This window comes from Metopolophium dirhodum, chromosome 9 (assembly GCF_019925205.1).
Source record: "Metopolophium dirhodum isolate CAU chromosome 9, ASM1992520v1, whole genome shotgun sequence".
NCBI classification, from domain to species: domain Eukaryota; kingdom Metazoa; phylum Arthropoda; class Insecta; order Hemiptera; family Aphididae; genus Metopolophium; species Metopolophium dirhodum.
The window spans coordinates 12,078,917-13,184,776 of NC_083568.1; the positions used below are offsets into that span (position 1 = coordinate 12,078,917).

General features: G+C 30.0%; 17 protein-coding genes, 1 long non-coding RNA gene, 1 other non-coding gene and 4 pseudogenes across 52 annotated transcripts; 13 read left to right on the plus strand and 10 right to left on the minus strand.

Moving 5' to 3' along the window:
- Window positions 1–230: 230 nt before the first annotated feature.
- Window positions 231–1,803, minus strand: LOC132952460 (uncharacterized; annotated as a pseudogene).
- Window positions 1,804–3,226: 1,423 nt separating this feature from the next.
- LOC132952462 (glutathione S-transferase 1-like) lies at window positions 3,227–9,052 on the plus strand. The gene is made up of 6 exons (XM_061024773.1): window positions 3,227–3,285; window positions 3,627–3,741; window positions 3,828–3,886; window positions 7,484–7,628; window positions 8,492–8,656; window positions 8,740–9,052. Exons 1-6 carry the CDS (start codon window positions 3,227–3,229, stop codon window positions 9,022–9,024), a joined length of 828 nt encoding a protein of 275 aa, XP_060880756.1. The 3' UTR covers window positions 9,025–9,052.
- Window positions 9,053–20,143: 11,091 nt separating this feature from the next.
- LOC132952463 (uncharacterized) lies at window positions 20,144–35,328 on the plus strand. Its single transcript, XM_061024774.1, has 11 exons — window positions 20,144–20,281; window positions 20,370–20,428; window positions 22,737–22,881; window positions 23,664–23,828; window positions 23,911–24,194; window positions 31,088–31,138; window positions 31,209–31,350; window positions 31,439–31,497; window positions 33,994–34,138; window positions 34,760–34,921; window positions 35,008–35,328. Exons 1-11 carry the CDS (start codon window positions 20,144–20,146, stop codon window positions 35,326–35,328), a joined length of 1,671 nt encoding a protein of 556 aa, XP_060880757.1.
- Window positions 35,329–42,709: 7,381 nt separating this feature from the next.
- Trnak-cuu (transfer RNA lysine (anticodon CUU)) lies at window positions 42,710–42,782 on the plus strand. The gene has a single exon. It is a non-coding gene; the product is annotated as a tRNA-Lys (tRNA).
- A 2,833-nt stretch (window positions 42,783–45,615) lies between these two features.
- On the plus strand, window positions 45,616–69,262 carry LOC132952466 (uncharacterized). The gene is made up of 16 exons (XM_061024777.1): window positions 45,616–45,800; window positions 46,840–46,849; window positions 47,246–47,387; window positions 47,475–47,533; window positions 53,497–53,644; window positions 54,539–54,703; window positions 54,788–54,962; window positions 57,105–57,193; window positions 58,835–58,978; window positions 62,586–62,637; window positions 64,048–64,057; window positions 65,465–65,606; window positions 65,697–65,755; window positions 67,077–67,224; window positions 68,516–68,680; window positions 68,764–69,262. Exons 1-16 carry the CDS (start codon window positions 45,719–45,721, stop codon window positions 68,914–68,916), a joined length of 1,743 nt encoding a protein of 580 aa, XP_060880760.1. The 5' UTR covers window positions 45,616–45,718; the 3' UTR covers window positions 68,917–69,262.
- A 7,939-nt stretch (window positions 69,263–77,201) lies between these two features.
- Window positions 77,202–118,661, plus strand: LOC132952467 (uncharacterized). Its single transcript, XM_061024778.1, has 13 exons — window positions 77,202–77,331; window positions 83,912–83,924; window positions 95,015–95,180; window positions 95,267–95,325; window positions 100,944–101,091; window positions 103,066–103,230; window positions 103,313–103,441; window positions 110,403–110,521; window positions 112,516–112,657; window positions 112,744–112,802; window positions 116,837–116,984; window positions 118,243–118,407; window positions 118,491–118,661. Exons 1-13 carry the CDS (start codon window positions 77,250–77,252, stop codon window positions 118,659–118,661), a joined length of 1,566 nt encoding a protein of 521 aa, XP_060880761.1. The 5' UTR covers window positions 77,202–77,249.
- Window positions 118,662–129,115: 10,454 nt separating this feature from the next.
- LOC132952717 (glutathione S-transferase 1-1-like) lies at window positions 129,116–137,690 on the minus strand. Its single transcript, XM_061025113.1, has 5 exons — window positions 137,454–137,690; window positions 137,298–137,356; window positions 134,175–134,334; window positions 129,923–130,084; window positions 129,116–129,461 (listed from the first exon to the last, which is right to left on the minus strand). Exons 1-5 carry the CDS (start codon window positions 137,592–137,594, stop codon window positions 129,315–129,317), a joined length of 669 nt encoding a protein of 222 aa, XP_060881096.1. The 5' UTR covers window positions 137,595–137,690; the 3' UTR covers window positions 129,116–129,314.
- Window positions 137,691–154,326: 16,636 nt separating this feature from the next.
- Window positions 154,327–834,850, plus strand: LOC132952816 (cAMP-specific 3',5'-cyclic phosphodiesterase). 8 transcript variants are annotated; one of them, XM_061025261.1, is made up of 19 exons: window positions 154,327–154,832; window positions 169,217–169,286; window positions 254,188–254,404; window positions 264,841–264,952; window positions 733,236–733,427; window positions 741,273–741,308; window positions 799,866–799,967; window positions 805,812–805,876; window positions 827,710–827,822; window positions 830,523–830,616; window positions 830,833–831,095; window positions 831,897–831,995; window positions 832,163–832,327; window positions 832,487–832,586; window positions 832,686–832,840; window positions 832,938–833,060; window positions 833,142–833,324; window positions 833,414–833,528; window positions 833,736–834,850. In XM_061025261.1, exons 2-19 carry the CDS (start codon window positions 169,266–169,268, stop codon window positions 833,888–833,890), a joined length of 2,310 nt encoding a protein of 769 aa, XP_060881244.1. In that variant the 5' UTR covers window positions 154,327–154,832; window positions 169,217–169,265; the 3' UTR covers window positions 833,891–834,850. The 8 variants fall into 8 exon arrangements, with proteins under 8 accessions (XP_060881244.1, XP_060881248.1, XP_060881245.1 ...); XM_061025265.1 differs by lacking the exons at window positions 154,327–154,832; window positions 169,217–169,286; window positions 254,188–254,404; window positions 264,841–264,952 and adding exons at window positions 276,323–276,390; window positions 342,216–342,695; XM_061025258.1 differs by lacking the exons at window positions 154,327–154,832; window positions 169,217–169,286; window positions 254,188–254,404; window positions 264,841–264,952 and adding exons at window positions 627,574–627,746; window positions 634,240–635,391.
- LOC132952349 (cAMP-specific 3',5'-cyclic phosphodiesterase-like) lies at window positions 394,931–527,604 on the plus strand. Its single transcript, XM_061024634.1, has 3 exons — window positions 394,931–394,981; window positions 461,173–462,245; window positions 527,527–527,604. The coding sequence occupies exons 1-3, from the start codon at window positions 394,931–394,933 to the stop codon at window positions 527,528–527,530; spliced, it is 1,128 nt and encodes a 375-aa protein (XP_060880617.1). The 3' UTR covers window positions 527,531–527,604.
- Window positions 834,410–842,062, minus strand: LOC132952817 (macrophage migration inhibitory factor-like). The gene is made up of 3 exons (XM_061025266.1): window positions 841,701–842,062; window positions 839,946–840,133; window positions 834,410–836,500 (listed from the first exon to the last, which is right to left on the minus strand). The coding sequence occupies exons 1-3, from the start codon at window positions 841,803–841,805 to the stop codon at window positions 836,398–836,400; spliced, it is 396 nt and encodes a 131-aa protein (XP_060881249.1). The 5' UTR covers window positions 841,806–842,062; the 3' UTR covers window positions 834,410–836,397.
- A 15,142-nt stretch (window positions 842,063–857,204) lies between these two features.
- Window positions 857,205–870,383, minus strand: LOC132952468 (facilitated trehalose transporter Tret1-2 homolog; annotated as a pseudogene).
- A 1,802-nt stretch (window positions 870,384–872,185) lies between these two features.
- LOC132951840 (uncharacterized) lies at window positions 872,186–916,721 on the plus strand. The gene is made up of 12 exons (XM_061023843.1): window positions 872,186–872,649; window positions 873,961–874,091; window positions 894,150–894,291; window positions 898,866–898,968; window positions 899,080–899,289; window positions 903,566–904,025; window positions 908,753–908,998; window positions 911,639–911,759; window positions 912,210–912,389; window positions 912,732–912,837; window positions 914,116–914,882; window positions 916,358–916,721. The coding sequence occupies exons 2-12, from the start codon at window positions 874,019–874,021 to the stop codon at window positions 916,584–916,586; spliced, it is 2,637 nt and encodes an 878-aa protein (XP_060879826.1). The 5' UTR covers window positions 872,186–872,649; window positions 873,961–874,018; the 3' UTR covers window positions 916,587–916,721.
- Window positions 916,722–919,626: 2,905 nt separating this feature from the next.
- Window positions 919,627–925,099, minus strand: LOC132952814 (uncharacterized). 2 transcript variants are annotated; one of them, XM_061025254.1, is made up of 7 exons: window positions 924,937–925,099; window positions 924,379–924,429; window positions 923,490–923,699; window positions 922,642–922,698; window positions 921,930–922,184; window positions 921,446–921,499; window positions 919,627–920,068 (listed from the first exon to the last, which is right to left on the minus strand). In XM_061025254.1, the coding sequence occupies exons 1-7, from the start codon at window positions 925,045–925,047 to the stop codon at window positions 919,904–919,906; spliced, it is 903 nt and encodes a 300-aa protein (XP_060881237.1). In that variant the 5' UTR covers window positions 925,048–925,099; the 3' UTR covers window positions 919,627–919,903. The 2 variants fall into 2 exon arrangements, with proteins under 2 accessions (XP_060881237.1, XP_060881236.1); XM_061025253.1 differs by having other exon boundaries at window positions 923,490–923,702.
- A 935-nt stretch (window positions 925,100–926,034) lies between these two features.
- Window positions 926,035–934,954, minus strand: LOC132952642 (uncharacterized protein DDB_G0283357). Of its 7 annotated transcripts, none has more exons than XM_061024977.1 (10): window positions 934,866–934,954; window positions 934,241–934,543; window positions 933,737–933,815; window positions 932,112–932,301; window positions 930,142–930,307; window positions 929,781–930,042; window positions 929,426–929,544; window positions 929,219–929,350; window positions 928,517–928,651; window positions 926,035–927,274 (listed from the first exon to the last, which is right to left on the minus strand). In XM_061024977.1, exons 2-10 carry the CDS (start codon window positions 934,475–934,477, stop codon window positions 927,050–927,052), a joined length of 1,545 nt encoding a protein of 514 aa, XP_060880960.1. In that variant the 5' UTR covers window positions 934,478–934,543; window positions 934,866–934,954; the 3' UTR covers window positions 926,035–927,049. The 7 variants fall into 7 exon arrangements, with proteins under 7 accessions (XP_060880960.1, XP_060880962.1, XP_060880961.1 ...); XM_061024979.1 differs by having other exon boundaries at window positions 934,241–934,539; window positions 934,866–934,951; XM_061024978.1 differs by having other exon boundaries at window positions 934,709–934,942.
- Window positions 934,955–941,691: 6,737 nt separating this feature from the next.
- On the minus strand, window positions 941,692–945,223 carry LOC132951790 (glutamine-dependent NAD(+) synthetase). 3 transcript variants are annotated; one of them, XM_061023757.1, is made up of 3 exons: window positions 944,939–945,223; window positions 943,870–944,126; window positions 941,692–943,789 (listed from the first exon to the last, which is right to left on the minus strand). In XM_061023757.1, the coding sequence occupies exons 2-3, from the start codon at window positions 944,116–944,118 to the stop codon at window positions 941,882–941,884; spliced, it is 2,157 nt and encodes a 718-aa protein (XP_060879740.1). In that variant the 5' UTR covers window positions 944,119–944,126; window positions 944,939–945,223; the 3' UTR covers window positions 941,692–941,881. The 3 variants fall into 3 exon arrangements, with proteins under 3 accessions (XP_060879740.1, XP_060879739.1, XP_060879738.1); XM_061023756.1 differs by having other exon boundaries at window positions 944,907–945,223; XM_061023755.1 differs by having other exon boundaries at window positions 944,880–945,222.
- Window positions 945,224–946,347: 1,124 nt separating this feature from the next.
- LOC132951791 (NADH-ubiquinone oxidoreductase 49 kDa subunit) lies at window positions 946,348–950,611 on the minus strand. Of its 2 annotated transcripts, XM_061023759.1 has the most exons (11): window positions 950,424–950,611; window positions 950,125–950,350; window positions 949,865–950,066; window positions 949,434–949,621; window positions 949,201–949,364; window positions 949,020–949,139; window positions 947,560–947,689; window positions 947,401–947,497; window positions 947,195–947,335; window positions 947,047–947,106; window positions 946,348–946,504 (listed from the first exon to the last, which is right to left on the minus strand). In XM_061023759.1, the coding sequence occupies exons 1-10, from the start codon at window positions 950,504–950,506 to the stop codon at window positions 947,069–947,071; spliced, it is 1,389 nt and encodes a 462-aa protein (XP_060879742.1). In that variant the 5' UTR covers window positions 950,507–950,611; the 3' UTR covers window positions 946,348–946,504; window positions 947,047–947,068. The 2 variants fall into 2 exon arrangements, with proteins under 2 accessions (XP_060879742.1, XP_060879741.1); XM_061023758.1 differs by lacking the exon at window positions 946,348–946,504 and having other exon boundaries at window positions 946,949–947,106.
- A 128-nt stretch (window positions 950,612–950,739) lies between these two features.
- Window positions 950,740–951,541, plus strand: LOC132951792 (large ribosomal subunit protein bL27m). Its single transcript, XM_061023760.1, has 3 exons — window positions 950,740–950,931; window positions 951,011–951,180; window positions 951,238–951,541. Exons 1-3 carry the CDS (start codon window positions 950,877–950,879, stop codon window positions 951,439–951,441), a joined length of 429 nt encoding a protein of 142 aa, XP_060879743.1. The 5' UTR covers window positions 950,740–950,876; the 3' UTR covers window positions 951,442–951,541.
- Window positions 951,542–952,908: 1,367 nt separating this feature from the next.
- LOC132952991 (uncharacterized) lies at window positions 952,909–954,603 on the plus strand (annotated as a pseudogene).
- Window positions 954,604–961,166: 6,563 nt separating this feature from the next.
- On the minus strand, window positions 961,167–961,529 carry LOC132952469 (uncharacterized). Its single transcript, XM_061024779.1, has one exon. The coding sequence runs from the start codon at window positions 961,527–961,529 to the stop codon at window positions 961,167–961,169; it is 363 nt and encodes a 120-aa protein (XP_060880762.1).
- Window positions 961,530–983,597: 22,068 nt separating this feature from the next.
- Window positions 983,598–984,189, plus strand: LOC132952470 (uncharacterized; annotated as a pseudogene).
- A 3,008-nt stretch (window positions 984,190–987,197) lies between these two features.
- LOC132953004 (uncharacterized) lies at window positions 987,198–989,070 on the plus strand. Its single transcript, XR_009665546.1, has 3 exons — window positions 987,198–987,675; window positions 988,051–988,107; window positions 988,463–989,070. It is a non-coding gene; the product is annotated as an uncharacterized LOC132953004 (long non-coding RNA).
- A 9,452-nt stretch (window positions 989,071–998,522) lies between these two features.
- LOC132951809 (peripheral plasma membrane protein CASK) lies at window positions 998,523–1,087,094 on the minus strand. Of its 13 annotated transcripts, none has more exons than XM_061023785.1 (24): window positions 1,086,315–1,087,092; window positions 1,078,796–1,078,908; window positions 1,078,629–1,078,734; window positions 1,077,044–1,077,121; window positions 1,076,789–1,076,964; window positions 1,076,604–1,076,678; window positions 1,072,097–1,072,272; window positions 1,071,901–1,072,023; window positions 1,071,632–1,071,833; window positions 1,071,423–1,071,541; window positions 1,071,043–1,071,225; window positions 1,007,567–1,007,767; window positions 1,006,158–1,006,322; window positions 1,005,378–1,005,452; window positions 1,004,973–1,005,002; window positions 1,004,180–1,004,278; window positions 1,003,963–1,004,101; window positions 1,003,786–1,003,827; window positions 1,003,393–1,003,509; window positions 1,003,216–1,003,326; window positions 1,002,981–1,003,088; window positions 1,002,442–1,002,620; window positions 1,001,426–1,001,614; window positions 998,523–999,179 (listed from the first exon to the last, which is right to left on the minus strand). In XM_061023785.1, the coding sequence occupies exons 1-23, from the start codon at window positions 1,086,371–1,086,373 to the stop codon at window positions 1,001,435–1,001,437; spliced, it is 2,856 nt and encodes a 951-aa protein (XP_060879768.1). In that variant the 5' UTR covers window positions 1,086,374–1,087,092; the 3' UTR covers window positions 998,523–999,179; window positions 1,001,426–1,001,434. The 13 variants fall into 13 exon arrangements, with proteins under 13 accessions (XP_060879768.1, XP_060879771.1, XP_060879770.1 ...); XM_061023788.1 differs by having other exon boundaries at window positions 1,005,384–1,005,452; window positions 1,086,315–1,087,091; XM_061023787.1 differs by having other exon boundaries at window positions 1,002,442–1,002,617; window positions 1,086,315–1,087,090.
- A 509-nt stretch (window positions 1,087,095–1,087,603) lies between these two features.
- Window positions 1,087,604–1,102,523, plus strand: LOC132951808 (copper-transporting ATPase 1). 5 transcript variants are annotated; one of them, XM_061023780.1, is made up of 22 exons: window positions 1,087,604–1,088,724; window positions 1,094,900–1,095,035; window positions 1,095,279–1,095,500; window positions 1,095,569–1,095,740; window positions 1,095,798–1,096,091; window positions 1,097,601–1,097,764; window positions 1,097,947–1,098,176; window positions 1,098,248–1,098,437; window positions 1,098,507–1,098,746; window positions 1,098,802–1,098,942; window positions 1,099,014–1,099,122; window positions 1,099,180–1,099,433; window positions 1,099,492–1,099,689; window positions 1,099,759–1,099,918; window positions 1,099,983–1,100,151; window positions 1,100,217–1,100,364; window positions 1,100,451–1,100,571; window positions 1,100,668–1,101,014; window positions 1,101,095–1,101,244; window positions 1,101,315–1,101,385; window positions 1,101,460–1,101,609; window positions 1,101,780–1,102,523. In XM_061023780.1, exons 1-22 carry the CDS (start codon window positions 1,088,663–1,088,665, stop codon window positions 1,101,898–1,101,900), a joined length of 3,849 nt encoding a protein of 1,282 aa, XP_060879763.1. In that variant the 5' UTR covers window positions 1,087,604–1,088,662; the 3' UTR covers window positions 1,101,901–1,102,523. The 5 variants fall into 5 exon arrangements, with proteins under 5 accessions (XP_060879763.1, XP_060879767.1, XP_060879765.1 ...); XM_061023784.1 differs by lacking the exon at window positions 1,087,604–1,088,724 and adding an exon at window positions 1,093,446–1,093,464; XM_061023782.1 differs by lacking the exon at window positions 1,087,604–1,088,724 and adding an exon at window positions 1,093,499–1,093,773.
- The last annotated feature ends 3,337 nt before the right edge of the window (window positions 1,102,524–1,105,860 follow it).

The following is a 1,105,860-nucleotide window of genomic DNA, read 5'->3' on the forward strand; positions in this document are numbered from 1 at the left end:
ACCACTGAGCATTTATTGTCAAGGAAGAGGTGTTGTAATGGTTGGGAGGCGAGTAGGGAGGCTCCTCACATTCCATTGGATTATGTTAGCGATTTTGTTGTGGTTGTAAAGTGTATGTTTTTTTGGACTAAACGCCATGGTAGTATTTATTTATTTAAATTTTTTGTTTTTTTTTGTTTTTTTTATAAACTTATATTAAAATATTAATTTTTTATGGATTGTGAAGCAATTTAAGCAGGGAAATTAGAATTTCGAATGTTAAGAAGAGAATTTAAGGATGATTCAATTAAGGCCTGAAGGGTAAAGGAGAAAAGGGAGAAAGTAGAGAAGGTGAACTTATAAAGGATTCAGATAATTTAAGAGACAAGGTGTGCACCCAGGATAAATCAGTTGGGTTACACACAGGAGTAAGATTTTGGTTTGATTGTAAGTTTAAATAACTACCGTTTGGGGAGGAATAGTTTGATTCCACTGGTAGTGGATTTTTTTTTTATTTGGTGGAGGCGGGGTTTGAATTTAGTTTTCCCAGAGTTAAAAAAATGATGATTTTCATGTAAGCTGGGGAAATTTTCTTCACGAAGGGAGGTGTTTGAGTTTAAAATTTCTGAAATAGGAGGCTGGCTATTTATAACATCAGAATATGAAAAAGCAGTAGTATAACAATTATTTTTCTTAAAAATGATGGCGTCTTTATAATAAATATTTTCGTTGGCAATAATTTTTTTTATTTCTTTTTGGGTAGACCATTCCTGGCAGCTGCGATCCGTGGCTAGATGAAGTTGCTTGCAGAAAAGACATACCGGGTCGGTGGCTTAAGAGTAGGGACAGGACTCAATCGAGTGCTTGGTTTCACCGCAATGGTTGCATCTAGGACTACTACGACAGTATTTTTGAGTATGTCTGAAACGTAGGCAGCGGTTGCATTGAACGGGGGACCGGATACTTGGCTTGACTTCGAAAATCATGTTGAAAACAGAGTAACCGATGGATTTTTGGGGCAACAAATTTTAGTTTAATAATACGAGTCTGCACGATATTTTCATCTTATTTGATGTTGATACGCTTGAATGCATCATTAGTAACAGGAGACTTGACACCTTCGAAAAACTCCGATTCCGAGATAGTGTTATCTAATTTAATCATCCCGTACGAAAAAATGAGCGTAGAAGGTATGCAAGCATTGTAATTATTTTTTTTTAAAATATTAGAATTTAGACAGAGGTTACCATTGTTGATTGTATCGAAAGTGATCTTAATTTTTTTAGAGCCCGCGGGCTTGATGTTTAGAATGCCCGTAAAATTCTTAGAGAAGAATTTAGCAGCTCTAATAGAATGCCAGTTTCCTAAATTTGTATTTTCATCGAAACTCTCAATTAAAACAATTACTGGCCAATATAGTCAGATGAAAAAGATTGTTGTAAACTATTGACATACTTATTATTATTAGGGGTATTATCGTATTTTGTTGTGGAGAGGCTCGCTCCGGTGTTATCTGTTGGATACGAGGAATCGGTATCGAACTCATTAGAGGTTAAACCTGGACGATTTATCGGTTTGCAGTGAGAAATTATTATAATCGAAAGCCGAACTAGATATGTCAGATACGTTTAATGATGGAGGATTGTCGACTATTTGTTGAAAACTTGATGAGACGGGGCTGGACGGATTTTTAAGTGGCTTACCGTTTTTACTGACTGTCTGAAATCTAGAACTTGTGGCAGAATTTTTGGCAACCGTGGACTTGAGTTTATTACATGCTTGATTCAGGCTGGCATGGTTTGCGCCGCCCAAAGCCGTCGGCATAATGGAAACTTAATTGACAACTGGATCGATATAGCAATAACGAATTAATTTTATCACACAACGACTGCGTGAGCACAGCTAATAAACACTATAATATTATAATATATAATGATAAACATAAAGTTGAATAACATGTTCATTTCAAATAACGTAAAATTAAATTATTTTTTTCAGGTGATGACAGAATTCAAAAGTAAATAACTTACATAGATATTGTACACGAGATTACTGATTTCGTTGATTTCCAACGATTTAGGTTTATTTAAAACGCGTCATAAATATTGTATACCCAACAGCTAGGGAGGGGTCGGAATCCCAATTTCTTACCGGAGCGTCTGGGAGTAGATGAGCATCAACCATCAGCTTTTTTTTCCTGATTGACAATGTGGAGGCTTTGTTACCCAACTTCCGTATAACCAGGTGGTATGGTTTCCCCCAGGGATCGTTAGTGACCCGTGAGCACAGGTCCAGCCAACTTTTTTCCTTAGTTTTCCAGATTTCTAGGCACAGACTCTTCCTCACCATCGTATACTCAATATTTACGCCGTGGCTACTTTTTGATCCATTTACCTCCTGAAGCTCGCTTGATAGCACCCTTATAAAGTTAGCAGCACAACTATGACAGACACATATGCAATACGCCCAACAAACTTGTTGGTAACTTGTTGGACATTGTTGGATTACCCCCAGACTTTGTTGGACTTTATTTCTGTTGGTAGAGCTATAGACACTTTTGTGCTGCCATCTATACTCCAACAGCACAACTTTACGTTAGCGAAATTTCACTCCTATAAAAAATGTCCAGCTTGATTTGTTGGACATAGTTGGATCACTCTGAAAATGTGTTGGACATTATTTTAGCCAGTAGAGATTTTCCAAAGTTGTGCTCCCAACAGCACAACTTTACGTTAGCGAAATTTCACCCTTATGAAAAATATCCAGCTTGATTTGTTAAAAGCTCTACCGGCTAAAATAATGTCCAACAAATTTTCAGAGTGATCCAACAATGTCCAACAAATCAAACTGGACATTTTTTATAAGGGTGAAATTTCGCTAACGTAAAGTTGTGCTGTTGGAGTATAGATGGCAGCACAAAAGTGTCTAAAGCTCTACCAACAGAAATAAAGTCAAACAAAGTCTTGGGGTAATCCAACAATGTCCAACAAGTTTGTTGGGTGTATTGCATATGTGTCTGTCATAGTTGTGCTGCTAACACCCTTTCTTGATAGCTCCGTTTGTGGGAGAAACCCGTAGCGCAACTCCGCACCTGTCTTTGAACTATCATTAGACTGGTCTCTTATTGTAAGGGCCTGGTATTCATGGAGGAATTGAGGCGCTGTAAGCTTTGGCCATTCCATCCGAGAGCACTGTGGCTCTTGTGACAGGATCACTGAGGTTTGAGAGAACCAGTGTGTTTGAAGTGATGAATTCTGAAAGAGCTCTCCCGTTCAGTAATGACCAGATGGATACAACAACGCTCCAGTAAAAGATGACGTATATGATAGAGGTGGCGTTTCCCCTTTCGTAGGTGGAAGCGTTGCTGGGTTGGCAATAAGGAATTCGTGGCTTGAGTTCCCATATACTGTTATTGGTTTTGAATCCCCAGATATTATTATTCACGTTAAAGTTACCAGCCAGGATTACGCCCCGTCAGGCTCAAAGACGGAGGAAATGGTGGAGGTCGTCAAAAACAATGTGGAGAGCCTTTAGCACTTTGTCTGCGATCGTCATAGCATCCATAAGGTCAAGGGTTTCGTATTTTAAGTACCTACCCAATATTCCATTACAAGTATATTGTTATAATGGTATGTTTTTTAATATTATTGCAGAGATGTGTTGTACTTGTACTACACTTCTGGCAGCGCACCATGCAGATCCGTTTTGTTGACTGCCAAGGCTTTGGGTTTGGAATTGAATTTGTTAACAGGATATATCGAGGTAAGTTTTCGAAACAGTTTATTAATATATTGTATTGTAAGTACTTACGCTGTATGGTTTTAATCATAATCGTTGATATTTTATAGCTATATCCTGAATACACTTTACCCACACTGATTCAAGATGATTTTGTTTTATGTGAGAGGTGAGTTTCAGTTATGATATTTATTAGATAACGATACGAGTTATAATTATTGAATGATATAATACATATAAAATCATATTTGGGGTACTGGTACACGTTACTTGAAATACAAAGATTTATGTACTATTTTTTATTGGTATATAATAATATAATTTGTTCACTTAAATAGCACGATAACTGTTATTATATAAACGTAAATTTTTCAATTGAGTGAGTGCATGTGTTGTATTAGTACGTCATTCCTGCCAGCATTCATGGGGAATCCATCATTTTGCCCGAGTTGTTGCCAGATTCAACCACGTAAGTCCGTCAGCAACCAGGTGCGTTGTGTGAGTGGCCACCCAGGCCGTCGGATTGCAGTGCTCACCGGGCTGGACCTTCACCTGCTGTAGATTTAAGCACTTTTAAGTTCACTCTAAGTTGTAATTGCGCCCTGTGGTCATTTCACCAGACCAATCGGACCACAGGGACCCCGGCCATTAAGGCGGTTGAAAGTGGGTCGTTTTTTCGAGCATTTAGACCAATAAGCAAAAGAAAAAAAACACACTTCTAGAAGTCCAATTTTCATTTTGAAAAAATGTTTGGATTTGTTTACTCCTTGTCTGTGTTATGTAGGAAATTAATTTTTAATTTTATGTTTTTTAGTAACAATAAAGTAAAAGTGAATTTTGGAAAAAAAAGAAAATTAATTTGGTACTATATTAATTAAACAATAGAAAAAATCGAAAATCCATTTCCTACATAACCTAGAAAACAGAATAATGAATTTAAATGTGTTTTCAAAATTAAAATCGGGCTTTTGGTACTGGGTGAATTTTTCTTCCGCTTTTTGGGACTTTCATAGCCACATAGGAGTTGAAACATTTTCAATTGCAAAATATAGTGACGTGTGACTGCGCGTAGGTACGCTATACCGATTTCCGAGAATCTTAGCCGCGACTATTATACGGGCGATAAGAAATCAATTACATAATATTATAATGATACACAGCTGCTAAATAAAATATTATTTAGTATATTATGCCATCGTGATTCAGTCCGTGCACTATTTGTACTCACTGCCAATTTTATTTTCTTGTGGTAAAAATGAGTAATTGGCGTTTTGGTAATAAAAAACGAGCTAAATTATTCATAAGACGAAAAAAGTTGAAACACAATTTGGCAAATTTACAAAAAAAAAATGAAGAAATTCAAGAACTCGGCAATGACGACAGCAATAACGTTTCAGAAATAAGCAATAATCAGTTAAAAAGTTGTTCAAAAATGCGATATTATAATTATTTTAAATCTCAGTGGTATTTTAGATTCTGAGCGAAGCGATGAATGTATTGATTTCACAATGATGTGTGTTTTTTTTTTTATTTTTTTTTTTATTTTTGTGTCTGTCATCACCTTTTAGGACAGTAAATGTGCTTGGATTTTCTTCAATAGTAACTTTTCTGATAGGAAAGTGAATCTAGTTGGTACTTTGTGGGGTCAAAACTAAAAATTTCCCAGTAGTTTTCACAAGCGACGTGAAAAACAAAAGAAAAATTAAGGAAAAAACGGGAATTTTTACGCAAAATCGGTTTTCGAGAAAATCGATTTTGGTTTTTGGTGTAACTCTAAAACAAATGACCGTAGAGACATGAAATTTTTACTGAATATTTATATTAGCATTTTCTATACACCATAAAATCTACAAAATATTTTGACTCTTTTTGAGCTGTTTACGGCCATTGTCAGTTTTCAATTTTTTTAGTTTTTTTTTCTATAAATATCAATAAAAATTTATCTGTTGAGTAAAAAAGCTTGAAAATTTAATAGAAGGCTCCTAGGTTATTGTTTCAAAGGCAGATGAAAAAAATTAAAAATCCTTAGTCACAGTTTTTATTTATAAGCATTTAAAGTTCAAATTTTGACAAAATACGGAAAAATCACGAAAAATAGTAAATTATTTTGAGTTGAGAATTCATAAAAATTTTTCTTTTTAAATCTAAGATTTGAAAATGTAATATAAGATTACTCATAAGTTTGTCTACCTTTATCAAAAAAAAAAAAATGTCTAGAAGAAACTTAAATTAAATTTTTATGAGCGTCTGAAATTTATATTTTTACAACATTTGATATTAACTCGATTTCTCATGTAACAATTTTCTTATTTTATTGTAATTAAAAAACGAATGACTGTAGATACATCTATAATTATTTATTTTGTTTTTACTAGACACTTGTTACGTTGATGTTTAATTTATTATTTAGGCGTCTATCATTGGGTATAGGATCAACAAAGTTCTTTTTATGGGCGTACGTAATAAACACTGTTCAGTTTGCCAAAATAATGAAAATAGTGAAAAAGAATCACCATTTCATCAGTGTTTTAAAAATTGGAATGGGACTTCTACTGCCATGGAATCCGATATAATTGTCGAGCGATTCTGTCAAAGTGTGACTATGCATAATTTAATATATGATAAATTAATTGGAGATGGAGATTCAAGTATAATGAAGAAGTTAACACTTTCTAAACCTTATGCAGATTACGACATAGATGTAAAAAAAATAGAATGTATGAACCATATTTTAAGAAACTATTGTAATAGAATTGTAGACATGTCAGCTCGTCGTAAAAGTTCTTCTGGAACTGTAGTCCCGGGGTTTTTAAGGAAAACATTAAAAGATAGAAGGCTTAAATTAAGGTATATTAAGAATATAATATATAATTATACATTTATGTAGCAATATAATATAATACAAGCAATTGTTTTTTTAAAGACTTACTGTTGTCAATATATAATTTATAATGATTATGTTTTTGATAAAACTATGAACTAGGTACATTATACTTTATGTAAGTACGATGTTGTATAATTTAGTTTTGTCAATACAATGCGCGGTGTGACGGTAATAAAATTATTGTTGAACTGTTTACTGATAAAACGAAATAATTACGCGTTCGGGGAACTAACGCACACCAATGATCAGTTATTACACACACACTCACACAGCAATCCCAATGAATATAACATATTGCCTATACTCAACCCCTAAAAAACGGTCCACTTTCAACCGCCTTAATAGTATGTGCATAGATTTATATATATTTATAGACTGTTGAAGTCTTATTTTTTATAATAATCTTGAAGACTTAATTTGTCCATTATTATGTTAATATAGTATTAATTGCAATTTTGGGAGTATTATGTATACATCACGGATTTAGAGTCTTATATTATATTGCTTTATGCATAATTGAAATCTGTGGAGATTTAGTGAAATTTATGGGATGGTTTATATTTATCACATAATAATATAATATAACTTTTAATGATACTTTTACTTGACTTAGGTATGATACGCATATATATTATATACAGCAGTTAAAATATTCATTTTTTTTGAAAACTGTAACCAAATAAATTCAAGTTAGTGATGTATTTATTTATTTAAAATATACAGACTGTGAGTCCGGACAACGATCAATCGATCTCGATCGTAATATTTTGATTAGGTTTATATATTATACATAAAACTATATAGGACCACTGACTAATAGTACTAATAGAATAATACTGAATAATAATTACAGGTTTTTAATGATCGACGTTACTGTTGCAGCCGTGCAATCATGGTGTACTTGGTTGAAATGTACGGAAAAGACGATAATACACTGTTCCCCAAGGACACGAAAAAGCGAGCGCTGATCAACCAAAGACTGCAGTATGACTTGGGCACCTTGTACCAGACTTTTATCGACCAATACGTGAGTATTCACATCATATTATAAAAACGAATTACTAACAGTCATTAATTTTTCATTGTTGTTTGACACGATGACTTCTTGTTCGGTGTTTTAATTTGGTTCATATAGAGTCACAGGCACATACCACCAAATCTTTCGCAGACGCACTGATGTGTCCTATTACGTCGTATCAATTATTAAATGTTTTACGCGATACCTATACAATTTAACGTCAACCAACTATCATTACCACTCATCATATTATCATTATGCGGTAAAATTCATAAGGGCTTGTCATAATAATATTATGACTATGATTCCAGGAAACTTTTAGTCAAATAAAAAAAAAAAATCAAGAATTAACCTGTATAGTAGGTTACAAGTGGGTTACTGTAATGGATGGCATTACATTTGAATTCAATGTTTTAATATCATTGTATATGAAAAACGGTTAGGTCAATTTTATTGACATTTATATTAAATAAAACTAAAAAAATTGGAAGCTGAAAATATACGTAAACAGTTCAAAACAAGTCAAAATAGTTTCAAAATTCTAATACAAACATTCAGTAAAAAATTGGTGTATTTACGTTCATTTGTTTTAGAGTTACACCAAAAACCAAAATCGATTTTGTCGAAAACCTGTTTTGTGTGAAAATTCCCGTTTTCCTTAATTTTAATTTTGTTTTTCACGGTGCTTTTGAAAACTATAAGAAATTTTTTAATTTAAATAAATGTCCACGGACGACCTTAAAACAAATTTCTCAAAAAATCTCAATAACCATACAATATAATAAGTACAACCAAATCGACGCACTAGATTTTATTTGTATGTATACACGTAATATATTATCAAATTGAATATTTTTTTTTTCATTTCACAGTACATGTGGTTTTTTGATGATGTAAAAAAAACCGACGAAAAAGAGATGAGACTCCACGAAGCACTCGGCTTTTTGGAAACCTTTCTGAAATCTTCCGATTGGGTTGCAGGCGATTCAATGACTTTGGCCGATATATCTTTGGTAGCTTCTATTTCAACCTTTGAGGTATTTTCTTTTTGAATTTTTTTTTACACATCATTATCATAACTTTGGCACACGTTTAACACACACTTTCGTATATTCTTCAGATTTTTGATGTTGATTTGAATAGATACGAAAAAGTCTCTAAATGGCTTCAAAGGTGCAAGACAAAAATTGTGGGATACGAAGATATCAATCAAGTTGGAATAGATCGATTCAAAGCCTTGGTAGACAAAAAATTAGCAAACACAAGTGCACAAAAGGAACTAGTTACCAAGGATGAAGTATTAACAGCGATTGAAGTACTAAGAAAAGCTGTAACAGCTAAGATCATAGATGAAGAATTCTCTGAATCAATAAAGAAAATAGGTACAGCCGTGTCGGTTAATTAGTCATTTAAAATAATTGTAATAACATCTACTAAACACTAAAATAAACTAAATTTAATTTAAATTATATTTATATGTATTTACTTTTTATTTGGACACTTAACGTAGTCCATTTATTACTATGTATTTAAAATAAAAGGTTTTCAAAAAATTCGAATCACCACTTATAGTGATGAAAATACTCTCGGAACAACGGGATCACTATAAGTGGCGACTAACTCTACTTATATTAAACGTACAACGATACGCAACGTGTGTAATGTACTTATTGAAGATATGAAATTCATTACAGAAACTTTAATACAGCTATGAAACAGAATCTCCAGTAATTGGAAAAATATTTAATTCGAAACCACGTGAGATCGTCGCCATTTAAATAATGTCCACGATTGCGCACTCGGTGTAGCTGTATTTCTTACAGTGTGCCTACCACGTGTTGTGTTCGTGTAAAATATCGTATTAATTATACGTTTACAATGATTAATGTTTGCGGCATGTTTTTCCGGTCAAGCGAATCATCGTCAACTTGCCAGCCCCCTCCCCTAAAAAATAATTTCGTGGTAGGTTTGTATTTTAGTGTAGTGTAAATGGTGGATCCTAGTAGCTGGTAAAGATTATATATTTTACCGATAAATCATTAAATTCAAAATGATTAATGACAATATGGTTTATATTTGGTTTGTATTTGGGTTTGTTTTGTGTGTACCTATGGTGGAGCCTAGTCATAGAGTAATATAATTATAATATAAAAGTAGTGTTCTTTTGTAATGTTGAATCCTTTGTGGACACGAGCTTTTGCAGTTTATCTCTACGAGACATTAAAAATATTGTACCATTCATTTTTTTATGCAGCGTTGTCGTGAATACCACAATTGATACCCCAGTTTTTCTTGAGTGATTAGAATGTTGTTATAATGTTTTTGATATTTGATCACTGCCATCTAGGGGTAAATTGCATATTCGATATACCTTTTATGAAAGTCTGATAATACAGTTTGAATAGGTAACGCCGCCACTATATGACTCTATGATCCTAGTAGTTTGTAAAGGTTATATTATATTTGATTAATGTAATATCGCACTGATTAACTCATTAAATTCATCATGATTATAATGCTGGTTGATGGGTGCTGAATAATAAACTTCTAGGTTTTCAATAATAATTTAATGAGTATATTACATTACATTGATATAAAAATAAAAATGAGTGCAGCCATTATAAAAACGAATAATTTACGGTATTGTCTAGTAATTATTTCAGTGTTTCTATATCGTAACCAATTGAATTAGCTTTCTTTAATTTTTAAGAATATGACTAATCGTTAACTCGTTATTTTTCATCAACTTTATTCAAGTTTTCTCAATTCAAAATAAATAAAATCAGTTAATTCAAATTGTAAAGGTAAATTAATCGTATATTTCATTAATTTAACTTTTTTATATAATTAACAACAAATGTTATTGCTATTTATTTTAACGGTGTTGACTGCGCACATAATATTTGTTCGTGAAATTGTTTGTGATGGTGATTATGGTAGTTTGTTCTAAAATAAAAAAGGCACATATGCACATTTTTTATATATTTGTTTAAAACGAATAAAAATATGTCTGCTAAATGCTCCACGTCATACAATATATAATACACGTTTTAGATACGTAAACACTGGGCCCTAAAGAATATAGCTGGAAAGAATTATTTGATTTCGTATATCGTTTGACTAAATCAACGAAATTATGTATTACGTTTGTACTTCAACTATTTTAAACATGAAATAAATATAAAAATAGTCAACTCTCGTGCCTCGGTAACACGAACTTAATACCTCTAAGTTATTGGTACCTATCTCATAAATCCCATACATTATTATACATGTTATCTGCTATCATTGATTTTTTATAACTTGACATTTATATTAACTATCTTGAATAATTTTTACCTACCAACCCAACTAACACTTACCTTAAAGTACGTACTTGGTGACCCTGGCTTAAGATTGTAAGAGATTATATTTTAAGTTTAAAAAAACCTAGGCTCGGCCCGGAATAAAATTCTAAGACTTAAAAAGCCCGGTCAAACCCTTTATTTTATTTTAAAGGCCCGGCCGGTCCAATATCACTACGGGCGGGTCTTTTTAAGCACCGGGTCGGCTGCACCGGCCCTTGCAGGTCTTTAATATATACCTAGTATGTAGGTATAAATATCTTGAATAATTTTTACCTACCAACCCAACTGACATTTTGGGGCGTTCCAATGTACCGTTTTAAGTGCGTACTTGGCATCACTAGCTTATGATTGTAAGAGGTTATATTTTCAGTTTTCTCAAAAAATGTCTTCACCGTTATTCAAGTATAAATGTAAAACGTCATACTTATAGTACTATGCACCGGAATGCCATTGATTTATAATTTGTCACAATGAGAAGATAACTATCACTTTTTATTTTTATTGTACCTAATAGGTATGTAATATAGTATGTAACTAAGTATGAATTTAGATTAATTGTTCATATTAGATAAATGTATGATGTTTATAAGATGAACAAAATACTGTTGACACTTCTTATAGTGTTGACTGGTTATAAGAATCAGATGCATAATAATTTAATTATTAACTCAGAAATTGTATACAATATCAATGATCTAATACGAAATAGATACGAATATTTACGATGTGTAATCGATATATAATTATGGATAATAATATATGAATACATTTTAATATTTAACCATTTCAGGGATCCAATCCAGAACGAAGATTGTTCAACTTTTTTAATTATTCTTTTCCCGCAGATAGGTGCAGCATTTTAAATAAAGAGGATAAAAATGTTTAGTTGTTATTGGTTTTAATTGTACGTATTCAAGTTTGTTTGTTTATATTTAATAATTTTTTAAAAATCCATTAACGGATAACTGGGCCTCACTGAGAACATTTTTTGTAGATGACCAAGGTTAACACCAATAATTGAAAATATTTATAACTCTTAATTTTATGTGCAAGATTAATATTATGACGAGCTAAAACCTAGATCTTGTGACTTAAAATATACAAAAATAACACAGATATGCCAACGATTTTGTTTTCGATTGTAATGTAGACTGTTAAACAAATGCATTTAAATAATATTTTGCCCGTGGATGGATTTTCACCGATGTCGGACCGCAGTACCCCAATATGATATATAATATAATATAGCTGAGACCAGTTAGTAGGAATTCCGCTGAAAGAGCTCGTAGTAACTTTATATAGCACGCGAGTAAAATTTAAAATTTGAATACTTTATATAGAACCTATTCTTCTTATTACATTTTGAAGTTTTCGACTGTACGAAATATTACTTTGCTTAGTGGAGTACGTATAGCATAATTTTTTTTATTTTTCAACACTTAAATAAAAAAATTTAAATCTGATGTAAGTACATTTTTTTGAAAAATTTAAAATAGCCAATTTGTAAATCTTGTTTTTAGAAAAATATTGATTGTAAAAACATTTATCTAAGTCATGTAGTTTATTTTTTAAAACTTTTTTAAATTTCATTATTGATAAATAAAGTTGATTCAGTTGTAAAAAAAAAAACAAATTCAAATAACATGATATTTTAACAAAATATTTATGAGAATTTTTAAGTAGGTAAGCACTTAATAAAATCCTAATTTTTTTTTAAAAAAGTTATTACTTTTCAAATGAATGAGTGTTATTTCAAATATGTTGACATTTTAAAAATTAATAAAAAATAAACCACTTGACTTAGATAAATGTTTTTAAAATCCAAAGTTATCTAAAAACAATATTTACAAATTGACTATTTTGAATTTATTAAAAAAAAATTTAGATCAGATTTAAAATTTTTATTTTCAGTATATGAAAATAAAAATAAAAATATTATATTATACATGTAACGCAAACGTGACTTAATTAAATTTATTATATAAAAATAAAATAAAAATATTGATTAATTAGAACAAAAGTTTTTTACCTTTTTTAACCTAACCTTGTCAAGTCTATTGTTCACACTCTATTATATTAAAACTATTAAAATCTTTCGTTCAATCATGCAACAACTACTAATGAATTGTTGATTTATTTTACATTTAAGTTCTCAATTGTCTTCATGTTAAACTTACACAAAAGATATACATTTTAAAATTCTGTATAATAGCCATCTCTCCACATAATAATTTGCTAATACTTTATAAACTTATGATTTTATATTATAAATATTTAAAAATTGTTGACAAGTCTAGTATAAATAATATAATGCACTAAATATTTCAGACACTAATTTTTCAACCAAAATCGACGATTGGATAATACCTATCTATGAGGCTTAAGAGACGATGGCCATAAATAGTTTATATATATTATCTACTTTTCATGTAAACCAACTCACGAATAGAAATGTAATTTAAATTTTTATGAATTTTTACTTTCAATAGTTTCGTTTTTTTTAAGTGGTATTGTATAATTTTATTCTATTTTTTTGTAATTTACGAATTCGTATTTGTTAAAAGCAATGTTCTGTGATTTAAGTTGTTGACCCCCCAAAAAAAAACAAATAAAAAGCACATATGCATGGCATATTTTATGTAAGGCTTGCTAAGAAAATATCATTATTTAACATGTTTTGTTTAAATCGAATAAATATGCACCTGTTAAAAGTTCCACGTCATACAATATAATACACCATACACGAGTGTGCTTTATGGTAAACGAACACGTAGGTGATTATTCTTATACAAATAAGTAAAAACTAAGTATTTGTGACCTGTTCTATAGAATAAATTATATTCCTATAATATATACTACTTATACTTTATACAGCGTAGATATAAAAGTATAATACATTATTAATCAATGTGTTTATTGATAATTTTTACTTCAAAATAATCAAAACATATTAGAAAAACGGCTTTTATTTCTGGTTGTACCAATGGTTATGCTCTCTTAAGCAGTGTTGGAAATATATAACTAATAATTTATCTAGTTAAAGATAACAGTATTACATTTTATCTACATAAAGATAAATATAGTTATACATAATGGTATCAAGAGAAAGATAAAACCGGCCAGTTCGAGTCGGACTCGCACACGAACGGTTCCGTACCAACATCAGCTATCAACATGTTGGCAACACTGCTTATATTATATATTCTAGAAATGTTAGTATTTTTTGTTATAGTGGTAACGGAAATACATAATCTGTAAAAATTTCAACTTTCTAACTTTCATGGTTCATGAGATACAGCCTGGTGACAGACGGACGGACGGGCAGCGGAGCCTTAATAATAGGGTCCCGTTTTACAGTACGGAACCATAAAAATGAATAGGTTTTTATCTAGATAAATATCAGATACTTTCATGTTTAATTTTGCAAATACTTAGTGATGTAGGTATTAATTTTAAGAAAAAACATAATTTAAAATATATTGAAAATAAAATAGTTTTTTTTTTAAAATATTTATAAAAGTCCTTAATAATAATACAAAAAAGCTGCCTATTAGCCAACATTTGAAAAAAAAAATAAAAATACAAATCATGTGTTATCTGAATATAAAATCATTTCAAAAGTTCTATATTTTAACCCATTACGCATAGGTTTTAAAACTTGTGTTGCCTTGCTAAAACAACCTCTCTAAATTTTATTTTAGGAACACCTCTTTAATAATGAGATAATGGTTCAAAATGTCTAATTCTTTTTTTTTGAACTTAAGATATTGGTTGTAAATTTGCATTATCGAAAGTTTTTGTCACTGAACCAGTGGTTATTAAAATCAATTTTATTTGTTGTACAGATGTTGCTATAAAATAAAAGTTTGTTTTCCGTGTAATAGGTATACAATATACAGAAAATTATGTAGATATAAATATTTTTAACTTTCAAATTTGAGAGGAAATATGGGTGGGACTTAAAGGGCTAAGCCTCCTGAAACATTTCAATAGGGTGCTCCCCAACTGCAGGCCAAACATTTCCTAAATCTGTTTTAAGCTTATGCAATATTATCATAGTAGGACTTCAGCTCCAAAAAGTATTTTTTCTATACATTTCGATAAACATATTTCCGTATGGTCGAAAACTTACAAATGTAATACAAGGTTCCATTTTTAGGTTCAATCCGTTTCAAATTTAAAAATATTAATTAATTTAAAAATATAACTAACACCAAACGACAGTTTTTATCTAGGTACTAGTATAATATTTTAAAACTTGGTTTATCCATAGTTAAATTGTATGACAATTATTGAACATATTTTTAACCTTAAAATAAGATTCAAGTTAAGAAACTAATTAAGTTCGTGTTCTGAAATAGTTGGAAAAAAAATGTATATTTAACTAATCATTCGACATTTAAAAAATACATATTAAAATATATTAAAAGTTAAGAGAAATTTTTAAATTGGATAAAACAACAAACAATTTATTGATCAAAGGATTGATTTTAGATAATGATATACCTCTTTCTTAGAACTACTAAGTCATATTTAGTTTTGTTCAATTGACGTTGATCAAAATTTCTCGTACTTATATGAAATACCTGTTTTTGTCAACAAAGATGACGTGTGAAATTCTTCCACACTTTTTAATTTACCATTTCCAGTCTTTAATATTATTGATATAATATCTTATAGATCGTTGTTTTTCTACATAATTTCTGTTTTTATTCAAATTTTAAATTTTACTCGTGGATTACATATAATTGTTATAAGGTCTGAGGGTGACCTACCGACTATTCTAGGCTATATTATATAATATATCGTATTGGGGTGTGGCGATCGGTGAATATTTACCCACCAGCCAAAATATTATTTCAACGTCCTATATTATAATCGAAAACAAAAATAACGGAACATCTGTGCTAAAAACATGCACAACAACCACTGAACAAACAGATAGCAGAAGGGCTTATAAAAGTCAGTGGTTCTCGCATTCTCTAATTATTGTTTGTCGCTAAAAATCGCAAGAAGTTTTACTGCGAGGACACTTTAACACTGTCTTTTTTTCAAAATGACTTCAACTTTATTAAAGTATAAGGTCGTCATACTTATAGTACTATTTATCGGAATGACATTGATTCATAATTCGTCTCAAACAGGAGGTAATATAATTTTTATTTATATAGTATAATACAAGGCTTGAAACCGTTATTAATTTAATTTAATTTTTTTTGGATACTGGTTACCAGTTTTATACCTGTTGTTAGCGGTAACCAATTACCGGTACTATATTCAAAATTACAGGTTACCGTTCAGTGATAACCGCTTCAAAAAAAAGTCGGCTACTAGTAACCGATTAAATACCGGTTTTCGAAAAAAAAATTGTACTACACCTTTGTACCCGTATACTTAATACAATATTGTTGTTGTTATAAGAATCAAGCTATTTTTAGATTTCCCACTACAATATACTATGAGGGAGACCGGGACTATCGACTATCGAGTACTGTCATTACCAACCAACGATATCTTATGTTATAGGTAGGTAGGAAATAGAAATGTAGAATACCAATTATTTGAATTATTATTACAAGAATTTAGACTATGCAAAAAAAAACGTAGATATAATAGTAGGATTTAAGAATATTTTCAAGAAGTTATTATTTATTAAACCATTAGTAGCTACGAATTTATAATCATTTATGTAGCGAAAATAAATTAAACATATTATTATTATAGTTCATACAATCATACGTAGTCAGTATTTATAAATACCGGTAATCGGTTTTTAACTGGTTAAAGCATATTACGTTATTATAACGTTTTATGTTAGCTGAAAAATTGTCACGGTAACCGATAACCGGGAGTACAAATAGGTTTATAATAACGGTAACTGATTATAGGTTCCCCAAAATTCCGGGAAATTACCGGTTTTCGGTAAAAACCGGTAACCCGTTTCAAGCCCTGGTATAATATGTATTTAGTTTAGATCATTCATATTAGATAACTGTATAATGTATTTATACATGTACCCTACTTACATTATACATAATACAGATCACAATGCTAGGATTGACAGGTTTTTACGATAAAAATCAAATTATTTTTTGTATGTGGTGGATGGTGTGTTGGGGTTCAATGTTACAATAGCAATATTGAAAATGATGAAAATGTTTGATTGTTTGGAATTAATAAATTGTACGTTTTGAAGTTTATTTTCTGAATTTATAATACTTATAAAAACGAATCATACATAATATGCATATTATGTATTTTTATTAATTTGAAAATTACGAGGCACCTCATATTAAATGTTCAATCTTTTAGAGCTAGTGAAATTTTTTTATTATAGTTATATAAAAAAATAAATGATGCTATAATACAAATAGATTAAAAAGTGTCAAAATGTTTTGAACATTATCTCATATACAACCATTATAAAATGATCATTTGGTAAAAATTCAAATTACCTATCTATAGTTAGTTGTTACCTATTGTCTATCGACCTACTTCAAAATATCGAAAATCGTTGAAGGAGAAACTGTTATCTTATGGTTGAATATCCATCGTAACGATTTGAATTTTAAACGCTCATAGAAACTGTATGTGACTTCCGGTAAATTGTTCTTTATTATTAGGTATAGGAAGACAAACATATAATCTTCTCATCACTAAGTTCACAATTAAAATATGAAAAATACGTTTTCGACGTAGGTACCATAGTTTATATTTTTGACTTAACAATTTAAAATAGGTACCTAAATAAATAAGAAAATTCGTATTAGAAAAAGCTTTAGTCAGTTAAAAAAAATATATACATTTGTTTTGTAGATAATTTTACGGGAGATCGACTGTTGGCACTAAAATTAAGCCTATCTTATTCTTAATAATATTATTTATTCGTAATTTACGCAATTATTCAAAATAACACTAAAACGGATGATTTTTAACGTAAAATTATCGGTTAAATAATAAGACATATTGTAAAATCCAAAACGTTTTAACTACGGTATAACATACGATAAACGAAAATTAATGTCTATAACGTATGAATTCTAAGTACTAATAACACCGTATTATAATATATAATGATAAACACAAAGTTGAATAACATGTTCATTTCAAATAACGTAAAATTAAATTATTTTTTTCAGGTGATGACAGAGTTAAAAAGTAAATAACTTACATAAATATTGTAGACGAGATTAATGATTTCATTGATTTCCAATGATTTAGGTTTATTTAAAACGCGTCATAAATATTGTATACCCAACAGCTAGGGAGGGTTCGGAATCTCAATTTGTTACCGGAGCGTGTGGGGGTAGATGAGCATCAACCATCAAATTTTTTTCCCTGATTAACGATGTGGAGGCTTTGTTACCCAGCTTGCTAGGCACAGACTCCTCCTTACCATCGCATACGCAATATGTACGCCGATGCATCACTCTGGAAGATGAGTCTTGGAGCGGACTTAGCACATAATCCACCCAACAGGAATTCTCGTTATCAATGAGGTAGTGAGTTTTGATATCTTTGATGACGCAATCTGTTTTCGAAGTCAGTAGGCCAGATCTGCACTTCTCCTATCGTATGGTGCTCAGATTTGGTGCGGCGTCATTCTGATCGGGGATAACAATGTGGAGAGCCTCTAGCACTTCGCCTGTGATGGACACAGCATCTATACTCCGGCCCACAAGAGTCCATACGTAAACTGCGCATCCATACTGACATCGCGTACGTCAGCCGGCCGAATTTTCTCCAACCATATTGCCATTCCCACCACTCAGTAACGTGAATACAGTGGCTCATAAAAATACGGCTAATTAATTGCGTTTTGAAGGTGTTATATGATTTTCCATATTGAATAAAAAAAAACCTCGTAAAAAAATACGTTATAAACTTATAACGTAAATGACACAGAATACCAGTTATAAAAACGAATTAACATAAAGTCGAATTTCGTAAACGTGTTTAGTGTTTACTGCTGTCGCTACGTATGCCGGCTGGCTTCCGATCGGAATGATTCGGCGTATAGAAGGGGAACTGATGCGCAGCGATGGACGTGTTTTTACGTATGGACTCTTGTGGTCCGTAGTATATGTAGGATTATAGATGATTGCGATAGACCACCCGATAGATTGAACTTGTTGTGATTGTATCTACCGAAAAGATTGAAGGAGTCGCGGTTATGCAACAAAATTTGCATGCACGATTAACGTTTCAGAAACGACAGTATATGACAACGCCTACTTCCAAGATATAGGCAATTCAACACACAGCCCAACGATGTGGCGGTTGGTAGCAATGACGCGACGATGGACAACAAGGAATCGAAACGCCCCGAAAACGCGTGGATGGAAGGATACAAGTTATACAATAGGAAAGAGGATTATGCAGCTTAAGTTTATGGAGGGGGTCTCTCTGTGATCGGATCGGTATGGTGCAATGACCACAGAGCTTACAACAATTGGATATAATCTTACAACTAACTTATCCTACGGATTACGGAAGTATGTCCAGTTGTCACGATATCCATTGAACAATCCAGAGTGTCCACGCCTCAGTGAATGAGGTGGAGGTATATATGGTTGGCCGATCCACAGCGTATTGCAACTAGACGACCTTGGCGGCCATTCACACAACGCACAATAGTTGCTGGTGGACTTACGCTAATGAAGAATGATGCCAATAATGACGCAGATGATATTGCAATGATCACCGTACGCTCAATTCTTATTGAATATAGTCAGTCCGGACTATCTAACAGAGATGATAGCTATTATAAACGGAAACAAATAAATAAGTACTCACCGAATTGTAAACGATATAATATGATTTATTGGTAGTCGTTGTATAAATGATCTGCAGAATTAGTATCCGTTAAACCAGAGAAAATTACAACGATTATTAGGCGATCTTACTGATGACGACAATGATAATAAAATACGAACGAAACTTGGGAGATGCCTTAATAGCGAGCGTCTCCAGTATACACACCACAGCAATATGACAGAAGTATATTACGAACTATTTTTGGTTATGTTGACACAACGTAAAGAGAACAAAATAAAAAATATATAAACTATGGCTGTGTTTACATTGATTTAGCAAAGACATTATGAATACGTTTATAATTATTATAATACAAGTATATTGTCATAATAGTATATTTTTTAATATTATTGTAGAGGTATGTTGAACTTGTTCTACACTCCTGGCAGCCCACCATGCAGATCCGTTATGCTGACTGCCGAGGCTTTGGGCTTGGAAATTAATTTGATACCTATGGATCTCTTCAAAGATGATCACAAGAAATCAGGATTTGTCGAGGTAAGTTTTCGAAAAAAAGTTTATTATTATATTGTATTGTAAGTACCTACGCTGTACGGTGTTAATCATAATCGTTGTTATTTTATAGCTAAATCCTCAACACACTTTACCTACACTGGTTTACGATGATTTTGTTTTATGGGAGAGGTGAGGTTAAGTTATGATATTTATTAGATGACTATATGAGTTATAATTATTGAATGATATAATACATATAAAATCATATTTGGTAAACGTTTCTTGAAATACAAAGTTATTCCGCCTAGTGATAAGATAATTTAAGTTTCACGAAACGATTTATGGATTATTAATTATTATTGGTATATAATAATATATTTTGTTCACTTAAATAGCACGATAACTGTTATTATATAAACGTGAATGTTTCGATCGAGTGAGTGCATGTTGTATTAGTACGTCATTCCTGCCAGCCTTCGTGGGGAATTCATCACTTTGCCCGAGTTGGTGCCAGATTCAACCACGTAAGTCCGCTAGCAACCCGATGCGTTGTGTGAGTGGCCACCCCAGGCCGTCGGACTGCAGTGCTCACCGGACCTTCATCTCCCGTAGATTTAAGCACTTTTAAGTTCACCCTAAGTTGTAATTGCGCCCTGTGGTCTTTTCACCAGACCGATCAGACCACAGGGATCGCGGCCCCATACTTAAACTGCACCGTCCTTTATCCATTTGTACCACTTTTCTCCCATGCGTTCCTCGTTTGTTTTCTGCCACCGCCGCGTGGATTCATCGGGGCACATTAAGTAGTCTATGTACCGGAAATCTAGGGGGACCCCGAAAAATCCATGGTCGACCAACGTCGAGTGGTCCTTTACCGAACACCCTCGATTATCAAACAATAGCTTTTATTATATTAACGTAAATACCTACTAAATAATTTTAATCTGTAGCCAATAGGCTATAATATTTATTATCTAATACTGTTTTTAAATACAATAAATTATGATAAATAATATTTATTGTACGAATTATATACTTTATAGTATGTGCATAGATTTATCTACATTTATAGATTGTTGAAGTCTTATTTTAGATTCTGAGCGAAGCGATGAATGTATTGATTTTACAATGATGTGTTTTTTATTTTTTTTGTTTTATTTTTTATTTTTGTGTCTGTCATCACCTTTTAGGACAGTAAAAGTGCTTGGATTTTCTTCAATAGTAACTTTTCTGATAGGAAAGTGAATCTAATTGTTACTTTGTGGGGTCAAAAGTAAAAATTTCCCAGTAGTTTTCACAAGCGACGTGAAAAACAAAAGAAAAATTAAGGAAAGACGGGAATTTTTACGCAAAATTTGTTTTCGAGAAAATCAATTTTGGTTTTTGGTGTAACTCTAAAACAAATGACCGTAGGGACATGAAATTTTGACTGAATGTTTATATTAGCATTTTCTATACACCATAAAATTTATAAAATATTTTGACTATTTTTGAGCTGTTTACGAACATTGTCAGTTTTCAATTTTTTTAGTTTTTTTTTCTATAAATATCAATAAATTTTTATTTGTTGGGTAAAAAAGCGTGAAAATTTAATATAAGGCTCCTGATATATCGTTCTAATAGCAGTTGAAAAATATTAAAAATACATAGGCACAATTTTTTTTTATAAGCATTTAAAGTTTAAATTTTGACAACATTTATCAAATTTATAATTTATTAATTATATTGTGGTTAAAAAATATGTATAAAATGTTTAACTTTTATGGCTAAAGATTGAAAATTTAAAACAAGGCTCCACGTAAATAGGTTATATATAAATTACTTTATTCACAATAATATCATCAAATATACTTGGTAAAATCATAGGCTGACTGACCGTTTTCGCTCAGAATCGTTTTTCTTATACAATGATATTATATCATTGAATTCAAATTTAACACCATCCATTACAGTGACCCACTTGTAACCTACTGTACAGCGAAGCGACATCCACTTATCCACCTTTTTAAAGTTGTTTAGGCCTTTTTTATAATAAACTTGAAGACTTCATTTGTCCATTATTATGTTAATTTGGTATTAATTTCAATTTTGGGAGTATTATATTGTATACATCACGGATTTAGAGTCTTATATTATATTGCTTTATGCATAGTGGAAATCTGTGGAGATTTAGTTAAATTTATGGGATAGTTTATGTTTATCACATAATATAACTTTTAATGATACTTTAACTTGACTTAGGTATGATACGCATATATATTATATACAGCAGTTAAAATATTCATTTTTTTTGAAAACTGTAACCAAATAAATTCAAGTTAGTGATATAAATATACAGACCGTGAGTCCGGACAACGATCAATCGATCTCGATCGTAATATTTTGATTAGGTTTATATATTATACATAAAACTATATAGGACCACTGACTGTTAGTACTAATAGAATAATACTGAACAATAATTACACGTTTTTAATAATCGACGTTTCTGTTGCAGCCGTGCAATCATGGTGTACTTGGTTGAAACGTACGGAAAAGACGATAATACACTGTTCCCCAAGGACACGAAAAAGCAAGCGCTGATCAACCAAAGACTGCAGTATGACTTGGGCACCTTGTACCCGACTTTTATCGACCAATACGTGAGTATTTACATCATATTATAACAACGAATTACTAACGGTCATTAATTTTTCGTTGTTGTTTGAAACGATGACTTCTTGTTCGGTGTTTTAATTTGGTACCTATACCGTCGCATGCGCATACCACCAATTCTTTTGCAGGCGCACTCATGTGCCTTATTACGTCGTATTGAAAATCAAAACTAGTCATAATGTTTTAAAATTTTATAAATTATAGAAAATGATAAAATAAAAATATCGTGTGAATTTCAAGTATCTACAAATATTTGTGTATAAATTACAACAAAACATGAAAAATCGAGTGAATATCCAATTAATAATATAATTTGACTTTCTGGTAGACATTTTTTGTTGATAAAATTAGACAAACCTATGAGGATCTTTGTATGACATTTTTAAATCTGAGGTTTAAAAGTAAAATTTTTTATGAATTTCTAACTGAAAAAAATTCGAAACTGAAAATATACATAAACAGTTCAAAATAAGTTAAAATTATATTATGGTATATAGGTAATGCTAATAAAAACATTTAGTAAAAATTTATGATTATTTGTTTTAGAGAAAATCTATTTTGCGTAAACATTTCCGCTTTTCCTTAATTTTTATTTTATTTTACCCGTTGCTTCTGAAAAATATTAAAAATTTAAATAAATTTCTTAAAAACCACACATAATAAGAACAATTGAATACGTTATCGACGCACTAATTTTTATTTGTATGCATACACGTAATATATTTATAAAATTGCGAATTAAAGTTGAAGATTTCGTTTCATTTCACAGTACATGTGGCTTTTTGGTTATGCAAAAAAAACCGACGAAAAAGAGAATAGACTCCACGATGCACTCGAGTTTTTGGAAACCTTTCTGAAATCTTCCGATTGGGTAGCTGGCGATTCCATGACTTTGGCCGATATATCTTTGGTAGCTACTATTTCAACATTTGAGGTATTTTCATTTTGAATTTTTTTTACACGTCATTATTATAACTTTGACACACGTTTAACATAAACTTTCGTATTTTCTTCAGGTTTCTGGTGTTGACTTGAATAGACACGAAAAAGTCTCTAAATGGCTTCAAAGGTGCAAGACTAAAATTGTGGGATACAAAGATATCAATCAAGTTGGAGTAGATCGATTCAAAGCCTTGATAGACGATAAATTAGCTAACACAGTTGCACAAATGGAAGAAGTTACCAAGGATGATGTATTTGCAGCGATTGAGGTATTAAAAAAAGCTGTAACAGCTAAGATCATAGATGAAGAATTCTCTGATTCAATACAGAAAATAAATACAGCCGTATCGGTCTATTAGTCATTTAAAATTGTAACAATAACTGCTAAACACTAATAATAATATAATGAGTATATTACACTACATTAATTTGAAAAATAAAAATTAGTGCAGCCACTATGATAGTTTTTTTTTACACCACCTGAATCAGTGGCGTATTTACGTGGTGGGGGGATGAAGGGGATCAATGCCCCCATGAGTTGTTTATAATATGCACAATTTTTCGGTGTCCTAACTTAAGGTATCTAGCTTTAAAAGTGGGGCTATTGGATAAAATCATATCTCCTCCCCCCCCCCCCCCCCCCCCCCCGATTAAAACCTAAATACGCTGCTCTATCTGATTACAATGACAAGTGATATTATTATTATTATTATACTATACAGTTTAGATTATGTTACGTCTTTACCTGGCGTTGGTTTAAAAGGTAGAAACAGATGAACAAAAGAAGAATTACATAAGTTGATAATGTGCTTTACCCATGACTGCAAGTGAATACTTTTATTGAACAGCTCTCTGATGCGATGTTAGGTGTGTACACTCTTATCACATTACCTTATTGATAATATATTATAATAAAATTTCTTAGATTATGCTACAGATTATGATTGTAATGACAAATCCATCAGTCCTCAAGTAATGATTTTTTTTGTTATATAAATGCAAACACATTTACGGATGACGGTGTATAGTGTAAAAGGGCTCGAAATATTTAAAACCTAGTTCTCCACGTCTTCTATAGTATAACAAATACTGGAAATTCAACAAATCCAAAGAATTAAATGTGGGCTTTTTTAAAATATCGTCTTAATTATTCAACGATTAATATTTGCATTGTGTTATTCCGGTTTAGCGAATCGTCGTTATTATATTTAATGATGTACATAATTACGTATAGTTTTTAAGCATTGGACACTGCTCGCAGACAGTGGCGCAAATGTCCGGTTGCTGGGAGGGGCTTGGGGGCAATTACCCACTCCCAATACTAAAAAAAATTATTTTGTGGTAGATTTGTTCTGTGTTTACTTATAGTGGCTTCTAGTCATAGAGTAATATAGAGTTGGCGTTCTGTTGTATAACGTTGAAGCCAGTGGTGGGCAAATAACTCTTGAAATTCTATAATTGAATAAATACTTGAAGTAGGATAAATATATGCGGAAAGAGGTGGTAGTAGTCTTTTGGTAAAATAGGTGTATATTAAATCCGATATAATGAGACGTAATATACGATGAATGCGCGGGCTTGATGACCCGTTTCAATGGGTGAAAGGACGCAGCTGGTGAGACCGGTTGCTTGTGTCCTTCGGAGAAATGACAGTTCAATGACCCTTGCTACGATTTTACACTCGAAAATAAATTAGAGTAGGTAGGTCATTTGTATTAGTTAAAGAGGGACTAAGGACATTTGTGAGTGTGTGTGTTTACGTTCCTGGAAGTTGTATAAAATTACGTTATTAAATTGCTCTTTTTTAGAAATGTCCGCTAAAAGCCCCTCGTTATACAATTTTATACACATCTCATACACTTGCACACTGCCACACTGCAGGGCTCTAAGGAATATAGTTGGAAAAAATATTATTTGATTTCGTACATCGTATAACTAGACCAAAGAAATTACTTTACGTTTGTCCGTCGACTATTGTAAACATGAAATAAATATAAAATAGTCGACTCTCGAGCCTCAGTAACTCGAACTGGATAGTTAGAGCTCTGCACGGTCTGATCTAGACTATACTAAGCAGTAGAATAAAAATCGTCACTTGGTATCAGTAATATTTTTAAATGGAACCTTGTATTACATTTTAAGTTTTTGACCACACGAAAATATTATTATTGAAATGTATAGAAAAAAATACTGGATTATTATATTTTATAAAAAAAAATACCTTGATTGGTTTTTTATGAGGTTAACGGGAAGATGGTTCTAAATAGTTTATATTTAATATTTACTTTTCATGTAGTCTAACTCAATAGTAGAAATGGAATTAAAGTTGTTATGAATTTTAACTTTTAACAGTTTAGGTTTTTGTCGTAGTTTGTTCAATATTTATAATGATTTTGTATTTCGTGTATCCTTTTGTATTTGTAAAAAGCCATATTTTCTGATTTAAGTTTGTGACCCAAAAATCAAAAAGGGCACATTTCCATAATTGTTTTCATGTAAAAGCTTTATAAGAGAATATGTTTATTGAACATGGTTTGCTTAAATAGAATAAATAATATGTACCTGTGAAAAGTTCCACATCTTACAATATAATACACGTGAACACTGGCCTCTTAGGAATTCAGTTAGAAAGAATATTATTTGATTCCCTATATCGTATAACTAATCCAATGAAATTACGTTACTTTTGTCCGTAAACTACTGTAAACATGAAATAAATGTAAAATAGTCGACTCTCGAGTCTTGATAACTCGAATTTCATACCTCTAAATTCTGGATATCTCAAACGCGTCTAATTTTTCTTTTAAATCCATGACATCTATAATTGGTTTTCGATAACTTGACATTTATATTAACTCAAATTTGCACTACCTTTCGACTACTTGAAATTCGAATATCCGAAGTCGGTTGATTTCTATTAAACTATTTAGAATAATTATAATAATAGTAGTAGTAATTGTAGTTGTAGAAGTATTTTTGTATTGGAATGCTTATAAAAGTAACGCTCGTCTGACTTAAGGCTATATCTCAATAATAATGATTAGGTGCAATGAAATAATTTAATCGTCCGTCAGAATGACAGTTTCACTCACAATAGTTATACATTTTATAGACATAAATTATTATAAAAAATAACTAACCTTAATTAAATAACTAATTTTAATCCATGCTGTATATTAATTCGTGGTTTTTATATATTTCTAGCTTATCCTGCGCACTTCGTCGCACATTTAAAATTAAAACTGTTACGAAACACACCAAAAACATACGAAATGTTATGATATAATATTTATTAATTATATTATATTCCGACAGCAATTATAGTAACCATTTTAAATCAATGGCGACCAATAATTATTATTATACATTATAATAGCTTTAAAACCCATGGCAACCATTTATAAACAAAAATTTCCATCGGAAATCTCAAAATCCTTATTTGAGCATCTCCCGGGGTTGGTCCTCTCCCTTTTTAAATTAGCCTATCATCTGCCCAAAGGTCTAATCTATCTCTGTACTAAATTTCACCAACATTGGTCCGGCCGTTTAGGAATGCATAAAGGACATACCTACACACAGACAGAAAGACAATCATTCATTTTTATATATTATATAGATGTCTAATTTTATTCAAATTTTCCATTTTACTAGCCATGAAAAATTGCTATGAGGACTGCAGGTGTCCGACCATAAGGCAATATTATAGTATATCGTGTTAGAGTGATCCAAGGGCAGTCATCGCCTTTTGTTAATATCCTATATATAATCGAAAACAAAACTATTGGCGCGTGCAAGTTGTTCCGTCTGGCATATGCGTTGAACACATGTAAAACAAACACTAAACAGAAAACTAACAGAAGGGCATATTAAAACTAGGTTATTTTCTTATTTTATAATTATTGTTTGTCACTAAAAGTCGTGAGAGGTTACCTACGAAAAAACCGTAACAGTTTTCTGAAAAAATGTCTACAACGTTATTAAAGTATAATGTCACGCGTATAGTACTATGCATCGGAATGACATTGGTTCATAATTCATCACAAGGTGGAGGAGAAGAAGGTAATTATAATTTTTATTTATAAAATATTTGTATTTTACATAAAAAAATTGAACATTTTATACATATTTTTGAACTACAAAAGTATATAAAAAATAATCATAATATTGACTAACATAAGATTTGTCAAAATCTGAACTAAAATGCTCGTAAAAAAAAAACGTCTCTATTATGTATTTTCAGTATTTCAAAATATCTATTATACCAACTTATGAAGAATATTTTTTTTTTGTTTTTTGGTTTTATCTCTACATGGGAGTAGTACGCTTTCACATTCCTTGGCCCCCATCCAGCATCGCTTATTTAAATAATGAAGCATATAAATGTGTACAGCAGTTGGTTTCGACTCGCATGAACCATAACATAGCTTCTGCAGCTATCGCTGGTATATATTCCTATGCTACGAGCTCCATCATGATGCCTTACACGTCCTTACAATGGCTAGGCCAAATGGGAATAGTCCGGGCAAGCCCTGGGCAATCACTTCACATAGTGAATCTTGCAGTTTTGCAATTTTGCAGCACAACTATGTTCGAAGTCTTCTTGAACCGACCTAAGCCAGCCGCCCTAGACTTCCCGTTCTGAACTTCCTCCTTCTCGAGCCGGCCGTAACCCGCCCCTCTCGCTTCACGTGCTTGATTAGTCACTCGCCTGCAGCTTCAGCCGCCTGACGAGCCCTCTCCTCTTGAGGGTCAGGATCTCCTCCACCATCTTGTAGAAGATCCTGAACGTCTCCTCTGCATCGTGAAGGTCTATTGCTTTCTCCTAGAGATCAACCGGGAGATCTCTAAAGACCGGTCCGCACAGTATATCCTGTACGTCCACAGCCTCTGGGGGGCGTCCCAGCCACTCCATGAATCTTGTATTAAATGTTAAAGTTTTTTGAACCAGCCGAAACTATTTTCATATTATTTATATAAAAGAAAAATTTCAAAATTTCAAATGTCTATAAATAGTTCAAAAACTGTCAAAATATTTTAAACATTTTATCATGCACAAAAAATTATAAAATAATTTGGTGAAAATTCGAATTACCTACCTATAGTTAGTTGTTACCTATTGACTTACAACAAAATATCAAAAAACGTTTGAGGATAAATTGTTATTTTATGGTTGAATATCCGTCATAACAATTTTAATTTCAAACGCTCTTAAAAAATTAATGTGACTTTCCAGTTAACTTTTTTTTTATTATTAGAGGTATAATGAAACTTGTATTATATTTTCAAATAGTAGTTAAAAAAAAACAATTTATATCTATAAATTGCTTAAAAAGAGTAAATTTGTTTTAAAAATTCAATCTTGTGTGGAAAATTGACAGTTAAAACTTTGTTATAATTTTAAGTCTCTACAGTAATTTATTTTTGAGCTACAACAGAAAAGCATAATCGATTTTGTTTGTTCAAAACTTTTTCAAGGTTCCAAAATAGTAAAATTATTATTCTTGCCTTTACATTTTTTAATATCTACCTTGGTAAATAGGTAACTCAACCTAACATTTAAAATAACAATAAAACATATTCTTTTTACCAGAAAATTTTCAGTTAAGAAATAAGACAGTAAATACACAAGTGGTATAGCTTCTATTAGATTTAAAAATTAAAAATGTCTTTACTACGGTATAAAATACTATAAACGAAATATATCTATTGCGCTATAATTGTAAATAACAATAAACACAAAGTTGAGTAACATGATCATACCAAATAACGTAAAATGACATAATTTTTTTTCAGACGATGTCCCAATCGAGAAGTAAATAAATGTTGTACACGAGATTATTGATTTCAACTTTTACCCTTGAATTCCAAAGTCTACTCTTGATTATTATAGATTTAGGTTTATGTATAACTGACGGTGACATGTCTATACCGACAGCGACAACACTATTAGAATTCCTATAATAATAACTGCTAATAAACTTCAGGAGGTTATTATATACAATATGAGGTGCAAACATTTGGGAGGTCTTAATGGGCGCCAACATGCGTTATATAATAAGTTATGATATTGTAATATCTATAACGTACATACCTACCTTTATATGTTATAATATAATAATTTCATCAAACTTACTGCTTGTGTGATGTTTTTAAAAGTAATTTTCGAGTCTAAAACAACTTTTGCACCGATTCGTTCTCGTTTATTATATTCTAATAAAAATAATCCGTCGTACTCTGTATAAAAAAATGGCTCTAAAAGTTGTGATATCATTTTATAGGCACATAAGTCTTTGAACTATAGGTAGCTGATATCTTTTATGTTAAAATAATCTGCCATAAAATTGATCTAAGTATCCTGACCATTGGTGCAACTAGGGTTAGGGCTTCTGTTAATTCTGGGGGGGCTAACAAAACTATTTATTAAAAATAACCTATGGGGGCTTATATATAAAGCAATATAGGATATTTTTGGGGGGTATTAATCTTAGTCAGGTGGGCTATGCCCCCCCCCCTAGTTGCGCCAATTATGCTGACTTTAAACACTTGATTACACTACCTCCTTCAATAATAGTAGACTATATTATTATTATTACTCATTATGCTGTAGTATTTTTAAGTTTTTAACTTAAGTCGCAAAGCTAAGCTCAATTTTTATTTTTTTAGCAGATTATTTTAACATAAGTTATATCTATAGCTTAAAGACTTACCTACCTTTAAAATTATATCATAACTTTTAGAGTCGTTTAACGTTTTTTTACACGGAGTATGGAGAAGTGGTTTTGTTGGGAAATCACTCATTTTTTTGTAGATACATTATTATTTCGGAAACATTGTTTTACAGTGATGTTTTTTTCTTTTTTTTAAAATTTTATACAATAAGTTTAATATATGTTGATAAATGGTCACCATTGTTTGCAGATTATAATATGTAGTAATAATAGAAATTATCATTATTTTAAATTTTTTTTATTTTGGTGCCTATAGGTGTCGGATAGTGCATTGTAATGCGGGTCGCGGGGAATATTTTCGAATTAAATTTTGAAAATACTCTCTAATATTTTCTAGTAAAATTGGCTATAACTCTGTTGATATCGTTCAAAATGATTTGAAAACTACACCATGCATTTCTACGTGAAATTTTCAATTGGATTATTTTATTTTTGAACTTCATTATTTAACTAAAAATACGTTATGCTTTCTCAAGAAATATTTTTCGTGAATCGTGTTACTCGCTGTAATTAATAATTATAGTCTGGTGTTTTGCCTATGCGTGTATTTGAAGGTGCTCTTGTTTTTATACTTGTAAGAACTTATCGTATATCCCAATGCAACTATATTGTTATAAATGTATGATTCTATAATATTATTGTAGGAAGAAGATGGACTTGTACTACACTTCTTTCAGTGCGCCATGTAGATCCGTTATGCTGATGGCCGAAATTTTGGATTTGAAATTGAATTTGATACCTATAGATCTCAAATCTCGCCAACATCTTGAAAAAAAATTCACCGACGTAAGTTTTTGATAAAAGCTGTCTTATAATATTGTATTGTAAGTACCTGCGTTTAGCGGTGTTAGTTATAATCATTGTTATTTTACAGATAAATCCTCAACACATTTTACCTACACTGGTTGATGATGATTTTGTTTTATGGGAGAGGTGATTTTAATTTATAATATTTATTAGATAACTATAGGAGTTATAATTATTCAATGATATTATAATACATAAAATAATATATTTGGCTTACTGGTACACGTTAGTTGAAAGACAAAGTTAGTGATAAGATAAGATAATTATTGGTATATAATAATATATTTTGTTCATTTGAATATTACGATAGGTAGCTGTTATTATAATAACGTAAATACTAAATAATTTTAATCTGTAGGCTATAATATAATACAAGTATTTGTTTGTTGCTTTTATATTCAAATACTACTCCAATGATTTTTACAAAAATCTCAGAGATTATCAGAGATATTTGAAAGTTTAGAGAGTAGTTTGAATTGTGTTAAGAAATATCCTGAGTGCTAAATCCAATCATCGACTTGTGGTTGCCAGTAAATTATGTTGAATTATTTCACAAAGCCTGGTACACCGACCAAAACCGAGATACATTTAGTATAATAGGGTTATACTGCTAGAACAAGTATAAATATGAAAATACTTTAAGATTTTTAATTCACAAAAAAAAAAAAACAATTAAAATTCAATATTTTAGTTAAAATAATGTTTTTTCCAAAATTAGGTAAAATGTTTTGTTAATATATTGTAATATTATATAGTACTCGCAGACTAATTAATATCCTGAGATATATTGTTACTCTCAATCAGTTTTTGAAGATTTTTAATTTTGAGAATGTTCTATCTGGTGTTGTACTATAGATACTTGTTGGAATTATAAACAAAACACCCTATACAATGTAGAATATAAGTAATATATTCACACTGTAGTTCAGCAGACGCTGACTAGGTATACATTTTTATAATACTACAGCATATATGTCTTGTGTAGTGTAGCCGGGTATACATAGTTAGTCATTGATTTATATTACGCCTCGTAACACTATTGTACATCGTATCATTATACTTATTATTATATTATATATATCCGATCTTATTACTATTTACCTTTAACTTCTGTATATCTGTGTACTTCAACAATACTGCTAGAGTAAAAACAATTGTGTATAATCTAGGAAAAATTAACTGTAATCCAGAATTTTAGGTTCCGAGATAATTTTAGATTTTTTTTCCCGATTTTGACCAAATATAAAAAATCACGTATAATTATTACACTGTCATAGTAGTTTGTTTGGGTATACAACGATACAGGGCACAGACTACTAACATGGTAATAGTGTACTACTGTAATAATGCATTGCTTAAGTAATACAACGTAACTGGTAACTGCGCAAGTACCTAGTATGTACCTTCTTACTTTAATAATAATATCAATTATCCTGCTCAGCTAATTTTTACCTACTCAGCCACCCAAAAAAGGTAAAGAACCCACCCCTTAGGTCCAAAAAATGTTAATACTTAACAATATAAAACATAGATAGAAATCCATTAAAATTTCTGGGAGGGGGGGGGCTAATATTATTATTATCAATGTGAGCGGGCCCCTTCGATCCTACAAAACTAAAAAAGGAAGGGGCAGACGCACTTAAACAGGCTAAGCTTTAAACACCATCACCAATACTACAGTTACTATTTAGCATAGATCAATTAAATCTGGAAATCACAAAATAATTAAAACTGAGTTCCTAGTCAGATATTACATCTGATAAACAAATTTCTGTGAACACAACTACATCAAAGTTAGAAGTATTTAGGAGAGTGTTCAGCTTTAACTATTTTGGAAATTAAGTTTTTGACATTTTCATAATATATCATCGTTAATTCGGATTTCATTACTGGTTTTTTGGAACGGTGGTGAAAATAATTGTTAGTTAACCGTTGACATATTATTTGATTGTTGAGTTCTTTTATCTTTCTGGAATTCGGTTATTTATAGATATGTGTGGAGTTCTTGGATATATTGTCGTTGTTTCAGTGTTTTATCACTGGCAATTCTGTTTTCACTAATACCTTGATCAGTTCTAATCCGGTGCGATGCCTGCCACATATTAAAAACGTCGGTGGTAGTGTTCAACATTACTTTTTAAGAGGAGGGCTTTCATGTTACATCTGCGTGTAATAGAAACAGGTTTGACGTCAAATCCATGTTTTTCAATGATACTATTTACAGTCGAGATAGTTATCAGTTGGCTCTCGGCATTGAAAACTATGATATTTTTAGATCTGGCTGGTCAATGAGGTCTGGGAACGCGTCATTATTAGATATGGGATTTTGGAAATTATTTGATTCTAAAGATTCTATGCGCTTGGTTAAATTGAGGAAATCGTTTTGAAGAATAAGATTTTCGTTTACAATCAGAAAAAGTTGAGATAAGATTTCGGTGAATATTAGTTCAAATGAATCTAATTCATCTCCCTGTTTTTTAATAATATCGACAATTTTGGATTGTTCTATCTATAGGGATTTAATACCTGAGAGGGGCACACAACTGACTGCTTGTACTAATTATAAAATAATACTCAACAATAATATTATGCGTTTTATAATAATTTTCGTTTTCGTTTCAGTCGTGCAATTATCGTGTACTTGGTTCAAAATTATGGTGGAGACAATAGTCCGCTGTTCTCTGAAGATACGAAAATACAAGCGCTGATCAACCAAAGACTGCAGTTTGACATGGGCACCTTGTACGCACCTTTTGTCAATCAATACGTTAGTATTGACATTCATATTATAACGACCAATTATAAACGGGTTTTAATTTATTGTTGTCGTTTGATGAGATGACTTACCTATCTGATGTTTTTAAACACAGTCATACTAGATGATTGGTACCTACCACTCTTTTCTTTTGCAAGCATACGGAAATGTTATGGAAATTATTAAACGTTTTACTCGGTACCTATCGATTCAAGATCTACCAACTACCATTAATATCCACCATACCATACCATACCATTATGCTGGAATATTCGTTTAGGCTTTCTATAGTAATATTATAATGACGTGATTCCATGGAATAAATTGGTCAAATAAAAAAAATCATCTATTAAAGATGAATTTAAAAAAAAAAATTGAAACAATGATTTTTCTACAGGGTCAAACAATATTTCGAGGCTTATTATAATTATTATGGAATCCGTTGAAAAAAAATTCAAGTCATTTCATTTTTAGCAATTTATCCATTAAAAATTGTGGAAAAAATCGTTAAATATCCATTAACTCAAATTTCTCTAAAAATTCGACGCGATAGATTATTATTAGTATACATACACGTAATATATTTGCAGTCAAATTGAGAATTAAATTTAAAGAATTTTTTTCATTTCACAGAGCTCGTGGATGTTTTTTAAAATACCGAGAACCGAATACAAAGAGAATAAACTCCACGTAGGACTCAAGTTTTTTGAAGACCTCTTGAGAGACTCTTGGGCTGCCGGCGATTCAATGACTGTAGCCGATGTGGCTTTGGTGGCTTCCATTTCGACAATCGAAGTATTTTCTAAATGAGTTTATTTTACTTATCAGTCATTAGTGTAATAACTTGAACATATGTTTAACACGCATTTTTGTCTTTTCAGGCTGTCGGTGTTGACTTGACGAAGTACACCAAAATCTCTAAATGGTTTGAAAATTGCAAGGCAACTATGAAAGGATACAACGAGGCTAATAAAGAGGGAATTGAAGTAGTCAAAACTATGGTAGCCAATAGAAAGTCTGAAGACAAAAAGAAATTCGAAGAACCAGTCGAGATAGAACAATCAGTTACCAATGATGATATAGTCAAAGCAGTTAAAACACTAATACAAGCTGTGCAACATCAAGTCATATCCCTAGAATATTCTGAAATGTTGAAAAAATTTGAGTCAAAAATAGAGACTAAAACCCCTTTGAAAATTTAAAAATTTAAAAATTTCATAATATCTACGAAACACTAAAATAAACTAAATTTAATTTAAATTATTTATACATATATGTATTTACTTTGTATTTGGCACTTAATGTAATACTATAAATGTAAAAAATTAAATGTTTTCAAAAAATTCGTATCACCGCTTATAGTGATCAAAATACTCTCGGAAAAACATGATCACTATGAGCGGCGACCACTGTACTTATAATATTAAACGTACAACGACGATATACACGAAATGATATAGACACCTACTTTAATAACTCTTTTCAATCAACATTATAAACCTTACCTAACCTAACCTCTAACCCAGTCAGTCTCAAAGTGGGCCATAGCGCCTCTCTTTGGGCGTTGGTAACCTCTAGGGGGAGGCATAGGACTTGAAGAAATTTTGTGTGCGCTGGCATGATCACATAATTCCACTAACGTCTGTTTTTTAATTAAATTCGAGCCAGGTTAACAAACTCGTTAAAGAGAATCAGGTTCATCCTTCACATTAGATACGTATTAATTTAATTTTAATAAAAACAATTTTAAATATAATTGAGATTAGTGGTTGATGTCTAAACTTTAGTAAATTTATTTTGAAATATGATCAAATATGCGTTTTAATGTTCTAATGTTTTATTGTTAGACTGGGGAAACTTTATTCTGAAAATTGATACTGTGGAAAACACAGTCTAAACCTTACTACGCAACTACGGTGTTTTCGTTTTTGGAGGGGGGTGTGCAATGGCGCCTCCCTTACCTACCACCACATAAGTAACTAAAAATTATTAGTGCACAATATAGAATATAAGTTGTGTACAAAAAATAAGTAAATTACATCTGTTTATAAAGATAATATTAATGATTACAAAACTTTGGTACGAGGTTATATTATATATTGCATGAAGATAACAAATATTAATAATTATAAATTTAATTCGACAAATGGTATTTAAATGAGAAATCAGATAACTAAATGAGTTACAAGAAATATATTATAATATCAACGTTTTATATTATTTTAAAATGTTGATAGGTACCCATAGGCCATAGAATCGCGAGGCCCTGTGCGATTGCACTTTATGCACACCCCTCGCGCCGGCACTGTGACACGCATCATATCATTATGCTATAATATTCGTTTAGGCTTGTTATAATAATACCATGGTTGATATATACAAGGTTATTACATTAATTATACCCCTTCGAAATCAAATGTTTGATGATAATACAAATATGGCAGCGTAAAGGGAGCTAATAATAATCAAGTACGTATGCGCGGGAATTTTGAATTTGGTAGCTTTTGTGAGTGTGATTTTGACGATAAGAAAAATTGATAATTATTGTGATATTCCTCTACGGAGCCACTTTCTGATCATAAAAATCTGAGTCAATATACAATAACCTGTATATTTCAATCATTCATAATAATATGACTAGAATAGCGGTGGACCAGTAATAAAATGAAAAAAAAAATCGTTTATAAAAGAAGATTGACGAATGGTTTTTCTACACGGCTATGTGATGCCACCAGATGTTGAAGCCTATATATTATATAATTGTTTGAACAATTTGCAATTTATTAATGGGATATGGTGAAAAAAAACCATTAAATAGGTATTCCTTAACACAAGTTTCTCAAAAAATGCTCAAAAACGCCCAATAATAGGTAGAAAAAATACCTTGTCGATACGTTTTTCTTATTATGCATGCATAATATAATATATTTGCAGTGGAATCACGACGTAAATTTTAAGATTTTTTTTCATTTTACAGATCCCGTGGATTTTCTTTAAAATACAGAAAACCGTAGAAAGAGAGGGAAAAATCCACAAAGCCCTCGAGTTTTTAGATAATGTTTTGAAGAAATCTTCTTGAACAGCCGGAGAATGGAGAATCAATGACTGTGGCCGATTCCTTTTTGGTCACTTTCATTTCGACCTTTAAGGTATTTTACTAACGACATTTTGTAAACACATAATTGTTATAACATGGACGACACACGTTTAATACACATTTTCGTATTTTATTCAGGTTGCCGGCGTTGACTTGACGAAGAACGACAATATAAATTAATAGCTTATAAAGTGCATGAATATAATAGACGGATACGAAAAAGCTAATCAAGAGGGAATCGTTGAAGTAATGCAGTCGAAGCTATGTTAAACTATCTGGATAAGACATTTTCAAAATTACCTAAAAGGCATTAATTATAATGCGTATCTTCCGACCAGATTTCATGTGTTTCATGTTTTGATTACAGCTTTTTTTGTTTTTTGTAATATTCAATAGTACAATATTAATTATTACTTTTATACATTTTAAATTATAAATATAATTTCGTTTGTACAAAATTTCTATTGCCATAAATTGTCTAGTGGGTGGTGCATAATGCATAATATAGATGATAATCTATTATATAATAACATAAAAATAATGCTACAAATGTGTAGCAATAAAATAATAAAAATATGATGTGAATGATATTAAATAATATTTGGAACTATTTTTAGTTAATATTATTTGATCTGATAAATCGCAAAATGTATTTGCTGTCAAAAAATAAATAAATATAAAATATAAATCTTAATGTGTTTATATCGACATTGGAATTTTCTTATTATATCATTATGGAATCAAAATATTGATATCGTTCTGCGTCATTTATACTTAATTCGGAGTGGATGTGCTCACGTGATTAATTACTAAAATATGTAATAATATTTAATAACTCCACTAAACTAAAATAGTACCATAATATAACAACAAGAGACTCGAACCTTTTGAATTTATCGGTATCGGTTCCGGTAATGGTTAGCCAAAAATAAAATAACTGTTCCAGTTCGGTTCTGGTTTTTGATAAAAATAAAAATAAAGGTATCAGTTCTAAATATTTTAGGTAAAGAAAAGTGTAATAATTGTAATTACCTATCTTGAATGCCGGTTTAATTAATAGTATGAGAAACATTAGATAACTCATAATATCATACATAATTTATAAACAAAACGCTAATACCATTAAACTATGATGAGTAAAATTATTTAATTTTTGAACTTTAAAAAAACCTGTTTAATTTAAAAATTCCGGTTCGGTTTCAGTACTTTATTTATTAAAATTTAGGTTTCAGTTCCTGTTCCAGTTCTTAATATTTTAAAGGTTCAGGTTCTAGAACTGGTTCTTTTAGGTTCGGTTTTAGTTCCTGTGTCTGATTAATAAACCAAAAATAAAACTTTTGTGAATTATCATAATTTTCTTAAAAATAATGCAATAATTATTAGTAATTTATTCCGATAATATTGCTCTTTATGAAGTGGGATTGCTAAGAATGTTCGAGAATAACGTAATACATATAACAAATATTTGAATGTGTTTTACATGTATTAAATGTATTGGATTAACTATGGTGTTAGTTTTGTTCGAAGGTATAAGACAAGTTTAATAGTTAATACTTATATAGTTATAATTTTTTTAATATTTAATCCAGGAGCGGCTTCAGGGACATGATTGATGAGGGGGCTAAGTCATAATATTCAAAAAGCTTTCGATATTATATGTATATTATGTGTTTATTTTGTAATTTTCTTTTTAACAATACATAATTATTTAGAAATACGGGCTTAGAAGGCGGCTGTGACCCACTGTCCCTTCTAGTTTTTATTATTGTAACAATGAAAATTGTCTGAGTATGCCTGACTAAGTAGTAATTTTATTGTCTACTTTTCATGTAAATCAACTCAAGAGTAGAAATGGATTTTTTTTTTTTTTTTTGTTTGAACCGACAGCAGAGGAGGATCTGTGTGAACACTACTACTCCTCTGCTGCCATCGTTTATTAATGTTTAATAAAAACGTTAATACATGTACATTCTTAACACATAACTAATTATGGTTGCTTCACCTTGAAAATAAACATTAATACAATAGGTACAATACAATGCAATACAATGCGATACAATAAATAATCAAGTCAGTCAGTTGGAGCGGCTGCCACTGCATTCGCTCTTCGTTCGGTCTCAGCTATCCTTTCATCATGCTCCTTGCAGCTTAAAATGTTGTCAACTATGTCATAAAAGGACTGAGTGGCACGTTGGGAGGCAGCTCGTAGCCGGTCGTTCTCGCTGAACGGGACATCAGAAGGGCCGCACAACAAATCCTGGACGTCTCCCGGGGTTATATTTCGGTTACCAACAAACATCTTCACTGGCAGCCGAAGCGGATCCCAGTAAGCACAATCAAATATCGTGTGTTCCGCAGTGTCCTCAGGGTGTTGGCAGTACAGGCAAGCCGCATCAGGGGCGCGCTTCATCCTGTGTAGGTAGTACCTGAAACACCCGTGTCCCGTAAGGGCCTGCGTTACATGAAACGTGAGGTCTTTGGGGCATCTTTTCGTCCACCTTATCAGGTCCGGAAGAATCGTGCGCGTCCAGGCTCCTCTATCGCCCTTACTCCATCTGTTCGACCAGGCAGCAAGCAAGATGTCTCGCTCTGCTCTCTGAATCTCATCCTTTGAATCAGCTCTGTCCGGATCGTCAAGTTTACTTCGGACTCTTTTGCGTTCCAAAGCAAGAAAATCACCCGGAGGAGTTCCCGCCAGGAATAAGGCTGCCTCAGCCGAGACTGTGCGGTACGCCCTCGTGACTCTGAGAGCCGCAATCCTCTGTGCCCGGATCATAAGGTTTCGACAGATAGCGTACTTGCATGCTCTTTCCGCCCACGTTGGACAGGCGTACAGCAGCCTGCTGTTCACCACAGACATTAGCAGCGTTCTCTTAGACTGTGAGGGTCCTCCAAGGTTGGGCATGAGCCGTCCTATAGCCAGCGCTGCCTGGGACGCCTTCCCCGAAACAGTAGTGAAGAGAAATGGATTTTAAACTGTTATGAATTTCAACATTTACAGTTTCTGTTTTTTAAGTGGTTTTGTAAATTTTTATTCAAATTTAGAATTTAACGTGTTCGCAATTGTTAAAAGCAATGTTCTGTAATTTAAGTGTGTGACCAAAAAAAACAAAAAAAAGTGCATATACATAATTTTTTACATGTAAGTCTTTTTAAGAGAATATTATGTTAATTAATTAAATAATAATAATAATATTTTCATTTTTCCCATTTTAATTCCTATAATATTTGTTTGATTGCAAAATATATAAATTAAATACGTGAAATTCCAGTGTCCTCGGCTAGACATACAACAACAATAATATATTATGATCTCCACGAATTTGTAATAAACCTAATAGTCTAAATTGTATTTTTATTTTTTGGTTGAGTCGTATATGTTTATGGGTTTTTAATTTTTATATTGACTGCAGGCTATCGATTCATGAAAAAAAAAATTAAATGAACGACCCAATATGAACGCGTTCGTTTGAAAAAAAAACACGAACGTGAACGTGAACGAGATCATTTTTTTAGTGAACGTTCCGAACACTGAATTTATATTATTAATGACATTAATGTTTAATAAATCCACGAAACTAAAAAATTACCATACAACAACTGTTTTCATATATTATATTATAAATCTAGTCATCAGAAATATGATAAAGAAACGTAATTACTAATGTTCTATTATTAGACTGGGGAAACTTTATTCAGAAAATTGATACTTTACGATGTAAATAAACTCGTGCGTATGGAATATATTATCGACTCAATGAAAATATATGTATGTGAGTTGTGACACCTGATTACATCCACTGCGATACTATATACAGTGGAATGGGGAAAACACAGTCTAAAATACATACTAAGCAACTACGATGATTTCGTTTTTGGACGGGGTTGCCGCTACCACTGCGTAGATAACTATACTAACTACACAATAATCGATTTTTTACGACGGCGCGTGGCGCCGTGTGTTATAAAATCGATGCTTTTCCGTTTCCGGAAACTGTCAGGCTCGTAATTATTGAATTTTTGGGAAACCGACGGCCGGCATCCGCTTTCCTCGTTTGTTTGGTTTTAAAGTTTTAGTCATTCGTGTTCACTAGTCAATTTTCTTGATTATGCCCAGATGCATTACTGTTTAACAATATACCTATAAACCAATATACCGTACTACGCATGTTGCCGTGGAAAAAAGTGTTATATAGGTACATGTTATTATATCCTGCCGGCTGCCACTCAGCTGTCTCTCACTCAGTCCCCTCTCCCGCGAACGCGTGTTATAGTATTGCTTAACTGAACGCTGGAGTATATACGTTATACATTCGTTAAATTTCCGATCAAGGGAATGGAACTTTTTGAATTTATCGATATCAGTACTGCTTCTCAAATATAATAAAATGATTTACAAAACGATAGTATCACTTATGGGTGGCTGCTCTCCTCAAATGTTCATCATTTTTTTTTTATGTTTAAATACCTTATATTTTGTCATCTTTGTATAATATTTACTTATTATGCTTTACTGTACAGATTGTACATTTTCTTACAAAAAAAAAAAAAAAAGTGTGAGAAATATTAGATAATAATTATAATGCTGATCATACATAATTTATACACAAAACACTAATACCATAAATTATGATAAATAAAATAATTTTTGAACCTTAAAGAACCTATTTAATTTAAATTCCTGTTCGGTTCCGGTTCCGGTTCTTTTAGGTTCGGTTTTAGTCACTGTGTCTGATTGACAAAACAAAGAAAAAACTTTTGTGAACTATTCATAATTTTCTTAAAAGTAATGCAATAATTAATTAATACATTATTCCGATAATATTGATCATTATGATGTGTGGTTGCTAAGTATGTCCGAGAAGAACTAATAACAATTATTTGGATCGATCCACATGCATTAAATGTATTGGATTAACTATGGTGTTAATTTTGTTCAAAAGTTTGACAAGTTCAATAGTTAATACTTATATAGTGACATAGTGTAATGATATGCTCACACACCATTATAATAAATAAACTAATATCTTACATAGTAATAAATAACGGCCAGACTGTCACTTGTAGAAATAGGACATCCATTTTCATCGACAAATACGTACGATATCTATTATGCGATCACGAATTAAGAAATCGGCACGTACCGGCTCCCCGTAGGGGGCGCAGGGCGTGCGGAATTCTTATATTTCGCCAGAGAAAATTAATGGTAAAAAAAAGTTCCTTGCCACCGAAGAGAAATCTAGCTTGGGGAAGTACAAAAAAACTTTTGATAAAAACCGCCTACTACTCTCTGGTCGGCATATCCGTGTCGTCCCTTAAACCAGTGCATGAGCACCAGGCACCAAGTAACAACCTCTCAAAAATCTCAATATCGATTTCAACGAGCGACAACTGGACTCCTTGTGCGAGCAATAATCAGTGCGTTCATTAATTCAATTTGTGTATTTGAAGTATTACTTTGTTTCATTTAAAATCTAAAACTCCTAGCCCGGCTAACTCAGTCGGAAGAGCACGAGACTCTTAATCTCGGGGTCGTGGGTTCGAGCCCCACGTTGGGCGCCACGTTGGGCGCCACTTTGTAATAACGTAGGAATAAGATAAATATAAAAACGACTCCTGTCGATAGTTATATTAAAATCAGATCTTAGAATAGTAAAATTACGCTATTACCTTCCTCCAGGTGTTCGGAGGGCTCTCGAGATCGTGTATTCAAGAATTAGATCAAATACACCGTACAATATAATTTTATGTAAAAAGCACATATAATGTAATAACTTCAGTCAATATAAAATATTAAATTATATGTCTTACCTGTGTCGCAGTTATTTGTAGATAATATTGTAGGAGTTTTAGGTTTTAAACGAAACAAAGTAATACTTCAAATACACAAATCGAATTAAAGAACGCACTGATTATTGCTCGCAGAAGGAGTCCAGTTGTCGCTCGTTGAAATCGGTATTGAGATTTTTCAGAGGTTATTGTTACTCGGTAGCTGGTGCTCATGCACTGGTTTAAGGGACGACACGGATATGCCGACCAGTGAGTGGTAGGTGGTTTTATCAAAGGTTTTTGTATATCCCCGAACTAGAATTCTCTTGGCGGCAAAGACATTTTTGTCGGTGACAATAGTTTTATTGGGGATGACCGATTTCTACGAACGACAGTCTGGCCGTTATTTAATATTCTGTAAAATTTTAGTTTATTTATTATAATGGTGTGTGAGCATATCATTACAATAGTTATATTATTCTAATAATTAATTCAGGAGCGACTCCAGGGACATGGTTGGGGTAGGGGGCTAAGTCATAATTTTCAGAAAACTTTCGATATTATATTTTAATATAATATGTTTTTTTTAACGATACACAATTTATCGATTAGGTATATTTATTGTTTACTTTTCATGTAAATAATCTAGAGAGTAGAAATGGGTTTTAAATCGTTAAGAATTTGAACTTTTAAAGTTATGGTTTTTTGTAATGGTTTGTTTAATTTTTGTTCTGCTTTTGTATTACACGTATTCCTTCGTATTCGTAAAGAGCCACGTTCTCTGATTTAAGTTTGTGACCAAAATAAACCAGAAAGGCATATATGTATCATTTTTTACATATCATACTTGCTAACACATTGTGTTCATTGAATTCGAATAAATATGTTTCTGCAAAAAGTTGTGTGTAATACAATATTATATTCATGTGTTATTTACAGTGGACAAACACGTACTGTATTATGATTATTATTACAGATGGTTAAAGATTATATTATCATACTACTATGTTACTATACTATTATAGTTATTATTAAAATCTAATATAGGAATTTGGTTTGGGGGGATATACGTTTTTAGCAAACATGAATGGTTATTATCAATACTTTGATCAAAATGTTAACGGTAAAAAAAAGTTTTGGGGGAATCCATCCCCTTATGCCCCAAATGCCCCCCCCCCCCTAATTGGCTGGTACCGAATTGGTTCCCGAGCTCCAACCCCACGTGCCGATTTGGTTCCCGTTTGAAAAAGGTATTTTATTAAGTTGAGCCGAATTGGTTCCTGTTTAATTACGCACATTTTCCTTTTCAATTTTACAGGCTTAGGACTGTCAACTTAAAAGTAGGCTTGGTTAAAAATGTTATAAAAAAAATTATATAATATATAAAATGTTAAATTGTTGATTTGGAAGTCAACTAGTCATCACTTAAGTTAGGTGTACAAAATACAAATAATAAAATATAATAAATACAATTATTTAAAATCGTTGATTTGCAAATTTGTTGCAAACTTTCTTTAAGTATTCAATTCACGCAAGCTTCTCATTAATGTACTCAGTCATACAATTTTCCAAGTATTTGTTATTTCTTTCCTGTTTTCTAGTAAGTTTTCTAGTATTATTACTTCGAAATGTATTATAATTTAATGTCTGAATGCTGTTTAAAGTCTCCATTAAATAAAATATATTAGGATGGGCACTTGTAAATTCTTTATTCAGCTTTGAATGGAACGATTTGCAACAATTTGTAGTCCTATTAATATTTTTGTCAAATAAATAGACGATATACCATACAGCGATAAAAGTACGTAGGTATTTCTTAATCGTTATCTTAATTGATCGGGGTATCACTGATAATTTGCTAAGCTTCTAACATAACAATCTATTGCCATCTTATTGTATACATATTATACTATAGACAATAGAGTGTAGACTACTGGTACATTTATATTTTTTACTATCTAATTTATATTTTGTACCAATTATCAAAAATTAAAAATTAAAATTGTAACTATTTTACCTGTACACAAACGGGAACCAATTTGGCTCAACCTAATAAAATACCTTTTTTAAACGGGAACCAATTCGGCTCAACTTAATAAAATACCTTTTTCAAACGGGAACCAATTCGGCCAAATGGGAACCAATTCGGTTACTCCCCCCTAATTACGCCCCTGTAGCAATGATAACTATTATAATATGTTATTATACTATTATTACTGTTATTATGGAATTATAATTTAATGAAGCTGAAATAAATAAATAAAAATAAATTTTATATTAGAATTATTAAATTATTGTTGACAATTCTAATATCATGCATTCAATATTTCGGATACTAATTTCAACCAATGTCGACGACTGAATTTTTAATTTTGTTTTTGCATTTGTTAAAAACAATGTTTCGTGATATAAGTCTGTGACCAAAAAAAAAAAAACAAAACAAAAGTGCATATGCTTCATTTTTTATATGTATGGTTTATAAGAGAGAATATGTTTATTTAACACGGTTTGTTTAAAACGAATAAATATGCACCTGTGAATAATTCCACGTCATACAATATACACGCATCTATATGTTCTTTATGGTAAACTAATTACTGTTTTATAACTATTGTTACACAGAATGGTTTAGAAAAGTCATTAGTTCTCTCATTTTATTATTATTGATGGTCACTTATGGTCGTAGAGGTTATATTGCTAAAACACCGTAACAGTTTTCTGAAAAAATGACTCCAACGATATTCAAGAATAATGTCATACGTATAGTACTATGCATCGGAATCATATTGATTCATAATTCGTCAGGAGGTAATTATCATTTTTATTTAAAAATATATTATGTATTTAATCTAGATTATTTATTCATATTAGATAATTGTATAACATTTATAAGATAAATAAAATGCAGTTTACGCCTCTTATAGTGTTCAATGATTATGATAATCAGCCGCTTAATATAACCATTTCCTCAGGAATCGTTTAGAATATTATGATTGATCAATGATCATAAAATATGTACGATGTACTTACTATAGGTATGTCAGTACATTTTAAAATTTTATTATCTCAGGGATCTAACTGACAACGAAGATAGTTCAACGTTTTTAAATGATTTTTTTTATCTCAGACAGTTGCATCATTTTAAATAAAGTCGATGAAAATGTTTGGTTGTTTAGTTTTAACTGTACATTTTCAAGTTCGTTTATCTGAATTAACAATGCTAATTTAAAAAAATTAATAATAACGCGCATATGTATTTATAATACATAGTTGGACAGACTTATAAAGAATCTTGTATTATATTTCCAAATTTTGTAAAGATTTTAAGTTTAGACGGGACTGAGCAATAAAATAATGTTTTTTAATAATTATTATTTGTTGAATAATAATTAAAAAAAAAAATCTCTTGATTGTTGATAGTGGACAAATTCTCATCACTGAGTTCACAATTTAAATATAAAAAAACCTTTTCGGTATGCGATAACAATTTCAAATAGGTATCTAGATAAATAGGACGATTTGTATGAGAAAGAGCTTTAGTCAGTCAAAATTATACATATATTAAACATTTGTTTTGTTGATAATTTTACGCCAGATCGATTAGTGGGACTAAATTTAAGGCTATCTCATTCTTAATAATATTATCCATGGATAATTCACGCATAATATTTTCATTATATCAGTAAATTGGATTATCTTTAGCGTAAAATTTCCGGTTAAATAATAAGATAGAGAATAAACTGACGGTAGATTGAAAAATCAAATAAGTTTTAACTACGGTATAAAATATGATAAACACAAAGTCGATTAACATGTTTATTCTAAATAACAAATTAATTTTTTTCAGAAAAAGTCAAGTAAGTAACTTACAGAAAAGTTGTACACGAGATTACTGGTTTCAATGATTACCCTTGATTTCCAATGATTTTCAAAGATTTAAGTTTTTGTATACGTTACTATGAAGTGTCTATATTGATAGTATATACCTAACAATAATAATAATAACTGAAAATTAACTTCATCAGGAGGTTATTATTATTATATATTAAGCGTACTTTCCGTATATGAGAAGTGCATAAATATTAATTTCATTTTGGAACCCTGAATATTCGGACTCATTTCTCTTTGTTTAATTATAATTAATAATATATTTGCATTATGGTCAATGATGTTGCCCATAATTGGGCAAGTTAATGAAAATAATTAAGTGTGGCAAGTTAAATTAATTCCATTAAACCATTATATAATTGTAGGAAGAATATCAACTTATACTACGATCTTCAAAGCCCGCCATGTAGAGCCGTTTTATTGACTCTCGAAGCTTTGAATTTGGAATTTAACTTGATACGTTTACGTCTCTTGCTTAGTGAACAACTTTCAGACGATTTCCGCAAAGTAAGTTTTCTAAAATAAGTTGTCTTATTATGTTGTATTTACCATCTGCGCTATACGATGTTAAATACAATTGATGTTATTTTACAGATTAATTCCCTACACACTTTACCGGTAATACAAGACGGTGACTTTGTTTTGTCGGATAGGTGAGTTCAAGATTTAACATTTATTAGATAACTAAATGAGTTGTTACTAAATACCTAGTGAATGATATTATAATATATAAAATAATATTTTTGGTTAACTGGGTCACGCTAATAACGTAAATACTAAATCGTTTTTAATATTATGGTAAATACTAAATCATTTAATATTCAGGCTATAATAATAGGTATTATCCAGAATTGCTTATCATTAAATTCATGATAAATATATATGTAACAGTGGTAACACTGTTATACAGTCGCAACAGCAACATGTTATCATATAACAATATTATATAATAACTGTGTGTCCAATCTACTCATCATTATTATATGCTATTATCCCTACGGTCACTTGTTTTAGAGTTACACCAAAAACTAAAATCGATTTTCTCGAAAACAGATTTTGCGTAAAAATTCCCGTTTTTCCTTAATTTTTCTTTTGTTTTTCATGTCGCTTTTGAAAACTACTGGGAAATTTTTACTTTTGACCCCCTAAAGTACCAAAATCTCACTTTCCTATCAGAAAAGTTACTGTTGAAGAAAATCCAAGAACTTTTACTGTCCTAAAAGGTGATGATAGACACAAAAAAAAAAACACACATCATTGTAAAATCAATACATTCGCTCAGAATCTAAAAAATGTTCAACAAGTAAATCTCATTGAATATACTGATGTTTGCAGTGATTACAAACCAGATTCACAACATTTAAATGAGAATAATAAAAAAATTAATAGTAGAGCTTATTAAAAAATATAAACCAATTTTTGCTAAGAATAAATATGATGTAGGCAGAGTGAAAAAGGAACAAGCGTAAATCAAATTGACAGAAGATAGATACATTTCCAAGAAACCATACAGATGTACAGTACCTGATCAAAAGGAGATAGATTCTCAAATTACAAATTTGTTAGAATCTGATTAAATAGAAGAAATCAATTCTCCCTTTGCAGCACCAATTACATAAGCGTACAAAAAAGATGATGGGTGCAGATCACGGTTGTGTACCGACTTTAGAGAATTAAATAAAATAGTGATTCCAGAACCACAGCTATTTCCTAGAATAGAAGATATAATGGTGAAAGCAGGAGTATGCACTTTGTTGCGCCATCAAACTCCTACCTTGAGGCGGTTAATCTGACGACTCGCGTCGGTTAGTAAACTTATGTGTGTGGAACAAAAAGTCAAGACAAATTTTGACTGTAGTGATAGGAACACGTATTTTGGTTTATTACATAACAATATAATTTAACAACAAACACAAGAGAAATTATGTACTAAGTTCCTACGCGCAATACAGGTAATCAGAAAGAAAAACAATAAAATAATAAACAATATTGAGTAGGTACAGAAAATAACAACAACAAAAAAATGATACGACCGTGAGATTGATTACAGCTATTGACGGCGGCTCTCGTACAATTATTAGTGTACAGCGTACGGTGATCCGACGGAGTGGTATCAACAGGCTTGGCAACGGTGATAACGGCAACGGAGCAATAAACCCACCGTTTAACGTGATAGGACGGCAGGTAATAACGGCACGTACGATGTTCGCTTGCGGCGGCCCACAATTACGTAACTTTCGTTACCGATAGCGGCGGTCGACGCGACGTTCAAGAGTAACTCGTAGTACACGGCAGCGGAACAACGAACAACAAATTGACGATCGTCAACAGTGATGGACAGCAAGAAGACGGGTCCACACGACGAACGGCAACAACAGCGTTAAAACTTTAAGACGTAATTAATGACGCGTTTTAACAGACGACAGACGCGTACACCAGTCGTGCAGGTCCGGAGCGTACTAGAGTGGTGGCGGGACATTGTACGCCACACAAAAACTGGCGGCACAGATAGCCGATAACGATAATCGCCGTTGACCGGTGCGATTTGCCACCGGGACCAAAGTCCACAGGTAATCGCGGACTTGTGCACACGCACGCAAAAACCAGTCAAAGCGGCGGCGACGTTGATAGTCTAAGTCTTCAACACACTTGGTTTTCTGCTTTTGATATAAATTCAGCGTTTTGGCTAATAAATTAGCAAATTCAGCTAATACCAATTGGACAAATAGATAGAAAAAAGACTGCTTTTGTGACTCAAAACGGGCATTGGCGATGGACATGTTTACCATTTGGTTTGAAGATATCACCATCAATATTTCAAAGAACTTTAGCAAATATAATAAGAAGACATAACTTAAATGATTTTTGTATAAATTACATAGATGGTATCTTAATTTTCTCAAAGACATTTGAACAACATGTAAAACATATAGAATATTTATTGAAAACAATGAATGAAGAGGTGTTTCGATTAAAGTTGGTGAAATGTAACTTTGCGATGAACTCCTTAAAATATTTAGGACATATAATTGAAAAAAATTCTATAAGACCAGTGAAAGATAATCTTAGAGCAATTAAGGAATTTGAAGAACCTAAAAACAAAAAAAATGTTAAACAATTTTTAGGAAAAATTAATTTTTACTATAAATATATTGAAAATGCAGCAAAGAAGTTGGAATCATTACATAACTTACTACGGAAAGATGTAAAATTTAATTGGACAGCAGAATGTGAACAAGCTTTTATTGGTATAAATAAGTATCTATGTTCAAGTCTAATTTTATCAATCTATAATCAAGATAAGGAAGTTTTATTTATACTGATGCCAGTGGAGATGGTCTAGGCGCAATACTAAAACAACCACAAGAAAATGGTATACTTCACCCAATTGCTTACTTCTCTAAAAAATTAAACTCAAGTCAAAGGAAGAAAAACATTATTTATTTAGAGTGTTTGGCAATATAAGAAGCCATTGTATATTGGCAACATTGGTTGATTTGGAAGAAATTTCACAGTGATTACAGATCATAAACCTTTACAGACATTAAAAGTAAAAGCAAGAACAGATGAACCGCTTGGAGATCTAATTTATTACCTTTCACAATATAATTTTAAGGTCATGTATGCACCAGGTAAAAAGAAATAGAGGCTGATTCCTTATCAAGAAACCCAGTTTTAGAAAGTTTTGAAAATGAAGAGGATATATTAAAAATTGTAAATATGGTCACTTTAGAAGAAATAATTACTGATCAACAATCAAATATAAATGAAGAAAATGAAAAATATGTTTCAAAAAAAATTGTCGAAAAAGGAAACATTAAGTTCAAAAATCTCAAGCAAAGACAAAGAATTTATATTTTGCAAGAATTTGGTCTCAAAATAATTAAGAAAATACATGAAAATTATGGACATATTGGTGTTACTTATATGAATGAAAAATTAAGACCTTATTATTATTTCAAAAACATGGATAAAATTATACACCAGTTTTGTAGTGCATGTGTACAATGTATAAAAAATAAATCTAGAAGAAGCCAACAAATTGGTTTACTTTCAAAATTAGGTCCAGCGACACAACCTTATGAAATAATGTCTATTGATTCAGTTGGAGGATTTGATGGTAATAGATCAACAAAAAAATATTTACATATTTTAGCGGACCATTTCACTAGAAATGCATTTATTTTTACTTTTAAGGGTCAAAATACAAGAGACTTTATTAGTTTAATCTAACTCAGTAGCAAAACAACATCAGATAAAAATCATTTTAGCAGATCAATACACGGGTATCAATTCTAAAGAAGTGAAAAACTATATGAAATTAATGAATATCGCATTATTATTTACATCTATGGACTGTCCAGAATCAAATGGTTTGAATGAAAGACTAAATCAAGCATTAATCAATAAAATAGGATGTAAAATTAATAATGGAGAAAAGAAACCATGGTTTAAAATTTCTGGAAAATGTGTGGAACAATACAACTGTACAACACATAGTGTCACACAATTTTCACCAGCCTACCTCTTATGTGGTATAACACTAAATATAGTACCAATTGAACTTCAAGAAAAAAAATTTAATTTAGAAGCTGACAGAGAAGAAGCAGTAATAAACTCAACAAAAAACTATGAAAAAAATAAAAAAGAGTGGATAAAACCAGGATAGTCCACACATTTCAAGAGAATGATTTATTATATATTGAAAATGGTAACAAAATGAATAGAAACAAATTAGATGAGATTAGAAGTGGACCATTCCGGATAATTAAGAAATTATCAAATACCATATATGAAGTCGAAGGGGCAAAAATACGTAAAGAAACCAATTTCTATCATAGCAGCAAATTAATTCCAGTAAAAACTAAAGTACTCAAGTTGGAGAGCACACCGGAGCTAAAGTCTGCAGGAGGGGAGGTGTAACAGTGGTAAACAAGAGATTTCTGGCATGTCAACCTGCTGCTGGCTCAACCCTATACCCACTGATCAACCCGTGCACACCTTCTGCTCACAACCCATGGTTGCTCTCTTCTGTTCAACCCATGAGTTGAGTCAATCTATCACTACGTATACGATATTCTCCCGCCACCCCGCTCTTCCCTACCAATTGGCCACCGCCAGCCAACACTGACGCCGCGCGTGAAAAATTATTTAAAAATGTATTCACCGGAGATTCGAACCCGAGTCGACCGCTTGCCAAGCGACCACCGCACCACTGAGCAACTTAACCGCATACGTTTTAAATATATATTCTATCTCATTTAACTGGTGTTTACGACAATCGCTCGCATACGTACAAGACGTATAATTTTCCCTCACCACCACTATACCTTACCAAGGGTCGCCGCGAACGCGCGCGAGCCCGCCGTCACGTTATCATATCTACGTTATCAGAAAGTTATCACATTGACGTTAACATAATCTTTAAATGTATATATATATTATTTATATGTATTCCTTCGTCTAGACTCTAAACCCATCAAACGTTTAAGCATTCGCACATATATCTATAAATACCTACTTACATACGCACTTAAATACATACATACATACATACATGCTCATAATATAATAAAAGGTACCTACAACATCACACATACCTATCCAAAAATATTATACCATAATATTATATACTTATTACTTACTAACTGTTAACTTCTCCGTGGGAAATAACATTAAAAATCTAGTCACCAGACCGGGAATCAAATTCAGGTCTCTCGCTTGCTTTACCACAACCCACTACCTGACCGTATAGACCCATGATGCTTTCTCCTCCAGTTAACGGGAGTTTACAATACTTAAATGTACGGTCGAGCGGTCTTTAGTAGAGCAGATCGACGGAGTCAGGGATGCTCGATGTAAGCGCGGTCTGCAAACGTAGCGGCTACTGCGAGGCGTGAGTCGTTGTGTGCACGTTAACGTCGGTGACTGGGAAATCGGTGAGGTTGTAAAGCAACACCCAGGTTACACGGCAGTACGGAATACTTTCGGAAGTCAATTTATTTAACGCACTTGCACGATCGTTTTGCGAAATAATGTGGTTTGAGGACAAAGTCGCAAATCGAGCGGATACGCGTGGCTCGGTAGAATGCAGTGAGCAAAGAGAGCGATGGCCGGGCAGATGGTGGCACCGTTAATAGTCGTGGGACGAGTCGTTGTGCCGTGAGTGGGGACGCGAGATCAAGGTTGCAAGGAACATAAATATAACAATCACAGAAGTTGTATGCAGAATAATTCACAAACGAATACAATACAGAATAATAAATAATTCACTTAGTGAAAAGGTAACAACGCAGTCAGCCGGAGCAAGTGGTTTATAAGGCACCGTAACACAACAGTATAATGATATTATTATTGAGCTGCTCGAAGGAACATTTCTGCGGTGTAACCCTGCCATAACGTTGTGATTCATATAATCATTATTTCCGGACAACTAACACTTGATATCGATCGTGATAATATATTGATTTACTATATACATACAAAACAAATAAAAGAATAAAAGGGGGCTTAATAACCGTGGGAGGGATGGTACACCACTAACTGTTTGTTACAATAATATTATAATGCTCAACCATAACTATACAATTTTTAATAATTTACATTTTCGTTTCAGTCATGCAATCATCGTGTACTTGGTTCGAAAATACGGCGGAAAAAAAGATCATCCGCTGTTCCCCAATGACCCGAAACTGCAAGCGCAGGTTAACCAAAGACTGCATTTCGACAACGGCACCTTGTTCCCGGCTTTTACAATTCAATACGTGAATATGCACATTATTATTAATATTATAAAGATCAATACAATTAGCAACAGTTATTAATTTATCGCTGTCGTTTGACGCAATGGCTTATCTCGTACACTCGGTATTTTTAACACTCGTATTAAATACCTGGAGCTACCGTGCATTTCTTTCGCACGCACACTGGATATTGCTGTAACTACCAATAATTTAACGTTTTACGTGGTATGTATATGATTATGGTCTACTGACTACTATGAGCACGTATCATATCGTTATACTGTAATATTCGTTTAGGCTTGTTAAAATAATACCATGGTTGAAATATACAAGGTAATTGCATTTATACTCCTCCTCAATCAAATATTTGATTATAAAAACATTATGTGGCAACGTAAAGGGAGTGGGAATTTTGAATTTGTTAGCTTTTGTCAGCGTGTTTTTGATGATAAGAAAAATTGATATTTGTGATATCTCTTTGTCCGAGTCAATATGCAATAACCTGTATATTTAAACTATGAATTATACTATGACCAGAATAGCGGCGGACCAATGGTAAAATGAAAAAAAAAAATCACATATTATGAAAGATGAGTTAACAGAAGATTGAAGCAATGATTTTTCTACACGGCCATACCAGAAGTTGAGGCCAATATATTATATAATTGTTTTAATACAAAATTAATTTCATTTTATTTTTACTTATTTATTAATGAACGACACGGTGAATAAAAACATTAAATAGGTATTCCTTAACACACAAATTTCTCAAATAAATCCTCAAAAACTTCCAATAATATGTAGAAAAAAATACCTTGTCGATGTTAGAGATTTGTATTACCTATTATGCATGCATATAATATATTTGTAGTGGAATCACAACTTCAATTTGAAGATTTGTTTTTCATTTTACAGAACCCGTGGATTTATTTTAACGTATCAAAAACCGATGAAAGAGAGGAAAAAATCCACGAAGCGCTCGTGTTTTTAGAAAATGTTCTGAAAAAATCTCCTTGGACAGCCGGTGAATCAATGACTGTGGCCGACTTTTCTTTGGTTGCCACCATTACGACCCTTAAGGTATTTTCTTAACGGTTTTTTTTAATTTAATTTAATTTTATAACTTGGACACAGGTTTAACACATATTTTCGTATTTTCTTAAGGTTGCCGGTGTAGAAATGAAGAAGTACGACAAAATAAATGAATGGCTTATAAAGTGCTCGACTTCAATGGATGGATACCAAAAGGCTAACCAAGAGGGAATCGATTTTATCATAGATATGATAAAAAGACTGGATAAGAAATTTAAAAGGTCACCTCCAACAAAAAGTCCACAATTATAAAATGCGTTCCTTCCGACTACATTTTATGTGGCATGTTTTGATTACACCTTTTTTTTGTTTGTTCGTACTATTCAATGATATTATATTATTAATTATTGCTCTTTACAAATTTAAGATTATAGGTAAATATAATTTCGTTTGTACGATCTGATAAATTGAAAATGTATTTGACGTCAAAAAAAAAATTAAATATAAAATAAAAGTCTAAATTTGATTATAACGGCATTGGAATTTTTTTATTTTATTATTATCTAATCAAAATATTGATATCGTTCTGCGTCATTTATAGTTACTGAATTTGGAGTGGATGTGTCCGTAAAAAACGATAAAACATGTCCAACCGTAGGCACGGTGCCAGTAACCACTGCTCAACTTTTTTAATTATTAAAATATGTATTAATATTTAATAACTCCACTAAACTAAAAATGTATACCATATAAAAACTTTAATCGTATTATAAATCTAGTAACAAGAACTATAATAAAGAAACGTAATTAATCATGGTCATCTAATCAGTTTAGGCATCGGCGTATAATTCTCTATAGCGAGTTTTGACCCAAGTGGCGTGCATGCGAACTAACAGCGCTGCCTGTCACGGGACCTTAGATTAGGGAATAAGTGATTACAAACACTTGTTGATATAATGATTTTTTTCTTTTTTTTTCTTTTTTTTTTCTTATTAGTAACATTGTTTTCATGTATTAATTACTATTAAATATTGTTAAGCCTTTGAATAATTGTATATTAGTGTATAGGTAGTTATTTTATTTAATTCTAAAAGCTAAGTCATTTCATTATTAAAAATTAGCTATTTAGTATAACTAAATGTAATAACTAATAAGTGGTTTTCTGTAGGTCGGTAAAAAAAAGACAACGGGAGGGGGGAATATAACCCCTAACGTCCCCCTCCTGAGCACGCCACTGTGACGATTCCTGATTTTTATACTTATTAATTAAGATGGTGTCAGCACACTCGGCGATTGTAAACTGCGCCCAACGTACAGGTAAACACGAAATCATACATGTAAACTGCGCTCGAGTTCTTATCGTGAGTAAAAAGGTGATATGTAAACTGCGCTCGAGTTTTATCAAATGTAAAAAGGTGACATATGTTACATAATATGTAAACTGCGACCGGCTAAACTTTTAAAAATTGAATAGCTATATTTTTACCAAATTAAACAAAATTACAGAATTACTTATCTAAAATTACAATCTTTAATATATTTAATTCGTTACATTCATAATATTATAGCATAAATAATTAATAGAATAAAATTAAAAACATATTGTTGATACATATTCTGCAAAATTAAACAAAATTACAGAATTACTAATCTAAAATTACAATCTTTAATATATTTGATTCGTTACAGCCAAATTATAGCATAAATAATTAATAGAATAAAATTAAAAATTAAAAAAAATATATAATCTTAAAAAGTACAAAATGTTGTAACGTTTTGCGTTTATTTTTTGTCTTAGAATTTTGGTATTTAAAGGGTACATTTATACTATTTAGTTTAATATATGTAACTCAGAGGCCGATTAGTTTTCCAAAATTTAAATTTTTCAATTATTTTCAAGATTTTTTCGCGCTGTGAAACAAATTGTTCGGCCATCGTGACTTCACTGATTAAACTGAATACGACATGTACCTGCAACAAGGTTTCTCTGTTTATTCGGGTGACACTGAGGTATCGTTTCATACTTCATTTCATTCGCAATGAAAGGAACCGTGCTCCCACTCACTTTTCATGTTCGCTCTCTCTGCATTGTGCCGTCAACCCATCAACATCTCTAAGTATCATAACATTTATCAACACTTGTTGCATCATTTCACACCTTCAATAACCACATGGTTGAAAACAGTCCAATGCCATTCAAATTGTACCTTTGGTGCATATTAAATTTTTCCGTAAGTATCGTTCACGACCATTTCAATAACCATCTCTAATATCATTGACCCTTTTAGAATTATCCATTAGATAAAACGATTGGGAATTTACTATTGTCCATGTGCGCTGTGAATTGTATGTGTTGTACTGTGTTCAACGTTGTGCGGTTAGCGGTTGAGCTGTGAGTGTGTGGGATCACCTATGTTATTCTTGTTATATTCTTGTTATTTAACTACAGACCCCAGAATTCCAGCTCACCATAACCTTATAAAGGTAGGTGGTGCACCACAACATTATTGGGCGCACACGAATTGCGTACCAAAACAGGTAAACGAACCTTTTTGAACGAATTGCGTCCCGGACGCAATTCGTGTTACCTTTTTATCTACAGTTGAGTGGTTCTTAAAATGACATTGAAATAATAAAGATATGTCTGTGAAAACATAATATCGTATATAATAAATTGTCATATTCACATATTTTTAAAAAATTTAAATTGTAAAATCATAATATCATAGGTATAAATGGTCATATTCACATATTATTAAAAATAAATAAATTAAAGCTGTGAAAACATAATTTCGTATAGGTAATATAATAAGTCGTCATATTCACATATTTTTAAAAAAGTTTATTAGATTTATAAGTCATAGGTTAATATCAAAAGTATTGATTTAATTTTGTCTATATTTATATTTATTGGCTAATATGTTAACATAATCTTTAATCGTGATTTCAATAATTTCAAAATCCATAAATTGTGAATTTATTTAAAAAAATTTAGTACAGTTTAAAAATTTAGTACAGTATTCAAAAGTTCCATCTACATAAAATACACTTATTTTGCTAAAAAAGCTTAAGTTAGTTTGACATGAAAACATAACTATGCCAGTGTCCAAGTTATTAAATACAAATTGTTCGTTGTCGGTAGTTTTAATTTCTATCGAGTTTAAAATAGAATGAACATCGCTTATAGTTTTTGGTAATTGAGGGTAACTGCAGGTTCTACGTGCATAATGCATATTATTTTTTATATACGTAATATCAGTTAATGTTAGTGTAGACACGTTTTCATCTTTTAATTGTCTATGAAATAATTTAATAAGTCGTTCTGATACGTCTGTAACTGCTTTCCGTTTTAAACTATTGCTAAACTTTTGGCGATTCAGAATTTTTAATTCTAGTTTTTCGTGAATGTGAATTAAATTACTAACACTAACCTTTAGTTTATCTTGTGTATCTATCCGTAAAAAAGATCTGCAGTTTTTATTTGTACATTTCCATCTAATATCTAATATTTTTATAAAAATATCTATAAAAGTACAAACCCACTAAAAGCTAGTTTTCATATAATAATAATATTTGTGATAAATATTTAAATTGTTAAAAAATTTTAATAAATTTGGAAACCACTAAAAAATATCTTAAGGAAAAAAGTAACATGAATTGCGTCCGGGACGCAATTCGTTCAAAAAGGTTCGTTTACCTGACTTGGTACGCAATTCGTGTGCACCGACATTATTATATGGCCAAATAGGCAAATAAGGTTTTTCATTATTATACCAAATATTATTGCAGTATTATTATTATTATTATTATTATATTGTCAATTGGGGCACTGTTGTCAGAAACTATCAATTGTTTATTATATTATTACATTTTTAACATTATTATAAATATTATACTGTTTATGTCCTGTGGCTTATTATTATTATTATGTACACCTTTACAACTATTGTTATTTATATTGCCTAACAAGCAAATGTTGATATTATAGATTTATGCATTATACTGACACTTTTGTTTAATTGAAATGCAAATGTGAAATAAATATCTGCTATACACACCTAATTATACAGTCCACTCTAACTTATTATTACCATTCTAATTTCCTCGCTTAAGGCATCGCTGACTACTATCGAACAAGCGCAAACACACGCTTAACACATATTTTTGTATTTTTTTCAGGTTGCCGGCGTTGATTTGAAGAAGTACGACAAAATATTTAAAAGGTTTATAAAGTGCACGAATACTATGGACGGATATGCAGTGGCTAATCAAGAGGGAATCAATGAACTCGAAGCTACGTTAGAATTTGTGAATGAGAATGTGGTGAGATAAAAAAAACGAAGTGCGGGGTAGTCGGGGGAGATACGCAGCAAGACGGTAAGTTGTAGGGAATGTGATTTTGTATGACACGGTGCGCATATCGTAATTATTATCCTACCACTGAATATTATTAGTTGAACACTGAATTGATAATTTATCTTTGATTTATATATATATATATATATATATATGTATTCACTTACCTCGTATTGTGCTAGGCAAAATGGTGTAGATTCTTGTTGGAATATGTACGTCTCTGATTGGGATGAGTCGATGCACGTTATTAACACTTTACGATTTACACTACAATATCCTATTGCAATTAAGTATACATTTCTATATTACACACTGTTGGCTCATCATGTTTGCAATTGAATAAAGTATATAAGAGTATTATTGGCTAAAGATGCGGAGTTGGTGTTATGGAAAAAACAGAAGTTGGTTTATAATTGTTTGCTTGCTGGCATCATTGACTTATACAAATTATATTTTTGTCATGTCATTTGTCTGCCTACTTAAGGTGGTACTTAAGATGATTTTTTTTCGTTTAATAGTTATACAACATGCACTTCAATTACTTATATATTTGAGGTTTAATCGCTTAAGAGGAAACGACTTTCGGTACAGCGCATAAGCTTCCCGGTCCTTTGCTCGGGATCTAAACTGCAAATATATTTTTGTCGACCCAACGTCCAAGAGAGACAAGCAGTATTTGAAGTGGAGTTTGTGTAGATTTGTATAGGTTGACATGCATTATAGGTGTATTTATATATAAATCGGATTTTTGGGAACGTGGTGCTTGGATACGGATGTATGGATGTCTTTATCTACATAGCTTTATTATCGAAGGATCATTGGGTTTATAAAGAATTAAAACAATAGTATTTTCATGGTAGGATAGTAAAGTGAATAAATCAAAAGTGAGTTCATACCTGATGTTAAAACAAACGCAATATTAAGTTAACTTTGTGAAGAGAGGTTGATTTCGCGTCAAAATAAGAACTGGTTGGTGATGTATGGTTTTGCTGTTGACGTAATACTTATTTTTAGTTTATATTATGTGATCTGATAAATCGCAAAATGTATTTAGTGTCAAAAAATCAATAAATATAAAATATAAATTTTAATGTGTTTACATCAATATTGGGCTATTTGTTACTATATTATTATATCGAATGAAAATATTGATATCGTCTGCGTCATTTATATACTTACTGAATTCGGAGTGGATGTGCCCTAAAAATCTATAAAACATGTCCAACCGTAAAACACATCGCCAATAACCACTGCTCAACTTTTTTAATTACTTAAATATTATCCGTGTTTGGAAAGAACGTCGTTCATGAATGCACGTCCACGTGTTCACGTTCATATTATATAGTGAACGATATGTGAACGTCACTCGTTATTTTTCGAATAGAACGTGAATGTGACGGGCGTTTGTATTTTTAATGAATTTGATCGATTTTTAAGACGTTCAATTTATTTACCATTTAATAAATATTCTATGTATAACATATATTAATTAATTAAATTATAATAATAATATTTTCATTTTTCCCATTATAATTCCTATAATATTTGTTTGATTGCAAAATAGATAAATTAAATAAGTGAAATTCCAGTGTCCCCGGCTAGATATACAACAACAATAATATTATGATTTCTACGAATTTGTAATAAACATAGATAATATAAGAATGGATAAGACATGCCTATACCAGTTTCATATGGGGCCGTGTGCTTTTTTGGGGAAGAGACAATTTCAAGAGAGAAAGAAAATATGGGGCTTTTTTTAAGGTTATATCCAAAAACTGTTTACAATATTTGTCAATTTCCAATTTTTATTTTGATTGTTATGTCTGAAAATGGAAATTGGAATACTCAAATTACTCTAAACTTTGCGTACATAATTAATTGTAATTAGAATATAGAATAATATAGATCGTTAATTATAACTAATTAATTATTTATGTTATTTATTATCATTTATCAATTATCATATCAATATTGGCCCCATATAACATTAAAAACATATCAATACATTTTCTAGTTATATGTTCTTATGTCCTATCCATTCTTATATTATCTATGGTAATAAACCTAATCGGTTTATCATAATAACTTATAAGTACCTTGGTATTAGCTTAATTTTATCACTAGGAAATCCTTATCAAAATATAACTAAAATAACGTGTCCAAAAATTAATTCAGATACATGCTCTAAAGTCTAAATTGTATTTTTATTTTTTGGTTGAGTCGTATATGTTTATGGGTTTTTAATTTTTATATTGACTGCAGGCTATCGATTCATGAAAAAAAAAATTAAATGAATGACCCAATGAACGCGTTTGTTTGAAAAAAAACACGAACGTGAACGTGAACGAGTTCCTTTTTTAAGGACTGAATGTGAACTTGAACGAGTTGATTTTTTTAGTGAATGTTCCGAACACTGAATTTATATTATTAATGACATTAATGTTTAATAAATCCACGAAACTAAAAAAGTACCATACAACAACTGTTTTCATATATAAATCTAGTCATCAGAAAATATATGATAAAGAAACGTAATTACTAATGTTCTATTATTAGACTGGGGAAACTTTATTCAGAAAATTGATACTTTACGATGTAAATAAACTCGTGCGTATGGAATATATTATCGACTCAATGAAAATATATGTATGTGAGTTGTGACACCTGATTACATCCACTGCGACACTATATACAGTGGGATGGGGAAAACACAGTCTAAAATACATACTAAGCAACTACGATGATTTCGTTTTTGGACGGGGGTTGCCGCTACCACTGCGTAGGTAACTGTACTAACTACACAATAATCGATTGCTTACGACGGTGCCGTGTGTTATAAAATCGATGCTTTTCCGTTTCCGGAAACTGTCAGGCTCGTAATTATTGAATTTTTGGGAAACCGACGGCCGGCATCCGCTTTCCCCGTTTGTTTGGTTTTAAAGTTTTAGTCATTCGTATTCACTCCGTCAGTTTTCTTGATTATGCCCAGATGCGTTACCATTTCATTATAATATACCTACGCATGTTTCCGTGGAAACAATTATTATAGGTACATGTTAGGGAACACCGTAGTTGCGCACGAATCGCCGCCATTTTATAAAATAGCACCGTAAGTCCGCACCACATTTTTTTTTTTTTGGAACCGTAACTCCTCACAGTGCATTTTTTTTTCGATACCATTACTCCACAAATGATAATAAAATTATCTATACTATTATATAAAATTGTAAGGGGTTTTCTACGACCGCGCCATAACCGAGAAAACTACTGAACCGATTTGGCTGATTTTTTTTTGTTGTGTTCGTAACTGTCAGGATGTCAGGACAAGGTTCTTAGGAAAGAACATTTTAGGAAAATCCACCAGAAAAGTAGGAAATAGGGATGTCAAAAATACAACAGCGGCGCCATCTGTCCAGAAAATAATAAGCTAAATAATAAAAAATGTAGTTTATTATTGCAAATTAAAATAATAATTGTGTATTGGTTGCTATTGGTTAATCGGGCATGTTTTTTGATTTATATTATTAATTTTTGTCAATATATGTATTTTTAAATTAATGTTTGTGTATAGATTAGACCTCTGGGATTTATGGTCATTATCAATATGTTAACAATAAAAAAACGTAAACGGTAAAGAAAAGTTTTGGGGGGGGATCCATCCCCCTATGCCCCCCCCTAATTACGCCCCTGTAGCAATGATAACTATTATATGGTATTATAATTTAATCACGCTGAAATAAATAAATAAAAATAAATTTTATATTAGAATTATTAAATTATTGTTGACAATTCTAATATCATGAATTCAATATTTCGGATACTAATTTTTCAACCAAAGTCGACGACTGAAAAATGCCAATATCATATAAAAAATCAAGAGTATACATATTGAGTTTACATTTTTATGAATTTTAACATTTAACAGTTTCTTTTTTTTAAGTGGTTTGGTGAGTTTTTATTCAATTTTTAATTTTGTTTTTGCATTTGTTAAAAGCAATGTTCTGTGATATAATTCTGTGACCAAAAAAAAACAAAAAAAAAGTGCATATGCTTCATTTTTTATATGTATGGTTTATAAGAGAATATGTTTATTTAACACGGTTTGTTTAAAACGAATAAATATGCACCTGTGAATAATTCCACGTCATACAATATTATAATACACGCATCTATATGTTCTTTATGGTAAACGAATTACTGTTTTATAACTATTGTTACACAGAGTGGTTTATAAAAGTCATTAGTCCTCTCATATTATTATTATTGATGGTCACTTATGATCGTAAGAGGTTATATTGCTAAAACACCGTAACAGTTTTCTGAAAAAATGACTCCAACGATATTCAAGAATAATGTCATACGTATAGTACTATGCATCGGAATCATATTGATTCATAATTCGTCAGGAGGTAACTATCATTTTTATTTAAAAATATATTATGTATTTAATCTAGATTAATTATTCATATTAGATAATTGTATAACATTTATAAGATAAATAATATGCAGTTGACACCTCTTATAGTGTTCTAAAATATAGTGTAACCTAACCTATTATAGTGTTCTTAACTATTTCCTCAGGAATCGTTTAGAATATTATGATTGATCAATGATCATAAAATATCTACAATGTACTTACTAAAGGTATATAAATACATTTTAAAATTGTATTATCTGATATTATAAAAAATAATAACGCGCATATGTATTTATAATACATAGTTGGACAGACTTATAAGGAATCTTGTATTATATTTCCAAATGTCATAACAATTTTAACTTTAGACGAGACCAAGGGATAAAATTTCTTGTCGACAATTATTTAAAAAAAAAAAAAATCTTTTGACTGTTTTTAGTGCACAAATTCTCTTCACTAAATTCACAATTAAAATATAAAAAAATCCAAAACGTTTTAACTACGGTATAATATACGATACACGGAAATTAATGTCTATTATGTATTAATTCTAAATAACGATAAACACAAAGTTGAGTATCATGTTCATTCTAAAACGTGAATTTATATTTTTCAGAAAAAGTCGAGTAAGTAACTTACAGAAATGTTGTACTTGAGATATCTGGTTTCAATGATTAGGTACCCTTGATTTCCAATGATTGGCCATGAATTTCAAAGATTTAGGTTTACGTATAATTTATGGTGACGTGTCTATATAGACAGTGACAACACTATTTGAATACCAATATTAATAAAAATAATAATAATAATAATAATAATAATAACCGCTAATGAACTTCATCAGGAGGTTATTATAATAATATTATATTAAGAGTACCTTGCGTACGCGAGAAGTAAAATATTAATTATTTAATTTCGGAATCGTGATCATTCGGACCCGTTTCTTGGTGTTTAATTATAATTAATATTATATTTGAATTATGGTCAAAGGTGGGCAAGTTAATGAAAATAATTAAATGTGACAAGTTAAGTTAATTCAATTAAATTGCCTTCAGTTAAGTTAAAAATTAACAAAAATAAAATGTAACCAGATAAGTTTATAATTGAGATAGTAAATAAACTTAATTTACAACTTAAAAAGTTTTTTTCTAGTTACAATATGTATTTTGTTTTACTAAAACATTTACCAATATGTTAAACGCTGTGTAAAAAAATAGATTATTATAATATATAATTAGAAGAAAATGAATAAAATCTACAAAGAGTCATCAAATGAGTATTGTCTAGTTGGTTTCACATGAAAAGAACATTAAGTTAACTGCACGATATTGATAATTAACTATATAAAATGTTAAGTCACAACAATAACAATTCTAACTGAATAAGTTAATAAGTTAAAAAAAATTATTAACTAGTTAAGTTATAAATTTAAGAAAAACCTAATTTTAACTTTTTAACAAGTTAAAATGGCCACCTTTGATTATGGTAGTATTAAAGGTAACACCGTTAATTGTTTATAGTCAATGGTAACACAATATATCACATAATACCGTAGGTAGTCATAACGTCGATGACTTATTCGTCTTGTTATAATATTATTTAATCGTTCGAATCGTGTTGAAATTGGTCTTAAGATTTAGTAGAAGTCATCATAATAAATTACTGGGTAAAGATCAAGGGGTATATTATTATCAACGCGCAGGTATGATGATCTCAGGCATTCGAGGGGATATTCTAAAAAGGAAACAAATAATGTTTATTGTTCGTATTTATAATTATTATTAGTACCATTATTATTTATGCATTAATGATATTTTAAATCCTGTGATGTATTCTAATACTAGTATACCTACATAATATAATCTCATCGTATATACGACAACCATAGAGTGATTTTTTTAAAAGTAATTTTCAAGTCCAAATCAAATTTTCCCCGATTTGTTTTTGTTTATTATATTATTATGAGTACTAACCCATGAATATTCAAATACAAGTATATCGTTATAAAAGTATTTTTTTTAATATAATTGTAGAAAGAACATCAACTTGTACTACGATCCTATCAGCCCGCCATGCAGAGCCGTTTTATTGACTCTCGAAGCATTGAATTTGAAATTTAACTTAATATACATACATCTCTTGGATAGTGAACAACTTACAGAAAATTTCCGCAAAGTAAGTTTTCGAAATAAGTTGTCTTATTATGTTGTCTTTACCACCTGTACTATACCTACCATGTTCAATACAATCATTGTTATTTTACAGATAAATTCTCTACACACTGTACCGGTAATAGAGGAAGGTGACTTTGTTTTGTCGGATAGGTGAGTTCAAGTTATAACATTTATTAGATAACTATACGAGTTTTACCTAAATACTGAATGATATTATAATACATACATTTTTAATTTTTAAATTTTTGGTTTATTGGGTCACGCTAATTAAAATATAAAGTTCCTTTGCCTAATGATAAGATAACATAAGTTAGATACACATCTATATGTTAAACATTATGTTAACGTAAATACTATATCATTTTAATATTTAGGCTATAATAATAGGTATTATCAAGTATTGTTTTTTACTAAAACCATGATAAATATATTTTTTAGATTAATATAGATAAATAGATTAAGGAAGTATTATTTTAGATTTTGAGCGGAGCGATGAGTGTATTGATTTTACAATGGTTTTTTTTTTAAATTTTTTAATTGTTGTATCTGTCATCACCTTTTAGGACAATAAAAGTTCTTAGCTTTTCTTCAACTGTATCTTTTCTGATAGAAAAGTGAGTCTAGTTAAATAAAGTTAAAATATTGACAAAATACGTAAAATTCATGAAAATGTGCAAATTATTGTAAGTTAGAAATTCATAAAATTTTTTCTTTTTAAATCTAAGATTTGAAAATGTTATAAAAAATTTCTCATAAGCTTGTTAACCTTATTAAAAAAAAATATGTCTACAAGCAAATAAAATAAATATTTATGAGCGTTTGAAGTTCAAATTTTTACAAGATTGGATATTTGTTCGATTTCTCATATAACTAGCGATTTTGTTATTTTGTTGTAATTCAAAATCGAATAACTGTAAGTAGGTACATGCAAATTTCACTGGATGTATATATTTTCATTTTCTATACACTCTAACATTTTGAAAATATTTTGACTCTTTTTGAGCTGTTTACAGACATTGTCAATTTTCAATTTTTTTAGTTTTTTTTCTATCTTGCTTACCGGGCGCTTACCTAACCTAACCATGACCCACTGGCCACTACCCAACCGCATAGACGCTATCCATGACGCTATATCCCTAAGTTAATGGGAGTTTACAATACGTAAAGGTACGTGCAGTCGTAAAGCAGGTAGGTGGAGTCGGGGATGCTCGATGTAGTGGCGAACGTAATGGCGTAGTTAATGTTCCCAGTCACTGACATTTCTATAGTGTAACCTTGCCATAACGTCGTGATTCGTAATTATTATTTCCCGACAACAATCACTCGATATCGATCGTGATATATTGATTGGGTATTTATATATATAAGACGAATAAAAAGGGTTTAAAAACCGTGGGAGGGGTTACTGTAACAATAATATAATGTTCAACCATAATTATAAGTTTATTAATAATTTACGTTTTCGTTTCAGTCATGCAATCATCGTGTACTTGGTTCGAGAATACGGTGGAAAAGACGATCATCCGCTGTACCCCAATGACCCGGAAATTCAAGCGCAGGTCAACCAAAGACTGTATTTTGACGACGGCACCTTGTATCTGGCTTTTAGACGTCAATACGTGAATATTAACATTATTATTATTATAAAGACCAATTAGCAACAGTTATTAATTGTTCGCTGTCGTCTTGACGCAATGACTTATTCGCTCGGTGTTTTTATTTCATCGTACAAGGTATATACCTTGAATTTCTTCCAGACGCACACTGAATATTGCCGTACCTATCAATTATTAAACGTTTTACGTGGTATCTACCTATATGATTTATGGTCAACCGACTACTGTTACCACGCATTATATCATTATGCTGTAATATTCGTTAAGGGTTGTTATAATAATACCATGGTTGAAATATACAAGGTTATTGCTTTTATACCCCTTCTCAATAAAATATTTGATAGTATACAGGCGCGGGAATTTTGAATTTGGTAGCTTTTGTCAATGGGATTTGGATGATAAGACAAATTTATATTTGTGGTATCCCTTTACGCAGCCATTTTGCTTCTAATGATAACAATACGAGTTAATATGTAAAAACCTGTATATTTCAACCATGAATAATACTATGACTTTTGGTCATATAGCGACGAACCAGTGGTAAAATGAAAAAAAAAATCGATTATGAAAATTGAGTTAAAATAAGATTGAAGCAATGGTTTTTCTACACGGCCATACCAGATGTTGAGGCCTATATTATGTAATTGTTTTAAATAGTTTTAATAAACAATTCAAGTAATTTTATTTTTAGCAATTTATTAATAGACGACACTGTAAAAAAAACCATTAAATAGGTAGGTATTCCTTAACGCAAATTTCTCAAAAACTCCCAATAATAGAAAGAAAGATAAGGTGGGTAAGTGGATGTCGCTCTGCTCTACAGTAGGTTACAAGTGGGTCACTGTAATGGATGGTGTTAAATTTGAATTCAATGATTTTTTGTGATTTTTCCGTATTTTGTCAATATTTGAACTTTAAATGCTTATAAATAAAAACTGCAACTAAGGATTTTTAATATTTTTCAAATTTCATTGTAAAATATAGTAGGAGCCTTGTATTAAATTGTCAATCTTTTTTACTGAACAAATAAAGTTTTATTGACATTCCTAGAAAAAAATACTAATAAAATTGGAAACCAGAAAATGTTTCTAAACAGTTCAAAACAAATAAAAATATTTTGAAAATTTTATCGTATATAAAAAACCAGTGGAAAATGCATTTATAAAGTATATGCATTCATTTACGAATCTAAAAGTAAATTGTCAATGCAAGCGATTTTTATTATTATGCATGAATATAATATATTTGCACTGGAATCACAACTTAAATTTGAAGATTTTATTTCATTTTACAGAACCCGTGGATTTACCGTAACATACCGAAAACCGAAGAAGGAGAGAATAAAATCCACGAAGCGCTAAGGTTTTTAGAAAATGTTCTGAAAAAATCTCCTTGGGCAGCCGGTGAATCAATGACTGTGGCCGATTTCTCTTTGGTCGCTTCTATTTCGACCTTTAAGGTATTTTCTTAACGAAATTTTGTATACACATAACTGTTATAACTTGGACACACGCTTAACACACTTTTTCGTATTTTTTCCAGGTTGCCGGTGTTGACTTGAAGAAGTACGACAATATAAATGAATGGTTTACAAAGTGCGAGAATAAAATGGATGGATACAAAGAGGCTAATCAAGCGGGAATCGATGTAACCGATAAAATGTTAATATCTCTGAATAAGAAATCGGCAAACTAACCTCAAACGCAGAGTCTATAATTATAATATGCTTTTCTTTTGACAAAATTTCGAGTGTCGTGTTTTAATTACACATTTTTTTGTTTGTTTGAACTACTCAATTACATAATATTAATTATTGCTTTTTACAAATTTTAAAATATAAATATAATTTCGTTTGTACGAAATTACTTTTGCCACAAATTGTGTGGTAGGTAGTGCGTATAGATGATAACCTAATTATATTAAATAATATTTGGATATACCTATTTTTAGTTTATATTAGGCTATCTGATAAATCGTAAAATGTATTTGCTGTCAAAAATAAATGAATATAAAATATAAATCTTAATGTGTTTGTATCGAATAGGAATTTTTTTATTATATAATTATCAAATCCAAATATCGATATCGTTCTGTGTTATTTATAATTACTTAATTCGGAGTGGATGTGTCCATAAAAAGATACAACATAGCCAACTGTAAGCACAGTGCTAGTAACCAATGCTCAAATTTGGATTCTGAGCGGAGCAAGGAAACTAGCAGTTTTACAATGGTGTTTATTTTTTTTTATCCTTTATACAAAATTTCTATCAGATGGAGTTTTTAGATTTCAACATATAGTACCTTATATTTTAGTAAATTGGATCAAGATGGCAGGGCTTAAAACCGTTTTCAAAACCGATTTCAGAAACCAGTATAAGCCGTTTTAAAACTGAAACCGAAACCGTAATCAAAAACGAAACCAAATAAATTTGGATACCTGCAGTATTATAATTTAAAACCAAAATCTGAAATCGTTATTTTTTTTTTTATTGACGTGTTTTTAAATACCTAAATTTCATTAATACGCATAATTAATACTCATAATAAAATTGAGATCATGATTAAAATTTTGATAACCATTTCCAAAAAAAATTGGAAACCAGTATACAAAACCGAAACCAAAACCGAAATTTCTTAATACCGGTATTTCTAAGTTGAAACCAACATCGTAAAATTTAAAAACCCGTATCCAAAATCAAAACCGAAACCGAAATTATTTCAATCGGTTTCAAGCCCTGCATGATGGTACTTTAGACAGGTCATTTTTCGAATTTATCAATAATTATTTATTGCCACAGGAAAAAGTATCGACAAATTATGAATAACCGCTAAAAATGGGTTTTTTATATCTAACTCTTTGTTTATCACCATATCAACGAATACAAAATAATTTAATATATAAAATTCTCGTGTCACAGTGTTAGTGAAACGGCTCGACCGATTTTGATCAAATTTTCTGTGTATATTCGTTTGGTCTAAAAATACGTTTTAGGCTAATTTAAAAAGGGAATTGATCACCCCCGGGAAGTGCTCAAACAGGAATTTTAAGATTTACGATAGAAAATTTTGTTTATTTATGGTTGCTATGGACACAGACAAATACAAAATATTCAAATTTAAAAATAATAATCTTTATATATAAAAATGGATCCCTGTTTCCCTAGGCCATTGCATCACGCGTGGACGCTGGGCCGATTTGACTATAGTTCTTTTTTTGATGTGTTCGTAATTGTCAGGATAAGGTTCTTATGAAAGAAAATTTTAGGAAAATCTAGGCCTAATCTACACACAAAGATTCATTTATATCTATATATATATATGTTACGGTGAGTGATGTAAACGTGGTAAAATACGTCATTCCCCAGTAAATTATATAATTTACCTAAAAATTGGTAAACGTTGTAAATGCAGACATTCCCCGGTTATTGTCGTCAATTACCAGTTTAATTGGAGAATGAGGTTCAATACTTTTATGTCGGTGTGAACGATCAGCGATAAGCGTGTAGGTGCCGAATAATCTTCGTTAGTTAAAAATATTATGACGGAAGTAGATAGATAAACGAAAATCCCAACTAGCAATAAAGTCGATAACCCGAGTAATAATATGAGATAATCTTTTAGTTTATTAGTTAGTATCTACGGGCATATTATAGCGAGTTGTATATGCGAAGAGTGTGTGTTTTATAATATTATTTGTAAAAATTTGTGTCACTAGTGAACAAAATATAATAAAAGTTAGATTAAATTATAGTGTTATAGTTTTATTTAATTTTAATATTAAAGTATGGGGAACAAATTTAAAGCAGCAATTGACAAAATTGTCAGCAGTAAAAAGAGAGGTGACAATATATTTTATTTTAGTTCTGAAGAATACAACAACAAGATTCAAAAAATAAAAGAATTAAAAATTGGAACACTAAAATAAAACGGTTACGAATAATAGAATTATACGTAAATATGATGTTGTGTCAATTGGGGGAAAAGAAAAATTGATTTAACCTATAGTTGATAATGAATCTGACGTTTTATATTATAATAATTATAATTATATAATAATAATTATACGACGTAATCGTCACAGTAGACTAGTTGTTTGAAGTAATTCACACCGCACATTTAACAGTAGGACATGGGGGTAGAAATAGGATGATGGCTGTGTTAAAAACAAAATATTGTAATATGACAACGGAGGCAGTTATGGTATATTTAGGTTTATGCAGTAATTGTCAAGTAAAACAATCAAATCCGAAAAGAGGGCTTGTGACAAAACCAATTCTACATTCCGCATTTAATTCAAGAGCGCAAATTGATTTGATTGACATGCAATCTCAAAATTATAATAATTATCGCTATATAATAAATTATCAAGATCATTTAACGAAATTTGTTATTTTATAACCTCTGAAGACAAAAAGGGCCGAAGAAATTGCTTTAAATCTGAATTGTTTTTACTTGACAATTACTGCATAAACCTAAATATGCCATAACTGCTTCCGTTGTCACATTACAATATTTTGTTTTTAACACAGCCATCATCCTATTTTTTATAAATAATAAGGATATACACGTTCAGATAGATAGATAGATTAAATATTTTAGGTTAGTACATCATATGCTTATTATTATGAGTAAATTAGATTTTTATCCTGATTAATCCTATAGACCAAGAAAATAATCTAATAAAATATCTTTCGAAAAACTCAGAAAACATTCTGAAGCAGATTAAACAATTTAAAGTTTTCTATTGAAATTGTAGAAAGATTAATAAATTAATCTATTGAATGTATTATAAAAAAAAATATAATCGACTAATTTTATAAGTAGGTAATACCATCGATTATGAATACTACTACCTATTTATAATATTAGTTATACCAATATACATAAAGGGTGTTTATAGTTTACTTTTTCTATACCCAGGTAATTATAACTATAAGACAGCTCATACATTAATTTTTTTTTCATCTCCCAAAAACAAAATATTATGATCAATGATGATACTGCTATAATACAGCGGTTTTCACCTTTTAATATCCGCGTACCACCTACACAGTTTAAAAATTGTCATGTACCACTTGATCAAATAACGTTTTTTTGCTTATCAAAAATGTTATTTTACATGTATACGGAATTTTATTTTATTAGGAACTACAAAAAAAAATTAATAATATAAGCATTTAATATATAAAAAGAAAATTAAATATATTGTAAATTATTATTTATATTATTATTAAATATATCAAATATACCAAAATAATAATTTCTAATGTGAAGGATCCATTCCATTTTTTTTTAAAGGTATAAGTGAGATGTTCTTCGTGTACCACCCATGAGCTTTCCGCGTACCACAGGTTGAGAAACGCTGCTGTAAGAGGTAGCAATAGACCTAGCAAGTATTTCTTTCTAAACTCCAAAGATGTATGGGGCTACGTAACATTTTGTAAGCTTGATATTTTAGAATATACATTGTTCCTCACCATTGCTTTAAGGAGTGAAGACACTTAGACACAACATTTTGGTGACTATAGTCGTTGATTTTGCTTACAGTTTTTTTTGCATAATTAATATCAACTAACTTGTAATTATTTGCAACATGCATTTTACAAGATATTTATATTGGATGGGACAAAGTACACTGACTGTCAGATTTATGACAGTGTTATAAATAAACTAGTGCGTACAATAAAAAGTCCCCTGATTAAGATTTTTAAATAAAAATAATTAGAAACATCTAGATCAATTCCATACAATATATTAACTACGCATTTTTATTTATTTTAAAAATAATTGTATCTGAAACGGCTAACCTTCTTAGAATAAAAAACCAAATGCAAAAAAATATTTTTTTCAGCTCTATCATACTGTAGAGAATTAACTTCCAATCAGTTCAGCTACTTGTGAAAGATCCTTTTCAGCCTTAAGAAAAATTAAAACTTGGCTTAGGGTATCAATGGGTCAACAGAGATTAGTAGATTTGTCAATATTGTATATTGAAAAAGACTTGACCAATCAAATTGATGTAAATTAAGTATACATATTTATATACATTTTTTTGCTAAAACTGAAAGGAGAATGATATTAGAGTGAAGTGTAAAATTAAATTAAATTTAAAAAATAAATGTTTGCATATTAGTTATTGTGCTTATTGATTAATTCTTAATTAAATACTATTATACTTTCCAAAGCATTATAGTCAATACTAAATATTTTAGGTAATTGTTGAATGGGTATTGTACGATTTTAGTCTCTGACTATCTATAACCATATGATAATATGACAAAAAAAATTAGAGGGGCTTCAGCACCCCCAGTGTTTTCATTGAAATTGCGCCCCTGGTCTTGCTGTTGCTGTCACCACCTTCACAATCGTCGCCAACAGCTGGTGCCCCCGTGCAGCTGTCATTCCGTGGCCGGTGTTATCATATCACCGCCGCTGCTGCTGCAGTTGTCCCCATCATAATATCATTATCATCTACTCGCCCACTATCATCACCATCGCCACTGTGGTATCGTTATTACTTATTAGTTATTATATTGTCCTGTTACGTGTTGTATTTTGTTTTTATACGCCTACTATGCATAGGATATCGCATTATTATTAGTATTCGTTGATTGATTAAAGAGACGTCTTTGACAGTCGCATATCTATATTGTAATAATATAAATACGGTACATTATTATTCATTATTATATTATATTACTTCGTAACGAAACAGTTACACTTTCATTTATTGTTTATGTTCTTTATCATTAAACATTGTGTTTAATATAATTTTATTATTATCACCCTATCCCGTACCTACCGGCGTGAGTCGTCATAGCTAACCACCATATTATATCGTTGGAGTTACGCCGGCGCCAACACAGTTATTTCGTTTTACTTGCACAAGAACCTATCTAATATCGACCAGTATATTAATTAATTTATATATATTTATTTATTAGTCTTTAGTCTGTTTTATTTCTCAACTAGACGTGTTTTCCCGTTTGAATCATGTCAATCGAAACATTTCCTAATAATGCCGGGCGATAAAGTGTAAATCCCAAAGTGCTGGGCGCACATATCACGCGTATCCCCTGCACAACCAGACACTGAAATCTATACAGTGATTCTTACAAAACATGAACATTTGGTTACACCCACAGATTTCTAAATAATACTAGATAACGAACTCCCGGCATGAATTGAAGCTTCGAGATTGGTTGACAATTGTATGGTATTTCATGTGGCAAATGTTTTATTATTTCTAAACCTGTATTTTAAAAAAAAATATTTTATTTAAATCTTTTTACATTTACTATTTTATTTTACCATTGAAAATTATGTTATTTCTAATACATTTTGTATAATAAATGAAATATGTTGCAAACTGACAAAATGGCGGCCATCCACAGCTGAGCTTAACTTGTAACAATGTAAATTGTATAGGAGTTTATTATCTAGTGTAGTATAGAAGTCTGTGGTTACACATTATATTAGTATGAAAACCTCCATGCGTTACGTTTAAAACAAATAAACCCAAATCATTTCTTTCATGAAAAATTGTTTTCGTAGAACAGTCTGATTGTTACATTGATCCCTAAATTACCTTTGCCGTGATCGATGAGCCCACAGGCGTGACAAAAAATAGTATGTGTGACTAGTGCGGGAAGGCAATTTCAGTCTTGGGTGAAAGCGGCCCTTGCCTGCGGCTCGTGGCGCACACGTTGCCCGAGACAGAAATAGCTCATTTTCCGTCCTTGCCACACAACATACTATATTCTATTAAAAGTTATCTCTTTGTGTTCTGAAGAATAAAATGTGAACAAATATAATTCTGTAGTAAGCTAATACTGTGCAGGTGGCGTACCGTGCAATGAGGTTGTATTTCAGGTGTAATAAATGTGTGAAACCTCATGCTTGTGCAGTGTGCTATATCTCGCTATGTTCTCTGTGTCATATATATTATAATGCTATCGTATATACAATATTTTATAAAATATATGATGCATTTTATCTATAGGTTAAAATATAAAAAAATGTGTGTAGTGTAATATACTGCGTAGTTTTTAATAAAACATGACGGTTTGGGTATTCGCATAATATTTTAGTTGTACTAATGTACTCATATAGTCATATATTATATTTCTGAATCACACCCCTTTCTTATAAATTGTATTAACCCGATTACTCATTCGTAAACCTGTTTATTCACTGCTCGTCTGATTCTTTTTTCCTAACACGTTGAGTTGAAATTGTATATTATATGCCTGTTTTATTTGGGATGCAGTCCCTAAGTTATCTAGCCCTCCTTTAAAAAAACAAATTGTGCCTATGTATTTTTAATATTTTTCAACTGCTATTAGAACGATATATCAGGAGCCTTATATTACATTTTCACGCTTTTTTACCCAACAAATACAATTTTATTGATATTTATAGAAAAAAAAACTAAAGAAATTGAAAACTGATAATATCCGTAAACAGCTCAAAAATAGTCAAATTATTTTCAAAATTGTATGGTGTATAGAAAATGCTAATATAAACATTCAGTGAAATTGTCAAGTATCCACAGTCATTCATTTTTTAATTACAATAAAGTAAGAAAATCGTTACATGAGATATCGAGTGAATATCAAATGTTGTAAAAATATAAATTTCAGACGCTCATAAAAATTTAATTTAAGTTTCTTGTAGACATTTTTTTTTTTGATAAAAGTAGAAAAACTTATGAGTAATCTTATATTACAATTTCAAATCTTAGATTCAAAAAGAAAATTTTTATGAATTCTCAACTCAAAATAATTTGCTAATTTTCGTGATTTTTCCGTATTTTGTCAAAATTTGAACTTTAAATGCTTATAAATAAAAACTGTGGCTAAGGATTTTTAATTTTTTTCATCTACCTTTGAAACAATAACCTAGGAGCCTTCTATTAAATTTTCAAGCTTTTTTACTCAACAGATAAAATTTTATTGATATTTGTAGAAAAAAAACTAAAAAAAATGGAAATTGACAATGTCCGTAAACAGCTCAAAAGAAGTCAAAATATTTGGAAAATGTTATGGTGTATAGGAAATGCAATTATAAACATTCAGTCAAAATTTCATGTCCCTACGGTAATTTGTTTAAAAGTTGCCAACCTAACCTACCAAAAACCAAAATCGATTTTCTCGAAAACAGATTTTGCATAAAAATTTCCATTTTCCTTAATTTTTCTTTTGTTTTTCACGTCACTTTTTAAAACTACTGGGGAATTTTTAATTTTGACCCCTCCAAAGTACCAACTAGATTCACTTTCCTATTAGAAAAGTAACTGTTGAAGAAAATCCAAGAACTTTTACTGTCCTAAAAGGTGACGACAGACACAAAAATACAAAAAAAAACACACATCATTGTAAAATCAATACATTCATCGTTCCACTCAGAATCTAAAAAAATATTTAACTTTAAATAAGGTATTTTAAAAATACATATTAAATGTTGATGGGATTTTTTAGTTAAGATATTATAACAACAACCAAATAATTGTTCGGGGATATGATTTTTGAAGATGATAAAATCAATTCAATAATATTAAGTCATATTGTACGTAAAACAAAATTTCTCGTATGTAATATCTGTTTTTATAAAAAAAAATCCGTGCAATCTTTCCACACTATTTAATTCACTGTTTCCAGTCCTTCATATATCTCAATTTTTCTTGTGGGCTACATACAATTGTTACGAGGTCTGTGGGTGTTAAAACCACCGGTCTAGGGCATATTATATAATAGAATATCAAATTGAGGTGTTGCGGTACGGTATTGGCGAAAATCCATAATATTATATCAACGTCCTTCGGTAACAATCTAATATTCTATATTATAATTTATAATCGAAAACAAAATCAACTGCACATATGCGTTGAATACATAAACAACAACCACTGAACAAACAGAATGACTTTTAAAAATCATTGTTTCTCTCATTGTATAGTTATTGTTGGTCACTTAAGGTTGTAAGAGGATATATATATATATATAACATCGTGACAGTTTTTTAAAAAAATGACTTCAACGTTATTAAAGTATAATATCATACTTATAGTACTATGCATCGGAATGTCATTAATTCATAATTCGTCAGGAGGTAATTATCATTTTTATTTATAAAGTAAATAATTTTAATTTAGATTAATCATTCATATTAGATAATTGTAGAACGTTTATAAGATAAACAAAAAGCAGTGGACACCTCTTATAATGTCCAATGTTTATGATAATCAGCTACTTAATATAACCGTTTAATCTGGAATCGTATAGACTATGATTGATCAATGATCATAAAATATCTACGATGTACTTACTAGAGGTATGTCAGTACATTTTAAAATTTTATTATCTCAGGGATCTAACTGACAACGAAGATAGTTCAACGTTTTTAAATGATTTTTTTTATCTCAGACAGTTGCATCATTTTCAATAAAGATTATGATAATGTTTGGTTGTTTAGTTTTAACAAAGTATTTGAATGACAATACGTCTTATTAAAAAAATAAAGCACGTTCATATGTATTTTGTTATTTCAAAACATACGAGGAACTATGTAATTGCTTTATAAAATGTTGTGAAAAAAAAATTTTAAATTTTACATTTTACATTTATAAGATAGGTACAGACAATTATAAAATAATTATAAGGTGATTATTCAAACTACCAATATATTGTTAGTAATGTTACCTATTGACTTCAACGAAACATCGAAAATCGTTTGAGGAGAAATCGTTATAATTTTAAAGGTTAACTCATTCTTAATAATATATGGATAATTCACGCAAAATATATTCTAAATAACACTAAAACAGATATCATTAACGTAAAGTTGTATATTAAATTATAAGAAAGAAAATAAACTTGCGGTAGATTGAAAAATCCAAAACGTTTTAACTACGGTATAAAATAAGATAAACGCAAATTAATAAGTTAATTTAATAATATTAGTTCTAAATAATGATTAACACAAAGTTGAGTAACATGTTCATTCTAAATAACAAATTTATTTTTTTCAGGAAAATTCAAGTAAGTAATTTACAGAAATGTTTATGCAAGATTTCTGATTTCAATGATTATTCTTGATTTCTAATGATTATACCCATGGTGACCAAAGATTTAGGTTTATGTATAATTTACGGTGACACCAGATACGAGCTTTGCTCAGTTGGTATACGTATCAGCTCCTAATATTATTACTGTTTTCATTGTATTATAATTATACTACACTGAAATAAATAAATAAAAATACATTTTATAGTAGAATTATTTAATAATAGTTGACAATTCTGATATAATGTATTCAATATTTCGGACACTATATTTTCAACCAAAGTTGACGATTAAATAATGACAATATCATATGAGAAATTCAAGAATAGAAATCGAGTTTAAATTTAGATGAATTTTAACATATAACAGTTTCTGTTTTTTAAGTGGTTACGTAAATTTTTATTCGACTTTTGAATTTAACGTATTAGTAATTTGTTAAAAGCAATGTTCTGTGATTTAAGTCTGTAACCCCAAAAAACAAAAAAAAGTGCATATGCGCATCGTTTTTTACCTGTAAACCTTTTTAAGAGAATATGTTTATTTAACACGGTTTGTTTAAAACGAATAAATACGCACCTGTGAAAAAGTTCCACGTCATACCATATCATACTGTATTATAATTATTATTACACAAATAAGAAAAAACTACGTATCTGTGACCGGTTTCATACAATATTTTATATTCCTGAATATATACTACTTGTTTTTATATTGGTACCTAGGTTTAATACATAATCATTGTATTTATAGATAATCTTTACCTAAAAATAATCAAAATATAATAGAAAAAGAGTATTTCTGGTTACGCCAATGGTTATGCTCCCTTAAGTTCCACGTACATGAACGCCACGAAGTTTAAAGTCGCGCGTAGACGAAAATAGTGGAGAGGCTTTGGGGAGTCTTAAACATTACAATTGCTCCCCCCTCCTCAACAGGTCAAACATTTCATAAATTTAATTTAAGTTTGTACAATATTATTATAGTAGACATTTAGCCCTCCAAAATCTTAAACGCTATTTGCGCTTATGACATGGTGAATAGTTTTTAAAACAAAAGTAAATAATATGCTTTCAATAGAGTATTATCTCTTAGTATTTATAGTAAAATAATTCAGTAATTTTTTGTTCGAATTTCGACCACAATACGTCAATTTGTATCAATGCAGGTTCTCTTCCAGGCAACTAGAGTTTGACTACATAATATTTCTTAAATTTTGCAAAAAATATGAAAATAGAGTCCTTCTAAAAAGGGAACAAATAATGTTTACTGTTCGTCTATAATTATGATTAGTACCATTATTAGATATAAATTTATGATATTGTAATTCTTATGACGTATATAATACTAGTATATTACGTTATATAATCTTTTTTTTTTTTTGTTGTTGTTGCATCACCACATGGGGGCTGGACTGTTTTTACATTACTTAGCCCCCATATAGACTTAGCTCCCATGTAGACGTTATATAATCTCATCTTACTTACGACAACAACGGTGTGATTTTTTGAAAAGTAATTTTTAAGTACAAAACCAATTTTTCCTCGATTATTTTTTGTTTATTATATAATTATAAGTACTTACCTAATATTCCAATATTGTTATAAAAGTAAGTTTTTCAAACATAATTGTAGAAAGAATATCGACTTATACTTCGAAAGGATCAGCCCGCCATGCAGATCCGTTTTGTTGACTCTGGAAGCTTTGAATTTGGAAATGAACTTAATAAATATACGTCTAAAAATCAATCAAAAACATGTAGAAGATTTCGTCAAAGTATTTTTCAAAAATAAGTTTTATTCTTATGGTAAATACTACCACCAGCACTATACGAAGTTCAATACAATCTTTGTTATTTACAGAAAAATTATAGATACACTATACCGGTAATACAAGACGGCGACTTTGTTTTATCGGGGAGGTGAGTTCAAATTATACCATTTAATATATAACTATACTAGTTGTACCTAAATACTGAATGATATTATAATACACAAAGTTATATTTTTGGTTTACTGGTTCTGAGAATTATGTATAAAGCAAGGATTTTTTGCATAATATAGAATATAAGTTGTGTTCAAATAATAAGTAAATAAATTATATTTAAAAAGATAATGTTAATGATAACAAAACTCTGGTACGATGTTATAATAAATATAGTGCATGATGATACGAAATATCAATAATTATAATTCGACAAACAGTATAACAAATTAAAATTAGATGATTAAAAGAAATAAAATACATATGTAGACGTTATGCAATTAAGGAATGTCTTTAATTGGAGTTAAACATATTAATTGTATTTTTCAAGATTTTCGAAATTTAAGTAAATAATAGGGTAATAATATCTTTGACTATTTTCAAATAATTGACTATTTTATTTAAATCCTCTGTTTGTTCACTTGTCGGTTAGTAATGTGTGACCTCGGCGTATGATCGTCTTGATATAGAAAGAAGAGTTGATTTCTTTAGATGGTGTTTGTATAAGGGGCAACATTTGTAAGAAGTTGTATGAACCCCTGCGAAAAGTGCGCATTTGGCTGAGAGAGTACGATCTTCTATGATGGTATGACTCAAATGTGATTGGCAATTGTTGCACTGAGGTGGCCGACGATTTTTTTTGTATGGTTTTATATTTTACCTTTGTGTGTAGGGGGAAAGAGGAATATATGCATTACTGCTATTTTTATCGAGTTCCACAAACAACAATGGTAGAGGGTATTTGTTTTTTTTACGATGCGTCAAACTGAGTTACTTAAACCACCCAGTGCATTAGTGATTTCGGTGCAGAGTGTGTAATGTTGCAAATTCTTGATGGGTGTTCGCATGATGGACGAATTGAATTAACCTCCGTGTCTTTGTTATTTAGATGTTCAACTAAAATTGTGGTGACTGTTAGCGTAAAAAATTAGAAACGATAGAGTAGATTAAAAGGTGAAACAATTATTACCTGTGATATTCGGTAGTGTTTTTTGGTATGAAAAAAAATTTTTAATGTTTTTGATTTAAAGAGGGCTGGGATATCTGAATGTTGATCTTGATGTTGTTGCTGACGGTCAACAGCCTTATCGTTAGCTGGTGAAGTGAATACATTATCATCTACAATAACATTATTGTCTTCATCCATCTAAAGTGCGCTGTACTGAAAGTTTTGGATTTTTTTATCACCCAATTTATGTGATTTTGTAGTGGACGACAAATGGCGTTTGTTATTCGACATAAACGCAATCGGGTACGTTTAAAACGATAATTTATATTATCAGACTGGCCGGATACATAATATCGGTGCTTCATTAGTATAAGACCATTAGATAAGAAAGAACAAAATTACGAAACAAAGGGCCAGAAAAACCAAATGACTGTATTCAATAAAATGTCATTGTTAGTTCTATCAAATGCTTTAGGATATATTCAGTATATATTCCATCTGCTCGAGTGTTGCATTCAAAAGATTATAATACTGCGTTTTTGACCAAGTCTAGATTAGTGCATTTAGAGGGCACTTCAGGGTGGAACGATATTGGTTATTGTTAAGGAAGGAAGAACAATAATTAGTTTTTTTATACTTTTAGATCAAAGATGGGTTACCGATCTCTAAAATTATAAAAACAAAGGATGACTTCCAATGAGGGAGGGGGACACCCGAGATTAACAATATCGTGTCATGTACTCGTAGGTGAGAAACAAGGTTTTCGGTGTAAAGGAAGAGAACACTGGTTGTGATCGGTCACGCCTTCGCGTTTATATCGTTTAATGAGCACCATTAAGAATAGGTGCACAGCAATGCGCTACAAAAGTTAATACTGTTAACTTCTCCAGGGGAAATATAGTCAAAAATCTAGCCACTGGACCGGGAATTGAACTTGGATCTCTCTCTTGCCGGGCAATTGCTCTACCACCGCCCAAACGACCGCGTACGACTACCCGACCGCATAGACCGATGACGCTATCTCCCAAATTTAACGGAGATTTTCAATACTTAAAGGTACGGTCTTACGGTCGTAAATTGATTAGGTCGACGGAGTAATCGCGGTAGGCGAACGTAGTATGTAGGCGAACGTAGTATGTTTGTAACTGTTTGTTACAACAATATTATGTAATGTATTAGAAACAAAAGACAGGGAAATGAAATCATGGTGGGGTTTTAATAAGTATTATAGAAAATCTATAATATGTTAATTAGTTTATTAGTTTATTAATTTGTTTCTATTCCACTACTGTATTAATATAGCATTGGTGTAGAAAGTGTATCACTTACCCTGACTAGCTGTAAACGATGTGTGTATAATATAATCTTTTTTTGTGTGAGTCGATGCACGTTATTATCATACGATTTGTAGTCTACAATACCCATCCAATTTAATATACGAGACCGAACGCGCACTTCGCGTGCGTGTATATTTGTTGGTGTTTCTGCTTGTTTGCGATCTTGAATTGTTTTTAATCTACACATCATATTTGTTAATTTCAACAGAACACATCATATTTTTACATATGTGCTGATAAAATATTTTATGATTCTAACATAAATCTCGAGAAAATTATACAATATCTTATATTTTTATTTATAAATTTGTGTGTAAACATATAGTTCTTGATATTTTTATTATATCGTTGTTCTCCTATAAAAATGTGTAATGATTGATAAGATCGAACTTGTGAAATTGTCTATGATTGAATACTTCTCTACGAAGGTCCAATCCTATTTTCTCATATGTCCGTCCTTGGCTTTATTTATGGTCTTTACAAAATCTAATATTACAAGAACCTGTCGTCGCTTAAAAGTAAAATGATAAATATCTTCATAGTACAACGTTATACGATGTATGAATGAAATATATCCAGCTTTGTCACCAGTTAATATTCGACACTTAAAAATTTGTTATGGAACAACTTTGCCACACACAACACGAAAACGGTTCTTTTCAGGACCAACAACCAAGATAAAACAGTTTCAACCAATCACAGGCTGAGATTGGTCAAACGAAGAAAAAACACTTAAAATCATGGCATACGGCAACCAAGGTGGTATAAATGGATAGGGGAGGAGAAAACCTATCCAGAGATACCACCAAGCCCACCAGGGAAAGTAGAGGCGACGCCCAATCGAGAGGTTAAGGGAGTCAGTACAGCCGAAAGGGAAAGAGGGGAAGAACGAGAAGAAGACATGGTCCAACAGGGTCGGGGGTGGCAACATCGGATAGGGGAGATAAATACCTATCCATAGGCACCACCCGCGATCGGATCGGAACAGGAGAAGGGAAGATATCACCGGTTATAAGAGCACAAACGGACGCCGACCGAACCAACCAAAACAGGAGGTTTACTAGTCGGTATGGTGATGTGTATATATACCGGTGTCCCGCCACCGATAAATCAACCTTTTTCTTCTCAACACTTTCACACTCATTCAGACTTCAATCATCCATACATAACGGACGAATTTAAAGGTGAAAAGGAAGAAACCTGAAGAAATAGCAAGCAACGACAATCGACGAAGCGACGCAGAACAAACAGCCGGAGGATATTATACGGCGACGCCGCCGGAGCCCGGTATATCGCCGCCGTTACGATTACAGCTACCAGCAGCATCGAACGGCAGACAACGCCCCATCGGCCCGGGAAAGCGACCGATCGTCTGTCCGGCGTGACACGGGTCATTACCGACCGGTGGAACTCCCCGGCGACAAACTCACCCATCAACCGCTCAGACTAACAGACTCAAGGGACTCAATTCTGACAACAGCAGGCCGAACCCCGAGAACGATAATCATACCGACGCTTGACCGGACGCTGCCGTCATTCAAGATTACCTTTTTTCACGACCTCACTATACCCACGGCACTTATTCAAGTTGGCCGTCCCGGATTCAACCCGCTGCCGGAGTACCGCTTAATTATTAAGCTTGTACCGGCGACGGTCAATCTCTGATCCCTCAATTGTACGCATCCTCTATTATGCCCCACAACTTGTAATTAGAGTCCGGCCTCGGCCCGACTACACTTAAGCATCACTGACTGTTCCGGTCCACTTACTTAAGTCTGATCGGAACAACTCGACGCTTTACTTAACTCTACTCAATATGTAAATATATTAAAGTTAAATAAGAATACAGGAACGTAATTACCATAAAACACACGTGCGTTCAAATTATTTCACGACACGTGACGTTTTACTGACGCCCCGTAACAGATTATTTACCAATTTCAATATTTGAAGCCTCGAGCCATTGCAAAGACCTTGAGAAAAATGTAGGTTACAAAGTAATGCAAAGTCCGTGCCCGTTATCTATAGTCTGCCAAACTTGCAACCAGGATCTTTGTCAGCAAATTCTCCGGCTTGCGAGTTGAAGCGACCCAGCTCCTCCTGATCCAGAGTACATTGCGAAAACACGGCACCGAGTTCCACACTTTTTCTTCCCTGAGGAACGCTCCCTTAAGGTCGTTCTGAAGGAAATTCCGAACGACATAACTACAGACGAACTGACTAGAAACACTGAGTTATACTATAAAACATGTCCCCCGCTTCGGTACTCCTAAGAAACCAATACCGATGTGTCTCGTGCACATCGCCGCCAACCAAATTGCTACAGACATATTTCTTCCTAACAATTTATTTTATCTACAAATCTCCGTCAAATCCCTTAAACCCTCCGGCCCTGCCCAGTGATTTTTATGCCAGCGCTTTGGCCAAGGTTCTCGTAACTATGGCCATCCGCCAAGATGTGTAAAATGCACTGGAAACTACACTGCCAATGTCCGCCCCAAAACTCTTGAACAATCCCCGACATGTTGCAACTGTGGTGGACCACACACGTCAAATTTCAGAGGCTGCCCCCAATTCTTAGCTCAAAAGCAGCAGATATCTCCATCACCAACCCAAAACTCCGTCCAACAGCAAACCTTACAACCATCTAAATCACCCCTCCACCATCACCTCTCCTTTACAAAACTCTACACTGACATACTCCGCAGCAATATCTAAACCAGTGCACACATTTTTAATTTCCCCAGTCCCACAATTTAACTTATCAATGATACTCAACCTGCTCACCAACCTATTGACTGCACTATCTAACAATCAAGATACGAAAACACTTATAGAAACAACAAACAAAATATTCCTGTCCATACTCTTGCCCCAAAATGGGTAACTTAAAAATACTATTTTGGAACTCCAACAGTATCAAACACAAACTCAACGAACTGCGTTCCTCGCACTCCTATTTAAAACTGACATAATCTTAATTAACGAAACCCGTTCATCCCCTTCTACCAAACTTCATATTACACACACAGAAATGATCTTCCGCCCGTCCGCGGCTCACCTGCTCACGGTGGCACGGTGGTTCTAAGCCACCGACGCATCATTCACCAACCTATGACTCTTAACACAGTCACTCAAACCTCTTCCGTCCTTATCCAACTAAATGGCCACGAAGTATTTGTATCAGTGGTATACAAACCACCCAGTGCCACACTCACGACTCATGACTTAGTGAGTCATCCAGTAAACTGGTCCAAACATGCCAAATACCTCCGCAAACTCACCTTTAAAAACACGTCCAAGACATTACTAAAAAGGCCACTCGCGTTGGCGGAATGTTTACTCCGTCTCAACAACATCAAAACTCAACATTCTAAAACTCTACGTCTTTCCAATTCTTTCTTATGCTGGCTCCTCTTGGGCACCCTTTATCGGTCTTTCACATTGGAAATGCTTCGAATCAGTCGATAAATCGGCATTCGTACGGCAACGGGTATGTGCACTATAAAAAAAAACTCGGTCCTTCTAAAATCGGCAAATTTCAAGTCCATCCAAAATTCTATTCATACTCGATCTAAATCGATGTTCTACAAAAACTCTTACTTTGACCATGTTTACAACCAACTTCTAGGTAAAACTCACCCCCCTTCAACCACCAAACAAAAAATCAAACCCTATCCATTACCATGGGTAGACCAAAAAATGTAATTAAACACCTTCAAACACTTCCATCCACTAGTAGAGGAAAAGCCTGGAATAGAATAGTTAATGGCTCAGCCATCCCTCTCAAAGCAAAGTAAACTAATATAATAATAATTAACAATATAAAGAAAAAATAAACAGATATAATATATATAACAAATTATAAAGCTTAATATTAGTCGCTACGAGTAATGATAGCTGCTGTATATTGTGAAGAGTTGTTAAACCAGAAGGTCATGCGGACGTCCACGTTTTAATCTACGATGAGGCGGATGTACGTGGAGTTTGTAGTAAAGTGAGCCAGGAGAGTTGAGCATGTATGGAAGTTTTTTGATGAAGTTTTTATGTGGTCTATGATTTTCTGGATCTGAAGGTCTTTGTGTAGGTTTGCGTTCCTTATAAACCAAGGTGCGTTTGCAATAATGCGATGCACTTTATTTTGAAAAATTTGAGTTTTATTGATGTGAGTGGTCGCGCATTTTCCCCAGACCGGACACGCATAAGTTATAATTACTAAATAACCATCCTTATAATATATAAAATACAAGACAAGACGTGATACCAATAAACAACGTATTGTTATTTTGGACGCTGGTCCGTAGCGGCCATGCTGTCTCAATTGTTATTGCGTCAGATGAATTGTGGTGTACATATTAATTGTTATTTCATCATGTTTCTAGATGATCAAGGTGTAATTATTATTGTGTAATACCTATTGGTGTTTAATTTTAATTGTTGTATCATAACGTTGTTGGTGAATTATGAATTTGTATGATCTAATTTTATGAGAATGTTAATTACTTTATAAAAATAGTTGAATTGCGTTATATGTGCCGCACCCAAATATACTCATATTAGAAAATAATTTTACAGTTTTATTGTTAACAAAACCCGTATTATTTATACATTACAATTATAATACTCAACTATACCCATACGTTTTTTTAATTATTTACGTTTTTGTTTCAGTCATGCAATAATTGTGTACTTGGTTCGAAAATACGGTGGAAAAGACGATCATCCGCTGTACCCCAATGACCCGAAACTTCAAGCGCAGGTCAACCAAAGACTGCATTTTGACAACGGCACCTTGTATCCGGCTTTTAAAATTCAATACGTGAATATTCACATCATTATTATTTTAACGATCAATTAGCAACGGTTATTAACTTACCGCTGTCGTTTTACGCAATGGCTTATCCACTCGGTGTTTTTAAACACTCGTAGCAGGTACCTGATACCTACCTTGCATTGCTTTCGCTCACACATACTGAATATCGCCGTTCCTATCAATTATTAAACGTTTTACGTGGTATCTACCTATATGATTTATGATCAACCGACTACTGTGACCAAGCATCATATTATTATGCTATAATATTCGTTTAGGCTTGTTATAATAATACTATGACCAGAATAGTAGCGGACTAGTGGTAAAATGAAAAAAAATCGTTTATGAAAGATGAGTTAAAAGATGATTGAAGTAATTTTTTTTCTGCAAGGACATACCAGATGTTGAGGCCTATATCGAGTAATTGTTTTAATAAACAATTCAAGTTATTTAATGTTTAGCAATTTATTTGGACGATCCGGTGAAAAAAAACATTAAATAGGCATTCCTTATCACAAATTTCTCAAAATTTCCCAAATAGGTAGATAAAAAACCTTGTCGATGCGAGAGATTCGTATTATTATGCATTCATATAATATATTTGTTTTGCAGTGGAATCACAACTTCAATTTGAAGATTTTTTTTTCATTTTACAGGAGCCGTGGCTTTTTTCTAAAATATCAAGAACCAATGAAAGAGAGGAAAAAATCCACGAAGCGCTCGAGTTTTTAGAAAATGTTCTGAAAAAATCTCCTTGGGCAGCCGGTAAATCAATGACTGTGGCCGATTTCTCTTTGGTCACTTCCATTATGACCTTTAAGGTATTTTCTTGACGAATTTTTTTTCACATTATTGTTATAACTTGGATACACGTTTAACCCACATTTTCGTGTTTTCTTCAGGTTTCCGGTGTTGACTTGAAGAAGTACGACAGTATAAATGAATGGCTTATAATGTGCTCGACTACAATGGACGGATACGAAGAGGCTAATCAAGCGGGAATTGATTTAACCGAAGAAATGTTACAATACAGAGTCTAATCTATAGTTATAACATGCGTTTCTTCCGACCAGATATCGTGTGTCGTGTTATGACGACACTTTTTTTTTGCACTCTTCAACAGTATAATATTAATTATTGCTTTTTACAAATTTTAAATTTTAGGTAATTATAATTTCGTTTGTATGAAATTACTATTCCCATAAATTATCTGGTAGGTGGTGCGTAGGATCCTATGATAACCTATCATAAAATTATATAAAAATAATGAAAAAATGTGTAGTAATGAAATAATAAAAATATGATGTAAATGATATTAAATAATTTTTTGGAAATACTTATTTTTAGTTTATATTAGGCGATTTGATAAATCGTAAATGTATTTGAAGTCAAAAAATAAATAAATATTAATGTTTATATCGACATCGGAATTTTTTTATTATATTATTATTGAATTAAAATATATCGATATCGTTCTGTGTCATTTATACTTACTGAATTCGGAGTGAATATGTCCAACCGTAAGCACAGTGCCAGTAGCCAGTGCTCAACTTTTTTAATTGCTAAAATATGTATTAATATTTAATAACAACACTAAACTAAAAAAGTAACATACAAAAACTAATTTAATTTATCGTTTTATAAAACTAGTCGCCATAACTATGATAGAGAAACTTAATTACTAATGATCTATTATTATACCTGGGAAACTTAATTCTGAAAATTGATACTTTTCGATGTTAATTAATAAACTCATACGTTAGATTATAGATTTAATGAAAATATCTGCGTGTTGTGACACCTGATTACATCCACTAAGACACTTTATTATACAGTGGGATGTGGAAAACACAGTCTAAAACATACTACGCAAATACGGTGTTTTCGTCTTTGGATCTACCACTGCGTAAGTAACTACACAATAATCGATTGTGTACAATAACGTGTGTAATAAATCCGGAAACTGTCAGGCTCGTAATTATTTAATTTTGGAGAAACCGTCAACCTGCAACCGCTTTCCTCGTTTGTTCGGTTTAAAAGTTTTACTCATTTATTAATACTCCGGCAATTTTATAGATTATGCCCAGCAGACGCATTACCGTTTCACTTTATACGCATGTTATTATATCCTCCCACTCGACTGTCTCTATCTTAGTCATTTCCCCTCCCTTAATATACTGCACTCCTTGCGAAACCAGATGCCACGATTTTTATTGTTTATAGGTATGAAATTATTATATTATATTGCCAGAATTTTCAGACCTGAAAAACGCATACCTAAGACGTCTTAACGACAACGGTTTTTTTTTAGGATCAATCGCACAGAGAAGTTTATTGAAATAATCAAAGCACGTATCAACGGTTTGTCAGCTATTGCTTCTAGATATTGATTGGGTCTGATTGACAATCCAATGAAAACACTTTTGTGAATTATCATAATTTTCTTAAAAATAATGCAATCATTTATTGGTAAATTATTCCGATAATATTGCTCTTTGTGACACGTCATTGCTAAGCATGTTCGAGAATAACGTAATAAGAAAAATGTATTTAGCTCTTGTAAATTAAACCTATACCAATTATTTCAATTAAAAGTATTAATGCAGATTTTACTAAACTTTAGAGGGCCACAGTTAATAAACTTGCGAACCAAAATTGATGATTTGACTATCAACATTTTCAGAAAAAAAAGCGTTACCAGAATCCATTAAAAATATAGTAGTTGCCGTTTGAAAAAATAAAGTTGATTTTGCTATTGGTACACCAATTGCGTGTTTAAAAATTTTGAAATTGTTATAAAAAAATTGTTTGTTAAAAATAAAGAAACACATCTTTTTTCGTTTTAACGAAATTCCATGTCATCGATCCATAATCGTTAAAAAAACCCACGTACTCATATAAGATACACGCTGTATAAAACCGTATAGTTATTAATAATGAATATTATTAATAATATATATATTATATTATATATATATTATTATTAATGCATAATTAACCAGATCAAGAAGTTCTCACGATTACATAACAAAGACTATTCAACAATTGGGGAGCTGGAAGTGATGTAAAGAATGTAGTACAACGTTTATATAAAAATAAGTCTAATAAAACCTATGATATAATTGATAAAACTTATATAAAAAACAATGAGTAAAATAGATAATGACTTTGATGAGAATATGTGTATCAATCAAATTATAAAAAGTCGATAATATGTATAAATATAAATTATTAAAGAAACATTGGTCTTAATATTGGTACCTAACATAAATAAATCAATAATATTGTATATCTAGAAAAGTAAGTGAACTTTTTAACTGTATAAGAATTGTTTTTATCTATAGGAGCCCGTATACCGGATACGAGCTTAGCTCAGTTGGTATACGTATCAGCTCTTAATATTATTACTGTTTTAATTGTATTATATTACACTGAAATAAATAAATAAAAATACATTTTATAGTAGAAATATTTAATAATAGTTGACAATTCTGATATAATGCATTCAATATTTCAGACACTATTATTATCAACAAAAGTCAACGATTGAATAATGGCAATATCATATGAGAAATTCAAGAATAGAAATCGAGTTTAAATTTTGATGAATTTTAACATATAACAGTTTCTGTTTTTTAAGTGGTTACGTAAATTTTTATTCGACTTTTGAATCCAACGTATTAGTAATTTCTTAAAAGCAATGTTCTGTGATTTAAGTCTGTGACCAAAAAAAAAAAAACAAAAAAAAGTGCCTATGCGCATCATTTTTACCTGTAAATCTTTTTAAGAGAATATGTTTATTTAACACGGTTTGTTTAAAACGAATAAATACGCACCTGTGAAAAAGTTCCACGTTATACCATATTATAATACACGTGTCACGTACCTATGTTTTTTACGATAAACGAATTACTGTATTATAATTATTATTGCACAAATAAGAAAAAACTACGTATCTGTGACCTGTTTCATACAATATTTTATATTCCTGAATATATACTAGTTGTTTTTATATTGGTACCTAGGTTTAATACATAATCATTGTATTTATAGATAATCTTTACCTAAAAATAATCAGAATATAATAGAAAAAGAGTTTTATTTCTGGTTACGCCAATGGTTATGTTCCCTTAAGTAGACGAAAATAGTGGAGAGGCTTTGGGGAGTCTTAAACATTAAAATTGCTCCCCCCTTCCTCAACAGGTCAAACATTTCATAAATTCAATTTAAGTTTGTACAATATCATTATAGTAGAAATTTAGCCCTCCAAAATCTTAAACGCTATTTGTGCTTATGGCATGGTGAATAGTTTTTTAAAAAAAAGTAAATAATATGCTTTCAATAGAGTATTATCTTTTAGTATATATAGTAAAATAATTCACTCACTTTTCGTTCAAATTTTGACCACTGTTGGGGGCCCAGTAATGTTATAATTTATGAGATAAGATATCGTCGTTCATATTATGAGCGGCCGTAATAATTGATTTTTTTTGTATGCGACAGTTACCGTACGTCGTTTGTCGTAGCTTAATGTCATTACGAATGTCAAATGTATACTTTTATGTATATTAAGTGTTTAAAAGTGTTTAATTATAATAAATCATAATATTAAAAATCGATGTGTTATATTTAAATTCGAAACCATACAGTCCACTAACAAAATATAACCATGGTCTTCATGGCTACATTTGGTTCATTCGTCCGGATTAATAACCACGTGATCGTTAAAAAAAAATGCGAAATATAGTTACGTCGATCGTCTTAACTGCCGGATATTGAAATTGATATAGTCACTATATCGTTCCTTTTTTCAAGTATCATCGCCGCGTAAGAGTGTATAGTTGCTGATGTCCTAAAGTCAATCGTAAGGATACAGTAAACTAGTTCGCCATCGAAAAAAGAAAAGTCGGTTGTCAAGGTTAAAGTGTAGTTGTTGAGTCCTAAAGACCAACGTAAGGATATAGTAAACCAGTTCACATAATGTCATACTTATAGTACTATGCATCGGAATGATAATAATTCATAATTCGTCAGGAGGTAATTATCATTTTTATTTATTTTTTAGTTAAGATAATATAACAACAACCAATTAATTGTTCGTGGATACGATTTTTGAAGATGATAAAATCAATTCAATAATATTAAGCCATATTGTACGTAAAACAAAACTTCTCGTAAGTAATACCTGTTTTTATAAAAAAAAATCCGTGCAATCTTTCCACACTATTTAATTCACCGTTTCCAGTCCTTCGTGTATCTAAATTTTTCTTGTGGGCTACATATAATTGTTACGAGGTCTGTGTGTGTTAAAACCACCGGTCTGGGGCATATTATATAATACAATATCGTATTGAGGTGTTGCGGTACGGTATTGGCGAAAATCCATCTACGGGCATAATATTATATCAACGTCCTTCGGTAACAATCTAATATTCTATATTATAATCGAAAACAAAATCAACTGCACATATGCGTTGAATTCATAAACAACAACCACTGAACAAACAGAATGGCTTTTAAAAATTATTGTTTCTCTCATTTTATAGTTATTGTTGGTCGCTTAAGGTTGTAAGAGGATATATATATAACATCGTGACAGTTTTCTAAAAAAATGACTTCAACGTTATTAAAGTATAATATCATACTTATAGTACTATGCGTCGGAATGATATTAATTCATAATTCGTCAGGAGGTAACTATCATTTTTATTTATAAAGTAAATAATTTTAATTTAGATTAATCATTTATATTAGATAATTGTATAACGTTTAGAAGATAAACAAAAAGCAGTGTACACCTCTTATAATGTCCAATGGTTATGATAATCAGCTACTTAATATAACCGTTTAATCTGGAATCGTATAAACTATGATTGATCAATGATCATAAAATATCTACGATGTACTTACTAGACTCTAGTAACTAGAGGTATGTCACTAAGTTTTAACATTTTACAATCTTAGAGATCAAACTCAGATCGAAAATTGTACAACTTTTCAACTGCATTTTTTATCTCAGACAGATGCATCATTTTCAATAAAGGTTATGATAATGTTTGGTTGTTTAGTTTTAACAAAGTATTTGAATAACAATAGGTACGTCTTATGAAAAAAAATAAAGCACGTTCATATGTATTTTGTTATTTCAAATCTTACGAGGAACTATGCATTAATTATTTAAGCGTTAAAAACGTTTCCAATTTTTAATAATACATTTATAAGATACAGACAATTATAAAATGATCATAATATGGTGATTATTTCAATACATTTTTTATAGTTATTATTGTTGCCTATTGATTTCAACGAAACATTGAAAATCGTTTGAGGAGAAATCTTTATAATTGTATAGTTCAAATTTTAACTTTAGACTGGACTAAGCAATAAAATTATTTGTTGACAATAATTTGAAAAAAAAACCCATCGACTGTTGACAGTGGGCAAATTCTCATAAATAGGATCACAATAAATTATCAAAAAATGTTTACAGTATGCTATAATTAATATTCTTGACTTTACAATTTCAAATAGATACAAATATAAATACGACGATGCTTATAAGCATAAGTCTGTTTAAAAAAATAGATAAATATACGCCGGATCGACTGGTGGCTTTAAAATAAGGATTAACTCATTCTGAATAATATATGGATAATTCACGCAAAATATATTCAAAATAACACTAAAACAGATATCTTTAACGTACAATTTTAAGTTACATAATAAGATAGCTAATAAACTCGTGGTAGATTGAAAAATCCAAAAGGTTTTAACTATACGGTATAAAATAAGATAAATGCAAATTTATGTGTATCTATTATATATTAATTCTAAATGAAGATAAACAAAAGTTGAGTAACATGTTCATTATAAATAACAAGTTTATTTTTTTTCAGATAAAGTCGAGTAAGTAATTTACAGAAATGTTGTTTGCGAGATTTCTGATTTCAATGATTATCCTTGATTTCTAATGATTACCCATGTTAACCAAAGATTTAGGTTTATGTATAATTTACAGTGACGTGTCTATATAGACAGTGACAACACTATTAAACTATCAATAATAATAATAACTGCTAATGAACTTCATTAGGAGGTTATTATAATAATATATTAAGCGTACCTTGCGTCCATAAGAAGTGAAATAAAATGAATTTCATTTTGGAATCCTAATCATTCGGACTCATTTTTCTCTGTTTAATTACTTTTAATATTATATTTGCATTATGATTATGGTAGTAAAGGGTTTTATAATTAATGATACCACATATCGCATAATTCCGTAGGTATGTAATGATACCGTAGCCGACTTCGTTGTTTTGTTATAAAATAACTAAACTTATTGGATCTTAGTGAAATTGGTCTAAATCTGTAGTAAAAGTCATCATAATAATGTATTGGGTAAAAATCGAGGGTTATATTATTATCAACGAGCAGCTATGATTTTTTCAGTCATTCGACGGGATATTCTAATAAGGAAACAAATAATGTTTATTATCCGTATATAATTATGATTAGTACAATTATTAGTGATGAATATATAACTTATATATAATATAATCTTCAAGAACATAACCACTTTTTTCTTGATTTGTTTTGTTTATTATATAATTATAAGTACCTACCCAATATTCAAATATTGTTATAAAAGTGAGTTTTTCAAATATAATTGTAGAAAGGATATCAACTTATACTTCAATCCTATGAATCCGCCATGCAGATCCGTTTTGTTGGCACTGGAAGCTTTGAATTTAGAAATTAACTTAATAAATATACGTCTCTCCGCCAATAAAAAACCAATAGAACATTTCCTCAAAGTATGTCTTCAAAAATAAGTTTTCTTATTATGCTGTATTTACCACCAGCACTATACGAAGTTCAATACAATCTTTGTTATTTACAGACAAATTATAAGTACACTATACCGGTAATACAGGATGGTGACTTTGTTTTATCGGGGAGGTGAGTTCAAATTATACCATTTAATATATAACTATACTAGTTGTACCTAAATACTGAATGATATTATAATACACAAAATTATATTTTTGGTTTACTGGTTCTGAGAATTATGTATAAAGCATGGATTTTTTGCATAATATAGAATATAAGTTGTGTATAAATGAGAAGCAAATAAATTATGTTTAAAATGATAATGTCAATGATTACAAAACTCTGGTAAGAGGTTATAATAAATATAGTGCATGATGATACGAAATATCAATAATTATAATTCGACAAACAGTATAACAAATTAAAATTAGATGATTAAAAGAAATAAAATACATATGTAGACGTTATGCAATTAAGGAATGTCTTTAATTGGAGTTAAACATATTAAATGTATTTTCCAAGACTTTCGAAATTTAAGTAAATAATAGGGTAATAATATCTTTGAGTATTTTCAAATAATTGAGTATTTTATTTAAATCCTCTGGTTGTTCACTTGTCGGTTGGTAATGTGTGACCTCGGCGCATGATCGTCTTTGAGTAATAAGTGGAAACGTCTCAATCGGTGCTGATTAGGACGAGCCTGGTTCGATATAGAAAGAGGAGTTGATTTCTTTAGATGGTGTTTGTATAAGGGGCAACCTTTGTAAGAAGTTGTACGAACCCCCCTGCGCAAAATGCGCATTTGGCCGAGAGAGTACGATCTTCTATGATGGTATGACTCAAATGTGATTGGCAATTGTTGAACTTAAGTTAATAATAGGGTAGTAATAGCATTGAATATTTTTAAATCATTGAGTATTTTATTTAAATCATCTTGTTACAGAACATTTATCACACGTAGGGTTCTGAATTTGAAATATTTCAAAACTGAAAATTTCACTCTTCTTGAAATATTTCAATGAAATTATGAAAACTAATTTCTCTTCTTTTAAACGTGTTTAGCTATAATAGATGATTAGAAATAATATATTGATTACCCACTTAGAAATAAAGAGAAACATATTATTTTTGTTGATTTATTATTTCATATGTGTATATTCTATATATAGTGCTGATAAATATTCCTAGCATTATTTTGAGAGTAAAAACATTTTTTTATGAGTTTTAAAATATTGTTGTATGCGGTCTGTCAGTGATCCAAAAGATAATGGTTTAAAATAAAGTTGAAGTTAATTTCAACCAGTAAACGAAATAATAATGTATATATTCAGTAGTTATTAGGGATACAAAATTCGTATATGTGTGTGTATGTGACTGAGTGATGTGATTATGTGAAGGTGCCCTAGACTATTTTATTTAATACTTAGGTCATATTTTGTATATTGTAAAAGGTCACGATTCACAACTGTTATAAAAGTGGTTTATATCTACATACATTGTGAATATAATTATAATATAGTTAATATGCGTTCGCAGAGCAACAACAATATGGCTTTCAACAATATGTTATGATGTTGAGTTGGTTTATGAGTTAAATTTGTAACTTAAGAGTTAAAAGGCAATGTTTAAATTTGTTATATTATAGATTTGCTAGACAACTTATAAATTATATGTAAATATGTTACATATTTTCTTTGTTTCATACAACAAACAAACTTTTAAAAATGTTCACTTGGAATTTGACGACTATAAACTTTTAGATATAATAAACATTTTATTTTTATTTTTCATGGAAATGAAATATTTCAAGAAAATACATTTCATGATATTTTAAAACCCTAATCACACGTACACAATTAAAACAGTCCTTCTCAGGACCAACAAATAACATGGACAAATAACGACCAATCACTGGCTGTTATTGAAAAAACACTAAAAACAACAACCGAAATACAACTTACAGTGACGGAGGTGACATCAATGGACAGGGGAGGAAAATACCTATCCAGAGGTATTACCAAGTTCACCGAAAGAAGAAAACACTGCAACCAACATAAGACAGAAGATACGAGACAATCTGAAGGAGAGAAAAGGAGGAAAAAGACGACGAAGACAAAAAGTAACGAGGTCAAGAGTGGCATCATCGGATAGGGGATAAAAATACCCACCCATAGACACCACCCACGACCTAATCGGAACAAGGGGAGATAAGTTATTACCGGAAACGTAGACACAACCAGACGCAGGCTAAAACCGAATACACAAACCGTTTACTAGTCGGTACGGTAATGTGTTTATATACCGGTGTGTTCCACCGCCGATGAAACCGTTTCCATCTTTCTTGACGTAGAGAAAGCCTTCGACCGAGTCTGGCACGTAGGTCTCCTCTACAAACTATCTCAACTCAACATCCCGACTGAAATCGTTAAAATCATCGAATCCTTTCTCACTGACCGCACTTTCATCACAAAAATCGATGGCTCATTCTCGTCCACCAGACACATACTAGCAGGTGTCCCTCAAGGATCCTGCCTCTCTCCTACTCTCTACTTGACGTACATAAACGACATACCAACAACTCCAAAAGCTCATCTCTCACTATTCGCTGACAACACAATGTTCTTTACTTTCGACAAAAACCCAAAACGCGCAGCCATACAATTACAACACCAACTCAACCTAGCTACTACATGGTTTCATCGCTGGAGAATCAAAATAAACCCGACCAAAACCGTAGGTATCCTTTTCGGACGTTCAAATACTTCACCCATCCCACCATTAATACTCGACAATCATCCAGTGAACTGGTCCAATCACGCAAAATACCTTGGCGTCACAATCGGCCGCAGACTCACCTTCGATAAACACGTACAAAACATCACCAAAAAGGCCACTCGCGTTCGCGGAATGCTCTACCCCATACTTAACCGTTCTAGCCCCGTCCCAAAGACTTCGAAACTCAACATTCTAAAACTCTACGTCTCTTCAATTCTCACTTATGCAGGCTCCTCTTGGGCACCCGTTATCGGTCCCTCACACTGGAAACGCATCGAATCTGTCCAAAACATCGGTATTCGCACGGTAACAAGTATGCCCTCTATCGTCAAAAACTCGGTCCTTTTAAAATCTGCCAATTTCAAGTCTATCCAAAACTCTATCCGTACCCAATCTAAATCGATGTTCTACAAAAACTCCTTCTCTGCTCATGCCCACATCCGACTTTTAGGTAAAACTCACCCCCCTCCAACCACTAAAAATAGGATCAAACCCTACCCACTATCATGGGTAGGCCAACAATTTTAAATAACCACCCTCACCAACTTTCATCCACTAGTAGAGGCAAAAGCCTGGTATAGTTAACGGCATAGCCGCCCCTTCAATGCAAAGCCGATGAAACAAACTTCTTCCACTTCCACATCAAATCTCAAGACTTCAATCAAACTATACAACAGACTGAATTGAATTTTTAGAAGAAAGACTTACGAAGACACCAGCCGCCACGACGATTTTATAAGTGATCCTGTTCAGCCAATCAGAGGTCCAGAATCGCCATCGCAGCAGAAAATCAACACGCCGTCGTTACGGTTACAAGCACCACCGGCGACGTGCAGCTGACAGCGCCCACCGGCCTTACGTAGACTACGACGAATCTACACGGCCCGCCGCCGCGATCTCTCGTGACGGTAAATTGCCTATACGCCACATCGCTCGGTGTTTTCTCCCGGGACACACCTCTCAGGGCTAATCGATGACTAAATAATATTATTTAGCGAACGTCCTCGAAGTGTGATCACGGTCGACAGTGCACGGCAACCCACGTACTATCTCGGCGCGACGTCAAACAGTCCTTCGATCTGCGGACGGGTCCAAGCTCAACGTTCGACCGACGACGGATGGCATCCGACCCGAAGCCAGACCTTGGAGTAAAGTCGTCGCCGACGACCAAGGATCTGGGAAGCCCATACGCTACCTACCCGGCGTGGCACGAACCGCTACTAGCCAGTGAAGCTCCAAGGCGCCCGGAAGGACTGCCAGCCAACCGACCGGACGGACCCAGAGGAACGATTCCAACGCCCGCAGGGGAACCCACGGAGACGACGACCTGACCAACAACACTCGACCATAACTCGTTGCAACCAAACTTGCACTTTTCAGTGCTCCCAAAGCATCAAGGCACTTATTCAATTTGACCTCCCCGGATTCGACTCGTCACCGGTGTACCGCTTAATTAAGCTTGTACCGGCGACGGTCGATCCCCAGACCCATAACTGTACGCAACTCATGATCTGCCCAATACATTGTAATTAGAGTCCGGCCTCGGCCCCCGACTAACTCCAAGCATCACCGACTGTTACGACTCACTTTTTCGAAATCTGGTCGGAACAAGCCGACACTTTACTCACCCCTTATCTTATATGTTTATACGTATATTTTATACCAAAATAAAGGAACGTGATTACTTACAAACTACGTACCTTCTAATTACTTCACGATTCGGAACGTCCACCCCCCCCCCCTTACGCTCCGTTTCAATCTGGTTGTTCACTTGTTGGTTGGTAATGTGTGCCCTCGGCGTATGATCGTCTTTGAGTAATGAATGGAAACGTCTCAATCGGAGCTGATAAGGACGAGCTGGCTTTGATAAAGAAAGTTGAGTTGATTTCTTAAGATTGTGTTTGTATACGGGGCATGCTTTGTAAGAAGTTGAACAAACCCCTGCGTAAAGTGCTCATTTAGCCGAGAGAGTAGGATCCTCTATGAAGGTATGACTAAAACGTGATCGACAATTGTTGCACTGAGTTGGTCAACGATTTTTTTTTAAATGGTTTTATATTTAACCTTTGTATATTGGAGGAAGAACGTATCAAAAATGTATGCATTAGTGGTATTTTTGTCGAGTTCTACAAAAAATAATGGTAGAGGAAATTAGTTTTTTTTATGTTTATGATATGTCTAACTGAGTGTCCAAGATCATATCAGTGTTTAATTATTACTAAATGTGCTTTAGCAAAGTCAGTATATATTCCATTTGTTTGAGTTATATAATATTGTAATAACGTGTTTTTAACCAAGGCTAGAATAGTGCATTTAAAGGGCACTTGGGGATACAGCCAAATTAGTTATTGTTAAGAAATGAAGAACAACAATTAGTTTTTTATAGTTTGAGATCAAAGATGGATAACCGCTCTTTAAAATTGGAAAGACATAGGATGACTTCCAACGAGGGAAGGAGGTACCCGATTCAAGTGATGAATTAAACATTTTAATTAAAACAGTGCTTTAAATAAATATACAATTATAGAGAAACATTGCAGGAATATGAACGGGGGCGTCGGTAGAGGATAGTTCGTTAGAGATAGAGGATAAATCGTAAGAAAAATATGGAAATAATTTAATGTTAAGGAGTTAAGCAACAAAGGTGTGAATGAGAGTAATAATTAATAAGGAAATCAGAGAAGGGATTGATAATATCTCCTCCATTTAACGGGAATTTGCAATACTTAAGTTACGGTCTTGCGGTCTTAAGTGGAGTAGGTCGATGAAGTTAGGGATGCTCGATGTCAGCGCGGTCGGCGAACGTAGTATGTTTGTAATTTTGTATAACAATAATATAATACTCAACCATAATATTATACGTTTTTTAATAATTAATTTAATTTCATTCATTTATTTATTATTAACAAAACCTTATACAACTATAATACTCAACCATACTCAAACTTTTTTAATTGTTTACGTTTTAACAGTCATGCAATCATTGTGTACTTGGTTCGAAAATACGGAGGAAAAGACGATCATCCGCTGTACCCCAATGACCCGAAACTTCAAGCGCAGGTCAACCAAAGACTGCATTTTGACAACGGCACCTTGTATCCGGCTTTTAAAATTCAATACGTGAATATTCACATCATTATTATTTTAACGATCAATTAGCAACGGTTATTAATTTACCGGTGTCGTTTTATGCAATGGCTTATCCACTCGCTGTTTTTAAACACTCGTAGCAGGTACTTGATACCTACCTTGCATTTCTTTCGCACACACACGCTGTTTGCGCCGAGAACATACAAAAATAGGCTGTGGGCACGGTTACCAAAATACTTCGTCGCGCACTCTTATCTTACATTGACCAACCTATAACTTGTGTGTATATTATGTAATTAGCATTCAACAGATGGTGGCCAGGTTCGCCGAACAATTCCTACGAATGCTAGTATGTAGGTGGGGTATATATTATGTAAACTTATTATAACTGATTGACAAGGTAACTCATGTAATAAATGGCAATTGAATATAAGTTGTCAATTTTTCTATATTGACGAAAGAATGTACAGGATGGGCCACGGGTATAGGGACAAAAGAAGACCCACCCTGGTTATATAATAATAAATATATAGCCAGGCTGGCTTATAATATAACAATAATAATGATAATAAGTAGGTACTCACAATAATTATAAGATGCGAAAACTGGCCAGCCGATATACCTAACCTAAGTGTAATAATATACATTTTTACGCCACTAATAAATTATAATAATTACAATTGTCAATTATAATATAATTATTAAGGCGATTAGCGCTCACGGTAGTACAATATTCACAAAAGTGATGTCACAAAAATGACAGTGGCTATACGAGCCGTTACCGACAATAACAATAATAAAACACAGTGGCGATAGGCGCACACGGATAAATAAATACTAAACTAAAAAATGAACTCGGCGATTAGCGCCTATACATTTATAAAAAAAAAAACTTCAGCGATTAGACTGCAATAAAATTGATCGGACAATCAACCAGGTTGGCGATCTACTGCTAAATAAAAAAATATAATAATTAACACACAAAGTAGTAGGTATACTAAATATAATTCACTGATAGGGTATGAGATATGTGTGTGGTGTTGGTCGGAGGTGGTGGTGCGCGGAGTGGTAGGCGATACTGACACAAAATTATAATATTTTGGTGTTATAAGCAGTGTTGAGTTTATCTAGATTAATATTCTTTTATCTTTTATCTTATCTAGATAAATAGAGATTATTAATTTACACAGTTATCTAAGATAAAAATCACCGTTATCTAGATAATTAAATTAATTAAACGGCTTTTATTTATTATAATTTATAGGTAGACAATTAAGTAATTTATTAAGTAGGTGATTTTTACTAATAACTATCGACATTTTTTGATAACATACTATTAAGTTATTTCTACGAACTTACAGAGAGTTCCATAAACCAATATAAAAAAAATTATCCGATAATTTATCTAGATTAAAAAATTTTTTTCATCTTTATCTAGATAAATAAACAATTATGTTATCTTTATCTTTATCTAGATAACATTATTATAATTTATCTTTATATTTATCTCGGCTCAACATTGGAAATAAGCTTACGTAATAATAATATTGTCGTTCCGGGCGCAAACACACACTGAATATCACCGTTCCCACCAATTATTAAACGTTTTACGTGGTATCAACCTATATGATTTATGATCAACCGACTACTGTTACCAAGCATCATATTATCATTATGCTGTAATATTCGTTTAGGCTTGTTGTAATAAAACTATGACCAGAATACCAGTGGATCGGTGGTAAAATTAAAAATAAATCTTTTCGTCTAATCGTTTCAATAAAAAATTTAAGTCATTTCATTTTTATCAGTTTTGTAATGGTCGACATGGTGTAAAAAATACCATTATATAAAGTTATCTTCAACACAAATTTCTCAAAAACTCCCAATCATAGGTACAGAAAAAACCTTGTCGATGCGATCTATTTTTATTATTATACATGCATAATATAATATATTTGCCATGGAAACACGATTTAAATTTGAAGATTTTTTTTCATTTTACAGAACAAATGGATTTACTATAGAATAGCGAAAACCAAAGAAAGAGAGTATAAAATCCACAAAACTCTCGAGTTTTTAGAAAATGTTCTGAAAAAATCTCCTTGGACAGCCGGCGATTCAATGACTGTGGCCGATTTCTCTTTGGTCGCTTCCATTTCAACCTTTCAGGTATTTTTTAACGAATTTTTTTTACACATTATTGTTATAACCTGGGACACACGTTTTACACACATTTTCGTATTTTCTTCAGGTTGCCGGTGTTGACTTGAATAAGTACGACAATATAAATAAATGGTTTATAAAGTGCACAAATACAATGGCCGGATACGAAAATGTTAATAAGAATGGAATCACTTTATTTAATACTCTGTTAAATTATGTGGAAAAATTTGATAAATTAAATCGACATTATATGGTATAATTATAATATTTCGTTTCTTCTGACCACATTTCGTGTGTAGTGTTTCAATTTCTCCTTTTTTGTTTGTTTGCACTATTCAATGGTATAATATTAATTATTGCTTTATACAAATTTTAAATTACAAATATAATTTCTATAATTACTATTGCCATAAATTGTTTGGTAGATGGTGCGTATAGATTATAACCAAACGTATAATAATATACAAATAATGCTAAAAATATGTAGCAATAAAATAATATAAATATGTTGTGAATGATATTAAATAATATTTGTATATACTTATTTTTAGTTTAAATGAATGTACCTATGTCTGTCTGTCCGTCTGTCTGTTTGTACTTGTGTCCATATGACCTTGAAAACTATTTATATATTTTTTTGAGATTTCCGTCTGTTTGTGTCCATATTACTATGACACGTTCATATTATTTATATAGAGTAGGCAATTTTAATGGGCAACGAAGTGCACGGGATCAACAATGATACCCCCAATGATCTACCACTGCGTAGGTAACTTAACAATAATCAATGTGTGTAATGAAATGGACGCTTTTTCGTTTCCGGAAACTGTCAGGCTCGTAACTATTTAATTTTTGAGAAACCGACAGCCGGCAACCGCTTCCCCCCTTTTGTTTGGTTCAAAAGTTATACTCATTCATTAACACTCCGGCAATTTTATAGATCATGTTCATCAGACGCACTACCGTTTCACTATATACGCATGTTTCCGTGGAAAACACTATCATAGGTAATTGTTATTATATCCTCCCACTCGGCTGTCTCTATCTTAGTCATTTCCCTCCCTCGAACGCGTGTTATAATTTCTATACTGAACAATGCAGTATATACGTTAAATATTCGTTTTATTTACATTGACATAATTTCACGTACATTTCACCAGCCCCCCCAAATATAATTTTTGACATTTTTTTTTTGCGAAACATTAGTGTGCCATTAGTGTGAATTTGTGTGACTATTTTCAGAATTTGTGCGATACTGGTTTAACCGTAAATTCAAAAATATATATGGGGGGCTGTAGAAATGTTCCCCAGCCCCCCCTCATAGAAAAAATTACAATTTTCAAAATTTTCTTTTGCCAAACATTAGTGCGTTATTAGTGTGAATTTGTGCGACAACAACCAGAATTCGTGCGACACCCGTTATACTCGGAAAAATCGTTTTTTCCATTTTGAGCATTTCCCCAGCCCCCCTCATAGAAAAAATTACAATTTTCAAAATTTTCTTTTGCCAAACATTAGTGCGTTATTAGTGTGAATTTGTGCGACAACAACCAGAATTCGTGCGACACCCGTTATACTCGGAAAAATCGTTTTTCCATTTTGAGCATTTCCCCAGCCCCTCCTCAAGGAAAAAATTACAATTTTCAAAATTTTCTTTTGCCAAACATTAGTGCGTCATTAGTGTGAATTTGTGCGACAACAACCAGAATTCGTGCGACACCCGTTATACTCGGAAAAATCGTTTTTTCCATTTTGAGCATTTCCCCAGCCCCCCTCATGGAAAAAATTACAATTTTCAAAATTTTCTTTTGCCAAACATTAGTGCGTCATTAGTGTGAATTTGTGCGACAACAACCAGAATTCGTGCGACACCCATTATACTCGGAAAATTTTGAGCATTTGCCCAGCCCCCCCCCCCCCACTATTATGGAAAAAATTACAATTTGCAAATTTTTCTTTTGCCACCATAAATTTTTGCGCTGTCTTCCAGGTAAGTCAAAATATTAAATTTTAACATTGGATCTAAATCAAAAATTTTCATATTCAGTCATCACCAATATTACTTAATGTATTCAGATATAAAATAAGACCTTTTATATATTGCATGCTTGTTTAGAAAATAATATCACATTATTGTACTTTCAGTATAATTTTAAATACGATTTTTTGAGATTTGTGTATCATGAAGATACTTATATAGATAAGTACAATCAATTATAATGTTGGTGTTATAGTTTAAGGTTAAAACATTTGAGTATTTGACAAGACACTGAGTTGAACCGAATACAATTTTATTTAATGTAGGTAAATTGAAATTGAATGTAATGTTTTAATATATTTTACTTCACCGATTACCAGATAGCCACTAAGCCAGCGATGAAACAATACTGCTTTGGGACGCGTATAATATGTAGCGTGTCAACGAGGTCCGTTTCGCAAGCACTGCCACTTTCGAATCATAATACCAAACCTTAATAGTATTATGTACTTTTTTTTGTACAATTTTGTACAACCAAAATTAAATTTTGTACATCCCCCAAACACGACCAAAACCGTTTTTCCTATGCGCATACTATTATGTACTATACTTGTGTACATTTTAATTGAATGACAAAACAGTTTTTCCATTTTTCAAATCAATTACCTGTATTTTCCTTTATTTCCTATGCCCATACTATTATGTACTATACTTGTGTATAATTTAATTGAATGATGATACAAATATAAAATACATAAAACGTAGGTAGTATACTATTTTATTCATCTTTTACGTAATACTTAATATACCTTCCATTTTAATTTATTATTTATACACATTTTATCATACCTTTTTTTATCCAATAGATAATGATAAATACTTAATATACTTGCTTACAGTCTCTTCCATGTTTGAAATTATGTCATTGATATTTGATATTAAACCATTTAATTTATTGACGTGAATGATGTGATTATATTTTTAATACCAAAAGTCCGAAATGTAAATTTATCATTTTCTTTATAAATCTATATCAAATATTTTGGTAAGAATAAAAGTATGTTTATAATATTTATATATTTTTGTATACAGTATTATACGCCACGGTTTTTTGGTATTTTACCAAGTAAATTTACCGGTAAATTTACCAAATTTACAGTAAAATTGGCAAGTTTTTATCAAAATTCAATTTATAGTGTACCTGTTGAATTTTTTCACAATTGTATGTAAAGAAGGCAAAATAAATATAAAATAAAGTATTAGTATTTAATTTCTTTATTAAAAATAATAATTAATAATTATTAATTATAGTAAAATACTAAAATATAAAATAAAAATAATTTTGATCTGTTTCAATTAATTCGTGGTATAACAACTGTCATTACTCATCATCATTTAAAAACAATCCTAATTTGTAAGAGTACTGGTAGATAATAATATTATGCGAGTCCTCACTCACTTCTAGTTTTAGCTACGAGTTAAAACTAAAATAGCCAGTTTAGACGTAAAAAATCTATAGGTATTTGATGTCACGATCAAAACAATATTACACACGTTTACTGCAGTGAATACATGGTAAATTCGTAATATAATTTATTTGAGTGTTATTTTTTTTCTAAAAGATTAAGCCAAAATGTGATATTATTATACGAATGAAAAGATTATGAGGTACTCTTAAATATATTTGATTAGTTCAGTCGAAAGAAAATAAGTTCATTAATAGTTATTTAATTATTTTAAGTTAAACCAAAAATTAATAAATATTGCCGTGTATTATAATATTATATGGCCGCCGCCGCGGCGAACGAATCCGTAACGTCACCCGCAATGTCAAAATTTAACGTAATTAGCGAACGAATAACCATAAACAAATTTTAGTTGTATCATTACCTTAGTTAGATTATATTCTAGGTATTTGTTATGGTAATAAAATAATTATCGATTTTAATTATATTTTATAAAAATATATAAAAACAAATTATTATCAGTTGTATTGTCCTTTAAACAATCTTAAAATATGTAATACTTACTGTTTTTGTCCTGTATTATTTCATTTTTAAATTTGATTATTTAATAATTAAAAATATTAATATTATAAACATACTTTTATTCTTACCAAAATATTTGATATAGATTTATAAAGAAAATGATAAATTTACATTTCGGACTTTTGGTATTAAAAATAAAATCACATCATTCACGTCAATAAATTAAATGGTTTAATATCAAATATCAATGACATAATTTCAAACACGGAAGAGACTGTAAGCAAATATATTAAGTATTTATCATTATCTATTGGATAAAAAAAGGTATGATAAAATGTGTATAAATAATAAATTAGAATGGAAGGTATATTAAGTATTACGTAAAAGAGGAATAAAATAGTATACTACCTACGTTTTATGTATTTTATATTTGTATCATTATTCAATTAAAATATACACAAGTATAGTACATAATAGTATGGGCATAGGAAATAAAGGAAAATACAGGTAATTGATTTGAAAAATGGAAAAACTGTTTTGTCATTCAATTAAAATGTACACAAGTACTATACTTATACTATTCTGGTTGTTGTCGCACAAATTCACACTAATGACGCACTAATGTTTGGCAAAAGAAAATTTTGAAAATTGTAATTTTTTCTATGAGGGGGGGCTGGGGAAATGCTCAAAATGGAAAAACGATTTTTCCGAGTATAACGGGTGTCGCACGAATTCTGGTTGTTGTCGCACAAATTCACACTAATAACGCACTAATGTTTGGCAAAAGAAAATTTTGAAAATTGTAATTTTTTCTATGAGGGGGGCTGGGGAACATTTCTACAGCCCCCCATATATATTTTTGAATTTACGGTTAAACCAGTATCGCACAAATTCTGAAAATAGTCACACAAATTCACACTAATGTTTCGCAAAAAAAAAATGTCAAAAATTATATTTGGGGGGGCTGGTGAAATGTACGTATTTGCACACGAAACCAGATGCCACAATTTTTATTGTTTATAGGTATGATATTATCATATTATGTTCCCAAGATTTTCTGACTTGAAAAACGAGTACCTGAGACGTCTTAACGACAGCGGTTTTTTTTAAGGATCAATCACAGAAGAGTTTATTGAAATAATCAAAGCACGTATCAACAATTTGTCAGCTATTGCTTGTAGACATTGATTGTGTCTGATTGACAATCCAAAGAAAACACTTTTGTGAATTATCATAATTTTCTTAAAAATAATGAAATAATGTATTGGTAAATTTATTGTTCCGATAATATTGCTCTTTGTGACGTGTCGTTGCTAAGCATGTTCGAGAATAACGTAATGACGATTGTATGAGTCGATACACATGTATTAAATTTATTGGATTAACTATGGTGGTAATTTTGTTCGGAATTATAGGACAAGTTTATAGTTAATACTTATATGATTATATTGTTCTAATAATGAATTCAGGTGCGGCTCCAAGGACATGGGACTAAGTCATAATTTTCAGAAACTTTTTGATATTATATATATTTTATAATGTGTTTTTTTTGTAATTTTGTTCCTAACAATATATATTTTTTTGGAAATACGGACTTAGGATATCAGATCCATATACTAGATACGAGCTTAGCTCAGTTGGTTTACGTATAAAATCTTATTATTATAACTGTTATAGATAATTGTATTAGAATTATATTACACTGAAATAAATAAATAAAAGTAAATTGTATATTAGAATTATTTAATAATAGTTGACAATTCTGATATAATGCATTCAATATTTCGGACACTATTATTCTCAACCAAAGTCGACGATCGAAAAATGGCAATATCATATAAGAAACTCAAGAATAGAAATCGAGTTTAAATTTTTATGAATTTTAACATTTTACAGTTTTTGTTTTTAAGTGATTACGTCAATTTGTATTCGAATTTTGAAATTTTACGTATTCGCATTTGTTAAAAGCAATGTTCTTTGCTTTAAGTTTATGACAAAAAAAAAACAAAAAAAAGTGCATAATATGCATTTTTTTTACCTGTAAGATTTTTAAAAGATATGTTTATTTAGTACGGTATGTTTAAAACGAATATGCACCTGTGAAAAGTTCCACGTCATACAATATGATAACATACGTACCTATGTTCTTTACGGTAAACGAATTACTATATTATGATTATTATTACACAAATAAGAAATAACTACGTATCTGTGACCTGTTTCATACAATATTTTATACTCCTGAATCTATACTATTTGTTTTTTTATAGGTACCTAGATTTAATACATAATCATTGTATATATAGAAAATTTTTACCTAAAAATAATCAAAATATAATAGAAAAAGAGTCTTATTTCTGGTTACGACAATGGTTATGCTCCCTTGAGTTCTACGTACATGAAATAGTGGAGAGGCTTTAGAGGTTAAGACTCCTTAAACATTACAATTGCTCCAGCCTCCTCAACAGGTCAAACATTTCATAAATTCGATTTAAGTTTGTACAATATTCTTATACTAGAAATTTAGCCCTCCGAAATCTTAAACGCAATTTGTGCTTATAGTATGGTGAATAGTTTTCAGAACAAAAGTAAATTATATGCTTTTAATAGAGTATTATCTCTTAGTATTTATAGTCAAATAATTCAAACACTTTTCATTCGAATTTCGACCACAATACGTCAACATTTTCAATAATGGATTCCAATTCAAAATTGGATCAATGCAGTTTTTATTCCATAATACAGTCAATAATCTAGATTTTTTTCTATAAATGTCAGTAAAAATATTTAAGGTCGCAATCTTAAAAACGTCATACAACGTTTCTCGCATAAGGCATGAGTTGTTATTTTATTCATTTAAAAATATTAAAATATACCAATAATGACAATTTTTATTCTACTAGTATAATATTTTAAACTTGGTTTAGTTTAATTTTTAATATTTATGTTTCTAATAAGATCGTGTTAAGAAAAAAATTTAAGTACGTGTTCTAAAATAGTTAAAAAAAATTTAATATTTGACTAACATTAAGATATTTTAAAATACATAGTAAAAATTTATGGGATTTTTTACACATATGCGTTGAATAATACATATACAACAACCACTGAACAAACAGAATGGCTAATAAAAATCATTGTTTCTCTCATTTTATAATTATTGTTGGTCGCTTAAGGTCGTAAGAGGATATAGTGCCAAAACACCGTGACAGTTTTCTAAAAAAATGACCTCAACGTTATTAAATTTTAATGTCATACTTATAGTACTATGCATCGGAATGACATTAACTCATACTTCGTCAGGAGGTAAATATCAATTTTTATTTATAAAGTAAATATTTTTAATTTAGATTAATCATTCATATTAGAAAATTGTTTAACGCTTATAAGATAAACGAAAATTAGTGGATATCTCTTTTAATGTCCAATGGTTATGCGAATTAGCCACTTAGTATAACCGTTTAATCTTGAATTGTATAGAATATGATTGATCAATGATCATAAAATATCTACGATGTACTTACTAGAGGTATGTCAATACATTTTAACATTTTACAATCTTAGAGATCAAACTCAGATCGAAAATTGTACAACTTTTTAAATGCATTTTTTATCTTAGACAAAAAAAATATTATTGTTTTATTATTGTTTGGTAGTTTATTTTTAATTGTAGACTTTCAAGTATATTTATCTGAATTAACATATTTTATTAAAAAAAAATATAGTACGTGCATATGTATTTTTGTTATTTCAAACTTACGATAAACCATCTATTTAACTTTCAGCTTAAAATTGTTTTATAAATAGTTTTGGAAAAAAAAATTTAAAATTTAAAATTATACATTTATAAGATAGGTACACACAATTATAAAACAATCTATGGCGATTATTCAAACTACCTGTTTAGCATTGTTACTTATTGGCTTCAACGAAACATCGAAAATCGTTTGAGGAGAAATCGTTATAATTTTATAGTTGAAATTTTAACTTTCGACTGGACTGAGCGATACAATTATGTGTCGATAATAATTTGAAAAAAAAATCTATTGACTGTTGACAGTGAACTAATTCTCATAAATAGGATCACAATTAAAATATCAAAAAAACTTTTACGGTGTGCTATAGTTAATATTCTTGAATTTACATTTTAAAATAGATACAAAGATAAATACAACGATTCTCATTAGCTTGTCAGTTAAAAAAAATAGATAATTTTACGCCAGATTGACTGCAGGCTTTAAAATTAAGGTTAACTCATTCTTGATAATATAAAGATAATTCACTCAAAATATATTCAAAATAACACTAAAACAGATATTTATAACATAACATTGTATGTTAAATAATCAGACAGATAATAAACTTGCGGTAGATTGAAAAATCCAAAACGTTTTAACTACGGTATAAAATAAGATAAACGCAAATTAATGTCTACCTGTTATATATTAATTCTAAATAATAATAAACACAAAGTTGAATAACATGTTCATTCTAAATAACAAATTTATTTTTTTCAGAAAAATTCAAGTAAGTAATTTACAGAAATGTTGTACGTGAGATTTCTGATTTTAATAATTATCCTTGATTTCTAATGATTACTAATAATTACCAAATATTTAGTTTTATGTGTAATTTACGGTGACATTCCTATATAGACAGTGACAACACTTTTAGAATACCAATAATAATTATAATAACTGCTAATGAACTTCATCAGGAGGGTATTATAATAATAAATTAAGCGTACCTTGCGTCCGTGATAAGTGAAATATTATTAATTTCATTTTGGAATCCTAATCATTCGGACTAATTTTTCTCTGTTTAATTTATTATAATCATATTATATTTGCATTATTATTATGGTAGTAAAGAGTTTAATACTCAATGATAGGTATTACATATCGCATAATTCCGTAGATACGTAGTGTTACCGAAGTTGACTTCTTTGTTTTGTTATACAATTATTAAACCAATTGAACCTTCGTGAAATTCGTCTAAGCCTCTAGTAGGAGTCATCACAATAAAGTACTGGGTAAATATCGAGGGGTATATTATTATCAAAGCAGCGCAGCTATGATGTTCTCAGGCAATTGACGGGGTATTCTAAAAAGGAAACAAATAATGTTTATGGTTCATATTTCATAAGATTATCATTCATACGATTATTAGTAATAAATATCAGAATATATAACTTAATATCTAATATAATCTTCAAGTACATAACCACTTTTTCTCCGATTTTTTTTTTGTTTGTTATATAATTATAAGTACCTACCCAATATTCAAATATTGTTATAAAAGTAAGTTTTTAAAATATAATTGCAGAAAGGATATCAACTTATACTTCGATCCTATGAATCCGCCATGCAGATCCGTTTTGTTGGCTCTGGAAGCTTTGAATTTGGAAATTAACTTAATAAATATACGTCTCTCCACCAATAAAAAACATATAGAACATTTCCTCAAAGTATATTTTCAAAAATAAGTTTTCTTATTATGCTATATTTACCACCAGCACTATACGAAGTTCAATACAATCATTGTTATTTACAGACAAATTATAAATACACTATACCGGTAATACAAGACGGTAACTTTGTTTTATCGGGGAGGTGAGTTCAAATTATACCATTTAATATATAACTATACTAGTTGTACCTAAATACTGAATGATATTATAATACACAAAATTATATTTTTGGTGTACTGGTTCTGAGAATTATGTACAAACGTGGATTTTTTGCACAATAAAGAATATAATATGTTATGTACAAATAACTAGTAATACTAGAAACTTATATTTAAAAAGATAATGTTAATGATTACAAAACCCCGGTACGAGGTTATAATAAATAAAGTGCAAGAAGATAACAAATATCAATAATTATTGTAATCTGACAAACGGTATTAAAAATTGAAATTAGATAGTTAAAAGAAATAAAATACATACGTAGACGTTATGCAATTATAAATGTCTTTAGTTGGCGTCAGGGATTGAAACCAATGTAACCGGTTTTCTGAAAAACTACTTAAAACCACTGTTTTTGCGGAGTTTGTCGTTTGCGCATCATTAGTACCTCAGGTAAGAAATTTGGTAGGTCGTTTGCGCATCGCAAATTTTAACAATAGAAAGGTACCTACTACCTATTACCTATCTACCTATTAGTGATATGACCAGATATATTGGTGAGATAATAATATATATAACTGATAAATGATCATTTATAAGCCTATCAACCACGGTTGTAGATTTATACGAAAATCAACAATATGTACCTACAACTGTTGTTTTTTTGAGGTTACGTAGATACAAAAGCTTGAAAAGCTTATCATCACAGTTCGTTATCATTAAATATTAACAGTCGTTCATATTAACGGTCATTTAAATATAAAAAAAATATTATAATATTATAAATATAGAAGTATAAAATGACTACATTACATTTGATACAATCGAAGAGAGGCGCTCCAGCAATAATCGTGCATGAATATATGTTAATATAATAATATATTAATTTTTTAATTTCTTTTGAATGTTAGTATTGACGATTATCTTTGTAAATATAAATAATGAGTAATGACGCGTAATTTATAACGAACCTAGTCAGGAGATGATTAAATAATATTATATATTTTTTTTTTTTTTGGTAAATGTGAATATTAATTTTTTAATTTTTTTTTAAATATGAATTATGAATATTGACGATTATTTTCGTAAGTGTAAATGAAACCTGGTATACGTAATTTGGAATGCGCAATCGGCCTATAAAAAGGTTATTTGTAACAATAGCTAGGGAAAACACCCTATGCCTTTTTAACAATAGCTATGCGCAAACGGCCTATATAAAGATTTTTTGTAACAATAGCAATCGGAAAACACCCTATGCCTTTTTTAACAATAGTGATGCGCAAACGGCCTACAAAAAAGGTCATTCATAACAATAGCGATGCGCAAACGTCCTACGCCCTGTTTTTGCACATTTCAACACTGTAACCAGAACTAAAACCAAAAGCTTTAAAACACCGGATAATAAACCGTAACTGAAACCGAAAATCTTAAAAAACCGTTTACAAAATCTAAACTGAAACCATACAATATTGAAAAACCGTTCTTGAAACCTATTGAAATTTAAAACTAATATCTGTTTCTTCGAATTTTATAAAGTTAATTTCCTATATTGTTTATATTTCTAGTAATAACAAGTATTTTTATGCGAAGAAAATATTTTGTCTGGATACCGATGCTATAATTGATTATTACGAATTATTAATAGGTAATACGAATATTATTCTATTGATATTTTATAATATCATTATTCATTACTATACTCACTGATTCAAAATTAAAATACAAATATCACAATTGTTATTTTGTTCACCCCTATATTATATGCGGCTATGCACGTCTGTATTGTTGTTATTTGGTGTATTTGTGTATATTATTATTTATTAATATTATTTCAATTGTTTCGTATTCGACTGATCCGCGTCTGTCCCACAGTCATAAATTTATATTGCTTATGTCATTATCATCATTCTCCTCGGAATCCTGTAAATTACAAATGTGTGTACCGAATCTTATAACGCGTATATTTGAATCTTAATAGTAAAACTTTTTAAATAACTATGTTTTCAATAGTCCAATAATTTTTTTTAGTATCCATTTAAATTAATATTTTGTTCAAATATCATAAGCATTAATCACGTAACTCTAATATAATATGATGTTTTTGTAAATTGCAATTAAATATTAATATAATCGAATAAAGATCTCAATCATATGTTGTATGCAAAAGTAGGTATAACATATTAAAGTTAAGAACACGAAATTAGTTCTGCTGAACGTAAATTTGCAATATTGTATGTACCTACACTAATTATACAAACCAAACATATTTTAGGGCTTTCAGCCTGAATAATAATAAATAGTAAATACATACTAAAAACCGGGTCTGCAGTTTTAAGGTAAAGGAAAAAAAATTTCAAAAACCGTTCTTCATACCGATAAATTTGAAAAACCGAACTTAGAACCTAAATCAAAACCATAAAATGTAGAAAACCATTCTCAAAAACCAAAACCATAACCGTTAAAACTTGAAACGGTTTCGATCCCCGGTTAGAGTTAGACATAGTATATTTTCTAAGACTTTCGACAGTTAAGTTAATAATGGGGTAATAATATCTTTGTGTACATTCAAATCATTGAGTATTTTATTTAAATCCTCTGGTTATTCACTAGTCAGTTGATAATGTGTGACCTCGGCGTATGATTGTCTTTGAGTAATGAGTGGAAACGTCGAGAAATCGGAGCTGGGTTTTTTTTATGTTTATGGTACGTCTACCTGAGTGTCCAAGATCACCCAGTGCATTAATGATTTCGGTGCAGAGTGCGTAATGATGCAAACTCTTGATGGACGTTTGCATGGTGGATAGATTGAATGAAACTCCGTGTTGGTGTTATTTAGATGTTCTTTAATTAAACTAAAATTGAAGTGACAGTTAGGGTAGACAGTTAGAAACAAAAACGTGGATTTAAAAAAGAAAAAAATTATTACCTGTAATATTCGGAAATGTTTTTTGGAATGAAAAAAAAAATGGTAATGTTTTTGATGTAAAGAGGGATGGTATACCTGAATGTTGATCTTGAGGTTGTTGCTGACAGTCAACAGCCTTACTGTAAGTTGGAGAAGTCAATTAAGTTATCGTCTTCATCCACCAAGAGCGTGGCGTTGCTGTTTGGAGAACTGAGAGTTGTAGATTTTTGATCATCAGGTTTAGACGATTTTGATTTCGACGACAAATGACTTTTGTTATTCTACATAAACACAATTTGGAACGTCAATTAGCGATAATTTATACGTATTTATTTAAAATATCAGTGTTTAATTATTACTAAATTTTCTTTAGCAAAGTCAATATATATTCCATCTGTTTGAGTTATATAATATTGTAATAACGTGTTTTTAACCAAGGCTAGAATAGTGCATTTAAAGGGCACTTGGGGATACAGCCAAATTAGTTATTGTTAAGAAATGAAGAACAACAATTAGTTTTTTATAGTTTGAGATCAAAGATGGATAACCGCTCTTTAAAATTGGAAAGACATAGGATGACTTCCAACGAGGGAAGGAGGTACCCGATTCAAGTGATGAATTAAACATTTTAATTAAAACAGTGCTTTAAATAAATATACAATTATAGAGAAACATTGCAGGAATATGAACGGGGGCGTCGGTAGAGGATAGTTCGTTAGAGATAGAGGATAAATCGTAAGAAAAATATGGAAATAATTTAATGTTAAGGAGTTAAGCAACAAAGGTGTGAATGAGAGTAATAATTAATAAGGAAATCAGAGAAGGGATTGATAATATCTCCTCCATTTAACGGGAATTTGCAATACTTAAGTTACGGTCTTGCGGTCTTAAGTGGAGTAGGTCGATGAAGTTAGGGATGCTCGATGTCAGCGCGGTCGGCGAACGTAGTATGTTTGTAATTTTGTATAACAATAATATAATACTCAACCATAATATTATACGTTTTTTAATAATTAATTTAATTTCATTCATTTATTTATTATTAACAAAACCTTATACAACTATAATACTCAACCATACTCAAACTTTTTTAATTGTTTACGTTTTAACAGTCATGCAATCATTGTGTACTTGGTTCGAAAATACGGAGGAAAAGACGATCATCCGCTGTACCCCAATGACCCGAAACTTCAAGCGCAGGTCAACCAAAGACTGCATTTTGACAACGGCACCTTGTATCCGGCTTTTAAAATTCAATACGTGAATATTCACATCATTATTATTTTAACGATCAATAAGCAACGGTTATTAATTTACCGGTGTCGTTGGCGATAATAGCTTATCCACTCGGTGTTTTTAAACACTCGTAGCAGCTACCTGATACCTACCTTTCATTTCTTTCGCACACACACTGTATATCGCTAGGCTTGTTGTAATAATACTAAGACCAGAATATCATCGGACTCGTGGTAAAATGGAAAAAAAAATGTTATTTACGTATTTTGTAAGTGGATGTCGCTCTGCTTTACAGAAGGTTATAAGTGGGTCATTGTATAATGGATTAGACTATAAGTATAGTATTTTTAGTATGCTTATATTATTAAACTTGAATACAATGATATTATAATATCAAGAAAAACGATTCTGAGCGAAAACGGTTTGTCGGTCTGTATATTTTATACTGTTATTATTTATTTATTTATTTTTTTATTGATCTTTAAGCCCGGCGAATATGGTCATTAGGTGATTGTGGGGTTTTTTATGATTGTAGGTAGAACGGTTTTTAACGGTAGGGTTTTTACACGTGTGTGTTGTGTTTGACGGAATTTCTAATGGGGTACTTTCTGCCATGCCCCGGGAGAGGGATGGCGGCACTTGTTCTCCGGACACCGTGACTTGCCTGAAGAAAAACGCCGTCCGTGGCTGAGGTATCGAACCAGCCTTAGCCTTAGTTCGCTTGGCCACTCCGTCCCCCAGTATTATTTATTATAATATAAGTTGAATTAATATTATAATTTTATTATTTTTTATTCGTTTTTATGGTGATAAATAAAGCGTTAGAAATTAAAATCCCATTTTTAGCGGTTTTTCGTAATTCATTGGTGGTTTTTCCCGTGGCATTAAATAACTATTGATAAAATCGAAAAATGACTTGAAAAAAGTACCATCTTGATCCAATTTGCTAAAAGATAAAGTACTAAATTATGTTGAAATCAAAGCATTCCTTCTGGTAGAAATTTTGTATAAGGATAAAAAAAAAATAAAAAAACAAACACTATTGTAAAACCACTAGCTTCCTTGCTCCACTCAGAATCTAAAAAAAAATTATTGATGACGACATGGAGTAAAAAAAAAATTTACATTGGTTATCCTTAACACAAATTTCTCAAAAACTCCCAATTATATGTACAAAAAAACCTTGTCGATGCGATCGATTTTTATTATTATGCATTCATATAATATATTAATTGCAGTAGCAACATAACTTAAGTTTGAAGATTTTTTTTTCATTTTACAGAACATGTGGATTTACCATAAAATACTGAAAACCAAAGAAAAAGAGGATAAAATCCATGAAGCTCTCGAGTTTTTAGAAAATGTTCTGGAAAAATCTTATTGGGCAGCCGGTAAATTAATGACTGTGGCTGATTTTTCTTTGGTCACTTCCATTTCGACCTTTAAGGTATTTTCTTAACGAAATTTTGTATACACATAACTGTTATAACTTAGACACACGCTTAATTCAAATTTTCGTATTTTTTTCAGTCTGTCGGTGTTGACTTGAAGAAGTATGACAATATAAATGAATGGTTTAGAATGTGCACGAATACAATGGACGGATACGAAAAGGTTAATAAGAGTGCACTCAATTTCCTGATTTCTCTGATAAATTATCAGAAAGAATTTGATAAATTAAATCGAACGCAGAGTCTATAATAATAATTTGCGTTTCTTCCGACCACATTTCGTGTGTAATGTTTCTTTTTTTTTGTTTGTTTGCACTATTCAATGGAATTATATTATATAATTGCTTATTACAAATTTTAAATTACAAATATAATTTCATTTTTACGAAATAACTATTGCAATAAATTGTTTGGTAGGTGGTGTGTATAGACCTAACATATAATTATATAAAAATAATCTACCATAAGAATTCGCATAAGAGATAAATATAAATCGGTTAGGTAATTTAGTATCTGGCCGATAAAATATACCGATAAAATCGATAAAACCGGAACGCGTATAAGTAGTGAATTTCAGTTGTCCGTCATATTTCGTCGCGTACTCGTATTATTTTGCACACTGCGTGAAATATTTTCGTCGAGTAACTATTTCGTCTCTTTCAAATTTTTTTAGTAATATTTATTTATTTTTGTTAAATATGCCAAAGGAAAAACAATCACTGGCTTCTCGTTTAAATAGTTATGTGTCGGAATTTAGTGAATGTAGTGGTCCAGTATTTACAACTGACGGCAAAATATTATATTGTAAATTGTGCGATTCAAAAGTTGAAAGTGACAGAAAATTCAACGTTCAACAACACATTGACACAGTTAAACATGAGGCAGCAATTAAACGAAAACAAAGTAAATTTTATTTACAAAAAACTCAGCAACAACTTTTAAGTAACACAAAAAAGTCTTCTTTTAATAAAGATTTATGTTATGCTTTGTTTTCGGCTAACATTCCATTAAATAAATTAAATAATTATAATTGTAAGTCATTTTTGGAAAAATATACTTCGAAAGAAATTCCAAATCAAACAACACTTCGTAAAGGCTATGTGAATGACATTTATTAAGACACTTTAGTGAAAATTAGAAGTTTTATATTTGGTAAAAAAATCTGGGTTTCGATCGATGAGACGACAGATCGCAGGTCGTTACATCGCAAATGTCATTGTAGGAACGCTCGAACTTAATGGCCCTGGTCACGTGTTTTTATTAAACTGTGCAGAACTAGAGATATCAAATCACATTACAATCGCTAAATTATTTGATAATTCTATGCATATATTATGGCCTGAAGGTGTACGACATGATGATATTTTATTTATTTCTAAGCGACGCGGCACCATACATGGTTAAAGCGGGAAAATCGATTAATATATTTTATACGAAAATGATTCACGTTGCATGTATTGTTCACGCATTTCATCGAGTTGCTGAACAAATTAGAGGGCATTACTCAAAAGTTGATAAAATTATAGCAAACGTGAAGATAGTATTTTGCAAGTCTCCATATCGCATTAATTGTCTTAAAGAAAAAGCACCACTCCTATCACTCCCCCCACAACCAATTATAACAAGATGGGGAACCTGGTTGAAAGCAGCTATTTATTATTGCGATAATTTCGAACTAATACGAGATATTATTACATCGTTTGATGAAAAAGATTCTGTTAGTGTTGAAAACTCTCAAAAGTACTTAAGTGATCCAGACGTTGCTTCAAATCTAGTATACATAAAATCAAACTTTGGATTTTTGCCCGATGTAATCACTCGCCTTGAAGCAAAAAATATGCCTTTATTCGATGGAATTGAGATAATAGAAAATGCCTATTTAAAATTGTCACAAACTACAGGTACAGTTCAGGGAAATAAGTGCAGCGACAACAAGACGATGTTTTAGCAAAAAATAATGGCTATAAAACAATAAATATAATTACAAAAATATTGAATGGAGAAATTACTTCAATGGATGGCTTACCAGAAGACTTAAGAGCAAATGAATTGTTTTTTAAATATGCACCGCTAACTTCTGTAAATGTAGAACGATCTTTTTCAACATACAAAACATTGTTAGCAGATAACCGACATTCGTTTCAAGTTGAAAATATAAGGAAATACCTTGTCGTTCAATGTAATAGTAAAGGTAGGTTAACATTTAGTTAACTTAGTACATATTCGAGATAAAAATTAATTTTACAAAATACAATTTTATATTTACAGATGAAGGAGATGTAAACGAACAAAGAAAACAAAAAGATCAAGAAGACGACAAAGAAATGTAATTTTCAAATATTTTTTAATAAACTAACCATATAATGTAATTTTTACTAATTTTTTTTAAATAAATATTATAATAAGAATAACTAATAAGATAAAATAATAAAATAAAATAATTTTTTAGAGCATATTTTAAGTGCATATTTCTTGATTTTTAAGTGCATAAGTGCATGAATATTATTAGATTTTTAAGTACTAGAAGTCCTCAGCCTTGGTAATAACGAATGATAATTTAATATAAACTGTGTAAAACTGTATAAGGAGACTTAATTAGAATAGACACGAATAATAATATAAGAGAGCATCTAATGGGGTACAAAATATAATTTTACGAGGCCAACAAAGAATAATTAATAAAGTAGATGGTACAATAAGTGACAAACACAATATTATAAAGATATTATATTCGTTACAGGTACTTAAATACTGTTAAGACACAGAATCTTCAGTATTCGGTAAGATACATAGGTGTGCGCAGGTCTCTTTTTCAGGGTATGCAGAAGGTAGCCACTTGCGCCCCCGGAAGTTATTTTAAGCATATTCTGATAAAATATATACACAATACGCAAATATTTAAATGTCTTACTGCTTAAAAAAAAACATTGTCCTATAAATGAAAATTATAATTTACCCTAACACCATTCTGCATTGGGTAGCGTTTTTGAAATCATCATAGATGTCTTCGGAATTTAAATTTATCACTTTACTATAATATAGGTTCGAGCTTTTACGTATTGGCAGATCGATTGATTGACTATGAGATTCAATATTCTTATTTAAAAAATAAAAACTGAAATATTGTAACAAATACTATGACAAATACAAAAAGTATGCATTTTTCAAATACTCGGTAGTCGATAACTGATAACTGGATGTTTAATTTGCTAATAGCACTGCCATTGGCAGGGGTAAGTTCATCATAGACGTATAATATACGTTATATTATACGTCTATGATGTTCATACGTCGGACGATGGTTATCATAGCAATCACCTTGTTATCATTCTATACGTGAATCCCTGGCGTTATCAATGCCGTTTGTCTGATATCATTTGCCTCGTATTTAATCATATTTTGTTATCATTATAAATATTTTGATATAAGTAATAATTATTTTTCTAGCAAAAAAGGTTTTTTTTCCAGAGTTTATTTTCGCCCCTCAAAGACCTTCGGGGTATGCAGCTGCATACCCCCTGCGTACGCCTATATTAAGATAATATTTGATTCGAAACCACGTGACACCATCAACATTCAAATAACTTCCATGAGTGCGTTATCGGCAAAGCTATAATGACATGTTTATCACGTCAATATCACAGCGTCCAAGTTGTCTTCGTGAAAATATCGTATTTATTACACGTTTACAATGATTAATGTTTGCGTCGTGTTTTCCCGGTTTAGCGAATCTTCGTTATTATATTTAACGATGTAATTACGTAAAGTTTTTATGCATTCAACAACTCTTGCAGAAGTACAAATGGTTAGTAATTGCTCTATGATACAGAGGTAGAAGGTACGCATTACAATATAGTGTATTATAATATTGTCGGTTTGTTATGTTTCATAAACATTTTTACGGCGCTGTTCCTGTTACGCCTGTTAATGTAATACAATACAAACGATAATTGTTGACGATATTATTATCGTTTTTCTTGTTTCTGTTCGTAAGTGATACACTTATATACTGCGGTAATATATTATTGTTATTTTGTACAAGTTACAATAATTTACATCTGAACAATAATTACACCTACGGCTTATACGATACGATGTACCTAAGTGTATATACGAAATAACTCGTGATGAATATTTTACGAAAATACCAACTTGGATATTTATTTTAGTCTAACAAGAAATTCAATTAAGCCATAATAGGATATTACTTTTTAAATGATATTTTGATTGATTATGTTGGAATACTATTATATAATAATATGTTAACAAAAACGCCACGTGACGTTTGTTTTATAATATTTAATATACGTGGCTATTTATACCTATATACAATATATAAAAATAAATGGAGAATATAATATTATTATTATACCATCATTATAATACTATCATAATAAATTACCTTCGACATGTAAGTCGACTATTTTGTAACACAGTGCGAAACGTTTGGGTGTTGAAAATATTTTAAATGTTCAGCTGATTTTATTATTTTACGCAATACATTTTTTTCGTATTTTAAAATTTAAAATATCTTAGCTTGGAGTTTTCCCACAACTGGGATTCAGACGACCTTTAGATAAAAGTCAAAGGACGGTAAATCGGGTAGGCCGTAAAATTGGTTTAGGGCACACAATCCAATTCCCGGTAAATACACGACCTTGGTAATCCTCAATCGACCGACCTATTTTTTTTTTTAAATTGAAAACCAAGTTAGTTTGCGAATTGTGAACAGTAGAACTGTAAAAATGTATAAATTTGCAAACAAAAAATAGCTCTCCAAAAATAAATAACACTGTTATGTCGTTTTTGTCAATTATTTTCCGTCAAACGGAAATGACTAAAACATAACTGCAGCGCTCAATGATGACACGTCAAGCAATCGTTGTTTACGATAATACGATAATAATATTATGTATACAAATAATTTTTATGTCTAGGGTCATAACAGTTTGCATGTTTGTCGGATATTTCATGGAATATTATTATAGTTTCCGTTCATTAGTTTCTCGGCTATTCTAGATGGATAGTTGTAAAAAAAAGTCTAAAAAGTGTTAAGATATTTTGAATTTTGACCAGTCGAAAGCAATATGAATGTATGCACAAGATAATAATTATTGAACACGTTTTAATTTCGTTCTCCGAAATGGAACTGGTAAATTACTGGTTATAATAATATTATCTCAAAGTTATATTATTATGTTATTCAACAATCAACTATATTGTATATTAATAATAATAAGCAGTACGTACACACCTAACGCACATATTTAAAATTTATACATAATATATTAATTCAGACATATTATATAATATGACGTATTTATCAGTATACCGTGACTTTTGGGTGCTAATTCGGTATGCGCTCTACCGGTTTTGGCATTCTACACTCGGTCTACGTTCGGTACGCAGATATTGGACTGCAATTATTACTGTATAATATGCGTTATATGCCTCGGTTTTATATAATATGTTGGGTATTTCTTTCAACTATTAATAATCTTGATAATCTCTAATTATCTTTACCTTAAATTGGTTTTACTTTTATTACAGTAGTCACATTATAACGATTAATAACATTATTATTGACAAAATAAATAAATAAATAAAAAAATAATAACGCTCACGAAGGTTGTTCGTTACGAGTATAATATATATTTATTTTTTTAATATTTTTGGGATCTCGTGTAATATTTATAAATTGTTATGGCTGTGATGATGTTTTGTGAGTTTTATACTACAGTAGTGCCAAATGAGATTGAGTGTCATCGGTTTTTAGTAGAAAAAGGATTATTGAAAAGTGCCGAAGACAACGACGCCTGTCATAAATGTGGCACAGAAATGCAGGTGAAACGACGGAAATGCCGTAATGTGGAGTGGATATCGATTTTTCGGTGTCCAAAAAAAGGCTGTCAGACAACAAGATCACCACGAGCTGGTAGCAGCTTTTTTATTATACTGACTTGAACCTACGTTGCAACAGTGGGTTAACACTTTATCAAATTGTTGAACTTGTATTTATGTTTGTATTGGAATAACCCACACAAATGGTAATAAATCGAACAGGAAGAAGTAATGAGTGTGTCACCGACTGGTTTAACATGTGCCAAGAAGTATGTACAGCTGTTTGAAAAATGGAAATGATTGCCGTTATGTTTATGTTCATCGACGTGATCGAGAAACACCATTTCGGTAGAGCGCATGCCGAAACAGAAACTTGTCGGTAGAGCGCATACCGAATTATAGCACCGACTTTTGTTGCCATGCTTACCAATAATATTGTTGAATACGAAAAAAAGTTTTATTTAAAGATGAGTTTTATTTACACGTGGACGTCATTATTTTCTATGTATTTTCTATTTTCATATTATGTTGATTGTTTTAACAGTAAATTCTGAACGACATTCATGACTCATGAGGGTAGCCATTATAAAAAAAAAAATTTTGGTTTTATCAATAAAAATAATAAGTATCAGTAGTATTAACACAGAACAAACAGAAGGGAATCATATTTCATTTAACATAGGCTCTTATGGGAGATGATAAAACCACGTCCGACATTTCTAGAATTTAAACGTGCTGCCACGTACCGGGAATTTCCCTTTTTTCTTTATATCGTACAGCACTGTTTATTCGTTCAAATTTCTAATTTCTATTATATTCAGGCAATCAAACCGATTTTTTTTTAAGAAATTGCATTTTTACCATTTATCTAAGTACAGAATCTAAGAAAAACAGAAACTATACATATTTTATTTATCATTATTTAGTAGATGAATGAACAAAAATGCATAGGTACACAGAAGATTACAAAACAAATTACGTACACTAATTTTAAATAATCTAAGCAGTACTAATTTTATTTTTTTTTTTTGGAACTTGTGTAATGAGTACACCCAATTGCTGAGAAAAATTGAAGATTTATTCTAAATAAATATACTGGTAGAAGTATGTGACATTTTTACATAACCTGTATCTTTTTCTAGTTTATAACCGACGACGCCGACATAACCTGTACCTATTGTCAGTAGGAATACCTCAAATTCACATTTACTACTCTCTAAGAGCTGTAAAATTTAAAATATTACACAGTATAAATTCAATTTATTTTTTATTTTTTTGTAAAGTTTCAAAAACAAATTACATCATCGTAAACAATAATTACAAATAATAAAACAAATATAACAATCAACATGCATAACAAGTTAACATTATAATTTATTTAATAGGAAAATTCAGACTTTGATAGTTACCAAATGAGGAATATTAATTATGAAAGCACATTAGTACTTAAGTAAAAAATTACGAAATAATAAAGTTAAACTAAAAATAATAGTAATAATAATAATAATAATAAAATTAATACAAACAAAAATCATAAATTACAAATGAATTGCAGATTAACAGTGTAGCCACAAACCACAGAAAACTTAAAAAAAGAGAATTTCTCGGTACGTGGCAGCACGTTTAAAATCTAAAAATGTCGGACGGTATTTCGATAAGCCTTAGGATTCCCTTCTGTTTGTTCTGTGGTATTAATTATATTTTTATTTGGGTCACCTAAATCATGTTTACGGTATTGTCTAGTAATAATTTAATCAGTGTTTCTATGGTAACCAATATTGCGCTAGCTTTCTTGAGCTTTTATAAAATGTATGGCTAATTGTTAAGTACTCGTTATTTTTCTTTCAACTTCATTCAAGTTTTATCAATTCAAAATAAAATGAACTCGGTGATTTCAAATTATTGTAAACGTTAATTAACGTTACCTTTTCACTAATTTAACCTTTTCATACAATTAACGAACACATTTTATTGGTATTTATTAGAACTGTGTTGACTTCGCACATAATATTTGTTCGTAATATTGTGTGTGATGGTGGTTATGATGGTTAGTTATTTTACATTACCTAATCACAAAGGCAAACAATAATTCTATTATTATTATTATTATTTTACTAACCACTTTAGATTATGATCATAGCGACAAATCCATTGGTCTCAAAGTAATGATTTTTTTTACATAAATGCCCCCAAACATTTTTATGGATGATGGTGTACAGTGTAAAAGTACTCCTTATTCATACTTAGCTCTTCATGTAGGTATAACTTTTCTATATTATAATAAATACTGGGAATTCGACACATGCAATGCTTTAAAAGTGGGCTTTTGAATTTTCCTGGTTGTTACAATTCCTTTATCACGTTTAGTGCACACTTTATTCGACCGTTCTGGCTTTCGACGTCACGGTAAGTAGTACCATTGTTGGGTTTATAATATAATATATATATAAAAAAAAAAAACAAAGGAATATGTAGGACGTAGGTACTGTACGGTGTTTTTGTCCAAACAGTTCACCGTAGGAGACGGCCGGCGTCGATCCGTAGTCGTATGACACAATTATTTCGTTTTACTTGCACAAGAATCTATCTAATTTTGACCACTGTAATAATTATATATGTGTGTGTTACATCTATTTTATTTCTCCACTAGACGTGTTTCCCCGTTTGAATTATGTCAATCGAAAAATCGGATTCAACGAGGTAATATTTTAATTTGACATCGAAATCCTATTGGTTATCTGTCATGGTATTTCAGACTATAAAAAAAATAGTAAACTATACGTGTTTATATAGAACATAATATTGCATAGGAACTTTGTGTGCTCGTGCAGCCGTGTGCAGCGTGTCTTTTTCTGTACTAGTTTTCCGTTGAAGATAATAATAACAATTTTGACTTGACGCGGAAATTTCCTTCATGATCACCGCGTGCACCGAAATAAACTTATTTTAGTTATTTTATTATAATATAAGATTATCATTTCCCTCGGGGAATCCATGCAGCGTATCCGGGGCTCCGAGCTCTGGCCCTTGAAGGGGTTGGTGGTCGAGTTTGGTCTTGACAGACCCATCTCAAGAAAATGACTTTTGTTAGCAGCAGCGGTGGTGGATCTAAAATGTTCTCATGGGGACTCCTTAGAAAATAATAATTCAATGAGCATTGGACAATATTGTTGACAGCTCCGTCCAACAATAACTACAAGCGGGTCAAATATTTTTTTTTTTTTATAACTGACCGGCCTGAAGTATGTTACACTCTTAATTGACAAATATAAATTTAAAATAATATATTTTGCGGACCTAATAATACATTTTAATCTTAATCAAATTTCAGTTATTATTTTTATATGCGTTGAAAATATAATAAGTTTTAATAACGTTTTTATAATTTATAAATAACTGTATTATTTAAATAAACCGACTATACTATAATGGAAGTAGGTAGTTACTGTCGATAGTGTTAGGTGTGTTTTTTTATGTATTATTATCGGAATAGTTTCCTCGGGTATTTTTTTCTAGTGAGTTGTTTTTCCCAAATACCTATACTTCTAGTGTATAGCTATTCATATATAATTGCAGTCTACAAAAGGTGTTTAATAAAAGTCTAATACATTTTAATGACAATGTTCTTCAGATGGCTTAGTATTGTATAGGAATTGGTGGTAGATAAACATTCAAAGCCTAAACTTTAATATCTATTAATACATACAATAATAGATAACAAACTAAATAGTGATACCGGCAATGTACCTTCAAACACTTTTTATATGTTAGAAGTCTTAAAGCTGATTGTAAATTAATATATGTACCATATATTTATGGTATACGAACACGAAACCCTGTAATATTGTAATTTTCTCAGGTCCTCGAGTTGTATCATTAAAGTTTTGGTTTGACCAGCGTTCAAGATACTCAAACACATTGTGTGCAAAAAACAATTTTTTATCCCTCAAGTGGGTAATAATATACCGCTTACCTCTACGCGCACTGGGCAGAAGGCGAGCAAAAAGCAGTGCATTAATATTCCCGAATACGACCATACATACATAATATATAATTTTTCTCTCTCAACAAAATTCTCTCTCTTGACGGAGAACAGTGGTTGTGGTGACGAGGCGAAATGCCGAGTAAACAATTATAATTAGATGTACCTATGAAAATAATAATACGAGAGTGTTGATAGATGTTGGCAGAATATAATATAATAATATTTTACTTTAATAGTTTATGGTTTTTATTTTTCGGTTTATCTCTGCAATAGACAAATTGTTTGTTTTCCTATATGGCTAGCTAAAAAATACGTAAAACAATAACGTGTTCCAATCTGAGCTTCGTACGAAATCATCGGTTTAGAAAACGATTGTTCATCATTTTACTTTTAAAAGCTTAATTATAGCGCAAGGCTCGCATTTTATACATATAATATAATATAATTTAATATGTATTATTTAGTCGAATAAAATAAATTATTTGTATCATTGCAGTGAGTGACGCTCGCCAGTCTCTATAATATTATTATTATCATTCCGTTCTCTTTTATTGTTATGACTTCGAGTTTACCGCGACGACACATTTGGAAAAAAAGTAATCTGCCTCATGAGTTGTGAAGTATTTTTATCATCAACTACAACAATATAAACGTCAGTTTTAAACAACCATTTTCAACATATATACTTAGGTTTTTCGCTTCGTATTTATCGTAGGTATACATGAACCATTTTTTCGTTTTTAAATTTACGTGAAAATGTAAAATGTAAAATTTATGACGTATAATGAATACTAGTACTGCAATGTATTAATTGTTTGGCGCAGTACAAATGTACGGTCCGGCCACTAGTACGATTTACTGAAATCAATAAAAATAGGTAAAGCGTAATACAATATTATTTATTAAAAAGTATTTTATTTGCCTACGTGTGTACGAGTAATCGACAGTAAAATTGTCACATTAAAATAAAATGTTTAAAATTTGAATTCTTTCAATCTGCATCTTTAAAACCATTATTATTATTAATTTACACGACATAATACTAAACGAACTGTGTGTAAATGAATAATTTAAATTTTAATTATCTTTCAATTTTGAAAACAGATAGTCTTTAAATTCTACCGTCCCTTTGTGATTGGCTTCGTTGTATCCGGGTAAAGTTGTCTGTGCGGCTTTAAACCATCTCAATATGTTAGAATAACTGGTCAGTTCATATCCCACAATCTACAAAAACAATAAATATTTTTATAAAATATAACATGTGTTTATTATATTAACAAAGTTTCATATCACAATTGTGTATATAAAAAAAAAAACGTTTTAAGTAAATTCAATTAAATTTTATGCTTTACACCTTTTTTTCATTATACAATAATATTAATATGCACACATCTAAACACTTTACCAAATACATTTTTATTCAGATAACTCAGGGGGTTCAGCATCCATTTTACTGAATTTATGTAAAAAATTATGTATACAATTTAAATACTGAGTCTAACGACGTCTGACTTTAAAATGCAAACAACGTTTACGTATTCCAACGAAAAATATGTTTCCTAGTGGTTTTATGTTCAGTTAATGTATGCAAATTAATTTATAATACAATTCCCAACAGAATAATGTATGTAAAAACGTTTAAACAATTTTTTTTTTTTAAGACAACAATACAATTTTTAATTTACCTCCAAACTTGATATAGTCACTACTACCACGATATCGGCGAGTGTAACTTCGGGCCCGGCTACCCACTTAGTTTTTGCCAAATACGCATCGAGTATTTCCAAGGCAGCTTTCAATTTCGGTAAGGCAGCAGTTCCATAGTATCCGGTCATGAACACTGGGCCCTAAGGAATAAAATTTAAAAGTATATTATTTTATTTGGAATGTTACGTTTGCCTGTAAACTATTGTAAACATGAAATAAATATAAAACAGTCAACTCTCGGTAACTCGAACATTGATACCTCCAAAATCTCGGATACATACAATTATTTTCATTTAAACGCCATGACACCTATTATAGGTTTTTGATACCTCGACATTTTTAGCGATTAGAATTTCCCCTCCCCATCCATTCTTGAAATTCGTGTAACCGAGCGTCGATTAAACTTACCTACTATTAAACTATTTATAATAATAATAATGATATAATAGTTGCGTAACAGACTGTAGAGTACTAAAAGTTGTAGAAATAAGTAACTAATAATATTAAACTATTCGAGAACTCACAACATGCAATTAAAATATCCATCAGCAGTCATAATAAATATTATGAACAAATTTAACTTAACACTGATTTACTTAAAAGATATATATTTATTTCCAACAGCTGACACATTAATTTGAACTATTTTATGGGTTAATAAGATTAACAAGTCACATAGTTTATAATAATAATATGAAAAAAAATCTGCATAGATTTGCATGCTCGTAACTTTAATCGGTTTTTGAATATAAGTGATTTTCATCCATAAAAAATCAGAACAGATTATTTTTTTTTTCGGAATTTTTTTCTCTAACAACCTTTAACACCATTAGTTCCTGTTGTGCTATTTGCGTATTTAATAGTATATATTTTTTATAATTTGTATTGATAATTCGATTATGTTTTTTTACTAGGTACTATTAGTCTGTTTCGATTTTATATTAAATTTCTCATAAAATTTAACGCTCGTCTGACTTTATAATCTTTATGTGTACTATCTCAAAAATGATGAACGATGTAATGAAATAATTTAAACGATTAACGGAATGACGGTTTCACTCGCAAGTTATACATTTTGAAGTGAATCGTGTAATTGTAACACGAGTATGAATTAAAGGCCTGACGAGAAGCAAAGGTTTAAAACTTTGTACGTAGACTATTTATGAAATGCTGAATTATGGAAAATTACATTTACTGTAACCATAACAAAAATGTCGTCCACCAGAACCAACTCTATTCAAAAAAGAAATCAGATATTAATCAGTAAAATTGAAGATAACTTCATCAGATCATCTGTTATATTTAGTAATTGTCTTTAAGAAATATTGTTTAAAAGTTGATGGAAATTTGATGTCAAACGCTTGACTTGGCGTTTTTCTTCTTCATGAAAATGACGAGAATATTTTTATATATTATAACTCAAATACAAGAGCATTATCTTTATATAATGATATGATTTTAACTTTGGAGTAAAAAAAAGTTTTAATCTGAACTTTAAAAAGTAGACGTGAGATGTGGAAAGCGTCTTTTAAAATTCATGTTGCGTATTATCGATGGTTATGCAATTTAAATTACTAACACGGTTTGCTTAGTGGGCTTCTATTGTACTATCAAAACACCAAATTCAAATTTATCTTAAATGTAGTGAATTTTATAATATTATCTTGGTAAAATAATGATGAAAAAAACTAACTTTATTAAGAACATTTAAAATATAAATAGTTGTTATTTTCGTAATAACCTATATTTATTTTATCAAAATCAAAATATTTATAGTAAATTTTACTATCAACATTAATATTGACTCGCTGTAAAACAATATCATAGTTGATAACAGCAGTATAATTTTGTCAATTTAAATTTAAATGAACACAAATTACGTCAAGTGTCATTCAAATGTTGAAAAACCCGTTTTGGTAAAATTTTGAAAAAAACATGAGTACTTTTATGGACCATTTACACATATAAAACTATACATACGAACATATAACATAAAATTATTGCTCTTTTAATTATGTCTCGTTAAAAAAGATTATGGATATGACTTTTTTGGGGGTGTTATGTAAGTTGAGGTTCACGAATAAAAAAATTCTTCAGATTGATTAAATCACGGAAAATAAATATAAAGTACAAAATATTAGTATTTAATTTTGATATTTAATTTAAGAAGTAATCGCAATGGCTTAAGTTCGACCAAAAATGAAGGACTTATACCATTTTGAGAAATTATTAAAACGTTGTTTGAAATTACGTATTCAATGAAACGAGTTCTTTTGTATTACAAAATATTTCGTAGTTCAATTCAAGAGGACTGCTTCTCCTTAACAATGTATTGTACTAATAGCAAGAAGAAATATTGAACACAACGTATTAAGTTATACGGAGGCAGTGGGAATATATATTATATTTTTGGAGACGCTATAATGTATATCACTAACATTGAATTGTGTACGATATTTTGATATGTCTATTATAATAATATAAAATATTGTATGATATATATTATTGCGTATTTATTTTATTCATTTTTAATTGTTAGGACAAGTCAAATTAAGTATTACCAATAATATTGTGTAAGTCATTCGAATAAATCTTTATAATTATTTTACCAAAATAAAATAAAATATTATATGATGATTATCAATTATACGATAGTAACAATATAATGATGTCATCAATAATAATAATTATAATAGTTATTTTATTGGTTACCCCCTTTTATTAGGAATTAAGATTATTATATTGCGATTGAAACTTGAAAGTACCTGCTCTATTGATAAGAGTATTTTTTAGTTACCATGCTTGGTGAATCACTCTGTATACTGTATTCATGATACCGGTGTATTGGTACATGGTATTTTGAAAGTAAAAATATAAAATTAATAAAAAGTAAAAATAAATAGTAATACACTTAATATGTTATAGCTGTCATTTAAGTACCTATTACATTTTATTGATAATAATAATCTTTGCGGAATATAAAAAAACGGAGTAATAATTATTCAACTTATAGTTGAAGTAATCAAATATAAATCATTTATAAGATATCGTGTTAAATTAGCATCGTAGTAATTAATATTACCAGCTATTATATATAGGATTTCTTTACTGAAAAATTATTCCAAAACGGTTTTTTGTGTTTTGATTTTATTATTTTAATTTATATATTGTTAAATATAATAATATCCCTGATAGTGTTCCACCATATCACAAATTAACTTCAGCTAAGTGATCGTGTAATAACATTATGTGGAAATCTGTTAGTGTGTAACGTTTTATTAAAGTAGTCTTTTGTGCAGGAGTCAAATCTAATAAGCAAAATTGCCTTAAATCATTAATTACATTTATAGCTACCTACTCAACTAAAAGCTATTTTATTCCTTATCGTTTACAGACTTCGGTTTTGATTATATTATGCACTATACCTCAGTCGTCTACTTGCTAAATTCTTATTAATTGTAAGTTTATGAGTGCGTTTTTTGCACAGTACTTATATTATATATAACAGACAATATTGGAAAACATAAATTATAATACAAACGCGTGCATAACTGATTTGGTATACATCAAATGGTTTAAACTTCAAATTTTCGGATTTCTTATAAATCAATTATACGAACGATTTTTAAAATAAACGCACGAGATGAATATAAGGATAAGCAGCCAGGTGTTTTGAGCGAAGAAACATTGATGTAACTCTGTATGCTATAAACGATATTCAAATTGGAGTTCATGTGAATTTTTTTTATTGATTTTTATGATTCGTTATCAAATACTCAGTATTTACAGGATTTTTTACGGTGAACGTTCCTAGATATATTAAATATTTTATTTTAGCTATACATTGTACGTTGTTTTTACTTTGCGTCAATTAAAATACACATTTAAATGTTAAATAGGTACATGTAAATCAGAATCGTATTGTAAATATAATAGTAAAATTGAATGTATTCCATGGGCATATAATTATTATCATAGATTAAAGTTTGATAATAATACGATCAATTATGTAAACATTAAAAAAAAAATGAAATTACTTGAAATTACAAGAAAAGATTGTTAATGTATGTATTCAACGAAATCATTAAAACTTTGTCTATTTTTTTTTTGTTGAGTAAATGATATAGGTGAATTTATATTATATAACAAAAAAACAAAACCCATGAAAATGATAAATTTTTATTATGAACTAATGTATTGTTGTAATGAGATAAATACGCGAATACTTACGAAATAATCGGATGCTCTTCTGTACAGAGATCCCAAATCAAAATCAATGCGATGATCAACTGTCGCTCTTTTCTGTAAATCTTTTGGATAGAGCTGCTCTTTGGAATACGGCCCAGTGGCAGAGCCGTATTTCTCTACGAGATACTTGCAGATCGCTCGGCTAAAATAATTTTTTAACAATTTAAGAATACACAATTATTTAACAATAGGTCGGTTAATTTATTTTGCTGACTTTCAATAACTGAAATGTTTTTAAGGTAATAATATGACGTATAGATACATGTATTTACTATAAATTATAAAAAGAAGTAATCGAAAACAAAATGTTTCATAAAATGTAGAAAGGTACCTAATGTAGAATGGTATTATTTGTAATGGACAGTAAAGTGTTACTTAATGTATATTGTTTTGTTTTTAAGCGTCTTTTTTTATAACTATAAGTCTAATATTTTAACAGTAAAAAAATACTCGTGTAGGTTGATACTTTAATACGACTTTTGTTCATATAAAATAAGTATAATATATTAAATTATCTACAGAGTTAGAAGTGATCAAATTGGATAAAATATTTTAAAAAAACATTAAACATTCACCATTTACTCTTTGATAATGTTTAAGGTACGATATTATGTGTATTGTACCTATATGACGTATTTTATGGGTAGGTACTAATTTCTATTTAATTTAACGAACTACTCACTTATTGAGACATTTTTATGATATATGCAATAAAAATAAATAATACTGTTTTGTACGTAGTACTTACTCTAAAATTTTATGTTAGGTAGTTGATTAGTAAAATAGTTAAAATTTTATAAAATGTAACTTTATGTATTAAGAAAACTTTTTTTTTTTATAACATAATATTGGTATCCGGATATTTCACCGCAATTATTTCACCGCGCGACTATTCACCGCCAACATTTCACCGCATTTACAACTCACCGCGTGTACAATTCACCGCGCATACAATTCATCGCAGTTATTTTTTTGATAATGTAAAAATGTAATAAACCAATTTATCAGTCGATGTCTATATATTAAATTACGAAATGGCATTTTTGATATGATGAGCCATTAAGTTTATCTTACTGATACAAATTGATTGAACAAATTGAAACCTTATCCAAAATTCTAAATTTAAAAATAACCAGATACGTTTAACTGTACGATTACACACGTTACTGATTATTGAATTATTGTGTCGGAATCGTCCACTACGTATATCGACGTTTACAAGAGTGTTTCATTTTATAATCATGAATAATATATCGTATATTAAAAGTGAACGGGGTAAAGATAAATTAATATTAAAAGGGTACATTTATATACTTGAAAAACAAGGTTTAAATAAATTAATATGGAAGTGTGAAAATTATCAGAAGATAAAATGTAAAGGACGTTTGCATGTTTGTAATGACGAAATTATAAAAGATTATATTAAATTATATGATTGATTTCGAGAAAGCGGCCATGAATGCCATTTCAAAAACATTTCCAGTTACAAAAATTCGAGGTTGTTTTTTTCATTTTACACAGTCTGTTTGGAGACACGTTCAACAAGCTGGACTTCAACAAAAATATACTGAAGATTCAGAATTCGCTCTACAAATCAGAATGATGACTGCCCTTAGTTTTGTACCTGTAGCTAATGTTGAACAGGCTTTCAATGATTTGATGGATACTAGTTACTACACAACAAATGAAGAACTTTTAACTCCAATGGTTAATTATTTCGAAGACACGTGGATTGGTCGTATGGACCGTAGGAACAGAAGAAAGCCAGCCTTATTCCCGATCAATTTGTGGAACTGTTATGCTTATTTAGCAGAAAACATTCCAAGAACAAACAATTCTGTCGAAGGTTGGCATAATAGTTTTTCATCCACATTAAATGTAATTCATCCTAGTATTTGGAAGTGTATTGAGGCGTTTAAAAAAGAAGAATCATTAAATAAAATCCATGTTGAACAGTTTATAGCCGGGCATTCAATGGGTGTTAAAAGAAAATACAAAGACTTTGCTGAAAGGTTAGAAAATGTGTGTGATGACTATCATAATAGAATAACAGAAGATTATTTAAGAGGCATAGCCCATAATTTTCAGTTAAATGTTTGATTATTTATGTAAATAGTAATTTATTGTAATATTATTTTATTTTTTTTTGACAGTATGTAAATGTATTTGCATAAACTAATTTATAAATTTTAATTAAATGAACAATAATTATACTATTATATTATTATTTACTCATTAATAAATTTTACTATATCCACGACGAATTGTAACCGCGGTGAATTATACATGCGGTGAATTGTAAATACGGTGAAATGTTGACGGTGAATAGTCGCAAGGTGAATTATCACGCGGTGAATTATCCGCGATCCCATAATATTATAACATAATTAAATGAAAATATCTAAAGATTATTGAATACCTGTTATAAACTAATTTATTATTAGTGGGCAATTTAATAATTATAACATTGTAAGTTGAAATTTTCATACAAATCCTATTATTGTTGAATATTTTATTGTCTTTAAAATTACTAATTCAGCCAAGATTACTATAATCCATCTGTGGCTGATAAAGAAGAAGAGGTTTATATTTTTAACGTGGTTCAAATTACTTTCAATTTTTTCCTGATATATCCAAGAACAATCTCTGAAACTTTCGTTACGATCAGTCGAGTGGTATTTTAGTTTATAAGCCACAAAAATAAGGAAAAATTGCCTTTTGTCTACACTTTCGTATAACATACAATACATTTAACACTATTTTGTATTTTCTATCAAAATTGTATTTCTGCAACCAATGACAACCTCGTATAAGATAATCCAAAAATTATTCGATTTTTGTGATTCAAAATGAATTTCTTGTATGAGCCTACAGGGATTGAACAAAGAAGCTTAAAACACCCTCCGTGTCTCAGGGAATGTATAATTGATATGATATATTTTATTGAAATCAGTCTTAGCTTCAGAGCTACACTAGATCAACATGCTCCTCGAAAACACAAATTCTTCAGCTTTATAATATTTGAATACAATGATATTATCATAATAGTTATACTTATAATAACGAATCTCGTAAACGACATTCGTGACAATCGTGTTCACTCACCTTTCGCTCAAAACGAAACCGTTGTCGACGATGGTCGGAATCGTATGCTGAGGGTTCAACTGTAACAAGAAACAGTGGTTGAATAAAAAATTGTCACACTTACACGGTAGCCGAACGAAGTAATCAGTATAATATTATAGGTAAGTAGGTAATTACTTGTTTGTATTCTGGTTTTTGCGTATCTCCTTTGCCCGGTATCGTCTCAATCGGATTGAGTTTGACTTTCAAAATGTAGGCCACCAATTCCACAGTCCTGCAGGGCGGACTCCACGAAGCGTAGTAGAAATCGATGGTCATTTCGAAGTTTTCGTTACCGCGATTTAGATGAGAGTCGAACGAAGAAGAGCCGTGTCAATAAAGTCGCTGTAGACGTCTACGCCAAAGTGTTATATATAATAATATATAATTAAGCTAAAGATGAACATTTTTTTATGCTTTTTTTTTTGTTGTCGCATCACATAAAAACGCGATATATTATGTAATAATAACTAATTGCCGTTCCGTTTGTTGTATAATGATGTCAAATAAGCGTAAAGAAATAACCACATAATCTGAATAACGTCATATTTATCACGTGACATATGGCACGTTATAGTACCTACAAAATATTTTTTTTATCGCCGAACAATATTTATGTTGAAGAAAAAATAGTATTATCAGAATCAGTGTAATACGTTTGAAATAATTTATTGAGAAGATTTGAAAACTTGACATAAATAATATTAGTGATGCAGAACGATATCGATATTTTTATTCAAAATCGATATCAAACAATTTTTTTGACATCGATGTTATTAAGTACATCGATTTTCGATATAGATATAAATACATTCAAATTTAAATATTTTTGATTGCAAATACGTTTAACGATTTAATCAGATATATACATAACTTTTGTACATGATATAATATAGTAAATACAATAGTTGCCAAATATTATTGAATATCGTTCATATAAGATTATTCTTATAACGTGTTCTATTTATATTATTTAAATTTTTATCGTGTAGGCATAACACAAAATAATAAATTTATGAAAACTTTTCATTATGAGTATAAAAAAAATCACTACCTAATAAATACAGTAATAATATTGTTATTATTATAACTATAATATTTTCTAGTCTCGGGACGTGATTTACTCCAACTCAATGTAGTCGACATAATATTATTTGTGTGGTCGTCGGTGAAGCATCGAACTGGCTTCTGTTTTCAATGTACGCGTAAGCACTGTGAACGCAATGATTCCATTTTTGATGTATTATATTCTTGAGTTGACCGAATAAACGGTGGAAAACGCTATAAAATCATGTCCGTATCGTCGTGACCCTGCAGTGCGACAAAAAAAAAAATATCGGTCAAACAACAACGGGTCTACCTTGCACCGTTTATTAATTGAAGATTTGATATTTTTTGATATGTTTTTACTTGCAACGAAAGGCGGACAAGGTGAAATTATAATTTTATTATTATAAACATTTATGTACGTTTTGCCAACAATCATCGTACATCGTTTGGCCAACGCTATAGTTAAGCTGCCTTGTCGGGTTTTGACTTTTGATTAATGACTCGTAAATGTTGTTATAATATCATACACAATGATACACATATGTGTGCAGTTATATTAATAATATATTATAACAATAAATTGTTCGCAAACAATTAGTTTTGGAAACTTGCTCACTGCACGACATAAATACATCTAATATCATTAAATATGTCGAGACGGATGTCATAATATAGCATATATTAGGTATCTTTGAATATTTTTTGAATCGGTGAAATATTGTTATTAATTGCATCTTTTTAATCTCCATACTCCTTATCTACAAGACTCAAATTATTAGGATTATAACATGTTTATTATTCAACTACAATAAAAACCAATGTGAAAAACAAATTCCAATATAAACACCGTGGTATTAAACGTAATTGGTACCTATTAAAGTTTTTTTTATATTTATCTTATCAATAAAATCAATTAAAAAATAACAAAAAACACAACTAAGACATTCTTAAAAAATAAAATAATATTTCTGGGGGACGGAGTGGTCGAGTGGTCTAAGGCGTCGGTTGCGACGCAGCCGACGCCGGCTCGATTCCTTGATCATGGGTGGCATTTTTATTCGGGCAAGTCACGGGGTTCAGAGTACAAGTGCCGCCATCCCCCACCCGGGCATGGCAGATACCTACGAGTGCCCAATCAAAAACTCTGCCAAACCCAACACACACGTGCCCCCCCCCCCCTACCGACATCAAAACGTACAAAACCAATACAGCTAATGGTCATAGATGCCGGGCTTAAGATCAAAAAAAAAAAAATAATAATAATATTTCTCTGTTAAGTAAATTATTAGTAAGTATTTTATTTTAATAAAATATTATGTTGAATTTTGAGTATTTACCTTATTATAGTCATATTAATCTTTATTTTGCTTTCGTATGTACAAATTATAGATACAATAATTGATAAATTTGTATCTAACTATGAATTAATACATCGTATAAGTGTAATAATATATTTATTGTTTATATGTCTATATAATACTACGATGTGAGTTTGGATTCTAAATTATGTTCTAGATAAAATTTTTTTAGGTTTACTTCTTTTGCTTAATTCAATCACATGTTATTATAATATAATTTAATTTTTTTTATGACATTACTACTTATTTACTAAAAACACTTTTATTAATATATTTTGATAACAGAGAGAATTTTTAGTCATATAATAGTATAAAATATAAATTAAAATATAATATATACTTTATTACTTACGATATAATATCGACATCAAATAAACTTTGTCAACTACCGAATCGTTAGCAGTTAGCACTAAAGCAAAGATTAATTCATATCACCAGTTGTTCGCCACAGTCACATTTAGGTCCATTTCCTGGTAACTCTTATAATCGTTACGCCATACAAATAATAAGTATGATACATTGACAAAATAATCATTACGGCGCTTTGAAAATGCTTTTTGGGTACATAGGTATCGTTGGTCCGGTTCTATTGAACATATTATTTCAATCGTTTATGATTTTTAACTGGTCATATCCTTTATATTCACCGATCATTCATAATTTTATTTTTACGACTTTAATATGCGATTAATTTAAATTTAAATTTGGTATAATATAATATTATAATATATCATGTATACTATTATCGTAAAACAATATAGAAGCGAAACTCGATCAGCTGATTGGGGTCTTGGTTACCTATGATCTGAAGTGTGAACATACGAAAAACATGAAACAGTTCCACCCACCAACATGATGTTAGACCCATGGTTACCAATATTATGAAAAAAGACTATGGCGGGGTATTCTACGCGGGGTCGGCTTGTTTACCATTCCCTATTACACGTATGCCCCCCCGGCGACCGTGTTCAAGGCCACAATCACCCGATTCGGCCAATTCACGGAGTTTCATACCCCTGCTATTATAGTGTTAAGATATTATTATCTATTTATTTATATTTATCATAATTTAATGTAATAAAATTATTAGACGATTTTAAATTAAATTGTTTACATTGCTAGTGTTAAGTTGCAATCTAATTTTAGCTATGTTATTTATTACAGCGCCAATTATTTTTATAATAATTATAATTATTGTATGAATACATAGGAAAATTTATTAATTCAATAGGAACGCTGTGGACACATGCCAGTTTTCATGTCTCCGACTAAAGTATATGAAGCTTAGATCATATTATTCATATTGAAAACGATATAAGGCAGTGGTTCCCAGTGCCCCCATCTTACAAAATCTATTTTCTAAAACTTTAAAATTTTGGTGACCCACAACGTATTATTGACCTTTTTTATGTGGCCACGACCCTCAGTTCCTTTCAAAAACCTTTCATCAAAATGTTTGTGGGTATTATAGTGTGATCGATATCGTTTTCAACAGTTTGGCAAATTACAGTTTACAGTGAGTGTGAGCAAGAAATGTCACAACCACACAATAGGTATAATATATAGTGGTTTGTTAAGTTAATAATATGTCGTCGGCTAGCGTATTTCTGGACAGGTTTGTGGCTTTGAGGTGTGTGGTGATTATTTGACGCATTTCAGCCTCCTCACACACATTTCAGGACCATCCTCGACCCGTCAAGGAATCTCCACGATATGTTGCACAATCTTCTCAACCCGTCGTGGAAAATCCTCGATAAGCAGACAAAAATGTAATTTTGAAACCAAATGTCGACTGTCTACAATTAGAAGCCACGTTCGGTCACCACCGAGTTACGTATAGTGTGTAAAATACTTCGGTAACTTCGGTTACCAAATTATAAGTCACTTTAACAAATCGGCACTATTTATGAAGTAATGACGCGTAAGTATATAAAATAGGTAATGAGTAAGTCAATGTGAACAAATAAATAACAAAAATAATAATTGTTGATAGTACTTTGGTCCAATGTAGCGAAGTTTTACACTAAAACCGAATCGGTAATTTTAATAATATATGGTCTCGCAATTATAATGGAATTGCTACAACAAGATAAGTCCACTTTTTGAAATTTTTGATAGACACAGAAATGTGCTAAAATTAATTTTGTTAGATTTTGACAATTATTCTTCAGATATTAATTCTCAAAGTTGTAAAATTTTAACTTTAAAACATGTTTGTTTATTTGTTTGCAAAAGTTCAGGGAAGCGTGGATTTATCTGGTTGTTGCACATCATTAAACAATATACAATATCCATTTATTTAATAACTCCATTGTTAATATTTGGATTTAACTGATTGTTGAATCTGTTTTTAGACAATATTTGCTTGTATACATTTCTACCAAAAAGTGAAATCATTTCAAGAAAGTAGATTTAACTGGTTGTTGTAGTATCCTATATTTACTATTACAAAATAATGTGTACAAATCAACAGAAATTGAACTATACTTAACAACAGTTTCATAGAATTTTTAGTATAATATTTGTAGGTATATGCATTAATCATAATGTAATTTATAACATGAAGTGTTTTAAAAAAATAAAATATGTGACAACTGAGATATTATGGAAAACTAATTTGAAACGAACAGAATTATTTCTTAGTCTAACCGAACCCGGTCATAACTTCATAAGTGATCATCAATAATAAAAGAAAAAAAAGATTTCGCAGAGAGTTACAAAATACCATATTTTATAATAATATTACGATATTATGCAATTAACAATCGCTCATATAATATACATACATGTTTGAAGTAATGACAAAATATTATGTTGTTGCGAATAAAATAAAATATCAGCGTGGAAAATAGAGATAACGTTTATATTTTCATTGTTGACATAATATGTATGTGCCATACCTATATATAAACGCGATCATATGAAAGTTATAATATGAGTTGATTACACTCGTGTGGGAGATAACGGATTTTCCGTTATTTTCCTTGAGAATTGTTTCGTTAAAAGTTCTGTTTAAAAGTTCAAGACAATTATCTGCTGTTTTACTTTGTGTTCTCTAATTGGTCGATTTGATTTAAAATCTAACCGTCCTAACTCCTAAGTGATCTCGGCTACTGGTTACAATTATACGTCCGGCGTATAGAAAATTCAAGAACGAGTTCATACAACACATTTGACGTGCCAAGTTCCAACCCAATTCTAAGTAAAATCGTGTGTTTGAGAACGTATAACTTACTATTAATATAGTTGCGCAGAACGAAATAACAATCATATTTTAATTACTAAAATGTCATATTATTAACTCGCGTTTAAAAAATATTATTTATACTGTTTTTGGTGGCATTCTAGTAACCTTTATACTGTTACGCATATAATCACATCGAATGCTATCGGTCAACTAATATCATACATACCATAAAACCAAATTTGAACGATAACATGCTAACGTTAAAATAGGTTAAGCAATTGCTTTTAAGAAATACATTAAACATAGTTAAAATGTTGCTGTTGAATGGTGTAAAATAAAAAAAAAAAAATACAAATACAAATATACAAATCGTGTAAAATATTATATATTTGTTATCAGAAAGGATTTCAAATAATGTAGGCAAGTACTAAAAATAATGTATACCTTTAGCGGCCATACAAAAATTAAAAAGATAAGTAAAACACTATTTTTCAATATTATTATTTTCCATAATCCACAATTTTAGTTTACGGGAGTCGGTGGATGGAAAATTAAACAAACTGCGTGTGAGCCACAATGAATTATAATGGTTCATTTTTTTTATTAATAAATAAAACATAACTCGAAATTTTAATTTTTTCGAAGATTTAAAAAAAAAACTTAAATTTACAAACTCTATTTATACGATCTCAAAGTATTTTTTAGATAATATTATACACAAACATTTTTTTTTTACAAACAATGGCACTGGTCTAACGTGGTAACGTGTATTATATATTTTATGGTATTATACGGGTCAAGGTGTGACCCATAATGATAAACCGAGTAACCATAGATAATTTTATCTATTAATATAACATTATGTACATTTAAGTAAAGGTCTTAACCGCACTAAATTGGTGAGGTCGATGCGTCGAGATCGGATGAAATTATGTTTTTGTGAATTAATCTTGGTTTTGTTTTATTTTTTATTTTTATTGCATAACGAAATTATATGTGTGCATTTTTAATAGAAAGAAATTTGTTTATAAAAAAATTTTAATTAATGTTTAATTATAATTTATCAAACAGGTTTAAAATGTCAACAGATCGAATATTTTAGTGACAGTAGATCAGTACCCATTTTTGTTTAGGTACCTATATATTTGTACACGGATTCATATTATTTTAATTTTTTTTTCTTTCTTGATTTTTAATCAAGTATAAGTATGGTGATTGAAATGAAAAAAGTCTGAATTTTGAAAACTTCAAGAATTTGTGTTAAATAGGAAAATAATTTGTATTTTTTAACTTTTCTCTAAAACTGTGATAGCTAGAAAGTTGGTTGATAACTCATTAAAAAGGGATTATCAAGTAGATACTAGACGTTGAATTTAAATTTTTCAAAAAATATTATTTAATTTTTCACAGATAAAAAAAGAGTTATTTTTCGTTATATTTTCATTTAGCGAGGTAGATTTCCGAAACTGGAGAACGAATTTTGTTGTTTGGGGTCTTGTTAGATTTGCATTCGCTAGGGAAAGTGCAGTGAAGATTTTCAGAACTGTATCTCCAATCGTTAATTCATTACGAAGCTGTCAAGCTGAAAAACATCAAAAAACGCCCATTAAAATTTGTTTTAATTTTTTTATGTACTGTAGTGAATAAACTATTAAAGGTAAAGTTTTGAAAATCTTTACTGCACTTCTCCTAACCAAAGTGAATCTAATAAGACCCCAAACAACAAAATCCGCTCTCCGGTTTTGGAGATCTATCTTACTAAAATATGAAAATGAAAATGATTTTTTGTGGGGCTGTTCCCACCGACATTTTTTCTGGATTCAAATTGTTTTACCGCTTGGGTGTGATATCAGTTAATACATTTCTAGAAATTAAAAATCAAGAAAGTTTACATGCCGATCCCTGACTTTTTTCTTGGTCTTGAGCCCGGCAACTATGGGCATTAGCTATTGTAGGGATTACGGTTGGTTGGTTTGGTACGGTTGGTAATGTTGGAACGGTTGGAGCGGCTGAAACAGTTGGTTAGCAAAACGACATGTGTGCATGACAAAGTTTTTGTCATTTTAAACCCGGGTGGTGGTCACCCATCCGGGAACTAGTGGCAGATGGGTGACTGATTCTGCCCCCGCGCCCCGCCAAGCCACATAATATTATTTATTATAATATTCCATTAATTAATACCGTTCGATCCATGACGAGTTTTTTTTCAATTTTAAATCTGCCCTGAAATACATTGTCAACTCATATGAGACAGTAATATTATACTATGGGTACAAATTATCAAGTATTCAAACCAGAAATATAATCGTACTTAAGGTGATTTATTATTATTGTTACAATAAATACGCTTTCTCGTTCGACTATAATAAACAATATTATTATTATTAGCGACGATGGCATTATTATTGCGTTTGATGCGCATTTTTTGACATGAAAATCATACTAAACTAGACATGCGTACTTTAATACAGATTTTTGAACATAGATATAGTGTCGGAGTTGATTACTTTTTTATAACTTTGCTGTGTGTGTTGATGGTGGAAAATAAAAACGACGTCGTTAGTAGGTTGTCAAACAAAAGTTATTACACATTTTAATAAGCTTTGTCTTATACTTTGGGAAGAAAAATAAAGGAAAAAAATTCGTTGTTTTGAAAACATCCATTATTGGTGCAGGATTAGCCACGATGGCACGTCTTCGCAAACATCCATAATATCATCTGAGGACGATATTATATTTACCAAACACCATCGCCACTGACGTGCCCACCGTCGCCATACTGTTTTTGGATACGGCCAAATTAGTCCATACGAGTCTACATATACGAGTTACAATATTTACTGTTTTAAGTACGACTATCGCACGACGTGTGTATATTACGTAAGTTTACTTATCATATTACTATTTCGATCGACGTTAATAGGCGACACTTCGAATCGAAATAAAACGGTCGAACCACATCAATTCGTTACTCGTTTTTCAACCGTTTCTGCTACGCAACGCAACGATCGTAAATAATATTATAATAGACGGTTTCACTCGGATTCGTCCCACGTCATATTACGATATTATCGTTTGTCGTAAAATAATCCAAAATAATAAGACAATGAAGGAAAATTTTTTTAAAAACCGTCGAAGAGAATAGTGAATACCCACTTTGATTTATAAACAACACCAGGAAATGCGCCGTTATGGCGCTTGTTTTTTTTCGATGCCAAAACAAAATGCAAAAAAACTTCATTCGTTTTTTTCCCTTTAAACTCACCATAATAGGTTTTCATTCTTCGTTCGACGCACTATTCAAACACATTCGTGTACTATATATTATATACATTAAATCGGACAACGTTTACGTCCTGACTGCCGATTCTTGCTTTTTATTTTTAATGTAAACACCACTCGATTTTTTATTTTTTCATTTTTTACTGTCGGCCAAGTTGTGTGGAAACGACTCGTTTGACATTTTCGGAAACGCATATAACATTTAAAGTGTGAACGCTGTATTACGGTCAAGTTCTGATAGGTTTATTACATTTTATAAGAAATTCTTTGTTTTCGTCTTTTGACATTTACATTTATTTTTTTATTCAATTTATATTTTTATTATTTTACTATGACGTAAGCTGTATTTTCTTTTATGGAAATATCATACGCCAGACTGACAACTTGATGAGGATGTGTTGTATTATATCCTCCGATAGGCATGAAATACTTTGCATTATTATTTTACGAACATTCAAAATAAAATGCATAAAATAAAATGATCTTATGTAGATAGGCAAATAAAAACATTGAAAAAGTTTAAAACTAATCAAAAGTTCTAATATATAAATGAAAGGTTGATTTTATTTTTTGTGATGTATTATATTTATCCATATTATTTATGATTCTGAACGGAACGAGAAATGCATTGGTATTACAACGATGAGATTTTTTTTTATTATGTTTGTCATCACGTTTTAGAGCGGAAAATTTTTTTAAATTTTAAACTTTTGATTTTGTGCTACCTATAGTTGTAATTCAAGTATGGAATTTTAAATTTTCACCAAATATTTATTTTAGTGTTTGCATTTACAGTTTACACAACACAATTTTCAAAATATTGAGACTTCTTTCAAACTATTTATAGACATTTGAAATCTTAGCGTTTAGTATTTTTTTTTTCAATAATACAATGTATTGGTGTGTTTGTATTCAGTACGAAATCTATAACAGCATCTTATGAGCGTTTTTAAATTTCATTCATAACAATAGTTTTAAACAATCCACTGACTTAATTAATGGTGAATCCATTTTATAGCAGGTTATTACATTTTTTAACTACACTTTTGTGTCGTCCCTCTGATAAATTTAAATTAAGTTTTCAACCGAAAAGTATATCAATTAAAAGTGGTCCATACCCCATAATATAATCTATTTAAAAATGAAAAGTCACTTAACTATGTACCTACCTAATTCAGTTTTTACCGTTATTTTTTTCAACTTTTCCACTTATCAGTAATTAAATGGTTGGGCCAATAAAATATAATTATAATATTCAAACATGAAACGTTTTTAATATACAGTACTTAATTGTATTGATGTTTTTATAGTTCATTACCATAAATGCCATGTTAGTACCACTGTCGAACTTTCAAAGGAAAAACATGGTATGAGAGTCAATTTTAATTCTACTCATATTATAATATTTTTCAGCTATTACAGTAAATCTGAGAGCTAGTAATAAAAAAAAACTTCAATTGCTAATAATAATTTATTGTTCAAAGAAAATTGAGGTGCATAATCGTATAGTTGCAATTATTATTAAAATTGCAGTGGAGTTAAAATTGCCAGGAAATCGTTGAAATATTGATGAAAAATATGGGATCGTTTTCTCAAAAATGGATTTAAAATTCTAAAATAGTTATGTGTTAAGTGTTTATTTATTGTGTTATAAGCTTTTCAATTAGAAAATTAAAGTATTAGACATAATTAGTTTATTTTTTATTAGTACGATATTCAATACATTTTAAATTATTGATCGTTAAGGGTTTCGTATAGATTCGTAACGATGATTTATCAGTCAAAGCTGCTTGCGTAAATAGTTGTAAGAATTAATGTATACAGGTAGATTAGATTAATGTAATTTTTTAATTTTTTTATTTATTATGATTCATTTTAAGTGGTAACATTACTTAATTTTTTTCAAATATAAAATATTCACTAAGAGTGTTGGATTTAAAGAAATAGTTCCGGCTAGAGTTTTTATTTTTTAGGTCCCATATAATTTGAAAATTGCTGAACTATATATATTATAAGTGTATTAAATACATTAAACATTTTTATATTATAACAATATCATGTGCGGTACAATTGTTTAAGTTATTTACTTACTATAAAAAGCTTAATAAAAGCATATTATTTCGATGCTACTCTATGGTATAGTCTATACATTCAGCTGGTCACAATAAGCCAAGTAATAAAAAAAATTATACACCTTGTACAGACATCGGATTTCAACAAAATAAAACAAATTTATAAATAAAATATTGTTTTTTCTTTGTTATGTCTGCGAGAGTCTGGTCGGACGTGTCCGACTTGCCCGACCGTTAAATCAACCACTGAATGTAAAGTACAAAAAAATATCGTAAATAATGAAACATAATCAATAGATTCACAGCATTTCCGGTTTGACCCAATGTCTGTGATCCGTTTTCGTAATAAACGAGAAAAAAAAATTGAAACAATATGGCTTACAAGTTGGTCTTGCCTTAATATTGCAGTAGACTACCGATTGTATTAAGACGCACGCGCACCTACGGAACATCAATCATAATATTCTTGTGCTGGTGAATTATTGCTGGTATATTATTCCTAAGTGAGTACCTATACCCACTGTAACAGACGACCAGTTCAGACTTTCCGGTCGATAAGTTCCTGATCGTACGTTACCGATCGAACGTCACTGCTTGGATCAGATCTGGTCATCACGTCATATATACTTATATAATATTATAGTGGGTATTAGAGATGTCTCACGATATAATATTACTGTGGATGCAGAAAATAGGAAACGCATCTGTCGTCGGTCAACTACGCTATATATACATATAAGCTACATGGAGAAATCAACTAACTTGTCTCTAGGAACGAATAATAGTATGGTTAAATACTGCACATAATAATATACAATATCAATAGATACTTTATCATATTATTTACTTTTTTTTCGAACGTCATTCACGCTGTCAATGGATATGGTACAACGAATTGAATGAACGATGGGTTAGTTTGGTTTTTAGTGTGCCAACACTATATTGACGAGGCCGCACACCACTGTTGTAGTACTGCAGTATATCTACCAACCTTAAACCACAGTTTTAATTTCCATTCACCATTATACGCGATTATATTTGATTAAATTACTCAGAGTAATATAGGCACGTGTTCGACAATACAATATTCATTAGTATTATTTTGTTTCAAAATATATTTTGACCTGATATATTATGTCAAATCACTCAAACCATTTATATAATGGTTTAGTTTCGATATTAATATGGCCTATCGACTATCGATTATATTATATCAAAACAAATATTTACGTTTTATTTTTTTTTTTTTATAATCATTTTAAGTAATTAATTTTTTTAATTTACAATAAACTCTACAATTTTTTTTTTAAATAAAATAAAAGTAAGTGCACATTTTTTTCAACATTTAATTTTTAATACCTACAAACTTGTTCATCATTGCATTGCTAAATATTATATTCAATACCTACTGCTTGTATTTTTGAAATTATAATATATCTTCCGTATTCAAATTAAAAAAATAATTTCTACAGTTTAATAAAATATTGAATTGATACTTTTATTTAATATAGTTTTTTGATAACATAATGTTTTGATAGTAAGTTTTGGTTGGGATTTACTTATAAATAACTTTGTTTTTGTGTAAAAATGACATGTTCATCATTGAGTGTTGTACAACAATTATATTTTAAACATGAAATATTTTATTTTATTTGATAAACATTTTCTGAATATCTTGCATTTGGTAAAGTTGAATTTTTTCTATAATATATATATATAAATATATAAACAATTACTGGTTTTCGGAATTAGTTGTGAAATTTTTCTCTTTTCAGTTTTTAGAACACATAACACACGAATTAGGTGATGAGAGATTCGGACAGTCGTTTTGCACCGTTCATTTTTGTGCAGATTTGTGGTTTATTTTTATAAAACATTTTTATGGACTGATAAATCACCGTATTCAGAAAACGGCTCTTTGAGTGGTACAGTTCGGTATATTTACGTATACATGAACGCTGTCAAAATATAAATCGACTGTAAAAAAAAAATGTATGAATGAGATATTTAAAATGTATTTAGTATTTACTATGTCAGACACATAACACAAGCAACCTTGTCCCTATACAATTTTACTTTTTAATACAATCTGAGGTTAAAAAAAAATTCTGTAAGTCTGAAGCGTGGATAAAAAGTGAAGAAAATATTTTCAGACGTAGAGGTATAGCCAAAAATTAACATAAAATCAATAAGCTGAGGTTGTATTTCCCTGAGCCGGCTCAGAAGAGTTTTTTGATTAGTAAAAAAGTACATTTTTGTTGTTTTTTGTTTGTAATTGATTGAACTAGAATATGTTATATTATGAACATTCTAAGACATATGTTGAAATGTAAAAATTAAAATCGCTTCGTAAATGTCAACACAAAATATAAAAAAATGTATATAAATAATATTATAAAAAAAAATTGTAAAAATTATATAATATATTGTAAGACAATAATTTGTTATGTAATTTTTCAAAAAAGTTAACAACAAAAATAAGAAAAATTACAATTACTTTAGTAACAATATTGTACAGTATCATTATTATGTCGACATATAATTTTCTTCGCTAATCACACACACGTCAATAATAATTATTTTGTACGTATTCTTAAATTAAAAAAAAATAAATACATATTATGATGGTATTACTTTAAAAGGTTAAAAGGTCGTTATTCAGTTTTGTTTTCATACTTAAAACCAGCAGGAATCTTCGAATCGTTGTGCGACTGTGCGTAGAGTAAAACAATATTATACCTACGAATTTTATAAAATCAAATTACAATAAAATTGAAAATACGATTTTCCTGTCTTCTTAGAATTGGAAACGCCGTCCTGTAAATTGGTGTTTTGTCTAACCTACGCTTAAGTAATTCGATTACGAGTCGAATCGAATGACGACTGCTTTATTTATCAAAACGATTAGTTTTATTATAATTGTTAATTTGAGTTGTAAATGGTTTTTTTATTTAACAGGAAAGTCTCAAAATTCACGAGTAAATTAATATACCTTGGTAACGGAGATGAATAATTCAATCGTTTACTTATAATAATATTTATTAATATTATATTTGAACAAGTTCGTATAGGTATACTAATCTTTGTGCTACGCGTCCGTTTCTGAATATTTAATATTATGTTTATGTCAAATAAGATTTATTTTACCTTATACATTTGAATTTTCAGAATAAAATGTTTTTAAATTGTGTTGAAATGGATTTAACTATATTATATTATAATTTAAGTGTTACTGTTACAGATTACAGTTTTGAGAATCATACGCACTGTCCGTAAAATATATAATTACAGCCTACATGATTACACCTAACCACTTTTTTCTCCAATAATGAGGGGTCTATAATGTTTATTATTCTCAATACAACATTTTAATAACTAAAACCTTCTCTTTTGAACAAGGCACATCGACATTTTCAAAAAAAATATTAGCCAAACAATTTAGAGAAACAAAACGAGGGGGCTCATTGGAAAAACAGAAGTTTATATCGAGACACGACACTCCTCGAGCAGAGATGGTATAAAACAATATCAACAATATTATTTTTATCGAGAGAATATTATGGTCTTTCGTTACAATATTTTAAATTTCCAAAAATCTGAATCCGAATAAATCCATTACCGAATGAAAATTTGAGAGATTGGGGGGGGGGGGGGGGGTTGCGAATCGCTTACAATGAAATTATTATTACGTATCATATGATTCATTACGCGAAGGTTCAGTTTATACCTAACTCTGAACATAATATTTTATGCCTTAATAAACTTACTAAACTTGATCCCTGTACCATTTCGTACTTACCAAATGCATACGCCGCGTGCATATTTCAACGCGTTCTGCGGCGGTTGTAATGTCTGTTCGTGTAATATTAAACGGTTCACAAAGTTCAGTTATTGGAGTTAAATGAGCCGCATCAGAGTTTGGTGTATTTACGTTCAAAAGCCATAATATAACATGATATATCGTTCCGAGCGGATAACAATTTTCAACAGTAAGTCAAAATCGCGCACGCGCTTTCGTATTAAATTGTCACGGGTATTTTTTTTTTTCGTTTTTTTTTTTCGCGACACTTTGGACATATTGTAATTGGTTTATTATTAGAAACAATTACGCAGTATAAAACATTGCGCTCGGTTATATAAATCTGAATAATATGCACGGCATAGTTGTTTTGGAACGCCACAAAAAATATGGGTTTCACGTCACATTGTAAGACTAATTATCATTCTCGTTCAACTTAAAAAATAAAAAACCGTTAAGACGTTATGATTTAGGTTAATGAGGAGTGGAGATCGCGTGCGCACAACGCATAAGCGTTACTAGACACTTTTTCTTAAATTGCGGTCCCGTTAGAGGGGGATGGGGAAAGGGTACATAAAACGAATGTTTTTTAGCATTTCGGTAGTGCACAATACATTTTTCACCAAAGTCGCTTGCTCATAATTACGCCTACGATCGCGTGGACAGACAGTTTCGAAAAACACGTTATAATATTCTTCGTCGTGATATATTATCCGAGCGAGGTTCACCCACGCGTTTCAAAAGTAGTGTGATCCAAAAACAGAAATTAATATTGATTTCTGCCTCTCACATAAGAATTAAAATGATAATTGTATTTTACGGTAAGTTACGTTGTTAAAATGTTTTTCGAACACATGTTTAACATTTACAATAATAATATCACGATACTCGCATCGCGACTCCCTATATCGGTGTCATAAAAAAATTATAAGAATAAACACCAAACCAGCTGATTATATTATAATATAATCAATAATATTATCATAACAATATTTTGTTGTTTATCACGATTATAGTGTTATGCGATCGTATTCAATAAGAAAACGAATTTTCAAATAAAGCGTTTTAAACAAGTCATTATAGCACACAATAACGCAGATATTATGCGTCACGCGAAAAACAATAATAATATTTGTCATTTTGATACCTATATAATATGTAAAGACGCGACTTGGAACGGTTGAAACCATACACTATACAGAGTGAATATTTTATAATAAACGACACGAATTTAGAAAAAATTTAAACATGTCTGTACTATAATCTGTAGCAATCTGTATATCCAACATACTGTCAGAAGCCCTTCACCCGGACAACTTAAAATGCATGATAACCTTTAGTATTAAGGCTAATTTAATAAATCGTTTGTAATTTGTATACGTACAGAATGTAATCAAGTTAAGTCGTAAACGCGTGTCAATTATTAATTACAGTCATAGTCACCGAGGCTTTGTTTAGTGAGAAAAAAATCTGTAGGGTGTGTTGAAATAAAATTTGAAAAAAAAAATCTTCATGTTTTATATTATGATATATAATCGTAATAACATCGACCGGCTCGCGGTAAATATAAGCGAATCACTCTGTACGATTTTTTCGTGCAAAATAATAATTATAACCGTAATTGAAACGGTTAAGACATATAATTTCATCTGGAAGATGTACCTACTACAGCTGATTTCACGTACGTTTACGCGTTTTTATGACGTTTGAACCATTTTTTTTTTTACTATTCGGTGGGGGTAGGCCGACGTCTTTGCCGGAAAATCTTCCGTATACAGCGTGCAATGTATAAATACTTATATGGTCTAGTGCGTGCGACGGCGGGAATGTCGTTTTACCTTAAATACGCGTATCCGCCCACACGCAAATTGCGCACACACACACACACACACACACACACACACGATACACAATCACACCCACATCGTAATAATATGTGCATCGAAATGTGTTAACAGTTGACGGACACGAAACGTAATAATAAAATATGATATAATATTATAATACCCACATACCCATATTATTATTATAGTGTGGGTCTCTCTCTCTCTGTGCGCGCGCCGTCTGAAAGTATACAATATTATTATATTAATATATATATGCGGATGTGTGTTTGTAAGGTGGTACGCGGCGGCGCGGCGCGTCAACACGAGCTTTCCGGTTTTGTCGGGAAGGGACCGGCTCTGTTCCGGGCCGGAAGTCAGTGTTCGCGTATCGCTCTCGCCGGTGTGTATCGTCTCGTTGCCGTGTGCGCCGCGCGCGCGTGTGTGTTTTGTTCGTCGTCGTCGTCGTCGTCGAGTGTGCATAATAATAATATAATATTATTATTTATTATTATTATATTTTGTGCGTATTTATTATTATTACTATTATTATTTCATCGGTCTCCATTGGTTCGTTATAATATTTATAAAGTCGTCTCAGTCGCGTCTCGATTTTCCGATGGTTCGCCCGCGTCGCTTTTCTTCGTCGTGAGTCGTGCGCTTTTCGATTTTCGTGTTTCCAGTCCGCTGTTTTTATACGCCTCCGAGACGTGACCACTTCAGCGGTGTAAAGCGCAAAGTTTTAGCGAAACGATTAGACGCGATAATATTTTTTACTATACTGTTTGCTCGTGACCGACAGTCGTATTGTACCTAGGTACCTATATCGTGATATATTCAGGTATTATGCGCGATCGATAACATAAAGTGATATATTATAAATACGGCGCGCTACCTTCGCGGCTATTAATATTTTATTATATTATTGGTCTTTCGGGTGTGAAACGTAAGTACCTATACTCGTATATACCTATTACCTATATAGATAAACAAACGCCAACGTTGACAATGGTATTTTTTTTATTTTTTTTCATTTTTATTAAAAAAAGGGTCCTTTTTTACTTCTAAACTTTGTCAGAGTATACCGTGTATAATATTATACGTGTCCACTGTCCCGCAACCCATCACCAACAGGTGTCGATATACCTCAGTTTCGAGTCGAACGAATTCTGTTTTCGAAAACACGTCACCGAGCTCCGCTGCGTACTGACGTCGTAATACATACATATTTATATATATAAATAAACATGATAAGAAAAATTGTTATTTCATCTATATCGTTCCATTTGGGGTCAAAGAAGCGTCGCCATCGTCCATGTCCGTTTTAAATTGTCAACCGAGGTGGTGTTTGGGTGACACTATTATAGTATAATAATATATACACAGTTTCACTCGACATCCGACCACGACACGATTTTACACTATAGTGACTATATATAGGATGCAAAATGCTTTAATATTATCGCTTCGGGCCATCTATCGAATTTTCAATGATACTTCGACGAGACTATATTTTCAAATATCCCGATTTTCTGTACGATATTCATAAAAAGTATCTTGCGTCGATATAATATAATTGAAAATATCTCCTATACATGCATGCTTAAAAAATCCATGTACACCAGAATTTAAATTAATGCATGATTAAAGGATAAAACGGTGCAGGCGAGCGTGCGTTTGGCGGATCTCCCTTTTATTTCGCCACATAAAATCTGAAAATCGTCATGGGCGGTGATAGACCATGAATAACACGCGTAGTGATGTATAGGTGATTGGTTTTGATGATTTGATTTATTTTGTTTCAATAAAATAATATCTCGAATGACGATATCGGTAAAAATTATGTGATTAAATGGGTGTAATTTATCTATTTTTGCGATGTCCAACGTTATTATAATATAGGTTCGCCCAGATCTGTTGTTTGTTGTTTGTAATGAATAAAGCGTATTTTATATTATAACCACTGTCAAAATATAGCAAAATTACTTTTTACATTTTACGAATGAATGACATACGAATTCAAATAAACTTAAAACTAAATTGGTTATTGTATGTATTTTAAAAGTTAATACAATACAATAATGTTGTTATTACTTTTAAATTAATTAATTGCAAGTTTAAGTTGTGTGAACTATTATAATTGTTAATACATTTTTTTTTTTAGTTACTATCTTTTATTTTTGTTTTATCACTGCAGATTATATACGTTTAATGACGAAAATCATAATTCAAATTTAAAACATATCCAAAGCTTTTTTGGAAAAAATAATATTAATTATTTATACTTTAAAATTAACTTTGTTGAACCGCTTTAACAAAATGTTAATATTGAAATTGTACTTTTGTTTATCGTAAGTTATTTAAATTTACAATTACATAATACGAGTAGGTATTATAAATATTATTACCAACAGTATCGGCTAATAACACAAATATAAGTTTAAAATGTATATAAAATAAAATTAAGTTAATTTAAAATTAATATCAAATTGAACTAAAATTTACATTTACCTTTATTACTTTAAAAGTTAGGTGAGTACTTAAAACGTTTTAAATTATTAATTTCAGTTGATAGTACAATATTATAACATACCGTTTAATATTTCTTTTAAATACAATTAAATGGTCGCTTATTGTACAAAACTGGCTTCTAAAATAATTTAATTAGTAATTTATTTGTACGATGAAAACAATTAAACTAATTAGCTCTATAAATTATAAACAAAACTCAAACGGTTTTCGTTTCAAAATGAATAAAATATACAACTTGATTTTAAATGTTTTAAATTAATATACATTGTATTAAGTAGGTACGTGCTGTTGTACTACAATATTGTGCCGAGGCAAAAATGATACTATTTTATATTATGTACCTACCAATGATATCATATATTTTATTATACAAATATAGTAAATGGTAAAAAAAAACATATTTTTATTTTAATATTTGTACTGCCATTTTTTCACGTGTTTTAATAACAACAAACATTTTTGGATCTACGTTAAAACATTTATTGGTTTACATAATAATAAGTTGGCTGCAAACTCTCTGCGACATTATTTTTTGTCAACGAATTTAAATAAATAAAATGTGGATTGTTTATTGTTAGCCATTATTACTATACCTTTGAATAGGTGCCTCCTACTTGCTGAAAGTTATTGAACACAAATTAATAATTAAAATTGTAAACGTTTTCATTGGTATTCATAACTGAAATAGTGTTTTCTTTCAATCAATTATATGTAGGTAAAAATATTTTAGTCATTTTTTCTTAATAATTATGTTGTATAAAGGAGAGCACCGTGAACGACATGAATTTATAGTAATTACATTGAGTAATCTAACAAATAATGCTACAGTTATATTATTATTATTGCTAATTACATATTCATATACCCTTTGAATCCATAAATCACAATTTTTTACTCGAAATTTCCGTGAATAAAATTTTTCTGTCGGCGCATAATATGATATTTATATACTATATAAATAATTTAGATTATTATATATAACAATTATTGTTCATTACGACGGTTAACATTCATAACATATTGAATTGAACTCTGTCAGGTAATTTAAATTATTAAACCTATTTATGTGTGTAATGTATAAGTATATAAATGTAAATTAGTGGCAATCGGTTATTTTTTAAATACTGTTTGAAACGGTCGTATTAATTATGTTTAAATTTGGTATCACGTGACAATACGTACCAAATCTGTGATACAGAAATAAAGTCGCACAGACAAACGCAAGTCTGATAAATAAAAAACACAATCGTGTCATACACTCCTGCTACCCAAAATAATAAAAATAAATAATAATATTTTATAATAATATCGAATAAATCTAGTGGATATCGTATGAGTTGAATTGTATATTGTATTACTAATTATTAATTATTATACCAGTATGTATATTACATTCTAAAGCATTAATTACATTAATTATCATTGAATAATCTGCATATTGCATAATTAATTCTTAAATATTGACAACCCCACGACAGGTATACGTATCCTGTTTTAAAAAAGGTTCACTTTTTTTTATCTGTAAAAATTTAATATAATAATGCTAATCTAAGATAACTTATTGAAAATTTGAAATGTTTATTAAATTACACCTATTAAAAATACATTATTTTCGTTGTTCATTATTATGAAATTATGCTTTTTATTGATTATTATTCAACGTCCATAATATTATAAAAATGTGGAGTACCAAAATTTGGTAAAAATACAATAACGACTATCTAATTAAGATGTGACAGGTAAACAATTATGAACGACGGTAAAAATAAAAATAGATACCGTAAAATCGAGTCGTGTAATAAAATTGCAAGTGTACACAATAGTAAAATTTGTTTGGGATCTAAATAACAAGACAATAATAATGGAAAAATGTATATCAATTTATAATATGGCACACAATTCTTAATGATAATATTTTAATTTATTAATTTTTAACCACATAACAGTCGGTACAAGCTATAGTACCTACTAAGAAATTACAATTGATTTTCGATGAGAATGTTTTACAATTTTCCCTAGTTACTATGAAACGATTTATAAAGTAAAATTCAACATCAATAATTATTATAGCCTAAACGTATAGTGAACTTAAACGTAGTCATACTGCGTTTAAAACCTCTAAAAAATCTTTATGGATAAATATAAATTAGGAACATGTAAAATGTGAAATTTTATCATCCCTTCAGAATAGGTATTTTTAAATGCGGTGGTGCATAAATTATAAGTTAAAGTTGTATAATAAATATATCTTGGGAATTCAGAAAAATAATTCTAATTTATCTCTTGTCCGCCGCGTGGCTAATTCAAAACCGTCTTCTATCCAATGAGCAACAAAATCCGCTTTATTTTCAGTCATAGTTTTGTTGTAAATAAAATGAATTCAAAATGTAATAACATATTTTGTTCAAGCTTTAAGAGTTATTATTATTTAAGTTTCTTGACTGTGTCGATTAAATATAATTGTTTTTTTGATTTTTATCACGGCAATTAATCTTACCATCACACATTCATGAATAGGTACATGAGACTAATATTATTATTAAACTATTTTTTTTTTTGACAACGTCTCATAATATTATTTAAATGTTATGAATTTTATCGTTTGAAATTTAGTTTCAATAAGATTAGATTCGATAAATTTTATATCCAAAATGATTAGTTGATTAGTATTGCTTGCATGTTCGTTACATTTTAAAGCTATAGGTAAGTATGTCAATATCTGTATGATATATACCAGTATGCTGTGATTATCATAAGGTACGCAGTTATTAGCAAATCAATTTGGTAGACATATTAATTTGTTTTACATTATTTATATGTTGTATAATAATATTATGTATGTAAACTTATACTTATTTTTCCCGAATTCATTTTTTAAAAAGCATAAAATTAATTTAAATTATATCATAAAACGTGTTACGATTTGCTTGCAAAATACTGGATCGTAAAACACACCGAAGCTGTGTAACCGTGCTGTATAAAAAAAAGAGTAAAAAATATTTGACCCTCTTCGATGGCTTATAAAATGTAATAAATCACTTTATACAAATATGGATGTGTCTAACATCATACAAAATGACTTTCCATCTTTATGGATTTTATATTAAATATTTATTGCCAAATGTTAAGAAAAATCTAAAAAAAATGTGAAGTTTTTGTCAACAATTTCTAAATGTATGCACATAATATTGACGTTTAATATAATAACACATTTTTTTTTCATAATAATTTATTATATATAGGCAGCTGTGTAGGTATTGTATATTCGAATATCCAATCATACATAACAAACAAGAAAAATTTAATAACTTTTTTCGAATTGACGGTTCACCGATATGTCTATTGAAATAATAATAATATATTCTTCATCGACATCGATACCTATAATAACCTACCCACCCGCGCAATAACGTCATGACAACTATACCCAAACTTTCGAGGGATGAATTTTTTTTTTACTACATCGCTGCGGCCCGTGCTACGTGATCTGCGAATAAACGTTAACCCAACCGTCAGTTTATCAGAGTGGGTGCATGACACGGCCGTGGTACATGTGTGTACACATAGCCTAACCTGACCTGACTTTGGGAGTTTATCGTTATAGTACCTATTCGTGTATTGCATGAACGCGCCTCGTCCGAGCTATACCTCTGCCTTTGACGATAAGTCCCGATTGTTGCCGATTCCACGCGTCGGTGCATTTGCCGGATCCGTATGACGTATATTATGTCAGCACGACATTTTATTTCATTTTTACCAGGTTTAGTCCTTTTTTACAGTTGTACCTTCATTGGTAATATTACATTAGTCGTTTAAATAATATTAAGCTAACACGTATATCGTTAACAATGGTAAACCTCCGAAAGTGAATATTGTAGAGCTGAGTGAACTAAAAGTAAGTGATTTAAACAATCACAGCTAAAAGGGGAAAAATCAAAAAAGAAGAATAATATAGGTTTTAAAATTTGGCGTTTGACATCAATCGTCTTGGTGGCTCGTTTACTAAATAATTGATGGCGGTGTAAAGGCTGTAGAGTAGTGGGACCTAGGTACACTTTGAGGTACCTTCTGTTGAAGTGACCAATAAGTGACCTATAGATTATGCCAAGTATATTAGCTACCGAGCCGCAAAACCGTATGGCGTACGAGGGATTCAGAGCATGCAACTGGCAAAATTAAAAAAACTTACGACAGAATCTCAACAAGGCACAAGCTGTCTCGTGTATCTATTAGTACAGGGATTTCAGACAACACAATCATCATGCCTACTCCAGTATAGGGCTGAAAAAAGCAAAAAATAATATTTTAACCGACCTAACCACTTGTAAGTTGTAATATAATAATAATAGTAATAAGGGGTGGTCCAAGCTACACCGAGTCATGTCATGTTCTTATGGTCACGTGAGTTTCTATTTTTATACCAAAATGTATAACTTTACTATAATGACACCGAATTATTATAAATTAATATAATAGTACTTGCATTTTTTAGTAATCATTTTTCTACGGAGCTGTAATAAAAATAAATATAACCATCACTCGATCAAAAGTTGAATATATTCAACTTATTGTAGTAACGTTTGGTCAGTGTGGTATCGTGTGATAAAATAACGATATAACCATATGGTATCCCTTAATTGAACCACGTGGTTCTGTCAATCAGAGAAAATTATTTTACGTGACACGACGTGGCACGCCGTAGCGTTAACACCTTTCTACACATCGTGGACGACCGATTGCGATAATGATCGTACTTTTCAAAATGCAATGTAATCGTTCATACAGGTCGCAATAAGAATACATAAAATCAACAGTACACATAAACTAAAAAATATGTACGAAACGTTATACAGGGTGATTCATTCTTCACGATTCAGGAAATATAACTAGGAAGGTTATGGAAGTTAAAATTGTTTTTTTTTTTAATTTGATGGTCATGCTTATTTACGTTGTTTTATAATATTGCCATAAGATTTTCATCTGCCTTTCTAAACACTTACAAGCTTATAACTGCAGCATTTGACTTTAAAATGGCAACACATATGCTTAAATTTTTAGATATTATTGATAAAACTAGATCGTTGGTGGACCACCGATCGCGTATGATCTCGAGTCTTTCCAAATGTAGCGAAATCGCTCTTATAGGTCACCATAATGATACTAAGTGTTAAGTCTTAACATCAACTGCATTATAGGTACAATGCGCTAAAAATGTACGAAACGGTAAGTAAATCCTTATAAGCATGCGTTCGAATATCTATACATGTATTTGCCTCACGTCATTGTATTTACACGTAGTACATTGTTAGTGTGTGTATGTGTGTGTGTGTGTGTGTGTGTGTGTGTGTGTGTGTGTGTGTGTGTGTGTGTGTGTGTGTGTGTGTGTGTGTGTGTGTGTGTGTTAGAAACGCGATAACTACATTAAGATTGCGATGCGGTGATAGTGATTCGAGATGGTTCGAGAAAAAAATTTATGTTCGCGCGTTACTTTAATTTACGAGTTGTATAGCTGGTCTATATATTATTATTCCGTCGAGATGATATTATAACTATTATTATTATCATCGTCGTCGTTGTCGTCGTCGTTACTCGTATTGTCGTATTTTGCCGTTGCCTATTATTAATATATTTTTATCAGTTTCGGACAAAGCTTTTCGGTTTCTGAATGACGATAGCTGAGAAGCCAAAAGTTGTACGTTCAGTTTTTCTCACAATCGTTGCACGAGACAATTCAGAGTAAATCAGTGTTGATATTATCATTTTGTCGAATGTTTACAAGTCTTAAATAAATACTTTCTATTTTTTTTTCATAATCGAAGTATGTCTATTTATTGGATCTATTAAGACGTATTTTTAGTTCAAAATGTATAACAGGGCAACCTAAAAATAAAAGACAATATAATATAATCTACATTTTTAAAAATATTTAAACCTATGCAAAATTAAAGCGCATCACACACATCGCAAGTCCAGAATACTTAATTTTGTCAAATACGAAACAAGCCATTTTGGGATATCTATAATATACAATATGTTATAAGACATAAAATGTCTTATGGTCAAAACTTACTACATAATGAAAGTCTAGAATTTTTCGTGTGTCCACTGTCCATGAATTAATATCTAACAATAATGACTAATAAATACAAATAAAGCTCACTTTTTCCATTTTGATTACAAACAATAAATTCAAAAACGTATTAAAAATGTATTGATGCACAACAAAATCCTACATTACTAACTTTTACTCTGTACTATGTTTTGCAAGAAAAAAAACTGATCTTCTAATTGTCTTAAAAATATAAAAATATAAAACAGCTCTGTTCTAAAATGTAGCGTTTTTGACACATTAATGACATCTTGGTTACCGGTGTAATTATTATCACGTCATACAGCACGCAGAGAAGAGTAGCCTAAGATTTTTCAATAATAAATTATTATGTTTACTTCTGTTTTCGCGCCCGCAGTATGACTGTCAGCGTTTTCGATGTGACTTTAGCTGCAGTAGGTTAGGTAAGGTTAGGCCTAACCTAAACTTGTTTTGGCGCCTCATTAAAATTTACTGTTTTCAATTTTTTTTTTTTATTTGTACGTACCTGTTTTGTTGAAAAATCTCAACTTCTAGACGTAGGTTCCCAAACGTTTACAGCCTTGGCACGCTTAGTTTGTGTTTCGCGGATCTCTGACACTCCAACTCAACGACCCCAATTTTTCAACTTTTTCATAAAATACATTTATCAGGAATATCGCTAAGTCGCGTAATAATATTACGTTTGAGTAAAAAAATAACGAATTAAAAACGAAATTTTGTATTAATATAAAAATACTCGGTAGAAAAAGTCCACCGAACAAACTTTAGAACCCGCTGGTCTAGACATCCGTCCTGCACGTGTACGTTCCACCACTGTCTGTCGCGGACAAAATTATAATAACTGAGCCGTTATAATTGATTTCTCGTGTAGGTGTAGCCTGCAGTGAATGCTACAGCGAATGATTTACCCCGCTCGGACGGTTTTCTTATTTTTTTGTAATTTTCATTAATCGTATAATATAAGTTTCCGAGCGTTACGCCAACGCGGTTCTTTGATTGCAAAACGTAATATTTTTATTTTCACCGCGGGGGTACGAGGTGATAATATTATTACTAGTAGGAATATGACTTGATTCTATATATTATACAATGATGGGCAATTCCCGGTTGCACCATTTGTCGGAAATTAACCGGAAAAAAAACTGCGTGATTAAATCACAGTTAACGCACGTAAGACCAATAATAATGGTGTATATAATTTCAAGCATTTTTACTTGTACTTCTCTAATAAAAATGTAATAAAAAAAACGTTCGGTTTCAATTGGGTCACACTGCTATAGTATAGTGTGATTAATGGGTATCATAACAATTCGGTTTTTAACATGATTACTTCATAGGTAAACAAATAATTAATAAACAGACAATAAACAACAAATTAGTTCGTTTACAGCAGTTAATAATGATAAAGTGTATAAAATAAATCAGTCTTTTTTATTTCTTTAATATTTTAAACAATTTTTAACCCTCAAAATATCATTGTTAAATAAATAGGCACGTCGAAAACAGGACGTAGGTACCTCGAAAAGTTAATATAATTATGTAAGACTAATAGTTATATTTATCGTAGGAATATAATATTAAATTAATATTATTATAATATTTACTATAACAGGTTATCGTCCAATTAAATTTGGTAACGTTCGAAAAAAAAATTGAGCGTTCACAATCATGTTACCAAAAATTCCTTTTTCAATCGTATTTTATCGTTCTGGTATATTATATATCGTAATCCCGATAAGGAACACCGGGACAAAATTCAAAATTCCGGGACGTCTGGATACCCTAGCCCATGTTATATTATCCACACTTATACGGTATACCCAACTTGAGGCACTTAAATTCGAGGTAAAATTTATTCAGTTGTCCACGTTTACTATATATACATAACGAATAGATGAAATTAACGAGGATCCGGCCACACAATTTTATGTCATATGAACACAGTAATATTACTCACATATGAATATTTTTTTGGCGTTCACAGTGTGCGATAAAAATGAATAATCAACAAAAAATTTGTTTGACTTTTTTTTTAGTTTCCTTGCTCCACTCAAAAAAAATGTTAAAAAGGTTTCATCAGTATAGTTAGTTGATTATAGTTCGTATATATTATATGCGTATAATATAGCTAGTTAATAGTTAGGTACTTAGAACACAATTATTCTTTTTTCTGCTAAAAATATTAACTGTTTAGGTTATACTTAAATTATTAAAACATAATATACAATCGTACAATAATACAATTAAAAATAATTAAATAAAGATATTATATGAAAGTGTCAATGATAACAGGAAATAATAAATAATACACATTTTAATATTAACAGTTTTTGGTATATTCTTGGGGGTTCAAGGGTGCCAACCCTTTTGAATGTTCTATACCTGTAGCTATTATGTATATACCATTATACCGTATTCTCGTTCATCGATGTAATTTATCGTTTTCGGAGTTGTATAATTCGCCCTCGCCACGTAAATAAAATACAAATACCGCGCCAAACATAGGTACGTTACAATAACACAAACATAATATGTTGGTGTACAATTTCTGATTGTTTTTTACTCGCTCCGAAAATTTAACTGTCCGTAAACGAAATTCGCCATTATACGCATTACAGCTTGGTGAACTTTTTTTCAAAACGTCGCAGAATACCTCATAATTTTGTTGTACAATTTGTTCACTGAGCATGATATTATGATGAATTCACGCTAATGTAATAGCTGACTGCAGTGATACGATAGACCTGTAGAGGACATTAATTCGTCGAGGTCAAACTCATACGAGTTACCCACTATATTTTTATACCGTTAAAATCACGTCGACCGTTATAATATTATATTATTATTGTATCAAGAGATCGTACCGTAATTTCAAATTTTGCGCCGCAAAAAAAACCTGTAAATTACAATTGATATATATTATTAAATATTCATTTAATATTAAAACCGTGTCGGACTGCCGTCTAAATACATTTCTATTTTCCGATGAGACATGTTATTAGACTGTACTAACCTTCGACAAATTAATATTAATCGTCTGTTAGTGTTTAGCGTACCTTCGACAATAGGTCTAGATATGCATATGCCATGCCATCGGTAAAAGAGTACGTCGTACGTCTTTTCTTCTTGCTATTTCTTAATGCTGCTAACATTGAAACAATTTTTGTTTTCAAACTATATTGCTTTTGGATAGACACGAGTTAAAATAACAAACGAGATAAAGTATGTACATCGTACATATTTTATAACGAATGACGAATCGTGTAAAAATAACAATGTTAAGCATAGTTTTTAATGGAGTTTTTCGTAAAAAAAAACTATAGAAACAACAAATAATGCCGACTTAAAAAACGTTAAAACCTATATTGTCTATGTTTTTATTAGAAAACTAGTAAACAAACCTAAAATAACACAATATACTAAGTAATTAACTTGGGTATAGGTTAGTAAAATGAATGGGTACACAAACAAACAATTTTGAATAAGTGCGAATACATATAACACGTTTCAATATATTTTTTTTTATAACATTGAATATTTTAATAAGTTTGAGTAATGAATAAAATAACAGTAAACATTATTTAAATTTTAAAATATTATTTCGATTGTGTTTAGAAATTCAAAACAGCCAAACGAATGAGTGCATTTTCCCGCTTCAACGATTTCACAGACTTAAAACATAATAACTGTATTCATTCACATATTTGTTCAATTGATCTTTATTTCATATTGGTGATTTGACCATGAAAGCAGTAAAAGTAATTTACATTATAATAATTATATTGCTAACATGACAATGGTGTACAAAAAATAAAAATAAAATGAACAAACTAAATATTGTGAGCAAAATTATTACGTAGGCATAAAGTTTGATATGATCATGCATATTATAATTAGGTACACGGAGTGCAGGTATGGAAAAAATACAAATAAATTGTCTTCGGCGTAGGTTAGATGATTAGAAACCATTATTATATTATTGTTAATTACAACAGACGAAAAATCTGTCACAAACATATTTATGTTAAAAAAAAAATAAATGGATAAAACGTTATTACTTATTTGCAACACATGATAATATATATTTAATTATATAATATAATATAATAACATATAATATATAATCAATTTTAAGTTTATTATAATAATATTTAATATTGTAAAATAACTTTTGATCGTAGAGACGTTCTTTGTAAATATATTTTTTGTTACACGCTAAAGAATATGAATATATTTTGGAAATATCAATATAAATATGTATTATGTGAATTTGGAAGACAACGGATTTTCTAAAAAGAAACGTGTCCTTTCTAGATTATAATTTAGAATATATTTAGGTAGGTATACCTACCTACAGTAATTGAGGACTTGTTTTATAATTGGGTACACGTTTTCGTTTACCACGCTAATTTCCATCTCATTATTATTTGCTTACTTTATTTTACGTTATTTAAATAATTTAAAGTAACGTTTTTAAATATTTAATTGTTTTATACATTCAATAAGATGATAAAGATTATTTTATTTTATTTCAACCCCCCGCGCCCCATATATAGGCTGTTTATAACATGCAAAAGTTTTCGGAGTCCTAAATTATTGAGGCCCCTAACTTTAAAGGCGGGGATAAAATCATACCCTTTCCCCCCACACAAAGACAAATACCTGAATACGCCACTGATAGCATCTTGGACATGGATTAAAAATTCATTTAAATTTATTTTTATGGATAAGCGTACATTTTGATAGAAATTAAATAGGTATGTCTCTTTTAATAACTATGTTACATTTTAGATTCTGAGCGAAGCGATGAATGTATTAATTTTATAATGATGTGTGTTTTTTTTGTGTCTGTCATCACCTTTTAGGACAGTAAAAGTGCTTGGATATTCTTCAACAGTAACTTTTCTGATAGGAAAGTGAATCTAGTTGGTAATTTGGGGGGGTCAAAAGTAAAAAGGTGGGTAAGTGGATGTCGCTCTGCTATACAGTAGGTTACAAGTGGGTCACTGTAATGGATGGTGTTAAATTTGAATTCAATGATATAAGAAAAACGATTCTGAGCGAAAACGGTCAGGCAGCCTATGATATTACCAAGTATATTTGATGATATTATTGTGAATAAAGTAATTTATATATAACCTATTTACGTGGAGCCTTGTTTTCAATTTTCAATCCTTAGCTATAAAAGTTGAACATTTTATAAATTGTTAACTAAAAAATAATTATTTAATAATAAATTTGATAAATGTTGTCAAAATTTGAACTTTAAATGCTTATAAAAAAAATTGTGCCTATGTATTTTTAATATTTTTCAACTGCTATTAGAACGATATATCAGGAGCCTTATATTACATTTTCACGCTTTTTTACCCTACAAATAAAATTTTATTGATATTTATAGAAAAAAAAACTAAAAAAATTGAAAACTGTACTTAAGTTACTTAGCTTAAATAATAAACGAAGCACAACTTTTATATAGTTTATATGAGGTTCAAATGATTTTAAAAACCGTATATGATTCTGAACAAAATGTTGGAGGTATTGATTTTAAAATAATATTCTGTACTTTTAATTATTATTTTCAGTGCCACGGTAGAATTAATAAAAAGTTTCATACAACGCCTTTAATACAACGAATTTGTTTGAAATTAAACACAGGCATTTATTGAAAATGTCTAATTTTAAATCAATCACCAAAAGTTATTTTAAAAAAATTGCGTTAAATCTATGGGTAATAATGTGATCCCTTCAATTCAATAGAGTTAATTAGTAGGTACGTTTATAATCGATTTACACTTTAACAGTCAAGTGGGTTGTTGAGAAAACGATGAGTTCAATTGTTTTGAGTCAAAGGATCCATCAGAATAGAGGTCACTAGGGCATGAATAAAACCATTGAAAAAAGATAAATTAAAGGGTCTAAATACTATTTGATAAAACGCATTTGCGGGTATTGTATTTCAAATGTCGACAAACGTATGAAAGGTATGGATAATTTATAAAAAATTTAATTAAATTTGTGCACGTTAGCATATTATGCTATTGTGTGTGTTTCAAATAGAACGTTTATACGACACCATACCTACTTAATGCGTTAATTGGTTCTATACGACTCAAAAACAAACTATAACGGTCACGTCATAGTTGTTCGAATATCATATTATAGATTTAATAACTATAATGTCTATAATAAATAATAATATTATATTATGTTTCTGTAATGTATTAGACGAAGGCGTATTTATTGTATTATAACTGATGACAATATCGTGGAACGCAAATATGGTATATTATATCTATGGTAGTATAGTTGATGTATAGGTACAACTATTGATTATAGAATAGACTATTCTATAAAATCAATGGTACAACCAAAGTATTGTTAGTACCTATTCTTTTCGTCACGTATTATAAGCCAATACGTATACTGCGTTGGTATTTACTTTTTAGTAATATTTCTCAATCTTGTCAATATTATCATCCATCGAGACATTTAAATTTAAAAATTGTTCAAAGTTTACGAAGTGACAAGACCAATTCTCTGAGTGTAGTGTGTCATAACATCATATCAAAATATTTTATTATTTAGTTTTTAAAACTATATTATCATCGTTGTCTTTTAATGATGTCGTCTTAAGTTTGACGTGAAATATAATATTATAATACAATGAACAATGATGGAATGTACTTTTTATTGTTTTTTAACAGACTTTATTCGATTGAAGAAAACCACCAGATTGCAATCATAGGAAATTTGATGCAGCCAAGCGGATCAAACGTAAGTCAATACGAAATTTTAAATAGAAATATCATGTAAAATAATATGCATGAAGGTATTTTTAAAAAAAAAACTACCTATATCATTACAAATTATTGACATTCATACATAGTGTATACATGTTAATAGTAGTTTATTGATAATCTTAGTTAATCACACGAGGTACATATATTGTTTGATATTTCGAGAGTGGAAAGACATAATCCGTTAGATATATTATGACGTATAATAATATTATAGTTACGCGTATTTATGATAATCAATAATACATAGACAATTATAAATAAAAATTTGCGATTAATTATGTGTCTGTATTAGATACAATGCTACTTATGTGAAGTATGTTTAAAAATTATTTTGAAATAAATTGGTGGATTCCAAAAATTGATTTTGAAGAATGTTACATTTTTTTGCACATATCAACTGTGTAATAATTTATAAACTAAAATGTGCAAGCTTTTTTTTACTACACTCATATAATACTGATATATTATAATGTCCACTTACATATTAAAGTACTTACCATAACGATATTACAATATTGCTCTTTTGAAAACAGTGAAAAAAAATCGTTTAGCGGTTAACACTGTCTATATTCGACCACCCGAGACTCGACAGCAATATTGTTCGTACATTGTGGAACGGGCACGTATAGCGTTGGGAATTTGTCATTTTTATCGTTATAAACCTAACAACTGTTGAAAACTAGAAATAAATTTACTATTTTCATATTAAATGTCTGTAAGCGAAGGAGAAAAACAAAACAATAAATGAAAAACACACCAAAATCCAGCGAGAGTATAATAATTGTTCGGCGTAAAACCAAACGTAATCATTACGATATGAAGGTACCTACGTGTTATAATGTATTTATGTGCGAAACCGCACACGCAGCTGATGCTAATACGTTTCGCTCTCATGCCCAACGTCCAACCCTGACCAAACATCAACCCCCGATCCGACATCCACCCCGACCCAATGATGACCCAACATCCACTCTCGGCGTGCATGCACTCGGGCGCGGGTTCAGAGTGCCGAGTCGTACTCGTAGGGTGAGTATAATTTACTTGTATAATAGTACCGTTGTACGTAACATAATATGAGCACCAGAAAAAGTCGAGATCAATACAAATCTAGGGAGAGAGAGAGAGAGAGAAAGAGAGAGAGACCTGCGGAAAATATTGTTTTAGGCTGTTGCCTTATTGAGTACCTATTGCACGAGTCCTGCAAACGAATGACTGCGATGTTCGACACCGAACAGTATCGGTCGATGTTGCTGATTTTCTACTCACAGATGATATAATATACATGTGGATAGGACATGCGAAGTATTAAAGTATGTTCGAAGTGCACACTAGTTACCAAAGTGGTTACATATGTTATGCAATTAAAGTCATGGTATCCTTTCTGCTGATAATCATAAAATATCAAATAATAATAATTTAGGATAATGCTTTTGAAATACAATATCATGACGAATATTATTACACTTATTCCGATACTATTATATTAAAACGAGAAATAACATTTAAATAAATTTAATTGAGAGTTTGGCAGATTAGGTGGGTTGTAGTTTTTTTTCCCGTATCATATAAACCATACACCCACAACCTCATAATATGATAACCATGATGGTAACTAAAGTAGACTATTCTATCACAGTAGGCATACCGCGTTTATTAGGTAGGGCGTAGTTATAGGCATGTGCCCTATCCATGTATATAAAATTTCTATGATTTTGCTACTGCTGATCACGGTTGTAACTAGAGAAATTTTATTATTATAACGGTCAGGGAGGCAGCAAACTTTATTTCATGTCGGTTAGGTCTTATCTATACCTAAATCTTACTAAATCTGTGACTTAACGTAATATCTGAGCTAAGTGTCATATTATAAATGTATAATAGGTACATACAAATCAACAATGTAACTAGATTAGGGTATCTCCTATGAAAACATTCTGCCCGATACTTTATGTTTATACATATAAGGTGATTCCCACTCACCCCACAGTTTACGCCTACGCTTCTCAACAGCAAAACAAAAACAGAACTAATATTATATTGTACCCAGGTATACTTATCATAATGTTATGATGTAACCATAACGCGAAACTGTGATGAAATCTGTGCGTGGTTTGTCGTTGACGAAATTTGGCACTTGCTATCGGTCGTGGATGTATAGATATTAGGCCCGTCGTTATTTTTTTATAGTTTACGTGTTTTGACTCGGTGACTATCAGTTTTTGTCGAATTTTCGTACCGACTGGCCTGAACGAATTTCCGAGCATATAAGTACCTCATACTTATATACTATACAGGTACGTTGATATTATCACAGCTTGGTTCTATATTGTTTTTTGGAACAATACCGATTTTGACAATAATAGACTTGTCTCGTTTTTTTTCATATATACGTTTCAATTGAACCATATCCAGTGTTTGAATTGGAAAAATTAATTAGAGGACCTCAATCCTATGATTTAAAAACCACGGTCTGAGTGCAAAATTATGTAACACACTACCCGTGAGGGGTTTTACTACATTTCTACTTTCAATACATGTATTAAAAATAGAATTCATGAACATGGATTTATATTCATCTAAATATTTGCCTATTCAAATATTTAGTTGTTACTAATAAAAAATATTTTATTAATAATTAAAATTTCCATTTTGATAGTACAACCAAATAAAAATAAATAATAATTACAAACACTTTTATTTTATGTTCTTAATAAAAATAGTAATATTAATAAATAAGAAATAAAAAGTTATTATCGCGTTCGTTGAGTGAGAGAGAGAGAGAGTGAGGGATAGTTTCAGGGTGGTTGGAGTGGGCTGACACAACCAGCGTGACCATAGGAACGGGTGAATATTTACATACGTGTTATCAAAATAAATAAACCCTAACTAAAACTAAAATCAAACATATTTAAAACTGTAAAACGTATTATATTTTTCAACAATTGGTTTATTGGTTGTATCATTAACAACGATTTAAATCCACATTTGCAGGTGAAAAATTAATTCACGCATTAGATTGTGCTGTTACAGTTGTCGTTGCAGTAAATAATATAATAGTTTAATAGCAACAAAAAAAAACCACACACCACCAATTTGAGCACTGAAATTTAAATATTTAATAGAAAGGTCCACGTTATATCCATATATACGACTGGTAGCTCGAAGTCTTTGTACAAATATAGCACAGTATCAGAAATTCTAAAATCTCAACGAGGACAATTGTCAAACAATCTAAGTCAGACAAACTAAAGTCTTAGGTTTTAGTAAGGTCTCTGATTTTTTTTTATAAAAAAAATAATTATAAGAAATAATATTATGCATAACAATTGATGTAACACTATTATAGGTATATTATTTTTATAATAAATATTAATGTAAGTATTACACTATGTATAGTATACAACATGATTTATGATGTACACTGTCTATTTATAATAATATTATATGGATATACGTCATTCGCACTATTTCCATCCATTTGACTAATCTATTTTACTTTATCGATTTCAAACGAATCGCAATAAAAACACACCTTTTAGGGCAGCAGAAATATGATCCGTCACTTTCATGTAAAATAAATTTTATATGGTAATATTATTCAATATAATATAATGTTATACGCAGCGCAATTGAATTTCTCGTTAACACCAACTAAATCGCTTAATAGTAAACGAAGTTTATTATTGTGTATCGGTAGGTAATAATATATTTATCATTAAAATTAAATGTACATCTCGACGTCGAAATTCGATTTTCTGTTTAATACAATTTAATGGATGTACTCGATAACTGCGCCGACAAAACTTAAACGCGATGAACGGTTACGCGGCGAGGTCAATAACGTCTATCCGTCAATAATATTATGTTATTGACGATCAAGCAAAGCACTATTATGCGATACGTTTCCATAAAATAATTTTACTGTATGTTTGATAATATTATGTAGCACTAGATAGGACGTCGGAGCATATTTTTTATAACTCCTAAAATTCATCTGTTATTAAATATAACAGCTGCATATAGTTCATTTTCACTATTTTAAACTTAGATTTCAGACACAGCTGGTCTTTGAGGTTAATCAATAAAAAAAAAAAAAAATCGTAACCAACGTTTGTACATTGCAATTATTGTTATACCTACTCAGTAGGTTAGCATAGGTTGTGTACGACTTAGTTTGTATTTAAAATATTAGAACTTTTGGTAGGATAATGTACGTTGGTATTATTTCCATACACCATACGATCGATATGTGACCAGAACTATATTTATAATATTATCAAATGTAACAATACTGAACAACTGAACATTGTTTTTTAGTTATTTTTCCCGTGTGGAAGCCATCTACAACATTTTTTTTAAACCGTCAGGGACAATTTGATGGGTGAAAAATAAATAATGAAAATATTGACTTTTTATTGTAAAACAAATAGAAATTATTATTTAAAAAAAAAAATGCATTTTTGAAATGGAGTTTCATCAAATATATATTAAATTTGAAGTTTACGACTTTATACAAAATACACAAACTGTGTATTATAATACATTAAAAATACTGAATTCGATTTACTGACTGATATTAAGACGAATCTAAAATTTTTTATGTATCGAGGTTTCAAATATGTACCTATGTTAAAAAAAGGAAATTTACTCAAATTAAATCCATGAGACAATAAATATTTGATATAAAATAATATATGATGCATATTGTATTCGGTATAATACTGGTTTCTTAAAAACCGTGACAGGGTATAAATGTAAATACAGCTCCGGGAAATAAAACCTTATGACGCTTTTCATTATTATATTATTCTGATTTATTTTAAATTCTTCGAATTACACCAATTTTTGTTTTTAAACAAACAATGCATTCATTTTATATTTAAAGTTCAATATAATAAGATTTAAGTAGAATTCAAAAGGAATTTCAAATTTAATAAAAACAATAATATTTAGTATATTATATTATATAAAAAAAAAATAGAAATAAAATAATAAAATACATACGCTTAACTATGGTTGGTAAAGAATAAACATTTGGCTACTTTAAAAAAATAAATATTTTTGTGTTTATTCAACTTTAAAGTATTTTCTAACCATATTATTCAATAGTATTTAAATTATTAATCATGTAGGTATTTATGTCACTCAAAATAATATGTCTTATGACGGGTAACACGCAGACCCGACCATTACAGTTCATCGGACCCTTAAATAGTAATTTAATGGGTCATGCTTGGATCATTAAATTTTAACGAGCTGTTAAATGTATAAAACATAATATATAATATATATGTAAGTAAAACTTCACACAATCGGAATGATATTTAAGTAATTTGTGTTGGATACTATACAGTGCAAGAAATCACAAAACCAATACATCAGTAAAACAATGAATACTGACAACATTTTATATACATACATATTATTTTAAATATATTTATATATATTATAAACTGTTATAATATACAGTATGGATAGAAAAACTTGGTACTGTATGTTTTTCGATTTTCATTATTAAAAATGTATACATATATTATGCTACAAATTTACTAGACAACATTCACACACGATATACTCGTATTGACATTTAAACTTTATAAAAATAATTCAAAATGGGGAATAACTAAAATAATACATGGTAACTTTTTTAATTTCCCAGAACGAAATTACGAGGCGTGGAAATAATGGTTGATATCTCCAAAACGGATAAATAAAAATCATCATAAGTTGTACTTAAACGCTCTTATATGTGAGGATGTTTCAAACTTAAAGTCAACAATAATATTTTGTTAAATGTCAAAAGACCCAAACTACTATTCCACGTATTATTTGAACACAATTTCGAAGAATAACAGCCTGAGTGTAGAAAAAAAGTCACCAACTTTTGAAACGAAGTATTTCTCCTTGTTTTTTGACAAGAAACTGTTAAGTATATTATTATGTTTGATGACATAAGTTCAAATGTTGAAAACCCATAACTGGACCACTGGATAGCTGTTTAAGTATTTTGTTCGATATCGTTTAAGAGTATTTACACTATAATACAAAGATACATTTTACTAGGTAGAGGTAGTTTCAGTTTCAAAAATATTGAATATAAAATAAAAGTGAAAGCATAAACTTATCCCATTTGTCAAATATTATGGGTATTCAAAAGGTTACTTTGTTAATTCAGAACTAAAATTAACTTTAAGGCACATTCAGACCAACTTTTGTAATGTAGTACTTACACAATTGTAATTTCATAGCTTAACATAAATTGAAAAAAATTCTACTTAAAGATTTTACATCGATCTATTAATTATTTTAATGAATATAGTTGTATATATGTACCTATATATTATAATGATTTTAAATATTATTTACTGATGGAAATTTGATAAAATCGTGTTAATCATGCATAAATTGTTTAATAATTGTAGAAATATAAATAACATATTACAGGTACGTGGAATGATTGTATGACCAGAGACGCTACCTATCATAATTTAAAAAAAACTTGTTTTTTATTTTTAATTCTCACATTAATTTATTGGATTTAACAAGTAACAAGTTAACTTTATGAAAAAAAAATAAACATGACATTTGTATATTATTTTTATGATGGTCATATTTTAGGTTTATTATTTATTTTGAACGAAAACACGCTTATTTAAATTTTATTTTATTCTGAAAATAATTGTACATACAAAATGTAACGTTGTACCAATACTGTATATTTTTTATACAAATTTAAACTTTAGATGGTTGAATTTTTCGTTTAGGTACTTACAAAGGCTATTATTTCAATAATAAAATATTAGTTCAATTATTAATATTTTATTATAAAAATATTCAGAAGTTGATTTTTCTCAGAATACTATATTAAATAATTATTGCATTTCCATTTCAAATAAAAAAACATTTAGAAACAATATAATTATAATCAATAAAAGTAATAGATTTTTTCTAACACTTTAGAATGAATCAAGAAAGTACTTCAGGTTCGAAAATGATTTTTTTCTTTCGTTAGAGACCGATGGAACATGACGTATTAATTATTAAAAATCTAGTTTCCAATACAAAGGCCTGCTCGTATGCCATCAATTGTGGTTAAAAGCTTTTATGTAAAATCGTGTTCCCTGTGAATCTATACCATACATTGTGTTAAGTTATTAATTGTAAAGAACAATGCATTTTCATCAATTCTATTTATGTTAAGTTCCTTTATTTAAAAGTTATCGACTTCGATATAGGTTTTAAATATACATCTTGCTTTTGTATGAGTATTTTAATAATTTTCTTGATCGAAAAACCTGTTTTATATTGAAATCTTATGAGATGATCATTATGGTTATACTGTCTTTCATTTTTTAAATGATATAAATATTTTCTTAGATAATTATTAAAAGTTTTTTAAGTGGTTTCATTAAATTTATTTTCAAATTGTTTATATTGAAACTTCAGAACTGAATTTAATTTCTACAATTATATATAAAAGTCCTAAATGCGAAATTCAAAAATTGATAAGAATTAAAAAATATCATTATTCTATGAACTATGCATAAATATTGGTTCCGATTTAAAAACATTCGTTTTTCAGCACTCTGAACTCGTTCAGCGCGTACAACACCCTATTTATAATATTTGTTGACAAAATATAAAAAGTAGAAGCATTCGAGTGATGAAAAGGATGATTACAAGGCGAAAAAAATTATGATCTTCGGTATTAAGCACTATTCATATTCAGTGTAACACGTAATAAGAGAAAATTATATTATTTTTTTTTATTCAAACCTGCTTTGATATTATTTCATGAGCAAATCAATGTTTATTTTTATTTGAGTATCAGTGTCAATAAGACTATAGATACATTATTTAAATTTTATTATTTTGCGATCAATCAATATTAGCAACTATAATATTAATAATTATATAATAAGAATTGGACCTAGATTTTAAGCCAGCGTAAATCCTAACATTTTTGGGTACATAATATTATTAAGTCTAATATAACTTTGTATAGGTACAACTGTAATAATGATGATGGTCAAGATAATATCACGATTTTTTCCTCTCAATACTACGCCGTTCATAGTCATCGAAATGGTTGTAAATAAGACGTTTGCACAATAAATACAAAAAACTGGTTAATCGTAAAAAAATTGTTTATGTTTGTGCCGATGGAGAGCTGATGTTCTACCAATTATAATTTGTTCTCATTCTATATAGTTCTGATTTTTTCCCATGCTTAAAATACACCCATGCAAATTAACAATTGTTGTGGTTCTCAATAATGAGATGTTGTGTTTCGAATAAAAAAAAAAACAACATAATATCATATTTATACAAAATAATATTCATATTAGCATTTTATAATTGTATTTTAGATTATTATACAAGTAACAACGATGCGTTACAAATCCGTAATATATATAATATAAATGTAAAATCTGAATACAGCTTATTCGCAAATTGCGTCTGAGGACGTCTGTGCGGATATAGATACAGTAGCTACAATAGATACATTACTAACTTAACGAACGAACCAACGATAACTGCTTCGATATTACTGTATTAAACAATTTCGAGTACTACACGCAGACGATAAATCGACCGACAAAAAGCAAAACATTATTTAACGTACTTCAACAATGGCTGGAACAAAAGTTGCAAATACGTGTACTGTGCTTAAAAAAAAAGAAGCCAAATCGTGAGGATGGTGAATTTTAAAAGTAAATCTCATGTGCTCTTCTCCTCTCGAGACATGTTTTCGCCCATTACTCAGGCATATATACCCGGTCGTTCCGATGACATTTTGGCGAAGTCGTGTACTCGTATACAATATTATGGTATTTTATTGTACTAACAAAACACTAACCAGTAGTGCTGATAAACTACTCAATATAATTGCAATATAATAATAATGTATTTGTTGTTTCGCATATTTAATGGCATCATTTAAATTTAAATTTAAATTAAATTAATACATTATAATATTAGAGAATGTTATAAACGGTTTAACCAATTTTCAAGCTGATTCGCCAAATATAGATAACATTATATGAAAGATGTGAAAATAGACTTTTTACCAACGGTTAATTTCAGAAACTACTGGATTGAAATCAATAAAAGTTATATCAATAGATTCCTTCAGGATCGGAAGGTATTTTAAGCTTCATATTTAAGCCCCTAGATATTGGTTATTAGGGAAGCGGCTGAATGTGGCTCACACAAGAATCTTGCTCCCAAAACTCAAGTAATTTTTTTTTTTAATATTTGGTTTCCATTGATTTCAGAAAAAAAACACTTGCCAAATGTAGTCGAACGGGGAAGCGTATTTATTGTAACAATAATAATAAATCACCTAAAGTACGATTATATTTCTGGTTTGAATACTTGATAATTTGTACCCATAGTATGATATTACTGTCTCATATAAGTTACAATGTATTCCAGGGCTGATTTAGAATTGAATAAAAACTCGTCATGGATCGAACGGTATTAATTAATGGAATATTATAATAAATAATATTATGTGGTGGGGCGCGGGGGCAGAATCAGTCACCCATCTGCCACTAGTTCCCGGATGGGTGACCACCACCCGGGTTTAAAATGACAAAAACCTTGTCATGCATACACGTCGTTTTGCTAACCAACCATTTCAGCCACACCAACCGTTCCAAAATTACCAAACCTACCAACCGTAATCCCTACAATAGCTAATGCCCATAGTTGCCGGGCTCAAGACCAAGAAAAAAGTCAGGGATCGGCATGAACACTTTCTTGATTTTTAATTTCTAGAAATGTATTAACTGATATCACACCCAAGCGGTAAAACAATTTTAATCCAGAAAAAATGTCGAAATGGGAACAGCCCCACAAAAAATCATTTTCATTTTCATTTAGTGAGATAGATCTCCAAAACCGGAGAGCGGATTTCGTTGTTTGGGGTCTTAAACCTAAAGTAATTTTCACATTTTCGTTATTTGTACGTATTGTGTCAAAATTCGAACTTTAAATGCTTATAAAAAAGAAAATTGTGACTTATGTATTTTTAATATTTTTCAACTGCTATTGTAACAATATAATAGGAGCCTTGTATTATGTTTTTAACTAACAACATTTTATTGATATTTATAGAAAAAATTAAAAACTAAAAATATCCGTAAACAGCTCAAAACAAGTTAAACATTTCGAAAATTGTATCGTGTAAGGAAAATGCTAATACAATACTAAGGTATAAACATTCAGTGAAAATTTCATGTACTTTATTCTATAGCCATTATCGATTTTGCGTAAAAATTACCGTTTTTCCTTCATTTATTTTAGTTTTTCCCGGTGCTTTTGAAAACTACTGATAGTTTTTACTTTTGATCACACAGTACGATGCAACTAATATAACTATATTATAAGAATTGGTAGGTACGCCAATAAGGGTACCTATTTAAATATAATAAAATAATATATAATATTACAATGGGCCATAGCCCAAAGGGGCGTTATATAAGATTGAAGCTAATATACAATAAGTAGATAAGCTATACACAACACGCACATTTCTTCCGCGAAAACTATGACCAATATTACGATAAATACGTAATTGGTGGCTATACACCATTTATACGACTTTAGGTCGTGTTTATTTAATGATAGGTAGGTAGGCAATAATATTATCATAGTATATAGGTACGTATCAAGAGACGCGAAAATTGTTGATAGTGTGGAAAAAAAACGAGAAACTAAATGTTTTCAAAATTATATTTTCTTATGGCGTAACTACGTGTCGTAAGCTGCAGATGTTTGACTGCATGCTGACGTACCTAGTCTGATGTGTTCTATATTATAGTATTGCCAGTTTTTTGAGCGACTATTGTTCACAATAAAATTGCTAGTTTTGTCTTACTTAATTTCAGCCTGTTGGTGGTGAACGGTTGAATGTATCGGGTTACTGTTTTTATATACCTACGCATTTTCGGATACTTTCCAAGAATTAATGCATTTCATACATTTTTTATTTTTTTACTTATTTTTGGACTTCACAATCCCTAATATGATTATTACAATCATCACTGTTTAAGTTCCAAACAAGAGAAGAACAAGATAAGTGTCCGGCAAATTGGTAAATTAGGCTTCTCTAATAAATGTTGTTCCTAAGCATAATTTTTGTGTTATTGTTAAATCCGTTTCCACAGAGACAAATTATTAGTTACAAAACAAAAGAAATGGCCATTTAACTTATACTCTGAACGACATTATATTTATATGTATGCATCAGTCTTACGTTTGACTTATATCTGTGATGATTAGTTTTAATTGTTGTTTCAGAGTGCTTAGACTGTTTCAATCTTGTTGTGAACCCCTGTCTGTATGCTATACGCAGTATAAGATATAGTAATAGTATTATATAGAATAGTGTATAAGCATATTAATATGTGAACAGGCAGAGTCACACGGGCTAACTTCACAAGGGAATTCGCTGTGTGGACAGTTTTGAGCCCGAGCGAGCCCCTACCGTGTCTCGCTGTCTGTATAAGAGTTAGTGTAGTACTGTCAGACCATCGAGCAGAACCTCTGTTAATCTTTTAAGTCTAATCATTTAAATCTAAGTATTCTGTACAACTGATTATATTAATAAAGTATTAGTGATAACTCCTACACCACGTATTTCTTATTAGCGAACAAACTCGGTTTTGGAGACGTCCATAACAATCTCTATTATAACAGATCGAAATTGCGTTTATCACTAAATCTCACAGTACTTGCGTCATTGTAATTTAAATGAAAACATTTGCGTGGAAACTTTGACAATCTACAAAATTGATTATACCTAGTCACGGCATTTTCTCTACGAAATCACCGTACTATTGCATTAGATAAACTTGAAAAGATGTTTATTTTAAAATTATTCATTGATAAAGTTTCACGTTTGTTTTACCTTAGTGCAATATTGACGCACTATAGTCTATAGAGAACTATTCGCGCTTATACTGGATATTTGTACCGAGTGATTATCGACGGTCTCGTTAACATCTCTTCTCTGTTTTCAGATATTATTAATTTTAGACTAGTAAGTTTATACGATCCTTTACTCCATTTTCGTACCTTCTCGCAATGACAATAGTTTATATATTAACTCAGCCAGACTGCAATGCATCACACGCATCAAATGTGTCTAGGAAACGTGGCCTCACCAAATCTCAATTAATTAATTTATATGGTATATATGTGGTTAAATATATCATCATTATGCGAAACTCATCGATTTCGACGGTTTCGAGTGAAAACAATGAAGAAAAATGAACTGGGTTAACAATTACTAAAATATAATATAAAACAAGATCTGCGTAAACATCGAATAAGTCATATTCACGATATAGCAGTCGCATAGTTAACGGTAAACTATCTGTCTAATAATTTGACTATTCATTTTTTGCTCTGAAATAATTCATTTTACGTTATAATATTAGTAGTTTTCCTTATATTAATCTACTACTTTATCTATATGACCTGTTGTTTAAAGTCAAAACTAATTTTACCATTAACTAGACAGTAATTATATCGTTTTTCAATAGGTAAACGTACACACAACGTATCATTGGTAACTACTTACTAATATTATTATTCAGTAGGGCTAATGAAAAAACTTTTAACCAAATAAAAACTAACAATAGTTGAAAACATTATTTTTAGAAACTCCTAAATAATATTATACATATAATAAAACGTATAGATCGATGGTGTATTAAATATTTAAATAAAATAATAAATATACCGATTTTGTTAGATATTTTTTTTGTGTTTTAAATCCCAAGTGAAATTATTAGGAAATTACTTATAGGAACATTATTATTTTTTATTGACACTTTTTATATCGGTAAAAAAAACTTAACAAATTTCATATAGCGCATTTATGGACCGTAAATCTTATCCAGTTGTAGGTAGTTTTTCGATTTTTTTTTTATAGTGTTGTCCCTAAATACAAGGATAATCTTTAGAAAAACTTTAATAAATGTTTTTTAAAAGAAATATGCGGATAAGCGCTTTTAACTGAGCTCTGCTTGGAATCGATTTTTAAATTCGATATATTGAGTTAAACATTATTTATAAACATGCGATAAAATTGGCAGAGAAAAAAAAGCGGATTGTGAATTATTGATAGCTTGTTAAGTGATATGTTTATAAATTGATTAATATGGGTACTTAAGATATTAGTTTTGAATATTTTAAATTAGATTATATTATGATACTCGGTTCGGTATACAATTGGGTCTATTTCAATATGTATGGAATTCAATTTAAACAAAACATGGTTATCATTTCTTTATAAAAACAACCGCGTGAATGGTTTGAAAAATAATAATTTAATAAGTCCATAGAATTTGTTATTAATTTTAAAACTATTCCGATAGAGTATAAGAGAGACAGAAACAGAGACAGAGATAGAGAGAGAGAATTAATCAATGCAGCAGCCGATGTAATGACTAAAATTATTATCAATATTTCTATTTGTATTCATATTAAAATATATCGAAATCTTCGATACGTTACTTTCTATATATCAGCTGAACGTTCTATTCATGACAAAGTAAATAGATATGTCAGCTAGATATGTCTTCTCATTGGCGGAAAATAATGTGATAATATTATATGCATAATATCATGACGTTATATTGTCTTTTGGCAGATAATATTGAACAGTCAATGAAACGATGCGAACCACGACTATATGGCCGTGGGGTCGGTGGGATGCGTCAGCCGGACTAAAACCCGTATTTTTGCTGACGTACCTATTATTGTTTTGTCTCGGTTCTTTGGCGATGAAATATAGTTTAAACACTGAAATTTAGATGCTCGGTGCAGTTCTGCAGAAAACTCACAATAATCCACTGCACCTGATTGTAAATCGTAGTCATTAAAATAATAATATTATTGTAATATTTTTTATTAATCATCGATTTAAGAATTACCCACGAATTTTGAACGGCCAGCAAGAAAGTGTGTAGTGTCATATTATTTTCGAAGCGTCAAAATGATCACCCCGGTGGCCTGGTTAATTCGTATCACGGGTCATTAAGTGTATAAAAGGGTTTTTATTTTATATCATTATTTACTCGTTCGTGCGAGCAACGAAAACATGGCCCATTTGATAATGTGTTCCCACCACACTGCATATTGATTACTTTTGTTTGGATTTCTTTCGGATATTGAATGAAAATGTGTTCGACGACAACTACCGTATTAAGCAATGATTATTAATGTCTGCTCATGATATTCGATAATGAGTCACGATTAAAGATAGTTTAACTGTAATACGACATAACGAGTGATACGAAAAAGAAGCTCAAAAATCATACTTTACTTTGTAAACTGCGTATTTTTTTAACATTAAATATTAAAATTATAGTTTTATATCGAACCATTTTTAGATAACTTATAATAGATACTTCGTTAAAGCATAATATTATAATATGATATTAGGCGCGGGCATTGCGTTCGTTACAGTATATAATTATGTTAATATTTAATATACGCTCTACTCTATACTTATATTTTATAAAACAAATAATTATAATAATAATATTATACATACAATATATTAAATATACATTTTGCATGTCAAACGGGTTTATGTCAACTTTTGATTTCTGTGATTCGAAAACTATGCTGAAAAGGGTCATTGAAACATTGACAATTTAAAACGACATCATTAGGAAATAGTAATATTGAAAATAGAAATCAAGAATATTGTCGATTTAAGTATTCTATGTAATATTATATTGTTATGCGTCATAAACGTAGAAATTGGACCGTGCTGTAGGTACCTACCTTCCGAGTAAAATTGCCAAAAGCTATTTTATTGGCAATAGTCATGTACTCGTGTAGTAAAAAACTTCTAAGTGCTATCATCATAAGTAAAATTAAAATTTATGAATTTCAGTTTCATCAAAAGTTAGTCGTCATACACTTTACCGGTACAATAAACTAGTACAACTACTTTTGTTTTTACTCAATTATTCCTACACAAATAGTGATTATTGCGCAATTCCACGCGAGTACTCTGAAATAGGCTATAGCCGAGTGGCAACAGAACGACGAATATAAATAAGCCTCAAATCATAATGTAATAGGGGTCATTCTCTATTTAAAGTAAGACACTCATATTATTTCATATATCACTAAAGAAAATATTTATTTTACGGATTTTTAAGTAGCTTCTAACTATTTTGTACCATTAAAATTTCTTAAGGTTTTCATCAATTTTTGGACAATTCTCTATTATTATTTATAACTAGTCAAAGTACTCCAATTAATATTCTGATTTGGAATAAGGGATTCAAAATTCATGTTTTCACTGAAAAATAAAACATTTAAAAAATGATTATTAATAAATAAATATAATATTTTAAAAAATGTTAATACTTTAAAAAAAAAATAATTATGGTATTAGGTTTAATGGATCACCCGGTATGATATAGTCGTTTGGTATGGTTTGATTGATAATCGAAAATATGTAGTAAATGTAAAATGATGATTGCAGTCCGAGATTCGAATAGGTATAATGCTTACTCATTTCGCCACTCTTGAGTACAATCTAACACTGTCGAAAAATAAACGGCGACGGCGAACACTTCGCTTGTCTTTAATCGGCGTTTAAAACGTTAAAGGTTGAAATAAACATCAAAATGTGACCTAGTAACTTTTGATGATAACCGAAAAATATCTAAAGACGTTAACAGGGCCAGTATTTCAAGAACGCTAACTGCATACCATAAAGAACTCTATTGTCGGCGAAACGAAAATGTCAATTTCTAACCCCTCTCAAACGATAAATATTTTCGTAAAATACACTTTAGACCTATAACTCCCCCGCTCTACCGTACAGTATCTTTTATCAAAGGTGAATATTAAAACATGAATGTTGTAATGTTTTCTTTGGTATTATATTGTGACTTTACAACGTAAGCCAGCTCGTGGTAAAATCAAACGCATTTTTGACACGGTATTTAAATTATAAAATAATAATATCTTACATATTAAATTAATAATATTTCTATGCAACGATCCTTAATGTGGAATGTATTTGTTTACATTTTTAGGTTGATTAGCAAAAAACTTTTTAAATTTTAGTTATTTTAGTAATAAAATAAATAGAAATTTCAAATTTAATAATGTAATACAGAACTTTTTTCATTACCTACATAAACTAAGCAGTGAATTACGTTAAATTTATCACTACTACTTTCTCTCTCTCTCTCAATGTTTAACGTATAAGTAGTATATAAATGTTAAACATGCCAAAATAAACCATCATATAAAACACACACAAACGTAAATATATGGTTATATTACAGCTTATTTTGGCAATTCTGATACACTTGAAGTACTACTTTTTTAGAATAATATATTATGTTGGGATTTGAATAGGTATGGGAATAAAGTAAGAAACGTAATTTCTACGAAAGCTGAAATAACAAATGAAAAATACCCACCTACAGAATGTATCAACATGCATATTTAAAAAAAAATTAAATTGCCGAGAGTCAAATATAATACACATTCGCAGAAAGAATAAAATGCTGAAATAATGAAATAATGAAAACGTAGGTATAAGGTATACCTACAGTCATTAATCATTATAGATTAGTTAGTTAACATTTAGAATTATAGTTAACAGTTCAGAATACTTATTGTTATTTAAAACATAGATAATACAATATGTTTAATCTAACAATAATATTTTAATAACTATAATACCTATAGTATGATATAACTATCTAAAATAAGGTTCAAATACTACCAGGGCTGGACAATGATTGAAATAATTTCGGTTTCGGTTTCAATTTTGTAAACCGGTTTTGAAATTTTACGATTTCGGTTTCAACTTAGCAATACCGGTATTAAGAATTTCGGTTTCGGTTTCCGTTTTGAATACCGGTTTCCAATTTTCTTTTGCGAATAATGAAATGGTTATCAACATTTTAATCATGATCTCAATTTTATTATGAGTATTAATTATGCGTATTAATGGAATTTGCGTATTTAAAAACACGCCAATTAAAAAAAAAAAATAAAAATTTCCAATTTTTTCAGATTTTGGTTTTGAATTTAATACCGGTTTCCAATTTTTTACGGTTTCAATTTTGAATTTAATACAGGTATCCAATTTTTTTCGGTTTCAGTTTTAAATTATAATACCGGTACCAATTTTTTCCGGTTATGATTTTGACTTGAATACCGGTATCCATTTTTTTTTCATTTTCGTTTCTGATTACAGTTTTGGTTTCGGTTTTAAAACGGTTAATACCGGTTTCTGAAATCGGTTTTGAAAACGGTTTCAAGCCCTGAATACTACCCTTCATATATCTTTGTCTTCAAGATATTTTAAAAACTGATTATTTTTATAGTAAAAAAAATTGTAATGACATAATATTATTATATATTATATTATGTACATTTCTTTTTAATAAATGAAAAATAATTTTCCTTTTTGACTTAATGATGGAAATCAGTTGTATAGAATGTAAAATATATAATAAATACTACGCTACGAAAAATAATGCATAATAATATCTCATTTAATCTTCGACGATATTATTTAAATTCAAACATTTGAATTGGCATTACAAATAATGCCCATAGTATTATATTATTCTAATATTTCTTCGTTGTTGGATTTTAAATTTATTGTTTATTGTTTTAACGGTATTCATAATATTTTCTTTTGGTTTGAATAGAAACAATGATGTTCATATTATTATTATATAATAAATTTATTTCGTTGTTTACGACGTACTATGTTAGATTTGAACAAGACAAATCCACTTCGAACAACATACAAATGGTGTGAATACAAAATTGAACTAATAAATCTCTGTATAGTCAAAACGGTACACTTTGTAACGACACCGTAGTAAAAAACATATCACTTATTAAAACATATTATATTAATTGGAACAGTCGATAATCCAGACTTATATAAATATATCTATATAAAATGATTTATTGCTTATTTAAAAACAAAAGACAAATGAGTAAAGTTGTGTTATAGGTAATCCATTATAAACAGCGTACGTTAACTTAGCTCAACGTGAATTCGTTTTTAAATTATATAATTGTCTGCATAATAAATTATATTATATTATATTAAATATATTATATTACTTTTTACATACATTTTGTGATTTATACATACGACGTACACAATATATTGGTTATCAAATTATTCAATCACCGTAATTTAAATAGTCTGTCTTAAACTGATTTCAGATTTGTCTCTATTATTAATCGTATAAACGAAAAAAATACGTTGGAAATAAAATAATATTTTAGTTTTTATTTTTGTTTAGTTTTACCATCTATACAAACCACCTAAAGAGTGGTTTTTTTTGCAATATTTACTATATGGAATAGCAATTTCGTGTGTATAAAGTGTACGATTTTCGTCTTATTTCCATATTTTTTTTATACGCCCTTTGTAGAACAACTTAAAAACTTTACTAGGTAAAAAACAATAAAATCTGAAAGAAATCGTTTAAATATTTTTTTTCTAATTCAATAAACCGATGTACTCGTAGATATGCCTACACATTTAGACCTGAAGAAATATAATAATAATTGCTGTAGGAATAAATAACTAAATCGAGGATACAATGCATCTCGGGCTCTATGAATTTTTTATCATTACGTTTTCCATTTAGGTACACGTAATATCAGTTTTTAGAATTTTTCCATTTCAGATCTATTTCGCGTTTACGTTGGGAAAATAATGGAAATTTATTTTCAAAACCATTCGTATTTCTTTATCGTAAGCTTTTGAAGATTTTAATGCGATGCGTTATTTATTTATCATAATTTATTGTTACATAGTACACACACACACACACACAATCTCCGTAAAGAATCTTTTTCTTTTTTTATCAAATTATGCACCGTAACTATACAATTTACACAGATGCACTAAATTGACCTTTACGTCATTTCATTACATATAACATAGTCTGAGTTGTAAATCGTGATTTGCGCTTTGGTTTTTTGAAACTTGGAAAGCTCGCAGCAATAAAATATTAATAATAAATAAATAGAATATTCTCTCTCGACCAAATTGACTCTAAAAGAATCTAAATTTAAAGCTAAATTATTTTTATTTCAACGATTATTGAAGCTTTTAGTTTTAAAAATTAATGATACACTCGTCTAAATTACTTTCCATAAGAACATAATATTATGGTTCATTCTCTTATCCAAATTAAATTTCAATGCAAAACTTCTCTATATTAGTTTTTTACATATTTGTAAATAACTAATAAATTTACATATTTGTAAACTATTTTCTTTAACTTTTAATTAATTAACTTTATGGAACTCTCGTTTATTAAAATCAAATTTTTTTCCCCATAAGCCTGTATCTCGCTGATACTTTATAGTTAATATTTATGTAAATTTAATGGAAAATATGTTGGCATTATATACTTAACGAATAACATTAAATTTTTTATTTTAAATTGTCAAAAAAAAAATAAAAAGATTCTTATGAGAGCGATAATGTATTGATTTTACAATCACGTTAGTTTTTTTTTTGTCTGTAGATACTTTTTCTAGTAGAAAAAATGCTCTAATCATCAATTTGCATAGAGGTTTCTGGTAGAAAGGATCTTGTTGGTACTTTTATAAGGTGAAAATTTATAAATTTCAGTAATTTTTAATAAAAACCGTATAAAATAAAAAAATACGAATATTTGTCAAAATAATTATTTGTTAACATCGCTTACCAAACAGTTGTATCATCGTTTTATTTATTTTTTCTATAAATGCGAATCAGCTCAGTCTTTGCTCGGAATCGTTTTTTCTATGTAATGAGTTATCATTGAATTTAAATAGTAAACGTACATTACACTGATTTACTCAATGACGAGCAGTGTTGGGAATTATCTAGATAAGATTTTTTGAAATAAATTATCCTTTAAAGTATCTAGATAATTATGTTACGGTTTATCTAATGTTTAGCTTAGATAAAAAATGGGCTTATCTAGATAAATATTATAGCGCCCCTAAAAATAAAAAAACCAATGTTACTAAAATTCTAATATAATATGAATTATTTATAAAATTAGAAGAATATATTTCTTGTTATTATTGCCAACGACAATATTACGATAATATGAGAACCTGCATGCGGGCTTGCACTATACATCGTTCTCTACTAGCCATAATAAGCATATTATTAAAATTAATTAGGTATAGGTTTATTTCCCCATTCATTTTAAAAATAAATTTAAATTAACTTCGTAGAACTGTATTTCAAAGGCTCAATTCGTTGTTATTATAAATATTATGTCATTATACTGATATAAATATAATATTACAAACATACTAAAAAACAATAAAAATAAGTGTAAAAAAATGATATTTATATAGATATATGTATTGTTGTATTTATCTTTATCTAGATAAATTACATTTATGCTATCTTTATTTTTATCTAGATAATATTTTGTTAAAATTATCTTATCTTATCTAAATATTTTTTTAGTTATCTATTCCCAACACTGATGACGAGAAATACTCGACACTTACTGTACAGCTGATCGGTTACCTACATTTCCCCTTTTTTTATAATATTTTGTAAATTATATAATATATTATTTAAATTGTAAAATTTAAATGGAGATTGAACGACGTGAACGATCAGTGTCAACTTAATACTTTATTTTATTAACTGCAGGTACCTACTATCAGACAGCATTTACTTTTCCGTTCTCATCACAACGTCTGACGCACACATAATAATATTATCATTATTTTACCTTCACGAGAGAAATGTACAGCTCGTGAATTTCAATAGGAACTATATAGTATGTATAATAGTGTCTTCTTAGTTCTTATTATTTATCATGATTATTTGTTTGCCAAAGATTAGAAACGGAGATTTCATTTGACATTTCATTCTTAAACCGATGACAAAACGTCGTTTAGTGACACTGGAAAATAATATATAACCTCTATTGTTTCACATCGTATACGAACATTGTCATACGCAATGCGACTAATACAAGATATAAAAATATAAAATCATCATTAATAATAATTATATTTTATTCATTTAATTTTCAGTTGTAATAGCGATATTATAGGTATCTGATATATCGAACTACATTTTTCCATGGAACTGTACAAGGTGATTGTTTCGATTCTAATAATATTATAAATAAACACGTCGACGGTATTGAGTGATATAAACCCATTCACTTCACGAGTGAATAAATTGGTCGATGCGAGTGTACGGGGTGATTAGTTGTTGGAAAATACGATCAATTTTTTTTTATTTTTTATTTAAAAAATAATTACAATATACACTTAATATAAGCTTAAGTACAGTAAGTGATTTTGGTGGTAAATAATTTACATTAGCAGAATGAAATATGGGTAAGCACGCGCTAGTGCCACCCACTGCCCAGAGCGTAAATCCCTGGCAAGCATTTGTTTAGCCATGTCTAAAAATTTTGTGGGGTACAGCACGAGAGGAAAGATTAAGTTTGTGGATTTTGATGGTTTCGATTTTTTGTCGGTGAAATGAGAGATAGGTAGTGCGTTTTCGCATACTGATTTAGTATTTTAGTTTTAGATACGATTTGAAGAGCAACCACCGTTCACTGATGTCAATCATATGAGTAAATCTAAAACAGTATGACGTACGAGTTTGAAATGACGAAAATAATTTTGAAAATCGTGTAATTCCTTACCCCCGAGATTTCGTCCGGCGAACGACGATACGATCGCTCTGTGTGCTCGCATCGTGGCTCGTAAAGCACCGTGTACCAGCGGCATATGCTTTGTGTCGATATATTATAATTTATGCAAATTAAACGAATAGCACCGCCTCAGGTGAAATTTCTCTCGGAGACTTAGGTGAATAATATCACTGTAACGTGCACCGTTATGACGTTGTTGGAGGTATAGCCATTTCGATCGATTGCAGCGTGGTGCATGTTCAGAAAGTCCAATTTATATGAATATTATACCTAGGTATATAATATATATCGTTAACGCATACAGATGAACGATTATGTATTGCGTCTACAAATCGTGGATTATCGCCGTGGAACGGTTGCCAAACACAATTTTCGTTCGGAAACCACTAGAAATAACATTTCGTACATTCCAGTCGATCAGACGTAAAAATGTTTACAACCCCCTCTCCACCCATTACCGCCAACACTGACGATGATCCCATGCCAGAATAATCGTGTTTAGACACGTCCTGTACACGTCTCCCCCATACGATTTTTAGTTTTAATCGGAATTATTCTTTTCGATGGTTCGTGTCGTTGTATGAATTACGCGTAGGAGTGGGTTATATCGAACAGATATCAATTATAGGGGAACGGGTTGTTTTTGTTTTTATATGAACGTTAGTTTATTATTTACAGTTGGTGGATGGATATTAATTTCACTCGATGAATACAATATTATCAAAGTTTATTAAAATTATCAAAATATTATTGGTTGTAATTACGTTGAAATCAATTTATTATGTAATCACGCTTCGTGGATTTTTGTCGGAACATTATAACACGCCACATTGTTGACTTTGTTCGCCGGTCTTGAGGTCCACAGAAACTTCCTGAAAGGTTGGTTTTATATTCAGACAAAATAATTTAATAATTACGGGTTTTAGTCGAATTTATTTACTTTGAATATATTATATGCATCACGTGTTCCGAATACAATATATTATATCGATAGCGCGTGTGATTATATTAGCGGGATTTCGTGAATTAAACGTAAACGTAGTGTGAGAACCTTAACACTCAATATTATACAAAATATCTCGATCGAACAAAATTAATATCTTATTTTACGACAAGAATCCACCGTGTAAAATTTTTATCAAGACAAATTTGTTCGTCAACGACTGTTTCGCGGGTCATATTATTATACACAAAAATACATTTTAATTACCTATTCCAAGACGTATAATTTTTGTCTTCGAATAATTATTTAGCTGATTCTATAATCCGAATAAATTCACAGGCACGATTCCCACATCATATTATTATTTTTGATGGACCACTAGCCGAAAAAAACTGTATAATATTATTATTATTTAATTATTTTTAATAATGTAGGACGTGTTACAGAAAACTGTGAAACTGTTTAATTAATTCTACAAAGTTAACGAATTTTAATTTTAATTTTGGTTTTATTTTTCCTTGTTTTTAATTTTTAATTGAATAATTCAGTGTTCCGTATTTGATTAATTAGTTGTTCGATATAGGTGCACTACATTTTTTATGTACAAAGGATCATTTGTCAACACTTCACCAAATCATTGTTTTTTTCATAAAGTAATCAAAATCAAATAACATTAAAAATATGAATGTAAAAAAATGCTGTCACTATTAATTTCAACGTAATAATACAAATACTGCACTAGCATAAATTCATTAACCATTGTCTTGGTACAACAATTTTTAATAAAAAAAAATAACTCTTTTGTGTTGATATTTAAATTAAATAGCCGTGTTTTTGTCACTAATTATATCTATATCGATTTATAATGTCCCTACAATTATATTAAAATTTATCTCGATTATTTAATAAGGCCAGTAGTTGTACGAGTCAATTCGGCTTAGTTATAATATCGTACATTTGGCTATCAGTATATTAATTATTTATTTTATGGACCATTCTTAATTTAAAATATTTTTTTTACGAAGAATTTTAACTTACTAGTTCATAAAATTCTAGTATTATTTTATTAAAAAATCAAATTTTTAATTGTCGTTATAGTTTCCTCGCAGAGTTCTGACTATAGTTCAGCACATAATATTATAATATGGGGGGACGAGGTGGTCGAGCGGTCTAACTCGACGGATTCGGCACAGCCGGTCCGAGTTCGATCCTCGACCACTGGGCGGCATTTTTCTCCGTGGAAAGTCACGGTGTCCGGAGAACAAGTGCTGCCATCCCCCCACCCCGGGGCATGGCAGAAACCTACGGGTGCCCCATTAGAAATTCTGCCAAACACAACACACACGTGTACCAACCTACCCAATATAAAAAACCTACAGTGCCTTCCCCACATCCAATGGCCTATGTTGCCGCGGGTTACCCAATAAAAAAAAAAAAAAAAAATATTATAATATTCTTTGAATATACTCAACGTAATTGCATAGAATTCAACTCATAGTTATGTTATAGATCTACTTGTAATACTATTTTGTAAGTTAAAATAAATAAATGAGTGCATTGAGAACAATATTTGTGAACTCATAGGCCATACAGATAATTAGTTTTTAGACAATATTTATTATGACATTCAATCATCTCTTCCGACGTAAGGATAAACGGTCTCATCCAAAAAAGGACAATACTCGTACAACGACTGAGATTTATTTTAAAAGTTTTTCGACACACAGTTTTTAACAAGCTTTGTACCGTATAAATTTATAACATCCGCTTTATATCCGTTTACTTAACTCTGTTTTTTTACACAATATATAATTCGAACGTTTTATTATTTCAGTGTATACCTACCTATATTTTATTATTATTATGTATACGTGTGGTGGTTAATTTTTTTAACAATATTATTGTTTGACCATTTGTTTTTAAAAAGTATTTTTTCTTCTTCTGAAATACCTAGTGCAATAAACAAATCATTTAATATATATATTTTTGTTTTTTTTTATGAAAAAAAAGAAACGGTAAAAATATGTTATGCTATTTATTTTGTTGTTGACCTTTTTCAAATTACACGTTTTGCCCTTAATGCATTATAGGTTTACATTGTGTGAACACTTTCGATTATAGTTATAAGACCCTCCCAGCTCCTGTTCGTCCAAATTAATCGTTGTCCATTTGTCATTCGAGTTTCGTATGTTAAATGTAATGACTATATAAAATAACTGCTGTCTAAAATGTCATGAATGTAAATATAATATGTTCTAGATTCTGAGCGAAGCGATGAATGTATTGATTTTACAATGATGTGTTTTTTTTTTTTTAATTTTGTGTCTGTCATCACCTTTTAGGACAGTAAAAGTGCTTGGATTTTCTTCAACAGTAACTTTTCTGATAGGAAAGTGAATCTAGTTGGTAAATTTCCCAGAAGTTTTCAAAAGCGATGTGAAAAACAAAAGAAAAATTAAGGATAAACAGGAATTTTTAGGCAAAATCTGTTTTCGAGAAAATCGATTTTGGTTTTTGGTGTAACTCTAAAACAAATGACCGTAGGGACATGACATTTTGACTGAATGTTTATAATTATATTTCCTATACACCGTAACATTTTCCAAATATTTTGACTTATTTTAAGCTGTTTTCGGACATTGTCAATTTCCATTTTTTTTAGTTTTTTTTTCCTACAAATATCAATAAAATTTAATCTGTTGAGTAAAAGAGCTTCAAAATTTAATAGAAAGCTCCTAGGTTATTGTTTCAAAAGCGGGTGAAAAAAATTAAAAATCCTTAACCAGAGTTTTTATTTATAAGCATTTAAAGTTAAAATTTTGACAAAATACGGAAAAATCACAAAAATTCGCAAATTATTTTGAGTTGAGAATTCATAAAAATTATATAAATAATTTTTCTTTTTAAATCTAAGATTTGAAAATGTAATATAAGATTACTTATAAGTTTGTCTACCTTTATCAAAAAAAAAAATGTCTACAAGAAACTTCAATTACATTTTTATGAGTGTCTCAAATTTATATTTTTACAACATTTGATATTCACTCGATTTCTCATATTATAACAATTTTCTTATTTTATTGTAATTAAAAAACAAATTACTGTAGATACTTGAATATTTCACTGAATGTTTATATTAGCATTTTCTAAACACGATAATATTTTGAAAATATTTTGACTCTTTTTGAGCTGTTTACGGACGTTGTCAGTTTTCAATTTTTTAGTTTTTTTTTCTATAAATATCAATAAAATTTTTATAAGCATTTAAAGTTCAAATTTCGACAACATTTATCAAATTTATAATTTATTAATTATTTTGTAACTAAAAACGATAAAAATTTAAAACAAGGCTCCACGTAAATAGGTTATATATAAATTACTGTATTCACAATAATATCATCAAATATACTTGGCAATATCATAGGCTGACTGACCGTTTTCGCTCAGAATCGTTTTTCTTAGACAATGATATTATATCATTGAATTCAAATTTAACACCATCCATTACAGTAACCCACTTGTAACCTACTGTACAGCAGAATGACATCCACTTATCCACCTTTTTTATATACAAATCTAAATAAATAAAAATACAATTTCATACTGAAATTGTGGAAATTAATTAAGCAACGCTGTATATTAGAGTGTTTATAAATTATTTATAAATATGTATTATAATACATCAAATTGCATGTGCACTTTATATTAATTTAATAATACATACCTGTAAGATTCTGACAATATCAAAATGTGTTAGGATTTGGTTTTTTCGTTTGCAAACATATTAATAAACTAATTTTACAAAACTCTGCATGCTAAGCCGTAACTTATAGTATGGTGTATAAGGACATCAATAAATAAAAAAACTATTCAACAAGCAACAAATAATAAGCACTTAATAATATAACATGAGTCTATATATACCTATTTATTAGATCATAAATCTACATTGATTAATTTAGTGCCAAGAGCTATATTTACCTATTTTAGAAACATTTTTCTTTTTTCAATCTTATTTTATAGGTACTTAATATCTAATTTAATATCTTGAAAGTGTTATAATATAGTGTCATTAAAAGTATAATATTTATGTATATGAAAATTAATTTACACATACCCAAGCATGTTTATAAGTTGTTAGCGATCATTATAATGTATAAATATCTTTGTTGGTTTGTAAATATTAAATATTATATTAAAATACCCACTATTATAGTGTATTATTACAATCATTTTACATATTTGATATTAAAATCAAAATTTTTTTGAATATTTTAATAATTCCAAATAAATTTCTAAAATTATTGATTAAACTGTCTGAAATAACAACGTTCAAGTGTGTATTCAAGTTATTTTCAGCTTTGATAACTGATAACAACATAACAATCACCATATTATTATAATATTGCTAAGGTAAGATATTTGAATAAGTCCCGTTTTTGTGTTCTATATATTTTCAGTTTAAGTCTTAAACTTTCCTAAAAAAAATTGTGAGGCATTTGACAAGATCGCAACTGAATTGCATTACAAGCTTATAATTGTATAGTATGTAAATCCAATAAGATGAAAAATACATGAAAATTCAGTATAATACGTCTTATAAGTAGTCCCATTTCGTAACGCAATGTTTTATAGTTGATGTGGATTTTTTCAAACTATGACTTTATTGACATCTTATTTAATCCAAAAAAAAAAAAAATGAAACAATATTGATTTTGTGTCAACAGTTGTGTTTTATTCATTTGTAAAATTTACACTTGGAACGAATTCAAGTAGTTCAAAAAAAAAAGTTGTATTTTAGTTGTATACTTTATACGAGCTGCACGCGTAACATATAATATTTTATAATATCTCTACCAATATTGTATAATATATTATCATTTATATACACTGCATGCTAAATTAGTAAACTTGGAATTTGTTTAAGAATTTATAAATATACATTTTACCTCTAGAGAAATTTCCCATCAAAATTCCGTTCTTATGTTCGTCTATTTTAATTACATAAGCCGAAAAATAAAAAACCCGTATTTGCTGTAAGTAAAATAAATCAATTTTTATTTTTAATACTGATTTAAAATATTGTTTTACTGCGTGATTGACAAGCTTAACAATACTAAATATTTATATACATTTATATGAGATTAGTCATCCACTATTTTCATTCGATGTGAGTAGATATTTATAAGAAACAAAACACTATTTTATATAAAAAAAAAAAAAAATCAACACCATAGTATAATTTGATAAATTTTTCTACAGAATTGAATTTGTATTAAAAATTGTACATGATTATAATAATTATTATAACAACGTTTTAATATAAAAAAAATATTTATATATATAAAAATGAGTGTTTAAATTTGTACCCAATATAGATAGAAAATAAAAAATAAGACTTCAAACACATACCACGTTTGGTGTGATGAAACACAATGAAAGAGTATTTACACTAATTGAAATTGGTGTGGTTATGCAGATTAGTGATTACATTAAACCACGATTTTTAATTAATGAATCTGTGTTTGTGGGATGATATCCTAAATGGAGTACCCTATAATTATAAGATTATAGGGATATATTCTGCTTATTCAACATAATATTATCACCTTAATAATATCGACGTGAAAACGTTAACACATTATTCAGATATAATTTTTTTATTATTATTACTTTATAGTTATCGAATTTATAATTTATTTAACTTTAATACTACCTATTATAATATACTTAAGATAAAAAATAAAACTACTATTTTAGTTTTGAAGTGGATACAAACTTTTGCAAATCAAATAATATTCGTTTATTATGATAATAAATAATAATATTAAAATCTAGAAACATTAAAATATTACCAATATTATTTAGTTATTTTATAATTCATTTTGAAATATTATGTGGTTTTTAATCAGTAGCTAGTAAAACTACTACACAGACATAATATAAAATATATTTTAACAATCGCATCACATTTAAAAAATCATAATTTTATTATATCGTGGTTCTTCTATACGTCGATTGGATGTACCTATATTGCCTATATAACACGCCGTCCAACACTTAATGTGAAAAAAAAATAGTGACAACAATATTCCTTACTAATCATAATAATATCACCTAAGTGCATTATTATAAATTATTTTAAAATAAAGTTAAGTTTTTTTTTTGGTTTAGTACAAATTTTTTATAGATGAAATGTATTATTTAAAAAAAAAACCCAACCAACTAGATAACCAGGCTGCAGTACAACAGCTGATGTCGAGTATACCTTGTCATTGAGTATGTCACTGTAATGGATGCGTTAAAACTTAATTTAGTACATTATATATGACGAAAAACAATTCTAATTATAGACGGTCTAACTTTTTGCCAACCAATATGTGAAATGAAGTTTACAAATGAGGTTACCATACAATTACTTATATAACATTAATAACAGTTTATAAAAAACACACTCGCATATTTTTATTTTTATGTGTTTTTCACATTTATTTCACTATTATTTTAAAAAGTATTCAAAAATGTCTGCTTTTGACCCACAATCGTTCAAAATAGATCAAATTTTCTTCGAGAAATCTCCCTCGAAGTAGATGATTGGAATATTTCTCCATTGGAAAAAAGTGTGTTCGGTCACAAAAATAAAACATTTTTTTACAAAAAAAAACAATACAATATTGGAAAATCAATACATTTTTCGATCCTCCACTCATTATCTGAAATCACAATATTGTTATACCTTTTTTTTAGTCTATCCATTAAAAATCGGCATAAACTTTTGAATTAATTTGTATGCGATGCTTTTCTCTCCGTCTCATGTCTTTATCCAAGGAACAAGCTCACTTGTCGTATTCAGTATCGTTGTACATGACAAGTGGTTGTTCAATATTTTGAATTCTTATGCAAGTTATACGTGTCAATAAATAATATGTCATATCCTCAATAGATCCATCAAAATGTATGGATGGAATATTATTTCTGTCATTCGAAATAACAACAGCTGCAGCTGTGTTTGATCTCATTACGACAATGGCGTTTGGAAAGCCTGAGCAGAATAAATCATGTTTTTTTCATTTCAATTTCTTCCTTCGAAAACTCATAACCAAGTTTTTTAGTCCTCAAAGTTAGGTGGGTTATATTTTTAATAAAATCAAAAACACATTTTTTGATTTAAAAACATGTGTACGATACGTATTGAATAAATATTATGAACGAGGAAATATATTTATTTTTTTCTATTTCTTAGGTAATAATTAACGAATATATTATTGTATGGCTCAAATACGTGAAATGCGAATTTCGAAAAAAAACCATCACGAAACGTCCATTTGTAACCGCCGTTATGGTGACTGAACTCCATATATTTTATTGTATCGACCATATAAATTAAATATTAAAAAAAAAATAATAGTCATCGCATTGATAGGTTCATTAGTTTATAGTTTATGTATTATTTTGTACACTGCTTAATGTGTAAAACATAAATTGCACACATTGTAAGTTTAACGTTAGTTTAAGTTACACGAAATATTATATTATATCATTGTTAGTACAATACCTACGTAGAAATATTTTTGAATAAGCCATAAAAATATATCCACATATAATATACGAAATAATTTTTTTTTATACATTGATATTTCATAAATCTGCTTAAATATTTAGCCGATCAGGAAGATATAAAAAATTAGAAAATACAATTTATGAACTTCTAATGATCACCAGGAACAGGATTGTTTAAAAACTCTTGTTTAATTACTTGTTTAATCGTAACAGAAGAATAATCACAGTTCACGTTATCACTTGAATTCAGATGTTTTCTTTAAAATTAGAAGCCTTTTATTTTCATTTTTTTTTCGTATTCCGTGGTCAGTTTGGTTTTTTATCCCACAACTTAATCCGAGCACAGATTAAGGTGGACTTTTTATAAGGAAACTATAACTTCAGCTACAGAATTAACTTTTAATTGGAAAAGTTCCATACTTTGGTATAATATATTACGCATTTAATACATTAGTTTATTAAGGTATTGAAAGTTTGACAAATAATACCAATAAAAAAACTAGTTCAAGATTATTTTTAAATATAGTTTTCTTTTAACTAAATACAATAATGTGCTAAAAATTACGTCACTATAACCATCTATAAGACTACCTATATAGGAAGTTTTTTTTTGTTGGGAAGCTTTTTATAAATTAGATTTGGAAATCTGATCTGGTATTGCATTTAGACCTGTACAAACTGAAAAGTATCTCAGATACATACATACATTAAAATGTGCATGTTTTAAAATGAATAAACGATACTGAGTTAATACGTATATGCATTCTGTAAATTGTTTTAACTGATGTTTACTTTTTCCACACCGAAGGTTTTTTTTTTGAAGAATGATTATTCACTGTTCGTATTAGATTACTTTATTTTTAAGATATTTAAAACACACACTTCGGTCCAAAAAAATACTATCATCGCATGAAATTTAATTTATTTTTCGTTGAATTTTAAAGCGTAAACTATTGTGTTATAACTTATATTATATTATAATATACATTTCTAGCTAATTCAATTTTATTTTACTAACCATTTTATGCTATGTAAGGAGAGAAAATAACGAATCGATGATAATGCTGTATAACCACAGAGACATTTTGACAGCCGAAAATCGTAAATTAACTCCACGTTCGTAACGTATTACCTAATTCAGTTCGTACCAATACAAAAGACAAAAACTCACAGGCCGCTGTAGTAATGCTTTTGAGAATTACGATTCTTTTGTTTTTCCTTTATACAATTCGAAATGAAACGTAAAATGTTGTTCAGCGTATACTACCTACTTATTATGAATTAACAGAACTAGTGAAAAGATATTTATTCACGAAACTCGGGTTGAATATTTATTTACACAAACCGGGGGGTGGACTTAGATATTATAATATTGTAGTGGCCCCAAATAAATAAACAGGACAATAGAATTTCCGAATGTCGAATGACATTTAATATATTTTTCAACTTGCCACACGTTTAATTTATTTAGTAATAAATCATAGAACAATCAAATTGGGTAAGTATTATGTCTCATACGGAGTTTAAAAATAATAAGATAATAGAAATTGCATAAAAATGATTACAGTGTGACTTAAATCGATGATAAAATGTAATAATGTTAAGTTATAATTACAGTGAAATACCTGAAGGTATCCTCGATCTTATTTTTACAAAATACGGCACAAAAACGTTTCTTATCTAAACTCAAGAACAATGCTCATATTTTATTTGAGCGAATACGTTAATGCAATAATATTATTATGTAAAAAAAAACAAATATACATATTATTTTTTTAATAAAAATTTAATTTAAGTGGCTTAAGTTCCATAATATTATTTATATTTTTTAACGAGTGTAAATTTAAATTCAATTAGTTGTCCGTATTCGCCGTTGAACAAAATGACGGGGGCCACTGGGCTGCAACCCACTCGACAATCCTCGAAATCAGCCACTCTCGCGAACGATACAATGCCACATAAATATTGAACTTCATCGTCTTATCAACATAAGTGACAACGTCGTACGCGATGTCTATTGAAATAATATATTATTCCCATAAGTTATAAAAGACAAACCAAGTACGAAGACTGCCGTGTCGGGTCGGACAAATATATAGTGTACGTTTTATAATATTCAAAATTGTTCTTGAACAATGACTAATCGTATCATTCGAAAACGAAAGCTCAGTTTACTATTAAGTGATGGCCGTTTTTCAAATGTGCACGCGGTTGTGCGTATAGACCAAAGCTACTGGCTTTACTTCTGGACAACGCCGAAAAGAATTTATTTCAGTATTAAATTGCACGAAATCGTTTTGTTTTTTAAATATTATTAAATCAACTTTTTGAAACGGACGTTTAAATCGGTTTTAATGCGTTTTTGGTGCATGCTTCGAGCAGGTATATTGTTGGGGACGTGTTGAAACGTAGTAATATCCTCGTTTGTTGTCTTTGCGACTCTTTTCCATCCGTGTAAACATATGCAAAACTTCTCGAATTTACGTACGACATATTAGTAGTCAGTTTTGTCGCGACTTTATGAATATTAAATTAAATATAATATAATAAAATGTACCTTCATTAAAAATAATTATACAAACGAGAACGTCGGTTTGTATGGTTCTGATGTGTGGAGACGTTGTATATTGTCACGGGAAATTAACGAAATTAAACAACTATAATATAGTTGTCACGAGTAGTATAAAAGTGAAATCATATTTTAATAAAACAAATCCCTACGACACATAGCAAAGATAGTATTTTATTTACCGTCAGTAGATGTAATAACTACTGCGCTGTAATAGTATCGAAAACAATAAACATTTATACCTATTACGTCAACTGAATGGCTTACGCGGCTTTTTCTGTATTACAATTGATATCATAAGACCATAGGTACTACTAAACGAGTAGTAGACGATATATTTAATTGGATAATAAATTATGGAATGTCGGTGGATAAAAACTATAATAATTCATAAATTATTTCGTTTAATATTATATTCAATCAATTACGGGTGAACGATATGATATTTTATGAACGTAACAATAATATAAGTAGAACGTATTGATATGATATTATTAGGAGTGGATAATTAAGGGAGAAATAAAATATATTGCGCACGTGTCATTTAAAATATCTTTTCTTGTAACGTTAGATCGACGTACGGGTGGATAATTAGAAATTACAATTAATTATAGATACCTACACCGCGTTTGTCTTCAATAAGCATGCAATTATGAAATACCATTTCAACTAATCTTCCTAAAGCCGACTATAACTCACAAGCTCCAATTTTAACATATTTAAATCGTCGTTTTATCGATACAAGTCCAAAGAACAATGTAAAATAAACTATTTTATATTAATTAAATGTAAGTAGTTTTTATTAAACTTTCATGTTTAAAAAAATTTTTTGTTTACATGCTTATATTTTTACGTTCGTTTTAAATATTGGTATGTTATACATTTTAATTTAATACCTTTTGGACTTGTAAGCCATATAGGCTATGCACCTCGCTATGCACGGAATGGTATCTTTCAATTCTAATATCATCCAATATTTCTTCAAATATCATTTATTTTTCTAAATATGTTTTGCGACGACTCACAGCAAGATGAATCTTGACAAATCGAAAACGTGTATGATATCAATCATTGTTGTGTATATGGATATTTCAGTACATTGTATGCAGTGCATTTGAGTGGAATCATATCGAGTTGATGTATATATATATATATATATATATGTGTGTGTTTTGCGCTTAACATTGTCGAGTGAGGCTTCAATTCAGCAGTTTTAAATTTATCATTCTATGTTCTAGGAATAACTTTGGATGAATGTGTATGAGTGCATCAATCTTAGAAAATAAATAAAAAATAGTATGATTATAAAATTAGGCGCATAAAGCAAAATTCTGAGTTATTTTCCAATTTTACCAATACCTAGTCAGAAATTTGACCTTACCACAGTTTCTACTGTAAATTATTTAGCGCATAATTTTTTGAACATTTTGATGTATCTATCTAATTTAAAACTTGAAACAATATTTTTTAAGTTATTATTTGAGTAAATTTAACTTTGTGTACTAAAGATAATAGATCCATAGTTAATGGGTTTGGAAGATATGGGGGCTAGGTATTTAAAGTAATTTATTTTACATTTAGACATAAGGTAGTAATAAAGTATTAATTAGTTGTATTAATTTTTTCCGAAAAATTGCATTTAAAAATGTAATCGTGTGTATAAAATATAATAATATACATTAAAAGTTGCAAGTAGGTACCCACAAATATTTTTAAATTACGACCAAAAAACTAAGATTCAAGAAGAAATTCTAAGTTTTTTCATGGCTCCAAAAGGTGATAATAGACATAAAAAAAAATATTAATAATAATAACATACGCGGCATTGTAATATAATAATATTATATAAATTCACCGCTCGGCTAAGAATATAAAAATATATTTTGTATATATACAATACTGACGTGTAGATTATTTAGTGTACCTATAGCTGGATTTTTAGCCGTTATTCATCATTTTACCCGATGCATTAGACCAAGTATTTAAAGGTGTGATATTGTACACGGACTATAACATACGACTTGAGCATTTCGTGTGTAACATTATATTTTATGTGTGAAGAGTCATTGTATTTAGTAAATCCTATTACAACTGTAAACACTAAAATTAAAATAAACGAATCAACAAAGAACCATTGTACAAAATAAAAAACGTAATTTGTGATTATCAAACTTGTAATATTATTTAAAAACAAAATTTATTATAAATAATATACTTGGTTTTTGAAAGAAAAAAGTAGAAATAAATAAAGTATAAAAAAAATAAAATATTAATTGTAAGAACAACGTGCTTTGTATATTAATATTATGTTGATACTGACCTGAAATTCATAAGATATCATTAAATTATCGAGTAATGTTTGATATACATAATCATTACCTATACAAAGCGTGAATGTGCATGAAAAAAATGAATAAACATTAATAAATATTATACCAATAAAACGCAATAATTCCAATAGCTATTTAATTATATCATAAAGACTGCTGAATGAATATATAATATAATTGAATGTCAAACTTTAATGTTGAAGTATTTAGGTTACATATAAATAGGTAGGTTAGGTATATACTTGAAATAAAAAAAAACGGTAAATGTTTATTACGTAATTTTTTTGACGAGTATTTGTATTTCGCTGGTTAAAATATATTTATAAGTATATTTAATCCAAAAGAGACGTTGTTAGTGTCCAATATACAAATAAATTCACATCAGGTTTAACACAAAATATAATATGTTTGTTCTGTTTCAGGTAAGTTTCAAACATTTTGGATATATTAACTCTCATAGTCTATCAATAGGCACATACCGTGGTAAGAAATCTAGTTTTGACGATAATTTATATTGAACACATTTACTGTGAGTTTTGGTAAAGATGACGAGTTATGGCCAATGAGAAATGTGTTTGTCGTTTTTTTTTGCTAAATTTTTTGACCAGATCGACTAGGAAATTCAAAATCCGAAGCCCTAGAGTACGATCGATAGAATTAATTACTAATATGAGACGCTTGACTCGCGAAAAGCAAATAACATCGCTACTACAGACTATCAATTTATCTGCCGTCACCGCCTCCACCGTCGTACCTCCACTAGTTAAAAGTAAATAATGACTGGACGGTGTTAGAGTGAACAAACAAAACCGACTCCAGGCGATACGAATAAACGCGTCGACACCTTATAAGCAGCCGAGCGAGTTTGTCCGTCTGTGATGTTGGTTGACTCTAAAAGACAATCTCTTAACCTGAAACGACGGACGGTCACCGAAATTAGGCTGTATAACACCTATCGTGGCTCACCTATCGGGTCAACGGTATAATATATCACCAACCAACCGAGGTTACCACGTGTATACCGATGACGTATACGTACCATGTTTTTTATTACATAATTTAAAGTTGTCCAGTTTTAGGAAGTTAAAGATTTTTCATTCCATTCTCTGAAGCCAAATACTTTTTTTTGGCAATTTCAAATAGAAACACAACAAGGCGTTGAATCAACTCCATGCTTATCGCCTTTTTTTTTATTAATAATGTAGTTTGAAATCTGATTTTCGGAATGTTTAAATACATGTGGTTAAACTTTAAAGACCATATTATTTTCGAATACTTGGGATATTTAAATGTCGTTTGTCCGAAAGTACTTTGTCAGATTTTTATCTTCCAGTAGAACGATCACCGCCAGTTAGGTTTATAATTTGATTCATAAGGGTAATAACGACTACCGACCAACAACACTTTGAACCATATACCAGAAACCTGTGAATAATTATAAAAAGTTTCTCCATATTTTATGAACTCTTTACAATACAACAATGAAATGTCACTTTACTGTTAATCGTATTACTATTACACACAATTAGTTATTTAAATTAAGCTAAAATGAATGTAGAATTTTATATTTAAGTTGTTATAGGTATTTAAAAAAATACTATGTGTTATACATAGCCCATAGGTTCTTTATATCGATTTCAAACGTGATTAATTCCTATAGTAATAATAATAATTATTTGTTTTCGTAAAGACTAATAAACTATTAACACTTTAGTGAAATAAATTAAGAAAAGCAATTTTGTAATTGCATTTATAATTTGAAAATTGTTATGATTTTGACAAATTTCGTGAACCTCAAAAATATTATGAAACGAACTTTGATACTGAGCATCTAAAACATTACATTGAATAGCATATTATATTATTATAAATTAAGATTATGAAATATTCGTATACAAATTTTCTTGATTTTTTTTATTCAACCTTTTTGTCAGTTCAGTTTTGAGTAAAATGATAATTTATACAAAATTAATATTACACAATATTTTCTAAGTACTTTTAATCTTCATTAAACTAATTTAAGTCACAAAAAAAAAATTGTTGAATATTAATTTAAGTTATTCGTGAATTATATTAAATTGCTTTTAATTTAAAAACAAAATAAGTTAATGTATTGATTTTTATATAAATGCTTTTCGTATTTTATCCATTTTCCATCTAATATTCAAATTAGTGATACTCAAAATTGAACACATATTTACATATTTGTAAACCGGTACATACCATTAGCTTGTAAACTTTTAATCGCTTTGCAATAATAATACCTTGTATAATTTATTTACGTTGTTCATTCTGTTTTTAAGCAGTAAATAATGTTATGTATAATAATATGTAACAAATAAGTATTAACGCAGTGAAACAAGTCGTTAACAACTCTATTAGTGTATTATAAAAATTTATAAAATAATGTATAGTTTTAAATACAAAAAAATTTACTCAATTAAAATATACATGTGTACATAATATAGCTTCTATATGGCGTAAACTTTAACCAGAAAATTCCCTAATAATATTCATAGTAATACACGCCCCCCCCAGCACTATAATAATAGCTATTCTAATTTTGGCTATTTTGGACTAAAATGAATTATTTGATAAATATTTAGAGGGTAAAAATACGTTTAATTTAAATAATATAACTGTGATTATTTATTTTAAGAAGTGTGTAATAAATGGAAAATAGTATGTATGTGATTAATGAAATCCACCGTGACCAATGTGACAGGTTAATGATTAATGGACATAATTAAATTGAATTATTTTGTTTCTTATGTTACATTATATTTTAAGAGCATTTTCTTAAATTGTCATTTAATTATTATCATGTAAAATATTGATTAAGTAGTGGAAAAATTGTATCTTCTTCAAATAATTTACTCGGGTATTTGTATTTAAAGTATATTATCGTTAAAATATAATAATTGTACCATGCATATTTTTCGATTACTCAGCATATTTAGACTTACGTAACGCAATTTGTCTAAATATAATCTAAAAAATGTATTCAGAAAAAATTAGTAAGTATTTACTTAGTGACTCAAGACTATTATAAAATTATGTAGGTATAAATATTATTTTCTATATAATGGTAGGTTATAGGTTGAATCACGTCTTTCCCCGACCATGCCATTAAAAATAAATAAATCTCCGAATTTCTTTATAAGACACGATTAAATACTAGTAAAGGTCGATAAAATATATTCGTTTTTTATTTCTATTAAATGTATATTATGAAAAAAAAACACTGTTTCCTCGAATACGTTAACAATTTATTTCTAATAAATTAAGTATTTAAAATGTGATTTATGTTGGTAAACTCGCGGATATTTTTATTTCAGGGCGTTAACTTCTCGAGTGATGTAAGCTTTATGCTAAGCGTTAAAATATAAAGTTATTTGTGATAAAGGCACAAAGATATTGATTGAAATTTTCATATCGAGTTCAGGTCTTTGAGGGGTTACATATTATTTTATTGCTGGTAAGCGTCGGAGGGAAAAATATTATGTGACTGAAAGCAAAAACGTAGTGCTGTACTCGACAGACAACTAAAATAGTTGTATACACATATCTGGGGTATCTGAGTTTCGAAGTGTCATAAAAAAAAAGTCGTAAAAGTCCCTTTTTGCGTCCTAAGCAGTAGGTTTTATGTGTACCCCGTCGTTGAATAGTTCACCGAAGGTAATGGATGACGTGTTAAATTTGAATTCAATGATAAATCACCGCACACGAAAAACGATTCTGAGCAGATACCTATACTGTGTATCAACCTCTATTTCTACGGATGTTTTATAAATAATTTATATTATTATAAATCATTTATTTTTCTAGTGACAATGTGATAGGTAGACTATTATTTTCACATATACGTAGTACATTATTATTATCATCTATTAATTATTATCGATTATTATGATATTATACATATTACTATTATTCTAATGTCAACTATACTTACGTATTGTAAAACGTTGTAAATAGGTTGGTGGTATATAATATAAAATAGTAAAATTAATTTACTTAAAATCATTCTGAATATTTTGAAAATTTAATTTCATATAGAAAATATATATACTTATAGTAAGTATCTAACAGTTTTAAGTCCCTACAATAAATATTTTTTGTGTTACTAAACACTAAGGAAAATTGTTATTTTTCATTTGAACAGACATAGATTCTATATTATAATAATTGTACGTAGACATTTTTATTTTGTAGAACGTATTATCTTGGTATAAAACACTTTAAGTTTCAGTGATGGTCTTAAATGATCTCCCTCTAGGAGCCCAGAGTTTTACTATTTACTGCATTAATAATACTTCGCATCATTGGATTAAAACTTATATTACCGAGCTTCAAAGTTGTATTCAAGTATTATGACTCAAACCCATTAATATATTATTATTATAGGCGTGCACAATAGCCGTCTTGCTAGTAGTTACACCTGTGGTCGTATTTTGATGTTGTTTTTACCAATTTTTGAATTGGACGGAAAAATGTATTTAGTGTACCTAAACACTTAAATTATGTTAAGAGTTACTTAAAAATAAAGAGTAAAAATATTTTTACAACACAATATCAAATAGACATTATGGTTGGACAGGTGAGCAATTCGTTTAGCTTCATTGCTGATTTTACAGTTATTATTTTTAAGATATCCTTTACTTAGATTCAAGACCGGTGGATTTTTGCACGCCACCCTATATAAAAGATTATTTATCAATTTCTCCGTAGTTAATATTTTGTTATTAATTATTATTGAATTAATTGTGTAAACAATTATACTGTTAATAAAATCTTACTTTAAAATACGTTATATCAATGCCGATATTAATTATTAAAATGTTTGAAAGTACCATGCAAAACTTAATTTCAGTTAACCTTTTTTGTTAAAACTATATAAAATGTATGCTACATTTTATGCTGTAGTTTATTAGTTTACAGTTTAAAAAGCTATTCGTGTAAATATACATTTTAATCAAAATTTAGAGTTAAGCAAACAATTGCTTTATTACAATATTACCTATAGTTTCGTTATAGATTATGAATCAGAACGATGAGTGTATAGGTGTTACAAATTATAACGTGTTTTTTTTTTGTTTTTGTTTTGTGTACTTACCGAAACGAAATATTAGTTCCAACCTAACGATTCTTCCAAAATCAAAATTTATGACAGTGAATATTATAATGCTTGGATAGAAAACTTGAAGATATTGAAATTTTAGGATTACTTACACATAATGGAGCTAAAGTGCCGAGAACACACATTAACAAGTTTTTAATTGATTAAATAATAACATTAAACGCAGATTAATGCGTCTGATGCGTATAGAATTTAAATAAAATTATTACAAACAGTTAAAAACTACGCACATTTCGGCACGGACAAAAAGGTCTATGAAGCATGGTTAATTAAATTTATTGGGATAATTAAGGGGATTGGGTTGATCGTCTAACAGTTTTTTAATTTGTGCTTACAAATACTTACAAATTGCGTACACCATTTTGGTATGGTTATAAAAACTTGGAAATTACATAATAGCCAGCTTGCGAAGAAGTTAGCCACGATATAAACTTTTTCGGATAAGCGAAACAGTGTACTTACAAACTAACAATTTGTGCAGCTTAAAAATACTTACAAATAGCTTGCTAATTATTGAAACCACTCGAATTAAACAGTTTTGATTCGGTTAACTAACTTCACCGCCACGCATTTACGCGAAAGATTTGTATTTATAAAACCATATTTCACATACATAGAGATTTGGAAATGTTGTCGTTTTTTTTAATAGTAAATCGCAGATGGAAGTAAGAATAATACAAACAGACCTCTTGAAATAACATTATTACATTTAGAAATAATATGTAAAGTTAAGTTGGTATTCTGGAATACTCCATAGAAAATGATTTTTCCAACAGTCTACCAACACTTACGGTTTAAAACTAAAAAAATAAGTTTGTATAAGTTTTTAATTCATTAAACATTTATAAACATAATTATTTTTATAGAAAAAGAAACTTTTCAACTCAAAATGTTTATCTAAAGTAAAATTTCATGAAACCTTTTTAATATTTTTAACTTATTGAACACTGTAAAATATTTTTCACTTTATGTACCTATTTTCGTTTTATTAAATACAAATAAATGATTGAAATTATAAGCTATTACAGTTCTAGAAAATAATTGTACCTATAGCACACGAAAATGATCCTTATCTGAGGTTAGCTGAGGTTGATACGTGTGTTTGTCATAGATCGATATATTATAATATATTGTTTGTTAATATAACTTATTTTATTTTTTTTTTTTTTTTTTTTTTTTTTTTTTTTTTTTTTTTTTTTTTTATTGAGTAACCCGCGGCAACATAGGCCATTGGGTGTGGGGAGGGTACTGTAGGTTTTATATTGGGTAGGTTTGGTAGGTTTTATATTGGGTAGGTTGGTACACGTGTGTGTTGTGTTTGGCAGAATTTCTAATGGGGCACCCGTAGGTTTCTGCCGTGCCCCGGGGTGGGGGGATGGCGGCACTTGTTCTCCGGACACCGTGACTTGCCCGAAGAAAAATGCCGCCCAGTGGCCGGGAGTCGAACCCGCGACTGCCAGCGCCGCAGTCGACGCGTTAGACCGCTCGGCCACCTCGTCCCCCAACTTATTTTATTATTATTCCAACAAGCGCATTTACGCATCACCTGTAATTGATTAAAGACGTTTAGGCTCATTAGCGTTTCAGGTATACCTACTTACAAAAGACAAACAATGCATATTGTATAAAAATGTATTATTTCTGTTTTACGAACAATGTTACATTTTTACATAGGGTCTCAGTAAGTATGGTCCTATAATTTATTGGTCATGAATAATATAATGTAGTACGTTTTGGGTTAACCTTAGTACAATAATTATATTATATTGTTAATTTTATTAGCTTCGTTAAAATGTAAGTATGAGGTATTATAAGTGCTTTATTAATGTGTTTAATCGCATTTATAACTATAGTATAAATCAGAGTTTTTAAGGCACAAAAATATATTAAAAACGAATATTAATTTTACAACATTCTATACATTATTTTCATAGATATAATTGCGAATAAAAAAAAAATATATTTTAAAAAAATGTCGATTTATAGTTAAAAAATAAATTATATTATATTTAACCATTTGATATCCCTATATATTTCGTAAATCTAACTAGTGTCATGTGCATCTAGTCGCTACAAAATATTAAACATTGTGTATTATTTTAACTTCATCATGTTGTGCATATAGATGTAGATATTTAGTTTTTATATTTTAAATAAAATATATTACAATCTGTTTGACATAAGCGATAATATGTAACATTGATAAAATATAAGTTGCTGATTAACGAACAAAAACCGCGTGAAAAGAGACAATTATTCGGTACAAAAAACCTAAGAATACAAGTTTTAAGATAAATATGGGTCCATAGAAAAATTTCTTTTAAGACGATAGTGGAGGTTTTGAGATGGTGAGTGGGATGACAAATTAATAATGAAAGAGTTGGAGTTGTTTGATAACTTTGAGTGGAATTTTTCATAATTACATTTTTCAAGCTCATTGACTGTTTGTAGTTTTGGATCGCTGCAAAGGGCCACGTTTGTCATGTGCTCGGGAAACTTGCAGTAATACGTCTTAAGGCGATAGACTTAAAAGCTTGAGTAGGATGGATGTTCGCTTGTCTAGCACGGCCACATTTTTATATAACGTATTTAATATATATGAACATATACCATGCTGGGCTGATGATTATTTTGTAAATAACTATTTTATATTTGGGACTTTGATTTTAAAACGGGGTGAATATATGAAAACGAGAGTTTAGTTGCTTTCGGTTTTGCTTGGCGTAGTTTGACTGGATCAGTCTAGTTTACCTATCGATGGTTGTAATATAATTATGTTGCTACTCTAGCATTTTCAAATAGAAAAAATAACAGTACCTATAAATGAAATCATTGATAATAAAAGCTCCGACAAAACCAATAATAATTATAATTATTATAATGGTCGTACAGCAAAAGTAATAAATTGTAAATGCTATTATAATCAAATACATTATAATGATCGTTGTAAGTTTTTAAATCATAATTTTTTTGGTTCGTTTAATTTAAATTTATCTTCTACTGAATTTGTGTAACGTTATTTAAAGTAATTTATTAAACTAAATACATACATTTAAGGGTAATTTGAGGACATTTATTATGTACAAAATGTACCGAAGCTTTCAGACATTTTTGATCTGGTAATTTATTTCTCAGACATTTATTTGTAGACATTCCACTATAGAGCCTAACTATTTGTTGAGAGTAAATACATAATACAATAAACCGAATCAATATATTTCAAATAAATAATAAACAATTACAACATTTTTAAGTAAAACTATTATGCCCAAGGATATCAGAGACATAAAAACCCAACGGTATCGTAAGATCAAAATTATTACTTGCAAATAATTATGCTTATTATTAAAAATTACAATTTTAACAATATTGTAACGTATTTTATATATTGAGATATAAAAATACGATTTTATTAAATTCATCATCAGTTCCCATTAGGTTAAGATTTATATCCGACGATATTGGTCTGATGATAATTAAAGTAAATTAGATTCCTATTATATAAAAATCACCATAATAGCTTAAAGAATCAAAAGGTTATTTTATTATATACTATTTATATTATATCGTAACAGTTAAAATAGTTTGATTAATCTTTATGTGTGTGAGGGGGAAAACCGTTTTAGAATTTGTGCCAAGAAATATTGGGTGAAGAAATAAATTTAAATAACTGCCCAAATGACTTCCTTGATGTCGAGTATTTTGTTTATTCTTTGCGCATCTTTGAGTTTTCGGTTAGTTGATTATTATTTTTTTCTATAAAATTCAAACAAATATAATATGAAACTACACCGTTGGAATTTTAAACAAGGCTCCAAAGTAGGCAATGGTTGGCTATCAAGTCACTGTAAAAATATGTTTACCATGTTTCGTATAATTTGAACGAAAACCGTGTAGTAGTTTCATATAATCAATAACAATAACAATTTATAAACATTGATTATTATAAAATAGGTTGATTATGGTAATAATATATTAAAAGGGGAACGGAGTGGCCGAGTGGACTAAGGAGTAGGTTGCGACGCGCACTGTCACCGGTTCGAATCCCGGCCTCGGTCACTGTGTCCGGAGAGAGAGGCCGCCATCCCCCTCCCGGGCATGGCAGATACCTACGAGTGCCCACTTGAAAATTCTGCCAAACACTGTTGCCTCCCCCACAGTTTAAAACCAACACCCAATGGCCTAAGTTGCCAAAGTATAATAAAAATATATCGTGTGATTACATGCAATAATAAATGTAGACAGTTTGGAACAAATACCGTTAAAATAATATCGTCAGCATATTATTATAAATAATAAAATGCAGACAATTGTATAAAAGAATAAACATCATCAAATACCGTCATGAATATATAATATAACAAAATCAGCCTATATTACAATATTAGACAATATAAGAAAATCTGCCTTATAATTATAACAAGTGCAATTTTAGAATAAATATATACACTATACAAAATGACAAAATATGATAAAAGTTGTATAATATTGGCGATGGCGGCGGCGTTGCGTATGCATTAGCAACGTACACTGAACTATATACATGAAAGGCGCATTGTATTTAATTCATGTATTGAAAAGTGTCCCTATATCGAGGGCTGCCATTTTGATTCCGTTAGTGTTCCTATCGATGATTTGTCATTGATAGAATTATTTTATTAGATTATCTTCTACCAAATATCAGTTAATAACCACCGGTGGTATTCACGGTTAATATCTTTTGACCGAGGGTGGTATCTTTACTTTTTATGATAACAAAAACTATCGCATATTTCGCAGATAATTTATATTGTTTATTCTATGAGAAGAATCAAAATGGCAGCCTACTACTAGGGTGGGGCAGTTTTTTTTCCCCAATGTGCGTTCCATAGTATACAGTTCAATGGCTACGTACGTCTGAATCAGCGATTTTCGGACGCGGTGATGGTGGCATCGTAGAGGTCACTCGACGTCAATAAATCTTTGGATAAATCTTCAGAGTATGCTATTTGTTTTTGACATGCACCCTATCCTGTGGTCGTTTTTTTCTTCAGGTTTTTCTGAGCAACGTACTTTGAAATCGGCGTACTTGTTCCGGTGACGGTGTTTTGATATGAATATTTTCAATGCACTGTTGATTGTTTTTCGTATTGAAAAATTCGCATCCAAATCAACCTGAGAAAACACAGAAAAAAAACGAATAAAAAAAAATGAATTAAGACATACAGACAATATACGCACTTATACAATATTGAATATTATTCTATTATCATATTATCGTGGTAAGGATTTATTAAAATATCAAACTTACAGTGTGTAATTCGTTATATTCCGTAGTCTGTTCGGTTGTATTCAGAACTTGTGGGTATCGAGCTCGTTCATAAACTTGACACTTGCTGCAAACAAACAACAAAAAATATATAATATTAGTGAGCGGAATTAAATAAAACGACGTAAAATTTAGAGGGAGGTACACCCCACGTACTGTAGTCAGGGGCGCCATTTGGGGTATCGCAGGGTATACATAGGCGGCCCTATTTTTCGCCGTATCATATTGACCTGCCTTAATTTTATGCTGGCGCCGATGTATCAGTTAAATTGAATTAATTTAAATAATTAATATAAGATAAAAATATTTTATAAATAAAGGGATATTATACATAGATATACTTAGGTATTAAAGGTATAGAAAGAAAATTTACATTAATGAATAATGATATTATACTTTTATCAGTGTTATCACTTAAAATATTAATTATTTTTCATCCCTAATAGTAAGGTTAGAAATAACCCCAACATGGCTACATTTCAATTTGCATTGTTATAACTGTGGCCTGGTGGTAGAAAAATATTTGGCAGCCCTATTTTAAAAGTGAAATGGCACCCCTGACTGTAGTGGGTAAAACGTTGTGCGCTGATTCTATTCGTATAATATGTTAGACTTAAACACACAAAAGTCTTGCCGAAAACGACAATACACGTAAGTAACGACTATCTCGCCACTGTTGCCGTCGCCAAACTGTTACAAGTAATGTATACGATAATCGTATGATCTTCACCTACAACCTTTGATAATAATATTATGTCGCATTTGTATAGTATTTAAAAAACATCAATGAACACAAATTGTATAATTAAAAACCTGGAATTACAACAACAGTTGTTAGATTTAATAGCATATAATATAAGCAGTGTTGGGAAAAGATAACCAAAAAATCATCTGTATAAGATACAGATAATTCATTCAAAATTTATCTAGATAAAAAAATAGACAATTTTTTTTAAAATTATATTATAAAATATAACGTAATTTATTAGTAATTACTAATTAGATAATATTTATTATTTAATAAATCCTTAATGTCATTTCTCAACTAAAATAATATACAATTTAAATTTGTAATACAACTTGAATAAAAATAAAATAACAAAATAAAACTGACAATATTTCAGTAAACATTTTTTTTTAGATTCTGAGCGAAGTGATGAATGTATTGATTTTATAAAGATGTGTGTTATTTTTTAAATTTTTTTTTTGTGTCTGTCATCACCTTTTAGGACAGTAAAAATGCTTGGACTTTTTTCAACAGTATCTTTTCTGATAGGAAAGTGAATCTAGTTGGTACTTTGGGAGGTCAGAAGTAAAAATGTCTCAGTAGTTTTCAAACGCGACGTGAAAAACAAAACAAAAATTAAGGAAAAACGGGAATTTTTACGCAAAATCTGTTTTCGAGAAAATCGATTGTTTTTGGTGCAACTCTAAAACAAATGACTGTAGGTCCATTTTGACTTAATGTTTATATTAATATTTTCTAGTATTCTTTAGTAATAGTATGTTTACGGACATAGTCAGTTTAAAATTTGTTTAGTTTTTTTTCTATAAATATCAATAAAATTTTATTTGTCGGGTAAAAAAGCGTGAAAATTTAATATGAGGCTACTGATATATCGTTCTAATAGCAGTTAAAAAATATTTAAATACATAAGCACAATTTTTTTTTATAAGCATTTAAAGTTCAAATTTTGACAAAATGTATCAAATTTATAATTTAATAATTATTTTGTAGTTTAAAATGTATAAAATGTTCAACTTGTATAGCTAAGGATTGAAAATTTAAAACAAGGTTCCACGTAAATAGGTTATTTATAAATTACTTTATTCACAATAATATCATCAAATATACTTGGTAATATCAGGGATGGGGACAGTTGGGCCCCGTGATAAGAGTTGGGTCCCGTGATAAGAAATTATAATTGATAACCTTAATCAAGAGTTCGAATTCTAACCTCAAATAAAAAAATTACAAATTAATACCAACCATCAGGGATTACATACCAGGGCTATACCAGGGATTTAGCAGTGACACCAATACGAAATAAGTCACGTCAGTGATGCCATGCTAGCGGCACTCGTCGCTACGCTCCTCGGCGCCGTCGCTCCGCTCCGCTAATCGAAAATATCCCCCGACTTGCTGTGCAACACCACATTAAGTTGGTCACATGGTAACCACAGAGTAACCGCCGCATAACCACTCATACCATATTTGGACAAGTGCTTATCACTCAATTTTAATAATGCTGATAAAATTGGCTGTTATCAGGCGGGGACCCAACTGCCCGATGCCCGGTAATATCATAGGCTGACTGACCGTTTTCGCTCAGAATCGTTTTTCTTATACAATGATATTATATCATTGAATTCAAATTTTTCACCATCCATTACAGTAACCCACTTGTAACCTACTGTACAGCAGAGTGACATCCACTTACCCACCTTTTTTACTTATAATAATATTGGAATTTGGAATCACTACTCGGTTCTTGTAAATTATTGGCTATTTCAGTATTCAAAAATATTCTTATTATTATATTATTTATCTAGATAAATTACCACAGATAACCATTACATTTATCTAGATGAGATAAATAGATGATTTAATTATTTTTATCTAGATAAGATAATTAAAGAAATAATTTTATCTCGATAAAATTATCTAGATGATTCCCAACACTTAATATAAGCGTAAAATATACATAACAAATAATCGCGTAGTAAAATGTAATTTCTTACGGTTATAAAATTAATGCGTATTGACGTGTGCGTGTATGGATTTAAAAATGCGCGTATATTTTTTATTCGAAATTCTTTAAAAATTTCCTAAACCTAAATCGTTGTGATGTCAGTCTTTTTTAAAATTATGTACAAATAATTGCAGACTAAACACGCAAATAACGTACTATCGGAAAAAAAACACTACCGAAACAAACTACAATTGTATAATAATATCAAGTAGTTAGTTGTACAAACAAGACTTGTATTTTGTTTTTAAACCAACGTTAAATTTTTTCCTTACACTAAAACCTTATAAATCTATCGTTTTTTTTTTTAAATATTACAAATCGTACTCACATTCAACATTAGGTTTGATGGGTATTACGGGCGCTAACACCCATGTAGGAACGTACTACGGTTCGTATGCGTCCAACATATTTTCATCAAAATCTCTTTAAACAAAAATACATACTATTAATACATACATAATATTATTCTTAAATAGTTGTTGGAAATAATATATCAATTATTTATCAATTTTCGTATTTTTTCTACGAATTATTACTTTTACGTTCGGACAAAATGTTCTCTCTAACTTTACTATTTCCGTCGTTTTTAATTATACCCGGTCTGACCAGGACAATAATTCTAGATTATTCGCGGATACTTATTTTATTGAAGTTTTGTATTAAATCCATCTAGAGAAACGTAAATAGACACTGTTTTTGTTGATGCGACGTAAACATTGATATTGGCTCGAACAATATTAATATTTAGATAATAATGACTAATGAGATAAAGATACGCAGTTATTCCCTAGAAAAGTCTGAGCACTAAATATAACTTTATATAATATTATGGTGAGGTGTGAATATTAATATCGTTCTTATCTCGTGCTTTCAAAAGACGATTATAATATCATGTTAGTCATCATTATTCAAAACGTATCCTGACAGATTTATAATATTTTGGTGCGACGGAGTTCAAAAATAACCGTAATTAGCATTATTAACGCACGAACTCGGTAAATATTGACGTAGTTTAGCTGAGACAGACTATATAATAGTATCGATGTAATTAAAATGTTACACACATTTTCAATGCAACTACGTCACGTGAAATTTTAATATAATTAACGATAATGTCCATTATCTGGCGATAGGGTCTTCGATGAATTACTAATGAACGGCGATTTATTGCGATCGGTGTCAGAATAAATTATTATATATAAAACTTTGATGATAATGTTTTCTTGTACGTTGTTTAGACACATAATATAACAGATATCGAACGACAGCTTCGAACTCATATATTATATATAATATATTATGTGTTTTTGATAATATAATAGTTTATTATAGTGACCAGTCATTAAAAATAAAAATGTTACATACAATTGTTACATTTTTATTTTATATAATATTTTGTTCGATATTGTATTTGATTGTTGTTGCAATTATAATACGCATACGTATTGTCCTAATTTACAGTTATTTTTGAGAAAAAGAATTGTGTGAAACTGTACTTTGTGAAACACGTCTGTCAACTGTCACAGTGTCACATAACTGTAAAACTGCAGAAACCTAAAAGTCCAAGTTTGTTGGCCGACTAACAGACTGCTAACATTACTTTTTTGAATAATTTTTTTTTTCCTAAATGAGAAAGAACAGAAATTTTACATTTATATTTGGAAATTTCTATAAAATAAAATATAATATATTGTATTGATTAAACAAAAAGTTGTCAGTGATCCAAACTCCGAAAGAAAATTAAATTATTAAAAACCATAAGTATACAGAGTGATTCATCTTGCATGCTCCTCACCCAATTTTTCCTTCAATAATGTAGTTATTCTTAGTCTGATTTTTGAAATTCATAAACATACTTAATAATGACTATATTTTTAATTCCTTTAAAAATACTTTTTGTGCTACCTACTTAAGAAGTTCCCTGTACTGCTGCGCAGATATTATAAACTTCTGTTTTTCAATAATTGAACTTTTCTACTTCAAATTAATTAACTGATTATAATTTTTCTGAAAATTTTGACGTATCTTAATCAATATTCAAACGATTATTGTTAGAGTTATTTACCTTTGTGTTCCAAGGATAATGGATTCACGGTATAGTGGGTTCGGAATATATATGAGAGATATGGTAATTTGAAAATCGTATTGATTTATATTAGTCCTATAAATTAACATTTGTAATTTGTAAAAATCGCCCAAAGATAGCAAATCCAATATCACACACGTTTTATGTTGATGTAAAACAATTTTTAAGTGTTAACTAAATATTAACACTGTGTGTTTTAAATACACTATTAATTTGATAGTGATCGAAAGTGATTGGAAGACAGAAGAGGTACTTTTTCTGTTGTAAAATTTGTATTATGGTATATCCTGTGTTCTGTGTTGTGCATTTACTGTGGTAAAGTATAGGTACATTTAAATCATTTAGATACAAACGAAATTCTACCCATCATATGGAATGCACATAAAGTATTAATGTAATTTATGGAACGGGGAGCAATGTGCTTATAATAGGTGTAATTTTTTTCTCCTAATTAACGATATAATAGTATATAAGCACTAACAACAAAACTCATATTTCGCAAAACGTGTTGGAATGACAAGATAGAAGTTATATTATATTTTGATACAAATATTTAAATATAAAATAAATTTGGAAAATTTCCAGACTAAATTATGATGATATTTTGTAATTATGTCCTAGTTTTTTAAGTATGAGTTCAGTTGGTGTATAATATTATAAAAGAGATATTAAATGAGATATTATTTATGGTATTCACTATAGAAGAAACTTCCATTTTCATTATAATTTATAGGTAGGTACCTACTCAAATAGTAAAATGTAAACAGCAATTTACCCATAGCTTTGATAATTTTTTTATATGATAATATTTAGGTACCTTTGAACGTTTGGCTTCTCATTACTTTGGCTAACTTCAACTTTTGTTCATGTGTTACCTCTGCAGGATAAATCTCATTTTTTTTGTTTCGGTCACTGTTAATTTATTCTATATAGCCAATAATAATAAGTATTTGAATCCATATCATGATATTATCTTAAATCAAATTTGTTTGATTACCGCAATAAACTTAATATAAAATGTATTTATCATAAATGGTGTCTACAACTTATAATAGCTTTTTTATAAATTCATACATGCTTATAATTGAATAATTATATAAATTGTATTATATTTTATATATTTAAATTAATATTCATTAAATTCACACACCTACTTAATTTCATCATGATTAATCCATTTGATAATTAGTCCAATTTCAGATAGATATGTGTCACAAATATGTAATTATAGGTAGGTAATAATATATTGAGTGGTAAACACGAATTGACAATTATTGTTTGATAAAAGTTTATCGTGAAAAAAAATTCACAGCACGTACCGATATGCTAATAACTACGACAATTATTTGAATATAAAATATTATGAACGTCAGGATTTACCTACCCCGAGTGGAGGTGTGATGTGTGAAATATAATTATTTTTTTCACACTATTTAAACTGAATAATTTTTGAAAAAGATCCTATATTACCTATGAATATTGTGAAAAAAAATTATTATTTACAAACCAAACATTCCGGTTAAAGGCGTACAATAATGTCATATTAATTTAGACTACATCGACGTAATGAACCACTGCACCGAATTTTACGTCGTTATTACTCAATATCGTGTTAACTCGATGTCTGACAATGTGTTCGATACAAATTTCTTTATCAAATAAAATATAATAATTTTCCTGAAATAGTATTAGGTTTTCTCTCTTACGAGTCTAAATCAATAGAATATTTATTTATTTTTTAAAGCTTTATATTATAATTATTATTACGAGTACGTCCAAAGGGATACACTTTATTACTATAAAGGCGGGTGGTTGAATATGTTGGAAAAACGCCAATGTCATAAATCTTCTGGGGGGAAACGCATATAACGTCTAAAAAACCGATAGATCGGCAATCACAAATACATTTCCCGAAAGCTGATCTAGCGATAATCGTATCACCACAAGCGAGAATTAAGGGTCCGGGAAATGGGTCGTTCTGCAGAAACTACGCTTCAACACGTTTTTCTGCTGATAATATTATGAGATTACGATGTATTCCTTTGCCAAAAATTACATTATTTTTCTATTCATTATATTATATTTCCACTAGATTGAGGAAACTATATTATACGCTGTGACGTAATCAAAGACAAATAGCTAGAGTACCTTTACAAAAATTAGACAAAATGTTGTCACATAGATGTAGGTAATTTCCTTTACGAGTTTAAGACATCAAAAATACATTTAGTTTTTTGTAGCGTTACGACAATAGCATATCAGGTGCTTTTCGTTTAATTTAATTTGAATAAGCCGTATTTTTACGAGATGATTTTTTTAGATAGTATTGTGTCCTTTAATACCTATAAGGTTTACGTTTTTTTTTTTTTTAAATGTAGTTACCTACTGGCTACTTTCACTATATTATTTGTTATAGAAGTATGGTGTAATGATAAAAACAGTATTATTATTAGTAATTATAATTATAGGATTAATAAAATATATAAAATACAATAATACCAATGAGAAAAAGTTTTTATTGATTGTCATGCAGTATTCTAATAGGAGTTGTACCCCAAGAATGTCGATGTCACAGGAATCTGTTTTTTGTTTTGGGTTATTGTACCTAGTTATTAATACCGCTGTAAAATGTGCACATGTGTGAATATGTTATGATAAGATTGACTATATAAATAGTTTTGTCGTTTTTATTTTCTTTATTTTTGTACTAGTTTTCAGTAGTAGTTATTTGTAGGTGATTAATGTTTTTTTGTTATTCATTTTTTTTCCAAATTTAATTTTTTTAATTTAATTTATTTACTTACTACGTATTGTTATTTTCATTAAGTTGTAAGATATGCACTTAGATATAAAAAAACGACAAATGTATACAAAATACTTACATTGCTCAAATATTATAACTAACTCAGTGTTAATGCGATGCATAATGTTAAGAGAACAAAATCTTATAAGTATAACAATTGTTAAAAGAACAGTGTTTTATTCCACGCTCAGAATCTAAAATAAAATAAATTAAACCAAATGTTATCAACGATAATACAACATATCATTATAATGATATGATTATTTCACTGGAAACGATACGTCAGCTTTAAGTTTATATACTTTTTCAACCGCAAAAAATGATGTCTGTATCCAAATTATGTAATAATAATTCATATTCACGTTTACGTAGAGTTTTATTCAAAGCCGGACATTCTTCAGACATTTTGTATCCCGGATTCTCCTTACCTTTAAAATGTAAATGATAATTATTTATGTACGATAAGCGTACATAAGTACATATAAGACGTATGTACTATATAGTAATCACTGAATGAACCAAATTTATTTTCAAAATAATTACTATTGTATTCTATAATAACAGAATAAACGACAATTTATTCTTGTAAAATGATTGAATTGCTGTACGTATATGATATAGACGATTATTGACCATCGCGTACACAATACCATACTTACCGTTAATCAAATATTATATGATTCTAGTACAAAATATTATGTGTTTTTCGCCAATTCTAGTGGTTTATGTTAGAGTAAAACGTAATAATGTAAAATCGTACACACTTTTCAAAAACTTACATCTGTGCTCACGTAGCCACTCTACCCCATTTAATCCGGTTGTGATATTTTATCTGACTTTTAAACAGAGTTTTGGTTAATTTTGAATCACAAGAATTCGGTTCTCAGTCGAAACGATTTTTACTTTTAAATTTAATAAGTATTATATAAATCTTGAAGACATACGATGTATAAAACTACATATTTTATAGTGTCAATGTCCAATTAAGAAAAAAAAAGATTACTATTAATTTACTATTTTAGTTAGTATCATAATTTTTAGTAAGTATAATATTAAATATTTTAGTCACACTTAATTGGTATTAATTTAATAAGTTACAATCATGTCGTCTGCATTGAAATATTACTATTATAATGTAATAATTCTTTAATCGTCAATTTTACGGCAAAACAATATTAAAAATATAATATGGCCGAGTACGAAAAAAATTAACGTTGTAGTTTTATGTCGCAGAAAAACGCCTTTGGATCGATACGATTTATTCTTAAAGTTGAGTATCAGTTAAGTAGATGTGCATTTTACTCGTACTACTATAAATCAAAACTTTTGTGCAGAAAGCGAAAAAAGTCGAGTTAAATAATTCATGGGAATGTTTATATTATACGGTAGACAATGAATATTTAATTTATCGTCAGTTTTGCGTTTTCTGTGCTAATATATTTTTTTTGTACGTACGCACATTATATAAATATTTAACAGAACATTTAATATTTAAAGATTGAATTCAAATATTGTACTAACTGCAGTGACGGACAGGAATATTTTTAAAACGTTAGGGTTCAAAAATATGTAATCGATACTAATCCTAAAAAAAAGTATTAAAATATATTTTGCATAGATAATCAATACGGGCTCGAATCGATGAGGATACCTTAACAACTTAAACTATTATGAAAAGTTACAATGAATAATATTTTGAAAACATTTATATTTTTCAGTCAATAGTCGATAGTGCTTTGAGTGTATAGAAGTAAAATGTTTTATATTTATAATAGTATGTTTATTGTATGCATCGGCAGTTGTTGAATAGGTATGGACAATAATAGTTTTTAATGGCCACATAAAAAACATTAAAATCATAATTTTTCAAGCTTTTCTGTATTATCAAAATAGGTACGTTTACTACACACAAATATTTCAAATTGGAATTTAAATCTCTGAAAACAAATGGACTCGAATCTCCGATCATATTATTATCTATACATTTATCAAAGTGCAAAAATAAATTGACTTAAATTATTTTTATAAAGCTTCTACGGCCGTATTTTATCAATTATTTGTCTCTCTTATTATCAACTTTAAATATTTTCAATCGAACGCAACGAAGACATGTTAAAAGCATCATATTTTGCGTCAATTTTATTACTATTACATTGTTAGGTTCATTATATAATTTTTATCAGTTATACCTGCCTATGCTATTGGTGTCTTAAGACATTGTTAATGCATCCAACAAATGTATCGTCAACATAAACAAACAAATGACTAATTTAAAATTGAATTATGTAATTATTGTACATACATTTATTCACATTGTAGTAAGACTATAATATCTACGCACAGTATTAAATGTTCGTACACAACCACAATTCCTTACACTGAACCGATAATATTAATATATTTAGAACTATTCCTAACGACATACAGCTACGACTAACGAGTCACCGCAGCCATACAATAATATCATTACACAAAGTACAAACACGCTCGTCATATTTATTTATATGAACTACATTGTACACATATTATATTATAAGGTGTGTCGATATGAGCATATGGTGTTTTCAATATTCAAGTGAAACAATTATAATTTTTTTTTGAACTTACAATTTCCTTATCGAAATCACGACGTATAAACTCCCATTAAAGCTGCGTTAAATAGTCACATCACATTTCTAAATAAATTTGTTGTAAAAAAAATACTATTCATTTTTAATGAGATGTGCTGCGTGGTTTAATTTTTTTTTAACTTTCGCAAGTTATATAATATCTTTGACTTATACTCAACAGCCACGATTCATTAAAAATGTATATCGGCTGGAATGTTAGTAGTATATTTTAAGTCTAAATTCATTTTTCTAATGTGCGAGACATTGTAGATAAATACTTATTCACCGAAACCGAAGTATAATATATACCTATACGTTATTCAACCATTCAGGTTGATTGTGTGATGTCGAAAACACAGAACATCGCGATGATAATATACTCAACTATGGACGAGAGAAAAATAATAATATATTCCAACGGAATTGCAGTGCTTGAACGCATTACACAGTTTCTGTCTGTTAGTCGAGGGCCTAAATCAGGAATTTCGCGGCAAGTGAATTGAACGGAATTGACAACTCTCATTTGTTTTTACCTTGTTTTAAATCAATACTTTAAAGATACAAATATTATACTACAATATTATATACTACAAATATACTACAACCGTTCGTTAAACTAGATAGGCTTCTCGGTGTCACATTGTTGTCCATCGGTACTTATGTCTAACGGCCTAACTATGATTATTAAAACAACAACTCTAAAACCCATAAAAAAAAAGATTGCAATAATATAATGTGAGTTGTGCGTGACGTGTCATGATTATATATTATAAAGTTTTGATTCGTATTTTGTAAGTGTAGGTAACCCAAAATAAGACAATATCTAAGAACATCTGTGGCTACAATAAATGCGATATTAAATTCAGTAGTTGTCAAGGCTCTAGACAGTATAGGTGTGGAAACTATCAAAAATAAATTAAACATAATAATACTTTAAAATACATTATATTAATAATTAAGTTGAATATTTTGAAGTGTCGGTCTTTTACAAGAGCAATATGTAGCTATTTTGCCTAACCATTACTCCGTGTCACTCATTATGGTTAAAATAATTAAAATATAGTTTTGTTGGATCGATATCTAACTTACACAAAGCGACAGGCTGTTGGAAACATGCGTGGTTGTGGTGTATTATTGTCATAATGAGTTTGATGATTCGGAATTGTTCCCGAATAGAGATCGGCTTTCCAAAATATTAATATAAGAATAATTCAACATTTATTAAGTTGATCAAGATAGGCAATATTTTTTTAGAAATTATTAAACATAGGTATTTATCATAATATATTGATATGCTTAATAGTCATTGTTTTTATAAGATTGTTATTTTTTTTTAATTTTGCTAACAGTTTAGACGGACTTAAAAGTTATAAATATTAGTATTATATCTTCATTTTATTATTGGAAATTATAAAGAAGTATTTAAATATTTACTACTCTACGATAACTAGAACACAAAATGTATAAATAACTACCCTCATAATACAGTAGGGTATTTCTGATCTATAATAGTTGCTTTAATAAGCTTTTGGAACACTTAAATCCCCCCCCCCTCTAAAAAACAATCTTTATTTGTATACCTCATCAAAGAACAATTATTTAAATTTTAAATGAGACAATTTAAAATCTCCTGCTCTGTGGTAAATTTACTGTTTTGAAAAAAATTGACACGTGCGTGCTTAAACTGATTGTAAATATTTGAATGAAAAATGGTTTATTAAAAACACAAATGTTTGTTAGTGTTGATATAAACAAAGTTCACAACTTTTGTTCCAACCACAAAGGCATATTTTAAAAATTAAACCCACACAAAATATTGTTAGTTTTGAATGCACCCTAATAAAATATTAGAAGTATTATATAGGTACCTATAATAATATAATTGGCTAACCGGCAAGTGGTGTTGCTTAGACACCGATGGTGTCCGGCCTGCAGTGATTAGCGATTCAGTGGCACAATTTAATTATATTATATTGCATGCTGTAAGTTTTCCTTGCACGAACTATACGTTTTTAAGTCACACTGTTCTGTGCCTACTTTTGGCATTCCGATGACTGTCAGTCAAGTAAACGTCATAGCGTGTGCATGTATCATAAATCTATATTATAATTACATTATATTATGACGTATATTGTTAGGTATTGTCTAATTTTCACTTTACGGGCAGCAGGTATTGTTTACATAATATTTAGTTCAGTATTCATAATACCAACCTACCTATTACCAACCGGTAACGAAGGTTGATTACTCGCGTATTAATGATATAATCGTTAAATTACTGCATATCAAACGACCAGCCTTCAACCGAGGAACAATTAATTTGACGTAAAAATAAGACTGGACAATATTGTAAATATATTAGGTATAGACATAGTCACCTTATATACAACTTAGAACATCTAATATAGTTTATCAATTGCATAAATTGCATGTAATTAATTTATTTGAACATAATTAATTAATACAATATTCAGTACTGTACTTCTACCTACTAATAATTTTAGACTCGAAAGTGTTTTTTTATAGTCGTCACGTCTTAGTTACTTTTAATTTTTGATTCGATTACGAACATTTAGACGGATTGAAGTTGAACTTTGATTTCTTGAACTAGCTGTTTCTTTTTTCATTTTATTTATATAGCTTCTAGTACACAACTATTATAGCTCAGCAATTATGTAGTATGTGGATTGTGGATATATATATTCGGACAATATTACGAGATAATTATAAATATCTAACATGATAACAATAGTATAACATTACAAGCTGGACTGTTTGCACAATATAAAGGTGTATAAAATATATAAAATATACATAATAGGAAAAGCTATTATATATTGTAATGGATTATGAGTGGTTTCTAAGAATTATCTATGGAGACAATTGTTTGTGTAAGACCTCGGTCAGAAGAGAGATTAGGGGACCAATTAACGAATTTAGATTCGAAATAAATTGAGATAACGTTGTTGAAACTCTGTCTAGTGGAGAGTTATCTGAAACCGCGACTTCAGCATAACGTTTGGGCCGAGGTTGAGCATTAACTTCTTTGGCCTCGTTGAGCGGAGCCTTTGGAGGTGTTTTTTGATTTTGCGTTGTGTTGGAACTCGATGGTGGTTTCTTGTGAGACAGTTAGAGCAGTTTGTATGACGGACATCCATTAAAATTGGCAGTGTGTGCTCCGAGGCATAGGGCACACTTGGCCGGTTGTTCACGCGGCTCACTACAAACTGAGGTGATCTAAGGCACATTTGACATAGCGGGGAGTATGTAAACAATACGTAAACGTGTGCCCGTAGGTCTGGCACCGCTTGCATTGTGGGTGGAGTCGAGCTTTTCTTGTTCTCGGTTTCTCTATGATAATTTTGAAATTCAATAGTTTAGTCAAATTAAATATGTGTCTATTGAAGACGATGTTGTGAAGCTCAATAGTAAAAAGTGACATAGGTTGTTTGTTGGTCCTATTTATAATGTTACGAACATTACAGACGGAAAAACCCAGTTCCGTTAGGAATGTCTCAATATCTTCCAAAGAAGTGGAGTGGTGAAGGTAGCGTATGAATGCTAGAATTGGACGTGTATGGTGCGGAGCATATGTGTGAAATGACAGCTGTTAGTATAACAAAATAGCTTTATTTTGTTTTACTTAATAGCTTACTTGATATTATATTCTTATTGCGGCCAAATTTCGGGCCTGATTGATTCCTTAAAAAAAAATTTAAAGATTAAATGTCGTATTTTCTATTTTTAAATGTCAAATTGTCAAGTGATGAGTCGCACGTAGTTAATAAGACACCATATATAAATCATCTGATATTAAATGTCTAAAAAATATTGTACATTTCCATAACGTCGTTATTCAATAAAAATATTTAAATTTGATCAGAAGATAAATAACTATAATAATAATAATGTTAATAGTAATAATTTTTATTTAAAATAACACTTATTTCTTACTTTTGTATAAAGTTCAATGTAAAGTGTCATATTTTTTATGAAATAAATTCCTCGAATGAAAAAATATTAAGTTAATTTCGGGTGTAATCGATAATAACCATGTACTACCTTCATAAATATTTTATTTACCTAAACAGATTATCGTTATTTCATAGTAATAATTTAATCATAAAAAATCCGTTAAAATTAATCTAATAATAAAAATAAAATGTATTTAGGTAGTTACATGAATTATTGACGACAAGATTAAAAATCAGATTGTTATATTATCGAAATGAACGATTGATAGTTTTATTTGATAAATGAGTATATTATAGATATATATATATATAGAGTAATAAAAATAGAAGGAACACATATACGTACAGGTTTCTAAAAATAAATTCTAAATAAAGTAACTAAGTAAAACACTATAAAATGTCGTACACCCAATGATGAAAGTGAGTGTTATAAACCATCATAAAATATGATGAATCGAGATCACTGATTGTCAGGGTTTGTAGGTACACGGGAGACTGCAAATGTCGAATGAAAACACGCACTCACGACTCGTGGACCACAAAATAAAAGCATCTTGCGGAACGGTGTGTTGTTTTTATAGAAAGTGAAATATTGCACTCACGTTTTGCCTTTTGGTAAGAAAATGTTTTACATTTATAACTAGAAGCGTTTCTAAACTATTGATATTATTCTGAATGATCGACGAGTCGTTTGGACGTCGTTGGTCAAGTTTTGCAGTAATACATTGTATATTAAAAGTGCCGAGTATCCATTGTGAAATCAATAACTAATGTGTATAATATTCTTTCGCTCGATTGACGTCAATGATTTTCATGATTTAATTTCTAATAATTATTCCGGATAATATGATAAGATTTTCTATAATAACGTACAAACAATACTTTTTAAGATCGTTAAATATTCATATATTTTTTATTTACGTTAGCCATAAAGTTTGTCGTTAACGTAGCGTAGAGGTTCAAAATACATTACGTCGGCTGTTAAATTTAACACCAATATAATAACAATGTTAAAAGTAACCTATCGTATAACCTATACTGACCGGCCAAAAGCAGCGACAGCTGTTCGACGGCGTGGCTGATCCTACCGGCTTTAAGGAGAAAACTCTTTAAAGTCGGTAGAATGTTATGTTGCTGGTGCAGCGCAGTACCGTCCAAGAGTATGGAATAGCTGCGAACTCGCCTGCCTTTTCGAGACTACGAGCTACGAGTTAAGTTTTGACTGGAGGAAAAAACTTCGTTTACTATAATTTTATTATATTTATCATGTGTTCCCCTGTGTATATCCTGTGTATTATCGTTTGTTTGTTATATATTGTGTTATTTATTAAGGTTATAATTATTATTTAAAAGATGTATTAGGTAAATAATTTGCTATCAACAGCGTTCATTTTGTTCAATGTATATTGTTATCATACAAATGTATACTGTTATTGTTAATTGTTATTGTATACTGTATATTGTTAATAAAATACTGGATAATGTTTATTGTATAATATTGCTTATTTACAAATCACTTGAAAAATAATTTAATTGATTTCAAATCGACATTCAGTGGTGGCTTTTAAAATACCAAAATTGTTTAATTGTTCTTATATGAAATAGTTTTTAAAATGTTTAGGGTTAAATATATAGTGAATCCACTATATATTTACCGAGAAGAATAGAGTGGTGACACATTAATTTGTTTTTCTGCTGTTCCCGTTATTTACACTGTTTTTATTTCGCTGAACTCTTCTCTGTTATTGGTCTGTATCTGCCACAAAATAGTCTATGGAAAACCCTTAGTAAAATAAATTTAATGTTGCAACCGGGAAATAAAGGCTTAAGTCAACATAAATAAGTTGCATTATATATGTCTATTTTGTCATACTATATATACAAGGTAGTAGAACTGTAGTATTTATACTTCTTCATAGGAATAAAACAAGAAATATCACCACTAAAATTTCAATAATTATTATCTGTTGAAGAATTTTAATAACGACGCTTGTATTAGGAACTATTTCCATACATATAGATAATTGATAAAAATATTTAATAGTAATTTTACACTTCATCGATTTGGTCTACTTAACAATAGAACATTTAAGCAGGTGTTCAATTTTATAACCAATATATAAATTATATAACATAATGTTTACCACCTAACGGCTAACTTGTCACTCAATTTCACGTTTAACTAATAATGATATTATCACATATTATATTGAATTTTACTCATTCCAACCATATAACCAGCCTTAGAATATTAAAATTAGTTAAAATATACTTTCTAAATAGGGGGGGGGGGGGCGTATCCACCAAGGTAAGATAGGAATAATAATATAGAATTATGATATTGTTTTTATGGTACCTATATTAATATAATTAGTACTTATCATACATGTATATAATTTAGATTCCTAAGACACCAAATTACTAATTTGGTGATGTATACCTACATAATATTATAATCCATAATATTCAGTTTGAGAATTAATGAAGGAAATCAAAAATATTATTGTAATAATTATCACGTTAATTACTTACACTTGTTGTCAAACATTTAATATCCTGGTTTTACTAGAGTAAAATATCGAAATTTAATGTATATTCGTTTGGGTTGATGATGATGTGTTATTTAAATTAGAGCTTAATACCGTATATTATGTTCACATTACACCTCTAAGCGCTTTAAACAAAACCCAAACTACAGTTGTATGTATCTACTTAAGAGTTTACCTCAAAAAGCATAATATGATGGTATTTAATAATAATAATGAAAATTGTACTATGTTTTCAAATCTCAAACTGTGACAAAAAAAAAAAAAACGTAAATAATAGATGATTACAATCGATTCATGAGTTAGGTTGTTGGTAAAATTATAATAATTTTATCATGTTTTCATTATAAAACACAAGTTTAAGTTATATGGACATTTGTCACCAATAACATTATTGTTGTCATGTATTTTAGTGCTTTGAATAAGATATTATTACCTTATTATGTATTATATATTATGTACCTACGTATACAATTTGCATGGTCATTATTAAAGGCACTCGTTTCCAAAATAGAATGTAACAACTACAAAATTCATAGCAATATTTATTGAGCGTGTTATATTGTATGTGCATTTGGTGCTAAATCAATTATACATATAACAAAGTGTAATATAAAATAAATTAAAAATTATAAAAAAAAACGATATCTATATTATATGGTCTACGACTTATGTACATCAATGAACTAAAACCCGATGGGTCCAAAAGTACTTACTCTCTATTGTGTTGCCTATTAAATTTGTAATTTATTTATTCATATTTTACTACGCACATAAATACTTCGGTAAATGTCTTCTTCATTGTTGTGTGATATATAAGCTGTTAAAATGAAGTTACCATCTAAACTTAACACCAAGAATTAGTTCGTATAGTCTCCTTGGTAGTTAACTGGGTTCCTCCTTTATGTGAATTTCGCTTTTATAAGAATATTTAATCCTTTTCAAAGCCCCCATGCTGAGCTATTGTTTAATAAAGACGTGGCCAAAGAGCGTTGTATAATAACAATAATATATTATATAGTAGCAAGTTCAGTTTTATATTTTTTTCACTTAGAACCTTCAGATAGTGCTTGGCGCTAGATTATAAAAGTAAACGACCTATTCACGAATCTCTCGACAGTCGGTAAAATTAAATCACACAATGCAAGCAAACGAAATAATATCAGTGTATGGAAACCACCGAATTTAATAACTTGATTAACACACAACGCTTATACAGTGTGGTTAAAATAAAAATAAGATCAACAATCAAATCGCATATTATTATTACGACGATTACAGTTTAAATGTGGACACTTACTATAATAATAGTTTTAATTAATAAAACGGGTCGTCTGATGTGAATTGGGCGGGTTCATTACATTTCGGTCTGTGGTATAAATTCACAATAAAACAATAATTCAACTAACGATTTCGACAAGCGACCTAACCCAAAATGTATAGTTATTTAAGTTTTACTCTCCGACCATTGTTGTTCTGCGGTTTCAATTTTAGATTCACATAAGTTATATCTGCTAACCTTGTTATAAGATAGTACGTCCTGCAAACTAAAATGTAAAATAAGGTTTTATAATGTAATCCATGCAATACTGCGCACCCTAGCAGAGATGTTAAATCGCTTTAAACCCAAACGGCTCTTTGTTTAATTGGGAATGTAGACGATACTAGTTTGTTTAAAGAGCGTTCAACTTCGATGATGTCGATTCTATTATGATGTCGAAACAATATAAATCTGAAGATAGAATCTCATTAATCATTATAATATTGTATTAACTACCGTTGACAAAATGTGTATATCTTGCTAACTCGTCGCAGTAGGTACCTACCCTACTATCTATATAGAAATTGAATAAAAGTAAACAGTCGTTTCTCGAAAAGTATTAACGTAATAATAATTATGATTGATTGCTTCAAAGCGGATTATTTTTCTGGGAGCTTAAATTGTATATGAAAATCGAATTTTCGATTACCTAGTAATACGTATTAATGTGGTAAGTTGTGGGGGGGGGGAGGAGTACACCGAAAAATTCTGGTTCACTGCTTTGCTCATCAAAACATTACATACAGATACTCATAAGTTATAATCAATTAACTACCCACTAGAAATTTGAGTTAAGTGTAGTTAAATTCTAAGAAAAGCATTCTGTTTTGAGATTTATTAAAATCAAAAATGGACGTTGTCGTTGGAGTAAGTAAAAAAGCGTGCCTAATAATAATAACGATAAAGATGGTAAAAATTAAATGTTTATATTTTAAAAATCCTCTCTTTGTACCTATCTAGCAATTTCAAATTATGTACAAAAAAAAATATATTTAGAAAATCATTCATACTTTTATAGATTACTAGTGTTAACTGATAAAATAATCACCCTGTACCCACATGGCATCGTAGAGGTAAACACAGAGGGTTTAGTAAGTTCCCACACGAAACATAGCAGGTAATTAAGCGGGTACATATGTAAGGTCTCACACGAAAAAAATTACACCCTTACGTAAGTTCCCACACGAAAATTTATTTAGACTTAGGACTGAAAACTTAAACGTAGTTGGTCCAAATATAATATAACAAAAAATAATGATTTAATGTGTAGGTACGGTATGGTCCACATATTATTTGTACTTTCGCAATCATTTGTAGTAAGACTTGTATCAGAACTAGCACTAGCCCAAATACTAAGAGGGAACGTACTGGTATCTTCGATGTGAATTCTTGAGCTTTTGTAATAACCCAAATAAAATTTGATTTTTTCCATTACTATTATTATTGTAGGCCATTATATTATACATTTTTATTATATATTTGGACCAGATTGAATTAAAAAATTGATTAGACTTTTTTTATGTAACACAAAAACAAACAAATTTTAACCACACAAACTACGTTTAAGTTGTCAGTCCTAAGTCTGAATAAATTTTTGTGTGGGAACTTACGTATGCATACCCTTGTGTGATTTTTACCTGCTATATCTCGTGTGGGAATTTACATTCGCCCAAATACAGCTCGGTGGAATAATAATAATATTGTTATGACGGTTAAACCGTTGTATAATAAAATATATAGTACAATTAGGTTTATTTTTACAATTCTCCTGCAATACTCGATCGGATGGCATCCCTTAGGTATGTCTCGCCCACTTGCCACTTGGATAATTCACAACAGATTGGCATTTACTATTTACTTCCATCCGTGCGATTTCTCTACTTCACTGCAGTATTAGCTATATAGTGTGGTGGTTTGGGGTTTACACGGTAACGATGCTCGTTATAATAAACCTACGCTCTGTTTCAATTTCATAGTTTATCTCTTAAGGTCATAATTTATACTAGTAATTACTGCGCTAGCATCAGCAGGTGGACGAGAATGAATGATCAAGCACGTCATTATACGCGATCGTATAACGTCCACTTGCACCGTGATATGGGTCGGGGTTAACTCATATTCATAGCTTAACGTACCTACCTACGTTCTGTTACGGACGTTTTGATATTGGTGCGATCCCGCAATGTGAATATTATAATAGATATAGGCACTTGATAAATTAACAAATGTTTAACGCACAGTTGTACAATATAATAGACTTAATTAAACGTTAAACTTCCTGGAAGATTATCAACGTCCGCACCAAAATGAATGTCTAAAAAAGATGACTGTCACGAGCAAAGATAATGTATTTTTAATATAAGTTTTATATAATATACATTAATATATGTACTTCTAATAACCGTATATACATTGAGAACAATAATGTCGTTATGCAGTAATAATATAGTATATTGTATCTTTCTAACATACTAGCTGCGATAATGACTGTTATCATTTTTAAGACCGCGGTCGTTCTGAGTGTTCTGACACATTCATCCACATTTCTTACCATTCATCGTATGACTGACCGAATTTCCACCCAGTGCGTTGTAATTTTCCTGTTCACGGAGCTCGGTGGGGCAACATGACGCACATTTTTGCACCAGATTGTGGCACCACGGTCATTAGTGATGCCACGGACGCGTGCTGCATGTGTACGAGAAGTTGGGATGGACGTTTGCTGGTTGGCCATATTTGGTGAAACCAAGACAAGCGATGCATCGAAAAGTGACGCCTTAGACGGATTCATGTAGAGAAAAATTCGGGACGAACACTTGTTGGTTGGCCACGGGTAAAGTGACGCGAATGGGGGGGGGGGGGGGGGTAGCTTAGAGACTGTGTTGGTATTATAGTCGATGCGATGGATGGTGTCTGAGTGATTGTTAGCCCCATACACTCGATTTAAAAAAAATAAAACGAAATATGACTTACGATATTTTTGATATCATGACTTATGTATTACCGTTTGCTAAGTACATTTAAATAACGAAATAATCCGTACGCGCCGATCTCAGCGGACGGTTACAGTCAGACTGATTTAAAAAAATAGGTAATAATTCAAATAATTGTTATCGTTGTGATCGTGGCGGTCGTCGACAACGTACGACGATAACACAAACATCATTAGTAATAATATAATAATAATTCTCCAAAATAATAATAATAATAATAATAATAATAAGTTGTGAAATAATCACTACAGCAATGACTATAAATTATTTAAAAAACAATTTAAAAAAATATTACCTTATGTCTACATCAAGAGAAAATGAGTGTTGACTTTAAGGATGCAGAATCATTTTGCTTATAATATTAATATTATATTATTTGCCGAGCGATGTGGTACTATGATCTGTTGTAGCATCCTGAATACATATTACCATAATAATAATTATGTGTATCGAATATAAGTTCAAAGAAGTGACTTATGTCAGATGGCACTGGGTCTCTTGGCACTCAGTCATCCACTCCTGTGCACATGAAACATCAAAAAATATTTAAAACCCGTTTTTAAATAAAATATTTGTACATTGAATGGGTATGTAGTTTGTTGCATTTGTTGCGTTTTTAGACACCTAAATGACGCGATCCACAGTCAAGTAACAACCTACGACACAAATTAAAATGTATTATGATATTGTAATGAAACAAAACGAGCGAATGGGACTGAAGATAATATGTATAGAACCTTATCAGCTCGCTACAGGATAGTAAATTACATGTGTTTCAGTAATTCTGCCCTATAGAAATTAATATATTTTTATACTAAATAGTTGTTGATTTGTATAGTTTAGTAAGTTATAGACTGTAGTTGTTATGGTTGTTTCTTATTTAATATGTTTTATATAATATTTAAAATATTTAACTATTATATTATTAACCTACCTAGAACGTTTGGTAAAATATTGAGTTCATTTTTCATTAACGATTTAATAGAACAATTGTTTACTCGAAGGACTGTATATATTTTTAATGTTTTACGTGAGATACAAGAATTATTAATTGTATATGTTATGTGACAGAAATCAGAATTAGTATCACATTACAATGTACCTAATGAAATTTGTTGAAATAATGTTTGGTGTTGACATGTTATCAAAATCTCCTTTAAATAAGTATGTAAAGTAATCAAATAAACGCATTTCAATTTTAAAATAACAGTAAATTGTGTAATTTCCCGTAATAACTAATAACAATACTATTTATAAATATTTGGTGATATCCTTTTAAATATTATATTTTTTATTTTGTTTGAATAATACGATTACTATTTATTTATACTTTATTTTTATGAATAACACTTATAATTTTTGATGGTCACAAATAACAATATAATTTATTTTTTTACGATGAAGATAATATTAGGTATATACCTGATAATAAATATCTTATATTTCAAACTTACTTAAACATAAATTATAATTACTTAATTATAAGAAATTGATTTTTATTTTTCAGAACCGTGACATTTAAATTTTGAATTTTTTATTGAATTATTTTTGATTAAAATAAATCGTAAGGAAAGTTCTATAATTATTTATATTTGGTAAACTAATATGTTACGCTTCGTAATTGCATTCACTAGTAAATGCTTTTGTAACCATAAAATAGTATAAAATAAAATAATTTGTATTTTTTACCAAGTCAATGGGCTGGAAAATACTGTTATTGATTTATCAAAAGTTCGTCGGGTCGATATCGACAATAAATACACCTTTAATGGCAGTAAGTGATATTGAGTTGAACAATTTAATACTTCACGTTGCACAAATAAGTGTCATTGGTGGTGAAATGTTTTTTTTTTGAACATATTATTGTAAAGATAAACATGTACTTATAATAGTACTCGCGGTTTTTAATCACTAATATTTTAGGTTATATTTATAAATAATGTAATTGCTTAATATTGTATTAAGTCTGAACCGTATATTAAGTCTATAACATACAAACTATTTATTTTAATGAAATTAAATACTATATTTATATAAAATATAATATATTTTGTGTTATGTACGCGTTATTATTGTTTTTAACAATATTCAAGAGTTGAACATTCTCGTGTAAAATCAGGCTTAATGTAAAGTATGTGTTTTGTTTTTAACTTCAACTATGAGCAATATGCACAAAATAGAGCAACTAAAAAAATTAGTAACTGGGTTTTATAAATGATAAGATTATTGTAAGCTTTGCTCAATAAAACATAGACACATTATTATATAATTTTTATTCTAAAATTCTAATATATTCATGTAAACTACAATATTAATGAATTTTAATTTATATTCAACTAAATGTGCCTAGCTAATTTGTCCCTAACCTAACCTATGTCAATGTCAATAGGTATAATATGAAAATCAACAAAATTAAATGTTGTATACTATTAGGTGAAATAATAGGTACATTTTTTTATAAGATGAATTTTTGGACGTTTTTTTTTACATTGTAAATATGAGAGAGGATGGGGTAGAATTTTAATAAAGCTTTGATGTGATGTCAGGATCATAGTAAAGTAACAATTAGTTGAAATTAAAATTCTTTTTTTTGACTTGTCTCTTCGTTAGATGCCGAGTGTGATGCCGAGTATGATGCCGGGTGTGATAATTAGTGTTATTTCATTATATGAGGAATTGATGACACTTTGAGTTTATTAATGACTGATTTTTTCGAAAAACTATCGACGAACCTAACGAGTATTAATTGTATTTGACTGATTAAACTACATCGGACACTATGACGAGGTGTTATCACGTATCTGGTTCATTATAAAACAAATGAACGAGCATATAAAATATAAAGGCACTCGGCACTTTCCCTGTGTTGTAATAAATAATAATACTTAATATTAATTATAAGTGAGATTATTATGATCACCAAGCTTTACGTTAGAACAAAACGTTGATTCTGGTTTCACTGTTGAACATGAAAAGTGTTAATATCTAAAACAATGCCAAAGACTCAACTATAGGTTGGCTGGGCAGATTTACCTATTATAGTTTTTAGAAAGGAAAAAGTATAGGCAGAGCATGGACACGACGTGCATGTGATTTGTTTAACTCGTTGTATAGGAAATATATTTTTATATTTTTATTAAATTACTTTTTTTCGAAACTTCGTTGCTTACAAAATCCTATTTAAATAATATTGTAAAAATTAATAAAATAATATAATAATATATCACACAGAATATTAAATAGGTATTTTCAGATACTCAGATTGCTTTATATCGTTTAAAGTTGCTTGCGATGAAGTTTAATAATTCAGAAATAACTCGTTTAAATTGTAATTAATATAGTGAGCGTCAACGTTTTAAAAAAAAAAATAAATATTATTCCAAACAATTTACAGTAAAAGCGTAAATCTCCTTTGAAGAAAAAATAAGTTTTTACATCCACTTGTGGACGACAGCTACTCCATGAATCGTATAAAAATATAAGTATTTGAAAATATATGATGTTTGCCATTTACGTGTACTTAAAACTTTTTTATTAAACCATTAGGTATTAAAGAAAACATTTGTATGACCATGCTCAGCTAATCACCCTGTACGTGTTACAATAATTGTAATATTTTACGTGCGATCTTGTAAATTGTATAATATTATAGCTGATATTGGTTTAATATAGTGTTATTTTGAAAAGATTTAAAAACTTTTTACATTTTTTTTTTTATTTAAAACTGTACTTAAACCCTCGTAAATATCGGGCTCTCGTAAGCTTTGAACGCACACACACATACACGTCATATAACATATAGTTTGATCATAAATTATTATTTATTGCGCATAGATTAATCGTATGCGAATTTAATGGGTCCATTTTAAATTCCTCGCATTCTATATGGTGTTTGGATATAACCGGAGCATTACACACTCTTTTATTACACATAATAATATTATATCAATATTCAGCGTTCCGCGAAATATTAAATTTTTTTTTTACCACTTTTTTAACCGAACAGTTTATACTGCTGCAGTGACAATACCAAATCGCTGTAATAGATCGGTATCAGACAATATTGAATAATATACAGTCATCATCACCGTCCGTTTTAAATACGCGTACCTATTAGAATATAATTTATTATCATATTATGAAACATCCCACGAGTTAAATCGATCAGCAAAACAACTTTAAAAAAGAGTAAAAGAAAACTACCTTTGCTGCTTTTTTATTTATTTTTTTTCGTATAATATACAATCTGTAGAACCCGCGGATGGAACAAACGGAATCCGAAATCGATCAACGTAATATATTATATACATATAAATAGCTGTATAGTAATGAAGCAGAGATTATCAACGGTTTGGTGCGAATTTGTTTCAAAAACGAGACGAAAGACCCGTTATTTCCGCAGCAATGACATGGGAATTTGCATAGTTTATAAGAGATTGATCACAGCAGTCGTCCCTATGGTTAATTGACTGTCAATGAAAAAACTTTTGAATCGACTTTCACAACAAAGTTTATTTTGCCCGAAAGTTCCATTTCAATTAAATGTAATATATTTACACTGAATAATTCACCTGCGGCGTACAATCGTGGGGAGTGGCACAACGATCCAGATATCTTACAAATCCGATATTAATTTTTAAAGTTTCTCCGTGCTGATATTCGTAAGAAAACATCGTTGATCACGTCATATTAAATAAATACATTTTCATTTATTTATCTAACTACACAAATAGTAAGTTGTCAACACACTATAGACTTTAATATAGGTACTAGTGAACAATTAATTAATTTGTATATTATGTTATGTTTCAACACAAAAATATGTCACGGGACACATATTGGGAAACATAACACTATACATTTTCTAGCCTAGCTATATATGGCCAAACTGAACTTACAACTGTATAAACATTTAAAATACCTACCTGCCTATACACACACGAATAGTTGAAAAATAAGAATATTGATATAATTTTTAATAATACCGTATTGGTGAAATACTAAATTTCGATTGACAAAAATGTTTCGAAAATTAATAACAATTCACGTACCTACCGATGTTCTATAGAAAAATTAATTTGCTGAAAATAATTAATTTTAACGGTTTTCTGACTGTTTTTTAAATACAATTATATAAAAAATATTCCGAAAGTTCGTAACTTTCACCTTAAATTAAATGTATCAATCTTGTTTAAAACAAACATGTTTAGTACCTAACTATTCAACAGAAAATATAGTATTTTTTCAACGAGTCATCAGTTTTATAAAGGTTGGTGTTGAACAAATTAGAAGACATGAATTATAGGCTTAAAAATCTAAATTAAAGAGTTTGATTGAAAATTATGGTAGAATTAATAATTATTTATTTATAATTACTTATTTTGTCTTATTAGTCTTGGAACATACTTTTATTATATTAAAATATATTTCACAAATAATTTCACTTAACCAGTATAATTTAACGAAGTATATTGCATAACTACCTAAGTCTGATGTTATTTAAATGTTTTGTGTAATTTTAATTTAATAGTTGATAATTTCAATAAAAATTGTATGTAAATAAAACATTTTTTGTAACTTATCTTTGATCTAAATGGTCCTTTGATTATACTCTGCAATAAATCCATATAAATAAAATACGATGGATAATATTGGTAACTTGACATTTGGTATTTAAATTCTACTAAACAAAAAATAGATAAGATATTTGAATTTTAAATTATAAAAACAACTTAGCAACAGTTTCTCGAATCATTGTAACAGAAATAATCAACAATAATTAACACCACGAATTACGAAACCTTCTTTAATGGATGTTATGCGTAATTAATGGAATACACTTCTCTAAATTGTCATAATGCTTATAAATACTCAGCACAAATTACGAAAAAATAATAACGAATAAAGGTAGATGAGATGGAGAGACAGCGAGAGTTACCGCAAAATTAATACAATTTTCAAGAGATGGTGTTTACAATAATTCTATTTCCAACATGAAATTAAATAAAAATATTCTGTTTCAGTACTAATAAAAAAATAAATAAATTATAAAATTGGTAAGTAGGTACTGCAAAATTGGAATAAATTATCTTCGATAAACTGGTTACAATTACCGTATGATTAAATGGTATAAAATATAAAGATTAATGAATATCGTAAAAATTTTTATTATTATCACGTTTTAATATTTTTGTAACATTTGAGCACACTTATACAACAAAGCTCCATATCGATAGCTCACCAGTTTAGTATGATCCATGAGTTTTAAATTATACTCATGATAATAAATATTAACTTGTCCGTTTTCAAAATTAAACGCAATTGTATTTGAATATGATATGTTTAGCTTTGGTTTTTAATTAATTTACCCAATCCCCAATCAGACGATATGGTTCGGCAGTGATCGAATAATATTTCAATGTATATACTATATACGTTAAAATAGAAAAAAATGGAACGGTAAATGACAACACGTGTTACCGCAATAAAATTGCATTAAAAAATTATACATCAAATGATTTTCACTATTCGCAGGTTTATAATATATTATAATATATATATATATTGTGTGTGTGTGTGTACGCGAGTAGAGAGTGTAATCTGATTATAGTCGCAAAGGGATGTTAAGGATTATTCGAAACTAATTAGGTTGTATAATATTCTAGTATTTGTGTACGTCATGACGTAAACAAAATTATACCAACTTTTTTTAATGCTGCTGTTTCTATTGAAAACAATAATTTTGGGAAAAAGTCGTTTTTTATTATGCTTATATTTGATTCCCAAAGGTGTACCTATATATTATTCATTGGAACTCGATTTCCACTTCAAAACGCGATTCTTTATGAAAATGAATTCATCTCATTCACGGTCGTCACAAATTATCGGATTTTATTCTGTTTGAAGGCATTGACTCGGGAACATCAAACTCTTTCAAGTTATAAAAAAAAACTACCATGTATATAATGAATTGTTTGCCTAAATCTGAAAGTAAAATTACGTAAAAAGGTTAATTATTTTTAACTTGACTTCTTATTAATCGTATTGTTCGTCGAACAAGATAATATTGTAAGGTTTCGTAGAAATTAAAATATCTTTAAAGTTTGCTATAAGACATCAAACAAACTTTTTATATAATATACGAGTATCTACACCTACTATAATATTTTGTTGTTTAAAACAAATTAAAATTTGTTAATTTAAATCGATCATTATGCGTAGGTAGCTATAATAGCTATATAATAAGGCCAGGGGTGATGAACCCAGTTTGGGTCACGTGTCAAATTTTTTTAATTAAAGTTAAAAAAAAAATTCACGTGCTGGTTATATTTTGATACATAAACTTATTAACAATTTTTTTGTTCTCATGTTCTTAGTGGGTTTTAGAATACTTCACTATAATTTATTAACACCAGTCGTATATTTTGTACTTCTTAAATGTTTTAATTAAATACAAGTAGCATTAAGTTCATCCAACAATGTATTGTTCCTCTGTTTTGATTTGAAATAATTCATTGTGGAAAATAAACTTTCACGTATGTAAATTGACACGTGAATGTTGAGGCGTTTGGAATGACCAACTTTTATCGAAATACAAATAGTATGTCTGGAAGCATTGAATAGGTACCAACCTTTTAAAACTGGTAACTTAAACATTTAGAAATAAAGGAGATTTTTTTTTAGTATATTATTTTTTCTTTACACATTTTTCTAAAAAGAAATGCCAATATTAAACAATGGAGTAAACATATTTTTGAGTGTCATTAAAATTTGGTAAACGTGTCATCTTTGGCACGCGTGACATAGGTACCTACGCCATCTCTGATATTATTTAGATAATATTATCATGATATTTATTACGATAAAACGGAATTTCCGTCTAAACAGCTGTATAGGAAATACTTGTTTATTGACGCGAAAATATGTACTGGATGCATATCAGACACCTTATCATATTATGATGATTATCCTTCGCCACAGATCGTTTGTCAAAAAATAACCAATGCCAATGTCAATAACGTCGTGACCTTTACTATTCCGACACCCTTTGTAGCACATCGATGTCCAAATTGCACGGAAAACTTTGGATGGCGCGAAATACGCCTTTGAATGGAAACATTATTGAATGTGACGATCTAAATCGCGGTAAATACCATAGAGAAGTTATTATTTATCGACTGCGCATCGTCGTGGACGGAGGTGGTTCGGGTTAGCGTTTAAAATAATTTGGGTCCCTCGAATTGAGTGATTTTCTTTAATATCTAATATTAGTCGTACTGGCAATTTATGGATTGATGTCGTTCAATTGATATTCATCAATTCATGATGCACCGCAATTTAACGAATAAATTCGTTTATAATATATACCTTATCGGAATAAAATGATAACATTGAATAAAACTCGGTATGATATAACAATATTATTAATTATTATTATTAATAGTGTCTTTGACTATTGGACGACAAATAGTAAAATTATTGTAATAATTATTTTGTGCAAACAAACGATTGATCCAATATCAAAGCATAATAAAGTATCGTCATAATTTAATAGCGCAGGTACCTCGTACCCGCAAATCAATTAGAGGTTATAGAGTGTTCCTCGAAACGCACTGAATACCGTTTTGAACATATTGGTGCTAAAAATTAAATTTATAGAAAAATTAGCGATATAAATTTTAAATACTACAGTTTTCTATTCGACTATGAGCTTTGATTCATGACTGACATTGTGGACTTGCCTTTTTAAAATAATATCGATTATTATAGTTAATAATATAAAGCCCTATTGAATGTTATAGGTAGTTGCATTAGTTATACGGCAACGTCTACCACCAATAAAGTTTATAAACAAGTACGATCCATGCTAATAATATTATTATGATTATGATGAATTGTGGACATTTTAGTATTGACTTGCGTTAGTTTCTATACATACAATAATACATTATATAACTATGCGTCTATTATTACATATATTTTGGTAGAATAATATCCCAAAAAGTAGTGTTTGCTATATGATAATAATTATTCACAACCGTCATACATTCTTATAAATATGATATACAACAGGTACACCTACGTGTCAAAATTAAAAAGTAATTTTCACGGTAAGTACTAATTATAGGTACCTAATTTATTGTTTTCTTCTGAATAGTTCTGAATAACAGCCGCTGTTCTATTTCCTTGCTTGAATTTCATCGTCTCACCATTATAAAGATACTCCTCAGTTTTCACTGCTCGATCGGTACATATTTGTTAGTCCATTATATTACATTTCACTAACAACATAAATTCCAGCGCAACCGATTACAAAAACCTAAGTATTTTACAAGAAAATAATTAAAAACTCGCAAAAACACACACTACCTAATTATTATACTATAGATGCTACTATTGGATTAACGAACATACACAATAATAAACTGGAGTCAAAGGTAAGTATATCAACATTGGAAATGCTTGGGAATAATATCTCGTTCTGGACCAGAAATCAAAATCGAACAGACGAGACACGAAGTCTGCAACGTAGTAAATGTGCCTACACCGAATGGTTTGTGTTGAAAATATAATATTATATTTCACTTGCATTGTGGTAACGTGTTATCGATATTTTTGAAGGGATAGGACTAAAATGTGCAGCTGTAATGATGTAGGTATAATACCATTATAATATACAACGGTCGAGAATTTCGTTATATTATATTTACGTTTTTATCGCAAATGCTTGTACATACAATATATACATATTGCAATGAAATAGTGTACGTGCCATATGATTAGTTAGTACTTAATATTAAGTGTAATGTGCATACACGTTAGAACACACTAGTTTCAGTCTATGGTATCATTGTGGTATAGGTGTGGTACTTAATATTGGCCATTCGGTTTAAATTAATTCAATATTAGAATAAATAATATTGAAATAGTCCCAAACAACATCGCTCCATTTTATATGTCATTACTAGGATTTGTTTAAGCTGTTCCTAGTATAGTTAAATAGTTAGATTAACACAGTAGCGCAACTATGGTGGGGGGCTTAGCCTCCATCACTGACTACGATTAAGCCCCATCAAAAAAATATCACTTATTGATTTATATAATATAAGTCCTCTATTCCCTATGGGTTATTTGTGATTAATAGTTTTGAGTGGCCTGTAGCCCTCCCCCAAAAATGTTAACCCTAGTTGTACATAATATGGTCTAACCTCTATAAAAATGATAGTCTGATTATTATACCACTCAGTGACGACTTTCGGCCGTAGTTAATTATTGATTATTCCTAGCTTTTAATATTAAATAATATTATGCTTACTAAAGTGCATATTTGTAAGGTGCTAAATTTAGATATTTTGTCATGTAACAATAGTGTTGAGTTCAAAATTGATCTTTTCAACACCACATCAACTCCCAAAGACTAAAATATTTATTTGTTTAATAAATAAATAAATAAAACTAATTAATATGATATAGCCGTTTAACGCCTTGCTTAGTCTTTAATTAATAATTAGTTACATGTGAAGACGATGCGCAGTGTGCTGAACAACGCTCACTATACTCGTAGTTGTGTTATTTTGTTTATTTTATGCATAATATAAATTAGGTGTATAATATGTTATATAAAATACAGATTCATCGGTAACGAATAAGCTTTTATTTTAGGCCGATATTTGCGAAATATGCATATATATTATGTGAATTCAAAATTCACATTGACACGATTACAAATCAACGGATACGATATATTATGTAAATAGCTGACGATAGTCTATGCGATGTACACTTTGATTTTTGTTATTAACTTTGAAAACTTACCATTAACTTTGTATACATCTAAATTTGATGAATACCGCAGCTGTAATAAACGTATACTACATAGTGTCCTACTAAACAATTTTAGTATTAAAAACTGTATCCTGAGTAGGTAAAGGAAACAGCCGGTATGATCACCAAGATGAAAATAATATACGAGTTTCAAAAGATCATTTTCTGTTTGGTTAACAATATTTATGTTTTTTGTATTCCCTTTGACACTAGTTATAACTGAGATGGATATACTTCTATCTTTTCAGCGAACCGAAAAAAAGTATATTGTATGTCAAACGAAACCAAAATGTTCGTGATTGACTTACGTATTTCGAGCGTAACCAACAGTATACGATAAAAGCTGAGAAACGTTTTATCCAAATGAAATGCGTTTATTATTTCAAGCTGCCGTTTGTATTTAATTTATTTTAGGTACTGCAGGAATATTTTTTTTTTGCAACAAGAATATCGGTTTACACGAATAAACATATTAATACACGAATAAATATATTTTTTTAATATTATTTCGTTATTTTATTGATTGTTAGCAATTGCAGATATTATAATATTATAGTATTACATATTATACTACCAACTAATTCATAAGATTGATCAGAAACACATTTGAGAATTGCTCATTTATGCCTATATTATAAGCAATCGCTATGTCTATAATATTTATTTATTTACAAGAAGCATTTAATAATATTGCAATCACGAAGTAGATGCTAAAATATGTATGTATCTATTACACCTTAAAACGTGAGGCTGGGGTTAGTTGTCAAAATGTTAATAAAATATCTGAAACTAGATTGTATTTATATTCGTTATATTATGTACTGTATAGTATACTATAGTGTATAACACAATGAAAATAATAATTTTTTATCTCAAATATAGGCTATGGTTGTATGACGAAATTTGTGACGAATTATATAATACTTACACATCTAAATCGTGGACTAATTTGTATATTTATAATAATATCATTGTATAGTTTATTATTAATTATTATATTATATTATATAGCTGGATGAAACGGTTATAATTCACCACTTATATAAAATACAGATTCACCAATAAGAACAATAGAGAAGACCAATAATATCATATCCATATGGACCGTTTGCAGTTGTCATTTGTATTGTTATTCAGCTCGGGATCACAAACCGGTTGTTCAGGAATTCATTCACCTAACAATCTACACCTACGCGTCCAGTTATACTATGTCAGCCATCTTGCCATTAAGTGCAAATGTCGAAAAATATTCTAAATTTGACAGAAATTTATCGTTGATAACAAAAAGTTAAATTTGTATGTGGTTTATTATTTGATTTACCCGGGACAACTAACCCCTGGATGATGACGTGACAAATGACTTAGAAGCGGGTTGTCACGAGTTCCTACTTTTTTTCAAAACAGTTTTATATAATATTATGTAATCCGACTTAAGATTTGTTTAGATTTTTGTATAGTGTTTTCAAGATAGTATTTTAAATAATATGACAAACTGCAATTGAAAAAAAAATTGTTTTAAATAACAATAAAACATAAGTAAAAACTGTAACGACTAGCCCTGGTCTACACCACTATGAATTGAATGAAGTTTCACAATTTATAAATATATATTCAGCTGTTTAAATTAGAAATCAGTTATGCAATACATAATTCGGTACATAATAGTTAAACTAAAACAAATATTGTATATATTAGGATCAAATGTCTATATGAATAGGATGACAAATTGTGCCACAATAACTAGGTACGTTGAATGATATTCCTACAAAATACGAAATTCTATGTTCTTTACTTAATAATTATTATATTAATTAATTAACCCGAGGTATAACTGCAATATAGGTGGATAATTTATTTATACTAATTTTAGTATATTAATAATTGTGTGCATTTAAAAGAAATAAATTCCTCATATTATAATAGGACAATTTAATTAATTAATAAAAAGTAATATTATTATGATTTGTTTGCATAGTAATATTGGTTATTAAGTATCAACAAACAAACTCCCAAACTGTATTTCTGGAAACAATTCATATAGAAGCTCGAGGAATACCATAATATAAAATTATGTAATGAATAACATATCATTACACAAAACCACACAATTTTTATATTACAATCAATATTGGACTAACCAAGAATAATGCAAGAATCGTTTTAAAATGTAAATTCAGTTTAGCTATAGGTACATTCATATGATAAGGTTTATTGATAACCGTTATGAAATGTTTGGCGACTATTGCAATATGTTTCCTAAAATATAAGCAATGTAGATGATGAAATAGTATCATATTAAAAACAATTTAAACAATTTTAGACAAAATATTATTATATTATGAGTCCCTATTTTAAACCACGATTGAATCAGATTAATATGTAGGTTTAATAGTAGTTATAGACTCATAATCGGTATTCAAATGTTTGGCATTTTATAAATATTTACATACCAAGTTTAAAATTATATGTTCTAAAAAAATATCCGACATGAAAGTGTTATATTTTATATTCTAGTCGAAGTATACAACAATCGTTAGAATCATTTTTTTCTTTTGTAAAGTCGAGCAAAATCAATACAATATATTTAACTTTACCTACTATAGTATCATTTAAAAAAGAATGGTTCTTAATGAATTGTTAAACAATTTCATGTAAGATGGTATTCACAGAATTATTAATCAATTTTTTCTTAAACTTTTGTGAGTGAAAAATATTTTTATTAATTCTTAAAATATTCCACTTGTAATTATTGCTTTTATTTGTTGCAAACGAGTTTTATAACACTTTTATAACAAAAACATAATCAAAACATAGTAATATAGGTATGATAAATCCCTGTTGGTATATATTTTTTCTCAAAAGTACTACGCAGAACAATATTATTATTAGGTAGAAACTAGGTAGGTAAAATCAATATTTTTACTGAAAATCAAAGTTAAGATTTAATTAGCAAAAAACTAAGAGCCACAAATAATTGGACTAAAAAATAAATAATTATAATAATAATATTAATTTTATAATTAAAAAAATATTATTGGTCCGGTTATTTGTTAATAATAATGTCTCAGAGGGAATAAAACTTCAAATTCAGATGCTAGTCACTAAAACTGGTAGGCACCGATGAAACGATAGTAAAAATACTTTTTAAACGTTTTAATATTGTAAACTATAAATATTTATAGTTGTGCTACATCTGGAAAAATAAACCATTACTTACTTTTAATTTCATTATATTTATAATTAAAAAAGAAAAAAATTAAAACTCTATAAGATAACAGTTCAAGAAAAAAAAATACATTTTATTCAAAGAAAATTAAATAATATGTTGCGGTATTTTAATGGTTAATATAAATTTATGCATTTTACAGGTCCTTTTTAATATCATGAATTACAAAATTATAAAAAATAAAAATTCATTACTTTTATGGTTTTATATCATTGTATGTTGTTTATTTTTATGATTTACAAAGTCATATTGCTTTAAGTGTATCATATAAAAAATTATGATATAATCAACTCCCATGCATAAAAAAAACGTGAATTATAAACACTTAAAATAAAATATAATATATTATTAATTATTGTTTTTACTATGTTTTCCTCTTTATTGCAGCGAACTGTATGATTACGCATAAATATGATTTAAACTTAGTTTGCATATATCTTATTAAGTCTTTAATTAATGCAAGTAAAATAATTGCCAATTTACAGTGTAGCTCTATGTTTCTTGTTGTCATTCACATCCTTCGCAGTCCTTGCCCGTGTAAACGTATGCATACATATAAATTACGTTTATCAGTCTATCATTAATCATTACTCAAGTCAAACAAAATATTATATTTGAGCGTCGTCTCGATTAAATACAAAATATGTTATCTCATGATTTAAATATTAATTTGTTTTTAATATTGGCACGTTATAAATTCTTTATACTATCTGCGACCACCATCATTTAGACTTCCAAAATTATATAAATTCAAGTTAAAACTATGTTTAGATGTATTAATAAATGCAGCTTGACTTTATCTGCATTATAAAATACCTCAATATCCAGATTAATAATTCGTATACATATAATCAAATATATATATATATACGTGTATATACAGGTATATGCGTTAATTATATAATGTATATTATTCAAAGGTTAACAAAAATGTATGCTAACTGGCATAATATGATAATACTGTAGATTATCTTTTAAATAATGGTAATCAGAATTTAATGTTTTAAAACAAAAATACAAAAAAATACGGCTAATTTTATTAAACTTCTTTATGAATCATAAAGTTTGATGACTATTTTAATGGGGTAATTAACATTCTAATTTCTGATGAACCTGTAAAGTTTAAGAGAATAGAATAAATTAAGTGAAGATTGCAATAATAATTAGTATATTCAAAAATAACTTATGAAAACTTTTTGAATAATATTGATTTTGTAAGTATAGACCAATAGTCATTAACCATCAACATCCACGTACCTTATATACTTGTTCCAGTTAACAATAAATTATAAGCTTTCAGTTTACACTTTACATTAGTTTTAGCAAATAGAACAGAAAGTAGTTACTTATCTTACTTGATATTAATAAATTCTTATAATATGAGTCGACCTTTGTAATAATAATATGTCATTATATACCACTTTTTTACTAACAGCAATTTGTCTCCAGGACATAGGTGATGTTTTAGATTAAGATTTTTTTAATACTTACAGTGCAGGAAATTCTGATTACAGTCAGACAATTTGGTCCACATCTGAGAAAAATAAAACACATTAGATTCTTCATACGAGAAACATGACAATAACAAAGTAAATTACTTGGATTTTAAAATATAAAACTTCGCAGCCATTAAACACATTTTACTGCGAACTTTTAAACAAAGAAATAATCCACTTTGCTATTTATAATAATTGACAAATATTATAAAAACAAGGATTGACTTACTCTATTAGAAAAATAAATGTTTTACGCTGTGACTTAAGTATAAAAATTTATCTTAAAATTCAGATAAGGTATTAGGCAATATATAGGTGAAATCAAAATAAAACATAGTCAAAAACAACGAACACTCAAATAGTTGGGTAGTGTATGTAAAGAATCGACCAACATACACAGCAAAATTCTTATCCAAAATATATGGCTTAATGCTTTCAGTGTTAAGTATACAATACAATTTTTTATTTATTTATTTTTATGAATTTACGCTATTTAACATTTTTTAAATATATTATAAGATATATAATATACATATATACAATATGACGGATTAATTAAATAATATAATAGCATAATCAATCACAAACAAAAATTCATATGGTCTTGGTAGGAGTGGTTAATTATTATTGGCTATTGTGATCAATGTAGCTATTAGTGAATTTTTCGCAAAATTTGTTCTACGCATTGGTGGATAAAAATAACCCTATAACCTAGTATTATCTGGAACACGAATACAGAGTCATTCTAGCAAATGGAGAGCGTCAATGTATCTCCCTTTTAATACTTTCTTAGTAAAGTTAACACAAGATTTATTACGCGTTCTGATAGTGGTTCGAGCCCAAATATTTCGTTAATCGTGCGGTGGATGAGCCATATTAGGACAGTGACCAACAGACCAACAAAGCCGGGTAAATGATTCTAAACTTTATCAAGTCATAGCATATACTTTTTGGATAAAGGGACCTGATAATAAAGCAGTTTTCAAGTATAAACACCTAACTGAGGCATTATATAACGAAAGAAGACATTTTAGAAAGTTACAACATTGGCAGTTACGCCTATATAGTGAAACCGATTTCTCGCCGTACATCCAATATAATCGAAATGTGGTCGGAAATCGGATGAAGAGACGTAAAGGAAGCATAAATCAATTATTTTATCCACTTGTGAAAGGAACGTCAAAAATGTTTAGAGGTTAGGACGGTTAGGTATGGTTATTCACATGTGAGAAATTATTACTAAAAATATATAGGTTAATTATACAACTCATGCTGTTTTTCAAGTAATTAAATAATAAATAAATAATTTCGAACAATATTATTTGTATTTCTTTTCAATATAACGTTTTATTTGTATAAATTACATTCATTGGCTAAGATTTTGACAATCATGATGTGTTTCCGATTTATGAACACTTAATAACATCTCAATAACTGTTGAACTTACCTATCATGAATTGATAGAACCATTAAAGAACTACAGTTATTTAAGAAGGTGGACAATAACCAATATAACAATCAATATTGGAGTAAATTAATATTTTCTATTAGTGATTAATTTGTTATATATTCTCTACGAATAGTATACTATAGTATACCATGGACGGTTTTCCGAAAACTGTTGATTATTGCATTTAAAATTAGTGTTTGTCACGCCATATATAGTCACGCGGAATATCAAACAAATACGAACACTGGTACTCGCTCTGGCGTATATGTAATCAACGACGAGCAGAACTTTCGCGTTCTGTTGGAAATATCCGCCAAGCGGCGTCAATGGTACGAAATTAGTAGACTGGAATATAATATAATTTTCATAATATTTTTATAATAATATTATTTTATCACGTCAACTGTGCAAAAGCATTATAAAAATAATATTATTGGCGTTTCGTGTTTTTAAGAAGTATACGGCTTATGCGAGTATCATCGATTTTTAAATAGTGACGATGTATCGTGATAATGTGATATACCTACATCGTCTGATTGTCGACAAATCGTCCTAATTTTTTTTTTTTTTAAACTACTTATATAATAAACATAATATATTACGCGAGCCATACATGTCTCACCCCTTCTCATATTTTCAACCAACGGTTAACCTGCCATCAATGTGATGTAAGTACCATTGACGATTGAACATCTCACACTCCATTGCCACATAGACAATGAAGAACGACACGTCGTTCTAAGCCACCCCATCAAAATGGAAGAAGCTAACACTGATGATAACACTGATGTTATTTATAATTTCTACAACACTACCGTCAGACTTATAAACCTATTATAAATAAACATTCTGTATGTAAATATGTATAATATATTATTATACTTATAAAATCGTATTCACTAGGTCTTACCTATTATACGGCTATACGTAAAAGATATTAATAATAATATGTACTTTGTTCCGATTTCCAAGTTTATTTTTCTCATTCAATTTATTGGTATAGTTTGACAGTTATATAGGTACGTACGTAGTCTTCTCTACTTCGGTACGCTCGATATGACCGCCGCCGCCTTGATCGACTGCAGCGATCTGATCGCATTTCTTGCCCTACTTTACGAATAAAATATATTATAATGTAATATGTAAATAATTTATTATTATTATACTACAGCTGCGGTATACCGACTGATACCACTGCCGTTTTTGTTCTCAGGAGTGTTTGGCCACTGGATTTCGCTTCAGCGTTACCCACGACGACCCACCGTTCGGGCAGAGCGAGCCACACGATGGGTGCGGCAAGTCAACGAGCGACGAAACGCTACTGCAACAGCAACAGCAGCCGGACGGGAATTGTTCCGAAAAGCCGGTCACGTGCGACTACCTGTCGCCGTACGCGTTTACGGCCAGAAACTCGTTGGGATCCACCTCAGGTTAGTGCGCAGGCGCGTTGGCGGTTATGTCGCGGTGCACGTGCCAAACGCCACTGTGCACCAGTGGCGGACTTTCGCGGTCGGGTCTGCAGGCTATAGACCTACGAACTAATGGAAAACGCTTTCCACTCCACCCTATCACCGATAATATTATGCTTGGTGACTAAGTAAACGACAGAGAAAAAACACGACAAAGTAGTCATGGATGCATTACTACACTTTTTTTTCTTTTTCATTTCCATTAACAAGCGGGAAGATTCGGAAAATGTTTCGTGGTAAATGAACATCAATCATGTTTAAAATATTATCATATTTAATTCGAGTACTTGTTTTGTAATATGTATACACAATTATGATCGTGTGGGCAAACCATAGTAATATATTTAATTTCATTATTTGCCCAAACGAGTTGCAATGTTACAAATTCAAATTATAGATTATGCGAAATAAAGTTGCAGGCGCGTCATAATTATGTTCATTTTTCAACATCTTATATTAATCAGTGAACTTCCTATAGTAATATTAGAATAGCAATAATCACTAAAATATTTATTTTATTTTAGTGCATTTTTTATTTTGGCCACAAAGTAGGTTCACGCCGTCTTTGACTACTTTGTCTCTTTTCTCTTGTACTTTATATCACCCCATGGTTTTTCTCTATAAGCGCTGTCCAATAGTATATTTTAGATATGGTATACTATGGTCCTGTTCTATATGCTATCTATAGATAATATTATGTTATACATATATGGATAGGGTCATCCTATTAGGGTATCCCTATATATACCACCAGGTACCAATGATATTCACATGATAGTATAACTAAGTTACCGGAGAGTCTACTAGTTGCCATAGTGGTTAATGTAGTTATGGGTGCGGTTTATAGTAAAGAAAACATTTTTAAAATCCGCTAACTGCCAAATTTTAAATTAAATGAATCTAATTTTTATTTATTATTATTATTATTATTGTAATAACCTTAATAATATATGTCATGTTGTGTTTCAAAGTTATTACCAATTTTATATTATTATTAATTAATAATATAATCATTGGGCGGAGCACCACAACCGTAATAATTGCACGTAACCGTTTTAGTAACTAGTGCCTAGACAGTATCTATGTTTTTTGATTACACTTGAATGCATAATATGTTACATACATGTAATATGTTTATATTAGGCCACCCCGTGTTGCCGCAGCAAGTCTCTCGTATTAACCGCTGCAAAATCATATTTTTGTGCCGCAAAATATTTCAAATTAATTCGCATGAATCTCGAACAATTTTGTAAATGCATCCCTATACTTGCCATCCAACTATGTCCGGCGTGGAGTGCAATAAATCATAATAAATTCGCGAGTTTGATATTATTATAATAACGTATAAAACAGTATACGCATATGATAAAATTATTATTAAAGGGATAAATTTAAAATATAAATACACCCTCATTAGTAATCGAACATTAGCTTTAGGATAACTGCTCCTGTATTATAATATATTATTATCAACTTGATTATTCGACTTATTTTTTCACGTGGAAAATGTAGTCACGTCCGTGTAGTCTAAACTTATATTATATCATTGAATATAATATATTGTACTTATTAATTATCTAATGATATTTGTAATAACTAATAATTAATAATGATTCAATCACACGCTGTTGCTGTGATAAAATATAATTTTAACTTAACGTTTTAACAAAGTAATTGTACGTATGATATATTGTTATAGTTAGTAAGTAGTAAAATTATAAACCTAGTATAATAAATAATAATCGTATTTGGCGAGATAGGTACTAATACTATTAAATGAAATTTGAATTTTTTTATAAAATTATGTTACATAATGAATGAAAATTAATATGAATAATCATTATTATATCGTTAAATTGGATTTTTTTTTAATGAATGAATGAATTAAAAGTGGTAGGTACATTCAATTTATAAACTGTTAAGGTAATGCATTATTTTCCAACTCAACAAATTTATAATATTTTTTATGTATATACCTAGTGTCCATATTATAAAATACCATAATACACTATTATACACACATCTTAACAAAATATTAAATTAAAAATATAACTCCGGCTACTGTTCGTTATATCTACAATATATCGATTTCGTAGTCTTACATTTAAACAAATGATAGAAACCAACCATAATAGTTATATTTATATTATAACCGTCTTTGCATATTCAATGAATTATCAAAACTAAATTGTTATTATTTTGTTACACAATTTATTTAATATCAAAATATGAATTTAAAATAAGAAATATCAAGTTTTCATTTTTTGAAAACAATATTGTTAACACTTATAATAAACACAATATAATTTATAAAAATTAATGTATGGCTCAGCGCAGCACATTAGCTAAAATAAATCACGCATCGTGATTGAGAGTAAGCTGCCACTGGTTCCCGGATGGGTGACCAGTGACTACCTGCAGGTTCCATAGTGGCAAAAACCTTGCCAAACATACATGTGTTGCCAACCAACCGTACCAACCATACCAACCGTAACCATATTGAAAGCCCATAGTTTCAAGGCTTTGAACAATAAAAAAAAATTGTTAACAATGAAATCAATAAATGTAATTTGAATGCATGTAACCTAACTTAATCACATCAGCCATGATTACACTTTTTATATCTAGTCAGTAATGTCGTATTTTTAATTATTTTTTGGTTTTTATTTTGACAGGCAAGTTTTTAAACACAATAGCATCGAATTTATATTTTTTTTCGAAAACACCCGTGTCTAACTCGTGAATTTACGATGTCGACATAATATAACTTACAGTTTCAAAGATGCCACACCGAATATCTAACCATCGGTATTTATCTGTCCTACTCAAAATACTCAAAAAAGGTCACATTTTCACCCTCGTGACGTTCACTATCCCTCTTACACGATATACCTACATGGTTCTCACTATCATCGATGTCGAAATTAATCCTAAAGCTTATAAATTATTTTGCCCAATTTTGTAAAATAATGAAAATATGCACAATATAAAATACTTATAATAATTATACCGACTATATTTATTTATATATTATTAATATACGAAGCATAACTCCATTTACAATATGTGTACAAATAAGACAGTCATACAAAATATTTTGATAAATTTAAATAAGAATATAAATAATAATTATTAATTATGTATAAATTATGTATAGTACAAATAAGATGTTTCAACATGAATAAGTAAATTATATAATAATTGTATGTAACAAGAAAAAAAAGAAAAACAATAAAATATAAAAACAAGATACAAAAATTACAATATTATTATTAATAATACAAATTCACAATAATCCCAATCGGTAATATTATATTATAATATGATTAAGCTAATTTAAACAAAAAACGTGTTTTTAATATCATTTATGTTACAAGAAAATTATAAGTCTAATAATGCATAACATTACCATTTGACATGAGTTTATTTGTAGGTGAATCTAGTAAATAATTGGTTTTTATGTTTTTTAAGAAAAATAAGTGATTGTTTCTAGTTTTAGCAATATTAATTTTAAAATTAAGGGTTTCTAGTATATATATATCTATTTCATTATTAAAGTACATATTAGTAGGTAGATAAATGTATGTATTTAAATTTCAACAAACCATTGCGAGTTTTACCCGAATTGTACATATACCTACTTAACGCTTCAACGATATATTGTTTTTTCTCAAATATAGACTGCAAACATAATTGTGCCTATTATAATCTTTATATTATATATTATATAAATTGTATAAATAAGTAATGTGCCATTTGTTTGTTTGTCAAAATCATAAACTTATGAACACAATTCTTACAATGATTACATTTATGTTTCGATTATTAATTTCGGAAACGCATACAGACGAATACCAATCGAAACGATTTTGGATTTACGTTGGGCTTAACCATTTGTTGAATCTGTCTCCAGTTTTTTTTTTGAGATTATGTCAAATAAAAAACGATAAAAACATAGATTAATTTTAAATCGGGTGAAGTCGAGTAATCAGTTAGTATAAAATATTTATATGTACTACGTTACTATGTTTAATAGTATTACAGACTAGAGTAGTATTGAATAATACTTCTGCTGAATTTTGATTTGCATAATTGCATATAGCTTAACAAAGAAAATAAAATAAAAAGGTTAAATTTTGAAATTAAACTTTTAAATTTTGATATTTTGTATACCATTATACCAAATAAGCGAAAACGTTAGAAAATATGGAGTAATATTATAATTTTTCCGTGTGATTTCAATTTCTAACATATTATGCTAATACATAATGTTGTATACATTTAAAGGGTGCGCAATAATTCAAGTGTTAAGAATGTAAATTTCGTCGATTTTAAAATAAAATAAATAATTTAAAAATATGTATGTTCGTGTATAAAAATGCAAATCATGATTAGATTAGGTAAAAAAAAAGTTATTTAAATAATGTTGTGGATACTTTTAAAATTATTTTGAGTTAAGAGTAAATTTTATTTTTACTATTTCTTATACTTAGTAGAACTGTTTTTATATGTAAGTATAACGAATACGTTGTAATAGTATTAGTATACACGAATATATTATGTACACGACGCTACAACAACGTTTCGTATGACATATATTTTGTTTCTAAGCTCAATCAAACAAATACGTACGTAAAATTTATAATTTTTCGAAAATACGTCTAGCTTTTTACGTCGTGATAACAATTATTAAGAGGCCAAGTCAAATTATCAGCATGCAGAGTTGATAATTCTACTATAAGTTGAGAATGAGTATAGTAATAGTAGTATAGTAGGAACCGCAGTGGCGTAGCCACGATTATGTAATTTGTGGGGGTTAAATATAAATAAATCCAAGTTTTTTACAGTTTTCGTATATAAATAATACATTTAGTATAGGAAAAAATGTCAATGGTTGGGAGGGGGGGGGTGTTACATCCCCAAACTCCCCTGGCTACTCCCCTGGTCTAGATGTCCATCGCTATTCACCCGGACTTCTATTTATTGGAAGATATTCTCATAATACTACGGAACTACGTCTGGTCAACACTGTATACAAATATAAACTACTTAGTGCGGTAAACACGTCGACAAATGACGATTTTTTTAATATTCACCAGACTCTGTGACTTTGTGGACAAAATATGCAACAAATTTAAAAATAAATTAGAATTAAAAATCAAAACAACATTAATTGCAGTATTCATGAAACATTGAAACCCTTGAAGAGTCTATCGAACAAGAAATATTTTCAAATACAAACGCACCGTTTTGATAGGTACTGATGAATACTTGATACTTGATGAACATGATAAAATATTATATTTGATGTTATAAAAAATTCCAAAAAATTATATAGCTTATCCAGCATCCGTTCATAATGTATTTTACACGTCAGTTGTTTATTTTTTAATTAATCCAATTTCGTTCTTTCGAGAACTTGTTTACATAATGTATAAAATATAAATAGATTATAATATGTATGTTTAATTATTAATATAGTAATATACTTATGTAACCTTAAACGCATATAAAAAAAAAATTTAAAATTAAAATGTATATTTTAAGTGTCACTTTTTTATGCAATTAAATTAAAATAAAACTAATTTAAAACTTATAGTTTAAAAAACTATGTCAACAAACTATATTATTTGAACATCGCACTCGACTATACAAACTTTTTGTAGCATTTTATTATATTTGGGTTTATTTTTACAAGCGTAATTTATATTATTAAGTTAGAAAACACTAACATTTCCATATTATAAGGTAGGTATTTAGTGCAAGATAATTTAAATATTATTATCATTACATCATAAACAATGTAAACTAGGTGCAACTATTGATGGGGCCTTTAATCAAAGGCCCATAGATTCAAATTAGGTTAGGTCAAAGACCCTAATTCGAATTAGGTATTAACCACTCCAAATATATATTTTGGATATTAAATGACGAAAAATGTATTCTTCTATGATACATACAACTGGTCAAGAAAGAGTACGTATGTATACTATATTGGGTCGAGACTGTTTCTCGAACCCGGAAAACGCATAGATCTATGCATCTATGATCTATGCATAGATTTGTGATATCATTTATTATTTAAAGAGTGTAACTGTTCGCGCCACGTGAAGTATTTCTCATGATGAGTTTTTATATTTAAATCTAACAATGTATGTGTGTGTTATTACTATGGGCCGTCGGAAAAATATTTGTTTGCATAATATGATGAGATTCCGTACAGTCAGACGGTGCTATCGTGCGAGTCGATCGTCCCGAATAAACGCTGCACCGAGCTGTTTGACGTCGGGAGGCGTACAACAGGTGTCTAGGAGTGCTACCGACCTCCCGCCAACCGTATCGGCCGGATCTAAGTAATACGTAGAGCGCTAGTCCGACCGGTTCGGTCATAAGGGACACCGGTCGCAATAATGTACAGTTACAAAATCGCTCAAACGAATCGTCTTGATGACCCGCTTATTATGCGATAACAAATAAATATTATGCCATGATGATCGATTACACTAGTAATGATCTCTAACTCTAAGGTTTGGGTGTGCTAAGGCTGCACGTATGTACAGGACTATACCACATACCACGTAACCAGTCAACGGAGGGACTATGCATCAACGGAAGCCAGAGATAAATCATTAAGATAGGCGACATCACTTGCAATCATAGAACGGATGGCTGTGGGTGTGGCAATTAACACCGCTACCGGTCAGCGCCCGGTGACATCCTTCGACCATGGTGCCACCAAGTCACGCTGGTCACAGACCCGTCCTTACAGGTACTGGCCACCACCCGGCGTCGGTGCCGTGTTCTGTTCCTGATTCAGCTGGCGCCCGACCGGCGGGCGCCCTTCGTTTTGCCACAGAACACGGGACCGGCCGCATCACGTACGGACCTACGACAACAGAAACACTGTAGGCGTGGCTTCAAGAGCAGCGGCAACCAATGCCGCGGGCAATCAGAGTTATCGCCGCCGTGCGACCACGCGCAATAACCAATCACAGACAATCATATTACACAGCGCCGCTGCGGGCGAGACCAGGCTTATAAATACGACTGCGGAGCACAAAATCATTTCAGTATTCTACACAGCTATTCTGTAGCAAGACCCACCCAGGGCAGACTTGCGCAGTTTAGATTTCTTTCTTACACATCTACACCGTAGCAAGACCCACCCGGGCAGACTTTGCACGGCTTAGATGTTCCTATCCAACTACACCGTAGCAAGACCCACCCGGGCAGACTTGCACAGTTTAGATCCTTCCTTAAAAATACAATCCACTCAATAATCAATTCCTCGCCGGAAAAATAACTAAAAAAAACAACATTTGTAAAATCGGACATTTTAAAAATTCAATTAGAATTTTTTTTTAAACCATTGAAATTATGGGAGCACGAGTCACCGCCATTTCATAAAATAGCACCGGAAGTCTGATACACAAACTTTTTTTCTAGCTCCACATGCAGTATATTATTTTTGACAGCGTAACTTCGCACAAGGTATATTTTTAAAATTATAAGAATAATTAAGCAACAAAAAATTGCATCCATGTACTCATATAATACATAGATCAATTAATAATAATACATAATATAAAACGTTTTAAAAATATATTCTTAAGTAAAACTGCTGAAAAATAAAGTTGTATCAAAAAATATTAAATAATATAAACATTTTACATATTCATACCTGTCAAATTAATTTTCATTTTGTATTTCTATTTTTTTATTTATAAATTCAAAATTAATTTTTTGTTCATGTCTATTAATTATCCTATACATTAATTTTCTTTAAGGGGGCTCCAGTCGGTCATGTCTTAAGGAAATTTATATAGGCAATTTAACATGATATCATTAAAATCACTTTTAAGTGTGTGCAAAGTAGATTAGTGTGTAAGTTTGATCTGTAATCGTTTTAGGTCAATATTTCCTAGAAATGTCCTGAATTAATATAACAGTAGGCAGTTTTAATATTCCAATTATTGTTAGTGTCATGATGAATAATATAAATAAAAAAATATCATATTTTTATTCTTGGATATCACAGCTGAAAAAATAAATATTTAAAATCGCCTGTGGCAAAACCTAGTAAACTTGTTAATCAATCATAATCTGTTTTCAAAAATAAAGTCCGTCAAACCAAATTCCTCCAGTTTTGTCTAGCTTATTTGTCAAAAAGTCACTTTTTTTTCATCGATTGGAGCCGCCTTAACAGAATAATTCATTCCAATGTAAGAATCCGTCTGCACAGATAATACATTTTTTATAAAAATGCAATATTGTCGCAGTACGTCGCAGTATAGTTGAAATAAACAAATCACCAAATTTAACTCTAAAAGATTCACAATTATTTGTCGTCCTCTCCAGTGTTGCTTCTTTTTTAACCCGAACTCTGGCTGGAAATGTTGTATGAGTAGCTTTCTATATATTATGTATAATCTAAATAATTCACAATAGGCTTCGTAAATCCTGAATCAGTAGGTTGATCTTATTGTATAACGTTTGAAAATCACACATTAAATCTAAATTTGAATTACACCAAAATATAATAGTATGATCTAATGGGTCATTTGCTAATATAAAACATTCATCCTTCACTGTTTTCGGGATTGTATATTTTATGTACCTATTCATGTACTTCAGACAGTGATTTTAGAAGCTTCGGTAAACTTTGGCACAATATTTTAATATTTTGTAAAACTAATCAGTGATCACTGTCGATTCGTTGAGTCACAAAACACGAAAAATTGCAGAACTGAACACACGTAGACGTAGAAAATTAACCAGTACAAAATAATGATATTAGACATGGCTTTACAGACATTATAATAGTTTAATTTCAAAATGGTTTTACATATTGATATAGTGATATCAATATATCATTAATAGGTTTATTGATAAATGTGGAGCTCCAGTGTTTTAGATATTTCAAATAATTGTATGCCATGTGGACTTTTGGTGTTAAAAATATTTTCATGATTTGGAGCTATGTACATTTTTTTGACTGAAATGCGGTGCATGCAGAGTTTCGGATTCACAAACAATTTTTATTCATGCGGAGCTACGATGCGTCTGAAATTATACATAATTGTTTACACTGATTTCTTTTTTTAAATTGTCTTAAATGTTTTATTTCTAATGAACGTGTATATACTACATACATAATAATATTGTTTATTACTTTTACCACCCCCTCCCCCCTCTGATATAAAACTCTGGATACGCCCCTACTAAAATATGTGTAAACTTGTTATAGGTACTTTTATGTTCATTGAAATCAATAAGTATACTATTGTATAGGTTACATTGTGACGTGTCACGTACAGCAGTGAAAATATCTAAAAGGAGTGCTATATTCATTGAATTATTAACACCGAAATCGATTGACAGATAGTACTACAAAACGTTTTATTTCATTTCTGCACTAAAATATGTAATCTAGCTCTCTGTTTTCGAAAATCTGTCGCAGCTATAATATAATATTGGGCTGAGGTTTTCGGCGTGCAAATATAAACGGCTACAGTAGCAAATATGTGTACAATATAGTAATTTTTTTTTGGCATAGCGATGAGAGTATATAGTAACCGTATTATATTATATTGCGCTCTTTTAGTCATCAGACGACAAAATCCCATCACGGAGTGAATTGCGTCACAGATTTTAGTACCTACATGATAGTGATGAAAGGGGGCAGGGGGGGGATAAGAGTTCCCGAATAAAAACATAAAAACAATGCGACATAAAAACAATCGTCCCGTTTGCCGATAAGATTATATTATAGCTCTGGAGGGATTCCGGAAACACTGTAAAGTAGTTTACGAGAGAATGCATTGTGGATACTGAAAAGTGTTCCCGAGGGATATCCGCGTGCGTACATATATATACGCGAGTGCGCGGACATTTCTAGACAAACCGCCGCGGAGGGTGTCTGCGCAAAGGCCGTTATTTTGTTATATCGTCGGTCGGTCGGTGGTAATATTATATTATACGCGGCCAGTGGCGAACATGACATTTTTCAGAGACTAGCCTGATATTACCACCCACACTGAACCCAATACGCCCGACCCGCCATCCCAAAACCAGATAAAGAAATGACGTACTTTATGCATATTTTAAACTACCCGACGTAGTGAATACCTACTAAAATACTATAATATGTGTTATCATACTATAAATGAATACCCATCGCAGGCCGTAACCCACCTGCCCGCCTGTGCTCCTCGTAAAACTCGGAGGCGTTTGCCTGTCGAAGTGTCGCCCCCCCCCTCCCCCCGTCTTTCTCTGCGTCTTTTCGAACTGAACGCATGTGTACCTATATATAACGCGTGTATACCGTAAATTTTAGTATAGATATAGACTTTTCCGTCGTCTAGTCCTTTCATCCCTGGTGCTTTTGGATTTTCCAGATTACACGCGGAGAAGACGGCCGATCACGTTGAAAATCGTCCCGAGACTGAGCCTCCCGTGCAGGAGCACTTCGGCGCCGACCACCACGGACGCGGACTGGCCTTTCACGAGGTAATAACCAACCCTGTCTATATATTATTATCTATGTAATGCCTATACTATATCTACCTACCTGGCTTGGTACCTGATAAGAAGCGAAAACCCATATTATATAATGTTTGATGTATTTTTCTTTCGCCGTTTTTCATTAGCATAATATAATAATATGACATTATATTATGGTGTGCACGTGGTACTAACGCTCGCGCGTGACCATGAATATTATAGGCCAGCATAATATTATTATATACGGCATAATATGGGCACACCGCGACAGTTCGATATCGGCAGCAGCTCAACGTCTATTTTATGACTGTTATTTCAACTAATGGCGTTTAAACGGACGAACGAACGTCCATGGACGTTAATCTGTGCAAACCGATTAAGACTATACATAATATTGTGTGCGCATAGGTTGGAGGAGGTGCCCGTACACTAAATATTAGTGAAACGTAATGGTAAAATAATTTTAGACTCGAAATTATGTATTCGGAGACCGTGATATGCCATAATACATCGGCGGTGGTATAATATACTGTACCTATTATACATAAATATATATATATATATATATTGTATTACTATATAATATTGTGTTAGTAATAGTGTGTGTAGAAAATTATTTGTAATAGCGATATGCACTCCGGTTACAACCAATAATAATATTATATTCGTAGGTGGTTGTAACAATTTGTTGATATTTTCGTCGAGAATATTATACATATTATAGTGTTCAACGTCTAAAATAAATTTAATTTCAATGAAATAACGATATTTATTGGTGTTAATTTTTATTATATAGGTACACGTTTTTGAAAAACTGAATGTTATTTTGAATTTATGTTCGAAATTGTTTTCAAATTAAAATTTTTTTTTATTGTATTTTTGTGTAAAAGATTTTGCGAATTTTCCAACGAAAACAAAAACTTCAAGTTCTTCAGTTTTTGAGAACTTTTATAGAATTTGCATACCAACGACAGTGCACATTTCATATTAAACACAATTTTATACAATACAAGTAGACAAAGTGATGTCGCCGACTTAAACTTTATGTCCGGAATTCGAGCCATATTACTTTGTCAGTGATATTCGACCCGTAGTGGCACCATAAAACTATATTGCCGTTTATTACTAATTCGGTTCTCTTGAAGTCTGTGTACACTGCTGGGCACAAGCGTCAGATTAAAAACGATTGCCTGAAACGTGCACACAACGCTGCAGGTTAGGTTTAGACTTTGTAGTTAACGCAAAAAACAATGAAATAAAAAAAAATGTACTGCTCTGGACAGGTGTCTAGTGTACCTGGTCATTGTATGGGTCGCCGTAGTAAATGGATGTGTTAAATTTGAACCCTGTAACAAATAATTGAATACAATCAATAGGATAATTTTGAGCCGAGACAGACCGTCAGCCTATAGTGTAATATATTTCTATAATGTTATTTTATTATATATTATTTACATTTATTTTATATTAGTAGTTAATTTTTCTATTAGTAAATAGTAATACCTACTATTGTATGCTGAACTAATTTTTGGGCATCAACACAAACTAATTAAAAATACAATATTACGTAACCTCACGTCGCTTTGATCAGAATCTAAACCTGCAAAATGTTATTACGATTTATTTTTATCCGTTCCTATTAAACTAAAAAGTTAATTGATAGAATCCATTCTAATGACAATAATTGATATTTGAATTACGATTTCCACGTTATGGTAACCATATATATATTATCAGCCGATAATAGTATATTATTATACTATAGGTACTCAAGCGAGAAAAATTCTAAGAATTTACGTCAAAGACCTATTTCGATAATATGCGCATTATGTAATGTGGCTTTACATAATAATATGTCTTAACAATATTATTTGCATCGGTAAGGATACAATAAATTATACTCAAGAGTTCTACACTATACCACGGAATAAGTTGAATAGATTTCCATTAGGCAAATAAAATATTTTCACAAACTTTACACTGTATACTTAAGTAGGTACCCATTTAATAGCCAATTATTTTAATACGTATCAATTTCGTTGAATGAGTATTGACGGGAGGGAGTCGTTGGGACTGATGATTTTGAGCCATGTAAAATATTTTCGTAACTATACGTTAATAAAAATAGTTAAAAAAAATAATTAAAGTTGTAAGTAAGTCATTACCCGAAAATGAATGATCAGCTCTAGAAGGATCAAAAGAAATTTTAAAAATTGGTAACCACTTTTCTCGTTTTAATGAGTACTGGATACATCACATCATATTGTTAGGTATTTACTCATTGTCAATAATCGGTATTAATTGCCCTAAAAATATCATTTTTAATAATCAGTAACTGATTTTTACCGGTATAAAACCGATTTTCACAACATTGTGTACATTGCATATTATTTACTCACTTTATTTGATTTTCGTTATCTTGGTGTGATTTTGACATGCTCTTTTCTTTTTGTTATTTAGGTTTAATTAGGTAACACGTACATCAAGTAGGTACCTACTATGTAAGGTCCATTATTGATACTGTAAAATATAATGTAATACTTAATATTTTACAATATTTAAATGTTAATAGCCTTTAGTTAAGATTCAATACATACCAATACTGAACCATTGGTTTAATATTTACAAAAGATAAGTGTCGTACAACTGCCATGAACATGCCGTGAACGCATGATCATAATATCTTATGTAAAAATCGGTTACCGTACGCAGCGACAGCTAACTCGGATACTATAATATACGGAATGCCAGTATTATGTTTATATTTGATTGCTTAAATTTTTGTTTATGCCTGATAAACACAATGAATAAATATAACTCTATGTCACTAACCTAAAATTATATAAGTACACTAAAACAATTAAATGAAAATTATATGCAAAGTTTAGTTAAATTTTATTTTATAATTTTCCAAACTTATTTTTTCAAACTTAAAACGTAATCTAATGAAACGCCACCTAAATAAATGAGAATTTTTTTCCTAAAATTATGTCACAATATTATTTACTAGCAAGATTCAGTTTTATGTTGCGAATAAGTCGAATATTATGGCCATGTTATGCCTATGAAGCCAGTGATCTTTATTATTGATATGAAATTTGATAGCCGTTAGTAGTGATGTGCCTCTAGGAATATTCCCCAAGGAATGTTCCCGGGAACAGGGAACAGCCTCTCGAGAAATATCCTTAAATAAAAAAAAAAAATTGAGTGGGAAAACCTATTTAAATACAAAGTAGTAATTTGGATACTTTATTAATTGTTTTCTATTTTTGATCATAAGTTCATAATATTGTTATTTTAAAAGTATATTAATTAAGATTTAAGAGTACTGTTTCTTTTTCATTTTATTAATAATGATACTGAAGTACCTAATGTTATATAGAAATATATATTGTTCATTACATGTATAAGTAAAAGTTATTCAGTATTTCAGTATGTTTATTTTTTAACATAAAATTTGGATAGTTAATTTTGTGATCATTGTAAAAATTTTAATTAAAAAATGAAATTATAGTTACTTAGTAACATTTTTTTAAATAATAAAAATCTAAACTGAAATAATATCAGTAAAGAACTGTAATTTGGATCATTTACAGCCATAAGTTTAATTTAAAACTGAAAATTATGATCAATATTTAAAAACTTATTATAGTCCCGGGAATTTGCCCATCACTAGGCGTTAGTTAACAACCGTATAAGAGGTATAATAGGTAAAGTATTATTTTATCAAGGTATATAATGTAATTATGTATCGAGTAAGGTCATGGTAATTTTCTCTTGAAATAAAAAAGTGTCAAATAACTGATATGTATCAATAATAATAGAAGAAAAAATTATTGTAATACAATTGAGAATAAAAAATTCTAGTCATTTTAGGTGGTAGTGGTGATAGTGACACTCAACTACCTACCTCTATAAAATATACGACTGTGTTTCCCACGGAAAAAATAGTGATAAAAAAAAAGGATTATAGCTGCTGTTTGCTTTAATATCGCAAAACAACACTAATCTGTACGCTTCCATATACTGACCGTTATTTAAAAAAAAATTTTTTTAGTGTATTTTCAAGGTATTGAAGGCTGATTTAATTTTAGTCTGCTGCATGACGTGGGAAAAAACAATTAAAACCACATGATAAAAATTATGCAACTTAATTACTTATTGCATTAAATTAAACGAGTCTAGTTTATTACATTATATCCATTTTGGATAGTTATTTAAAAAATAATTTTTAATTAATATATCGCATGCATATTACCATTATTAAAAATAATAATAATAACAATAAAAATAAAAATGTTGTGTGAGCAGAAAGATATATTACAGTGTTGTATGTTATTTTCATATATTTTGTGGAGGGTATTTTATTGTTCATATGAACTCGGTTAGTTAAAATATTGTTAAATCGGAAAAGAAAATGAAATTAATTATTTATGTAAATGTTGTTATAGACTGACATACAAAGTGTATTTTCTGTTTTTGTTTACAAAAAATATTTTTATTGTTATCATTATATTGTATCATACACATAAATTTCAACAGTTCATCAAAAATATAACGTTGAACGTTTCTTAACATTAACATTAATATAATTCCAACACGTTTGTGCTAAACATATTTAATGCTTATGCAGTGCACTTGAAAATAAATAATATTAACTGGCCTAATAGTGGCCTTGCTAATACTTTTTTCATACAACAAACTGAAATTATAATAATTATATAAGATTATCGAATAATTTTGTCTTGCTGTGGCGATATAATATTTATTTATTTATTTATTTATTTTTATTAGGGTTAAGGCTTCAACTACTAGGTTATTAGCCTGTGGTACTGTAGGGGAGGGTACTGTAGATTTGTTTACACGTGTGTGTTTGTTTTGGCAGAATTTTTAATTTGGGCACCCGTAGGTATCTGCCATGCCCGGGTGGGGAATGGCGGCACTTGTTCTCCGGACACCGTGACTTGCCCGAAGAAAAATGCCGCCTACGACCGAGGTATCGAACTCGGGTCGGCCACTCCGTCCCCATAATATTTATTATATGCACGTACATTGTTTGAATTTGGATTTATATAAATCTTCAATAAAAAAAATATTGAAAAATTGAAAGTTACTATAATAATATATGTTTTTTTGGGTGTATCTTGAATAGTCAATATATAATGGGTTCGTTATTTTAAGCTCATTCATTTTTAATAAATCTAAAATTACGGTTGCACATACGTTTTTATTTTTATTTTGAACATGTAAAAATATTATGATCTAAACCTTCCTGTCCCATTGTCTTATTAAGCATTCTACATTTGAGAGGGTTTATGTCCGAGATTTTCCATATGAAACGAATAAGGTTTACTATTTTTAAAAATAAATTCACGTACAATACAAATAAGAATTCTTTGTAGTATAGAGGTTGGTCAAACGACTGCAATATACAATTTAAAAATGCATAAATATTATGCTCTTTCTATTTTGAAACAATTTGCTTTGAGGTCTTATGGGTAATATGGACATTATCAAAGGGTTTATTTGAGTTTTAATCAAATTTTATATGATCTGATTAAGGTTTTTGATTTCCCTAGAGTAAAATGCATCCTTTATTTGTACACTATATAATATGATGATTTCTAGTTTTTGAAAAAAAAATAAATATGAATAGATTATATCATAGTATCATTTTCCCAGAGTTAATAATATGTATTTATTGCAATTTGCAACAATAATATTTTATAAGTTTGCATGACCTCGTTAACTCTATGTGCTCAAATCCACTGTTGTATAGATGAGTAGGGCGTACCCTGGATTACGCCCTTTGTACTAGGTATCCAATTTAATAAAGATTATTTTAATTGAATATTATTTAAGACGATGAATATACACGTCATGTATACGTGTATTTTAAGGTGCAAAATACAAGACATAACCTATATAAAATACAAAATATGTTAGGTGATATTAATTATATTTCAATTTCATTTCTCATGTTACGACAAAACAAACATAATGAGAAAGTAATTATTACTTTTAAACATTACGCTATATGTTTCTACAAATACGTCGCACTCAGACGTCGGCCCAAAATATTAAGATAATGTCAGTGAACACATTTTTGTGCATAAAAACCTAACATAAACACATATTATATTACGGAAATAAGGAGATTAACGTTATCTATAAAGCTTGTCTTATCCTTTTTGCAAAATGTTGAATTTTCAATAAGTAAAAAGTACTTCACTATTATTATAAATACCTGTTTTTTCTTTTTTTAGAAAATAAAACTAAAAATCTAATATGTCAATAGTTTAATCCATAATTTAAATTCAAGGTGTTTTGCTCCAAAATTTATTCTGTATTGATATTTGGGCAATCTGAGTGTTCATGTCTTAACCGATTTTTAAAGTACATTATCATGGTTAGTTGCCTAAATAAAACCACTTAAAAATATTTACGCAGACATCCACTGATGGAATCGATGTGCTGCTATAATATAATTATTACGTTCGTTACGGACGATAATATTTAAGCTGCATCTTAAATAATTAAGTAATTCACAACAATACGATGTACGTATAGGTACTAGTTTCTAAAGGATGTTAATTTGCAAGGGACTCTTGGTACCTAACTCTAGTGAATCCCAAAAACGATGGTTTATCCGCTACAATAGAAATGTCGTTGAATGGGAACAGACATGTGGTTACATCGAATGCCATTAACTCGTAATTGAAATGAAATTAATCGTATTCATCATAATATTCCATAATATATTAATTTAATTCTAGCTACATTGCCACAATGACAGAATTGATAAGACATAAGTACGATATTGTATCCCTAAGACACGAGTATTTCGATACATGATAAATTCTTGAATCCTGAAAACTGTTCTATTTGAAGTGACTTTGAACTTCGTGTAGATTCAGCTCATCCAATATACTAAATAATATAATACTTGGTGTTTAATAGAATGTTAAAATGGTGTTGTTTTATTCATTCTAATAAAATATAATAACACATACCATGGGCCTATAAAAATGCCCACAATCACCGAGGATTATCAAAATAAAAATACCTTTAAATACAATAAATTAAATAATCAAAACTGGCAACAAATACGAAAATGTAAAAATAAAACTGTAATAAAATACGGATTTTCATTTTTTTTATGACGTGCCTGATTTAATCTCTATTAATTCCAATGCATTTTTATTTTTTATCAATACAATAATATATTATTATAATTTAAACATTATCAGAACACAGAAGTATTTTAAGTTATGATTAAATCAAATAAATATTTTTATTGATGTCTTCTGGATCTAATGTCTTTATTTTGAACGATATATATATTATATAAATTCCTATTTTAATTGGTCACGCCATAACTCCAAAACGGCTTTACCGATTTGGCTGATTCTTTTCTGTTGTGTTCGTAATTATCAGGAAAAGATTTGTATGAAATAACATTTTAGGAAAATCCACCGGTAAAGTAGAAAATATGGATGGAAAAAATACAATAGTGACGCCATGACGTGTCCAGCAATAAAATAAACTAAATAATAATATAATTTTGTTTATTGTAAGGTTGCTATCGGTCATGTTTGAATATAATTTTATAACTGTATATTGTATTTGGTCGAAACTATGTAACTTGGTAAAATGGTCTTCCTAACTTTAATTTTTCGACCGTTGTCCCAGGAACCTAAACGTGCACATCATAAACAACGTGTAAACCATTCGTAATTAGGTACGTACGCACTTCGAGGGGTCTGCAATCCATCTGCCATCACAGGTCGATTGCCTACCTTAAAATAAATTGTTCGCGTAATCACAAGAGTGTCTCGCGGGCAAAGCTGGGGACGATATGGCTATGATATAATAATATAATCGAACGTTACCTGACTGACTCACTGACTGATCAAAGTTAAGCCTAAATAATGATAGCTTGAGTCTTGCAATTTTCACGGTATCTTCGTACCACCGTATAAGTATGCATTAAGTCAGAAAGCTTCTTCCAAAATTCCCATTTTACGATTATTTTGATATTCAGGATAATCGATGAACATTTTTTAAGTTTGACACCATACACCGAATATTATAATACTATGACAAATTGAACAAATTTTGAATTATTAATTAGAGTTGGCACTCTTAACGGGCAACAAAGTGTACGGGATCTGCTAGTTTTGTATGAAAAAACCTCACTGAGCACTATAAGTAGTTTTTTGAAGAGTAATATTTTGATAATACATATTATAATCGGTAAGGTCATAAGGATTATCTGTACTGTTTTCTTAGAGGTGAATAATCGATTTTTTTTTAGTAGTGGGTACTAACACAATTAACTGCAACCCATGTATTGTATTAACGAGTCAATGTTGGGTGAAAACCAGTGTAATAATATTAATATGGCATGTTACACGCTACAATAATGACCTGAGTGCTCTGATGATTTATCATTACTTATAAATCATAAGTAATAAGGTTATATTAAAGTAATAATATTATGCTTTAGCCTCCGACTTATATAAATGAAACGAGACTGGTGGCCATCACTGTCCGAGTTTATGCCTAACCTCGTTTACAAAATATTAATTTTTTGATATCCAGATGCCGGAATAAGTTGGTATTATTATTATTATCATATTGTATTTGTGCTATCATATTATTATGAAGCAATAATATTAAACATCGTAAAATATTAAAATTGATAATTATTTATATAAATCAAGGTTTGTAAAAAAAAACACAAAAATACATTATAAAAACTAGTTGTCTAGGTTTCATTTTTATGATCCCTGTTTGTCGTACATTTTTCTTACCTTCCTAGTTTAACCAAGTCCTAACCTACGGCAGTTCACGTTGGTACATGAATTCCAAACATTTATTAGCTAAAAAATAACAAATATGACCACAGTAATTATTATTCACATGGACATCGCAGTGTTCCGGATGTAATTATACAATGAATCGTTGCTTTAGTATAATATACTATATTATGTATAATAATACGATTTGGAACATATTATAAAGTATAATATTAATGGTGTAAATCTTTCACGTGCATCTAGTCGAATTATTATGGGGCTATACAAATATTTTGTATTCATATCTTCACTAAAAACAATAAAAAATTGATATTGATATTTTACCAAGTCTTATATCCGATAACCACGCCCTAATTCTATTAGTAAATTGATTTGTGTGAAACGAAAATATTATAATTTTCTCTTGTTGGTTTAATTACATTTACATTTCAGTACCTATTATTATTATATAATTTTATCTTGACGAAGTATAAATAGGTAGGCGTGCCTAGCTTTACTCCAAATATTATACTCTGTTCAACGAGAGAACGCACAGATTCTGCGCATCCCCCCGCGTCACACTGCTATCGAAACCGGTTCTTCTATGTGCAGGATAATGCGTGGGGGAACCAGTTTTGGTCGGTGCGCCGTGCGTTCTCTCGTTGAACAGAGTATATGTATTATAATCAATATAACCATTTCAGTTTATTATTATACCATCAAAAGTGGAAAAGTCTAGAATATTCAATAATGAAATTAATTATTCTACAGTAATGCTTAAACATTTTGACACGTCTTATGCAATTATGTATTCTATAAAATATGTCAGGAATATCCTGTTTATATAACTGAATAATAATAATATACCATTTTCCTGGAAGTTGGAATTATGTAAGATTTCTGCAAAATACTTTCATGTTATACCTACGATATTACGGGGAAATATAATATATATGATATGTAGGTACCTATTTCACACTTCTATAATAAATAATAATTCGCTACGAAATTAATTGGTCTATATCACATGTATAACGTTATCGATTTAATTTCCTTCAACAGGTCTTATACAATGTAAGGCTGTTGAACAACCTCTTACAAAATATCAAAAATTCAAAACTTAAAAGAAATTTGGGTCCTGTTATAGTGCGTGAAAGTCCACCTAGACTAAGATTAAGCCCCCCCCCCACCCCGAAAAAAAATAAAATTTAGAAGTTGACGGAAATGTTTTGTGATTTTTTTTTTGTTACACTCACATTACCTACAAATAATTAAATTGATTTTAGTAATTAATGTTAAAAAAAAATCTGACGGATAATAATTATAGTGGTGGTTGTATGTAATAATTCGTAAATCATTATTCTACGATCAGAGGCTCAAGATAGACTCAAGATAGCTTCATTTGTATAAAATAAAAAACATCGGTTTTTACTAGAACCTAAATGGTATTTATAAAGATTGGGGTGGGGGGGGGCGGGATCCCCGTGGGGGTTATTTTGAATTAACTGTTTTGGTGAGGCCAGTAGACTCCCTCCCCAGGATTTAAACCCTAGATGTGCCTAGTTCCGACCAATAATTATTTCTAACCAAATGTAATTTTGTACATTTCAGTTCATGATTAATATTATATAATATACATGCAAACATCCATAAACTATATTTAAATTTTATTCATTATTATTTTACTGTAAAATTTTACATAATATAATATTTGGCAATTTTCCTACTACTAAATTCATTCGGAGTCAAAAAATATATTTTCAGCCGTATAATAATTGGTGGTCGTAAATAACGAAAACATTGCATACCATTACGTCATATAATAATACTACAGTATAATATTATGGTTCGAATACGTATAACGTCATATTTATTTTCGGAAAGTCATTATTTCGGCGTTTGTGGCGATTTTTTATTATTTATTTTTTATTCGTGACAATATTAAAATCACACGAGACAATATTACGCGTACCTATACTGAACGCATATCATAATAATTATGCACTCGCACGCTTTGCAGTGCACATCGGAGATTTCGTAAAAATATAGGATTTACGGCGACCACGGGGAAGAAAGGTCGCTAGAGACTGTGATAGGTATTATAGAATATTATCTAAAACCTATAACTACTTCGTCGCCATCGACGCGCATATATTACTATCGTCACTGGGGAAAGCTGCAGGTGCCTCCCCCCCACCCCCACCAAAGTGCAACTTTGGACGTGTGCAAACAGCCGACGGTGGAGGTCTCTGCGCTGTAACACCTGTCCTCCACCGCCCTCCAACGCAGACCGTTTGGGCTCGGCACGGCCGTCGGAGCGCGCGACGACGATAATAATAATAGTAATAACAAAATCGCACCGGAGCGAGCGCTCGGCGACGCTTTCCATGTGCTTTTCAGTCGTCCGCCTAACCGTTCGCCGTTTAAGCCGTCCGCGACCAAGTTCGATCGAATTCGGTGCCGTTCGCAGTTTCCGTTCTCGTTCGCATCCGAGTGATCGTCAATAATTATAATAATAATAATATTTACAGTAGCTGTTTTCGTCGTAGTGCAAACGTACTACTTGTTCGAATAAATAATTATTATTGTCGTCGTCGTCGTTATACGCGACGACACTCGTCATTATACACTATACATTATCCGGTTCGTATATTAATAATAATAATTTATGTCATGCGATATAGACTGATGTATATATATAATAGGTATTAAATTACTTTTTTTTTTGCCGAGTGACCGTTTTGAGGGCGGGGGGATGGGCGAAGAGGGTGCTTTGATCGTAGCGCGCCCGCCGTGTACTAATAATATTATTACGCCTGCCTGATCCACAGGTTACGATAATATTATATCATTATTTTCGCAGTATTTTACCTATTATAGGGATAATAATATAGCACCCGAAAAGGCGCCATCAATTAGTGCCGCCCCCCCATATTGGATATGGAAGCCTTTGAATAATTTCGGCGTTTCGGAATTTTAGAACCAATCGATAGTTGACCGAAATGGTGAACTATTATAATAAACACATTACGCAGCAAACACACGATTAATTTATATCGCGTTTAAAGTGTAACGTGGTTATCCGGCTTCTTAGAATACAGACCAATCCGGGAAGCTGTATTCCGCTTTCTAATTTCATGGATTTCGTCGGTTTTAAGACGTGGTAAAATAATATTACATATTGAACCGCTCAAAGTTCGTTATTGTCGATTCGTTTTCATTACAATTATTTCTAATCAATTATTTATTATATAATATCTATACGAGAGACCCAAACGACTTGCACCACGTTCACCTCGCCTCACACCATACTATATACGTACAATATTTCGTAAAATAACCGCACTAATCCATTCACCACGCCGAATAAGATCATAGGAAAAGTAAAATAGTTTTATAAAAATCGTAGTTGATAAGTGAAAGATGAATATTTTTAAATACATCCACGACACACCGAACATGTATTTTCAAATTAACTATATTATTATATACAAACTAATGCAACTCAAATAATAAACAATTAATATTGATTTGTATTAAACGACGGTGTTACAAATGCCGAAGTTCCGTATAATATCTAAATTAGGATAGTAAAATATAAAAATAAACAACACAAATAAATCAAATTTTAAAATGATCGGGATACTACTTTTTGGGTAAATCAGTCATATTGACATTTTTTTTCTTGCATAGATGAACAGATTAAATTTTTCTTTTATTTAAAATAACAATGTGTGCAGTTTGTACTAATCCGTTCAGTGTATATTATAAGTAGATTTATTTTAATTGTATGTTATAGGCGATAGTATTGCAAAATTGATGTGTTAAGTGTAAATTAATTTATAAAATAATATTATCCACTGGTTGGTAACGACTAGGTAACGATTTTTATTATTTGTGTAGAATCTCATGTTGATTGCTGAGTGGTGCCGGGATTAATAATATATTTTAAGTCCTGACCTCTTAGGTATCCCTGACTACCGAGTACAGAGTTAGATTATCGATAACAGAAATTGTTTGTTATGAACTTTTTGATGATAACATGTTATCGTGTTAATATTAGTTTAATCTCCATAATATACCCCGAAAACATAGTGTTTCATAATTTTTATTTTTTTGACTATACATTTTTTATTGCTTTATAATATCTGTTACGGCAATATGAATTAACTGTTTAAAAAATGAATGTGATGATAACTATGAAAAAAAAAATGATTTACAGAATAAAAAATTCTCTCATTGAAAGAACTTTGACTTAAACATACTTATAATTTCTAATACTTATGTGATATGTATAATGTTCAAAAGTTGTATACGTCATATAATGCAACTGTTTTTTTTATATATGTATATTTTTCTAAATGCAACTACCTATAATATTTTTAAAAAAAACTACATAATTTTAGCAAATAATTATAAATATCTATTTGTATTTTATTGTAATATATCTGCACAAATTGTCAATACTTACAGTATATTTTATAATATTGCTGATTTGCTAAGTTCGACCAAAGTAGAATTAAAATTAATAAAATTCTCAAAACTAATCAAACGAACACTTACAATTTGTTTCTGACAATTTCAATACTGTATAATTACTGATTAAAACCATCTCATTTTCGTATTCACACAAGAGTGAACATTTCTTTCACTTTTTTTTAAATACCTATAATACATAGTACCTTTGTGGTTTTAAATAAATCGATTAATATAATTCAACCATGCTACCATCTTTGAAAAGAGTATAGTATATGACCAAATATTATTATTCCATAAAATATTTTGAAAACACACACACAAACGCGTATGTATGTATATAATAATATAATATATTATATAGTTATAATCACGGGATATCCGAATGTTTGTATGTTTGAAAGAAAGCCACTTCCTACATCCAATCGAATATAAGAAGACATTTGAAATTGATTGATTATTTGTTGAGAACGAAAATATTTTAAACGTTAGAAAAGTCACAAGATAAATATATCATCATATTTTTCAAAATATAACTATGTAATGAAGCCAATATTAATAATTTAACATAAATATTTTTGAAAGGCAAATATTTGTACATCCGTTCTCAATATAAATAAGCGGGTAAGTGGGTGTCGCTCTGCTTTACAGTACGTTACAAGTGGATAACTGTAATGGATGGTGTACAATTTGAACTCGATGATATAATATCATTGTATAGGTACGAAAAACGATTTTGAGCGAAGACGGTTTCTCAGCCTAGGATGTTTTATATTATATTTATATTGTTATTATTAATACAGTAACCGGTAAGATGAATTAATATATTATTTGTTTATCATCATATTTGTTATGATTTAATAAAATACTTTAGAAATTTCAAGTATTGATGATTCACAAATAATATTTTATAAATATAACACACAACAAAAATCGTTCTTCTTTGTTTAAATTTCGTCCAAATTTGAACATAAAATAACAATAAAAAAAAACTGTATTTTATATTTTTTGGAATTACTCACTTACGTGGAACTTTATTTTAAATTGTTTCAATCCTTACCTATAAAAGTTGATCATATTATTAATTTTTAACTACAAAATCATTTTTAAATTTTTAATTTGATACGTTTCGTCAAAATCCAAACTCTAAATGCTTATAAAAACAATTGTAGCTATGTCACTTGATATTTTTCAACTGCTATTGCAACAATATATTTGAAGCGTTGTATTAAACTTTCAAGCTTTTTGACCCATTGAATAAAATTATATTGATATTAAGAAAAAAACCTGAAAAAATTTGACACTGAAAATATCTGTAAACAGCTCAGGACAAATAAAAATATTTTGAAAATTGTATGGTGTATAAAAAATGATAATACAAACATTCGGAGAATGTTTCATTTAACTATGATAATTTTTTTTAGAGTAATATCAAAAACCAAAACCAATTTTTTGATAAACTTCCCGTTTTTCCTTAATTTTTGTTTTTGTTTTTCCTGGTGCTTTTGAAAACTACTGGGAATTTTAAATTTTGGCCTGCTAAATGCACCAACTAGATTCACTTTTCCATCAAAAAAGATACTGAAGTTGAAAATCTAAGTATTATTTCGACTACTTTTACACAGACATAAAAAAAAACACAAACACACACACACACACACACATAGTAAAACCAATACATTCATCGCTCCATTCAGAATCTAATATCGAAAAAAAACATAAAATAATATAATAAATAGGTAGGTACTTTGTTAGGCGCAGAATTTAATAAATGTTTAAAAAAAATTGAATTTAAAATATTTGTTTGAAAATACACACTCCGCCATTGTAATGGATGTTTATAGAATACATTTCTTACGATACTAATGATGAAGATAATAAAATATCATAATAATTTATATTCTTACTACGGGGTAAACCTTACATTAGATTGTTTATTTAATAATGTAAATTGCTTTTTTTTTCATTAAAATAGATTGTTTGTTTTATTTTATTTTTATTTTATTTTTTAGAATTCATTTTTTTTTTTGAACCTATGTAATAATATTTTTTTTCCTTCTGATGAACAGTTACGTGATCGTTAATACAACAGAGATAATATTAAAATGTAATATTAAAATAATATGATAATGATGACGACGACGACGACGATGTCGATTTAATTGGAGTTCCACGTCTAGGTAAAAAGTATAATTTTTACGGTAAACACAAACACACAATAACAATATTTATTTTGCTGGCCTTTTAATACATAGATTACCGTTATTTATTAACAACCACGACCGAGTGTCTATTCGGAGTCTGGACAACTTACACAACAACAATAATAATAAATGAACTATAATATAATAAACATGATAATTGGTCGACAAATTATTGTCCTATGCAGGTGCTTAGGGGTATATAATATGTAATTAGTCACACCCCTTGGGTACACTCCTTCAGCCGTTCCAATTAAGTTTATCAAAAACCACTTACGACCTGGCGCGTATAATAAGTGATAGCTTGAAAAACGGGTCATTAACGACAGAAGACACGAAATGCGCACGCTTAGGGCTAAATAAAACCGACGAGCCATCTGCGGATATATTTTTTTTTATTATATTTAATTTGTTGTTTTATTTTATCCAGTGCTTTTGCCATTTTAACTTTGAAGTATACGATCTTCTGGATAAGTATTATTATGTCGTTTTATGTAAGCGTATGTTAGAGTTGGGTCGTCAGTATAGAGGAGGCAACTTCTTGATATATGCTGTATTCCATTGCCATCTATTCAATTGAGTATCCATAGATGGGATATTATATGTCTACTACTCTTTGGTGAGCTTCATATGTTTTTTTTCGGAATACACTTTCAAACACATATTAACTGAATCCCTAAAGTTTGAAGAAAGAAACAAATACCACATACGTATACTGGGAGCAGCTTTACAACCCAACCGCCAATCAAAAAATATTAACATCATCAACTTTTAGGAAATCAAATTATATAGGTAACCTGGTATAAGCGAAAACTGTACTATGTATAAATATATAATGTAAACTGTAATGGCCTATAGTATAGCGGGAAAAGCACCTATTTAAGACGAATAAAAAATAAAAATACATCTGACGCGTGATTAAAATAAAATACAATTATAAAAGGAATAGAATTTTTTATTTTTTTCTAGAAACAAACCAAATATTATATCGTAACATGTCGGCTAAAGACGTATTTTGTAATGTAGGTATATAATATTCGTCATACACTTAAATAGTTTAAACATTTCAACTAAGAAATGATAAAAACAAATTGTAAAATATATAAACCTCATCTATATCATTATACTTGTTCATAATTTTACAACAAATAAAGTTATTAAAATCGAAAAAGTTAAGAATTTTTAAGTAGTTAACCAATTTTATGTGTTTTTAAGATTATAATATTATAAACTATTGTTGTATGTAATTATGTATACAATACACACGTGGTTTCGTAATAAAAGTATCTTTCGTTATTCGTAAAGATAAAACCAAAACTGTTGTTACTGTCATCTTCTCATCTGCATTTCGATAATAAGTGTTGTTATGTCATACTAGTATGAATTATTTTCCGTTTTAACTGTACAACGAGTGTGGCAATATTTGTGCACTGTAATATATAATTCGCATACTAGCCAAGACAATACCGCCACAAAATGACAGAAATTTTGAGAAAAATCGATTTGGTAGTTTTAAAAGAAGATATTTTAAAAAGTATTAATTAACTTGTGTATTTGTTCTTAATACTTATAAGCGTGCTTTACAACGTTACATGTTCAAATATTAATGCATATTCTCTAAGACCCAACAATTTAGACTTGTGGATTTTATTTTAGAGTTTTTTGTAAGACTACCTTATTTTATAGTTGTATTGCACTATCGCTTATAGAGATAATAATATTGTCTTTGAGGATGGCATGAACTGAATAGCACTATATAGCACTATTGACTCCAATATCATGCTGCAATATATAGCAATTTATGAAATTTAAAACCACCATAACTCTGAAGGTATTTATGTTTTGCATTAACACATTGCACACAAATTAGTTTTTATTTAATGTAAACATTAAATGTCACATATCAAAATATGGCAGTCTTGTATTTTGAGTTCTATGATAAGTTGGATAAATTAAAAATGTAATACGAACCCATAAATTGCATGTAATATATGGGTGTATTTTACTATTTTTCTTTGGAAATTCGTTAAAAATTGATTAAACCAATGTTGACACACTATTATGATGGCCAAATGAAAAGTAATATTTTCTACATGGCGTTTTTGCATTTCATAATATTATAATGCTCGTTTTCAACTACATATACAAATGCAGTAATATTTTAAAACTGATAAATGTGATGGATGTCTCGTTCTAGGTGAGTAAATTATGCATATTATGGAAATATTAATTACGAAACAATCAAAAACAATATTAAATGTTATTATTACATTCATCGAAATATTATTTTTACATTCATCGAAAAATGTCAAAAACAGTTGGTCAAAAAACTAAATTCACAATTCCATTTAATGTTTAGACGTCATTAAATTCAAACCTTTTTTTTTTTATATTCTGAGCGGAGCGATGAATGTATTTATTTATTTTTTTCGAAAATCGATTGTATGATATCATGTACTTGAATTATACAATATATATAAATTTATAATAGTTTGAAGAAAGTTAGGGTTCGATGTTCTGTACTTTTCTTGGTGAAAAATATCCTTATAAACCCCCGAATTCCACTAAGACCCATCTACATGTTTGCATTATGATAATATAATAACTCTGGACGTTTTCCATTTCGATACATTTTCCCAAAACCATTTCGCGGTCTATATGACGTTGCAGGTTTCATAATATAATCGTCTGCCACCCGCTACATGGAAATTCAGTAACATCCTAGACGACCTAAACAATAAGGGTCGTTGTAGATTTAAGAGTTGGTCGTTCATCGATGCACTGTCTGTGTATAAAAAATAATGATAACAATAATAATAGAAATAACTATTGTGGCGAGGTATGAGGTGCACTGCACGAAAACGACCAAAGATAAATATTCCACCTGGAGATTTCGCTGCTCGGTCGTAATTATTGGAGTTTACTTTGAAATTGTACGCACAGATACAATTATAATAATTGTAAGCAGAAACTTATACAGTGTACACGTATGAAATACTGGGAGATTCGCCAAGCATTCCTGCTCCATTTTTGCCCACTGATAATTCATTAATTTGGATGTACAGATTTTTGTAATTTTTAAGTCTACTCAAGGATTATAATATTATTTTCAAGTACTCAGATTTGTATACGTGTCCCGCTGTGTTACAAACTTCATATTTTTTTGTTCAAATGTGCACCAATTTTTTTAAATTAAAAATGTGAAGGATATAATAATTTCTTGGATAATGTTGTTGGAGATACTAGTATAATATATAGATCAAAATTATTTGAAAGAGTAGTTTCTTCGTTATTTTATGCTCAAAGTACCAATCACAAAAAATAAGTCTGTGATTGAGAATATAATATTTTTATGGTAGCTATGATAATATTGTAATGAAATTATTGTAATATGAAGTTATTGTAATTATCAAAACTAATAACCATGACGAATTTATCAACATTGTGTAATTTGTAAAAATTATCCAAGTATAATAATTATAATAAGTACTAGACTCGATAAACTATGTAAGACTAATATTATGGACTACTATCCTTAGTTCGTAAAGTTTAATAACTCGGACAATATTCAGTACGCAAGATACTTCTTTAAATTGTATACAAATAAAAGTATTTAAAAATATGGCTTATATAATATTATATACCTAGTTGAAAATTCCAAATATACCAACATTTTTATAGGCTGAAATTTGGACGAACATGCTAAATGATTGGTGAATCACCATGCAGTCTATATTATTTATTTATATAATATCAGGTTTTGCGAGTTTTCAGTCAAATTCAGTCAATAGCTTAAAACTGGTTGACAATATTATATTATATTTTGTTATTGTCTAGTCGATATTTTTCCATCACAACACTATTAATCTCTAATTTAAATCTTTAACTTATATTTCACCTTTTCAATTTTTAACAATTCGTTACAGGTACAATGTATTGATAGTAATAACTCGCCGAGTGTAACGAAGTTTCAAGTTTGATTTTGTTCAGAAATACTTTTACTTGGTACAACAATAAGACGAATCATTTCATCACAATGTTTTTTTCTTTATATATAACCCGGTTATTCTACTAGTATATATTTTTTCATTGAAGTTTAAAATCAACACTTATAGATTAATCAATGGAATTCTACTAATCGGAAAGTTTTATTTATAATTAATTACTATTAATTGGAAATCATTAGACTTGATGAAAAATACGATGAATTACTATTTATGATTTTTGTATAAAAGACAAAATTAATATCTTTAAATAAAAAATAATTTGCACATTTTCTTAATTTCAACAAATTTCAACATGAACAGTGAACATTACAAGATAAGATGTCAAGTATATATTATAATATTATGAAAGTAATCGTAAAAAAAGTCATACCTAAACGGTGGGACTCCAGTGATCGTACAGAACGGATGTAAGATTACATATATACCTGTCGTTGATATATAATAATATATAATATGTACGGTATAAAAAAATGGAAATACTTTAATGGTGATTTAATGTCATTGCAAACTTTTCAATTTGGTATCACTCATAGTGTGTTATATTGTGCATAATCTGAGTCCATGGTTGTATACTAATATCCTATAATCCATTGTCGATTTTTGGAAAAAAAAAGTACGTACTTACCTTGAACACGATTTCAATACACATATACAGTTTCTATAATATGATCGTCGACAGCCTCGAAACATTAGGTGATTTGCATAACAAATCGCCATTAAAACTAATTAAGAGATAATTTTTGTAGCTATCCGCAGTGCATTACAACAGTCATTCGTGCATAATATTGTTTACACAGTTGTGCGGAGTAACCTAAAAATATGGTGAAAAAAATACAAACCCGGTTGGTCGACTAAAACAATTTAACTGTATCGTTTTCAAAATACGTAACGCACCATTATGACGATTTGACGACTAACAACTATAATATTAATAAGCAAACTAATATTATAACGAACCGATCGCGTCATTAACTCTTTTGTACAATATGCAATACAATATTTCATAATATTATGATTAAGATCTAACTTTTTATAAGCTTCATCAGGATCTCACACTTCACAGTCCATCGTCCAAACTATCTGGATGACGACTTTTTCTCCGACACCACGTGTCACCCCTATTCACGATAAACCGATTTTCGAGCAGAAGCGTCAATGCGTCGAGGACCAGAGAGACTTAGGTGCCAAATAATAAAAATATACATCGTTGTGAAATCAATACGTTCATTCCTCCTTTAGGAATCTAAAATGTAAATATTTATGGTTCGTCACTCGGTAAAATAATATATTGCAACTGATACGTCGGAGATGTTTCGTGAGCATCGATCATTGGGGTAAAAGTTGTATAAGACTTACGTCTATAAATCGGTATATTTACATAATTTATTGATCGAAAAAATTATAATACAAAAATACTTTATATTTTGAATATTATTATGTCTCGATGGACAAGTAGCAGAAAACATAAATCCCAACACACCCGTTCGTTTTCCATTCAGCCGGCACCGTAATCGTTGTTTTCGATCCCGTTAAAATGTTTTTCAGGACCTACGCTTACAGACCTTTTTCACGAAAAATGCCGGGACGTTTTGTTTCGTTTTTTCTCCTGATTGTACATAAATAACTAATGAGCGTCCAATTAAAATATGGTTTGTAATTGAAGTCTTGTCACGCACACACAGCCTGTGCCATGCATGGTGAGGTAATCAAACGAATGTCAACATAAAGACGTACTTGAGCTAAAAAAAAAACCGAGAACCTAAAGCACAAACCTCTTTACATTGCCCACAATTTATTATTATCACTGTTTTCTTCGAATATAATAATATTTTAGAAGGTATTTTCGTTGTATATGCTTTACCTGTTTCTCGGTTATCGGACGTCGTCCGTAATGAAATTTTTAATTAAAATTCTTGAAGACGTTGCTAATAGCACTTATAGCGACGTGTTCGATTATTGAACGAAAAAAATAACTTATAATAACTATTATAATATAAAAACAAACTACTTACACTATAAGGTGTGCGTGTGTGTGTGTAATGATATCGGAAACTATCACGTAAATTGCGTTGTCGTTTATGGCTAACTGCACTAACGTCGCCCTCGTCGTAAAAATATATATGTCGTAACATAAACTGTGTTGTTTTTTCAAACGATAACTTACACGCGTGACAATTACCCGATCGTAATATTTATGTGCTCGTCGAAACGAGCTACAGTCGTGTCTTGTCTTAACCGTATACCACATTACCACGTATCGATGGCGGTATCGTGTATAGTAGTAGTTTAGAACACGACATGATATATTATTACATATTATGTTATGATATTTTCAAAAGATCGCCAGTGCATACGACTACGCTGCGCGTTTTTCCGAGAAAATCGGAAAATCATTTCAGCTCGACGCGATTCGGTCGGGAAACTTATCTGCAGTTGACAAAACTTAGGTTAGGTTAGGTTTGTATCATCGCCGGTTGACGTGGCGTGACGTAGTAGGCGGCGCTAGTGTTCGTAATATTTAATATACATTATGCCGAAATCAATGCGGATGTCTGTCAGGACAAACGAATATCAACGGTCCAACTCGCATTGTTTTCTTCCGCTCCATTATGCTTATTTTCCTTTGGTTTATATATTATATAAATATTTTTTTTATAAAAAAATTCTTCTGACGCTAAGGTTGATATACGAGTCTCCAGATAATAAAGAGACATTTTGAGGAACTGTTGCACATAATACGTTCGGTGTCTACGAACAATATTTTCATGAGGGTTAGGTGTAATATTTTTTCCAGTTATTTAAACTAATGTACATAAATAATTATGATGTAGCTACTCGAATATTATAATACTCGGTATTATTTATTATATTGTTATTTTTTAATCAATAGTATTCCTTTGAAGTGTTCTTTTTAAAACTGTAGGTATTTTAAAAAAATATTTATGATATTTATGTTTCACTTGGAAATTATTCATATTATACCTAGGTAGTGGTTGTTTAATGTTTTGTTGCGTTTCTTTTGTGTATATTTATAATATGATTTATGAAATCAATAATTTATTATATTTTATTATAGACACACGTCATTTGATAATAAAATTAATAAAACAAACATTATACATTATAAATTGAACAATGAACTCTTTGTTTTCATGAAAAAATATATTTTATAAATGACAGTAAGAATGTGGGATTCTTTATAAATTTAATTAATGTACTTTATAGGACATCGAATAAAGCTATAATAATTTTTATGAAGTTAGAGTCTAAAATGTAATAATCCTGAATCAGTTGAATTGAATGAATATTAAAAGTCTCTACTAAACAAAGTAAATTTATTTCCATTATATAGGCTATTTCATATTATTTTTCTGATAAAAAGAGTCTTTTCAATCTTTATTGAACATAATAATATACTAGGTAATATTAAAAAAATATAAACTCTAATAATATTACGTATACAACAATACTTTACTTCTTCTTGATATATATTTAAATAAATCTGAATTTTTAACATGAAACATCTTTTGGTTTTTAAAATCATAAACTTATTTCTTTAAGTTTAAAAAAATTAATTTGTATTCATTAATATGATAAGTAGTTGGTAATTTTAAAGAATATTTAACTTCAAAGTTTCATCAAATAAATATTTCTATGGTCGAAGGATGCTTTAAAGTATTTTGACATAATTTCATAATAATAAATAAATATAAATATTTGCTTTGGTTCAAAAAAACGGAAACTTAAGTTATTAAGCAAATACATTTTTCAATTACTTTATAATTAAATAATTACGCAATCATTTAATATACCTTCTATCATTGGTTTAACGTCGAGTATTTAAATCAAACAGTTATATTACAAACTAATGCATTGCAACGTGGTATAATAATATACTTATTATTTATTGGGTAGGTACTGTTTTGTACTTTTATCTATACATATTTATGGTACCGTTAAAGTATGAAATCTATTATTTTAAAATGTAATGAACAACTTTAGTTAAAATATTTACATTACAATTAAATTAATACTATTATATCTATAAATTGTATGGAATTACTTGGTATTCTATACAATTCCTGGTTGAAAATTGTTATAGTACAGTAGTACACACATCATTAACTAGTTGAAGAGTATATATAACATTTTTGTTTGGACATTAAAAAATAATAATTACATTCAGGAATAGTAATATATTTGATATTTGAAATATTTTTCACATTGTACATTTGGTTGAAATAGAAATTTGAACGAAATATGCTTCAGTATTGTTTAGAAGTAAAGTACTTGGATTAAATGTCATGAAGTAACACAATTTCATACTTTAACGCTAACATTTAATAAACTCAATTCTATGAATAAGGAAGGCGGTGTATAAACTATTTCCCGGTTTCTCTTCTTATACAATTCAGAGTGTATTACAGTATAACCAATTCAGATAGGTAGGTAGGTAATCAATACATTTTGGTTACATTATTTACTACAATATACAAAGGTTATACATTATAATGTATAGCTACAGATATTTCTGATTATGATATGAATAATTTGTTATCAAAATAAAACCGTACGGAATAGATAACTACTATTTAGGTATTGAGAACTCATCCCGTTTCACTCATATCTACTAAGGATAACCGAGTGCTGTAGTATTACATTTGTACAGCTATGATGATAAATCATTGGGCATTAGAAAAAACGACTGAAGAGAGCTCGATGAATAAAAAGACACTGGCTGATATTTCTGCGGTCGTTGATGGTTTCCTCTTTTTCATTAATAGTGATCAAGAATCACAATCTACACTCGATTTTACATGCTCCAAACGTCCAACTCCTCTAATGAAAAGCGTCGAGTACACCTGTAACCCGAACATCGTTCACTGAAAGCATTTATAGTTATTGCCATAGCTATTTTTATTTAAAAAAAACAATACATATTATATTTCTTCGCTTTTCCCAGAATCTAAATCGCATCGACGAAAAATCAAAAACAAACGTAGAGTAAATAAAATAACTGTGCACGATAATAATGGACGAACCGAAACTCAATTAACGGACTTGTAATGGAATGAATAACTGAACTCATTGCATAAAAAAATGTATACTGTTCATAAAACGAATTGAAGTTAAATACAATCATAATAATATTGATCACTCGTCTGCAGTGCAATAGGACAATATTGTTACTAACGTGAAACTCATTTCATAATATTATGTATATTGTTAAACGGTTTAACTTCTATTACCGATATCAATGGTCATCCGAAATTACACAAAGTCTGCACGCATTTATTATGGGACGATTAAAGGACGAAAACTACTTTGATGTCGACATCGGTGCAATTTGCACAGCGCGTGCCTATTTGTCCGGATTGGCCAGTGTACATAATATTAAACGAAATATAAATTGATTCTGCACCGGATTTGGAGTGTCGCGTTTTGTGTTGGTTTACAGACGGTATAATATATTTTATTATCCTGCAGCAGTCGAATGTAGTCGACGTAAAACGACATGACGTGCTCGGACGACCCAGATAAAAGAAAATAAATACTGTTAATAATAATTTTACAAACACGTTTGATATCAAAGCTTCACTCGCGTTTATATCGTTATTATTATTATTATTATTGCTGTTACGTCGAACAGCAGGAGCGATCCCGCACAGTTTCCGGGGAAATACCAAAACCGTATCCGAACAAAATTCAGTGCGTGTACGTGTATCTATACAAGCATTTTGGATAGTTAAAATCACATCGAAATAATAGTAATAATATTATACCAAACGCTATAATTCTACTTATACGTTTCATCTATTTAGCCCAATAAAGTGATAATTTAATATTTATATAGGTATCTACGTGCCGAACGTGCATTATCCCGCAAGTTAAATAGGAATATAATTATTACATTACACGCATTCCAGATACATAATATATAATATACAAGGTGATTTACCATTTTTTTTTTTTAGTATCGAATTTGTTTAAATTTTGATTTTTGAAATTTTTATGGTGATCTAGAATTTAATATACTCGGAAACCTTTACAAATTATAAAAAACATGTTGAAAGAATAATAATAATCATGCACTCGAGTCTTAAAATCATCATACAATAATTATTACCTTTAGTACACGTAGTAAAATAAACCATAAATTCATTCGAATGTCGATTTAGATGCATCAACTTTTTCATAATATGATTGACTTTCAACTGCAGTTAATCGAAAAAAAAGCGATTCTCATATTATGAAAAAAGATGTCGGTATCACCACTCGTGCATGACTCTCCTTAAATTACGTGAAAATTCTAAGTATCTACTTAAAAAATGGCCCCGAATTCCTCGAGCATATCATTTAAAATTTCCAAAAATCAGAACAGTTTGAGTAAATTCATTAAAGAAAAATGGAGGGGCCAATCACACATTGTACGCATCGTGTTTTTATTGCGTTCATTAATAATATCGTCCTGTATTTCGTTGTTAGAGTACCCCCCCCCCCCCCCTATAATCGCGTTGACGAGTATACATGGCACAAGCAGACGCGAACACGATATTGTGACGTGCATGAAACGCGAGTTTCTATTAAACTCGACGGGTTATTAGCGGAATAATGATGCGGCGGAGGCATGGAAAAAAATGTGTTTTCCTTATGCAAAACTCTCGTATTATTATTATTATGAGTCATTTATAATAAGCTGTAATACGATGACGATGACGACGACGACGAGTGTGATATCCACCCTGTTGGGTGTATAGTAGTTGTAGTAACACTGACGTGTAACGATCGAATCACACACATTGTGTGATAAAATAGTGCGTATAGTTTGGTACAACTAAAAAAATATTATTAAATTATACATTTATGATATTATCCCGTAAAATAGTTATAAATGTAAATAACTCAAAAAACGAAAACAAAAAAAAATCACCTTATAAAGTGAACGGGAAAATAATATTAATTCCTTTGCAAGTACTTATAATAATAATATTATAACACCGATTATTCGCTACTCCCCGATGCACCGAGATTGCCTACCCGCAGTGCCGTCCTATCAGATTTTATCATCGTTGCGCATTACACGCTTGCAGTTACCTCCGTAATGGTTATTTTAAAAAATAATAATAATAATAATCCGATCGTCTACTGTTATTATTATTGTTACTAATATTATTCATTAAACTATGTTATTATGGGTCTTAACGTTACCAACCACATCTACCTATTACGTGGTATACTTGAACGCAACCCTGATAGGATATACCGGTCATCCGGCTGTGCGCCGCTTTTAATCGATTAATATAATAATATTATACATTTTTTATTTTTTACTTGGCACACCTATTTAAAATACTGAACGACAGAAATTGAATATGAATCTATTGTGAATCTATATATCTGGAACTAATAGGATTTATTCATATATGAAATATCAATGAAAAAAAATCCGTAAGTTGTAATCCATTTAAACATTTCACTTTCAAAAGTTGTCGCAGGTAACCCTAGAACAAATTTATTAAGGATCAAATATGAGTAGTTCTGTGTTTCAAATGTTTTAATCAAACCTTTTCATGTCAAAAAAACCTTTTAGGTTTATTGCTCATCTTGCTTTCTAATATGATATAAAGTAACTTGTAAATATATACTATATAACCTTTGTTAGATTGTTCCTTATGTTGTTTGAGATTCGTTAAATAATATTGAACTCAAAATGTGTCTTCGATTACTACAAACGACCTATTTTTTTGAATTAAATAAAATTATAATGGAAAATATGTTTTCTATACAACTAAATTCGATATTGGTTTTACTACAAAATTAAACTACTTGTATAACAATAGCAATTTGATTACAATTTTTTATGTACAATTTGTAATCTTTTTTTATTTTAAAATCATCTTTTAAATGTTTTCCATTTAGATAATGTAAATCTTATGTTCAAAATAAAATAAAATTTTTCCATCAATGATGCTTTTTGCGGCAAAAATATTAAGATTTTTTTTATATTTAAAAACTTTTTCTTTGAGGTTAGAATATTATATAACATTAAATGATCAATTTAACTTCACTATAATATGAATAATAAGTCAGGTGAATAAACATTACAATAGTCATAATAATATATTTATAAGAATATGTTTGTAGTTGTGTCTAAATTATAACTAAAATGGAAACAAATGTAAGTAGGATTTTTAAAATTCAAATATAACACATTAGTAATTAATAATATATACGCACAATAAATACCACAAAATAATTGAAATAATAATATTAAGCTGTAGGTTGTTCCTATATTTTTATATTACTGAACTTTAATATTATTATTAGTTAAAAATAAAAACAATAATGTAGTTATTTATAGCCTTGGATTTTATAACTTCAACAAAATGTCAACTGCACAAAAAAAGATAAGGGTGTAAATATATTTTTCCTTTTTTTCGATATTGTCTACCTTTTATATTATTGTCTTCGAAAATACGTTTTGATAATATTGGATAACCAATTACATTAGTGGCTAAAATGAAAAAAAATCACCTTTCTTGTTACAATATAAGTCTTTCCATTAAGTCTGCTATTTTCTTATTCCCAAGACAAAAGATAAAACATTTTTTAACGTTATCTGATTTTGTTTATATAGAAGCAACAAGAAAAAATATTATATTCCTCCCACCTTGTTTCTCTCATAAACGATGAGATGAAACGATGATTGCTGTCTTCCGAGCGTTAGAATTGGTATTTCAAGTTCGTATATAACTTTTTTTCTATTATTAAACCAACATGTCTGTAGTGATGCCCATAACTTATTCGATGTCGTTATAATGTTAATTCAAAGTAATAGTTCTGTTAGATTCTTTAATGTATTTCAAGTGACAGTCTTATATTCGATTGTGAGAAGTGATCCACATTTTCCTCGTTATTTTTCATTACAAAATTATACTTATCATACAAATGGCCCATTAGTATGGCTAATTTTACGAGAAATAGCTAATTTTAATTGCATATTAAGTACTTATTATTTTTTTGTTTCGAAATATTATATTCGTATTTTCTATTTGGCTAGTTTTTTAAATTGACAATGTCTGATTATTTGTATAAGAAATCCACTTGTGAAATTTTAATATATTATATCGTATAATGATTTTCTCGTAATATCTATACAGTTCTTTTTCCTGGATAAAATGTTTAATATACATTAATAAATTATGTTAAATGTAAATATAATTTTACAGAACGTTTTCAATATGATATGACAATAAGTTTTACGGATGATGTGACGTTTTTTTTTAAATAACAATATAACAATTTACGCATAAGAGTTATGAAATTGTTGTTTTTTATGTGATGTAATAGGATATAGCCATCGAAATTGGTTAAATTGAATATTTTATTTATCCTAAATGCTAAAAATGTTTCACTACAAAATAATAATAATACTATTAACTTTTAATGAATATTATGTAAAGAAAAACAAATTTAATCAAAAAGAAAATAAGATGGAATATGAGAGTGGCGTGGACTGAATAAAACTAACATTTTGTGTTAGGGACAATCAATGAATGCGTTTTTCAGACCTTATTTATATTAAGATTTTTATCATAATTTTTTTGTTTCGAATAAATGTAAAAAATTAAAAAATGGTTTAGAAAATATTTATATTGTATGGAGTTTTTTTTTTAGAAAGTTTGATCATTTATAATATCTGTGGACTCGTATTAACTAAACAACGAAAATACGTTCGTTGTCTAGGAACGTACAAATGAATACGAAGCGTACATATCTCTTTATATTGACTTTAAAAATAATTCTATATCAAATAATTATATTCGTATAGATCTTCGTTTAATTTTCTATAAACACACATCCACATATAGCTAACAATTATTATTCGTACTATGAGCACGTTGTATATCCCACGAATCAACATAGCGCATGGTTATGCGAAGTGAACTTAATGTTTTTAAGAATACATTAATTGAATACTATTATACGTGCCACTTACCTATACCTTTTATATATAAGACCTTTCAAAACGAGGCTTTTAAGTAATTTTAGACGATTATACTACTGGACACCGTTTTCGGTAAAATAATATCATCACACCGACGAGTAATAATTTAAATTTTAGTGTTAGCAAGGTTAGTGTGACCTTTTGCTTGAAAATACCGTATCCGATATCGCGAACAGCCGTCTGAACACAATCACACGATATGGATACCTTTTTTCGTCTCTCGATAATAATAATATATTACACTGAGACACGAACACCATATTATTATTATAACGGTTTTGCAATAATAATAACAATATTATACGTCTAAGAATATATTAGTTTCTAGTCAGTAAAATACGTATCTAACGGTCGGCGAGTATTTATTTTTGTATTTTTATGCCAAACATATTTTGTTTTTGACACGTGACGGGCGCACGGAATCGACACGTCAATTCAAACGCTATATTTGTATCACACAATGCATAATATATACGTAAAAACTATTATTTTACGTGTGTTATATATTATACATAGGTATACTCGTTTGACACACAATAATATGGTAAATATTGTTATACAGTCGTGCACAACAGCATTACCCATGATTGAGGCGCATCGGAAAACATTTCCGTTCGTGAGGGTATTGCCACACCACGATCGGCCATAAAGATTAAGGGCTTAAACATATACCAGATACAAGGTATATATTATCTGTCGTGTACAAAATATTTACAATGCATATTATATCGCTGACACCCGTTTCGGATTCAGGTTGTTTAGTTTATATACCGAAATAACGATAACGTTTATGAATCCGTCTTATTTTATACTCGATAAAACAATGAATATTATCAAGACGAAGTTTATAATATGTTTTGACTGTTCGATGAAAAAGAGCTACCTTTAAAAATCAAAAAATAACCGTCAAATAAAGGTGTCTATTATCTGAAATTTATTGAAGCAAGAAAACCATTTCATAACTCAAATTTTTTTGTTTATCTCTGATTCTCTCAGATGTTTATTTAAATTTTAATTCGAGTAGTGTTGGTGTGTAAAAACACGATTTCAAAATGCCCATAACTCGATTAAAATAAAAAATATCGAAAAAAACACATACGAGAGAACACTGATTATAATTGTATTATTACCATCATTACATGTGATGACGTTCATTATATTATTAAAATGAGCTAAACTAAACGTGAGCTACTTAACGCGATTTTGCTATCCGCACTTGTAAGACGCAGACAAAACGATAACGTCTTCGAACGCCTCCGAGGGCATTTATCACGAGGACAGGACAAAATCCTCATATGCAATGACTAATGAGTTGTACAAATCAAAATTTAACGCAAAAGCGGCTTAACCATAGCTGATGCAAAAGTGGTGGATCGTCGTAGTCTTGGGAATTTTTTCTCCACGTGGGGTTAACCGGCTGCTCCAAAGTTGAAATCGTGTGCACTCTGGACGAAAGCCAGTGATATCTGAGGTGTCTGGAGTCCTATGATAATGTAAATTATGTTTAACGTTTATGCATCGGTACACGATAAGGCCGTTGTCACCGATTGAAACTTTTGAGGACGGACGATCGTCGCTCGGTTATAGGAGAGGTCCGCTCTCCAAAAGTAGCAAAACGGTACTGAAGTCTGAATACTGAGTAGGCGCGATCACCGGGAGGAAAACACGACCGGTTTTGTGACCGGCGCATGCGTGCATGTGTGCTTGGCGTTGGACAATTGCTACACACTACACTATTGTATTCGAGATAATGCAGTGCATTGTTGTTATTTAAAATTATTAAATACAACTGTTTTTCTTTCTACAGCAAAATATATGGTATTGAAAAACTGATGCCCATATTTAATTCGAAACTTTGAACACACTTGGATTTCGAAAATGATTTCGTTTTTAAAAAAAAATGTATATTCGCATATTACATGAGGTTTAGTGTGTAGTGTTGTGTAAGTGTGTAAGTGTTAACTATTTCTATGCGTCGAAATTTAATCGCTTGCATCAATATAATAAATATAGTGTTTCGTTTGCAATTGTAGAAAAAGGGTTGGGTATAGGACAGCGGCATGTTATTGTATGTAATAATATAATGTATTGTCGACAAGATGTTATTAATCAATAGAGTATAATATGTGATATGACTCCGTATTTATTTTTTCGATAAACGACACCTAATCCCTACAAACAGTCATAACAACACCAATTATTAGTAACCGATAGGTCTAATAGATAACTGTAATTAATTGTTTCCTATTATTAAATCCTGAATGGTGGTATTGTTGTTTTAAGTTTGAATAAAGGTACCTACTCGTTTTTGGACGTCATATTCGGTATACATTTCGTTTATAATTTATTATTTTGCGCATATAAAAAAAATAAATCATAAGCCTCAAAATAATGCTCTTATGATAATAATTATTGTTATCTGGAGAAATTAATGTGGTAAGCTATTATAGTAAAAGCGGCTATGAAAAATATTATTTCTAAAAACTACACATTTTTAAATTAATTTATACGTTTTTTATGTACATTATTATTACCACTAAACAGTTGAAACGAAATAGCTTTTAATATATTATTACGAGTTGTAGGTAGGGAGAGAGGACAACAACTGTCTTCCGTAGAATACATCAACTGATAAATAGTATAATTTTTATTTTAATGGTTTCGTTTTTTTCAACTGAATAAAAAGAAACATAATTACACCACTGCCACCTGATCATATTATTAACACTTTTCTCACAACCCTTTCTAAATAACATTAACATTTCAGTGTATGACGAGTGTATACTGTGTTGTTTTTTGTTAAACGAGAATATTATTTTAGTCCGTCTAAGTCGTTATTCATTTACTCGCTCATTTTATCCATTTATTTACCTACCTACCCTTGTTATAAGAATTGTGTTTGTGTGTTAATTAAGAATGCAAAATTAATAGAATAAAGTTGTTTTTTCATTATCTTAAGGTCGGGTACAATTAATTATTAAAACGTGCTGAACGGGAATAAGACCATCTTTAACGGTGCAATCGATACTATATGTTTATACAAAAATAGTTGCGTAAAATCCCAATCATTGATATCTGTGTGATAAAATACATGTTTAAATGAAAATAATATACCATGATATACGAAATATACTGAAAACGCAGTTCAACGATTAACGAAGTTTATATTACTCATCACTTGTGTTGGGTAATTTCAAATATACATAATATAACTATCGGGTGATCTTTTTAACGTAAGGTACAATCATTATTTCAAAAACATAATTTTAAAACGTTAAAAACAATATATTTCTACTATTTTTTATAGTTATTATTTTTTTTAACTTTTTATAACGACAACATGTATTTTTAATTTCTTATTCTAAAGAAGAACATTTGGAGTACTTCAAAGTATAAAATAATATTGAATTTTGAACAAGTTTTATTTTAGTTATAACTTGTAACTTATAAGAACTTATTTAAAGATTTCATTATCAGAGTGAGTAAAATAGGAGTACCTACTCAACAAAATACTGGTCCACTATTCCGATGATTAAAACTTGAGATACTTATAAGTTATGAATATTATGAGTTATGACTAATAAACTAATTTTATAGATATAATATATACTATATATATATCATGTTCTGTTCGGAATTTGAAATTTAAACTTGTATGTTATTATTCAGAAGAGTCATAAAATTAAAAATTGATAACGATAAAAATACTATAATTTTTCTCCAAAAATGTAAAATAAATATGTTCAAAACCGTTTCTGTTTTCTGATATAATGCGAGTGTCTTGCGGTTAATAGATCACCCCGTATACAAGTGATATAACATTTATGAATGTGCCTTCATATTATTATAGTATATACCTAGTTCATCCTTGCAGAACTAAGGAACGCGTATTTCAATTAACACAAATTTCAAATTGCATAATGTTGGCTTTTGCTGGTTGTGTGTAATGTATTGCTACAACTTCGTAATTATTGTAATTGAAAGTTAGTAGTGTGTGTAAAATGTTCATGGGAATATAAGTGACTTCGATTAACTTCAGTTATCAGTAATCCGTTAAAATTAAAATAAATCTAAAGACGGAATCGAATATTTTACATAACGAAAAATTAACAAAATAATATTATATATTAATATATCTACTGAATTTCGCATTTTACATCTGGTTAGATACTGAGCGAGAGTTATGAAATCTGCTCAACTCTCGCAAAATCAAAAATACATTAAATACATGGACAGGGCCAGCACAATATATTTAATTAACATTTACTATTTTTTTATTTAAGCACTCCATTCGTATAAAATTACAAGTCAAGTTTTGAAATTCGTATGACGTTCCTCCCTAGGAAATTTAGCATTTTACCAGTGTGTTCGTCTCATGTGTTATTTTGGTTTTGATTTTATTCTGATTCACCTGAAATAATACATAATTAATTATGAAATATACTTAAATTAATTTTAAAATTACATTATCATACAACAAGTGGTTCATCCATGTCTGACGTATGTAACATTTTTGGTTGTGAAGTAATATAACGAAATCATGGGTTTTTTTGTAAAAATCATTATTTGCATATTCCATCTGTTTTAATTAGATCAAGTGAAAAAAATAATGACATAGAAAGAAAACACGGAGAGAATAAGAGGCCTCCCAGTGGAGGTACTTCAATAAAATCATCGGTACCTATCATGGAAAAACGGTTGACAATCATTTTTATTTTAAATAATTTAACTGACAATGGATACAAACAAAACAATTTTTTGTGTCGATATAAAATATATAGTCTACCACTATAATATAATTATCATCACAATATAATAATTATTAGTGGTAACTTAAAAAATAAACAAAATATGACACTTTGTCTGATCATATTATATACCTACCAACTTACTTATTGTTTTCGCAGAGGTATTCATTTTCAAGATTATTTATTAAAATGTCAATTTTCGTTGTCGATTACGCACGACAAATCAATGTTCGTTTATTTTCGAAAGAGATATCTATTTATGTCGGGATTACTTTTAAAACTAGCGCTCTTATACTATTCTCGCAAGAAACTCGATCATATTATGCCGAACAAATCCAAAGTCAAATATTGATATTATACTCAGACGTCGTTACCTGCGTTAGAAGACGAATAAAGCACGCGAAACGATGTGAAATTAATATACCGCACGTAACCGTATAATATTATAATATTATATATCTCTGCGACTTCGGCTTCAAAGTGCCGCTTTTCCAGCCATCGCACATCGTCCAAAATCAACAGCGTATTACACGATTAACTTTTGTTTGCGAATCTATACACACTGTTTGTCTTATTGAATAATTCGGTCTGTTGGGTCCCACAACGATTGGTACATTCTGCAACTTTATAGGTAGGTAGGTACATTCCGCGAATATTTTAAACCATATTATTACGGATCGGCGCTATTTTGATCCTGACTTACGGTCCAGGGAAATATAATATAAGCAAATAAACATGACATTATGAAATCCCGTTTGTTAACATAAAGTGTTTTGCCCCTCTGCTTCGATCAAGCACGGTAATACAGGTGATTAGGTTCGCCGAAAAAATAAATGCCTATTCAATCAAATATGAATTTAAATAACGCGTTTAAAATGATTTACAACCTACTAACTATATTGTGCACGAATAACTCAGCTGACCCAGAATTTTTCTGTTCGAGGTATTTTTTTTCGGCTTACAACATATATTTTTTTCAATCGAGCGGAAACAAAATCAAAAACAAATCCCTATAGAATTTAGCATAAAACTATACTTCAGATTTTCTTTTTAATATTTTGTGTTTTTAGTTATAAAAGCACAAAATAAGTATTAAATATTTCGAAATACAACGATATTATACAGCTCTGTTCGTGTACTTCATATCTGTACAATATCGATCCTTGAAACTTGTATTCTATGACATGTTTAAGCAAGGCTGGTAGTAAATGAACTAAATTATAACAGTTTTAACAAAATGTCTCCGAAAAATTTATTTTGTTACATAATTTCACTACTTACAGAGTTACATAACGACATGCGTAATATGTTTTAAAGTCTTGGTACCTACTCAATTATTTACTCTACCAAGTTTAATATTAATATTGGTATCAATATTGTTATTAATATTTATAAATTATTATCTTATTATTATTGTAAAGATGCAGTAGAATGTAACGAATATAATACACTGTGACGAACTGATGATGTTTCACGGTTATTCCATATTATTGTTTATATTATACAATACAAAAATTAATACACTAACGACTTATCGACTTTACTACGTACCTATTTAATATTTAATCCAATTTTAAACGATCAGTCACATGCACTACGTCTTTAGTTTGTGGGTGTTTGGTATCGAATATTTAAACGACGCAATGTTCAGTATAGTCAGTATAGTCAGTATAGTCTCAGTCCAGTATAAATCTGCAATTTCCTACAATTATTAAAATAATTTACACCCGCACGTGTACGTGTATTCATAATTTTAACAGATTAAATTGTACGAAACGAGATCATGACGTATAATATTGTAAAATATAGGATTTGGTTTATGCAACCCATATTATTTAGTCTTAGTAATAATCATTTTAAAAGTACCAGCACGCCACTCCTCTTATCACAGTATTTGGGATATACCTAATCCTAAATTGTTACCACATTAAATTTATTCATAAATATATAATATTTGTTGCACGATTATATTACTCTTTGAAAAATAAAATAGGTTCATCGTGTAGGGCAGTTATCAACATAATACATTTTTAAATTTTTTTTTTTAATTTAATAATTTGTCTAATTGTTGTAGGTGAATAGTGTAAAATATGATTAGTACCTACTACAATGGTTTAAAACTTTTTTTTAGCTTCATTTCAAAATCAAAATGGTTTTTTATTTTTTTGAGCAATTGGTTGTATAATGTGTAGTATTGTCATTATAGTTGCATTAATCGTAAGACGTTCGAAAAATATCTTTATTACCTACTCTATAAAGACCACTGAAGTGTACGCGTTCGATGACCATATTACAAAATCATGTAGTGTTTCGATTATTGGTTATTTTAGTAGCCAAATTAAAATAAGTTAAAAAATTAAATTAACCTAAGTTGTTGATTTAAACGCCATTGTTTTTTATAATAATTTGAATAATTATTCATTTTTTTTTCTTCCAATACATTTTCAAATAACTGAATTGTAAAATAAAACAGTTTATTTCGGTTGACTTTTTTCCTATTAATGATTTTTGCCGTGATCAAACTCGGGTGAAGAGGACGGACAACAAACGAATAACAAGGACGCTCGTTTGAAATTCAGTATATATACGTACATAAGAGGACTTGTATCAAATGAAGCATGAAACACAACCCAATTACAAAAGTTTTAGCTCCACCAATCACCAGCTCATCAAACCCAATATAATGCACCAGAGCGTCTAAAATACATCAAAGTTGTGAGGGTTAAAGATGTCTACTTACATGAAAGTATGAAACAAGTTCTAATATGTTTATCGTTGTTTTCGAAGTAAATCATTTTTACAATGATCGCCGTTATGATTGAAAGAAAAATTCAAAGTGTCATATTGAATTGTTTTTGTTATTTTATAATTTAGATTTTTTATTAATATCGTTGAACTGTACAATTATGCTGAATGATATACAAATAATGTATTCTAAAAATAAAACACTTATTAATTAATCATGTTTATAAAACTGAATTAGTTGATTAGAAAACACACAGAGGTTGGAAATCATCAAGGTTTGTGTGGTTAACTCGAGTAACTACATATTCTACAATTAGTTACTAATCATAAATTACCTATACGACTTGATGTAACTTGAGTTTTCCAGTTTATATTCTTCATTTAACTCGTATTTTTTACACAACAAATTATTTTTTAACATAATCCAATATAAACTGAGGGCATTTTTTTTATTGTTGGGTGTAAACTGTATATAAAATATCTCGTAAATTACATAACTTTATTAAAATAAAATTATTAAATTCAATCATTAGCAATATCAAAATTAAACAACATTGTTAAATATATTGTTGTTATTTGAGTACATATTATAGTTAAAACTGTTAGGTTAGTGAAATTAATTCTTTGAAATTGTTAAGGCTAAAAAAACGATATATTTTATAAAAAGAATAAAACTCATCTTGGATATTTAGTATTATCCTTTGTATTTTTTGTGAAATGTAAACAAAATTAAATTGTTGGATTTTATTGTAAAAAAAATAATGAATAATTGTAAATGTTTTTGTTTTTTTAAATTAGCACCGACATTGTCAAATGAGTAAGTCATTTAGATGAACATTAAATATTATTTATTTGCGACACTTCAAAATTATTTTCTAAATTATACATGACTCCCCAAAATCGTTTTCATTGTTTCTGTATTAAAAGTAAGTAAGTTACAGCAATTTTCATCAATTTATAGTTTTATAAACCATAAATGCAATACGTATATTTTTTTTAACGGGAAATTGATCCATCGTTACAAAATCCAATAAGATTTTAAAATTTGTCTGTCTTACAAACGTCAAACATTGTAAATGTACGTCCAGCAGAACCAAATTCAAATTGTTAACTTTAATAATTATATTATCAAATTGAGGTAAAAACGCAGTATGTATTATTTTGTACTATGGTTTTTTACGATATTTTAATTTTTAGCCAGATATGAGTACTTACTAATATGAAATATTACCACATAAAACTAGCTACATACTACTCGCATTAAAACTAAAATATTGAAGAAAACCAATTTAAAAGATATAAAGTTAGTGCTTTTACATTTATGTTTTATAATATTGCTCAATTCACAATATTATAATATCAAAACTATAACAACACAAAATTTGGTTATTCAGAATTACATTTTCCTAACCTAATACATGCAGCTGCTGGTGTGGTGTTCTCTTAAAATCGTTACAATAGATACTAATTAAAAAATACAAATAAGTGTTCTTCCAATTTATATCTATTGCAAAAATATCACTTTGGTATTATGAGCACATTAACACAATTTTTAAAATTCACATTTCGTTTTTAATTAAAAATCCATTAGACGCTTATGCTGAAAGCCATTTCAATATAAACAACTTAAAAATAAAAATATTACCGTACTTTGACTTCACTATAGTTTAATTGAATTAGAAATGTCTTTAATAATTAATTTCAATAAATAATATTATAGTAATTGTCCAGGAAGTTTTTAATATAAACACGGTTTGTACATAATTGGTTAATATATTTTCATAATATGATTAAAACGGGGGTACATACGACAGTATTATTATAGGGAGTGCACAACATAATAAATAATAATATTATAATCATAGTGATCAGAATTATATTATAACTACGGTTAAAATCGGCCGAGTTTATGTATACGATGTGCAATCGTTATGTCATACCGAACAATGCGTGTGATTACATTTTATATCGATTGTATTAATGAAAAACGCATTCAATAATATTCGCGAGTCACATACGGCAATAAAATTTAACGATTTAATAACAATACAATATATATTGTCAGACACAGACACTATATATAGGTGTTGATGTCGCCGCAGAGCCCGTCTGACGTGTGAGTTGCAATAGTGTTTTACAAGACTTCCGAGTCCAATATCGGCTGTCGACTTAATATATATAGCGACGATTTATAAGGATGCCGACGGACCGTTTAATTAAACTACCTGCAAAGTACAAATGAACTTGCAAAGAAGGACGTGGATTTCAATGGATTTTTGGATTGACGTTCGTGTCGAGACAACGGAAAACAAACGAGTACGGTATACAGGGCGCTTCGCCAAGCATGTTCACCGCACCCAATTGATCGTTTAGTTGTGAAAATAATTTTTAAATTTGGTTTTCGGAATATTTTAGCAATACCTAGTACCTACCTGGTAGGTACTTAAAGACCATATTTTAATATCTTAGATTTTTACGTGTTATTAATTGAGAAGAAGTGTTTTGTGGCCATACAACTTTTTTTTTCTTCAAACCACAACCTCCGAAATTTTTTCTGTAAATATTGCTGATTACAATATGATTTTTTGAACATTTATTTTACTATATAAATCATATACTTAGTTATAACGAGTTTTAATATTTTACATACCTAACAAACATAATAGTCCACGATAATTAATGTCATATTATAATGTGGGAATTATGTTGATTTACAAATTACAGCATTCAATATTAATCTATATTTTAATTTAGCGTTTTATAATTTTTTCATTGGTTGTCAGAGTAATAATTCGGTAATTTACTATACTCGACTTAATACTTTATCCATTTTTTGTGTATCGTATTATAATAATAATATAAAAAACACTAAGTATTTGAAAATATTATTTCCGAGTAATGTCAAAGAGCGAAATCGTGGAGGTAAGCAATGAGAGCGTGCACGGTGATTCGCCCTATATTTTAATAATATGCATTTATGCTGCGTGCAATACCTATCTATTTTTCAGCATCACGGTAAAAGCCGGTGCTATAATAAAAATATTATATTACATCGAAAAGTGGATTGATTTTTCTCGGATCCAATTTCGTTGTATAGCGACGGAAAAAAAAAACAACAAACTTACGTAAAATAATAATAATTAAAATAATTTTTGTAAAAAAAATATACATAATATTTGCGCTTAAACACGCTCGTCGTGTTCGAATAATAATAAGGCCGCTGCAGGCAGCATAATATAGCGACGGCGACGAAATTAAATAACGTAAACCAAACGGATTGTCTGTGCAATGTATATTATTATAATATTTCGGTATGTTGGGTAAACCCAAAATACATGTAGTAGAGGTGTTTTGGGTAAAGCCGAAATTCGTCGAACAAAGGTGTGTTGAAGGAGGACCCAATGCCGCAGTGTGTATAAAATATTATTATATCTAATGAAAATCCAAAGCTTTATTATTTTATTCAGAGGGCGAGAGAGAGAGATGGTGATAGAGAAACTGTAAAATTTTATTACACGTTAATACTATTTATTTTCACTTGATTCCTCTATCATTTTTTTTTTTTGTTTAATATAAAATATAAATATTTCACAGGGTTTAATAAAAATACCTGATAAATTAAAAATTAAAAACTGATACTAGTTGAACGCTTGATAAAAATAAAATTTTGAGAATTATATGGATAGTAAATTATTTAAGATTTATACTTGTGTCAGAAAATGCCCAATAATAATACTTTGAAAAAAGTTATTACGATTCAAATAAATTTATACTCTAAAACAGTATTTAGATTTAAAAAATGTGTAAAAAATAAAATGTCATAGCGTACTGACTACGCGCAAGCGGGTCTATAAAATATTATGTTATTTAACAAAACAAAAAATAAAACAAAAAATTAAATATCAATTAAAACTAATGTTGTTTCATTTGCCAGGTGTCTCTGTTACATCTTGCGTAATATATCAATTCAAAATATTATAATATAAATTCTGAGATAATCTAAAATATTATATTATCAAAATTTTGTGACGAATATTAAAAAACGCGACTACACTCTTCAGTAAACATGTCTTTATAGACGTTGTGATGATAGCGACGACATATTAAAACGCGTATAAAGGACGGCGGCTGAGTATATCTGAATCGCAAAAATGCATGTACGAAAGTCGTTTATTAAAATTAAATGTCTTATATACATAATAATTAATAAAAACTCATAAAACGCTCGTCGTGCTCGAATAATAATAATAAGGCACATCAGTGCCTTCATGCGACGAAATCAAATAACGCGAAGCAAACGGATTGCAGCAGTCTGTGCAATGTATAATATTATTATTATATTTCGGTGTTTTCGACAAACACGAAATACGTGTAGGCAAGGTAGCAGAGGTGAGTTGTACGACTTCAGTCGAAGCAGTGTGTACAATAGTTTAATATTGATATTATACCTAATGAAAATCCAAAGCTTATTAATTTATTCCGAGTGATGTAAAGAGGAGGAGATAGTGAGAGATTGAAATAATTATTATGTTTTATTAGGTACGCATAAATGTATTTTCATTTGATATGTATAATAATAATATTATTTTTTTTTTTTTTTTTAATAATATAAAATATAATATGAAAATAATAAAATATATAAATTCCGAGATAATCGAGAATATCATGTACTTTCGTGCTTTTACCGAATATTAAAAACGCGACAACAATTCGTATACCAAATCTTCAATATACGAACACTATATAGGTAGGCGTTGTGATGATTGCGACGTATTAAAGTGGGTGTAAAGGACGGCGGCTGAATCGCTAAATTCTTTAAAAATGTTTCGGAAAATTAAATGTATTATATACATTATTAATACCTATACATAACAGTTATTAATAATCTATAAAACGCTCGTCGTGCTCGAATAATAATGATAAGGCCCAGTACCTTCATGCGACGGAGACGAAATCAAATAACGCTAAACAAAAAGATTGCCTGTCAGCAGTGTGTATAAAATAATATTAATATCGTATCTAATGAAAATCCAAAGCTTATTTATTCAGAGTGATGTTGAGAGGGGGACATAGTAAGAGATTGAAATAATTGTTATGTTTTATTAGGTACGCATATAAATGTATTATAATTTCATTTGATGTATATAATTATAATAACAATATCATTTTTTTAATATACAATATATGAAAATACATAAATTCCGAGATAATCGACAATATAATGTACTTTCGTGCTTTTACTGAATATTAAAAACGCGACTACACTCTTCGGTATACGAACACGGCTGTATAGGCGTTGTGGTGATAGCGACGTATTAAAGCGGATATAAAGGACGGCGGCTGAATCGCTAAAATTCATATTTGAACGTTGTTGTAATGAATTCTTTAAAAGTGTTTACGGAAAATAAAATGTCTTATATATAATAATATGTCTCATATTATATTCTTTCATTCCAAACACATATTATTTTTTCCATCAAATATTAGGTACGGTAAATACAAAATATTTCAATCAGATCATGTAACTGCGGAGGAGGTTCTGTCTATATATACCTGTGTAGGTATGAATATTATGTCTTCGTCTTTACCACCGATTATTGAATTTTTAGTATTAAAAAAAAAGTGTAACGACGAGAATACTTCAGAAAACAGTACACACATATAGTAGTAAAACAATACGACGGTCGACCATAATATAATATTTGAAAATAAATAATCGATTTTAAAAAATAAGGAAATATTTGGGTTCAAAAGCACACGTTCTTGGGTCTTATGTTCAATACTATATTATTATAGTCATCCGAACTTATACGAATGTCAAATGGCAAAACTTCAAACAGCATTTGCCTCGTAACTTGAGAAAATACACTGCTTCAAATTAAGAAAGAATTTTTTTTTATTAAATTCTTACCGCATATAATGTCTTAACCAGATAAATAAAAGAAAAATGAACACAGGTTTCTGCTGTAGTAGTAGTAAAGTAACAATAAGTAATAATTGATTCGTTTTCCGCTCATTTACTATATCCATCCGCATAATATGATATTTTACGGTCATATCACAATATAGATTTCATTTTGAAAATGTATTAACCTTAATAACTTACCGACAACTTCTGGCATTACAAAGTTTATACTTGACGTTTTCGTGTTTTAGAAATGTTTGAATTAGGTAGGTACCTATACTCTTCATGGAATAATTGGCTACGGGGTCTAAACTTGTTAGGAACGCCGTTGGCCGTGTACCTATAAGGGTATACCGTTAAAACGTGTAGTGTATAAATGTACAATACAACACCTTTACATAGGTAGGCATAATAATATAAAGTTATAAGTTTTTAATTCAAAACGATTACCACTTACCATAAAAAATAATATTACCGTTTATAGAATATAATATTATTATAATAATTATATTTTCAAGACAACATGGTTTCATTCTGTTTATTTTTTGTCGGACTTGAGACGAACTTAAGACTTTTTAAGCATTGAAATCTAAAAGACAAAACACGACGCATAATGATTACTTTATCGTTTTCGAGATGTTTAATTTTTAGAAATTTGTGCTAAATAGCCTAAATGTTTTATCGGTTTAAGTAACACCTATTAGTTGAATTGTATATTATTATAGTTTACACAATGCGCTCACAAGTCACAGGAAAGAAACTCAAAATTCATTTTTCGTGAATAATAGACCACAACTCCACAGCCAACAGTCAGCAGCAGAAAATTTGTATTCTGTCACACTATGACATACAGTTAATCAATACCAATTATTGATAAATATAGTAGAAACCGTTTGTAACGACACTGGTTGTAGTAACATACTAAATTTAATGATTTGACGTTAAAGTTCCCAAAACTCCTATGTTTTATATTTAAAATTGTTGTCATTTAACTACGTTCTTATAATACGAACATACGGATTACGGATGAGGTGGCGTTTGTTATTTTAGACAAATTAATATAATTTATGCATAATAACCACGCCGATAATGCAAGCCATATTATTATCGAAGGTTTATGACAAAAATACGATGCATACATTTAGATAATGTAAAATATCAAAATATCAGTTTCAAATGATATAGTTATTAGCACAATGGATAACAAACTTAGGTAAAAATTGGAAAGGAAAATAAAACAAGATCACAACCTCAAAGTACCTCGAATACAACAGATTTTTTTAATAACATAGTATGTTGTGAAAATTTACAGACTTTACTTTTTATAATAATAAAATTACTATTGGTTATAAATACTATAGTACGTCATATAATATTTATAATCAACGTATTACATACGAAATTAGATTTAACTAACATTCAGATTTAAATGGGCATCTACAATAAATACAATGTTGGTACCCACACTTACTTTTTTGCAATAACTTTAATTTTTCCTGTTGTCGATTCAAGTTGTTCAAGAAAAATTTAAAAATGTGTTTTCGATGATATGGGTGGGGCGGGAGACACATGTCCCCAGCCCCACCCATAGTTTTTTTTATTTTATGATTCAACTAAAGGCTTGCAAATTGTGAAAATAGTCTTGCAAATTGTTGCTAATTGACTGGTAAATGTTGAGTTGAAAAAAATGTTAAAATTTTTATTGGGTGGGGCTGGGGACATGTACGTGATGGCGGCGGCGCTCGTAAATCTCACGAGTCTTACAACGCGCAAGCGTACAACCGTGTAAAGTTATAACGACGATGATATTTCAATCGGAAATAAAATATAATATTGCATAGCAATAATACTGGTTATGTTTTTACGCACTAATAATAGTATTTCCGTCCTATGCGTGCATTTGGTTAGGTAATATATTATTTTACGTGTACATACCGAAATTACCGATCGAATATTTTAATATATTATTGTGAAAATAGTAAACGAGAGAGCCATTGCCAATCCGGTATTCCGTACAATCACTACAAAGCACAAACTATACTATAATTATATTTTATATTTAAACATGTAGCTAATAATAAAAAAAAATAATAACAAAAATTCGCGTTTAACGGGCCCGCATCGTGAATACCGCACATACCTAATAACTTATTTTAATATAATATTATTATTATTAATTATGGTGTGCGTACAACAACAACAACAATAATACATATTACTATATTAGTATTAAATTACTCTATTATGGTATTATAATATAATAGTTTGTATTATTTTAGTGCAGGTATTTAAATCGAACGTGAAATTTAATCGTGCGATTCGCATAAATTACGTATATTAGGTAACGAACTGGAATAATATTATTTATAATATCGCAGCTAGCATAGGTATAGTTACTCGGACGATTCATTAAATTTGAATCAGCATTTTTTAATTTAACGTTTCATACAAATATAGGCACAGCAAAATTGTTATTCAACTAAACATAATTTCTTTTTAATACAATTGAACACAAATAATAAATATACAAGAACGAATTAAAAATGTATAACAATAAAGTTCGCATAAGACTTGTACAAAGAGAATTATGATTTTAATTCATTAAAATGTGTTTTGACAAAAAAAAAATCCTTCAATTTATTTTATTGTAATAACATGAGTCAGTAGTCGTACTTGAATTTTTCTTTGACAAAAAAAAATGTTTCTTATTTATTTGCACTCTAACAAACTTACATTTTACGATTCAATGAATAATAAATTTATTACAAATTTAACCTTCGTCACGTGCCTATACCTCATCTAAAAATTTGCATCACGCTTATATAACAATATAAAATAAATGATTGAATGAATTATTGTATATACAAATAATATTAATAATTATGACGAATAAGCAAAAAAATACTGAAAAAAAAGGATGAACATCTTGAACAAAAATCTAACAAGACAGACATACGAAATGGGTTGGGGACGGGTGGGATACATTTTTTTTGTATTTTTTTGTTGGCCACCAGTTGCTTCCTATTCGCGTTATCTTGTCTCCGCGGTATTTTTGGGGGGAAATATATGTGAAGAGGTTTTGGCTTTCGTTGAAAAGAGACAGACAATATGACGTGACTTTTTGTGTTTGTGTAAAAAACAATGATGCTAATGGGCCCCCAAATTTTAAAAATTCTTATCAATAAACTTTTGTGTGATAATCCTATCCATTCCTTTATTATCTATGGTGAACAGACATACAGGTGCAGGGGGGATATACCGGTAGAGCACGCTTGACGTATATTTTTCACGACCAGTCAAGTTCGCGGTTTCCCAGAAGAAGAATGCGGTCTCTGATACATTATCCAAATATCTCTCGACTCTAGGACTCTAAAGGAACGGCTTCCCTTCAGTGTCAAACAGTGGAAGTGACATCGACCTATAATGGAACCGGTAGTGATACTACTACTACACTGGAGTTGTAGTCCAATACTGCTGCAGGGAAACCGTACCTTGAGACAACGAGCGTGACATAAATTTGTTTTGGTTATTTACTTGTAAAAAAAGGCGTATACTCGGTAAACTGAATTAGGGGCGTCATATATTTATGTTTTCTCCCCCAGACATTGCCACTAGTTCGACTAATCGCGCGTTTAAACTTAGTTCTCCATCAAACGACGTGTGTGAGGCTACAGCTGTTTACTATGTTAAGGAATTCGCCCGAAAAATGTTTATAATATAGACTAACATTAAATTTTGTTTTGTTCATGCGAGAAAAAAGAATTTAAAACTAGTTCACTTTTTCTATTCGATATTAATTACATTCAATATTACATTAATGCCGCCGTGGAATGGCGAGAAAACATTTTTTTTTTTTATATATATACAATTCGGTTTCGACGAAATTCCCAAGGTTGTCGAGAAGTTTGGACACGCAGTTGCATTTTATGGGCTTTCGACACAATGGTGTGGTGGGGAGTGATCTCCCGTTTTTTTCAGCCAAAAATTACAATAATGAAATATATTGCAATGACAAAATATGGGTAACATATTAAATTTGAACATATTAATCTTTTCACATGAAAGTAACAATTATATTTATACTTGTGTAATGTATGCAATTAAAATGCTGAAAAGATTGATTTACCTAAAAATATCATCGACTATCACTTATTTCATTCAAAATTAGGATAATCAAAGTATTGTGAAAATTATGCGCGATAAAATAAATTTATAATAATGTATTTTAAACAGGTTCCAAATTAATAAATTATTGAAATATTTTTTATTATTTTTACGCAAGACGTGATATGATTTTTTTCATAATAATTTACTGTCAAGTGAACGAACTAAAATATTCTACTTTATAGTGTGCTCAATATAAATATAATTAAAGTTGTCATAAAAAACTGTACATTATTATTTTTTTTTTAATGTATCTGAAAAAGCATAATATTTAAATTTTAAAATGCACGCATGCATTTCTTGAGTACTCGCATTGTTTTGTTTTCTAGAGCATACAAACATAACGTTCAAATTCAGTTATAGGTTAGTTAAACACGTACTGCAATTCATAATATTATTAAAATATCGTTTAAAGTTTGCTTACGTTTAAAAGCTTTGGTCGTATTTTATGATAATCGTTTAAGCAATTACTTTGTATATTTTATAAATTATTCATGACTGTTGATGGTCAATTTTATCGACTTAACTATTGTTCTTTATTGACAATTATTTATTCAATATATTATACATTTATAACAAACGTCAGAAAGTTGATCTAAATCTGGTTTATCGGATAGATTCTGTAATAACAACGACATTTTACAGATGTCAGCATCAGTTATTTGAACAAAATGTTTGTAAAAAATAAACATTGAAACAGTTAATACAAGCTTTAAATATATTCATAATTTGTTACTTCCTGTGTGAGAGTTGAGTAATTAATTTAAGTATTCAAAAGAAGACGACGAAGTAAAAAGTAATTCGGGAAAACTTGTGCGTTTATAATAATATAATTCCTTTACTCCCTTGACGTTAGACAGTGCGGGGTCTCATTAGCATACTCAACGAGAGAACCCAGCTATAAGTATAAAAAAACTTTATGTTTATAGATAAAATGTAAACAATTGCATTATTTGTTGATATCATTTGCGATATTTTAATTATTTTTCTTAACCTCGTTATTCATTTAGTTCTGTGACTATAAAAATGTGTATATATATTATGTATAATGATATGACAACTGATTGTCTGATTCCCGTAAACGTTCATATTATATTTTCGTGCGCACATCGTACAATAACATTCTGGTCCACTATTTACGAGAGTTATTTTCTGAGAGAGTTTTCTCTACATATTATTATTATTGCTATTTTTGTCACGGGAACCAAATTTCTCGTAATTTTTTTTTATTACATCCACTCCCTTAAACGATCATAAGAACAAAATAAACTTTAAACAACTCAAGCCAAAACGTTTAAAAATATTTAGAATCCCCCCATTTACCTTAACCAATCCCACGCATAATTTTAATTCAAATAAAATATATTTTATCTAACTACATGTTCACTCCATAGTTTAGATCATTTAATTATTTATTGCATGTATTTATTCATAAATGTAACTTCTTCATTAGTTCATATTCGTTGAATAGAGTGTTTAACTTTGTACAAATAACTAAACAAAGTAAATTAAACATTCATATTTTGTTATTTAGTTGAGTGATATTTTCTCGTCAAACGGTTATGGATCACACGTGCCGTTCATTACAAATTATACTGAGAATGCTAAAATATATTAATTTTTTACTTCAATAATTATTTGTACAGTCTGTTACATTTATTTTGAAAAATGGAAGCTGATATAGTTGTACATACCTATTATTACGATTACCTACATTTATATTTTCAATATATTTTTAAGTACTTTTCACGTTAATATTACGTTTATTTTTATTGTTAATTTTGAATGCTTCAAACATAGTGATTAAACCTATTGAATTTTTTTTTTAAATAGATTGTTATGTGTACTTGTTAGGTATGCATTATTTAGGTCATAATATGTGGACATTGTAAGTGATTTTAAAAAGCCTTAAAGATAAATAAATAGAAATATAATAATAATAAAATATAATATTATGATCATGATTTATATAAAGGTTAAGCTGCTTCGTCTTGTCTGGAACATAAGTGGATTATGTACGCAAATATCAAGTAAAATGGATTTAGAACGGACATTTTTTTGGGCATAATTTTTTCTACGCCCATTGAATTTCTATAATTTATGTTTGGATTACCTCTTTATGTTTTTTTTTATACATCTCATTTTTTCATAATATTGATTAATTTTAAGCGCATTCAGTGTTATAATAAAATGGTTACCTATCAGATTTCAACAGCTGCTGAATCGTTTATTTACTATACTCTAAACTTGCCAATGATAAAATAAATACGATACAATACTTAATCAGCTTAAAAACACATCTTATTAGGTACCTACATTTTCCACATTTCTCTAAAGTTGAATTTGTACGTATAAATCACAACAAGTTATTAACTGTCGTACTTTGGACCTTTATAACTTTTACGCATCGTAAATTTCTCTACATAATATTAGTATATACTTTTAGGTAATTATCTCACAAACAATGATTGATTTCGAGTATATTATAATATTATATTTGCGATCCATCTGTCATTTTGCGTTATTTACAAAAGTATATTATTATAGAGTTAAAAATGTATATCATACAAATATAATATAGTTCATGACATAATCCCATTAATGACAGAAATAATTTATCACAATGGTCACCACCCGCCGCCGTTACAGTAAATTTAATATATTTTCGTCCTTTAGTGTTTATTCACGCAATCACGCACTAACTAGGTATATGTAGGTAGATTGTGAAACTCGCAACTGATCGCACCTTTTAGAATTATTTATTAGATAGGTCATATTATTATAGTATAAGCTTAAAAAAAAACCGAAAAGGTTTTACGCATAAATTAAAATTCGTTTATTAAATATAATTTTATAGAATCAAAAAATGCCTACCATAAAAACAATGAAAAGTATTTTCATTTTAGATATTCAAATTTTTTAGATAATAATCAACAAGGTCAGCGGATAAACTGTCGCGAACTATTACAAACTATGTAGTACCCTCGAATCCTTCTTTAACTAAATAAGTAATTACATAGGTTGTTCCGAGTCTTACGACGTTTAATCAATTACAATCAAGTAGAACCAACAATCACGTTTTTGAATTTTTCGTTAAATAAAATCACCATGAGTTATTCGAGTTGTTTAAGCAAATTGTTTTGTATATTATTATAATCATACCATTTAAATATTTGATTTACGGTAGGTAACAATGAAAAACGATGCATCAATATTATATGGTCCGTATACTATAATAATATAAGGTTTGTCAGGGAGGTAAGACGTTTTTCAAAAATCACAAACTCTGTATAATCGAAAAAATTTAAATATTTGTTTTTAACTATTAATCAATATCTACATAATGCAGTTTTGAAGAAATATTAATATTTAAAATTGAAAATGCAATTCACGAACAAAAATTAATGGCAGCTATTTAAATCGCTCTGATTTCTCTCCGAATGGAATCTGAAAAGGGTAAACTATACAAGGGTTTGTCTTTGAAAACTTTAGCTTAAAGTTAGCACCGTAACAATTATCCCAAACCAACCGAAAACGTAAGCCTCGCCCCACTAGGTTATATAGCTTGTTCAAAAACATCTTATACCTCCATGGCTAAATCTGAATATTATTTTTCACACCTATCCCGAAATAATTTGTTTAAAAAACGGAAATTTGAATATATTTAATTGCGATTTGAACGGAAGAATATTACAATGACAAGCGATTTATGACAAACAAAGCGTAGGTATGGAAAAACTATCCAAGCTAATAATTATTGTTGACATATTTTAATTCAAACCCATCATATTATTTTTAATGTGTATATCTACGTATACTAATTTGTTTGAGAACAGTTATTTTTATTATTTTTGTTTTTGATAATTCGGGGAAAATATAATAATATCAATGTTTTTTATTGATATTATATCGCTACAATATGTTCCATTTTTATTTCGGAGAAAACGTCTGAAAGCCTATCGTTTTAATTATATTATACTGTGCGTTTTTGTATTTTGCGTTTATTTTCACAATTTTAATAGAAGTTTTAAATTAAATTATATGACTTATTCAGTATAAAAAGGAGATTCTACCCTATTAAAAGAACGTTCTCCGCTTTCGAACTAATAATAGCAAAATGAAAAAAAAAGTTCATACCCTTTCTTCGAATAATAAGTCTGGGAGGATAACTTCTAGGAATTATATTTAAGTTTTCGAGGATTTACAATACTCTGCTCTGACGTTATACGCACAATAATAATTATTATAGTCATCGGCCGAAGCGATCAATATTTATTCGTGATAATGATTAGTTTTTAAAAAAAACTACACAATAAACAGTATATTGTAGTTACCCTGGTGGTACGTTTCTGCAAGATAGTACGATATTATTATTATTTCACATCGCGCGTGTTGAAAACATCGATCCTCCATCGATCCTCCATCGATCCTCCATCGATCCTCTAAAAGAAAATTCCACCGGGTGTTTGGTGACATTCATCTAATATACTAGAATATGCATTCGTAATGTAAAACGAATTTTTTAGAACACAGCTAACCCGAAACATGCACACGGCATTGTAAATAAATTTTGGAAAAATAAAAACATTTTGGTAAAGGTATTCGCGGGTACCTACGATGAAACCATTACGTGCAGCTTATAATATTATAATACCTATCGATGACGCGTTATTGTGGAACAAATCTTTTGATTGCATGTTTGACTTTACTTTTGCTACAACGTTAAGGGGATTCGATACCGTGATTTTCTGTTTTTGTCTTACACACGCGTGATATAGTATTTTAGACGTGTTTTTTGCCAAACATACCAATTGATATTCTAATGAAGCGATAAGAATTCTCATAAAAATATTTGAATTTGTCGTCAAGTCTACTTGAAATTGAATTTCCCACATTTTTGGTAGTATCCGCCAAATTCCTAAAAATGTCATATTAAAAAAGAGTATTTAAAAATATTGTTCTATTTCAATTTTCGAAGAAGTTAAAAGCAAAAACTCAAAAATGTGGGAAAGTCTATTTTAAGTAGACTTGACGACAAATTCAAATTTGTTTTTAGAATTCTTATCGCTTCATTAAATCAATTGGTAAGATTGGCAAAAACACGTCTAAAATACTAGGTCGCGCGTGTGTTAGACAAAAACAGAAAATCACGGTATCGAATCCCCTTAACAGCTCTTGGCTAATATATTATTATAATATTATGGCTTACATTTTATTTGTTAATTCGAGCGAGGTTCTTATTCCATGGAAATAAACTGCTTCTGGAGGTCTGCATGAAAAAAAAAAGAAAAATTGCTCGCCAGTATAACGTATATTGTGTTATTTTGGTATTTATGTATAACATTGCGTCCTATATTTTAATATTAAAAAAACAAAAACCATTTGTTCGTGAGCTTGTAATTTGCATTAAATGCGTAATACAGAGGTATATATATTAAACACCTGAACGAACACTATGGAAAAAAGGTATTTTTTTGTCGTACAAATCTATTTCATAAATTGTTTGAACTATACCTATTACCTATTCGTATACGTATTAAACATATTTTGTCTCAAAAATTACAAGAATCAACTCGGAAAATTAGGGTGTAAACAGAGCTAATCAAACTAACAATTTAAATACGGTTAATAATATGCAGCCCTTATAGTACCTACATCACGTGACATAATATAGGTATCGATATAATAATCACTAAACAACGTGTCTATGATATAGAAAAATAATTATAAAATAAATTATAAAAATATATTATAATAATCATTTATTATTATGCAAAAAAGTTCAATCACTTCTCGATCGACGCCTGGAGACGATTTCGCTTTTAAAGTCTTCTCGTTTTGTTGCATTTTATTTTTTACCTTTATATTTATTTAATTCTTCAGTTGCAATGTAATATCAGTTCTCTTCCAAACCTCTCTCCGGCGAACGCATTTTTCTCCTGCCACGTTTCACCGTCCCCTTCATTCATCTTACCCACATAACAACCTAACCGTGTCCCTGCCATATTTTTTATTTTTTATTTTATTATAATCAGACGCAGAAATGCACAAGACCTCTTTTGACGGGGAGAGGAACACAGCCATAGGCAACTAAGAATATATCTGCTGCTCCACAAGATCATTATAATACTACTGATCCAATTAAATTAGTACCGTCATACCACCACCTTAAATGTACGTAGGTTAGTGGTAACATTCCACCCTTATTTTCTGTAATATCGATATATTTTAAATACTGTTCAAGTTAGCGTTTCGAAAATATGGCGTTGGCTAAAATCGATATCGACGTCAAGGTACACACATATAATATTCCGAAACGGAAAAAATTCATTTGAAATTATTTCATATTTAATTCATGTATTATATTTCCTTAACCGTTGGTAATCGTAATAAATGGCATTGATTATTACATGGGAATGTAATTAAATTATGATATAAATGAATGACAGTGAACAAATTAACAATTCGAGTAATTAACATAATTTTCGGTTTTAAACATGTATTGTCTGTAGATTGATAATACGGAAAAAAAATTAACTATCATATAATATTATGTATTATACGTTTATAGAACATAAATTTGGAATCACCTATAATTGTTCTAGTTGATAAATAATAGTAATAAACATTTATTCACCTAACATTGCCATTTTGCTTTAACAATATAATATATCATAATTTTAATTTTTTTAATTTTTAGATATACTTATAAACTATATTTTCGAATACTTGAAATTTTTCGTACCATTTAAGGAGTGTTTTGGTATCCCCTTTTCACTTTAATAATTAAGTAGGTAATTATTATTTTTGTTGCATGTTTTGACATATCTAATTCAAAATTCGATTTTTAAATTATTAAACATTATGTGCAAACAACGGCTTGGAATTTGTTCAACATTACAATATATAATTTTTCAAATTTAAAAATATCCAATATAAATGCGTCATAATATCTTTGGTTGTATTCCGAGTATATTTTAAGTACTTTTTTTATTATTATAAATTATTATTTCACATACAGAATTTATTCGATTGTACCTACCTACGTTAATTACGTTTTTTTTTTATACTTTTAAACCTAGTTGGGTACACGAACTCTCTAATAAATTAATGTTGTAGTTTAAAATGTACGATCCAAATTATTTAATTGTATTCATTAATTTATTCAACTACACTTTACCATCAGCTAGGTATTATAGTGAGTATACTATAATAGTATGTTGAAGTTATCTCGTTTGTTCTAATTATGTTTTTGTAAACCAATTACAAAATAAAACAAATATAATATATTATGCTATAATATAGTTTAAACTAGGCAGGCAGTAAGTACACAGACATGTCCCTAAGCACTCAGTATTATAATTATTTATAAACGTATATAAGTTAATATAGTGACATGATGCCCCTACGTAGATATCATACATTTAATAAACTGTAATACGTTAAAATATAATTTTATATTAATAATTATGATTACATTATCATGGCATCTTGTAAACGCGTTTGAATATTATTTATACCACGGACATAATATAAGTACGTATAAATGTATAATACATAACTAACTAACCATAGTCTTGATAAGGCACACGTCATAATAATAATATTATCGTCGTGTGTGCAGATGAAGCTTGCGATATATTTGATATAATTAGGTCGAATTCCGTGGTGGCTATACGCTCCGAATCTTTATTTTATGATATGATATAATATTATACTAGAAAATTAAGTTGGGTGCATACAGATGTTTATATATATATAGGTAGGTACCTTATATACGGCCGCGTTATTTAATTATAAAGCAAAAGCTCGCGTACACAATTCTGCTGAGATTATCATCCTTTCTTTTTTCATTCGTTTAATTCCGACGGCGTACAATTTGTATAACCGTAACAATACATTTTATGACGAAAGTGTTAGGTATATTATTATATTGCACGCAGGCCCGTGGAATGAAACTCCGCAAATAATACGGGAGTCCTGTAGTCTATTATTTTCAAATCATTGTCTTTACACGACTATACATTATATGAGACCCTCTTTGGGTACTACATATATCTAGTTGTAAATGTGTTTTGACGATTTGTTATTTTAATTTATTAATTTTGGAACGGTTAGCTGCAGAACCGTATAATAAATGATACATTATGACAAACGATGATCAACCGCGAACAAGTGATGATAATAATAATATAATGTAGCTATAACGTATAATACGGATAATAAGTTGAGAGAGTTAATCATCAGGTATCTTACCTGTCAGACTCCGTCGTGTCATTTAAAACGATATTCTTATAAGTAAGCTGAAGCTATTACTGTACTGCATTTGTATAGTGATTATACTTTTTCAAGATAAAGCTATTTCTTTTATGCGTAAAAAAAGGAAACGCTATACACTATTCCTTTTCAATATTACGATTCTGAGATGATATGTCTACGACAACTGATCTTTATTTGGTCAAGATTTGTGATGGTCGTCGATAAATAACAATTATTGTACATGGATTTTGTCTGGCTTTTTATTTTTTTAGAGAGATTTTTCCGGAATCGACGATGACATTTAAAAGAGGAACCCGTTTGCTCAAAGAGGCACCCATATTATGTAATAAAAAATGTTCAATATAATATAGAATTTTTTAATTTATTTTAACCGTCTCAAATCAACCCTCGTGAAATAAAAAAAACTGCAGAACCACCCCTCTCCACCACACACACACACACACACACACACACACACACGAAACCCCTTAGCTCCGTACAGAATCCAAAACGTAAAATGTCTGCCTGACGAAGCGAGTCGTGGGCCTAGGTAAATATTGATTTTCGAAATCACACGATGAACGCCAACTGTTGATGATTATAAAATCGTCGCACCTCGCACAGACTGAGTTGATGCCGTCGTGATTGGAATGGCTCTGAATGGCTGGCAGACAAATGTCTCCGCTTGCGTCGGGAAAACGTACAAAATTACGAGTAAATCATATACGTCGCGTATATTGTCTGCAACGGATAAACCTGATTAAACCGTACCAGCCCTCGGAAATACCGTTCGACGGCTTTTTATATATAATATATTATTATACGCGTGGTTTTATCTACGAGTTGTCTGCAAGTCGCAGTGCCCGCATTCAGGTCCATATAATGTCTCTTTTTATAAATCTATCGCCGGCAACGCATCCATCACAATCAAAGAACAAATTGCCAAAGCATTTTTGCAGATAAAACGCGGGCAATTTACTCGGGACAGTTCGTCGTCCCGGAGGAGTGCAGCGTGTTGTATACATATATGTCGTATACATGGGTAGATATATTGAGTGCGATAACAGATTAATAACGATAAGCCGACGGCGGTGTTATCGGAAGATTTCTAGGGAAACGACCAGTAAAGTGAAGACTCGATAATCAGTATACACTATATATGGTTGTCGAATTCCATTCCACAACGCAGATTGCTTTATCCAATCAACTGCAATCAATTTTATTAAACAACTAAAAAAATGTTATAATAAATTAATAAATAAATTGCGGTGGACGTGATTTGATTTTGTGACTTTTATCCGTATATTGATCATTTGTAGCTCATATTACTATACTATTATACACACCTAATACCTAATATTATATAAAAACACGAAAATATTTTATAGACGTTTTGGCGATTTATTGTTCGATTGCATATTGCGCGCGCCGTACGAATAATAGATTTTTTTTAAAGACGTTTTCAGCAGTTCGTAAAAAAATATTTTTTTCTAGTAAATCACTATATAGGAAAATATGATATATTATGAACACGCATTCACTAGAACTCAAAACAAATCATAAATCATTGCGGTCATCACTCGCCTTTATTGTTGGCCTAACTGCATAAAAAAAAGTTTTATAAAGTAATATCCGCCATCAAAGTTTTATAAAATTATAACTTCTTAACACGGGAGGGAAAAATCATAAATCTTCAAATAAAAATTAACGTTTTATTTTCTTCACTAGTATAAATGTATAGTACAATATAACGTCATGGTAAAAGTCTAAAGTATACACAGCACTAAAGCTATTGCTGTGTTCTACTATACTGTACCCTAAGTTCTAAGTTTTTTTCTAAAACTATTTTATCACTTGTCTAGTCGTATAAGTGATATCAAAGTGACGAGGACGATATCAGGTTAAAAAAGGTCTAAAAGACCTAAATGAGTAAGTACATAATGAGTAGAAAAACTTTTGTATGAAAGAGCTGATGAGCACAAAATGCATTGTTAAGTTGACGTGTTAATAATAATTAATATTAATACAATACAGAAAATCTGAAAATAAAATAGTTTGTACCTACCTTATATTATTTTTATTTTTATTTCAGCTTAATATTATAATGGATCAAAGTTCTTTTACGATAATATAAAGTTGAACCCAAAAAAAATGACTTACATATTGACAGTTAAAACGAACAAACTTACAATTAATAGTCATATCCAAAAAAATAAAAGGATGTCAAGATACAAGAACATTGTATTCTAAAACTAAACAACATTTTGTAAAATTATAAAAAATGAACTATTATAATATTTATATATTATTAAAGCATAATCACTATTAATTATAAAACTTCAATACTGTAATATTGTAGGTGAAATTCCCGAGACTGACTACAAAAGCTTTAATATATAGTATAGGTACCCAGGCCATTATGTAATATATCATTATTCGATCATAGCCGGCAGTAAGTCGATGGACGTTCTGTTTTAGCTTTAAATTTTTACAATATATTCCATACTAATTCTCGATAGGTCTTCGTCGTCCTTAAGAAACAGTTTCTAGATCCAAATAATTTATCTAAAAAAAAGTTTGATTATCTTATCAGGTAATGCATGCGATTAAAAAAATACGAAATATTTATTTTTGACGCACAGACGCACAGTCGTATTGTAACGGCCACGAAGCTAAATTGTTCATCATTATGTTCCGTGAATTTTACCGAATTTCGTAAATGTACAGTACAAATATCGATATACATTCATAGCCAATCTTTACAATCGACCGGGAAGCATAAAATATATTTTCAAGCACGAATCAAGATTTCATCCATCGCACTTTTCGGTGTCTTTTATTTACATTCTGCAGAGGTCATAGTCGTCCGTCATTTTAGGTCACATACAATTTATCGTATATAGGGGTTTTCCACAACGTGCTTTTTCCATGAGGTTAATACTGGCATAAATATATCATAATTTACAATAATTGTACGATTCGTTAACAAGTAAACGCATTAAACAGTATTGTTGTTTCCGCCAACCACGCGGTATAATAGTGAGACACATAATAATAATATGTTTGCGGGTGTTTTTTTTTTTATAGGTATTTCATTATTGTTTCTATTAATTATATTATATACGGTCGTCAAAAACACGCGTACGTCGTCGCATTAAAATATCATAACAATAGTGAGCCATAAAAAAACCCTCGAAGGGACTCCACAACGAAGGTTGGACGAGTTGTTTACGCGGTCCGCACACGAACCCGGTCACGATAATAAGGTCACGTGGTTTTCATTATAGTTAATGATAATACTATCGTAAAATTCCGAATAAAATGATTTATCTCGAAAGTATGGCCTATTATTGTTTTTATTTTCACGACGACGCAGACGATTATTATTTATTTTTTTCGTTAATTAATAATATCATCACAACAATATATAATATTATATATGTTACAGCTGTGACGTTAATTATATAATAATATTCTGTATGGTGCTTTGTAGCGAACGTCTTTTCATTCCGAATTTCGTGCCACCCACACAATAACTATATGATACAATATAATTATTACAGTTATATTTTGCGTTTTTATATACCTGCAATATTGCTGTTGCCTGTTGGCGTTGGTTTGGACATTTCCACCGGCCAAAATACGGTTTTTATTTCCCGATATTACCTATAATATCCGACCTCAAAACGTGTAACCTATAAGCAGCGTGGTCGGAAAAAAAGTTTCCGTTCGTTAATACGGTGGAGAGCTCGTTAAATCGCGCTCAGCCAAGACGCGCCGCTACAAAGTTGTCTTTTTTCAATTTTTTTTTTTTTCGAAGTGTTATAAAAATATTATTATCGCTCTAATGAGATTTGCCTGTTAATAAGAACCGGAAAAGGAGCGACGACTTTTGTCGTTTCCGCGAGACATTAGCTATACACACCTTTATAATAATATACATAACAATGATTGCGCGTTTGTTAGTACCTACTCGGAAACCACAAAAGCTATCGAAATCATATTTACATAATATTTAACACGTGATCATTGTAAGATTCATTTATCGCTCCGTTCAGAATTTAATAATATTGTCGATGGCGCTCAACGAAAGTCCACTGTTTTGATACCAAATAGACTCGACCCTCTGGAAAAAAATTGTCTGCTATATGGTTATTGGAAGATATTTTTGCAGGTCTAGCTATTGCAATTTAAACAATTAATTTTAGTATCATAATATTGGTTTGCATTCCTTTTGATGTTCAGGCCCCGTGCTCTCTAAACATATTCCTGGTAGAGATATTTCGAAAATTGTGTATAATGCGTTGTTTGATACTCGCACGCTCCAGCCACAAAGGTTAAAATAATAATTATTCAAACTCAAAGCATAATAATATACGATAGGTACTATTATATGTACAGGGTGATTCGCCAAGAATGCTGCATCCCCTATTATATACTTTAATGGTAAATTCTGGTTTTTGGATTTTTTTTGTATACTTACACCTTCCTGTAGACTTTATTTTTCAATATAAATATTATTATGTATACCGTCCATTGAATGAGTGTCATGTGGTGGTATACATATTTTCTTTTCAACTGTGAAATGATAAGCAGACTTTCTGTTTGGAAACGTCGAAGCATCTAAATAAAAACTCAACCGGGTAGATTCTGAGTTATTAGAGTTTGCGATGATAATCCTTAATAATGGTTTTGTATCTAATATAAAACAGATTTAATATTAAGTCAAGTACTTATTGTTTATTTATTATGATTACACTTACAGTTATACAGACTATACACAGTATACACTATATATAAACGTGTATAAAATATAACAAATAGATTTACAAGATGGTGTCTACATAAAACTTTTATGATACAGAATTTAATTTTGAGGTGAAGGAGAGTTCACATTTGCAATGGACATTAAACGCATTATGGGTTTGACGTAGCTGGTACATTACATTATACTTGGATGATGACTTTCAGAATTTTAGATAACTAATATATTATATTACTATTATATTTTAGTAATCGCTATAATTATCATCAAATTATCATAACGCAGTTAGTCTATAATCGTGTACTGCAGTAAACAAATATTAGCAACAATTTTAATAATTGTCGGCGAATCACTCTGTTTAAAGCAGCATGCGTATCGTGGAAAAACTCATCGATTCGTGTCGATGTGTGTTGTAGAATACTTATAGTATATGCGCTCATAAAAATGTATTTTTTCTCCGTCAATATCCACATCCGGTACCTACACGATGGACCCCGATCGATAATTCGGTCACTGCAGCGCGTATATGTTCGTTCGGAATGCATAATGACGATGATGGCAACATTACATGATATGACAGTTAACAAGTGCCACCTACCTGTGGAGCGGGGTGACACTGCCTTCACCGAGTTCACCGCACCGACGATAATGCGCACCCGACGTACCCTGGGTATTATGTGATATCCTGGACCTAATATATATATTATATTATTATTATTACTATTGGCGCACGTACGAGGGAAATGTATATCGTCAGTGTCTGGACATGGAGTCTTCCGTGTTTAATGTTTCATATCGAGGAAAAAATCTGCCAAACGTCAAGAAATAGTGATTTGTTTGTAGTGAAATTCCTAACCTAACTAGAAATTTTCCCCAAGGAATGTTCCTGGAATATTCCTCTATACCTCGCAATTCATTCATTTATTTAAACAAAATTAATCATACAACTACAAGCAGAATGACAGTACCTACCATCTTTGCACTGACAACTGGCATTCAAGCGTATAGCTCGAATTCGATTTATATTGCGATAGAAATTAAATACGTTTTCAGAACAATTATCCTTAAATCTTCTTATTCATTTCGTGTATAAAATAGGTATTTATCATTCAGATAGTTTATAACGATAGTTTTATGAACAATATTTAAAATAATATTATATTCCAGATAAACTCCTAGTCTGGAAATTTGCACATCGCTAATAAATACATAATAATATCTGCAGTTGTAGTTTTATCATTGCCGCAACTAGAGGGGTATGATAATTCATTAACATTTTTGCATCACCAAAAATATTAGTCTAGTTTCGCTTATGAGTTTTATAATAATTGCAGTTCTCGACGGGGTCCTAAATAAGAGTTAAGACCAATATTTCTGGGCGATTGTAAACTCTATCCATAAGAACCCCGCTGATCACCGACGTTATTACTGAGTTTTGTATAATTTGTATACTATTGTTTACATTTTAAATCATAATTAATTATTACCCGCAGGTTATTAAAATTTGATTAAAACAAATAGGTACAAAATAATAATGTTATACTATAGTCTGTCGGTTGCAACAATATGTCAATACGTTATAAAATAATAATAATAATAAAAGTAATAATAATAATAATAATGATAATAATAATTCGTATTGATAAAACTCATCTCGATTTTTTTTCGAAAACGGAGAACACGTTTTGTATTCCAATCGCATCATCGTATAATATAACCTACGTATTTGCGCAATTATTCGACCGTGCGTATAGTATAATATATAATATATTATGTGTGTGTTATGTGACATAATATGTCCACCGAAAAAATAGGTGGAAATAATTCGTCGTATATAATACGTCAGTTGTGAATTCTGAATAAAAATCGGACCGGAAGAATTCTATTTCACTGGACATAGACAACATAAATTCAACAACAAAATTGTAAATAATAAAACAACATTTTTAATTTGTTCAACAATTAAAAATATTATAAATTTTTTTCATACTGCGTATACGTCACGGTCACATAGCCTAAGTACCTACCTACCTACTACTACCTACCAACTTTATAGATATTATGCAATTAAACGCGGTAGCTAGGACATCTCTCATGCAATGCATTTGTGACGGGTAGGTAATAATTCTATACAATATTCAGTATCATAAGTAGATTAACATCAATTAACATTCAACAAGTACCTATGGTCATTGTAGACTATACACTATAATATGATATAATATTACCTATGGTCGCTGTGTGAATCCAACGCACAGCTGAGTACCACAGACTATTATACTGTACAGCGTATCATATTATTATCATTATCAATGGTCATTGGTTTGAGTGCTTTACCGTGTTTCTCTGTTTTTGTTATGCCATATTATTGAAGCTTTCCTGTTTAATATAATTATAATTATTATGAAATCAGTATCCACGTGTTCTATATTATTATAATCAAATCATCTCAATGATATAGTACGATGATTCAAGTCTGTGACCCAGTGTGTGATACGCGGACTGTTACTCTTGATAAAAACAAAAACAGGTAGAAAGAATATTCGATGTTTAAAAAAATGAAGAAAAAAGAATTAAATTTATATAAATAAATAAGTTATACAAGTAATTTTAGGATGGCAAGGCCCTAAGTCCTAATGCAATAATAGTATAATATAATGAACCGTAATAATATTAAATTGTCAACTGTAGCAACAAGCAGCAAGGACAAAGTTCACAGAATGATTCTTTTAATATTTTTTCAATCCTATATTGTATTAGTTGAAAACAATAGCAAAACGATTATGGATTTGTAAAATAAAACAAACACAACACACTTTTTAGCGATTTAATTTAAACTATTAAAAACATTAATTCCTAATAATATTATCAATAAATTATATGATTACCGAATTACGAATATAAAAGATTTATTTGAAACCTCATATAGCTGCGGTATAATAGTAAGTCATATCAATATTCGTAGACATAATTATGTATTCATTACCCACGAACCGCAGAATATTATTCGAAAGGTTTATTCTATGGTTGAATATCTTCATTATTATTTATATCATATGTAGCCAATATCATGTATTATCCCAACCGTACAGTTAACTTTTTACGCAAAAGCGCACAAACGCAATGGAAATGCATCTGCCGCTGCGCACTTTCCCCACCTGACGAATCATTATAATAGCATAGACCGATGCACACGACTGTTGCGTAGGTACCCATAACAATATTATTATACTGTTTGTATTATATGATAACATTACTGAAAAACAACTTAACCGCTAACTGCGCAGAAAGGGGATAAGTCCCCGCTTTATATTTTTTTTAGGCACGACGAAAATAAATGTTTTTTGGCATATACGATCCAATTTTGATGTCAACTGCCATTTTGTCGAGTGCTATTTTTAAATATTTGGACACTCAGATATAATTATTATATTTTTGCAGAAACGTTGGATTTATACGTGTCAAGCACAAAATTATGATAAAAATCGATAAAAATGAACTTATGGGGCCCAATCAGCAGTTAGCGATTCAGTTATTTTTCGATCTAGTCGTAATAACTTATACAAAATATGCTTCGACCACTTATATTTCTCCGTAACATACGTTGTCGTTGTGTGTATACATTTTGTGACCGTTCGCGTTAAGTCCCTAGGGGCGTTCTTATATTTGGATTTATCATCCACGTTTTAGGGGCACTATAATAATATTATCATACTTCCGGTTTGTGTTTTTTTCTTCTATTAATTTTTTTATTTTTTTTTTTGTTCTCGCAAATCGATACGCCCTCGCTCTCGAGAGATTTAGGCTGGCTTAAATCATTGAGCGCACGGCTTGCTACAGCAACGATGTGTATAATAATTTTATTTGCGTACTAGTTTCCTCGCCACGTCGAAAAAAATTTAATAACAACTATGTATAATCGACTATTATAATATTGACTATATTGTATTTTACATGGTTAATAATTACAATAAATGCATATTTGCAATATTCGGAGGTACGGTGTGTCGTATCGTATGGCTGCAATTGCAGCACATTTGATTTGTTTATTTTGATATAAAACCGTAATAATATTTCCATTATACTCTTCTTGAGGTATAAATTTTATTATAATTTAATCGACACTGATATTGAATTCTCAACAATTCTACAGGTAGTTTTTAATTTCCTCCCGGCGATATATTGTAAATTAAACTCGATTTTTCGTCAAATTCTAATCGAAGAAGATGACCTGAAAAAAATCGATTTATCGTTATGTCTTAGTGCATAATAATAATTATTTTGTAATATTACTGCAGATTAGGTTAAATAACAATTTTAATACGGGCAAAGTACATTACATACCAGTTCTAAGACGTACTCGCATATTGCATATTATAATAGTCGTCCCCACAGGTTCGGTATTGCAATGGATCAATTTACAATGATTGAAAATGTATATTGAATGGGTTTTTTTTCAGTTCGAAATCCCACGGCGTACACGTTTATCATTTACCAACTCATGGTCGACTTGCGTTATATTAGATTTATAAAATTTCCTGTTCGGAAAGCTTGCAGTGACACCATTTCGATTTGAATCGATGGCCCAACATATTCATAAAAAATAATAAAAATATATGAATTTAAAGCATGTATACCACCACTATCATAAATTAAAATATCCAGTAGATTTGTGTGTTTCCAATACGATAACATATTATTATAATATTGTCATCCACGTTTGTGTAATGACTGGCTATACTACGAAAATAATTTGCTAAGAAATCAAAACGACATAAAATACATAATAATATAAACTCTTATACAGTTGTAATCACCGACTGATATAATATAGTATATTACCTATCACATTGAAACCAACAATATACCTAATAAACCTAATTTGTTCACTTCAAAGTCAGCTTTGTAGTCACTTTGTAGTCCAAACTTGGCAATAGTTTAAAAAAAAAACAGATATTTTTTTATTTGGTATTTGCTATTAATGGCCAACCACACATGTCATCCCCCCCCCCAAAAAAAAATTCCTGAGCACGCCCCTGGTCAACCGTTTGACAAACAATTAGAATAATTAAAAGTAATCTAGGACTGATCTATTCGTTTGTAATTTATTATTATTTATTATACATTTTTGGTTTAAAAAGTTTTAATCTGGGAGGGCGGACTTTGGTTTATCATTTTACGTAATCGGCGTTTGCTCTTCGGCACTATTTTTGCCACAATTGCTGTAGCATATAATGATAACGGCTCATATACTCAGTTTTTCAATAACAGTGAAAAATATTTATTTGTTTGGTACTTTTCCGTTATCCCGACTACCAGCCGACGACGCGACTACCACGACTACTCAATTTCATTATCTCTACTACCACACTGATACTATAATACCATTCGGACTGCATAGTTTTCCGTAACAGCATGGTTAACGGCGTGGGTATCGGGGTGGTAGACGAGATAACGGAATTTAGTAGTCGTGGTAGTCGGTATAACGGAAAAGTACGGTTTATTTTTGTCATTTTTAATAGATATTGAAATGTAAGAGTCAAACTAAATCTATTGTAAAACAACAGCATAGTTATTACTTTTCCATTCGTATATTTGAAATTGTTTAATTCGAGGAGGGCTGGGACGTTGATGTCATACATTGTCTTACAACATTGAAATCGATACAACAATTAAAATAGAGCGTACGAAACAATATTATATGGGAGTCTTAAAATGAATATCTTAGGTATCCCGAAAAAATGGGTTTATTAAAGTCGTACTAAATTCTCACTTTATTATGTAGGTATATAAAAATGAAAAACTAAAATTATAATATTGATTTCGATTTTGTGTTTGGTATTTTAAAAATAGGTTTTAAAGTGTTGTTAGGGCCCGGCCACACTGCGGTATTTTCATCGTAGAGTTCGGATGGTTTTATCAATGCGGTTTTTACGTTACCATCTAAACAGCTGTTTTTAAATGGACTGAGTCATAGTACACACGGTGGACGCGATAATACCACGTATAGTATGGCTCAGTCGATTTAAGAACTTACAGGTGTTAAGACGGTAACATAAAAACCTTGGTGATAAAAGTGAAAAAAACCGTTTGTACTTGACGTCGAAAATACTTCGTTGTAGCCAGGCTCTTAGTAAAATTAGTTTTAATAATAATTAAATAATTCTTATTTTTGTAAAATGACGTACATAAAAGTAAATAATGATTATTATGTAAAAATTTGACAAACTAAAAAATTCAACAAAATAATTATTATTGGGAATGATAAACGTGTTACTTGTTTTAAAAAATAAACTAGGTAAGTATCGAAAAATACTTATGTCAGCAAACAGTCCCATAACAGAAAATAATGTCTCCAGAAGTGGCTAACTTATTAATATTAAAAAAGGCCTCGTCATATCTTGTTAATAAAGTTATTATTAGGTAGTTAAATATAACTTCAAATGTTATAGAACAATTTATGACAGTATCAACCCAGTGCTACCCACATCAAACAGTACTAATGAACAAACGAAATAGTTATAATTATACTCTTGTTTTAAAATTAATTATTTTGTTCAGTCACTCCTAATAATAAAATAATTAAGTTTAATATTTGATAAAAACGAAAAATCTGTTTTACTATTATTGATAAACTGAATATACCAACGGTTACCACTTTATGCGACAACAATTATGACAAAAATAGTGTCAGTCTCGCACAACCAATTTTCATATATTACCCCTTATCTGTTTTTTATTTTGGAATGATTTTCCATTCTGCAGTAGTATCGTTTTATAGTAGAATTCGTACTTCAACTCTTCAATCGATGTCTTGACAAAGTACACTAACAGTTGATATTATCTTACTCTTATTATTATTTTTTTTCTTTTTGTTCAAACTGTCTTTTTGGTAAACGGACACTTAGTACCATCTATTGTTTAAGTTACATACCACGAACATTTTGTACGGTTAAAATTAATTGATAAAAAAACGATCGCGGGCCCTTTGTACGGTGAAAATAAATTGATAAAAATCGATCGTGGACATTTTGTAAGATGTGAATAAACCGGGAAATATATTTTACAAGATAAGATAAAATTAAATTGCTCAAAACTTTAGATCACGAATCACGATTGCAATCAGTATGAGACATGAGTTTTGTGACACAGTACACAACGAATACACTAAAATACAATATGAACCAAAATCAAATTACTAAAATGAATCCAAACATTTTTAAATATGGATATGAATATATTATTTTAAGAATGAATAATTACGAATACACAATTACTTGAAATAATGTGCCATACTTATAATTTATCGACAGTGGATTCTTAAAAATTCACGAAGCCTGTTGCCTGTACATAGCACGAATTTACTATCATAACTATTATTATTTATGTCTGTAATAACAAATTATGTGATTTGTATAAAATTTTTTCTACATCAATTAGTACAAACTGTCCGTGGTTTTAGTTTTTCCTAGGTGACCGTACACAGTGTCCTACAACCGTCTTTTTGGTTCGTTTTTCAAGTCCACATCAATTGTCTTCGTATCTTTTTGTATTTTCTTCTATACAACACCACTGTTTAATTTTCCAACTGTTTTGTTGTTTTGTATTGTCTTGATGCCATAAGTTTTGACTTTAATCTTGTTTTTCACAAACACGACCACGTAAAATAAAAAAAAACAAAGTCCCTCCTACCAGATTATAGTTTGTAAAAAAATAGTAATATCAATGTGTCTATATGGAAAATAATTGTATATCAAACTGTTGACATCTAAAATGAAGATCGAAAACAGTTGGTTTTTTTTTACGAAATTTTTTATTGTGAACTGACGTAATACCCGCTTGATAATTGAATGAACAATAAATTATGGTTAAAGAAAACAATTTAAATGTTTACACTAATACAGTAATCTAGATAATATAGTGAACAATACTGTATAAAATACAATATATTAAGTACTCTAAAAGTTTTAAGTACCGCGAATAATATTTTTAAATAGCGACAAAATAACTAAAATCGTTAAACTTGGTTTTAATATGTAATTTTGTCCAAATTAACCTTAAGATAACTATAAAAATACTGTGTGTATTTATTTTCTAGGTTTTTTGTTATAGAATGAACTTACTTATTACATGGAACCTTATTTTAAATTTTCAATCCTTAGTTAAATTTTAATTACAACATATTTTTTACATTTTAAATTTGTTAAATTTAGGTCAACATTTGAACTTTAAATAATTATATAAAAATATTGATTTTGCATTTTTGTATTTTTAAACTAATAGTGTGCAAGTAATAATGTGTGAGGAAGCCTTGTTATTAGTTTTTTTTTTATTAATTTACTAGTTTTTGACCAAACAAATAACATTTAATTGACATTTATAGAAGAAAAAACTAAAAAAAATTCAAAATGTCCGTAAACAGCTCAAAAAAAGTCAAAATATTTTTCAATTATTTCAACTATCAATTATAGAAAAGGATATAGTATAAAATAAACATTTGGTGTAAATTTAAAATATCTACGTTCATTTGTAGTTGAAATACAATATAAGAAAATCGTTCCATGTGAAATCGGGGTTAATATCCAATGTTAGAAAAATTCGAACAGTCAAAAAAATTGTAATTGAATTTCCATGAAATTTTTTTTTTGATAAAGGTTCGACAAACTTTAGGATCTTGAATTACATTTTTAAATCTAAGATATAAAAAGAAAACATTTCGTGATTTTTACGAATTTCGTCAATTCAGTAGAAAAAATGTATTCTATCTGAAAGCGACACAGACCTCCTGGCAACATATTTTTGGTAACACAACCCGTGGACAAATATTATTGTATTTTTAAGGATAAAACAGAGAAAAAAATTTAGCCCATAAGAGTGACAACTCCTGTGCGCACGTATATGCCTTAATATATTATATATTAAATTGTTATTAAATATTACGGTACATTAGTCTCCCAATATAAATACTATAGAGACGATAATTTTGACGGCGTACAGTAAATATAATTTCTAAAAATAACCAACTAAACGAAACACGATAATATAGTAGTATATTTTTTCAACACAACTCACCGCTTTTCATTTAATCTAAATTTGACTGCGCTAAAGGGATATTCGTATCACGTATCCATTGTATAATTGACTTTCTTGTTCGCCGTTTTTGAATACAACAGCTAGCTTGATATGCATACTTCGAAACTCACCTATCGAAACGCCAGAATAATTCTACTCCAATCACGATATTATATATTATTGAACGTTAATCATAATAAATTATTTTAGAAACTATGAAAAAACATTTAAACTAATTTTAAAATTGCTCGCTAAAAAACTAAATCGATTATGGAAACTAATACAAATTATAACCATTGACGGTCGAAAAAAAAAAATGAAAATAGAACTCATGACTTTGTACGAAATAAAAATGAACAACTGTCCAAAAAGCGTTTGGGATTAAACAGTTTTATTGATATTTGCATTATAATAATGAAAAATGCAAACATGTGTATACCTATTGTGGCCAGCACAGTTTTTATACATTACTTTTCAGCCAACATAATAATAATATTATAATAATAGGTATGACCGTTCACTTATTATAATATAAATTCTATATTAAACCAACAACCATTATTATTTTTATACTATAAATATTTTATTATAATATTAAAAGAAAATATATTACGTTGCGCTACGTACAAACATATAAGGTTCACGTTCACATAAATATTATAATTTACTTTGTATAGTGCATCGTTTCATGATACATATTATGATTTTTCATTCAAACATTTCATCTAAAAGACTAAATTCAGATGAAAAACAAACTACGATATGCATACAATAATATTGTATACCTACCTACAATATTTCTATAGTTGTTTTGATGATAATAGAGGTAATTTAAAAACGAAACTTTTAAATTATTTTATCCAAACATATTATAGTGTCATAATTTTACACGTATATTGAGTATATGTACCTATTGTTATTTTTAAACTATCTAATTTGTAATTTATAGCTATTAAACGAAACACTAATTTATTCGGTTTTGGTTTTTTGTGAGAAATGCATAGCCCACAACTAATAAAAATTATTCTAAATATTATAAGTAGGTACCTATGATATTATTATAGTATTATAATATTAAGTATCTAGTTTCGAAATGTATCTCTCGTCACTGAGGTATGTACATACAAATACAATATACACAATATAACAATATAGGTACAATAAACAATGTATTACCTATTATACAACCTACAGTACACATAGTATAACGACAAATGATTTCGCGATTAAAACAAATCGTCATTTTATATTGAAACGCGATTCGTGCGCAGTCACGTCGCGTCAGTATAAATTCAACTTACGTTTAAAACTTGGACTTAGAACGAAGTCCGCCGAATCCGAACGCTTATTCATTATTAAACCGTGTTCAGCGGTCTCCGATCGAACGGACGTTGTTTATTATATTGTTTTCTTGTGATTTTTCTCGTTTTCGTTCACTTCCGTATTTCACGTATATATTATATATTATACCAGGAAGTCGCATTTCAGTCAACCATGTATACCTATACAGGTTATTACTATATTCAGCTGACATCGGAAAACAGCACATTACGTCTTAGTATAAAATCAAAAGTCACGTCGGTCTTCCTTACTCGATTTCTGGTATGCGGTTATCACGCGACGTACCCGTTTTATGATATTATTATTATTATTTTTTTTACCTCGTCGTATTTATATGGGTTGCGATGCTATTCCTATTGAAAAATAAATGTTTACCCGATTTGCGAAGACTCACAATTATTTCTGGTTTCAGTTGGTACCCGCTTATATTATAATATCTGACAGGTAATGGTATCGTAAATGGTAATTGGTAAACACACACAATATGGCCGTGAACCGAATTTTTTTAAGTCTGTTCGTGTTCAGATTGTTGTCCATTCTCGGCCGCTGCATTCGAACAAAATTGCACAATACTGGAAAATACCATTGAAAATTCCCGGCAAGATCCGTTGTACCGTGTCGGATTTAAAAAAAAAAATGTCGACTACCAAACGTAAAATGACAAAAATGTTTGTGATTTAGCGTATCAAATTCACGGGTTCAAACTTTAAAAGTCACTCTCTTTTTCAGTCGCAATGTGCACATAAATACAATAATTCGGTTAAAGTTCGCACGACCTATAAAAAATTTGATTTTTAACAGTATATAGTATACAGTTATATCTTTTCTTACGGACACATATTATAAATAGTGTTGACATCTCAAAATTCTGGACGGTTTTACCACAAACTAAACCCTCTAAACAGCTGACCGAATTTCAGCGACTGAGAGTGTCTGGTATTTAGAGATTTAAGCGTTTCATTACTTATATTATGTATTTTGTGAAACTGAAATTAAACAAATATTATTAAAAAACAAAAATCCATACGCTTGCATATAATATAGATGATTGGTAATGTTTTTTTTTTAAATAATAAAATATATTTCTAGAAAACAATAAGGTTATTATACCCGATGTTGTCAATTGTATCTGTAGATCGTACAAATTTAGTGATTACGCGTTATACATCAGAGTAAACAAATAAATAAATAATATATATATATTCTATAATGTAATAATATATTTTACATAACCTTAATAATTTTAGTTTTTCACTCGGAGGGCTATACATATTTAAATCAAATTAGACCACGGGGGATGGCTCCTCCTAGATCAATTTAGGTAATGTCGACATAACATATCTAAGCCGCTCCTAATACACAATACCCATAACATCTGCTTCTAATGTTAAAATTATTTTTATTAAAACAAATAACAACATTTAGATAATAACCTATAAAATTGAAAATTCGTCTACAATTTGTTCGTTGACGATCAATTAAAATCATTGTATACATTTGTAAATTCTTCCTGATTCACGGAAATTTGAAGCCAATTCGCAGTATTCCTTATTGCAGAGAATGACATTTTTCACGAAGCAAAGCAAATCGGAATATTGAATTTAAATTACAGTAAATAATAACTATGAATTATGATAAAGCAAAACGTATTTTTCACGATTTTCACGCGATAGGTTTTTTTTACCGACAAAGCATTGCCGATTCAATAATTTCTAAAATTATTTTATTTTCATAGTTGCAGTTGGAAAAATTGTAAAAAAAATAATCGTTAAAAAAATGTAAATGTAATAATCCGACAAATAGCAAGAAACTCGTTAACTCTCGTATATTCATTTTTCAAGGTGGTCTTCTACAAGCCACCACCCCCTCCCCTAAAAAATTGCTCTTATGAACGTAATTTATATCGAAGTATAACTACAGGTACTAGATCCATAGCGTTTTCGCGTTATCGGGATATGTAGGTACCTATATAACGGTGTACCACCTGGTTTATTTACAAGAGTAATCGTCTGTTGACCCACTTGACCCGACGAACTGAGCATTATGTTATTATTATTACCAAAACGCAAAACAGAGCCCCGCGCAGATTACTATAATACGAACGTGTCGGTCGTTGGATTACCGCTCGGCCGATTTTCCGAAACTATACATCTACGATAATATCTATACGCGCAATAATATCTCGCTGCACACACAATAAGTTATTATAATATATTGATATAAATGTTGTAAACAATGGCATGGTATTACAATAAATTGTGATATAATATCATAATCGTGACTGGACGACCGAGTGCACGTAAAATGGGCGAAACGAACGATGCGTTTTCATTAGTATTATTATTATTATGATTACCTATTATTGTTACGATTACCTACTATTATTGGATAGATACATATACGCATCGACCGTGACGTCACCAAATCCCGGATTTATAATATTTACTCGGCATCAGCTGTGTTGCAACGTCGGTATTATTATAAATATTTATTACAATACCTATCGTCGTCGTGAAACCGATTAATTATCGTTACGCGTCGAACGCCTCGCATAATAGTCGTATGATGTTACAATGTTAACTATTATTAAATATTGACGTACACAATGCATTTTTGACACGACGAGACGACTTATTTGAACAATATATTATTATAATACATAATATGCGACACGCCAATCGTATAAAATATTATGACAACGTCGGGGAGTACCTACACTGCAGTGGCATAAAATATGTACATCACTCTTGTTGTTTGTTTACATAATTTACTTTAATGTCATGAAAGACTATGATATTTATTTTTTTCGTGGTAGGACGCACCCGGCTATAATCATATATAGCCATAAACGTATAACCGGAGATTTGATTGCGTTTTTGTTGTGTGGGAGGGGTGAGGAGGTAGCAACAGTCTTACGACAAAAAATTAGCCAATTATTTACATAAACAATAATAATAATTTTAATTTTAGTGGGTGGGTGGCTTTGAAGATTTTTGTAGGTGTAATCCCCACCGAGTACCCCAACGATTACCATCTGTGATAAGTTATAACGTATCTATATCGACAAAAGCCAAACCTAGTAGTTCGACTACAACTATCAACAGTGAGGTCTTCAATCGTATTAATAATGTAGTATAATATTATATAATATATTTTTTTTTTTAAATTCAAAACAGTTATAATTTAAATTATTTTGATTAGAAAAATATTTCATTTTCACACTCGTCGAACACGTTAATATTATGGATACATTCTGTTTATTTTAGGAAAACAAATATTTTACCATAACGTCGGTGTTTTAATAATAAATTCGGAAAAAAACACGCAAGTAAAAAATGATTATTCTTTTAAAAAAGTATATGATCGAAACGTTAACCTACTTTATATCTCAACGTGTTCAGAGAGATAAAAAATAATAACACAGTGGGGAAAAATGTACTATTGACGTACTGCGTGTGTCATCGATGCGTGTCACGGTTTTTCGGTCCTGCCATAAAATTTGATAACATCGCGAGGTTTCATCATTACGCGATAGTCGCAATCGATAATAATATACTATCACCGTAAAATATAATACAATAAAAAAAAAAACTGCGTAAAAGGCACACGCGCGCGTTAGACGGTGCGATTCGCTCGTGTGGTTACACCCTGTCAACCGTATTATTTTGTATCGCAGAGGCTGCTTTTCGATAGAAGATTCGCCAGTTGTGTTAAGAGATCACGGTGCACTGTTATTACGGTTGTTATTTATATAACTTGTATTGTATTTTGTATTATTATTTTTATCCGTATCGCATCGTGTGTGCGCGAAACAAAAAAAAACCCGAAAAAGAGTCAATCCATAACGGACAAGGGGGGGGGGGGAAGGGGTACGCGTGTCACTCGGCTTTTTATTATGTTTTACCTTACGATTATTGCATGTATCGTGGGAATAATATTATAAAATAATATACAGGTTGAATCACCAAGCGTGTTCACCCTCACTTTTTGCGTTAATAATACAATTATTCATATTGTGCTTTTTGGAATTATTTCGATTAGGTATACTTAAGATCCGTATTTAGATTTTTAAGAAATATTCCATGATTTTTTTAAAAAATAAGTACGACCCTTATAGTTTTAATCCAAGCTAAGAAGCAGTGTCATGTATTTAAATCAAAATTTGAACGTGCTGTTTGTTACCTAGTTATTAAAGTATTAAAGTGTATGCGCTTTATCAGTCTTTAAATAAGATTTTACAAAACTATAAAATATATGCCAACACATTAATTTATCTCGTAATTTTTAATTTTTCTAGTCATTTTTATTTTTATACCCTAGCAGTTTTTTCAAGTAAAAAATTTTTAATGTTGATGGATGAATAATAATAACTAGTTACTACAGTTTAAAAATCATCATAGATGGTTTGTTTATTATTATATCAATAGATTTCTTCCAAATCTATTATATATAGCAAACAATTAAATAACTGATAAACTACTCGTTTGAATTTCGATTAGGATAATTCGAAATTTTGACAAATTATCTACTTAACGATTTACAGGGAATAATGGCGATTCTTGTTTGAAAGAAAAGAGTTTGGTATCGCCACAGGACACTCCCCATAAATTATATTATACAAAATCTAAGTTTTTTTTAAAAATAAAAGATCATTAATAATATTGTAAGTAAGTACTTAAAATTTAAAGAAATTTAAATCAATTCATTATCAGGCGAAACAATGGCGGTGAGCATGCTCGGTGAATCACACTATATTATAATATAATATTATGTATATACGAGGTGCGTGGACACATTTTTTTGAAAAGATAATTATTATACAAGACAACCATGAAACGTTTCATCAAATTTGATTTTTTACTGGCTGTGGTCCATACGCGCCTTATGTATACATCGTGGGTCACTCTGACTGGCGTCAATGAGACTGACCCAAAATGAGTGCAACAAGAGGTGACCCACCTCGCACAATTATTGTTTATTACGACGGTAAGTACACGAGGGCGGTCCGTTTGGCCTGACTGTAGCTACTTCGACCATCGACCGGATTTTGTGATTTTTTTTAAGAGAAAAAGCCCTCCATTCGTACGCAATCATCTGAAGTGCGTACTGTAAAATATATTTGTTCAGTGTTCAGTAAACAAACTAGTAAAAAGTAAAAGTGAAAAAATCTGATGTTTTATTGTTTTTCATTTTTCGTTTTTTTTTAAAAAAAAATTCTTAACTACCTACTTCTATAATCTACGCATATATAATATAAATTATATCGGATAGTTGTAGAGTATTATTTCGTATAAATATCGAACCAAAAATAATATAATTTCTTGACGGCGAGAGGAATGCACGAAAGTGGCACGCGAAATTGCGGTGTGGAACAATGCGTTTGTCTATAAAGCTAAACTTAAAACAAAAAAAAAAAAAAACCATTTGTCTTACCTTTCGATATCCGTGTACAACGAAACATACGGAAAATTGTTCTGCTTCACCGTAACCAATCGAAAAGTAAAATAAAATCTAAAACACTCAGTGTGCACATAAAATACCAGTAATGTCGTGAGAAAATAAAAACAATCACAAAAACCGACGATCGAAGCAGCAAGGAGGTTCGTGGCGGATCGACAGTGTTCGCGTCGTAACATTGTTTTTAAAAATAATTTAACTATGATTATTCACACTGGTTGATGATTATTTTAACAGTAAACATACTCTTGATCTGGATGTGCATTAACGTTTTTGAAAATATTTTTTCTCTTCATTTGAAAACATTGTTTTTGATAAATTTTTGGTCACCTAACTAAAATAATACGTCAAGTTTATTCAGATGTGTATAATTATTCATCATAATATCTTATATGGCGATAAAGTGAGTACCTACAACTGATGAGTCGTTATACTCGGTTACCGTCTCGCATCGTCAGCGATTTTGAAGTTTCTAGACAGAATACAGATTATCAAACGGGAAGTTATATTGATTCTAAATAAACTTTGTCTTCGCAGCTCGTTATCTCAATTTTGACGTCATTCGTATACGTTCGAAATATTACTATACTAATATTGTATGATAAATAATAATAGTATTAGGTACTATTTTTATATACGGATATAATTAAGTGAAACCCATATTGTTAGAACGTTATAAAGTTAGGTACTTTTAAAGTAAAAATCTACAATGTTTTAAAAAAATTGAAAAATATCATGTTAAAAATCATGTTAAAAATCAAAAACTATCAAAAAATGATAACTTTTTGTTATGATTAGAAAGCACAAGAGATGTATTAGATAATATTAATATGTATAAATGAGAATTGCTGCGTGGGAAAACAATATGCAGAGTGCATCAAAACTCAGCCCTACTTAAAACCAGAGGTGCAATTGAACGGGGACTAGGGGGAGGGGCTTAGCCAGCTTCACTAAGATTTAACCACAAAAAAAATACTCATATTAATACTTTATTGATTTAATTATAAGCCGTTCATGGGTTAACTCCAACATAATTTTAACCCTAGTTGCGCCTATGTTTATGACTAGTTAGTTACTTACTGATTTACTAGATCCCTACCTACAATAGACGTAATCTCGTTTGAAATGTGATGTTTATTATAATTTTCGGAAAAATATTTTCAAAAACCGTAAATACCTTTCGAGACGACAAGTGATATTTACTATTGAAAGAATCACCTGGTATAACACTTCGTTGTTGTTGTTGTTGTTGTGTGTGCTGCAGAAGTCAGTGTTCATACCGTCCCGATAACACAACCGCGATCGCGAATATTGTACAGGTCCAACGCAACGACCACGTTACCGAGCGGTCAATCGGTGTACCGCAGCTTGTTCATACCGATCGACGCACACGACGACCGCGGCCGGTCATGCAGTGCTGACCGGGCGACGTCAGGCAACACGGAGGCGTCGACGGAAACGGTCGCGGCCGAGGCACCGGTGGACGGCTGTGCCGCCGTGGCCGCGGCTGCCGCCGTCGTGTGCGCGTACAAGCTGGACGTGGAGCAGATCCGCCGGGAGATACTGTCCGGTGGCCGCGGTCGCCGGGCCCGCAGCGAACAGGGGCCGCACCCGCGGGACGTCCAACAGCAGCAGCACCTGTGGGCGGGCGGCGGCCGGGCGTGGACCGGCCGCAGCCCGTGGGCCGTCAAACGAACGTCCGCGCCAGCCATGACCACGCAGGCCAGCGGTTCCATGCGCGTGGCCCTGGTGCTCAGAACACGCCGGTCGTGGCCGGTCGCACCGCTGAAGACCCGAAGGTTAGTAATAGCTGAGCACGGCACGCTCTCGCCGGTGGTGTAATGATAATAATACTATGTAAACTATAATATTATAACTCGTCCAGTTCGTCTGCCAACTTAGCGACCATTTCGTTCTTAAAAAAACCCAGGGGTCCAAAACCCCTTATTATATTGAAAAAAATAAAGTTTTTAAACCACTGTTTTTTTTTAAAACTGTAACGAACGACGAGTGTCAAGATGCAATGGACGGGTTATATACTAGCTGTATAACCTGAGTTCACCCGAGCAAAAATGAAAAAACTCAAAAAACAGCGCTATAAGGTGTATCACTGGCCCATCGTCATCGGTGTATATCATTGTGAACTAATTCCACCGAGATGATAAATCTACCTGTTGCGCATTAGACTAGGTATATTTTCAAAAGTGGTGCAAACTACTCTCCAAAATTTCCGATATCTCTTAAAACAATCTTCGAAACTTTCGTCAAAATCGTTCGTCTATTTTTTGAGGCTATAAGCCATAATATACAAACCTAAAGATATTTACTTTTATAACCACTCTTATAACAAAAATAAACTAAATATTATTATATAATTTTTTTTTGAAAAAATCCATAATAAAGCATAGTGGATTGGCTAGTCTAGTATTTTTTCCATTAAAACATCTAGGTAATTTACTTATACGTCTTCAATAAATTGTAAATTTTAAAATAATTTATCCGCTGTAAAATGTTGTGCCATGAGACCTTTATATTAATAAAAGCAATACAATTAAAATAATAATATTGAAAACACGACAACATGTCCCAGAAATCATCTAGACCAATAAACGCGTATAATTTTTAAAAATATATGATATTACAAGTATCCAAGGATGCACTAAAAACGTAAAATCTTTTTAAAAATACAAAAAAAACTATTTTTTCATTACATACATTATTTCGTGATCTGAGTTCGTAGTATTAGAAGCACGATGGTCATCATATTAGACAATAATATAAAAATTTACAATTAAAAACTATGTTTTGAAAATGTGTTAAATACTAAATAGTAAACGTATTAAGTTACGTGGTTGGAGTTTAGAATAATTGATTTGGTCATTGAAATATAATAATATAATACAAAACATAATATTTTAAATACGGCATAGTGACAAACGAATATCATACGAAAATTTTTTACGATTTTTATATTTATGTTTTATCTATCGTTATAAGTTTGTTTTTTCTTTTATACGTAATGTTCAATAAAAGGATATTATAATATTATTATATGCCTTTACCCGCAGCGGGATTGTTCCTCGAAAACCACGTTCTTCCATTGTACTTCCGTACTTCCGTCACTCGGAAACATTCAAGGTATAATATTATTATCTATAACACACATCCGGTGTACTGGCCTACTCGGTGGCAAAATTCTCCCAGCACGGTTTATTTTTATATCATTACGGATTTTCATCTTTTATATTTGACGTGATAATATCGTTGCAATCGTCGTTCACGCACCTGAGTGCGTCATCGAAGTCATAATTACAAAATCGGTTTTTTTTTATTAAAAATGTTATTAATCAGATGTTTCTATACGTAAACACCATTCGACGGATTTACCGGAATACATAATATTATTGTTGTATACTATACCTACATAATATATGGTCGTATTGGTCGTCCCGTCCAATTAGTGGTTCGATTGAAGAGGGGACGAGACGCGGTGAAAAAAAAATAGATGTTGCCGTTGAATTGACTATTATTGCAAAACCGAAGTGGAAAAACTTTTTTTCAGAACTTTCACGCGTATCGACGACGTATATCGCAATTTGTTTTTGATAGTTTTTCAACTAATTTATTCGCTATATCCAAAAACAAAATATAAACTTTTAAATGGCCGGTGGCAAAATAAAATGTTGTTGAAAACCCCTATTTGACATAAGACGTAATTAACCTTAAAAATGGCCAAAGGCATTGTATATTTGTAGCTACAACAAATTGTACGAATATGGTTGTTTTATGACTTTATGATGCACTAAATTTACCTGAGTGACCAATCGTTTAAAATGCAACGACATTTTGACACTTTTTTTTGTATAAAATTACATAATTATTCCAAAATATTGACATTTTTTGAAAACGTGTACTTTTTGAAGGCTTTCATATAAATACTGTACGACTGTTGTTCATATAGTTGGATATATTTTGTTGTTTGTTTTCGAAATTATAAAAAAAAATAATGTTTTACAATATTGTTTCACTTTTTGAAGAAACGAATATATTGATTAGTCTATAATAGTTACCTACTTGATTCGGTAACTATACATCTTATTCTAATCGATTTAATTAGTGCAGTCATCACAGGTAATCGAATTCACTGTACCTACAGTGTTTATTTTCATATGAATTGTGAAGTATAAAATTGGAATTGTCTTAACTGTTGACACGAATCAGGATTAAATATGCAAACAATATTTGAACAATTTACGTATCGCAGATAGAATTGTTATTTTTATACATCGGTAATAATGAACTACTTATTTGTATTTGACGATATAGAGATCGGGTTAAAATCCCAAATACAATATACCTACAATATTGTCAATGTTACATTGAGAAAAACCATTTAAAATTGATTTATGAACGAATTTTTTTAAATCGACATTGATTTATTTATTGATATGTTGCCGATTGAGTATTTGAGTGTATATATTTTGAAATACCTAGTTCCTAAATAGTTGTGTACTTCGATATACTAATGTTCGTCTTCTGAAAAACAAATTATAAAAATTCAGTTTCTTAAACATACAAAATATTAATGACGTGTTTTTTTGCCAGAATTAAATTCAACTATTAAATTCTAACTAAAAGAGTAATATACTTTTTTTAATCTAAATAAATGATTTTAAAAATGTATTATATTATATTATATTATATTTTAAACAAAACCACTTGTTTGAAACAATTTCCAACCCTGTATGACTGAATGTGGTGAGTGAATGTGCTGTAAGCAATGGTACTTGTCCACTACCTTTAGAAAAAAATGATATAATAATAATAATAAGTCTTATATTATGACATGCATAATATACATATGTATTATTATCCTTAATATTAATATAGCCGAATTTTTTAGATATTATTATTTAAAGTGACAATTTGTTTTAATAAAAAAAAAAAAGATTAAAACAGAATCAAATATGAAAGTTAATACGCATATATGCATGTTGAGGGTCTGACACAGTCATAATATAGATCCTATATTATGATACCCTAGTTAAAGCCTTATATTGTCTTTTTTTTTAATATGACACTATCTATGTCTATATGGCTTAAACGAATTATATTTTAAATGAAAGTTGAATTTATAACTGTACAATAATAGTAAATAGTGATTTAAATTGGTTTATATTTTAATTTTAATAAATCCTAATTCATTAAATGAAAATAATAAAACATAAATATTTTTTCCATACGATCAACAATAAGATCCATTAATCTGTCTATCTCATATTTAGTATTTTAAGGAAACAAATTAAAATTACATCTCCAAGATCATTAGAATATAAGCAATAAAATATAAGTGATCTCGGAAATTATTTAGTTTTTATTATTCTAGAATCTAGACAATATAATTTTGACATTTTAATAGGTAATGTAGTCTGTTGTGATAATATAAAGAGTTCTAATGAAACATATTTGTATACATGTCTACAACTTAAGCACTAATATGTATAATATAGTACTTTATATTAAAATACTAATAATATTTGAAATATTTTCAGTTGGTTATTGTTTTTGTATTGTCAAAATTTGAAAATCAAATTAAAAAAAAATTATAGTAATTTACGTATTATCTAATTGTTTTAGGTACAAAACATATTATTATGAATTGGAATAAGCAATATAGTTTTAATTGAACGCAAGATGAATGGGACATTTAACAGAATATTTTAAAATACAAAATTAATTTTAAAGTTGAATCAAATTACCTACTTGGTAATATTGAAAGTTATATTAAAGAAAAATAGGTTTACAATCTTCTATTTCATGTGATGCAACTTTAGTCATAAATAAACTCAGTAAATTGTTTAAAAGAATAATTTTATAACTTATCGTTATGATCACAGTATATACAACATTATAGGTTATACCTTTTAAAACTACTCAACCGTCAATAATAACAGACGCGTGTCATAAAACTTTTAATTTCAATTTTAATATATTTTTCACGTTTAAACAACTAATTTATAAAAAGAAAAATTTCATGACATTAATAAATATGAGTTTCAAATAAATTAATATTTGAAAACTTAGTTTTTTTGTAAAACAAAGTTGAGATGACGAACGAGATCCTTCTCTTATTTGTGATTGCATAATAATTTACACATGGAACGCCTTAAATGGTGATTTCGACGTCAAACGTGTAATAAGACATACAGTAGAAATGCATAATTTAGTACTTACTCAATTTGTGTAAATCAAAATAATTGCATGCTGCATGTATAATACAATTATTTCAGAGATGTTTGAAATTAAAATAAATAGATCCCAATAAGATGTATGTTTATTCCCCAAGCAGTTTTAACAATGATATTGGCTGTTAGCACCTAACTTTTCTGTGATCAGTTGGTGTACATGGTAAACTTTTGGTATACCAGAGCATTTAAACTTTCTGACTACAGGTTTTACCATGATACCATGACGTTGGATCTGGTTCAACTATTTCGTGTACACTTCATAACAATATCGATAACATAAGAATATGTGAGGTAACTAGTATGTTACCAATCCTAACCGATCCAACCCATCTTAACTGATGGGAAACGTTAGGGAGACCGTTCATAGCGAACGGATGTGGTCAATAAAATTTAGTGGAATCCCGCCTAAAGTCTGTCCTAAAGTGAGAAATGAAGATCCACACCATGAGTCATGACGAAGGACGTAGACTTTGTGATTTTGTCGGGCCACAAACTATGTCCAATCTTCTTCTTCTTCCTCTGGCGTTAAATACTCTCTAATAGTTTTTGCCACCATCGAGATCTCTCTCTTCATCCCTCTCAATCCTGAACTATTTCTCTTCATTTCTTTACTTCCATCTTGTTAGGGTCCACTTCCACAGCCATACTTTCCTGGGTCGTTCCCGAGGTCTTTTCTCCGCCGGTTTCCACTCTAGAACTGCTCAACAAACTATGTCTAATAGTTATAGAAAACTATTGAAATATAATATACCATAGATTTGTATAAACTTGATGTGTGTGTATAAGTGTAGTACATATGAAAGACTATTTTGGTAAAACCGTTCAATTTATGAAAATACAGACAATCGTATCAAACATAGTGATTTGTAATTAATATTACAATAATTATTATTTTAGTATGTACACCACATTGTAATGCAAGTAGGTAAATAGCATACGAATCTATCAGACATTAGCATATCAAATTAATTTAGTAATGCCATAATACACTACTTTTTTTCATTTATTAATGTTAATAGTTTTTGTATTCATAAACCCGTATACATATACATAGTCAAAATGATCTACCTAATCGGATTAAGGTATGTAGGTAATTAATAACACATAAGACCTTAAGTAGCTTACATTTAATATAATAGTAGGTATAACCTGAACTAAACAACATACATTTTTTTAAATTTAAACGACGGTCATCATAATAATAATAATTATTATTATTATTAAAACATTAGAGTCGGTTCATGTCTATTATAATTAAAATAACAAATATTATTTGTACATTTTGTAGTTTTTTTTAAACATTTTTTTACTACTTTTACACTCACATAAATATATGTATGATATGGTTTTTAAAAGTTTTTTTATACGGCAGGCGACGGAGACACTAAACAGAAACACTTTTTAGAATAATTTAAAATTGCTGTTCAGTGATTCATTTAAAGTTTAATGTCTGTGTTGTATTATGAGAAAAGTCACATTTTGTGAAGTTTCACAGGATCAAATAATGCCGGAGAAACTTCAAACAGAATAGGATAAACCATCATCGGGTGATAAACCGTAGCTACAAATTAATATGATTCGTCGACTTAGAATAAACAATTTACATTTCATATAATATTTAAACTAAGTTTTAGTAGCATTGTCATACAGAATGTGAAATTACATTACAACTATGTGTAACTCTTCTTTAAAATTTTTTGTTGATACGAATTTTATACAAAATTAAAAAACCTTCCGACCTTTTCAGGGTTTACCATTATAACAACTTTGGAACACACACACGTGTTCCTCCCCCTACCGACTTAATAACCTACAGTAAAACTAAAAATAGCTAATGGCCTCAGCTGCCGGGCTCAAGATCAATTAAAAAAAAAAAAACTTTGGAACAATCTAAACATATTATTATGAAGTTTTGAGAAAAAACAATTAAATTGGTCGTAATACAAAATTAGCAGCTTATAGAATACAGCAGTCAGTATGAAATATTACTAGACGTGCGATTTTCGCGTTTTCATATTAAACATTATATATTATTTACAATATCTTACATTTAAAATTAAAAATGTATAATAACACTACATTTTATTAATACTATTGTGACAAAAACAGTCCAGAGTCTAGTTTTTAAGTATTAACGAGCCATGTCTATTTTATAGCATAAAGGTAATTCTGGCTATATAATAATGTTACTATAGCCTATAAGACTTATTGAAAAGGTTGTTATTGACATTTTCCTCTTGTTATTATCATTATTATTATTTTTTTATTATCCATTACCTTAAAATTGCTTTTGTTCCATTTTATATTAATAAACGGAGAGCAGACTGCCACTAAAATTGGTTCTATATACCTCAATGATCGATAAGTAATAAAATCGGTTTCTGCACATTCAATTTGTGTACTGAGAAACAAAGTTCCTATCTCAATGAAATTGCTTCACAGTAAAGGTCGTTTTTAATATTTGATTCGAAAAAAAAAACCAATAATTAAATATCACAATCTAGTATACAATATTGTTCATATTATTTAATATTATTGAAGTATCGTTACTTAATGTATATTGATTTCGTAATAATTACTGTATGACTAAAACATACATGTTAATGTATTTATGGCTATTTGTATGAATATTTTTTTTTTTGTCAAGATACAGCATCAAAAAAAATTGTGTTACTTTTTGTATGTTTTCACCTCAAATGAAATTACATTTACTTACAAGATTGAATTTTTTTTTTTGGTCAACTGACGAATATATTTTTGTCAAACTCACAATATCTTCGAGAAAAGTATATTTTCTATCCTTAAATAGTATGTTAGTTTATGGTTAATTTTACATTAAAAAAAATTAATGCAATAGATAATTTCAACATTTCTGGAATATTAAAAAATAAAAAGATAGGTTCTAATTACAAATTAATTTTATACAATTTAAATTTTTAATTAAATTTTCTGGTAGTAAGTGATAATGATAAAGATAATAAATACATGTTTTAGAATATTGTATATTATCAAACATATAATTATTGTGTATAATTATTATTGAATTAATTTCCACAGCAGACAATTTTAATTGGGAAACACATTTTAATAATGCATTTTGTTTTGTATATTTTCAGCATAACAGATTTACTTTTTTCATAATAATTTAATTAAACTAATATTTATCAGAATAAATATTGTTTTTATTAAAACATATTTTTTGTTGTGTTCACTACTGTAAGATAATTTCAAGTGTAATTAAATCAACGGAAAGTTTCTGCATATTCTGCACCTATAACTTTAAACTTTTGGAGTTTAATAGGTAGTTATTATTTTTTTTTTCGATTAATATTTAAAATGTAATCAAAGTTCTTGTAAGTTGAACAATATAAATTAAAAGAAATCGAACATTTTAACTGGTGTATTATTTATTATTATTATTTTTTTTTTAATGTTAAACTTGGTTTTCATTCCGTCCCTGTTTACTACTTTAAAGTCATGTTCCGGTAAATTAGTGTTCGGTGGTTTAATTTAAAACACTGAACATTGTGTTAAAAAAATAAATAAACTGTGGTTTTATCTGTGTTAAAAAAAGTTTGTAAAATATAGTGAAATATTTCAAAATTAAATATTTTATACTTCAAACACTACAAATATTGATAATCGTTGCTTAAAAAGCGGAACTAGCTGTAGGGTTTATTTTTTTTTGATACTCGATGAATTTAATATATATTTTTTTACTACTTTTTGGCTATAATTGAACCGTCACGATTCGGTTCTCCAACGTCCTGTCGCCAGTTCGTTGTACTCGTAATTGAGTATTATTATATAGGTATGTGTGGGACGTTTTTTTCCGCTAGGCGAAAAACTGGTCATCCCTCCCCTCGCCACCCGACCCGAAACAAACACCATAAAAACCCTGAAATTCGACCCCGTCACCCCCCCCCCCCCCAACGGAAAATAATATACGGACAAACATAATAACGTACACCCTAAACGCGTTATCGAATAGAGTGGTTACGCAGAGTCACAGGTGCGGTATACCACGGCACGTAGACTCAGCCGATTCGACCGAAAAAATATTACGTCCCTCGATATCCAGCCCCGGTGAAATATTATATAATATATAGGTCACGAGCTCGGCGGCAAATGTTTATAGGGGTTGACGAGAGAATATTCCATTAAGATATAAAAAAAAAATCTTCGAGCACAACAATCGAGGGTTGCTGTGTGTGACTAGACATATATGTATACCAATACAATATAATATTATGTACTATACTTACGCTCGTGTACACACCTACTACCGTAAATCAAAGTTTATTTTTTTTCTCTAACTTTGGAAATGAAATAATATAATAATATTATCTGACCGTGGACGATATGCGGGCTAGCCGACTCGTAGCGTTGTAACTTTCGCGGGATAATGATAAAAGTTTAAAATAGTGGTAAAAGTTCAAAATATATACCGGTAAAACTGTGAGGTGGTGAAAAAAAAACTGACTTCTCATCCGTGTGGTTCGGGTGATATAATAATAATAATAATAATAATACTGCAGCTAGGTGGTTTGGAGTGGATATTGTCATATTATTGTATTCTACGAATAAATAACGTTCTGGGAAGGATTATTTTTAACGAGATGTAATTACGCGGTTGGCGCACAAAATGCATATTTTCCCAAGTCACGAGTTTCCCCGAACACTACAGTATAGGTACGCAAATATAACTTAGGGACCTATCGGCAAATTTCGGATGCGGTTTCAGAGGCAAAAGTCGACCCGATCGATAATTTTAATTTTTTACATACTTACAGTTACGTGTACGGCCCATATGCACTCGGCTCCGATTGGTCACCCCGGCCGACGATATTTTATTTTTAATTAATGCCGGACAGTAAATACAATATTGCTGCAGGTCCTGCGGTTTCGTAATTTTTATTTTGCGATTTCGCGTTTCTCGACATTTTATAATTGCGTCGTTATTAATATTTAGGTAGGTTGAACGCGAATACGTTTTGAATAGTTAGTGAAAAAAATACATCACTTTACCGTCTACCATTATAATATTATACAAAAGCGCGGGCGAGGTACGGTCCGCTCTTCCGCTCTCTCAAAGCGCAACGACCGACGTCTAATCTGCGCCAGCGGGAAAACGTTTATATTATTTTTAGTATCGCGAGAATCAATTTTTTTCCGGTCGTTGATCTTTACCAAAGTAACTGAGTTAGTCATAACCCGTACGAAAATAATAATATTATTTTAACTTATGATGTACGCCAATATTAGAGAGTTTTTGCACAACTAAGCCGGTTAAAAATAAGGAATGAATCCGATAACGTTGTTTACCAAAACAAGCATTTGCGCATGCGCTCCAAATATCAGTACCGTTCACTGAACTCTTTACATGGGAGGCGCATGGAATCTGAAAACATGTTCCCCTTAATAACAGACGGAATCGATTTTCATGGAATCAACAATAATTCATGGAAACATTTACCGCTTTTTTAAAATTATAGCAATTTAAAGAAATTCAACGAACACCCATTCACTGAACTGCACATATTTTTTTATGACTACAACATTCTATTCTGGCAAATCATTACTTAAAATATGTTCAACTAGCAATTTGATAAATAGTAGAAAAATTCCTAATAATCGAAGTAAATTAATGAATTATGTAACTAATTCAATTTAACACAATAAATGTACAAATTAATTTAAATAATAAATGTGCTAATTTAATCAACCGATTGTTCTTTTTCATCAACTCATGCATTTTGACCGACCTACAGTTGCGACTTCTATAATTCAATCAACATTCTCTCCGAAATTGGTACCCACTCTCAGCGATTTGCTAACGGTGCTCACGGGGAGCCTGGGGTTCAACACATTTCACAAAATAAAATACCTATAATTACCCTATATAATACAAAATTATTAAAATTGTTTGTTTTTATCATTTTATCTTGTCAATATTTAAATCATAGATAATTTTATTTTTTCTCCATGTTTATTATGGAGTGAAACACTAACGGAATCAAAATGGCGACCCTCGGTATAGGAATACTTTTCAATACATGAATTATATACAATGCACCTTCCATGTATAGAGTTCAGTGATACACGATTATTTGATTATCGTATTCGGTTATTTTAAAAATTTTAACGGGCACCTGGAATCTGGATAATATCGGTTGTTATTTTATCAAAATATAAAATATCTGTTATAATGATAATATTATAACCATAAGACATAAACTAGTTTAAAGGTTTATGGCTACAAATTACAATGGAATAAAATAGTTAATCGGAGTACAAGACATCCGACATTGCAAAAACTAAAGTTTCAATAACATCGTTATTATATTACCAATAACCAAACGTTATTTTTACCGGAGTGTTTAACCGAAGCTGTGCAAACACTCTCTCCATTCAAACGTAATGCGAATCAGCATCAAGTTTATATCTCGTTCCGTGTCATCTCCCGAAGCTCATTAAATACGCGACGTACACGCACAAGTAAATGACGACGTGTGCGACGTGTCCCGTGTGGTTGTTCCCCGGCATTTCATCTGTTTTATGATTATTATTATTATTATTATTATAACAGCTATGAGCGCGCACGCATAATCTAATTGGGTAGGATTTAATATATGATATATTTTCCCCGTGGACGTACACGCAATAATAATAATTATAATAATAATGCGTGCTCAAATTCCTGTCATACCATATTATCATTATTAGTATTATTATTATTATTATTATTATTGTCGATTTGAATTCATATCGAAAAATGATTTTCCTCGCTCGTGCAAATGTTTTTAAATAGTAACTTTTCGAATAAGTATTACGTATTGTTTGCACGATAAAATGTCAAGACGCGATTATATTACATAACTCAAACTTTTGAAAATAAAACATAATTGTTTTACAACCTTGGTGCACTTGAAGTTTTATCGTTTATCCGATTCAAAATAGTGGACATTATATAATAGTTTAATAATTTTATTTTATTTAGGTTTATTTAAGCCTAAGAGTGAGAAAAAAATACTCATAAAGTTGTAACCGACACCAGTCACAATGTAATGACTCGATCAAGAACTTTAATGCACTAATATGTACGTGTGTATTATTATAAGGACGCACTTATTATTCAAACAATTTGAAATATATACTGAAAACACAACTAAATATAAACAAAAATATATGTAATAAATTATTTAATACACTTTAATCTATATTGTAATCTTAATTGCTGCCGTCAGTAAATATTAAATGGCCAGTCATTAAGAAAAAATTTAGTCTCTATAGTCTTTAAGACAAATTATTCTCAATTTGATTAAATAATTATTGTTGACCTTGATTTACGATAAGTATTTACCAAGTGCTTAATCTTTGATAAACTTTCAAAATATGTTTTAAGAAAGTGGGAAATCTTCTATCAACATTTATTATGTAAGCTATGAAAAAAAACTTTTTTTGAATTTCTAACTGAAATATAGTTTGAAAATTTTCTAGTTTTTTATGAATTTTGTCAAAATTCGAACTTTAAATTCATATAAAAAATAACCATGCATATGTATTTCTGATATTTTTGAACTTACATTAATGAAACTTATAAGGAACCTCGTATTAAAATTTTCAAGCTTTTTTATTAAATGAAAAATTTTTGAATGACAATAATTTAAAAAAATTAAAAAATGTATAATGCTTCACTCAGAATCTAAAAAAAATATGGTCTTATGAATTCAAAAATAAAACTTGAATGCCAAATAACGTTGAAATAAAAAAAAATTTCAGTATTTCATTTTAAACATTGTGAATCGTATTTTGCACTTACTAAGCTCACGATCAAATTAACCAGAAAAAATTATACAGATGCGCAAGTCTTGTAACTTAAAATTTAGTTGTTTAATTGTAAACATAATATAAACTGTTTGTTTAAACAAAACGATCATATTATTATTATTTGCCTAAAAAAATAGTTGATACTTTTATAGGTGTTTAAGAAATACTATAAATAAAACCACACGCAAATTCAGTCGTCAACCATATAATATATTGTCATGTTGACAAAAAGTACGAAAAAACCTTAGTCTATATTAGACAATAATGGACTATAGGTTATACACCAATATTACAAAATATCCTTTATAATATTATAAAAGAAGGTTGAGTTTGGCAACGTCGGAGCAATAAAGAAGAGAGCGTGCTCTGCAATCGTATTACTAAAAATGTCATTCCAATGAGGACTTTGTTCAAAGTATCGCGTAAAAAAGGCCAAAACGAATAAGAGTGGCCTTAAAATCTGTGTGTGCAAGCCGATTTATCGTATAGGACAATATCAACTTATATATCTACAGCCTCGCAACCGCATGTGCACAACGAATACACCCACACACCCTCAAAAGCTATATGGTCGGGAGACAGAACCCGCGAAACTACACCGGAAGAAAAGGGCCGAGAACATAATAGAAACGTTTTGTTCTCCGTGGCCCAAATCCCTTATTACAGGAACTATCGGACGGTGGCGCCCAACGTGACCGTTTCCGTACGTCGGGAATGGCAGCACGTATACGGTAAATTGACCAGGACACGTATCCCATAATAATAATAATAATAATATATGTGTGGAAAAACGAGTGTCCGAGAAAAGCTGAGGGTAAACGCACTTACAGAGGTATTCCGCAGGGCTTGAACTTGGTCTCTCTCGCGCGTTCGTATGCGGCGCCAGTGCTACGCTACAATTTAATGCCTATACAATATTAAATTGCGTATTGTGTATGGGCTATATTCCCTGCAGCTGCCGTGTCGAGAAAAGATAACCAATATATTATTCTTTCGCCTCTACAGTTGAGATACGGATAGATGATTTGTATTTTAATCCAGATAAAATAAAGATATTATTTTTATTTTTTTAAATTTCGCCATAATTTTTTTTTTTGAAAACGTATAATTAATATACGTGAGTAATAAGTGATAAAAATAAATTGAATACAAACAATGTGGGCAAATTTATATAAGTCTTACGTTTTGATCTTTTACAACAGAAAATAACCATGCATTCCGTCACTTGGCTTTCATCTCTCAGTTAAGCACAAAATATACAAATATTAAAACTTTTTTGAACAAAGTTTTAATTTAAAGCCATAAAAAAAAGTTGAATTTGTTAGTAGAAAACGAGTGCCGATTGGAGAACATCTTCTGGTAGAACAATATTAATAAAAAAAAATGAATATTATTCATGATATTCAAATTAAATGTATCCATATATTAAGGTAATTTGTAATCTAAGATAACTATTAAATAACTACCACATCAACTATTTATATAAGACAGGTATATTATGATTTATGAGTTTTTTTTTTTAGATAAGTATCACCACTGAACTTACTGCGTAGTTGTAGCATCATCTATGTCAGTGGGTCAAGTGGTTTAGAGTTTGGATTTTATGGTCGTTCGAGTTTTGTTATCGTTTTCAATTAATCCAACACCAAGCAAGCTGCCGTATTGGGATTTATTCGTGCATCGTGTGTACAGAATAAAACAAACGACATTTTCACTATTTTTTTCGGATTTTTTTAATAACCTATATTTCGCCCTCCCAATACATAAAAAGTTTTTTGTACGCCATGTACCTATGTTCTAGTTCCCTTTGCTCTTCAAACGTTACGATATTGAATTACAAAAAATTATTTCATTCAACTCGTTTATTTAAAAATACTAACAAGTATATACATAGTTAGGTACTTATTGTGTTTATGGAGGATTATAATTATTATATGTTATATAATAGTATGACACAGACTCGGTTATAAGACTAATTTTAGCCAGTCAACAGTATAATATTTCAAACATTTAAAAGGTCAATATTTGCTTTTATTCTGTTCAACGTATCATTAAAATAATATGTCTAAATAATTTTCGGGGTATATTTATATAGTATGCGTATATTATTTTATAATTTATTATTTACGTTGCATGCCTTAGTTTTTTTAATTTCACGTATCTAAATTTCCAACTTTTTAATTTCCTACCTAGGTAGTTTAAAAGTGAATTAAAACCGCAAGTCACGTATAAAACGTCTTATATAGATTAAAACTTATTCTTATCAATTACAACTGTAATAACCTGTTGTTTAAGTAATATAAGTAATAGTAAATTAAAACGCTCGTAATAAATTGTATGTTAAACGAGTCGCCGATTATAGCGGGATACAGCGCACAAATCGTTACTGCAAAAGTTGTAGTTCTTCGCGTATAATGTTGTTGTACATAATATTATTTCGATTCGGCGGTGGAGTACGGAATTTTTGAAAGTGTCCATCGATCTGATGGAATGACTTGTGACCTTGGCTGGTATCGTTATCACTCGACAGTCGCATTTATTTTAAGCTATTTACATAATATTGTACAATATTATAACTTGAAAACTCGCGTTTGCCAAACCACCGACGCGTAGGTAATAAACTTATTCTTTTACCTTGGTACCTAAATTAATTGGTGATTATTTTAACAGTTAACACGTCTAATTGTCTTAAAAAAGAGTGAAATTATTAACGTTTTTGAAAATATTTATTTTACTAATTTAAGTTTAATACAAAAAAACCTTTAAAAATAAAATTAATAATAATAAAATTAATAATTTCTTAAAGTTTTAGTTTTCTAAATTATATCATACCCTGTAATAGTTACAATTAAATAACAACTATCGTTTTAGGTTTTCTTTTTAGATTAAACAATTTAAAATTCTAACATACCTATACATAAAATGGTGGTCCAAAAAACTGATTAAAAAATTAAAAATGAGTTTTCACCCCCTATTTTTTAAGTGATATGAAAAAATAATTCCGCGAAAATTTTGATTCAATCTCAACCCGTTCTTGTACCACAATATGGTTAAATTATGGCCCAAAGGGGTTGTTTTTAATTATTTAAAAAACTAAAACATTTACGAAAAAAAAAAATGTAAATTATAAATTGTAGAGAAACATACTGTCTACAAAAAAATTTACTATACAAATTCTATTTAATCCATTATTTCATATGAAATAAAAACGATACAAAAAATATTTAAAGATAACGACAAAAAATTATTTTGTTTTTACTTTTACTCTAAAATATTTATAATTTATTGAATAAAATATTAAACACATTTTTATTTTACACTTGATAGATATTGCTGGCTAAATTATATGGTTATATTTTCTTTAGTTCTGGACAACCTGAAGAATGAGTTTTGATATTTTATTTTATAACTTTAAATTCTGCTTCAGAGTTCAGAATATTATGAAACTTATAGTACAATTACGTATGGTATAAGTCAAAGATTAATAATTTTAAAAAATGATCAAAAAAAGTAAAATGTATAGTTTTTTGTTTCATTAATTTTGTCTTGTAATGAAATTATTCAATTCACCTAAAAATATTTTCAAAAGCACTATAACAATTTTCGTAATAATATAAAGTTATCTCTAATTATTAGAACCCACCGTATGCGTTTTACAATGTACATACTAATATCGTACGTATAATAATAATAATCATTACCTATATATATTATTACTTTGTCTTGTAAAACGCGTATAAGAAAAAAATAATATCTGGTCGAGAAAATTACTTTTGCGTAAACATCACGTACTCACCCCGACGCCACCGCCACCGACTCCTCCGTCCAACGACGGTATCCCATCGACCACTCTCCGGGATACCGTTGTCGGTATATTATCGTGTCCCATATTTTCTGTGAGAGATTCTTTTATCGCGCAACACTCGCCGGCATTCCCCAACCCGAATCGACCCGAATCGTCCTCTACCCTAACCTTGCAACCCACAAGTTGGGAGTTTGGACTTCGCCCCGTATACATTTGGTGTTTTTCTACTTTTCTTTTCTTTTTCTTTTTTTTTATTTTGCCGTAAGAAAATTATAACGACTTTTGGCACATCACGCCATTGTATTATTGTTACGTATACTTTTTACGATCCCAGTCATGCGCGCAGCGTACCCGACGAAAACGTGCCATTGCGATTGCGGTGGGCCGTGAAAATGATTTTTCTCCAGGAATCGATAATGATATAATGTACACCCAGCGTGCATGCCTTGAAAAATAATTAGTATAGATGTACACTCTGACGACGACACGAAAAAAAATCGCATCCCTATCTAATTAATATGGGTACCCAATATAATCGTTCGGGGTATAGCCACCCTCTACACACCCACATTAGTACACCCGCAAACGTATTATTACCACACAAACCAGCTGACGTTTCATAACTTATATCATACTTAGGTACTTCGAAAGTTTCAACCATACGCTTGCGCAATCGTAAATGATTGTAGAATTACTGCTAATTATTTTAAACTGGTCAAGTGTAGTTTTAAATATTTTCATTAACTTAAGTTACTTATAATACAATTAACTATAATTTATATTATACTTATAATAATATGTGCATATTTAAATTATTGAAATATCTAATATCAGTCCCCAATATTATCATAACTTTAGTTCAAGAAACATGTAAGGACTAAGCTGACACCGCAGGAGATGCCACACCAATGATCCAGAATTATTAAAAAAAATACAAATAACAAATAATTGTGAAATCATAATTTTGCATTAATATAAATTCAATAAACTACAAAACTGTTTGATATTGATACTCGAACCGTAGTTTTATGACACAGTGTGAAGTACCGTGCACTGATAGTGCCAATTCTGTAAACTGGAAAGAAAATGTTTTTTCGACTTCGTTAGGTTATTTTTTGGACCGAATTCGGTTGTAAATCTGCAAGAACTCAATTCTAATACGGTCATGTTTGTTGCTCAAACGATTGGAAACAAATATTTGAATGCATTTCTATAATATATTATTAGATTGTGTATATTATAATGTCGTCTCTTCTTAATGAGACGTTTTTGATCGACAACGACGTTGGGCACACCGCTCGACGCGTTAACCCAAAACGGAGAGTTTTTTTGGAAACCCATTATGCATCCTAAAACGCGTCTTACAAGACAAACAACTTTACTCGTCCCACGAAATACTATAATATTATTCATTTTGAAGCGGTGCGATAATGGAATATATATTTCACTTCGACATATTGGACGTAATATATTTGTTTTACATTTATATTCGTTGCGTCGTTTCGTTTCCTTCGATAATTCTTGTGTTGCTGACGCGTTTTCTCGAACGCAAGTAAACGGTTTTAATTTAATTTCTCAACATCTTTTTCGAACCATACTTATCAACTTATCGTTAACTAATATAATATTATGTTAAAAATGGTAATGTGGAATTCGACTCAAATCGATTTAAAATTTACATTGCTAGGCATAGCTACAATAACATATACTTACACTAGGTATATTAGGTACCTAATTTACAATACATTATATAGAATGCATTATGCGAGATTAATTATCATCACCGTACTAAGACAAACGTATTTCTCTTCAATGACATATTTTTAATTCTTATTTTCTGGTAACGTTTAAAACATTTGCGCTAAAAAGCCCATTGCAAGTCAACTCGTAAATTATATCCTTTTAATCAGTGTACGTCGCTGATCATCTGTTTGATCATGTTATGCATAATATTATAATTGATATTTTATTAAAACATATTAGGTTTAAAAATGAATTAAAAAAAATAACCATATGAACGATGCACACTGAGTCCATACATTGAAATAATAAATAATAATTTTCGAATGATTTAATACCTTTACAAACTGATGCAAACAGTGTTTGGTGATGTGGTCTATACTTCACGCGACATCAGTTTTATAGTAACATAAAATATTAATATTCATTTGAAATACAATTTTTTTTATATACCAAGAACTGTCTGCAAGAAGAATATTGCGATTGCAGAATGTCTGTATATTATTATATGGTGTTTGTGCTTTCTCGTGTACTTTTACTATATTCGCTGTAGTCAAAGGGCTTAAAAAACGGCGCCAATCATATCTAAAAATAATAATAATAATAAAAATAAAAATAATCGAGTGAAAACTCTTAAAATATAGTAATATAATAATTATTGACTTGTTTTGGTAGTACATTATTTGAACACGGCGTGACGTCAGGGGACCAAATAGAAAATAGACTAAAATACAACCGGGGTAGACTTTGTTTGAAAACCACAATAATTATTTCGATAGGATAGGTTAGGTTATCAATTCGATATACACAACACACGTCTTTTAATAATATCGCACTATCATGATACTGTAGTGTACCGAATAATACATACTCGGCATAGATGTTATCGGTTATTTATAGTTTACGCGTACATTACAATATGATATTACGTTATAGTTTAACACAAATATTATAGCATAGTGCCAGTCTAAATGTATAATATATTACATATTATATGTATAGTACTACCACGGCGATTACGGCAATGATAATAATAATTATAATAATAATAATTTATCACGCGACCCCAGATTACTGTAAAGTTGTTCGGTAATAACGATATAGGTGCTATAATATAATAATAATATTAATATTATTATACTATTATGTATAGTGTTTGAAATATTTCACGTGGTGTTAGAGGGAATAGTGATGAAAAGACAAGTTTACCGTGTTTATATTTAATACTTTATCGTATTTTATGCGTCATATTATTTTATAATTTGGGTAGTCCAATAACTACTATAATAACTGTTTAACAAATAGTATAAATACCTTTTTATAATTTATTGTCACGACACCGAAACATTATTTATATTAGTTTTTCATTCAATAATTTATAATATGTAGTTTGTTTTTATAAAATAAGTTATTTTCTATATTCTTACTTTTCAAATATTATAATATACAACAATAATGTGTAATTTTATTTGATATTCTGTGTTAACGACTCGCAAAACTGTATCGATAGGTCAAGTCAATGTATATTAATTGTTAATGAGTAAACGAAATTTGTTTGGTTGTTGCTATCGTTCGCTTTGTATCTCATAATATTATTTAGTGTGTTGGCAGTGATTCAACTCGATTACACTTGCACATTGTCGGTGTAATGTTGATTGGTATCCATGTATTATAACTGTATAAGTATATTACATATTATCATAAACGTGTGTAACTAACCAATTTATAATATTCATCGAAATAAAAAAAAAGGAAAACCATTATGTGCGAGCCAAAATATTTATTTTTTTTTTTATATACAAATCGAAATTCCCCACGCATTGGAAATATCTCGTGTAATTTTTTCTAATGTCTATAATATGAAATTTCCATACACATATTACACGGATAATATTTTATTATTCGAACTGAATCGTTAATGTGTGACGTCGACGATATTATCGAAAGATTGTGACTGTCGTCAGGTAAAAAATATACATCCACACTCCATGATTAACGCAAGCAAATACCGTAAATTACCATAACGTGTAGGTATAATATAATAGGCACCGCGTAAAAACGTTTTTGCAATAAATTCCGTTTATAATTTATATATTATTTAATACGCCCGGCTCTTTATACACACGGGACACGCGTATACTATAATCGTCGGAATTTTTTTTTATTCGTCCCCGTGAATCATTTATTTTAATGATATTGTTATTACGACGCAATGGTCTGCCATAATAATATTATTACTCTATTCGAATGTGTCGGCACGCGTGCTCAATACCATTTGCTATTGTCACTGCGAATAGACCGGGTGTAAATGTTTAAACGTCACAATATACGCTCGTAAATAAATCGGTAACATATACGAGGGTATATTCAACAACTATGGCACACATTTTATTTTCAAAATCCGATTTTTGGAATTTTTCGATTTAAAAATCAATATATTCGAATAGGTATTTACTTGATATTGTTGTACGATTTGAAGAGAGTCATCATGATTTGAGCACTTTTTCAAACGAGAATCCCGCCATTTTACAATTTGAATCATTCTGTAAATAATTTTTTTGATATTTTTGTAGTATAAAAATCCAAATACGATCGAGTATATTCAGAGTTGTTAAACATTTTATAATAAGAGTTATTATTAATTAATAATAGGTTCATGATAATAGGGTCGGAATATAATAAGGTGGATTTTATAATTTGAAAATTATATTAATTATTATTAATCAATCAACATTTTATAATTCGCAAAAATTGTCCAAGTAATTTATTTTAATTTTTTTAGAATAATTTTTAAGGACTATTTTCTATTCTTATTAGTTATCATATTTTATAAACATTTTAATAACTTGAAATGTTCTAATTCGAGTTTTGATGTAGACTCTAAATAATTTGAAATAAAAAGGAAGGTTCTCATTTGAAAAACAGAAGTTTTTATGCCACACGACACTTTTTAAGTGATACAAAAATGTCAACTGTTCAAAAATAATATGATCTTCAAGTATATTATTTAAAAACATAAAAATTCAGAATTTTAATAACTGAAAAAATACAAAAAGGAGATGGGCACGGTTGATGAACCGCCCTGTATACGTTCGAAGTTCTAACGAAGGTGTGGGCGTGACCTTTTCGATAGATACCGTCGTCGTAAGAAATCCACCCGAATCGCTTAAAAAAAATAGATATTTCCAAAGAAGTAGTCAGAAAAAAATCGCAAGCCCATTGTAGAACTTACCTTTGTTATAGTAAAAATAGTCGCACGCGTGTCCGTTTGTTTTGTTCAAAAGATAAAAAACCATCGACTTGAATAATAATTAACTGCAGCTCGGGTACAATACAACGATCCTCGATGAATAAACGCAGCCGTTGTTCTATAACGAGACGATATTATAAATTAATTCACACAGTTCTTTCGACTATGCACCCTCAACGTCGTACATAATAATAGAATACTCCGTTGGGGATCAGTTGACGACGTCTTAACACAATTAACATATTGTATTAGGTATCGAATATAGTCGATAAAAGTGCAAGTCCCAGCGGACTCGCAAAGGTCGTTCAAAAATGTACCTAAATAGTTAACTAAAACCCATTATCATGGTTTTTTTTTAAAAATTAAAATCCAAATAGAATTGAGATTGTAAAAGTGTTTTTTGATAACATAATATTATATTCTAAGGTTGACATAAAAAAAAATACAAAATCTTATTAATAATTAATTATAAATACAGACCAAGCATAATATTATAATACATAATATATTTTTTCTTATATTATGATATTTCGTTCATAAGTCATAACTATAATATTTAACTAATTATTTTATACCAATCAAGTTAAAATAAAATCAAGATGGTTATGTTTATAAAGATGAAAATGTGTTGCACTGACAAGTATAGGTGTATATTATACAATTCAAAAAAACACTATTATATTGAATTCGCTAAAGAATGAAAATGTCCCTGATATAGTAGGAGCAATAGAGAATTTTCAATTTAAAACTATTGAATATTATTCATTGTAATACTATGATTTTAATATGATATTATATTTGAATAATATTCATAAAACGCTGTTTATCTTGACAATTTTATTGGCATAATATATTATTTTAAAAAGTTGTAAAAATTAGAATTAAATACCTAACAACCTAACTAGTAACTTAATATGGATATTATCCGTAATGACTAGTGCCAACAAATTAATTACCGAGAAAGTATGATTTGTTGTTGTTCTTATCGACTGAATGTTGTTTAAGAGGAGGGTAGAAGAGTGAAGCGAGAAGATGGCGTGAAAAGTCGTTTCGGACGATCGAAAAAAACGACTTCCCGTAGGATAATTATAACGCACAACAGTAAAAATATCAAATTACCGTAGTAAATAGAATTTTAATGAAAATTTAAATGATATTTATTTCCGGGTGCAGTTTGGTTATTTCTTTTTCAATTAAAACGAAAATAATGTACGGTTGTTTCTTTTTCAATTAAAACGGAAATCATAATTATTATTCAGTAATAGCTATGGTGAGCGAGAGGGGTGAAGTTGACGATTGGTTTGTTTTATACGCACAAATCGGGTGACATATCGAAGAATAAACATATTATTATTGAGCTCAAAATAATAATCGAAATATATTATAATTATAAATCGCTCTGTATAGTAATATTACTCGAATAATACGAAAAACGATGGATTTAATCTCTGCGAGGGCAGTATAATATTATGGGTGTCTTTGATGTCGACTTCAATAACGGTTGGAAGTTAAAATTAAAAAAAAAAAAAACATGAACGCAATTTGTTGTTTAATATTATAATTAGGTTTAGAAAAAAATTAACGAGCGTCAACATCAGGTGGATAATAATAATATCGTAACAGCCATAATAACATTATAATCGCGTATCGTCGGAGAGGTTTTAGTTTTTGACTTGAGCGGGAATTAAATTTTCCCTCGCTGGGTGGGGGATAAAGCGGTGCGGGAAACAGAATATACCCCCGAAAACCTTGGTTTCTTGCTCTCAAACTTTTCATTATACCGTGTTAAAACTATTGCGGTTTTCCGCCAACGCGGAAATAGTTACGATATATTATTGTTATTGAGAACTGTTAATGATATATTTAACGTGCCAAACGTTCGACTACGGTAATAGTATTAATAATTATTATAATATTGTTATAACATTATAATTATTATCTCTAACACGTTGAACAATCTCATAATAATAATAATATTGCTTACGCACAGTCAAGCGTGGGTTGATGATGGATTTTTGTAGCCAAACTCCTCTCGTCTTGTGGTGATTAAAACAATCGTGAAAATAATATAAATAATTCAACGATAATAAATTGTGTATTTCAAGCGCTCCTAAAAATACCATTTATTTCCGACAAGCTCAAAATCAGTACACATGTACCTTGCCGTCTGTAATATTAGTAAAACGAATCACGCCCGTATTGTTTTAAAATATTTTTATCAATTACCAAACAATACACACTATGTCAATTATAAATAACAATAGTTTATATAAAATTAGCCGTTAGGTTCGCACAACAGTTTTGAATACGAAGCCATTGATTATGGCAATAATGACACTTGACTAATAATCGTTTCTTTAAGCTGAAAATTTATAAGTACATACCTATTGTTTGCGGGTTTAAGAGGGTGGAAATGACTCAACTTATCAATGAGTCAATAATTAATGATTTGAAGCATTATTTTATTCAGTATCTTGCGAGAAAGGAAGGGTTTAGATGTTGTGATTCGTCTCTGTAGAGGTGACTTGGGTATAATTTGTTAACTGCTAAATAGATCCGTAGAGGAGTTAGTGTATTAGATATTGACATATTTTTTCCGGTAACTGGTGATTTTCTATTATAACGACATAATAATATTTAGTAGGAAAAGTGTTATAAAATGACCAATTAAAAATTTATTGGTTGACAAATTGTAATTTAATAGTATTAATATATAGTATTATACGCACGTCGTTACTAGTTTTGTATGTTATATTTAAATACCGATCGATTTAATATACTGTGGTAATGTAAAAATAGGATGTGTATGCAATATATACGTATTTGCTATTTATCTCTTTTTACTTGTATATTATTTACTATTAATATATATTGCGCACACATTCTAAATTACCACCTTCTCATATATGTATATATGTGTACACGGATAAGCACATATATATTATATATAAGGATTTAATTTTATAATGTATTAACTTACCCTAATTCGACTGCAGATTTGTTGTGTATTCGATGAGCAAAGGAAAAAGAAATAGGTTTAATGTTGATTTAATTATATTTATTAATATTAATCAAGAACGCAATAATTAATATATTTAAGATATTTAAAAAGTACATTAATTATTTAAGACATACAAATATTAGGCATACTGAATATATATTATATCCCTCTTCACGTATGACTGCCACCTAGGGCATACGCAGGAAAAAGGGTGTTGTGTGGATCGGACCGATGGTCGATGGGCGATGAACGATGGTATCGTTCGAGACGATGAAATAATTTATTTGACAAAGAAAAATGGTATAATATGATATGACCACACATTATAATATGAGCATCTGTGTGGGTATATAGGTATATGTTAGGTTTATGATGATGACACTCTTTTTAGAATAGTATATTTATGAAGAGTGGCTATCATTACAATACCCATGAAATCAAAAAAAATGTATGATAATACTTAGACTATTTTCATAATAATTATATGCTATCTTTATTGCTGTCTCCGTGGAACGATTGATAAACGGCACACTATAATTATAATATTAATAATTCAAAATACGTGTAGTAACATGGTCACAAATAAAAATAACATATACAGGTATACGTGGAATTTACCAGTAAAATGTGCGTACGATTCGGTATGTTTTTTATAAACATTTTTTAAGTTTAATTTTTTTAATTTTCAAAATAAGTATGATACGTGATCAATTTCTTAGTTTCTCAAAACTTTTATCAAATATTTATTAATAAAAAGTTAATATTGAACTTTTTATAAAAACAAAACAATACAATATAATATATTATTATAATACATACATAAAATATAATACATATTATAATAAATGTAAAAGTATTAAGTATATTTTAAAATTCAAACAGTGAAAATAAGTTAAGATAATATTATAATTAACCTATATTGATCAATGATCACTTGTGTTGAATACACAACTGTTTACCATTTCAAAATGTGTAAATATAGACTATATTTTACTGTTTGTCTACATGTCGCAAATACTGCGTGAATTGTACCAAATTATTAGGTTAATATACTAATTATATAAACATTGAAAATAAGGAGTGAGGAGTCACTAAGTATATTAATAGTAAAAAAAAACACAGTAAACAATACCGAGCTCACGTATGTACACATATCTAATATTTATTATTTTTTAAGTCATGATGTGCTACCTGTATTTCAGTCTATACCATTATGTTACTTTTTTCAGTTTAATTATGGACATATTTCAATAACACCGTAACATTATTATATCATACAGTACAGTGTCATTGAACTTGATGTCGTGTGTTTGAATAAATTATTAGAAAAATATAATTTTATCCGGACGTTTTTTTTTAAAATTAATAATTACAGTTTATATATAATACTTTTTGGATTCTGATCGGAGCGATTTGATTTTTACATATTATTATTATATTATATTACAATTTATAATTTATAATTTAAAATATTTTCTTATACCTATTATTAATGTCGATTAATTATTATGTTACATTATTAGATATATCAACAATTATTATTTTTATTAAATATTTTAAAACTTAAATTGATATGCGTTTTCTCTTTGGAATTTTAGTACAGCCTACGAGATTTTTTTAAATTGTTGTTCTAAAAACAACGTAGGTATTTAATATTCATCGTTTCACTACTTTGTCTCTTTGAACTTTTTTGTAACCCTAATTCCTTATGCATTATTATTTTCCGTTTAATTCTGAGTTTTACAAGACTTTTGAAACAATTTATAAACTCAATATGGTTATGATATTTATCTAAATTAAATAACTTATGAGTTGGGAGTACTTATAATATGATTTTATAAAATATGTATTTGTTAGTCAATAACAACCATATGATACTGCCAAGACGTTAGTCGTCCATGACAAATGAGTTTCAACGTACGTCACATCACTGGCCATATTAATACCAACGGAATTTCTCTAACATTTTTCTTTTAAAAATATACTAATCAAACCACACTAGACATTCGATTATAATATAACCATATTGTACACCCTTTACCACAATGAAAATAATAATAATAATAATAAGGAAAATAATTAAAACCGGACCTCTGATCGAACATAAGTGTCATTCACTTCCTAAGAGAAATTAAACTAACCAAACATATTATAATACTGTGCATAAAATGTAAATAAAATTTGAACAAATAGCCTCGTAGATTCCGATGTTATTTAGATCAATAAATACCTAATAATATTCTGGCTACGAAAATAATATTAATGATAATAATATGATACATAATAGTATGTATCCGTCTCGCTATTAAGCCTAATATTATGATTATAATATTAACGTGTTAATATCGTAATATTGTTTACAGTTAAAAACTTGAAGGAAACTGCATTGCTCGTACACCCGACGATGGTCAGTGGCATTTTACACCACTGTACCACTGTAAGCTAGTGATGTGGTCACAACAACGCTATAACTATATTGCGTTATTCGATCGTCGGGATGTTCTCTTCAATAATACAGTGTTGTGAACGTCAATAACATTACTTTAACTCTCTGACCATGGTGACGTAGAATGTGTTGTCAAGAGTTATGTAATAGTAATTTTGTAACTGACATATTTTTTCTTTTGTTCTTCGTTCTTATTTCGTTGTCTTGCCGCGTTCACAAAACATGTTATCGTTTGGTTGGTTCAAGAATTTTTTTCCTTTTACTTCTAAATCGTTAATAAATACCGTTCAGTTAAAATAAAAACGTATTATGATATTCGTATTTAAGTTTATTACCTAGCGAAGATCATTATCTGGAACTGTTCTGTAAACGCAATTCGAGCACAGTATTACCATTTATGTCATAATATTATGATATAATACTCTATAATGTATAATATATTATATTCTATAACTAATACTATAATAAATCTTGTTTAATTATGTTTTTACATAATATGTAACACGGCGTGCTGTATAGGCAATATAGGTACACCTTTATTTCGAAAAGAACCGCGTTTTAAAATATTAAAATGAAATACGTTCAAATTCCGCGTCTCTCGGTGTAGATTATAATAATTATTAGGCATATATAATATTTTCAATTGTCGAAATAAATGATTATACGTCATCATACTCTAATAAAAGTGTTGAAAACGAGTTTGAACTCATTAATACCTTAACGTCTTTACGTTGACATTTTGATTTGAAAGTATATATTAATGTTTTCTTCGTAGTATTATTGTTTAATATTAAAACATATTTAGAACCTACTTTTTAACCAACATTTAATGAAATATTTAAATAATTAAATAATTGTTTAATACATTTTTGTAGTATACATCATTTAGATTGTTGACAAATTCAGCTTCTTATTTAAAAAAAAAATTATATCGAACTACCCAACACCAGACAATAAACTAAAGTTTTTTAATAGTTTTTATAATACTTATCATAAACATTTAAATTCATATGATATTCACCGCCGTTTTTATAAGTGTCGATCTCCGATCGTCAGCGTGTTGTAAACTACAGTTTTTAAGGAGGTTGCGAGCGGGCAGTTACTGGAAACAATATTTATCCATATTTTGTTTACACCGATGTACTTCATAAGTTTATTATAATTTTTAAAACTGATTGGAATTTGATATTACGTTTACTCGAGACCAGTCCAGCTTTTCAAAGTTCTTTTTCCACCTCCAATATATTTGGTTTGAATATTCAAGATTTATGAGATTTTACTTGTCGGTTATTCGGAATTGAAAATAAAAATCTTAATACGTATAGACATATTGACAAATCAGTTTTCATTATGCTTATTACACTGTTAGGTTCGTCGGCAGGATAGATTAACATTACGTACAAATGAGAATAGGTACGTACAGTATTACTGTTCATGCGTGCTAGGTGGTGACTTGTATGTGCACGTGCGTGGGAACTCTACTATTTCATTTGCACACAGTCACAAAACAAACTAATGACCACGTCTCACACGTTTACTCGAACCGCACACGCACCCACATGGAAGATATTATCCTATATTTAACACTTTAAAAAAGGACGGTATTGAATCCATTTAAACGATCACGAGGTACTAAGTCATTTGGTGTCAAATCTAACAGATCGTTTGAAATACGTAGCAAAGTCCTTCGTGGCCGTTCCACTGACCAGGAAATTTGATTGTCACAATATTATTGGCCTTTATATCGAAGTCTGTCTACTTCTCTGATTCTAATAATATTCTAATATTACTGATTCCTCAATCTCGTTGTGTGATGAACGAAACTCGAAACGCGTTCTGTATTGACGTTGTGTTGCGTTTTACAATATCAAAAAAAATTTCACGTGATTCGTGATTTGGGTTAACGATTATTTTATTTATTTTTGTTGAATTTATTACCATATTATAATAATGTATTATTTAAAATATTATCGCTATAAAATATTACTATTGTAATCATATAAAAATGTAAATTTTATTTTGGTTCTATTTAATTTAATTGGTCTAACATTATTAATATCCCTGAATAGAATAACTATTATTATTATTATTATTATTACTATTCCACTCACTGGATTAACTATTTTTATCCCATCATTCGACTTTGTATTTTGTTTTTCATATTTTTAAATATTTTCTCTTGTAGTTTTGTAACGCAGTTTCTATAATGATATGAGCCATAAGCGTAGATATTTTTGCACTTTTTATAGATTCGATTATTAATTTGATTGAAATCTCGTGCTAATGCTAAATAATAAAATGTTGTTTTATTTAAATGACCTACATACCTCGAATCGTCTCGAATATTATTGATATTTTGTATTAATTTATTATACTTACACAAAGTGTTATTTCAGTGCTTGACAAAAGTAAAATCAGTATTCCAACAATAATACTATTAATTATTATTTGGCAAGTGCGTACATACCTGTCCATTGTGTTTAAATCAGTATAGTTTTTTTTTTTTTTTTTATTTATTTATTGATACGGCTTCAACATTAAAGTCATTAGCCGGGGACAAAAACAGTATAGTTTCTTGGCATTTATTCTGTAACGAAGTAGAATCATGTTGGCTCTATAGTAAATTTATAAATCTGCGTATTTCGAAAAATGTAATTAGTTCATCGTACAGGTACGTATCACATAATTCTTTGATAATAAATCATACAACTATGCACTTGTATTTTTCTTTTTCGCTTCGAGGATAAAAAAGTTATGTTCGAATAAAATATCTTGCAACAATATTTAACGCACGTCATACTAAATAAATCTCCGTTATGATTATAGTAAATAATTACATTTAAATAAACTTTCCCACAATCAAGACGTACATTTTAATATATATAGGTATATTATAAATCTTGACTAACGTTATAGGTATTATATAGTTTTTACTTGCATATTTTAAATTAGACTCATGTTTTTGGTATATTATTCTGTGAATTTATATTATTTTGAAATATTCACTTCGTTTACCTACAGTTTTTGATAATCTAATATTTGGTTTCAGAAACGTATATTTATTTTTACACGTTTTCATAATATAGTTTATATTATTTGCAAGACTTGTAATATTTTATACAAAACAAATTTAAAAGGAAAAATGACAACTAACAGACAAATAACTTCTACTGTTAATTTAAATAAAAATATATTGTTTAAATACCATAATTTTAGTATCTTAATAAAAGATAACAATATCACTAACTAATAATTCCAAACAGAAAATGTATTTATTTCGGTATTAAAAATATTCACAATAGTAAAATTATTGGTATTTCTTTCACAATTATTATTATTGTATCGCAATGAATTTTATTAAAAACACTTACAATAGGTATTATAATGGTATTTTTGTCCATTCGCTAATAAAATACGATGCTTATTTACGTATGTATTACTTGATTTAAATATATTGAATATTTGAATTTGACTTGTGACATAGTGTTTCAGACATTAAATTAGTTTATTCCCAATACAATCAATGATAGCTATGTGCATTGGTACAATTTTACAACATGTATTAATAAGTATAATTGAATTGTATGAAAATAAACGTAGGTTCACTCGTTTTTAATGAACATTGTGTATTTTTTATTATTATGACTGTATAGGTACTCCAGTAAACAGTTACATAAAAAATCTATATTAATACAAAATAGTATCTACCTTGTACATACCTTTAACAAACATATTTCACTTACCTAATTGAAATAAACATAGAATTCAATTACCGTCCAGTCCTCCATATGCGACTGTCCTAATTTTTAGTAGTTGTTAAATGCATTAGTCGAAACAAAAAAAAACTGGTATTTTCTATAGTAAAATGTTTCTAAATGAACTTAGAATAATATTAATAATATTAATAATAAAAATAATAATAATAATAATAATAATAATATTAATAATCATTGGAGACGGATACCTTTGTCTTAAGTTATATGCATTTTAGCGTAAAAAATAAAGATTATTCTTCAAAAAACATAAAACGTAATAGGTAATAAGGTACATAATATTATACGATTTTTTTATGAGACAAAAATAAACATTTAGACTTTAATCATTTTGGTGAGGTTATTATTATTCTAAACGAGTAAAATATTGTGAATTTAAGTTTCAAAATTTTATCGTTCGATATTTAGTTCATTGCAGAAATAATGCGTACTACACTAAAGCTCGTGCAGACAACTCATAAAACAAAAATGTTTAAAAGTCCACCGGTAGATGGCAGCTTAAAGCTCGCCGACGTAAATTTGGTCGAAGAACTTTTGCAATATTACCTTGATAATATAATTTTTTACCAGATGGCGTTGTACCAATCAAATAGTTTTTTGTATGCAGTAAAAAGGTTGATCGCCGTGTTTTCGCAATCTAGCGGTACAAGAGATTCGAGAAAAGGACAATAATTATTATTTAGCGATATAGAGAGAGCTTAAGTGTACGTAATTGAAAACTACGGTTAACAATACATAAAACTACCTGTGGCTCCATCTGCAAGTCCGATCGGGACCATCAGTACTTTTTGAAAAAACTATTTGTGTGATTACGACTTATTACTCGTACTATTCGCTACGTAGCTGATAATCTTGGAGATTTTCAGTGATTATAAAATCGCTAAAAACAGAGTATAATAAATAACGGTGAACGACAATATAAGCGACCATCGGTATATAGATAGGTATTCGACAAAATGTCGGTCGAACATCCGCGAAACTCCGTGTTACTCAAGTTAAAAATATTTATAGTTGAATAAAAAATTTTGAAGACACTACTACCTACATATCTAGACAACGCATACTCAATTTCGGTAACCGAATTGGAGTTATTTCTTGCTAAATTGTATAGAATAATTATATAACGGGGTTAATATTTTTGTCCACTGATCATTAAGCCGATGGTCACAGTAATTATCGTGCGTTACAACATAACTAAATTTTATTATGGGCATACCTACGTTTTTAATTGGCAAAAATGTAATCACCATTACCACGATGTATTCGTTATTGGATGACCCACTATCAATTATTATTGGTCTTTAAGTGTACTTTTCCTCGAATCAATGTCTTATAATACTGCGAACACAGTTATTGGACCATTTTGGACAAGACATTATTACACAATTTTCTGAAAATTAATTTCGATTTTATCGTAATAAAAGTGTACGTAGAAAAAATGTGTATATTATTGATTAGTCGAGAACTAGTCAACAACTTTGATCGTTTTTAGGTTTTCCAATAATTCAATTTCCCGTAGAAAAATACCTACCATGAACAGTTATATTATTCACAGAAATACTTAAAAACATATTATTTTGGTCGTCTATCGAGATCCATCATTGCTAATATCAACAAATTCGTGTTTTCCAGACGTGTAAGATCGTATTATTAATTTTAGATTAAAACAACATGATCAAAGTGAAATATTAAAATTTAAAATGTTTTCATGGCTTATCTAAAATCGTTTTTTTTTATTTTAAACAATCGAAAATGTCAAGCCCTATCCAAGATGTGAATATTACAGTACTATAATGCTATTCACGTGAGTTTTTAGTAAAAATTCAATTTTAATATTATACTCTCATAACTTTTCAAAAAAAAAAAAACGCACTACACAGAAAACGTTTTAGAGTTGATAATTGTTCAGGTATGCTACACTAACTTTCAAAATTACAAGCAACGAAACAGTTTTTTGTTCCTCCTGAAAAGTTTGTGAATCTGAGATTGGCCATGATGGTACTCGATCAACGTAATTATTATTGATTTTTTTTTCAATTTATAATTAACATCTTGTTGCATATTATTGTTTTCAACTACGTGTTCTGTATTATTTTCTGTGCACGAGTTTTATCAATTTATATTTAATTATTCGTAAACTCATTTTATCAATAATTTACACTTAGCAATCAATTCCGATGATATCTGAACATTATTACAGTCACGAATATTATAGGACGACGTTTAAAAAAAACATAGAGCTATAATACGCGTATTTTCATTCAAGGGGACGCTTTCATCTCGTTTGAACCGTAAAATATATCATAATATATTATTATTAGAGTGTGTTCTATGATATATTAATGCGAATACGCACGAGACGGAAACCTTCTGAAAAGTCGAGAAACAAAAACCACTTACCCAAAGCCGCGGAGTAACGCGCGTGTTATTCGCTCAAGATATATTATGCGCTGCACCCACTGTCTCCGTTCGATTACACTCGGAAATATATTATTGCATATTTCATTGTTCAACAAGGTCGATTTGGTATTATTTGCATCGTTTGATTGAGGTCGATCAACCGAATAGTGTTTTGTTTCTTGTAATAATTATAATCATTTTTTTAATCAGTTACCTTTGTACAACCGAGACAACGGTTTCCTGTTGATCATAATTTATTAAGTCCCAAAACGAAAGTTGTTGACGAAATTGATTTTTTTTTTTTTATTGTAATTCAGAAATGAATAACTGGTAGATACTTGAGATGTTCACAAAATATATTTTATAATAACATTTTTAGACGAAATCTAATTTGCAAAATATTTGTGCATTTTTTCTGCAACCTTCTTAAAGACAGTTATTGAAATTATATTGATTTATTTAAATTTGTCTATGATGACGTACTCTTGGGTTGATCATAATTTTTGTTCCTTGGTAAAAAAAATCTTAAGATTCAGTATAAGGTTCCTCACATAAGTTTTTTATAAAGCAGCTTCAAAAGAATCGAAAATACATAGACAAAATTTCGCATGCCAGAAATTCACTTTGCAATAGCGTTTTGGCCTTTACTAATAATATATAAAATAAAAACTAATTGAATTATTCAACAAAAACGTATATTTGTGAAAATTAATACAATTGGTCGTATCTAATTTAAATTTATATACATACTTACAATCTTACAATCTGCAAGTTGCAACAATAATTTGACCGTTTTATTAAGCTTTGTCAATGTAAAAATATTTTAGATACCTACTTGTACTAAATGTTGAAATGTTCAAGAGAGATAAAATGTTAAATTAATGATTTTAATTATTTGAATTTAATGATTAAAGTTTAATCAAATAGCTTATATTTATATTAGAAGACAAGTATATTTGTTATAATATAAACTTTTGATATTATGTACTCCAGTATTTAAAAATATTCGAAATAATTATAAAAATCACCACAATAATATAAAACGTCAAATTAAATAAATCCTAAATTTCAATACGATATATATTTATAGAAATAATAAATTATATAAATATTCAAATTTTAAAAATCTAAAATCTAATACTGTACTAATAATATAGTAAATAAGTTAAAATAACAATATGTTTGTTTTTTTCCGATGCTTTTGAAAACAATTAGAAATTTGTTGGTTTTCAACCCCCACAGTACTAACTAGATTCACTCTCCTGCCAGAAAAGATATTGAAGTAGAAAATCAAAACCATTTACTACTCCTAAAGTTGATAACAGACACAAAAAAAAAAATGAAAATGTTATTAACAACACACATAATTTGTTAAATCCAATTCATTTCATCGCTCCGCTCAGAAACTAAATATTCTCATAATGTAATTATTGTAATTCGTAGTTAATACATATTACTATATACAAATAAATAATAGACTTCGATGACTGAGGTCATTAGCTCGTAAGGTTGGTATGGTCGGTACAGTAGGGTTGTAACGGTTGGTATGGTCGGTTAGGAACACGTGTATGTGTGGCAAGGTTTTTGCGAACTACGAACTCGGGTGGTCACTCATCCGAGAACTAGTGGCAGCGTTCGTTGCTTACTCTCAGTCACGTCGAGTCAGCCACTGAGTCGCAACGAGCCACATAACTTAATAAAAAATAATATTAGACACCATAATATAACGATTTTATAACAGTTTATACCAGTTTCTATGTGAGTAAAGTTCAAAAAACAAAACATTTTTGTCCATGGTTTCAAAGCATAATAATGATATGGCATTTTATAAACTCGTGATTCCTCTCTTGATTAATGGAAAATAGTAATAGATAATCTAAAATATTTTTATATATACATTAACATATTTTATTATATATATATATTATATAATAGCATTAAAATAACGATGTATTCTAAACAAAATTCTATTATTTAGATACTTGTGTTATTGTTGCGTACAAATTTGTAGGTGGATAGCATCATCTAAGGTACCTTAAACATTGGTATGTCATAACTCCTGGGCCAAAAAAACCCAGGACTAACCCTGCTCAAATTAGGTTAGGGGTATAGGTTCTTACGAATACATTTTTATTTTTTTATTTTCATTTATGCAATAGGTATTATAATATACAAAATAAAAATATCTATCTGAACTCGCAAAGTCGATTTTCACACTCAAACCACTATATTAACAAATGTACAAGAATACACTTACGATTTGACAAGTTTGACGCTGATTGTATTATTTCTGGAAAAATAATAACAACATACTTATTACGTTATATTAATTTAATAGATTTGCGTGTTTTTGACAACTGAATTCGATGACAATTCTATTTGGTAACTAACGCGTGGAAAATGTATTCGTAATTGTCTTGTTTGACATGAGGTTTACGTCATATAAAACTAAAATCGTTTTAATAAAAACCTATCTAAATTCTGTCAAAACCCGTTAACTGGGTAATGGTCCAAAATATTATCAAAAACATTCTCACAACAGCTAGTGATATTAGTGTGAAACTTTCATTAAGACCTTTAAACATTTTCATTTTGATATTTCGAGTCTGCACCTGCAATTTCCAGAAGAAATTTCATAACAAAAACCTGTTTTTTTTTGTTGATAAAATGGCAACACTGTGATTGTTTTGTCGTTAACCATGGACTAATAAAATCTCGAGAGCGTTGAGATTATATTTACAATATGCCGCTTGTTGTATTTATAAAAGAAAAAATGCATTTATTGAAATTTCTGATAGTTTTTTTTAGAAATGTTTTAAAAATTTAACATGACTAACGAAAGTGTATAAAACGTAAAGTTGTACAACTGCACGCCATTTCCTTTCGGTTATCTGCAGAGCGCATGCAAGTTTGGATATATAGGTAATTATCTTTTTTATGATTATTAATTCGACTATAAATCACGAGGATTACCCGTGATGAACTGTGTACCTAATTCATTTGGACAAATGTTAACATTTTAAGCATTTATTTCCGGCAGTTTAAACGTAGTGCGTGGGGAATTTCACCTATTATATGTTAACTATCTGAAATTCCGTTGGAAATCTTTAACCAGATAACGGAAAGACATACTATCAAAAACAAAAAAATGTACAGAGGTGCAACTGCACTCGCTCGCGTCACTTTCTTACAGTTATCAGCAAAGCGCAAGTGTTGAGTTGTAATTATTAATTTTATTATAAGTCTTAAACGACGATAAATAATAACGAGGATTACCCGCCATAGGCCGTGGATAGGCGAAAAACGTTCTAGCAAGACTTACATACCTATTAAAATGTTTAACAGCTAACGCGGACGTGAGGAATTTCGGCTATTATTACCGAAAAAAATTAATCATACAAATTCAGAGCTAACGCTGTTTGATTTGTTTATTTTATTATATTATGCGAGAAAAATCGATTTTAATTTCAAACGTATACATTGAACTGCTGCTTATTAAAACAACTGTGCGGCACTGCTGACGATGTATTAAATAAAAATATGAACAGAACAATTATTTATACCGTAACATCGATCATTAGTAGTGTTACAAACTAAAATGGAAATTGTTTTCCAACTGTCATTTGAAAACGCCGAGTTAATCTGACAACATTTGGACCGAAAAATAAAACGCAAATTATAATATTGTACACCGAAAAGTTTTATTTGAATCTTTATATATATATATATATTTTGTATGACTTTCTAGACAACAGTATAGCGGATAAAATAAAACTTTTAAGGGCTAATAATAATTCTCAGAACAATATTTTCGGATAAATAGAAATGTAATTAATTTGCAAATTAATTGTTGTTTAGCGATGTTTCGTATGCTAATATTACTATTATATGACTTAAAACTTAATAACATTATATTATGTGACTTAAAACTTATAACATTATATTATTATCTGATAATTGTTTTTTTTTCTGTTACAGGTGAGTGAATTTTCTGATGAGTTATTTTTTGTTTACCAAAATTACATTCAAGTGGCGGCAGGCTGAAAAATAGTTTATTACATATAGTAGCCGGAAAAAAGTAAATTAAATTGTTTACTAATGTTTTTGTTTTGATTGTATTCACGATATTACAAGACAATATTGTTTTTCGCTTCGAGTGGAGTGTTTCACCGGCCATAGTTTATTTAGTGGATGTTTTAATTATTTTTGTTTTCATTTTAGTAAAACATTCTTATAGAGTATACACAGTACGTCTTATTTTTAAGTAAGGTAATCATAATCAATTAGGAATATTAGTAGTGTTATGAGATTATAATATGCTCAAAGTGAATTGAAATTATAATATATTTTATTTTTCAAATGATATGCTTCAAATATAATATATTTGTTTTTATCATAATCATAATACACCTACTACCACCATGCAAACTTTTGTGCTTTTTTTGCACCATAAATAAGTATTTTGCCAAATGTTTTTACTCATTAGTTATTTCCTATTATATTAGTAGGTACAGTACACATTTAGCATCGAATTTTTAATATTACGTTACATACAACATACAATACATTATGAATAATATTATTGTAAAAGTAGTTTCATTTATCGTAGTTTAACGATAATTTGAGACTACGCACATAATAATAAAAAAAACGGACGTTTATGGTTCAAAATAAAAACAATGACTATGACGATTCTGATATAATAATATATTCAGAAAGTCGCATGTATTAAAAAAAAATTAAATTATATAACAATAATAAAAATATCGAAATGTTCACAAAAATATTTATACGTTTTATACCCTTTTGTGGGGTAACTTCAGTCACGATTGAAATCAGTTGCTTATTTGCGTTAGTAAATAAATAACGCATCGCTGTTGTCTGTTTGTATAAATGCTGAAAAAATATTCGTTTGGCAATTTAGAACACACCAGTCCAAGTCCGAGAGACATATTGCACTGTTATAATATGTTATGCGGCCGGATGATAAAATCACAAACCCCTAGACGTTTTAATGTCGTTTTGTTATCATTTAAGTCTTAAATGAGCAACACAACTATGGTAAAATAAACCACACGAACGTCCGGGTTACACGAAGACGGCCGCGTTTATTGTTATTATTATTATTTTTTAAATAATCTATAAAATATTTTATGCATACAGTCGTCCACAAACTAGAATAAACTACCTCCGAGTTCGGCGCAATATATGAAATGAAATAGTGAACAATTTACGGCACATAAATTTTGATATCCAATAACAAAACCTTTTTCTTCATATGCGCACATATTCGTAAATTTAAACAATGTTTTTTTTATTGGTCCGACAATAACGATAAATATATATATATAATATTATAACCTCATAAATATTAAAATAATTGCATGTAATATTTACTGATGCAAACCGTGTACTACACTATATAATATAATATTTATTTTTCAAGTGGAAAACCATTCGTTTGAAACGTACCTACGCAGACGACGATGGTGCTATAGACGTATTATTATTATTATTACGATTCTAAATGGGGGGAAAAAAATAAAACGCTTGCAAATATTATGATGTACCTACTCCATAAGACTTTGAACGCATTTGTGACTGCATGTAAAGATAAGAATAACATTTTTGGAATATTTTTATTATTATATACTCATATCGTCGACTTCGCTTCGAATAATGCCGCCGGTAATGTCGCGCACGAATATTCGTGTAAGCACGGTGGAAATATTTGGTCTGAAATCCATTCGGCTTAAATAATTGGGTTAATAACGACACGCCGATGATGGCACTTGAAAATACTTTGGGTCATTAATCATTTAGGTGAGTTTCCGCTTAGATCTCGCGCTACGGTCAAAATGTAAATTCGGCCAAAATCAAATTGCACGGGACGCGGTTCTACGTAGGTATATATATATATATATATATATATATAACATATACATATATTATTAAATATTAATAATAAACGAACCTCTGGTATCGCTGTGGAATTCAATACTCTCCTGCGACTCGAAAATCGTTTCGTTTTTTTCACGAATTCCGACATAACTTAGTATAGATTGCAAACGGTCCGCGACCGTTGCGCAAATAAATCTGCGCACAAGCACAATCAGAATCAACGTGATGATAATGTTATCATACCAAAGTTGTGTAATACACGCTATTATACTTATATGAACGCAATTTATTGTTACATCGTGAAACGTTTGGATTTTAATTTCTTTTCATTACGAGCGATTACGATTAGAGCAATCTCGGTTGACGAAACTGTTTTTAGTGCAATCAATAATTGTAGATACAGTACCTATGGTAATATGGTTATGTGGCATGTTCACCAAGTACCACGTTTGACAAAGATTCAAATCGAACGTGTTCGAAAATGATTTCTAAAAATGTTTTTCCGATCCATGTGCTTTTATCGTAAACTTCGATACTCCATCAGCCTGTTATTGCGGCACTTGGTGAAAAGAGTGTTAGTATGACTAATAGAATTGTTTTAATGTTTTGGTTAGTAGTTCAATTGGTTCACACTGATCGTTGTTCCGTATATAATATGATATCGAATCCCGGGAATAACCCCATCACGGGAAACCTAATTTATCGTAAAAACGAAGTATCAAGAAGATGACCCGTCATTAAGTAGAACCAAGTATTTAGTCAACTAGTAGTCTATAGAAGAGTAATGAGCCCATTTATTGCTTTTCTCGTATTAATTATAGTAGTTAATATTAGTACTAAAATAGTTATAAAATAGATAGTCTATTATTAATTAATAACATTTTAAATAATTTATCTTGTTACATTATATGTTGTGCTCCCAGATCACTTTACTCGCCAACCCTCTAAGAGTTTCACGTCATGGTCGTCAAGGCCCCCGATGAATTTTGAATTTTAATATCTGCAATTTAATATATACATATGTGAAAGATAAAATAAATAAAGCATGTTTTAATGATAGAGTATTTAGTTTTAAAAATAATAATATATATATTTTTTATATATTATTATCATTTATCTGTCAGTTGTCATGTCAATATTATACGGTAGAATAACAATAACTCTAAACCTCTAAAACTGAAATTTTTAAACTATCTATTGAAGTATTTATTAGTTGTATTCGACGTATATAACTAATTGATAATATATAATTTTTAAGCTGAATTGATTTTTATTCCCTAGACTCTAGAGGTTCGAGTTATCGAGATTTGGCTGTGTTATATTATATGGAAGATAAAACATACAAAACGTTTAAATTTAAAAGAGATATATGACGTGTATCTTTATTATAATATATTATTGTCCAAAGCCGAATGTCGATTTTACCAAAACAAAAAAAAAATAAAATAAAATAATAATATATAATATTCTCGGATGGTAGCTGGTACACTTAATTTTTCTACCGACATAGAAAAAAAAGTTTTTAGCCGATTCGCGCATTTAAAACGTTCGGCGGACTTTCGTCGTATTTTGTCACTATAGAGAAAATAATAATATAATATTATTTCAGACTGTCGAGAATAGTTATACACGTATAGTACGCATAATATTATGCGAACCGTGTGAAGATCAGCAGAGTAAAAATAACGTTGAGCGGTGACATTTATTTTCTTATTTAGTGGGCGTTTTATATATATACGGTATTTGTCCGCTCGTCGTCATAAGCGGTGCGTTTTAAAACTCTAATACGATAAAAGGTCTCGTACACAATAGCTTATAATATTATTATATAGAGTTGACGGTTAAGTTGTTCGGCCAACAATTAAATCTTCTCTCTAAGATAACACCACAGTTGTAGTAGTTTTCCCAGATAATTCCTCTGTAAACCTAAAAATGAATTAATAACAAGAGGACCCCTTTATTTCGAAACCACAAACAGACTCGTACTGGCATGTCCTCGAAGTCCTGCTAAATAAATGAATAATAATATAGTCATATTCGTGTCTCGTACTCTCGTAATTAAATTTATTTTCGTATAAATTGATATACCTATATTAGCTGCGAAATTATACTTAACTTCGTGTTAAAATAATATTACGATCATCGGTTGTATTCAGTCAATTTCAATTTTTGAAAAATTTTAATACTATTCTTCTTATTTTATTATTAATTAACTGAATCCGTTGAAAGTTAATTAAAAATATTTTATTCTGTTCTAATATTAGAACATCACTTTTTTTTTTTAAAGCTGTCAATATTTCAATGTTATTTTTTTTTTGTATACCATAAACTTTTTATATTTTATATGGCAACCTCTCATAATATAATATTTTCTTTATTTCTCTTATGTAAAAGAAACATAATCAGCTTATTTTGTTTCATAAAAATTTTTTACATAAATTATTTCGAACATCGTGACCAAATGACCAATAACTTACCAATAGTTTTTTATTCGTATTATTTAATATCGAATTGAGTATAGTGGAGTTTATGATTCAACATTAAATATTCGTCAAGTTTTATAAAAAAAAAATGTCATTTCGAAATACAAAATTAAAAATGTAGAACACACAATAAAAAAGTAAAAAACTTTTAAATTAATTTCAATAGAAAATGGAAAAAAAATAGTATATTATTTTATGCGAAAAAACGTGTGCTTTCAAATTAATAAAAAAAATTGTTTTATATTTTCCAAGATAATGCGAGTGGCACATTAATTGAATTAGGTACTCGGTGCTATATTATGCCTGAGCTTATTTTATACAGCACTGAAATCGGCCGTTTGGCTGATGTTAAATACATTTTTTATAACAAGTGCTAACGAAAATTTATTATAATTTATAATACAATCGTGGAATGGACTTGAGGTTCCCAAACTGTGGAACCCAAAGTCACGTAAAGTTTTTAAATATAATATAATATGTTATTATTAATTTTATATTTTAAGATATTTAGATAACTACAAAAAAAATATTAATTATTGCATATATTTGATACGATTATGTATTACATTATTTACTGTGTAACTATAGTGTACATTTATTTCTTTTAATTGAAGTCCGACTTTAGTTTTATGGTTGACCATTCTCTACGACGATTTCAAGTGTACAAGTGACGTGTCACCACGATGCTGCCACACTTATAGTTACCTTAAATATTATAGTGATCAATAAGGCCAACAATTATATGCCCTAAAAATCTATAAAATATGTATGCAGTTATACCCTAAAAATTACCAAAATATGCCCTTAAAATATGCTCTAAAAAAAAAAATGTTATTGTAAAAAATGATTAAATGATTTATTTTTTTCTATGTATTATACAATTTATACTATAATACAATTACTGCCAATGAATAAAGTTAAACAAAAACATGAGAGATGTAACTATTTATACGACTAGTGTTAGAAGTTTTCACTTTTACCTCTTTTTATAAATGAGTTGAAATACCCATAATAAAGTATATGAGTGAAGCAAATTAATATTTTGTAATTCTCGAGTTTTTAATATCTTAAATATGCTCCAAAAATATACTAAATGCTAAAATATGCTCTAAAAATGCAAAAATACCATAATATGCAAAAATATGCAAAATTACATTTCGTCTACAGTATCGTTAGGTTATAAAACAAATTTTGGTATAAACTAGCTATTTTTTTGATCAACCAATAAAAATATGCAAATGCATACAAGTGTTGGTCCTAGTGATCAACAATGAAATAAAATAAAAAAGGTGGATAAGTGGATGTCGCTCTGCTGTACAGTAGGTTACAAGTGGGTCACTGTAATGGATGGTGTTAAATTTGAATTCAATGATATAATATCATTGTATAAGAAAAACGATTCTGAGCGAAAACGGTCAGTCAGCCTATGATTTTACCAAGTATATTTGATGATATTATTGTGAATAAAGTAATTTATATATAACCTATTTACTCGGAGCCTTGTTTTAAATGTTCAATCTTTAGCCATAAAAGTTAAACATTTTATACATTTTTAACCACAAAATAATTAATAAATTATAAATTTGATAAATGTTGTCAAAATTTGAACTTTAAATGCTTATAAAAAAAAATTGTGCCTATGTATTTTTAATATTTTTCAACTGCTATTAGAACGATATATCAGGAGCCTTATATTAAATTTTCACGCTTTTTTACCCAACAAATAAAAATTTATTGATATTTATAGAAAAAAAAACTAAAAAAATTGATAACTGACAATGTCCGTAAACAGCTCAAAAAGAGTCAAAATATTTTCAACATTTTATGGTGTATAGAAAATGCTAATATAAACATTCAGTGAAATTTTCAAGTATCTACAGTCATTCGTTTTTTAATTACAATAAAATAAGAAAATTGTTACATGAGAAATCGAGTAAATATCAAATGTTGTAAAAATATAAATTTCAGACGCTCATAAAAATTTAATTTAAGTTTCTTCTAGACATTTTTTTTTTTGATAAAGGTAGACAAACTTATGAGTAATCTTATATTACATTTTCAAATCTTAGATTTAAAAAGAAAAATTTTTATGAATTCTCATCAAAATAATTTGCTATTTTTCGTGATTTTTCCGTATTTTGTCAAAATTTGAACTTTAAATGCTTATAATTAAAAACTGTGACTAAGGATTTTTAATTTTTTTCATCTGCCTTTGAAACAATAACCTAGGAGCCTTCTATTAAATTTTCAAGCTTTTTTACTCAACAGATAAAATTTTAATGATATTTATAGAAAAAAAAACTAAAAAAATTGAAAACTGACAATGGCCGTAAACAGCTCAAAAAGAGTCAAAATATTTTGTAAATTTTATGGTGTATAGAAAATGCTAATATAAACATTCAGTCAAAATTTCATGTCCCTACGGTTAGGTCTCTACGGTCATTTGTTTTAGAGTTACACCAAAAACCAAAATCGATTTTCTCGAAAACAGATTTTGCGTAAAAATTCCCGTTTTTCCTTAATTTTTCTTTTGTTTTTCACGTCGCTTGTGAAAACTACTGGGAAATTTTTACTTTTGACCCCCCCAAAGTACCAACTAGATTCACTTTCCTATCAGAAAAGTTACTATTGAAGAAAATCCAAGCACTTTTACTGTCCTAAAAGGTGATGACAGACACAAAAATAAAAATAAAAATAAAAAAATAAAAAAAATAAAAAAATAAAAAAAAAATAAAAAAAAAAAACACACATCATTGTAGAATCAATACATTCATCGCTTCGCTCAGAATCTAAAACGTCAAAACTGTGTTTCCGGTCGCTTTGGTTTAAAAATTTTACATAATGGGTCGTATTGTATAAAGTTTGGGAACCCGTTTGGCGTGGACAATTTTACGCAGTGAATGTACCTGTATTATACATGGTGCAAAACAATATGTAAATATTAAATTGCCAATTAGTATTAATATTAATAGTGAAGAAAAGACTAGATACGTCGTTCCATACTATAGTTATCGGATAGTACGAAATGTAGTCATAATAATAATTTAAAAGTATATAATCATCGCTTATACGCACATTCGCATCACATTATCCAACCTGTCAAAATGTTATCTTGGTGTAGTAAATATATGTTTAATGCATGGCCGCATGGGTTGCCTAAATAGAAATTCCTTCCAAAGATTTGAAACGCTGAATTTATTTCAGGAGCTTTCGTATAAAATGAGATAACTTGCCGTGAAGATCTCAAAAAGACTGTAAACAAAACTACACGTCGCGCATTTAATAAACCGTATGGAATGGTAATGTGCAAAATGCAAATATTAGTAGTCAGACTTTAGCCGCTCGTAACTTATTGTATCGTATAGATATCTACTAAAACTACATATGCCTTTAAAATATTAATTGTTATTTACACAAGTGCTATGCACTTATACATTGCAACTGATTTCATTTTTTAATTACAACTTTAATAAATACAATAAAATGTTATAAAGTGTATTTTTTGACGAAACAGTATTACTAGTATTACAATACAGTAGGTATACTAGTAGGTAGGTATACAAATATATACTTTAAACATAATATTATAGATCGTATGGCCAATTCAAATTTAATTTCAATTCAAAAACTATGTTAAGCATTAAAAACGTAAAATTATTTAAATAGGCTCAGCGTTAAAACGGTTACAAACTTTATATTATTATAATATTACATTTTAACGTAAAACTTTTTATATTAACTATGAAATATGTTGTCTATTTATTATCAGATCTAGCTATATGCTGCAAAACAAAACGAAAATGATTTTGCACAAAAACAAAAACCTACAAAAATATCAGGAATATGATAAAATATAGTTTGCGTAAATTTATAACGGTATAATATAATATGATTGTTATTTAAAAACAAGAGGAAGTGCTATCTTTACCCCCCCCCCCCCCAACCACTACCCAAAACAATAAAAATGGAACCATGAATATTACACATATTTTTCTTATGTTATACAATCTAAAAATGAGTGAGTTAATGAAAACAATTAACTTGAATTAGTTAAGTTTAATCAACGTTTGGTTCATAAAAGTTAATAGGTAGTTAACAAAGTACAACATATTTACTTAACTTTAAAAACATTATGTTAATACGCAGAAAAATAGTAACAAGACTCGGTTAAAATAATTAACAATTTATTGTTTACCTACTAGTTACTACAAAATGATTTTTTTTTTTTAAATAATTTTTGGCACGTTTGTTTTAAATTAATTACTGTACCAAGGAATATTAGTTATTTGATTTTTAAACATGATTTTAACTTATTGTTTTTAAAGTTAGCTAAGTTATTATGGTAACTATAACGAAAACTATAAAGAAAAATGCATGAAAATATACTTAAAAAAATATCAAAGTATGCCGTTCAATCAATCAAATATGACAGAATAAAAAGCATATTATGTATTTTTAAATTGTATTATTTCGTTGTTCATTCAAAATATACTGTACTTTTTTAATAGATTATTAATATGAACTATACGTTGCTTATTCGAGCGTTCCTGTGACATGTGACATTTACAATAATACCTACCTATGGGTATTTCTTAAGGGAGGGTGTATAAAAAATATATGACACGTTTGAATAGCATAAACGAGCATTGTAAGTCTTAATATAATAAGAAAAATAAATTTTAAATATTATGTTCTTTTAAATCTAGAAATTCGAGAAAAATTTCGCTAAGAAATACATTTTTAACAAAAAATTAAAAATTAAATTAATTTCTTCTCTATGAAACCAAACGGATTTAAAATGTGTTCTGCAATGTGCGTGACTAATTAAAAAAATATATGTAAGCACCATGAATTCCCTATTCTATATAGGTGTTACGATGAATGCTAATTAGTTAAGTTTAAAATACTTAACATTTTAACTAGTTGATGACCACCATATTTGCTCATGTATAATTCTATAAGTAGGACACTGAAGGGACGATATTTCGTAATGGATACAAATTATCAGTGGTGAATTCTGTCGTTAGTAAATGAATTTATAGTTTGGTTATTCTACTGGACTTAATGTTTTTTTATTAACTTTTTTAAATTCACTCTGGCTATTATTGGACCATGAATAATTATTTAATCTGATCACGTTAAAGTTTGTGTTATTATTTTCACAAAATAAGTACAACGAGATCAAGACTCACAGAAAACATGAAACGATACTATTTTAACTACTGCGCTATTGACACATATACAACAATAACAATAGGTACCTAAGTTTTAAGTAGAGATCGATTTATTGAAAAAAAAACTTATCATAAACATTTAACGTACGAGACGTGTATCAAAAAATAATTTTGTTCGAATGAGTTTTGCAAAACATAATTTTTTTTAAAATAATATATATATTTATGTCAATACGAGGACGCGGCTTCCAACGTGCCTATATTCCGACCTTTTTTGTATGGCGTGATGGGGCGTGGTACACAATTTTATTATTAATAAACTAATATCGCAAAAGTTATGGTATCGAAGTGACAGAAAGTTATTTAAACACCGTTAAAACGATAATGAAAATAAAATTGAACGGTGTCCAAATATATATAATGTCTCCATCGTACAACGACGTCACAATAATATTATATAATAATATATTAGTGATTTCGTTTTGAATGAGAAAACTTTGATAATAACATAATATCTTTTGGCATCAAACACATAATTATTTGCTAGGGTTTATTAGGAGTAGCTTTTATTTCTTCCGTCGTTTACCGGCTGCTCTTGCTGTTATAAAACTTCCCTCTCACTCTCTCACTCTCACTCTATCTATCTATCTCTGCCTCTGTATCTGTCTTTGTCTCTTTCTCTCTCGCTCTGGTGAATCCGCAATCGACAAAGGCGTGCCACGATTATCGAGGTCAAACCGACCGGCCAATTTCGACGGATATACTTGAATCGATAATCATCAACGGTGGATTAGACGAGACCAGTGAGCGCGGTGGTTAACCGAAAGCGTATTCTTATATCATTATTATTATTACGGTCGAATTTAATATGTTTAATGAAGAGTTTGAAAATAAACAGATTTGGTCTTATTGTTTCGCCAAAACGACGCATGGCGAAAACCTCGAACGAACGGACTCACAAAATTGTACGTCATACTACACTGAGTGTTTCTACAACAATCATTATGACAAGAATAGCTTACTCGTTTAAGGGCGGTTAAAAAACAACATCGCAAAGATCATGTTTTCGTACGATATAGTTACTGTCTGCTGACCTTAGTCTTTTCGTTATTCACGCCTGCTGATATCTGTCGTCAATAACTGGCGATATCTTCCAGAACTTTTCTGTGACCGTTAAACGGCTTCTTGATTATGGTTTGATTGTGCAATATATGTCGAAAACATTATGTGTCATATAACTTATATGGGATATTAATAATTATTGTTACTTTTTAACCATTGTTTGAGAATACAAATTTTTAAAAAAAACTATTGAAAAGTATAATATGTTTATCATAATATTGTAATATTTTTTTTAGAGACACTCTATACCTAAACAGAGTACACGGTAATTATTTAATGAAAAAATGGTTATCCAATACATAAATTTCCAGCACAGCGCAAGGTGCAATGGTTAAGTAAACCTAACCAAACTATTGTGGTAATGTTGGTTTCTAACTTTAAAGCCTCTTAAAGTTTTAAAGCCTTTAAAGTCTTCCATTACAACACGTTTCTTGTTATGCACTCTTGTTCCCTTATATTTAATATGTAAGTAACAAAATATTGGTTGAGCCGTGTTCCATGTGTCGCATAGTGAAAACCTAACTTTATTGGTTTTTTTTTTTGGTTCATTCGACCATTTATCGTTTTTGTAAATAATTCTAATATACCAAATAATGGTTATATTTATATGCCATAATTTCAACGTAACGGAAAACCAACCAATAACAAAAATAATATTAGATAGGACTTTGAATTTTAAACGATAAATTTAATAGGATATTGACTAGATTTTAGTAATTTCACACATTATTGAAATTGTTTTATACGGTCTAACAAGTCCTGGATGCACACCGACGCGCGATGACAATCATAGATTTTAATTAACGAATTCGTTTGATATTGTATATTATTACATGGAAGTTCGTAATCCATAAATTTCTTGATTAGCCCATCATCAAAGTACTAAAATATCAAATAGAATGTGCATCCCGATTGCGGTATATTATATACAGAGTGTATCTTATGTCATTGTACGCAGGGTTTTTAACGATTATGGATCGATGACATGGAATTTCGTTAAAACAAAAAAAGACGTGTTTCTTTATTTTTAACAGGTATTTTTTTTATAATAATTTCAAAATGTTTAAACACGCAGGTGTACCAATAGCAAAGTCAACTTTATTTTTTCAAATGGCAACTACTATATTTTTAATGGATTCTGGTAAAGCTTTTTTTTCTGAATATTTTGATAGCCAAATTATCAGTTTTGGTTCTCTAGTTTATCAACTATGGTCCTCTAAAGTTTAGTAAGATCTTCATTAATACTTTTAATTGAAATAATTGGTATATGTTTAATTTACAAGAGCTAAATACATTTTTCTTATAACTAAATTTTATAACTTGAAATTTGAACCATAAGTTCCCTATATTGGTAGGTATCACATGCAAAGTATGAATTTATCAGTTGAAATTCTTTAAGAATTATTTAATAATCGTGATTTAAAATAAACTATTTGCAAGGTATTTACATAAATAGTCAATCTCAATAGGTTAGGTTAGGTTTGTAACCTAACTTAGGCATACTTTTAATCTAAGTTAATTACAGATTTTTAATATTATTATAACAAGAATGAAATACTATTAGAGGTACTTATTATCTTAGTCCTTATACCTAATAGCAATTTTTTTTGTTTTTGTTTTTTTTTTTAGTGTCATTAGATTACCGATTAAAATACTTAAGTGTATAAAAAAGGTAGTTATAAGAAAAAAATATTTAGATCTTGTAAATTAAACATATACCAATTATTTCAATTAAAAATATTAATGCAGATCTTACTAAACATTAGAGGACCATACTTAATAAACTATAGCGAACCAAAACTGATGATTTGACTATCAAAATTTTCAGAAAAAAAAGCTTTACCAGAATCCATTAAAAAATAAAGTAGTTGCCATTTGAAAAAATAAAGTTGATTTTGCTATTGGCATACCTGCGTGTTGAAAAATGATGAAATAATCATAAAAAAATCGCCTGTTAAAAATAAAGAAACATGTCTTTTTTCGTTTTAAACGAAATTCCAAATCGTTGAAAAACCCCGCGTACAATGACATAAGATACATCCTGTATATATACTGCATTACGCTGATATTTTGGTCGGTATTTAAAATTTAACAGAATTGAAATACATCAAATAATATTATGTTGACATACGTGAAACGCGTCACTGCTATAATATGTAGATGTCAATACTTACGACTATACTCTGAGAACATTATAAAATCATCGCAGCGATCGTCACCCACCGACTCTGTGTGTGTGTGTGTTTTTCCATGTTTGTGGTGCGGAGAAATTATTTTCGAAAGTGTCTATAGACGAATTATTACTCGCACGATGTGCTGATCTGCCCCCGCCCGAACGGTTGCTGCAATAATATTATGTTTACGTTTTTGTGTTAGATACGTACACACGTAGACGTTTTGAAATTGTTTTGAAATATTTACTAAAGGGACTTTGGACTAAATACAAGTACAATACATGTACAGTGGCACCTCGGTATTTCGAAGTCTTAAGAGACCAAAAAAAAAGAAGGTTGACAAGTAGGTATCGCTCTGCTGTGCAGTAGGTTACGAGTGGGTCACTGTAACGGATAGTGTTAAATTTGAGTTAATAATAATATTATCGTTGTATAAGAAAAACGATTCTGAGCGAAGACGGTTTGTCAGTGTGGATATTTTATATTATATTTATATTGTTATCACTTATTATTTATACTGTAACCCAGTAAGGTGAATTATGAAGTATTATGAAGTATATTTGATGATATTATTGTGAATAATGTAATTTATATATAACCTACTTACGTGGAACCTTGTTTTAAATTTTCAACCTTTACCTATACAAGTTGAACATTTTATAAATTTTTAACTACAAATAAATATTAAATTTTGTCAAAATTCGAACTTTAAATGTTTATAAAAAGAAATTGTAGCTATGTATTTTTAATATTTTTCAACTGTTAGAGTAACAATATATCAGTTTTATCTATACATTTTTCAAGCATGTTGACCTAAAAAATAAAAATGTGTCGACATTTATACAAAAAAACTAAATAATTACAAATTAAAAATTAAAAATGTCCGTAAACAGCTCGAAAACAGTCAAAATATTTTGAAAATGTTATCAAGTATAGAAATTGATAAAATAAATATATTATGATACCTATAAGTTTAAATTGTCTACAGTTATTAGTTTTTGAATAAATTATAAGAAAATAAGGAAATCGCTACTTGAGAAATTTTTGAAAAAATCGATTTGGTCCATGAACGGAAATATTTTGACTCTTTGCGAACTAGTTATAGTCTTGAAACATTTTTCAAATTTTTCAAATTTTGTAAATTGTCTTAAGTTATCTTTCATAAATAAAAAAAACACTAGCCTTCTTTATTTTTAAATAACTAAAAACTATATAGGTAGTATTTAATAAAAGTATATTGTAACAAAAAAATAAATACGTAACAATACTATGGTAGTTATACTTTTAATTCAACGTATTTTTTGACGCCATACCGGTCCTAATTTTAAACACTTAGTGGATAGCGACAACGCGTCTTACGCTTTTCGGAGGACGGGAGAAGGTTACCACGGTACATAGATATAACAAATCAATTACAATTCAAAAATAGTAGGTATATTACAATTTACAATAGGTACACATTTAAAGTTTAGACGATATAAAAAATCAATCAATACAATCGTTGGATATAATACAATTTATAATAGGTATACATTTAAAGTTTAGACGATATAAAAAAATAATCAATACAATCGTTGGATTTAAGAAATTGGTACAAAATATATGGTTATACAATAATACAAAAATTTAAATTTTAACAAATACATACAAAGCAATAATATTATAAAGGTTAGGTACATAGCTAATGTGATAAAATATTACAAATAAATATTATAACAATTCAACCACAGTAACATCAATCGATGACGACGGAGCTCCGACAAAAACACATTCTTCGAGCCGCGTTGACTAGACATTTAACTACAAAACGCTTAGACCGCTTCCAAGCAGATTTTCTTGGCGGCAGCGCGGGTATCTGCGGTGTTGTAACTTCCGTCGCGTTCTAGCCGCGGAAGTCGTTGGCCAGCGGTTCCCAAGGAGCGTCCTGCACCATTTCCAGCAGCGCCATCCACCGTGACCGCAGACTATGCACTGCCCTGCGTTCAGTGGCCAGAGGCCACTCAAGCCGGCCATAGGCACTCGCAAACGCCGTGGACCGCGCCGGGACGAGAGCGGCCGTCACTGGAAGCAAGTGCGACGTCACAGGAAGCGGGTCGAAAGTTAACGAAATCTGGACGCCGTGGAAGTCGACGGCCAGCAGTTCCCGCAGAGCGAACTCTGCGCGCCACTCGTCAGCCAATACGGGCAGGCACGCGCTGTTGTCTACCAGTTCCAACGACGCCATACTCCGCGACCGCAGACTGTGCACCGCCCTGCGGTCAGTGGCCAGAGGCCACTCGAGCCGGCCATAGGCGCTGGCAAACGCTGTGGACCGCGCCGGAACGACAGCGGCCGTCACAGGAAGTGGGTCAATAGTCACCGAAAGTGGGTAAGACCTTATTATCGTATTCTCATCCAAATTATTCTGCGATGGCAGCTCGCTGGACATGGGGCCGGACATCTGCGACCACCACGATGAAACAGCCAACGGCGATACTAACGTCTTATTAGAACGTCTCAGTCGACGGCGTATAATATCTTCGTTCTGCGTCCGATTAAGATCCGTTTTAGGTTTGCTATTAGACACCGGAAGCGAGTCCAATGTCACCAAATTCTGGTCGGCTGTCGATGGAAGCTGGTAGGACCTCATCGTATTCTCATCCGAACGCGGCGTCGCCGAATCATTCTGCGATGGCAGCTCGCTGGACATGGGACCGGATATATGCGACCACCATGTTAAAACAGCCGGCGACACTAACGTATTATTAGACCGTCTCAGTCGACGGCGTATAATGGCTTCGTCCTGCATCCGATTTAAGTCCATTTTTTATATAACTATGTGTAGCGAAAATACAAAATATTATGCTTTTAAGATTATTATGAACTGAGCAATATTATATAATGACCGTACTCGTCACTGTTTACAAATGTTATGACACTCGTTCCTATGGTGGCCGACAGTTTTTCGACCGCTTTATTGATTTGCAGCATTTTTGTAATAATAATTATATTGTTGTTATTTTAATTAAATGACAAACGAAATTACTATTCTCTAAAATAATACGGTGAAATCTCGAAACCTCGAATAGGTCGGAGACAACAAAAAAAATATAGTCATTGAAAAAATGGTATTTATTTTAAATGCAGGGATCAACAATACCTTCGAATTATCGAAAATTCGTCTTATGTTTATTGTCGTTCGAGTTATTGAGGTTCAGCTATAATGAACAATACGTTTTTAAATCAGCGATTTCTGATTGAAACAATTCCAACGTTTTTAGAAGGCTGGGCACAACGAGTTAAAAAGTCAATGTTAAGTTACTTTTGACTGAGTTATATGACAGAGTCATGCAGTGAGTTACACATACAACGTGTACAACGTTAGGAGAAGAAGAATATTTAAATTATTAATGTAATAATCACTAATTTTGCCATCGTCACTCTATTCGAGTGGATATTCGCAATAAACGCGATTTCGTAACAATATTAATTTTCCTCGTCTCCCTCGTAATGACAGTCTTATTTATTCTTTTCCGTACCTATTCGAAAATAGGTCTCTTGTATTGTGTGTGTGTGTGTGTGCGTGTGTGCGTGTGTGTGTGTGCGTGTGTGTGTGTGCGTGTGTGTGTGTGTGTGTGTGTGTGTGCGCGTGTGTGTGTGTGTGTGTGGGTGTGTGTCTAGTGTGTTATCGATCGACACGATTGGTGACTGTTAAAAAATAAATTTCGATAAATTAATATGTGCTACAATTTACAAACTGCTCGGAGATACATCAGTGGATAAAACATTCGGACGTTCCATCTGCATCGCATATATATACTGATAGGCATCCGACTGGTAACCTGATTCAGATCGCATGTTGTAGCTGCAACTACCACGGTATGATTTATATTGTTATAATAATATTATTCAAAACTTGACAGAGTTCCGGAAAATTCGACGAGCGTAGTTGTCTCAAAATAGGTTGAATCATAATGACTGATGGACTCGGTAAGTACCTGCGATATCAAAATTCGCGTGCTAATTTATTAATGAAATGTATTTTTACAACTTGGAAACTGATGAAACCTAACAATAACCGTTGCTTTGAAACTGTGAAAAAAAATAATAATATTTGATCGACACGATAATAGTTAATGTAAGCGAACGTTATTTATCTTTCTTGTTAAATGGTATGGAAATTAATTTTCGTGAAGTATGAAAATTTGGTGGTTATAAAGTCAAGTCTTTGACCAAAAGAGATTGTGCTACTCGCTATACTCTATAGTCTTTATATCAATCAAAAAGATTTCAAACACAAAATTAATTGTACAACATAAACTAAAAGCCAAATAGTTTATTATCTTTGGAAATATTTTACGCTAAAAACTGGTTTGACTCTCAAATGTATTATGCTGAAATGTTTTGTTCTTAAAAATATCCAAGTTCACGAGCTAATTTGTCAATTTTGTTAATTTATTAACAAAATATGTATGCATGGTTATGTACGTATAAATACATGTTAAATACGTATTTGAATATACTTAAACATTATAGAAATCTATCTAAAAGTGTTCTCATATATATATTAGAATTGGTATTATTTATTTTATGGAATATTAAAATTTATATAAAGTTATTTTAATATAGAAAATTTGTGAAATGTATAAAAAGCATAAAATAAAACCGAAAACAAACGCGAATTTTTTGCAGTCACAATGAAGAACAAACATATATTAGTTTTCTTTTATATAACTATATTATAGTTCAATGGCATGTGAGTATTTTGGGACTGCTGTCAATAATTTATGAGGAGGTAGGTCGTAGGTATATCAGTTTAAATTTTGGACAGCCCAGGAAATATAAAAAAATAATTAAAATAACTACATTTTTACAATTAAAATTAGAAATTACTAAAGTAGTAATTAAATTATAGTGTACATCAATGCACCCTGCTACACTACCACACATACACTGGCCATGTTTTAAAGTTTTGAAAAAGTACTGAATTTGCATTGTGTAATTATTATAATACTCGTAGACAGGCATAATTATGGGTAATGTCAGTTAAAAAAAATGCCTTCTGGATAATACCATATAATATATTATAATTATTATGTTTCCGAGCTATACCTACGACTAAAATGTTAAATGTATACTGTATATTATATTGTACGTCATCAATCTTACTTCTCTGCACCACTTCTGAACTCTGACAGTTTCTGTATTTCATAAATATAGGTAAATTATTAAACTATTTTAATATTTTTGTTTGTAGATAACACTATCATATTATCGATTGTGTTTATTCAACTTTGAAATATTTTAATTGGCTTTCGTCGTATTTTTGGCAGTTAAGCCTTATATACATATTAATATTTTACACCTTGAAACCGTATTCGTATAAGCACAAGAAACGGCCGCGGTGGTACACGACCTAAATCACTCGCACGAATACTAAAATTCAGATTAAATTAATTTGCCATTTCCTCTTCACACGTTACATAACGAGAATAATCATTATTAATGAGTTCCCCAACTACGGTGATTCTATTTTTTGTCCCGTTCTCAGCTTTTCTTATATGTCGTGCCAACGCATTTGGATACTTGCCCCGGTTTTTCACACGCATTACTCATTATTATAAAATTATTTTTCGTCGTCTTAATTGGGCTCTCGTGTGTTGAGAATTTCCCGCCTTGATTTCCACATCGGCGGTGGTTTGGATTTGCGTTCGCCGAGTTTATCTCACGCGTTAAAATTACCTAAAAACGACGTATTTTTGTCATAATATGCGTATTGTATGAGCATAGGTGATTAAAAATTATGTCGATCGTTTTTTCTTTTTTTAAGGTGGGAAAATCACCTCCATTTACACTTACGCTTTAATTTACACTTGCACTTTCATCTACACTTACTTTTTCACTTACACTTACAATAGAGGTACACAAAAATCTAAACCCTGAGAAATCAGTAGAATATAATATTTACTATTTTAGCGTTGGCGGTTGGAGGCCGATAACCATAGTATAATATAATATGATATTGTATTTTTATTTATCGCTGTTTACAAAGCGTTTGTCGTTTGTAGTAAATTGATCGTATACAAACAAAAAAAAAACATTAAGAAAATTCGATATTTTGATTAAACACTTCTTATCTCACTCTACCGTATTACTCGATGTTAACGCGCGTGAAATCGATTACGTAATTATAGCTTGGACACAAATTCACTGTATAGATTGTATAAAAATTAATATAATATTATAGTTGCATAAATCGCACATATAGAGTTATTGTCAAACACTTGTATATCACAATATTATTATAATACATTTATTGAAAATCGTTTAGTATCAAGAGTTTGTATATATTTTATCAAAGTTTATTTTGGTTAGTAGACATTATACTCAAGTAGTGTTGTACAAATATTCTCAATCAAAATATTATATGCAAATAACAACAATGTAGCGTCTTTATAAAATGTATAAATCGCGCGTATAATTAAACCCCCCACGGAACGTATCTACAGTAATAATACATTGACGCGTTTTATATTCTAAAGGGGGTAATAATATTATTATTATTTATCCTAGTAAAACCACAATCACACGTTCCACAGACTTAGACCATTAATAACCATTAAAGCCGCGGGGCTGTTTGCGGGATATTCTTATATGTACCTACCTACCTACATATTATTATTATGCTCTTTTCAGTTGATTTCCGCGCTGCAGCTGCTAAGTTCGTATAATAATATTATGTACGTACCAATTATGATATGAGAAAACATTACACCCGAGCTCGGACTTTTTATCACACAAACATTTACACAACATCGTGCTTTTACTTATTGCTAATTAAACTCGCGCTGCAGCTGTGTAGTTATGTTCGTGTCGTAACTGAAACACCGCCTCGAGTGAACGCAGTGAACGTTCGCGAAAGTAACTCGAGTAGATTTTAAATATTTGCAAACTTTTATTAATATAAATAATAATCGAGAGCGAATTTAATTAAAACGTGTAACGATAAAAAAAAGCTTATCGCAAATATAAGTAACTACGTTATATGTGTAGGTATTAGTATAACAATGCGTATATACCTGCCTAGTGCCTATATACCTACCTACCTCAATAGCTCGCCATGTCGTATATGCGCCATCGTGTGCGCATTGTTATTACAATATTAAAATTTGCTCGACCACTTTTGGGTTTTCGTGTCGTAATGCTATAAAACACTGTGTGACGTGCACGTCATTTAGTTAATATTATATCATTGTTATTATGTACATGAGCACCTCTCCCACAGCGGACACACATCGCGGTATGACCGGCAGAAGAAAACACGTAGCGGAGTTCACCCATACTTACATTTTGTTTAAATGATTTGTGGCGCTAACTCAATTTGTTTTAGTTTTATCATAATATAATATCGTACCCATTACATGTTTGCAAAAACATGACAGAAATATTCATTCATTTTTCAATTAATATCTAATGATAAAAGTAACATTATTTACGACAACACATCGATTCTTTTGCAGCGCCGGTCATCACGGTATTATAATTATTTTTTTACTGTACTTACCTACTTTTTGAAATTTAATTTACGTAATAGTATGTGTATAGAGAGTTTATTTAATGCCGTTGAATATTATTCTTAAGTACATCGTACAGCATACATTCTTTTATTTTGTTCAGCTCATATTTAACTATAATAGAAATTGACTTTAAAATATCTCTAAATAAATAGGTAAATATAGCAAAAAATATTATTATTATGTTTTTATGTAATTTCATAAGATACCCATATGACGTCGTGAGCCATTTCAAAAGCACATCGATAACGCTATTAATACAATTCTCAATAATGCACCAGTATGTACGCCTTAAAATATAATATTTATTTTATCATGTCGGACTGTGTTCCGGAAACTGTGCGAGTTCAACCGGACTGAAACCAAATATTATTATACAACAATGTGAATATCCGGATAGGAGGAGATAAAACGCGTATCGCAGTGGTAAAAATATCGAAATAAGTAGACGGTCGACGTAGTACATTTATATATATCCAACAATAATACAATAATAGCATACAAAAAGGCCTGTTGCGTTGTGAATTGTACAAGAGGACCCTTAACCGTAGTACGATTGTCGTAGTGCTCATGGGGTTAAATCCACTGACAGGATTATCATTTTCATTTTCTTTAAAAGCCACCATAATAAATAAATATTTATATATATATATATTTACGAAGGTACTGATCTGGCTGGTTTTCGATAAACGACGTCTCCGTTTAGATGTTATATATAAACGGCCGCGTCCTTTTCTTTCCTTCTTTTTATTTCCGACTATTACGATGGTTAGGCAGTTTATCGTTTCTAAAGACGTTATACTTTATATAATAATATTCAATATATCATATTGTATACAACAATAACAATATAATCAATTGATGAAGTTAATAATATTATATAATGTGAAGAAAACGACGATTTGACGTGCATTTATTATAATATAAATTTTAATAATATTAATTATTATAATACATATAGTTACGGGTAAATACAATATAGTTATTTCAAAAAAAGTAAAATCTCTATCAGTGACGTATGAGACAAATATTTGTTCGTAAATGAAATCTGAGCTGAGAAAGCCAGATTTTAGGATAAAAAATGACTTCTAGAAAATCCAAAATAAATATTCTTTATTGCATTTTGTTGGTTTTTGTTTTTACCACCCAACATCATTTCAGTTATATAACTAATGGATGACCTAAAAAATAATAAAATGTCTTAAAAACTAAATTTAGAAAATGATTGGGTTTCGGAAGGTGATTGATGATATATAGAGCGAATACACAGTGAAATTAAACGCATTCGATGCTGTTTTGTTGTTATCTCAAGCATGGAATGAAAATATAGTAGAATGGACTATAAAAAAAACAAAATGTTTTATGGTACAAAGTTCAATCAGATATCCAATAAAACAATTCCAGCCACTTTAAAAATCGTAGAAGTAAACAGTGAGGTACTTACTGCAAGCATATTTACTGATCAAGAAACTCAATATCCGAACAGACAAGAAAGAAGATAAAGATAATGTAAAAGAATAGATAACAAAATCATTTAACGGTTAGGTTATATCCGGATGAACTATTTAATGTGCTTATTAAACTGTAAAAAATAACGTATATTTCATCTTTAGATAGTATAGATTTAGAGCAACATTTTGATTCACTGAAACCAATCTTTTAAAAAAGCATTTGTATAAGTATTATAGGTCATCTTTCTGGGGTCGAAGCCATTCCCGGGCCTAAGGAATGCGAAAGCAGTTCCGTCCCCTGTTCAAAAAAAAAAAAAAAAGATTTAAGTCATCCATACAATAAATTTAATCAATGTTTTTTTTTTTTTTTTCAAAAAATAATATGCTATTATCAATATTATTAATATGATAAAAATTTGTAATAATAAATAATATTAATTAATTATATTCAGATTATAAACTAAGAGTCGGATTTTTATCATTTATTTATTTTTCTGTCTGAAAGAGGAGAACTTTATTCAGGTCGTATTTGGACTCCTAAAAAATAGAATTTTTAAAATCAGAGTCCAATCCAACCTGAATTTATTTGTCAGCCCTAAAATAAAAACGATTAAAATCTGACTATTTCACGAGGCTCGAGAGTTTTTCCGGTAAAAAACAACTTTTCGTAAATTAATACTAAAAATATTATGTCGTCTCCGACACTCTTAGTCGTGGAAATTAATCAAATTTCGTATTTATATTAAGTTATATTGTTACGATTGCACAACGACTATAATCATAATAATAATTATTATTATTGTCGTCAGAATTACGCACGCCTCGACATCCAATAATAATAACAATCGTATACACTGAAGTGCGTACTTTTATATAAGCACGAGTGATTGCGTATGTAGGTACCATTTTTATGGCGGTCGTAATAATTTTGGAGACGTTCTACGACCGCATGAAAACGTCGATATGCCACGTGTGAGTTCCGAAGATATTATTATGGGACGAGTGAGTTGAAACCATAAACATTTATCGTCTCTACTCGAAAACAGGTAAAAAAAGGCATCGCATTGGCCATTATGATGGTAAATTTAAATTTAAATAAATATGTAAGCCACAGGTGTATCATGGCTTGGTGCTAGAAGGGCAAATTCCACATTTGGACGAATTTTAAATTATTTGATCAATGCCATTAATATTTGATTATGCTACTTGTATTAAAACAACTACTAATGTATCTGATGCAGTATATGACCATAAAACATACATTGGCCATTTTGACAATAATCGATAGGTAGTGTTTATAAATATATAAATTACTAATATTATGTGCAATTTATATTATTATTATATTGATTTCAATAAAATATTAAATTTGTAAAATTATTTATTTTATATATTATAGTTTTTGGCCAATGTCAGATATATTATACTAATAATGTTTACTAATTATTTACTATACATCATGAAGAACAATGTGAAAATCAAGTTTATATATTTTTCTGGTTTCTCAAAATACGAATTAATCATTTAACTAATAATGAAAAAAAAATATTTAGTCATCAAATTTCCAAGACTTGTCTTTGCCCTTATATATATTATGTATTTATGACACACCCATAATTATTGATATAATGTGTTTTGAAAATTGGCATATTTTAAAATTCAATTTCCCAACACAATGTTCTTTTTTTTATTTTTTCCTCCTAGCACCAAGTCACAATATTAAAACGCTGTAATAATGTAACCTAAGTGGTTTTCTACTCAAAATGTAAATTTTCGGGTGATTTCGTTTGCGTTTCGTTAAATGATACGACGACGTTTGATGATGACGTAGAACAATATTATTTTTTCTCATTTAACCTCGACATGTCGACTATACGATGATATGTGAATCTTTTCGGATTAGTATTGAAATGTCACGGAGCTTAATATCGCCGTTTAACCAATTACAACGATAACCGTCGTCATCGCGAGTTGTCTTTGTCGTTATGTTTCGAACCGAATAATAATACTGCTGTGTGTTTCACAGAGGGTGAGCGTGCTCGGTGAATCGCCCTGTATAGCGTTTGGCACAGTCGACCGTATTTTACATAATATTATACCGCGATATACTACTGGTCTATACGGATTTTTTTTTTAATCCTTCAGACACACAGCGGCGAGCATTTATCACGCGTAGTTCAGCCACAGATACGTGCTGTGTTTACCGTTTTGGTAACGTCGATCTGACCATCGGAATTAATTAGGTGATACGACATACATTATAGATTTTTGTACTCTCATGAATAATGGGAGCAGAAACCACCCGGACGAGTATTCTTTTAGGGTGTGTGTGTGTGTGTGTGTGTGTGTGTATGTGCTTTTCAGTTTTCGTGCCGTTTTTTTTTTTAAGGCGTACAAATTTCGCTTGAGAGGAAAAAAGACCGTCTTCCTCTCTAGGGAGCATGTTATTTACCGTGTATAATCACTCTCTCGTCGAGTCTCAATATCTCATAATCCGTTGAAATGGGACGTTAAAGATATTATATTGAAACTTCTTGAGTTATCGACGAGATGATCAGTCGAAAAATAAAAACGTTGCATAGAATGAGTACCTATGTACTTAACTTTAAGACCTTTTTAGTGATAGAATCGTTATAATACTAGTTTTTTTTTTAAGCAATCTTTACATTGTATACAATTTAAACTACAGGTCAAAAGCTTAACGCCGGGAAAAATATTTATAATATAAGTAGGTACAATTTTAATACCACCATATGGCAGAAGTAAATTACGTTTTGTTTTAAATTTGCCTTCTAATGCGTAAGCGTATTAAAAGAAAAACGATAAAAATGACACGTAACTATTTACACAAAATGTATATTTAAAACATGTTAAATACCGTATCGATCACTAACTTTTGATTTGATTTTTAGCCCCTAAACTAATATATTAATCAGGACCTTCAAGCCCGTAATTATTATTGGGTTAATTAGGGTCTGCAGTAAATAATCTGATAACAAATGTATATTGATGAATTAATAAACAATAAATAATAATATATTATATATTAAAACTTCCAGCTCGTGTGATTATTTCAAATATTAATCACAATGACACACGGTGAAAAACTAGTATACAAATGTTAGAAGTTTGTCCAACTTAAATTTTCCAAGTTTGTTAATACTTAATAAGAAATAATGAGCGTTCTTAACGAATATTATAATATCGTATAATCAATCTATTCAAGTGGTATTTAATTTCTATGAATAATAAACCGTGATCAATTTTTCGAATTTCGTAATTATGCAACCCATAATTAGTAAAAGATGTTATACTACACGCGTGATTTTTTCAGGATTCATTAATCGAATTCATTTTAGTTTATCGCGGTCAGAATATCGGGATTTCTCGATTTTAATTTTTACCTTTTTCATAGTCCTTGTGCGTCATTTGGTCCGCAGCCGAAAATTACCTCGGGTAACTTAAAATATGAAATTAAGACAAATTTGGCTACGTTAAAAATATGATCTTTTTTTCTTGCGACGCACTCGGGTGATACTTATTCTGGACGCTCTCGGGACATTAAATAAGGGTAATTTCGAGACGCACTCGGTATACTCCCAGGATTACAGTATTTGTCGATGATGGTTTTGATGAGCGAGGGGCCCAATTATTATTATGACATCAAAATGTGAAAATATTATATATATATCGTATATTCGGTCGGGTGTAGATAAAAAGGATTTTTAGTATTGAAACATATATATTATATAATATGGTAGATTTTAATTCCGAAACGACTGTATAGTTGCAGGTTGTTGATTACTGTCAGTAGACACAAACAAACACACACACGCACATTATAATATGTAGACGAATCGTTATTCCGGGAGGAACAATGTATATTATAGTAAATAGCGGCTAAAACACAATAACAATATATTCAAAACACAAACAAACAGCAGTAAAAGTCCGATTGAACGCATTTGCACAGAGGGAAATTTATCGGGATTTTAATTGTGTTACTTTTGCGTTTAAGGTGCAATCGATACTGCTTTAGTACTGCGCGAACATAAAACACGTATACATATATAATTTAGTTACGCGCACGATTGTTCTTTTATTTATTTATTTATTTTTTTTAATTCGTTTTATTGCGAGAATTTCCGATCCGGCGGCGGCTGCGTACTCACACAGTTCTCACATAAATAATTCAATTTGCCGTGCTCGTAAACTATACACGTATAATAGTTAGGTAGGTACAGCGCAGCGTTTCAAACGATTTTCATTGTATACACACGACGTCCCATCCAAAAAAAAACAAAAGAATTAACTCGATTTCTAATTTTAAAATCGTGTACACGCGCGCACGCGCACAATTGCGATGCGTATTTAATAATAAATTGTAGTCGCGGGTACATCACGTGATAGATACGCCGCCCAATAAACCCAAAACAAAACATTACATGGTAAAGGTCGAGTGTAACGACGTTAACTGTTTCGGGCGAGATACGTAAAAGGTCCTGTGAAAATATTCTGTCGTCGGGTAAATTAAAAACTATTACGCGTTTCAAAACCCCCACGCCGCGCCGCCGCTGCTGCAGTAATTAAAAAGCCCGCTGAGGAAAAAGTTTCGACTTTTAGACCGTTCACTTTTTTCCGTATCGGCGAGTCCGACACATCGATATTTTATAATATTTTAACTAGACGTCTTGACGAAAATATAATATACGTCAGTCCGTTTTTATAAACATTTCGGGTTAAAAGCTCTCGGCCAAAGGCGGCCGGCTGGCAGCAGCGTTCCGTTGCTCACGCTTCTCTGATTTCCTCTATCGGTTTCCTCGATGTGATCCACTAACCGCCGCTTTTCTCGTGTTTATTATTGACTGCGGAATATAATATCTTGTTACCCGTCTGTGTAAAATATTTTATCCTGCAGAATACGCGACGTTATCTTCCTATGACAGTATAATTATATACTATGGCGCACTGCAGTCCGACTAGGTTAGCACTTCTTGTTTCGCAGACATTCGGAAAACCTATATACAGTTATTATATATACAGTTCCGTCCAGCTTTTCTTAAGCATCCCGTAACTCCGCGCCCGACCCAGAAGTTTTTTCTCATCGGTTTTCACTTACAGTGCCACCCTACTCCAAACACGATTTTCCGACATAGATTATTCCTGAAAATAAGAAAAGTTCTGATAAAATGAATGCCACGGAAAACCCACCCACATACACACACACGCGTACATAATATTTGCTACTCGGTGATTTTCTCACACTTCATAGAGATCACCTCGTGGTACCATGCCTAAATTGCATCGATACATTGCACTGGAGGGGTCAATGATTTCCTATAGAAATAAAATAAAACCAATTATTCAAATGAGCTGTGGTGCGACGATCCGTTCTGTAATTTCCTGCAGCCATACGACCACACGCAGTCAACGCACTCACGCGATATGCCAACTTCACCGACGGTTCGTCCAAATAGACCTCTACAGGACCTCTTCCCAGTTAATGATTTATTATTTTTCAGTTCGTGAATCGCTAGAGATTATACGACAATCATTTTCCTACAAAACCCTAATATAGTACACTATTGGAGTTTTGTTGAAAATTTCGTATATCATGTAGGTATTGCACCCTAACACCCACTGCTTATACCGGACACACAATTGTTATTCATTATATCATAATATTATCATACAAAGGCGAGATATTTCATCCGTTAAAATCGACAGATTATATCGAAAACATTTTAAAACGTACATTGTGTTTCAGTCGCAAGTAAATTAAATTTAGCTCATATTACACGCGATATTACTTTAACGTATGATTAATATCATATTATTATTATAATTTTAATAAGCGCAAACTTATAATCCCCCACGTCTTACACGCGTTATTTAATAATATATAAAAAAAATAATGTAATCTGACGGAACTATAATACAATACGCGTCGTGCTAAGCCAATAATATCCTAATATAGTGTTATATTATGTACGTGTTTTGGATTTAACCAGAGAAAACCATATTATTATTATGGTGTGTGTGTGTCCACGTTGACGAGCTATTCGCTATTCACACTGCGCAATAGCTTTAAAATGTGTGTAATACGTCAGTAAAACTGTATTATTAATTATATTCATTCATCGTGGTATAGTTTTTTTTTTTTCAGTTGATTAATCGCCCGCAGCCTTTAGTTAGGTTTCAAGTTTATTATTATTTCATATTTTTTTTTTTAATATTCGCACTCGCGGTCGGTATTTCGCGTTTTACAAATGACTTGTGATTACGGCTTTAAAATCATGATTTTTTTTTCAATTCGATTTAACGTTTAGGGGACGATAAAAACAAATATATCATGTAGGTACCTACTTTGCGTAAAACATTGATAAGCAAAAATTCCCAAACATAGATTTTACATTGTCAGACCTAACAAAACGTTTATTTTTATTTATTAATTTTTAATTTAGTAAATGTATTATATTCATATTGATTTTTGGCTCTTCAGCGGAGCAATGAATGAATTGGTTTTAGAATAATAACGCATATATTATGTTTTTATATTTTTTTCAATATCGAACACGGTTTTTGGTAGAACATATTTTATGATATCGGTGACATTTCAAAACGTATACCTCTTTTCACTGTACACTTTTTCAGAAATAACGAATTTCTATTTTCAAATGCTAGAAACCCAATTAAAATGTACTGATTCACTGTATGAGGCAATTTATTGTTGTAAACTGTAATGCGGTAATTTATAATTTAAAATACTGAATTGCATCATACATTTTGATGTAATCAACGGATCTAGTGTGTTATAAAATATTACTATATTCTATCATACAAATATACGATAGGTAGTAGGGTACTTTCCAAGAAAATTGTTGAATATGAACATTTATATTGAATTACGTTTGATGTGTGGTAGGCATCTCACCATCACCACATTTCTCATAATAATTTCAACCATTCAAGTTAAATGTTCGAACCAAAATCTACAACCTGTAAATGTAATTTAATAAAAGCTAAAAGTTAATAAAAATTTAAAATAAAAATAAATAAAAAAATAACAAATGTTCTAAAGTATAAAATGTGTTTATACAACAAGAATTATAAAAGTAATTTGAAAATTAAATTATATTTCAATAAAAAAATATTTATAAATATTGAAAAATATCATTAAACAAATGTATAAATATTTAAAACAGATTTGTTTTATTTTTTAAAAACAACAAAAACGTTTTTCGGTGTCTGTGAATGTTTACCTTTATTCTTTAATAGTTTTACGGGACTTAGATTACCCATTTCTTGTGTATATGAAAGTTAATACAATAAACACAACACATTACTTAAGAATTGAAAAGTGTAGAATGTTAATTAAAAAATGATATGAGAAAAAAATTGTTGTTATGAAAGTCTTAAGTATTTCAATTAAGCTATTTTAAACACAATCTATAAGTAAATCTATTTTGAAACTAATGCAATAATATTTATGAATTAATCCGAACAAATAAAAATGTATTTTGTATTAAAGAAACTACCATCTTACAAATTTTGTTTGGAAATATATTTTATAAGAAAAATGTATGATTTAACTATGTACGAGAAGCTATAGTTATTAATTGTATTTTATTTTTGAGTAGTAATTTAAGAAAAAAAACTTGTTAAAAATATTCAAATCGTAAATATATGAATATTGGCCGGTAATAATCGTATTTACATAATAATTCGATTTTATCTTTTTTTTTTTCGACTAGATAATATTATGCTCGTTGTAATTTCCGACATCAATTTATTACAGAAATAAAATAATTTCAAATCGAATATTGTTTATATTTTATCGAGTTTGATTCGCATATAATACATATTTTTTTCATCCCCCCCCCCCCCCCCCATATAAACGTTAAACACCGCCAAAGCTTTTAAATAGTATTATCATATACCCTACGGGCAGCGTGGAATATTACGGTTCGCGTTTTCCAAATAATATCGTTATCAGCTGATTAAATACATTTTCACACATCAGTCTTACACTATTAACATAATATATACACTTAATATTATTAATATAATAATGACGTTAATAATATATTATTATATCGCTTGTCCCGGTACGTATACATATTATAATATTGTGTAGGTACTCAACGAAATTAACGGTAAACATCACAACCACATCGGAAATGGTATTTTAAAAGTGGATTTCATTGTTTCCATTGTTTCTCGAGACAAAATCCGGTGAATAAAGTGACACGGCAAATACCGGTAGTAATGCATTATTACTTTATACGCAGTTTTCCACGAGAACGCTTAAGTCTCCGAGAATTATTATAAATATATATATATATATATATATATATAGATTATAGGTATATATAATACAGACCTGTTGTACAATATACATAATATAAAGCGCTTGTCGATTTTCGTTTAAGTCTGCAGGTGGGTGGGGCGCACGGCAGAGCTCGATCACTCCAGTCGCCATAATGACGTTTTAATAAAACATCCGTCGTAAGTCGTACTCTACCTACAACTATCGTATTTTGTTCTCGAGGAGCTTTTTTTGTTGTTTTTCGTGCACCGGGTTTACAGTATACAGCGATATTATAAATAATAATTATGATATTGATATGCAAAGTGCAAGTTGATAATAATATTATATAGGTTCGAGTGTAGTCGTAGCTAGTCTACACGATGTGTGTATTAGGTTACCTACCGCGGAATGTCATTGCAGTTTGTTATTATAATATTATTTTACTTTCTATCCTAAACAAGAGATAATAATATATCGGAGGGGTGCAGTAATGTGTTTTCGGGCAAATTACCTTTTTACCTCCGTGAAAAAAGCAATGTGTTTCGGCGAGTTTCAATGCGTCTTTGAGCCAGCATAATAATATACACGTAGAAATTATTTTTATGGTGGAGATAATTATATTTCGTGACCACGGAAGCATTGGCCAATAGATTTTTATAGATTACAAAACATTATTATTTTATATGGTTGTACGATTTAAGCTCTATCAGTAAATTGAGTTGTGCTTGACATTTGGAAACGTAAAGACTAAAGTCATTATTATAATATTAGTGTTATTATATTTTATTACGTGTATAGTGTACCAAGTATGCATCCATCACACAAATAATGACTGTCGATATAAAACATCTCTATGTAATTGATTTTTTACAAAAAATTTAAATATAACATAAACGTCCTCACAGCATTCGTTGAATATTTGTAATAGATACACGACATTTATCTACGATTTGAGATAAGTATATTATGCAAAGTTAAATAATACTTACGGAGTATAGTATAAGCTGGTGTCTTATAATATATTGAAATTGAAATTAAAATGTTCATAGAAACATTTAAAAACAGAAAAATACAATAATATACGAATTTCGGTACGCATTTTCTTATAGTGGAAAAATCAATATTCATTTTAATTATAATTTAAATAATATGATGTTTAATTAAAAAAATATATTATATAAACTATGGAATTTGTAACCCTACCATTGGAATTCACGGACAATGCCGATAGTCTGTTAAAATTAGAGGGGGAAATGCATTGGTATACATTGCTTTAACGCATCACCAACATTATACTCTAAACTTTAGAGTCTAAAGCATAAAAATTCGCACAAACACAAAACATTATTTTTAAATCATTTTTTTCAAACGCATTATAACGTTAAATTGCACAAATGCATTTTAATTTTTACGAGTTCACCCAAATGAAAACCGCTCACATATCATATTATGACCATCAGTGTGTTATAATAAAGTATTCCAGTGAGACTGAGTTCGGTTCGATTATAATATTTGCTAGACAATGTCGTCACGAGGAAAACTTGTGCGAAATAAACACCGGTCATTATTTTGTGCATGGGAAACTGGAGACGACGAGGAAAAGTGATACACTTCAATCTTTAAGCTTATTGTCAGTATGTCATCTCAGTTGTATTTCAGTGATGTATTTGAGTGAGGCGGATGATGGCTGGACGCCTTCCGAGTCGGTCATCGTTTTTTGGTTACGTATTTATAATAATACAATATTGTAAAATTAGCATTAAATATAACTGTAAAAAAAAATTCTAAAGTGTTGATTAATTTAGTGTGTGGGGGTAACACCCTATGCATCGACACATGAATCGATCGACTTCACAACCTCCCCACCCCCCTAAGTAAAAAAACCACAATAATCAGGCCGAGCCTCAGATATACAACTTAATTATACTATATAGTCTATACTCTATAATATATATTTGTGTATAATATACACAAATAATACATTTAATGCAGTTTTCCAAATGAAATTTTTTTTTTTAATGTATACTTTTGTATCAGCATTTTCTTTAAAAATAAGCATTTAAATATCTTATTGATTTACCATGGAGATACGTCCATGGGTGATACGGAAATGTTTGGACTCTATGTCTCAAAATATTACAAATATTATATTATATAATAAATATAGGTACACCGAAAAAAGTAATAACAAAAAAGTGGGGAATATTTCATTTGAGGGATGTTGCCAAGTCTCGAATGAATAAAACCGTGTACGGTCGACGTTTTAGAGGCAAATAAGTGAAATTGATTTCGACGTCAAAAGCAAAAACACATAAAGTGCGTTTAACAGCTACATAATTTATAACATGCATTACCGGTTATTGAGATTTAGGGGGTCTGAGTGATGCGAAAAAAAACACCTAATTTTGAATTTGCTCCAGTAACAATATTAGTATACTGTTTGTGATCGCTTGATTCGGTTGTTTCGAGAGTAAGCCAAAAAATATTATGGTTCGCTGTCGTTGTATAATATTATTATGATCGTTCTCGTGCGACCGTGATAATTTTCAAAATCGTATTTCGAGACAATTAATCGGAGAAAAAAATTATCGGCTAGCCCCGCAAACGTGACGAGACAAACCAACCCCTTCCACAGGGCTCGCCGTGCACCCATAGCTGGCACTACCCTCAATATATTAATGACCCGTTGACGATGGCGGCCGTTGAATGGGCATAATACGTTATTCTGTATATTAATGACACAATTATCGTAATTAATCGTCGTCGTCTCGGGAAACGGACGCAGCAGCAGTAATAATAATTATATTATAATATAATATCGTACGGTAACGGGACAGCGGGTTATCCACACAGTTATACCTAGGAGGAGGTGTCGGAGAAAAGCGTTGAATTATGCCGTGCAGAGTCGTCGTCTCTGGAAAGAAATTAATAAATTGAACTGCTACATCATTTTCTTATTATAATTTAATTTTTAAATCGGATTGAAAGTTAAATTTGTATACCTATTGTGTTTTTTCAACATTTTAAATTTGCAATAAATGTGAAAGGCGAATATTAGTACGAATAGTCACAAAACAAAAATAAAAACGGTTAAAATTAAATTGTAAACTGGTTATGCGTAAAAATACTAATTTTTGCCAATTATTTATTGTTTTTCCCGATTGTTATAATAGAATTTGTAAATTTTTTCTTTCAACCTCCCCATCTGCGAGCCCCTGCCAGGCCTAATTTTCCATCACAAGACAGATGAAGCATTTTTAGTGCTCCAAAAAATGAGGACAAACACAAAAAAAAATGAAACATATCATTATAAAACCAATGCATTTATCGCTCCATCCAGAATCCAAAAACGGAAAAGAAACTAATCTATTTGTATGTAGAACGTGAAAAACTGCGTCCTGATAGACATTTTCGGGACAACGAAATGCTGACAAAAGGGACAGTGCTTTTTTAAACGTGACGCAATATTATTATGGTCACCCCATTAAAAATTAGGTATCTACTAAATAATAATTAGGACCAAACATTGCTCTACGGTCGGAACAGCATTTTTTTTTTACCCCGGGAAAAATATTGTCATAATAAATTCGGAAACAAAGTTTCAGTAATGAACAATTTTAAATCATTATTGTCGTGAACGGAAATAACTTTGTTGTAGAAGTAAGTTTTTTTTTCGTAGTTAAATGATAATTAATTTCCCTCGAGGAACCGACGTCCGCGTATGACTCGTGTATATATATATACTATAGTAATTACGTTGTAATTTTCCGCTGCATTTTTATTTTATTTATTTATTTATTTCTGTCGTATTTCTTTTATGGCTTTTTTGTTTTTCAATTCTTACATCGTTTTTGATTACACGTACTGCGCCGGCCTGCATTACGCTGCGTTCTGAATTTTAAACATTTTCGAATATAATTCAACGAGGCCGTTTTCCACAAGTCGCGGGTGCGTTATTCAGCTGTTTCGTGCGACGCATTATATTGTAATATATAGTACCTATACATAGTATATAAACACGTATTACCCACAAATATTTGGATTATAAATCCGTGGTATATGTATATACTGTACTTGGCCATGTACCCATCCCGCGGTTTTATACGTTTAAATGTATACTATATATATATATATTACCGGCGTGGATAGGTTCTCTACATCAATAACGTCCTGCGAAGGGTGAAACCAAAAACATTGTGTGTTCGCGGTAGGTGTATGTTTATCCCATGTGTTAAGCCCGGCGGACTTTCGTCTGCAAACTCTAATAAGGACTATTATATAATATGAGTCCAAAGGTTAGAGCGACGTGCCACAACTGTATATTACTATATATTATAGTAATTACGTTGTAATTTTCCGCTGCATTTTTATTTTATTTATTTATTTATTTCTGTCGTTTTTATGTTATGGATTTTTCGTTTAACAATCCTTATATCGTTTTTGATTACACGTACTGCGCGGGGGCCCCGTCCGTTATGTATTTTAAAAATTTTCAATTTTAATTCAACGAGGCCGTTTTTCACAAGTCGCGGGTGCGTTATTCAGTTGTTTCGTACGACGCATTATATTGAAATATATAATATAGTATACATAGTATATAAACACGTATTATCCACATATATTTGGATTATATATCCATGTATATATACTTTACTTGGCCATGTACCCACCCCGCGGTTTTATCCGTGTATATATATATATTACCGACGTGGATAGGTTCTCTACATCAATAACGTCCTGCGAAGGGTAAAACCAAAACATTGTGTGCTCGCGGTAGGTGTATGTTTATCCCATGTGTTAAGCCCGGCGGACTTTCGTCTGCAAACTCGAATAAGGACTATTTTATGACTCCAGAGGTTATAGCGACGTGCCACAGCTGTCCGTGTGCCAACTACTATCAGAGAATCATATTATTTTATATTATATTATTATTACTATTGTGTTATTGTCGTCGCGTTGGACCGAAAGTGTCGGAGGAATAATTTATAATAATATTAGTTTATTTGATCTTATTTTATTTTTAACGAGATACAGGCTGGGTCCCGCCAAAACAATATGAAATATATAATTTACAATAACTTAAAGATAAGTAGTAGTATAATATTACGTAATATTTATGGTATTCAGACGGCGTTGTATATTTTCAATGCAATATCTGTTATTAGTAATTAGTTTGAAAAATAAAGTACATTCAAAATTCAACTAACAATATATAAACTACGAACCGTGTTTACGTTACATAAAATCAAAACGCATAAACAATTAGATTGATTACACAGGTTGTAGATGATTGGTATAAGGATTAAGGAAGCTGAAACTATTCAAAGAACTTAGAACTAATTTCCATCGTTAAATCAAATCGTGCAATAGACATTTTGAATATTTTGTAATTAATTAAATTATTAGAAAGCTATTTTAGAAACACAAATGTTTTCCTAACATGGGGTACTCATTACACGTACAGGGAGGTTTTTTACTAAATATTTTGTTATTAGTATGTACTTAAATTTAATTTTATATAACTTTACTGGATTTTTGTAAGCTTAATACTATCCTTAGCGGCTATCAATCCTTAGTGAGTTATTACAGACTCCAAACAGCACAAACTTGACAATTCTTCAAAATATTTTGTACCGACAAAACCAATTATATAATGATTAATACATTACAGTATATTTTATAGGTGTTTTATACTTTTATGTATTATAACCTTAATAATAAAATTATGAAACAAGTTGATATGAATACTCAAATGTATGTTTCCTATAATGATTTTAATCTCTGGTATGAGTACTTGTTGTACTTATGATGTACAATGTACATTATATCAATGATTTGAACTAAAACAATAAAATTAGATAATTAAAAATGTATTTTGCATTTCTTGTTTGGTTTTGGTGTTATCATGAAATTAATTATTGAATCTGGTATTTATTTTTAATATTTTATCGTAAATGAATTTGGGGGCAGGTTTGGTAAGGTAGAGTGATTTTAAATGACAATGTATTTTAGTTCGACGTTTTTTGAATAACTGTTCTAGGCCAAGAGTTGAATCAGGTCTAAGGTACCTACCCTAAATGTAGGCATCCTAACTATATAGTATGTAAAATGTATTACGTTATGAATAAGCTTAAATATAGATTATTATAGTCAATGAATTCGGACGAAATCTTAAAGCTGCAAGTGTATTATGCATTAGTTTTAGACGACGGACTTTATCATGTAACAGCTCTGGATCAATAACAATCGTAAATTATTAAAATATGCATTTTAAATCTAACTACCAGTCAATAACTGTTGCATGAATTTTCTCCACAAAGTAATATTATAATATTAATATTAACTAAAAAAATAAATTTGTAGTTTATTAAAATTAAATCTAAAATTTTCTTTTTATAATCATACACTCATATACATATAGGTACTTGAACTTTTTTTTAATTTGATGAAATAACAATTAGTGTAAAAATGATTGATTTATGCGTTTTGTAACAGTAGTATTAATAATAATTAAAGTAATTATGAAACATACTTTGTTATAATGTATTCTGTAGTGTACTTACGGAAATTGAATTTTTTTCATGTAGACTTTATTATAATATAGGTAAGTACATAGAATTTCCATTACATCGCCAACAAATTATAATTATTATGATTATGCACGTTTACTAATTGTAAATTCACAGCGCAACTAAAAAAATCTCGTTATCGTGGAAATACATATTCTTACGCTTATATTATATTATATCGGTCTCTCTCGTCGACTCGATGCCGATAAAAATCGTTAATTATTTTTTTTTAAACCTATATAAAATAACATTATAATAATATAATATTATCTGCAGCTAATAATCGATATTATAGATATTATATTATATCGGTGTCTACACGGTTTTGGTAACAAAACTTGGTCCACCTCCGATTTGGCGTGTTTCCGATTGATTCGGACGTTTCGGGAGACCCTTAAATTGCACGGAGAGACTCGACAAATTGAATACGCCGAATATCAATTTAATGGATACTATCATTACAAAGGTAAATTATTCCGTCGGTCTTATACGATCGTTCGAAAGCAGAATACAATAATGACAGTGGTTAAAATCATTTCTGTACGACGTGCATTGGTCGTGGTAACCATTAGACCCGCTCGGTTTAGTAAACGCGAGCGATATTGGCGTCGCCCTAACGACTTCGAATTATATTATACATCACCGGTCGGGGAATGAAACGCAACGAAACGCAACGACGTTTAATACTCAAATAATTCCGACAAATAACGATAGTAATAATTTGCAATTATTACTGTTATCATCCCCCTCGTGTTATATAGGTACGCACAACGACACGGGAAAATACTGAAGCAGTAATCGACAGTAAATTACGTACATTTAGCAAACGCAGATGACCGTCTTCCAGCGATATTTCAAAACGTTATGCGAGTTATGACGTTCCCATTATATCATTAGGCCTAACCTACCCTTACCTATCACGATACGGTGTGCAGGTATACCTGTGACTGCGTACGAGTTGATTTCCGGGTATCTGTTTACCTGCACTGATACCGTTGAGTTGATTCCCGGGTCATTAAAAGGTATGTACGAGTTGATTCTCTGGTCATTATATATTATTTTCAATATTTAGTCAAATATTCAGCCTACTCGCTTAATTCAAGAAACACCACGAGGAGGTTGGCTGACAAGTTTCTCAAAACTGTTGTTCTTTTTAGTTTTTTCATGTTTTGAAAATCATTCAATTTTTTGTTAAAACATTATTTGTAAAAAAAATTTAGTAATTTGGTAAAAATGTATAACACATTGCTTTTAAAAATTGGTATCTGGTAATGAGATATCCAGTGTACCGTGACATATAATGACCGGGGAATCAACTAATACATAAAGTAGGTCTCGGAAATCAACTCACCTACTGCGATACCTATGTCCTATAGTATAGGTATAAAAAAGCTTTTCGACAAACCGTTCAAAACCAAATTTTTCCCCACATAATATATATAATATATTCTATTTTCGGAATAATCATCATGTCGTCACTGGCAGTATAATAATAACGTATCATAATATTAATGCGTTTGCATTACGGTTCAATGTTTTCTCCCATTATTCCATATACAGTGGAAAATGTTTTAGGGAAATTACAGCTGGGCCATACATACCTAATATGCGTATGAAAAGTTCCGGGTAATGATTCCGTCCAACTGTCATTTTATCGTTAAATAATATTATTAATTTCAAGTTTTGACCTCGACAACTAGAAAATATATAAATTACATTGATATTGTGTGGCATATGTGATATGTGAATAGGATGAATAATGTTTCAGACGAACGGGTGTCCGGTGGAAAATACTGCAGTTTGATAGTATATAATATTCACGAATAATAATTGATATAATATTACCTATACTGTGTTACAAACTCATGTTAAATCTCATGAAATTATTAAACTATTATAAAATAAAATAATTTATAATTTAATTACGTAAAATGATGTTATATTATAAAACAAATATTAACACGTAATAATATATTATATGTGTAGGTTTTATAATTATAATATCTGAGTATTTTTTTGTGTCTGAAGACTATGTCTAGTTTTTAACAGTAATAATGGTTTTTTTTCGATTAATGTTAATAACATTTTGTTTTGAAGTCAAAAAACTGGACAAAACTGCGTTCAACAGAAATTAAAAATACCAAAACACTATTTATTTTTTGTAAGCGTTTGAAGTTTTTCATTTTTATGAAAAATATATTTAAACGAAAAATAACAATCTATCCTTAAATGGTTTTTGTTATTTTTTGTTGGAATAATTCAATAAAATTATACGTAAATATTTAAAACTGATCGCTAGATGCATACTTATTATACTATTATAAACTATAATAAATGTCTAAATACAATTAACAAAAATATATTTTAGATTCACTATTTATATATATTTGACATAATATTATAATAATTAATAAATAATTAAGTACTCAAAGTGGGCGCAGCACAAAATACTGAAACATAAATCGATAAGCAAAATTAGATAACGTAGTGGCAATAATAAATTACGATGATAACAATAACTATTATTTTATCGAAACACAAAACGTACAAAATCCAGGTCACGGGGGTTGTATAGTATTGCACGCGTTTTCGTGCATAGCTGTATTATAATAATATAATACTATTTATTTTATTATTAATATAACGTCAACTTAATGATTTTACGACGATTTACTCTGTCTTATTACATAAGCAACGAGTATCTTCTCAGACAATATCCAAAGTGGTCAACAAACATCAATAAATAATAATATTATAACAGAGAATATGCATGAACAATGTTTTCAGTGGACATGGTCTTTCAAATGATATTCAAAAGTATAATAAGTTCCGGTTGAAACAAAGTGCCGGAAATCTTACGATCCGTATTCAATATCAGAAATAATAACAAATGAGTTTTCGATATTACGTCCAATACATTCGCACATATTATATTATATTGGTAGGTAGGTATCCAACTATTTGCGTGGGGTTGAGTTATGCGTCGAACCGTATCGGCAAGGCAAAGCGATACGGGGAGTGGTGGTGCTTGATTGGGTAACAAAGTGTTTGCGTGGTCATCATTTTACAATATTATAATTTATAGAGAATAGTCTCATCCTATCTTTACAATATTAATAGGAGCCGGCTGGCGTGCAGAGCGCGTGACATATGTAAGATAGGACTTGACCCAGAAATGCGGCATAGCTTATATTATAGCGCACCGGCGTAATACCAGATTAGTGACCCCAAGAAGGGACCTTTTTCTATGTGAGCCATCATTTGTGGCAGCCGGTGGTTGTCGTTCCATCGGTGAATGTACGTGGCACGCGCGTCTTGCCCCGTCCGAATAGTAAAAATTACTGCGGGCCCTCTTCAAACGAGTGGTCATTCGTCGATCTGAGTTAACGTTGATTGTAGGTGGCATGGGCCGTTAGTGGACGGAATTCTTGGTCTTCGATTCTTCTGATCTTCGAGTGTCGGTTTCGATTAGAAGTTAACTGGTTGAAGGATGTGAGAGAAGTGACTCGTCTTGTCGCGGCACCCCAGTATTTATACACAAATGGATTGTTAGGAGGAACGATTGGTGTTAATTTACTTTCTTCTTCTTATTTGCGCTAATAGGTTATCCATATAATTTGATTATATCCGACATAGCATTGGAACGGTTGCGTCGTTTCCGGCGGGATAAACAACAGCATCGTCGATCTCAGATTTACCAAGAGGATACGAGTTGGACTGTAGTTGTACCCGTGTGACGTGCGCTATAAATAATTTCGAATGTATTAAAAAGTAGCATTGTTCTAATTATAAACCATTATAGATACAAAATGTTTAAATTAACTGAAAATATGTTCTGAATGAGAGTCTGTTTTAGAAATAGTTTTAAATATTTGGTTCCATGCGTGTAATTATTGGCAACAATAGAGAATATACAAACGGCAGAATAGAACCTCCAGTCAATGTTTATTTAGGTTTTCATTTTTATCATCTCATCATATTATTATTCAATTCGTAGAAATGCGGAATTAATTAGATTGTCCGAAAAAATATTGTTTGATGTATGATTAACATTTATAACATATTTTCCACTACACAAATCCAATTTTTGGAGAAAAACACAACTGTATACACAATACTCGATGCTACGTCAATAAATGACACGAGGAATTGTATCACGTCGAAAATAATTGGTATTTTAAATCCTAAATATACAAAAAATATCGTACATTGTGTTATAATAATAATACACTTGTACACGATGTTTTAATTTTATGCGATTGTCGAAAACTGAAAATAACAGTGCCTGCACCTATATCTAGACCGTACATTATACTGCTTAATATTTCATAGAACATTTTTATCATAATAATAATATAATATGATATTCTGACTCCATTCAGTACCCAATAACTGTCGATGCGGGTATAGAAAACGTGGGAATTGATGGTTTCAAATTTAACTCTTCGGCGATTTTTGATGTGAAACATCTTTAGTGACGGGTCAGTAAATTTTCGTTACGAAGCGTCGTAAAAAATATAACGTTATTGACTTTGATATGTTTGTCAATATGTATTATATTATATAGAGTGATTGGCGTTTCTCCATAAAATTAGTATTTATTACTTTATTCGTGAGAGCCTTTTGGATTTGTACAAGATTTTCAAGGTTTATAAACGATATTATTATATTTTAATAAATAGTGAATAAACACATAGTTTGTTTTATGGTCACACATGGTTATTTTGGATATAATGTATATTACATTAATTATACTGATATAGAAATTATTAATTATACAATATTTAAATTAAATAAATGGGTTGGTTCACACATCAAATAAACAAAGTTTGTTGTTTAGATTTTCGTCATAATATCGACTATGTCGTAAAATCAAAGTAGTTCTTTTAGTTATATAATAATAATGTATTAATATAATTGTGTTTAGAACACAATATTAATGAAAATACTAATATTATACAAAACAACTTAAAATAGGTACGAAATTTCTTCCAAACACTGACAACACCGTTATTTATTCAATTGTTAAAATATTTATATTATTTAGTTTATATGGTATTATATCACCCAATATTTAGCAAATAATTGAATAACAAACGATTTTATGTGATTAAACTAATATAACACTCTGTATTTTCATTTTATAATTAATTATTAAAAAAAAAAAAAAAAAAAAAAGAGCAACTATAATTATTATATTAAATATGCGTTGTATAATACTATTATTTACTTACGTATCGGTCATATATTATTTGAGAATAAAGTACTTAGGAAAATATATAAATAGTACCGGACAAAAATTGCAAATCAGAACTATTGTCCAACAGTATACGAGCTGTATAAAAGATAACATTTGATTCAGTTCTTCAGAGGAACAATACTAGAATGGGTGGCAATGCATATATCAGTCTAATGGGACTATAGGGGCCATTTTATAAAAAAAAATAATGACAAGTGAGTAAAATTACCAAGTGGAAGAATGCGATAGAAGATGGAAGAACAGAGTTAAGGAGTTGCTAGTAGAAATTTGAATAAAATCTAAAAATCTACATCATTTGACAGGAATTGATATGGAAGGAAGTAATTTTGGGCTTTGGCAGCAAAGATACCAAACGTAAGTCGTAATACCGGAAAATTTATATCATTATTTTAGATTATAAATTGTACTAATAATACGTTTTATCTTTTGATAAAAGTAATTAATTAAAAAGTTTCAAACAAGTTTTAAAAAATACGAGTTTCGACGAATTTAATACTCTAAAATGTTGGGAAATAAAACAGTTATATACCTAATATAAATTGAAACAAGTAAGGAAAAGTACACTGCACAAACAACATTATGCAAATACAATTATACTATGTCTACAAACACAACTGTATGTTGTGCTAACTGTACAGATGAAAAATTTTAAAAAGCATAAGTGGTGTTTGTTTTAGAGTCTAAAGTTTGAAATTCGAATTTCATTCGCATTGGTTATTCTTATTTTACATTTGTCGGTATATATTTTCATCGCTTTTGAGTGCACATAATGTTATCGACTTTTTATTTTTAGATTTTTTGAACAAAATATACCATTCCTTTTGAATGGTATACACAAGGTAACTCATATTATTAAATAACTATTTACAGTAGATCGAATACCTATATTTTCAACGTTCAATTAGTTTAACGAAATAAGTGTTCGCATTGCACACATAGACGCGTAGAGTCGGTTCACTTTTATTAATTGTATCGGAGACGAAGCGATCGCGTGTTACACGTGCAACAGTTCATAAACTCCACAAACCTTTGCGTTATTATTATTATCATTATTATTATTATTATTATTATGTTGAAACCCGAAAGTAAAGGATAAAAAAAAACGATCGCGTAATGCCTGCTGCAGTGTAATAAACGCGGTGCGAAATAATAATAATAATAATAATAATAATATTACGCGTTATGCATAGTAATTACTTATATTTTCAAAACGAGGTGAACATTACGTTTTCCACTCCATAATCATAAGCAGTTAGAATGAAGTGTTGTTGAATACGATTTTACTCGCAAACAGTAGAAATGCAGCGTTAACCACTGTAATATGTTTTTATTTCATTCTTAACTATATTGTATTTGTACATATATTACATATATTATTATACCTACGAAGTCGTCGTCGAAAACCACCTGTGTTAAATATTATAGCGTAGAATAAAGAAATTAGATTAGTCACAATATTGTATAACGACTGGCTCGATTAGTGCGTAACTATTGGTCTCGACGAGTCGTACGGTTCGATCGATCTGAACTCCGGGACGTTTTTAAGCTCCAATCGTTCTCGTTAAACGACAAGTTGTATTCGAATATTTCATTGGCGAAAACGTTTAGAACGGTTTGAATTAATAACGCAACTAAGTTTAAAAGCGAGAGCGAAACATGTGTTTTTAATGTATTCGAATAATTAGTTTGTGGTGGAACCAGCGGCGGGTTAGGAAAAATAATATGATGTTTAATGAAAAAAATGAAAATAAAAACGAAAAGCGTTGACGTGGTTTTCAGTCTCCGCTCCGCCGGCGGTGCAGGTGGTTGGCGGGACGGGCTTTAATAGATAATAACCCCGGAAAAGAAAATTAAATTCATCACGTCAGCAACGAATAAAATCGTAATAAATAACTGGATAAAAGTAATCGCGCGCAGGTCGTCAGGGTAGTCGTCGCAATATTATATCATATTATATGTACTCGCTTTCGCTGTTTTTCGAGTATGGGTACAACCACGGATACCAAGCTTCTGATGCAGGTACGCCGTATGCAAGCGGCGAATTTATTACATAGTAATGTAGTGTAGGTATATACCATAATATATTATACCATGTATAATGTATATACACACTTTTAACTATATACACACGCGTATTGATTTTAACGGTATAGAGCAGCAAACACGCAGACGACGGCGGCGGCTTTGGATCGAACAAGACCGGAAAGCGAAGGAACGGTTTCAGAAAGGAAGAATAAAAATAATAACGATTTCACTCTTCGCCTAAACACCATTGTTGTATTATACTAATATTTTATTATAAAATTATAATATACTATCGCCAAGAATACTACGCATAATATACTATCGCTATGAATACTAACGCAATGGTGGTGCCTGGTGGCTTTAAAAGTTGATAATCGGTGAGGCATACGTATTATTCAAATTTTCTGGGAGAAAGAAAATGTTCAAAAACTTTTAACTATAAACTCGCGATTAAAAATATTGAAAATGCTTAAATAATTTCAATGAAAATCGTTGTTATAAGGATTTTTTTGAATCGTTAAATTCAAACGTCGATTTGTCTTTAGTGACGATCGGTGTAGCTTATATAATTATTATCATCATAACGCACGGTTAGGTTAGGTTAGGTGAGTTGTGGTGAAATATGAACATGGGCTCATAACTTCTAGCATTAGCATATTTTTTTTGAGAAGTCCTAGAGATATCTATGTGAGCTATAAATTTGTTTCAGATAACCAAGGAGCTAAATACGAAATGTTGTCTTCCATATTTCGAAGTATGAGCGTGCTATTTTGCTTTTTTATATTTTTTATTTTTCTGATATTATTTTTGCATAATATTTATTATTATTATTTTTCAATTCCGTAGCCTTTAAAACATTTTTTCTTAATAATAACAAGTAATTATAGTCGTATTAATTATTTATATAAGTAATTAATTCGTATAATTGTTCTTATAATATTACATAAGTTTACTATACGAGTTTAGGCGACTCGCGACGTAGCAAAAGTGTACGCCTGAAACTTGGTAATCTCCATCGATAAAGAAACCATTATAACTGTACCGTATGCACTAATATTTTATTTTTATAGTTCCTAGGTATATATCATAGGTATAGGTTCATATAATATGAACGTCTGGTCAGTTGATGCGTTCCGTGACGTTACAACGTCACAGCTGTTGGTTATTATAGTTTTAAGTATATCGATTAATGTGTCAGTGAATTTCCGATAGTTGAAAAACTAATATTCATTAAAAAAACTAGAAAATGTTTAATGGTTTAAATAACTTTTCGAATGTGAATAAATAATCTTAAAATAGACATATTTTGTTTTTTCTTCTCACTTGTTAAATACGTGAGGCTGTGTTTCACTCGTCAAGCCAGTCAAGCCGTCAAGCCTAACCTAACTATGTATTTTACAATAAGAGGCCCATTCATTGTTTATCTTTTTTAAAAAATTACCAATTAAAATTATATTAATAACTGGGTAATTTTTAATTTGAATTTAAAAAACGAAGAGTTTTTAATTTTTATTATTTAAATAAATTTATTATATTGAAATTAATTAATTGATATTACATCATATTATCTAATTTCGTTAATTATTGCACTAAGTTTACTTATTATAACCGACGTATCATCTGATTTTTGTTATGAAACTATCCATATAAAATAATTTAATAATTAACCATTTAATAAATACATATGCAGTGGCTAATGGCCCTAATAGCTAATAATATATTTTTAAATATAATAAATAATAAATCAATAATATTTTTTTTTTTAATAGATAATTTGACAATAATTTAAATAAATGCATCGAAATAGTGAAAACAGAATATTATATGTACCTATTATCGATCGGATTTCAATAATGTGGTTGTAGACCTACGTTTGGTTTAAATTTGTTTTTCTAATTTTCAAGACGTCAAACATTACTCAGGCCAGGTGGGGGGGGGGGGGGGGGGCGCTATCTCGTCCAGATACGTCTCATATCGATACAATTTATGCGTCGTATGACGATCGCTCAGGCACATCAAATCAAATATAACAGTCGATAGAGTTATACTTTCTCGGCTCCATCCCGAGTCCCGCACGACGCCCACGTCAAATTCGCACGTATATCGAAGCGTCGCAGTTGTACGTGTTCGCAATAACATTAAATATATACACGGATATTATGCGTAAGTATATACCTTTCAATCTCCCGTCTGTGCGCTCGTTTGAGTGTGTGAAAGGCTACCGCGGTCGATATAAACTACGCAGCAATGTCACTGATTCCGCCGCGTCGCTGTTGAGGTGCAGCTTTCTCGATTTGTGCCGGTTTCTTTACGCCACTTGCAGGCTGCCGGGCCACTCACACCACATTTATTGTAGGGGGAGGCGGTCCCTTATAAGTTCCGATACCGCACGATCGCGACCAAAAGCTGATACACATAATGTTTCGGGTCTAAAGGCTGGTCTAGCCCGTTATTACTAAATTTGAACACGGACGTCGACCAACACTCTGTTCGCCACACCACTGTTTCAGTCGATCGATCACTGCCGTCACAGCACAGTTTTTCGCACGTAAAAAGTCCACCAAACAGTGGTCTATAATGTACATAACTTAGAAAATACCAACGCATATAAGGGGGACAAATAACAAATACGGATACTGCGCAACACCAACGGATTTGATATATCATTGTTCTGATTCTTAGGTACACGCGGTCCGGTACATTACGTACCAGTTTAACTTTGAAAACTTGCACAGGTGCTGTGCGTTGATGTTTTTCGTCGGAACGATCGCGCCCACGCACATTATTATTGTGTACTACGACCGGTGTAATAATATAATATGTTCAACATAAAAAATCCCAACGGATTTATTTAGAAAAAAAAATTTAATTACGATTGATAACGATAATATGCTATTAAAGTGCATACTGTTGAAACTTAACTCGTACCTCGCCTTATGTCACATATTATCCTCATTACAGCAAATCTAAGTTTTTCCGTGGTGGTGGTGAACAATAATTTATTAATACGAACGTATAAGGCGCAACGGTAAAACGAACGAATCGTCGTATCTTATATGCATTCCGAAAATTCGGTGGAACCAACATTTTTCGATAAAAAAACTTCTATTATCTAATTGGCGGAGAATCAACATTATATCTAGTTCCCTGTGCTGTGGATCCTGTTAATTTTTAATATTTTAATTGATATTATAGTCTGCGAGGAATTAAAATTAGAAATAGATTGAACTAAAAACGGATCATAAAATATTAGATACGTTCGAATATCTATAAAAAACTAGTTAATTTTATTTATTTTTTCCATTGTAATTATTATTTTATACAATTTCGATATTATAATAGGTTGGCGTGATAAAAGAAGTTCTTCAATAAGTCGTGTTCTCGAACTGATTATGTATGTTTTACGGTACAATTAAGTAATCGTAAAATCGTATCTGCGTTATGTCATAACTCGTTTGTCGGTTCTTGCGGAATACCACCTATAAGTACGGGGTGAGATGCTAGAAAAAAAAGACTCAGAAAATAACAATGTTCGGGAAACAGCGTGCGGAGAAGTACGTGAAACGTATTATCGGTATAATTTTATTGGGTACATAAATTGACACGTGTACCAGATCAACGGACGAATATAATCTCACTTCGAGAAGACGAGAAAAGACGATTATTATTTGTGTCAGGTACCGATAATATATATTATTTTTGTTATGTTATGAGATAAAAACGACAATTTCGACGACGACGAATTGGTGTGCCGGCGAATCGTGTTAAGGATTTTTTTCACGATACATTTAATGTCGTTAAACTAATCAAAACTTATAGAAAAATGGTACAGTAAATAAATATTGGAATTAAACATAAAAAAAATTATTAAATTTCCACCTCCCCAAAAACGCCAGCACACACTTTACGCAGTGTTTATTAAATAAGCGTAATATTACAAAACTGAATGAATAAAAAAATTTGTGAACTGTGTGGATAGGTACACCCGAATTCATCACGTTTAATAATAACTCGTGCACGACGAAAACTATGCCTACACACACACAACATTTGTTACATATTTTGTCATTCAAGCGTCGCAAAACTAATATTCATATATTATAATAATAAAGCGTAAACCACGTAGTTTTTTACTTTCAAAAACTGTCAGAAAACAAACTCTGCCAAATATTTTTAGGTAGGTACACTGTGCAGCGACTAAAATAACAATTTTTAATCCGAACGTTAGCGACTGGTATACACTGTGCGTGTAGGTACGAAAACGATTTACGTCTTTGTAAGTATATAACATACATATGCATTAACAACCCCGAGTGCGTTTTTTTTTGAAATTATTATTTTGCGAATGTATAAGGATACGATCAAAGTCTCCATATTATTATAGTATGTCTATATATTATATAGTTCATAATAGGTGTACAAACAGGTGTTTGGTGAGATTCAAACGATGTAATAAAATCAAAACCATTCATGGGTGTAATTAGACCATTTCTTTTAATTATGAAAATCAATTATTAGAGTATTATTATTCATATCGAAATTACTAAAACTAACATAATAATAACATATAATAACATAATACCTAAGTACTTATACCTACTCTGGGACATGGATGTGAAAGTCTTAAATATTAAATCAAAAATGTGAAGATAAATAAAAAAATAATTTAATTTGTTATTTAAATTTTTAATTTGATAAGTAAGTCATGAAGTCAATTTAGAGACAATTTTAATATTAATTTATGATCATAAATAATTCATAACTTAGGAAAGCTACATATCGTCGCCTAAGAACCATCATGGCCAATCTCAATTTTCCCAACTTTTCAGGGTGAACAAAAAACTGTTTTTTTGTTAGGAATTTTGAATGTTGGTATACCTTTTGACATTAATCAACTCTAAAACGTTTCATCTTACTGTCAATAATAATAATAATATTAGTAATACTAATTTCATCGAGTTGTTGTCTGTTGACGGATCTCTATTATTAGTGCCAATTCCGATATTTTAGATATGCCACGATACCACTATATGATACCACTAATAACAAATGATATTAGATAGGTCATGATGACATTTGGAATTTTCACAGCAAATCTACCGGTTAACATCAAAACTAATCACTTGGTCTCACGCGTCTCGAAAATACGAATCTATTGATACCTAAAACGCATATTTGAATTTTTTGAGATTATCCATGATGGTACTTAGGCGACGATATTATTTTCATTAAGTTAACTGAGATTCAATTCGACAAATCGTTATTTATTCAAAAAAATGTAAGGCAATAATTATATTACGTTGATAAAAACCGAAATAAACTCGTATTTTTATAAGTTACTTATAATTATTATTCTTACATTTTGAATTCACTTATTTTGTTAAACGCATAAACATGTAATACCTATAAAATATGTCTAAATTTTTATTTAATAATACTTTTATGGATTTTGAAATTCTATTATAATCTCTATAGAATCAACGAGGTGCTTTAATAGACTTTTAAAATACTATTCTTATACCAGGTAATGCGAAGTACCTATAGATGAAATGTACATAATTAAAATTGTGTTCCCACTTGACTCAGAACGTAATATTATATCAACATTTTATAAGGCGTATTACAATTACTTTTAAAGTTTTAAATTATTTTTCAAGCTTGTAATTTTTATTTTTATTTTTTTATTTTTTTTTGATCTACTGTATCTAAATTATTTTTATATAAATTATATAAATGTAATTTCAACTATAGCTGCTATTTGTATTTAAATATTTTAAATTATTTTTTGAATTTCCTCTTCTCAAAGTAAATGAACAAGTTAAACTCATAAAATAAACGCAAACATTCAACGTTATTTCAAGTATTATACATTTTTTTAGTATATTTAAGCTAAATACGTAACATATTTAATATATAAAATATAGGTACAACCATAAACTATTTGATCGTGAACTAAGAAATTATAATTTTTATAAAATTACTACACTTAAGTCTTGATCAAATTTATATTTTATGAAACCGTCATGAATACTGTAAAATTAACATGAAAAAAAAACACAATATCAACATAATAAGTAACTTTATTACATAAACAGTTTTTTAATATATGGTTCAAAGTTGAAAAAAAAAACGAAATGTAAAAAAATAAATTTAAATTTTTACCAATGTAAATTAGAAATGTTTACAGAAAGTGACAAAATGTCAAAAAGGTGAAAAAAATTATACCAGAAGATTAAAAACCAAAAAAGGTGGATAAGTGGATATCGCTCTGCTGTACAGTAGGTTACAAGTGGGTCACTGTAATGGATGGTGTTAAATTTGAATTCAATGATATAATATCATTGTATAAGAAAAACGATTCTGAGCGAAACCGGTCAGTCAGCCTATGATTTTACCAAGTATATTTGATGATATTATTGTGAATAAAGTAATTTATATATAACCTATTTACGTGGAACCTTGTTTTAAATTTTCAATCCTTAGCCATAAAAGTTATAAATTTATAAATTTATAAATTTTTAACCACAAAATAATTAATAAATTATAAATTTGATAAATGTTGTCAAAATTTGAACTTTAAATGCTTATAAAAAAAAATTGTGCCTATGTATTTTTAATATTTTTCAACTGCTATTAGAACGATATATCAGGAGCCTTATATTAAATTTTCACGCTTTTTTACCCAACAAATAACAATTTATTGATATTTATAGAAAAAAAAACTAAAAAAATTGAAAACTGACAATGTCCGTAAACAGCTCAAAAAGAGTCAAAATATTTTCAACATTTTATGGTGTATAGAAAATGCTAATATAAACATTCAGTGAAATTTTCAAGTATCTACAATCATTCGTTTTTTAATTACAATAAAATAAGAAAATTGTTACATGAGAAATCGAGTAAATATCAAATGTTGTAAAAATATAAATTTCAGACGCTCATAAAAATTTAATTTAAGTTTCTTCTAGACATTTTTTTTTTGATAAAGGTAGACAAACTTATGAGTAATCTTATATTACATTTTCAAATCTTAGATTTAAAAAGAAAAATGTTTATGAATTCTCATTAAAATAATTTGGTATTTTTCGTGATTTGTCCGTATTTTGTCAAAATTTGAACTTTAAATGCTTATAATTAAAAACTGTGACTAAGGATTTTTAATATTTTTCATCTCCCTTTATACAATAACCTAGGAGCCTTCTATTAAATTTTCAAGCTTTTTTACTCAACAGATAAAATTTTATTGATATTTATAGAAAAAAAAAACTAAAAAAATTGAAAACTGACAATGGCCGTAAACAGCTCAAAAAGAGTCAAAATATTTTGTACATTTTATGGTGTATAGAAAATGCTAATATAAACATTCAGTCAAAATTTCATGTCCCTACGGTCATTTGTTTTAGAGTTACACCAAAAACCAAAATCGATTTTCTCGAAATCAGATTTTGCGTAAAAATTCCCGTTTTTCCTTAATTTTTCTTTTGTTTTTCACGTCGCTTGTGAAAACTACTGGGAAATTTTTACTTTTGACCCCTCAAAGTACCAACTAGATTCACTTTCCTATCAGAAAAGTTACTATTGAAGAAAATCCAAGCACTTTTACTGTCCTAAAAGGTGATGACAGACACAAATATAAAAAAAAAATAAAAAAAAAAACACACATCATTGTAAAATCAATACATTCATCGCTTCGCTCAGAATCTAAAATGTAGATAAATGTATATAAATTATGAATTTTGAACTGTATGAATTTAGATTCGTTAATTTTTACAAATGTTTAAAGCAATAGTTTGTACAGAAAAAGACAAAATGTCAACACAACAATAATTAATAAAGAAAAACGAAAAGAGAAAAAAAATAGCACCAGATGAGACAGAATGAGCCGGGGGAGTGGTAGGTACGTGATGGCCAAGACGTGTAAGGGGCTGGCTACTGGTCACCTCTATACGTTCTCCCGGTCGGTCCCACGGGCGGACGAGTGGAGTCGACGGCGCGTTCGCTCGCGGGTGACGACCATCGTGACGGAGGGCAAGGCCCGTTCCGCGACGGGACGGTTGGCGGCCGGCGGCCAGTGCGCAACGACAACGACGAAGTGCTGAAGACGAGACCGTGCGACAACGACAACGACGTAAACGGCGGCGCAGACCAAAAACACTGTGCGAGCTAAGACAGCGATAATATAATATTTGCGCTTGAGCAATCGGACGGAGGCGTGGCGGGATTACTGTTGGACAAAAACCTAAAAGAGTATCGGCAGACCGGAACGTTGCGATCCTGATACTCTCACGGTTTTCGTCCTGAAATCCCGACATTTCCGCCTCTGCGTACTCCGCCTTCGCGCCGCGCCGAGGAGTCGAAAACCGGAGAGAATCGGCAGACCGCACCGCGGCGATCCTGATACACTCCTCGGTGTTCGTCCCGGCACGCCGAGGAGTCGCGAACCACCGGACCCTGAAACCTTGGAACGGTTTCCGCGGGGGCGATGCAGACGTTCGCGTTCCTAGCACTGCAAATATATAGCTCCATAGCTCGGACGTCGTGTTCGGCAGTGTCCGCCGCCGTTACGAGTCGCGTCTTCGTGCGCGCGCCACTATCGTCTTCGCATTGCCGCTAACCTCCGCCGCGGCCGGGCGCTCGCCGATCCGCCATCCGATGGTCTCGAGTGTCTTGCCGTCTCGTCTTTCCGCGGAGTTGATCTGCAAAGAACGTTTATAGAGGGCGACTTACCGCTCTTTCACGTGTGAATCACGAGTGCGACACGACCGGACTGAAGTATATGGTCAACTATCTCGATTTTAGCAAAATCATCGTTGTACGAAATAATATAATTATTTTAATAAATTTAACGTATTTTAAAACCCATGCATACAACAATAATAATGAACAATGTACAAAATATTATAAACCTAATAATAATATGATGACGAAATAGTAAATGAAAAAAATTCTTGAAGAAAAAAGTTTTTGCATTTTTTAATAAAATATACACATTTTGTTTACCATGACATACCTAATGCAATCCGTTCATAGTTTCTTATTGTATAAGAAATACTAGGTATACTAGGTTATTCATTATATATAAAAAAAATGCAATTGTTAAAATATATAATAATATAATCACTATGATATTATAAATCATTACCTAGTTAAAAGTATTTTCGATATACATTCTCTTAAACGTTTAAATCGAGTTTAAACTTTAAAGTACCTACCTAATGATCTGTACATTATATTGTGATAATATTGTATGTATCTGTACTTATATTCAAAATAACTTTTAGAATCTTCGTTGCATTCAGAACATGCACATTAAATTAAAAAATATCCCTCCACTCCTAGGACGAACAAACATTTTTTTTTTATTCTGATACAGATTTGAAAAAAAAAATATTTTGGTACACACAACCCGGCGGAACGTAGTTTCCCTCATCATATTATAACTCCAGTGCACAACCATATATATATAAAACCATGTTTTAAAAACCAAGTGGGTGAGTGTGCTTATTGTTCAGGTTACTGAATACACCTTTGTGACTTATGTGTGTGTAGTTTACAAGTACAGAAATCAAATCATCGTTAGAGGCCGAGTGCGATACAGACAGAGATAGAGGGAGAGAGCGAATCAAAAGACAATCACAGAGAGGACAGAGCTCTGAGGTCCTAACGTCATTAAAACACACTACATACCACATACGTCATAACCTAGATAACATTATTGTTTATATATTTTGAATAACCACACAATATTACGGAGTCCAGTAATCCGTACAGGTATGGCATCTGGTTTACGTGTATGAGAAACATAATGGTTTTTATACCCGGTAATTTATTTTTACAAAACCATTAGTTTTAATTTTTCAAAATGTCAATTAAAAATATTCATAACCCGTATATTTTTAAATAATAATAGTTAAACAGGACCTAAATTACAGAAATATTTTTATGTATTTCATACATAATTTGTAGTGCATACTTTAAAAGTAATGATATGATTATGACAGGCTGTACCTACGGGCGTGTCCGTACTGAATATTATAGCATCAGTTATTACTACTATACCTATAAAGTAGGCACCTACTTATAATTTTTCGAATAACGTTTCGTGATGGATAAGAAAATTGTTAGTTACCTCCAACTAATGGATGAGGTCGATGGGGATAAATGCAAATTCCACCCACTCCATTTCAGAATAAATATCTATAAATAAATAATATTATTTTTATGGTAGCAATTTAGGACTGCCCAGATGACACCACGAAGAGGCAACTATCATTATCCTTGCTTATCGTCCAAAAATTGTAGGTTAAAATCAAAAGTCAAAAACTTTTTTTTAAATATAATGTCATGGGTTATTTAATATAATAAGTTATATTCTTAGAATATCATAATTTTCACACATTGAGCCCTCGTAATATCATTTTTTTATATTTCTCGACATATTTTCAATCTGTTGAAATTGTTCACTTGTGTATGGGAAAAATGTACTATACTCTTTATGTGCTACCTGTTCTCTTCACAACATAGAGATATTATATCGAGATATTGCACGTTATTTACAATCGCTCGTCGAGGAAAGGGGAACAGGTTGCTACCCGTTCGGCGACTCGGGCGGAAAGTGCACCGTTTCCGGAAGTAAAATATATAATAATAATATATGCACACAGTGCGGCGTGGGTTTGACCGATCCTTAAAAATTCCAACCCCTTGTCCTCCCCCCATACACAGCAGCGAACCCAAATCATACCCTTACCCACCCACCCAACCACGACTACCCCTGCAGGTAGGTCGCCCCCGCACCGGCGCTGCGTTTTCCGCCGCGGCCGCGTCCCCCGCCGTCGTCGGCCACGCGCGCGCTTCGGTCTCTCTTTTTCGCGCGCGTGACGTCACGCGGCGGCAGCAGCGCTGACGGTCGGTCGGTCGGGCGGCGGCGGCGGGCGGGGCGCCCGAGCTTTTGGTCTATACCGCGACGACGCGCGCAACGCGGTCTGTCCGCCTCCGGTCGCCCGACTACGACCGGTGTGTGCGAGCGCGTGTGTCGCAGCACCGTACACACACACAGACACTCAAACACACGCCACACACGCCACACACACACCACACTATTATAGTAAAATATTATGTGTGTGTATAAGCCATCGTCGTTACACATATATACATTATTATTATTATTATTATTATTATGATTATTATTGTAACGTATACAATATAATAATATAATACAGCGAGTGTCGCGCGGCGGTTTCGCGGAGCTGTGTTGTAGTAGTCAGTCGTAGTGTGCGTGTGCGCTTGTGCGCGTGTGTTTGAGTGTGCGAGTGCGCGAAAAATCCGCTGCCGGCGAATTGCTGAGCGTGTGTGGCGTATAATATTATAACCGTCGCCGCCGCCGCCGCCGCCGTCGTCGTCGTCGTCGTCATCTTTGTTGTTGTCGCGCGCGACAGTAGAGACGCCGCGAGTACTCGTACGCGTGTGCGCGTGTGTGGAATTTTCGGTTTCGGTTCGCGATCGGTTTTTTTTTTTTTTTTTATCTCTCCCTCTGTTATCACTCTCGGTCACTATCGCCCCCGTCCCAAAATCTGCTCCTCCTGTCGGTTTTCCGAATTTTTTTCGTCGTCAAAAGTCGTAAGTTTTCGTCGTCTTCCGCGACTTCGCACGCCACGAGATTCGATTTAAGGCGGTCGCCACCGAACGAAAGAGGTAAATATTCCACGCCATCGGTTTAATCGTAATATATGCACATCACACTGTAGTTATGTATATATAATAATATTATCATATATTAACATACATTATACGTTATAATATTATATATTAATATTTAACCAAGTGCCATATTATACTATATAATATATACATACCGACTGGACGGACCACCACTATTTCTGGGGGGAGGGAGTTCAAAGAGAGTAATCCGACTCGTCTATTCCGATCGCGTTTGTCAGGTGTATCTATAGAAATGCTTCCGACGCGTATTAAGATTTGTTTTTTTAGGAAAAAATATTATTCGCACGTTTTCGGCGCGACCGCAATTTTCAAGACCGCATTTTATACGAACAGACACATAATTATTATTGACTAGCCGTCCTTGGTGTGATGACAACGTTGTGTTTACGTTGTTTATAATAATTAGATAAATACTATTATGGTAGTAAAATATAGTTCATGCCGTCGACGAATGAATCTGCTCGTACCTATACCAGTATCAATCGACTGTATAATTGTAGTTGCGTAGTTCGGTTAAAAAATAGGTACCTATATACTTGGTACGACTGTGTGCATCGACGATGTTCGTATTACGTATAGAGATACGCGTCGATGGTAACAAAGTTTTCGATTGACGTCGAAAATAATATTATGATGCCGCGGTGGAAATGCGAGAAAAAGATAAAGTGATTGAGCATGCTTGTGTGAGAAACACGTACCAAAACCGCACACGCGTTTGTCGGCGGTACTATGTATACTAATATACTAAATTTATATATACACTCACATTGACATCGTATGATATTAATTTGAAATCCAAAGATAATCTCGTATGATTCGCAGATCGAAAACCGTCTATTTTCACTTATCGGTCTATCTCCTCTTGTCGATTTCGGTGCCGCGGTTTCCATTTTAATCATAGCGTACGTCCAGATGACGAGCTTGCGTTGAGACTTTATATTTTTTTTCCTCTTCGCCGATTAGAAAACCGTGCAACGAATATATCGTTCAGTTCGGACGTGTGCGTATATCAGAACCCTTTTTGGACGTCTTCCAAAATGTATTTCTCGATCCGTCGCCGCATGTAATCATATATATGTATGTATATATAATCACACGCACTCACACACACATATTATATATTTTTATATGTAATACTACGTCACAATAATATAATAATATGGTCATGTGACACGTAAGATGACATTAGACCTTACAGCCAGAAACGGTGGACCGTATGTCCGTGTACATAGATATAGGTATATGGTATTATTGCGCCGACTCTCGTTTAAACTCGGAGAAAAATTACCGACAATTTGTTTTTTGTTTTTGATTCTCATCTCCGGTTGTTTATATTTACGATACTATAGGAGGGTTAGTTTTTCCGTTTCAATACGGGTAATCATTTTCGGTTCACTGAAATATTCGTCATTCGCTGTACCTACATTAGGGACTAGAGCAAATACACACACGCATACACACACACACATAGCAAACCTTTAAACCACGTTACAAGCTTTTTTTATTATTTTTTTTCTCCAAACATCACTCGGGGATAGTTCCGTGTAATAAATAAGTCGTGCATATATTATATATTATGAGTGTGTACAGATGTATATCATCAGTGAAAGCACGAAAATAAAATGTTACCCCGTGTTACATTTTTTTCTTCGAATTTTTCGTTACAAAAACCTGACACCACAACCCAACCCTTTTTCGCAACACTCAAATGCATATTTTATTCTCCACAGGAGCCAATATAATATATAATATTATTAAAATAAAAGCGTTAGAATTCACGCAGCGGCCGTGTAAAATGATTGGTAAAAAAAAAAAAATTCATACCTACATAAATAACTATATAACCGACAGTGTGTTAATCGATTATTAAAACGAACGATATTACTTTTATACGGTTAGCTTTTTAGTATTATATAAATTATAATAAATTATGCATAACGCGTCGTTATTAATGGACTCTTTCAAAACAAACTACGCAGCTTATCGAAATAATATTATAAAAACAACCAAAAATCCTTCACGGGTTTTCAGGTTACATGCCTCATACTATGTATAATATAATATATTGCTATTATTATGTTCTATGAACCACTCGAGTTGAATACAAACAATTATTGTAATTTGAAATCAACCAGATATTTGTAAATACCTACTAATTTTCTCATTGTAAACGTTCATAATAATATATCATTTCCATTACCTATGATTAAATAAATTAAAATGATTTTTTTTTTAACTTTTTATAAAACAATTATACGAGTGTACATATTGTGTTCTCTTCCTCTCACATGAGCGCACGCATACATAGCATTTAACTGTACATTTTACAAACACGAATATCCTTAAAAACAACGCATTTTGTTTCACTGATTATTCGATTTATTATTATTATTATATTATTATATATTTTATAAAAATATACGAATAGTCAAATAATGTTTTATATGATTCCGTGCTGTTTACTTAAATAATAACTACGAATTATTATTATATATTATACAAGTAGATACTCCTCCTAGATTAAATTTATAACAAAAGATAAAAACAATCAAAGTTCTGTCCGACCATAAATAAGTAATAATGCACAATAATAATACCACTACCTCCGTGTTACGCTCGCGCACTAATATGTATTTGTAGAACTATAAAGTTCAAGTTCAAAAAGCAAATACAATTAATATATACAACAGGTATTATACTTGTACAATGTACATAATATATGTAGACACGCGTTGTTTGAATTTAAAATTGATAATAGGCGGTGCTCGGTGTTGTATTTAGGTAGGTAATATTATTTAGTGCTAGCAAACACACACACACACACACACACTCACTATGATGGAGTTATGTGTCGCATAAAGTCTACAGTATAGACAAAACACAATTTTTCTAATCAAAATGTCTAGTAACTTCAAATGAACTTCATTACCACTCATTTCAATGCATCCACCTGCACTATACCTGCATGGATCGTCGTCGTCTGGTGATCGAGTTTCGTCGCAGCGCGTAGTAAGTTGTCACAGGACTTATTCCTGCACAAAACAACAACCGTCGAAAGTCCGTGGGCTTAAAGTATATCTCGCAGTGTTTGTTTTCCCATCGGATTGAACTTGTCTGTAGTTTGATTGGTACCAACTGCACCCATGGGGTTACAATTACCCGATTACATAGAGGAGGGGGAGGGTGGTGGATTGGTTATCTGGTTCATATCAACGTTAAAGTGATTTCTACCTAATAATAGTAGTAATAATAATATTAAAAATAATAATAATAATATAATGCCACAACCATCTGCAGTGGAAATCGTATATATAAATAATATTGTAAAAATAATAAAATATAATTGATATTATATTATTATGATTATTGTATTATTGATACCGTTCTACGTTCAAAAGAAGTCGATGACACGCCGTATAAAGTTTATCGCTGGCATCGTATACGAGATTAATAATAATAATAATAATATCAATTTCAATTCCAAAAATATTGTGACCTGCTGTGGCGCATCGGAAAACTGCGAATCCTCAGGGTTCGGGATTGCGGTGTTAAAAAATCAATAGGTGAACTGGGAAAATCGATACACACGAGTGGACGTTTAATTAACTGTATTGTACGTCTATATTTTAATGTAATATATATATATATATACTTATTATACATCCATATAGTGTATATATATATAATATAGTATTCGCGTGTTGCACCGTAAACCGTGTAATTCTCTGGCGACAGATACCTTTCGTCGCCTCCGACGTCTGCCAAAAACAATAACGAAATCCGTGAGGTCGAAAAACGAATCGCCCGTCGACGATGAATTATACTTCGTATTATAATATGGCAGTAGGCGAGTATATAGTGACGACGACGACGACGAAGCGATGACGATGATAATTAATAATACTCGTGACGAAAAATAAGTTTGATACACCAGCTGACTGCAAGCGACGCACACCGATCCAACCTAATATTGGGCCTTAGTACTATACTGTGATGGGGCGCTGTGAATTTCGTGCCATTTTTAATTTAAACAAATGCACTATCAAAAAGTGTAGTAATTAGAAAACTGGTAATGATGACTTGTGTGAATGTGGTACGATATGATAATATTCCCGCACACGTCTAAACGAATAATTTTTTGTTTGAAATTCTTTCATTTTTGCTTGTAAATATATAATTGAAGTATCTTTTTTCTTTATTTAACTACCTTTTGGTCATTGATTTTTCAAACTGATATAAAATGTATCACTTTGCACTTTCAAAATGTCCACAAACGGAATTTACGTACATTCAAAAATATCCGGGCGGCTAATTCACGCAGTAATGACTGCTGTGATCTTTCTTCGGCTATGAAATTCACCTAATTTGACTGTGATTACTATTCAGTAAACATCCAAACAAGATCCAAACATCCTTAAAAATGATTTAAATATCTCGCCCCTACGTTTATTTTACACTGCCCATTTTGACACCCCACCACGTTCCTACGCCTGTCATTACGGCGCTGATGAAGTATTATCGTTTCAAGTAAAAACATAACAATATAATAGGAACCAACAATAATAATAATATAATACTAACCTCGAATTCAATACAACTTGAACTGAACCTACTCTGACGTAGGACCGGATATTTTAATGTATAAGTGTCGAGGCCAGCGTAGCATGAAAACAAAACCCAAAGTGAATATTATTATTAAAAAACACAATAAATAAGTGAAAATCGTGCCACTATGGATTGTCATCGGAGCGATTCTTTGGCCGATATTCACTTTTCTCCTCGTGAAAACCCGTGACCATTTTGTCGGAAAAATTCCATTTTCCGCAGCAGCACGTCGTCGTCCACAAGGACTTAAAAAAAATATACCGTATATTTGTATATATGTATATATAGATTACCTATATATAATACTCTTCCGGCCACGTGTTCGTCATTCCGATCGCTCCGAGCTCCGATTTGTATACGCGCGGTCGATTCCATAGTATTCGTCGTTGAATATCGGAAAAGAAGAATAAAAAGGAAAAAATACATATTATAATATAAATGGCAAAAAAACTATACATCTATATAGTACTATAATGGTACGAATTATTCTTTTTCAATCCATTCAATAGGTATAATATAATACTGCGTATCACATTACTATAATACTATAAGACACGCATGTAATAAAATCAAAACCAGCCGGCTGGTGGAGATTATAATAGTAAAATATTATGTTATAAAATATATTTGGTGATAAGTCCTGCAAGATATATTATTAAAGCATTATACGTATTGTTGTATCAATATATTATTTTATAGGATCGACATTCAATTTTAAAATATTATAGTTTGGAAACATAAATTAACAAGAATTTTATTTGTAATACATAATAAGATTTGGAACATTCAACTTTTCTTTATTTAAATATTATTTCTGTAATAGATAATAATGATAATAATTGTACTGATAAAATGTACATACATTTAAATCATTTAATGTATAATAATTATTTTTTATTGAATAAAAGCATACATATATAAAGTCTATCGTCCCATATTTAATGCATAGATAGGTACTATATATTATGTCTAAATTATAAAAAAAATGCGTACTCAAAACTTATTAGCATAAACCAACTTACTCGTAAATAGTTCACACGATTTATCATTTAAAACATAATATAGGTGATAGGTACATGGAGTGATAGCAAAATAACTCTCGAATAACATTCATAAATAGATAGGAGTGGTAAGTTTGAGTAGTATTTTACTATTATTTTCGATACATCTACATCAGGTATATCCTATAGGTATATTATAGCACGTAGCTGAAATATTTATATTAGTATTAGGTACTTATTGTTAATGTTTTTCAATCAATTCTTTTTTTCTTCGATCCCGGCCATCTAAAAACATCTGTGGAAAAACCAGAATAAGTATTAGAGGAGGTTACAGGGTCACGTGAGGGGGTTTACAAAATACGAATAGTATTTTGCGGTGTCTGTAACGTTGGTGGTCGTACTAATTTTGTAGAAAATTAAACACGGAAAAAATGAAACGACTCAATTTGATATTCATATAATCATATGACATTATACTTGTATGATACGTTTACCTTTAAAATGACAACATATCTTATTCCGCGCTTTATTGATTTTATGTAGCATTTCAATTTAAAAAATTAAAATTATTTATGGGACCTATGACAACTTTATTCATGAGTATGATAAAAATGGCACAAAAACATTATAGGTAATGACCGAAAATTGTAACTACGTTTTTGCAAAATTTCCAGTTTGATTACTTTTTTTGATTCTCTCTCCTAACAATAAACCGATGATTATAATAATAGTAATATTATACTTCACACGAAAGCTATTTGTGGACTTTCCATCTCGTCCTATCATCGTCATAGCATTAACCGCACGTTTCAAAAGTTTTCGATTTTCCATTAACATCAAAGTTAAATAATAATAATTTGCTTACTCTACTCATTACCAAAACAAATTCGATTTCTGCATGAACAGTGAACTGTATTACAATATTGTTCAAATATTATTATCACAATCTATTTATAATAATACCGTCTCATGTTATATCGCATACCTACTATCATATGTATAGGTATTATAATAATATTATGTTACGAGTATATCCGTAACATCAAAACACTTTAATAATTATTAGATTTTGATATAATCCGTGACATTGAGCAAAAAAAATGTCTTTATCGAAATAGCACTATCTCTAGTAACTAAAAATTATGATATATTTTAAAATTGCATATCTAAAATATATGCAATCCATTGTAGTTATTTACCGTCGCAATAAAGCTTCTTTATAGACCAAAATGAAAACAGTCTATTAACAAGTGTGATATTGTTAAAAAAATTGTAAAAACTGCACTGGACATTTGGGATGGATTGCGATTTTTATACATAATATACTCAGTTCAGCGAGATAACGCGACGCGACGCGGGGTGACCATAATTGGTTTTCTGCGCATCTCCCCGCGACACCCTGCCATAGGGAAACCGGTTTCGATAGCAGTGGGGCGATGCGTAGAATTTGCGAGTTGTCTCGCTGGACAGAGTACAGTTTCCTTTAGGAAATACTATAGGCTACAGTGACATTATACAGATTAGTGACGTAGGGTATCGTTCATCCATCGTGCAAACTGACCAGGTATTACGGTGGGGCGCACGTGTGTGTGTGGGTGTGTGTGTTGTTAATAAGTAAGTTTTTGCCGACAAAGTTTGGCTAGCTCACGCCTTTAAGGCACTAAAGATAAACCGAATTGCGTCAGCTAGTATGAAACGGGCAAGACTGTGTAGAGAAAAAAATAAATATATTATGTAGTTAACCGTCGTAATATACGCTGTCAAATTTTGGAAAATAATAATAATAAAAAAACTAATATCCTCGTCGAAGTTTCGTGCCTACAATATATCTGTAGACAATATACACACACACGTCATAATAAAATATTATAATATAATGTATGCGTAAAACGAAGTATTTGTTGAAAAATCCTACCGTTATACTGTCCTGTAATATTTTAGTAATATGCCAATATGACCAGACCGCATATATAGTTAGGAGATGGCTGCATTTTACGATTCAGTCCAACTCACTTATGTATATATTATAATATATGGAGCTACTAACTTTCACGTACTCACATATTTTAAGCTTGTCATTTTTTTATGTACATAATAATTTGTAGTACGGTTCGAAATAGTATTATCTATATAGAATATATAGTATGATATAATATTATATCTTAGATCAAAACACCCGTAAAATGTCGAAAATATGTCATGATTAGGGCAATGGATATTCGATCCATCCAAGTGTTACATTCTTTGTTACTTTGTAGAAGGAATTGTGCAATCTAAATTTTATTTACGACACTGCGATAGCTACAGCAGTGATTAGTGAATTTAAAAAATAAAACGTGGAATTTCATATGGTCTTGTTCGAGCACTTTGAGTATGTTCAACTGTTTTCACTCGAGAAGATAATAACGTAGAAGAAACTTTAAGTTGTATTTACATGATGCTGAGATGAGGGGAAAATATAAGTAGAGCAGTCATGAATTGAAACACAGAGGGATAATGATCTCGAGGTTGGGCCCAGGGAAATATGGCCGGGTGCTGTGGAAAAATACGTTGATAGAATGAGAGTACAGTAATAGATAGGGATATATTTTCAGGATCGAGAGAAGTGGAAAGAGAATGTAATGATGGTGAAAACTCTTAGAGAGTATTAAACGCCAGAAAAAGAAGTAGAAGAAGTATTATTTATAGCTCGCGTTTCAACGTGTTTTGAGTTCATAATTTGATAAATATAATATATATATATATGAGGTAGTCTAATAATACTTATTATTGCACATATACATGATGTTAACCCGCGTATTTGGATACTTGAAAATCCTATCCTCGGTTGTAGTACAAACACGCTGTTCCTACTACACGCGCGGCAGTTGAACGACACCCGACTCTCCACGAATCACTCCAGACGTGAGTGGTTTCTTTTAGTTTTATAAACGAAAATAATTTACGTGATTCACACCTACCTCCATAATCTCGATCACGTTTTCATCAACATTTACAAAGTTTCCGCACGTTTTATTGTTTTTAATATTGTCCCGTTTTAATGTAGCTGGTTTAAAACACACGATAATATCATGGTGATTAAATTTTTAATCTTATCTTATCAAACAACTTTATTCCCAAGAAAATCATATAAGTACTATTATATTATTAATATTATTATAATACATTTTTTTGGAGAATTTCCAAGTTTCTTTTTATACTTAAATTAGATTTTTAAATTGTATTTAAAGTTTAAAGGTGTTAACGTGACAAGAATTATTTTTCCATTGTTAAAGCCAAAATCGATTTTGTCGAAAACCCATTTTGCGTACAAATCCCCGGTTTTCCTTAATTTTTTTTTGTTTTTCCGGCGCTTTTGAAAACTTCTTGAATTAAAACTACTAATTTTGACCTCCTCAATGCACCAACTAGATTCACTTTCCCATCAAACAAGATACTGAAGTAGAAAATTGAAGCATTATTTCGATTACTTATCGTATACACAAACACAAACACAAAAAATTAAACAATCAAAAGAAATTAAAAATTAAAAAAAACACACATTGTAAAATCAATACATTCATTGCTCCACTCAGAATCTAAAATAGAACGTTAAATTGTGGGTGTTGGGGTCGTCAACGGCAGTATCGACCTCAACTGTTTCCAATAGGCGGCGTTTAGGCGAAAATAGTTATAAAAGTAAATAGTTTACCACTTTTACCAAAACTTCATTGGGATATAATATTATGTGGTGCGGCAGGGATACTGATTTCCTATGAAAACCGACAAAACTCGGTATATTCCTCGAAAAATTATGATTTTTCCGCTACATTGCCTGCGCACGTCTACAAATATTATCCACCAACCGCGGCCGTGTGCGCACATTTAATTCCAAGCTCCAAGGGCTCCGGCACGCACGCTTCATCCTCATGAAGACTCACGTATCGCGTATAATATTTAATATTAAGCCATATCAAATTATATTATAATTATGTATTATGTCATGATGTATATAAGGTGATCACGTAATCAATTCGATGCGGACAAATCAACGTATTTGCCGTGGTTTTGACTACCCCAAGTAGTATTCTATTATTCCATAGCCGTATGTCCGAACTCTGATGACGATCGAACCGATGCCCCTGCCAAAACCATTTAGTTTAGTATAAATTACTGCAGTCTATTGTGCCAAGACAACAGTTTATACTTTATGTTGTTTATATATAACAATATTATACAATTATGATCGAATAGTGAAAATACGTTTCAAACGGTCCAAGGTCCAAGCGCTATACAAAATTAAAATAAAAACGTTTGTACATGATGACCTTTGCACTGCTATTATATGTTATAATATTATGTCTAGAGTACTGATTTTGAAATGTTTAAAAAAATATAAAAAAAATCATTTAAAATTAGGTGATATACAGGATGTAACAGATAGAAATTACTTTTGGTATAACTTTTGTTTAATCAATATAACATTTTTTTTTATACATAATTTATAGTCACTTTCGCTACACATATATTAGACAAAAAAAAATTTTTTTATTTTAGATTCTGAGCAAAGCGAAGAATGTATTGATTTTACAATGATGTGTGTTTTTATTTTATTTTTTTTTTGTGTCTGTCATCACCTTTAAGGACAGTAATAGTGCTTGGATTTTCTTCAACAGTAACTTCCCGATAGGAAAGTGAATCTAGTTGGTACTTTGAGGGGTCAAAAGTAAAAATTTCCCAGTAGTTTTCAAAAGCGACGTGAAAAACAAAAGAAAAATTAAGGAAAAATAGGAATTTTTAGTCAAATACTGTTTTTGAGAAAATCGATTTTGGTTTTTGGTGCAAATCTTAAACAAATGACCGTAGGTACATGAAATGTTGACTGAATGTTTAAATTAGCATTTTCTATACACCATAACATTTTTCAAATATTTTGGCTTATTTTGAGCTGTTTACGGCAGGGCTTGCAAACGTTATAATAACGTTATGATTATAACGTTATGTTTGATAAAAAACGATTGAAATTTGTAAACGTAATTATAACGAAAAACGATAAACATAAATAAATAAATAACACAAAACAAAACGTAACGTTTAACAAAATATATGATATATCATTAAACAAAACATAACGCAAAACGGTATATATTGTATTCCATTAAACAAAATAATTAATTTCCAATTATTTAATAATACTTAGTATTATTCAATTATTTATTCGAGCCAAGAATTAATTTTATCCCGTATCCGGCCTATCCGGGAGATCCCATATTAGATTTATTTTAAAATTTAATAAGAAGGTATTAATAGAATAATTTAATTACCAATAGCTAATAATAGTGATACTCTGATAATATTGTACTGTACTATCTGTACTACGGTCGGAATTTATACCATTCAAGTTATTCAACTATTGTGTTCGGTGATCATTGGTATTTATTTTGTTTGTGAATGTTCTAATGGTAATATGGTAATAAGTATAATTTAGATAGTATAAATTATACTATGTTGTCTACACTCTATAGTATATTAGCTATGTACACACTTTTATATTGCCAATACATATTATTTAACTTTTAACAACATAAATTATAGATTCTGATTATTTTGTCAATTGTAGGAAGGTATAAAATAAATGTTGACAAAGTATGTCAAAACAATCAGAGTAAAATAGGTTTGAAACATAGATTCCTGCTTAAATGATATTCTCAAGCACAATATTGTAAAACTTACTAAATAATTTTAACATTTAAAAACCTAATAATACGTTCAAAATTTCAAAATAATGATCATGATTTTTTTTTTTTATATTTATTATTTTATAATAAAGTCCTTAGAGCCTAGGCAATTTATTAAATTCAATAATACATTATCACTTATAACTTAAGATTAATTATCATCATACTGTTTTATCATTTATTTTGTTTCCATTTCTTTACGAACTATGTATATTGTAATTTAATCTGTATCACTGTACTCTATATTTTGTAAATAATATGTAATTGGGTTATCTAACCCATTTAATTAAATAAATAAAATTACACAATACCTACTTAAAACTCAGAATAGGGAAATTATGTCACCAAAAAAGGTCATAGTCATATACTTTTAAATTGCAGCCTATGTACTTTTAAAACAGGTATCTAAATACTTTTGAATATTAAATAACGATAAACGCAAAAATTGTATAACGTTTTAATTATGAATAACGTTAAACGCAAAAATTGTATAACGTTTTAATTCTGAATAACGATAAACACAAAAGTTGAATAACGTTTAAATTTTGAATAACGATAAACTCAAAATTTGTATAACGTTTTGATTGTAAATAACGTAAAACAATATTTTTTTTCAAATGCAAGCCCTGGTTTACGGACATTTTCAGTTTCCATTTTTTTTAGTTTTTTTTTCTATAAATATCAATAAAATTTTATTTGTTGGTTAAAAAAGCTAGAAAATTTAATAGAAGGCTCCTAGGTTATTGTTTCAAAGGCAGATGAAAAAAATTAAAAATGCTTCGTCACAATTTCTATTTATAAGCAATTAAAGTTCAAATCTCGACAAGATTATCCATAAGTTCGTCTACCTTTATCAAAAAAAAAAATGTCTACAAGAAAGTCAAATTAAATTTTTATAAGCGTTTGAAATTCAAATTTTTACAACATTTGATATTCACTCGATTTCTCATGTAACGATTTTCTTATTTTGTTGTAATTAAAAAACGACTATAGATACTTGAAAATTTCGCTGAATGTTTATATTAGCATTTTCTAAACAACATAACATTTTGAAAATATTTTGACTCTTTTTGAGCTGTTTACGGACATTGTCAGTTTTCAATTTTTTCAGTTTTTTTTTTCTATAAATATGAATAAAATTTTATTTGTTGGGTAAAAAAACATAAAAATTTAATGCAAGGCTCCTGATATATAATGTAACAATAGCGGTTGAAAAATATTAAAAATACATAGGCACAATTTTTTTTTATAAGCATTTAAAGTTCAAGTTTTGACAACATTTATCAAATTTATAATTTATTAATTATTTTGTAGTTAAAAATGTATAAAATGTTTAATTTTTATGGCTAAGGATTGGAAATTTAAAACAAGGTTCCACGTAAATAGGTTATATAAATTATTTTATTCACAATAATATCATCAAATATACTTGGTAATATCATAGGTTGACTGACCGTTTTCACTCAGAATCGATTTTCTTATACAATGATATTATATCATTGAATTCAAATTTAACACCATCCATTACAGTGACCCCCTTGTAACCTACTGTAAAGCAGAGCGACATCCACTTACTCACCTTTTTTAGTACTGAAAATACAAATTTTAAATTTGATTTAAATTTTTTTTGATATATTCAAATTAGCCAACTTGTGAATCTGATTATAAGAACAATTTTGATCCTAAAAATATTTATAGTTTATTTTTTCAAAATATTTTTTTTGGGAATTTGCTGACATGAATATATTTCTTAAATTATTTCTAAATCACAATATAATTTTAAAAAAAATAGTAATACGTTTAAGTAGCATAACTTTTTTTTTCTCCAGGTCTTTCTGTCAAACCTTGTATAGTGCTAAAATTCATTAAAAAAAAGCTTAAAAAATAACAATAAAATCGGTTTCACAAAAATAATCATATTGTATTCTTCATATTATATTATGTATTATACTAATGAATGCATTTTTTTCAATGGTATTGTTATAATATTAGCTTCATAGTATTATTACAAAGACAATTAAACTGTAACTAATTATGCTGAGTATACGGTGACCGAAACAAGATAATAATATTTTCATGTATATTGTCATTTCGAGATAAACTAATTTACTAAGTACCTACACTAAGATTGATTAAAGCTCTAAAAGGCATTAACAAATACATATAACGAATAAAATCTAAAATTAGCCCAGAAAAGAATAGTTAATAAAATTATGTTTCTACAATATACATAATATTTTATTCCACATTATACATAAATCACTGATAAAGTATTTATTTTTTCGAACGGGTAGAAACCAAAAATTAAATACCACCGAATTCCGTACTTTAATTATGTCTACGGTCCAGTGTAATGTAATAATGTCTCAAATGTTGCAAATCAAAATATTATACTAAAAATTCTTCTTTAAAATGTTGTTTTTAGCCGGTCTAGGAAACTGTTTTTCACCATTCGGTCATCCGGTAATAAAACAACATGGTATAGGTTTATACTGTAGACGACCAGATGATGACCAGATGAACGTTACGTGACCAGTCAATATAAAATGGTCTCATGTGCTGCTATTATTATTATTATTATTATTGAAACCGCCGAGATTTATCATCACAAGTCGCGTACGCGCGGAAGATTCGTATACATCGCACCACCGTGTTATCTGCGGTTGGGCAAAAAGTGCGGAAGCTTAAAATTCAATTAAAACTTAAAATACGGTATTAAATTTTATACATTTTGTGTTTTTTTTTCGCCCTCTCCTGCGTGTACAAAACAAACAATATTGGACGAAACAAAACCCTTGCGCGCTTACCCTGGTGGCTCAACGCCGCCGCCGCCGCTGCGTGCGTTGTGTTCACAAAAAAAAATATCGTCTCTTTCGCAGTGTGTATACATTATTATTATTATTATTATTATTATTATTATTATGTACGCCACGGTGTACACGGGGCGTCGCGATTAAAAAAGGTTTAAAAAATAAATACAAAAAAAAACGTAATATTTACTCGTGTGAAAAACGATTGTATTTGCGATGTGTCGTATATGTATGCATATTTCATATTATCGTATAATATTATGCACGTATATACCTACTTGTAATGTAAACGAGGAATGTTTGGATGATTTCGTTTTTTTCCGTCCCGGGTCGGTTTATACCTGTAGTGCGGTATTGCCACCGCCATCGACGCACCTGTCAACAAGTGTAATAATGCAATATTCCAAAAACTTGCCATTTTTGTAACGAACGTGTATGCCACAAACACACACACACATACCTATGTACATGAGTGTATTATTTTCGAATCCGTTGTTTTAGCACTCTTGAATTTACTTTCACATGTTTGCACGAGAATTAAAAAAAAAAAGAAAAAAACAATCACCATTGTATGCCACGTGTACGGTAAAATACTACTTAGACATATTATATACTCAGAAATATAGTGTATACCACTATACAAAACCTTCACTGTTCGTTTAAAAGGCGAACGGCACGAAAAGCAAATCCATAAAAATGCCTTTGTGTTTGTAGGTCAACGAGTTTATTTTTATTCGGTGGGCGTTATAATATAATATATATACAGCGGATCGCTAAAACTTTTTTTATATAGTTTCCACCGAAATTAGTCCGAGATTTCTACCATACTTGGGTGAATTTTTCGCGTTTGACGGTCGACAAAACGCAATAAAACGAATAATCGATTTTAATTCAATCAGTACAGGCCACGAATTTACGATCGATATTATTAATAGACGACACTTGAATAAATAATATCTAATAAGACGTACGCCGAGTTGCAACGATGAAGTCACGAAACCCTTTGTAGTATAGGTACACAATAAATACAATTAAACGCATATAACTACTATATTATTAAAAATAGATTTTTATTTCGGCAATAACATAATAATATAAGACTAAAATAGATGTTATAATATATACTATGTGCGAGGTTTTCGGACATTTAAATGAATGATTGCGTTGACTGACGTTTACACGTCAGATTTAATGCGATCGTGTTGGCGCTAACATCAAACACTAATCATTGGTAGGTAGGTATATATTATACTAAACATCGTTTGGTGTTATGTGTAGCAGTATTCCTTTGTATTATGTATTGTACAAAATACATATTACACGTCAAGTGATCACGTGAACACATAATTAAGGCATTTCATAAGGTGGTTTTGAGCTTTGATGATTGGATTACATATAGTATACTGTGTATAATATATATATTATATATACATAATATAAATAAATATGACATCGAACCTGTCAATTTCACGTTAGTGTGAAGAAAATTGATTTCTAATTATTATAAATTTCACAATGTTCACTATTAAAAACGTGCAGTAAGGCAAGCGTGTAGACGTGAGGAAAAATGCTTGGTATGCAGGTATACTGCTAAATTGAAATCGTAATGATTAATCTTAATTAAAAATATGAGACTTTTCTTACCTACATAAATTGTTTTCTATTTGCATCGAGTTAAAACAATTACTACGGTTGTAATATGTATAATATGCAAATTATAATATAGACTATAGACTATGTAAATAACTTCAATTTTTAAAAAGTAATATTGACTCTATTAAAATATTAATTATTCATCATAATATTATGTCTATATTAATTATACCAACACACCATTATAACAATAACGAACCTTCCTTGTTTAACTGAAACAGCGATGGAAAATTGAGATTGATTTTATTTACATTTTGGAGTTTATCTTAATATCCAAAGGAGGACTATTTTTACTCGTTAAAAATGAGAGTTGGCCTTTTTTATAATTTGGTGGTATGAATGAAACTTGTTCAGTGCGATTTTCTCCAAAAAATCGTGTAAATTAAAACTGTCCACGTGCCGTATGTTATAAAAACTGTTTTTATTTTGAGAGATTATAGATTCGTAGCTGCGGTACATCACACGAATAAGAATAAGATAAGAAATCTAATACTGATAAGAATCGGAGGAACGGGATCTAGTTGTGCTTTGGCCTTTGGAGTTTCTTACTCCAAATACTCCAATACTTTTGGCTAGGCGAAAAGAGGTTCTATTGGTTTTTTATCATTTGGCGGTGCAAAGGGAACTCGTTCGATATCGACACAGATTTTTTCCCGAACAATCGTTTAAATCGAAACTATCTTTCTGCACGAACGCAGTACAATAATTGCAACACACGATAAATACATGTTAATATCAACAGACGACGTTAGAATAAAAAATGTTTTTTTATTTCTGGAGATTATCGATTCACATAGGTTCACACGAATAACGCAAGTCACGCGTATGCTCCCTCCTGTACGCGCCTTTTGGAAACACGCGTGAAATTAAATTACTGTGTAAATAATCACGTAGAATAGGTAGGAATTCGGAGGTACACGCACAGTGTCTAATTGTTGATATTTTGTTCGAAGAATGGAAACAATTTGTGCGTGAAAATAAGACAAAAACAAACTAACATATCAATTGGCCCGACGCCGCAATAGCTTAAGGCCGCGTATTGTTCGGATATCATATTATTATACTGTTTTAACGGCGTCTCGGCGAGCATTAGCTTTTTTATTTTGTCATGCAGAGTGCGTCTCGACGATTTCTTTGGACTAGGATTTTTTACAACTTTTTTTTGCCGTTCGCAGAATAATAATAGCGATATTATATTATTATAATTATGTATTATTAAACACTATTATCGTCATTGTGTGTACGCAGCCGCGTGTTTGTATTATTATTATTATTATTATCATCATTATTGTGCGGCGTGTTAATGAGTTTATTGTTGTACGTGGTCCGCGTTTGGGTTTTCTAAACATAAACAATCGAAACTGATGAATATACAGAGTAAAGAGAAAAACAAAAACAATTATTTAAAACGATATTAGGTATATTCGCGACGAAAGTATCGCTTTATTACGATAATATAATAATATTAATATATCCCGTAGGGCAATCTAAAATACAATAATAGTCGTCACAACTATGCAACCGGCATAGTACGATTTACTGATCTGTGTTGATACACCTTGTTGGTTCAAACTGCACTATAATAATGTCAATAGTAATAGTCTAATAAGTATTTATAGTACTATTATTTACGCTGATGAGTGGAGCGAAACACGATATAAATTAATATAGCGTGTTTCGATGATGACGAGCACCGTCGTAAAAATATGGCAAAAATTTAATATTATTATATGGTTGCGTGTGTGTGTGTGTGTTTTTTTTAATAACGACCACAAGTTCACAATATTATGTATCACAGTGACCTCGAAAAATGATGGTCTACCATCACTGACCAATGGCGGTCAAAAAACAAAATGGCTATATAATATTATTATAGCAACATATTATTATACATTAGAAGTCGCTAAATTATTATTATCTATTATTTTGTCGTTTTATAATATAAATTATCGACCGAGAAACCACTAAAAATAAGTACACAAACACAGGTCGTTATTTATTAAATAAAGTAACATCATTATTATCATGCAAAATACATGGATATCCCGTTTAAGATATATATTAAAACAATCCATATAAAACATAATATTAACATTGTGTATATATTTTTATTAGTTATTCATTTGGGGCAGATATACGCCCTACTAAACAGTATGAAATAAATATGCATGTTTGTTATAAATAAACTGATAATATGACTCAAAATAATAACCGAAATATTCTCTAAAAGAATAAAAAATAAATAAAAATACCTCTGAATATTTTACATTAACACAATATTTTTATTTATAGATACATTTGTATTGTATTATTATTGCATATAGTGCTAGAGTGCTTTTTTTTTACCTATTGCCTTCCATTAATTTGTAACCGATTTCAAGCTCTGTTTTTTTCAATGGACCGATCCTTTATTCATCTATAATATGATTATGAATATTACATCGGTCGATAAACTATCGTCATAATAACATAATATTATACAACTACCTATAATATTGCACTTAACTAAATCATATACTTTGTGATTCGGTCGGTGCCGCTCCGGGAGCTCCATTGAAAATGATTCTAAGCGGTTGAATAGCTATACACGATAATAATAATATTATCACGGCATAATATACGGACTCGTCCACACATGTTATCGTTAAAAAACTGAAGCACACGAATAAAAAATTATAGTCCGTCGATGTCCCCCTCATCGTTGTTGCTATATTATTTGATATACGATGAAGCTCATTACATTTCGTACGGCTTTTTCTATTTTTTTTTTTTATATAATTGACCTTGTCGTAATTTACACACTTGTCGCGTCACAGCCTTTGTCACAATAAAATCTGACGTTTTAATTATAATACAATACCCGCGGCCCATTATACTATTATTTAATACATTACATTAGTGTGCACAGCGCGGGTGTACATATCATAGTGGGTAAAACCGGTTTTCCATCGGTTCTATCGTGGAAATCGGGAATTTCCCGGGCGTGTATTCGATTTTCCGACGTCGCATTATAACACGCGGCGGCTGCGAGAAATCGGCTCAAACGACGACGCCTCGTGATCCCCCGCATAATCGCTAGCTGTCACCGAAAAAAAATGCGTGCAAAATTCTCTTTACATTTATAACGCTCGTTTTTTTTTTTGTGAGGTTAAACGACTGCAGACAGCATACTAATACAACTCATTTAATAAACCGTGGGTCTCGACGAATCGGTAGTTCGTTATAGAGACGTTTTATCATGTTTTTCGAATGCCGCCATGATAGGCGTATAACTTTCGGTCCGGTATGGTTCGCAGCAACAGTATGACCATTGATTAAATAGACAATGTACATATTTTTATCAATGGTATGACACTATGACGTATACAGCATTCAATTTCGTCTTGTCGTGTAATTAGTTTGAGTAATTTTTTCGCCGACAGTAATACCACGCACGGTACGTGATTTATAATTTTACGGGTTAATCGGTGTGGTGGTATTATAAATGTATTTATTTATTTTTTAAATTGTTATCATCACGCCTCTCTTTACAGTAGTCGCAGCAATTGAACTGATATTCTATATTCAATAATTTGACGATGGACTTTTCCACTGTCTATTACTATAAAATAATACTCGCCGAGTAAAATATAAAATAAAACGAATGACGTCGTGCCGCGACCGCGATATTATATGAAGGTATTATTATTATTATTATACTCGTTACGTATAGTGTGCAAGAGCGTATTTTCGGTCCCTTTTTTTTTTCATATAATATATTATTATGACTACGCCCGTCGATGTGCTCAAAGTCCGCGCATATACAGATGCACATCAAACGACGTGCACGCTCACACACTTAAATTATTACATGGTATGTATATTTATATTATACATATATATATATATATCGATACTGTGGTGTGTGACAGCGTTTTATATTAATACCTACAGCGGCGGCGGCAGCTTTCCGGTGATTTACTTACATGTGACATAAAATGTATTATTAATAATATGGAGTGGCTAGACTATATTATTAATTTTAAGCACAACTATAATGATAATAACAATAATTGATGTATAGCAAATAATAGATTGTGCTAGTTCAATGTCTCGGTTACAATTAATATGCCAAGATCAAACTCTTCGAGTATAATTGCTCGCAGTAAAGAACAAATGTATTCAACGAACACTAAAAAAAAATTCTTCAAGAACTCAACGCGTGTTACGTATTAAACACGTCTAAAAAGTATCTGTTGTATACTTAAAAAATCAAAATTTAATACAACTAATACAGAATAAACACATGATAATAATATTATGTAATAATTTTCTTATAAAATATCTAACAAAACTACATCTATTGCATTTTCAAAGAACCGGTACCAAACTACTAACTATTATATTATAATAAATCTCCCATTTGATTAATTTAAAAAATATAATTTGCAAAGGCTATCATTAGAATCTACTGCCGAATTATTATTATATAGTAATCACAAATAACAAATCAAGCACATTCTAACCATTCAATATGTAAACCATGTCTTATTATTTTTTGTTAATATTATTAATCTATCATTATATTTATATTTTAACAATTTAAAATAATTCTAATAATTATGTAGGTACATGAGAGGGAACAAATAGACGTATAATATATTAATATTACAATTCAGAACTACTGCGCCAAATATTTTTCATAATTTCATTGAAATATTTCAAGAACAGTGATATTTTCAATTTTGAAATATTTCAATTGAGAAATTTCAAGTCAAATATTTCAAATTTAGAACCCTAATTATAATGATCCTTATCACCGTCTCGTTGGTCCGAACTCATTTTTTACACGGCGCGTAATATACTGGAGGTCCACCGTGATGGCTGCCACATCGACGTTTTTGTGTAGTTTTCCGCAAAACAGTCCATCACATCGGCATTGACCGAATTCGAGATTCTACCGACTGCGGCATTGTGGTGTTCAGTCTTCTTATTTTCCCATACACAGACTCGTGGCGTATAATAATGCATTGATATCCACCTCGTCGAGAGACATACGTGACTGGGTCCCTGCAGGCACATAAATGACACATATATATAGATACACACGTTGACGGGTTCACTCGTGTCATTCTCACCGGAACCGTTCAGAAGTGCCAGATAAACGGGATTAATGACAGCGATGGTCCCGGAAAAACAATCGATGACGGTTATAATGGATATGTTTTATTCGTAAAACACTGCAAAAAATAGTCCTTTCATTTTATTCATATTCACCACCGGTAAGAATAGACGGCTCAACGGCTCCGAGGTCTAATACTAACAGTTACACGTTTTATCAGATATTATACGTACCTATATTGTTTACGTATTTATATTAAATTACCTACTATACTATATTAAGAATGGCACGATATTAATTGTGACTCGAAATTGATTAAACACAAGTCTTACTTTATTGTGGAACATTAGTAACAATAATAATAATAATATGCGTAGATGCTAAGAAAACAAAGTGAGCGTAATAAATCGCGTAAAATTAAATTATTTTTTAGCTCTCGCCTTTAAGATTTATAAAACGGCACACTAAAGACTTCTCTGCCGAAACGCCCACGTTATTATTATAAATGTTGCCAAAGCTCCAGCAGCTGTATACGACGCGAAGTTCGTGATCTCCCATTGAAGTTCCTTATGCCATTGATAATGATATACTTACATCGTAGAAGGACTCGGGGGACTGGCAGCATGCATCGCGTGTACATAATACGACTATTATAATATTATAATATTATACATACGTTTCATGATAATAATAATATAGCGAAGAAATCCGATTATAATAACATAAAATATTATATTTTCCATATTTCGTAGGTATAATATATTGTGAAGAACGAACTGAAATACCGCATGAATATATATACCTATTATGCTCTGATTATAATTGTTGTCCAATTATACTTTGTTCGAATTTAGTTTTAATTATATTTTCGTATGCGAACGAATTACTACAAAATGTCCTACACCACGAACTGTCTTGTTTTATTGTTTCGCCTTAATTAATTCTCTTTTGTGCCCATTCGCATGATGGGGACTATAGACAGAATTGCTTCTTTTTTCGTAATACATTTTCCGAGAAAAATGTAATTTACCGTTTTAAGTCGACTTTATGTTTTACAAGGTAACGACCAATGTGGAAAATAAAGCCAATGCAATAAAAGACAATGGAATATAAGACGAAACACTCCAAAAAGAAATAAAACCAATTTTATACACCCGACTTAATTGACCTGTAGGGTGAATTTCAAAATAACTTTATAACAGCTGTATACTAATATTAATTGAAATATCAAAATGGGTTTATCGCAACAAAAAGTAATAAAAATAATAATATCAATATAATAATTTACTTGGCGAAAATTAAAATAAATTGAAAGCAGTATGGATTTTTGCCACATAAAGCGTAACGGTTAGGTAGCGTACATAATAATATTAGGTAAAATTCCTACACTGAAAATATTTGAAGAAAAATTTAAAAAAAAAATCATTACTTAAAACTAAAAAGTATATTATGAGATGATAATAGAGATAGAAAGAAAATATAGAGACACCCTTACTAGTTTTTATCATAACAGCTAGGCACTATAATAGGTAACTGACCCCATTAGTATGGTATAAAAAGTATAAATCCTATGGTTATGGGTATAATTTGTTTTTTAGATCTTCTGGGTTGTGAGAAAAATAAAATAAAAACTTGTGTATGATTTTTGATATCATAATCATTAATATAAATACATTTCGTACTATTATTACAGGTCACCTTTCGAAATTGTCAAAGCTAAATGGTTTAAGTTTAAATGATTTTACTTAGAACGAATAATTTGATATGATAAATACAATAAATAATTTATGCTATTGCTTTTTTTTTTTCCAATAAATATTTGTAAAACGTCTATTAGTCCAAAATATTATTGTTATAAGTTGTATAATAATGGTGTACAGTCTAAAGTTATACGAAAAATAATTGTATTTGTATTTTACAAAATTATGTTTTAACTAGTGAAAATCATCGGTAAAACGTCCCCTTGATGGGCCATAATAATCGCTAATATTACCTGGGTAACAGATTGGAGTCTAACCACTAGAGAAATTCTCAAATTTCAAACCCTATTTGGTTTCATTTTTTATTTTAGATTAGTAAGTTTAGAATGTAAAACAGTGTTTTTTTTAAAATCTTTGAGTAGTTTAATAAAGCACAACGAATTAACAATTAAAAATACTTGTATGACATCGTGTTGAATAATTACTTAAATAATTAGTTGTCGCGTAACGTAAAAATAATGAGACAAATTATAGAATGGTGACGTGTCGCAAGGCATAAAATAATACGAAATATGGATCTCTGGATAAAGGTGGTTTTGAAAAGCATTTACAAATTCAATTCGGCATAACATCCATAAACCACAAACTTACATTTAATTTTAAAAAACCACGTAAAATTATTCAAATCGAAATGATTAATTCATTAGGAGTTTTTTCCCGGTATACGCGTTTACATAAATATAATACATTATATTAATATTATGATATTTTGATACAACTCGAAATATTCAAACGGAACCTAACCTAATGAAAAATTAATCACCCAACTCGTGCGAAATCGCAGAAGTATAAATACAATTTAATATTATATGTATTCATAATTATTATGAATGTACGTATCGACCGTTCGAATTTCGATCTGCTCAGAGTGCGTAAAATTGTATACAAGTCGAGGGAATTATGTTATTATTATTATTATAATTATGTTTTGAACATATGTTCGGCAAACCGTTCGCTGCTGTTTACGAAGACAACGATGATTAGCCGTTTCGAAAGAAACCGCACATTTGTACCAATGGTTTCTTAATGATATAAAACAGACTACATCCTTTGTTCGTAATGCGACGACACGAATAATATATGTACTATGCCCTCGAGACTTGTACAAAGCTCGCCAAATTATCTTTGCACCGTAATAGTTGTGAGGTTTTTTTTTTTCGTTTGTTTGTTTTTAGTTTTCTATATAAATAGTAGCCCGAAAGACGTGGCTCGCGGTATTATTATCTGACGCAGTTGTATAACTCAGTTGTTCGAAAAAAAAAAAAATAAATAGCGATTTATGCGGAGATAATGTTATAACGCACAAACTGTTATAATTTAAAACTGGTAACCGTCGGTTTTCCGTCTCGTGGTACTTACAACAACTGTCACCAGCTGAAGATGAAAATCGAAATTGAGGGGTGACATTCCAAAACGTACTATTGCCAAAATATACAAAATCGAGATACGCATTGATTCTTATAAAAAAAAAGGCGGGAAGTCGATTGGCGCTATCAGAATTAAACTTTAATCATCTGTTCCATGAAAAAAATCGGTTCATAAATGTATAAATCATCCAAAACGTACTTATTTACACAGTATCACTATAGGTGATAATATTTAACAAAAACAAAACTGCTCTTCCTGGAAAATCAACCTTATGGCAACAGTACGTTTTGGAATGTCACCCCACCCCTCAATCACGTTTAGATACGTCATGATATTACTATAATAATTAGTAATATCATTATTGATCATAAATAATACCTATAATGTTATGGATCAATAGTTTTGTATTATTGTAGCTTTGCATAACATCGGTTAACCATTTTCGTTGAAAAAAAAAAAAAGAATAATAAGAAAAAATACTTGTCTTAACGACGATAATATTGATTACCGATCTTGTCAGATACAATAACAGAGGCGAGTTGATCGATACAAGTATTGTTCACTAAACAGTGGTGATGAGTGGGTGCAATATATCAAAGGCAACCTTACCCACCCATTCTATACCCATTCTATACCTATCTACAGAGGTGATGTTTAATGTACGAATCGTATCCGATGTTGCGCGCATCGATATAAGTAATAACACATAGAACATTAAAAATTAATAACTATTACACATAGGTAATAACCACCTACACGTATGGAGCTTATGGAGCTCGGTATACCAAGACGCGCATACTCAGTGATCGTGGTATAATAACTATTATACTCTGTTATATTATAATATTATCATAAACGATGCAATGTTCGAGAATAATGTCTGAAAACTGGAAATATGGTCAGAATCGCTTAGGCATGAATGTTCGTCGTATTTGTGTGTAATTTATATATTGTAATGTGCTCAACTCGGAGCGGCATTATGATTCCATACGTGAAACGAACTTTTTCCATTGTAATTATTTTTATGCAAATCAAACAATACGACGACGGCAGCAACGATATTATACAAATTATGGTAATACGCGCGAGTTTACCGAAACGTGATATTCATACGACGCGAGAGCATACCTTTTCACGGAGTACATGAATGGATAGGCACATGTACGATTGAATACACGTAACGGACTAGGTTGTGTGTTTTAAATTCATTTGAAAATTACTTTTGAAATATCGTGTACGTCGTCGCCGTGGACATATTTTTATGAATAATACAATTCCAACAATTACGTGATATCATAATATTATAGGTAATATTATTATAATAATATGTTACGGTTATACAAAAATAAACACTGACTAGGTACTAAACGAAATACTATTTCGTATTTCTAAATGGTAAATACTACAAATCATTGTAAGTTTAGATGTGCTGATGGAATGCACATCACGAGTTCTTCGAATTCCATCATCGGTGTCACTGATTTAAGTCTGTATATAGCCATTCAATCGGATTCAAATTAGGGTAAAAGAAGTTAAGATCCGCGGCTTCGGGGTAATAATCTTGATGAGAATATAATTTATTCTCAGTTGCATCACTGCGATTTCGGCGCGATAGGGGTAGTGGTGGTCCGTAACGTCGGTGGTCAAAATAATTGCAAAACATGATTTTGATTTAATGTTTCGTCAACATTTTGTAAACGTTAGATATACAAAACTAGTAATATTATGTACAATTGAAAATGAAAATAATTTATTTTTCCCGTATAAGACAGCTGTTCTGCACAGAGCGTGGTCTCACACATCGGACCCGTAAAATCAAGAATGACTGAATGAAATAATTTTATTATGAACGTCATCGGCGGACGATTGGAGCAACCAAACCGGGAGCGGAACGACGAGAGTGATCCGGAACAGGGGTGGAACCGAGCGCGGGAGCAGCGTAGAACGGCGGCGGCCGTGGCCGACAAACGACGAGGTGGCCGTTGGTAGAACAAGCGAGCGCGCTCAACATTACAATATTATAGTGGCCGGATCAACGGAACGGACGGCGGCGGGATCATCGTGGTCGCGCAGGTCGCACCGGAACTAACGGCGAGCGTGGTCGAGCAGCCGGCGGCGTGGGGGGCGCGTCAAGCAAGTGCAGCTGGTGGTGCTGCTGCTGCCGGAGCTGCCGTCGCCGCCGCCTTCGCCACAGCCGCCGGGCCGCCGCCGCCGCTGACGACGCCGCAGCAGCAGCATCCGAAGCCGGCGACGACCTGCAGCAACAGCAACAGCAAAGTGGTGACCAGCAAAAGACAGAAACCACAGTGGTGATAACGTCACCATCATCGTCCACCATAGAAACTCCAGGACGAGTTGAGGTCGCCGCTGCCATCCTGTCGTCGTCGACCGGATGCCAAGCGCCGTCGTCGTCGTGTTCCGTCACCGCAGACGCCGACCGGAAGTCGTTGTCGGCTTCGTCCGTCGTCCTGGGTGCCGGCGACCAAAATCTGCAACAACAACAGCCGCCGCACGCCGCATCGGGGGTCAAGCAGCAGCAGCAGCAACAACAACAACAACAGCAGTTGCACGACATCGAGGAGGAAGAGGACGACGATCAGCCGACGTCGTCAACAGACGGCGACCGCTCGCTGACCGTCCGCGAGACCACCGGCTGCCCGTCACCGACATCGTCATCTGGCGCCCCATCGGCCACGAACACGACCTGGCCAAGGGCTGCCACGACCACGGCGGCAGTGTCGTCATCGTCGGCGCCCGCCACCGACCGGAAGCGCAAGAAAAACCTGCGGCCCAAGAGTGTGACGAACACCGTTAGTTCAGACACGTCTGGCGCCGTCGGTTTGGGTGTCCAGGAACGCGCCGCCGGCACCACGCCATCGTCGGCCAACGACAACAACAACGACAACAGTCAAGCAGCAGCAGAAGCAGCAGAAGCAGCAGCAGTAGCAGCGGCTATAGCGGCAGCGGCAGCTGCAACCGCAGCCACCTCCACCACGGCGGTCGCGGCCAAAATGCAAGCGGAACAGGGCAGCATAGGAGATCTGCAAAAGTATCATAAGTTTCTCCGGAATCGCAGGCACACGCTAGCTAACGTCCGGTAAGTACGCACGAATTTCATTATTGTATCTCCAATCAAGTTATTACCCATAAAATTACGTGCAGCGCTGTGAGGGTTGTAATTTGTATGTGACTTCACTTAAAGTGACTACATTCTCCCACTAAACGATCATTTTTGGAAAATCCATCATAATTTTCTTTGTAGGCATGTCATTGAATGATTCTACTTTCTGGTATATCTAATATTGTACTGTGATAAACTTGTGGTATACCAATAGACCATAATATACTAGGACGGAGCATGGGTGTAATTAGTTAGGTCTTAACAGCTGCGCTGCTCGAGAAGACCCGTTGTACCACTCACATGCGCAGTAGATGATCTGTGTATAACTTAATATAATATGTATATATATTATATATCACTCTAACGAAAATTGCCAAAGACCACACTACCCGACCTCGCAGGCCTTATAATATGCTCTGTCACAAGTATATAAGGTCTATGGGATAATCGCGTATTAACCACAAACTGCAGCCAATCATAGCGATAAATTGGTTTTTGGAAATCACGGTTCACGTTATCGCGGCGGAATATGAAGTCGCCTTAACGTTTATTTTTTTTTTACTATGTCGGTGGGGAGTACTAAGGCTTTTTCGTGGCGCAGTCGAACAATTATCGATTAAATCGAAAATAAAACCATACCACGTTGGGCGATAATAACAGTTAAAGAATCAAAGAGTTTATTTCACTCGGTTGGAACTGTGTAGACGATTGAGCGCAGTGCGGAATGGGGCGTGCCGCCATCTTGTAATCGTTCGATTTTTAGCGTATAAATCATTCATTTTTTTTGCTACAAATTTTACGCCCCCTCCACCCACTTCAATAAAGCAAATAAGTTTCTAAATAGATACTTGTTTGGTTTTTTTGTTCCATTTTTATTTTTATAAAATAGATATAAGAATCGTGAAAATATTTTTAAAACATTATTAATTTACCGTTTTATAATCTAAAATTATACAAACTTATAACTACGCGTACCCGCACGTTTATGAAAATTATTTTGTGTAACTTTATTTTATTACACATTCATAACGATAGTGAACATAATATAAAACGCATAAATAATTAAATTTCTACTCGCTTTCAATTTCAAATTGAAATTTAAGTTTTCCAAAAGTATTATACAATTACGATATTCTCACAGATAATTATGCGTGATTAGCGACGTGTTCACTTCTGAAAGATACTTTCAACTTATAATAAATAGGTAGTTTTTGTTCATGAAATGTGCGAAAATTGAAACTATAAAAACTTAAGTGTCCATATAGCTGTTGTACGTATTGTAATTTGGAAATTATATGATATGGAATTCCTAATATGGTCGTACCAATCGGGTTTTTATGGTATAAAATGGCGATCGTGTCTTACAATGTAGCCTAAGTTTTTATTTCCAACTACACTCCACAGAAGTACCTAATAAACAAAAATACTTAAACATCGGCCTGCCATATTATATTAAATTAAAGCCAGTTTTTATTTCCAGCTTCACTCCATAGGAGTAGGTATCTACTACCTATACTGAACCATAATACTTAAACTTCGGACTCCTATTATGTTATTAAATTAATACACACGTCGTATGTCGTCGTTAAATAACAGCCAAGTTACTATTAGACTACCCATATATAGTACGAAATTCAACGATTTTAGCGGTAACACGCCCGCGGTATGCTGCAGTTTACCGCTTTTATTCCGCACACGTACCTATACATTATAATAATATAACAAATTTTCCGCGGCGAACTTTTGAACCGAGTAAATAGTTTTATAAATCATTTTCAGTGCTGCCGTCGCCATTACGCACCCACTCACACACCATCGTGTGCGCATAGCAAAGTCGTTCGTTTTGATTTAAAGAGACATATTGTTGCGCATAAAATAAGTGCCTCCATAAACTCCGTCAAACCATAAATTAATTTATGCCGTCGAATTCAATAGTTTTCGATGGGTTTCGAACGGGGCTAGGAAAATGACACGAAAATAATAATACCGTTCCGAACAGAATTTTGATTTAACATTTCAGATGTATTTCTGTAGGCACTCACTGAAACCCGACGTTGCCGAATTAATATTGCCGGCATAGGCTTTTACGCTGCACAACTAGACCTTAAGTCGATTAAATTTAATATGGGGGCATTACAACGATTTAAAAACTCAATGGTTTTAGCGTTTCAACACCTTTGGCGCTGTGTGTTCAATTCACGTGTATATATTATTCGTATGCATATAATATTAACATAGGTATAATATTGTAGGTATTCAACGTGAAAACACAACAAACCTTTTTTTATATTTTTTGAGCCAAATTTTAAGAACCGTAGGTAATTAAAATTTAAAACACGAAAAAACCTTTCGGTGAAAAAACACCACCCCTAAATCGTTGTGCCCGGGCGTGCTTGCTCACGTCATGTCAGCGCCTGTGTAGGTATATTTGTCTTTCCCTACACTATATCGTAAACTCGCACATATCCGGCCCGGGGATTTGGTTCAGTGCAAACTTGGGTGCACCGCTGGGCGGGTGGTGGGTTTGGGGAGAGGCGAATACAAAAGTTTCGATCGTTTTGCCTAATAGGTAATAACGATTTAATTTATATATATAGTATACTTATTACGCGTGTAGACCATGGCGTACACGTACTTATAAAATTACACGATGCATGAGTAGGTGTGTGAGTGTGTCTCTCTCTCTCTCTCTATCTGACTCTGTAGAATATATCTCTGTATCCATCTTCCTATCTCTTATCTCTCCGTTGACGCCTCCGAGGAAAAACTTATTGTTTTTGTTTCCACTACGTCGTCGTCGCCGGAAGATTTTATAACTGCAATAATACCTGGATGATATATACACGCGCCTTACCTTGTATGTAGTCAGCTATGCGTCTTTATTTGAAACCCACTAACACATTTTAATCTTAGCGTGATTTTTTTTTTTTTAATACATCATTAATCGTTTAATAGGTATATATGTTTGTGTGCCTATTTTTTACCACAGCGTTTATTGAGGCACTATCATGATCTGCTGCAGTATGATTTCGTTATATTCGGGCTAGTACTTATATTTCATATATATTTTAATATTTGTAGTATAAATCGAATTTTGCCGGAAAACGAATACGGTGACTACGGTCGATGGTGATTTTGGCAGATATCGAAAACCTTAGTTTATTTCGAACAATTTTGTAAAGCCGCGATTAGTGCGATAACTTGTAATTACGTATAGCCCGGTATAGGTACGCGTACTAGTCTTTTCCGCATAGTTACAGACCATACAGCTTTTAAGTGAGTCAATTTATGTCAATCACTTTTAGAAATATGTAGATAGGACGATGGTTTCTCAAAACAAAATAATCATTATGATTAGATTTAAATTTAATTTATAGCCTCCAACGCGTTGCCCGTCGCATATATACCGTTTTAGAGCACACAAAAGCTAAATTTTTACACGATAAGCCCGATACGAGTCAACTTGTTTCGTGGCTCGTTCGCAATCACATTGTGTGGTTTATCATATTATTATATATGCGTATAGAAATTTAGGTGTTTTTATCGAAATTTAGGGGTAGGTACAGCACAACATAATTTATCGTTTTATTATCAGAATGTGCGACGAGGATATACTGTTAATGATTTTTAAGTGGTTTGTGAGTGTTCAGTATTCGCTGCATCGAAACGATAAATCCATGTCCTGACGAAGACGAGGAAAGTCTGCGATTTAAATGACGTAGTATCTGCACGTACTGTGAGCAGGTTTTTCCGGCGATAAATACGCGTATACGCTTTATTATACAATATTATTATAGTGGCTGAACGATTGTCGAAACCGCATTTTCGAAATTGATTCAAACCTATATCGCGGGATATTATTATATAGCCGTACAAGAATACGTCATAGAATGTATAAACTTCTTATGTGCCACTTATAATGTCATTATTTAAGACGAGGAGACACGAGCGAAAAAAAATTGTGTCAAAAAATACGTGCCTTGGATGTGATCAAAATCTGTTTAAGCGATGAATTTTATTGAGGTATTGGCAGTGAAGTGTGGCAGTGAATTTTTTGTGTGCGTGAAGACATTTTTTCTGGAGAACAAACGACAATAATTACGCTAAACATAATTTATAATTTTGCTAATTGTTGTAATTTCAAAAAATAAAATAATAAATAACTGTAGAGACTATATCGATGTTTTTAATAAATGTTTATAAAAAATGCACTTCCAAGACACGATAATATTAAAAAAGGTGGGTAAGTGTATGTCTCTCTGCTGTACAGTAGGTTACAAGTAGGTCACTGTAATGGATGGTTTTTCTTGATGAAGGTAGATAAACTTATGGATAATCTTGTATTACATTTTCAAATCTTAGATTGAAAAAGAAAAACTTTTATGAATTCTCAACTCATAATAATTGGCAATTTTTGTGATTTTTCCGTATTTTGTCAAGATTTGAACTTTAAATGCTTATAAATAAAAACTGTGACTAAGGATTTTTAATTTTTTTCATCTGACTTTGAAACAATAACCTAGGAGCCTTCTATTAAATTTTCAAGCTTTTTTAACTAACAAATACAATTTTATTGATGTTTGTAGAAAAAAAAACTAAAAAAAGGTGGGTAAGTGGATGTCGCTCTGCTGTACAATAGGTTACAAGTGGGTCATTGCAATGGATGGTTTAAATTTGAATTCAATGATATAATATCATTGTATAATAAAAACGATTCTAAGCGAAAACGGTCAGTCAGCCTATGATATTACATAGCTCATTTTTTATTCGACTTGTGTATGATACAATTTGTGTTTGTGAGTAAAAAATCTCGATCATTTAACACTTGGTATTCTTTTAGACAATTTAATAAAATGTATATTAAATACATTATTAAAATTTTTAATTCTCACGATATCAATGAAAATCATGGAAATTTGGCCATTATTTTGCTACACATTCATCTTTTATAAGTGTTTGAATTTAAATTGTTTACGAATTTTGTTGAAATCGTGAACTATTTTGTAAACATAATATAGGCAGACGACCGTCTCCACTCGGAATTGTTCTTCATCGTAAGTAATGATTTATTGATGAATTCAAACGAAACACATATATTACAGTGGCATTACAATGACAAGGTGCACTTGTCTTGACATCTACAACTAACACTATAAAACACAGTGGTTACCTACTTGTACACTTATTACATTGCTATTATGTCTCATATTTATTTATGAGTTATAATTAAAACTTAAACTTAGTTATAAAGGGTACATAGTTAATGTTATTTATAACGTATAAATTACGAACATTTTATGTTTCTACACTATTCGTCATAATAATATTATATATATATATATTATATATATCTAGAAATATATACAACATCGATACGGTATAGAAAATAGAACGGTAGACTTTCTAATAATAAACGTAAATAAATTAAGGTCTTGAAAACACTGTTTATTTTATAAATACATCGCGCGTAGTATTATTTAAATTATGTGGTAATATCATAATATTTAAATATTATCATATGTTAAGTTTCGAGTGTGTACTGTGTAGCGTTGTATTAAAATAGTATTATGTTCTTGTCTTCAAAAAACGTTTAGGTTGGAGATTATTTTGAATTTGCATTAGTTATGTTGGTGACTATATATTATTATAATTAGCAGCTATTTTATCGATCAACATGATATTTCATAGATAATACTTATAAAAAACAAACCGGCTCAGTTGAATTTAAACATTAACTGTGTCAATAAAATCATCAGTACAGTTCATAATATGAAAAAACTACATCAATATATCTTGGTATGTTTAGTAAAGCTTTGAAGTCTGATCCATTGTTGGCACATTAAAATACGTCAATGCTTAGTTTTAAAATTGTTGTCGTACAATTGCTAGGTAACCCTAATAGTCGACGATTTGTTAAAAGAAAACTTAAAACAATATTGTAGACTGAAGATTATTAAGAGGACACTATAATACCCATGTAATTGTTGCCTTACACACGTATAGCATGGCGAATTGTCATTCAATAGTTTTAATAGCGACCTGTTAGTTTTGATATTAGAGTGAATTGGCCTATTATCAAAATGTTAGGCAAGAACATTATATGAGCTTAAGCGTCGGCGAATTTTTAATATTTTAATTTTCAAACGAACTATGATGATTTTTAATTTGTAATATTTCACATACCCATAATTCACTTAAAAATCAAAATATTGAAAATTTGTCGAAGCTTCAGTACAGATAATGTTCTTACCTAAAAATGTTATAATATGTCAATTCACTCTAATATCGAAACTAACAGCACACTATTGAAACTAACGAATGACAATTTGCCATGTCGTACGTGTGTAAGACGGAGACAACCAATACATGCGGGTAGCGTCCTCTTAAGGTTACATTTATGCTATGTAGACAACTCAATTACTATACCACATCTCGTGTATCAGTGTAACCATTCGTGACCACAATAGCTATAACAATTGAAATATAATGTAATATTTTAATCCCATGTAATACTACCCTTTCATTAACTTTTTTTGATTACTGTTTCTCGCGTAAGACCTTACGCGACGTCTAACGACCGAATTATTTATACGATCGAAAATTACATCCAAAGTACTATATAGTTTATAATTTCCATGTGATCGAGCTAGGTAGTATATAGGGTAATCGAAAAAAGTATTAACTGTGCTATAAATTATATCGGAGATTGTTTTTTTTTTGTCTTATGTCGACGGACAATTCGGGCTCGGGTTCATATTATACAATATATTGTTTACCTGGTATCGTGAGCCAATTCAAATGCTTCACGGCTCGAAAAGGCAGCCAATCGACGGAGGATACGTGACTTTACAGTGAGGTTTCGATAAAAATGTATCACGTTACGTATTATCACTAACCCTATAATACGACAAGGACCGACATTTTATTATATTGTATTATGCCATAATATTATCTAAGGTATACCATGTACGTAGGTATATATATATATATATATATTTTTAACGGGAGAGGATGGGTTTGAAATATTTCAGTAAATGTTCTGAATAATTTGATCATTACGATGCTACCCGTGAATATAACACAAGATATTTACATAATAATAATATTTACTTATTAGATTAGGAGCGTGTCTAACACGAGCTTTTCACCCCCAAGAATTATTATTTAACACCCATAATATTATAATCGAGATAGCACATCATTATGTTAACTCGATTTAAGCGTCGATTAATCGACAATATATAATATTATTATAGTAATACCATCGATATAGTAATAATATAGTTGTCGTAAGCAGTTGAAGTGACCGACATCGGCTTCCTCACAGCTGGCACCAACCGCATGGGCAGTCGTTCGGAAAAATTCAATTTTCCCATATCAAAGAGTGCAGTACTATGAAACGCGTATATGGATTACAATCGGTGAGTACAGGGGACTCGTTTTCGTCGTCCTCGTCGTCGTCGTCGACGTCATGATAATGGGTGAATGGGTGCAGAGGGTGGTCGTTGGTGGTAGGATATAATATACAACACGTCAGCACTGATCGAGCATCTGCATGCAATCTATATACACCTACCTAAGTATAGACGATAAATCGTTAGTGAGGGCGGATAGAACATCGTGCGAATATATTGTGTGCGCGACTATACGCGAGCTCCATGCGACGGATCGTCGTGGTGAGTAGTGGTGGGAGTTGTCGTGGGGGGGAGGGGGGTGAAAGTGAAACGGAAACCCGCGTCCGAGATAAATGAAAACGTGCCACTCGACGGAAAAAAAATCGCCCGAAATACGCGTTAGGGGTGGGGTGGGGAGGAGGAGGGGCCATGTGTCAGGTCAAATACGTACACACACGCACACGAGCGCTTGTATATTATATGTAAATCGTATTATGTAAAGCGCCGCGAGAAGGGGTTTTTCGGGGTGATGTGCGGCGAGTACATATTATATAGATGTAGAAATAATAGGCTCCGGTGCACTATAATATGAGCGGGCTGCGGGAACGATGCGACGTTCTTAATTTATCATGTTTTCGTGGTTTGGCCGGCGCTGGATTCGCTGTCAAGCCGCTCGTGTACATATATATAGTATATACGTATAGGTATACGCAATGTAAACGTACAGTACCGACTCGTATACATACATATATATATATATACATGTTTATATACGTGATATATAATATATATTATGTATAAAGTTCGAAATATTATATACCAAACCCTTTTCTCCGCCATGTACATACCGGGCCGAGGCACGATAACAATGGCCAGGCTCCCGGCTTTTAGTCGAAACGACCAGGATTACATTATTATGTAGTTAGTTATATATTACATTATGACCGCCTGCCCGGCAAAAATCCTCGCTGAATGCAAATCTGTGCACCGCCAATTCGTCGCCAATCAAAAGTCACGAGTATAATATCATATCGACAACAATATAATGTCGTAATAATAATATTATAACTTCTGGATGTATATAGTATTAGTAATATTAGGCCGCATAATATTGTATTATACCTATGACCAAAATATGACCTGCTATGTTGTAGGGCGAGTGCCTTTACGTTAGAAAAATATATTATCTTCGACATATTCATAGACATAATTATATTAAAACCATGTGCAGCGGGATTTATTAATCATTTAAATGGCTAAATTGTTTTCACGAAATTGTTTTCTAAAACCGTTGATGTATAATGCATAAATACTATGAAATAAAACAAACGGTATGTATAAGTACCTATAATCAGTTATTAATAAACATAATAAGTATATTAAATAGCAGATTTGTAGTAGTAGTAGTCGATGGACAGCATCATTTGTGCACTACATTTTTAACACTTTAAACCTCGTGGTCATCTATGCTTATAAATTAAATTAAATTTTTTAATATTTGTAGACTGCTTCTGCACATTATAAAACTAAAATCATAAATGTTCATAAGCAAAAAAACTACCAATTAAAAATTAGATTTTACTTAAAACGTGCAGTGTTAATACGACGTGTTACAAATATAGATGTTCATTTCAAACTACCTACCTAGCTATTATATCTATAACAACCCATTTTTTCTTCAAAAATACATCAACTGAATAACTTGCGAAAATTTGTGTTGTCGTAGATCATCATCGTACTTAATATTGTTATCCTAAATATACATTTCTTAAATAATGGAATAATATAATATAATACATGAAATGGGTTTTTGAGCGTGGAGTGCCTTAACAGAAAACGGATTTACAAAAGACCCAGCAACTGAACACTACCTTGGGATCTGTACGTATTAGTACTATAATACCATTATGAATAGGTACTAAAATATATAAAACGCGATACGTGCGTTTATACCTAGGTAATACTCGAATTAAAATGAAGCATATACGTACATACTGTTGTGCATACATAATAATATTGTTATTGCATTGTACGTTCATGATCAGCAGACAGGGACCACAAAGCAATAATTATATCATAAATATCGAAGTAATATTTTGGATCTTAGATGAATTAATTCGTTCTATTTACGTAATGGAAACGTTAGTCACGTATTTTCAACTAGATTTGGGGAACAAGCTACCTCCTAATAATTAATAATTTAAAATTTGAAATTACTTTACTACAATAAATATGGGTTCGTGCGAACTCAAATCGATCTACTTGTATAAATAAGTTAACCTTGATAATTTATGAATCAATGGTGGGTGTTACATATCATGAAAACAATATAATATTTCAACTAATCGTTTCACTGTCAAAATATCGTGGAATACAAAAAAAAAATTAAAAAGACTAGATTTCAAGCCGGGGTTCCGCATCCAGTAAAAAAATATTTTAACGGAAGTGTTTTATGGAATTATTAATATAAAATTAAGTACACTCGACGCATATATTACGTAAAAAAAAAATCAAAAATCATTCGACTCGGGAAAATCAGGACAAGCACGCGACAGCTAATAAAATCGGAATTAATAATAATATAATATTAAATATTTATGGAATAATATGTAAGCGTTGTGCATGTATGTACAGGATGCACCAGGCAGCGAGCGAGGTAAATCGGAGTGGTTTATATACAAGTCGTTGCAAATTAGATAATATCAAGCGGATTTCAGACCGAATTTGATTACGGAAAATTATAATATTTGATTCGGAAAACGGTTTGTGCTGCGGTGCACACACAAATACAATTATTATTATTAAAGCGCGTCGGACGGAGTTGTGCCTAATTGTGTATTATGTGTGGAGGTCTCGTCCTGAGGGTGGGAAATTAATTTAAAGCCGCCGACTAAAAAATATTTTAAGACCTTTTATCATTTAAAAAATATAATTATTATTGTTTAAGCGGGCATGGAAAATCGACTGCAGTGGCGTTCGTCTGATATTATTTAATTATTATCGTCGCGGGACAGGTGCGCGTGATTCGACGACAATTTATTATATTAATTTTCGATTTCATCTCAGAATCATGTTTTTTGTCTTTGAGCGATGACTTCGCGTGTACCTCCTAAGTAACCATCGATAAAATATAAAATTATAACATAGAAACTTTTTTTTTTATTTTTTGGTCATCTGTCGATTATTGACGTTAATAATATGATTATTATTTGCTGCAACAGACGATTATAACGTCATGACAGATACCGTAAAACAAAGATATTATGACATCGGTGTAGCTAAATTACCTATTCAGGACGCCGTGTTAAAATAATTGTGTTATTGTCTTATTTAAATGCAAAAAATAAACACGGGAACGTTTTATTTACATATTTTCTTTTGATTATAAATAATAATAATTTGTTGACCACGCCACCAAATCGTGAAAGTTTTACTGCAACACCGATCGCACGTCGGAGATACCGACCACCTCCATAACTCGACAAAGATTCCACAACCACACGCCATCGCTATCGTTATTATTAATTATAATAATAATATTATTATACCCAACTTTCCCCTAAGTTGTTGTTCAATGCACGGTGATCGACTGACGCCCCGTCGTGTCTGTTCCACTGTCGAATTATAGGACCATTTATTTCCGGCCTATATCTTATAAATACTTAAGCATTCGTTTACCATCCACGGATACAACTGCGGTCCCCAATATTCTCTAATCGAGTAACTTTACACCAAAATGGCAAGGTCGCCGGTCAGGGTCTTTCCTGTCAATGCCCTTGGGGCATAAGATGACACCATGGAGAACAACCAATGACCGACGTATGTCCATAGTTACTTTATAAACTACTTTATGGTAACTTTATATTATTATGTTGAAAATGTTCTTATTTCAGAAGAATATTCAAATGAAACAAACAGTCACGACACGTTATTTACTGCCCCGTTGTCTTCATTATTAAAAATGATTACAATAAATAAACGTACATTATTTTCCGCCTTGTTTGTTTTTATTATTATTATTTTGTTTTGTTTCCTATATGTTCCGATCCTGAGTTATAACAAAAATCCACAACGCTCCAACCTTTTCATTCTGGGCTCGTGGTCTGGCTAAAATACAACAGACCAAAATATTACCTTCGATCCTGACCGTAGATTTTCGCGAATTATAAAATTGTCACAATATGTTCGAGTCTTTGGATTTTGATTAAGGAAATTCGATCAGACAAATAATCGCAGAAAATATATCCAAAAGTGAATAATATTAATTATAAATTGCATAATATCAGCTGTTTCTAGAACACAAGCCATGATGATAAAAAAAAAACAACAATAATACGCAAACAGCGGTACTCGATGGTAAATTTATGATTTCGAGGCCATATGTATCCACATGTACGAACGAAAATAAACCCTTATTGCATTTCGATGTGGACAGGCGCAGATATACCGGTATATTAAAAAAAAAAAAAAACTGTAGATTTTTTAATGAGGCTGAAAAGGAAAAAAGCTCTCGCGAATTGCAATTTTACGGGCGTATACAAAAAGACCGTCATCGGAGTATCGCGTGTTCAACGATCCGTTATCAGACATCTTCATCGTTTCCGGGGCAACCACGGCGGATATAATAATATATATAAATTTATGTGCGTACACTCCGCGCCATCTAAATATTATTATACATGGCCAGAGATCTTCAGAGCGCATGGAATCGACGACGACGAATAACATATAATATAATAATAATCATCATCGATCACGCGACTGCAATCATATACATATATTTTTCAAAATATTACACTTTTTATTTACATATTGTCACGTGGTATACACACAATACCCATAATAGTATTTTATTATTATTATATATAAATACTATACACGACGTATAATAATATATTTTATATTATGCATACATTATAATAAACGGATAAGTCCGCCGCCGCGCGAGAGTGAAAAGACGATTATTCTATGACGGCGTACCGCGTAATTGAAAATCGAAATAGAAAAGAAAATACGATATCTCGGGCCGAGAAGTGTTGCAGGTGTGCCCTAATCCGAATACGTGTTGAAATATACCTCGGTATCATATATATATATATATATGCCATGGTATTATATGTACATATGGCGTCGTCTCGGCGTTAAATCATTATTCGTAATTGCGTATTATGTGAAACGGTTTGCTCCGAAATTTCCGTTTTATCATTTCGCGGCGACTGTTATGATAATATTATATACAGCTGCTGCTGCTGCTGCTACTGCAGTCTTATTAAAACGGCCTCCTCCTACGCCGCCTTAATCTGGCACTGGTATGAATTGTGGAGATAACTACGGTGTGTGCTCGTATATTATCATATTAATGTTTATATATACATTATTATATTATAATACTATATGACTATACAACGGTCGACTCACGAGAAACGGTCTACAGCACGCATATTATACTATGCGAACGAAATTATTATTAAATTATTATGTAGGTCAAGCATTATACGCGTGTGCGAATCGAAAAAAAAAACGAAAAACCGTAACGGCAATTATATTGTAATATAAAGCACAGTCGTCGAGTACCATCGATGAACGTACTATGCACATATAATAATCTATGTGCCATATGTTGTAACAGAAGATTCAAGTTCGAATATATTCGGTTGATATTATAATAATTTTGATCATCATAACAACCACGAATACTTCAAATTTTATAAATTAATTTTCAAAAATCTGAATACTAGTCTATGGTAAGTCCTAGCAAACTATATGAACGCCGCTCGCATTATCGGAATTCGTTCAAGACGAAATCGAGTTTTGCACTGAAACATTACCAGCGGACAAATATTTATGTTGAACTAACGACGACGACGCCAATTTTGTATATACTCACTCGACTACTCGAGTGTGGGGTTTTTATGGTAATTTAAGTGCACCACCGTCCAAATATAACGACGACCGAGATCGGCGGCGGAAGCGGTTCACTAAATATCGAACTTTAACGCATTTACCGGGTTGAATTAATCATACGTTTAGTTGTTTACGGTGTGCTGGTGCCGACCGTGATCCTTCGATCATCAGCTTTACGGTACCTCTATAGTGGTATAATAATATTGTTAGTTAGTGTGTTTCTCTGCTTTGTCAAAGCTGCCTGTAATGTGCAACAGTATTATCCATAATACAAACTCCACGGCTAAAACATCAAACAGGTTCGACTAATACATGAGTCACAATGTCACATAATCTTATCTGCGCAGTCGTGGACAATGTATTGTTCTCGTTTTGTTTCGTTTCTAGAACATTGATATACGCCTGTATAGGATTTAATAATATTTTTCAACTGTATATTGTTGTTTTGATTTAAAAGTCATCCACACCATGTAATATAATATTATAACTGTAGAAATTATTCGTTCCGACGAGTTTCCTTAGGTCCAAATACCTTGGTCTCGAACCGTTTCCAGGATAGTATTACCACAATTTTTACAAAATTATATTTAAAAAAAAAAATCAAATTATTTTGAACACAAATACATCGATTACTTTTATGAATTGCGACTTTTTGATTCCTAAAATATTTTTGATGAAAACACATAAATACGACCGACAATTTAAATTCTCTACGATATATAGGATTTACGTCAGCTTTTTATCATTCGTTGAAATGATCTCCATTTATTTGTAGTTGCTTCAAAAATATGTTCAGAGATGAGAATATTGTCAAATAATATAAAATTAACCACTGTAACTGTATTTATAAAGGATTGTATTATATTGTCATTAAATTGAAACGAACGAAAAACGATAGATATATGGATTCATTTTATGCCCGGTATAGTCGGGTAACACAGATATAGTACCAGGTATTAATAATATACGCTGTTTATATAATATTGTATATTATATTATTATAATAATATGCACAGTTGATATTTTGCATATTATATTATTATAATAATGTGCACAGTTGATATTTTGTGTATTATATTATTATTGTACCAAAACTTAAACGGGTTTTATATTGCTAGGTTTTAATTAATTTTCATTTTCGTATTTCAAAGGTTTCGCGTGCATCTACAGTATAACGTTACAAACGGTGTGTAATAATTAAACCACTTTTTTTCTAAAAAAAGAATTTTGTATAACAATAATTATAAAGAGTACAGAATCCCAGTATACAATCTTTTAATTTATTTTTATCTTTTCTTCGACGATGAGAAGCTTTTGAAGTGAACATTTTCGTTGCTGTATTATAATATGCTATATCCATACAGTATATATAACAATAGATTTCCAAAAAAATAAACTTAAATTTCGGTCTTAAAAACACGATTTATTTTATAGATCCATCGTTGTATTATCTTAATGATGTGCTAATAACATAATATTTTGTTAGGTTTCTAGTGTTTAGTGTTTTATTAAAATATTATTATCTTATTATATTAAACCTATAAGTAGGAGATTAATTTAAGTTTGAATTTGTGAGGTACGTAGATTGCATATTTAGTATATTATTTATCGATCTACGGATTTCAATTTTCAGAGATAATATTGATAAAATAAAAAGGACGGCGAGTTGGTACCGCTCTGCATTACAATAGGAATGGCACTGAAATATATGTGTTAAATTTTAACTCAATGATATGAAAAATCATTGTAAGTATACGAAAAACGATTCCGATTAGGCTGATACATTATTATAGCGCATCATAATGCATTTAATGTGTTTGGTCATGAAACGTAGGTATAAGTCGACATATTCATTCACATATTAACATATTAACATATTCATATTATTATGCCAGCATAATAATAATACAATATAATATACGGCTATTAATTATTAATATATTCAATTATAGTTTACCGCGTGTTGTAGTGCGAGTAATAATAAAACAACGGTAACACGATAACTGTGTTAACGGGCCTCGTAGAATATAATAATATACACCTCGCAACCGAAATTATCGATGCTTTATTAAAAAAAAAAAACGTATTATTCTCTGCGGATAAAAACCAAAGGATATCATGTTCAACACAGAGATCCGGCTGAATATTCGTGGTTTGGAAAATTATTTTGCGAGAATTTCAAGTTGGGATGAGAAACGGGAACGAGCAGACGATAGGGCGGACGAGGCGTATTAATAGTGTTTTCTTTTTGTTCTGTTGTATTCTTTCTTGCGCGAGTTTTTGGTACGATAGTAATAATATTATAACAACGCTGTTCGCGAGACCCTCGTGGAAATTATTTGGCTTTCCAGTAAGCCGCCTTTTCTTGGTCGGGTAAATATTATGAACGCGCAGAGCGAATATTGTTATAATAATATGCACAACTTAAACGAAGTTATATTATCGTAATTTTTTTTTTGTTCGTTTTTTCGATGAAATCGATGTGACAATATCAGTTGTATTCGATGTGGTCGTCGTCGCATGACGAAATTCTACCGGCGTTGTTTAAAATTCTGTGCATTTTTTTCTTCGACAAAAACATGTAGTACCTACCTACACACAGAAGAAAATAATTCATGAACGTATAACATATTATTACAAAGGTTATTTCATTACACGCGGTAGCTCATATATTATTATTATACATTTTTTAGGGTCGTGAATATTGTGTATATTTACTGTACAATGAGCTATAGATACTTTTCATTCGGTTAGTCGTAGGAATGTAGGTATATTATTTTATATTAAAAGATAAAAAGTACATCGATTTCGTCTCATTTAACTAAACATTTTATTTTCTTTAAATTCCTCCGCGTACCAGAATATACCTACGCGAACTGTTTATTTACTATTTTGTAAGAAATATTATAAAGATTTTGTTAAATTAATCTTTAAAACTGAAATAAGACCACTTTTACTAAATAATTACAAACTATACTTATATACACATGTTATACGGTAAGATGATTATCATATTAAAAGTATCATTTTATTTATTTTAATTATTACAAGTTATAATTTAGTATGAAAAAACGTATAAACTACAAAATGTCGATTTGCAAGAACACTTGTTTGTCTTGTATTTAGATTTACACTGACATCGGCTATGATAAGGGCCACATTGCCCGAAAAATATTTTCTATTCGCTGTAAGTGCATAGTAAAAATATAAAATGTTATACAACCCATTTTCAGTTAGCCAAATGCATATTATAATATTGTAACGTGTAATTTGAGTCATACTATAACATAATGGGCCTAACTATATATTTATATGGTTTGAACTTATTTTCTTGTACCAGAGATTTACATATTAAAATCCAATAAACTTCATAAAATAATATAGCAAATAAAACATACGAGGTTACAGTTGCTATTGGTATAATATATTGTAACTTTATTTGATTTAAAAATTGTAAAAAAATCATGGTACTTAACCTTACATATTATTATACAAGGCAAAATAAACACTTATATAATAACTGCGCTATATTATAACTATACTCAATGATAAAAGTTAATACCTATACAATAGTTATACGTAGGTAGTAAAAAAACGGATACTAACATTTATAATTACATCCTTATTGTTTCGTATATAAATACATAGTCGGGAACTTTTATCACCGTTCGAGTTTTTGATCGTAATCAATATGGCAATACAAATTATATAGTGATAAAATTCATTAACTAACTATAGGAGTGTTGATAATTTTTAGGCAATGATATAATTTTGTTCACTTACTATTTCTAAAGGAATAATCCTTATCGTTTTGAATTGTCAACATTTCCGTAATTCCGTTGACACAAATATATTAGATTATTATATAACTAGGTGGTCCATTTAACGTAAGTTACTCATTAATTCAAAAACAATTAGGTTTTTAAAAATATTTTTCTTACATAATTTTAAGTCATTAAAAAAACAAAATATTTCCAAAAAAATTATATTTTTTACTATTTTTCAACACGATATTTAATTTTTTTTTTGAATTTGTTAATGATGACAACATGCATTTTTAATCCTTTATTCTAAAGCAGAATATTTTGTGGAGCACTTCAATGCATACAAATTGGATTTTGGACGAGTAGTTTATAACTTATAACGTATTAGTATTTTAAGTTTAGTTGAGTGGTGTGAAGTGGTAAGGAGTACCCTGCAAAATGTTGGTCCACTACTCCACTCGTCTAAACTTAAAATATTTATAACAATTAATAAACTGTTCGTCCAAATTTTGATTTTTATAAATCAAAATACATTGAACAATATTTCGTTTCAGCATATGGAATCAAATAATATTAATGTTGTTCTTCAAAAAGAGTAAAAACTAAAAAAAACTATAACAATAAAAATAGTAAAAAATGTAGTCTTCTGAAATAATGAGTGTGTTACTTTGAATGGATCATGCCATATCAAAAAGTATTATTAGGAATACATACAAATCAAACGTCTATAATTTAGTTATAATATTATGATTAAGTCTAAATAATAATTTTTTTCTTCTGATATCCTCATATCATACATAGTTAATCATTAAACATTCAATGTTCGAGTTCTTGTGTTAACGGTGTTTTTGAATTCGTTGGATAGATAAATTCCCAGCATTATAGTATCTTCTGTGATGACAGAGTCAGTATTGGTGTAATCAGTATTCGACGATTTTCTTTAGTGTTTTTTTTACTGCCTGTCCTGTGTTAAAGTAGCTAAATAAATACTGGTGGAATTAATGCTTTATACTCGGACTATAATATATATACGTATATTCCCACTTTATAAGGTTGGAGTTTTTTTCTTATAATTTTACCGAACCTCGTTGCATGTTAGCTACAATATTATATGCCATAGAGGCACATTCGCGATTTGGCACGATTTTTCAATGTTTTTATGGCATTTGCTATAAATTATTTTAAATAATATAGAAAGATCCTATGACGTTTTCGAAGATTATTTTATAAAGTTGATATTTTTTTAAGAGATTTCTGTACTTAAATGCGGGTGTTATTCGAAGTTTATTTTCATTATCTCCGAATAACACCATCGACTAAAATGAAATTATTGATTTTAGTTGAAATCATCACTCTTCACTGCATAATATTTTAATAATATTATATTATGTAATACGCAAACGTCTCAAAAATATATTAGTATAGGTTATATATATTATTATCCAATGTGGAGAATATCATGTTGTAAACGAATAATTGTTAGTTATTATTAATAATTACCGTATAGTTACGTAATTGTTTGTATATAATATAATATTATTATATTTTAAAATTGGGAGTTTGAAATAGTCAACAAAAAAATTGTAAGTAATTTATTTGGCAGACGGTGATACGACGACTGTGCGAAATAATAGTGGTTCAAAGTCGCCAACGAAATAATAATATATATTATATAATAACTACGAGTCACGAAATATATACGAATATAAGCTATATACAAGTATACAACGTATAAAAATAATAATAATATCGCGCGGTTATAGAATGTTTTTGGCGAGGATCGATGATGTCGGAGCCAAATCTCGCATTTTGGCTTTTCAGATTTTAGTATTTTACCTATTATCAAGGCCGGACATTAACAAGCTAAAATATTTTGACCGTAGTGTTGCAAAAAGATTTTTTTTTTTATCAACTTGTATGCAACCTAACGACTCAATTTTGTTGTAAAATACCGAGCTAAGAGAGCATAATATAAATTAATTAATGTCGAGAAAAATATTATTTATAAGCAAACGTCACAATAAGTTCATAAAATCGGATTTTATTCATTTGTTTAAACCACTATTAATATACTTACGTTGGTTTAAACTTATTATTTATTTGGTCTAACCTAACCTAACGTTATAAGTATTACGACATGATTAATGTCAATCTTCATACCTTTATCTCCTTACTGTAGGTACTTTTAATGGTTATGTTAACTTTCGATAATATGTTTTATAACTTAAAATAATACTCTGAGGTACTATTATATGTACATATTTATAATTGTTAAGTATCAGCGTTTGTTTTTAGGTCTGATTATTTTAATTATTACATTGGAAATATACAAGGCCTCTAACAACAGTTATGTCCCGTTTTCTTGATCGATATTTTGCCTATTATATCAAAGATATTACAATTGCTATATTCCACCTAAATCCTATATGGGTAGATGATATAAGTAAACGTGCGTCATTGTACGAGTTGCGCTAATCAGACCGACCAATGTAACACGAATGTATAGTGTTATTATATTGTATAGTTATTAATTGTGTATGAACTAATAATTTAGTTCATGTTTTAAATAACACAATTCGTACCTATAATATTATGATTTAATAGCATAAACATAATATTACTATAACAACAACTATAATGCGTCGTATTGAACTTTTATGGATTACATTAATACGTGGCGTGTGTACAGGGTGATTATTTTACCGTAAACCAGGATATCTTTGGATATTTCAAAAAATTGAGTTGTATAAAAGTATGTAAATAACAACGAATGGGGAACTGGGGTGTATCATTTATATGAGCTTGAGCCCATACGCCTTTGATACGCCTCATTATGATAATCAGCATGACGTGTCTCTTTGCCGGTTTATTCGAGAACTTTTGGAGTAGGTTTTCAGATAGAACTTGTTATATTGGTAGGGATATTTGGTAGGTATATTGTATAAGACAGGTATCGATGATGTTTGAACTTTGAGTTTGCGGATGTCGGGCAAAGACTTTCTAAGCTTTTTCCGGTCGATTTTTCGATAGAATATTATATGGTGTTCGTTATGGAGCTTGCTGTCGGTTTTAATTCATGTAAACGATTCGACGAAGACAGATTGATAAGATTAATGTCTGATGGTTTAGAGATGGCCGGTGTCCCTATAATTGATTTCATATAGGGTTGTAAATATAGACCATAGACTAGATTTTATCGCAGGTCCGATAATGGATTTATATAGGTATTTACAGAGGTCCAAATATATGGAAGTAATGGTTTCGAGAGTTTAATCCGCAATCTAATATTTTTTTTTTTTTACTCATGAAATTTATCATTATAATATAACAATTAATACTTAACCTATGTAACAAAATAATGAAAAATACCCTTATACGATATTATATTATATTAGTTTTAAATTTAATCAGCTATAAGTTTCGTTTTTACTAAAATATTATACTCAACACACGCCTATTTAGTTTTGGTATGAGATTTACACTAACTCTGTATGTGAATCTTTGCGTGTCACAGTGTCGGATTAGAATTTAAAACTTATCAAATCGAAACTATACTTGTCTGAAACATAAATCGAATATTGTGTTATATAGAAATGGATATGTAGGTATATACACATATTTTTAATGTAACCAGCTACTGATGGTTGAAATGTATGTGGTTAGATTTTTTTGACGGGCCACTAAGTTATCTTACAAACTGGAAACTGGACGTATTAATTCAAAAAGTTATACTTATTGAACACGAATAAAAAGAGGAAAAATGACACACAATGTAATAGTGTAAAACGCCAGGTCTAAAGGTGGAAAATATTGAGTATACCATACCACCGTAAATTTATACAGTTTGCGGAAGTTTTTCGATTTTCTCAGAAAATAATGGGAGTTTTGTAATTTTGACATAAACTTGGAGTACAATCTCCGTCCAATTTCGTGCGCCTGCAGAAAACGCGCTGAGCGAATATTGCTAGGAACATATTTATTACTCGAAAAAGTAAAAAAATAAATAAATAAAACGTTCTCAGACACGTAAAAAAAACATACTTCACATATACGTATCCCTGCACACACGTGGATGTAAAATAATCGTTAAACTGATTACTCGTTGGGAGGTGTTCAGAATCCATAAATGTAGTGTACATAGTAGTATATTTCTCAGGGATCGATCTGAAACGAACTTTATTTGTAATTCATGTATTTTTATGCCTCAGTTGCGCAACCTTTGTGTGTGTGTGTGTGTTTGTGTAAGTCAGTTATGTTATAATATGTATATTATGCACGTCTGTATGTACCTACGCTCTGCGATTTGAAAATTACAATTCCTCGACGTCTTGTATGGAAGTTTAATATTTCTCCACTGTTGCGATTTAAGACCGAGCACGACTCGATTATTTTTTTACGACACGCACACTTTTACTATAGACACTCTTTGATATAAAAAAAAAATAGCTCAACGGTATAGGTACCTACTCTTCTGTAGTATATTGTGTGTGTGGTATAACACACTCTTCTGTTATTATTATATAGTCTCGATGGAACGTTTAATAATATGATATTCTGGTAAAGTACCTATACGCGAAGTTGCGCGTCTTTCGATTTTCATAATACAACTGCGCACGTTTTATCGAGACAATAGAACATAGTACTATTGTACATTAAAGGTAATATATTATTATAATATGATGTACGGTTGCGAGTAAAAATCGTTGCTATGTTTCCACATTATGTGTAACGATATAAACTATATCTACGATTTAAAATCAAAGGCCTAAAATGGATAACCCTTGTAAGTATGAAAACTTACATTATTATCGACTGATTTTCATCAAATTTGCATAACATATATATTTAGCAAGATGCATAACAGAGTGGTACAAGGTAGTTTATAATTCTTACTTTTTACTTTTCAGCAGATAAATTTTGAATTTAGTTGTTTTAAAAATGTGTGTTAAAAATCAGAACAGTTTACATCCGACGGAGTTAAAGTAAACCGTTTCAGTTATACAGCTATATTGAATCAATTTGTCTTTTCTTTTATTGACCAAACGATATTTAGAATTATTTGTTTTGTTTTTTCGAAGCCACTATGACAAATTATATTATTATTGCGATAGTATTATTAGGTAACTTTACTTAACTACTCACCTGTGATGAGTGCATGTGGCGTATATGTAAGCGATTTGACATTACGATAAAAGATACTTATCTTAACTTCTAAATTTTCGAGTTATTAAATTTGGCCACGTTGAATGGAAAATCATAAGTGTTTCCACGCGCAAACCTACCCATATGCCTACTCCGCGTGTTACCTACTGACTGGTTCACGATAAAGTGATCACCCTGTACGCCCATATCGAACGAAACGTTTAAAATATGTATCGAAAATATATGCCTGTGGCATCCCACAGTAACGCTATTTAATATTAATCACATTATAGAGGATTCCCAGGCGGCGGTATAGCGCGGAAAAACAATAGTCGGTTATTATTATTTTTACCGTTTTCATAATATTTTGCCTATTGTTCGGCCATTATACGCTCGTTCAAAAAGTAATATTAATGATTCCCAGTAGTATTGCGTTGCGATTAATTAATAGCTCTTCTCTGCAGCCAGCCCGTGGCCATTTTATAAAAACGAATTTGATAAATAAACCACGCGTGGCTGGTCTAGTGCTGCTGCAGTGTATCATTTTATTATTTTTTTTTTTCATCAATAAATCTCACTATTTCATACACTCGAAGAAATATATGACCATACGTCATATTATAATCATATAGAAAATACGCGTCTGCGAGTTATTTTTATTTAGCCGCTCGTTCTATTATAATATTATGATCTGAAAAAAATTACAACATTTAAAATAATGGCGTACTGTACATATAGGCGACTGTATATGCTTTGTCCGGATCCCCCCACTCGGCAACTCGTCGTCGTTCAACCACCGCCCATTTGTATCGTATAATAATTATTCTTTTCGGATAAAAAAAATAAATTGAAAATTATGAATGGCCCACTATCAATAATTTGGATTTAATGTCCGCGAGCAATAACGTTGACTGTGAAAAAAAAAATATACAATTATCCGACCAAAAGCTTACCACGTTTTTTTTTTTTGTCAAACGCTCTCCTGCTGAAGCTGCAGTCGAGTGCGGTTATTAAGTTTGCATCACAGTGTATTTACGCAATTATTATAATTCTAAAAACCATAAGTACACAACAGTTTGAAATTTCATACCAATAACTAAATATGAAACGCGAAATGGATTCCATACAGAGCCCTTTTCATTTCGCAAAACGCTTTAGGTAAACAAGAAGTATATACAGACTGACTTTGCGGGTTTTTCATCAAAGACCTACGAATTATAATGCCATTTTACTATAATATTATACTAAAATAATGAAAAAATAAAATACACATACACTTACGTAGATGTATATTTTAATCTTAACCGGCGCGGCGTGTGTTTGGAATGCTGAACATTATATTACCATTAGTAAATGTGAAATATCGTGTGTTCGAGTTTGGCATGGTTTTAAAGTACCCCCTTCCCTCTCACCCAAATAAACTTCCTCACCGATTGAATCGGAAGTAATATTCGGTGTCACGCGTAATAGTTCGTTCTGCGCTACGTCAATCGTCGACATATTAACGTAATATAACATTCTTATACAGTTATTCGCGTTTTTTAAATACAAATTGTTTGCTTTTTATAATCACTCGTCGATATATCGAGTGTTACGCATTACGCATAATATGCATTAACCCACTTTAAACTCGAAATAATTATATTCTCTTGCCATTATTGTACGAAGGTACATGTTAGTGATAGCATGTGTTAGGTATGTCGTGGTAGACGAAAAAATTATAATATAAATGCTCAACGGATACCTTATATATTATATAGATAAACGTAGAATAAAATAAAATAAAGACAAACATTTAAACATAACATAACATGAGAGGTAGGTACTGTATATTATATTATGGTACCTTTTTTTTTTTAATTAAGTTAAGGCTTCAACATCTGAGATTAGCTTGGGTCATTTGGTAGGTTTTTTTTACTGTGGTGGAGGGTACAGCCGGTTTAGAACACGTATATGTGTGGCAAACATTTGCGACTAAAAACCCGTGTGGTCACCCATCCGAGAACTAGTGGTACCGGCTAGAGCTGGTACTCAGAGCACATCAGTGATTGAAGTCAGAAACCACGACATAACCAAGCCACTCATAGTATTCATAGCATGGCATAAAGACATATTAAAAATTGAATATTATGTTGTGAAGTAAAATAGTTATGTAAAACAACACTTATGAGTTTGTTTCTTTCATTAATAGCTTGAATCTCCATTATACAAATAATTCTTATATTATGCCGCTTTTTCAGTACTGAGGCAAGATTTTAGAGATCTGCTTTGCTTCTATGAGGTCCATTTCGATATAGGTAACTGGAAATTCGCAACATTTCAGTAGGTTAAATTGTATGCTCTTCTCCATGCATTCATATTAGAATATAGGACTGCAGATGTGTTTTCCAAATATTCCCAGTTTCTTAAGTTAAGTTCACAGCCGGTTTAGACTTGTCCATGTTGCCCAATATTGTTTTAGTATCGTAGTAATATTAATATAATATTCACTATACTCAGGGTCATTTGGTAATTTTATTTAATTTTTTGCATTTCCCAGACTTTTCGTTTTGAAAATAGATAATAGTATATCGATATCACGACTCATACGCACGCGTTCTCACTTATTGTTTACTATTGAAATTCCCAGCGTCCAATTAAGACAATAATGTGTTATAGTACCCAATACATTGTATTCATATTTCATAGTATGTGAAATGTATTAAATTGATCATAAAATGACCAATCTAACATATAATTTTACCGTAAAAACTAGCTATAAATTTACCTAATTAGACGCAAAAAGTTTCCTGTAAATAAATTTATATATAGGACATTATATGTTATATAAAAACTATAAATATGTCAAATACATTTCTCAAGTTTATATAATATTATTATATTATCGTGGATTTAATGTGTGTACACACGAAAATGCCAAGTGCGAATAAATCATTCGGATATAGTCAGAGGAGTTGACCACTAAAATACCATCTATATTATACGCACGTTGACATTAAATCATGGTTTTTTATTTATATAATAATTTATAGTATGTATATTATAATACCTAACCCATATTTCGCGTTGACTTCGAAATTGTCTATTTACTACAATTTGAGAGTTTAATAATAATATAATATAATTTATTATGTATGAACAATTGTACGTATGACAAAATAATTGGTGTTATGGATTGGTGTATTACAACATACCTCGGGGAGTCTATTTAAAATATGAACTGGTTCATAATCACATATTTTTACTAAATTCATGACTTCGTTTATTTTCTCAAAATGATGTCTTCTCTGTTCAGTTTTATGATTGAATTAGTATGTTAATTTTTTATGAAATAAATTGATTCAACCAGAATATTATCAACTTTTTTCATTCGAATTTATATGATTTGATTTTTGAACGAATGAACAAATAAAAAAATACTCGTTTTTATACCGCATAGGCCATAGAGTATTATAGGAATAAAAACGTAAAGCAACAGAGTTACTTGACTGATGTCTATTACACTATATCGACAATATTATGATGTCTTATATGTGTCACATCATAATAATTGGAAGATGAATATTATGACGCACGCGCTCTTTGAATCAGATAAAAAAAAAATCAATATCATTGTGCCTGCAACCCCTTGATATTTTTTAAACTCAAATTGGTTGGTTTTAAATTATATATCGAATACAATATGATGGAAGTTGTCTTGATTTTAATTCGAAATTGGTGGGTATTAATGTAATATAACACCGTTAAAGTAAGCGTTAACCTTCAATACATGATATGACGACAAAGTTGCAGAATTGCATAGACAAAATTAAAAATTCTTTAATATTTATTTTTATTTCGAGTTTTTTCTAGTTTATAATGGTACAATAAAGAATTTGACCGACCTCAAATGTAAAACAAAATGACGTATGCATCCATAGTATATTATGACGCGAGTACCAACGCTGTGGGCATATTATATAGATCACAATCATACAATCGAATATAATATTAAAAACGATTCATTAAACATTTTATTTACAATCTATACAATGATTAAATTTTATACATGATTATTATAAACAGAAGGTCACGTGTATGGACAGGAACTCGGCAGTGCCACCCGATAAAGAAGATATAATATTAAATATAATATTTGTTTCCAAAATATTAATCGCGGTCGTTGTTGTTTTCAATCGCGTATTATAATAATAATCATTATTTTGTCACCGTTCACTCATTGATAAATTATTATATAGAGAGATGCGCATCGGTTGCATGATGCGTATACTGTATAGTAATATAGAACATGATTCATTGATACCTATAATTTAATATAATATATCTGATAATTATTTAATCTCATCGTTTGTTATTATTAATTTCTCCTCGAATTTAATCCACACAATGGCATTGTTTTTACTCGATCTTATATACAATGTGTGCACAAAGCGGTGTTTAACTCGTAAGACAATAATATATATCGTAATGATTGAAATCGTCGGAACCACAGACTTATCGCAGCGTTTGGTTCGAACAATGGCGCGCGTTTAGAACTGTAATAATAATATAGTACTAAAATACTACGTCATATTCTTGGACCACTTTCAAATGTTATCCTAATGAGCTGAAATCTGACGGTTTAATATAATAGTAAAGCGTATTTGCATAATATATTATAGAATATTGTTTAATGCGTTTTTAATGACAACGACCATGGGCCCGTTATTTGGATACAACTTACCCCCAGAGCCCTTGGAGGAAATCGATTTCGTCTCGGCGAGTATTGTTTTATTTATATTTTTAACGTAGGTCAATATTTTGTACCATTTTATGGATAAAAATTACCAGTACGCATAATATATTATCATCACCGTATACTCATTTCAAAGTCGACATATATTACTATATTATTATTACTGACGATTTTTCGGACTGCAAGCAAATCATGACATAAGGCATATTTTACATTTATGTCTTACCTTCAACAACTTATGTACACCTACAATGGTATCAGGTAGCAGGTGTACTTCAGATATCACCGTACCAGCACGTTGACGTCCTTCACCTGTTATAATTATATATTTTAGATTCTGAGCGAAGCGATGAATGTATTGATTTTACAACGATGTGAGTTTTTTTTTAAATTTTTTTATTTTTGTGTCTGTCATCACCTTTTAGGACAGTGAAAATGCTTGGATTTTCTTCAACAGTAACTTTTCTGATAGGAAAGTGAATCTAGTTGGTACGCAACATTTTCCAAATATTTTGACTTATTTTGAGCTATTTACGGGCATTTTCACTTTCTATTTTTTTTGTTTTTTTTTTCTATAAATATAAATAATATATCATAGGCTGACTGACCGTTTTCGCTCAGAATCATTTTTCTTATACAATGATATTATATCATTGAATTCAAATTTAACACCATCCATTACAGTGACCCACTTGTAACCTACTGTACAGCAGAGCGACATCCACTTACCCACGTTTTTTATTATTACTATTATTGAAAGGTAGAAAAAACTATGTTCTTTGCACTCGTCTACATAATAAATTATTATGGCCATAGAAAGAGTTTGCAAATTCGACGAATACGGTTTTCAGACCAAGAGTGAACAATTAGGTATACCTACTACCTTCATTTATGTCTTTCCTCTAACAACTAATAATATTAGTGGGTACACCTACAATAATGATAGCCATACTTAATCCAACACCGTACTAGCACGACAACATATTTTGCCGGTTATAATTATTATTATTACTATTGTGAGGTGGAAGAAATGTCCTTTATTCCTTTTCATAATCGTATGGCTATATAGGTGTTTAATTATCACTCGTGTAACCCTCTGCAGAGGTCCATTCGCCTCGCCATTAAAAAAAGTCCTTCGAGTTTTGGCAAAAAGTCGTTTTTTGGCCGACTTTTAACGTGGTCTACTCGGAAACACAGTCATAATATTATATTATATTAAATCGTTGTCACAAAACGTACTTAATAATAATAATAATAATAATAATTATCATCATAATATTATAACTGTGTGTGCGTGCGTGTGTGTTTGCAGCGTTTTGTATACTTTATGCACATGCTAACGGCAGTGGTGCGGCGTACACAATACTATATAATGCAGTTCGTTGCCGTCCACAATGGCTGTTGTATATTGACAATGGACCACACATTAATTAAACAACAACAATAATCACAATGATAGTAAACTTTCGGAAAGCCGTTCATTAACTACACTGACGCGCTGTCCTTTTGAAGACATCGCGGGAGTTTCGAGTGTATGATATTAATAATAATATCTTGTTATTACGCGGGTGGCGATGAAACTATATATCCCACCAAATAACCTGTAAAATTGCCAACACCTCTCTACCACCAACTGTAAAAAAAAAAATAACGACCTTAACTCCTAACATTTAAAATTATACACTTGACTATCACCGGTATTATTATATAATTATTACAGACGCAAAATTTCGTAAATATTAGACACCCTTTACTGTTTACATTATCGATTTCATATTTTTGCTGTTTTCATTTTTAAAGATTGTAAGTATTACTTATATATTATTATAAAAATATTTCCTGGTACATATTATAAACGAAAATGTATTTTCACCGAATTCATTGTTTTTTTTTTTTTAATCTTATACTAACTCGTTTAAAGTTTTAAGTCTTTTATCTAACCCAAATACATTATCCACGGCTAAAATGTATTTTAAAAGCCCAAAAACTAATATTATATAAAATTTCAGTAAAACATGAAACGGATTTTCAGCTAAACGGGTATCGCACAGCTATAGATATGGATAGCAATTTAAAGTGCATTGAAATCTCAACCCTAATAATTATTACTAACATAACATGATGTCTTAATATTATTCTTATATTCTGTTCTGAATAATTAATATCGACTTTGGTTTAATTACACTTTTTGTGCGGGAGAATTAATATGATATATGATGCACATTATGGTCTTTGAAGGATTTATTGCGTGAAAGCAGAGCTATGCAGAGATAAAGGAGGTGGAAATTAATTTGTCGTTTGGTGCAATCAAACCTTTTTGATTTTTATCGGTCCATAAATTCATGGATAATTTGACGTAATCATTTATCGTCTCGTGTGCCAAGAACGCATCGTATAATTAAATATTGTTGTTCTACATCGCAGCCAGCCCGCTATGTATAATGACAATAATAATAATAATAATAATAATAATAATTATAACGATGAACAATGTTCTATTATGACATACAACAATATTGTGTTGTGTGTTCGTTTACAAGCACGGCGATAATAAAAATAATAATGATATTGAGATTAACCGCTGGCTATTATGCTTTATTTGTTATTTTATTTTACGACTTTTTAGGAATCAATAATTTTTTTTTCTAAACACCTCATTATAATTTTTTATACATGTATTTATAATGTCGGCAATCGTTTTACGAATTCAAAATTTTATCAAAGTTAAAAAAGTTTTAGTCGACGACAAAAATACACGCGGGGGAGGATATACCGCCCGCAGAGCAAAAATTGAACTGTTATATAGTACCTATCGTACACCTATAGCCAGCTGATACTGTCTGTTCAACGGATCCCGCCCGCGGTGATTAATAATAATAATATATCGTTATTAGCTATCCCATACGCGTAGGTACTGTTCAATGGATTCGATATATTTATAATTAAACGTGAAAAACGGTTAACACAAAATATCCGTATTACGCAGCTCATATGCGTTTGATAGGCTACACAATAACTGTTATTAAATCTCGACGTGACAGAAATGCAGCATTTGAGTGGACAGTCTCGTTCGAAAACTGAGTAGTATCTATTGCATTTAAAATCAATTGTATCATAGTAAAATACACAGCGTACATTATAGTGCTGTGTAAATGAATCGATCGAAAAACGTTATTAAATTCATAATATTATTATGATATTCAAAGTGGTCATTACCAAATTATATAATGTTTACGTCATATCTACGGTCGTGGTGCACACTATTGGTGATAAAATGTATCTCACCGCGGCGATTAATAATTAATGTACCAGCCCATATCATATAAGTATTAGGAACCTAAAAACTGTTCGTTTGAATTGATATATTTATAGTTAATAGTAAAAAACAGTTAAGTAATACAATTCCGTATCGCGAAGCTCACGCTTAGGTACTTGTGACGTGTAGCGCTACACAGTTTTCATTAAATATCGACGTGACTGAAATGCAGCGTTTGAGTGGAGAGTTTCGTTTGAAAACTGTGTAGTATTGGCAAATTGCATTTAAAATCAATAATTGAATAACATTAAAATACACTGTAAATACATTAATATTATAGTGCTGTGTAAATGAATTGATTGAAAAACGGTATTAAATTCGTAATAATATTATAATATTTAAAGTGATCATTACAATATTCTATATTATTATGTTTACGTCATATCTACACGGTCGTGGCGAACACTATTGGTGATAAAATATATCTCACCGTGGCGATTAATAATAATGTACCAGTCCATATCATATAAGTAGGTATAGGAACCTAAAAATGTTCGTTGGATTCGATATTTTTTATAATTAAACGTAAAAACAGTTAGGTAATAAAATTCCGTATCGCGAAGCTCACGCGTAGGTACGTTTGACGTGTCGCGCTATACAGTTTTCATTAAATCTCGACGCGACAGAAATGCATCGTTCGAGTGGACAGTTGCATTCGAAAACTGAGTAGTATTGGATTTAAAATTAACTGTGTCGTGATGTACAGTTGGACATGACACATTGGGTATTTTATAATGTCGTACGAATCGATCGAAAGATGGTATGAAATTCGTAATATAATATTTGAGGGTAAAGTGTATCATAAATTATGTTGTATATTATAATATCATAATATTATGTTTACGTCATGTCATATATTATCTACGACGAACACCGTCGGTGATAAAATGTATCCCGTTCGCGGTAATTAAAAATACTAGGTTATGGGATATATTAGGTATTGACTATCCTATATGCGTCGTCGAGCATTGTTCGGCGGATCCGATATTTTTATAATTAAACGTAAAAAAACAGTTGATACAAAACCGTATCACGCAGCTCGTATATATACGTTTGACGTTACGGTAAACAATTTTTATTGAATCTCAACGCGACTGAAATGCTGCGTTTGAGTGGAAAATTGCATCCGAAAAACTGCGTATTGGATTTAAAATTAACTGTATCATATAATAATGTACTCAGCGACATAATACTTTGCGTATTATAATGTCGTACAAATAGAATCGATCGAAAAACGGTATTAAATTCGTAATATAATATTCGAGAATAAAGTGTATATTATATATATTATGTATATACGTCATATTATCTACGGCGTACACCGTCGGTGATAAAATTTAACGCAGTGAATATAATATTAATAATGCACGACGGACGATGTTTACGACCAACGTTTTATAATACACGACATATACAATATACAAACATACAATATTATATGATATATTAGGATAAACTATAATTGCAGTGTACTGTGTAGCATATAATAGTATATTTCATATAAGTATAATAATAATAATAAAGTGGAGTCGATAATCGATATCGATGGTAGGTCGAACTACAATGTGATACTATATTATATGATAATATAACGACGCAGGGGTGTATAGTTTCGTACTAAAAAACGTTTAAATAATATTATAATTAGTGTAACTATATAGTGCATTTATTAAAAAAGAATATTTCTCATGTACATTCCGATATTGGAACAAATCTGTTACTCGTTAATGTAAATTACGTTTTGATTTAAACTCAAAATTTCCCGTTTATTTTTTGACAAGTTGAGAAAAATCCACTTGTTCCGTGGACATAATTCCGATAATTTATGACAACATCCAGATTGGTGTATTAAGAACGTCACTACAAAAGGCGTATGTGTATATCATTATTACAATCATCATCGTATCATAACCAATAATAACCATTATTATTTGATTATTATTAAAATAGTTGGTTTTAGACACGTATGTGCCTATATGTGTGGCAAGGGTTTGTCACTAAGAGCCCGAAAGGTCACCCATCCGGAAACTAGCAACACTAGCCAGTGCTTACTCTCAGATCACGTTTTGTGACTGGTTTCAACCACGCTACGCCAAGATACCATTATTATTATTATTATAGTGTGTGCGTCACTAAAAATATAGTCTTTTTCGCTACACGAAATGCAAATGTACCCTTAATCCCAAACGTTAAAGTGATTTTGCATATTGTTAAATGTTGTATACTTTTTGTACATAGTGTATATTATTGTGTGTGTGTGTATTACCTATATAAAATGCTCAGTTTTAAGGAAGTTACATTTTTATGGTAATTAAATATTAGGTGCATTACAAGTGCTATTATGCTGATATTATTTTTTTGTTTATTATAATAATGACGGCCTTATCTAGTTGCACATGCATGATGTACGGGATCTGAATATAATATAAAGTTGAGATGTTTGAAATGTTGTTGTACACGTTTTTTATCAGTTAAAGACTTCCTCGTACATTTAATTTTGTATAATATCTTATAAATTTCTTAACATGAATTTCGAAATACAGAGTGGAATATTAATTGTACACACCATGTTGTATTATTGAATAAGTAGCTGGTATTAACGGTCAGTGTTGAGCCGAGATAAATATAATTTTATCTAGATAAAGATGAAAAAAAATTTTTTTTATCTAGTTCAATTATCGGATAATTTTTTTTACATTGCTTTATGGCACTCACCGTAAGCTTGTTCGTAGCAATATAGAATAACTTGATAGTATGTTATCGAAAATGTCGATAGTTATTAGTAAATACTACCTACTTAATAAATTACTTAATTGTCTACCTATAAATTATAATAAATAAAAGCCGTTTAATAAATTAAATTACCTGGATAAATTCATCTAGATAATGGTGATTTTTATCTTAGATAACTGTAAATGAATAATCTCTATTTATCTAGATAAGATAAAAGATAAAAGAATATTTATCTAGATAAACTCAACACTGTTAACGGTATACGTCTGAAACCTATTAGTTGTACGATATTAATGACCTACTCTTTTATACGATTACAATAAATACATTAAAATATTTATATAATATATTATACATTGGGGTGGTTTATTTATTGGTAAAGAAAAAAAGGTCAAACGATTTTAATAAGTTAGGTAATATTGACATCGGATAATTCATGTATATTTTGACAATATCCTATTTTTATTATGACTTTTATTGTTATTATTAGGTATTACTATTATTATTCATCTAAAACAAGACGTTTCTATACCTTATTTTCTGCATCAATGGATGTATTATGCAAAGTTTATTATAGCTTAACCTTGTATAACATTATGAATATAAATAATAATTTCAGTAATATTATGACGGTGAGTATTATAATATAATACAAAGTAACTTAGAAGTTAATACTTACTATAATAGTGATAATCGAGACACATAATAATAATATAAGAATTTAATAAAATCATTCGGTTGACCACGCCTATTAGGTGCGGATGGTGTGGTGGTCGTAAATTGTTTGTGTAGATTGAAGTAAACCTGTCGATTTTAGTAGATAATGAATATTTTCAGTCAGGTTACTTATGCACCTACCTAATATTAATTTTTTTCTGATGTGTGATTTAATGAACAATTGGTTCGATCAATTTTAACTAACACGAATGTCAATGCGAATAAGTCTCAACGTTAACACCCGTCTACCGTCAGATTAGTGAAATGGAGTTCTCAGCTCGTGCATTATAATATCTTAATTTATATAATATTATTATTATTGTTAAAGCACACAATTATCGATATAATATTAAGTATGAATTAATTTACATAATGACGTACACATATATTATTATTACTACCTTCGTGTCTGTCCGTTAATAATGTAACATTTAATAAAGTTGTTGCACGCCAAGAGATTTCCTATAATCTCTCGGAATTTCGTTTACCTCAGGGAACGTGATTACCTTAAACCGCACTGGATAGAATCGGATGATTAACTAAACCAGCGTCCGTCAAATTCATATAAAATTCCTATAAAATAAAAGTAACACTGTAACATTAAAATATTTTGCGTAATTCTTGAAGGGGTGTCATTTCCGTCGCATAAGATAACAATATGTTTTATATACTTCAAAATAACTTGTACTCATTGTATTACCTGTCCGCTGATTGTAAATATATTCTCAAAAAAAAAAAACAATAAAAAAAAAATTTGAATATACTTATGTAGGTTTACAATATTGTAGTCACAGTAATCTTATATACTGAAAATACATAATGCATTTTATATTATCCGTGCGATTGGAAGCTTTTAGTCGTTCGTCCTTTCACAGAATATATTTTTAGAATGAAAATAAAACTGGAGTGCGCAAGGAATATTAATATAATCGTTTTTAAACGTGTTCAAGATTAGGAGATATTGTCTGAAAAAAAATCAAATTATACTTCATTTTAAAATAGGCGAAAGCTTTTACGACACCGACGTAACTTCTTTGGAAAAAAAATACAAACAAAACTAATCGTAGAAAAGAAAATCCATACTGTATAGTGTAAACATATAGTATAATATACGAGTACGCTTCGAAATCCCCAAAACTGCTTTTATATACTCACTGGAGGCTAATTGATCGTGATCACCAACTATAATCGCCACTATAAATTTAACACGACGCAAAACGACCGTCAATCGTACACTGCACCCACAACCACGGTTGAGCTAAATTGCTGTAACATAATAGTGGTATTAAATTACCATAATAGTGTAGCAATAATGATATAATCTGGTTCGATTACGACGCATCTCGCGGTGAACTTTCAATAACGTTTAGAAGTAATAATATAATATCGTGATAGCACGTGCTTACTGAAGCATCAGACGAACTCACCGTTTGATGATATTATGTTGGAAATTGTTAGAATTTCGACCTGGTCGTCAATCGTGTAGTACACTGCATCTGCGCTGTTTATCCAACTATTTGCGGCCGTCCGTACAAGTTCCCGTGGGTCGCCAGCTTATTATTGTGAGTAGTTGTTGCAACTCTACGAGAAACCAACAGCAGTTTACATTATTATAGAATTTTATCACCGGTGTTCACCAGAATTTCAACGACAAATTATTTTTAAATTAACAAATCTCATTTTTTACCAATAGTTAATTATTATTCCAGTGGTGTCTTACGATCGTGAAGCTGACAACCATTGGTCATTCTGATTTTCTAATCTGCAATCAAGCAATTATCAAATCGGTTAAAAATCATATTATACATTTTTATACAAAAATCTGTTCTGTTTAATATTACCGTTGGTTTTAAAAATGTTACTGCGGGTTAGGGTTAGGTACATATAGTTACATGATTAATAACGTGTTGAAATCATAAAAATAGTAAATATCACGTGATGTAAATTAAAAAAAATTAAACACTTATATATCCACATATCATTATCGATTATCAAAATACTTGTTTTCCTTTAATCTGATTTTCAAACTTGAAAAAGACTTAACGTCTATTCTATATTAAATTGCCACTTGGTTATATTATATAGATGTATTATTTACAAATATTTTATAATGTACAATAGTCGTTAGTTTCACATCATTTCAACTTGCATGCGTTTATTAGTGAATGTTGACTGATCGAGTTGTTCGTATAATATTATGTGTATAATATACTCACAGGACCAACCTCCCCCGCTCCATATTATAATATATTATCTACTTATCAATTAGGACGCCGATCACGAAAAGGAAACTCTGCTCGGAATCCCATGCGTAATGATTTAACGTGTTTTTCAACATGTAGGTAAGTACATATTATAACTGATAAAAAATACAACGGCGTAAAGTGTAAATAAAATGAGTGTTAAAAAAAAATACCATACCCATTTATATAGTGCTGTCGTGTATAATATATTGGAATTAAAAAACGAGTGGGTAAATAACGGTTAAACTCCCATATGAAGGTATAATAATATAAAATACTGCAGCTGTGCATATGCCCGGGACACGTCACTCGGAGATAAAATATAGTAAAATACAAAAATATATAAGTCGCGGACGCCGATCAAAAAATCATGTTCCGGGCCGGAAATTCGGTGGTGCGTAGGATACGACCGAAAAATACATATTTTCATCGGCAGCATAATATATAATACTATTAAAACGTACATATCGCGGAGAACCGTATTTTTCTACGTTAATATGAATAATTTATATGATCGCTGAAACGTCACGTTACAAGATTCGTGGGAATCGCCAAAACTTTACGACGAGAAATTTGGATAACCTAGATGCGTATAGCTTCAAGCTTGTAATAATATTTCGAAAAGTGTTTGGGTTCAGCATACGACTGAACCTAACTAATCGAATCAGTCAAAGTTTAACTGACCCAGCAAACGAACGGAAAACCAAAATTATAGCCTTGCAGATAGCAGCTATACAATAATATATCATTATACATATTTTATATTGTACAATATTGGTTGATGTTTTTTTTGTCTTCACATTTTGTTATTTGTTAAAAAAAACTATCATAATACATGATATTATATTTGTTTGAGATTATTAAATATTCATTTTATTTATTTGGTTATCAATCCATGAAACTCAAATAATTCTATTGCATAAGAAGGTTATCAAATAAAATAATTTTAAATAGTCGAAAACAAAGTCTAAGACGTATATTAAAAAAAATAATATATAGCGTTACCGATATAATTCTATAGTAATAAAAATAGTAAACCCGTTCAACATATCACGAATGAAAATGTCTCATTAGTATTATTACTGCGGAGAATTTTTTTTTGAAATATTGAACGGGTTTACTATTTTTATTACTATAGAATTATATCGGTAACGCTCATTGACGCGAAACATCACAATTCATCTTCTTTATTTTTCGACCGTAATGGATCGTTATCGCTTTAGTGTTCATTATTATGGAAAAGAAAACATACAACGACAAACGCAAAATATGCATTAAATAATAATATAATGGAAAGAAAGATAATTTTTAATACGCCTTTATGGGTTCGGTAAACAAGCATTTTAACATAATCGTTTTGCAGTTGTTCCCTATAATTGAAATATCGCAGTGTCCATAAATAATTCATTTTTCCAACAAACATTTCGCGATTTTAATTCATAACATTTATATTTCAAAACGATCCAGATGATTTCATTAAAAATGAATTTTTACGAAAAACTGAAAAATATCTCTAACGATATCCTTTTCTTATTGTTCGATGCGCGGTTTTTACAAAATTTTATTGAAAGTGGCGTAAACAAGGTGATTTTCTGATAATAAAAAGAGGATACAAATTGCACGTAAACCCATCGCAGATTGTTGAGTTAATAAATACTTGGCGTTTGCATTTCATATTCAATTTATTTTGGGAAACCTTGTATTACAGCGTTTTATAGCGTGAAATATTGTGATTGAAAATATAATGAATTTTTAACGCGAAATAATTTACAAATGTTGTCAAACCTTAAAAAATATGACTATATTGTATTTTCAATCTACAAGAATTATATTTTATAGATTTTTGACCAATCTCACAACTTTTAAACAAAGTTTCAAAAATGTCAAACTGTTTTAAATTCTTATAAATGCCTAGCTTAATATTTTTTGAATTGCAACAAAACAAAATCAAGTTATTTGTGGAGTATTCGATATTTTACGTATTTGTGAATATCCCATGTCATCAAAATGTAAACTTTAATCGCACATAATAAATAGTTTTACGCTAAACTTGTTCTTTTTTGGATTTCTTGTAAAATATTACTTACGAAGAAACCATACGTACCTATAATAGCCTCCTAATATATTTATTTAACATTTTAACCATATTACAAGGTTGTAGTAAACGTCATGTAATTTATTCAACATTTGGCACTTGAGGGTAAAATAATTTCGAAATAGGCATACATTTATGGCATGGTTTATATCATTGAAATGTCGTAATCAACATTACAAGGGCGCTCCGGATAAAATATTATTGTATAAATAGGTTAACCGTATTTCGGTGACTGAATATTTTCCGCACTGTATCAAAAATTTATACTTTTAAACTTAATCACGGTTGAACCTGAAATCCGGTCACCAATAGATAGACGAACGGCCGTCGAACGATGAAAATACAACGTTGGCAGTGGATAAATCATTTATCACATAGTCTAACTACGCCAGAACTCCATTTATACATTATAAACATTATATGTCGTGTGCACACGACAGTTTGTGCAAGTCACTAGATCCGTGGCTGGCAGCGGACATCATGTTTTTTTTTCTCCCAGGACGGGTGCAGGTTAACCGAGTTCTACCGTCGGTGAGCACGGGAACGGTGGGGTTTTTGAAAAAATATCTAAATGTAGGTGTTAAATGGAGAACCACGTGCATCCTAGTCCGACGAAGACAAGTACGGCAGCGGGAATAGTATGCTCGGCACAAATTGAATGGACCCAGCCGGCTGCTGATGGGATTTTCCGTTAAATTAAGACGTTCGTTATACGTATACGTTTATACACACACTACAAACGCGCACATCGACCTTAAGTCTATGTGTGTGAATGAAGAAATATAGAGAGCGCGAACTAGAAAGAGGGACGACCCTGTCCCTAACGAAAATGTCGTGTACTGCTTCTGCCGCTGGAAATCCTATTGAGTCGCACTCGGCCAACAAATTAAGAGCATGCAATTTTAATTCGGCCACCACCGCTGCTGCATCCGGTTCCTGGTTGAAAACACTTCCGTTATATAAGTACGTGAGGATAAACTATACTAATGCTTCTGCAGCCCCCGATCCTTCCATTAGCTAACTATTTCATCAACCCTTTATCTTTCATCCCTAAGATTTCTCTCTATCTCTCTCTCTCTCTCACTATCTTTCTCTATTTATTTATATAATATACCCCTCGACATTTGACACACTAGTGCACTGTAATATAAGCGGTGTTTATGTGTGACTCATTAAGCGAATGTGCTTGGTTTTCAGGCCACGTTTTTATTTTCTCTCGGTGTCCCATTAATATAAAAACGTCTTGACATACGTACAATTTTCTGCAGTATCTGTGGCGGGCTCACGGACGCACGCAGAGATGTTGGCGATCGTAAATAAAGTTTTACTCCTGCGAAAACAAGAAAAACCGTTAGGGTGGACACAAAGTAGTAAACATTATAAAACTTGCACCATTTGTCTTACTGCATAACCGTAACAAAACTGTTAAGTTAAAAATTATTATCACAACAATATAACTATATGCGAACCACTTTTGCAGCGTTGCTTATTGAGGCTCAAAACAATCTCCTCTTGTATCTAAAATAAAGAAATATTAAAAAATTAAATTTAAATAAAGAATAACTTCAAGTATGGTAAGTACAATGATAACAAAAAAAAAATAGTCATTAAAATATTGAAATAATAAAATATGTTTTTGGAATTCGACGGATTGTATTGTGGAGTGAGCGCGTCATATCGAGGACGGGATATTTGTTCAAAATCCTGATATTATTAAAATTTTTTACAACAATATAGCCTTTAAATATTGGCACCACATGATACTGGCCACCATTTAAAAAAAAAAAAAATGACTTGATTAAATACGCAACCGACAGACAATTTAATAATGGAGGAAAAGTTCGGAGCTTGAATATAAAAATAATGTACAACAATATAAGAGTTGAATGGTTTATCGGGGGAAAAAAATCATAATAAAGACAGTGATGGCTTGGTAAAATGTTGAAAATATAATCCACCTTTGCACATACCTACACGTTGAAAGAATCATAATAATATTATGATAAATGAGTTGAACACAAAAAAAAAATCAAAAATAAATATTAAACTCGAAAAAGATACAGACAATGCGTGGCAGTGTGTAGTGGTGACGTAATTAATACAATTATACATACTTGATAATAATATATAATATATATATTATGCATGCAAAAAACACGAGTAGATTTACAAGCAGAAACATATTATTAAAAACATATTAGTGAGGTAAAGTGATGAGGAGAAAGGGTCGAGGAAATTAGAAAATCCTGTATAACTCGTTGGAGAGACAAGGCTGATATGATGATGAAGATCATCGTGGTGACGATGATGAATGGTTGTAAATCCCATGCGCGTATAAGGTGTATACCGTTCTATTTTCGTACAAGTCGTATTAACGTAATTCTGTTGGGTTTCATCTTGTTTTAATTTCAGCTAACCATTTTGCATTGTTTGCAATAGGCATTACAAAATCAAAAATAATGGAAAAATGTGAACATTTGTAAGTCTATAAGTTCAATATAGTGTTCTCGAAAGATATACCTTCTAATTTAATTTTGATGTGATTAGTTTATTAAATTGTCTTTTAACTTTGTACATTTACATAAACTACTGTTGAAATTTTAAAATATTTCAATATTAAAATGAAAAAACAACTTACGCACAATCACAATATTATATTATTATTGAATTCGGAGTAATTTATTAAAGTAACTCTTTAAGGACATAATATACACATAACAATTTTATCGACCACTTATTATACAACGATTTGAATGATTGATCCACCTAAAAAGAATTCTTTAATTTGCTCGTAATATATTTTATAATCGTGATATTATATTATATTATCATAATAATATATATGTATTATATGATGGATATTGACAGTTGATTTTAGGCTCTATCACTATAGAAGCGTTCCATTAAAACTACAATTTATGATTATTTTCATGCCAGTTAATCCACTCCCGACATAACATAATACAATTTGTATACATACGACGCGACAGCTAATACTTTATTTAATTTATTATTGTCCTGGTGCCAATGATGCAAAAATAAAATTATTATCTTAGTACGAAAAACGCGGGGAAAATGTGAACATTTCGAATGATAAACACGTCAGACAGGACTCGTGTACACTATACAGTATAACTATGTATAGGGTATTCGTGCGGAATACCATATGACCCGGATCCGTAAATTGATTCTCAACCATACAAAAATATGCTGTCTAGTTAAGCAATAAAGAAAAAACTAAAAAATTAGTTTTAAGCACAGTAAGACGTCTATACCGCTCGTCAGTATAAGAAAACCAAAACGCATAGTTCTACCATAATTTTAAAATAATTTTATCGTGTTCAAATACCTACATTTAAATACTTAAAATTGCAGATATAACTACAACTGCTCTTGGCAAGAGCGCCTCTTAGTAATAAAAGTACCACTGTATACTACTACCACTTACCATCATCACTTATACTACTTTTACCACTCAGTGGAAATAAACTTGAGGTAAAAATATTATAGATTTTCTGCACCAAAAAATTATATTTTATTCTTTTATAAACAAATGATAAGATATTGTTATTCGTATAAACATAATAGTTATAAATCAACATGGATTTCATTCAAATACTTATGCGAGTTAAAACTATAATATTTTAATAAATGCATATATTATAGGTGTTGGGGGCAAGGGCACGGGTTAGGTTAGGTTAGGTAAACCACGGGTCTCTGCAGTCATTTTTTACATCCTTCAAAATTAGGTCATCGTGTGCTACCAACTATAACTATTATTGTTGGTACTGTCGGCATGATTGCACATTTTTTACTTTTTAACTGATAAAAAAGACTAATTTGGTACTTATAGAACGTGTGGCCATAATATAAGAGTTGTAACGTTGGCAGTTATTGGAAAAATTGGAAATTTCTATTTTATTTTTTGATAAATTAAAAATATTTAACATTGGTACGCATTTGTGATGCGTTTTTCTTAAGAAAAATTAATAGAAAAAAAATAATCGTGTTACCTCCACTACGTAGTTACCTCCACTACTGTTTCTGTGTCGCACGCTTGCGTCTTGTAAATCCCTAGGTATTTTATTTGCCAGATGTTTAAATAATAATGAAACAGTACGTATGTATATAAAACCTCTGGCACCCGCTCATCTGAATTATCGTATAACCGTGAACGAAATAAGATTACCCGACTTTATAGTTGTTGTCGTCGTCTTTGTTGTCGCGGTCGTTGTGAATCCACTTCACTCATATACAAGAAACGAGCTGTTAAATATTTAAATTACGTATTGAACGGTTACGAAAATAATAATGAAAAAATACACTACAGATTTGTTTCATATTTCAATACATTAAAGTAAGACTACAAAATGTGACGTCACTCACGCACGTACTACATAATATAATATATTATGATGACTAAGAGATAATTTGTTAGAGAGATAAAATATAGGAACTTTAAAAATCCCCTGGGAATTTCCTTTAGAAATACATAAATACTGTTGTATGTTTGATGGAATATATAATACTATATAATAAAATCTATAAGCACATCGCCTGAAAAAGGTTACACTATTACGATACTATTAAAGGGTACACAAAGAGTTATACACTATTTACCTGGTCGCACTAATATTGTTAAGGTAAATTGTTGAGATTTTAATAAAATATTTTGACACAGTTTAAATGTTAGAAACAATGTTTTGGTACTCTACTCCGATACATGTAAATATTATCCATTTATATTAATATAATGCACTGTGTAAGTTCAACAGTAAGTTGTGTCGATAACAAAGCTCAGATAGTTCGAAAAGCGAGTAAACTTCTCTGATGAGTGTAACATTGAAACAATATTATTGTGTGTGGTGTGTTTCATCATAAACACAAATATACAATACGTGGTATCATAATATCTTATCTTTAACGAAGTTATACTTGTAATCAATAAATTTTTGATAGGTACAATTTATAATTATTTACACGCGATCAAAAAATGTTTGCTAAAAATGCTCGATCACTGTCGACATGATGTAGTATCTATTATAATACCAATACCGACAGTTATAATATTACATGATTATTTCGTAACATTTTATTTTGTTTTAATCAAATTCTAAGTTGTTACACCTGGTCTATAATTATTTATAAAAGAAAACGATACAAAATGCAATTGCAATTAACCAGTTATTTATTATCGACCATATTATATATTATATTATTCACCTATATAATATATATATAATTATATGATAACCCCGGGTGCAAAGTATTTGGACGGTCAGACAGAGTCAAGTCTCTGGATCCGGGATTTAGTGGTGATAAGTCTGGAACACTCAAACACGACGACCAGCGAGCTTTTATCAGTGAGAAAGTGGAAAAGGACAAACGATGGTCGCGGGAATCGATGTCTTTTCGGCCATCGTTCCCGGTAATCCCGTGAGCTTTTACCCAGAGTACGAAGGGATTTAGGGGTCCGTCACCTGTTGAGAGCGGTGTTTGGGGTGTGGCACTATTTCCTATATTCCTGACTAAAATATAATATTCGGCCGACCGTTGCGACTACTTTCATTCATACACCTCATGTTGCGACGAATTCGTATATATCGTGATCGACAGGCTTAGGTCAAAACGCTATTTCGCGACAGGTGGACGCAAAATCGCGATTGAACTACACGTCCCATCGACCGAATTCGATTCGAGGTAAACTCTTACGGTAATTATTATTTTCACTTCCGACATTTGTTTCGCGGACGATGTGGCGGCCACCTTGTAATAATTTCTCGTGCCGCGGAACAACGCAAACGGTTTTGCTAATAAATCACTGCGAGAATACCGAGATGAGTCCTGGTTCTACGTAGGTACTATATATACATTATATTACGTTATTACATACCTAACACAACTCGCTGGAATCATTAGACGTGTCGGGAAAATGATTGAAACGAAAATCACAAACTATATCATAGAAAATACATTTTCTGAAAACACCCTCCGCCGACCGTAGGGTACACAGTCGAGTGAGCCGGTTTTGTATACAATATATTATTATTTATTTTTATACTGTTAATAATTTAGAAAATATTAAATAATATATTATCATAGACAGATATTGTCTGCGTGTATGTTCCTATAATAGCAGGTTCAGCAAGTAGGTATAATGTACTTTTATCGTTAAATACAATTTATTAATATTAAAAAAGAGAAAGATCGTGTGTCAGAGAAATCCGTTCAAAAATTGTTCCACTCTCGTACGCCATATAATAATAATTGCACTGTCGGAGCACGTGCGTTTTACTGCAAAATATAATATATATATATGACGTCACATTATATCATATTATATTTATATTGGAAATCAAGATGGGAAAAAAATAATAAAAAAACACAACCGGAAAAACCGAAACGATTCCGGGAAAACCATAAAATTTATCCGGGAAGGAAAAAAACTACGTACAAATACATCTCTCGCGATTCGGCCGCGTCAGAAGATCTGATCGTACGTCGAACTATTGCCACGTCGTATAATGGCCGTGTGGCTGACGATTTTCAGGACATGCGGTGCGAACGATACCTTAGCTAGCAGATAGTGTTATTCCCCTCGGCGTCGTTTGGGATACGTCTAAAATGTTTTCATCCATTCGAGCGGGCACTTTTCGAAAAAATTCACTCGTGTGCTGAGAAGTGCGAACACTGATGCCGCAATAAGTACGCGGCGCTTATTATATGATGCTTTCACGAGTATATAACTGCAACGCCATATAGTTTTAGTTGTAGTAGGTAGGTAATAATAATAATAATAATAATAATAATATGTTATGTACCTACTCGGCTATACTCGCCTCAATATCGTATTTACAACTGCTATATCACAAGGCTACAATTTCAAACGCGTTTATCGATCCACCGTCAGTGTCGCGTGTAATGTATCCTCGCCGGCTGACGCAAAGTTTTTTAACGAGGCCTCGGAGATAGGTCTCGACGCAGTACCTTAGCCGCCCAGCTGCTGAATAATAATATGTGAACCCCTATATAAAATACTATGATATTTCGACTTAGCGCAATAAACTATATTAATATTATTTATTTCTAAACAACTACTTAAATTAACTCGACTTAATTCTAACCACATTACTATTTACTAGACCAACACTATTACCTCCTTCTCGTCCCTAGCAGCCTATTTAGACACTCGACCAGCAGTTTTCCTCCTGACAATTTCCTGTGTGTATCATCAAATTACTTCCTTTATTATCAGTACCTACCTTGTCGGCACCTCTATGTGGCCACACATACACACTCAAGTGCACACGATCGTCCCTCCATAAAACACGTAACAAACTATTATATTAGTTGTATTATACGCTGCGATAATGAAAACGATTTTCAGTTCATAGCTGAATCGATTTTGTTACTCTCTCTCATGAAACTATGACGAGGATATCGTTCTAAGATCGATAAAGTTTATTGCGGTGACCATTCCCCCCCCCCCCCCCCCACTCACGAAGTTTGGGACGACAACGACAATGGCGGCCACTAACAAGTTATGTCAGAAAAACATATTTTCTGTCATATAATTAACATTTTTTAGGGCCATAGGATTTTAATTAAATAGACAACACCAAAAAATATTTCCGTATACCTCCTATATATGAAATAAAAATATCCAAAAACATTTTTTGTTAAATTGTGGATATGCGTGTATTTAACTTACACAAATATATATAATGCATACAAAAACATATGAAACAGCCATAATAATACATTGCCAGGTCATTATCAAGCAGATATCGATACCATTTAATTAAATAACATGCAATATAATATAATAGTAATTTTAGTTATTTTATCAATCAACATGTGTTTACGAACGGTTAATCTTTTATAATATTATCCAATAATTAATATTATATTAGCTGTTTAATTGAACAGGCATTATTTCATTGAATAAAAAAAAATACCTAATATAATATTCAGATTTAATATAAATTACTTTGTATGAATTGTTTTTCTCAAAAACTAAAAATGAATCATTATAAAATATTTGAGCTTATTAATGGCTGAATCGTAATATATTATAAGTGTTATACACAGGAGTTCGTAAAAAAATGCAAAATTTAAAGAAATATTTTAGCCATAATAATATAACTGTACATATTCATCTTATGATATTTCTGATGAAAAGAGCTTACACTACACAGTGCACAGTCTAAGATCCTCAAAAACTCATATTCATGTGTATTTTAGTCACAATGTTATTATATTTTACTGACACGTCGTTTGAACAATTTCCCTCCTCCCGTAAAATGGTTGTAAGGAACGTGAGATTTTTTTATGTCGTGTGTGCATAAAACATAAACGTTGTCATCTTCAGTACCATGACGAAAATATTTTCTAGGGGCATTAACCCAAAATAACATTAGGTGGATAGGTTTGAAATGTTTTTATATTTAACCATTACTATTCAATAATTTTATTTTATTTAGTGTTAAAAATCAGCATTTGGTACACAATTATTAAAGCCAATAAAAGCAAATTTTACTGATTTACTATAGAATTCAGGACGTAATGGTAGGTAATGAAACGCATGATGTATGATAATAATATTATTTTACCTATGCAATATTATATGATTACTGGGAAGATAATATTATAACATTGTATATGAGTAGGGTATTTATTATTTAAAGTTATAGGTTGAGTGATAAAACATAATATCTGTGGGTAATATTATATTCTCGCATGCCCATAAATTAAATTATATTTTCTACAATATGAATTATAACTATTTTATGAAATTAAAGTGGCAACGTCGTGGTAATTTCCTGTCTGAGTCGTCATAATATATCAATGTCCAGGTTGTTCAGTCATCGGATAGTTTCGCACCAGATACTGCGTGAAGTTCTTGAAGAGAATTTGATTTTGTATTCTGTAATATTCAGTTTGTAATAACTGAACTTTATCATTAAACATACCAGCTGTTATAATACATAATGTCAATAGAAGTTGTTTTTATCGGCATTAAATTATGTTAAATTATACATATTACATGGGTTTTAATTGTAATGTGTGTATATGTGATAACAATATGTCCGTGACGTTACTAGCCGTGCGCTTTTATTCAATACACAAGGCGGTGGTGTAAGTCTTAGTGTGTATAATTATAACCGTGATAAACACGGTCTCGAGGAAAAGGGATTGATCTATATGTCCTCAGGGAAATCGTCTCCTTGTAAGAACAACGCGGACGGCGGCGCACCGTCAAACAATTTGTCACTGCCGCCATTGCAGAGTTTTATCCTTATCAATTTTTATAAACGTCGAGGAAAAACCTTTTACGCCCTCGAACGAAGAGGTGATCAGGCGCAGGTGAGGCCGCCGGTAGTGATAGTATTTCGCGGAGTACCTGTGCATGTATATAAATTATTATTTATTATAATATAATAATAAATGAGTAATGGATCGTGGACCGACATTCACGATTGAATTGATATTTTACACTGTCGTATTTTCTTAACACACACACACTCTCTCTCTCTTTAGTAGTCTGTATAAATATATAATATATTTATGAATTATTTAACCCAATTCCACTGTTGTTTGAAGAATCGTTAGTAATCTCCTTCAAATTGAAAAAAAAATCTTCGAATTACAATCACTGTCGACTTGGCTAATTTCGATTTCCTTCTACCTTGTCCCATTCACAACAATACTAATTATTTTATTTGAACGAGTTTTCGCCTTTTATTATATAGGCTGCAATCGTTTCAGTTAATGAATAAAGCATTATTAAGCACAGATGTATAGTTAGGTGGGGGGAAGAGGGCTTACAAAGGATTAGTCCTCTAAAATAATAACTAGCCCATCCCCACCATCAAAAATAAATAAATAAATTACATTTTCACGTTGGACAAGTAATCGATAAAATAATTTTTTTTTATTCATTGTAAAATTGGAACAATTTTATTATTCAACTCATTATATTTAATTTGATTCTACTTTTGTCTGTTTTTGCAATCGATATTTTACTTTTTGCCGACCTGTATCGTCGGATAATGATGTGAACAAATCAAATAAACTTTTGCATGAATTTAATAATAACTTTTTTATTTATTTATTGATCTTAAGCATCGACAATTATGGCAATTAGAATTTTTTAGGTGGTTAATATTGGTTGAGGAACACGTGTATGTAAGACGAGAATTCGTCACTAAAAACCCAGGTGGTCACCCATTCGATGTCGACGAACTTTCGACGTCGACCAATCCTTGACCCTAGTACACGTTAGTGACTAAAGCCAACCATCAAGCCACACCAGGCCCCAAAAATAATTAATTACAAATTATGTGGTAAATATTTATATGATTACATTATACATTTAATGTATAAATAGCTTAAAATTAGTCTAAAATCTGAATAGTAGTAAATTATTTAGTGTGTATGGAAAAATATATTAGAAGTAAAAGTTAACATTTTCAACTCGCTAGAATAATATTTTTTGATTTAAAACAAATTAACTTAAGTATATTGTTTGATAACCATTTTTATTTTATGTTAACCAATCTTATCAAAATTCAATTCTGCTTTATAACTACACATTAAGTACAGTCTACGATGTTCACATTAAAACGTTTCCTTATCGATTGAGGTAGAAAAAACCAGAATTAATTCTACTGAGACGCTATTTTACGTGCTATCTGGTGTAATAATAATATTACTATATGAGTAATAAATAATATTATATCTCTTATAGGTACATCGTATATATTACATAATACTATGAACGTTTCATTCAATTCCCGATCATTTTTCATTTTTTTTTTAAATAACTAAATCTTTAGTATCATGGCCGTTTAACGATATCGTTTGGTTTATAAAGCATAACATCTGAAATTCAATTACATTTTTGATACCAGCAATTTTTATTATGGATTTACTCGGAGTATAATATATATGTATTATACAGAATCCAAGTGCAAACAACGTTAAAGTGGTTTTAACGTAATTTTTATAATAAATGATATTCACCGTACGTCAATATAAAAGTTTCGTATATAGCTTAATTATTATTGAGCCCCTTCGACCGAATACTCTGGTCTTTATTTGTCTTAGTGTGTTTCGTTTAGTTTCACGTAGAACCAAACTCTCTCTCCCACACACACACACACACACACACACACACACACACACACACACACAGAAGGTACACGTGTACATGATATATCATATTATGGCCATCAAAGTGCAGAGTTCCAAAGTACACTATCTGTAGATTAGATAAGTTCATGATACATTTCCTCCCTTTGATTCTTCAACCAACTAGTGTTAAACTACAAGACCGCTTGGTATTTGTGCACTGGCAGAAATCAATCGCGGAGTATATATTGCGTCCATACAGCGTGCAGGCATATATATATCATATTATAACAGTTATATTGGAATTCTTTTGAGTCCTAGTCGCCCGTAAATCACTGTTCATGAACATCCTCGTATTTCAGAAACACTTAAGTTCCCTAAACTATTAAATTTAAAAAAGATAAAGGGGAAAAAAATAAATATCCGTCTGAAATCGGGCTGCCAAACATCTCAAAGAATGTCCGTCGAATCGTATTCAGGCAATATAAAACAGATACCCACAGGCCGATTCTCGAGCAAAATATTTGGGTGATTAAGACGACGATACGATATATTAATTGTAGTTGTCCAATAAGGCTGTAAGTCAAGCGTAAATATTGTCGCGCGGTCGACGGACGTGCGAAAATATTAACTACCATAATTATCTTTTTTTCTTCTCCTAAGAATGTGGTGGTACATAAAATATTCGGTATGCGATTCATTTACCGGAAGACGTTGTTGTAATCATAATAATAATTAAAATGATAAAATTACAGCAATAAGTTTAACCGTCTAAGACGTTTACTCGTAATTTCGTTTTTCGCGACACGGTGAAATAATGTGAACAACGGTTTGTGTACGAGACACCGTTTGTATATATATAATGTATATGGCAGGTTTAATATACGAGGAGATTGGTGGTAGGCGTCTTAAAACGTCAAAAGAGTACCGTCGGGACACAAAAGGGACGAAGTTAAAGGAATTAAAAACACAAGTTCCGTGCCCATACGTACTGACTGTTAGTTTCGCGAAGCTCTTTGCCTTATTGCATTCCCACGTGGACCAGTGTAGTTTTACCACCTCCCCACTGCCTCTCTCTCCCGGGCCGTATGACTTTTCAACACTGGTGAAAAAAAATCCGTTGACGGTCACGACACTTACTGTTTTACCGCATTCTTATCGTCAGCGTTGAAAAATATCTATTCTTCCGGCGAGGTGTAATAATATTATTGTGTCGATACTATAATTTCGTTTTCTCGTGGTTACTGGACCCAAAATCGGTTTTATGAAAGTCTGCGAATGGGAATATAATACAGACAATACCGAAAGGTTTGGATCATATAATAAATTGAGTAATAAAATATATCATAATATTGTATTTCGAAAATAAACGGTATTCGTATTATTTATTTTTGTCTTGCACAAGTACACTGCGCATTTTGAAAATTCTATTATTATATTATACTATAATAATATTAATAATAATAAAATAATAATAATAATAATAATAATAATAATAATAAAGGTACTATAGCTTCAGTATAACTCAGCTTTGTCTGGGAAAAATGAAAAAATATAAAATACTATGTACATTGATGTGTTTTTAGTCGTGTAGCTCAGTTCAAATCGTTTTGTGTACTAATTCAACCGAGATGGGGAATCCTTCGGTGGTGGATTGGATAACACTAATTGGTATATTTTTGAACGAGGTTAAGATTACTAACTAGGCTTTACTGATTCTCGAATCAAATACATATGAACACAATAATTAATTCAATGATAATTTTTATGTCTTGTAACTTCTTAGTTCTGGACATATTTTGTATGTAAACACATAAATATGCTTACCGATTTGAACGATATCTTTAAGTATTCGTTGAATCGGTATCCAGTTGTGTGTGTTAACATCAAGAATATATCCATAGTTAAGAAGTGAGAAATCAAAATAGTAATCATTATAGGTAATTGTGTTCACGAGGGTTTGAATTATATAATATTGATCTTTCATCCGATATAAAAAGGAAAACGACAGAAAGATAGATTAGTTTTAACCCGAGTGGAGTCGGGTAATACATCTATATAGTAATTATACACATTTAAAACTACTACCATATAAACGAAATAATATTCAATTTTCGTTAGCCAGAACCACGGACTAAGATATAATGGACTGGGAACGACATAGTCGACGGCCACCAAAATGTTTTTCACACTGGGGACCGAATGTTTTCAGCGCTACCGGTGGTATTATTTGGCTTAACATTTTATATCTTAGTCCATGAATTATACAGATACCGTTGTAAACTCTCGGTCCCCATTGTGACCCCCTACACTTGCCTCTTGTACATACATTCGTGGCCACTGATTAGCTGCTCGTTTTCAGTCTGCTATATCTTGGTCCGTAGCAAGAAATTAATTCTGGTGAGAGCCATCCTATATTTATGGTTTGAAAAACGAAGCTACTCTCCTAATTCCAGGAGACACGTGAACAAAATTATGCCAATAGTTTTCTGAGATTACCAGCGGATACTAACAAACCCAAAATAATTTTAATATTTGTATGTAAAGAAGATTACATTAATTGTCGAAACGGCGGTATTTAGTTATTACAAAACGGAAACAATGTGTGTCGTGGAGAGAGGAGAAAATATATTATTAATATTACTATTATTATTATTACTACTATTATTATTATTATTATTATTATTGTTATTATTATTATTATTATTATTATTATTATTATTATTATACGGATGGCACGATGAGAAGGCGAGTGTTTACAACGCAGCGTTGAACAACACTGCACAATCGTTATTAATGTAAAACGCGCTTTATTCTCAGTAACAATAATAATTGACGGCTTTATTTCTGACAAATTGACGTTTTCCCGACGAGATTTAGATGAAACTCTGACCGGAACTCGATTTTATAATTACCGCGCACCGTATTATTATTATTATTATTATTATGGTCTTTATCGTGTCGTTTGACGTATTCTAAAATATTCATTCGCGGTCGCCTACACCGCCACCACACCCCACGGACCCTACATCGTGGAATTTAGCGTCCCGACCGTTGTCACGTCGAGACACTATTTATGACAAGTCAGCCAGCCGGCAAGCCGTTCAAATGATCTTTTCCGACAGTTTATTCATTATTATTTTATATTTTTTACCCTCTTTATTCCGTTCACACGTTAAGGCCGTAATCGATTTTTGTTTTGATTCTAACCGCGTTAAACCGTGTCGGAAAATGAAACCACACTGATATTTATAATTGCATAAAAAAAACAATCGAATGTTTTACTGAAATAATATTGACACGACCATTATTGTATGTATAATATTAGAATTGATCAATACGCAGTATTATGATATTGCATAAATTATTAAGATGTCTCAAAGACAGGCTGTTTTGCGTAATATACGTCGTATGGATTGTTGCATGATAAAGAAAACAGTACGACAGCGCAACTTTGAAAAAAATAAATTCATGTTTTATAAATGTAAGTTCGAAAATGAATACAAAATGTTAAATATTAATAATACGCGATGAGAAGCTCAAAGCGACGTTTGATAATAAATAATATAATACTCGATATTGTTGTGTTTCCCCTTTTTTATTTTCGCATCAAAGGACGCCAAAGAATGAAACATAATAACATCAACTGACGCTATCGGAATACATTTCTTTTTTGCTTAATAATAATTTCATTATTGTATACGAGGACGCTCGACGCACGCCTATCGTTGATGGGAAATTTGTGCATAGAATATTATGTTATAACAATCATATTATATACAGCTGTTATACGCCGACGACTACTACGACAATAAACTTACAATAACCTAATTATTCGTGGTTTAAACCTACACCTGGGTATGAACAATGTAATTAGTTGCATAATAATTATTGTGTGCGGTTGATGTTTAAACTGATAGACCGTCGGGGCAATGCGTAATTGTGATTCTCTTGTAGAAAATTTTTTTCTGGTTGTTTCCGAGATACAATGAAATGCAATAATGCAATATTACATTTTAGTCTATTATTTTCACTTCCGGTATTTGGACTTTAGCTTACTGTTATCGTGTCATACCAAAACGGTACGTCATTTTTTGACATGATTATATTTTGTATGCGATATAAAGTTCCATTAATCGAAGTGGTGACGATTACGATGAGGTATTATCGTGGTTAATATGTTCGGAACAACAGCTGCAACTGCAGATCACTCATTGCCGATGGAATAAAATATTTACTTTTATCTGGTAAATTGCGAAATTAATAACGACAATATCGTATACCACCAAGGTTAGGTTAGGTTAGGTTACAACCATCGTAACCTACCATATAAGGCACTTTTTTTTAATTTTTCGTATTGAAGTCTTTATTTCACCGAAATACCGACTTTTATAGGTAAAAATAATTTAACATAAATGAATCTCCCTTCGTGTATCGTCGAGTAAAACTACGCAATTATTATTTATCAAATAATATGATATCTATTTAATGCTATATAATACGCGAACTCGTCGGACATTTTTCACTCACCAATTTGTTTCAAGTTAAAAGAAATCAAGATTACTTGATATTAATAGTATACTACGTGACAATACATTTTGATAAAATGTGCAGTGTTTCAGTTCAGTCGTGAAATAACATATAATGACATGACACAATGTATCTTATCATCTCGTGTTTCTTCAGGGAGTGTATATTTTTTTAATGATACATCTCTCTCGCGAGTAATATTATAGCCGCTATGCTATTTGTGCAGTATAATATATACTAATATTATTTATACTACATAATATATAATAATATTATTATACTACAGCGCGTGCGCAGTTTCCTCGTTAGTGCCTTGTTAGGACTCGACATTTCGTTCGTTGATGTAGCATACTGTTACGCGACGAACACGACTAGGATTATTTTGTTATTGAATTATGAGCGCCAAGTGTGGTGCACAATTCGAATCTCGGTTTGATTAAACCCCTCTCCTGTCACGCACATGGCCCGTCTTGGAGAAACATTTCGCAACGTATATTTAATAACATGTTTGTAATACGATGGTGTAATTTAAACGGTATTCATGTGTAATAATAACAACATCGGTTAATTTAGATCCCAAGCACATAGAAATGTAATTCTGTAACAGACGATGTGGTGTGTGTGTGTGTGTGTGTGTGTGTGTGTATGTGTGTGTGTGTGTGTGTGTGTGAGAGAGAGAGAGTTGACCATATCATTGGGCAAAAATCGAAAATAAAATATGCGTTTAAGCATTTACGAATAACGTTGAAATTTACATTCAGTCAAATAAAATGTTTGTTGTTAACTTTTAATATTCGAATTGACATATTAAAAGTAAGCATATTAACTAGGCTTTTATCGATACAAATATTCATTTTTAAGTGAGTACCTTTAACTATGTAAAATAATACAATTTTAGAACTTTTGAAACTAGCTCTAAATTTTAAATACCTATCTTTAAACACCGGTAATAGTCCAACCTAGGCTGCTGTTAATAGGTCACTCTAATATTAATTAAGTTAACGTCACAAAATAGGTTCTTCTGAACGCATATTTGGTATGTCGTCTGGTTGTAAGACGTCCACAGCACATAATAATGAGGATTTAAAAAATACCCAAAGTATTTTTGTAATATTATTTGTTTTGAAATCGTAACACTGATTTTTTTAAATATTTTTTAGACGAAGCGTCAACTTTCTTTTGGATGTATTTGGATATTTGAAAATGTATATTTTATAATTTCCTTTTCCACCAATAATTTTATCAGATATCTGATTGATGATTAGCACATTTCGAGATCCTTTACTTGGACGCATGACACGTTTAAATTGTATTCACTGAATCGTTTGCTATTATTATGTTTATAATATATTCGAGTGCGGACCACGCTGTTTGAGCCATTACATTCATCGCCTTCGACTACCCTTCTGCCAATCCTATACATAGCTGCAGATATTTTAGAAAATAAATCGACGGCGATCCATTAATCTCGATTAGTATAGTGACGTTTTAAGAACGTTTTCACGGTTTTCCAGCCTATTGTAGTCGGCAACAGCTATTTCGGACCCTTAGTTAAACAACAATGGACGTTCCGGATACGCGTCCTGACCTGTGACAACTCGGCACGGAGGGTTCTTTTTACGCAGCCATTTTTATTATTGTTATATTATTTTTATTGCAAGTCAAATGCACAGCACATAAAAACATTGAGGCCTTTTACCCCTAGCGTGGGTAGGTACCTATATCGTGTTTTCCACTCATCTCGTGTTTACGCGCGTCACCGCCGTCGAGCAAAACATCAATTAGGTACCTGTTAACGTTTTTTTCCTGTAAAACACTGATTGTTGTTGCCGATGGTTCACTGAAAATTAAAAAATAAATAGAACGCATGGTTATCATGAGTGCGGTACTTATAACCGTACATCAGGCGACAGACCAATTATCGGGAGGGTGCAGCGTGTAGTGGAGGTGTTGTCGTGTACAAATTGAAAACGATTATCATCGCATTCTAGCAAAACATTTCCTTACGGAACCATTTACACTGACATTGTATGTGGTTTTCTTGAAAAATAATGGGCAGTTTGAAAATGAAAACCAACGATTATGTTGCTATACGCTCAGCATAAACTCTACTTGCTCCTTATATTATTCACTACATTTGTCTCATTATTATCTATTATTAAAACGTGAGGCGATTTCTTGTATTTTATTTAAAGAACAAACAAGCCACTTGAGCATTAAAAAAATACTTTTTTTTTATACAACTCAATCTTATTTGAAATATATATCCTTTATGGCATACTGTATTATTTTACAAATTATATTACAAGACTGTAGGTAAGACCATTTTTTAAGTTTTAAGTACAGTCCAGTCTAAAAAATACTTAACTATTCATAAATAAATAAACACAAATATTATTTATCTTATTAAATGTATTAAATCATCTTTAATCAAATACTTTCAATTTTAACTTTTAGAATATGTGTGTAGGAAATATTTCAGATTCCTACTGCACAACTATAAACAACATATAATTTTAAAAAGTTTAATTTGGCAATACATGATATTACACAAATTAATAAATAATAAATATGTTCTTAACTGAATTTATTAGAAATGTGTAAAAACCGGGTAAAACCGATGTACGATTGATTTTTTTTATAAAAAAAACAACCTTATTACTTCTGTATCTCCAATTATAGAGCACAGTAAGATTGAGATAACTATGAACTGAGACCTTTCGGATTTTACGAATCAAATGTAATTTGAAAACATTTAACGTCTTTCATAATATGGTTTTGACGGTACTCCATATTTTAAACCTTTCATAGCGTTGTTTAAGACGTCATTAAACATTAAAGTTTTCCTTGCCTCCATCTTGATAGAAATATTGAAAGCCCATTTGTATTATGAACAAAAGGATTTCTCTTGGCGATTACTTTGGCATATTTTTATTCTCTATCTGTACATTATGGATGTTTGTAATTCTCATTTCTTAAGAATTATGATTATTGAATACGCATTTCAACAAGATTCACAATTATTTGAAATAAGTAAGAGGTACATTTTTAAATTATAAATTATGAATAATGTTTAAGATATTAAATTGTTTCATCAAATATTGGCTTTAAACATACAATTTACGATAGTACTTATTAAATTAAAAATATATACAATTGAAATGAGTTTAAATAAAACAATATTAAAATAATAAGGATAAGTTTGGTTAGATATAAATAAAGAGTTTCCTTAGTTGATCCTTGTCAACTGAAAAATATGTATTATTATAATATTATTATGTAATAATAATTATTATTATTATAATACTAAATGGTACTTAAAGTACGTTAAAATAGCAGTTGTGCCAAATGTGGACACGTTAAAAAGAAATGATAAAATAATTTTAATTTAATCAACATTTTGTATCAGTAGGAAAATAATCCTATCTGAGAAACAATAAATTCTACCCAAAATGTATTTAAGTAGGTACTTTAATTATATAAAATAATCTCTTTCACTAAAAGCCATAAACGATATAATATTATTTGGGTACCACTCGATGATAAATTGTCAGTGTTTACTCTTTATACAGCTTGTATAAAATTAAAGAAATAAATTAAAATGGTATTTTTAAATTTCTTATAAAGAAGAGGTATAGTTAAAAAATTATTTTGTTACCATGGAATGTAAAATATCGATAAACAAACAAATAAATAAATACAATTATATTAAAACTAAATTAATTTTTAATAATATTGTTATTATTTTTGAATGTATAATTAACTTATCATGAGCATAATTCAATCTATGAATAGAACATAAACAATTTAAATTTATAGTTAATTTTGCAGCAGTGGATTTATACAACTGTTTTATACATAACTTTTTTCGAAGTGCACTTCGATACATTTTGTATTTAAAATTATCCAACAGCTATAATAGTACAGAATAATAGTATAGTTATTATAGAACATTATAAATATTCGTTTGTATTATCAAAACAGAAAATATTTTATAAGCTACAGACAACAAAACATGATTTTCTGAACCAATAAGACCACGTCATATTTTATGTTTTGTTTATATTAAAATATACTTATTTTCTGACTGTTGGAAGTTCTATTTTCCAATTTCCGAAAAGTAAACGCGAAAATTGAATTGTTTTTATTGTTTTGAAAATAATAAAAAAAACTTTCAACTATGAAACTATGAAACGTTATTCACTATTGTATCAAATATTTATTTTATTTCTTTTATTTGATATATTAAAAATAAAAATAAAGATATTATTATTTATGCAATATTGTACGTAATTAATTTAAGTCTAAGGTTAACGGAAAAAGGGTTATAATAGTTTTATCTTTAGTTTTATCACATTGTTATTATTGGAAATATATTGTATTAAAAAAAAGTACCATATCAACTATTATCATTTATCATACACGTTATAATTATACATACTGAGGAATGCACCAGCATCACCCTGATGTAGCTAAATTGCCTACCTAGAACGCCGTGTTATAATAATTGTGTTAATAAAAATAACATTACGTTGTATTAATTAAACATTTTATAAATTACTATAAGTATTTAGTATTTTTAAACTTAATTATTTTTTTTTATTTAAATATTCATAAAAATATTTAAAAAAATATTATAAGAGAAAAACATATTACCAGAGAGAAAAATATTGTGATAAAATTATCGATATTTCTGCAGCTAAGGATGATTCTATTGAATTCATGCATATTGTTTAAAAAATTCATATTTTATATAAAATTGACTGTGACTGATAATTTATTTATACAATTAAATATAATCATTAATAAATGATTACGAATTTGTTTTGATTTTTAAAATCGAATTGTTTAATGATTTTATACGAAATATGGTGAAAAACACACCAACTTTTAAAAAAAAAACCAAAATTTTTTTATTTATTTATTATTAAATTAATAATACGAGCAACGATCGAAGACGGCCCTAGATTGCATTGTTACACAATATAATTAATATGTTATTGACGGGTCACAGCAGCTGAATTTTGGCAATAACTATGTCAGCGATCGTGTAAGCCGACCGGCGTACAACAGTAAATCATCATGCGTGTCGTGAAATAATCGTCGACCACGAAAAGTTTATGCAAGGGACATTGTGTAGTACATACGTGAATAGGTGGAGCTGTTGGACAGAAAGAAGCTTTTGTCTTTCCTGCGATTTGTGGTAGTGTGGAGGGAGGGAAGTCGGTGGAGCTGGACACGACAGGCGGGGGTTGGCGCAATGGACCGGAAATTGATGGGAAACGTCCGGTGAGCTAATAGTATCGCTGAAATCCCATCCGCCGGGGATAGGTCGGTCACATTTTTCTCGATGTGTCGTGGGAGATGCTTTATAAACGTGTTTATTCGCGGAGGGAGCTGTGAATCGCGGGGAAAACGTGAGCGGTTCGGATAACGGGGAAAGAGAGTAAAAATAATACCGAATGCAAAATATGATCCGTTCCACGGATCTACGATGTGTGACACCATTACAAACCATACAAATCAATTATAAATAATAAATTTTAATTATGCTTACTATAGACATATTAATATAGTAATCCGCGTACACATAAAAATAGTATACTCATTTTAACACTATATAAGAGACACACTACGTCATGTCCACCTCAATAGTTTTGTGCGAACAGCAACCCGTACGCCAAGCAACTCAAGATGACTAATAATTCGCTTAAGTCTTTACTCTTTAGTATTTAGTAGGTAATAATAGGTTGTGCTCTAACAAAATAAATCAACTGTAACTTATTATTTGAGCCATCATTCCTGAAACTCCGTAGTACAGTTTAAAACGAATTGTAATTAAAAGGGCGCTGAAACCCATCATTGAATTACCTAACGGCTGTTCATACCCAACGTCTTTACACCACCGTACCACAAACATGTTATGCATAATATTATAATTTTCGAGCAGATAACGACGTGTTTCATACTGACAAGTTATTGCTTAATACATTTATATTTATGGCGTGTGTGTACTGTATACTAATGCAAATATTAATGGTGAGTCTACAAAACCCACGACTACCACAGCTCTGTTCGTTACATATAAACATTATATATAGACACACATACAGTCAAATGCGGTATTTTATCGAAACTATTGCACACACGTTCGTCTTAACCAGATTTAAAATTGTATCTCGGTGGAGTGGTATTCGTGTAGTTTTATGATATTATGGGCCAATCGTCTGATTCCTATATACACTCACACAACCAGAATGAAATATCATCATTCCGATGTGTGTCGCGTACTGGAATGCAGTGGTCACGGGGCGTCGAATATAAAACTAAATGGAATCCGTATTATGTTACCGCTAAACAATAAAAAATGTTATAAGATAAAAAAACACTATTTTGTTCAACAAAATATAAATAGGTATGTTTATTATATTTTGTTCAACAAAATATAAATAGGTATGTTTAAGCCTTGTCCGTTTTATGCGGACCCGAGAACGTCGTTAAACCTGCAGCTGATCCCGGGCAAAAGTTCTCGTAGATTAATCACACCGTTACGTCCGTCTTCTTTCGATTCATGAAATTAACCCCACAGTATAATGGCCTCGACGAAAGTTAATAGGAAAAAAACTCCTTTAACCTTGGACATAAATCTCGATTTTTATTTTTTCATGTATAACCTGCAATCGCAGAAAATTGTATGTGTTTGCCAAAATATATAATCAAACGTTTTTATTCGTCTAAATAAACTGACAGTTTAAATATTTTTATATTTTATTATAAAAGAGTAATAAAAAATAATAGAATTCCATACTGCATTAAATTTAATCAGTACCTACTGTTTGTACTTATCAAAAATAATAATTATTTTATTAATAGGTTTTCCTTAAATATATGTAAGTATATGTATATTTTTTTTTTTATGAACTAAATACTAAATAGCATTGTGATATTCAAACATTGTACTACCTCAATAATAGCTATTTTTTATTTACGGTGAATGCTTAACTTAATTTAAATTGTATGATTTAGTTTCTTTCGAAAAGTCGATGAAATTAATAATTTTTAATTTATTGGACATATTTGTAGTAATTCTCTTATCTGTTATAGTTGTGATGTTTATTTGTCAAAACTTAATATTTTTTCGCATTCTATTAAGATGAATTAACCATAAAAAATATATAATGCATGATACACATAATATGGGGCAGTGGATCTGTTTTGGTTAAGGTTGCGAGTTCTAAATGTATACCCTATTTGAAGCCGATTTATAATAGTTTCCTTATTATTCCTTTGTAAGTATATATACTATATATTATTTATAGCACCATACGTGAGATTTTTTTTATTAATCACCCATTTCTTATCATATTACCAAACTGTATTTTACGTTTCGTAGCAGAATAAATAAGTATAAAAAACTCAAGCGTAGTACGCCATAATCGAAGTTCAATTAAGTTTTTATACTGTTGTTTAGCACATCCCGGCATTTCCTATTATATGATAATTTATAAACTTTGCTAGTTCAAGTTGTTACATTTTTGTTTTTTACAACCTTGTTTATTATGTTTAAAAAATAGTTTTAGTTTAATCATCCAACTTAAGCGTAAAAAAATAATATGTATCGTAAGGTGTGTACGAAGCCCTAATAATAATGAAGTAACGATTTATGACGTTTATATAGCCAAAAATCGTAATTACATGTTTACAAGTCACATTTATATTTTCGATTGATTTTATGGCTGGGTCATTTGAACGACGGCTAATCTCGAAATTAAATGAGGGAACGATGAAGAATGATATCAATATAAATTAATGAAATTTATTTATTTTCTATTGACTGCCGTATCATCAATATGCGATGTAGGTGTCATATATTAGGTGTCACTTCTGAAGATTTTAAGAACATATAACTATAATCACCAACATCCGACACTATTATACACTAACTCAATTATGATAAAATGTAGCCTCGATAGCTCGGTTATTCAACGTCTATTTAATGACATTATATCGTTTATTCTCAAGTTACTTAACAATAATGTACATTGTCCAGAGGTACTATCAAAAATGAATCAATTTTTCTTCCCAATCTATCATAAATCAAGCTACTTTTCATATAATTTACAATTTACAAGAATTAAATTTCTAAATCATTAACCACTGCAGGCATGACTCAATGTACTGACTGGGCCAAATATATTCAAATTTGAATTGTTTACTATGCAGGCCGCGTATGAAATTTAGCGAAAAAAAAGCATATTAGGTATGTATATTTTTAATTGTGTTCATTACTTACAACACTATATAATTATACTTATATAATATTATAATACTTTATTGTTTAGTTTTATATAATATTATACTTGATTACCTAACGTATTATTTTTTTAACACTTATTAATTGTGTGTTACTTTTGTTCGCATATAATGTATAATATAACTGTACTAATTTACCATCAGGGTGTTATTAATAATAATAAGCAAATTAAAAAATGAATTGAACAGCGTGTTAAAAATAATATCTCAAACAGTGACAGTTCAATTCCGCTTTCCGAACGACCCACGAGTTTAACTGCAGCCACCGAAAGACTGTAGTAATTTCTGGAAGTCTGATGATTTCGTTAATCAATTGTTTACCATTATAACGACGATGGCGGTGGTGATGATAATGATAATGATGATGATGATGACGATGATGATGATGATAACAGTAATATTCTAAAGTTCTAAATGCATAAGTTCGGTGAAATATTCAAACACACCACCGCTGGGGGAAATACTGCAGCAGCGGTGTCGTTCACGCAGACATCTCATTCGTAATAACATCATAATACGTAGGTATATAATAAAACTACCTCAATTTTCTTTGAACAAACTTTTGAATATTAGTCTCATTAAACCACAGTATCGTCGCTGGCGTACAACTCGTTCAGTTTTATAATACATCTCGATCAACCCTCTCCCGCCGCCATCGCGCTGAGTCGTTTTATAATTAACGGGTAATTTATTTGTACCGTGACGATTTCGAACACCATTCTGATGGTTTTTGCCTACAACTGACCAATTATTATTAAAGTTATGCTTTAGAATATTCCAGCGCGACAGCGGCCCGTGTAATAATTGGTGATGGAAGCTCGATAAATGTTGCCGATATTTATTTTACTAGGTAGCTACATTTTTTTTTACCATTAACGAGTAACCCCTCATTTCAATATTGTTTTCGTGTGCACATTAATATTATTTTAATAATATTTGGTTCACACCAGTACAGTGGGGTGTGTAACGTATAGTATTGTTATAAAGGTAAACCAAGATAGAATAATATGCGTGAAAATATATAAATTGTATAATAGCTTTACGATAATGATATCCACTGCAGGTTAGAATACATTTTGTTAAACAAAAAATATATAACACAATACCTGTAGAAAAAAATGTACGTAAAACTTACAGAACATTTTTTTTACGTTAAACCTCCGGTCGTCACTAGAACTAAAATACACATAATATTTGCGTGGCGTATATAATATATTATTATATCAAATTGTACCAACTCGGCGAATGTCGGATCGATAAAAAAGCGTTTTATCTGTGCGAGGTAAACACGCTGCCATTTCGGTGACAGCTACTTCTTACGTCGCCGTTCAAAACTGCTCGAGACCAAGTTGTGCAATAGAGATGGCATTCTATATAGCGTATCTGTCACCCGGTCACTCAAATCGCAAATCACTTTTACGAATTGAATATTCAAAGGCGTCCGTCAGAATTTTACCAGAAATGTGTCCAAGTGGCCGTCGTCGAACGTGTATTATTTATATTTATAGCAGTACAGGTTAAAAGGGCGAGTGTCAGCTGCTAATGCTGTTTAACAACACAGCGTGTTAGCACGTCACGTCACTTTCGATCATGAAACCGAAACGATCGACCGATAATATCGTATAATAGTTTCATCTTCCGACAAAACTGTTACCTAAATAAAACCTACGACGTATCGCGGATACACAATATATTATGCATAGGTACCTAGGTATGTTATTTTATATGTGAATCATCGTTGACGGTTTCAACGAGATGGGAAAAAAAATTCCGTTGTTCACTCCGGAAAATGTCGACCCTTGTAGACGAGGTAAGTGAGAGTGAGCGTCACCGATTTTGACGTGTACATTTAAAAAGCATATGTAATATTACTCTAATCATCTGTCAACCATGGCACGTAGGTACAACTGTCAAACGCGATCGTATACGTGCAATTTGCTCCACACAGTATGGTCTGTACAAACGAATGACACGTCGTTGGGTATACAACAACGACTACAATAATATTCTATAAAAGCACTACCTACCTACATAGACTGTCGGCAATATTATTTTAACGCGAACCCGTCGATATAACTACAAATGATTATTCTACTGCAGATACTTTTCTTGTATTCTATAAAAGTAGGCGTTTTATTGTGGGTAAAATGTTTGATCTTTTAAAATGTAAATGATTTAAATATTTGAATTAATAATTTGTTCGAGTACGACTGATCCCCGAATCACCGATGATTTTGACATTTACATTTAAATAGCATAGGTAATATTACTCTATATTCATCTGTCAACCGTAGCACGTAGGGAAAACTGTTAAACGCGATCGATCAATATAGTATGGTGGTCTGCACAAAAGAATAACACCTCGCCGGGTATACAATAACGACCACAATTTATAATGTTCTATCATTAAACATGACTGTCAGTAGTCAGTCAGTAATATTATTCACATTATTTTATCGCTAATCCATCGATATCACCATTGCTGCACAGACACTTATAATAATTCTCTACTCGATCAATTGTTTGGTATTTTGCGTGTGTTCTAAAATCGTTGAGTTTGCGTTTTTACTATAGGTTATAATTTTCAATCGTTTAAAATTTAAATTATTTAAATATTTAAATTAATCCTACGAGTACGTCTGATCCACGAATCACCAACCACATAATAATATGACAACGACACGCGATGTCTACAAGGTAGTACAAAAAAACCAAAATAACTTTTGAACGAACGTAAAAAATCGTCTATAACTATTATTTTACTACACATTCTACTATTATAATATTACTTCTCATATATAATGGGGATTCAGCAGTGCTCGGTTAGAATGCTAAAATCCCAAACGAAGTAGGCAAAATATTATGTATAATATTAATAATTATAGCTTTGGGACCCGCTATTTATTATCGGTCTGGTCATAAAATAGTGTACCCGCAAACGACAATAAATATACATAGAAGTGCATTAGGAAAACAATATTCCAAAAATATGTGGACGGATATACCGTAACGCAACGAACCATAAAATTGTCCGTCAGTATATTCTAATAATATTATTATGCGATGGTGCTTTGGGGGAATTTTTGAATTTTATTGTCAATCCAGACTCCGTGTATTGCGTATTAAAACTGCCACTGTTACACGTTTAATGTGCTTTTTCGGAATATATATTTTTGTTGATTTTATCATTTATAATCAATACTGTTTTACTTATCTGATTTTGTTTTTCTTGTTTCAGGTAAGTCCATGTGTTCGAAATCTTATCGAAATGTTATTTTTCCAAAAGCACGAGTCAGCCGTGTGACACGATTTATTATAATTCCTAATAGTGAGTAGACCACGCCAATATCGTATTATTAAATATTTATAATAATTATAATAATACCAACGAGTGGCACGCTTTTAGTCATAATTATTTTTCTTTAATATTGTAATGGCATTAAATACAAAATATATAATGAAGACCTTACGCCGTTATTCTAATTAGATTTTAATTTACAGGAGTACAAGTTTTAAATAAAATATACGTGAACGCATTAATATTATACTCTATTGATTTTGTATCGAAGAGTATCCTAATAATTCCTAATATAACACTTGTACCAGATAGTAATTACTAATTATAACATAATGTAATATCGTTACTTGAACGGTCTTAAATGTAAGTAAATCATATCGAACAACCAAGTACATATAATATTGTTATAAATACCCTTTCAAGTAAAACAGTAAATACCCGAGATTAAATTGTATGTAAGATTAATGAGTTGTATTATGCATAATACACAAAAGTATACCTCGCATGACCTTTTTATTAACCGTTGCTGGTAAAATAATTTTTATTTTTTTGGAAATTATTAAAGATTATGAGATTTTCATTTTGTAAAAAAACCCTTTTTAAAAACAAAACAATAAAATTACTGGAATTATTGATTAAATAATACGTCCAAAAATAATATACCTAGTCATGATACTTATTATGTACTACTCGTTTCCGAATTGTTTATTATTTTTATCACGTAGTAAAAAAGGGGAAAATATTATTATGCGAGATAAAAAAAAAGACCTTCTTCCAATTTACTTAACACGCTTTTCAAAATGTTTATTAAATTATTGTAAAAGTAAAACGTAAAACAATAATTATTGTACACAGTAGAACTTATTTTTCACACGTAACTAGTTTATCAGTTAATTTTAATAACTAATTTTTCTTCAAATAAATATATATATAATTTTGAAGTTGGTAAATATTTAATACATATTTTATTTTTAGTTAAAATAGTTGGTACCAGGATAAATATTGCGTTCTAAATGTTAATGGTCGAGGTATGTCTCACACGTGTAGTACAACTACTGACAGTACTACACAATATGCAATATTATCTTAAGACTGATTTATATTCTGTAATAATAATAAAAAAAGTTAAGCTAGACACTACACGCGTTGAACATTTTGTTCTAGTTTATAAACATGTTGGATTTATTTTAAAGAATATCCTGACGAAAGCACTTTTAGTTTTTTTTAACAATGTCGTTGATTTAGTTGATCAAACATTGTTCTTATATGTGACGACGGCGACACGTTGGAAACATTTCAGTTTTTTCGTTTTATCTCGTCGTAGTGTTATGTATTATTATTTCACATGACTATATAATACAATCTACAAATGTTTTACAAACGAATAATGTTTTTACGCGGAAATAGAACCAGTACGCTACACGGCAATACCTACGTGTGGATAATAAAATAAAAAAAGCTCAAAATTGAATGAACGTCGAAAGAGCGAACTCTGATTTCACGAATAGCATTTTAATGTTGCTCACAGGTTATAATATTATAATATTATACCTAATCTTTAGTGTTGGCGTCACTCACTGTGTTTTTGTGTTATCCATTTCGGATAAAAGGAAATTCGTAGGATTATTTTGCCAAACGAGCTCGTTATCTCATCGGTTAATCGATCCCCGTCGTCCGAAACAATCCGCTTGAATTCCGCCGGATAGGCTTTTCGATTCTTTGCAAAATGAGAAGGGTATTTTGTCCGTATTTATGTACGTACAGAATAAATTTATATAGCAAATAGCAATTCTATTATGTCATAAGCTTCCTTGAAGATACCTACCACAATAAGTCAGCAACAAATGCCAAAGATCAAATCATCAACGCAGAAAGAATTATATTTTGACTTTGTGACTTTGAAATTGTGTTACTATACAGCTGAAATTGAGTGAACTACCGTTTTTGGACGTATAGTTTTGACGATTTTCATATCAAACTAGTAATTTTTCCTCATATCATTTAGAGTTATAATGTATAACATATTTGATTATGAAACTGTTAACAACGTACGTTTCTCCAGCCCCCACCCCCCCCCCCCTATCAAATTTCAAACTTTTTTTTGGTTAAATATTTAGCGTGCAATTGGCGTCACTGGTTTTGAAATTTGCGTGGCACTAGGTCAGGTTTAAAAATGTAAACAAAGTGGGGGGAAGAAAAAAAAGAAACGTTTCTACAGCCCCTCTTCATCCGAATTTTGAACTTTAAGGACTTTTTTATGTCTCAATATTTAGCGTGCAATTGGCGTGAATTTGCGTGACTTATTTCGAAACAGTAAACCCAAAGCCTCAAGAACCGTGGGCTTTGCCCCTTTATTGCCATTTTCCCAGCCCCCCCCCCCCCCCCAACGACAAAAACATTTTTTTTCGAATTTTTTTCAACGCCAATATTTAAAAAGTGTATGGATATATAATTGAGTACATTATGTGGGTATAGAATATTATTGATACTAAAAATGGTAATTCACCGAATATGTACAAATAAGCGATTTAAGGTTTTATTACACACAATATTCATACGAATTAAAACGGTTAAATAATGTTTAATTCAGTCTTCGACGCTGAGTAGAAACGGTTTGAATGCTCGAATTTTGGCAGGAAAAGTCATCTGATTAGCTAGGTTATCCCGTAGGCTTAGGCGATAGGCAAAGTGACGTTAGGTAGGTACGATTGAAATTCAAATTTAAAATGATTTTGTTTTATTAACGGAATTTTAATTACTTAATAATAAAAACATATTTTTTTTTTGGGGGGGGGGGGGGGGGGCTGGAGAAACGTACGTCTGTTAACATCAGTTAAAATAATAATTATAAGTGCAGCTTATTCCGTCTATAAAATAAATACCGTTGACTGTCCAATGAAAAACTTCGACAACTCTTCATTTTAAAACAACAAAAACACTTATTTCAAACTAAAAACATAAACAATTATAAAATGTACATCATTAAGTACAAATACTCGTATAAGCAAAGACAATCATCAACGTCGTATAATAAATATTTTTCAAAAGCCGTTTCACACTGAGAACACAAAGCGATTGTGTTTGGTCCTTGTTTGTTGGACATAATTCTATCCTTTTAAAAATATTTCATCAACCCATATACTTCATCGGTATTCTAATACATTATTATATTATGGTTTAAAATACTATTTCTGAATATCAAGTATACCTCGTACAAGTAAGGTAAATTTGATTTAATTTTTCCACACGGCACATATAATATATAAATATTATTTAACAATACTATTTTGTTGAACGCTTACAAAATGTTAAATACAAGGAAATTCAAATATTCTTACTGCTAAATAAATATATATTTCATTCAAATTCAAATTTCAAACTCCCATCGAACTTTTGTTGATTTTAAAAGTTTTGTTCGATTCTAAAAATATAAGAAATTCCCAAGGGCTGTAAAACAATGTTTTTAAAATATACATCGAGTCTAAGTTAGTATAGATACACGAATGCAATACGAATTCGTTTGGAACGGATTTGTTTGGGATTTTATCAGTCAAAAAACTTTTACTGATTGGCATTATACAAATTTCAAACTCGTCTGTTGTTCCCATTTGACATTATTTCATTTTACCAGTGATTAAAAAAAGCGACCCGACCACCCGATGTAATTATTGAAATCCCGGTTCATATTATAATATGTACTACTATGTCATTGTTTATATATGATTATATTTTTTTACAATGAAAACATTAGCCATCCAAACCTGCAGCCTCTATACAAGAAAACAACCTAATTATGAACTCCATATAATTAGTTCAAATGAAACACAACCATTATGAAAAAAATCGAGAAAAAAATGTATATGATTTTTGCGAAACTTCATGTAACCATAATAATAGTATACTTTAATAAAAATTAAATAAATTATACACTTAAATAAAATATTTAACATTTGAAAATAATATATTAATATACCTTCTACCTTTATGTTCTAAATACTTTATATAATAAAACATAATAACTATACTAATACAATAGGTGTTACATGTCTATAAATTTATTTTTAAAATATTTCAATTTAATTGAATGCATAAACATTTTCTTATTTTTATAACACTTCTTTAATAATAATAATAATAATAATAACGAGAGTTTAAGAGTGGTAATAACGCGCATTGGGTTAAATGGTCCTTTAAAAAAATTCAAGATTATTACCATAAGAATTATTTTAATAATTACTTGAAATTTCACGCACTTGCTTTGAGATGGAAAGTAATTTCACTCGACAAAACTTCTAGGATATATTATTTTGTCTTCATTTCGAATGTTCAGAATTATATTGATAGTAGACTATTTTCCATTTCCTTAGTTTGTATTCACACAACGGGATCGATGATACATTGTGCAAATTGTAGTGTGCTAGACGGTAATGCATCTATTCAAAATAAAAATGTCAGCAAGGTGTACCTGCATACAATATAATATTATATGTTTTTCAGATCTGAATAACATTTTGAAATAACTGAATTTAACAGCGAAGTTATTGCTCTATATATTCATATTTTTTTTTAAGTTAAATTTTCAATTTCTACCTCTGGAGCACAATAAGTAAATAGGATAGAGGGAAATATATATACAAACTATTAAAAAATAATAGGTATGTTAGGTACATATTGTGTTATATATTATATATAGGTACATAATAGTATTATTATTTCGATAGTACGAATTTAGAGATATTGAACTTGAATTATTATTTTTTTACTTTGATTTTATGCTGTGGTACACAGAGTTTAGATTAGTTAGCGTGCTGCATATGTTTTTGTTAGTGAAAAAAAAAAACAATTTTAATTAAGTATTATTTTTTAACAGCATTGGTGTACCTAGTATTGAATATACAAAAATTTAAATTTTGATGATGCACAACAAGTTGTGAGATATTGTTTTAATCATAACATTTTTATTTTTACAAATTCCGTACTATAATATACAAGTGTCTGTAATGCTGCTTATAATATTAGTATATTTTTCAATATTTTGGTATTTTTTTTTTGTGTATCTATACGGGCTCACCACGTGACTCAGCCTTAACTGTTTAACGTTTAGTTTGAATGATCGAGAAAAAATACGCAAGGGTTTATTGGTTGTGCTTCTGATAATGATTTTTCGGCGGAAAACACATTTATTACGCCTATCAATGACGTCCGGTAAAAATGTACTCGAAATAAAATGTAACCCATAGTATTATGCACATATATAAGTATAATTATTCTCTGACTCTGCCTGACTCCTTAATTCATTTAGTGATGCTTAAAGACTACTTAAAGCAAACGCAGTCGCGTCCGTCAATTATTAAACTTTAAGGAGAACAATTTAGGTTTTATTAATTTAAGAACTATATCATATAATATAAAGTCGTGTGGGGTCAAATATGGTTTTTGGGTCGGGTGCTCTGTGAGAGGAGGACCGTCGGCCTCGTCAGTGACACCGCTGCGACAATGTAACAGCAACAACAACAACTGCACGGGGTACTCTTATCTCTTATCAACGGAAGTGAACAAGACTAATGACTGCAGTGCCCCGTAAAGGTCATTTCGAGTTTTCGTGTTTGTGTGCGCTCATATATAAATGTATGTGTTGTATATAATATTGTACATAATGTATATAGACGAGCAAATGGGCGCCGCCTTCGGGCGAGCGGTGTGCGAGTCCAATCGATATGTACCCTTCCACCCCGCAGCTACCACGTAGACGCTACCACCCGACGCCGCGGCCACCGTGACCGCAGTAGGGCGGTGGTAGTCTTCGTCAACCGTAGGTGTGGGTAGGGGTGAGGGTGAGGTTGAAAACGGGTTACCATGGTGACGACGTTGGCTAGCGGTATGGATGAGCACGCGGGTCGTGTGACGTACCACGCGGGGAACGACTGTTGATGTCCGGGGAACCCTCCCCGCACGCCACAGTGTCAGATGTTCCGGTGGGATTTTTTCTCTCCCAAGACTTACCCTTGCCCCACACCCCGGTAACCACCATAATGATGGGCCTCGCGACGATACCGAGCCAACCCTAACGATGACCACGTGGGCATCATGGAGTGCGGGTCTTTAACTTCGCCATGCAAGCCGACGATCAAAGGACCACGGCCGTCTAAGAATGGTATACATAATAATGTATTATTATAATATTATACATGAAATAGAAATTGCATTATATTATACATGTGTATGCGAACCGACCGGAAGCGATATTTAAACAGCATACGTATGCACGATGATTTCTTTTACGTGCATTATAGTTTTCTCAAACGACATTTCTGTTTTCTCAAATACAAAATAAAATAAAATACATTTTTATTTATTATATTTTCAAGTGTTTGAAGAGCAAATAGTGGTGCTGTAAAAGTCACAGGATATATCCACCATAGTATTTATATATAAGTACTGTACCTACTCATTTTATCTAATGTTGCAAAGCTCACGAATAATAAACCTTATATTAATTTTTAGGTAGGTAGTTCCATAATTAAGTTTTGTACTTAAATGTATTTACACTTTAAGGTTGTTCCAAATAACATTCAATGTTTTAAAACTAATCTGCGCTCAAAAAATTGTATGTTTACTTTATAACTATAGAGTTATACGGTTGTCCATAATTTAAAAATATTGTTTTATACTCCAGTACTTATTTAAATTAATAGAATTAATTTAAATATTTTTTTCAATCAAAGGTCATAATTTAAGCAATTTAAATAAATTAAAAATGTAAATTTATAAATAAAAATTATAATTAATAAAATATTAATTTACATGATTTGTTTGGTGTGTTTTTTTAAGCAATTTTATTCATTTTTTATTTTGAAACTAAATCCATTGGTCGCTATATTCTCAACAGATGTTAACCTTATATATTGAATTTTCTTACTAGTTTAAAAAGTTCTTAGGGAAATAACCGTTCTAGACACTGATGCTTAAATAATAATAATATCCAAAAACAAATGTTATTAATCTCTTCTTCACATACAACACAACCATTTATAAATTCATAATATATTAACCATTTATGATTATATGTTATTTATATCAATAAGCTGAGTGTTTTACATATTGTATACTAACGAGTGAGCACAAACAATACATTGAAGTGTAAACAACTTTGAATTTAATACATAATAAATATCAGGTACCTACATACAATATGTATACAATATAACTATCACAGACTTCGGCTAGGTATACCATGTTGTGTCTCTCGCCCGAATATTATATTACTATAGTGTTTACGGGTTGATTTAATCTAAACAAATATAATTAAATATACACCAACGAATATAGTATAATAAATTATGTATGCATAAAAAATATGAGGATTTTAAATTAATTGTATATTATAATGTCCAACAAGTCAATCAACGTGACAGGTTGAAACATGTAACAAAACATTCTTTAGTAATTTATAAATTATAATGGAAACAAAAATTATTATGTCCGCTTTTTAAAATATTGTACGTGTGAGCGTACACAGTATAGTTTTCAACCGCTTTAAATAATATATTGCCTGTACAAAATAGTATTTGTATATTTTCATCAGGCAATTAATTATTTTGCTTCAGTGTATAACCATAGTCTTATGAACATATATGTTATATTTGTTTATTTCAATTGCAATGGTTTTAATAGTTTCAAACTTTACAAAAAAAAAAAATTTAAAAGATGTGGTGTTTATATGTAAAATTAGTTAATGTCACTATATCCAGGTTGACGTGAACGAATATAAATTTAGATCATAAATTGTGGCGGTCTTCTTGGATTTATTTTCGTCCACCTTAACGCATTATTTAAAATCATCTACCTTAAACAACGTGCATATTATTAAAATTGATTCAAACTCAATGAAAATAATACCAGAAATAAATGTAAATTTGATTTAAAATTGAGCTGCACACAGTGTGCGTCATAAACATAATTTATTGAACATAAAGTAGATAACCGTCTTCATTTTATGTACACAATTTCACCTCATCGAATAGACAGATTTGAATGCATTTTCAATTTGTTTTTCTTGCGCACATTACACCTATTTAGTAGGCATAAATATTTTTAAATGTTTTCCATTTTACTTTAATAAATTATAAAATATGAATTTAATTTTCCACTTAATATATTATAATTACTGAATCGTTATTTATAAGTATAAATATAATATAAATGAAAATATCATAATATTATAGTCAGATTTAAATTATAATAATCAATACTATTTACGGATCGAACTAAATAGATTTCGAGTAAGTGGTACTTAATGTTCAAATTTTCTACCTTCATATTTTTGACATGTAAATATTTTTGTATTACGACTTTACGAGAATAATAATATAGCGAGGTATCTCATATTTTATCATAAACCACAAACATAAACCTGTCAGAAGAAGGAATTATTTATTTTCGGTTTGTTCTCAAAAACTATTTTAACCTCTTACAATTTAAAAATTATTCACGGTTACGCTTATTTTTTAGAGTTATGTATAAAATATATAACATAAATAAATATATGTAATTTTTTAAATATTACAACTATAACAACAAGTCCTATTCATTTGACTTTTTTTTTTATCTTCAATCATATTTTTTTCCGATAATTGTATCGACGTAACAATCAATTAAATAGTTTACCTCAAATAATTATAAGGAAGGGAATGAAAGAATGGTTTTATATAGGATAACATACATAAGCTAATCACACAATTATTAGTTTACATAGACAAAATAACCATCACTTAAATCTATTAGGTACTTATATTGTAAATAACAAAATGTATCCAATACAGATGATAGATGGATATAAAAGAGTCGGTCCAATCGCCTCTATACAATTATTTGACCATAAGCAGCTTTAGGAGTATAAATAATAAGCTTCATAGATAATTCAAACTTATAAATTGAAATAAAAAAATATATAATATAATTTAATATTTATAATGTTATTCATACAAGTTAAACTTGTATGAATGCAGTGTAGTAGTGAACCATCTGGCAAATGTATAATAGTGCAATAATCATAGATGCAACCAAAGAGCACAGTCAGGTTCGTGAAGTTATAATCAATTCCTATAAATAATAACCGTAATTCATGTGGTCAATGAACGTGTGTCTTTGCTTTCCAATTTTACCCTCGTCAAATACCTAAATATTCGTATAGCATGCATGTATTAAACAGACGTTTTCCAGAACATAAAAAAAAAAATCGCAAAACATAAATTAAATCAGCAATTATTATACTCGTGTAATAGTTTTCCGGAAAATCCGTGATAAACGTATGTGCATTACATTATAATATACACTGATTATAAATATCTAAATATACGTAAATAATGATTTGACAAATTGCCATTATAATACGATGGGGTGCAAACACGAATTTCGGTTCGTATTTGCACCATATCAAATATTCCGCGGCCAGGAATGGCTGTTTGTAAAAATCCTCCGAGGCCGTATAGTGGGATTAATAACAAGAAGGTGATATATATGTATATATATATATATATTATACACAGCACACAGTCTCGTCCAATGGTGCACTTAGCGCACGATCAATTTGAAGAGGTTATACTCAGCATCGCCAAGTGTTGGGCTGCAGGTGGTGCAGAGGTGAAGGGTTGAAAATCTCTTTAGCGGTTTGTCCCAATTCTTCTGTGTGCAGTATATCAATATATATATTATATATATATATGTGTATATATATATACGAGAAATACAAAAGAAGGACAAGTAGATATATACCCTGATATATATATATATATATATATAGGTATATATATGATGTAGTAGTGGCGTGTTGTGCTGTATAGAATTATATATTATGACGTATAAGCCCGTGGGACATCGGCGGTTGAATCGATCTCGCGTGGTTGTTATCGTACCTTTACGTGTGCAGTAACGTTCAAAAGCTAACACTCGCGACAAGACTTCGAGCTCTGGAGCCAAGACCGAATAAAGAATCTGTAGCGAGCATTGAGTAAACACACACACAAACACTCACATAAGTCGTAAGGGTGCAGATAGGACTTGTGTATTATTGTAAATCCTCAACTCGGCAAACGTGTCGTTTAATACCTATATATATATTATACACTCTGTCCCAAGAGTCACATATCACACGAATTATCTCCGTGGAAAATCTGTTTATCTAAATAATATGGTTTTTTTCAACAATAGTCTAAAAGAAAATACAAGCCATTACATTAGAATTACCTTAAACATTACTTTTGAGTAAAACAGCGTTTAATTAAAATGATGTTTCACGGTTCCGCAGATATATTCATACAGATACGGGAGTTTTGGGACCAATAGTATAAAATATATTGAGGATGATTCACCAAACACGCGACCAACGAAATTTTTTTCTTTTATAACAAATGTAGGTATTAAAATTCTGATTTTTAGTATTTTTAACTATACTTAAGAAGTATATAGGCCATATTTCAAATGATTGAAATTTACATGCCATGTAGTCCTGTGGCGATACAAATTAATTTTTTTCAAATGAGTTCCACCCTTTTTTACTGTAATTTGTCAAGTTTATGGTTCTTATTTTTTATAAAAAAGATCCACACGACTAAACTGAAATTCTAACAAGGATTTTTTGAGTTATTAAACTTTGTACCTATACTTAGAATAATAGTTCATAATAATGCGAGTTTAGACTTTTTAGTCGGATATAACTATATAAGAGCTATAATGATTTGAAAATTATAGTCATTAATACAAATTAATTAAAATTATAATTTAATAATTTGCAAAAACTTTTAGAGTATAATCATGATTACTACTAGACCAAACATAACATAATATAGTCAATGTTTCATGTAAATTGTAAGACCATTATTAAGGACTATTATCCTTAGTGCTTAAATTGTAACAGGTATCAGAAACTTCTCGTTGGAATTGAAATCCAGTCACGACAATATTTAAAAAACAATCATTAAAGTACAGGAAAATGGAAATGAAACAAGATTCTCCTTAAATTTTGTAAAAATTTAAGTAGGTTCTGGAAATTATGAAATTAAGAAGTGTAATTTAAAATTCAAAAAATCAGTTATAGTAAATAAGCACCATAACCTTAAATAACTTTTCCATAACAATTTCACATTTTCACTTTTACATTTTAACGAGTATCGTTATTTTATTGCATGTTTTATATGATTATGTTATGTTGATGTCATTTTAAAATAATTTATAAATTTGATTCTACTTTAGTCTATTTGTTTACTACTAACTGTCATTTATAATAATTTATTTTGTACCTATATATTATAATAATTAGCTAATATTTAAGAAATGGTTATAGTGGATGAGGTAGAGGTGGAATGGCTTCCTGTATATGTATGCCTATTTAAATCGAAGTTTAATTTTAAGAATAATAATATAATTAATAAAATATTTTTTCGAATATTTATGTATCAAAAACCAAAAAATTGTTTAAATTTTGTATGAATATTATAAGTGCTTTTTCTATAATATTTTTGAATAGAATTTCAAATTATTGACGCAAATTTGTTCACGGACTATAATTTACAAATGTCATCACTCACCAGTCATCAGTAATTATTAGGAATTCAAACAAATAAGACAATCAAATATTATCAATTATTTTGAAAACAAGAACTTGTTCTGCAAATAGTCAATCTTAAATGAAAAAAAAAATGTTAACCATTTCAAAATCTTTCTTTCATACTTATGTATTTTTATAATAATTAATATAACCTAAACAAAAATTATAAGTTACTCAGCGCGGCGCAGTGGCTGAAATCAATCACGCGACGTGATTAAGAGTAAGCAATGGCCACTGCCACTAGTTCTCGGATGGGTGACCATCTGGGTTCGTTGTGCGCAAAAATATTGTCACACATGCACGTGTTCCTAACCGACCGTACCAACAGTCCCAACCCTACTGCACCAACCCTACCAACCTTACAGGCTAATGACCTCAGTCGTCGAAGCCTTAAAATCAAATAAAAAAAAAAAAAAAAAATTATAAAATATATACATAAGTTTAAGAATAATAGAATAATAGTTTATAATTTATTACATAGACTACATATAACATACAATAAAATATAGCTACACTATAGAGTATAGATAATAATATGCTCCTTGTAACGGTCAGCGGTTTAAGTTATTACACAATATAAACAATACATATAATATTATGTATTATCGAACTATGCATTCAGACTATCAACAAAGTCAGCATAACAATAAAATAAGTGCACCAACGAAAAAATAACAGAAAAATACTATTTGGAATCTAGACAACAATCTGTTATCTATTAGTAACAAATTAAACTCGTATGGGTTACTGGAAAATGTGACGTAAACGACAACAAATTAATAGATAGCACATCTAAAGCAATGGCACAATACAATATATACAGCAATTTCGTATAATAAGACATCAATAAAACTAATTAGTACTGAAATAAATTAAATGAAACAAATTAGATAGCACAATCTCGGTGACAACCGAGTTAAACCAAAACGTTTCAGAATGAACGGATAACCACGAGAGTTATGAGAGTCACGAGAGTCTTATGTAAGTTATAACCAACTTCTTAAACATTTTTACAACGTTATTTAGGAGTATTGATCGATTTTCACATGAGCAAACCCTCCTTCCCATCTCAATAAAATCGTAAAAAATAGTAACTTATAAGTTATAACACACAATGATTAACTATTTTAAATATTTGTATCCAAGTGTTGATTGATAAATTCACTGTACTATGGTTTTGACCATTCATAAATGAGGGGTAGAACCTTTCCCGACCTACTAAAATGTCTCGTTAATATTATTCAAAACACGCATTTAAAAAAAAAAAATTACATAGGTATAACACACGTAACGTTTTTGAAAAATAAGATTATAAGCAACTATAAAGTGTATCATACTAATCGATATGTTGCACTACATCGATCTGAAAACTTATTTGGACGATATACCGGGTGCAAATCAAAAAAAGCTGTAAAACAAAAATTTGCATACAGAATTTCCAATTTTACAAAAAAAAATATATACACAAGGCGTAAATGCACAAATAAAATTTCTCAAAAATATAACGAGTAGAACAGCAGTCCCATATTTCACATAATATTGCTATCGTGTACAGAGAAAATCATATTATAGTGAAAACATGTATAGTGGAAATTGATTATAATTAAATGTAAACTTACTATATTATAGTTCGGTAAAATAAATTATACATGATAGTCAAATTATATAGTATTCAATTGCATGGTTAAAAAAACTATACAAAAGTACTAACTATTTAAGTCGAGATTTAAGTTTAGTAATTCGAACTTAAGTTTAAACTGACCCATATTATATAATTATAATATATAGTAGATGATACTGTTATAATTACATTTAAATTAACTATAGTGTTTTTTTTTCCGTTTACATACATTTGTAAGAAATACTGAAATTACAGACTTAAACCGAAATTAATTGAATTATTATTGCTGTAAACGTGTTAAAGTAATTATTGCACCTATCGGGAAGACGCATTATATTATGCATATAAGTTTGATTTACACGTCATACCAATAGTTAAGATAAGAATATATCACCATATTTTTCAAATTACAATTATTTATCATTTACTCAAAATATTGTCATAATACCCACCTAAGATAATATTATTTAAAATATTTGAACAAACGTTATTATATACAAAGTTCATACTTTGAACGCACTCTTGCAGTGAAACTTTAAACTAACTATACATTGTCCGTCGTACAAACTGAAAAATATCAGACAGCTGAACTTGAACGATGCGCGCTCTATGCTTCTGAAAGCCATGAAAGTTGTTGATAGGTACCTATACATAGACAGAATACAAAAAGAAGAGAACGATCTGTCCCAAAAAAATTAGTTGTTCTCCAAAGTATTAAAATTTTCAGTGCGCTATAAACAATTGAAATATTGTTTTAAAAGTTCATCGTATACTCGTACGTTTGATTTAACGTTTTTGTTTAATATTTCACTATTTCAGTACTTATTAAAAATAAAAGTTTCATGATAATATGTATAATATGATAAGTACATAATAATATTATGTTAAAGGTATAATATGAATTTCTTACTTTTTGAAAACAAATTCGAAATAACGACAACGCGTGTTGTTAAAATTATTCACATTCCAAAGCATAATAAAATTATAGGGATATGTCTAACAATATATTTTCTGAATATAACTTCCTGATCTATTCATATAAAACTTCTCGGCATTGCAATTAAACCACCAGATCGCGTTTCATATACGAACGTTGCAGGAAAAAATGTAATTCACAAAATAACTATATCTTGTATTATTATTATTATTATTATTAGATATAATTACTTTTCTTATTAATTTAATATTATAATATTTGTTAAGCTAAAGTTTATTTTAAAAACAATATTTAGAAAAGCCAACTCTGGCGAGCGTGCTGAATCTCTGTTTCTAAACGTATTTTAAGCAATAGACTATAAATAAGATTGTACACTATGTACAATTTAAAAAAAAAAGAAGACTGTTACCTACTTAACATAATGTGCGACTGGGCTGCACACACGAACCTTTTAAAGTGGACTGTAGCTGGTTTAGGTGAGAAAGGACGAGAGAATTTACACAATGGTACTATAGTAAATCGTAATAATATAACCAAATTGCAATAAAGTTGATATATATTGTGGGTTTGAACAGCGGGCAATTTGTAATGGTAAATATTTGATTACAATATTGATAATATCGCTAAAGCGAAAAATAAACAAAAATAATACAAATATTTGTACGACCTGTTCGACCTGGTATAGTTGTTGGCAACCCGCGACGATCGTCCGGAGCTGATGGCGAAGCTGATGTCGTCTATAGGGGGAGTTGACGGTGTGTACGATGTCGATTAAGGCCGAGTGGAGCAAAATGTTGTCGATGTCGCGCGTGTGTAGGTGCACAATACACGACCATGGACCAACATTAGTTGAACTTAGTTCAAGTAGATACACGACGAATATGGCGTTGATTTACCGAGACGTTATAGTCGAGCAATGCTTAGACCCTATATAGGAAAAAGATTATATGGTTCGACCGGGTACTCGGCAGTCTGTGAACACGGACGACAGACTCCATCACATCCGATTGCAAGTCGGATGGCGCTTAAACGACCGAACACGTACGCACACACTATGGCGTTTTCCGCAGTAAATCGGTGAACGGCGTGTCTCGACGCTGACGGTCGGACCGAACGCGATTGAAAAACAACACGGGCGTAAAAGCGCGAAATCGCGGATACGTTGACGACGACGACAAACCGGTTCACAATCGTTCAACTGTCATCATATTATAAAAGCGACGGACGTAGAAAAACGTGGTGGTTTTCGTACCGGTAACGGAAAAATAACGCGAAAGGCGACGAGAGACACAACGGCCGGCGTACATCGCGCCCACGGACGTGATGAAAGTTCGTCGCCGCTGATAAGGCTCTGGTTTGTCGAGACATAGACAGCTGTGTTAACTACAACACCTGCACTCGACGGCAGTGGTGCACCATAGCTAATATTAAAAACTCATCAATGGTCATAGTGCACCTGCGATCAATCGCGTGTGCGTGTGTGTGTGTGTGTGTGTGTGTGTGTGTGTGTGTGTGTGTGTGTGTGTGCGTGTGTGCGTGTGTGTGTGTGTGTGTGTGTGTGTGCGTGTGTGTGTGTGAGTGCACGACGTATTTCGTATCGAACTTTTCATAATAATAATATATTATACTTATTTGTAGAAACCTAAATAAATTAAATATTATTTTTTTTGGTGATATTGTGTTTAATGATATTAATATCAATGTACTTCGCAAACAAATCAACAATCGTAACTATGCACCATTAACTACGGACTTCTGGACGGACGGACGAATACACCGGGAATAATATTATAAGGTACCTAATACATATAATAAAAGAAAATAAGGAATACGGAATGATATTATAAGGAATGTAAAATTATGTAATATGTTTAGAAACCTATTTTCTCTATATTATGATGTAATTTTTTCCAAAACCCAATCGCAAATAATATTATATCAGAATAGTTAATTTGATATAATTAGCAGCTGTTGTTTACTTATAAGTTAATATCGAAGTGACGACGTTCATGGTATAAATAAATATAAAAATAATCAAAATATCTTTTGTCACGCCTGCACCGAAAGTTTGGTTTTCGATAGCGGTTGACGCGTTGGAAAGCGTCCATTTTCCGTCCAGCGGTAAAGTGGAAATCCCCAAAAGTGCTACGCGCACATTTCACGCGCGTATACCCTGCACAAACAGACACTGAAATCTATACCGTGGTATAGAAATGCACGGTCGACGGTCCTTGCAAAACATAAACTTTTGGTTACATCTTATAATCTATAACCTCCATGCGTGACGCTTAAAATAAATAAAACCAAATTGTTTCTTTGATGAAATATTGTTGTCGTATAATTATAGTCCAGTTATTGCGTAGATCTCAGCATTACCTTTGTCGTGATCGATGAATGCAGAGGCGTGCCAAAAAATAGTATGCGTGGCTCGTGTGGGAAGGCAATTTCGCCCGAAATTTAACCCTCGCCAGCGACTGAAAATGTTCACTTCTCGCCCTTGCCACACAATAATATACTATTAAATATACATAAATAATAGGGGAGGTAAATTATAATATTGATATAGCCGATGATATAGCATTAAAGAAATGTTTCTTAATCTACATAAAAATAACTAAAATCATGTTTTTTCGTTTAAATATCAAATGTTGAGTATTTTGACAAAATTTAGACGAAAAAATTACAATAGTCAATAATCTCTACAAATACCTATCCCATTTTAAAATATGCCAAAAAAACAAAATTGATTTTGTTGTAAACTAGTTTCGCGTAAAAATGCCCGTTTTACCATAAAGTGTTTTTGGTTATTACCGATTATTTTTACATTTGACCGCCCAAATATTTAAAGTACCTACTAAGTTCTATTTGCTGCCAGGAATCGTTATTCTAGTTTAAGATTTAATCAATTTTTTTTTCTTCTATTCAACGACGTGTACACAGATATTACAAAAAAAGTTGACGCGCATCATTGTAAAACCAATACATCCATCGCTCCGCTAAGAATATGAAATTAAGGGTGACTGAGAAAAAAAAACCTATTAAAAAAACGTTTGCCTTATTCTTCACGACGAGAAAAGAAATTCCTCCCCCCCCCTTGATTATTTATTTTGTGTAGTAGTATTCACACTCGGGTAGCTGATCTCGATGCACTTAACCGGAATTCAGCTCACGCGGTGATGGATTGAAGTATCAGAAAAATAAATAATAATTTATTATGATTACCTAGCTTGTATAATATTATATATTTACCTGGTACACCTTTACATATAGTAGAATCACCAAAATTCCACAACGCATAGGGCACAACTTTACCTGTGCTGTAGCGTTTTAATTTTTTTGAAAGCGCTTACCAATAATTTTAAATAATTAAATGAAAAAAATCCAAATGTTCTCAAACTGATCACTTTAATTTTATTTATGTTATCGAAATAATAAAAACGCTACGACACAGATAAAGTTGTTTCCTATGCGTTGTGGAGTCTTGGTAGTTCTACTATAAACACCAAGGGAGTGGTTCTATCCCGCGCAAATCAGTTTTTTGCTATGTTGTACATTTCTAAGACGGAGACAAAGCATGCGGGCATAGCGTCCTCATAACGCATTTGTATACGGAATATACACCCATTGTTACCTATTATTATTTATTACAGACACTATTTTACGGCCGGAGAAGAAGCAATGTGAGCAACAGTTCCTTCTCCGGCTCTCGATTAAACCGGAAATAAAAAACAAAGACACTATTTTACTACTATAACAATAATATGATATTATGTATTTTATACTAAAAGTTAGAAATAATAAAACGAATATTTACCTTCGGTCCTACACCCGCCGTAAAACTTCACTATAATTCATAAAAACGTAGAATTTACTTTGAAACTTAACGCAACATCGTGTATAAAATATATTACTATGATAACACATAACTAGGGTCGGTCCATTTCGCAGTGATTCAAATCAGAGGTATGTTTAATCACTGACCAACGGGTGGGTAGGGAGGGGGTGAATTTAAATTCAAAAATTATATTACTTAACACTTGCTTTGTATTAATAAGACGAGTTTATGCATATTATATAGGTACCATCAGTTGCGGCACGCAGTAAGATCACCACGTTATTCCGAAATTATATTGTACTTGCATATACCTCCACTATTACGTTTAGGGACGATCCGTGGTATAACTCTTTTTTATAGTCGCTAATATAAATTACTCTTTTTCGTCGTTGTGTATGTAAAAGTAACAGCTACAAATATCGATGTATACTTCTCGTTCGTAAAAAACTTCACCTCTACACCTTAGTCTTGTCTTCGTGGACGTCTTATAGGACCAACAGCTTTGCTGTGTATATAAAATTACCTATTTGGACTTATTGAGTTAAAATTTATTTATTTCGCATAGAACCACTTCATTTAGATTCAACCGAAATAAAAAAAGCATTTAAGTAGTACCTACATTTTTCCGATGAAAGATAAATTAAATTAATATTCCTTAGACACTTATTATAATAAATTTGCTGTTGACTGGGAAATTGTAATAAAAACAGACAGACTATTTATCATTTTCTAATTTTTTGCTAAGTGTTTATTATTATAAGTGTTAGGAGATTATCGTCTGGTACTATCCTAAGATTTCTTTTTAAACGTACAAGTAATATGTATTGTATATTTGTATGTATTATGATATACTATTATAATAAATTAGCATATTATACAGAATGATTTTCTAAGCACGCCCCTCCGGTCTTCCCACTTTTTTCTTAAATAACGCATTTATTAAAATTCTGATTTTTGAAATTTTTTAGGTTTATTGTGTGATTCTCCGAGTATAATCCCACAATTTGTCAGTTATTTATAAATTTATTCAAATATTGGGAATTTTTAATTAGCTATACTTAAAGAGTGAAGACCATACTTTCAATATTTCTTTTAATTTGTTGTAAGTACTTCTTAACTAGTGTGCCGCGGCGATGTAAACTTATTTTTTTCCCAATGAGAACTCTCATTTTTACTGTAAAATATCTAATGGATCATATTTTTGAACATTTTGATGAACATACCTAACTAAAAATTAAAACCAGTAGTTTTTCAGTTATTAAAATATATTTTGTTTTAAGGATAATAGTCCTTAAAAAAGTTTTAGAAAAATATGTGAAATATTGGATCTAGTATTAATAATACTTGGGCCATTTTTATAAATTATAAATATTAATAGAGTTATATAAATTACTAAGATATTCGAATAAATACCATAGCACCATATCTTCCAAATTCATTATAATAGACCTATTATCCTTAGTACAAATATATCAATATGTAAGTAAAAAAAAAACTCCTTCGAATTTTGATTTTGCCATTTTTGATGTAATCTTCTTAATATCTTTATGAATTATTAATTCAGTCTAGTACAAATTGTATTATAATCAGATAATTTATTTAAAATACATTTTAATTTAACACACAATGCTAATCAATTAATATTATTTACTATTTACATTTTCAAAAAATCATAATCCTTTAGGGTTATCATAAATATTTGAGTATATTGTAATAAAATTTATTATGGACTTTAATTAACGCCTTAGTATTTTATTTGTTATAAATTTGAAACCAATAGTTAAAATTTATAATTTCATACATCAACGTTAAAAAAAAAATCTGATTAACAATCATTTACAGTAAATTAGTAATTTTTATTTGCTAAAAATAAATTCGTATTTACATAACACTGTTTAAAATAATATGTCATAAAAAAATCTAAGTACATATTTGGAAATATGCTGCTTGAGTATAATAATATTAACTTAAAAATGCAAAAATATAGAATAAATTCGTTATTAAGACAAAAACGGAGGTGAGCATTCTTGACGATCGCCATATAATAATATAATCGAACATAATTAACTGTGGTGTCGTTCGTAAGTAAGTAGATAGGTAGCATTTTTAATTAATTCGTCGTGTTACTCGAAAGTTCTACCGTTAAAGTTATAAGTTCAGTTAGAAGTTTAAATTCAAAATAAAATATAATATATAATAAATAAATTATCATAGGTTCCTAACGTTAATAATATTATATTATATGTAATCAACAGACTTTAGTTTACAGTTTATTTTAATCCCAATTGAACGAAGCTAAAATATATAATACTATAATAATGTCAATGTCCACAAAATGTGGCTTCCAAATTGTTTCTTTATTAACGGATTTATTCATTTTATCGAGCTTCTTATGGTAATAATTTTTGGACTAATCCATGTTGTTGGATAATAAGTTCACTATCAGTTTATATTAGTAGTTCATCGTCATTATTGGCAAGGATTAATGGAAATAATATTATGCTTTTCGGCTAGAAATATTGAAATTCTATAAAGTGGCAGGTGGGTTATTTACACGCCGATAGTCGTTCATTGTCGAACGATCCAGTTATCGAATTTCGTCCGGCTTCAATTATAACACCTGTTGCCATATACAATCCCGAAAAAAATAGACCGATGACAGTTGTGCACCATTGATAGCCTATTTTCAACGCCGCGTGCTCTTAAATCTTAATCGCGTGATTGCGAAATGCATTACCCATGAAAAAAGATATATCTTAAATAAAATCTTTAAAATAAAGTGTTGCTACTGGAAAAATACGAATCCACGTGTGTTTCTTTTTCCTGGGCTGGTTAAATATTTTACGAATATAATTATTATATTTCAACAAACGAAAATATATATTTCATAATAACACAACTGTATAAACCTATTATAGCTGTAGTATAATACATTATAATGGCGATATATCAAAATGCAAAATGTATTGGTACCTACTAATGGTTTTAAAATCCAACTATTCAAAGGTATTGAAAAGCGGCAGTAAAACAATATAAACCAAATGTATATAGAGATAATATCGATTGACACGTAATGTCGGTCATGTTCGGACTGCGCAATTTGTATAATAGAGTTGCAAGAGTATTAATAATTTTTGCTGATAATATTATTATAGTTGAGTCTTGGTAACTGGAAAACCCTGATAACTCGATTTTTTGTCTTGCTCCTTGAAGTGCGTTTATCAAGGTGTTTATGTTGTATTTGAGATATTATATAACCCAAAAAATACATAAGTCGAGTTCAGACGCATTTATGGACGTGCCTGAAAATTGGTATGCATGCATGCGTTTTATAAAGAAAAAGGAAAATAATATATTAATATGAGCTTGCGAGTAGTTGTTTTTTAAGTTACCTACCCCGCTACCCATTAGGGTTGGTCAAAACTTTTACCCCCTCTAATAAAAACTGAAATAACGCCACACAATATGATAAAGATAAAATAAAAAAATATTAATATTGATATAGGTTAGTCCTTTTTGAAGTATTTATTTAGGTACATACATATGTTACTTTTCACAGAACAATTAAATTAATTAAACAAATCCCTATTTACCCTTGAAATAATTACGTCCAAAACAAGTCTCATACGGGAACCGGAGGGGGGGCGATCACCCCAATTGCCTCCCTCTGGATCCGTCCCTGAATTAATCCTCAATATATTACGTTTACAACGGACAAGGAGACGGTTCTTCTTTTAAATTTCGTCAATTTGATCGTCATTTCAAAAATTCTATCATATGGTATACAAATGAAAGGGGAATTGCGCATTCAATGTTGAGAACGAACGAGCGTGGTGTAATAAAGGCAAATTTTGAAAGTAATAGGATCATTGTATATAAAAATATAGGTAGTATGATATAAAATTGTAGGAAAAAAATGTACCCATATACAGTAATACTTGGACGAGTTGTAGGCACAAAAATCGATTTTATAAACGGCATTTTTTTTTAATCCAGGTAGGATACGCGACGACGACGTGCCCGTCATCGCGAAATCCTCCTCTTTCCAAACTCGTGTACCTACATCGCACACGACACGTACGCCAAAGTCGTATCTCCGTGCACGTGCACATATAAAAATATATTATACTGACACACACGCGCGCAAACGCATTATCATAATAATATCTCACATCGTATTTTTTCTATTCCTCCAAAAACAGGGGGAAAAAAACATTGATCACGTCGGGTCGACTGATGCTCTCGCGTTTTTCCCCTGTCTCCGCATTACTGTTATAATGCCGGGTAGATTTTTCACGACCGTTATCCGAGCACCGGAAACTTTTCGCGAAGCATAGTCTCGTATATACCTATTAAAATAATAAAAATTCTCATATAATACCACACGTCATAGTGTATGATATTGTAATACGCGCGTTGAAGTTATAGTTAATCCTCATTTTGTTTGTGTATAACATCGCGGGAATAAGACTGCACGACCATAGTTGTTATACATATACTAATGACAATGGACCCGTCGGCATGATAGGAAGGAGTTCAATCTCCCGAACCCTTACAACATGGAAAGTATGTGAAGGTATTTACAAACATTTAAATTTAAAACTACTAACATTATAATACAATTATTATTATAATATTATAATAATATTTTTATTTTGACTATGATGAACGGATGAACCCCTCCCTCAGCCATATTAAATTCCTGTATACGGTACTGCTGATAACTATAACGTGCGATATGGAATCACCATAGTTCATGCACTTTCTTGCTTGTTCGTAGTAATAAATAACAATTAACATGGTATATTATTATACATTGTTAATTTATAATTGTATGTATTAGATGAAACGAACTGTTCTATTTTTGAACCTATATATTTTTCAAAGAATGATAACAGATTACCTACCATTAGATTCTTGTTTTTAATAATATTGAATTTACTTTGAAATTGGTTTGAATCTTTTGCATTTTTATTTCAAAGTTCGTTTTGGGTTTAGTTTTTCGTTGATAGTTTTGCTTTTTCTTCAAATGATAAATTATAATGTGTAATGAGAAATTGATTGTAGTGTATTATGTTCGATATGGTAATTTGTATATTTAGTACGGTTTTTGTCTATATGAAACGATTGTAGAGAGAAATTTATAGAAAAAAAAATACAACATGACTCACAAATGTATAATCACCATAACAGCAAAAGCCATTGAATTATAGAAACTATAATATATATTTTCAAATTTTATGCGAGATGAATAGCACTTTATCTTTAGTTGGAAACCATTTATAATGTCTATGGCGTTTTGAAAGCTATACGACTCCTCTGTTCTCTTCTCCTTGGCCGGCAACCATTTCATAATTTCGATATTATTATTTATTTATTTTTATTATTATTATTTGAAATGAGTAATGGGATTGTTTTTATTTTTTATTTTTCGGATTGCGGCCTTTGCGAAGAAAGCAATTAGCAAAGACAGTGGGAAAATAAAATATAACAATACAAGTAAATGACTTTGATAAAACGGTAGTTGCTTTTTAAATAGGGGCAATGACTATACATTAATTCCGAAATCGTAAATGGTTCATAATTTTTATACACCAAAACAATACTATTATAGTACAAGTATTAAACATACCATTATCATTACTATATTATACATATTGTAATCAGCTAATAACCATAGCTGTTGAAGCCTGTAAACCTTTAAAAAAAAAAAAAAATTATACATGTACGTGAAAACCTTAATAAAAATCGGAATTGAATGTTATATTTTAAGGTTAAAACTTAATACTGATTACCAGTGTTGGAAATTATCTAGATAAGATTTTTTGAAATAAATTATCTTTTAAAGTATCTAGATAATTATGTTACGATTTATCTAATGTTTAGCTTAGATAAAAAATGGGCTTATCTAGATAAATATTATAGTGCCCCTACAAAATTATAAAACCATTGTTTAAAAATAAAATTCTAATACAATATAAATTATTTATAAAATTAGAATAATATAATATTTCTTGTTATTATTGCCAACGACAATATTACGATAATACGAGAACCTGCATGCGGGCTTGCACTATACATCGTTCTCTACTAGCCATAATAAGGATATTAAAATTAATTAGGTATAGGTTTATTTCCCCATCCATTTTAAAAATAAATTAAAATTAACTTCGTAGAACTGTTTTTCAAAGGCTCAATTCGTTGTTATTATAAAATATTATGTCATTATATTGATATAAATCTAATGTTACAAAAATACTAAAAAACAATAAAAATAAGTGTAAAAAAATGATATTTATCTAGATATTTATATAGATAAATGTATTGTTGTATTTATCTTTATCTAGATAAATTACATTTATGTTATCTTTAATTTTATCTAGATAATTTTTTAGTTATCTATTCCCAACAATGCTGATTATTAAACATAAAATGTAATTCATTTCAAATTAAAATTGAATATTATAATAACGCAATATAAAGTATCCACGATGCTCAGTTTGTTTGCAGCTGCTTAAAATATTACTCTATATCAAACTAGCTCTTTGATAATTTAATATAATTTATTTTAATTGTAAAAGATTTATAATGCGAGGTCGGTCGTGTAAATGATTTATAGTGTTCATTTCTAAGTACTATATACTCTACATTAGTCATAATGACTACTAATAAACTTAAAGTGATGGGTACTTTTTATGTGGTCGAGTACCTTCTAGTGGTTTAATGGCGCGGAACTGAAACGAGAATAATAACAGAAATAATCTTTATTTCTTTTTTTTTATTATTCGAGTAATTTTATCGAAAAAGAAAATAATATGTATATATTTTATACAATTTATCGATTTTGAAATACGAGACGACTGTGGTGGCAAAGGTGTCACGAGGTAGACGACGGTTCCAGCGCTCTCGTGTAATCCCAGGTAAGACACAAGATATTGTCTTTGACTTTAAAACTTTAAGAAACGATTGGACCAAGTCGTATACCTACTCGTATTTCCCATACGCGTTTGTATAACGATTTGAATAGCTTAAATTTTTACTTTCGTTCGACCGAACAACGGAAAATTCAATTTATTATAATGCTATTCGACACGGGACACAGATTTCCTGGCTATATGGAACTGAATAAATGTACCAATATTACAGATCCAAATATTATGTGCCTGACAATTTATAATATTATGAGTCTGCAACATCAATATGATGTGATGTGATGACTTGATCATGTGAAATATGTTACGGTTTGCCAATCGGTTGCGGCGCTGCCTAAATAGAATTATTATATTATTATTATTATTATTATTATTATTATTATTATTACACTCGTACACGTTATATTCACATTTTGGCTTGGAAATTTGCTGGGTTTTTTTTCTAAAACGCTACATAATAATAATATTATTATGAAGACCGAGATACCGAGAAATTCTCGTTCAAATAAAATTATATTTTATATTTTTACATGAATTTATAAAATATTATGCGAAACGGACGGAATATAATAATAATTCATAAACGCAAATCGAATCCAAAAATACTGTCGGGGGAGTTCGTATGTTATTATTTATGTACGTTTACGAGTCTAGGTATTTGACCGATTGCCAACAGTTGCTCAGTTGTGACAGATTTTTCCGAAATATATTTTACAGACTTCTGTGCGGTGCGTGCGTTGTACCACGTACAACAACAATAATATGTCATCGGAAACACAATTATTCTTCGATGAGAAAACAAACAGTTATCTTGCTGTCGACCGGGTCTCTAGTAAACCCGTCAAATGATTATGCAACGTTTAAAATATGCGTGTGTTCTAAATAGTTTAATATCACTTTATTAAACATATTATGTAATAATAACTAATATAACTAAGTAATAGGTAATTGTTTTGTTAGGGAATTTATAGTTTTTATTTATAATAATAATAAATTGTCTTAACTACAAGTCCATTTCCGATTAACGGGTACTTACTATGTACCATCCGGGATAGCCGCAGCAGTACCTTTCCAAGAACCACCGCCGATGTCGTATAACGTTAATGCATAATATTAAATCTGGAAGTCATAATTTAACACCATGGAACTACATTCACGATTTTACCAATCAACCATGATTATAATTAAAATGTACTGAAAATTAGGTATATATTATATTATATTTATTAGTATATTATGTCAGTTTTTAAACCATATCTGTTTCTTTGTCATCAGGGGTGGCGAAACTTATTTTGATTAAATTGTACTAAGAATATAATATATATATTTTAGGATCAACATTCGCGTAAACAAATGTATTTTTATTTTTAAGTATTTATAACTAACATGAATAAAATAATAAACAAATTTCTATAAATACGCAATAACATTAATATGTAAAGTTATATAAAAATAAAGCGTTTCACATATCTTAATGTCTAAATAATTTCAAAACAAATTATCGTCGTATACGGTTGGACGTAGAAGCGCGTCATTGCATACCGCTGGCCAGTTGATTATAATTTGGGGAATAGTCGTTGACGTTAAACGAAGACGCAACTCTAAATAAACATCAGCGAGTGTAGAGCTCGGTATTCGACTTTTATAAGTTTCATGCGAGAAAATTTCATTTTACCCAAACAGGCTAATCGGAAATAATATGTTTGTAACTGACAACTGTACACGCAAACAAATGTATGATGATATAAGTTCTAACAGAGGGGGATTGACTTTTAACCCTTTCCAGATAATTTTTGCTGTATAACATGCCCCTGCCGCATAATTTCGACTTTTTAATAATTTTTTTTTCATAAGTTATAATATCCAGAATATTATTTGACTTTTAAACCGTTCAAGATCAAACGTTTTGCAGCCCCTGATATATTATTATACTTTATTACGTGTGTACCCCTCCTACTTCAGCTTGGTCTCGGCCCGTAACAGTTTTTTTATACTCGAATAATAAATATAATAATGATACCTTGTGTAGGTATTGTGTGTAATATTTGTTGTGTAATAATAGGCTTGACGCAAAATATTATATTATAATCATCATCATACGCATGATGTAAGTATGTAACATGTGATACGTTCACGACAAACCAACGGATACGTCCGATACGACGTATTATTATTAAATTATACTTACCTATACGGTGTTTACAGCAGAGTGATCGTTTTGTCGTAAACAATACGGAAAGGAAATGACAAAAAAAATATTGAAATTAGTTTTTTTTTTTAAGTCTAACAAGTAACACACAATACGCCTATATATACTGTACGTTTTCCATGATTACCATATAGTTGTATTTATTTTGTTCTTAAAATTTAAAAATATTGTTTTTTGAAATATAGCCTTTCACCATAAAAGGATCACAATATTACATAGGTACTCGTGTGTGTATATATATGTATGTATGTATGTATAATATGTTATATACTCCTATATATATTATGTACTTTGAACGTTATACGTGAATTGGTTTTGATAAAACGCTTACGTCTACGCCGTTACACACATGTGTGTGTACCCACTGTACCCATATAGATATTTTTGTTTTTGTGTTACCCCGAGGGTGCTGTAAAAATAAGCAACCTATATATTATTATATACACAGATGGGTAGATGTTATACTGACTACGCACGCTCGTAATAAAATAAAATCGCCGGTAAACATATTATTATTATTTCTATTGTTATTATTATTATTTGTATAGTTTACATTGTACGCTATTATTACTACGCCTTTTTTTACTGGTTCGAGGAAGACATTTCACCGAACAGTAAGTTGTTGAAGAAAACAATTAGTACGCCGGGTTAAATATTATATTTTGTCTAGAACGAAATCACAAGCAGCCAAAAATTAATGTGAACAAACGTATAAGCTAAAGAGAGGGAGGTAATAATAAACGAGTTTTGTTTGCTAAAGCTTCATCTATATTCTATAAAGATTTAAACTAAACGTGCGACCTAAGTTAAGTTATTTACTCGTTACCTATTATTATAGTAATACATATTTTCTACTCTATAAAATGAATATACCTCCTATAATTAAACAAAATATTTACCTAATGACTAAAATATTATACTTTTAAATGGATATAACTATTACCTACATAGTAATAATTTATTATTATATGATATATTTATTAGATCAATCTTTTGGTGATTCTGTTATGTTAGTCGTTTATAATTTATGTGTAATTTTAAGTCCGAGTGTGACTTTAGTAACTAAATAATACACTGGATTTGCATATTGTTATTACGAAATTCACGTTGTAATATTATATAATATTATGTCAAAAACAATTAGCCCTCAAAATGTTCATATAATAAATGTAGATACTCATATAGGCCATTAACACATTTGTATAGTTATGTATAGTTATATAATATAAAAAGCACAAACTTTTTTTTTTAAAAACTATAACTCACCATATTATAATATATTTAACAGAAAACCAAAAATTTCACTGTGGTACATCGTATAATGGGTTTTCCAAAAAAAAATTTATTTAAACATTTCTCCAGTGTTTTCTATTTTATTTTGTTTTGTATATGTATATACTTACACATACTCCCCATAAAGTCTGTGAAAATGTTTTTTTAAGAATAAAACCTTTACCTTTTTTATGCGCTAATATATTTTTACCCTACTCGCGCTATTCGCCTTTACTCCTAGTTTTATGTTTGATCCTCTAGTGAGTGACTTATGAGACATCGGTTCAAAAATCTCCCATTAATTTCCCCTATGAGGTAGAGAAGGTATCCGCCTTATACCATGCGCGATAAACAGAAAATTTTAGACTGATAGACTGAGATATATTATATAAAGCGTTACATTTATAAAATAATCGACATTTTTTAGATTATAACAAGAATTTGATACATTATTATTATTTAAAAAATAAACTACTAAGGTTTATAATTTATATTTTATTCGTTGCGACAAAGTGTTGGCTGAGACACCGCTGTCTGATTTATACCTATCTATTTTCTTTCAAAAGTTTTTAATATTTTGTATATTCTAAAGTTGAGTTAATCATTGTTTGACATATATGCTAAAATTAAATTGATTTTATTGTGGTGATTTTGTCTGGTTGGGAATTCATAATTTGTGTACGTGACCAAGTGCGTGTGATGCGAGACGAAATTAATTTTGATTGCTTGGTTACACATGATTATTATATTAATATTTATTATTTTATTTAAATATAAGTTATTGCGTTATAACTGTTCGTACAGTCGGTAGCAGTTATTACTTGCGATTAAAAATTATAAAAACAGATAAAATACTCGATATTTTTCCTTTACGCGAAAAATCAATGAATCTATATTATATATGTTTTTGTTAATAAGTAACCATGAGAACGAAAACGTTTATTTGACAAAATGTGTTAGATAAAAAATTCGGTAAGAAAATTAAAATATCTGTACCCAGCCCAAAAACTTATAGTAATTATGCAATTATACATATTATTATATATTATTATGTTTAAAAACTTAACACAAATGTATTATCTGACAATGAATTTGTTTTGATAATAATAATAATATTGTAGGTATATAATAATATTATGTATATATTTTTAACTATAGACTTTGAATACACGGTATATCTTTAGAAAAAAAAGATGAAAATAAACTACCTACCTAACTCATATTATCGATTTTATAATTTTGTGTACCGAATTATTGTAAAATAAATTTCAGTCGATAATTATATGTTATAACATAATAAATATAATTTAACACAGATCTGTTTAATGAAGAACGCTTAACAAACAATGTAGCATTTTTATGGATTACTTTTGGTTCAAAAAGTTGTTTATATGTGTAATGTCAGCATTAACGTTCAAAGTTAAGTCATTGAGTGGGTTTAATATAACGAGCTAAATTTAACGAGAATAACTAATAAATCATTAAAGCCCTAAAAAATATTCTCTGATGTCGCCGTTACATATGTAAGTGCATCGGTGATTTTCATACTTCCATAATAATATATGCAAACACAGATTATGACTAATGTTGTATCATTAATTTTTAAACTATTTTTAACCAAGCTTTTAGGAAAATGTCTTATGGTTCTTAAGAATTTGTCAAAAATCCGTCTCACTAAATATATTCAGAAACATTAAAATGTCATAAGTACTTCTAATATTATACCTTAAAATGTTTACTTTTTGTAAACAATATTTATTTAATGGATATGTATTTTATAAAATTAAAATATATTAATATTTTAATAAAATAGTATGTCAACACGAAATATTTTAATAAGACAAACAGTAATTTTAAACGAATTGAAACATATACTGTATACAACTTAAAACAAATATAACAATTACTTTGTAAACATAATCCATAATTACACGATAAAAAATATATAAAAAATACGTAGATATAATTTCAAAAATATATGGAACTAACCAACTCATTTTATAATTCTATAATTTTATAATATCTGTTTATAATTATATGAAGTATTTATTTTTGTATATGCACTTGTTTCAAATTTTTATAATTAGATATTAATTATGAACAAAAGTACAGTGACCGTAAAACCTTCATATGGTATACAAAACGATATTTCCTTTGGAGATTTTAATTAAAATAATATGTATAATACGGTAGTTATCAAAGCTTAAATCAAAGAAAAAATGAATTAAATAAAAAAATTAAAGCTAATCAACTGAAACGTAAAAACGTACAAATATAAAATTGTAAAGCCAAAATAAACGACACTATGTACTTAAATAGTGAGGTATTATTTTTTGTTACGAGTGTAAACAATTTGTATTAAAAATAACAAATTCATAAATTGAAAACTAAATAAATAAAATGAAAGTCCACAACATCCGCAGGCTATATCTAGGTACTACTTATTCCATACATTATTTAATTTCAGTCTAATTTCCAATATCGTAACTATATAATATTAGCTATAACTATAATAACTATATATTAATATTCCGTATTATTTTCCTAATTGTTCCATATATTATGATAATATCGTGTTATTATTTTTCACTGACTACTAATAAAAAGTAAGTTATTAATATATCTATTTCCAGATAGGTAGGTACACATTAATTGATTGTTTCCGCGTCGGTGGTTACGTACAATTATATATATAATCATCTTCATTTTGAACCTCAGACTGCTGCTACATAGTATAATAATATGGGTGTTTAATATAATCGTGTGAAAAATATAATATAACCAGATAATAATAATAATAATAATAGTCATTATTGTTGGGTTTTTTAACAAATGCATAGTTGAAGCGCGAATGAATTGTAATTGTTTTATTATTTTTAACGATTGCCAAGGTTGTGCGTATTATCAGCCGTAGTAAAATAGTAAACTTAACAGCGTTTTGTAAATGGACGAGTCATAATTTATAACAAGTCGGCAGTCCATTCGATAAGACACGAACGAATGATATATTATGTTAGACTCCTTGATTTAATGATTTCTCAAGTTTGATAGATATACACGATATTCTATTGACGAAATCGATAGAAATTAAAAGACGATTATACTTACGTTTTAATGTTGGTTATCACTCGGATAGAATAAAAACCGAGCATATACTTTTCAAAGCCTGACAAATAATGCATCGAACACTATAGAATTTGTTTATATTTCTACGTCGTTTATATATATTTTATTATACAAGTGATATAAAGAGTACCAATTTCAACAGAAAACCGAAAAAAAAAACAGTGAAAATTGAAAATAATGTTTACAGGTATTTTTCGAAAAGTTTATTATCAAAATATGAGTATATGCAATACAATATATAATATACGTGTTTATATATTGGTAGGTTATTGTTTTTGTTTTCACCTTTGCATATTTTTATGTCAAGTCATCATAAAAATTATTCGTTGTAAGTTGGTTTTATGGCCAATTTATATGACATGCCATAATATGTATACGGCACGGTATTGCATTAGCACATTTAAAATTTTTTCTTTCGAGCAATAGAAAAATTAAAAATAGATAAATAACTTTTCCAAAACATCGAATTTAAATTTTGATCACACGAGGCGGCTAACAATGATCCACGAGTGCATTTTCGAGTTAAATGCGGTAATGCTGAAAACTGTGCCGTGACCATCATGTACCTCACGTAACCCAATGCGTGTAAACGTGACTACACCATAGATGCAAGGGTCTTCGATTTTATAACCTTATTTTTTTTTATCACGTTAACATCAAACAACGAAATTTTAAAAATACATTTTACCATACGCAATTTTATTATAATACAAAATGAATTTAGTGCCAATGGGATTCAATTTGTGAATCATCAAAACGATTTCAATATAAATTAAAGGTATTTATTTTTACATATACGTCCAAATCAAAATCGAGTTTGGCTTTAAAAATAAAAATGTTATATACATGATAGTAGGTATACCTACGTTAGTCATAAATGTTAGACTGAAAACAATCTATAAAAACGAATAGTGCGTTGGATTAAATACTATTTTTATGATCAAAGTACGCATATTATATAGGCGCTTTAAAAATGTTGTTGAACTGTAAATGGTAATGAATAAATCATTTAAATCATTTGGATTGTATAATATTATATTCTTCAATTTGACTACTTACTAGTAAATTCATGGTTAACATTTGGACTGGGTCTCAACTATTTAATAGAACTACTCATACTATAATATCCAGTATAATATTATATAGTATAATTTCTTACCTACTGTTGTATGAAAATCGGCTTAACTCATTTTCGAACAAGTAACTGTATTGCCAACTTGATGACATATTCATAAGATTTCATAAGATTTATACTGAATAAAATTACGCGTTATGTGTACAAAAACAATGTTTAGAAAAAAGTTACAAATTGTTTTACCGCATAATATTACACTTAAATAATATGATAACATTTTCAAACACGATAGAAAACAAATATTTCCAATTTGAAATAATCGAATAGAATAATATGTTTTAATATTTTTGTTAGTGTCTCGTACATAACGTTTCTATTTGAATTGTTTGTAAAACCTACGTCTCACAACACCCACGATATGTATATAACGTACATATTGAGCAACTTCCTTTAGAAATAAACAAATATTATTGTAATCTTGATTTAAACGCATTGGATGTACAGTAAAATTTCGATAGAAGTCCAAGGGCAACACATATTTTGTCGTCGAGATTAACGAGTTTATAAGGATTTCAAGGTTATTGTGTTTTTTTTAGACTTTTCGGGTTTTTGACTCATCAAAATTTGACAAAATTTGATGTTGTCTCTATCAACGATGTGTACACTTATATATTATGGTTTGCAAAACATTATGTATACGAAAAATCACTAGGTACCTAATATAAAACAATAATAACACTATCATCATCTGCATCAAGTGTACATTCAACCATTGTACAATCGCCATTATCGATACAAATAATAACCTAGCTAATAAAAAATAATATTTTAACGATAATATTATATATATATATATATATATATATATATAATATATTATCCATTATTTGCGCTTAACCTGAAAAAAACATTTTAACAATATTGTTAACGACATTATACGAAATATTTCTAACTGTGTATAGACAAATAATACCTATACCACGATACGCGTTTGATCTGATTCCGTCTGTTTCGTTTTCGAACTAAGAAATTAATGTAATATATATTTGAAGCGCAATGTTAATGTTAATAAAAATATATTTAAATAAATTTAATTTTTAGGTCAACAAAAGTATAAATTTTTAATTTTTATTATAAATATTAAAAAAAAGGTGGATAAGTGGATGTCGCTCTGCTGTACAGTAGGTTACAAGTGGGTCACTGTAATGGATGGTGTTAAATTTGAATTCAATGATATAATATCATTGTATAAGAAAAACGATTCTGAGCGAAAACAGTCAGTCAGCCTTTGATATTACCAAGTATATTTGATAATATTATTGTGAATAAAGTAATTTATATTATATAATCTATTTACGTGGAGCCTTGTTTTAAATTTTCAATCCTTAGCCATAAAAGTTAAACATTTTATACATTTTTAACTACAAAATAATTAATAAATTATAAATTTGATAAATGTTGATAAATGTTTAAATTACTTTACATGCTTATAAAATTGTGCCTATGTATTTTTAATATTTTTCAACTGCTATTAGAACGATATATCAGGAGCCTTATATTAAATTTTCACGCTTTTTTACCCAACAAATAAAATTTTATTGATATTTATAGAAAAAAAAAACTAAAAAAATTGAAAACTGATAATGTCCGTAAACAGATAAAAAAGAGTCAAAATATTTTCAAAATTTTATGGTGTATAGAAAATGCTAATATAAACATTCAGTGAAATTTTCAAGTATCTACAATAATTCGTTTTTTAATTACAATAAAATAAGAAAATTGTTACATGAGAAATCGAGTGAATATTAAATGTTGTAAAAATATAAATTTCAGACGCTCATAAAAATTTAATTTAAGTTTCTTATAGACATTTTTTTTTTTGATAAAGGTAGACAAACTTATGAGTAATCTTATATTACATTTTCAAATCATAGATTTAAAAAGAAAAATTTTTATGAATTCTCAACTCAAAATAATTTGCTAATTTTCGTGATTTTTCCGTATTTTGTCAACATTTGAACTTTAAATGCTTATAAATAAAAACTGTGACTAAGGATTTTTAATTTTTTTCATCTGCTTTTAAAACAATAACCTAGAAGCCTTCTATTAAATTTTCAAGCTTTTTTACTCAACAGATAAAATTTTATTGATATTTATAGAAAAAAAAACTAAAAAAAATTGGAAAATGTTATGGTGTATAGGAAATGTATTTATAAACATTCAGTCAAAATTTCATGTCCCTATGGTCATTTGTTTTAGAGTTACACCAAAAACGAAAATCGATTTTCTCGAAAACAGATTTTGCGTAAAAATTCCCGTTTTCCCTTAATTTTTCTTTTGTTTTTCCCGTCGCGTTTGAAAACTACTGAGAAATTTTTACTTTTGACCCCCCAAAGTACCAACTAGATTTACTTTCCTATCATAAAAGTTACTGTTGAAGAAAATCCAAGCACTTTTACTGTCCTAAAAGGTGATGACAGACACAAAAAAAAAAACAAAAAAAAAAAACACACATCATTGTAAAATCAATACATTCATCGTTCTACTCAGAATCTAAAATTATTTACAAATTATAAGTAATGTACCTATATTATATAAAAACAAATAAAAATATATTATTATAAAATATAATTAGAAATTATAGAAATTATTTAAATTAGAAATTATGTAGGATTGGAATCGTTTTTCGTATGCAAATAATAATCATTTGGACGTCAGTTTAACACATCCATTACAGCAACCTAATTGATGACGAAGTACACTCTACACGCTTAGAACTATACTGCAGAGTTACTTCCCCGGTTTTTGATAGTAGTGGACTAATTGCACTAAGACAGACACAAAAAGAAAAAAATAAATAAAAAAATAAAAAAATAAAAAAAAAAAATAAAATCAAAAAAAAAACACATATAATTGTAGAATCAATACATTCATCGCTTCGCTCAGAATCTAAAATGAATACAATACATGCTCGGTTAAGCTTAAAATGTGTATTAGGTATCTTTTTAATATTTTTCATTTTATTAAATAACTTCACTTCTATGTACCAAATATAATAGTTCTAATGGTATATCCAATAGTGAATAGATCATATTTTTAATGTTGATACATGTAAATTTAATAACATTATTTATACTTAAAAGATAATAATTAAAAAACACATAAACAAATACCAATAATAATTAAAATAGTTTTCGGTAAAAAGAAATTCAAATGAAAAAATTATAATCATATTAATCCAACCACTGATTACAATCTTCAAAGTTCTAACAAAATAGCTAATTTATGTATTTTTTTTTACCATATTTTTTTATTGAAACTGTCTGTTTGTACAGATTGTTATTATCATAAAATACATTTAAAAAAATAATTCAAATATACCATAGCTTATTTAAATTTCAGATGTACCTAATTACATTAAATAAATATTAAATAAATATTTACTAAATTGTTTTTCAACTTATTTAAACGTTGTATATTCGACAAAGAAGAAATTATCTTGAAATATTTAGTACCTTCTTAGTGCGTATAGATTGTTACATTTTTCATTTATATCGTATAAATTATATTATATATTTTTTCAGTCATTTGAAAATAAAATAATTTAACACTATTAAGAGTTGTTGATCACTATGTTGCTCTGTTGTATTCAGTGACTTCCATCCATTCAAAATACTGTTCATAGTGATTACTCAGACTATACAGAAATATATTTAATACATTTAATATAATAATATCATTATTTTAGTTTGGCAGTTGAGAATTGAAATAGCTTTTACGTATATTACCGAAGATTAAATTTTCAAAATTACACGTAAATTAATAGTAATATTTACTTATATCATTATAATGTATAATAGATTGGTTAGATAAAAAGTAAATATTTGACTAGTTATAGATACATAAATTAACAAATATGAAGGAGATATTTGTTTTGTGGTTGGAAGACATTTCAAAAAGATGCGATATAGTGAAATGTTATTATACGACTGTATAGCTGCAACATAAACTCGTAATTATATTATTTGGATTTTTACTGTTGATTTTTAAGTACATACTAAAATCAACAAAGTATTTTTGATAAACCGCTGATTTGAACGACACGGATAGAATAATATGATTTGCCTATAGATACGACATAATAATAACATAAATGATAATAGTCTTTTATTTTATTATAATATATCTGAAGATCGATAATGGTTTCATTGTTGGACGAGGTCATTGGTCTAGTTTCCAACGAATTATTAGGCATAAATATCAACACGGTAGTTGACTGATAGTGCGAGTCGGTTGTATTTGGAGTTTGCACTTTTAATGATTACGATAAGAATATAAAATATTATGACAATTTGTTTTTAGACAAACTGAATTTTGGCACGGATTTAATGGTCGAAATCCAAGTCTTCGTGATCAGTTATGGAATACATGGTTATTTCAGTATTCATTGTTGCAATGTTTATGAAAAAAGTTTGAAAACTCACAAAGGGTCCACCGATATGATTTATTTATATTCCGAATGATTATATAGTGTTATCTCTGTGGTCGAGGTTGTTATGGGCCCTGTTCAGTTTAACAAAAGTTCAACAATTTATTTTATTCTAAGTAAATTAACTAAAATAAACGCCAAATTAAAACAATGTACCTTAAATTATGTTGAAATACATATTTTCTTAGTAATTAAATATAACTTTTCTTAGGTATGTAAAAAAATAAATAAAATGGTTAAATTACTATCAAAATTTAAATTATTACTAATTTCAATTAATTCGTGTCAAATGTATATAAAATATGTACTGAACATGTTTATTAGTCATTACAAATATTTACGAAAAATGTAACTGTCAATTAAACGATTTAAAAAAAAAATATGAAACAATTCATAATAATAATGTAATTGGTATGGTTGTATGATACGCGTCTTTTAAGTTTTAATAAGCGAAAAACCAATTATTATTAGTCATTCATATGGTTATCTTAATAATATGATTAATGCATCCATAATTATTTATTAGTATATTTTGAAGAGCATAATATAATTGTTTTAAACTAAATTATCAATAGGAGATTCATTTAAATTAGATTATCGTGTTATAGATTCAGAGTTGAGTGATGTGTTAGTTTGTATAATTGAATCTAGTTGGTACATTGTTAATAAAACATTTTCCACAATTATTCAAAATATTTCTAAACAACTAAAAAAAAAATGTATACATAATATTTGAGCACACTGGTAAGTTTTAAAAAAATTGATTTTGTATGGGAAATTTAAAAAAAAATCCATATAAATTTGAAAATTGAAATTTTTTTTAGCTATTTACAAATATTTGAAAAATTCAATTTACTTACTTATGTTTTTTTTCGATTTCATAAAAAAAAATTTATTTTGTGAAAATTTTAAATACAAAGTTTCTAATATTATGCTGTTCATACAGATATTTTTTAATAAGCATCTTATTATTTTAACTATGGCAAAATTTGGCAAAATCACGAACATATGTAAATTATTTTGTTTTTCGAAATTAATAACATTTGTATTTTTATAGGTAGATACCATAACCTACCTTAAGCTTGAAAATGTATTACAAAATGCAATATTAAATAACGATTTTTCCTCAAACAGTTATTTTGTTGTAATTCAAAAAATATTAACAATATAGGGACTTGGAATTTTTTACTATAAGGTTAATATATAATATATATATATTTATATATATATATGAACATATATCATTATGTTCTAAACACAATTATTGGTAAACGAATTTAAGGTATTTATATTAGTATAGTATGAACCAATTTACATAATTCTACTACATGACGGTTAAATTAGTGACAATAATTGAATGATATAATATTATAACTCTAATTTTTTTTAGTTCCTAATGATAATAATATTGCGATGATTTTATCAAAAGATATTTCAACCTACCGTATTATAGGTACTATTTACTAATAGATAAATACATTTTAAAATATCATTAGAAATAGAAGACGACACAACTATCTACGCTCAAAATCGTTTTTCGTATGCAATGATTTATCATTGAATTCAAATTTAACTCTTCCATCACTGTGACCTACCTAGCTAATGGCAAGGTATCAACACTCGAACCTACTATACAGCAGACATACTTTCCCAGTTTTATTTTAGGTATAATATATACTAAAATAAAAACTAGTTAAATTTAATTCAAAATTTGTCATTTGCGTTTTATGAACAATATTAAGTTTTAATCCTGTCGTTTTTAAAATTATAATGTACAATATATATATTTATAGCGTACAGTTTTGTCTTTGTTCAATCATAAACTTAATATCAAAAGATAAATGAATGTTTTAAATTTTTTTCTTTAGCAAAATTTAAATAAAATATGAAAAACAAAACGTTTTTAATCATCATAATTATAATAATACATAATATGAAATGTATAAAAAGTAAAACAAAATCATATTAGTCAGTACAAGATTTTTATTTATTTTCTTGTTATACGTCTACATATTATCTTTCTTCTCGTTTGTTTTAAAATGGAGAATGTCTAAGAATCTCAGGACTAAAGTTTCTTTATATTTGTTTCACCATGAAAAACGCTTATAAACATCAATTTAAATTATATTTATGATTATTAAATATTTGATGCCCCAATAGGTTACTTGGAAAAATTAATTGCATAACTTATAAATTACATTTTAAATACGTAACTAAATGAACTGTGGTAATTTGTGGTGTGTATATTTTTTCATTGATGAAATGTGTTAATTTTATATTTTGAACCCATAAAAAAACTTTAAGAATATAATATATTATAATATTATACCTAATATAGGTAGTAATTATTATAAGTTATAACATTGGTTTGCTTGTACAAATTCAGTGGTATTGTTGCTCAGAGAAAAGTAGGAAAGTTCTATAATATGTTTTAAGTGTGTAAAATATAACAAAGTGAATAAATAATTTTTTATTTTACGAATGTTAAAAATGTTGTATTTTATGTTTTCCCAGTAACCGTATTAAAATCGAACCAGGGTGACAATTATATTTTTATCTGTATTGTTGTAACATTTTATTTTATTCGAAAAATGGTTAAACTCAAGGTTAAAAAATAAATTATTGGCATTTGAATTATTAAACGAGAAAAAAAAATAGTGACATTTACTTTTTTTTGTGTAACCTTCCACCTACTGTTCAGTGACACAACCACCCTATGTTTCAATATTGGATACATCCCAATAGATACACAATTATACATATTATTATACATGATATTATCAATACACTCGATTACTCGAGGTAGTTTTTAAAAACAAAAAAAAAAAAAAATGATTATCCATCAAAAACGTTCAAAGAATTTTAATGTCGTTCGTAAATTAATTTTTAAGCGTTTTATAATGTCTCTGGATTTTTTGGCTGTATATGTTAACACGTGGCCCGCGGTAAAAAAACAACGGAACTTATAATAATTAAAAAAACTAGTTTTTTCACACTTTTTTGGGAAAAATGAATGTATAAAATGTATAAAAGTAAATTTTAATGAGATACTTGTCGTTTGTTTTCGATTGATATTTTAGATACTAAATGGAGTTATGAATATTTTATAATGATTTGCGTTCATCGTCTTTATTATTTAATTATTTATTTATTTATCTTTGTCTGTCAACACTTTGTGGAGCAAGGTTCTACTTTGGGGATGGTTTCTGTTTAAGTATTAGGTTTAAGATATTACTTTATATTTATTAATTAAAGCACACATCTAATACAACGGTACACGGTACATCTGTATTGACTTTTAAGTTAATAACAGCTAATTACTTATAATATGATAATTAAAATATGCAATTAAAAAAAGGTGGGTAAGTGGATGTCACTCTGCTGTACGGTAGGTTAAAAGTGGGACACTGTAATGGATGGTGTTAAATTTGAATTCAATGATATAATATCATTGTATAAGAAAAACGATTCTGAGCGAAAACGGTCAGTCAGCCTATGATATTACCAAGTATATTTTATGATATTATTGTAAATAAAGTAATTTATATATAACCTATTTACGTGGAGCCTAATAAGAGCCTTGTTTTCAATTTTCAATCCTTAGCTATAAAAGTTGAACATTTTATTAATTTTAAACTACAAAATAATTATTAAATTATAAATTATTGTCAAAATAGACAAAACATAGTATATACAGTCATACATTTTTTAATTACAACAAAATACGAAAATCGTTACATGAGAAATCGAGTGAATATCAAATGTTGTAAAAATATGAATTTCAAACGCTCATAAAAATTTAATTTGACTTTCTTGTAGACATTTTTTTTTTGATAAAGATAGACAAACTTATGGATAATCTTGTATTACATTTTCAAATTTTAGATTTAAAAAGAAAAATTTTTATGAATTCTTAACTCAAAAAAATTTGCTAATTTTCGTGATTTGTCCATATTTTGTCAAGATTTGAACTTTAAATGCTTATAAATAAAAATTGTGACTAAGGATTTTTAATTTTTTTCATCTGCCTTTGAAACAATAACCCAGGAGCCTTCTATTAAATTTTCAAGCTTTTTTACTCAACAGATAAAATTTTATTGATATTTATAGAAAAAAAAACTAAAAAAAATGGAAATTGACAATGTCCGTAAACAGCTCAAAATAAGTAAAAAAAATTGGAAAATGTTATGGTGTATAGGAAATGTATTTATAAACATTCAGTCAAAATTTCATGTCCCTATGGTCATTTGTTTTAGAGTTACACCAAAAACGAAAATCGATTTTCTCGAAAACAGATTTTGCGTAAAAATTCCCGTTTTCCCTTAATTTTTCTTTTGTTTTTCCCGTCGCGTTTGAAAACTACTGAGAAATTTTTACTTTTGACCCCCCAAAGTACCAACTAGATTTACTTTCCTATCATAAAAGTTACTGTTGAAGAAAATCCAAGCACTTTTACTGTCCTAAAAGGTGATGACAGACACAAAAAAAAAAACAAAAAAAAAAAACACACATCATTGTAAAATCAATACATTCATCGTTCTACTCAGAATCTAAAATTATTTACAAATTATAAGTAATGTACCTATATTATATAAAAACAAATAAAAATATATTATTATAAAATATAATTAGAAATTATAGAAATTATTTAAATTAGAAATTATGTAGGATTGGAATCGTTTTTCGTATGCAAATAATAATCATTTGGACGTCAGTTTAACACATCCATTACAGCAACCTAATTGATGACGAAGTATACTCTACACGCTTAGAACTATACTGCAGAGTTACTTCCCCGGTTTTTGATAGTAGTGGACTAATTGCACTGATATACCATACACTCATTTTATGTCATCGCGGTATACATATTATAGGTACCTGGTATAATATCATGTACAAATATGTAAACACGCGGTAAAGCAGAAATAGTATGACCAACACGACGACGATGACAGTCAAATTTAATATAATTAAAAAATCTTATCCCGACCGCAATAATATTATCGACGTCTATTATCGTATTGTATACGACGTCCGGATAGAATAATATATTAGAATATATTAGAACATAAACACCAGCTATTGTCGCAGTCTGTTAGCCGCCACTGGTCCGCTTCCGAGTAATACCTACCTACAACTGCATACCATTGTAGTAGGTACTCCGATAACGTAATATACTCAATGGTAATAGTATTATTATTTTATGCGCCGCCGTACGATAATAATATAATAATATATTACAAAAATATTATACATCATGCGTTATATTATAATATATTAACAGCAATTATTGCGATTCCGTCGGTCGTCTCCCCCCACTCTACCGTCGTCATCACCCCTCCCTAAGTTCGAAGGCGTAAGAGGATATTAAAAAAACTGTATTTTTTTTCGTAAATCGCCGGCGCGATCGAGGCAAGGTCGAACGAGGCGGCGGCGGCGGTGACGACGTCGGTCATCATTCGTCGGACGAAACGAAACAATAATAAAAAAATATTAAGGGGAACGGAAGCAGCCAAAATTCGTTCTGTGAAAAAAAAATACACTATAACGCGACGTCGCGTCACTTTCTGAGGTACACATACGACGGATTTGAATGGCAAATTTTATTTTCGTCTAAAATAAGACGATTTCTTTCTGCAGAGTGGATTAAAAACTCTATGTTTGAAGTTTTTCTTGTACACGGAAGAAGTTCGAAGTTCAAGTTTTGGATTTTTTGAATACTTTTGCTTTAAATAACGAAATTAATATTTTTTAAAAAAACGTTTTACCTACCTATATATTAATAAATAATTCGTATGTAGATGCAGACGCAGTATGTCGGGTAATAATAATATGTTTTAATAAAAGCAAAGCGTGGTTTTTACATTAAAAAAAAACAAAAACTAAAAATGGATAAATACGCTCTGTTTTTTTAAGTCCTAGTGCCGAGTTTTACTACTGTACCTAGCCGGTATAATACCTACACAAGAGACTTAGGCGAAAAAAATTTCCCTCGTAGTCACCGCCTACCAGTTCGGTACGTGTCGTATCAAAACAAACCTCAGGAAAACGTAATAATAACAACAATAATAATAATAACACTGTTATGGGGTGGCGGGGGCCGGACGCGTATATTATACGGTTTCAAACGCACGGCGGCGGCGGCGTCGTCGACTGATGACCGTCATCGTCGGTTGCGGCGGCGGAGTGGGACGCCGACGGAGACTTTTCGCGCGCGCTCTCGACCCGTCGGCGGCGGCGCGGCACCGCCACAGTCACGTTCCGCACGCCGTACGGTCGTCATCGCGCGCGACCGGTCCCGCGTTCGACTCGACCGGCAAACGTCGCCGTAATCACTTCTTCGTCGTAGTCTCTTCGTCTTCGCCATCGTCGGTTGTTCGGACGTCCACGATTTTTCAATAATAATATTCGTGCGTCGTCGTTGTGGTCGTCGAAGAAATCGGTCTCTTTTACGGTGCATGGTGTGGCCAGCCGCGGAGTTGGTGGCGGCCTCGGTTGTAGATGTGGTGGTGACGATCCGTGGCGAAGATGAACGGCGGTGTCAGTGGCGGTGGCGGTGGTGCCTCCGCCCTGAAGGTGCCCGAGGTGCGCGTGAGCTTGGCCGTCAACGATCATCCTCTGCAGCAGACGGGCGCTCAGGCGGCCGCGACCGCGTCCACGATGTCGTCACTGCAGCCAGCGTCCAAGCAGCGCGCGACGTATAACAGCAGGGACGGGGCAGGCGGCCACGGCGGCGGCGGCGGCGGTTGCGGCGGGACGGTGGTGTTACTGTCGCCCGGCGTGGTCGGCGCCGCGCCACGGCGTAGACACTCTTGGATATGCGGGTAAGCCGCCCCCTACCGGTCCCTACCCTTCCTCCCATATTGGAGAAACTACCCCTCTTTATATTAGTGATCGTATAATATTATAATATTATAGGGGGAGAACAACGACGGTTTCCGTCAGCTTCGTTAGATTCTGCGAGCGAAGACCATGTCACACCCGCACCTATAGCTATACTATAAATTATATACGCAATTTTTTTCGCTTAATCTAATCATTTCGTCTTTGTAATATCCACGACTCGAAATCAAAATGAAATTTGACTACTTTAATTTCAATACTGATGGTTATCGATATAAGTTTTTTTCTGTTTTCAGTTTTAAATAATAAAATTATTTTTTTTTTCGGTTTAAAATACTATCACTTTTACGATTTGAATTTTTTCTTACGTGAAAACACTTGTATTTGAGGCCTTAAAAAACAAACAATTATTACTGACAATCAAGTTTAGGTAGGTACCTACCGATGAACAATAGTGTTATAGAACTGTAATGTTATTCTCTATTGGCTATTGTTGAATTTTAAATTTTTATTAAGTTTTTTTTAAATTTTTTAAATGATTTGTATAATATACAAATTATAAAACGCTATTATTTTGATAAAAATTATTATGGATTGTAAATTTTTTTCAATTTCAATATAAATGTTGATATTATTTTTTTTTGTTTCTTAGATTATTAATTGTATCCATATTTAAAAACGATTTCAAGCCCTGCTAATATTACTATATTCGAGTAGCGCCTGCAGTCGCAATTTCAGTGCCTCTTAAATGATCTTATGATATACCTATTTTAATGAAAGAAAAACGCATCGTCAACCGTGTACGGTCATTGAGCGTACTATAATACTACTTAATTGTTTTAACTGTTTATGTCTCCCTGCGAGTCAAAGGATAAAATGAAAATATACTTGCATCCATTACACAGCAGTTATAATATTGTTAACTCTGTATATGCCCTACTAAAGCGCACAGGCGTGGCACTCAAAACTGTGGAGGAAAACTAATTAGATTAAAAACTCACTATAGTTTTTCTTCTCGATTAGTTTTTTTAAATACTCTAAATACGTGTGTAATTTACCATAATATTATAAAAATGGAAGACTTGAACCCGTGATTCGTGTAAATGCTATACAATTGTGTTAAAAAAACACGTGAATATAATTTTTTTGAAAATTACGTATAGTAATAAATTGTTTATTAGGTACCTACTTGAAAGCGTTTAAAAAAATAATGTAAAACAATTAAGTGTGAGATTCTGAAAATAGTATTTATAGTTTTTCAAATATTAAATTAAATATCAATAAAAAAATATATTTTTGAAAATTATTAATATATATTATATATTATATTATATTATATTGACTACATAATTTTAATTTTATGAGATTTTTGTTAAAAAACTGTTCCGACGATACAAACAATTTTGGAATCATATAAGTGGTTGAATGCACTAGAAAAACCCCAAGTACGCCGGTTAATAATATAGCGAATCATCGTTTGATAATTAAAATCGGAAAATAATGGATTAGTTATAACTTATAAACAATTAAAAGTGTATATGCCTTCATTTGATTGAAGAAAGACTTTAAAATGATACCAAATAAATGTTTGACGAAAAAAAAATTAGTATAAAATCATACAAACAACTAAAAAAATAATAAATATTCATAAAAAGCATTAACTTATTTACGATTTTTCTTGAATGACTGATTCTAAGGTCATTGATCTAATATCACGTTTTATAAGGTAAACACGGGGATAAGAAATTTCCAAAGCATGATAAGTGCAAGAAAGAGTGTCATACATAACAAAACTGCTGGAAATTTAAAAAAATTATTTATTTTAAATATTATTAAATATTGACCAATTTATAAATAATATATGCATAAAATAAAAATGATTGAGTACATATTTTATCCGGAAGTATGCATGAACAGTACTTTAAAAAACCCGCATCATTCAAAAACCAATAAATTTTTCGCTTTGCCAAGAATTTAAAATTTCTGAAAGATTTTTGTTACATAAGATATTATTTGTAAAATGATTTATGCTCCGAAAAGTTTGTACTTTAGATTAAATTGTACGATTTCCTGAATAATTTATTTTGAATAATATTACAATTTTATTTTATTTTTTATTCCACTAGTGTTAAAACTTGCTTAAAAGTTTTCGATAATCTATTTTCAAAACTTCCATTTATATACTTATAACATTTAATGTAAACTAAAACCCACGAATAATTATTATATTTTTATCAGTAACTATGCGTGATTTTATTTTGTTGGTATGTTTTGACGTTTTGTTTCTTAGTAGCATTTATGATTTGTACCTACGTTTATTCCACCCACGTTAATCTATTATGGTTACTTATTGGCTATTTATTAAAAAATTGAACTAGGATAAAAAATGTTTTGTGTAAAAATCGAGGTAAAAATGTATTATAAAATATTATGTTGAGTTTTTCCATACCTAGCTATTTCGAGACACACATATTCGCACATTATAAAACAGTATAGGCATTATATTTGATATTATGTACCTAATAATATTCCCCGCAGTGTAAATACGATAAATATTTTCAAATTTAGCTGAACAAATAATAATGTATTACACGTTATAGGTAGTAATTCAATAGGTATTGGCAATAAAAAAATATTACCGATAGTTATTTTACAAGTTACAAGCTGCGTGGTTAGTGCACTGGAAAAATGTAGAAGTCAATTTGACTATACTCTGATCGTAATACGATATCGTGTAGGAAAGTAAAAGTTGAGTAAGTAGTTCTCAGAATCAAAATACTTTTATTTTTGTTAATTTCTCTAACCTTAAATTATCTAAGATAAAATAAAAACAACCTTTCCATTCAATATAGAAATTAGACAGTTTTAGTTTTCTAAATAACAGACATTTTGACATGATTCAAATATTACCAGTGGACAGCACAATTTATATTTACATAACTATGTGCGTGTAATAATACATAATATAAAATTTTATTTATTTGTTGATATTGTTTTAACTACGTAAGAGGATAATAATATACTTAAGAAAAATGTGAATATTTTTATTATAAGTTACCTACAGTAGTATCTTACAGGTATTTTTTGTTTTATAAATTAAAAAAGAATTAATATAATTTATCGATTTGTGCTATAATATTGTAATAGCTAGTTGAATACCTATAAAATAAAATAAAAATATTAATTAAGTGGGTATTTTTTTTCAAGAGCGAAAATTTAAAAAAAATTAAATTTCTATCACTTCTACGCTTCTTTTACGTCGTAGATTTTTATTAATTGCATTGCAATGTATAGACTTTAGCCCATGTTCCATATATATATAAAGTAGGTCTTATATTGTACACTATATAGTAGACACGTTTTAGTTGGACGTTAAAGTCGATACAAAAACCATATTTTACTAGATTTAGACATTTAAGACACGGCCGCAAAAAATAAAATACTGCCGAGTGTCGAATGTCGATCGATAATTATATAATTAATTATATTTTTTTTGAGGATGAGAGTATAGGAGATATCATTTAAAAATGTAAATAATTATTCACTATTATTTTATTATATATTATAACATGTAACGGTGTAATTTATGGACCACGGTTAATGATAATAAATATTCGTTTTAATCACAAAATCTTTATATATAAAATAATATATAATTAAAAGTATTTCATGGTTGTTGTTAAAAAATATGCTACGTGTCGGTGTTATTTGATTATATTTACTCAAAAATGAGTAGTTATTATTTAAAATTTGTAGCGGAAAATTAATATCTATAATTTTTACGAACATCCAATACATATTTAATTGACAACGAAGAAAATATGAGGTTGTGTTACTTTACAATATAACATATAATTGCTTTTTATATGCATAAATTTACTATCAATATTTAGTCATTCTGATTTAAATAGCTTATTTTAAATATAATTTATATATCATTATTCATTAGTGTTTAATAACTTAGAAATTTTACATCGATAAGAAAAATATTCTTATTATAATATATTATACTAAATACTAATACTATTTACGAAATGGAAATTTAAATAAAATACAAACATAGATTTAATATAAATATAATTTAATAAATGTGTTTTATATTGTTTTAATTTATTTTGCATTTATTCTGTTTCAGGTAAGTTTCACTCACACCAAGATTACTAGTAATGATCATTGATTGTTGATAATATATAATATTAAAACTGTTTTGTGAGTATTTAAATTTCATACAATTAAAATATACATAATATTATATTAGATAATATTATCTTGTATTAAGTTGGCATTAAAATGCTTTTTTTGAAGTTCAAGTGCTCAGAACCTAAAATAAATACATATTTCTACGAACAGAAATTAATTTGTTATAAAAACGTGGTTATATAGTAGGGTATTTTACCAAAAACAGTTGTTCCTATAATACCTTACTTGACGCATGACATATTATTTATTTATGATGTTGTTAATGGTTACAGGCCTCCTAGCAATGTTGATTTATAACAAGTTTTACATTACTTGTTTCTTATTTTGATGTCAAAAGTTTTGGAAAAATATTTTGTAGACATTTCCATCGTGCAGGTATAGGTTAGGTTAGGTTAGGTTAATCTGTTTTCATATTATTATACAATCAAAATGATAAATACAATAATTTTGTTTGAAAACAATCAAAATGCGTCACAAATGGCTTAAAAACTAACATTTCCCTTACTGATGTGTATATTATCTTAATATAAAAATAATAAAAATGGTTGTAATTTCAAACAAATAGCATATATTATCGTCTAAACAGTTTTTTTGTTTTCAAACTCATAAAATTTACACAATTATAGGAGTATTTAATATTGTCATACTACATCGTTTACATCCCGGTTTACATAAATAATTAAACAGTAATAATAATAGCCAAACAATAATATAAGTACCTAAACAAATTATTAATTTAGACAAACAATTATACGATAAATAATCTTTCATTTAACAGTTACTGTAAGACATTTTTTATTGGTACTTATATTATTACTATCTTTTTTTTTTAGTAAATACAGGTGTTTTGTAAATTATTATTTCGGACCGGTATCTATTTTGTTTTTATTAGTTATCGCTCAACTTTGTACTGATTTCAATTCGCTAAAAACATTTTGATTATAATATTTCTTTTCTCTATTACATTGGCATCAAAAATTATCATATTAAAACGTCTAAACGAGTTATTAGTTTATTTTGTTCAGTTTTAATTTTTAAATAAATAAAAAGGCTTCTAAATTTAATATATAATCATATTTAATATTATGCTGTTAGTTAATCTTATTGCTACCAAATTTGTATAATATATATTGACGAACACATTATTGTGTTTGTTTCTACCGGCGAACACAATTTAATTTTTTTCAAATATAAAATATGTACATGCAAGAAAATTGTAGGTACAGGAAGTATATACTATTAATTGTATACCTATAAAACGATGATAACGGTACAAATAAGTGTAACGCTGTCTGCATAAAACTGTTTTCTTTCCAATTGTTTTTTATACACCTGTGAAGTTAATACCCTCACTAGTCACTTTATATTGAACACTGTTACATTCGTAGGCATATATATACTTCTAACATAAAGTATTTATGTTTAACTTGGTAGATATAGGTTTTTGAATTAAAACAATATTAATAAACCTAATAAAATAAAATAATATTATATTATTATTATGGTATGTGTAATTATCAACATTTAATAATTAACAAATATAAAAAGACAAAATATGTTATTGCCATAAAAAACATGTTTATAAGTTTAATTCATTACTCATTAATTTATATTGACAAAAACACATGTTAGCAACAGTGTTTACTTTTAGACTTTAGTTAGACAAGGTTTCAGATTTTTGAATTTTTGAATAATAAATATAGCATATGATACATACTTATCAAAATAACATTGAAATATATTTTTTTGGTTTCTGTATTACTGGTAGGTAACGTAAAAATATTTTTAAGTTATCATCTAAAATATTTATACTGTTTTAAGTTTTTAAATAGGTAATTTTATTTGGGTAATTAATTATTTAAAGTCATTCAGATTTGAATTGTTTATGAATGATTCAATTCAAATTATATTTGAAAGTTATTTGACACGGAAAAAAATACAGGTATTTACGTTAAAATAATATGATGTGTTTAGGTACCTAGATAATAAATGTAATTTATATTCATATTGACGTATCGCGTATGGCTAAGGAATAAAATGTACCGAGTTTTCATAGTAAACCCGCGTTTTTATTTGTAAAAATTAATTAGTTTATATTATTACCTATACAATTTTAATTATTTAGAACTCAATTGTATATGTTATAATATGTCGGTTATCTATAACTACGTATGTGGAAACTTTTCTACAATATTTTACATTATTTGTAACGATATTAAGTGAATACTACCCCGATTATTATTATTATATAAAGGCTACTCATTATTATACATATAAATAATCAGTTATAGATATCAGTTGTCTCTTGTCTCTATGATTTTAAATTAATAAATAATAGGTAGTCAACTTAATAACATTTATAACAAAAATGACATATACGCGATATGTTCTCGTAATAAATTACTATACCATATTATAAAAATGTACTGTTTTGCCTGTTATTGTTCTTAGACAGTAGGTTAAATTTGAGAAGTAAAATAAAATGAAATAATTTTTTTTTTCAAATCCTTAGAGTTTGTATAGTTAATGTGTAAATTAAAATGTAATAGTGTATTTCATATTTCTGGTAATTTATTAATTTATAAAAATGAAAATATTTGCTTCCGAAAAGTCACAAGTTTTGTTATGGAGTTCCGCGTCAATATTTTGATTTATAATTTGTACCTAGGTATTATAAAATCGTAAAATTGAAAAAATATTTTATGTTATTATAAAATTTAAATTTAAAATACTATTATATGTATTTTTAATTTTTACCTAATCAATATTCTTGACGGATCAGCTGTTGTCATTTTAACATAATCTCGACAAGAATAATATTGACCTTTAAAATAAAATTGTTTTTTAATCCATTTTAAGATAATAATATTATTTAATTATATTTGTGAGAAAATTATTGCATAATAATAGTGTGGTTAAAATATACACAAAATTATATTTAAAATTGTCTATTACACTTGTTCAACTGTTACCATACACAATATAAGAACATTTTCGTTTTACAAAAAGGAAGAAACTTTAATCGGAAAACTTTTAACTGTTTAAAATATTATATACACGAATATAAAGTTTTATAATCCTATTTTCCTATCACAATAAATTATAATTAATATGTCATTTTTTGCTCTAAAAATATTATTTTCTAGTTACTTTATATGAGTGTTTAATTTATTAATAATTTTCGAAATTAGGTGTAATCCAAATTACCCTACGTTATTATTGAAAAAATGAGTTAATATATCATTATTATTTATTTATAAGTTATTACTATAAAAAAATTGAATGATTGGGTTAAAATTAATCATAAACTTCTTAATTAGCCAAAGGTAAAATATAAAATAATATATTTACTTTTATTATTTATAATATTATATAGGTACATAAAAGTAAGCCAATACATTTTTTTTTAATATTATATTTACATAAAACATTATTTTTATGCCAATCTTTATAAAAATAAAAACATGGTATTTCGATCAGTTTTTATAAAAAAAATATCAAATTGCAATATCAAGATTAGTTGGTGACCGCCAACCATTCATTTTAGCCAACTTTTTTATACACGTTACAGTTAAATATTATATTATTTTCCACTCTTTAACGAAACGGTCATAAGTATTATTTACCTATATAATTAAAAAAATAATTTTTCTTTAAAGTTCAATAAGATTAACTAATCCGGTTGTTTTGTTTAGACAATGTTTGCTTTTTTCTTCGGTATTTTTTTATTTTGAAAATAATATGAAAAGTACACATATAATATGTCATATAGTGTTCCTACCTACATACTTGTTTATTTACAAATAAGATTTCATAGTCACATTAGTAACTATAATAATTATGTGAGGTGTTCCGCGTCATTCCCAACTACAAATAAATGGCATAAACCAATTTTATATAATTGTTATGTTAAGACAAATTTACTTGTAGTTAGATAATAGGTTAGAAAAAAACTTAACTCCATTAAAACTGTTTGTTTAATCAGTTACGAGTCTTGTCATTTTTCATAAAATCGTATTTCTTAAAACAAAGGTTATTTCTTAGGTTCTCATTCTAAAACGTATTTATTTTATGTTGCTGTTTGATCCAAAAATAATCTTGTAATTATTAATATCATTAATCTAGCAGTTTTCGCTTCTTTGTCTTAATATTTGCTCTTCGTTTTCAGTTTGGTTGTTCATTTATATGTCTTACCTAATGGCTAATATATTGGTAGGTATACGCTAAGCTTATAGTGAAAATATGTTAACTTGAGGTGCTTATTATTGTGGTGTACTGGTGTATACAAGATTATAATATTTATAATTACCTATAGATACTTCAATAATTATTTAAAAAAAAGAAATATTTTAGTATTGACTTTCAAATATATAGGAAATAATGTAATTCCATATCATACATATTATTGCAATAATTGTTGCTCGCATAATTACATATTATTGTTGCAGATATATTTGTTACGAAAACGATTTATTTTTTCTAAGGAAAATAAAATATATTTTTTTCGTTTTGATTAATTAAGCGTCAGTTCGTGTTGCGTTCATGAATTATACTATTGGCAAACGAGGTACGGATTAGTTGGCATGTAATGTTTAAAAATAAAATAGTCTGTATTAATTATTTTGTGCGTAAATTATAATATATAAAGGTTCGAGGTCGTGTAGGTATTGAATAAATATACATTGATGATGATTTAAAAAATATATTTCGATTGTCTATTATAGTAATAGAATCATTTAATTGGGGAAACATGTACATTTAACAGATAAATTCTTAAAAAAAAATATTACAAATTGTTATTTTTTTCTTTTTAACACGTCGTTTTTATTAAATCTAGTGAATTAGTTAACGTCTGCAGATGATGTGCTCGCAATTTGTTTTGCAGTAATTCTTATTAAGTCCTTCAGCGTATTATACTATTGTGTAGGTACTCAATTCGTCTTGTCTGCCGACTGCCACTTTAGGATTATGTTTTAATGATCTTGTAAGTCAACCGTTTCGTATGTTTTACAATAAGATTAGGTAGTCTTTACTTAGAACCATAATATTATTATTCCTGAAAAACTTTTCGTTGAAAAAATAATATTTTTGTGGGTATATTTCGCGATGACCGTTTTAATACATATATCATATTATAATACTATTACCATTCACAATTATATTACTGCTATAACTTAATAATCTAACAACCAAGCACTCACATTTTGTATATAATAGGTTTCCGCATGTATCACTATCTTATAAACAGTGTCCAACAAAATTGTAGTACTTTCAATTGAGAAAGTATAATGAAACGTATACACATTACTCAGCAATTTTACATTATTAAATTCTCACTGGTCATACTGTACAGGTTTTAGGCACTAACCGCTACAACTGCCTATAGGTACATACGTTCATAGTATGGTTCAATTATTTAAAAATGTTTTAAGGTTTCCTTCTGGTGTTATGGGGTCGTTTTGTAATTTGAATCTAACAATTTTTGACTTTTATTGTGCATTTCAGCGGTAGTCACACCAACTTTATTTTATTATACATAGTTATTATTTGAGAGTTCAAATAAAATAATCAATTTAATTATTTAATTTAAGCCATTACGTTTTTTTTTTAAATTCCAAATATTATGTAAATAATACATATTATACCGAATTTAAACAGTATTATTATTTATCGAACATCGGCACTTTTTTTTGTTGCCGATGTTCAATAACATGTAATCACGTGTACTTAGTAACTTGGTACACAAATATTTTTCATTGACAAAGTTGCATTTAAGAACATAGTCATACATGTTGCTATGTTTCGTATAAGGCGATTAAAGATGAACAACTTTGAGAATATTATATTATAATATAGCTTTGATCTAAAATTATTAAAACCACAAGTCCGCGTAGGCAACGAAATAACCGTCAGAATCCTAGGACTAAGTCATAATATGAATGTGAAAACAAACTTTATTTAATTTCTTGACATGCGAATGAATTATAGTCATATGTAGTGCTTCATAGCTAAATTAATTTTAAAATACGTCTTATCTCGTTATATTTAGTGATCCAAAAATAAAGCGTAAAAATTATTTGGTTTTTTCTATCTAATGAATGTTTCGACCAAACGAGTGTTTATAACCCAACTAAACTGATATTAATTATACCTACGTATTTTTAGTTTTTACATTTTGTACACAGTAGAAGTTTGTTTTATGATGGCTTCTCGGGCAGTGGTTTTATATTTTTTGCACACACACTGTTGTGTACGCATTACGTGGTGTTTACAATATTCGAATTCAAATTCGTTCAAACATAATATTTCGGTATAAAGAATGAGCCGTATAATAGTATATTATACATCAATATAATGACGACAACAATATCATAACAATTTAATGGCAATGACATTAAAAATTTACGGAATAATTAATATTTGCGTGCGGGTTGCGGGCAAAATCGACTGGCCGTCGACGTCGTCGTCGCGGTTGTCGCCGCCTGCACAACGGAAAAGTCGTTTGTCGGGAGTGGCGAAGGCGAATCCGCGTGTGTGACGTCACGGTTTCACGGTCGACGGGCCCCGCACAGAAGCCATCGGCGGCGCACGTGCGTTTATCCTACGTTATTTGTTTTCCGCGCACCGAAGCGAATAACGCTCGACGTGTCCTATATGAATATTATTCGCGTTGCGGCCGAGACGGACATCATCGGTCTTTTTTTCCTCTCTATTTATCTCTCTCGCTTAACCCTCCCCTCCCCTCCCCTAACCCCACCCAACCCCCCATCCCCGGAAAACCGACAAGCCGCCGCCGCCGGGAAATGGATCCGTTTCGTCTGTGCGTTCGACGCGCTCACAGACAATAACGCATTGTACGGTGTGTGTGTGTGTGTGTGTGTGTGTGCGTACTGCAATAACGTAGGTAAAACAGAGGAAATGAAACGAAACGAGGATCATCTAACCTAACCGGGGCGTATTCGATAATGCTCGGCACATAATATACGTATCGGTTTAAAACGCACTGACAACTGGGAGACTGTGTATAGACGTATTAGAATAATAATATATCGCTTGTCCGTAATTGGATTTACGACACACGCTATATTATATAATATGTAAGTAAACGCCGTTCGCTGCTGGCAACTACGGTCGTCTGCAGTAGCAAACTTCTGTTGTTTTTTTAAATATAGGAACTTCCATATTTTTTTTATTGCAAATATTATTGATTTGATATTTTTTTTGATAAATCTAATTCGAAATTCGTACGAGTAAAAGCCGTTTGAAAACTTATGAATGATCTAAAATATTTATTGAATTTGTCAATGATTTGCACTTTGTCAATGAATAAGCATGTTTTTAAATGAAAATATGTATGGAATTGATACTTACCTACTAATTTATAATTTGAGTAATATAATATGCAGTTATTATAAGCAATACATATTTAAATACAATTTATATTATATAATAAATAATAATAAATATATTATAATATTATAGAAGGGTATAAAATATTTTCGTCCTCCGCTGCGTGACACGCAAATGTTGCTCTACTAGCGACTGTTGCGCGATTGACGTGCGTGAATCGACAATCGCGCGCGTGAATATTCACGTGCGTGAATTATTGATAAACACAAATATGGTTTTTCATGGTTTCAACTTTTGCGTGATCACGCATCACGCATCGCGGATGCGTGGTTGTAGGAAACAATAAATAATAATAATTTCTTGGTAATGTTATTAAAATATTTATGCTAAGGAAAATAGTCCTGAAAAATTGTTTTTTAATATAAAATGATATAATATTACAGCTAGCATTTATTATATTTGCACCATTTTTACAAATAATAAATGTTGATGAATTAATATTAATTATAAACATTTTCAAATCACCAATGAACCAATATCTTCCAAAGTCCAAATCCGTTATCTTGAAATTAAAATCTTTAGTAGGTACACAAAGTGAATTAACTAAAAAACTACTCGTTTGAAATTTTAAGTTGATACAATGATCAATGGTACGTCAACATTTTCAGAATATTTATCTGCTAAATAATTCAGAGTTGAAGGGGGGTGGAGGTGGTTCTGACTTAATAAATATAAGTGTGTATTTCCATAGGACACTATTTAACTAGTACAAAATACGTCAAAAATTTGAAAATATGGTCTTTATCCTTTAGAAATATTTAAGACTCCAGAAATCGGAATTTGAATAAAACTGAATTATCGAAGAAAAAGGGGTGAGCATGTTTTGCGAATTACTATGTATAATACAATATATGAGCTAGTAATATTATATTAGCTAAGTTGGTTGTCCAAGTCTGGAAAGCGAAATTACATTTTTCGATTTTAATTTCAATTTTGCTTATCGATTCAAATTTAAAATAATAATACATTCGATTTTTATATCGTTTATTTCAATATTGATTTAAAAGTTTTCTGATTTGAAATATTACATTGTAAACATAATTTGTCTTTGTTTTGGTATAAGTGATCTATTTTACTTTCAACGATTTCTAATTTCTATACCTACTAAAAATTTGTTGTCGTTCATGCGTTTGATATGGGGTCTTATCGATTCCGCCGTTTTATATCAATTCCGTCGGTTATCGATTCCGCCGGAAATTTGCTTATGGTGATTCTGCCGACTATCGATTCCGCCAGATATTTATTTTTGTTGATTCCGCCGGATATTTATTTATGTTGATTCCGCCGACTGCTTATTAAACAATAACCGATCATATTGTACAGAATTTTTTTTTAATTAACAGTATAAATACACACAGTTTACCATAAAAATATTTCAAAAAACAATTCAAACAATTTCGTCTACATCGGACAATATAATCCAACTATACATATTATATTATGGCAAAAAAAAAAAACAATAAAACTCAATGTAAAATGTATTAAAATAATAAAATATGTCAAATTACGGGTACCTATTATCTATTCGATTATCATATAATTACAGTTATAGTGTGTACTAATGAAATAAAACATATTTTATATCATTAAATAACATTACCATACATGTAAATGTAAGCCTTTTACATTTCGTTATTATTAAAATAAATAATTTACAAATATTCATTGGATTGGATAGTCGGCGGAATCAATTTCTAAAAAATGCGGAGTCGAAACGCAACTAAATCTTTAGATATCTTACAGGTAAAAGTTAATTTCGGTGCAATCGATGTATGTCGTTATACGCATTGCTGTGAAACGGGCCTTACAAAACTTAATATTGGTTTTTAGTTAATATTATTACTTATTTCTTACCAATAGTTTACAATATTATAATTTAGGCTTATCGCCTGTAATTGTCTCTCGTTGTAATTAAAAATTGGTTTTTTTTTAAATTTGATTTTTACCTATTTAATTTTTAAAGCAATCAATATTTTCATAAAAATTATTGATTTTAATTTTTTTAAATTTCAATATGAATTGAAAGTCATTAAAAAAAATTCATTTTTAATATTACTTTTTATTTTGTAGAACATTTTTTACATTTTTTCATCGATATTTAAAATTGATTCTAATTCTTGGTGATATATTGACACGATTTTGTACTGTATCGTTGCGTTATCGTATCATCACTGTCTACGACGCTTGTCCCAACCTATAATACCGGATTCTTAACCGGTGGTCCGTAGATGGTTACCCGGTGGTCTACGGAGTTGACTTTATTAAATCTTTTATTGCTGTTTGTGCATATTAAATTTGATAAGGTTATTAAGATAAATTATATAAGTAATTATCTTGGTTTATAGTTACTCATTGTAACAATACATTTTTAAATTAACATTAAAATATTAAATAATAATCTGCAAAAGTGTTTATTTATGGAGAACGTCTTCAGTGGCTATAATTTATATTGTAAACGGGTCCGTTATTCAGAAATATTAATTACCCCAGGTCTATATGAAACAATGTTCTGATATTTGATATTATTATACACCAACTACCTACCTAGTACCTATATCCATTTTTAATTTTTCCATTCACCTCCATGTTTTTCCGAATATTAAGCGTTTTAATTATAATATATTTTTACAGTTCTCGAATGTATTTTCTTAACAGTTTTTGGCAGGTGAACAACAATTTTTGCGTTTTTAATACTGTTCAAAAACATTGTAGGAGGTCATCATGTCTAATCACTTCTGAAAATCGTGAAAGCTGAGAAAATTCAAAAAGCCTTTCTGACAAGATCCCCTGGCGCACTATATTTATGTATATTACGTCAAGCTTTTATTAATTATCACATTTTTTGTTTTTAAACTTGCGAAATTGTTTAAATAACTTGTTAAAATTAGATCGCATGTTGACGTATCTTCAAACACGTAACGATGAATGTGTAATGTATCGTACAATTTCTTCGTATTTATTTTAAAATTATGAAGAGTGTACATAATTTAATATTTATTAATGTAGGTATTTATTATAGTCTATACATAACTATATTGTGACATGATATATTATATTTGATTAGTTGTTTCGTATCGAAGTACCTATACAGTATTACAGTAGTTACCTAGTATATAATACGCAATATAGATATACTTACTTCTTTTATTTTGACAGCAAAACTTAGGTACTGTTAGTTAATATTATTTAAGCTTTTAATAAACTGTAATATTTTAAAGTACCCCGCTACTTAGATGATGTATTATATGTTAATAAAAAAATCATTTAAAAATTTAAACTTAAATTTCACTGCTTACCTAGAATACTGATACATATATTATTTTAATTTTGACTATAGTAATATATATTACCTATAAAATATAAGATGTTTAGTATAATATAATATTATTATACATAATACATAAGTGTTGCCAGTACATGCCACACATATAATATTACATCAGAATATAGCGATATATTCGCCAATGTTATGCAAAGCCTTTGTTGTGTAATCCTATAGGTACCCGAATATTTAATTATATTTAAATGAGACCGGTTATAGGTATACACTATACACATTTAATCTTAGTGTTTACAAATTATTTAATTATGTATTGCTTTTTTGACCAAAATACTATTGATTGCATATACACTATACAGGGTGATTGGTTTAAAAACAACTCCTATCATATACAATATAATCTTATCTTATTTTTTGCATTTTCAAAACTTAAACCAAAATGTTATATAATTTGATTTACTTATAATTATTATGAAATTTAACCTTTCGCTTAGACAAGAGCTTTGCAACAGGTGATTTTTGCTGAGTTAGTTTTTCGCGCATAATTAATTATTAAATTTCGAGGCTTACGAATTTATAAGTAAGTGCATTGAACTACACGCCAGTCACGAACTCGAGTACCTATATATAGTATCATAATGATGATATTAATTTAACGAAAACGATTTTTGCTGTCTGATAAAGCGTCTCTGAGGGCGTAAAGCGCATAAATAACCATTATAGGCACATATGTAGCAGGCCTTAAATACACATAATATTATAACTTATAATGTACATAAGGTATAAAGCAGAATATAATAGTGCGTATGCGCTCGAGTCACGTGACATTATTTTAGACCCGTGAAAAAAAATATAATAATAATAAAAAATTGCGCATAAACACGACGGGAAATGCCGGAACACGTAAAAAAATGAAAAAGAAAAAAAAATCACACAATCACGGGCCGTTATACCCACATGCAGGTATACATGTACGCGTCCGTCGTGTATTATACGTGTACATACGTCGCATATATATAATGGAATTATAATAGTACCGTGGCCGAGTGTTCACGTCATTAGCTCGAAAACAACATAATTGTTTAACGTCAACAATAATACGGCTTGTTAGACGCCGGCGCGGCACCGGGCTATTGTGCCCCACCCCGCGACCAGAAACCCCATTATTAAAATAATATAGGCAGCGGTGAAAGTGGTAAAGAAAATCGGTGGGGGGACCGCAGTAGATACTAGTATAAAAAAAAATAATGATAATAATAATAATAGGCGTATAGGTATTAGAATATTGTGTATAGTGTCATACCTGTAAGGCCGTAACGATTTTGCGTGAGCATTATTTCATTTAAAAATACCTGTGTACCTCTACCTACCTATAATTATTATAAAAGGTGGTACCTACTCGTAATATTTTATTGTTATCAATTATCACATTCTTTAAGGCAGATAGATTTTTTTTATCAGTCCATATATGATTTAAAAACGTCTCGACAATTTTTTACACAAAATAATGTCGTTATCAAGCGTTATTAGAATTGTAAAAAATATCGAATTACCTTTTTGATATAATGTATTATATTTCATCAACACGATTTACCATATACTGTGTTTGATATAATTCCACAATCGGGTACCTGCGCAGCTACAATACTATGGTTTATGAAATCTGAAATACGCATTGTGACGTTTAAAAAAAAAAAAAATAAAAAAAAACTGTAAATGTTATTGATAAAATTTGACAATATTTAGACAAATTTAACTTGCATTATAAGGAAATATTGCATTTTAACTTTTAGACTACGATTACTAAATATTCTCAGTTAGTACCAAAAATCAAAATTAATTTATTGTTACAGAATACAGATATAATATATTATACTATCAAACAAAGCAAACACTTAAACATAAAATATATTTGTATACAATACCTAAACTTATTTGTATTACATGTCATATTTACGTATACAACATTACTTAGGGCCTGTTTTACAATCATAGTTTAAACCTCGGTTACGCCTAACCCACTGATTTTACCGGCTGAATTCGGTGGTTTAACCTTAGTTTAATGATTGTAATACGGACCCTTAGGTAGTTAGGTGCCAACTTTTCCAAACACGTAATTCAACTTTTTTGTAACAACATCTATCTGCATCGTGTTATAATATTATTATACTTGCAAAGGTTAAGGACAAAATCATTTATTTCCTTTGAAACAATGTACAATGTTAGTGATTTTTATTCTTTTAATTACTGAATTTTATAGGTGTACGGTGTGAGGGTGAAAGAGAAATAAAACTCAAATATTTTTATAGAACTATTTGTTTCTACAAGACTAGTTAAAATCGGAAAACTGCTAAGTTGACTTGTGCTCTTTTTCCATCGCATACCGTCCAAAAAATGTATTTCTGAGTCTGGTGGCGTGTAACTTACTGCTGCAGTGGTGTTGTATAATAAAATAATAATTGTATTTTAACAGTCCGTCCGGATTTCGTAAATAATGTTACGCAATCGAATGGGGACGCAAGAGTTATAATAATACGTCTATGTCAGGAGAAGAACAAGAAGCACGCCGTGCCCGCCATCCGTCACCCACCGACCCGCCCACCCACCGCAGTGCCACTCGCCACCCCACAAACCCACATCGAACACGGCCTATATAATACGTCAAAATATACCTTGGTACGTCGACCTGCAGCGTTTCGCCGGTCGCCGACTGTAATAATTTACGATAATAATGAGTTATCATTATCCAACCATATTATATTATATATTATTATAATTCATCAACGTCCGAAAAAAAAAATATAATATAATATTTATTATAATATTATGCACTATCGCCCACATGCGTATTGCGCACGGTTCGTGAGCTCCTCGCTCGATCAGATGACAATATTTTATTAACGGCGGCGGCTGATGGCTATTGCCACAACGAAAACTACCTAAATACAATAATAAACGCACGCGTGCCGAATATTTTCGTTGCTGTTATTATTATTATTATTATTATTCGTTTTATAACTGGTCTGGTTTTTATTTTTTCTGTGGCGTTTTTCCCCTCCACCCGTCGTCGTCGCCGGCGAACGGTGTCGACGCGCGTTGCGTGGTATTTGCCATATTTTTATTAGTATTTTTACAGAGTCATTAATCCCGCCGAGGCCTTACAATAATATTATTATTATTGTCATCGCGATTCTGTCACCGTAGCGATCGCTGCCGCCGCCGCCGCCGCCGTCGTCGTCGTCATCGTCGTTCATCACGTCGTCGATACAATAATAATATTATTAATATACGTTGTTATTATATTATAATTTATTTTGTATTTGTTTAGTGAAAAAAATAAATATAAAAATACGTTGTTCGAAATAATTAATATCGTTTTCACTTTTGTACGTGGGCACAGAATCTATTACGTGTCGCGCATATTATTATGTACTACACTTTTGTTCATATTATAACGTACGAGCTCGCATTTAATAACACAGGTGCCCACACCTCTATAATTCGTGGGAACTGTAATATCATTATTATCGTGTCGATACGCACTCCGGAATAGGAGTGATAAAATAACACGAAACCCATATAATGTATGGTTTCGTTTCATTGATGTTTGTGTTATTTTCTTAACCGAAAAACAATTCACTTGATCAAATTACTACCTATATAACCGATTCGGATTAGAAATCGCCTAAACACTAACGTTTTATTGCTAAATGTTCTTGGATATAATAATCGTACGAGGTGTGATTATTTTTCAAGGTGGTACTAGGCACTAGCCTGTCAAAAATACATCGTTTTGACCGATTTCCGCTGTGACCAAACCGTGAGACTTGGGCAATTTAGTTGATCCGATTTTAATTCTATAGAAATCCGAGATTCTTTGACATCTTTTCAGAAACATAAATTATAGGAGTTTTTCTTATTGAAATTTCTAAATTTTTTTATACGACTACCATCGTTTGTTTAAATGACCAGAAGTATTTATAAATACGATACATAATTGATGTGTATATACTCCGGCCCACGAGAGTCCATACGTAAACCGCGCTTTAATACTGACGCACGCGACGTCTGCCAGCCGAATTTTCTCCCACCATATTGCCATCCCCACCACTCAGAAACGTGAATACAGTGGCTCATAAAAACACAGCTAATTAATTGCTGTTTTGGAGATGTTATATTATGATTCTCCATATTGAATAAAAAAAACTCGCAAAAAACTCGTATAAAAATACATTATAAACTTATAACGTAAACGACACAAAAGACCAGTTATAAAAACGAATTAGTCGAATTTCGTAAACGTGATTACTGCTGTCGCTACGTATACACGATTATCAACGACGCCTGTCGGCGATCGTTGTCGGCCGGCTTCCGATCGGTATGATTCGGCGTATGGAAGGGAACCGATGCGCAGCGACAAACGCGTTTTTACGTATGGACTCTCGTGGGCCGTAGTTTTTTTTTATATAATAAACAATTCACATAACGTATAACACAATATTATGTTCATATCGAAATAACAATATCATATAAAATATATGATTACATGGACGCATGTTACCTGCAATGAGTTAACCCTTTCCTCAGTCTAAGACCTTTGAAGTAAATCACATTCCTTCAAGCGTTTGAGACGTCTAATGTCTTGCTAGTTGTTGTCGAGAAGCCGTTTAGCAGTTACGTTGGTGTGCAGGTCTGACTACGTCTTATTTACATGTCTGTTGGCAAACTTTTTTAAATCATCCTTTACAGATGTTCAGACCACGATGGATGACTCCATTCTTGTCGAAACTATAGTTCTATGTTCGAAGTGCTGGCTCATCACCACAATTTCATGCCATAAGTCCAAATGGGTTTGATGATAATATAGCTTCGTATTGGTAACGTTAATTTTCCAGATATAGTGAAGAATGTCTTTCGCCTACAATGTACAACTCGGGAATTTTTTTCTTTTTATTTTATGGGGAATTATGTTTTTTATAATAGATCACTAACATATTTTGAAAAATGTTTACTTGCGTATATCTTAGGCAGAAATGCAATATTCATATTTCCGCAAACGCCATGAAAAAATTCTAAATGATAGTAACAGAAATCTTGAGGATTTTTGAGTATTAAACCCGGACCATCCAAAGTCTCACAATTTTGTCGCAGAAGAATTTTTCTATTCGAAAATTGATTTAATACGTAGTCGTACTTTCATAATTTTTACGTGCATGCGTGTGCTTAATGCTAATACAGACTGATACTGTTTGTGGGACAGTGTAGAGAACGCATACACTTCGAATGCATTACGACTCACGAATGCACTTTTGTTATGTAATTTAATTTGTAATGATGTCAATTTCTTTCATAATATGTGTTAGAATGCTAACCCTTATCTATATTTTAAAAACTATTCATTATCTTTATTTATGTCCATATTATTATGTTTTAGTATTTAAACAGTTAAACTTAACTAATACATTTTATAGTTAGGTAGTTTTCGATCATTAATGTGATATATATTGTAATGGACATAATGATGTGTAAAAATATAAAAATAAAGAAATAATGTTAAAATATCAATGGTTTCTAAAAAAAATGAAGTGATAGTCAAAACGTACGATTTTTATTAAAATATTCATCTTGTGAACAATATAATAATCATAAGTAGTACAATACTGTGAATATAATTTGACATATTTTACCAACAGAATCATCAATAAATAATAAGAATAAAATAACTAATAAAGTTATAAAGGTAGTACGATTTATTTTGGTTTTAACATTCTATTTGTTTAACCTAATAATGTTTCCTGGAAAACATAAGGTATACATTTAATTCAGTACAAAAAAAGGTCTTACAAAGTGTAAAAAATATATTAAGAACCAAAAGGTTCTATCTGTAACTTTTTGGTTATTAACTAAATTGTTCACATTATTGTTCTTTTTTTACATTAAGTTTTACTAAGAACAAAAAACAAATTTCAGCACTCAGTGCAGACGAACAACTACTAACTTTTAAATTTGACTATCATTAAAAATAATTCATTACGAAATAATGTATTAGAGTTAAAAGTTTAAAATTGCTCTCTTAAACAATTTTATATTTTGGGATGGAAATAGCATATTATCTTGGTTCTGTTCTGACTAAAGTTAATTTACTTTGCAGTTTGCAAACAACTAACAACCTAAATCGCACCAAGTATGATGATTTGCCTATACAACCCTCCTTAGAAAATTACTAACTAGACAATCTTGAAGGTATAAACACTAATTTTATCAAAAATAACTAACGTTTTTTATAATTATACTTTTTTACGTAACTTGAATTCTTTAAAAATAAATGAATATATTTTTAAAAAATCACTTTATTGTTATAATTTTTTACTTCTTAATTTTTGAATGACAACATAGGTACAATTAAAATTTTATATTATTCGAAGCAATATATTTTTTTCTTAGAATATTCAGTTCATGTTTTGTAAAAAGCAATCATAGTTTTTCGATATAATCTGTGCTTATTAGTTACTGATATAGGTACCTGGTATAAAAGTAACTGATGACAATGTAATTATTATAGTTCTTTGATTTTAACTACCATTTTCTTTTAATCGTTAGACGGAATTCTGAGTTATCTGATTTTCAATTCATCACATATTGTATCGGTCTAATGGCAAAAACTAAATTCTGTATTTTTTTCCATGCTAGATCCTTCTATTATATTATATTATGTTTATGCCACGATTCTTTTTGTTTAAAAGTAAAATCAACGGCACTCGATTTTTTTTCTGTAAAAAATCGCAATTGTAATGGACCTGTGTGCTCGTGTAAACGCATCATCCATGGGATTAAAAAAGAAAAAAAAGAATTTATATTCATGTATATACTCTTTTACCCAACTGCGTGCATATTATAAAAGGACGAAAGAGCATCTATAGAAACCTTATATTTCGGTAGTAAAAAAAAATCTCTGTACGTGTTTTGCGTATGCAGATAATGGTTGTTTCTTCGTGTGGATCGGAGTTAATATTAAAATGTTTCTCTCTAGTGATCTTAACTTGTGCATTCGATTAAAATACGTTTAAGTTTAGTCGATGCTATTTGCAAAATTATAACTCACATCATTTTCCGAACAGGTGCTCTGTTAATTCGATAGCATAGATTATATTATATTCCCCAAGCTCTTGGAAATTGCCTAAAAAATCAGCACAACTATTATGAATGACACATTACAATATTATCTATCGTGAACAAAATATTTTGTTTCATTTTTGAAATCATTCAATAGGCTTTATAAATGTTGAGAAAATACCTTCAACAATTTTTGCTTTTAAAGCAATCAACATAATATTATTGACGCCATTGTTTAAATACTGACGTCAATAATAACTATGTAGGCCAGACGACACCTACATGTTTTAAACATTTCTAGTAATATTATATAACGGTGACCTAATTACAATACACAATTAATTACTAAAAATAATTTTGTGCTTGAGTAGAGCAGTGTATTTGCTTGAATTCTTCGATATTGTAGTTTTGTTTATCATAATAATTTTATATTGATTTGTTGTATTTACATTTTGTATTTGGTTGGTTTTGGTTATTTTTTATGTTACAAAAATTCAAGTTGTTCCTTATTTATATTTTACACGTCATAATAACGACTATTCCTAGTAAGAATTTCTATGAAATAGGTTAAAAGTTATTTAGTGAACTTAAGGTATAGATTTACTACATTAGAAACAATATAATATATTATTACATTATGTTATGTCATTGCAATATTATAATGAAAACACATATTTTACAAGGTTTTTAAAAATGTTATTCTTATCCTAATAAAAATTATATAATTATGAAAAACATGCTTTTTTATACATACCTTTATAATTTGGGATTTAAATCGTGTACAAAATAGTTGTATAAAAAAAAACTTTAATCAAGATAGCTGTATAAGCAAGCTTTTTAGTGTTTTCCCGGGTATATTTGCTGTGTCAGCAATCTGTTCGTTTTGGGTCATAATGTGTAAACGAGTGTTATTTCTTCGGCTATCTTCTTCATTTTCTTAAAAACGGCAGAGGAACACAAAAAATACCTTTTCAAACCAGCTGTGTTAAGTTTTGAGACGCGCTGTATATAACTTTTGAAGTGTTTCATCAATCCAAAGAAAGGTAACCTAAAAAACAAAACAAAACAATAAAATCCGTATTGGTAATGAGATATTTAAATCAGAATAATTTTTAAATTTTAAATTACCTATAATATATAATAGGTAATAAATAATTCGTATAATATAATACAGTAGATTCCGTTTAATAGAGACACCGGTTAATAAGGACAACCGCTTAATCGGGACAATTCTACAATTACGAAAACAAATGTATACTTGTAAATGTAATGTAAAATTACGCCGCTTATCTGGGCCGTGAATCCGGATAATTGGGACATTTTTATCGAGTATAATAGTAAATATTAATAGATCAATAGTCCGACAATCGTGACTGACTCGCATAATCGATTATTAGATTAAATTATATCTACATTTCATCTTATCGTTTGTTCAAATGGGATGTGTATTAAATGTTATTTAGTGCATTAGTCGTGTTTATCGCGTGCAGTAACGATGATGTCTCGTATACGTAAAGATTTATCGCTTGCGCAAAAATTAGAAATTCTAGACAAAATTAAATTACAGCCACCAGGCTGTAGTACTCGTCGTCTGTCGGAAATTTTAGAAGTATCGAAATCAACAATCGCGCGAATTCAACTACAAGAACAGTTTTTGCGAAAACAAGCTCTTAGCCAAGTGACAACTCGGAAAAGAAACGAGAGGGTAAAGATGCAGATGTAGACGAGGCACTGACTTAATGGTTTACACTAGCTACTAGTCAAGGCGTTCAAGTGTAGGGGCCTATATTAAAAGCTAAATCCGAAGACCTTGCAAGGAAACTTGGTAATGACGAATTCAAAGCCACCGATGGTTGGTTATCTAGATGGAAAGTAAGACACGACATAAAATTTAAAAGATCACATGGCGAAATAGCTAGTGCAAACTCAGAGTATGCCGATGAATGGAAACTTACAAAATTCCCACAGATTCTTGCAAAATTTTCTCTCGATGATATTTATAACGCAGATGAAACAGAATTGTACTATCGTGCAACCCCAGATGGTTCTCTGTGTTTTAAACACGAATCGATAGCTGGATCAAAAAAAGCTATGGACAGAATAACTATACTGTGTTGTGTGAACGCAAGCGGGACTGACAAAAAAAAGCTTTTAGTGATAGGAAAAAGTAAAATCTCGTTGTTTTTAAAAAATTTCTTTACAAAAATTACCGGTTGAGTATCATGCAAATAAAAACGCTTGGATGACTTCGGCCATTTTTACCGACTGGTTGCAACGTTGTAACGTTAAAAAATGAAACTATATGTCTCGTCTTGGACAACTGTACTGCCCATCCTAATATATCTTTGAAAAACATCAAGCTTGAGTTCTTACCATCTAATACAACGTCATTAATTCAGCCTTTAAATATGGTTGTTATCCAAAATTTAAAGGTTAAGTATAGAGCAACACTGGTCAATTACATTTTAGAAAATATTGAAGACAATTTACTTGAACCAAAATCAACGGCAATAAATATCAGTAAAAAAATTAATATCCTACAAGCAATTCAATTCATTTCAGACAGCTGGCGTGATGTAAGTAGTCAGACAATTAAAAATTGTTTTCGCAAGTGTGATTTTTTGGAGGAAAGTCAAAGTATCGATCAACAGTTGGGACCTAATTCCGAAGAATATAATAACGTAAGAGTACTAAACAACGTAGAATTTGAACAACTGGATTCAAATGTGCAATGCTATGACCAAAATGAATACGTTGATGATTTAATTATTCAATCCATACAAGATCAACATAATTCAGATGAAGACACGGACGAGAAACCAGATCCACCAATCCGACTACAGGAGGCAAAGAAATCTTTGGAATCATTGAGATTATTTTTTCTTCAACAAGGAAATGAGAGAAGCCCGATAAGTGCTTTGGATACTTGTTCGGACTACATTCGTCAACAAATAATAATAAGTAAAAAACAAAGTAATATTTATAATTTTTTTAAATAAGATAAAATAATAAAAAAAATAAAATATATATACATATAATGTACTTTTGTAAATATTTAGGTTATAATACATACTATGTTTTTCTTTTTGTATAATTAAATAATTTCTTTAATTGTGATAAAAAATAATATATATCAAAATAAATCTATAAAATGTGAATATGTGGACGGTTATAGCCAATGCGACTTTTTCAATGATCATGACAACATATTAACAATATATTATGTTATAAACCTGTAGACAATGTATTAATACATTATACCGACAAACATGGTAACATGTTCCTATTTTTATAATATTTGGGCAATGAAATAACATAGTTACTAGGCACAATATTAATCATTTCATAATTATTATTATAATATTATAGGTACTCGTATAAGAAATTTGTATCTATAGTTACAGGTATATGACATGATATATTATTGTTGTGCTATAATTAAATATTTTTACATATTTAGAGAAAATTATTTATTACGATTTTATTTATTTAATAGTAAATAACGAGAGCTGTTTATTTTTCATAATTTGAATTTGTTGATCATATTCTATGCACTTTTATACTTAATATTGTTCTGTATATACCTAATTCATATTACACATTTGTGCTTTGACCAATACGTATATTAAATGTACATTTTAATAATTTAATAATATTCATAAATTATTTTATACTATTATTATTATTATTATAAATAAATTATAACTATTTTATACAAAATGACTAATCAGATATTGAAAAGTAAATTACAGACTGTCGTTCGATTATTGAGTAAACGCATGATGATTAATTATTAGCTTTCGGATAATGGTTACAATCTTTGAAAGTTTAATAAATACAAATTGTGAAGATTTTGATAGTTTTGACGAGGGTCATATTTAAATGTTGTTTAATTAATTAATCAAACGTCCAAGATAATATTTTGGTTACAGATGCAATTTTTAATAGGCACAAAAATGTCATTACACTTTAAATGACCTAACTCTATTTGTCTATTATAAATTGCATTTGTGGATGCGTCATAAGCAATTATTTAATGGGAAAATTAAAAACTAAACAGTTATGATTTATGAATAATATAAATTACAAAACGTTTATTAGTATCTTAAATAAAAGTAAAAACCTTATATCTTATGTATTTTAGCACATATCACATTGCAATTAGAATTATTTATTTTTATAAATGTTACAGAAAATAATATATTATAATATTTTCTATTATATTTAGTGTTAAAACATATATAATTAATAGCCATTGAAATGTTCTAACATTACATAATTGTATACAAATATATCATAGATCTTTTTCTTACCCCCTAATTATTTTAAAACTGTATAATGAAGAATATGTATCTCGCTGAACAATTATGCTCACTTTAAGCTAAATTGAAAAATGATTACTGATTTTAAAATAGACACACTTTATTTAGCGTGAACATACTTATGAATAAATTATTAATTCAAGAAAAGAATTGGTGTAGATAAATAATAATACAAATATCTTCAAATTATCTTTGAATATATTAAAATGTATTACATTCAATATCGTTTCGACTTTTTTATTATTATTTATTTTTATGGAAATGTATTTTACGCGTGCATTATTATATAGGCTTTGAAAACTTAAATAAAAGTGAATAAAATATGTATACATATATTTGCATAGGAATTTCTTTAGAACTGTTTATAATATTTGGATTTGAAATTTAAAATTTTAATAAAATACCTAATTACATTTTAGGAGCGTGAGATAATTATAGTTAAATAATTGTATTAAGGTATTTTATATCAATAAACTTTAAACTAATACATTATAATTATATATATATATATTTATATATTAGATAAATTTAATAATTTACGTTGACATAACTATCTTAATCATTCGTTTAATTACTAGTCATTATTTTTATTAAATAAAAAATAACAGTCTTCCTCAATCTATGATGTACCAATTACATTATACGCCTCACTATGAATATAATATTATTTTTAACACTAAAATATTTTTTTTTTTTTACATAATATAAAAATCAGAACCAAGAATGAATTAATGGTAAACAAATTTACTAAAAAATTAAAAACAAACTTATGTAGAAATGTCTACGATCAATTTAAAATATTTTATTAGAAATGCATAGGTAGGTACTTTAAACGTGGACACATGTGAATATTTTATTAGACAAATAAAACTTTAAGATACAGGTTATTATTGAACTATTTTGATCAAAATTATATATTTATTAAATTTGAAATTGTTATTAATATTTCACTTATTGTAGCACTGTATATTTATCGTTACATTAATTTTGATAGTTGATGAATGTAAAAATATATAAAATATTTTCCATTTTAGTACCCTATTATTAATTCATAAGTAATAGAATTATAAAACAGATTAATAGATCATAGGTATATGTTTATATTCAAAGTTATTCTAAATATAAATAAATACATTTATAGATGTATCGATAAATTAATAAATAAATAGATATAATATTAGGTACCTATAATGTATCATTTATCTTTCTGTAGTATTATTATTTGGCCCGATTTGGTTCGAATAATTTATTTCATGTAGCAAATTTAAAATTGGTGAATGACATGAAAATTTTATTATTGTCTTGTATAAGTTTTTTATTTTAAGAAAATCAATTCAAATATTTTTATTATATAAAACATTTAGTATATAATTTTCAAAAAATATGTGAACACCCACAATGGAGATAAATTGGTAAATAAAAAAATGTGCTCAAACAATTTATTAATATTAGTATGGTTAATTATTTTTAAGGGTTACAATTAAACAATAAAACTTAAATTAGTGACATGTTGTATGATGTTTGAATCGTAAAAATTCTGGGCGTTATACGTGTAAAGTAAAACAAATTCACATCGTTATAATATTTTGTTGAGTTTAGGTGAAATAATCATGGTGGGGGCCTAGTTAAATTTGTAACACTATCCCCACTAATTTAGCATATTATTATTACGCTATTTTGTTCGCCTGGTTCGTCTAATGAAGTCTATTATATATAAATATATATATGTATTAATAATATTAATATTAAGCTGTCCGCGCAATCTGTGTACGTTTCTTTCCCACCACACTTTAGATGTCATACCGTAGTGCCTCGCACTCGTTTAAAAATATAACGCCCGTTTGGCTCCCTCACAAAATTTTACCGGGGACGTATATCCGAAAACAGCGCCGATAGTCGTGCGGTCCGCGTGGAAACGTTGTTGACACATCCCTATGTTTATAATTTGGTTCAAATTCTTGTCGCAATACATCGGAATCGCAGAGAGTTTTGCGTTTTTATTCTAAAATAAATTTCACGAAACTGCGCGTGTGACGTTACGATGCGACTGGTGTCATGGCCAATCTCAGGGTTAGTAACGAAGATCTGTTAGACGACGGACCGCAGTGTTATGCGAGGGCAAAGAAAAAGGATTCAGACGCACGCCGTCGTCGTGGATGGACCGTGGTCATCGGACGTGAACTGCGGTAATCAAATTGTAGTTTTAAACTAAATCAAACTAGTAGGTACCTATCGATGGAATCGCTTTTTTTGAGAAAACCGGGCGTCCGGGCGTCAAGTAATATACGACAGAAAAATTGTATTTTTTGAATTTCTATAACAAATTAATAGTTTTTCTCCCGATTCACTTTAATATTACTATCGATTTCATATTATATAACTATATCCCTATATTTTAATGATGGGTATTTTAATTTATACGAAATGTATTATTGATATTATAGTATTATAAATTACATATCTTTATGATAGATAATGATAATTTAAGCTTGACTATAGTTTTCCTAAATATACGTATTGATAAAATGCAATGATCCTAAAATAATTTGTAGACGTAGGTTTTAATATTATGTTGTTGTATTAATGTCATTGACGAAATATGTATCATAATTTTACGACATTATTTATCACAATAATATTATGGAAAATAACAATATACACAGTACACACACTATAATATTATTATATTACCTAAATATATTTGATATCCTTATTTTACATTAATCACTTCATTATAAAATGTACTAGGTACTAGGACAAGTAAAAATCCAAATATCAATATTCAATTAACTTAAATAATAATAATATTTATTAGTAATAATCATTTTATCTCTTGAATGTCTATACTAGTATTATGTAATTACCTATGGGCTATGACAGTATTAATCTGGGGACAGTTATTTAATATAAATAGGTGTATAATACATAATGTATTATTAAATTTGATTGCTAAGAAATTAATTTGAAAGAATATTATGGACTTATTAAAATGTAAATTAATTACATATATGTGTATACATACTTTAAATTAATTCATAATCAATTTTTAGTAATATTGTCTGATAATATAGATACCTAGCTAATAGGTAAAATATCTATAATATAACGAGATCATAAATTTAAAAATAAAAATATTATCTTTGTCATGTATATTATAAATATTTAAGATTTTACTCTAAACTAAGTATATATAATATATTTATAATAGTATATACCAAATTTTTGTTATTGAAATTTCAAACACTGAGATATTGTAACAATATTATTTTAGTAACACTTTTCATCGCAATATGTATACCTAGGTAATATGATTACTGATTAGGTATGTGATTATAACTTAAACAGGCGTGGATCTAGGGGCTAAAGGGCCCCTTAGCTTCCCACTTTAAAATACGTGTTGTAATATAATTTGTAGCTACATAATAAATACTTACTCAATACGTCTTAATATCCGTTAATTAAAAAATATAAATATAATGGTTTTTATTGCTAATAAATGTTATCTTGGTGAAAAAAATCGTAATAAAATGATATTCGTTATCTTTCGTAATAATAAAAAAAATATAGACCCTTCCAATTTCATATTTATAGAACCGCGCCCGGACTTTATTTATATAAACGACATATTACTATAATTTATATTGGTTCAGTACTTAATACATACTATCCGGATTATATTTAAAATATTTGGCGAAATTGAAATTATTCTTTCCTTAAATAATACAAGAAATTAAATGATTAAACGTGCCTCAGCAGTACTTGTTTATGGTATTTCGTAATATTTTCCTCTCTTCTCTATTTCTCATACCTCGACATTATCCCAGACACAAAAATAGTTGCCTTTACGCGACTTAGAGTAGGTCATAATCTCGGTCCATTTCCTTCCCATAAATTATCAGTAAACTCCTTTTCTTACTGTACTCTTCATCAAAAATAGGCTATTTGTGACTTTAAACATGTCCTATTTGATTGTCCTGTACTTACCACTAAAAATCTGAAAATCCTCTTTTCTTCTTATTTTTTTTAAGTGTTAGCATCTATCTTATCCAAAAGTAACATCACTACTTAGATCCCCATTCACCATCATTATATCATCCAATCTTTCCTTCTTGCAGACCTATGGTTTCGTAATAAATTTAAGTTTTTAGTTCAAATTTTAAAAATAAAAACTGAGATAAATATATATAACTTAAACCCAGTCTTATTATTTACTCATTTGAATAAAAAACTATATTTTTTAAATAAGATTATAATTTTGAATTCCAATCCTACCTTGATTTCACGTTAAATTGTACCAGAATATCATAATTATGAAATATAAAATTCTAAATATGTAATTAATATATTATAAATGTGTTTTTAAACTTTTATAGTTCTTTAATTTGTTGATTTTGTTAGTGTAAACCACAAAACCCAAATTATTCACCAGACTTTCAATACATTTTATTTCCATGTACCGCATGTATACCTGCACATAAATAATCTATAAAGCTACGGTTCTGGATACCGTTAACTACCGTACATTTTCATGTATTTTCTCGAATTCATTCCAATCTCTCATTACTTCCTAGTACTTCCGTTCATATACGTATCCTTCACTATAATAATAATCATATAATATTATGTCTTAGTGTTTTAGTAAGTAGGTTATTACTTTATACCAATTTCTTCGTTTATTGATTATTTAGGTAGGTGAATTTGTGTTTATTTATTTGAATGTTTCTTATCGCACAACTCTATTACTTCCATCATGTATCAAATAATGAGTACTTACTTTAATTTTATCCAATAAAAATGCTTAAATATATTGATAAAACATCAAAATGCTTGCATGAAAAGCGCTTATAATTAGAGTAGTTGACATAAATATAATATAGACATAACGTGCTACAGTTATTATTTATTTTACTATTTATATTATGTTAGTAAGTATACATTATATTATATTATAATATTATACCGTGTTTTTTCCATTTTTTATGAGAATAATATCATTAAGTTCTTCTGATTGTAATTTGGATTATTAATGTCTATTGCTTTGTAAATATAATATTTCATTAAGTGTTATACTTAATGTTCATTTTATTAATGTTTGTTTTCAGATTTATGTTTCGCACTATCTTTGTTCAAATTGCAAATTGTAATTTATTTATAATTAACTCTCGAAAAAGGTATTTTTTAAATAATATATTGCAGTTTCTCTAAAATCTGTAAAAGTAGTGTATACAGTATACTTATAAACTTTCTGGTACTCTTATATGTATATATCATTTTTACATCTACTTATAAGTTTATTAATGGTTTACTTCGTTTATTTTTTATTATTTTCGTTCCGAAAATATAACAATTATAACAGTTACCTGTCGGTAATTTTTTGAAAATATTTGTTAGGAAGTTATAAATAATCAGTTATCTTATTCTGCTTAATAATTAACTTTTATTTACGTAGTTATAATTAACTTGTAATAATTGTGTGTACGTATTTTTAATTTATGTATAATGTTTATAGTTACCTACCAAGTTTATTGTATATTGCTCTTTTGATAAAACATTCAATAAAGAAGTAAACGTTTAAGAAAACTAACGATGCATTTAATGATATACACAGCACACTTTTGCGATTAACAACTTTCTAATGAGATGAATCATTAGCTGAGCTTCGAAAGATACGTACACACTACACAGTTTCGTTAATTTCTGCATTTTAATGTGATTATGACATTTTAGATTCTGAGCGAAGCGATGAATGTATAAATATTGATTTTACAATGATGTGTGTTTTTTTTTAATTTTTTAAATTAAAATTTTTTTTTTGTGTCTATCATTACGATTTGGGGCAGTAAAACTGCTTCGATTTTCTTCAACAGTATCTTTTTCGATGAAAAAGTGAATCTAGTTGGTGCGTTGGGAGGTCAAAATTAAAAATTCCCAATAGTTTTCCAAAGCGCCGGGAAAAACAACAAAAAAATGACTGTAGATACATGACATTTTGACTGAATGTTTATATTAGCATTTTCTATACACCATAACATTTTCCAAATATTTTGACTTAGTTTGAGCTATTTACGGACATTTTCAGTTTCTATTTTTTTTTGTTTTTTTTTTCTATAAATATAAATAATATTTTATTTGTTAGTTAAAAAAGCTTAAAAATTAAAAAGAAGGCTCTTAGTATATTATTTCAAAGGCAGATGAAAAAAATTAAAAATCCTTAGTCACAGTTTTTATTTATAAGCATTTAAAGTTCAAATCTTGACAAAATACGGAAAAATCACGAATATTAGCAAATTATTTTGAGTTGAGAATTCATAAAAATTTTTCTTTTTAAATCTAAGATTTTATTTGAAAATGTAATACAAGATTATCCATAAGTTTGTCTACCTTTATCAATAAAAAAAATGACCACAAGAAAGTCAAATTAAATTTTTATGAGCGTTTGAAATTCATATTTTTACAACATTTGATATTCACTTGATTTATCATGCAACGATTTTCGTATTTTGTTGTAATTAAAAAACGTATGACTGTATACACTTGAAAATTTCACTGAATGTTTTTATTAGCATTTTTTATACACGATCAAATTTTGAAAATAATTTGACTTTTTTTTAGCTGTTTACGGACATTGTCAATTTTCAATTTTTTTAGTTTTTTTTTCTATAAATATAAATAAAATTCTAGGTATTTGTTGGGTAAAAAGCGTAAAAATGCAAGGCTCCTGATTTATTGTTCCAATAGCAGTTAAAAAATATTAAAAATACATAAGCACGATTTTTTTTTATAAGCATTTAAAGTTCAAATTTTGACAAAATTTATGAAGTTTAAAGTTTAATAATTATTTTGTAGTTAAAAATGTATAAAATGTTTAACTTTTATAGCTAAGGATTGAAAATTTAAAGCAAGGTTCCACGTAAATAGGTTATATATAAATTACTTTATTCACAATAATATCATCAAACATACTTGGTAATATCATAGGCTAACTGACCGTTTTCGCTCAGAATCGTTTTTCTTAAACAATGATATTATATCATTGAATTCAAATTTAACACCATTCATTACAGTGACCCACTTTTAACCTGCTGTACAGTAGAGTGACATCCACTTATCCATCTTTTTTTAATTTGTCTTTTAACCATCTGTTTAAATCACGCGTTATTAGACAGACTTATTGCATTATATTTAACCAGATTTTTTAGATACCTTATATTATATTAAATATATATTATTATTTCACGTATTTTAATATTACAATTAGCATGTGAATTATATGTCATAATATATATTATTACAATCGTGTATTTTAAATTGAAAAAGTTTTGTAAATCGTAAAAAACTCTTTTGTAACAATGTAATAATAAATCACATATCATAATTTTTTTGTTATATTGTCGTTACTGCAGTATGTGTGTGCTTTATTGTGTTTATCGTAATACTATGTGTGTATTATTGGTACCATTATAGTATTGAAAAATTTAAATTTTTTACAAAATGCACAGTTTATTATAAAACATCCTTTTCCGTTCTGAAGAGACAATAAAAAACTGTGAATTGTTTGAAAAACAACCACGATCAATCAGCAATAGCTACTAAAAACTTTATTATACAATCGTTTTTACTTCACTATATTATTGTAATTCATAACTATAATAGATTAATACATTAACCTATGGGGTGGTATGGTGTATTATCAATATCATAATAATCGTATAGTAAGTGCTACTGAAATCGACTCGAAAACACGATTAACGAACATCGCGTATTAGACGTTGTAATAATAATAATAATTCGAAAATGGAATGGACGTGATCGTGTATATTTTAAATTATAGGTTATTATAGGGCGATGGTCTTATCATGGATGATAATATTATTATACTATACCCACATTATAGTCCTGCGTGTATGTCGTGTTAATAGTTGCTGTAAACTGTATTTTACGCCTACCACCGTTTTTAGGTTTACAAATTTTTTTCTGTAGTTATAATAGTATAATATACTATTCGGTGCAATGTACATAATAATAGGTAGGTACATGCATTTTTATTATTTTCTTGTGGCATGGGTTTTGCTGAACTGTCTACTATATACAGTGTATCTCTCCACGTTTGGCTCTGTCAATAATTAGATTTCCTAAAAAAATGTTTGACCTATACTTTTAAAAAATGATAAAGAGCCACTACCAATATACCATTACCAATAAACTATACCATAAAGTTTTATTTGACCTGCGATAATTTTCAAGTATAAATGTCCAATAATAGTTACGCACCTACTATGCCTTAAAGCTTAGATTAAATGCCTAATATTTTTTAGGCCTTACTATATTATCTACCTAAATTTCGACGAAAATAAAAATAAAACGAAAATGGTACCTATATACCAAAATATTCCATGTAAGAAACTATTTTGAGGAAGTTATTATTTATAGAATAATAATATTATGTATAAATGAATGTTATTCTAATAATCGATTTCACTAGATTTGAATCAATACAAATGTTTCAACTAATTTTCTTCATAGGTATTTCACTCACCTCATTGTACCTCATCGTAATACAGGTTGTGAAATAAATCAGTTTGTGTTGAAAAACAGAGCCACTCTGTATACGATAATATTATTGTGTCGAACCAATAATAATATACTCTAAAAGTAATAAATTTATATAGGTACCTATATTATATAATGCGCCATAGTAATGATCATTGAATTAATAATAATAATAATATGCCAGATACTGCGACACTGCAGGCTGTAAAACAACGTATATAATTATTACTGTTGGCCGCGATAATATTATAATTATTTGCCGTACCTATCTATATTGTATATGCGTTTACCGTGATATTGTGAAATAAACTACTTAGTTGGAATAGTTATTGCTAGTACAATATTATGTACGGACGATAATATAGTAAAACCGATTTGTCGATAAATTGTTAACGTAATAACATTCATTATAGGTACGCATCGTTCGGGTGTACTCATATGTTTACTGTGTATATATATAATATTGTATTCATAGTTGGATTGATAATAATATTATTATGCTACGGGCTGTGCTAAATCTTACTGGTTCGATTATTCCATACTTGCGGAAGCGGTGGGTTCTTCGTGACGTTTCAACGTGCGTGTGCGATTTGCGAATATTCCGATGGAACACCGCCGTTTATCATCATTATTATTATTATCATCGTTTTTTTTATGCCACTCCGACACGGAAGGCCAGCGAAAAATAGTAGCGAAAATCGCAATCGTCGTTTCTGCAGATATCGTATAGGACTTTGATTTCTTCTATTCTCATGGGCATTCCGAGGGTGGGATCAAGAAAATTGGGAAGCCGCATAGGGTTTGAATTCTGTCTGCTGCCCATACATTAATATGTATATTTTTTTTTATTGTTCAAGCATCAGCTACAAGATTATTAGCTAACAATTATTAAGCAGTTAAACTTGATTATTTAGATAATATATTATGGATTATGGTCTATGGAGTGAGATTTATACATTATATTAAGTTGTACAATTCCATTTTACATTTAGGTATATAATTGTATTTATATTAAACATAATAATTTAACAATGTATAACTTGTATATTTTGGACTTTTATATTCTGATATTGTAATATTATATTATTAAAGTTAAAAGAGTTTTCTTTATTAAAAAATCCTAATTTATTTTTTTAATTATCTTTGCCCTCCCCTCTCAACGGCTTTGACCCCTTACAGATCTAATAATATTTATTGCGTTTTTTATGAGATTTTCATCCCCGCTCTCCGACAACAGTTATTGGTGATTCGTGTCTTTAAAATTGCATTTCTATGCGCCTGGCGCACGTAATAATATATTACACGCGATTGTTCATGCCATCGTCAGTATTATTCATTATTATTAATAGGTACCTATATTATTATTTGTATCATTATTATTATTATATTATTATTATGCTCTATTAGTAATTTTGTTCTTCGCAAAGGCGCACAACTATAGATTGGCTAAACGGATATATACGTGTGAAACACGATAAACCGTGATTGATAAATGATAATATCATCGATTTTGTTTTTCGCGCGCAAAGGCAATAATAATATGACATAGGTATAGCCGAATAGGTATGCATGTTTATTATATATTATTATACAGAGCGATTCACCAAGCATGCTTAATCCTTTTTTGTTAAATTTTGCAGTTGTTTAAAATCTGATTTCTGGATTTTTTAAATATACTTTAAGACAATATTTTCAAATTGTTGACATTTTTTGTACTACTTAAGAAGTGTCCTGTGGACATACAATCTTCTGTTTTTTAAATGAGAAACCCATATTTTCTACTGTGAATTATTTAGCAGATTATTTTTTTGAAAATGTTGACGTATCAAAATCAAAACGTGTCAATTGTTTTTGAGATTTTAACATTGTTAAATTTAACGATAATGGTTTCGGAAGATAATATTATGATGGCTATGGTGACTATTTGTTATTTTAAAACGTTAATAATTAATATTTATCTATCGACATTAATCGTTTGTAAAAATCGACCAAGTATAATAAATAGATACTGCATCCAAAATAACATATATTTTGAGTTTTTGTGAAGCCATTTTTAAGGACTACAACTATGATCTTTACTAAAGTAGGTACAGACATTTTAACAACTGAGGAACTACCCGTTAAAATGTTGAACTAGGCACATCAACATTTTCAAAAAAACGATTTACTAAATGATTTACTGTAAAACGGGGGATAAACAGAAGTTTGTATATCCACAAGATACGTATCCCGTACAAAAAAAATTGGTCTTTGAGAATAATATTGTTATTTAAAAATTCTGAAAATTAGAATTCTAATAAATTAAATGAAAAACGGGGGTGAGCGTGCACGACGAATCACCCTGTAGGCACGTATACTGATCAATCGTACTTCTGTGATCACCTATATACCAGCTATACCTAATGGCTGTAGTTGTAGGTGGAACACGCAACGTATCCCGACGCCTTTGAGTACGGTCTAACTTTTATTCTCTGTAATATATAGGTACGTATAATATAACGAGTGATGCATGTGGTATTATAATGCAGTGTGTGATTGCGTTATGTGCATACGTTGTGGGTACAATGTATATTATATAGTTGCACAAAGTCGTCTGTTAGCCTTTGAGGCTAATAATTGTGTTGGTGATTTTCGTTCGCCTTTTAATATAATAATTCGAACACCGTCGTGGGTATTCCTGTTATAATATATTTTATACAAACAATAAACTATAATTTGCGGTAACTACCCACACGCGTTACACCGGAGCTGCATCGGTGCAGGGAAGTGTTTGGGCGCAGCCTTTGTCATGTGAAAATTGAACTTGGGACAGCGTATAATTCGTTTATCGGTTTGTAGTTTTGCACTATATATATCGATCGAATTTCGAGAACTACGACGCGGTATACGGTTTACAAATTAACGAGATAACAATGTATGGGGATGTCCAGTAAATTGTTTATGTTTTTTATAGTTTACCTATTTGCACAAATCTGCATCAATATAAAATATGTTAATCGAAGCTGGTCGGACGTCAAAATCGCGTGCAGTTTGTCAAGGGGTGAAAGGTTTTCTATGAACCAATCCTAAATCATGCATATTTTAGATATTTATAGGTGTACCAGTTGCTAGATGATATAATAATATATATGAATTATGTTCTTTTAAACATGCATACAAAAATACGTAATTTGTGTTGTTGTACACGACTACTTTATTGATAAATAATTACAATAAATTATATGCCACAACGCGTGGGTTATGTTACGGTTAGTCTGACGCGATAATAGATAATATTATTTTTTAATATTTGTTTTTAACGTTTTGGAGTACCAGGTAGGTAATTAAGTAAATTACCTTACCCGTTTCGTTGGACATTCATTAAATTTAAATATTTAATTATTTCCTACTTGCGTATACTACTCATAGGTAGTATATAGTACATACTGTTTTATCCGTGTATGTTATTATGAATTAAATATTTTGATCTTGGGCATAGTTTTGAACCGATTATCAAAATAAAGTTAAATAGAATGTAAGGATTATAACTTTATGGGTTTAATTAATACTTCTTTGGAATATTAAATATTAATGAGTTTTGATAAGAGTTTTAAAAATCATAATAGTATAATTAAAATGCAGTTGCTGGTTACAATGTAACTAAACTATACAGATTCTTCTATACACATTACACACGTTATTATCGATTTCCATAGTAAAACTAAATATGTTATGAATCTGTGTAATTATTTATTGTCAATGTGTTAAAACGTATACGATAAGTCGATAAATACATCACAATTTAGGAATCTAATAAAATGAACAATTCATTGAGTACTTCTAATTACGAACAGAAATATACCATTTGTGTAATATTATTATGTTGTACACGTCGTTTATTACATAATTAAACTATATAGGTAATAATGCAATTCAATATACGTATATTGAAATATTTTGCAAAACCAATTATGTCGGAAGTATAATAATTATTCCATCTATCGCGTGTGACCGTTACATGTATTTGTGTCGAACGGCAATAATCGAATGCCGAAATTGTATTTACGTAAAAGTGTGGGACGGGTTGGTTCAGTGTTCCGCATAAACGGTTATTATCGTAAGTGCGTGTAATTATAACAAGTTTTCTCGATTTAGGAATGTCAGCAACGCGAAAAAAAACTTGTTTTGTTTGGAACGCTTTAATATTTTTAACAAAACAATTTCTAAAAATTAACTAGATAATACCCGAGCGTATATTAAGCCAATATTTTAAATTTCATCTTTGTGATGTTAGGTTAGTATTTAGGTATTATAAGGAATGAAGTTTCTGTTTGAGACAATTTATAGAATTTTAAATTGGTTTTGAGAACCCGTAAATTGAATTTGGTACCTACGTTACTTTATCGAAATTCTTATTAAGAAATTTGCATTTTCATATATTTATATATTATATTGGGTATTAATTATCATATTTTATAATATTGTTATGACAACATTTTCCATCAGACAATGTTGTTTTTAAATTAAAATAAATAATAATAAGCACACCTATAATTATAGGAATATTATATTATGATGATTAAAATATATTTATACATAGGTAATTCACTTTTAACATTTCTTTGTTAATCAGAAATTTTTATTTCGTTGATTTTTATAACATTCTAAATTAACGTAAGTACCTATTAACAAAATGTTTTTTTAATTAATTGGATTTTTAATATTTTATACTGAAGGTTTAATCAATATTTTGTTATTATATTAATTATTTTATTATTAAAATGTAAAAAAGGCATACCTACGCTAAAATGTTCATATAAATAATAGTAATAATACGTTATCTGAAAACCGTTTTCCCTAAAAATATATAAAATATTGTTTATGGTTTTAGAGCAAAACTTTTGTAATATTTTTTTTTTTACATTTCAACTGAATAAGACAATATTTAGACCTTTATACATTTATAGATTTATATCTATAATCATTGTTCAATTATATACTTTAAATCGTATGGTTTCTTAATAATATAAGTGTATTGTTATGATTGAATTTTTTAAATAACATTATATTATTTTATGTTCTAGGTAAGTCTCAAAACATGAATAATTATTAATACGGTCGTGAAACACTAACATTTTTTTGGTAAGTAAGATGTAAAAATACAAAATTGCTTGCTTACAAATAACTAAAATAATTATATTATATATTTCTTGTGTTAATTATATTTTTTTTTTTTTTTTTTTTTTTTTTTTTTTTTTATTGAGTAACCCGCGGCAACATAGGCCATTGGGTGTGGGGAGGGTACTGTAGGTTTTATATTGGGTAGGTTTGGTAGGTTTTTTATATTGGGTAGGTTGGTACACGTGTGTGTTGTGTTTTGGCAGAATTTCTAATGGGGCACCCGTAGGTTTCTGCCGTGCCCCGGGGTGGGGGGATGGCGGCACTTGTTCTCCGGACACCGTGACTTGCACGGAGAAAAATGCCGCCCAGTGGTCGAGGATCGAACTCGGACCGGCTGTGCCGAATCCGTCGCGTTATACCGCTCGGCCACCTCGTCCCCCTAATTATATTTTATTGAAGTATATAGTGTGAAGATATCTCATAGAACATTTTTATTTTTTGGCCCATTCTAATGTTTATTTTGCCAAAAAATCATTTGGTTAGTTTGCTCCTGGTTTTACCTATATGGGTACACACATAGCATACCAACAGAGTCCTCCACATTACTATGTATACAATTACACGGTAATTTTTATTATTTTGTTCCTGTATCATAATTCATATTTAATATTATTTAAAATTATAATATTGTTAAGTATAACTTACTTACTTTTTTTCTCCTCGACGATGGTTTTGGGTCACTTTGAATTATGCCATCGTATTATCGATATTTGATGAAAATAACTTTATCATTTTACTTAAATATTAAAAAAGTGGACGAATTTACGGTTTAATGAATTGGTATTTATTAGTTCTTAATATGGTTAGTTTAGTTTAACAAATTGTGGTCTATGATATAAATTTATTACTTAGAATTAAATTAAAATTACTTTATATTATAATAATAATAAAAAAAACGTACAGTTCATCCTCGGAAACTACTTAAAAAAATGTATAGTATCGTGTATTTTAAGCTATTTAAGATCGCGCTTAATACTTTAATATTATTTCTACTTATTTTAATTATACCCCTATGTGTTTTCAATTCTCATTTAGACAAGTGTTAATATTTGATATTTTCAACTATCTAACTAACAATTTTCGATAGTGCATACCTTATGATGGCACGAAAACGATTTATTCAATAAAAGTCTAAAACAATGGTATCCAATATGTTATAATATATTCCACGCATACAATGATGTAATGCGTTGAAGTGTTATAGCTTTACCCCCGATAATGTTTAGCAAACATAATATTTTTATTTATTTACCCTGGGGACCGATATTGCGCCTGCCGAAAGATAGAAATGCTCGCACGCATGACGTTATTACAATGACGACCCTTAAGTCTTAATACAATGGATAAACATTATACAACACTGTGTTATAGGTGTATTTTATATACTATGCTTTGTGTATCTACAAAATACACGTGAATCGACCTTGCATAATAGTGACTTGGCGGCTTCGATTCTGTGTTCGGAATTTGTAATCGGTTTCTGTATCATATATATGTGTATAATAACTGAACGTGTGTTATGTGACGACGGATTACCAAAAACTGATTTAGAATACAAATTACAAATTACGTGTGCCCATTGAATATTATTGGAGGAGTATAGGAAAATATAAATGAAGAAATCCCTCTGTATACGATTTTCGAATACGAAATATCTTTAATAAATGTGTTTCAGTTATACCGTAACTACTGTTGTTTGTTTCAATATAAATCAGTGTATCCGTGCTAACTAAAAATAATACATTTTTAGATAAAATATTTAACTCGAGATAAACGGATAAAATAAACTTCGGGTTAAGCGTCTGTATTCTAAACTCTATAGTTTATAAACGATAAATCACCCTCAAAAAATGTTTTCTTTAAAATATCTGTTTGTATATAATTATTATATCATACAATGTACCTATATAATATCATTATTATTTACAATTGTTTGATTATTTTGTGAAAAAACAACGCTACAATGTTCCACTTTTTTTTATAGTAAAGACAGTTTTAGTTGAATTTAAAAACTTATAAGGTGTTCATTTTGAGTATGGTTTAATTAATTAATTTACAAATAAAACGTAACAAGTCTTGATTTTCATATTTAAAAACAAATTTGGATGGGTCAACTCAAAAAATAAAGTACGACCCTGGTATATAATTTGCATTATATACGTGTATAGTATAAATAGTGTGATATGGTAATATAAATATATATAATAAAATTAAATAAAAATAAATAGTCCAGTTTCAAAGCTTTTTATAGACGCGAATGGTCATTACCAGGGTTCAGATTTTATAGCACCAAAATCCTAAAATATGCGCTATAATATGACCAAAAAAACCGTAAAATATGGCCTAAAAACATCAAAAATAGCAAAAAAAAAAAAATAAATATAAATCAAAATTGTATTCAATTTATCAGATATTTATAAAAAAAAACTAAAATCTCCGTTAACAGTTTAGAAAAAATTGTATCTACTGATTAACTTGATACCTTGGACATCGTTTGTACGCAACTATTCAAAATTATCTGAGTAAAGAAGAATAAAATTCAAGTAATTATTATTTATTAATTAAATAATATTTTATTTATTTTACCTGAGTTACACTGATTAAGTGTTTTGCCAAATTTTCAAATTTGAAGTTTCAGCGGTTATCAGTCAACAATGACTTGTAGGTCGAAAAGGAACGTTCAACAGCAACCGATGTAATAGATGAATACTTAAAAAATACTATATCGTCACTAGTCAATTCTTCAAGATCTCCGTCTAATTTGCTTTTTTCCTATTCACCCGACAATATTTTGGGAATGCGTTTTATTGTTAAGCAACCCCGTAATGATTTGAACGATTCTTCGATATCCTCAATTATTTTTAACACTGTTATTAAAGAAAGTCCTTTTGTTTGTAGTTTATTTATTCCTTCTACGAGAATTGTGAAGTTTGAATTTGTATACGCTAGGTTCTTCTCAAGACCTGGTTTAACTATGTATTTTTTAGTTTTTTTTATACTCACTGCATCATCTTCATCGAGCTTTTCAATAACACGGCGAACAGTGTTCAAATTTTCACAGTTATAAATGGCAGCGTTAATCCATGATCCCCATCTTATAATTATGTGACTTGGTGGTAAACATATACCTGGAGCCTCTATTTTAAATATTTCGACTCTAGTAGGTGCTTTCTTAAATACTTTTTACAATTTTCGATTACTTTTTCAACAGTGCTAAAGTGGTCACGAACCTGTTCGGCAATTCTATGTAAGCCATAGGTATGTTGTACATGTGACATGAATCATTTTTGAGTAGAACACTGAAATAAAATTTCATATTTAGAGTCCCTGGTGCATAAAAAAAATATATAGCCTACTCCGCTATTTTTATCTCTATCCAATAATAAGTAGCAAATACTATAAAACCCGAACACTGGTCTTTACAATATTAAATACCTGTGCATAATTTTGCAGAATGATTCCTATGCACGAAATAGTTACAAAAAGTCAAACAAGCAACAAATGTCCTGAATTGGCACTTTGATATTTGACTTTAAAATTATACCGTCTAAACTATTATTCTGATGCGTAACAGCTGTGTTTTGATGGGAGAAACTTTATATCAACTTTGGGGTTTGTTAAACCCTTCATACAAAACAAATTTGAAGCTTACATATAGTATACGTGTACATTTAAAAAAAAAATCTCTTCTTTATATAAAATCAATTATTGTACGAAGTAGGTAAACATAAACGATGAAAAATCCAATAAAATAATGGTCTGTAACCGATGATATTATTAGTCTTAAAAAAACTTGTCCAAATATCATTAAATTACAAAAAAATATTACTGTTAACGTAAATGTCGAAACAAACGAGGGGAAATAATATAACATTTACAACAATACTTCGATGACTATATATTATACATTTATCAAACTACCTATATATCTATCTTTTATTATAAAAATATTGTTTTGTAACCAAATGTGTCACAAGAATATAATATATAAATTCATCATATATAATATACAGTTTAATCTAAAAGCAAAAAAAAATGTGTTAAAACAATATAATATGGAACCAATACAACAAAGACTCATAAAATATTTGAAAGGACTGATGTTTGTCTTTGCGATAGGCTTGATGATTCATACTACTGTATGTTACGTATAGACTGTCAATCGAACTGGAATATGCGTTATCTAAATAAAAATAATCTATACAAATAAATGGGTTTCCATCACAAAATGGACAAATTCACTGCGCGTGGCAAATATTGTGAAATTCACTGTGGTACCTATCAAGGGCGAAATTCTGTGTATGTGTGTTTGAGAGTGTCTTGTGTTCAAATTTTGCCATAAATAACTGCAGTTTGCTAAGATTGCTTTCAGTTATCGTTACAGACATAATAAAATCAGCTATATACTATAATTTGGCACATAATTGTATTGAATTTTTCCCTTATGTTGTTGTGCTGTGAAGTATTTTAATAAAACAATATCATTATTATTATTATTATTATTGGGAGATTACGAACAAAATTATCTCGAGACATTGGTGTAGCTAAATAGCCTATCTAAAACGCCGTGTTATCATAATAATATTATTATTATAAATTGAAATACATTAAAAATATCATATTGTGATACCTACAAGTTACTGGGAAAAAATAACCGTTAGTTGTTGTAAAAGATCAGAGAAATTACGTCAAAGGCCCATACTAAATAATATACTCATTCAAAATTGTTTTTCATAATAATATATTTTTATACGTAGTTTTAACTTGTAATCCTTATTTAAAATAATGTATACGCGTAAGATGAAAACGTATAAAACAGTTATAATGTTTTTAATTTTTTGTTTTTCATTTATCAATAAATTATACACGACATATAGTTTTGATGGTCTTTATACTATATTGGTTGACTTTTTATGATTTTTTGAAGTAATTTACGTCATATTATGTTTATTATAATTAAGAATAAGAGTATTAAGAATCGTAACATAAACGTTCGGTTAATAACCCGTAACTACTGTTGAAGTTTATACCGGCAGATGGCGACGCTTAAACTGTTTTAATTTATAAATCGGAATAATTTTTTTCAACAAATCTTTGGTATAATAATTATTATCAATGTTAATACAATAAATATTTGAGGAGTAGCCATTAATTTAAATTAGTTAAAATATTAATTAAACTCCTAGTCATTAATGTACAACCATTCAAAATATTTTTATTTTTAAAACACGAAACAAAATATACAAAATCTAATACTAAATATAATATAACAATAATAGTAATTTATTACAATAGGAAATAGTATAATAATACATTATTAATGAACAATATAATATTTAATACACAATATTATAAGTATAATATATTACAGTTTTTTTATGTCAGATTTTATACAACTGACGTACTCAAATATTGATTTGTTGATTATTATTTTTTAATTTAAACGTCCATGTTTAGTAAGACGGGTATAATAATAATAATACGAATAGTAAGTTGAAGATGTACATTATTACTAAAGTAAATTACTTGGTGGAAGTCATAACCTAGACGTTATAATTTATTCAACAGATCAAAATGTATTTATTATCATAATACCGTATACATTAACAGTTTATTGAAATTAAGTGAGTCAGATATATTTGATACACCGTGCAAGACCACTAATGGTACGTGAAAGACCATGCGGCAGTGATTAAGGAAATAATTTAATATACAAATAGTTCATACAAAACAATCATAATATTATTTACAGATTTTTCATTTTGAATAGTTTTGTTTTAAGTGGTATGTGAAAATGTTTTAAAACCTCATTGTGACGACGAGTACACTTTTTGGTACGTTGTATGTTGTAGAAATAAAAAGTTGGGAACGTGTCAACTCAAATATTTATATTACGACCATTAAAATATTATGAAAATATAGGTTATTCATAAATCTAAATGACCGATTTATATTATGACTATGATCCATGTTCCATACAATCATACAATATATTGTAATTGTTACGATATTTTAAATATTTTGTTCAACTAACATTACAATTAATTAATTTGTTGTTCCTATTTTGTTTTAAAAATACAATTGTATACTTTGTGTTTAGGATATAAAACGTGAGAAATTAATTGCACTGATTTAAGTTATAATAGTAGTCATACTTTTTTAGTATTCATGGTTTGTAATTGTAAGCATTTTGAATTCTTGTATTGCATATAATTCTATAACACCGTAAACACTCGTAATTCAAACAGTTTAAAACCACGGATCAATATTAATATAACTCTATATTTCCATTCTAATAAATATATCCGTATAACATAAATAGTTTGACAAGTACTATTAGTTGATTATAATAATATATTATATTACAATATTGTTTGGTGACTTAACTCTTCCATCGGTTATGCTTTAGGATTATACAAATGGGAAATTGTTGATAAATTATTGGTATTATTATTGGGGATAATACGAACATTGTTAGTTAGCGGAAATTATGTTATAATATTGTAGTGTACTTGTTCATATTTACTATTCGAAATGTTATATTATGACTGAATTTGTACAAAACAAAATGATTAATATATGCGGATTTACTAGAATATTGGATTAAAGATCTATTAATTAAAATCTACTAAGTATACAGTGCATAAACTATTTGACTATGGTTAATACTTCTCATATTTCTGGACTACATATTATAATCGTTATTTTCAACATAAGAATGCGATATAGGTAATTTTTATTTAACTCATAGGCTACCATAAAATACAAAAAAAAAATACAACGTAAGCTTATTATTTCGCATACAAAATACATACTTACGAAATTCCATCAAATACTCTGAATATTTATATATAGAAAAATGTTAAGTAAAAAAAATCGTTAAAAATTATTTAAACTCATGGCTAACTGAATATACATAATACTATAATAGTACCAAATGCATAGCTATAGAGACTTGCACTCAACACATAGTTGTACGTTTAGCCGTTTTTTTTTATTTCCATTTCGTTAATTTTTTTTCTACTAAACCGAGGATTAGACATTCGCGTTGACTCCTGATAGTATGCTGTTAAACTCAAAATATGTGCACCTACTCGAATAACCATTCTAAACGCACGCGCTTGTTGAAATCTTATCAACATTTTTCTTCGGTTGTCGGAGTTTAGTTTTACTCTTGCAGGAACTTTTGAAAAATGGCTTCTTTAATATTGCCATCTAGACATTTTTTAACACTGAAAGTGCTACTTCATAAAACTTTTCATACACTCCGTGTAACCTAACCCACCTACCTACACGAAAAAATGTTAATGGAAAATCTTTAGGTATCGTCAATACGTTATATATATATGCTTTGCCGAGAATCTGATTTTTTTTTTTTCAATTGTTTGGCATTTTCAACATATTAGGCAATTGCTTATTAAACTATCGATTTTAATACCTCACTTAAAATCTTAATCATTTAAACAACTTAAATAATTCTTATTACCTATTAATTATTTTATGATATGGTGAGGACTATGATTATTATTTATTTATTGACATTAATTTTTGAACACACTATCTATAATGCCCATTTTATGTAACGTACAAATAATGACATAATTTTAGAGTGCCTGAATACCGGAAACATTGTAGTAATATTATAAGTTTCTCAATTGTAATAGTAATATATATTCTTTATCTTAATCGATGTTGTGTTTACTTAACACTAATTGACTCTTATTAAAAACTAATTCATTAATGCGATGTTTCGTAACTTTATTTTACCGTTTATTATATACATGAATTATATTAAAATTATAACATATAAATATCTTTCTCGTTAAATTCATGAAATTCTAGAAGTAGTTTGTTGTTATATTCAACATTAAATATAAACGCTATAAATATTATTATTGAGAGTTTATTCGTAATAAATCAAATTCAGTCTAAACTTAAGTGATTTTTTTAAAACCTCGTAAAATTATTGTTCTTATGTGATTTTGTGGTTTTGGTATTATGCAGAAAACAGTAAACTTGGTTATACAAAATAAATTTACTATTTTATAATGTACCATGGCCATGGCGATACTATATATTACATTTACTATATTATTATACTTCGTGGACGCCTTATCACGAATCATCCCTCAACCATGATAGTACGCACGCAACAATAAACTAATTATAATGTTACATGCATGTTTGATGTGTAATAATAGTTATGAAAATCCTATAGGTACGTAAAACCGTTTTACTAAATGTCAGATTTACTTTTACTCCTAACGTTATAGTTACAAAAAATAATAATAATAAAAACTGTTTTTGTAAATAATTATAGACTATAGCCGTTCGTTTTTAAACGTGGTTATGTGTACTTACTATGATAACATAAGCGTATACAAATTATTATTTCTACAAAATTTGTACCTATAATTTATAGTCACCACTAAAACTGATTGAACTGTGTATTATACTATTGCAAGTACATTATACATTTTTTACAAGCTTAATATTCAGAAGCTAAATCACTGATGCCTTCACGGAAACATTCCAACCAGTAAAATATCCTTTTTTAATTAGTATAAACTACGAGGTTAGACGTTGGTCGAAAGACAATTATTTTTAATTTTGGGCCAGAAGCAGCATAACGATGATGTGTGCAAACTCTGTTTGTTCCTTAAACGGTACCTACTACTTTTATTTTATGGAATGTTTCTAAAAACGTATGTTTACTCTATGACATATACGAGTTATATTTTTAATTTAATGAAATGTGACGTGTGACGTCATTGCAAAGCCCACAATAGTATAATATGTTGCTAATAATTAGTAGGGTGACCAAATAGTTATTTTAGCAACGTGAGGAACCTTCTCTTCTCCTGACATAATGGGAGCAAAGCATAGCATGCTGTTTGACAAGTAAAATAATTAAAAACACGCCACGAAGTTTCGATCAATGTAAATGTATAACTACTAAAGAGTTGAACGTGTTGTTGTTGCATTACAATCAGTTCATTTTTAAAAATGTTTTTTTTGCATTTTCAGAACATACATTTTACATTCTTAATTTAAGTAGAAAAATAATCGATGATTTGTATGGACCTACAAATAAACGTCACAGATATTATAATCTATATAGTTGTATGAATATTATTATATTACGCGAAATAGAACATTATAGGTTGAGTAGGTTGACTATTCTTATTATTCAATCGATAGTCTTTGATTTATATGTTACTTATTACTATTACTATTCACTCTCTGCTATTCGATATTTTTTTCTATGTGATATTTGTACCATGTTCAGATTGATACCACCACATTACACCGACTACTGCAGATGTTCATTTTTTCAAAAATACATAATCATTCTATAGGTATTATACCCTGTAAAAACCATGTCAAACATATCATACAAATAATTAAACCCTTAAGGTATTTTACGTCCCTCTCAAACCCTTCCGAAACGAAACCCATGTTTTTATTAAATCATTTCATCTGTTTGTTGTTTTGCGCTGAGAGCTTTCTTTCATTTTATCTCATTCAAAGGTAATATAAGAGTTGTATAAATATAACATGTTAAGCCAGTAATTGAAAGCTGATTTTCACAGAATATACACAAGGAACGTTGTTTGGCCTCAAACTCTAAGTTGACCAGATTATAGCTATGTTTATTGGATGTTACATTCCGTAGCATGTATTTAACTTAACAAATAGAGACAAATTATTAAATGTACAATTCAAGATAATATTCTGTTTTACTCCAAACGTTGTAATAAGACAATTTTAAAAACGTATTAAAAAATATACTTACGATTGTTAGGAAAAAATATGTTTTAAAGACTCCCTTTTTTATTCTCTCAATACTTATTTTAAGTAAGAAATTCTAAGCAGTCATACTTTTTTTGTTACCCATGAATTATGAAGTTATTCGCCTTTCTAATCACTTGTGTCTTGCAATACAAATAATATATACGTTTTTTTTATGAGAATTTGGATAAATTAAGAAAAAAAATAATAATTATTGTTATTGTATTGCTTGACCAAAGATTAAAAGCGTATATGACTACCAGGTAATACGATAAAATAATTTTAGCCAAGAATTATAATTCGTACAATGGAAGTTACAAATAAAACAAAAATCACATCTTTTAAAGAGCTCTATTTAGAATATTATTTTTATTTTATTTATATATAGTATATATTTTATACTAATAATTTTCAATGCTTTAAAGTTTAATATTAAAACACATCAATTTTAACCTGTGCCGAGATGAGCTCACCCACCAAAAATATTGGTATTTGTGTCCTGTCCAGATTTTTTTTTTTATTTATGAAGCATATAATACACCTAAGTTTGTATAGCCCTTTTTAAAACCATTAAAATTAAATTCAAAAAATTAAGTATTAATAGTAACGGAAAAAAAATTAATAATAAAGATGCGATAAATAATTATGAAAACAGTCAGGATTTTACTTAAGATATTCACATCACGGTCAAAATCCAATTTCAACAACAGTTAATCATCACTGTTAGACTGAATACTTTTAATCGTGCAGTAAAAATACAAAATAATTTTTAATATTATTAATTGCGCGCTTGTAAGAATATTTTTTCCATTATTTTTTTTTTTAAATTATTCTTATGTTTCAAAAAGGCTGTTATAAAAATGAATCTTTTAAGTTACAGATAGTGTAGGTACAAAATAACAAATGTTTTGTTTGACAAGTGACAAAGTTTGGTAGGTAGTTGTAATCTTTAAGTATTGTTTACACTTTTTGTTTTAGCTATAAATATTATTGTTGTTTGTCTAATATTCATAAGTATTTTTTGATTACTCGTGTTGAAATTCATCTTGCTACCATAAAAAATATAATATATACACCCAAAATCCTTAAGAAAAAATTCATTTTTGGATGCACTTTGGCAGCAAAGGTAATAAAAATTCTATTTTCATAGCTATAAAGTAATTACTTATTGCATTACGTGTATAGGTAACCTAAATACATTTAAACTAATTAAGACGAATATTAAGAAGTAAGACTTTTAAATTGATTAATTTTTTTTAACGTTTCATAAACATTATTAATGACTTCCGATAAGTCTAAATATTTTGCAGTTCTTTTTTAAATGATTTTAATATCCAAGTCTTAAACTGGCTTTAATAATTAATTATATTGATTAAATTACTACTAAACGGCGAACATGGCTCATGTAGTTCATTACATTTGAATTTACCAAAAAAAGATATAAAATATTATATAGGTTATAAAAAATAAAAAACTTCCCGCATTAGTATGTGTTTTATGATCATTGGTTACTATATTTTAGGTTAAGCCCAATCATCGTTTGCAATTGTTTTTTAAACTGATTTGAAAATTATTTATTTAAATCATAATATTATATTATAATATATAGAAAATCAACCCTATAAAGTATTAAGTATATAGTTACAACTAATATAAACTCATAGTTTGTACACTACCGTATGCCAGGCTATTAATTTTTTTAAATATATTAATACAATGACTTTTGCTAGAAATTTTTAACGAATGCCTTACATTTTTCTTTTCTTAGAACAATAATATTGGTGATATTAAAAATGTTTATTTCACAGATGTTTTTGCTATATAGCTAAAAGATACAAATTAATAAACGTCAACCACCAATTTATGTAATATCAGCATATTTGGTTGTATAGATCATATTGTAATAGTAGTAACTGCACTCTTAGGTGTATAAAATATAATTTTTTTTTTTTTGTCCAACGTCTAAATGTCGCACTATTCAACATTATAATATGGTTCAATCTGTATTAGTTATAATTTAATTGAAATGTACAATAAATAATCTATAATAATATTATGTACGCAGAACTAATCACACAACATTAATTTACCAAGCTGTCATGGTGTACAGTCTCCATTTAGTCGATCTAAGGTGGTAATTCATGGTCTGTATTCAATTTATCGTCCAACTACTTCAAATATGAATAATTGCAAAATCCACATAATATATTACTTTTGACTAGGTAGTTGAAATGCCGGCTGTTGGCTAAATGAAAGACTTTTGAGTTTGAATATTGATTTGTTTATGTAATAATTACCTACTATGCGTTCAATCGTTCAATGTTTGCGAGTGTTGTGTACAACGTCATTGTATGATATTATAAAAATAACAAAAGTTTGATTTACCGTAAAACACGCACAGTCGCAATTTTTTTTTTATTAAAACATTTTTTTTTTCAGTTATATTTATTCATGAATAAACACAACACTTACAATGAAAATTATTATTATTATTATATTATCATTATCATATGTTTCCTTTAAATGATAATGTCAAACTGAGTGCTATCTATAATCAGACAGACTCATCTAAGTGTAAATTTAGACAATACGTGATTGTTTCATAATAACAACAAAAACAACCACTTTCAAAACAATAATTAATCACACTTTACACTCTTTAAATTACATAAAAAATGTAATGATATAAATTCGTCATTATAAATATATACATATAGGTATCATACGGTATTCTAGTGTCTATTCTAGAATGGCATGTTGTGTTGATTCTTAAATTAAATTTATAAATGGTATATAAAAAAGTGATTTTTTGTAATTTACTGTTTTTTTCCACGTGACATATTTTATTATTCAGTATTTTCAATTTAAAATATTGTACAGGGATATTACAACTATGGTATACGTACAACGATAAATTTGTTTTCTAATCTGTGCTTAAGTATTATAATATTGTATTATATTATATTATTGTGTTTCACAAGTTTCCCTATACCCTATTTATGATGATTGCATAATATTTATAGTGTAATAATATATTAAAAATAGAAAGCACTGAAGTCATGTCAATATTATAATTTAATTATCTTCAAATCAGTATTCAGAATATTTCCTTAGTACGTAATATAACTGTGTTTGTTAATTATTATTGCTTATTGAATCAAATTAACTAAACGTACCTAAAGAACCCTTAAAACTATGATTCAAAAACCAGATATACACGAAGAGAATTCGTGGAAATTTAATTCCTTGAACAGTTAACGGTTTTAACCTTATGTAACAAATTATATTTAGCTAGGTATCAGAGTTTGAAGTTTGTGTGTATACCTAACCTATGTATAACCTATGGGTTATGAATCAAACATTCATTTTGCAGTAGCTTTAATAAACGCGATGTCTTTAACCTTTTGTTAGACAAAATTGGCAGTGATTGCATAATAACCTAATTAATTCCTATCATGTTTGTTTCATGCAATTTGAAAGACCTTCTGTAAAGGGCTGGATAAGACGCATGCTTATAAATAATAAACAAGAGGGGTATAATAACGTTATCGTTAAGACAATTTTTCACATAAACAATTTTTTTTATCTTGACAAATTAACAGTACTAAGTACAAAAAATGTAATATTATTTCAATACTTGTACATATTTTTATTTTATGAATAAAAAAATATTATTGGTAAATTCAATGAGCATTTTATAAAACTATGTAAGGCAATCTGTTTTGTTTCTAATAAACTTAGCGAAATTAAAATGTATAATTATTGTATTTTAAGCATCAATTATTTGTTTCGATAACATTTTTTTATTTTAACTGGCCGTACAAACTTAAAATCATCAGATTAAAATAATTTCTTAATAACTTTTAAGAGCTTGGAATTAGATATACCTTATTGGTACCTAAACAACAAGGCATAATACATTTGAAATTAAAAATGTATTTACTACCTATATTCATACTTCATGGTTTATATTGGATCTTAATTATTTTTGACATTATAGCAAATTGTCTGTATTCATAATCTTTGTAAGTAAATATGTATATTTTTTTTCATATAATAAGGTTACAATACAGGTTGATTCACTAACTATGCTCACCCCCTCCCCTGTTTTTGCCTTTAATAATGAATTTATTCAAATTTTTACTTTCGGAATTTTTTTAATATACTCAAAAACCATTTTTTTTTTAAATGAGTACCTCCCCCACCGCACTTTTACTGTAAATTATTTAGTGGAAAAATTTTTAGAAAATGTTGATGAACCTAATTCAAAATTTGAACGAGTTGTTTCTCAGATATTTAAATGTCTGTATTAACTAAGGAAAATAGTTTTTAAAAATCATTTTACAAAAATGTGATATGTATATATATAGTATGTATGTACTATGTATATGCAATATGAAATCTAGTATTTATTATACTTGGGCCATTCGTACAAACTTTTTATGTAACATCTTACAGGCCCATTATCGTGGATCTATTATCATTACTAGGTACACAAAGTTAAATAACTCGACAACTACTTGTACACATTTTGATTCTGATACGTCGTCAAAAAAATAATATACAGTATAGGAACAAGTAGGGCACTTTTTAAAAACAGAAATTTTTATCTCCACAGGACACTCCTTAATTAGGTCAAAAAAACTCAAAGATTTGAAAATTATACTGGCTTTAAGTATATTCAAAAATCCCAAAAATCAAATTTTGAATAACTGTATTATTGAAAAAATAGTGTTTGAGCATGCTTGATAGTGCAACCCTATATAGTAATGGAAATCGATAGTTTTATTATTTTTTTTATTAATAATGAATAAATAATATTTGCATAGAATGTTCGATATAAAAGTACTCTAATATCAATTACGTCATTCAAAAAAAAATTATTTTTAAGTTATAATTATTATATTATGTATTTGTAAAAATATAGTAAAATCTATACATTTTAAGACAGTTATAATTCAAACTGTTAATAACTTGTAAAAAGTCGTGCCTAAAAGTATATTGTTTCAAGACGATACATTAAATGTTTTGTAATTATTTATTATTAAAAATGATTAGGTATAACGAATGAAATTAAAAAAAAAATCAGCTAAGTATTGATCTAAATAATTATGTTTTTTACGTGGAGAAATATCTAAAATATCATAAAAGTGGATTTAGTATGATTAATACAGGAACTGTGTTCATTACTAGGTATATAATATGTTTTTAAAATATTCAAAGTATTTCAATCCATAACAATCAGATTATTATGTACGGTAAGTATCTATGGTATATTTTTTTCAAAAATATTTTTATACCTGTGCAAAGAGTATATTATTAAATTTAAATGACGGGTTTACTGGATAAGATACATTCTATACATTAAAATAAAATGTACCTATATAAAAAATTACAAACTATGCCAAGGATCGGTGAATTACTTTTTTAATTCCTAAACATTTTACCGGGGTCGATACTATTCGTAAACGTACATAATATAGTTCGTACTTAGTTAGAACATGATGACGGTTTCAACGCTTTGAAAATGTTATAATAACGTCATCACTACAAACCTCATTAACACGGTTTTAATATTATTGTTATTATTATCATAACTATTGTAGTAGGTATATATCTGTATAGTGTATAGTTATAGGGTTCGTCGCGAAGAGTAAATCAATTGACACATACCTATTTTACATATCACAACTGCGTAATTGGCGGGAAACCTAGGGGTGACAGGTACCGCAATAATATTATTACTATTATATACACGATATACCTAGGTATAAGTATAAGGTGTTGGCCGTGAAGAATAAAACAATCGACACATATTTTACGTATCTGCAACTGCGGTTTGCAACATGGCCTCAGATACGTTTGCCATAATTTTTTTCTTCAAATTTCCCTAGCGTTCGCGACTGTTCAAATTTCTACATGATTCGACTTTGTCGAACGCGGTCGCTCGGAATGTCGATCGGCTGCAGTGGCTAAAATTGGTTTTATCGTAAGCCGCGGAAAACTTAGGGCGGCAGGTACCGCACACATTACTATTATTATTATTATATTATACGATATACCTATCTATACCTGTATAGTATGCGATATGTAGTAGCTGCCATAAACGTCGCGTCTGTCGGTGGCGATCGGAAACCGTCGGGTCGTCGGGTTTGCGAGGCATCATGGCCACCACCGCCGCCGCTCGAACACTATTGTTGGCGAATACGACTACAGTCGATCCGACGTCGCGGCAACAGGCTCAATCGGGCCCAGCGTGGTGCACTCGGAACGTTTTTCCGCCACCGCCTCCGTCGTACGCAGTTCGTGTAGTGATTTTCCGTTTTTCATTTTCCGGTGTCGTGTGCGCACATCGAGTCCGAGACCGATTTTCACCGATTTGTGTTCCGGTGCGTTGTTTGGTTGACGTATTATAATGATAATATTATGATGATTATTTATTATTATTTTTTTAAATGTTGGAGGTGGATGGGTGGGTTTGGTTGGCGTCTTTCCAGACGTCCGAGCTCGGCTTTAATTTTAGATCCAGGGATGAGGAGGAGTAGTAGGAGGAAGGCATAGTATATTTTGTCGAATTTTTGACGGTTTTCGATGGTCATAGAAATGACGCGTCGTTGTTATTGCTATATACGATGACACCCTACCTTCGTCATTATTTACTACATGTGTTTGATTCGTTTTGTGCATTCGACTCAAAACTCGAAATTTTGGTCTCTGTGTCCTAAAAATATCAAACATTTTACCTCTGGTTCGCCGTGTAAAATAGACATTTCGACCGTTGGAATTACAATACATCTTTTTTTGAAACGTAGTGGGTAACCTTTTTTTTCATTTCGTCCATTAATCTGGTGTAAAACACAATATGGTGGTGGCCTTTAAAAATACAGTCGTGCTTACGGTTTCAAGTTCTTTGTGACGTTATTGCTTTGCTTTTTTTTTGGAATATTTTTTATATACGACTTAAGGCAAAGGTAAATAACATACAAAAAAATAATTGAAATTTGAGAAAATAAGTCATATTATTGTAGAACGCTAAAAAAGTTATGTATTTATAATAATATTATTTTTACATATATTTTTTCATCTCAAAGCGGGCATATTTTTTACCGTGGTGTAAGAAAGAAAAAGTTAATAGATGGTACGCGTTTCTCAAGTATTATAAATTTAAATAATATAATTACATTAAAAACCTAGAATATTTTTAACATGCATTTTTATATTAAAAAATATCATTACTGGACGTTTTTTTTTTTTTACGTGAATAAACTTTACATTTGTTTGCAAATCTTCAAATGTATTTCTTGTGCGCATTTTGAATACGTTATAGTTATAATAATATTTTTTTGTTTAATTCGTGAACATTTTATAATTTTTTTAATAAACAACACAAACATTTTTCTTACTTATTATGACTGTACAGGAAGGACGTAAATACGTAACCATTAATTAACGAAACCTACACAGTGGCGTGGTGATTGGAATTAAGTGAATTATTCAGCCAGTCAATTTTCCAAGCTAAATTACATTAACTTCCTAAATCCTGTACGCCTTGACTTTTGAGTCAAATATATTAATTCGTTTTATCATATAATTTTATGATTGAAATAAAACCTATAGTAAAATTTAATTCTTCAAGTATTGCAATAATTATAATAATTATAAAATTCAGTTTATTAATTAAATTTATTCGGTGGGTATGTAATTTGATTGTATACTGGAAATTTGGGATATACTCACCATGCCACTTAAAGCAATTAATATTATGACAATTTTTTTATTTTTATAATATTATGATACATTTAATATTTCTAAATCGAACGCGAGTTTAAACTTATTTAAATAACATAAATTGTATATATACCATAAATATTAGCTACTTTGAAAATAATTTGAATACCCAACTGAAAAAAATAAACTCATTTACAATTTCAGTTAAATCAATAAACACATTATATATCTAGCTAGGAATTTGTCGATCAAAAATTGATTATTTAATATAAAAATATTCATATTTTTAAAGTGTTTTATCAGCGTATGAATTTATTCAATTGAAAACATCGCAAATGTTATTATTTAGTAATCATGGAATCATCATGCATTTAAAATGGTTTTTTTAAACCTAGTTGCACTCGTTTATTTTGCATTTTACTACAAATTAATTTTTATTCATGAATTCGTAACATTCATCTCTTACGATTCGATGTATTAGTAATGATAACAACGAGTTGAAGTTTCTAAACTTCATAATTACATGAATATAATATGTTGATTTAGTTGTTTAGAAAGTTAGAATATGATTTGGTAATGTGTTCTTGAAACGAATATTGATATGACGTATCTGTACCATAACAATATAAGACAATGAACTGTGTTAAAAATTATTTTTTGTCTAAAATAAAAATAATCGAATACCTACACATTTTTAATTCAATTAAAATTCAAGTTTTATATTTCGTTAAGTAATAAGTGTTTCAATTATCCATTCTGATCATCATAATCTTACTTCCGTCGACTTAAAGTTTATTATATTCTGACATCTGAAATACTTTTCAGAGGTCACTCGATAAAAACCTTTAAATAAAAATGAAAACAAAATTAATGTTGCAATGAAACATTTCCAACTGCCCGAAGAAAGAATTTTTCAATTTTCGTTTTATTTTCGAAGATCAATGAAAAATTGCAGTGATCTACTCGAGTGTACATTTATTTAATAGAAAGTCAGAATGGGTAAATTTGTTTTTGGTGTTTTCAAAATGATGTGATTTATATTTATTAAATTATATTCCAAAAAATGAGTTTTGGTTATATTATTATCCATTTCTTTCATTTTAAAATAATTCCCTATATAAGTAAATATTTTATAATTCACTTATATTATTTTATATTTTATATCATATTATGCAGTAAATTATTATTATTTCTACCTTTAATTTACTTAAACAATCTGTTTTTAATGATTTTTCATTTCCTTAGTTATACACTATACGTAATAATTAGGAACGTGTTATATTATTGCTAATTTATAAACTTATATTTTAAATTGTTGGATAACTTAATTTAAATTTTATCGATTGTGGAATTTTCTTTTTTTTTAATGTATAATAATATTCCACTATGACTCGAACCATGGTTAGCGAAGCGATTTTAAATCTATTTTCTTCATCTATAGTTTGTTCTTTTTTTTTGTGCATGTTAAGTTCTTTTAATGCTTCAAATAATCATGTAAAGAATGTTTTAAAAAAGAATAATCAAATTAATATCGTAATAGATGCTTTAAATTAATTTGAAATAAAAATGCTATGTTCTAGATCTAAAATCAATAATAATTTTATATTTTAAATAACTTGACATTCTGATAAATGTATGGTTATGTTTTTCAATGGAAATTATTTTTATTCATTAAATATATCATTAAAAGTTTCTTTACAAAGTTCACACTCTGATTCACACATTTACTTGTATGTGATAGAAACATAAAATAATATCATCAATGTAGCGACCAAAGTAGTTTTCATACTAATGAATAATGATTATTTAGTTCATTGAGTCGTGTGGATACAAAGTTAAACGTTGGAAAAAATGCATAGAAAGTCTAAATATCCATCATCGTATGGTGTCCGTTAAAAATCTTTATTTTAATGCGTTTAGGTACTTCGCGTGCCAATTATTTTTATAGAATATATAAGTATATAATACTATACTGTTCGGCGTAGTGTTTTTATTTTATTGTAGTTCGTAGGTATAGAAATAGTCGTGCAGTAATAGCGTTTAACATAAAACACTGCAGTACATATAGGTGTGTTTCTATTATTATTATTACCATTTTTCTTTTTTTGCGCGAAATCGTAACGTGTTCTATCTATTGCTCAAAAACTTAGTTTCCGTGTGTAGCGTGACCCTCTTGGTATAAATTAAAAACGCCCACTGAGTTATTTACGCTTTTGTTCAGTGATATCTCCGCTTCAAATTGATTTTCCGATAATAATCTATCCGAGCACCCGACACGTAAACTTCTGTTCAAAAGTGTGTATACGGGTAATTGGATCGTTGCTTTGTAGTAACAGTAACCTCCGCGAGACGAAAAATACCCACCGGGCCCTTTGAATTTGCAATTCAAATGTCCCCTCCCAACACTCCCCCCACCCTGCTACCACTCTTACCGCGCCGCGCCGTCGACCATATTCGCCACCACCGTTTTACTTTGCAGATTTGTCGAGCCACCACCACACATCGTTCCGGCGGGGGGATTTGCTCTTCAACATTTTGCCCTTTACGGCCAACGTGTGCTCGGTTCATCCTACGGGGCTAGGGATTACCGTGGGATTCTTAACATTGCCGCCAGCAAATCCTGGATTTCAATATCATATATTATATCTGCGGCGCTGTACAAATATGACAAAAGGGTAGTATACGCAGGGACCACCGGTATCGTATACTACGGTGCGGTGCGAGAGCGTACAATTTTAAATCCGAGTTTAAAATTTTCAGTATTTGACCATGGCCGTACGCATATTTTGCAATCGAGAAATGCGTGGCTGGCTATGTAGTGTATATAGTGCGCAATTATGCCCTGCGGTCGAAGGAGTTATCGCGTCCGTTATTTTACTTACCGAAAATAATTCAGAAACATCAAACAAATTAGGTAGCGTGTAATTAAAAAAAAAAAGCGTACTTCGTCTACCACATTCGGATCTCATATTTATCACTAGAAGTATCCACTAAATGTTTAGAGCTTAAATACTGACGTTAAAAGTTTAATTACAGTGAGACGAAAAACAGGCTCTTTCACATTCGTTTGTAAAGTTTTACAACTTAATGATTAGGCAACGATAATTAAATTCTAAAAGAACATGAAAATATGTCTTGAAATAAAAAAAAATATAAGATGAAAAAATATAATATTATTCAAAATCAAAAGGATTTTTTAATATTTTTTATAAGTACAATGTACATACTATTTTAAATCATTACAAGTACATGTATCATATTGTAATACTTGACACAGTATGTTATTAGATATTATTATACTTACAAATACATTTGGTTTTTTCGACACTCATCTCTCGATCAATTTTCGTGTCACCGAAATACATTTTTTTTTATCATCGACCTTTGACGTTGGACCATTCGTTTCTCATTTGTAAACATGTAAGTCGTATACCTACGCAGTGCACGGTGTAACGGAGCACTAATAATGCATAAAACGATATTACTGCGTTCTTTTTGGTATACACTTTAAATGTTTATAAATGAGAAACTAATGGTTTGATAATATTTGAATTGCGTAATATATTGCATTCATCTGCATTTTCAGTGAAATATCAGATTTTCATCATTGACAAAATTCAAAGTTATTATTATCACGATAGGTGATAATATAGTGATAACATTTAACGGTCAGCAATGTTATCTCATTCGATTCCGCGTGTTTGATTTGTACAAAGCAATTATTTATGGGTCAAGTCAAGTCATCAGCTGTATCAAACGAAATGAAACATTTTGTAAATAAAGTCTTAAATTTGTAAATGACAAAGGAAGAATGCCGTGTGTAGTAGGTTACTAACTAGCTGTACACATTTTTTCATTAGACTCCGTCTCTGGAAGATGTATCATGCCACTAAAATATATTTATTCGCGATTGTAATGAGTTTTTTGTTTGTTCACTGACCGTGCGCGTGTACCACTGAACAAAAGAACGAAAACCGTGCAATATAAATTTATTAAATATTTATAGCTTTTCGGGTCTGCAGTCCGTGTCATAATCCCTATCATCGTTTCTTCTAACTGATGAAACCAGTAGTTGAGTATAATATTATAGCATATAATTATTTTTCTACGCAGAGTCGGGTCGGCAGAATATCGATAACCAGGCAGCGTTATAATAATTAATAATATTATTATAATTACTTTTTTCATACTTCGTTCTCGTTGTTTGGTTTTTGCTTTTATAGCATATAATATGCTTCAATAGTCTTCACATAATATCTCGACGTGTTTTTTGATCCAATAGTAATCGTTCGACAGGTCACACTCTCGACTCTCCAGAACTAAGTTTTTTTGAAAGGTGACACAATATGTGTGGGTTAAACGACCAAAACCCATTGGCGAGCTGAGAAAAAGCTACGCGAACCATCGCTGTTTCACGTTTTGACGTATTTTTCACTATTATTGCCTTTTCGATGTCTGGCCGTGTCATAATGTTACTGTCATCGTTTATTCTAACTTTTGAAACCAATGGCTGGTTTATATTTTTCTACACAGGGTTGGGTCATCAAAATATCAATAAGCGTGCTGGGTTATAATATGATGTATGACCTTTTTTCATAATTCATTTTTGTTTTTATAGCATTATTGTTTTGTCTTGACGTTTCTCGACGTGTTTTTTTGACCGAATAGAAATTGTCTGACAGGCCACAGTCTCTGAAACTAATATTTTTTTTAAAGTTACATAATGTGGTATGAGATGGAGAATCTAAATAAACGTATGGAAAGAATTTTATTTCGTCTTTGACACCCTCGATAACGTCCATACATTGAATTACGCTTCGTTATCGAAGGACAACCCAAACACCCGTCACAACTGCCAAAATGACTCCGAAAAACACCCAAAGCCCATCGGTGAGCTGCAATAATCTATGCAGACCTTCGCTGTTTCACGTTAAGACGTATTTTTTGTTATTATTGCATTTTTCTATTAATATGTACTGAATAGTCATTCTCTCCACAGTCTCTGGATCTAAAATTGTGTTTTGACAAAAAAGACAATATAATGTGGGCGGACGTGTTTGGGGGATGGGTTGGGGAATCAATTAATTAATAGGCGCATCGAAAGAATTTTATTTCATCTTGGCCGTTCCGGATGGCGTTTTTTGTATATTTTAGGCTCGTCGAATAACCTTCACCGCGTTCGCAGAGTGAAATAAGCGAAGAAATACAAAAAAAGCCCATCGCCACTTCAAAAATGACATCGAAAAACGACCAAAGTCCAAAGTCGAGCGGCAGTCTCCGTAAACCGTCGCTGTTAACGGCTGGTTCGAAGAGCGTGGAGGACCAGAAGATCCGTCACGACAGCGGCAGTAAGGCTTCGCTGTCGGCCGTCAAGTGGCACTCGGCACCGGCGACTGAACGCGAAGACGTCAGACCGTCGTCAGCGTCCGCGTACAAGTTGACATCTGCGGCAATCGAAGTGGCGGCGGCCGGTGGCGGTAGCGGTTGGAGACCGCTTCAGCGGCAAAAAGTGGTGACCGCGGCACCGACGCTCGAAGAGGACGAGGATGGACGTTCAGCGTCGATGGCGGCCGCGGCCGACGCTGACCGGTCACCGCGAAAACGGTCGGCGGTAGTGCGTCGCGGTTACAGTTGCCAGGAACCGTGCGCCGCCCGTCGGCCGATGACGATGAACAATTGCGGTTGCGTGGCCGTTGGTGGAGTGGGCGGCGCCATCACGGCGGCTGGCGAGAACAGGAGACGCTGGCTGTCGGCGGACACGGGCGGCAACGGCCACGCGGTGACCGGCACCAGCCGGTCAATGGAGTGCCTGCCGTCGCCCCAACCGCCGTCCACGCCACACCACCTGCACCGGAGCAGCTTCATAATGGCCGCGGACGACCGAAAGTCGCTGGACAGTGGCCTGGATGACGTTGCGGCCACGGCTGCCGCCGCTGAGATGGCTGACCGCCGGCGCGGCATGTTCGCGTCCACTCGGACGTCCGTGCCGTCGCACCTGTCGCTCGCTTTGCCGTCATGTGAGCGCCGGTTGACCATCCTGTCGCCGCACACGCACACGCCGACCACTCCCGCGGCCTTCTACTCGTCGTCAGCGTCCACAGAGACCGCTTGGCACTTTTGTACGTCGTCCACAGCTGCCGCCATGGCGTCGTCCACGTCGTTCGCGTCCCACTCAACTGCGGCCGCGTCGTCCACATCTACTTCCGCAGCCACGTCCACCTGCCGTTCACGCAAGAAGAATCGGCCTGGCATGGTGTTGCCCCGTCTCGTGCTTCCCGGAAGTTCCGACTTGGACATATTCTCACAGTAAGCAATAGTGCCGTTATTTTACTCGCTGGTTATTATTCGACCTAACTGCATCACTTTCCCGAGTATGGGTCACGTAGACACAATTTATCTGGCTGCGATGTTTAAATTTTTGAATATTATTAATATTTATTTTGTCGGCGAACGCCAATTTTTACTTTTTTGGAATAAACTTCGATTGCCTACGCTGGATTTTGATAGATTTTGATCGGAAAAATTTCCCGAAATTCTTAAATTCTTCCTCTAAAAATGTTAATCGTTCACCTCCTGGACTTTATATACGACATAATATGAATATTGTATTCAAATTTGTATGGATATAATGTGCAGTGTGTAGAGTTATTTTCTATCGTAAAATATGTTCTTTAACTCACTTTATTCGATGTAGATATATCAATTTTAATACCATCGTATATTAGAAGCCCTTTATAAAATATATTATATACTAGCTTTTCATCAAAGTTTAATATTATTTTTACCTAACAATAATATTTTGTTTAAAACGTTTTATACGCGCTGTGTGAATATTTACCAACAATTAGTTTAATACTGCTAATAGGGTTTCTAAAAATGCTAAACTATATTTTTACAACGCCTACAAAATTGTTGGGTTTGTTGTTACGTGTTCGCCTCGCTGACACTGCCGAACTCATTCACTTTATTGCCAAACCATCGTTGATGTATTTTTACCACGAGCAATTATTTTCCATTGTGAGTATTTATAAACTCCAACGACCAACACTGACAAATGTATAAATATTCATTATGGAAATCTATAATCATCCTACGCTTCATATTAGTATAATAGTATCATCAATGCATGGGTTGTAGGTACCAGGTACCTCCTTGTTTATTAAACAGACCTCTGCACCATTTTTTTAGAACCCAATATGTCTGAAGACCTTTGCATGGAAAAAATGAATGGTTCTTTTTTTACCATATTAAATAAAATAATTGTATTTAACAAATATCAATTTCATAAGAATTTCACTTAAAAATTAAACCATTAATTTATTGAAGAGTATATTATTATATTTTACATATAAAATTTACAAAAGTTCATAATATATTAATTATATTGAGTTAAAAATAAATATATTTTACTTTTTAGAGATAGATACCTCATAATATTTATTTATTTTTATTTTTCTTATTGTGCTTCTGTTCTGCATCCATCAGATCTGAAACGAAACAATTCATATTATATAGGTACCTCCCATCCAATGTCAAGAAGCAAAATATATTCATTAATAATTATAATTATAATTTTAAGTCACGAAACAATAACGAATTTTACCCTAACCTGATTCGAAGTCTCTCGAGTGCATTATCATCCAACCATAATAATCTTGCCTTTGGCTTAGTTTATTTAATAAAACTTTTGTACAGAATTATACCACTATATACCAAAATATATTTGACTTTCTTAAAAGTTAGGGATCATATGTATGGGGTTTTCGCCTGTAAAAGATATTATAGAAAAAATTCTATACGAAAATTATTTCACTTATACAAATGTTTTCCTTCTATAATGAAATTCGTTATAAAGCCATTACGAAAAACTCGAGCCGAAACTATTAGTTTTGACCAGCACACTAAAATATTTTGAAATTTAAATTTTCAAAAAAATATCAAGAAATATTTTTGTTTTGTATTTCGTAGTATTCCATGTGGTATTATAAAACTATACTTGGCATGTAGCTTAGTAGCTATTTTATTTTCAAAAAGAGAAAGAGCGGTGTCTCTGTTTTAAAACTCCCTAGGGGGCTTTTAAATCATTCTACTACTCTGGGATCTGTTAAAATGTATACCTACGGCAGTAACTGCTGTGAGGTCGCACTATCGTAATAGCTCGTCTAAAATTGAATTACTATACTTTGGAGACCGTTACCTGTTAAGGTCAATTGGTATCGAATAAGAAAGCTAATCAGTTCATAAAATCCAAGTACAAATTAATTTAAATAGCTACCTACCAACTATTACCGATACTTGGTTTATGGTATAAAAGTATATTTTGCGTACTTAACCGTTTTTATTGTCGATTTAATGAATTCATTTTATTTCATAAGACTTTTCCGTATGCAATGAGCCGTAAAATTACTTTAGAATGCATTATACGGTGGATTTGTTCATGTTTGAACCTTATTTATTACGGAAAAATAGTTAACATATTATATTTTAAATTCAATTTTTTATCCTAAACACTGAATTTACTTTACTTGCATACCTAGATGCCGTATTTAATAATACGAAACATTAAAACTTTTACAATGGATTTTATGTACATGCGGTGTTACATTGTATTCGTTCCATTCAGTATTTTTTTTGTCGATTATAGATAGGTTCACTCCATTGAATGAATACAATTTTTTTTTAATTTTTGGTATTTTTTCAAATTGTATGATTGTATGTCAGTTTTCTAAAAAAAAAAAAAATATTTTTATTATTATAATTATAATTTGTAATTTATTGCTAACTATTTTGAAGTAATTTTATTATTGTAAAATAAGTGCTCACATGGGTTCATTGAATCTACTGCAATAACCAACAAAGTGATCTAGCTAAGCTATTTTTCACACGATAACATAATATAACACTTTACACATTGACATTTGCTTAACTGTATCCAATACATTAATGAATAAATATTTAATCTGACTGATTTGGATATTTAAAAACAACTCCTACTTTATATTATAATACACATTTAAAATCAATTATTAAATATAGAAAAATAATATAAAATATGCTGTGAAGAAAATAATGATTCTGTTTATGTTTCATTTTCTATTGTAAAAAGAAAAAAAGAAAAGTAAGAAACACGATTGTCTGCAAAAAAAGCAAGAGTGTTTGTATACTTATTTTTCCGTTTAAAAATGATTCAACTTAGAGTAAAAAATGAAACACAAAATAGCATTGTTAGATATTATTTATTGAACATATATAGTCATTTGATTTGCCTCGATTAAATTGCTGAAAAGACATAGAAACAACTGTATTTATACTATGTTTAGTTTTATCGTCGTTGCTTACAATTTATTTTACTATAACTTAGTTTACCTATATTCAGTAGATAAATTATTTGTAAAGAACAAAATAGATTCCTACTTTGATGTGTGTATTTACGGATAGTACATTTTATCTTTTGCTCAAATATCTCATTCCGCACACACAAAAACTATTTAAATAATCTTAGTGAGCTAACGAGTAGACAATAACGTTTTCAAATAGTAGGTAAGTCTACTTAAGACTTTTAGAACGCTCCGTCTACTAGAAAAAATGATTACGAACAAAATTGGCTTTGAAAAAAAATATATATACGTATATTATAGAACCATAATACAGTTGAACAGAACTTTTAGACATTTGTCTTTTATATTTGATGAAAAATAAAACTACCTTAGATAATTATATATTATTACAACCTAATACCAACATCCTTAAACTTTAAGAACTATGTTTATTTTCACGAGATCGTTAATTATTTTTTTTAATTAGAGGTCGCTCCGGTGCGTAACGATACAGCTCAACGATTACAAAAATAAATATACCTATGCTCATTACAGTCAATAGAATTAAAACTGAACAAGACAATTAAAACAGTGGAGTAAAACAGTTGAGTTTCAAGCGAAAAGGGCAGAAATGTTGTTCAGTGTTAATTTGATTTCGTTGTGTTCATTAAGACGGAGGTTGATATGGAAATAATGGTATACCGATGAATTATTGATTTTCCGAAGGCAAGTGAGTGTAAATGACATAATTGTTAATAAAACCGTAACCCAAACGTTATATCACCTCTATAATTTCAATTTCAATTTTTTTTACAATTCCCACATTCTATGAATGGTTTGCATGAGTTTGCATATCACGTTTCGATGCATATAGTTTCAAAAACGGATTCTGTACAAGATGGACAGAAAATAAAATTAGTTAAATCGAGTACGTTATTATAATAAAATAGGAAACGAAGAAGACATTAGTTACTATACGAGTGGGGCCGACTACAATTGTGTAGGAGATTACCGATTTCAATTTTATTTTCATTATCGGTTAGGTCGGATAAAAATGGTCTTTGGTATTGGAGGTCACGAGTGTCCGAAAGTATTACTCTCTAGATAAGAAATTAATGATCGAAAACATAATATAATATATAAAAAAATGTTCAACCTTTCATGTATAATAATAATTTTGATATTGATACATTTGATTAAAATATAGTTCACTATAATAAAATTATTTAATCGTTAATTGGATTAATGAATAAAATAAAACAAATCGGAAAAAAATGCAAATCAACAAATAGTTCTAATGTTTGATGGTTAGGTATAACATAAACTATACGACGATGGTACTTATTATTATATATATTGTTTGAATCCCAAATTCATATCATGTTGGTACTAAACTGAGTGACGAGTGTCAACTGATGGCAACTGAAACCTAAATAAAATCGTAAAAAACACTTTTTTACTGAAATTAGACTGTGGTAAGTGATAACAATAATGCCGCGATCAAACTTAAATAATTAAAAATTATTATACGCTTATAGCACATAATAATATATTGCACTTGCATACTTGACTTGTACGCGTTGTAGGGTCCAAAGTCAAAATCCCAAGTCTATACAGTAAACCACAGTTTGTTCAACTAACCCTCCTTAGAGGGTTTATTGTGCACGAATGCGTATGCTCCTATGAGCTTTCTGGAACGGTCGGAGCTCTGTAAACCTAAGTACACGTTTTTAGAAAATTCTCACCAAAGTTGTCTATGTAAAAATTGAAATAAAAAAGGTAGGTATGGGGAAAGGTTACACCGTTACCTCGGCTAACTTTTATATTTACATTTTAGATTCATAAACTACGTAAAGGATACTAAACATAATATTATTGTGACGTTTGGATCACATACTTTTGCATTTTATCATATTATTATTATGATGAATATAATTATTATTCCTTTTTTTAGATTGGATAATATTATATATTGCATTTTATCATATCATATTATTATATATTACTGATATCGTCGTTTGTATAATATAATATTATGTTGAACACAATATTATCTAGGTCAGTTTACACGTTTAATTAAATTTTATTAGGAAATGAAACATTCAATGCAATAAATGAACTATTGAAGTCAGGAAATAGTCCAGTGCTCGTAAATTGTTAAACTAATATAATATTTTACTTGGTTTATTCTAACCAAAGTAATAATAAATAATTTAGCTTTTTTAATTTGTATTGATTTTATTATTGATATGACTTCATTTCATCGTGTACATGTTATTGTATGCAGATTATGTCAAACTATTATCGTTTTAATGACGTTAAACAAATATTAAATCGTAATTTGAATAAATTAATATTCAGTTGAAATAGACATATAAAATTATTATTATTTTCTCTATAAAATATTTGTAATTTAAAACAAAATATTGGTGAACCTTCCATTGTGATGTTAAAAATTTAATTTTACATTTTTACATACTAATTATTGTAAAACGACACCGTTTTTATGATTGAAATGACGTGTAGAGCATTTGTGTTTTGAATGTATTTTGTTTTTATTACTTATAGTTTTTTCACATAATATTGTACATACATATTATTTAGGGTACGTCGTACGTAACACGTTTTCAACAAAATAAAATTTTATCTTAATGTGTAGTAAACAAATATGTACTTAAGACAGAACTTGAGGTATTTGATCATGACTATAGCATTTTCTCGGTATAGTAAGAATATCATTTTATTTTCTGCTTTTGGAGTGTATTTTCTTCATTCGAATGTCGAGACACGGAATTCATTCGTTCTACTAACAAGGCACCATACATACTTTTTGTCATTCAACAAAATCATCATCGCAGTTTATTTTTACGTGGTAGTTTTTAAAGTTAGATGCGTATTTATTTTTAAATTTCGTTTGTGCGTACAATAGTAGTTTTTTTTGCGATAACAAAAACTTTTAGTTGTATTATTTTCGTTAGAAAAATATGTCTTATAATAAAAGTACATTAAATCTATAGAAACATTCAAGATTAATGCTATCAAAGTGGTCTTTAGAAAAATTAGATACTAGACTACTATTTCACTCTGTTACTACAATAGTATTAAAAACAATTTAAAATACCTACATTGTGCAGACGTCGGTGGTCAAAAGAAAAAAAAGGGAAATTTACATAACTCGGATGAAATTTATTCGAAAATCAGCTCTACATAGTAAATTTATGTCAAGCCTATGGGCTATGAGTACAGGTATGTGATTTATTTATACACATCTAAGTGATAGAAAAAATAATTATTTTAACAATGGAAAATTTACGAGTAAAACATTCAAAACACAAGTCACATGGTATTAAAATTATTTAAAATTTCACTATTTAGTCTATACCTATAGAATTACAAACATTTTTTATACGATGTAATATTCTTATGAAAAATTAATTTTAATTTAAACTTTATAGGGCTATAGAGCACTTTCTTATATTATAGTTCTGGTCTCATAATAAACTGTTCACCTTACGTGCATCTGAGTAATTCAATTATTACTACGTCTTAAAAATTGACGTGAAGATGCCATATTATTATATCAAACCAAAATATATGGTTACATATAATATAGATAATTTCTCGTTTTTGATAAACTCTGACCTACCATAAAAAAAATCAAAAATGTCGACACAACGCATTAGCACTAAACATCAGGACGAAAGACAGAGGCCATTATTCCATTTGATAACAGAGCTACATAGTTAGACTCTATTTCCAATCTTACATATGAAAACATGCCAAGTACTTATATTCTTTCAGTCAAAGTATTTGTGTAACTGCTTAACTAAAAATGTCAAATATTTTACGCGTTTACGAACGAACCTGTAATATTACCTGAATGCGTTTTGTATTTCTAGACATTATTTAAAACCCTCGGAAATGATAAACAAATAAATATCCGGCCACTATTGAATCGTGTACATATCAATGTAAAATACTCGGGACACGTACAAACTGGCATGCATAAATGATAATAATTGTTGTAATAGCTGGAAAAAAATAATGTTGTCTATTGCCGCAATCTCTATGCCAGCCCCGTTTCACAGAGTCCAGATGTCGTTTGCACTGAGTTTGCAAATGGTCCCTTCAGAGTACTCAAACCGACGCGACGGGTCGAATCTGATACGTTGTTAGTTAAGGACTTTTTTCCGGTGGAAAAAAAAATAAATTGAAAAACGTCGCGTTTTGACGATGATTTATTTGTGTCTGTAGTCGGTCAACCTTTAAAAAACCGAACTGTCACGGGAAAAAAGAAAATGTATATAGAAATGTTTAGCCGTATACAGGCGGTGAAATAAACATCCTCTTACATTTCTTAAAACACTGAAATCGGTTAATGTTGTCCGTGTCTTTAGGGACAGTAGGGGAACCTGAGTGAAATTTGTGGTTTGTGTGCGTACTATACCTATTAGCTACAGACTCTTGGGATCCATGCACTACGTAATATCGTACAGAAAGATGGATACCATCTAAATTTGGTTAGCGTTTCCGATTCGTAAAAATGAATGTTCTTCCATCAACGTATACTGCCAAAAAAAAATGTTGTAAAATGTATTGTTTTTACTATTTTTAAATATTTTTAACAATAAGACTAGAACTTAATAACGTTTTTTAGAAGATTCCTTTATATTTATAAAAATGTCTTGAAATATACCATCACTCGATATTTTCAGTCTTCGAATAGGTATTATCTTTAAAAATGTTTTTTTTTTGTCTTTTACAACATGTTTCTAATTGTCGACGTCTATAAAGTTGATACAATTTTTTTTTAAATTATTTTATAACAATAGTAAATGTTTATATTAGGTACCTACCAAAAGGAAAAACAAAGATACCAAAAATAAATATGTATTATAATGATATGAAATATATAAACTATGTTAAAGTTTCTGATTCACTGAAATAATACTAGAGCTTATTTTTCTTCATGCATTTTTATATTATTGATGGACAGCTATGCAACATTTTAATTGATATACTGGTTTGTATTGATTTTTCATAAGGGATACACAAAATGGTTTTTATTTAAATTATACACACAAAAGAAAAGAAATTGTTTTAAAATACATTAAATACATTTAATTTGAAACAGTTTAGCAGTTAAAATATATTTGTATTTTTAATTAATTTTTAGTATTTCTTAGTAGTTTTTTAGTTGGTTTTTTTTAAGGTATTTTTATTGTCTATTCAAATTGCAAATACATTCTATTTATGAACAATAACGCTTGCTTTTATAATACATTTAATTTATTTATTCCAAAAATAGCGAATAAATAGTATCAAATTAAATTTTAACAAAACACCTGATTTTATACAATATAAAACTTTAATATTATAACAAGCCGAAGGAAGGTTAATAAGGTAGAGTAAAAACAAAATTGATTATGGACGGTAATATTTCCATCCTATTTAAACATCAAAGTTTAGAATTTATTAAAGTAATTAATTTTACTTATAGCGTTAGTATTATTCATATTTTAATTATAGAGATATATAGACATAAAAATAAGGTGACAGAGTATTCTTGAACAAAATAATTATATTATAAAATATATTAAACCCTCAAACACAGGGTTTAAATGTATCGACATATTTTTATAGGTGCCTGTTATAATGACAAGCTATTAAACCTGATTGTATGACCTCAACAATAAATTTTTCTTATTTTCAGTTCTGTCAATTAATAATTGTTTTTTAAACATAGGACTATAATAGGTACAATTTATAATTTTTATTAATTCAATAAATTGAATAGTGAGATTTTTTTCTAGTTTTGAATGGCATGCATTGTCATAACATTCAGTTAAAAAAATTATTTCATGAATGAATGATGGATTTATAACGATTTTGTATATTATTATACAATTATTATCACGACATTATAATATATTATGATATACTAACATCGATTTTCGATCATAAAATTATAATGTTAATTATTATTGTTATGATATAAAATATTTTTATGTTCTTAAATTAAGTTTTCCCGTGTTCATTCAATATATCAGCTATTATTATACCAACTGATATTTATAATACATTGTTATATTACGGTTAAAATTATTTTAAGTAAACAATATAGACTAAGGGTGTGTTCTTTAGTACTATGTCATTTAAATGCGTTATTATAGTTAAACGAGTAAATCGTTGAAGTGGATACCCTAGGTAATTCAAATGTCTTTCAATAAATTACATTTTAACAGATTATATGCTATTGTTACAATATTTTGACATGTAAACAGATTCATAATGCTCCTTTACGGCTTTACTTAGGTATGAATAAATAAATACATTTTTAAATATAAATAATTAAAATGGTCTAAAACACGCGTAAAATTATGTTATTTTCATATTGATTTATTTTAACTAGTTTAGGTATAAGAATTAAATTGAAAACAGCAAATGAGTAAATGCAATCAAAAAAGTTTTCATCCAACTTAATTATTTATTTTTAGTTCTTAAACTAGTTTTGCAGTTTCCTAAAAATTATACTAACTTACTTTTTTAAGAGAGAGAAACAACTTATTTTGATAATTAAATACTTTTAGTTGTAAATAGTTTAGATTTAGTACTCATTAGTCATTGAGTATAAAAATAATATCAATTTTAGAGGACTATGTTATTTTAGCTTATATTATTATTGTTATAATTTTTTTAAGCACCTGGCTATTAAAGTAAAATTTTATAAAATAAAATGAAATATAATAAAAAGTGGAAAGAAGTATGACTACCAGATAATATGACTTTCATTACTTTACATTTCACAAGTTACATTTTAGCCTCTCTTTAATTATTTAAAATATTGGAACACTAAACAGTTTTATGCTTTGCATGTATAATATGAGTTTCAAAAAAAAAAAGTAGTAAGTTTGTACCAGCTACTTCGCGATAAAATCAAATAATATATAGTTTGACTGGGAAAATATTATATTATAGACGAAAGTGGATGTTTACTGTCTAGACAACTATAATATAAAGAATAGATGTGATTCTTAATTTTCAAAAAAAATCATTTATAATAATAATAGCAGTCAATGCACAATCAGAAGCTACTTGTTGGATGAATTTTTTTTTTTTTGAAGACGGGACTCAGGATCTACACACTTCATGATGAATACTCGAATTTTCAAGACCACTGATTATAGTTTTTAAGATATCAAGCTCGTTTAAAAAAACTAACTAATATTATCTCTGACATGCGTTAACAATTATTTGATCCAGCTATCGACGTCTCACCATATTTCCTAAAACAATTTATCTACTGAGGGCTTAAACTTATATCCTGCATTGTGGCCAATACTAGCCAAAACCCACGTGAAGTCACAACCATCGCTATTCAAGCCCCTAGTTTGGAGAAACACGAAGTTTCCCCACACCTCTCTGTGCACTTTCTATATATTTGTTCACCGCAAAATTGTGTGATTTTCTATTCTAAGATATTGAGTCTGTGGCATATTTGTAAGCGCATTCCGTGGATATAGCCTTGTACCTACAATCCGCATAGTTGTGTGATGGTTCACAAAGGAACACGGGGAATCTTGAGAGAAAACTTGTAGACATGTTTCAACTCCATCAGTTTCATCATCACATAACATTTAAAAAAAAAACAATAAACTGTTATAACTTATAAAACATAATATTATATTTTTATATGTCTATACTCGTTTGCATTAAGGATTTATGATAAAGGAAACAAACAAATTATACAACCGATACTTAGGATTTGATTTTTTCACGAGGCAACGACTGAAAACGTTCCTCTACACTACATTATAATTTAATAATACTATGGTACTAAAAAAAAATATAATAGTATTCCATAAGACATGTTTTACATTAAATAAACATTAAATTTTACTTACTGTTTTTGAAATAAAAAAATTATAATTTGGATAATTTTATTTTATTCTGAGTACGTACGTAATATTATAAAAAGTGTATGAATAATTTTAGACTACGCGTAGGCCATGGTCATAATAAAGGAATATATAGTATAAGTTATAAAAAATTTAATAATTTCAAATCTTACATTAATTAATATTATACATTTATAAATTACGATTGTATTGTTAAATCTGTTGAGTTTTTATATGAATATAATATTCAGATAACATTATGATATCCATCCAATCATGACCATTATGCTTAACACTTATGAGCTACAATATAATTCAACTTTATAATTTATATTTTTGTTTGTTTTAGGTGAGTACCTACTCAATTAATAATCAAACGTAACAGTAAAGTTGAACAGGTAATATTCTAAAATATTGTTATCTATAATATAATAATATATATCAATATTATTTTAATGGTTAAATGGAGTTAGTTGCCGTTTTTTTTTTACAAATTACACTTAGCAGTTGAAGCATTTTAAATTCATTCAAATAAATTTGCTATTTAAAAACCTTGATTGGTAATAACGTTTTTCATTAAAAAAAAAAATAGACAAGTTTGGTATTTAAAAGCATTAATTTAATTCTTACATCCATTAATTTTGTTCAATACATTCGCTGACAAACTAGTGACAAATAAATGACATTTTTGTTATGTCAAACCTTGAAAGGTGTCTACTTTTTTTTTAACTAAAAATTTAACCAACGAATTTAAACTAATTCACAATATAATATTATATATAATTAGTAAATTCAATTTTTTCAGTTTTTCCGATATTCAAATATAATATTGTATTTTTGAATAATTTTGTTACATTTCGGCCATTTTAATAAATTTATTCGAGCGAATAGTAACGTTATTATTGCAAATCAAAAGTCATAAGCCTTCATTTTTCAAAGAAACTTTAAAATCCATAAGATCACTGTATATGGATCGCTAGAATGTAGCTTTATGGATAGAGTGACGGACGTTTATCCAGACAGTGTAAGAAATACGGTCAGGATAGAACGCAGGGACTTATTAATAGGATTAAACTAACAAGTTATGTGGCCGTAATTCTAAAATCGCTCCTATAAAAGCGTCACGTTTTCCACATTTTGACCCTCTATCAGCACGTTCCTTGCTTACTACGCATGTCAAATTACCCGTGGTGCATACAAAGTCTGTCAACTATAATATGTTTAATATGTGGCGGTCGCACATTTTTGGATTACAGCGTTTAAAATGATAATTTTTCGTACCCGTTTGTGCTGCAGCTGATATTATGTATCGCTTGTATTATAAATTAATAATTGAATAGGTAATAATAACATTATACCTGTGTTTGAGATTGACATATTTTGTATATCATTAATAGTACAGCTATGAAGACATTTATTTAGTCCAACGTTCAATTTGATTTAATTAAAATTACAACATATTATGATAAAGGTATCTTGGATAGTCTTCAATAGTATACAACAACACGAATACGTCGTCATAACCCAAATAATCAAAACCTAAGTACATCATATTATTACAGGCTCAGTCAAAAATCGGATTTTCGGAATATTTATGTTCACTATTTAAGACCATACTTTCAGATCAATATAGTTTTTGTTACCATTTTATAAGATGTGTGGAGAAGCAAATTTATTTTTCAAATTAGAATTAACCTTTTTTACTATAAATACTTAATCTGATAATTTTTTTTTTTTGTAAATGTTGCACATTTAAATAAATAATTAAACGATTAGTCTCTAAATTATTAAACTGTATGTAGGTACTAAGTACCTAGTAAGTATAATATCCTTTTACTGCTTTATAATGGTTTTAAATTAAATATTTAATATAATATGTAATATTTAGTCCATCAATAAACTTTAATACTTGTAACTAACTCAGAAACCATGGATAAAAATATTTAAAAAAATCACCTCCTCAAAAATTTACAATTTACAATAAAAAAAGGTGGTTGCCAAAATACAAAATAAGTTTGCATCCCCACATGACACTCTTTCATTTCAAAAGTATGGCGAAGAACTTAATTAGTTTTTATAAGCCAACTTAACAGTTCTAAAAACAATAATTTTAATAAATGTATTATTTAAGCAAAAATGGGAGGTGAGCACGCATGGCGAATCCTGTATATAATATGATCCACCGTAGGTACCACTATGCTACTATGGCCATTTATACGACTATATTACCTACCTATTAGCTGTTGTAGGTGGAATACGCATCGAACCGAAACCGAATGTTTGAGTACGGTCTAACTTTTTTCAGTGTAATATATGATGTAGGTATGTATAACGCTTGATGCAAGTAGTATTAATTTTGACAATATTAATTTTCTTAAACGTGTCGGTGCCGGTTTTTCCTAATATTCCGCAATTCTATAAAACTTGAAAATTATATTTCATATTTTAGTTGCTACAATTAAAATACTTTCCCACTAATCTAGTGCCTGATACATATTTAGGGGAGGACGGTTGAATACGGTGTATTATATCAACAGAAATGGCTTCACAGGAAAAACTCTTACACCTCATTAATATGTCAAATTCTTATAATTAATTTTTTTTTTTTGAAAGACAAGATATTTTTTTCAGATCGGATCAAATTTTTATTTTACTTTAAATAGTGCTAGACAAATACGTTTTAAAAATAACAGATATTGCAGTGCATTATTTGAATGCGTATATTATAGCTTCTATAGTTATAATTTTTAAAAACAGGCCATGATTTGAACAGAAAATTTTCACTTCTCTTCAATAAAAATAAAAATTGACGTAATCCAACTATTTTACAGGGCATGAGATTTGTTTATGTAGGACATGTTTTTGTACTAAAACTGCACCGGCTCCGACGCCCTTAAGGATGCATATTGGAAGAAAAACTATTATTTTAGTCTTTCTTTGACATCGCATAATACATTGTACAAACATTAATTGACTATATTTAACTACAACAGTTTAAATTTTATAATTAGAAATAAATGGCTAAAAAGTAATATCTTATCGTCTTGTTAATCACAAAGTTCATATATAATAAGTAATAATACTATAAATGTTGATTAATGTGTGTTAATAATAATAATACATTTAATTTCACATATAATACATTTCTGATTAATAGTTATGTAAATAATTTAACAAAAATAAAAAAGTTTATAAAATGAAATTATGTGCTTGTATATGGCTCTTTTTTTTATATGTAAAATCTCTTTCTCTGTATATCTGTCACTCCAAAGGTTAACTTTGAAATGATGGAACACACCACAAAATTATAATTTTATTACTTCTACACATTCACTAAAAAAAAGTGTTAAGGGTTAGTTTTTTTTAAGGTTTATGAGCCCAATAGAAAACTATAACTGTCAATTTTTTCAATATGATTATTTTTATAATTTAAAACTGTGTTTAAATAAATTGTATAAAAAAAACAAGACTAAAATAAAACGAGGAAATTACTTATAAACGGGTGATTAGTTTTCATTTTACAGAGTATAGCAATTTGTATTCAATATGAATACTTCTCAATCGTTTTTATTAAATATTTTTTTTTTACAATGACGCGTACATATATTAACTATATAATATGCGTTAATTTAAAATTTTATAGAATAAAAATATTATGAGTAAGATCTATTTAAGATATGCTAACTTTTGTCTATGTTTAATTTTCAAGTACTTGCTAATCGGACAAAAATAATTTAATTATAATACTAAATGTTTACGATGTAGACTGTAAAGGATTTTCAATATTATGAACTTATAAGTTGTAAAATATAATCCTCAATATATTCGATTAAAGGCTTATAATAATTTAAATTGCAATATATTAAATTGGAATTACAAATGCTACCCATAAATATATATGTGAAACAAAATAATAGGATGACAAAAATGATAACAAACAATTAGATATGTAGTGCGAATAAAGTACCATAATTACGATTTCTTTAAATATAAGTAATGCGATGGAAGTAGGATAATTAAATTGAAAAAGTTATTAGTACTTTGATTTTTTGTAAAATATTTAATATACTAATGGTTTTTTCCTTCGTTCAGCATGTTTAGTATTTAAATTTTGAACTTTTGTTGCATGCCCGTTATTATTACTATTTTTTTTTGAAATTGTTTATTTTAATAATTTATGTTAATTTTAAGAATTGTAAATGCCTAATTTAAAAGAGAAATTCTAATTATCATACCCGAACTGGTTAATCGTAGTGATGAAAATGTCTTAAAAACAACACTAAACCAATAATAAATGTAATACATTTAACTCTGATTATTTAAAATGGTGAAACAATGCTTATCGCACCACTTTTCAGTTTACGAAAAATAGATCAAAAAGCACTATTGATTTTAAAATATTTAGAAAAAATAAATACAATACAGTTTTGATCGAATTGGACACAATAGTATAAATAACGTGACCTTTAGAAAGTAACGTATACAAGTTTTAAGATACTTGGTTACGGAATTGAACTCCGGTTTTAAAGTTCTTACCGTCCAAGTGCTGTCAAGCCTTCATCATCTGTTGATACATATCATGTCTTATAATGTCCCTTTTTTATTTTTTTGACACATTTATACCTATATAAAATACAGATTGCAAATGTTTTCTTTTTCCAATAAAATCGGAGAAAGCGAAATAACAGTATCTATTTTATAAATTCAAATCCTTCGACAATGGACATAATATTTTAATGAATGAGATCAAAATAATTAAAAACCACAAACTACCTTCTATAATAATAACTTTTAAGGGTATAAGAAAGTTAATCGGAATTGCGGCTATAGAGGCAAATAATATGTATAGAATGCCAATATAAGTTCGGAAAGAATATTCGATAAAATATATGATTATATTGACTGAACTAATATTTGTATTAACACTTTTATTGGATTTCGAAATCAGAACGAGTTCGGATGATCGGATGACAGTTTGGATGACGTCCAATATTCGCGATGATTTCATAGCCGATGCGTTAATAATTCAAAACTGATTAATTCGTATTAAAGCGATGTTCAACCACCATATTTATAGGCTACACAGCGTTGTTGATCAACGGAATATGTTAGCACAGAGGTAGGGATGTATTATATACGATAATATATTATATTGAAATTAATAAAAGTCGTATTCCATATAATATTATAATATAATAATATTAATCTTGGTCATCGTACGGAACGTCTACATTTTTTTTTGAGTCCACAGGACGTACAGAGTGGCTGCCAGTGTAAAGATCTAAGCACCGACTCTTTCGTGTTGTGGGGGGGGGGGGGGTATAAATCCTGCGGGGTAATTCGCTCGGGGTACCTCTGCGTCTAGGGGCAAATAAAAAAAATGCACAGTTTAATCAACTGTCGCCGCAATATTAATGTGTCGCAATTTACAATCGGTAGTTACTGTAATTAATACCTGTTGTATACCTGCTGCACCCATATCGTGTGAACGTTTACGAGTCTCAGGTGCTCACTTACTACACAGTGACCGATTATTCGGGACAAAGGAACTAATCATCTGTTCGCGAGCGTGCGATTCAGATTAGCGCGTGTGGACGGTCACTCCGAATGGATCGCATTTTAGTCCTTTGTTCGTGATATAAATTTACGTCATTGTTGTGTTCTCCTTTTCATTGTGTCCAACTTTTCAACGCCGTTAGGTATGTATGGCGACGTGTTGTGCTCATTTGAAAATCATTACAATAATAATAATAATAACAATAATATAGTGTATATGTTTATCCCGTGGATATTTTAGTACGAATCGTCCATACTATAGGTCGACGAGTAGGTATTTTAATTATTACATGTTGCTAAAATTTCATATCATATTATTATAATGTGCGTTCGATAATTGTTGGTATTATCAAATTTATTTTTACAGAAAAGTATTGTAATTGGTAATAAATGAAGTCCAACATTTGAAATAAAATATTATTATTTATGTTTTATCTCAGAAATGAATTATTACGGTTGTCAAATGCCCAAAAGTTATTGTTTTGTATTTTTACATGATAGTTCGTGTTCAAAACTTTCAAAAATATATAGATGTACAAAAATGGTTAAAACATTTGAGAATTGTGCCTTGCTGTTTGATTATTTAAAATTCACAGAGAAGCGATTCCAGATGTTACCTAAATGTAGTTCTCAACCAAGATATAATTGAACAAAAATAGAGTATTATTATAATTTATGCAGATATTTAGTTACCGTAAATCTAATTTAAATTCCTACGTATCCTAAAGTAAGCATTAGATCAAACTTGTATGGAAATATAAATAAAGCTTTGTTTATATAAAATATAAACATAAAACTAAGCATTCAGCCATTATACATGGTATGCAAAAATATATTAACCTATACTGTCTCATATTATGTACTCTTTGAAAATTGTATTATTGTATTGATCCGAATATCATATTGGACTACTTTGCACTGTAATAATAATTAGGTAGGTATTTATTTTCAAACTTGATATTAAGAACTATAAACAGGTCCGATCTAGAATTTAACAATTAAATTGTATACTAAATATTATATTATATTAATCAAATCTGATTAAATGTTTGTTAGATATGAGTATACGACAAAGCAAAACGTAGTGAAAAAATTGATATTTTTGTTTGTATCTGATAAACAGAAAAACATTTTTCTAATATAACCTTAAAAATTAAATAAATTAGCCAAAGTTATTTTTAGGGACGAACATTTTAAACGAGCTTTTCATTTTCTTTCTAATATAATGTGGAAAAAGGAAAATATATAAACTAATCGAATTTCAATTGTATTTGTACACTATATTATATTGTGTAACATCTAATTCACTAAAGCGTAGCACAGCTTGGACCAAGCTGCTTGGTTGGTAAAAGTACCCAGAGATACACAACGAGTAACATTTGCACCATTTCACCAACACGGCAACACTGCAACGTGTAGGAAATCAAAAAATGTTTTTACCGAAATAATTTAAAATAACACGTTATTACCTTCCCACCCGCCTCGGTATTATATTAGTTGTAGATTTGAATAATAATATTATACTGTACTATTTTATTGATGCACTTATGAATAATCAATCTCATTTCCCTATTGAATGTGTGTATTATAATAATATACCTAATGTCAGTCGGGCACATTTTGTACGCATAAAGAATAGTGCGTTCTGCGCATGACAATTATTACGATTCGACACAAATGTAGGGTAAAATAAATAATAGTTTTTAATCGTATTCGCGTGTACTGTACATATTCACAACAATAACTGCAGATTTATTGATACAGTACCTACCGTACGTGTTTACTATTGTGATCGAAATCATTACAACTGTTGAGTCTAAAATAAATTTGTCACCCACCGATTACCTGCGTACGTGTAGGTACCTGATTTGAATAATATACTATTAATAATTTTTGCGGTGACATATTATTATGATTGTTCTTGTGAACGACTGTCCCGACGGGTAGCGTTATATAAAAGTACACCGATGATTAATCCCATATTCGGGTAATAATATTTTCATATTTATTTTTAAATTCACACCGATGCATGTCCAAAATATGTGAGATATTGGATAGGTTATATTAATAACAGTTATATAATATAATTAAATGTAGAGTGCAAGTATATGTATAAAATAAAATGTTACATAAAAAGAAATTTAATTATATTAATTATAATTAATTGAAACTAAAAAAGAAATAGAAATAGAAAAGATACAATTTATTTAAATTACCAAATGTGGTTAGCGAGAGCAGATACTATATTATTATTTATTATAATATAAACATTATAAACAATTTTTATTAGAAAACTAAAGTACCCTATTGATTTATATAATAATTTATTTGAATAGTTTGTTATTAAAAGGTTGATTATTTCAAGAAGTCATTAAAATATGAACAGGGTTTTGTATTAACGTGTATTATAATATAATAACATGTATTTTTGTGTAAAATGACGAACATAAAATAAATTACTAAAAATATTATAGTTATCCTACTTAGTAAAAACGAGTCGCCAATCTCGTTATTTGGTAGTTTGAAAAGTAACGTTGTGTAAAACATAATATCTTTACATATTTTTTAATATTATTTTAAATTTAAAATCACTAAAATTATCTTCGTAACCACAACGGAAAGCTCTTATATTATTAGGTTTAGTGAATGTTATTAATAATACATTCGTTCAGTTCGTTCAATCCACCAGTATTGTAAATAATCGTAGACACACATACTTGAACATGAACCATTTCTCGCACGATATCAATATCTTATATTAATATGACACATATTTTGTTTTGTTCCACTTATTATTTTTTCTTTTCTTGGAATTTCGAAATCTTTAATATGTATTCAGTATTGTATTCCAATATTCGTGTGCGCACACTTGAAATAATACATATATTTTGTTTCTTTAATATTATTTTATATCACATCGGTGACAAACCGTATTTCAGATTTGAAATGTCTGTCGATACGTTGAAAATAAAATTTAATATTTATTCTTCAGAAAATACATAATTCGTTTCTTTATCTGCAGATTTAAACTAAGATACTAACGTACTAAATACCTAATGCTAATATACAAAATATGCTAATGCTAATATTAATATTATTAATTATGGTAATATAATTTTAAGCATAAATGTTTCAATATATTTTTTTGATTTTAATGCTATTTATAACTTAGGTTTAATTATAATATTACGTTTGTTATATTTATGCACTTAAAGAATAATTATATGTTTATATTGTTGTAAAACAGTTGACCTATGCATAAAAAAAGTGTGAGTTTTATGATCAGACCTAAGGAGATGTCAGCACAATATTACATTTTTTTTGTTTCTTCTCAGACGGTATAAAATCTTTTTTTTAATATTATGGAGTAGTCTTAGAGTAAAATAACATATGACAAAAATTATAGTTATGATATTTTTGAGGATTCGACAAAATATTGGTTCATTATATGGTATATTGTATTAGGTACCTATTATTTTACTTTAAAAATAAAAACAAGTTTGTTACATTTATATGGATATTAAATTGTTTTAAGATAATATTTAGACAAATCAATACGTCAAAGGAACTCTCAAAAATATTATTATAATAATTTTTGTAATGACTGAATTTACTCTAAAATGACTTGAAAAAAAAAGATTTGTGAATGGGTCTTGTCTATGTTTGCATGGGTCAGAGACAGAAAATAAACGGTCCGCTTAACTTAACGTCGCCTTGATATTATGTTTGTGAAAATATCTTAAATTCGTTGCAGACTTAAATACGTTTATACTTTTATGTTAAATAGTATAATATATTATAAGTAAGGTAGATCGCTGCATTAATATGCGTACATTGAGAATATTACATGGAGTATTTTTTTATACTTGCACAAAAGGTAGATTTACGGTCGAATCTTGGATTATAAAAAAATTACCTACCTACTCAATGAAGATTATTTTATTGCATTATGTTAGCGGCATAAGTCTTGTGGTATTTTATTTTATTCAATACAATAAAATATTAATTGCGCAGAGTATACCTACCATATACATATATGTATATTACTTAAAAATTAAAATACATATTATAGTGTAATAAATAAATTATACTGATTCCACAGAAAACACTTGTTATTAATGCTGATGTTAAATAAGTATTTAATTTTATAACTTTGTTGGTATAATCGGATTTCAGCAGGAATGTTATTATTGTGTGTCTAATTGTTTGGCTACCTATATGGTTTAAACACTACACTGGTTTTACGTAATGCAATATTGTTTATTTACAGCGTATTTCACTGATGTGCAGATGTATGCACTGATATAAAATTATATAATATCGCTATTTGTTTCAGAACGATACCACGATGATATTTTTAAGTAGCAGCGTTTGATGTTATTTAATTAATTAAATAAGTACGCAATAGATAATATTAATAATAATTTTTTATTGTATTAAACGCACTCAGACAAAATATTATATAAAAGCTTTGAAATTGAATTAAAAATATACACAAATTCGATTCTGATATATTATGTTGTAAGTAGCACAATGTATTTAGCTGATAATGATTGTGTTTGTAAATATGAATGGGAAAAAAACGAAGCATTAATTTCCATTGGGAATATTCAGTTATGCAAGTTTTCTGCAGAGTACTGCAAAAGGGTTTATGACTTAGGAGTACGTATGTGGATGGGAATGGTCGATGACAATCCTGTCGAGCAGACGTAGTTATTAAACGTAACAATAATATAATATTATATATTCGATTAAATGTTCAAAATACGTATAATGTGGGTGAGTGCTTTTTGGTGGGAAGTAAAGTTCACTCGAAATATACATACTGTGCCTTCCACCTAGTGGTCAAACCGTGTACAAAATATAATGATGAAACATTCGGTAGATGGCGTGTTACTTATAAACGGTAGATGGTGTAGGCAACTTTGGAGAACGATAGTTTTTTGAAATATTTCATATCATTTCAATATTATAATACTTCACAATCTGTTACAAAATATTCAACACTAATATTAAATGAATAAATAATTTAAATAATAATATATTTCATAATCCTAAACATAATTATACGTTGAATACAATATTATATTATTATAATATGAATATCTTTTCAGTACCTATATGGCTATATGTATAATATATATAATTCAAACTTGCAATGTGTTCAAAAAATATAATTAAAATTATAAATTTTAGATCAAACAAAACAAATAATTTATTTTGTTTTTCAATATTATATTTTATAAGTAGGTACCTACTGTATACTAAGTATAAAATACTTACCAGTAACTCTGTCTTTATAATTCGTTGTGGTGTTTAGTGGTTATCAATATAAGGGTTAAAAATCCTATCTATAATAATATAACCTAATATTAATTTGCATAAATTATTATTGTAACTTACTATTGCTGTATTAAATTATAAGTAGCATGTCCGTCAAGTTGGCACCGGCACTTTCTCCAAACAACTCAAAATTGGTATCAAAATGTTGCTACGAATTTGCTACATTTTGCTACGTTGTTCTTGGTATTTGCTACTCCCTGGTTTTTCCAGGGCCATATTCACGTGGGCTCCCCACTTTCCCACTTTGTGCAAATTTTTTCGGACAAATTGTAAACAATTGTAAATTAATTGTAGATAATTTGTAATCCAATCCCTAATTTGTAATTCATCTGGGAGCTCAGGAATATTATAATATATTATTAAATATTTTAAACTGTTACTGGGTGTGGCAGAGCCGACTGACGAGTTTAATAAGCTCATTAGCCCGAGATAAGATAAGAGCAGGCCTTAATTAGTGGTATATTTTGAACTGTACGGTAATGCCATTTTTAGTCGTATTCATGGTCTGGACAGGTGTACATCGTGGTTTCGTCGTGCGTGCGTATTACGAAAATAATCATTCTGTGATCGCTTCAGAGATCGTCTACAACAATGTATTGATGCTAACAGCCGCCATCTTGGAGATATAATTTTCAAACAATAATTTTTAAAAATGGGATTAAACACTTATTTTAATAAAAAAATTTTTTCTCTAAGTTTTACTGTTAGTTTTTTATAGCCCTTCAAAACTCGTCAGTCGGCGTAAACAACATATTACAATTTTCTAGCAAATTCTAAAAATAGTGTAGCAAAATGTAGCAAATTCGTAGCAAAATGTTGATACCAATTTTGAGTTGTTTGGAGAAAGTGCCGGTGCCAACTTGACGGACATATAAGTAGCTGTAATATTTCTTAATTACAACGATTGTATTACAATGTTATTATATTATCTTTGATAACGCGATATTAGGTAATCAAGAAATCTAACATGCTCAAATAATGTGTGTTTCTTAACTTTTGTTATATTAGTCATGTTGTATACGCAAACTTCTAGTACAACTTCTGGATATAAGGCGTTAGCAAAACTTCTGGATAGAAATAGTGCTCCTAAAATGTAATGTCACAACTTTTTACATATTGTATTTTACCTAGATGGTAGGTCGGTTACTTGAAGAACTTTGTTTTAAATCGCGTTACATTTAATTTAGTTTGTTTATATGTTGTGTAAAACTATCGAAAAACTGCTAAAAAGTAGATAAACTTAAAGCTAAATTATAATGATAACCTATAATATACATTATTGTGCCTAGTCCACAACTAACAATCCAAGAGCACTAATAGAATTAATTGTTCTAGTTTTAAGGGTATTATAATAATTTAATCATCATGTACCTAATCGGATAATTAAAATAATAGACGTGAAAAAAATAACTAAAAATTCATCCATTTTTTTGGATTAAATATTGAATTTTGAATATAATATTATATTGAATTATACTAAGATGTTTTTGTTATACATAATTTTTTTTTTCATATTCCAAAAACACTTTTTCAACACTAAGACAAGTTTAATAATAATATTTGACATTTTATCTATATATGAAATCGGTTTTTTTCATAATAAATCGTCTCTAACTTTCAAATTTTAAACTAATGCATTATATTTTAATCACTGCAGCTCCATGTAGTCAGTGCTGACATTTTTGTATCAAGACGAGTGGTGTCCAAACCTCCATAATATGCAGTTTTGTTTTTCTGTACTTGAAATGTATTATTGCAGGTGTTTGTGTGATAATAATATTATAGAAAACATTTTTTTATTATGATAAAATAATTTAAAAAATGAATACTCAACAATAAATCATTTTACTCAATTTATCCTTTCTACTCGATGTAGAATAATATTGTCAAAATAATATATTTTGTATCACTAGATGTCGCTAGTATAATACTATATTTTATTTATTGTCAATATTAAATTTTTAACTTGATAAAATTCAGTAGTGACTACATCAAGTAATTTATTATTTACACTATTTATTCACAAAAGCAAACTGACTCATCAAACATATACATTTTAATACACCAAATACGGTATTTAATATACATAAATTTCTAAATACTTAATACTTTGATTCATCGGGCCAATATAATAAGTTATACAATTATAATTTGATTAATAAAATTAAAATACACATAGGTAATACAAACAAATAAAAAATAAAACAGAATAAAATAATAGATAATTTATAATTTATAATTTATAATAAATTCTGAAAAAAGAATTTGAAAGTTTGAGTTTATTCGTAATGTATTTGCTGTTGGAAATTCACACTTGGTTTTGGCTACTATAATATAAACATAAAAGTGATAGATAATATGGCAATTTTCGTTTTAAGTTGATCTAAAAAAGGACGGACTTTATGAGAAACGTGTAAAAAAACTGTTTTAATAATACAGTTTTGGTTTGTAAATAATTTTTCGCTGGATCCACTGTTGGCCCTGAAATCTTAATAAATATTATCTATAGAGATAGCCGAAATGCATATCGAATTGTTGATATATTTCATGCATTGAAACAATTTGAAATGTTGACGTAAAATAGTGTAAGGTTTAATGGACGAAAATAAATATTTAAATACATATTATAGATTATTTATATAATTGTAAATACTACTTGACATCAAAATATTTTATATCACTATGTGTCGAATTGGGATATAAAGTCGACGAAGTGTTTTCAAGTTGATATAAAAGTGTCTTTAATAATTTAAATTAACCAACAAAAACTCAAGGCTATTAGTTCTGCAGAATATTATATTGATATTTATTATACAATAAAAATAACACATATTATTGTTGATAAAATAATAAATGCATTAAAAATTCATTGTTTTGATAAAATTGTGTTTTATTTTTGTAGGTGAGTTCACTATGGTTATGCAGTCATAATATTATAATAGCTAAAGAATCAATTAAGATAACGTATGGTAAGATATATCAATAATTAATCAATCTGTCTAGAAAAAGTCAATTTTGAATACATTTATTATGTTCCTAATTCATAAGGTATTTTAATATTAAATCTTCTTTAGTTCGAACAGAAAAATATAAAACATTTTTCATATTGAAATATATCATTGAAAATAATATCTAGCTCATATTCCGCCGGATTCATTGTATTAAGTAGTTAAAATAATAATATACTTGTGCACACATATTATGATCATTATTAAAATAGATATTATTCTTTTAAACAAACAAGTACAATTTGAAAACCAATAAGGCCTAGACTTTGTAAAATTAATAGGGAAATAAAATGTAATCCGATTTACATTTTTTTAATATTCCGTATGCGTGCTTTATGATTTGTCATAATAGTTATTGCTTGCTTCTTGTATACCTATTTCTTTGTAACGTTAAATATTACTATCCAAAATGTTAATCTCGTAATTGAACACTTGTATGGGCGTTGCTCGGATACGAATGCATTGCTAGCTAAACACGAACAAATATATTGGGAACGTAAATTGAATCGCATATACTTTGATGTTTGTATATAATATGTATAGAGTATAATATAAAAAAAAACAGAGCGATTCAACCATGGCTTGGTTTTCAATTCACCCAATTTTTTCATTTGATAATGTATTTGTTCAAATTCTGATATTTTTTAACCATATTAATAAAACACAATGTTTTCAAATACTTAGATTTTTTATCCCATTTAAGGAACGCCATTTGGCGAATTCAACTTTTTTTTCTGAAAATTCTTAAGCAAGTTCTTGGAAAATATTAAATGTGTCTAAATCAAAATTCGTGTTTGTAGAAAAATGTTAGTAACCTAACCGCCATAATATCTTCCAAATCTATTTTATAATTATTAAAATTATTTATCATCCTTAGTACACTGAGTAAAATATATGAAAGACTACTGTTCAAATTTTGATTTAGATACATTGAAAGCCCTGTGCTTAACAGTTTTCATTTGAAAATAATAACTTGGCACTTCTGACCACAGAACACTCATTAAATTGTATAAAAATCTAATAATTTGAAAATACTTGGAAATTCCACATTTCAGAATTTGAATAAATACATTTTTTAAATGAAAAATTGTTATGATTGTGCTTCGTGAATCATCCTGTATATATTATGTGTATTTTCGAGTGAGCCTCTTTGAAGTAGATGTTGCAAGACTGAGGTATTGTTATATGTATAATATGATGTAGGTATGTCCTATTAAGTAATTTTACAAGTATGTTCCCTTCAGTGAGAATATAACGAACATTTATTATATAGGTAATGTAAAATTAATTTAAAATATTCAATTAGTTGGCATAGTATCAGTTTAAAAAAATTATACTCAAACATATTTTATCCAGTAAACAACCATCAATTGTAAAACAAATTTTGAACTACTTTGGATTCCTATAAAATATTATAAAACGCAGTCTTGATACGCGTTTTATCTTTTTAAAGACTTTTTGTCCTTTATAGTATAATATATATTATTATACGTCGAGCTTAAAGTCCCTCCTAGAGCGAGCGCATATTGAAATATGAACTTAACCGTTCAACATATATATTTGACGTGTATAATATATCTAACGTTTCAGATATTATTATTATTATCGTTATTATTAAACTTCCTCTATATGAAATAGAGAGACATATTATTTGGCGTACAGACAGATACATAAAAATATACTTCCCGGTTAGGTTACCCGGTACCTTGTCACTGAAAAAGACCCCTGGTGAGATCTACGTCCAAAGGCCATATGTGGTCTCCACTTCAAACACAGAACATTTATGTTTAATTCTCTACACCGTTTGTGCAAATACCACGAGGATTAATTAAATACATTAATTTACCACTTCTTAATCGCTTTACCTTTCTGTTTCTCTCTTTAACTCAATTATAAGTAACCAGCACCACTTTACATATTAACAATGAACATATGCATACTTGGTCATCTTTTAGATAGGTATTAAACCTTTTGACGTACATGCTTCATTCTTTGTATTCAATTTATTTAATTAATACATAATTAGTATTCAAACAAGTCTATACAAATAATAATACATTTTAAGAGAGTTTTTACCGAGATTAAAATTCATAAAACGCAAACTTCATATTATATATATTATACGCTTTGAAATCATTATTGTGGGTGGTACACCATACACGCAATTTAAAGGCAATTTGTACATTGACGTCGCTACCATGAAAATGTAATTTTTTTTTTTTGAAACGTATCTTTACCTTCTATTTGTTATTTTATTAGCATTTATAGCTTATAATTTGTACTATATTAAAACATAACATGACATATATTTTATTACATTGCAGATGTCATATATTAAATAAATATGTACATTCATGTACGTATTTGTGGTATAGAGTAATGTATGTATTATCATGTAATGCAAATTGTTAAAATAAAACATACACACATAATATTATTTATAAAAAAAAGTATATACTCTGACGTATGTTATTCCATACTATAAAATATAATAATATAATTTAATTTAATATGTAATTTCGTACCTAAATGTATAATAATACATGACATAAACTATAACATTTTAATATTATTTGATCAATATTAATTTTCAACAACACACGGACGAACTAGTTTTGCCTATTCATATTGCCGTTGATTTTTCGAATAGTCATTATTAATCTAGCTTTTGAACAATCATAGTTAATAACTTAATAAAACTCACTTATACAAATTATCCGTTATTTAGACTAGCTATTGTTTTGTTGAAAAATATGGGTAAAAAAGTATAATAATTAATAAGGTACTTAGGGAATACCCTAAAGTTGAATTACCAACATTTGACATTGTAATAAATATAATATACACCTGACTATTATAATTATATTCATTCAGTATGTATTTGTAACTATATTCAATACTTGAATATAGTCTGACCTCTGTTCAGTTGGCTCATATTTGACCAATACCTAATAATAATGTGTTTTATGTCAAGAGTATATATTATATTGCTATTGAATCGTATAGATACATAATTTTCACACTACTATTAATATATTGTATGGGTTATTTATTGTACAGAATATAAATAATATTGCTTTGCATTAAGAATTTATTAATTTATCTTAAATGACTTAATATTATTATGTCGTCCGTCTTTATTCATATATACAATTTAAAAAAAAATTGAGTTTGTCTTTACATATTATTTATAAATAAATGGGTAATTTATTGATCATTTGTACCCTTAAAGGCTTTAATTTGTATTTATTTTTATTTTCATTTACTTTATAAGAATTTGAATAACACCAGATAAATTACAAGTATTATATAAAGAAACTATTAAAAAAAATATGATAAGAGTTAATTTACGATAATTTTTGGTTTTATCATCATATACAAGCCACTGCTTGGTTATTGAACCGTTGAAATAATAATAATAGTCGTAACTTTATTTTTTTTTATCTACCTTTTTGTAATTATTGTAATTAATTTAATTTTACATACATGTTAAATTTTAGAACCTCACATTTTATACATCTAATCTACTTTCCAATTAATAATATACCAATTTATTGATTAGGGAGGATTTTGTTTAGTTCTATTTACACTGTACAATTAATATTAGATTGTAATTATGCTAATATTATAGACGTAATTTATGAAATCAGTTTTGTTGCCAAAATTTAAATAGCAAATAATTATTATACTCTTTATAAATTTATTCTTAATGCATTATTCGAGTGCCAAATAGAGATTATTAGTTATTTTGATACCAATGACCAGTCTAAAAGTTACATAGTATATGAGTAACATACAAAAGATCAGGCGGTCGTTAAGACCAATTTCCAAAAGACAGTGACAAATACAAGTATTAATTAATTTGAACAGTTTCCCAGCTTGTTGAAATAATCTGAATAGGAATCCCACTTCTGATGCTTTGAAGTTCATTTGTGATTTTATGTTTAAAATTAGGTAAATTACAGTAGTTGGCACAAAAGCAATAGGTTTATTAATTAACTCAATTTCGGACTTTCACATAGTGAACTTACTGTTGTATATGCAATCAGTTTCCTCGCGTACTTTTTTTGCGATCAATATTTCTATAAATGCATGTATACAATTTAATAATTCAGTTGTGTTGTATAGAAACATGAATAATTAAGCCATATTATTAGCTATATAATTATTCAATTTTATAATCATAGTATTAAAGTTATATTGGTTAAAATAGTTTTGTAGTATCAGAACTTATAACGTATTGATTTATAATTTTAATTTCGTTTGCTTTTGTACTTAATATTTACGATATATTTATTTAATTTTGACTAGGTATTAAATTCTAAAATTAAATTATGTAAACTATTTATTATGATAATAATAAGTTTACAGAAAATAATAATTACAGTGAATAATTTATAGCCGATACAACATGTAATATATCCTAAAAAAATGCCACATTAATATTTTTCTGAAAAATAAATGTTCTAAAATATTATAACTTGTATTAATTTATGTTTAATTTTATTTGATATAAGATAAAAATAATATTATACTTCTACTATGACAATATTATCTTTTCTATTTATTTTAATTTCGAGTTAAGTTAAAAAAAAAGTTAAAGATTTATATAGGTTGTTGAATAATTGTAGCATTTCCATCTGGTTTTTTTGAATCCATTCAAAGAACTCTTGAAAAAAAACTCAATTTATTATTTTTTTATTTTTTTTATCATAAAATAATACCTTTATGTTTATATAACAACAATAATAATATTCCGAAATATTTATAAATATGTAATATGTGCATTGTTTATTTAAATAATATGTAGTCACTGTATATTTTGTATTTTAAAAAATGTAAGATTTGGCATGACTCGAATTTCTAGTGATTATATTTTATTAGTGTCACGAACAATACTGCATTTATGTGCTAAAGTATCGTATTAAGTATTAAAATACCTTTTTTATGAACTGATAACTAATACAATGGAATAAACACAAGTTTTCAACATTTATTTTAATTTAATAAATATTTAAGATTATTTGAGGTACATAATATAACATAATATATTATATACATATATTTACCGGATTTTGGACATACGTAAAACTACCTTAACACGGAACTTGTCAAACTGTCAAAAAAAGAACGATCAATAACCTTTGCGGGTACATCGATCAAGTCCTGTCCGTTTTCTTGACCGTAAGGCACTCGTTTAAACGTTTAATTTTTATTTCCATCATGTTTCTGCAGTTATTCGAAATAATAATATTTGAAATCATACCATAAACCTTCATCAAAAATAATTGTCTGGGTTTAGTTTTTGACTTAGTTGTTAGACGCAAAAGCATATTATAATAACGATGAACATGTATTTGATTTGCAATTGAAATCAATTTGAGATCTAATATTATTTTGATTTACATACTCAATCTGATTGCAATTTACTCGTCAATATATTATTTTATAGTTATTGTTTTAAATTAGTTTAAAATATTATCATAATATTATATTACTACATATTTTAACGATGTCAAATTATAATAATTTAATAAATTAACAACACCCTTAAAATGTTAAAAATACATATTGATGTTCATAATACGCATAAAATATATATACAAAATAAAATACACCTCATATGAATGTTTTATTTGCATCTTTTTGTAAAAATATAATCGAAGATTTCTAATTTCTTAATATTATAATTATTTGTATAATTAAGTAGCTAAATTGCCTATCCAGGACGCCGTGTTACCGGAACGATGTTATAGAAATGTCTTGAGTATATTAAGTTGTTGCCATGGACGGTTTTGTTTTACAAAATAATAATTTATGTATAGACTGAATTTCCTTCAACGTATTTACGTAAGGATACAATAATACTAATCAAACTCACTACCATATAATAATTTAAAGAAACTTATATATTTTAAAATTCTTACAACGTAATATTATCAACACCATAACAGCTTATTGATTTAATAGTTAATATTATCTAGTACCGAAATTTATAAGAAAACCTATACAATGGATTGCTGTAGAATCTTAATACATACGATAATGATACATACGTATTGTATTATTTTCCATATAATAATCATATGATTATCCCCTTTATCACATATTAATAGCCAGTTTTTCAAATATCAAATAATGTTATAAATCCACCTTGTATTATTAGCCATCCTGCCCGAAGGTAAATTATTTGAATTCACGTCAAAAAATGATCTATTATCATTTTGACAATATAATACCGATATTAATGTATTTACCTAGTGTATTTATTAAATGTATGATGTTAAGAAATTAGAAAAAATGGTTATTTAGTATAATTTTATTGTGTATAATATATATAATTTTTGTACAATTCAATTATTATTAGTTATCATGATACTATTTTATACATCAATAACATATTTATGTTATAATATTTAAAGTACTATATCACATTAATTATGTTGAAAAAATGTACTTATATTTTCATAATATACTGTTATTTGAATTAATATTGTACTTTACGATGAATTTTAAAAATATAAACAATGATAAATTGTATGTCCCATAAACATTTTTATGAATTATTGATTTTTTTTTAATTAGAGTTTGTATTTAATTTTTTAAATTACTAAAGATGACTTAGACAAAGGATTTATACATGACAGCTTTGGTTGAATATATTTATTATATCAATAAAGTTCTTTAAATACAACTGATTATTTTATTATTTTAAATTATTTATCTAAAACAAAAAGAAAGATAATACAATAAAAAACATTAAAATTAAGTTTCTTTACAGTCATTATCAAAAATCGTGGAAAAAATATCACTGAAATTGGATATTACCAAAACGTCAAAACTCAAACGATTCGAATATACGATAAAAACCCTTAAACATTTTACGAGGTACCTCACAAGTCGTACTTGTATAGAAATTAAAAAAAAAAAAACAAATACAATAGTTCGAGTTTTCATAGACTAGTTGAGTACTGATTTTAACCAAATTGAATTAAAAGGAAAAAATTATGATTTTTTTTATTACGATTTAAGATATTATTATGTTATAATTAAAAATATTTATCGTAGCTGAGTATTGCAAGTTATTTCCAATACGTACGTATATTATTATTTTCTGTGCTCAATTTAATTTATATACCGAACCCGGTAAACACCGTTAATCAAAATTCATAATATTGAATAATTATATTATGACGTTCATCATTATTGATCAATAATACATTATAATATAATATTATATTATACGCGATGTTCACTTGTCAAAGATTAATTCAACATACCGCTGTATTACTATTTCCTTGGAAAGAGATACCGTCTCCGCTGGAAATCTTTTTTCACATGAAAAGATCTATCGTTGAATTCAAATTTAATACTATATACAATATTATTATTACATAATATAACATTACAATGGCCGTTCTCAATGATGAAGTATACTATTGAAACCTACAACTGTATTCGTATTATTATTATCATACAGTGAAGAATATACTTTTTCGGTTTTTCGTTTACCCCCGCATATCATTATAGAAGAGGTGACTTACCTATATTTATTCGGGTTTTTTTTATTTATATATTTTGTCGGCCGCGAACAAACGTACGGCGCTTGACTGGCGTACCACTACACGGCCGGGTGCCAAGTGCAAGTCGTGGTTGGGTGGAGGAGGGTTGTAGGGGTTTGGATATTAGCAGTGGCGGTGAGGAAAAGTGTATAGGCCGCAACAGTTGGCCGAAATACGATCGGTGCGCATGCGCCGCAGGAGTCGATGGACGCGCAGATTTCCACGGTGATATATTATTATTATTATAGATGTATAGGTAACACATTATATATTTTATATTTATTTTAAACATATGCTTACACATATAATATTTGACCGGGTGATCCGTTTAACGTAACATACTCATTTTTCAAAAACTGTTAACGTTTTTGAAAATATATATTTCACCATTACATATATAATTTTATCGTTATAATTTTTAATATTTTTAACGACAATACATACAACATCCAAAATTTAATTTTTATAGATCGAAATACTATACAAATAATATTTTGCTAAGGAATATGAAATTAAATAATATATTTAATGACATATTATGTAACAAGTGGTCATTCAAAAGAGTAAAAATATTTTTTTCTTCAATAGTAATACAGCCGTGATTGCGGTAGCGATTTAAAATTATGTAAAAGAAATATTTAAAAAAAAATAGTGTTATGTATTGTATATCATGTATTTATGTACAAGTATATATTATATTTTATGGTCTGTATACGGTAAATAATATTCTTTATATTATAATTATATTATTTTCTCTATCTCTCTCTCTCTCTCTCTTTCTTTTATTTTTTTTTTTGTTTTGTTGTTGTTGAGGCGCGCTCGGAGGCCACGTCTGCCGTGTGCGTCGCCGCTACCGCCGCTGCACAGTCGGCCGCGCCGCGTAACAACAGGTAACTCGCCCGTCGCCGCCGCGCCGCCCGAAACGTCCGTTGTCGTACAACACCACTCGTCGTGTGCCGTCGTGTTATCGCCGCGGTCGCCGCCGTCGTGTCGTAGTCGTAGTCGTCGTCGTCGCGCCGCAGCCGTAATTTGGACTCCGGTGACACACGTCCTCTCATCACGATATCCGTCTCTGTACGTTTCCGTTTTTCTCTCTCTATCAGTCCATCTATCCATCTGTCACCGACGCACACCGGTACTCTACACAAGTATTTACCAGTTATTTCAAAAAAAAAATTTCAAATTTCGATTTTTCAAAATCGCATAGAATCAAAATCACTCAACGCGAAAACGTCTGTCGTTTTTGTATAATATATTATACATGCCGTGATATTACTATAGTATGTATGTATGTATTTTTATTTTGTGCAAATATTGTATAGTCGCCGTTCGTCAAAACCTCGTCGAATCCGATCCCCACGCCGTAGTTTTCACATGTCTAACGAATTTTCTTCCTATATATTTATAATATTCATTTAATTCGAAGCAGCGCTTGTTCGAAAATAACGATGATCATCCGTTACCGAATCGAACACACTTTAATCAGGTCAATAGATGAGTGTAAATGAATTGGCGTACACTGTACACATATACGCTGTCGGTCAAATAGCCCGTTTGGCACGCCGTGAAAAAGGTTAATTCTTATTGTAAATAATTACTATCGTCGATCCTCATTTGATTAATTTATATCAATAGGTTAAATTCGATTAGGAAACTATTTGAAAATCTACTAATTTTAAGTTACAAGGTATTTATATCTATACCCACCCAAAATAGTTCGTCCGATTAATTTCTTTATAAATAAAAAATTTAGCATCGCATAAAATAAAATATGGAATCAAAATGTGGTATTTTGTCTATAGCCTTTTCGTATACTCAAGTACTTCATTACTTACTCCATCATTAAAACTAAAATGTAACTAAATTAAATTATTTTATTCACTATAGTACTATACCTATTATTGATCCTTAAAAGAGTTGTTATAATTAATTAAGTACATAAAAATATGTTGTAATTTTATGTTTACATTGTCTTTCAATCAAATTGTTATTTAAGTCTATGGTATATTAAAATATAATGTACTTAATATCTTAAATATAAAATATTTAAATTAATATAAAACAATCTATTATGTACCCTTTTATTCGTACGTTTTATTTCGGCAAAAAAAGACGACAATGGTATTTTAAAGTAAATAGATATATGTTAATATTTTTATAAAATTAAGTAAGTATTTGTTTAGTATGATATTTAAGGAATAAACCATTATTGTAGTAAGTTATAGACTATGCTGTATGCATATTCAGTTATGTACAAATAAAATATGAACTACTGTTTTAAAATGCGAATTACATAACATTTTTCTTCTATAACTTTAATTTATAGGTCTTTACTAATATCAAAATGTTAAGAAACCATTGTTTAATCAGAAATAACAATTGATTACAATTATTTAAAGTATATGGTTATATATTCATAATAATAATATATACATGTTAAGTGTAGTACTTCGACTTTAAAACTTATATTTTCTCAATAATGGTTTTTTAAAATAAAAAAAAACACTATAAATTCAGAGCATATTGTACGTTGTAAGACCTGTAAGAGTCTTCCCACATACTAAATGACGCACTTAAATCTTTATTTAAACTCCTTTCATTATCATAGCTTTATGTGAAATTATGTAAAATTAAAATCTATATAACATTATGTTTACTCCGAAGAATAAAAATGTAAACATTTTAAACGACTCTGATTATTTTATTCCAATGTATAAACGTTTATTCGTCCATAATAAGATTCTGAAATTCGGATGTTATATTTTGTAAAACCGTATTTTAAAAACCATTGTGAATAAAAAAACTAAATTGAATTTGTCAACTATGAGTTTTTTAAAGCACTAGGTTGTTATACGATGTATGTCCCTGTTCGTTTATTTGATTTTTAACGTTTCTCCAATCGTATTTATTATTTGGTTGACTGTCAGTTTTTGTATAAAAGAAAGCATTGTATGTTGACCAAATTCAATTCAATGTTGATTATAAATATTTTCTGGTAGGATAAAACTACCAAACATTGTAAGCAGCGTATTTTCTTAAATTTCCTTTCGTTGAGGGTTTTATAATTTGATTTTAGATTAAAATAAACATTCAAGAAAAACTGAATTGAGAAATTATTATTATGTTTTACTTTTTTACATTCGATGTATCCTTATACAATTTTAATGCCTAGAGTCATATTATTTTTTAAAGTATTGCATTACTGTATTGGCTATTGGCTATAATGTCTTTATAATATTTGCGTATGGCGATGAATTTAAAAATTAATTTATATCAATACATTATTAGTGCAGTTAACAATTTCAACAATAATTTGACATTTTAACTAACGAAAGTGAATTTGCATATCTTCTGTATTTTGTTTTAAATAAAATGTCAAGAAAATAATCTTTTGATGACAAGCTTACAGTTACTATAAATATAACATACAAATTAAAAATACAAATACAGTTCAACAAATAGTTTGAAATATGTTTAAAATCATAGTTACCTATTATGCAAGTTTAAAAGTCCGTGATAGGATAACTTTTACTTCGCAGTTTACACAGAGTGGTTTTTTCTTATTACTTTATTTTAATTGCATTAGCATAAAATTATGCAAATAACTTTTTATAAATAATACTAGTGACGTAAAATATGCAAAGTTTGCATTTAAACTATAATGAAGCATAAAGTAATGACTTTATGTATTTAATTAACACATATATATTATTTCTGAAGTATTACACAACTAACAAAAACATTAAACCCAAACATATTTTTTGAGCAATAGACGTTAGCAGTAATCTTATACTCATATTTTTTATTTTTTTTAAATAATTATTTTTACGTTTAAAATTATTTATACGTTTTATTTGATTTAATTAAAAGTATGATTAATAATAATTATCTAATGAAAGACTTTTAAATATTTTATTTAAATAAAAGTTTTTATTTTTTACTATTCTTCAGTGAAATAATTGTCATGTACCAACAATGTTTTTTTAAGCGTAACTTTTTTGTTTAAAAGATTCATTCTATACAATTGTAATGTGCATTTAACGAATTAAAATTTGCCCGTTTAAATTCGTTTTATAAATGTTCTCACGTGTTCGTTAGTAAAATATAAAATTAGCATGTTTTGTACGTACCTTCTTATGCATGTATTCATAAATATTCAACAATGTTTTTTTTTATTGATTCTACACGTCTAAGTAAAGTTTATGATTTAAAATATTTTTTATTTTATGCATAGCATTGTGTCCCACACAAATTGATTTCACAAAATTACGTTGTAGTTATTTTAAATTAAATTCCGCGCAATTAGTACGTACCTATGCATTTACATGTTTTCAATTATTTGTGTTTTAACAAATATTTATCAAACTTTCATACAGTTTCAGAATATCGTCAACGAGAAACTTGTTGAAGTTTTCACTATAAAATGTTTAATTTAATTACAATACATTATGCATTAATTGATTTCTACTTATCAAATTATTGTTGGTGTGAATAGATTAGATAATAGATATACATAAAATATAGTTACGTACTTATGGTAATTTCAATGATTACATAATCTTGACTTGTACAAATTGTATTTGTTTCAATTCCTTCATATTAAACGTCCGAAACCACCAAATGGTTGTCATCGAAGTGAAATATGGACCTCATGACGATGCCTGCGTATTATTTGCAAGTTCTGTTGTCCCGTCTTGTTACAATTTGCTTTAATATTATGTGTATTCAGACCGTAGCCGTTGTTTTAACAAAAAAATAATGCAAGTGTAAATTTACCTAAAGTTAAATCAATTAGTTATTATGATAAATGTGAATTGTTGTGCATTTGTTTTTTTTTTTTAGATAACACATAATAGATGTTATGTTTACATTGGTATAGTTTTTCCGGTAATTACATAAGAAGCGTTTTCATATAACACACGTAATGTCGTAATTAATAGCTTTATTTATTATGTATGAAAAGGTATAACGAACAATATTAATCTTCAGAGTTATTTGATAACTCGTTAATTCTAAACAAGTTTTCTATGTACATATATATTATTATATTTAGTACCTACTTAACACTATAATATAGTCTTTATAATTTATCATAAATGAATAAATTCACAGTCGGACATAATTCGTGCATGTATCAAAAGAGAATGAACTTGTAATCATAGTTTCTGAATTCATCGAAAGGCTATAATATTAATATGTAAATTTGTACAAAATTCCATAGTATTAAAATAAATTATATTTTGTTTTTTTTTTAACTTGTAAGATGAAATTCAAAATATTTAACATTGAGAATTTTGAGAATTTAATATATTATTTTCTCCTTGTTGAAAAAAAAACTTTAATAATTCAAATGTATTTTTTAAGATGAAAAACACTTAAACGTTTTTAAGAATACCTACGCGTATCCAAAAGAAAATATGAACTTGACAAACTGTTTCCATCATTTTTCTGATGAACTAAAATATTTCTTTTGATGTTTTCTTAATGACACTTGAATACAGATTTAAATTATAACAATACATTATTACAACATTGATAAATTATATTTTTTTATATAGGATTTAAATACATCACTTTTTTGGTAAATTTTTATTAAAATTTGTTTTAATATTCTATAAATGATAATTATTTCGCGTATTTCAACAATAGTTCCATACATGAATATTTAATATGTACAATATGTATCATAAATTATTAGTTTTTTTTGACATCTTTCATATTTTATTTTACATTCACTGAAAATAAAAAATAAATATATAAATGTTCAATGCGTTTGAAGTCTGTTTTGAGTTAATACATATTAAATTAATAAATTAATGAGTTTATTCTGTTTCGTAAAACAAATAACGAGGTAAGGTTACAAAAATATTGTATACAAATCCATTAATACTTATTATTACATACCTGGATCCGCCTTTTGGTCACAAAATCTACTACCACAAAACCAAAATAACTTATATATATATGTATCATATAATACATACCATCATACCGTATATAAAAAATAAAATAAATTTTTAATCCTATCAAACAGTTTTGATATTATGTCATATAATACCTCTAAATTAAATATTTGTTTTACTTATCCACTCCAATCGACTAATGTCTATAGAGTATAGATAGACACAATATTGCTATTACTCTATATAATATGGTATATGATATAAATATATATATTATTATTATTTCATTAGTAAATAATTATAATCAAGATTCCGGTTTATAAGGGAAATATTATAACCTTTGGTAAACATAGCTATTGTATTATCGCGGTTAATATACGATTACGGTTAAAACGTTGTAATACCCATTCTTCTCGTCATATTATTATGTTTGTCGTTGAGTAAGTGTGTCAATTATTCATTATTGAAATCACTGACGGTTTATCGAGTTTCTATAAAATCGGTATAATACTCTTTATACATAAATCGGTCACCTTCGGTGAAACATAATGTTATACATAATATATCTACCCCTATACCAATATATAATAATATAGTACTTTGGGTGAAATCGATGAGCCAATTCGTCCTGTTCGCGACGACGTCATGGTGTGTGATAAATGAATTGGCTTTCTTGTACGTCCGATTTTTCATCCCTATGGAGACGATGACCATTTTGAACAAAGAATACGTTTTGTGGAAGACATAACGGGCCTGCAGATAGCCATTGAACAAAAGGGCTGCGTTGGACACAAAATGGATTTACGGATCGAAAGATAATGGTGGAAATGCCACCAATAGTGTACATATATATACGTACATTTCATATAGAATATATCTGTATAAAATGTAGTTGGGAAGTTTTTTTTTACGGGTTTTCACTTAAGTAATTTTGCTCTTCACCGTCTAATCTACACGATTAGCGTGAACAATACAGTGCCGTGGGAAATCGTATTAAATGAATAAAGGATACCTGCCGAGTGTACGTCTGTTGGAAAATATCAGGAAAATATTGTCGATTAGGTTAATTTCATTCGTACACACAGCAGGCCGCTGCTGATAAATTTACCTCTGTATCAGGTGCATCTGGACATCTGGTGAAGTTCGTTGACGTGAAACATAAATCCAACTTGTGATGACCATCGATAGTATTATTACCAAAGTATATAGTAATGGATGATGGAAATGGCCAACATTTATTCCATTAATGTTTGCCAATTAATTAATGTAGATGTAATTCAATTTAGTAAATTACATATAATTTCAATTTTTTATCTTACACAAAACGTACCTACCTATAGCATTGGAATTATTGCATTAAATAAAATATAATTTTATTGGAAATACCTTATATTTTAACACAGAATTATTATATATTTTTGAGCAATAATACAACCTGCAGTATGCGATGAAAAATATTTATTTTCTTATTTTATTCAAGTTGATGTGTATATATAAGTAAATAAGGAGTGGAAGAGGTGGGAGTGGGATTTGGCTTTAGGGATGTTAGAGCAGGTTTTTAAAATGAATACATGTAAAAATACGTCAATATTATTATTTTAAACAAATCCCTACAATGAATTTAATCAATATTGTTTTCATTAAGCTTAACAATAACTGCAAACAATTACAAATAAATAATAATAAAAAGTGATAAAATGATAGTTATATTTCATTATCAAAAATTGTTTGTAAAAACAAACGTAACGTCTATTATTCCGGTGTACAGTTTAAAAAAACCGATAATATCGTGTTAGCATTTATTTTAATGGTAAAATAAATAGTTAAACAGTGATCGCTAAATAGGTAATAATTGTTTACCTATTACAATTATAATTATTGTTGTTTATAATATACATTATATTAGAATATATGATAGTTAATGTTCAGAGACATACATTTTATTAATCTATACATAGTAAAAACTTTAAATGTTTACTGTTATTATTACATAATTAATTTAATAGCCTTTCATTAGACTTTATAATTTACAATAATACTGTGATTACAAAGTTTCGTTTTGTGTATTAATAAAGTTTGTTGAATAATATTATTGATTTGAAATACGATTGATTGCTTCTGTGAGTTTCATTTTTTTTATTCACAAAAATAGTTCGTGACCTAATTACATAATATACTGAAGATTTAGGCGTATTGAATTTAGGCATTTTATTATAATATGTATAGTTTTTTCCAAAGAATTATAGTTTGTAAATATCAATGAATTGAGGTAGTGTTAACCAATGTTTTTTTTTTTTTTTAACAAAACTTTTCGATAAAACTAAAAGTTGAGAAAACTTAAACTCCTACTTCCGAGTGAAAAAGCATTTGTCAAAATGGCGAATATTATTGATTCGCTATCGTCGATACGGTACTTTCTTATATAAAAAAAATATATATATATATATATATATAGTAATTCTTTTTCCTTTTCAGTTATCGTATAAAGGTGGTAATAACATCCGTTTTTTTAGGGGAACGAGGTTATAAGTGTCTTGGGTACCTATATTCTTCAACATTTTAAATCTGCAGAGTTATCGAATTTCTATCACGCTCATCATTATTTGAAGTATGTCATAAATTATTTCACACTGAACTGTAATAAATGAATACGCAAAATAAATAATCAGACAATGAATAATTAAAATTTAATATATTTGATTTTTTTTAGCTCAATCTTACGGAAATGTAATGTTCACAATAAAATTGCATTCAATGTATTTTTGACAGTAAAAATAAGTAGTAAATAGTTTCTGTACATTATTCTTTATATTAATATAAAGTTGACAATGTTTTTGATCCCAACAGTGGGTGTAAAATGTTAAATTATTTGAAATGAAAAACTTAATTAAGCTCTTCTAAAGTATAATTTTAGTGTATTATAATACAGTATGGATAGTTATGTTGATAATGCATAATATTCAAACTATGGCTAATATTAACATAAACCGTGTTAGGCAAACGAAATCTATATTTATTTGGTATTCATTTATAAAAACGTGATAATATTCGTTAATATTATATAGATTTTTCAAGTTGAGGAATATCATATATTTTATAAAAAAAGTTATATCATATGTTCAAGTAAAACAAAAAAGAAATGTTTGATCAAATTTAAAAGTTATTATATTTTTTACTTTTTAACCATACGAAATTAATTGATACCTAATCTCATACATTGATGTCCATATTTGTTTAATTTAAATTTCGATTAGAAAATTACCAATAGTCAACTTATTAATTGACCAAAGATCCAATTAAAAGAAAACATATTTATTTATTTTTGTAGAAATAAGTACCAGAAATTAAACAATTTAATTTCAATTTAGGGGTCAAAAACTGTTTTAAATATAAATAGGTTTCAATGGTTTTTATGTAATAATTACCATACTAAGAAAAACGATTAGATTAAAATTAATTGACACGTTCATCAAATTCGACGTATAAGAATATAATATTATTTTTGAATATTCTATGTTTTGCTTAGTTAGTTCAAAACAGTATATTAAGTTTTTGTAATTCCATAAATCTGTAATTTATTTATCAATTTATAATGCTGTATCATACATATTTGTAGGTTTTTTCTATTCAATTAAAATTATATTATTTAATATTATACATAAATTAACGTTCAATGATTTCTTGAGTTGCATTTTTTTTTCGACCATGAATAAGTTATGAATATGATCAATTCAAAATTTAATTAATTTGAATATTATTAATGTGTTATTTCGTTTTACTGTTTTACTGTACGTTGAAAAAAAACAATTTGTCTAAGAATTTTGTATATTACATAGGACTTGACAGTTTAAAAATGTAATAATAATGTCATGTTTGCGTTTGGTGTAATACATTATTTCTTTTAGTACATAAATAAATTACTAAGGTGTTTAAATATTTCAAAAAAATATATCAAACTTCATAACCAGAATATTAGCTCACCATGAAATAATATCGTTTATACGCCTACTGAAATACTAAACAGTCAAATTATCTTCAAGAATAAAAATAAAATTTCTAATTACTATAAAATAATTAAAATATTATTGTGCGAAAACGTAAGCCATTCAGCTATTTTGTTTGCTAAACGAGCATACCGAACATATATTATAAATATTTTTTAAATACTATACATAACATGCATAGGGAGTTTCAATCAATTAGTGGCGTTTCAAAGGCTTTTCGCCTTCATCACTGAGCATGTGCCTACGCCCTACAATATTATATTATTACACTACACTGCCATAGGTATTATAATAATATAATATTATATGTACGCCACATTTTAATGTCAAAACGATTTTTCTAATTGCGTCACGATTGTCGTGTAGGTATTTAATATTAAATTACTCGGTATGATATTATCTAGTTCGCGGTTGGTGGTCGATATTATGTCGCGATCGTAATTCTCAGTGGCGGTTTCAGGATTTTTCATGAGAGGGGGGGAGGGAAGGATATACAAATTAGTTGCACAAAGGGGGGACCGTAGGGGGTAAGACATTTAGCACAAAAATAAGTAGCCATGGTGGGATCTATTTCCATACCTCCCGTGGGGGAGGGGGGGGGGGGAGAGAGTCAATGGTGTTGCTATAATATTACATAGCTAGTATAGGTACGCAATATTATGGAAAAACGTAAATAATTGCGTCAGACGAAGGTAGTCAATAATAAAATTATTGTAAATTACACCCGAAGTTTCAGGTATACATTTATATTTACTCGTAGTAAATTATTGCGTTTCAAATATTTTGAGGTATCCAATCCTGGGTACTAATTTGTACCCAGAGGGTAGGTAATATTATTTTTATAATGGCCATTTAGCAATAACTAAACAACACCACATGGCTATCACTGTTCTCCAAAAAATTTTCTTCTGGTGGCGTTATAATGAAAAATATGGTTTTTTAATCTAATAATGTTATAATATATTATAATTTTGTTTATTAGCTAATATTTTTTTTTTGTATTAAAAATAATATAGTAAATTACTCCCAGTATTTTCAATTTTTTAAAATAGAAATAGTAAAATTTTTGTCCACAGTATAAGTAACTTTTGAGGTAACTTTGAATTCATTGGTATATGTTTTAACTGTGTCATAACTGTGTTATAATATTACTTTAGTGGACATTTAGGGCTGGGGGGAATGGTATCTTACGAGGTTTTGACGGACTGCGCGTGCGCGAAAATCATTCGAGATCTGTTATTATATTTTTTGTTCAAGACGACAAGTCGCGATATCCAATTAATCGTACATCGCTCGGCGGTCGTGACGTGGTGACGCGGCGCGGTCGTCCGAACCGGTGCCGCCCGCGCCGGCGCCGCGACCGCTCCGCCCGCCCGCCCACCGTGGTGACGCGCCGCGATCCGTGCGGCCATGCGGCCACGCCGTCGACAACATGTTGGCCGCGCTAACAGTGTACCGGGCCCGTCTGCGCGAGTGGTTGCGGGAAGTGACGGTGTCCGGTAATTACCGCGCGGCTACCGGTACCGCAACCACCGATACCAGTACGATGGACCGCGAAAACGGCACGGCAGCAGCGCCTCCGCCGGTGGCCAAGCAAGTGCCACCGCCGTCGCCGCCTCCTCCGTCGCGGTCCGTGTCCGATGACCGGCCGCCGCCGTCGTCCCGGCCACCCGTGGACCCGGACGAGGAGGAGTACATAGCCACCGTCTTGTCGTCCATGCCGGAAGACATGCCGCTGCCACCGCTGGCGTATACCAGGCGCCGGTCAAGCAGCAAAACGCACACACGTCTGTACCGGATACGGTTACCGCCCAAACTGAGAAGGGCCAAAAGGTAAACAGTATTATCGCCTTATCATCGGGCGTGTAACAGTTGCGCTTGAAATTGAGAAATTTGAATTTTAGCCGTATCAGTGCTAAGGTTTTATTTTGTCACCGGGGGCAAACATAATAATATTAGAGCACACTATTACTATTACACGGCCCCTCCCCCAGAAAATAATGGAAAATATTTTAAAGTTTTTGCATCAACCAACTATGTGTACACAGATATAAGTACAATCTGCTGCAGTATTGAAGAACATGGTTTTTATAGTTATTATTTTAAATTAAATTAAATATTTAAACTTTCAAGCGTCTTTCGCCGAGGTGAGCGCAACAACCACTGCTCATCACCACACCGCCCCACTCCCCCCCCCCTAGATACGACACTGATTTTAGACCCACGTGTATCAATTGCATTCATTATTTTTTACGGTTGATATACCCATAATTGCACTTACCTTCCAGTTGAACCCTTTAGGTGTGAAACATAATATGGTTTTTTGGTCCAATTCTTGTGATACTTATATTGTGTATTATTTTTTTATATTTGAAATAGAATTTCTTCTTATACGAATTTAATTATATTAAATGAGACATCCCAGGTTCCTAGCAGTCTAAAATGTATGCGTGAATCTATAAAGAAAAAAATGTCCACATTACAGAAAATGACAGTCGAAACACCTCGGTGACCGTTTGTCACACCGACTTATCACAGACTTATATCATTTGCACATTAATTGTTTGTGGTACCATTAAAATACAGTAACGGTAGAAGCTATAAATACGTTTAACACTAAAATGAATAATTTGATTCCAAACGTTTTTAATGCATATTATCGCATGGCTTAAGGTTTAGTGCCATGCTATTTTATTTCGATTATTTGCTTTTAATTGCTAATAATTAATTAATGTTGAATAAAATGGTGTATCGGAGAGCAAATCGGAAAGTAGCAACTGCTGTACAAAATGCATAATTTAAATATGAATGGTAGCTCATAATTTAACATATTATTAATTAAACACATATTTTAACAGATCACCGCTTATCGACGGGGCGTGTGATCTGGTATTTTTTGTACAGAATATTATGTAATATTATATTATGGCTGTAAAAATTGAAGTGCATATTTTATTAGTTTTTATACCTATAAGCCTGAACTTATTATAAAATCTAAAACAAAAAAAATGCTCTACAATATGCAGCTTAATGTATGGAGGAAAAACGTGGGTAACGGTATGTATACGAAAATATACACTACCTAATGTGTACAATATAATATAAATTGTACAAATTTCTGAAATGTGTTGTAACCTTTTTTGTAATATATAACGAAATATGCATAAGTATGGTAAGTTATACTTTGTATATAATTTTACAAAATAAATACCTTACCTAGAATATTCAATAACTATTGATATATAAAAAATCCGACAAATGCAAGTAGTCTTGAACCAAGTTATTTAATGTGATTAAGTTGAAACCGGCATGGCGGCATAGGTAATAATTTTAATGATCTGTTTACAGTTGACTATGCTGACTTAATTGAATTTATTATTATAATTTATGATTGATATTATTATAAAAATATACTTATAGTTATATAAATTCTGAACATTATACAATTTTCAAAATAGTATAGATATTTCTAGACACTAAACATTTTCAAATTTTTAAATTCATAGGTCATATCTTTATTTTTCATTTATAACTGACTTACATTTAATCCAAGATTCCATGTAATATTATTTCAATATTTGTTCTCATTAGGGTTTTCTTATTTTTGATAAAAAAGGGTTATTAGGTTTTTTTTAACAATTTAGGTCTCAGCCAAACAAAACAATAAATACTTAATAAATCGAAAGCACGCTGTCCTGTATGCATATTTCACTTAACGTGTATGGAAAATGTTATGTGTTTATTAATAGAGAGCCAAAAAACATATATTCAAACGATTACAGTAACTACAAGATATTACTATATTATTAATTATTATTATTATTATTATCACCCAGACTGTGACGGACACAGAATCGATCGTCGGTCCGGCGTAGTTTTCTTTGCTCTGTACTAATGCGATTCCCGGAAAACTAGTGTACCGACAAATTCGTCAATGAATGGAAAAATCGGCTGGAAAATCGCAATTGACATTTGGCGAGATCGTATTTCGCATCTACAACATTATTGTTTGTATGAGAGGGGCTCGCATCCATATAAACTGCAGTCGTCCAGGGGATCTTCGTTTTCGTTTGTCCGCTTATCCGAATCAAAAGATAACCAATGTCAACACTAATAATATTGTATTCGGTGTCGTGATTTCGATAAAATATTACACTTTTCAATACGCTACGCTTAACAGTCTCTCCGAAATACTTTACTGAGTCGTGTTTCGCCAAGCATTATGCTCATATCTATTATTTTTCTTCTACAATGAATTTATTTAAATTTTAGTTTTTGGAATTTTCAATTAAACTTAATGACCATATTTGAAGTGACTTAGATTTCTTATACCATCTAAGTACGGCCTTGTGGTCGTAAAAAGTTCGTATTTTTTAGTAGAAACTAACCTATTTTTACTATAAATTAATAGATAATGAGATGGTTTTTTTGAAAATGTTTATGTATCTAAATCTAAATCCCAACGATTCTTTAAAAGTCCTTAAAAATGGTCTACAAAAGTATAAAATATATGTTGTATAGGAGATCTAGTATTTATTATACTTAGAGAATTTTTACAAATTAATAAGAATGTATACATTTTTGATTGATGAATATTAATTACTAACACATATAAATCATCATGTCCTCCATGTATTCCAAATCCATTATAATATAGAACCTTTAATCCTTATTATACAAAATTAAATAACTAAAAAATACTCTCTAGAAATGTTCTTTAATACATTAAAATCTTTGAAAAAGAGAAGTTGGTATCACCACAAGATACTCCGTAAATGCTATGAAAAATATTCATACACATTTAGATCTACAAACGAGTTCGTACATTAACATTATCAACAAAAAAAAAATATCCTCAACAATTTAAATTTAAAAAATCGTGTTGCTCAGTTGAAAAAATAAATTTGTAGCTCCACAGGACACTCATAGTTTATTAATAGTCCCTGCAATATGGCCCATGAGTATAATATAAAAAAGTTCCAAAAAACCGAAATTCGAATAAATTAATTATCAAAGGAAAAAATGGTGGTGAGCATGTTCGGTGAATCGTTCTGTTTACGTATAAAACGTCTGTTGAAAGTCGCGATGTCCTGGGATATCGAACCCCCAAAATAAATCGCCCATAAAATAGGACCTGAAATAATATACAAATTTTTCGGATTGTTGACTTTCGTAATACCGGTCATAATGCGCCACGTTGCCGGTATTGTGCAAATTGTGGAACAATCTTCGTTAATATTGCTCCGATAATCGAAAATAATACGACCTCAGCTTAGCCGTTGAAGCGCACAATTATTGTATTATACTCTGGTCAGCAGTGGAAACAATCGAATATGGCTGTAATATTATTCTACTGACTGGTGTATGACTCCGTAAACTTACATTGTAATACCGCGGTATACTTTGGCAGATGGTACCGCGGGTAATTCCTCTGCAGTTTCGACAGTATATCGACCAATGGCCGCGTAGTATTTATAATTATAAAAGCATGAATTAACGATTGTCGTAACATTAATTCTTATTGTCTGTGAATAATGGAACTATGGAAGTCAATACGGAAATGATACATTTTCTTCTTGAAAATTACAGATTAATTATGAACCTATATACTTTCAACTTAGTAATAATATTATACTCGGAGGGCAGTATTGACATTAAAATATCATCCTTCGACGCTATTCATAATTAAATTAATAGACTTAATAGACCTCTTCATGTTTAGTGTATTTTATAATATTGATGTGATATTATTTTTATTTACCTGGAAAACAGTGTGTAGGTAAAATTGAATTTGCATTATCAGTTGTGTAATAATGTTATATTTTTTTTCGATGATTTTAATTTATGAACAATGGTTGTTTTTTTTACTGTCTAGAAATTAAATTTTTTTTATACTATGTCATAAAAACTATTTTTTTTTAGTTTATCAACTTTCGGATGTTTTCATTATTTATTGATTTTATTCGACGACGATGAGGAGACCATCGTTGTGACGTAGAATTTTATTTTACGCGTTATGTTGAAAGAAGGCATTCCAATTTAATTCAATATTAATAAAACTTGTTTTTCAATGTATTATTTACAATCATATTGACGTGTTGTATAAGTATAAAATAAACAGTGTGTCAAAACAACAAACCATTTAGTATTGCGTAGTACCTGTATATATTTTTTAAACCACACTTCCGTATTATTGAGTATAATAAAAATCTAAAACGTAATAAACTTAGATGTTGACCCGGTGATTACGAAGGTATTAAAATGACACTAAAAATGGACTTTAGGGATATGATATGCGTATCATAAAGTTGTCAAAGCTCCCCTGAGAACCAATGCAATGATTCCCCAAAAAAAATTTCGTATTATTTTTTACTGTTTTTAAATTTTAGTTTAAGCCTTTAAGTTATATAAAGATTTTCTGTGTTTTATTATTATTATTTATTTTTTTTAATACATTTAAACTAAACATAAAAACTATCCATCAATCATTTTTTTCGAACCACTCTAGTCAAGTCTATCATAATATTGTTTACGTATAGTTTTTAATTTCCATTCTGGGTATAAAGTGTTTGTATAATATAATTTGTATTTTATTCAAATTTTTCTATCCATACATTTTAAAGTTTAATATTTTGTACTTTTCATTTTGATGATCAAACTGTAAATCTTATAATCGGAGGTAAGGTTGGGAGATAAAGGAGTTGAATTATGTATGATTTTAAATCTAAAATACCAATTCCAGTCTTACAAAATGTAAAATGTATAATACATGTATATATTTTATAAGGGTATAATTTATTTCCGTGTATTATTATAGAAAGGTTTCAACAAACAATGTATAAAACATTAAATTACAATTTTACTACTATAAAATAATATGCAAACTGCACATACCGTATTTTGATTTTAACTGTTATACATTTATTTTGTGTGTATAATATTATAGCGCGTTGTGCGTAATAAATCAAAATGGATAAACAATGTATCTTTTAATTACATACTATTATTATTATGATTAGGCGCGCCGCCGTGAGACACAATAATAATAATATAGTTTTTCGGATATTGTTTTGTTGATGGAAAATCTTTTGAAACCTTTGGCGAATCGATATCAGAGTTAATCACTGTAATTCCACGATAAAAAAATAATAATAATAATAACCCAAGTAAATTTCCATGTCAAGGTTTATAAATGGATATGCAACGATAATATATTGTTACGGCGACGACCTAATTTTGTAGCTACACACTGGTCATGTTTTTTTAACTACCGTGTATCATGTTTCAATTGAAAACAATGTATAATATGTTATTCCGCCAAAATCACTGTAATGTAATGATCACCATCGGGCGAGGTCGTTTTATATAGATATGTAACGCTAAACCATATAATATTATAGGTACAATGCAATTCAATAGTTATCATTGTACACGTCATAATCATTAATGGTGTTCGTCCAGTATTCTGTTATGATAATAATATTATAACAGAATACTGTACGGTTTAAGATTTGAAAATTTCACGAGTTAACCCAAAACACGGTAAAATTGTACCAATACATATATTATAGTAATATTAATAATTTGCAGAATTATAAAGCGCGTAGTGAACATTGATTTTTCAATACCTATTGATGTTATAACATAACATAATTTATATATTTTATAAATCGTGATGGTATGTTACTTTTTGCATGGTACTTAGTTTCAGTTTGTTTGTTAAAAGCCACAATCGGCAGCAGATACCATTATATAGCGCAGTGATAATATTATATTACCTTAGATTTTGTTTTTCAATTATTATTATCACTATTTTTTGCTTATTGGTACTAATAATTTAGACATTCTGTATTCAAAACCCAGTACCTATGTGTGTCGAAAACATATAAAAGATAAACTTTAAACTATAACCTTCTGTATTATATAAAATATATCTGCCTTAAATATTTAATTTTAGTTTTCAAGGCGTTAAGACCGTTTGAGAAAATAATTTCATACGTAGCCTGTAAACCATGATCATATTATTATAATGATTTTGTGGGACATTATGAAGTCTTTGCAATTTATAAAACATGCTTAGCTAATTTTCGAGGTATAAATATTTTCCAGGTATTCATCCTATATAATTATTATGGTTATTGTGGTTATCCGATTGTTGCAGTATTATAATCTGACACAGAAAATCTAAACGAATCCCATACAAATTTAACACTAGTTGATATTTTTTCAGATTTAAATCTTAAGTAATTATTTTTGATAAGTATAATATATAAGTTTTGGACTTGATGGACGATAATGAAATGAACGCAATATGACATGTACGAGCCGGTGGTTCAGGACGTGTATCTAATACTCCGACCAAATATCCCTGGGGAATATAGAATATTACATATAGGAATTTGGTTAATATTTGATCCTGTCTGATGAGATATTTGTACTTGAATGTATTATTAAAGATAGATTAATATGAAATTTAACTTTGTATGAATACTTTATATTTATAATTTATACTGTAAAGCTTATAATAATATTATTTTATAAACTATTAACTACTATACCATACTCACACTGAAAAAACATTTTGTTATTATTTATCATAATATAATATACATTACGCTTCGTGAATCGGTACAATACAATTCTTTTATGCATTGTTGCTAAATAATAATGTGGTGAGGTTCACATAAGTGAGTTAGGGTAATATACCTAATATCTTACTTAAAAGTCTGCTTAAAAGTTTCAACTCGGTAGAGTTTGTTATAATGTTTTGAATTATTGATGTGTCAATGGACGTCCTATCGTGCGTCGTCACGTTTAAATATAAATACATATTTCATTTTCGTACCCATATTATACGTAACCTGTTTTTGTTATCTTATTTTATTATTAGTTTTCGTATATTTTCCTATAATATGTTATAGGTTTTATATGCTGAAAAACATTAATAACCATTTAAAAACACAATTTAATTTTACAGTTTCTGGGTTAACGTGATCGTGAAAGTATTAAAGCTATGTTGCAAGTCGTTTTTTATTCTCGACACTGTTCAGTGTATTAAATAAACATATTATACGCCCTAATGTGTAACATTCGATTTTTTTGAAGTTATTTCATTTCTGTATTTGAAATGCGTGTGTCATTTATTTATTACAACTGTCAAACATTTTTAAGCCATTTTTTATGCCGTTAAAATGTTTCGCAATGGAACATTTCTAAAGTTTTATTTTTTCCCCATCTAATTTCTGATACTGAAAATAAGTTTTACCACATACCTATAAGTGGTTTTCATTTTATTCAGTTTTATTAAATATTTATTTATTTGATACAATAGTTATATAACTTGAAACAAACCAGTGGTGTTTTTGAAATAATATATAATTTTTCTGTAAATAAATCTTGAATAATATATGATAAAGATACGGTTAAAAAAATAACTTTTATAATTTATGTAATGTTATATATATTATTATACATAATTCACCATTTCTTACATGGATTTTACTATTTTATTGGCCCTTCATGATAATATTATATTATGATCATCCTAAAAATATTCAGTTTGGTTAAGGTGTCATATTATTCACTAAAGCTCGCTTAACTCGTTGGAATTTTTAATTTCTCGTTTATCATAATTTTGACCTAAACTCGAACTTTTATAACTTTTTCGTATTTATTGAAATGAAAAAAAAATTGAGCTCAAGTTTGTTTGAGTATATTTTGTTCATTTATGTAAATGTAGTAACTCATTAGCTTACACTAAAACTATCTATCGTAATCGAAGTATAATGTAGCCGATCAATAGGTATACTGAAATATTGCAGATGTCTCTTCTTGTATGCATAATATAATGGTATACAATACATAATATATTTTTTATACGCCAGAATTGTATATAATTAATTTAGAATTTTTTTGTCGTAAAAATATTTTGTTGGGATACAATATTGTTTTGAAGTGGTTTTAAATCTAACGAATTGTGATTGAAGAAAAATAAAGTTCATTGAAATTATAAATAGTTTATTTTAACATGGATGTATCATACAAATGTCATACTATTATGTAACTATTATTTGAATTTATACTCAAATGCGCGGAAGTTAATCTTAAAGTATACAAATAAACTATGTGATAACGTAAAAATTAGATGATTTAAGCTTATGGAAGTTTTCTTAAAACATGAATAATACACTTAAAAATTGTGGATCAAGTTATCAGATACAAATATTAAAAATATGATGTTTCTTTCCTCGTGATGCACGAATTGTTCTCGAGGTCATGCATTAGAAAATCGATAAAATACATAGAACAATACAGTTTTAGTTAAAAAATATACGTGTCTTATCTGCAAGGTCGTAGCCTCCTATAGTCTATGATTTTGAAGCATAATTACAGGTGATACGAAATACTCACTCGAGTAGAATAAAAAAAACGTACCGATTATACGGCTTGTAAAAATAACGGAAACCAGATGTCGCACGCAAGACTCGATACAGGGCCGAGATGGGTTGTTGTTTAGGTGGTTGGAGTGCTGTCTCGAAAAAGACGACACGGTCATGACGGCCAGAGAGTGGCAGGCGGATTTATCAAAGGTTTTTGCGCTTCAAAGGACTGGCTTTTCCTTCGACAGCAGAGACTTTTTTCGGTCGCCCCTTCTCTCCGGTGGCATGTAAGAAAGCCACACGCGTCTTGCGTCTTACCGTTAAAATCACATGTCGATTTCTTAATACACGTGATTGTACGATACGGATCGTACCTTTTGTCAGTGATGAATTATCGCCGACTATCAGTTTTAAGCGTACAACAATCTGTCCGCGTTATTCGCATTGATCTATTGTATTTAAGTTTGTTTAGTACAATGATGTTTTATCATAATATCATTGTACCTAAGCACTTTATACGCCAATACTTTTCCAACCACACCCTTTTCTACTACTATACTACTATAGAAACTTGCATTTACATTTTTTCGGGATTGGCAAATCATATGCTTACAATATTTTTCCTGTCAAGAATATCTCTATGTGTCAAAATATTGTGTTTTATATACATAATTGACTCCAAATTAACTCAATAGTTATACGTGGAATATTAGTTGTGTTTTATTTCATTCAAATTAACATGAAATCCAATGTATTATCAGATACATACATAATTTAAGTTGTCGATTGATTTTCATTTTTTTATAGGTCAATATTATTATTTATTTATGTATTATTTTATATTAATAATAATTATATTTTCTGTAATAACTTATTGGTGAAATATGTTCCTAATTATTAAAGCAAATTTTGAATTAGTGTCGATAAAATAAAAAAAACTAATTAAACTAGATATGCATATATAGGTACTCTGTTTCATAGCTGGTGATCATTGTGAACACAAAGTACAAATTCTATTCTACTTTAAATGTGAAAAAAAATCTTCAGGGTAGAAGAAGTAAACTAAAAAAACAGTACCATCGTCATTTTAATATTCGAAAACGATAACATCGATGTTCATTTTTGAGGTGTGTGGTATATCTCATTTTTAATATGAAAAAAACCGGCAGATAGTGTGTACGTCCAACTAAAAACTTTGATTCGACGAAGGATAACAATATTATTATGATTGCTACTAGCCAGAAATATTGTATTTCTAGACTTCATTAGTATTCTTTATTGTACGTTAAAAAAGAAAAAAAACTAAATTTATTTATCAGATTTAGATTTAAGATACACGAGACATTATTAAAAAAAATACGAATACAACTTTTTCACAAAAATTATTCACACAGAATAATTTTAAATTTGGTAGATAATTTTCATATTTATGGATGCTATAAGGTACGTTTAAACTGAATAAAATTTAATTAAAACTAAAGAAATTGAAAAATTAAAGAAAATTATCGTACTAAAAAGAGGTTGTGTGAGTTTAAAATATAAATATAACAGTAATTGTACACTTCAGAATATTGAGAAAAATATTATTTTTTTTTGAAAGCGGTGTTTTATTTGAGTTTCAAAACTAAAAAATGTTTTAATTTTTACTGACCTTTTATGTAAATTACTATATTTTATTTGATAACAAAAAAAAATTGAATTTTCGCTATTGACCCTCTTCCGATTTGGTTTTAAATGCGTTTTGATATTCATTACGCATTTAATTATCTGCATGCAGTGAAGATTTGTGGTCATAAATAATTCGTAAATTAAGAATACTTTATTAAAATAAGAGATCATTAATAAATATATTTTACCATCACATTATTTCTAGTTATAATGTAACGGATAACCTCAAAAATATTTGAAGAATATCTAAAATATTCAAGCCAAGTATTGTATATTTGTACCTATATTAAGTACCTACTAAAAACAAATTCTTTCCCAAAAATTAATAAACAATGTTTTTTTTTTTGAACTAAAATAAACCAATTGAATCCTATTTCTGTCCTGACCTTAGATAATAGTTTTAATATAATTATTATAGTGTTGCAATAACTAAACGTGGTATAAATATATTATGACTTATAGTAGATTATAGTTTTCATGAGGCTAATTAGTATGACAATTAAGCGTATTGAATACAAAAAAATATTCTATTTCCATGAATTCGTTTTTCAATCAAACGAACCGCGTTCGGAAATTCTCCGCAATACAATAAATAGCATACCATAAATGTATGATATGTAGGTATTAGGTAATGCAAAAACAATAGGTACAGAATTGGTGAGGTATTATAATGGTACTTTCGAGAAGTACTCAGAGCTGTAGCGTTGTCCTAATTTCATGTCCATGTATTGTGTATACGCGTGCATTGCAAATGATTTATAATGCGTTCCACGTGAGCTTGAAAAAAAAAATCGCATTGTACAATAGTCGGACGGTTCTTTACCGCGGTACGATAGTAATAATAATATGTATATTATCGGTAATTTTGGTCTTCATAGCAGTCACAATCTCAAGCGCCGACGGAATAGCATTAAAAATATAAGAGCACTGTACCTAAATGGTTATTTTTCGCATGGTTCAACAAAAATTACAATACGCAATACGGCCACGATAATATTTCATAGCGAACACTGTATCGTATGCACCGTAGACTTGTAAACTAATGGACAGCTCAAACTAATGGAGAGACCTAATATAATAATATATTAAATTATGTAAATATATGTTTAATAATATTAAGGTCAATGATGGAAATCGAAATCAAAATAATGTTGCAATTCAGGGTTTCCCAACCTTTTTCCCTCACTGCACACTAGTCACAGTGGCGCCAAAATATATATTTACCAATGACAATTGTCATAGGTGATTTTAGTAGTCATTCTATAATTATTTTATGAAAATGTGTTGAATAGACAACATAAAAACTATACTTGGTATAAGTTAAGGTAATTATAAGAAATAGTTGGGTGTCAAAATTTTATGTAGAAGTGCCTAATGTCATAGGTAAAATTTTGGACTTCTGCGCCACTGCTAGTCATAATCATTTTTAGCCGTGGCACATTGAACACTGACTTATGCTCTATATGTTTAATATATATTTTTAATATTAGGATATAAGGCTTCATCATATTAATACCAAAAAAGTAGCAAATCACAAATTCCTAGTAAATAATTTAAAATGGTGTGTGTATTTAGGCTAGGAAAACTCATGTAAAATAATATTTTAATTTATTACAAATATTATATTTATTGATATATGGAAAAACAGTGACATTACATTACGATTATGTGACATTATAAAAATATAGTCCTAGTGAGAAATTTAGGACTGGTTTCACTTTAATATATTTTAACTTATTATCGAAATTTTACCTAAGCGTTTATTAATAATCATGACATTTCGCGGCACACCCATGTGCCACGGCACGTCGGTTGGGAAACGCTGTAATGTAATTCATCCAAGATTTACTAAATTGTATGTTGTTTCTCTCTCGTTTACTTGGTCGCCAAGACGTGTGGATAGGATGGAGTGTCATTAGATTTTAGGTCTACGACTGTTGTACGCGTATACCGATGTAGCAGACCATAGACACTGTGTGCTTTCTAGCCAAATCATGTGACTGTGGCCTTGAACACGGGCTGACACGCGCTGACATATTATATTAACAATAATATAATACCTGTGATATCGTTGTTAATTGAATAACTAGTAGTATATTAACACAATAATAATCACAGAATAATATATTATTTATTATGACGTATAATATTGAAACACTTCATGAATTTATTGTTGTTTGTATGTAATTACTGTGATGAAACAATAGATAATGTTATACTACCAATATACTCGCCAATCGGCGAGTCTGGTATTTCCGTTTTCGTTGTTTCGAATAACAAACAGGGATACGCTCGTTTCCAACATCCTATAGGGTTACGGATACCTATAGGTAAGGTGTTAACTTTTGCAGTCCCACATTTCATACCCCCCAGGGATACAACAGCTCCAGCCGTGGTCCGATCAGCTGCTGATCGAGTGTCGTTTAATTCTATATTGTTCTGCGGGTATATCATATACGTATAGACTGCGCGCAGCGGAAATAGATACGATTTTAATTAAGCAACTCGCACGAATAAGGAATATTGCAATGTTATTAATAAACTTCTGCTGAAGCCGATTGAAGATAATAATAATATGCAATACGACATTATTGTGATGTCACGATAGGTATTAATATAATAATATTATGTACACTGCACACAGAACACACGACGTCGTAATAATAATACTGTTGTAATTTGCCGTCCTCCGCTGTGGGCCGAGGGTGGAAGCTTTTATTCGTTTAATCCGCACGTGCGTAGGTCGAATACGACTACACATCACTGCAGCCGCAGTGGTACAAAACCGGCGTTTAAAGATAACAATAACGATAACAAAGTAAATTATTATGCTGTTATACTCCTCTCGAATGATGTGTAGGCCCGACGCGCGGGTCTGCACACTGACAAGGGTCTACGAAAACAATTCATTATGAACCACGATGGTTTATACAAGCACACGTTTTCACAATGCACACACGTTATATTATTATTATGTCCACATCATATTAATAGAAATGTCGTAATGTTTTCATTTTTTTTTTTCTGTTCCCTGTGGTTTCTTTTTTTTATTATTATTTCTGCCGTCGTTATGATATAGTCGGAGAGTATATAAGCTTTCTAGAACGCGAGTTACGTTCGAACGACAACAAAACATATTTATGTTTGTTGTAATATCACATTATTACACGAACAAACAATATTAATACAACAAAACCACCGTTTTATTTTTTGGTCTGTGGGCAGTGTTACGTGAATTTGTTCGATCAAACAACTTTGGCATTTCGATAGAAATATACTGAAATGTATTTATTATAATAATCGCCAATACTTTCAATTTTAAATTCAGTTAACTTTATGAGTTTATGATAATATTCCGTGATTTGTATAATATATATATATTAGACGACCGATGGTAGTCAGTTAACATGTATATCATTTTCTTATTAAGACAGTCACTCTTAAAGTTTCCAAACTATACACGTTTGTGTATGAAGTTGAGCTATTGCTTATTAGTTATTATAAATCATAATGATAGTATAATGAAATATATTAAAAATATTTTTATGCAAATACATCTGAAAAATTAATAATACATTTAATTTGTACACATTTCATAAAAGTATTAGAATCGTAAAGTTAACATTTTTTATTTTTAATTTATCATAAACGGAAATAGTAAGGTGGTATGTTTGGTATCTACATTATTTGTTGTTCTAATGCAAAATCTGATGAATTAACTTTTCTTTCATTCAATAAATGTATTCTATTGTGTATCTAAAAACTTTCAGGTGACACGTTTGTTCGTCCTTCGTCTTTTATCCTACCATTCTCCATGCGACACGTAAAAACTTTACGTAGAATTTCAAAGTTTTCGGAATGAGATTTTCATAAAACAGCTTTCACCATACTATCTACTGCTGATCATTATCAACTAAAACAAGTATAAAAATAATCACTCGAAAATACGTTGGCGTAGAGCTTATTGATCACAAAATAATAACACAGACGAAACTGCTCTAAAACCATAAATATGCATTACGTATATGTACCTACAAGATGTCGTGTTTGACATTATGAGTTATTATTGAAATAACATTTTTTCTCTACCCCCTCCCCCACAATCGTTCTATTAATGAATTAGTCATGCGTTTCAAATATGGAATTCAAATAAATGGCACAGTAATCAATAATATTGTAATCGATTGATATATTGTTTAGTGAATGGAAATAGAAAATTATGCATAAAGCTCGATGATCGCATAATTCGCATAATATATTTAAGCTTTTGGTCAGTTTCAAATCACGTGATATTACATTTACATTACACTACATTTAGTTAACTTGTAATTTTCATAATTTATATTATTCGTCAATTTTGTTTTGATACAATGTCTTAGTAATATTTATTTATTTTTTTCTATATAACAACATTTTTTATATATTTTACCTTCAATATATGTCTCCTAACTTGGACTCATATTATCACTCACTATATAATATTATATTATGATCGGGTAAAAGCCTTGATACTTCTGTCACGTTGTTTTCTTATATTCATGATCTCCTGTCTTTTATAAGTAACAATTTATAGATAGAATGACAGGTGAAAATGGATAAATATTAAATTTATCACAGTAACGGTAATAGACTTTCATTGTATAAGACTTAAGCTCCTTTCTAGAACAGAATAAAGGGTTAAGCAGACAAAAAACCATTTTTAGTGGTAGGGAAAAGCCTCACGTCATTTCTTTCAGTCGTTTTTTCCCCTTTCAACACGATATCCTTTGGGATAGACAAACTCTTTCGTTATTGGTACAAACATGTAAAGGTTTCAAATTTTCAATAATGTCTAAAAGATTCAAAAAAAAAAAAAAAAATCCATTATCTTTATTACATGTACTATGAAATATACAAAACCAATGTTTATGTTTAAAGAACATCAATGCCAGATTTGTTTTTTAATAAATAAAGAGATTTTCTCAAACTTCTTCTTTTGTAGCCATTTTGAAATAATTAAAATGGTAAAACAGAACCATTTTAATATATTATTTATTTATTTTTACTTTAATTTTAATTTGCAAGTTTAATAATATACCTACATATTATATTATATACCTATATAATTTATTTCAATGCAGAAATACGTTAAAACTAATAAATAATAATTAATATATAATATTAGATCTACCTACTATAGTCATGCTACTACTAAATACTATATTAAATTATCATGTGCTTGTCATTCCATTAGTGTTTCTTTCCCGTATATTTTAACAATGACTTTCATCAAAAAAATATAATATTATTGTCGTTCGATCAACGGACATTTCTGCATTAAACTTTTTAAGATTTTTATCGTCCCTGTGCAGAAAGAGTTTTTTCAATAAGATTGTTACACACAAATGAATTATTTGCAAAATAATGTTTATCTGTATGCGTACTCTGTATACCTAGTTCAATTTTTACATCGTTGTTCCTTATATGTGTTTAAAGTATAATATAAATTAGTATGATAATTGTTTTTCTGCTCAATATTACAATGACGTGTTGTTACATTTTTATATTGCAATCCGAAATAGGCACCTATTTTGTATTCATGGGACGTGGTTTAATATCGTATGCAACATAATAATATCAGTATGGTATAGCCATATGAATACTTAATTATATGATATGAAATAATCGATAATGATAATGATCGAGAGCCTTCATACTTTCACATTTAATTTTTATAATAACTCAAGTAGTAAGATAATAATATTCAAACACAGTTTGACGTTTAATTTGGATTTGGTTATTTAGACCAATGTTTTTATATTATTAGTAACAAATTATATTATGTTTGTTCAATTTTATTTTTTTTTTTTTTGACCAACTGAACGAATTATATTTATTTAACATGAAGTTATGCACTATAGAACGTTTCGGCTGGATTATCTCAGTCAATTAATTGTTATTAGTCGCATTTAAAATGTTTACTTTTTTTCAAACCTTTTTATCAACCTTAAATGTTACATATTATGTAGTATATTTAAATTATTTTAACGGAGAAAAGTACAATAGAGAATCATTGCAGATTTTTCTTTATTGCCAGTATTTATGTTTTTACATGTTTAATAAGAGCTAAGATAACATCGCATAAATATTAAATACATTCCTACCTATTATTTTTATATTCAAGTAAAAATGTTCTTTAATTATTGTACCTATAGTTCTTTCTTTATTATTTTAAAACGTCTTAAAATAGTTACAAAATATACTTGAACAATTTAAAAAAAAAAAACTAACATATGAATTTATAAGAATACATTAGTTGTTATCTGCCTGTAATAATAAATAAAAGCATACAATTTAGCTCTGAAAATACCTTTTGGAAAACACGTTTTAATAATAATTAATTATATATGCTTAGAGGATTTATAGAGAAGTGCTACTGGTCTTGTGATTGGGCTGCATAAATTAATTTAAAATCCTGCCAATTTGTTACAATGTAATTAATTCAATTTCAATATAAACGAATTTATACGAGAAAAATTGGGATAAATGCGGTAGAGATTATAAAGCTTATATGGCTCTTATTTCAAAGAATTAAAAAACAAATTGTTACCGGGATAAAACCATTTAAGTCTAATTTTATTACAAATTATTCTGTGTATAATATTTAAGTACCTAGAACATTTGAGTTCCAACTGTTATCTATTTAAAATGTACTTTTGTTTTAATACTTTTTGTTGATTTGAATAATTGTCTAAATAGCACAGATGCTATAGAACTGTAAATTATAATTTATGGAAATCGATTGGATTCAGCATAGATAGAAAGTACATAATGTATTTTAATTTTAAAATCGGTAAATTTTAATATGGGTACTTTTTTAAAACGACAGGTGGTACCATAATATTACGAGGCTGTATAATTAATAGTACAGTATAATAAAAATTTAGTTTTCATTTCTTTTAAATGAAATTTATATTTTCATGTCTGTTATGTATTATCAAAGCCTTTTAATAAATTTCAAATATATTTTAAACCACGTTTTTAATTTATTGAAAAACTTTAAGTTTTCATAGATATGTGAAACAGAATGATATCGCATTTCGATCAAAAGACTGTTTCTCAAACGGAATTCAAACCACATAATAAGAAGTGTTATGCGAGTGTACGGCGTTACCTACCACTATCTATTTACCTACTATAAATTGTATCCTTAAAACGGTTTAGAATTCAATCACGACGAGTAAAACATGATTACGTCTCGAGCGTTGAGTTAATTTATTAATAACATTCACCGAAAACTATGTAATAAGATTCGATTAGGCTATATTATTAAGTGCGACTGAACCGCAGACGGTTGCGACTGTCTGATGTCTTCGTACATAAGTATTGCGTGTATCTATATATATATATATATATGTGTTTGTGTAATATAGAAACGTCTATTCGTATTTTATGCCGTATCTCATCGTGCAGCAGTACCTACCATGGCAGTGTGGTTGACGACGAAAGAGATTTTCCCTGAAATCCGGGTCGGCTCGACTAATAAGCAATGATGCGATTACACGGCGATTCGGAAAAATACCAGCGATTTTCAGTGGAAAGCACTTTCTATAATAAACACACACGCGCGCACATCAGCTCCACATCCGACCGCCGCGCGCGTGGAAAGAATGAACGAATTTCAGCGGCGGTGTGCGGGGATAGAGAGAAATATATGTGGCTTTATTTTTACCCCACGATAGTGTATGCTCGGGAGTATTCGGAAAATCCACCTGAGTCCGTTTTTTGACAATCTTATCTGTGCAGCAGATATGGGGCGGCGGAAGGGAGGAGACGGAAAATATGTACCGCGACGACTTGTGGGAGGGTATAGTGACGGCTGGGGGCGGTGCGGGATCGGGAAAGATGAAAAAAAAATTTAAAAAAATGTCATTCCGTCGTCGGGGTTTATGTGGAGTGGGTACACGCGTTTGCCTGCCGGGGGTAAGACCTTGCCCGTCCGTAATCCGCCGACGACGGGAAACCGTCGACCTTTTCAATTCCTATTACTCTCTCTCTCGGCTCTTAGGTTTAACTTTCCCTTCACACCGGCGCGTGTTTCCGAAATAACCTAAATCCATATTTACGTGTAGGTATGTTATATTTACATGGGGCGTGCGTGTGTGTGTGTTAAAAGATAGCGTGAGTAGATTGAAAACCGTTTGTGCGCTAGATAAAACGGCCGTCGGTAAAATTTCAATGCGTTGGTGCGGGATCCATGATGCGTTTCGAGCGGAGGGGGTCCCTCGTTATTGATCCGTTAACAGGGTGACTCGCTCGTAGGTAGGACAGCCGCGTGAAGGGTCGGCGAGCGGGTGGGTGGGTGGGTCAGGGAGAGGGGGTGAAGTCAGTCATGATTATTATACACAAACCCTCGGCGGGTGTAATGTGCACCTTCGAGTTGTGCATGCATTTCATAGACACAAACGTATAATATAATGTTCGCATAATAATATTATTATAATATGTCGAATCCTCTAAAGGCCGCATAAAACGCCTCCATGAGTATATGACGTATAGGTATCATCTCCAAAACCGTCAGATTTTTTTATATTTGTTTGTTATCCTCGTCATACTGTTTTTCACGAGCTATGAAATAAATCTTCGTAAGCAAACAGTATTTTTTTTCAGTAATAAAATACAAGTAAATGTTATTTAATGGGAAAAAATATACGAACAATTATTTTAAACAAATTTCACTTACTATTTACGAATACAATATTAATAATATAAGCAGTATGGTGATTCTAATAATTATTAACGCTTAAACGTTAAAATTAATTTGTATAGTCTGCAAGTATAACATAATAGTAGTTTTAAATATAAAATAAAAACTGATAGTATTTCTTACATTGGTATTTCCAAGGAAACATTAGGCTTAGGATATCATAATAACATAGCTAATGCTAAAAAAGATTTTTTTTTTAAACTAATAAAATTATATATTACCATTCGTAATAGTATTATGATAATATTTTTTTCCACCTTAATCTATTTATTTTGATTCCTGGGAAATGTTAAAAGTTTATTTGTTTCTACCACATACTACTTCTTGGGCTATTCAAAATATTTATGTTATTTTCATTTCAACTTTGGTGCACTCTTATTTACTTTGAACTTTTATTTATTTAATTTAATTTTTGTTTTCCGTAATACGTATAAGATAGTAAACTTCGTTAAAAGTAAAGACATTAATTTTTTTCTAAAATCTGATTACCTATTTGTTTTAAAATTGAATTGCGTGGAGATAGAATTTAGACATTTTTTAGTGGTTTTTGTTTTGTATATCACTCTCTCGTCATAATATATTTATTTTTAGTGAAGTCATTTAATTATCGAGTGACTTAAAATGTAGGTAATAGAAGAACTAGGGCAAAATAAAATATGCAATGTTTGAGGAACTTGAGCTGACAAATTCGTTTACGTATAATTTAATTTTCGATCACTATATTAATGAAGACCAGAAATAGTTTGATTTCTTTAGGAAGTTTATCAATTTATCAATTATTATATACAAGAAAAGAGTTATTTAAATTATATAGTTACCGTGTACACAAACTTAAATATTTTCAGTAAATAAGCTGAACTTTATAGCTGATCTATATACGTAATTTTAATTACGAGACAAGTCTTATTTCAAATACCATACAATTATTGTTATATATTTCAAAGTATTTAAACCAACTATTTTAAATTCTATATAGGTAATATAACCCTATAAATTGCTGATTATTAGAATTTAAACGAGAACTTTTAGAAAATACTTAAGCTACAAAATATTCACAATTGAGCCGATCCAAACCAAGCGTAATGATTACTTGTGAATAATGCACTAACCGCAAAATGCTCTTGGTTCTGGCTAACGTACAGCTATTGTTACTAACAAATTTGAATTGCACTTTAGTGTACTTGTAAGGATAAAAAAAAAGTATAGCCGACAACTAAGCAGTATTATTTTTATTAAAAAAAAAAATCAGCATTCCCACGTATAAAACAACCTTTTTATTTTGAAGAAAAACTATTATTTTTTTTTTTTAGACTTATGTAATGCCACAGGGTGGGTGTGGGATATATCTCGGTTATATATTATAAACGTATTCATACCTAGCTAGAACCCGTACCAGAAATGTGTGGCAATATTTAAGAATTTGTTTTATTCATCTCCAAAGTGAAATAATAATAAAAAAAAAAACAGGATATATTTTCTTTTTCTTAATATATTTCTCTTTTTTTTCTCAGCTTCAATGTGCCATTGAGACCATAGTTGTCTGCTTCTTTAAGCCTTTTGAATTTTCTATTTGTTGTGTCTTCAATACTTTCGGTGCCGTCTAAGTTTTACGGATATCCTCGTTCACGGAAACACTCGTATTATGTAGTCTCATCCAACCACCAACGATTACAAAGCCTTTTTCTCGGAATTTTATTTTTTCAAGTTTTCTATAATAATGCTCTTTTTTCTAGGCGTACGAATTACACACCAGACGTATCGTGCTCATTAATCTAGTATCTTATTTTTGAGAAGCTGCCTGACACATTTTATTGTACTTACTCTCGACATCAGCATTTTTTGTTCTATTATATTATATTTTATAACTCAATAACATCGCGATTGTTATGTTAAAAAAAAAGTATTTCCAGTAGTATAAAAAAATATAATGAATATTATTATTGTTAAATATATATTTATTCGACAGATTCGTACCAAATTTTGAATAATATAATAATAATTATTGTAAATATGCATGAAACACATCATTATAATATGATATACGTCATTATACATAGTTATAGGTATATAATATTATGTGGTTGACGGTTGTGAGTATATTGTGTAAGTTCATACTTGAATATTTGCGGTTAATTATACCTAAGATAATAGTTAAAAAAATATTTCATTTTCATATAAAAAAAGGTAAAAAAAAACTTTATTCAAATTAAAAATGTATCATTTTATATATTAAAATTCTATATCATTATAATGATGTGTGGAAAATTACTGATTCGACTTCAATGACAGCACGAATGTTCCATCCAGCTGTTACTATGATTTAACGTTATTTATTTTTAGAGAATATCAAATAGCAATTAAATAATGAAAACTGATTTATAATTGTATTTAAAATAATCTACCTATTCCATACAATTTTAATTTTCAGTTTTAGCCATGATCGTATAAATAATTTAATATATACATTATTTTTTTTGTTTAATATTATTATGTATATTTTGATAGAAGTTTTACTACCAAAAGTTAACAAAATAGTCAAATTTAATTTTTAGACAGTTAATAAATTAATTGAAAATCGAACTGGAATGATGAATATTTTGGTAAATTGAACTAAGCAGTATTTAAGACAATTTAGTAAATCTGTAAAAAGGAATTCTGTGAAACTGATTAAAAAAAAACAACTTTTTTAAAATAGATTGATTTATTATCGTATTTCAAATTTAGAGAGAAAATGGCTTGGCCAAAGTACCTACACTTGTTTGAATTGTTCATATTACGTTTTTAAAAATACGATCTAATCCTCTATATAAAACTACAGCAAATAGTGTTCAAACTATGAACTATTAGTTGTTCGAGTTTAGTGTAGTATAGTTCATGGTTTAAATTGTTAACAATCGGACGGCGTCCATTGAAAATAACAAAATTTAAATTATTACCTACGCAAGATTTTCGTTTTCTTTATCCCAACAGTTTTCATTTTCCATAAAGAGTTCTGTAGATGATTTTCTCATTGTGCACTGAAAGCCCTTTTATAATTTATCATATAGATGGAAGGAGATTGAAATGAGTGGCCATTTATTGATTACAATAATTAAGGTTCATTTAAAATTCCAAATGCTGCATTTAATCAGCTCCGATGAATAATTTCGCCCGGTATGCGGATTTTGAAGTGAAATTTATACAGAAACTAGCAATCTCCTTCCATGTAGCTTTAACGACCCTCCGCCCGTAGCATAATAATATAATAGTAATTATTATCATATCACGTTATTATTATGAAATCCTGTTAGACACCTGTCCGATTCTATCAGAACTATACGATAATTATGACAAAGAGCTATGTCACGTTTCGTTAGTCTACAAAACGGTTGACGGTCCTTTGTGACCTTAGTTGGTATATTATTGTGTATAATATATACTACGTAGGAACGTCTAGCAGATAATTATTAAAACTTAAAATATTTAGAATACATATAAGTACCTATTTATGGTTTTCCCTCAGAAATGTTCGACACTATTAGTATAAAACCAATAATAAGATACCAAATAGTAGAATATAATATTATCATTTGGTAAAATACAATTAATTATGTTTTAGGTGCTGTCAGTTGAAAATTGTTTTGACAATTAAATATATAAATTTATCAAATTATGCCAATTAGGCAATTATTTCAAAACTAAATGGATTGGTTTAATGCGATGAAAGCATTAGCATCTTAACATCTTTATTATACAGGTTGTATCTTATGTCATTTTACGCGGGGTTTTGTAACGATTATGGATCGATGACATAGAATTTCGTTAAAACGAAAAAAGACGTGTTTCTTTATTTTTAACTGGCAATTTTTTTGTAACAATTTCAAAATTTTTAAACACGCAGGTGTACCAATAGCAAAATCAACTTTATTTTTTCAAATGGCAACTACTATATTTTTTAATGAATTATGGTAAAGCTCTTTTTCCCGAAAATGTCGATAGTCAAATCATCAATTTTGGTTCGCTAATTTATTAACTCTAGACTTTAGTAAGATCTGCATTAATACTTTTAATTGAAATACTTGGTATAGGTTTAATTTACAAGATCTAAATAATTTTTTCTTATAATTACCTTTTTTATACACTTAGGTAGTTTAATCGGTAATCTAATGGCACTCAAAAAAAAAAAAAAAAACATCAACAAAATTGTTGACAAATGTAGTTCATTATTTTTATTTTAACATACAATCATCAAAATAAATATTATTATTTTAATTTGTTATTATAGGTAATCGTAATTAATAACTTCACAGTTACTTTTCTTACAATATCATAAATTTGGATTCTTTATTAGGTGGCTAAAGTAATAATGGTAAATTGGTAAATTGTATTCGATTGTTGACATTAATGTCTTAGGTATAAGATATAGTATGGGGGTTAAAAAAAATTGTGTAATGAAAAAAGTACAATTTTTTGTGGTGCTCTTCTCGTAGTGGGATAACCTTACAATTTGAACCATATAGGTTATACTTATTGGTAGGTATCGCATGCAAAGTATGAATTTAGGAGTTGAAATTCATAACCTCTCTTATTTTTTAGTTTTGGACATTTAAAATTAAAATTTTATTTCGTACTTTTCCTATCATCATTTTTTTACAATAGCATTAATTTGGATTCTTTATTAGGTGGCTAAGGACTAAGGTTATATTAGGTACCTAATGGTAATTGATTCTTGTTATAATAATATTAAAAATCTGTAATTAACTTAGATTAAAAGTATGCCTATGTTAGGTTATAAACTAGTTAGGTTACAAACCTATATTGAGATTGACTATTTATCTAAATATCATGCAAATAGTTTATTTGAAATCACGACTGTTAAATAATTCTTAAAGAATTTCAACTGCTAAATTCATACTTTGCATGTGATACCTACCAATATAGGGAACTTATGGTTCAAATTTCAAGTTATAAAAGTTGGTTATAAGAAAAATGTATTTAGCTCTTGTAAATTAAACCTATACCAATTAAAAGTATTAGGTAATGCAGATCTTACTAAACTTAAGAGGACCATAGTTAATAAATTAGCAAACCAAAATTGATGATTTGACTATCAAGATTTTCAGGAAAAAAAGCTTTACCATAATCCATTCCATTAAAAAATATAGTAGTTGCCATTTGAAAAAATATAAATGATTTTACTATTGGTACACCTACGTGTTTAAAAATTTTGAAATTGTTATAAAAAAATTGCCTGTTCAAAAATAAAGAAACACGTATTTTTTCGTTTTGACGAAATTCCATGTCATCGATTCATAATCATTAAAAAAAACCCGAGTACAATGACATAAGATACACCTGTATAATACAATAATGTTAATTATAACCATTAATAATACTTTTACTCTTATCAGTTTTTTAAACATTTTTTTTTGTAAATTTAGATATTACAATATGATTATTTTTTAGATTTGTATAAAAAAAAATAAATTTGATAACGGTTAGAACGAAATTTATTACATATAAACCAATTTTATTAATCACATATTTCTGTTGCTCCCTGCATGTATGTACAAGTGAATAAGTGAATATAAATTGTATCTTACCCAAACAAACTTATTCTATACCTTGGGGTCTCTTTCCAGTGCTTACAAAAAATATACCTGTTATGTAATCTAAATAGTAAACCCAAAATGAAATATTACTCAAGTATATTATATTACTATTGCAAATATAATAATATATCACATTGAAATGTCAGGAAATAATTAAGCCATTCTAATAAAACTAACGATTTAATGTTTTGGACACAATATGTGCGAATTAGTCGGGATTAATACAAATTAACCTGAATGTAGAATGCATTAACTTTGTGTTAATTCAAATTGTAGCTAATACATTGTACATTTTAAGCCCATACCGTGTCTAATAATAAAGGAAGATTGAAACCTCATTGTCCTCATTATATATTATGCCTATATCAAAATGTATTTGTTGACATTAACTAAGAAGTATTTTTGAAATCTGGAAAATGCTATATTTAATTATTTAATTAAGTTAGATGAAATTGTATTCACTAGTTTTGTTTGATAATCGAACATTATCATATATTATAATATTTAATGTTTAAAATTAAATATTATTATTTCTTTAACATGGTATAATTGTAATTTCTGTAATGATCGTCGAATATCATATGGATTCTTGTCCCTTTAAATGACCTTAAGATTTAACAAAACGTATAATACCGAACAATGTGCATGTGCATAATTGGCTCTAATGTTTTAATACTACTTCAATAGTTCAATGTTATATTTAATTTATTCAATATCCAATTTAAAAACATCTACTTCAGACTTTTCCACAAAATATGATCACAAGTATAGTCGGATTGATTTGCGTGGGTAGGTGGTCTGATAAATATTGTAATGGAGTAGTCTGACATGTTTTTATCCTTTTCTCGATTTGCCCTCTTTAAAATTATAAAAGCGTTATATTGTTCTATCTATTGTGTTGATCAGTATTTAAATGCAAATATCACGTTGACCCATATTTTTTTTAAATATTTAGATTCAGGCAATTGCTGTCGTAATTAAAAAAAAGAAAAAACCGTCTTATGAGAACCATTGAATTTGCATGTCCCAGTTTGCATCAGTAAATACTTGACACTGGTTAGGCGTTTGTAGCCTTGTCGTCCGCAATATTGATGTCACCTAATCACGCGACTCACTGTCCATGTATACAGTGTACTGAGTGTAGGTACACATAAAACCAAACGAAAATCACATCCTTTTTGGAATTTATTTTTTTTTATGTTTCATTAGCACTCATATACTTTCAACAAACACATTTTCATGGATTATACATTATAATACACACCGATATTTACAGTGCCATTTTGAAATGTCATTATTCCAAAGAAAACAACATTAACTTTTATTATAATGATCGCATTGTTGGTTAAATAATGTGTTTTTTACATGTTATAATATAATGTGTTTACGATAGTTCAGTGTATCAATAAAGTGTCGTGTTTAAAATATAGCCCAGCAAATCGACAAATATTAGAAAAATGTTTTGTAGTTAATGATAAAGTTAATTGATAATTTGTTTTACCATCGTAAGACTCGTTATAAATAATACAAACATTTGTTACATCAATTGCATTTCTAAAATGATACGTAATTTATTAAATAAATATTTATTTTTTCTTTACAAAACGATTAAACGCGTTCTCATCAATTAACTTTGTTAAAGATTTATAATGGATACGGTTTCTCTAATAATTGATCACACTTAGGTATTAGACCAATATTAATAAATTACAAAAATCTTTGTTACATTTAATATGTTTAGTGAAGTTTTTAAGAAAAATAATACAATTATAGTGTCTTCATACAGAATTACGGTACCTATCGTTTTACTAGTAATTTTGTATTCACAAAAACTATATGGTTATAATATTATTATTATTATCATTAAAACAACAGTATTTGGTCATCATCACATTATTATGATCGGCGGTTGGCTAGTTGTTTTAACTCGGTATTCATCAATATAAATTCGCGGTCGAGTGCACTAATAGCATCCCTATGCGGTTCATGTCGTCCACGTACGTGTGTAACACAAAGATAAATGTGGCTATATTGTAAACCTACACTTAAACTATAGGTATAGAAAGTATTATAAAATCGAAAATCGTGGCTTGGCGTGGCGCGTTGGCTGCTACCAGTCGCGAAATGCGACTGGGAGTAAGTAACGGCCACAGCTACTAGCTCCCGGATGGGTGACCACTCGGGTTCATAGTAGTTAAAAACCTTGCCACACATACACGTGTTTGCTACCTACCGTAACAACCGTTAAGACAATCGTAAAATCAACCTACCGTACCAACCTTACCCCTACCACACTTCATACCCCTACAACAGCTAATGGCCATAGTCGCCGGGCTTAAGTTAAATAAAAAAAAAAAAAAAACCACATACTGTTTTATTGAAAATCTAACTTATTGATTTTACATATTTAAGTAACTAGATAGTTATTGATTTTATATTTTTTATAGGATCGTATATTTGTAATAATATAGACTGAATTTTTCACCCAAACATGTTTTGTACTTAAGGCACAAATGTATAGCGTTGCAAAACCGTTTGCTTGAGTACTCGACAAATTGTCTTTGTAGTGCTCTTTGGTGTACAAATGTCAATTAGTTTGAAATTATTTCAAGTATGACTATTACCGAATAAATATGTAACGCTTAATTGTGTTGTGTTTCAATTGCATTAATAACGACAATAATAACGTAGGTAAAATATGTATACTATATTATAACATTATTAACTTAATTAACGGTAAACAAACATTTTGATGGCATTATATTTTCTATTATACTATATACCTTCTGCCTTGCAGATAATTTATTAAACATAATATATTGATAGTAACGTTTAATTTAATTTTCAAAATTTACCAAAGAAAATTTATTATTTGTATTTAGAAATAACTTTAAAACCAACAAATTTACTTTACTAATAACATTAGTTCATGTTTACATATTAAATGTAGTAGGTATGTATATATTGTTGAACATAGCAATTTTAATTGATTTATTCAATTATTGGTATTTTCACTCATCATAACCAATGTACTTTAACGTTCATAATTGTATATAAAATGTATAATACGAATAAAATCTTATTTTATTTATATTCACTAAAGATGTACTAAAAATGTATATCAAATGTATTACAATCAACGAAATGTATCATTTAAATGATTGCGCAATCACAGTTATAGACGGTAGTTTTAATTTAATAAATATAATAAATGTATTTTACTGTTTTTATTTTTGCGTTTTCAAACTGTGCACAAAGCAAATGTAGTATCGAATAATAATCAGATTTTTTTTTTTGTTACAGGTAAGTTCCTTTGATTGCTGGAATATATGCGAACACATAATACGTATGGCTTAAGATAAGTAAAACAAAAAATGTATTTTAATTATATCATTAACCGTATATTAGAAAGTTAGGAGATAAGTATTAAGTACAATAATTTTATATAACACAAATATACCTAATGAAGAAAATATACAAGTGACTATAAATAATACATAAGTACTTTTTGTTTTGAATTTAAAAAAAATAGCTAAAATCGTTGAAAGAAGAAAATTTTGTTATTTTTTTTTAAATATATAATTTTGGGCTACCAATATATGAACTCCAAATGCCTAAAAAAAAATATTTTTTAATTACTATAAAGACTACAAGGATTAAACTTATATTGCATTATTAAGTATTGGAGTATTAAAATTAAAAACTATATGCATATGTCACTACAAATGAATTGGGAAATTTAGTAAAAATGTAATCTTTAAATGCTTATAAAAAATAATTAAAGTATGTATTTTTGATAATTTTAAACTGTTAAACGAGCAACATTGTATTATTTCAAAGCTGTATTGAAAATGAAACAATTTTGCTCCCCAACCAAAATACCGGAATGCCACTGTTAAAACATCTCAATTTTGTAAGATACATAAAGTTGTTATGATAAGTTGTTGGAATCATATCTTCCGTGACTTTGATATATACGCGAGAATTTATACTAAAACAATGTTATATTAAAATTATTTATATTGTATTTATGCAAATTATTTATAATTTATCCTATAACATTAATTAAAAATTAATAAATGCCTGCCGCATAAATTTATTGACGTTAATTGTTATACGCATCTATTATAATAATAATTTGAAAACAACATAGATTTGTATTATATTCAGCTACGAAGTAATTTCTTATATTATGTACTGTATTTTGATTGATACGAAATTAACTTACTCTTCCCAATAATATAATTTTAAGTTATAACTATCAAAAAAAAAATACGGTTTATATTTTTCATGGAATATAAAATCATGATAATATCATGACATAAAACTTGGCAAATTCGTTATTTCACAATCGGCTATGATATTTTTCGGTTATTTGTAGACTTCCTAATGGTAGAAAAATCTTGATTTACATGCTCAAAAATGTATATTTTTACTTTACATCTCAAAAATCAATGACGAAATGATTGACTCCTTCATTAAATACGTATTGCATGCACACAAAGAGGCCAGAGAAAAAAATGTTTTCAATTTATTTTGATTCCGTATAAAGTTTGTTGTACTTTTCTATATATATAATATATACATATATATTTACCGTGAAACACTTATTTTTATTTACTTATTTACGACTTCTTTTATAACTTTTATCATGATAAAAAAAATGGTTTTTTAATTTTTTTCTGAACTAACGGTAATAATCACGATTTCCACGTTTTCAATAAGTATTTGTTATACGTTCCAGGTGATTATTATATAATATTTCTATTGTTTACATGTTTCAAATTAAAAATCACCACGAAGTTGTATGATGTGCCATGTCTGTGTTTAATATATTTAATACCTATTTAAATTATACTTCATTGGCAGTCGGCAAGATCTCAGATACTATACCTATTTACTTTTTATAAATTATTACTTGCACCACTCGAGCATTTTAAAATATTGGTTCTAAGTTGAAATCGTTTTTAGATAATATCAATTTCTCGCAGAAGTTAAAACTAAATGAAAATGATTTAGTTTCAAACTTTTGATGACATTATTTCATTATTCTATATTAGCTTAAATTTTCAAATATCATAATATTCTACGAAAGTCGCCATCATAATCCTAAATCTCGTTTTTATCGGCATCATCTAACTACTTCCGGAAAAATGTTCAACTGTGTTCAACTATAAAATGATTTTAATATTTCATAATATTATACAGCTTTTGATTAGAAACTTTTAATCTTGAAATTTGCGAGTGAATTAAGTCAAATTGAGTTGGTATATTAATAATGTGTATACAAATAGTAATTTGTGTATTTAACGCGTGTTGCTTCATAAATACGACAAACCTTGCGGTACACTTGCAGCTCTCGCATTATCCTACTTTTGCCAATAAATAAATCAACAGATATTTCCTCCGGGTACATCTAATTCTGAAAAGCCCGTATATTACGACCAAGGGGTCCTCTCCCTAGGAGAATTTTCGATTGAATTCTGTTTCGGAAACCTCCAGCGCATTAACCTATAGTTGGTCATAACTCATTTCATGAACAAGATTAGTCACTCTTCCACCTTTATGGAGACCTACAACAACAGCGCAAGGCTATGTAGTGGTCTATATTATTGAAATAACGTTATGTAATATCGTGTTATATCATATCGCAGTTGTAATACGATATATTGTTATTTATTATATATTACGTTTGAAGCAATATAAAATATAAAGCAGTTTTAATAGTTTGAACGAATTGATAGGTAGGTACATACCTCACGTACACAAGACAACACACAATAATATATACACAAGTCGAACACACCCACGTCCTATTGAAAACAAACAGACAAACCGTTTTCTGGAGGCTGTTACCCGCACGTAGTTAAATATTATCTTTTAACAAAAATAAACTTGTGTATGCATGACAACGCATGCGTATCGCACGAAGGAGGGTGGATGAAAACCTCACGAAATCGTTTTCATTGAGCGTGTGGATTTACAATGTCGGTCGTTTTATTAGAATATAATATATGAGTACCAGAGTTATATGCACGTAATAATTGTTCGAACTAATTCGACGGGTTTATAACTTTAATGGACCGTGATCCGCCTCGGGACTGTACGTCGTATATTATTGAAGCGACAATGTAATGTTTTGTTCTACACGTCGTATCACAATGCACGACAATCGTACTATAAGTTCGTGAAAATATATCGCGTACATACAGCTATTGAATGTCACGCAGAAACAATGGATGACGGTAGAAAGAAGCTACCTCCGAGTCCGACCGTGATCACATCATTATTATTTTCGATCGCGGATAAAACGATCGAGAGGACGAGAAAAAAAACCCTGTGGTCATTATTGTCGGTGCGGTCTCCGTTTCGTTTGACCCAGATTTTTCTCGCTTAGATGAACCATAATAATATACACGATAACGGTCCGTTGAAAATATTGTTCGGTTTGTCACAGTTGATATCTACAATAATAGTAAAATGGTATCGTTATATATACATTACGCGCATACACAGTGAGCTAAGGCAATCTTCCTCTGGTGGTTAACGAGGAAAATGACAAAACGCGCCATGGTGAGCTTTGTGAAAAACGAGAATGTTAAAATCGCGAAGAATAGTCATGGCATACACTTGATGGACTTTCAATGAAAATAATATTATATTACATTATCTATTGGTAGAATTTCCTGTTTTTTTGTGGGTACTACGTTTCGCGTTTTAAACTTGCACCCCACCGTGACCAACCTGTACTCATGGTTTTTCATGCCAGTGCCAATGAACGATGGCATTTTAAACCGATCTCAGATATAGTTGATCTTCACAATATGACATCAAAATTCAAAGTTTATACTTTATATGGAGTATAAATCATTTATCTGGAAAATGTAAGTGTTTTTGAAAAAAAAAAAATTAATCGACAAAAAATCTCACTCCGAATTGAACTTTTTTCCGGGAATATAATTTTTTTAAATTGAATGCTGACCCAATACTTAAGTATTTATTATACCGTTTAATGTTTCTACTTGTAGAGTAGCATGAAGATACTCAACAAAATGTCAGTTGTGTTAATCGTCTACTGACCAAGCTCTAAAAACTATAATGATACAAAAATAGTAAGGAATATCATTAATTTTTTTTTAAATGTTGTGAAGATAGAATGTAGTACGATAAATTAACGTAAAAAAAATATTTTTAAATACTTGTGAGTTCATTGAAAAAACGACTGTTTAGTGATAAAAAAATAATCACCTTATTGTGTTCTAAAACCACTTTACATTAAATAATATATTATTTAGGTAAGGGGAAAACACACTGCAGTCTTCCAAAATAAGAAGACATCTCGCACACACTATTATACGATGACGGACCATTATGCGTTAAACGTCGTCCTTGTATATTATATATATATATATATCTGGTATTGGTTTGGAGTGTAAGTGTGTGTGTGTGTAGTTTTAATGACCTGTATCTTTCCTTCATATTATATTATTATTATTATTATTATTATTATTATTATTATTAATAAAGCTGGTGTGGTGAAAACGATCGACGATATAATATAAAACAATAATCGCTGTAATAGTATATGCTCTATAATATGTGTACCGTGTGAGTAAGTGTGTGAGTATGTGTGAGAGTGTGTGTTATATCGTTATACGGTTTATCGCATTATTACGACGAGTGTTTTTCGAAAATTCATATCGGACTTACGACTTACGGTATTATTATTTTCGTAAAATAAAAACAAAAATAGAATAGAATGACGTGTAATAAAATACTAGCGTCAAACGCATCTCGCCGCTAATGGATCCATTGTTTTGGGTTCGTCGGGTGTACACTGCTTTTATTAATTCATCCTCGCGGGCTAATTGCATTATTATTAGGTGTAGGTAGCTATATAGAGGTGTCCCGTCGTACCTGCTCTGGCCGCTCGTTTCTGGCTTCATTAGTCGGAGCTCCGCCGCGGGTCCCTCATCGCTGTCACAGGTAATATTATAATAAAATATACGTAGGTACACATAATAATATTAAAATATATATATATAATAATAGCATGAACGTATACGACTGGTGCTGGTCGACATCGGACAGCTGTAAAAACGAATGAAACGTTTCGTCGATTAATTATAATCATACAAGTTTAGAGACGGCGCAAGGGTGTTATTCACGACCAAATCGACGACGGTATATTTAATCGGTTATGATACAACGATTTTGCTTCAAACACGAAATTGATATTAAAATAATCATAATAAATGGGATTGATGCGGCGTGGTAGTAGTTTAAAACAAAACAAAAATTGGAATTCAATTTCTTAAATGTATATTGTTATAATATTATAATGATTTAACTATGATGAATTTCAAAAAATATCATAAAAATTTTTTGTTCATTCAAATTACAAATATCGACAGATAAAACGAGTGTCGTTACGTTAAAAAAAATTACCTTTTATTAAATATATTTTCTTTCACGATTTATTAGGTATTTTTTATCGCTCAAACGCGTGTGCACATGCAATTAAGTCGATATAATATTGTAAACGTATAATAATATATTACCATCAGATGGGTTTTTTCTAAATTATTACTTTTACGAATCGTTGAACGATTTCGGAAGATTATAAGAAACGTGCGCTCCCTGCGCCCATATATGTTTGTCACGCAAAAAGTTGTTATTTATTTATATTCTTATCCCGCTCACAGGTACTTATAAACATAGTGTACGGTGTACGTCATGATGATAAAGATACGCGACTGAACATAAAGTATAATAATATTCAAACTTCTCTAAATGTAAATTTTACGCACCGTAAATCAACTAAATTCGTTGTTGTTATTCGCAAGAAATCTTCTAATGAGTTTTTAACAAATTCTATAGTTTGACTATTTGTCCATAGTCTTTTATTAGCTTACAAACATTAAACTAGATTCATAATAACAATAAATTGTTATTTTTATAGTAGTAGTAGTAGTGGTTGTAGTTGTGAGTATGTGAACCATTGAAAAAACAATCATGAGTAAAAATATATTAAATGGGTAGATATTTCCTGTACGTCATGTGTCTCTCGAAGAATAAAAAGGACGTACAAAATATCAAAGTCATATTAATAATATAAATGCAAGGAAAAACATTTTTGTTTGTTGAACAATTTTTTTGTTGAGAAATATAAGAATTTAGAAATTATTTTTTGGTAAAAACATTTTACAGTTGAATGGCATACAGAGAAGATTTTTTTTAAATTATTATGCATTGCATTTTAGCGTAGATATTTCTTTGTCGTTCAACGTCATACTTATAATTTATTGACATGTATTAGTATATATTTGATTGAATTTACATTTTTTCATTCGCTTATGTCATAATAATACTTTTTTAAATATACTTTAAAATAACACTTAATTTAATTAACAACAATGATGGTTAGTCTGATTTAAACATAAACAATGTTATTTATTCATTTTATAGAGAAAATTTAAAGAACACTGATTGATTATGGTTTGTTCAAAGTTATTTTTATTTTTGGAAGATCACATAAATTTAGTAGGTCACGTATTCACATCAGTAAAAAAAATGAATAAAATGGTTTTATAAATGAAAAAAAAAAGTATTATAATATTATTTTTTCATAATTTTCTTCGATACTCAAAACTATACGTTAATATTCATGAATAAATAAATATGTGCTAACCTAACATTATCTACATGTTGTATAGGTATTCTAAATAATTAATACTTTTTACCGAACTATTCGTATAGTCTCAGACGTAGTTTAATCAATAATAGTTTTTCTCGTGACTTAAAAGAAACAATAAAACTTTTGAATTTTACCAAAAACAAATATTTAATACCACATTATTGTGATGAAAAATAAGTATAAAACAGCTATACACTGTATGTTACATTATTTAAGTAATAATTAGGTGCTTGAAATGAGAAAATTTAAATTTGTTTTACGTGGTTATAAACTTGTTATTTAGAATATATATTTTACATAATATAATTTATGTATAATATTCTTACTGTAATAGGAAATTAAATCGTTTATTTAGTTACTATTCGGTACCGGAAAAATGGACTCACGACAGTGGTGTAGCTAAATTGCCTATTCAGAACGCCGTGTTACCATAGTATTTTTTTATTATTGTTATCATTATTATTCAAACACATAAAAATCATCACTTATCTACGAGTATGATTCTTTTTATGTATCGAACCACAACGATGGCACAAGCGTTGCTGAGGAAAATATAAGATTTTTCATACCAACTATAATGATGTTTGCCTATTATAACTGTGATTTTATATATCATATTCATTTATTTTTTATATAACACAATCACAAACTTAATTAAAATATTTGGATTGTTATAATTTTTCCAAAGCCAACTTAACTTTGCAATGTTATGTTTTATTTGAAATCATGTGGTACGTGCATAGTATATACAATATTATAAAACATGACTATAGTAAACGCTAATAATACAGAATAATTGTACATATAAACTATGTAATTTAATTTAACATTATTATTTCAATAACAATTCTATGAGCATTAATTATACATGAGTACCAGACCGACGTATCATGTTACTAAAATTAGTTTGAACTTTTTTTGCGTCTAGTTTCGTGTCACGTAAAAATAACGTTTTCAATAATTTAGACAATGATAACATGATACAGGTCAAATATAAAAATAATTAAAATAACTATGCATAGCATTCTCAAAAAAGATGCATTCATATTTTATTTGAATTAATTTTACAAAGTTTGAATTTAGTTTAAAATGTTTTAATACATTTTTATTCTTTTATAGTGTTCATACAAATATTTCTTAAACCAATTCAAATAAGCAAAATATATTATTATATACTCTTCGCATTACATAATATTATCATTATATAATACATATAATTTTAAATAATACAAATTGTGAAAACTTTTATATACTGTATTTCCAATTGTGCTATAAAATACATTTTTATTACAAATTTTATTTTTGTATACCTTTTATAGCATGTAGTTCCCTTTAAACTTAACATAATATGTTATATGACATTATGCTTTTAAAAAATACTATATATGATATTTTTTTAAATCTATTTCACGCACAAGTCGAGAGACCTGATAGTAATATTATGATTTAGATTGTGGTAAGTAACATAATGTATATTGTATATATTATACTAATCTGGATCATTGACGATGCTAAATTATTGAATGTTCTTTTGTTATTATAGTGCGAAACATCTATATTTCAAAACTCTCTTGGTAACAAAGAAAAATATTATATTTTAGAGAATTTCATTAAATCCTATTAAATACATTTGGTTCTAATTTAGTTTGGTCTCCAACAATATTTCGTTCAATGAAAGTTTCACTGTAATATTATATTATATATAGTAATATAAATAATATTAACCCTACGATATGGTAATAATAATGTCATAGAAGTATAAAAATATATAACACGTTGAATGTGTTTTACAAAGACGCTTAATTATTGATAGTGGCACTTTAAATACATTTTAGTTTGCTTACACATTGTATGTTAAGTAGTAATTTATTTAATGGTGAGTTTGGTACGTAAATGTAATACGGTATAATGGCATTCACACACAACTTCTATCGTCGTCTAAAATTAATTACTATATCAGGACTTGATTTATTCTAAACACATTATGTAGTTTGGTGTGGAATAGGGGATGCAGAGGCATTAAATAAGAGTTAGTATTTTTTTTCATTATTATTTATTGTATATTCCGAATAGGTAGAGTATAAGTGTGTACAGTCTTACTATACATATGAAAAATCAACGACTATAAATACGATAATTATACAACTGAAAAAAAAAATTGTTCGATTATTGAATAGATAAGTGCAGAACGTATTTACAGAAAATTGTATTTTCTCAATGGCGATGGTTTCTCACGAGCTATTAATGCTTTTAACGCGACCGTGCTTCGAAATTGTATTATATTCAGTTGTCCATATTGATTGTATAGAAATCGTATCACCTGTTTATCTGTCGTAGGTATATAGTCCAATCAGTTTCAGTTTATATTTTTTTAATGCTAGAAATGTGTCAAACTGATTAAGTCCAAGATTTTTAGGTTATAGTTAGGTATGCGTAAAAATTATGTAATTATTGTTACCATTTTACTCATGAACGATAATTTTATTATAGTACACATATGACAGAAAATAATTAGTTACAATAATACTAAAAGTATCCGTACAATATAATATTGTACATTAGATGAATATAATATGATTTATAAAAATATAGTCAGGTCGTAACGCAAAATAAATCAATATTTATGTTTTATGTTTTATTTGTAGACACACAATCTACTTTAGCATTGTTTTTTCCTAACTTATTTTAGATTCTGAACAAAGTAAAAAAGCTTTTGGTATTACAGTAATAGCTTGTTCTGTGTTTGTATGTTATTTTTTCTGGGAACACGTTTTTGAGTAGGTTGAATGCTTCAAACTACCTTATATCCTTACAATCGATTTTGGATATTATTTCTACTTTAATATTACATTTATTTTCTATTATTGTCTCAGCGCATGGTGTCCTTGTTTAGTTTATATAGACTCAGTTGCAATCTCTGTAATGTTATTTATAACTCAATTTTAAATATTTTAATATTATTACATTGGTTTTTATGAAACATCTATCGTTCATCTATTGTTCTATAGTTTCAAACTGACCTATATCGTTTGGAAGTATTATTTGGAATAAACTGTATAGTTTAGGACTATTCACACATACATTCAATTAAAAACATAATATTATATTATTATTTTTATTATGTTCATACAATTATTTTAAAAATGAGTACCTAGGTACTCAGAATCATCTCAAAAGGTTCATAATATGATTATAATACTTATGCTTAATGACTTTGATAAAATATTTCGTTATTATGATGCAGTATACTCTCAATATCGTGGTTTATATATAGAAGTAACTCAACATTAAAAGCAATGTCCTAAAATGTCATTTACTTGTCGTTTTAAAGATGCAAAAGTTATAATAGCTGCCTCCGTCGATTTCCCATCATAAACATTTTCACTGTGCTTCCATCATTTTATTTTTTACAAAACTTTTTCTTCTTTAAAAGTTATACGCAAATATCGATGTTCCACTTTCATCCCAAAACCGAGTAGGTTCCTATAATACCTCCCACACAGAAATCCTCTAATATTATTGGCTCAATTTTTTATAGTGGATTATCGGCCATTTATTTTGATGTATACGTTTTACAAATTATTATTATAAGCGCATAGAAATCATATTATACCTGATTAATATCTTGGAAAAAAATTTAAATGTGCATCATTTCAAAATCTAATAAAGTGATATATTTAAAATATACCCTTTTATTCAGCAGGTATACTTTGTTTTATGTTATATAATAATGCGGGTAGATTATCTAATTTACATTATGGTATATATTATTGAAAAATTCACCGAACAATAAAAATGTGATTTTTTTATTAATATAACATTTAATCATATTATATTAATATAATATGAACTATCAAAAAATTGAATTCAATTTTAAAATCGCAGTATAAATATTGTGATATTTTTTATATTATTTATACTCTAATAACCAAGTAGTTTATTTTAATATGTCTTCAATGATACAAATAATGACTATTTTCTGCCATTTATACTAAAATCTAAATAATAATATTCTGATATCTGTTTATTCTGAGTTTAATTTTAAAAATGTGAATAATTATAATCGTTCTATTATAACGTGTCACAATTATTTAAAAGTGCATATATTTTTATAGTATATACCATACTTGTATAACATTTTATTTTTATTATTTGTAATTCATGTTGTAGTAGATCATCCATAAACTTGGAAAATTGTTCAACATTTGAACGAGTACATTACTAATCATTACTAATTAGACTTCTTCCAATTATACTCGTATATAATTAAATAACCGATATTGTTCCGTATTCTTTTTTATGTAAAAACATCAAACAACACTTTCTTGTATTTAATTTTGTCGAGTTAGTTTCTAATTATTATACTATAACAAATGTTTTGGTACAATAGTTAAGGTACCTAGGTACGTGGTTAGTTTTTAATAATAAAATAGTGCTTGGAAATCAACATAAGTAAACATACATTTCGAAAAAAAATATAAGGTGTAACAAATTATGTGCTAAGTTTTAATTTACAAATATTTGTGAGTGTACGCCAAAATTATAACTGCTTACGGGTACATTGAAACTTGTTAAATAGGCTTGCGTATCATATATATTATGTTACCTATTTATCAAATATTTAACAAATTTGACGTGCATTGATGTGTTGACTAATGATTTTAACATACGTCTATGATAGAAACATTTCATTTAAATAATTTAAAAGTTTAAGCTATTCATCGAATTTATTATTCAAATTATTTTATAATATAGTAATACATATACATTTTGTGAACACCGATCAACTAAACATTCTTCAAATATTTCTTATTTTAAAAATTATTTTTTATTCATATTTTTTATGATATATTTTCATAAAATGCATTATCATAACTGTATAGTATTATTAATATTAAAATATTAATTGGTGGTATTACGCAATTATATAGAATATCTCTGTTGCACAATTATTATATTTAGATAGGTCCTTAGGCAATACGTATACATTATAATATGAACTTGAGCATTATTTTGTAAATTAAACTTTTTAATTATTAATACTAATCCCCGGAATTCTTCGTCACTTAGCTTGAATTCCCAAGTGCAACATGACCTACACCTGTAGGTCACCAGCAAACTTTCAACAAACCTACCCAATTGTCAGCGGTCATAAACTTTGGCATTAACGTGATTATAATGGACAATGACGTCTGACGATATTACCTACACACTAGTCTAAGCGGAAATGCAATCTCCATGTAGAACCATTGTTTTTTTATATATACCTACCATCATATGTCCCTAGGTATACGTTCAACAACTTTTCAACTCGTTCATCGAAACTATCTAGATGTTCTAAGTTAAAACACAAACAAACTTACTTATTTTATGTGCATACACGATGTATAGATATGTAGGGTAGGTACACAGTATGATAATGTCAAAAAACCCAAAACAAGAGGTCACTTACATTTTTGTGTTTCTTCGCTTTGTGTTTATATTATTATGTTCACAAACACCTGGTGTTTACATTTCGGGGAGAATATCAAAAAAGAAATTAAACTCTTCTACCAATATTATTACTAAAGATATAATTCGTTTTTCATAGTAATCACATTACGGATCACAAACCATGACGCATACCGTGTATACCTACGTTGTATTATTATCATATACCCAATGAATACGCGCAGATTCATATCTGCAGGTTGGGCGCCCCAAACGCGTATGAAGCCATTCATAATATTAATAACATAGGTACCTACATCCAAACGTATTAGATTGACTTTTGGTGCACTTTAGAGAGCCATTTAATTCAAGACCGTCTATATTATATGGCGTCATGAAATGTTTTGACGTTTTGTATATACCATGATATATATCATATATTATATGTTCTCAAAATGACTCCATCGTATAAGCAGTTCAATGTCTATATATATATAACCGAATGTCGACTGTTAAAAGTTAAAACAGGAATGTCGAATGGGAATATTGACAACCTTGTAGTATAGGGTAATAATACATAATATAATACAGAACCAAGCATGATCATCCCAATTTTTCTTACAATTTTATGAGTGTATAATTTTGATTTTTAGAATTTTCAAGTAAGCTTATACTTGAAAACCATATTTCCAATACTTAGATTTTTAAAACGTATTAAAACAGTCAATGGTGATAAAACCAATTTTTTCAATTTTTTTTTTTTACTGTAAACACATAATTTATTTAAAAACTTTGATATGATATAGAAGTCAAATTTCTGACAAGTTTCTGATTATTGATTTAGAAGACATTAGTTATGGTTGTTATATTCAAAATATAAAATATAATATGTAATATATTTTGTTTTAGTAGTTATTGTACAAAAAAATGTTTACACATAATAATAAAATACTTATTCTTGTCACATAAATTATTTTTGGGTAGTAATAATATAATAATTTTAAAATTAAAACTACTTGATCGATTTTCAATTCGTGAATCATCCTGTCCGAGAATCCAATAATTTCATTACGACGGACGTGGTTCAGTAGTATATTATACCTAATATATGTAAAAATCGATTATAACGACATCGGCTATTACGTCGGCACCGATAAAGTGACTAAAATATTTTCCTTTACTAGTTTAATATTAAAAACTAAAGTTTCAGTAATTATATGTTACAGTTATTGCAAAAACGCTATAATGACGAAACTGATTCAATAACCCTGTGTGTACAATATCATAATAAATTATTATTGTTGCGTGATCGCGTATAAGTGTATAACATATTTTATTTATCAGTAATCTGATAGGCATCATTTTATCACGTAAGTAAGAATAATTAGGATAATGCAGTAAGTGTATTGCTTATTATTATTTGTTTTTATTATTTATCACCTAATTTTCATTATTATACGGACACATATAACTTTCGATTAAAAGAACTTATGTTGGTGTAACATTACTGTTCATATGATTTCTAAACTAGTTACTTTTGTTACGTCCTACCGCATATAACAACGAACTTCCCCAGTCCCTTGAAAGTCGTTATAACCGATATACACTGAATTATTATACTATATTATACTATTATAACGTAATAATAACATTATTGTGTGAACTCGCAGGACGTTCGACAATATTCAAATATTTAGAAGTTCTATTGAAAACGGAGCGTAGTTTGCAGCCCGTAATAACAATATTGGCTGTAGAAGCAATATTATTATCGCGCGTCAATATAATAATAATAATAACATATAGTCGCAATATGAATTCGCTTTTAGCAAATTGATCGGAAAACTCAATCTGCAGTCGGCGGGCGGATGCCGACCCACAACTCCTCTACCCTATTTGGACCGACCCACACACACACACACACACACACACACAGGATCCGGGGGGCGAGTCGTGCGTGTGCTTATATATACGAACTTCCTCCTAGCAGGCCTCGCCACATCCACGTTATAATATATGTTGAGCAGAAGAGGTGGATAGGCCGGCCATATAATACCTACCTAGACCCGCGCACATAATACGGTCGTCGCGCGTATATATTCTAAGCCGCGACTCTCTCGTCCGCGGTCTCTCGGACCTCCCCGTAAACGTTGAAATTAATTCGCGGATTAATTATACCCCGGCCGTCCGCCGCCGCCGCCTCGCCGAATCGTTCGACGTCTGCCCGGATATTGACGTGCCTATCAACCGGAAACGTAATTTATGTCGGAGCAAAATTCCTAGAACCGTTTTCTTCCTCCCCGACCTCAGGCGCCCCACCTTCACCCACCGCCACGCTGACGACCGACCTCTCCCCCAATCTCCGACGACACCGACCTCGTAATATTTCCAACCTACGTTATGTATATTATGTAATATTATGTGTGTGAGTGTGGAGTGTTAACGCCGAGAATTCACGACGTGTCATTATAATATCCGGTCGCAGAGTTCGTGCAAATTTCAATACGACGACGACGACGACGGCGTTCCAACGGTGTCTACAGTAACAGCGTGTATATTATTATATTTCTCTGCCAAAGGGTCGTATGCTCTAAACGAGTGTGAAACCTCACACGGAGACGACTGGAATGCTAGTATGAAAATCTCAGACGGTTTTTTATTTCGTGAATTTTTTCATATTATATTATAATATTATTTTATAGAATATTAAGCGGGTTCTGGATTGTATGATGGCATTATCTTAATAATATAATCTTTATGATTTTTCGCAAGAATTGGCACGTCTTATTTTTTCATATTAACTTGTCATCGGCCACCTCAAGACGATATTATATTCTCCAAATTATTTTTATTATAACGGTTTATATTTATAATATTTATAGGTATATATTTTGTTATTATATTAAATAGGTTTAGTATAATGTCAATAACGACGATGAATGTCTTAAAAATATTCTAAAATATAAAAACAAATTAAAATTAACCGTGTTTTATAAATACCTACAATTTATTTTCACATTAATAAAAGTATCAACGCGGGGCATATTTAGGAAGACGTTTATTATAAAATATGGGCACGCCCGTTCAAATCACCTGTGTATGTGTGCAAATCCACTAAAGTTAATTCAACTCCAAGGAATTGTTATTATTATTATTATTTTTTTAATTTAATGAAACGTTCATTCTTTCCTCCAAGGACGAATGAAAAACAATAATATAAATAATAACTCATCAAAACTCTCAATAGATTCACGAAAATTTATTTCCAACGAAATATGCAAGTCGAGTTCAGAATTTAAACCGTAATGTGTACGGAACTTATGTGATATAATACTATATACGTACACATTGTACGTTGACATTTAAAACGTGAACGAGTATAGTTTAATAATTATGTCTTCCCTTCGACTGCAACAGCAATAATATGGATTTACTCGGAAACGTTTTAACACCCAATGTTTATTTTTAACATCAGAAACGTCAATTAAACAAGCTTTTTCCTTATACCGTCAGAACAAATTACGGTCTCCCCGTTGGAACACACTGACAAGGCTTATGCACCAAACAATTTATAAAACTGACAAAAATCTATGTACATTGTATATTATGCAGGCGCACCTACTCGCGAAGTTCGGGCGACTTCTCGAATAATCAATAGTAGGAGGTACACCTCTGTTTATTATATTATTATGTATGTATAGCGGTATATTTACTTTTAATATAAGAACACAGACACGTCATAATCCGTCGAAATGTAAAATAACAGAATATCTACTCAACAACCACGCAAAAAATTGAAAAGTTAATAATAACGCCGAGCCTAGACGCGTATATAGGTACCATCTGCGGGGGATTCGATTTGGAACGTGATCGACCCGGAAAAAGTGATTATAAAATATATTATATATTAGAAAAAAATAATAATAATATACAAAATTATTATATCGGCGTGGCACGGTGTAACATGGTACGCGCTAGAATGGAAATATTTTTTTTTTTCAGAAAATATTATACTTTACATAATAATATGCGTTCGTTTATTTTTACCCCCTTCCTCACACCCGTTTTTCGTGGTTAAAACGAAATGAGTGAATATATATGATATTTAAATATTCAACGATCTACCGCGCGGGATTCGTTGTTCGACCGAATGTCGATTCGGAGGGTCCTAAAAACAAACTACACATAACTTGTATAATAATATATGTACGTCCAAGTTTTCCTCCGGGCGTAATGTTATTAATGACCGGCGTGCTGCATCGAATTAACCCGCTAAGTTATCGAATTTCGATCTCGTTGGCACACGGTTTTAATGGCCGTTATATTATTATAGCTCGCACACATATTATATTATGTATGTATGCATGGCTGTTGTAGGGAAAACCGGGCCAAAATACCTTACGATATGTACACGCTGAAAACGTGCCCCTCCAGCGCGAAAGGTCGAATTCCGATCGCCGTGCGTTTTTAATTTATATGGACAACACACGAGTGCACGTATACACACACATGATAATGTGGCCCTTTGAATTCGAACCGCCAATTACGTATGTGTAGGATAGGTTAGGCGAAAATAGACGATTTTTTCTCGATTTTCTGAAAAATGTTCTGCTTCTGAATGAATAATATTATTGAAAATATAATACGTTGTTAAAAAAAAATTTTTGATTTTCACGACATACGCGCCATAAAGATGAAAAAAAATTAGATTAGAGTTTTTCGAGAAATTTACAATTTTCAATAACAACAAATATATATATTCTGCTTAATCTAATCTTATGAGTTATGACCAGCGCAATTCGCATCTAAGTTAGCACGTGATTAACAAATTATTTAATATTTTTCACAAACCACCGGTTTCTTCGGTCGAATTATAGAAACTATCGATTATTGAATTACGCGTCATTATGTCATTTAGGGCCGTTTTCAAACCTATCCTTTCGACGGCGTTAATAATATTATATTACATTATTAAACTTGTAAAATACTACCTACGTCAACGACGACAATATATATACCTACTGAACGACCGTCAAATTGTTCAGTAATTTATTAAAGTGTGATGATAATATTAATTAGGTATAACATTATGATTTATGAGTAACTACCTATGTTGTTCGTATAGATACAGTGAATAATAATATAATACATACCATTTTGCCGTGTCACACATATAATGTGTCCAGTTCGCTGGTGTCCGATCTAATTTTCATAGTAATTTAAAGTTACTATAGGTTCCCTATTACAACACGTGGGATCAGTGTAATTTATTAGAAACTATTAGCGAAATCTGTCGACAAAACATTTCCATTAACCATAACTAGCACAGCATTTGAAGACGTACAGCCGTGCAACAACCAGACATCAGCTGCTCCGAAATTATGAAAATGTTCAGGGCAGCCATATCGAAATTCGTTATCCCATATTTTATTCCCACTGAAAATAATTTACGGAATGTATAGCGACACAGAAGAAAATAATCGGATTCGTATTGTTTTTGTATCAATACAAAGATTTTTGTTCCACGAAAACGATTTCATGGAAAAGTAAATTTCGGAAATATTGGACATGTCTGTTTGTTGAATTCACGTCTTCATTTGAAACATATCATCATCGTATAATGGTGTAAGTGTGAGACGTCTTAGCAACATTATTCAGATGGTGTTTGGAGTCTACACGAAAAGTGTGTACAGTTTTCATGAAAAACCCGTGTTTTGGATATTCGTGTAAGTAGGTACAAACTACATTGCGAGTGATTTTTTTTGTTTTTTATTTTTAAATCATTGACTTTTGTGAAAGTTATGAGCATATTATTATAACGATATACCATTTAAGCATTACATTTAATCATTCGAAATTTACATTTAAATTACCATAAAAGCGATTGAGTTTCGTGAGAATTAATTTTTCAAAAAGTATAATATATCCGTTCATTATAATAACCGTTTTGTTACATCATATTTTGTAAACTGTAGTACTTAATTTAGAATCGTAAGATAGGTACTATAATCACCATAACTCACGCGTAATTCACAAAATATATTTAATTTTTTCAATTTACATACTGGACTTTTTGTACATAGCTTATAAATATTTTTCTATTGAAACTCAAATGAACATATTTTATTTTTATGCTTCCGACAGATATAAAATATGATGGTATACAACATTGATTCTAAAAATATATCATCCAAAATGCATCCATTTATCCATTTATCCATTTATCCATTAATTAATATAGGTTTTTTTTCGTGCGAGATAAATTGAAATTTTGTTTCGTAAAGTTTTAACTGTCAGATATATTATTGAATTTATTAAATCCGCAGTACGCGCATTAATATAGTTTATATTTTTACCATGACATTTAGTAAACATTCCCATGTCAAACGTACCTATATACCTACTTATTAATTGTCTCTTTATCGTTAACAGTTTTGACAGTCTGTTAATACATTTAACATAATATTAATAGTATAATATTGTCGTATTATCTTATTATACAGCGATTAATACGATTAGAATTTAATCCATTAATTATGCCAAAAATTGTTCACTCTGTTCGACGAAATATCACTAAATGAGAATAGTCAAATTCTCGATCAATATCTAAATCATCTCGTTTTTGCTTATCCCCATACTTTATGTAGGTACCAAATTTACTTATGGATATCATAAATACTTGGGTTAACGCTATCGCTAATAGATATTATTAATGATAAGTGATAACTCACAATTTTGTTATAAAAAATATCACATCATATACGTCTACGTGTTATATATTTTTACGTAGGTACACATTTTTTCGTTTCTGATTTATTACCTAGTTTGAATTATTTCATTTTAGTTAATATTATAATCTTTAAAACAAGCCCTATTATACCTAGATTTGATGAGTTAAATTAAAATATCATCCTCGTTATTTTTTTTATAAAAATTGATAGCATGCTATTTGGAATAATGATAAAATTATAGATTTGATGAGTTAAATTAAAATATCATCCTCGTTATTTTTTTTATAAAAATTGATAGCATGCTATTTGGAATAATGATAAAATTATAGATTTGATGAGTTAAATTAAAATATTATCCGCGTTATTTTTTTTATAAAAATTGATAGCATGCTATTTGAAATAATGATAAAATAATTTTATTATTGATACTTATTATATACTATAGGTACCATTTTAATGTATTATTAAACAACAAAGATTTTTTAAGGTTTTCGCTCGTAATTTCATAATATGAAACCGTTCATGGTATGTCTAGTCATAAGACTGCTAAAAGTTATAACTGAAATACCTATGTGAAAAAAATTATCTACACATTTGAATGAAACAATGATGTAACATTTAAATTTCAATATTATTAAGACTTTAAAAATGTACATAAATAGAAAAACAAATCCCGGGTTCAAAATAATATCTTTATTTAAATTTATAATTCTTGATAGGTAATCTTTATACGTTGTGTGCTTGTGTCTAATTAAAAAACAATATTAATATTTCAATTAGCAGTTTACTATACGTAGGTACTTTGTGTAAACCCTAATTTATATTAAAACGCACCGAATTTCTCATAAAGATTAAGACAAATATGTTATATCATTTAATGAGTTAATGAAAACTGTATTCATCTGATTAGCCGCGAAAATAACTATCATACCCGAATGTCACATATTATTTAATTAGGTCACCAACAATGTTTCTTATTGGAAAAAAATGTTTTGGTTACGTTTTTAAATTTTATAACTACCTATCAATAGTAATTGTGAACTAGATTTTTAAGTATAATTTGAGTATTAATATTATGTAAGTACATATATTATAGTTATATTTCACATTTAAAATTACTCATTTACGTATTGCTAACATACTAACTATAATAGTATTCAATAGGCATACTGTTTAATTACAATTTGTATTATAATTTACAGAATATTAATAAATTTAATTATCTGAAAATAATTAAACAGTACAATAAACTTTTAGAATTTTAATAGAAACTCATAAGTCTTTTTAATCTTAGTATTTTCCAGCTTTAAACTTTCTTTAGAGTTTAGCGTAAAAGCATCATAAATGAAGACCGAGAACGATAAATATAGCTTAAAAATGCATAAAATTAATACTTAACTAAATAGATATAAAAATAAAATGTAATAGTATTTTTATATTTATATATATATAATATTACTCAATACGAGGGAAAAAAATATTATATTTAATAATTCACTATTTTAGGTTAAACAAGAGTAAACTGATAATATAAAAAAATATGTCTTATTATGTCTATATAAAATATTATAATTTTCTGTTTAAAAATTAATAGGTAATCAAATGATTTTGTTTAAAAAAAGTATTACAACATTTCTAATAGGTGATTTAAAATCCCAAAAATATATTTTTGATTGCGGCGTAAAATAATTTTTTATCAATGTTTAATATTATTACTTTTTAATTTAGTATACAATAATATAATTTAATCCACATGACAACAACTTGAAAATACTGAAAATACACAGTCACGATTTTTCTTATAAGCATTTGAATTTCAAATTTGTGAGAGTCACGAAAATATAATATGTATCAACTATTTTCTAACTGTAAATGCATTCGTTATTTTTATTTTTATACCTATATGAGGTTTGAAAATTGGATATTATATTATGGATTCTCATTCTGTTACAACAATTTAAAAAAAAAAGTTTAGCGTTAATTCACATCAATTGTTTATGTGCATTTTAATTTCAAATGTTGATGAAATTTGTGAAAATTGCGTGTTATGTTATTAAAGACATAATATGGGCTACAACCCTCTCTGGTCAGAATCGTTATTATTTGTATACAATGATTTTTACTATTTTATATTATATCCATTACAGTTTCCTTACTCAATGACGAGGTAAATTCGACACCTAATATACCTTAAGTACATGGACTTTTCTTTTTTTTTATTTATTTATAACTCAATTATTTTCCCATATAAATAATGAATTTAAATGCACTGGAGTATAGGACATAATTTAACTTTTATAATCTTTAAACTGTATGAAGCGACATAAATTATAAATTATAAAAAGTGTTATTGATTTTTTTTTCTCGTTTTAAATACATTTATATTTTTGCAATAATAGTTGAAAAACTTTATTCGGCAAAACTGTATCCCAAGCATACGATTTATAAGTGTGACAATTGATTATTAAGTTCACTAAATTAAATGTGTAGTGTGTACATTACCTAAAGATTTTCGCAAACGGACTATAACGAAGCTAAACTCTACTTACAAAATAAAAAAAACACTCGAACAAAAATGTTTAGTCCATTTCTTTTGAACAGACACATCTTCTCTTGTTTCCGGGGGAAATAATGAAAAGTTGCTTTTATGGTAAAATAATGGAAAAAATTGAACCTTCTGCTCGTTGGGGGAATTTTGGACAAGGATGAGGGGAAAAAAAGGGGGGTCGTAAAATATTCGTCCTTTTTTCTTCTTCTCCACAGCCATTTCAAATCCATTAAGAGAATTCTACTCTCATTAAAGCGGCTTTTAAAAGCCTTTTTTTTCTTTACATTTTTCTCTTCCACATCTTCCGGACTCCATTTTTTTGTTAATATTACATGCATTCAGCGGAAACATATAATTTAATAACTATTCCCAAAGAGTTGCAAATCACATTGTTTATACATAACACATTTTGCTAGGTATAAATCGTTTTATGTTCATCAGAGGTCCGAGGTATAAATTATTGACTGTTTTATACTGAGAAAACATGGCATCATTATTTCGTAGAATATAAAATTAGCAAAATTAATGTTCAAAGAAGAATAAACTCAATTTATAACAGACAGATCCTACAAAAATAAAAAAATAAAAAATAATAATAAAGTTTGGAATACTGTGTTAAACAGTTTTAATTGTATCGTGTATAATAACTGTCGATTAAAGTATATTAGATACATAGAAATTCAGAATACAAAAAAACAATCTGAAGTTATATAACGGGCTTAATCATACAAAAAACTATATTATCAAATATTAATGTAATTGCACATATATTTGAAAACGTATGTATCTAATAAACAGTTATTTTTAATTAAAATGCGATTTCAGTGAATTAACATTTATTTTTTTATTTATCCTATATTCCAACAGATTTTAATCATATCGTAGAAGTCCTAAATCTGTCCTTTTACATCACGACTGATCTAATGGGATACGTTTAATTAAAATCTAAACTTCAATGTAACACATTAGAGGAATTTTAAATTGCTGATGCACACATATTATATTGCAATTCCCAGCATGGTAGCCAGTAGATGGTTATACTTAATCTACCAACTGACAGCTAAAATATTATTACTATTTATATTTGGAAATTTGATTATATTTTCATTATTGATTTTGTTTTTGTAAATATTCGTCATCAGATTAGAAAAATGTCAAAAAATAATAGGAAAAAACTTTTTAAAATCCTCCATAAATGTATTATAAAAGAAAAAATCATTTAATATTAATAATATACAAAATGTACCCTTATATTGATATGCCTCTATCCAATATTTTGGCATCTGATAGTATTCTGTTCAAACAATGTCTAAAAAGGTGGGTAAGTTGATGTTGCTCTGCTGTACAGTAGATCACAAGTGGGTCACTGTAATGGATGGTGTTAAATTTGAATTCAATGATATAATATCATTGTATAAGAAAAACGATTTTGAGCGAAAACGGTCAGTCAGCCTATAGTGCATTATATTATTATTAACATTTAATATATGAGAATCGTATAGAAAAGATATGATAGAAGTGCAAAACTATAATAACCTCATTTTAACGTCTAGAATAATACGACTTTGGTTGTGTTTTTTTTTTGTTTCCTAATTTGGATTTAACCTTTAATAAAGCTTGGTACTGTATAATTCTTGTCTCGAATAACAGACATGGACGTATAATTTAGTTTAATTAAAGGGAGCATCCCAGAACGAGGTTTTCGTAAAAGTCCTTGTAGTGTATTTTCTGCGCCTATATATACAAAACATTTACTCAAGTCTGTATACGGATTTGGAAATGTGTGTTACTTTTATTTTAGCTTTGTGGGTTCTATAATAATATTGTAGTGTACACGTAATCATAAAGTGTTTTGAAATCATTTATCGTAAAGTATTATAAATTCATTTTTTGTTTTTCATATTATAACATAGAGTGCATAATAAAATAATATAAAATATTCCTTAAATACTATATGCGTTTCTGTTTTGGATGAAACATTAGAATAAAATATTTTTCCAATACGCATGCGTGTGCGTAAGTCCTTCAAATGTATGGAATCGATTTTTCATAAATTCCAATTCGTTTAAATTTGAATTATGTGAAGATAACATATAATATTATAGCATTATACGAGACATGTAATATTGAAAATGGGTGCACGTCTTTCCATTTTCAGATAGACGCATATTATATTATTATGCATGTATTTTTGATTTTTTTAGCATCTGTTTACGTTTATACCCGGTTAGAAAGTGGTGGTACCTACGTGACACGATGTATTTTACGACACTTATTTATATAATATACTTTTATAAAGACAAATGTTTTGTAAACGATGTTTATTGTAATAAATTCAATAAGAATTAATCATCAAAAATAGTATGCTTTTAAATCAATATCTATATTTTTATTTTACAATTTGGTACGCCCATTCTATATTATGTTTTATATAAACGTATGTGTAATGTGTTTTTGTGAATTATTTTTTAAATAGTCACCCCCTCCCTCTCAGTAGCTACATCATCTATATTTATATAACTTCGTAAATTCTATTTTAAAGGTGTAAATAGTCATCATACTTTTTGTTAACAAACTCAAATAATATATGTAATATAGATACATTATACTTTAGGTACTCACTATGAACGACGAGCATATTACTACAAATATTTAACATGGAGATATCTTGATGGTTCTTTTCATACAAAATATTTCAATTCATTTTTGATCCTAAAATTCTTGCACTCCCTGCCACGAGTGTGTAACTTACCCATTCTAGACACTAAAGTACATCAAAGAAATTTCGTACACTCAAATAATTTATGTTTGCTTACACTCAACCCGTCAACTGTACGTCATTTTTTATAACTCCAAAATCATTATACCACTTTTTACCATGTTTACATTACCTTTTTTATGAACACTGTCCTACATTAGACATGTAGTACAACTAATTTATATTTGTGTAGCCTTAAAGGTCATATTTTGGTCATTTTTAGTGAATAAATAATTGAAAGTTAATTAAAATCTTATATTATTCGTATGTATGTATGTATGTATGTATGTATGTATGTATGTATGTATGTATGTATGTATGTATGTATGTATGAATGAATGAATGAATGAATGTATGTATGTATGTATGTATGTATGTATGTATGTATGTATGTATGTATGTATGTATGTATGTATGTATGTATGTATGTATGTATGTATGTATGTATGTATGTATGTATGTATGTATGTATGTATGTATGTATGTATGTATGTATGTATGTATGTATGTATGTATGTATGTATGTATGTATGTATGTATCATACGTTGCACATACTTTCAAACCATTTCAATTACCTAAGTGATATAATAATATAGAATTAGTGTAAATTAATTAATTATTTTTATTAATACATATACATCAAATTGTATTTACAATATATTTAGCTTATTGTTCAGTGCTTAGTCCTTTATCCTTATACTGTAATTTATCATTGCTGCGAACAACTTTTCTTAAATTCATCATTTCCATTAGCCTTTAAGCTCTTTTTATATATTTTTTTATATATATGGTTTCTCTATTCTTCGAGAAAATCTGTTCTTTAGTGATGAACAAAGCCGAATCAATAGTTTTTCGTTAGGTACGTCAACTTAAGCTAAATATAATAATAATAATAATAATAATAAAAAGTATCAAAGCGTATCTTTATCTGACGTTCTTTAAACAATCAATAACTGATGTTATTAATTTTTACTGTCATATTTAATAACTATATGTATACTTGGCAGTTCCAAAAACGAATGGAAAAATGTATGAGGCATTGCTAAATATTTATTTAAGTTTATTATGGAGATATCACTATTGTTATGAGGCACACAATTATATTGGAATTAAAATATCGTTTATCAAAAATGATTGATTTAGTTTCAAAATACATTGATGTAAATTATAAAAAAAGTTTATGCCATAAAAAATTCTCATGAGTGTTAAATTTATTGAATAATTAAAACAAAAGAAAATTGAAGATTGTGCATAATTCTTAGAAAAAACACAAAATTCCTGAGTTTGTATATGTTTTTGAAATTTTACCAAACATGTATTCCAAAAGAACAGACAAACTTCAAAAGTGTTTTAAATTCCTTAGAGATTCCACCGTGCACTTTTAAATAAATTTATGTAGAGCTTTAACTGTATTTGCTGCATAATAGTGTGTGTATAAATGACATAGATTTTGAAAATGTTTCAGCAATGGTATATTATAAATGAATAAGGTTAAAAGAGCAGTTGGCATATTGTTGACATATAACCTATTCTACGGAGAGCCTTTCATATTTGTTCTTTTTCCTTTCTTTAACTCAGTAAAGAAAGTAAATATTTATGTATTTTAAATGTGTTTATGTTTAATATCCTGGGAGTTTGTAGTGCAATCACATAAAATTACCAAACAGTGAAAATATAGATGGACGTGTATTTGCACAGGGTTTCGTCAAATCGATTATGATGTCGATGCATTTAAAACAATAAAACAAAATTATTGACCACTATATTATAATAACAATAAAATATTTAACTACTCGTCAATATTAATAGAACTTTCCAATCGTGCATATTTATTTGATTGGTGATTAGTGTAATAGGTGCCTATTACTATATTTTATATTATGAAAATTAAAAACAAATCATTCAATAAAATGTTTTGTGTATTTTAGTACCTACCTACCAAAAAATATAACATATTTTTTAAATATTATTATTGTATTTACTCGTTGTAACGTTTTAAATTATTTATTTTAGTTTTGATGTGGAAAATGGAGCTGGCACAAGTCCTGGTAGATCACCACTGGACGGTGGAGGCACATCCCCGTCAGCTGGTCTGGTGCTACAAAATTTGCCACAGCGTCGGGAGTCGTTCCTGTACAGGTCTGACTCCGATTTTGAAGTGTCGCCAAAGTCCATGTCCAGGAACTCGTCCATTGCCAGTGAAAGGTAAATACTGTTTTTATATTTATACAATTTTTTCCTGGGACCACAAGTGATAATCACATAAATAATATAACAAAATAATATATCGTTATTATATAGAATTTTTTGTAGAAAAAAATATTAGAGTTGTATGGAAATGATATAATATTTATTTCATATATTATTTCACATATTATACACTTCAAATTTCAATAGTAAAAGAGTAGGTAAATATATAGGTTAAATCACAAATTAAACACTTGCTAATCTTCAGGATAAATAGTAAATATAGATGTACATGCAATTTAAATTTATAATTTGATTTTTACTGTTTCGCCTCATCTAATATCAATATTGAATGAAACATATTATTTTAAAATCTCAAATGTATTTTCTTACAAAAAAACTATAAACCAAAGCGTTTTATGGCTTATGTAACAACGAAAGTTTTATCACCTATTCATTAATATAATGTTTCCAAGTACTTATTTATTTGCCTATTAAATATTATAAACCATCAATTTACGAGTGTATTAAAATCCTCAAGTACTGAACACATTATCGTACCTATATTTTAGCACTTAAATCGAATATGCCATGGTATTAAATCATGACAGTAACACAATGCTTTATAAAACTAACTAAAATAAACGTTTAGAAACTCAAATTATATTAAATGTAGTTACTTACGTTAGATTTTGATATGAAACCAAAATAAAATATTTTACACTTTGCAGTTTTCAACTAAAAACTTTTAATGTGTCAAAAAAAAAAAATGACGTTTGGTGTTTATTATTAGTTTTAAATAATGTTTTTAATGCTTTTGACCATTAAAAGTAAACAACAAAAGTTCAGAAGCATAATATTATTGATTACTATAGTTTTAAAAGTGTTTCCGACATTAACTTATTTAAGTATTTTTACTATTATATATTTATCTTAAAATTAATCTTTTCAATTTTATTAATACCTTATTGTTTGATGTTTGGTTATTATAGCTTATAATACCTACATAACTGTATAACCTAGATAACTGTTATTGGTAAAATTGTAATTACTTATTCCACTCATTCTTATATAATATTAATGTTTTAAGTTTTAATAAAAAAAAAATCCTGAAAGGCTATTATTTTTATTTGTTTATTAATTTCAAATGTATTTTAATCATAATAAATCAGATACTTCCTATTCATCGAATTCCTGTAAAAGAAAACCACTTTAACAAATATATATTTATATAATTTTATGTTTATATTCATATCAAAGTAGTTTTGATTTATTTTTATCAAAGATATAATTAAATAGATATTATGAATAATTTAAAGCCAACCGTCTATTCCTAATTTGTATACACAATCAATTGACTATTTTTTTAAATTCAATAACATATAGTATCCTCTGTGCCTGTCCAAGGTTAATTCTCAGCAAATGAAAACATGATCTGTGCATATGCCCAGTTGTTTGGCTGTTGCAAATAATGAAACCTTTTCTGAAAAATATCGTATGGATAAAAAGTATAATATTCAAAATATATAATTTTAAAATGTTGATTTATTATAGAAAATAGTGAAAAAACTTCGAAAGTGCCATGACCTTATTGGGTTATTGATTCCCTGCCGAGTAGAAAAACGTTTTTCATTATTTTTGACATTTTAATAAACCCATAGAAACTAGGACAATTTCATCGATTATTTATAATAGTGTTTCTTAAACGTAATATTATTATTTTCAAAAAAGGTTTTTCAAACATATGGACCACTTACGTCTTTAGATTTTTAAAATGCGTTTTATCAATTATATATATTCAATAGCCATATCGTTATCACCAGAATTCATGGGAACGTGAAAACATATTGTAGCTGTTGTTTATAGAAAATACTAGCTCTCTGAGAAAATATTTAAGAGGACGTGATACCCGCATGTGTTGTCTGTCTTACAAGTACGTAAAATAACAAATTTTCCGCTGAGCAGAACCCGTGTAGTTCCGTTAGTTTAAACATTAGAGCAAATAGACCATTTATGAAATATAAAAGTAAAATTAAAATCTAGGCAAAAGTATAGGCTTTTTATTATATTTTAATTTTAACGTGAGTTATAAATATTTAAAATTGTAAATTGTTAGTACGTCTTAAAGTACTCATAACTCGCTTTAAAATTAAAATATATTGAAAAGCCCATGAGGTTGCCCATATAATAATCTTACGTTTAGATTTTATAAGAGTTTGATTCGCTCTATAATTTTTAAATTAACGGAGTTACACGTCATGTTTTGCTGAACGTAAAATTTGCTACGTTGCGCACTTGTAAGACGGAGACAACACATGCGGGTATCACGTCCTCTTAATAGCAAATAGTTTTAAATTATTAAATTTTAATTTAATTAGTTTTCAGTATAAATATTCCAATCACGTGTTCCGATCACTGAAAATAATATAATATTAATTAGTCACCAATTAATATTTCAATACTAATAGATTAAATGTATTATTAAGCTATAGCTTAATAATTGTATTGAAAACACAAGCTTATATGACTTTCGAGATTACATTCCACTAAAACAATCAGGTACGCCCAGCGTATAAATATATTATGCTCTGTTTAATCAATTTTTATGAACAATTACGTACTCACGTAAATTGTTTTATTATAATAAAAAAAATAAAAATAGTTTTTAATATTTTCGTTGATACAATAATTATAACGTATATTATATTATAGTTACCTATTTCGTTATGATTGAATTTTTTTTTTACAATTGGGCATTATGAGCATTCGATTAATATTTTAAAATAAATACCAACGTTCTATGATTGATCGAAAACAATTGAGTACATAATATTATTTTTCAAATCCAAAAAAAAAAAGCACTATTTATTTAACTACACGGCAACCATATGTTATTTAAACCGAGTGTCACTTGTGGTCCTCTGAAAATACGTAAAAAATATTATGTACATTGTGTTATAACTATCACTGTGGTGCCATCTATGGAATGGATTTGCTCAGAAAATTCAGAGACACCATCTGGTGGGGAAGTACACCATTGAACAGCGCACATTATTATTCAACCAGATGGCATTGGTGGCGAAAGCCGATCAATACCTGTGCAAACGCTTCGTAGGTTTGACGTACCGCCGGGCGTTTTTTTGTAATATAAAAAAGTAGAAAAAACTGCAATCCTCTGGAAGCAAGCTTACTGAGGACACCTGCTCGACGTTTTGATTGAATAATACGACATTTTTTTTAATATTATTATTATCACGCATCTATCGCACCTTCTTGCAGTAGTTACGCAACCCTAACTACACCAGCCACGATTTTAGCACACGGCCTTTGCTCGGATATTCATATTATGGCTATCATTATATTTTATTGACGTACCCAATATTATTTAGAAAACGGATAGTTTGTGTACTATAAATTAAAATCTGCTTCCATTCAATAGTAAAAATTGTTGATCAGCTCTTACTAGTTATATAAATTTATGATAATTATTGCTGTCGAGTATTGATGTATAATTAAAAATCGTATACCCAATATATTTTTAAAAAAAAACAACAACATCAATATAGTTTTAAACATTTATAGGTATTATTATGTATGTTGTATAGGTAGTGGTATACAGTATACACAATCATAAACTACGAAAGATTCAACTTTTAAGTTAATTGTTTTGTGTTCAAAATAATTAAAATTTGTTGTTATAACAACCTGAACAATAATAATGATTTCGATTTGTACTATCGTTATTAAAAATTACACGAACTCCTGAATTCAACATTTCGGCATGGGTAGGTAAGACTGATCCTTTTTATAATGATATCGTAAAATATGCTTGCACAATACCAAAATAAATTGAACTGAAAAACCTCTGGCGTATTCTATGCATTTTAAAAATATAAATTTAACGAAAAGTTCTTTTTTTATGGATTAAATTATTATTATTATTATTATTAATTAAAACAGAACGAGCCTGAGCATTATTTTCTTTAGAACCTGTGTTTGTAAGTCTTCAAATATTTTCATACGCAGAGTACCTTATGATAAGTTATATTATCAATAATAGATATTAATATCAACATAGGTATCTTAATTATAAAAATGATACATTATACATTATTATAAGTATGAAAACTAGCTATGAATAAAAATAATGAGTAGGTTTGATGATAGACTGATTAGGTCTAAAATTTCAAAATATGTGAACCAGCTCCTTCAAATAAATTAGAATTCACATAAACGAAAACCAAATGTTTTTTGATTCATATAGGTAAAATGTATTTTATTTTGATTAAGTAATTTGTATTTTCATGGTTAAACTGTATGATATACAAGTGTATACCTAACTATTTGTAACATGATTAATTAATCAATTAATAACATATACCTAAAACATTATTATTTCAACTTGTTCAGGAAATATCTACAAAACAAAATTGATTTTAGCACAATAGCCTAATAAAGTTGACTAATATAAACATTATCATAATATTTAAAATAATATTTCTATAATTTATTCTAATACAATTCGTAAATTGTCATTGTTATTAAACAATCAAGTATACGTCAATAATTGTTCATATTTGTATAAAGCAAAACATAATATACATTATTACATTTTTTCAGTTGAATACTTTTTGTATTGATTATTTCCAGTTATTTCTTTTCATTTGTTGTATCTGCTTGAACTCTTATGAATGAAAACAGTATTTCCATAATCCAATTTAAATATTATGGTATAATTAAATATAATATAGGTGTATACAAGGTCTTATGCATTTATTTTTTAAATTTGTGTACATGCAACAATTAATTATAACTTTATGTTATTTATTGCTTAAACAAATTTAATATAATTATTCATTTACCATAGGTACCTATAGCTAGTAAGTTAATTGCAGAAATATACTTACTATCAAGTGATGGATCATCATTATTCAAATAATTATACCTAATCGTTGAATTTATTAAGTTGTATTGTTTTAATTTTAATTTTAATTTTAATTTACATAATATCAAAATATATTACAAGGATAATACAATAAATTATTATTTAGAGCTAAATGATCGATTGATTTTTTGTACCTAAATGCACAACAGTGTATTATGCAATATTAACAATAATTAAACGACCTAATACGTACAAAACCACAGTACTAACTTAATATACTATACTAATCCCTTAAGTTAGGGCTGACGGTATTGAAAATAATTTTCGGTATTACGTATTGATTTCAATACCGGTTTGAAACGGTATACCGAAAAACCGAAATGATTCGGTATACCTAAATACCGATATGGTACGGTTAGGGCTGACAGTATTTTCAGTATACCGGTATTTTAAAATTATTTTGGTAAACGGTACACCGTAAAAAACCGAATGAACGGTTTTGGTGCTGTTTTCTAGTATTAATGGCAATATAATAGATTATAATATTATATATTATAGTATATAATAAAATATATAATGTGAAACAATTAAAGTAAAAAATTTCGATCCTAGTTACATTTTATTTATTATTTCGGTAATTCATTTCGGTTTTTTACGATATACCGTTTACCAAAATAATTTTAAAATACCGGTATACCTAACCTAACCGAAAATACCGTCAGCTCTACCTTAAGTATATTACGAACAGTGAACGAAAATTACACTTGGTTCATGTTCATTTCGAACCGGATTTTACATGAATGCCACAAAAATCAAATTTCTGTTTTCAAAAATGTCTTATTGAACTCGAAATCACGATTATTAATGTGACAATAATTGCCACAAAAGCAATTCCCCGTGAAATTATTTCACTTCATGGTAAATACATTTAGATTGGTTTAAAATTTTAAAATTATGTTTACTATACTTACACGAAATACATTTTTCTTCTATCAATCATTGAATATTAGTAATTACAAATATATAGTCACTAGTCATATACATTTTACAAATTTCAATAGTTTTCTAAACCTACTGCAATAAACTGTGTATTACATATTATATCATAATAAATTATTGAAATAGACCTACCATTTTTTACTTTATGAAAGTCAAAAATATTAATTTCTTAAGAAAGTTTAACTGTATAATAATGCCCATCAATAATTTCAATAACTGGTTACAAAAAAAAAAAAATTAAATACAAAACATAATAATATAATAATATCATTAAAATATTATGTCTAACATGTTTAGTGACATTGTGTTTGAAATTTAACAAAAAAGAAAATACAATAAATAATTTAAAATATGAAAAATTTTTTTTAGTATGACAACAATTTAGTTTTTATATTATAGGTACATAATAATGTTACTACTATAAATTAATAAATAAATTAATTAATTTAATTATAAACTACTAATAAGTACTTTTATCATTGTTTAATTTCGGATTAATGTTTAATGAACTAAATAATTTAGTGTTAAACAGATATTATTTCAAATAACCAAGCGCATTATTTGAGTTAATAAAAATCTATTTTACTTTAAAAAAATACCTATAAGGCTATAACATAATTTTTTCTCCTGAACAACGGACCTTGTTTTGTAGTTTCTTAAAAATAAACATTTAATTTATATTTTATATTGTTTTGTTTTCGAACTAACTCATACGAATAAATAAATAATGATAACTCAATTTTTTTCTATCAAGATAAACTATTAATAAATTGATAGCATGCTAGTATAATAATTGGAGCATATAGTTCGTGAGGGGAGAAGCGAGGACAAAACACGTCACCAAAAGACCCGGGTGGTAACCCAGCTGTTATATAGTGACGTTTGGCGTGGCTTTACAACGACGCAGTATACTTTGTGATGGACGTAACTATATGCTTTCATATAAATATATAATATACCTACATTTATATGTTATATATTATATTATATATAATTCTTTCGTATTGTGACAAGAGCATCAACTTCAAAATAATATAATATTATGAATAAATCATACATCTAGACAACAAAAAAACCCGTATATGACTAGACATTTTAAATTCAAATTTCCTAAAATAATATTATTAATCAGAGTACTGGCGTCGGCGGTGTAGTTTGGTCCACCTCCGCGAATCGAACTCGTTTACATCAATACACAGCATTCTATTCAAAAAACCTTTCGGAGTACAATAATAAAAAAAATAATAAAATTGAAGCGTAGTTGTGGGTGCATGATGTGTGTATGTGTGTGATATTTTTCGATATTGCGATTCTATGCGCAAACACATCGACGCAAACGTAGGTAGGTAGCTATATATGCAATCGTTGCGATGGTGCGATTTGTACGCGGTCGATTAACAATATAATCGTTGTCATCACCCCACCGTGGAAGTCACATCGTAAGAACTCGAGAGATGAAAATCGAACGGTCTGAGGTTTCATTTATTACTATTACCCAGTACTATTGTTTTCATCGACGAGTTCACTGTGATTTTATTTCCGACAAAGCGGATTGCCGATATAGGTACACACCCGCGGGCGCCGGGTGAAACAACATAAACAGAGATTTTTGCTCGTATTTAAACTGCAGAACTAGGCCGTGCGCGAATCGTAGTTTCTTCTCAGTCACGAAGTATTCACAGAACACTTTCCGGAATACTTCACCGCGAGTACGTTTCCGGTCGAGAGGGTGAGGGCCGTGGGGTTACACATCCGGCCCGGCGGTATAGTCAATACGCTCGCCGGTGCGCTACTATATTATATAGGTAGGTAGGTACACGTCACGCCTCCAGTGTCAACCCCGCTCGCGACCTCAAACTGACCTACCCTCGTCCCACCTTACCACCCATCACCTTGTGCATGTAAAGAAAAAAAAGTCATTTTTGCTGCAGTCAGACAAAGTAAAATATTACCAATGTTTTTATATTCAATTTTTACAGATTGAAAGAGACTGAAGCCATTTTGGAAAGATCAACGTATGTACATATTGTTATATTATATACCTAATTTATTATATACACATCTTAATATTATTATCGAGTGCTGTTAGTAGTGTTGTTGTAGTAGCAGCTAAGTAGTAGTAGTAGTATTCAACACCAATATTTTTCATAACTGTTGTAGTAGGTAGTGTATAGTAGTTAAGTGTAGTATTATATATTATAATAGTTGTACAAATTGTATAATAACTATAAGAATATTTATACACCTCGTATATTAAAGTTAATATAATAATATTCGAGACAATATCCGTACAAATCTGGGGCGCTGCTGCAGTGTAGTTATAATATGCGTTTCGTTTTGTCTTGCGTGATACCTATCATAATATTATTAATGGTAATTTAGTAACTACGTGATTATTATATTCGACTTATCTGCAGGTTAATAAGTAGGTGCGTTTGTTTATTGGTCGGTTGAATAACTATAACTTGTTTTGTGCTCTTTTGTACTGCAGTACAGTTACGCACTTCTTCACATTGTTAAATCGTTAATTCTCCACTTGATGTAAGATTTCTAAGATAATTCTTAAATGTCAAATTGAAAACGCAGTAAAAAAAAAATAAAAATATTATAATACTATTATTCATCTTCAGTATTTTTTTTAATTCGTCCACATTGAATAAAATGTGTAAAACTAAGAAATCTTTATATTATATTATATTTTATATTTAACAAAGGTAGCAACTCGATATATCCTCAAAACGATCCTCCGAACATATTTAATAATATATTATCATGATGCAGTATTTGATACTACTATATTATATTATTAATATTATGGCCCGCATCGAGCTGGAAATAATAAACATACACGATTAATTAATTATTCCTTCATAAAAGACAACCATTGGTTTAAATATTATAAGTGACTTATAATAATAATTGGGACGAAAAATAAGAATTTAAATTGGAGTAATATTGACGACGGTATGAACGAAGCCCAATTATTTCGTAAAAAATTATGTAATTCAGCGTTTCCATATATTATATGACCAATTAGTTTTGTTTTGTGTTCACCGAAAGAATAATACCATATGATAATATTACGTACGATCAGAGTAGATAAAAACATTTTAATTATATTTAATCACACAAATTCCCAGAAATCGTCAATAAATCTATATTTGCAGGGCAGTGGTGCATATTATATTATACGGATGACAGTCAGTAGTGTCAGTTGTATTATTTGAAATTCAAATTATTAAATTTTTTTTAATTTATTCATTATTTGTTATACTCTGAATTCGTTGCGTTTCATTAAATATACAATTTATGAATTTATCCTTAAATAAAAACGAAGTCAAGAACAAGTGGTGACTTATAACTTCAGTATGGACCATGGGGATAGGTATATAATATACATTTGTTGTGTGTGGTAAATTACAGTAAATAAATCGAAATTTTAGTTAGCTCTGGGCGCTATTGAAAATGTAAATACAAAGGGAGAACAAAGAAACTTAATTTTAATAATAGAGCTACGTTGACAATTAATAATGTTAATTCACTTTTTTTGTACACGGATTGACAAGGACATGCGTTTTTTGAATAAATTATAAAAAAATTCAACATAAAAATAGTAGATAGTTATTACCTATGATTATGTATGATGAACCATATGAAAGGTTTAAACTTAATATACCTATTAGCTCCGTTTGCTAAAATAAAAACTATATACCCTAGCTCTAATTACATGTTGAAGTATAGTAATTAAATTTGAAAGTTTTGTCTTCACAACGGGTATTTATAAAAATAAATTGAAAATTATCATTAAACATAACAGCATTTACTATTAGTAATAGCTGTATTTAAGACAATTTTAGGGTCATTATTATTTATCGTTTGTATATTAAATAACCGTATTCAAGACGACAACAGTATAATATTTAATATTATACATTCATTTTATAATATAATAACACTATTAGATTAAAGTTAATAATATCAAACTATCGAAGTTATAAGGTAATATTAAATTATAATTACTTTTTATTGCTATTTATTTTTATCATAATATCTAAGCGAAATTGCATTTAAAACGTCTTCTTTTTTTATAGTTATGTCGCTACTATAAAAGTATAACTGCTTTACATTAAAAATTAAAATAGATCTCGTATAATATCATATTGTTAAAATATATTATACAATTACGAGTAAAAAAAAAAAAAATTTTCCTTTCCATAATTAAGATTGATAATCACTACTAAATACCTACTAGACCTCAGCATAGAAGGGTTGGTTATAATATAGTCATCTGTATAACGGCAATTAATGGCTTTAAAATATTTATTTTAATTAAAATGATAAATCTACATTACCCTAACTAGTTAATAGGAATACATTACCTAAATATGTCCATAACATTTAGCTATAAGTAAACTTTGTTATAGACAAATTAAAATTCAAACATGATATAAGAACATTTAAAAACAAATATTCATATTTTAATTCCTAGAAGATATAAAATAATATTTCTGTGTTGGCGAAATGATGTTTGTTAAGTTATTATAATTTTAAAAAAACACGACAGTAGAAAAAATTAGTATATTTATTCGTATAAAAAGTATGATATTATTATTATAAAATATGTTAAAATTTATTGTAGATATATAAATTAATATTTGTTTAATTATATATTTGAAACCTACCAACATTTATACCTACATTAAGTGTATAATTTAGTTAAAAACAAGTTTAGGTAGTATAAAAATTAAAAAATAATAAAGGAATGTTAAATAAGTGAAGATAACGAAGTTAAAAAAAAATCAATAATGGGAAATACATTAAAATTAAATTGATGTGATTGATAAGTGGTAATTTTATCATTTTAATGGTCTTTAAATTTGATTATTTTACTAGGGTTACAGTATATTTTAAAATTATTGATCCATTTTATAAAAATACATATATATTATAATATATACATTATACATCAAATTTAAAACTTTTTGTTAGTTTTTTGTAGTTTTCACCTTTAAGTATTTAATTGAATATACCAATCTTGCCTTATTAAAAGATAAGTAAACATCTTGAAAAATTGAACTTTTTAACTTTTGGTGAATGAAAGATGTATATTATATTTGAAAATGCGTATTGTGTAAGATACTTTTTTTAAGATAATATTATGTAATGAAGTATACAACTTTAAGCAAGATTTGTGGTTTTCAACTTATTTTTCAGTTATTATTTATAAATACATATATATATGATATATATATTATATATATATTTTTAATATATTATATATATTTATATATATAATAAAACGGAATACAAAATATAGGTAGTCACTATGTACTATTTTTGTTTATTCTTGATTCATAAATGTAATTATTTTTTAAATGTATAATATATATTATATACGGTCAACTCCAATTAAATATTTCTTTAAAAGTATTAAAAATAATAATCATGATTTTATTTTTTTTTAAATAATATTCCAAAAACATGGCATTCCAAATCTTGCGTAACAAAAATGGTAAGGATTGCGCGATAACCAATATAATTCTCATAATTTTTGGCACTCGAAAAGTACAATATTTTTAAAATAAATTTATGTTATGATCACAATTTTATTCATAATGGCTTATGGTTTTTTATCATTTTAAATACAACAAAAAAAAGGTGAGTAAGTGGATGTCGCTCTGCTGTACAGTAGGTTACAAGTGGGTCACTGTAATGGATGGTGTTAAATTTGAATTCAATGATATAATATCATTGTATAAGAAAAACGATTCTGAGCGAAAACGGTCAGTCAACCTATGATATTACTAAAGTATATTTGATGATATTATTGTGAATAAAGTAATTTATATATAACCAATTTACGTGGAGCCTTGTTTTAAATTTTCAATCCTTAGCTATAAAAGTTGAACATTTTATATATTTTTAACTACACAATAATTATTAAATTTAAAATTTGATAAATTTTGTCAAAATTTGAACTTTAAATGCTTATAAAAAAAAAATTGTGTCTATGTATTTTTAATATTTTTCAACTACTATTGTAACAATATATCAGGAGCCTTGCATTCAATTTTCACGCTATCTTACCCAACAAATAAAATTTTAAAATAAAAATATTTGGAAAATGTTGTGGTGTATAGAAAATACTAATATAAACATTCAGTCAAAATTGCATGTGCCTACATACACGATCATTTGTTTTAGAGTTGCACCAAAAACCAAAATCGATTTTCTCGAAAACAGATTTTGCGTAAAAATTCCCGTTATTCCTTAATTTTTCTTTTGTTTTTCACGGCGCTTTTGAAAACTACTGAGAAATGTTTACTTTTGACCGTTGACCCCCCAAATTACCAATTAGATTCACTTTCCTATCAGAAAAGTTACTGTTGAAGAAAATCCAAACATTTTTACTGTCCTAAAAGGTGATGACAGACACAAAAAAAAAACACATCATTGTAAAATCAATACATTCATCGCTTCGCTCAGTATATAAAAAATAATTAAAGGCACATACAAGGTAATGGATACTCGAGACATGGAAACACAAATTATCTTATAATTATTGTATGTCTATACTGATTACTAACATTTAATCAATATTAGCCTAATTTTTTTATAACCATTTTTTTATATAACAGATAATAAACTACAATATTTTTTTAAAAATGAATATAAATCACGTGAATTATACCACCATAATCTGTAGTATTTATTTTTATAATACAGTATTGCTACCTCAATTGTTGCAAATAATTTAACTGTTCTAGTGTTCTTATTAAAATAAACTAAATTATAAACAATAATCTTATATTAAATATTACATTGGAGTCGATGGGACGGAAACAGAAATAATTTATGAATGTAAATATGAAGTTTTATGTGAAGTCCGTATATACATGCAGACAGGAGTAAATGAGTGTCGGAACGATATGAAAAATGACATTAAAATATTAACATAAGATAATGATAACATAAAGCATACAATACGCATAACCATTTCCTTTTTATATTGTGTTGTTTTGTGTACATTTATCAAATTAAAGGGTAAAATTAAATACTTTGAATTTTAATCATAGTTACCTAATTTTATATTCTCAAGAATAATAAAAAATATTATACGATATGATATAATGTCATGGTATTGGTTATGGTTATTGAGTCGGCTCTTCTACATATTAACAGCGATTTTTTCCATCATTGTATTTGAATGAATTTTGCACAATTTTTAATTTTTAAAATTGTAATTATCTCCATTTCTACACAACTGAAATTTTGATTTGTAACACCATCAAAAGTGTATTCGGGTTTAATTATTTCTATTGCGTAAAATGTGTCAATCATATATTGTAGCAAGTTAGAATGAAATAATACAGTGACAATTATTCATAAACTGTTATCATATAATTATTAATGATACTATAACTTATTTCATTCATTAAATTATTTACTTTATTCCAATAATTAACAAACACAGCATTACTAAATAAAACTTAATACAAAAATATGTAAAAATATTAAGATCAAGGTATTTAACTCTTTTACAAAATATGGAGTTCTAATTTTATATTTTTATAGAAAAACTCACTGTCTGTATTTTTGTTTAACGAGTAAGAACTATAAAAACTGAAAAAATATAGGTTATAGACGTAATTATGTATTATAATTTATGTTACTAAAGCTATAAATTCCTAATATATGTATACATTTTGAAAGCTAATACAAAGTAATATTATTTACATCTTAAAAAATCAAATTAAGTTATAAAAGGTATCTCAGTTGGTAGTTTGTTACTATTTGTTATTTTTCTTTGAATAAGCTATTCTTGTTTTGGTGAAAACGCAGAGCTACTTAATGCTATTTATAAAAATACGTCAAATAGATAAACGCGTTGATTAAGTATTTGTATAAATAATTTTTTTATGGTGACAAAATATTTCATAAATTATTAGTTTTCCTAAAAGGTAATGCCTAATCAAGTATAAATTATATTATTTTCATAAAATATTTAAATATCAAAATCAATAATTTGCATCAAATTACATAATAATATGTAGGTTATCTTTATAATTTTTGGTGTGTAAATTAGAAAGGTTTAACTTATAATAATATATACCTACTTTACACCAGACGTGATATTGATCAATTCATTAAACTAAGAGAAAAGCGTCTTAAGAGTACAATTTGCATAGAAGGGAGTTATTTAATTTAATGGGTAAACTTCAGTTTAAATTTGAAAACAGTACTTAAAGTTGTTTTCAACTTTCATTTATTAATTTATTAATATAACATAATAATATACTGTATATGTTTAAAATAAAAAAAAAAATTTAAAAAACGGTTCGTGTAATTAATTATAATTTTATTATAAGTTATTATAAAAAATTATAACGAACCATTGCTATATAATATGTGTGTGTTTGTGTGTGTGTGTGTGTGTGTTTGTGTGTGCAGTACTCTGTACGTATTACATGTTCGCCCGGCATGACATGCTGAATGACATAAAAAACCATTACAAAATAACACTATGGAAATTGTCGTATATTCACCACGAGTGTACACTGAACTGTTGCTTCTTTATGTTATTATTAAATTAATGCAATGATATCATAAAATAATATGTAGATGGTATATAGTGTTTTTTTTAACAGTATATTATGTTAAACCACAACGGCGAATAATATTTTGGTATAGTTGGTAAATGTTCTCCAATGTCTATTATATTTTAATACTTACAAACTGTAGTAAACTATAAAGTAAATAGGAAGTTGTACAAATATATGGCAGTAGGATACATGATTCATACAATAATTATAATACAACTATACTAGATCATATTGTGTATCGGTAGGTAATAGATAGGTGTTTAGATTAAATTTTTACTGTAAATTAAAGGTACATATACTGTCTTTTTTATGCGGCAATAATATTTTGTTTATTGTTTTTTTAACGATTGTTTTATTTTGTATATTAACACTTAAAGACTATTATTATGGAACTACAAACATTATACCTACCACGAGACGATATTGTTTACATATTGGTACTATTGTAGTAATTAAATAATTTAAAGCTTAACTAAATTTCAAAATATAATATTTGATGAAAACATAATATTTAGACAATAAATTGTAAAAATTAATAACAACAATAATTTATAATAATAAATAAAATGGCCTGTATTGTGTGATACCCACTAGTAGAGTATACAACTAATAGGTAAGTACCTATAGTAAGTTTGTATAAAAAAAAGTTTAAAATTGCAATAAATAAAAAGTGCATCTCTGTTTATACCGAATGATTTATTTAACGCAGACACTATAATTGTTTAGGAACTATCAGCGTTTTAGAAAATATTTTTGCTTACGTAATATTAAGTCATTGAAAAACAAAATTTTATTAAAAAAATTTTTTACTATATTTTTTGTTATTAACTTTTATTATTTTTTAGCTTTTCTAACGATAACATGTATTTTGAATACTTTATTTCAAAATAGAATATTTTTTGGAGCACCTTGATGCATAAAAATCGAATCTTGGACTGGTAGCTGGTAGGAAGTTTGTGAGTTATAGGTATATTAAGTAGGTAATTACCTCTCCAAATTTAATTTTGATAATTTGTAATACTAGATCGTAAAATGTATGTTGCCATTCGAAATTATAAAATGATACACATAATCTCAGAAAATAGAAAAACATACATTTTTTAAAAGTATTGTTTTATAACGGCTAAAAATAATGTGAAATAAATACATTCGAAAACATCAGTCTTATGAAATAATCAGTGTCTTGCGTCAAATGGATCACTCCGTATAAAACTGAAGTATTATTACGATGTTATAGATCCCAATTGCGTAGACGATCGGGTGTGAATACCTACTAAAAGATTATACCTAAGTGGATAGCCAAAAAAATTTGTGCACACCACTGCACAGCGATCTATCAGACACATATAATAGGAACATACTTTAAACATATTATTATTACCTATCCTTTTTTCGATGGTGCGATTTATATCTACAGGGGAGAATAATAACAATAATTATAGAGTATTATTACGAACGCAGATTACCCGCGAGAGGACACAACCACCGCGTATAATATAATATTGTGATCGTTGCGTACGGCGGCGGAAAAAAGTTGCGCGCACGGTATTTATCGTCACAACGGAGGCAACACCGCGAGAACGCGCGCGCGCGCTCGCGCGCCCCGCTCATTCCGGGGTCCCCGCGTCGTTGGGCCGCGCGGCGGCGGCGGCCACGGCCAAATGCACACCGGCAGTTGGTCGGCCGTCACGTCCGTCGTCGCGCGCGCGTCCACCGTCCGTGCGATCGTTCCGTCGCCAGCCCGCCGCCGTCCAGAGTAACGTTCGCAGTCCGCGTCGTAAACCTCCGCCGCTGATCATCAGAACGAGCGCGAGCGCCTCGCGTTGACGGCGGTACGCAAAGTCATGGTGGCCGCGCCTTCGTCCGGCCATGTCGTCACCGTCGTCACCGTCGTCGTCGTCGTCCCCGACGCGATCTTATAGGGGGGACGCGGCCACTGCAGGGACCGTCACGCGTAGTAACCGCCGCCGGTCGTTAACCGTGGCCGCTGGAGCCGCGTCGGCCGCGACGGCCATGGAGTCGCCGACCATCTCGTCGCCTCCGGCGTCCGCGGACGGCCCTCGGCGCCGCGGGTCGTCGGCCGCCGGGGGCACCGTCTTCAAGTTTGGCGCGCTGGGCATCAGTGGCTCGGCGTCCGTGTCGGCCATGTGCGACGCTGCCAACGGGCCCGCGTCCGCGTCCGCCGTGGTCGGCGGCAGTGGTTCGCCCGGCGCGCAGGCCGGCAAGCTGCCCCGGACTCTGAGCACAAGTGTGTTGCGCATCAAGCACCGGTCGTCATTCTGGGACAAGTTTTGGGAACAGCGGTCCAAGAGAGACTTGTAAGTCACCGTAACAACTCTCGTCTCCCCCCCCCCCATTTTCCCGTATAGCAGCACCCCATGACCGTTAGATACCTAAATAGTTGTATATAGGTACCTGCCCATAAATATTGTCTGTTCATATTTTCATGGTATATATTATAATTAGGGTATATTAATTGTTATCATAACTATACTTTATATAGTTCGCACAGTATTTTTTTATAACACAATATTACGTTTGAAATATTATTATTTAAAGTTATTACGCATTAAAATGTATTTATCTAGTAGTGAATCTGTATAATATGCTTGAGTCCGCGCAGAGTACTTGTGTCGTAATGATATTGTAATGTAATATTCTGTATTTTGTATTCTCTCGCGATGTTATAAAATAATATTATGTTCTCTGACCGTATGCGCTGCGGTATCCTAAAGAATATGTACTTTGAAAATTAATTTAAAATACGACTCGAATACTTTTTTTTGAGTAGGTACCCACAATATTTCTTCTCAGTAAGTTTTCATGAAGTTCATGCGGGGAACAATACAAGTTCGAGTCATCAAGGGTCATTTCAACGGAACGAACAGAAATCGAATTGCCAAGAATTTCGTGCTATCTAGAATCTTCTGTATTCGAAATACTTTTCAAATAATCATAAAACATTTTTATTCAAATTCTTTTAATTTATACGGTTTTTTTCTTTTTAACAAGTCATTTTTTTATGCTTCGCAACATTATTTGTTCAAAATATTATTCTATCACCTACCTTCTATAATGTAACTATAATAATTATTCTATATGAAGTTATATTTTGTTATTTCAACATAAATAAAAATTGTCCTAACACAATCATTATAATGTGATTGAATAGTATGTTTGATTGAAATTTGAAAGCACAACTCACAAAACTATTACCAACGAATAAAACAAACTCAACCACCAAAAAATAAAAATCAATGGTAATGATAATTGTTTAAAACATAGTAAAAAATATACTGTCTTGAGAACAAAAGTAGGTAGGTATTTAAAATCGTAGTCAAACCCAATAAAAGTCTACATATTTTATACTTTCACTCAGATAAATAATTTACTGCAGGTGAAAAGCGCTGGCTTATGAAAACTGACTCGTTATATAATCGAAAGGGATAAAACAATATTATAATATCTTACCAGTGAAAACGTTATCCCCTTCCACTTCAAAACTCGACTGAGAAACAATCTACGAATATGAGTGTGTTATAATATATACAAACAATACCTAACAGGACGATGAAACCCTACGGATCGTATAATTTCGGCGAATTTGAACCCATTCGTCTACCCTCACGACGTTCGCCCCGATATCAAAATCCACGAAAGACGTGGTCGGTATAACCTGCAGGTACTCGTCAGGTGGTTATAGGTACTACAGCCCACCTGAGAAAGTATTGTGTTCAAAAGGAAATATATCTACCGCGTTGTGTACAAACACGCACAGCTTCGAGCTTTTAGTTTTTAATCTGTGCACCGCATTTATTTATCCGATAAAAGTACGCGTGTACACACCGCGGTTTAGCGTCAAGAAAACGCAAACACGATACCTCTCCTACAGCGTACAATGTATATTTTGTATAAGGAGTGATCCGTTTAACGAGAGACGTATTCTCATTATTTCAGAAAACACCAAAGTTTTCGAAAATGGTTCGTTTAAGTTGGTTACGAAACAAAGTTTTTTTTAAAAAGTATTTTACTCTTTTGAATAACGACATACGTTTTTAAAGTCATATCGCGAAGCGGGACACTATACCTATTTATTGAGTATTTCGATCTATAAAAATCAAATTTCGGACATAAGTGTTTTGGTGTTATAATAGTGTTTTAGACGAGCAGAGTATGGTGGACCGAAAATTTGCAAGGGGTACCCATGTTGTAGCAGTACCATTCCGCTCAGATCATCTAAACTTTAAATAGTATAACTCATTAACTATACCATAGTCTAAAATGTTTGTTATTGATGCATCAATAAAGCGCTCCAAAAAACATTCTTCTTTGGAATAATAAAACAAAAGTGTATGTCGTCAATAAAAAAAATGAAAGTCCCAAACGATAAAAAAAATAGTAAAAACTATTAACGTTATAGATAAGTTTTGTGTTTATGACGACTTGAAACGATAATATTATGTAAAACGAAATCATTTTCAAAAACGTCAATAGTTTTTGAAACAAAGACGGTGTCTGACGTTAAATTATGGACCATCCGATAGTAAAATAGTACTTAATATAATTACGAATAATACTGCATAAAGCGTACGACGGTGTATACATATATTATAATATATACACATGATGGGTACCTATCGGGTTTTCGGGGATTAGATTTATCTCGATATCGCGTGGTTTACAATATTATATTATAATATCCCCCGGCCATCCGTGGTGACACATAATTCGCTGATCGGATAAACGCCAATGGCGGAGACCATAGTAGTAATATTATTATTTATGTACGAAAATCTCTCGAAAGCTTTACGTCACCCACACCCTAGAATATAATCGGTCATTTGTTTCGTATGATGTTATATGACGAATATAAGACGTGTAATTAATCACGTCCATAAAATATACATCACACGCATCAAAATATTGTATGTGTGTGCTCCGCGTAGTTTTGATCCCAAATTATTAGCGGTTCGCTCGCATTATAGCTGCTAACAACTGTTCAAACTTCGTTCCATTAAATTTAATTATCACTTTGAGATTATATGAAGAATATTTGTCGGTTATTATTTAGAACGCGTGTAATTATTATTATTATCTCGCAGACCGCGATGTATGCCCGTTGTTTGAATAGCATACTATATACAGTTTAAAACGTAATTACTATTAGTTCAAAGTTCAGGTCTCCTAAGACATAAATACTGCCGCAGTAACGACGCGTGCAAAGGGAACGAGGTACATAATATTATATTATAGGTATGCTTAGTTTACTTTTTCAAATAAATTCATCGTAAATACGTCCTATTTTATACTTAAGATCGTTATAGAAATCTGAATAAAAATGTTAAACGTATTATTATGTAAATTCGTAAATAAAAGTTTATGGAAATTACAAGTCGTTTCCAAACTTTTTTTACGATTCGAGCAGCACCCAATTTTTGGATATTTATACGATAGATAGGTTCATATATATATATATATATATACATTTAGGCGTATAGCGTTTAATTAAACGTATTATATATATATATTAAATATGTTTTCAAACTATATATACTGCAGGAGCATAAAACTTTAGGTACTATTAATTATTCGGAAAATATGTTAAACACAACCCAGTAGCCCCCGTCCTATATTTAAGTACGGTTTAATATTCAGAGAGTTACCGAATAACTAATACAACAACATTAATCTTCGGCCTAAAAAAAAAAAAATAAACTCATACTTTACCCGGCGGTAAAATATTTAAAGACATTAAAAGACGGGTGACAATTTTAAAAACTTGTTTACCGCGATAAAAAAAACTGATTATAAATGTATTTACACGATAATATGAAAAAGTCTCGGAAGCCCGAATAGCCGCATTATTGTGGATTATAATTTATTATACAATATTATCATAATTCATAATGAAAACAACGACGGCGAAAATAATGCGCCTCGCGATATTATCATAGGTACTATTATTAGGTACTATTATACAAGACAGTTTGTTATAGCAGCTAGGACCATATTATTTTGTACGACGATTTTCCAAATATTATTGTCGTATCATAAAGTTCAATAATATTATGATTTAAACCGATCGATTTTTAGAATAAATTATTCTCATTTTTCATTCACATCTCTCCCTCACGCTTTCGATCAAAACTTTTAGGTTTCTGTATTATTAACTATTATGATACAATGCCATAATATAATATTTATTATAACCGTTTTCGCGACTGATTGTGTAAATAAATAAAATCAGACATACGGCCTTTAGCAATAGCGCTAGAAACATATTTTGACGCAACTATAAGCTCCCTCGCCTTTGTATTATACTATATTATATTTGTATTGTAAAACGAATACAAAACATTTAAATATATGGTTCTGCGAACACTCAAAACGAATAACTCAAAATGTTCGGATAACGTGCCATATAAAAGTCATGTATAGGCTTAGGTATTTAAAAACAAGTTAGGCATTATTTTCATAGGCTTTTAAACATTCTTATATGTAAAGTTAAAATGGCTTCTTACGACGGTGATACATAGTTGCTGGTACAATCAATCGGACTCCTGTTGAAGACGCGTCGCCTTAACTCGTTATAGAAATAAAATTAAACACCGCCCCGCACAATATATAATAATAATACACCGGAGGTAGGTTTCACACGTTTCTCGCTTTAAACTTTTTTTCCCCTCCGTTCTCGATCGTTCGACTATCTTATTTGTTACACAACACTAACTATATATATATATATATATATATATATATATACACACTACTAACTGAAAACGCATTTAACGACGTGTAATTTACCAGCATCGCGTATAATAGTGGAGGAGGATGAGATACAATATAATGTATATTATATATAGACGGGACTTTACGGAATACAAAAAAAAAGACTACAGCCCCGACGACAATGGTGACGATGATGTAATCCCACACACACACACACACGTGAATACGATTGTTGCGTAATAATATGGCTGTAGATGATAAAACTCGAAACGTTTCCCGAAAAAACAAAACAAAAATCCTAATTTGTTCGGGTCGCGAATGACACGACGCGCACATCGAGTGGCGGTGTATAGTGCAATCTATATAACATAATATAATACTCTTATCGACGCCACTGCGGGAGAGGGTTCAAGTGGCACGCGCTGTAACAATCGTCCTTTTAAAACGAGTGTACAATATTATGTATATTATTATGTGGGTAGGACTTGTTTGCATCGAAAAATAAAAAGGACAGCTTATTTTATCTGTTTTTGGGACCCGCTTCTATATACCAAATAATATTTAGTACGCGATATTTTCCTCGTTATCATCGAGCGCTGCACGAGCAATTATAACACGACATTATATTATAATAATATAATAATAATAATAGTAAATAGTTGCACAACAAACTCGTGCCCCGACATAGTTTGATGATGTACGTCAAAATATACCAACAATCCAACGAACAATTCTGACTTCTAAAAAAACGGTCGTAAAGGAGGGTGAAACTGCAAATATTCTTAATGGCAAGCTGCGAATAATATCATATTAGTATAGATTAACTTTGTGTTTTGTCTTATCTTGACGAACGACGAGTCAACTACCGAAAAATCTTCTGAAAATGGGCGGCACTAATCGTTGGCCAAATTCGATCCAAACATCCACTGCACACATCGAATTATGATAATCATATAATATCTACACAATTACGAATGGTGTCGCGAAAACCTCGGTAGAAAATAAATCGAGATTCGAAACCAATTTTGTCACACTGCACAAAACTATTTTATAATAAAGACTCATTCACAAACACTATAAACCAAAACCAAAATAAAACCGGACAACTATTCCAATAATCTCCTAAGCCGCGAAGAAAACGTCCATTTTTTCTCACCGTACCATTCACGACGATTTTCCATTGAATCGTATTCCCATCACAGCCATTCACAAGTGGTGTTGGTCAATGTGACAAAATTATAGTCTTGTTCGACCCTCCATAATAGTATTCATGATAATATTATCATCTCCAGCCCTACGGACTACGATACTCGCCACCGTTTTTCGAGGATTACGTTCCAGACGTTCCTATAGGTTTGGATGCACATCAGTCACCTATATTATCAACAGGTTCCTTATAGGAATAATTTATCGTATCATAGACACCACTACAATGCTTGTTTTGAGTTTATCTTGTTTACGTATCATGTGTGTATAATATTATTGCATAGATTTGGAGAATCCTAGTAAAACCTTGTAAGTAAAAGTGATAAAAAATCATTAATTACATGTATAATTAATAATCATTAATAATTGGTCCAAGCGCGCTTGTTGTTATACACAGTTTTATAAATGAAATGAATTTATCATAAACAGACATGTATATTGCATATTACGTTTAATAATAATAATTATGTCATTGGAGGGTTCTTTGTTTTTTCCCCGCCATGTATACCTCTGCAAAGAAGGACTTCGCTTCTATAAGATCTGTACTATACTCGCGTATTTCACTCGACCGATGGCACCAAATATTTTATTACAATATTTGACAAATAATGTAGGTACTTACATCGTTACAAATCCCCGCGGAAAAAAATTAAAATAAGCTCTCGGGGATATCTGACTTGATGTCCATGCAGGTGCAGGTGTCAGGTATACATGCCAGGTACATAATATGTTAGTATTATGTTTTTTGTCATTATATCGTTATGTTTATGACAAATCACGAATATAATACAGATGTGTAAACGCCCAGTTGGTTTATAATGCAGTTTAGAAAATACATGTATGAGAAAATCACTATAGATGAATTGTAATAATAAATGTGCACTCTTATTCCTAACTAACCACGGCGTTTTGGTGTTAAACCTGGGAGAAAAATTATTATTTACTTTGCTTCCAGTGAAAGTTTGGATGTTTGGAAAATAATAATCTGGGAAAGTGTTATGCGGTTAGGTTAGGTTAGCATATTTTATTCAACGGTATACCTAATGAATTTGGTTGAAATTGCATTAATATGGCAACTTGGGTGGTAGCACTGCGAGCGTACCTATCGTAATAAAAATACTCTACCCTACACTATCTAGACCGGTGCAGCATCGAGACAACAATTTGCAAACATTTGACGCACCTCTGTAGCGAGCTGCAGTCGTATCTAGAATATATTTATATGACCATGTACACACAATTTATTACAATCGTTGTCAATGATAATAATTGATTTTCGTTCGTTGTTGGAGACCCCACGTGATCGGTTTATACTTTATTATACCTATAATCTGGGGGTTATAACGCCCGATGTGACTAGGGATTGTACGGCAGTGGTATTGTAACGATATAATATGCTAATCGTTTAGTATACGTACGTAGTAATAATACCTTATTAGAGATAATAAAGAAATGGATAGGCCCTGCCTACACCTAATGCACGGATAGTTAATACTTGTGTCTAAAACATAGACATAATAATATAAACATATTTTTTATATATCTCTGTATACATTATACACCTATATATTTACATATCCCGAATTAAACGCTATGGATACCGCAGTGGTTAGCTGTGGTTATAATACGGTTACGAATATACCATGAGCCTGGTAAGAAGTGTCAACTGATACAATTGGTGATATTTGTTGTCGTTGTTGATTGTTTATAGGTTGATAAACTTATTCAAATAACCACCGTTACTAGTTTTGTCTTCGGGCACACAATATCATGGGCATCCATTTCTATATAAAATACATCGATTATTATATTGTTACAATAAATAAATAAATAAATATTGAATAATAAATAATAATAATATTATCTATGCGACTATTATAATACCTACACCGTCGACTGCCCTAATAACAATAACATAGGTACCACGTGGGGTTATCAGCGTTTATGGCCGAGACGAATGTCGGCTACTTTACTAGCGTATATATTATAATAATATAATAATATATTAGGGTCATTGCGAGGATATTATATTATTATAATATAATATTTCGACCGCGTGCGCGTACGCCCAAAAAGGTCAGCGCTTGGGTCGTATTATCATGACGGTAATAATATAACCAAGTTATGTGTAATCATAATAATAATAATAATAATAATAATAATAATGTGATGGTTATCGAAATGTGCAGGTAATATAAAATTATATATTTCGTGATGTATGAGTTTATGGCGACGACGGTCTCTCGCATAATATATTTTCAGAATCAATACAGTTTTGTTATTAATTAATAATTATTATTGTTTTTCGTCGTCATATTATTATTAATGCTGCCCACCGTCGGGGGTGGCGCGTGCGACGTTATTTTCATGGTATATATCATTATTGTATTATTATATACCGCATACATGTAGTATTATAATACGCATATTTTAATTATATGTATATATATATATATATATATATACGTCGCCTAGCTTATTTATTGATTTTTCGGTTGGAGTCGGTTGAATTATGAGTCAAAGCATAACTTAACTCTATTTCTCTCTCTCTCTCTGTCTCTCTCCCTCACTTTCTCTCTGTCTCTCTCTATCGCTACAAATATTGTGTTATATCGAATAATTATTTAGTTTCTATTTTTGACATCGCTAATAACGACGCGAACAATGAATAATTGGAGTACAATGCCGGTATCCCCGGGAAACCGGGCTCGATCGGCGAGTCCCTCTGAAGCCTTCCATTATCCACCATGCCACCGCCGCCCCCTCCCCCCCCCCCACACACAACAGGTCTCAACTCTATTCAAAGGTTTTAATCCCCGTGCGTCATACACCGCGTGCGATTATCGTATAGTTTTTGTATATATATATGTGTGTGTGTGTGTGTGTGCGGTTGTGTGGGCATTCATGCAATTTTTTGATAATTTTATTTTGAGATATACAGTATAATAATATTTTTATTTAAATATGATATATTTTGCCCTCTCGTCTCATAATATAATATGTTTGAATATTATTGGGATTCATAACGAATTTCGTAGAATTATATAGATATCAGTTGTAGATGAGCGCAAACACTACAATACTGTCTATACCCGTTGTGTGCGATTTCGGTTGTTTTCATATTTTCCACGATTACAATATAAATTGTATTTGGTTTTGCGTAAATATAATATTGAACGAGCCATAATTGATGTGATTAGTGTATTTTAAATTTTGAAAACCAATTTTAACGGATTTCGATACCAAAACTGCAGCGTTGTTCAAATATAACTCAACAAGTTTATTAAACAGATTGTTTCACATAAACATTACTTGCCGATTATCTGATACCTATATATAGGCCTATAGTTTATCTACACTTAGTTGTGCTGTGTAGAAACTATTAACGATTTATACGACTGAAACATGTAAATCGTGAAAACGTGTAATTAAGTGCGTACTAAAACAGAAAAACGGTCCAATCCTACAATAATTGTATTAATTATTAATCCGTCAAAAAAATCTAGAATATTAGATACTTGTCTTGTGGACGTCAAGACACAAAAAATAATATAATATTATGATAATTGCAGCCATTTCCGAACAATAATACGCGATTAGTGGCATACGATTATAATATTAATTAAATATGTACCATTAAAATAATGTAAATCACGATGAGATTTCAATACAGTGTAATAATATTAGGCATACCTGTACAATGTACATGTATATTTTATGATTTGTTTTTATTTTTTACGACTGACCTAACACATTGTCATTAAAATAATACGCAATACGTATTAGAAATATTCATGTAATTCATTGTGTACATATATTTATTAAATCGATTGTCTTATAGCATAATATTATATTATTAAGTATCTATATCGCGTGGGTAGAAGCAGGGAAAGAATACAGTACTTAATCAATTGTTGCAGAAATTATGGTTTCATAAATTGTTTTCATTGGCTATTGCGATGGTTGCCATTTCGCTGTATTATTATAATAATAATTATTATAATTATTTATTACCGCTGGCCCCGGCATCACAAAGTTACACACATAATATGTGACGTATCATACTTCAACTCCCCGTGGTTGACGTTACTTACACCTTAATAATGAACCTCTGCTTTTCTATAATATGTGCGTGGGCGTATTGTAAGTCATTATAATAATTATGTACAAAAAATATCGTACATATACGACGAAATATTGAATCTTGAGGACGTGACACCAAGTCTTGTTATCCGATTTCTTAGTTCAATCTCTCATAAGTGACTACATGTCGAAAACACGTCCCCTAAGTCTGGTATATAATATCTAGTATGACGTATAATATTCATATTAAGATTGGAAAGTGATTACAGATCTAATATTCCAATACTACGCCTATATCATTAAAATTTAAAAAAGTATGAACAATTTCAAGGAAAAACAATTTAAATTTAAATCACTAGGAACGCTGATACTATAATTAAACTATTATTATAACTATTATTATGAAGTCTTCAAAATTATTATTTTAATCAATTTTTATAAATAATTGTTTTGACTTTTACATCACTTTGAAGTCATCCAAATTGAAGTATTTTGAAACACAATCATATTCGCGATATAATTTATCTATCAGTGCACGTTTGGGGTGAGCTTATATAGATTTGGAAACTGCTGAACCAATTGACACCAAATCATGCACATATATTCTTTGAAGCTCGGGTAGCTTCGTTTTTCAACCCCTTGCTATAGGGTGGGCTCACAAATGAATTTAGTTTTTGAACACGAAAATCGAATATTTTTCTTGTACATCTTATATAGGGTTGCTGTTGGTTACTGCACGTATGTACGTAGCATATAGACTTGAAAGCCACTAGGCTGATTTTTATGAAAATTTCAGAGATTGTTCTTAATGATATCGGAAAAGTTTAAAGTATACCTTGAACTACGTTCGAAAATTTACCGAGTACTGATATAATCCGATACAGCTGGCAGATTCACAATCTCGATCGAAATAGTTTACAGAGCTAGGTACACCGACGCCGAATTTCCCGTGAACTGAGGTATACTAAAACCGAAACACCGTGGATAAAGTGACGTACGTACGTATTTTATGTGTTAATTTTTTCTTGAGCGAAATCGGGTTGTACAGCTGCTAGTAATTTAATATAAATTAACAATAAATATAAGAGGTTTTGCTCCTTAGCTTATTACATTATACTTTACATGTTGCTTTTTTCGCTTTAAACGATCACATCTATCACAATGTCACTTCATAATTTATAGGTATAAATAAATTGTGTACACTGTACGATATATGTACAAACAATTTACAATTTCAAAATACTCATAACTCGTTTTAAAATCAAAATATCATAAAAAGCTCATGATTTTGCCTAGATAATAGTCTTACATAATAATCTATTACCTTTAGATTCTATAAGAGATAAATTTACTATGATTTTTAAATTAATGGAGCTACACGTGTTCAGCTAAACGTAATATTATTGCTATGTTATGCACTAATATTGTAAGACGGAGACAACACGTCCTCTTAACGCAACGCGTTAGTTCGTTTTTTTCATAATGCAATATTTAACTACCCAATATACCCACAGAGAAGAGGAATCGTAATTATTTGACTGAATGACAGACGATATTAAATCAAAAAAATATACATCACACTGCGGTGCTGCGCCAAGTTGAGCAAATAAGCGAGACGAGCAGTGAGTTCTCCTCCGTCACCGGCTGACAGGACAGATTTATCGGTTATTTCTTTTCAACTGTATGGTATTATTATACCTAAATGTATAGTGGTAATAAAATATATCGTACTAAAGGAGTGCACCCTCACAAGAATGTGTATAGGATACTGCGGATATTTACTATAGGTATTGTATTATATTTTTCAGTCCACTACCACCATTTTTTTTCTATTGAGTGACGTCACTTTATATAATACGAGTACGTAATATAATTATTATATACTGTTCAAACGCTTTCGGATCATGGGAGGTGCGTGGAAATTATGGAAATCCCACACCTACACAAACTTTTGAAAATTGCGAAATAATAAAATGGTTGTCTCCCATTTTGCCTGCCAGTACAATTTATGCGTCTAACATATAATACTATAACGACATCTCCCGATGGATCGCGATTTATTTACTAAAGCCGCCGGTGGTAATAATATGGTCCATGTGACTTTCGAATTATAATATTATTTACATATTAATTACACCATTATTTTGCATGGTAAAATATTTTACCTAGACTTTCATCCTTATCGTATACACTGATTGTCTGAGATTTTTTTTTTAACACATTGACGGCCATGACGGCCATGACTTTAAATTGGCAAGATATTTTTATCAGGCTCCAGCAAATACTATGGCATTCATGGTACCTACCTATGTTGTAAATTAAATTGTACCTTTTAAAAACCATGACTGCTATAGCATGGTGTGGCCGTCAATGTATTAAAAAATAATGCAAATTTACCTGTATTTTGAGTTTAATATTCATTAAAATAATATTTAATAGAGTAAAAGCCCACCAGATATCCTCTGACAAAATGTTTATTGAGCATTACACTAGTTAGTATATTAAAAAAAAATCATTAAAATGTTATTATTTAAAATTTCATGTCTGAACTAAATTTTAAACTGCGTTATAGAGTTCATTACCAATAATAATATGTGAGATTTCTGATATTAGATTTACATACTAAACAATAATATTATATATATATATATATTGGGGGGTGGAGTGGCCGAGCGGACTAAGGCGTCGGCTGCGACGCAGTCGGCCCGAGTTCGATTCCTCGGTCGTGGGCGGCATTTTTCTTGGGACAAGTCACGGTGTCCGGAGAACAAGTGTCGCCATCCCCCCCACCCGGGCATGGCAGATACCTACGGGTGCCCAATCAAAAATTCTGCCAAACAAAGCACACACGTGTTCCTCCCCCTACCGACTTAATAACCTACAGTAAACTAAAAATAGCTAATGGCCTCAGCTGCCGGGCTCAAGATTAATTAAAAAAAAAAAAATAATATAATATACATTTTCATGAAAATATTCTCTAAAAAAAGAATTTTGATCATGTTTACACAGATAAAGCATTTCTCCCTAATTAAACAAATATTATTATAATTATGAGAATTCATTATATTGTGTTATTTTGTTTTGGTTAAAAGTTTTGTTCAAATAAATCGTTAATTAAATTCTTATCTACATGATTAAAAAGGTTTTAATACACGGCCACTCTATGTAAAGAACAATCGTCATCCATTTACTTTATTACTCATTTCGGGTATTATTTTAATGTATTTTTAGATCACCCTTTTAAATTTGGGTGATGAAGTATTTTGTTTGTCCCGATAAAAAATTGGATTGTGACTTTGCGAGGTTACCTCAGCTTAAATGTGACGAGGATGATAAATACTAATAATAAAAAAATTCACCAAATAAATACACATATTAATTTGTATGTACATAATATATTAGAATACTGTAGTAGGTACTCGATAATATAAGTATACCTACATAAATGACAGAAAACGATTAGTCTGTTTTCGTGATTAACCTGTTTGAGGTTATAAATCAATCTGCTATGAGGACCTTCCACAAATAATATTACACACTTTTCAAAATTGTCACCCCACGTATTACAATTTACTACACTCTGTTACATAACCGTTAACCATATTATACCCAACTTTTATGAGCCTTGAAATGTTGTTCATAATATTAGTTGCATCTATAAATTCAATTTTGTATTCTTATGCAAATAACCACGTTAACAATATAAATATGTAATTACAACAATGTAAAGTTATGTAGCGCTAATGGGCAAGTCATCGAAGTGAAATAATAAAGATCGATTAAATATAATAACGATATATGAATAATACATTGTGCTCAATAACTATCAATTGTCATATCGTATATTTCCATATTGTATGTAAAAAATATATATGCTACAGTGTACCTACTAAATAAATATACTTTATCGTATAATTATGTTTTTGAAAACAAAACTTTATTATAGTACAAATTATGACATAATAATTATATTATATTATATTATCTTACTCATATCATTTAAGTACTACAATTGTTTACATTGGTAATTATTAATAACATATGTATTATAGGTAGGTATAACTGTGTTATTATTTTTAATAAAAAAAAAGAACATTTCTTGGCCAATTACATAAGTAGTTGTATCATTTACATAAGAATTACAATATATATATTATAATATTCATGCGAGCAAAATAATTATTACGCGTTATTGTACGTTATGCTTTATAAGAAAAAAACAATAACAACAGTTTTAGCAGTGGAAACTATAATCCTATGACCATTTGACTTTAAGGTTTATTGTGTATAATATTTTACAATATGTTATGATGCACTTATGTATTTACTCTTATTTTTCCTAAAACCCTGCAGCACGTATAATAAACTTATAATAAAAGCTATACGTTCAGACGGAAAACATAAAATACGTTTATATCTTTATTTCCATTTTTCTTTTTGATGTTCTAGGATATCATACCGTTACTATGCACATATCATCTTGTTATTTTATTTAGTCGTAAACAAATGCGACCGTATAGAATACGCTAAAAATAAAACGTCTAACCAAAAATCGCGCAGTATAATAATAATAACAATAATAATAATATGTAGGTACCTACAACACGCTATATACTTATTTGCCAACGCCGAAAAATATCTTAAAATATTATGTTCGTTTTGCTTTTGGTTGATCTGTAAAAACTACAACATTCCAGCATATTATTTTGTGTATATATATATACATATATTATATATTTACAAAGTTGTTTTAACGATAATTTAAACACTTTCCGGTCGGTTTGTTTGACTGTGAAAGTTAACTGTGTTAAAGTTTTCAAAACCGTCTTTTTTTTAATAACAAAATAGTTTGTACCCGACTCAAGTTGTTTGTTATTTGTTAATAATATCGTTGAAATATAATTAGCTTGCCACTGACAGTTCATCTACCGATAATGACTTATCTGTGCAACTGTGCGTCCATAATATGCTACGAAAGTAAAATAAATTATATTTATGCGTCTAATATAAAACTGCAGTATTTCACAACTCGTTAATGTGACGTCTTGTAAAGACGGTTCTAAGCTGACACGTTTCGTTTTTAATAATAATTATCAAGTAGTAAAAATTTAGCGAAAATATTATGTACAATTTAATCGCAATCTTCATTGATCATTTATGACTAATTGAAGTGTGCACCTACCTATACATATTTGTTCAAAAAGATATAATAAATAACGAAAAAAAAATTACGTATTGAAGTATTCGACCGTTTATGGTTATTTTTGTTTCGACTTTTTGTGAGATTGATGATGTTTGCCAAGTCTGAAGCTGCAGTATTACTAAGACGAATAGTCGTACAATAAAGTGAGATGATATCTCAAAAATTATCATAAATAATGGGATTTACGATCACTAAAATTAGTTTCGTCAATACTGTTGTTTAAACTGTTTTAAGTATTGTTCAGTTATCTTTCCAAATCTGAAACCGGAATAATTGCATTAAGTTTTATTGCAAAAACTTTAAAGATTGATTTACTCGGATTACGCCAAAGTAAATCAACACGTCGATTTTCTTTTTTTAATAGCTTACCAACACGGTTTTTATGTTAAAATTGCAAAATGTAAAAATTATTGAAGCTGTGTCGGCTATATGTGGTCTACATCTTAAAAAATAATGTTTATAATTAAAATATTTTATTGTATATTATGACTGTCTAATGTCTATTACTTATTAGTTATTATTATTATGTATAAGAAAATCTTTATATTTCGAATTTTAAAGACAGGCCTATGTTTCACTTAATGTACGTATAGTTGATAGCTCTATACACTATTTATTGACTTTAAAAAATGTATAAAAAAAAAAAAAAGATTAGAATTACCTACTAGAAAACCACTTAACATTTAACATTACACTCGTAATTATTTATAATTTAATAACGAAAAATGCGTAACGAGATTTGTTGTATACTTATACTAGGTATAAACTATAAATGTATTATATGAATAATTGACATGTTAATGTGTTAATGTTAATCTTGGCTTACTATACACGGAAAATATGAAGGAAATGTATTTTTATCAACAATTAATAATATTATTAACTTTATAATTATTCAATTAACTAAAGTGACATGACAACAGTTTATATTTACCATATGAAAACCTTTTACCTTTTTATTTAAAATTTATTTATTTTGATTAATCCGAATCACCGGTCCAATTTCATTTGTATTCAATGATGCATACAATAACGATAGCAACAATTATTGTTTAAACTAGATAACAGAAAAATAAAATTCAAACAAAATGAACTAAACGTGTATTAAAAAATGGAATATAAAAAAATGGACATTTTCAGAATTTTCAATTTCAGGTAATAGCTTTTATATAGAAAACGAAAATATTAATATACTTTATTAGTACAAACAGCTTGTAGGTAGGTATGTAGGTAGGTAGGTAGGTACTCGTGCATTCAGTGATTAAAAAATATTTTGACAAAAATATCATACTATACCTTCTCGGAGAATAATGATTTGCGTTAAGTGATTAACGTTTTGTTTTTAGGGTCAAAATCCAAATATTGTCGATTCACGACAAACACGGTGGCTCCATTAGGCATATTATTATTGTTATCTAAGTGCATATAATCGAAATTTGTACAGTTGTAACTCAACGTAATATACATATTATTGTTATTTAACTTTAAGAAGTGAATGTATGCTCGTTAATAGCTATTGCAGGCGTTAGTAGAACCGTCGTATAATATGAGATTACTGCGACTATAAAGTATAATAGTAAAAAAAAAATTGTTGTTTTTCGTTGATAAATTATTATAATATATTATGTCATTGACAATATGAACCACCCAGTGTTATGTACATGTGCAATGTGCATACTTTATTAGCATAATGCCTAAGGGCATTTTTAAAAATGACAAGAAAAAAAAACATCGAGTAAAAGTACGCTATATAATGTGATTGTTCATTAAAATATAAAATATGTATTATATTCTATTCTATATTTCTATAGAAGAACGACACCTCAATACATAATATTGTACCTAATATTATAATACCTATACTTAATTTGTTTGTTGAAATTGTCCAAAATTGATCTACCCTTACTTAAAATAAATCAATTTCTTCCTTATAATAGTTATATAGGCAAAAGTGATTATTTGCTACTCTACCGACTATAATTAGGTATACTCTTCAAGTATTTTGTTTGTTTAGGGCAAATTAATACCCTTATGTTTGTTAAGCATATAATTTAAAATTATTAATAATAACGTATAAGATATAATATGTATATATACTCTATTCTAAATTAGATCAAGCATCGGCGGCGACCAGTTTTCGTTTCGCGACGGTCAGGTGTCGTCCCCACTACGGCGGCACGTCATGCGCTGCCACGGAACAAAGCCACGCCCATGCGCACAACTCGGCCGCCGAAGCCTGATCTTATTTGGAATAGAGTATAGATAATATTAATATACTGCGGTATTCGAGGATGCTACACCATTATTTACTGTCTTGGTCTATTCTATAAGCATTACTCACATTAATGTATCTACCTACCCCTCATTTTCGTATTTCCGAGAAATATCCATCCCATTAGGCTTTAGACGAAAAGTACCTATTACAGAGATGAACGAGGACAATATTTTTGAAGTTTGACCTTCGAGCTGTAGTAAACAAAATAAGCTGCACGTGCAGCTTTCTTCAATTTTATCTTCTAAAAGTCGTGTAGGTGGTCGATTCTTAATAATAATAATGTAGGTAAGGAATAAAAATATCTTGCGACTGTCAGAATAATGTCAAAATATTATAATAATTATATTTTGTTTATTTAAATTTCGTTTACCAAACATTATAATGATAGGTGTTTGCAACTTGCAAATTTGATAAATACAAATTATACTCAACGGACGCGAGTTTTGTAACGGTAATGTCTCCCTATAATACTACTCATGTCCAAATATGTTTATGGGTAGTCAATTATATAATAATCTTGTATGTGTTGCGCACACTCTTAAATAACAACGCGACCAATAAATAACATTAGATATCGTTTCGTATCTTGTCTGAAATAGTATTACGTTAGTTGACATTTCACCTACAAATCTTCACATGCATTATCTACTCCCATCACTCCTCCGGTGGACAGAAGTCATTCGTACGGTTTATTATATTACCATCGAACAATGATTATTATTAATCGATGAATGATTTTATTATATTATTGTATAGTTTCTGTTGTATACTTGTATTACAATTATTATTATACACCACGTCACGAACATAGCTCAAAATCATATACGGAAACGTGAGAGATAAACGTTCAATTAGCGTTATCTAGGCGTATCTATACTGGCTACCTGCAGCAACAACAACAATAATAATAATAATAATACATTATAGAATTAATCGTATTTCCGGTAGCAATATACATAATGTTATATTGTACACGATACGTTATCAGTGGTCTCAATCAACAGATGGTCCGTGCATCACTACTATCTTTATTGGATATTACTAGCAGCTGCTACTGTAGTTATTGTATAATATACACATACTCGTTGTTTAATTATAATATATTATTCTTATTATCATCTGCGCCGACATATAGTACGTATGATGACGATCATCATCATCGTATAGTGGCCTTTGTAAAGTCGTGGCCTCGGAATAATTTGAATCCGGGTCAATGGCGAATCAGTCCGACGCTCTTATATTATGTTTATCTATATATTATTATACTACTATATATATATATATGTAACGATTGACAATTTAAATAAATATATTATACATTCACGTTATAATAATATCGTCGGTGTCACCTATTATTCTATGCGAAGACTATAATAATATCTAGTATATTCTTATATTATTATGACGTAGGTATTTTTTCCGGACAAGACGCGTTTGCGCGTGTTCCCGATCGATTTTTTTCACTCTAAAATTAAGCGTCACATATTTGATATTATATTGCACATTATCGGTATTATTATACTATACACGGATAGAAACTGCGAGCGGAAGCGTGCTGCTCGTATTTCTCGCCCACAAATCGTTATTAAACGTCTTTTACTCCGGATAATGTAGCGTTTGACACGAGATGATAAATGGACGGGTCGTCTGTATGCGATGTTTGTCTTAGCTCTAAAACCATCAATATCCACCGATATATTGCAGCGCCGTGGGCAGTAGGTATAATAATTATGGTTTGCTCGTATATTATATTATATTATATTAATATGCAATAAACTCGACGATATAATATATACTTAAATATAAGCGCAATATCGATAACAGTGTAATTTAATCAACGGTAATGATAAACAATAATAACCATCACCCACTCGTGAAATTAAAAAAATAAACGTGTCAATTTGATTTCGTTTTTCTCGAATACATTTTATTAGTACATCGGATTCGAATTAATGCAGATACAGTAATATAACTGTCTATTTACAACTATTATAATATTGCCCCGTACTTGAATTGTATTTGTACTATATTGTGCGAATATGTGATGTACAATGACTACATTTTTATACACCAATACATATTATACATAATTTTGATCATTATACAGTTTTAAATAGCCGTGGCACTCCATACATTTTCGTCTAAATCAAACATGACATGTATCAGGACATATTATATTATTGTATTAAAAAAGGCTATCTCGTTTCCGTTTACAGCCGACTTAACACTCGGTAGTAATTGATTTCATACTAGCACATTACCTAGTTACTTATTAAACATTCTATATATAGTGTAATTATAATATTATGTTATTAGGATATTGAACATAATAATTGGACGGCGCCAATTTGCACAAAAACAAAAACCATTTGTCGAGATTGTTTTTATACTGCATGCAATTCCTTGCAATTTTATTTTTTAAAACTACTGCAATATAGGCTAGCATGTCGGGGAATCTTAAAAACGACCATTACACGGTCTGTTGTAATCAATATTATCCAATCTACTGAGTTGCGTAAAATTCCTCGTGCTGTGTGTACCGGTGAAAAAGTGTTTTGTGGCAAAAATGAGGGGGAAAACTCGCATCGTATAATAAAACCAACGATTCCCCCTCGCTCCGCATCACAGAGCCTAAAAGAATAAAATATACGCAGATTATTATAAAGCATGCAGTTCGTATAATAAAAAGAGCATAATACAATTTTTGAAAAGTATATGAAACGTTATGGTTTCCCGGATAACGACAAATATTAACTAATAATAAAAACTCGGCCATTTGTTTTTATTATTTCTTTTAAATTTAACGGTCGTTTCGTGTTACGCTTACCGGATCACATATTTTAATACTATTGTATCTTTGCGTGGAGCATGTTGAGTGTTGACGCTACAGCGTATTGTTATTATTATTATTATTATATTATTATGTATTATACGCGCGTATTCTGACGTGATGCCAAGCTCTTGGTGAAATTCGTATATATATATGTATATGAGTATATAATTAAAATCGTGAAACCCAAAGTAAACAACATCGTTTTACGGAAGAATTCAATAATATACAATATTTAAGTTTAACGCCGTTCAATCATCGTATCAACAGCGCCTCGTGTGAATAGACGCCGTGTTAACAAACATTATATAATATTAAGCGAATTATTAATGTCGTATCGAATTTATTGTAAGTGACGGTAGATTTTGAGGGCGAGTTTTCAAAAAAGACCGGCACGGTTAACAATATTCTGAAATGTCGTGCTATTAATATTACGATTATGATGTATTGAGAACGATGGTGATCATTATAATAATGTACTCTATATACGCATATATTATAAAGTCGTTCACATCATAGGTTGATACATAATATAAAATAATATTATAATGCAATGCGCAAGTGTATCGTGATGGAACATTATCGGTTTTACAAATTTTTTTCAGAGCTCAAACGATATTCAAAATGTAAAGATAATATGCGGAGGTATAACTGTATAAGACCACTGGTTTTTACTTTTTTTACAGTTTGAGTCAAAAAATGGTTCATTTCGTTTTATTGTATAGAAAATCACTAAAGTTTCGATACCATTAAAAAGTTACCTCTGCACGTCCGCGCAGTTGAATACTTTTTTCCACGAATTTCTTTGAGACGCACGTGCACGTATCAATAATTGCTTCACCACACAAACTAGGACAATTTATATCTCTCAGCAGCGGTCGTGTTTTTTTTCATCCTGCTTCCTACACTGTATAGATTTTTCGGAAATGGTTCACAACAACGTCATATTAGGTATATATACAAGCAGGCGTTTTTTTTTAACTAGATAACACCAAACCTAAACCCATTATCTTAAATAACGATTTTTGAAATTTCTAAGTATGCTGATAGGCGACATTCAAATTTGTATTGACTTTTATTAAATATTATACTATCCAGCTTTGTCAAAGTAAACTTCTATTATTCAAATGAGTAATTTTTTTAGTTATTTGGGTTTTAGATTAAAAAAAAATTGTTTTATGTATAATTATGATCATTCAGAATGTGTTCTTCAAAATTTAAATACGTACCAAAATATTTAAATAAACGCATAACTCCAGCATATAGTAATGGAGAGAGCACATTAAAATGCCACCCTGTACAATACGATGTCTACGTAAATTGATTTTTAACAAATTGCGTGCGTACCTAAAGCAATAATATTTAAAATATTTATTTAACATGTCATGGATGTTGTGCGCAAATGACCAAAATGTAGCGTGTAACGTATTGTGTTGTAGTGGTTTATTATTGTTTATACTAAAATGTACTTTATATCCCCCCTCCCCCCATATTATAATGGTATTATTGTTTTTCTTTTATTTTCCCTAATGTGCCACAAAAACGAACTATTATATCGCACGAGTCCCAGACCGATGACAAAATATATATATATATATATACAGTTGGGGGTGGTCTACACTCTTGAGATAATCATCGAATAGTAAGTTATAGATATTACTTGGTAGGTGAAAGCAGTTAACGACTTGACGTGTATTCGTAATGGATTTTTTTGGGCGCGGGCAGCATTCAGTGTATACCTACATATCCGTCGGTGTCCGTCTGATGCTTATAAAATAATAACACATTCTATTATAAGACATAAATTGGTATATTATTTTGTGCATCGATTATCAATCGGAGGAGTATCAGACACGATGTAAACGACGAGGATTTGTGTTATGATAATATTAATTCCGCCGAATTATGGGGCGCTTGTCCTTATATTGGTAGCATGATGATAAAATAATATTGACTATATTATTATAGGAATGTACGCGGTTATTGCGGTTCACCTACTACAAAATATAACTTTACAATTTAAACTCGCCAATTTATTTTTCATTTTCCCGTATTTAATCGTACAAAACATAGTAGGTATGTTATATTATATAATCTAAGAATAACACTACGCCGTGCCCCGGATGGGTCTTTAAAATGCAATTACTGGTTGTTTTTTTTTTATACGACCTTTAAAGAATTAACCGGGGAAATTAACATAAGACGGAACAATATAATATAATTATAACGTATTGTTTTATACATGCATATACAATAACAATGGAGCCCAATTGAAGACAAAGGCAATAAAATCATTTTATTCCTCAAATTATATATATATTGATAATAATTATAAGTCAATCTATAAAAACTAATGTATTATTCATTTATTATGTAGCGTTAATATTTCATATTTTTATAATTTAATAGTCTAAAGTGATGAAGCTGTACCAAGATTAATAATAAAAATAATTATAATAATGCGTATTGTGTAATAGCGATTTTACACTTAATTTTCCATAGAAAAACGTTCTCAATGCTGTACTAAGTTGGCGTTTCTTTTCGTTATTTTTTCATTACTTTAAAAGTTCTCCAAATTCAGTGTTATTGTCGTAACTCTCTAACCGCCTGCAACGATGAGTATATATCATTATACTTATAAATAACGCTACAGTGGTGTGAGAAGAATATTGTTGACCAAGAAAAAAAAATGTATATAATAATGTACTCGAGGGGTGAGTAGAGATTAGGATAGACATATTATATAGAATGATAGTGAGAGATGTGATGATGACGAGGAAGAGAGCAAAAAATGATCAATAAAAATATACTTTTATAGCAGTGTAGTCGACGTTGAACGCGTATGCTTTAATAGTTTTCTTCGTCGCTGTTTGTGTGCTAAAAACTTATATCAAAATAATAATAAATAATCATATCATCGTGGGTATTCAATCATCAATGGAATGTTTATTTTCTGTATTATATTGTTATTGATAATATTATTATTGCCAGACTCTTGTTATGACATAATGTATTTAATTTTTGTATCTATTCTCTTATTTTTTAACAGAAAAACCAGTGACATACTGACAAACAATATTTGCATCGGTTTCCAAACGAAACTATCTCGGAGCATAATATATTATAATATAATAATACTGACTGGTTTTCAGTACGCATGTCGTTTTCAGCTTTTTCTCATCGTAATATTTATACTTTTTGGAATTAATTTATTATCCATTGATCACAATATTTATAATAATAGGATATTATACGCATCATGTTTAGTATAATATGTTCTATTGTTATTATCTTTATGGTGGTATATTCTCGTTGCATATAATTTAAAATAATGTTTATTAATATATTATGAAAAACTTTTTGAGAATATTTTGTTGCAGGGTCTTAAGTAATTAATGTTTTTGTGCGTCAGTTTTTTCTTCTTCCGAAATGATTACTGAACATAAACCAAGGATTCTCAAACGCTGTAATGGTTATTAGACTTTTTTTGTGTAGACTTCAACGGATACTATAAAATTTAATTTAAATATAAGTTTAATTATATGCGTTTATAAGATTTGTACATAGACGATAAACTTATTAGTTTCTTCAGTCCGTCATCTAAACTTTAAAGCGAGAGACTCATCTATGCTCGAAGTTTGACAGTAGAATAGACCGGAAATGTAAAAAGTAGTCAAATGTTCACAGTCCTCAACCAAACAATCGTGGTTCATTAACATAGTCCATCTTAATAGATGGTTAATTTTTTTTAAGTTACGATTATTTAATTACCTATGTACTGTTTTTCAAATTAGCATATTAATGTACCACTCTATAGGTATGCTACCATTTTAATTAATATGACACCTGATATAAACTAGATTTAAAATAAGATGTCAAATTGTCTGTAATATTACTAAAATACTATCGTATTGTATAATATCTTTGGTTTATAAATTTTAAACGATTCATGTTAAAAATATTTTTCAAGATCCAAAATCATATTAAAACAATTATTTTTATGTATCGTTTTATGAATAGATTAAGTTTTAATTAATAACACATAAAAAATCATCAGTCAATATTAACTTTTACGCAATCATACCACTACTAAATAATTTATAATCCAGGTAGTAAGATAAAAGCACGTGCAATCATTATTACAATGTATGTATGCTTATTAATATACACAATACACAAACCATAATTATAAAATGGTGATTTGTCGAACGCACAACTTATTATAATATTTAAAAATATAAACAATTTTCAAATTTAACATCCATTTTTGATTTTTAATTGGTAACTTATTCATTACTATATTATATTTTGTATTCTAAAAAATGTACTAACGATTTTTTTAACGATGTTTATTGATTAATATTTTTTTTATAGAAAGTAAACCAGTTATGACTAATTCAATTTTCAAACACTTGTAAAACTTCTATGAAATACTGTTAAAGATATGATTTTGAATGTTGAAACTCCTGCAAAGTCATTATTTTGATCTTGCGATAAACTAAATTATCAAAATAACATTATATTTTATTATGATTCTATGTTTCGTATCATAATGGTTATATCTTATCTTCATAAAGTTATTTATTATACCCGGCAGATCGGAAATCTTTTAAACTTATTTAAATTCACTAATATACGTGGCAGATGTTATAGTGACCTAGTGTACTATCCGGAAGTGCCTCGTGAAATCAAATTTCGCAAACCAATTGTTTAAACAATAATATTGAAGTAAATATGTTAAAAAAAGTATTATTGAAATAAAATTTACCGTTTGGAAGCCATTTCAGTCGTTATATATACTAACTTAAGGCGGCTAAACTATAGTATTATAAAAGTTGAATGTTTTGAGATAATGCAAAAAGGTCCTGAATGGAAATTCTCCCCGGACATGCGTGGTATACAACTATAAAAGACGTTTGTAGAGATGTTAATTTATTTATTGATGCGTTTTCCTCTCAAACGAGAATAATAATTTATTATGATGCACCTATTATTTACGTCAATCGATTATACCGAGCTAATTTAATATGAATTGTTATAACTACCAATTATTATGTATTTTGTCTGGAGGGAATAGCACTTATTTAGATAAAATATAAAATACAATGTAATAATTTAGTACATTTATCATTTATGCGAATACATCAGAATCTGGAGGTGTTAAACTTGTGCATACAAATTAAAAGCTTTCTGTCTGCAGACATCGTCATTGTCATTACATTTTAGCATGTTAAATTTTATAATATATTAATATCATAGAATAAATAAATAATTTGTGTTCTGTGCACGCTCATAATATAATAAAATATTATATACATACATTTATATTATTATTATTATTATTATTATTATTACACAAGCACCATTTATTGTCCGTGACAGACCTGGTACACGAATTTCATCAGCGTCAACGTCAACTACGACGATGACATACCGCCGGCTCAAAATTTATGGAGCTGCAGAGATATGTAGGCGTACGATGGTGGTATATCTATATAGACTATAGTGTACAGGGTGTAACAGGAAGACCTGATAGATGAAATAGTTTTTGTTCCAATCAATATTTTTGTATAAAATTCAGTCACTTGCGCTACACGTACAATATTAAAAAATTTATTTTTCAATACTGAAATTAAAAAAATTTAAATTTGATTCAAATTGTTCTGTAAAAATTCAAAATAGCCAATTTTTACATCTGATTATAAGAACAATTTTGATGGTAAACATGTTTATCTAAGTCAAAAAGTTTATTCTTAAGAATTTTTTTTAATATCAATATTTTTTGACTAAATTAATTTAGAACGTAATACATTTCTTGACTTGAGTATATTTCTTAAATTATTTCTTCATTGCATAATTTTCACATTTTTTGTCATACGTTTAAGCAGAATATTTTATTTTTTTTGTCAGGTCTTATTCTTGTTCCATCGTGTACACGGAATATTCTCTACAGTTCGACTGTAGGCTACACTGATAATACAATTTAATATTTGTCATTTTCACAAAAATTGAAAAAAATCGGGAAACTAGTTCTGAATGAATCGCTCATAAAAAATGTTTTTGGATTTACGCGAAACTTTTTTTAATTTCCAGCAATACAAAATTACAAACTCATGAATAATCATAATAATGAATTCATATTATTGTATTAGGTTATAATTATGGTAAAATTCAAAAAAATAAACACTAATTAGCTATTACATAATAATTTGCAATTATTCGTGATTTTGATTATTTCGTAGATTTTTAATTTTAACACTTATTGAAAAAATTATAACCAGGTACCTATGTATTTTCTTATTGGGTGGTTTAAAACTGGGGGAGGGGTACTGTAGGTCTAAACACGTGTATTTGTTGGATTGGCAGATTTTTTAGTGGGCACCCGTAGGTATCCGGGTGGGGGATGGCGGCATTTTAAAACTTTATAGTAGATCGAAGTAATACATACAAATGGGTAGGTGCCTCTCAAATAATAATATTGCCTTGTATGCCCATCAATGACCTATTTAAAATATTAATTTATCATGCTTATCAAATAAAATTATTTATTCTATGTATAGGTAACTAATTAATATCTTATACATCATATTTTTTTTTAATTTTCGCTCATGATTATGAAATTAAAAAATGTAAGTTGTCATTAAAAAACATTATAATATATCATACGTGATGTTACGAAGGGGAGGGCCCGCATAATGACGGTGTCACAAATAATATATTATCATCATATTATATACACGGGGTAATTTATTTATATTACAAGACAGATGACAGATTTTTTTTTGGTAAGTTGTGGTAATTTGAAGCACTTATATTTTATTCTACATAATTATTACAATATAACACCATGAATTTATTTCATCTTTGTACAAAAAAAATTTTTTTAAAATAGAATCTTTTATTATTTTGACACTTTATTCATCATGTTACTATATCTAAATGTTGAATACTCAGAAACAACAATAGATAATATATGTTATGTGTAAACTGTAAAGTGTACAAAGTATACGCATGCCATAGCTGCTATACTTTATATTTACACCAGGGTGATCCAAGCATGCGGCCCACAAAGCCTTTTTTTTGGACCCCTCTAAAAAATGTATATTAAAAAAAGTGGGTAGGTGGATGTCGCTCTGCTGTGCAGTAGGTGACAAATAGGTCACTGTAATGGATGGTGTTAAATTTGAATTCAATGATATAATATTATTGTATAAGAAAAACGATTCTGAGCTAAAACAGTCAATCAGCCTATGATATTATTAAGTATAGGTATTTGATGATAGTATTGTGAATAAAGTAATTTATATAATATTTACCTATTAACGTAGTGGAGCCTTGTTTTAAATTTTCAATCCTTAGCTATAAAAGTTGAACATTTTATACGTTTTTAACTACAAAATAAATATTAAATTTTAAATTTGATAAATTTTTTCAAAATTTGAACATTAAATGCTTAAAAAAAATTGTGCCTATGTATTTTAATATTTTTCAACTGCTAATTGTAACAATATATCAGGAGCCTTGCATTAAATATTCACGCTTTTTTACTCAACAAATGAAATTTTATTGATATTTATAGAAAAAAAAAACGCAGTAATATCAAAATAAGAAAATCGTTGGATAAGATACCGTTATTTTACGACGTGACAAGTGAATCCATCGACATTTAAACATCAGACGTTCATTTTTTTACCCTGATTACCTATTTTAAAAAGCATTTAGTATTTTTAATTTTTACCTCCCAAAAGTACTAACTATATAGATCAAATTATCTTCAAGAAACCTCCATCAAAGTCGATGATCAGAGGATTTTTTTCTACTTAAAAAATTGTCTTCAGACACAAAAATAAAAAAATATCCTTGTGAAAACAATACATTAATCGCTTTGCTCAAAATTTTAAAATTATTATCTTAATATTATGTATAAATCTAGATAAGATTTCATTATCTAATCATTAAACCCCTATTCGATATTTTTGAATGATTATTGTCACAACGTCATGTATAGTTTGTATGATTATGTAAAACCAATAGGTGGAAGTACAAAAATTCTGGTCGACTTTGTAACTCAAAGTGCCATAATAGTTGTGTGTGTGATAATAAAAAAGTAATATAATGCTATCATATGTGTCTAATATTACCTTTTCGTAATAATTAATTTAAATTAAACTATTAAAATAACTATAATTTAATAATAATCAATAATATTCATCAATAATCTCATTCATGTCAAACCACTTTTAAATAAAAAAATATTAATTATTCAGTAGGAGGTACACCATATTGAATAATAGATTCAAAAACAATCAATAGACAACTAATATTTCAAGCATATATTTCAAGTTTTTTTTATGTTTATTTAAGTATACTCAGTAAGATGTTTTATACGATTTTAAATACATACAGTGCCCAAATCTAATTGGACCATGCTCAGTTTCCTACTTTGCCCGTAACATATATAAAAGATCACCTAAAAGTTTAAATCTAGTCACAGAATAAATATACGAACCGTAATACCAGAAACTATCCTCGTTAAAATATTAGGTATAATAATATTATATCAATACCTACCTACCTTCTAATAATGGTCTTTAGAAAAATAAATGCGCTCGAAATTCTTCTAATGCTGCGGGCCGACGAGAAAGATAAACATACTAGCTGGTTAGTAGGTAGGTAATACACGTCGTCGTCTAGGAGATTTTATCGGAGATCGGTCTCTGCGTTGGAATATTTGTATTTAGCTCGACATTACCAATCCTCAATTCAATCCTAACGTACATATTATCTTCACTCAAAAAAATAAAAGATGGCAACTAACTATATTATGATGTGAACAAAAAAATATTGTTTCTTTTTATTTTCGTTTTACAGTCGAGTGTATAATCAATTGTTACAGATTTAACGACTAAAAAATAACTTAAATAAAAAAAACTCGTTAGTCAATTATACAGAGTAGACCTGCAGTATAAACGCTACACAGATATTATAATATGTTCCAAGAAATATTTAAGACATCAAACACCACTAAAGGCGACAAAAACTGCTGAATAAATCATAAAATAACGCATTACACCGGCGGATATGACATGGATAGTTATATTAACCATACAAGAATTGTAAATAATAATAATATAGGTAATATGCATTGTGTAGAACGTGCGAACGTCAAGATAGTCGAATAGTTAATACAAAATAATATTTTAAAAAGGTGGGTAAGTGGATGTCGCTCTGCTGTACAGTAGGTGACAAGTGGGTCACTGTAATGGATGGTTTTGTTATTCGCTTTTGAAAACTACTGGGTAATGTTTACTTTTGACCCCCCAAAGTACCAACTAGATTCACTTTCCTCTCAGAAAAGTTACTGTTGAAGAAAATCCAAGCATTTTTACTGTCCTAAAAGGTGATGACAGACACAAAAATAAAAAAATTAAAAAAAAACACACATCATTATAAAATCAATACTATACAATCACAATAATATATTTACAAAATCATAATTTGACGTAAAATATCACGAAAAATTGGCCAATCATCACATTAATTTTGTTTAATCTAAATTCTAAATATAAGAAACATATAATCATCACAATTAAATGTTAGTATTATTCTGTGATGTAATAATTTATGCATTATAGTCAAATATGTTTGTAATAAAATAAAATATAAATAATAATATCATATTTTTTTTTGTTTTGGTGGCCCCCCGTGTTTTTATGAAAATGTAAATTGGCCCGCCAACTACAAAAGAAGACCAGACTATATTATGTAATTTTTTTTAAACAAAATGTACAAATAAATTGAAGTATTACGTTTGAAAAAAAATCGTGTTGGAAATACTGTATTATCATCCAACGGTAAAATCGGACTGGATAACTGGCGTGGGGCTCAGCAACAACACTTTTGTCATGGGAAGGGATCTCTCGATCTCGTGTAAAATGTACTCTTCATTTTTTTACTCAATCATCGAAACGCAGAATTCTTTTAATATTGTATACATTCTTCCGGGTAGAGTTAATATCGTGAAATATTCTTATATTTCTATAGAAAAAAATATTTATTATATTCATAGTAAGTGTTTAATATTCATCAAATTACTCTAAAGTATAAACACTGTTTTTTTTTCTTTTCAATATTCCACAACCACTTTTATAATTCCAACTTCGTTATCCAATTTATATTGTATTTGTCGCATATTTTCTCTTTTAATGGAAAATTGTTTTTTTAATCAAAATAACAATATACAATGAATACAAAAATTACAATACACAAATTAAACTCAAATAGATATCCGTTTTATAACAGCGATATTGTCATTGGATTAAAAATAATAATATCTATGATCATGACCGGTAGATGATAGTTATACTATACAATTTTACCCATATGGCTATTTTATGTATTTGTATGTGAGGTAAATTTACTTGCTAGTTGCTTGACATATGAATTATGAGTATCACATTATAGTAATATACCAAAGAGACGTTAGAATTTATTATGGTGTAGGTACAAACTAAGTGCTAACATTATAATATTATTTTACTACTCGTGTTTTTTCTTTACAACTCCTCTCCTCCAGTTTTCAATATTATTATTAGAAGTACAATTTTACTATAAATAGTTATCTCATTAATAACGGACTAATATTGTTATTTTAATTTTTATTTTTATAAGGTAGGTATTTACTATTTACAATCTATTCTTAATTAGAAAAATAAACAAATGTGAGAGACAGGAGTTACATGTGGAGCTTTTGAGGGAAGAAGTCACCCATTAGTGACACTACCTGACAGATTAATATAAATATTTTTTTATTGGTTCTTTTAAATGCATTTTATCAGCCGTCTATTAGCGTTTATTTTAACGACATTATGATAGCCATGGCATTCTTGAATGATATTTTTTAAGACAGACGTCAAACAAATTATAATAATGTACGTGTTTTGATTTAAATTACGTCTTATATAGTTGAATCTCAACCACATAGACATTTAATATAATAAAATATTTAAATATGTCAATCGTAGTCAATATAATAGGTAGAATATGAATTGTTTTCGAGACGTAACAACATTATATTATCACGTTCCGATGACGACAGTGGGTAAAACTGCCAATACAGTTCTAGATGGACACTGGAAAATGTTAGCCTTTTCAAACAATAAATAACTGTCTTATACAGTATTACTATATCGTCATAATGATATAATTGCCTTCTAATCAATATTATAATAGGTACAATGTGTGTTTTTTTATTTTTGTCATTTCAAACCTGGTCTTGCGTACAGTTATTATTGTACTATTAATATCATATACACTACGACGATGGTGTCTGGCACAGAGTGTCGTACCACACATCATCCATATACTATTTAAACGATATTTGGTTCATATTAAATAATATAACTGGTGTCTTGTACGTTAAACGCTGTAATTAATAGCTACTGTAAGTTGCGTGGTGTACTGGTGTGATGTATTTTTTAACACGTGCGTTGTTCAATAAGTCGCTTATTTGCATTACATGTATACATAACGTCATACTAAACCCTCCCCCCTCAGAAACATTTTTCTCGTACCTATCAATGATGACGATAATATAAAGTCAGTATAATAATCAGCCATTTGTTTGTTCGTAACAATTACTAAGTAATAAAGATAGAACAAACGCTAATAAACCAAACGTAATTTATTGCTCGAATATGAAAACCAAATATATATATATCTGTATTGTATTGTATATCTTATAAACTCAATTGGCACGCGCCACATAATTTATGTTTGGTACGGAAAAAAGGAAATATTTTTTCGTTGACCGTTGTTGTTACAATAATAATTGAAAAACAAAACGTCTTTTCAGACGCATTCATATTATGTACAGTGGAACCATTTAATAATTGTATTTAGCTTTTACATTTATTATTATACACCACAATAATTATACGCATTTGAAATTGTCACAAAAGTTTTTAAACTTATAATCTTCAATTACTTAAATTTTTATAAATTAAAATAAAATCGTATTATTTGTGCGAACCCGAGTAAAGTATCCGTCCAATACGCACACCGACAATTTCTAGAACAATTGAATACCTACTCGATCATTACATGATGATTACTATTATACGCTTATATATCCGAAATAATATTAACGTATCTGCCTCCAAGGATACAAATATGATAATTTTTTCATGTCGTCATAATGGTAAAATTAGGTACCTACATGTTATATTATTATGATTAGACACATTATAAGAGCTTGAAAAATGCACAAACATCAGCTATTAAGTACGTTCTTATACGTTAAAATCGTATAGTTATTATTATTATTATATATTGTTATCTCTGGCCACTAAATCCACATTGTACATAGTGCATTTACAAATTATTATTATTATCACTATAATAATTACAAGTCCATGTCGCGTCATTCCTACACGTGTGTTTTATCGAAGTTCTTCGAGTCTGTTTTTTGGTTACAGTATCATAATAATTGCATCACCAATAATATTAAAATATAAATATTAATATAGTGTACCCACTGTGATAATTATTGTCTATTGCTGCGGCCTTATTCTTAAAGTTTCTCAAAACTTCGCCTATACACTACCGTCAAATAATAAAAAAAGAAAATATGATAAAGTGAACTTGATTGTAATAATAATAATAATAATATTATCGAACGACTGCGATGTTTATACACTTCGCATGAGAAAAAATATATGAGGTAATAAGGCTGACTTATATTATAGGTATAGATAGGTATAGTACTACGTTATCGCAGAGGCGCCCACGTTGCGTATATAGTAATGATAATGCTATAATATTATAATATTATGTTTACGGGAACTTTAAAAATGAAAATAAATTGGATTTTTATTATTTATCGTTGTCAAGTAAATTTTCCGTGTGAAAACATTTTTACAGTCAATAGGCATCGCCGTGCACGATGATGTATTATGACTTTGTGCTTATATTATATAATGTACGCGTTCGTTCGCAAAAAAATTTCAATTATAATAATATATGTCACGTATAGGAACGCGACATTTTGAAAGTGCGTAATTTTTAGGTCACCAGGCCGGGTGCAGCTGCAGGATAATGACGTACAGCCGAGAAATTCGCCGGAGGGGCGTCTTCCGCTGTGGCCCACACGATGACTGAAAAATAAATCGGAAGCAAATTTCCGATCATATAAATGTATAATATCCGTGTATTACGATATAACGATAACCTATTACACTGCACATGTAATAACGTCGCGACGTTCGCGTTTCGTACGGACTGACACGATCGTTAAATTTGAATATTATAATATAATATTACACTTTGAATAAGAAAACCGTTTAAATCGCTCGTGCAGCTGCACCGTGATATACCTAATATAGGCGAACGTGTTTGTCGTTACAACTGCAACTGCAGTCTGTAGCTGCTGCTGCACACGATGCAAATCACTGCATCACGAACTGCACAGTATGCAGTTTTGCGTAACAAGCGTGGCAGTCATCTCGTCCCCGTATAATATAATATTATAATTATAGAGCTTTCGAGGAGCTTTTAGTATTTCATTTGAATATAATTATAATAACAAATATAAATCGTACACATAATATGTGTGTGTGTGTGTGTGTATGAAAATTTAATAAATTTTTTCGACGAAAGTTCTAATAATAAATAAAAACAAGACCAGCTGTAATTGTTATATTTTGTTTCCATAATTATCTTTATAGAACCCCAAATACTGTCACGAATCGCTATACTCTGCTCGTTGTATAGTATAAAAACACAATTTAAAACCAATTATTTAGTGTCTGCGTGTATTAAACCGTCAGTTGTGTTCTTGTCTTTGTTTTCTTTAGAGAAATACTCTTTCCCTCAAATAATTGTAGTCCGTCGAGTCTAGTATGTGAGCAATGCTTTTTACATATATTGTACATTTCACGTGACATTAAATTCACATAACATTTATTTGGTTTTGTTGACATTTCTAAAACAATTCCGTTTACTGCGTTGCAGTGAGTTATATATTTTTTTTTATTAAACTAAAACACACACATACACAAACTATACAATATATGTGTATTTTATACAAACACAGTGTACGTAATGTTATTCACAATATCATGTTTACTCTGTAATCATGGCAATATGGCATGTTAAAACATATATTTTCGTATATTTTTTTTAGATTTCGATCGAAGTGATTGTCTTAAATTGATGTATTGTTTTTTTTATTTTTGTGTAAAGGCACATATTTTGTGTCAGCTATAGAAGTTTCTAATGTTATATTAAACGGCAATCGTCTGTACTTAGGAGAGATGATGATTTTTTATGAAATTCCTCGGTAATTTTGTGGTTTTCATCAAAGTATTAATACTGCCACGACCGTTCTAACGAAAACTTCGAAATCCTCTCGACCGCTCCTCATAATAACGATGTTTGAACGCAATTGTTTACCCGCCTATATGCTCACCTAATTCCGCATCTCATTGGATTTATATCCCTAAACGCATTTTCTCATTAGTAAATACATCGAAAATTCAGTGAAACCGTTTATCGTTGGACAGGAAATTCGTATTACAATAAAATATTCAAATTATTCCTCGTGTAGTGTTTACGCATAACAATAATGTGTCATGAATATGTTAAGGGAAACCACGGTTTGGGTTGTAAACGGTGTAAACCTACGGTATAATAATAATAATACTATATAGAATGCAGTAGCTACCTAGGTATTATACTGATTACAGAAATTACTATATCACAATAATAGTAATAATGATATCGGTTCGACCGAGTGGTCATGATATGTTACATACTATACGCATATATTATTAAAAATGTACATAATTTGATACGAAATTATTATAACACCGCAATGAAATCGGATAAGGTGAATCTACCTAAATGTAATATTATGATACTGTTCTCTTATGTCCATGTTTTCTTTCATTGTATTTATCAATTTGTACTCTGATCACTGTAGAAGGTATATGGTCCACGGATAAAATTGACAACTAGACTGTCTGAAAACGTAAAATACATTTCAATTTTTAAACTAATTTTAAAATGATACTATTCAGATCAACATGCTCATAATCATATTATTATTCACGCCGGCTCTATAGTAATTTATAAACACATTTTTAATTAAAATAAAGTCATAATTCTTGTGGAATATCTGAATGTTTAATTTATATTTTATTCTTTTATTTTAATTTTTTATTAATCGACCCGCGGCCACTTGGCATTGGGTGGTTTTTAACTATGAGGAAGGGTACTGTAGGTTTTAAACACGTTTACACAGTTTGACAGATTTTTAGTGGGCACCCGTAGGTATCTGCCATGCCCGGGTGGGGGATGGCGGCACTTCTCTCCGGACACTGTGACTTGCCCGAAGAAAAATGCCACCCGTGGCCAAGGTTTTGAACCGGCATCGGTGTGCGTCGCAACCGACGCCTTAGTCCGCTCGGCAACTCCGTCCCCCATTATTAATTTGTTGAAATGATTATATACATATATTATATAGTTGAAACTTGGTTTAAGATGAAACTAAAAAATAATTAAATACATTTCGATTATTATTTTTTTTTATACTAATTATAGTTTTAAAATTGAAATATAGAATTATTATTTTATATTTAAATGATTAGTTTATTATACAATTATTTAATGAAAAGATTAATTGAATAAATATTTAACTAAGTAAATATTTTCAAAAACGTACTTCCATATTATGTTTTAAAGTCGTTTGATTAGTATAGGTACCTACTCTACATTCATATAATAATATGTAATTTTATTCAACCAAAACATGAATAGTTACCATTTATTATTTACCAACTACGAGTATGTTTGCTTAAGTGTAATGTTATGTTTTTATGAGTTTGTTTATGACTTAAATGATTTATTTTTGTTGTTTTCATTCAAATATGACTTCTTGTTTCCATTACGATTAAGATATTAATATCCCATAAAAGTTGATGATAATTTATTTAAAGTACAATAAATTATTATTTTATGAGCGCACTTAGGTACAACTTTACTTATTAGTTTTTTTATGCGATGAAACTTAATGAATAGTATTATATTTCGTAAAACATTTGCTTGGTGTACTGAAATGTAAAAACTCGTAGGTAGCCTATAAAACTCAGTATAGCTGTTAGACGTACCTAGAGTTTAAGTACGAAAAACCGATTGAATATAAAACAAAATCTAGGTTTAGGAGGTAGTCATAATATTTTTAGAACGAATGGTATTTATGATATAAATGCCATGAAATATTTTTATTTTTTTCAACTCCATAAACTTGTATGCTGTTTAAAACGAGTAGCACGAAAAAAGCGTAGGTACTGCATTACCATTTTTATTTATATAAACAAATGTATAACTCAATCGTATACAGCTATAGTGGCAATAGTATAATATTATATTGTATAGAACAAAATAAAATAAATAATTTATATCTTACATTTTTCAAATTTTTCTTTCTATCAAAAAAAGTCTTAAAATAACACCCACGATAGCAGTATTTTAAAAATGTTTCGAATGTTTAGGTTTGAATAATATAAGATACTTATGCATCATACAAATAAATTAAAATAATAACAATCACTAAAAAATTATATTGTTTTGAAAAGAACATTGTATCTTACCGCTTTATATACACATAGGCATACGCGTGTTTTGCATTCTTAAAAAATCCCAAACTCGGACATTGCAAAATTGATTTCTGTATTCCGCCCTCTCGTCCAGCAATGTTCTGACAAAATTTAAATTAGTATTTATTTATTCTTATTTTTTTTTTGTCGATGCAAAAATAGTTTAGCTTGTGAAAAGTATGCACATTTTTTAGCTGGTCTACTTCCGGTATTATTTTGCTATATCCGTTACTGTGTTTTCAGAATCGTAAACTTAAATTCATTTCTCCCGTTGTCTGAAAATTGTTCACATTTTTATAAATCTTTCTTGGTACAAAATAAATGCCTATTTCCTCTACTATTTTTATGTCCAACGATATTTTTTTTTTTTGGAAAACAAACAAATATTTTCAACTGCAGACTCGTATACGGTATGTAAATACTATGACGATGATTGCATGGACAAGTGCGATATACTGTAACCAATAATAACCGTTATTAGTATAAAATGATTGTATCGATTTGTATTGCACTCTGTTCGATTGGTTCAGGATGGCCCATCCCATCCTATATATGGGAATTTGGTCGGATTAAGATTTATCAGCATCCATTAATGGCATATTATTTGATATTATTTTAATACAATATGTGTATTTTGTACTTACGTTGTACCACTATTGGCGCTTTCCATATTTTTCAGAATTTCCTGTGTTAGTTATCAGACATAAAATATATGTTGCCCGCCTTATATATTATATTGTATACGTGTAATTATTGAAGAAATAACATCGTTTGATTTTACGAACGAATATTGATGTATTCCAATCACATAATAATATTATGTATGTATTGCGTAAATGTATACGCAGAGCTATCGAGCTGCAATAAATCAATTTCAACTGTATGTACGCTAAAAATGAATGTTTAAAAATGATGTTAGTATAGGTACCTACCTATATATTATTCTGTGCGTGTAATGATTCATAATTATTTTCAGTATACTTTTTTTATCTCCGATTACAGTCAATAAAAACCGCTACACTGAGTTTGGGGAATTTCGTTCAATTTAAACGATTTTTTAAAAATATTTTTCGCTGCTTTAAATAACACTAGGTAGCCTAAAAAATGTGGTTATTTTCTAATATGCAATATTGTTAGACATAAAAATACTTAAAAAAATATTTATATTGGATGGAACAATGTATAGAATGGGATCAGTTTTTAGATAAAGGGATGTTATAAAGTTTGATTCACGGTTTTGAAAGCAGAGTAGGTAACTGAAAACAAAATAAGATCAGACACAAAATGCTTTTTATTGATATGATGAAATTTTTCATTTTAATATTTTATGTATATCTATGGTTTTGGTTAAATTCGTTTTATTTATCATCGCGTGTATGATACTGTCATATTGTGTTATTATATTGTATCATTTTTTTAAAAATATTATCTCATATCATACTTAGTCTAAGCTGTTAGTTATTACCATCAAATAAATTATTGAAAACAGATTTTTATAATTCGGTTCCCGTAGGCAGTAAATTACTTTGGTATTGCAATTTAGCTGTTATAGATATTATTATTATTATTATTATTCATTACATACAATCTATTTATTTGTACAAAACAATAGCTAGATAAATGTGAATTTATTAGCTATCTTAATATATATTTAGTGTTGTAAAATTGAAAGAACATATTTTTAAGATTTATTTAGAATAAAAACGAAATGTCATTTAATATGTAAATCCTTTAAGTAACTACTCGCGTTTTTAGAATTCTTTTTTCTTTAATTAATATTTAATATTCCCTAGTGCAATTGTAATAGAAACTGCTGTTGAGGGATTATGGATATAAATACCTAGATATATATATATACAAACAAAATATCAGAATCTTTTAATTATTGTTTTAATTTTGCTGCACATGACCCACATATAAATCCTAGTAGGTTTAATCCTTTCTTTAGAATTACATCAAATTAATACATCAGTAATTTATTCAGAACAGACAGATTATAAAACAATCAATTTTAACACATAGACTGAATAAAATCAATGACCAACTAGGTACATAATAATATAGAAAAGTATATTGTGGCTTATAGAAACGTTCAATAGTGGAATACCACGGAAACCGACAAAAAACAATTTTTTATATATTTTTTGTAAGGACCCTGTTGATTGAACAAAAAATGTGTAGCGTTATTTATAATAAAATTCACTATGTTTCAAAAACAACTCATAATAATATTATTGAACTAACCTAACCTAGCTTAACCGAGGAGAGAATCCTGATTCAAATTCAAATATTTAGTCAAATATGATATTTTATTCTTATATCGCTTAAGCACCTGCATAATATTATGTTCGAGAACCAGAATGCAGTTATGCTACTGTTATTGTCAATAAAATAAAATTCTACGAGTAGGTATTTCAATATATTGTCGACTTTCTCGTACCAGCTACATTGTATTCTGTATTATATCCCCCTTGTAGTGTCTGATTAAATAATTAACTTTGTTAGGATTAGGTGTTCATGTATAGTACATTAGTGCCTATAATAGTTCTACACTTATGTACGTATCGGAATAGAAAAAACTATGTGTGTAATTACTATTTTCTTGTATTTTTCATTACAAAACTATTAAATATACCTACTCAATTTATTTCTTAAATTTTTTTTTTTTTTTGATGAGATTTCCGACTTTCGATTATACGGTCTCGATATTTTCATGGTTAATCGCTATTATACGATAAAATATGGCTGCTGTTTGTAAAATATATCATCGTAGATGTCATTATAATTTATTAATAACGATATAAATAAAAGCAAAAATCATTATTTTATACATAATATTATGTTTTCGTTTAAATTAAATATCGATTCACGATATAATTTAAATAGTATAAATAATTTAAATATTATGTAAAATACTCGTCCATTTATAATACGAAATCCCCGTGGTCTCTTTGAATTAAAATCACGGCAAATCCAAGTAAAACAAAAGTCGGTAATTTATATAAGTTGGCAGATATGTCAGATTCGTGCTCACTTTTTATTCGTGGATAAAATATGGCCTTTTTCTGCCCTGATCAATGGTTTGCGTAAAATTTCTTATTTTTTCCCCAATCATTAAGAAAAGTACTAATAGTTGTCTCCCTTTTGATCCCCAAAGTACTAGATTGAATTCACTGCCAGAAAAGATATTGAAGTTGAATAGGTATCCAAGCATTTTTACTGTTCAAAAAGCCGATGACAGGCACAAAAAAAACACTAATTATTGTAAAATCAATACATTCATCGCTCCGCTCAGAATCTAAAAGTGAAGTTTTTTTCAGCTATTTGTGATTTATTTATTAGTTTTTTATTGTTAACATTCACTATAATTTATATCACCTAAAAATATTATATTGTTATGTAACATTTTAGAGAGTTGTTAACGAAATATCTTAAGTTTTTTAAAGTATAAAATGTTTTAATATTCGCGTTTTTAAATATGTACCTATACAATATACATAATATATACAATAATCGCACTTCATTAAATTGTTTCTGATTATAAATAATTTAAAAATATATAATGAAGCTGATTGGGTTTAAGAGAAATAAATATTTAACAAATTAATTCTATAACGAAGACTTTATAATGCATTTTCACTGTATTATCTGATTTTCGGTGTGGGAGAATCGATACAAACTTTATGTAATTCTCGAGGAAATTATAAAATTGTATGAAAAAAAGAACAGAGCAAAAACTAAAAAAAGAAAAAAAGGTTACAATTATTTTATTTTATAAATGCTAACTAACACCCACAACTGGCAACCCTCGTTTATTACAAACGGAGCCGAAGGGTAAAAAACGTAAGTACCTACACATAAATTATTTTTTATCCGCGAAAAAAAAAATTAATAACATTTTTACAGTGGATGATTCAATTTATATGAAATTACCGACATTTATTTTAATTCTTTGTCCCGTCTTCTTTTTTTTGAATTTGCTCGCGCTCTTAGACAATAGTATACACCACCACATGCGTTTGAAGTCTTCAACAAAAATATTTACATTGCGCGTAATAATTTGGCGTTCACATACAGACAATTACAACTATAATAAAATTCACAGTATAGTAATGTTATCAAAACATTAACTTTATGTTAGACGACTACACTAAAATAAGGTTTTGTTTCTCGCTTGCTGTGGCAGGTAACATTAGTTGAACAAAACGTGGGTGTGCTGAGTACACATGGGGTAAAATACAGGGATGTTATGTTGTATAATAATTGTAATATATAGTTTAAACTTATACCCTAACCCGGGGTGGTCCAACTCGTGGCCCTCAAGGGCTTTTTTGCCCCGCCCCGCTCTTAGAGAGATAATATGTACATATCATATATAAAATAATTATAACTATTCTAATTATTATAATTATACAACACTAATATTAATCTGCAATGTAATAACTTATGCAGTACCTATATTATAATGTTGTTTGTAATAAAATAAAATATAAAAATAATAATATAAATTTTTTTTTTCTTTCGACGGCCCATTTGTATTAATTTGTAAATTGGCTCGCCAACTACAAAATATTACGACCACCCTCCCGTAACTTAACCCTGACTACGTCGTTGAAAAAAAAAATATATATTTCAAATATTAAATCTCAACATTTTGTTTTTTCGTTAAAATATGTAATAATAATTCACTAGGTATTATTATTAGTGCCGTGTGCAACAAATGACTCTGCTGTACATAAAATAAGAAAACCGTACTTTTAACGCCTATTTTATATCCAAAACAAATGTAATATAATAATAAACAATTTTTTTCAATTATTTTTAAGAAGACAGAACATAATAATTTGTTAAATATTATAAAACATTATGACAAATATCAAAATTATGTATCTAGACAATGGTCGATATTTGATTTTCATTTGTATGATATTATTTGAACACTGGGGATCTGATAGTCTATCCTTTTGTTTCTACTTCGAACTTGGTATACTCGAAATAATATAACGTTTTGTACCTTAAAACGAAATATTACTATAGCTGTACATTATAATAGTATAGTAACACCTGTCTATGCGTATTATAGTCATAATAATAATATTTTAAAATGTACATTACTTCATATTGTAATATTATATAGATATACATATAATGTAACATTATAATAGTGTAGGACAATATGCAAAACGTCATTGGTGGGCTTTTTTACTGTTTGTATATCAATGGCGTTCACCAAAATATCACTCGTGTGTACTATGTGTGTTTGAATAGGAAACATTACTTAAATATGTCGTCGTAGTTGTTGTTAAAATATATAAACTCATGGCGTGTACGATCTGCTTGTTTTGTTTTCCCCCCAACTCAATAGTTACACAATATTTTGAATGCCAGTCGAATGTGCTGCAGTACATAATTTAGTATAATATGTATCTATTATTTATTATGTATGGACGTATATGTGTGTGTGTGTCTTGTATATTATATACACGAGTACGAGGAACAGGAAGAAAACTGCTGCGCAACCGGATGTGTGATATGCAGCAAGTATATACTGTATACCCATCTCATCATCGCGCATAGTATTTTATTCTTTTTGTATCCACAATAATATATATTCTACGAGAAACATACGTGACGATCCATTACTGTTAAAGTATTATTTTATCGTTTTTGAATGCGATCTGTCGAACGTGAGCAGTCTTTATATACATTACTGCGTTATATATTTATATGATAGGTACCTACATTTATACACCTCTAGGTACGTACGTATACCTAGTAGTAATTTTCCAAAATATTAAATATAATATTTTATATTGTTTGTCGTCGTGGTGGTTCGAATAACTTTTAACCTCAACACACGATATGTCTATATCGACGATAGTTAAATAAACGTACTCCGTAAATAGATGAGTCTATTAAATACATTATGCTTAGTATTATTATAACATATAATAATATTATAGTTGTTATGTCTCTCTATAAGCGATCCATATTATAGAGCCCGCCTGCCCGCCTTTACCACGCCCCGTCGTTAGGTCAAATATTATTTATGACCTGTACTCGACGTGTGTCTCTAGCATGCAACTCGGAAGCATTTTTTTCCGAACATTCGTATCCCGTTACTTGTGAAATTATATTGTTTTCGAATAAAGTAGGTATATACATATATCTAACAATGCATGCAGGAATATAATAATTTTTTTTCTTCTCTATAAGGTACGATATGTTGCCCACTAGAGTTTAACTGCATTGTTTAATAGCCTTTTTTTTTGTGTGGTACGAGGACCGGAGAAGGAACTAAGTTTGCCAATACGTCTCCTGCGTCGTTTATTGAAACAAATCAAATACAACATATTTTTATTAGTGGTAGGCCAGTCTCCTACTCACTACTATTACAACAACAATACAGTTATATATGACAGTACGGAAGCCTCTACTCTCCTAAGGTTGCCTTCGGCTACATAGAATGACTTACTAAGATTTCGGTATAACTTGAGGTCTGAGCTGAAACACCACTGGTCTTCGTGGCAATAGCGGGTGGCCGGTTCGGACACAATGAAGACGTCTGCCTCGATCTCGTCTGCTGTCTATGCCATAATCTGCTCCACTGACTAATTCACGTTCAGATTAAATTTGAAGGAAGTTAATCATCGGAATCTGTCTTCGCTTCTTCGGACTGTTTCCTGGCAGCTCACGCGCCATAGCCTGGCTTGTGTGTGACCCTCTGTAGTCCGGCGGTCTCGCACGCTATGTAACGGTCGTCCGCCTCCTTGCAGTCCTTTATAGAGTGACCTGTAGTATCACATTTCCAGCAGGCACCGATCCTGTCCTTGGCTTTGCAAGTCCTCGCGTTGTGACCGAACGCCTGGCACCTGAAGCACCTCTCCGGCGGTAGCGGTTTGGGACGTGCTCGGCACATGGTCCACCCAATCGGGACCCTGATTACGTGGGTGGCGATGTGCTTTGGCATTTTCGCCGTGGCTATCTATTGTCCGGATCGGGTGCCCCATATCCTGATCTCACTGACGACGTCCTGGTCGATGTTAGCTTACGGGTCATCCTGTCTGGAGATGGCGTTACGGAGTGCCTCCAGGACTTCTGACGCGGTTGCAGCGGCGTCGATATCCAGCATCTCGACCTCCACTTGTATACCGAGCTGTAATACTTTGCCGACGGAGTCACCTAGTTTTTGTGACATAGCCGAGACGATTTGTTTGGCTGCCGAAACTGAGTTACCTCTTTTAGGAAGCTCCAAAAGGAGGCAACCGTCCCTCGTCTGTCTCATGGTCACGCTAGTACCGATCTCCTCCCTAGTCAGGCCGCAGTTTCGCACCGCGAATATCGTGTCCTTATAAATCTTGCCTTCTGCGTTCCTGATGAGGATGGCCAGTGGTTTTTCGGAATATCCTGACAGCTGCGGACAGGGACAGGTGGTGAGCTGCCGCGCCGCGGTCGTCAGTCTATTCCCGGACCTGGCTCGTCTGCCGACGACTTTTGACCACTCTTCTGCGTCAGTTTCCATCGCAGCGTCTGTCTCGGCTTCCTGTTGGGGCTGACCTCCTGGTGCCTTTGGATTTCTAGTTCTCCTGCGGGCAGGTGCCACCCTAGTTTCGACGACCGTTGCGTTATTCCAATAGCCCGTGGTCGGATAACTCATATCAGAGGAGGCATCGGCCGCAGAAACGTTCTTTCTGGTGGCTTCGGTTCAGCACATCGCCCTCTTTGGTGAGAAGGGAACTTAATATATGGAATGTCTGAACCATTCCGCCTAGAAGGTTCCCTAGTTTGTCTTTCGAGATAGGGTCCTCCTCAGATTCCATCTTTCCTATATATTCCCTCGTTACGCGGGCTACCGAATTCAGCAAGGCCCTTGTCTCATTAAGCTTCAATCTGAGATTCGCACTCCAGGCACTTGCGCTGACCTGAGGGAGTCTGGGCTGCTCTGGGTGTCTCCGAGCTTTCGGACTCCGCTATGCGCCTGGACTTCAAATCGAAGGCGTCCACCGGACTCAGGATGGTCTGGGGTCTGTGAGGCCAAATCCTGGTTTGTCAGATCCATATCACCATCGTTGTCGTGATTAGCGTGAGACATTGCGTCACCAGGGGCCCGAACCCCGGGTGCTGGTGTGGAGGAGTCATCGCCTGCTGCTGGACGATCCAACTTGTTTGCTAGATCACTGTCCTGGACTGACTGCCGTCCCGGTGGCCGGCCATGCACCGGGTCTTATAACCGCTGGGCGCGGATTCGTGCCTGCGCACACGGATTTCCCTGTGATTGGCTGCAGGGCGTGATTAGCGCTTGCGCACGCTGGAGTAGCTGCTATTGGCCGCTGGGCATGGTACGGGCGTGTCTGCACACGTAGAGACCGAATTACTTGTCGTAGACTACCGCTGGTAGGGGGCTTCCAACCGTAACGTACGTCTGCACTGAAGCGCTGACGTGACTCGACTGCATTGTTTAATAACCTGCAATACATAGTAAGACGTAATATATACAATTCGAAATTTTGAATATGTCAACTTAATAAAAATTGTCAATATTGTATAAAATAAATCGCGTTTAAATCGAATATTGCGTATTATAATTAGAAATGTATAACATGTATAATCTTTACTAATCGTTGAATGTTATTTTAAATAGTAATTATTAAGCCGGTGACATTTGATGTCTTCAGAGTTGTTATTCTGTCTTGTTCACGGTTAATGTTTACAAGACCTGCAATAACAATCGTTCTACATGTCTATTTGTTCTGTGGTTGTGTAAACTTGTATATCAAACGTGTAGAATGAGCATATTACTGTTTGCTATATTATTTGAATATATTGGTGCTCCGTGCACGCTATATCGATGCAATAATTCTAAGTGAACTAGAACATAAATCGTACACGTAATATTACATGAATGATACCGCTTTTTTAAACATGGTCTTAATATTTTGTTGCGCATTTTGTCCGCAAACTCACTGGTTTCAGTAAGAGTTTATAAAAAATGACTGTTGTGGCCGTATTTTTTTCACCTATTCTGTGATGAAACGATAATTTATTTTATTATGATATAATATGATGTAGATCCAACGCTCCTCGACGTTATATATTAGGGCTCAGGTGTAATCGAAAGTTACGACAAAATGTCAATATAATTTTGGATTCATCGAATGGGGGTACTGGTGATGTATTATACAATCGTGATATACCTATATTGTATGTACACTGTAAATGCGGGTTCACATTTATTTAGTTTGCGCTGATATTTATTTGTATTTATATATTATACTCCTGTGTAGCTCACAAAAAGTCATGAAAACCATCAAACTTTTAATCTGAATCTCGAAACGTTAAACACACGCCCACTTCCGTAGTATTATAGAGAGCGTTTAACACAAAAATCACATTTCCAGCACAATAATAATATATACGTCACCGGAGAGATTGAAAGTCAAATAGAAACGTTTCAAATTACTATCTGAGCGAGATGATATTGTATTTTACTACCATTTATATATATTATGATTTATAATATCGAGCATGAGGAGAATTGAATTCTCAAATTAATTAACAAAACAATTTAAATGTATTATGATAATATGTATGGTAACATTATATCACATGCCTACACATAAACATATATTTTAAATGACGTACATCCGATGAATATGCGCAAAACTATCTGCGAATCGTCTTTGCGCTCAAAGGAATCTAACGACCAACACCGCAAAAGCAAATAACTCCGAACTTATAGACCATAGACGCAGTAACTTATAGTTTATAATATATATATATATATATATATGTCGGTGGTGTCCACTGTTTAAATTTATCAAGTTGATTTTGTTTGCCGACCCGTAGTTATAACGTCTGATCTGCCAACGTAGGTATTCATCATCATCTTTTCCCAAGCTAAACAGTTAAATTTAATGTTTACAAAATTGCTTACGCAAGCTGAATATACTGATAAACTTTTCGCTTTCCAACTGTTTATAATTAGTGATATTGTAAATTTTTTAAATTTTTTTTAATGATTATGAATTTTTATATTTCGTATTCATTGCCCACACTACAATAATAAATTATCCATGCTGACTTGCTGCCTTAATAAGCAGTGCATATTATTTTATTGCGTGCTTTACAATTGAAATCGATTGCGAAATATTATTTTAAATATTCTCTACCACTTCAAGTTACGTAAACTATTAGTGTTATAATTACTATTTTGACCTTTACCAAAATAACATGCGAACAAATTCCCATGAATAAATATAGTGAAGTTAATAATTCGACGCAGCCGAATAGCTCACCTGTCTTAAATCTTGTAAATATACCTACCCTACTCGTATATGCTTTATGAATATGTTAATTGTGAAGTTATGAATTTACATAAAATATTAGGAAACCTGTAATTTTATAACGCCGTATATTTTAGGAGTAATGACTAACAACGCCAAAAAAGTATGGTGAAATATTATTTATTTTGATCAATAGTAGGGTATATAATCTTACATTTATACAAATTATATTATTACATTCAACATAATATATAAAGGACCTCGTAGAACTCATAGGTAAACTATTATGGAAAAAACGTTATCATATAGATATGATTATAACAATCTAAAAATCAATATTAATTGAGCTGTTGGTGCTATTTAAAAAAGTGGTCGAGCTGTATAATCCTAGAGACTGACTTCAATTTGGCCATAATCCTACTACGCTTACCTACCTCCTGCCAATTATTAAAATCTAAAATAAAGTCCAAGATAAAGAACTTTAAACCTCGGACGAGAGAAATTAAAAATAAACATTTTTTAATTTTCATTCACGGTTAAGCAATATATAACGTAAAATGTATATATACCTATATATATTTAATGTGTGCTGTGTGCAGAATGGAATGGTATGTGCGGGAAAATGTAATCATAAAAGCGGAAAACTGTGTAACCGTTCTGCAGTAGGTACAACTGTTGTAGGTATCGAGTGTTCCTCATCATTGAATAAGTCAATTTAATGTAGATATGTGTCAAATTTGAATTCAACTATTATACATCATTGCATACGGAAAACGATTTTGAGCGAAAACTCAAATTATTCTGGCTGTAAGCCTGCAGCAGTACTCAATATATTTCATAATATGATTTTTGATGTTACGTTTTAAGAAATTTACTTTACAATTAGTATAATTACGGTAGATAGATATAAGTTAGACCGTAAATGTATTATATTTTTAAAACTTATCTATCAGTATTGTATAATATTATATTTAATTCACAAATTCGTCAATATTCTATCCTCAAACGCTCATAAAAAAATATTGTGATTTTTTTTTTCAATTCAAGTATTAACAAGTTAAACGAAACCTTGCTTTTTTATCTAGCAAACAATGTTGATCAATATATTTTACAGAAAAAAAAACGATAGTCTATGCGAACACGGTATAACTTTTTGGTGATCATGGTTACCAAACAGTTATTTTATTAATAATTAATAGTTATTATAATATATTAACATTTTAACAAATATTCGTATATTTTTTTTTTGTCTTTCTCGAAAAAGTATTGAAAATCATCAATTTTTACCTCCAAAATGTACCAACTAGATCTAATTTTCTACCAGAAACCTCCATCGACATTGATGATCAGAACATTTTTTCTACTAGAAAAAGTGTCTTCAGACACACAAATAAAACAAAAAAATACACGTCATTGTAAAATCAATACATTCGTCGCATCTCTCAAAATCTAATAATACATTTTTTTACCGATTACCATTTTGCAGATTACGTGGGATGATGAAAATATGTAATAATATTAAATCGTATTCCAACATTTTTTATCTTTTTGAAGTATTATTATTATTATTATTATTATTATTATTATTATTACGTAACATACATTAATATTTAAAAACTTTCGTTTTATTTTCTTGCAACCAGACACAGCCTAAAAGCATTTTCCTCCCTAATACTCCTGGGAGTTATTTAACCTGACTTCCCACCATTTTTTCTTTTCGACCGTTTTTCCCGTGTCCACCCACTTTCTTTTTTCTATCGCATCTTTAATAATGGAACTATGAAAAAAAAAAAATGTGTGATATTTATGGAGGAAAACGGAGATTTCATATTATAATTTGTTTACACCGCATTGCCTTTTGTGTGTTATTTATCACTTGGTATAATAAATGTGTACGATTTTTAATGTGATAACTATGTGATTGGTTTTATTATTTACATTATCACATAAGTAGTATAAAAACATTCCATTCGCACACTTCACATCACATATTATATAATACAACATAACAAATACCTACAATATATTGTAGATTTAAACTGTTGTAGTTATGTGAAACTCTAAAAGAAACGATCTTAGAAATAATTTGGTATGAGACTACCTTCGCCGATGTGTAAAGTTTACACATCATTATGTTTCATATTTAGAATCAGAAGGATTATCTATTTACATTTAATTAATATAATAATATATTATACTATATGTATATCACAATTTTATTACAATATCATAATATATAGTGTATAGGGTTATACGTCATTATTGAAAAATACCCAAGTCTAAGATGTGTTTCCGGTAATTGATTACCTAGTACATATTATTATATAATATAGGTATACAGGTGTATAAATATTGGCTGTAAAAATGTATTTGAATAAAAATGTTGAGCTCAATGTAGTGAGCAAAATTATTATTTTCGTGAAATGTGATCACGTGGCGTTCGTGGTAAACTTATGTTTAGATACCTATTACCTACTGAAAAATGGTTATTGCGTTCGCTTTACAAGTACATATTATTGTTATATACACAATTTTAATTATACGAATTAAAATCGCCTATCCGTCCTCAGCTGATTTAGTTTACCTGCAGTTGGCATTTTATTTTTAACGAAAAACATAACTATATTATTAAGTTACCTCGGGGTTTGGGTTTTTATTTATCCACTCAATGTAATAATTATGTGTTTTTCTTTTTATAATTCTAGCCATGGCGAAGATCTCATCGTTACACCGTTTGCACAAATACTGGCGAGCCTACGAAGCGTCCGCAATAATTTCTTGAGCCTCACCAATGTACCATCACAAAAGTGAGTATTAGATACAATATTTTTTTTTGTCTAGCATTAAAAAACGTGTATACAAATTTCAATCATAAACAGCTAGTCCATAAGCTCGGAGAATTGATTGGCTACATGACCCAAGGTAAAAACTTATCCTAAATGGAGGCTAAAATTTTTTTGTGGTACATATTAATTTTTTTTTTTTTAATACAGTACTCCGTCTTCTACAATAATAAGATATAAGGCACTAAATAATTAATACGTGTAATAAAATGAGCAAACATTTACAGAACTTCTCCCATTGGATAATTCTGTTATTTACGTACATAAATATATTTTATAATAAAGCCAAGTCGTTTAGTTTATGACGTTTAAGGCGTCTGACATCTAATTCTGTATCCAGCAGCTGTGAAAATTCAGTGTTAATATGACCATGTATGTATCGTGGTGGGTTTCAGAGTCTCGTATGATTTCATTAATCCATTTAATATTTAGGTCCAAGTGAAGAGATTTGTATAAAATAGAAACCAACTTGCGGTCGTAAGCTTACAATCGAGGCTATATCTACATGCTATAACTAAAAAGTTAAAATATAATACATAATATTATTATATAATATTAAATGTAATTTCTCTTTCCGTATTTTACTTAACTTGGGATTGTAGCATTCTTACTATCGACACGTAGGTAAAATAATTTTAATTTTTTTTTACAAATTTATATTATGGAATTAGTAAACGTATTTTATGTTATTTTTATGAATTCTAATTCGTTCATTTTCAAATGCTGTAATTAATAATGGTCAGCGATATTATAATAATTTGACAAACATTAATATAATTATAATTGTATAATATATTATGAACCTATATTATGCGATTGTTGACTGTCGTTATTATTTAACCGACACGAATAATATCATAGGTATTATGGACACATCATACGTTTGTAAATATTAATCTATTCGCCGCTCGGATTGGTATAGGTATAAGGCAAGAAAACCCACGCAGCAATTCGGATTACGACTTTTTTTCTCCCAGTTATCTTTTGGACGCAACTAGTATGCAACCAACGAATAGGATATAAGAAATACGGTATAAGGACGCAAAAGGTCGAATGACGCACCAAAAGAAAAGGCTCTACGAAGTAGTCGGAGGGAAAAGTTTAATGTATATATTTCATATACGTCATATACATCATCGTCGTCCATATTATAAAAATCAGAGTGGTACAGAGAGTAGAGAGAGATAGATATGGATGGAGATGGATAGAGAGAGAGAGAGAGAAATACGTATGTGCATCTTTTTTTTTGCCGCATCCTTATTATATATAATATTGAACGGCGTTCGATCGGTTTTTATTTTATTTTTACCAAACGTTTTCCTTTATATTATTCTATAACATAATATAATACATAATGACGACTTATAAAGGAAATCTTTCCACGACCGCGCTGCACCACGGCCCCCGCTATCGTCGTTGCCGCCGCAGGCGAACGAACCGTGGTGGTTTTCAGTCTTCGCCGTCCAATAAAAACATAAATAAATAAGGCAGAAAAAGTTTTGTTAAAAATATAATATATCCCCGTATCTGTATAATAATATATTATATAATATTTGTATTATTATTTTTGTTGTTGCTCTTTGTATATATACCTATTATACGTTCCGAAAGTCACGTCGTGTGGTACTATAATATTATGTAGTCAGCTGCCCTGCATATATAATTGCACACGTCGATTGCATAACCATTATAAGTACGATAATATAATATAATATTCTATTGATAACGCTCCAAATAATAATAATAATAATTGTGTTACGTTGTCTTTGACACGCGCAACTTGAACTCAGCGCTCATTAATAATTAGACGTTTTGAAATCGAAAAGAATTTAGTGTTTACATATATATATATATGTATATGTTATTTATCACTCTCCATAGAACAGCGACGGTTCAAACACTTCACGATGATAATATTGTATGTAAATTAAATACTCCAGACGACCATGATGGTTGCAAACAACAACAGCTGTCCTAAATCGTGGCGAATTCAAAGTCACTTTAATAAATTACCATTAGCTAGTTGCAAACGTTGAAACGTGCAATACCATACGGGACCGTAAAAATATATCTACCGACCGTTATTTTACTATATTTTAGCAGTGAAAAGTGACGTAAAAATATATACTGTGTAAAAGGACGTCCCAAGTAATCATATTAAACTTGTTTAGCACTAAACCATCGCCCTGTTTTGAAACATATGTTTTCATTCCATAAACTGTTTCACTATTATATTAAATAGACGAGGTTTTGGCAGTTATTTTTCAGTCGTTATAATATTCATCATGGTACGGAAAAACAATTGAAACGATGATTGTGTTTGATAAGTCCTGGATTTCATATTTAGTTAATTAATTGTTTTATGTTTAAACAACGAATCGCGTATATTACTATGCGGATATTGATATAAAAATGATCCAAGTTATTCAATTATTTTACTATCACAACATATTTTTCAAGATTCGTTCGAATTTATTTAAAATGCATAATTATAATACCCGTACCTCTATATTTTACATAATGAATTTAATTGCAAATTTCCAGGGCCAATATAGGAATGAGCTCAACTGCAGTCTGTACTTGTTAATATGAACTTTTAATTGCAATAGCATACATAATATAAAGGAGCTATTATTTAATGTAATTTCAAATTGTTTTACTCTATATTCTATAGTTATTATATTTATTATTATTATTTTTAATCTTCGCCGACTGAAAACTACATTATTTATCTTAACTTGCTTGCATTTTTAATAAATATATTTTTCAGTAGAATAATTGTTCTTTGTTACATTAATTTGTTATATCATACAAACTGAAAAATAAATACTCATAGAAAACAAAAACTTTGTTCACAATTTAGTTCTTTGTCTTTTCAATAGTCTACTGCTTTATTATTTTATATATTATACTTGTATACGTTTCTTATAATATACTATTCATAATGTAATACTATAGGTATAGCTGCAGTATTATTATATTTTACTTACTTCTTCTGAATACTTTAAATTTACACTAAAATAAGAAAAATAGTAGTTAACAAACTCTTTTCTAATTAATTTCGTGTAAAAAAATGGTTGTAATTTATTCTGTGTCCAAATATATAAACATATACATATAATGTACCTATTATTTCATCTCCTCCCGATAAATTGACCTATTCTCGAGCAGTTGCTGGGGAAAACTGGATCCCTTTATGGCTTTTTGCGAACGTAATTACCGGGTGAAACTATTATACGTGCGTAATAATTAAATCGATGTGACGCGCCAGCCCAATTCTTATATTTATAAATTATAATAATAATATAATATAATGTGTAGCCACTACACGTGTATAGGTATAGGTAATAGTTAGGTAGTATGTATAGATAGGTACGCATATATTTGGGTACGAAGGTTATTAGCATAATTATAACATTAAACTCTGTGGAATATTTAATAAATTAAATTTCTTCGTGACACGTATTTTTCAGCTTTAACGTTGTACAGAAATCATGTCTAAAAAGGTGGGTAAGTGGATGTCACTCTGCTGTACAGTATGTTACAAGAGGGTATGATATCATTGTATTAGAAAAACGATTCTGAGCGAAAACGGTCAGTCAGCCTATGATATTACCAAGTATAGGTATTTAATGATATTGTTGTGAATAAAGTAATTAATATATAACCTCTTTACGTGGAGCCTTGTTTTAAATTTTCAATCCTTAGCTATAAAAGTTGAACATTTTATAAATTTTTAACTACAAATTAATTATAAAATTATAAATTTGATAAATTTTGTCAACATTTGAACTTTAAATGCTTATAAAAAAAAATTGTGCCTATGTATTTTTAATATTTTTTAAATTCTACTAGAACGATATATCAGAAGCCTTATATTTTCACACGCTTTTTTACCCAACAAATAAAATTGTATTGATATTTATAGAAAAAAAAATTGAAAACTGACTATGTCCGTAAACAGCTCAAAAAGAGTTAAAATATTATCGTGTATAGAAAATTCTAATACAAACATTCAGTGAAATTTTCAAGTATCTACAGTCATACGTTTTTTAATTACAACAAAATAAGAAAATCGTTACATGAGAAATCGAGTGAATATCAAATGTTGTAAAAATATGAATTTCAAACGCTCATAAAAATTTAATTTGACTTTCTTGTAGACATTTTTTTTTTTTTTTGATAAAGGTAGACAACTTATGGATAATCTTGTATTAAATTTTCAAATCTTAGATTTAAAAAGAAAAATTTTTATGAATTCTCAACTCAAAATAATTTGCTAATTTTCGTGATTTTTCCGTATTTTTTCAAGATTTGAACTTTAAATGCTTATAAACAAAAACTGTGACTAAGGGTTTTTAATATTTTTCAAATATCATAGTAACAATGTAGTAGGAGCCTTGTATTAAATTTTCAAGCTTTTTTACTGAACAAATAAAGTTTTATTGACGTCCATAGAAAAAATACTAATAAAAATGGAAACTGAAAATGTTCCTAAACAGTTCAAAACAAATCAAAATAATTTTAAAATTGTATTGTGTATAGAAAATGCAAATATAATCAACCAGTGAAAATTGCATGTATATACGTTCATTTGTTTTAGAGTTACACCAAAAACAAAAATCGATGTTCTCGAAAACACATTTTGCGTAAAAATTCCCGTTTTTCCTTAATTTTTCTTTTGTTTTTCACGGTGCTTTTAAAAACTACTGAGACATTTTTACTTTTGACCCCCCCATAGTACCAACTAGATTCATTTTCCTATCAGAAAAGTTACCGTTGAAGAAAATCCAAGCATTTTTACTGTATGTTCTAAAAGGTGATGACAGACACAAAAATAAAGAAATAAAACAAAATTAAAGAAATTAAAAAAAAATTTAAAAAAAAACACATCATTATAAAATCAATACATTCATAGTTTCGCTCAGAATCTAAAATGAAAAGAATTTAAAAATTGACTTTCATTTTTTTAGTTTTGTCATCAGTTATTACTTATTATTCTCGCTATAACTTTTATTTTTACATCACAATAATTGTTCACCGACTTCTAGAAAAAAAACTTTTCTTATCGATATTTTCGCGTAATTTCTTGGAAGCGTCCGGTCATTCTGAAGTCAATATTCTTCAAGCGTATTATTTTTATGACATACTTTCAGTGGTTTTGAGATTGAGCAGACGACCAACTGATATGAATATTATTTTTATATAATACACTGAGAGACAGACAGACAAAGAAAGAGAGGTAGAGACAATGACAGTTAGTATAGAAGAATGACGCAGATCGTCTAATTAAGTTATTACTCGTATACATGCGGTCGAAAGTACAATAATTCTTGACCAGTGTTTGTTCATTTTTATAATATTTTACATAGTGCTGTAGAACGATGTATGATAAGCTGATATGCATTGTCAGATAAAAACCAAAAGACTCATCAATGATGTTTCGCGTGTAGAAAACCAATATTATTATTTATTATTATGCTATATTGCGTAAATCACATCATAAAGGGTGTGTATGGATGATTTGAAAATATTGCTTGTCATATCTTCCACCCTGTATATTATAATATTCAGTCGAGTTCTGACGAGAGCGTGCGATGTACTAAATAATAATATATCAGTTTTTCACAAATCCAAAACTGTATGCAATTTTAATGAATATATAATATTATGTTACGTACAGTGTATAGTTATGTGAACGGTCTATATAATGTCAATAGGGCGTACATCGTGCTTATTTGCTGCGATGAACAGTGTCTTAAAATAATATTATATAATTAATTTAATTAATTGTTTTATTTTTGACAGGTCTCGGAGATCATCCGGCGCCGCGGGCAACAGTACTCCACAAAGCCGAGTTGTCAATCCCGGAGGTAAAACGATTTTTCTATATTAATATTAATATATGTCCGTCAAGTTGGCACCGGCACTTTCTCCAAACAACTCAAAATTAGTATCAACATTTTGCTACGAATTTGCTACATTTTGCTACACTATTTTTAGAATTTGCTACAATTTGGTTTTTCCGGAAATCCGGAAACAAACATGCCGGTGCTATCTTGACGTAGCACCGGCACTTTCTACAAACAACTCAAAATTGGTATCAAAATTTTGATACGAATTTGCTACATTTTGCTACGTTGTTCTCGGAATTTGCTACCCCCTGGTTTTTCCGGAATCCCGGAAAATATAAAATTTCCCAGCACCGGCACTTTCTCCAAGCAACTCAAAATTGGTATCAACATTTTGATACGAATTTGCTACATTTTGCTACGTTGTTCTCGGAATTTGCTACCCCCTGGTTTTTCCGGAATCCCGGAAAATATAAAATTTCCCAGAACCGGCACTTTCTACAAATAACTCAAAATTGGTATCAACATTTTGCTACGAATTTGCTACATTTTGCTACACTATTTTTAGAATTTGCTACAATTTGGTTTTTCCGGAAATCCGGAAACAAACATGCCGGTGCTATCTTGACGTAGCACCGGCACTTTCTACAAACAACTCAAAATTGGTATCAAAATTTTGATACGAATTTGCTACATTTTGCTACGTTGTTCTCGGAATTTGCTACCCCCTGGTTTTTCCGGAATCCCGGAAAATATAAAATTTCCCAGAACCGGCACTTTCTACAAATAACTCAAAATTGGTATCAACATTTTGATACGAATTTGCTACATTTTGCTACGTTGTTCTCGGAATTTGCTACCCCCTGGTTTTCCCGGAATCCCGGAAAATATAAAATTTCCCAGCACCGGCACTTTCTCCAAGCAACTCAAAATTGGTATCAACATTTTGATACGAATTTGCTACATTTTGCTACGTTGTTCTCGGAATTTGCTACCCCCTGGTTTTTCCGGAATCCCGGAAAATATAAAATTTCCCAGAACCGGCACTTTCTACAAATAACTCAAAATTGGTATCAACATTTTGATACGAATTTGCTACATTTTGCTACACTATTTTTAATATTTGCTACAATTTGGTTTTTCCGGAATTCCGGAAAATAGAAAATTTCTCAGCGCCGTCACTTTGACCAAATACCACGATATAATAGGTATTAACATTTTTTATTTTCATAGATTCCATTCATGCGCTATAATGCGTTTCACAAATAATGAGATATATTAAATTCAGAACTTTCTTCTGCTTTGTAAGTTTAGAATCTTGAAATACTTTTAGCGCCAGCACTTATTATACATTTTTAAAGCCTAAAGCATGGGATATCAACAACAAAAATAAAATAAAATTTAAATAGATGTTATCAATATTTTAAATTTCCAAATTTAACATATTCCAGCCAATATAATATGTTTAAACCTATTTTCAACATATTCATTTTATAGTACTGGACAATCGTTGTCTAAGTATAGTATATATTATAAATAAATGAACTATAGAAATTTATTTTAGTTTTACCATTTATTTGACTCAATAAAGAATATAGTAATATAAAAGTGACCGTATTGTTTAGTAAATAAATAATAACAATCAAATAGGAATAATAATATTAATAATAAAACAAATAAACAGCTTGGTTGGCATATAACTAACAATTAAAAAGTGAATATTAATTAAATAGACAGCCTAATTGGCATATAACAGTAACAAACAAAAAATATAATCTTAAAAATGCTTATACAAATAGTTCATACAAAAGCTTAAATGGGCTTCAAAAGGTGTAATAATTGCAAGAAAATAATAATATTGCTAACGAAATATACAAAACATATCATAAAACAAAATATATACAATAAATTGTAAAACAAACACCTCAAAATTCGTATCAAAATGTTGATACCAATTTTGAGTTATTTGTAGAAAGTGCCGGTGCTGGGATATTTTCTATTTTCTGGATTTCCGGAAAAACCAAATTGTAGCAAATATTAAAAATAGTGTAGCAAAATGTAGCAAATTCGTATCAAAATGTTGATACCAATTTTGAGTTGCTTGGAGAAAGTGCCGGTGCTGGGAAATTTTATATTTTCCGGGATTCCGGAAAAACCAGGGGGTAGCAAATTCCGAGAACAACGTAGCAAAATGTAGCAAATTCGTATCAAAATTTTGATACCAATTTTGAGTTGTTTGTAGAAAGTGCCGGTGCTACGTCAAGATAGCACCGGCATGTTTGTTTCCGGATTTCCGGAAAAACCAAATTGTAGCAAATTCTAAAAATAGTGTAGCAAAATGTAGCAAATTCGTAGCAAAATGTTGATACTAATTTTGAGTTGTTTGGAGAAAGTGCCGGTGCCAACTTGACGGACATTATTAATATCGTGTTATTTTAAAACAAAATATAATATGTAGGTCCGTCGTTCTGTAGTTTTAATTTTTAATTTTCAATTTTTAAGCTCCCGGTAATACGTACGTAGTCGTGCGTAAATGTCAAGCTTGAAATGAAACTAAAAAAAGAAACCGTCCCAAATGTGTTAATAATATATTATATTAAGGTACTGCATGTCGCGTCAACCTAACCTTTGGCTTATTATCGATTCGTGTTGTGGATAGCACGACAGTCGCGTATATACATTATTATTACTATCATTATTGTTATCACATGTTTATTAACTGTTTTTAGTAATATAAATTCCTCGTGTATAATATTGTGCTCAGAGTTTGACGGTGTTCAACGTATATTATAATAACATGTGTACGCCAAAGAAGATTATCAAACAATCCATTAGTAATTACATGTATTCGACGTATCACAATTGTAATGGGTGCTTTTATTTTACGCATACTATTACTTTATTATGTACAGAGTGATTCACTAAGCATTCTAAAATGATCGCAGACTTTAATAATGAATTTATTCTAATTGTTGATTTTTTTTTTTACACCAGTGTAGATGGTGCAAGATTGTGGTGATTCAAATTTCTGTTTTTAAAAAATGAGAACCCCTTTTTTATTGTAAATTATTTAGTGGACAAATTTTTTGATAATTTGAATGTACCCTGATTAAAATTCAAACCTGTAGTTTTTCAGTTATCAGAATGTTTATACCAAAAATTATACCCTTGAAAATGGTTTTACAAATATATAAAATAGACGCAATATTGAATCTAGCGTATTTATTTTATGCTTGGACTATATAATAATATAATTGGCTAAATAATTTATTGTAGAAAAGCGGGGTACTTATTTGATATTATATATCCACAAGACAGTAAACATACTCCTAAGTTTACCTAGTATGAAAAATGTCAAGAATCTCCAAGACCAAAAATGGTTTTTAAGTATATTTAAAAATTGAATGTTTTCATAATGTTGAAGAAAAATGAAGGCAATCGTTCGTTCCTGGTGAATCGCCAACGACAGCTGTCAAAATGATGTGTACTCACATGCAATACTTATACTGTGCAAAATAATTTTAAAATTCGTGTATTTTATTCAATTAAAATTTGAAATATATATGTACACAAAAGCGCATTGGTCGATATAAATTATATTTAATTTAATCGTGTACCAAGCAAAAAAAAAAAAAACAATGACAACTGCATTGCTAACAATTGCGTTGTATGTTTTTTATAAAATGAAAAAAAATTATTTTATGTCGTATTATTTATTATTATTTCTCAAAATCGATATCGAATTATATTTCTTCGGTAGAGCGATTTATTTCAAATGATATTTAATTGAAATTGGCTTGGTTGGGTTTTGTAATAACATAATGAATTTATTTCAGATTTTTAATATGTTTGTTTTTTATATACCTACCTATCTATATAGTATATAGCCGCTTTGTTATTCCATTCATTTTACGAATAAATATTAAAAAATAGTTTACAGATAAATTATTTTCTCGTTAATTAATATAAAGTAGCGCTGCTGCAGTATACAGTATACACTACTATATATTTTATAATATTGAGAAATAATACAAATTTTAATCGTAGCAATTTTCTTTGTTTGCTCGTGTATTTATTTAATTTGTTTTCAACTCATTGATAAAATTAATAAATAAACTGTATGTATATTATACGAAATGCAATAACGTTGGATGGCATCAAATTATTATTGTCATCGGCAAATTATAATTTTATTTTTTCCGCATAACTCATCTGTAGAAATACCGAAGCGATATGAATTTAGTTTTTTTGTTTTTTAAATCACTTACCTTATATTTTATGGATGTAATTAATTATTTTTTTATTTATAAAACGCGTACAAAAAATATCAAATAAATGTCACATATAGGTATAGTTATATTAAATATTATACTATACTCGCAAACAACAAACGCGTACATAATATTTTGTAGGTATAATTAAGATTTATGGCGGTCGATGGGCACACGCAATGAACTTTTAATATGTTTATTTAATATCATTAACCCAGTAGGTACATATATATATATATTATATTATTATGTTATTTCCATCGAATTGTCGAGTATAATACTCTGCCGCCCGTAAAACGGATTCGTTTTAATTCCTTTGAAGTTTCTCTGCACACAATATATTTTATATTTGGTTATGATGAGTTTGTATAATATAAGTTCGCCTTACTGAAATTGTTGAATACTATGTCATATATAGTCGGGTTTCCAATTCGAGTGAAAATTTTTTTTTGTCGGCGCCGTGATAAAATCACGTTCAATCGGTACGTTTTTCGTTTTGAAATTCCAATAATACATGTATAGAGCTTTCGAAAACAACATTATATTATATTTTATATGGCAGCACATCTTATAGAGTACCTATTATATTATTGTGTTATATTACTGCAGTATACGTCGTAAAGTAAACGTTTTTTCTACAGAATTTTGTTTCCTTTTTGATAAAATATATTTTATATTATATTAGTATCACATAATTATATGATATTACTTTGTATTTTAGGTAATTTTACAATGCTCATGTGTTTCAGATGATAAGTTTATTATATTTTAACCGGCGTTAATCTCGATTTCATACAGTATAGGTACAGTACAATTTATATATTATATAGGCAAGTACAGAGTCTTCCAAATTTGGGATTATTGTGCTTTTCCTTTGCGCGATCCTCTGCACCCATTTTGTCAGTCACAAAACAATATTCGGAACATCTTGTAAACATAATACTGTAAAAAGTGCATAAAGTATTTGTGCTTTGATTACGACCTCCGACATCCGATCGACTTGAAATATATAATATGAGTTGTGTAAAAAATCGTAAATCCTATATGCACGTCTTAAAATAACTGGACGAATTTCGTACTGACTTTAATGCGCATAATATGATATTGGGCATATTCGTACTACGCGCAGGAATTATTGCATTTATATTTTAATTAAAATAATAATATTATATTATGTTAGTTATATCTTTCTTCGCTCAGGCACGAGTTCTTGAACAACTTTTTTTTTGTCTGTTTTAAATATTTATATATAAATGTGTATTATAGTGAATCACATTCGAATACGTCCTTAAAACGTCACACGCACGTCCCACGATTACGAATTGTAAACATGACGCGCAGGTCGATTAGGTACTTATCTAATATATTATATATTATTGTTGTTAAGTCAATTTAAATTATATAATATTATGTCTGATAAGTAAATGATGGAAAAATAAAATCTCATACGATTTTTTAACAGGCAATACGTTATAGTTTATTCGTTATCGGTACACTATGCCTTTAGGTAGTAAACGTAATATTAAATATTATTACAATTTATTTTCTTTCAATTTTTTACATACAAAAAAGCACCGTTGTATTTATTTTTCATTTTTTATACTAAGCTGGGTAGATGTGTTTGTGTCCTGTGAGGTTTAAAAACTAAATAATCAATATTTACAATGAACGAAAATATATATATAGGATATTAAAAAAAAGACACTGATTTTAACCTTACAAGTGGTTATTTTTATCTTTATGTTACCATCACTTATATTGTTAAAAATATAATGCCCACCTGTTATTTTAGGGGTTTTCTTAGACGAATACCATGTGTTCACTAGGTCGTTTTCTTATAACTATTCTGTTGATTTATTTGCTATTCATTTTTATCGTATATTTTATCATTATTAATAATTATCATTGAAGTGAACTTATAATGATATTGTGTTTTATTCCGGACAATTTACGGATGAATAAAATAAAATGTATTCAATACCTATCGGGTGTATGTCTCTGTGTCTTAGAGCTTGGCATCGTACAGTTGGAGTGTTTACACGTGCGCGTGAGATAAAATAAAATACAATTTTGCGAGAGACGTACCTACATATAATTTGTTATGTTGCTATAATAGTATAATGCACACAGGTGTATTCATTTCATTCGAAATATATGCACAATGAGCGTACTTTGTAGTAACAAGATTGAAATCGTTCGGAAATATATATATATATATAATATAACACACAATCAAGAAGCTATATTGTCGACAATCATTATATTACTATACATATACAAAGTGATTCACCAAGCATGCTCAGCCCTATTTCTACCCTTAAAAATTAATTTATTCAAATTATTCACATTTTTTTGAATTTTTAAATATCTAAGTACTCAAAGACCATCATATTTTAAAATTCTTGAATTTTTATTTTCTTGTTGAGTAAAACTTATAATGGTAAAACAAATTTATATTTTTCATAAAAGAAACCCCTTTTTTATTGTAAATTATTTAATGTATAATTTTTTTGAACTACTTAATTCAAAATTCGAACGGGTTCCTCAGTTATTAAAAAGGTTATACTAAACATTATAGTCTTTACAAATGGTTTTACAATTATAAAAAATACATGTAATATTGGATCTAGACATCTAATAGGTACCTATAATATTAATCACTTACATTTTCAAATCACCATAGCCGAACTCATTATCATTGATATATTATCATTAGTACACAAAGTTAAATAACTCAAAAGTACAAGTTCAAATTTTGATTTTTATATGCCATCATTTTTTTAAAAAAATAACCGCTAAAATATTTACAGTAGAAAAACCTCGGTTCTCATTTGAAAAACAGTAGTTTGTGTCTCTACTAGACACCCCTTAAATATACATTTAAAATTATGGACTTTGAGTTTATTTACAAATTCCAGAAATTAAATTTTGAATAACTACATTATGGAAAATCAAGAAGGGGATGAGCATGTTTGGTGAATCACCCCGTATACTAATTTGATATGGTATGTTATATTATACTATATAATATTATGACTAGGGCCCGGATTTCAATGCGAAGTGCATATTTTTTAGTTGATCATACACAATGCTTTCTAAGTGCATAATTCGTTTCATGTAACGAGGGCTTGAAAGCTACAAATTTTATTTTGCATTTTCTTGCATATTTCGACGTTTTTTTCATTTTTAGAGCATTTTTAGCATTATTAGGTCATTTTGTTGTTTTATAATGCTTATTTGTTCAATATAGATATAAAATTTAGCCTATTCAAAATATTATCTAAAGATAAATTATTTTCTTGATATTTAAGAAGGTTTGTCGGATTTTTCCATACACATTGTCAATTTTATTTTTCAATTTAGTTTTTTTTTTCAATGCAATGCTCAAAATTTAGTTAGTACAATAGGTTTACTTAGAATGTTAATTTTACATACATTTTAATATATATTTTGGTATGTTTAGAATGAATAATATTTCCCCAAAAACGGCCAAAACATATGCGTGTCAACATCATAGCAGTCTAATAAATAACAATTATATCTCATTTATAAATTACAATTTGTATAAAAAAAAATATATGCCATTTTTAAGGTCATTTTTGTGGTAAAATGCATTTTTTAAGGGCATTGTTGGCTATTTTTTAAAGCATATTTGTATGGTTTTAAGTGCATTTAAATCCGGGCCCCAATTATGACCTATACCCACTACGATGTTATTAATGTTCCTTGTATGCACATAACGACGCCACATGAACGTTGAAGAAACTAAAACGACGAATTTATTATAGTAATGAAAATATTATTATTAAGATTATATACCTATGTGAAATAATTTCGCATTGCCGACGGCCGAGTGGTGTTTACACCACGACGTTCGTCTATTTGACGTAGATCAAACGACGTTATATTGTGTTTTATATATTATTATATATACATGCGTACACATATTATCTTTGCAGTGTATAATTTATACCTATTTATATCAATTTATCAATAAATTGAACGGAGGCAGCAACGAACGAGACCAATTACAGTATGGGCATCAATGGAGGAAATATTGGCCTTTTCGATGCTGGTTTTTATAGTAGTTTTTGTTTTTTATATAATACCTATACAGATAATACTTATTTAATAATTTACCATTTTTTGCAAACGTATACACAATTTTTCGATTAAAAAGAGTACCTACTCGAACAATCTCATATTTTGGCACTTCATTGAAATATTTCCTCTGTGTGACCACTTAATATATAAAAAGATTATGTAGATTAAAGCAAAATCATATAATATGTTTGTATTTATAAATAGTTCCATATTATCAGTATTCGGACAAAAACGGGCTTAACATTGATGAAATAATAGATCGTACATTTATCTCATGGTATCTTTATTCTTTCATACTATATTCACGGTACTTCAATAGCAAGTTCATATTTTATTATATTATTACTTCGATGACATTATTTAAATTTTTTAATCTGATAAATGTATTTATAATTTTTTTAATTGTTTAAGTCATAAATCAGTCTTTGTATCATAACTCTTAAATTAAAAGACTAATGCTATGTTGATAATTAAATAGCAACTACAGTATTGTGTTATGAATTACCGAGACCGAAAGCTTTAATATAACGCAATTCAAAATTATTATTATTTTTCTCAAATGCTTTATATTATAGAATTCAGATAATACATCAAATTAATATTAAAAACGTATTCAGTTCCATTTCAATAAACTAAATTGGATAATTTAGTATTCATACCTTTATATAAATATATATGTTTATTTTTTAATGAAAAAGCTAAAAATTCGGATATTCAGAAGACAATATCGATTTGTTTTCTTCCCACAAAAAGGAAAACGGCAAATACGATAAATTACGCAGTACATTATTTACAAAATCAAATATAAAGTAAATTGAATGCATATTAACAAATAACGAGAAGTATAATAAATTGTTTGTTTTATTTCAGAAAGCTTTAAATAAAACAACTTTTATTTATTCAGTACGCTTCATACCTTAAAACGGATCTGTTCAAATGTTCTTATTCGTCTCGTATACCAACGCATTTTTAATTTTATGATTTAAATTTACAGTGTACGGAGAGGAGGCACGTATGTATTTCTAGCTTCCCTTCCCCTAAATAAGTAGACTTGATAACGTTTCGAAAACGTACTATTTTTGTCTTTGAACCGTGCGCGTTATCGTGCGATATCAGTTAAAATTTTCTATTCCCCACCCCTCTCCACACGCACAAATTCTGAATACTATTTACATATTATTATGTACCAAAATATTATGGCCGGGCGTTCATCATGATTCATATTACGCAAACTACGTATAAATACACGTGGACTTGAGCGTTAAAAAATAATTATTCTTACGCGCGTGCTATAATAATAATATGTGAATTTGTTTGTGTTGCACATACGAATAGATTTTAATTGACACGACGCCCGCGGAATTGCGTATGACATACGTTATTGTTTTTTTACGCGTTCGTATACAACTTGTGAAAACCGAATTGAATTCTGTCTGCTAATTTGTCGTAGATATTATGTTATACAGGGTGATTGTATTTTTCCATAGCGTACGTATTATCACATTAATCTTATTCCCTAGACTATTTGAACTTTTTTTGTTCTGTTGACTGCAGAAATTACCTATATAACGGATAATTACGAATACAATTATCACGATTAACGTGTGATTTCTCCATCCCAATGTATTGTTTATAATATCGTGTAGTTGTGTGGTAGCGACCAAACCGTAAAACGTCATCAATCAATCAGAATTTCGACTTTTGATCCATAATATAACTATATTATAGTCCCTTCGACATTTCAACTAAGGGCGTATCATATAAGACGCTATATATGTCGTCTATACTATTAGAATAAATTAAAAAATAAACATTTAAATAATTGATGAAACATAAAATTGTGTCCATAAATATTTTTAATATTTTATGTAGATATATCGACTAAAATCGTACGGAAATAATGCCTTATTATTTGCATTTATTTTAGCAATTAATAAAGCTTCGGTGTAATTAACTACATTGTCATAAAATAGTTTATTAATTTATTACTCGTATTTTTTTTTTTTTTTTACAATAAAATACAGATTATTGATTTTAGAATAACCGTATTTTATTTCAACCCTGACGTTTTTATGACTCTATTTCTGTACGCTATTTTTATTTATTTTCATTCATATTTATATTTTACTAATCGAATGTATAATATTTTCACGCAAATAAACTCAAAAATATAAATTTATTTACACTGTTTATGTGAAACACTACCTAACCTAACCTATATATGCAAAAAAAATGCTACTCAACAAAGTCTCATTAAAATAGAAAATGTCCTCCGCAGGATTTACCTTTTCAATATCAGTGTTTACCAACAAAAAAAATACACATAATGGACATTCGATTATCGTAGCCCATTTTTGTTCGAACTTTTCGAGTTCTGGGTAATCAAAACAAACGTTTCAAAAAGCTCGACTCTAGTTAAAATGAACCTTCGAAACTCATTTTACTGCTGCGAACGTTCATTATAACAACCCCTAAAATAATAATAATATGGCGTATTGGCCTTAACTTTATACTACACAATGTTTAACTGAACATGTATATGACATATTGTTTTTTTCCCCCTTTTTTTCGTGTCAACAAGTTCGATGTTACTTTTTGAGTTATTAAAATCCTTTGTGAGGTATATTATAAATAGTCGCTGAACATTTTATATTATCATCCTTGAATATCCATAGTAAAAATATAAAGCTCGGAGCCAATTATTTTTTATACAAAAAGCCCTTCTATTTTCGGAGAGTTATATTAACAATAGAAGAATTCACAGTCATATTATACTTCAGCTAACGAAAATAACACATTCGTGTATACCTATATACAGGTATACGTCATATAATATATAGAGGGACCCATTCGTATCTCTTTATAGTGTGCCTTGTGAACAAAAAACTCAAATGTCTTAAATTTTATATTAAGTATGTAGATAGTGAATTTTCTTTAAGTATCTTTTCACGTTTTTAGATTCGTTTCAAATATAATACAAGAAAAAAATACGTTCCAATTCCATTCATAAAAATTTCATTTACAGTCATCGATCGCTTTGCATCATACCTTATATAATAATATTATATATAATATTAATGATAATTTAATATAGTTTAATGTTCAACTACAAATTTTGACTTTTCTGTTTTAATACTTTTATAATGTTATTGTTGATACATATTTTACATGTCATAATCTTGATGAATCAATAAGTATAATATAAAAACTGAGTATTAATTGTTGATAACCAATAAAAATACAGTTCGGATGAATCAAAATATGTCAAGTTAATAATTAATCTGTAATTCCTTCTCTATAAAAAAAAAAAAACTGAAATAGGACATTTAAGTATGCACGTATACAAGGTACTTTTGTAAAAACTCAAACGTTTTAGTTTAAATTTATAATTTATGAATACAAGCTAGCAGAGCGCATAAAAAAACGCGGTATTCATCGGTACGCGCATTAAACTTCAATGGAATAAATTTCAACTCGTTTCAGGGATTTGTTTTGAATTCACCTAAATGTTTTAATTATACTCAAATGCGTTTCGTAAAATTGATATTTGCAAACAATCATGAACCCCCAAATCAACATTGGATATTGGTCAATAATAATTAATCTTTTGTGTAATCAACCAAAGCGCAGTTTCAACACACATACCGATACCAAAATACTATAAATCTCCGTTAAATGCGCTTTCGCTAGGCAGGTGGTAATATTATTATAGTTTGTGTGCCGGTGAGTTGGAAAGCTTGTCGCGTTATTTCGAAAAGACTCGCAGCCTGCAGTCGTAAATTGTTGACAATTGTGTGATTATTGAATTACCGAAAACTTATTCCTGTGGTTTCCGCCAAAGTTTCAAAGTGAATTTATTAAATAACGCGGCCGAGCGATCCAAAAGGTCTGTCAAGTTTTGGGACCCAGTCAAAAATTTTGTTTGATAAAGGTCACACACTATAATATTATGTATATTATATTATTATATAATAGCATTTGCCGCAAAACCATTATTATTATACGAGTTCGATCAAAATTATTACGGTAATTCCGAACAACAAAACACAAAGGTGAAGTACGCGTATAAAATGTTTTGCATTTATGGCGCGGGTACCGTAGGGCATAATACGTGGTAAGTTAACCTACTTATACGTACGTTTTTTTAAAATTTTTTCTCATGGTAACTGCCAGAATTAACCCATGTATCTACGTTTAGACGTCCGGACAAGTCCTTTGCTGACGATTTTTAAAAAAAAAAAAAAAAACGAAGGTACGACACCCGCTCGTTCTGCGTGTGAGAGTTTTGGCAAATGGATCGGTCGAAATGTAACGCAATGTTTGTGGTTTTTTTTTGTCCACTCCTCCGTCTCCTCGATACAATAAAACGAAATTATTTTAATGTCCCATGTATATACATAATACATATACCTACGATGTGGCGTACCCGTCGTATGTACACCATTATTGTACCATGAGAAATATATTATAACGAACGCACACAAAGTTCTCGACAGAGACGTAATCCGGATTTATTTTACCCTTGAGCTGATTCGTCGTGCAGAGAACGCGTAATGTCGTCTACGAATTGTCTGCCTTTTCGCGCGCAGTACATAATATAATATACAACTTATAAGTATATATAGGTACAATAACATAATATATGGTAAGCACAAAGTTTTATGAAAACGTATGTTACCGTGGAATAATATTTTCGATCGCACAAATGTAACGCATCGAACTCGGTCTTACACTGGCGAGAGCGTTGTTTTATTGTACTCAAAGCTTTTTATTTATTTATTATTACTTTTTTCTCTTTTTTCTTTATCGTAATGGGCAATAGGACGGTATGTCAATATATCTATCTATATACGTTAACGTATGTATATGTACCATTGTACCTATGTGAGTGTATGAATATTGTATTTACACTTAGCGAGCGCGCGCGACAATAATCACACGACGAACAACGCGCGCACCGTTCTGTTATTTTTTTTTTTTATGTAAATAGGTGAAGATTTATTCATTTTTTGTGTAATAAAAAATTCAGTCGAATAAACTATTATTATTGAGATTAAGAGTGCGTTATACTATGCATGTCGTATGTACTAGAATTTGGTCTGAAATCATTGTATACCTTGGGGAATGCGTTTCAGTCTTGCATTGATGCTAAATTTCACAACGCAAAACGTTTTTATTCAAATTAAGATAGGTACCTACCTACTTATTCCGTTATTACGTAAATAATGTCATGTAAAAAGACACCCAGCATAAATCTATTTTAAAATCATAGACATTTATTTCAATTCAAAATTTCTTTAATATAGTGTATCATTAATTAAACAATGTTTCTAGAGCTCATTACAGTTATTATTTTCTTGTAAGAAAAATGTTTGAAACAATATTTTTCGAAAATAATAGAGACGCATAATTTAACACTTTCTTACTATTAATACATATATGACCTTCTCAATTCTAGAGGAAAATAATAATTATTATTTGGAATTGAGTATGATAAGACGTTTCTTAAGGGTTGCCTAAGTGATTTGTAAACACCTTAAAGCGCGACACGTTATGCAGTGTTGTCAGTACGTACAAAACATCGAGGGGTATTAAAGTTTTTGTAACACATAACTATACAGTAACTTAATACTATACCAATATGTATTTTATTATTATTGACCACCTTCGTAGTTATTATTTTACAACGACATTCGTTTGGATTACTCGTTTTATAATAAGTTACATTAATTATACATAGTCTCATTTGAAAATAGACAATACGAGCTTTTTTTCTCCTCGTTCCATAGACTGCAGATCTCGTTTACTTCCCCGTTGTCTGCCGTGACGTAGACGGTGATGGCTGATTATAGTGTGGCGACGGCGGCGGAAGTGGAGGTGGAAGCTAAGGTGGATCAATAAACCGGAAGCCGCTGTGTAAACTCCGCCGCCGCCGCCGCAGTGGCGACTGCCCCCTACGCCGCCACTCGGAAACAGTGACAATTATTGTTTGTCCCGATGGTCTCTTGGACGGGATTTTCGGGGGGCTGCGCGCGTGATTAAATAGGTGGGATTCGCTTATAGCCATATACCCTATTATTATAATAATATATATATATATAACAGCTTCAGGTTTAATGTAGTGCCACCGGGCTAAGTGCACAATAAACCTTAAATTGATAAACCCTTTTGGCTCCTGCGGGTACGCCGGAACGTCCGATCTAATACGCAAATGCCAATAAATAACTCTATCTGTATATAGGTAATTAATATACGTTTCAGGTATATATATTATCATAATGTTTAAAGTTTGGTGCGCGAGCAGACGCTGTACGCCGTAAGACTGCAGTTGCTTCCGCATACACTTTTGTGTGTGTGTCAAAGTTGTTGGAAGTTTCAATGTAATAATATAATATTAATAAATGCCCGTAGGTTTTAAATTGTTTTTTTTTTTTTTTTGTAAATCTGAACAATTTGTGCCTTGTTGTTTTAGGATTTTTATTTGAAAAGTCTACATTTTTTGAATTCCATAAAATCTACCTAAATATTTTCTTAAAGTTTTTTGATGTAGGTATGCGATTAAATATCGAATATTTAAAATTATGCTTATGATAAGAAGAGTGAAGTAGCGCAGGGGATATACCTCTCAAAACTATAATAATAGTACTGAACACAAAAGTCATATAATTATATAATCTTCAATTTTTTTTTTTTTAATCACTTAGGTAATACGCGCGTAGATGTTTTGTAAAAAAATATTCAAAAAAGTGAATTTCCTAAAACAACACTATAATTAATGTTATGATAACTAAAATTAAAAAGTTTCTTTTAAAATTATTAAAAAACACAAAAACGGAAAGAAGCCATCTCAACACTGGTTATAAATACAAGTAATATGTATAATAGAATATGATCTTTTGTTAAAAAAAAAATGCATTGTTTATTTTGATTACGATGGGAAAACAAACTTTCTTAATTCATCGGAACAATAGGTAACCATAATATTATGGGTATATTTTTTTTAGTTTTATACTTACAATTTGGTATAATAATAATATACCGCGTATTAAACTCGACGGGATAATATCGATCGGACAAATAAAAGATGACTGGTTGGTTTCGTTCGTTTTAACGTCCGTTTAAAAATCAAAATATCTTTTAGGTTATTACATACATATTGCAGCATTACGGCCGACGGGCGCGCAAACACAATAATATTATGTTTATTCAAACGATTCTCGGCTAAACAATTATTTTTACTGTGGTCGGGCTTAATGTAAACGTCTTTCCTCTATACATATAATAATATAATATATATATATATATATAGGTACCTCTTTTTGTTTATCTTGCGAATGTTGATCGACTTTGGGGTTACGGTAAAATAAACGAAGAATGTATAATAATATTATATTATACGTTACATTGCAGTGGAAACCACTGTCGGTCGTAGTACAAAGCGAAATTTGATTTTAGACGTTGCCGATTTAAGTTTGATATACCTACCGCGCGAGATTCCGTTTAAACCAATAAATTTGCTGCAGGTGGTATATAATATAAGATGTATATGACGTACGATGTATATTGCTTTCGCAGAGTGCGGCTAAGATCAAAGGTACCTATGTATAAACATTATTGATATTACGTTTATCAGAAAAAAAAGAAATATATTAAAAACAATTAGTAAGTACAACGATTAACCGATAAAACGTATTTTCAACTCTACTACAGAGTGGTTCTCGCGTACGTATATTATTATGAATAAATATTGTAAATAATAGTCTATTATATTATTAAGTAAATCGACGAATTACGATGAAAGTTATTTTTGCACGCTTCCCTCTGTAGCTACAATTCATGGTGATTCAGCAAGCGTGGTCATCGACATTTGTATACTAAATCAGAGGTTAATTCAAAATTTTCAAAAATCTATCTGTTAAATAATTTACAATACTTATTAGACGAGGTTATATGTTTCTTATAAAAAATAAGTTTGTATCACCACAGGACAGTGTATATTATTGATTTAACTTGAAAATATGGGGTCCTTAAATAAACATAACAATTCTAAACATCAGAATTTGAATAAAACCATTATCAAACGAAAAAAAAATGGAGTTGAGGATGCTTAATGAACCACCCTGTTCGATACGAGGTTGGTATTGTGCAGCTGCGGTCGTCCATAATTGTATATAATGTATTGTTATTGTCCGTTTGATCAAACATTAATTTAATATCGGTTTTCTCGTGTTGCCCGTAGAGATTTCACCGTTATGAAACCTAAATATATAGGTAATAATATGTAGGTACGCAGTATACAAATGAAACTATATATTATGTATACAGTATACACATGCGTTCGCTGTACAGAATATTCCAATATCAAATTATTATTGTACAGCACAATAATAATTAAACGTTTCGAACATTCATCATTAAAATAATAAACGACACGGTGCAGTGTTTGTTTGATATTAATAATTGTATAGCTGTACAGACGTGCCCCACTCGTTTTAGGCCTCGTGTAATATGAAGTTAAACGACAACAATAAACGCTCAAAAGTATTAATTATATTATCATATTTTACAAAAACACGATTGTTAAAGTACGTCAAAGTTTGCTGTTTATTATACCGCGTGTACCCGGTGACAGGTGATATCGTTTGTTATAACAATACACATTGATACGTCATCATTAATTTATTATTTACTTTATCGCGAAGAAAACGAAATAATATATATAGTCCCGAGTTTTAAACTTACATTTCGATACCTATATCGACTATAATATATCTATATATTATTATGTAAATAAGAAGAATCGTTTAGATGTTATGTTAGTAGGGTCAGCTTGCATTAAAGTGTATACAATAAAATATATTATACACCTATATAGTGTTTGTACTGTTGTTGTAGTTGTAGTCATGCGATTGAAAATAGAAACGCAATTTATTTTCATCAAAGTGTATGCTCCAGTCTCCTGCAGTTCCCCCCCCCCCCAATCCCATCATCGGCGCTAAGCTGTAGGTTTATTTATAGAGAGGCACGAAATCGATAAGTCGCGTATTGTAAAAAATGATGATAATTATTTAGTTATGCGGTAACAATAAATTATATTATATTGCGTATAATATCGTATTTTATTAAGCAACTAAGAGCCAATATTATTATATAAGTTTTACCTCAGTAGTCAGCAATGCTAGATTTTCAATTTGTATTAACATTTTACCTATGTATTGTAAAAATATTAATGCTCCAGCAATATATAACTATAATAATTGGGAGTCTATAATATAAAGTTATGTCATTTTCACTACAGTAGATAGCCAAAAAGTTAGTATCCGTATGTAATCGATTACCGAGTAAGGTGCCTATTCGGTTATTTCGTCGGAACCTATCCTCGTTGAACGAGACTCGATGACTTGAATGACAATAATAACTTTTTTTTAACCACTACAATATTAATTATTGTTATACACGAATTCATCATTTATCATCTTTTGTTTGCCATCTACCTGAGATGGAAACTTCTCATTGTCCGCTGATCGATAGTAACTATAAATATAATATAATTGTAGCATCACAGAATGAATTTGATTTGAGAATATTCTGTGTTAAAAACCTTTGCACTTCTCGATATCTTCTATATTCTACACTTTATCGAGACGTACTATAATCGGCAGTATCAAAAAATAATATGTTTAAAATCTGGTGCGAATATTATACAGTTCATGTTTCCGACTACCTGCAAATTAGCTCGCCTGCATTTCACAAATCGTATACATCTTGCTTATATTTTGGGTCAGTTTTTGAAAAAATTGACTGCACCCCTAAATTATTATACCTAACCTTGGTGCATGTATCGTTGAGGTGCCGCTGTATCGTATAATATCGTATATAATGTATCCGACTTTAGGCTGGCTGTAGAGTGCGGTGCCGTCACAACTTGCAACCAATCGCGCCGTAATGTTTTACACAACATTTTATCGCCACGTCGTCGGCACGCTATTCGTATAATATATCAAACGCGGATGGTTTCGATGGCGGCGGAGGCGGCGTACGAGACGCGTGTGCAGTTGTAGGTACACGCCATGACGAATGGTAAGCGAAAGAGAATCCGTCGTCGCGTGTTATACCCACACACACCGGGTGTATCGTGATAGCGAACGGTTCGTATCGGTTGCGATCGAACCGAATGAAAAATCGCGCACTCGTTACGGCACAACGAATACAGAGACGCCCGTCATTCAGTCACCGGTGCTTCGACAGTGGTTGCAGCCCGCAGCATCAGCGAAGTACGAAGTTTATTTAAAAGTGCGGTACGGGTTTATTTCGTATATATTATTATACATACTTGAAGACAGTATATTATGCTGAGCGTACAGTTCACGTCTTTGAAATATAGACCCGCGGCCGATAACGGTCGATCAATAATAAGTGACGTCGGGCTATTTTTTACATGATATATATTTTTATTATACTGCTGCACGCCAAATCAGAGTGATCCCCGTGGAAACTGTCAAAAGAGGCGGATGGAAATTTTCTGTGCATTTTTTACGCGTCCAACGACGATAGTTATTATACTTTTATCGCCCGACTTTACAGTGATGTGTAAAGATAATATTATGCTCATCAAACGTGTTTTGGAAGCACCATGTGCGAATCTTTTCAGTCATTGTTTTCTCGGGAGTTGTTCGTTTCTACAAAATCTAATCTTTATGCTAAACAAATATTATACTTAGAAAACTGTTCAAAATTACCAAGAGGCCACCACGAGGCACCTCTTCGTGAGTATTGACCTGCGCCGTCTGCAGTTCTCGTCGACCCACCAAAATTATTTCACTATTGTTTTTATTGGTTATTTTAAACTTTAAGTCTAGTAATAACTGCGGTTAGCGTGTTATTTAATCTGTTTTGAATATTTTTTTCTTTTTGGTACTTGGATGTTTGAACTGTCTATTTGCATACACCTAATAACCATTAGTTTATATACATTTAACATTTATATTTTTATGAATGTGATTAAAAAAATGAATACAATTTTTTATAAGGATGTGATTTGTAAAACTGTCAGTTCAAGTATGAATGGAATGAGATTTATATTTTCATATTTCTTGTTCCGCATCAACTATCACTGCATTTGCAGGTCTACACTGTGTGTGGAGCCGCTCTATATTTTCCTTCTTAACATTTTCAGAATACCATAAAACCAGAATAGTATGACTAATTAGTAGTTTTCAAACGATCATGTTGGAAGATAATTTCAGTAAAGTGGAAAAGATAGTCGGCTGGAATGAAAATTTAATTTTTAGAGTAAACGATGCACGTGACGCTTTCCTGGGAGAAAAATTATTTATTATTTATTTTTAAATAATATATCCATACGTGATATTATGTATACATACTACATAGACACGTCGACAGTGCTTTTCATTGCTCATTAGAGTATGTGAATGGCAGTAGATTACAAATATTTGTTCAATTTTAAATTCAAAAACCCTGCTGCCGCAGAGTATATTTTGTAAGACTATCGCGTGGTGCGATTGACGTTCGATTCGAAGTTACAACTTATGGGTGTTTAACAATGTGAAAAGGATCAGTCTCGATTATAAATGATAGGGATACGTTGTAGTTTTACGCTCGTTGAACCGGCATTGACAATGATATATTGTAGATTTCAAAACACCGATTACTCGTGTATGGAAGATCGTATAAAAAGATTATGTTTGAAATGCGTCGGGATTCGTGCGTAATTGAATAAATATGTTGATTCGAAATTCTTACGATCCGCGCATAGAAACGAAATTCTTGACGTGGGGTGACTATTACACAGCAGGCGTGTGGAATATTTTGGTCGATGAATTATTTATTTGGGAAGAGGAGATAAAAAAGGCATTAGCTCACTTATAGGTCTCTCGAAATGTAAATATAATTAATATCGTAAAAAAACAAAAGAAACACGGAAACGCGCGTATATAGTTGCGAGTTATACAGTTAACACCGAATATTATATTGTTTTCAAAATCGCTTATTTTGTTTTTAATTTTAGGGCGTGACAAGTGGCACGCGTATAATATACGCTTATTATAATAATATCACGATGTCAATCCTACGATTGCGTCCCGTACACGTGTGTCGTAGTACCTGTGATAATAATATATACGACTATGCGACGACATTATAATTTATTGCGTGAATACATTATCGTTATCATTTAGACCTGCCACGGTGAGCGAGGGCGTGAAATAAAATTAAGAGAATCGCGTCGACCATACTGCGTTGGGAAATCATAATATGCCGTTAAAGTGTTAAAATATTATACCATACGTCATCGTGTCGCAGAAGTATATGATACATTTCAGTGTATATGAATGTGTTATAGGTACCTACCTACTACATGATACACTCGATGTGTTTGAGTTGCGACACTTGACCCGCGAGAAACGCCGCCGCCGTGTACAGTGTCACACAGTGCGCTGCTGCTGGCTGTGATTAAAATTATCGACTTTTGTACCAGTGGCGATGGGGGTGGTGGTGGGGGGGGGGGGGGCAGCTACCTTTACACTTTACCTATATAAGTGTGTAGCATAGTAGGTACCTAGTAATAGCTCTGTGACGAAACGAATAATAATAATTTGTATGCGACCAATTATAATACGACTGTTTGCAATATTTTTACCATCACAGGTTCTCCGACGACGTATTATTATTAATTATTTGTACAATACATACGAACCGTCAAACGGCGGGGGCTACACCCGCTCTTTAACTATAGGGGACGTGCGAAACGATTTTTTTTTTGTGGGTGCAAACATAACTAGCTTACACTCTTGACATCATCACATACACGTCACACACGCTTTCAATATTTCAAAATGTAATAACAATTTGAAACCTGCAGCGTTGTTCCCGGGAACTATACTATATGGTGTCAAAAAGGCTCAACTGCGGGTATCCGTGTTAAAAAAAAAAAAAAAGTCTCCGACGGTATATTAATATACCAGCTAGTAGCTACTAGCTACCTATATTTGACAGATTTTTTAAATATGATAATTTTTGTCCGTACGTGTTTGTAGTTCGGCTACGCTACTATTTTAGAGCGCATATATGCACGGTCTAAAGTTTTGTGTATTTCCAAAATATATCTACTTATGTAGTTAGCTGTAAAGCAATAAACATTCGAAGCACGCCGATAAAGTTGTTGTCCTGAGAACATTCATGTTCTAACTTGAAACTAATAAGCATCGCTGCGGTAAAACATAAAAACAAAAATACTTACAAAAAATACTGTCTGAAAGTTTTTAGTACTTTTTAGAAACGCTTGAACAACACATTTTATAATAATATATTATAATATAATGTTTGTTTATTTATATTCTTCATAGTATAATATAAATATTGTATTTACTAAATGTATAAAATATAAATTTAAAAATAATTTATTTAGCCGCAGTTATCCGATGATTTCAAAATAACATCGTTTTTGTTTGTTTTTTTCAGATGACGCATATCTCAAGATGTCCATCGAGACTATCGAGGAACTGGATTGGTGTTTGGATCAATTGGAAACCATCCAGACACATAGATCAGTTTCAGACATGGCATCGTCAAAGGTATGTAAAATCATACTTCGCTGCATTAAAAATATAAAACCACGAGTTAAATGCGTATTAATAATAATCATAATATTATCATATTATAAAATGGACCAGAAAATTGTCCTATATGTTTGTTTTTATATAAATACAGTCACAGACGTTGGCGTTGTAATGTCACAATCTGATTGTGTCATGGATCTGGCAACCAACAAGTTATATTTTCCCAGTGACCATAATACATTATATACACAAACATAACATTATCTGTTTAGACGTTAGGAAATAAAATAAAATGTTTACCTATATAAAATAATTTGTTTAATTCAAATTGATTGTATCATAGTATTATAATATTTCAATTAGTATATACAATTTTATAAAATGCCAAGAAATCTAGGTACATTTAATGTTGAGGATAACATTTTTAGAATTGAGCGGAGCGATGTATGTGTTTTTTTTTACAATGATGTGTTCAATCTTTAACTTTCAAAGTGGCTTATATCGAAAATAAAATATTTAGTCATATTTTATGAATACAGATTTTTAATTTTCTTTTTCTTTTATATTATAATTGTATTTTCATCTATCAGCGTAGCTCCAACTTATCGAGTCATTCACTTGTTATTGTTTAATCTATTTTTAATAATATATCCCATATTTTGTTTTCAGTTGTCTGATTGGTTTTTCGATAATAGCCACAACAACTATTTAATGATATACCTCAGTAATCGTTTCTCTGTACCTTTATATTTGACACGGTTTTGGAATACTTTAGTTAACAAACACTCGTCAGTCATTGTCCATTGGTCGCACATATTTTTGTGCACATTCAATTTTATATACATTTACAAATGTTTGATCGTGGCGTTTCTGCAGGATATTAAGTATTTTGGACGATTTCATTGTGTGTCATATTGTCATATTTTTGACCAGTTCTCATATAATATATCTATTACGTACAATATATATATCATAAATATTTATGTTTTTTTAAGTAATGGTTTTTTCTTCGTGGAGCTTACAAGACCAGATTATACATTACCGTTAAGTTTTCTCAGGGGCTTAAATCAATTTTATGGAAACTGCAACGATTAGAATAATATAAACCATTTGATAAAAGCGTCGTTTGTGGTGTAAATTCCACCGATGTACGTAACGTATTCGATCATCGACAATATTTTGCAGAATATAAACTCGACGTAATGAATTTAGTTGCTTAATGATTATCTCGGCAAAGATAATAGCGCCACAATTTCAATCATGTATCATAATATATTATATAATAATATGGGAACGTATTATTTCCAGTATATGTAAACCTAATATTGTTTCCCTTAATCGTTTAATGGGGCGAAATATTCAATTGTACCACATAGGTAAATTCTATTACATTATCATAATATCATTGTGCGCGAACTGAATGAAGTGCCCCAGAGTGTTCGCAGACGTTGCATAATAATTAAATTATATAATAAGCGACTTGGATATTGAAATGAAAATATAACAAATAAAATATAAAATTGGTTTATGCAAATTGTTTTGGAGAAGTGTGCAGCGGCTTACGGTTTTCGACAGCCGTGGTTAGCAGCCACTAGCTACTGTTCGAAATTAATGCACAAACTCTCCGGAAAAAAAACACCAAGAAATAGAGCTCTGTTTTTTTTTCGTACTATTATTATTATTTCCAGTATACTAACCTCTCGCAGCATAAACACGGCCAATTTATATTCGAACACTCGACGGAGGCTTCCCGCTTCGAAAGCACGAGGATAGCTAGACATTTTTCAAGTGGAAAATATCCGAGAAATCGATTTTGGTTTTTCCCCTTACGCAAATTGAATTTCCCATGACTCCGCGGCAGAAGCGCACATAATATATATAGGCGTAAACATATCCAGTGATTTGAACACAAAGAAAAAAGAAAATATAGTAAAGAATTGGAAGGACACTGTAAAAAAAAAAGAACGATGTGCATTTTTTTTATATAAAATAAGTACAGCATATGTATATAGTATAATAATATAGTAAATGATCTATTGGAGCTTACTATAATGCACGCTGAGCATACAGGACGTGATGAAAAGAAATATTTTGGTGACCTTAATCTTTTGCCTGAACTTATAACCAATTCTTAAATTCAAATTCACCCGTAAATATTGTGTTGTATTATATTATATTAAAAATATCATTAGACAAAATATTACTTTATATTATTATGCTGTTTTTAGTTTATTCAAGCTACAACGGTATAACCTATTTAATAGTATTAATTAAATAAATATTAATAACTATTGAATATTATTATTAATTTTAGAATAAATCTATATCGGTACTTTATTTTTGATACCTACAAATTTAAAATGTTATATAAAATCATTGAATTTTAATTATAATATTAAGCAGTTATGTGATACGTTTTATTTGATTTAACATATTTTAAATATTCCATTATTTAAAGCGCATTACATTTTTAGTTATGTTTTAAAACGAAGTACTTGAAATTCATTGAAACTTATAACGTATTATTATACTTTTTATGCCGTTAATTTTCTACATAGTATATAATATTGTATGGCAATATATTATATTTTATGAACAATTGGCATTTTGAAGTTTCTCAAACACCAAGTTATTTATATTTTCGGATAGGTTTTGTTCAACTAACAATGTATAATATCTGTTTAATTCAATTTAATTTTGTATATTATGTTACAGTTCAAAAGAATGCTTAACAAAGAGCTTAGTCACTTCTCCGAGTCTAGTAAATCCGGAAATCAAATATCTGAATACATTTGTTCTACGTTTCTTGGTGAGTAATCGTATAAATAATAAAAGTATGCACATGTGTATATAATATCTTAAGCCAACCGCCCAGTTCTGTCTATCTCTCTCTCTCTCTCTCTCTCTCTCTCTTTTAAATATCAATAATTATTTTCCGACGAAAACTTCTGAGACTCGAGAACTGTACGTGCGCAAATACGTAAATAATAATTTTTAAAAAATGCCTTTTCCGCTTCCCTTTCAGACAAACAACAAGAGTTGGATATACCTTCACTGCATACCGACGATAACCAACAGGACGAGGCTAGACAGAACAAAGCGTCGTCGTCTTCCGGCGCTTCGACCAGTTCTCAGTCCGGCTCGCAGTCCAAGAAAAAAGTCACCAAAGTGACGCCAATGTCGCATATATCTGGCGTGAAGAGAGCCTTATCGCACACAAACAGTTTTGCCGGCGAACGATTGCCGAAATTCGGCGTGGACACGCCCAAAGAAGAAGAATTGGGACACGTGAGTCAAAAATACGATAAATTATATATTACTATGATAATATTGTTATTTTATAATAATTATAATATTGTGTTGTTGTACAAAATTCGACTGAATGTGTACGATTGCTTGTGTAGTGTAACTGGCACACAGACACCACAGGGCTCGTCACGGAGGTGGCAAAATTGTTCACTTAGAACTAAAAAATGTTATACAAAAATTGTCTTTAAATATTTCTCATAGTTTTATCCGGAAAATTGTGTTTCGATTTCACCAAATGTCAAAAATAATCTATCGTAATATAAATGTTTTACATACCGAAATATTATGTTAATTGAGCACGCCGTGGAAAAACGCACACTGGGAGGAAAACGTAATGAACTCTATGTACATTCCCACGATACTTTTTTAAAGTGGTTAAACAACGGTCTGTTATTGGGTACTGAATTGGCGTTGTACCCATTTAGTGTTGAAAATAAAATAAAATAATCTTATGATCGTTAAAATATAGTAAAATAATATAATACACACTATACTATTATTGTGATTATCCACCCCGATTCGATGTTCTATTATTGTCGAGCCATTGAGACAATATCATGGTTAACCCTCGTAAAACACGACCGGAAAGGTCGTTTTCGGCGAAGCAATTAGGAAACTCTCACAACTAATAATGTAGGTTGTACCTATATTACTAATAATATGGCCACGTACTGTGTACGCCTACAGCTATTATACCTATGTGTATATTCTCGTCGGATATCGTATACATTGTATAATTGATAATTATTACATCGACCCTCCTCGTGGTTTCTCTTTCAGACTTTGGCCGAAATAGACAAATGGGGTATCGATATATTCCGGATAGCCGATTTGACCAACAACCGACCGCTGACGGCCATAGCGTATACCGTGTTCCAGGTAACTACAACAATAACAATAACGACAGTAAAGGCGGCGGGGAGGAGACTACAGCTGGATGATATACACTTCCTGCTCAGCAGTTGTAGTCGCAGAGCTCGTTTGCCACGCTGTTAACCTGAAAATGGCTATCGCTAATGGTTGCTATTTATTTTTCTTGTTTTCAGAACCGAGAGCTATTGAAAACGTTCATGATTCCTGCTAAAACGTTCGTTGCGTTCATGATGACCCTAGAGGATCATTACGCCAAAGACAATCCTTTCCACAACAGCACCCATGCGGCGGACGTCGTTCAGTCCACCAACGTCCTGCTGAACTCGCCGGCTTTGGAGGTGAGCAGAATAAACGGGAGAAAAACTCTAAAATTACTTTACCCACTTAGATCATATTATATTATATCTTATTTGGAACCTGACACAGCGCATAACGGTGTTCTATACTGTGATGTTATAATAATATTATATTGTTTAAACCGTCCATCGTTTTTTCAGAGCGTTTTTACTCCGCTGGAAATCACCGCTGCCCTCTTCGCGGCCGCCATACACGACGTCGACCATCCCGGACTGACCAATCAGTTTCTCATCAACTCGAGTAAATAACACTTCAACAATATATTATATCTACTTCGTAATGACGTTTTGGGTTGCCGCATATTTTTATGACGTTTTTCGTCCTCATTTTTTTGCACAGGTTCTGAATTGGCTCTGATGTACAACGACGAGTCCGTGCTCGAAAACCATCATTTAGCTGTGGCTTTCAAACTTTTACAAAACGACGGGTGTGACATATTCCAGAACATCAACAAAAAACAAAGGCAAACTCTGAGAAAAATGGTCATCGACATGGTAAGACAATGTCTCGATGTTATTTTTTTTTTAGTGCACATATAATATTTCTATCATTATTAACGTCGTTTTCGTGCTCTATCCTACTCATATATAGGTACTTTCCACTGACATGTCCAAACATATGAGCCTGTTGGCAGACCTCAAAACCATGGTGGAAACAAAAAAAGTGGCCGGTTCCGGGGTATTGTTGCTGGACAACTACACCGACAGAATACAAGTAAATTAGACCACTACAGCGACGATCGTTACGAACACATAAAATATCAAAATATATTATATATTTACGTTTTCCGAACAGGTCTTGCAAAACTTGGTACATTGCGCGGACTTGAGTAACCCCACCAAACCGTTGGAACTATACAAACGATGGGTCGACCTGTTGATGGAGGAATTCTTCCAGCAGGGTGACAAAGAGCGAGAACAAAACCTGGACATCAGTCCGATGTGCGACAGGCACAGTGCTACGATCGAAAAATCACAGGTAATGCGATAACCAAACGTCGACGGAACTCTATTAACAATACCACCAACACTATTACAATATATTACTGTTGTATTCTCTGTGCACAGGTCGGATTCATCGATTACATCGTGCACCCTCTGTGGGAGACGTGGGCTGACTTGGTGCATCCCGACGCCCAGGAAATACTCGACACCCTCGAAGAAAACAGAGACTGGTACCAGAGTGAGTATATAATATAATGTTATGGTTTCGTTATAAAAGCGTATACGCAGGACTATGTCGTTTTCCTCTTTGACGATACGTATAATATATTTTCCTGCACCGTCGTCGTTGTCTCCGTTTTCGTCGCCGTGACGATAATGGGTAACGTACGTACACGTGTTATGTACAGAGTATACTAAGACCCGGTTTGGTTTTTGCGCGCAACAGGTATGATTCCACCCAGCCCACCCAACGACGAGTCCGAAGACCGCGACAGCGGTGACGATGACGACTCCAAGCCCTCGGCTAGCGACCAGGACCCGAACATCAGGTTTCACGTGACGCTCGAGGAAGGTGACGAAGACTCGGTGGCCGCGATGTGACGCAAACTAGTCGGCTGGTGTCGCAAGCTGGGCGAAAAAGTCAACTCCTGGTGGAGGACCAAACAATGAGCAAAACAACGAGCGACTCACCTCGTCCCCGTCTCTTGGAAACAAAAAAAATATATAAAACCAAACGCCCCTTGTCCCCCCCCCCCAAGAATTACATGGTGTGTCCGTGTATCTGTGTGTGTGAGTGTGTATACGTGTGCGTGTGCGTGTACGGAATCTATCCAAAACGCTTTTTTTTTGTCTATGTAAAAAATAAAACCAAGTTTAAAAAAAGATAATGATTAATGATAATAATAAACAAAAAACGAAAAAAAAATTAATTAACTGCAAATTCCTTTAATCTCATTTACATATAGTTATATATACATGAAAATATATAAAACACAGATAAAAAAAAAACACTTTATTATTATTAATATTTTGATGTAATTTTGTTGTTATACATTTAGGTACGTATTATTAATTATTAATTAATGTTAGTTTGTGTTGTTCGGAGAGAGAATTTGCTCGTTTGTTTTTTTTTTTTTTTTTTTTTATTATTATTGAATACCGTTTTCGTAGTTATTCTTCTTTTGATTTTTCAAATAATTATCTTTCTTGTTTAGTCATTATTTTAATATTTATTGATGTTATAGCTGTTTAATAAAAAGAAATGATGTTATAAATAAGAATATATACAATTAACTATTGTCATAATTAATAGTTATATTATTAATCGTATATCTTTCGGACATATAATTTTAAGTAATACAAACAAATGTTTATCCCTGAAAATGAACCTAACCTGACTAAAATATCAAGTGAAGAAGTAACGATTGATTTGCTGATCATATTGTAACCAACGGAATTTTGGCTTTGATCTTTTTTATATACATAAATATTTTTTTTTTATTTATAATTTAAGTTATTATAAAAAAAAAATATATAAAACTTTCGTTGACATTTTTATCATTTCCAAGCATATTTCAATCTTATTTAATTTCATAGTTTGGTATTTAAAAAAAATCTGAAATCAAAATATAATTCTATTGAAATTGTAATTTAAAAAACTTGGGATTTAATTCAGTTTTAAAATGTGTTTTGTATGAATCAATGGTAAAATAACTCAGATGATTAAAATGTTGCCAAGTCGAAATCGAAGAAATCTATAATATAACGTAATCTATATTATAACGTTTTAACTTTTTTACCATCGTTATAATTTTTACATAATATTTTAACAATTTTGTTATCTATTGTCTGTATTATACGACACACGCTAATAATAGACGTCTCTGAAGACTTTCGATTAAGGCTGTGATTTTCTGTCGTCTGCCACAAGAGTGCGTACACGTTACTTTTCTTCAGTTGGGTTCATACATTTTCCGTTCTATTCTTACAGATTCAAAGTATAATATATTATATTTGCAGATTCCATTTGTCAATTCACTTGCATTTCTCTTCCGATAGTATTTTATTTATTATTTACTATTTAGGTATACTTGCAAATATAATGTTACCTTTCTTTGTATTTTCAAACGTGTATAATATTATATAATATTATTTATATATATATATGTATACACTTTTTGAATATAATAATTATTAGTATGTATTCATTTTATAATTTAAACGACTAGTCAATTTTTCGCCAAATATTTGTACAAATTGTATTACCCTCCCCACCCCTCCATCACCCTTTTTAAGTTTATTTAATATTCTTTTTTCTAAAAACCACGTTTGTCTATTGACTGTCTATTTTATATAAGCTTGGTAATTCAGGGTCCCCGATTTTTGTCCAAATTCCTATTTACTTTTTTTTATAAAAAAAAATATATATATAATATATAATTAATAATAAATACTAAACGTGTAAATAATATACGTCTCTTCCTATATTACGTGTAAAAATATTATAATAGATACATATACATATATTACCATAATAATATATGTATAATATATATATATATATATACCATTTAAATTACGGAGAATATCTTTCGCGAGCCTTAGTTATTGTCAATATTATTACAATATCATCTTTTGCATCTGTTGATAACACACGTCCTGATTACATAATATTATATAACAATACACTACGGCCGTTTAGTGTGTACCACTTTGTTTGTTTCAAAAGGATCTAACGAGCGGTGCTTAATTATAATAATTTGAATTTAAGAACAATTTTATTTATCAGTGTTGTATTCAAAGTTAAATGCACATCGAGTATATATATATATTTATATATTATATGGACATACATCATATACGTATGTGTATGTGTTTATAAAAATATATATATTTACATAAATATTATTATTATTATTATTATTATTATTATTATTATTATTATTATTATGTCTATAGGTCTGTAATTTTGTACCAAATAGATCGAATAAAATATGAAAAACTCGGTACATTATATTGGTGTTGATAATTTATATTGGTTTTTGTGTTATATATCATTATTATTCATAATATTAAAACTGCAATCGATGGCCACGGTCGTCTGCATTTCAATCCGAAGGAAACGTGCCGATTTCGGACCAAATACGTTTCAAAGTTCTTCCGTTGTTGCCGATCAGCGCCATGTCGTGTTCATAGTAAAAAATCATAATTCTACGCACAAGAAAACAGAAAAATAATATAACATTAGTGTTATCAAATCGTTTAGCCGACGGAACCCATATAATATGGCAAGTATTATAATAATAATATCAACAAAAAGCATCTACAACAGTCTATGTGATTTACAAAATATTTTAATAATATACACAATAGCAAAATGTAGGCTATATAAAGGCTGTTTTTTTATGGTTTCGGGATTATTATAATTATATAACAAGTATTCTGCTGCAGCTGTAAGTATGGAAAATCAACATCACTATAAATAACTTCGATATTTTCTGTAACCCTAATCCTATTTTAGTGAATGTTATATTTTATTAACGAACAACTGTACCAAAACTTTATACCAAATACTTATATGCGCTGGTATAGACAACTTTTCCAGTTCGGGCCGAAAGGCTGAATTTTGACACAGGTGCGTCAACTTTTAAGGCGGCAATGGCGGCGAAGTCCGACCTCTTTCGGCCACATTTTATGTACACCGTAACTTTGTTATAAGTAAATAATATATTATATTAGAGTATATTATGGGGTGGGGGGTGGTAAATATGAAATTCGTTGTTTAAAATGTAAGCTCTATGTATACATATTAAATAGGTTCCTAGAATATTATCTCGCTTACAATGATGACTAAAATGCGCGTTCAATGATATTTTATAGTATCATTATGTGCTCGAATGTCGTATGAGTATATTATGGGGTAAATTATGGTGGTGGTAAATATGAAAGGCGTTATTTAAAATGTAAGCTCAGTTGACCACTGCGTAGGTACACGTCATGATATTTAGGTACCTAGAATATTATAATCTCGCTTAGAATGTTTACTAAAATGAGTGTTCGATGATATTTTATGATATCATTATGTGCTCGAATGTCGTTTGGTGAATTACACTTTCAAATAGACAAATAGATAGCTTCATAACAATATAGACATATAAATTCGCACGTCTCGCCACTGACAACCGTATTAACGAACGTCAGTCGGGGTACGAGAACGCCAAATGCAAACGATTAATACAATAATATTGCTAAATCGTCCTATATATTGGCGGCGAGGAAGTGTGAACTATACTCTCATAATAAATAATATACAGTAAGTATCATAATACTGTTGTTTACAGAAATACAGACGGTCGGGCGTTTTGACAAGTGCCCAAATGAATAATAGGTAGGTACCGACGCATCATTATTATATTACATTAAATAATAATTATTACAAGAGCAAACAGTGATGAATCGAAAGAAGAAAAAAAACCGTATAGAGATATATTAATAATATGTACCTATACCTGTATCGTTTACGTAATTATATTATATTATTCACTACAAAGTGGTGGTGTATAACGATAATATTGTGTTACATTACACTCGTAAATGTCATCATAATTGAAGGTACATACGCTGTTTACGACCATATGTACTTGTTAAATATTTATTTAATAGGTACCTACTCCATGACTTGATCATTTATAACTATATTTCTGTATCTTACCAATTTGTATTGTAACACTATAAGAAGTACATTGTACGTAACTTTTACTTTGTAAACCAACGTGGTCTGTGTTCAATCTTGTATATACTGGGTTTAAAATTTTTTATAAATTAATAAATAAATTTCGAAGACATATTATGATATTTTGAAACCCACTTATTTTATGATACGCAATATTATATTATACCGTGCGTGGATCGTATATGAATTATATGGTATTTACGGGCGTCATCCTTTAATATTATGGTGGTGGCAATAACCCTCCACGAATATATTTTATAGTCGGGTCAGAGGTCCCATCATTCCACGCGAGTGCTCGCCACCAAGTTTGTATAACACAATAAAGTCATAATATTATGATAGGTAGAATTAGGTAGAAATAGGTGAATTGTCGCAGATAAAACGCATTTTTATATGTGTGTCAGTTAAGTATATTATAATGATTTCATAACATATAGGTATGGTACGTCCCAAAAGTCCCATATTTCCCTGATTAGCTCCTTGGCTAGGAATCTATAACCTAAGAAACGTATGCCCAGATGCCCTTAAACTGTTATTGATTTCTGTCAAACGTTTGATATACGGTCACACAATGATGCTTATGACAATGCGGGACTTTAGGGACAAACTGTATATATATATATATACTATTACAGCACGTTTTTATGTTTTTATTAATAAAATAATAAAACCATTAGTTGAATTAAATTTTTATAATAATATAGGTCAACATACAAATTTAGAAAAAGTCAAGTACCTATATAAATAAACTATAGTGTTTGTGACCACCCGAGTTTAAGTGACAAATCCTCGCTACATATATACACGTGTTCCGAACCAACCTACCTCCTCCCCTACAAATGTTAATGACCATAGTTAACGGGCTTAAGTTCAATAAAAAAAAAAATTATAGCAAGTAATAAAAAATCTATATGTATAAAACCCATGTAAGTCTTTGTAGGCTAATGACCTTATTTGTCGAAGCTTCTATTTCTAATAAAAACGAAAACTTAACAGGTAAACATAGTGTTAATCCGCAAGAGATTACCACCCCCCCCCCCCTGATTCGATAGCCTTTGTATTTAAAAACAAACAATACGCGTCGGTCCATCAGTTTCTTGACATTGCACGAGTGTTTGATAAAGTATTATGAAATAATACTCAAACAACCGACCCATTCTGCAATAAATTCTAAAACTTAGCTCTCAGCGTGCACCATTACTGTTTTTTTTGTATAATATGGTGTGCACTAACATGTCACATCATAATATTATTATAACGACTTGAAAATTAAAAATGTGTCGAAGAGTTATTAGTGAAAATCATCTATATTAATTTCCGAACAAACCTTAACTGAAATACAATTAAAATAAACCATTAAAAACATGGTTTCTACAAATACCAGAAAATCTTCCCAGAAAGCTTAAAAGTAACTGTAGGAACTGTAAATCTACGTGAATGAACGTTCGGAAGTATCACAAATGGATGGGTTAATCAATAATTTTGCCCAATTTATGTGCTAAAACCTATAATTATTTAATGTGCTAAATAAATATATAAATCGTCTTATATTTTAATAATAAAAAATATTGTCCGTCGAAACGCGTGTCGATCACTCGAAAACGTTTTTGTAGAAAATATTACAATGCGATAACAATGGACCGTAGGTCGCGATCGTTATTATTCCTGCAGCGATTGTCGTTTAACCGTAGTATATGTTTCTTTAGTCGTCACATAATTAATATCACATGGTCTCTTGTATACCTACCTACTATATAATATACCTTCTGATTAATTTTCCAAACATAACGGGTGATAAGGGATATCGCTTATTCGACTCGGCAGATTTCCAATCACATGTTATTATATGCAATATTATACCTACCCGTTATCGTATTATCTTAATTTCATATATATTATGGAGGTAAAGTCGTAAAGCCTTACCTGGACTTAGGAACTCCAAGCGCGTTTTGCAGGTATTCGCTGATGGCCGCCACGTACCGTTCGATAGCCTCTTCGTCCGTCGTCGAATTTGGCCGCAGCGATCCTCTGGTCAGGTTCATGACGACACAATGGTCGGTCGAACCGGAAAAGTCGAACTCCTGTCCTGATCGCAGTTGTCCCATGATCACCTGCGGTCCGAGACGATATTAAAAAACCACCGAACAAACCTAATTTTAGTATATTATACTATTGTGTAATATGCGATATAGACGTTTTGTTTTTTAAAACAACAAAACTTTACCGCGATGAGATTATAATATAAAGAACGTTTTTCTATTTTTTAAATATTAATTATGTTTGATGTTTACCGGAGTGGAGCATCCCATCGGCCAATCAACGTCGTGTGTCCTATCAAATGTCATTATTGCAAAATAATATGATTGTTATATTACCTAATATTTGAATTGAACTACGAAAAAAAAATACCGACTTGTCTTATACATTTTATACTTGGTTTAAACTGCAATTAATTTTTCAAACATTTTTTTTTTATGTAAAATCATAATACAATATTATAAACTTCGCCTATTTCCTGCTTATCACGTTTTAAAGTTTTTAACACGTAGATATAGGTATCAATAGTTTTCATAATCACTTATTAAGCTATTATACAGTCTACCTATATTATACAAAATGTATAATAAATAATATATAGGTACACGTTAAATAACACAATAATAATATTATATTATTATAATGTATCATATTATACAACATAAACGGGACGAGATTTCTCAAACGTTTCCTAATCGCGTTACGTACATAATAAAAATAGTAATAATAATATATTGTTAGGTACCCATACACTATTGTTACACCTATCGATCGGCCACGGCGCTTCGAATACAGATCGGTAGATTACGTAAAACCGAAAAAAAATATTAATAATCAACCGACTTTGTTGACAATATAATATTATAGCAATAATTATTGTTGTATGGTGACAACTATTATATCAGGTGAAAGTTTACGACGGTGGAAGGGATGGGAGTTGGGATGGAATAATAATAATATTGTGCGAACGACAACGTCTATAAAAGTGTATAAATCGCGTACATAATATATTAACTAGCGTTTTATTATAACTGAACGCGATTTTTTGTTTGTCCCGTCACACATAACCACAATATTAATATAGTCTAAGTTGTGTTAGAAAAAATTTAAGGACATCTTATTTAAAAATTTGGTCCCATAGAATTGATCAAAGCAAATTTGATCGCTTAAACCTGGCCGTGTTACAACGTTGTAATGGTTTCATTAACCATACACATGGTATCAATGGACAATAACACTTTATACTGCACGGTTTAAATAAAAATAATCAAATACTATACAAAAATAATAGTATCATACCATAACTTCTGTTATGTTTCTTATTGATAAAACAATCTATCATGTACATAGATGGTAAAAATACTCTTTATGTTATCCACGAAATAATCAAAAAAAGTATAGTTCAACTTTTTTTAATCCGAGTTAATGTGATACTATGTCCCACATTAACTTTAAATTTGGCGAGTTAAATGTATTGTTTTTAACTATCTATATTTTAACAATATAACTATATCAACTAATAACGATATTGTGTTTACTGGACTTAACTATTAGCTCGAGTTAATCGTTATTGATGACTTGCTTGCGCCGTTTCGCCCACCTTCGAACTAATGCTCTATGTGCGTTGTCGTAAATATTTACCTTTTTGGGCCGGTCGAAAAGTGCGCACAAGAAGTCGGAAGTATCGGACAGAAAGCCGTCGGGAACCTGGCTGGCGGCCAAATTCGTGTCAATGGTGTAGCTCATTGTGTGTTATTGTATATTATGCTTTATTCGCCCAAAACACCGTAGAGTGACGCGTAAAATAGTATAAAAGGCGTATTATATAATAATAATAATTTAAAAACTAAAAATAATATTAATACGCTATATGATATGGTGCACGTGTATGATTTATAGCTTTGTGGTACGATTATAATGTCGCTCGTATCACTTACTGAAATTTGCAAAACACTGTCGACGGTAAAATATTATATAATATTAAAATGAATGTTATAATTATTGTATAATCGGGGAGTGTGGACCAACGACACTCGATCTTGACATGACCCCGAAAATGCCGTCCACGTGGAGTTTTTTTTACGCTTTGAGTATTACGATTATGTAATTAATGTAGTTTTTACCGTCGGTCTTTTGTGACACGTCAACATGAAATCGTTCACATATTTTAATATTATAATATCAATCATAAGTGTATAGTATGACAAATGAGTATGTGTTAGAGGAGGGGGAGGGGAGGGGTTAAGCCGATAATAACCTGATGGAAAACGATTTACCCTTTTCACTCGTAAATAACACTTACACTTTTTTTGAAACATTATAATATTATATTATTATAAAACTGACATTTACCAAAAAAATACCTTTTAATACTTATAATAGTCATACCAAGTTATAGTTTTAATTTTAACTCGGATGGAAACAGCTAGACACTTGCATAATATTTCTGCTGTGCGTCAAAATGTCTGCTCGGAAATAAATAATCTTACGTGAATACACGAGTGTAACATATTATATACTTTACTAGTTTACTACATTGTACTTGACATTTGTATACTGGTAATATTATACCCACACAAGACGATAAGATAAATTATTAATTTTGTAATAATATTGTATCATCAATATGACGTAGACGTATAATTGTTTTGATGTATTTATAATTAATATAACACGTTTTATAAAACAAGACGTTTCCAAATTCGTTTTAGTGTTATAGAAATTACGTCACTTACTGCGTTGGACATGTAATGAATATTATTGTTCACTCAAAACAGGTATTTCGATTTTTGTCAAATAAGATATTATATTTAAATATTCAGGTGGTTGACGATGGATGTCACGTATTGCTGTTTGTATTACATCACTGTTTTCAAATGGACGACGAACTTTAATGAGTTAAGTTTTCAGGCAATTTTTCTTTGAAGTAATTTTTTTTATTAGCACATGATGCTTGTGAGTGAGTGCTTGAGGTTAAGTATGTCATAGGCGTTTCAAAAGACATCAGTGACTTTGAACATAATAGGTACACTATTGCAGAATATTATTTAGGTACGGAACGCGCTGGTATGTCGTACTTTATGTGTACCTCCACAATATCCAAGTATCCTGCAAAACTCGACAAATACGAATGGTCTACCCATCTATAATAATATAGTATTTTATTTATAAAATGATTACTTACCGCAATCGTGTGCGCGGTATAAACGTATATAACCTCAGACAGTATACCACTAGCATCTAGCCAGCCTGTGTGGTATAATAATGCTTGATCGAACGCGCTTTCCTAGGCGTTTTATTATAGGCAATAAAACTGACGACGTTTGTGTTGCCTAATCCAACACGACTACGAGGCGTAGACATAATATCACGAGTTGTTATACAGGAAATAAAACTCGTCATACTTACCTATGTATTTTGTCATTTATTTATTCATTTCTACTCGTTGTATTTGACTGTTTATAATAATTATTTGGATTAATAACAACATTGTTATTATTTTTTGGCATTTGAAATTTTCATTTATATTCATATTTATATATTAATATATAGCTAACATTAGCGGCGTTTGATAACAGTGGAGCTTCTTTCCATAGGGGGGGGGGGGGGGGGGTATGTTCGAAAATACCACTTTTTTATACTCCCAAACCATCATTGTCAGGGACAGGCTCTCACAAGCTCTGTAAATAGTACCTCCATAGAGTGTTTCCTTCGTCAACCCGTCCGCTCTCAGAGGGCTGTTGCGCCTCGACGATTCAGCTACGTTTTGTTGTTCGTCGTTTCGGTCACCCATACGTGCATGTAACCCCAAGTGCTTTATCGTATGCCGGATATGTAACCGTTTCGGGTTCAGCTAATGAGGTACTTTTACCACACGACGCATCTCGTCAGTTAAGTCGTCGTCAGTACGTTTTGCCACCGGTTGTCGACATCACCATCAATAACGGTATCGCGTGATACCTATATGTATGTTATTTCAAAATCATAATTTGCTGAAAATAATATTATAATAATTTTTTGAAGCGAAAAATTCTCCTAGGAGGCTATAATATAATTACTATATAATAATAATGTGCAATATTTTTTAAATTTTTAAATCATTATATTATTTAAGCTTCAAATTCACGGTTTTATAAACCTACAACGGTGGTTCGTCTGGACTTTCATTGTCCGCATGATATGAGAACGCTTGACGTGGGTTGTAATTTTTTCGCGGTAACCTAACCATACTGAGAAATAATGGCGAAATGGCGACGTCTGCTGAGACGCGTCCGCCGTTCGTTTAAAGTCTCGTCTATGTGTCGAGTCCATTCCGCGGGCATTCGTATATTGCGTTCCGTCTACGTCATGATATAATGACGTGAATTTATATTTATCAATTTGATCGTCGACTTCCATACACACCAGTTCTATATACCACCTTTCTAGCCCCCTTTTGAAACTCGCTCGGAAATCATTTTACAACAAAATTCAAAAACAAGTAAAATATTAATGTTAATGGCCAGCAACAGATTTCGCCGGTACTTATATATATATATTATGAAAAAATTTTTTTTTTTTAATTTTTTTTTTTTACAATATCTATAGAACATATCAATTATATGAATTGTCAAGCACATTTTGGAAGGTCGTGTGACGCTCCTTCCTCTTTAAAATCCAAATAACATAATATGCTCTTAAAACTCAATTTTTCATCATTCAAACTAACACTTTCAAATTTTTTTTCATAAATGTAACACGTCATTCACGTAAACATATTCTAGCTTGTTTTGAAATTCGCTCTAAAACCCTTCTACCACAAAATTCAAAAACAAGTAAAATATTAATGGAAATGGCCAACAACAGGGATGGTTGGCAGTTAAGTATGAACAAATTAACATTTTAAGATTTTTTTTGTCGATCCTTGGGTCCCGCACTGTAGGTACACCGAACTAGTGACAAACCGGAAAGGTATTTAAACGAAATAACACATAAGATGCACACTCTATACTTTAAATTTCAAACAGTAATATGGTGATTGGTGACGCATCATTTAATACTATTACAGTAGATAAATTAATACAATGTGTTCCGGGTTGAAGTGACCAGCTGAAGACATATGAAAGTATATCAAAAATGATGAAGAATTATCCTTTTAAGATTGGACCTAACTTTTTATTTTTTAAGCCATGGGCAATTAACTTTTTTTTTATCAAAACCACATACGTATCACGCATTTTATTATGTATTTTCAAAACTTTTCAATATTTTGATGTAATTTTTTTTTATTTAAATTATCCTATCAACCAACATATGCAATTCAACTAGAAAATATGTGCTGATTATTTTTATTAAATTAAAAAATTGGCATTTTTTAAAGGAAATTGTGTAGTTTTCCAAATAATTTATTACTTAGTAGGGGTTTTTTGTATTATTCTACTGAATAATACCTAGAATACCTTGAAAGTTTGGTTTCCATAATATCTTCCTGTTATTCGTCACAATCTTAGTTTTTTTAGAATTGAGTATCGTACGTTATAATTATTGGTCGTCAATTGTTTAATTTTATACTAATCGGTAAACTTAAGTTGTCATAATACAAAAAACTAAAAACTCATAATAATCATAATAATTTATTTAATAATAAACTATTTGGAATAATGCACAATTTCGTTTTAAATTTCTGATTTAATTGCGTATGTTGGTTGATAGAACAATTAAATAGCTTAAAAAATAAAAAGGTGGGTAAGTGGATGTCGCTCTGCTGTACAGTAGATTACAAGTGGGTCACTGTAATGAATGGTGTTAAATTTGAATTCAATGATATAATATCATTGTATAAGAAAAACGATTCTGGGCGAAAACAGTCAGTCAGCCTATGATATCACAAAGTATATTTGATGATATTATTTTGAATAAAGTAATTTATAAATAACTTATTTACGTGGAACCTTGTTTTAAATGTCCAATCCTTAGCTATAAAAGTTGAACATTTTATACATTTTTAAATACAAAATAATTATTAAATTTTAAATTTGATACATTTTGTCAAAATTTAAACTTTAAATCCTTATAAAAAAAAAAATGTGCCTAGGTATTTTTAATATTTTTCAACTGCTATTGTAAAATTATATCAGGAGCCTTGCATTAAATTTTCACGTTTTTTACCCAAAAAATAAAATGTTATTAATAATTATAGAAAAAAAACAAAAAAAATTGAAAACGGATAATGTTCATAAACAGCTCAAAAAAGTCAAAATATTTTCAAAATGTTGTGGTGCATAGTAAATGAAAATATAAACATTCAGTAAAATTTTCATGTATCTACAGTTATTAGTTTTTGAATAACAATAAAATAACAAAACCGCTACATGAGAAAACGGGTGAATATTCAATATTGTGAAAATATGAACTTCAAACGCTCGTAAAAATTTAATTTGACTTTCTTATTGACATGATAAAAAGAAATTTCATTGCTGCTCATAACCTAAAAAATAAAAAAGTTAGACCCAATCTTTAAAGGGTATTTCTTCATCATTTTTGGTATACTTGTATATGACGTCGGCCGGTCACATCACCCCGGTACACATTGTATAATAGCGGAGCTGTGCTGACGTTTATTTGATAATTCCCTAGGAAGAACAACAGACCACCGCTGATGTACGTCCGACCTGCTGCAGGAAAAAGGGATTATATCAATAGGTAGATAACTAATTAGTGACAGGGAAAAAAAGATTTGACAACATTTGATTGACAAAATAAAACGTAGGTACAAATTTCAAATATCAGACTTACAATATTATAATATGTACCTATCTGGTCCTCGGTGTTCCTAAATATTAAATAAGTGAAATCACACTCCGTGTAAACATATTATTCATATAGGTGCCTTGTGCCTATCTATATTATACTAATAACAATATAATACAATAATAACATTTATTTCGGTACAGCTACACAACAACAGTAACAAATCGTGGAAAAAATTAACATCGCGGTTGTTGACGATGATCATATTTTGTATTATTTGTATACAGGCAGTGTCGAGGAAATATGGAACGGAACAAAATATAATGCCACATAAAACTTAATATTAGTAGAGGGGAGGTATATTTATTATTTTTATTATATATCGATAGTTTAAAATCGAAATGTCGATTAAATACGGTAGCGTCCTATTTATTTCACAAGAAATCAACACTAAAATTTATAAAAATAAAAAAAAATCGTAACCAATACATAACTATATATGTCATGTTATATGGATTTTTAGAGTAAGTATAATACTATACCTGCATGATTGCACCTCGCAGACTTGTAATGGTAAATGTTCTTTGACATGATGTGCAGATCAGTAACATAATATACAGTCACGCGTATTACTCGTTTCATCGTCGAATTTGGATAATTTATACTTATTATAGTATAATATTATTACGATTTCAGCGTATAACGATTGGGGGCATTCATTACCTTTTTTTTTCGATATTTCTGTAAGTAAAAGGCTTTTTGTAATTCATGTTTTACTTTTTTCTAATTTCAAGGATTTCCGTGCGAGTTTCCAAATTATGCTATTTTGTTTACGGTATCGTTGAGTAACAATTTTGCAATCAAAACATTTCAAAAATGTTGGTCTTCACAAGGAAAGTGATTGAAAATAGTTTATAAAACGATGTTTATGTTACTTAGTTTTTTTAGATAAACAAGCTTGTTCTGATGCCTCAAAATGGGATTATTTATTTAAATGGCGATCTATACGTTAGGTGTAATGTAAATTTTTCGAACTTATGTGCTGGCGAGACCGTATATTTTTTCATATTTTGACAAAACTATAGCAATTGATATAACTTTTTTTGGACCCCAAGTATATTATTAAAATTGTGTCGTGATTAATTTATCAAATTTATACTTTATATATAAATACTTACATTTAATGTCTAATAAGTAATAAGAAATAACATTATTCTGTTTATTACGTTATTATTTTATTATGGTAACGGCATTATACACATTTTTTAACGACTAAAACATTGTATAATATTATGCCGACAATACAATCTTACAGATTATGAATTGAAACTACAAGTTTATGTAACTTAAAGCAATCAAAAACAAAATATATATATATTTTAAATAATTCGCATTTAATTAGGTCTTTCGCCTACTATTTATGCCCGGGTGAAAGAAATATGAATATTGATACCTACTATAATACTTAATTACTTACTTATATTACATTTATATACCGACATTTTACCATGTACATAAGTTACAATAATAATTTAGATTCTGTTAAAATAATATAAAAAAAATAAATAATAAATAATAAATTTGTTTTGCAGTATTAATAATAATCAGCACTTTGAATTTAATGGTTTTTCATGATCAATTCACAATTGTATTCAGAAATCATAATCGTTAGAATTATTATATAATATATACTTAACAAATCGAATGAAAATAAAAAAACATAATATCTAGTTTTAATGTGAAATTTAAAATAAACAAATTAGCTCACGATGTTGTTTATTTTTTTCCATATTTCATTAAGATAAAATTGTTTGTATTTTTGGATAATTTTTTTTTTTTCATAACTATATAAAAATGACTGATCGGAAATTTGCGTCATGATAACCGTAAGAATTTTAGTATAATTTTAATAAAAAAAACCACACTTCTTGTCACCATAATTCCATATAATACGATACCTAGGTATTTACCAAGTTATAAACTATAGTTACCTATAGTATGAAGTTTAATTTTTTTCTGAAGAATGTGATGAATATTTTTTAGAATTGTATAAAAGCTTCTGAATAAAATTAATTTTTCATTTAATTAAGTTGATGGGCATTTGTCGATGTACAATATACATATGTATAATATACCAGTTTATAACTATATTTGGAAAAAATACTGAATAATTTTTATAATCAATTAGGTTAATTTGATTCAATATTTTGAGAATGTTCTTTTTTCTTCTAAACTCAATAAAATGTCATTACAACTAACACCTTTCTATATGGGTAGGTGCTTTGTGCATTAATATTGTTTGACGAATATTATTTTGTTAATTTGCATACATTCGGTAAAACGTTTTAAAGTAACAGAATGTAAAATGTTTAAATGATTCGTCGTCATGTAATAGGATCGGATCGCATCATTAGTAAATCGTTAAATCAACACGAGTCTATGAACGCATACAATTTGAAAAAAAAAGCATTTACTTCGTATATTATCCTTCAGTGATGCCTCATAATATGAATTAATTATTACGAATTAATTGCTCTAATGAGTATATTTCCAAGCGTACATAGCAACAGCGTTTCAAACATAATTTCTATACGTTGCCATTATTTATATTTTAAAGTAAACACGCGTATTGCATTACATAAATAATAATAAATAATATGAACATCATATATTTCCTCCTAAAATTGTTTTCATGCTCTCGATCTATTTTACTTCCGTATGTTTTGTAACATTCCACTATACGTCTAGGAAGTAGACGCACGCATGTATACCGACGAATCATTAGTTTCTACGAAATTGAAAAATTGTAACTCATTTATTTTAAAACATTTATTTTTTTTTTAAATGTATAATATATTGTACATGATATATTTTATAACAATATATCATTGCCTATACCTATACCTATAGGTACCTATCTATGCGTACGTTTTCATTCTTGTTCAAATAAAATTGCATTTATCATTACAATACGTGAGATATATTACTATTTAAATGAACGCACATTGGTTTCTACGAATTTGTGAATTGTAACTTTTCTATTTTAAAACATTTTTTTCCTGTGTATATTGTATTTTTTTTTTATAAGGAATACATTTTTGTACATTGTTTATATTATATTTTATAACATGTCAGGACCTATACTCGTTTTCATTTTGTAAAAATTGAATATTAAACATAGGTAGGTACGTGAGATAATATTATGTTGAACTGTTGTCCACATCAAACATAATATTATACGTGCGCAGTCGTATGCTATTAATGTGATGCTAATAGGAATATACGTTTTGTATCTAATTACACACTCAGCGACAAGCTCCTTCATCCGATATTAAAATGCATTTTCTAAAAAATACGAAACGTTCAGACTGCAAATGTCGATTTCCACTGTTTATCGTATCATGAGGTTAGAGTAACTTTCATTTTTATCTTGCTATAGAGGTAGTACGAGATGAAACGTATTATAACCAGTGGGCTGAATAATATAATATATGTATATGTTTTGTAAAACACTATATTGACCTTGATCAAGTCGTGTGCCATGTCTTACAAGTTTATATATTGAAATTTAAAACGGTGTTTTTGAATACTTAATAGCTATATTACTTTCAATTTTATCTATTTTACCTGTTAAACAGGTTTAAACAATTATTGTGGGACCTATAGTAATATTGTAATGAAAAGTATATCGGCAGAAAAATGAGGTTATATAAATAACAATAATTGTTTACAAAGAAATTTGTGCACAATGTATTTAATTTAGTTGTGTTCAAAAGTTGAATTTTTTTTTAAAATATCCAACTTGGTACACATCATGTAAGACATTTGAACGAGCAACTTCTGAGATATTAAAATGTAAGTATTTAGCTACATACCAGGGATAAAAGACCTTAAAAATGATTTTGAAAAAAACATAAAATAGATGTAAAATTAAACTATTATTTACTATACTCTGACAATTTTTATTATTTGCTATAATTTTTCTGATTATCATCCAAACATATTATACTTATGACTTATTACTTTAAAACTATACTCTTTAAAAATTTGATTTAGATGCATAAAAATGTTTAAATATGTCATCTGACAAATAATTTATCCATAGGAAAAAAGGCCATAACCCATTGTAACACAATCAGTTGATATCGCCACAGGAAAATCTTTAAATTTCCTTATAATATATTTAAAAAAATATATAACAAAGGTTTCGAATAATCTTGAAATCCCGTAAACTGGAATTTGAATAAATTCATTATCAAAGAACAACTTATAGGTCTGAGCATACTTTAGTGCAGTATTAATACCCTCTATTATAGTGATACGGAAGTGAGTCAAAACCCAGGATGTTAAACTAACAACACCACGTGCGTGACTTGTATATTATTTTAGTATATTCCGATTTGTGTACAGCAATATAATAATATTATGTATTGTGATTCATCAAATATTGAAGAAATAATCCCAGAAATACGCTGGTCCTTGCAAAAGTAAAAAGCATAAACTTTATGTAGGTAGTGAAACGATACTACGATACAATAATATCCGGCAAGGACCGGTCGAATCGGCAATCCGTCTAGAAAACAGTTCCGATGGGTCTAAAAATAACTACGTCTACCATTCCGTTTATGTATTATTTGATTATTGAGTTTTCATGTTCAAGGCGATCCATAAAACGTAAGACAATCGCATGAAAATATTTCTTTAACATAATATTACTTTTAAATTGTTACAAACAATGTTTTTTTTTGAAAAATGTTTTTACTCTTTTGAATGACAACGTCCATTTTTAATTTCATGATCTGAAGCAGAATATTATTTGTAGTATTTCTATTTGTAAAACTCAAATTTTTGGTCAAGCATTTTATTAGCTTTAACTTATGAGCTAAGTAGTGGCAGTAGTGAGCTCCACATTTTTCAAGGTAAGTTATACCACATCACTCCGCTCATCTAAACTTATAATACCTATTTACGAATTCGATTTTTATGTATCGAAGCAACCAAAAGAATATTCTGCATCGGAAATTAAGGAATTTAATTGTGCGCCGTCGTCATTAAAAAAACAATATATTAAACGATTGAAAAATAGTAAAAATATTTTTTTTAGAAAAATTTGGTTTTTTAACGCTTTAAAATTACGTGAAAAAATATATTTACAAAAACGTAAATGGTTTTTTTAAAAAAAAAAATAGGTAATGAATGCCGTACAGTAGACGGACCGACCAGTGTCGGTAGGTCGTAGGAACCTATCTCAGCTATTACCGTTATTGTGTTCACTACACACTTGCACGAGACGACGGCAAAACACTTCCAAAATTGCAGTGTCGGCTTGGGTCTACTCTTCCGTAACACTAAATGCAATATAATGGTTTTAGATACGTCATAATAATAATATATGTGGATAATGTGCGTAGCATATTTTGTACGGCCGTTAGAAGAGGCGCTCGCAGGCACAAGACACGAGGAGAATGTAACCACATTTCATGACTCACATGGTCGCATCGATTATTATAATTCACAATAAACGTTTGTATCGCATTCATCTGGCGCAGACAAAAAATTGTGATATCCTGGCACCCGGATCGTATTATGCTACAGGTGAGTGATTTACCAAGCTACACGCTCGTAACGATGTTCAGTATAAGGTTTATAAATGTTTATTAAAATACAATTTGATGAGTATTAAATGGTTGGTGAAATGTTTAATGTTGTTCTCTTCAGTTTTAATTAATGTTCTATTCAAGGTTTATATGTTTATGGGGATATATTATCGTGAGTGCGAGTGGGTGAAATCCAATCGGACGCTGAACGTGCGTCGGACATTCGGGTCTGTGTATGTACGAGGTGTCATCTGACGTCGTGTCACATGCATAATTGATAACGTGGTTCAGCCATCGACCAACATCGTGGATAGCGGGCATAATCGAACGGGCAGACAGACGTTTGCGCAAGGTTGCGGTCGCATTATTAGACATCATTAATGAAATTCATAAAAAATTATAGTAAATCATTGTAGTATTATAATTTTTACCTATTATTATTAACAACGGTCAATGATATGATGTTTTCAAAATTAGCATGTAGATTCATAGAGTCCAAGTCCACTGTGTCATTGAGCGAAATGATCCAAGTCCAAAATATTTCGTTTAAATCGTAAAACGAACAATCCACAGGTAGGCTACAATTAAAAGAAAAAATATTCATCTTATTGAGAATATTATAGTCTGTATAATTTAAAACAAACCTCGTTAGTATATAACCATTAAATTGAATCCACACCTGCCATTTGAGTAAAATAAAAATAGTTGAAAAACGGTTTTTCGGCTCTCCTGAAAAGTTACAATAATGATTAATGGACTTGGACTCTTTAGCCTCTTAGGTACAGATGATACCTGGTAAATGTATATTATACTGTTTGCATTACCATAAGCAAAACTCACGAGTAACGCACTAACGCCACGCGGGATGGCTAAAAATGAAAATATAATATGATTATTTGCTTCCATACATATGCAGAGCGAATTGCGCCCAAAATGAGTTAATGAATCATAATTTTTTATTCAGTTTATTCGGTTATTCAGCTAGAAATTATGTAATTGAAAAATAAGCCAATGAATATAAAATGGTATACATGTCATTAATAATTTTATTATATGAATACAAAACAAATACATAGTTATTATAGTTAAAATACAAGGTGGAAAAATAGTAACAATACAAAACAATTATACATAGTTATTGGTTATAATACAAGGTGCAGAACAGTTACAATACAGAACAAATTCATATATTATTTATGGAAATATGAGGTATCCTCCCAGATGACCACCGCGCTCTTCTACCGAAATGCGACGATAATAGAAAAAATTCGTAATGCGGCGCAACAATTTTATACAAGAACGGCCGTAGAGGAGTACGGAGAATATCAGAAATCGGCGTATAAAAACACAATACAGACTTACGCAGACATATTAATTCGAAATATATTTCTTCTAACGTTATCCCAAGACAGTATTCGGGTAATACATGGGTTATTCCCCGCGAATAGCGAATAAACGCTAACGTCCGTCTGCGCGGGACCGGACGAAGCGTTTATTCGTTCCGCTCGTTCGGACGAACTCGAAGTCGGCGAGCGAACAAGCGGACGACGGACCGCTTCATCCGTTTCCACGTGGACGTGCGTGTTCCGCGTTTGTTCGCGTCCGTTTGCGTCGACTGATTCAGCGCCAACACGACGACGTCCTCCGCGCTTTGAATGATTATTTCTCCGTCACTCGAGACCGTTTCTTCGGTTTGCGTCGGTTGATCGCGGCGGACGGTGGTGGCCTCCGCCCGTACGACATCGACGCGACGTGCCGACGGTACGTTCGGCGTCGACCTCCATTGCCGCCTAATCGTCAGCCCGGCGAAACCATCAACTCTACGTCCCGACTTGGCAAAGTCTGCCGACCAGTTTCTCAAGTCGGCGAAGACTTCATGCATTACCAGTTGCTCCGAGGACGGCGGGCGAACTTCGGCTTCCGACATAATATCATCACTACTCTTTACTGCGGCAATAGTTGACATGGCTCGTAACCGTTTGTTATACAACAAGTTTTTTATTATAGGATATAATATTCTTCGATTGTTTAACAGTAATGCGTACAATATATTAAATTCTTGCGCGGAAACTTTTGTGATGTAAATAATAATGGTTCAAACACTATATTATTATACTACCATAACAACGCACTGTTCGGTTAGGATCGACTATATATAAAAGAAAAAAGAGATTATATATTGTATAATATATCAAATTTCATCAAAATTTCAAAGACTTATGAAATGGTAATGTGAGTCTTACCAAACTTTTTTTTATAATTTATTGGTATGAATATTGTGAAAATATTAAAATAATAGAAAATATAGAAAATTAATCGCCCACATATTTCAGTATTTGATCCGCCTAATTTGATCAAGTCAATCCGTAACAACTAACATAATAATATATAATATTATATAAACGTAATTTTAAAATTAACGTCCAATACCTGTTACTACATTATAATATAACGTCTTATTTGTTTCTATAATACGACATCGTTATATCTATGTTATGACTCCAAAAAGTAATCTTTGATTAGTACTACAAGTACCTACTACCTATATAATAGTAGTGTACACCACCATAACTGACGCTCATATTTACTCTGTAGGGTGTTTCCGAAAATACAAGCTTATTTGACTATACCTACCCTGCTGAGTGCTGGTAGTTGCAGGTATGTCAGTCCGTAAGCGTTTCAAAAGGTTTAAAATCTGATATTTTACCACCTTGTGCCCAGTTTACTATTTTAAATTACTATAAGAATTAACGAATATCGATATGGATAAGTTATTCGAAATATAATTCAATACCACTGTAAGGTGATTCATTAAAGCAACGAATATAATCGGTATTTTAAAAATTCACTTTTTAATCGTTTGAATAAAATGCCTCCCACATATTTAGCAACCTATAAATTATAGGTTATTCATAAATACTTCGTAAAATTAATTTTTATTATAAATGTATTTATTTACACACTTTCAATTTTTTTAATAAGCTATTCCGATTAGTTTCCGAGAAAGCTTAATACAAAATTAAAAAAAGTGGCTAAGTGGATGTCACTCTGCTGTACAGTAGGTTACAAGCGGGTCACTGTAATGGATGGTGTTAAATTTGAATTCAATGATATAATAATTCGTCTATACAGTCCAAGACTGCAACAACTCAAAAAACAATTTTTTTCAGGATAGCGATTTGAAAAATCAATGAATGTTTGGTCAACTATAAAATATTAAATAAATTAGCTAGGAATACAATTGTTGGTACACACATAGGACTTTAATTAATGTTTCTATTGTTACTAATCTTATATAAACATATGAATTATTTTAATAAGATATGTGTTCAAGATATAATATCCACTGGCTCAGTTATCTCGCGCCCGGAACTTGTGACCTTTGCCCACGATAAGTCCGTGGGGGTCCACCAGCGTTCCCCCTTCTCTTGCCGGTGTGTGACGGTCGGCTCTTATCCACCGACAAACAATATTGAATATGACAGTGCGTTGTGGGTCTATTGTGACCATAATACGAGACGTTGTCGCCGTTGCTCTTCATGTAGCAACAGTGCTAATAAGCACGTGTCTTCTACCGTTCTCTCTGTGGGTGTTTTTCTTTGCACCGTTCAGCCAGTCGACTTGGCCTTTGCCGTCGACCGTTTTTACGCGTCCGTCCATTGCCGAGACTCGTGTGTTCCTTCAACGACGTCAGTGACAAATGACAAAATCGCTTTACTGCAGTGTGCGTTCGTACGAATAGCATTTCGCGACGAGTCGGTCGTAAGTGTGCCATTATTGGATATTCTGCATTCAAATATTATTAAATCGTGTGACATCGCCTTTGGTGCTACCACTGAGGAGATTCAGACTTGGGTATATCCGCACACCGGTGGTCAGTAATCAGCCGCAGTTACGAATCGGCGTCTATAATTATTATCATATTGTCGGAGGTCAGTGACCTGTCGGCTGACACCAGCTTTCAACGGTGTTTCATTATTGTCAACTGCTGGAGTTGTCACACTGGTCCCTGCTTCAACCGTAACGTTATCACTTCTCAATTATCATTATAATTATTATCATCGGATTATCGCCGTGATAAAGCGTGATATCACCGTGTTATTTATTATTTATTATTTTGCATCATTATTATGTACTTGTAATATTTTATTGGGCGCCCGCTTTATTTACTATTTTATACTATTGTACGGTAGTATTTGCACCTAGTCTTTGTTCGTTTATTTATATTATATTTATTGTCGCACGACGGTGCTTTAACCTACATACTTGTGTTATTAATTTCGTCCAGTTCCTTGTATGAAAGTTACCAGATCTCTTGGGTAAACATTATTTTATAACCATCCTAGGCCAACCGCCTTATTGTAGGAGCCTGGTGGTACAATATGATCATATGTTGCAGTTTTGAATTGAAATTTTTTTTTAATAAGGCAGTATGTTAAAATGTTGCACTATTGAATTGAAATTTAATACTCATGTTATTAGTTGTAACATTTATTGCAAAGAAAATAAACCAAACAAAACTTTTATTTAATAAAAACAACTTAAAAAACTTCTGTAAGTACATACTTGTTACTTACAAATTAGTAACAAAATGAAATAAACTAAAAAAAAAATAATATTTTTTCTTTTTAACAAATTAAAATAAAACTTTTGATAACTTGTCATTACCACTAATACTATTTAGGTCATAGGAGATCTAATTTTACATTATTGCAATATTATAAAAATATCTTAAAATTAAGTTATATCTAAGTGTAAGTATGATTAATTTATTAAAATTATTTTAGTAAATATTTTTTCAGAAACTTAAACTAGGTATTTAGGTTTCACTATCAGTATCAACAATTTTTTTTGAACCTTTTGAATCCACTTCTAATTGTTGATTAAATGCCCAATGGTTTTTAGGAATCGCATGTGAATTACATAATGCTAATAAGTCTTTTTTTTTCTCTGGAGTAATTTTTGTTGCATTTTGCAATGCACACAATTTCAAGTCATTACAATTTAATGGTTTTCTGGTGTCGATAATATTAAAATTTATATCAGAATAGCTCGTTTTATATTCAATCAAAAATGGATTATCACGTTCGACTCTAATCATTTTTATTGAATTCCATAAAACATTTTCGCCATCAAGATTTTTTTTAAATATCCAGCCGTACCAGAAGTACGGGAGCCACGTGAGTTCGCGCGGGTGACCCAGTCACTGCCGTCGCCCCGGGAACAGTAAAAGAACACTGCGGACGTCGGCGTGACCATAGCCATGGCTGCCTCGGAGAAGAGCAACAGCGGTTTTCTCCAGCCCAGCCTGTCCACCAGCGCGACGGCCACAAAGTTTACTACGGCCGTAGTGATGGCAAACAGCATGACCCACTCGTGTTTGTTCAACAGTGACCCATTACCTGGCAGTATGAGCGCTGAGTAGGCTAATATGCAGATGGCCGGCGCGTATATCCTTCCGGCTGGCGAACAGCTCCTGGAACGTGGAACGGTTCTCCATCTCCTTGCGCACGTTTACCTCCATCAGCTCCAGGGCTGCCTGTGGCCGACGGCCGCGCTTCAGAAAAACAGAACTGGAACGACGGCGGACACGACGTTCAGCGTGCGGTACGACACCAACGGACCGATAATCGCCTCCATCAGCGAGGCCAAAGCGCAACCGAAGGCATAACACGCTTCCCAATGCTCCGCGTACGGCGGGCGACGCTATCCCGCCCAGGTGCATGGGCACCACCGTGTACAGCGCCCACGAGACGAATGAACAGCGGCCGTAGAACCCACGCGGTACTGCAGGGCTACCGGGTCCATCCGGTCCATCAGTTGGCCGGCCAGAAGTGGACTGATCACGTACCCCAGGTCCGTCGTGGCCACGATCCACGACAGCTCGTCCGGGGTCGCGTTGAAGTCCGTCTCGTGCTCGACGAACCCTCTCCGGACATGGTCGCTGCGGGAACGGTCACAACATGGTCATCATTATCAAAATATAATCTATTTCAATAAAAGGAAGTGTGTGTGTGTGTGTGTGTGTGTGTGTGTGTGTGTGTGTGTGTGTGTGTGTGTGTGTGAGTGTGTGACGTGCTCGGATCGTATACGAACGCGTGAGAAAATCAAAAATCAAACGAATCATTGTTACGAACGAGATTTATATGTATTATTATTCTTTACGATAATATTACTATTATTTTATTATATTATAAAAGCTCTTATGCGGGAAAACAACTGTAAACAATTTATTTTTCTTCGAAACACGCGTCAATTCGTGTCAAAACCACAAATTATAAAAAATATTTATGAATAATTTTTTTTTTAGGTGTACTACAGATATATGTAAACTATTTATGTTTATTTTGGTTCAGTTAGTAATAGCCAATAGGTAATATTATGATACCATAGTAAATAAGTAATAAGATATAATTAAATTTCTATAAAACTAAACAAAATATTGTATTATAGTTTTTAATTTTAATTAATTAATTATTTATTAAATTATTTAAATTTAACATACCATTCCCATTTTTTAATATTGAAATCAGTTCAACATTCCTTCCCCTGTAAATAAAAAAATACATAGAATACACGGAAAGAGCCAGCCCTGTTTCTCACCAGTTTCCTAGGTACAAAATATTTAGTACGCTGTACGCACGAGTCAAGTTTTAAAATTCGCACGGAACATCCTCCCACTCAAAATCAAAATAACTTGGAGGAGTACAGACACTCACCTTTTTATTTCTATCACAGTAAAAATTATATTTTTAAAATTCCTGTTTCGCGAATATTCATCTTAACACTGTCGTAAATTTCCAATCCTAGTTTTGAAATTCACTCGAGATTCCTTCCCCTGAAAATCTAAAATACTCAAAATAAATAGAAAGGTCAAGGAACAGGAGACAGGAGTAAAAATAACATAATAATTGAAATTAATGTAGTACTTTTTTTTTTTAATATTATTCAATATTTAGCACACCGTACGCATTTGCAATATAAGTGTTTAAATTCACATAATACGCACCTTCCCCCTCAAAACCAAAATTACACGGATAGGCTAGAAACACTTCTCTCCGTCCATTTCGTAGATTGTTTTATTCTTTCAATTTATGTTTATTTTTCAGGTTATTTTTTCATCAGAGAAGACTTATTGCTTATTTTACATTTTACCATATTTTGTAATTGGTACAATTAAAAACAAATTATATAATAATATTACTAAAATTTCATTATGTTATATAGTTTCTCATCAATGTATTTGTATTGCCTAGGGACTAGGGTGTGATACTCACATTGATTCTAACAATCATCGTAAAATATTCTCAGTGTCCGTAATACCAAATATTGGTAAAACTACGTCTGCTCTTAGCCGAATGTAGGTTATTCGTATTAATTAGCAATTTATATTACCGTTATAACGTTATCAACTGATATTATAATATATTCTTAAAAAAAATTAATTTATAAAATACTGGTTAGTGGTTACTGGTTGTTTTAATTGAGCATTTTGATTTTTTTATGTTTGTATTATTAATAATATTTTAGTGATGTAATGATGCTATTTCTAGTTTTTTTAGACTATATAACATTGTGTGGACCCGATTATTATATAGATTACAGTGTATGTTTATGCTTGATCGTTAAACTACAAATACGACCACAAAGTTCACATTAATAGGCGTCACGAATTTGGCACACCCACATTAGTTTGAATAACAAAATGCATGCCTTAAGTTAGAAAAACGTCAGCAGTTGTTAGCAGATTATCTATTTGTAAGCTTCTGCTATAATTAAAATTCTTTTTTTAGGTTTCGAGTGAAAACCTTGGACTTACAGTTTATTTCCCGTCAAAAAATTTTAAAAGCCCAGACAACCGTCGAAAAACTTAAAATAATGTCATTTAGTGTGGTTTTAATCGAATGGATAAACAAGCCAACTGGATGAATGTGGACAATTATGTATCTTCGACTTGAATTATTGAGTTACGATTCGGCGAACAGTTATGGTGATAGTACCTATATAATAGGTATTAACCTATTATTGCATTGATTTTTTTTTTAAAATACGTCAAAATGTTTGAGAAGTTACAATAGTTTCAAATGTATACATAATACAACAATATAAATACAAAACGTAGGTGGGTATATATTGTGGTGAATTCCAATGATAACCTTCTAAAATATAATATTATGTTTGGTTACCACACTATTATACGCATCATGTTGAGCTTTTTAGAGTCCTATAGAAACTGTTGTTTGAAAAATGTAAAATTATGCAGCCAAGACCTCGACGTATCAAACATCAGTAATTACGATGCATAGACCTGCACCAGGCACCTGCTTTCAGAGTCTTGGCCAACAACACTTTACAAAATATGCACAACTGTCTTGTCCAATCATTCAATCAATTGTTGACAAAATAGACAATTTTTTTAGAAAAACTTACGATAATATAATCAATTTATTCGTCAATCCGCTCAAAAAATTAAAAACAAACATAATATTATACAATATAGTTTTTAATTTTTTATCGGTTACTTGCATATCACATAATATTATCAGATTCTATTACCATTGTAATTTTTTATACAAAATAACTTTGTGCCTTAGGTATTTCATGGTACATAATAATTATTAATATGTTATAATATGTCTATATTTTTTAGTAAATTTCACGAGCACTGCATATTTTTAAGTTCCTCCATAGATTTTTCACGCCAATTAAGGCATGGCTTGTGGTAACAAAAAAATAATTTTTTTAATTATAACCAACTTTTAAACTGAAATATATTATGATGCCGATAATTTGTATACTAATTACTAAGCATAATATTATAGTCCGTATAAAATATAAACATTGTTTTACAAAACTATAAAAACTTTTTATATACAAACAATTTAAAAAATATATAAAATGTTGATAGATTAATATTAATTGCATGGCATCTTCATGGCATATCATACTAATTATCGTGAAAGCACTATCCTTAGTAATTAGTATACACAAAGATACTATGTAAATTGAATATATCAAAAATCATCTACTTAACAACTTACAGGAAATGAGTGACTCTCATTTGAAAAAAAAAAATGGTAACTCCTCAAATAGTGTAAAAAATCTAAAAATTTGAATATAACTTAAAAATTCCAAAAATTTGAATTTGAATTGGGGGTTGAACATATGTTTGAAGAATCGCCCTGTATACATTCTCGTCGCTGTGACAATTCATATACTGATATAATACATAACACGCAATCTACATATATATGTACCTACATAATATTATTATAATTCATAAGTACCTGCACTATAATAATTATTATTATATACTTTCACGGGTCGGTATAATAGTTTCACATCGATATGAGAATAATAAATATTTTAAAATATTAATTGATGTGAACGACTACGAACCTGATTGACGGATGCGTTTGTTGTGTGGTGTTATAGTGTAATGTACAGTAAACGAACAATACTTTTTAGACGTTCTATTTAATCATCATCATCGTTATTATTCGCAACAGGTCGTTTTGATTTTTGTACATTAACGCGCTCCAGGCACGTAACCTATACGGTCGTATTATACCGTTGTCGATATAACAATATTATTATTGTTTGTTATTGTATGAATATCGGCGTATCAATAATGGTAATGTTAATAACGGTTATGCGTCTATTCTCGCGTATGTATATATATATATATATAATATAACAGCGCGATGATCGACTATATTTTAAAATTTCTGTTTTCTAATGTTATTCCGTTTGGCGATTTTGTCGTCCGCCGCCGGTAGATACGTGTGGATAGGTAGAATATAATACCTACGTCGTATACAAACGACAAACACGACGCGTGTGTCGATTACAAAACTATTCGGACGTAGTTTTACCCGCGGTGCAATCCCAAGTAGGAAAAAAAAGTGCAAGATATACGTTTCCGGTGTTAGGTAACGCGCGAAATATCATTTATTTCTCGAAGCCAAACGGATCAGAAAACAGCTCATATATAATATTATCATCATTATGCGTTACGGCGACACGGGTACATCGTTTCTTTGACAAATAAAACATTATATCATTATGTTATTATTATTATTATCAAATGATAATTTAATTATTATGGCTACCTATCCATACATCTACGAACAGTACGAACGTTATCCGCACATGCATTGTATTGCGTATAATAGGTATACGTTTATTATAAATTTCGTTTAATTGAAAAAAAAAATCCTTCGAAACAATCGGTACCGTTCACAGTCACCGGTGATGGTTCACAGTAAGCGATGCGTACCCGGGTCGTCCATCATCATCACAATATCGAACCTAGTAATCACTATAACGAACTATAGCGTTTCCAAAATAATATTATTATTATTATTATTGTTTACCGAAATACAGACAGTTATTATATTCCCCCTTTGACGACGAAGCGACGACGGCGATGATGACGATGATGACAATAATAATTATAATAATAACAACATTAAAGATTCATTCGCGAACCGGATGACGTTTTTACACAATCAATGGACTACCACGACAATGCTGCATAATAATATTTATATATTATTATTATTATTATATTATATTGTGTTCGTAGTAATTATTACCTACCTATTATAATTTATAATAAACTATATGTGTGCGGCGATGCGGTCGCATTGACATCATCACACGGCCGCATACAGGACGTGAACGCGTCAGCCCAGTCATATAACAAAATAAATTATTTTATATTATTTTAACTCGTGTTATTTTATTGTATGTCAACGAATCACTCAGTAAATAATTATTTTTAAATTACGACACTCCGTCTGTAGGTATCGACCGCGAACCATGCGAGGTATGTGCGTGATGGGGGGGGGGGGGGGGGGTTGTACTTAACTATATTTTTTGTTGTTGCATTGTGCGTTGGTGCAACGATGTGCATCATCCAGATGATTTTATCTTTTCAGTTATCTGTTTAAACAAAACACTTATCTGAGATCAATTATCTATATATTTTTTTGTGGCATAAGGTTTTTAATTTAATTTCATGTCCATTTATTTTTGGTGCGGAGGGGTAATTGCATTCGATACGCACGTTTCGTGCAATTTTTAAACTGTGTAAAAATGATCCGTTTTTAAATATATACCTAGTTAACATGTCTTTGTTTTCTATATTTTATCTATAAGTGTAAACGATTTGAGTGTTATCTATTATCTTATCTAGGTAAGATAATAATATTAGGAAATAAAAATAATAATGCACAAAACCGCTAAAAAATTTCGAATAATTATAATATATTTTTACTGTCGTAAGTGTACACAAGTGGCAGAAATAAATACCTACTATGGGTAAATCTATTACCTGATATGTACCTACCTATAATATTATATACCGAAGTCGCTTCGTGTTAGCCGCTAAAGCACATAATTATAGGTAGGACGTCACGAGTTTGTATTATAAATCTATTTGTTTAGAATTTCCTATCCATTAGGTTCAAGACGTTTTAGTCGATTTTTACACGTACATTGTTCCACAAATACATTTTCAGCCCGTAATTTATATGTGAAAAACGTTGTGGGTATACCCCGCGACTTGCAGTCGTAACTCAAACCGTTTCAGTACCTATACAATCTTGAACCGCTTTTGATATCGCATGGTTTCTAATTGTGTATTTTGTTGTAATTTATATTTATTACACATTCAGCGTTCTGAATAGCTTCGACCAGATCTATATCTCGTGTGTGTGAAACTTCACTTAAAGGCATATAATACGCTGAAATTGTCGGCTGACCCATACATTCCCAGTACCTATATATATAAAGCCCGGTTGGGTTGTACAGCGATGAGTTATACCCAAGTGAGGCAATAAATATAGTAGCAATTTAAAATGACATCGGTCGCCCAAGTCGTGTGGCATTTGAGATGATTTTTCTCGGTGCTTTCGTTTATATACGCACCGCGATGCCCGTAAAAAAATCCACTGGTTTATTGATACTTAAAAAGTTTACGCGTATGTCGATATATACGTCTCGGAAGTCGGTCCAAAGCGCGGTACCTGATGGCAGTCAAAGCAAAACGAAAATTCAGTTAGAAAGTTTAGCCGTAGTTGTTTTGTACGAATAAAAAGTTACCATGTTATATTATTATCCAGAGTCGTTTGTCGGATCGATAAAAAAAAATCGACGTCTGTAAAAAAAAATCCACTGGTTTATTGATACTTTCAAAGTTTACACGTAGGTCGATATATTATATATACGTCTCGGAAGTCGGTCCAAAGCGCGGTATCTGAAAGTCGAAGCAAAACGAACATTCACTTAGAAAGTTTAGCCGTATTTGTTTTGTACGAATAAAAAATTACCATGTTATATTATTATCCGGAGTCATTTGTCGGATCGATAAAAAAAATGGACGTCTGTAAAAGACGTCAGTTCGGCACCTTTCAATATTGATGATTTCGTTGTATATTTAAGCAATTTAATTAATACACCTGGATTTGCTCTGCTGCAGGTTCAACTTATATCAATCGAAACTTTTATTTAATCCATTCAACATAATATATATGTCGACGTATGTCGATATACGTCTCGGAAGTCGGTCCGAAGTGTGGTATCTGAAAGTCGAAACAAAACGAAGATTCGGTTTGAAAGTTTTACCGTCGCTATTTTTTTGTACGTATAAATAATTACCATGTTAAATTATTAGGAGCCGTTTGTCGGATCGATAAAAAAAAAATCAACTTCTGTAAAAGACATCTGTCCGGCCCCTTTCAATATTGATGATTTCGTTGTATATTTAAACAATTTAATTAATATACCTATATAGATTTACTCTGCTGCAGGTTCAACTTATTTCAATCGAAACTTTTACTTAATTCAATGTGACGCACCGGAAAGTATTCATTAACATTTAAACAACATAAAATGTAATACGAGCGACGAAAAGTGACCATTTTTGTAATTAGTTATAGTATTATATATTATTTGTTTTGATAAATGCGAGTAACCCATTAACGATAGACACTTTTTTTTTAAATTTAATGGTATGTTCTGAGTTTAACTACATGTCACGAGAACAACTTCACTCTAATGGACTTTGGAGGTTACCCGATGGCAGATAATAATATTATGGTTATAAAAGAAATCTAAAATGGAATTCAATGGTCTTATAACCATGTGTGAAATCGTACTATAGGTGCGTATACGGAAAAAGTATAATGTGTACGTAAATTAAATGTGATATCTATTAAATTAATTTGTTTCCTTTTTAGATTCTTTAACCGAAGCGACTAAGCGAGGAATGTATTGATTTTACAATGATGTGGTTTATTTATTATATGCATGCACGACAACTATGTGTGACAGAAGGAGAGCTTCAAAAGTTTCATGTAAAGCGATTACTTATATATATTTATATTATAGAGTCTAAGAAATTTTACAATATTCTACTCGGTAATATTATTAACTATTGATGCTTTCAAATTGCTAACAATTATGTTATTATTTGCTAATTTAAAAGATCGTCAACGTGTTATATTACTCTAATCGATTAGAAAATAAAAAAATAAAAAAATTTAAGCTGGTAACAAAAAGAAAAATGCACTCAATTATTATTTGTCAATAATGTGAAACTATATTTCGTGTCACATAATAATATAATGAGTACCGCCTCATTGGATATGCATTTGACCGTCCGTGACCCGATATTGATCCGTATACACAATAATTATTGTAAACCTTAAATATGAGTGCACATATTGTGCAAACGCTTACAATACGTCAAAATAATATGTATTATGCTAATGACGATCTACGAAATCGATAATACTATATGTGGCTATATTTGTGTTGATGTATCTACGAGTTCGTAATAACTAATAATTAACTCTGAAATTAGTTACGTAGTTATAATTTATACATATATAGGACCACATTGGGGGCTCGTGGACTGTGTCCGACTTGTGTGTGATTTAACATATTATTTGGACGAGACAAATAGCACTCACGCGATACTATAAATTATTAATCGAGTGCTTATGTCTATATTATGTCTCTCTCTTGCAGTCTCCACGTCATGAATTTATTATTATTATTATCATTATCGTTGCGCATATATTAATCACTGATGTCAGTATATAAAGCATATGCCTATTAATGTTTGGGACTTTTTGAATGTAGATGTTTTTTTTTTATCCAATCAGTTTTAGAATATTGTAGGTGAGATAATATTATAATTTTATTTTTTGAAACGGTTAAATTATGTACCTAAATGTACAAAGTTTGACTTTTGAATTTTTCATCATATTTTACCAAAAAGGTTAACTATACTCATATTTAACGAATTTAATCACCCTTAAAAACTTTTGGTATTATATTATATAAGTGCATATTTCCATAAACATACTGTTTATCCCTCTATTATTTTAGAAAATTCATTTTTTGTCGATTTTTTTCATAATATTTGTATACTAATATACTTGAAACATTTTTAGTGCAATAAGTCCTGCTGAATCCTACAAATTATAATATTGTGCGCGCGCAAATTGACAATTATCGATAATTGTGTTCGTCTTAGTGCTAAATACTATCATCGCACTATCGCTTTCATCACATTTAACACTGTAATATTATTATGAATTAACGATGATGTTAGATGGTAATTATCAGACCGTGTACACGAGCTACTAACGTTGAAATGCCGTTTTAACGGTGGTCTAGCGCATTTACGGCAATATACCGCAATATTATAATTTACAATATTGTGTACAATACTTGGGCGCTTTGGCTTTGGCTTCAAACTACACTCAATATTTTTTGTGAGCTGCGAGTTTGTAACTTAAATAATATTAAAATCTGAATAAAAAAATAATACATACAGATACATTACAAATTATAAAAGTTTATTAAAATGTTAAATAAAATATAATAAAGACATTTAGTAGGTACTGCAGTATAAAAGTGCCCCATCAAACACAATATTTCTTTTAAAATTAGCTCCCAGTCCTGATCCCCCCACGACTATACAGTATACATGTATATAATTGACAAGCAGTTATTCGTTTTTATAGTCTCTTTACATGTGACTCAATAATCCAACTTTCATAAAGCTTTGTAAAATTTGACCAAATTTTAGTTTTCAGAATATGCTAGTTTATACGAGTTTATTATTCTGAGTTTAAAACGAGTGCAAATAAATGGTTATAAACTCTGATATTTTGTCTGAATTACTTTATTAATTTAACCATTATCGTTGGCACAATAAATCTTTCAATTATTATGTGGATACACGCATTAAGCATCATGTTCAAGAAGTATAACTTTTCATTTATAAAAACCAAGTAGTTTAACTAATTTAAATTTTTCTGTCTTACCACCTACATCTTAATACTGAGGACCAACATCTGTTGGTTCATTTTCTAAATTTTTTTTTTTATTTCTTGTCTTTTTTTTCATTTGCCTGCTCATAATCTTATATTTAAAGCTTCTTTCTGTCCATCTTAAAAATTACAAAATAACTTTTAATATTGTTACCTATTGGTAATTGACAAAAGTATTTTTCAAAACTTTTTGTATAATAGAGAGATTAGAATATAATATGAAAAAAAATATTTTTGTTTATAAATTCGATTTGATAATGATCAGAATCTTAGCTTGTAGAATACATTTTAGTCGGTGACATCACTTTCGATTCCCGTTTTAATGACAGAGTTATGACGGCGGGCATTGGTGACCTTTGTTATGCGGCCAACATAATATGACCTATTGCGGCTCTACGGGATTCATAATATTGTGTCAAATGAGAAATTATAATATATTTTATAATACCTACTACAGCTATAAATAATAACGTGGCACGTCCCAACATATTAGGTGGATATGAGGTGTCTATCGTAGTGAATTAACATTTTTCTTACGACATTTGTTAGTAAGTACTTACTTTTCTCTGGTTGTTATAAAATTAAGAAATGATTACTGAAAGAAGAAATTAACCGCATAATATCATTAACGCGCTCATGTGTGTGTGTGTGTGTGTGTGTGTGTGTGTGTGTGTGTGTGTGTGTGTGTGTGTGTGTGTGTGTGTGTGTGTGTGAACAAGCTACGGCTATGGCATATGTCAAAATTTCAAATCGGGAAAGTCTCTCAACAACAATAAACACAATTGTCCTTCGGTGCGTGTGCCCAACTATAATATTGTGTGTACTTATAATGCTCGGGTATAGCATAATAATCATGATATGAAACCGGAGATGTTATCGAAATCTCGTCTCAATAAAATATAATTATTGTTATATTTTTCATTGGATATAAATACATTTTTTTTCCGGACGGCCGTAAGACAACGCGTCATAAATTTCACTTTATCTAAATATTAAACATCTATCCACCTCTTCCTATACCTAATAATAGTGTTCTCTCAAAAGCGTTGTTTTCTCTTGACGCGGTATACACTGTCCCGCGCAAGGTCACTACACTGATAATAGTAAACACATTAATAGGTACCTACCTACTATACCGTACTTATACCTACGATACTCCAGTGCCGGATTATCGTTTCTGTTAAACAAATATCGTCGAATAGGTGTAGTCAAAGTAGAAAGCCTACTGCACCGGAGAGTTTCGTGAAAGGGAAGGTTTATGATTACTGATATTTCAGATGCGTGTAAGTACTGAAGTTGTACACATATATTACCACATGTACCTACATTATAATACCTGTACAACAACTCGTAGGTGGTATATACCTAGTGCATTATTATGGTTAGGTGGTCGATGATGGTATCGGTTTTTCGATGTATATTATTATGATATCATATTATTATAAATATCTATAAGATATGCTTAACGACATAATATTATAATCGAGACGAGTGCACCGTCCGCACGGATAAAATTACTTTATATAGAATAATATACATCTATTACGAATTCTATAGAGTGAGTACCGTACTAACTGACTCAACCCATCAATTATTATAATTTTAAAACTAATTTTATCATACGCATTATCCGTGTTAAAACCGATGATAAATATAGAGGCATGTATATAGGAAGGAAGTATTATAGTAAAAAGAGTAACAGTTAGTCATCACTCAAAACGGTATACGGTAACTTATTTAATAAAATTGTGTCGGTCGTCTGACTATGCATAATAACAATTATACAATGTAGGTAGGTACATACTAAGTATATTAATTAAATACTTTTATTTTTAAATTATTATTCTATGGTTATTCATATCATAGTAATTTTTCGTAGTCTTTAATCTCAATCAACAGTCTTATGTTTCTTATTTTCTCGCCTAAACAATGCTGTGAATTGACGAATGGAGTTAAACGTCCGTGCTTATTAGATTACAGTTTATCAATAAGTTACGTGTAATTTTTAAAGATAATTATTAGGTGGTTTATTTTCGATAGTACATTATGAGATATCATGAATAATTACTTTATATAGGGGAATACTTGAGTCATATTTCTAGAGAAAAAAATAGTTTTCTCTTAAATATTTTTTTTCGAACACATTCACATTCTCTGGGTGAAAATTTAATGTTATATATTTTATTTATTTGAATGCTGCACGAGTTGGCTGTTAGACGTGTGTACACAAGACTAATTATTCTATAATCGTATTAGGTACCTAATAACATACCTTTCTATGTACATAATAATATGAATCACTGTCAATTGCATTTTTTAATTCCAGCATAAATACTATCATTTTGTATTATATTTTATAGTACGTACTTTGTTTAATGTTTCCCAAGTACCTATATAAAAATAATATGATTAATACTATTTTATATTTTTTTATTATAAAATGGTTTTCGATACCTACCTACCGATTCTATCGTTTCAACGCTACCTTAAGTCAACAGACACATTGCATAAGATCATCAAAAAGTAAAAGACATTAACAATTACTTTTTGCCGACACCACAAACTTGACGAACGACTTTATCAATTATTTTATGCTCATTTTTTGTTCCACAGAGTTGCCAATTGCGCGTACGTGGTACACGACACATGGTTTGGTTAAAGATTCAAACTAACTCACACGTATAATTGTGTTTTATTTAAACTGAAAATTGTGTAATCAGATATCGTTGAACTCGATTCGAATAAATAATGTTTATGTCATTACGATTAATAAAATTATAAATGTTTCATTCGTCTTGAAATTAATAAGGTACGTCCACCGCTCAAGGTTGATTTTAACCGCAAATCGCTCCAAACTCAGTCATCCGCTTCGTCCGGATAGGAACTCGCGAAACGCTAATTTTCCGTCTACGAGAGTCTCAGTTTATCTCCATAAGTCGAAATGCAAAAGAAAATATGGAATCTTCTTTGGCTCATCGAGGTTTTGACTTACTAAGGATTTCAAGATTTCAAGGTTTTATAAAATAAATTTGACTTAGAGAGTACCTACCTACTTTTAACATAATTACATGATATAATATGCACTTATTTATTTCAGTTGTTTGTTATTTAAAATTAGAGTGTACCTACCTATTATTATTACGTACACATTTAAAAATTGTTTTTGTTAAAATATAATATAGGTATAGAGTTTACAAGATAAATATATATATTGTGTATGTATTATTAATTATTATGTTGTCACAAGCAATTATTTATAATTTTACTTTGGCGAGGTCCATGTATATGCCATGCCCATGTCATTGTCAACATAATTTCTATCGATTTTTTAGGGCAAACAATACTTAATTGCACTGTAAAGTTTCTTAATTAATGTGAGTGCAGCTTTTGCTTGCTTCATTGAAACGTAAAATACTGGCTCAAAATGTTCTTCGTTTACGTCATATGTAGTCTCTACAGTGCCAGGAATGATATCAAGGTTTTTGGAAGGGAATGCCAGTTATTTTGACTTTTTAAAGTTTTCAAATTATCAAGGCTTCATTATACAATATATACTCACGTAATATATATACTCATGTGATACCCGAGTCTACGTATTTCGCACATCAATCTGTTGTGACTTGTGAGACGCTGAACTCAACATGTATAGTTATGTACATCAATTTTCGATGGCCCCTGAAAACTTTACGAGTTTCTTAAGTGACCCTTAAAAATATAATTTGGTCACTTCTGGTCTTCATCGTACATAAAGTGAAGGCGAACTTCGTACAATAACGGATTCCGTAGCTGTTCCACGACGATTCGTGTACCGTATTCTGCAGAAGTAGTGCAAATCATATCATATTGAAAATACACTCGAAATATGACGTATTCGAAGCAAGTACGTGTAGTAAAATGATATAAGCACCCGCTATAATATACGAACCGCGGGTTGTCTGATTATTGTCCCGAATACGCGGATCGTGATGGAGGTATCACATGGTGGTATATGGGTAAACGTCTGCAATAGCGGTGCCGTCGTGCTCACGTCGGATAGCACAGCCGTTTTGTGCGCGGTGTAATACATATTTTTAAAAAGAAGATCATTATTGGTAGAAAAAATAATAATAAAAAATAGCAAACCAGTCGCGTGTACGTCTGCTCTATACGCTTTCTACTACTCGCTCGTGATGTATATATGCGCGATATATACCCATTACGCTGCATAGTATATACCCGGTATACCAACAAATGTACTTATATATTTAGTATATATATATATAAATAATATTCGGCTGCCAGAGGAAAGTAGGTGAAAGAAGAGACGCGTATCCAAGCCAGTCACTATATATACCTACTATAAAGTATTATGTTCGATGCACGACGTTATCGGTGGGGAAACTATTAAGACGACGGTGGGAGTGCCGCCGTCGCGTACCGGTCCCGGACGAAGGCCGGGGGCATTACCGCGGTCGCGAGCGCGGGTTTCTGCTCTCCAGCGGTATTAAACCGCAACCAGTGTCCAAACCGACGCTGTCAGGTGCACGCCACTCGAGACACGACTCGCAACGCACACGAACCACAGTGGTGTATTTTGAAAAAATTAAATATCGATAACGTCGTCGTACGCGGTTCGCTGTAGGAAATTCAATTTATAATTCGCAGTCGAGAATCAAGACAGTTATAACTCACGTCATTGTCGTCGCGATAAATACAATATAATATTATTATTATGATATCGTAACATATATCGTCAATAGATTCCGCCAACGCCGTCGCCGCCGCTGTTATAGTGTCGTGTTTTCGCGTATTTATATAAACTTTCGTTGTCGTCGTTTTCGTAAAATAATATAATAATAATAATATACAGCCTAATCGCCGTGATCGCGCCATGGGACGAGTTTCGGCAGTAAACACCGTACTCATCTGTTGCAGGTAAATACGATCGCGGGCGTTAAAGTTCCCGGATATTATAATTATATTAATATGTTGAGGGGGGTAGATAATATTATTGTTCACGTACGACGGAATGTCAAACCCGAGTTTTTCGGTCTGCTATTATGGCGTTTCAGAAGTGACGATTGTTGCAGTCGAGATTGCGTAATTCGCATCCGTAAAACACGATAAAATTCAATGCAATATATGAAATCGTATACCTATACGGCTATATTCGTATCATGACAGAATATAATGCAGTATAACACGTACGTGTGTGACTAAACGCGTGTGGGGGTTCATCCGGATATATAATAATAATAACAACGTATAGCGAGCCGGCGGGCCGGGAGAAAGTGTCGCTTTCACTGCGACCTTCGGCAGCCCTTAAGCTCTGCGCGCGACCGAAAAGCGCGAACGTTAACCATGGACCCATGGACGAATATTTTCGTTTATAATAACCTTATCCATAGGGTCGTCTCTAACACACGGAGTCATTACCCTCCAAATGATCCCGTTCCGTCGAATAGTTTCTACCACTAATCAAACGGCTATAGCGGGTGCGCTATGGTTTTTTCGCACGCAAAAAGGGGGGAACCTTTGACTAGACAAAACGTCAACGATGACGAGTAACAACCCCAACTGTTTGGCTATAAGCCTGCACGACTATCGTTCTACACTACGTGGATATCGATGTATAGATCGTGTGCAGCTTTCAAAGCTCGGTCATCGCCATTCCGATAAGGAACAATATTTGGTGTTCACTCTTACGGTAAACCCATATTATCGATCGTGTGGGTGCAACAAGCGTATTTATAGTTTTATGAATACTCTTATAAACTTACAGAATCGGTCTCGGATTCGAGTCGATAAATAATGCTATGACGGATGTAGACAGTGTGTCGCACGGAAAACACTTTCGACCAGCACTTTCGTTTTTGCCCGCGAGAAAACTCGTTAAGACCGTATTGTGATTAAATCGCATATGGGGGTCGTAAAACGAGTAGGCAGATATTATGATATGTTAAATATTATATTATAGTTCGTACTTTGTATTATTAATTATTATACGGTCGGGACGTGCGGGGGCTAACTATTCACAATCGTCATATGTTGTACCTATATTATACAAATACGCGTATATAATACACCTGCAACCTACTCGTTATTAAAATGCACATATTATAATAGTATCTGTACGCAGCGTGTAATGTATCCACATCGTTGGAGTACCTACGGCTACCTATAAACATAAATGCAGTACTTTTATGTGACGGTCGTAAATTTCTAACATTACGTTTTTCTTTCTAGAAATCGGTGCATTTAAACGAGTCGACGAGTCGACGAACAGCGAATAGTGTGTACGAACATGGATATTGCCGTGTTGAAAAAATTGACCAGATCCGGTTTTATATTACTTCATATTACCGTGTTGCTGATCGGTAAGTCACATAAACTATGTTATTATCGTTATATAGGTACTCTTCGTTATTTAAGTTTTTTTTTTATTATTTTCGACGAGACAACAAAATAAATATCGTCCTTATACTAAATGCGATTATGATAACCATCGCGAACGAGTAGGTACCTACATAATATTACAATTTTATCGTTAACTTGTGCGATTTCGTACAGTTTGTAATAAATAATAGGTAATATTATAATCTATGTTATTATTAATACCTCCAATTCGTCAATTAACGCATTCGTTAGACGTCGTCCACGTGTATTTACAAATCGATCGATCCGCGAGGGATTTCACTTGCGATTTGCACTGATTTATTTCGCACGCGTTCGCACTGCCATTATACGCCTACATTGTATACACATTATAATATTTTAAATTACGTATAACGCCGTTGCCATTGCCACCTGTAGCCATCGCCTGCGATATTAGTCGCCGAGCTCGACCGTTTTAAATATAATATTATTACTATACCTAATAATATGTTCTCGTGCGATTCGTATGTGCTCCGACGGCCGTGGAAGAAAGTCGTCCCACAAAATAATTCAATATCGTGCTATAATCTCATTTTATTCACACACACACTCACTCGACTGAACTTATAACGTCGAAAAAGTATATTATTATAATATATGCGCGCGCGTGCGCGGAATGACGTGTCTATTGATATTATAATAATATTATAAAGGTACTAAATTTAACGGCACGCACCTTGTTTTGCTATAGAAACTTAACCCGTGCAATGCAAAACAAACAAAGTGACACCGGCACGTCCGTCGCGCGTATATTGTGGCAACCGGTCCCCGACCCCCGCACCGTCTCCAGCACATATCTTTAGAGTCCACATTATAGTGGTTTACCTAAATAATATTATACATTGTGTACAATAGGCACGCTATATAATAATATTTTATGCGTTTTCTTATACGTTCAGAAATTATTTTTTGTCCCACACCAGCACAATGCGATATGCGTGGTATAGCGAAACTTATCATATTATTATCTCTATCTTAATTCTTAAGTGTTATCTGCGAGTTTCATTTTACTGAAATCGGTACGGGGAAAAAATTGTTTTCTCACCTCTACGCGATTACACGTGAATATTGTTTTAAAAAACATATTAAACACTTGCAATATTGTTATCGTCGGTGTCACAATCCGCTACGAATCGAAGCCCACGAGCGCTTCAAGAAAGCCCTCCACGCTGGGCGTTTTGAAAAACCATGAATTACGAATCTTGTAACAATGCAATAATTAATTAAAAAAAACCGTCTACTCTTAACGAACGGGCGTATTTCACTCCGCCGTCAATGTCTGAATTCTAATAACAATGATGACGGACGTTTTTTGACTAAACAATATAAAAATTTAGAAAATAAATAATCTACTTTCAATGACATAATTCGATATTGTTTACAAATTATTATGATTTTACACACTGCATAATATAATAACTTTTCACAACTCATATTGTTCGGTCTACACGGGTTAAAACGGTTATTGGTTACAAAGTCGGTACCTACATATATGTTCTAAACTTGAGGGTTTAAAATAAAGTGATAGTTACTATAAATTTAAGATGTGTAATTTGTTTCAACACACTATACACACATCTAAAAACCGAGAGAATACGTAACACCAAACAAATTCGATAGTAGATACGACTTAATACGTACACATAATATATAATATAATATTATACTCATATATTATTAATTCTATTTATTCCATTTTTACTTTGTTTTACATTGTAATCATTAATTGCAACGTCTACCAAATAAGTTTCCAAGGTGCAAAAATATAGCTTCTGCAGTGAACCAGGATTTAATAATACGACCTCTGAAGAAGGCTATATACATCGTTTAAATTCAAGACGGACGTATCTAGATAATTATTATTATTTGGGTGTTATTCAAATCCCTCTCGGAAAAAAAAGTTATTCTTAAGTTTAAATATTCTAAAGAATAATAAGATAATATCTGATGTTAACATTCGTATGCAGACGCATATTATAAGTTATATTATATACCTACAATACTTAAAAATCCATTTCGGAATAATATATAATTGGCCAAAACACTATCACGACGATATCGCACCTGTAATGTATGATATAATAACAAACTATTAGCGCGGTAGAGAAAACTGGAATAATATTTTAAAATTCTGTCGGAAGTTTCGACAAAATTTAATGTTTATAATATAATATGATATTTTATGCGGATATCCTTCCTAGCACAGCGACCACGACGGCATATACAACGCTAAATAGGTATAGGTAAATGATTTATATTCACAGCGGTGATCGGAAATCCATTCGCATATAACGCACACGACGACGTTATACAACATTTACGTGTGTATCTATATACTACCTGTTGCACACGAATGGGGTACTTAAACGAAAAGAAAACGACCACCACTTCGCAGGGATCGCGTTTAACCTCGCTCGGCTGGTCGAATCCATCACCACAGTATAATAACATATTCATCGTAATCATTGTAGTCGTCGTCGTATAACACAGGCGTAGTACTATTATAACATTCTAGTAGTAGCTTCTTCTGTTACACCGGGGCGTATTATAGTAGTCCGGTACGCACACGATAATATCATAATAATATAATAATAATCATGTCCCCGGGCCGAACGTGCGCGTAAATGGTAATAATAATAATATATGTATAATGTAACTGAATTCGCGGAGAAAAATATAATACCGCATGTATAGTTGCTCGAAAAACTGGTTCAAGGTCCGGTGCATCGTTCCGTCGCCCATTCTCCCGCGCGCGCATATATTAGAAAATCGTACGCATATATACAGACGGCCATTCATAATGATAATAAATTATAATAATTACATTGTATTAGGCACCGGCAAAAAAGCCACGACAGTGGTCACGATGATACTCGTCGGATGAATGACGAGAAAAACAAAAAGGAGACGTTTTTTCAGCGGTTATCGCGATGAGCTGCGTCGTCGGTTACACGCGAAACATAATAATACTATTCTCTCGGCAGTTGTGGTGCGCCGTCCACATGCAATAGAGAGGTATCATATAGGTACCTCCGAATTGGAACCTTTTCGTGTTTCTCACAGAGTTTGAAAACTATTCAGCTGCAGCAGTCGTCGGAAAATACAGCTACTAAAGCGAAGAGTACACGTCATGGCCGACCGTCGTTTGAAAACCATAAAGTATCATTCTTTTCGATCTTCACCGATGATTCGCTCGACGACAATGGACGAGATCGTAATTTTTTCATTCCATGATGATGGCGTGTTTTCTAATTCTCACCGGAATTAAATAGTTTTAATTACCATCGTCTGGTAAACGCACTTATTATAATAATTCGAAGAACCTACCTATTATTTTTTTTAACGTTTCGTTGTTCGTAAGTAGGTAATGCGAGAACAATAACAATAAATGTATATTAACAATAATAATATATACAAGACTATAATATATAATGACGCGAGGACATTCGAATTAGGTATGGCGTGTAAATGATAACTATTTGCTGACATTGACTTTCGTTGAATAGAGTAAAAAAAAAAAAAAATACATAAACGGTTTCAGTATTGTAACGTTTTTCCGGGTATAATTTCGTCGACTATAATTTATATCACCGATTTATGACTACCTACAACATATATTCAACGCGAAAAACCAACGGTACGTAACGCGATATTATTACTATTATACGGAAAATCTGCGAAAAAAAAATAACATAATGATAACGAATAACGATATTATAATCGAACAATAATATATTGACATAGGTAAGTAAATGGTATTATTATTATAATATTATAGTACGTTTAGTTCATAACCGACTGTGTGTAGTATGTACCGCGCATACCTACTTATCTATAATAATATGATATTATAATAATCTAAACAACATTATGATCAAATTACTCCAATTTATGGTTTTTGTTATATAAAAAAAAAAACGTACTAGGTATATGTACATTGTTCGTATAATCGCGTGTATTGTTATAAGCATTAGACGACGAAAATGAGATATTTCTATGATAAAATTTGCGCAAAACGCGTGTTTTCAGTACTGCAGTGGCCGTCGACATGGTTATTAGGTATTTATTTATATCAACATATTTACCACACACGTATACCACCTGTTACGACGGATAAAGACTAAAATACCAATGTTATCATTCGTGGATTATAATTGTATATAATATTATGTCAATTGAAATAATTAAAGATACGGTTGAAATATATTGTCGGCAGAATTTATTGTTTTCAAAGAATTTCCGCAGCCGGCTTTGCTGTGGCAAAAAAGGCAGGAAATATTTTTGCCAAAAACGAAACGTTATTAATTTCAATACGCCACGTACTCGGCCGGTACGCGATTCAATATAATAATATGATATCGTAGAACGTTGATTTCATACGGAGTTTCTTTTTAAATACCTGGAGATCTATACCTAAAGACACTTCGCAGAACGACAACGGAAACATTGCGTGAAATTATATATAAAAAAAAAAGCTAAAGAAATCGTAATAAAGAATAAATCCTACTCACGTTATTTTCATACCCCAGCCAAGTACAATGTTTAACGTGCGAAGACGGCGCGAGCGTTCTTCTGCAGCACACGCCGCCGCCGCGGCCGTAGACCGTTTTGGACGTTGCATGAACTCTTGGCCCGATTTGACGTCTAGTCAAAGCCACCGTTTATGTTCCGGTAACCGGGTCTTCCTTAAGTCGTGATGTCGTTACTCGCATATTTAGTAATTATCGCTATTATTGCCGTGACCCAGTCGTGCTGTGACCCCGTCAGACTGTTTCAGAAGTATCATCGTGGATTTCGGACTCGGCAGCAATATAATAATATTATATAGCCAGATTATATTATGCCGATTTCCGGTTCGGTGCATAATGATCTCCGGTATCTCAATATTTTTGATTTTATTGGAAGCATAAAAAATCTTGATAGTTAATTTCTGACTGAGGTGTAAGTAGTTCTGATACTGTTCATTGGTTGCTCAAAGTATTCAAATTATTAATGAGATGAGATAATACCCATTGACTGTAACATGTAAATTTTGATTTTAAACCCTTTGAGTTTTATGTTCCAATAACCGGGTCTTCCCTAAGTCGTGATGTCGCTACTTGCATATTTAGTAATTATCGCAATTATTGCCGTGACCCGGTCGTGCTGTGACCCCGTCTGACTGTTTTAGAAGTGTTGGCGTGGATTTTCAACTCGGCAGTAAAATAATATTATAGGCTAGAATATAGCTAGATTATATTATACCAAACTCCGATTCGGTATGCTTAATGATCGCGGGTATCTCCATATTTTTGATTTTATTGGAGCCATAAAAAATTTTGATAGTTAAATTTCTGACTAAGGCGTAAGTAGTTCTGAGAATGTTCATTGGTCGCTTAAAGTATTCAAATTATTAATGAGATGAAATAACACCCGTTGATTGTAACGCGTGAATTTTCTCACTGATCTAACATTATTCAACCGAATATTCAGCGACGAATAAAATTGAAATAACTTCTCAATTTGTTAAGGAATTTGTACAAAATGAGGGTAAAAATCATCAAATTTAAAACCAGACATAAAAATATTGTTTCATTTGCTTGTGCATTAGAAATGCTATATGTGGGCTTCAACAGCTCTATAGTTAGGAATCGATCCTCAACAACTAGCAATAAATAAAGAATCAATTCGAAAACAACGTCTTCATCAATGTGAAAAAATATCTGAAAAAATAATTGAAATCCACGCGTGACGTGTGGCGCGAACTTGAACCAAATTTGGACTTTTGCGATCATATGATGATGTTTATAATATCATGATTCCATCTGAATATGTGAACAATGACAGACTGTCCTTATCATAAATTGTAACGAATAAGGAATTTCAATAAGAATAATTGGAGATACCCGGTTATAATATTGCTATACCATACCCTTGCTGCTTGAGTTTCTTAGAACATAATTTCCGACGGTTTGTCTGTTGAATTAATTTTTCGGTTAGAGAACTTAATATAATAAACTTATATATTTATTGAGAATGTCAGCAAATTTAGTATTCACGCAAACACCGATGGGCTCCGTTTATGATCTTTAAAATGTGTCACATATTATTATGCAATCATACATAATATAATGTTATAATATTAAATTAAAATACATAATATCATGTAACCCTATGTAACCCGTCGTGGGTGGGGAGGGGCTCTTATAATATTCACTCGTGTCCATATTAGTAGTATCTTTCGATGTATACCGTGCGCAATAGGACGTGTAAACTGTAAATATAATATTATATTTATCTTTACCGTCTGTATAATAATATAATATTTCATTTCGTATGTCCTCTAGGTAATGCATTCGCCGTTGTCGCAATGATTCATTTATCGTCTTTCGCACTTCCGGCGCTGCGGTAACCAGCGACAAGTGTAATAATAATAATAATAATAATAATATAATATTATCATCGTATACCGTTACGATGTCCCGGGCTCGGGGAGGAGTGGTTGTGCGGCGAAGACGATCCTCTTCCTCAGCGGCCGCCACTGAGAATCTGTGTCACCTGCAGCCGAGTAGATTTATATATAATTATATCCATGTTTTTCGTTGTTTTTTTCTTTATGCCTATGTATCATTATAATATGACGACGTATACTCCGAACAGTACACGACACGATACTTGTCCGACTATATAAGTAATAGTATACCGCAGCAGTAGCGGTCTGAACCGCGTGGAAGCACGTCGATTATTAACCTCACTAATTGGAACCTACTATGAAGACTGTATGACATACAATCGATATAATATAACGATTATCGTATATCACGCGCGTAGAGATGAGAAGACGTCTCTCGAAACGGCGTCGTTATATTACTATCATCTTTCGGAGGAAACGGACGAACGCGGTATAGGCATAGAAAGGAGATTGACTAAAAAGGTATTGGTATGTGGTATACTTACTCGTACAATAATCTGCAAAAGTGCGATATAGTGGTGTGACGAGCACGAAAATCGCTGAACAATTAATACTAGCTAGGGTAATATTTACCAAAAATGCTCCCTCCCGTTTTGTTTTTTTTTTATTATAATAATTGATTTATTCAAACGTTTTATGATTTTTGAAACTTTAAGGTATACCTAACTTAATAAATAAGGACCATATTTAAGATTACTTAAAATGATATTTTTTTCAAATGCGAACCAACCTTTTTTACTGTAAACCATAAAGCAGTAGATTGTTTATGAAATATTTTGGCGTACCTATAAATAAAAATGTTAATGAGTAGTTTCTTGCCCACCTATTGTTAATAGTTATTAATATGTTTGTACTATGGATAATAATTCTTAAAAATAGTTATACAACAATGTTAGTCGTATGATTAACAATGTATAAAAAAAGCAGTGATTCTCATTTGAAAAACAAAGTTTCTATCGCCACACAAGAGAAGCTCCTTACATTGTATTAAAATCTATGTATTTGAAAACATGGACCTTAAGTATATTCAAAATTTCCAAAAATCAGAATTTTAATAGAGTCGGTATTAAAAAAAAAATGGGGGTTAGCATGCTTGGTGAATCACCCTGTATATGAATGTGTTTGGAGTTGTACACAGGTAACTTGTTATGGTTTCGAATCCGATTTCGATAAACGTACATGTAATTGAACCGCATTAACGTGTTTGTGACCTAAGGTTTTAGATAGGTAGGATAGGTATACGTGTATTTTTTTTCTTTCTATAGAAAAATGCATTGTACAACTACAGAATGTACGTCGTAAATATATTATTATAATACAACACTATGAATTACATATTTAATTATTATCGACTTATTTATCGTACGGTTATTGAAATTCACTTCTTTTTCTTCCTATTATCGGCTTTAACCGATGCATTTAGCTACGATACGAATGTTATTACGAATAATTATGTCTCATGTACCGACCGCCTGCTCTAAATTATTATATTTCTGATTACACAAAATTTGATTGTATCCAAACCCATGGAAGATTACCGCTAACAGCGGTGACCGCAAATAGCATTTAATTCCTAGGGGGTTGTGCAATTTATCATTTTCCCGCAGTGGCGCCGAAGTCCATGTTTATGTATGGCAGCTAAACATTTAGCTGGGGGTTGGGTTCATAAAAATATGAAAATTAATAGGAATAGGATCACAAGTTATTAAGTAATATTACCAATTGAGAGTAATAACAGTATTAATATTGCATACATAATATTATAATATAATATAAAAGGTTGCATTTTGTTTATATTTTTGTATTTTGTACTATCGTTGCAGCCGTTGCAGATAATTAATTATTATTTTAATATTATTACATACGTATTGGTTGAAAAAAAGAAGAGAAATCTGATCAAAAATAAAACAAAAGTGGATGGCAAATTATTTGTGAGACTGTGAGGGGGTTTAAAATTTCGTTAGTGGGTTTTGTGGGGTGGGGTGGGTGGTTGTCGGAGATCCTTGCCATTCATTTAATTTTGTACTTCAGCGCCACTGTTTTCCCGGAATTATATAATATTGATATTATAGAGGGTAGGGGAATTTTGTAGAAATAAATTTCAGATGGATTGTGACGCCTACCCCCCCTCCCCCAATGAGTGCGCGGTGTGCTACTTAGTGCTCTGCTCTACGACAAGGGTGACCGTTTGATATAGCACAACACTCGAGGGGACAATGTAATATACAATAAACAAAACTATTATATTCAGCCACGACATAAAAAGAGTTGACCGACATTGGAGTCGGTAGAAGGCGTGTTCTACGTAGCACATTTTCGGTACGGGCTGAATGTTAAAAAAATGGATTTTGAATAACCATAATATAATATTATATTTTGTACGCGATCGTTTTTTGTTATTTTGGAAAATTCTATTTACATAACATGATATTCAAAAGACAAAGTATTTGCACGCGCGAAACACAACACGATAAGCAATAATTTATAATAACAAAACGTGTTTATCGTCCGATGGCACGCGATTCTCAACACATTTAATATGATATAGGCACAGCGACATTTTTATCGCACCGAGTACAATACACGTGTCGGCGACCTATCTAATTTATTATATTTTTTCAATTTTATATCATATCGTCTAGAACAGGAGCTACGCGTTGCGACGATAGTTATAAAAAACGTTACGATACGAAATAATGCAACTGTAATATATTATAATATATTAATATAATGACCTATAAAAAGAGTTTTATGGCTTTATTATAATAATTTAATACGAATATAATAATATATATCTATATTATAACATCTATAATACGTTGCACCAGTTATTATTATTTTAAATATCTATTATAAACTAAAAATTTCGTTTTACAATAATCTATAGAAAAAAATAGGAAAAAAAATTAAATGTACCTATACCTGTTATACTAAATTAAGAATGTCTATTAAACAATTTTCTATCCAATAATTTTTTATTCAAATTATAATATATAATATTTTGTTTTTTAAAAACTTTTTATATCAGTTTACACGTGCATGGTTTTTATTTTCTTTTTTTTGGAATTTGTCATCATTATATATAATTTAGTACTATTGCTCGCCGATAGGAGGTTTTACCTTATTGGACGGCAATGCTCTAGATATAAATCATCTGTATGAATCTTACGTTTAAGAAATATTCAGTTCTAGCGATAAAATATATTATTAGGCGTTGTTATATTTCAAACAACGCGCATCGTGGTGTCGACTGATTGTAAAGTGTTCACACGTACGAAATGTGTAGGTATACCAACTCCCGAGAAGGTATTAGATGAATAAACAATACAAATCCAATATTTACGAAAGCTTGAAAATAACAATAGATAACACTATCGTAACCCAAATTTGATAGAATGTACTATAACGTCAGCGGACGTCTCTTCTGCAAAGCACGAAGACTTTTCCACAGAACGTGTTTTCGGACGTATCCAATTTATACAATTTACAGCCGTAGAGGCACATATAGTATTATTATTTTACCGTTCCGTTTTCGTATTGAGCAGTAACAAGTCTTACAGACGATTCCAAAACCGTCAGCTGGTTGGATTTTATTTTTCTACACAATCCGTGCCCGAACGTCATATTTTTTTTATTCCGTATATCGTCTCCACACACGCTTTTAACACGCCATAATAATACGTATCTAGGTAAAATGTCACCATAATCGTTATCTAAAATATCACACTGTGACCCTAACCGTGATTTAAGAAATATATTATTCAAACACGATAATAATATATGAAACACCGCAAAGTATTATAGGCGAACGAAAAGATTCTCTAAAACCGGTATTTTGAAAAAAATATTATCCGTCTCTTAAATACCTACGGGCGAACCTATCTAGGTAACCGTTCTATATCGTTAGCACACGACATAAGACGTGTTAACATAACATGTCTCCCGGTAGGTATATATACCAACTTCGACCGCGGTAATGGTATTATTATACCGTCCGTCTACTATAGGATACGTTCGTATATTATAGAGCTACCTATAATAATACATAATGCACATTAACGCCGCGCTTTAATTACAAATCTGCGAGCGTTACATAAATGCTAGTACAACTATAGATGTATATCGTACATGTATGATGTGTTCCCAGATATTATACTCGTAAACCCATTGCATAACGACAGCATAATATATATTTTTCGATCGATTTGGGAAGCGAATTGCGGAAGTTCCGTGTAATAATATTATAAGATAACGTTGGCGGCATAGGTATTTGTGTGATGCAACTGCAGTGAAGCAGTAACCGGCTGACAGAATATCGGCCGATAAAAATCGACTCCATTTACGGTTTTTCATTATATTTTTAACGTCGCGTTGACAATGTCGTATGGTACGTCGGTACCTACCTAAACGCCCTACATATTAAAGTACGTTCGTCACTCACTATATAAATGTACAGAATTATATTAATGTCACTAGCCGAAAAGTTTCGCGTTTTCCGGCGGAAACAGCTAGACGTCAATGTTTGTAGCTCGTCTATGTACTGTCGTAAGTCGTAATGTTGTAAGCTGAACGACCGCAAGTTATGCACTCAATCGGCGCCAAATACGCCAATTCGTGGTGGAGGGGTGGCTGGCGCAGCGTGTACTTTGTCAGCTCTATTTTTTTCTGCGTCTTATTGGCCTGCGATAAATTTAAAATAGTTATGTAAATCACATAGTGCGTATAATATAATTTGTAAGGTGGTAATATATAATATTTATTATTTATTGATGTGAATAATTAATATGCATCACAAAACCTGTTTCCAACTTCCAACTTTTCAATTTTTTTAGTTCGTTAAAATATAATATAATCCTTCAACCCTGCCCAGCGTTGTTCGCTTGATTTTAAGAAGATAAAGTGCCACGCGATGAACATACTTTCGTACTCTCTAAGTCAATGACCAATGTCGAATTAACATGACCGGTGTTGTTGAGTCAATGCGAGGTACGATGGTCATAGTTACGACGTTTATCATTTAGTGTAAATGCATTATAGATCTCGTGTCATTATCGAACACTGGTATTATCTATGATATTTCGGCGCAATTCTTCGCCTTAAGACTTCGTTGACCACATATATTAATACGCAAGATGATAAAGATTAAAATAAAAGTTTAACACAAATTATGTTCGGCAACACTTTTATTGAAATTAAAAACAAACGTAAGATAATTAACTCGGTCCGTTTCACTGTATCGCATATTGTACGTGGACAACCGTCATAACTCTTATAACCGAATTCCAAGGCAGAAAATCGACTCTTCCCCGCTCATCGTGGCCGCTGCCGCGTTTTATCAAAAAAAAAATATTATCTGGTCTCGGCACATTTTCCTTTACTGACCTTACCTATAAGTTGGTTACACACTTTTCTAAAACATATTTTCCCGCTGTACTACATATTATATTATATTATACAATAATAAATTGTAACTATTGTCTATATACGACACTATAATGCAGTAAACGTAGTGCAAAGTCACCTTAATAATATTATCATCGACAAAACAGCATTGTGCGTTTCATATTATATAACTGTACTATGAGTAATATCATAAACCTATACTTGCCAACTATATTATATTTTCAGAGTACGGGAACGTGTGTTGTACTTCGGCAACTACCTGTGAAATATAAACTGGTGTATTCGATGCTTTTGCCTCTCAAAATCTTGTAATTTTTTTCCATATTGCAACCAAAATGGTCATATTATTATAATGTTATATACCGGGTGATGTAGCATTCCACGAGTTTGCGCAGAAATTAACGAGCAGATAATATTATACTGTGATACGATGTGTAACGATCGTAATAATAATAATAATTATTATTATTATTATTATACCTACATGTGACTTGCCTTCGACGCGCGCGTGCAGCGAATCGATCAGAGAGGATATATAAACGCATTACGTTATAGGTACCTACAGCAATAACAACTATATACTTCTGCAGTTCATATTATTATTATTTTTTTTTTCATGAAAACCGTTTTAACCTTGTCTGTCCTACTATGACTGGCTGTCGACGTTGTACGGAATCGCAATGCGAGATATTATAAATAAAGATTTTATAAAAAAAAATATAAGAAAAATGGAAAGAGAAAATAAAACGATTTCAATCGTATTCCTATTACAATAAAAGTGTTTGTACGATTTCGTTTTTCGATATTTAAATATTTAATTCGTTGCATTCTAGCTACTTCTGTACACACGCGAACATCAACAATGTATAAATGGACAGCGTACACGATCGTGATTGGTTACTATTAGGAATGTCAGGAAATTGTCTAACAATGAGTAAAAAAGAAAAAATTTAATATTATTTTATTAAATACAAATTAATAAAAACATAATATATAGTTATCAGTCTAGGGCTGAGGACTTTAGGTTATTCATATTTGTCCAGCGAAAGGTCGCAGAACAATGTGAGCGATGTATAAATTTGTTTCATAACAATAGCAAGTTACACTGAAAATTTTAATTTATTTTATTTTTGCATATTTTTTCGTTATTGTATATAAATGCACATTTGGGCATATTAGAAAAATAAGAACATATTTTGCCACCTAGCGATCTAATAAAGTCCGTTTGGACATATTATGACATAAAGGTCACTGACATATTATTTTCGATTTTGAACACTGCAAATGATATTTTTTATTATTTGATAAAATAAAATATAATAAATGAACTAAAGTCATTGGACACAATAAATATTATGTAAAATTAATTTCTCATTATCACCTTCGTTTACTAATTACGTTTGCTGATCACAGTTAAAATACTTCATTGCCGTTACCGGTCACGTTTGGTGTATCTACCAACCCCGAGTACACGTTATGGTTACTTGAATATACCACAGTGTCAATTTATTATTATTATACATACAGACCGATTCGAACGTTACAAACGAATCTCATATTGCTCGTATAGTCGTATACCGTTGATAAAAACATAAATAAAATTTAAATTACGAAACCTGCGTAATATGACGCCTCTTGATAAGACAATAATCTGGTTATCACTCATACACCTGTTATCAATATTCCGTGATTTTTTTTTTTTATGCACTTGGGATTTTTTTTCACATAACTTTTTAATTTGATCACAAAAAAAAAGTATAATATATTATTATATTAAGGTCACCGATGATCAAGAAACTGGTGAACGAGTTTCACGTCGGATTGGAAACGCCTAGAAACGCATATCGTCAACAATACTCTCGGCTCGCGTAATGCACAAATTGGACCTGCTGTCGAATTAGGTCGGTAGGACAATTCAATAGACTTCACCGAATATTTCATTTATTTGCATTACCAAACGAAAAGTATAATAATATAAAGTCGGTCCAGCCGGCAGCGGTATAGAAGTGACAAATTGCTTTCTAATTTGCTCAATCGTGATGTACTTTTTTTCCTCTCTCCTTATTTTATTCCCCTCCCCTCAATCATTTAGGATGCACAATATGTACACATATTGTTATTGTAGTTATCAGTCAAAGTTATATAATGTCTATTGTTTATGGAATATATAAATATACATATACACTATAATAGAATAATACTACTTATGAGGATAACCATAATTTAATATTGTTACAGAATTTTTTGAAAAATTGTAAAAAAATATAGAATCAAAAAGTAATGAAACTCAATAATAATAATATAATATATAGGTTTCTAAGATTTTTCTAACACTTCTTAAAAGTAGTTTAGGAGGTACAATTTTGAAAATCAAATAAGAATGTATTTTATGCAATAATGGCATAAGATAATCATTGTTTATGAATTTTAGCACTCAAAAACATATTTTAATGCAAAACCCGTGCCTTGTAATAATTTAAAGTTTTTGAAAATTGCATTGCACTTTCGCAAAATATGCTATATAAAATAAAAATCGAAATAAATTAATAAAATTATTATGAGTTGTGATGATAATAATAATATCATTATATCAAAATACAAAACGAAGAAATCTCAGTCGTGGACGCTGTGTGGGGTTGCCCGTCTTCTCGCATAGCCGTATATTATGTATTTTATTATTAAACTGACTCGACGTAAACATAATGATTATACGACGGTTAAAGAGCAACTCTGTTTTATTGTATCAAATATTATATATTTCTCAAACGATATCCAACGACAGTAATAACATTACTAAAATAGAGACCAGACATAATCAGGGTCTTCCAAATTATATATACCTACCACGATATGGATTTTGCATTTGCCTATTACTTATAAATTATAATAATCGTTTATATATTAACGATATGAATTACAATTAAACTTGTGTCATTAAATTATAATAACTACCCGATTGGTCGGTTACCTCAGTCACAGTCCTAATATTCGTTATTATAATATTTGGCCGATTGATATTATAACGTTTTTTATTTTATATAATTATTCAAACGTTTAGTAATTTAAAATTGTGTTTAAAATGTGATCAGAAATTGTATTGTTTGGCTTAAACTGTATTGTTTTTCTAACTACTTCACTACTTCAGTCTTTGTGTGCATAATAATTTTGTAGATTCGTGGTCCCAATTACTAAGGATTTCTTGTACAATATACATTAATATGTATATTGTACAAGATATTATGTATAATAAATTTTCAACAGTTAATTTACAAGCACATAATCTATTCAACGTATAAACGTGTGCAATATCATAATAATATTTATACTGGAATTTTGTATTTTTTTGCATTTAATTATAATATACGCAGTGAAAAGGTAATACGACACATGAATATTGAATATATTATGATTATTATGGTATCGGATTTATCTCGACAGCGTTAATTCATGTTAAATATATGTATTTTCATTCGAGTACGCACTGACGATAATATAATAACCGACATATTATATTGTACCCATAGGTATCGCATTTAATGAAAGCTCGTGCCCATTCTTTAAAACGTGAAAATTATACTTAATATGATATACCTATCTAATGATAATTTTTTTTTTCCATTTGCACGTTTTGTCATTTATTTAGACCGATTAGTCTGTGCATATTTTATTATACGAACGTAAAAATAATATATTATTGTACTGTTTTTTTACAAAATCATCGACTAATTACTATTACTTTACCAGAGTTTTCCATCGATATCGTAAGCCGTATAGGTAAATACAATTTAACACTAAACCACACACTTATTATCATATTATAACATAATGTTAGAACACTGCTTATGTTCGATGGCATTATATTATAGGTATATTAAATTTTGATGAACTGACTTTTTTTCGCGGACTGAAGATCACAAAATAAGCTTTATCATTCCATTCGAGTCGAAACAATGGTTAATATTGAAAGTGAGCGTAAACTAAAACCGACGGTCTATAATTGACGATGTTCGCAAATATTATTCTATGACGATCGAAAGGACAACGACGTGTAAGGTGGCCATACTGACATATTATTATATTATTACGTAATACAATAAATTCAGAAAGGAGATCAAAAGTCGACACGATAAAAAAGTTAGAAAATGAAACAATTCGTTCTTTGTTTGCGACGAATTGAGATCGATTTCGTTTCAGCATTACACTTGACAAATTCAAAGACAGGAAAATACGCTTTCGATATGAATTTATCGCAATGTTTTTCAGTTGGTTACCCGCAGTGCCACAAACGCGGTCATTCTGACATCGTAAGATACCGAGAATAAATCCCGGAGAAGTCCTCACCAGTTGCCAATTTTTACCGCGCTCTTGAAGATAAATTTCAAATTATATACACCACCAATAGTTCGTGCTTCGTAGACAAATGTGTTTATTATTTACAAGGGTACAAGTAAAACGGTTGTAAAAAAAAACCTAATAATATGGTACACGAAGTTAGTTCATTATACGCGCTCGTTTCGAAAGCACAGGTCGAGCTGGGAATATGTTGTTTAATAATAACGTTAAATCGTATACGCAATCGTACAATATCAATAATCAGATCATGGCGATTCACATGTTATATATTATACCTATTTCTTACGTCTTAAATGATATTTCAAAATTCAGAAATCAAAACACGAATATAGTAAAATGCTTTGATCGTTGTTTAATAAAATGTTCGGACTAATTTCGATTACAAAATTTTTACTATTATACTAAAAATATTATTTATTATTTAATCAACAGACATAAAGTGAATATTACATAATATATCATCTTAAGTATATATAGATACCTATATTATGTATGAAATTAATAAAATAGTAATTTGAAATGTATGTCATTATTATAATAATAATAAATTACACATAAAATATTATAACGTAATTAGAAATAACTACCATAGTTCATAATATTAACTTTCCACAGTGGCCTTAACATAAATCAATAAATCATCAAAACACACTTTTAGATTATCCGCTTTGCAGCTGCGAGTAGAACGATCGAACAAAGCTAAGTATATAGGTTTTACAATATTAAGTGTAGTTTTTCTTCGCTGGAAAACACTTTTCAAGGCTGTAAAAGTGAACGGACACACTGATTATTAATACCAAACACGTTTGTTTTAATAACAGATTTTTTTTTTTTTCGAAATTATTGTCATTAGTTTAAAATAAAAAATAATTTAAAAAATAGTGCCTGGCGACAAGCCAAGCCAGATAAACTCAATACCCAATTATTATACTAAACATCCGGCTGAATTTTATAATTTAATATTTGTTAACGTATTACAATAATATATTATTATAGTTCAAAATGCTCTTATAGGAAAATAGTGTAAACTTTTAAATTAAAGAATAAATTTTCTTCAAAATTGTGTAAGAAAAAGTATTATAATATTCTATTCTTTTAAATTATTTTTATAAAACCGCAATACAAATTAGGAAAAAGTACAACACAATTATGTACGCCTAAGTTATTTCCCATAATTTTCATAAATATTCAGAAAGTAATAATTATAGGGCTTGGAATTATAAATGATAATTTAAATTACCTTGTACCCATAAATAGGAAACATATTTTCGTGTAAAATAGAACGTTTTTGTATTATTAATAAGCTTTCTGGTTTTTTCAATATGACCTAACCCAGAAAACAATTATTTAATTATTTTCAATGGTGATGGTGTGGTTCAGATGTGAGTTAGTAAATAATTGACAGAATATTCTCAGATCAATGTACAATTTTCATTTATATTATTTTTGTCGTTAAAGTTTGGTATTCGAAAAAAAGTCTTAAAAATCAGATTTATTTTAAACGTAATTATTTGATATCACGCGATGTTCTGTCTTCCCGTATAATTAACGATACAACAAATCAACAGTCAATATTTCGAAGACTAAAGAGGTGATTTTACTGAAATTTGAATTAATGTTACTGATAGCACTGTTTGAAGTAATTTTACACAACAAATTAAAACTATAAATTGTTCTGAATTTTTTTCTTTTAGTTGAAACTTTTATTTATAACGTTCTTTATTCAGTCAAAATAATAATAAACGCATCAGTACGCATTGTGGATCTGAATATCTGAAACATTTGATTCGGCGATAAAATCCATTGAAATTAAATTAATTTACAAATTAGACGATTATTGTGTTAATATTTTTCTTAATATTTCAAATTAAAATAAATCCTAATTATAACTACACATATTATATCATCACTTAGTTATATAATTGCATAATATTAATATATATTACTATTAGCTAATCGTTTTTGTGCGTAATTTGGTAAACTGTTATACACGTACACAACAGGATTGCGTTATCCGATAAAAATGTATGCACGACAATGTTTCAATATTTATACAGTTCTACAAAGATAAAAAATATTGATAAGAAAATAAATCGATTAGAATCGTTCTCGTTCAGCCGTCAGTCGTAGTCACACGTTCATATTTTATGCAAAATATGTAGGCTATAATAATATGATAATAATATATTATTATTTCGGTGATTTCTATTTAGTTAACGCGCGTATTACACTTGAATTAATAGTATCGGAGGAATATTTCGACAGATCGTTTATCGGATTTCTCCATAATATTAGAACCCATCCCGGATTTGCGACGGGTCTCCCCGCCGTCACGCGCGCCTGATATGAGGACGACCACCGTTGTGGACCATGACCTAGACGTGAACCGTAGTCGTCGAGCATGTCTGGCAAAATCTCAAAATTCGCCGATATATTGCAGCGTAACCGAGTCGTAATAATATTATGCTCGTCGACGCGATCATGCAGCGAACTGATATCTGACATCGTGAGCTCATCAGAACCCAAAGGGGCTAAATCGGTTTTTTTTTTTTGAAAATCCATTTCTTATAGAACATGATAATAATATCATATCATTAGATATATGTACTTATATAAAGTATTATATATGATTGGACCATCAATGCTCTATCCAAGCTCACAAACAACCGTATCCCTAGGCCCAGGATTTAATGAGTTATTCAGAACTGAAAGGTGCTAAATCAATATGCTATTCGCAAATTCACTTTTCGGCTCTCATCGGTTGAGTTAAAACTAAATGATTGTATCTTTTGTATCTCAATGTTAAAATTAATTAGTGATAACAAATAGGTACAATAATCATATGATATTGGTAATACATCACGTAAATTCGTGATTTTGACAATTTACTTAGTTTTTTCACTACGCCCAACGAAATTATATTTTGAGATAGGTAGAAAAACTAAAAATGTTTACACAATATAATAGAAATTACTATATATATTTAGGTAGATACCTACACCCAAACGTTGCACTCGCATCATAATATACGAATCACGATCGTCGTGCGAGGACGTTCGCTCCTCAAAGTTTCGGTGACCTATAAAAACGACTACCTCCAGTGTATAGCAATAATAATTTTAAAGTAATTCCTATTCCGCGGTCAAATGTTAGATTTTATACGATAATATTATGACGATGGAAGTATATATTATACGCATCGCGCCCGTGTTATATCGACCGTGAAAAACATAATCCTGACCGAGACATATACCAGCTACGCCGTATAATATACAGAGGTAATGATAATAATAATAATGCACATTATTGTATTGTTGTTACCTATTATTCGGATCTGGCAATCATGGGTGTTGGTGTTGGCGAGGGGGTTAGGGGACCGTGGCATCATGATGAATCGTTGTAATATACGAGCCGCCGCATTATAATAATAATAATATGTTATATACATATTATGATCTAGGTAACCTATAGGCGTGTGAATTATTTATTATTATTACTTGCCGATCGACTGGTCATCGTTTCTTCAAAGTTCATCGATGCGCGCAATACCACCTGCTGCAGCAGTCGCGATTATTCGCGGATGATAATAATATTATAATATATTGCCAATGAAACGCGTACTTACTTGCGTGTATGAAAATAATAATATTATCATAAACGGAGGCTGGTAGGTCGTGTACGGTGTTTATATTGAGTTGTATTATTATATTATATTACGATGTCGTCGGAACGTGGGCGAGACTATAATAATATTATATTGATGATTAATTTGGTTTTTATAACTGTTTTACAGTGAACGGACAGGTGAAGAGCGCTGGTACGAGATGGGCAAACGCCGACCTGGAAGCGGCCGACGAGGCGTCGGACGTACAGATCTACAAATCCGTTGTGCAGTCAATGGAAGAATGGAAACAGCGGAAGAACTCGTCGAAAAGGTGCTAAACATTTTTTTTTTTTAACGCGCGCTATAGCTATAGCGTGTAGTATGAGTTACGAGTGAATTATAATAATACTACACGTCATCCGGATCGCCGAAACTCGGTCAAAATAACACTTGTTAGATTTCAAAAATCGAGAAAGTCGTAATTTAATAATAATACGAAGAAGAAAAATATACGGATGAGCTGACGGATTCGTGTACGAAAGCGATGTGCGCGTATCGTACACGCGATAAAACGTGGTCACCTACCTACCTATATAATATTATTATAATACTGCTACAGTTGTTATGATATTATTACGACGAGAACGTTATTAGATACGACAGTTGTAACGGTCATAATATTTTTACACTGCTCGTATCATATTATTATCACATTGTATCGTGCCTATAGGTATTATGGTGTATCTATCTATAATAATATATTGTTCCGATTGGTTGCCGAATCGAACGAAAAACATTAAGCACTCGATTTAAAGGAGAATTCCGTACTCTGAAATGTAATAGCTTAATGCAGCTTATAGCTGTAAACCGTTTATAACAGAGTTTATAACGTTTGGATTAAAGTACCATGTTCTATAAGCCACTGCAACTAATCTCATAATGCAAACGGTTTCGTAAAATTATCAGCCATAAAGTCGCCAAAAAATAAATCCATTTCTATTATAAATAATAATAATATAGTGTAAAAAATGTCATAATGTAATATTTGATCTTTGTGATAATATTTTATATAATTCATAAGAACAATGTGGTTTTGCATAAAAATCTTACATCGATGCTTTAGTTTTTTTAAAGTGGTACAGAAGCTGCTATATAGTTGTAGCGATTAAATTAAAATAATTTATGACGATAATAATATTGTAATGTTAGAAACAAAATATGTATAGATTCCTCGGTCACACGATACCGATGTTTCATATTCACCTCTTTTTAAATTTGACAGGCAAAACAACATAATACACCAGATATTAATGTTTTTGGAAATACTTTTGTACATATATTATAGCTTATCTTGTTAAATACCTATAACTTATAAATAACTTGTCTGAAATTTAACTTTTATAGATCAAAATTCACCGAATATTACTCTGCTTCTGTCGTTCAAAAGAGTAAAAATTTTTTTTTAAAAAAAAAAAACAGTAAAAAATTAAAACTGTGTAAAAGAAATATCTTCAAAAACGTTAGTGTTTTCTGAAATAATAAGTTTTTTACGTAAAAATTGCCGCGTAAATCCATGTGAAGATTAAAAAATATAGTATAATGAGGTGTACTATGTAGAAAGGATATTAAACAGAAGGGGACGGAAAACATCCACTTATAATCCTAGTGTAAGTACGATTGGTAATTGTTAAAAAAAAAATACTTTTTTAATATATATTTTCAAATAATTAATAAGTATTTATAAAGATAACTTGAACAAAAAAGTATGCAAGTAAATTTTCCAAAAAGCATATGTATGTATGAAATAAAAAAAATAATAATTTAAACACGTCGCAAGTGTTGTGGTGGGTGGTTTACTATTGAGTGTATCGTTATATCATATAATATCAATCAATCGCAAACAAAATTTTAAATCTTAATTAAATAAAAATATATATATATTACGCATAGTGCCCACCATTACCTACTTACATCATAATATACAATCAATATAATAATTTGTAACTAGGTATAGAAATCAGATTAAGATCCATAAAGGTATAAAGTATATACGCCCATCGCGGGTCTACACATTAATTGAAAACGTATTCTGGCGGAGGTTTGACCTCCGAATAATAATAACTCATTGTTGGGGCTGAGAATGCGTCTCTATAGTGTTTAATAATAATAATAATAATAATAATAATACGAACGTTGCTCACGCACCTGCGGACTTTATCCCGACGTCGTGATGTCAGAATCACTGCACTCAAAATAATATTGTACCGTTATGCCGTGGTTTAATCCATCATCATCATCATCATATTATTATTATTATTAACAGTCATTTTCATATTTCACGAGGGTGTGTTTTTTTGTTTATTACGACGAGGCTCTGATTCTGAACGCAACCCGATGGTCAAAGAAGCCTCGAATGTACGCGTGCCATATTAATTTATTTTTCTCAAATTCGTTGCGTTTTTTAAATTTTTGAATTTCTATAAACAAACACCATGCATAACTTTTCCAGTTCATCTTGGCACTTGGCCACCGTTACTATTATATATATTATATATATAATATGTTTCTACAAATATTTAATTTTAAACTCCACTTTTTTTCAAAATAAGATTTGATAAAGTTTTGAAAATTTAAAATTTGGTTCTGTAGATTATTGACAATTTTATTTTATACGTTTTTTATGTGTGTCCTAAAAAACAGGTATTAGCACTTGGAAAGTTTTATTTTGTCGAACTAGTTTGTCAACAAAAAAATAAGTTTGGACCACTGTTTTATAAGTTCGTAACGATTGCCAAGTGCAAAAATGAATCGGATGGTTTTTGAGAACCATCCAGCACAAATGTCCATATTATCAAGATATCTATACTATATTATATCTATATCAAATCACAGCTAAAAATTATTATCTTTTCTTATTTATCATTAATCAACAAATAAAATATTTTTCTATTTGTAAAATTTTGCATACCAACTTTCTAATACCTCATGTACCTACTTTATCAATCGATTTTGGTAGTGAATGCATTGACTGCCTTCTATATAGCGGTGTACATAATATTATATTTCTCTTCATATATTGTAAATCATTTACTTGAAGTACATGCGCATCAAGTACATTATTTACTGCACTACAAACAATTTTATTTGGCCTAGTGCAGATATCATCTGTAGTTGCTTTACGTTTGGCCACGGTGGTTATAAACATTATTGTTGTTGTACCTCATCACTAACAGGACCGTGGTTATTAGAATCGTTTTTCAAATTATCGGGCATAGTTTACAATTCACTATTTTATTACCTGAAATTTCCGGACCGAGTTTGCATCTGCTAGTTTTTGGAATTCCAAAGAAGCTCAATATTATGCGTCACACCTCTCATATAACGGTACGCACATCTTAAACGGGTTAGGTTAGTCTAAAAAACATTATATCGAAGAATAATATTAACACTTGTTGAACGTATAGGTAGTTTACATTATATCTTCACATCCGATTTCGAGGCTTGACGGCACACGTCAGTTCGTAGGTACATAAAAAAAAAGTACAACTCACAAATTTGATTAATAAAACTGGTGTAACAATCAAAACCTATGATTTAATATGTTCGCTTACAAAAATCGACGGGTTTCTATTATTTTATGAAGTAAAATTAATTTATACTGCAAAATTACTCTGGATACATTTTAGTTTATTAAAAGTATCATTGATATTAAATTGTATATTCCAATAAATATTTTACACTATTATGATTTACGTGGCAATTTATTTTTGCGCCTGTCTAGTATAATACAAATATAATAATAATACTATAGTACATCGCTCAAACAAATTTAAATATTTATCCAAAAAATGATCGTTAATACTTTAATTCACAAATTCTTGTTGTATATTATATAATTATATGTATTCAGCATTGACAATTATTATTATCCTTTGTCGTTTTACACGTCTTTACATATTATTTGGTAATGAGAACCGCTAAAAGTATACTAATAGATAGTATATACCTACCTAATGACCAAATAAACCTTCGCATAATCGATTTGGCTCAAATTAAATTAAATTGTATAAACTTTCTAAATGTATTTTTTAGACAAAATATTTTACAATTAGGTATCTACAAGCAATTAATCCAAATAAAATTAACAGTTTATTAAAATGTTATTTTAAATTAACTGTTCCACGCTATTAATGAAAACGTTACCACCGTTCCGCATGCTTTGTTTGCAATATTGTAAAATATAATAATAGTATAATATAATAATAATACATTTAATCAACGATGCTGAACTCCGTTGTCTAATTTAATAATATAACCTAAGTGAATGAGCAAATATAAATAGATTAACCATAAACGTAATTTAATGTAAATGCAATGTAACTGTAATGTAAATAATGTAATTAAAAGCTAATAACCACGCAGCTTATACCTTATATAAAATAAAATAAAAACAATTGTGGTCAAATGAAAGAGGAAATCCAAATATTATTTCCTACTTGTGATTAAAATAATTATATAATTATTATATATATTTATTGTGAGCGCAAGTTTGCTTTACAAATGGTAGACGTGTATGATACAACTCCTCTTATCCCAAAATCTCCGACTGTACTTAAGTCAACAATACACACACGACGTACAAAAATATCTTATCCAGTATTCAAGGACTGGAATCCGTCTAATCACTGAATTACAATAATTTATATTAAATCAAAATTCAATGCGAACATTATTTCCGTACGTGGTATGTATAATATTATACCTATTGAATATTATACCTATAAACATTCTTATTTAGCACAGAATCTCGATTTGAATACTATATTACTCGTACTTTGTCAATCAAATTATGACACAGATAAATAGTTTTCGTTATAATTGTGATCGTTTCATTTTTGTTTACAGGCAAAAAAGAGCAGAAACGAATGCCTGCTATCCGGAAGTGGGTTGCTTCGACACTTCCGGCCCTTACGGTTACATCGGAATGGTACCAAACCGTCCGGACGAGGTAAACTGCACCGTGCCTGATATAATATTATTATATCGGAATGTCAATCGGTTTTTGGAAACATTTCGATATACATTTCTTATAACATTATCGCGGTTACGTGTCTTGCAGGTGAACACGAGATTTTTGTTGTACAGCTCGCGGAGGAGCCGACGGGACACGCCACTGTTGGACGTGGCGTTCACAAACATGACGTCCATCTGGCACTGGGCCGGCAAAGCTTTCAACGTGTCCGCACCCACCAAAGTCATAGTCCACGGATTCGGTAGCTCCTGTTCAAACGTGTGGGTGTACGAAATGAGATCAGCTCTCATGGACGTGGTGAGTACAACTCTGCAGCACACGACGGTAGTTGACAACAAATCCGTCGGATCCTATTATAATAATTATTATTATTTATCACGATAATTAATATTCATCGACCCGCTAAGATGTTTGCTCTTCTCTACAATTTGTCATGTCGCAATAGACTTACATTAGAAATTTCGTATAAGAATGTATTTTTTGAACGAATCTTCTCTTGCGCGTGTCCATTCAATCAGCGAAACAGTTTGAAGTACACATCACGCGTGAGTGTATTGATATATTATATATATATTAGATAGTATAATATGTGCAGTTGTATTTGGCTTAGATATTTTTATAACGGAAAATTACTTTTCTTTTATATTATACATACACTAGGAGATACACCTAGGTATAAAATTATGGATTGTTCAGTTGTTTTATTCATTTTTTTTTTTGTTATCTTCTGTTTTCTTAACGGTCATAATAGTACCTACTTGCCCATTGACGGAATGAAATCGCGTGAAAGGAAACGATAGTTCAATTCGATGCATTATTGCGACTTTTATTAATGCAATTATAGGTATAATAACATTATTCCTTTTACGAAAACGAACCAGGATATTGTAACTTGATTTTATGTACAGATTAATAATACATAGAATTATAGAAACTCAATTTATTGAACGAAATTAAATAACATTTCATTTCAAAAGACATTGATTGGTTTATTCTGAATACAAACGGAATGTATAATATACACTTTTAATACGCCGTGCATTTAAAGTCCTATTTATTAGTGTTTAACAGTATAAAATGCACTGTTTGAACGAGTTATAAACTCGTTTAAGTTCTTCAAAAATATGAATTCGTTCACGTTCTATTTGATGTATTAATGGTGAGTGTTGTTCGCAAAATATGAACGTGAACGCGTTTTTTCCAAACATTGCACACGCGTATAAATGTATAATTTAATATTATTATATACCAGGTAGGTGCATATGCAAATGCAAACACGAATATTAGGTGCATTTGTGTACAGTAAAAAAATAAATAATAATATGGCGATGAATAATAATTTACAAATAAATCACAGTGATCGTCAAATGAATCATCATTACGACCATCGTGTATAAGTTATCATCGTCGCGCCGGTCTTAGCACCATTCCTGCCTGTTAGGTTATGTATATAGTATATATTATTATTCGAAGACTTGTATACGCCAAATACTAGGTATATGGTTACTTTCACGCGAGGTTTTCTCAACCACTTAGGTGCATCTTGGACACGCGATGTGCCAGTATAATATTATTATCATGACAGTCAGTCGTGGCTGAGCGACACGAAAATGAGACAATCCAAAACAGCGCCGCAGCTGCTAATCGTACAAGCGCTGCACGTTTCCTAAAAAAATTGTATGTGTGCCAAATGAAAACGGCCGCGATAGATCATCGTTATGGTCAGTCGAATATTATCGTAAATTTATCGGCGTTGAGTAGTTGAGATCAGTTTCCGGTTTTTTCATCACACTTTTTGTTTTTCAATCACCAATCCTGGTAAAGACTTCAAAAATGGGTACTTCCTGAAAATATAAATAATATTACGAGGACGTCGCACCGCATAAGTTGTCTTTGTAACACGCGTTCGACATATACAATTTTTGTTCACCGGTTTCAATACTGTGTGTTAGTTTTGATATTAGAGTGAATTTACTTATCGTTAAACTTTTAGGTAATGCTTATAATTCACTTACTACTAGCTGCCTACCTAAAGAAACAATAAAATACATATTAATAAGGTGTGGCATAGGTAAACAAATTGTGTTATAGAATATCAATCGTTATATGCAATAAAAATAAATACATTTTACTATAGTCGTATAAAGTATAACAGTAACTGCAGTATAGTACTATAGTGTGTACTTGGTTAACATATTTTGTTTAATAATGAGTAAAAAAAATTTTTTTTGTTGGTATTTATAAATACTTTGTTTTCAGTTTTTAAAACCCTTTCAATGCCACCAAAAATCTGTAACACGCCAGCGGGCTTGGGTGGTTCTATGATTTATACATATTTTATAAAATTTATAGTTATATTATATTATTATAATAATACATACCTGTTATTAATACATATTATATTAATATAATCGTATACCAACACGTTAGATATTATTTCAGCGCCAGCTTGTATTTTCATTTTTTATCAAATCATATTAATGATATGTATTATTGTATTAATTATGATGGATCAAAGTCTTTGCAAACTAAAATTTAAAACACTTGAATACTTGCACTGCACGAAGTGTGAAATTGCGATTCTAAAAAATATTATACCGAGCAGATTCGAAATATTTTAATTAAAATAAAAAATTTGACAATAGGATTGGAAAAATTCAGCTATGGATAAAAATAAAACAAAAGCCGTTTAAAAATCATTCAAGTAAAAACCAAGTCGTAATAGAGTTCGACGAAATATAAGTTCCTACGTTTAGAATACAGTTCTTAAATAATTATTGTTCGCTATAATGTACCGCATATTAGTCATTACGTTGACTATTTTTAAATTATTACAATTTTCAAATGACGTAATTTATGTAGATTTATATATAATGTCATTATATACGTGTTGAAAAATAATAAATAATATACTTCGAGGAAATAAAAAAATAACAGTATGATAACGGACATTGGTGAAATGCTTTGCGGACGCTGAATTAATGAGGGTGGTGACTAACCATCGAGTACCTACACACAATGGCATTCGCCGTTCGATATACCGTGCAAATAGTAATAAAAATAATAACAATAATTACGACGCTCAATGGTCCGTCGCGTCGTTCACTGGTTAAAGAAAAAAACCGTTTTAAATGATACCTATTACTATCACTACAATAATTATTATTATTATCATCATCGTCGTCTCGATCGCGGTCTGAGCACGTGAGCAACAATTACTACAGTGCCTGCGCTTGTATGACGCGACAATGATAAATAATTATCATGTTCAATATAATATTTAGTTATTATAACACTGACCCAGTCGTCGAAAACGGACGTGAAGTATCGGCGTCGTCGTCTTCGGTCTCGTATCGGTATAATCCGTAGAGACGAAAAGCATAAAAAGTATAAAAAAAATATTATTATTATATTACGACGAATGCGGTTTTCCGTTCGGTGTCGTGCCAATTAAGAGCTCGCGCCGACGACCCCGTGACACTGTAATATAATGATGATGATAATAATATTATATTATGTACCTTCGCTGCACTCGGTGCAGTCGTTGACCCAGTGGCTGCTGTACACCAGAAGAAGCTACTTCCGCGTGTTTCCGATACGCCACCGGTCGCGTCACGATAATATTTTATGATCGGAAAACGGACGACACAAATATATATTATTATGAACGCGTGTGCGAGTTTTGCGAATTATTATTATGATTATGCCGGCGAAAAACCTTTGAAACAAACATCAAATAAAATTTAAGTACAAGACTATATGCGGCGGATACACTATATGACGAGAACGCAGTAAAATATATTTTATCGTTTTCTAAATTCCTCGTGGGTACCGACGAGAACAAATCAATTCTAGTAATTAATATTAGACCTATATTTTGTTTTGAATCTATGATGAACGGAATGGAATATTATAATACTTAGGTATTTCTTCCTTTTTTTCTTTCACTTTTTACAGAAAAAGTATTAAATTATTAAAAGTATTAAAAATACACTAATACAATATACTTTCATTAAATTGGCCCAAATATATTCAATCAGCACAACATTTCACCGGGCCGACGGGGATCATCCACCCACCACCCTCAGTAATATATTTTGAAGTGAAACTCTAAGGTACAACTCCGAACATTTTGCAACGACATTGTATTATGCTCAGTGATATTGATATTGTATATTCTTACTCACTATAATACCAACCAAATGTGAAAAACAATTTTATTTTTCTCGAAATGGTCACTCGAAGCGTATTCCATTTCATGGCTGTGAATATATAATATATTATTACTATTATTTTATTGTATAGATATAACCCTAGATATCACTAAAAACTACGAAAGAAGTTTCACTTAATTTGCGCGTGCTTGTTTTTATTATGAATTATCTACCCACTCACCACCATTTTTCCACGGACAAGATTCATAAATCTAAACTGTTAAAATCATTATTCCGATCATTTTTAGGGTTGGATAGGAAAATGTATTAGGGGGCTACGATTCTACATTATTATAAGATACCTATATAAGATTTTCGTCAATGATTTCTGACCATCCCGTCATATGTCTGTGCCGCAGGTCGACTGCAACGTAATCTGCGTGGACTGGGAGGCCGGGGCGATCATACCCAACTACGTGCGGGCCGCGGCCAACACCCGTCTGGTCGGCAAACAGGTAGCCATGCTGATCTCCGGCCTGGCGACCAAGGCGAACCTTCCCATAGAGAACGTGCACTTGATCGGCTTCAGCCTTGGCGCGCACGCGGCCGGTTACGCCGGTGCCGAGCTGAAGAACCTGAGCAGGATCACGGGCCTGGACCCGGCAGGACCGCTGTTCGAGAACCAGGACCCCAAGACCCGGTTAGACTCGACGGACGCCAAGTTCGTGGACGTGATCCACTCCAATGGCGAGAACCTCATACTGGGAGGCCTGGGCGCTTGGCAGCCCATGGGCCACGTGGACTACTACCCGAACGGCGGCCGCATGCAGAAGGGCTGCTCCAACCTGTTCGTGGGTGCCGTCACCGACATCATTTGGTGTGAGTATACTTATACATCATTTTCTGTAATTCCATTTTCGCAGGATATCCATTCTCGGTACGAATACATCCTAAAGTGTGTTATTAGTGACTATAAGGGCTTTATAATGGAGGAGATTAGAGTAAAACCCATTAGCTGTTGTAGGGGTTATGAACTGTAGTTGGTAAGGTTGGTACGATAAGGTGTTGTTAAGGTTGTAAGCAAACGCGTGTATGTGTGGCAAGGTTTTTACTACCATGAACCCTGGTGGTCACCCATCCGGTAACTTGTAGCAGCGGACGTTACGTCTTACTCTCAGTCACATTGCATGACTGGTAGCAGCTAACGCGCCGCACCAAGCCACTATTATAATTATTATTAGGTACCTAACTATTGTCAAATCGAAATAAGAGATGTACCAACCTTCCTACCTAAATGGTGGTTCTCAACGTTTTTTATCACTACGACTACTGACTTAAATCCAATTAAAAGGCAACATACATAAATCTTCATGACAAAGAGTATTATACATTTGTAAATAACACTAAAATTCAAAACATTTTCTAACAATTTTTGGGTGACACACATCACACGGCACACCGGTTATGAACCACATAAATCAATATTAATCGTTTGAATACTATCATGAGCCAGCCGTTTTCAATAATTTATATTAAAGCTAAGGCGATAATTTGTATCTACTCTTAAAATTGACATTTGCTTATAGATGTAGTTATAACTTTTCAGCCGTTTCATGTTTATTTAACTTAGGTAAATTTAAACACAGGAAAAATGTTTGCGTCTTCTTAGGTGCTATAATACTTGATAATATGTTATTTTTCTTTAATTTTAGTCTAAATTTCATTGCGATGACGAATGATTGTATTTATGGGTATTGAGTAACAATGTTTTTCTCGACTCTTATTCTTCTGCAGATAGCTAGTCAGACAGACAACGGCACACCCTTATACATACATACATAACCGTCTTTTTAGAAACTCGGCACCATAACGTCCAAGTCAAACATATCGCACCTTTTTCTAAGATTTGTTTTATTTTTTATAGATATGTGAACAACGATTCTTTTTTATTGTTATTATTACAATGCATGGGCGTGAGCTTTTATTGTACCTTATACACAGTATGTGTTACAAAAACATAACGCTCTTATATAATATATATATAGGTACATTGTAAGTAATTTATTATTACATTTAGGAAAAATTATTGTTATTATACTGCAGTGTGCGATAAATCTTTTGAATTTATTTTGATACAGATAATTTGCATTCGTATGACATATATTCTCATCAAATTTTGTTTACGACATGTGTTAATAATAATAATAATACGTCTTGTGAAAACTGAAAACCACAGTCATACGGTTATATTACAATTTAATTCAGTGGATAAATCAAAACTGCAGCAGTATAATATAACATAATATATTATATACTTGAACTGGTTGCATTCCAGATAACGAAAAATCTTAAAAAACAATTTAAAAAAACACTCGCGCGATTATATACTTTGGACCGTTACCCATTGGGGTTGACTGTGGTAACCGGTTCACCTTATATATAGGTAAAACGACCTTTTATATTTTATTATACCATAAAGTAATAAATTTACACAGCTCGCGATTAACTGCAGATGCAGCTGCATAGGTGTCTAGACACCCATGTGTGAAAATGTATGTGCATCGACCACCAGCCATCACCAAATATTATTAGAACGGACTTAAAATCGGTCGATCTAAGATTCACTTGTTTTCGTACAGTAAGCAATAACACGTATAATATGTTACGCTAGTGTAGGTTAAACTGGTATATCGACGAGACTAACTCGATAATAAATGTTATTATAACGCGCAATTGGTTTTTTTTTTTAACGTCATTATTATTAATCTGCCATTTGTAAAAAAAAATTACACGTAATAAAAAACTCCAGGAGCGTATTATATACAGACATTCTATACATATGTATAATATATTATTATAATGATATCGTAAACGTTCGCTACTATACGGCTGAGAATTCGTAAAAATAATTTTATCCACAACATTAAACCCACTGACCCGTATAATGTAATATGGAATACGTTGGGTAGGTATATAATATAGTAGTTCTCTACTAGTTGGTCGGCTGAAACCTCGTTTTACGCGCGTTTTTTTATATATACTTAATGTGTTTTACTTGACGGGTTATTATAATAATAATTCTCAACGTCCCTATCTACACGCAATTGAATAGATGCAGCGGCTTAGGGTTTCCGCGTTTACCGTTATATCGTATTATTATTATTATTATTATTATTATTATATTATATTGACGCGTGTTTTTAAATCCTCTCAATTTTCGTAAATATTATAAACGCTGTATCTATACCTACCTATCCTTCTGGTCACTGAACAATATCATAGCGTTCCGGCTCCATATTATTATCGTAAGTATACCACCCACCCACCTGCACCTGTGAAAGTATGTTTTTTTTTTGTCGAATTCAAAAACCGATTGTATGCAAATATGTAACGTTCGATGGGAGTTGTGTTTTGTAAACACGGTTACGAGTTTATGACCGTTATATTTTCTACTCGTCCCAAATATTAATAACTCTTACGATTTGACACAGAAGACGCAGCAGTATATTATTATTTATCGCCGTCTGCATTCGGCCACGACACACTCGTCACGAACATGTAAAACGATTATGCTCATTGCGATATTATTATAATTATAATACTATCGTGGTATTATCACAGCGTATAGAATATTACGTTTAACTTATTCCGTGGTATTATTGTTGTGATATTATACAGGCGGACGCGAAATTTCATCATTAAACCCAAAAAATATGCAGTAATACCTGATAATAATATATATAACCTGCAGACTGTGCAACTACGTTTATTTGACGAAATCTCGCTATGACTGATGTTTAACGACCACCACTGTATTATAATATTATTATGATATCGTTCGGATTCGTTAAATACACCCATAACGAAACGAACGATAGATGCATGGGTGGGTGCGTTTCGAGCCAACTATATATGCAGCCAACGAACTCTTTAGTTTTTTTTTAAAAAATATTATCGTATCTGATTTCGATTATTATTACTCCAAGTCGTGCGGCCAACTGTCACAACTAATAATAATATTATAATATAACATGACCCTTGCCCAACATTATGCTGCAGTTGCGTGTCTACCGACCACCGAATCTCTATATACCTAGTCAATTACACTTACCTATTATTATAATAATTTTACATTTCAGGCCATTGGCGTAATAGTTTTTTTTAGCAAAGGTTCAGAAACGCTCAGATTTAACACCGGTCCGAAATCACAAACTATACGACTGCCTCTATTATAGTCGACTACTGATCCAATAACAATAAATTACACATATTATCGTGTAAAAATAACGTGACGTTAATTAAAAATTGTAGTAGTATTTTAATAGTAATAAAAATAGTTGCGAGTTCCAAAATATTAAGTGGTATAATAATAGTATAGGTAATATGGATAATGGTACCTAGGGCACCCGTTTACATATAATTACGTAAATATTTGGTTACAGATGTTTTCTCAATATATTGCAAAAAATTATTATAAAATAACATTCGTAGTATTACATAACAATAAAATGATAGTTATGTAAGCATCTTAACCTAACCTAATCTGTGCTAAGCTTCATGCAAAAAAAAACTGTACATAGCATTGCGAGTTTTTAAATTCTTAAAAATAATATGTTTTCAGTTTTGTCCAAATAGATATTTTTGTACTATACCATTGTGATAGTTAATATTATAACTGTAGGTGGTAGGGGCAGATTTAAATTTTGTCACACCCGCTTAATTGCCACTGCAGTTGTGCAGGACCAACCACTATCACGCCTTCACATATTTAAAGCCATCGGCGCCGATTTCTAAAGTTAAAATTGACGGTTCAAGTGACCAATAATTAAATAATTCAAACTCATAGTGATGGAGTGTAATAAATCTTACATATATTATGTATCCAATGGTTAAAATTAAATTATTATTTTACGTTTACATTTGCATATTATATCTAAACTATTATAGTTTTTTTTCTTAAAGTTAACCTCGTAATTTTCTTAAGTGCAATGCGCCAATGCATATTATTAAGAAAAAGAAAAAAAACGATTTATATTATTATAATGTCTTAACCACAAATAGCGTGGCCTAACAAAAATATTTTCTCAACTACGTAATCTCTTGTATAGGTACTAGATATTTTGAATAATATGTCTGGTTTTACTATCCAAATATGGTTTATTTTCATATGATAAACTTTGATATTAGATTTTATGTACAGTAATACACGATCAAAAAAATGCACCTTATGAAAAAAAAAATAAATGATTTTATTTAAAATTGGGAACCTTCACCTAGCTCTTACCTATATAGTAAAAAGACACATTGCTGTTCTTGCTTGGACATTGCCTAAAGAGATAATATTATAATAACCATTGTTATTATAAATCTACGGGTGTATATAGATTGTGTGTACGATTTTTACGCTGAACAGGTTGCAATAAGGCGCACGTCAAATGTTATAAAATCGTTATCTACTTCTAATCAATTTCTCAACATCGCCTGCCAGTCTCACCAACAATGTCCGATGAATTTCATCACCTGTATACAAAACAATATTATAATGTCTCGTTGTTTCGACCGTATTATCATAGTATAATAATAATTTGACATGCGTTGGATTTCAGCTGCGCCCGAAGTGTACGGCAGGAGCCTGTGCAATCACCGGAGGGCGTACAAGTTCTTCACGGACAGCGTGTCGCCGAGCTGCTCTTTCCCGGCCGTGCCGTGCGAGTCGTACGAGAAGTTTCTGGAAGGCGAGTGCTTCCCGTGCAAGGACAAGTCCAAGTGCGGCAACATGGGATACCACTCGGACAAGTCTCCGGGCCGCGGAAAAATGTACCTGCTGACGAGGGACGAGGAACCGTTTTGTGGTAAATATCATAGCGAAATCGCCGTAGACAATTTACGATATAGGTACACCTAGGTATGATATGAATTTCACTATCGAGTGACGCGTGCGAAAGCCAGTGTGTCAATCGACCGCTTATGTTCGTGGTCGTCCGTAACAAATTGCCAAAGATCAAAGGCATTCAATATAATATAGTTAAAAGGTTAACTATCTTTTTTAAACATTTTAACGTAACCAGTTCGTTCGTTTTCTGATTCACTTAATAACTTAACTAGTTAATTTACTGTAACTTTGATTTTTTCAGTTGATTTCAAAATCACCCGAATCGATATAAAAAATATTTCTGAAATGTTTGGTTTTGATGATTTTATACGCATTAATTATAAATACGGCATTAAATAAAAATAATTCAACACTATAATAGGCGGTAATGGTAATAATAATACTATGATATTTCTGTTTTGTTTCCTGATAAAATAGTAGGTATAGTATTATATACCTATAGATAGGCACAAAATAGTAATAACTCTTTAGCGATTCACATTCCACGTAGGTACTAATTAAAAAAGTGGATTGACTTTTTTTAAAACCTAGTTGAGTTGATATTTTTTCAATATTAATTTTGAACTTAACCAGTTAAATGTATATTTGCTAACTATTAACTTCTAACTTAACGATCTATTATGTTCTAAGTAAATTTAATTTTCGCGTTAGTTAATTGTATTAACTTACCCACCTTTTCTTATTTGACGATCACTATGATTATATATTGGTATTATACCAATATACGACAATTATTGCGGTCGTTGCGTTTACCCATAGCACCGACATAACTGCTCTGAGGTTCCGTATCAATAATATTATTATGGTACAGAAACTACGGACACGTCATAATGTGTTATTGTTAGGCAAATATAATCGAATTGTGTGCGTATGAGGTCAAACAGGAGACATTGTGATAAGCGAAGTGCCATTGATTATTTTAATATTATCAAAATAATATTTGATTGAGATATCGATAGGTACCTACGGTGCAGTTTATTATTGTATACCGGTAAAATATTAAGATCGATATAATAAACATAGTATGACCAATGAAATCGTGTCTCGACGTGATAAGGTCCGAGTTAGACATCACTACATGTCTACATCAGTTATATATTATAATTATACAATATTATAGTCTGCAGTAGACAATTGACGACACTGTGAGACTACGTGTGTAATATAATTATAATATTTTTATTATAATGTCGGACATCTACACGTGACGAGTACTCGTTAAACGGGTCTCCCGGCCACGACGAAGCAGACGAGTAGTTGTGTAGTATGTGATGAGAGATTATAGAACCGTAATATAATATTGTTATTTTCATCAGATTATTATTTTACGAGTTTAAATTGTTGTGTAAAAAATAATTATGTCATAAAATTACGTCAAAAAGTGTTTGTTTTTAGTTCACAGTTTCTATGTGTTGTTATGTATTTGGATGTAATACGCTTAGAATGGAAAACGTACCTAACAATAATTTGGAAGTATTTTTTGCCTGGATTTCAAGACTGTTTCAGAACTAACAGTTTTTTGATTTTGATATTGTGTTTGTTTAATTATTATTTTGATTTAATGATGACAATATGTACTACGCAGGTACACATAACCAGTTCGGTTTCGGTACAAAATTTATGTTTCTATGTTTACATGCGAAATGATCGTCCTCGTTTAATTACTAACCCAAAATTCGCATAATGTATTAAATGTCTCACGATCCTGTGAAAAATTATGTAGTTTTTATTATAATTATATTGTACAGGCACAGTTCAAAATAAAAACCGTCAAAATCGATCGATATTGAGAATAACGTGTTTGGGAATATAAACCAAATTAATTATCTTCATCGCGAAAAAAACTACAACTTGCCGACTTCAGTATAATTTATAGGAAGTGGTATAATATTATAATATTCGTGTGTTATAGGTTCCTACTTTAATATTAAAAATGTATAATATGTTGAATAATGGTAATGTAAACCAAATTAATTATCTTCATCGCGAAAAAAACTACAACTTGCCGACTTCAGTATAATGTATAAAAAATATTTATATATTTTTTTTACATAATTTATAGGAAGTTGTATAATATTATAATATTCGTGTGTTTAGGTTCCTACTTTAATATTAAAAATGTATAATATGTCGAATCATGTTAATATCACGCGATAATTCTATACGACTATACTAAAGCAAACGTTTTCTAAACTTTTGTGATATTTTAATCAATGTAAATTATTTTGATTTGGTTAAATTATTACAATTCGTGTTGGTTGTCCGAAAAATGCTGAAACAATGATTAATACACTCACATACCACCGTTCATATTAAAAGCAAGTCCCCGAAAGACTTATTTGAAATGAGAGCTGAGCACCATCTCGGCTTACTCAGTTAACTTAACCGACTCAGGTCACTATTTCGAGTCCAGATAACATAATTATAATTTATAATACATCGACTTTTTAAAGACTATGATATTGCAACTTTGAATCTTTTATTATTTTAAGAACGCCAACGTACTATAAATAGTCTATAATAAACTATTATCATTGTAATTGATTGTTAATATTATTCAAAATATTTATTTTATTTTATTTCCTCGCAATTATTATAGCGCACCAATACATAGTCAAAATCCACAACTCTCCTAGTGCGTTGCCTGTGGTCAGCTACGGCAAAATACAAGTTGTTCTGTTCGGTCAACTCGATATAAACGAAACGTTTACCATCACGAAGTAAGTACTAACGTTCAATAAATAAATATTGCATAATATACTTAAAATAACGTACGTACGTTTTCTTCTCTACGCGTAGGTAATAATTATTAATAAATACGTCATGTCGGAACGGAATGGGACCGATGGCGTGTTTGGTCTTGCGATTTACCGCCCATACGTAGGTACTTTTCATTTTCACAAGTCACAAGCATTATATCAGTGTCAAAATTCGCAATAGGGTATGTCATATATACTCCTACCCCGCCCTTGACCCATTTATTAGTAACCGTTTTCGAAAACCTACCTATTTAAAAAAAAAAAAATTTACACATTACGAACGCGTTATGAAAATACTCGCTAAGGCTATATAATAATATGAAGTATATTAATACTTTCGATTATTTCGATATTTTCCCACCTTGGATGATATAAGTGATAACATTTTCGCACATATTGTGATTGTCGTAGCAAAGACGACGCGGCGCTTTCTGTGGGCGAGACGATGAAAAAGATCATCGTGCCACATCCCGCTCTGCAGGGCTTCAACAGGGTTCAGATCACGTACACAGCTTACAAAGGATGGCTGTCAAATGGGCTGTCCAAGTGGAGTATCGACAAGTTCATACTGACCGACAGTTACGGCAATAGGTAATAATAAACGAAAACATAATAATAATATCCGTCTATATAGAATATAGTATAATATTTATGATAAGTGTCGTAGATAATACTTTGGAAAAATAACTCAAATGCACAAAAACAAAGTGTTTTAAAAGCAGTCTACGACGTATACCAAAATCAATTATTTACGGACTTGACCACTTTTTTGTTGTTTATAATAAGTGTAATAAGGTTGTCGATTGTTTTTAACTCATTAGACATTATTTTTATAATCTCAATATCTGATTTAATTTGTTTACCAAATGTATTGCAATAATATAATTTAATATTTGCCGTGATTTTAACGATGTTTTAAATCATATTATGCAGCCAATCCGTTTGCCAGAGGGGCCTGGTCATGCAGTCGGAGGTGTCCGTCGTGTTGCCTCTATACCCGGGTGATTGCAACCTGCCTGAACTGATGCTTCAGATCAACGTAAGGAAACGACGAAAATTATTATTATTATAGTTTAATGGTATTATCTTAAGACTTTTCGACTAATCATTGTCATTTGCCTCCCGACACCGTCATTGAAGAAGACATTGACGATTAGCAAGGGCCTTACTATGCCGAACGGATAATGTTAAATTAGCAATAATATTGGATACAGCTACGTAATAGTATTGGCCACGATGTATTATAGACTATAGTTTCCTGTACTAACAACTGTATGGTTCGGAGGGGGTTTTTTTTCAAATTATACGAAAACAAGTTTAAGATATGTACATTGAACATGTCCTTAAAGATTAATAGTTACGTGTGGTAACATTTTTTTAAAATTTTAATTTACATTAATTTATTCTAAATGGTCAAACGTTTTATTCGGAAATAAGACATTAGAATAATATATTTTCACATACAATAACCTACAGATAATAACGTCTTCTTCGTTTTCAAGTGCTTAAAATTTAAAATGCTGCACGGAGCGTCGCTGGATACCATAAAGAAAAATAGAACAAAAAAAGTTCCAATAAAAATGAAACATATTATATCGTTTGTTCGTTGCATATCCGCGATCGGATTTTTCAAAAATATCATATTATTATATTATACACTTTCCACAACATTAAGCTATAACGAAAATATACAGATTAACACTGTTTATACAATTATTGCACGTATTTACGGCAACGCAGTTGCTACAGTGTGGTTTGCACATGCATTTTAGGTGGATTGCCCATCTCGGCCAAATTAGTTTACAAATCGATATCCTATATGCCCGTGAACACTAAGCTAAAACCGAGATGCACTGAAATACCGCCAAATTGTATGTTTGTTTATTTTTTCCCGGGTAGAGTCACACCTATAGTACACATATACTAGCTTGTTGTATTAAATAAAATTCAAAATGTACATAAACAATAATAATATAGTATAATATTATACTCTACCTATACTATACATATTGTGTATGAATGCATGATATTAAAACCTGAACAAAGTACCTATAATAAAGATATAATATTTAAAAAAAAAATTGCATATTTATTGGATAATACCGTTAAAACATCATGAAGTAATAGGGTTTAACTGGTTTAAGTAGCCTCGCGTAAGGACCGTAAAGCTGAAAGGCGGTGAGATAAGCGTGCGATGTGTGTAATAGAGCAATTTTTCCGTACACTCGCTGTAATCAGAGTTCGGTGTGATCATAAATTTAAATCTTTTTTAAGCATACCTAATATCGATTGACATAATCATAACAATTCTCTGCAGGGCGGCGACATCAGCGACAAGACGGACCTGCAGATGCACGGCGGTCAACCGGAAGAGTACGGTCAGCAGCACATCAACGACACGTCCGCCACGCACATCTCGGGCGGCGGCGGCGACGTGGACCTGACTGCTCCCGGTGATCTGGCCGCCGCCGCCGCCGGATCAGCGGGGCTGAGCGCCACGCTGGGCGTGGGCATCAAGGAATACATGAACGTGCCGTGGATGCCGCTGGTGGACATCGAGGCGGGCCCGGCAGGCAACAGTCTGGACCCGTCGTCGGACAGGCGCGAACAGTCGGGCCGCGGATTCACGGCCAACGGGGCCGGTCGGACGGGCAACAGGACGGCCACCGGCGGTGCACCGGCTGTCCGTCCCGCCGCAGAGTCGGACGATCAGTTCCCGTACGACGAAGTGGTGCAGGCGACGGTCAGCCGAGCGGGCGCCGGAAACGGGACGGCCGGAGAGATCCGCGAACCTGTGCTACGGCCCAAGAGCCGTTTCCGGATGTACCGAATGCCGGACGGAACCTCCGCCGCCGTCAGTGGCGTCGTTAACGGAACTACGTCGTCATCGTCGTTACCGACGCAGCAGAACGCCGGTAACGCATCGTCCGCGACCACGTCTGAACGGTCATTCATCGTTCACCTGTTACCGCAAAAACTGATGAACATGATAGAACAGGCCGAAAGGTACGCTCGGATGGCGTTCTCGCCGTTCATGTGGCCGACAAAGGAACGTGCGCAACGCGCGCTCAAAAACTTCCCAAGGTCAGTATGCCAAATATAAATAATAAATTAACGATATTGATAGTAAATAATTCATCGTAGTAGGTATATTATAATAATATAATTAATATTCGTACGACGATCGTTTCAACATTTTTAGCATTTGTGCATTAATTATTGACAATTATTTTTAGAATTCATTCGATAAACTTATGGTTTGGTCTGATAACTGGTTTTTGTAGAAATACGTTTTCGATACTTTAGAAAAATGAAAATCTATAGTGAAAAGAACCATCGAACTACCTGCCTATTAAATTGTTTAACAGATTATTCGATAGTTTTTAGTAGAAAACTTCTATTCTATGACCTACGTGAAAAGCATTCGGATAGTTACGATAGTTTATTTAGACTATCGCTAGATGAAATCTTTACTGTCAAGAGATTATACAGAAATGAGTAATGAGACGTTTTCGTATCAAACGAGTTTTGGTAATTACGACTTCATCACAAACCGTACATTTATTATGATGTACAATTCGTTGTATTATTGAGATATTATTTTAATAGCTATTAAATATTATAATGGAGTCCTGATGGTGTATAGTTTTTAAAATAATGTGACATGTTTGTCTGGCTAAAAATAATACATTTTGTTTTATTTTCAAGAAGTTACGTCATAAAAATAAAAGCTTATCTACTCATATTTCCAGTCTAATCTAAAACTTATTTAAAAAAATGTTAAAAATGTGTTGTCCATAAACTTAATTTATTCGACAATGACTGGGTTATAAATTTTAATGTACAACAATTTGATTATTCTACAAGCTATGTAATATAGTTCTGATCATCCGCTGAAATAATAAGTAATCCCGAAATATAATAACTGTGACATGGTATAATATAATATTATGGGTAAACAGTAAAAATGTCAGTGGAAAAGAGACCATGAAAAAAATCAAGTAAAAAAGTCCAAAAAACTGAAAGAAGTACAAAAAAAAAAAATTACAATTTTAGTTTTTATTTTTTATTTTTTATTACAAATGAGTCATTGTTTTATCATATTATAATAAATAATTTAAAAATGTTCTGGACTTCATGAAAAATTTCAAATTTTAATCACAAAACCAATAATTTTCATCAGTGATATAACGCATGAGCCATAGTCAAAACCAAAAATCGTCTTAGTATCAGAATCCGGCATTGGCACAAGTGCACGACTATAGTTACATTTTAGGGGGCGCTAAAATTATGTATATTTATCACCCACACTCCACACCACCCAAACATAAATTTAAAATCATTTTGTTATAAATAAATAGTAAATATAATATAGTTATAAATGATATGTCCTGTCACGAATCTTTTAACATTCCACACTTTTAACACCTTTTATCCTGAAATTTTTTCTATAATCAATAAATAAATTATATTATTACGATATTATTTTATGATGCGTACAGCAGTCACAATAACTACAACGAATGACTTTAATATCGTTTTTGGACACTTGTTTACAGGTTTTTGTTCAATGACAACAAGACGTCCGAACAAGTTGTCAACGTTCAACTGGACGAGAGTCCCAAGAGGTACATACCGCTGACGTTCGGCAACGACCATCCTGACGAACAAGCGCAACAGTCCAGCGGACGGGCGACGCTGATCGAGGCGAGAATCGTGCCCGCGATGACCGACGACAGCCCGATCGTCGAAGAAGACATAGACTTATCCAAAGAAGACATTAGATAAAATCCCGCTAAAATTTAGTCCATAGTTTTATATTATTATTATTATTATTATTCGGGTAGTGTGTGCGTGTGTATGTGTGTGTGTGTGTGTGTGTGTGTGTGTGTGTGTGTGTGTGTGTGTGTGTGTGTGTGTGTGTGACAACATGCATTCCAAAACGTATAATATTGAGTCACGCACACAAACATATAAATAATATTGTGTGTGTGTGTGTGTGCATGTGTGAGAGAGTGTATTTATTTATCATAATATGTGTAAATATCGGCTTAGAGATTCCAACTTTGTCTAAAGCTCAATTATATAATTGTGGAATAAAACAAAAATACGTTACGAATCGTATAATTTTAGTTCCTAAAAAATGTTGAGAATTCAAAATTTAAAAAATAAATTAAATCGTTGAGTACCGTTTATATACTTTTACTATACTGTAAATACTATATATGTGAACCGACATTTCAGCAGAACCTACTCGCTCGTTCGATGACTATAGTATTACAATGTAAAGGTTTCGATATTGTTTGTGTATAATATTATGAACCTTGAGGGAAACGTCTCAGTATTGTTATTAAAAGTATCCAACACCCGGAAGGTGATAGTGGACGATGATTGTCCATCGTTACTGCAGGATCGCAATCGATAACCGTATTGAAATATTTATTTATATTATTAAGTAATTAATTATTTATATTTTAAGTAATTTAAATTATAATAATTGTGGCAAAATATTTTCCAAACTGCGAAATGTCCAAATTATTTAAACGTTTAATGTATATTTAATATATATTTTTCATGTGTTTATAATATAATATAATACAATATACACAATAATACATATAGAACCAGTTTGCTGTTTTACTATTGTTATGTTTTTAGGGTTCCGTATTTCCATACGATAAAACGGGACCCTATTACTAAGGCCGTCCGTCCGTCCGTCTGTCAGCAAGCTGTATCTCATGAATCATGAAAGTTAGAAAGTTGAAATTTTCATAGATTATGTATTTCTGTTGTTGATACAACAACAAATACTAAAAATCCTAGGATATATAATACAAGCGGTGTTGCAAACATGTTTATAGACGATCCTACTCGCACTTTGCTGGTTTTATTCATTGGTCAAACACGATACTCACTAGGTTGTTATTGTTAATGACGAGAGAAATTTCATATTTTACTGTTCAACAAAATAAAATTTAATTATTACGGGTATGGTTCAATACATGTTGCTCGGATCTGATTGATTTATGAGTGGTGGTTGGTGGGAATGCGTGTATTAATCATACAATATCTACTACATTTGACACAGGTACAATATAATATGTGGGCAATGTGTCAATGACAAAGACAAATCATTTCGTGACTTGCACTCGATTGCTCGCGACGTGTTTATATTGTTTATACTGGTGCTGAGTGGCCGTTGCTTTGCTGATTTGAATTAATCTCATTTGTATTCGCTGCAACTTGTAGTTGTTTTGAGATTTGGTGTTGGCCGTTTCAACTTTATTATTATTTCGTTCTTACTATTATAATACTAGTATGTTATTAAAATTGTGTGTTGATAAACCACGTGCATACTGCATAACGTTTTACGTGTAGTAAGAGAGATTTGGTGATGACCATTTTGGCATTTTTATCATTTCTTTCTTACTTTTATAATAATAACAATTATTATTATTATTTGTATACGCTGCAAGTGCGTGTGTTATCAAATCGATGTTTAATGATATGTTCCAATAAATATTAATAGAATATGTTAATTTATTGTAGTGCGTTTAGTGCTTGCAATAGAGTGGTGAACTGGTAAATCATGTGCAGAACATAAAGATAATTAATATCCACCAATATTAATATTTTTAAATTCAGCTTTGGAATAATTTTTATAATAAAATACAAAATCTTGTGATTAATACATTACCTGTTGCAACTATTAGAGTCGATGGCCAATCGGCAATCATATACTCTAAATTCTGTGATTTGCCATCATGGTCCATCTATAACTCAAGCAAATTATGCAGATTAACATTAATCGTAAGAAATGGGTTAGATTCAACAAGTATTGAACGCTGGCCTCGAGGTGGAAAAGATGTCTATATATTATAATTATGGAAAAAAGAAATTAGTCAGGAGGCCAGCGATTATTAAAGTTTATTATTATTATTATAGAATATCAGATTATTAACACATCGACATTAAAAATAGTTGATATCACACCAAAAACACTTCGTTATAACAACTCCGTGTAAAAAAAGCTAAGTTAAAAAAAAAATTTAGTAATGATTAAATCTTTAAAAGACGTGATATAATATGGAAATTAAGTAAAATGCCATTTTATAATATTACAAATACCTATGATGACAAATAAGATCAATTTATTGTTTTGTTAAATACTTAGTCAACATATTATTTATGTTTATACATTATTAATTACTGTAAATACTGTAGTGGTTACTTAATTGTATTTATTTAAGTATACTTCTACGTCCTGCCAAATCGTTAAACAATATGTTGACCAATTATGTAACATTACAATAAATTGATCTTATTTGTCATCATAGGTAATTGTAATATTATAAAATGGCGTTTAACTTAATTTCCATATTCTATCACGTCTTTTAAAGATTTAATCATAACTAAATTTTTTTTTTAACTTAGCTTTTTTTTTACACGGAACTATAACGAAGTGTTTTTGGTATTGATAATATAACACAATATACACAATAATACATATAGAACCAGTTTGTTGTTTTTCTATACTAAAAATCATCATTCTGTTATTTGATGGGTAGGTGTCAATCACAGATTCGGAACGGGGCTCAAGCACCCACTATATCATATAAGCCACCAGTAAAATAAATATGCATTCAAAATCTAAAATAGAAAAGTATAACCATTTTTTTAAGCACCCCCTGCTAAAGTCTTCTGGATCCGTGCCTGGTAGGTGTACTAATTGTTTATCGTTAAAATGAACCAAATTTATGATTCCATATAATGATAAAAATATTCTAGTTTTGTAGATTTTATAAATCAATAATAAAATAAATCAATATCATAAAAACCAGTATAGCACTGTATGCATGTCATAATTTATTCTAGTTAAATATGACATTAGTATAATAACAAACTATATAAAACTAAAAAATCCATAACGATTGTCCGTTAAAGTAATAATAGGTAAATAAAAATGGATTAAAATAATAAAAAATACCGGTTAATATAGATTTCCAGGGATTGAAATATTGCCCTAGTCGCCCTTTGTGTAGCAATCACGAGAAAAAACTGCACCACGTGAAACCTGTACTTACGTAACCACCAGAATAGCTGGATTACATAAAATCTCGTTCCAACGGATATGGTCGAACTAATTTGATTTTTGATTTATTTTCTTCGATTTTCATCTGATAAGCGCTGTTTGCGGCGTTTCCAGTTTTAGCGATCTGCTGCTCATTTTCCTGGTGATTATGTTCCATAGTATTTTCTATTTCTGGTGTCTGAAGGCAAAATAAAGAAAGAAACATAACATTTTTAGTAGTTAATAATTGCACAGTTTATTTCTATAGTACAAATGTTCTATGATAGATTATTATTGTATTATTAATTTTGATTTTAAATAATTTGAACTGTTGAACACATTCTAATTGAACCATTGGGTAAGTTAAATTATTAGTACCCAGGTATAGTAGTACATAATATATATAGTACCTATACGCGCCATTAAAACATGTCATAGAATTTCAATAAGAATCGTGTGTACTAGAAGACGGAGAATTCTTTGTAATCCCAAAAAATACCGTACCAAACTAAATATTATGAAAAATTTTGTACTTGCATAATATTTGGAAAAAAGTTTACATTATTGCTGTTTATAATACTGTAAATACCATCATCTTGGACTCTTCGATAGTAAAATATTTATTTATTTTTATACTAGCGTATTTATTATAACAGGTTGATAACAGTTGTTACATAGTAAAGTTACGTGCATTTAATGTTAGCACAGTTTTTCATCAATGTTAAGTAACTATTTTAGATTCTGAGCGAAGCGATGAAAGTATTAATTTTACAATGACGTGTGTTTTTATTTTTATTTTAACTAATAAAAACTCAATCCTATAAAGTAATAAATGAAATACCTAGATAAATAAGATCTCGAAAACCAGCTCAGCGATATTTTCTGAATGATTATGATTTATGCCTAATGCAATTTAATCATATATAATTTATTTTTTTATTTCAGATATTCTATAATACTCGTTTTTAAGAAATACTAACAAAGTAATTAAGTATTATGCTAAATAGCTATTTTTTCTTTATAAGGATAGAGATTCTGCAGCATATACAACAAGTATGTATCTGGGGATGGGGACTGGCTGTCATTCATGGATGAGTAGTCAATTTTCAACGTACACCATGCCGATTATACAGTTAATATAAGGACTAAAAAATAGATTAGGTTCACTTACTACAATTTAATCCACAATAAATATTAGAAAATAAAATGACTTTTTTAAAAACACAATATGACTACTACATGATAACTGCCCCCCCCCCTCCCGGTGCTGGTGTAATCTATAATCTGTACATACTCGATCACTAGAATAACATAACCTAAAAACATAATTATTACATTATACCCTGGAAAAAGTTTAAATTGTTGCTGTTTATAATACTGCAAATAATAAATACCACCATCTTGGGCCTTTCGATGATAAAATATCTATTTCTTTTTTATTCTAGTGTATTGGTTGATAACAGTTGTTACATAGTTACGTGCATTCTATGTTAGCACAGTTTTTGTTCATTGTTAAGTAGCTATTCTTAATATATTCATCGTAAGAAAGAAATGTAATTATACATAGTATACCTACCTCAGACTGTGTACCAGGAATGGCATTGTCATCAAAATTCCCGGTGGACGGTTCCTAAAAAATATTCATTATTATCATCACAATAACGTAGAATAAATATAATATATAAATAATATATTGACTGTACACCTCCCATATATATATATATTGTATTTTGATATATTAATCGTGATAGCGCAAATCATTTATATATTTAATTGTTTAAAAATCGATGAGGTTTCTGATAAATTATTAATGGTTAGTAAAAAAATAACAAAGCTTTCGTATTAGCCTATAGGCTGCTTATGTATCGAGTGTGTTGTCTGAATAAGTGTGCAAATTTCCACATACTGAATAGGAAGCCTCAGAAATATTGTAGAAATATTTGAAAAAAAAATGAATTTTTTGAAAACACATTAAGGTTACATGATAATAACTGTCCTCCCTTCCCGGTTCTTGTGTAATCTCTACATAAGCAATCGCTAAAATAGCTGAATTACATTACCTTCATTGAAGGAACATTATCTGTTGGTTCTACACTTCCGTGGACTTCTCCGGGTGTGATGTCAGGCTCTGACAAATTCTGATGCACTCCCACCGACTGAATGTTCATCATGACGGGTCTGGTCGTAATCACCAGTCTCCAACGTTTCAGTAACGGATCAGTCTCATTAAATATTAAATAATCGCGCAGCTTAACATCATAAGAGGCATTCTTGGAATTTCGAATTTTTTTACCGATAAACTTCCAGGTAGCAGACTACTCAAAAATTGTAAAATACATATTATTAATTATTATATTTGTAGTAAAACAACTAAAGTCTTTAAAATCTAAAAACTGTATAATTATCTGTTTTCTTTATTTCGAAATAAAGTAGGTCATCTTATATTTTATATATTTTTTTTTTATTGAGCAAAACTGTATATATTTACAATATGTATTTACATGTTATACAATAAGTAATTTGACTAGATTTGATTGACGGGAGGGGAAAGTCGCCCAGTTGCGGCAAGCTGACACCCCTACATATTTTATCTTGATAGTTTTAGTGTTAACTGTGCACAATACTGATTGTTACATAGGTAGTACAAGGTGCCTAGTAAGACGCTAAAAAGGCCAAACCATCACAAATATTCTGACAGTTCTTTTTCAATGTTAAGTAACTATATTTAATAAATATTTATTGTAAGAAAAATATGGCAATACATATACCTACCACAGACTGTGCATATCGAGTGGCATAGTAGTAATCAAAATACCAGGTCAACGGCTCCTAAAAAATATTAATTATTAAAAACTTTACTATAACATATACACATATATAAATATTTTGTATTTTAATGTCATTTCATATACTGGTGAGAGCAGAAAACGTTTACATTAGTTGCTTCAAAATCAATTTTAGGTTCCTCTTCAAAGATAAATGGTAAATAAAAACGTTTGATCCCGTTGATATTTTCTATGTGTATTAACATGAACACATCAATGTTCACAATTTCGAAAAATCGAAAATCGATCCATGTATAGTCGTCGCACCATATCCTAGATTTTATCGATTAACTAGGTATATTTAGTTTCCTTAGTGCTACAACAATTTATAAAAGCGATGATAGATAGGTATTCAACAATACCATAAAATTACGAATTTAATTGGAAATACATCGAAACTAAATCTGACTACAAATTTGTTAATTCAGCGTCATTGTCAATATAAACAACAATATATAGGTACTGAAAGAACAAAATGTGGGAAAAAAGGTAGGTAACCGCGTTGCGGTACAGTAGGCGACTAGTGTACCTCGTAAAGAGTGACACAGTAATTTAAGTAACTATTGAATTTAAATTCGACGATACGTAATTTCATACAAAAAACAATTCTGAAATAAGACAGTATATCTTATGATACGTATTGTATCGAACGATATTGGGTCGAGCTAAATATAAAAGAAAAGAGCGCTTTAAAATGTACACCTAGGCAAAACACACGTGAAAACTACCCTCCCCCATGTGTAAACTCCACAATAGACATAATACGAAACCACAAAATGGCTGCCGTTACATTACCATCGTTGGAGGGACGGGATCCGTTGGTTCTACTCGTCCATCGTCTTCTCCAAGAGTGGTCTCCGGTACGGATCTGGTTGTGAGCACCAGTCTCCAACGTTTCAGTAACGGGTGGGTCTGATTGAAAATTAACCATTCGTATGGCATCAAATCACGACTTAAATTGTCGGATATTCCCGGAAAGCAACGGAGAAAAGTCCAGGTGTTCTGCTGCTTAAAAAAATATATAAAACTATTATCTATACAATAAAAATAATAAATATTGAAAAATGTTGTATTTTCAAATTATTATAAACTTAGGCACACTTCGAAAAGGCACTTCGTTGTCCGTTAGAAATGCCAACTCTATATTCTTAATTCTTAAAACTTTAACTTTGATTTAATATTCAGCGTAATGGTGTATACAATTTTCAATATAAACAATATCGAGTATACAGTAGTTAACAATAAAGGACTATAAAATAGGTTTGTGTTATGATTCAACTTCCTGCAATTTAATCCATAATAAATATTAGAAAATAAAATGATTTTTTTAAAAACACAATATGAATACATGATTACTGCTCCCCATCCCAGTGCTGCAGGTGTAATCAGGACATACTCAATCACTAAAATAACATAACCTAAAAACATAATTATTACATAATACCATAATGTGGAAAAAAGTTTAAATTGTTGCTGTTTATAATACTGCAAATACTGAATACCACCATCTTGGGCCTTTCGATGATAAAATATCTATTTCTTTTTTATTCTAGTGTATTGGTTGATAACAGTTGTTACATAGTTACGTGCATTCTATGTTAGCACAGTTTTTGTTCATTGTTAATTAGCTATTCTTGATATATTCATTGTAAGAAAGAAATGTAATTATACATAGTATACCTACCTCAGACTGTGTACCAATGGCATAGTCATCAAAATTCTCGATGGATGGTTCCTAAAAAATATTCATCACAATAACATAGAATACATATAATATATAAATATATTGATTTTCCACCTCCCATATATATATGTATATGATAGCGCAAATCATTTATATATTTAGTTGTTTAAAAATCGATGAGGTTTCTGATCAATGATTAATGGTTAGTAAAAAAATAACAAAGATCTCGTATTAGGATATTACGGTGTCATAAACTTCCAATTAAACTTATAGTGGACGTATTATCGTAGGCACTAGTTACTGTACATTCTCACATGTATACCCACATCGTACAGCAAAACCCATAGCCTATAGGCTGCCTATGTATCAAGTGTGTTATCCGAGTAAGTGTGCAAATTTCCACATACTGAATAGAAAGCCTCAGAAATATTGTAGAAATATTTGAAAAAAAAATGAATTTTTTGAAAACACATTAAGGTTACATGATAACTGTCCTGCCTTCCCGATTCTGGTCTAATCTGTACATGCGCAATCTCTAAAATAGCTACATTACATTACCTTCATTGAAGGAACATTATCTGATGGTTCTACACTTTTGTGGACTTCTCCGGGTGTGATGTCAGGATCTGACAAATTTTGATGCACTCCCACCGACTGAATGTTCATCATGACGGGTCTGGTCGTAATCACCAGTCTCCAACGTTTCAGTAACGGGTCGGTCTGTTTAGTCTATATCAATACAACTTTATTTGTTGGTTAAAAAGCTTGAAAATTTAATAGAAGGCTCCTAGTATCTATATTGTTTCAAAGGTAAATAAAAAAAATTAAAAATCCATACACACAATAATTTTTTTATAATCATTTTAAGTTCAGATATTGACATAATACGTAAAAATGACGAACATTTGCAAATTATTTTGAGTTAGAAATTCATAAAAAATTTCCTTTTTAAATCTAAGATTTTGAAGTGTAATACAAGATTCCTCATAAATTTGTATACCTTTGTCAATAAAAAAATATCTACAAGAAAGTAAAATTAAATTTTTATGAGCGTTTGAAATTCATATTTTTACAACATTTGATATTCACTCGATTTCTCATGTAACGATTTTCTTCTTTTACTGTTATTATATAAGAATGACTGTAGATACTTGAAAATTCCACAGAATGTTTATATTAGCATTTTCTATACACAATAAAATTTTGAAAATAATTTGACTCTTTTTGAGCTGTTTACGGACATTGTCAGTTTTCAATTTTTTACATTTTTTTTTCTATAAATATCATTAAAATTTTATTTGTTGGGTTAAAAAGCGTGAAAATGCAAGGCTCCTGATATATTGTTACAATAGCAAAAATTACATTTTTTTTTTATTTTTTGGATGTTTATCAATTTTATGATTATCCATAATATTATCGTAACATTTTCAGTTCATAGATGTTTGGGTAAAACAACTTTTTAAAAAAAAATTGTTTTGTTTTAACTTTAACCTACTAAAAAAAGGGGTTTTTTTGGATTCAACTGGTTCAATTGGTAAGATAACAGGGATGTGAAATTCACCTAATTGTATAGGCACGTGTCGGGCGCGTGTTATTGACGTTTTCATACTTATAAAGTTATAAAAATACTCAATAGTCAATACATTTTTACAAAAAAAAAAAAAAAAATGTTTCAAACAATAATTGAAATGTCTATTTTGTTTCAATAATTTAATACAATAGGTATAATATAATATTATGATGATGTATTCAGTTCCACAAGCGTTAAATGTGCTTATTAGTTTATGTTACATTACAATACATTTCACATAATATTGTATAAATAAATACATAGATAATACCTACTATATGATATAAAAAAATTGTATCGTGTATAATAATTAATTTAGTAGGTATTTACTATTTGTTAAGAATACCCATTTTATTAAAATGTAGACAGGCAGTTTCCGTAAAAAAAAATTCTGTTAGAAAAGAGGTATAAAATAAAAAATAAAAACCGCGATCTTATAATATGACTAGGAATGAAGTAACAATAATAGACGCACACGACTTACGTATAGTTCTATTGACTAAAAAAAATGTTTATCCAAAAGAAGGTTTAAAACACCGTTTTGTGTAAAATAGCTAAGAACTCTTCAAATTTATTGTATAAATTATAACGACACGGCTGATTTCTAGAACATATAATATTAACAGACGTGTAAATTTGTTCGAGTGCTTGCGATAAAATATGTTAAGAAGATATTGTACTTCCGACTTCGTGAATTATTTGGATATCCAGATTTGAATCAAGCTGAATAATTTAGATACCTATTTTATTTTTCGTTACACCTTCACCAAAATATTTAATCGAATATTACTATGTTATAGTTACTTTTATTAGGTACTATAAGGTAGCATTGACATTATTTATACTTAACCATGAACAAAGTGAATGTATTTCGTAAAAATAATATTATTAATTCGATTAAATAATTCAGTTTGTACAATATATATTATATAGATAGATATAGGTAATATGTAATATATAAAATGTAAAATTATATACCAAATACACGAAATAATATACAAAATGTTTTCCCAGAACTATCACAATTATTATACATGGGTATAATATTATTGTTCAAATAATATCAACCGTGTGATCACGATGGTAAACAAAAATAAGACGCTAAATGTTCGTTTTCGAGTTGTAGTAATGTAACGTGGAAGGCGACAGGGCCCATTGCGACGCTCTCAGTTCGATCAGATGGAGAAGGGTCTTTTTCACGGACGCCGAACAGTCTCTGGTCATCATCACGTCCCTGATGGACACGTACAGTTGTTTCAACGTGTCCGGAACCTCTTGTTCCAGGTCTCGTCCAATGCCGTCCACGATGTTAAATAGACATTCGACCTGAACAACATAATTTTTATATTAGTCGACATCCTGACCTGGACACAGTCTGAACTACGTAACACGTGCAAGAGCCAAAGGTGCGGGGAGGAGCATTAATTAGTTTTAAAGCTGAAACCAAGTTTAAAAGTTAATTTTGTCAAACTTTTTAACTCAACTAGTCTGTTGGTTTCTTAATGAACTAATGAGCTAGTCAAACGATGCATTGTAAAAACTTAACTATTTCCAATTAGCGTGAAAAATAATACGCTAAGTTAAAATCATGCTTATACACGTCATATATTATCATCTATTATTTTGTTCAATCACTATGCAGTATATCAGATTATTTTAAACTCATGGAAAAATATAAATGTGCCTATATGTCTATAAATACATATGCATTGGTTTAATAATTTAGTCGAAACAAATGTCTAATTAGCTAAACCTTAACAGTTGCTAATGGGAAATAAATATGAATAATACAAGATGCATTTTAACAAAATAATAAGTTAAAATTTGAAAAAATAGATATTTACACAATATCTAACATGAGTGGCCCGGATGGTAATTTTTTTTAAAAAAAATGAAAGAATTTCTTTTTAACTCTTTAAACTTTTTCAGTTAAATTTTACAGTGTTACCATGTTAGCTTATATAATTCAACCATTTTTTAAATAATATAGTTTTTATATAATATTATCGCGGTAGGTGAGTTGATTCCCGAGACCTACTTTATGTATTAGTTGTTGACTCCTGGGTCATTATATGTCACGGTATACTGGTAATCACATTACCAGATACCAATTTTTAAACACAATGTGAAATGTATTATAAATGTTTACCATATTACTAAATTTTTTTACTAATCATTTTTTAACAAAAAAATTAATGATTTTCAAAATATGAAAAAACTAAAAATAACAACATTTTTGAGAACCTTCTCCTCATGGTGTTTCTTGGGTTAAGCTAATAGGCTGAATATTTAACTAAATATTGAAAATAATATATAATGACCCGGGAATCAACTCTACGGTATCAGTGCAGGTAAACAGGTACGAGGTACCCGAGAATCAACTCGTACGCAGCCAATATTATAATCATTTTTTACAAAGTTTTTATTCTATTGAATGATATCATATTATACTATTATTATATTTTTATATTGTTATCATTAAATGCCTATTATTATTCATATAACATGGTGTTAACAATTATTCGGTTAATTACGTTTTCAAAATTCTTATCATGTAGTTTTTATTACTTCTTCAATCGTGTTCTTCTCTTTGCTGGGCGTTAAACAGTGTTCGCAAATTTTAAACAATAACATTAGCAGAGCTTGTTTACGAGAGTATACCTCTTTCTCCATTCTGTTTGATAACACTTTATTCAGTTTCATCTGTAAACACATTAAAACACAACGCAAATTAGTTATTGTATGGAAACAAACAATAAGTCAAAGTATACTATATAGCATGTCTTTATATTATAATATTATATAATGTTTTCTATTTATATTATGTGAAAACAACTTAATATAGGGGGACGGAGTGGCCGAACGGACTAAGGCGTCGCTAGTTCGAACCTCGGTCACGGGCGGCACTTTTCTTCGGGCAGTCACGGTGTCTGGAGAGAGAGAGCCCCCCCCCCCCCCCCGGGCATGGCAGATACCTATGGGTGCCCCCTTGAAAATTCTGCGAAACACAAAAACGTGTTCCTCTGACCGTTCCCCACAGTTCCAAAAACCCTACAGTACCATCCTACATCTAATGGTCTGTTTCCGGACTTAAAACCAAAAAAAAAAAATAATAATATATAAAATACATTAACATTCCACTATTTAGATAATACGCGATTGCAACATAAAAGTGTATAGAGTAAAAATAAATTGTTATTTTTTTATCATATTTTGATAATAAATTATTATTATTAATATTAATAATATATTTTTAAACGTTTTACTCACTCCTTTGTACATTTGCAGTACGAATGAAGCGTATGAAAAAAATCTGGGCGGTTGTAAGAGTTTCTCTCGTTTTACGAACCACAATTGGATGGTGTTGATGATCATATTCACGTAAGTGTCTCTTGTATCTCTCTATTACATTATTAAATTCTTAAAATTAATAAAAATTGTTAATACTTATCAGGACATTTTTTCAAAAAAAATTACCTCAATTATGTAGAGGGATAAATTAACCGAAGGCTTCATAGCATCTTGGTTGCTAACCACGTGTTCAATTATTTTCAATGCCAAAAGCATTAAATCTTTTGTTGGCGAGTTTTTTGTATCTACAATAGGAAATACAATTTATAATGTGTTCACGTTCAACGTCTAAATTTGCATATTTTAGACTAAGCAGTTAGCAGACTATCATAGTTTCAAGGAATAGTAATTATTATTATTATTTTTGATTGTTTCAAAATATAAGAAACATTTTAAGATCGAGTTTGTATACGTTGTGTGTTTTAAATTGTAAACTGTAAAGAGATTAAATAGGTTTAAGTGTTTAACTGCTAATGTATACCTTTTACTATGCGTTTGGCCATATCGTTTATGTCTTCAGGAAAACAGTTTAAGTCTTTTACGCAAAATTCATTAGGTTGACATTTCCACGACGTACGTGTTTCATCTGAAGTATTATGGTAGTATTTGCTGTCTGGACCGTTATAGGTTTTTGATCTTCTAAGACCGAAGTCATTCTTTGAATCCACCGCGCATTTATTTGGTTGGTCGTTCATTATAGGTTTCGATTTCGGTTTTGGGTCTTTGAATTGCACTTTTGGACCCTAATAAAATTGTTCTTCAATTATTTACACACGTCATCGTTCTAGTTTTTACTACTAACAATATGTCTACAGTAGTATAAAAGTTATTAAGAATATTACCTGAGTATCTTTTTGTTGTATATATTTCATCTGTTGAAAATTATTCTTATATGCAAAATTATTCTTGTAATCAAAACTTTTCTTTGGACTATTAGGTTTGATATCGCCGTTTGTATAGAATGTCCTCGATCTTGACAATGCCGTACCAGCGCTGTGTCGAATTCCTCTGAAACGGTTATCACAATATTGTATTTTAAAGTATTTAATTATTATTAAACTTTCTGAGTAGTTATATCCATTACACTCCCGTCGAATATTACATTATTTCTAATATGTAGACACTGAATAAGTTTGTGTATACAGTATACAGTATACACGTTATAAAATATATACGACGGATTTTATTAGGTCAATGACGACAGATGCCAATTTCAATTAATGAACACGGTAGTCTACAGAGTACAGATACATCGTTGTCAAAAGAAATTAATAAATCTTAAATTGTCATCTATTAGTTATAGAGATAAGATAACTATTTTAGATTCTGAGCGGACATGACGAATGAATGTATTGATTTTACAATGATGTGTGTTTTTTTTTCTGTCATCGTCTTTTGGTGCAGTAAAAATTGTTTTATTTTTAAATTTGGGGGAGCCTTTTTGATAGAAAATTGAATCTAGGTGGACTTTAAGTGGTTACAAGAAAAAATATTAGGTTATTATACCAGTTCTATTCGAAATAACCAGGAAATACAGAAAAAACCATATTATCATGCTACTCGATATTTTTTCTCCAAAAGGAAAATCTACGAATCATCAATATATTTTTGTTAATAAGTAACCTAGATAACGAAAATCTTAAAAAAAATCGGTTAGAAACATTTAAACCAAAAACATATTTATGTAAAAATTAATGAAAATCGGGAAAACCACTAACCTATTCAACTAAATCGTAATTGTTATTTGGTGTAACTTAAAAATTAATAACCTTACATATTTGAAATGTTCACCAAATATGTATTTTATCATTATCTTTACATGATAACATTTCAACTCACTTTTATTATTATTTATAGATATTTTAAATTTTCCATGAGTCAAATAACTTACAAATGTTGAAATGTAATAAAGGTTTCTCATAATTTTTTACTATAGAAATTTAAAAGATATATAGGCACGATATTTTTTATAAGCATTTAAAGTTCAAATGTTGTCAACATTTGTGAAAATCACGAACATTTGTAAATATTTTTGTGGTATAAAATATATAAAATTTTTAATTTTTATAGCTGAGGATTAAAAAATGTAAAACGAGGTTTCTCATAACTAGTTCATACAATATCCAAAATATCACTGAACATTTTAAGATAATGACGGTATACCAATTGCCAATGATATATTTTTTGCAAAAATAAATTCAACCTACCTATTATCACTATAATTACAATATTAATATAAAATATTATAAAATATCTTAAGCTGACATATCGTCGCCGTTCAGAATCATTTTTGTTAATATACATTATTGAATTCCAATTTGACACTTCCATAACAGTGACTCACTAGACTACTGTACAGCTGAAGGCTATTTACTTGTTCGTCTTATTTTTTTAATTTACCTGATGTACATTCTACCAATTGTATGGATGATGGACAGATAATAATATATATTATTATTATTATTATTATAACGAATATCTCAGATAATATTGTAATCGTTGATATAGTTTGAAAAAATGTAAATATCTTAAATGTGTAGACAAAATAAAGGTGTATAAAAGTACCATATGGAGTACCTGTGCCATTTTCACTTATCAACTCTTATCGGAACTGATACATTTGAACGGAAATCAAACTAAATATTATTAAGTAAGTAAATTTACAATTCATAAACATATAAAATTCTTATTATTTGTATTTTAAAGATGTATCGATTTCATTTATTATCGTTCGCTTTATTATATTTTGTACATAGCTACTTTATAGAAACAAAATTGATCTTGTGATTAAGATGAATACAAAAAAACTCACTCTGGTTTTACGCCATTCGCTATGGACTGAGGAGCGGTATTGGAACGTTCTAAGGAGAACTCTTTGGCGTGCACGTTCAGCTTACTGCTGTCCTCAGATGTGTCTGATGCATCTTGGACGTTTTTTGATTTCTGCGGACCGTTGGCTACATATACATTATCACTGTTATTATTTATGTCACCTCGAACACCTACGTCATGCCAAATTCACGCCGTTAATAAAATGGACATCATGCTGAACACCCAAACACACTAGGTAAGCAGCGGATATTATGGTCCTAAATACCAATTATATTAACTATAGTATAATATATGAGTACAATCAAAACATATTATTTTGTTATTTATTAATATAGATATTATTTTGTTTGATGCTTGAATTTAAATCAATTTTATTTCGGCTGCATAACAGTGAACGTTTTTGTTTAAATAATTGACAAAACAAAGTTCTATAATAATTTTTAAAGTGTACGGCGATAGTAAAAATATACATTTTTATATGTTATCTATAATTAATTTTCGGTTAACAGTTGTTTGTAATAAACATGTCTTTTTTTGTTTATCTAAAATGTGCGAACACGGTAGTCTAAAATGTGTGATAAAGCACACGTGCCAAATGAATTATTTCCATGGACCAAAAGTAACATTCATAACAGGGCTGAACTTTTAAATAATACAATAATATCTCATTAGGTAATTTGTTTTGCTAATTATTGCGTACACGAATTAATGTAAAATGATAACTATACAATTTGTGTTTAAAACCCGTGTTGCCAATTACTTATTTACGTGCATTATCGAATTTGGCGAATCAATCGATATCTCTATAAGTTAAAATATTTTAAAAGTAAAGATAACATTTCTCAAAACTCCATAACAAATGACACAAACTGTATAGTCGTATAGATTTTATAATATAATATCTTACAGACCAATATAAGTAGGTAATTGGTTATTGACTATTTAAGAAATGCAAAAAAAAAAATGCATAACTTAATACCAAACTTGTGAAATGTAATATTATTATCGAATTTTCTATATCGATATAATACGCCTATCAATTATTTCAAAAAATTATGAACAGTACCAAATAACTTAAATTCTTATATAGAATCATATATTATTGTATAGGTACTAGGGGTTTAACTTTAAAATAATCACTCTGTATATAATATGGTTTCAATTGTTGTATACCAAGTTTACGCGAGTAGGTGGATACAATAATTAATACCTATTTCTGCACTGTATAATGTGTGTGTAAAATAAAAAGTACCTACATTTAACGAGTGGGATTTAAACAGAACAAAAGTATTATAGAATGGTGCTTAACGCATCATATATAATATTGAAGCAAACACGACAAGGAAACCGTTCCAATTAGGTGGATCAATTTGTTAGTCATAACAATAATATTAATAATAATATGGTAGAACAAAATACAAATTGAATGTGTCACGCCATGGCCCACAAATTAAAACTTTAAAACTAGTTTGTTAATTCATTAAAATTGTTTACAATGTATGCTAAATTCAATACGGCAGTACGCGTGGTAAGACGAATACAATTGTTTATACATATTTTATATCATATTATAGTATTATATAGATACTATACGTCTATACGTACTCGGCGGACGATAGATCGCAAGCGTGGGATGTTTCTTTTGTCCTAAAACGCTGCTGTTACTCCTATTCAAATAGCCTCCCTATAATAGCCAACAGAGAAGTCAAGAATTAAAAAAAAACATTAATAAATTATTGTTCACATAAACATCAACATTATTATACAATTTGTTATATTAACATCACAATATTCTGTACAATGTGTTAGACTTATATATGGACCTATACATGGCTATATATATATATATTATGTGTATATTATAAAATATACATAATAATATTGCATACGAGATTAAACGAAAAGTGTTTCACTATAACGAGGAGAGAATAATAATAGGTACTAATAAGTAATAATAATAATAATACACAGATATTGTTACACGTATTATTATGTCCTCGAGTGAAGTACTGTTTTGTCAAACGTTTTAGGTGTCGTTTGCGCACGGAACACAATAAAATTACTGTGACGCGTATTTAAGTATATAGCCTTTAAGTAAAGTATACGCACAGGTACTACCTCTTGCGTGTTGCTGTGACGAGCAGCGGACGAATTTTGCGGGCTGCAGTTGACGAAAAAGCTCCTCTGCCGGTTCAATTCGTTTTCCAATTGTTTTTTGGTTTTCGGGTTCGACGGGTTACCCGCTGTAACCCGTTTGTACTTCCGGAAATTATTATTTCCACCGGCGCCGACGCCGCTACCGCCGCCGTTGTTATTGTTGTTACCCTGACCGTTATTGGTATTCATATTTCTTATCCTTCGCGCCTTCGTCCGACAACTACTTCTATGCGATGGTTTAACTCTCGTGCCTACCTGAATAGCAAAAGGTTTAAAAAGTAAAAAAAAAATTCATTCGGTTATCGTCGTGCGCGACTGGTGTCCGAAATGTTTTCGGCCGGTGCGTATTTATCGTAAGACAGACAGAGGGCCGTTATTCGTCGTGTGGCTATAACAATAATACGATATTGGTACCTATACCTATTATTATCGATATTATGAGAAAAACATTGAAATCGACCAAACGTCGCGCGCGGAAAATTCTCGTCGTAAATCGCGGATCTAAATGCTATAAAATGTATCGTGTGAAAAATAATACGAAACTAATGCATAATAATATAATAATATGACTACGTACTGTGTGTAAAAAGTAGTCGCCGGACGACGAGGACGGACCGCGAAAAGCCGAGCGCCGAGCAACTGAGCTAACACGACTAGTCGTCGACATCGTCGTCGTATAATAATATTATTAATACGTGCCAGTATACAGCGTATACCTACTCATTATTTGATGTACATATATTTGTATTATGTACAATAAAATATATATATATATATTATATGTATTAAGTACAAGTATATATATAATATATATAATATATATACATTATGCGTATATAATATGTGTGTACCCGTACAGAGCGGTTTATACAGAGTGTTTGCGGCGGCGCACTTTCGACCGACGCGGTTAAAACCAAGTGGGTGTACACTGTACGGTACATGATAATAATCAAATTTTATATTTTTAACGTAAAAATGACAAGTGTTTAGAATCTATATTTAAAAAAATGTTGGACCCCCCCCCCCGAAATTTTTTTCCAGTTACGGCCTTGACTGTGCCTATATGATGTTGTTGCATTTTATGGAGGATTAAAAATCCTTCGACCATTTTGGCGTGATTTTCTTTTTTTCGTAATTATAAGAGAAGCAACATCGACATGAAATAACCATACTAACCATACTATTATTTACCATAACGCGTTATGTGCATTTCGAGCACTCTGTTGTTGCAGCGCTGCTGCTGTACGCGCGCCGTGTGTAACAAGAGTAAAAACGTAAAAACATCACTTAACTCCGGTGCAGAGCACACGTCTATAAATAACTGCACGCTCGTCCGACGATTCATTCTGTATGCATTTCTTTTTTTCGTTCGAAACAATTTTATTCGATGTACTCGACTCGGCGCGTGCGCCGACATTGACGCAAACGTTTCGAGAATAAGACGAGTCGAATATTATTATGGTTATTATTATTATTATTATTTATTCGGAACGGAAAGGATTACGCTGGAGGCGGTTGTGCCGTCGGACGGGTCGCGGGCGTACGTTTAAACGTCTTTTGAGAAAAATATTTTTGGACCAAGTGACAGCTATATAACTCTGCAGCGTGTATACAGCGACTATACAGCGAACCTCCAAAGATTAACGATAGGTTAGGTGAATCTATAATATTCCAATGTGAACGTAAATGGTTAATGGGGACGATGAGTCTCGATTTTTATATGTGAACGGAGTTTTATAAGACGAACGAATATAGTTTCACTGGAATTGCGCACAGAAAATCTATTATGCATATATATAATAGGTATACCTACCGACAAAAACGGAAATTTTTGATGAAATGCCAGCGATTGCGGTTTTAACCGAACTTGTCTCAGAACCACATTTTATAATTTATTGTATATTATTATAAATTTACGATTTATCGTTGCTTTGAAAATTTAGTGAGTAGGTATTGCAAAACACCTCGACTGTCGACCCATAACTAGGTGAGATGGGCAAATAGCGAGTGCCGACTCCCTCGGTGTTCAGATAAGTATCATAAGTATTATGATCCTGCTTTAATAAAATGTCTCAAAATCTCAAATAGTTAGAAGACGATATTATAGTAAATAATATTATAGAAATCCTTTGGGTTTGGAGCGAAATAGCGAGGAATGTACTAGAGTAAGTATATATCTTATTTTGACCGTGAAAAAGTTCTTCGTTGGATAAGTTATTCACATCGTATACATTTAGTACAACTGAATTTGTAAACCGTTGCTTATAAGTCTTACTCAAAGTCTTTACTTAAGTTCTAAAACCATTTTATTGTTTTAAATGTATTAATTATGATGTAAAATCTGAAATCATTTTGATAATCAATCACCTGTTACCTATCTATTTTACAAAAAAAGAAACAATTTCTATGTCTTATAATGTATGTAGTTTGTTTATGAGTATAAACTACTAAGTTGTACCTACGACCTACCTAATAATATTGTTGGAGTTATTCACAATTCTAAAATCATGAGAATAGAACAGCTTTTATAGGAAATCGCGAATAGTAAACATACATGCCTTATTATTTATATATAGCTATTGTTTTTAAATAAAAAAACAATTTTAGTTTGTAATAGCCAATGGGTATACGGTATACCTGTAGACTAAGAATGGTCATGAATTAGGTAATGGAACGAGTAGAAAACGATATGTTTTTAATGTCATAAACTTATAAAAGATGAATTTAAAGGAATAAAAAAAATGGATCCAGTTTGCATACCCATATGCTTCAGTGTAGTGTTTCCATAATTCAATATCATAAATTATTAAGTGATATAAGTAACGAGATAAAAACGAGTAATAACAAATCGTGATCGTAATCACAGCATAATTCAATAATATCAATATAATATTATACACAATGTATTAAATTCATATAAAATTAATTTACTTTACAATATTTTTATTAATTCATTATTTCACGTTCATCATTTTACTTCAAATCTCTACAATCTCCAATAAATGTATAGGTACCAATATTTTTAACTTGTCCGCCAGTTTACGATTACAAGCGTTGTACAATTGTCTATTTAAGTGGATGTCAGCGCACTATTTGTTTTCTCTCTCTGGCCCACGCGCAACATAAACAAAACGCATTTACGCAGAATCATTTTTTCCATGTTTTAAAGTTATCTTACAGTGTAATATCCCCCATTACAAAAAAGATACCTAGAGAATAATATTATTGAGCGAATGACATATCGATTTGTGGAAATATTGTCTCAAAACCATTTAAACATACTTTTGGTTATTTTGAAAGTCGAATTCAAAGTCAAATAACCATAAAATATAAAATCAATATGTCATTCCCTCAAAAATATTATTCTCTATATTTTTTGTAATGGGTGATTTTACTCTAAGATTACTTAAAAACATAGAAAAATGATTCTGCGTTAATGCGTTTTGTCCATGTTACGCGTTGGCCAGAGAGAGAAAACAAGATATTGTGCGCTGACATCCTCTTAATGAAAAACAGCTATCTTTAAGTACACATATAGATTTTACATTATAGTCACATTATACTATTATAGGTGACCTGTATATCATCTGTACTTGTTCCAATATAAATATCAAATAAAATAAAGTTGATACCTATTATTGTTCTTTTATTTTTAAAACTATTATTATTATTATTATATACCTATAAATTACTTATAAATTGTAATGTACGTACATAATATATTATACCTACAATGTAAGAAATATTCTACTAATATTATAAAAATATAAACGCGAAAGTTTGTAAGTATGTTTGTTACTCTTTCGCGTAAAAACTACTGAATGGGTTTTAATGAAACTTTACAATAATATAGCTTATACACCAGAATAACACATAGGCCACAATTTATAAAGATATATTGTGTGAATTTTTTTATTTTAATTTCAATTAAAAAAAATGTGTAAATTGTATACCTATACCTTTTTTAGTAAGAAATAGTCGCTGGCTGAAAATAAACAACATTCAAACAATTATTATAATTATTTAGTTTGGCAAAAAAAAAAAAAAACCAATTAATCAATAAATGAATGTTTGTGTGTAGATTATACCTCTAGGAAGAAGATAGGCTTATTTAAAAATGGTTAAATTTGGTTTTTTTTTATTTATCGGATTTTATTACGGTTAGGATTTTATATTAATTGATTGTATTAATTCACCATACGTGGAATACGACAAACTTGGTATAACTTTTAATACTTTAGTGTTAAATAATACACATACGTACAAACAGCACGGGGTCCGCGATCTACCGCAGGTAGATTGCCTACATGATAATATTATAGTGCTGAGAATCAGAATTTTTATTCTGGGAAACGGAAAAGTTGAGATAATTTTTGAACATTTTACCATACACCGAATATTAAATAACGAATTTAACAAAGTTTGAGTCATATAGAGTTGGTATATATTTAACGGGCAACGAAGTGCATCACGGGATCAGCTAGTATACAATATATTTAAATACATAAGTATTTAGTGCATAAAAATATTTATTCTAGGTCTTAAAAATGAATTCATTTCCATGTAATTTAATTAATTCATTAGTTATATTAATATATTATATGATAAATTTATTTAGCCGGTTCCGCTGTGGATAACTGCAGTTTAAGTATGACTGCTCTTGGTTCTCGCTCGCGCTATTCGTTTTTCAATCCCAAATAATTTTGTATCTACTACTCCTTGCAGCATGCATCCAATAACGGCCTTTTTTTCATTGTAATGAAAGAAAACACTGTCTTGTCCTCTTCAACTGTCATAATAGTCGCCATGACGCCATGTTAGCTAGAATGGGCAATATCAAAATATATAGTCATCTAAATTTTGTTCAAAATCGTTTTCATACGTTCTTTTTGTACGGCACTATTTCGTTTTTTTTTTATCAAGATTTCGCTAACAGTCATATTTTACAACTTTTTAATTTTTCGAATTATATTTGAAGGATCTTGAATTATTGGGATTCTTGCTTTTCTCCAGAATATTATACATTCGTTGACAATATGAACCGAACTTTCTTGCAAACTTAACTGTTCTACGTTAGAATATATGAAATAACAAATATAATATAATACTGTGCGTTTAATTCGTTTTTGGGAGAATTCACGGTCCACCTTGTCGCCGCCAGCCCCGTGACCTGTCCAGCCCGTCCGGTTTCTCACGCGAGCAGAGATTATCTCCTCAATCATAAAAAAGGGTTCTGTTAATTCTGTTCAGTGGCGTAGCTGTGAAATTTTTTTTTTGGAAAGCGGGGGGGGGGGAGAAATATTAAATACTTACTTATATTTAATACCATTTAAATGTAAAAGTCTAATAGCATTAGCAACATAATATATTAAATTACAAAACGGCTAACGTTCTGCTTATATTCGATATTTTTTAGATTCTGAGCGAAGCGATGAATGTATTGATTTTACAATGATGTGTGTTTTTTTTTTAATTTTTTTAATTTTTTTTTTTTGTGTCTGTCATCACTCTTTAGGACAGTAAAAGTGCTTGGATTTTCTTCAACAGTAACTTTTCTGATAGGAAAGTGAATCTAGTTGGTACTTTGGGGGGTCAAAAGTAAAAATTTCCAAGTAGTTTTCAAAAGCGACGTGAAAAACAAAAGAAAAATTAAGGAAAACGGGAATTTTTATGCAAAATCTGTTTTCGAGAAAATCGATTTTGGTTATTGGAGTAACTCTAAAACAAATGACCGTAGGGACATGAAATTTTGACTGAATGTTTATAATTGCATTTCCTATACACCATAACATTTTCCAAATATTTTGACTTATTTTGAGCTGTTTACGGACATTGTCAGTTTTCAATTTTTTTAGTTTTTTTTTCTATAAATATCAATAAAATTTTACTTGTTGAGTAAAAAAGCTTGAAAATTTAATAGAAGGCTCCTAGGTTATTGTTTCAATGGCAGATGAAAAAAATTAAAAATCCTTAGTCACAGTTTTTATTTATAAGCATTTAAAGTTCAAATTTTGACAAAATACGGAAAAATCACGAAAATTAGCAAATTATTTTGAGTTGAGAATTCATAAAAATTTTTCTTTTTAAATCTAAGATTTTAAAATGTAATATAAGATTACTCATAAGTTTGTATACCTTTATCAAAAAAAAATGTCTACAAGAAACTTAAATTAAATTTTTATGAGTGTCTGAAATTTATATTTTTACATTTGATATTCACTGGATTTCTCATGTAACAATTTTCTTATTTTATTGTAATTGAAAAACGAATGACTGTAGATACTTGAAAATTTCACTGAATGTTTATATTAGCATTTTATATATACCATAAAATTTTGAAAATATTTTGACTCTTTTTGAGCGGTTTACGGACATTGTCAGTTTTCAATTTTTTTAGTTTTTTTTTTCTATAAATATTAATAAAAAATTTTTTGTTGGGTAAAAAGCTTGAAAATTTAATATAAGGCTCCTTATATATCGTTCTAATAGCAGTTGAAAAATAATAAAAACAAGACTGCCGATACAATACATTTATACTAACATATTTTTTTTATTATTGTGTTTTTCAACCTACTAGATACCTACAGGTTTTATTATTCTTATAATATATTTTAATAGGTAGCTAGTCACATTGTTGCTGTGCCACACAATGCCTATAAAGTATAAATATCATTGTAACAGTACCATAACAGCTGAACTAAATACATTGTAATTACTTAATTAGTGTAACGAATGTATTTAGTACAGTACTACATAAGTACACACGTGTCGCATGCACATTACACATAGATGACAGATATACCGTATAATATCTATTATACGGTCGGTGAATATTAGTATGCACTATCACGTCTTATTTCCGATCAATTCGTTTTGAAGATACAACATTGACGAATTATTATATTTTGACATATTGTAAATAGATACAATAAAAAAAAAAGATTTTTGTTCTATCTGTAATAGATCATTTGTTGACCCACACCATATAAAGTCACATAATATGTTTGATATAAAATTAAGTAGTTTATTTAAAAATAATTATTTTGTAATCTGTCATATATGCGAGTTGCTGTATTTCTGTTTTTATTAAACAAATAATATAAAATAATTTAAGAAATGTATTATATCTTACATTAGACTTTACTTTCTTATTTTAAGTATAATAAATACATAGTCCATGGACATTACACATTTAGAAATGTAATAATAAAACAAAATAACTGCCAATAAAAAAAAGAACCCCGCTAGGATACAAAGCAACATTATTAAATCATTAAATTTGTTGTTTTTGAGAAAAACAGTTTTAAGAAAAAATTATTTTAAGTATTTTTAATTTATTATTACCTATTATAATGGAACAACTCAACTACACAAAGTGCTCTTACTCTTATTAGTTAATAATAAATTAGTGCCATTAATTTATTATATGATTTTTTACAATAAATCAATAATAATTAGTATGTGATTATAATATCATGAATACAAGTACTTTTGATTTATCTAGATAAATAGGTAATAAAAATATAATTAGTCTTTTAATAGTGATTAAAAATTAAAATATAACTATACAAATAATAATCAAACAATAATTTTCTAAACATTTACTGCATATTTTTCACTTCTGTTTGATTCTAAGGATAAATGGTATCTAGGAATTTCATTTTTTTTGTCATTAAATTCTTCAACTCTGTTATCGATACATCGGAACTGCCATGGCCACATAACATTGTATAGAAATGGACGATGATCAAACCGGTTGTCATCTGGACTATATGCTTCAGCGTGATAGCTAGGAGTCAAGATTGTCATTTTGTGTCTATTTATAGCATAACATCTAAAAAAGTGTTTTACTTTTTCTGCAATTTGTTCGGCCGTATATTGATCACCCCACAATAATAACAACTTACAAAACATACTGTACGGGCCACAATAATTTTGCTTTCTCAACTTCCCATAAACACTGAGCTCGTCATAAGTCATGCCCATATCCGCTTCATCTGACTGTGTAATTTGTCCAGCTATCAAGGGCTCTAGTTCTGCTGTAGGAGTGGCATTTATTATATCATCGATTGATGACAATGAATACTTAGTTCTAAAATATCTAAGAAACATTTTGAGATCCGATTTTGAAATGCCACCAATTGGATTGACATCAGCACTTGAACAGTCATATTTTGTCATATATCCTCTTAGAGCTTCATCTACATTAGCTGAACCTAAAACCAAAAGTCCTCCTTGTCGGCCACGGACCCAAAGCATTAATTGAGCAAATAAATATGTCAGAACCATTCTTAATCGAGCTTGTACATTTTGTAAGGCAAGAGATTCACGCGGAGATCCACCATACACAGCGAATTGTGGTGTTTTACCAGTTAGACCAACAAATATGGAGATCACAGATGATACAACCTTATCAATAACAACACTCAAATGGTAACTAGATATTTGAGAAGATAATTCTTCTGCTCGTTTTTTTGTTTGAGAAGACGAATTCTCGGTAGCCATATAACACGTTGTAAACAATTGATTGCACAGTTCTCTTGCATTTGGAGGGAAATAATTTTGTTGACCAACTATTGTGCGTACTTCATTCAAAACTTGTGTGTCACCATCTTTACATGCCTGATATATTAAATTGCACATTGAAAATACTATGCATGCTGTACTTGATGAATCAACACCACCACTCAATGGCAAAAAGTATCCACCTTGCTTAGAACGTCTTAAATAATCCCAAAGCCAACATGCTGGTCCTAAGGCGATCTCTTCTTCGGGAGATAAACATTTAAATTCTGTTAAAATGGGATCTGGTATTTTACGTGTTTCTCTTGATAAACTAAAGTCTTGTACATTAATCCTGTGGTACGACTCTGAACTAGAGCTAGATCTAGACCTTATAGCATTTCTATAGCTGCGAATATCTTCTAAATCAATTGTAGCACATGTGACTTCTACTTCTTTTAGATTAAATTGAGTACCAACTTTTATTAAAGAACCGTTCATCACAATATTTGAGCAACCATTGAAGTAAACACGTTGACCATCACACCCTCTCAGATTACTATACAAATAACATCCACCATTTTTAAAAGTGGCAGATTTAATCAGATCTAAAACAATTGTAGATTTCCGCAATTCCATATAAGAACCAGAACTATTGACAACTATTTCAACGCCGTCCATACATAACGGAATATGTGTACTATTTGGGGTCCACAATTCTTCACATATTTCATATCCAATACATGTATCGGCGGTGGCAATAACAGCATCTCCAAAGGGTACAATAGTTTGGCCCGTATGTTTTTGCACAACTCGAGGTAGGTAAAAATCTTCAACTGTTCGTAATTTTCTCCACGGAGTAAACCAGCGAGATTCTCTATAATTACCAGAATCACACATAAGTAATTTGGGTCTAATCAATAAAATACGTTTGTTAAGAAACACAACTCGGCAATTGTAGGTAGAGTTCTTGTGCATCACTGGCATGCCAACATCAATCTAAATGCACATTTAATATTATTAATGTATTTAAAAAATAATTAGTGCTAAAGTATGATTAAATAATGTCTGTAACAAACCAAAATATCTGATGAAGATTGATGAATCATTATTTCAACTAGAACTTGCCATGAGTGTAAAAGTGTGTCACTCTCAAGGAAGTGATCTTCACAACTGTAGCCACATATTTCAAGTTCAGGCCCACTACGATATGTTGCATTGCATTGCTTTGCAATTTCAATGCTTTCCAATATACGACGTTTATTACCATCAAAATCTAATGACCATTGATTCAAGCAGCTTACAGCTACAGTAGCTAAGCGACCCATTTTTTTAACTGAAACATAAAAAAGTAGATATGGAAAAAAATTAATATTTTCAATGTATCAAAGTTTAGTAGATAGAAACAGGTAATATGTGAGATATATGCTCAGATATGCGGTATAAATATTACATATAAGGTTCAGTGTTAGCATACATAATAATATGTATCAATAATATATAATATGCACAAATAGTGTTGGCTACCAATCATCATCAGCAAAATTACATGTACAAAACAAAAAGATTATGGTTGGATGTGAGTACAGATATTAAGAAAACTATGAGACCAAGAGAACTTCACCAAACTGCTTCAATTTCACCTGAACCATTATTGTAGGAAGATTGCTAGAATTTAAAATAATTGATAGGTATCTAATGAATAGCATTTTTAAACGGCATCTCAACAACTTATCCTTAGTAATATGTATTAATTGTATAATTAAAACAAAAACATACAATTAATACAAAACATAAATTAGGTATATGTTTTTAAAAACCCTACTACGTCTGCATGAAATAACTGTACTATTTAATATATATTTTCGTTTTTATTAAGTATACAATTTTTTTTTTAATAGGTACCTACACATATTACATAATATTATTTACAACAAAAATTATACCTAATAATAATTACACTAATAATACTGCATTGTTCAATTATTTAATTGCCAGTGATATATTATTATTAGGTACCTATTGTAAATTGGAAGGTATTATACAATTATAACTAATATATTGTTTCATAGTATGTGTACCTACTCACCAATAACGTAGGTATTGAGATTCTTACTTTAATCGGCAAACTGCGAAAATATTACTCACATAACACTGTTCAGTGTTCACGGCAGTGTTTGATCAATCGTATTATCGTTTCCATATTTTCAAAACGTTACAAAATGCATGCGGTCTGCTAGGATAGCGTTTCCTTAGTTACACAGCACTACCAAAGTCCACAGGCATGACTCGGAATTCGGAGGTCACTGAATAAAAATATTACACCAAAATACCTTATAGGAATGCGAAGATAACAGAGTTGATAAGAGATAACAGCCAACAGGTTCACTTATTGCAATCAAAATTTTTGTTGTAAGACGTAATTTCTGAATATAGATTAATATAGAGTATAATGAATATTAAATTATTACGTATAATAGGTTATGTCAATTGCCATGGTAGGTATAAACTATATACTAACCTACCTGCCTCACGCTTGTTTTACGAAGTAATTATTATTTATTGGAATAATAAAAAACTATTGACAAGATTAGCTTCTATACACATACTAATTATCGGACACCATCCCCATGGGCCATGACTATGTACCTATTTATACAAGTTCAGACTGCCAGCCTGGGGTTCTTTAGATGAAAGACATAAGAGTTTCGGATACATGCTTTATATGGGAACTGTTAGTGGCCATATAGTTATAGTATCATTTTAGTGAATAGTCATATAGAAACCCATGTAGGTTGACTCATCATCCGGGTATCAAATCAACACTCATACCCTGGATTTTTTTATGGGAGGGGTGTTTCAATTTTATATTTAAATTTAACATGTGGGAGGCATATTACATTCACCATTGAAGTCATCAATCTTTATGTTAACAATATTATCAAATATGAAATAGAACCATATATGACAATATATTTTGTAATAATTTTAATTATAATATAGGACAAATATTTTTTGCATAAATATGGCTGATGGGATTTCAACGCCACTGCAAATAGAATCAGGTGACATCATATGTTTTATCTGACTGGGACAAACCAACTTTTCAAATAATTCTTCTATTACAAGAATCATTTGAGACAGCAATGCTTCTCATTAGCATGTTCACCACATTTACCTATATTTTTCTTGTTTATTTTTATTTTCACTGTTAATAATGTTGTTATCTATAATGTGTAAATAACTAAAATCTGTTAGGCATTAAATATTTCAAATACACTTTGGATGTCGCTGTTTTCAGTTTTGACTTTTCAACAACTTGATATTGAATTTCAAGGAGCAATGATTTAAAAGGGTCATAATATGTTTGTATGGTTACACACAATTTAATTTTCCATAGTGTATAGTAGTTTGTATGGTTACACATAATTTGATTTTACATAGTGTATAGTTGTTTGTATTTATATTTTTTGAAGAAAGAGCTATAAATGACGGACATAAGACCACAAGGATTTTAAACTGGGGCTTATGAATTAAAAATAAATATAAATCGATAATTAACAAGTAAAACTGGCTCTATTGTAGCATACTTAGATACAAATTAATATAATTGCATGTAAATTAATGTAAAGGTTTTTACAATTTCATTTCTACAAAAACAACATCGTTATTTAATATATTCTACATTTTACAGGAACAAGAATGTACTTGTGCCTGAAAAAAAAAAACCTTCTGAGAATATTTGTTGATAACAAAAGGTAGTCCTTTTACTTGTTGATAAAAAGTAAAAGGATTAGAATATTTCTGACCATGGCTCATTCATTAAATAGTTGCAAGAAATGATTTTATTACATTCTATCAAATATAATAATATAATATGTACACAATGAGTAATGAAGACTATATTTAAAACTTATATAATTCAATTTTGTTTTTGAAATAATCTTTTAGTTTGCTTAGCTAAAACAACTATTAAAAATCAAATATTTTATACTAGAATAGAATCTAGTGTACACAGAAAATATTCAATCTTTGCAAATAATTTATTGAACAGGAAAATTTAGTTGTATTCGAATGTTGTGTAACACATTCACAAATCACATGATTAAGAAAAGTATACTGGTAAATACAATAACTTTAAAATCAATAAAATGCATGTACACTAAAAATAATTTATTTTAAATCATTATTATTGAATAACAAATTACAATACATTAAATTACTTAGCTTCGAAACAAGAACAAATATTTACTCACCAATAAACATCAGTACAAATACTTAACGATCAATTTCACCAAACACAACGTCAAGTGTTCCTAAAAATACAAATATTGAATGTAAATGAATCACTGTTCAATACTTAAAAATAATAATTTAAATTTGTAGCAATATGTTAGTAATTACCAATAATAGCGACAATATCTGCAAGGAAGTGTTTTTTCCCTATCTTCTCTAATGCAGCAAGATGTGCAAATCCAGGTGCTTTGATTTTACATCTATATGGTTTAGAAGTACCATCAGAAACTAAATAGACACCAAATTCACCTATAAAATATAATTAATAATTATTTAGAGCTAAATAAAAAACACAAAGAACATTTTTATGTTACCCTTGGGTGCTTCAATGGCAGTATATGTAGCACCTGGAGGTACTTGATAACCTTGGGTAAACAATTTGAAATGATGAATTAGGGCTTCCATGGAGTTCTAAAAATATAAATAAGTTATAGTAGTTATAGTGCTAAATATATTAGATATTCATTTATTACTTTCATTTCTGATCTTGATGGGGTCGATACTTTCATGTCATCAGTTTTAATTTCACCAGCTGGCATTTGATTCAAACACTGTTCAATAATTCTAAGTGATTGCCTCATTTCTGCAACTCTACATAAATATCTGAAAATACAAGTAATACGTTATAATATTTAAAAAACATAACATAACCTATGTAAAAATATAAAATGCATTGGGTACACATATTAATAAAAATAAATTAACATTGTCTTGTGAATAGTGCATTCTTATAATAGATGTATTAAATTATTTTATATTTATTTATTTATTTTTTATTGAGCTTAACCCGGCAACTAAAGCCATTAGCCATTTTTTTTTTTAATGGGAAGGAATAGTTGGTTTAAACATGTTTGTATGCGTGGCAAGGATTTGGTAGCAAAAAATTCTAGGTGTTCACCCATCCGGGAGCTAGCAACACCGGCCGATACGTACACTTGGAACATTTCCACAGTTGAGTGTACGGACCGCGCCACAATTTATATTTATTTTATAACAATGGAATGTTTTTTTTATTCATTTAAAGCAAGTAGTGGATGGTTATGGTTATGACTACAAAAAAAAAAAAAAAATAAACATAGTAGGTTAGGTATCACAAATGTCAAACTATCAATTGATACTTCTGCCATAAAACAGTTAATTTACCTACATAATAATGTTATGTTCAGGGTGTTTTTTTTGTTTTTGTTTTCATAATAATCATACTATTATTAATATATTAATTTATGAATAGTTAAATATTTTACACATGCGTATTCAGTAGACTGAGTGATGTAGATGTACTATATAAATGCATAAACATTTATCAACATACATCACAATTTATTATTATTAATAACGCAGTCATAACAAGGCCTTAGAGTTTTATGTATTTATCACAGTAGCGGATTTGGATTGATTCAAGAGGGGAAGGGTTGGAATAATAGTCTTGATGTTTAGCCTCGTTTCATGTTAGATTTTTATAATATATAAATATTTGTTGGATTAAAATATTTTTTTTTTATTTTAAAAATGTTAGTTATATTATTGAGTTTATTTGTATAATTTTCAAATATATTATTTTATTTGAACAGACATTTTTTATAGTTTGTTCTGTTTTATTTTTTAATTTTAATAAACAAAAATGTTTGATTTGGTTCTCTCCAATGCTATCATTAACTATAACAATCATATTTTTTATGCCTGAGAGCTGTGGTGGATGAGAACAATTAGAAATTTGATAGACACGTTGATTTGTATTAGTTTCAGAAAATATAGATGATTAACATCACGTTCTTACTAAATTTCTTTTTATAATTGTGTATCTTTATTTTTTAGAACAAATGCATAATGCAATATTTTTGAGTATACATTATTATGGCATTTTTGCAGCATAATTAACTTTTAAGAGCATTAGAGTTTTTTAGAGCATATTTTACTCTTATTAATAACTAACCTGTCATAACAATCACCACGAGTGCCAATAGGTACATCAAAATCAACTAGGTGGTATGCATCATAAGGCTGTGTTTGACGTAAATCCCATTTGATACCTGAACCACGTAGCATAACTCCACTAAGAAAAATAACATTTTTTTAACTTCATTATAGTTGTAATTACTCAGCATGAAACTAACCTAAAACCTAAATTTAGAGCGTCTTCAGCACTCACAACACCTATATCACGTGTCCTAGCAATCCAAATTCCATTATTAGTAAGCATATCTTCAGTTTCATCAATACGTTCCCCAAACTTAGACGAAAACTGATAGATATCATCCATCAATCCAAGTGGTATATCCTAAATAAATTAATTTTGATGTAAATATAATATATTCAATGTTATTAATGAATTATAATGTTTACATACCTGAGACACGCCTCCAGGACGTATGTAGGCAGCATGCATCCTAGCTCCAGATACTCTTTCATAGAATTCCATCATTTTTTCTCGTTCTTCAAATAACCAAAAGAATGGTGTCATAGCACCAATATCTAAGGCATGTGTGCCAATAGCCATAATATGATTTAACAAACGAGTAATTTCCGCAAACAATGCTTAAAAACACAAACGTAAGTATTAAAAACAATTCAAGCAGTTTTTATACACATTATACAGTAAAACTCTTTATAATGGTTCTACTATAAGACTGAAATCTTCATATAATAGCTAAGTGAGTATAACCTATATCCCGTATATTTAAGTCTCCATATAACAGAAACTTCTTTATAACAAAAAAATCTGCTGGGAATTAATCATTACGTTATAAGAAGGTTACTGTAAGTGATTTATATTCTTACTTCTGATATACTTTGCCCTCAATGGTATATCAATGTTCAACAATTTTTCCACGGCCAATGAGTAACACTGTTCATTACACATCATAGATACATAATCAAGACGATCGAAATATGGCAATGCTTGAGTATATGTCTTGTATTCAATTAATTTTTCTGTACCACGATGTAAAAGTCCAATATGAGGATCAGCCCGTATAACGACCTACAATATAATAAACATACAATGAAATTATGATTTATTTGTTATTAACAAGTTTTACCTCTCCGGCCAGTTCCAGTACTAATCTAAGTACGCCATGGGCAGCTGGATGCTGTGGTCCAAAATTGATGGTCATGTTTTTCACTTCTCGTTCAATAGGCTGAGGATTAGAATTCCATGCTTCCACCTTCCAATCACCAGCTTCTTCAGGCACAAACATTACAGGTCGCTCGAATTGTTTCATCTCTTCGACACCCGGATACCATTTTGATGCACTCCTAACATGTCTGCAAATAATAATTAATAGTTGCGAGTATTATGCAATACAAATAATTTAATATTGATCTAATATTTACTTACTGATAGATTCGGTCATTTGCAGCCAAATACTTCGTTAGATAGCCCAAGTTATTTCTTTTTACTAAATTCAAAACGGAAGCCATTTTTAATGTGAAAACTACTATGACACAATAAGACCGAAATGGGAAACTTTGGAGAAAAGATCCCTAAACTAGACCCTATCTCTATCGAATTTTTTTAGTGAGCGATTTAATTTTATCATACTCTATCACTTATTTCTGTAGGTCTTCCATGGAAGAATAAACTATATTACCAGGTTTTTCAAAATATTTGATAATATGTATTATGAGCCGGATTGATAATAGCTATTTATCCACAAGCGCGATTGCACTAATGCACTCATTGCAGTAAAATAAAATATTAAAGTTTCCGAATCAGATTATTTAATATCTTATATTTTCTAACTTTAATTTGTCTAGTGTCAGTTTTTATATTTCTCTATTAGTTTTCACGATGCTTAGTAATTTGTCATTACCCAATCTCATTTCTACAGTAGGGACAATATTACGTAAGTAATTAAAATTAAAAATTAACTAAAGGCTGAGGTTAACTTATTAAAAACATGTGTGTTTAAATTATTTATTTAGTTCGTAACAGTGTTAGACATGCTTCCAAAAAATCTGGTACAAGTACTGCCAATGTCGGTGGCCGAGTTCGTCCTAAACATAGAGGTATCAGATACAACGATGGCCGTGAAGTTCAGGCTGGCACCATGTTAGTGTTGCAGAGGGACCTGAGATTTCATCCAGGTCTTCATGTAAGTTGCTACTAGCTTTTAATTTTTGAAATGTTGATTTAATAATTGTTTGTACAGGTTGGTTTTGGGCGCAACGGCACATTGTTTGCTTTGGAACAGGGTAAAGTGGTTGTTTCATGCGAAAAGATGGATCCAAATTGGAATCACACTTGGGTTCAAAGATTTTATGGCAACCGCAAAGGGCAAACAATTTACAAAAAATTCTTTAATATCATACCAAAGCCACAACACAATCGATTTAAACTTGTTGAATCTATTTAGGGTGTTGTTAAAATTAAGGTTTCAGCCTATGAAATCTATTACTGTTTTTTGTAGAGATTTTTTAATTGTATTTATATGAAATAAACATATTATATAGTAATTTAATATTTATTTACTTATTTTAATTTCAATTTAGTAATACATTTAAATAAATTTGATCAATTGTCATATTTTTCAGATTAAAACAAAAATATTATAGTTTCATAGGTATTTGATATTACATATAAGTTATAACTGAATACTATTACCCTAAACTTTTTCATTGAAATTGTTAAAATTTTGTTGGGCAGTTATTAAGTTATACCTTATACCCTCAACTAATTTTATGGGAACATCACTAGATATAAGGAAGCATATTAAAATATAATGTGTAAGTCTAAATGTGTCTAAGATAAGTATTTTAAGTGTAAAGTGGGTGCTCTCGTTAAAATTCAGAACTTTATGGATTGAAAAGTTTAGATTATATGAAGGTATGTTGGATTCCTTAATGGTACCTTAAATTTGTATGCTGTATTACTGTAAGCACAAATTGACATTAATAAAGATGTGTACAGGATTAGCTACCTATCTATTGGATTAATAAACTGGTAGGTATTAAGCTTTGAATTTTCTAAACAATTAAATAATGTGGTATTTTTTGATTTAAAGATGCTATAAATGTTGACACCACGATAACTTGTCGTTCAAGTTCAACCAACAAGTCAAAAAAACTACTTAAATACAAGGTTAAAAACATCGCTGATAGTTGCTCATCTTTAAATACAGAAATACGGAAACAAAATATAAATAAAATTAACTGTACACCCGATGCTCTTTATATTGAAGCTCAATTTAATATTACCTATTACCTTACCAATAACAGTGGACACTGGGGCAAACATAATATGATGTATTAGACAAGAATTACTACCCAGTGACTATACAATCACGCCGAGTACACTCAAGCTATCAGGACCAGATAATAAACCAATATGCATGGCAGGTATAACCAAAATTAAAATCAAAATCAACAATAACTACTTCAATATATACGCTCACTAGTAAAAAATAAAAGCAGCCCAATCATACTTGAAAATGACTTCTTGATCAAAAATAATGCCCTGATCGATTTCAAAGACAATAACATTCTTCTTCTTCAGCTTCTACAGGCCGTTAAGGCCCATCACTGCTCCATACAGCTTCCTCCATTCCTCTCTATCATTTGATAATTTTTCTGGGTTATCAACCCTAAGTATCCCAGTAACATTATTTTAAGTAGTACCTAATATAAATATCCAATAAAAATCAACAATATAAACGCGCTAAATAGTATAAATAATACCAACTATATTATATAATTAAATAGAATTAAAAGGTATCTTAGGTACCATATTTAATTTCCCAAATAACTTTGCTATAGCTCACTGTATATCTACAGATCTTTTTTAACATTAAAACATTTAAAACATTAAAAAAATATTATATAGGTACATAGACCTAAGGGCCCCATACATTGACTGTTGACAGTTGACTCAAGAGGCCAAGAATCCTAATTCCGGCACTTTGTGTCACCTAAAACTACTACAGCATAACCCACAAACAAATGCGAATCAGGTAAGGCATTTAATATACAATTTTATATTGATTTTGGATATCACATTATAATATGTGTATTTTGCATACCACAGAATTGTTTTCCCATACACTTATACAGTGTTTTTATATAAACCCGCTTTCCAAATTTTTGTTTTATTTCTAGTCATCAAGTTATAGGGCAACGGACGTCGACGACGAAGACGTGGCCAACGACAATATCCCGCCGTCGAACACCAACGTGATGTCGATGATGGAAACGGAAAAACTTGATGACTTGAATCTCAATTATTTCAGTTTCGCGGTAGAAAAAATCGAACTCAAAGCCGAGATCGAACCGACTATTGAGTCAAAGGTTGACAGCGACAAGGCTGCAGCTGCTGATACGGATTTTCCACAAGCTACCGAATCTACAATATTTGCTGGAACGTTATAATACTATCAATATTCCGAACCATTCAACATTTTGTATGGATCAGGTGCTAGGATAACCTTCATATGCTTCAAATGATATTGCACCGGAGATTAAAGCTTCCATCGGAATGCTAAATTTGTATTAGATAATTCTATAATTCGAACACAAACACAATTGTGAATTCATGTTTTTACCATCCTCCATTTGTAAAGACTTAAGATATTACACCAAAAACGCAGACCTGAGTTTAGATCCGTCGCACTCAGTCAGTAATAATGTCATGGATGTTTTGCGTTATCCCTTGCGATATGGTCGTATACCGGCGATATATCGGGTGGATCTTGAAATGTTTCTAGCATCCGTTTTCTTAAAATATAAATTTGATTCCGAATCTACACGTATCGGCTTGAGTCCAAAACTCTTGAAGGTAAGATCGCATTTAAATTCATAGAAGGCGAAATCGAAGCGTTAATCTTCGACTCTTGGATCCGGTCCACCATCGATCTTATAAATTACGACGAAAGTGTCTCGAATTAGAAAACGACAACTATCATGAGTTTTGCACCGTTAATTTTTATTATTATCACATTTTTTTGTTATCGCGTTATTTAATCTTACACAACATCGACGTTTCCACCAGAATCTTGACGTCCACCTCGATCCAAGGGTTTCTGGATGAACAACGTTATCGTCCAAATCCCAAAATTTGTCAGCTATTGAAATTATCTATGTCAGATGATATGCAATCTATGATGGTTTTGTACTTTCGGGGATTGTACATTCGGGACAGTGATACATTTGAGGCCGAGTTCGAGATCACCGAGTTTGAACAGTCGTTGTACCAGTCACTGAATGAGTTAATCTGCGACAGAATGAACTTCGCGATGTCAACGGTTAATGATCGCAAAGGACATGGTGGTGAACATTCACCCGAACTCTTGCTTTACGCGCACATGTACGGCCTTACTAGGAGAGAAAGTGTATCAATGCAGTATGAACAACTATAATACTATATATATTTCTTATGTAATATTTTGTGTTATTTAAATATATATTTTTAATTTAGATGCATTGAAATCAATTGTATTTTCGATCGCCATGACAAAGACTGCTACAACAAAATCTTCGCTGAATCGGACAACGTTGTCAAAAACAATTTATCTCAAAAAAAATAATTTTGGACATAATATTTTAAATTATTTCTTATAGTATCTGCATTTAAAATAAAATACTCATTTTTAAATTTATATAATATTTTCTACTTTAAATTTAATCTAGTAAAAAAATTAAAAGGTGTAAGTGGGTACCGTCTTCCTGCACAGTAGTTGTAGAATAAGTCATTGTAATGTATGTCTTATATTTGGATTCAATGAAAAATCATTGCATACGAAATATGATTCAAAGTGGAGACGTTGTATCATCCTAGCATACTTGTGTGAATAACCCAATTTAATAATAATAAAAATCGAAAATATCTCATTGCTATAACTTTCTATTAAAATGTTTAATGTTAGTTATGAAAAGAAAAATAATTTTTCGTATGCAATAATTATTATTACGGTTGTCTTTATATACATATATATATATTTTAACTTAAAATAACAATTTTAGACTTTAGTATAGTTATTTCGTTGCAATTCAGAACATATTACAGGCATATTGTTTACATTTTGCCTAGATATTATTATCCGGCTTGCATGATTATGATTTATGAATTAAATTTTCACAATCATGTACCACAACATTATTTTCACTTTTCAGGGTACACTTTTGTTTGCAATACCTATTTTGTAATACATCGCCAACGAGTTGAACCAGTGGATTTGTTAACACTGATCCAATACAAAATGTATAATTATCTAAAACTAATAATGGTTTTCCACGTTTACTTATAATGAAATCAACTATTCTGTTACGGTGTGTATTTTATAGTAGGTTCATAAATCAAAAATTTAGTTTTTATTGACAAAATTTTAAATTTAAACAATAAGAAATACACTAAAATGTTATTTTATGAGTATAATATGTTACTGTTAACAACGCTATTGGTTCAAACGTAGTAATACATTCAATAGTTATACTTTATCGAGAACAATTATTAGAAAGCGACTAGACTGTGTACTGTTATACAATAATGGTTGGTTTCGTACGTATCGTACAACTGTTGCAATATAACGAGTACAATAAGCAAGATTGGCAATATAAATTGATAGAGTTTGGGAAATAATCCCGATAATCAGTGATAAATTTATAATTGGGTGATTATACCTATACGTGAAACTGGCACTTCAAAGTTGGCACAATAATCTAAAGTCATTCCAATAAACTCTTCTCGGACTTGTTGGACGTTTTTGGAATTTGTTGGAAGCTACATTAAAAGTTATGCAATTTTTCAAAGTTAGTGGTGCCAACTACATGCCTAGCACTGCATATGCAAAAAAAACTTTAAAACTCTACCAACAATATTCATATAACATTGTTGGACATTGTAGTTTGTTGGAATGTATTTCAAATATTATTCAATTTCAAAGTTTGTAGTGCCAACTTCACAACCAGCACTACAAATTAAAATAAAACGCTGAAATCAGATCCAAAAATATACACGTATTTGAGACGTTGTTGGACTTTTGTTGGACATCGACTAAAAAAATATTCTAAATTTATACAGTGTTAAGTAGTTAGTTTGGCTCATATAAAAATGATATTTCAATTAAAAAATGTATTTCGTTATATTGGGTTCTGGTGTCCAACAACATTAAAACATGGTCAATTTTAAAATTATTATACGAAATATAATTATAAAGTATTTATTTTAACATTTTGGTAGGTAACAATATTAGTTTGAGTGGCTCAACGCGGCCCAGTGGCTGAAACCAATCACGCTACGTGATTGAGAGTAAGCGACAGCTAGTTTTCGGATGGGTTACCACCCAGGTAGTAGTGTGCAAAAGTCTCACCACACATACACGTGTTCCTAACCAACCGTACCAAAAGTTTCAACCTTACCATACCAACACTACCAACCTTACGAGCTAATGATCTCAATCGTCGAAGTCTTAAACTTATAAAAAAAAATGTTATTTTGCTTACGTGGCATGCATTGGATTTAATTTTAAATAGTAAACACATTATTTACTCAGGCGTTCAAAATAAATAAATGTGGCGTTCACCGACAAATGCAGAATATTATTATTCACCTGTATGATAAATAAATAAATAATTTATGATAAACAGTACTTTTTGTGTGCTGATGAGCTGCAGATAGCTCATAAAAGAAATCGAGAAATCATGTTTATTTAATTCAACGTTCAACGTTCACATACGTTTTATTATTTTCTTATATTAATACAAAATGATTTTTTTAAAGGATAGTTTAATAACGCCTATTATTCTAGTAATTGCAGTTTGGGTTATGCCAGCTACTCCAACTAAGGAATTAGAAACTTTGAAAGGTTTGGATTCATTTATTGATGTATAGTGATTATATTAATTGTATTAACATTTTTGCATTATATGTTGATATTTTATCAGCAGTGATTTGTGAATTTTTTAGAATTAACTTATAATCTGAACCCAATTATTATTATGTTATACCTTAAAGAAAAAAAAATGTATGCCATTTATTTGGTTTTAAATGTATACAATAGTATTATGATGATGTAGCTAGGTAATAAAAATGTTATACCTGCCTGAGGTATTTTTAAAATATAGATATTTTTTTATTTCAGAGAAAATATTAAATCTTTTGTACCTACATCGAATCAGTGTTAACTAATTTCATTATATCCAGCTGAAGTATAATAATAATGTATTAAAAATGTTATAAGTCAATCAATTTGTTGAAATTTTACAGAAATTCGATTTTGCTTTAATTAAGCAACAATGAATATGTATTAATGTTATCATCAATAAATGTATTCATTTTTTTTCTACATAGGTATGGTCGTATGGAACATAATTTATATAGCAGTTTAAAAAATGTAATGACGTATCACGTACTTATACAAAATAATCGGACAGTTGGTTAATTTTTTTATAGTCTATCATTGTACGAATATTATTACATCGTAATTTGTAGTAATAATAGACAAGATGAACTAATAAAAATGTATTGTTTTATTTTTAGAGGATTGTCGAAGTAATAATTTAAATAAATAATTAATAACATTTAAGATATTCCACATAATTAAAATATTAAAATATTGATCGTAATTATATTGAGTATTCTTAATTAATTAAGGTTGAGATTAATGATCATTATCTCAATAAATGTTGATTTATCGAAAACAATAAATTCCTAATCTATTTTTGTTTGACGTTAATTTCCATTTTAAAGTCAATTGGTCATAGTCATAAATTATTATAGCTATTAAGAAAGTATCTTCAAAACTGTATACGTATGTAATGTTTACATTATCTCCCTAAATTACCTTATACCAATTTTTAACGTTTCCCGAATAAAAAAAAAATTCTAATAATATTATTTAAAAGTAATATAAAAGCATAAAATATACAAATGTATTCCAATTTTTTTATAAGCCTCCAAGGTCGAATAAATTTGTAAGACAGGAAAATACTATTAGCTATCTTCTAATAATATTTATAAGATTCATTATGTAATTAATAATTATTGAACATAATATACATCTAAAATTAATTATTGATTGTATTATACTATGTCTAATCTCATTATTAAAATATACTAAAGGTAGATAGGTTATATAGTTCATTTATATTTGAGAAACCGTGACGGAATCAGTTTGTTAGATAAATAACCAGATCTTATAAAGATTAACAATTACTAAATTGTAAGCTATTTGTCATTTTGTCCTTAAAAAATGTTTATCGGCCCATATGATTATATTATAGTTTAATAGAGATTAGTAAATCATTGAATTCATCAATTGTTTATGTAACTTAGCAATGTATTATACTATAATGGTTTATAATATGGATAATTTTGAAATTAAATAGATATGTTTGGAATTATGGGATTCTACGGTAAGTTAATATTGTAATTAACAGATACCTAAGTAATTTTATTTGTATTACATCCTGTTTTTTAAGTACCTTATTAGACGTAATTATAATTATTGATTTGATGATCTTAAAGATACATTTAAGCTATTTTAATTTTACATAATATTTGGGTATTTGGCAATAACACCAACCAATTCTCTATAAAGTAATATCTATTGTTAATTTTTACGAATTATTTTCTGAGAGCAAAGCCTTGCACCATGATTGGTAAATTGTAGGCGATTTTCTGGTTTCGGGTTTCCATAAAATTCACATAACTAAGTCATTCAAAAACTCATTCGACTCTTGAATTTTGTTTATTATTAATCAGTAAGTAATTTGAATTTTTGTTCCTACCTCGGGCTATAACCGTTTGAGCGAATCGACACAAAATGTGGTATGTTTGAGCGAATAGTTAAATACCGATTGGGCAAGTGTTTTTATTCCACAAAAAATACCATTTTGGGTTCAACCAAATAAGTATAAATAATTTTATTGGTAAATTAGTTTATATATTGTACAGTGATGTACATTGTGAACAGACAAAATAATATCCTCGTACCCAGACAATCTTCCATTACACATACGAAATTCCTAACGTGCCACTGTACAACTTTAAAAAAAAAAATAAGTAATGTTTTATTGTACCCATAGGTTACTGTGGGGCTGTCGGGAGTAGCGCCTTAGTAGAAGGGGAGCTATTTGACTGGGTCGAATCCAGCGCTCGCCGACGCGGTTATACGAAACCCACCGATCTATCTCGAACGAGAGCAGCCGGCGGGGGACCGTCAGCCTGGCGCCAGGGCGCCCTGACGTAACCCGTCGGAGGGATGTTTCCGCGTCACCCAAAGGCGTGAAGGAGCCGCCCTCGCGACATATGGCTAAAGGTGTAAAAACCCCCGAGGGAATGGTCTTATAACTCCCCGTCACACAGTGGTTAGTAATGTACCCATAGGTACTTTTGTCATAATACTCACTACCTAGTGTATTGTCGTATTGATATGATGTACTAGGTTTCTACGTTAACGCCTTATTAAAGGCTAAAATTGCATTAGGGTACAGTTACGTTACAAAAAGTTTGCTGTGTAGATGTGTAGATGTGAAGTAGGTATTATATTAATAATAGGTATAATACTATAGTAATACAATTTCAGATAATAATGCAGATTACGAAAAATTAAACAGCACTACAGGTATGTACTTGAAACTAGATAATTAATTCAATTTTAAATATCATATTATATCGTGATTCGTGTCTATATACATTTCTCTCGTTAATGTATACTGCAAACGTAAATTCCATAACCTGTATATTTTAAACTTCTCTAATGAAAGAGGAATCATAAATTTAAAAATACTTTTAAGAGGATGTCACACCCGCATGTGTTTTCTCCGTCTTATACACACGTACAACATAGACAAAACGCGTTTACGCAGTCCAAGTATAATTCGCTCAATTTTGATTCTAGAATAAAAATACTTATTATAAAATTTAATTGTGACAGTATTTCTAAGAGCATGATGGTGTGCTATAACGTTCATTATATTGTTCAGAAATATCAAACATTTTAACATCTTTAAAATATGACCTTTAACTTTTCGAAATTTAAATTTTTCAAAAATAACTCACCGTCTTGCCTTCCAAAATATCATCATATTTTAATTTTGTAATAGGAATAATATTATGATTGTAATTAATTGGTTTTATTTATTTCTAGGAAAGATATGTAAGTATTTTTATTGATTTTTTTTGTTAATTAAGTTTTTATTCATTAATTTATATAAGTAATGGAGTTTGCAATTGTTCTGTAACAACCTACAAATCACAGTATTATAATTTATCTTTAAGACAGGTTATTATTAGTTACCTCTTACTTATTAGTTTAAACCTATAGATAATAAACTATATCAATATGATTAAAAATTATATTTTAAACATTTAGAGTTGATTGCTGTTAATCGGTACTTTATGACCGGAACTATACGTAAATAATATTATGTATTATGTAGTCTTGTGATAACTGTTTAACGTCCTTGTGATCTGTTGATCCAAGCAAATTTTCTGAATGTGACATAGGTAAATTACGAGTCAGTAATCTATAAACCGCTACAGATTCAAGCACATATATTGATTTAAATTACTTTTTTTTTTAAATTCATTGTGTATAACTTTTTTCATGTTTACGAAAAATAATGTTTTTAGTCATAATTTTTTTTTTACTTATTAACATTTCATTTACAATCCATACAAAACAATAAGTACAATTAGTACATTTTATACATGGATATTAACAAGATGTTGCACTTATGAGTAGTGCCACCCGATATTCATAATCTAATTATATGACACAAAAATTTAATATAATGATATACCTATCTGGCCAATAACTGCAATTTTTAAATTATCATAATAACTGTTATAGTTCGTATTTAGTATTTACTTACTCTTATTATTTTATAGGTGTATTATGAGGAACCTATTTTTATTTTCCATACGTTTTCTGAGATTCCTTTAATAAAATATGTATCTAATTAGTCAGAGCAGAGCGATGGATGTATTGATTTTACAACGACGTGTGTTTGTTTATGTCTGTTACGGTTAGGAGGGCACTTCATCATTTATAAGTTTAGAAAGAAACGTAAGATTAGCCTGTTTCCTCCTGTAAGATAGAGTAAACAAATGGAGGCACTCCAACACAGGTTGATACTTGTGAGGTGCTCACTCAATGCGTAATGCGAAAGCGGCAAATTTCAAAAATTTACGCTGAACTCTTTCCAGTTGACTACTACCATCGAATGTGCACGGATCCCAAACAATTACCCCATACTCCAACACAGACCGAACAAAAGAGCAATATAACGTCTCAAGAGAGCTGGGCAGTTTAAATTCAGCCGAAATTCTTTTCACAAAACCGAGAAGCTTCAAAGCCTTACAAATAACTTTCTCAATATGAGTACAAAAAGTAAGCAATCGATCAAAAGTTATACCAAAGTCCATAACACAGTCATCTGGCTGCTTTAGCGCAATATCATTGATAGTGTATGTAAACATGACGTGCTCATTGGAACGAGTGTAAGTCATGGTTTGACATTTAGGGATACTAAGCTCCAAGCTTAGTCCCCAGGCTTAATGAGTGACAGTATCAAGATCATGTTGTAAGAGTTTACAATCATCATCGGTGCCAATACGAAGAAAAAGTTTAATGTCACCAGCGAACAACAGAAGTTCGCTGCGTTGTATCACATCTTTGATGACATTAACAAAGAGTGCAAAAAGACCGGGTGATAGATGCTCGCCTTGAGGTACACCAGAGATTACACTAACTGGGCTGGAACAGAAGACGTTGACCTTGACAACCTGTCTCCTCTCAGATGAATAGGAACTGAACCACGATAATAGAGGCTCACCAAACCCAAGATTTAACAGAACGCTCAACAATGTACGATGGTTCACGCGGTCAAAGGCCTTTGCGAAGTCCAAATAAACGGAATCAATCTGTGAATGCTTACTGAAGGCCTCAAAAACGTACTCAGTAAAAATTAAATTACAAGTTGTTACAGAACGCCCAGGGCGAAAACCGTGTTGTTTATCGATAATAATAAGTTGCTAAAAACTAAAATCTAAGACGGCACCATAGTGATTTTTAACCTAATTCAACTGGAAAAAATTCAGGTAAGCAAAGCTTTCTGGGATAAAGTCGAGTAAGTTACACCATTTTCATCATTTGACCATTTAATACCAGGAAGATTAAAATCACCAGATACAATAAACGTGCAGTCAGGGTAGGTCGTTATAAGATTTTCAAGGGTCGATACAAAAAACTTATAGGAATCAATTGAGGATTTAGGAGGGAAGTAAACAATGCATAAGATATAAGTAATTGCATTATAACAAATCTTAACAAATAACTGTTCAAAGTCGCAGAGTTTTGAAGTCACCTTCAAGGATTGAGATGAGACATCATTACGTAGAGCAATGAGGACACCACCACCCCTATTATGAACACTGGTTACACTGGACCTGTCACATCTAAAAACCTTATAATTAATTAAACCTAATTCATTAGAAAAAATACTATCGTTGAGCCATATTTCAGACAAACTAATGAAAACAAAATCAAAATCAGCTACATTACGGTTCATAGTAGCAAGTTTGGTTCTGAGACCACCACAGTTTTGATACAAACTAAAATGAACCGGTTTTTTAAAAGAACATACACGATGCTTAATACTAGATTTACATGGGATATCACAATTATATAACTAATTATTAACAATTTTACCAGGGGAAGGTTCAACTACACTTACAAAACCTAGTTTTTTGAAGCTGAGGAATTGGCAATTCTTTCAAAAAGTAATGTAAAGACAAATAAGCGGTAAATTACATTCTTAGATGAAAACGCAATATATGTTGTCTAGTTACTGCATACAATATGTTTAGTAGGTACATTTATTTGGGTAACTATATCTAACACTAGATATTTAAAGTGCTGCCTGAGCAACACTTGGACCCTATGTTACATACCACTGCCAATAGTTATAAAATATATATATGTCGAATGAATATAAATCCCATGAGTACGTTTAAGTATAAGTTTAATGTATTAATATTATAATATGGTTAAAAAAAAGCCTTATCACATTGTCTGACATTTGTGGGGAGCTCCAAAACACATGAGTAGGAACCTACTAAAGAGTTAACAAAGCAGGAAATACTAATGATTGCATAATAGACAACTATGATTAAAACCAAACTCACTTCCAACACAAAATACCGAAAAATAAACTTAATTTAAAAAAAAAAAAGGTGGATAAGTGGATGTCGCTCTGCTGTACAGTAGGTTACAAGTGGGCCACTGTAATGGATGGTGTTAAATTTGAATTCAATGATATAATATCATTGTATAAGAAAAACGATTCTGGGTGAAAACAGTCAGTCAGCCTATGATATCACAAAGTATATTTGATGATATTATTGTGAATAAAGTAATTTATATATAACCTATTTACGTGGAGTCTTGTTTTAAATTTTCAATCCTTAGCCATAAAAGTTAAAAATTTATAAAATTTATAAATTTTTAACCACAAAATAATTAATAAATTATAAATTTGATAAATGTTGTCAAAATTTGAACTTTAAATGCTTATAAAAAAAAATTGTGCCTATGTATTTATAATATTTTTCAACTACTATTAGAACGATATATCAGGAGCCTTATATTAAATTTTCACGCTTTTTTACCCAACAAATAAAATTTTATTGATATTTATAAAAAAAAAAATGGAAATTGACAATGTCCGTTAACAGCTTAAAAAGAGTCAAAATATTTTGTAAATTTTATGGTGTATAGAAAATGCTAATATAAACATTCAGTCAAAATTTCATGTCCCTACGGTCATTTGTTTTAGAGTTACACCAAAAACCAAAATCTATTTTCTCAAAAACAGATTTTGCGTAAAAATTCCCGTTTTTCCTTAATTTTTCTTTTGTTTTTCACGTCGCTTGTGAAAACTACTGGGAAATTGACCCCCCAAAGTACCAACTAGATTCACTTTCCTATCAGAAAAGTTACTATTGAAGAAAATCCAAGCACTTTTACTGTCCTAAAAGGTGATGACAGACACAAAAATAAAAAAAAAACACACATCATTGTAAAATCAATACATTCATCGCTTCGCTCAGAATCTAAAATTAGGTAAAGGTTTTTAATAAAAATCAATAATAATTAATAAACAATGACAGATCTAATAAAAAGATCATATTTATTATAAACAATATATTTATTTTTTTTAGTCTTCATAGGTAAGTATTTATGATTTTTATAATAAATTTGACTTATCTAAATCGGTAAGAAAACATTTTTTGAAGGGTATCATAAATTGTGACTCTGAACTACCCTATACATTACAAACATTATATTCATAGACCTTAGTTACATTTCATTACAAAATCATAACAAAATCTTGAGAAAGTTTCTTATAAAACTCATATAAAGTTATGATTTTGTATTCAGTCTCAAATCTATATATTGTAATAAAATAATAATAAAAAATGAAACATGATAGTTTATTGATCTTAACCTCAATAAAATAATGATCAAATTAATTTGTAGTCCTGTAATGTAAACGGTTATTATGTGATCAATTAAATATTATTTATAATTTTTTTGTAGAGGACTATGGTAAGTTAAAAGTCTGTCATATTTTCATAGCACCTATGTGTTAAATAATGTTTATTCCAACTAACAAAAAAATTAAACACTACCACACTTATTTGTTTTTTTATATAGACAAATTAGGAGGTACGTAATTTTAGATTCTAAGCGAAGCGATGAATGTATTGATTTTACAATTATGTGTGTTTTTTTTTTATTTTTTTTTTTTATTTTATTTTTGTGTCTGTCAACACCTTTTAGGACAGTAAAAGTGCTTGGATTTCTTTCAACAATAACTTTTCTGATAGAAAAGTGAATCTTGTTGGTACTTTGGGGGGGGGGGGGGTCAAAAGTAAAAATTTCCCAGTAGTTTTCAAAACCGACGTGAAAAACAAAAGAAAAATTAAGGAAAAACGGGAATTTTTACGCAAAATCTGTTTTCGAGAAAACCGATTTTGGTTTTTGGTGTAACTCTAAAACAAATGACCGTAGGGACATGAAATTTTGACTGAATGTTAATATTAGCATTTTCTATACACCATAAAATTGACTCTTTTTGAGCTGTTAACGGACATTGTCAGTTTTCAATTTTTTTATTTTTTTTTTCTATAAATATGAATAAAATTTTATCTGTTTAGTAAAAAAGCTTGAAAATTTAATAGAAGGCTCCTAGGTTATTGTTTCAAAGGCAGATGAAAAAAATTAAAAATCCTTAGTCACAGTTTTTATTTATAAGCATTTAAAGTTCAAATTTTGACAAAATACGGAAAAATCACGAAAATTAGATATTTTGAGTTAAGAATTCATAAAAATTTTTCTTTTTAAATCTAAGATTTGAAAATGTAATATATAATTACTCATAGTCTATCTACCTTTATCAAAAAAAAAATGTCTACAAGAAACTTAAATTAAATTTTTATGAGCGTCTGAAATTTATATTTTTACAACATTTGATATTCATTCGATTTCTCATGTAACAATTTTCTTATTTTATTGTAATTAAAAAACGAATGACTGTAGATACTTGAAAATTTCACTGAATGTTTATATTAGCATTTTCTATATACCATAACATTTTGAAAATATTTTGACTCTTTTTGAGCTGTTTACGGACATTGTCAGTTTTATATTTTTTTAGTTTTTTTTCTATAAATATCAATAAAATTTTATTTGTTGGGTATAAAAGCGTGAATATTTTATATAAGACTCCTGATATATCATTCTAATAGCAGTTGAAAAACATTAAAAATACATTGGCACAATTTTTTTTTATAAGCATTTAAAGTTCAAATTTTGACAACATTTATCAAATTTATAATTTATTAACAATTTTGTAGTTAAAAATGTATAAAATGTTTAACTTTTATGGCTAAGGATTGAAATTTTAAAACAAGGCTTCACGTAAATAGGTTATATATAAATTACCTTATTCACAATAATATCATCAAATATACTTGGTAATATCATATAGGCTGACTGACCGTTTTCGCTCAGAATCGTTTTTCTAACACAATGATATTATATCATTGAATTCAAATTTAACACCATCCATTACAGTGACCCACTTGTTACCTACTGCACAGCAGAGCGACATCCACTTTTCCACCTTTTTTTGTGTTTTAGACTCGTGGAATGATGAATATATTGTTTAACAATGGAGTGTGTTTTTAGATTCTTAGCGAAGCAATGAATTTATTGATTTTATAATGATGTGCGTTTTTTTTTTATTTTTGTGTCTGTCATCACCTTTTAGGACAGTAAAAATGCTTGGATTTTCTTCAACAGTAACTTTTCTGATAGGAAAGAGAATCTAGTTGGTACTATGGGGGGTCAAAAGAAAACGGGAATATTTACGCAAAATATGTTTTCAAGAAAATCGATTTTGGTTTATGGTGCAACTCTAAAACAAATAACCATAGGTACATGCAATTTTGACCGAATGTTTATATTTGCATTTTCTATTCACGATAACATTTTCCAAATATGTTGAGTTGTTTACGGCCATTTCCAGTTTCCATTTTTTTAGTTTTTTTTCTATTTGTTTTGAACTTTTTAGGAACATTTATTACAAGGCTCCTACTATATTGTTACTATGATATCTGAAAAATATTAAAAATCCTTAGCCAGAGTTTTTTTCACAGTTTTTTTCCACTCAAAACTCCCTTCTCATATCAACCCCTTCGTTTCAAACCTTGCCACTTTCACAAGTTCTGGGAACCCTCCCAGGAGGCTCAGAAGGAAATGATGTCGAGATCTTCTCAATGAGAAATCTAAAGTATATCAATATAAATTTTAAAAAAAATCATCAAGTCAGGGTAGTGTTACCACTGGGCGACTCCTCCCATCAAGTACTCATGATATATTTTTTCTATTATCACATATTTTTATCGAAAGAACAAATTGTATGTACCTACCGTATAAAAATAAAATAAAAACATATTACTTAATACTTTAAGTAATTAATGTTATTTAAAATGTTTTTGAATTACCATCATCTTCAAAAAACTTATTTATTATTCAATTTCAAAATAAATGTCTACTATTGGAATTTATTGTTGAATACAGTTTTCTATAGTAATTCATTATCATTATATTTTTTTCTAGAAATTTATGGTACGTACATTTTTAGTTTGTCTTTAATATTATTAAAATTTAAATAATAAATAATAATATTTTAATCTGTATGAGATTTCAAGATTGTGTTATAGTTATAATTATTTTGTCCATTAGCTTCATGTCCATTCATTGATAAATTATAAATATACATTGTAAATCATAGATCAGAAACAATATCGTATGTTATGTTATTCGTATAGTCTTTCTCTAAGTAAGAAAAGTATGTTCTTTTTCAAACATTTAACGTTCAAAAAGAAAATTTCAATTGCTGTTATTTTTAATTATTCTCTAAAATAAGGTGGATTACATAAACCAAAAATTTCAAGCATCCAGCCTTCAAATGTGAGGCACATGAATTAAGAAGAATATTTTTAACAATAAGAATCTACTCTCAAATATGCACATAGTAATATAATATAGTATATATTATTATTAATATTATTATTTATTGGTCTTAAGTCCGAAAACTAAGGCCATAAGCTGTAGGATGGTAATGTAGGGTTTTTGGGATAGTAAGGAACAGTCGGAGGAACACGTTTTTTTGTATTTGGCAGAATTTTCAAATGGGCACCTGTAGGTATCTGCCATGCGTGGGTGGGGGATGGCGGCCTCTGTCTCCGGACACCATGACTGCCCGAAGATAAGTGACACCCATGACCGAGGTTCGAACCGGCGACGGCCGCGTCGCCACTGACGCCTTAGTCCGCTCGGTCACTCCGTCCCACAATATAAAATATTATATAATTAATTAATTATCAATATCCACACATCGTAGCTCATACATTTTCATTAGCGGTAGAGAAACCCTAATGGGTCCATCCCATTGAACCCCACTAAACATTGTACCTATACACTATTATAATACATTTTACTATTAAAAACTAACGTATATTATATTCATTTTTTGCAGTAAAAATGAGTAAGTATATTTTATGTTTATTGTCAAAATATTATTTTTAGTTTCTCTTCTTCTGGAATTATCAGATGTTAAATTCAAAGTTAGTTATAACACACACCTTTTGTAAATGGTTCAGCAGTTCAGGTTCTTATAGTTAGGTAACTGAAAATCAGTTCAGATGATAAAAAAAGCGGGTAAATGGATGTTGCTCTGCTGTACAGTAGGTAGAAAGTTGGTCAATGTATTAAATTAAATTAAACTTGAATTCAATAATATAATATCGTTGTTCATTGTATAAGACAAACGATTCTGAGCGGAGACGATTTGTCAGTCTGAATTTTTATATTTTGTTATTATTTATTATAGCCAGTAAGTTGAATTAGTATTATAATATTATAATTTTTTATTCGTTTCTATAGTGGTAAACAAAGTGTTAGAAATTAAAATCTCTTTTTTAGTCGTTTTTTGTAATTTTTGGTGGTTTTTTCCGAATCATTTAATAATTATTGAGAAAATCAAAAAATGACTTCTCTAAAGCACCATCTTGATCCAATTTTCTAAAATATAAGATACTTTATTTGGAAATCAAAGCACTCCTTCTGATAGTAATTTTGTACACAGTATAAAAAAAAAACAAAAACTAAAATAAACACCATTGTAAAACCACTGGCTTCCTCGCTCCGCTCAGAATCTAAAACGTTAAATGTTGTGCAATTGAAACTCAAACAGGTGACTACTGATTAAACTCTAAGTAGACTAAAATATAATATCATAGTTTAGTGTTAAGAAACGCTATTATTTAATACAGAAATTGTATTCGTTGTTTTTAATTACCTAACACTATATTTCTAAATAAGGTATTTGTTCAGTGTTCATAATGGTGAATCATTTACCATTGAATGGTTATTTTTTAGTGCAGTTATAAATATATGATTATAAATTATAATATATTAAAATCAAGTAAATCTCTACTGATTTTTAATTACCTAAACCGATACTTCAATACTTTTGTGTAATATTTTTATACAGCCGCAGGGCTTGAAACCATTAGTAAATTAATCGGTTAACAAACGCGGTGACTGAACAACCATTTTGGATACCGGTCCTGTTATTAGCAGTAACCAATTCCTGGTACTCTATTCAAATTTACAGGTTACCGATTCAGTGATAACCACTTCCGAAAATGTTCGGTTACTGATAAACAATTGAATACCGATTTTCCAAAAAAAATTGTACTACACCATTGAACCGTTCCCTATCAGAGATAGACAATGATTTATAGTTCATAGGTTACGTTATACGGTATTCAGTATTTATAAATATCGGTAATCGGTTCTTAACCGGTTAAAATATATTACGTTATTATAAGCTGAAAAATTGTCACGGTAATAACCGGTAACTGTTAACCGAAAATACAAATAGGTTTATAATCACGGTAACCGATTATATAGGTTCCCCAAAATTCCGGGAAATGCCCGGTTTTCGGTAAAAACCGATAGGCAGTTTCAAGTCCTGTATATAATTGTTGAGTGTATTATGTTACTGTTTGTGTAACTTTTAAACGACTTGACCGATTGACGTAAGAGTTATATAAATAGATTCCTTGAGACTTAGAAAGTGTTTTTAGCATATTTTTATCCCCTACAATATATAGGATAGCTTTTTCAAAGTTTTTAATCGTGTTTCCTTTATCTCGATATATGATGTATAAAATCATCACTGGGCAGGAAAGAGTTAATCATGATATAAACATATACATATATAATCTATTTATGGGAAATATTATGTACATCATTATTCATTATTAATGATTTATTCATTATCGATTACAGAAAAATGTCGTACGTATTATTTATTTATTTTTGTATACTTATTATAAATAAAGTATCAGTGTAAAAATAATGTCTTTTTTTATCGTGTTTTGACATTTTGCCATTTTGGAACAGTAAAAATGCTTCTATTTTCCACATTTGGGGTGATTTTTAGTTGAAAATTCTATTCTGTTAGTATAATTGAAAACTAAAATTAAAAACAACTATGCAAATCATTCAAAATTCTTAGGATGAACTTAGAAAAAACAAAGTGAAACGAGAATGCTTTCGTGACTCAAGTTTTCAAAAAATCGATCACTTTTTTCGTTTGAAAACAACAATTTGCTGTTTTACAATAAGTAACTATTACCAAAATAATATGACATGATAAGAGTATTATGAGTGATGAGCCGTGGGTGAAGTTGGTAATCAGTGATACCACTTTGACTCAAAGAAGAACAATTGTAGACATTTTAATAGTAATTATGGAAACTGATCATATTGGAATTTAGAAAACGGGAATATTTGTAAAAATATCTTTTTAATCGCAGTTATTGTAAATTCCATTATTTAGGAATCAAATTATATAATTTAATAAAAACGCAATGAGCTGAAAAAATAATCTCCAAATTAATATTTAAAATCATGAAAATTCTAGTCCACCGAAGTTAGGCGCAAAAAATGGCTTTATTCGGGATAAATCAAACAACAATTTTTAATTGGATTTTCGTTATAGTTGTAGGGTCCTGAATATTCTCCTAAAAGTCCCCTGTAATAACAAATGTGTTAAACATTTAAGGGTGGTTTTAAAGGGTGAAAATTGTTCAAAAAGTTTTTCACAGATATCTCATAAAATATTAACTATACTTTTTTTTGTACCTAAACTTAAAGCTGAGTAATTGTCTATAAAAAATTATCTATTATCTCTAGCAATCAAAAGATTTCAAAAAAAAAAAATTTAAGTACGGTCTAAGCTAACACTTTAATTTTCATTGAGTATTATAGTACATTATTTTTACTCTATTCCACACCACCTACAGAGGTTGAGTACTAGGTGCGTTTTTTTAAGTGGTATCTCTAGTAGGCCTATTCCACAATTATAATATTTTATCGCGAATAAAAATAAAAAATTTACCGATACATTTTGAATTAGATTTCTTTTTCTTCCTCCATCTCATATCCGTCGCTATCATTCTAGTGTTTCAATTTCTTCAGTTGCCTGCTCCATGATATCAAAGTATTGGTGGAATTATAATTTTCCATGACTGCATTTTCAAGGGGGGGGGGGGGGGTTGAATTGTAGCATGATTACCTGTGACAACTAGCGCAAACTGCTGAACAGTGAAATCCTAGTTTTCGACAGCCACATACTGCTCCACGACCTTTTACGCACTTACAGAAAATCATATTAAAAAGGCAATCTGGTGCAGGGAGCTGCAACATTCTCCTAGGCACCAAGACACCTTCCCTTAAAGTCCAACCACAATCTGTGGGATTTAAATCATTACCCAACCATTTCTGAACCTGGTAGTAAACACGTAACAGGTGCACTCAGCAGCATCAGCAGTCGGTGGAAGAAGATTTAATTTTACTAGCTTATTTTTACTCACAGATTTAATACAACTCGAGTATCTGTAGTCATTGGGAGAGGTTTCATTGATGGGTGCTCCATAAATACCAAGCATATATTTGATACCGTTTCCAATAAATTTGTCCCTCAAAACATTTTGTGAATTAAATATCTGAGTTGCAAGTCGTATGCAAGTCTTCTCGTTTTGTCATTAGTTTCAAAGCTGATGATTTGCCTTTGTGAGAAAGAGCAGATGTCGTGAGTCACAGCCGAGAAAGCATGGAGGAATAAAATTTGATCTCGAATTAGTTGATCGAAACTTCTAGATGAATATAGTTTCCTTTCAACATTTTTTTCCCCTGGTTTGAGGAAGAAAATGGCTTGTGTCACTAGGTCACGAGCAGTTAAAATCACAAGAAGATCCACGAACTACAATTTTGATATTATTCACAGCCTAATTTATCACTGTTTCAATAATTAAAACATCAGCATCATCTGTAGCTTGTTTGACGATAAAATTATTCAATCAAAATTTGGCAGACAGCATAGAAATCAGCTTGATTTTATTATTTCTATTAGAAAGCGAGTTCTCTTGACTTACTGTGCAAATCATCGTGTCTTTGAAATTAATATCATGAGGAAGTTTTTGTTGCATGGCGAGACTGCTCCATTGATTTTTGGCTGTTTGTGGCATTACTGTAGCAAGTGCGTAAAAGGCTATGTGGCTGTCGAAAACTAGGATTGCTGTCGCACAAGTCCTTACTGCCGACCCAGAGGCGTCGACCGACTCGGCTACACTTAAATAATATTTTACCAAGTTTTATTGCCCCACGCTCTGACTGCACAAATTGACAGCGCTAAGCACCGAAACGCAAGGCACGGATGAGAGTGAGCCCCGTATGCTTAACGTAAATATAGATAGGAATGAAAAAAATACAAGTAGTATGTTTAAATGGCGAGCCAGAAGCACCGCCCTACTATTAATATATAAAACTACAAAAGTTTACATTCATATGGAATGGATGGGCGCCCACTAATTGATATACATAGATAGAATTAACAATATAGGTACAAATAATGTCTACGATGATAATAATGTAGTGGTATAATCACCGGTCTCCCTGGTACCCGCAATGTTGCCACTCGTTCTCCTTTCCGACTGCTTATTGGGCCACACGGCGATTCGATGCTGGTATACTGGGAATCCCACGATGGCCACTGACGAGTGGCGCACACTAATAATTTGGCCGTAATCCGTGGAAGGCACCGTGAAAGGGTAGTGTCGGAGTCGAGAAAGATATCACCACTTACACGTCGCCGATACTCCGCGCAACACAATGGCGACGGCCAACAACCGGATACATGCGCGCGTAAACCACGAGACAACAAACTCGCTTCAACGTGCGGTCGGCGAGTACACCTTGTACAACGTACCACAGGTGATCGACGGATACTTAATATGGACGGATTGACTAAAACACGCAAAACGCCACGGCCGATGAGTACCTAACACGGCACACTCACAACCATCGATCGCGTGAAAATAGTCTGTCGCGCAACACGCCGACGTGACAAAAGTGCCGGGGTGCCGTTGCAACAGTTGCGACGAACAGACGGAGGATCACTAATTATAGACGTCGACGGGTTCGCGGTGAGACGGCAGGCAGTGACCGTGATGGCACAGGCGGGGCGGGGGTATCGAATATTCTCGACGAGGAGTCGACCGTAATGACCGACGACAATAATATTATTGTCGATAACAATCCGGCGGCCAAATAACGTTATCGAATATTTTTACAGATATCCGACAATTGCACTGCTCAGCAGTTTGCGTCGATTGTCATTGGCAATCATGCTACAATTCACACCCCCTTGAAAGTGTAGTCGAGGAAAATAATAATTCCCCCAATCTTCTATTAACTACTTCGATAGCGACGGATATGAGATGGAGAAAGAAGAAGAAATCTAACTCAAAATGTATCAGTAATTTTTTTATTTTTATTCGTGATAAAAAATTATAATTGTTATTATTAAATATAATATTTGTATATTTATCGTTCGTAGTTATTGTGTCGTGTTATTAAAACGTTTAGAAACCAGCAATTTAACACGCTCGCAGAGTGAGCTTTTCTAACTTGTTTGGGCTTCTAAACATAAGTTTAGAACACCTTATATCCTTATGTGTCAGTCACATAGTTATCAGTTAGTTCATAGTTACGATTTTTGATATTAAGATATTTAATATTTATATTATAATTGCTTATATCGAGATAATTACTTCTTTTATAAGTATTAAATATAGATTCATACAAACCAAAATATAAGTACACCCAAAAAATTAGAGTTATGAAATTCTGTTTAAATTGTATTTTGATATGATGGTTTATTGCGTTGTATTAAAATACATTTAGAAACCGGGAATTTAAGACGCTCCCAGACTGCAGAGAGAACTCACCTAACGTGTTTATATTTTATTATCTCCTGACAACTGAAAAATTTAGCCATTTCCTACAAAATATTTGTAAAAATATCTTTTTAATCGCTGTTGTTGTAAATATAATAAGGAATTAAAGAATATTCCATTATTTAAAAATGAAATTATATAGTTTAATAAAAACAATGAGTTGCTAAATTATAAAAATAATCTCCAAATTAATATTTAAAATCATGAAAATTCATAATGAACTATAGGTAAGATTAGTAACAAATAACTATAATATAAAAATAATTTTTTTCTAGTGGATCCTGATTTGAGTACGTAAATATTATGTTGTTTGAATGAATTAAAAGTTTCATAATTTTATTTGTGCTAAATTTCAAATTCGTTGGCACGGAACCAAAAGGTGCTAAATTGATTTTTCATTAAAATCCACTTTTAATATAATAATAAATAATTATTTACAATGGTGCACATCATACATACTAAAAGAGTCATTCTCGAGGGTAGAATGAAACCACCATACGAACAAAATCCCGACAGAATCATTCGACGATAACAACACGGAGACAAGGGATATTGTGACACAAAAGCAAGGCCAAACGTTGTTGATGGTGTGGTATTAACGTCACGTGACGCTGGCACCAGGAAATCGTTTTTGGATTTTACGGGCGACGGGGGAAGTACAAATTTTGGAATTGTGGTTATAAATGTGTACAAATTGTATAACAATTACTTATGTGGTTTTTGAGTTGAATTTCAAACTTGCGAGTGCCAGCGTCACGCTCCTAATTTTTTGTTTATTTTGAAAGTTGAATACAAAGTCAAATAACAATAAAATATAAAATCGATGTCATTCCCTCAAAAATATTATTTTCTTGTTTTTGTAATAAGATTACTTACAAACATAGAAAAAATGATTCTGCGTTAATGCGTTTTGCCTATTTTGCGCGTGAGCCAGAGAGAGAAAACAAACAATGCGCTGATAAACTTTAATAAAAAAACTAAGAAGAAATTACTATACAATTAACTATGTACAAATTAAAATTTTTTTTTATCTCTACAAAAAATTATTACATTTTATAGTTGGTCTCCTACTGAACATTTGTAAATTTGTTGAGAATTTTAAATAAATCAATAGATTTTCCTCTTTAGTAGTTACATTTTATGAATTTTCTTATAATTTATTATACTTATAAATTATTGTTGAGTATTTTCTTTCTAGGTCACGTAACAAGTAAGTTTATTTTATTTTTAGTAATGATTTTACGACATAATAGATAAATCTTCCATTTATTATGCCTGTATACATAATATAGTTTAAGATTTAACGTTTATATTATATTAATTTAAATTTAAATGTTGGAAAGCATTTTTTTTTTAAATGCCTATATACATTCAATTTTTATGATTCTTAAAAAAAATTGTTAGTTTATTAAATTTCAATATTGGTCTTAAACCATGTAATGAAACGCAATTGGTTGGTAATAAATTGTTTTTTTTATTTATTGAAATATCATGTTTTGTACCAATGTGCTCATTATCTCAGTTTTATACAATTAAAATGTTTTGTATAACAATATTTTATAAATTATTTTAGTTATACTCGTCAGAGTGTAAAATAAAAATATTTAATGGGGTTACATAGAGGGGTGGGAAAGTGAACATATAACTCACAGTTTTGTTCGGTAGATGGTGAAGTATTGGCTCTGCTCTCTATGGCGGCGTACTTTCAACAACAACGGCGCGTACAGTGGCACGGTAACACTTTATGGTGACTTACCGGCGTGGACAGCGAATATGGGGTGTAGATAAGGACGACGGACAGCGACTGGCTCTACTCTATTGGCGGCGTGCTGTTGGATCCTGGATGGTGAATGAATCTTGAGCTTCCCTGTGAAAGGTGGTTGTATGTCCTCGGCGATGGATTTTGACTACTGCGATGAGGTGCGTCGTCCTGGCACCCGTAAATCGTCAAAACCCTCCCTAACATATCTCATTTTTTTGTACCCGATTTGTACCCATTTGAACCCTCCATAAAAAAATTTGTACCCCTCTCCCTTTTACGCAAAATCAAATCTCCCGTCCGGGTGCTGTAACGACGTCGTACTGGCACCCGGAACCACCAGAAGTCAACCGATCGATTTCGGACCTATCTCATTTTTTTGTACCCGATTTGTACCCATTTGAACCCTCCATAAAAAAATTTGTACCCCTCTCCCTTTTACGCAAAATCAAATATCCCGTCCGGGTGCTGTAACGACGTCGTCCTGGCACCCGGAACCACCAGAAGTCAACCGATCGATTTCGGACCTATCTCATTTTTTTGTACCCGATTTGTACCCATTTGAACCCTCCATAAAAAAATTTGTACCCCTCTCCCTTTTACGCAAAATCAAATCCCCTGTCAGTGTGCTGTAAAACGGTCATACTGGCACAATAAAGACTATTGGATGCGCAGTGCTTGGTGTTTTTAAAAATCTTTGTTTTTCGGTTTACCTAAATGTTCCTCCTTACACATGAATGGTAGTAGTTAGGTAATTACATTATATTACCATTGTATAAGAGTATATAAGTATGTATATTGTTATTTGACAAAATCACTTTGTTATATTTTACTGAATGAAATGTTTAATTCTTAAGTTTAAAACAATATCACGTTTTGCTACAGCATTAATGGCTTAAAAAATAAATTAAAATTTTTTAGTGATACCTATAAGTTATTTGGATCTATATAACTATTCTTAAAAACCTCTACTTAGTATTCTCTATTCTTAACGAATATTAATTAAAAATGTATATAATATATATTATTTTCATCATGGCAATACGAGTGAATAACATAGTGTTTTTTTAAATCGCTGTAAAAACATAACTGATTATATTTACTGATATATATTAACTGATATATTTTAAAAATATATTTTATACAGCAGTTTTGGAGGGCGATAAGAAGGACTGATAACTAATAAGGTGACACAAAAAAATTTTTACGATGTGTTAAAAAAACCGAATTTATGGTAAGTGAGTAGCAGGGCCGGATCTTAGCTTTTTAACACCCGGGGAAAATTAAAAAAATATGGCCATCTCAGGGAGATTACCAGAATTAGTATTTTTTTTACGAAAAATTATTGTATTGTAAGGACCAACATTTATAAAATCTTTTGCAATATACTGGACCAATAATTTATTTACCACAAATAATTTAAATGATTTTAACTTAAAAAATAAAACATTTTAAATTTTAAACTATTCAAGTAATAGTTTTAGATGCACTTCTTAATGATGTATTTAAAACTAAAATCTGTGGTCAATATTTCTAAGTTTCTGGTTTATAATAAATAATATATTGATAATAATAATATGTATGAATTATTTATTTACAAATCTAAATTAGATTAGAACAAGTGTAAAAGAACAATATTTAATTTACAATATACTAAAACTACCTAACAATATTATACAATTTTAATTTTTAATATTTGTAACAATCAAAACTGAATATCATGTACGGGGGTACTAGGTACGGAAAAAATACAATGGATCAAATGTGATAATGTACTGAAAATTGTAATATAATGATTATAAAATGATAAAGAAATTTACTTTATCATAGATTTTAACTTATGGATTAAATGTATATACTAAAATATCTACATTTTACATTCTTCATTTTATAAATTTCCAAAATAATAAGAACCCGGTTGTTTATTTGATATCTTGAACTATAAAAATAAATTATATAAAAAAACCAGTTTGTAATAAAAAAACCTAACCAAATAGAATATAAATTTCTTTTTAAATTATTTTAATATGATATGTAAAACATAATTTTCAATTTGACTTGGGCTACTTATCAATAGGATAGTTTTTAGATTCTGAGTGAAACGATGAATTTATTGATTTTACAATGATGTGTTGTTTTTTTATTTTTTTTTTGTGTCTGTTATGTCATCACCTTTTAGGTCAGTAAAAGTGCTTGGATTTTCTTCAACAGTATCTTTACCAGACTTTATTATGTCACTAATCAGAGAGTACATTAATCTATGATGGACTAAGGCGCGTACACTCCCGCTGACAGTTACGGACGGGTATTTCCTATTTCCACGGCACTGCGTACCTATATTTTCATATTTATTTTGTCCTTTTTAATTATTAAATCAATGTTATTAGTTTTTACTTTTATTATTTTGTACCTAGTTTTAACTTTTGTTTTAATGTCCATCTTTAATTTTCAATTTACAAATTTAAGCCTTTAAAAATACGCCCACGAAAATTATACGCCCTGGGTTAAATCCCCGACTTCCCCCCCCGCACCCCCCCCCCCCTAGATCCAGCCCTTTTGAGTAGTATACATTTGTATGTTCACAGTACGTTTTTTTTCACATGTCCCGCTTGAACACAATGATTTTACCGTAACAAAAGTCATGGAGAGATTTCAAACTCGTTGTCTACCTATTTGCCCCTCACACAAAAATATTTACTGTACAGCATTTTACAGGGAGATTTCACATTTTTTGTCCATGAATTCTCCTCTTATTTTCCGTCTATTAACCCTTACGATAATTTGTTTTAGAATAACACCAAAAGCCAAAATCGATTTTGTCAAAAACCGTTATGCGTAAATTTCCCGTTTTCCCTTAAATTGTATTATGTTTTTCCGGGCGCTTTTGAAAACTATTGTGATTTTTAAATTTTTACCTCCCAAAAGTACCAACTAGATTCACATCCCCATCGAACAAGATACTGAAAATGAAAATAAAAAGCATTATTTTGACTACTAATCGTTTACATAGAAAAAAATTTAAAAAAAAAAAAATAATAAAAAACACATCATTGTAAAACCAATAGAGTCTAAAATCCGCTCAGAATCTAAAATGAAATAATATTGGACTAGTATTATACTGTTTTAAAGCGGGTTAGTGACCTATTGATACAAAAATAGGTAAGTGAGCAAATAAGTTCAGAATTAAAAAAGCTCTAAGGTGAGTAAAAGTAACATACAATTATACAAAAGTACAAAACCGAGGAATTCTCTGCTGTATTCCTGTATAGTAGGTACCAAGTACCAGATCTTTTGAATGTGAGTCCATTGATAAATCATAGTCTATAATATTATAGGTTATATACACTGAAAAAAAATTATGAACTAAGTCTTTCCATCAGTTATGTTTTTACAGCGATTTAAAAAAACACTATGTTATTCACTCGTTTTGCCATGATGAAAAACGCAACTTTATGTAGCAAAACGTGATATTGTTTTAAACTTAAGAATTAAACATTTCATTCAGTAAAATACAACAAAGTGATTTTGTCAAATAACAATATACATACTTATATACTCGTATACAATGGTAATATAATGAAATTACCTAGCTACTACCATCCATGTGTAAGGAGGAACATTTAGGTAAACCGAAAAACAAAGATTTTTAAAAACACCAAGCACTGCACATCCAATAGTCTTTATTGTGCCAGTATAACCGTTTTACAGCACACTGACAGGGGATTTGATTTTGCGTAAAAGGGAGAGGGGTACAAATTTTTTTATGGAGGGTTCAAATGGGTACAAATCGGGTACAAAAAAATGAGATAGGTCCGAAATCGATCGGTTGACTTCTGGTGGTTCCGGGTGCCAGGACGACGTCGTTACAGCACCCGGACGGGATATTTGATTTTGCGTAAAAGGGAGAGGGGTACAAATTTTTTTATGGAGGGTTCAAATGGGTACAAATCGGGTACAAAAAAATGAGATATGTTAGGGAGGGTTTGACGATTTACGGGTGCCAGGACGACGCACCTACTGCGATGCCTGGTGTTGGTTGTCTCACAGAGTGTACTTAGCAACGAGCGACAACAATTCACGCAATCGTGACGCACAGTCGTTCGGAGCGGAAAGGGAAAGCCGGGACAGACTATCGAGCACCCGGCGTGTATAACGATGTTTTACTATCGTCCGGCTTACTCAGTCTGAAGGCAATGCTGTGTTATGTTTGGGAACTATCGACAGCCTCTCAAATATTTTGCATTCAGAGGGGAACTGTTGATTATGCCATGTTTCTGGCTGGTACTTATCATACTCATGGCTTTCACGGGATGCGTAGAACATACAATAGGTTTTTGAAGATTACCATGTTTTCTTTTTGACTTAAAACCCATTGAAATCTATTATCGATAGTTCGGAACATGCTGATTTAAATGATGTCTTTAAAAGGGTTTTAAGTTGAGGGGTTCGGTATGAACATGAGTTTATTAACTCGGGCGGCGTACCGTCGCAAAGAAAGTTTGCTTCTTCACGCGCTCTAGGTTGCGTCGTTCAGCGGGCGTGATGTGTTATTGATGCGCAAGAGCGCGTCGTTGTACTCAGTACGCGAGAATAAACGGTTAGTGACGAGAGTGCGCCACGTGAGCGGGGCGTCCGGTTTTGTCTCGTTACAACCACAGTTTGTAATTTTTAATTCTATCCATGATCTTATAGCAGAACAATGAATAATATTAATATTTTATAAGTAATAACTACAATTTTTGTTTCATTCCAGTTACTTACGGTATGTTTACAGTTTTGTTTTGTAAGACATGCCTTATAATATGGTCTTTATTCTTATAAAGTTTTATATTACGAAAAGTAAGGAATGCTTGGGTTTTCCAATAATATTTTTTCTATTTAGTGACTGTGAGCTAAATTATAATATCTAAACTATAAACAAATAGATTTATGAGTTGCATTAAACACAATTAAAATAAGTATGGAGTTATTAATTGTTTCATAATCAGTACATCGATGTAGGTACTCGGTGGCTGAGTTGAACGCTTGCGCATTGTTAGTGACCCAAGTAGGTACTACATTTTGGAAGTTATTTGCGCATTATGTGTTTAACAAAAGTCTTTACATATTTTTTGATGTTTGCTCTTTATATTTTAACAAAACTTATAACAGGTGGTATCCATACTTAGTATTAAGCTTATTGTTTATTACACACTATACTGTGCGAGCACAAGTGTCCAACGCTGTACTTGTGCGTTCGATATCATCTATACTGTTATAATAATATGTTGATTGCGAACAAAATAAATTTATAATATTTTAAAATATGTCTTTGAATGCATTGATAGAAAAATATAACTTTAAAAAGACCTACAGAAAACGATTCTGAACGGGGACGGAAAGTCAGATTGATTTCAAAGGACATATTATATAATTGTATACATTGTTTAGGTACTTACTGTTTTTAGTTGTATTTTAGTTCTACAGTAGATTGTAATCGTGTTTAATAATAAGTTATAATGGACATCGTTATTTATCTTCTAATATATTATGAGTGATAGTGAAAATATAATAATAATAATATGAACTATGTATCTTCTATTTTTTTAGATACTGAGTGGAGTGATAAATATATTGATTTTACAATGATGTGTTTTTTTTTTTAATTTGTGTCTGTAAACAATATACATAATAAGTAGTCGAAATAATTCTTCGATTTTCAACTTCAGTATCTTGTTCGATGGGAAATAGATTCTAGTTAGTGCACTAGGTCAACATTTAAAATTCTTTAGTTTTCAAAAGTGCTGGAAAAAAATTAAAAAAACGAGAACTTATACGCAAAATTGGTTTTTGTCAAAATCGATTTTGGTTTTTGGTGTAACTCTAAAACAAATTACCGGAGCTACTAGAAATTTGAACTATACGTTTATATTAGCATTTTCTATACAACTTACAATTTTAAAAATATTTTGACTTTTGTTAAGCTATTTATAGGCATATGCAATTTTCGAATATTATTATTTTTTTTAGTAAATGTCGATTAAAATATGTTAGCTTTGTCGAGGAATTTGAAAATGTAATACAAGGTTCCTGGTATGTTTTTGTTTGTGGAAATTATAAAAAAAGTTAAGCGTAAACTTAAAATAGTTTTTAATGAACGTTTGAAGTAAAAATGTTTACAAAATGTTAAAAAATCAAAGTTAAGTTACAATAAAAATATTTTTTAACTTTTTAACTTAACTAGCTAATTATTTTTGTTTTTAACTTATTAACTTATTCAGTTAAAATTTATATTGTTGTAACTTAACTTTTTATAGATAATTATCATTGATGTACAGTTAAGTTATGTGTTATTAAATGTTTAAAATGTTCAAAATATATTGACATGTTTTGAGCTGTTTACGGACATTTTCAATTTTAACTTTTTTTTAGTATTTTTTTCTATAAAGGTCAATACAATTTTATTTGTTGGGTCAAAAAACTTGAAAATTTAATACAAGGCTCCTATCTCATTGCTACAATATACTTTTAAAAATATTAAAAATACATATTTTTATAAATATGATAATATTATACATTTAATATTAATTCAACATACCGGCTACCATATTAGTAATAACAATGTAAATATAATATAAAATAGCCTAGGATGATAAACCGTCTCCCTTACAATCGTTATTCGTATATCATTTAATTCAAATTTAACACCATACGTCCATACATTACAGTCACCTACTTGTAACCTACTGTACAGTAAAACAATACCCATTTGCCCTATTTTTTAAATCGATGTCATAGACTTGTAGCTTCTGAATAAATCATTAAATTTAATGTTCAACCATCATATTAACATGAATAATTAATATCACTTAAATGCTTGACTGCCGTTGAGATCGTTGTGAAATTCTACGTACATAATGGATTATTTAGTACAAGTACAATATTAGGTCATCTCCATATTACTTGTGAATCATAAAGTATGTTATAATTTACTAAATAGTATTTTGTATATTTATTTTTAGAACAAAAAAGTACGTGCATCTTGTAATTTGTATTTGTACATGTGTTTAATTTTGCAATTTAATTGATGTGTCTCATAACTATTATTAGACTATTTGATTTGATCACCATCCTTAAAATATGTTCTCTTACTCACTGGCGTAGATATAGAATGGGGGAGGGGGAAGGGAGCTATAGCTATAGCACCCTCGGAATTTTGTTTAGTCCTATCCCGTAAATTAAATAGGTATAATATCCATTAAAAATAGTATCACATTAATAACGAATTATTATTGTTTCTCTTTTTTTTAGCCATTATTACGATGGGTACGTATATACCTATTTAATTTAATTGTATGTAAAATGTATTTATATCTCCATTGAGATATTTTTTTCACCATCAACATAAGTAAGACTTAAAATATTTTTAGTATGATTTATCAAAGCTTTTTCAAATTTATTAAAAGCTAAATAAACTATAAAATAAATTAAATGGTACTAAAAATTAATTAATTATTATTTATTATATTATTATTTAATGTGTGTAATGATTACAACATACAAGCAATAATGTTGATATTATAAAATTTTGAATAATATAAAAAAAAACAGCAGAATATAATACTATATTTGCATATTCATTTTATTTTCTATATTAAATTATCTAAAACGCAAATCTTATTGAAAATCTATAGTTTTCGACTGATTTTGAACAAGATAGGTACATAATATTAATTTATTATATTCCACATGTAGGGAATCGGACATATTTTCGGCACGGCTATTTCTGCGCGAAGACAAATCGGCGCTGGGCATTTCGGCGCGGCTAACCTAACTATACCTAGTATTAAATGTTTTAAAATCAATAAAAAAAAGCATTTTCTGATGTTAAAATATATGGGTGTTTATTTCATTTGTCGGAAAATTTTTATAAAACAAGTTGGTGTATTAAATCTCACAACTCGATACAATAATTACGCTGATTTTTCTATATCAGTTAAAATGATAATTTCATTAGCTTTTGTAAGATTAGAAGACCTTGATTTTGCAGTTGATTCACTGGCTCAACATCTTGATGAAGAATTAAATGACTTATTAGAATGGATCGAAGATAATTATATAGGTTGAACTAACCGTAATGGTTGGGGAAGAAGAAATGCGTGTTTCCCTCCAGAAATTTGGAATCTATATGATAGACTCTTAAATTCTGAAAATAGGACAAATAATCATGCTGAGGCAGCAAATAGGAGATTAAATATTGAAATGGGAGTGTGTGGCCCAACAATTTGAACATTTATAAATTGCTTGAGAAGGGTTCAAACTGGCCACGATGTTTTTATAGCTCAACTAACTGCTGGAGGGAGTCCCCCTAAAAAATTAAAAAAATACACTGACATAAATCGCCGATTATATAAAATAGTAAGCGAATATAATACAAGAAATTGCATTGGGTATTTAAAAGGAATCGCACATAATATTTCTTTAAAATAAATTTCAATTGTATATTATTAACATTTTATTTATATTAATTCATTTTTTTTTTAAATTCATTTTATCTAACATTATATTATCAACATTATATTTATTTGTATTTTTTAAAATTGTAATATTGAAATAATGATATAGGTAATATTAATTATTTTGTATTTTTAAAATTGTAATATTGGAATAATGATATAGGTAATATTATTTATTTTGTATTTTTTAAATTGTATATTAATACCTGCGGCGCCGAAATTTCCTCGCGCCGAAATGCCCAGCGCCGATTTGTCTTCGCGCCGAAATAGCCGTGCCGAAACAGCTGTGCCGAAACAGCTGTGCCGAAACAGCTGTGCCGAAATGTGCTAGATCCCACATGTATGTGTTGAAAGGTAAAAAGTATGTTATAAAATGTAGCTATGGTTGTATTATCTACTTTTCTCTTTTCAACACATACATGTGGAATATAATAAATTAATTACAGAATTACAAATTTTTTTGTGTCTGTCATCACCTTTTAGGACAGTAAAAGTGCTTGGATTTTCTTCAACAGTAACTTTTCTGATAGGAAAGTGAATCTAGTTGGTACATTGGGGGTTCAAAAGTAAAAATTTTCCAGTAGTTTTCAAATGTAACGTGAAAAACAAAAGAAAAATTAAGGAAAAACGGGAATTTTTACGCAAAATCTGTTTTTAAGAAAATTGATTTTGGTTTTTGGTGCAACTCTAAAACGAATGACCGTAGGTACATGCAATTTTTGACTGAATATTTATATTAGCGTTTTCTATACACCATAACATTTTCCAAATATTTTGATTTAATTTGAGCTGTTTACGGACATTTTCAGTTTTCATTTTTTTTAGTTTTTTTTTTCTATAAATATCAATAAAATTTTATTTGTTGGGTAAAAAAGCTTAAAAATTTAAGAGAAGGCGCCAAGGTTATTGATTCAAAGGCAGACGAAAAAAATTAAAAATCCTTAGTCACAGTTTTTATTTATAAGCATTTAAAGTTCAAATATTGACAAAATACGGAAAAATCACGAAAATTGTGTGTCAAAAGAAAGAGCCAAACACCATCTTCTTGTTTTGTTTAACATAACCACAAATCAGGGGAAAACTATACCAATAGTTATGCCACTAAATAGTTATGGTGAAACTTATTTACTCGATGATGGTTTGAGTCTAAAATATGACTGGATTTAAGAAAATATTGAGAATTACTCTTAATACCACCAAGATCAAATATGCGACCATTATCGATTAAATGAGTTTCACCATAAATATTTAGTGGTATACGTATATTTATTGGTATAATTACCCACTGATTTGAGATTATGTTAAACAAAAGAGGAAGATGGTTTTTGGCTCTTTCTTTCGGCACATTTATTCGACTCTTTCAGCCAGCTCATATCATATCATCAACACATACATGTGGAATTTAATAAACTAATTATAGAATAACTAATTTTTTATTTTTACAATAATTATATAATTGCCATTGGTTACAAAAAATATAATAGTTGTTATTATTGGATATCATTTTTGAATTTGCTTTTTATACTTGGGCAAAACAACAAAAAAAACTGTGTTGAATAATATGCAGTTTACTTGTAGGTAATAGAGTTTAGGGGTAAATGTACAGGAATTGTATTTGTCACAGACAGCGCCATGCAGGATAACATGGTAAAATATATTTTATAAATATATGTTGTTATGCCACTTGGATGCAGATCGAAAATATGAAATACAAAGAAAAAGCGAGTAAAATAGTACCACTCTGCTTAATGCAGGCTGGCATAAGTATATTTAATATTTTCATTATTAAATTTAAATTAAAGTAATTTATTTTGCTATTAATAATTCAGTAGGTTGAATTAATTATATAATTAATATAATATATAATTATAACATCGAATCGAGGACATTGTGCGACAGCATATCAAGTATATATTATGTTTATCTAATATATATAAATTTCGTCCCACAGTGATTGTTTAAAACTCCTTTGAAACTGCTTGACCGAAACTAAAGAATGTTCTAATTATTAATAGGTGTATAAATCTCTATTGAAATGGATCAAGTATGATAGAAAAAATCGGAATACACATTTACCAGACTTAATGGAATACTTTCAGTTACTAATTATTTCCCATGAATATTTTGAGTGTACTGTTGATAAAAAACCACTTTTGAAGTTAAATAACAATTGTAACTATATAATATTTTTATATTTGATTTTCTTATTTTTTCAAAATGTATTATGTTGGTAGATAGAAAATATTTAGATGAAGCTTATTCTGTTCGTACAGTCCTTGGTACTGAGTTAGAAGCATCAAATTTTACTTCTTGCATTATGTTTTAATTATGAGCTAAAGAGTCAAACACTATCTTCCTGTTTTGTTTAACATAATCATAAATCAATGGAAAACTATACCAATAATTATACCACTAAATAGTTATGGTGAAACGTATTTACTCGATGATGGTTTGAGTTAAAAATATGACTGGATTTAAGAAAATATTGAGAATTACTCTTAATACCACCAAGATCAAATATGTGACCATTTTCGAGTAAATGAGTTTCACCATAACTATTTAGTGGTTTAATTATTGGTATAGTTTTCCACTGATTTGTGATTATGTTAAACAAAAGAGGAAGATGGTGTTTGGCTCTTTCTTTCGGCACATTTATTCGACTCTTTCAGCCAGCTCATATCGATCATAGTCTTGCTTCTGTTGCAATTTGCGATGAATGCATCATGTGTGGGCTTCCAACATGAGTAGCTGAGAGAATGGTCAAACGACCAATGTTGGCCGCGTTCCTTCAGTAGCGATGGCGTCACCCAAATGGATGTACTCGTCTGATCGTAACTTTGACTGATCAAAACGAATGAGATTGAGACGGTCCATTAATATTCAAATTAAAAAAAAAATAATAATTATTAAATATTATTCTCAACTCCTACAACCCATAGCAACCATAAATAAACAAAAAATTTCTATCGTAAAACTCAAAATTTCTGTTTGAGCACCTACCGGGGGTGATCAATTCCATTTTTAAATTAGCCTATGACACTCAAAAAGAATGTGGCTTTCTATTTGTGAAAGAATTTTCGAAATAGGTTAAGTAGTTCCAGAGATTACCCTCAACAACGGTTAGGTTAGGTTAACTAACAACTCCTCTTTATATAATACCTAGTATAGATTTATATTGATTCAAATAAATTAAATATTGTATTTATACGTGATTATAAAAAAAGTTTATGTATAGTGACATAAGTAATATTTAAGCCCTATAAAATTTCGAAAACATTTGGAAATTCAATAAAAATGTTTGGTGACTAATTTCTTAAATATACTTATTGAATATTGATTAACCTAAAGAGTTACTGGCATATACGATGTAAAATGTAGATATTCCAAAAACAATTAGAAATTGTCACAATGTAGTTTATTTTTACAGGATTCATTACTGGTATCAGAGAATATTTAAAAGGTATATTTAATTAGTATAAATTAAAAATTAAAATTGTTATACATACGTTGTAATAGTAACTATAATAGGTACCTAATATATTGTGTATATAAAAATGAATGTCAAACTCAGCAAGAGACAGTGATCGTAGAATAAGAATAAGATGTGTGAATTCTGTCACAAAATATGTTATTTATAATTAATACATCATAATTAAATTTAAAAAAAAATGGTGCAAGTATTTGCCCCGGCTCAATTTAGAGATTGATTGGCAGTGGTCCAGTAAATACTGAGTTGGGATTCGTTTATGAATATCACTGCATCAGTGGTCAATATTCCTACGTAACAAAATCATGCATTAGGTAAGATGTGAGAATAACCTCATAGATTTTCCAGATCTAAAAAGTCTCAAGACTACAGTGATGACTTATTTGGGCTGTGCAAGTGGCATTGGTGAGTCCGTATTGTCATACGTTGGTTTTGGGCATATCATATCTTTTTTATATATTTTGGGGTTTTGAATTCTTTGTGATAACATTTTTCTCTCTCGGTAAAAAGAATTGGTAGGTAAGATTTATTAAAATAAGGAAATTTAAAAATTTTTTTTAGATTATAATAATAGAAAACACCATTATTTTCATTGTAAAAAAAAATTACAATTGCTTTGAATCGAATGAAATGTTGTTGCCTGGTTCGTGGTATAAATTGCTCTTCATATTCGCGCGTATACAATCGAGTTCTACGAAACAGTGGTAAAGCAATCTAATAAACATTATTAACAAATCAAAAACACCTATTTATTTTGCAGAAGAAAAACCGGTTACTGCCTTCTGTGCAACTAAAATTGATGAAGATAACATTTATTTAAAGAGAATTCTTCAATAATACACTAATGTATTTTATCTAATTATTTTATGGTAAATATAAATTAAATAGTCTAATAAAATAGGTGTATTAATTTGATTCTAATTATATTTTTATGTTTTTGTTAACTCTCCAAAAGGATGTGTTAAAACATTTCGGCTAACATAAATTCATTATTTTACAGGCCCAATAATATTTTTAATTTTAATGATATTATATCATAAATATTGGTATGGAATTTTTAGTACATGATTCGCAAAAAAAAAATACACTTAGGTATGATGGGGGAGAAGAAAAACTTTTTTTTCTCTTTTTGAACCTAATAATAATCATTTATGTTCTAAGGAAATATACCTTTAAGTCCTAAAATACACTATATATAATATAATCAACTGTATGCATTTTCTATCTGCACAATTATATTGTAATGCATTTTTCTTTTTTCCCTTTATTATGTATCATTACTATTGCTATTATTATTACTATTTTTAAATGTATTTTCTTCTTCATATACAATTTTATGTAAACGTATTGATTAGGTACTAATGCTGTGTCATACAGAAACCTATGTCATATTGGTAACTTGCTTTAAATTAATAATTTTGTAATAAATATAGGTAACCATATAAACTATTTTATATTATTCTTTATAGTATCTATAGATATTATACGTTTTACATTCAACAATGTTTTATACAAAAACAATATACATGGATAAATGTTTGAAAAAATATAAAAATGTAATAATTTTCAGATTATAGAAAGAACGATGCATATATTGGACATCATGGGTTTTATAATGATGTATATTATTATTCTTGTTATTATATGTTTTTTGAAGTTAAACATCTTATGTAAGTTAGTCCATGTAAATGTAATTCAAGGTCCCTCATAAGTTTTTAGTATACTGATTTAAAAATACCAATGAAAATGTAAAGTTCCAATTTTTGATTCTGAACGGAGCAATGAATGTATTTATTTTGCAATAATATGTTTTCTTTTACAGAAAAACCTCTCACGCTTTGTAAAATAGTCGTATTTTGTAAATTTTTTTTAAGACTTACATTTTGTAGGTATATGATCAAAGCATGATTTCAAAAATTATAATCATAGAAGTTAAAATATTTATGCATTTGAATAACTCAAACAATACGTTATTTTTTAAACGCATAATTTTAGCACTATTTAAAACAAAATTAAAATTCTAGTTTTAATCTGACATGAAAAAGGTCATTCAGATAAAATAAAAATAAGAGTATGAATACGATTTAGAGAGTGATACGCACTCGTGCAAGCGAAGTATTCACATTCTCTCAGGGGATTAGACGAAGCATACGAAATAATTATAATGCCGACATATACTCTTGCGCTAATTATGTATCTGAATATGTCAATAAAAGCAACCGAGGTGTCATAGTAACCTCCAAAGATAAATTATACAAACAATAGATGAACATACAGAATTTGACATTGTCGAAATTACACGAAACCTTGGTATAAAAATGCTTAATAGTGTTGAAATGTCAAGTCAAAAAGCTGCCTGGTATCTTTTAAGAGCTCCAATGTCAAAAAGTTCTGCCGAAAGCTGAATGCTTGTTATCAAATAAAAATATTATAATAATGGTTGCAATCTAAATCTCCCCAAATCAGAAAATGGCTGATATCATTAAATTTATTCATAAAGCATTTTTAGTGTATAGCCATGAAGGTGCAGCTCTTTATGGTGGTGACGAAGATACATGTGCAATGGTCATGAGTGAGGATTTCAATGTTAATTTTGCATCTTCTGATTCAGCACCTCTCGTAACTTTATTGCGAGACAAATTCAGTTTGCAATTGAATAATAATCCTACAATATCGACTACCTACCAAAACAGGCACAACAATCGATGCAATTTTTACGCGATATATCGATAATGTTCAGTCGCAAATGTACATTTCCTATTTTAGTTATCATATGCCAATCATAACTACTATACCGATTGAGCAAAATGATAATCAATCATTAGAATAAAAAAAATATAAAAAATATAATTTACATTGTTTTTTTCTTTCTTGATTATCCTCATTACCCCATTCTATCCATGCCTTTCTTTCTTTTTAACTGACTCACTCACGTGTACCGTTCAAAAGAAGTTTAGAGCGCGCGTACTGGTAACACACACACTTTTAATATTGTACTTGTACTTAATAACAGATAAAAATAAGGTGGGCAAGTCGCTTTGCTGTACAATATGTGTTGAATAAGACAATAGGTCGATGTAATGGATGTGTTAAATTTGAATTCCATGATGATTTATTATAATTGTATGTTTTTGGTATTTATTGTATTTGAAAAACGTTTCTGAGGGAAGATAATATGTTCAGACATAATCGAGTCATATTTTGCCAATAATTCAATAATTTTTAAAAAATGTCCATTATTTTGTTCATAGAGTTTATCTGATGATCCCCGAAATGTTCCCCTCGATTGTACTAGAAAATTAATAAAAAGGTACAATAAATACGAATTGGAACACAAATATGTACGAAGAAAAGAAGAACAATATATTTTAACAAAATGTTATGCGAATTACAAATGAGCTGTTTTTAAGAGGTTCGATATAGCCATATAGGAAATATTATTAGTGTGTACGTATAAGAATATCAAATTGCAGGCACCCTTTCTATGCCCAACGAGGAGTCATTGCGGGTTTAAGTATTAAAGTATCACACTCACACTCACACATTTTTAATACAAAAGAAAAATCTAATATGTATGTTTATTTCATGCATGAAAAATGTACATATAATATATAAATATTATTAATCATAATATGTACATACCTTAAGTTAACGTAAGCAACGTAATGTTTGTATCGACAATAAACATATGAACATACAAAATCTGGCGAAACGATAGGTTACAATACTTATACAAAACTAAACATAATATAACACCATACTATAACATAGTAGTATAACATACAACTATTTTTCATAATATAGATAATGAAAATGACGAAAATAATTCTGGCAATTCCACCGTATCGCCGTATGCCCATTGCTCGTTCGAGATAAACATGCGAGATTAAAAATATCGTTGTGATAGTGATTATACGAGCGGTGATCGCCATGCAGTAATTTGTATTATATTTATTAATATTTAATACCTATTTAAATAACTAAAAATCAATAAATCCATAATATTTTTGCCGCCCCTAATTATCCACTTAAAATTTCCGCCCGGTGCTAATGCACCGTTTGCACGTGCCTCGAGCCGGCCTTGAGTTGGTAGGTATATTATTATATTTTATACACACAATGATGTTTTTAAATCTAATTTTTTCGGCAAAATGTAATTCAACTTACTGTAATACTAATCACACCAAAAACACTTCGTTATAACTCCGTGTAAAAAAAAAATTAAGTTAAAAAAAAAAATTTAGTAATGATTAAATCTTTAAAAAACGTGATATAATATGAAAATTAAGTAAAATGCCATTTTATAATATTACAAAATATACCTATGATGACAAGTAAGATAAATTGTAATGTTAAATACTTATAGTCAACATATTATGTTTAACTATTTGGCAGGACGTAGAAGTATACTTAAATAAATACAATTAAGTAACCACTACAGTATTTACAGTAATTAATAATGTATCAACAATATGTTAACTAAGTATTTAACATTATAATTGATCTTATTTGTCATCATAGGTATTTGTAATATTATGAAATGGCATTTTACTTAATTTCCATATTATATCACGTCTTTTAAAGATTTAATCATTACTAAATTTGTTTTTTTTAACTTAGCTTTTTTTTTTACACGGAGTTATAACGAAGTGTTTTTGGTGTGATATCAACTATTTTTAATGTTGATGTGTTAATTATCTGGTATTCTATAATAATAATAATAATAATAATAATAATAATAATAATAATAATAATAATAATAATAATCTTTAATAACCGCTGGCTTCCTAATAGTAATATAGAAGGAAATAATAATAAAAGTATAAGCGCGTCGCGAACAATCGAGTGCAAGTCACGAAAAGGTTTGTTTTTGCAATATTGTCAGTTGTCACCATAGAGTAATAATATCGTCCGTGCGTCGTCGTAGTACACCGTCGCTGCCGCCGCGATGAGAGTAGTGGGAATGGATAAACGGCGGGTCGGGGGATATTTACGATATTTTCGTTCTCCGACCCACCGCTTATCAATCCCCACTGTTCCGTACGCAAAATCGGTCTTAAAAGTACTTGGACATTTTTGCTTATAACATACAAATTATCTAACCAATCTGCTAGCGAATTCCCCTATTCCCACCTGCACAATATTTCTGATCGATTGATACCTCATACTACTTTATAATATGTTCAGCCGTTTGCCCTGTAGGCTGTAGAGCTTGACAAAGAATTGAAATAAATTAGGAAGATTTTTCAATGTTAAAACTCGGTGTCCTATTATTATACGTTAGTGGCTAATCCGCTATTTTTTTTTTACTTAGCTTCGCGCCACTACCGTCGCACTGGATAGTAAAATAAATTACTTTAAGAACAATAATATCAAAAATATACTTAGTAATATGGGCTAACAGACCATAATATAAGACGAACTTTAAATAATCAAAATAACGCTCATTATCTGGGGAAAAATATACAAAATAAAATTATATATTTAATATCAAATTGTATGAAATCAAAGATTCTAAAAATGATAAAAGAAGCCAAATATTACAGCATAATTTTGGACTGCACTCCTGATGTTAGCCACACTGAACAAATGACCTTAATATTTCGTTTTGTGTTAATCGATTTGAAAAATAAAGAATCAAATGTTAAAATTCATGAACATTTTCTGGGGTTTATACCAGTTGAAAGTAGTACAGGGATGAGCTTAAGTGATATTCTTATTCAGCGGTTACGTGATTTAGATATACCTATTCAAAATTTGCGAGGTCAAGAATACGATAACGGGGCTAACATGAAAGGTAAACCTCTGGAGTACAGCGTCGAATTAGAAACATTAACCTTCGAGCTTTTTTTATTCCCTGGAGTGCTCATTCATTAAACCTTGTAATAAACAATGCAGTCAAATCCATCAAGAGATGCAATATCATTTTTTGACACGATTCAGAAAGTGTATGTATTTTTTTCAGCTTCTACTACTCGTTGGCAAGTTATCTTAAAATATATTACAAATCTCACATTGAAGCCATTGAGTGAAACAATAGATGGGAGAATAGAATTGACGCCCTTAAGCCTTTTCGACATCACATAGGTGATGTATATGATGCTTTATTTGATATAGTTGATAACAATAATTCGGATGCAATGATCAAATATGAAGCAGAATGCCTATGTAAGCATATCAAAAATTTTAAATTCCTTTTTTTTTATTGTTTTCTGGTATGATTTGCTTAACCAAATTAACCCAGTTAGTAAGCTTATGCAAAAAATACATTTTGACATAAGTGTCGCATTAAAATTATTGGAAAGATTATTAATGTACTTTGCAAATTTAAGATCTCATAACGATGACGCATTTGAAAAGTTTATACTTGAGGCAACAGAACTAGCAAAAGAAATAGATGTTGAACCTGTTATTCAACATTCTCATGGTAGAATTCTAGCACGACGTGTTCGAAGAAATTTCAGTTATGAGAATGTGGATGAACCGATAAATGACCCAAAACTACATTTGAAAGTTAATTTTTTTAATTTTATTCTCGACGTTGCTATTAATTGTATTACTGAAAGATTTGAACAATTAAAAGAACATAATGATATATTTTTATTTTTGTATGAAATTGAAAAAATCAAAATTATGACTCGCGATGAACTTATAAAACACTGTGCTGATTTACGACTCGTGTTAACGGATGGTGATTCCGCCGATATTAATGGGATTGAAATGGCGGACGAATTAACAGTTTTGACGACAGTGGTTCAATCAAATTTATCTCCCATTGAACTATTAAAATTTGTGATAAATACAGGGGACTTTGCTCCAAATGTATGTATAGCATTGCGTATACTTTTAACACTACCAGTAACGGTCGCCAGTGGAGAACGGAATTTTTCTAAACTCAAACTTATTAAAACATATTTAAGGTCAACCATGGTTCAAAATAGATGAAGTGGATTAGCTATGATAGCAATTGAACATGAATTGGCAGAACAACTAAATGACGTTGACGAAACTGTTGAAAACACGTTATGTATAATATGTGTTTCAAGTATTCGTTGCTAAAAATCCCGGGTGGTCACCCATCCGGGAACTAGCAACGCCGGCCGTTACGTACATTTAGTGCGTTTTCGCAGTTGAGTGTACGCACTGTGCCACACCAAGCTACTATAAATGGATTATAGTTGTTATTAACACGATTATAATATTGTTTTGGTAAAACGGCGCAATGTGTATGCATTTTGGATACATATAGTTGGAGTGAAATTAATTTATACTACCAAAGTCAAAATAGAGATAGTTTCGAAAGAAATTTGAACTAGGCTGTTACAGGGCAATAATGAAACAGGGCATTATGCTAACAAAATCAGAAATTCAGAAAACGACTTTACAAAGAAATCAAAATATTTGGCAATCTAGAAAATGAAAATAAACATGTTTATATAACTTAGATTTCAAAGGGAAAAAATCATCTTGCAGCGAACTTCCAAACTGGACTAGACCGTTCGTGTAATTAACAATCTAGATTCTAGACGTTGATGATAAAAATAATTAAAAAATGTAAATTTTTAAATTTTTTGTTTTATTTGTTGTATGTACACAATTAGTAGTCGAAATAATGCTCAAATTTTTAACTTCAGTATCATTAAATATTTTTTAAAATATAATAATACACGTCATGCGTAATTTCAAGTACCCACGAATGATATTTTTAAATTACAACAAAATAACTAAAATGGTTATTCTTGGTTATTTAATATGTAATTTAGTCCAAATTTGAACATAAAACTACTATAAAAAACTGTATATTTTTAGATTTTTTGCTTACATAATAACCTACTTACGTGGATCCCTGTTTTCGATTTTAAATACATACATATAAGTTTAAATGCTTAGGTATAAAAAAAATTGTTCCCATGTATTTTTTTAATATTTTTCAACTGATATTGTAACAATATATCAGAAGCTTTGTATAAAATGTTCACACTTTTTGACTCAACAAATAAAGTTTTATTGACATTTATAGAAAATTTAAAATAGGAAATGTCTGTAAACAGCTCAAAACATATAATATAATATTTGAAAATGGTATTTTGGTAAATTGGGAAATTTGAACCCTATAGCTATCACTTATCATTTTTACGTAGATATTAAATAAATGAAGAAACCGTGACTTCACAACCGTAGTAGGTACTCATTATCACCAGCTGATATATGGCATTTGTAAAAACCGGATAAATGTATGAGCAAAATTATGAAAATTTAATCATTTTTAGATTATAGGAAGGGCGATTAATGTATTGGATATTATGGGTCTTATAATGATGTATGTTATTATTATTCTAATTTTTTATCTTTTGCATCTGTAAATACGTTTAGGGGCAGTAAAACCGATTCAATATTTTACTTCAGCATAATTTTTGAAAAGTAAATCTGGTTGGTACTTTGGGGTACCTCCATTATGCATACGTAAATTGTGAGTCAGCGTTAAGAAATGTCGAATCACGTATCTATTATTATAATAATTAATAAGTAATAACCTATAGTGAAAACCCAGTATTTATTTAGATACTGCAAGTTGCAACTGTTGGTCTTCATCCGCTGTTCTAGTATTTTTATTTGTAAGTATATTTCTAGGCGACTACAGTGGCAAATCCTGGGTTGAACTATTTGTTGTTTGAATCTATCTCAGCATGATAAAGTGAGTGATAACCACTGACAACGGCTATTATATAAAAAAACTCTATACAAACTTTTATTGTTTTATTTTATTCCCCATCACTCTTCAGTCTTCCGAAACTTTTACAGTTTTACACGTCATGTCATATAAATAACAATAGTTATTTGTTAGTCGCATATTACTATAAGGATCAAATTTATTTGCAAGTATTAAAAAATCACAAAAAATGTTCTTGAAAATATACGTTTACGCACAAAAAAATGAACAAATACGGTAAAATTATAATTAATATAAAACAAGTTTCGGCGATGCTAATTTATTAATTTACTTTATTTAAAACCTGACTATCTAATAATAATTTTTGAAAAAATGATATTAAAATTATTGTGGAATGTAGAAAAAAAATATGGTTAAAATAATGCCTTATTGGGTTTGCATGGACTTTGAATTTCTTATTTTTACCCCTAGTGAATTGACAGTTTATTAAAATATTTTTTTTTTTACTTACTTGAAATTGTGCATAACATTTAAGCTACAAAATAATGCATATTTTCATAAAAATACAAAATCTGACATTTGTAAAATATGGTCTAAAAACTGTAAGACGTTGAAATGTTCTATAGAAGTTGGTATTTTTAATCACACTTTCACAAAATTAATTTTGTGCTTACTTAGCATACATTAAGATCGGCCAGTAAAAATATGCAAATGCATACAAATCCAAGCTCTAGTCATTAGTTAGTTATACTAATTTCCAAGTGGAGTTAAATTTACGATATACCTTTGAGAAGGCCATTGGCTGTACTAGAGTTTTATGATGGAATCACAGTGTGAATTTATCAAACCCTCAAGATCACGTACTTCAGTTATATTATATTATAAATTAGTATAATTTTACATAACTTCGTCTGCTGGAGCCAGCAAACACATTTTTTTTTTATTATTAATTTAATAATATGCCATAGAATGAACGTCATGAGTCATTACTAATTATTGTATGGAATATCAGCATAACATTATGTTGTACCAACAAATATAGGTACTAAGTACTAACAATTACATTATGTAATATAATAATACTTTTATAAAACAAACAATAACATTCCAAATTCCATATATTTTGACATGTTGAATAACTTTTACCAACGCAGAAATGATTACTCTGTTAGCTGTATATATTTATTTAACATATCGTATAAAAATAAAGTAGTTAAACTATGTTGTTTTTTTTATATGAGTTTTGTTTTTAAAAACTACAATTCAAATACAATTTTCCAAAATATGTTAAATGAAATGTAGCAAACATTAACGCTTAATAATGTGTAGATTAAATAATATATAAATATAGTAGAACTATGCTACTATTTCGTTTGCAATATTATTATTATGATAGGTATAGTGTGTTTTATTCAGCCATTTAATGTATATAATGAGTCTTATCTATTTAATTTCCGTAATCAAACAATACAACAAGAGTTTGATAAATGTATATAAAATGTACCGTGTTGGTCTCTGAAACTTTCGGTCATTTATAAAATCAATTTAAACTTATTCAACATTACTTACCTACCTGCCACATCTAATAAATGTATTATAAATAAAAATGACCATGCTTTCATCTAAAGTTGGACACATTTGTACAATAGATCACGGGGACTCTATTATTTCCGGTAACATAATATCATTGATTATGGATACTAGAGATGCCCAACTGTGGTACAAAATATGCTTCGCCGAATCTGCTATGTAGCGATCCTGGTGTCATGGTGATGTGTAGATGTAGCGTAGCGTATTTTGTGCCGCAGTTGGACATCTATAATATTCATGATCAATGATAATAAATAATACATAAGTAGTATAAACCGAATGTGCATAATATTATGACATCAGTTGCATGATTATGTTACTCATGTTCACACGAATAGGTATTGAAACTTGCAGGTTTGTATACTTTTTCAGAAGCAGTCCCTTAACAGTTGAGACGGTGCGTATAGGTGCGTAAGTGCATTGTCTGTAACGTGTGTAAATGGTCTACAGTATCTACCTATTTTGGTATAATAATATGTATAGTGACGAATGTTCGAGCAACTGTAAAATAATCGAAAAAGGAAAAGGAAAGATTTATACGAAAATAAATTAGCCAAGGTATCCTGTACATTGTTATTTAAGTCAAAAAAGCTTCAATAGAAGCTACAACGAGTCACTAACAAAATGAGTAACTATGTATAATCCATATTTAATTATAAAGAAAATACTCTCGCGAGCAATACAATTATAACAACAAAATAGCGACTAAATAAGTCAACAAGTATAATATTAATAATAATATTTTGATTTTTCGGGATCAACTTAATAGGTACCAAAATAAATTAATTTATGTAGCTTACAGTAAGGTTTAAAATAATAAATGTTAATGAGTTGTCAAAATATTGCTATAGTTATAACAAATGATTATTGGGGAATGTTGGTGTTAGGCGTGTGTATTAGTTGCGTTAACATAATAATATTATTGGACCCAAAACATAGACCTAACAATTTGGAGAAAATAAATTAACGTAATAAACACTCGCCTTTCGTTTCTAATAAAAAAAATATTAATATAAATTAATGAGATCTGTGATTAGTTACCACTTAACGCTAATATTACAAAAGAAAAACAAATTAATTTAATAAACCAAATTAGGTACAGAAATTTGCAGATCTATGTGTTAAGTGTGAGTCAGATTTTTTTCAATGTACAAAATGTTGAACCGATTTCATGTTGGTGGCACTCAAGATCATATGTTAGTTTATTATTGGTAGCCTGAAAAAAAAATGTAATGAATAAGATTTTGTAATTTGTTTGTATTATAAAACATTAAACATTACTTTACCAGTGACGTAACAATGGCATAATGCCACTTGGGTTCGAACAATAACACAGTAAGGGATCACATACGACCGCAAAAAAAAAAAAATAATAATAAAAAAAATTCGAAATCGTTAAAGTATAATTTTTTGAAGTTCGCATTTTATTGTCGTTAATGATTTTTAAAGGTATACATTTATATAATTTATTAAAGCAAACTCAGTTTTGTGTATAAAAAAAAAGGTTGTACCTATATTATAACGGACAAGCTTCAAATATATGTGTCCAGTATCCACGCTCTGAGGAACCCAATGACATTATTATTATTTTTTTTTAATTCGATTGCAAATAATTATGTAAAAATATAGAATATCGATAAAAGTCAATCAATTATTTATTATTTTATGTTTTTTGGTTGAAAAAAAAATATAAATATTATGAACAATTCAAACGAGATTGCGTATAATATAAGTATGATAAAATTAATACTCCATGCCCAGTTTTACTAAAAAAAAAAAGCACATAAAAATGTTTTTAATACGGGAGGCGTGAACCTTTTTGGGAACCTATGCTTTAAATTAACTATATAATGGCTGGAAAGTGGCGAGGGGAGATAGGATGAATAGGATGGGCCGATGGGGCCCATCCCACGCTCTAAACGTCCTAAAAGTTTTATTATTACTTATTAGTGTTGTTGTCATAATAAATATAAAATATAAAAATATAAATTTAATACTTCGATAAACAACGCAATATTGGCCGATTCAAGTTATTCAAACCATTGAGAAATGTTAACATAAAAATAAATAGCAAAACGACAAAAGATTTTATAGCCGATCGCGGGCCTTTTTATGAATCCGCCACACTGGTCCCCTATATTTCATACAGTCTATTTTGGCATATTATACTTAAGATATATCGCACACGGACGAATATTTTTTTGTCGGTTTTGTCGGTGACGATTATAGCACACACAATGACAACATCGGGTCGTCGATTTATAAGCATATTATGTACACATTCAAACTCATTAAACACTCAGAAGTATAATTGGAATACTCGGTATGCCCGAGAAATACGACGGCATCACTACACGGTACCTATTTATTTTGTATTTTTGTTTTTACAAGTTGCAATTGTGTTGTTTTTCAAATAATTCAAAAAATATAAATTAAAAATAATATCGTTACGTAAAGGAAAAAATCTGATAAGGAGTGAGGATTAAATAAAAGTGTTATATGAATACAAAAATGTTTTGAGTGTATTCTTTTCTAATTTGTAAATTATTATTATTATTATTATTTAATAAGTCTAGTTTAGAAAAACTATTTAACAAAATTATATATTAAACAATCAAAATTTATAAGTAAACATACCATTAAATTAATTATATATTTTGAATTGGTATACAGGTATTTATAAACATTTAAATGACAATCCTATACAAATACGAACATCCCACTTGCGTTTTATGCCATCGGTATGACCTGTACGGCACATAATTTCTCATCTTATAGCTGGGAGAACCACCGATCCTGGCTGAAGCGATGGCCGATGCCGCGGCGGAGATAGAATTGTTTTGGTGTCTGAGCACTATAATATTCTGTTTGGGCGAAGGAGTATTACAATAATTTAACATACCGCCATACAAATGGGCCAACTTTTTGCGCCGGGCACACTAAATTGTTTTGCCACTGGTATTTTAATGTCCAGATATATATCACCACTGTAGTACTTTATACGGTTTTAACAAGAGCGCGGAGTTTCCAGTAATGTTACAATATGTTACAATAATATGTATTTAAAATTTAATAAACTTATTAGCTGCAGTGCTCGAAATGGAAAAATATAGAAGAGGAATGCAGACATTTAAAAAAATTTAGTAGGTACTCGAATATTTAAATTTATTATTTATTAGGACACAATTAGAAGGAGTACGCTAAAAGAGGCTAAAAAGGCTACCCCGTCCCTCTCCAATTTGTTTGCTGCCTAAAAGTTGTGGAAATATTCTTTCACCAATAGAGTAAAACAGAAACTGTGAAGACTTTAAGTAAGACTTTAGACTTTACCTAAGTAAGAGATATTTTTTTTCAACATCACTCCACTCGAACGCTTCAAAAAATCGTATAAAGCACAAACTATTTGGTTCTTAAGTGGTTTAATAAAGAAATTCAACGGTTGGTCGATGTATGCATACTCACATTTAAATTCTAATATACCCATGCTACAGGCACCCATTGCGGTGTTGTGTGCACTCGTTCCATTACCCTTTCCAACTCGTCAATGGTTTCTTCGATGTCTTCGTTAACGATAGTGATGTCGAACAAATGTTCATACGCCCGCTGTAGCAGTTCGGATTCGTTGGCGAGTTTTTCCAAACTTCCATCGAACTGAAACGCAGGTATTTATGTAATTATTATAATATTAAATTATATATCATGCGACAATATAATTTGGGATGAGTTCTTGAACTTATCGAACTCTCAAACTTCCAGGAATGCGAACAGATCAAAGTTTATTGCAAATTAAATACTCAAAATCAAATACTTTGAAACTCGAAAATTTCTTATACTGTTTGAAAAAAGTCAAGTTCGATATCGGTATACTATATTGTAAATATAATTTACCTATATTATATAAAATATAAGTACCCATACCGTAGAATACGATTTGTATTTACTTTATTTCTCTTATCGGTTTAAAATTAAAATGGATAACTAAATTAAATTTAAAGTTCAAAGGTTCAAAACGTACGAAAAGTTCGAATAAAAATTAATTCAAGTTCGTGAAAACTGAAGTTTGACCCATTCCAATATACGAACGCCGTATCGATTCAATCGAACGTCGATAGTAATTATATTATGTATTTAACTATAATAAATTCTCAGAGCCACGCGTTAAAGCGACGAGAGGACCGCAAAATGCTGTCGGCTAGATTGGTAAAAATATAAGGAGGTCGTTCTCTTATTTTATAGGCGAACACTTTTATCAATAATTTATGTCGGCGAATTTTTCGAATCAATTCCATTTCACGACTTTTTCTCGTTATCATCAGCAGGTATAAACCACTACCAGCACGCCCAACGGACGGTCCAGTCGATAGGTGGGGCGCACGCACACAATTTTACTACCCAGGGGGCGCCCCTAAATGACTCGACGCGGCTCTGCGAGTTGTAAATGATGGCTCGTATAAATTTCACTCTGCAAGTGCACTCACGTCGGTAAGCGATCGGTGCGGTGGAGCAGCGATGAACACGACCAGTGGCGCGAACTCGGCCGTCCGCAATATTTTCAGCGCCTGCGGCTCCACGTCCAGTATGGCGATTTTTCCCTCGTGGTGGATCTTCCTTATCGTGTCCAGCTTCGTGCCGTACATGGCATCGTCGTGGGTGCCTACTTAACAGTTCATGTTATCCACTCGTAGGAAAAGCATAATATTATCGATGAACAAAATAACTCCGGGACAATAGTTCACGCAGGCGTCTGCGATAAATCGTATAGTGTACGCTTACACTACTATGGCTACGATGTAGGTCATATTATTTTATACAAGTCGTGTATCTGGAGCATTCAAAAATATTAAAATGCTCGATTAAGTTTTCGAAATCTCCGGATACACTGTACCAAGCGTATAAACATACTATATTGTAATATACTTCTACACATTGTCCGGGAGCTAATACGTGCATACAGCATAGTATATAATATCATATTATTATAATATCACATAGTTAAGGATATAAATGTTTGGCTTACCATATTCCAAGTACTCGTGTGCATTTATGTCGGTCATCATTTCGTCATAAGTAACGAAATAGTAGGCTACCCCATTTTCTTCGCCCGGTTTCAACGGTCTCGTCGTATCTAAACCGTAACGAATTATTAGTCAGATTAAAATATAGCATTTAAACATTTTATAATATGAGCAATATTGTTCTCGTTATTTGCACCCTGCACCCCCTCCCCCCAACGAACAGTCCCGTAGACTTACGAGCCATTGGATAAGCATATTTGTCCGGATGTTTTTGAATGATCGTGTTCTTTATATGCCTTCGGCCGACTCCGTGGGCGCCCAAAAGAACTAACGTTTTGCGTTGGAATGCTGAAATACAGAAATACTTAAGTGTTATTACATCGTCTAAGCATGACACTTGAATAATACACTTACATGGTAGTTTGACTACTTCTTCGTAGGTGGCCAAGTCGATATGATCAAATACCGCATTGTGTTTAGCGAGATATTTTTCTTTTAATTTTTTCTTACGACCGAATATTGAGCAATTAACTACAACAAAAATCAAATAATTTTTAAAAGATTGACAGATTATACCCAACCCTCTGGCCTCTTCTCCTAATGTTGAATAATCAATAATATATATGTAGGTATGTATGTAGGTACACACAAAATAAGTATAAATATACCAATAATAATATCTATAGCATAATTATGCGTTAACAGTAATATAACGTATTGCTAGAAACAATCAGTTCTAAAATACATCATTATGATATATTATCTAAAAAGCAAAATCAATTAAATTACGAGAAGCAAAAACCTTACCGGTGGTACCGTCACACCCTTCGTGTGACGAGCAACTGGATTCTTTTGATAGGTACGGCAAAGTTATAAAATAGAAACACACAAGCAACACATATTTTAGGAACGCACAAAAAAAAAACCAAGTCACACGAAAAACCATGAAATCCATAAATAACAATTTGTATTGTAATCATTTACCTTGTTCGTGTTTGGAATTTTCTAGAGCTTTACAGGTGATACGCCACTCTTGGAGTTCTGGCGACGGTATTAGGCCAGCTGAACCGGCTGAATTGTCTTTTCGAGCTTGCCACCAATGGTGGTCGTCTTTACTGATTATCTAAAGAAAAAAATGTCAGATAAAAATAATGTAATTTTGTCGGTCCATCGATCAGCGTAACACTAACGACTTACATACCTGCAATATGTCACCGATATTGAACGTTATGCCAGCCTGTGCACATGGTATTAAGTCGTCTTGAAGCGGGTCGTAGCTGAACTGAGCACGGACGAATATCTACGGAACACACATCGATACGGAAAGGGCGATTGGATAAATGAATAAATAATAATGTTTTATCAATTAAATAAAAAAAAAATTTTGGCTTTATTATAAATATATAACTATAATAATAGATGATAGAAAAAGACATATTTTAAATAATAATCAATACATTTATAACTATTTTAGAGTACAAGTAACCTTAATTCGCTTTGTATTAATTCTTAAATAGATTGATGGCCTTGTAGTAATAAAAAAATGTATTATATTTCTGTATCGTAAACTAAATCCACGATTATATGAAATTGTGTACATAAAATATATTCTTCGATTAATGACAACAATTACTCAACGACTGAATACGTCATATAATATGCGTAGTTTAAATTAAAAACCGTTAAGGAAGTACCTAATTCAGCTCCTGTAAATTTCTATATTAAGAGTAGGTAGTAAATAGTAATTGAATCTGCGCTCGGGGAAATTAAAATAAATAAATATTAAAAAATAAGTGACCAAATATAAGAAAATTGGGTATAAATAAGACTGTCGTAAAATATAGGTTGATTTTGAAATAAATAAAACTAACTACATAATACATTGAAGTTTGAGAAATAATGCAACGAAACTAATAGAACGTATAGGCAATACTAGACTACAATATCACATTCTCATAAATTCTAATTAGATGATCAAATTCGTAGGTACTTACAATCACAGGTAATGGCTTTATCCTGAACAACTACAAATGAGCAATGGTTAAAAAAAAAACACAATCATATCAAAATATGTGGAAAAAAGGTTAATTTTAATAAGCTACACAAACTGTGAACACAGTACGTTTAATATTAAAAGTTCTATTTCTGACGTAGGCCAAATTTTAAAAGAAAAAAATATTAATAAATATATTGTAAATTATATTAGAAATTTTTTACTTTGTAATACATATAATAATTAATAATAATGATAATAATAATAATAATAATAATAATAAGGTATAATAAAAAAGTTTAAAAAAATGTATCGATTGAATGTCTTCCGTATATAGATGACATTAATCGATGGATGGATGATTTTTTAATTTGGCCAACACCGGATAGAGTACACTTGGGCTTACTTGTACCTCGCACGGTGGTGGTGCGCTTCTGTAGGATGGCACTATCTTAAAAGTGACGGATCCTCTCGCTTCTCTCTAAACAAACGAAACGAAACAACAACGTTTGAATACAATACATCACAATAATATTGCAAGAACAATTATTAAACTATCAGTGAGGTGAATACACAAGGATACGGGGTGTGCGGGGATGGGGTCTCGCGGGTACGAAGTGGGTTTTTTTTTGTTTCGTTTAATTCAATGAAAACTTTACTGGAAAATAAAAAAAATAATTAGGCTTTTATAGCTGATACCTGCGTAGCGTATATAAAATGTTGTTGGTGGGAAGGTTATTCAGCGTTTTATATACGCGTTGCTTAAGTACACTGCACTACGATGAAAGGTCACCCCCATCAGAGTATACAAACAACGGCCTTAATACAATGAGTAGCTTTTCACGATCCATAGGTACACTTTTATAATTAATTAAATATTACGCCCCCGCCCCCGTAGGTATGTTCACGTAGAAATTCGGTTAATTTTTTCCCATATGGGTGCACGGGAGTCTCATTAAATCGTGCTGTTATACTATATTATACCCAGGCGAAACAATACGCGGTTTGGGTTTCGGTGAATAATGATACAATAAAATATATTTAGGTAGGTATACACTATTTTATCGCGTCGTGTGAACTTTTTTTATGGGGGGGAGACATAGCAAGCAAAATGTCAAGTAATGTAGGGACGCGCGGGAGACTTATACCTATATAATATTAAGAGGATACAGAGAATTTTACTTACCAAAAGCTTCTGAAGCGCTCCCACAGACTGGTTAGCAACCGATATACCGTTGATTTCCCGGATTTCGTCTCCCACGTGCAGAGTGGCTTGACGATGGATCATACCACCGTGCATTATGCGCGCTACCACACATTTACCGTCTTCGTTCATCTTCAACGTTATACCCTAAAAACGAAATTCCATTTATTTTTTATTTTTTAAATAACATTATGTATTTGTACACCATAATAAATCGAACACTTATTGGGCCAATACAAAAATATATATTTTTGAATTATTGTTATGATAATGCACATATCTATGTATTATATATAGTTTATATCTGTGGCTTATTGGTGAAAGATCGGCCAAATTTGGAAAAATTTTAGATTATTTGACCAATGTCCAGTCTTGGGTAGTATTCCGAATACTTTTAGAATACTATTTCCAAAAGTATTTTGTGATGTATTCTGAATACTTTTGAAACTATTCGGAATACTTTTACAGTATGAAAATTAAATTGTATGATTTGCATGTTATTCCCTTGCATTTGATTTAAAACAAAAATACAAAATTTATAATTTATGAGTTGGAAATTTGGAATCAATAATATCTATTAATATCATACAATATCAAAATTATAACTGGAATCGTTTCATATGTTTTCAAAAATATTTTTAAGTATTCGGAATATTATATTTATCAAGTATTCGAATACATATTCGGAATACTATTTTTCATAAGTATTTTACCCAAGACTGCCAATGTCTCTGATGCAGTATGACCAACTTAATACATACAGTGGACATTTTGAAATCAATCGATAGAAGTATATCAGTGAGTACATTACGGTCCTATCTTGACATTGGTCACGTATATATGGCTGGGACATAATTGGCCATTTCGAAATCAATCGATAAAATGTCTAAAAATTAGTTACTTACATTGTGTGTAATTTAATACTACTAGATATAATACTAAAATAATACTATATAATATAATACTAATACTACTATAGATATAATATTAGGATTTAATAAAAAATTAAGATGGTTAAGTTTAGTCATTAAAATATTATTTATTTTATAATTTTAGTCTTTGGCCAATGTCAGACAGTAATAATATTCTTTATTCATCAAGAGGGCCAATGTGAAAATAAAATAAATATATTTTTTGGTTTCGCAAAATACAAAATATGTTTCATTAAATTAAGTATGGACAATTTATTTAGTCATAGAAATTCCAAAACTTTGACGCGTAGGTAAAACCCATAATTGTTTATTTTTTTTTCAAATTGGCCTATTTCAGAATTAAATTTCCCTCAACAATGGTCGTTTTTGACATTGGACTTTATTGCACCGAGTCACACATTATATTATGTTTAGTATGATATTGTGCACATAGGTACAAATTACAAACGAATCGCGTACCATTGGCTCGTCGGTGTTTTTTTGAAACTGCACTAGTCTGACCCGCGTAACGTTCTCAGGTTCGATGTCGTCGTCCAGACCATTCTCGCCGTCATCGATGCCATTGCCATTCAAATACGGCAAAACCAACGGCGGCGTCACGCGGACAGCTTCTTCGCCGAATATCTCGTGAGCCGCTACGTCATGGGTTTGCATTAACGACTGTAACACAATATTAATAATAATGCATATTATAATATTATAACGTTTCAAGTAATTTTGGTTAAAATTGCGGTCATATTTTAGTAAAGGGGTGTGTATATTCTGGAATCGGGTACCGCAGAAAACACGTTAACAAAATAATAACTATAATAACGATAAATCTCAATGCGTTTACATTATTCCACAAAGACAACACAATGCACAGGACACATTACTAGGGAATTAAGGTTCATTTAATTGGACCTATGCCACGTTAACAACTTTATATGTAATCGAGTTTAAAACTACAAATTCTTGAGAACAATTTTCGAAATTATTGTCTTGCTCGGACATTTATAGAACACAACAACTCATATATAATCAATGCCCGGAGGAGTGTTTTAAAACAACCCCCGTCAACCCCCTTCCCTTGAGACTTTCTTTGAATTATATTGCGCATTATAAATTACATCTCGGCTAAGTATGAATTATTAATGTTTAGTGTATTATTATTTGATATTCTATATGTCAAGGATTTAGTTGGAATATCATAAATAATGATATAGGTACCTACATAACCACATAAGTTCTCTATTAAATTACGAAAATTGTGTGGTAAAGTTTTTAACTATTGTTTAGTAATTAATAATTATAACTACGAAGGAAGTGTGGGAAAATTAAGTTTTAATGTTATAAACATTTTGATATTATTGCTGTAATAGGTGCAGGTAAAAACTAAAAAGTACCAACCTAATGTAAAATCAAATTTGTACATACATATACCATAAGCATATAAAGTATTTTAAATTCAAGTTTAATATTAAATAACTAAGTACCTATCAAGTATATAGGTAATAAAGAAATATAACACTATTTTTTAATTAAAAATGTCACAGCTTATTACCACGACTACCACTTGAAAATATGAAAAGAGGATATAAACCTTGATCAGTATACCTCAAAAATATATAGTTATATACCTATATATAATAGAAAAATATTTTTGAATTTCATCAATAAATTTATATTATTACTTAAATAAACTATTTACCATAGCCTATGTCTACATTTTAGTTATATTTTGTATGACATAAAAAATTAAAAAAAAAAATTATGTTCAGTATCTAAATGCACAACTAAAAAATTCAAGTATGTTATTATCATCTTTTACAGAATCCAATATAGTAACAAAATCCTTGTAATGAATCAACTATAGGCAATGATTGCGTGACGAATGATTGTTTTTACTGTACTAGACATTTATAAGTTTTTATAACATTTAATTCAGTTAGAGCAGTTAGATTACACTTTAGCTTGAAAAATTAAGGATCATTATAAGATATCACTTATAAAGTAGATAAATGAAAATTGTTTTTATTTTGAGTAACGAGTTGTTAAACATAAAAAATTTGTTATACCATTATTTTCAACGGTTTTTAATAGTAACTAAGTACAACTGTATACGCGCGAGTGTACGAGTATTATATTTTTATTTATTTCTTTTTGCATATCTTGATATTTTTTAGAGCATATTATCTAGCGGTCATAGTAATATACCGTTTTTCTTTTTAGAACTATTATAGCGTCAAGTGATGATAATATAATACGGCACTGACTTGTGCTGTGGTAAACGAAGCGTGACTGTAACCTGTCCATGCATTTTTAAGAATGCAAAAACATTTTTATACAAAAGAATTTTAGAGTGTAAGTTTACGACAACTTTTTATTTTAAACATGTTTTCCAGCAACCTCTCTTCCTGTCTTTAACTCTAATATTTCCCATGTAGACTTTTCCGTGTGTTTAGTAAAATGTACTTTTCACCTGTTTCAGTTTTCATAAAAACCATATTTCACTATACGCGTATAATGTGGTATTAAAAATAAAAAAATCCTACATATAACGCCATACAGTTATTATAAATTCGTTTTTTTTAATGCATAATAACTTTAATCCTTCCGTCTGGATTAAAAATAAATTTAATTAAAATAATATGAATTGGGTCTCGGCCGTTTGTGATATCACAAAGTTTTTACAAAATATCAATTATAATCAGTAATATAATTAATATAATATTCTCATTTCATTACGTCAATAACTTAGCGGACGACAACCTGCAGGCCATTCGTATATAGAGACAAACATGGACTTTTCCAAACAATTTATAAATTAAAACGCTCAAACGCATTTCCCGTCAAAAAAGTTTTCCCGGTTACGAGACGTATTTGCTCGACAATATATATAAAAGTTCCGTCGTACAAATATAATATTTTAATATTACGCGATGTTATCTTATTATATAGTCGAAAATAACCGTGAAGAATGAAAATAATAAACACAAATATAAAAGTGGGTCAGCCGCCGTCTATTTTTAGAGAGAATCGCTCCGATCGCGTGCACAATATACCTAATAATAAAATGTATGAGATAATTCGACTACGGCTGTCCTGCTCGACGGATAACTCGCGCCAGTTTTCGTCGAACTATGTTCGTCCGGACACGGACGACGAGGGGAAACGTTGAAAGAACGATGGCGATGATGGCAGCCTCCGAGAAAATATTATAAAGTCTGCAGCTTTTCCACCGCCTCAGCGACGTCGGCGGCGGCGATTCAATTAGATTTCCTCTGCGCCGCCGCCGCCGTTATAATATGTATTATTATATAGATCCGAAACATACCATAATATCATCAATCACATCACTCCGTTGCCGGTGAATATAATGCATGTGTGCAGCGTGTGTTGTGAGTGTGTGCGCGCGGAGTGGCACCACCCGACGAAAGCGTTTTCGGTTCGACGTGGTGGAAAAAGCCGGTCGGAAAACGATTTTTTTTTCTTCTTTTCGGAAGAACTGCGCGAACGACTAACTATATACGACTACGCGACACACGAGTCCGGGGATGTAATCTTAGATATACGCCGTACCCGTCATGTTATATTATACGTATAGTATACTTGCTCATCGTGCGTATCGTTGACATTTTTTTTTTTTTTACCAATAGTATATAATATCTTGTATTCTGTACGGATGATTTTTTTTATACATATCTCGACGCGTCTTGTACTCGATAGGGGGAGAGGGGTATCAAATTGGACACTTTTCTACTTTTCTGGACACGTTTGAGGAAATTGTATCACAAATATTATCGAATATTTTTTTTATCGTACCCACCGATGATATAGGTAATAGTTTAGCGGTTTTAAGTATAATAATATGATTGATTGGCTTTTGGTCCTATATACAAGATAGCTATAATAGGTATTATATATTATGTAAATTGTGTTATTATTCAACGAAAGCCTCCATAATATTTCACTCTTGTGCGCCGATAAAAATGGGTTCCGATCCGAACACGCAGTTTAAATGCGTACGCATGCCTACATATTCTGTCTAGAGTATTGTACAATGTACATAATAACTGTTGTTTGAGACGATTAAAGCAAATTAATATTTTGTAATTAATCATATTACTACATATTATTTTAATGATTACGAAATATGATATTATAACGATGGATATAAGCACTTGTTCAGCTAACGCAACACAATATAATAATGCTAGGTACCTAAGCTGAAACTTATAATTTATAAATAAGCGACCTTTATGTATATATTGTACAATTATAATATAGTAACACATGATAGCACCAGCTTTCAAATTAACTAAACAACGACATCGCTTTATGTGCATAAAAAAAATTCTACAATAACAAACATAATATTATGTATTTTTTCTCTTTTTAATTTTTTTAATTTGTTATTATTTTATTACCAGTTCCCTGGGTCGCTATACACGTACATACGCACTTTTATTGCGTTGCCACAGTCGCCGGTGCACAATTTTGTCGTTTTCGCCCATCATACCGAGTCTCACACATCTTTTGAACATGTTTACTGTGAAATTAATTTTTCCCAGGGTATATATAAAAAAAAGCCCATTATTTTAACAAGGGTAATTGTATACGTTTTCCCTTCTACTTCGCTACACATTACACGGGATGATGTAAATTTGTTATTTTTTTTAAAACGTTCCACAAGTTTTAAATAGGTACTACCTACGCATAGAATATACTTTATATGCCAGTCATGTCAGTCCATCCCAAATATCGTCGCTATAGAAACTGCAGTAACGGCGTTGTAGATTTCATAAATTATAATTTTGGCCTTCACTCCTTATTATAATGGTACCATTGATATAAATTAAATTACATATTTTAACATTAATTATAGTTTATAAATATTTACTAAATTCGTACCGTAAAAAAAACCACGAACCTATAGAATGGTCGAAAATGTGATTTCCTTAATTTGTATTTTATACTTAAAAAAGGCTTTTCCATTTTTATTTTGAATTGTAATTTTGTTTTTTTTGTGGTTTTAAGAGGAAATTGTTTACATAGAAAGAAAACGTATTTAAAAAAAAAATCATATACTTACATAAATATTATATAACTATAATGGTACCTAACTGTTTATTTACAAAAGTATAAAAAGGACACAAAAAATATTGTTGTAAACGTCTGAACTGTAAATAAAAACAGTATTTTTTATACTCTCATACCAATATATATGTATATATATACCTATGTTTGATAAATATATAAGTCTTTTTATACGTTTATAATTTCATAATTTTATATTTTAAACTATAAAAGCACATATAATTAATAATCGCAAATATATATGATACACATAGGATTGTAATCAATATTAAAAGTTAAATTAAAATTAAGTGAATACCTACTAATAAATTTAAAAGTATTTTACGTATATAGTGTATTGAAAAAATAATTTTATCAATAGAATAAAAATTAACATTTTAAATTGAAAACGTTTTGAAAAGAAAAGATTAAACTGATAAAAAACAAATAATTTGTACATTTATTTTGAAAAAACCTGTGAGTAATATCAAACAAGTAATCTTAACCAAGTATAAAAGCGCATACTTAGGGAAAATGTGTCAAGAATATCGAATTATATATATTATAGAATAAACAATTGTATATAAAATAAATGAGTTAGAGTAATTTTTTTTTACCGAATAAAATGCGATAAAACTATTTACAATGTTTGAATGTTCAGGAAATTAAGACCTGCGGTGCGCACAGTGCGTCTTATAAAATAATAGAACATTAGGTATAATATACTATAAAAATCACCATACTATTATGACTCGCGTGAATAACGTAAAACGTATAAAAGCAAACGAAATGTACTCATGTTATAAAATAACAACATTAGCCATAATACTTACCGACTATAAATGAGTTTTTTTACGACGGCGGTCTTAAGGTGTACTCACTTATTAACACAAAAATAAATAATAAAAAAGGGCAAGTGAAAAGTGAGTGTAAATAATACTAAATAATAATATTAGAAAAATAAATTAAACAGAAAAAATATCTCGCCGTTTCATTGATTAAATCATTGAAATAATGATTTTAATAATGAAAACACTAATGTTATGTCGAGGGCGTTTTATTGGCAGGTATCAACTCGTGTGTACAATTTTAATTAAATGTTGCTAACATACCTATGTTTTTACTGTGTGTCGAGATAGTATATATATATTTCATCGTAGCGGATAAAAAACGTATTTCGCATTATTTTTGTATGACGGCGTTGGTAGTACGAAATTAACTAGGGTCCGTGTATAGATGGCATTTTTGATAAAAATATAGGGGGGAGGGGTTAGAGAGCTCATTAATGAAAACATTAATGGAAAAGTTATTAAATGATAAAATGCTGCACATAAAACATTTTATGCGAATGGAAATGGAAGGGCGAGGCACGTGGATCTCACTAAATAAGCGTTATAATAATATAAGCTATGCTATATTGCATACGTATGCGCCTGTACATTTTATATTAAGTATGTTTAACGGTTCAACGTACATATTATTATATTATGTATGTTTAACGATTAAACATAATTTATGAAAATATATTTTTTATTTACAATTATATATATATATTCTAACATACTCAAAGTTGTTTATGCTTGCATACTAGTAATACTAGTATATCAGTTATGCCTTTTTTTTATTGAAGAAAATAATATGTCTAATGGATGAACCAAAAGTGTAAATACATAATACACTGCATAAATTACATATAACAAAATAAAAAGATGTTTATAAGCAATCGTTAATATTTAGCTTATTCATAATATTTGAGACAGTCATATATTTTATATTCTTTTGTTTCTAATTATTTTTTAGAGATAATACATAACACAAACAAAAAAAACGTTACATTTTAAGAATGCATAACGCCATATTTACCATCTAATCGACTATTTACCTCCACGTTTTTGAGTTAAGAAATTTTTTTTTATATTGATATCACTCTCTGAGCATCAGTATAATTTAATAAAGGTTTAAGTATACGGTGCTTTATATCAAATGTTTTATCATTGACGACATTGACGAGCATATCCAGTATCCGCATAAAGTAAAATAATGCCTGTGTGATAGATACATGACTGTATAATATAATTAATGATATAGTCAAACGTAAAATGAATTTAAATTTAACATAATTTTTCAATTAAAAATTATCAACCTATAGGTTATATATGCACCATTACCATCGGGATATGAAATATGTATCAATCATAATTCATAGAAATTTAGAGAAACCATATTATTATTTCATACACGTTTGTGTAGTTATTGACAGCATAAGTTTAGTCACTAAACTTCGGTGCATAGGTAGTACAAACCACTATATTTTAAGACATTTAAACAAAATAAAACCATTGGACATTGATCGTTATCAAAATTATTATTAGATAAAGATTTAAACTGATCTATAATATATGGTTATATATATTGAGTGATTAACCAAGCATGCACACCCCCTTTTATAGTTATTCAAAATCTGATTCTTGGTATTTTTAATTATACTAAAAGGCCAATTATTTTCAAATTATTGAGATTTTTGTTCTATTTAAGGATGAGTTTCGTGTCGTTCTTAAAAACTTCTGTTTTTCAAATGAGATACCCTATTTTGAACTGTAAATTATTTAGCGGATAACTTTTCTCAACATTTTGACGTATTAAAATCAAAATTCTAACGAGTAGTTGTTATTCGATTTTGTGTACTAAGAATACCTAATAGGTTTATGATAATAGATTTAAAGATTTCTACGGCAATTTGACAGTTTTAGTAATCAACATTATAATTTGTAAAAAATGGTCCAAGTAAAATAAACACTATATATAATATTAAATACATACATCTATTTTATATATTTTTTGTAAAACCATTTTTAAGGACTTTTACCTTTATTGTATAAAAGTTTTAACAACTGAGAAATTACTCGTTCGGATTTTGAATTAGGTTTATCAGAATGTTTGAACAAATTATCTATTTAATATATTACAGTAAAAAGAAGATAGGGGTACATTTGAAAAACAGAAGTTTGTATCGCCACACTATTCGCTTTAATAGTCATGCAGAATGTCTCAAACATTTGAAAATACGTTCTTTAGGTATATTTAAAAATCTAAAAATCAGAATTTGAATAAATCCATTATTCATAGAAAAAATAGGGGTGAGCATGGTTGGTGAATCACCTTGTATAATATAGTTATACGTTTATCATAACATAAGGGTAAGTAATGTTTTTGATTTACTTCGCAATAAACAATAACACGCTGGTAATAATAAATTATTACTAACAATAATAAATCGTGTTAAATTATATTTATATATGTGTTATAACATGGAAAAGATCCAGATCGTTATGTCACATATTATGTGTGCGTATAATTAATATATATAGGTAGTTGTAACGATGTCGGTATATGATAGCCACATTTCGACCGACGCGTAATAGTCCAACACACTGTAACGAATCACCGAATAAAACTACGAGAGAGCCAAGTGGGGAGGGAATGTGGAATGAAAAGGGGGTGTGAAAAAAAATAGAAAAAAACCCTTACCGACATTTAATCCGAAACATATAAATTACGTGGAATTGGTCATGCCGGTCAGTCTGGCCGATGCCCATATACCGCAATATATATGATACGTGAAGTAGGCGATGTAGAATCGAGAGAGAGATAGAGAGAGGGAGAGAGAGAGGAATTCGTCGGAGTGTTATGGATATATAGTGGCGCGCGCGGAGCATCCATATCATATATATAATATGTACACAGCGGAGAGAGGAAATTAGTCCCTGAAACGTATTAAGGGCACAGCTATATATACAGACCAGTCGTGTATAAATTGCAGTTAGCGACGTATATACATATATATAGTTATACCGTCCCCCCCAAATACCGCTGAGGCCGTGTACACATACATTTCCGGTGTCAATTGGCGGATAGGTGTCGACGCTAGTGAACGTTTAACGGACGTGATAACAATAACCAGTAAGCCACGCTATTGCATGATACGGAGTGATTGTTTTTATATAGATGCAATACTCTCTTTTTTTCTATCTGGTAGAATTTTCGGATTTATTTACGGGGGAGAAACGATTTACATATTATTTTTAAAGTACGCGCTCAAGGGCTGCTTAACTCATTATTTTATTTATTTTTAATTTTGACTACTAGACATTTTAATATATATTATATATGTATACAAGCCGTCGTAGAAACTCATACCATATTCATTACTGTTTTAATATTGAACAACAACCCTCGAAAAACTTAACTCATTAGTCATTACACTACTTTCGATGATTATGTTACTTAAAATGATTAAAATAACCCGAAATCATGCTATTAAACAAAGATCCATTCGGCATCATTTTACGCAAGCAATGGTCCTTTAAAAATTCACAGTTAATAATAAAGCATCCGACCACCGGAGACAAACCAAGCAAGACGAGTCCCCAACACACTGTATCTATGTTTAACTTTTTTTTTAATGGCATCCCATATTTTGCATTTCTTACTTTGAAGCAGAATATTCTTCTGAACAATTTTTGTGAATAAATATCAAACGTTGAAAAAATAATTTATTATTTATAAGCATTTAAAGTTTAGATGAACAGCAAGTACCCCCACCTCTTCACTTAACTTTATCTAAAGTTTTGATATTTATAAATAATAAAATATTGGTCATTATTTATATAGTATATTTTCCAGAAAAACATCCCGCTTCAGAATATGAAATTAAAAGTAATGATTGCCATTTAAAAATAGTATAGGTACATCAAAAAAAATCTCTACGAAAAAACAAATAAAAACTTTTCAATGGATTTTTATAAAAATTAATTTCCGAGCACTTAAATATATTTTATATGTAAAACCCAAAATTGAATGAGAAATTACTATAATATCTCGTGTAAACACGCAGACATGAATGTGGCTTTCGGTGTCACGGCGTGATTTTTACGTCAGTCTCAATGATATTATAAATTATACTTAATATTGTAATTACTATTGTTGGTAACTTTATAGAATACAAAAAGTGTTTCCACGCCATCCAGTATTATTTTATACATATTTTATACCTATATACGACCCAGCTGTAAATTGTTTTACAGGGTTTTACAAATTTAATTACGACTAACATTATTAATGTCAAGTATAAAAGAGGTAAGTATATAATATGATACTAAAATATAAATCGATTGTATTTTTTATATATATATATATATTTAATAATGCGTCTATACGCGGTACACTTAATGACTTATTTTTTTTTAAGTTAACAATATCGATAAAACGGTTTACATTCTACATGTATTATATTAAAAAATTCCTTCAAAATGTGATTTTTTTTTTTTGTTACGTAGGTACCTCCTAATCGATATTCGTTATGGAGAAAGGATACAAAAGCAAAAATAAACTGTATTATCCACCGTTTATACCTTTTTTGTACTCCGACTAATGTCTTATATACTACAAATAAAAAAATCTTAAACTGTATGAGTAAAATATTTAAATATAAATAAATAAATAATAAGAAAAATGTAAAAATAAAAATTGTTATATGAATATTTGATGATGGTTTGGATTTTTTATCAAAGACTTGTGGTTATTTGTCTGGGGATAAATAATATTGTACACGATGTCAATAATCACTTTGTTTTTTCATCATACATTTTTTGTATGCATATTAACAGACACAGGTTTTGATAACAAAATATTATATTGAAAGGCTTTGCATATTTTACAAGACCATCTGAACAATATGAATTAATTTTTAACGTTGTTTACATTTGAGAAGGAAAAAGTAGCAATCGAACTCAGGTTTTTATTGTCCCCCCGGGAAAAATCGATTTTATAACCGTCGTTGGAAACGTAAAACTTTTGTATTGTAGTTTATCGTGCTTTAGGGTTAATGCAACTCGGCGAAAGGGAGCATTAGTGGGTGGTGGTGGTAGTGATAGTAGCTATGGCGCGATGGTAGGAGAAGGTAAAGGATATAACTGTCTACTTTTTGCCAACAATCTGTAAATTATGGTTTAAATCGAAAAACAGATAAACAGAAAAGGAGAAAATGACGGGCATTATAATCGATAGACGGTATTAAGTATTTGTTACTGCAACAGAACATGTTCTCATTCCTGAGAAATCCATTAAAATATGAAATTTAAAAAGAATAAGATTTTTTTTAGGAACAGTACAGTAAGTATCTACATACCTATACACATATTAAATACTGGATAGGAAGAAAACAAAAAAGTATAAGAAATATTTTACAAAAAAAAGTTGAAAATAATATTACATTAATATTTTGAATTACCTAGGTACCCGATCCTTTTAAGTATTCTCATTTATTTGGGATACTATACAATGCTGTAGTTATTATGCTTTGGTTAGGTAATACACATATAACAAGATCGTACGGATATCGCACTGCATGTACGTATTGAAGACCACGCCATCCGTAAGTAACATTACCATCCAATTTCATGGTAAAACGAATCTAGTGATCCGTACTAAGCTCAATGAATGTTTATATATATAGCAAGAATATAATGATGGGCTGCGAAATAAACATTATACACTTAGCCGAGACAGAAAGATAGAAAATGAGAGAGAATAATGCTCACTAATTTCCGACTTCACGGTTCATTGCATAGCTGGAGTATTAAAAATTAAGACATTAATTCAACGGAAAAAATACGCTATAGAAAATGTCTTGGGGTTCTATTTCCTTCGAAAACACACTAATACGTGATACGCAGGCCTACGTCCACAGACATGTGAATCCGATTGGAAAATATTCTCAGGGCTCCGAGGACACTATATAGTATATTACAAAGACGCGGCTACAAAGGGTAGTGCAGTAAAAAATTAAACAAAATACAACAATTTTTGCTTATTTAAAATAAAACGCTATCAGCGTATTCAATTAAGGGATTCTAAAGTATTATCATTAAACTCTAAGTTTTAGCTGGTCTGTGGCAAATCGTTAAAAGCCAAAATTCCGGAAAGATACGGATAAGAGAGTGGGTGAGAAAAAGAGAGGGGCGGGAGAGAGAAAAATGAGAGCGGTGGCGGCGGCGGATATTTCAGCCCATTAACTTTTCAAGTAATAATGTCAAGGTCTTTTTGAGAAAATTCTACATTTCGACGCGGGACGGCAATAATCTTCAAACGCGCCATTGCCGCAACACCTCCCTCGCTAATATACACTTTTTTCAACCATACTGTCTACCCCAGTATTTTTGACAGCCAACTTACAATATATCTTCTTGCAGAGAGCATACGAAAAATAAGTGGAATTGATGGAAACGTCGATTTTTTTCCAACAGCAGTATTTCATTCAAATAATCAATTGCTTTAGTTATTAACACGTCCAAATTAAATTAATCTCTTATAGATTATATAATAACATAATAATATTTACTATTACAATCGATAGTAGAATATACAAAATTAAAATGTAATTATTTTTATTTATACCCAAAATTTAATAAACTAATTTATTTAATGTTTATTAAATAAGAGGAAGAATGTAGGTATACAAAAAATGAAAACATAAAACCATTATCTCGATCAAAATTTAAAAAAAAAAGACTAATACATTTATTAAAAAATATGTTTAACCTTGTTTAATACTTATTGAATTTGAACTGTATAAATAATTGATAATAAAAATTAAGTCAATTATAAAAGTATATTCCATTATTGCAACTCGGTAATGTATAAAATTAAAGTCATAAAAAATGTACTAAAATTGTAAATTAATGAAATTAAAAGTACAATATATTATGTCAAAAAACAACTTTTATAACTTTTAACCATTAATTCAATACATATTTTATAACTGTCAGAAACGAAAAAAAAAATAAGTGAACTAAAAAATAAAAGGATTTTATACGCAAAGTATATTTTAATTTAAAGAATAAAGCTGTTTTTTTTATTATGTCGGGACTATAATTTGAAGGTTTTCATCGTTAACATAATATTTTGAACAGGAATTATTTAAAAAGAGACCGTGGATTACCAAATTTAATGTTTTGAAAATAAACTATACAAAGAAAATAATTGACGTAGCGAAGACCAAATTGTTTCCTATCGTTGGTATATATTATTATATATGTATGCATATTTTTCTAATAAAACGAAACAAGTCAAATTCCAAATGGAAATTAGTTTCCGAATGTTTCTACAGCGATTTTTTTAGTTCACTTCAAGTCGGTGAAACAACGTGTAATACGTAACATATACTTATATCGCATGTGGATTTGTGTGCGTGTGTGTTGTATAACTGCAATTTATTTGTTTATTGTTTAAACTAAAACTTTTGTTGCCGGATATTAAAAAAAAGTCCAAGCGGAAAGAAAACTCGTCGCAGATTTCACCTCGGTACCTACCTACAACAATATTGTTATTATATATTAAAGTATGTATATGCTATATAAGTATATTTTACATATACAATATAATATATTATATACCTCTATATATAATATGTATACACGCATTGTAGCGGAGGTGGAAACCGTTAAATTAATATATCGCATTCTTCTGCATCACATCACACATACACTAACACTTTAAACCGAATGTGTAGCATGAAAAAAACGTGCAATACATAATATGTATATAATATATCATATTATAACATCGTGATAAAAAAAACTTACCTATGTTTCTGTCATTCGGACATTTGCCTGCAGACTTACACACACACACACACACACACACACACACTCACGACACATACAACTCGTATTTACTGGTGTGCATAACACATGGCGTGTTCTACGGTATCAAACTTAGATCATATACAAGAATGGAGCCACAGCGTATTAAATCAATACAAAAAAAAGTTGCCGATATTAGCGACGAGTCATCGAATTAGGTCTTCGATATGCGCATGCGCAATGCAACTCCTCGAATATTCATCCACATATAATTTGTTATCAAATCGCCATATTAATATTATGTTATATTGAAAAAATAGAATAATAGTATAATACCTACTATAATATTATAATAATATAAGTATTAATCACAAACTAAGATTGATAATAATTCTGTGATAGTAACATATTATGGATAATTATGCGAGTAGCTGCATCACCCATGCGCACATCGATCACCTAATTCGAACACTCGTCGCTAATATCAGCAACAAAATAATACGCTGTGGCTACATCCCATATCAAGTGCGCCCGCAGGATAAAATCCCACCCGGGGCAAGATAAAAATTATTTATAATCTAATATTAGTTACAGCGATATTGATATTAAAGTAAATGGAGTTAAAAATTCCCAGGGGGAGTGGGCAATGGCCCCCTAGACACTCCCCTGCGGGCGCCCATGTCCCATATGGTATAATATGATCTAAGGTATCGAAGCGTATTGTTATATTTTTCATTAGAATAATAATAATAATAGTATACTACAATGTAGTATTAAGTTTCGAGATCTTTGAACGCGTTATACCTATAAAGGTATAGCATATAGTAGCAAACTAATACCGTGCGTGTCGCGGGAAAGGCGAACGCGATCAATTTATTCGTCGAGTCATTATTGCAACTACTTGTCGACGACGGCGATATACAAAGACATAATACCGCCACCGTACACTTGTTGTATACTACGGAGTAGACTTAACATTTTTTCGGTTTTATTTATGCTTACATAATATCGTTGCACACTCCGGGCCGAGCGTAATAATGTAAAGGGGGTTGTCGACGATATTACAGCATGGGATTTGCCAAAAATAACCAACAAGAGACAAATAACGGGATAGACCCGATGAAAACACAGCGGAAATATGAAAGTATAATAATTATATCCTTTTGTTTATACGTCTCGCAAACGGAAAAACATATTTCGAAATTACTCCGCAGCGCGGTGCAGGCAGGCTTTGGTGTTTATTTTGCTCGCGTCTCTTATGGCATGCAGATATATAAGTATATAGCACAATATACATTTATGTATAAAAATAAAAACTAAAAATCCGTTTTAATCCAGAGTTATGACGAGCGGTGTTCATTATAGTGTGCGTATACATTATACACAGGGTGATTCACCAAGCGTGCTCCACCTCTCCGTTTTTCCTTTAATAATGCAGTTATGCAGTCTGATTTTGGAATTTTTAAATATACTCGAATACCGCATAATATATTTGAATAGTCGAGATTTTTCGTACCATTTACCAAGTATCCGATGGTTTTTCAAATGAGAACAACCACTTTTCAATTCAAATTATTCGGAAGACGATGTTTTTTAAAATCTAATCAAAATTCGAACTTGTAGTTTACAACGTATTAAACTTTACTGAGGATAATAGTTGACGGTAACAGCCAGTGTAAATTTAATATTTTGTTTAGCCATGTTCTTTTTAGTTGTTATGCAGACAATTAAAACAAATTGTAAAATGCTAATAGCTTTATAAACCTTACCTAACACAATTTTCAAATAAATTAAAAAGCTAACAATACCTATCCTTCGTGTTTAATACTTTTATTGAATCTCTTATCCAACGTAGTTCGTAAATATAAACAAATAAAATAGATAACTATGTATATAATATCACATAAAAAGGTAATTCTCGTTTAGAAAACAAGTCCTGTATCGCCACAGGACACACTATAAACAGTACGGAGCACTCGAAAATATGGTCTTTAATTTACATATTATATTCAAAAATTCCAATGATTTCGGAATACTGCAGCATTATTATAAAGAAAAAAAGGGGTAAGCATGCTTGGAATATATTACTCTATATACCCCACATATAAATTAATGCTGTGGGTACCTATAGTGTAAAATAATGCGATGGTTTTTTGACGTGGATAACTATTGCAGTCACTTTCGCGACGTCACCGTCAAGCTTATGCGGTTAAAAACGAGTTGATATACATATGAGTATATTATATCAAGATTTATGATCCGATAAAATTTTCGTCCAATTTGCGGGTTTGTTGCCCGGGAGCAATAAATACTTGTTCACATTACGAGCGTCAAGTGACATCGGACCGTAAAAATGAGCGAAACGTATCCTCATATATAATACTCTCCACTGCTGACGCTATATATATTCATATTCTCTCTCTCTCTCTCTCACCCTTTTCGCCCATCTTCCCAAATTCGTATTATTATTATTATTTTTTTTTTATCGTTGTCATTACTTATATTGTCTTTTGTGTTTTATTCGTCTCGTTTTTATTGAAACGAGGGCGCAGCAGTGGCGTGGCGACGGATCTCGAGCCGATTATGACACAGCGACAAGAATGAGGCGATTTCCGTTTTTTCAGTCGTATTTATGTGTATATACGCGTAGTATATGTATAGAATATACCCTATCGCTCAAGTGCCATTTCCATGGTGACAGAAAGCGTACATATTGTGAATCGACAAACATGCCATCTGCTGCCGCTTTGTTGCCACCGTAAATATATATACACTATTAGTATTTTGTTGTCATTTCGCCACTGCTCAATATGCGCGCCCCGCCGATAGCGTTATCCAAAGATTTGCGTTATTCATTCGGCGTAAACGTCAGTGAATAAAACATCTTTACTCCAAACATTCGTTTCCATTACTCAATTGAGAGACAAAAATATGTCTATATATAGATAGTTATAATATAATATTATACTTATGTGGTAGGTGTAGCCGTGTAGGTTCACAAAAATATAAAATAAACAATTACTCAATTAAAAAACACACAAACCACCTATTGTATTACCTATTATTAAATTAAGTAAAATTAATAACTGTGAAATATAATCAATTGTTGCGTAGTAATATTGTGCATTCTTTTTTCATTTATTTATTTTTATGCATTAATTATAAGATAATTTATCTGCAGGTACACAAATAATCATTGTTTTATAGGGAAATATTAATAACACTAAAACCATAAAAAAAATATCAGATGTTCATGATTGATCATTCTGTGCACATGTTTTGAATAAATATTTAAATTCGGCAATCCAATAATACAAATAACCAAATAAATCTAAAAATAATATCGTTATGAAATAAATGTAATATTATGTAAATATTTTGTCATACTTCATACTTTAAATGGTAACTACATAAATAATTAAGTAGACAAACAAAACAATATTTGGTTATTTTAAATTCCATTTAAAAGGTGTGATCAAATTTGCTTAAAAAATGTTGATTAAAAAAAATCTAAAATTAAAATGATCTTCACAGTAAAATGATTATTCACTGTGATTTAAATAAGGTTTTTAGCTAATATTTTCCATACAAATATTGGGCATTCATAAATTTTAGGCTCTGAACTAATTTCTAACTTTAAAACAACTGTAGGTAAAACTTGTTCACAAACTCAGTATTTTATTTCATAAATCAAATGTCATTAAAAATAACATGATATTTTTGTTTTAAATTGTTCATAACCTGTAGGGGTAATTATAATTGTCAACAATCAAATATATAGAGTAGGTGCCATCTGCGGATACTTTCTAATCAACAGAAGAGTTTTATACAACTTCTAGAGAACTTTCACTACGCATTGAAGTTTCTTTCAATACGAAATACAAATAATAAAAATAACATGGTGTAGCAATCGCTTTGCTAAGAATCAACAATATCATTATCAATACCACTCGCGAATGAATACTTCGAATAATAATAATTATTAATTTTTATACATTTTATACTCGAATCAAATAAGTATTGTAGTATGTATGTATTGTTATACAACAATAGCTTTATAAAAAGTATAATAATATAACATTTAACATTGTACACTATAATACGCTCAAACCTATATCTGAAAAAAATATTCTCTTCAATTGTAATAGTAAAATTAAATACATTTTACTGTTCAGGTTTGAAGTTCACACTTCAACTTTAATTTCAAATCACGTGTATAAAATATATTATCAAATAAAAACAAATAAGGGGAAAAAAATCCATACTTAATATACGAAATTTGAACGAAAATCTGTAAAGGCAATCTATTAACTTTAACATCTATTTTTAATATACATAAGCATTTTATTTTTCTATATTATAAGTTTTTACTATCAAAATCATATATAAATAGCAATATAACAGTTAATTTATTTAAAAATTGATTCAATATATATAATATAGGACACATCAAAGACTAACTACAAAATTCTAAGATGTTCCAACATAACTTACTTTTCTAAATTCCTAGAAATCATCATGTTTTTTTTTATAAATAACAGAATCTTTAGCAGCATAGAAATAGTCATAGAGTGACACAAAAAAAATAATTTTTGTAGTTAAGTACCTACGCGTTAGTTCTAAGAGTTACGCTATTTAAAATTTCTTGATATCTTCTAAAATAATATCTTATTTTTACATCGGACCTTTCTCCGAATCATTTTTAACAACTCTATAGATTACAATATTTTACATAAAAAAAAAATTTTAAGGAAAAAAATTTGCCGTTTGCCCTTTCAAATTATTTAGGAACATAAGTAAAAAACATTGTTTTACAGAGGAAACATTTTATAAAACTAAAGTAAAATAAATTGCTGAATTAACTTTAAGGTTTAATGTTGTTAACATTTTAAAGACCTCCCACGTTGTAGAATATTTATGTTTAAAGACATTATCTTTCAGTATCTTTTTTTCTAGTATTCCATCAACATAAAAAAACAAAAAAAATATTTTAGTGACTTTTGTTAAAACAATACGCGATCTTAAACTTCGGATGTTGGTCCATAAAACCAATAATAACTTTTTTGACTGAGAATCGAAATAACGACGCTCATTAGCATCTATAATGAATAAACGAATCAATCAATCCATAGTTGCGAGTTATTTGGTTCAGCAAGATTAATCTTTCCCGTGCAATCAAAATAAGTTTGTCACGTCGATTATTTCTTGTTAGAAATGATTTTTTTTTTAAACCTTTCGATGCAGTCTAAAAGCTTTTTTTTCGTAAAAACTAGAGGCAAAAAATTCGATTTGAATACAACAATGAGGACATTATTTTGTTCATGCGCCATCACTCAAAACCTTTTTATAGAGCTATTTTTTTTTTTCGGTAAGCTTAAAGAGGAGTGAGAGAAGGTTCGAAGAATAATGTTTAAACGAAAATAAATGAAGGGGCTAAATACTGCACTAGTGATGCGCATGCAAAAATGTAGTGAAATTGCCTGTATAAAACGCCGGTTTACAAAATCATAGTTTATCACGCAATAGCGGCTATTTTTCTCGCATGAAAGGTTTATCAACAAGTATAATTTATATACATATACACACACTTATATATATACATAAATAGATGTATAAAATAATAATTTGGGTCATTAGAAAGGTGGAAATTGTTTGCGGGTCAAAGGTGCACCTTTCATAATTCATACACGGTAAGCTCAGTGTTTACCCAAGTCCTTAACCTACATGGAAGGAGGTTGATAAGAAAAGGCCGTCTAATGGGCAACGATTAAGTACAAAGGTTTCACATCCCTCACATAAACGGGTAGACTAAAAGAGATGGTGTCACAAAGGCCAAAATAAATACGATGTCATTTGTTTTCCACACTCCCTGTGCCCTTAGGTTGTTTATACTGACTTAAACGATATAAAGTGGAACAACTCCACCGTCCTCATCTATTTGTCACCGACACGTATTGTTATGAAAATCATGAGCAAAAGTACAATGTTTAAAGTTCAGGGCGTCTGTGGGAGTAACCAAATAGGTGAAACTTTATCGGTAACCTAAGAATGAATTACAATTCGGTCCAGTTGGAAGTAAGTCACGTTGAATATATAAATATTAAAAGATGTATTACATATATGGTGAAGGGGCCTCTAATACAGATCTTTAAAGTAACATCATTGTTATGGAATATTCATGTGTTCAAATCACTAATATAAGTACCTATTAAATTATAATTTTATATTTAAGCTTCTGCGGTGTATAAAGTGATCGGCTCGTGATGAATTTTTAATGGTTTGTCCATAATCTGTACTGCGTACTTTACTGTACTTTAAATAAATATCTTTAAAAAAAAATCAAGCAATTGAAACGATTTATTTTTATAAAAGCAAACTAGCATACTCCATTATCATTTATTTGCAATTAATTTTTTTAAACTCGTTTTGTTCTTAAATACGATTTATAAAGAAAGTGGATAAATGGCAAAGGTTAAAGCAAGAAATAAAATAAGAGAAGAAAAATAATCGTTAAATTAAATGGTTTCCAAGCAATGCGTGGCCGCAACCTTTACCCTTAAATGGCTGATCCTAGTTTAAGAATGGGCATAAACTGTTCACTATTAAATAATGTAGTAAGCTTTGGCAAGGAAAACATTGGAAGAAAACCATTTCGTGATTATTTAATTTGCTGACATTATAATACAATTCTGTATGTACCTTGTGAGATTGTAAAATTTCATCTGAAGTTTTCGACCCAGCATGCAGTAATAATATAGGACGGACGAAATGGAAATTTCATATTTAAAACCACTCTGTATGGTTAGGTCAGTTTACATATATAATATAATAAAAAGTACAAAAGCTTAGAGTGGTTTTTAAAGGCATGCGCTGGTATAGAATAAATCGAAATTCAAAAGCAATGCAATGGTAAACTAATCAAACACTCGATAGGTTTACAAAAAAAAGATTTTTCAAAATAAATTTCCGTCGCAGACGGAAAGTGTTTCGGTTACTAAATTGAATTCAAAACAATACGTGGGAAAAAAAATATGCCAATCGAAAATATTAATGAAAAAAAAATGTTATTCTATTCTATTGATAATCATTGTTCTAACGAACGCTTAAATGAATTAAATTGGTATTTATAAAACTATATAATAAAATAATGATGGAATAGTATTGTTGTACAGCAAAATCAATTGAGATGGAAAAAAAATATATGTAAATGAAAATGACTGTATAAACATTACACGGACACTGGACAGCCATAGGTTGGTTATTGTAGGTAACTCGGAAATACATTTTGAATGTAATACAATACGCGTTGAATATTTAACGAAGACACGTAGGTACGCGCATATTATTTCATCAGGATTTTATCATGAACATATTTTGTATTTTTAAGTGCGATTTACATTTACATTTATTTTACACATCTAGTTACATTTCCGAATTCCTACACAATTAAAACAGTGTTCCTGTTACCAGTGGGAATTTTTACAACGTTCTGTAATAAATATGCGTACGGTTATAATAATAATAATAACTGTTGTTATTTCCCGGGCAAAACGGGTTGAACGTTATTTTTTATATTTTGAACTGTTCCGCAAAAAAAAATACGCCATGTTTCGGGAACGGTCCACATCCTCGCTGATGGTTTGTTTACGTCTAAATTAAATCACAAGAAATGTGAAATCCACACGAACTATCTGCGTGGCGGCGGCGATGACGATGGCTAAATCGTCGATGCGACCCCAGGGGGGGACTTGAGAACGGAATCCTCGCTCGTTTATTAACCAATAAGCGTACCGACTTCGCCATTATATTCGGAAACTGCACATAAACTCACAAGTCGGGAGCATTCCACGCGCGGGACGAACGTAAATCGTGCTCGACGAACGGAGAAAATTGTAAATCGCGACCGATAATTTACACGCTGCAGGGTATGTAGCAAATTGCGCCCAGAGGACACCCACGAGAAGATTATATTCAATTTTTCAATTAAATAATACACCTATGGATAAATATAAGGAAGTTTTAAAAATATTTTCAACGGATAAATAATTTACTGCAAAAAATTTAAAAAACCATGGAGTAAAGACAAGATACGCAAAAAAAAAAATATTACCATTAAAAAAAAATCTGGTAGACATTTTTAAATAATCAGCAACAAATATTATTATCTTTTATAGTAAACTTTCCAATTAATCCGTTCCAAAAATGAATTTCGCAATGGTTATTGGAATCTCCTGGTGAATTAATAATATTATAGTGTTGCACGAACAATATTGATTAAGAGAGTGGGTAAGGAAAGTCGATGATACGCGACTATCATAACGACTGTAGTAGCGATAAACACCACGTTATTTGGCTGTTAAACCCAGAAATGTACAACAGTGTTTAAAACGGATATCGACGGATTCAATGTCATTTAGATACTATAGATGCAGCACTTACAAACGCCCATTACGCGATGTACCCAATAATATTAAATAATAATAACGACCGCAACGGCGACCGGAAAGCTGCTTTGGTGTGTTGCGCTTCATCGGACTTTTTAACATTTCGCAAAAAGGACGGTCTACAGCGTGGTCGTAATATTTTAGAACAACAATATATTATAATATACGAACACAATTCGTCGGACGTCATCGGCGGTGGCGTCGTGCATTCGTCAACCCGTCGACGACGACAGAAACGGATGACAAGTTGTTCGCACGGACGGGTCGACAACGAGCCAGCCCGGGACAGCTATTATAATAATGCGACCGACTGGCAGTTATCCTTACAGTATGAAAAATTATAAGAATCATATTATTGCGTTTACATATAGTATGATGTATAAATACGCATATTATTATATGCCGTGTATACAAGTTCGGTAAAGGGTGAGCCGATCCCAAGAATTTATATAACTGACAACGGTTAAATAAGCGGTATACCTACTTTGATGTTCACTTTTATAGCGTTCCGCGACTTCTAACAATAATTACAAAGACAGAACGAAGCAGAAGGCAGATTACGATTATGTGATTTTCAAATGACTAAAACTAGGGTTGGTCTTGCATTTTCGTTTTCGTGAAATATTTAAGTATAGCAATAAACAGAGTGATTCGCCTGGAACACACAACACTGTTACTTCTTTTATTAATGAATCTATTCAAACTATACGGTTTTTGGAACCTTTAAATATACCTAAGAGCTAAATTTTCAAATACCTAATAAGATTTACTATCCATTGTTTTTTTTTAACGAGAAACGCACTTTTCGGAGAGTTGTTAATAAAATTAACTTTTAGAAAATTGTTGATGTTTCGAAATTTGAAATTCGAACGATAAGTTTTTGATATATAGGAACTTTGTGTACTAAGGATAACAGGTCCATGTGATAATGGGTTTGGAAGATATGGGGGATATGAATATTTTAAAAACGTATTAATCCATCGACATTTTATAATTTGTAAAAACTTTTGTGAGTATAATAAATACTAGATATAATTTATATTTTTGTAATACCATTTCTTATGGAGTATTACCCTTAGTTTTAAATATACTTAAAAATACCAAAATAAGAGTTTAGATAAATTAAAGAAAAAAAATGGGGGTGAACATGCTAGGTGACACTACCTGTATACTATTATGACAGTGATTACATCAATAACGAGGATCAATTATTATTTACGGTTTAGGTATCCTGCAGTATAATATAGGGGAATAATACAATTAATAAGGAAAAGTTTTTTTACAATTAATTATACGTAGAGGAATGTTCTTTCTTGAGTGATCGAATTACATGTTTAGTGTTTATATATACTACGGTCATAAAGTATTTGGATATATTATATTCTGAATGCTTATACAATTTATTTCACTGAAGTTTGCCGAAAACCTTACGATTTATACGCATGGTAGAGTTAGGCTTCCGGTTTCGTTGGAATGTAGCGCAAGAATTTATGATTTAAAATACTATTGACCATGGCACAAAGAAAAACATATATAGTTTTAATGTTTATGTAATATACGTATATCCATCATACACTTTTGAGTGGATATTAATCAATTTTGTATGTTAATTATTATTTTTTTTTTTTTTTAAATACCTTTTAGTTATTGTTTATTATTTTTTTAATGCACTTAATAAAAATGTTACTACTGTTCAAATTTGTTACATGGAAATTGATAACAAGTGAAATATGTCAATTACGCGGTATTTATTTTACAGTGTTTGATGATTTATTGTTTCTTCTAGGAAATAAATAAGATTCCAACCGACATGTTATGATAAATTACTCTAATATTAAATACAACATGCATTTGTGCTACATTTATATATATATTCGTTTACAATAAACATTTTTATTAAATTGATAGCTGGTTTAGTAGTTACAAAATTAGTTTATGATTTATAAACTTGAATTTAAACCATTAAGAACCAATGAAGTGTTTTGAAGCTAAACTGATTATGATAGATCTATGCTTTTTCGACATGTTACGATATATATTTTATAAGTTTCATGGTATACATTAGCTAGTGGTTTTACATTGTACTTAATGTTTTTATTCCTATTTATAATACGTTGAATAATTATTGTGCTTTTAATCTTTAACTTAACTTATTTTATGATTCTACGAGAATAAATAAAAATAAAAAATCCAAATAAATAAAATGTTATGATTTTATGAAAGTAACATAACATATTTTTTTATATAAATAAAAAAGAAATTACTTTTGACTACAATTTTTGTTAAACAGACGTTTAGTTAAAACCTGCCACATTTGAAATTAAAAATACTTATATTTTATTGATAAAAAATCCGGGTAAGAATATTCAGAATGATATTATGATAGTAAATTTTGTTTTTATAATCAATTGCTTTTCTTTTGGACAATAATTATTTTTACATTTATTTTCAACATTAAACTACCTAATTGATTTTTGATTTTTAAATAAAGTTACTACTAATAAAAAATTATAACCAACGTGCATATTATATAACATAATATATATATAATTATATAATGCATTATAAAATGATTAAGCTCTGTATTCTGTATTATTTAAATATGATTTTATTAAGCGATTCCTCTCATTTAAACTTTAATAAAAAAAATATTATTTTCATACAATTTGTATACAAATTTGGGACGTATTTTAAAACCTGAGAAAAAAATAAGCTAAATGTTATTTTGGAATTCTTGCTGGCAGTTTGGAATGTAAGGGTACATATATTTTTATATATGGCTATTTGTACAGAAGGCAAACGCGACAATCCTTTTAAGGAATGTACGAGTAGCCCTACTTCTGAAAACTCATTTGCATTAAATATGTTGTGATAATATGTATAAAATAATGTATATAATTTTTATTAATGGAATAGAATTCAGTAAATGGAAGTGTAAACATTTTAAAATTTTAACTTTTATGCAAATTTAATCAATTTCAAAATTGATACTACGCGGTACCTTTTAGCTCAACCTAACTGTAATAATTTTTATGATAAATTATTGATACAAAATGAATTAAAATGGAAAGGCAATATTGACAAACATACTTGTCAATCTTTATATACGATTAAAAAATAAATAAATTAAAAACCATAGTGAAAACAATCGAAAAAAACACTACCACACACTAGGAAATACCTATATTATTTAAATATAATATCAAAATGCGTACAACAAAATCATTTATTCAGAGGAATTTTGGTTCCAACATTTAAAAGAGAAAAATACTAATAATAAACATTAATCAGACCGAAAAAATTAAAACAAAAAATGTTTAACGAAAGAAGTCTCGTAGTTTAGGATAGTTTTAATCAACACCATCCTTTTCTCGAGAAATATAGTTGAGACAGGGTTTTCGTCTCACTTTTCTTAACTTTTGCTTCAACGAGTTTTTATACGTGTCTCGACAAAGTATACATGTATAATTTAAGTAGAATTTCGTTGGTAGTTTTAATTAAAAATACACCCGATAATAAGGTGACGATAATATTAAAATACTGCATTGCGAAAATCTAAATTAAGGATATTGGAAATTGATTGCTGCAGAAACACTAGAATGAATAGCGGTAAAAAAAATGAAACATAGAAAAAACCTCATGTAGACTTCAACCAGGAAAAATGATTAATTACTTGTTTACCATACGGAACGCTATTTGTTAATAAGATATTGATTATTATAAGTATTGTTGAAAATGTGGGCATAGCGAGGATTAACAATATTTATTCTTTGGAATATGATTTACTAATGTTGTAATATTTCATATCCCAAACAAGAAAACAATTTTTCGGTAACGAAGTGAATATAACTTATATATAGTACCTACCTATATAATATTATGAGAAAATATTTTAAGAAAAGGTACACAAATTGTGAACTTTTTATATATTTTATGTTTACTATATATATGATTCACGTCAATTAGTTAAATGCAAAGTAGTAATTTTCTTATTGTTTGGTAATTATTAATAACTTGCCCGTGCACCGTCCGCAATGTTTAAAAACTTCATAGTAAATAATATAAAGAACCTGTTCTTTCGATGAAAATGTGATGAGCTTAAACGTTTAACGAAACTTTGTTTCAAGTTCAAAATTAAAATCCCAATGAAAACCGTCATCGATAATAACATTTCTGAGATTTGTTGATGCCTAACGCACATACAATCGAAAAGTTTTCTACTCAGGCATGAAGGAATTCGAGTCACCAAGAGTATTATTAACTTTGATTCTATAGGAGTTGGTGTATTATATTCGTATACGAGGTGATTTATCACTTTGACGTGATTCAACCAATATTCTAAAATGTTAATAATTACTAAAAGAAGGCAGGTAATAAAAAATGTTTTATTATTTTTTTAATAACCTATTATATAGGTAATTACTTAAAAGACTTATACGAATATTCAATAATAATTATGTTAGTTCAAAAATTTGATTACAAGCCAATAGTTGAGTTATGTTGTTTTGGTAGGATTTATATAAATAAAAATACATTCGATAAACTTTAAACAAAACTATTACATAATTTTCTGAATGGAAGATAGTTCCGTTAATTGTGAAAATATAATTGTTGTATTCATAATATATAAACCCGAAATGTAATAATATGCAGAAGAAAATTTCGAGATAGTTAAGATAATATAATTTACAAAGACGAACTACTTTAAAATTGCAGTATATGACAAAAGATTTAGAATTTTTTTAGATGGATGATACCGGATAGAAGCGGTGATTTAAAAAATGATTTTATTTGAAAATAATTAATATTATCCTATTTCCCATTTCAAATGAATTATGAGTAAATGGTATGAAAGTAATAATACAACATTTCCATATAATCCATATATTTGCACTATAACACTATAGTTTTCATACACCTGTCCTATATACATATATATATATATATATATATATATTATACATTTTACATAAATATGATTTATTTTATTACGAATTCGCAAATATATTGACAAAATGCAATAATATAATTAACTAAGATAAATAATTGTTTTTGATATATTTTCAATATAAAATCTAGAAACATATGAATTACACCATGAGTAATTAAATTATTTAGTTCGTTGAGCAATTATAGGTAATAAAATACACAAACATTATGATATTTAACTTTTACAAATAATATGCAGTTTGTTTTATAGGTTTTACTAGGTACTTGGTACTCATCCATAAATAAAATAAGGCCCCGGTATTTTTTTTTTTTTTTTGGTACCTTATAAGAAATATAAACAAATTTACGATGTTATAAAGTAAAATAGATTAAAAAATCTTGCAGTGCATCTACAGAACATGTGTGTACTACCAACACAATAATAAGCTGGTATTTGATAAATCGTTATTAAATAGCGTAAAACAAAGTTAGTAACTATAGGTTCAATATTGCTAATTGAATATAAATATATTATATTAGGAATTATGTACATTGAAAAATTAATTATTATTGTTTTAGTCATCATAATTTGTATTAAATTCAAATACGAATTTACGAAACAATTGTAATTAACATTTAAACGTGACCTGGAGATTATTTTAAACGTGTTCTTTATAATATTACTTAATTTACCAATCTAAAAACAATAAACTGATTTGTTAGAATAGGTATACCTATATATTTGAATAAAAATCACGGGAATTAAAATCACATTATAGTTTACATCTGATGATATAATATATTTTGCGTATACTTAAGAGTTCAATATTTTAGTAAGGTTAATTAATAAAAGTTTATAAATTGAAGTACTTTCATATCGGATAATCCATGAAAGCTGTAGGTGCTTTCTATCAATCCAGCTCTTGATCATATTTCAATCTAGAGTGGTTTCTTCTAACCCTAAGACATTTCCCTCGAAATGCTTTTAGTTCCGACAGCATACCTGATATGTATATACTGTGTATTGTATATAGGTACCTAATCTAACAGTGTACTTTGAATGTTTATAGAAAGACATCATTTTTCAGCTCTTTTCCGTAATTCACCCACCAATGACACTATATACAGATATAAACGGCTGGCACTTAGTTAATACAAAGGACGTGAATACAATGGTAAAGACTACATATGCAGCGATATAATAAAAATAAAAACTAGCAGTAGAGGACTTTTTTTACACAAATAAATTATATTTATTTTTATTTGTAAATCATTTTGAACAAAACTTTTTTTGCATTACTTTTTTTTTTTTTAATTTGACAAGAAAACCTCTCCAAACTATAAAACATAGAACATATATTACAACATATTGCATTCTTCAATCATACTTTTAAAGAAATCCTCATAACAAACTCTTGCGATTGCTTCAGTTTGTGTTTTCTTTATTCTCAACAAATTTCTTTTGTAATAAAACAAAAGCCTATATATTTCACCTGTCACTTTTTGTCTGCTACCCGTGTTACATATATAGATGCTCACTACCTGTTTACAGTATTATACTTAAAGCAATATTTTTACATTAATTTTATCCTGCAGTAAACATGTATTAGAGAACATAATATTATAGTAATATAAAAGCAGTATAAATTATAAAATTACGAATAAAAACTTTTTTAAATTATCTTTTTATTATAATTATTAAAAGGCAGGTATTGATTAGAAAATTAATGGCAGGATGAAAAGAAGTATGCATGAAAGCAAATAATAAAAATTTCAAAATAGACGCATACATAAATTGCAATGCATATTATTAATATAGAATACATACATAGATACGAGCACAAACGTAAAGATAAGTAGGTAGGTAGGTGGTGGTACAAACAAAAAGAATTCACCTAACTCATTTGGGTAAAAGTTAATCTTTTTGCGATCCCTTAGTCCTAACACATAACAATAGAAACTTTGAAGGGAGATTTTGTTTGTTGTACGAGGATTAAGTTATAACTTAATCATAAAAACATATTCAAATGGGCAAAAACAGAGTATGGATTATAGTTAAGATACCGCGTGGAGTATCAAACGTAAAATGGTAAAAACAATCAAAAGAACGGCATTGGAAAATGTCAACGGTGTTTGTAATAAAATATGTTTTATTTCATTTGATCACTACACGTCTACACCTATACAGTAGTAGTAGGTAGTCTATAACCAATTAGTTAACGAGCCGGAAAGAATGGTTGTAGATTAGAGTTGTTTGAGATTGGAGCATAACAAAATATGGCTAGGGCTTACTCCGAACGAGAAAAATTAATAATTTTAATAAAAATATTTCCACTCAGTGGCAAATAAATAATATAATTTATATTTCTTTTTGCTAAAATTGTAGTTGATGCTTGATTGAATAAATATTTACAAAATCACAAAAACTTACCGTATAAGTTATCTTTTATGATATAATATATTACCATGGAATTTTAAAAACACGTGTTCGCAGATACAATGCGTGCTTATCATCAATTCCAAAAAGAAAAAATGCCTACAGTGTAATGGTATTTATAATATTTTTTTTTATAGTTATGCACAGATTTATATATTATGACTGACTGAAATAATTTCTGTCAACTATTATCGTCACGGACCGGATATCAAATGATTTAACAATATAGTGTCCATAACGTAAATGGAGAAGTTTGAAACATTATAGTAAATAACTAAAACGTTCATGTAGCAGCAGCGCAGTAACAGCACACCCATTGCTGGAATACGACCAAAAGGGCTTTATAGATATTAAAATAAAGGACGAATAATTAGTTCCTCTCCGTCCCTCTCTTTCTGAAAACTATTGGCTAGTATATACACCGAAATATATGTATATATTTTATACATGTAACGCGACACGGCAACTAGGAATACAATTTTACAATGATATCAAATGCACAATTCTAAGGGTTCCGAACTTTGACTAATGGATTAACGATAAATTATTTACAAAATCGTATTTTTGAATATTTAAATTTAAAAAGAGAAAAAATACACTCAATACTTCGAAATTAAACGATATACACTATATATTAAATAATTGAATTTAAAAGGATTTTGTTGAAATCAAAGTATTATTCATTAAATAAGCGTACAATAGGATATTATAATGTATAGATTATAGGTATATCGTATATACTATTATACTATATAATATATATATTTTTTTAAATTTTTTTTGTATTAGATTTAATTTCGAATCTGATAAATGAAACTTTTCTGATGATGCATTATCATTTACACAGTACATTTAACATGTACCTACATGTACCATTGTACTGTCTCGTTGTATAACATGGTCAACGTGGAGATATCGACAGAAAATCAATAAGTATAACAATATGTAGTTTTCAGGTAAAAATTAGTTTCGGAAATTCAGTGTATAACATTTCGTTGAATGTAAAAATAAATATGGCTTTGTAATAGTTGCCGAAGAACGAAAACATGAAAAATCGTTTTTTGACATCGCAATCTTTTGGGTCAAATATATCATACCATTTTTTTTAAGGGGTGATAGTCATCCTTCGTATACACTATACATATAATAAGGCACGACAGTGAAGCGTTTTGGGAATCGTTGATGCGCTCTGTATTATATTGTCGTACCCTTTCCTTTATATTTGGTGAAATGTTCAACCTAAGGGTATTAGAATGGAATGATGAAGGCAATGGAACGACCCTAAATAAGGAAGGTAAAGAAAAAAATAACCCCAAGGAACCTTGCAGAATACCAGTGCTCATATTTAATTGGTAGAAAATACTACAGCGGAGCCATCCTTAACTTGTACTTAGACCGTATCGTAATTAATTATTAATTTAGCTTGGATAAGTCGATCGCAATTATCGCTGCAGTAATTTTATATCCTTGCGAGCATATTCTATAATATATAAAGTAAAAACTAAAGAGTGGTTTTAAATTGGAAAAATAGGGTGAAGTAAAAATATATAATATATATATATACATTTATATAGATAGATTTAATACAAATTTTGTGTTAAAATCAACTATGATTATAGTGATAACACATCTCAATGAAACATTGAATGATCTTATATTTTTAAAGAATACGTGAACAATAATGTTTAAAACGAGACATAACTAATAAACATTTTTGAAATGTCAACATTTTTCCTTGAAACAAAATACATTTAAATATAAAATTTATGTAATACATATTCAATTATAATAATATATAAAATTGATAAATAACCTACATTTTATCAAATTCCAATAAATATTTGGATTAAATTATGTTAGTTATGATATAATTATGATAAACAGAATTTATTTATTAAGTAGGTACATATTATTTGGACATATCTATAGGGTTTATCATATTTTACGATGTAATAACCAAACTTATGTGAACATAAAGTGGCTTTGAAATGTTGGTATATATTATAATTACGGCAACAAAGAGAATTATATAAATAAACGTACTATAAAGCAAGACATTTAAGTTCGTATGCATAATAATTAGAAGATTGTTTTTGCTAATATTTCACTCGGCTTCTGACGTGGCTTTATCTTAATTTAAACATATTATATTAAGAAATGATGATACAATTAATATCTGAAAATTAGACCAACAAAATGTAGGTATGGCAGAAAATTAAATAATTTTAAGTATACATACTAATATTTTTTCGCAGAACAAATTATTCCAATTACTTTATTTTATGTTTTCATTTTAAATTATATACAAACAAATTTAGAGACTATATATACCACTGCAAGATAATAATTATAATAAAAATGAATTATATAGGTGTTCCTTCGTAAATAATTCGTTATTCTGCAGTAAGAGTATTGTTGAACTCTCTTTAGAAGTTAAAATATAATATTATAATCAAATTTTAAACTACTTTAATAAACGAGAAATGAGAGTAAATACGACATTTTATTTGATTAAAATGTTTAACTGGGTTTATGCCTATAAAAGAACGGTTTGTACAACTAAAAAAAAATCAATAATTTGAATTATTTATTGTATAATTATCATGTTTAACATTTAACCATTATTAGACATTTTTAATGAGACTTTCAAAAAACACAATACCGAACTACAAAAATTTAATCGGTATCATAAAAAGGAAAAAATAATTATAAATTTGAACAAAGACATTGGATATTAAATGCTAATACAGGTTCGACAGTTTAAATATTCGATGATTTGAATTATGTACTATGTACTTAAATATTAATTATTAATTGTGCGTAAAAAAAAAATAGGAGTAAATGAACTATTAATACCACCTAAGACTTATAATACAAGCGAAATGTGCACATTTCATTCTAGATACGTTCATATAATATATATATAGTTATGTTTAACACGAGACGAAACAATGTCGCCTCTAGATTACACAATCACAACTCCCAGCTGGATTTCGGTGCCATCCGAAATAATAGTGGTTGAGGGAGAAAGCAGCTTCTTTTTTTTTTTTTTTTTCATTTGGCATAGACGACAGAAACAATTTCGATAGAAGTCAGTTTTACAGTAATACGACCGGTGTGGCAACAGAAAAATCGATCGAAAAACAAAGAGGACCAAAACACGTGTACGAAATACAAAACATACATCAAAGGGTCAAAACGTTATACAACTAACACGCAGTATACTCTTTTACACCAATAATATATATATTATACATTATACGGTCATGATAAAATATAAATGTACCTATGTGTCATGTGTATATATATTATATATATATAATATTGTACAACCTATATAATATAGGCTTGTGTGTGTATTATTATGCGTTTACGTATACACAGGAATTGACGTCAATTGACCCAGTTGGGTAACACAAAACGCTCAAAATTCTCGGTAATTGTGTTAAACGCACTCCGTGCACGTTATTAATTCACCGATTTCTCATCTGTCCAAATATATACACAACCAAAAACCATAGGTCGTCGGCGTCGGGGCCACGCGGGTTAGGCACGAGTGGCGGTATTACCACCCCAGTTTTCACATTTCACATATTATTATATATATAATGAGTTGTACACGACGAGGACCGCGCGCGCGTGTGTGGTGTTTGTTATGCAAAACAACTATATGGGGGAAAAGCCAAATATAGTATATGTGTGTGTGTGTGTGTGTGTGTGTGGTGTAGCCTCCGACTGCACCGCGAATATATAGTATAGCGATGCGTATACAGCGAACGATGATTACGAATTATTTCGATGACAAATTTCTTTTCGGACTACCCCTATAAATAATACGCTACGGGGGGACTACTCAACGCCCAAACAGCCGCGGGTGTGCGCATGTCCACACACACCCGCGCGTGGACTATATAATATATTGGATATAATGTAATGGTAAACGATTATATCGTAGGAGGGCAAACAAATTACCGGACGCCAGATCGTTTGAAATTAAATATTACAATATGTACGGCAGAAAACAATTTACAGATCTTCGTATATGGTTAAGAATAGAGTCATCAGCCGATACGTGTCGGAAATCCGCGGCAAATCGAATTCAATTATATCTCTCTACACAATATTTTGAAGATAAAAACCTAGAACAAAAGGTTATATGATTTACAATGACAAAAATTCACGTTTTTATACCCAAGATGTATTCCTTATTCTTTTATTCAAACCGTCCATATAGATAAATCAATACTTCAGTTGTATATATTCGCGTTTAATGTCGTATCTCTCTTAATTTAATTTCGTTATTTACGTCACAAACTATTATGGTATAATGTTACGTTTAATGTCGAGTCAAATTCCATTGATATATATACAGTCGTCAACACTTCGAGCAAGTAAAACGTATTATATACAATATACATAATACATATATATAACCACTACAACAGATAGTGTGAAATACGTCAATTCGTTTATTCATCAGTTAAATTAAGTTAAAGATAACATTGATTCAAAATACAGCAGATTTAAATCAAAACACTTTAAACCATTATAATTATTTTTGTTATTAATAAATACTAATAAGTATAGGTAATATTATAATACTGTAAAAAGTAATAATACTGTATTAAATGTTTTTGTTTCGAGTTGAAATCTTATCACGCATATAATGCTATTTCGTTTAATATTATGATTTATGGGACCTACACACCTAACACACTAACGTCGAACGAAAATCAATATCAACGTATTCATTTTATAGTTAATACCTATTACTCACGTCTCACATAAATATTAACGTTCATATTATACGCGTGGTATAAATATTAAAATTTCAAACAAAAACGCATTTCAATACAAAACAGTTATAATCAAATAAGACGGTACTAATATAAATCAAAAGAGCAATAAATTCTAATTGAATTACAATTTGTGATCAATTATTTTTTATATAAGTACGTGTATATAAAAAAAATTAACTAGAAGATAATAGTTCACGAAGCAAAAATTAATAATACTTATTATTACAATATGTTCTATTAAACGCGCGTGAAATATTTAAACCAGACTACGGAAAACACATTTAAAATTATTGGACTAGGTAGTGAACTAAATTAAAAATATTAAAAAGTTTAACATAATATACATTAAAAACTTATGCATACATGAATGTACAGAACTAAGGCGATTCACTAAATATGCTATTTTTTTATGGGGAAAGCGGAAATAGGGTTTCTATTATCCTAACATAAAAAAACTACACACGCTTATAATAAATTACCATGTGCATATACATACGAGTGTATCGTTAAAAATTTAATTAATAATAACTATTTTAAATTGTATTAAATGCTTTTTTAAAAAGTAAACATATAAACATAAACGTGTTTGTAACTAAGGGGGTAATTAAAACAAAAATAAATATATTCTTTATATCTAGTACCTACTACTTTAAATGATCAATTTTAATAAATGGAAAGTTTTATAACTATCCAACAAATATCTACGTATGCATATTATGTTAGTTGTCAAAATCAGAAATACAAATAAAGTCAATGAAAAACTTAAAAAAAAAACCTTCTCAAAAGATATTACTAATTTAAATTTATATGTAAAATAATACGTGTAAAAATAAGTTTGAAAAAATATATAAAAATTTCATATTTTAGTTTCCAAAGTCAATTTTCCAAGTTTTAATTGAGTATAATAAAGTGTACTAGTTTGTGTTTATATTTAATTTTGCGTCTAAGATAAAGGCCACGAAATTAAATATTCATTCGTGCACACAGTATTTGAGGGTTAAGACTTAAGAGTAATAAACGTGTGTTAACTTTAAAATGAGCATACTGTTTCGAAAATTACTCTCGATATGGAAATGTTTACAGTACTGTAAATCATTATAGCTGAAAACGAAATAAGCAATTGATTTTTATGCCCGCCATGAGCAAGTGGTTATAATGGGTCTGAAATGATTTAGTGATAACAAAATTGACTGGAATGTTCAACTTTTTACAAACAACTGTATAACAATGATAAATCGAGCATACTTTTGAAATATATTCATAAACGTTGAGTTGGCGAGTACGCCTCAGTATTTTTCGACTTATATACCAGATACCTATATATATATTATTCCTATTGTTTTGGTAAAAAATACAATATTAAATTAAACGAAACTCGAAAGCGTCGTGTTTAAAGGTAGGTAGATAAATGTAGATTTTCCCAACTATTGTACGACATGATATTAATATAACAGCACTACGTTCATTCTTGAAACGTAAGCGGTAGGTGTACTGTTCAAAACAGTAGGCACTACAATAATGATAAAGCAATGCCGAATGTACTGAGAGTCTGAGAACAATGAACTTAGTCGAACTGTAATTTCAGGGAGATTCACGACAATAGGTACATCGAGTACAGAATTTAGATTCACAGAAACTGATATTACAATCATTAATTTCTGATAAACAAACCATAATTATAAATGGATAAAAATTAAGCGCCAGAATAATAAACTATATAATATAGTACCCACGCTATAATTTAAACCATCGGTTAAATCCGGAAGATTAACGATTTTCTCATGCACTCATTTAGTATTTATTTTAAGTAGATTTTCTTAAACCTAAACCACAGCAAGGGTTTAATCTCGTGGTTTTGATTTAATAAATGAATAATTCATAATATATGGCGACCCGGTTGCGGCAATTTCATCCGATCCACCGACGATTGATTTTATATATACACAATATATCGTTATGTATAGCGTGTATATACCTATCCATTATTATAAATAAACAAATAAATTAATTGGGCGTCCATACAATTTAAATTAAATTAATTCTTGAGATGCTTGTGATTACAGTTAGGTAGGTACTCTAAGTGAAATACAATTTTTTTTATAAACTTCAACAACTAATAGTTGTAGTTATTTCCATTTAACTTCGATAACGTTATATAGTATATTTACTTAGGCTTAAGTCTGTTTAGAGGATTATAAGATGGTCGATATTAAACTTTGAGAGCAATACTACGAATCTAAATATAATAATAAAATACTTAATGATGCATTAATGCTATGTATTGAATATACGCAAAAACCTTGAATGATATTCAGATCACGTAAATCTGAAATAGGGCAATTTTATTTTTATTTTTTCGTCGACGGTGTAATTACATTTAAATAGTCCAAACGAGAAAGATTTTATTTTCTTGGCACGTTTAAAAAACCTTTTATCCATTTGATAAAAAAAAATAATAATAAAAATAATAGTAATAGTAATAATAATAAAAAATAATAAATAAAAACACACCATAACATCAGACATGGAAGAATTCATCACGAGTACGATTCATAAAAATAAAAGTGCGAAACTAAAAACAACTGCATTATAGTCAAGAGAAATTTAAATAATTAAAACAACAACCATATAACATGTTGATTAATTAACTATGTCAGATTGTCAACACAAGTTTTGGTAAAATATTTAAAATTCTAAACACATATCGTATTTGAAAACAAATACGAGTTGTTAAAAAATGAAGTAAATACGACAAATAATAGAAAAAAAGTTTTTAAATTTTTCATCCAATGTCGAAACGTTATTTCCTTAATACATTTTTTCCCATTTATTTGCTGTATTGTTTCCTACATTCCACTACATGGTACTATACATATATACTACAAGTAATACACTTCAATTAATTTATTTTGACTTCATTTAGAGGTTCTTTTTCATTTTTATTTATTATATTATGTTATAACTTTTGTTTAGTTTGAAATCGATATATATTTTCCACTCCGACCATCAGTTTTCAATTACACCTCCCTTTTACTGTGTTTTCTTTTATATCCCTTAGGCCGTTACGGTCCAATTCATCATAGCAGTGCGCTATTTCACGATTTATAAGAACTGCAGACTGCAGTATATATAATATTATAAACAAGAAAGTTTTAGTTTTTATCGTAAGACGGCACTCCAGATATGCAAAACTAATACACGAACGACATGGGTTGGAATACGATAAAAAAAATCAATTTTGTTCACCGTGTAAAAAAAAAGAAAAAAAAGTTGATCAAGCAACCGCTATCCAGCAACGAGAGGGATTTTATTCCGTACGAAATGCAGCCCAAGAAGTTTCCTGTATAGGATATACAAATTTAGTTTAAAAAAGTTTCGTCACCCCGTTGTTCACCCCCTCGGTCAAAGAAAAGTTTCTCGTGACATCCATATCATTTTTAGCTCATTTTGAGCAAAATCTAAATCATTATTGTTGCATAGATAGTGATTAAAAGGCTACGACGAGATTTTTTTATGCGAACGCGTCGTTTAATGCGGTGCTGCAGTGTATACAATATACATATAACAGACTACGTCTTCGTACACACGGAGGCCTTTTCCCATTATAATTATTATTTTTTATTTTTGCAAAAATACCAACAGTGATTTACTCCAAACTTTACTCACTATCAGCAGTAGCCAAGATAAAAATGTTATCACCCGTTACCGAACGAATATTAGTAGGTACATATTATTAATGAATTATAGTAATATTTATATATACTGACATTATAGGTAATACATCATGGTCTCGTTGAAATAGTATGCCCCGCGGATGGTAATAATATATTATATTTTCAGCGAAACAGGACCGGTGGTGGGAACCGTTTTAATTGATATTGATTAGCGTGAAAAACGACGACCGATATTATAATAATGCGCAATGTCATCGTGTACCGATGGCGGTAGGATATACGCATCGTATATATATTATAATATAGTAGGAATACCCCTGCGGTGGTATAGTTTATAATAATATCGGAAATATATTCGGCACAGGATCGAAGGACGTAAACCGAGCACGTATATATTATTATTGTTACGCTGGGGAGGACTTGGCACCCGTTGAATTTTTTTCTCAAATGTATTTATTACACTCGCCAGAGTAACAAGACGCGTAAAGTATAGCGCGACACAATATTATATACTGATATTGTTTTAGACCCCTTTCCTCTCTCACTCATTCGCACCCATACTATCTCTCTCTCCCGAAATATTTATTCGTGTTACGTGCCTGGAAATCGGAATATAGATACCGCCGCCGGTAAAGCGGGAATAGCGATAACGATAACGATAATATTATTTACATTAGACGTGGAGGAGTAATCGCGTCGATGATGGGACCGTGTAAACCAGCAACGTGGTCCGACTGTATTTACCTGGCGTGGGTCGGCGGTTAACACGAAAATAAAACGTAGGCGTTTGCCGGACGACGAAGTGAGAAAAATAAAAGTACCCATAACATTATATGGACGTACGTAATATTATGGTCAAACATAATAATGATAATAATATAACAATTAATATTAATTTGTTGGGAGAAGAAATTCTAGTTCTGGCGTTTGCATTTTTGTTCTGCAATCGTAAAAAAAAGCCAGCTAGAAACAATTTTGTTTCGTTTTACGGCACAGCCAAATCTGTGATTTTATATTGCATATTTTAGCATATTTGAGTTTATTTTCTGTATTTTGAAGCGTATATCTTTTTTTGTATCTACACGGCAATATTAATTGAATAACGTTTATCAATAACGGCGTTCTTTATACCATTTGATTGTTTGAAATCCCCCATGCACTGTTACAATGGCTGCAGGTCGATCGAGTTGTTATAATTTTATTTATTAATTGAGTAGCTAAATAAAAAATAAGCGCAATATTTTTACGGCATATTTTAGGGTTTTGAGTGCAAATAATTGATATATGCATATTTTTTGGTTATATTACAATATTTCAGTATTTTCGTGAGATTTTTACATGATACGGAGTCACACACACGATGAGTTACGAGCAGTAATACTATATACCCAAATAATGAATTTGTTACGATATTTAATCGCCATAATGTTCGGAGACCGCACGGGCGGTATATTTTAAGGTATTAGGTGTTAGGTCGTAATATACTGCCAGTAAGTAGTGGACAACCAAAATATTTGGCACAACACGCTGGTATTATCAAATAGGCAATATTTTATAATTTATAATACTGACGTGGTAGGATCGGTGATGGTAGGGGGCGGCGTTAAATCCCCCGGCGTTTCTTTGGTACAGCGAAGGCGGCAGGGGCGGCACGACGGTGTCCCAATAAGGGTGCCGGTGTACCGCGTTCGGCGGCGGCGTGGTCGTTCGGTGCCGGACCGACGGCGGCGGCGGTTCGAAGTTGTGACTATAGCTGTGCTGGTAACGCTGCTGATGGTGAAGGTGGTGCGGTTGTTGTTGGTGTTGTTGTTGTTGGCCGTGATGCAGGTGGTATTGGTGATGGTGCTGCAGGTGGTGGTTGTTGTGCGGATGATGATCGTCGCTATTGTTGTAGTAAGACAGAGCAGCGGCGGACCCGCTGCCGGTCGCCATGACGTCCACCGCGGACGCCGACAGCGGCGGTGGCACACGGCTGTATGGACTGTGCACCGGGCACAGTGGACGCGGCCAGTGTTGGGGCGGCGTGCGTTGCCGTGTAGCGGTGGCGGTGGCAGCGGCGGCGGCAGCGACGGCCGTGGTCGCGGCGGCGGCGCGCCACGGCTCGTCGTCGATGTACTCGTCGAACTCCACGGTGGCGGCGCGCGCTCGACTGACGACGACGACTGCTACTACCGCCGCCGCCGCCACCGCCGCCTGCTGATGCTGATGCTGCCGCCGCTCACTCTCTCGTCGACCGGCCCGCTACCGTCGCAGCCGCAGCCGCCGACGCACACGCGCGCGCGGCGCAAACGCATCGGAAAAGTGTTGTTTTTTTCCACCGATCCGGCCCGGTCCACGAATCGTCCGCCACACGTCACCTCCGCCCAACCAATCTTCTTCTTCGTCTCTTCTTCTTCTACTTCTTCTTCTTCGACAGCCCGCCGCACGTCCACCGCCGCCGGATCATATATTATTCGACGAGAAAGAGTCAAGGTTATATTATTATATTATAATATAATATTTAATAAACATCTTGGCGACGACGAGTTGAATGATATTGACGGTCTCGAATGGAGTAAATAATAATAATATACGAAATTGGAAATTCGCATAAATATTATAAAGAAAAGTGTGCGGTACATAGTAATAATACACACCGTATAATCACTTGTTTTCGAAACGACCACGCGACGGGGCGGTCGAGGACAATAGAAAAAAAGCTCTCCCGAAACCGTTTAGTAATAATAATAATTATAACACACCCCGTCGCCAACGAGCGTTTACATACAGAGTGATTCGCTAAGAACACTCACCCTCATTTTATTTAAATTCTGATTTTTTGGATTTTTTAAATTGGTAGGTATATATATAGGCTGTAAGGACTAAGGACCATATTTTAATTTATTTTAATTTTTATAACATCTATAAGGCGAGTGTCCCATGGCGATACAAACTCCTTTTATGACAATGAAACCATGTAACCTAACTATTGTATACGGTAAATTATTAAGCAGATGATTTTTTTGAAAATGTTAATGCATCTAAAAATAGATTGAAACGAGGGGTTACTGAGTTAATAAAATGTATAATATTATATAGTATAAACTAAAGATAATAATCCGTAAAAACGGTTTTACAAAAATATTAAACAAAATAATATGTTATATTAAATATTGTATTTATTATACCTAGGTACTAGGAAAAATTCTATAAATTATAAAATATGATGGATTAATATTAATTGCTAACATTTTTCGAACCCATTATCATGAACCTATTATGTTTAGAGAAAAACACTAAATAAACCTAAAACTACTCTTTCGAATTTCGATATAGAAACATCAATAATTTCAAAAAAATACCATTAACCATTTTCAGGAAAGGATGATTCTCATTTTATAAAAGGTTATACTTAAATGGTATAATAAAGTGTTTGAAAATATTGTCATAAAGCATATACTTGAAAATCCTAAAAATCAGAATTAGAATAAATGTATTATTAAAAGGAAAATGTGGGGGGGTGGCATGGTTGGTGAATAACCCTGTATACGTGTGGCGTTGTGTGACTCTGAGACACGCACGCCACGTCGTCACGTTCACGACGTCGCGCGGGTGGGTTTTGCCGCAGTACTACGCGATTACCGCCATCGCCGTCATCCGATTAAAACTTATTATTATTATTACTATTATTATGATACTTGGATATTGACTGCGGCGTTTTCCGACGAAATAGTCTTTAATAACGAGCATAAAGATTTTATGCGAAATTTAACATCGGAAAATGGTATATAGTAATATTGTATGTTAATATTAATAAAATGGCTATATGATATTTTTTTTTTGATGATACGAAACAAAACTATACAGATCGAATACACCGATATTTATTATAATAGTATCACATCGGCGTTGTACTGTATTATAAATAACAGTTTGGAATTTAATAGTATAATATTATACCTATAATAGCTGGATTTTTAATCAATATTGTATACAATTTAATCGATAGAATTGGTAATTATTATAATTAATATCAATATAATATACAACTTATACTACATTTTTACATTGACAATTGACAATTTTATAAAATAGTTCTAAATATTTTACTATATAAATGTATATGATACCTTTCTGCGGTATCTCCCGACTTTGTCAGACCTATTGCCTAATTTAACAGTGAGATTGTGAGTGTTTAAAATTGTATTAAATTTGAATTTAATTAGTATTATTGACAGTTATAATAGATTTATTGGATTAAACTGTTATTACCATTGATAGAATACCTACACTGTTAAACACTGTCTTCACACTTGTGAAAAAAGTTAATGAACCCGATAGAATAAAAATAATATATACCTACGGATAAATTACTTAAGGAATGTTCATTATCTCATAAAAAGTAATTCAAATGGTAAGTACTTACACAGCTGCTGAGGAAATTCATCAATATATTATAGACAGTTAAGTATATTACCTATCCATTTAATAAGTGGAAACTCTATAGAAGATATCTTTAAAAATCACTTCGGCTAAATTATTCTTAACTGAAGCAGCCCTCGACCCTTACACATCACACGTGCCAAGTGTTCCCATGTAATTTACAAAGAAGGAGAAAATAGCGGCACTTAACGCCGAAAATGCACCATTAACACGGGACAGCCCGTGGTTGGAATTTCAAAAGTAATGGGTCGCACGTGCGTTGCCGGTAGTAATCCCAAAAGAAAATCACAACTAGCTTTTTAAAAAAAATAACAAATATGAAATATATACAGAATTTTTTCAGTTAAGGTTTGAGAATCTTATGAATTTAACTATTATAATCTACATGATAAATTGTATCAATATTTAATAAATAGTTGAGCCGGGTACTTAAATATATTATATTCATAGAAAATCTGAAAATATCTTAATTAATATCTATAAACAACACGTTCTTCAATGAGTAATTTATGTTTAAACAAAACCTGAGGAAGTCACACTACAGTATAGTAGAATATATTTTTTACTTAGTAAGTTATTCAAGTGTACCTCGTAATTGAGTAAGTCACTGTAATAGATATGTTAAATTTGAATTCAACGATAAATCATTGCATACGAACAACGATTCCGGGCGGAAACGGCGTGTCAGCTAGCAGCCCGTATATTTCTAAGGATATTTTATTATTTGTTTGTATTACTTTTAGTATCTTATTTTTCTATTAGTAATACAACATCACATAATATAGTATTATAATATTATATTATATTAGGTATCATATAATAATATTATTGTAATTTACTTATAACGTATAAGTTATAAGTAAATGCCGACATACAGTAGAACAACAGTATAAATATGTTTACATATGTTTAAATATGTTTATGTAAATACGTACCAAAGTGAATACAAAAATGCAAAACAAATATTAGTCTAAATATTTTGAAAATATCACTATTTAAAAAAAATAATAATATATACGTAATGGCGAAAAGTTTGAAGTCCCTACGATTAATATTTTTTTTTTTTTTGAACCATCAATAGTTTTTCAAACTTTTATAATTTTATCGAATTTCGTTTATTTTTGATATTATTCAATTGCTGTAACAAGAACAACTTTTCGTTTTTCCGTATTTTTCTTTTATTTTCCCCGATTACTTTGAAAAGTACAGAGACTTTGACCAACTAGATCTATTTTTCTAACACAGACCACCTTCAAAGTTGAAGACTGAAGATTTTCACTTAAGGTTACGTTAGACAAAAAAAACACACATCATTGTAAAACAAAAACATTACCTAATCGATCCGCTCAGAACTTTAAAATGTATATTTACGATTTTTATTTACTAGCATTAATATTATCATCGATAGCTATAGTTTAATATTTGATTGTATACATGCATATTATTTTTAATATACTCTCACATTCTATTTCAGTTATATTTTATATAAGTAACCAAATTATAAAAAAACAGAGAGAGACAGGTAGTGGACTATTACAATACATTTTATTACAATGAAAAGTGATTCAAATTTAAGAAAAAAAACTATTTTGAGCAAAACTGTTTAATATTTAGTTAAGTATTCGATAGATTATTTTTAAAAAATGTTAACTTATATAAATGATTAATGGTTAAAAATTCATTGAATTATATAGAATTGTTTAATAGTATAGAACAATGAGATAATATGTCAAGTATTACCTAAAGCTACAAATTCAATAAAATTATCTCATATACTTGATTCAAAATTCACCCAATTGATTTTAATTGCCAATATTATGTATAGTAATATATACTACGGTTAGAATTACACACTATATACATAGGATTTTTCGTAATGCTAATTATATTGTTCTATAGCTTATAGCTCAGCTTTTTGACTACCTTTTCTCTTATGCACCTATACTTTTGTTTTACTTTTAATTATTTTCTAATTTAACTTTCTCACAGTAATACAGTAGTATATCATTATTTTTTTTTTTTTATGTAAATTCGTTAATTGCCATTTTGCATAATATATACTTTATATTTAGGCTAAAATTGATTTCATGTTTATATTATAATGCTTGAATAAAGTATCTACGAATATTATCAATTAACAATAAGATAATACAAGCAGCCTGTACCAGGTTGTACCTGCATAATATGTTATCACCTTGTTATCATTGTGAAATTCGTAGCTTTACTTAGAATCTAATATTAAAAAGTATTAGCCACTATGTCTATAAGATAATTTTAGCAACAATTATAAACAACAAAAAGAAAATATAAATTTAAATTTAAACATCAAACTATGTAAATATATATATTAAGAATTCAACAAATCGATATCACATATTTTTGGAATACATGCATAGTGCATATACCTATATAATAAGTTAGGTTATAATAGGTTATATATATATTTTAACAAGATGGGTTAGGAACGAAGAGTTTGTAAAACAGGAGAATGTAAAAATCCCATTAAAACGTCAACATTTCTTTAACGAATGTACAAGAAACTTTCTTCATAAATTTTCTAAAAAAAAAATAATATAAAACGAAATGCCTGTAATTGAAGAGAAGAAAAAAAATCACCTACCACTTCTGTGACATTTAATCATAATGAAATTCTATACACCCTCCTTCATTTGAAAATAAAAAGGAGTAGTGGGTAACCACAGTTTATTTAACTAAATGTCGACAATAAGGGACTTTAGAAATATATTTTCTAGAACTTTTAAGTAAAAGGCGCGTTAACCTAGTGACCTGAAAACGTCTAATAAGAGAATTAAACTCGATTAAAACAAATGCATATAGTTCGGCATGTGCGGTAGTGTGGGTAATCAGTTAATTAATTTTCGCAAGTGTTAAAAGCACATTTAATGGATGATAATATCACTACGGTCAAATCATTCAACACTACAACAGTAAGTTATGTTTAAAAGATACCTTAATACTTCAACTGTACTCACGTAAGTTTAGAAAACGTCGATAGCAACAATTTTAAATGAAAGTTCATTTAATTTTGATTAATAAAATGTATTAATTTAAATAACTTAGTAAATATCAGGAATTTAGAATTTTTAAATATTTTACATATTACCTAATCATAACTCACTTAAAAATTTAAATATCACTAAAACCCAAAATTTAAACACTAAAAATGTTACCTAGTTAATAAGTTTGATTATAGATCAATTCACTCTAATATTAAAACTAACGAAGTAATATAAACGTGAACTAAATTTTGGTATGCCGCGCACGACTTGTAAAACTGAGACAAAATATGCGAGTGTAGCAATCATCTTATGGCCAATAAAGTAATAATTGACTAAACACTAATTATTAATTAGGTACCTATACGGAATTTTAAAAAAGATACTAAAACTGCGATTAAGTGAAAATCGTTTATTATTAAATTTACTGTTACAAATATAGGATAACATATTTTTTTTAAATTTATTTTACAGAAATAATTTTATAATAAAGTCAATTTTGTAAAATATCAAATATTAGGTACTCTTATAACAATATGTATATATTGTATATAAAAATACATAAAATGAACACATTAATAATTATTTATATACCACATTTTAAGAAATTAAGTATCTACATTTTACAAGGATTTACAAAAAAATAATACCTAGAACAGAAATATCCATCATTTTCGAAAATAAGTAACGCCTTAACGAACAAAATAAATCAGTACATAAACTATCAAAACAATTTTTCATATTTTTATTATTTAGAAAAAAGTACAGTTTAATATCCATGCAATTATAATAACTTCAACTATAAAATTCATAAATTAAAATTGTACATTGTTCGATTCAGTAAAAATTATTATTATTACTTTAGCAGTTTAATTAAAAATGTATATGTCAAGAGTGCCACGAAATAAATACATTGTAATTAACTGTATAAGGAACAACTTGAACTTATGTACAGACAAATTAAAATTATTTTTAGTATAAGAAATCTAATAATGTTAACTAATTTCTAGATTAATATTTATTAAATTAGTGGATAATATAATTTATGTGATAAGTATAACAGATGAAAACAAAAAATAAGTTATAAATATAATTTCTTCAACAAGTAAATGCGATTTTCATAACGCTTATTATATTATATTTGAAATCAGCAACTACTCAAGGAGCTCTAGAGACATCGTGGAGCTTTTTTTATTTTTTAACGACAAAGACCATCATTAAACCTTTATTGTGTTAAAAGCATCAATATATATAAACGGGCAAATAAACCTATATATTTTTTTTTACCCTTTTATCGAAGCCAATTGATACGTTGCACGTATTAATTATCAACCCTCCAGAGAAAGTGAATTCTAAAGTTACTGAAACAACATTTTGGCAGATCGCCGAAATCCTTTAAATTGGTAGTTTTTTTTTTAGGTTAGGCTTATTATAAAAGTATTTTGTTAAAAGTTATAAATTTATATTACATTTATAATATAAATAATATTTATATTACTTTAATACGCATATTATACTTACATCATTGTAAAAACTTCAAAAATTCACTACCTACAAATATTTCACTTTAAAACAATATTTTTAATATTAAATAGAAAATATTCTACAGTTGACTAAACAAAGTAGGTAACTACTTAAAGGTTCCCTTATAAGTAATCAATCAAAAAATTAACGTACAGGTACGACTATTAAAATATTATGAAAAACACTGAGTTATTTATATATTTAAACTATTATGGTTACATTTCTACAATATATAACTAATGAAAGCAATACCAAGTATGTGATATGAACAAAAATAAAACCAACCCCATAAATAAACAGGAATTTATTTATCTTATCGCATAAGGACAACGTAGAACGTGTTTTAATAATTATTATTATATGCAAAAGCCAAAAAACGGAAGTCTGGACAAAAGGTCACGCCATCGCTACCTAAAGTCTGATAAATCTTACTCAACACGTACCAAGGTTTTGCACTACTATACAAATCCCTAAAAATATTAAAAATCTTTTCTACTCTGTAGTCTTTCTTTCAAAAATTATTAATTCATCGAACAAATAAATTAAACTTCAGTCGTTATTACTTATAAAACTAAAATGATTTGATTTACTAATTATGTTTTTTTTTATAACCAATTTTCACTACAATAAAATTGATAGAAAAAAAATATTTGAATCATTACAATAATATGTTAACCTAAAACACAACTTAAAAACACTTCATGGGGTAAGAAAAAATGTGAGTTATCGAGGTTGTCGAATTATTAAGGTTCGATGTATCGAGACTCGACTGTATATTAATATTAATACAGGCATAATTGACAATTTCTTATTAACAATAAATTTAACTTTTAATATAAATATCACAGATCACTTCTACTTATATATCATCGAAAATATTTTAAGAGGAAAGTTATTTACTAAATTTATATATACACTTTACCCTGCAATGTTAAAATAATTTTCAATTATATGCCAGTATAAGCTTCCAGTTTTTTTTTTTAATTATTTATCAGTTATCACGATCAACACACGTTTAAACGTCTCTAGACTGCAAACTATTTGACAGGATCAGATTAGTCTATCCGAAAATTGACACCCTTGTCACCCCCGGACTTAATCGAAAAACCTCATAATGTATTTGAAACACCAAATGGACACTTCTTAATACAATGTAAAAAACCAATCATTCATGTCATGCTGAGAACGTCGTTATACAAAAGATATTTTTGGTTAAAATATGATTTAAATTGTTTATTTTTTAATTATTAATCAGGAATTATAATTATTATCAGGAAGAAAAAGTTATGAGGCATCATGTATTCAAATTTCAAATCTTATAGATATAAAAAGAAAATTTTTAAGTTTTTCTAACTCAAAATAATTTGCAAATGTTTGTGATTTTTACAAATTTTGTCAAAATTCGAACTTCAGACGCTCATAAATAAAACTTAAGAGGAACCTTGTTTTACATTTTCAAGTTTTTTGACCGAACAAAATATTGTTTTATCGATATTAATTTTAAAAAAACCAATAGTAATCAAAAATTACATAATACCAATAAATAGCTCAATACAAGTCAAAATATTTTGAAAATGTTAATATAAATTTTCAGTGAAAATGTTATGTATCTACATTAATTTTTTTTAAAGTTACACCAAAAACAAAAAAATTGTCCATAATTTTTTTTTGTTTTTCTATGGATAACTTTAAACTAGCTATAACTAATTTGAAATTTTAACCTTCCGAATGCACCAACTAGATTCACATTTCCATCGGAAAAGATATTGAAGTTGAAAATCAAAACATTATTTTAACTTATTAACGTGTAGGTACCTTACCTATACAAATAAACAAAAACTAAAAAAATTAATACTTAAATGAAAAAAAAATTTTAAAACACATCATTGTAAAAATCAATATATTCATCACTCCGCTGAGAATCTAAAAAAAGTAATAAATGTTATAAACTATTAACAAATGTTTTACCATGCAGGATACTTATGATATTGAACACTTTGATCCTACACTTAGGTTTAACATTAAAATCAATATATAGTTGCTATAACCATCATAGCAACCAATTTTGTAACTATTTTGTATGCCACAGAAAATTGGTTTATTGGAGGTTTTGTTTGATATATTTTAATTTTAAAGAGAGTATGTAAAGGATCAAAATTTAAAAATGCTCATAACTCGCTTCAATATAAAAATATTGTGAAAACACTTGTAACAAATCACAGAAAATGTTGTCAACGTTAGTTTAACAACAGGTAAATCACTCTAATATAAAAACTAACGAAGCTAAACGAGGACTACATTTGCTATGTTACGTATTTACTAGACCGGAGACACATGCGGGTTAAATCTTAATAGGTACCTAAATAGTAAATTATTTAAATTTGGGTTAGGTAAATATTTATAAATATATTAGTTAGAAAATTAGTTAAAATCATACATAGTTAATTTAATTATGTAAAACATTTTAGAGTTTATTTTAATAGATAGTAATATAAATTTATACTCAGATAATAAGTATACAAATATATTATTTAGTATACATAATATATAATATTACATAATATTGTTATACGTCCATTCCAATCAAGACATCTTATTATACCAAAAACAAATATTTTAGTTCTCATTTTATTTATTGTTAACGAAAAATACTCATAAGCTTATAATACGTCGGAAAATGTAAAGTATCAATTCGAGAAGGTTGAGAATCATAATCCAATGAAATACATCATAAAAAGTATCTATCTCATTCACTCGCTGTTTTCAAGTATCATTATAACCAACTTTCGTTAAGTAGATATAGATAAACAAAATACAAATTAAATAAACTTCCATCAAGCATAAAATATTTTAAAAATATAAAAATAAAAAAACAGATTAAACTTAGGTATTCAGTATAATATTGTATGTTATCAAAAATAAGAAATATAATATTGTTACATATTAGATTTCTTTTTATATTGTAATATGAAGTCATAGTAACCTAATAATAATTGTATATAGTATTGTACTTGTAAACTACGCTATGCGAGCATGGATTAAAATGAAATGTATTTATAATGGTTTAAATGTTTAAAATGGTTTGTCAATGATTTTTTTTTTATCTAATTGATGTATTTGTTGATGAATATTTAACACGGTTTTTTAACAACCTTTTATTGATTGCCTTAATAGAGGAGTTTAGAGCACAATGAAAAAGTATAAACATTTCATTTTGGCGCCTTCAAGAGAGACAAACTAAAACATCGATTTACCACACAAAAAAAGGATCAGAACTTTTACATATATATCCATATTATTTGGGCTTTTTGTCAACCTTATTTCTTTTCTACCAATGTCACTATAAATTTCACTGTTACATATAGAACAGATGTGGGTCGTTTTGTATTCTCCTTTAAATAATTTTACATGCCCTATTGTGTTGCATTTGAGGTACATATTTTTTTTTACTTACATAGGTAAACATTTAAATAAATATTAGTGTCATTTCTAAATTGTAATACAGAATTAAATTTAAATATTGTATACAACATAGGATTATTATTATTTTAGAATTAATGATTTTTTTGCTACAAAAATCAGAAACAATAAAAGCTCCATTAAATTTTAATCAACATTCAACCTATATTTTTTTTAAATAACGATTAATTATTTCTTTCTATTCGGCAATGGCATTTATTTACGGTAAATAAGTAAATCATTCCAAAATAATGTGATAATTATTGACTGAAACGGTAAATAATACGTACAAACTCTATATAGTAAACATTTTACGAATTTTACAACTATAAATCACATTTAATTTTTCCCAACCTATTCAAAGGGGTCTATTGCCATGGTGGTTGTGTTGAGTCCGCCTCGAAAATATTTATCAGATGGGTATCGATCCGAATTTACCGCATAAAAGAGAGGTTTTTAGGCCAGTTTTCCGTAGGTAGTAAAACACTATTCCCAACATCTGTTACATTCCCGATTGTACACGCATATTGTTTTACATTATAATATAAAGAAAATAGTATTCTTACTTCATGCTTAAGAATATAATTAAACGATTTCTTTTTATTTCTAATAGAAAGTAGGTCCTCACTAAGATTGTTATTTATTATTTTTTTAATTTTCAAAACAAGATATTTTAAAATGTTTAAATGTTTAAAAGTTAATTAAAGTTAAACTAGTAAACTATATTATAAACAAATATTATGTAAAAATTATACATGTATATGTGAATACATTACATTTTTCAAATATAATTGAGTTATAATGTTATAAATGTATTATAATGTAATGTTATAGAGTTATTAGTTCTAAATATATTTACAAAACCAATAATCTGTACCTATACGATAAGTCTAAGCGATTAATTAAATAAATATCGACATTAGATATGAACGGGATACAATGAATTTACCTATTATTTAAAATGATAAATTTTTTTATACTTAATGACTAGGTATTATAATGAAAATAATGAATGTTATATAACGGGAACAATTCCACAATCTTAACTATGGAAACGAATGACTTATTTTGACTATATATCTAGATTTTTAATTACTTAACGTAAAATAATGACAAAGATATAAAAATCTAAAATTGGTAATAGATTTTATATTCAGTAAATAATTTTTGAAACGAAACTATACCAATAATTATTATATTATTTGTAATCAGTTTAATAAACGTTTATATAGGTAAGTTCCTAAAGTACTTATATACTTTTTAACATAAAGACATCGTGTACAAATTGTGATATCTCAAGGTGATACGGAAACTTGGCAATGCAACCATTGTGTGGAAATCAATATATATTGTTCCGATTTTGGTCAAGCGTTAAATTGTCAACCCCCTCTAAACATAAAAATCAATTTGTTGAAAATAATAAAATATTCTTCTTTAAATGGTGAAAGCCAATAATTCTCTAAGAATAATTTCATAAATTATTTATTTGTTTTCCTATCTAATATTAGTTCATAAAAAACCGGATATATTTATCTGCTATTTCTTTCAAATCCATACAAATTGTAATCATAATTGAGTTTTTATTTTTGCAAATTAACCAGCTATACTATAGGTATTTAAAAATTATAGTTTTTACTAAACTATTTTTTTCTGTTTTCAAATTGATACATTATTCTTTATTCATGATCGTCATCAATAGCTAATAAATTATACTCTTAGATTTGTAACGACAAAAATCATAGCACCAAAATTTTGGTTAAGAATATTCATTGAAATACCTATATTCTTAACCAAAATATTATTTTATATATACAATTTTAAATAAAAAAGGTGGATAAGTGAATACACCCAAACACACATCATTGTAAGATCAATACATTCATCGCTTCGCTCAGAATCTAAAACTATTCTACACAAAAATATTAATTAAAATATGATATTATTAAACATTTAAAAAATAAATTTTATAAATGAAAAACTTATTTTTATATATGATTTATAAATAAAAATAACCAATACAATATTTGATAAATAAATACTCAAAATGTATTCATATAATATTATTATCTATAATATGGTTTAACCATCCTAATAGAAGAAAAAAGTCTTACTAGGGGTACTACTATGAAAATTGTTCCAAGATTATTTTAATTTAATATAATTTAGGCCAATATTTTACTTTGATAATTCATTTATAAGATAATTATATTAATTTAAAACCCTTGAATATATACATATTGATTTTAACACATCATGTGTTAGGTAATTAAATATCTGTCATAAGAAAAGTTGAGTACGAGATGAACTTCGTTAGACACAACGTCTTAGATAACATAAACATTAATAGTATACAATGTACAAAACTATGGCGTAGTTAAAGTTGTACACATGTCTCAAGTTTTATTGAAGTATGGTTAGAATATTATATTTATGCATTTAATGAATAATGTCACTTTATAACAAGTTGTAAGATTGTAAACTTTGTTGACTATGTTTTTATAATTTTGAGGACACATTTGAACTATCTACCTATTTTAAGTATTTATTGTTCATCCATTATCTATAAGTTAAATAATAATTCTAGTTATTAATTAACGCTTTAAAAGATAAATTATAGATAAAAAAAATAATTTGAGTGCATATAAAGGTGAAGCATAAATGTTAAAGACAAAATAACAATATTAACTTTCTAACTATAAAACGAAAAATATAAAAAATATGTAAAAAAAACTAAGGATGACCTAATTCTGAAAGCTCCAAGCTTTCTCCTAGTCTATCGTTTAAAAGCAAGGATGGCCACAATAACTCTTTCGTGTCTGGAACAGCTATCTAAAAACTTTTTCTTTGGCACAACTGCGCATCTACGCTTATAATATACGAGTATATTTAATAATAGAAAAACCCCCATAGATACTCAAATTGTGCGTTTATAAACGAGGTATGAAGAATTTATATTATTTTATTTGTTTGAATCGGTAGAATAATTTTGAATAATAATGAAAAAAAAATAATACTCTGAATACATTTTAATAAAAATGTTTGTAAAGAGAAATATTGAAAAATGGTATTATACTATTTATAAAGAATTGTACAATGAAATGACTCAAGATAAAGCTAAAAGCCAAAAATATTATACGAGTATAAAATAAAAATTTTAGATATTATGTTCAAAATGATAACTAGGTAGGTATATACATTATTGTATATACATTTTTTTTTCATATTACTTAAACTGATTAGTGTACCTAATAGATAGGTATATAATCTAATAAGATAAATAATGTATAAAATTAAAAATATTTATTCGAAATCAACGTAAAAAATGGAATATTTTAATATTTTATTTTAGCAATATATTATTATAAAATACAAATAATTAATTTTGTTTAAAACGATTTATATTAGTTATCAATTATAAATTAATGTTTGTGTTAATAGTGTATTAAGCATTGTTGCTACAGAGTAAATTCCAAAAATTATAATCATACTAACATTTGTTTTCCCCTAAAAAACTAACAAAATGAGAGAAAAATGATTCATGCATTTTAGATGTAAGAGATAGTCCTGGTAGATTTCCCATGATAATTGACGTCAGGTCCCCAGCGGTAGCTTGTAATGTGTCACTGACGGTTAGAACTATATAGCCCTCCCCCCCCCCCCCCGTGTTGGTACACACGTAATCGCAGTTTTCATTAAAACGCACAAGCGGAGGAGCAGGGGCAGTCAGCAGATATGACCGACAAACCTCATGAATGCCTGATTAGCTTCATCGTATGTTACATGTTTGCTTTATTAATTAGTTTTCAAAAGGGTCTACCGATATGGTGACCTAGAAATGAATTTCGACATGACGATGGCCGCTCTTACTTGTTCATTGCTAGTAAATTTATCATATTAATTAGGACAGACCATTAGTACAAGGATTCACCATTACCTACGGTAAACTTTAAATGAAAGACAACGAAGAAACTTCCAATAAACACCTTTAACATTTAAAGTTTAAACCAGAATCAAGCCACAATAATAAAATAAAAATTACATTTCCAAGAAAATGTTCTATGAGAAAATGTGTTGTATTGCACTTTGGCTAATGTGATTATGTAGCCAAGGTTTTATTATTATCCATATATAATGTTAATATTAGCCAGGGAATCACAAATTATGTTAACATTTAAAATTTCTTACGTTTCTGTAAACTCTTATTTGTACACTATACACTATACAGTATACTGTACAGTGACATCACTGACACCAGCATCAAAATATTATGTTAGTACATAATATACGTATATTATACCTAGTACAGTTAGTAAATAATAAGTCTTATCTTAGATGATTGTTGTAGCTTAGATACGTCATTAAGTCATGGGTCAAATGGATAAAATATAAATTTAATCTTAACTAAATAGTATTTTTAACATGATTTTAAATATTATAGATATACTATAGCTTTGGGGAACACTTGGGTATAAGTGAAGCTCGGTTTTTCGAAAGTACCCTTGGGTCGGGATTACATCTAAATAGTTGTAATAGCGTCTTATTGTGAGTGCTAGCTAGTTATAATAGTCTTTAAATATGCAAATCGGTTGTACCTACGTCTTGTAATTTTTTCATAAAATGTAATAGAATATAAAGTTGAAAGCTTAGCGTGTCGATATCAGTACTCTCTCGGTATACTATATTCGCACGGACGTGAGTGAGTAATCCGCATGTGGACGGATTGGACACGGCGCTCCGGTAATGCTTGTCCATAATAAGTATTAAATATTGTTCTCGTTGTATAGTGTACTAAATATTAATTAATACCCTTCATTCGGATTGTTACATTTATTAATCACTATTAGTTTTTATTTATTATTTTAGTCACACTTCCAACCTTTAGAGGGTCTATATTATCTATAATGATGCGAGCAATTTGGGCCAACTACTCGTTAAGACTTCTCCTAGATAAATTCATAGTAAAAATAAAAATATTGTTTCAGTGGTTGCAATAGTTTTTATGCCATTTTTCAGAATGGCAGAAAGCATTAGCTAAGATTTTAACAAAACGCATGGCGGCTATAATATTAACATTTGGCTATAGGTATAACGACACTAAGAAGAAAATAAAAACGTACCACCTAATTGGTCTTGAAAGTCCGAAAAACTACATCGAACTGGCAATATCCTGATGGAGGTGGAATCGTTGGACCAGAACTTCAGTTTCCTAATCGTCAGGTGAACCAATTCGAAATAGCAAACTAGACAGCTGTGAACATAGTATAGATGGAAAAAGGGGTAAAGCACTCTCCGACAAGTTGGAATAATCGCATTAAAAAATTATACAATAATGGATCCACGATATTTTCCCACTGTAAGTCTTACATGAAACGGTGTCATGGTCGTTTCCTCTGTATCTGTCTAGATCAGGGATGGCTGGACTCTAGATCGTTCGAAACTCAATTGAATCGTCTTCGTCTTTTTTTTCGTACTTCACATCCACGTGAGTGTGAGTATGTGACAATGTACGTATCGTGTTGTGCAGTGTGATGCAATTCCAGCCACGAATTTTGATCAATTACCAAACGTTTTCGCATCGCCGTTCACGAGTGAGCATTATATACATATTTAATAGTGTCGTGTAGTGGCGAAATTAATCTTAATTACATCCGGCCCGACGACACGTGCCACCCATTTCCCGAGGATTACGCGCCAGGACAGGATACACTAAGAAGTATGAGAATATTATTCACAGGTGTCTTGTAGGAATAGACAGTTTCATACGCCTCTACAAGACCGTTATTTAGGAATTTATTGTGTGTACACATTATAATATACATATATATATATGGGTAGGAACTAGGTACATAATATATAATATGTTCGGAAAATCCAGAGAGAACAATGGTAAAATAATCACGTAACGCGTTCGTTTTAATACGATGTCTTGTGTAAAGTGTAACACTATATTATAACAAATAGATATAAAATATGATCGTGGATTATCGTCGGTTCGTTAATAAGCCAGAGGACAGCGACACATATAATGCTGTAACCTAACCTAACCTAACCTAACCTGTAATGCGCCAGTCAGACGTGACACACGGTGTATCATTTGGTTCACGACGCAGCCGATCGGATTGTGGTCGGAACTTCGACAAACATCAGAGGATGTAAGAGTTGAGTTATTGCGCAAGTGTGTCCGTTACAAAAGCATGCACCCCAAACAACACACTACGTCAAAAAAAAAAATACTTGTACTTCCTAAACTATATATAATATGTGTGAATAAGTACATATTATATTCTATTACCTATTTGTACCACTACATAGACATACATATACTACCCCTACCATATAGCTTAAAGGCTATATTGTATCGTATATAAATACATGTAATATATTGTTAATTATTATAAGCTAATTACAAAACACGATATACAGTTCAGGATCGTAGGTAACAAGAAGTACAATTAAAATTTCCCGAAATAGTATAATAGGTTTAGGAATTAGGACATTGATATATAAACTCAAATAAATAATAACATGTTATCCACTGATTATATGGTTCGAAATATTATAATTTTTGTGCTCTCGGGTTTCTATTACACAATTAGGGAAATGTAAGGTAGTAATATTTGGTCTAAAGTTTAAACGGGACCCTGAAATTGTTCCAAATAGGTTAAGTTATTTTTTTAATTAGCTCAAACGGTCCGGCAAAGCAGAAAGAAGGATTGCAAGTGGACTGATATGTGACTTGATGACCTTGCTCAAATTGATAATATAATACAAGACCTAATACTTTAAAAATTACAAATAATTTATAATAATAGGTGTCCAATCAGATATAGAAGGAAAAAATAGTTATAGGTATACTTAAGTATTTAAAACGCCGTACAATAGTACAGTTTATGTTCATCCAATCATAACGAAAACCATAATATTCTTATATAGGTATAATGCGACTGTAACTAAACTTACATTTCATGTAACATGTTATATTATCTATAACGGTCTATGACAGGGATGGCAAATCCATCTCGGGCACGCGAAAAGATTTTGTGGGCACTTGAAAATTTTTACTATTATATAATATATAATAATTATATAGTATTATAGTTTATAGGTAATAGGTAAAAATATTTTGAGCATACGGCTTTTATCGGTCATTAACGATTATTCTTATCTGTAGATAAAATAATAATACCTATATATTATCTATATGATATTGCGTTTAGTATGTTATTTTATATTTACGTACGTTTATTGAGAGTAATAAACCTACCTCAGTAAACACTAATCAGTACAAATACGTCTGTCAATTTGTAAGTGCGTCGTGCGTGTTTCGTGTGCGATTATTATATTTTATTTAACATTATTTAATATGTCTGTACCAAAAAAAAGAAAAATTAGTGAATTAAATGTTAGTAGTTGTAGCAGACAATTTCAAAATTCATGGACTTTTTTTTACAATGCCAATAACATTGCCATTAGAAAAACTCAACTTAAAAGTGTTAGAATGGTTGAATTTAGATGATTTTGAAATGCAGCTTGTAGATTTTTAGTCGAGTACCATATGGAAAGAAAAATTCGTTATACTGAGAAATGATTTAGAAGAAATTCAGCGTGATAGGGCGATAGGCAAATCGGTCGTAAACATAGGGGACAAGATTTTGAAAGTGTGGAATGAAATTCCAAAAGATTATTCCACTTTAAAAATAGTAGCATTAGCTGTTTTGTCTATTTTTTCTTCAACTTATTCATGCGAGTCACTATTTTCAGAAATGAATTTTATAAAATCTGATTTAAGAAACCGACTAACTGATGAATGCAGTGCCGCATGTACTTTATTAAAAGTTACTAATTATAAACCAAATATCAATAAATTGGCATCAAGTGTTCAACAACAAAAATCACATCAAAATAAATGATTAACAAAGCAATATTATTATAATTATTATTATTATTAATTATTATTATGTACCTAAACTAACCTTTTTATACATTAATTTTACCATCGAATTATAATATAACGAAATATAATTTTTTTTAAGGCACGCTCTAAAAAAAAAAAACGTAATTTTGGGCACGCAGTGTTCAAAAGGTTTGCCATCCCTGGTCTAGACATACTACACAGATGTACAACGGATCTTATATTATAGTTATATGTATATATTTTGACCAGGAATAATCATAAACAATTTGAAATAACTTTATAAAACTGATACACGGTTAAAAAATACTTCTATTGTGTAAATCATTTCCTCAAATTAATAAAACTATTGTATAGTTAAAACTCATAATAATAGCTGTTACATCACCGAAATTTAGATTTATAAAATATGAATAAATATTACTGTCATCCAATTGCATATAGATTATAGCATTCAAGTATAGCTGTACAATGCGCATACTGTAATTAAGAAATGATTATAGGTACGGGCAAATGGAGGGTGGGGGCTTAGCCTACCCCCGCTTAAACCAGTCATACCTTCTCATCCTACACCAATAATAACTAGGGCTGTGAATTTGTAGAAAAAAACATTTTTATCTTACTAAACAACAGAAAAAATTTCTTTAACACAGTTTAAATTTAATTAGTTATTTAATCGTATATTTTTTTGCATTTTTAATTTATTAGGTCTACATAAACCTTTTAAGGTCATTTTTTCGTCAGTTAAAAAACGTTTAACACATTTTATGATTTATTTTTATTAATTTTATATTCATCTTATAAATATAGTACATGGCCTTTACACACGTCTTAAATTATTAATTAATAACTAGATACCTAAATTTTTAGATTTTTAGATTCTGAGCTAGGCGATAAATTTATTGATTTTAAAATGTTTTTTTTTTGTGTCTGTGTACACGATAATTAGTCGAACAAACGCTTCGATTTTAAACTTCAGTATCTTGTTCGATGGGAAAGTATATCTAGTTGGTGCATTATAGGGAGATCATAATTTAGAATTCTCGGTAGTTTTCAAAAGCAGCAGAAAAAACAAAAAAATATTAAGAAAAAACAGGCATTTTTATCAAAATCGATTTTGGTTTTTGGTGTAATTCTAAAGCAAATAGATACATGAAATTGTTACTGAATGTTTATATTAGCATTTTCTATACATCATAAATTATCAAATTATTTGTACTTGTTTTGATCAGTTTACGGACATTTTCAGTCTCCAACTTTTTAGTTTTTTTTCTATAAATTACAATAAAATTGTATGAGTTGGGTCAAAAAGCGTGAACATTTAATACAAGACTCCCAATATATTGTTACAAATGTACAATAGCAGTTGAAAAATATTTTTTAAAAAAATAAGCCTATTTTATTTTTATAAACATTTAAAGTTCGAACTTCGACAAAATTTAAAATGTATAAACTTGTTTAACTGTTATAGCTAAGAATTGAACATTTAATACAATGCTACACGTTAGTATTCTGTAACTAAAAAATCTAAAAAATATTCATAAACACAGTTTTTTAAAGTTATTTTAAGTTAGAATTTGGAATAAATTACATATTCAATAACCAAGAATAACAATATTAGTTATTTTTATAATATTAATTAAACTTACCGGCTACCGTATTAATAATAAGTATTAACGATATAAATATCATATAAGATATCCTAGACTGACAAACCGTCTCCGCTCAACGTCGCGTTAATACTTGATCGTTTTATAAAAAGTGTATACAATATTATCCATTACAGTGACCCACTAGTAATACCTACTGTACAGCACAGCGACATCCACTTACCTATCCTACTTTTTTAAAATTATGATTCTTAATAATTATGCCATGGGGTAAGAATACTAGTATTGAGGGGCATAGCCGCATAGGTTTTGCAGCTCCCATTAAATTTAAAACTTAATTTACATTTTGTGCCCATGAAATATACACAATTTTACATACAGTATAGAGACTCGATGTAGATAATATCATCTACATCGTGAGTAGAGACTACTTTATACCATTATAAGCTGTAAAGTGATTAAATGGAGGAAGGATTGATTTATTACCCTCGTCTGGGACTTTTATTTCTTAAAAAACGTCGCACCCGCATGTATTGTCACTTATCCACCATTGTCTCATTGTCTCCGTCTTACTAATGCATTAATAACATTCCAAAATATACGTTCAGCAGTAAAATCAAACGTTGTGTTGTTAACTTGAATATTATAGTGAAATTACTTTAAGGTAAGAATATTATCAGTGTTCTCTGGTATCTCTTTGGTTTTTTACATAGATAATACATAACTATTTATAATTATGTATTATCTATGTTTTTTTGCGATAATTTAATTTTTAAGCGAATTATGAACATTTTTAAATACTATATACATATTTCAAATAGTACAAACTCATAACTCGTATACAAATTTAAGTACCTACCCATCTTAAAAAAATCAACAAGATAAATTAGATAATGTACTTATACATTTAAGTTTGATAATAAGTCAATACTCAATACACGTATTTACATAATTACATATTTGTCATACCATGCTATGCTTTGTCAGTCTTATTTTTAAAATGGAAATTTTAAAATGCTCATAACTCGCTTCATAATTAAAATACAAACGATATAGTTCACGATAAAGATTTTTAAACTTAACTAGCTAACTAGCAGCTGTTTTGAACATGTAATTGTCATAGTGTGCATTTGATTAAAGAGTAGGTATAAGTGTATAACACCGTGAAAGTGTTTGACTTTTGACAATGCGTACCTATCTTAAAAGAGTTTGGAAGTCTATAAGATACAATAACATTTTATATATATCATACCTATTCTTCTATATATGTTTAAACACTCGCCCCTTTTAATCTGCTTATTTTTAGTTGTCGCTCTAGGTACATATTTATACCGGGTCGAAACTTTAGAATGTTAATCATTTTAGTTCTAGTTTGTAGAACTCCCAAACTTTTAAACTCAAAATATTTCTCATTATATTTATGGATTTTAAAAGTTACTCCATCGTGTGTGTAGGCGATTAAAAAGTTGACAGTTATGCAATTTTTGTTAAAATGTGGTTATCAAATATCTTGATATTCACGAGAGAGAAATAAAATAAGTCGAAATGGATCTTTGTTCCTTACTATAACTATAAAATAATAATGTAATGTAATACTTTATTTCTTATTTAGGTGCTTATGTTACACATTACATGACTCATTAAGCTTGACACTCGTAGACTTTCTATTTAATGAAAACATTTTAGTATAGACTAGCAGATAGATTTTTCTGACCATGTAATTTTACATTATTTTCAAATATTAACGCATGTAAAATAACATTATAAATATTTTTTTTATATTATATATTACCTATGTTTATCTTAATTTTCAAATTTCAAATAAATCACAAATAGTATAAACAATTTTAAAAATGCAGTTTATTATAATATATTATTACTTAAAAATAATTCCATCCCTATGAAAAACTTCTGTCAGATAGTTTATAAATTAAAAGTTAAATAACTTAAAAAATATCCTTTAATATAATTTTGATTTTGATTTTAATGTCAAAGTTAAATCGCATTAAATTGTCATGCTTTTTTACCCAACAAATAACATTTTATTGATATTTATGGAAAAAAAACTAACAATGTCCGTAAACAGCCCAAATCGAGTCAAAATATTTTCAAAATTTTATGGTGTATAGAAAATGGTAATCTAAACATTCAGTAAAATTTCTATGTATCTAGTATCTACAGTTATTTGTTTTTGAATAACAATAACATAACAAAACCGCTACATGAGAAATCGAGTGAATATCCAATATTGTAATATGAATTTCAAACGCTCATAAAAATCTAATTTGATTTGCTTGTAGACATTTTTTTTTGATTAAGGTAGACAAACTTACGAGGAATTTGTATTACATTTTTAAATCTTAGATTTAAAAAAAAAAAATTTACGAATTCTCAACTCAAAATAATTTTCTAATTTTCGTGATTTTTCCGTATTTTGTCAAGATTTTAACTTTAAATGCGTATAAATAAAAAATGTGACTAAGGATTTTTAATATCTTTCAAATATCCTTGTAACAATATAGTATAGGAGCCTTGTATTAAATTGTCAAGTTTTTTTACCCAACAAATAAAGTTTTATTGACATTCATAGAAAAAAAGACTAATAAAATTGGAAACAGAAAATGTTCCTTAACAGTTCAAAACAAATCAAAATATTTCGAATATTTTATTGTGTATAGAAAATGCAAATATAAACGACCAGTGAAAACCAGTTTCACGTATATACGTTCATTTGTTTTAGAGTTACACCAAAAACCAAAATCGATTTTGTGGAAAACCTAATTTGCGTAAAATTTCCCGTTTTTCTTTAATTTTTATGTTGTTTTTTCCCGACGCTTTAAAAAACTATTGGGAATTTTAAATTTTGACCTCCTCAGTGCACTAACAATATTCACTTTCCCATCGAACAAGATACTGAAGTTGAAAATCAAAGCATTATTTCGACTACTTATCGTGTACACAGACACAAAAATAAATAAAATAAAAAACACACATCATTGTAAAATCAATACATTCATCGTTTCACTCAGAATCTAAAATTAGGGTGAGCAGGCTTAGTGATCACCTTTTATATAATATTATATAGGTGCATAAAAGGTTATTATATATGATATCTTAAGTTGATTACTGAATGTAATAAATACTTGACAATATGAACTAAATCAATTAGTGAACTTAAAACAATAGTCACTACAGACTCTAACTAAATTTACTTATCAAGTTCTAGTTTAATTATGATCCCTGAATACATACAGTCACCTATTACAATATTAAGTTTTAAATATTTGACAGATAAAAGTTGTACATATATTTTTTGTAAGCTACATAATATGTAATCCAGGGGTTCTTAACCTTTTTCAATCTGTGTACCACCTACACAGTTTGAAAATTTGCATGTAACAACTTGACCAAATAAAGTTATTTTTTTATCAAATATATGTTATTTTAAATGCATGGAATTTTATTTTCTTAGGAACTAATTACAAAAATATGATATTGCATAAAATGCATAAAAAGAAAATTAAATATGTACAATTATTATTTATATTATTATTGATATCAAATGAACCAAATAACATTTTATGTGAATAATGATCAATTCCATTTTTTTTTATAAAGGGAAATGTTTTTAGCGTGCTACTTATGAGATTTCCACGTACCACAGGTAGAGAAATGCTGATGTAATCTATTCTAATAGCAATTGAATATAATTTGTATGTCATAATAATTTAAAATACATTAGATACATAGTATTCAAAAATTACAAAGAACAAAATTGAATAAATATTTGTAAATTTTGCTTTTTTTATTTAACATTTACTATTGTGATACTAATGTATCCTTCAGTGGAGTATAACATAATCATCAGTTATAATTTTCAATAGGTAATAAAAAAGCCAGTTATCAAATTAAAAATTTAAATTAGCAATATATTAATATGCTTTAGATTTTAAGACTAGCAACAACTGAGTCTAGCCTATTTATTATTAAAGCTCACAATAACCTTACCTTTAAAAATGGCCTAGTTAATAAATCTCTAAGCTGGACCCCATCATAAGCTGTCTGAGAGTGATTCGGTAAGGTAGTTAGTATATCCAAGACATCATGAACTAAACTAATTAAGTCTTCAGAAATAGGTGAAGGTGGTTTCTTTTCAGAATCGGTTCGGCTAGAATTTATGAAATGGTACAGCTAAAATACAAAAAAAAAGAATACAATTTTATATTTAATTATTTTTATCATTATTCATTATAATTAACTACAACTTTAATATTTTAAATTTTAAAATTATTATACATTTTAGTAAAAGTTGTACTTTGTTTCAATAAATTTATGTTTAGTAAATATTATAAAAACACATACTTTGAATTAGTTATAAAAATACAAACCTCCAATAGTTTACACAATTGTTCATCATCTAGTAATGGTAAAACAGTTTGTGGAGTATCAGGGAGTGCTTCTTGTATACATTGAATGTCATCCAATGAGCTCAGAATAACACCAACAGCTTAAAATCAAGTATAAAATAAATTGTAGACAATATGGGTTTTACTAGCTACACAAAAATATAAAGGTTTATCTGATAAAACATATTCACCCGAATTACTAATGTCATCATCACCAAAATCAGAAAACTGTTCAATGGCATTGGAGTTTGAATCCAGAGAAGACTGATAAGTCCAGCGTGGTGATGATACTGCTGCCATTACTGCTCCACGTAAACGTCTACGACTATTATATATTTTTAGTTGTTCCACTGTATCTACCAAATGTACTTTGGATGCATTCTTATCTCTTTCCTAACATACAATTAATAAGTTATTATAATATTAAAAATTTTAAACTAAAAATGTATGTAACACTTACCCTTAGCCATCTGTGATTTAAAACTTCCTGAATGGTCAAACGTTTTTTAGGATCTAAACATAGCATCTTACAAATAAGATCTTTCGCTCCTTCACTTATATGCTCCCATTGTGGTCTATTAAACTTTAAAAATAGTTGAAAATTACAATCAATCATACTCTAGTCATCACTTATCAATAATAAATAAAATACATACGTTCAACCTGGCATCACATATATTATGGTAAAGACGATCACCAGTACCTAGAAATGGTGTTAGGCCAGATAATAGTATATGCAATATAACTCCAGCCGACCATACATCTCCAGGTTTACCATACTGTTGTCGTTCCACAACTTCTGGAGCCATAAAATGAGGAGTTCCTATACGTCCTTTATAACATAATAATAATTTCTTTAGTATAATTGTTAACACTCAAAATTTAAAACTAAGTAGTAAATTAATATTTATTAAACTAAGATCAAATGTCATTAAAGAGCCTTGAAAATAGATTTGTTTTTTTATATTTAATTTATGTATTATACTGTAAATCCACATTCTACATTATCACAATAGCAACTTTCTGTTTGAATTTGAGGTATATTGTAAAATTAACTAAGGGTTCTTATTACCCATTTTACATTTTATAGGATACATTATTATTAGAAAATCATTAGATAAATATATATATACCTTAAAAGTATGTCAGCGCACTATTTGTTTTCTCTCTCCAACCCACGCCCAACATATCAAATATATGTTCAGCAGAACCTACTCTGTTATTAATTTTAGTATTACAGTGAATTCACTTATCATGAAACTTTAAGTTAAAAAGCCTGTGTCTCTACGTTGGCTATTTTATTTTTATGTAAGTTATGAGCGTGTAAAATATTACAATTTAAAAATGCTTATAAATTGCATAAAAATTAAAATAATGTAAAAAAATTCACTGTAGCAATTCAGGTAATTTTCAGTGGCATGTATCATAAAAAAAAATTGGTGTTGCTCAAATAATTTTAGGTGACCTATCCCTCATAATACTGTTATACCGACCTATAAAATGTCCTATTTTTCTTCTATCAATACCCACCCACCCACCCACCCATTTAAGGTGTTACCTGAGCAACACTTGGTCTCTATGTTACACGCAACTGATAATGTTCCTAACATAAAGTTTGATAATAGATGAATTCACTCTAATATTAAAAGTGGCACAATAGGGTTGGTTCTGCTAAACGTAAATTTGTTATGTGGCACGTGGATCAGAGAGAGAAAACAAATGAAGTGCTGGTTATCCTCTTCAACTCAACTAGTGTTTTTACAATTAAATGTTGTGGAACAATTATATCTACTAACACAACCTTTAAAATTAATTTTTAAACATACACTTAAGAGTAGAATTGACCAAAAATGTGAATTTAGAGGTAATGCAGATAATTTTTTTTTTAAATTAATAGTAAATGCAAAACGGTTTCTAATTGATCCACTTTCATTTATAACAAATTGATTTGTAATAAATTATAATTTATAAGACATTATAACAAGATACTTTAAATTTCCAACAATTTATTTTAGTAAGGTTAGACACTATTTTACACTAATTGTGTATATAAAATACATAATAATATGGATTCAAAAACTTGTAATTTTAAATGATAGGTTTATTATATTACTTTTAAGTGTTAATTATGTACTATCAGTTTAGATAACCCTTTAAAATTAAAATATAATGAAAATCCCATGAGATTGCCTGGATAATAATCTTACCCTTAAATTTTACAAGAGGTCACTCTATTTTTTAAACTAAACGTGTTCTGCTAAGTATACAATTTGCTATGTTACGCACTTGTAAGATAGAGATAACAAATGTCAGTGTCAATGTCTTAAGAGTAATGTAAACGGATACCGAGATACAGCATACCTAGCAGTCGACAGCAATTAGTTGCTTCTCATATTAACAATAGTTATAGAAATAATGGAAGATAAGATTTGAAATTAATATAATATTAAATACACATGATAGGTACCAAAAAATATTAAATATATTTTTTTTTCTTTAGTCATTAAGTACCTACCTGAATTTATTGTTTTTATATTTATGTATTATGCGTAAGATACAATTTAGTTATACAATCATCACAGACATCTATCCCTAGTCAAAAATGCAAATAAGAGGATTGCAAGAATAAACCATAATTTTTAATCAAAATCTGCTAGTATCGCTGGTTGCCAAGGCTGATTTTAGTTAAGCAAATATTATTTTGTGACCAGAATTGCTTAAGTATGGTAATTGTTAGATATAGTTTAGCCCTGTTGTAGTTAATTTATATAATATTTATAGTTTTAGACTATCAAAGATATTAGATAATATGAGTCTTTGGAATACAATTCTAAATCTGATACTAAATATATTCAATAGATAATGCAAACTAATTAACTACAATATAATTTGAAGCTAATTAATGGTATTATACATTTTCTAAATACATTTATTTCGGGGAACAAACTATAATCAAACGTTATGTATGTATCCAGAATTTAATATGTAGCATAAGGTGTATAAGCTATTCTCATTTAGTACCTAACATTTATGTTAATAATGTAATACCTAATATACATAATTCTAGCCTCTAGGGGTAGAACTATTCAAAACTGTAAAACTTGGTAATAACACTCTTTAGGAGATGGAGTAATCAGTGTGACAAATAAGAATATTATAACAGAAAAAAACAAAAAAAATATTAGCGTTAGAAGTAACATAATTTATAGAGATAAACCTTTTCCTATTACTTTATATCAGATAATATTACAAGTAGACTCAATTTGTTTATAATAAAAATAATTTAGTACACTATATATATTAATTATTAATATAATATTGTCAGCTAAGCTATATATACATAATATAAATATAAGATTTATTCTATAATATTACTAAGCGTCAAATGTAATAATTATAAGAATATATTATCAACATTTTTTTTATAAATTAACAATTGTTATACCAACTAAAATGCTATGTCAACTCATAACAACACCTTTTTCTTAATGATAGAATTAAAATATATTATATTTAATACAGGTTCTACATTGACATAGAAGTGCACACGGAGGCAGCATGGTAGTCCCTTAACAGTTCAATTAGATTTGTAAGGGCCCAAACAGATCCAACTGTCAACGCTGGGCCACAGTAAAATACTCAATGACAAATAATTTAGTTATCCAAAAAGTGTATTGAATTACATGGTTAATCTTTTCTGTGTTAAAGATAGACCTATTTAAACACTGACCACAGCATATTAGTAAGTAATGTTTGTTGCCCCTATTAAAGAAACTCTGTGCACACCTAAATATTTTATCTTATCTACCACATTCTTCAACTATACAATCTATTTAATTAAAATATTATTAACTATTATTTTTAATACTTCAAAAAGTATAAAGAAACTAGACAAAATATTTTTGATTAAATTGTACCATTGCACATAATTAGCGGTTAACAAGTGATTTAGAATAGTAATAGAAAAATTATAATATTGTGATAAAAATAAAAATAATAATGAGTTCGATTTTATCTTTGAATTAAATCAATTATGATCAAACGCATATGCACAATGTATTTTTATAATTTCTAAAACTATATACATTTAGCACCAAAATATATTTTCAAACCATGCTCTATGTTAATGTTATTATAATTATTTATCATTTAAATTTTTATAAAAAAACTAACATTTTATAATTATTTGTCGAGCATTAATTTGTAATAAAGAATAATATTACAATTATCTAATAAAGATGTTAATTTATTTTAAAGCTTTACAATAATTAATAATAATAAATAAAACAATCACTTAGAAAAATAAAATAAAACTAATTTTCAAAGTTCAAACATCATAACATTAAAATAACTAATTGTTACATTTGTTGAGTGCCTATAAATTCCAAAAATTAGTTAAACAACCAGCTAATTAATTTTTGAAAATCAATTCATATTAATACCATTTTGATACTCGGCAACTTCCAATTTTTCCAAATCCGGTAAATTATCATAGAGCATAAGGATGTGTGCTAAAAACATGAAGGTGCAAAATTGTACATAGTAAAAAGAAATTACAGAAATAAATCTCAGATATTTTTATAAAATAAATTAAATATAAATACTAAATAATATAAAATATTAATCGCAAAGCCATGCAAACAAAAATCAAATGTATAAAATTATTAACTGAAGAACTATTATCAATGATAACTAAAGAAATTATCTTGTTTTTGTCAAAGTAAATACTTGAACTTCAAAAGTAAACGGCATTTAAACAGTAACTAATTTTAATTTTTTATCATGTCAATCTTAAACTGCTTGTTATAATGTACTCTAATTGTTCAATATGACCTTGGAAATTGAATCATTATTTAAATTTTTTTATGTTTAAAGTAAATTTAGTATATATTTGTGATTTAAATATTATTGGTTCATAAATTATTTATAATAAAGTATAAAATAACATAAAATACTACTTTAAACCATGAACAGAAATTTATTTTTGAAATAACTAAGTTCTAAAATAGTTATTTTCTAATAATTATTATAAAAAATATTTATGATCAATAACAAAATATTAAAAAATTATTTAAAGTAAATTTTTTTTAAATGTAAAATAAAAAAATATAGTGTACCAACACCAACGTTACAACGATTCTAACCCCATTTAAGTGCTCTTACCCTGTCTGTCTGATTGTAAATAAACTTGGCCGTTAGCACTCAAATTAGGTCGGGACAAATCATCAAAACTTTTTGCTTAAAAAAAAAAACAAAAAACAAAATAAAAAAAACAAAACAAAAATAAACAAAAAATAAAACAAAAACAATAAAAATCAATGTTTAACGTGTTATGAGGTTTTGAATACCTCCATTAATAGAGCTTCCATCGTGCAACTGTATTGCTACACCAAATCCTCCAAGTTTAACTGGAGCTGAATTCTCTTTTGTGGCTAATAGGACACAATGAGGCTTTATGTCCCTATGAATAATGTCATTCTCATGACAATATCTGATTGCTTCAAGTGTTTGTCTCATATAATGGCTACAAAATAATTAATATAAATATAATTGTCCAAAAAGATTATAAATATTTAATGTGCTTAATCAAAATACAATATTACCTTGCTACTGCTTCACTGTAAACAAAACCAGCTGTAGCTCTACGTACGATTTCAAAACAAATGTCTGATCCATCCATACTGAAAATTAATTAAACTGTGATTTAAGACTACACCAATTAAATTACATGTACAACAATATTTATATAACAAATTAAAGTACTTTTCAGTCATCCTGACTACCGCCTGACACCGCGAGTCTCAATTCCGTTATATCAACTATCGCTGATTCTACCAACCACACTTTGTAGTTCCGTCTTTTAATACATGATACACATGAATTGACATTTATATGAGTAGGAGTAAGGTATATTAGTATAATGTTTATAATCAGTTATCACAGCAGTGAAGAGTTATAGTATAAAACATAAAAAATATTATCAGTTAAAATAAGTCTAAAATTCTATTTTTGAGGACCAATTTTCAGAAATATTTTTTAATATGTTATCGAATGGATCTCCTTCGATGTTTTGTCTCCAGATAAACTCTGCCAGATAAGACTCCAAATTATGGCATCTGGTTCCCCTATGCTTATATTTCTTCATATAACGAGGCCCTAAAGACTTTTAATATGCTGAGTATCGACCCTATTAACTGGATCATTAAATTTATGAGTATGATTGACTGTACTATGCGCATTATGTATTTGGCTTTAGTTAGTTCATGTGTATCATATCCATGCCAACAGTCTGAATATGATATGGTTGTACCAACCTTTATATTTTGTTTTATTGCAGTTAATAGCATTTACCATACGATTAGGAACTTCGATTAAATATGTCTCATTAGTTTCGCAACAAATGCCTCTAAATATCCAATGGTGTGGTAATATCCTTCTAGCATTGTTCTTTATTTTTTAAAACACTTGTCGATTTAAAAAAAAATTTCCGGTCCTTGTATTAGTTTTTGTTAATTTTTACTAATTGCTATCGTATACGCTTCGCACATGTAACTGTTTCAATTAACAACCGTGCAATGGTGCATATTCAAATACTTTTGATAACATTTAACCGAGGTCATTTCTGCTCTCCAATATATAAAAGGGAGATTGTTAAAAAAACATACTGCTATTTCAAACCTATTACAAATACGCATATTACTTATATTTGACACGTCTTCACGTTGCATTTCCAAAAAATTTCATTTTTTCCGATGTAAAGTTTTTTTCATAATCATTTTCACTGTTCAATAAACTTCAAAGATCCATAATTATTTTAAAATAAATAAATAAAATAATATGTGGACAACAGAAATGACAGCGGTAATTGAGATAGAGAACTGGTGGTAGTTGCGGCATAGGCGTGGTAGTCGAGATAACAGAATTGAGACTCGCGGTAGTTGGGATAACCGAAAAATACCCAAATTAAGTACATAAATGTCTATTACTCAAAGATATTTAAACTTAAATTCAAATAATCATGTTAAAATAATCCTAATTGATATTAGAATTCACAAACAATGAACACCTCTTCTAATAAAATACATTGTTAATTTATCCCTTATATTATAAACATTCATCAATAAAAAAAAATAAAAAAAATACTGACCACACTGCTTTAACTAAAAATAATATATATTAAAAACTTACTATTCGAAAACCATATATAACATTCCTTCGGAGCTATATGTTTCCAGTAATTCCACAATATGAGGATGTTTTAGCATGTGGCATATTGTCGCTTCTCGTTTTAAATCTGTGATAAAAATACATTTTTTTATCAATAGATATTTTAGAGAAAAACAAAGATTAAATACCTGATGTGCTTAAACCAGGACTTGATGTGAAACTTGCTACGTCAACAATTTTAACAGCAAATTGTTGTCCAGTTTGACGATGAACACATCTTTTAACCAAACTAAATGGTCCTCTGTAATGTATTATGAAACAATGATTACTATAGTGATCATCAGTTGTTTTATTATATATATATTAGACAAATAATAACAAAGTAACTTGGTTAATTATTTCCTACCTAAATAATATTTTTACGAAGATTAATAATATTTATGTAATTTTTTAACAAAATGTTTAACATATTACAAGAATGGCTAACATGTAAACTTGGAACACATTATTGTCAGAATTTAAACTTTAATAATGTAGGTGAGAAGTTCAAAGACGGTTTTCTGTTTGCACTTTTATTTCAGAAATACCAAGTAATGCCTGAAAAGTATGTGCATGTATTTAAAAAATCTAATCACTATGATATATGTTTGAGCAATATGAAAAGTATAAACATGTGGCTGCAATTTCTAGAAATTATTATTGAAGATAGTGCTATTTGTGAAATATCTCATGGTCAATCACTTGCAGTTTCAACACTTTTATACAAATTATACTTTAAGTTAGAAATGTCAAAAAAATACAAAATATTGAATTATATCAATGTTGAGGAAAATCAAAAATTAAATAACAGTATCATAGGAAATGTATGTAAAAATAATAATACTTTTTTTTCACATCAGAAAGAAATAAATAATAAAGAAAGACTAAATGCAAACCATGAAAAATGTTGCTATGTTTCTAAATTATTTTCTAATTTAGATGGTATTTCAAACAATGCTATTGATGTTCTAAAATCTATAAATTGTACCAATACATGTAAAGGCAATAATTTAAAGATGTTGGAACATAATATGAATAGTTTTTATGATCTATTTATTACGAGTTTTAAAAAAAAAAAAAAATGAACTCATCGAAAAATCTAATGAAATATTATGCAGAAGTGAACTGCTTAATATTCTTAATATAGAAGAAGAAAATAACATAACAACTAATAATAAAAACTTCACGATCACAAAATTGGAAAATGAAAATGTCATTCAAAATATTGACTTAGAATCTCAAGAAGACTTAAAAAATGATAGCTCAACAGCAAGCTCAACAATCAATAGTTTGAAAACAGAAGAATCTATTATCACTCAAGGATTAGATGAATTTAAGAACGAACATTTTGTGAAACAAGATATTTTTAATGAATATTTACAACACACCGGATCTTGGTCCTCTGAATATTTGAATGTAGATTCATTTAAATTCACACAAAACATTCTATCAATGATAATAAAAGAAGTTTTGAATTTTGAATATGGTATAAGTGAAATTAAATTTATTAAAATAAAAAACACAAATGTAGCTGGAGTAGTTGATGTAATACATAATACAAAAGTGGTAAAATTAATAAAAGACAACTTACGAAATAAAGGAATATTAGGTTTTACTTCCGAAGATGCATTATCAGCGTGTCTTAATGCATATAATGAAGAAATGAAGATTTCAATAAATAAAAGTAAACTATACCAAGTTGTGGAAGAATATGAAAATCTCTCAGAAAATGCAAGTATTACAACAGAAGACAGTAAGAGTAAGAAACTAGAAAAAGAATCAGATTATAATAAAAGTGGTAAATATTTTAAAATAACAAATCAATTTTTATCTATATAGGTACCTAAGTACCTTGCCTACTTAAAATAAAAGGGAGAAATCACTAAAAGCTTTTTTAATATTTGAAATGTTACTAATGATACCTACTGTTTCTATTATAGTAGTTTTATCCCCATAGGCTATATTATATATATTTATATTTATTTTATAATACAAATTACTCAATATATTGATAAATGTCGATATCTACATAAGGCCACTGTAAATCTCAGACATCTCTTATCAAAACAACTTTAATGTAAGCCAAAAATTCCAGTCAGCTAGGAAACAGCAGACATTTTAAAACAAAATTATTTTTTTATTTTTTATTTAATTTTGAAAACTGACAAGCATTAAAATACTTAATTTCTAACGTTTTATTTTTAAAACGATTTGCTAAAATAAAAAAACAAACAGTTTCCCAATTGATGCAAGTCAACTTGTCTAGGAATTCAAACATATTTTAATTTTAAAAATCAAACATTTTTTTCCTGGCTAAAGCTATTTTAAATTCATAAATTTGTTTTGAATATTTTGAACTATAGCCTCGAATAAAGCTCAAATTACATGTGCATACTATCTGATGTGCGTTATAATTAAATAGTAGATACGAGATACACATATCATAATGATTATTACTACTGGATTTACTACCTACTCACATAAATACTCGTATAAATACAAGCCATTTCAATATGTAACGCAAGAATGAAGACTTTACAGTCTATATAACATCTTAAAAATTACATGTTTACATGGACCATAAATAATAAATACCTAAATTATTAATATAAATATTTATCTTAAAATGTTTATAGAAGTTAAAAAAAGAACAGAGATTGATTCAATAAATAGTATGTCAGTTATAACCCCATCTATAACTACAAGTGGATCAAACAGCAGTGAAGAATTGATTTATACAACAAATAAAAAGCTTATAAATAAACTTATTCAAACACCAGAAAATATTCCAGAACCTGATTACAACGATCCTGTTTTAAGTCCAATAGCCAATTTAGGGAAAATAATTGATGAAAAACAAAAAAAAAAATCATGATCTACAGATTGGAGATGAAATAAATTGCATAGGAGAATACATAAAATTAAATCAAGGAATAAATGGTTGGATACTTTTACAATTCCCTGTTCAACCTTTACAAATGGCTTTACTTGAATTTATGTTAACTGGTAAAATGCCATATTTTGGAAAAGAAATATGTGAAAAGTCTAAGAAAAAGTCTAGTATAGTTCCTGAGTACCAAGATAGTGAAAATATGTACTCTGTTTCAAATACTTATTTGACAAATTGCATTAAAATCATAAGCCACACAGATGAAATGTACAGTGAAAAATTGAATGATTTTTTACAATTTTATAATCAACAAAATAGTATTCAAATACAAATAAGCAATCTAGAAAATATAATAAAAGAGCCTAAAAAAGCTGCAGATATATTAGTTGGGTTGATTTTAAATGAAGACAATGTTAAGTCCCCAAGTATATTTTTTAAGCCTATAAATATTTATAATAATTATGATGATGATAGCATAAAATCTGAAAATGATGATAAACAAATTAGTACACTACCTTCTATAACATCTGGCGATAAAACTGAAACAATAAAAACTTATGAAATTGCCAATAAATTTCAAATACTAAGTACCGATTTAGGAAGGCATGAAGGTAATTTAACCAATTATACATTTACAGCATTATATTTATGTGATATTTGGAAAACTATGGAACATAATTATATACACAAAATAAAAGAATTGTTAAATAATAAGGATAATTTTTTCAAAGAAGTGAGAATAAGCAACAATTTAAGCATATTGTCAATTTATCAAACAATAAAATGTCAGAATTCTTGCATAACAAACCTAATAAATAAATATGAAAATAAAATTCAAAATCTATTAACAGACAACCATAACAACTTAAGACACTACATTTTTGAATTACAAACCAATTTGTGGGATGAAGTGGATAGTGAGTTAGAACAAGTAACACAATTTATTAATAATACAATTTATGAACAATGGATACTTAAGAATAATACATTGATTAGTACCTATAGTCAATTATTGGAAACTGAAATGAAGCGAGCAATAACTACTTTAAACTTCTTGAATAGGTATTACGTTGATATTAATGAAACTAAAACTAATGAATTTGAATTTTATTCAGTCATTATTGATAACAATGATGATATTGATAAATTCAACATGCATTGCTTGGACACAATAAGCAAATTTAAAAAATATGTGCATGATAATTATGAAGTAGAAGATGGAATAGATCAAGAAACTTGGACTGTAAGTGTACAAGCGGAAACTAACAGACTTTTAAATCAAATATATAGACTTAAAGCTAGTTTACTTCTAGATATAAAAGATTTAAAAGATTTAACAAACACAGATCATCATTTAGAAAAAATACATACTATATACCAATTTAAGATAAATGATGTAAATAAATTATGTGAATTATTAGAATGTGTAGGAAAAAATACTAAAGTTCATATAAAACACATTTCTGGACAATTTTTCATAAATGAATTGAGTGTTTTTGTAATAATTTGCAGACAAGTGTTCCATTCAAAGAATAAATTTAATATGGAACAATTAAGAACTATTGTAAATACACTTTTAGATTATGCTCCTACATTCAAAATAGAAATTAGCAATTTTATTGATACATTGAATAAACTTTGTAAAATAAAACATATATATCCAAAAAAATGGCCAATAGATAATCAATTTTACAATCACTTTTATAAAGAACTATTTGGTAGTAATATAACAACTATAGATTGGAGAGACTTTGTAGTACAATGTATGGAACTTCCTTATCCAACTATTGAACAACTATTGTTTTATCGAAAATTATTCCAAGATTATGATATTGGAAATGAGACAATAACAATAGAAAGTTATGAAGCGACACAATTATGGTTTGAAAATGAATCAAATCAGCACAATGATGCTAAATGGTTATTATATGATATGTATCAAGTCCGAGATGGACTTAATTATAGTAGTATGCTTTTAGCATTTTGCAGAGACGAAAAACCATGTATTGGCTTAGGAAAATCATTTAGTTTAATTTTTGGTTGGAATCCATTTGATTTGAAAATCCAACATCCAAAACAATCTATTTATAAATATGAAGAATCAGAAAATGACATAGAATATGTGAATACTGTCAATAATGAAATAACTCAATCTGAATCATCCTGCGAAGAATTCATTTTTGACCAAGATATTATGACATGGTTCTTACTAAAAAATGTTAAATTATACATGGACAACGAAGATCATATAGGAAACATTAATATTCCAAAAATTGCCAAATCAATATTTGCAAATAATCAAACTCTACAAGTAATTCCTACAGTTAATGATTTATTCAAAAATAATATAATGGATAATTTGTACAGTACTGTATACAAGTTTCAAGCAAAAGAATTGCCAGAAATTGCTAAAAATGTTGTATTGAAATACTATGATTTAAGTTCCTTAATATAATATTCAATAATAGCTTATAATTTATTCATAGGTATAAGATTAACATTTAATAAGTAAAATGATAAACAACAAATGTGACAAAAATTATTTACAATACCTATTAAATAATTAAATGACATAACATAAATAAATGTCCCTATTCAATATCCACAATAATATTTAAACGGAATACAATATTATTTAACACAACATGAAAAGCAAAATCAACTATTTTTTATAAAAGATTTAAAAATGTGTGAATCATAAATAGATAAATAGTTAGAATGTAAAACAAATTGAATTTTAAAATATTATAGAAGGATATAAATTATGAAACAAACAGGGTTTATACATTTTCTTTTAAATAGATAACTTTGATTACTTTATATATGCATAAATAAAAGGGATCAACGACATAGGAAGAAACAGATGAATACAGACTTGTCTATGCAGTTTTTTTATAAAACTTTTACTATTAATTGTTATACAATAAACGCATGCCATATACAACAGATAAATTGGTTAATTATATTGATATTGATCTAATTTTTCTATTTTAACAGATATATTCATAACTTTTTTTTTTTATTAATTGATTTCTTTTTGTAATAATTAACTATTAAGTAGGTACCTACCCAGCAAAAGTTTGGAAATCATAAATATATTTCAAGCATGTGTAAATAAATTTTGGTATCTGTATCTACATTTGTGTTTACTTATACCAGTTATACCTACCTATTTTTCAAACGTCATTTAAAATATTAAAAATAATTTTATATTACCTAATAATGAAAGTTTTTATACCTAGGTAGGCGTAGGAAGTAGATTGTAGTAGGTACCTTATACCCTCGCTTATACCTATGTCAATTATAAATTAAATTAGATTTTCACTAAAAGCCGGTTAAGAATAGGTATTATACATATCGCATAAATGTAAAATATCAACTCCATAAACATAACCCATTCAATAATTATCCTACCTAATAAATCATTTGGCATAGGAACCTACCTGAGCTACCTTTGTTATTATTAAATATAAATTTTCATTATTTTCATTATCACTATAGAATAAAATATGTAATATATAATTGTTTATTCAATTCATAGAACAAATTAGATATTTAAATCCAAAAAAATTATTCAAGTTTAAAAATGTTAGGAGAAAATTATTAACTTTTATATTTTTTTTTAATTTAATCATCTAATTTTTAGATTTGATTCCAAACCAATAACTTCTTCTTTGGTAGGTATCCTCCACCTCTTGATTTTACTATCAATTAAATATCACTACCGATTTGTATGATTGGTATGTACCCTTGTAGGTACAATGCAACAATATATTTGATCTCATACAATATCAGACTAAATTAAATTACATCAGAATGTATGTTCACTATCACCTAGCATAGAAATTCTGGATGTTGCCAATGATGGATATGGACATCACATCAAATTTAATCAAGACACAATAAGTGGCAAATTGGAACCACGCGCGACATTTATGAGGACCATGCATTGGCACTTTTAAGCCTACTAAAACAAATCAAAGGGCCAAAATATGTTTTAAACCTGATGTTGAGTCAGTGTTTTGTATTTTATTCACTTTGCATATACATTTTTGTTGTGGATAGTTCAACAAATTATCCAACTAGGTACCTACCCAAGAGAAAATATATAACATATTATATCGTAATAATAAAATGATAATTTTACATGGTGCAATGGTGTGTATGTACAAAATACAACCACATGTCATGAACTAAGTCCTAACTATTAAATCCGTTAATTAAAAAAACATAAGTAAGTAGTAATAATTTCCTATCAAAATGACAAAAACAAAAAGAAAGTCTTTGAACTTCATTCCTAGTTGCTTATATTTAAAATATTATAGCCTGCATACAACTTACATGTTTAATAATATATAGGGTAATTTATTATGTGTTTAGCTAGGTAGTGCTAACTACTTTTCTAACTTATAACCATATAGGATAAGACGTTAAGATATTAAAATGTCTTACAAAGTTTTTGGCACCCCAAAATGAAAAGTTGAATATGACGCGCCTGGTTGCAACTCGTGACAAAAGAAGTATCCCAACCAGATAAAATATGGATGTATGGGCTATGGAAATTTAAAATTAAGTCTGACAACAAATCATGCATGTACGACAAAAAGAACTCTCAGCACGACCATCTATCTGCCTACAGATCAGTCAGTCAAGGTACCCAGGGTAGAAAGGTACCAAGGTGGGTGGGTCGTGGGTGGATAAGAACAATTCAATCGCAATAATACTATATAGGTAGATTATGGTAGGTAGGTACCGGAGTACAGGATAAGGGCACTCACTTTCCGATGGTCTCGAGCAGTTCGTAGACATCGTCGAAAAGCACTTCCTCGTCGGCCATGGTTGTGTTCGCCCGACGGGCCTACACAAGCGTACACACGACGCACACAAAATGACGGTCTCTACTCGACACCGGTTATGACGACAAGACAGACACGGAGAAACGCTACACGGAATGCCAACGAGTCGAGTGCGGTCGAGGAGAGCAGGACGTGGTGAGGACGTGTGCGCGACACCGATACAATAATATTACATTAATTGTCAACGGTGAGTAATAATATTGGCCGCGACTGCCGACTGGGGGAGACACCACATGCGCGCGCGGACACGTCTGTGACCACTGTCCACTGACAGCAGCGAGTCGCGACGGCACCACGTCGGACGACGACGCGGAAACGGCTTTCGGGAGTCGGCCACCGTCGCCACCACCGCCTCCACACCAGTCACTACCACCACCAGGCACCAGCTAACGAACCGTCGGGAGTCGGGACAGACGGGGACGACCCGCGGCCGTGATGTGCCGTCAGTGTCACCGTAAGTCACTTGTACCGATGCGGCCGTCAGCTGTAGCGGGCTGCGAACTGCGGTTCGCCGGCTCGGCTCACGTTGGTCGGTTCGGTTCGGCGCCCGGTGCTGCCCAGTGGTCTGCAGCCAGGCTCCGCTCAGTCGAGCAGTTCGTGTTTGATGCCTTGATGGTACTTGCGACGCGTCCCCGCCCCGCTACGGCTGAACTTTGCCCCGTTAAGGTATTGCACGGGTCGCGGCAGATCTCGCGTCTAGGTTGCGCACCGACGCGCCGACAACTTCATCCCGGTGCCGCCGCACCACCCGTTGATAACACGACGTGATTGTGATAAGGTTACGTAAAGTGTAAACATAAACAGTAAACAACTAAACGGGACACGGCCACACGGCACACGGCACACGCCGGATCTTCGATTGGAATATATTTTTTTAATTATTAAACAACAATAATACCACTAACATGATTAATCTTTCTACATTTCTAAACTAACAATTAACAGTTAAAACTTAATTTAAGTATAAAAAAAGCTATTTCTAATACAAAATAATATCAGCAGTAATACTACACAACTACAGTATCAAAATTTAACTCTTTATAACCAGATGTAAATTAAAAGAAGTTATAATTAAATTATACAATAATTAAGTAATAAGGGCACATTTAATTAATGAATCTACAACCTACAACACTTCCCCCCCTCTAAAACACGTTAATTTAATAAATGGTGTTTTTATAGTATTATACTATAAAATTTAAACATTAGAAAAATTTCTAACAAATTATAATATGAGTACGAGGATCCGTGCTAAATATTTTTCCGTCCATTTTTCAAAAATCATAATATTCTATTGGTGATTCCGGAGTCGTAAATAATCGTATAAACTATAAAGAATAAACCTTGGACCATATTATAATAGATTTCAATTGTCCATTTTTATTACTTTATGGCACGGATATTATATTACAATATTATTATGTCCGTGCTTTATGGTATAAACACACAATTACATGATTGTAGATAACATATTATTATCTACAATACTCGCGTAAACACAACAATAACAACAGGAGCTGCTGGTGATAATAAGTAATAAAAATATTGCCCATCTGTGAGACATGTGTATTATAATTTATTTATATACTATTATATAGGTAACCCCGTAAATCATAATATTATTCAATTATCGAGGCACCGTACGTCGTGTGTCGGTGTGTATTGTGTAATAGACAATATCGATAATCGATAACTCGATCGCGGAACGGATGAAATCATATTCTATTATGCGTCTATAAACGTATGGCGTACGCTAGATTAAATAGCCGAGTTTTGTCGAACTCGGCAAGTCGTCGTACCGCGGTCCTGTATCTCTCCGTTATCACCTTCGAGTGTCTGCGGTGTTCACGACAATAATATTATTGTGTTTATGTGTTGGGCATTTTACAATTTCGCATAACAATACATTTTTTTACCATACGACCTACCCAGTTCGGATCGTTGACCCCCAACTGCAGGTCTTTTGTTTTTTTTTCATCTCAATCTTGTAACACCTAATTGAACGCGTGAATTTCGACGGGTTGATTTGGCCACCGGGTACCGATATTATTAGGTTTTTCGATAACATTTCATCCAGCCTGCCGTTGACTCTAGACCGGCCAGGCGATGATCGAGTGTAGACGACGATGCGAAAAATGGATGAATTAATGGTCTACAGACAGATTTAGCTTGTTGTTAAATCATCTGATACACTACTGCGACTGTACTTGGTTGTTTTTATTTCTCACTTTGCAAATTGTACTTTTAGGGTTGACACTCAACCCTTAACTATGCCGTCCGAAGACATTTTTGAACTCTACAGTCCTCTAAAACAGACCAATGAGAAAAAACCGTAAGTGATACGATGAAATGATTATTTTGTACCTACCTAATCATTTATTTTATAGCATACGAGTATAACTGTATAAGTCATGTTTAAATATTATAGCAACTTGAAAATAACTTATAAAAACCATCAATTATTTATCGATACTTGAATAATTGAATAGTATTTTTAATAAATTGACAAAATATATATTTATTTTTTAATATTTATAATATCATGTACATTTTATTCCAAACATAGTACAAACGTTTTTGCTGACAATCTTCTAGTTTGTATCAAACAACTAACATTATAGATAACATAAACTTTTAAAATATCTAATTCATTCTGATTTTAATTATTTATTTTTAAAAATGTAATTAAGAATTCTTAAATATCCAAAATATTCTATTATTTTAGTAAAATAAAACAAATCAACATAGGTAGGTAGTTTTTAAACATTCTTTTAAAAAAACTTTTCTAATAAATTAAATTAGTATTTCTCTAACTTGTTTCTTCTGAAATCATACATGGATTATAAACTAGATTATAACTTGTAAGAATCTTGCTTTAAGAAGGCTTGGCTACCAGTGGTGCCGATCACCTAATTTATACATGACATATGTCATAGTAGATTTTTTAGATAGAGAGCCCACCGTTGAGTACTGCAGGGAACCCTGCTGTGGATCAAGAATTTATGTTAAAATGTAAAAAAAAATTATTAAACATTGCATCTAATTCTTTTATTGAAAAAGGGGGGATGATAGGGGCTCCTTGATGTATGATGTAATAATATATTTTAAACACTTAAACACTTTGGCGCAATTGTGTAAGGCCTATAAATGCATTAGGTATGTCGGGATGTGAATATTAAATATACAAAAGTACACCTCGAGGATTTACACATTGCAATATCTCCTAAGTTAATAAATATATCATAAATCTGTTTATTTTATTAGACTCGTAGACACCATAAACAAAGATTACATACCTATATTTTATTTTATTTTTTTGGTAAAAAAGTTAAATAGTTTATTTTTCTAAAAATGTTGACCTATCAACATTTTGATTATTAATCATTTTTTTAGTTTATAGGTATAACGGCAAAAAGCCGGTTTCTGTCCGGGCGGCGAGTCCCCCTCTACAGGTTATGAGTATATCCTCACAGGACATTCTGTACATAGAATACATATAATTATTTCCTTTTTTTTTACTATTTGCGCCAGGTTTGAAACGTCACTTGCGTTGTCATCACACCACTGACTGAATTCAGATAAACATTTATAGGCATAACTTTAGCTATTTAATATAACTTTATAGCATTGTAAGAACAAATAATTATCCAAATATTTGTAGAAGAAATCTTATCTAAAGGTTGATAATAAAATACCACTGCTTATCATAAATTTAAATTTCTAAATTTTATCATAGAAAATTATTATTCTGACTAGTGACTAGGTAGATATCGAGATAGATATTAATTTAAAAAATAGTAAAGACTTATGAAATATAAAACATTTAATTATTTAACAATCAATTATATTTTTGAGTCAAGACTTCAGTTGAGATAAGATTAAAGTTTAATAGAATCAGGTATATTACGGGTTTAGTGTACGGGTTGAGTATCATTATTAAGTACCTACTAAAAATGAAGGGCAAATTGGTTGTTAATTTTAATATAGCACTTGACGTATTGTGATTTAAAATTTCAATGAATATAGTAACTAGTCAAAAGGCTTGACCCTTCCGAATAAATCTGTATGATACAATCATAGATTGAGTTTTTTGAGGATTTTTTAATAAGTCAAAGTAAGTTCTGATTATCATAAATATAATTTAAAATTATATAAGTAAATGATTATACTAGGTACATTATAAACAAAATTTGGAGGATGAAGTACTTTATTGTTATTGTTATCTAGTAAAGTATAAAATTAAAAACTTACCTAGAAATGATTCCTGATTGATTTTATTGAATAAAATACCTTAATTATAAAAAAACTAGGTACAACAAAAACATTTTTTTTTTTATACTTATCAAAATAGTGCTAAAAGATTATATAGAATCTTACCCTCCCAATCTCGTAAATTTTTTTTTTAGCGACAATTTGTTTTTCAAGTTTACTACTCTGTAAAAAAGAGTATTTAATATTATAAATCATTTTCCAGCCTAAATTTAATTCCTCCTTAACTGTTGAGGGGACTATTAACTAAATAAAATCAACTAATGATGTATATATTATCATGTATAGCCATAGCCCATAAGTAATATACTAGTATATAGGTTGTAGCTCTAAGTATAAATATAGGCATCTAAAAATTGCATGGATAGCTTAAAATATAGCTTCTTAGCTGGGCTCCAAGGCAAGGTTATTGTTGGGTTATTGGACACCTGGGTAATTACTGATTAGTCATTACTAGCTTAAATTATCTGTGTAAGAATGTTTCCACTATGTTTAACTGTATTATAATGTATATTACATAATAATAATTAATATTATTATTTATTAATATGTATATTATATAAAAATAATTACTATTATTAACTGTTATGTAATGGACAATTGTAATAATTTGTAGTTAATTATAATTTAGTTTATCAATTATAGGTATAACAAATTAACATACTAAATGTATATGAATAGAATAACAAAACTTTGCTCGTAGATACCACTTGACACCAATTTTATAGGGATGTGGAGGTTAATTATTAATCAGAGTTCAACAGCCCCTATAATTAACTCCTGATTGCCACTTAATTTTTATCTGCCCCTTGCCTCAAACAAAAATCAAACTTTAATAAAATAATTAATTAATGGTAGGTACCTATTTACATATGTACATACATTACATAATAACTGAAAAACGTGATAAAAGAATATTATGTATAAATTCATAATTATAATTGCAAAAATTGTGTCCACTTATCAAGAATAAATATTTATAACGTACCTATTTGATTTTGGCCAAAAAATAAAATATCTATTTTAATAATTATTAATTTTATTACTTTTTTTTGGATTCATTGTGAATGTATTGATTTTACAACACTGTGTTTTTGTTTGTTCATATATGTGTACACGATAAGTAGTCAAAAAAAAATACTTTGAATTTAAACTTCAGTATCTCTTCTGGTGGGAAAATTAATCTAATTGGTGCATTAAAGAGGTATAAATTGAAAATTCCCGATAGTTTTCATAAGCATCTATAAAACCAAAAAAAAAATAAGAAAACCTGGATATTATTACGCAACACCAGTTTTTGATAAATAAAATTATGTTATTTTATTTTATAATTATTAATTAATTATTAGTACTAAAATAATACAGGATAACATTTAATAACGTCAAAATTAGTAAAAAAAAATGTATGAATAATATATTATATAAGTACACAGTAATATAGGCTGACTGTTTTCGCTCAGAATCATTTTTTGTGAACAATGATTTTATATCATTGAATGCATATGAATGCATATTTAACACATCCATTAGAGTAATACCTCTCTAGGCTCTTACTGTACAGCAGATCTTTACCCATTTGCCCATTTTTTTTTTTTACTTTTTAAACCACTAAATGATGGGGAACCGTATTAGCATTACGTCCTCCCATAATGCTAATTGTATTATTATATTGTTGTATTATGTACCTATTATACTTAACTATTTCATGACTATTTCACAGGTAAATCAATTCATTTTTTTAAATAAGTATTTTATATTGTTTATTATTTAATTTAATCAACTGCTATGTTCTAATACAACGTTTAAAATGTTTACAAAAAATAATTGCCATGTTTCTTACATATAAAATATAAATTGTGTTAGGCATACTAAACAAATAAAATACTTTAATTTGTTACTGACTACTGTACTAGCTCTTCAAATACTTTTGCAACTATCAATTCATAGGATTTCAGTTTCAAATCAAACAAAACCTAATAATAATAATAATTTTAATTTTAAATATTCTCAACGTATAAAATGTATACAATAAATAAATAAAATAAATATTTTTGAGTATTTCTTTAGAATATAAATTATTAATACATTTCAGAGATCAGAAAGTGTTACTATAAATATACATTTTTTCAATCATTTATATGTGTAATATTCTTATCTATATGGCTTATTTGAATTTGTGTACTTAATTAATACAAAATTGTATAATATTGTATATTACATATTTTAATACAATATATAAATTTAAAAACTGCTTCATAAATTGCATATTATGTTATGTGTACAGATAGTAAATTAAGCACTTACTATTTAGTAAGAACTTGATACCTATTGGCTATTCTCATGCATCATGATTAATGACGTTTGAGCAATTTTCAAACTAGTTACTGCTAATTCAATCAATCTTTCTGTTTTAAGTACCTATTCTTAAAAGATATACCAATTTTTAATCTTTAGCTTAAACAGTACAAAACTGTCTCATTCAAGTATCTCATATTGTTTGTAAAATATATGTATTTATTAGACATTAGATTATATTTTTAAGTTGATAAGTTATGAAAAGTACCTGTTGTACCTACATAACTACCACTAATTACTTAAAATAGGTAATTATATTTACTAATATAAAATTTTTATCGTCAAATATTAATGCTTGATAAACCTATTGTATATTTAACAGAGGGGGATTTGGAACGTGTAAGAATTTTACTACCTACAACTGGTGAAAGTGGTTTATTCTAGTTTTTGCTCTTGCCACTTTCCAAGGTCTGTGTTATGCATTGAATTAAAATGTAACAATTCATATGTATGTATACATTTTCTTCTTATCTCTATTAATTTATACATATTTCTGAGCAAATAAATATGAAATTATTTTTTATTGTCATTGAAAAGTAATATATCAAATTCACTAAAAATAATTACTTATTATATTGATTTAAAATTAATTTTAACATTTTATTGGTTAATCATTATTTTTATGAGCAATTTTTTTCTTCTAATTTTGTAATAATTTTAGTTTTTGTTTAGAGGAAAATGGTTTGATTGTTTACTTAACTTTGATTTACAAACAGGTATCTATAGTGTAATAACTTGCATAAAATAAACTTACCTAGTAAGTATTTTAATTTCTAAACTATAATAACCAATAATCATCATCCACTTATCAAATGTATAAAATAAATAAATAATATTTTATTTACAAAGTTTATTATACAAATCTCATAAAATACCTGTGCATCATGTTGTTGTTGTCTACACCAAACAAACATCTAAACAGTTGTATTTATTTAACATTATATTCATTGTATGCAATGTAGATACTTTTATTTAATTGTCCCAATTAAATTAAACTGTTATGTTTCATGTAAATTAGAAAGTGTGGATTTACTGTTTAAAAGACCTTTGATTTCATTAAATATTCTTGCATTATAAACATGCTTCTATATACTGTAAATTTTATTGAATCTAAAATAAATCCTTATAACACCTATATAACTTAAAATCATCTTACTTTGTTTATGATTGCAATTGGTATATCATATCATCATCATTATTATTATATTTATATAAAATTTGAACTTAGTCTCAATCAATTAGTATTAACTAGATATTTTGTAAATTATAAATGTGTATTATCACACTTTATACATAATATATTTATTATTTTATAACATTAATAAAACTACCAACTATAGAGTACAGTTGTTTTATTTGATTTATTCTTTTTCCTAAACTAGTGTAGATATAACATGGTCCTTTAATTTTAATTACCTTCATATTCCAATAATAATTGATTATTATACTATGACATTTTGTGTATGAAATACCAAACAGTTATTAATATATTAAAATAATTTATACTGTTTAAAATATTAATTATGTTAAATGTTTTATTATAATGTTTCAAAATAAGTTTTATCTTTTTTCTGGTCACTTAGGTTATCTCTTATTATTATTTCATAGTCCAAGTTTCGCCTCATTGATACATTTTCTATCAATATGAACAGTATTACTGATGCATAACCCAACTCTCGATTTAGTTTACCTACTTAATGTTTAATTCATAGTATTCATAAATAATAAAATGGCATATTCTTTATTGATTAATGATGATGATGGCTGGTAAGATAGTTTTAGAATATGTACCTACAATTATGTCAAAAAAAAGTTTATTAAGTACAAATATTGATAAATTTAAATTGTATATTATTTTAAATGTGATATGTATTTTATTATAGTTTACCGCCCAATGATATATCAGACAAATTAATTGACTCGGAGACAATTGAAAGACATAAAACTATTATACTAACGGTTGTTTCACGAGCCGCTGAGGCAGCCAGTGTAATACTTGACCAAACTGGTATAATCCAGGTGAATAGAAATCATTTCTAAAACCATTGATGTCCAATGTCAAAACATCATATATTAATATTGTATTAAGAGTTTTCTGATACATCTATGTGCGGAGTTAGAAATGTATGTAAATTGTCCAAAATATCAGATTTCAAACCTTGCACATAAGTTTATCTGAAAAATTCAGAATATTATATTAAATATTAATTTAAAAACATGTCAACACCTTATATTATTATAATTAGATTAAATTGCTTTAAGGTTGTAACAATTGGACCAAACTATTTGCGTGTACTTTATGACGTAAATCAAACTAGTTTCTCAATATTTGTTGAAGTTTTAAAAAAAATGGGCTATCTAGTGTCATTTGAGCCAGAAAAACAAACTGAAGTCACTATACAAGTAGAAGGTATGAAATGTAATTCATGTGTAAAAAAAATTGAAGGCTGTGTTCGAGAAAAAAATGGCGTTTTTAGCATTCAAGTAATATTTATAAATTTGTGTTGCCATTGTCAATTTTACTGAATTACTGGATTTATGTACATGTATAGGTGAATCTTGAACAAAAATGTGCTAATGTTGTTTACGATTCAAATGCTATATCAGTTTTTGAACTCCAATCAATAATTGCTGAATTGGGTTTCACAGTACCAATTCACCAAACTACAACTGTGATAAAAGTTGACGGAATGTCTTGCAAGAATTGCGTGCGAAACATTGAAAGTAATTTACTTATTTAAAATTATATTTTAAAATGTTCAACTTACCACGATTTATTAGGTAAAATTGGAGCGTTGAATGGAGTTGTATCAGTATCTGTTAGCTTGGAACAAAAAGAAGCAACTATTGTTCATCGCCCTGGGGACATAAATGATTCACAATTAGCATCAGCCATATCAAATTTGTCTACAAAATTTAAAGTTTCTTTAAATGATCGAAAAATTGAAGCACCAAGTAATGTGTTTAGTATGTTTGTTCCTGAGGACGAATACAGTAAAACATACCTGAACATCAAAGGCATGACATGTGCATCTTGTGTTATTGCTATTGAAAAACACTGCCTTAAAATTAAAGGTACTTTTTATAGTGAAATTTATAATTTTAGATTCTGAGCGAAGCGATGAATGTATTGATTTTACAATGATGTGTTTTTTTTTTTTTATTTTTTTTTTTTTGTGTCTGTCATCACCTTTTAGGACAGTAAAAGTGCTTGGATTTCCTTCAACAGTAACTTTTCTGATAGAAAAGTGAATCTAGTTGGTACTTTGGGGGGGTCAAAAGTAAAAATTTCCCAGTAGTTTTCAAAAGCGACGTAAAAACAAAAGAAAAGTTAAGGAAAAACAGGAATTTTTACGCAAAATCTGTTTTCGAGAAAATCGATTTTGGTTTTTGGTGTAACTCTAAAACAAATGACCGTAGGGACATGAAATTTTGACTGAATGTTTATATTAGCATTTTCTATACACCATAAAATTTTGAAAATATTTTGACTCTTTTTGAGATGTTTACGGACATTGTCATTCTTCAATTTTTTTAGTTTTTTTTTCTATAAATATCAATACAATTTTATCTGTTTAGTAAAAAAGCTTGAAAATTTAATAGAAGGCTCCTAGGTTATTGTTTCATAGGCAGATGAAAAAAATTAAAAATCTTTAGTCACAGTTTTTATTTATAAGCATTTAAAGTTCAAATTTTGACAAAATACGGAAAAATCACGAAAATTAGCAAATTATTTTGAGTTGAGAATTCATAAAAATTTTTCTTTTTAAATCTAAGATTTGAAAATGTAATATAAGATTACTCATAAGTTTGTCTACGTTTATCAAAAAAAAAATGTCTACAAAAAACTTAAATTACATTTTTATGAACGTCTGAAATTTATATTTTTACAACATTTGATATTCACTTGATTTCTCATGTAACAATTTTCTTATTTTATTGTAATTGAAAAACAAATGACTGTAGATACTTGAAAATTTCACTGAATATTTATATTAGCATTTTCTATACACCATAAAATTTTGAAAATATTTTGACTCTTTTTGAGCGGTTTACAGACATTGTCAGTTTTCAATTTTTTTAGTTTTTTTTTCTATAAATATCAATAAAAATTTTTTTGTTTGGTAAAAAGGCGTGAAAATTTAATATAAGGCTCCTGATATATCGTTCTAATAGCAGTTGAAAAATATTAAAAATACATATGTACATTTTTTTTTATAAGCATTTAAAGTTCAAATTTTGACAACATTTATCAAATTTATAATTTATTAATTATTTTGTAGTTAAAAATGTATAAAATGTTTAACTTTTATGGCTAAGGATTGAAAATGTAAAACAAGGCTCCACGTAAAAGGTTATATATAAATTACTTTATTCACAATAATATCATCAAATATACTTGGTAATATCATAGGCTAACTGACCGTTTTCGCTCAGAATCGTTTTTCTTATACAATGATATTATATCATTGAATTCAAATTTAACACCATCCATTACAGTGACCCACTTGTAACCTACTGTACAGCAGAGCAACATCCACTTATCCACCTTTTTTGTTTTGACATTTCTCTTTATTTTTGTAGGTGTTAAGAGTGTATTAGTTGCACTAATGGCCGCAAAAGCTGAAGTACAATATGACTCTGCATTAGTGCAACCAGAAGATGTGGCTAATTCAGTTACTGATTTAGGCTTTCCTTGTAATGTATTGGCTGACACAAATTCACGTATTACTCAAACTGAATTTAGAGTAAATATTTGTTTATTTTGACTTATAAGTTATTACAAATTATTTTTAAGAATAATTTCATTGTAAAATATTTTTTTTATTTGAATGCATATTATATTGATAGTAAGATCAAATTTAAATCCATCTCATATATTCTTAATTATTTGTTTTATTTTATTAAGATAATATATGTATTTTATTAGATTGGAGGTATGACGTGTTCATCTTGTGTAAACAAAATTGAATCAAATTTAATGAAACTGAAAGGAGTACAAACAGCTATAGTTGCACTCACAACTCAAAAAGGAGTAATTACTTACGATTGTGATCTAATTAGTCCACGAGATGTTGCTGACCATATTGTTAGCCTAGGATTTACTGCTGACCTGGTGAATAATAAAGATAGGGGGGATCGCAGTTATTTGAATCATAGGTATACTTTTTATTCGACTAATGTAAACTAATAAAATATCTATGAAATGAAATATTGTGATTTTGTTTTAGTGAAGAAATAAAAAAATGGCGTAATTCATTTTTTGTGTCATTACTGTTTGGTGGTCCATGCATGATTGCTATGACTTATTTCATGATGGGTATGACATTTAACTTTATTGATCATTCTTCTATGTGCTGTGTAATTCCTGGCCTTTCGCTTGAAAATTTGATTATGTTTCTTTTATCTACTCCAGTTCAGGTATTTATTGAAATAAATAAGCATATAATAATGATGAAATATTAATTTTGTAGTAAAATGTAAATACAGTTTATAGGAGGTTGGCATTTTCATGTACAAGCTTGGAAAGCCATACGCCATTATACCACCAATATGGATGTCCTTGTGTCAGTAGCTACAACCATTTCTTATGTATACTCAGTCATTGTCGTACTCATTGCAATCACTGAAACGCCAGCTAAACATACTAGTCCAATGACTTTCTTTGATACACCGCCTATGTTATTTGTGTTTATATCCCTTGGTCGATGGATGGAGCATATTGCTAAGGTAATAATTGATAATTGAATATAAAAATAGAAGTTACAATTTTTCATAATTTTAGGGGAAAACGTCTGAAGCCCTTTCTAAATTGTTGTCCTTAAAAGCCACAGATGCTCTGTTGGTGACCATTACTGATGATTACCAAATATTAACTGAAAAAGAAATTAATGTTGACCTAGTTAAACGTGGAGATATTCTTAAGGTATTATACATTTAAAAAAAAAAAAAATGGTTCAATTGTATGTATTGTATTTTTATTTATTATTCAATTAGGTATTACCTAGTACAAAAGTTCCAGTTGATGGAAAAGTTATTCATGGGCGATCAGCATGTGATGAATCTTTGATTACTGGAGAGTCTATGCCAGTGAACAAAAAGCCAAGTAAATAAAAATAAAAAATTGTATTACAACATACTAAGAAAAATATATATTTCATAGGCAGCTTAATAATAGGAGGTTCATTAAATCAGACAGCTCCTCTACTGATGGTTGCTACTTATACAGGAGAAGCAACTATGTTAGCTCAAATTGTACGACTAGTTGAGCAAGCTCAAACATCTAAAGCTCCAATTCAACAATTTGCTGATCGTATTGCTGGTTATTTTGTTCCAGCTGTAGTAGCAATATCTACTATCACACTTGTATCGTGGCTTTTCATTGGTCGCTATTATACTAAATATCTACCTATTTCAGTAAAATGATATTCTTTGTTGAGGTTTTTAGCATGTATTAATTTTTATTTTTATGAAGGATGATGAAAAATATGGTCCAGACGGATGGGAAAATGCTATTCAATACTCATTTAGATGTGCATTGAGTGTTCTGGCCATTGCTTGTCCATGTGCACTAGGTTTGGCCACTCCAACAGCTGTTATGGTTGGAACTGGTATTGGTGCTCTTAATGGTATACTGATAAAAGGTGCCGACGCGTTAGAAAATGCTCATAAAGTAAGATTCAAAGTTTTAAAGTTATATATAAAATTCTATTTACCATATTATAAAGTATTATTACTTTAGGTCAAATATGTTGTGTTTGATAAAACTGGTACTATAACATACGGAAAGCCCACTGTATCAAGGATTTGTCTATTTGTAGACGACATGATCTGTTCGCTCAGTCTATTATTGTCCATAGTTGCTAACGCTGAAGTTAGTAGTGAACATCCTTTAGCTTCTGGTAATTATTATAACATATTATTATTTATTATTTTTGTACAAAAAAATGTTTATTCACTCTTTAGCGCTGGTGAAATTTATTAAAGAAATGTTTAAATGTGAGATATCTGGAAAATGTGAACGTTTTCAATCTGTGGCTGGATGTGGTATTAAATGTGTGGTGTCTCATATTGATGACTTATTCAAAAATGGAACTAAATCAGATTTCATTATGAACTACCAAAACCATATAAGGTTGTAATTCCATAGTATTAACTCAAGTACTTTTTTGTTAATCCTTTTTGTATCATAATGTATAGAAGTGGAACGAATGAATCATCATTTGAATTTAACAACATAATTGTTGAACTGGTTTTAGGAAAACCGCCTACTCAAGTTCAATCAATACAATTACATAAATTGTTAGATATTAATGAAGAGAAAAAACCAAATGAAACCAAATATGAAGTAAAAAAAATCATAGAAATCATAGATATATATCAAAATTTGTTCAAATAATAAATACAAATAAAGCAAAATGTTTTAAATTTCAGGTATTGATTGGGAATCGTGAATGGATGTTTAGAAATGGTGTTAATTTATCAAAAGAAGTTAATTTTAAAATGATCAGTGAAGAAACCCTAGGCCATACAGCAATCATGTGTGCCATTAATGGTAATATTTATTATCAAATATAACTTATATGACCAATGTAACTTATATAATATAATATGAAGAAAAACTTGATACTAATTAAAATAATTTTATTAGGTCTATTGGTAGCAACAATCAGTGTATCAGATATGGTTAAACCTGAAGCTCATCTAGCTGTTTATACGTTGATGAAGCGTGGCTATCAAGTGATGTTATTGACAGGAGACAATAGAAAAACAGCCAGTGCAGTAGCAAAACAAGTAGGAATACAAAAGGTGTTTGCTGAAGTATTGCCGTCACATAAAGTAGCCAAGATCAGAGCTCTACAGGAGAAAGGTGTACGAGTAGCAATGGTCGGTGATGGAGTTAATGACTCTCCGGCTCTGGCACAAGCAAATGTTGGTATTGCTATTTCTTCAGGCACAGATGTAGCTGTTGAAGCGGCAGATGTAGTCTTAATGAGAGTAAGTGTGTTATGACTTATGAATATTATTTTATTATTTTATTATTTATATTTGATGTTAACAACATTAACATTTCACAGAATGATCTATTAGACGTTGTCAGTTGTTTTGACTTGTCCAATAAAACCGTCCGACGAATTCGACTTAACTTTTTATTTGCTAGTATGTATAATTTAATTGGTATACCAATTGCTGCGGGTGTGTTTAGTCCTTTAGGCGTCACATTACAAGTAATTTAATAACATAAAAAATAAACTTCAAAAACATTCACGCATAACTAAATCTGTGTTACCATTTCAGCCATGGATGGCAGCAGCTGCAATGGCATTAAGTTCAGTGTCTGTTGTTGGATCTTCGCTTTTACTTAAGATGTTTGTATTTACAATTTTTTTTATAATATAATTTTCATAAGATAATTTATTATTATAATCTAAATTATTTATAGCTATAAAAAACCAACTTCAGCCACTTTAACTACCCCAGAATATTTGTCAAGATCTCAAACTGAACTTGATACAATCTCCTTGCATAGAGGATTAGACGATATCGAACCATCAATTATGATAAGAGCGTCGACTTCTTCTACAATATCTAAGTATGTATTATGTATCTTATAACTCGATACATGGCATATATACATAAATAATTCTTTCATCGCTTTTAGAGTTTAGGTTAGGTTAGGTTAGGTTTTATATATTTTACTATACTTTTAACTTATATAATTTTATAATACAAAATTTTAATACAAAAATATTTATGCTTTAGGTTATTGATGGGAAAAACAACTGTTTCTGAAGCTGAAAATCAATTGTTAAACTCATACGAAGACACGGAAGACCATGATATAGGAAATTATGTTGAAAGAACGAAGAGCATAAATGCCTGAGACTATAACCAATTGTATTTGATACATGTATTGTGTTAAATACATTTAAACATGACCAATAACATTTTGTGAATAAGTTAAGTCTTCCTTTTTTTTTACATAATTATACAATTTTAAATTTATTTTTATTAAATTTTTTTAATAATCTTGTTTTTGTATGCATTTTTTAAAAAAATAATTAATAAGTTCTATACAACAGAATTCTATTATATATATTTTTCTTACATTTTTTTTTCATTATTATATAATTATAATTTTTATGTTGTAACACTTTACTTATACTCCTACCATATACCATGTTATACGATTTTTTTTTATGCTTACAAGACTTAAATAGATATTGTTATATTTATTCTTAATATGTTATTTATTATTCAAATTAATGGTTACCATTGTTTTGTACAACAGTATTTTTATGTTGAAATGTGTAAATCTATCTTTAAAATAATACACACAAGAAATATAAACTCATTTTGAATATTATATCTGATTATATTTTTGATAACTTGATACAGAAATGTTATAAATTAAGATCATAATATATGAATTTGTATGTCCTCGTCTTCCTGTTTGCAATGTAGAAGAAAAATAAACAATAATAGCTGCCGTTTGCGCACTTTTCAGTGGTATACTTTCTATTTAACATTTTATATAAATTAAGCTATTAATGCTGAAATCCATGAGAACTCATATAAATTATTATACTGAATGTATTAATAAATATTTTAAAACATATATTGCATTTATAAGGCAAATTAGAAGGCCTTGTATGTTTCTTTTTATGAATGAACAGCTTTGAACTTGTAACATGAGCTTGATTACGTAAGTCAGATTTATATGGTTTATTTCTGGTAGGTATGCAATATGGTATGAGAATTTAATGATGATAATAAAGAACCTCTATAATAATATGTTTTGCTAGTCTTTTCCACGGTATGAGTTCTCATCATGTGTGTTTTCAAAGTAGAAAAATGTCTAAATGATGTATCACAAACATTACATTAAATTTTATAAGGCTTTTCAGGTGTGAATTCTGTTACCTATGTGTTTTTAACACCAAAGTTTATGCAGATCTATAATCACATATATTGTATGCATGAGGATTTTCACCAGTATTTAGATAAGTCAAACTATAAATTTCTTTATAACACACCCTCATGATAAAGATTTTTTTTTAAGTTAGATTTTTTGTTTGAATTAATACGAAATAATGATTTCCAAATCATGTCTTTCGTCAGAAACTATTTCTTCAAATTCAGATATCTTATTATAATCTTTTTTCAATTTTTTTATTGTAAACAGCTGTAATTAATTTTTTAATAGTTCTGAAAAACATAATAATTTCTAAGTTCTAATTTAAATTAAAGGTCAATAACTATGTATAGGCACATATTTTACAGATAACTATTCATTAAAATAATAAATAATAAAAATGTGCACATTTGGATTTTTTATTATATTAAATTATCATTTTAGGTAAGTTGTAACGTTTTTAATTTTTTTAATATAATATTTTAGTTTTTTTTTAATTTTTGAACATTTATTTCTTACCATATAGATAAAATAAAAATGGGGGGGGGGGGAGAGTCTGGCATATTAGTGCCATTTTTTTTCAGTGTCTCTCCAACCAAAAACCTCACGCCTTGCTACTGCAATTGGTATTTAATAATGTTGATGTCATAGGTACGAAAAGAAAGTGTTTGTATCAAATTAATAGTTATGAAATTAACTATAAATAGCCTGTTATAATTGAATAATAAATTCTAAAATATTTCTCATCATAAGGAAATAACCACAATTAAAAAAAGGTGGGTAAGTGGATGTCGCTCTGCTGTACAGTAGGTAACAAGTGGGTCACTGTAATGGATGGTGTTAAATTTGAATTCAATGATAAAATATCATTGTATAAGAAAAACGATTCTGAACGAAAACGATCAGTCAGCCTAGCAAAGATATTACTAAGTATATTTGATGATATTAAGGTGAATAAAGTATAATTTATATATTATAACCTATTTACGTGGAATCTTGTTTTAAATTTTCAATCCTTAGCTATAAACGTAGAACATTTTATACATTTTTAAGTACAAAATAATTAGGTATTAAATTTTAAATGTGATAAATTTTGTCAAAATTTGAACTTTAAATGGTTGTAAAAAAAATGTGCATATGTATTTTTAATATTTTTCAACTGGTATTGTAACAATATATCAAAAGCCTTGCATTACATTTTCAAGCTTTTTTAACCAACAAATAAAATTTTATTGAAATTTATAGAAAAAAAACTAAAAAAATTGAGAACTGACAATGATCGTAAACAGTTTAAAAAGAGTCAAATTATTTTCAAAATATATTGTGTATAGAAAATGCTAATACAAACATTCAGTGAAATTTTAAAGTAACTACAGTCATACGTTTTTTAATTACAACAAAATAAGAAAATCGTTACACGAGAAATCGAGTGAATATCAAATGTTGTAAAAATATGAGTTTCAAACGCTCATAAATATTTAATTTGACTTTCTTGTAGACATTTTTTTTTTTTTGATAAAGGTAGATAAACTTATGTATAATCTTGTATTACATTTTCAAATCTTAGATTGAAAAAGAAAAATTTTTATGAATTTTCAACTCAAAATAATTTGCTAATTTTCGTGATTTTTTCGTATTTTGTCAATATTTGAACTTTAAATGCTTATAAATAAAAACTGTGACTAAGGATTTTTAATATTTTTTAAATGTCATTGTAAAAATATAGTAGGAGCCTTGTATTAGATTTTCAAGCTTTTTTTACCCAACAAATAAAATTTTATTGATATTTGTAGAAAAAAAAACTAAAAAAATGGAAACTGAAAATGTCCGTAAACAGCTCAAAATAAGTCAAAATATTTGGAAAATGTTATGATGTATAGAAAATGCTAATATAAACATTCAGTCAAAATTTCATGTACCTACAGTCATTTGTTTTAGAGTTACACCAAAAACCAAAATCGATTTTCTCGAAAACAGATTTTGCGTAAAAATTCCCGTTTTTCCTTAACTTTTCTTTTGTTTTTCACGTCGTTTTTGAAAACTACTGGGAAATTTTTACTTTTGACCCCCCAAAGTACCAACTAGATTCACTTTCCTATCAGATAAGTTACTGTTGAAGAAAATCCAAGCACTTTTACTGTCCTAAAAGATAATGACAGACACAAAAAAAAAAAAAAAAAGAAAAAAAAAACACACATTATTGTAAAATCAATACATTCATCGCTTCGCTCAGAATCTAATATACTTATATCTATCTTCAATGTATGAATGTATATATTTTATGTATATCTTTAATCGTGGAAATAACTATAACCATAAGTCCAAGCTACAATAAAAAACAAGATAATCCAACGAATCCAACATGTGTAAAATGTAAACTAAATAAATCATGTTTTCCGAAAGTTTTATTTTCAAAAGTGCAGATTTGTTTAAAGCACTAAACTATTTATATCTAATATATGTATTATGTTACAATAATATTATATATTTTATTTCCGAATGGCAACGTAAAACGTTGTATTAAAAATCATTGCAGCGGAATCGTTTATAATATATATAAGAAATTATCGGAATCGTGTAGGTACCAATGTATATCAATGGCTACTAAAATCTACAAATCGTAGATACTCAATCGCTATAGGTAACGAAAAGCGAATAAACGATTATATGCGAAGACGATCTCCTGCACCTTTATATACCTAGGTATTATTAATTATATCTTATAATATTGTCAATTGCTATAAAATACATTTATTTTTTAAATTTTTTTTATTGAGTTGAGGCTTTGACAACTGAGGTCATTAGCCTGTTGCTATGGGAGAGGGTACGGTTAGTTTGAAGTTTGAACACGTGTATTTGTGGCAAGGATTTGTAAATAAACCCGGGTGGTCACCCATCCGGGAACTAATGACACCGGTCGGTGCTGGC

Coding starts and splice junctions, on each gene's coding strand:
- LOC132952462 (XM_061024773.1), top strand. CDS start 3,227: ATGAATTCTGAAAGAGCTCTCCCGTTCAGTAATGACCAGATGGATACA. Junction 7,629..8,491: donor AGACTTTTATCGACCAATAC/GTGAGTATTCAC, acceptor TTCATTTCACAG/TACATGTGGTTTTTTGATGA. Junction 8,657..8,739: donor CTTCTATTTCAACCTTTGAG/GTATTTTCTTTT, acceptor TATATTCTTCAG/ATTTTTGATGTTGATTTGAA.
- LOC132952463 (XM_061024774.1), top strand. CDS start 20,144: ATGTTGAACTTGTTCTACACTCCTGGCAGCCCACCATGCAGATCCGTT. Junction 20,282..20,369: donor AGAAATCAGGATTTGTCGAG/GTAAGTTTTCGA, acceptor GTTATTTTATAG/CTAAATCCTCAACACACTTT. Junction 24,195..31,087: donor ACAGCCGTATCGGTCTATTA/GTCATTTAAAAT, acceptor TAATAATTATAG/TCTGGTGTTTTGCCTATGCG.
- LOC132952466 (XM_061024777.1), top strand. CDS start 45,719: ATGACTCCAACGATATTCAAGAATAATGTCATACGTATAGTACTATGC. Junction 53,645..54,538: donor CGGCTTTTACAATTCAATAC/GTGAATATGCAC, acceptor TTCATTTTACAG/AACCCGTGGATTTATTTTAA. Junction 67,225..68,515: donor TGGCTTTTAGACGTCAATAC/GTGAATATTAAC, acceptor TTCATTTTACAG/AACCCGTGGATTTACCGTAA.
- LOC132952467 (XM_061024778.1), top strand. CDS start 77,250: ATGACTTCAACGTTATTAAAGTATAATATCATACTTATAGTACTATGC. Junction 95,181..95,266: donor CAATAGAACATTTCCTCAAA/GTATGTCTTCAA, acceptor TGTTATTTACAG/ACAAATTATAAGTACACTAT. Junction 112,803..116,836: donor AACTTTGTTTTATCGGGGAG/GTGAGTTCAAAT, acceptor ACGTTTTAACAG/TCATGCAATCATTGTGTACT.
- LOC132952717 (XM_061025113.1), bottom strand. CDS start 137,594: ATGACCATCGATTTCTACTACGCTTCGTGGAGTCCGCCCTGCAGGACT. Junction 137,357..137,453: donor AAAAACCAGAATACAAACAA/GTAATTACCTAC, acceptor TTCTTGTTACAG/TTGAACCCTCAGCATACGAT. Junction 130,085..134,174: donor GAAGAGCATCCGATTATTTC/GTAAGTATTCGC, acceptor TTTATTCCTTAG/GGCCCAGTGTTCATGACCGG.
- LOC132952349 (XM_061024634.1), top strand. CDS start 394,931: ATGGGACCGGATATATGCGACCACCATGTTAAAACAGCCGGCGACACT. Junction 394,982..461,172: donor AAACAGCCGGCGACACTAAC/GTATTATTAGAC, acceptor ACAATATTATAG/TGGCCGGATCAACGGAACGG.
- LOC132952816 (XM_061025258.1), top strand. CDS start 634,319: ATGACATCGAAAAACGACCAAAGTCCAAAGTCGAGCGGCAGTCTCCGT. Junction 827,823..830,522: donor CAGACATGGCATCGTCAAAG/GTATGTAAAATC, acceptor ATTATGTTACAG/TTCAAAAGAATGCTTAACAA. Junction 830,617..830,832: donor CATTTGTTCTACGTTTCTTG/GTGAGTAATCGT, acceptor CTTCCCTTTCAG/ACAAACAACAAGAGTTGGAT.
- LOC132952817 (XM_061025266.1), bottom strand. CDS start 841,805: ATGAGCTACACCATTGACACGAATTTGGCCGCCAGCCAGGTTCCCGAC. Junction 840,134..841,700: donor TTTTCGACCGGCCCAAAAAG/GTAAATATTTAC, acceptor CTCGGACCGCAG/GTGATCATGGGACAACTGCG. Junction 836,501..839,945: donor CTTGGAGTTCCTAAGTCCAG/GTAAGGCTTTAC, acceptor TCTTGTGCGTAG/AATTATGATTTTTTACTATG.
- LOC132951840 (XM_061023843.1), top strand. CDS start 874,019: ATGGATATTGCCGTGTTGAAAAAATTGACCAGATCCGGTTTTATATTA. Junction 899,290..903,565: donor GATCAGCTCTCATGGACGTG/GTGAGTACAACT, acceptor TCTGTGCCGCAG/GTCGACTGCAACGTAATCTG. Junction 912,390..912,731: donor ACCGACAGTTACGGCAATAG/GTAATAATAAAC, acceptor CATATTATGCAG/CCAATCCGTTTGCCAGAGGG.
- LOC132952814 (XM_061025253.1), bottom strand. CDS start 925,047: ATGATGAACATTCAGTCGGTGGGAGTGCATCAAAATTTGTCAGATCCT. Junction 923,703..924,378: donor CCATTGGTACACAGTCTGAG/GTAGGTATACTA, acceptor TATTTTTTTAAG/CAGCAGAACACCTGGACTTT. Junction 922,185..922,641: donor CTCGATATGCACAGTCTGTG/GTAGGTATATGT, acceptor ATTTTTGAGTAG/TCTGCTACCTGGAAGTTTAT.
- LOC132952642 (XM_061024977.1), bottom strand. CDS start 934,477: ATGAATACCAATAACGGTCAGGGTAACAACAATAACAACGGCGGCGGT. Junction 930,308..932,111: donor GCGAATGGCGTAAAACCAGA/GTGAGTTTTTTT, acceptor TAACCGTTTCAG/AGGAATTCGACACAGCGCTG. Junction 929,545..929,780: donor GGCCAAACGCATAGTAAAAG/GTATACATTAGC, acceptor TTCCTATTGTAG/ATACAAAAAACTCGCCAACA.
- LOC132951790 (XM_061023757.1), bottom strand. CDS start 944,118: ATGGGTCGCTTAGCTACTGTAGCTGTAAGCTGCTTGAATCAATGGTCA. Junction 943,790..943,869: donor AATCTTCATCAGATATTTTG/GTTTGTTACAGA, acceptor ATGTGCATTTAG/ATTGATGTTGGCATGCCAGT.
- LOC132951791 (XM_061023759.1), bottom strand. CDS start 950,506: ATGGCTTCCGTTTTGAATTTAGTAAAAAGAAATAACTTGGGCTATCTA. Junction 950,351..950,423: donor GCAAATGACCGAATCTATCA/GTAAGTAAATAT, acceptor TATTATTTGCAG/ACATGTTAGGAGTGCATCAA. Junction 947,107..947,194: donor AGATATTGTCGCTATTATTG/GTAATTACTAAC, acceptor TTGTATTTTTAG/GAACACTTGACGTTGTGTTT.
- LOC132951792 (XM_061023760.1), top strand. CDS start 950,877: ATGCTTAGTAATTTGTCATTACCCAATCTCATTTCTACAGTAGGGACA. Junction 950,932..951,010: donor TACAGTAGGGACAATATTAC/GTAAGTAATTAA, acceptor TTATTTATTTAG/TTCGTAACAGTGTTAGACAT. Junction 951,181..951,237: donor GATTTCATCCAGGTCTTCAT/GTAAGTTGCTAC, acceptor TTGTTTGTACAG/GTTGGTTTTGGGCGCAACGG.
- LOC132952469 (XM_061024779.1), bottom strand. CDS start 961,529: ATGACTTACACTCGTTCCAATGAGCACGTCATGTTTACATACACTATC.
- LOC132951809 (XM_061023785.1), bottom strand. CDS start 1,086,373: ATGGCCGACGAGGAAGTGCTTTTCGACGATGTCTACGAACTGCTCGAG. Junction 1,076,965..1,077,043: donor TACAGTGAAGCAGTAGCAAG/GTAATATTGTAT, acceptor ATTATTTTGTAG/CCATTATATGAGACAAACAC. Junction 1,003,828..1,003,962: donor AAATTCCAAACACGAACAAG/GTAAATGATTAC, acceptor ACCTATCAAAAG/AATCCAGTTGCTCGTCACAC.
- LOC132951808 (XM_061023780.1), top strand. CDS start 1,088,663: ATGCCGTCCGAAGACATTTTTGAACTCTACAGTCCTCTAAAACAGACC. Junction 1,095,501..1,095,568: donor ATGGCGTTTTTAGCATTCAA/GTAATATTTATA, acceptor GTACATGTATAG/GTGAATCTTGAACAAAAATG. Junction 1,099,690..1,099,758: donor CGTTAGAAAATGCTCATAAA/GTAAGATTCAAA, acceptor TTATTACTTTAG/GTCAAATATGTTGTGTTTGA.